We start from the raw sequence: 1,012,411 nt of genomic DNA, 5'->3' as shown, positions 1-1,012,411 counted from the left end.
ATAGAATGGCCACAAGTCAACGTCCACTACTTACTCCTGATCCCACCGTTTCCCTCAGACTTTAGCCTCTTGACCACTTTGGAAACAGTCTCCTGGTTTTCCTTCTACCCCTCTGACTGCTTCTCCCCCATCTCCTGGGGATGCTATTCCTTTCCACCAACTATGGTCAGAGCTCCTCCAAGGTCAATTGTAGGCTCTCTCTTTTCACCCTAGACTGTCTCCCTAAAAGATTTTGTTCACCAGATTCATAAATATATGTCCGCTTCAAGACCTGGCCTCTGAAGCACCAGTAACTAGTTGCTAATGTAATGCTTCCATCCCAATGCTTGCAAGAGCATGCAGAGCTCAACACACCTAACTCAAATATGTGATAATGCACCCCCAACCTCACCCTACTCTGGGGCTCTCCTTCTCTCATTCCTATCTTCTTTACTCCCTGCACCTAACCTACTCTAATAATCTACTCCATAATCATGTCCCCAACATGTCTAACCTGTCATCCTCTATCACCACCATGAACCTCTACCACCGTGAACCTCGTCCAAGACATTGATACAGGATGCTGAGTAGGACTTTCTTGCTGCCCAGGAATCATCAGTGGTTCTGAATGAATCTTTTCCCGCCTCAACACATGGGGAAGGGAAGGTACTTCTCATCAAGGGAGGGAGGGACTAGGAAAGACTCACTCAGAGTTTGGAGATGCTGACATGCTGTGTTTATTTGAGCAAGAGGAGAAGACAGCTGGGGTAAAATGGGGATAAGACAGGACTGGCATGAAATTATCTTCAGGCTGCTTGGAAAAAAGAAGGAGTGTGTCATTTATCATGAGTCAAGTGAATGTCCCACAACACCTGATGGGACCTCAGGCAACAGAAGCTCTGGGCTGGCCTGCCCTGGGCAGATACCAAGAGGGGAGTTAGAAGACATCATGGAATCATGCAAGCTCCTCACAAGAACCCAGAATATGCTTGCCTTTCACACATGAGTCACCAGAGGCTGGTCAGTATTCATCTAAGAAGAGGGATCCAGCACCTCAAGGGCCACAGCAAAGAAACCCCACCGCCCCCCCCACAGAAAGGCCTGATCCAAGGACAGACAAGAAGTCTCCCCATCTCCCTGCAAGGTGAGTGTAAGGTCTAGTTCAAAGACATGTGTTACATACGTGAATGCAAGAGGTATCATAGTTCCAAATCCCTTTGATATTGTTTAGTCGCTAAGCCATGTCCAACTCTTTTGCGACTCCATGAATTGTAACTTGCCAGGCTCCTCTGTCCATGGGACTTGAATACTAAAGACGGTTGCCATTTCCTTCTGCAGGGGATATTCTTGACCAAGGGGCTGAACCTGCATCTCTTGCACTGGCAGGCGAATTCTTTACTGCTGAGCTACCAATGTGAAAGTCGCTCAGTTGTGTCCAACTCTTTGCGACCCCATGGACTATATGGTCCAGGGATTTCTCCAGACCAGAATACTTGAATGGGTAGCTTTTCCCTTCTCCAGGGCATCTTCCCAACCCAGGGATCAAACCCAGGTCTCCTGCATTGCAGGTGGATTCTTTACCAGCTGAGCCACCAGGAAAGCCCCTAAACCTCTTTACTTAAAGAAAACTCTATATCCAGTGGTTCCTATATTTGACAGATAACACCATCCTAATTCAGTGAACAGTAGGCCTACTTCCACCTGTATCATTTAATAAGACCTCTATCTGGGCTTCTGCCTGGCACACTGGGTTGTTTTGTATTTTTTCACTCAACTTGCTGATGACAACACTTGAAGAAGCAATCCCCTCCTACGTAGTTTGAAAACATGAAATAAAATGATTGATGTTACCTGGAGTCTTACAGTGCAAAACTTTTGAAGTAAGAAAATTAAATTCCATCTGCCAATGAGAAGAAAAATTAAGCAAATGCATACAGCTAAGGTTTCATTAAAGGTGGGAGAGATGAATTAGGAGGTTGGAATTAACATATACACATTACTGTATATAAAATGGATAATCAAAAAGGACCTACTGGATAGCACAGGAAACTCTACTCAGTACTCTATAATAATCTAAATGGGAAGAAAATCTGAGAAAGAATTGACATATGTATATAAATAACTAAATCACATTGCAGTACAACTGAAACTAACATAACAATGTAAATCAACTATAATATTGAATAAAAAATAAATTAAATTGAAAAAAAAATAAATAAATAAATTAAAAGTTTTTTTCATTAAAGACTAAATTTAATAAAAAGGGGGTCTTCTCTAACAGTCACTTAAGACTTTCTCACAGTGCTTTTAAGCAGGAAATTTGATGCTGGATAACCAATAGCTGTTCCAAGCCTGTGGTTTAACAGAGCATCCAGGACGATGATGATTTATAGCTTCATCAATGCTGATGACAAAAGATATGGTGAATTAGTCAATGTTATCTTAGGTCACAGTGATGTTTCCCACCAAGAATCAAAGTGAAACTAAAATTCCAAACTCTGTGGAAAGAAATCAACTTCATAAGTGTCATAAACATCTAAATTTAAAAATGCAAGCTTTTTAGAAAGAACTGAATCTGGAGCAGGAAGTCAGTAGACTACAGCCCAGGGACCAAATCCTGGCTGCTGTCTGTGTTTGTAAGTAAAGCTTTATTGAAAGTGGTCCCAAGGATTTATTTACATATGATCCACAGATGCTTTCACACCAAAATAGCATAGTTGGGTAGTTATATCAGCAGTGGTTCCAAGGTTGCTAGACTCATCTCCATCAACTCAGTGCAAAAGGAAAGGGGAAAGCTCATGAACAAGAGGTTTCTCTGGACCAGGAACGATCCATTGGCTAGAACTCAGGCAGTGTCCTTCAGAGGAGGAGAAGGCAGGTCTGATGCAGGCCAGGCAGTCTTTGCCACGCTAGCCCATTGTTAGTGCTCAGTCAGTGTTGGCTAGAATTACTTTTATTGTTTTGAATGCCATTGTGTAGCTTTCATAACACCTTTATATTTTAGGATATGTGAAGGATAAAACATTTTTTGTGTATATAAATGTGTGCTAAATTGAGAACCAAGATTGGTAATCTGGAGCTCTATTTATAGGAGGAGTTGAAGAGGATACTTATAACCTGTTCCTTAGACTGAAGTCAAGCTTAACTAACTGTATTTTTGAAGTAAATATGTACATTCAGGCCTTGGCTGTATGTTACAGGAAGTATATAGACTTGGCTGTGTCAATAGAAACGAGGAAAGTCAGTTTCACAAAGGAAAGTAATGGTGAAATTATCCTTTACTTGGATATGGTTTGATGGAGATAATCTTCACCAACTACATTCTTTAAGGAATAAAAATGATTCTTAAATTGAGTTGAATAAAGCACTATCCCTTATTATGCATTTTCTTAAACACTACAAATAAAAATGCTGCATGTGGGTATAAATTTCTCATAGATATCTCTATCTGTCTATCTTGTATGTGTGCATGTATGATCTACATATGGGAAGTTATGACCAACCTAGACAGCATATTAAAAAGCAGAGACATTACTTTGCCAACAAATGTCCCTCTAGTCAAGACTATGGTTTTTCCAGTGGTCATGTAGGGATGTGAGAGTTAGACCACAACAACAGCTGATTGCTGAAGAATTGATGCTTTTATCTTTTCTGACCACAGTGCAGTAAGATTAGATCTCAATTACAGGAAAAAAATTGTTAAAACTTCAAACATATGGAGGCTAAATAACACGCTTCTGAATAACCAACAAATCATAGAAGAAATCAAAAAAGAAATCAAAATATGTATAGAAATGAATGAAAATGAAAACACAACAACCCAAAACCTATGGGACACTGTAAAAGCAGTGCTAAGGGGAAGGTTCATAGCATTACAGGCTTACATCAAGAAACAAGAAAAAAACCAAATAAATAACCTAACTCTACACCTAAAGCAATTAGAGAAGGAAGAAATGAAGAACCCCAGAGTTAGCAGAAGGAAAGAAATCTTAAAAATCAGGGCAGAAATAAATGCAAAAGAAACTAAAGAGACCATAGCAAAAATCAACAAAGCTAAAAGCTGCTTTTTTGAAAAAATAAACAAAATTGACAAACCATTAGCAAGACTCATTAAGAAACAAAGAGAGAAAAACCAAATTAACAAAATTAGAAATGAAAATGGAGAGATCACAACAGACAACACTGAAATACAAAGGATCATAAGAGACTACTACCAGCAGCTCTATGCCAATAAAATGGACAACTTGGATGAAATGGACAAATTCTTAGAAAAGTATAACTTTCCAAAACTGAACCAGGAAGAAATAGAAGATCTTAACAGACCCATCACAAGCAAGGAAATCGAAACTGTCATCAAAAATCTTCCAGCAAACAAAAGCCCAGGACCAGATGGCTTCACAGCTGAATTCTACCAAAAATTTAGAGAGGAGCTAACACCTATCTTACTCAAACTCTTCCAGAAAATTGCAGATGAAGGTAAGCTTCCAAACTCATTCTATGAGGCCACCATCACCCTAATTCCAAAACCAGACAAAGATGCCACAAAAAAAGAAAACTACAGACCAATATCACTGATGAACATAGATGCAAAAATCCTTAACAAAATTCTAGCAAACAGAATCCAACAACATATTAAAAAAATCATACACCATGACCAAGTGGGCTTTATCCCAGGAATGCAAGGATTCTTTAATATCCGCAAATCAATCAATGTAATACACCACATTAACAAATTGAAAGATAAAAACCATATGATTATCTCAATAGATGCAGAGAAAGCCTTTGACAAAATTCAACATCCATCTATGATTAAAACTCTCCAGAAAGCAGGAATAGAAGGAACATACCTCAACATAATAAAAGCTATATATGACAAACCCACAGCAAGCATCACCCTCAATGGTGAAAAATTGAAGGCATTTCCCCTGAAATCAGGAACAAGACAAGGGTGCCCACTCTCACCACTACTATTCGACATAGTGTTGGAAGTTCTGGCCACAGCAATCAGAGCAGAAAAAGAAGTAAAAGGAATCCAGATAGGAAAAGAAGAAGTAAAACTCTCACTGTTTGCAGATGACATGATCCTCTACATAGAAAACCCTAAAGACTCTACCAGAAAATTACTAGAGCTAATCAACGAATATAGTAAAGTTGCAGGATATAAAATTAACACACAGAAATCCCTTGCATTCCTATATACTAACAATGAAAAAACAGAAAGAGAAATTAAGGAAACAATACCATTCACCATTGCAACAAAAAGAATAAAATACTTAGGAGTATATCTACCTAAAGAAACAAAGGACCTATACATAGAAAACTATAAAACACTGATGAAAGAAATCAAAGAGGACACAAACAGATGGAGAAACATACCGTGTTCATGGATTGGAAGAATCAATATTGTCAAAATGGCTATTCTACCCAAAGCAGTCTATAGATTCAATGCAATCCCTATCAAGCTACCAACGGTATTTTTCACAGAACTAGACCAAAGAATTTCACAATTTGTATGGAAATACAAAAAACCTCGAATAGCCAAAGTAATCTTGAGAAAGAAGAATGGAACTGGAGGAATCAACCTGCCTGACTTCAGACTCTACTACAAAGCCACAGTCATCAAGACAGTATGGTACTGGCACAAAGACAGAAATATAGATCAGTGGAACAGAATAGAAAGCCCAGAGATAAATCCACGAACCTATGGACACCTTATCTTTGACAAAGGAGGCAAGGATATACAATGGAAAAAAGACAACCTCTTTAACAAGTGGTGCTGGGAAAACTGGTCAACCACTTGTAAAAGAATGAAACTAGAACACTTTCTAACACCATACACAAAAATAAACTCAAAATGGATTAAAGATCTAAATGTAAGACCAGAAACTATAAAACTCCTAGAGGAGAACATAGGCAAAACACTCTCCGACATAAATCACAGCAAGATCCTCTATGACCCACCTCCCAAAATATTGGAAATAAAAGCAAAACTAAACAAATGGGACCTAATGAAACTTAAAAGTTTTTGCACTACAAAGGAAACTATAAGCAAGGTGAAAAGACAGCCCTCAGATTGGGAGAAAATAATAGCAAATGAAGCAACAGACAAAGGATTAATCTCAAAAATATACAAGCAACTCCTGCAGCTCAATTCCAGAAAAATAAATGACCCAATCAAAAAATGGGCCAAAGAACTAAACAGACATTTCTCCAAAGAAGACATACAGATGGCTAACAAACACATGAAAAGATGCTCAACATCACTCATTATTAGAGAAATGCAAATCAAAACCACAATGAGGTACCATTACACGCCAGTCAGGATGGCTGCTATCCAAAAGTCTACAAGCAATAAATGCTGGAGAGGGTGTGGAGAAAAGGGAACCCTCTTACACTGTTGGTGGGAATGCAAACTAGTACAGCCGCTATGGAAAACAGTGTGGAGATTTCTTAAAAAACTGGAAATCGAACTGCCATATGACCCAGCAATCCCACTTCTGGGCATACACACTGAGGAAACCAGATCTGAAAGAGACACGTGCACCCCAATGTTCATCGCAGCACTGTTTATAATAGCCAGGACATGGAAGCAACCTAGATGCCCATCAGCAGATGAATGGATAAGGAAGCTGTGGTACATATACACCATGGAATATTACTCAGCCATTAAAAAGAATTCATTTGAACCAGTCCTAATGAGATGGATGAAGCTGGAGCCCATTATACAGAGTGAAGTAAGCCAGAAAGATAAAGAACATTACAGCATACTAACACATATATATGGAATTTAGAAAGGTGATAACGATAACCCTATATGCAAAACAGAAAAAGAGACACAGAAATACAGAACAGACTTTTGAACTTTGTGGGAGAATGTGAGGGTGGGATATTTCAAAAGAACAGCATGTATACTATCTATGGTGAAACAGATCACCAGCCCAGGTGGGATGCATGAGACAAGTGCTCCGGCCTGGTGCACTGGGAAGACCCAGAGGAATCGGGTGGAGAGGGAGGTGGGAGGGGGGATCGGGATTGGGAATACGTGTAAATCCATGGCTGATTCATATCAATGTATGACAAAACCCACTGGAAAAAAAAAATAAAAAAAAATAAAAAAAATAAATAAATTAAAAAAATAATAATAATAATAAAAATTTTAAAAAATCTCAAAAAAAAAAAAAAAAAAGAATTGATGCTTTTGAACTGTGGTATTGGAGAAGACTCTTGAGAGTCCCTTGGACTGCAAGGAGATCCAACCAGTCCATCCTAAAGGAGATCAGTCCTGGGTGTTCATTGGAAGGACTGATGCTGAAGCTGAAACTCCAATACTTTGGCCACCTGATGCGAAGAGCTGACTCATTTGAAAAGCCCCTGATGCTGGGAAAGATTGAGGGCAGAAGAAGAAGGGGACAACAGAGGATGAGATGGTTGGATGGCATCACTGACTCAATGGACATGGGTTTGGGTGGACTCCGGGAGTTGGTGATAGGCAGGTAGGCTTGGCGTGCTGCAGTTCATGGGGTTGCAAAGAGTCAGACATGGCTGAGTGACTGAACTGAACTGAATCACAATTTGAGCTCTCAATCTTGCCAATCAAGTTTCCATCTTTCAGACTTTACATGAATGGGAAATTAACCTCTGTGATGCCTGGCCCATTATATCTCTGGAGACTTGTTTGTTACCACAGTTGGCATAACTTTAATAGGCATTTCATTTAATCAACAGGGTTTTATTATCACTACTGTATGTGTACCAGATGCACTAATGATTTCTATTAAGATCAACACAGTAATTTATAAAAATATGCCAAGTCATGTGGATACTTCACAACTGTGTAGCAGATTTTTTAAATGTCTTGAAACTCCTTGATCTTAGAAATCCACATGATATTTTTTATTACTTTTTGGGTAAGTCATTTCAGACATTAACTTTCCTTGTTAAAGCTGGAAAATACTAAATAAGTTCTAGACAAGCATATGAACTACACCAATGCCAGTGACAGTTTGTGAATTCAGGTAAGTTGTGAAGGTGATGAACAAAGCAGTCTTATATTTACACACCTGATGAGGGAATGATATTTGTACTAATTGTACAAAGGCAACAGAGATCCTACTCAAATGATTTTAAGTGAATTCTCATGTATTTAAATAATTCTGGGTGAAATGAAAGACCGCTGGAGCATCTTTTATATGTTGGAGCATGAAAGAATAATGTTGTTCAAAGTGGCAAATTCTGTCCTCTGAGTCTGGATTCTATTTCACAACAATTTTGGATATTTGATGTGGCTTAGATTGCAGTTTTCTTTTGTGAATTTTCCATTTGGCAAACACAAAATTAAACAAGCCTGAGAAGCTTTCATCTTCCCTTCCGCATTAGCGTCCTGACCACCACATCCTCCCCCAGGCATTAAGTCTGCCTCTCCGCTGATGCGAACAGGCTAGAATCAATGGAGTGATATTTGAAAAACCCTGAAATAACTGCTGGGGGTTACACTTTATGATATCAGAGAGCTCCTGGCTGACGTAGGCCTGTGCAGAAGCCAGAAGGGAGCAAGGGGTATGTATGAAAGGGAGGAGGGGGAGGTTGGAGAGGGAGAGAGAGAAGCCCTTTCTTGTAGGGTCATCCCTCCTTGTCCCCTCCTTTCAGGAAATGCTGCCTGCAGAGGAGCCTGTAGACTCTGCACCCGACTGTCCCCCACAATGGGCCAACTTCCTGACCATGCCTGAGAAGCTTTCCCTCCCGGTCCCCCTGCCCCCTTCCTCTAGATCTGCACAGTACGAAATAGACACACTGCACATGCATACCACTTTGTACATTTCACAAAACAATGACAAGCGCTTTGCATTTTATAAGAATCCAGATGAAAGAAACTAAGGCTGGGGAATGGCAGGGATTCTGCACACATCAGCATGATGCCTGGGAACCACCTGAACCTGGGCTAAACATCCACAGCCCCCCTCTGACACCTGAATACCTTCAGTTCTCTAACCACCCCCTCCCTGGAGATGGCAATAAAATTCTCTGATCTCCCAGTCCTTAGATAGATAGAACATGCAGCAGAATGAAGTTCTCAGCCCTGAGTCAGGGATTCGTGGCAGTAGGAGGAGGGTGAAGGGGATCCCGGGGCTTGCTGGCAGCTCTGCTGGGCGCTGGCACCTCTGCCTGGGCCCCGGCTGTGGTTGGAATTGCCTGGAGCTGCCGCAGGGCCAGGAGTGTCTTTCTCTTGGCAGGCAGGCAACAGCCGCTCCTCTCTGCTGCAGCCCTCAAGAGAACTATTCCGTGCCTGGTGCCAGATTTTATAACTTGAGGCTTGTGCAGGAAAAACACTGGAAATACTTATAGATGACTCACAAACCTCAGGTGCAAAATAAAAGCTGCACCCATTTAATTGTTTTAAAAATCAAACAAGAGCCTCTCTCCTATCTCTAGTTTCTGCTGGTGAGCAATGCTGTCTGCAAGCAGGCAGGCTCTCCAGAGACGCTAGCGAGACCAACAAGGGGCCAGGTCTCCGTCCACTGGGACAGTTTTGTATCTGGCTATCTGAGTCAGATGAGAATTCTCCCTTTGTCTCTGAGACCACCACCTCGTTCAACAATGTAAATTCACGTTTCATAGCGATGAAAGGAAATCCAGCCCAATAAATCCCTTAGTCCTCTCAATGGTTCATTTGGACACGACACTCCTTCTCTCCTTCTCCCTTCCTTCCCCACCCCAGCCCCTCTCTCCCTGTTACACACACACACACACACACACACACACACAATGCAGGTGACATAAAAATGATTACCAAACTTGTCCTACACTCCTTACCTTCCAAAGAATCTGTTTTACTTAACTACCATCCGTGAGTTAGCTACAGTCTTCTATTTACTTAATCACTTTTTCATGAACTTGATGACTGTTTATTCAGAGTCCAACACACGCCAGGCACTCAGTAAGGTCCCCTAATCTCCATCCCACTTACCTTTCCTGTGAGATTCATGTAAAAACGTTCTTTTTAATATCACTCATTCAACAGATATTGACTAAGCCCCAAACTATTCAGATAAGTTTGAATCAGTGGCACAGGACCAGGTTTTTATTGCTCTGTTCTTTCCAAGTTTCCCAATGGTTCTCCAAATGCCTGATATTATTGTGGATTCTTTTGCACAACTGAACGCATCTCAGTATAACTGCCACTTACAGAGCCTCCAGGTTTCTGCCAGGAACTAAAGTGATCACTGGAGATGAAAAGCAGATCAGAAATAATCTCTGCCCTTGAGGGACTCGGCATTTGAGGAGGTGACTGTAATATGCTGAATGAAGCCCAGTCAAAGGTCAGGGACACTGAAGGAAAGAGGATGGGAAAGCAATGTGCCTTGCACATTGCATGACCAGGCCAGGACCTAGAATGCATGATCTTGCATATGAGAGAGATTTTGTTATCATCACTCTGCTGGTGAGGAAACTGAGTTTCAGAGTAGTGAAATAATTTACCCCAGTCTCTCTGACTACAAGGCAAATTTCCCTCCACCTCACCATATGCTCTCTCCTATGATGCTTGTAACTCAGAATCCCTGACGTCTTATGTTCCGTGCAGCTTTCACAGCCCAGGTGTCCTGGCTGGGAAGACTTCAGACACCGGACCACAGCCTTGCATGGTGAATCCAACATAAAGAAAGAAAATTTGAGACTTCATATATCTTTGAAGACAGTGACCTTTGCATGGATAACAACAACATCAAATGACAGTTATAAAGTTGCATTTTTACAAAGCCATTTCACATTTAATGCACACATGTTAAAAACTACTAAGATTTTTTTTAAATAGTGTGGTAATAGGAAAAAGCAAGGAAAAAACTTCATCCCCAATCACCACCAATGGGCTCATGAACCCAAACAAGCATGTGAGATCTAGATATCAAGAGTGATTTCAGAGTTTCATAAAAACAAAATGTCCAGTTCTGCTGATTTTTTTCTTATCAACGACAGTGAATGTTTTGCTATAACTGTACTAAGTTACCCATGTCCTTTATCCCAGATAACCTCCTGCTGCCAACCTGGGGTAGCACCTCCAGGACCTGTAAATTGAGTGACTGCCTCCTGGTTACAGGTTGAAAAAATAAGAAATGATAGATCCATAATATTAAGGATGCCCCCAATCCTTGCACTAATTTGAGTACAGACTACGTGGAAATATAATATGGAAGAACAAATCTGACTCCAGGTTAGATCTGTTCCTTTTGCTTTAATCTTTGTGCTCTGTCGCACGTGCTCACTCTTGCTGGCTCTGACTATCACCAGCCCAGGTTGGATGCATGAGACAAGTGCTCGGGGCTGGTGCACTGGGATGACCCAGAGGGATGGGATGGGGAGGGAGATGGGAGGTAGGTTCAGGATGGGGAACACATGTAAATCCATGGCTGATTCATGTCAGTGTATGGCAAAAACCACTACAATATTGTAAAGTAATTAGCCTCCAACTAATAAAAATAATTGGGGGGAAAAAAGTTGCCTATTGCCTGAAATATACAGGATAGCCCATTCTCTGGGCTCTGACCTTTAAGGGTCCATTCATATAAAGATTAAAAAGCTGCAGGACAGACAATAACATTCATCTTATTGGAGGTTTATAGGAACATCATGACCTGACCTACATGGACAGCTGCCAGAATGAAGGATTCCGGCACCCAGAACTTTGCAACAACTAGCTCTGCCCCTCCTTCACCTGGCCTTTAGAAGCTGAAACTCTCTGGGGAGTTCAGGTTTTGAGGGGCACCAATGCCCTTGTGTACCCCCGTAATAAGCCTTCCTCCGCTCCAGAATCAAACATTTCGGCTTGTTTGCCTCACTGCATCAGGCACACGAACTTGCCTTCAGTTACAGAAGACTAAGCAGCAGTGTGAACCAGATGGCGCCTAGTCTTGGAAGATAAACGTATAGTGAAATAATTCCCATACCCCAAGAAGAAGTTACAGAAAGACGGAGTAAAAATAGTCTGGGAATTCAAAAAGGAGAAATACTGAATTTTAAAAACTCTCAGAAAATCTTCTTCAAGTTTGCTGTTGTTTTGGGAAATGATGTGTCCAGAGTGGGTTTTTAGGATTGCTATTTTCTAAGTGGTAAGTTTCCATTCTAAATATTTTGGAGGAATTCTAAAAGCTCTGGTGCCTTCAAATTACAGTTCAAGTCATGTCAAATAAGGAACTACTGATTGAGGCCATACACAAAAGTCTGGTCCCAGACTGGAGAAGCACCTCAGCAATTTTGGATGCCATCAAAATTTTGGTATTATAGGTATCAGTGAGGACTTTGTTGGAACCCTGAAGGAAAGAAGAAGAATATTGGGAAATTTTAAGCCGGAAAGGGTGAACAAGATACTAATTTCAGTTGGGAAATGGTGGCAAATTTTACTTAGATTTCATTTTCTCCAGCATTATTTTTCCATAATAACAGAAAATCACTTTAAAGCAAATATTCCCAGGGATAAAAAGAAGATTGCAAACAAAGGTACGAAGACTAGAGTCATTTTTCTATTGTTCTGTTATTACAAAACATGTGTAGCCAGAGAGAAGAGTTCTGGATGCCAGATACATGGTGAGTGTGTCCAGCACAAGCTCACGATGGAAAAGCTCCTCTGTGGTCAGAGAAGCAGGCCCAGCATGAAGATGCACACCAGATGCACTGTTTGTGTATTGGATTAAATAAACCATATCCAGACACTTGTTAGTTTCACACAATTTTCAAGGCTTCCCAGGAAATGTATAGGTTAATTTGAATGATCTTTCAGAAAAGGATATTACCTGGACACAAATTACCCAGCTGAGAGGTTATGTTCCTCCAACAAAAATGATTACCCCTTAGTCAGTAAGATTCCTTGCCACCCAAAACTATGTCACAAACTTGCTGCCGGGCAACTGAGCTAATAAACTCCAGTTCTTAGAAAATATTCGTCAATGACTCCTTTTATTACTATACAAAGTAAGAATATGCTGTATCCACTTACCAGGCTGCATCATAGCCTATTTCTTTTTTCCCATGGCTGTTTTTTCGCATGGCTTTCTCAGCATAGATGTACTTTTTTTGGATTAATCCTTTTCACTTAAAATATTTTCAGTATAGGCCAAAAGAAACTTTGATTACCATTATAGAACTTTATGGAGATTAAAAAAATATATTTTAACACTCAGTGAATGTGCTCAAAATCTTTGATAAGTAATTTAGCAATCTGTGTAAAAGATCACTCCAGTATTCTTGGCCTTCCCTGGTGGCTCAGCTGGTAAAGAATCTGCCCACAATGCGGGAGACCTGGATTTGATCCCTGGGTTGGGAAGATCCCCTGGAGAAGAGAACAGCTACCCACTCCAGTATTCTGGCCTGCAGAATTCTGGCAGGGAGAGTGGTTGCAAAAAGTCAGACTGGACTGAGCGACTTTCACTTTGCCATTTCCTGCTCCAGGGGATTTTCCCAACCTGGGGATAGAACTCCTGTCCTCCTGTCGCCAATATCTCCTGCATTTGCAGGCAGATTCTTTTACCACTGAGCCACTTGGGAAGCCCTGAAGTTTCTTAGTTGATGTTTAAAAGGATTCTTTATACTTGAAAGCATAGTCTGAAAAATCTGTTATCTTGGGATCCTCTTTTTTCCTCATCACCTGCAGCCAGGTGGTTAGCAGGACAGTGAGAGTCTGTCCCACAAGTGTTTACAGAATGTGGCTCTCTGTCTCCATCCCCGGATCCAAAGCTTTTATTCACCTGGACCAGGGCAACAGCGCCTGGCAATGGCGTCCTCCCTCCCCAGCCACAAGCCCCACGCACTCTGGCACTTCCCTTCCAAAGTATAAATCTTCTGACGTCCCTTTCTTACAATCCTTCCCTGCTTGCCAGTGGCTGCAAAAGGCAACTCAATACAATCGCAGCCCAGGCCATTTAGAAGCCAAACTCCAAATACCTGCCCCACCTTCCGTCCAGAAGTTTCATCTTCTGGCTGAGATCAGCTCACCCTGCACCTCACCTACTCCAAATCACCTATCCTCCTCCAACTGTGGCTCACTTTTCCAAGTTCCTGGGACCTCAGGCAAGGTTTCCCTCCTCTTTTCTTTGTCTTCAGACTGACTAACTCAGATTCACTCAGGGTGGTAGCCGATCATTCATATTTTTTTATATTCCCGGGTGATTCCAACGTGCAGGCAAATGTTAAGAACCACTGATCTGTTCTCTGTCCATCTCCATTTATTTTTGTGTCTGTCTCCCGACCATCTCCCCTTTCTCCCCTCTCCGCCACAAACTGAATCAATCCACTGCAGGGACTTGTCCAGTAGATATTTACAATGGGTCCTTTACATGCCAAGCATTTGCATCTTCACATCTAACTTCTTCCTTCTCCTCTTTTCTGTCTGCCCAGCACTTAACATAAAGCCTAGCACAGAATAAGAATTCAATTAAAAATGTGTTCTACTTATCCATGAAACATAAACAGACTCACAGACACAGAGAACAGACTTATGGTTGCCAAGGGGGAGGGAAGTATTGAAAGGCTGGGGTGAGCAGATGCAAACTATCATATAGAGGATGGGTAAATAACAAGGTTCTATACAGCAAAGGGAACTACATTCACTATGCTGTGATAAACCATAGTGGAAAAGAATATGAAAAAGAATGCGTGTGTGTGTGTGTGTGTGTGTGTGTGTGTGAGAGAGAGAGAGAGAGAGAACCACTCTGCCGTATAGCAAAGATTAACTCAACAATATAAATCAACTATAATTTAGTAAAATAAATTCTAAATGTGTTCTAATTCACTGAAATCACAAGGGTTTTCCTCCAGCTTTTAGTCATACTCTTAAACAGCTTCTTCTTCAAGAGCATCATTTAGTAAAGATGTCCGGTTCTTGCCTCTTTTCAATATTATCCTAACTTTGTATATTTTAGGTCTGGACAGGATCTTAAAATCTCATGTTGAGGGATGGAATCCTGAGTTTGCTCTGAAGGCAACATAGGAAATTCACAGTTTTAAAAACTGTGTTTCCTAGTAGTTTTATCCTTGGCAATGTCAGTATGACAATTCTTCACAAATGTTTATATTCATTCATTTTTGGTTAGGACATCAAGAAGAAAACAATATGCCAAAAAAGTGACTCTATTAAGTTAGTGTAAAGTCTTCTCCGGTACCCATGTGACATAATGTTTATTTTCGTTTTCTGATGAGGCCGAGCGGCCTCCTTGGAGAAAGCTGGGGCTTGTAAGGGCCTTAAGAGTGGGCACTGGGGCCCATCTTCTTGCCAAAGGTGGGTGCCACGTTGGCACAGTGCCGACACTCACCTCTTTGGCCGGCAGGTCTTCTTTTCTGCTGTTTGGCCACCCTGTGAGCTGCCGTCTTCTCTCTCGGCCCAGGTCAGGGAACCACGGCCTTGACCTCCAAGCACGCGGCCTGCTGCTTCCAGGGTGTCGGAGGCTCCACCCCACCCCAGGCTGTCTCAACCTCTAGGGCCGATCAGGAGAACGGTTTGAACTTCTGGAATGATGCCAGGCTACCTGATGTTCAATCCAGTGACTGACCATCTCCTGCCAGTCACCGCAAGGATGTGCGGCTCCCAGGCGTGCACCGCGCACTGCACATGTGCAACTGAATGGCGGCCACTGCAGCAGATGCCGCCAGGATGGAGGCTAAAGAGCTCCTGTGACGTCACATTTAGCTATAAATGTCCTCAGCCAGCACCCTCCTGCAGCTCCTTGTTCTGTTTCTAAGAAAATCCAAGTGCTCCTCCCAGCCCTTCACCCCCTCCTCAGGGTCACACTACCTCCCTTCCTGGACCTCCTCCCTAGGATCCTTCTCACCACCCTGCGGGCACTCTTGGCAATAAAGCTTGCAAATCTCCCAAACACAGCTTACTTACTCTTCTCTTCCTACAGTCTTCATCATTCCATTTTTAACCCTCCCTTGAAAAGGAAACAGGAATGCAGACTTTTTCGCTTGTTCCTAAGGCTTTGATGGGCTTCCCTGGTGGCTCAGCAATAAAGAATCTGCCTGCAATGGAGGAGAAGTTACAGACGCAGGTTCAATCCCTGGGTCGGGAAGATCCTCTGGAGGAGGGGATGGCAACCCAGTACAGTATTCTTGCCTGGGAAATCCCACCGACAGAGGAGCCTGGTGGGCTATGGTCCATGAGGTTGCAAAGAGTCAGACAGGCCTAAGCGACTGAGCATGCATGCACGCAAGGCATTTATAGTGACAGTTTATTAACTGTGGATTTCACCAGCTCAATCTGCTTCAGGAAACAGAACAGTCAAGAAAAGCAAAGGACTTAAAGTCTCCCTTGAGAAGTCTTAATTAACTGACCCATCAGAAATCCTGCTAGTGTTGTGGCTCCTAAGTAGGCTGTCATATGATTTTTCCACAAAGTTTAAACAGGGCGTGTTCAAAGCAAATTAGAGAAGAGGACATTCATGAAAGAGGAGCTGAGAAGTCAGTTTGACTCAAAGCTGCATCTACATGCCTGAGTACCCTTCTACCACTGACTTTCAGTTACACGCATGCATGTATATACTCTGACATGGGCACACATCAATAGGTGCACAAGTGCAAACACACACACACATGCTTACACATACTCTCAAAGGTACACACTCATCTGTACACACTTACACACTGGCACACACCTGCACCTGCCTGTGTACCCATGCACACACATGCACACAGGTACAAGTACATACACTCACATCTTACCTGCCAAACAAGATTCTAAGTTCCATGAAGCTGGTACCATGGTATATCTTCTTGTATATTCCCATAGAATATACAAGAACTCAGTGCCCAGCTTAGTACGTAAGTACTCAACAAATTAACTCAAAATGCTTACACAGTTTTCTACATTGATATTTAAATAACTTCAGTTCAGTTCAGTCGCCCAGTCATGTCCAACTCTTTGCAACCCCATGGACTGCAGCATACCAGGCTTCCCTGTCCATCACCAACTCCTGGAGCTTGCTCAAACTCATATCCATCTAGTCAGTGATGCCATACAACCATCTCATGCTCTGTCATCCCCTTCTCCTCCCACCTTCAATCTTTCCCAGCATCAGGGTCTTTTCCAATGAGTCAGTTCTTCGCATCAAGTGGAAAAAGTATTGAAGTTTCAGCCTTCCAATGAATATTCAGGACTGATTTCCTTTAAATTAGACTGGTTGGATCTCCTTGCTGTCCAAGGAACTTGCAAGAGTCTTCTCCAACACCACAGTTCAAAAACACCAATTCTTCATTGATCAGCTGTCTTTATGGTCCAATTCTCACATCCATACATGACTACTGGAAAAACCACAGCTTTGACTAGATGGACCTTTGTTGGCAAAGTAATGTCTCTGGTTTTTAATATGCTGTCTAGGTTGGTCATAGCTTTTCTTCCAAGGAGCAAGTGTCTTTTAATTTCATGGCTGCAGTCAGCATCTGCAGTGATTTTGTAGTCCAAAAAATAAAGTCAGCCACTGTTTCCCCATCTATTTGCCATGAAGTGATGGGACTGGATGCCATGATCTTAGTTTTCTGAATGTTGAGCTTTAAGCCAACTTTTTCACTCTCTTCTTTCACTTTCATCAAGAGGTTCTTTACCTCTTCTTCACTTTCTGCCATAAGGGTAGTGTCATCTGCATATCTGAGGTTGTTGATATTTCTCCTGGCAATCTTGAATCCAGCTTGTGCTTCTTCCAGCCCAGCATTTCTCATGATGTACTCTGCACATAAGTTAAATAAGCAGGGTGACTAATATACAGCCTTGATGTACTCCTTTCCCTATTTTAAACCAGTCTGTTGTTCCATGTCCAGTTCTAACTGTTGCTTCCTGACCTGCATACAGATTTCTCAAGAAGCAGGTCAGGTGGTCTGGTATTTCCATCTCTTTCAGAATTTTCCACAGTTTGTTGTGATCCACAGTCAAAAGGTAGAATAATTCCCCTCCAAAAATGTCTACATCTTAATATTCTGGACCTTGAATATGTTAGTTACAGATCAAAGGGGAAATAAGACTCTAATCAACTGACTTTGTGCCCATCCTGGGTTATCCATGGGCCACGTAAGCCCATTGCATCACAGAGGCCTTTAAACGTAGAAAAAGGAGGCTGACCAGATGAGAAGGTCAGAGTGATGTGCTCTGAAAAGAACTCCATCCACCTCTGCTGCTCTGAAGGTGGATCGGGAGGGCCACAAGCCAAGGAGAGTGGGTGCCCTTCTGAGCTGAAAAAGGCAAGGATGTTGACTCTCCCTGGAGCTTCCAACAGGAACAAGCCAGCAGACACCTTGATTTTAGCCCAGTGAGAGTTCTAACCCACAGAACTAAAAGGTCATAAATATGTGTTGTCTTAAACCTTGAAGAGTTTGGCAATTTGTTCCAATGGTGATAGGAAACTAAGATAGGCCCTATATGGAAAGGTATTCATGGAGCAAAAGTTCTATTTCAGTGAATTTCATGTAAAAAAGAAAAAAAATGCTGACCATTTGACTGCTTGGCCCACTAGGTTTTTCACAGGACTTCTGGGGTAGAGAACACTGCCCTGGGATGTAAGTAAGGACAGATCTAGTAGAGTTTAAATAACAGGAAAGAAGAAAATCTGCTACAGTTTTGATGGAATCACCAAAATGGTTGCTGCAACTATGCTCTAGAGATAGATGAACTTTCAAATGACTTGGCATTTGCTGCCTTTGAAGACACATTGCCTGTCTGCACACCAGGCTTACTTGCCCAGGGGCCAGGAGAAAACAAGAGGCAGAGGAAGAACCAAGAGGACAGCTGAAGCAGCAGCTGCTCACCACGGTCCCAGCCACCCCATCTCTGTGGGCCCAGTGTACCATGCAGGCCAAGGGTGGGGGGGGTAGGGAAGCCCCCACGTCTTGGAGGAAATAGAAACCCATGCTGACAACACCGGGGGTAATGGTGCAGGGCATTATGGGTAAGGGTGCAGTACAGGGATGCAGAGCATTGTGGGTAGTGATGCAGTACAGGGATGCAGGGCATTGTGGGTAGTGATGCAGTACAGGGATGCAGGGCATTGTGGGTAGTGATGCAGTACAGGGATACGGGACATTATGGGTGTTGGCAAGCAATCCTGTTAAAGCTCCGACATTGACATCACAGTGCTGGTGCCACTGCAATTGACACAGCACTATTGCTTGGATGGAAATCCTTAGTATTCTTAATGGAATATATGGGTGGATATCATTTTCTGAAGTGACACAAACTCCAGTCCTCATAAGCTATGGAACATTGGCATGTTATTGATGGTCTCCAAGTCTTGATCCCACTAACTTGACAATAGAGTTAACAAAACTTCCCTCAAAGGATTAAACATGATATCTAGAGTGCCTAACAAAGCACCTGGCACACATTAATGGTAGAGGTGCCGCCAGTGGAAGCTGTTCATTATTAGGATGTCTTCATTCATTCTCCCTGAAGTTAACCAGTTCCTCAATTCTCAAGGATATGAATTGAATACTACACTAGCAGCTAAAAGGAGGCTCATAGAAACTGATCAGCTTTCTCTCCACTTTCTACTGTCATTCTTTGTTACTCAAGTAGAGTCAATGTACAATACTGTATAAGTTACTAGTGTACCATATAGTGATTCACAAAATTTTTTGATTATACTGTATTTATATTTATTGAAAAATAGTGTCTATATTTAATATATTATCTATTTTATTTTTATTTTATATATAGATTTATATTTTTGTACGTATATATAGTTTTATCCCATGTTACACAATATATCCCTGTAGCTTGTCTTATACCTAATAGTTTGTAGGTCTTCATCCTCTCCCCCCATCCCCTCCCCCCACTGGTAATCACTAGTTTGTTCTCTATATCTGCTAATCTGCTTCTTTTTTTGAACTGTCATTCTTGATAGTGACACTAGAATGCTTGCCAACAATACACAGTGGGACAAAGCAGGGTTCTGGGAGAATCTGCAGATTGTACACATACTACCAAGTCTTGCACTATAGTTAACTTGAAAGTGAAGTGAAAGTGAAGGTTGCTCAGTCGTGTCTGACTCTTTGCGACCCCATGGACAATACAGTCCATGGAATTTTCCAGGCCAGAATACTGGAGTGGGTGGTCTTTCCCTTCTCCAGGGGATCTGCCCAACCCAGGGACTGAACCCAGGTCTCTCACATTGCAGGCAGATTCTTTACCAGCTAAGCCACAAGGGAAGCCCAAGAAAACTGGAGTGGGTAGCCTATCCCTTCTCCAGCAGATCTTCCTGACCCAGGAACCAAACTGGGGTCTCCTGCATTGCAGGTGGATTCTTTACCAACTGAACGATGAGGAAAGCCCCTACAGTTAACTTCCAGGACCTAAAAAAAAAAAAAACAAAGCCTCCTTCTTCGCCTAACAAGCACAAGATGGGACTATTTTCTCTCTTCTGTGGTTGTCTGAGAATACCTTGCTCTCAAATTTTTTGTAGCCTCCAACATCTAGGAAATCCCACAGTAGATGCTCCATCAGTATATTTGAACGAGTAAGTAAACAGAAAACAGATAAAGATGAACTGGGCTGATCTTGCCACATCTTCTCGACCAGGGTTTCTCAACCTTGGCGCTATTAATATACGGGTGAAATCATCCTTTGTTTGGGGAGTGTCTGTGCATCAGAGGATGTTCAGAGCATCCTCAGCCCCACCCCCCAATAAAGTCACCCCCCCACCACCAACAACAGCAACTGTAAGAAAAGAACCACTGCTCTAAAGCAGAGGTCCTCAACTTTGGCTGCATATTAGAATCAATTAGGAAGACTTCTGAAAACCCAGTGCTTAGGCCACGCCTCAGACCAACTAAATCTGACTCACTGGGGTAGCATCTAGTCATCTGCCATTTCCTAAAGCTCCCGGAAATGTGCGTCCAAAACTTGAATGTGCGGCCAAAGTTTGAGAACCACTTTTGATTAGTAGCTGCTTGCTCCTGATACTGTGGTCAGTGGACCCAGCAGCTGGGCATCACCTTGAAGCTTGTGAGAAACGCAAAATCTCAGGCCCTGCCCCGACCCTCCTGTATCAGAGTCCAGGCAGGAACCCGAAAGAAACCACACCCATTATTTGAACAGTGAGCATTTCATACAAAGCATTGTTAACTAAGTATAAGCTATTAACTAGGTAATTGAAAGAGTAAAAATAGAACTCCAACAAATTAGGAAAACAGCAACCACAGAAAGTAGGAATACAATAAAGGAAAGAGGTTGGACCATGACAGGGGAGCTGCTTGGCCAGCGCTGGTGTCCCTGAAGGGCGTAACAAAGTTCATGGAGAGAGCGTGGTCAGACCTGGAAACCCGCAGTTGGTGCAACAGGAAAGAGCTGCCGCTGCTGCAGACAGAGGAATCATTGCAGGGCGATGCCCACGATGCCCACAGGAGCCGAACGAGACAGGCCCCTGCTCCGCATCTGGTTTGGCAAGCTCCCTCTAGCGCCCCTACTGAAGAAGCCTAGCTCGGACCCAGTAGGCAAAGCTCAAGAGTCCAGCCCAGCCTCCCAAAGCCGAGCTTGGCTGGACAGGTTTGGAGTTGCGAAACCATAGCTTAATCACAGGCATGTCCACTGATTCTGAATCCACATTTCAGCAAGATCCCCAGAGATCCCCGTGTACACCATACTAGGAGAGTCCTGCTTTAGAGATGGTCACTTCTTGTACCTATTCTGGCTTCTAGACAAGTTACCACAAGTTAGCCCATAGCTTGGCAGCAACACTGACTTTAATCGCCATTCCTTCCTTATTGCCAAGAATATAAACCATGACTTCACCACGGTTTATCATCTTACACGTAAGGAGTATTTTCAGTAGGGGAATGGGGTGAATGCCATCTCCGTGTTCTCTTAAAAGCTATGTATGTCCCTGCCTGGTTTTTCCCTTCTATTTCAAAGTAGGACAAACAAAAGCAACTTGTCAGGGTGTTTCTTCACCCTCCTTTAAATGACTGAGTAAAACAAGAAACTTCAGTTGTGAAGTTAGTACTAACAAAACAAGGAACCTCAAGGAGACTTGGGGTGGAACTCGCCAGGGGCCAAGTGGTATCAAAATGTTAAGACTCGGGCATCTCGGCTTCTCTCTGAGAAAGCCCAAGGCGGGGGGCCTGCCTCTCCCAGCTGCCGGTGGATGTACCCTTTGGCCACGAGGGAGAGCAGGCGGGTGACCCAGGCCAGGGCTCGGCGCCCACACGGGGCACAGCTGGAGACAGTCCCCGGCCAGAATCGTCCTCCCTGGGAGCCTCAGCATGTTCCCTTAGCGATGGCGTCACCCTGAGCTCAAGGGCTGGGCTGCTTGTGAGCGTTCCTGATGCACTTCTGCCCCCCAGTGGACGTCTGGCTCCTAGGCTTACACGTGAATTGTGAAGTCTAGCCTTTTCTTGCAAAACTTAAGTATTTCAAGCCTTTCGCCATTGAGTATTAGTAGACTCTAGGTTTGTCATAAATAGACTTTATTATGTTGAGATATGTTCCTTGGATGCCCAGTTTGGTAAGAATTTTTCTCATGGTTGGATGTTGAATTTTATCAAGTCCTTTTTCTGCATCTTTTGAGATGATTATGTGGTTGTTGTCTTTTATTGATGTGGTGTATGTATCACAATGATTTGCATATGCTGTAATCGTTCCTGAAAACTTCCAGTCCTTCTATAAGTGCACTAAAACTTACTTTAAAATTAAATATAAATATTAACACCCCACCCCGTCGGGGCTAGTGTAATTATACATGCAAGCATGTGTGCATACTAAATTGCTCCAGTCGTGTCTGACTCTTCACAATCCTATGGACTGTGGCCCAGGAGGCCCCTCTGTCCATGGAATTCTCCAGGTAAGAATACTCAAGTAGTTTGCGATGCACTCTTCCAGGGGATTTTCCAGACCCAGGGATCAAAACTATGTCTCTTATGTCTCTTGCACTGGCAGGCAGGTTCTTTACCACATATTTAATTTTATATGAATGGAAATTTACAGGATATTTTTATAATGAAAACACAGTTCATGAAAGTGTGAATGAAACAAAATGACCTTTTTCAAATTTATGGAGATTCTTCATAGTTTAAAGATATACTTTTAAAGATATACTTTTAAAGATATACTAAGAGAAGCACAGTTCCATGTACATGTATGTGTTGTTTTAGTTCCAAACATTAAAAATTCTCTTTTGAGTTGAAGTAAAAAAGAAAAAAATAGAAAGTATCAATGATTTTGATTCCAAGGTATCTGTTTGCACTCTAGACTTGTGGAAGCAACTTGATTTTATCAGATTGTTTATGTGTAGGGTGATTTCCTATACAAGTTTTATTAAGCATAAATTCTTAGATTTTCAAGTTTTTTAAAACTACACATGACATATGACACTTAGAAATTCTTTTATTTGGGTAAATTGGTGGACAAATATGTTAATTTAAATGTTATATAACATCTAGGGACCTAGGTGGCTCAGTGGTAAAGAATCTGCCTGCCAATGCAGGAGAACCCCGGTTCAACCCCTGGATCCGATCCTCGGGTCCAGAAGATACCCTAAGAAAGGAATGGCTACCCTCTCCAGTATTCTTGTCTAGAAAATTCCATGGACAGAGGAGCTTGGCAGGCTACAGTCCATGGGGTCACAAAGAGTCAGACATGACTGAGCGACTAACATAATGGAAAAGAATATAAGAAAGAATGCATGTGTGTGCATAACTGAGCCACTTTGCTGTCCTGCAGAAATTAAAACAACATTGTAAATCAACCATACTTCAATTTTTAAAATAAATTAAAAAAAAAAAAAGAATTTAGGGCTTCCTTGGTGGCCCAGTGGTAAAGAATTCATCTGCCAATGCAGGAGACAGATTCACTCCCTGGTCTGGAAGATCCCAGTGCTGCGGAACAGCTAAGCCCACGCGCCCCAACTATGGAGCCTGTGTTCTCGGGCCCGGGGACCGCAGCCACTGAAGCCTGCGTGAGCTCATGCTCTGCAACCTGAGAAACCACTGCAGTGAGAAGCCCGCACACCGCAACTGGAGAAAAAATAAAAAATAAATGAACAAAATTATTTTTAAAAATAATTTAAAGAAAAAAATATATGACACTCTTCAGAGAACAATATATGTGTAACTCACAATAACCATACATTTACTATAAAGAAACCACAAGCCCGATATTAAAAGGGAGAAAATCCCAGTGTTATATCTCATAAATTATTCATTTTTGATAACTAATGAATTAAAACATGAGATTATAGATAAAAGCTTCTAAAATTCTCATTTTTTTTAAGGCAGCTTCCCTCAATTACTAACAAACATAAAAATCCTGCTCTTGATTTAAAAAGGAAAATTATCAGAAAAATTTAAGAATTGCTAAGAAAAATGTAAAAAGATTGAGAAGACATATGAAAGCAGATTATTTTAATTTTTTAATTTCATTAAAATAAGTAAAAGATGATAATTTCCAAACAGTTAGCTAATTACACAAAGTGCACTCAGGCATGAGAAACTTTTATAAAAAGGGAAAATGTTTCTATTGAGCTTGAACTATAACAGCTAAAATGTGCTGGCTCCTTTTGGAATTTACTCTGGCTCATTGCAAAGTGCATATGATGGAAACTCCATGTGGTGAATCAAACTTAATTAAAATGAAACCAGGAAATTGATTTGAAATGGCAATTTAGTTGAACTGGAACTGGACCTCAAACTATTTTGTTACTCCACCAGTCATAATCATTCCAAACTCCTATCTTCACTTTAGTAAGCTAAATAAAGTTATCGGTTCAGTTTATATTTGATATTGAATCCTACAAGATTGAATTAAGTAGCAAATCTCTGCTATCTTTGTGAGTTTACAGTAATATGTGAGGGTTTAATTTTTTTGCCCTTCCAATCAAATTTTTTACTCAATCAATCAATTCCACAGAACAAGAATTTTAAAGAGTCGAGAAAAAAAGGCATATCAGACATACAGTTTCCAAGTATTTTCTCCCATTCCATTCAGTTCAGTTCAGTTCAGTTGCTCAGTCATGTCCGACTCTTTGCGACCCCATGAACCGCAGCACACCAAGCCTCCCTGCCTATCACCAACTCCCAGAGTTTACCCAAACCCATGTCCATTGAGTCAGTGATGCCATCCAACCATCTCATCCTCTGTCGTCCCCTTCTCCTCCTGCCCTCAATCTTTCCCGGCATTAGGGTCTTTTCAAATGAGTCAGCTCTTTGCATGAGGTGGCCAAAGTACTGGAGTTTCAGCTTCAGCATCAGTCCTTCCAATGAACACCCAGGACTGATTCAATCTCCTTGTAGTCCAAGGAACTCTCAAGAGTCTTCTCCAACACCATAGTTCAAAAGCATCAATTCTTCAGTGCTCAGCTTTCTCTATAGTCCAACTCTCGCATCTATACATGACCACTGGAAAAACCATAGCCTTGACTAGACAGACCCTTGTCAGCAAAGTAATGTCTCTGCTTTTTAATATGCTGTCTAGGTTGATCATAACTTTCTTCCAATGAGTAAGCGTCTTTTAATTTCATAACTGCAGTTACCATCCACAGTGATTTTGGAGCCCAGAAAAATAAAGTCAGTCACTTTTTCCACTGTTTCCCCATCTATTTGCCATTTTTGATATTAAATGAGGATTTGTTCAATGGATATAAAAATTTCAGTTAAACTAGACGAATTTGTTCTGGAGATCTGCTATATAACAGTGCCTATAATTGCTAGTTGTATGGTACTGTGCACTTCAAACTTTATTTACAGTATATATAGGTCTCATGTTGTGTTCTAACCACAAAGGGAGAAGAATGGGATACAAGGAAACTGGGAAGTGTTGGCTGTCTATTATCTTGACTGTGGTCATGGCATGGCAAGTGTTTGCATGTGTCCAACTCACCGTGGGTTCATACAGTAAAAGCTATGGTCTTTCAAGTAGTCATGTGCGGATGTGAGAGTTGGGTCATAAAGAAAGCTGAGCGCCAAAGAACTGACGCTTTCAGATTGTGGTGCTGGAGAAGACTCTTGAGAGTCCCTTGGACTGCAAGGAGATCCAACCAGTCCATCCTCAAGGAATTCAACCCTGAACATTCATTGGAAGGACTGATGCTGACGCTAAAGCTTCAATACTTTGGCCACCTGATGCAAAGAGCCATCTCATTGGAAAAGATCCTGATGCTGGCAAAGATTGTGGGTAGGAGGAGAAGGGAACAACAGAGGATGAGATGGTTAGATAGCATCACCAACTCAATGGACACGAATTTGAGCAAACTCTGGGAGATAGTGAAGGACAGAGATGCCTGGCATGCTGCAGTTCACGGGGTCACAAACAGTCAGACATGACTTAACAGCTCAACAGTAACAACAACAAACTCACCAAATTGTATATATTAAATATGTGCCGTTCTTTGTATATCAATTATATTTCAGTAAAGTCATTTTAGGGATTCCCTGGTGGCTCAGACGGTAAAGCATCTACCCACAATACGGGAGACCTGGGTTCGATCCCCAGGTTGGGAAGATCCCCTTGAAAAGGAAATGGCAACCCACTCCAGTACTCTTGCCTGGAAAATTCCATGGATGGAGGAGCCTGGTGGGCTACGTCCATGGGGTCTCGAAGAGTCAGACACGACTGAGCAACTTCACTTTCACTTTCAAAGTCGTTTTAAAAAGGAAATAATGCATAATATTCAAAAATTCATAATGCATCTTCAGAATTCATTTCATACTCTTCCTTTTTAAGTTTACAGAAAATTTAGTAGAAAGTACAGAGAGCTTCCATCTACCCAACCCCCTTTTCCTACTACAATACACACACACTCACTCACTCACAGTTTCCACTATTATCAACATGCTGCATTAGTGTGATACATTTCTTACAATTGATGCATTTTTGACACATAATTACTATCTAAAGTCCAAAGTTTACATTAGGGTTCATCATTTGTGTTTTACATTCTGTGGGTCTAATAATACATTATGAATAACATGTATCTACCATTACGGTATCTTAAGATGGGTTTCACTGCTCTAAAATCCTCTGTACTCTGCCTCCCTGCCCTTAAATCCCTAGAAACCACAGATCCTTCTTGTGTTTCCATAGTTTTTCCTTTTCTAGAATGTCAAAGTTGTAGTCATGTAGTATTTTTAGACTGGCTTATTTCACATAGCAGTATGCATTTCAGGGCTTCCCTGGTGGTACTAATGGTATAGAATATGCTTGTCAATGCAGGAGACACAAGAGACGTGGGTTTGATCCCTGGGCAGGAAGTTCCGCTGGTGGAGGGCATAGCAATCCACTCCAGTGTTCTCGTCTGGAGAATCCTGTGGACAGAGGAGCCTGCCAGGCTATGGTCCATAGGGTTGCAAGGAGTCAGACATGACTTAAGAAACTTAGCATGCATACATGCCTACCTTTAAGGCCCCTCTATGTCTTTGCAGCTAGATAGTTCATCTTATAACTGCATAATACTCTATTGTCTAGATATACCTCAGTTTATTTATACAATTATCTAGTGAAAAATGTCTTGGTTGCCTCCAAGTTCTGATAATCATGAATAAAGCTGCTGTAAAAACCCACATACAGGTTTTTGTGTGGACATAAATTTTCAACTCCTTTTTAATTAAATACCAAGGAACATGATTGCTGAACCGTATGGTAAGAGTGGGCTTCCTAGGTGGCACAGTGGTAAAGAATCTGCCTTCCAATGCAGGAGATAGGGATTTGATCCCTGGGTCAGGAAGGTCCCCTGGAGTAGGAAATTTTCCAGAATTCCTGGAAAATTCCATGGACAGAGGAGCCTGGTGGGCTACAGTTCATGGGGTCACAAAGGGTTGGCCACGACTGAGTGACTGAACACACACACACGTGTGGTAAGAGTATGTTTAGTTTTGAGTCACTGCCAAACTGCCTTCCAAAGAGGCGGGACCATTTTGTATTACTGCCATCAGTGAATTAGAGTTTCTGGGGCTTCGCATCCTCACCAGCATTTGGTGTTGTCAGTTTTTTGGATTCTGGCCATTTCTAATAGTTATGTAGTGGCATCTCATTGTTGTTTTAATTTATAGTTCCCTAAATGACATATGGTGTTGATCATCTCCTCGAATGTTTATTTTTTTGGTAAAATGTCTGTTCAGATATTCTGCTCACTTTTTTTTTAAATGAAACTGTTTCTTACTGATGAGAATTTAAAGATCTCTGTAAGTTTTAGATGCCAGCTCTTTGTCAGATATGTGTTTTATGAAGGTTCTCTCCCAATCAGCAGCTTACTCTTTCATTATTTTAAAGGTGTCCTTCACAAAGCAGAAGATTTTCATTTTAACGATGTACAATTTCAAACTGCTATATTAATTTGTTAACTAATGTGGGCCCCAGATACTTTCTAACTTTCAAAGGGAGAAGGGCATTAAAAAAGGCCAAAATGACAACATACTTAGATTTTTTTTAATATTAAGTTACAATGAACTCAAGTTATGCAGAATGAATAAAACCCAGGATAAGTAAAAGCTAGTTCCTGTCATTCTCTGCCCTTCAAAGGTTGCTCATTAAGTTCCCTCCCAAACCTGCGTATCTCAGTCCCCTTCTACTCATTCCATTGTTTTGTTTACTCTCTCCAGCTAAAATCCGGTGAAACTTGAGATTTTCACTGACCTTAAAACGTGAGCAGTAGCCAACTGACCTTGCAAAAATGGGCAGGTCCCTGTATGTGAGCCGACATACATATTTTCACTTTGCTTAATGTTCTGTCATATTGTGAAATTCCAATCTGGGAAAAGTATAGCCAAGAATAATGAAGATATTGACTATGTTTTTTCATTGATTGTGATTTTTTTTTTATTTGACTTCATGGGCAACTGATTGTTATAACTCTGACCAAAGAAAACCAGTTCTTAATTTATGATAATTTGAAAGTTAAAAACCTTAAAAAACAAGTGTGATTTATAATGATAATAAAATGACATATTGGAAAGTGGAAACAGCTGTACACAAAGAAGTTATGGTTCTCAGAAGGTCAGGACACAGCAGACTGCTGGTATCTAAATGTCATCATTGTGACCCAGAATGAGTCCTTCCAGCAGCTGAACATTAGGGTTTAAATGTTGAGAGCCTCCTCATCGTTAAAAAGTCTATAAGAAATGCTGGAGCAGACGTAGAGAAAAGGAAACCCTCTGACACTGTTGGGAGGAATGTGAGTTGGTGCAGCCACTATGGAGAACAGTGTGGAGGTTCCTCAGAAAACTAAAATTAGAGCTGACCCGTGATCCAGCAATCCCACTCCTGGGCATATATCCAAACAAAACTGTAATTCAAAAATATTCATGCACCCCTATGTTCAAAGCAGCAGTCAGTATTCATGAAAACCAAGACATGGAGACCACCTAAATGTCCATCAACAGATAAATAAAGAAGATGGATACACACATATGTAAAACGTGGAACTACTCAGCCATAAAAGAGTAAAATAATGTCATTTACAGCAACATGAATGGACCTAGAGATTATCATAATGAGTGAAGTAAGACAGAAAAAGACAAATATTATATGATGTCATTCATATGTAGAATCTAAAAAACAGTACAAATGAGCTTATATACAAAACAGAAACAGATTCACAGACACAGAAAAGAAGCTTATGATTGCCAAAGGGGAAACACATTAGGGAAGGGTAAATTATGAGTTTTGGATCAACTGATACAAATCACTGTATAATAATAAACAACCTGGCACAGAGAACTTCATTTAATATCTTGTAATAAGTTTTCTTGGAAAAGAATCTGAAAAATGCAGATATATATTTGAATCACCTTACAGTATACCAGAAACTGACTGTACTTCTGAATTAACTGAATTTAATTTAATTAACTGTGCAACTGAATTAACTGTACTTCAATAAAAAGTTGTTTGCTTTATCAAGGGTGAAACAGATCATCAGCCCAGGTTGGATGCAAGAGACAAGTGCTCGGGGCTGGTGCACTGGGATGACCCAGAGGGATGGGGTGGGGAGGGAGGTGGGAGGGGGGATCAGGATGGGGAACACATGTAAATCCATGGCTGATTCATGTCAACGTATGGCAAAAACCACTACACTATTGTAAAGTAATTAGCCTCCAACTAATAAAAATAATTGGGAAAAAATAAATAAAAATAAAAATTAACTTAAAAAAAAATGTTGTTTGCTTTGAAAAAACACAACCTAGGACCTCTTCTTACAAATTCGTCATCTTAGAGCTTGGAGGGACCTTAAAAGTTACATAACTTCCTGAAATAACTTGTGTTCAAAGCCATTTTATTAAAGCACAAATTTATATACCATCATAGTTAACAGAAACAAATAATTTTCTACATCTGTCACTTGAGATAAAAGCTCATCTTATGTATTAATATTTGGGATGGGTGCACCCAATGTGGAAGGCAAGAAAGCTGACTTTTTGTCTCCAAACGGACATATTTTAACTATGTGATCTTTAATAATTCATTTAATCCAGAGATCCCGGGGTCCAAACATAGAGCTGAATTGAAAGTAAAAGTGAAAGTGTTAGTCATTCAGTCATGTCCAACTTTTTGCGACCCCATGCACTGTAGCCCACCAGGCTCCTCTGTCATTGGAATTCTCCAGGCAAGAATACTGTACTACAGTATTGGGTTGCTATTTCCTTCTTCAGGGGATCTTCCCAATCCAGGGATCGAACCCAGGTCTCCTGCATTGCAGGTAGATTCTTTAGACAGAATTAGACCCCTATAATATTAGACTAAATATTCTATTTAACTAAAAATCATCACCAGTCTATGAATGGAACATATACAGAGAAACTTTCTTCCTTGGAACAATGACAGGAATTTTAAGCTAGATAAATTTTAGAATGCTAGCTTTAGACTGAAAAACCAGAAATTAATTTTACTTGTTCCTCCAAATATTTAATTGGTATCCTTATGAATAAAATATTGTGACTCATGTTTGTCGAATGGATAAATTAGCTCTGGTTAGTACTTAAAGACAATAACACAAAAAGAAATGGCAGATAGATAGAGGTAACTGTCAACAGTATTATCACCATCCTCCTTCTCCAATCCAGCTAACCCTGATGATGGGCCTTTTATTGACATATTTTATATAAAGAGGAAGGTCATTTATAATCACTGTGTACAGACAGACATGAAAAGATAGTATTTTAGTGTCCAAAAGGAACATTTCATATTTTCATATTTTATGAAACCACATTTTATATGGCTTTATATTTTCTGATCAAACTATCACATTCAAAAATATCTTATTTCTCAGTTCTAGTTTTGCCTTCACCTAACGACTGAGTGACTGAACTGAACTGAACTGAATTCTTCCTATGAGAAATTTCCCCTCAGAATATCCCCTAATCCTGGGAGCTCTTTATGCATCTTACACTGGATTATTTTGTTTTACCTTAACATTATTCAACATGCTCCTGAAATAAAAGTAAGCAGAGCTTCAGCTCTCACTCATATTCCCCCTGTGGTTAAGAGTGCTCCTTAAAATAAAAATATTGTTTTAACACAAATGCAATATCATATGGAAATACGTATTTCCACTTTGTAAGCTACTTTCTAAAATATGAATTAAAATAATAGAAAAATTAAACAAGTCTGGCCAACTTAGCCTTTTCTATTTTTAGTTCCCAAGCTTTGTCTTTTAGTGCAAAATTCCACATAAGGCGAAGAAAAGACAGTAAATGTCAGCAAGATGATGGAGTAGCCAAAATGTGCAGGAAGCCAGCATGAATAAGAGGAAATTCATTAGCAAGTCTTCCCAAATGTGTTTATAAATAATTAAATTTGTGAAGAAAATGATACAAGTCTGGGATTTGCTTGAAAATAGTGAGGGTTGGGGTGGAGGAGGAGAAATGAGCACAGATGGAAACAGTACAGGCCGTGGGAAGCCAGTTGTCTAAGCTGGGTGATGAGTCCATGGGGTCTATTATAGGATCCTTTCCACATTTATATACATTTAAACTTTGTGGATGTAATAATCGAACTGGACGTTTTCTCTCCAGATTGTCTTTTCAAAAAACCTAAATTGTTCCCTCTGATATAAAGGAATAATAAAGTAATCACACAAAGTTTCATACACTAACTTCCTTCATCAATAATGGCGTTAACCTTTAAATATTCTGCTGGCACTTTAAAACGCATCAAAAGATGTCCCTCCATCCTCTTTGCTCTTGACTTAATTCCTAGAGAGAATCAGGCAAACAGGGTATGACTTCCATGCCTACATTACTCAGTACACATTTGTTCTGTTGTTGCTGTTATTCACTCACTAAGTCGTGTCCGACTCTTTACAACCCCATGGACTGTAGCACTCCAGGCTTCCCTGTCCCTCACTATCTCCTGGAGTTTGCTCAAACTCATGTCCACTGAGTCAGTGATACTATCTAACCAGCCCGTTCTCTGCTGCCCACTTCTCTTTTTGCCTTCAATCTTTCCCAGCACCAGGTCTTTTCCAATGAGTTGACTCTTCACCTCAGGTGGCCAAAATATTGGAGCTTGAGCCACAGCATCAGTCCTTCTCATGAATACTCAAGGTTGATTCCCTTTAGTTCTGACTGGTTTGATCTCCTTGCAAAACACATATGTAGCCAAAATGAACGGACCAGGGCAGAATTCTTAAGTCTACATTTGATTGGTAATTGATGAGTATTGCTCCAAAATCTGTTCTATGGGTCTGTTGATCAACTGATTGGTGACTAATTCAATACATGAAATTCTAAAAATTAATTTGCTGCGTCAGGCCCATCTTGCAGCTTCACTCAGTCAGCATCTATCAAATACTTCATTCTTTAATTTTTTTGTCATATTTCTTTCTCTTATTTTAAAATTTCATTATTAGGGTGTAGTTGATTTACAATGTTTAATTTGGTTTCTGCTGTGAAACAAAGTGTTTCAGTTATATATTAACTCTTGTTTAGGTTCTTTTCTCATATGGGTCATTACAGAGTATTGTGTAGAGTCCACTGTGCTACAGAGTGGGTCCTTATTAGTTTTTCATTTTATGTATAGTAGTGTGTGTATGCCAATTTCTTTAATCAACTTATTCCAGGAAACATATTTTGAGCCTCTATGATATAAAAGTCAGCTTTAACCAGGAATTAAATCATTGAGACTCACTTGCTGCTTTGAATGAAGCGGATAGAAAAGCAGATGGGAAACTATCTATCAGGCCACGTGGAATAAGTACGCTGATGGAGCAGGCTGAATAATGTCCCCTCCCAAAGACATCCACAGCCTAGTCCCCACAACCTGCGAATGTGTTACCTCACATGGCAGATGACACTGTGAAGTGTGATTAAATTAAGGGTTTTGAGCTGAGGAGACTATCTGGACTGTTCAAGTGGGCCCAGTGTTATCAGAAGGATCATTCTAAGTGAAAGAGGTGCAACTGGGAAGGGTTAACTTTGACTCCATACTGGATCTGTTTCTGTGACTTTAATCCTTGATTTTTGCTTTTGTAGCATACATAATGCCTTGCCTCAGGGGATCCTGCCCCAACTCTGCCTGACCCTTAAACCAAAGTGCCTCTGTGTACCTCACAGGGAGATAACCTGGCCCTGCCCCCTTGTGAAGGACTGTGACATTCTTCACTTCCTGGTGTGAAGAACGGTGCTGCTGCCCATCTGCTGCTTGCCAGCATGGCTCAGAAATTCACATTTTGGGGGAGCCAGGATCACAGAGAGCTGTGGCCACTTTACACCACCTGTGAAATGTCTGTAAGGAAGTGAAACTTGCACACCACTATGTCCAAGGTTTAAGTTCTAGGAGATATTCGCAAGTATTAAATGGTCTTTTTATTTTGTTTTCTTACCCCTCCCTCATCTCTGATCCATTAAAGTACCTGGCATCCAGGCCCCGACAAGATGGTTATTTTGAGATGTTAGTCTGCCATCTTCTCGGTCAGCCAGCTCTCCGAATAAAGTTGTAATTCCTTGCCTCAACACTTCATCTCTTGGACTTACCGGCTTATCATGCAGCAAGCAGAGCAAGCTTGGACTCAGTAACAGAGGGAGGTGGGAATGTCAGAGCCAGAGAGAGAGATCTGAAGACCCTACATTGCTGCCTCTGACGGTAGATGGAGGAGCCACAAGCCCAGGAACGCAGGCGATCCCCAGCAGATGGAAAAGGCAAAGATTTACTCCTAGGGCCCCAGAAGACATGCAGCCCTGCCAACACCTTGCTTCTAGCCTAGAAAGACTCATTTTGAACTTCTGGCATCTAGAGACTCCAGACCTAAGAACTCGGGATCTTAAATTTGTATTCTTTTATGCCTCTGTGTTGGTGGTGATTTGTTACAGAAGCACTAGGAAAGGCACAGATAGAAACAAGATCACTTGCAACCAGACACATCAGGAGTCCTTTTAGGGAGCTTAAGTGGAGACGAGGCAGAGTTCACCATTTCTGCGTCAGTTAGATGTGTGTTGTCTAGAGACCAGCTGCTAACCACAGTGGCTATTTCAATTTAAGCTTCTAAAATAAAATTTTAAATCCACTTTCTCAGTTGTACTAGTCACATGTTCAACCACTCTAAGTGGCTACTGGATGTTCTGTCGGATAGGATAGTGTCAGCTAAAAGAAAAAGAAAACACAACCTAAAAATTGAGAATTATGTTTTATTCAGTGAACAAATCTGAGGATTTAAGCCCAGGATATGGCATCTCAAATAACTCTTGAGCAATTGTTCTGAAGAGGCAAGGGAAGAGCCAGGATATATAGATGTTTATGCCCCCAAAACCAGGTAGTCAGAACATCAAATGATTGCTGTTAACTGAAGAGTATATATCTCAAGTTAAAGAATTTAGCACTTTTCTGTGTTTGGGAACATGTAAGAGTGTGAGCTCACTGAAATCATTCCTTTGATATGCACCTCAGCTGTCTGGGCCAGCACCCTGCGCTCTCTCAACCCAGCCTCCTCAGGGGCACCGCCTGGGAAGGATGAGGCTGCTGCAGCTGAATGCTGAATGTGGACCTTCTCTGTTTGCTTTCTGAGTTCCCTGGAGGGAGGGGCTTCGTGTGAGGGCTTGATGCTGCAACAGCCTTTGTTTACTGCTACAGTGGGTGGCATCCTTAGCTCACAGTAGGCATAGAACATTTCCATCATTACAGAAAATTCTCTTGGACCACCTGGCTTTAGATACTTAAGGGTGTCGCTAACTTCTGTCGATCTCCTGGGATGTGACAGGCTTTGGATGCATCATCCCAGCCAGGGTGGAGCACGGGGCTGGGGCAGATGCAGAAGCTTCTGCTTGACTTTCAGTGACTTGTTAATCACGCTCAGCCTCTCACTATCAGTTCTGCCTGCACTTCAGAATGTACTGGGGAGTTTTTAAAAAATACTAATGTCCACCCAAAGCAGCTGAGTTAGAATCTCTAGGAGAAAGTTTGAGTTTTAGTATAATTAATGCTCCCTACATAGCACCAACATCCATCCAAGATGTCTGAAAGGCATGTGAAGATCTGACAAGCAGGGAGACTTACAGAGTAGAAACAAATTTATCACAGTGCAAATTGTGCCCCATTATAATTTAATAGAACTATTACAGTAATTTTATTTAAATATATGAAATCTGGTATTGGAAAGATCTTTCTCTTTATTCTTATAAAAGTTACTTGGAGACTATTTACAAATATGTAATTGCAGCCAGAAAAAAGTGTCTGACTAGTTAAGTAAGTTTTATGGCACAAACCTTACCATCCAATGCCAGGGGGTATGTTCAGAACAAATGAAGAAATATGTGTTTGTTAATATATTTGTGGATTGACTATTACTAATATTTACAATGTTGTTTTAGAACATTTAAAGTGTACCTATAAACATGTATTTATAGTATATAGTATGTACATTATTTTTTTTTTACTTTTAGTAGAAATCTGCTTGACTGTTAGCCCATAAACACACTTTAGGAGTATACATTTAAAACATAGGTTTTTAACCTTGGCACAGATGTAGCAGATTAATAGAGACTTAAGTCATAAAAGCCAGGAATAATAAACAGCTATCGGCTTTTAAAAGACAAGACATGGGTTTAATGATGAAATGCCAGTGTATTTTTAAAGTACCATTTCCATAAAAACAAAATTTCCAAAAGTTCTAATGCTAACCCGTCAAACAACAGTTCTGCAGAATACAATGGCTCTTTTCCTGGCCAAGATAAAAGCACAAAGATCGTCAGTGAAAAGAATAAACCAGAGAATACAATTCTTGGATTAGTGAGTAGGAACTCGTTCCAGGATATGAGCTGCTTTTTCAGAACAATTATTTGAAAACATGTGTTCCTGATGCATTGATGGGAGTGGCCCAGATCAGAGCCCCTGGGAAGGGAAGCACTTGGGACCCTGTGGTGCCACCTTCAATATTTTAATGCTTTCTCTAATTCCTTGTGAGACAAACAATGAAAAGGATAAAGAGCGCTAAGAAGGATGTTGCTGGGATTCCTTACAATGGGGATTAAGAAAAATTAGTCTATCCACAAGCGAATTGGACCTTGACAAAGTAACTTTCCTTCAACTGGATCTGTGGTATAGCTCTACATATTTATGCAGTCTATGGTGTTTTGAAGACAGCAGTTACTTAATGTGACTGTAGCTGTATAAATACATACATCATACATATATAAATATATATTATATGTATATCTACACATATGTGTACATATATTAATATATTAATCATAATTATAATTAATATATCAGTAATAGCATTACCTTATATTAGTGTTGCATGTAATAATAACAATACAATCATATGCAATTGGAGATTAATTATAATTAACATATACATATACAGATGTACATATCTGTATATAAACATGTAAGTTTCCCAAAAGTAGAGTGTTTCTAAAAACCTCTGTAAGCAGAAACGGCATAAAGTGAAAAAGCAACTATTCATAAGACAAAATGTTTGAGTGTTCCCAGTCCCCCCAAATAACCTACCAATTCATACAAAATAGCACAAAAAATGTAAAATAACACTACCGTATAGTAAAAGCGGGAGTGATATGAAAAAGACACAGCCTGTACAAAGTAGAAATAACGTATACGCTGCGGGATCTCACCCGCCAGCATTGGGAGGACAGCCAGCTCCCTGGGAGGCTGAGCGGCGCTGATGGCGGAGGTGAGGCTTACTCCTCGGAGGTTGGGGTGGTGGGAGGCAGAGGAGACAGGGTGCAATAAAGACAAGAAAAGGTCACCTTTTAACAGCTCATCGTTGTCTGAGTCAATCAGGGCAGGCAGGTAGCTAACACGTGCCTGATGTAAAGCTTGAGGCTCCATCTGCCATGCTGGCGTGGCCGGTGTGGATAGCTTGACACAGCACGAGATGCCTTCCCGCCTAGCCCCATGTGTTTTCCTAGCACATGATTCTTTACAGGCACAAAAACATCCTGCAAACCTCCCTGAACATGCACGCCCTTTCAAAACTGGAGTCAGACTTACCTGCAATCCTTGCATCGCTGTCAAGCCCAGCAAAATTGCACAGAGTGCTTCTCTTTCCACCCCTGGAAGACTTCATTTTCAGGCTGTTCACTGTTGCTTTTGATTGCAGTTTGTATCCTCTCCATATACAACTGCATCCACTCTTCCTCTGTCAGATCTTGGTCAAGCAAGGCCAAAATCTCTTCAACATCACCGCCATTTTTGTTCATGCCAAGTGGAAGAACTGCACAATTTTGACAATCAGAAGACACCTGTAATCAAGGTTATTTTCTCTATGGTATTTTTCAACAAAGGAGCTAATGTATCCACTCATGTGGGGGACCCTTCAACAACAGTGGGGGTGGGGGTACCTAACCTGCCCAGTCAAAAGGACGAAAATCCAAGTGAGACTTTATAGTACACCCTTCAGATCCACAGCTTTACATGCTGAAGATTCAACCAACAAGGGATGATGTAGTGTTATAGTAGCATTTACTGAAAAAGATCTGCCTAGAAGCGGAGCCCCACGGCTACTGAAGACTTCACAGCCTAGAGCTGCAGTCCACGGCAGAGTCCCTGCAGTGAGCAGCTGAGCGCAGCAGCTGGAGGGTAGCCCCTGCTCGCTGCAACCAGAGAAAGCCTGCATGTAGCAATGAAGACCCAGGGCAGCCAGAAATAAATTAAATAATAGAATAGATAGTGGCTCAGAAAATTGTGAAACTTAAGAATCTGACATTAAAAAAAACTTGCCCTTAAAAACTAAAGTTTAACAAACATTTATTTGGACCTGCTAAGCATTGGGCTGAATTCTGACCCCACTCCCTTTAAGGAGCAAATTTAAAAAACAGATTAAATGGTAAGTCCAAGGGCAGAGGAATGGTCAGGATTCTGTTAACACAAAGAATGGATACTCAGCCTAGTGTGACCTCAGGAAGACTTCTTGGAGGAGATGAAAATTCAGCTGAGTGTTGAAAAACAAACAGTTGCTATAGGCATCATTCTGCTGAGTGAGGACTATTGCTGAGGGTTTGGAGGAGTAGTGAGTTGTGGACAGAGAAAAGAGCATAAAGAACTAACCGAATTATATTTTTAAGCAAAGAATTAGAAAAAAAAACTTGGCAAACTTGAAATGTGGCATATGCTATAAAGATGACCAGAAATGAAGCTGGAAAGAAAGGCAGTGACTAGGTGATAAGGACCCTGTGCACTTTGTTTTAGAGACTGAATGTTCTTCTTTGTACTTGGTCACATCTGCATTTTAGATTATTCAGTCTAGCTGTAGCAGGAAAGATTCAAGTGGATCAGAAATGGAAGCAGAGAGATGAGTTAGAAGGTTAATGCAAGCCAGCAATGAAGCAATTGTGAACTAGAGTAATAGCCGCAGGGAAGGGAACAAGGTGTGAAGTCTGTGGTTATTTAGGTGATCAATAACCAGAAATTGGTAACTGAACAAATAAAGAAGAGTGTGTAGAAGAAAAACAGTGGGACTTGTTCCCAGCTTTGACTGGGAAATTGTTGCTATTTCTGGGTTAGTTTGAGTAAGAACGTTTAATAAATGAAAGCTTCTAAGTTCAGGTGTATAATCAGTATTGAAGTATTGGTTAGTGATACAGATAGATATATCCAGCATACTTGATACACGGATCAGAAGCTCAGGAGAGGCATCAAGACAAAAAGGAAAGAAAGAGAAAGCTACTTGGAAGGTCTAAGAATATCTGTGGTAATAAAAAACCAAATAACACATACTACATGAAATTGCCAAGAGAAAAGATCAATAGATAGACACCATTAGAGCACCTCAATCTGATCAGGTTCAACCCCTGGGTCGGGAAGATCTCCTGGAGAAGGAAATGGCACCCCACTTCAGTACTCTTGCTTGGAAAGTCCCATGGACAGAGGAGCCTGGTGGGCTGCAGTCCATGGGGTCGCAAAGAGTCGGACATGACTGAGCAACTTCACTTTCACTTTCACTTTCTGGACACATCAAGGCTGCTAACATGCATCAAGAGGAAAAAAATGCCCTTGAATAAACAAGGAAGGAAGAGTCAGGAAGAAAGACAGACAACAAAAATTGGTATCAGGGACGCCTACAGAAGAGGGCTTTCCAAGGAGGGATCATCCACAATGGCAAAAGCACCAGAGAAGTCAGGAAGAGAGCAGAACCCATATTCATCCATATTAGAAGACTTGGCCACAGCACGTCTCTAACTGTTGTGACTGCTAAGCCAAGCTTGGTGAATATCTGTTGGTTTCTCAGGATCCATCAAGATCGGGTTGGGGAGGTCCAGCTGGTGAAGGTCTGGCATGGACAAAGTTGAGGGTGGAGGTAGAATGGGGCGATAATCTCGGGCTTCAGAGTCACGCAAACCTTGTTTTGATTAGTCACACAACTGACTCACAGGTAAAGAATCCACCTGCCAAGGCAAGAGACTTGGGTCTGATCATTTTGTCAGGAAGATGCCCTGGAGAAGGGAATGGCTATCCACTCCAGTATTCTTGCCTGGAGAATCCCATGGACAGAGGAGCCTGGGGGGCTAAGGTCCATGGGGTCATAAAAGAGACAGACATGACTTAGTGACTAAAGAACAATAACAAAAACAACAACCCCTTACAAGGAGAGAAAGTTACCAAGTTATCTTCAGCTTCCAAAATGTGTAAAATTAAAATGAAATAATGAAAGCAGGGTGCCGGCATGGTCCAATTCCAATGAGAACTCTTTGGGATTGCATATAGTGCCTTCTGACTATGTCCTAGGCTTCCCAGGTGCCTCGGAGGTAAAGAACCTACCTGCCAAGGCGGGAAGTGTGGGTTCAACCCCTGGGCTGGAAACATCCCCGGAGGAGGAAACGGCAACCCACTCCAGTACTCTTGCCTGGGAAATCCCATGGACAGAGGAGCCTGGCGGGCTACAGTCCACAGAGTTGCATAGAGTTGGACACGACTGAGCGTGCACGCATGCAACTGCCCTAGCATGGCAGATCTCTCTCTCCCCTCTTCTCTTAAGGGCCCCACCCTTAGACCTCCCACCATTATGACCTCACTTAACAGTATTTATCTCTCTACAGGCCTATCTCCAGATATAGTCACATTGAGGACTAGGGCTTCAACATATAAATTGGGACAATGGGGACACAATTCAGTCCATACCACAGCCATTCAGATGCCTGACTTGGCACCAGCAAGTCACCTTTGTTATCTGTTCACTGATTAAGAAAGAGGACCTGAGGTCAGAAACGTGGAGACAGACATTCTTGTAGACCCTCCCCCACTTGCCTCTACCCTATTCCGCCCATTTTCTCCTCCTTTCCAGCTTTGCAAAGAAAATGTTCTGGAATCAATAAAGAAGGTAATGTTTCTAAACTATTTTTTTTTTCCTGAAAGACAAAGAACATATATCCTCCTCTCCCTTAAAATAATGAATGGATTAATTTTCTTTTTTAATGTATCATACCTTTTTTCTTGATAGCACCTTGAGCCTGCATATTAGGCTCTCTTCCTATTGAATAAGCGTGATGTACGATGTGGGCTGGACTTCCCAGGTGGCTCAGTGGTAAAGAATCCACCTGCAATGCAGGAGACCCAGGTTTGATCCCTGGGTGGGGAAGATCTCCTGGAGGAGGGCCTGGCAACCCACTCCAGAATTCTTGCCTGGAGAATCCTATGGACAGAGGATCCTGGAGGGCTACAGTCCATGGGGTCACAAAGAGTTGGACACAACTGAAGCAACTTAGCATGCATATGATGTGGGTTCTGTAGAGAAAGATTCCCTGCCTGGGAGTCAGGAAGTTTCAATTTTAAGCTAAGTTCTATTCTAAATTATCTGCAATAGACCAAGATATTTCAAGCTTGGAGCTTGTTTTCTCATTGTAAAATGACTGGGTTGGATTCAACGGTCTTAAGATTTGTTCCATTCCTTATGTAAAATAATTCTAACAACACTGACAAGCATTTCAGATTCAAAACACTCTGCTTCCATGGTCTTCAACACAGGATCTTCTATTAAAGTTTGATGGGCCTAACTTGTGACTTTCCTAGGTAAGACCTACATCAGTTCAGCTCAGTTCAGTTCAGTCGCTCAGTCGTGTCCGACTCTTTGCGACCCCATGAATCGCAGCACGCCAGGCCTCCCTGTCCTACATAGATATTGTGATATTATGGCACCTGGTGCATTCTCTAAATTGAAGAAAAGCACAATTTCCTTTCTAACTTGAGAGCAAAAGGCCGCTTTCTGCACGTGGCAGCGAAGTAACTGCAAAGCCAAGAATACACCACTAGAGGGCAGTACAGTGACAGCGATTCTCCGGTACTGGGCATTTCACCCTACAGCGCATCACCGGTCCACACGGTGTAATGGTCACCAGAGTATCTGGGCTCTAGCTGCGTTATGGGTGTCCCTGCAAACACAGACTATATAATTTTAAAAAAAAAATCAGTGCTTCTGGGAATTATTTAAAACCAGCATGATAAATGTTGTAGACATTTTGACTGCCTGTAACCAAGGTAAATGCCTGGATAGCAAATTCCCAAAATTGAGTTGTTTTCTTTCCCTCCGGATGTCTAACGACAGCTCCGTTCCGTTTCTCCCTGCGGGCTTTTGCCTCACAGGGCCCTTCGCTATCCCTGTGCAGGGAGCCTTTGTCCTGAAAAGCCCTGCCCGCACCTCAGGCCTCTTGGTGGGATTCCAGGAGAGCAGATAGCCCACGGAGGGGCCAACCAACCTGGAGATAACTTGATACAAAGTTCCACACAAACGTGGCCAACGGAGAGTGGCTGCACCATTGAGATGCCCTGGTTCTGAAATTTTCATTTAGAATTATAGTATCATCCAGTTGATGGCAGGAATAGATATAAAAGGAGAAAATGCAGAGTGATGATCTCCGGTTCCTTATCCTGAGGACAATTAGAAAGGCCCATCTTAGGACTTCCCTGGTGGTGCAGTGATTAAGAGTCCACCTCCCAACGCAGGGGAGAGGGCTTTGATCCCTGGTCAGGGAACTAAGATCCCGAGTGCCACGGGGCAACTAAGCCTGGGTGCTGCAGACTGCAGGGTCCATGTGCCACAACCAACACTCAACCAAATAAATGTAGACATAAATAACTGTTTTTAAAAGCCTATCTCAAAAGAACAGCATGTATACTATCTATGGTGAAACAGATCACCAGCCCAGGCTGGATGCATGAGACAAGTGCTCGGGCCTGGTGCACTGGGAAGACCCAGAGGAATCGGGTGGAGAGGGAGGTGGGAGGGGGGATCGGGATGGGGAATACGTGTAAATCTATGGCTGATTCATATCAATGTATGACAAAACCCACTGAAATGTTGTGAAGTAATTAGCCTCCAACTAATAAAAAAAATAATAATAATAAAAGCCTATCCTTAGATCTGGGTTGGGCTTCCCTTGTAGATCAGCTGGTAAAGAATCTGCCTGCAGTGCGGGAGACCTGGGTTTGATCCCTGGGGTGGGAAGATTCCCTGGAGAAGGGAAAAGCTACCCACTCCAGTATTTTGGCCTAGAGGGTTCCACGGACTGTATAGTCCATGGGGTCACAGACACATCGGAGCGATTTTCACTTTCTTAGATCTAGGTTGAATCTGGAATCTTTCCCACTTCCAAACTACTGTTCCTATTCCTCTCTAGAGCTGTACCTACATTCGTTTAAGATTTCTTTCCCCCTCCCTCTTTCCCTTTCTCCTCCCTCCTCCCTCTCAATCCTCCCGACTCTGTTCTTGCATGAGGATCATGTCAATTATCTGAGTTAGATATAATGAATCATTTTCCCTTCCCCCCCCAAAAAAAGACACTTTAAAAAAACACACATGGGACTCATGTTGCTAGAACCAGTTTTCATACATGTGGTCCCTAAAAGTGTTATTCTATTGCCACGGCATGTCCTTGAACTGCGATGGAGTCTAGTGATAGCTATAACATTCTTGCATTTTCAAACAGGTTATTATTTTTCTGAATTATAGTTTTTTAAAAAATACCGAGAGATTTGACATGAAGAGATCTGACCAGGGGATTGGATTACAGAGTGTCCAAGTTTCAAGCCCAGTCTATTCATAGGGGCCCTTGCTTCTCCAGAAATGTCATCTAGGAGATGAAGACCACAGCCCCCAGACATTTCTCACTTTCACGCTAGTCCACACTCCACCTCTAGGAACTCATGGTTCTAGTGGCTTCTGCTTCAGGTAAGCAGATCCCACCTATGACTGTCTGAATTCCCCTCTCTCCTGATCTCAGGATGGCAGTTTGTCCTGCAAATTCTGTATTCTGATGGATCAAGAAAAACCACTGAAATCCAGCAATCTCACTCCAAGCCATATATCCAGAGAAAATCATAATTTAAAAAGGTGCATGCACACCAATGTTCATTGCAACACTATTTACAATAGCCAAGAAACAAACTAAATGTTCACCAACAAAGGAATGGATAAAGAAGACACGGTACATAACCTCAGATATGCAGATGACACCACCCTTATGGCAGAAAGTGAAGAACTAAAGAGCCTCTTGATGAAGGTGAAAGGGGAGAGTGAAAAAGCTGGCTTAAAACTCAACATTCAAAAAACTAAAATCACGCATCTGGTCCCATCACATCATGGCAAATAGATGGGGAAACAGTGGAAACAGTGGCTGACTTTATTTTGGGCGGCTCCAAAATCACTACAGATGGTGACTGCAGCCATGAAATCAAAGATGCTTACTCCTTGGAAGGAAAGCTATGACAAACCTAAATAATGCATTAAAAAGCAGAGGTATCAATATGCTGACAAGGGTCCGTATAGTCAAAGCTATGGTTTTTTCAGTAGTCATGTGCGGATGTAACAGTTGGACCATGAAGAAGGCTGAGTAATGAAGAATTGATGCTTTCAAACTGTGGTGTTGGAGAAGACTCTTCAGAGTCTCTTGGACTGCAAGAAGACCAAACCAGTCAATCCTAAAGGAAATCAACCCTGAATATACATTAGAAGGACTGGTGCTGAAGCTGAAGCTCCAACACTTTAGCCACTTTGTATGAAGAACCAACTTACTGGAAAAGGCCCTGATGCTGGGAAAGACTGAGGGCAAGAGGAGAAGGGGATGACATGGATGAGATGGTTGGATGGCATCACTGACTCAGTGGACAGGAGTTTGAGCAAATTTGGGGAGACAGTGAAGGACAGGGAAGCCTGGTGTGCTGCAGCCCATGGGGTTGCAAAGAGTCGGACATGACTGAGTGACTGAACAACAATGACATTTATACACAATGGAATATTACTCAGCCATAAAAAATAAAGAAATAGTATCACTTGTAGCAACATGGAGGGCTTCCCAGGTGGTACTAGTGGTAAAGAATCTGCCCGCCAATGCAGCAGACACAAGAGATGTGGGTTCAGTTCCTAAAAGTTGGGAAGATTTCGTGAGGTAGGAAATGGCAACCCATTCCAGTACTCTTGCCTGGAAAATTCCATGGACAGAGGAGCCTGGTGGGCTACATACAGTCCATGGAGTCGCAGAGGTGGACAAGAATGAGTCTACATACACATACACTCACACACACACACACACACACACACACACACACACCACAACATGGATGGAACTAAAGATTATCATATGAAGTGAAATAAAGACAAATATCATATGATATCACTCATACTTGAAATATAATTTTTTAAAAAAATGATGCAAACATATTTACAAAACAGAAACAGGTTTAAAGATATCAAAAACAAACTTATGGCTACCAAAAGGGACGTGTAATGGGGAGGGATAAGTCAGGAGCTTGGGATTAACACACACACACACCTGTATATAAGACAGATAACCAACAAGGACCTACTGTATAGCACGGGGAACTCTACTCAGTACTCTATAATAACTTCTATGAGAATAGAAACTGAAAAATAATTAAAATATATCTGCAACTGAATCATTTTGCCGTACATCTGAAACTAACACAACAACGTAGGTAACGATACTCCAATAATTTTTTTTAAAGAGAGAAAAGCCATTGATTTTTGATTGTTCAGGTTTCTTTTGTTGCAAGGGAAGAGTAGTGACTTCCAAGTTCTTTACAGCCAAGAACAAAAAATGATTTATTGAACACACACTGTGTGCCTGGCAAAGTGTCTCCTAAGTTTCCATATCTTTAATTCTCCCCAAAGCACCCCAGCAAAGCACCCACTAGTGTAAGCCCAGCAGTGCCTCCTCACAAGCAGTGCCTCAATGGGCCCTCCTCATTTTAAGAAGAGTTTTAGTTCCTTACACACCAGTTAGCCCTGTCATAACTTGGAGAAATTTCAAAATCCATGTGGATGACTCATCCAATACTCCAGACTCTTCACTCCTTGACCTCCCACCTCCCCTCAGCTGACCACTGCCATTCTACTCTCAAGGCCCTCCACCCCCAAGGCCACATCAAAGGCACGCTTGTCATTACAAATACTAATCTCTCCACAGTCTCAATCTCAAACACTGCATTTCCTGGCCAGCCCCTCTCTTATCCTCCAGCTCAATCCCTCTAGTTCTTCTGCCCCCAAAACACTTCAGGGACTACATGTATACAATCCCTTCCTCTTCTCTCTCTCTCTTTCTCTCTCGAACACTACCTTGTAGTTATTTCTCTTCCCCTCGCTCCATCCACTGCAGCCAAACAGCCTCCCTACTACTTTACAATTCCTACAACTCACCACTCAGGACCTGTCTCTAGGTTTCACATCTCCGTTTCCTTTACCTGGAAATCTCTTTCCTTTAATATCCACATGACTCATACCTTCATTTCTTTCAGATTTCTGCCCAACCGTCACCTTTGAAAAGCCTTAAAAGTTTGCTAACTTTTCTAGAAAGCAATGCACTCTCCCCAAACATTCCACCCAGTTCTCTCTCTCTCCTCTGCTTTGTTTTACTTTTTTTTTTTTCCAGGGCATAAGCATCTTTGACTCACACTGTACTTTTGATTTCTTTTTAACTGTCAATATATACCAAGTGAAATGTAAACTCTCTTAAAGTGGGGACTTTAGGCGGATTCATATTAATGTATGACAAAAAAAAAGAACTCCTATGTGGAATATAGTGAATATTTTATAATAATTACAAATGCAGTATAACCTTTAAAAAAAAAAAAAAAGTGGGGACTTTGGCCTGTTTTATTTATTGCTTTATTCCAAGTGCTACAACAGTGCCTGGACCTAGGGAGCATTCAATAAATATTAGCTGAAAGGAGACTAAATTTTACAGATGAGAAAACCAAATTTTGTAGCCTTCATATAAAATGGCTCATCCACTGGGATACAGAAAAACTTCCAGCTAAACGTGACTCGCCATCATGACATAGCTAGGACTCAGCTGAATGGGCCTCTTGCACTCCCACACGCCATACCAGCAGGGGCCCTGGCTGTCCTTTGTCCCAGACTCTTTTCAGAGATAACTGTATACTGATTAGTGAGAAACTAGAGGTGATATATCCCTCCAGAACAAAGAGCAGGCGTCCTTGCTGCCTACTATAAAATGTTTGGATTCGCTAAGCTCAGAGTTTCTCTCCTGTAATGAAACCTACCACACGTATAGGCACAATCTGGACCTAACACATTGGTGCCTTGGAACTTTGGGCAATGGACTCTATTGCAATAACTTTAGCGTGCTGCTTGCCATGCTGTGAGTTATAAAGTCCATTGTCTCTGAGCAGGAAGTCGTGTCTGCCGCCATCATCAAAACTTGGCAAGCTAACTTGTGAGCTCACAAGTGGCTCTCAGCCCAACAAAGTTCTTGACAAGCCACATACTGCTGATTCCAAGTGCCCCAAGTGCATCCTAGCAGTTTCTAGTTTGATTCTTCAGTTCAGTTCAGTTGAGTTCAGTCGCTCAGTTGTGTCCAACTCTTTGCGACCCCATGAACTGCAGTACGCCAGGCCTCCCTGTCCATCACTAACTCCCGGAGTCCACCCAAACCCATGTCCATTGAGTCGGTGATGCCACATGATTCTTAGAAACCTAAATTAACCAGATTAAATTTACCTGAATAAATAAACCTAAATTTACCATTTACTGAAATGGAATCCAACCCCTTATTGGATTATCTGTATAGTTGTGTAGTTGACTGTAGATGTTGACCCTTTGCCTACGTGTATATTTAAGCCAAGGTGCCAGGTGGACCCCCAGCAATGTTGAGACACAGGTCAGTTTCACTCCTGACGGACAGTCCAAGGTGACCCTCGCACCACTCACTGGACCGCAGGAGAAGGGCAGCTGGGCCCTGGCTCAGGAGTGTGCCATGGTGGCTGCAGACCTGTCCTCATCCTGCTCACCATCTCCTTCTCAGCCTGGGAGCTCTTTTATCTGGTTCGGGGGCAGGAAAGCTCGCTCTGCAAGCTCACTTCTAAATCCCTCCAGAATGGAAGAAGCTGGCACCTTTGCTTTCTGCCTGGCACTTGCCTCGATGTAGTAGGGACTGAGCACAGATTGCTTGAGTTGAAGGAGAAAACCCTCAGAGATGAAATGGTCATGTACTGAGGGTTCCTACTTTATCCCAGTCAGCCTCTGGCCCATAGACTGGGGCAGAGTGAGGACAATGCATCGCTCAGCAATGCTCTAAGAAGACAAGCTCTCCATCCCCTGGCCCTGAGAAGGAGGCACGAGAGAGTCTAGCCACCTGGTCAGGCACGTGTCAGGAGCAGAGGACATGGCCACACCTGGAAAGGGGAAGTGAGACGGAGCTGGTGTCCCATCACATCCAGACAACCGTGGGTCGGCACCCCACCCACCTCTGTCACAGTGATGTAGCAGCGCAGACCCCCTCTACGACTATGCCATCCTCCCAACAGATATCAAATGAACATTAGTTGTGACAAATGATAAGAACTGAAACCAAGGCAAGAGTAATCTGGGGAAACTCATGGTTCTGTTTTAATAGCACACTTGATTAGGTATGTTGCCTCTTATAATGAAAGTTCTTCACACATTTTAATGAAGTGCATATATACGACATGAAAATATAATGAAGTCTTGAAACCCTGTTGATCTTTCTGAAAGTAACCAATGGCAATAACTTTGGAAAATTGGATTTTTCAGTTAGCTTACATTTGTTATATTAAACTATAATTTGTAGTTCACACATATGAATTCAAGCAACCTGGGAAATCATAAAAGCGCATTGAGTAGGAAACAACAGGATAACCATAGCTCTCCAAGTCAGAGCATAGCGGCAACAGCAGCCATGAAGTCTGAGCACACCCATTGTTTCTCCCTTAGATAAATTTCCTCCTTCCTAATTTCATTAGGCTCTCAAGTATTGCCAGAGGAAGAATTCTAAAAGCTACACTAATTATAACTTAGTGGCATTGCATCACAATGATCATAATATAACATCACAAATCAAAATGACAACCCTGTTTTTCTTGCTGATTGATAATCTTACATGAAGATCAGTTAAGACAATCCTTAGAATTCTTCAAAATATTTATTACTAGCAAAGTAACTATTTTGATTAAGTTAGAAAGGAAATTCTGAAAAACTCTTATAGAATAACTCATCTGTTCAGTCAAAAGCACATCTTCATGTCTACTTGACCAGGTCAGGAGTGATGGTATGCAACAGAGGTCTGATTTAGTACTAAAATAGAGACTAGACAAGCACCCCTAAATTTATCCCCAAAGTTACTGCCACTGGGCACCTGGAAACTCAAACCAGTGGTTACTAACAATATAGAAATGCATCCAACCTACTGGTCACATCATTAATGTAATAATTCATTTTCAATTACTCATAACTAGTGATCAATGGAAAGAAATAGAGGAAAACAATAGAATGGAAAAGACTAGACATCTCTTCAAGAAAATTAGAGACAACAAGGGAACATTTCATGCAAAGATGAGCACAATAAAGGACAGAAATGGTGTGGACCTAACAGAAACAGAAGATATTAAGAAGAGGTGGCAAGAATACACAGAAGAACTGTACAAAAAAGACCTTCATGATGCACATAACCATGATGGTGTGATCACTCACCTAGAACCAGACATCCTGGAATGCGAAGTCAAGGGGGCCTTAGGAAGCATTATTATGAAGAAAGCTAGTGGAGGTGATGGAATTCCAGTTGAACTATTTCAAATCTTAAAAGATGATGCTGTGAAAGTGCTGTACTCTGTATGTCAGCAAATTTGGAAAATTCAAAAGTGGCCACAGAACTGGAAAATGTCAGTTTTCATTCCAATCCCAAAGAAAGGCAATGCCAAAGAATGTTCAAACTACTGTACAGTTGCACTCATCTCACATGCTAGTAAAGTAATGGCCAAAATTCTCCAAGCCAGGCTTCAACAGGACATGAACCATGAACTTCCAGATGCTCAAGCTGGATTTAGAAAAGGCAGAAGAACCAGAGATCAAATTGCCAACATCTGCTGGATTATCAAAAAAGCAAGAGAGTTCCAGAAAAACATCTACTTTTGCTTTATTGACTACACCAAAGACTTTGACTGTGTGGGTCACAATAAACTATGGAAAATTCTGAAAGAGATGGGAATACCAGACTACCTTACCTGCCTCCTAAGAAATCTGTATGTAGTTCAAGAAGCAACAGTTAGAACTGGACATGAAACAGACTGGTTCCAAATAGGGAAAGGAGTACGTCAAGGATGTATATTGTCACCCTGCTTATTTAACTTATATGCAGTGTGCATCATGCAAAATGTCAGGCTGGATGAAGTACAAGCTGGAGTCAAGATTGCTGGGAGAAATAACAATAACCTCAGATATGCAGATGACACCACCCTTAATGCAGAAAGCGAAGAAGAACTAAAGAGTCTCTTCATGAAAGTGAAAGAGGAGAGTGAAAAAGCTGGCTTAAAACTCAACATTCAAAAAACAAACATCATGGCATCCGGTCCCATCATTTCATGGCAAATAGATGGGGAAACAATGAAAACAGTGAGAGACTTTATTTTCTTGGGCTCCAAAATCACTGCAGATGGTGACTACAGCCATGAAATTAAAAGACGTTTGCTCCTTGGAAGAAAAGCTATGACTAACCTAGACAGCATATTAAAAAGCAGAGACATTACTTTGTTGACAATGCTCCATCTAATCAAAGCTATGGTTTTTCCAGTAGTCATGTATGGATGTGAGAGTTGGACTATAAAGAAAGAAGAGCACAGAAGAATTGATGCTTTTGAACTGTGGTGTTGGAGAAGACTCTTGGGAGTCCCTTGGACTGCAAGGAGATCCATCCAACTGGTCAATCCTAAAGGAAATCAGTCCTGAATATTCATTGGAAGGATTGATGCTGAAGCTGAAACTCTAATACTTTGGCCACCTGATGCAAAGAACCGATTCATTGGAAAAGACCCTGATGTTGGGAAAGATTGAAGGTGGGAGGAGAAGAGGATGGCAGAGGATGAGATGGTTGGATGGTATCATCGACTCGATGGACCTGAGTTTGAGTAGGCTCCGGGAGTTGGTGATGGACAGGGAAGTCTGCCATGCTGCAGTCCATGGGGTCGCAAAGAGTCAGACATGACTGAGGGATTGAACTGAACTGAATGACTCACCATCACTGATTTCTATAAAGTGACTTCAGGGGTACTATGAGTCATCCTTGCTAGCAGCCCTAACTTTATTTAATGTCTTTCAGTCCTATTTTGTCTACATTAAGCTGATTCATTGCTTTCCAGATGTCAGAACTCCTTCCTCCATCGAAGTCTGGAACATTTTTTCATTACATCCTCTATCCTCTGAAAACCACTCAGTCAAAGCCACGAGCTTTAATGACTTCTCATCTAGAAAGACAGCCTCATGCCTTTCTCACACAGAGTAGGCTCTGCTTCAGATCAAACTTTGCAAAATGTTCCTGTTTATCTACTATGTATGAAAATTTTCTCCCCTACCCACCAATTTCAATATCAAATATGGAAAATAACTAATTGAATAGCTGCAGACACTGACATTCTGCTTCAAAGTTTAATTTATGTTCTACCTTTAGGAGAAAATACATTAATGACTATTTTAAGGGTTTCACAATCTACCTCCCCTTCAAATTCTTAAATTATTTCTAGATCTTTTGATAAATGAGTAGAAATAAATTGATAGTTATATAAGCAGAGTATAAAAACTTCTCTTCACAGTAAGAGCTGTAGTTTTATAATCAACTATTTTAAAAAATATGAGTTCTTTCCAATGAAAACCTCAAGTATTTTTAGATCTATCCCAATTCAAATTTTGATACAACAATATGCATACAAAATGCTAGGTACAACACAAAATAGATTTTGCATGACAAAAGTCTGTGTACAATTGTCTTTTCATTTGCCATGAGTTTTAAGACAGTCCCAATCCCAAGAGTGGTGCAGCATACTATAGCATTAATACTTCACCTACTCTAGACAACTCACAGGTACTACAGTTCATCGATCATTTGCTGATTACAGATTTGTCTTTCACACTGCAGAAAAAAATCACATAGAAACTCTACTTGTCATAGTTTTAAAAATTCTCAGCTGAGGAAATATTATTAATCAAATGTCAAGTCATACTGAAGCATTAATATGAATCACAGAACAACCAAACTTCCTTCAATTTGATAAAAGCTATATATCTGCAAACATATCAAAGGCAGAAACACTTTCAAGCCTATCAAAATCAATTTGCAGAATTGATGGCAGCTCTAAAAATCTTTCCTTTAAAATAAATTATTTTAAATAATTTTTTAAAATATTAAATTTAGAAATATTTAAAATAATAAATGAAAATAATTTAAAATATTAAAATAATAATAAATTAAAAATAAAAATTATTTCCTTTAAAAGTTTTCAAATTCTTAAGAAAGAGCAGTTACTTTGTAAAGATTGATCTCCACTCTTTAAGAACGTTTTTCCACCTGCTGTTTTCAGATATTGAACTGAAAAGCATGCTCTCAAATGTTAAGTAGGGAGAAAAATACTCACCAGCAAACTCTGCTCGCTGAGCCCACAGCCTATGTTTGTGGAAGGACAGCTACTCCACCATGACCACTTAGCCGGCTGAATCCAAATCCTCAGTAGCAGCAAGAGTCTGTATCCAGGGAAATAATTCCAAAAACGAAGGGCCATTATAGTTCACAGTCTTGGATTAAGGGCAGAACAAACCTGGGTTCAGATCCCAGCCAGGTGACCTAGAGCAAGTGATGGAACCGCTCTAATCTCAGCTTTCTCATCTTTTAAATGAGAAAAGCAAGATCTACAAATTGCTCATAATATTAATAGCATCAGGCACAGAGTACTAGGCTCAACTATGAGAGCTATTATCCATCACTACCATGACTAAATGACGTGTATCTACTGCCATTTCAAGTTTCTTTAATGACTACTTAAAAATACTTAAAAATTTTTTGTGTGTCAAATGAAAAATGAACTTATCTACAAAACAGAAACAGATTCACAGACATAGAGAACAGGCTTGTGGTTCCAATCTAGATCTTTTTTTTCAGTCCAAAATTGAACAATCCAATTTTGAATAAAGTAGTGAAAGTGAACACCCTCAGCTTATGACTGATCTTCGGGTAAATCAATCTTTCTCTACTTAATATTATGTTATCTGTTTTTGGTTGTTGGTGGTGGTGGTGGTGGTCTTTTTTTTTTTTTTTTTTTTTTGGTAGATGCAGCTTATCGGATTCAGAGAATTTCATTCTATTCCTATTTTTTTTACATTTTTATCAGGAATGAATGTTAAATATTTTCAAATACTATTTTCTGTGTCTGAGATGATAACTTGATTTTCCTTTTTTAGTTTAATAATTTGGTAAATAACATTGATTGGTTTTCTAATTTGAACCATATAGTCATAATACATTTTCCTTTTTGTAAGTTATTGCATTTAATTTGCTAAAATTTTGTATACATGTTTACTTCTATGTCTATAAGGAATTTTAGTTTGTAGTTTTCTTTTCTTATTATATCTTCATCTGGTTTTGGTATCAGGGTAATTCTGGTTGAGTTGGGTGAATGAATAATTTCAAATATTTTAACCCTCTTCTGCATTCTCAAAAAGATTGGGTAAAATTAGGTATTATTTCTGTCTTAAATTTTTCTAGGATTCATTCATGAAACCACCTAGACCTGAAGTTTTCAATGTAGGTAGGTTTTTAACTATAAATTCAATACTTTTGAATATATAATAAGGCTAGTCAGGGTATCTATTTCTTCTTGAGTGATCTTTATTGGAAACCTCAGAGAAACTGTTCATTTCATCCAAGTTGTTGAATTTATTGGCATAAAATTGTCCAAATATCTCTTTATTATCCTTTTGATATCTGTACTCTGTAAGATCTATAGGGCTTTCACAGCTCTTATTTTTAACATGGGCCATATGTAACTCCTTTCTGTTTATCTTGATCAATGTGGCTAAAATTTTATCAACTTTATTCAACTTCTCAAAGAACTGGCTTTGGTTTTCATTCACTTTTCTTTATCGTTTAGTTTTCTATTTCATTGATTTCTACTCTGACATTTATTATTCCCTATTTTTACTTAATATGGATTTGCTTTTCTCTTCTCTTAGTTTCTTAAGGTAGAAACTGAGGTCACAGACCTCAGACTTTCCTTCTTTTTTAGTATATGCACTTAGTGCTATGAAATTCACCACAAAGTACTGCTTTGACAGCATCCCATGAATTTTTATATGTTTTATTTTCATTTAGTTCAAAATGCTGTTTAATTACAGTTTTATTATTTTGACCAATGAGTTATTTAATGTATGTCATTTCATTTCTAAATACTTAGGGATTTTTGAGAGCTATCATGTTATTGATTTATAATTTAATTCCATTGCAGTTAGATAACATACTTTGAATGATTCAAATGCTTTTAAATTTATTGAGACTTCTTTTATGACTCAGAATACAATCTATATTGTCAAATGTTCCATGTGCACTTGAAAATAATATGTATCCTGCTATTGTTTGATAGAGTATCCTATACATGTCATTCTGATCTAGTTGATAGTCTTATTCAAAACTTTTCTACCCATTTCTGTCTATCTGTACTATCAATTATTAAGAAATAGGTATTAAATTTTCTGCAGTTCTATCAGTTGTATTTCGAAGCTCTGTTAGGTACACAAATTTCTAGAATTATTATGTCCTCTTTGTTCCATCTATTTTTCATTTCTATCTTCTTCTTTGTCTTTTTCTTGTTGTTCAATTTTCTTTTATGTTGTTTGTTAGTTAAATGCTTTTAAATTATTTTAGTCATTGCTGTAGTGTTTATAGTGTACCCCTTTAACTTATTACTATCTATTTTCAAATGATATACAACTTGAATCATGTAAGAATCTTGAAATCAGTCAGTTCAGTTGCTCAGTCTTGTCCAACTCTTTGCGACCCCATGAATCGCAACATGCCAGGCCTCCCTGTCCATCACCAACTATCAGAGTTTACTCAAACTCATGTCCATTGAGCCGGTGATGCCATCCAGCCATCTCATCCTCTGCCGTCCCCTTCTCCTCCTGCCCCCAATCCCTCCCAGCATCAGGGTCTTTTCCAATGAGCCAGCTCTTTGCATGAGGTGGCCAAAGTATTGGAGTTTCAGCTTCAGCATCAGTCCTTCCAATGAACACCCAGGACTGATCTCCTTTAGGAAGGACTGGTTGAATCTCCTTGCAGTCCAAGGGACTCTCAAGAGTCTTCTCCAACACCACAGTTCAACAGCATCAGTTTTTCAGTGCTCAGCTTTCTTCACAGTCCAACTCTCACATCCATACATGACCACTGGAAAAACCATAGCCTTGACTAGACAGACCTTTGTTGGCAAAGTAATGTCTCTGCTTTTTAATATGCTGTCTAGGTTGGTCATAACTTTCCTTCCAAGGAGTAAGCGTCTTTAATAAGCTTCCAAGGAGCAGCAGCTGCACCGGTGCAGGAGGGCCGAGAGGAGCTACTCCACGTTCAAGGTCAGGAGGGGCGGCCTTGAGGAGATACCCCTCGTCCAAGGTAAGGAGCAGCAGCTGCGCTTTGCTGGAGCAGCCGTGAAGAGATACCCCACGTCCAAGGTAAGAGAAACCTAAGTAAAACGGTAGGTGTTGCGAGAGGGCATCAGAGGGCAGACAGACTGAAACCACAATCACAGAAAACTAAACAATCTGATCACAGGACCACAGTCTTGTCTAACTCATTGAAACTAAGTCATCCCATGTGGGGCCACCCAAGACCGATGGGTCATGGTGGAGAGGTCTGACAGAATGTGGTCCACTGGAGAAGGGAATGGCAAACCACTTCAGTATTCTTGCCTTGAGAACCCCATGAACAGTATGAAAAGGCAAAATGATAGGATACTGAAAGAGGAACGCCCCAGGTCAGTAAGTGCCCAATATGCTACTGGAGATCAGTGGAGAAATAACTCCAGAAAGAATGAAGGGATGGAGCCAAAGCAAAAACAATACCCAGTGTGGATGTGACTGGTGAGAGAAGCAAGGTCCGATGCTGTAAAAAGCAATATTGCATAGGAACCTGGAATGTTAGGTCCATGAATCAAGGCAAATTGGAAGTGGTCAAACAGGAGATGGCAAGAGTGAATGTCAACAGTCTAGGAATCAGCGAACTAAAATGAACTGGAATGGGTGAATTTAACTCAGATGACCATTATATCTACTACTGTGGGCAGAAATCCCTTAGAAGAAATGGAGTACCCATCATGGTCAACAAGAGTCCAAAACGCAGTACTTGGATGCAATCTCAAAAACAACAGAATGATCTCTGTTCATTTCCAAGGCAAGCCATTCAATATCATGGTAATCCAACCAGTAACGCTGAAGAAGCTGAAGTTGAACGGTTCTATGAAGACCTACAAGACCTTTTAGGACTAACACTCCCAAAAAAAGAATCTTGAAATAGTTTACTCCTATTTCAACCCTCTCACCTTTGTCTATGTATTTTAATTATTTCAAATGTTTTACTTAAATTTTAATATATAACTAACTTTACATAAAAGCCTTGCTATACATTACTTTATTGTTGTTTACCTAACCAATTATCTCGAAGATATTTTGCAAGTAAAAATATATATATATATATATATATATATATATATCTAGCCTTTAAGAGCTAAATGAGTTCAAATCAAGTTACATATTCCACAAGCATTTAAGAACAAGAGATGGCTCTTCCACAAAAATCTGTTCCTTCTCCCTGGTGAGTTTGTTTTTTAAGAATAGTTGGTTTAAAACAGAAAAAGAGACACAGATGTACAGAGCAGACTTTTGGACTCTGTGGGAGAAGGCGAGGGTGGGATGTTTCGAGAGAACAGCATCGAAACATGTATATTATCTAGGGTGAAACAGATCACCAGCCCAGGTTGGATGCATGAGACAAGTGCTCCAGCCTGGTGCACTGGGAACACCCAGAGGGATCGGGTGGAGAGGGAGGTGGGAGGGGAGATCGGGATGGGGAATACATGTAAATCCATGGCTGATTCGTGTCAATATATGACAAAAACCACCACAGTATTGTAAAGTAATTAGCCTCCAACTAATAAAAATAAATGGAAAAAAAAAATAGTTGGTTTACATTGTTGTGTTAATTTCTGAACAAAGCAATTCATATATATGTATATTCTTATTCATATTGTTTTCCATTATGGTTTATCACGGGATATTGAACATAGTTCCCTGTTCTCCACAGCAGGACCTTGTTGTTTATCCATCCTGTGTATGATAGTTTGCATCTTGGAGTTTTCTGTCAGTAATGGTGTCACAATCAGCTAGTCTCTCAAGTGAGAACTCAGAATTGACTTAAGACACTCTATCCTACACCTCCGCCCCTCACATGTAACTGAAGACAGCCCTGTCCATTCACTTATGAACTGTCGACAGCTGCCTTGACCGCACAAACAGGAGTAGGGTAGTAACAGGAGTCGGTGTGGGGCCCACAGGCTCAAGAATGTTTACCGCCTGGCCTTTCACAGAGCAGCTTGCCAGCCTCTGACCTGAACGCTTGCGACAGCCGCTCCGCCAGCAGACCTCCGGCTCTTCTGCCCCAGATCTCCCGGTCCACTCCACAGACTCCCGGGCCTCCCTCCAGGCCGTGCTGCTCCCACAGGGTCTGGCTCCCTCTCCCCACAGGGAGCCTCCACAGCAGTGCCGCCTCCTCTCTACTTCCGGGCTCCCCGCCCCACACTTCCGCCCCCACGGCGCTCTCACACGGCTGAGGTGTTCGAGGTGCTGAGCATTGCCCATCCCGCCTTCTCCTCAGGGAACTTCCCCGCCACACTCTCCGTCAGCTAGGAAAGCGCCTGCTTGTTCTTTAAGGCATAATTTCATAGATAAAATCCCAATCCCCCGCTGCTTTGGGGGGTTTGTTGTATGCTCTTCATTTACTTCCCTCATCCTGATATAATGTGAACGCCCCCGGATTAGCCATCATCTATTACTGTTTCCAGTCTTTCCACCGGTCAGATGTTTGGCATGTTGCAGGTACTAAATTGCCATTTTCGAGTCAGTGAAATGTGTATAAATTAGCTTGTGTATTAGTGAATTCTACCCAGGAAAATATCTACATGAATTGTAAACACAGAAAGGCACTTGGGGGGAAAAGGAATAAACCCTACGGTAAAGAAAAGACGTTGAAGAGTCATCAAAAATAATGTTAGAGAGATAAACTGGAACAAAAGCATAAAAGACAATGAATAGTATCCTGTAATCAAAGGGAATCTTTTTTTAAAAATGATTTACTGGCATTAAATCCAATGCTATTTCCCAGAGCAACTTTATGTGGAAAACTGAACATTAACTGTAACCAAAAGTCATCATAAAAATATATTCATGGTATGAAAAAATCAGTAGTTATTTAGATAACTGTTGTGTTGGCCAAAAGGTTCATTTGAGTTTTTCACAAACTGTTTTGGAAAAACCCAAAGGAATTTTTTTGGCCACCCTAATATTTGTGCTCAGAAATTCTTGAGGACTTTGACAATTAAGGTATAAGTCTCCCTCAGTTTTCAAACTTTATCTCCTGTCACCTTTATCCTCAGTATCAGAAGTCTTTGGCTCATAATTCACTCAAAAAGGAGGCTTTCAGGTATAAGATCTCACAACTTCAACCCCCTCCTCATACTTAACAAACACATCCTCAAGTCTCCCTGGTCTTCTTCCACCCTCATCTGGGTAAAAAGTGGAACTTGCTCTTGTCCAGTGATAGTCTCTCCATTCATATTTTAAATCCCGCTCTTCGCAGTTTGTCAGGCACCTTCCTCTATCAGTCAAGTGACTTGCTTCCGGAGTCTCCAGGCTCTTCCCTTCCTCTCGGCTCCACGTGCTGGGTGAAGGTGAGAGAGTGACACCTGTGCTTGGAGTGTTGGCAGGGTGGGAGCTAAATGTCGATAAAGACTTCATTTACAGTCACGCAAACGGAAAAGGAGTTAGTGAGTGTAACATGGAATTGAGAACTTGGAGCAGATCCTACTGTGCACCCACTGCTAGGGAACAAAGGGGCAGAGGGAAAGTAAAACAAGTAAAAGGCAACCAGCCAAGAACATGAAATCCAATGGTGGAGCGCTTCCAGAAGGCTGGGTGGTCCCCAGTGCCAAATAATACAGAGAGATTTAAAATGAAGGAACTAAAGACAACCCAGGAGAAGAGAAGCTACTTATGTCTATGAGTCCCGACAACATTCAGATGTAGACTCCAGTTACAAATTCTTCACTGTCACGATTCCCAGCTGTGAGCTAGCTTCTCAGTGTATGCGTGCTCAGTTGCTCCAACTCTTTGCGACCCCATGGACTGTAGCCCGCCCACCAGGCTCCTCCTGTCCATGGAATTTTCCAGGCAAGAATACTGGAGTGGGTTGCCATTTCTGGCTCCAAACGTTTTTCAAAAGTGCCAGAGAAGCATCACCATACTCCAAGAGCCCAGTTTCAGCAAAGAGTCATCAGACCTCAAAGGACTGCAGTAGGAGGGAATAGACAGGAAGTGGCTTACTGAGAGTGACCCTTTCTCAACACGAACAAATTTGGATCTTCTCCGTTGTTTGCAGAATTAGTCACATTTTCTAATCCTTTTTCTCTCTTGGAACATGGGTCTCGAAGTCCCGCCACCATTGCCTCAGCAGCATTTCCATCATTTGTAAACTCTAAGAATTTAAATAATCTCAGCCTGGCTAAATTGGAAACTCATTAGCATGTGTAGTTCAGTTCAGTTCAGTCTCTCCATTGTAACAGACTCTGCAAATCCATGGACTGCAGCACACCAGGTTTCCCTGTCCATCACCAACTCCTGGAGCTTACTCAAACTCATGTCCATCGAGTCAGTGATGTCATCCAACCATCCCATCCTCTGTCATCCCCTTCTCCTCCTGCCTTCAATCTTTCCCAGCACCAGGGTCTTTTCCAATGAGTCAGTTCTTCGCATCAGGTGGCCAAAGTAGTGGAGTTTCAGCTTCAACATCAGTCCTTCCAATGAGTATTCAGGATTGATTTCCTTTAGGATGGACTGATTGGATCTCCTTGCAGTCCAAGGGACTCTCAAGAATTTTCTCCAACACCACAGTTCAAAAGCATCAATTCTTCAGCACTCAGCTTTCTTTATAGTCCAACTCTCGCATCCATACCTGATTATGGAAAAACCACAGCTTTGACTACACAGACTTTTGCCGGCAAAGTAATGCCTCTGTTTTTAATATACTATCTAGTTTGGTCATAGCTTTTTTCCCAAGGAGCAAGCGTCTTTTAATTTCATGGCTGCAGTCCCCATCTGCAGTGATTTTGGAGCCCAAGAAAATTAAGTCTCTCACTGTTCCCATTGTCTCCCCATCTATTTGCCATGAAGTGATGAGACTGGATGCCATGATGCTTGTTTTTTGAATGTTGAGTTTTAAGCCAGCTTTTTCACTCTCCTCTTTCACTTTCATTAAGAAGTTGTTTAGTTCCTCTTCACTTTCTTCCATAAGAGTGATATCATCTGCATATCTGAGGTTATTGATATTTCTCCCAGCAATCTTGATTCCAGCTTGTGCTTCATCCAATTCAGCATTTTGCATGAGTACATCATGTATATAGGTTAAAATAAGCAGGGTGAAGATTTACAGCTTTGACGTACTCCTTTCCCAATTTGGAACCAGTCTGTTGTTCCATGTCCAGTTCTAACTGTTGCTTCCTGACCTGCATACAGATTTCTCAGGAGGTAGGTCAGGCTGTCTGGTATGCCTATCTCTTGAATAATTTTCCACAGTGTGTGGTGATCTACACAGTCAAAGGTTTTGGTGTAGTCAATAAATTGGAAGTAGATGTTTTTCTGGAACTCTCTTGCTTTTTTGATAATCCAGCAGATGTTGGCAATTTGATCTCTGTTTCCTCTGCCTTTTCTAAATCCAGCTTGAACATCTGGAAGTTCATGGTTCACATATTTCTGAAGCCTGGCTTGGAGAATTTTGAGCATTACTTTGCTAGTGTGTGAGATGAGTGCAATTGTGTGGTAGTTTGAGCATTCTTTGACATTCCCCTTCTTTGAGATTGGAATGAAAACTGAGCTTTTCCATTCCTGTGGCCACTGTTGAGTTCTCCAAATTTGCTGGCATACTGAGTGCAGCACTTTAACAGCATCATCTTCTCATGAGTGAACTCCAAAATCACAACAAACTGCTGAACAACCATCAACAGGAGAATGTTGGATCCCACCAAAAAAAGATACCCCACATCCAAGGGCAAAGGAGAAGCCTCAGCAAGATGGTAGGAGGGGGAAAATTGCATTTAGAATCAAACCCCATACCTGCCAGAGATACTTGGAGGATTCAAACAAAACCTTGTCCACACCAGGACCCAGGGACCCCACAGAGACTGAGCCAGACTTTGAGTCTCCTGCAGAGGTACAGGTCAGCAATGGCCTGCCACAGGGGCGGGGCTGTGGATGCAGCTACCTGGGGCACACAGCCTGGGGCCTAAGCCCTCTTGGAGGAGGTCGCCATTAATCCCCACCATAGAGCTGCCGAGCAGGCGACCCACAAACTGCAGAACATTATATCAAAGAAATTCTCTGTGAAGAAAGTTCTAGGACCCACAACAGGTTTCCCAACCTGGGGGTCTGGCAAAGGGACTGGGAACCCCCAGGGAGTTTGACTTTGGAGGCCAGTGGGATTTGATCACAGAACTTCCACAGGACTGGGGAGACAGACTCTGGGAGGGCATAAACAAAACCTTGTGCACACCAGGACCCAGGAGAAAGGAGCGGCGGCCCCACAAGAGGCTGACCCAGACTTGCCTGTGAGTGTCCAGGAGTCTCCGGCAGGGGCGTGGGTCAGCGGCGGCCTGCTGCAGGGTCAGGGGTGCTGAGAGCAGCAGGGCATGCATGAGTGTTTTTGAAGGAGGTCGCCATCATCTTCATCACCTCCACCATAGTTGGGTCTCAGGTCAAGCAACAGGGAGGCAACAGAGCTCTGCCCATCAACAGCAAGTTGGATTAAAGATTTACTGAGCATGGCCCGGCCCATCAGAACAAGACCCAGTGTCCCCCTCAGCCAGTCTCTCCCATCAGGAAGCTTCCATAAGCCTCTTATCCTTATCTCTCAGAGGGCAGACAGAATGAAAACCACAATCACAGAAAACTAACCAAACTGATCACTTGGATCATAGCCTTGTCTAACTCAATGAAACTATGAGCCATGCCGTGTAGGGCCACCCAAGATGGACGGGTCATGGTGGAGAGTTCTGACAGAACGTGGTCCACTGGAGAAGGGAATGGCAGAACCCCGTGAATAGTATGAACAGCGTGCGTGGGGACAGAGCAAATTAGCCAAGGTGGTGTGTAGAGACTCTCTTGCCCCACATTTTGTAAATAATGACTATGTAACAGCTGAGATCACTTTTTAGCACTGCACATGTGCGTCACGAGCTACCCACTTGGTCAGAGGCTACTGTGTGGGGTGAGGGTATATGAGCTCCACCTAAAAAGCAGCGGCATTTGCTGCTGCTTAACGGCTGTGTCCGTTGGGTCAGCCACGAGAGGAGAGGATACAGCACGTCTGCTGCTGTGGCTTCTGTGCCAGCCAGGAGAGAATAAACGTGTCTGCAGCTCCTCAGGCTCCTTGCGTTTTCTTCCAGCTTCCCCACTTGCATCTTATCCACCATGGGGTCAGCGAACAACGCACACAGTGAGAAGAGCAAGACAATTGGCACAATCAGCAGGTCACCAAGACAGCACAATAAATATACCCCCCACCTGTGACACTGTGATTAAGACAAGAACTGCATCTTTGGTCCCCATCCATATTTCTTGCATAATGCTCCTAAATCCTTGAAATGAGAGTGCCATAAATGTTTGTTATGTGAAGGAGGTGACTTGGAGAAGGCATTAAGGATGGGGGCTGGTTGCCAGAAGAACCAACAATGTGATTAGAGGGCTGGCACTTCAGAGTCCCCTCCCCTGACCTCCATGGAGGAGAAAGGGGCAGGATGTTGGGTCATTCACCAATGGCCAGTGATTTAATCAATCATGCCTATGCAGTGAAGCCTCCATAAAACCCCAGAAGGATGGGGCTTGGAGAGCTTCTGGTTGGTGGGCACATGGGTTCCTGGAGAGGACATGCAGTCTCTGCACCCTTGCTTTCCCCACACTGTGTCTTGTGTGTCTCTTCCATCTGACTGATCTGGAGTTATAACACTTTACGATAAACCAGTAATCCAATAAGTAAAATGTCCCTCTGAGTTCTGGGAAGTGCTCTAGCAAAATAATCACTCCCATGAGAGGGTCATGGAACCCTCTGATTTACAGTCAGTCAGAAGTACAAGTAACAATCTGGACTTTGAATGGGCATCTGAATTCCAAGGAGGGACTGAGAACCTACCATCTGTAGTTGGTTCATCAAAAGCACAGGTAACAACCTGGGCTTTCAAGTGGCAAAGCAGTCCTGTAGGGCTAAGCCCTTCACTTCTGGATATGATGCTCTCTCCAGGTAGATTCGGTCAGGATTGACCACAACCCAGCTGCGGTTCCTGGAATCGTTGGTTAATGCAGAGAAACCCACCCTCGCACTCATAGGAAATGACTGATAAAACTGTTGATCTCTGTACAGTATTGCTGTGTTAAGGAGACAAAGTGAAATGCCATATGTAAAACATTTTTTTAACCTATTAACCTGACACTCAAGGAAAATACAATAATTTTGAGTTACAGTCGGCCTTATTACTGCTAGACCTTGGTTCGGTGGCTTCAGGAAGCTGTGTAGAGCAAGACAATTGTGAGTTAAACAGAAACTACAATGAAGGTGGGCTGCTGCCCTTGGAAGATTGGCTGCAGGGCCAGCAAGAAGCTTACCATTTGGTAAATGATGGAATCCATCCCTCGGTTTCGTAGGCTCGGCCGTGATTTGCTGATGTGCCAAGAGTGGGTCATTTCCTGGTGCAGAGTAGCGCCAACCAGGCTTGCCAGTAACTGACTCAGAAATCAGCCAGTCTGAGAGTTGTGATAAAGATTACAAGCCCCACATGGGTTGGATCACAAGTCAGTGCGATCAGGACCTCCTCTCCCTGCAAAGTGTCTCAGCATCTTCTCCTGAAGATAAAACAGAAAACAACCAGCCCTTAGACAAATCTGAACTTGAATGTTGACCCACAGCCTGCCTGGGAGGCCAAAACATGTTATCTACCCTCAGCAGCCCAGGAAACCAGGCTGCCCTGAGTCAGATCTGCAGGAAAACCCAGACTGCTATCGCTAGGGACAATGCAGGAAGCCAAACAATAACTTCGGTAACAACCAGCCCCAAATGGCCCAGACTTGTTTAAGAACTGACAGCTTTCAATACTGGACCAACCAAAGAAAGACAAATACACACCCTATCCAATCACACAGGATGCCCTGCGTCTAGCAAGCCTGCCTACAGCTTCCCCTTGCCCCAGCCTCCAGCCAGGACACACCTGAAGCCTTCCCCTTTTCCCACCCTGAAGCACGCCCACTCCTCTGTCTGCCCTTGAGTCTCTGCCACAATATGGGTGATGGTGGCTGACTCCTTTGCTACCGTGAAATCAGAATAAATCACCTTTGCTATTCTCACTTCGTTGATCTTAGTTTATTTCCACAGCTGTTTGGATAAGCCAGGTGAGCTGCCCTTAATGATGTCTGCCAGGATACCTGGTCTAGTCTGTTCGAAATTGCTCAGGAATGCTGAAAGATGCCTCCATTCTGGAGTCATAATAATAGAATAACAATTTTATCTTAACCACAGAGTTTGGGGGCTGCCTGGTTATTCCTTCCATTGTCTATTTGATGATGACGACCGTGATGGCGATGAGGAGGACAACAGGGATGATAGCTAGCATCTATTAAATGCTCTTATGCCCTTTGAGGGGCACTTGGGTTACATAATAAGCTCTAAAGCTGCTTCAGTCCCACCTGAGGACACGTTAGAAATGCAAGCTCTCCATTCCCTCTGCCGGCTGACTCACCCTCTGGCTGATTCTTTACAAATGACTCCATTTAGTTCCTTTCTATGACTGAGTAATATTCTGTTGTCTACATATATCACATCTTCTTTATCCATTTCTTTGCTGATGGACACTTAGATTGCTTCCACATCCTGGCTACTGTAAACAGTGCTGCAATGAACATTTGTAGACATGTGGATGGACCGAGAGACTATCATACAAAGTGAAGTAAGTCAGAAAGAGAAAAACAACTATTGTATATTAATGCATATATGTAGAATCTAGAAAAATGGTTTAGATAGTCTTTACAAAACAGACATAGAGACATGGGTGCAGAGAAAAGTATACGGACACTAAGGGTGGCGGGAGTGGGATGTGTCAGGAGATTGGGATTGATGCATATACACTACTGATACTGTGTAAAATAGATAACTAAAGAGAACCTAATTTATAGCTCAGGGAACTTTATACTTTATATATATAAACTTTATAAAACCTATATAAAGTATAAACTTTATACTTTACAGCTCAGTTTTTCCTAAATGGAAAGGAAATCCAAAAAAAAGCGGGAACATAGACATGTGAATTCTCTCTTTCTTGGCTGTGTCACACAGAGCACGCTATCTTAGTTCCCTAACCAGGGATCTGACCTCAGCCCATCAGTGAGACTAAAGTCCTAACCATTGGGCCACCAAGGAATCTCCTACCATGAATTCATTTTAATTCATATTATTCTAAGATGAAAACACTGAGCCACAGTGAAGCTGAGTAACTCGCCCAAATGCCCACATCCAGAAAGGGATAAAGGCTGAATTCCCACCCAGGCCATCAGATTCTCTAGTTATGCAGAAAGATACAAAGTTTTTTCCACTTTTCTTAAATTAATCTATGTGAACACTATTCACTTTGTGAGATTTTAAGAAATTAAAATAGCAGAAGGATAAACACAAGAGGAAAATATTCTATTAAAGATTTTTCCCCCAGAGCCCTGAAGAAGCCTCAGGGATTGTTTACATTGACTTTGCCCATTTTCCCCCTCAAGGCTGTGTAACTGTGAATTACTGAAAAACACAAACTGAAATCAGTCTAAACCAAATGAGATCACTCATGTGAAGATACTTTGTAAGGAGTTCTGAAGATTCAAGTTACTGCCATTATTGTTAGTAGAAGCAACAAAAGCATCTGTAAAGTGATCTCCCTGTGACTGACGCTGTGTCTGCTCTGTGCCAGGATGCTGGTCAAGGCGGGAGAAAGAAGTCTGTCAAACCAGTCATTTGGTTCTGTCTAGTCCAAAACAATGTATAGATCATTTTTCATCCAATTATTTCATCAGTTGCTTTGTTTGGATATTTCTGTGTGTATATTTCTGTGCCTTTTTCCATATTTAAGTCTCCAGGCATCCTCCTCTGCTTCCTTAATTGTTTTGTGGATCTGTGCTGAGTTTGATCTGAGCTTTTTCAAGAGGTTTGTCTCATTTCATCTTCTCTCTCAAGCATGCTTAACAAACATTTGTTAAACATTGCTGGATGTTTTTCTTGACCCACCAAGAACAATCATGAGTGGACATGGCAGTACTGGACATCCACAGTTTGCAAAATGTCCTGGGCTGTGAAATCTCTTTGTTATTTAGAATGAGTTTCTCCAGGGCTCTACTGAATTAATAATAAAAATAGCACAGCATTAACATTTATATGAAAATTTGATAGTGCACATAACACTATCTCACATTTCATGCACTTTAAGCATGTATTTTGTCCAATTCTATCCTAAATGAGTGTGTATAATATTGCACTGGCCAAACATTTCATTAGGGTTTCCCCATAATATGTTATGGAAAAACCAGAGTGGACTTTTTTTTGCCCAAACCAATGTAATATGTAATGTGCTATATAGTTCACACATTTTTGAGTAAAACTTTTGAAATTAAAACTAACAATAGCAGTAACAGCTACAACCACTGACTGAAGGTCTGAGATATTCCAAGATCTCCCAGCCCTTTCTTCTACCCTGCAAGGCTGGAGGATGGAAGGGTTCTGTTAAAAATAAAGCAACGGGCCCAAAATGGAGTCACTCACGCTAAGCCCAAGGCCGACAAACTGAGACTTAATTACAGTTTTGGCTCTCCCAGAAGTGGGATCTTAAACCAGTCAGTCAGAAATCGCTCCATCAGCTCCAGTGAGGTAATCCTCCAATAGACTCTGCCATCATCCCCTGAAGGAAAGAAGCCTTGCCATAACCCATTTTTTTTGTCTAGTGTAACTTTCTTGTTCCCCCTTCCTTCTGCCAGAATTGAGCTCCATCTAGACCACCTCAGTGTTGGTTATTTTACTTTAACTTATCCTTACATCTGTATTATTAATCCCATTGACAGGAGGATGAAACCCAGCCATGCACCCTGCAGTCAGCTGCTCCATGGGAGCAAGCAGAGGAATCCTGGGAGGAGAGGGTTAGGCTAACTCACTGGTGAGCTGACCACTTGGATACCACACTGACAAGATAAAATCAGTGCACACACCTTGTGTTTCCCTCTATAAAATATTTCACATGTATAAGAATTTACTTAGCAACTACACAACAAGAGCAACAATAAGATTTTTACCATCCAGCATATGTACCATTTTACAGATGGGAAAACACTCCAGTGTGGCTTGGCAGTAAATACTGTAGGTAGAAAATAGAAACTGAAAAGTAACATTGCTGTCTCCTTTTCGTGAAACAAGAAATGGAGACACAGGAACTTTGCATGAGTCAGACAAATATCATGTGATATCACTTATATGCGGAATCTAAAAAAAGATACAAATGAGCTTATTTACAAAACAGAGAGACTCACAGACATAGAAAATGCTATGGTTACCAAAGGAGAAAGTAGGGGGAGGGAGGGATAAATTAGGAGTTTGGGATCAACATATATACACTACTATATATAAACTAGGGGTAAAAGAACCTGTCTGCCAATGCAGGAGACATAAGAGACATGGGTTCGATCCCTGGGTTGGTAAGATCCCCTGGAGAAGGCCATAGCAACCCACTCCTGTAGAATCCTATGGACAGAGGAGCTTGAAGGGCTACAGTCCATAGGGTTGCAGAATCAAACACAACTGAAGCAACTTAGCACACACACATATTTAAAATAGATAATCAAGAAGGACCTACTGTATAGCACAAGGAACTACACTCAATACCCTGTAATAACCTAAACAGGAAAATAATTTGATACAGAATAGATATATGCATAATCGTATCACTTTGTTGCAAACCTGAAACTAAGACAATATTGTAAATCAACTATACTGCAATATAAAATTTTTTAGAAGAATAGAAATAAATAAATAAATTTTTAAAAATTAAAAAAATGATACTTTGTAAAGTCAAATCTCCTGCAAGTTAATGAGAGCAGTGGAACAGTGATCTGAGTCTCCTTTCTTCCACTGGCATAATTTTGCCAACACACCACACTGAGAGGTCTGCACCCCTGGGATTACTATTTCCAACTCTCTGTACATGTGAACCAGGAATCCTGGAGAATGTTTCCAATTATAACCTTCCCGAGATCCCAGTCAGTTCCTCAGCAGGAAAGCGGTTCTCCTGAAGCCTGGGACTGTGGGACCCACTGCTGACTGCCTAGAGCTGGCAACTCAAGTGAAGTTTAAAGGTGGAAAATTGCTAAAGAGGGACTCCCTTGCCTCTCCAGGGACAGTGCCTGGGATGGCTTCTCAAGACAACAGGAAAGTGACATTTGCCCTTCTGTAGACCCACCTAGGGAGCATCTCCAAGGCTGAAAGGAAGGATTTCCTTTGAAAGTAATCATCATCAGGGCCACCCAGAGAGACAGGGAAGGCACTTTAGTTAACTAAACCTTAGTGATTTTAAAGTCACTAAATGTCTGTATCTGACCTTTGAGATCTACAATTCTGGGAGTTCTATAATGCTTGCTGTCTTGAGGAGTGGAGGGTCACTGGTGCCAGGCAAGAATCAAGTGCTTTCTTAGTCTATCATGCTAATAACCTCCAGAACCCCTGATTACAATTAATGCCAAGCTTTAAAAACTTGTACTTTTCATGCATATATGGAAGCAATAACCGTCAACTTCCATCACAATTTAAATGCTGATGTTTAACTCTATCTTTGACTGCATTCTGTTCTTTCTCTTTTTGTTCACCTGCTTTTGCCTGCGACTCTTTATTCCTTTGCTGGGATGGAGGTAAGGTGGCTTGGCCCACCTCAGGTGCTTCTCTCTGAATCAGGAGCAAAGTCAAGTTCACAACAATAACCGATCCTAATCCAATGGGAAGTTGAGAGACACTCATATTGGACTGTTGATTTCAGCCAGTTTTCATAATGATGAGTAACTCCAATTTCAGAGTCCAAATTTGCTGTCAAAGTTCTCCTACATTTTAATTTTGTGGCTCAAATGTTTGAAGCAAAATACATTACTCAATATTATAGACATAAAAAATTATTTTTCCTGTACTCATTGGCATGGAGCAAACTGAGTTCAATGTCTTTATTGTGTATTTCATCAATGCACATTGTACCAGCCATCATATAATAGTGATGTGTGCATTAGTCACTCAGTCATGTCTGACTCTTTGTGACCGCATGGACTATAGCCTGCGAGGTTCCTCTGTTCATGGAATTCTCCAGGCAGGAACACTGGGGTGGGTTGCCATTCCCTTCTCCAAGGGATCTTCCTGACCCAGAGATTGAACCCGGGTCTCCTGCATCGCAGATGAACTCCTTACCACCTGCACCACCATAATAGTGATAGTTTCTTAAAACTTACCATTGTAATGAAAATATGAAACTGTTTCCAGAACTAGTGTTTCCAACTAATTCCAATTACAATTTTTCTATTTTCTTTCTTGGCTGTGCTATACAAATAAGAAAAAGGAATGTTTCATTAGAAAATGCCATGTAAAAATGTTCATAAAACTAAATTCTTCAGATACTTAAGTAAAATGTTAAGTAATATTCATCTAACTACAAAACAAACTTTTCTTAACATTAATGATTAACAATGTGTTATCATATATATATTTACATAACAGACTAAGAATCCTATAGTTTGTTTATTGTAAGTTGTACTAGAGATTACTAGTTAAGCAAATTTCAAACCCATTCATTTATCCCACATATATTTTTTGAATATCACCAGACGCCAGGTACTGTTCTGACTCTTGGGATACAGCCAAGAACAAAAAAAAATGCCTCCTTTAGGAAGCTTGTTCCACTGAAGGTTATTTTTAATGTCGTCCTTTGCTTTTTAAATTTCTAGCCTCTTTCTTCCAGTCCAGAAGCCCCTCCAAAACTGGTATTTCAAGGGCTCTGCATGGGCTGCTTTTCTACACAGTTCAAGAGGATACACAAACTCAGATGCCAACTAAGCCTCTGTAGTTGTACAACCCACTAGTCCTCCAAGTGGAATCAAGCATAGAAGAGCCCACCATCCTGCTAGAAGTGTATGGACTGGGATCTACCTAATTCTTCTGCCAGCATCTGACGCCCACCTCCCAGCTGGCTTCAGTGATCCTCACTTCCTGGCATCCAAGCCCTTAGGTCGGTGGCTTTCACACTGTGACCCATAGAATGTGAAATTAAAAGATGCTTGCTCCCTGGAAGAAAAGTTATGACCAACCTAGACAGCATATTAAAAGGCAGAGACATTACTTTGCCAACAAATGTTCATCTAGTCAAAGTTAAGGTTTCTCTGGTGGTCATGTATGGATGTGAGAGTTGGACTATAAAGAAAGTTCAGCATCAAAAAATTGATGCTTTTGAACTGTAGTGTTGGAGAAGACTCTTGAGAGTCCCTTGGACTGCAAGGAGATCCAATCAGTCCATCCTAAAGGAAATCAGTCCTGAATATTCATTGGAAGGACTGATGTTGAAGCTGAAACTCCAATACTTTGGCCACCTGATGCGAAGAACTGACTCATTGGAAAAGACCCTGGTGCTGGGAAAGATTGAAGGCAGGAGGAGAAGGGGATGATAGAGGATGAGATGGTTGGATGGCATCACCGATTTGATGGACATGAGTTTGAGCAAGCTCCTGGGGATGGTAAAGGACAGGGAGGCCTTGTGTGCTGCAGTCCATGGGGTCACAAAGAGTTTACACAACTTGGTGACTGAACAACAATGAACAACAATCATAAACTAATAGGGGTTGCCAAAGCACACTAAAGTGTGCTAAAGTATATTCATACTATATATTTTTCTAATAAAACACTTAGGTTTTGTTTTTCATTTTTTTGGCCACACCACATGACACATGGGATCTTAGTTCCTGACCAGAGATTAACCTCGGCCCCCTACAATGGAAGCCTGGCGTCTTAACCACTGGACCAGCAGGGACGTCCCAAAACATTAGTATTCTTAAAGAATCTTTCAAGTTAACAAGCATTAGTTGTCTCCCTGTATAAGTCACTGGGCTGGCCCTTCTGCGGGGTGCACAATGAACAGAAAAGAGACTCTTCCTTTAAGCACCTTTTAAAGTAACAGGGGAGACAAAATGCCTGAGCTGAGGCTGATAGCACTTGAGTTGGGAGCAGAGAGAGGAAGAAAAGCCCGAACAAGCCCAAGCACATGAACTGAAGCCCATGACTGGTGCTGCTGTGCAGTTGGGGGTCTTTTGCAATCCTATGATAACAATAAGCACTCATTTGTGGAAAGTCTGTCATATGCCAAACACTTATATTTGACCCAGTTTAATCTTCACAGCCCAATCGGTCATCCTTTGGACAGATGAAGAAACAAAGGTTCTGAAAGATGAAGCAACTTTCCCAAGATCACCCTGAAAATAAAAAGTAGAGTTGGGTTCTGAATGTTGTGATGTTGAACCCAACACTCTCCCCACGGCACCTCGATAAAAGGAACAAATTTCCCTGGACTGAGAGCGTACACAGGCCTGATCCTGCATCTTCCAGGGCCACTGAGGTCACCAATCTTGCCTCCAAAACATGCCATTAGGATGTTTTTTGACAGGTTAGTTTTGATTTTAAAGGAACCAGTGTGTCTCTAGACAAATCAACTCCAGGAGGAGAGTTTTGGAAAAATGTTATGGTAACATAATGGCATCTAAAACTTTCCAAGGAGACAGAAACAGTCAGAGGAGGCCCAGGGGCCTTTTGGTGAAAACACATTTTCCTGTGGCTCACGTCTACCCTCCGTCTCCTCTCTGACTGACTGAGTCAACTCCGGGCAGATTCGAGCACTAAGTGTGTTTTTATCCAGCACCATTTACTTTTCAACACTTTGATTTATATTTCAACAATTTAGCCCAAGCCTTTGGGTGAAAAATGAGTAGGACTGTTTCCTTTATCTACCGCCTACTTCTTTTTAGCACTATTTGAATTATACCCTATATACAACCTTGGACAACTCAGATGCCCTGGATACACCAAGCTGAGGGGTGATGGCCCTGCAGGGCCTCCTTCTGGCCCATGCACTTGGTCCCATCCCTGGACTGAAATATCACCCAGGCAGCTCCAGGCTCAGCAGCATGTTGAGTACAAATATGCCCTACAAGGCCTGGGATTCCCCTGTGAACCACTTAAGGAGCTAGAAATCCCATGCCAGGTTTGATCCCTGATCCAGGAAGATCCCACATGCTGTGGAGCAGCTAAGTCCATGTGCCACGACTACTGAGCCTGTGGTCTAGAACCCGGGAGCCTCAACTGCTGAGCCCACACACCAAAGGTACTGAAGCCCATGGGCCCCAGAGCCCACACTCCACAAGAGAAGCCACTGCAATGAGAAGCCCACACGCCACAACTAGAGAGTAGCCCCCACTCACCACAACTAGAGAAAAGCCCACACGGACTTTCGAAGACCAAGCACAGCCAAAAATAAATAAAAGTTTAGACTGGTTAGGTCAGATTACAAAGATGTGACCCATGCCTCAGGGCTTCCCTGGTGGCACAGATGTAAAGAATCTGCCTGCAATGAGGGAGACCCAGTTTCAGTCCCTGGATCAGGAAGATCCCCTGGAGAAGAGAATGGCAACCCCCTTCAGTATTCTTGCCTGGAGAATCCCAGGGACAGAGGATCCCGAAGAGCTAGAGTCCCTGGGGTCGAAGTCAGACATGACTGAGTGACCAACACACACACCCATGCCTCTGTCACTAAGAGAGGAAGGGCAAGTAAGAGTTTTCATTTATAGTGCTCCTGCAGGAGAAAAAAGTGCCCTGCAGCAGAGAAAAAAATCAAGGAATCTAGTCCGAAGAAATTTAAAAAACTATATTTCTAATCCTTGGCTAGAGCACTAAAAAAACAAGCTTTCAACAATAATCCATTGCCTTGATAATTACCCTTTTAGTAGACAGGAACTTTCCTGTTGAGAACCTTAATATTAAATACCCAGAAAGAGTAAAATGGATTGAGGAAAGGAAATATAGTGCCTTGAATTTCATGCTTTTTGAAGACAGAACTTGGTAATCCATGAAGACCTGTCCCCCACCAAAGTTAACTGCGTAGACTGAGCAGCTGAGTCATCATAAATCAAAATAACCTTCAGCAAACAAACTCAGTGCCTAAAGCCATAATTATCTCAAGTTGCATTCTTGCCAGCAAATGGTTTTTGACCAAAGAAATTGGAGATGCTAAGGGTTATCCTCAAAGTGCCAAAAGATATTCCTATAGGATTAAAATGTTCAATCATCAATCAGATATAAAATAACTGAAAATTTCAGGACACGGTTTTTTTTAACTTGTTTCGGCTGCACAGGCCTCCTTTGGTTGTGGTGAGTGGGGCTCCTCTCTAGTTGCGGAACGCGAGGCTCTCACCGCGGCGGCTTCTCATGCACAGATCAGACTCTAGCTGCACGTGTTTCAGTAGCTGTGGCGCACAGGCTTAGTTGATCTGAGTCTTATGAAATCTTCCTGCACCAGGGATGGAACCCGTGTCCCCTGCATTGGCAGGCAGATTCTTTACTACTGAGCCACCAGGGAAGTCCAGGCCACAATCTTTTAACTTCCATATTTAGAAATATGGAGAGGGGGATCGTAGTGGTCATAATTAAGTGTAAAATTAATATGCCGTCTTCTGGATTAACCCATCATATTTTACATTGTTCATATTTCTATTTAGCTTGTATTTCATTTTGGGGTTTTTTTTTTTTTTATTCTAATCAAGAAGCATTTCATTGTTAAAACAACCCAGAAATCCACTTGAGTTGGCACTAACAGGCATTTTGTCATAAGGAATTAGACATCTTCTGGAATCGGGGATTGGCCTGGGGTAACATTAGAAACCAACTGGGACTCTCCATCTCTCGGGACCAACTTGGACTCTTTCCTCAGATCCTCTCTTCCTTCTTTCTTTCTTTCTGCCATGTAGACAAGACACTTCTTTTAGTATTCAGCCACCAGCCCTCAAAGTCTGCTCAAAATGGCAGTTCCCCATCTGAGGACACATAGGCATGGAAGCCTCACCAATTCAGAACTTGGTCCCAGTTCAGAATCATCAAGAGCGGAAGTCGGACTGGCCGGCCAAGTCCTGGATGCACTTCTGCTCCACTCTGAACTGGGGGGCTGGACGGGTGCCCAGGAGCCCCTGGCCCACCCCCAGCCTAGCAGGGATAAGACTGCCTGCAATGAGCATGCGGACAGGTGGGAGGGTCCTGAGAAGGGGCGGCCGAGGAGATGGAGTGAGGGCCTAGCGCCTATAAGAGCTCGGCTGGCAGAACATCAGCTGGCCACGGAGCAGTGACCACAGTTTTCTCAAGAAGTGCTTGTTTTTATCGCTCACGTGTGCGACATGCTGCCTCTCACAAAACAGACACTGAGCAATGTGTACTGAATGGATGAACAAAAAAGAAGCTAAAGACCTTTCAGGGAAACACTGCCCAACAAGAACACTGCTGATGTTTCCTTTTAGTTTGTTTTCTGGACCTTCCTCAAAGGGCTTTAAGATCTCAAAGCTCTTCCCCAGATATACTCTATTAACATCTAGAAGAAGAGGTTGTAAACATGACTGGACATGGACCAGAATTGTCTTCAGAGTTTCCACCAGTTGGGCTTACTTTCTACAAGCTGGTAACCTGGGACTCTGGACCAGAGAGGCTGGCATGGGGCCAGATGGGGAGGTGGGGGTATTCCTGCTTTGTCCTCACACCTGGGACATCCAGCCAGAGCCCACCTGGGTCCAAGTTTCTGTCTGGACAACAGACATACTTGCCTAACATCATATTAATTAATTAATACATTTTAAAACCTTGGAAATATAATTTTCTATAGTCAGAAACAGGCTCACAGACATTGAAAACAAATGGAAAGCTGGGATGAGGGACAGATAAATTAGGAGTTTGGGATTAATATACACACACTGCTATTTATAAAATATATATAAAACAAGGACCTATTGTATAGCACATGGAACTATACTCAATATTCTGTAATAACCTATATGGGAAAAGAATCTGAAAAAGAATAGCTCTCTCTCTCTCTCTCTCTAGATATATATATGCATATATATATATATATAAATGTGTGTGTGTATCTGAATCACTGAATTGTATACCTGAAACTAATGCAACATTATAAATCAACCATCTCCAACATAAAATAAAAAAATTTTTAAAAAAGAATGACACAGTCTGAGATTGGCCATGAAACATATGTTAGACAATCTTTCATAATAAATAGACTGCATCAAAGCAGAGTACATAACAGCAATAATAATAATCTGGTTTCAGTATTGACCGTTTGGTGATGTCCATGTGTAGAGTTGTCTCTTGTGTTGTTGGAAAACAGTATTTGCTATGAGTAGTGTGTTCTCTTGACAAAACTCTGCTAACCTTTGTCCTGCTTCATTTTGTACTCCAAGGCCGAACTTACCTATTACTCCAGGTATCTCTTGACTTTCAACTTTTGCATTCCAATCCCTTATGATGAAAAGGACATCTTTTTTTGGTATTATTTCTAGAAGGTCTTGTAGGTCTTCATAGAACTGGTTAATCAGCTTCTTAGCATCAGTGGTTGAGGGGGAGTCTTGGTTTACTGTAATGTTGAATGGTTTGCCTTGGAAACAAAGATAATTCTGTTGTTTTTGAGATTGCACCCAAGTACTGTATTTTGGACTCTTGTTGACTGTGATGGCTACTCCATTTCTTCTAAGGGATCCTTGCCCACAGTAGTAGACATAATGGTCATCTGAATTAAATTTGCCCATTCCAGTCCATTTTAGTTCACTGATTCCTAAGATGTCAGTGTTCGTTCTTGCCATCTCCTGCTTGACTACATCCAGTTTACCCTGATTCATGGACCTAACATTCCAGGTTCTTATGCAATATTGTTCTTTACAGGAGCACTTTACTTTCACCACCAGACACATCCACAACCAAGCATAATTTCTGCTTTGGCTCAGCTGCTTCATTCTTTCTGGAGCTATTAGTAATTGTTCTCTACTTTTCTCCAATAGTATACTGAATCCCTTCCAACCTGAGGAGCTCATTTGCTGGTGTTCATATCTTTTTGCCTTCTAGTACTGTTCATGGGGTTCCTGCAGCAAAAATACTGGGGTAGTTTGCCATACCCTTCTCCAATGGATCACGTTTTGTCAGAACTCTTCACTGTGACCTGTCTGTCTTGGGTGGCCCTGCATGGCATAGCTCATAGCTTTATGGAGTTATGCAAGCCCCTTTGCCACAACAAGGCTGTAATCCATGAAGACAGTCAATACCGAAACCAGACTGATGATACTCTTTCAAACTGAAGATGGAGAAGCTCTATATAGTCAACAAAAACAAGACCTGGAGCTGACTGTGGCTCAGATCATCAGCTCCACACTACAAAATTCAGGCTTAAATTGAAGGAAGTAAGGAAAACCACTAGACTAGGCTATTCAGGTATGATCTAAATCAAATCCCTTATGATTATATAGTGGAGGTGATGAATAGATTCAAGGGATTAGATCTAGTAGCTAGAGTGTCTGAAGAACTATAGATGGAGGTTCTTAACATTTTACAGAAGGCAGTGACCAAAACCATCCCAAAGAAAAAGAAATGCAAGAAGGCAAATTGGTTGTCTACGAAGCTTTACAAATAGCTGAGAAAAGAAGAGAAGTGAAACTCAAGGCAGAAAGGGAAAGATATACTCAACTGAATGCAGAGTTCCAGAGAATAGCAAGGAGAGATAAGAAGTACTTCTTAAATGAACAATGCAAAGAAATAGAGGAAAACAATAGAATGGGAAAGACTAGAGATATCAAGGAAAGATTTCATGCAAGGATGGGCATTAAAAAGGACAGAAGTGGTAAGGATCTAACAGAAGCAGAAGTGATTAAGAAGAGGTGGCAAGAATACACAGAAGAACTGTACTAAAACGGTCTTAATGATTGACATAATCACAAAGGTGTGGTCACTCACCTAGAGCGAGACATCCTAGAGTGTGAAGTCAAGAGGATGTTAGGAAGCATTACAACAAACAAAGTTAATAGAGGTGATGGAATTCCAGTTGAGCTATTTCAAATCCTAAAAGATGATGCTGTGAAAGTGCTGCACCCAATATGCTAGAAAATTTGGAAAGCTCAGCAGTGGCTATAGAACTGGAAAAGGTCAGTTTTCGTTCCAATCCCAAAGAAAGGCGTTGACAAAGTATGCTCAAACTACTGCACAATTGTACTCATTTCACATGCTAGCAAGGTAATGATCAAAATGCTGCAAGCTAGGCTTTAAAAACGTCCAGATATACAAGCTTGCTTTGGAAAAGGCAGAGGAAGCAGAGATCAAGTTGCCAACATTTGTTGGATCATATAGAAAACAAGGGAATTCCAGAAAAACATCTACTTCTGCTTCATTGACTACCCTAAAGTCTTTGACTGTGTGGATCATAACAAACTGTGGAAAATTCTTAAAGAGATGGGAATAGCAGAACACCTTACTTGTCTCCTGAGAAACCTGTATGCAGATCAAGAAGCAACAGTGAGAACTGGACATGGAACAACTGACTGGTTCCAAGTTGGGAAAGGAGTACGTCAAGATTGTATATTCTCACCCTGATTGTTTAACTTATATGCAGAGTACATCACGCAATATGCCAGGCTGGATAAATCACAAACCGGAATCAAGCTTGCCAGGAGAAATATCAACAACCTCAGATATACAGATAATACCCCTCTATGGCAAAGTGAAGAGGAACTAAAGAGTCTCTTGATGAGGGTAAAAGAGGAGAGTGAAGAAACTGACTTGAAACTCAACATAAAAAAGTAAGATCATGGCATCTGGTCCCATCACTTTATGGCAAATAGAAGGGAACAAAGCGGAAGCAGTGACAGATTTTATTTCCTTGGGCTCCAAAATCACTAGGGACAGTAACTGCAGCCAGGAAATTAAAAGATGCTTGCTCCCTGGAAGGAAAGCTATGACAAATCTAGATAGCATATTAAAAAGCAGAGACACCACTTGGCCCATAAAAGTCTCTATAGTCAAAACTATGGATTTTCTAGTGGTCAGGTCCCAATGTGAGAGTTGGACCATCACATCAACTGAACACCGAAGAACTGATGCTTTTGAATTGTGGTGCTGGAGAAACTCTAGAGTGTACCTTGGACTCCAAGGAGATCAAGCCAGTCAATCCTAAAGGAAATCAACCCTGAATGTTCATTGGAAGGACTGATACTGAAGCTGAAGCTCCAATACTTTGGCCACCAGATGCAAAGAGCCAACTCATTGGAAAAAATCCTGATGCTGCAAAAGATCAAAGACAAAAAAAGAAGTGGGCAGCAGAGGCTGAGATGGTTAGATAGCATCACTTGAGCAAACTCTGGGACATAGTGTAGGACAGAGGAGCCTGGAGGGCTACAGTCCATGGGGTTGCAAAGAGTCTGATACAACTTAGCAACTATACAACAACAATAATAATTTTCTGTAGTCAAACTTTAAATGGTTATGGAACTGAAATTCATCACTACAACATTCAAAAAATATTTACCTAATACCCACCCTGCCCTTACTGGTAGCTCAGATGGTAAAGAATCTGCCTGCTATGCAGGAGACTGGGTTTGGTCCCTGGATCGGGAAGATCCCCTGGAGAAAGGAATGGCTACTCACTCCAGTATTCTTGCCTGGAGAGTTCCATGGACAGAGGGAATTTGGGGGCTACAGTCCATAGAGTCGCAAAGAGTTAGACATGAACAAGTGGCTAACACACAATACCCACCCTGCGCCCACTTAACCACACACCGCCTGGAAGGGACACATCCATGATAGGACAGGCATAAAGCTGACATCCTATCAGGGACCGTAGATTCTACATGAATAGCCAGCTGCCCAGTTCTGCATAGAGAGCTGGTGTGCCATGCAACTTTGGAAGCTGTCCTAAATTCCCTTGAGGGTTTATTGTATTCACTGAAGACCACAGCAAAAGAAAGTGATCCACTCATGAGTATTTTTGTAGTGTAGTGACTGATGCTAAGAAACATACAGGAAAAAATATTCTGAAATGAGGATGGGAGAAATTTATGTTACTTTTTTCATTTCTCTTGTCTTTTGCAGCCCCTCCTGAGTGTTGGCCCAGTCACTTATAACTGCATAACCCACAGGAAAATAAAACTGAGAAAAAATCTCATCTTTCTGAATAGAAAAACCAGTCAATGGGGAGCTGGGAGCTGGAGAGTGTGGCTGAAATCTGAGGGAGGAACCCTCTCGTTTTGTACATGAGCTGACTTGAGAAAAAGAGGATACTAGCCCTAGATAATTAAGGCATACATCTAAGGAATAATTTCAATAAGCCCAGATTCTTGCATCTTCCCATATACAGCAAGGCACTAAAATCATCGACTTGAGATACCTGGTTTTTTGAATGATTGTCATCTTTGATATTTGACTATATGGACCTTTTTTTTTTTTTTTTCCAGCAAAAAAAAAAAAAAAAAACCATGCATACCTTGGCTCCTCTCTTACCTCTTTGGACCAACCCCTCAGAGCTCTGAGAGGCTGTACCCAGCCTATAGTCCTCAGTAAGGTCCCAAATAAAGCATAGTTCTCAACTTTCAGATTGTGCTTTTTCCCTTCAGTCCATATCCTGACCTCTAGCTCTACCCCTGACCTGGCTGAGGTTGGGTTTTTCATTTCCTGGGATTTTTTATTTTACCTAAGACAGCCAGTGTCTGAGGACACAATAATTGACCAAACCAAACCACGGTCCTGTCGTCAAGGAGCTTAAAGGACAAGGTGGAGACAGGTGAGGAAGAGTAGCTGACTTCAGGCTGTGTTTTCTCTGTGCAGACAGTGCTAATAGCCATGGGAGAGGCGTCAGGTGGGCTTTCCAGAAGGGAGGCTAAGAGACCATCAGGGGCTGGACCAGGGAACCTCAGCCTCAGCACCATCTACATTGGCTGCTTGACGTTTCTGTGTTGTGAGCCTGTTTTGTGACATAGAGTGTTGTCCAACCCAAGTTCATACACCCAACCCACAATAAGCAGAGAAAGGTTTGGCACAGGGCCCATCAAGGAGAACCAGCAGTTCACGCTCCAACGACCTGAACTCCCTGGTGCGTTTCAGGAAAGTGTTTTTAAAGGTCAGGTGCGGGAGAGGGCATCCCAGAGTATCTGATCAGCTCAGGCACAATTCTCTGAATGATCGACGGTGAGGTCTCAGGGCCATCTCACAGGAGTTAACATTATTGACCCTCAGGCTCCAGTAGGCCTGAAGGCTACGTGTTCATGCTCATCAGTTAATTAATTTCTTCCATTTGATGAGGGTTTTAGGATTTATAAAGCAACTCAGGAAATGTGCATCTGATTCTCGGTACTTTCAGAGGGAGCTAAAGCTTCTGTGACTGCCGTATGGCTGACTTGCTGTTTATATTCTTACCAGTTCTCTTGTCTCAAGTGTTGTTTTTGTAACTAATGTTCACACCCTCTCCATCATTCATTCTTAAGCCAGGCTTTTGTGACTTAGAGCAGGCCTGGGAGACTACAGCTTTTCTGAAATAAGGGGCGAGCAGGGTCATGGGGGAGGGGTCTGTCCTCGGAAGGCCCCATAGGGTCCTGCTTGGCTACAGGGGGGCAGTCGGCAGCATCCTTGTTCTCTGTCCACTAGCGGCCAACAGAACACCAGCACCACCACCACTGCGAAAATCAAAAGTGTCCACAAACACTGCCAAGCGTCCCCCAGGGAATAAAGACACATTGCTTCTATACGACGTCTTCACAATGAGAAGCAAGGGCTGAGCTGCATGGAGTGTGCCCACATGAAACAACCACTTTGTGGAGTAATAACGCAGTTTCCTCATAGAGGAAAGCCTTCGAGGCTACAGGTTGATGGCTTGTTAGCATCTAGCGCTCCCCAAGCAGTGCCTCGGACCCACATCAGGAAATGTGTTGAGGCATTCTTATTTCAATGGGATGGTTTCCTAAGGCACCAAGTCCTGCTATGAACCACTTCCTTTTTAAATTTTGTTGTACTATAGTTGATTTGCATTGTTGTGTTAACACCTGCTGTGCAGCAAAGGGATTCATTTATGTACATATATTATATATTAGTATATATACACAGATGTGTAAATATATTTTTTTCTGTTTTGATTTATCATAGGATAATGAATGTATTTCCCTATGCTATGTGGCAGGACCTTGTTGTTTATCCATTCTGTATATAATAGCTTGCATCTGCTAAACCCAAACTCTCGACCCATCCCTACTCCACCACCCCCTTGGTAACCATTAGTTGTTCTCTATGTCTGTGTGTCTGTTTTTGTTTCATAGATAAGTTCCTTTGTGTTGCATTTTAGATTCCACATGTAAGTGATAACATGATATTTGTCTTTCTTTTTCTGAGTCTGTCCTTCTCTTACCTCACTTAGTAGGACAATCTCTAGGTCTATTCATGTTGCTACAAATTGTTTCATTCTTAAGGCTGACTAATATTCCACTGTACTACATCTTCTTTATCCATTCATCTGTCAATGGACATTTAGGTTGTATCCATGTCTTGGCTATTGTGAAGAGTTCTGTTATGAACTGAACATGATCCAGAAGCAATCATGGCAACTTTGATGATTTTATTTCAGGATTCTGTGGAAAAATCTTATGAAACACCTCTTTATTTGCTTTTCAGAATCACAATCAAAGGCTGCTTATTTTTTATCAGAGATTTTTCAAATTCTGCAGTATGGTGTGACAATTTTCTGGGCCCTCTGAATATGTCACTTACAATAAGCATGTCTCTTTGTAAATAGGATGCCTGACATCAGATGGGGTGAACTGATCCAACCACTTTTCATTTCTTCCAGTTACTTCAAGGCAACTATCCTTCTTATAAAGTCTATTTTATGTGTTCTTAAATCTTCCTTCAGGGCCCTAGCTTCACGTATTGATCATTAAGTCAGAGAAAACAATCCCTACCTTATAGGGGTATAATAAGGACCAAAGGGTACCAAACCATATGTTACTGATTTGGAAAAGCAAGATTTCCCCACATCTGAGCATCTCAGAATGGAAACGCACCTCACGATCTACGGTATCTCAGGTCACCACCGGGGAGGGAGCAGCCACAATCCAGCTGGCATTGCCCGTCCACGCACAGGTTTGCTGCTAACCCTCGTGGCATAACTGGCAACTCATCTCCAGTTAAAAGACCGTCTCGGAACCACCTGAGAAAAGAGTGTGGGTCCCAGCTGTTCTCTGATCGCCTTCTGCCAACACTTAAGAAAGCAACACGCCAAACCTCACTGAATAGGTGTCAGCATCATGGAAGGAAATTTCAGGGGTCATAAGGAAGCCGCTCCAAAGAAATGCTGAGTCATCCACATGCTCAAAAGTACAGAAGACAGTATAAGATACGGAAGCAAGAACCTCAATAACTCAGAGTAAAAGGTGACTCAGTAAAAATGAACTCTGAATGCAAAAAGCAAAGAAAATAAAACTTTGAGGAACTCCTTAGCCCGCTGAATTTGCTTGTGTTTTCCTCCTTAGATGTACACAAGAGCAGTACATAATGAAATGACTCAACACTCAGCTAAGTTCATAACAACTCTTTCAACATTTACACAGCAAAAACTCTATGTGATGATAATGCATTTAGTAACGCTTTAATTGCACATTTGTTTCTTTCTTGGTGATACATAAAATGATGGTTTATATCATCTTTATTTTTGATTTGAGGGAACACAATACAGGGGAGGCCTCGACAGTGCCTCAGAACGTAGTTGGTTCTCAACAAACTCTAGAGGTTGTTGTTAGGATTTTATGTTTGTCAAATCTGGTTGAATCAAGGGGCAAGATTTAAAGATCATCTGTAAATTTATTATGTAAAAAAAATTCCCCAAATCAAGCGCAGCACAGATGATGTATATTACAACTTACACATTAATGTCCTTTCAAAGCTATCGATTTCATTATTGATCTCGAACCCTCAAGTCATGATGACTCCAAAGGGTATTTGAACCACATTCTCCCTCACCCTCTCTCCCTGGTTATCTGGTCTACGTGGTAGGGACAACACAGCATCAGCAGGCAGGCAGAGGAGGAGAACTAAAAACCAAAGCACTTCTAACCCCATTCAGCTCTTACACACCCGTAACTCAGCCTGGTATGTTGTTAAGCGTAAGCACTTTTGATTTCATCTCACTGAAATTTCAAGGAATTAGAAAAAAAGAACAACATCTGAGTATAAAATTCCCCCAAACATAGTCCCATGTCAGGAAGATACTCAAAATATATAAATTAAAGAAGAAAAGAAAATACCTAAAATCTCCAAATATTCTGGGGAAAGAAGTGATATTTATTATCATTTTAAATTGCATGAAAACACCTATTATGGCCAAATGGAAACATGTGGAGTAGGTCTATTTTACACAAACAGGGCAATGTAGAGTATTTTCCCATCTGAACGACAAAATAGTTCTACAACAGATGTTTACCTAAAGCAAAGCACATTTCATTTTCTTTCAGTATTAAAGTTACTTCCCAGGTGGTGCTAGTGGTTTTAAAAAAAAAAAAAAAAAAACCTTCCTGCAATGCAAGAGATATAAGGCTTCGATCCCTGGGTGGGGAAGATCCCCTGGAGGTGGGCATGGCAACCCCCTCCAATTTTCTTGCCTGGAGAATCCCATGGACAGAGGAGCCTGGTGGGTTATAGTCCATACAGTCACAGAGTCGGACGTGACAGAAGCAACCTAGCATGCATGCACTTATGAATAATTTTATTAAAATTTTGATAGACTTTGAGAAGAATTTTAATTGATTATCAATTCCAAAATACAGTTTTATGCCAAAGTTTATCATAGAATGTATCAGCTAATTCCACATCAAAATTGCTCTGTGGAAGAATTTTTTCCTGATATTTTCTGAAAACTGGTTGGAAAAGCCACTGAGCCAGGTCTGTGTTATGCAGACACTCAACCACCAGGGTGCAGCAAAGCACCTCGTAATACATAATCTGGATTCATCACATGAGCTCGTTTATTTTTCTGCTTTCTTGTCTTGTAAGTCTTTTACTATATTAATCAATAAAGTTAAGTTTTATAATCTAAAAATACGAGGTATTAGAACATTTGTCATCGATTTTTCTGAAAGCTATGTCTGAGCACATGCTCAGATTTTCCTTCCTGAGTCCTGTCCCCTTTTCCCAGAGTGCTTGGAATTGACATATTAATACAAGTTGAAAAATAAAGGCTCCCAGTCCCAATCAAGCAGCCTATTACATTAAACCTGGTGATTTTGCCAGAGAGATACTTTGCAAGATGGATGTTCCATTATATAAGTCTGAGAAGCAAGACAAAGAATTGTCAGCACTTTGAAGTCCTATCCGAATCCCACATCAAAGGAAGTGGAACTCTTCCTTAATCTAATCAGTGATCCTTTCTGAGTATAAAGTCACTGAAAACAGACAAGCAGAAAGCTGCTGAGATGTAATTTGCTCAGAAAACCACTGAGAAATAATTTTATTTTGACTGCAATAAATCATCACTTAAAAGAGTGCTTATCAATTATCCTAAAAAGAATGACAGGTGGGGGTATTGCAGTGTTGATGTTTTTATAGGATTCTAGGTCACCCTCCTGGAACTGGAGGTCCTCACAGATGCCAGTGATGTGTGCAGAAGGCAGGAAGCTGTTGCCTCCTGCATCCACCCAGCATCCTTCGCAGGTCACACAGGGAGACACGTGGACCACTTTGATGTTGCAATAGCAGGAAACAGCAGGGTTCACACCACAATGTCAGGGAGAACAGAGGCAATAGGCAACATTGTTCGGGATATGCTTGAGATTATTGCAAGCCAGATGACAGACAGGGAAGATGACCTTTTACTAAATTAAAAAAGAACTCCCTGACACAGTAAGTATTCTGAACCTGAGCACTAACCGAGGTGAGGTGATAGCAGAGGTCACAGAAACAATGAAATAGCAGAAGACAAGACCAGGCAACAGACAAGTGAAAAGTGTCTTGGTAAAACGTTGGCTGCACAAATATAAGAGGCATTGGAAAAGGTTTAAAATTTAAATGGCATGAGTTAAAGAGAACAGATAAATACCATGGTGACTTTTCAAGACTCCATTCCTCAGAAATAAATGGAAATATGTTTGAATAGCCAAAACATATTTCTACAGGCCTCAGATAGAATACTGGAATTATTGGCAGCAAGCTACACTTTCTTCTGTTCTTATTTTAATTTTTACTTCTTGAGACTACTGAATTTAAACACTAAACAGATCAAGGATACAAGACAAGAAGTCAGAAACCTGCAGTTTTTATTTGCTTGTAATTGGAACAGATAGTTTAGCTTTGCTCTCAATTTCCCACAGTAAAAAAAAAGGGTTAGATTAAACTACATCCTTCAGAAGCAGAGCCAGAGGCATGTCCATCTCTGGAGCTTCTCCTAGTCCGTGTTCTGTCTCACACATGAATAACCAAGGCATCTATTAATCATGATTTTGTGTGCAGATTACACAATTATTTGCTTAACTTTATTTTTAACATGACATTGTTTGAAACAAGTCCAAAGTTGTAAATAAGCGAAATGTCCAATGATTTGAAGTTCTTTTCCATTATTCTGATATATTCAGTGGACAGGGCTTCCCGGTGGCACTAGAGGTAAAGAACCCGCCTGCCAATACAGGAAACAAATGAGCCGCAGGTTTGATCCCTGGGTCGGAAGATCTCCTGAAGGAGGGCAGGGCAACCCACTGCAGTATGCTTGCTTGGAAAATCCCATAGACAGAGGAACCCGGCGGGCTACAGCCCACGGGGTTGCAAAGAGTCGGACACGACTGAACAGACTTAGCGCACACACACACACACACACACACACACAAATTCAGTGGACAGCCAAGCATCCATTGGAAATGATGTAGATCACCTAGTGCTTAGGGGAAAGTGTTCATAGGAGTTTGTTACAGAGAGAAAAAGAAGCTGCAAACAGAAGGATCACAATTTTTTATACAAATAAATAAGGACACCTCAATGTTGACAATATTCATCACCAGAGGCATGTCATTTTTAATTAAGAACAAAAGATAAAAGCACAAAAATTTAAAAAGGAACAGCAGTTCTTTTTGTGGGAGTGATTTTCGTGTCTTGTGTGCATGTGTGCGCGCGTGTGTGTGTGCACGCCTGTGCTTTGCCCAACATAAATAAAACAAAGACCATGGTATCTTTTTGAAAGCTCTGAAAGTCCCAGCTGTCCTTAAGCCTGAGCCAGGAAGCATAGCAGGGGCCTGTGGTTCTTGCTGGAGGGCCCTGGGCATTGTTTTCAAGCAGACGTAACCTTTTCCTCTGGCTTCCTGGCCATTTGGCATTCCATCAGGAACAGCCGCCTTCCCGGTCCCCAGGAGGATGTGAACCAGGTCTCCAGGTCAAGGGCACACAGTGAGCACTTTCCCCTGGAAATGCACGCCCCACCCCTCACCCCTGCACTGCCCGCCAGCTCACACTGCCTAGAGAACCCTCCAACTCACCAGATGACCAAACACAGATTAGAGGCAAATTCAGCCCAGCTGGAAGGACAGAGTCTCGCAAGCAACTCTGTGTCCCTTGAAGAAGAAAGCATCTCAAGTGTCATGCTAGTCTATTTTTTTTTTTTTTTTTTTTTTTTTTTTTTGTAAACTTACATGTCAGAGGTAACACATGAAGGAAATTCACCAAAATGTTTTTCATGGTTCTCCCTCTATGGGCCTGTAAGTGCCTTAAATGTTCTTCTTTTTGCTTTTCTCTGTTTTCTAAATTTTTTACAAGAAACGGGTAAAAAAACTAAAAGTGAAAGTCACATCCAACTCTTTGAGACCCCCATGGACCTCAGCCCACCAGGCTCCTCTGTCCATGGGATTCTCCAGGCCAGAATACTGCAGTGGGTAGCCACTTCTTTCTCCAGAGCATCTTCCCAACCCAGTGATCAAATCTGGGTCTCCCGCATTGCAGGCAGATTCTTTACCCTCTGAGCCACCAGGGTTAGTACAAGAATTGGGTATCACTTTGCAATTTTAAATAAAATGAATGAGGTAGTTTTTCAATTTAATTGAACATCTCTGTCTCTCTCCCTTTTCCTCTGAAACTTTTCTGCCCTGAATCTCCACCAGGGCCAGGCAGGACCAACAGCCAGAGGAGACTAGACCAGCAGTAACTCCCTGGAGAATTATTTCATGCTTCGTGCAGCCTTGAAAGGAGAGACAGGTTGTCTTCCCTAAACTAATAAATGAATGTGTGCTTCGGGAGACCCTTGATCTTCTGGGGATCAGGCTTCAGCCTCTTTTTCTAAGTCAGGGTCCCAGACAGCAGGAGCCTAGGCCCTGTAGGCACAACAAGTATCATATGAAAATACACTGATCATCTGTTTTAATGCTCATATCTGGGCAAGATGAGCTTTTATACCTTCATTTTACTGACCTAGACATTAGGGCTTCAGATGTTAAGACATCTGGTGTAAGTCACAGCTCTATTAGAGACTTCAATATATATATTTTTGGCTTAATACAAGGTGACCCCTCTTGTATCACAGTTCACTCTGAGAGATATTTTGAAGTTGGTCACCTGTGGCTGAAAGAACTGGTGGTGAATTTCAGGATATTTGCTTCCCATGGACTTAAGTGGACCCTAGGAGGACCCAAGCTGGGTCTGAGAGATAGATATCAGGCAGTATTTCTTATCGAGGACATTCTGGTGATGCAGTTCTTGCTTGTATAGGTCTGTATTACACGTTTCAGGGTTATTAGCATCCTTGACCTCTGCCTACTAAAATCTGATTGGGACAATCCAAAATGTACCCCCCCACACACACACACACACACACATTTCCAGACACCCTGGGGGCATTTTGCCCTCCTGGGATTGAGAACCAGAGCAGGAATCTGAGAACCTCAGATTTAAAAGCCATGCCCAGGGAATTCCCTGGTGTCCTAGTGGTTAAGACTTTACACTTCCACTGCAGGGGCCATGGCTTTGATCCCCGGTGGGAGAACTAATATCTAATATGCCACGTGGCATGGCCAAAAAAAAAAAAAAAAAAAAAAACCTTCTAGGGTGGTGCTGTTAAAAGAAATGTCCATATCCTAATAATTGACAAGTCACAATAATTAGATCAAAAGGAAGATAATTACTGGCCAGGGCAGATCATCTGAGCTGGACTGACCTGGCCTCACTCAGAGCTTGTACTGAACATGAGTCGATGGCTGATGTAATCAGCAAGCATTCCCTCAGTCAGCGGCCAAGATAAATGCATTATGAGCATAATAAGGCTGTATGGTTTCCCTAGAATGGAAAGAACAAGCATCTTCGCCTTTGACAAAGTGCGCGTCTCTCCCACTTGTCCCTCAAATTGGCGATGATGAGCCCTTCCGGGTCGCAGACCCTCATTAAGGTGAAATTCTTTCGAACTAGCAAAGGGAACCATTGAGACAACACTAACGGATCCTGGCAGAAGTAGCCGAGTCAGATACTGTCAATGAGAAATTCTAGGCAGCGACCTTTCAGAAAAGAGAATTAGAAGCCGCAGTGACTCCTCCACCTCCATGGGAACAAGGAGCTCCTTTCACCGGAACATAATGCTTTGGCCCAGATACCATCTTCAAGGGCCATTTTCTCTTGGATGTTGTTAACAGATGAATGGCTCTCCTGTTTGACCAGGAGAAGGGATTGTGTTTTAGATTCTTTGGGGAGACCCCGCCCATAAATCTAACTTATCTCCAAGCATAGCAAAGCCATCTGAATCCCAGGGCAATGCTGAGAGGGCTCTGTGAGTCCCCGCTTTCCCACCACGAGCCTCGCCTGGTTCTCAGACAGCTGAGCCCTCTGCCTCTCAGTTTCTCTTGGACGGCTTTGGAGCTACAATTTGCTTTTCCCTGAGTAAAGATTACACAGCAAAAGCGGCTCTGAATTTATTCTACCCAAGTTGCTAGATGTTATCTCTCTCTTTAAAGAGCCCAGGAAAAAAAAAAAAAAGACAGAAATTCAAGTGGTGTGCTGTCTCCTGCTCAAGGCACAATCATTCACCATAGCTGTTATTGGGCACCTTTTTCAGGCTTAGACAAGAAGGACTATACAAGTTTCAGAAAGTATTTGATTCCATTTTTGTCTCTGAATCACTGGCAAGCTGAATACTTGAACAGCCAACGCCCCACCCTGGGGCGGCGGGGGGAGGAGGGGAGTTGTATAAAGCACCATCCCCAAAAGGGGATGCCAAGGGGCCTGGGTCATCTCTGTAACCATGCTCCTGGATAACACTCCAGAAAACACTTTTTCAGGTTCTTAAAATAGATTCAGTTGCCTCCTTTAATCTCAGGAATCCTAAACAGTCAGGAGTCAAATTTATCAGGAAAAAAACAATTACAGCTCACCACAAAATTCTCTGTCCCCCAACTGCTCAGATCTCTAATAATTTTAAATAGCTATCCACATTTGACCAAAAGGACTCTCCAGGAATAAATTATCTTTTCTTGTGTATGTTCACTGTTCCCCAAATAAAATCCTACATGACATATTCCTTCCTGAGTTGAAAGCTAGGTTTCTTTCTTCTCATGGATGATCACGGAAGATCTCACCTGCTTTTTGATTCTGAGGTCAGAACTAAGTTTTATGCTCCAAAGAATAGTTTAATGTAAGTAATTTTCTGGCATATCCTTACCCTATAAATTCTTGGTTCTGAAATCTTTTTATTTCTCTTGTTTTGATGGTTTCATTATTTTATTGCTTGAGGTTTTTTTTTAATTTTGTCAAAATATGGTTGACTTACAAAGTTGTGTTAGCGTCCTGCGTACAGCAAAGTGATTCAGATAAAAACATACGCCTGCTCACTCGCTTCAGTCATGTTCGGCTCTGTGACTCCAGAGACCTGCCAGGCTCCTCTGTCTGTGGGGTTTTCCTGGCAAGAATACTGGAGTTGATTGCCATTTTCTACTCCAGAGGATCTTCCCGACCAGGGACTGAACTCACATCTCTTGCATTGCAGGCAGATTCATTACCAATGAATCACCAGGGAAACCCTAAACATATATATATATAAACATATATACAAATATATATTCTTTTTTAACATTCTCTTCCATTTTGGGTTATTACAAGATGTTGAGTACAGTTCCCAGTGCTACACAGTAGGTCCTTGTTGTTCATCCATTTTACACACAGTAGTGTGTATATGTTCATCTTAAACTCCTAATTTACCCCTCCCCCCACCTAACCATAAGTTTGTTTTCTGTCTGTGAGTCTATTTCTAGGTTGTAAATAGGTTCATTTGTATCATTTTTTTAGATTCCACATTTAAGTGATATCACATGGTGTTTGTCTTTCACTGTCTGACTAATTTCATTTGGTATGATTATCTCTTGGTCCACATATTGCTGCAAATGGCATTATTTCATTCTATTTATGGCTGAGCAATATTCCATTGTTTATACTTGCACATCTTCTTTAATGTAAGCTGCCTCCCCTCTGCTTTGACTGTAGGTAGGACATGAATATGGTGTTTAAGGTTTTCTAAGACATTCCTAATGTAAAATTTATCCCCAGTAGTCTGGTTTGCTAATAAAGCCAGAGGACCACTCAAGGTCATAGCCCATGAGTTCCAACATGAACTATGGCAAGTTCCACTTGCCAAAGCCTCACAGGTGGGTAGAATGCAGAGCTGTGTCATTGATCTGAGAGTTGGACTATGAACCTTTACATCATCTGTAACAATCATTTCTTTCCCAGTCTGTTTTCACTTCACCAGAGCCCCTTCTCTCTTACTAGGAACCATCTCAGTATATGGGAAGATTTCAAGGTCCCAGGAAAATTTCCAACCCCTCAAAAGAGAGAAAAAAAAAAAAAGAAAGAAAGAAAACCTTTTTTTACTGGCTTTTATTGAAGACTAAAATGTTTTAGACATGCATCCTTTGACCTAGAGATTTGTCTCACTTGAAAATGCAAGGGCAAAAAAAAAAAAAAAAAAGAAAATGCAAGGGCAGGATGAATGCAAATGTGTCTCTAACCTTGTAGCATTTATCCTTGTATGTTGAGTTTATTGGATTCCTGTTCTGAGGTTACATTGGGATAGAACAGAAAGGGATAAAAAAAAAAAAGGATGAAAGATAGGAAAGGTGCAATGAGACAAAACATGAAAATGCAGAAGCACTAAGAGGTAAGACAGTCTGACTCAGAGGCAAAATCCTGAGTGCAGCCCAGCCTTCCAGGGCTGAGTCTGTGCACGCTCTCTCCTCCCAGCACCGCCCTCTGCAAACCAGGGAGACCTTTGCGCCCGCGCAGGGGCAGGCTCTCGGCTTTGAAGGCCAAATCTTACAACAGGAAAATCTGACGAGTGTCTGGTGGTTGAGATCATGTCAGTGTTCAGAAGCTGAGGATCAGGAGTGAAACTGGGCTGCTCCCACTTGAAATATGTTTTATAAAACACATCAAAATCCAAATGCAGAACCAAGCAGAGCCAGGAAAGCAACTAACCCAGGAGGAGGGTGTCGTGTGCTGTAGGATTTCTCTCTTCTCTTGCGAGCCATACATCTTGGGAGCCCTGCCCCTCTGTCAGGTTGCAAACAAAGGGAGAATTCTTCACTCCTGAGGCCATGTGGCAGGAGCAATTAGGTTGATGGGATTTGGTTTGAACTTGAGGCCAGCACCTCTCAGAGGGACAAATGCAGGTTTCCTCCAGATGAGTGTTTCACAGTACCACGAGTGGAAAATTGTTTCATGGCAAGAAAAAGAGCATACAAACTTAGCAACCGAAGAAGCAATAGTTTCTAAGAAGTTTCATTTCCAACTGGGCCAATTTGTTTTTAGAGGGAGAACTGATCAACCACAGTGAACTAGTGGTGATTCTAGGGCTTGGGGGTGTTCTTTGTACTACTAGAAATGCACTTGTATATCTTCTACCTTAATTTAACAAAAATCATAATTTCTCCAAGATACACTTAGATTGGCAGCTAAACATTTCAAGAAGATATAAGGTCTCTGTGATCTTCCAAGTAAATACAAAATTTAACAGCACATCAGAAACATGTGACTTTAGTAGATTTCCATTTTTACTTAAATCAATATTAAAATATTTAGAACTGATTTAAAATGCCATTATTCCCTAGTTATCCTACATGTGTGGTACATGGGAACTCACTCTCTATTCCTAGTGGTTCAGTCAACAATCTCTTCCTTCTTTCCTGTTGGTATAACCCTAATTTTGTTTGCTTGTTCAGCCCCATGTAATTCAGAATGTAAACCCTGATTAGTCTAAACCCAGAGTAGTCACATTACTTCCCTCATGAGTGATTCATTTAGGAGTGGGCACATGGCCCAGATCTGGCCAATGAGATGTGAGGGCAAGTCTTCTGGGGACTTCTGGAAAAATTTTCCACCTTCTCAAAAAACAGAAATAAGAGAAAACAGTCACATTCTTCCACAGGATAATTTCATGTCTGGAAATGATGCTCTGAGACAGCAAGGGGAGATGGCCAACCCCTCCCAACACAATGAAGCCAGAGCAGAAAGGATGACTCCAGAGGATGAAGCCAAAGACTGCTCTTCTTGGAGCATCTGCCTCTGGACCTCTTGTTATGTGAGATAATAAATATCCTCACTGTGTAAGCCATTCATCCCATTTTCTACTAGTTGGGAGTGACATAATTCTTAAAGGTACCTCATAAACACCCATGAACATTTGAGTACAATTCCTTTGGTTAAAACACTGTTCGGTGAGATCAAGCATTTTGAATTTGCACTAATCTCAACACTCTAGTCAGAAACTTCTCAACAATCTCTCCTATGACTCAACAAGGTGAAGCTTGGGGTGGGGTGTACAGAGTTTAAATTTTCACATTTTATAAATAACTTTAAGCATGAAGATAAATAAACTATTCTAGAAGACTGTTACCCTTGACAATTATTCCCTCATTTGTTTATCTATGATTTATGATTCATGGAATAGACAAAAATCAAATTTTAAATCCCTGCATCTACAGACTTTAAAGCGATGGTCCTGTACATTTGTAGATTCATCACAAAGAGATAAAATGTCATTTTTATAATGATTTTAGATAAATGATGAAATGCACATTGATACAACTTGACTCATGACAGCGGAAAAAGCTAAATACTAAGTGATTTGCTTTATCTGTGGCTGAAAGGACTCTTGGTTAAGATGCAGGGTAGCGACCATTTGGCACCTGATTAAAACTGCAGGTAGTCACACAGGGAACCTCACTCCACACTCTCTTCTCATTCCCATTAAAATTTATTCACACCTCCTTTGGTTCAGAATGACCTGCCTTCAGCTGCCGGGGAAGTTTGCCTGTATTTCTTGGAAATGAAGCTTCAAGATCACTTCCTGCCATTGATCTCCTGCCAGCAAGTGTCACCTGGGCCATTTCCTGCTCCCGTCCTCAACAACGCTGAAGACGACAAATTCACAATGGTGCCTAATTCTCATCCGCCACGACATTCTTCAAACATGTGCAGTTTACCATTCATTGTACTTACCTGTAACTATTTGGGTAGAAGCAAGCCAACATAATGCCTCTGATATACATCTTGCTCATTCCTTACTGAGAGTGTCTATAGAATGGGCAGCACAGTATTTTCTTCCATCTTTGGAAGCAAACCAGGTTGAGTTCAAGTTACTCAGAAGTCAACGCAAACGAGCACTGATTATACATCCAGAATGATGCGCTGACCATCAAGAAACAACCACTTTGGTCATCTTTATTAACTAGACCCTTTGATTGAATTGAATACATTCATTTAAGCTTAAAAAAAATCATTTTAATCATTGATGGCTTTGTAAAGAAGGAATAATCAGTTAACAGAATGATGATTTTCATTTTCTGATTGGATATGTAAATCATAAGTGATGGGGCCTACATGGTGGTCCATTGTTAAAATGGCTTATTATGTTGACCTCACAAACAAAGGATAAAGTCGCAGTGAACCTTACGTCTGACCAAATTGCCCAAACAACATTCTGTTTTCCCGCTGGCGTCTACCTACTCAAGGCTACGAGATCACCAGATTCCAGACCTCCAGCTACATGACTGTAGGACTCAGCTACAGGCTAAAAGTTAACCATCCCTTCAGAGGATTTTTCATTGTCAAGGTACAAGAAAGACCCCGTCAGAAAGGGAGGACACTGGTTCTTTTCACAGGCCAGTTACCCTCTCATTTTCTCTTTAATAAATTTCCTTTTCTTCCCTGACTGCCCAGCTCACTCTCTTTTTCTCTGCACTCACTGTCCAATAAGGCGAAAGCTTATTAAAATTTTCCAGTAAACACATTAAGTTACAGAGGACTTTAAGTATCTGATCATGTTTGACATATTTGGTAAAACTCCTGCTTTGCTATATTCAGCTCAAATATATTCAGCTCAAATATCTCAACACCAGTTATTGCATTCTATTTTCACCCAAAGCTGATTTTTTAACACTAAATTAATTTTTGTTTGTTTTTGTTTTTTTCCTTCCCAGACTACCTGTCTTGATAAGGGTGAGAAAAATTACAAAAATATCAAGAAAGAATATAATGAATGGAGAGAAACATTATGTTCCTGAAAAAGGAAATTTTTCAGAGGACATTTGACCAAATGATTATAAAATTTACCAAAAGAAACTCAACAGGCATAAACAGCCAAACAAATTCCAAAACAGAGGGAATACTTCCCCTCAGATATGAAGGCATTTTATAAAGTTATAAGAAGTTCAGTCACTGTGGCCAAGGTGTGAGAATAGATCTAAGTCAATTCAAGACAGAAAAGAATATTCCACAGATGCAAGGACAATTCAAAGTGTTCCTGACATCACACAGCAAAAGGAATTCCAGATGTAAGAGGGAATTGAATGTAAAACTATGTCTGTGGAAAAGCTGGGAAAAAGAGGGTGAAAAGTACATGCTCTTGGGGCCCAGAGACTTTGGGAGCATAACAGCAGAAGAAAACATAAAGAAAAAAACTGATGTATGTGACCACAAATGGTTGCAAATATTCCTACCTTAAAAAATAAGAACCCTGAACAAAATAAGAAGGCAAACAAGTGCAAAATATGTGCTAATATGTTTAACAGAGAAAGAGCTTTCTGATCCATTACAAATGGTCCTAAGTATGAAAACCAGTGCTCAACCTCAATGATATTCAAATAAACACAATTAGAAGAACCACAACATATATTTACACAAAACCTTCTAATATTCAGAATGCTTGTAAGGCTGTTAAATGCAATCATACCCAGTCACTAAGACTTGTTTCCTTTGAATTAACAGCAAAGGAGATGCTCATGATATATTTCAAGTGAAAACGAAACAGCTTAGTTGAATGTTTGGAATTATTCACAAATATATGCACAGAAAAAGCCTTGAAGAGTTATCTCCAGGCAGTGGGAGATCAGGCAATTTTAAATTTCTTATTATGCTTTTCTGTATTTGTCTTGTCAACAAAAATACACACAAACAAACAAAAGAATGCAAACCTAAAAATTGAGAATTACATTTTCTCTGGCAGAGTTTCTGAGAACCTAAGCCTGGGACACAGCATCTCAGATAGCTCTAAAGGACTGCTCCTAAGAGGTAAGTGCGGAGCCAGGATAGATGGAGGTTTTGCAACAAAGGCCAGGTAGACAGACATGAAGAGATCACTGTTGATTAAAGAAAACCAGACATCTCAAATTAAGGAATTTAGTGCTTTCATCGGTATGGAAAGGTGCAAGAGTCTGGGTGCCCTGAAATCACTCCTTTGATATGTACCTCAGCTGTCTGGGGCCAGCATCACGGCTTTCTCTTCCTGTCTCCTCAGGTGCACCCTTGGGTGGGGGGTGGCTGATGTTCCTGGACGCCCTCTTTCCATCTTGAGTTCCCTCGGGGTTCACTGTCAGGGTGACTGTAATGTGAAGGTTTGATGGCTGCAACATCCCTTGCTTACTGATATGACAGGTGGCACTTCTCATCTGCAGTCTTTCACTTTATTAATCGAAAAACAGAAAAAATAAATGCCTTTCATCATCTGACCTCAAACCGTCTCGCTCTCAGCCCCTCTCCTACCAGGGGTCGCCTGATGCTTCTGCAATGGTGCTGCCGGATTCAGACCCAGCCCTGGGATAAAAGCCTCTGTCCTCACCTGCCTCCATGTCCCTCTCTGAGCACTCCCCATGAGAGCAAATCAGGGCCTCCTGCAAAATGGGAGATACATCAGATATATGAAAACTAAGCGCTAAAATGTGATGCACCAGCTAAATATAGGCGGGCGAATGTCCAGTTTAAAATAACCTTGGTCCCTCGGAGGAGGGCACTGCCCGTGACTACAACAGAGCTTCCCCCTGTGGCTGGCTGATGCCATTCCTGCATTTTTCAAATGCTTCTCCTTGGCCCTTTTCAAAATAAACCGGAGAATTGGGCTTTATGTGCTTATATGGCAAGGTTGCTCCCTGGGATCCTGTCACAAGGCTAAAGCATAAAATCTAGCGAAGAGTTCTTGCCAACTCATGAATCAGTTACAGCAGGATATTCTGAACTCTGCTCCTCTTTTTTTTCCATTCTCTAATATTTCTTCACATCATAGCCCAAACAATCACTCATAATTAAACGGAGTGAAGGAGCGGGCCTGGCAGGAAACGTACCTGGCAAGGAGCCTGGAGCCCTGCATTGTCCTCAGCGGAGAACAATTACATCAGTTCTCCCATTTCCAGAGGAAGGACGGGTTTTGCAGAGCAACAGACAAAAAGGAGAGGAAGGAGACGGTTGATTTACATATTCCTAATCAGATTAATCTATAATTTTTATGGGGAAAGGAAATGCTTATGGGGAATGGAAAGGTCATTTTCAGAACCTGCTTTCACTTCCTGTGGGATCCATACCACCTGCTAAACACAACCTCTGCTGAAAAATCTCCAGGTTCAAAGGGAAAGACAGCCAACAAGTGTGTGATAGCCCAGAGTCTGGAAGCTCTGGGAGAAGTTAAATGCCATTCCCCTGTTTGAAAAGTGAAAAACAGATCATCACTCAGTTCTTAGTTATCTGCTATTTACTCAGTAGATGCACTGCTAATCCAAAAGCAGAGAGAAGATTCAGAGTCAAATGTGGGCGCCAAGGTGGGGTGAGATAAGGGATGTCATTTTATTTTTATTTTACTGTGTCCTGGAGTGGAGTTGATTAACAATGTTGTGGTAGATTCAGGTATACAGACATGATTCAGTTATACACACACATATATCTCCCCCCACCACCCACACCAATTTAGTTTGTTACAGTGTGTGGAGCAGAGTCCCCTGTGTGCGTTACAGGGAAGAACAAAATCTGGCTCCTTGTTGGATCTGTCTCTTTAACCTTTACTTGTTTTTGTTCACTAAAAGAATACCAGCTCAGTTCAGTTCAGTCGCTCAGTCGTGTCCAACTCTTTGCAACCCCATGGACTGCAGCACGCCAAGCCTCCCTGTCCATCACCAACTCCCAGAGTTTACTCAAACTCATGTCCACTGAGTCAGTGATGCCATCCAACCATCTCATCCTCTGTCATCCCCTTCTCCTCTCGCCTTCGATCTTTCCCAGAATCAGGGTCTTTTTAAATGAATCAGCTCTTCGCATCAGGTGGCCAAAGTATTGGAATTTCAGCTTCAACATCAGTCCTTCCAATGAACATTCAGGACTGATTTCCTTTAGGACGGACAGGTTGGATCTCCTAAATATACATAATGTCCTGCCTCAGGGAACCCTGCCCATCTGCCTGAATGTTAAACCAAAGTGCCTTTATTCAGGGAGACATCTTGACTCTGTCTACCTGTGAATGGCTACAAGGAAGAAGAAATCAACACATCCCCTCCCTGAGGCTGGCTATTCCAGGAGATAATGGCAAGATTAATGGCCTTTTTAAAAAAATTCATTTTTAACTGGAGGATGATTGCCTCACAATATTGCATTGGCTTCCTCCAAACAACAACACAAATCAGCCACAAGCGTACAGACGTCCCCTCCCTCCTGAACCTCCTTGTCACCTGTCCTACTGCTCCAGGGTATCACAAAGTACAGAGTTGAGCTCCCTACGCAGCAACTTCCCATTAGCTATCTGTTTTACATTACTTTACTTCCACAGCCTTTGACTGTCTAGATCACTAGATTACTTTACTTCCACAGCCTTCGACTGTGTGGATCACAACAAACTGGAAAATTCTTCAAGAGATGGGAATACCAGACCACCTGACCTGCTCCTGAGAAATCTGTAGGCAGGTCGAGAAGCAACAGTTAGAACTGGACATGGAACAACAGAGGTTCCAAATAGGGAACGGAGTAGGTCAAGGCTGTATACTGTCACCCTGCTTATTTAACTTACATGCAGAGTACATCATGCAAAGTGCCGGGCTGGATGAAGCACAAGCTGGAATCAAGACTACTGGGAGAAATATCAATAGCCTCAGATATGTAGATGACACCACTCTTATGGCAGAACGATGAAAATGAAAGAGGAGAGTGGAAAAGGTGGCTTAAAACTCAACATTCAGAAAACTAACATCATGGCATCTGGTCTCATCACTTCATGGCATATAGATGGGGAAACAATGGAAACAGTGACAGACTATTTTTTTGAGCTCCAAAATCACAGCAGATGGTGCCTACAGCCATGAAATTAAAATACGTTTGCCCCTTGGAAGAAAAACTATGACCAACCCAGACAACATATTAAAAAGCAGAGACATTACTTTGCCAACAAATGTCCATCTAGTCAAAGCTATGGTCTTTCCAGTAGTCATGTATGGATATGAGAGTTGGGCAATAAAGAAAGCTGAGCACCAAAGAATTGATGCTTTTGAACTGTAGTGTTAGAGAAGACTCTTGAGAGTCCCTTGGACTGCAAGGAGATGAAACCAGTCAACCCTCAAGGAAATCAGTCCCAAATATTCATTGGAAGGACTGATGCTGAAGCTGATACTCCAATACTTTGGCCACCTAATGTGAAGAACTGACTCATTGGAAAAGACTGATGCTGGGAAAGATTGAAGGCAGGAGGAGAAGGAGATTACAGAGGATGAGATGGTTGGATGGCATCACTGACTTGATGGACATGAATTTGAGTAAGCTCCAGGAGTTGGTAATGGACAGAGAAGCCTAGCATGTTGCAGTCCTTGGGGTCGCAAAGAGTTGGACACGACTGAGTGACTGAACTGAACTGAACTGAACATCCTTAGAACCCGCCATGTTCTATAAAAGAAACTGGCATCCAGACTCCAATAAGATGATTATTTTGAGACATTAGTCTGCCATCTTCTCAGTCTACTGGCTTTTCAAATAAAGTCATTATTTGTTGCCTCAATACCTTGTCTACAAACTTATTGGCCTATCATGCAGTGAGCAGAGTGAACTTGGACTCAGTAATATGCTAAGGGGTTGCTTAAGAGTCATTTGGCTTTGGCTTAGCTGCATCTCCCTGGAGGAGGGCATGGCAACCCACTCCAGTATTCTTGCCTGGAGAATGCCCATGGACAGAGGAGCCTGGCAGGCTACAGTCCATGGGGCTGCAAAGGGTTGGACATGACTAGTGACTAAGCACAGCTGCATCTCAGAGCATCACAGCCCACCTGCTGCTTCCTGATGACAAGGTCTCATCAACAGACAGATGTGCCACAGCTCGGGTGCCTCAGGGTCGAGCAGGTGAACAGAGGTCAGCCCAGTTTTGGTTTACCAAGTCCTTTCCTCATCTGTCCATTCACCAGGTCTTGGCAGCCTGAAATTTATCACAGTTCCCTAGGAAGGGATAGTTGGGATAAAGGGGCTGGTTCTCAGAAACCCCAGACAGGCTGGAGTCCAGCCTCCCGGTGAGATCAGACGAGGGAGCCAGACCCTCCACAGAGTGTCTCAGGCACCTAGGAGGAAGGCATACATTCTAGGAGGCCAAGGAGACATTAGACTTCACTCCTTTTGTTCCCTAAATTCCTTTACTTCTCATCTGCTTCTCCTGGACCAACGCCCCCAAGGCTTCATCCCCAAAACATCAGATGGACAGAAAGGGGTGCCTAGCCCTCACCCTCATCCCTGCTCCATGAAGCTGGGGTGAGCCTCTTGTGACCAGGGAAAGCCTATGAAGTAGGGGGACCAGAGGATTCAGGGGGATCCATAATGAGGGTTCTTCCCTGGGGACTGAGGGCATACTTCTAAGATGCACTCCTTCAGAGGATAAATCTTTGGAGTGCACCCTACATCCTGTTAGGCAGTTAGACTAGGGAAACAGGGTCCAAGATGGTGATCAGAGGAAGTAGTGACTAGGAAAAAAAGCCCACAAAAAAGAGGAAGCCACAGAGGGGAGTGAGAACTTCTAGTGGGAAAACGTACCCCCTTCCCTGATTGGTCTTGGGCATACCGACCAGACCCAGGAAAGTACAGGCCCCTATGTGCATAGCGTGTGACCAGTCAGGCCCCAGAAACTCACTCAAGGGAGGGAACAAGGGACATAAAAGAGGGAAGCCAAACCCGGGACAGGACCCGCCTGGGGGCTGATCTGCTCTCACACCTGGAGAGTGTACTTGTCGCATGTCCAGTAAATCCTGCCTGAGCTGTAGCTGGACTGCTGTTTCAATTCTTTGCTGAGATGAGACAAGAACCAAGGTAGAAGACTTGACCTAACAACCTGAAAACTAGTTCCATGGGGTCCAGATACACCAGCTCCTGAAGGGAAAGGATATGACTCCTGGTCCTGTGCTTACAAACAGCTCCCTGAACAAACCCAAAGAATTTAGAGATGAACCAGACATCTTGACCCCACAGCTGGACACAGAGCCTGACTTTCACAGGTTCACTGGGTGAGAATAATATTCTTTTTTTTTTTTAAAGGAAAAGGAAAAACTGTATTGGCTAATGCAACAGAAGAGCCCAAGGATGGATTTCAAGCATGGCTGGATCCAGGACCTCAAACAATGTCCTTAATGTTCTTCTTCCATCTCACCAAGGGTCTGCTCCCTAATGCACTGGAGTCACTATTGGGTCAATGTCCTCACAAGACAGCAAAGATACCCACAGTTCATGTGCCCCCCAGAAGGGTGCTGCAGGAGCTTTCTTCAAGGAGTAGTCAGTCTCCCAACAGTGCAGTTAGCAGACAGCCTCCAGGGGCAGCTCCAGGAGACAAGAGGAAAGTGAGAAAAAATCTGGGGGTTGTATGGGAGGGAGCCTGGGTGCAATGAGGCAGAGGCCCCCGCCCCCAGCAAGCTGGGGGGCAGGGTGGTTTCCATCCTCCCCTGGGCCTGCCCAGTGACCAAGAAATCAAGTATATTCAGAAGGTGCTGGCAGAGGAAACTCGGGGGAAAATGCCGCAATAAAGAAGCAAGAACATGATTTCACCACCAATTTGAAAGCAGCACCATATAAGGCAGGAGGCTCTTGTTGACTAGTGACGGATGCTCAACTCAAAGGGGAGTTTATAATTTAGGCCAGAAGAAGAACTCATCAGCTAACATAAATAGGCCAGGGTTTTTGTTTCTTTTTTTAAAGGCTGAGGCACCTCTAGATTCAGAGGCTTCAATCACATTGTCTGGTTTTTGTCTGTCTCTGCATTTCTTGGCTTCTTCTCTCTTTACCTAGGCTGAGTTCTGCAGACCTCTTCTCCCGTGACTTTCATTCCACAGCATCTGGAACTCCTCTCAGTTTAGGGACTTTCCCACGTCCTACGTCTCCGCAGGGCATGCACCCTTGAGCTGCAGGAGCTGACGATGTCAGCTGTTTCATCTCCCAAACACCTTTGCAGCTGGAGCTCAGACATGCAACCTAGGCAACAGCAACCAGACAAAGCCATCCTACACTTACTTGGAACTAGATGCAGAGAAAGCAAAGCAAGAGGAAAGAAAGAAGAGCGGGAACGTGGAGGGGGCTTCTCCCTGAGGAGCTCATGTTCCTGGTGGTCTCTGGGGTCCTGTGCGTGGCGTCAGCCCCGCCCGCTGGGGGCCTTCGTGCTCACTGGCAAAGGTGTCCTCAGGAGACTCCTCCTGAGGTGTAACTGGGAGCCATACACCCAGTTGTTAACGACAGTACTTGATTCTCCAGCCATTCTAGAGATTCCTTTTAATACCAGTGACATTTCCCTAAATGTCTTTTCTGCTTAAGGCATCCAGAGTGGGTTTCTATTGCTCACAAATAAGAACTTGATTGCAAGCAGCTGCCCCAAAGTCACATCCACCCAGCTGAACAAGCTGAGATGAAAAGAAACTTCTCTCCTCTAAGAAGGTCTATCAATCCAGGCAAGGATCTCACAGCTCCTTTGGGGGTCATATGCCAATCATGTCACTAGAAGGATGAGACTTTGGGATTGTCCCAGCTGGGGGAGATGACTGGCGCTCATGAAGGACAGCTTGACAAGAGCCTTGTGGATGGAGGAGGTGAGATTTCTCCAAGGAAACAGCTGTGTATGATAAACACTCCTTTTCCATAGAATTTTCCCTAATTAATCACTAATTTTAAAAACTCACACATATGAGACTGCAAAGAATTGAAAGAAGAGGTCGTGTTTGCTAGTTCTACCTCCTCAGAAGAACAAAATAGGACACCTTAAAGTGAAGAAACCAAGAAATATGCAAAGAGTTTCCTGCCTCTGGGTCCCAGGAAAAAGAAATAGGATAAACAGAAGGGCTCTTGAGTGTGGAATTTCTCAAAATAAGGTAAAAGGTTTCTTATCTCCAAATCTATGAACGTTTGTATAGATGTCCAATCACACCTAGAAATTACTAGGAAAACACTGCTTCTGAACAAAATCACCACCTCACTTTTTCCTGATTATCTACTCATTTCAGTTCACCTAGAATGTAGGGAGATTCTGAGTGTCTTATGAGATGGGGACCCCCGAGGGAAAGCCCATCTTTGCCGAGAAATCCACAGCTTCAACCATCATGTGGTGTCCCCGCACCCCCAGAGACAGGATCCCCGCCACAAGCCGGGTGGAGTTTGACAGGAAGGTAAAACTCTTGGGAAATTCAGGCCAGCCGGAGGCAGAAAGCCAATTTAGAAGGAAAGTGGGAGAAAGCCAGAGCCGAAGGAAATATGATAGAAAGTATGTTAAAGAAGGGGAAAGGCAGCGTGCGCCAATTACATCAAGGTCAGCAAAACCCTAACGTAAGCTGTGCCCGCCCCGCAGGAGGGGTCCGCGCTGGATGTTTTCGGTCTGGCTCTCCAGCTTTGCTCCCCCGACCGAGAAGCCTGGGCTGCCTCCCTTCACCTCTGTCTGCCGGCTTCCAGTGGGTTCCACCTGTGGGCGGCGCCAGGGGAAGAAAGCAGAGTAGGAGACAGGAGCAAACGAAGAAAAGAGCTGGGGGGTTTGTATGGGCCAGAGCTTGCCGTGTGCCCTCCAGGACTAGGCAGGAAGCGCTCCCTGCTGCGCCGGGCTCCATCCCTGTTGGTTTTCCCGAACCACGCCCACACGTTGCAAACAGCTCCTTTACACGGGGGTTTTTACACCCCTGAATTACACCGTGTGAGCAAGTCATCGGTTTCCTTCTGGGACCAAGACTGATGCAAAGTCAGAACATCCTGTAAAGGACTTGATGATTGGCCACATTGGAGTGAGTGGTCGTGGAGAGAGTGAGGCAAACGGATAAATTCAAAGACAGGAAGAGAGGAAGCAGGATTGGACTGAGGGTGTCAGCTATGCTGTGTTCGGTGCAGACGTGTTCCTCTATTGCACCTGATGTGGCTGTCAGAGAGGAAAGGAGAATTCACCATCAGTGATGAGGTTTAGGAGTTATTCACAGGTCGGGAGTTAATAAAGCTAGGAAAATAGACAAGGTTGTTTAGGAAACACAACAGGGTGAGAAGAGATGATTGTCACTTAAAAAAAACTAATGAAAGTCTCAAAAAGCTTACATTTCATTTGAATAACATAGAATACACTACATTTCATGTATCAACTTTTATAACTGAAATTCCAGTAAATGTCTTCCAGTCAAGGAAGCACTTTTTTGGAGGCTCTGGTTTACTTACACGTCAGCATGTATTTTTACAGAAATCTTCATTGTTGCTCACTGCCATCAGAGTGACCAAATGACCCAGAGATAAAAGTGTCCTCTGGAGGAAAAGATTACACATTCTTAATTAGAAGCAATTTCCTTTGGGAAATACAGGCATACCTTGGAGATAGTGTGGTTTAGATTCCAGACCACCTCAATAAAGTGAATATCACAATAAAGTGTGTTACCAGAATTTTTAAGTTTCCCGGTGCATAAAAAAATTTGTTTATACTACACTGTAGTCTATGAAGTGTGCAATAGCATTTTGCCTAAAAAAGCAATGTACATGGCATAATTAAAAAGTACCTTACTGCTAAAAAGTGCTAAACATCACCTAAGCCTTCAGGGAGTTGAAGTAGTAACAGCAAAGGTCACAGATCACCATGACAAATATAATAATAATGAAAAAGTTTAAAATATTTTGCAAATTATCAGAATGTGACACAGAGACACAAACTGAGCAAATGCTATTGGAAACATGGCCTAGATTAACTTGCCTAACACAGGGTTACCTTAGACCTTCCATTTGTAGAAATCACAATTACCTGTGAAGTGCAGTAAAGCAACGTGCAATAAAACAAGGTATTCCTGAAATCATCGAAAAATAAAAAATTTTAATCCTAAGAAATTATACATGTCCTTTATATACTTTTAATCTTATTTTTGTTTTCCTGTAGCATATAAACTACATATCTAAGTAGTATAGCAAATGACAAAATATGAATGAAACAATTAGCAAATGGCACTGAAGAACAAGATTTGGTGAAGAAATATCATAACAGGGTTTAGAAAACATAAATATCTATTAAGAGATTAATGAAGAAGCAAACCGTGACATATCCATACAATGAAGAAGTTCTCCACTATAAAAAGAAACCAACTACTGATACTCAAAAACATTATAAATCAATGTTTTTTTACTGGGTGAAAGTAGCCAGAAACAAACAAACAAACAAAAAAATACATTGCATATGATTCTATTGATATAAAATCCTAGAAATTGCTAACATCAGTAGTGACCAAACATGCATTTCAGAGTTTGTTGGAGTCATGGATCAGAGGGAGGAACAGGCAGCAGTTGGAAACACTGGTTGTGATGGTTCTGCATCTGGATGGTAGCAATGGATTCATGAGTGTAGACATCTGTTAAAATCCTTTGAAATACAGACTTTAAGAGGATACTGAGTATTATATAAAACTTATGCCTCAAAAAGATGATTTCCAAAGGAAAAAAAAAAAAGGATGAGAAGAACTGTGGAGGAGAGCTGGTGTATTCCCCAGAACAGTATTTAATGGATAAAAGGGAAAATGGTAGCCAACGTGGGGGGGGGGGGGGGGGGGGCGGGTGTCAGCCAGGAAGTAGGAGGGAACCAGTGGCGTGAGCTGAGCTGCCCCTGTGGCTGAAGAGGGGACTGCAGGTGGGAAGAATGGACTGGTTAATAGTGCCTCTAAGAAGAAATCCTTTAAGATAATGGTTGAAACCATCCCACCGACTGCAGCATCTGAGGAAACACCCATTACCTTTGTTTCCAAAGAGCAGGATGGTGGACCCGGGCAGCCTGGGAATCCTCTAGGGAGGAGGAAAGGGAGGAGAGAGGTCGGCTGCAGAGACCGGGGTTCAGGCATCTTAGATGAGAAAGGAAGACAGAGTAGTAAGATACAAGAGTAACCAGGAGGGGAAGGGGAGAGAATTTTTCTTTGTAAGAGAAACAGGTGACTCTTCATATGCAGAGGGGAATACCCCCAGCAGAGAGGGAGCATTTTGTCCTTCGAGGCCAAGAGGACGCTGGAGGAAGGACGAGTGAGTGTGTGGACAGATCTTTCGAGAACAAGAACAAGGAGAGACATTGTGTATCTTATGGCCTCAGTTTTATCAATAAATTAGGAGGAAAGGATATGTGACATAAGCCGTTGGAATAGGATAGGGGCCGTGGGAGATTTTGAATGGTTACAGAAGAAAAAAAAAAGTAGGGGTAGCTAACCCTGGAGCTAGTCTAAAAGGGGGTGATGCATGACCTAGATTTTTTTGTAATCGAAGACCCAGGGGGAGGAGTGTGTGGTATTTACTTCAGGAAGAGAAAACTAACTATAGATAATATATAGATTAATATAGATAATAAATAGATATGTAGGCTAAGGCAAGATTGTTCATACTCATCAGTCTCTTACCTTTTCCCCATCCTACTCTCCTGCCTAGAAATTTATATTCATAAAATTTAAATCTTTAAGTTTGGAGGAGGAAGGGATGGGGAAAGCCTCAGTATCCTCACTGTACCCACCTGTGATCATGTAATGCTGTATATAACCCTGACTAAAATACAATGAAATGGAAATTAGAAGAATGCCATTGAGACTATAAACATATACACACACAATGATAACATGCTGCATACCTTTTAAACTGACTATATCTCAGCGTGTTTCTCGTTCTTTTATAAAGCTGAATTATATTTCATACTCTGGATGTATCAGCATTTCTTTAACCAGAGAGTTATTGATGAATATTTAGATTGTTATCAAGACATTTCCCTTTATAAACAATACTGCAATGAATAACGTGTGTATGTCATTTCGCACGAATACAAATATATCTATGAACTGAATTCCTGGAAGTGGGAATGCTAGGGGAAGGAGCAAGTGATCTGGTATTTAATATCATATCATTTTACACCCCACAGGCAAAATAGGAGAATGCCTATATCCTCACAACCTCTCTAACACAATACAGCATTTTCTATCTGATAGTTTTAAAAATGGCATCTCGATGTAATTTTAGCTTAATTTGCATTTCTTCTTGTGTGAGGGATATTGAGCATCTTTTCACACATTTAGGAGTCACCCATGTGCCTGACTCTCAGATCTGCCTCTCCACTGCCTTTGCCCATTTTCTATTAGGCATTTAGTCTTTTTCTTATTGAGTTTTATAAATTGCTTATATATACAATAGATCTCACTGTTCACAGATTCCAGATTGAAGAATTTGCTCCTTTGTTAAAAATTTTTCGTAATCCCCAAATGCCCACTCTTGCTTTTGTGGTTGTTCACAGACAGGGGAAAAATCTGAGTCACCCAACGTGCAGAGCTGAGGTCAAGCAATCCTGTGCCCTGCCCTCTTGTTCCAGCTCTCATACAGTAAAAAATGTCCTTTTCATGGTCTACTTAATAAGTAGACTGTTTTTGTGGTTTTTAGTTGGTGATTTGGCTATTTAAAATGGCCCCCCATCTACAGTGCTGAAGTCTGTCTAGTGTTCCTAAGAGCAAGACAACTGTGAAGTGCCTAATGGATAAAATTTATGTGTGTTTGATAAGCTTCATTCAGGCATGACTTATAGTGCTATTGGCTGTGACTATGTTGAATAAGTTGTCTTCAAACAGAAGCACATAAAATATTAGGTTATATACATGATTGGTTGACAAAAATGTTGTGACCAAAAGCTTTCTGGAAACAACCCTTGTGTTTCCTCAGGAACAATGGCCCAGGATTTGCTAAGACAGTGTTCACAGTGACTTTTTAGTCAAAACTATCTTGAATAATGCAACCATTTGAGAAATCAGCTCTTTGTGATAAAAGTTGTGGTAATTGTGTCTAGCTTGCTATCCATCTTTTCATTTTTTTATTTTTTTAGCAAGGATGTTTTCATTTTTATGTGGGCAAGTTTATGAAGTTACCATAGGCCTCTGGCTATTATGATTTAATGAGAAGGGGAAAATGAATGAGTGTAATAAACACCTGAGTCCAGGTATCACCTGTCATCTGGTCTGCAGATTTCTGCCCAAACAGAAACAAGCCGATAGAGAGGTAAAGAGATTATATGACAGTTACTTCAAAGAGGAGCAATTAGACTCCCAGGGTACTATTTCACTTTGCCCTTGAAATATTTATTTGGGGACAGCATGAGTTTATGGCCTCAATTACAAGCATGAAATAAAAGAGGCTTTCACCTCCATTTCTACATAATTATCAGTAGGAATATTGTTGGCATCACATTTACCCCAACATAAGCTGCAAATGTGCTTTGGGTAAGCATCATCCCCCAAAAGAATGGAGACCCACTTTCTGGCAAAGTGAGGAGTATTTTGTCAATTATCAACTAAAAGAGTCCGTAAGTTTTTTTTTTTTAATGAAGTTGCAAGTGACAAATGACTCTAAATTGGAAGTCACACTTCCAGGACCCCAGTTTGTCCAATCTCAGATGGTGGCTGATTTTCAGACACCAATAATAACACCCTTAACACAGTGGACTGTACAAGCCTTCCCCTGGCCCACGGTCCTCTTGGCCGTTGACTTCAGCAACAGACATGAATCTGTGACCTACCTGCAAATTAGTCCGGATGATATGGATACAGAGCTGTAGAAAGAAGACTAACAAAAGCATCCAGTTTGACCAACAGTCAAGTTTACCACCACTGGGGCAATAAGCCCCGTCTGTCAGAGTTGGTGAACTTTATCATGTATGAGTTAGCATCACTGGATTCTTGGTATGTTGGTGGAGTAATCCCCACGTTTGTGGATTTCTGCACCCTGCGTATGCATTTGGAATGCTCAAGTCCTCCCTTCTGATTCCCCTGGGAGCTCAGATGGTAAAGAATCTGCCTGTTCTTGGGCTTCCCTGGTGGTTCAGCTGGTGAAGAATCCGCCTGCAATGCAGGAGACCTGGGTTCGACCTCTGGGTTGGGAAGATCCCCTGGAGAAGGGAACAGCTACCCACTCCACTATTCTGGCCTGGAGAATTCTATGAACTGTATGGCCCATGTGGTCGCAAAGAGTCGGACATGACTGAGCGACCTTCACTTTCATTTTCTTTCCCTTCTAATTCACCATTGGTTATTCCAAAATACTTGTCTTTCGTATGAAACAAAACACTGTATTGTCTCCACTTTCCCATAACTCTATAGACAAACCAAGTGGGTTTGTCCTTGTTCTTAAAAAAGACATTAGATATCACCAGTGGCAAGGCTGGAGAATGGGTTCTCTGCTCCCCACTGCATCCTCCTTCTCTTTCTGACTGCAACTGTGTCCTCCCAAAATGCATGTATCAAAGCCCTAACCCCTCAATGTGACTGTATTTGAAGGTAGGGCTTTGAGGAGGTAATTAAGGTTAAATAAAGTCATAAATAAGGTCTTTAGAAGAACTAAAGAGCCTCTTGATGAAAGTGAAAGAGGAGAGTGAAAAAGTTGGCTTAAAACTCAACATTCAGAAAACTAAGATCATGGCATCTGGTCCCATCACTTCATGGCAAATAGATGGGGAAACAGTGGAAATAGTGGCTGATTTTATTTTGGGGGGCTATAAAATCACTGTAGATGGTGACTGCAGCCATAAAATTAAAAGACACTTGCTCCTTGGAAGAAAAGTTATGACTAACCTAGATAGCATATTAAAAAGCAGAGATGTTACTTTGCCAACAAACGTCCATCTAGTCAAAGCTTTGGTTTTTCCAGTTGTCGTGTATGGATGTTAGAGTTGGACTATAAAGAAAGCTGAGCACTGAAGAATTGATGCTTTTGAACTGTGGTGTTGGAGAAGACTCTTGGGAGTCCCTTGGACAGCAAGGAGATCCAACCATTCCATCCTAAAGGAAATCAGTCCTGAATATTCATTGGAAGGACTGATGCTGAAGCTGAAGTTCCAATACTTTGGCCACCTGATGCAAAGGACTGACTCATTGGAAAAGACTTGGAAAGATTAAAGGCAGGAGAAGGGGACGACAGAGGATGAGATGGCTGGATGGCATCACGGACTCGATGGACATGAGTTTGAATAAACTCCGGGAGTTGGTGATGGACAGGGAGGCCTGGTGTGCTGCAGTCCATGGGATTACAAACAGCTGGACATGACTGAACGACTGAGCTGAACTGAACTGAAAGGTCATTAGTGCTTCCCAGGTAGTGCTAGTGGTAAAGAATCTGCCTGCCAATGCAGGAGATATAAGAGATGGGAGTTCAATCCCTGGGTCAGGAAGATTCCCTGGAGGAGGAAATGGCAACCCACTCTAGTATTCTTGCCTGGGGAACCCCATGGACAGAGGAGCCTGGTGGGCTACAGTCCATAGGACAGAGTCAGATACTACTGCAGCGACTTAGCACACAAGGTGAAATGTGATGTCCTAATCTGAGAGGGTTGGTGACTTTATAAGGCTTGCTCTTGCTCTCTGGTTCTCTCCACTCATGCAGGGAGAAAAGGCCACGTGATTACACGTCGAGATGGGCCATCTGCAAGCCGGGAGGAGAGCCCTCACCAGAACCTGATGTGCGGGTACCTTGACCTTGACTTCCAGCCTCCAGAACTGTGAGGACATAAACATCCATTACCGAAGTCCTTAGCCTGCGATGTTTGGCTGAGGCAGCCCCAGCTGACTAGGGCTCAGCCCCTGCTTGGCTCAAGGGCTGCCGATCCCATGTTGGCTCTGAAGGGCCTGGGTGTGGTCATGAAAGAGTCAATCCTTAGGCAGGTTGATAAGAAGTCTGGGGTCCCCGAGGAGGAGAAAGGGTTCTAGTTCTCTCGAGAAGGAGATAGGAGTCTGGAGTTCTCAAGGAGGAGAAAAGGACCAACTTTTTCCCTTTAAGCCCAGAGCTGATGATTGTACAACAATACGACTCATCTTGCTCAAGGATATGTTTTTCCTTAAACTCTGTACCAATGATTATATAACAACAATGTATCCTGCTTGAGGACATGTTTCTCCTTCTTGAGAACCTTCTGACTAATTCTTTCATCTTAAAATGTATATTATGGGAGTGGGCCTGGTAAGACCTTTACAACCTGGAGACATTTTTTTTTGGCTTACTGTAAATAACCAATCGAAAAAGTATCTAGCTCTCTTGCTAGGACTAGTGGGGGTGGGGCACTGTGTCCCCCTTCTGAGGTCTATGTCAGAAGCTTCCTCTGTCCCTTTTTCACTTTAATAAAACTCTGCTACACAAAAGCTCCTGAGTGATCAAGCCTGGTCCCTGGTCCCGAGGCTAAATCTTCTTTGGAGATCATGAACTGATCACCATAATCGTCAGCCACAAGTTTCCCCACCAGCCCCGCCTCAGATAGCACCCACAATCCTAACCTTTCTAGCAATATCCTCCTCTTCTTTCCTGTTCTTTGGAGCCCCATTCTCACAGGGGACAGCTGGTTTGATCAACCCCAGAGAATCAAGAGGCAGAGAATCTTGGTAACTGGTCCAAGATCCTCGCACAGATTTTGATAAGGGCCCGACCCTGAGCTTATTCCAGAGATTGGCAGAGGAAAGGGGCCAAAAAAGCACCCCCCAAAGAGTTACCACCCAAGACCAACTGCAACCTTCTGGTCTCTGCTCCTGGGAACAGCCCAGGCCTTTGGCTTCCTATTTAACCAAACTTCCAGATACCCTGTTGCCTCCTTCAGTAACATTAGGATCATCACAATCTTTAAATAGCTAAAATGGGATCATTTCAGATGTTGAAGCAGGTTTTTTTCCTTTTCTTTTCTTTTCTTTTTTTTTTTTTTTTTTGCTACACCACGCAGCACACATGGTCTTAGTTCCCTGACCAGGAATCAAACCCCCACCCCCTGGAGTGGAAGCGTGGAGTCTTAACCACTGAACTTTCAGGGAAGTCCCAAAACAGGTCTTCTTGTTAGAAAGTAAGGGGTCTTTTAGACCACCTCCCCATAAGCTTCATACTTTTATTCCATTTATCCACATGTGAGTATGGATCTTAGTCCACAAATTCAAAGATGCAAGAAATACCCATTTTAAAATGTTTTCACTTAGATTAAATGAAATCCAGTTACAAGCCCTTTCCTGCCAATCTGTTGTTCATCCATCCTTCCTCTTAGCATGTGGTCACTCCAGGATCCAAAAGATCAGGACCTCCTGATGGCCAGTTTCTCGTGCTGCTCTGATGTCCTCACTGGCCTGCCCACCTACTTGCTTAAGTAGCATCTCTTTGCGTCTGCATCATGAGTGTGTGCAGGGCCTAAGTGCAACCACCACATGAACCCTGCTTCTCTCCCTTGATCTAAGGGAAAAAATCTCTTCCTCAGATTGTCCTTAAAAGAGCTCAGCATAAACCTGTCAAAGCTGAGGCTTTAGAAAAACAAAAGCCAGGAAGACAGATATCTCACTGACAACTTCTGCTTCCGGCCCAATTAGAAAAGCTTTCTCTAAGCCAAAAGAACATCTAAGGCCTTGGTGACCCTTGTAGAACAACAGGGAAAGGGAACATGTGAAGAGAATAAGCAATACTTCCTTAGAGTATCCTGGTCCACACAAACCACATCCTGAGTAAAAATACCTGATACAACTGCAGGCAAGATTTTCTCGCTGACTTGTTATTAGGCAGCTCATAAAAGCATCAGCCTGGAAAGAAGACTCACTCCCCGCTCTTAATAATCCCCTACAGGTTACTTCACCTCTCTGGACTAAATTTTGTCTACTGATGCTTTAAACAAACATTTATAAGCACTACTCTCTGCAGGAATTTGGGGAGAGTGCTGTGTAGGCCTTGGGGCTTAAACATATGTCTTTGATCTCAAGCCCAGGGTCAACTGCAAGGAACACCACATCCCAGACCCTATGGGGCACCAAGGAAAGGAATTTAACATGGCCGGGAGAGCAGTCGGCACTCGGTCTGTACAGTAGATGCGGTCTAAGCCCAGCTGTTGGAAGGGTAGCCCCTGGGGAGCAGAACTAGCAAGACAGGGGGTGTCTGAGGCTCCTAGCGGCGATAAAGTAACTTGTAATAGCTTTGGGGCAAGAAGTTATACGCTAAGATTTGAGAATTTTTTAAAAGCAGCTTAAGCAACACAAATGTCATATCTTGCAGGTCTGCAGGTCACAAGTCTGCCTGAGGTCTCATAGGCTAAAGTCAGGGTTTGGTAAGGCTGAGTTTCTTCTGGAATTTTTAGAGGAGAATCCATTTGCTTGCCTTTTCCAGTTTCTTGAGCACATGATCCCTTCCTCTGTCTTCATTACCGGCAAAGGTGAGTCAAATCCTTGCCACACAGCACCACTCTGACCTTTTCTGCCTCCCTCATACACTTAACAGTACTTTTTTAATCGAGGTAAAATTACTGTTACATGAAATTACCATTTTAAGGCGCACAATTCATTGGCATTTAGTATATTCACAATGCTGTTCAACCGTCATGTAGATCAAGTTCCAGAGCACTTGAAGCACCTAAAAAGAAAACTCTGTATCCATGACGTGGTTACTGCTCCTGCCCCAGCTTCTGGCAACCACTAATCTTACTTCTTTGTCTATAGATTTACCTATTCTGAATATTGCATATAAATGGAATCATCCAGTAAGTGATGTTTAGTGTCTGACTTCTCTCACTTAGCATGTTTTGGAAGTTCATGTATGTTGTAAAATGTATCATTACTTCCTTGATTTTCATGGATAAGAAATATCCCATTGTATGGATATGCCACATTTTGTCTATCTGTTCATCCTTTGATGAGCATTTGGAATGTTTCCCCTTTAACTAATGTGAACAGCGGTGCTATGAACATCTGTGTTTGTCTGAGTGCCTGTTTTTAGTTCTTTGGGGTATACTCTCAGGACCAGAATTGCTGAGTCATATCTTAACTCTCAGTTCAACTTTTGAAGAATCCACCAACCTGTTTTGCAAGCAGCTTCACAGTTTGACGTTCCTGCCAATAATGTATGAGGGTCACAATTTCCCCTCATCTTCATCAGCACTGGTTCTCCTGTTTTTGTTGGGGTGTGTGTGCCTGATGGGTGTGAGGTGTTATTGTGGTTTTGATTTGCATTGACCTTAGTGACAATGATGCTGTCTCTTTTCAAGATTCGCCTTTTAAATAACTGAATTTGGAGGTGGTAAAAAAGATTTTAAGAGAAGTGAAAAGAAAGCAAGAAAAACAGATTTATAGCTTAAATCTGATGAAGCCATGAGTAAACCATGAGAGTGGGGAAATACAAGAGGAAACAAATTAGAGAAAAAAATCAGAAAGTAAAATGGTCAGAATTTCAGGGCAACTTCACATGGGAATTAAAGGAAAGATTCAAATAGGCCCCCAACCTCATCTGTAAGAGGGGAGGGTGGGGCCGGGCTGCCTGGATGCATCAGTTCTGAAGTTCTTTCTCAGATGGACTCTGCCTCAAATATCAAAGAGCCTTATCAAGTGAAATTTACTCAGGGTTCCATAAAATTGACATTGCACTCACGTATTAACTGCTTCTGAGATTGAACCCCACTCACTGCAGGGAGAGCTGAGACATGATTTAAATGAAAACAATTTATTTAAAATTAATTGCTAATTAATGAAGCAATTAATTTAAACCAATGTAACCTCTAAATTGTCAGTCATTATGTTTTACATACATCCCACCAGTCAGTGCCAAAGATTTGTCACCCTGATTCAGCCTACCCCCTATCAAAACAGGAATATGAATGCTAATGGGAATTATTTTTCAAAGTCTGCACAATGGGAGTAAGTCAATGCTCCAATTCCTAATTAAAGGCATTAAAGTTTTATTTTAAAGTAGCATAATTCCCTGATAAGAAAGGTCAAGGTTACATTAGTAGTTACATTAATAGTCAAGAATTTTTTTAAGGTACAATTTCTTTGATTTGGGTTCTGTTTTTCTCCATTATTACAGAAAAATGCCAAATTTGTCACTCTTCCAAGTTTACCTTACACCTGACTTGATTGGAGCCAAAACAATTTCCATATAAACACTTCTTCAAAGCTGTAAATGAATCACTAGAAAATTGTTCATTATATCATCTTCTCTTCACAATTTAGCAATGAATCTAATTCAAAAATAAATTTTTTATGGTATAATCTTAAGACGAAAGAAGTGCACCTACTTTTAAAAAGCACAGAAGTGATAAATCTTTCATCTGTGTTAATGCTGAGTCAATTCCATTTGATAGTGTGATAGTGAACACATGATATAATATTACAGGTAACATTAAGGACTAAAACCCACCAAGTCACTATAAAACACTTTTTTTGAACAATTGATGCATCCTTTGGGTTTCTTATTGCTGTGTCATTAAGATATCAAAAAAATGAAAGAGATTTTGCCCTCTATAAGCTGTACTAAAGTATCTTTCATCTTCTCAAGTTCTTTTCTCCAATTTAATCACAATCATTCATCCCTTTTTCTTAGCTTAGTCATCTTCAAGGCACACGATTCCATTCAACCATTAAATTGAATTACCATCCTACCAAGTAGTTTATATTCTCTCAATCTTATTCCTAATAAGATATAATATGTACATTTTTCTGGGACTCAGCGTATTCAGGAAATTGTCTCCACTGAGGGTTCACAGGGAGGCCAGGATGAAAGTTAAAGGTTTAACTGCGAGGTTTGTGAGGAAAGGAATTAGAGGCACTATCTTCTTCCTGATCATGCCTTCCCCAGCTCATATACCTGGAACATTTTTATCCTAAAATGTCCTGCTCATACTTGGGCCAGCTAAGTTCATGAAGGGTAAACAAGTTCCTATAAGGGTAAGCAAGCATCCTAACTTCTGACCCTCCCTTTCTTCCTATCCACCAACTTTTCCTAACAGCATAAAATGTCCTTCGTCTCTAGCCACATTTTGTCTTAAAGTCTGTTTTATCTCATCTTAGTATAGATATGCCAGTTCTCTTATGATTGCTGCTTGCATTAAATATCTTTTTCCATCTGTGCCATAATTAAAAATAAATATTTGGTCTTTGTATATTAAAATAAAATAAAAATATTTATTTGGTCCCTGGAACAGAGCTCTGAAAACCCTTGTAACTTAACCTTCTGTATGTTGAATGACTAATGCTGAATCAATGAATCTGAATCATTCAGATTGGTGGGGGGAGGGGAAGAGTGGCTTCAGAATGGGGGCTGGTTGCCAGAAAACCAACCACATGAGTAGAGGGCTGGGAATTTCAGCCTAAACCCCCAACCCCTGGGGAGAGGATTGGAGTTGGAGATAGTTCAATCATGCATGCCCATGATCTAATCAGTTGTGTGTACATAATGGAATGCCCATAAAACTCCTAAGTGACAGAGTTTGAAGAACCTCTGAGTTGGTGACTACATCCACATACCCTTTGTCTGCACAGAGGCAGAGACTCTCCTGCTTGGGACACTTCCAGACCCGACTCTATATACTTTTTTGAAGATCTGGCAGTTCATTGATGCCCTTTATAATAAACTATAATAGTGAATAGAGCACTTTCTTGACTTTTATGAGTTATTCTAGCAAATTATCGAAACTGAGATGGTGCTGGGTACTGGTCAGTGGAAACTTCAAATTTGTTGTCAGCTGGCCAGAAGTATGGGTTGCCTGGGAACCCCACTTGTGGCTGGTATTTGAAGTAGAAGCAGCCTTTGGAAATAAATCCTTTAACTTCTAGGAGAAGATGCTAACTTCAGGTAGGAAGTGTCAGAATAGGATTGAATTGTTGGACATCCAGTTAGTGAGAGAGAATTGGAGAACTGGCGTGAGAAATAACATATTTGGTGTCCAAGAAATATACACCATCCTTTTATTTCAACTTAGCTATTTCTTTTAAGATTTCTTTGATGTGGACCATTTTTAGTCTTTATTAAATTTGTTACAATATTGCCTCTATTGTTTATATTCTGGTATTTTTATCACAAGGCATGTGAGATCTTAGCTTTGTAGCCAGCCACACCCCCTGCATTGGAAGGCAAAGTCTTAACCACTGGACCACCATGAAAGTCCCTATTTGTTTCTCGGACTCTAAAGCATGTCTCTTTCAGACAGCAGATAGTTGGCTCTTTTTCCTTTTACCTCTATGACAATTACCACCTTTTGATTGGATTGTTTCATTCCTTCATATTTAACATTATTATTGACATAGAGACATTCTTCAAAGAAATCACAGGTTTAGTTCCAGACCACCACAATAAAGTGAAATCACAAAAAAGAAAGTCACAGGAATTTTTTAGTTTCCCAGTGCATATAAAAGTTTTGTTTATACTATACTGTAGTCTATTAAGTGTCTAAAGTATTTTGTCTAAAACAACAACGTGCATTAGTTCAGTTCAGTTCGGTCACTCAGTCGTGTCTGACTCTTTGCAACCCCATGGACTGCAGCACGCCAGGCCTCCCTGTCCATCACCAACTCCTGGAGTTTACTCAAACTCATATCCGTAGAATTGATGATGCCATCCAACCATCTCATCCTCTGTCATCCCCTTCTCCTCCTGCCCACAATCTTTCCCATCACCAGGGTCTTTTCAAATGAGTCAGTTCTTCACATCAGGTGGCCGAAGTACTGGAGCTTCAGCTTCAGCATCAGTCTTTCCAACGAATATTCAGGACTGATTTCCTTTAGGATTGACTGGTTTGATCTTGTAGTCCAAGGGACTCTCAAGAGTCTCTCCAACACCACAGTTCAAAAGCATCATTTCTTTGGCACTCAGCTTTTTTATGATTCAACTCTCACATCCATACATGACTATGGGAAAAACCATAGCTTTGATTAGATGGATTTTGTTGGCAAAGTCATGTCTCTGCTTTCTGATATGCTGTCTAAGTTGGTCATAGCTTTTCTTCCAAGGAACAAATGTCTTAATTTCATGGATGCAGTCACCATTTGCAGTGATTTTGGAGCCCAAAAGAATAAAGTCTGTCACTGTTTCCATTGTTTCCCCATCTATTTGCCATGAAGTGATGGGACCAATGCCATGATCTTCATTTTTTGAGTGTTGGGTTTCAAGCCAGATTTTTCACTCTCCTCTTTTACTTTCATCAAGAGGCTCTTCAGTTCCTCTTTGCTTTCTGCCATAAATATGATGTCATCTGCATATCTGAGGTTATTGATATTTCTCCTGGAAATCTTGACTCCAGCTTGCATTTCATCCAGCCCAGCATTTCGCATGACATACTCTGCATATAAGTTAAATAAGCAGGGTGACAATATACAGCCTTGACGTACTCCTTTCCCTATTTAGAACCAGTCCATTGTTCCATGTCTGGTTCTAACTGTTGCTTCTTGACCTGCATACAGATTTCTCAGGAGGCAGGTCAGGTGGTCTGGTATTCCCATCTCTTTAAAATTTTTCCAGTTTATTGTGATCCACACAGTCAAAGGCTTTTGTGTAGTTGATAAAGCAGAAGTAGATGTTTTTCTGGAATTCTCTTGCTTTTTAGATGATGCAACAGAAGTTGGCAATTTGATCTCTGGTTTCTTTGCCTTTTCTAAATCCAGCTTGAACTTCTGGAAGTTCTTGGTTCACATACTGTTGAAACCTGGCTTGGAGAATTTTGAGCATTAATTTGCCAGCGTGCGAGATGAGTGCAATTGTGCGGCGTTTGAACATTCTTTGGCATTGCCTTTCTTTGGGATTGGAATGAAAACTGACCTTTTCCAGTCCTGTTGCCACTGCTGAGTTTTCGAAATTTGCTTGCATATTGAGTGTATCACTTTCATAACATCATCTTTTAGGATTTGAAATAGCTCAACTGGAATATCATCACCTCCACATTGATACAATGGGCATACCTTAATTTAAAAATACCTTATTGCTAAAAGTTGCTAACCCTTATTTGAGCCTTCAGCACATCATAATCTTTTTTGCTGATGGAAGGTGCTGCATTGATGTGGTGGTTTCTGAAAGTTGGGGTGGCTGTGTCAATTCCTTAAAATGAGACAACAGTGAAGTTTGACACATCAGTTGGCTGTCTTTCATAAATGATTTCTCTGTAGCAGGACTTGCTGTTTTGTTTGATAGTATTTTACCCACGATAGAAATTTTTCAATATTGGAGTAAATCCTCTCAAAACCTGCTGCTGCTTTATCTGCTACTTCTATGTAATATTATAAATCCTTGCTGTCATTTCAACTATTCTCACAGTATTTTCACTAGGAGTAAGTCTATCTTAAAAAAACATTTCTTTTGCTCATCCATAAGAAGCAACTCCTCATCTGTGTAATTTCTATCCTGAGATTGCAGAAATATCTTCAGGCTCCACTTCTAATTCTAGTTCTTCAGAAATTTCCACCACATCTGCAGTTACTTCCTCCACTGAAGTTTTTAACCCCTCAAAGGCATCAAAGAAGATTGGAATCAATTTCTCCTAAACTCCTGTTAACATTTGTTGATATTTTTGCCTTTTTCCATGAATCAAAAATGTTCATAATGGCATCTAGAATTCTTTAAAATGTTCTTAATGGCATCTAGAATCCTCTCCAGAAGTTTTTCAATCTGTTTGTTTCAGATTCATCAGAGGAATCACCCTCTATGGCAGCTATAGCCTTACAGAATGTATTTCTTAAACAGCAATAATTGAAAATCAAAATTGCTCCTCGATTCATGGGCTGCAGAATGAGTGTTGCATGAGCAAACATGATAATAACATAAATCTCCTTGTACATCTCCATTAGATCTCCTAGGTAATCAGGTACAATGAGCAGTAATATTTTTAAAGGAATCTTTCTAAGCAGTAGGTATCAATAATGGGTTTAAAATATTCAGTAAACTATGTAAACAGATTACTGTCCTCTAGGTCTTTTTGTTCCGTTTATAGAGCACACGCAGAGTTAGGATAATTCTTGAGGACCCTAGTATTTTCAGAATGGTAAATGAGCACTGGCTTCAACTTAAAGGCCTCTGACAAGAGAATCAACCTGTCCTTTGAAGCTGTGAAGCCAGGCAATGACTTCTATCTATGAAAGTCCTAGATGGCAACTTCTTTCAGTAGAAGGCGGTTTCAACTATATTGAAAATTTATTTCATATTGTTCTAAGCAATTTTTGAATCAGGAAAATAAATATATAATTTTACTTTCTTTTATAGCTATCTACATAATTACCTTTACCACATACCTTGTTTTTCTATGTGAAATCAAGTGACTTTCTGGTTAATTTCTTTGCAGCATCAAGCATTTCCTTTAGTACTTCTTGTAATCCAAGTATTCTAACACTGAATTAGCTCAGTTTTTGTTTAATCTGGAAGTCATTGTGCCTTCATTTTTGAAAGATATTTTGCTGGATATAGAGTTCTTGATTGAAATATTTTCTCAAGAACATTGAATATTACTATTCCACTTTCTTCTGGACTCCACTGTCTCTGACAAAAAGTCAGCTGTTAACTTTATTGGGGTTTGCTTCAATATGTAGAGTCGTTTTTCTTGCTGCTTTCAATATTTTTTCTCTTTCTGTTTGTTTGACTATGATGTGCCTGAGTGTGGATATCTTCGTGTTTAATCTTCATGGAGTTCACTGAGCTTTTTAAAGAGTATGTTAATGTTTTATTTTAATCAAATTGGGAACTTTGCAGTCATTATTCTTTAAATTATTTTTTACCTCTTTTATATCCTCTTTTTTGGGGGGGGGTATTCATATTGCACATATTTTAATGCATTTATGGTGCCCTACATTTTTTTGAAAATCTGTTCATGTTTCATCCTTTTTCCCCTGTTCTTCAGATTGCATGATCTCTATTGATCTAGATTCAAGTCTGCTGACTTATTTCTTCTTCAACAGCCAAAATATGTTGCTGAATCCCTCTAGTGGATCCCTATAAGAATAATTCATCAGTTCCCACTAATTCCTTTTCCAAAACCCAGCAATTCAATTCTGCCATCCAGGGGTGGCCTAAGTCTGACCCCCAGGTACATTGTTCTTGATAGATTTCAGAACCCTGTCTTACAAACTTTCTTGGAAGTTTGTTCAGCATCACTGGATTCAAGCTACAATCATCCACTACTGGTAAGGCAAATGCCAGTATTTGTGTTTTAAATAAATGAGAAAACAAAGCACAGAATGGAGCAGTAATGTGCCCAGAAAATGAAGGACTGTCACCCAGGTCTTCAGAGTTTTAACCAACCAGTTATTGAATGTGTAAATAGGCATCACCTAGGGATTTGTTAACCATCTGAGAACAGTAATACAATAAGTAACTAGTTATAGGTTCAAAAACACTTAGGAAAGACCAGTAGGAAGTCCCAAACAAGGGAAATAAAAAGAAAACACCTCATTTTCCAATACAGAGATAGTTACTATACTGGAATCAAGAGAAAGGACTCCAAACTGGGACTTAGTGACAAGATAGTTCTTACTCTTAATAGGAACTCAAAATTAACATTACCCTAAATATGACTAATGTTTCTAACTCCAAATAACCTAAAAGAAAGGTCTGACAATTAGAACATTTTAAGCCATCAGCAGATATGAGAGTTTGAAAGCAATAGCTTTAGACATATTTGGAGTTGGGTGATTTCCCTATTTTTTAAATTTTTATATCTTATTTTATTCCATCAAGGCTAAAGATTATTTCTGGAATTTATTTTGGCATTTATTTCTGGAATTTATTTTGGCACAAACATTTTTCAAGTATCTATGATGGCAGGCTCTTTTATGTAAATGAATAGAACAAGGCCCTGCCACCAATGACTCAGGAACAAGGAACTGAACATGTAGATTCAAACCTGGTCTGTGGAGTCAGGCAGCCCTAGGTCTGTGTCCCAGCTCCCTTCCCTAGTAAGGTAAAATTTGGACTCACTATTTGGTCTCTTCAATCCTCAGGGTCCTTATAAAACAGAGAAACACACAAAATCAACTTCATTTGATTTTGTGGCAATTAAATTGTATAATTCCCCAAATGTTAAAGACATGACTATCTTCCAAACCTACACTGAATGTGAAACAAAGGATTATTTAACTCACTAGTGAGGAAACCAGCAGGGTCACAAAGATGATTCAAAGACATTTGGGAAAGACTGGTACACATAATAAATGAAAGAAAGCACTGGAATAAGATCACTAAATTATTTTTAACTTGGGGTTACATCCTTTAGAGCAATAAAACTTAATATTTGGGGTTATCTTTTCCATAGAAATTATTTGTATTTCTGCCATCCAAAAATTATTTGAAATGTATCCATGGGCTACAAGTTGCATCTAATTCCACTGGAGCTGAAATAATAGTCAATGGGAAGTCAAACAAGATGTATTCCTGGAGAATTAGATAATCTTTGGGTGATCCTATTAGACAATATTCCAGCATGAAAAGACATGCAATCATCATTTTGCCTTATTTCCAAGTTTAAGGTAATTTTTCTTAATATAGCTAAACTGTTTAGCACAGAGTTTGTTATATAATAAGTGCTGAAAATATGATAGTATATTTATCATTTCTATCTTTATAATCCTAGCTCTGTGGCATACTAGCTGAGTGGTCTTAGGTAGTGTTATCTCTTTGCTTTAGGTTTTTCATCTATAAAATGGAGATAATGGTGTTTTCTACCTCACAAGGGTATTAGGAGGATTAAGTAGATTTAATATGCACAACACACTTAGTGTCTGGCACATAGTAGTCACTAAATAAGTGAATGCTGTTGTTCTCCAGAGTACGTGGTATCACACTGCAGCCAACATTTTCACAATGTAAGGAAATGAAAGGGGAAGAAATTGCTGTGATGTTGAGAGGATGGCACAACTGCTCAGAGGATGCTGAAGACCTTTTGCAGCTCAAACTTGGACAACAGAACCAGCTATTTATAGCTGTGCTGGGAAATCAGCTCACCCTTGCCTCAAACATTGTTAAAATGGATCTGTTCCAGAATTCTGAGAGCAAAGATAGATTCCATACTCTCGTTTGTCTACGTTTTGCCCTCATCCTCACACAGTAATGATGCACAACACACTTTCACAGGTTATTATGACCACTGCCCAATGCTTTGAGACTCCTTGGGACCATGACATCTTTTCCTGGGGATGAAAATGTTAGTCACTTTTTACTAAAGCAGCTTCCCCAACATGTTTGACTGCCTTATTTAATAGAAAGCAAATGTCTTCACCAACCAGACACTCTACACTATCACAGCCCAAGTAGCCAAGAATATACACTCTTTTAATATTTTCCCGTCTATGTGAAGGGCATCTGAAATATGCGTAGCTGGCATTGATACGTTGGGGAATGCAATTTTGATCAATGATCAGCTAGTGCTGGTATAAAAGAGACCCCTATATGAGTGCCATGGGCTTCTCTGTTCCATGAGTCTTTATATGATGGATAAATATCATGATTATAAATACCCAGAGCCCAGAGTCAGTCCAGCTATTTTTTTTTCCAAAACACAGGATCATTGATGGAAATATGTTTAATGGCAGCTTCAGTAGATGCAAGTTACTAGGAGGCCTAGTAAGTTACTGGAGCTGTGTCTTTCTCCTTTCTCCTCCTTAGGTTGTGGCTCCTAAGCTTAGATGCAGCTCTATGAAGCCAGAGAGCTCAGGCTCTGACTGTCACTGAAGATGTCCAGTGCAACAAGCCCATTAAAAGGATAAGATGGGCTATACTGTGACACCTGGTAGAGAGATGGTTAGTGTTAATCTCCTGCTGCTCAATTCCAGAAAAATAAATGACCCAATCAAAAAATGGGCCAAAGATCTAAACAGACATTTCTCCAAAGAAGACATACAGATGGCTAACAAACACATGAAAAGATGCTCAACATCACTCATTATCAGAGAAATGCAAATCAAAACCTCAATGAGGTACCGTTACACGCCAGTCAGAATGGCTACTATCCCAAAGTCTACAATCAATAAATGCTGGAGAGGGTGTGGAGAAAAGGGAACCCTCTTACACTGTTGGTGGGAATGCAAACTAGTACAGCCACTATGGAGAACAGTGTGGGGATTCCTTAAAAAACTGGAAATAGAACTGCCATATGACCCAGCAATCCCACTCCTGGGCATACACACTGAGGAAACCATACCTGAAAGAGACACATGCACCCCAATGTTCATCGCAGCACTGTTTATAATAGCCAGGACATGGAAGCAACCTAGATGCCCATCAGCAGACGAATGGATAAGAAAGCTGTGGTACATATACACAATGGAGTATTACTCAGCCATTAAAAAGAATACATTTGAATCAGTTCTAATGAGGTGGATGAAACTGGAGCCCATTATACAGAGTGAAGTAAGCCAGAAAGATAAACACCAATGCAGTATACTAATGCATATATATGGAATTTAGAAAGATGGTAACGATAACCCTATATGCAAGACAGAAAAAGAGACACAGATGTATAGAACAGACTTTTGGACTCTATGGGAGAAGGCGAGGGTGGGATGATCTGAGAGAACAGCATCGAAACATGTATATTATCAAATGTGAAACAGATCGCCAGTCCAGGTTGGATGCATGAGACAAGTGCTCAGGGCTGGTGCACTGGGATGACCCAGAGGGATGGGGTGGGGAGGGAGGTGGGAGGGGGGATCAGGATGGGGAACACATGTAAATCCATGGCTGATTCATGTCAATGTATGGCAAAAACCACTACAATATTGTAATTAGCCTCCAACTAATAAAAATAAATGGGGGGGGTGGGGAGTTATCACAGCCTTTTCAGAAGTGATTCATCCTTCCCTGTTTATTACTTGTTCATCTGTTCATTTGTTGACTGTCTCTAATGATAGAAGTAATAACTACATTAGAATTTCAGATAATCTGTAGATTGCAGAAAATCACAAGGGACTAGCCACAAATTTGGCATAATTACATACCAAATATCACCCTGGAAACAGGTTTTTGTTTTGTCTACTTCTAGAATGTTTCATGAGAGATAGAAAGAGACAGATCTTTGTACATTTGTTCATATGTTTGTAGCCTGCCTGGCAGGTATGGATTTGTTCCAGTATCTAAGTCCGCATCACAAACCACATACAAGTTTAACAGCTTTGAAAACATCACTATTGGCTCAAAGATCTGCAATTTGGGCAGGGTTGAAGGGGATCGCTTGTCTGTGCTCCACTCAGCACCAGCTGCGATGGCTCAGAGGACTGGGGAAGAATCACCTGAAGGCCACTTACCCTGCGTGAGTGACTGGACGGGAAGACCAAGACCTGGGGCTGGAGAGTTGGGCGACCCAGGCGCCTCTTGTTGTCCGTTTGCTCTGCCCGCATGGCGACTCCAGCACGGCGTCTCCAGCACGGCGTCTCCAGCACGGCGTCTCCAGCACGGCGACTCCAGCACGGGGTCTCCAGCACGGTGACTCCAGCATGGCGTCTCCAGCACGGTGTCTCCAGCATGGTAGCTTGTTGTCTCCGGCACGGTGTTTCCAGCATGTCGACTCAAGCATGGCATCTCCAGCATGGCAACTCCAGCATGGCGTCTCCAGCGTGGTAGCTTGTTGTCTCCAGCACGGTGTTTCCAGCATGGCGACTCAAGCATGGCATCTCCAGCATGGAGTCTCTAGCATGGCGACTCCAGCATGGCGTCTCCAGCATGGCCTCCCAGCATGGCGACTCCAGCATGGCATCTCCAGCATGGCGACTCCAGCATGGCGTCTCCAGCATGGTAGCTTGTTGTCTCCAGCACGGTGTTTCCAGCATGGCGACTCAAGCATGGCATCTCCAGCATGGAGTCTCCAGCATGGCGACTCCAGCATGGCGTCTCCAGCGTGGCCTCCCAGCATGGCGACTCCAGCATGGCGACTCCAGCATGGCGACTCCAGCCTGGCATCTCCAGCATGGCGACTCCAGCATGGCGACTCCAGCATGGCGACTCCAGCCTGACGTCTCCAGCATGGCGTCCCCAGCATGGCGACTCCAGCATGGCGACTCCAGCATGGCGTCTCCAGCATGGCGACTCCAGCATGGCGACTCCAGCATTGCGTCTCCAGCATGGTAGCTTGTTGTCTCCAGCACGGTGTCTCCAGCATGGTAGCTTTCTGTCTCCAGCATGCGTCTCCAGCATGGCCACTCCAGCATGGGCTCTCCAGCATGGTAACTTGTTGTCTCCAGCACAGTGTCTCCAGCATGGTAACTGTCTGTCTCCAGCATGACGACTCCAGCATGGCGTCTCCAGCATGGCGACTCCAGCATGGCGTCTCCAGCATGGCGTCTCCAGCATGGCGACTCCAGCATGGCGTCTCCAGCATGGCGACTCCAGCATGGCGTCTCCAGCATGGCGTCTCCAGCATGGCGACTCCAGCATGGCGTCTCCAGCATGGCGACTCCAGCATGGCGTCTCCAGCATGGTAGCTTGTTGCCTCCAGCATGGTGGCTCCAGCATGGTAGCTTGTTGTCTCCAGCATGGCAACCCCAGCATGGTGTCTCCAGCATGGCGACTCCAGCATGGCGTCTCCAGCATGGTAGCTTGTTGTCTCCAGCACGGTGTTTCCAGCATGGCGACTCCAGCATGGCGTCTCCAGCATGGCCTCCCAGCATGGCGTCTCCAGCATGGCGACTCCAGCATGGCGACTCCAGCATGGCATCTCCAGCATGGCGACTCCAGCATGGCGACTCCAGCATGGCGTCTCCAGCATGGTAGCTTGTTGTCTCTAGCACGGTGGTCAAGCATATTGACTCAAGCATGGCATATCTAGTATGGCGTCTCCAGCATCGCGACTCCAGCATGGCGTCTCCAGCATGGCGACTCCAGCATGGCATCTCCAGCATGGCGTCTCTAGCATGGCCACATCAGCATGGCAACTCCAGCATGGCGTCCCCAGCATAGCGACTCCAGCATGGCGACTCCAGCATGGTAGCTTGTTGTCTCCAGCACGGTGTCTCCAGCATGGTAGCTTGTTGTCTCCAGCATGGTGTCTCCAGCATGGCGACTCAAGCATGGCATCTCCAGCATGGCGTCTCCAACATCGCAACTCCAACATGGCATCTCGAGCATGGCGACTCCAGCATGACGACTCCAGCATGGCGACTCCAGCATGGTAGCTTGTTGTCTCCAGCATGGTGTCTCCAGCGTGGTAGCTTGTTGTCTCCAGCATGGTGTCTCCAGCCTGGTAGCTTTCTGTCTCCAACATGGCGTCTCCAGCATGGCGACTCCAGCATTGCATCTCCAGCATGGTAGCTTTCTGTCTCCAGCATGGCGTCTGCAGCATGGCGACTCCAACATGGCGACTCCAGCATGGCGTCTCCAGCATGGCGACTCCAGCATGGCGTCCCAGCATGGCGACTCCAGCATTGCGTCTCCAGCATGGTAGCTTGTTGTCTCCAGCACGGTGTCTCCAGCATGGTAGCTTTCTGTCTCCAGCATGGCGTCTCCAGCATGGCATCTCCAGCATGGCCACTCCAGCATGGGCTCTCCAGCATGGTAGCTTGTTGTCTCCAGCACAGTGTCTCCAGCATGGTAACTGTCTGTCTCCAGCATGGCGACTCCAGCATTGCGTCTCCAGCATGGCGACTCCAGCATGGCATCTCCAGCATGGCGACTCCAGGATGCCGTCTCCAGCATGGCGACTCCAGCATGGCATCTCCAGCATGGCATCTCCAGCATGGTAGCTTGTTGTATCCAGCCCGGTGTCTCCAGCATGGCGACTCAAGCATGGCATCTCCACCATGGCGTCTCCAGCATCGCAACTGCAGCATGGCGTGTCCAGCATGGCAAGTCCAGCATGGCGTCTCCAGCACGGCGACTCCAGCACGGTGACTCCAGCATGGTGACTCAAGCATGGCGTCTCCAGCATGGTAGCTTGTTGTCTCCAGCACGGTGTTTCCAGCATGGCGACTCAAGCATGGCATGTCCAGCATGGAGTCTCTAGCATCGCGACTCCAGCATGGTGTCTCTAGCATGGCCACATCAGCATGGCGACTCCAGCATGGCGACTCCAGCATGGTAGCTTGTTGTCTCCAGCATGGTATCTCTAGCATGGTAGCTTGTTGTCCCCAGCACGGTGTCTCCAGCATGGTATCTTTCTGTCTCCACCATGGCGACTCCAGCATTGCGACTTCAGCATGTCGTCTCCAGCATGGCAACTCCAGCATGGCATCTCCAGCATGGTAGCTTGGTGTCTCCAGCATGGCATCTCCATCATGGTAGCTTGCTGTCTCCAGCACGGTGTCTCCAGCACGGCGACTCCAGCATGGCGTCTCCAGCATGACGTCTCCAGCTTGGCGACTCCAGCATGGCGTCTCCAGCATGGCGACTCCAGCATGGTAGCTTGTTGTCTCCAGCATGGTATCTCTAGCATGGTAGCTTGTTGTCTCCAGCACGGTGTCTCCAGCATGGTATCTTTCTGTCTCCACCATGGCGACTCCAGCATGGCGACTTCAGCATGTCGTCTCCAGCATGGCAACTCCAGCATGGCATCTCCAGCATGGTAGCTTGGTGTCTCCAGCATGGCGTCTCCATCATGGTAGCTTGCTGTCTCCAGCACGGTGTCTCCAGCACGGCGACTCCAGCATGGCGTCTCCAGCATGACGTCTCCAGCTTGGCGACTCCAGCATGGTGTCTCCAGCATGGTGACTCCAGCATGGCGTCTCCAGCATGGCATCTCCAGCATGGTAGCTTGTTGTCTCCAGCACGGTGTCTCCAGCATGGTAGCTTTCTGTCTCCAGCATGGCGACTCCAGCATGGCATCTCCAGCATGGTAGCTTGTTGTCTCCAGCACGGTGTCTCCAGCATGGTAGCTTTCTGTCTCCAGCATGGCGTCTCCAGCATGGCGTCTCCAGCATGGTAGCTTGTTTTCTCCAGCACGGTGTCTCTAGCATGGTAGCTTTCTGTCTCCAGTATGGCGTCTCCAGCATGGCGACTCCAGCATGGCGACTCCAGCATGGTAGCTTTTATTGGGCTGGACATCTTCCATGTCAACCTAGGGTTCCCAAGGCTTCTCTACTGCCTGGATTTGGGAGACACCATATTACCCCTTATGACTCAGCATTGGAAACACACAGCATCAGTTCAACCACATTCCACTTGCCAGAATCAAGTCTCTAAAACCAGCCCACAAACACAAGAGGGTAAACTGGAATCCATCTTCTCAGAGGAGCATCAAAGAGTTTCTAAACACTTTTTAAACCCCAGGAACTTAGCAACTAAATGAATACCTGAATAAATAATAATAAATACGGAACAATGAATCATTTCTGAGAAAGGATGTAAAAGTGTTTTAACACTGATCATCTGTTCCTACTGTGTGATAGTATAGCCCATCTTGTTCTTGAATATACCTATTAAAGAAAACGCATACCTTCTACAATGTGCATAGTCATTGGAATCAACTTAGTCATGAGTATTTTCCTACATCAATGACTAATTTACCAGCATCATTTTAAGAGTTGCATCATAATTTATTTAACCAATTTCCAGTCACTCAATGTCAGATATTTAAACAATTTACTTTATTATATAGATAACTCTGTGAATAAAGATGTTTTAACATCTGTGTGCAGGTTTTTGTGTGAATATAAATTCTCAACTCCTTTGATTGTGCACCAAGGAATATGATTGCTGGATCATACGATAAGTCAATTTTTCTTTTCTTTCTTTCTTTTTTTTTTTTGAGAAACTGTCTTCCAAAATGACTGTATCACTTTGTATTTCCACCAGCAATTGATGAGAGTTCCTGTTGCTCCACATTCTCACCAGCCCTTGGTGGTGTCAGTGTTCTGGATCTTGACCAATTTTATAGATGTGATGTTATCTCTCCTTTTCATTTTAATTTGCATCCCTCCAATGATACAGGATATGGAGCGTCTTTTTAATATATTTATTTGCCATTTGTATATCTTTGATGAGTCAGGTTGCTTGTTTTTTTAGTCAGGTTGCTTGTTTTTTAATAGTTGACTTTTAGAAGTTCTTTGTATATTTTTGATAACAGTCCTTTATCAGATGTGCCTTTTGAAAATAGTTTTTTCTCAGTGTGGCTTGTGCTTTCATTCTCTTGACAGTATCTTTTTACAATATAAATATTTTTACTTTTAATGAAATTCAGCTTATTGATTATTTCTTTCAAGGACCATACCTTTGGTACTGTGTCTAGAAAGTCTGTGCCAAATTGCAGATCATTCACATTTTCTGTTATTTTCTAAAACTTTTATAGTTTTTCATCATGCATTTAGTCCTGTGACCCATTTTGAGTTAGTTTTTATGGAGAATGTTTCATCTATATCTACGCTCACGTGATGTCCAGTTGTTTCAGCTACATTTGCTGAAAGGACTACTTTTCTCCAGTGTAAGTGCCTTCATTTCTTTGCCAAAAATAAGTTGACTGCGTTTGTGTGGGTCTGCTTCTGTGCTTTAATGGAATATATTAATGTAATGTACTATAATGTAATGTAATGTAATTAATGTAATGGAATGCATTCCATTACATTAATCTATCTGTCTATTCTTTTGTCAATACTACACTGTCATGTTTATTTTAGCTTTATAGTAGGGTTTAAAGTCAGTTAGTGTCAGCCCTCCAAATTAGTTCTTAATCTGTTAATATTGTGTTGGCTATTCTGAGTCTTTTGCCTATCCACATAAACTTTAGAATCAGTTTATTGATCTTCACATAATAATTTGCTGGAGGTTTGATTGAGAAGACATTGAATCCATAGATCAAGTTGGAAGGAGCTTATACTTTGACACTATTGAGTTTTCCTGTTCATGGACATGGAATATATATTCATTTATTTAGTTCTTCTGTTTTATTTCATCAGAGTTTTATAGTTTTACTCATATAGATCTTGTTAGATTTGTACCTAAGTATTTTCTATTTTGGAGTGCTAATGTAGATGGTGGGCTTCCCTGGTGGCTCAGAGGGTAAAAGCGTCTGCCTGCAATGCGGGAGACCCGGGTTCGATCCCTGGGTGGGGAAGATCCCTGGAGAAGGAAATGGCAACCCACTCCAGTACTCTTGCCTGGAAAATCCCATGGACAGAGAAGCCAGATAGGCTACAGTCCTTGGGGTCGCAAAGAGTCGGACACGACTGAGCGACTTCACTTTCACTTTTACTTTTCACTTTCTCAGGTAGCTCAGCTGGTAAAGAATCCACGTGCAGTGCAGAAGACCCCAGTTTGATTCCTGGGTCGGGAAGTTCCCTCTGGGTAAGGAATGGGCTACCCACTCCAGTATTCTTGGGCTTCCCCAGTGGTTCAGATGGTAAAGAATTGTCCTTCGGTGGGAGAGACCTGGGTTCAATCCCTGTGTTGGGAAGATTCCCTGGAGGAGGGCATGGCAACCCATTCCAGTATTCTTGCCTGGAGAACCCCCATGCACACAGGAGCCTGGCGGGCTACAGTCCATGAGATTCACAAAGAGCTGGACACGACTGAGCGACTAAGCACAGCACGGCAGTGGAAATGGTATTGTGGTGTTTTTAGGCAGTGTGTTTTTAATTTCAAATTCCGTTTGTTCTTTGCTAATATATAGGAACACTATTGACTTTTGTAATGTTAACCTGGTATCCCCAAAACTTGCTATAATAACTTATGAGATTTTTTGCTAGCTCTGTCAGATTTTCTCCATAGTCAATCATGTCATCTACAAACAAACAGTTTCATTTCTTTCTTCCTAATCTATTTGCCTTTCATTTCCTTTTATTTTGATGCTTTTGAACTGTGGTGTTGGAGAAGACTCTTGAGAGTCTCTTGGACTGCAAGGAGATATCAATCAGTCCTAAAGGAAATCAGTCCTGAATATTCATTGAAAGGACTGATGCTGAAGCTGAAACTCCAATAATCTGGTCACCTGATGCAAAGAACTGACTCATTTCCCTGATGCTGGGAAAGATTGAAGGCAGGAGGAGAAGAGGACAACAGAGGATGAAATTGTTTGATGGCATTACCGACTTGATGGACATGAGTTTGAGCAAGCTCCGGGAGTTGGTGATGGATAGGGAAGCCTAGCGTGCTGCAGTCCTTGGGGTCACAAAGATTCGTACACAACTGAGCAACTGAACTGAACTGAACTCCTTTTATTATCTTATAGCATTAGCTTGAGTTTGAGCAAACTCCAGGAGATAGTGAAGGACAGGGAAACCTGGGGTGCTGCAGTTCATGGGGTCGCAAAGAGTCAGACATAACTTAGCAACCAAAAAACTGTACATCCAGTGTGATGTTGAAAGCTTTGAGTTTCTCTCCTTTAATTATAACATTAAGTGAAGTCACTCAGCCATGTCTGACTCTTTGCAACCCGTGGACTGTAGCCTACCAGGCTCTTCCGTCCATGGGATTCTCCAGGCAAGAATACTGGAGTGGGTTACCATTTCCTTCTCCAGGGGATCTTCCCAAGCCAGGGATCAAACCCAGGTCTCCCGCATTGGAGGCAGACGCTTTAACCTCTGAGCCACCAGGGAAGCCTTTATAACATTAGCTGTAAGCTTTTTGTAGATTTTTTAATCAAGAGGAGGAAGTCCAAGTTCCTAGTTTACTGAAGAGTTTTTATCATGAATAGGTGTTGGATTTTGTCACATGCTCTTTCTAATTCTTATGATATGATCATGTGAATTTTCTTCTTTATCCTTTTGTTGTGACAGATTAAATAAGTTGATTTTTAAGTATTGAACCAGCCTTTCATATCTGGGATAAATCCCACTTGGATCTGTATGTAATTCTTTGTATACATTGTTGGATTTGATTTGCGAATATTTTATTTAGGAAATTTGTATCTATGTTCATAAGAGATATTAGTCTATGGTTTTCTTTTCTTGTAACGCCTTTATGTGGTTTTGATAATAGGATAATGCTGCCTTCACAAAAATGCCTTAAGAAGTATACCTTCTGCTTCTATCCTCTGAAAAATATTGTAGAGAATTGGTATAATTTCTTCCCTAAATATTTTGTAGAACTTACAAAGTAAGTAAATTTGTAGCATTTACAAATTAATTTACAGTTAATCCAAGTAAAACTGGTATCTTTCTGTTTTAGAAGGCTGTTAACTATTTATTCAATTTATTTTATATATATGTATACACACATATGGAGAAGGCAATGGCAACCCAGTCCAGTACTCTTGCCTGGAAAATCCCATGAACAGAGGAGCATGGTGGGCTGCCGTCTATGGGGTCACACAGAGTCGGACACAACTGAAGCGACTTAGCAGCAGCAGCATACACATATACATATATAGGTCTGTTCAGATGGTTTATTTCTTCCTGTGTGAGTTCTGGCAGGAACTGATTATTAAAGGAATTGATCTCTTTAGGTTATTAAAATTGTGAGCATAGACTTGTTCATGGTGTTTCTTCATTATTCTTCTAGTGTTTGCAGGATCTCTAGTGATGTGGCATCTTTCATTTCTGACACTGGCAATTTGTGCTGTCACTTTATTTTCTCAGTTAGGCAGACTAGATCAATCTAATTGGTCTTTTCACAGCACCAGCTTTTGGTTTCCTTGCTATTATATTGGGGAAAAAAACTGTTAACAATAAGATCATTTTAAAATAAAAATAAGTTTTATAGTTTACTTTCACTTATTCCTTCTTTGATGTTCTTTCTTACTTCGTATAAATCTAAGTTTCTGACCTACAATGTTTTCCTTCTCACTAAAAGAACTTTTAACATTTCTTGCAAAACAAGTCTGCTGCTGCTGCTAAGTCGCTTCAGTCATATCTGACTCTGTGCGACCCAATAGACGGCAGCCACTGGTGATAAATTCCCTCAACTTTTGTCTTTCTGGGAAAGTCTTTGCTTCTCCTTCACTTTTGAAGGATGACTTCACAGGGTACTGAATTCTAGGTTGGGTGGGGAGGGGTTTCTCTCAACCATTTAAATAATTTCATTCCAGTTTCTTCTTGCTTGCCTGGTTTCTGAGAAATCAGATGTAGTTCTTATCTGTGCTGGTACTCTACAGGTAAACTGTTTTTCCTCTCTGGCTTTCAGGAGTTTTCCTTACCCTTCAATTTTCTGTAGTTTGAAATATATGTGTACTTGTAGGTTTGGGGTGTTTGTTAGTTTCCGCATTTAACCCATTTGATGTTCTCTAAGCTTTCTAGATCTGTGGTTTGATGTCTCACATTAATTTGGAGAAATTCCTGGTCGTTACTGTTTCAACTACTTTCCTGTTCCCTTCTCTTCTCCTTTTGGTACTCCTATTATTCTTTTATTAAACCTTTTGTTATTGTTCTGTCCTTCTTGGATTTTCTGTTCTATTTTTTCCCAGTCTCTGGTTATTTTCTTTTGGGGTCTTGGGACATTCTACTGAGACATCCTCAAACTCAAAGAGTCTTCCCTCAGCTATGACCAGTCCACTAAAATCCCACTGAAGGCATTCTTCACTCCACAGTGTTTGTTATCTCTAGCATTTCTTTTTTTTTTCTTAGAATTCTTATCTCTCTTCTTATATTGCCCTTTTGTTCTTATATGCTGTCTACTTTATTCATCGGAGCTCAGCATATTAATCATAGTTGTTTTGGATCCCCAGTGTGATCATTCTAACATTTCTGGTTCTGATGCTTGCTCTGTCTCTTTAAACTGTGTTTTTACCTTTCAGTATGTCTTGTAATTTTTTTTCATAGCCTAACATGATATACTGGGTAAAAGGAGCTATTGTAATAGACTTCAACAATATAGTAATATATTATAATAACATAATATAATTAAGATAGTAGTGAGGTGTGGGGGAAGAGGAAGCTTTCTATAATCCTATAACAAGGTTTCAGTGTTATGTTTTCTTGGATTATGATTCTAGCTGATATCTAATCCAAAACCTGCAGAAAACATAATTAAAAACAACAAGATCCATGTTAAAATGATGTCTATTCTGATAATATTTCATATCAGTTGTTCTTCTCAATCTAGCATTATTTTATTCCTTTCCCTATTAACTGCTTTGCTGTGAATAGTTTTTTAATTATGCATCACAACTTCTCTTATTTACATATGAATAATTACCAAATAAATAACATTTTACCCTGTGCCTCTCAATCTGCTTCCACCCTTTGGAATAAATTCCTTTCTATTGGTCTATTTCTAATTGAGTTTGGAAGTGTGGACTAGTCTTGACATGCAGTATAAATAGCTTTTGTTTGAGATTATGCTTTCTAGTCCCAGCTTTCCTCTAGCTCTGTTTTCAATTAAATTTCAATTTTGCTCCATTGTTGACCGTATTATGAGATACATCATAAAAAAATCTAATTTGCATGTACTGAAACATAAGAAGCACTCCAGAGGCATTTCTTATTATTTAAATTCTAAAGTTATTCCCTTATCCTACATCTGGTGGAATCATGTACTTTTCATTTTTTCTTATACTCTGAAATCCCCATGTGAGCCATTAGCATTAGATGAAATCATTCCCAAAGACTCTGAAAAGAACTTTATCAAAAAATCATACCTCTAGCATCATGCTGTCTAGTGCTTTTCACACATAAAAAGTCAATATTCACATGAACGATGTAGCTTAGCTTATTTCTACAAGCACAAGGGCATTATATTTACCCTTAAGAGAAAGAGACACAGCAATGATTTCTTGGAATCCTGTTTATGTGCATCACACACACACACATACACACACAAGGTTTTGTATATACTCTACTTTGGCTATAACTCCTGTGGTTGCACAAAGCAGAAAACCAACACAAACTAATTTAACCAAGTGAAAATTCGTTGGTTCAAATAACCAGAAAGTCCAAGGGCAGATTTTCAAGCACTGGTGACCCTGGCGCTCCAGCAACAAGCAGCATTTCCAGGTCTCAGTCTCAATTTCTTTCTCTCCTTCATTCTTGCAAAGGCATTTGCTTACATGGGGTCAGGCTAGTCATCAGCACGTTTGGCCTTACAGCCTGCCTGCCAGCCTCGTGACTACAGTGAGAAAGCTCATTTCTTCCTGGAGAGTTCTAATAAAAGTTCTGCATGGTGCCACACTGGCCTGGTTTGGATTATGTGCTCATCCCTGACCCAACCCCTGTGGCCACAGGGTAAAGTCTGTCCATCAAACACTTGGGCCATTTGTAGCTCCTGGATCCAAGCCCATCCAACACTTGAGCAGAGAGTACGGAGGGATATTTCCCATTGAAAAATCAAGCGGATTGCCAGAATATGCGGGAAGTACATAAAATAAATACCTACTAAGCTCCCTAGTTTGAACAATCAAATATCCCTCCAAATCAGATCTGACTCTCAGTCCTCTTACTCAACTGCTGTGCTTACGCAAACCAAATGATTCAGTCAAGAAACTAGGTGAGTGAAAAACTTTTGAAAATCTGCACTGTGTTGAAATATGGAGCATCCAAGTATTTCTCTTTTCAGACTCTCTGCTGTCATCACACACACCAAGGCAGTAGCGCACTGCAGTCATCATGCACCCCAAGAAGGGTTAACAATTCCAGCTAAAGTGAAGGCAACATATTTATCTCATCTATCTTCCAAAAGCCCACTAAGATGACATTAAGAAAGATATAATCATAAACTCAGTAGTACAAAGAGAATCATAGAAGAGATGACAGCAAAAAAGACCTTGGAAGCTGGGAAGCAGATGGGTAAAACTTGTGAAAGGTGAAAGCCAGGCCAGCAAGGGTTGTGGGATCCAGAAGCAAGGAAATCAAACAGCGCAGATGAAAGTTAAGGGCTCTGAGCGTCATTTAGGTGGGGATGAAAGCAGAAGAGTCTAACCAAAGTTAGGCAGAGAATCGTACATTAACACGTATATGGAATCTAGAAAAATGGTACTAATGAACCTGTTTTCAGGGCGTAGAGATGCAGACGTAGAGAACGGACATGGGGACAGAGGGCAGGATGAAGAGAGGAGCGGTGACATGTATACACTGGGAGAAGGAAACGGCAACCCACTCCAGTTCTTGCCTAGAGAATCCCGTGGACAGAGGAGCCTGGTGGGCTGCCATCTGTGGGGTCACACAGAGTCGGACACACTGAAGCGACTTAGCAGCAGCAGACATGTATACACTACCGTGGGTAAAATAGACAGCTAGTGGGAACCTGACCTGTAACCCAGGGAACTCAGCTTGGTGCTCTGAGCTTACCTCGAGGGCTGGAAGAGGGGTGGGGAGGGAGGCTTAAGAACATGGAGATACATGTATACTTTTAGCTGATTTGCATTATTGTACAGCAGAAACTAACAAAACCGTGTAAAGCAATTATACTCCAATTTAAAAAGTGAGGCAGAGATAGACACACATCAAGACCTGCCTTCCAATCCCGAGTAGCCTGGAGGTTGGCCTTACAGCACTCAAAGGTCAGAGGCGTCAGCTCCGCAGGGGCTGAAGGAGATGGACAGAGAGTGAGACCCCAGGACACTTGCCCTCAAGAATCCTGAACCTGATTTTTAAATGTGATATAATTAACATTATATATGTCTAAGGGGTATGTGTTGATTGGATACAGTCGTGTTAATATGACTACTACCCTAAGTTTGAGCCTGGATTTCCCAGTTATTATGAAGGTGAAGTGAAATGAAGTGAGTGAAAGTCGCTCAGTCCTGTCTGACTCTTTGCGACCCCATGGACTACACAGTCCATGGAATTCTCCAGGCCAGAATACTGGAGTGGGTAACCTTTTCCCTTCTCCAAGGGATCTTCCTGACCCAAGAATCGAACTGGGGTCTCCTGCTTTGCAGGCAGATTCTTTACCATCTGAGCTATGAGGGAAGCCCATTATGAAGGTATAGTTGTCAAATAGAAGAAAGAACATATTTTTTTAATTTATTTTATTGACGTGTAGTTGGTTTACAATGTTGGCTTCACCTCTGCCATACAGCAAACAGACTCAGTTATATACATATATACATTCTTTTTTCATATTCTTTCTCATTTTGGTTTATCATAGGAGAGTGAATGTAGTTCCCTGTGCTATACAGTAGGACCTTGCTGTTTATCCAGCCTATATATAATAGTTTGCATCTGCTAACCTCTAACCCCCATTCCATGCCTCCCCCACACCATTCCTTCTTGGCAACCACAAGTCTGGAATGTATTTTATTGGCAATTTGTTAGCTTGTTTATGCTTTTTATGTTTATGGAGATGGAGTTTGTGCCCCCCACCTTGGGCTTCCCTAGTGGCTCATTGGTAAAGAATCAGCCTGCCAAAGGAGATGTGGGTTCAATTCCTGGGTCTGGAAGATGCCCTGGAGAAGGAAATGGCAACCCACTCCAGTTTTCTTGCCTGGAGAATTCCATGGACAGAGGAGCCGGGTGGCTACAGTCCATGGGGTTGCGAAGAGTTGGACACGACTGAGCGACTGAGCATGCATACACGCATGCATACGGGTACTCTTGCCTCAGGTCCTGCAAAGAGAGTTCAAAACCAACAGGAAAAAGGAAGCTTTAGAACAGAATTTTGGACTCTATGGAAGAAGGCGAGGGTGGGATGATCTGAGAGAATAGCATTGAAACGTGTATATTATCAAGTGTGAAACAGATCGCCAGTCCAGGTTGGATGCGTGAGACAAGTGCTCGGGGCTGGTGCACTGGGAAGACCCAGAGGAATCGGGTGGAGAGGGAGGTGGGAGGGGGGATCAGGATGGGGAACACATGTAAATCCATGGCTGATTCATGTCAATGTATGGCAAAACCCACTACAATATTGTAAAGTAATTAGCCTCCAACTAATAAAAATAAAGAAAAGAAAAAGAAAAAGGACCTTGAAGAACACAGTGGAGGGAACACAAACAAATCAACAGCAACAACAAGGCACCCTCTAAATTGACATCCTTGTGGAGACAGGATCCTTCTACCAAGAGGCGGACGGAGCCTGCGCCCCTCCCAGGGGTCGCCTGTCCCTGGCCCAAGTACCGCAGCCAGCTTGAGAGAACAGGAGCCCCGTGGAGTGTCCTGCGCTCCTGTGAGAACATTCTGCCCTGGAGAGATGCCACACCCTCCATGGCACCGCCTTCCACGCACCGTGGGGGACCCCACAGCTCTCGTGCTTACGGCAAAAACTCTCCCATCCCGATGCTCTGTGCCCTCAGACCTGAACCTGTGCCCCTCGGTCATTGAGATGAACCAGACCAGAGCCTCACCCAGTGGCTCTGAATTCCCTTAAACTGACCTACTACTGTTGGCTTCCTAGCCCTGAACTTCCACTCTGACCTCTGGAACACAGGGTCGGATACAAACTCCATCACCAGCAAAACTCCGACATCCTCAATTTCGTTTCTGAAAATTCCCCTCCCTTTCTGACCTCAAAGGCACCTGGCTTCTCCCATAGCCATAGCCATAGCTTCCATGTGCCCAGGGCCCATCTCTCTCCCGCCCCCCCTGCTCCAGGGGCCTCTTCACCATTTCCATCTACCCCGCCTCTAAGGCCCTCTGAAGCTCAAGTGCACATACGACATCAGGCATCAACTTTACTAAACTTCCTCAGGGTCACTTGCCCTCATTCCACGAACATGTTACCACCTGGTTTGTGGCTTGTTCCTCCAACACTGAGCCAGCTGTTACACTTGGCATGTCAACAGGGAGATGATTTTCCCAAAACACTGACTGCACAATTCCTTGTGTCTCCCTCCTCCAGCAACCGTTTCCCCAGCACCCTACAGGGCCCTTCATCACGATTCTGCGTCCATGCCCTGCTCAGCCAGACCCCAGCTCCATCCACTCCACACGTGCACCGACACAGTTCAGTGTGGCTGGCAGGACATCGGACAGCCGTGTTGACTGGCCTTCCTTAAATCTGTGACCAGTAACCCCATGTGGGTCTTCAGTGCTGATTTGCAGGATCAGTTCTTCCTTCCTACTTCCTTTCCACTTCTAATCTCCCAGGTTAATATTTTACAGCTTTTTGAACCCTTGTACACTGTTGGTGGGAAAGTAAACTGGTGCAGCTACTATAGAAAACAGTTTGGAGGTTCCTCAGAAAGCTGAAAATAAAGTTACCTTTGCTAGAGCAATCTCACTCCTGGTCATATATCTGGACAAAACTATGATTCAAAAAGATACATGCACCCCTGTGTTCATAGCAGCACTGTGAACAAGACATGAAAACAACTTAAATGTCCATCAACAGATGATTGGATAAAGAAGACGTGGTACATACGCACAGTGGAGTATTGCCCAGCCACAAAATGAATGAAATGATGCTATTTGCAGCAACATGAATGAATCTAGAGATTATTGTACAAAAGGAAGTAAATTAGAGAAAGCCAAATACCATATGATATACCTTATATGTGGAATCTAAAATAGGGGACAAATGAACTTATCTACAAAGCAGAAACACACTCAGACATAGACAGTAGACTTGTTGCCAAGGGTGAGGGAGTTGGGGGAGGGATGGCCCAAGAGTTTGGGATGAGCAGATGCAAACTATGTAGGATGGATAAACACCAAGGTCCTACTGTATGTTCAGTAGGGACTTATGTTCAGTATCCTGTGATAAACCTAATGGAAAAGAATATGAATATATGTATATAACTGAATCACTTTACTGTATACCATATACTAACACAACATTGTAAATCAACTGCGCTTCAATAAGTAAATAAAAATTGTACACCCTTCCCCTGCTCCCCTAACCTTCAACATCTCCATCCCTACCCTTATCCTCAGTCGAGTCCTTGCTTCTTATTTAATCCAACAGATGCAGTCTGAAGAATGCATGTGCATGCCATTACCACCAGCTCTCCTGGTCTACCTGTATCTAGCCATCTACTCTGCCTCTGCTCCCACGGAAAGTGGATGAGCGGTCCTAGCTCCACTCCTGCCCGAGTCCTTCAGTGTTACAAATTGCACCCCCACCTACTCAAGAATATCTGTGCTTCAGCTGGCCTTTCTGTGCCACGTCATCGATTTCCCCCAAATTAAAAAGGCTGGTGGGGCAGGGGAAAGAACAAGGAGGCACAAACATGCTGGAACTTGTAGGTATCCCTAGGTATTACCGCCTCATCCCCCCGCCCTTTGGGCAAAACCTACAAAGGGGTTTCTATACTACTTGTACCCAATTCCTTTCCTTCATTCCCTCAGAATCCACTGCAAGTAGACTCTGGCCCTCATGACAATCAGTACAGCCTTTTCTGTTGTCAGTAAAATAGTTCTCAGTCCTCATGTTACTCCTCATATCTAATAGCGGCATTGACGGTCAATCCCTTCCTCTTTTCACGAACACCCTCTTCTCTTGGTTTCGAGGACTCTCTTAGTTTTCCTCCTGTTTGCCAACCATTCCTCATCAGTCTCCCTTTGCTGATTCTTCCTCACCTTCCCAATTTCTGAATGTTGAGGTGTCCAGGACTCAGTCCTTGGAGATCTTTTCTTTGCTTCTCCCTAAATGGCTTGGTTATTGATCACTCCTAACATATCTCTAGTCCAGACCTCTCCCCTGAAATCCAGACTCACCTATCCACTGTCTTCTTTATAAATGAATGAACTTGGATCTCTAATATGTGTCTCAAACTTCACATGACTAAAACCAAATTTTTTATTTCCCTCCCAACCTAGCTCTTCCTATATTGTCCATGTCTCAGTAAATGGCAATGATTCTTTGCCTGGGCTTTGTCCTAAAACCTCAGCTTCTTTCTTGGGCCCTCAATTTCCTCAACAGCTCTTGTCAGTGCTTCTTTAGAAAAATGTTCAGAATCTGGCCATTTCTTGATCTATTACTCGGGTTCAAGTTACCATCTACATCAGCTTGGAGTTACTAACTGTAGTGTTGCAACAGCCTCCCTAATACTCTCCTATTTCACCACTGCCCTCTGTCATCTGTCCTCCACCAGGCAGCCAGAGAAATATTGTATCTTAATTTCTTTTAGTTTTTTTAATTGAAGTATAGTTGATTTATAATGTTGTGTAAGTTTCAGGTGTATAGTACAGTGAATCAGAGAAGGAATCTGGGGAAGGAAATGACCACCCACTCCAGTATTCTTTTCTCATGGACAGAGGAGCCTGGCAGGCTACAGTCCCTGGGGTTGAACAGAGTAGAGCTTGGCCGAAGAGACTAGCATGCATGCACACATATATATACACATATGCATTCTTTTTCAGATTCTTTTCCATTATGGCTTATCACAGAATATTGAATACAGTCTCCTGCACTGGGCATTAGGACCCTGTTTATCCACCCTGTATATAATAGGCTGCACCTGCTAATCTCAAACCCCTACCCCACCCCACCCCTAACGCCCCTCCTCCTTGGCAACCGCAAGACTGTTCAGAGCAATATTTTTAAAGTGTAAGTCAAACTATACTTTCCCTATACTCAAAATCCTCCATGATTTCACACCTGTGATCCTCATCTGACTTCGCCTCTGATCACTCACCCCCTTGCTCATTCAAGTCCAGCCTCACTTGTCTCCTTGATTTTCCCTAAACTTCCCACGTCCCCACCTCAAGACTTTTGTGCTTTCAGTTTCCTCGGCCTGAAAATTTCTTCCCCAATATGCCTGTTATTCCTTTACTTCTTTCTATTCTGTTCACTAGTTTCACCTTGCCTTTGAAACCTGTCCTGACTACCCCTCTTGCAGTCCTTCGCAGCCTTCTTTTACTCTGCTTTTTTCATCAGACTCATCTCTACCTAATTGACCCACTGAATGTGTTCTTGATTGTGAACCCCTTAAAGAAAGAGATTTATCTTTTCATTTTCTGCCAATTCCCTAGTGCCTAGAATAATAGTACGTTAGTTCAGTCACTCAGTCATGTCCGACTCTTTGCAACCCCATAGATGGCAGCACACCAGGCTTCCTTGTCCATCACCAACTCCTGGAGCTTACTCAAACTCATGTCCATTGAATCAGTGATACCATCCAACCACCTCATCCTCTGTCATCCCCTTCTCCTCCTGCCTTCAATCTTTCCCAGCATCAGGGTCTTTTCCAATGAGTCAGCTCTTCGCATCAGGTGGCCAAAGTATTGGAGCTTCAACTTTAGCATCTGTTCTTCCAATGAATATTCAGGACTGATTTCCTTTAGGATTGATTGGTTTGATCTCCTTGCAGTCCAAGGGACTCTCAAGAGTCGTCTCCAACACCACAGTTCAAAAGCATCAATTTTTCGGTGCTCAGCTTTCTTTATAGTCCAACCCTCACATCCTTACATGACTACTGGAAAAACCATAACTTTGACTAGATGGACCTTTGTTGGCAAAGTGATGTCTCTGCTTTTTAATATGCTTTCTAGGTTGGTCATAGGTTTTCTTTCAAGGAAGCAAGCCCTTTTCAATTTCATGGCTGCAGTCACCATCTGCAGTGATTTTGGAGCCCCCCAAAATAAAGTCTGTCACAGTTTATACCTAGAAAAATACCTGGGACATAACTAGTGGTGCTCAATAAATAATTGTTGAATGAAAATGATGGATTGAAATTAAGTGGAATCCCCAAAATAAGACCAAAAAAGAGCATCGAGAAAAAGAAACCAAAATGCTCTTGAAAATTAAAATATGGCATTGCAATTAAAATCTGTTAGACAAATCTGAAGATTCAGTGAAGTAAATTCTCCCCAAAATAGAAGAAAAAGCAAAAAAGATAGAAAATAGGAGAACAAATAAGAAAACTAAAAAAGAAAGGAAAATACCAAATATGGGGAATTCCAGAAAATGAGATTAATGGAAGGAAAAGATGATCAAATGAAGAATTCATTTCCCAGAACTGAAGGACACATGTTTTCAGAATAATTTTTGCACCAAGCGAATACAAAATTACACAGCACTCATGTAAAGATGTTGGGCTCTAGCCAACAAAATATATGTACAGTTACCATTAGACCAAGCAGTCCTACTCTAAGGCTCTATTCAAAAGAGATACTTGCAAATACGCCAAATGCCATAAGCACAAGGATATTTATTTTAGAGTTATTTGTAGTATTAAAAGACTGAAAACAATCCAGATGTTTATCAATAGGAGAATAATGGAATAAACTATGTAAAAATTTTGATCATTAGAAGGAATGTGAATATGAATGGAAAGTTGGGTAACATTAAAGCATCATTATTTATTTTTATAGAGGTAATAATGATATCATAAATATGTTAAAAGAAAACTCATCTCTTAGAGACACATATTGAAGAACTGATGGTGAAATAATAGATGTCTTGCATTACCCTTAAAATATTTCAGAAAAAAATTTAAACAAAGGGGATGGAAAAAACAAAACAGGAAAAATGTTGTAATTGTTTAATCTGTGTGATTACACATGATTGCATGTCAGCATTCATTATGCTATTCTCTTTATTTTTGCATATATTTGGAAATTACTGTAATAAAAATAGATATCTCCAAATGCAATGGATTTTTTATTGACATCATTAATGTACATTATCAAGAAATTAGTATATATCAGAGACAAAATAAAAGTCCTAGAAGCTGAGAGAGGGAGAGAACAGATCACATAAAAAGGATCAAGAATTACAAAAATTCAGTCCATAAAAAGAAGAATTACAATGGCACTGGATTCCTAAATAGCAAATTTGACCCTAAAAGACAGTGAAAAAGTGTATTCAAAATTCTGAGAAAACTACTCACACAATGGAGAAAATATCTGCTAATCATAAACTGATAAGAGACTTGTACCCAAAATATAAAAAGAACTTTCACAATTCAACAACATGAAGACAAATAACCCAATTAAAACACTAGCAAAGAATTTAAACAGGCCAAAAAAATTTTTCTGAAGAAGATGTACAAATTTGGAAGTCAGCATGTGAAAAGATGCCCAAAATCATTAGTCATTAAGGGATGCAAATCCAGACCACACTGAGACACCACTTCATATCCACTGCATGCTCAGTCGTGTCCGACTCTCTGCAGCCCCATGGACTGTAGCCCGCCAGGCTCCTTTGTCCATGGGATTTTCCAGACAAGAATACTGGAGTGGGTTGCCCTTTTCTTCTCCAAAGGATCTTCCCAATCCAAGGATCGAACCTGCATCTCCTGTGTCTCCTACATTGGCAGGCGGATTCTTTTACCACTGAACCAGCTGTGAAGCCTTCATATCCACTAGGACGGCTGTAACAAAAAGATAAACCCTAAAAAGTGCTAGCGAGGCTGTGGAGAAGGGGCAACCTACACATATTGTTGGCAAGATTGCAAAATGGTAAAACTCTCTGGAAAACAGTTTGGCGGTTCCTCAAACTGTTAAACATGGAGCTACATGACCTGGAATTTCAGAGCTGAAAACATATATCCCGATAAAAACATGGACTTTAATGTTCATAGCAGCATTATTTGTAACCATCCAATAGTGGAAACAATTCAAATGTCTTATTAACTGATAAATGAATAACAAAATTGCTATATCCTTATAATGGAATATTATTTAGCCAAAAAATGAAAGAATTATTAATATACAATATTAATAAACCTTGAAACATTATGCTAAGTGAAAGAAATCAGTCACAAAAAAATACATATTTTATTAACCCATTTACATGAAACATCCAGAACAGGCAAATTCATACAAATGTAAGAATGAGTTATGTTTGCTAGGGCAAGTGGCAAATGACTGTGACTTAAGGTTTCTTTTAAAGAAAATGAAGATATTCAAGAATTAGACAGTGGTCATGACTGCACAATCCTATGAATATACAAAAAACCATTTGATTGTGTATTTTAAATAGATGTGTGAATTATCTCATTTAAGCTGTTATTTTAATATTTTTGAAGGCATAATCACAGATGTCAGTGGAGTCTGTGGCTCATTTGTTAGCATGCACTCCGACTTGTATGTTGATTGATCAAATCTATTAAAAAATGTTCAAGCAGGCTGTAGGGTTTACTTACCAATCTAGAAATACTTGGATATCTTGCATTTGAAAATGCTCCCAATCAAGTCCATACTAATGATTAAAAGTCCATGTTCATAGACTACTCTTGACTGATCTCCAATTCAAAATAATTTTACATAGAACAGAGAAAACTGAAAAAGCTTTCCAAATCGAGGCTTAAAGAGCTAAGATTAAAGGAAGGATCAAACTGTGACTTACAGCATGGTTACAGCAAGATATGGTAATAGAATCAACCATGTAGGACACTGATGAGCGGCTCCAATGGTATCTGCGTGATGAACATGTTTAGAGCAGACAGTCATGTCACAGAGAACATGACGCGTTATTGTTTTACACTACCTCATCTTTTGAACATGAACTTAAATTCTGTGAAGCTAAGTTTATGAAGATAATAACATGAACTCTGTACTTGTAACTGCGTAAGTTGACAACCTCATTGATACAATGAGAGCCTTTGAAGAAATACATTCTTTTTTTTTTTCTTTTTTTTTTTTGAATTTATTTATTTATTTTTTCAGTGGGTTTTGTCATACATTGACATGAATCAGCAATAGATTTACACGTATTCCCCATCCCGATCCCCCCTCCCACCTCCCTCTCCACCCGATTCCTCTGGGTCTTCCCAGTGCACCAGGTTCTTGATAAAAATGGAAAACATAACATCAAATTTTATCAATTCCCAGAAGAATCAGATGAAGAGTTTAAAGATCAGACTGGGCTCTCTCAAGTCTTAGATCCTAACTTTCGTGGTAGGATCCAATTTCCATAGATGGACAAGAATGTCGAGGAGTTAGAAGTCATTGCTCTCTATGGGGCTTTGTGGGCATGAAGACTCCAAGCCAATATGACGGTGGCTGAGCACGTCACTCTGCTCACCCACAGACCTCGAGGGACTAGCCAAGGACTTCCAATTTGAAAACTTTTACTCTGAAAAGCTTTAAAAAAAAAAATAAGAAAAAAGTGAGGACATGAATAAAGACTGCACTTCACTGAAAGAAATGAATGCATATGAGTTCCACGAATGCAGATATGGATGCAAAAACAAACACAGGGAGAAAATGGAGATAGCTATGTCGTGACCACCTGTGAAACAGAACTGCCAGAGCAGGACGGTTGTTATTCATGTGGTCATTGGAAGAATGCCCATCCTTTTAACAGTTCCTATGGAATTAAATTTTGCTTTCATCTTTAGATGAAAAATAAAAGCATCTTTTTGTCTAAAAAAGTACTTTAACATTACTCATCATTGTTACATTTTTCAATTGTGCTATAAATTTCTTTTCACTTTTCTTCTTATTTAACCATGAATGCTGAAATTGGTTTTCAATAACCACTCAGACAGTATCATTAATAATGAATTTGAGGTCAATAGACCTAACTAGCAAATCATTGATTCAAAAAGTGAAAGTGTTAGTCGTTCAGTCATGTCCAGCTCTTTGCAACACCATGGTCTGTAGCACACGAAGCTCCTCTGTCCCCAGGGATTCCCCAGGCAAGAATACTGAAGTGGGTCGCCATTCCCTTCTCCAGGGGATCTTCCCAACCCAGAGTTCAAACCTGGGTCTCCCACATTGCAGGTGGATCCTTTACCATTGAGCCACCAGGGAAGATCCTAGGGGGCTTGAACAATTGACTTGCATCAAGAAAAAAATTCATTAAGTCAGACAAAGACAAATATCACATATCTTTTATATGTGAAATCTAAAAAAAATGGTACAAATGAGCTAATTTATAAAACAGAAATAGATTCACAGACAGAAAAAAAAATTATGGTTACCAAGAGGGAAAGAGGGTGGAGGAAGGGTAAACTGGGAGTTTGGGATTAACATACTCATACAACTATAGAATAAATAAACAAGCAGTTTTTAAAATACTTTTACAACTTCACTTTAGTTAAGTCTTGTACAGGATTAGTAAATACCATTAAGAGTTATACCATCTATACCCTAATAAGGATTGAAAATTTACATTCCAGTTGACTATTTAGCTTAAAGAGTTTAATTTCACTTCAATATCTATAGAGCCTATTAAGGCTAGATGGGCACATCGGTATCTTTCATGTTATCCTTAACCCCTTTGTCCTGAGAGAGGAGGCTTAGCTGCTTCTTTAGTTCTTTAATTTCTTTTCTTGCTCTATACTCAGTATTCTGTAATAACCTATAAAGGAAAAAATCTGAAAAAGAAAAAATATATATATCTCAATCAGTTTGCTGTATACCTGAGACTAACACAACATTATCAATCAACTATACTTCAATTTAAATTTTTTAATTAAAAAAATTAAAAATTCATTTTTTGCTTCAGTTGTTTTTGAGAAGCAGGATTTCTATCTGCTGATGCAGAAACACTAGCTGATGGGGGCCCGAATTGAGGCCATCACTCAGCATAATGTCCCACTTTAAGTCTCCTTCTTCCTTCTTGCTGTATTTGCACACAACACTTAAAACTAGCTTGTTGCCACCGTTCAATACAGATAATTTACCTATGTACTTATCTGCTTACCAAATAAAATAGTATAATGAGAAAATTATACTTAAATACCTTTGGGATGAAAAAAAAGACACTTCCAGGTGGTAAGTGTCATAAATATGGTAATTCCAGGTGGTAATTTGAAAAGCCTTCTGAATTTTGATGCCAAATAACTTTAACAATTAAAACAATTGCATTCTAAGCTATTTTTAGTTTATAATCTTCTAAAATGTTTATCCCTCGAAAGTTGGTTACTCTGTGCTATAGAGAAAAGTCAAAATAGCCTGTAAGTTCCAATTATTGGATTTTAAGTTAAGATTCTTACCTACGAAACTATATTTTCATTAATTAAATTTTAATATAATCTCTCTTTTCAAAGACAGTATTAAAAGCTTTAGTAGTTCTATTTAAAAACCAGTTTCAGAATTATTCATTAGGTTCATCTGGGGTGGAGTCTTCAAGATTCCAGATCCAGGAAGCTCTTGTGGCTGTGGCCAGATGAAGTCCTGGTACCTACCAGGATTTGGGGTTTTTTTTATAATTTTTAATGAATGTGATAAGTAGTGATCACTGAGTCATGTGTGGATGGTCTCAACTGTTGTCATACACTGTCATTCCCTTCATTCTGCCTAATATAAACTTCTCCATATGTTGTCCAAGGATAAGATGTATTTGAATTCAAGGCCAGTCAATTTCAGGTGCCAGAGGTCAAAGGTACTCAAGTTCATCTACTGTGTGAAAATGTGGCCTTTTTCCTTATTAACATATTTTACTGTAGTACATTAATAGGGAGTTGAAATATAAAGTGTTTGCTTTCTTTCAATATTTCCACTGATGTTTTAAAGTTAGTTCCCCAAAAGTGATATAATAAGGGAACTATGGGAATAAAGACAGCAGGAAGTATTGGTTTATTTGTATTTTCATTTTCATCAGTGGGATTGGAAAAAAGTTCAACTTAAGGAGGGCATGGGAGTCTTGTTTTATATTTCATCAAACCAAGCTAAAAAAAGAATACATTTAAAATATTAGCTTTGAAGGTATACTATTTCAAAAATATTGAAGTTTCTCACTAATACTGCACCTTTATCCTTGAGCAACTATCAATAGTCAAATGTGATATGATTTCCTTTTAAGGAACTTTTTAGCATTTACCTTTAGGAAGTCTATTATAGCTTATATTTGAGCTATTATGCATATTCTTACCAATAAGTAGTATTCTATGACTCCAGTGCATTACACAGAAGGTCAGTTTTTTAAATTATTTTGACATTTATTAGTTACACTACAGAAAAGTATTTTAAAACATCTATTTGTAAATTATCACCATAAACTAAGCATTCTAATGTTTGAATAAAATTACTACTCAGCAGTAATTAACACTTAGTAATTTTTATGAGGGTGGGGGAACCTCAGTTTTTATGCCATTGTATTGCTGCCTAGAATTTTTAAAAAATGATTTTGTTCATGATATTTTACTTGCTATTTTACCAAGATGCTACTAATATCTATCTATATGTAATTTGGAAACTTATTTTGCACAGTGCTTTCATGTCTGCTCAATTAGCTTTTCATCAGTGAAGTACCATTGTTTAGATATTTTCAAAAATTCTGAGACGTCATTTTAAACCTGAAATTCTGTGATAAACCAACTATCAGTCAATTGTGAGGGCAGAATTAGAACATTTCGAACATGCAAAATCTCCAAACTTTTATTGCACATGCAATCTTCCTTGGAATGTTATCCAAAAATATGTTATAGAAAAATCATGGAGCAAACCAAGATAATGAAAAGTCTAACTCCTTCAGGCAGGTGGTCCAATCAGAAGAGAGATGAGGGGAGTCCAAGGTGATGATGAAAGCAAAGATTGGCCTCAGACAGAGGCTCTGGGAGCTTTTCTCTAAGAAATGAGGCTCTAAAATTATTTCCTGCCCTCAGCGGTTTTGAGACCTGAGGACAGTTTTCCTCTCACATGTCAAATAGTTCTCTTCGTTTCAAGAGTGAAGGAAAACAATTCACCTCCACTTTGGACATTTGATCACACAGATCCGCTCTCTACAGGTTTCCTCTCCATGAGCGATACTGTTGAGTTGGAAAGTGTTGGTCCATGGTTTCATCTCTGGACCCACTTTGACCACAAAAGATGAAAGAAACCAAATTCTTTTCACAGTAAAGATGATTAGGCCCCCATGGAATTTGGTACATGAATGTTTGGAGTTGGCATAAGAAAGTCTTCAAACATTATGTAGGCAAAAAAATGGCCAGAAAAACATTTTCCCCAGATTTTGAGTCATTTGCTGGGATCTATGTTAGGGTTGTGAGCTATATTAAAGAAGACACACACAGACCAAAAAAACTCCACTAAATTAAGAAGTGTTAGGTGAAGTTCTAGTCCAAAGTGGCTTTGAATCAGCGAGCTTTTTCAGTTGCACATTAATTGGCTGTAGAGCAAGACTTTATACCAGTTGTTCCCTTTGGTAATCTATAATTCACTTAGAGCCTCTGCCAAACTCAAAGGATGCCAAATAACATCAGTTATAAAATGCAGAAGAATATTTAAGTCACTCTTTTTTTGCACATTGGCAGGCAGCCCTACCTAAAAGAAAGAAATTAAGTAAGATTTTGCCAGACATTCACACAACACTGAAGGAAATTCTTTTATTTTTTAGCTTTTCTAGAACTGGTCACTTGCAAAGCTACCCTCTCCTCTCCAATTATTTTTTGATAAAGATGAAAAGCTACCCCAGAAAGCACTACTTTTCCATATTTGGGCCTATAATCCATTGAATTTCACCAAAGTCCTCTCAGTTCCTCTGCTTTTCCCAATAAAAGCCCTTGTCAGCAGGAATATTTATTTACAATTAGTTAAGAGGCTTCCCTTACATGTTTTCCTTAATGTGGGAAAACTCCCAAAGGAATTAAAAAATAAGAAGAAAGAATAAAATCGGAAGAGGCCTATAATAATCATAAGCAGTGAGTCACAAGGATATGATAAAAGACATGTCAAATGGTTGAGCACTTAAGAGGTGACCTCTGTAAACTGTTTAGAGGAGAGGGCTGTGAGCCACCCTGTAATCACCAGGACTTTCAGAATTAGAGGTCAGAACCCAGCCAGCACAGCTCTCCACCCACCTCACCAGCCCGCCCTTAGTCAGAGGCAAAAGAGCATTTTTAATTCCATCAGCCATCTTTCAACTGACATCTCAGTACCCAAAACAGGACAATTTAACAATACTATGTAAATAGTGGGGAAGGGTGATTGGAAAAATAAATGAAATCTTCCACTCATGCAGAAGCTCTAATGTCATCGCACCTCCAAAGCTCTTTCTCTACTTTTCTTATTTACTGGTTTGCTAACTGGAAGATGCATTGAGGCAATCAAACCTTTTAGAGTTAGAAATCTCTGGATAGCAGGGCCAAGAAATACATTTCCTTTAGCTGTGTAATCCCAAGGTTTTAGTGTCCTGCCTAACGCTCCTGACTTCAAAGCTTTAAGAGACTCATTTGTGCCTTTTGGAGCCCACCCCTCCACACACACACACACACCTGGAAGAAGTCAAGAACTCTATTTAAATTTCTTCTCTTTCAAAAGTCTTCTCTAGATTGTCCTCCAAAGGCACAGCCGAAGTTCTTGGTTGCCTACACTAAACCCCAATTTTACCTGGATAACCTGCTTCCTCCAAAAGCCAAAGCCTTAGCCAACCGTCCACAGCGATCCCATCACCTTGTCATTGATTGGTTCATGCAGTTGTAGCCACTCACATATTAACGGAGGTTTGCGTGGGAAAGACATGATTTTTAAAAGACATACAGGAAAAAGGACCCACATTTTCTCTGAGTCACGTCTGGAGGTGATGCCTAGGGTTGGTAGCCTCTTGTTACCCTCAGTGGATGGTGGTGCCAAGACGGTCACAGAGAAGCAAAATCAGAGCCTAACAGTGCCCCAAACCCACCCTCCCTTGGGATATCTTCTGATGTGAATTAATGAATCTCCTTGTTGTTCAAGCCAATTGGGCTGGGGTTTTATGGTCTTTTCAGCAGAGAGCAGCCTAACATATTCAGAGGATAGATCCACAGGACTTCTACCCCGGGGATAATCCTCTTTGGTCTTTGCTCTGTTCTTTGCTAATAGTCTCACAGTTCTCATCCTCGGGGTATAATAAGTGGTTAAATAAACGGAAGGGAAAAATTCCCTAGGCCAGAACACTCATAAAATTTCCTATAACATCATCTGAAATAGGGCCAGATTTCCTGGAAAAAAAAAAAAAAAAACCTCAAGATATATCATTGGGGAAAGTTGGGGAACTAAGTTATAATAATTACCAATGATTTCAAGTAGCATCCCTACAGAGTGAACTTGTGGGCAATAAGCATTTCTATTACTTCCATTAATGTTGGGGGTTTAAAGGAAAAAAAGTGGCAATAATTCTTTTAATGAAAGAACTATCCAGAAGTCATAGAATTAAGGATAAAGTAAGGAAGTATAAATTTGCAAAGAAGAAAAAGCAAATATAACAAAAATATGAATTCTCCTCTATCAAGAGAATTTCATAAAGTTTCCTTGAGAAATTTCATTTTAAATAAATCACATTTTAAAATCACCAACAGAAAAGGGCGATAAACAACGTAATCACCAGTTGTATACCATCAGCATTAAAATCTATAATTTATGCTTCTTTAAGTGAACTACTGAACATGGTAGGGGGGTCTACAGAGAGCTGAACCAACTTGGCACTGGCAACAAGGTTCACAAACCATTATGTACAGAATGGGGAAACAAAGAGGCCCCACTGTATAGCACAGGAAACTGTATTCAATACCATATGCTAAACCATAATGGAAAGGAATATGAAAACCTGTATGTATTAATTTATGTATAGATGAATCACTTTGCTGTACAGAAGAAATTAATGAAACGTTGTAAACTACTTCAATAAAATCAATCTTTAAATAACCATACAGTAGGGCCCCAGCAGTCAAAAGTGGTGTCAGGATGTCATGGGTTTCAGCCAGTTGTGGGGGTTCAAGGCATCATGTTGGGAACAGAAGACTGTGACCTAATGCTCTCCCTGCACATCCTGGAGGATCTGGGTGAGTGTCATTCGGCTTTCTTTCAAACAGATGAAACTGTGACTCTTCAGATGGAATTGATAAAGTGAAAGACAGAGTCTAATGTGGTAAGAAGCTGTTAAAAGATTAGCATTGGCTTTGGGTGGAAAAACAATTATGCTGAATTACAAAGACATCTGCCACACACTCAGCAAATGATCAGAGAAGCCAGATTTTCCTCACATTTTACTTCCTGGGCCCTTTCCAATTTTCAAATAGAATACAGTGCTCTGATTATTGCTTACATGCATTTTCCTTAAGTAAACTCAGGACAAACTTAGAAAGTCTGATATTGTTCCCTATAGAGTTTTTTCCCCCAGTCTCTTACCCAGCAGGAAATAAAAGGGACACTGTCTATTTCTGCAGTGTTGTACAGTTTTCAAGATTCTTTAACGGGCATTCATTTCTTGAAGAACATTCACTCTTTCATTTGCATTCATTCTTTTGATAAAAAAAAACAACAAGCTTAAGCTTCTTACAGCACTACTTAGAACAGTGTTACAAAGATAGGGTATGCATTCCTGTCTGCTGTCCTATTCATTCATTCAGTCAATAAGCACTCATTGCCTTCAATGTGCCAGACACTGTTCTAAACTCTGGGAGCCCAGCAGAGGGAAAAGAAACGGACAAAATCCCTGTCCTCCTGTCACTTACATCCTCATAAACACAAGATGACTGTTTTGCATATTTCCAGTTAGGTTGAAATAACTTTTTGAAGAAGCAAGACCCCAAAACTAATACATGGAGATAGGTTACTGCTCAACAGTATGGGGAAAGCTTATTAATTCATGAAAGGAAGAAGTCAAGCTCCTTTGAAGTATTCCTTAAGTAAAAGAGCAGATTTTCCATTCACCATAAATACAGCGAAGAGTTAAGGACCATCACAGTATTTCTCACAGCCATTCATCACACACAGATTCATTATGTGCATATTACACTTGTTTTCATAACATGTCAATAAAATTATCTAAATTTTCCAGACTAGACACACATATACACCTCAGAAAAGCAAAGTGAAGTTTGTTGTCACGTTTCTATAATTTAACAGATAACGATATGCTTAGAACAGTAAGCAAAGAGTAAGCATTCAATAAATGTTACCTGTTGCTATTCTTTCACCAGATTTAAACTTGAGGAAACCAAGACCCAGAAAGGCAATTTGCCTAAGATGCAAAGCTGGCTGCTGATTGAAGAGGGCCTTGGCCTCTCTAGGGGCTCATCCTATCCACTCCATTGTGGAATTAGCCAGCCACACCAGTGTATCCATGCCCCCTAGAACACACTTCAGTGATAAGAACGGTGCGGGGAATCTAGTACCCATCAGTCATAAGCTTAACCACTTGTTCCTTTAGAAATGCGACAATCAGGTTCTGGAAACACTGGACCCAGGCCACTCCTTTGATGGGGAAGCGCGAGGTCACAGCAACAGACGGGCCTGGAGAGGATGAAGTTTTCCCCCGGGGAGCCAAGAACCAGGCTAAGGGAAGCTGTAGTAACAGATGTGCAGGCTTTGAGACTCATCTGGGGCTTTCCCTTTTCTTTAACTCACTAGACATGTGCCCTCAGAAGGAAACAAGGAGGAAGCCGGGCAGCTCCATAACTCCTGACGCTTCTGAGCATTTCCACACACAGGTACTGGAACATGTCTGAGGAGGATCTGTGGGGAAGTGAACAGCTGGGCAGGGAGAAAGGACGGACACCGCTGCTGCTGCTCAGGCGCCAAGTCATGTGCAACTCTTTGCAACCCCATGGACACCAGGCCCCTCTGTCCATGGAATTTCCCAGGCAAGAATACTGGAGTGAGCTGCCATTTCCCTCTCTGGGGGATCTTCCCAGCCCACCTCTCCTGCATTGGCAGGCGGATTCTTTAGTGCCAAGCCACCTGGGAAGCCCTGAAAGAAAAAGTAAGCATCCTCATTTCAGGGAAAAATCTGTCTTTCCCTGAGTCAGTTCAAATCAGTAATCTAAAACAATCAACCTACAGTGGGACGCTTCTCTCCCCGTGGATGCATCCACTATGTCAAAACTGCTGGTTTGGAACAAGTGCTGTTCTCCTGGATTTGCTTTAATTAATAGAACATTTACCGAGTGTGATAGAGGCCTGGTTAGCTAGCAGGATGGCTTTTTAGACTGACCTTGCTAGATCACATAAGGGAACTTTGGGAACATTTGGGAACATTTTCATTTAAAGGCATCTTTTTAATTAAAAAATAAAATAAAATAAAGGTATCCTTTTCAAGGCTCAGCACTAGGGTGTTCACGGGGTGCACCAAGGACGGTGCATGCACACACACGTAGACGCCCTCTGGGCTACAACCACCCCCACAAAGTCTCCTGGGAGAATGCCCTTGTGCACAGCCAGCTCCGGGAGGAGTCTCCAGTGGAAATGACTCTAAGAGTGGTGCTACTGCTTCCTCGGGGCTGGCAGAGTGTTGGCTGGCCTCCTGTAATGGTCCTCAGTGGTCCAGTCCTCAAAGGCTCGAGGGTCTTCAGTCTTGAGGGTCAAAATTCCATTTGTCTTTGAGATCTGACCATAGTCAGTTCAGTTTCTTGCCTTCACTCTGGAAGGGCCATCAGAGACCTCAGAGCACTGGAGTCTCACCCTTCTCCTCCTTACACTGTTTGGAGGCTGTTTCTATTTCCCTGAAAGCTGGATGCTAGATAAGGTCTGGCTTTAGTTACAAAACCCAAAGGACCCTAGAGAGCCAAGCGCGTGCGCCAAGGCACTCGGACCCACATCCTCTCCATCAAGGACCTGGTTGTAACTGCAGCCTTTCCAGTTTTGGAAAGGAATCTTGCTCCAAGGCCAGAAAGATCACATGAGGTAGATTTATTGGTCAAAAGCCTAATGATAAGAGAACTATGAAATCTTCTTAGTCTGTTATTTAAAAGTTGCAAAAGCATTTAGCATCCTACAAATGATAAAAGCATAGACAAAAGTTAAGAGACTCTGTTGCCCTCTGTCTGGAAGTCCACCCATGAGTCTGGGGAAGGCTCTGAACCCTTGGGAGAACTGTGTCTGACTGATGACCCTCTCGGGACACAAGGTGACAGATGCACTGAACCCTCCTTGAGAGTTACTGTCCCCCAGCAGCCCCAAGTCACGGAATAACAGCCGGCGCGGCAACCTTGGCAAAGACCTGCAGTCACGCTGGTCATCGAGTTCAGGAGGAGGTCAAGAATTGTGCAGTGCACACCACCCATTACAGGCTATTTGTGGAAAGTCTAATGTGTATTTTTCTTAAAGGACGACCATATGGTGAGGAGATGAGGCTAGAGGTCTGGTGTTTAAACGATCTGTATCACAAACAAATAGAGTAACTACAAAAGGGGAATTTCACAAATATTTAACTCACAAGGAGACGTGCACAGATGACAGAGGAAAATGATCTCTGTGGAACATTAAGCTAGGTCACCATGCCCAAGGTGACAGAGCATTCAGAGCCAGCTACAGCAATTCATTTCCTGTCCAACCGACCACAGATTTACCCAGCAAGCCATGAAATTGCGTCTGGAGGCAAACTGTGGCCGAGCCCAGGAAGAGCATCTATCACTTTCTGGGATGGCTTTTAAAAATTAGAAAAGACTCCATAAAAATTAAAATAGGAAAGGCTTCATTGTGGGACAAGCCTCATTGGGACTAAGAAAATAACTTTGTATAACATTCTAGTTATAGAACTAGAGTTGAAATGAGGATTATCTAGGAAGCTCTCCAAAAATAAATGAGTTAAGAGACTTTCCTCTGCTGTTTTCATACCCTGGCTTTCTGCAGCAAGGGGCCGGAAGGAGAGCAGAGGAAGCATCAAGAGAGACTCTTCTGTGCCTCCTAAAAAGACTTCCACCCAATCAGAGTGACCTCCGCTTCCTGTGGCGTCTGACCCAGGATAAAACCCAGCTTCCTTGAACTCTCACCAAAATCACTTGCCTCCAGCCTAAACCCTGTAATAAGTCCTTTCAGTCCCCCCTTACTGAGATGCCCCCACAACTCCCCATGGAGCGAAGGTGCTCTCACTGGAATAAACGCAAGTTTTCTTCCACTGCAGATGGATCCCTGGTCATCTCTGACCAGAGGACACCATCAATGCAATAACAAACCAAAGTGCTGGTAATATCTTACAGTTCAAGCAGAGGCAGGTGGCTCCTTTGTGCTGTGGAAGGTAACTAACATGGAAAATTCCAATTTCTCTCTTTTAAGATTCACTCTTAATCATTCTTTAAAACAGTATCAAAAATCATTACTCAATTTTTTCAGATTCTTTATATATGTGTTAATATATGATATTTGTTTTTCTCTTTCTGACTTGCTTCACTCTGTATGATAGTCTCCAGTTCCATCCATCCACCTCACTACAAATGACCCAACTTCATGCCTTTTTATGGCTGAGTATACCATATGCCATTGTATATATGTACCACATCTCTGTATCATTCATCTGTTGGTGGACATTTAGATTGTTTCCACGTCTTGGTTATTGTAAACAGCGCTGCTGTGAACAGTGGGGTCCGTATGTCTTTCTGAATTATGATTTTCTCAGCTATGTGCCCAGGAGTGGGTCATATGGTTGTCCTATTTTGAGTTTCTTAAGGACCCTCCATACTGTTCTCCACAGTGGCTGTATCAATTTACATTCCCACTATGCACCTATTTACAAGGCAGGGATAGAGATGCAGATATAGAGAAAGCACATGTGGACACAGAAGGGGGAGAGGAGAGTGAGACAAACTGGGACATTGGGATTGACATACACACACTATCATGTATAAAACAGACAGCTGGTAGGAAGCTGCTGATAGCACGAGGAGCTCAGCTTGGCGCCCTTAATGACCTAGACGGTGGAATGGGGGAGGGGGGAGACTCAAGGAGGAGACACATGTGTGCATATGGCTGGTTCATGTTGTTGTGTAGCAGAAACGAATACAACAGTGTAATGCAATCATATTCCTCTAAAAAATAAATTAATTGAAAAATAAGCAAACACACACATGCAAATCGTTAGTCAATGCATATTTGTAGCCTCTGTCTGTGCCTCTAAGCAGAATTCTCGGTCATTCTTCCGCTCTCATTGCCCGCCTTCCCGACTAGGAAAGAGGCTGACCGGCTTGATCAGCTCTGGGCTGTTGATGATACTACATCTAAAGCAACGATGAGAACCAAAGTAAGTGGAAGACTGGGGAAGTGAAACCAGCCCATGTGACAAGGGCTGAGCTGGACAGGTAGAGGAGGGAAGACTGCATCATGTGGGTTTATGATGAGTTTGGACTCAGGAAAGTGAACTAGTAGAGAACCTGGATGTGAATACGAGGAGGGAGAAGAAGTTTAAAGAAGTTTATAAAACTGTGGTTTATAAAAGGACCACAAGCCCTTCCACCTCTCTCCCTTGTTCACTGTTCTAAAACAAAAATGGAAACAACTTGGTCTTTGGGGATAACTGGTGGGAAAGATTTCAATTTCTTTTCATTATCTGTTGTTGATCGTCTTTTTTTTTTTTCAATGTTCACCCTCTCCCAGTGACTGAGCCATATGACAGCTCAGCCTCATGCAAACTACATTTAAAAGTCAGCTCAAAGGTGCCCACATCCCAGGCCTCTCCTGAACCCACCCTGCCTTCCTGTGTTTATATCCATGTGGCACTCACAGAGGAAGAGGCAGAATGACCTACAGCATCATCATTTTTAATGGACAGGTCTGTCTCCTCTACTGAGAGGGCAGGGCCTGGATCCTACTTACTTAATTCTCTGAGTGCAGCAGTGCCTGGCACAGGCTACTCAACATACTTTATTTTATCAACTAAGTGTCATCTGGCTTCCTGGTCTGGCTGTCACCACCAGCTCCATCAGTGCCAAGCTGGCATCATCTCCTCCGGAATGCTTATACTTTCTTTTCTTTTCCAACCCAGGCCCCGTTGTAGAATTGTAATAATTAATGCTGCTTATAGACCCTGTGCTAGGCCCTTTGTTTTCTTTTTTTAATTTTTAAAAAAATTTTCTTTCCACTTTGATTTATCACAGGGTAATGAACATAGTTCTCCGTGCTGTAAACTAGGACCTTGTTTATCCAGCCTATATATTATCATTTGCATCTGCTAATCCCAAACTCCCAGTCCATTCTTCCCCCACCCCCCGTCCCCTCGGTAACCATAAGTCTGTTCTTCATGTCATGAGTCTGTTTCTGTTTATCAGTTCAGTTCAGCCACTCAGCCGTGTCTGACTCTTTGCAACCCCATGCGCTGCAGTACGCTAGGCCTCCCTGTCCCTCACCAACTCCCAGAGTTTACTCAAACTCATGTTCATCGTGTCAGTGATGCCATCCAACCATCTCATCCTCTGTCATCCCCTTCTCCTTCCACCTTCAATCTTTCCCAGCATCAGGGTCTTTTTCCAATGAGTTGGTTTTTCACATCAGGTGTCCAAAGTATTGGAGTATCAGCTCAGCTCAGCATCAGCTCAGCATCAGCTTCGGCATCAGTCCTTCCAGTGAACACCCAGGACTGATCTTCTTTAGGATGGACTGGTTGGATCTCCTTGCAGTCCAAGGGACTTTTAAGAGTCTTCTCCCACACCACAGTTCAAAAGCATCAATTCTTCGGTGCTCAGCTTTCTTTATAGTCCAACTCTCACATCCGTACATGACTACAGGAAAAACCATAGCTGTGACTAGACGGACATTTGTTGGTAAAGTAATGTCTCTGCTTTTTTTTAAATTTATTTAATTTTTTATTGAAGGATAATTGCTTTACAGAATTTTGCTGTTTTCTGTCAAACCTCAGCATGAATCAGCCATAGGCATACGTATATCTCCTCCCTTTTGAACCTCCGTCCCATCTCCCTCCTCATCCCACCCCTCTAGGTTGATACAGAGCCCCTGTTTGAGTTTCCTGAGCCATACAGCAAATTCCTGTCAGCTATCTATTTTACATATGGTGAGGTAAGTTTCCATGTTACTCTTTCCATACATCTCACCCTCTCCTCCCCTCCCCACCTGTCCACAAATCTATTCTCTATGTCTGTTTCTCCATTGCTGCCCTGTAAATAAATTCTTCAGAACCATTTTTCTAGATTCTGCACATGTGCATTAGAACACAATATTTATCTTTCTCCTTCTGACTCACTTCACTCTGAATGATAAGTTCTAGGTTCATCCACCTCATCAGAACTGACTCAAATACATTCCTTTTTATGGCTGAATAATATTCCATTGTGTATATGTACCACAACTTCTTTATCCATTCATCTGTTGTTGGGCATCTACGTTGCTTCCATGTTCTAGCTATTGTAAATAGTGTTGCAATGAACAATGGGATATGTGTGCCTTTTTCAAACCTGGTTTCCTCAGGGTATATGCCTAGAAGTGGGATTGCTGGGTCATATGGTGGTTTTAACCTAGTTTTTTAAGGAGTCTCCATACCATCTTCAGTAGTGGCTGTATCAATTTACATTCCCACCAACAGTGCAAGAGTGTTCCCTTTTCTCCACGCCCTCTCCAACATTTATTTTTTATAGACATTTTGATGATGGTCATTCTGACTGTTGTGAGGTGATATCTCATTGCTGTTCTGATTTGCATTTCTCTAATAATGAGCAATGTTGATCATATTTTCATGTGTTTGTTGGCCATCTGTTTGTCTTTGGAGAAATGTCTGTTTAGGTATTTTCCCCACTTTTTGATTGGATTGTTTGTTTTTTCTGATAGTGAGTTGTATGAGCTGCTTGTATATTTTGGAAATTAATCCTTTGTCAGTTGTTTCATTTGATATTATTTTCTCCCATTCTGAAAGCTGCCTTTTCACCTTGCTTAGAGTTTCTTTTGCTGTGCAAAAGCTTTTAAGTTTAATAGGGTCCCACATGTTTACTTTTGCTTTTATTTCCATTACTCTAGGACGTGGGTCATAGAGGATGTTGCTTTGATTTATGTCATCGGGTGTTCTGCCCATGTTTTCCTCTAAGAGTTTTCTAGTTTCTGGTCTTACATTTAGGTCTTTGATCCATTTTGAGTTTATCTTTGTGTATGGTGTTAGAAAGTGTTCTAATTTCATTATTTTACATTTAGCTGTCTAGTTTTCCTGGTTGCACTTATTGAAGAGGCTGTCTTTGCCCTATTGTATATTCTTACCTCCTTTGTCAAAAATAAGGTACCCATAGGTGCATGAGTTTATTTCTGGGCTTTCTATCTTGTTCCATTGGTCTATATTTCTGTTTTTGTGCCAGTACCCTACTTTCTTGATGACTGTAGCTTTGTAGTATAATCTGAAGTCAGGAAGGTTGATTCCTCCAGCTCCATTCTTCTTTCTCAAGACAGCCTTGGCTATTCGGGGTCTTTTGTGTTTCCCTATGAATTGTGAAATTTTTTGTTCTAGTATTATGAGAAATGCCACTGGTAATTTGATGGGGATCACATTGATTGTATTTGGTAGTATAGTCATTTTCACAATATTGATTCTTCCTACCCAGGAACATGGAGTATCTCTCCATCTGTTTATGTCATCTTTGATTTCTTTCATCAGTGTCTTATAATTTTCTGTGTACAGTTCTTTCATCTCCTTAGGTAAGTTTATTCCTAGATATTTAATTCTTTTTGTTGCAATGGTGAATGGGATTGATTCCTTGATTTCTTTTTCTGATTTTTCATTGTTAGTATATAGAAATGCAAGTGATTTCTGTGTATTAATTTTGTATCCTGCAACTTTGTTAAGGTCACTGATAAGCTCTAGTAATTTTCTGATACTATCTTTAGGGTTTTCTATGTACAGTATCATGTCATCTGCAAACAGTGAGAGCTTTACTTATTCTTTTCCAACTTGGATTCCTTTTATTTCTTTTTCTTTTCTGATTGCTGTAGTTAGGACTTCCAGAACTATGTTGAATAGTAGTGGTGAAAGTGGACACCCTTGTCATGTTCCTGATCTTAGGGGTGATGCTTTCAGTTTTTCGCCATTGAGAATAATGTTTGCTGTAGGCTTGTCATATATGGCCTTTACTATGGGCTTTAATATCTTGAGGTAGGTTCCTTCTATGCCCATTTTGTAAAGAGTTTTAATCATAAATGGGTGCTAAATTTTGTCAAAGGCTTTTTCTGCATCTATTGAGATTATCATATGGTTTTTATCTTTCAATTTGTTAATATGGTGTATCACAGTGATTGATTTGCATACAGTGAAGAATCCTTGCATCCCTGGAATAAACCCAACTTGGTCATGGTGTATGAGCTTTTAGATGTGTTGCTGAACTCTGTTTGCTAAAATTTTATTGAAGATTTTTGCATCTATGTTCATCAGTGATATTGGCCTGGAGTTTTCTTTTTGGGATGTTGTCTTTGTCTTGTTTTGGTATCAGAGTGATGGTGGCCTCATAGAATGAGTTTGGAAGTGTTCCTTCTTCTGCAATTTTTTGAAAGCATTTTAGAAGGATAGGCATTAGCTCTTCTCTAAATATTTGATAGAATTCTTCTTTGAAGCCATCTGGTCCTCAGCTTTTTGTTTTTTGGGAGATTTTTGATCACAGCTTCAATTTCAGTGCTTGTAATTGGGTTGTTCATAATTTCTATTTCTTCCTAGTTCAGTCTTGGAAGATTGAACTTTTCTAAGAATCTGTCCATTTCTTCCAGGTTATCCATTTTATTGCCATATAGTTGTTCATAATAGTCTCTTATAATCCTTTGTATTTCTGCATTGTATGTTGTAACCCTTCCTTTTTCATTTCTAATTTTGTTGCTTTGATTCTTCTCCCTTTTTTCTTGATGAGTCTGGCTAAAGTTTTGTCAATTTTGTTTATCTCTTCAAAGAACCAGCTTTTAGATTTACTATTCTTTACTATTGTTTCCTTCATTTCTTTTTCATTTATTTATGCTTGGATCTTTATGATTTCTTTCCTTCTACTAATTTTGGGGGGGTTGTTGTTCTTCTTCTTTTTCCAGTTGTTTTAGTTGTAAAATTAGGCTGTCTATTTGGTGTTTTTCTTGTTTCTTGAGGTAGGATTGTATTGCTATAAACTTCCCTCTTAGAACTGCTTTTGCTACATCCCGTAGGTTTTGAGTTGTCATGTCTTCATGGTCATTTGTTTCTAGAAATTTTTAGATTTCCCTTTTGATTCCTTCAGTAACCTGTTGGTTCTTTAGAAATGTGTTATTTAATTTCCATGTGTTTGTGTTTCTTACAGTATTTTTCTTGTAATTGATATCTAGTCTTATAGTGTTGTGGTCAGAGGAGATGCTTGATACAATTTCAATTTTCTTAAATTTACTCAAGTTTGATTTGTGACCCAAGATGTGTTCTATCCTGGAGAATGTTCCATGTGTACTTCTGCATTTGGATGGAATGTCTTGAAGATATCAGTGAGATCCATCTCATCTAATGTATCATTTAAGACTTGTGTTTCCTTATTAATTTTCTGTTTTGGTGTGAGTGGGGTGTTAAAGTCTCCTACTATTATTGTGTTACTGCCAACTTATTCTTTTAGATCTGTTAGTGTTTGTCTTATGTACTGAGTTGCTTCTATGTTGGGTGCATAGATATTTACAATTGTTATGTCTTCCTCGTGGATTGATCCCTTGATCATTATGTAGAGTCCTTCCTTATCTCTTGTAATCTCTTTATTTTAAGGTCTATTTTGTCTGATATGAGGATTGCCACTCCAGTTTTTTTTTGCTTCCCATTTGCATGGAATATATTTTTTCATCCTCTCACTTTCAATCTATATGTGTCTTGAGGTCTGAAGTGGGTTTCTTGTACACAGTATATATATGGGTCTTATTTTTGTATCCATTTAGCCAGTCTGTGTCTTTTGGTTGGAGCATTTAATCCATTTACATTTAAAGTAATTATTGATATATGTGTTCCTATTGCTATTTTCTTAATTGTTTGGGGTTGATTTGTAGCTCTTTTTTCTTCTCTTGTATTTCTTGACTAAATAAGTCCCTTTAACATTTGTTGTAAAGCTGGTTTGGTGGTACTGAATTTTCTTAACTTTTGCTTGTCTGAAAAGCTTTTGAATTCTCCATCAAGTTTGAATGAGACCCTTGCCAGATATAGTAATCTTGGTTGTAGATTTTTTTTTTTTCCTATCAGTACTTTAAATGTATCCTGCCATTCCCCTCTGGCCTGCAGAGTTTCTGCTGAAAGATCAGCTGTTAAGCATATGGGATTTCCCTTGTATGTTACTTGTTGCTTCTCCATTGCTGCTTTTGATATTTTTTCTTTGTGTTTAGTCTTTGTTAGTTTAATTAGTATATGTCTTGGCGTGTTTCTCTTTGGGTTTATCCTATATGAGACTCTTTGTGCCTCTTGGACTTGATTGACTATTTCCTTTTCCATGTTGTGGAAATTTTCAACTATAATCTCTTCAAAAATTTTATGCTTTCTTTTTCTCTTCTTCTTCTGGGACCCTTATAATTCAAATGTTGGTTCCTTTGATATTGTCCCAGAGGTCTCTGAGACTATCCTCAGTTCTTTTCATTCTTTTTACTTCATTCTGCTCTTCAGAAGTTATTTTCACCATTTTATCTTCCAGCTCACTGATTCGTTCTTCGGACTCAGATATTCTGCTATTGATTCCTTCTAGAGCCTTTTTTTCTAGATTCCTTTCTAGAGCCTTTCAGTAATTGTGTTTGTCTCTGCATGTTTATTCTTTAATTCTTCTAAGTCTTTGTTAATTGATGCTTGCGTTTTCTCCATTTTACTTTCAAGGTTTTTGACCATCTTGACTATCACTATCCTAAATTCTTTTTAGAATAATTTCCTCATTTATTTGGGCTTCTGTGTTTCTAGTTTGGCCCTTCATTTGTGTAGTATTTCTCTACCTTTTCATTATTTTTTTTTAACTTGCTGTGTTTGAGGTCTCCTTTTCCCAGGCTTCAAGGTTGAATTCTTTCCTCCATTGGTTTCTGCCCTCTAAGGTTGGTCCAGTGGTTTCTGTAAGCATCTTACAGGGTGAGATTTGCACTGAGCTTTTGTTCATTTGTTTGTTTTTCCTCTGATGGGCCAGGCTGAGTGAGGTGGTAATCCTGTCTGCTGATGATTGGGGGTTTTGTTGTTGTTGTGTAGCTGAGGCGTCCTGCACAGGGTGCTATGGGTGGTTGGGTGGTGCTGGGTCTTGTATTCCAGTGATTTCCTTAGTGTGATTTCTCACTATGATACCCCATAGGGTTAGTTCTCTGGTAGTCTAGTGTCTTGGAGTCAGTGCTCCCACTCCAAAGGCTCAGGACTTGATCTCAAGTTTTGTGTGGGTCTACATATTCTTTTCCACTGGTCAGGTACTCCTCTCCACTCTCAGCTGGTGTTCTGCATGCACTTCTGTGTATGAAGGTGTATTCCTGATGTATCCGTGGAGAGAGATGTATGCCACGTCGCCTACTCCTCTGCCATCCTTTTCCATTTCTGCTTTTTAATATGCTGTCTACGTTGGTCATAACTTTTCTTCCAAGCAGCAAGCGTCTTTTAATTTCATGACTGCTGTCACCATCTGCAGTGATTTTGGAGCCCCAAAAAATAAAGTCTCTCAGTGTTTCCATTGTTTCCTCATCTATTTGCCATAAAGTGATAGGACCAGATACCATGATCTTAGTTTTCTGAATGTTGACTTTTAAGCCAACTTTTTCACTCTCCTTTTTCATCAGGAAGCTCTTTAGTTCTTTTTCACTTTCTGTCATATGTGTGGCGTCAACTGCATATGAGGTTATTGATGTTTCTCCTGGCAATCTTGAGTCCAGCTTGTGCTTCACCCAGCCCAGCATTTCGCATGATGTACTCTGCATGTAAGTTAGATAAGCAGGGTGACAGTAAACAGCCTTGACATACTTCTTTCCTGATCTGGAACCAGTCTGTTGTTCCATGTCCAATTCTAACTGTTGCTTCTTGACCTGCATACATATTTCTCAGGAGGCAGGTCAGGTGGTCTGGTATTCCCATCTCCTGAAGAATTTTCCACAGTTTGTTGTGATCCACACAGTCAAAGATAAGTCAAACTTATCTATTCTGTTTCATAGATTGGTTCATTTGTGTCCTATTTAGATTCTATGGGCTTCCTTTTTGGCTCAGCTGGTAAAGAATCCACTTGCTATGTGGGAGACCTGGGTTTGGTCCCTGGGTTGGGAAGATCCCCTGGAGAAGGGAAAAGCTACCCACCCCAGTATTCTGGCCTGGAGAATTCCATGAACTGTATAGTCCATGGGATTGCAAAGAGTCAAACACAACTGAGCGACTTTCACTTCCACTTCACTTTAGAGTCCACATGTAAGTGATGTCATATGGTATGTGTCTTTCTGACTTACTTCACTTAGTATGATAATCTCTAGGTCTATCCAGGTTGCTGTAAATGACATTGTTTTATTCTTTCATTCTTTTTATGGCTGAACATTATTCCATTGTATGTATGTGCCATATACATTGTATGTATGTATGTGCCATATACATTGATAGACATTTAGGTTGTTTCTGTGTTTTGACTATTGTGAGTAGTGCTGCTATGAACATAAGGGTTTGTGTGTCTTTTTGTATTATAGTTTTGCTAGATATATGCCCAGGAGTTAGATTCCTAGATCATATGGTAATTCTATTGTTAGTTTTTTAAGGAGCCTCCACATTGCTTTCCATAGTGGTCGTTCCAACTTACATTCCCACTAACAGTGTAGGAGCATTCTCTTTCTTCACACACTCTCCAGCATTTGTTACTTATAGACTTTCTGATGATGGGCATTCTGCTGGTGTGAGGTGGTACCTCATTATAGTTTTAATTTTAATTTCTCTAATAATTGACATTTTAAGCATCTTCTCAAGTGCCTATTGGCCATTTGTATGTCTTCTTTGGAGAAATATCTGTTTATAATAGGTCTTCTGACAGTTTTTTTAATTGGGTCGTTTGAATTTGTTTGGGTTGTTTGTTGTTGAGGTGTATGAACTGTTCGCATATTTTGGAAATTAAGCCCATGTTAGTCACATTGTTTGGAAATATTTTCTCCCAGTCCATAGGTTGTCTTTTCATTTTGTTTATGGCTTCCTTTGCTGTGCAAAAGCTTGTAAGTTTGATTAGGTGACATCATTTTTTTTTCCCTATTGCTTTTGAAGACTGACCTAAGAAAACATTGGTACAATTTATGTCAGAGAATGTTTTGCCCATAATCTTTTCTAGGAGTTGGATGGTGTCATCTCATGTTTGAACCTGAAAGCTTCTTTGAGTTTATTTTTGTGTATGGTGTGAGGGAGTGTTCTAACTTCACTGATTTGCATACAGCAGTCCAAATTTCACAACACCAGTTATTGAAGGTACTGTCTTTTCTCTGTGGTGTATTGTTGACTACTTGGTCGAACATTAGTTCACTGTAGTTGTATGGGTTTATTTCTGGGCACTCTATTCTTTTCCATTGATTCATACATCTGTTTTTGTGCCAGTACAATGCTGTTTTGATTAGTGTAGCTTCAAAGTCTGGGAGGGTTATTCCTCCTGCTTTGTTCTTTTTCCTGAGAATATCTTTGGCAATTCTGGGTATTTTATGATTCAATATCAATTGTAGGATGATTTATTTTAATTCTATGGAAAATGTCAAGGGTAATTTGATGGGGATTGTATTAAATCTATAGATTGTTTGGGGTATCATGGCCATTTCAACAACATTCATTCTTCCAACCCAAGAGCATGGGATATCTTTCCATTTCTTTGAATCATCTTCAATTTTCTTTATTGATGTTTTATACTTCTCGATAAATCTTTCACCTCCTTGGTCAGATTTATTTCTGAATATTTTTTGGGGGGGATGTATTTTTAAAAGTTTTGTTTTTTGTTTTTTTTTTACATTTCCTTTTTGATATTTCATTGTTAATATAAAGAAGTGCAACTGATTTCTATATGTTAATGTTGTGCTCCCTATGACATTTCTGTAGAGAAATCAGCTGATAGCATTATGGGGGTTCCTCTGTATATAACTCTTTTTCTCTTGCTGCCTTGAAAATTCTCTATCTTTAACTTTTGCAGTGTTAATTATAATATCTTGGTATAGATCTGTTTGGGTTCATCTTGTTTGGGACCTTCTGTGCTTTCTGTTCCTGGATATCTATTTCCTTCTTTAGGTTTGGGAATTCTTCAGCCGTAATTTCTTTAAATACATTTTTGATCCACTTTTTTCCTTCTTCACCCAATAGGCTCTCTATTATGTGTAGATTGGCCCACTTTATACTATCCCATAAGTCTCTTATATTGCTTTCTTTTTTTTTTTTTAATTTGGCTTTCTCTTTGTTGACCTGATTGGGTGATTTCTATTATTCTATCTTCCAGATCACTTATTTATTCTCCTGCATTATTCATTCTGCTAGTCATTGCCTTAACTCCACTTTCATCTCAACAAATAAATTCTCTAATTTTTCTTGGCTCCTCTTTATAGTTTCTAGTTCCTTTTTATAATAATCCACATTTCTGTCAATAGCCTTTTTTAATTCTTTCAGTATTTTCATTATCTCCTTTTTGAACTCAGAATTTATTAGACTGAAGAAGACTGTTTCATTGTTCTTTCAGGGGAATTCTCTTGGTCTTTAAATGGAGAGTGCCTCCTCTGCTTTTTCATTGTGCCTTCATTTCTCTTACTCTATGAGTTTGGAGAAACACTTATCTACTGTAGTCTTGGGGCTTCCTTGATAGCTCAGTCAGTAAAGAGTCTGCCTGCAATGCAGGAAACCCACGTTCAATTCCTGGGTCAGGAGGATCCCCTGAAGAAGGAAAGGGCAACCCACTGCAGTATTCTTGCCTGGATAACCCCATGGACAGAGGAGCCTGACAGGCTACAGTCTATGAGGGCTCAAGAGTCAGACACGGCTGAGTAGCTAAGCATATGGCACAGCACACTGTAGTCTTGGAGGGCTGTTTTTATACAGGAGCATCCCTGTGTAGCTTTTGTGAGTTTAATATTTTTGATGTGAGGGCTGCTTGTTGTAGAGGCCTGCTGCCTCCTCGCTTAGCATGTGCTGACAATTATTCTCTTGAATAATGGTCATGATACAGGTCTCATTTTATAATATTCTGTTTAGGGTTTTTTCTCTATGTTTATGAACTATATTCTGGCTTCCCTGGTGGCTTAGATGGTAAAGCATCTGCCTGCAAACCGGGAGACCCAGGTTCAAACCCTGGGCTGGGAAGATCCCCTGGAGAAGGAAATGGCAACCCACTCCAGTATTCTTGCCTGGAAAATCCCATGGATGGAGGAGCCTGGTAGGCTACATACAGTCTATGTGGTCACAAAGAGTTGGACATGACTGAGCGATTTCACTTTCACTTTTCATGAACTATATTGGCTTGTAGTTTCCTTTCTTCTATTTATTTTGTCAGCTTGTGGTTTCACTGTTACATTATCTTCATAAAGTAAATTGAGACGTGTTCCCTCTTCATCTGTTTTCTAAAAGATTACACTTAAGATTGCTATCATTCCTTCCAGTGAAAATCCAGAACATTTTCCTACAGGAAGAATTTCTTTTAGGATTGACTGGTTTGATTTCCTTGCTGTCCAAGGGACTCTCAAGAGTCTTCTCCAGCACCACAATTTGAAAACATCAATTCTTCAGCTCTCAGCCTTCTTTATTGTCCAACTCTACATCCATACGTGACTACTGGAAAAACCATAGCTTTAACTCTATAGACCTTAGTCGGCAAAGTGATGTCTCAGCTTTTTAATACACTGTCTAGGTTTGCACAGCTTTTCTTCCAAGGAGCAACTGTCTTTTAATTTTGGGGCTGCAATCACCATCCACAGTGATTTTGGGGCCCAAGAAAATAAAATCTGCCACTGTTTCTACTTTTTCGCATCTATTTGCCATGAAGTGATGGGACTGGATGCCATGATCTTAGTTTTTTGAATGTTGAGTTTTAGGCTAACTTTTTCACTCTCATCAAGAGGCTTTTTACTTATTCTTAACTTTCTGCCATTAGAGTAGTATCATCTGCATATCTGAGGTTGTTGATATTTCTCCTGGCAATCTTGATTCTGGCCTGTGTTTCATCCAGCCTGGCGTTTCACATGATGTACTCTGCATAGAACTTAAATAAGCAGGGTGATGATATACAGCCTTGTTGCACTCCTTTCCCAATTTTGAACTAGCCTGTTATTTCACGTTCAATTTTAACTGCTGTTTCTTGACCTGCTTACAGGTTTCTCAGGAGACAGATTGCCTGTATTGGCAGGCAGATTCTTTACTGTCTGAGCCACCCTTAGTCTTTTACACTATTTTTAATCATTTTTTAAATGTTTATTTATTTATATTTGGCTGCACCAGGTCTTAGTTGTAGCATACAGGGTCTTCAGTCTGCATTGCAGCATGAGGGACCTTTAATTGCAACCTGTGGGATCTATTTCCCAAGCCAAGGATTGAACCTAGGCCCCCTGTATTAAGAGTATGGAGTTTTAGTAGCTGGATTGCCAGGGAAGTCTCTATGCATACACTATTTATCTGTTTATTTAATAAATATTTGTTGTACACCTATTATGTGCTTAAGTGCTTGGGATATAGTTAGTTTAGTCACTCAGTCATGTCTGACTCTTTGTGACCCCATGGACTGCAGCATGCCAGGCCTCCCTGTACATCACCAACTCCTGGATCCTGCTCAAACTCATGTCAATCATGTCGGTGATGCCATCCAACCATCTCATCCTCTGTTGTCCCCTTCTCCTCCTGCCCTCAATCTTTCCCAGCATCAGGGTCTTTTCAAATGAGACAGTTCTTCACATCAGGTGGCCAAAATTTTGAAATTTTAGCTTCAGCATCAGTCCTTCCAGTGAATATTCAGGACTGATTTCCTTTAGGATTGATTGGTTTGATCTCCTTGCTGTTCAAGGGATTCTCAAGAGTCTTCTCCAACACCATAGTTCAAAAGCATCAATTCTTCCTGCTCACCTTTCTTTATAGTCCAACTCTTATGTCAATACATGACTATGGGAAAAACTCTAGCCTTGACTAGATAGACCTTTGCTGGCAAAGTAATGTCTCTGCTTTTTAATTTGCTGTCTAGGTTGGTCATAACTTTTCTTCCAAGCAGCAAGCATCTTTTAATTTCACGGCTGCAATCACCATCTGCAGTGATTTTGGAGCCCAAAAAAATAAAGTCTGACACTGTTTTCATTGTTTCTTCATCTATTTGCCATGAAGTGATGGGACTGGATCCCATGATCTTAGTTTTCTGAATGTTGAGCTCTAAGCCAACTTTCTCACTCTCCTCTTTCACTTTGATCAAGAGGCTTTTTAGTTCCTCTTCACTTTCTGCCATAAGGGTGGTGTCATCTGCATATCTGAGGTTATTGATATTTCTCCTGGCAATCTTGATTCCAGCTTGTGCTTCTTCCAGCCCAGCGTTTCTCATGAGGTACTCTGCATGTAAGTTAAATAAGCAGGTTGACAATATACAGCCTTGAGGTACTCTTTTCTCAATTTGGAACCAGTCTGTTGTTCCATGTCTGGTTCTAACTGTTGCTTCTTGACCTGCATATATATTTCTCAGGATGCAGGTCAGGTGGTCTCATATTCCCATCTCTTGAAGAATTTTCCACAGTTTATTGTGATCCACACAGTCAAAGGCTTTGGTATAGTCAATAAAACAAAAGTAGATGTTTTTCTGGAACTCTCTCACTCTTTTGATGATCCAACAGATGTTGGCAATTTGATCTCTGGTTCCTCTGCTTTTTCTAACTTCAGCTTGAACGTCTGGAATTTCACATTTCATGTATTGTTGAAGCCTGGCTTGGAGAATTTTGAGCATTACTTTGCTAGCGTGTGAGATGAGTGCAGTTGTGCAGTAGTTTGAGCATTCTTTGGGATTGCCTTTCTTTGGGATTGGAATGAAAAAATGATCTTTTCCAGTCCTGGGGCCACTGCTTAGTTTTCCAAATATTCCTGGCATATTGATTGCAGCACTTTCACAGCATCATCTTTTAGGATTTGAAATAGCTCAACTGAAATTCCATAGCCTCCACTAGCTTTGTCTGTAGTTACGCTTCCTAAGGCCCATTTGACTTTGAATTCCAGGATGTCTGGTTCTAGGTGAGTGATCACACCATCATTATCTGGGTAGTGAAGATCTTTTTTGTATAGTTCTGTGTATTCTTGCCACCTCTTCTTAATATCTTCTGGTTCTGTTAGGTCCATACCATTTCTGTCCTTTATTGAGCCCATCTTTGCATGAAATGTTCTCTTATATTGGTATCTCTAATCATCTTGAAGAGATCTCTAATCTTTCCCATTCTATTGTTTTCCTCTATTTCTTTGCATTGATCATGGAAGAAGGCCTTCTTATCTCTCCTTGCTATTCTATGAAACTGCATTCAAATGGGTATATCTTTCCTTTTCTCTTTTGTCTTTCACTTCTCTTCTTTTCACAGCTATTTGTAAGGCCCCCTCAGACAACCATTTTTCCTTTTTTCATTTCTTTTTCTTGGGGATGGTCTTGATCACTGCCTCCTGTACAATGTCATGAACCTCCATTCATAGTTCTTCAGGCTCTCTATCAGATATACTCTCTTGAATCTATTTGTCATTTCCACTGTATAATCGTAAGGGATATGATTTAGGTTATACCTGAATGGTCTAGTGGTTTTCCCTACTTTCTTCAGTTCAAGTCTGAATTTGGCAATAAGGAGTTAGGTAATATAGATAAAATCATAATGGTGAAGCAGCTCACATTCAGAGACAGAGCTGGGAGACAGTGTCATTGCCATTATTAGGAAAGGGCAGGATGCAAAGCTGGCAAGACAGGATGCACAGGTAACATGGGGCAAAGACATTGTGTTCAGATGGAGAAGCTAAGGTAGAGATGAGGAACTTGGGAACATTCATAATGAGGCAAGTGAGTTCCTAGGTACCACAAATATGGAGATGTTAGAACTTTTTGAAATCTCTAACATATCCCCCCAGAGAAGGCAATGGCACCCCACTCCAGTAGTCTTACCTGGAAAATCCCATGGACGGAGGGGCCTGGTAGGCTGCAGTCCATGGGATCACTAGGAGTCGGACACGACTGAGCGACTTCACTTTCACTTTTCACTTTCATGCATTGGAGAAAAAAGTGGCAACCCACTCCAGTGTTCTTGCCTGGAGAATCCCAGGGACAGGGAAGCCTGGTGGGCTGCCATCTATGAGGTCGCACAGAGTCAGACACGACTGAAGCGACTTAGCAGTAGCAGCAGCAGCAACATATCCCCCAGGGTAATGGATGCCGTGTGAGGCAGACAAGTGCCCTTAAATGGAATTGTTCTTGCAAGACTTCCAGAGAATTCCCACAGAGCTGTTAGAGATAATTCTTTCTCATAAGCACCTAGTAACATGCTAACAGCTTTAACTATCTGTCGTGTGCCTGCTCTGGGTGGAGCATTGCACTGAGGGCTCTGGAAGCTGCCTCAGCTTATCCTCTGCCAGCTCAGTGATGTGCATGTTTTTAATATATAATACATATTGCCACAAAGACTTGAAGGGGATAATTTTCTCAGGTTCTCAGAACTAATAAATTGTGGAGCCATCAAAGAAGACACACAGATAGCTAACAAACACTTGAAAGGAAGCTCAACAGCACTCACTATTAGAGAAATGTAAATCAAAGCTGAAATGAGATATCACCTCAAACTGGTCAGAATGGCCATCAACAAAAAAAATCTACAAAGAATAAATGCTGGAGAAGGTGTGGAGAAAAGGGAACTCCCTTGACTGTTGGTTAGAATGTAAATTCATATAGCCACTGTAGAAGATAGTATGGAAATTCCTTACAAAACTAGGAATAAAACTATCACATGACTCAATAATCCCTCTACTGGACACATACCCAGAGAAAACCATAATTCAAAAAGACACAGCTACTCCAAAGTTCATTGAAGCACTATTTACAGTAGCTAGGACATGCCATAGAACTGCCATATGACCCAGCAATCCCACTCCTGGGCATACACACCAAGGAAACCAGATCTGAAAGAGACACGTATACCCCAATGTTCATTGCAGCACTGTTTATAATAGCCAGGACATGGAAGCAACCTAGATGTCCATCAGCAGATGAATGGATAAGGAAGCTGTGGTACATATACACCATGGAATATTACTCAGTCATTAAAAAGAATACATTTGAATCAGTTCTAATGAGGTGGATGAAACTGGAGCCCATTATACAGAGTGAAGTAAGCCAGAAAGATAAAGACCAATACAGTATACTAATGCATATATATGGAATTTTAAAAGATGGTAACGATAACCCTATATGCAAAACAGAAAAAAAGACACAGATGTACAGAACAGACTTTTGGACTCTGTGGGAGAAGGCGAGGGTGGGATGTTCTGAGAGAATAGCATTGAAACAAGTTTACTATCAAGGGTGAAACAGATCACCAGCCCAGGTTGGATGCATGAGACAAGTTCTCAGGGCTGGTGCACTGGGAAGACCCAGAGGGATGGGATAGGGAGGGAGGTGGGAGGGGGGATCGGGATGGGGAATACATGTAAATCCATGGCTGATTCATGTCAATGTATGGCAAAAACCACTACAACATTGTAAAGTAATTAGCCTCCAACAAATAAAAATAAATGGAAAAAATTAATTAATTAATTAATTAAAAAAAAAAAGACACAGGTATTCCAAAGTTCATTGCAGCACTATTTACAGTAGCTAGGACATGGAAGCAACTTAATGTCCACTGATAGATGAATGGATAAAGAAGGTGTGGGACATATATACAATGGAATATTACTCGGCCATAAGAAAGGAACACATTTGAGTCAGTGCTAATGAGGTGGGTGAACCTAGAGCCTACTCTACAAACTAAAGTAAGCTAGAAAGAGTAAAACAAATATTGTATATTAACTCATATATGTGGAATCTAGAAAGATGGAACTGATAAACCTATTTGCAGGGCAGCAATAGCAAGGCAAACATGGAGAACAGACTTATGGACAGAGGGGTGGGGGAGGAACTAGAGAGTGGGACAAATGGAGAGAGCAACATAGAAACATATACGTTATCATACGTAAAATAGTTTTATTGTTCAGTCGCCCAGTCATGTCCAACCCTGTGACCCCCATGGACAGCAGCACGCCAGGCCTCCCTGTCTATCACCAACTCCCGGAACTTACTCAAACTCATGTCCATTGAGTCAGTGATACCATCCAACCATCTCATCCTCTGTTGTCCCCTTCTCCTCCCGCCTTCAATCTTTCCCAGCATCAGGGTCTTTCCCAAGGAGTCAGTTCACGGAGCTTCAGCTTCAGCATCAGTTTTTTCAATGAATATTCAGGACTGATTTCCTTTAGGATTGACCAATTGGATCTCCTGGCTGTCCAAGGGACTCTCAAGAGTCTTCTCCAATACCACAGTTCAAAAGCAATCAATTCTTCAGCGCTCAGCCTTCTTTATGGTCCAACTCTCACATCCATACTTGACTACTGGAAAACTATAGCTTTGACTCTATAGACTTTTGTTGGCAAAGTAATGCTTTTTAATATGCTTTTTAATATGCTGTCTAGGTTGGTCATAGGTTTTCTTCCAAGGTGCAAGTGTCTTTTAATTTCATGACTTCAGTCACCATCTGCAGTGATTTTGGAGCCCAAACAAATAAAGTCTCTCACTGTTTCCACTTTTCCCCCTTCTATTTGCCAGGAAGTGTTGGGACCAGTGCCATGATCATAGTTTTTTGAAAGTCGAGTTTTAAGCCAACTTTTCACTCTCCTCTTTCCCTTTCATCTAGAGGTTCTTTAGCTCCTCTTCAATTTCTGCCATTAGGGTGGTATCATCTGATATCCGGGGTTGTTGGTATTTCTCCCTGCATTCTTGATTTCAGTTTCTGCTTCATCCAGTCTGGCATTTCACATGACACACTCTAAATGTAAGTTAAATAAACAGGGTGACAATATAGTCTTAATGTACTCATTTCCCAATTTTGAACCAGTCTATTGTTCCATGTCTGGTTCTAACTGTTGCTTCTTGACCTGATAACAGGTTTCTCAGGAGGCAGGTAAAGTGGTCTACTATCCCAAGTCTTGAAGAATATTCCAACTTGTTGTGATCCACACAGTCAAAGACTTTAGCATAGTCTATGAAGCATGAGGAGATGCTTTTCTGGAACTCTCTTGCTTTTTCTATAATCCAGTGGATGTTGGCAATTTGATCTCTGGTTCATCTGTCTTTTCTAAATCCAGCTTGAACATCTGAAAGTTTTCGGTTCATGTTCTGTTGAAGCCTAGCTTGGAGGATTTTGAGCATTTCTTTGCTAGCCTATGAAATGAGTGCAATTGTGTGGTAATTTGAACTTTACTTGGCATTGCCCTTTCTTGTAAGTGGAATGAAAAGTGACCTTTTCCAGTCCTGTGGCCACTGCTGAGTTTTCTAAATTTGCTGGCATATTGAGTGCAGCACTTTCACAGCATCATCTTTTAGGATTTGAAATAGCTCAGCTGTGATTCTATCACCTCCACTAACTTTGTTTGTAGTTATGCTTCCTAAACCCCACTTGACTTTGCATTCCAGGATGTCTGGCTCTAGGTGAGTGATCACACCATCGTGGTTACCTGGGTCATTAAGACCTTTTTTTGCATAGTTCTTCCACGTATTCTTACCACCTCTTCTTAATCTTTTCTGCTTCTGTTTGGTCCTTACCATTTCTGTCCTTTATTGTGCCCATCTTTGCATGAAATGTTCCCTTGTTACCTCTAATTTTCTTGAAGAGATCTCTAGTCTTTCCCATTCTATTGTTTTCCTCTCATTTCTTTGCACTGATCCCTGAGGAAGGCTTTCTTATCTCTCCTGGCTATTCTTTGGAACTATGTATTCAGATGGGTATATCTTTCCTTTTCTCCTTTGCTTTTCACTTCTCTTCTTTTCTCAACTATTTGTAAGGCCTCCACAGACAGCCATTTTGCTTTTTGCATTTCTTTTTCTTGGGGATGGTTTTGATCACTGCCTCCTGTACAATGTTGCAAACCTCCATCCACAGTTCTTCAGGCTCTCTATCATATCTAACCCCTTGAATTTGTTCAAGGGATTAGAACTGATAATTTGCTCTATGACTAAGGGAGATCAAACCAGGGCTCTGTAACAGCCTAGAAAGGTGGGATAGGGTGGCAGGTGGGAGGGACGTTCAAGAGGGAGGAGACAGATGTATACCTATGGCTGATTCATGTTGATATATGCAGAAACCAACACAATATTATAAAGCAGTTATCCTTCAATTAAAAATAAATAACTTTTTTAAAAAATTGTGCAACCATGGCATTAACCTGGGTCTGTTGGATGCCAGAACTATTGTGCTTAGTAGAGGTCAGAATATGTGACCGAATATCTAGAGTCATTCAGGAAGTATTTATCCAGTCCCCATCGTGGCCACAAACTACACTAAAATTATAAAATGAAGGGACCTTAAACACTTCTGGCCCAGTCCTCTCATTTTAGGTTTAAAAAACCTGAAGCCCACAGAAATCGAGGGACTTTATAACAAAGTGCCATTCTATCTTTGTCAGCTATGAAGGGAAGACAAAGCTAAGAAAACAGGAGAAATGATAGGTCTATGGATTTTTATTTAAAAATAAATAAATAATATTTAGATGGTGACATCACCAAGATGGCACAGTCGTAGACCTCAGCATCTGGCCTCTGACAATGATTAACAGTGAGATAGCTATCCACAAGCAGAAGCAACTCCAGGAGAGGTCAACTTGAGGAACTTCAAGGTCCACTTGAGGAACCTCAGCAACACAGAGGAAGAAAACACCTGAAAATAACTGCGTGTAAAAGGAAGGAAGAGCTACAAAGAAGAGCATCATTTTTCCTGCATCACCCCATCCCAAACCAGTGCTGCTCAGCACCCAGAGGAAACTCCCCAGCTACAAAGAGGTCCCCTTCTGGGGACAGGGCAAGCAGGGACATGGAGCAGCTTCCCCAGGCTTTCAAGGAACTAGCTTGGGTTTACTCCACCTTGAGACAAGCAAAGCTGAAATGGAAATGCTAAGAATGAGAGCGAGCAGGGCTACTATGATCAGCCTCACAGGAAGCGATCACAGTCTCCAGAGACCTGCTCCGCAGAGCCCAGCCACTTTCACCACCAAAGAAAGCAATGGCCATACAGTTGCTGCAGATCCTCCCGCCCCTGCAGATTTCAATGGTTGTCCCCCCCGAAGTGTCCACCTTAGCGGACGCCAGTCACTGAACTGCTTCTCACTCCCTGCGCCATTCCTATCCCCAGGGTTCCCACCAGTAGCATTGTGCCTAGGCTTCTGAATCTTCAGGGGTGCAAAATGCAAGCTTAGAGCACTTATGACTGGCTCTGCCATCATGCATGAGCTTGACGCTCATCTCCCCAGCTGTGCACCCCTGGTCTGACCCCTGACCCCTGCCTCTACTGCTGTGTCCTGGGAGATCCTGCAGTCACAGAAGTGCAAGCTGACAGCCAGGACCCCTGCAGCTTCCAGAACACCCAAATCAGAATGAGAAAGGAAGAAGTAAAATTGTCTCTGCTGGTAACATGATCTTGTGTACACAAAGTCTTAATGATTCCACCAAAAAACTGGTAAAACCAGTAAACTAAGTTCTAAGGTATAAGATAAACATATGAAATCAGTTGCATTTTTATACACTACCATTAAACTTTCTGAAAAAGAAATAAAGAAGACAACCTCATGTACAACAGTATCCAAAGCAATAAAATACTTAGAAATAAATTTAACCAAAAAACTGTAGACAAAAACTGTGTATAGTTTGATGAAAGAAATTGAAGAAGACACAAATAAATAAAAAGATATTCCATGTTCATGAATTGGAAAAATTAATATTGCTAAACTATGCATACTGTCAAAAGTGGTCTACAAATTCAATGTAATCCCTATCAAAATTCCATTGGAAGTCTACATAGAAATAGAAAAAAATTCTAAAATTTATTTTAAAAATACCTTGAAAAGCTGAAGTAATCCTGAGAAAGAATAAAACTAAGACATCACACTTGCAGATTTTAAATGATACTTCAAAGCCATGGTAATCAAAGCAATATGACACTAATGTAAAAACCCATAGACCAGCAAAGCAGAATAGGGAGCCTAGAAGCAAACTATGGCTTACGCAGTCCCCTGGCATATACACAACTAATAACTGGCAAAGGAGCTAAGAATATACAGTGGGGGAAGGGGGAGGACATGGTACTGGGAAAACCAGATATTCACATGCAAAAAAAATGAAATTGGACCTCTATCTTATGATTCACTTTTAGTGAGATACTCACTAGAAGTGTCTTAAAATGGATTAAGGACTTCTATATAAGACCTCAAACTATAAATCTCCTAGGAAAAAGGAAAAAAAGCTCATTGACATTGATCTTGGCAATTTTTTAGGCATAATACCAAAAGTACAAGCAACAAAAGCCATTATCAAGTGAGTCTACATCAACCTAGACAACATCTGTATCACAAAAGAAACAACAAAATGAAAAGGCAACCCGTGGAAAGAGAGACAATATTTGTAGATCACGTATCTGATAGGGGTTAATATCAAAAATATATAAGAAAATCAAACAACTCAGTAGCAAAAAAAAAAATTCAAACAACCTGGTTAAAAAATTAGCAGAGGACTTGAGGAAACCCATCTCCAAGGAAGACATACAAGTGGCCAACAGGCATGTGAAAGGTGCTAAACACCATGAATCCTTAGGGGAATGCAGAGCAAAACCACAATATCACCTCACACCTACTAGAATGACTACTATCCAAAAAGCAAGAGATAGCAAATGCTGGTGAGGATGTGGAGAAAAGAGAATTCTTGTGTACTATTTGTAGGAATGTAAATTGGTGCAACTTCTACAAAAATCAGTATAGCAGTTCCTCAAAAAATTAAAAATTGAAGTACCATATGATCTAGCAATCCCACTTCTAGGTATAGATCAAAAGGAAATAAAATTTCTATTTCAGAGATATCTGCACTCCCATGTTCACCAAAGCATTATTTAGAGTAGCCAAGACATGGAAACTTTGTAAGTATTTGTCAAAGGATGAACTGATAAAGGAGACACACAGCCATGAGAAAAGAGAATTTCCTCATTTGTGACAATATATATGCTAAGTGACAGACACAAAAAGACAAATAGTATATGATTTCTTATACATGGAATAAAAAAATCACTGAACTCATACAAACAGAATGAGAGAAAAGCTATGACAAACCTAGACAGCATACTAAAAAGGAGAGACTTCACTTTGCCAACAAATGTCCATGTATGTTTTTTTCAGTAGTCACCTACATAAATGAGAGTTGGACCATAAAGAAAGCTGAATGCCAAAGAAATGATGGTTTCAAATTGTGTTGCTGGAGAAGACTCTTGAGAGTCCCTTGGACAGCAAGGAGATCTAAACAGTCCTTGCTAAAGGAAATCAGTCCTGAATATTCACTGGAAAGACTGATGATAAAGCTGAAGCTCCAATACTTTGGCCACCAGATATGAAGAACTGCCTCATTGGAAAAGACCCTGATGTTGGGAAAGATTGAAGGCAGGAGGAGAAGGGGATGACAGAGGAGGAGATGTTTGGATGGCATCACTGACTCAGTGGACAAGAGTCTGAGCAAACTCCAGGAGATACTGAAGGGCAGGGAAGACTGGCGTGCTGCCAGGGTCACAGAGTCAGACACGACTTAGCGATTGAAAACAACATCATACAGAGAGCAAAACGGTGGTTGAGAAATAGGCAAAAAAGGACTGAGAAATTAGGAAAATGTAGATGTTTTGGACAAAAAGTATAAACTCACACCCTTTATTTAAACTTAATGAGTTCCGTGGGCCTCAGGGTAAAATACGGTCCCTGCAGCTAGTAATACCAGGCTGCTCCTGCTCCTGCTCAGCCGTGTCCGACTCTGCGACCCCATGGACTGTAGCCGCCAGGCTCCTCTGTCCATGCAATTTTCCAGGCAAGAATACTGGAGTGTGTTGCCATTTCCTACTCCAGGCCATCTTCCCAACCCAGGGGTCGAACCTGCATCTCCTGTATTGACAGGCAGATTCTTTACCACTGCGCCACCTGGAAAACCCTAAATGTTGTTTCCACTGGGGAAAAAATGGTGATTGTGTGAGATGACGAAGGTGTTTCATAATGTATGCTGTTGTTCAGTTGCCCAGTCCTGCCTGACTCTTTTAGACCCCATGGACTGCAGCACGCCAGGCTTCCCTGTCCTTCACTATCTCCAGGAGTTTGCTCAAACTCATGTCAGTGATGCCATCCAACCATCTTATCCTCTGTCACCCCCTTCTCCTCCTGCCCTAAATCTTTTTCCACATCAGGGTCTTTTCCAATGACTTGGCTCTTCCCATCAAGGGGCCAGAGTTATTGGAGTTTCAGCTTCATCATCAGTCCTTCCAATGAATATTCAGAGCTGATTTCTCTGAAGACCGACTGGTTTGATCTCCTTGCTGTTCAAGTGACGCTCAGGAATCTTCTCCAGCAACACAGTTCAAAGCCATCAGTTCTTTGGCGCTCAGCCAATGGTCAGCCATTCTCACAACCACTGGGAAGACCATAATGTGTACATGTAATTTATATGTGTGTGTCAAATCAACATGTTATACGCCTTAAACTTTCAGAATGTTATATGTCAATTACATCTCAATAAAGCTTGAAAAAAGTACTTAAAAGATCAAACTTGTAAACATTTCTTACAAATTACCGCTATTCTGTTCAGTTAGTCACTTAGAGTAAAAACAAATTAAAGGAAAGTTTGAATCAAGAAAAAGTTAAGTAGCATAAACTTTTTCTCCCCCCGAATGATTTCAGGGTTTGGTTTATGGCTCGTATGCCTTGCTGTATTTGCATCTGCACAGTTCAGTGTTAGGTTCCTTTCCTGGAATTATCCTTCACTGTGTTCATAAGGACTTCTCATAGTCTGCTTGGAGACTGATCTAATTAAGTATGGCACCTAAAAAAGGCAACACCTCTCCAACGAAGGGCATATGACTTTTAACTGGATTAGGAAGACTTGAAGCCCACCAAAACTTGGAATTTGCTATTGCAATGGCATCACATGAGGTGAATTCACCGAATTAACATCTGGGTATGGTTATTTTGTTTTCATCTGGAATATTCATTTTTAAAGTTTGGCCCATGCTTCCCACTTATTTTTCAGAAGGTATATAAGATTCCAAATACTTGAAGCAACCCATGGTGGGCTCCAGCCTGTCTCAGTCTTTGGAAAGGAAATACAACAGAAACTTCTATGGGCTAAGTCACACCTGAAGAATTTGAGCAAATGGCAGTCTGAAGGGAGATCCGATTGATACTAATTACTTAGCAAGGACATTCTTTATATAAACCACAAAAATAACCTTTAATCCAGTTCCAGGAATTCTTGTATATTTCTGTATAATGTTGTCTAACAAGCCATGATTTGTGTGAGGGCTGTTGCCATGATGACGTAAGAAAGCAGTGTTCATGAGAAAGAACAGCCATTCTCAAAGAGCATTTCACAGAAAGCTGATAGGAAATTAATATGGGAAAAACAACTTTTAAAAGTTCTTGCAGTCAAAAAGTTTGGCAAATACCAGGTGAAATTGAAGGTAAGTGTGTTTTTCTACTAATGATATTTTAGAATGTTCAGTGATCTATTGTGTATTGTTCCTCTCCAAACTTATTTGAAGATCACCCTTTTCTCTGACATCCATCTTTTCCTTGATATGTGTCCTCATGTTTTAGATCCAGTCACCAACCACTCAGACATTCATCTTTCTCATTTTAAAAATGGAGTAACACTGTATATCATGAGGTTAATATGTTGTTGTTGTTCAGTTGCTAAGTCGTGTCTGACTCCCTGCAACCTCATAAACTGCAGCAAAAATTAAGTTTATAAATATACATAATTGCCTTATAAATGATCAAGTATAATACAAATCGCTGCGTTGTTAGGCATGGGCGTAACTCTGGTGGTAAAGGTTAAAATATTTCTCTTCACTTCTTTTTTTTTTTTTTTTTTGGACAGGAAATAGCATTTATTGGTGAGCGTGATTAAGGAGGGAACATGGCTGATGCTCATGAGTGCAGGGCCCGCCATTTGTCCAGGGGACCACGATTAGGGATGTATTTGACCCCACAGCCGTCCGGGATGAGTCGCTTTTCTGCCACCATGTTCTCAAATTCATCCGCACTGAACTTGGTAAATCCCCACTTCTTGGAGATGTGGATCTTCTGACAGCCAGGGAACTTGAACTTGGCCTGGAGGAGGGCTTCAATCACATGCTCCTTGTTCTGCAGCTTGGTGTGGATGGACATTATGACCTGGCCAATGTGGACCCTGGCCACTGTGCCCTGGGGCTTTCCAAAGGCACCGCGCATACCTGTCTGGAGTCTAGATTGAGAAACAGCAGGCCAGTCATGAATGGCCACTAGCAAGAGTTGTCTCCAAGGTCCCTTAGGGCTACCTGTACAGGCAACAGGTTGCATACACTACCAAGGAGGCTGCTGTCTGCAGCCATTGCACACTGGGCCCCCATGGGGAAAAGAGCACAGTCGGCTTAATTGACTGCAAATCTCTTCACTTCTTTTGCTCTTTTTATAACTGTCTACAACCCTTCACAGCTTAAAAGCATGAAAATGTTGCTTTTCTGAACAACCTCATCTCTGATTGTGCTACTTGGACCTCTGTTTCCCATGGTTCTATTCACAGGTTCATCACTGCAGCTCTCCTTCCAAATGCTAGTGCATATGTGCACACAGCATTTTCCAAAATGTGAACTTTGGGGGAAACTCAGAACTAAACAATGTTCAACAGGTGTGAGATGTTTCATTTCAGCAGGATGTCCCAGAGCCTTCATTATGTTTAACACTGTGAGTCTCCAAGAGGAAACTCCAACTTGCAGTATGTTTTCTAAATTTATCTTACAATGGAGCCCCTCTTATCCTGGAGATCCCAGTGATCTACAGAACGCACTTTTGGAAATGCTACTTTAGGCTTGGTGGACATGAAATGGCTTCTCTGCTGGGAAAGGAGTGTCTCAGGGACTGTATCGTTAATAATCTCACATTGTCCTTTGAGAGTCTAAGAAATGGCACTCCGTGCTACAATGCAGCAAAGCTTGCACCTGGACACACCTCTCCTTGAGATACAAAATACAGAGAAATTATATACAACTGAAAATAACTCTGTGTGTATGCTGCTGGGGCAAATTCTGGACCAAAAGATAAAAAAAGACCAAAAAGAAAAAAATCCCTGATTTCCATTCCTGAAGAGCCACGAGCCATGGGTGTCAGGAGCAGAAGCATGCACTCAACACCACAGAGTGAAGGCGGACAAACACCTAAGCCATCCCTCCAGCCTGACCCCCGGACATACCCCTACCCTTTCCTCATATAAGGAATGAGCTCACACCCTCTCCAGAAGAAAGCAAGGGGGGTTCCTTGTTTTCATTTTCTCCTGCAGCCAGCAGAGGAACCCTAATAGAGCCTTGCCTGAATTTCTTGTCTGGTCTCTAGTCAATTTCTATTGATTGGGGAGGGCCGAGAAACCCTGGTTGGTATCACTTTGATATTGATCTGGAGTTTAAGTGGGCTATGACTCTTAATGGGAGCTAAATGTGCCTCATGTACCCAAGTAATTATATTACCATCAAAGCATTTTGACAATGTCACAGCTAAAAATCTTTCATAGACAGCAAAATCTGAATAACCTAAATTTCCCAGTGTACAAAATGCCTGACTATATTGAGTTTTCTGGCTAATTCAGGTTACTTTAGGTGTTAGAAAAAAGCGGGGGGTAGGGAGCCTTCCCTCATAGTTCAGCTGGTAAAGAATCTGCGTGTAGCGCAGGAGACCCCTGTTTCAATTCCTGGGTTGGGAAGATCCCCTGGAGAAGGGAAAGGCTACACACTCCAGTATTCTGGCCTGGAGAATTCCATGAACTGTATAGTCCATGGGGTCGCAAAGGGTCGGACACAACTGAGCAACTTTCACTTTACTTTATTCAGTGATAATTATGCAGTCCTACAAAAGTAGAGGGTTCTAAAAAAAAAAAAAAAAAAAAAGTAGAGGGTTCTGGAGGTTTGTTTTGACTCTCCTGATGCCTGACTGAGCCAGGAAAGTTTTTTTAAAAACCAACGAAATCTTGTTTTTTGGACATTTGTGTTGCATTATTTCATTCTTTTTATGGCTATTATCCCACTGGATATGTGTACCATATCTTCTTTATCCATTCCTCTGTCAAAGGACATTTAGGTTTCTTCCATGTCTTGGTTAATGTTAACAGTGCTACAGTGAACACTGGGGTGCATGCATCCTTTTGGATCACATTTCTTTCTCCAGAATATGTCCAGAAGTGGGATTGTAGGATCATGTGGTAGCTCTATGTTCGGTTTTTTAAGGAAACTACACTGTTCTCCATAATGGTCGTACCAATTTACATTCCCACCAACAGTGTAGGAGGGTTCCCTTCTCTCCACATGCTTTCCAGCATTTATTGTTTGTGGGTTTTTTTGATGATAGTCATTTTTACTGGTGTGAGATGATATCTCATTGTATTTTTGATTTGCATTTCTCTAATAATTAGTGATGTTGAATATTTGCTCATGTGCTTCTTGGACATCTGTATGTCTTCTCTGGAAAACGCCTATTTAGGTCTTCTGTCTTTTTTGGATTGAATTGTTTGCTTTGATGATATTGAGCTGCATGGGCTGTTTGTAAATTTTGGAGACTAATTCCTTGAAGGCCACATCATTTCAAATATTTTCTCTTAATCTGAGGGTTGTCTTTTCATTTTGTTTATGGTTTCCTTTGCTGCGCAAAAGGTTTTTAATTTAGTTAGGTCCCATTTGTTTATTTTTGTTTTTATTTCCATTACTTCTAGGAGACCGATTTAAAAAAAAAATATTCCTGCAATTTTTGTCAGAGAGTGTTTTGCCTATGTTTTCCTCTAAGAGTTTTAGAGGGTCCAGTCTAACATTTAGGTCTTTAATCCATTTTGAACTTATTTTTGTGCATGGAATTAAAAATATTCTAATTTCATTTTTTCACATGTAGCTGTCCTGTTCTCCCGGCACTGTCTCCTCACCGGTGTATAGATAGTCCTTGGACAGAAGGCTAACCTCACCCTCTCCCACTCCACCCCAAGCCCCAGGCCACACACAACTGGATCAGGGTGAACAGCTTGTTGGGGCAGTCTGAGCAAGGGTCAGAAAAGAATTTTCAGATATGGAGTGTTTCAGAAGGGAGTGAGTTTATTAAGAACAAAGAGCAGAGATAATTGGGCGCTGCCAGTGCAGTGGGCTGACCTTCTGACAGACCACGGGGAGGCAACAGTTTTCTCGGGTTAGTAGCCAACTTTTATAGCCTCAAGACAAAGAAAATTTCTGCTAGAAGGTTGGCCACTATAGGGTGTTTACTGGAGCGGGCATCTTTGCCTAACTGGGAGTCAGGAGGCTTGTTAACGAAGATCAGGGCAGGTAGTTTGGCAACGGTTGCAAAGGGGCTCAGTCAGCTTCAGAGGTGGCCTTGGTTTGGGATCCACAGCTGTGGCCTTGGTGTAAGGCCACACACCTGTGGCCTGGGGGCAGGGCTCAACACAGCTCACACGATCCTGTCCGATCAGAATGTGAAAACGAAAGCTAAAACTCTGAGCCAGTTGGACAATGATGAGCAGCTGCTCTTAAAAGTAGTATTGGGGGAGGAGGGAGAGGAGGGAAGGGGGCTGGTCCTAGGCTAGAGTGCTCATATTTTGAAGACACTTTCAGACTGTAACTGTTACACTGTTGCAATTTATTCAAGACTGCTCCCATACATAATGGACAAATTAAGTCCTTTTTGAAGCATCTATTCCATCTAGATATTTAGAAGTGCCAGATGTATGTTAAATGTGTGTGGGGGGTGTTAATCACTCAGTCATGTCTGACTCTTTGTGACCCCCATGGACTGTAGCCCTCCAGGCTCATTTGTCCCTGGGATTCTCCAGGTAAGAATACTGGAGTGGGTTGCCATTCCCTTCTCCAGGGGATCTTCCTAACACAGGGATTGAACCCATATCTCCTGCATTGCAGGCAATTGTTTACTGTCTGAGCCACTAGGGAAGCCCCAGTGTTATGTAGAGGTAGTAAAATATCACTTTGTGATTATCTTTTTGCTCAGATTCCTAGGAAGCACTGTCTCTGGGAAACTTAAATATTAAACCTCCTCTGTGAGCAGTGTATTGTTGCCTATACTTGTTCAGTGGTTTGGAGGAAGTGAGAAGGAAAGAATTGCAAAACATAATATGGACATACCTGGACAGTTTCAAACGAAACCACTTTTTTATGGTATGTGCATTTTGTTTTGCTAAGTATATAGTATATATAATGGACAAATGAGTCCTAATTTTGCAACATCTAGTCTCTAGATGTTAAAGAGGTTGCCACCGTATGACACAGTAGGTAGTAAAATTAGCACATTTTGTACACTTAGTGTTGGAATTCACAGGAAAGCTTGTTTTCTGTAAATGACTTTCGAATATGAATTTGTTCAACCACCTCTAAGTAATACACATGCCTGAACTTGTCCACTGGATTGGCGGTGGAGAGAAGGAAGTGAGAGAAGAAATGGTTGTATTTAAAAGATACCTCAGATTATAACCATTGTTACATGTGTGCAATTTTATTTAACAAAATGTGTACATAGTGTAAAAGTGGACAAATAAGTTATTAATATGAAATATCTAGTCTCTCTAGATATTTAGAAGTGCTTGACACATTTTAAAATGCTGTTAAATAACTTCTTATAAATAGCTGTTAAAAACTGATGGGAAATACTGTCTTCGGAAATGGAATTGTTAAGCCTCTTCTCTGAACAGTATACTCTGTGCTTTTTTATTGGGTTGAGGGAGGTGGGAGGGAAGATTGCAAAAGATACTTTGCCAGTGTGTACTAGATTTCAGCTTACCATTGCTCTATATGTTAAATGCATTTCACTTTACTGTATACATTAGGTATATACTAGACAAATTGGTCACAATTTTAAAATATCTAGTTTCTAGATTGAGGTTGCCAAGGTATGACAAAAGTAGGGTTAGTAATCTAACACATTTTGTACACTTTGTGTTAAAATTCACTGAAAAGCCATCTTCTGAAAAGGACCTTGGAAATGAAATTATAAATCACGTCTAGGTAATACATGTGCCTGTACCTGCCTACTTTTGGATGGATGGTGAAAAGGAAGAATTTGGAGAAATGAAGGGTTCTAGACTAGAATGTTCCTTGGTAGAAGACACTTTTGGATATAGCTATTGTTACATGTGTGTGGTTTATTCAACACTATTGTGTATATAGTGGACAAACTTAAGTCCTTATCTGAAACATCTAGTCTTTCTAGATGTTTAGAAGAGCACAAGTTATGTTAAAAGTAGAGGTAGTGAAATAACATATTTTGCATATATATATATATCCTTTTGTTAAAATTAAAATGAAATATTGTCTATTAGAAATGGAATGATTAAAATGATCAAAACATCTCTCTGAGCAGTACACATTATTTTATTTGTGCTGATTCAGGGGGGAAGAAGAAAGTGCAAGGGGGTTATACCAGTATGTTTCTAGTTAGGCAAGATTAACCATTGTCACATATGTGTCTGCATTTTGTTTTACTTTAGCTGTGTATATAGTATTCATCCAAATTTACAGCATCTAGTCTTCCTAGATGTTAAAGAAGTTGCCAGTGTATGACAAAATTAGCAAATAAGTACATTGTGTACACTTCATGTTAAAATTCATAGGAAAGACTCCTGAAAACAATTGGCAGATGTGAAATTGGTAAAATCCCCTCTAAGCCTCACAGAAGCTTATTAGACTTGTCCACTGGGTTGATAGAGATGAGAAGTGAAAGGGCTCTTGGCCAGAGTGTTCCTGTTTAGATGGTACTTTGAGACTAGCTTTTGTGTACAGTTTATTCAGTGCCATTATATGTAGGTATAGCAGACAAACTTAAATTCTTGTTTGAAACATCTAGCCTTTCTAGGTGTATAAAAGTACACAATATATTTCTAAAGTAGAGAGTTAAAGTATCAGCTTTGAAGTACTTTTTTCTGTTCATTCATAGGAATGGCTGTGTTTGGGGAGTGGAATTGTTAAACGTGCATTTTGGAGAGTAAGCTGACTGTTTACTGTGTGGTGGGGGCGTGGGGGCGGAGCAGGAAGGAAATGCAGAGAGAAGGGCTCGATGCCCATCAGTCTTTGGGCTGTTCGGACTGTCTAGCCATTGTTCTGTTAGTTATCATCACTGTGTATTAAAGAGTAATCAAGTCCTACTCTCTGGAGGATGAGAGGAGACTGAGGCAGGGAAGAACTGAAGCACTCCAGCCAACAGCCAACCAACACTGAGAACCAGAGCAGCTTAGCAGGTTCAAGGCTGACCACACACGTGAGGGAGGCAGTCAAGACCAGAACAAGCCAGGATGGCCCAGGCTGAAGTGCTGCCCCGCTGAATTGGCACTGAAGAAATGGCTGTTGTTTAAGTTGCCATGTTTTGGGATGGTTTGTTACACAGCAATAACTAACCGACACAGGAAAATATATGTAGAAATAATTCAAGTGATATTTTAAAATCCGTGTCAGGCTTTTAAACAGCAATTATTTATGAAACATTTATATCTCACAGAGGAAGCTAAATTGTCATTTAACATATAGTATAATTATGTAATCAATTTCTTTTGCTTGATGTAACCTTTATATATTTCTAATTCTCAATAAATGTGTTGAATTGAATGGTACAAAAAACAATAAGCAAGTCTAATGCTCAAAGTGTATTAAAAGGAGAGGTAATAAAATAACCCTTACTAAATGCCCTTTTATTGGTATTTAGGAAGAGCTGTGTCTTCTGGGGGTGTCTATGTTAAGCCACCTCTTGGAGCTAGATGTAGTCCAGTACTTAGTCTCTGAAATGCTGGAGGCGGGGTAAGAGGAAGGATGAGGGGAGGACTCCCTGGCTAATATTGTCACATCTAGAAGACAGCTTTAGATTATAATGATAGGTCTGTATGTGCATTTTTGTAAAGTACCTATGTTTATTGTGGACAAGGTTTATTCTTTATTTTGCAACATCTAGGGATTAGGTAGTTAGAATAGGAAACGGGAGTCCAAAATGGAGGTGGCTAAAAGACAAGGAAGGGAAAGGCCCGCAAAAATAGAACAAAGGAAGTTCCGAGGACAGGAGTGAGGACCTCAGGTAGAACAAACAGCACTCCTAGCTAGCCCAATTTACATAGGGCAGGCCCAGGGGGAGGAAAAAACATATAAAAAGAGGAGTCAAAGGGCTGGGAATCGTTCTCTCTCTCTCCTGCGTGCTGGGGCGCTCTTCTCTTTGCGTCTTTGGGTCGACATGCCCTCACGCCTCGAAGATGGATTTTCCTGCTATTTTCTAAATAAAATAGAGCTGTAACACGGAGCTGTAACACTGACTTGTCTAAGAGCTATAACACAGTCTGTCCAAGACCCAAAAGCTGTGACATGCTGAGGGTTTTAATGTCCATCACTCCAAATCTTTGTTGTGATGAGACAGAACCGAGGAGCATACACTCCCCTGACATCTATGGTGCCATGACTCAGGATTAACCTGGCTGAAACAACCTCAGCGCGGCCCCTGCAAGGAGGAGGCCAAGCACAGCAGGAGCCCAACTCAGTGAAGCTTCCACGGTAGGAGCAGACGCGAAGAAAACCCAGCGCAGGGGGAGTGATAAGAGGCCCATCGTACTGGAAACTGGGACACCGAAAAAACGAGCTTAGCAGAAAGCTCACGTGACTCACTCTCAGACTCCAGAAGACCTCCGGTTAAGGTAAGAGGACCTCACTCCTATGGCTGGAGGGGCATATGCCTAACAAAATCCTAATTCCTCTACAATCTGTCATTTCTGTTTCCTCGAACCACCCCCCGCCCCACATTGCAAACAGACAGGTGGCAGTGGGTGCAATTGAGGCACTCTAGAGAGGCTACTCTTTGGTATGTCCCAAAGGCACTATCTGCTGAGCCCCAGTAGCTGTTACCCAAGCTGGTGGGGGTTTTTCTGTCCTTAATCTTCTCTGTGCCAAGGATCAGGCCAATGAAAACTGTAAGCACAGGTCAGGTATTTAGCAGATTTTCCAGCAGGCTATGAAGGGGATTCCTTGGCATGTTTTTCTCACTGCTTTTTCCTCCTGTCCTTCAGCTCCCTCCCAGGACAAACCCATGAAGCTCAGGCTCTGATGTCTCATTGCAAAAATTCAGTGAGAGACAAAGCTATAGGTAAGAGGTAGATTTGTTAAGATTCAGAGAGAAGCACCACACTCTACAGGGTACAGGTCATGGAATGTGGCCTGGCTAGGCTTTGCGAGTGGGGTGAACTCAGATGCTAATGAGTGGGAGGATCATTCCAACCATTGGGGAACCACCCATTCCTCCCTCTTTTGACAGTGCCTTAGAGCTGTCCTGCCACCTCTGGGTGTGTCTGTCGGTTTATAGATTGGGGATTAAAGTTTTCTTGAATCTGACTTGTCATCTTGGACCCAATTGATTTTAATCAGTTTACATTATGCCCTTGTGCTATGTCGTTCTTTCAAAGGTTGTGCCCTGCCCCCTTCCCTCCTGTTTCATGCTCTTTTCCTGAGCCCCTCCAGGCCCACAGTGTCGCCTCTACAGTCTTCTAGAGGGACAACCAGAAAATAGATGGCCCTTGGAAGGGAAATACTGTATAATATCCACCCCTCTAGATATTCAGGCTTTCATCTTCCATGTTTCCCACAACATGTGCAACACCAGCATCTCCCACTGGACCCCCTCGGGTGAGCGACAGGCACACAGTGCCTGCTAGAAGTCCATCAGTTGGCATCCCTTCAAAGGCAATTGGGCTTCCAGGGATAATGTTTGCCACTTTGGGAGTTAGCCCTGCAGGCCGTTTGGGCCCAAATCCTTACCACCCTTCTCCTAAAGTTACAAACATACCCTTGGATCAAATCTCCACCCCACTTTTATGGAACATCTGGTCTGTTGCCTCTTACCAATTTGTTCTTGAGCCAATTACTAACTCCTACAATTATGACCGTGACCCCTTGTAGACAATATTGCTCCACCCAGCCTATTATTAAAATACCCTAATGCCCTTAACCTGGCCAGATAACCCACTCCTTTGTCGTTACTTCTGTTATTTCCTAGAGTGGGTCTATGACAATGAAATGTCATAGACCCTAACCTGCTCTTAAGGAGGAACTAGGGGAAGAAATCAGTGACTTACAGCCCCTTAGAGCAGTAAGAGGATAAGGCTTATGACTGTTTCACTGTTTCCCAGTCACAGGGCACAGGCTTGGATTGCTTTACATCATGATATTTATTCCCATCCATGGTTGACAAACCAGCAATGAGTTAAGATTCAGTTCAGATCAGTTCAGTTCACTGACTGATGCTCAGTCGTGTCCGACTCTTTGCGACCCCATGAACCGCAGCACGCCAGGCCTCCCTGTCCATCACCAACTCCCGGAATTTACACAAACTCATGTCCATCGAGTTGGTGATGCCATCCAGCCATTTCATCCTCTGTCATCCCTTTCTCCTCCTGCCCCCAATCCCTCCCAGCATCAGGGTCTTTTCCAATGAGTCAACTCTTCGCATTAGCTGGTCAAAGTACTGGAGTTTCAGCTTCAGCATCAGTCCTTCCAATGAACACCCAGGACTGATTTCCTTTAGGATACACTGGTTGGATCTCCTTGCAGTCCAAGGGACTCTCAACAGTCTTCTCCAACACCATAGTTCAAAACCATCAATTTTTCGACACTCAGCTTTCTTCACAGTGCAACTCTCACATCCATACATGACCACTGGAAAAACCATAGCCTTGACTAGATGGACCTTTGTTGGCAAAGTAATGTCTCTGCTTTTTAATATGCTATCTAGGTTGGTCATAACTTTCCCTCCAAAGAGTAAGCATCTTTTAATTTCATGGCTGCAATCACCATCTGCAGTGATTTTGGAGTCCAAAAAATAAAGTCTCACACTGTTTCCACTGTCTCCCATGTATTTCCCATGAAGTGATGGGACCAGATGCCATGATCTTAGTTTTCTGAATGTTGAGCTTTAAGCCAACTTTTTCACTCTCCTCTTTCACTTTGATCAACAGGCTTTTTAGTTCCTTTTCACTTTCTGCCATAAGGGCGGTGTCATCTGCATATCTGAGGTTATTGATATTTCTCCCGGCAATCTTGATTCCAGCTTGTGCTTCTTCCAGCCCAGTGTTTCTCATGATGTACTCTGCATATAAGTTAAATAAGCAGGGTGACAATATACAGCCTTGACAGACTCCTTTTCCTATTTGGAACCAGTCTGTTGTTCCATGTCCAGTTCTAACTGTTGCTTCCTGACCTGCATACAGGTTTCTCAAGAGGCAGGTCTGGTGGATGGTATTCCCATCTCTTTCATAATTTTCCACAGAGTATTGTGATCCACACAGTCAAAGGCTTTAGCATAGTCAATAAAGCAGAAATAGATGTTTTTCTGGAACTCTCTTGCTTTTTCGATGATCCAGTGGATGTTAGCCATTTGATCTCTGGCCCCTCTGCCTTTTCTAAAACTAGCTTGAACATCTGGAAGTTCACGGTTCACGTGTTGTTGAAGCCTGGCTTGGAGAATTTTGAGCATTACTTTTCTAGCGTGTGAGATGAGTCCGAAATGCAATACTTGGATGCAATCTCAAAGATGACAGAATGATTTCTGTTCGTTTCCAAGGCAAACCATTTAATATCACGGTAATCCAAGCCTATGCCCCAACCAGTAATGCTGAAGAAGCTGAAGTTGAACGGTTCTATGAAGACCTACAAGACCTTTTAGAACTAACACCCATAAAAGATGTCCTTTTCATTATAGGGGACTGGAATACAAAAGTAGGAAGTCAAGAAACACCTGGTGTAACAGGCAAATTTGGCCTTGGAGTACGGAATGAAGCAGGGCAAAGGCTAATAGAGTTTTACCAAGAGAACGCACTGGTCATAGCAAACACCCTCTTCCAACAACACAAGAGAAGACTCTACACATGGACATCACCAGATGGTCAACACCAAAATCAGATTGATTATATTCTTTGCAGCCAAAGATGGAGAAGCTCTATACAGTCAGCAAAAACAAGACCAGGAGCTGACTGTGGCTCAGATCATGAACTCTTTATTGCCAAATTCAGACTTAAATTGAAGAAAGTAGGGAGAACCACTAGACCATTCAGGTATGGCCTAAATCAAATCCCTTATGACTATACAGTGGAAGTGAGAAATAGATTTAAGGGACTAGATCTGATAGACAGAGTACCCGATGAACTATAGACGGAGGTTTGTGACATTGTACAGGAGACAGGAATCAAGACCATCCCCATGGAAAAGAAAAGCAAAAAGGCAAAATGGTTGACTGAGGAGGCCTTACAAATAGCTGAAAAGAAGAGAAGCTAAAAGCAAAGGAGAAAAGGAAAGATATTCCCATTTGAATGCAGAATTCCAAAGAATAGCAAGGAGAGATAAGAAAGCCTTCCTCAGCGATCAGTGCAAAGAAATAGAGGAAAGCGACAGAATTGGAAAGACTAGAGATCTCTTCAAGAAAATTAGAGATACCAAGGGAACATTTCATGCAAAGATGGGTTCGATAAAGGACAGAAATTGTATGGACCTAACAGAAGCAGAAGCTATTAAGAAGAGGTGTCAAGAATACACAGAAGAACTGTACAAAAAAGATCTTCATGGCCCAGATAATCACGATGGTGTGATCACTCACCTAGAGCCAGACATCCTGGAATGTGAAATCAAGTGGGCCTTAGGAAGCATCACTATGAACAAAGCTAGTGGAGGTGATGGAATTCCAGTTGAGCTATTTCAAATCCTAAAAGATGATGCTGTGGAAGTGCTGCACTGAATATGCCAGCAAATTTGGAAAACTCAGCAGTGGCCACAGGACTGGAAAAGGTCAGTTTTCATTCCAATCCCAAAGAAAGGCAATCCCAAAGAGTTAAGATGACAACCCCTTAATCCTACCCAGCACTGGTCACACTGGAGACCTTGGGGATGCCCACTCCAGTCCGGGGGTCCCAGGAAGTCAACCTGTCTTGACCTGCCTAGGGATCTGGTCCTCAGAAGGTTGTCACGCCTCAACCTGCTCTGGGATCCGCCAGTCCAGGGGTCCCAGGAGGTCGTCACGCCTCGACCCGCCCAGGCACCCAATTTTTGGGACACAGTCACGCCTCGACCTGTCCGGGGATTCAACCTCTAGGAGGCTGTCACGCCTCAGCCAGCCTGGGGATCTGCACCCTGACCTGGGGACACCTGGCTCTCAGGTTACAACAGTACTGGGTAGGATAAGCTTCAGAAAGACTCTCCCTAAGGAAGTCCACCCATGGAAATTGAAGGAAGTCTATTACTTGTGGGACTGTGCCCAGTCTCAGCAATAACTCAGTAGCCCAATGAGAACACCATTGCCTTTCTGGAAAGGCTAAAAGAGGCCCTCCAAAAGTTTACCAATCTGGACTTAGACTCTTACGAGGGACAGGTGATTTTAAAGGACAAATTCCTGTCCCAATGTGCATCAGATATCAGAATTAAGTTACAACAGCTACCGCAGCAGGACTCTACTGCCTCTTTAGATGAGATGGTCCAGACAGCCACCAATACCTTTTATAACAGAGAACAGGAGAAGGAGGCCAAGGCCCAGGAGAGGGAGAGAAGGAAAGAGACAAGGCATGCCCAGATGCTGGCCGCCCTCCAGGGAAGCCCTATGGCACACCCCGAGTCCTTGAAGGACAAGGCAGAAGGCAAATGCCTAATCTGTAGACAGGCGGGGCATTGGGCCAAAGAGTGTTCAAGCTGTGACAAGTCTCCTAAAATGGCTTGCTACAAATGCCATCAACTGGGACATTGGGTGGCACTCTGCCCTCAGGACTCGAGAGCCTCAAGGTCATGCACCAAGCCTTCCCTCATGATGGTTCAACAGGACTGAAGCAGCCCGCTCCAGGCAGCCCGCCTGTCACAGAGAACCATCACGGGGCTGGAGCCAAGGGTGCAACTGGATGTGGCAGGTAGGTCCGAGAATTTCTTGGTCGACACACGGGCTACCTACTCTCTCTTGATCTCCTACTCCGGAGGCTTCTCCTCCCAAACCTGTACCATTTTGGGTGCCACAGGAAAAGCAACTACTAAAAGATTCACCCACGCACTTCTTTGTTGCTGGGATGGACAAATATTTTCCCACCAGTTTCTGGTGGTCCCTGAGTGTTCTACTCCCTTAATGGGAAGAGACAGACTCACTAAACTGGGGACCACCCTTGTGATGGGAAGATTTTCAGCCACTAGAGCCCTACAGCTTCTGATTACTACTGAGGAACCCATGACACCCTCTCAAATAGAAAGGGACAAAAAACTATGGGAGGACAAAATTAACCCCCAGGTGTGGGACCAGGGAACTCCTGGACGAGCCCACCAAGCTGAACCAGTCATCATTGTCCTCCAAGATCCCACTCGGTTTCCTAACTGGAAACAATATCCCCTAAAGAAAGGCTCAGGAGGGACTACAGCCTCTAATAAATAAATTCCTTGCTTGTGAGCTATTGGTCCCCACCAGTTTGCCATGTAACCCCCCAATCCTCTCAGTAAAGAAAAAGGACAGAACCTGGAGAACGGTTCAAGATCTCCGGATCATAAATGAAGCTGTAGTCCCCCTCCATCCCACAGTTCCCAATCCTTATGTAATCTTGGGAGAAATCTCACCCAGTGCCAAGTGGTTTACAGTCTTAGATCTCAAAGATGCATTTTTTTTTTTTTTTTTTTTGCATACCACTGGCTAAAGAATCTCAATATCTTATTGCCTTTGAGTGGGAGGCCCCAGGAGAAAAACACCAACAGATGACTTGGACAGTATTACCTCAGGGATTCAGAGATAGTCCCTACTTCTTTGGACAGGCCCTTAGCCAGGATCTCCTAGATCTGGACCTGGGACCTAATGGAAAAATATTACAATACATAGATGACCTACGAATCTGCTCTCCAGATGAGAAAAGTGCCCAAAAATATGCAATTCAGGTTCTAAACTTTTGGGCAGAAGGGAGATATAAAGTCTTCTGTGCTAAGGCACAGATGGTTGAGATAAAAGTCACTTACCTGGGATTTCAGATTATACTCGGGTCCAGGAGGCTGTCCTCTGATCGGGTACAAGGAATCCTCAAGTTGCCTTCCCCCACGACTTGAAAACAATTGTGAGCTTTCCTGGGGCTAACTGGGTATTGTAGACTCTGGATACCCAACTATGGTCTAATTGCGCAGCCCTTATATGAAAGCTTAAAGGGAAGAGATGATTCAATCTCACTCATGTGTGAAACTCCTCAAAAGAAGGCAGAGGCTACTCTAAAACAAGTCTTAACTCAGGCATCTGCCTTGAGGTTGTCACACCCAGTAAAAGCATTCCAACTTTATGTCCATGAAAGAGAGGGAATAGCCTTGGGAGTGTTAACTCAAAGGTTGGGATCTGAGCCCCAGCCTGTAGCTTGCTTATCCAAGAGTCTTTATCCAACCGCCCGAGGCTGGCCCCCCCCCCCCCCCCCCCCCGCCTTCGAAATCTTGCAGCTATTGCAATCCTCATAGAAGATGCTTTAAAACTCTCCTTTGGGGGCAAACCAACTATTTTGCCAGCCACCAAGTAAAACAACTCCTAAGTGGGAGAGGCCATTTATGGATGTCTGATCAAAGAATCCTCAGATATCAAGTAATGCTGATGGAAAATCCAGGCCTGACTATATCCCCTTGTGAGGTTTTTAACCCAGCCACCCTCTTGCCTACCCCCGAGGGCTCTTTCCCCTTTCACTCTTGTCTAGAAACCTTGGACCACTGGACAAAACCCCGAGAGGGATTGTCGGAAGATCCTCTAACTAATCCTAAGGAAATCTGGTGCCTCGATGGAAGCAGCTTTGTCTTGGATGGAAAAAGAAGAGCTGGGTATGCAGTAGTCTCCAATTTTGAGAGCAGAGAGGCTAAATCTTTGCCACCAGATACTTCAGCCCAATTAGCTGAGCCCATACCCATGACTCAAGCTTTAGAGTTGGGAAAAGGAAAAAGAATAGCCATTTACACTGACTCCAAGTATGCCTTTCTGGGGCTACATGTACATGCTGCTATTTGGAAAGAAAGGGGCCACTTGACCACCCGATGGTCCCCAATCATATATGGTGATCAAATCCTTAGATTCTTAGAGGCAGTCCATCTGCCCACTGAGGTTTCAGTCTCCCACTGTAAGGGACACCAAAAAGGGAGCACAGAAGTGGCACAAGGGAACCAAGCAGCTGATCAGGCAGCTAAGAGGGCAGCATTACAGAACAATGACCTAATAGGGGTTGCCACCCTAGTTCCACAGACTAACTTGCCAGAAACTCCTTCATATACTGAAGGTGAGACTCTTAAAGCTAAGAGTGAGGGCTTTCAAGAGATCATATGGGGTGATTCCACAAGGGGAGGCTTCTTTTTCTGCCTGGGAACCTCCAATGGAAGTTGGTTAACTCCTTACACGCCACCACTCATTTAGGAGAAAAGGCCCTCCAAAGATTACTAGAAAGATCCTTCAGAGGAACAGGCATCCAAACGACTGTAAGTCAAGTGGTCTCCTCTTGTCCCACTTGCCAAGTAAACAATCCCCAAGGAGTTCAAAGGTCCCTGCTGGCCCAGCCCATCCAATGACATGGGGCCTACCCAGGAGAGGACTGGCAGATGGACTTCACCCAGATGCCAGTTTCTCAAGGGTATAAATACCTATTAGTCATGATAAATACATTCACAGGATAGATTGAAGGCTTTCCCACCCAGACTGAGAATGTTGAGGAGGTGGTAAAACATCTGCTCCATGAAATCACTCCAAGATTTGGTCTGCCCAGGTCATTACAAAGTGACAATGGGACATCATTTACTTCTAAGCTCACCCAAGGGGTCTCTAAAGCATTGGGCATTACTTATTATCTCCATTGTGCCTGGAGATAGTCTTCAGGAAAAGTAGAAAGAGCCAACCAATTCTTAAATCGGTGATAAAAAAGATAGCCCAGGAGACCTCCCTGGGATGGAAGAAGGCTTTACCTATAGCTCTCCTCCACACCTGTATTACCCCTAAGGAGCAGGTTGGTCTTAGTCCTTATGAGATGCTATATGGGAGACCTTTTGTTTGTGTCAATGACCTCTTCCTAAATCCAGAGGCTCAGACCCTCTGGTCTTATACCATGGCCATTGGGCAATTCCAACAGTATACATACTTGTGGGGAGTCAACCAGGACCCAAAACATTCTAAAGAGTCACCACTATATGCTCCAGAGACTCAAGTGCTAATTAAAGTCTGGAAAGCTGGGCCCCCAGGGGCTCAACTCCAGCCCACATGGAAGGGCCCCTACCCTGTAACACTTTCTACCCCCACAGCAGTCAAGGTACCAGGACATGACTCCTGGATTCACTACTCATGAACCAAGCCATGGAATAAAACAGAAGAGGACACTCAATACACCTGTGAGTCCCTGGGAGATCTCAGATACCTATTTAGAAGTACAAATGACTGCCATTCTAGTGAACACCCCCAAAATCTGGTTTCTGGGGATAAGATTTCTCAGGATAGCTCTAAAGAGCCAACACAGCTTGGCAGAGATTGTACTCCAAAACAGACAGGAGATAGATCTTCTGATCCCTGAACAAGGAGGGACTTGAGCCATCCTGGCGATGTGAATTTGGAATTGACTAATGCCCCTACTAGTCCTTGTTATGCCATATTGATGCTGCTTATGATTGTTCCAAGTATTGTCAGTTGTCTAACCTGTTTTGTCTCTGCCCAGGTCAACAAGCTACAACATGCAGTGCCAGTTCAGCAAAGATATAAAACTACAGCTGACCACAGAAAATATCACTCACCCTTAGAAGGACACTTCTATGAGGACTCTGAGGCTTGAGCCTAGCAAGAGGGGGAAGCCCAATAGCCCTCGCCATCCCAGTTCAGCAGGAAGTAACCAGAAAGACCTCGAAGCTCCTATTCCCAAAGAATTGGGCCTCCCACCTCTTGAGGGGGGACTGTTAGGTAGGTAGAATAGGAAACAGGAGTCCAAAATGGCGGTGGCTAAAAGACAAGGACGGGAAAAGTCCACAAAAATAGAACAAAGGAAGGTACAAGGACCTGAGTGAGGACCTCAGGTAGAACAAACAGCACCCTAGCTAGCCCAATTTACATAGGGCAGTCCCGGGGGAGGAAAAAACATATAAAAAGAGGAGCCAAAGGGCCAGGGGTTGCTCTCTCTCTCTTTTTCTCTCTCTCGCGCGTGCTGGGGCGCTCTTCCTTTTGCGTCTTTGGGTCGACATGCCCTCATGCCTCAAAGATGGATTTTCCTGCTATTTTCTAAATAAAATAGAGCTGTAACACGGAGCTATAATGCTGATTTGTCTAAGAGCTATAACACGGTCTGTTCAAGACCTGAGAGCTATAACACGGTCTGTTCAAGACCCAAGAGCTGTGTCACGCTGAGGGCTTTAATGTCCATCACTCCAAATCTTTGTTGTGATGAGACAGAACCGAGAAGCATACACTCGCCTGACATGGGCTTTTTAGAGGGCTTCTCTGGTAGCTCAGCTGGTAAAGAATCTGCCTGCAATGCAGGAGACCTGGGTTTGATCCTTGGGTGGGGAAGATCCCCTGGAGAAGGGATAGGAATGTCCTGAGGTGAAAATGTATGATAAAAAATAGAGTTAGTGAATTAACCAATTTGTAAATACCTGTGTTATGACTAAAAAAATAAATAAATAAATAAAGCAGCATCTTGGACATGGAAGTGTTAAACCATCAGGACTTGATCATTATGTTGGCAGCAGAGGGGCAGAAGGACATATAAAGGGAGGGCTGTTTTGGACTTGTTCACATTTCTGTTTTGATGATAACCACTGATGTGTGTGCATCTCTTGGCTGTACTATAAGAATGCATTGTTAAGAAATTCTGTGGAGACATACCTCCTTGCTAATACTTCAACAATACTTCAACTTCAATACTTCAACAAGAATCCTCTTAGAAGCATTATACTTTGTGTACCCTGTTGCTTTGCATCTCATTTTTCATTGAACATTAAGGGAATGTAGTATTTTACTTGTGATTCTTTATCTAGAGACCTAGTGCCAATTTTGTCTTTTCTGAAATTTTTGTCAACAAGAAAGGCATGATTACACTTTTTCCTTACAGATTGAGTTGGTATAGCGTATTCCTGGTTATCAAAATACTCATAGCTTTGGGACTTTGAAATGTTAAACGTTCATGATGTGTGGGAAAAAGCACGATACATACTGTATGATCCTAATTACATAAAAATGGAAACTTAGTTGTGAAAATACACAACTGAAATCTAGAAGGACACATCAAATGGTCAACTGCTTGTGATTATAGACGACTTTGTTTTTTGCTTCTTGTGGGGTCTTTTGTTTGTTTGTTTCCTGTTATGTACATGTTAACTTTTAAGAAATAAATGTTATTTTATATAAAAGGAATATTTCTTTTGGGCCTAGGGATACAAAAGTCACAAGCCAATGAGAGCAAATAATTCATTTATTAGGAAATGGATACAATCACCGTTAATAAAGACAAAAATAAAATGGCAATGCAAAAAATAGAGGAAAACAATAGAATGGGAAAGACTAGACATCTCTTCAAGAAAATTAGATATACCAAGGGAACATTTCATGCAAAGATGAGCTCAATAAAGGACAGGAATGGTGTGGACCTAACAGAACCAGAAGATATTAAGAAGAGGTGGCAAGAATACACAGAAGAACTGTACGAAAAAGATCTTCACGATCCAGATAATCACGATGGTATGATCACTCACCTAGAGCCAGACATCCTGGAATGTGAAGTCAAGTGGGCCTTAGAAAGCATCACTATGAACAAAGCTAGTGGAGGTGATGGAATTCCAGTTGAGCTATTTCAAATCCTAAAAGATGATGCTGTGAAAGTGCTGCACTGAATATGCCAGCAAATTTGGAAAACTCAGCAGTGGCCACAGGACTGGAAAAGATCAGTTTTCATTCCAATCCCAAAGAAAGGCAATGCCAAAGAATGCTCAAACTACCGCACAACTGCACTCATCTCACACGCTAGTAAAGTAATGCTCAAAATTCTCCGAGCCAGGCTTCAGCAGTACATGAACCATGAACTTCCAGATGTTCAAGCTGGTTTTAGAAAAGGCAGAGGAACCAGAGATTAAATTGCCAACATTTTCTGGATCATCTAAAAAGCAAGAGAGTTCTAGAAAAACATCTATTTCTGCTTTATTGACTATGCTAAAGCCTTTGACTGTGTGGATCACAATACACTGTGGAAAATTCTGAAAGAGATGGGAATACCAGACCACCTGACCTGCTTCTTGAGAAACCTGTATGCAGGTCAGGAAGCAACAGTTAGAACTGGACATGGAACAACAGACTGGTTCCTAATAGGAAAAGGAGTATGTCAAGGCTGTATATTGTCACCCTGCTTATTTAACATATATGCAGAGTATATCATGAGAAACACTGGGCTGGAAGAAACACAAGCTGGAATCAAGATTGCTGTGAGAAATATCAATAACCTCAGATAAGCAGATGACACCACCCTTAAGGCAGAAAGTGAAAAGGAACTAAAAAGCCTGTTGATCAAAGTGAAAGAGGAGAGTGAAAAAGTTGGCTTAAAGCTCAACATTGAGAAAACTAAGATCATGGCATCTGGTCCCATCACTTCATGGGAAATAGATGGGGAGACAGTGTAAACAGTGTCAGACTTTATTTTTGGGGACTCCAAAATCACTGCAGATGGTGACTGCAGCCATGAAATTAAAAGACGCTTACTCCTTGGAAGGAAAGTTATGACCAACCTAGATAGCCTATTAAAAAGCAGAGACATTACTCTGTCAACAAAGGTCCATCTAGTCAAGGCTATGGTTTTTCCAGTAGTCATGTATGGATGTGAGATTTGGACTATAAAGAAAGCTGAGCGCAGAAGAGTTGATGGTTTTGAACTGTGGTGTTGGAGAAGACTTTTGAGAGTCCTTTGGACTGCAAGGAGATCCAACCAGTGTATCCTAAAGGAAATCAGTCCTGGGTGTTCATTGGAAGGATTGATGTTGAAGCTGAAATTCCAATACTTTGGCCACCTGATGCAAAGAGTTGACTCATTTGAAAAGACCCCAATGCTGGGAAAGATTGAGGAGAAGGGGATAACAGAGTATGAGATGGTTGGATGGCATCACTGACTCAATGGACATGAGTTTGTGTAAACTCCGGGAGTTTGTGATGGACATGGAGGCCTGGCGTGCTGCAGTCCATGGGGTTGCAAAGAGTCCGACATGACTGAGCGACCAAACTGAACTGAAAATGGCTTAAGCAAGATGGGAGATCTTGGCTTTCTCCCTAGATAACAGAACATCTCTCTCTCAGGCAATAGTCTGAACAGAAATAGTCCAGACTTGATGTAGCAATTCCTCATTGCTAGGCCCCCAGGCTCCTATCCATCCTCCAACTTGCATCACTACAATCTTCATGGTTCAGACAGGAGGATGAAGGAGGGAGAATGCCCCTTTCTATAACCACAAAGTTGCATACAATGCTTCCCCACCAAACCAGACCTTGGTCACATGGCCACACCTGGCTGTAACAGAGTCCAGAAAATACAATTTTACTGAGAGGCATATGTCCAGCCAAATGCTAGGGTTTTGTTGCTAAAAGCAAAAAAGGCAGAATGGATATAACAGAAGGGTTTAAAGCTGAGGAAGGAGGTGCTCAGAGAGAAATAGCAGCCAGGAATCCCCACATGTAGCAAGAAGCAGAAATGACACAGGGAGAGACAGAATCAGAGAGCCACAGAGGGGGTGTCTGTGACCTCCCCATTGCCGGACATCTGTGTGTCCTCACTGTGATAGAAACCAGATTCTGTGAAGTTCTTCTGTAGCCCTTCATAGAGCCTCTTTGTTTCTACAGCTAAAACGAGTCAATTTATGTTTCTTGAAATTGAACTAATGCAGATAATATTTATTGCATTTATTGCATTCCCATGCCAGGGAATTCCCTGGCAGTCCAATGGTTAGGACTCCGTGCTTCCACAATAGGGGTATGGGTTCGATCCCTGGTCAGGGAAGTAAGATCCTGCATACTGTACAGTACAGTCAAAAAAATAAATAAAAACTTTAAAAAGGTTTTAAAGTCCAACCTAGACAGCATATTAAAAAGCAGAGACATTACTTTGTCAACAAAGGTCCATCTAGTCAAGGCTATGGTTTTCCCTGTAGTCATGTATGGATGGGAGAGTTGGACTATAAAGAAAGCTGAGCGCAGAAGAACTGGTGCTTTTGAACTGTGGTGTTGGAGAAGACTCTTGAGAGTCCCTTGGACTACAAGGAGATCCAACCAGTCCATCCTAAAGGAGATCAGTCCTGAATATTCATTGGAAGGATTGATGCTGAAGCAGAAACGCCAATACTTTGGCCACCTGATGCAAAGAACTGACTCATTGGAAAACGAAAGATTGCGGGCAGGAGGAGAAGGGGACGATGGAGGATGAGATGGTTGGATGGCATCACCGACTCAATGGTCATGGGTTTGGGTGTACTCTGGGAGTTGGTGATGGACAAGGAGGCCTGGCATGCTGTGGTTCATGGGATCGCAAAGAGTCAGACATGACTGAGTGACTGAACTGAACTGAACTGAAAGTCCTTGTGACTTAAACATTCTATTAAATATTTTTATTGCATTTACTGATAATATGTCAGGCATTGTGCCAACAGCTTTACATGAACTATCTCATTGAACCTCATAGCAACCCTATGGGGTAATTTCTGATGTTTCTCAATTTTTTTAATTTAATTGTTAATTACAATTGGACGCTAACTACTTTACAATATTGTGGTGGTTTTTACCATACATTGACATGTATCATTTTTACACCTAAGGAAAAGGAGGTTTGGGAAGTTCTCTCATAGCTAGCAGGTGTCAGCATAATTTGAACTTGAACCCTAAAGCCTTGCTGCTCGGATGCTCTTCAGCACCACAGAGCTGGGCATGGGCATGTGTGCCCACAGCAGGATGAAGTCAGGGTGAAGTCGGGGACTGGGCTGAGTCACTGAAATGGTGCAGGCTCTGCAGAGCCATGCCCAGCCCTTAGACCTGGGAGGAAGCTCGGCTGGAGGCAGCAACTCAGTGTACGGGGCACAGTGACACCTAACCTGATGGGTGTCCATCAGGTGAAGTGATAATGGATTCCAGAGCAGGCTGGCAGGTGGGCAGCAGTGAGTAACATTGGTAGGGCTCCTGGACACTGATGAGGTCAGAGCACAGAGAAGCCCTATTACAGCGCTGTGAGTGAAGGTCGCTCAGTTGTGTCCAGCTCTTTGAGACCCCAAGGATTATATAGTCCATGGAATTATCCAGGCCAGCGTACTGGAGTGGGTAGCCATCCCTTCTCTAGCGATCTTCCCAACACAGGGATCAAACCCAGGTCTCCCGCAATCCACCGGATTCTTTACCAGCTGAGCCACAGGGGTGCCTCATAGTGCTGTGTCCTCCCCAGATTCACGTGTTGAAACCCTAATCCCAGCATGATGGTGGGGCCTTTGGGAGGTGCTAAGGTCATGAGGGCAGAGCCCCCATGATGAAATTAGTGTCCTTAAAAGAAGAGACTTGAGAGAGCTTGATTCTCTGCCCTGCACCAGGTGAGGATACAAGGAGAAGACAATCACTTACAGACCAGGTGAGCCCTCACCAAGAACTAAAGCTCCTGGCACCTTGATCTTGGCCTTCCCAGACTTCAAAACTGAGACACACAGGGTCTGTGACTTAAGCCTCTCATCCGTGGTAGTTTGCTATAGCCCCCCGAGTCGACTAAGACAAGGGTGTCAAAGACACGGCAGAGATTGAACAATCCTCTACTCCTTCCAAAGAAAGGGGGTGAAAGGGCTCCACCTGGCAGGTTAATTGTGTCTTGACGAAGTGCAGCTTTTGGCTAAACCACACTGACCTCTGACTCCTGGGAGAGCTCTGGCCAGAGAGCCTGTTACTTTGAGGTGTGTGTTGCACAACACCTTCTGTCCTCCTATGGCCCAAACAGCACGGGCCAGGGCTGCTGATGGGACTTAAAGCAAAGACAGCTTCCACCAAGTGGCACCTGTGAATGCAGAGGGAAGGCCCCTTTGCTGCTCCTATCAGTAAGCAGTCCACACACACCCCTATGAATACCAGGAAAAAAATACGTAGTGTGCTGCTTCGAGAGGTGGAACACCTGATAGCAATCATGGGAACTGATCTAAGAGTGAGAATTCTGGAGTCTCCACTCAGGGGGAAATTGACTGAGCCCTGAAGCATCCCGGTTGTCTGTCTTCTTCTGTGTGGTCAGACCGCTGAAGGTGGCGGTCCTCTTGCTCTCTGCACACTCAGGCAGTCCCTGCTTCCCTCACATGACTGTCAGCCCTCTTCATTACAGGGCGCAGTTAGTAGCTGCCTGTGTGTTCACCCCCTTCCCCAGCCGCAGGTGTCCGGGATAACGGATGAGCCCACCTGGTGTGAATTCTCCCAGCACCGGGCAGCCTCCTCCTCCCCCAGAAGCACAGATGCGCCCACTCCTCCCCTCCAGCTGTCACACTCAGTGGACACGTTCCTCCCGAACCGACACCCCGTGTATTAACCAGTGATGTCCCTGATGCCGTCTCTTGGCTTTTTCTTTGGTCTCAAGACTGGGCGTGCAGGCCTGTGGAGTGCAGCCAAACATTCTCCCCTTTTTTTCTGCTAGACTCAAAGTGTCTTGCCTTTCCAGCTGCACATGTGCCTTTAGCGTGGAAGCTGCCAGCTGAATATACTTAGAAATAAGTAACATTCAACTGGATTTTAGAATCATAGAAACCAGGCCTCAGAGGTTTTTCCAATAAGCCTTGAACCTCATATTTGCCAGTATGTATTCCTACCTGTGGAAAAAGTTCAAGGTGGGGTAGAAAAGATATTTTCTACTACTCTGTTCCTGACTGGCTAGAGAGAGATGAAAGATCAAAAGAGACACACTCCTTTTACAGCTGGAATTAGGAAAGGGACTTGTGAGTAAATCACAGAAGAAGCCCAGGATGCAGAAGATATTTAGCAGAGGACCAGACCTCCAAGAGCCACTGGTGGCTCCCCCAGAGAGCCCATGGTAGGATGCTATTGAGAGACGGGGTGTTATGAGGGTTTATTAATACCATTCATTAAGAATATCAATCAACTGTTCCAAACATTTAGCTGAGAAGCTCTCAACCCTGACGCTGCATTAGAATCTCAACACCCAGGCTACAAATGGACCAACTAAGTAAAAACCACTGCGGGTGGAACTTAAGTCTTTAAACCTGTCTTTAAAAATCTCTCCAGTGGATCCCAAGTTGCAGCCAAAATTGAGAACTGCTGATGTAGGCAGGATGGAGAAAGACAGATTGAAAAGAACAGGACATATTATTTCCAGCATTATTAGGTGACTTTCAGAGTGCAAGAAACTCTGAGTGGAAGTATTGATCATCTAAAAGGGAACCTGCCCAGGTTCAGGTGAGACCAGGCAGACCCCTCAGAGCAGGAGGTAACAAAATTATCCAGTGCTGAGGAGAAGAAATCTCTCAGTGCTCAGGAGTGTCCAAATCATGGAGCTTTTCAGGAGACCCATAATTTACTGACTTCATCTCTTCATGGTGGTGCTACATAATGCAGAATCTGGAGAAGGCTGTCAAACAGAGTGTGAGGAGTTAAAGTAACGAAGACAACCTCTTTTTTTTTTAATTGAAGTTTAATTGACTTCCAATGCTGTAATATGTATATATATATGCACACACATATATGTGTAAAGAATCCTCCTGCAATGCAGGAGATCCCAGTTCAATTCCTGGGGTCAGGAACTTTCCCAGAGAAGTGAGGGACTACCCACTCCATTGTTCTTGGGCTTCCCTGGTGGCTCAGACAGTAAAGAATCCACCTGCAATGCGGGAGACCTGGGTTCAATCCCTGGGTTGGGAGGATCCCCTAGAGGAGGGCATGGCAACCTGCTCCTGTATTCTTGCCTGGAGAATCCCATGGATGGAGGAGCCTGGCGGGCTAAGGTCCACGGGGTCACAGAGAGTCGGACATGACTAAGCAACTAAGCCCAGCACACAGCACAGCACACACAGATAATGAACAGTAATGGAAAGGAAAATTACATATATTCAATATAGAATACTGAATTATAGTACCCTATGCATTACAGTAGGATTTTGTTGTTTATCTATTTTCGTATATATCCGTTTTTGCCTTTTTTTAATACTGTTCATGGGGTTCTCGTGACAAGAATACTGCAGTGGTTTGCCATTCCCTCCTCCAGTGGACCACATTTTGTCAAAGAGGAGAGTGAAAAAGCCAGCTTAAAACTCAGTGTTAAAATAGCTAAGATTGTGGAATCCAGTCCCATCACTTCATGGCAAATAGAAGGGGGAAAGTTGGAAGCAGTGACAGATTTTCGCTTCTTGGGCTCTAAAATCACTGCAGATGGTGACTGCAGCCATAAAATTAGAAGATGATTGCTTCTTGGAAGGAAAGCTATGACAAACCTAGACAGCATATTAAAAAGCAGAGACATCATTTTGCTGACAAAGATCCATATAATCAAAGCTATGGTCTTTCCCACAGTCATGTACAGAAGTGAGAGTTGGACCATAAAGAAAGCTGAGTGCCAAAGAATTGACGCTTTTGAACTGTGGTGTTGGAGAAGACTCTTGAGAGTCCCTTGGACTACAAGGAGATACAACCAGTCAATCCTAAAGGAAATCAACCCTGAATAATCATTGGAAGGACTGATGCTGAAGCTGAAACTCCAATACTGTGGCCACCTGATGAGAAGAGCTGACTCATTGGAAAAGACCCTGATGCTGGGAAAGATCGAAGGCAGAAGGAAAAGAGGGTTGACAGAGGATGAGATGGTTGGATGGCATCACCAATTCAATGGACATGAGCTTGGGCAAACTCCAGGAGATGGTGAGGGACAGGGAGGCCTGGCATGCTGCAGTCTGTGGGGTTGCAAAGAGTCGGACAGGACTTAGTGATAACATACAGCATTTTAAGTCTGCTAATTCCAAAGTCCTAATTTATCCCTACCCTCTTTAACCTTTAGTAAACATCAGTTTGTTTTCTATGTCTGTCTGTTTCTGTTTGGTAAATAAGTTCATTTGTGTCCTACTTTAGATTCCACATACAACTGATATTATAGGGTATTTGTTTTTCTCTTTCTAAGTTCACTTAGAATGATAATCTCTAAATCCTTTCATGTTGCTGCAAATGGCATTGTTTCCTTCTTTAGGGCTGAGTAATATTCCATTGTATACATGTACCACTTTTTAATCCATTCATCTGTGGATAAACATTTAGGCTGTTTCCATGTATCGGTTATTGTGAAAAGTGCTATTATGAACATAGGGACACATGTATGTTTTTAAATTAGTTTCATCCAGATATATGCTCAGGAGTGGGATTGCTGGGATCATATGGTAATTTTATTTAGCTTTTTAAGGAACCTCCATACTGTTTTCCAAAATGGGTGCACCAGCTTACATTCCCACCAATAGTGCAAGACGGTTTCCTTTTCTCCACACCGTCTCCAGCATTTGTTATTTGTAGATTTTTAAATTACGGCCTTTCTAACTAGTGTGAGGTGGTACCTCATTGTAGTCTTGATTTGCATTTCTCTAATAATTAGTGATGTTGAACATCTTTTCATGGACATGTTGGCCATCTGGATATCTCCTTTGGAGAAATGTCAGTTTAGATCTTCTGCCCATTCTTTGATTGCTTTTCTGTTGTTGAGTTGGATCAGCTGTTTGTATAATTAGGAAACTAAGCCCTTGTCAGTCGCATAGTTTGGAAATATTTTCTCCCAGCCCATAGGCTGTCCTTTCGTTTTGCTTATGGTTTCCTTTGCTGTACCAAAGCTTATAAGTTTGATTTGGTCCCATTTGATTACTTTTGTTCTTATGTCCATTGCCTTGGGAGACCAACCTAAGAAAACTGCTATAACTTCTGTTAGAGAATGTTTTGCCTATGTTCTCTTCTGAGAGTTCACTCATGCATTCTTCTGCATTTTGTTATTTATTGCTTTTAGCTTGGCTATTGTCTCAGCATGTGAATTTTAAAATTTTAATTGGCTCCTCTTTGTAATTTCTAATTCCTTGTTACAGTGATCTGCATTTCTACTGATCACCTTTTTTAATTCCTTCAGTATTTTTACCATCTCATTTTTGAGCTCATGATCTGGTAGACTGGAGAGGTCTGTTTCATTGTTTGTTCTTTCAGGAGTTGTTCTTGTTATTCTAATTGGGAGTGGCTCCTCTGTTACTTCATTTTACTTATATTTCTCTGACTCTGTAAATTACAAAGAAACTGTTATCTACAGTTTCTTGGTCTTGAAGGGTTGTTTTTATCTGGGAGCCTCCCTGTCTCGCCCACATAAGTTTAATATTTTTGGTGTAAGGGCTATTTTTAGCATGAATGCCTGCCACGTCTTTCCTCAGGATATGCAGGCTCATTTCCCCTTAATGGGAAGTGTGATTGGTGTTGTGACCAGAAACTACACTGGATGTTGAGCAGGGCCTCCTTTTTGCTCTGTGGTTGTTACAGCCCTGCCAGGGGCCAGGTCTGCTCCCCAGTTGTTGGGGTAGAAGCCTCAGATCTGTTTCTAAGGGTGTGGTGTGAGATGGGTTGAAATGGAGTGAGAATTTGTCAACATGGTGATGTATTCTTGATGTCTTTGTGAGAGTAGGTGAGTTCCATATCCTTATTCTGCTTCCTAATCTCTCCTTCCTCAAAAGCATCTTTACAGCCAGTGTAAGGATAAGAACTAACCTTAGGTGAAGATGAAGATTGTGAAGGAGAAAGGAGTAGGGAAATGAAACATAATGGGATACTCCACTTGTACAGAGAAAGATGTAACCTGAAGAAGGGGACCACATGTTTCTGTTCCCACTGAGGCTGATAAGCTAGTCAAGGCCTGGAATAGTCACAAGCTGGGTCAAAATGGCCAACAAGCACAAGAAGAGATGCTCAAGATCACTAAGCATCAGGAAAACACAAGTTAAAACTGCAATGAGAAATTACCTCACACCAATTAGGATGGCTATTATCAAAAGTGAAGCAAAAAAAACAAAATAGAATATAGCAGATGTTGGAGAAAATGAGGAGAAATTGTAATCCTTATGCACTATGCTGCTCCTAAGTCACTTCAGTCATGTCCAACTCTGTGCAGCCCCATAGACAGCAGCCCACCAGGCTACTCTACCCATGGGATTTTCCAGGCAAGAGTACTGGAGTGGGTTGCCATTGCCTTCTCTGTTATGCACTATAGAAGGAAATAAAAAGGTGCAACCACTACAGAACATAGTATAGAATTTCCTCAAAAAATTAAAAGCAAAACTACCATATGATCTAGCAATTCAACTTCTGAGTATTGACTCAAAAGGAATTGAAAATGGAATCCCAGAAAAATATCTGTATATCCCTGTTTATAGCAGCATTACTGGCAAGAGCCAAAAAATGGATGCAACCCAGCTGTTTACTGGTAGATGAATGGATAAACAAAATGTGGTCTATACCTACAGTGGAATATTATTCGGCCTGGAAAAAGAAGGAAATTCTGACATAAACTATGACATGGATGAGCCTTGTGGACAGTATGCTAAGTGAAATAAACCAGTCACAAAAAGACAAATATTGTAATTCCACTTATACTTATGAGGTATCCAGAGTATCCAGAGTAGTCAAACTTACGGAAACAAAGTAGAATGGAGGTGGCCAGCGATTGGGGGAAGAACTATACAAAAAAGATTTTGATGACCCAGATAACCACGATGGTGTGACTACTTACCTAGAGCCAGACATCCTGGAATGCAAAGTCAAGTAGGCCTTAGGAAACATCACTATGAACAAAGCTAGTGGATGTGATGGAATTCCAGTTGAACTATTTCAAATCCTAAAAGATTATGCTGTTAAAGTGCTTCACTCAATACACCAGTAAATTTGGAAAACTCAGCAGTGGCCACAGGACTGGAAAAGATCAGTTTTCATTCCAATTCCAAACAAAGGCAATGTCAAAGAATGCTCAAACTACCACACAATTGCACTCATCTCACATGCTAGTAAAGTAATGCTCAAAACTCTCCAAGCTAAGCTTCAACAGTACATGAACCAGGAACTTCCAGATGTTCAAACTGGATTTAGCTAAGGCAGAGGAACAAGAGATCAAGTTGCCAACATCTGCTGGATCATCAAAAAAGCAAGAGAGTTCTAGAAAAACATCTGCTTTATTGACTATGCTAAAGCCTTTGACTGTGTGAATCACAACAAACTGTGGAAAATTCTTCAAGAAATGGAAATACCAGACCACCTGACCTGCCTCCTGATGAATCTGTGTGCAGGTCAGGAAGCAATAGTTAGAACTGGACATGGAACAACAGACTGGTTCCAAATCGGAAAGGAGTACATCAAGGCTGTATATTGTCACCCTGTTTATTTAACTTATATGCAGAGTACATCATGAAAAATGCTAGGCTGGAAGAAGCACAAGCTGGACTCAAGATTTCTGGGAGAAATATCAATAACCTCAGATATGCAGATGACACCACCTTTACGGCAGAAAGTGAAGAACTAAAGAGCCTCTTGATGAAAGTGAAAGAGGAGAGCGAAAAAGCTGGCTTAAAGCTCAACATTCAGAAAACTAAGATCATGGCATCCAGTCCTAACACTTCATGGCAAATAGATGGGGAAACAGAGGAAACAGTGAGAGACTTTATTTTTTTTTTTGATCTCCAAAATCACTGCAGATGGTGACTGCAGCCATGAAATTAAAAGACGCTTGCTCTTTGGAAGAAAAGCTATGACCAACCTAGATAGCATATTAAAAAGCAGAGACATTACTTTGCCAACAAATGTCTGTCTAATCAAATCTATGGTTTTTCCAGTGGTCATGTATGGATGCGAGAGTTGGACTATAAAGAAAGCTGAGCACTGAAGAATTGATGTTTTGAATTGTGGTGTTGGAGAAGACTCTTGAGAGTCTCTCGGACTGCAAGGGGATCCAACTAGTCCATCATGAAGGATATCAGTCCTGAATATTCATTGGAAGGACTGATGCTGAAGTTGAAATTTCAATACTTTGGCCACCTGATAAGAAGAACTGACTCATTGGAAAAGACCCTGACACTGGGAAAGATTGAAGGCAGGAGGAGAAGGGGAACAATAGAAGATGAGATGGTTGGATGGCATCACTGACTTGATGGACACAAGTTTGAGTAAGCTCCAGGAGTTGGTGATGGACAGGGAGGCCTGGCATGATGCAGTCCATGGGGTCGTAGCAAAGAGTAGGATACGACTGAGTGACTGAACTGACTGGAGAAGAGTACAGAATTTAATTCTGTACCAATTTTAATTATTACAGAGTTTCAGTTTTGCAAGGTGAAAAGACTTCTGGAAATTGCCCAACAATGTGGCTATAATTAACCATTTTTTAAATGTATAGGTCAGTAGTGTTAAAACAGTAAATCCTGTTATGTGTATTTTGTCCCATTAAATGTATACATATAAACTCAGATATTTTTAGGTAAAAAAAGAGAGAGGGAGTACAGTTTATATCATATATAAATATTTTTAAGAAAGTGGGATACATTTTAGCATAATCTCCTTTATGTCATGGCTTATATACACACAAATATAGATAGGGAGACACATGAATACATCTATATCAAGAACCTGTAGAAGAATAACTGGGAAACTAATAAAATGGGATGGAGGGAAGTGGGACTGAGATTTCTTATGTTCACTTTTTATAGTTTTAACTTTTGAATCATGTAAATATATTGCCTATTAAAAATAAAGATGTTTTTAAAGGTTAAGAAACAAAGCTGTATGAACTGTTTTGTATATTTTGGAGATTAATTCCTTGTCTATTGCATCATTTGCAAATATTCTCTCCCATTCTGTGGGTTGTCTTTTCCTTTTGTTTATGGTTTCTTTGCTATCAAAAGGCTTTTAAGTTTAATTAGGTCCCATTTATTTATTTTTGTTTTTATTTCCATTACTCTAGGAGACAGATCCAAGAAGATATTGCTGCAGTTTATGAAGAGAATATTCTGCCTGTTTTCCTCTAAGAGCTTTAGACTGTCCAGCTTTACATTTATGTATTTAATCCATTTTGAATGTTTTTGCGTGTATATGGTGTTAGGGAGTGTTCTAATTTCTGTCTTTTGCAGATTGCTGTCGTTTTCCCAGCACCAGTTTTTGAAGAGATTGTCTTTCCTCCATTGTATACTCTTAGTAGCATATTGTTTAGCCTCCACGTGTTCATAGGTTTCTTTTGCAGTGTTTTTTCCCTTGTAGTTGATTTCTAGTCTCATGGCATTGCTTGATTTGATTTCAGATTTCTTAAATTTACTGAAGTTTGCTTTGTGGCCCAGTGTGTGATCTATCCTGGAGAATGTTTCATGTGCACTTGAAAAGAATGCATTTTCTGCTGCTTTCAGATGGAATGCTCTACAAGTATCAATTAAATCTATCTGGTCTAATGCATCATTTAAGATCCATTTCCTTATTTATTTTCTGGGGGATTATCTGTCCATTGATGTAAGTGGGGTGTTAAAATCCTCCACTACTATTTTGTTAGTGTCAATTTCTCCTTTTATGTCTATTAACGCTTGCCTCAGATGCTCCTAAGTTGGGTGCATCCATCACTTGTTTTATCTTCTTCTTGGATTGACCTCTTGATCATTATGTGTCCTTCTTTGTCTTTGGTAACAGTCTTTACTTTAAAGTCTATTTTGCCTGATATGAGTACTACTACTCCACCTTTCTTCTGATCTCATTTGGCATGGAATATTTTTTCCATTCTTTCACTTTCAGTCTGTATGTGTCCCTAGATCTGAAGTGGGTCTCTTTTAGACAGTATATGCACAAGTCTTTTACCTATTCAGCAAGTCTGTGTCTTTTGGTTGGACCATTCAATCCATTTACATTTAAATTAATTATCAATATGTGCATTCTTATTGCCATTTTGTTAATTGTTTCAGATATTTTTTTTAGGTCTTTTTTCTTCCTTTCCTTTCCCTCCCCCCTCTTATTGCTTGATTTGATGTTTACCTTTAGTATTGCATTTGGATTCCTGTGTGTGTGTGTATGTGTGTGTATGTGTGTGTGTGTGTGTCTATTATAGATTTTTGGTATGTGGTTATCATGAGGTTCTGATATAGCAGTCCACATATATACATGTGATTGTCTTAAGTTGCTGATCTCTTAATTGCAAATAAATTTCAAATATCCCACATTTGTGTTCTTCTCCGCTCATGATTACTGGATTTTGTTATTGCATTTGTGTGTGGATGATTTCCTACCTTTACTGTGTGTTTGCTTTCATCAGTAAGATTTTTCACTTTGCAATTTTCTTATTTCTAGTTCTGGGCTTTTCTTTTCTGTCTAGAGAAGTTCCCTTAGCATTTGTTGTAAAGCTGGTTTGGTGGTAATGAACTTCTTTATCTTTTGCTTGCCTGTAAAGTTTTTTATTTCTCCATCAAATCTGTATGAAAGTCTTGCTGGGTAGAGTATTCTTGTTTGTAGGTTTTCCCCTTTCTTCACTTTAAATACATCATGCCTTTCCCTTCTGGCCTGTAGTGTTTCTGATAACCTTATGAGAATTCCCTCAAATATTATTTTTTGCTTCTCCCTTATTGTTTTTAACATTTTCTCTATTGTCTTTAGTTTTTGTTAATTTGCTTATTATGTGTCTGAGCATGTTGCTCCTTGGAAATCCTGTATGGGACTCTCAGTACTTCCTGAACCTGAGTGAATGCTTCCTTTCCCATGTGGGGAAATTTTCAGCTATTTTATCTTCAAATATCTTCTCAGGCCCTTTCTCTCTTTCTTCTCCTTCTGGGACCCCTATAATGTGAATGTTGGTGCATTTGATGTTATCTCAGAGATCTCTTAAACTGTCCTCATTTCTTTTAATTACCTTTTCCTTTATTCTGTTTCATGGTAGTAAATTTCTACAACTCTGTCTTCCAGCTCATTTATTTATTCTTCTGCCTCATTTACTCTGCTACTAATTCCTTCTAGTTTATTTTTCATTTCAGTTATTATGGAGCTGGGTCTTGGCCCTCTAGTGAGCAGTCCTGGGTCATGGGGAAAGTCTAGAGGTAGCTGTGGCTTCAGGAACCCTTTAAGCAGCCTGTATGATGATAAGTAGGGCTGTGTTCCTGTCAATTGTTTGGCCTGAGTTGTCCCAGCACTGGAGCCTACAGGCTGTTGGGTGGAGCCAAGTCTTGGTACCAAAACGCCAGACTCCAAAAGAGCCCATGCCAATGAATATGCCCCAATATCTTTCATCAGTAGCACCCTTGTCCCCAGAATGAGCCACATCCACACCCTATCTTCCCAGGGGAAACTGCAAGACCAGCAGGTAGGTCTGACACAGGCTCCAAAGACGTCACTGCTTTTGTCCCTGGTTTCAGTGTGGACAAGAGCTTGTGTGTCCCCTCTAAAAGTAGAGTCTCTGTTTCCTTCAGTCCTGTGGAGCCCCTTTAGTCAAACCAACTGGTCTTCAAAGTCAAGTTATCTGGGGCCTTCTTCTCTAGATGCCAGACCCCCCCAGCCTGGGGAGCCTCACATGGGCTCAGAACTCTCACACCTATAAGAGAACTTCTGCAATCTATTTATTCTCCAGTTTGTGGGTCACTCACCTGGGGGACCTGGGAATTGCTTATACTGTGAGTGTGACCCTCCTCACTATGGTTTCTTCTCTAAGTCTTTGGATGTAGAATATCTTTATCAGAAGGTTTTAGTCTTTTTTATTGATGGTGGTTCAACTGTTAGGTGTGATTTTGGTACCCTTTTGAGAGGAGGTGAGCTTAATCCTTCTAGTCTTCCGTCTTTGGCTAAACTCCTGAAAGTGTATATATTTTTTAAATTCTCTCTCGTATTGCCAGACTTTTTCAATTTTGGTCTGGGTAGGGAACATTAACAGGATCTTATTTTAAAGGAAAGCAGGTTTATACCAGTTAAAATAGTGAAAAAGTGTGTCAAAGTTCCTCAGTCATGTCCAACTCTTTGCGACTTCATGGACTGACTGTAGCCTGCCAGGTTCCTTGGGTCTCCAGGTCAGAATACTAGAGTAGGTAACCATTCCCTCCTCCAGGGGATCTTCCCAACCCAGGAATTGAACCCAGGTCTCTTACATTGCAGGCAGATTCTTTACCATCTGAGCCACCAGGGAAGCCCAAGAATACTGGAGTGGGTAGCCTATCCCTGCTTCTGCAGATCTTCCTGACCCAAGAATCAAACTGGGGTCTCCTGTGTTGCAGGCAGATTCTTTACCGGCTGAGTTACCAGGGAACCCAAAAATAATGAAGACATTTCATATAATTGGGCATTTTTGGTTCCCTGAAGACATCATGGCTCCGGTCCCAGCTCTCCAAAGGTATTGCTGTTTTCCTCATTGTTGTAACCTAAAAACACATCTACAGCAATATGTACCACTATGTACAGTTGGATCTTCATGCTCTGGGAATCCTGCAGTCTGTCCTAGCACCCAGACCCAGTTGTTTTTATAGTCTTAACAACAGTCTCCAGTAAACAGATCACCCTGCATGGGAAAACCAAATTTGAAAGGGGCCTTAGTTGAACTTTTCATTGTTTGTCAATTATCAGCATGGAGCAACTTTAGGATTTCATGCAACAGATCATTAATACTATGTCCTGTAAAGCATCCATTAAGCAAGAATCCTTCTAAAGAGTTTTCTTCAGAAACATTAAGAAATGTTTCCAAAGCAGTGGATTCATCAACTTGAAAGTAGGCCCAACTTTTAACTTATCTTCTTATATGATTTGCAGGGTCTGCCAGAAGTTATTTATCCTAGTCCCCTTCTCTAGGAAGAATTGTTCTTATGCCACAATCTTTGGTGAACAGGACAGAAAAATATATTGGACATGCTGCATCTTGGTTTTGAAAATTCCAGAGCTCCTTGTGGGAACACAACCCTCCAAGTAGATGTGTTCCCAAGGATCCCAACCACCAACACGGGTCAAGAAATATTAATAAGAAGCAAGTGTTTTTTTTATTTTGCACTTCCCACTGTCCCCTCCCTGCTAGTGATTGGAGAGCAGTAAGTTGATCCTGCCAAAGGAACAAGAAACAAAGAAAACTGGAAGATCATAAAAAGCCACTGTTCCCTCAAAGTCATGAACTGTAGAGTCATTTGTTCCTCACCCCCACCCCAAACCTAGCCCAGCTCTGAACTCAAAGGAGATGTCTATGAAGACAAAATTCGGACCCCACTATTCATACAATTCCTACTGTACAGTCTGACTCTAGGACCCTCGATAACACAACTCCATGTGATCATTAGTGTTTTAATCACAGCACCTAGAAACACAACTCTTTCCAAATAGGTAGCCAGATTTAGCAAATAAGAAAACAGGATTAAATCTGAATTCCAGATAAACAATGAATGATATTTAGTATAAGAATGCCTAATGCAGTGTTTGGGACTTACTTATGCTATAATTTTTCATCATTATTCAAATGTAGCTGGTGTACTGTATTTTATTTGGTAACTCTACTACCAAGACAGCCACCTTTGGTAATGGATAAAGGGTTGTTTCTCATGATGAAATAAAGATCTATCTTCTACCCAGTGGTGGTTTTTCAGAATGTTATGTCATCCAGTTAAAGGGGTCACAATTCTACAATTCTGAATGATAATGGAAATCTAGAAAAGAAGGTTTTCATAAGGGTAAATACTAAGCTTGCTACTATCCTTTCTTAGGGGATAAGAAAGAATATTAGAGAAATAATTAGAGAATGTTTACTTGCTGATTACTCTAGATATATTCTGTCTCTAACCTTCATAGAGTCATATTCCTAAGCCTTTTGTCTTAAAAGTATAAAGAGCATTCCTGTAATATTCAGAGGTTTTAATAATCATTTCTCAATGTTACCTTGTGAGTATACTTGTTTAGGAGAGAAAATATTAGCTGTCAGAAAATTATTTGTTATTTTACTTAGAAGTTTCAGAGAGTATTTCATCAAACTTGTGATAAGTAATCTGTTAATTATGATTTCACTAACTTGTTATAAAGTAAGCAGTATACAAGCTGTGCAGTTTCTCTTGCAAAAATTAATTTCCTAGGAATAACTTACTTGCAGGCATTTCCATTAAAACGCAACATAAAATCTCATTTTTCCACATTATGATGTCCATTTCCGATAAAGTTCTGAGCTGCATACTGGCCCCTCACTTGTGGAAGTGGCAGGGTGCCCACATCTCATAATGAGGTACCACAGTGGAGCAGGACACCTCTAATTCCTCTGTGCTGGGCACTGCATTTCTATTAATGCAGTTCAAGGTCATTTATACATCATCAACTGACTACCACCAGCTGTCAACTCAAATTTATCCATAGCATAAGTAAGAGAAAAAACTACCTTATATCCTAGATTTGGCTTTCTCATTCCCATTTATAAAACTTGTTGAAATATCTGATTGTACATTAAGCCATGTCTTTCATGGAAGGGCTGCTTTTGCACTCCTCTACATCTTCATCTACCGTCTATTTGTTTTTTAACTGCTCCATGATATAGAAACTCAAGGTTTGAAAAACAACTCAGGTTTAAAAACTAAAAGAGACCCTCTCCCTCCACCCCTGTGTAGATTTATAGTACTGGACAGTGTGGGGGGCAGTTCTCACCAGCAATTGTTTGGTGATGTCAGTTACCAGACAACGCTTTCAACTAGATGAGTAATCAGTCTAGTGTATCTACCTCACAGGGAGGTCATGACCGGGAGGTAACTGATAAAGATCAAAGGTCTTTGCAGTATTTTGAGCAGAAAAAATATATAAGATTTATTTTGCATTTTCAAACATTTATTCTAGAACACATAGTAGGATCAGGTGGTCGTTCTGATCTCAGGTGGCCTTGACCAGCAGTGGCTTGGAGCAGGGCTTGGGTTCCCAGCCAGAAACTGAGGCCCAGTCACAGAGGGGAAGGGGTCAAATCCTAACCACTAAACCAGTGGTCGGTGACAAGGGCCCTGGCCCTTCAGCTTTGCAGAAGAGAATTTCCACAAAGTCAAAAAGTAGTGAAGCAGGTAAAGAATATATTTAGAGGAAAAAGAGTACAGTATGTGTGGATAGACCCACGGGCAGACTTGAAGGAGAGTCTCTGAGCTGTCCCCTCCTGGCAGTTTGAATTACTTTTATGGGGTATTTCTTCTAGGTTTCCTTTGGCCAGTTGGCCAAATCCATGCTGATTTGCCTGGTTCACAGTTCATATTTGGTATATCTCAGGATCCTCCCACGTGTATACACACACCTCTTGGCCAAGATGGATTCTACTGAAGAGGCCTATAGGTAGAGCATCCCTTGACATCACTCCCCTTTAACTTCCAAGGATCCTCTCTGTGCATGTGTGGTTGGTGAGGTCTCCTGATTTTGAGAATGAGAAATATGTGGTCTGGGCAGGGCCCAGCCTCTTCCTTAATTGTTCTGCTATTCTTGTCTTGGAGTTTCGGTCCACAGGGAATGAATCTCCAGTTGCTTTACCCTGGGTGGGAGGTGATGGTGGGGCATCTACCTCTGGCCTCAGTTCTTTCCTAGTATTTTCCCACAAACCTGTTGATAGGTGCATGTGATATAATGTTGTAGTTCTCACGTTTATAGCCATATATCCAGATTAGGAGCAGCTTTCTGTCTGGAAGATTCACTCCAAAAACAGTCTTCCATCTTAAGAGACCCAAGCACCACATGCCAAAGAGATAGGAGGGAACTCAAAGCCAAGATCACTGATTCTTGGCATGGAAGATGCACCCCTCCACCCACTTAGAACCATAATTCAGCCTAATCCTAAACAGTGTTTACATATTATCCTCTAAAGCCAAGGATTTCCCTGCAAAGCTGAGCACAAATCAGTTGTGCGGTTTGACTTGACCTCACAATGTTAAAGAGCCACATTTCTGGGTGCTTCCCAATTGGCATCTTAAATGCTTCTGCCTCTGTCTTTCTGATCTTTCCCCATATGTAACTGTCAGGGAAGGAATGTTTGTGCAATCTAGGTGAGTTCTATTTTTTAAAATATGTGCTTTATCTCACTCTTTTGTTGTTGGTGGTGGTGGTGGTGGGAGAAGCAGGATGGGGAAAAATATATTTTCAGGATTTTTAATTTTCTAAAGCACTCAAATTAGGAGCATATAAGAAAAGAAACTGATGAATAAGATGTGGGCCAGGTCACAAAAAAATAAATCTGAAAAATAATGGCTGACACAATGTGATACCTGTCACAGAAAGACCACAGGCTTTTGTTCAGCCAGAAATGGGCTAGAAAACATGAATCCCTCTACCTAATAGCTAGTGACCTTGGTCGTGTGATTCTCAGAGCCTCGGCCTCATTAAATTCCTAACTGGCAGTTTGGGATGACTGCTCCCCCAAACGGGTGATGAGAATGGAAAAAACATGGTTCCTGGCACAGAGAAACCTTCAAGAACGTCTGATTCCCGCCATCCTTTCAGGACTGTCCACAGTGTGTGGGGGCAGTCAAGATCTCCAAAATGGCGCCAATAGCTTTTGGCTTTTCTCTAGAAGTAACGAAAACAGGAAAAACCACTCTGGCCCCTGAAAGGCAATGTACTTATATGGTATGAAAAGTGCTATCTCGATTGTTTATGGACTTTTAACAATAATTCATAGGCAAGCTGCCTCATAGCTGCTACAAAAATCTCCAGCTAGTGTTGCTTCATTATACATAAAATTTCTTGGATAAACTTTGGTTCCAAGTCCACAAAGCAGTGCCTGCTCACGAGGTGTTTTCTAGGAAACCCTATAAAGCAGTTCCTCTGAATAGGAATGTGCTCTTACCAGCACAAATCAGATGTCAAACTGCAGAGGACTTGGTACAAGGGAGGAGGCCCTAGGGGCACATTTTATTTGCTACCACACTTGATTCCTCTGCTTCACAAGAGGCCTTTAAAATGTGTGTGCTGTATATGTGGGATCCTTTGGAAGAAAAAGGGAATGAGATTAAGCCTGACTGGATAGTTAATTCCTGGGAGCTCCTAGGTCTGCAAAGGCCCACTTAGGTGCCAATGATCACAAGTACTTGTGCCCGGCCATGGAATCTGGGTGTCCCCAGTGGAGAGAATCCAATGTTTCCAAATACCAGCAACTCGCAGGGTCCAGCATTACAAGGAGTGGGAGTCAGAGGCGGAGGATGAGGCAGGGCCGTGCGTAACCAAGAAGGGGTAATGGTGGTTCTCAATACTCCCCCACTCATCCTCTCACCATATTTGTGGAATGCTGTTCATTAACTGCCCTGTACATCTCTCTGGTTCTTTTTATGGGGCCATTGATGCCTATTCGTACTCAACCTGTTTTGGATGTTTTTGTTGTTCATTTCCCAGTATAAGCAACTCTTTAGTAAAGTTTACAAGAAACATTCCTCTTCCTACCTAGATTGCATTGAACTGGTCATTAAATTTTATTTTTTTCATAGGAAAGCAATAATTTTTATTTTTAAAATTTTTACTGGAGTATAGTCGATTTACAATGTTTTATTAGTTTTAGGTATAAGCAAAGTGATTCAGTTATACATACACAAATATCTACTCTTTTTAAGATTCTTTTCCCATATAGGTCATTAAAGGGTATTGAGTTCCCTGTGCTATGCAGTAGTCTGTGTTGGTTATCTACTTTATATACAGTAGTATGTACATGGCAATTCCAACATCCCAATTTATCCCTTCCTCCTCCCTCACTGGTAACTATAAGTTTGTTTTCCAAATCTTTGGCTCTATTTCTGTTTTGTAAATAGGTTCATTGGTACTATTTTTAAAGATTCTACATTTAAGTGGTATTAGATGATATGTGTCTTTCTCTGTCTGACTTACTTCACTCAGTATGACAACATCTAGGCCCATCTATGTTGCTGCAAAGACATTATTTCACTTTTTTTTTTTTTTTTTTGGCTGAGTAGCATTCTGTTGTGGATTATGTATATATATATATCACATCTTCTTTATCCATTCATCTCTTGATGGACATTTTTTTAGGAACCTCCATACTGTTTTACATAGTGGCTGTACCAATTTAAATTCCCACTAGCAGTGTACAAGAGTTCCCTTTTCTCCAGCATTTATTATTTGTAGATGTTTTGATGACGGCCATTCTGACTGGTGTGACGGCCATTCTGACTGGTGTGAAGCAGTATTTCATTGTAGTTTTGGTTTGCATTTATCTGATTATTAATGATGTTGAACACCTTTTTATGTGCATTTTGGCCATCTATTGTCTTCTTTGGAGAAATGTCCATTTAGATCATCCTCCCATTTGTTGAATGGGTTTGTTGTTTTTTTTATATTGAGCTATATGAGCTGTTTGTATATTTTGGAGATTAATCCCTTTTTTGTCTTTTCATTTGCAAATATTTTCTCCCATTCTAAGCATTGTCTTTTCATTCTGTGTATGGTGTCCTTTCCTATGCAGAAGACTTAGTTGAAGTGAAGTGAAGTCACTCAGTCGTGTCCAACTGTTTGCGACCCCATGGACTGTAGCCCACCAGGCTCCTCCATCCATGGAATTTTCTAGTCAAGAGTACTGGAGTGGGTTGCCATTTCCTTCTCCAGGGGATCGAACCCAGGTCTCCCACGTTGCGGGCAGATGCTTTACCGTCTGAGCCACCAGGGAATCTCAAGTTTAATTGCTGCTGCTGCTGCTGCTAAGTCTCTTCAGTCGTGTCCGACTCTGCGACCCCAGAGATGGCAACCCACCAGGCTCGCCCTTCCCTGGGATTCTCCAGGCAAGAACACTGGAGTGGGTTGCCATTTCCTTCTCCAATGCATGAAAGTGAAAAGTGAAAGTGAAGTTGCTCAGTTGTTTCTGACTCGTAGCAACCCCATGGACTGCAGCCTACCAGGCTCCTCTGTCCATGGGAGTTTCTAGGCAAGAGTACTGGAGTGGCTTGCCATTGCCAAGTTTAATTAGGCTCCCATAATTTCTGTTTTTATTTTTCATTACTATAGGAGGTGGATCTTGCCGTGATTTATGTCAGCATGTTCTGCCTATGTTTTCCTCTAAGAGTTTTAAACTATTCAGGCTTAAATTTGTCTTTAATCCATTTTGAGTTTATTTTTGTGTATGTGTTAGAGTGTGCTCTAATTTCATTCTTTTACATGTAGCTGTCCAGTTTTTCCAGCACCACTTATTGAAGAGACTCCTTTCTCCATTGTATATTTTTGCCTCCCGAGTCGTACATTAGGTTACCATAGGTGCCTGGGTTTTCTCTGGGGTTTCTATCCTATTCTATTAATCTCTATTTCTGTTATTGTGCCAGTAACATACTGTTTTGACTATTTTGCAGTATAGTCTGAAGTCAGGGAACCTGATTCCTCCAGTTGGTTTTCTTTCTCAAGATTGCTTTTGCTATTCATGGTCTTTTGTGCTTCCATATAAATTGTAAAAGTTTTTGTTCTTCTTGTGTGCAAGATGCCATTGGTATTTTGATAGGTATTGCATTAGATCTGTAGATTGTTTGAACAGTATAGTCATTTGCACAATATTGATTCTTCCAATGAAAGAACATGGTATATCTCTCCATCTGTTTGTGTCATCTTTGATTTCTTCCAACATTATCTTATAGTTTTCCAAGTATAAGTCTTTTGCCTACTTGGGTAGGTTTATTCCTGGGTATTTTTTCTTTTTGAATAAATAAATGAGATTGTTTCCTTAATTTCTCTTTCTGATCTTTTGTTGTTAGTATACAGGAATGCAAGATATTTCTGCATATTAATTTTGTATCCTATAACTTTACCAAATTCATTGATGAACTCTAGTAGTTTTCTTATAGTGTCTTTAGGATTTTAAATGTATAGTATCATGTCATCTGCAAACAATGACCATTTTATTTCTTCTTTTCAAATTTTGATTTATTTCTTTTTTCTTCTCTGATTGCCATGGCTAGGATTTCAAAAACTATGTTAAATAAGAGTGACAAGAGTGGACAACCTTGCCTCATTCCTGATCTTCCAGGTAATGCTTTCAGTTTTCACAGTTGAGAATGAAATGATGTTTGCTGTGGGTTTGTTACATGGCCTGTATTATGTTGAGGTATGTTCTCTTTATGCCCACTTTCTGGAGAGGTTTTTTTTAAATCATAAATGAATGTTGAATTTTGTCAAAAGACTTTTCTGCATCTTTTGGGATTATCATATGGTTTTTATTCTTCAGTTTGTTAATGTAGTGTATCACATTGATTGATTTGCATATGTTGAAGAATTTTTGCATCTCTGGGAAAAATCCACTTGATCATGGTTTATGATCCTTTTAATGTGTTGCTGGATTCAGTTTGTAAGTATTTTGTTGAGGATTTTGTGTCTATGTTCTTCAGTGATATGGGCCTGTAATTTTCTTTTTTATGTGACATCTCTGTCTGGTTTTGGTACCAGGTTGAGGGTGACCTCATAGAATGAGCTTGGGAGTGTTCCTTTCTATGCAAGTTTTTGGAAGAATTTCAGAAGGATAGGTATTAACTGTTCTCTAAATGTTTGATAAAATTTGCCTGTGAAGCCATCTGGTCCTGGACTTTTGTTTGTTGGAAGTTTTCAAATCACAGTTTCAATTTTAGTTGTTGTGATTGCTCTGTTCATATTTTCTATTTCTTTCTGGTTCAAGCCTGTTAACTCCTTTCCTTTGAATGTAGGCTGGACCTGGCAATTTTCCCCTGACTAGGAAAATATGGCTAACGTGAGAGGACATAATTTCTGTGCTTCAGTTTGGGAGACTGTGACTCGGAACCTATTGCTGTCTTGGTTTGTCCTGCTTGATGAAGTAAGCTGCCGTGCCAGAGGGGCCTGTGTGACAAGGAACTGAGAGTGGTCTCCAGCCAACAGCTAGCAAGGAGCTGAGGCCCTGAGTCCAACAACTCATGAGAAATGGAATCTTGATAACCAGTCAACCAAGGAGTGAACCTAAAAGTAGATCCTGCCTCTGATGAATTGAGACACAGACGACAGTGGTCCCAGGTGCAACTCTGGCTGCAGCCTGGTAAGACCCCTGAAGCAGGGGACCCAGACAGACAAGCTTTCCTGAATTCCTCTCCAGACAAACTGCAGGATAAGTTGTTTGAAATCACCAAGTTCTTGGGCAATGATTTTCTAACAGTAAAAAGCAATATAAGAATCACCCTATTGCTAGTTTTAAAGACTAAAATAACTTACAATTTCATTGGCCTTTTAAACTTTAACTAAATAATTTGAGATACAAAAATTGAAGTAAAATATGACATCAGAAATTCAAAATAACACACACTCCTCATTATCAGTGATTCATTCCGAGTAGTGATTTTACTTCCTATTTGTACTTTTATGTATCTACTATATTTTCTATAATTAACAAGTGTAGAATTAGATCAGAAGCTGATAATGAAATGTATCAATGAATGTATAAAATATCCCACTCCCCAAATGCAGTCAATATAATAAATCAAAGGAATGTCCTAAGTAAAAGTTCTTCACTAAATTAACTACCTTTGAAACATGATTTGACAAAACCAAGTGATTCTGACACTGACACTTTAAAGATACTGTGTGAGAGTAAGAGTAAGCAACATAACACACACAGGAAAGTGCTAACATGATTTGAAATGTATTTGACTGCTTACTCCTTGGAAGGAAAGTTATGACCAACCTAGACAGCATATTAAAGAGCAGAGACATTACTTTGCCAACAGAGGTCCATCTGGTCAAGGCTATGGTTTTTCCAGTGGTCATGTATGGATGTGAGAGTTGGACTATAAAGAAAGCTGAGCACCAAAGAATCAATGCTTTTGAACTGTGGTGTTGGAGAAGACTCTTGAGAGTCCTTTGGACTGCAAGGAGATTCAACCAGTCCATCCTGAAGGAGATCAGTCCTGGGTGTTCATTGGAAGGACTGATGCTAAAGCTGAAACTCCAATACTTTGGCCACCTCATGCGAAGAGTTGACTCATTGGAAAAGACCCTGATGCTGGGAGGGATTGGGGGCAGGAGGAGAAGGGGATAACAGAGGATGAGATGGCTGGATGGCATCACCAACTCGATATGCCAGAGTTTGGGTAAACTCTGGGAGTTGATGATGGACAGGGAGGCCTGGTGTGCTGTAATTCATGGAGTCGCAAAGAGTCGGACACGACTGAGCGACTGAACTGAACTGAACTGAGTGATAGAATCAAAATAAATGCCTTGCGGGACTTGTGGTCCAGTGGTTAAGAATCTACCCTGCAATGCAGGGACACAGGTTTGGTCACTGGTTGGTGAACTAGGATCCCACATGCGGCAGAGCAGCTAAGCCCACACACCACAACCACCCAGCCTGAGCACCGCAGAGCCCAGGTACAGGACTAGAGAGCCTGCTCCAGCAAGGAAAGATCTCAAATGATACAACAAAGAGCTTGCTTGCCACAATTAAGACCTGAAACAGCCAAATCATTTTTTTTAAGGCTCCAGCTTTCTAGGAAAAATAGATTGTCTTTATTTGTGAACAACTTCAGTCCACAGTGTGGAGGCAGAAGACCGATGGCCTTTATTTTAAAAAAAAAGCAAATGCCTTGGGCCATTTTGTAAAATAGTCAAACTGACCAAAAATGAAGCAGGAAAAGAAACACATCTTTCCTTATATATTTTTATTAAATTTTTGGGGTTAGCTCACATATATGTCTCCACGCCTGAAATAAATTTTTGAAAATGGTACCCCATGACCTAGTCAGTGAAAAATTCCAACATTTATCCACATATTTTATCAATTAATTTAAGCAAAAAATAGGATATTCAAAAGTCTAATTCAAGTAAGTCATTCAGGATACCCATCTAGCAGCAGGAGGAATCAGGACTCTGGTAGCTAAGTGACGAAGCCGCTTTACAGGAGAACTCATGACTCATCTTGCAACAGTCAGAGAGAAAATGCTGTCATATGTTAACTGCCTTGAAGCAGACCATCTTACTCAGTGACCAGTTTTAAAAGGCCACTACTTTCTTGGAATTGGATAATTTGATGAGACATGAAATACTGGAAAATGAGTCTCGTTACAGAACTCAAGACATTTCCAACACTCCAAAGAAGAATCTAAAACTATCTCAAGATGCAGGCTGTGGCTCTGGACAGTGCAGACGTGTGATTCCCAGGAGTTCATGACCATGCTTTCCTTGTGAAGTCACCATCTCAGACAGGAATGCAGAGGCCCTGGTGTAATGGTGAGGTGTAGTTGGATGATGACTGGTCTTGGCAGGAAAATATTTATCTACTGGGTCATTTTTAGCTGTGTGAGGCTGGACAAATAACAGCCTCTCTAGCTTTGTTTAAATTATTCATAAAATTCAAATAATACTTATCTACTATTTCAATGACTGGTTGGGAACCTCTTATAAGATATATATTTGCGTAAAGACCTTTTTAAACCAAAAGTGACTTTTAAAAAAATCAATCCGGGCGTAACCAAGTACCTAAAAGAGCAAAAGTTTACCCAGGAGAAGCAATTCTAAATTAATCCATGATCAGACATGGCATTGTAAAGTTTATGCTTTATTTCTCAAGATATTGATTGCTTCAGACTGCCTCTGTTCCCCCAAATTCACTGGTTGGTTCTCAAACAGGTATTTAATGACTCAATTGTTGGCCAGACATATGTCCACTAACTGGTTATTTTTGAAACAAACTTTTCTACACTAGCAATTAAAACCATAACTATGTATTTTTCTACCTAGTTTGTCCTTGTTTCTGAAATGTAGTCTTTATGGTAACATATTTTTTTTTTTTTAAATTGGGCTATAGTTGCTTTACAATGTTGTGCTATTTTCTGGTGTACAATGAAGTGAATCATCTATGTGTATGTATGTATATATGTGTGTGTATATATATATACTTTCCCTCTTTGACCTCTCCCCCATTGCCCCCCATTCCACCAACCTAGAGTACCATCACAGAGTACCGAGTGGAGTTCCCGGTGGTAATACAGCAGCTTCCCACTAGCTGTCTATTTTACACACGTAGGATGCATATGTCAATCCTAATCTGATCCATCCCACCCCCGCCTCCCCTGCTGTGTCCACATGTCCATTCTCTACATCTGCATCTCTATTCCTGCCCCAGAACTAGGTTCATCTGTACCATTTTTTCTAGATTCCACACGTATGCATTAATAAACGGTATTTGTTTTTCTCTTTCTGACTTACTTCACTCTACCTGACAGATTCTAGGTCCATCCATGTTTCTATATTTTTAACTCATGTCTATAGCCAGATCTAATAGGTATATATCAACACACAAATTTCCTGAGACTTCTCTCTTATTGAAAAGCTAGAGCTGCACACACACACACACACACACACACACACAATCAACCTAATTGGAGCTTTGAAGCACAACCAATTCCAGCTGAAATGCAGGTTCTTCCTCCCCGTCCCTGGACCTAGGGGGTTATTACTGCTTTCTCCATGGAGATTCTACTATAAGCACAATAAAAATCAATGTAGACTTGGAACAGCTGAGACTAATTTTTTAAATGAACTGCTGAAGCCACCAAAATTCACCCTTAGACAATGCCCCCAATACAAGTCCCTCTTGAGCATATATCCATACATTTTTTCCTGTGTGCTCATCCCTACTGCTCTAGCCTTCCACCAAGTTGATCCAAACTCCCATCCACAGCACATCTTCTTCCCAAGCCCTTTCCTCTGGGTACCCAAAAACGTGATTCTGCTTCTTCCTGCAGCTCCAATCCCTTGCTCATCCTTTTGAGCCTGACTAAAAAAAAAAATCCAACTCTTTTTTTTAAAAGAAAATCTTATCAATTTTCTCAAAAAAAAATCTTCTGGAATTTGGCTTGAGATTATACTCAATTTATAGATTAATTGGAGGATAATTGACATCACAACAATATTAACTCTTCTGACCTATATAGTACCTTTTAAGTTGTTTTTCATTTTTCTCAAAATTTTGTAGTTTGTGTACAAATTTGCATACATTTTGTTAAATGTACCCCTAAGCATTTGAGGGTTTTGCTGTTATAATTTTTATTTTGAACTTCCAACTAGTTATTGCTAGCATGTGGAAATACAATTGATTATACTGACTTTATATGTGGTGACCTTGCTAAAGTCATCTGTATCTTATTCTGTAAATTCCATAGGATAGTCTATGTGGACAAGAATGTAATCTGAGAATTAAGATAATTTCATTCCTCTTTCACTTCAGTTCAGTTCAGTCGCTCAGTCCTGCCTGACTCTTTGCAACCCCATGAATCGCAGCATGCCAGGCTTCCCTGCTCCATCACCAACTCCTGGAATTTACTCAAACCCATGTCCATCGAGTTGGTGATGCCATCTAACCATCTCATCCTCTATCATCCCCTTCCCCTCCTGCCTCAAATCCCTCCCAGCATCAGGGTCTTTTCCAATGAGTCAACTCTTCACATCAGGTGACCAAAGTATTGGAGTTTCAGCTTCAGCATCAGTCCTTCCAATGAATACCCAGGACTGATTTCCTTTAGGATGGACTGGCTGGATCTCCTTGCAGTCCAAGGGACTCTCAACAGTCTTCTGCAACACCACATTCCAAAAGCATCGATTCTTTGGTGCTCAGCTTTCTTCACAGTCCAACTCTCACATCCATACATGACTACTGGAAAAACCATAGCCTTGACTAGATGGACCTTTGTTGGCAATGTAATATCTCCGCTTTTTAATATGCTATCTAGGTTGGTCATAACTTTCCTTCCAAGGAGTAAGCGTCTTTTAATTTCACGGCTGCAATCACCATCTGCAGTGATTTTGGAGTCCCAAAAAATAAAGTCTGACACTGTTTCCACTGTCTCCCCATCTATTTCCCATGAAGTATGGGACCAGATGCCATGATCTTAGTATTCTGAATGTTGAGCTTTAAGCCAACTTTTTCACTCTCCTCTTTCACTTTCATCAGGAGGCTTTTCAGTTCCTCTTCACTTTCTGCCATAAGGGTGGTATCATCTGCATATCTGAGGTTATTGATATTTCTCCCGGCAATCTTGATTCCAGCTTGCGCTTCCTCCAGCCCAGCATTTCCCATGATGTACTCTGAATATAGGCTAAATAAGCAGGGTGACAATATCCAGCCTTGATGTACTCCTTTTCCTATTTGAAACCAGTCTGTTGTTTCATGTCCAGTTCTAACTGTTGCTTCCTGACCTGCATACAGGTTTCTCACGAGGCAGGTCAGGTGGTCTGGTATTCCCATCTCTTTCAGAATTTTCCACAGTGTTGTGATCCACAGAGTCAAAGGCTTTGGCATAGTCAATAAAGTAGAAGTAGGTGTTTTTCTGGAACTCTTTTGCTTTTTCAATGATCCAGAGAATATTGGCAATTTGATCTCTGGTTCCTCTGCCTTTTCTAAAACCAGTTTGAACATCTGGAAGTTCACGGTTCACGTGTTGTTGAAGCCTGGCTTGGAGAGTTTTGAGCATTACTTTACTAGCATGTGAGATGAGTGCAATTGTGCAGTAGTTTGAGCATTCTTTGGGATTGCCTTTCTTTGGGATTGGAATGAAAACTGACCCTTTCCAGTCCTTTGGCCACAGCTGAGTTTTCCAAATTTGCTGGCGTATTGAGTTCAGCACTTTCACAGCATCATCTTTCAGAATTGGAAATAGCTCAACTAGAATTCCATCACCTCTACTAGCTTTGTGCGTAGTGATGCTTTCTATGGCCCACTTGACTTCTCATTCCAGGATGTCTGGCTCTAGGTGAGTGATCACACCATCATGATTATCTGGGTCGTGAAGATCTTTTTTGTACAGTTCTTCTGTGTATTCTTGCCACCTCTTCTTAATATCTTCTGCTTCTGCTAGGTCCATACCATTTCTGTTTTTTATTGGGCCCATCTTTGCATGAAATGTTTCCTTGGTATCTCTAATTTTCTTGAAGAGATCTCTAGTCTTTCCTATTCTGTTGTTTTCCTCTGTTTCTTTGCACTGGTCGCTGAGGAAGGCTTTCTTATCTCTCCTTGCTATTCTTTGGAACTCTGCATTCAAATGGGAATATCTTCCCTTTTCTCCTTTGTTTTTTGCTTCTCTTCTTTTCACAGCTATTTGTAAGGCCTCCTCAGACAACCATTTTGCCTTTTTGCATTCTTTTCCATGGGGATGGTCTTGATCCCTGTCTCCTGTACAATGTCACGAACCACCAAATCTATTTCTCACTTCCACTGTACAGTCATAAGGGATTTGATTTAGGTCATACCTGGATGGTCTAGTGGTTTTCCCTACTTTCTTCAATTTAACTCTGAATTTGGCAATAAGGAGTTCATGATCTGAGCCACAGTCAGCACCCAGTCTTGTTTTTGCTGACTGTATAGAGCTTTTCCATCTTTGGCTGCAAAGAATATAATCAATCTGATTTCGGTGTTGACCATCTGGTGATGTCCATGTGTAGAGTCTTCTCTTATGTTGTTGGAAGAGGGTGTTTGCTATGACCAGTGCGTTCTCTTGGCAAAACTCTTATTAGCCTTTGCCCTGCTTCATTCCGTACTCCAAGGCCAAATTTGCCTGTTACTCCGGGTGTTTCTTGACTTCCTACTTTTGCATTCCAGTCCCCTATAATGAAAAGGACATCTTTATTGGGTGTTAGTTCTAAAAGGTCTTATAGGTCTTCATAGAACTGTTCAACTTCAGCTTCTTCAGTGTTACTGGTTGGGGCATAGGCTTGGATTACCATGATATTGAATGGTTTGCCTTGGAAATGAACAGAGATCACTCTGTTGTTTTTGAGATTGCATCCAAGTACTGCATTTCGGACTCTTTTGTTGACTATGATGGCTCCTCCATTGCTTCTAAGGGATTCTTTTCCACAGTAGTAGAAATAATGGTCATCTGAGTTAAATTCACCCATACCAGTCCATTTTAGTTCACTGATTCCTAGAATGTCGACATTCACTCTTGTCATCTCCTGTTTGACCACTTCCAATTTGCCTTGATTCATGGACCTAACATTCCAGGTTCCTATGCGATATTGCTCTTTACAGCATCGGACCTTGCTTCTATCACCAGTCCCATCCACAGCTGGTATTGTTTTTGCTTTGGCTCCATCCCTTCATTCTTTCTGGAGTTATTTCTCCACTGATCTCCAGTAGCATATTGGGCACCTACCGACCTGGGGAGTTCATCTTTCAGTGTCCTATCTTTTTGCCTTTTCATACTGTTCATGGGGTTCTCAAGGCAAGAATACTGAGGTGGTTTGCCATTCCCTTCTCCAGTGGACCACATTCTGTCAGACCTCTCCACCATGACCGGTCAATCTTGGGTGGCCCCACACGGCATGGCTTAGTTTCATTGAGTGACACGACTGTGGTCCATGTGATCAGATTGGCTAGTTGTCTGTGATTGTGGTTTTAGTGTGTCTGCCCCCTGATGCCCTCTTGCAACACCTACCGTCTTACTTGGTTTTCTCTTACCTTGGACGTGGGGTATCTCTTCACGGCTGCTCCAGCAAAGCGCAGCTGCTGCTCCTTACCTTGGACAAGGGCTATCTCTTCACAGCCGCCCCTCCTGACCTTGAACATGGAGTAGCTCCTCTCGGCCCTCCTGTGCCCGCGCAGCAGCTGCTCCTTGCCAGTCTATAAATCTTTCATTCTTTTACCAGCCTTACTGTAGTGCACTTAGATTCTACTAAGCTGTTGAATGGGAGAGGTGAGAGAAAATGTCTTTGCCTCATTTCTGACCTTGAGGGAAAGCAGTCAGTCTCCACTGTTAAATACAATGTTAGCTCTTCTTTATTGAGTTGAGAAAGTTCCCTTCCACTCCGAGTTTACTGAAACATTTTTTTTTTCATGAACGGCATTTGAAAATCATCAAATGCTATTTCTGCATCTGCTGAGGTTATTATATGATTTGTCTTTTTTTTTTAAGTCAGTTAATACAATGGGAAAAAAATGCTTAGCTTTTTAGTGTTAATCCAATCATATATTCCTGGGATAAACTCTTAAATTTGGTCACTGTATTAGTCTTATAGGGCTGCCATACCAGGATACCACAGATTGGATGGCTTAAAAAACAGAAATTTATTTTCTCACATTTTAGAGGCTATAATCCAAATCTTGCAATCTAGGCTTCAGCATTATGGAAATCAAGAACTTTCATATATCTAAGCTGGGTTTAGAAAACGCAGAGGAACCCAAGATCAAATTGCCAACATTTTCTGGATCATAGAGAAAGCAAGGGAATTCCAGAAAAACATCTACCTCTGTTTTATTGACTCCACTAAAGCCTTGGACTGTGTGGATCATAACAGACTGAGGAAAGCTCTTAAAGAGATGGGAAACTCAGAGCATCTTACCTGTCTCCTGAGAAACCTGGAAGCGGGTCAAGAAGGAACAGTTAGAGCCCTGTATGGAACAGCTGACTGGTTCAGGATTGAGAACCGAGGACAACAGGGCTGTCCGCTGTCACCCTGTTTAACGTATACACTGAGCACATTATGAGAAACGCCAGACTGGATGAGTTACAAGCTGGAATCAAGTTAGGTGGGAGAAACTTCAACAACCTCAGATATGGCAGAAAGCAAAGAGGAACTAAAGAGCCTCTTGATGAGGGTGAAGGAGAGTGAAAGAGCTGGCTTAAAACTAAACATTAAAAAAACTAAGATCATGACATCTGGCCCCATTACTCCATGGCAAATAGAAGGGGAAAATGTGGAAGCAGTGACAGACTTCCTCTTCTTGGGCTCTAAAATCACTGAGGATGGTGACTGCAGCCATGAAATCAGAAGGTGATTGCTTCTCAGCAGGAAAGTTATGACAAACCTAGACAGTGTGTTGGAAAGTAGAGATATTACTCTGCCGACAAGGGTCTGCTTAGTCAAGGCTTTGGTCTTTCCAGTGGTTACATACTGTTGTGAGAGCTGGACTGTAAAGAAGGCAGAGCACTGAAGAATTGATGCCTTTGAACTGTGGTGCTGGAGAAGACTCCTGAGAGTCCCTTGGACTGCAAGGAGATCCAGCCAGTCAATCTTAAGGGAGATCAATCCTGAATACTCATTGGAAGCACTGATGCTGAAGCTGAAGCTCCAGTATTTGGGTCATCTGATGCGAACGGCTGACTCACTGGAAAAGTCCCTGATGCTGGGAAAGATTGAGGGCAGAAGGAGAAGAGGGCATCAGAGGATGAGTTGGCTGGATGGCCTCACTGATGCAATGGACATGATCTTGGGCAAATTTCAGGGGATGTTGAGGGACAGGGAGGCCCGGTGTGCTGCAGTCCACAGGGCTGCAAAGAGTTGGACCCAACTGGGCCACTGAACAACGACTACAATCCAAAGTTGCTATTAGGACTGGTTTCTGGTGCGATCTCTACTGGCTTGCAGAAGGCCCTCCTTGATGAGCTCTCACACTGTCTTTCCTCTGTGGACCTGCAGTGAGAGAGGTCTCAGGTCTCTCCTTCTTCATGCAAGAACACCAGCCCTCAGGATTATGGCCCATTTTTATGACCCCATTTAACCTTAGTTATCTCTTTAGAGCCCTTGTCTCTGACTATAGTCATATTGCAGGTTAGAGCCTCAACTCATGAGTTTGGCCAGGGTAGGATGGGGAGGACACCAGTCAGTCTGTAACAGTCATGATGTATTATTTTTATTAGATATTTTTGTATTTGATTTGCAAACTTTTAAGGATTATTGTATCCATATTCATGAGTGATATTGATATTAATACACAGTTTTCCTTTCTTATAATGCTTTTGGTTTTGGTATCAAGGTGATGCCTCATAAAATGAACTGTGAAGTGTTTATTCCTTTTCTATTTTTTTGGATGATTTTTGTAAATGACAATATTTCATTCTTTTTTATGACTAACAGTCCATGGTGTATATCACATCTTTATCCATTCATCTGTCAATGGACATCTAGGTTGCTTCCATGTCTTGTCTATTGTAAATCGTGCTGCAATAAACATTAAGATGCATATATCTTTGCAAATTATAATTTTCTCCAAATATATGTCTAGAAGTGGGACTGCAGGGTCATATGGTGGTTTCAGGTTTTTTTTAGGAATCTCCATACTGCTCTCCATACGGTAATTTTAATTTACATACCCACCAGCAATGTAGGAGGGTTCCCTTTTCCCCACACCCTCTCCAGCATTTATTATTTGTAGACTTTTGATGATGGTCATTCTGACTAGTGTGAGATGACACCTTATTGTAGTTTTTGATTTGCATTTCCCTAATAATTAGTGATGTTGAGAATCTTTTCTGTGCCTGTTGATCATCTGTATATCTTCTTTGGAGAAATGTCTATTTAGACCTTATACATATATTTTTGAGCTGTTTCTTTGATATTAAGTTGCATGAACTCTGTATATTTTGGAGATTAATTCCTTGTCAGTTGCCTCATTTACAATATTTTCCACCAGTCCAGAAGTTGTCTGTTTTGTTTATGGTTTCCTTCACTGTGCAAAAGATTTTGAGTTTAAGTTTAATTAGATCCCATTTATTTGTTTGTTTCCATTACTCTAGGAGACAGATCCAAAAAGATAATGCTGCAATTTATGTCAAAGAGTATTCTGCCTGTCTTCCTCTAGCACTTATTTAATGTCTGGTTTAAATTTAAGTCTTTTATCCATTTTGAGTTTTTTTTTGTGTATGGTGTTAGAGAATGTTCTGATTTCATTCTTTTACATGTAGCTGTCCAGTTTTCCCAGCACTGCTTTTTGAAGACTGTCTTTTCTCCATTGCGTATTCTTGTCTCCTTCATTATAGATTATTGACTAATGGTGTGTGAGCTTATTTCTGGACTTTCTATTGTGTTCCATTGATTTATATTTCTGCCTTTGTGCTGGTGCCATATTATTTGATTACTGTGGCTTTATAGTACTGTGTGAGGTCAGGGATCCTTATTCCTCCCGCTCTGTTTTTCTTTCTCAAGATCGCTCTGGGTATTTGAAGTCTTTTATGTTTCCTTAAAAATTAAAGCAATTTTTGATCTTGTTCTATCAAGAAATGCCATTGGCATTTTGATAGGACCTGCATTGAATCTGTAGATTACCTTGGGTAATATAGTCATTTTGACAGTATGAATTCTTCCAGTCCAAGAACATGGTGTGTCTTTCCATTAGTCATCTTTAATTTCTTTCAACAGCGTCTTACAGTTCGCATCGTACAGGTCTTTTACCTCCTTAGTTTATTTTCTCGTTTCTGATCTTTTGTTGTTAGCATATAGAAATACAAGAGGTTTCTGTGTATTAATTTTGTATCTTATAACTTTAGCAGATTCATGGATGAGCTCCAGTTTTCGGGTTGTGTCCTTAAGATTTCCTCTGTATGGTATCATGTTGTCTGCAAATACTGACAGTTTTGCTTCTTCCTTTCCAACTTGGATAACATTTATTCCTTTTTCTTCTCTGATTGCCAAGGCTAGGACTTCCAAAACTATGTTGAATAAAAGCAACAAGAGTGGACATCCATGTACTGGTCCTGATTTTAGAGGAAATGCTTTCAACTTTTCACCCTTGAGTATGATGTTAACTGTGGACTTTTCATATAAGCCTTTATTATGCTGAGGTATGTTCCCTTTATATCCCCTTTCTGGAGAGTTTTTGTCATAATAGATATTGAATTTTATGAAAATCTCTTTCTGCATCTATTAATATGACCATATTTTTTGTTCTTCAATTTGTTAATTTGTTTCATCACACTGATTGATGAATTGATATTGAAAAATCCTTTCATCCCTGAAATAAGCCCCACTTGATCATGGTGCTTGATCCTTTTAATGTATCGCTGGATTTGGTTTGCTAGTATTTTGTTGAGGAATTTTGTGTCTATGTTCATCAGTGAGATTGGCTGATAATTTTTTTTGGTGATATCTTTGTCTTGTTATCAGGGTGATGTTGGTATCATAGAACGAGTTTAGAAGTATTCCTTATTCTGCAATTTTTGGGAATAGTTTCAGAAGGATGGGCATTAATTCTTCTTTTAATGTTTGATAGAATTCTCCTGTGAAGCTATCTGGTCCTGGGCTTTCATTTGTTGGGAGTTTATAAATCATAGATTCAGTTTCAGTATTTGTAACTGATCTATGTATATTTTCTATTTCTTCCTAGTTCAGTCTCAGTCAATTGTACCTTTCTTAGAATTTGTCCATTTCTTCTAGATTGTTCAGTTAATTGGCATCTGGCTGCCTGTAGTATTTTTCTGCATGTATTAATACAACCATATCTTTTTTTCTTCAGTTTGTTATCTTGTTGCATCACAGTGATTGATGCTTTTGAACTGTGGTGTTGGAGGAGACCCTTGAGAGTCCCTTGGACTGCAAGGAGATCCAACCAGTCCATCCTAAAGGAGATCAGTCCTGGGTGCTCATTGGAAGGACTGATGCTGAAGCTGAAACTCCAATACTTTGGCCACCTCATGCGAAGAGCTGACTCATTTGACAAGACCCTGATGCTGGGAAAGATAGAAGGCAAGAGGCGAAGGGGACAACAGAGGATGAGATGGTTGGATGGCATCACCAACTCGATGGACATGAGTTTGAGTAAACTCTGGGAGTTGGTGATGGACAGGGAGGCCTGGCGGGTTGCAATTCATGGGGTCGCAAAGAGTCAGACACGACTGAGCGACTGAGCTGAACTGAACTGAAGCTTAGGTTGTTTGAGATTTCTCATTTCCTGAGATAAGCTTGTATAGCTATAAATGACTTAGAGCTGTTTTTCTGCATCTAACAGGTTTCTGAAAATTTTATTTTGAAATATTTGTTTACTTATTTGACTGCACCAGGTCTCAGTTGTGACATGCAAGATCATTAGTTGTGTGTGCTATCTTTCAGTTGTGGCATGCAAACTCTTAGTTGCAGCATGTGGCATCTAGTTCCCTGACCAGGGATCAAACCCAGGCCCTCTGCTTGGGGAACATGGAGTCATAGACAGTGGACCACCAGGGAAGCCCGTCATTGGTTTTGGATCATTGGGTATTCATTTTCATTTGTCTCTAGGTATTCTTTGATTTTCTCTTTATTTCTTCAGTGACCCATTGGTTGTTCAGTAGCATATTATTTGACTTCCACAAATTTTTTTTGCAAGTTTTTTTTATTGTAGCTGATTCTTAATCTCATAATATTGTATCATTCAAAGCCTGTGTTTCCTCATTTTCTGCCTGATCTATTGATGTGAGGTATTAAAGTCCCCCACTATTCCTGTGGTAGTGTTAATTTTTCCTTTTATGTATGTTAATATTTGTCTTAAATATTGAGGTGCTCCTGTGTTGGTGCATAATTGTTATGTATTCTTCTTGGGTTGACCCCTTGATAATAATGTCATGTCCTTGTCTCTTTAGCAGTCTTTAAATTGTTTTATCTGATATGAGTATTGCTACTCCAGTTTCCTTTTGATTTCCATTTGCATGGAATAACTTTTTCCATCCCCCCCACTTTCAGTCTGCAGTGGCTGAAGTGGCTCTCTTGTAGACAGTACACATACGGGTCTCATTTTTTAAAAAATCAATTTAGGCAGTCTATGTCTTTTGGTCAGGGCATTTAATCTCTCTACATTTAATGTAATTATCTATACATATATATATAGTTGCCATTTTGTTGTTTTATTGCTTTGTATATTTTTGTAGGTCTTTTTATCTTCCCTTCCTCTTTTGTTCTCTTGCGATTTGATGATTATCTTTAATATTCTGTTTGGGTTATTTTTCTTTTTTGTGTACCTATTGGAGATTTTTGGTTTGATTACCACAAGGTTTTGATACAGCAGTATGTATGTATGTGTGTATATATAGACACAAATACATATAACTTGATATATACATATATATATAAATATAAAATTTAAGTTGATCTCTCAATTTCAAACCATGCCTTTGTACTCTCCTCCTCTCATGATTCCTGCCTGGTTTTGATATATTTGTGTGTTGATGATTTCCTGCTTTTACTATATGTTTGCCTTTACTGGTGAGCTTTCCCATTTTGTAATTTTCTTGTTTCTAGTTGTGGCCTTTTCCTTTCCCCCTAGAGAAGTTCCTTTAGCATTTGTTATATACTTAGTTTGTTGGTGCTGAATTCTTCTAGCTTTTGCTTGTCTGTAAACATTTTGATTACCTTGCATTCCTATACCAGGCTGCACTCTGAAGATGAGGCTAATTGTAGACCTGCCCTGGTCTCAACTATTTCAAACCTTTTTGGCTCATAACCTTGAAACATCTTAACCTAAGACCCTTTCTTTAAGCAAGACACCGTTGCTTCTAATTTGCTGAGAGCAGTAAGTCAGTGCAGTTAGGTAACTCCCTCACCTTCTCTCCCGTCCAGTTTTACTGAGACGTAACTGACATACAGCGCTGAGATGTAACTGATGTACAGTTCAAAGGCGGGTCTCCTTTCCCACGCTAGCCACCTTGTTTTTTCCAGTCCTTCATACTCAAAAGGCATGTCCCTTTCCGTAGGGCCCATTCCTCTACCCTGACATCTGTGGAAGACACTGAGTGAACCAAGAAACAGGTGGTCCTGCAGATCTAGTCCATACGGCCAAGGCTATGGGATGGAAGCCTGAGGACAGCCGGCCACAGGCGGTCAGCGGGGCTCTGGTCTGCGGCCATGCAGCAGTGTCCTTGCTCTGTTCTCCAGTTGGTGGAACACTCCTAATCACTTCTGGTTTGGGGCCGCCTGATTAGAATTGGAGTTTGCTCAAATAAACTCTTAAAATTCTTTTAAAAAAATTTTATTGAAGTATAGTTCGTTTACGATGTTGTGTTAATTTCCGCTGTACAGCAGACTGATTCTATTTTATAGTCATATTCTTTTCCATGATGGCTTATCCCAGGATACTGAATATAGCTCACTGTACTATGTAGTAGGATCTTGTTTATCCATCCTATATATAATAGTTTGCATCTGTTAACCCCATACTCCCAGGCCTTCCCTTCCCACCCCTACCCGCACGGCAACCACCAACATGTTCTCTATGTCTGTGAGTCTGTCTCTGTTTTGTAGGTCTTTTAAAGTTCTTAATATACCTCAGTTTAACAGACCCAATCTTTACACCGATTTTTAGTGCTGCGAGTCATTCCAATGTCATGTTTTTAAAATAAGAAGGAAAGAATACAAAAAGAGAAAGACCAGAAGAAGAGGAAAAGAGAAGACAATGTACATAGGGAGGAGGAGGACAGTTTATAGGAGGAAGGACCTCAGAAGTCAGCATGAGGCTCCAGAAAATGAGCATTCAAGAGGAAATAAACATCAGACATGAGAGAGTGAAAAGTTCCCCACAAGGCAACTGCTAGTAACTGAGAAGAGCTCCTGAAGACGCTCAGGAATATTTTAAACCACTTACCCTTCTCCCAAAGCTTATTTTTCTGTTACAAAAAGGCAAAATCCCTAGCTCTTTAACAGGGGCAGCATTCAAACGAGCTGAGATAAAATTATGTTCTTAAATTTGTCTCTGGACATGTAAGCATCTTCAAAGCACCAAAGGAGCAACAACAACTTCAACTGCCTTCTCAGATGACGTGTTTACAATCGAATGCATGAATTACAACACACGATCTCTTAGGTTAGAACTATGCTTCCCATCAAAGGCACACACTTGAGGCCCATGCTTTGAGAAAGAAGTTTTTGTCACTTGCAAGTGGTACTGAATTTCTGTCCGTGGAGACTCCAGGTCCTCCATGATAAAGGCCATGTGAGGAACACGTGATTATCACCTTGAACCCGAATACCACCACTGCGACTTGAGGGAAGTCATAACTGGTCATGTCCTTCTAATCACATTTGATGCCATTTTTAATAAAACTCTACCATTCGATTCTTAAATGTATGCAGGCTAAGAGGATATAACTACATTACCCTGTCATACATTCCCTGCTTTCAGCTCTGTTTCTTAGTGATTTACTAAATTTTCCCCTTTTGAATAGAAGAGGGCTGGGGACCCTTTAAGCTTAGTGTCACCAACAGTGGCTGGCACATGGTTGGTACTTACTGAATTAAAAGGAGAATGACTGGTGAATGTTTTTTTATCATTTGCTCATTATATATTATATCCTCGTGTTTCTGTCCCCCAAACTTAGCCTATCACACTGTTACTAAAGAGATATCATCCATATAACATTTATTTAAAACAAATAAATGGAAAAAATTCACTTTAAAGAATCAGTTATTCCATATGTTCAAGTGAATATGTTTTATTAAATGCATACTATAATATCATCTTTCTATAGTATGTGAGTATACATAATAAATTAAAAGGTATATATTTATTAAATATAGATATAATACCAGAACATGATTATTTCAGATGAGAAAATCAAAATAAACCCATTTTTAAGTCTCTTTTGGTCACTCCAAATGGATATTTGCTCATAAAAAAATACACTGATTTTTTTTTTCCCTGGGGAAAAAAATTAATTCCATAGCAATGTAGTTAAGGGACATATTTTATTTCATAGCTTTTCTGCAAGCAAACTTGCTTCGATACAAAATGAGTTCAATGGTACAGGTGCTACTGTCCACTCAAGCAAAAGAAAACCTCACATTTAGATGAATGCACTTTATGATGATACTCTTACAGGGTACTAGGTCTCAGGTCCAGGTGGCCTCTGGCCTCGGGCGAAGCCACGGGCACAGAAACGCACAAGAGTCTGGGAATCTCAGAGCATGGGCAGGCGCAGAAAGGAATTTTCTGTGAGTTCTCTGTCAGGTAGGAGGATAAGAACCGTGGTGGGTGTGTCTGTCTTTCTGCCCCCCATCTTGCAGTTTACACTGACATGGTCTCGGAACGGATCCCCGGGGGTGTCTTTTGGCTTTTCGGGGCTTGCAGAGAAGCAGGGAAGTGTCATGAGGTATCCTTCATGTGAGCTCCCAGTGGAGGGCTGGCTGTCGGGAGGCTGGGGACTTACCTTCAGGTACTGTGTGCTCAGTGTAGGAACCTCTGTGCCTGTCAAACTCTCTCTCCCGCCTCACAGAGGGTGTGAGTCCAACCCCAGACTATCCGACCCAAAATCACACAGAGGAAAGAAAAAGACAAATACACAGATAAGGCCATCTGCAGAATTTTTAAACTCACCTCTTGCAATATTTCACAATAATCTCTACATCATATGTTACATCTTTCAGACTTAAATAGTAAAGGCTTCAGGAAGGGCCACGGCGGAACCAACTGCACTATCTCTTGGAGGACTTGTCCAATTTGCTGGCAGGTGATTTCCTCTGGGGCGTGGGGATTTTGGAAGGCTTGGCTCCAGGCGGCCGAGAACCTGCTCGGGGCGTAGGCCTGTGTGTCGGGGGGACAGTCTCCACGTCGGAGCACGCGGACTGGATCTCCGAGATGTCGAAGTCCGAGGCGTCACTGCCGCGGCGGCTGCTGGCCCGGCTGCCGGCTTTGCTGCCGGCTCGGCTCCCGGGTCGGCTCGGGGTCCTCCTGGGATCTGAGGAGAGAGAGGGCGGAGACAGGTCATCCTACCGCCTGCGTCCCACTGCCACCGGTTCTCGAAGCTCAACACCACATTCACTCTCAGCTAGTCTGCTGGACACCCAGGAGGTGCTCAGGCAATACCTGTGGGTTTTATGGCCTTGCTGCGACCCTTAAGTGGATGAAATGTACAAAAAGCTGGGTACACACACGAAGTGGAGGTGGGGGGCCAACCCACCTAAAAGGGAAGTCCACTGACTGGACACAGATGGACGGATGAGACGTACTGAACTGGACACTGTGTTTTCCGAAGCGCGGCAGGTCTGCCCTCGGGAAGTGTGCAGTGCACACGCAGAGCATGCACGCGGTGCACGTTCTACCCGCGGATAAGGAATTCAAGCAGAGGGGACGGAAGACAAAAAACTGGAAGTTTAAAGATGCTTCAGCCTTGCTATAAAGAAAGCTGAGCACCGAAGAATTGATGCTTTTGAACTGTGGTGTTGGAAAAGACTCTTGAGAGTCCCTTGAACCAGGAGGAAATCCAACTAGCCCATCCTAAAGGAGATCAGTCCTGGGTGTTCATTGGAAGGACTGATGCTGAAGCTGAAACTCCAATACTTTGGCCACCTGATGCGAAGAGCTGACTCACTGGGAAAACCCTGATGCTGGGAAAGATTGAGGGCAGGAGGAGAAGGGGACGACAGAGGATGAGATGGTTGGATGGCATCCCCGACTTGATGAACATGAGTTTGTGTAAACTCCGGGAGGTGGTGATGGACAGGGAGGCCTGGCGTGCTGTGGTTCATGGGGTCACAAAGAGTGGACACGACTGAGCAACTGAACTGAGGCTTGCTGTGCTCAGGAACCTGGGGTCAGAACCAGAGTGGCTGGGATTTTCCAACCACCCAAAACAGAGCCCAGCACAATTATCGAGCAGCTAAGGAGGCCTGACCTTCTGGCCTGAAGGGGTAGATCCTGTTGCAGCTTTTCTTTGATTCCACAGTCACTCTCTCATCTTTCTCTGGTACTTTCTGAAAGGGATTTTTTGAGTCCCTTTATTCCCCTGGCCCATTGATCCCCTACCTTAAATGGATGGCTGGGACCACCTGTCATTTCAGAAGCACGCAGCAGCATCAGTGTGTCTTCCCTGACTAGGAAGAACTGGGGCTCTCACCTTTAGATCACATCAGGGGGGAGACACCCCAGACTCACCGGCAAACTGGGTGCGCACTCTGGCAGCTGCGGTGGTGATTAAGCCGCTGTCCTCCCCGGAGTGGAAGCCTTTCCCCGACAAGTACCCCGGAAGTCGGAGTTTACTTCCCTGTATCGGCGTCCCCTGTGGTTAATCAGGGAAAAGACATTTCAGACACGGCCTTTGTCCCACGATCCTCCACCGACACCGCTTCGCAGGCTGTGGGAACCCTCCGCTGACACTTGGGAGGTGGAGGGGAGAGCCCATCGGTTAAACAAGGCCCTGGGTTCCCACCTACTAACTGCTTGTTCTCTCCCTGAATTCAGAGGGAACCCTCTAAAGGAGGTGAGTCCATGTTGGAGAGAAGATATGAAAATGGAGATTACCCCAGGCAACAAACTGTGAGTGTGTTAGTATCTCTCCAGATAGTCAGTGAATATCACAGAGTTCAGAGTTCAGCCAGAAAACGAGGATGGTGATTGCATGGTACAGAGAGAAGATGGGGCTCTGAAAAATTGTGTTTGGATTATCTGCTGCTTGCAAGGCTTTTAGGGACCAAGTCAGAAATAAACAGAACAGAAAGAAAATAAGAAATGCTTAGACAGCCATCATTTAAACAAACAAAATGGCCCCCCAAAGTGACATTTTATTAATCTGTAAGACGTCACTTTTATCTCTTGGCCCCATCACCTTCTATGGTCCTTACACACAAGATACCTAGGCAACCTTTTGGGATGATTCTCTTAAAATCCTTACAAGCATTCAAGCAATCACAACTATGAAATTTTTATTATAAGTCTAAAATCATTGCACTTTTTCTTCATCACTACAACCTTTTGAAAATTCTCCCAAAGTTAAAAAAAGAAAAAACAAATCTCCTGAGAAGTATAAGGATATTGCATTCCTCAATGAGCTCACAGTCAGGGAGCTGTTTAGAGGAAATAAATCTATATAATTATATGTGCTTTTTAAAATTAATTTTCCTTTATCAAATACTTTTAAATGCTTAATAAAGCATATGTAAGACGTGATACATCAGACTTGCAATTTATTAATATTACTGATATTCATAGTTCATTTACATATTCTCTCTATACATCTTAGCATAGAATGTAAATAGAGTTCATATACATAGATTACTTGAGTGTTCAAAATATTATCACACATCTAACCACAATCAATCCTCACACTTACCTAATCACTTTTTCACAATCATGAAAAAGGAGGGCCTGAGGAGGGCAGTAACTTGCCCAAATGAACTCTGACAGCTCTGCTCCAGCTAAATCCCTACCTTGGAATCTCAGCAACCCAAGAGAGAGTGAGGACTCGCAGGTGATGAGACATACTATGCGAGGTGACAGCCCCTTCCCACGGAACACCAGAAGCACTCGTCAGGTGCCTTGATGTGCTTCATTTATGGTCACAAAGCTACCCCGTCCTCTGAGAGACCCCTCCATGGAAGGATACTGCTGTTTTGTCTCATGAGGCTACCTGAAATCACACCTAGTGTTCTATTACCTAAAGACTTTTGTAATTTGGGGGGGTTTCCACTTTTTACAAACTTGAACTAACGGAGTAGCACAGCCCTAAATGTTTAAAACAAATGTCTCACCGCTTCTCGGCCTTTTGGCTAAGATCAAGTGTAAAACAAACGTCTCACATAAGGTTCCCACCACTGCTTTCAGTTCTGGTCACAACAGATCCATCAGAAGTGACACCTTGAGACAGAACCTATGATACTAAATCACATCGCTCACTCGGGGGAAGGGAGAGGGACAAGGGGCTGGGGGATGAGGACGGGTTTGTGCCCCGAGTCTACAGCCATCAGCAATTTCCATTTCCATCATTTCGATCTCAGGAGGGCAATGACATTTCCTCTGCCAGCCTCTCATTATGGGTGTGAGGGTTAAATAATACGTGAGAAAGAGTTTTGGAAAAGCATAAAAGGCTTTCGAGAGGTACCAAGTTACTTGCATCCAAAAGTCCTTGTCTTTAATATGAAATGCCTCCTTGGTTTCAGGGACAGTTATTTAGAGATTCTCCCCCACCCAATTCTTGTGATTCTGGTCAAATATGTGCATATGTTTATCATTTTACAGAGAAGTTTCTTTAAAAGACATACAGTTGACTTCCAGTTGAACATAAATGATCTGATACAGGAGCTAATCTTGGCAAATTTTATATCACCTAAATATCTTATCCCCATAGAGCATGTATTTAAAAAAGAGCATACTGACTAAAAAGCACTAAGTCTAATAAAGACACACCTTTTGAGCATGAGAGATAATTTTGTGCCTGCCTGAGCCCCTGACCCCCTGCACTGATGACTAAAAGGCTTATGTCTCAACCACCCAGTGTTCCTGGACAGAAATAAACATACCAGACAGTCAGAAGGACCTTGCCCAGAGAGAAAACTCAATCCACATTCTTTTAAGTGATTCTCTTGCAAATGACACTGCCTTTCACTCTCTCCTAAAAAGGATTACAGTATCTCTTGCTGAAATTCTGTCTAGAAGCAGAAGGACACCATCAGCTTGAAAAGAAACTGGACTCAGGTCTGGGTATATCTCCTGTACTTCACTCTCCCAGGGGAGAAAAGCAAAATTAAGGATGAGCAGGAGAACAAAAAGCAAAAGAGGTCAAGAGCCCGCACTGGTGGCAAGGTTAAGGAGCTACAAGCCGTCTTTTCTGTTGACCCCTTACTCTCGTGTCTGCCTGGAAATGCTGGGTTGAGACTTATTACACAGAAGTCTTCAAAAAGACACAGTATTATCAACAGTGCAGTTATAAGGTGAGGCAGGATTAGTAGGTGATTGTTTCAGTTAAAGGCAGCTGTTAGGCTGGACTCTGGGGCCTTACGATACCTCTGGAGATGACACGGGAAAGTCAGGGCACTCAGCTGGTTTACAGGGAGTTGACACCTTGCTGTTTGTCAACCAGGGTTTACCGTAATTGCGTGTTAAAGGATGGAGAATCTGTATGGAACAATGGCAAATCAAACGTGAAGGACGGTGGATAAAAAGCAAAGCCATGGAAAGAGAGATTCACAGCCACTCATTTTGCAGTAAGAATGATCATCATTAAAAACAAATGGAAAGGTCTGATGGCAAATTATACACACCAAAAACATGAATGAAGCTTTAAAAAGAAAAACCAGTCTAAAAGGTATCAAAGTCTCCGAACAGATTGTCTCTATATGGGCCATAAGGCAAAGGCATACAAAAAAAAAAAAAAAATATATATATATATACACACACACACACACATATATATTTAATCCTGCATCATCCATATTGTGATAAGGGACACATCTGGAGAAAGCTGGTCCTACAAATTCTAGGAACCCCAAACATTGGAAAGCATACTCTGGCACAGCACTCCCCAGCCAGCAATCTGGCACCAGGCACTGGTTTGGGGATGATTCAAGAGCATTGCATGAACTGCGTACTTTATTCCTATTTGTTATTACAGCAGCCTCACCACAGAACATCGGACATTAGATCCCAGAGGCGGGGACTGCTGCTCTGGACTGGGAGTGCAGAGGAGGAGAAAACGCGTCCTACCTTGGGTGTGCTGCTGGCGGGGACTTGCGGGGAGGCGGCCTGGCCGGCCTGGCTGGACACGGACGTGGACCGGTTGGGCGAGGCCGCCCGGGACGAGGGCCTGGACCTCCGGCCCCGCGGCCGGAAGGCAGCCATGCCCTGAGTGGTTCCATCTGCCAAGATGAACTTCTCCCGCAGTTCCATGTTCGTCCTTCCTTTAGCTGGATGGTGGAACACGCGACAAGGCGCACACACAGGAGAGGAAGGGGAAAAAAAAAAAAGAGGGCTTCAGTCATGTGAGGGGAAGATCGCCACCGGCACCACAGACCACGTGGAGGATTGCAAGAACACCTTTTTGCCATGCCAACTCCAACTCAGCATCACAAAAAGTCAAATGCATTCCTTTACAATGCATTCCTTTTGGATACAAGTAAGTTGGGGGAAGAAAAAAATAAAAGTGTGTTTATTCTAACACTAGACACCAGCAAGAGGAACCACTATTAAAGAGAGAGTCAGCATGAAAATGACAAGCTCATGCTCAAACACTGTTAATCCACCCGCTACTGATGCCTGCAGTGTTTCCCTGTGCCATCCCCACCCCAAGGGGACCGGGGAGGCAGGGACTGTGGCTTTTGTAGGCTCTATTGAGGTCAGGAGATTGAGACCAATATGGCACCATCAGGATTAATTGAACAGTTATACAGAATGAGAGATGGGTTATTCATCATGATGACAACACATAAACTTTCGGGTTTTTGACTTTCAAGAAGGCGGCTGGTATTTTTATTTTATGCCTTAAAAACCTGGTTTTACAACATGCAAAATAACAAACGCCAGACTGCAGGATCTGGGAGGTCATCCGTGATTCAACACTCAGACCAACACATGTGCATGCGCAAGAGGTGCCGCCAGAACCTCGCGTGCAGGGCGTTGGCCTGTGTGATCTCGGACACAACCCCTGCGTCTGCAACACTGGAATGGCGTCCAATGTCGAGAGTTTCAATTTGGAAGCACCAGCTCAGTTGGATGTGAGTTAAGCCATACGTGACTGATGAAGCGCGTTATTTGAAAACAAACGACGAAAGCAAGAATGTCAAGGAGGAAAGAGGAGAGGCCAGAGGGGTGAGGCAAAGAGAGGGGTCGCCAACCTATAGTAGGCTGAGTAGTAGTGATTGAAGAGTTTGATTCCGAGCGTAACATTTTACTCCCATGATGATGAACTAGAAGAAATGACACAGGATACCAATCACATTCAAGAGAACTGTTAGCAGAAGAAGAAACAGCACAGTGGTTGACTACGCCAAGGTCGCTCAGGTCGGGCCTTTAGTGCATGGTTTAGAAGAAGAGAAGCAGGCACAGGCTGACTCGGGAGGAAAAATGCACCTGGAAGACTCTGCCCCGGGCTTTGCCTTTCTCAGGCAACCACACAGAGCACTCTGCCTTCTCCCTTGTTTCATAAATGGAGCTGTACTACCTTAGACTGCACTGCTTCCAAAATACAAAACAAAAGGGCGCATTTGCTTTTACTTCACTCCTTTAGGTGTAATCACCCGCGGTGGCCTAGCAGGGAGGCCAGCGGGCTGGCTGCCTGAACCCGAGAGCTACGGTGCAGCGTGTGTGCACGTTCTTAGGGCGCTGATCTAGAACTTCAAAATTCAGAGTCACATCAGGAGCTTATTATTTTAAAAGTTTTTCAATACTGCCTTCCTCACCTCTCCCTAATTTCAGAATAACTTTTCGCTTTCAAACTTCTTCTGTACAGTATCTTCAATCTTCATCACTCAATTTTCTCTCCTCTTACTTTGCTTTTCAATGACAGAGGAAATCCTGTCCTTAGCTGGCAGAATTGCTCATTTTGAAAACTGCAGATGGGGGGGTGTCTCATACAGAAAAATACATTCTAGTGTTTGCCATCTCCCAGTCTCCTAGTTATCCAGGAGAAGTGGGGGGAAAAAAAGAGAGAGAGGAACACATTTTACATGACTGCCCCAAGTTCTTTGGGAACTTCAGGCTGACAGACCAATGTGAACATTCACTGTTGTTCTGGGCTCACTAAGAAGTTCGTTTGGGTTTTTCCATAATGTCTTATGGGCAAACCCAAGCAAACTTTTTAGCCAACCCGATAACATATGACCAAAATAAGCCTCAGTAAGTTATTTTTAGCTAACTTTTAAAAAGCGTTTTACTTTATATATTGGAGTTGATTAACAATATGATGATAGTTTCGGGTGTACACCCCAGTATGGTTTTGATGCTGGAAAATAACACAAGATGGACAGACTTGCACAGGGCTACTACCCTGATGGTAAGCGCCTCCTTACCCCGGCAAGGGTCGTTCTTCACCAGGAACTCGTCGAGCGCCATCCATCCACCTCCAACGCGAACCATCACGGTGCTGCGCAGGATTCGGACGAGCCGGAGCTGCTGCGAGTCTCCAAACTGGGGGAGGAAGAGAGAAGAGCCTCTAATGTCCAGGGTAAGTCTCAACCACGGCAGGAAGTGCGATCTGCTATAAGCAACCAACTCTAACTTCCTGCTTAGTTCGCAGCGATTAGTAAAATCTCAGAGAGAGGGGTTTGTCATGATCTGCGTTAGACGGCTGCATGCTGATTTAGCCCAGAGGAAACAGTGTGAAAAAAGATGATGAAGGTTATCACGTGTAATCCTGAAGCTTTCTTCTAAAAATGATTTTTCTCTCTTATGACAGAAGCAACATTAGTAAGAAAGTAATTGAAAAATGTTTCTAGAGATTAAACACAGTCATGAAAATAAGCACTGATCCGTCTCCTGTTGCTTCCAGGAGGCAACATGATCCTAAAGAAAATTTAATAAACTCTGATTCTTCAGGAAAACCTCCTCTTACACCTAAAGCTGTTGGAAATCTGTGGCAGAAATCTTCATAAACTCATCTGCTTTCTCTAAGCAGTTCTGACTTAGAGAAAGAGACAGTAAATGATCATGACTAATGAAAATTTTACAGTTAAATAAAATTTCTGCATCACTAATTATCTGGTAGGCTAACTTGTAAAGGCTGGATTAACATGCCATTTTAGATTACTGTCATATTTGGACAGACACTGACACATGAGGAATGATACAGCTTTCAAATCTAAAAGGCTTTCTTTAAAGCTGTATGCATCAAAATTGCTGACACTGAGAAGCACTTGTCTTTTCCTGCTCTCTCAGTGGATCTCCGATCACTCAGATATGCTACAAATTCTTCAACTCTTGAATACACACCTAGGCTGCAGGCAGTTTCTGATCATAAGGTTTATTTACTATGAAAGCCCATGAGAAATGATTTTCTACCCTTAAATCATTTCTAACAAGCTCATGACCAACTTACAAAAACCACCAGACTGAATTTCACGGTTGCCAACCTGGCAGATACCATAGTAAAATCAACAGTCAAGTTGACATAAAGAGCTTCTTTTTAAGGCAGGGAACATACAATTGTGACTATTTGTCTGGGCTCCTGAAAGATAAATAGAAAAACCTGAAACAGCAACAATTTGTTGCTTTTCATAAATTTTAACGCTGAGTTTCAGGAAGGGAACACTAGAACAAAGCCAACCATCCCAGACCCTGAAACTCAGAAGGAGCCAGAAAGCATGTAAAATGTACCAGTGGGACTCAGACAGTCACAGCAAACCTTTTTACATCGCTTTTTCTAAAATGGTTTTTAAGCCTTGAGATTTCAACTCTCCTGTAATTGAACCTGCTCGTGAATTGTAAATTAAAATTTAAAAATCAAAATACATATTTAATTTGTTAGAAAAAATCTGGTGCTGCTAATAAGCAAAGGGAAGGAGGGGATTCAAAGAAAATTACCCTTAAGGAACCAGATAATCAGACCATACACTTTTGGTCCAAGATTACATTGAAAACAAGCTTTAAGGATAAAGATAAATATTTATATCACATATAAATAATGTAAAATATTTATTTTATAGAGATGATATTTCAATTTATTTCCATCATAATAAATATGAATAAGTTTAAATTTTGAGATGGCATTCTCACAGGTACTATTGTCTTTAGAATTTCCCTGATTTTTTCAACAGCTAACTTGAAAGAAAAAATACATAATGTTGTTGTTTGTGTTTTCAGTGACTTAAACCTTTTGGGTCATTTCATCCTTTCCAAAAGTAAAAGATGCTGTCACAATTACTAACTTAGAAAATAACAAGAAAGGGAAAGTAACTTCTTATGCAAACTAATGGAAGGTTTCAAAACATCTATTCAAAATGACTTAAAATTTTTATTTGAAAAAATAATTTCCTTGCAGTAAATGATACTTGGTAATATGAAACTTAAGATTTAATCCAACTTAGAAACCGAGGAGCAGAGTAATATCTACAGATATGGTCAGATATTCTGGAGGAGGGGATGGCAATCCACTCCCGTATTCTTGCCGGGAGAATCCCCTGGACAGAGGGGCCTGGTGGGCTGTCGTCTACGAGGTGGCATAGAGTCAGACACCACTGAAGCAATAGCACACACAAATGGCCAGGTATCACAAATAGCACGACTGTTTGCAAAAGCACAGAGTTAAAAAAAAAAAAAAACAAAACTCTCCTTGTTTAAATCAAAATATGATTTCTCTTGTCTTTAGTTCTAAAATTCTTATCTTGGGCAGTCTATTCTGACTTAAATCTGAGGTCAAAATGGCCTAAAGTACGGCTAGGATTTCGTGCAAGTCACAAGAGAAACAGTTCCTCACAGGGGTTTGTATCATTTAAGACCGGCAGGACGACTTTCTACTCGGGATGCAAAGCCCTAACTCGATGAACCAGGGCACACGGATGACGGCTGCTCTGGGGAAAACCATCCCCAAGGCCGAGTGACGTGCTGCCCGCGCTGAGCTGTCCTCCCGGGTCACTGCCAGAGGCTGGCCCCATTCCCATGCCCTGCTCAGAACCGCCTCCTCCTCACGGCCCAGCACCAGCAAGCCCGCCCGGAGACTGAACAGTCAAGTCTGTGCTGTGAGGAGTAGCTAGCTGCCTATGGCAGGCGGGAGCGGGATCACCAAAGACAGGACTGAAAACGCACTTGCCACACCGTGCCTAGCCAAACCACAACTGATTATCTGGTTTGCTTGAAGGTAATCTCCTCAGAGACACAAAGCAAAAAGGCGTCCTGGATCAAGGACGCTTACAGCGTTGACAGAAACACCACGCCAACCAACAATGTAGTAGCTAGGGGGGCAGCATGGGGAAGATTGGCCAGGGCAAGCTTTAATGACTATGAATTAAAGTTAAAAAAAAAAAAACCATTCGGAACTTGAGAATACATTCCACTGGTTTATACCTGATTTCCCAGGAAGAACTGATAAAAAAAAATGAAAAATGGAAGAAAGACACAATTAGTTCAATAGGAAACTTTTCATATGACTCCAGAAAACACACACACACTCTCACACTCTCTCTCTCACACTTTGGGATTCTGGATATAGTATCTAGTTTAGAGATGTGCAGGTACCCATTTTTCCCAACTTCAAACCAAATAATCAGAAAATTTTCTATGCAAGTTTTTTGGAAAGTCTTTGGGTTTCAAACTTAAGGTAAGAATTCAAACGTCTACTGGGTTGGCTAAAAAGTTCATTTGGGTTTTCCCGTGCCATCATACGGAAAAACGTGAGCAAACTTTTTGGCAAGCCCAATAGATGAATATTTTTCAATGCGGAAATACAAAAACAAAATGAATACTGTTTCATTTCTAAGTAACAGACTATAGGAGGGAAACCCAGCACATTTCCTATCTAGCTACTACAAATAAGAGATGTTCCAAAAAAAGAGGGAAAAAAAACGATAGAGAAAGTGTGACTAAGTCACAAGTGCTTTCAAGTAATTGTTTTGAAAGAAGGTAAACTGAGTTATTGAGATTTCAATTTTTAAAAAATGTCTGCATCAGAGGACAACACTGCCTCTTTCTCACATTTATAAAAACAAGTCAACATTTTAACTTCGCTCGCTTCCTAGCTTGGAATAGTTTTGTTACTGAAAGTATGACAACTTACCTCTGATCATAATAAAATAGATTATGAAGTAATATGAAGCAACCTAAATATACAAGATGTATTTTCCTGTGAATATTTTTCTCCTTGAATGGACATCTTGTACTTATCAAAGATATGTCCTAATATATAACAAGCTATCTTTGTATCATTTAAAGTTACAAAACCTGGAATTTCACATACCAATACCCTTTGACAGATGGTAAAAATAAGTCATTAGCACTCCTGGGAAGCAATACAGATCACATTCCACTCGTCCTTTAAGTAGACCTCGCGGCTGTTTTGGAAACTCACCCTGTATTTGTTGTCTCCAATCTGCTCAACCTGGAATCGTTTTGCACACTTGCATTTAGCTACCTGCCTTGTCACCTGCCAGAAGCAACGATAAAATAGTCACTCTAAGGTTAATATCACATCGTGGCACCCTTAAAACCGTTATGTAACAACGAAATGTGGAAATAAAGCAGCAGCATCAATTGTGCAGGGTATCCGGGCGGAACACGAGGTGACCACTGCATGCAGTACAAGGGCAAGCAATACCTCATCTTCGATTTTGTCGGCATCAGTGACGGGTTTGTATGCATCCTTATTTGGGTGAAGGGCAGCCACAAATTCATAGTAGTCAATGTACCCGTCTCCATCTCTGTCGAAGATGTCTGCAACCGCACTCATCTCCAGGCGGCTGGTAGGGAACTCTTTTAACAGTTTCAAAACAATAGTAAGTAGCATTAGTGAGGGATCACTGACAAATGAAACTGCAAGGTATTTAAGATGAAACCATATTAATGTGATATATGTACACTGTGGAGGGATTCCTCTCATCTAGTTAACACATCCATCACCTAACATATTTATCTTTTGCACTTTTTTTTTGGTAAGAGTAAATTTTACTCTTTCAGCAAATTCCAATCTATACATGTTATCAATCATAGTCACCATGTTACATAAATGTATATGTGTATGTGTGTGTGTTATATTTATGTATATAAGAATATGTTATACATATATAATCAAACATGTTTTATATATATATATATATATATATAACCATAGTCATACATTAGATCTTCAGGCCTTATTAATTTTATATCTGGAAATTTGTACCCTCGTACCAGCCTCTCCCCCACCTCCCAGCCAAACACTTGCCTGCCATGTTTCTCTGAGTCTGACTTTTTGTTTAGATTTCACATACGAGTAATAATTAGGATATTCTCAGTACACTCTACTCCAAATGAACATTGATAAGACCTTCCACTTATAATAAAATTCTACCAAAAAGATTTGTGTGGGTTTTTTTGTTTTTGTTTTTGCGTCCTTGTGTGGCTCGTTTGGAGGATCTTAGTTGCCTGACCAAGAAACTGAATCCACACGACCCCTGCAGTGGAAGTGCAGAGTTTTAACCAATGAACCCCCAGGCAAGTCCCCCCAAAGATTTAAGTCTTAAAAAAAAGTAAGTAGCATTAACTTGTTAATTCTGCCTCGAGACATTCTCGGTTGTACATCTGAATTGCAGTGTGGCCAGTTAAATGATCAAATATAATAAAATCTTTAAAAAGAAAAAAAAAATTGATTTATATAACATAAGCACAACCACTGTACATGTGGCCTAAATTTACCCTTATTTACTATTTGAATCTTCTTTAGTGGCTATTTTTCTAGGCTAAAATCTATTTAAGATTAGCAGATTTCATATGGTTCAAGTACCACTTATGGAATAATCTACATGAAATTTACTTTGAGAATGGTTTCTGGTAACCTCTGCCAGAGAAATCACAAACACAGGATCAAACTAATCTATCAACGAAGGGGGCACGTACTTTTAAGAATTTTTATAGCCTTGTAATTTCCTACTAATGACAATATTAGATTAGAGTGTGAACAACAAAAAAGAGGGACTGCCTTGCATTTACTGACTGCCCATTTTATGCCAGGCAACACAGTCTAAGAATTAAGAATTATTAACCTGATTACCCACTGCCAGATTATCTGTGGTTGACACAACTAGTAAGTGTGCCTGCCTCCAAAGCCATACATTTTAACCAAGAACAGTTTTTTTTGTTTGTTTTTTTGAGGGCAATGATTTCAAAGCCAAATTTAAAGGTGATGCTTTATTAGTAACATAAGATTGCTAGCTCCAAAACTTAAAACTGTGCTCATTTTCTTAAAAAACTACATTTATTCTGGCCACCTCACTTGGGACTTACTTGAGGAAAGGATTCCGTCAATAAACTCTTGTCGGGTTATTTTCCCATCCTGATCTTTATCGATCCTCCTGAAAAAGTCCATCACTCGAGATTTCTTGTGGTTCATCCAGCGCATGTACTTTTTGCGCCAGACATCAAAGTCAAAGTTGGCAAATTCTCTAAGCTGAAAAGGGCAATAGGCATTTTGCTGAGTGACTACTGTGCTCAAATTACATCTTATACAACATGAGTGTGATTCTTAACGATCCTCTAGACAACAAAAATTTTATATGATATTAACATTATTTTTAATGGTCCTCTAGAAAAAAAATTGTATCTTATAGAATATGAATTGCCATTATTTTTAATGATCCTCTAGATTCAAGGGTCCCCAGTCTCTGGGATCTATTCCTTGATGAGCTAAGGTGGAACTTATGCAATAATAATAGAAATCAAGTGCACAATAAACGTAACATGCTTGAATCATTCTGAAACCAATCCCCACCCCAGTCTGTGGAAAAACTCTCTTCCACGAAATTGATCCCTGGTGCCAAAAACGTTGGGGACTGCTGCTCTAGATAACAAGAATTTTATCTGATACAACATGATTAACACTATTTTTGATGATCATCTAGACAACACACACACAGTGTTCTTTCCAAGAGAGACATCATCTTGTAAAGGGGGCCTCAATGCTTATCCTGTAAAGTTTATTTTCATTACTGCCACTGTTCTGTTCTTTACTTAGTAGAAGGAACAAAACTCAAAATGTCAAATGAAAATTTTTTGGTAACAGCAAAGGCACAAAGGTGCTGTGACCCATGAGGACATAGCTCTGTGCCCCTGGGGAGCAGGCCCAGCTCAGCACAACCCATTAACCCCTTGAGCTCTCCGCCGCCAGGCGCTCTCAACTCCCACATTTTAAACATTCACCAACTCCAGAATCGGAAACTCTAAGAGCCTCAGATCAGAGTATGTATAATTAAAAGATCTGCATTATAAATGATTACAGTTGCTAGGTGATGCCACCAACAAACATGTCAAACCAGACCTTTTCCTAAGACAGCACCTTCTTATTATGTTACAACGTATCTGTTTTTGACTTTGATCCCTTAAATCCAAAGCCCATCTATCATGGGTTTGTTCTCCATAAAAACATTCATACTTGCGGCATTAATTTTAGAAATGTTAATAAAATATGCACTCTGACATGAACAGTTTATCGATTACCAGAAATGTTGAAAAAAAATCAAGATTTTGGCAATGTGTTCTGGTGAATGCAGGCAAATGACATTATGGTGGCGAACACAAGTCTCCTCACCTCCTCCAGCCTGTCCAAGGCGTCGTTAAGCTTCCTCCTCCTTTCTAAGGCAAGAAGCCAGACTTGCTGCCACTTGCTCACCAGTAAGTTGACCCTGGGATTTTTGGTTTCAATTTGCGTCTGTGATCCAGAGGGATAGAAGCTTGGGGCTGGGAGGCGTTTACCTGTTAAAACACAACTTGATTAGGATGGCGAAGTCTCCAGGGGTTTGGAAGGTGTTAAGGTCTGACCTCTCCTGCTCCTCATTCAGAGTGAACCAACTTCACTACTGACTGTGATGAGTAGAAACTCTGATGGAGGTGAAGTGCAGTATCAGGGTCCAAATGCGTTTTACTTAACAGGGATCACATACTGTTCAGAGACGGAGGCATTTTAATGTATCTTGACAGGAGCCCTGAGGTACTAGAACGCTCTCTCAATACACTGACACTTCAAACACTTTTCAACCTGAATTCTGGGCCACTTGAGGGACAAAGAAGCACCCTGCCTTCTTCCTCTTGGCTACCTCCTCAGGGCAGTGCTGTCTGTGACTCAGCTCCAGAGACCTGGCTGTGACTAAGCGGCTGAGCCTACGAGGACGGCAGGTGCGGGCAGGCGGTACCGGGGCGCCGCAGTCAGTGAGACCCCCGCAGACCCCAAACCGACCACCAGGTGTGAGACAGCCCGATTCCTCCAGGCCCCTTTCCTGTGGAGGCAGTCCCCTGAACACTATCTCACGTCCCAACTTACCGCCCTCCTCAAGCTTCCTCCCTCTTTCTATCATTTACAGGCTTCCATAATGTCACCGTTTCCTCATCTAACTAAACGGCTCAGCGTGAGCTGGAAAAACACATCACTGGCCTCAGCTTGTACATAGGAAGGTAGTGTCCAGGCTGAGATTTGCCTAGATTTCCTAACCCCCACGGGGCTGTACAGAGATATCAATAGCTAATATTTAATGAGCATTTAACAACAGTTCCAGGAAAGGAAGCACGCTGAACACTTCACACATAGTAGTTAAACTGAATCCTCACCACAGTCCAAGCAGGTTACAATCCTCCCCTTTTACAGATGAGAAAACTGAGGTTCAGAAAGCGTTTAGGTAACAGGTCCAAGGTTGCATGATCCAGCTGGGGGGGCAGGGGGCCACAGGACAACTGAGCACTCCGCATGCGGAGTCCATAACCACTTTCTTACCATGGCAGACCCCAAACCATTTTTTCTTTTTGTTTTACTAAGACACTGTTCAGAAAATCACAAATTGGTATAAATTGTGCTTCTTCTAAATCTTATCCAAGCAATTATTGAATTTAATGTCATTTTTTTGGGTCAAGACAGGCTGGGAAGCCAGTAAATAGAGCCTGAAGTCATATGACCGTGAGCAAAATCAATCAGATTACTGGTTACTAGTGAACAGTTAGGTCACGGTCATTCCTATTCCTATTCCACTCCACTTAAAGGTTATTTACATACTAGAAGCAGAATGAGTCATTTCAAAGGGGTTGATGATTTCTGTTCTTGTTGCAAATCTTTCTAATTTCTTCTGGCTAATCTTAAAGATACATTTCAAGCAAATAAGGTTACATACAGAGACCTGGATTTACCTTTTTCTTTATTTTTAAATAAGTTGCTGTAATACTTAGCCCATGTTTTCTTTCAAGAAAACCTTTTGTTATTGAGAGCTCGTGTAGAATCACCTATGCCTCCAAAATGTCAAACCGTAACTCAAAATAAAAGGAAGTTAACTTTCATGTATCGGCATCCTCGTTTTAAGGAAACGGCCCCGCTTACGTCCTGCGCGCCCCTTGTCCAGGACCGGGATGTGGGACTGCAAGGAGGAGGGGTCTGCCGCCCTCCGCTTGTAGGTCTTGGTGACTCTGTCCACGTCGGGCTGCTTCCTGGTCATCTCCTCCATGAAGGTCTGAAAGAAAGCAGTGACACCAACCAAATACAAGCCTGTCAGTGAACGCTACCTTGAGAAATGAACGAAAAAGAGAGAGAATAAAAGGACCACACTACAATTTCTGAAAAAAGAATAAAATAGCATGTTTTACCCACGGGGAAAAAAATCTAACCCCCTTAACATACAGCATTTACTTACTTCTAAAGACTACGAAGTGTTACAGGTTAATAAAGGACAGTGTTTCAAAAGCGATTTGTTCTCGCTTGAAGACCACCCCGGGAGCAGTGGATGACGAACACACCCTGTCTGTGACCGGCTGGGACCAAGCGTCCCGCTCCCCCTGAAGAGTCTCAAAGTGAGTATCTGTGTGCTCGGCAGTGGGGCTATCTAGGGACACATCTCACCGACATATCCAAAATGTTTAAGATGTCTTTGATATACAGTGACAGAAAGCATTCACATTAAATGTGGAAACATCTCAAATATCCCTATCAATAAATGGGCTCTACCAGTGAGGGCCCTCCGGGCTCAAGTTTATATTTAAAAGGTTTGGCTCTCTTGCCATTTGTCTCATCTTCTTGGGCTTATGATCATGATTCATCATGTGTCCCTGTATACGAAATCGGTGGCAAAGGCAGAGACTGGTAAAAATTATGGGAAAAGGAGGAAGCAGACAAAAGTGAGAAAAGTGAAGAAGCACGTTTGCAGAATGTCCATCACCCTGGAGAACACTGATCACTTTAACACTGCAGATGCCAGAGACGCTTCAGGGCCACACAGGCACTGAAATCTTATATCTCTATTAAAATACGATCGCACTGTTAATGGTTTAGCGAAGTAATCTGACACTCAGTGATCTCCCTAAATGCACATTAAAGAAATGAATGAGCAAACAGCAGGTCAGCATGATGCCCATCACTTCCGAACCTGACACTTTTTTGAGTGAGACCATATGTTCCCACTGAGATGAGATGTGTCTGAAGGACTGGCGGGCTTCTTGTGAGATGCTGAGAGCAGACAGTAGAAGATGCAAACATGGACCAGTGAACAAGACAGGTGAGGTGGCTATGGGGGTGCAGAAGGGGAGGGGCGGACCTGGGGACAAAATGCAGGGAGAGCCGCCCGCCAAGGGAGTAGGGGGTGGCCAGGGGGAGAGCCCATCCAAGGGGAGCGCCCTGATGGGGCCAAGAGGAAAGAGCATCTGAAAAGGGCAGGAGACCCCAGCAAAGCGAGAGAAGCTCCAGGGCCGGGGAGGAGTCAGACACAGTGGGTAAGGGCTGAGGAAGTGAACATGAGCACACGGTCTTCTCCTGAGAAGGCCCGAGAAGGCGGGCTGGGGTGACGTCTGTTACCTGGTGCTCCGCGATGAGGGCTTTCACCTCTTCGATCTCCTGGGGGATGACCTCCTTGTCCCTCTCGCTCAGCGTGGTTTCAGCCCATTGCAGCCAGGCCAGCAGGGCTTCCAGCAGCTCCTGCTTTGCGATGAGCCCGGCCAGGGCGCCGGCCAATCTCTGCTGGTGCTGCTTCGCCCAGGCCAGCACCTGATGGACAAACAGACCTTGCTCCCACTCCCTTCTATCTTAGGGCATGATTTCACGGGTGTTAAGTACACAAAATTTAAACGTGTATCAGGATCACCCTCGGCTAGATGCATAACTCCTCCAGTTTTTCAAGATTCCATCAGTGGTCCCGAGACCCAGCTGGTGGAGGATACGGGAACCCTTTACAATACTGGTCACCCTCAGAAGGGAAGAAGGCCATCAATCACCCAGGCGTCGCTTCACCTTCGAATTTAAGTTCAAACTGGCATCCCCCGAAGGATCATGCATGCCAACTCCACAGAGTGCAGGGTGGAAATAAAAATAGCTAAAATCTTAAATACAAAATGGACTCACTTGTGTGTGCAATTCTTTCTATAAGCATAGATGGCTCTGAAAAACCTATTCAGCAGATATGATGTGGAATTGGACAGAAAGTTCTACAGTGAACCAAATATTTGCCTTTTCATGTTTAAGGGACACAGCTGCAGAACACCTGTAACTTCTTCAAGAAAAGTGGGTGGCAGAGATAGGTAATACCCAGAGGAGTGGTCTCACAAAGAATGCAAGCCTCCAGGTTCCCCCAGCCTTAAAGGCATAATCAATTGCCCAAGTGAGCACAGCCCCTCGCCCTGACTCCCACAGCTCCCGCTGCCCTACGCACGGCCCGCGGCACACTCACCTCCTCGAATCTGGCCCGGATGATGGTTATCCAGTGCTTGATGGTGGTGATGGAGTCGGGGTGGCAGATGGCCAAGATGGCGTCCCCCATGCTGGTGGCCTTGTTGAGGGCGGCGCGCTTCTCCTCCAGTCTCTTCATGAACTCCTGCGGCAGAAACAAAGGCACGCAGGCTGAAACCAAAACTCAGGCGGCGCCCACTGGACTCTCAGAGCTAAACCAGCAAGCAAGAACTTAAACTGATTTATTCACAGCTGGAAATCGTTCGCCAATGAGGAACTGAGAGAGGGAAGGAACAGAAATCGGAAAAAGCATCTTCTAACCCACTCTCAAAATCTAAGTGCAGGATACTGTCTTGTGCTTTACAAATTTATACCAAAAAAAAAAAAAAAACACCTCCTAAATTTGAATATATTACAATTATTATATAAACAGAGAGGGGGATTGTGACAAGGCCTAAACCAGAGACAGAAGGAATATGAATTAAAAAAAAAAAATGTTCTAGCAAATAAGACAAGGAGGTTAGTGTTTAAAGCAGCATTCACTGCGCCAGGAATGACAGGAATGCGTGTCCAAAAAGTGCCAAGGAAGAGAGCGGGCTGGCCGGGAACCGGGAAGGCCTGGGCTGCAAGAGAGAAGCCCCACACCCAGGCGGGAAGCAGGCCCGTGGGGCTGCAGCAAGCGGTCTGACAGGGCTGGTCCCAAAGGCCGGTAAAGAGAGCCATCCTCAGCTTCGGCAGGACACACAAGCCTCAGCAGGTCTGGAGGCTGTCAAACCAACCTCCTTACAAGCATCTCACTTGCTTTACTTTCGGCCACCAGAGCTGCACCCGTAGATTCATGGATCACAGAACTCTGAAAGTGGGGCTGAAGGATGAGAATCTTGGCCCTAAAATATGTGACATGCCTCCCAAATCCTGCACCGAATTTCAAACACCCACTGACCCCCTCTGATCTATCTGGACCCCACACCAAGAACAATTCCTGCCCTGACAAGAGTGGGAGGGGGTGGACAGCACCAGCGTGATCCACGCCCGGTGACCAGGGGGTCATCTCAAATTACAGGCGTGCATGTCTAGTGACCTTTCCTTCCTAACCTCCAGAGTGGCTGTCTGATGCCTCCTATGCTGGCATTTTGCTCAGATAAAACAATCCATTTACATGCACAGCCACTAGATGTTAAGGCGCACAAGATCAAGAGTGTCTTATTCAATTCTGTGTCTCTGTGGCTGAATAGATGCTGGGGGAGTCCGGGCTCAGTCACTCCGCTAACATGATCTACTGTGACTTTTAGTTTATACTGGGGCACAGGTGACTCACAATGCTGTCCTAGATTCAGGTGCACAGCAAAATGATTCAGTTCTATATATACATGTAACCATTCTTCTTCACATTGTTTTCCCATAGAAGTTGCTACAGAGGACTGCGCGGAGTTCCCTGGACTGGGGGTCCTTGTTGAGTACCTTCTTTATATACAGGAGTGTGCACATGCTAACCTGAGACTCCTAATGTATCCTTCCACCCACCCTTTCCCTTGGTAACCATAAACAAATGAACTTATTTACAAAACAGAAACAGACTCACAGACTTTAATGACCCACTTTTCAAACATCATGACCTACTTTAAAAATATTTTAATTTTCACTTAAAGGTGAAAGAAAACAAACTTTACAAGGAAGAGAGAAAACCAGAGGTTAAAAGCAGCTGTGCCTTTCCAGAGGGGAGCTGACCCGATCATGCACGTTTAACCACTCCCACACTGCAAACCGGGCCCCATGGAAGAGTGTGGACCAGGAGCGAGCCAGCCAACAGAGCATCCTGGGCTCCTCCAGGCCCATCTGAGCGCTGCTTCGGTGGCTTGTGGGAAACCTTGCCAATTGAGTAACTGGATTCTACCGAGAGGGCTCCAGTCTAAAAAATTAAGTATTCTGTTTGCCTTCTATTGGTGAATGTGTGAAGGGAAACAAAGGAAATGGAAACGAAAGAACAGTATTACTGTAAAATATTATTACATTTATAACACTGCATATAATTGTATGCTAATTTAAAAATATTTAAAAGGAATCTGCTGTTAAAACCACCACCCCAGCCCGGCTGCCTGCCTCCCGTGTTTCAGGGATTCCCGGCCCGCTCTGAAGGTGGTAACACCACACGGGGCATCGTTCTGCAGGGCGGATATGCACCCGGGGCTTCAGGAGACACTCTGACACCCACACCCCAGCACATCAGCGGAGCCCAGAGCAGCCGACGGTCAGCACACAGTAATACAAAGCAGATTTTCAAAATACTGAACTGAGTCAAAAAAGGATAGCAAACGTGATGTCATTTTCCTACTTATACAGTCTAGCTTCAACTTGAAAAAGTGCATGCAGCATTTCTTTCCTCCAGATAAGGTTACAGAAGCTCACATCCCTTCTATGAATAACAAGGCAATATGTCATTGCTATAGGGTAGGCAAACCATCACTGAGAGAACGAGTATAGTGACTAAAATAAGAAGTCACCATACATGATCTCATCTATTCTACACTGGAATTAATGATGTGTTTCCAAAAAACACAAGGTTACTCAGTGGTTATTAAAAAGGTCCTTTACAATTTACAGGAAATGCTGACATTAATACTATCATTACATTGAAATAGGCAACAGGCACATGAAAAGATGTTCAAACATCACTAATTATGCGAAAAAGGCAAATTAAAACTACAACGAGGAACCACCTCACACTGTTAGAATGGCCATTATCAAAAAGTCTACAAATGACAAATGCTAGAGAGGGTGTGGGGAAAGGGAACCTTCCCACACTCTTGCGGGGAATGTAAGCTGGTAGCCACTATGGTGAACAGTATGGAAGTTCTTCAGAAACTAGAAACAGAATCACCATATGATCCAGCAATCGTACTCCTGGGAGCATATCCAGACAAAACTCTAATTCAAAAGATACACGAACCCCTGTGTTCACAGAGCACTATTCACAATAACCGAGACAAGGAAACCGCCTAGATGTCCATCGACGGATGGATGGATAAAGCAGATGTGGTACATATATTCAATGCAACATCACTCCGCCAGAGAAAGAATGAAATCATGCCCTCTGCAGTGACACGGATGGACCCAGAGAGGATCATATTAAGAGAAGTCAGAGAAAGACAAATACCACAGGATACCACTTACATCTGGAACCTCAACTATGACACAAATGAACTTATTTATGAAACGGAAAAACAGACACAGAACAGACTTGTGGGTGATAAGAGGAAAGGGGCTGGGTGAGGGATGGAGAGGGAAGTTGAGGTCAGCAGAGGCAAGCTTTTATATATATGAGACGAAAACAGCAAGGTCCTATCGTATAGTGCAGGGAACTACACTCAGTATCCTGGGATGACCCATAATGCAAAAGAATATAAAAAAGACTGCATGTATGTGTGTGTGTAAATTATACAATGTACATATTTATATATAAAATTAATACAACACTGTAAATCAATTACACTTCAATTAAAAAACAGAAAAAACCCTCAAGATACTTAATTTTAAGACATTTAATGAATACTATATCCCAGGGGGAAAAATATAACACTATCAGCATTGCAAATTCCTGATTTTTAGAGTCAAAGGTTAAACAATAATCTGTTGAAGAGCTCTCTGGACCACTCTCATAAGGATTTTGTGAGTCCTATGTATTGTCACAGGAAAAATCTTGACCTGAAAACTCTGGTCAGAATTTTATTTGGTTAATTATTTAAAAGTATATCTACTTACATAAACCATTTAATCTATAATTTGCAATATAAGCTACTTTGCAAAAGAATTTAAAGTAGCTCTTGATTAAAAACAGAATTTTCAGAGGCTTAAAAATAAAATTCCAAGACCAGCTATTAAACTACTTGTCTTGCTTACAAAGGTAAAAATTATTAATTTACAATTCTAATGGCATAATTTTATAAATGTTATACTGCTCAGTAAGGACATTTCACCTTTGAAATGTGTATCTAAGTGCAACAAAATTGACCAATTTTGCTCAGGAGCCAAATAGCCCCCTAGAAAAAATGTGCTTCCTGGAGACAGAAAAACAAGAGTGACTAGTTTTATTTTTTAATTTATTTTTTATATGAAGTATACTTGATTTGCAATGTGGTGTTAATTTCTGCTGTGCAGCAAAGTGACTCCGCTACACACATATATTTCTATATTCTTTCCCATTGTGGATTATCCCAGGATGCTGAATATGCTTCCGTGCACTGTACAACAGGACCCTGTGGTTTATCCATCCTGTAAACGTCCAGTCCATCCCTCCCCAGCTCCGCCTTCTCCATGGAAACCACAAGCCTGTTCTCTATGTCCACGAGACTGCTTTGTAGGTAAGTTCATTTGTGTCATATTTTAGATTCCACACATAAGTGACATTTGTCTTTCTCTGTCTGACTTCATTGAGTATGGTAACTTCTAGGTCCATCCATGTTCCTGCATAATGGCATTACTTCCTTCTTCTTTATGGCTGAGTGACATCCCACTGTGTATGTATTTATACACCACATCACCTTTATCCATTCGTTTGTCAGCGGACATTTAGATTGCTTCCATGCCTTGGCTATTGTGGACAGTGCTGCTATGAACACAGGGGTGCATGCGTTTTTTTGAATTACACTTTTATCTGGATATATGCCCAGGAGCAGGGTTCCTGGATCATATGGTGGCTCTGTTTTCAGTTTTATGAGGTAACTTCACACTGTTCTCCATAGTGGCTGCACCAACTTACATTCCCACCCACGGTATAGGAGGGTCCCCTCTGAGTAACTAGTCTTAAAAGATCCACTTTCTATGAAGAAGGCATAATAAGACAGCCACACATCCACGTGGGTAGGTGCGTGAGGACATACCTATGTAAGGAAGGAAGGTACAGATAAATTCTAAAAACGTACCAGATCTTGCACTACTTCTCAGAGAGGAAGATACTCACGCAGCTGGTATTCGCAATCATGAATTCGTTTTCTCTATTTTGGTTGGCTTTCTCACTTATTTTTTTACTGAGCATTCACGTAACTCACTTTATGCTGGTCGATGAGATTCCGGAGAGCGTCCTCGTCATCTGGGAGAACACCGTGGAAACGCAGCGTCTGCTCGGCTTCTGCCAGCCACTCCAGGAGAGCGTGGACCACGGAGTGAAACTCCTCCGCCTAAGGGCGCAAGTGTGCCGAAAGAGATTCCCAAACACACTCGTTAGTAGAGTCAAGTCTTCTTCTCCATGAAAAAAAAAAAGTCTTACATTTAAACTGATTCATTATATCCATGATTCCCAAGAAAAAGAGAAAGACAGAGGGTGCTGCATTTTACAAATGTAGGAAAATCTGCTGGAAATGCCTGTAGGAAGAACAGTTCACCATTTTAACCATCTCATTTGAGGGGAATGGCAGCCCATCTTAATGTTTTTGCTGAAAAAAGGCTCCACTAGCAGTTTTATGGGAAGATTAGGAAACCTCACTCCGTGAGTCAGTGAAATTCTTTGGAGAGGAGACAGTAGGTGGGAGAAGGTATGGAAGGATGCTCTAAGCACTTCCTCCCTCGAGTATCCCAGCCGAGACAAGGGGGTGTGTGGTGCTTAGCGCAGAGCCTGTCGGCACCGCTGGTGGGGTGAGCGCAGACTTTACCTGGCGCAGGGCAGCCTCGAGGCGGCTCTGCTTGGAGATGGACAGGGCGCACACGGTCTCCCAGCGTGTACTCAGCTCCTGCATCTGGACCCTGACCCAGGAGGAGTCGTCCTGGCTGCCCTCTATGAGCTCCCGGGCCGAGCGCTTCAGCGCCTGCACGCTGCTGGTCCTCTTCCCCAGCTCCTTCTGGAAGACCTGGGACCAAGTTTGTTAAAATGAACTTTCGATTGCCAAGCCCAAACAGTAGTACATACTATATGAAACAAGCATGTGCACCTAACATTATGTATGGCTCTCCAACACCTACGGTTTAACGACTCGGGCTTTCTGCAGAACTTCAGAAAATAAGCCAAGTCACACCACTCCTATGAAGGCACTGTCAAGTCCGGGCTTACATCAACTTCATCAACCTTGTAATGCTTTCCTGAGTGAATGAATGTTTCTTTTTAAATGATATGTTGGACTTAAACACTGGTGGCCACCCTCTTTATTTCAATCCCATGCATCAATGCATCAAATTCAGGCCTTCGCAGGCAGTCCAGTGGCTAAGACTTTGGGCTTCCACTGCAGGGGCGAGGGTTTGAAACCTGGTTGGGGAACTAAGATCCCAAAGTGCGCCACATGGTGAGGTCAAAAACCAACTCCAGAAAACAAACTGCGTCAGACTGTCTGAGATTCTTTGTGAGGTGTTCCCGCTGCTCCGGACTCCATCCCCATGTGCTGGCCACCAGACTGCTCTCCACCAGCAAATGCGCCTCAGAGGCTGACTTGAGGACAACGGCAGGGAGCCCCGCAGGGGCTGGCACGCGGCCTTTTTTCCCTCTAACAATCCTCTGTCGTATCTTTCACAGCATCCTGGACACTAACCCGTAAGGACAGATTTTAGAAGCTCGGCTCCTTACCCAGTTTTGGTGAACTCTGATTTTCCAGGGGTTAAAATGACTTCTTTGGCCACAGAATGAACCCGTTTCTGACCCTAAGAGTCTGTCTGCAACCAGATCTTTAAAATAACCAACTTCCTTTATAAACTAAAATCAACTTATTTTTCTAAAAAGTCATCACAAACGAACACTACCAAGCACATTTTATCCCTTTGACTCTTATCTATGAGTTTCTAGTCTGATACTTGGATCATTCACAAAAGCGAGCCTGTTGAAAATAATCCAAAAACAATGTGATGAGTTCTTTGCTGACTTCACACTGACAGTGTTAAATGAGGCGCACCCGTAAACACACACACATACACACACACACACACACACACACATCCAAGGTACAGTGTCTGGTGCTTCCATTTGTGATAGGAGCAGTAAAAGGGTTCTGAGTAGACCTTCCAATGCACTCTGCATACGTTAACTTCTTATTGAGCCTTTCAATTGCATTACTAATGCTGAATGATTAATTCATTCTTGTTGACCTTTAGTATATAAAAAACCTGGCAAGTGCCTAGGGGAGTAAATATTTAGACAGTGAGCTTATAAAAATGGCATTTATGTACAAAGTAACATTACATTATTCATTCCTCACTGAATGAGTGCCAGGGGATGGGAAAGACTGCATTAATCACCCACAAAACATTTGTCTCAGTATAGGCAAAGCAACATAATTTAAAGCTTTTAACATGTTTGTAGACCTGATTGATGCTCTATTCTCTTAATTCCTGTTCATCTTCAAACCTAACAAATTCCCTTCTATGAATATAATGTGATCATGGAATGAGAAAAAGGCAAATAAACATGCAAAACACCAGTTATTTTAAAACTAACAGGTAAGATCAAGATAGCATAACCAGGAAGGTGTAAAGAGAACATTTAAAATTAAATAGTTTCTGAAGTGCAAAATTAGAGAGAACTATATATGAATGCAAGTGGAGTATCATAACTGTATATACGCCTAACAACCCTACATCAGTACCAGGCCTCATGTTGTTTTCAAGTTTCTTTAAGTTTTAACAGCATTTGATCATAATTGAAGACCTCACACTCAGTATCACTGAGAGTCTCAAATATCACCTCTGACTTGTACAACCGTTTAACATACAGATCAGGAGATGGCAAGGAAACCAACTCCAATTTTCTTAAAGTAGTAATCAAATCCCCGCACATGCGGTTGTCTCATAAACTGCTACAGGTCCAGGGGCAAGGCTAACACGGCTTCTGAAAAGAGAGACGCAGATCTGTGACGCAGCTCACGTCACAAACCTAGGATTTCAGCAACGACCTAGTTCCAGGTCACCGCATGCGTGATTTTAAATTGCATCACACAATTACTTAAATGCATTAAAGAAAGATTCTTTAATCTTTAATTCTTTAATCTTTCTTAAGATTTCTTTTTTAAGAAAGACACATTCTTAAAATATGCTTTAAAGGGGCAGACAATGAAATCACTTCCCAAATTCTAGCAAGGTTTCAGATGTGGAAATGTAAAACCAAAGTATTTCACTGATACTAAAGCAATTTTCCTGCATGACTTTTAAAGCGGACTTCCTGATTCTGCTCAAAGGCATACATATTTCAATATTAAAGACTATGATGAGCATGACACATAGTCTCTAGATCTTAAAAGGCTCAATGAAGTAATTACTCTTCCCTCTATATTCGGAATAATCAGACGAGATAAAATAACACATCCCAGATAATAATACCTTGTGATTATCGATCAGATTCATCACCAGATCGATGTCTCCATGGACAGGCTGGTCCTCGGCCAGCTGGGGCTCAACCCTGTAGAGCCAGTCAATGAGGGCCTGCAGGGCGTCTGTGAACTGCCCAGAGAATAAGAGGGCTTCCTCCAATTTGTTTTGTCTGGCGGGAAAAATGGAAAAAAATCAATCTGGGCAACAAAAAATCCATCCTCTAAGAACAGAATATCTACAATCCATCTGTGAAGGCTAGGCAGACCTCAAGAGAAAAAGGAGCATGTTAGGATTCACTGTGGTTTCTCTGCTTTCCTAGAAAATAACAAAATTTCTCTCAAGTTTTCTTTTTTATCCCTTAAATACATGGCAACTATTCCAGGAAATGTCCCTCATCATCACCTCTGGAAATCATGGGCCCTTTGCTTTTGTCATAAAAATATGCCTTTTCCGTGAAAAAAAATCTATGTTTTCAAGAGTCATGTAGTACATTTGATTCTGCAGGGGTACAGTTCCATGGATTTTAACACGTCTGTATTCATGTAACATCATTGCAATCAAGACACAGACAGTCTATCACCCCAAAGCCCCTCAGGCTGGCTCTGCGGTCACGGTGCCCCCACTGCTAACACCTGCTACTCATGCATCTGTTCATCGCTGGGACTTTCTGTCTCTGCAAGACTGCCTTATAAACTGTTGTGAAATCATTTAGGGGACATTGCAAAAAGTTGTAACCTTCTGAGACTGGAGACGATTTAAAAGATTTTTTAAAAACTAACAATAAAAAGCATGATGAAGCTCCTCAGAGTGATATATATAATATGCTGTTTAATCTTGACACTGACAAAAGCAATCAGACTAACTATGGATGAGAAACCTGAAAGCATTCATAAGCAACGTGAATCTGCCTGCCAATGCAGGAGACACAAGAGGCGCAGGAGTGATCCCTGGCTCGGGAAGATCCCCGAGAGGAGGAAACGGCAGCCCACGCCAGCACTGTTGCCTGGAGAATCCATGGACAGAGGAGCCTGCTGGGCTGCAGTCCACGGGGTCGCAGAGGGTCGGACACAACTAAGCGACTGAGCACACGCGCATGCACAAACTCCTTTACTGCTGTTTTCCTTTCTCAGGTACTTAAAAATTATTTTAAGTTTTGGGTCTTCATGGCTGAAATGTGAGGAGGCGGAGGCAGGAGACTGGGAAGGGGCGGTGGGGTCAGGCTGGGAGGACCCTGCTCAGCACAGTGAGGAGCTTGCATCCTAGTCTACACCCGAGAGCTGGTCCCTAAAGGCTATGGGCAGGGAGGCCCCAAGAGCCCACTTCTACTCTAAGGACACAGGTCTGCTGGGATGCGGGGATGGGCGTGAGGAGGACGATGGCAGACCTGGGGGCCAGTCCCATGGCAGGGGTGGTGGGAGGCTCAGAGGGCGATGTCGTTTTGAATGAACTGAGCACTTAGAGACAAATAAGAATGAACAGCAAAGCCTCCAGGGTGAGCACAGGAGGGATGTATTCAGGGTCCCCAGCCCTCCCTGCAAGGCACCGGGACTGTGGAATCTGCCGGGGGTCCCGCACAGCAAGCGGCCGCCGTCGGGAGCGTCTCACCTCTCCACCGACTTCCCGCAGATGGTGTCCCACTTGTCCCGGAGCTCACTCAGCATGTCGTCCAGCTTCAGGTTGTCATCAGCCAGGGTGGTCTTCTCCTTCAGGGAACGCCCAGTCCTACTGGTGGTGTCGTAGACAGAATGCTTGGCTCCGAGGGATTTCTGAAACTCCTACGTGTTCAACAAAAAAACAGTGTGCGTGTCTACTTGGGACCAATCCACAAATAGGCAAGAGACTGAAAACTCCCGGATAAATAAGCGGAGACACGGGCAATCACTGAGCCAGCCGGTGCGGGGTGTACACATGGGAACACGCCAGGGGAGAGCAGAGTCTTTACACTTTCAAACGCAAGGATTAACTTTTTGCAGAATCCAAGTGTCTTTCAGAGCGCCTACTGTTACCACAAGAACAGTTTCCAAGCAAAACCAATCCTGCATCTCATGTATCCTTATCTCAGAGAAAGGGTGACCAATGACAGGTCATATTGGGAAAAAGACAATCTAATAGGGTTCTGCACATATTTGTATCCCCAGGGCTTTCTACTTTAAATATGTAACATGCTTTCCTCAGATTTCATAATCCCAAGTCTGTGCTTACGTTCATATCAGGTGGTCTACTTTGAGAAGGGCAGGGAGGGTGCTGGTCCCTGTCTCTGGGCTGCCAGTGCTGGAGGGGCAGTTCTTGGGAAGATGCAGGGGGGACCAGCTGGACAGGCCACTCGTGACCCCTCATCCAGCCAAGGAAAGGGTCCCCAGCATCCTAGCATCCCGACCCCTGCAGTCAGTAACACCCATGAATGGAGCCACCAGCCTGGAAAAACACGATGGCTGGCATTTCATGATGAAGATAAAACTTACATCACAAATTTTCTTATAGCCTTTTAAAAATTATCATGTTCCAAGCAATGATTTACATGTAAAACCTAAAATTACAAACCTGTTTGCAGGAACACACATCCTCACCCTGAGGGCTGATGCTCACGTTACAAACAGAGTAATATATAGAGATTCAGAAGTGCTGGGGAGAATGGGGAGGTGGTCTTTGAATGGCCTGTGACTGGAATATACATGTTAGAAAATACAAAAAGCAGTGTGTCCATATCTTCTTGTCTGCCCAAGGAAGTCGGTGACCATGCCTCTCTGAGGACAGGGTGAAATTTCACACACATACACAATAATCCCAATTTAGGATGAGGCAACCAATTTTCCCCGCTGCACTGTTTAAAGGAATCTACATGGCAAAACCTACATTCTCTTCCATGCACAGTTACCTTCTGCATGGCTATGAAAGAAATGACAAGACAGGGCAGTTGTGATAAACTGAAGTGCCAGTGTTCAACCTCTGGAAATCCTTCATGCGTTTTAGATAGGAGAAAAAGTCCGCTTTTAGCTCTGTGTGTTTTCTTTTAACAGTTAATCCTGGGATCACAATGGAATGATTCTTGGAGAGTAAAGACACGACTGCCCTTCGATCAACACGAAGGGCAACTGGTTTTAAGTTTGATATGAGTCCACGCTGGACAGCCTTTCTTCTCTTGTGAGGGATAAACGCACAATCAGATAAGAATTTCAAAGTGACCTTGAGACGTACAATGACGCCATGTGCTTCCTTTAGCTGGCCACCCACCTTATGCTGGGCTAGTTGCGTTTTGATTTTGTCTGGGTCGTTGGCAATTTCCAGTTCAGAATCCAAAGACTTTTCTGACTCTTCCAGCCACTCCATAAGCTTACTCCAAGCATCATGGAACTGTAAAAGAAATTCACATCTTTGTCCAGTCGGGCACACTCACTAGATTTGAAATCAAGTACATTTTTAAACAGAAACTAATAGTAACAGAAATGTAAGAAATTATTTATTCAAAGTTTTCCCTGAAGAAGGAGAAAGGATATTTTCATCAGCAGATTACAAAACATCTTGTTAAGGCTTCTGTGGTCATGCCCTAGGGTCACTTTGTTACAACTCATTCAAACAGGTCAGCTTTAACAGAAACAGAAGTGGGGCTTGGGGCAGGCAGGGAGATCAGGCAGAACGCCCCACGCCTTTTTTTGCTCCATAACTTAACATAAGCACAGACCGGCATGCTTTATGTTATCCCACAGGTCTCTCATATTGCTTTCTTTTTTTTTATTTGGCTTTCTGAATGGTGTTCTGATTGGAATCTAAAATATGACACAAATGAACATTCTACAAAACAAAACAGATTCCCAGACACAGAACAGACTCGTGGCTCTGAGGGGGAGGGCGGGGAAGGGGAGGACTGGCGAGGCTGGGATTGGCTGATGCAAACTGTTACATATGGGATGGATAAACAATAAGGTTCTGCTGTGCTGCCCAGGGAACTCTGTTCAGTATCCTATGATGATCCACAGTGAAAAAGAATATACATTTGTATAACTGAGTCACCCTGCTGCACAGCAGAAATTAACCACAACATCGCAAATCAACCATATTTCAATAAACTAATAAAAAACAGTAATAACATAGGCTTCTGCTGTTGTCTCCCGACAGATACGGGTTTACTTCTCAGATGTTTTAATTCCTATGATAAGAGAGGTACAAAAAGAATAAAGTTTGTACATTCATTTTTAACAAAAAGAGACCACTACATTCCTATTGAATGCAAAGACAGTTCAATGTCTTTCTTGTTGCTCTCTGAACCCTCCCATCAATGCCTGAGCCTCCCCTGTTGGCTTTATATATAAGAGTGCCCACCGTACCTGAGTTCTAGCAAAACAGAATTATCTCTGTCTTCAACCTGGAACTACTCTGGTGCTATATATACTGAGTTGGCCAAAAAGTTCATTCGAGCTTTTCCATACCATCTTATGGAAAAACCCAAACGAACTTTTTGGCCAATCCAATATTTGATTTCAGCTGGTACTGTTTCTGGATACCAAACTGGGAAATTGGTTACAAATTATCTCTTCTAAGGAACTCAAGGGAACAGAAACATAGCAAAAACTTGAGTAATCAAAACAGTCTGCTTTCTATCAAAGAACATAAACAGTGAAATAACAAAAAGACATCTGACAACAAGCACAGTGAAAGCACAGAATCGCAACGCAGGGAAGGTCCACTAGAGACGATCTCGATAGAGACCCACTCTCCCCAGGCCCCTTCCCCACATGTAATCAACTTAGCAATGAGAACAGAGAGGCCAGGCAGCCACACGGATCGCCCAGGTCAGAGAACTGCAGCCAAGATCTGAGCCAAACCTGAGATACCAGAATAAATAAATAAACAGTTGAGGGTGGGGCCGGGCCATCAGCAGACGGCACAGCCTCTAACAGCTGAGCACTAAGTACAAGGACATAAACGCACAGGTTCTGAGGCTGATTCTGCTCTCAGAAGTGTTCTGAAGTCACTCAAACAGAAGAAACAACATCCCTCTGCATGGAGAACAGTATCCTTGCACGTTTAACTGAACAAATTGAGAAAATAAGATGGACCCAATAGAGAAAGGTGGAAGACAGTGGCCAATCGGCAGTGGACATCCAAGAGGCTTTGGTGATCAGACGTTCCTAACTCAGAGTGCCTCCAGGACAGCCGACAGCTGCAGAGGCGGGAGGAGACACGGCGGATCTGGCCTGAGTGCTGTCCTACAAAAACATCCAGGCTGATTCCATTCCAGAGACGCACTTATAACATGGAACACACCACACTTCCCACTCAAAAAGAGACACGCGGCCTGTAATCCTATCTCAACGCAATTTGTCATTTCTCCAGCTTTTAAACATTTTATGCTGGCTGCTTGAAACACTCCAACACTGGACTCCCAGGTCGTCTACTCCATCGCCCAACTGAACCTCGCTCCCCAAATAACCAAGCCCAACACCAATGCCAGACAAATGCAAATGAATGGGTTCCAAAGAGTCATGATAAAGATGTTATTCCAAGAAGTTCCTAGTAAAAATCAAAGCTATATGCCAAGCAAGGGGGGGAGGGGTGTGCATCTTCCTTCTTCCCTGGAATACAGAAATGTATCACTGTACTTTCCAGCTTTCAGTCTAGAATAGAAAATAATGACAGATGAAGGAAGGAAGAAAAGCTCCTTGTGAGATTCTTTACATTAAAAAACCAGCCTCCCAAGATTCAAACAGTTCATTTCAAAGTAGGATGGAGCGATGTCCAACCAGAGAAGAAAGGAAGGCTTGTCAACATGTGCATTGATGGGGAGAAGAGAAGGGGGCCCGCCAACCCAGACCCATTGTCGCCTTCAGAAAGCTGTCTGGGGGCTGCGTGGGGAGGAAGTCTGGTTTTGGAGCTACACAGACATAGCAGTGTAATAGATTGCCTCACTCTCAGTATGCGAGTGGAGGTTGGAAGGACAAAGAAAACAAATAGAACCAAAAACAAAAATATGGAGCCTCTTTTCGAGCCCTAATGATAAGGGTCCATCAGTGAAATCAAGCTAAGATCAGTCCTTCCAAGGCTGATCCCCAGGGCTTGGGGTTGCTGCCAGCTCAGAAAGTGAGATCATCCTCCACTCAGGCCATGCTCCTTGTAGGAAATAAACACCTTGGCTCTGGGCCATGACCGCTACACAAGGCACAGCCTTCCATAAAAGGACTTTAGTAACATAACATATATTTAATAACCTAACTGAGTCACTGCCGAGTCAGAGGATCTTTGCAGAGGTTTACCTGCTTGGCCCTCTTCCTTGCTTCATCCAAAGATCTTCCTCTCTCCACTAAGCGCTGGACCACTTTCTCCCAGCGACTCTGTACACTGATAAGCAGATTCTTAATGAGAACGACATCTTGCTTCTGGCTGAAATACTTCAGGTGGGTTCCAGTTTTGTCCAGCTCTATGATCTGCTCTCGGTGAGAATTGACTTCATTGGCAAAGACCTTTCCAAAAAAAAAAAGAAACATGGTAAGGAAAAATGGATCTATCTTGAAATGCTTCTGGGATGATGAGCTGGTCTCAAAGGACAAAAGACACTACTGAGACCATCAAATGTATGTTTCTCCCATTAAAACAGCCTGATGCCTAAAAACATTCGAGAGGTGAGTGCTGTGCGTCAGGACTGCAGCTTACCTTGTGTTCATCGATCTGAAACAAGACGGTGTCCAAGATCAGGCTGGGCCGGGAGGCCACGTTGAGGGTCTGCTCCGCCTGGGTGAGCCAGTTGATGAAGTCCTGGAGGGAGTTGTGGAATTCCACGGCCACAGTGAGAGCTTCTTCCAGTTTAACCTGCAAAGACAGACTAGTGAGCATTCTGTGGGATTCAAAGAGCTTCCCCTGCAGTATAGCCACTCTCTGACAGATCTCCTTTCCATCCACGCTATATTTCTGCATCTCTCCCAGACAGTTTTTGAATACTAGCTAACCGAGTCCCTTCGAGTAGAGTGAGAAGCATCGCATTGCAGGTAAAAAAGAATCGATATACACTAAAATTATGCCTTGGGAACAATTAGCAACAGAACATAATTACAAAACAGAATGTAGAAAAAGAAAACTTGACATGCATACAATTCATTTTGGGGGCCAAAATACTATGAAATACATATACATTAGGCTCTGTTGGTGAAGGCACATAATCTAGTATTTCAAGCCCATCATTTTTATATGATTAAACAATAATATTTTTAATTCCCTCTCAAAGATTTTTGTTGCGTAAGTGCTTATTTTTATATATGCAATTCATTTCATTTTCTTGGTCTCCCTCCCCCCGCCCCAAGCCTACATACAGCCTGCCTTTTGCTTAATACGTGTGATTAAAATTACTTAACCACCCAGAATTTGAGTGGTTCACAGACTTAAACTGTATCTAGTAACGCTTGATCTATGATATACCTTTCTCTATCTGCGTCTGAATAGGCTCCTTCAACTCTGCTCTCCTATGTTAAGACAGAATACTATTTTCAGAACCCACTAATGTCTAAATGCATACAAAGAAAATTTAAACATAAGTCATTAAAAGTTCCACTGACATTTGACTCAGAGATAAGGTCAGACTCATGCAATGAAACTGAGACATTCATTCTACAGTATTCATCAAGGCACATACTTTCCTTTCATTGAGCTTTGTTTCCACCGATTCCCACTTTTCTTTCAAGTTATTTATGTCTTGGTCAATATTTGTCTCTGCTGATTTGGGGCATCTTGCAAGCATCTGCTGGCCTTTCTGCATCAGAGTCTTATATGTTTCTTCTTTAACATCAAAGGCAGCACAGATTTCCTAAACGGAGATATTTCCCCAAATTACATCACTTAAGAGAACAAAATCTGAGTTCTTTTTCCACATTATCAATCCATCCAGCACACAAATAACCCTGACACTCGAACTTTCCACTATATTGAAAGAACACCTAAACCTACAATTGAACCAAGAAATCCTAGAAATGGTACTATTGTTATCAATCCATCTCACATATGTCGATATTTTAAACGCTACTGTGAAAGGTTTCAGTGCACAGTGACCAATCAGCTCTGTGACACTGGGTGAATAACGTCATCTCCGAGAGCCTCAATTTCCTCTCTGCAAAATGGGTTCTCTAAGTCTCTCCCTGGGACATAAGACAACAACTATGATTTTTTTTTGTATAACATAATTCTATGCTCAGAAGACTTATAGTGGATAGAAGGAAAGACCCAGTATAGTAAGACATAAGTCGATGACTCAGACTTTGAAATCACAGAAGCCAGACTGGTGGCCCTATGAATATTCTTCTCTCGTATAACATTTTAAGTTTTCAACTAGAATGCTGTGTATCTTCTACAGGGAATATAAAAAACTATTCCTTAAATAGATTCAAAATTGAAGATCAATGAAACTAGTTACATTCATGTAAAAAATAAGACCAGTTATATTGATTTAATTTAATGTAAGTCAAACCATAGCTCTCACTGAAAAACTATATACTATCTTACATTTTCAGTTTTACAATTTTAAAAATTGAGATACAGTCCATAAAAATAACCTTTTTAAAGTCTAGAATTTAGTGTTTTAGTATATTCATAAGGATGTGCAACAATCACTACTAATTCTAGAATTTATTGCCTCAAAACTTTGTAATTTCTTAAAACCTTATAAAGTTCCTCTCTAAACATATTTACAAAAATCCTCGTCCAAACATATTTACAATACCTAATCAAAGGAAAGCTTCTAAATATAGCTAAATCTCAGGAAATAGTAATAGCACAAGTTTTCTATTTTCCTTCCTGTATAAGAGAACCAATTCAAAAGAACATGACTAAAACAGTATTATGAAAATCAGTAACTCTTTAGAATTCCTTAAATCATGGAATTCTATAATCTAGCAAATTATATCAGCAAATTCATCTTAAACATCCTACCTAAACCAGACATGATGATATGTGATATTTTTCTAAAATAAAATATTCTAAAGATAAGTCCTTTGCTTTCCAACTTCTTCTTTACATTCTTCTAAATTAACATTTAAAAACCAGCTGTTATTAGACAATCATCTCAAGCATGTTTGCTCAAGGGTTCATTAAACTTATACTTGATGGACTGTAACAGCTATGCAGGTACTTTTTGGAAAGTAAGGAGATAACTGGAAGACGGCCAGATTTATGGAAAAGACAAGTACTCCCAAGTTACTTAGTCAATTACTTTTTCAGTGAACAAATGAGTCCCCTGTGGCACCAAAAACCCAACATATTAACGATAAAGCCACATACATAATTATTTTCTAAAACAAGGAAATAGACTCTGGAAAATTCTCTACTGGACTAATAGGATTCATTTTAACTGCTCGCAGCTACTGTGTAATAAAAGTTACTTCTGTATCACTTCACAACACCTACAGGATGGCACTTCCTCTCCAAATCATCAAACGCCAAATTATCCCCAATAAGTGCAGCTTTGTTAGTAGGATTTTACAGTAGCATGAGAATTACTAAAGAGGACAGACTTTCACATACAATGGACCATTCCTTTTACCAAACCCTTAAGTACTTCTGCTTTTATTTCTTAAGATGCTAACTGTAAGTGTTAGACTATTAAAAAAGATTTCTGATGCAAGTTCATAAATATAAAAATTAGAGGGTTCGTTTTCAACACCTGCAACACACTGCTTTCTCTTACAACTTTTAGAGTAGAATTATGATGGGAAATGAATAGGCAATGTCAATAGATCAAACATAGTCTAAATTTTCCATATTGCCATGATAGAAAGTCAGAATCTCGAGTTTCATTATTTTTCCTCCTTATCATTAAGAGTGGACAGGGCTACAGAGTCTGAGTGGGAACCGCCCCTATGTAGGAGGAACTGCTCGGGGACAGACAGTGAAAATCAAGCGTCCTCTTGTCCTAACCTGGTGGGTGTGAGGTTGAAGGCATAGCCCCACCAAGGTTAAAAGGAGCAAATAAGTCACTCTGTCTTCACAGGACAAGAACACATCTTCTAGCCTTCTGTGAAACGCGGTGAGAATCTCATGCTCACAGCAATACTTTTTCAGTTCATTCTGACTCCTTTTGGGATTTCTCTTTTCACTGAAGGCACCACAGTTTAAAATTTACCCTATTACTATCCATAAAAGATTATCATTTTATGGGGGAAGATTTGCTTCTAAAAAACAGGTCTAGACTTCTAAAACCTCTTTTTCACATATTGACACACCACTTTAAAACAGAGATTGTGATTTTAAAAATTTAATCAACATTTAATCAACAGTGTGTCCACCACTTACATTTCTGCTACAAAACTGAATCGCCTTTAAACCTTCACCTACGGTTTATTTGCCACCAGGGCCTATACAAAATGGTCAACTTCTTAATCTGAGGCCAGAGCTGGAGAAAGCAATATAGTTACCAAGTGGGCATTGAGCTGCTCCCTGGCTGTTTCTGGTAAACCTCCCAGAGGCTTGGATGCTAACAGATGCCGCTCCGTGTCGGTCAACCACTGCTGCAGATCCTCAATTTCACCGTGGAACCCTTTGGCCTGGAGTGAGAGAGAGGTACAAGGACAGGTGCCAAATATGGTCACTTTGGAGCCAAAACCAAAGCTTAAGCAGCCTGCTAAGCCGCGCCATGCATTCTGAGCAACGGCAGGGGCCTCTGGACCACCTACCCTTCTTTGTCAGGAGCTCAGACCACCAGGCTCAGAGCTACAAAGCTGCGTTCTCATCAGCTCTGCTCCTTAACCCCACTTATTTTTACTCCTCTTCCCAAGGTATAAAAAACTAAACAGGGGTCTGAAAACCAATCAAAGAATGCCGTGCCATCTTGATCCTGAAGATCACGGAAAGTTTCAGGGTTTATTCCCTTATTCACCTGGCGCAAGGCAGCATCCAGCTGCTGCTTCCTTTGTTCTGTTTTTTCCAAAACGTTTCGCCAGCGTTGATTCAAAACCTCCAGCTTGTTCTGAAGGCTGCTCGCTTCTTCTCCTGCACTTGATTCAATTAGATCATTTCCTGCTTTATTCACAGCTTCCACAGTAGATTGATGGGCTAATACATCATTTTGGAGCACCTGAAAATATTCCAATAACACTTACTATGTTTGCTAGTTTGTAATCAGCTATTATCGCTTCTAGTGCAATTGTTTTATTTCCTGATTAGGAAACCTTTTGAAATTAAAACATCATATACACAGAATTTTAATACTGTGAACTTTTTAAAACGGTGGACTTCTTTCCCCTTAGCTTTGCAGCTTTGATGAGTATTTCTTCAATCTACCAACATCCCCTGAAATAATTATGTTGAGAACACTGCTAGTGCTTCCCATTAGAATAGCTTTGCAATTGATGATATTATCTAGAGATTATAGTTAAAAGACTCTAAAAATATTCATTTGATTCAAGCTCATTTTAATTGAACTTAATTTTCATGTCTTGGGCAAACACTTTCAAACATATATTAATATATTGATATATGTTTGAATATAAAATGAATACATTCCCATGTCTTACAATTAGTACTCTTAAAAAGTAAACAAATGATGATCATAGAATATTCTTTTATCATCTCGGGTTTTAAGGGTGCCAGAATTAACTCTTAAGTTGACAGGAACCCCAGGAGGCTCTACTATTAATGGGAAAGAGATTTCACCAACTACTGGGGATGCATGAGCCCAGCATTCCATTTAGCTGTTCTCTTACTAGAAAATACACACATAAAATGCCTATGACAGACCCCAGTGCATAATACCTTTCTATTCTATTATCCGGTGGGAATATAAGGGCAGACTAATAACACTTAAATGCATTAACATGGACAAGAGTGGTAAGTGCAGAAACAACTGCAAGGCTAAAAGAATTTTAAAAGAATTCTGAAAAGAATTTTGAAGAACAAATAACAGCTCAGGAATAGTTTCCTTTCACAAAGACTGTGCTATGTTTTTGGAAACCAGAAGAAATCTTCCTCTATTGTTAGTAAAAGTCTGTGATAATCCTTCTCTACACTCAGATGTGTGTTATCCTGGGTGGGACGTCCCACACGGGGAACCCCAGGCCAGGAGGATTTCAGCCAAGGGCATGAACCACCTGTGATCACTGTTCCTCTGACTCCATTCACTCAGGTTCTGGGGCATCTGGTGACGGAGGGTTTTTCAAAAGCTATAAAGTCAGCTGAGAAAGGAGTGATGTTAATAAGAAGCAGGTATGCTGACATGTTAACAGTAGGAACCACTTTCAAAAGGTAAGAGCTCAATATTTTCACAATAAAAGCAAACAATAATTATATAAGTCATTCTTATAAATGTTCAGAGTCCCGCTATATAAGCCACCGCCTAGGAACCAGAACATAAGGCAAGACAGAGATGAGAACATTCCCTTCCTTTCTCCAAAAACTGTGCTGGCAATTCTGAATCCTTGAACTGTGACCTTTAGAAACGGAAGAAGAAGGGAGAAGGAAGGATTGGGAGTCTGGGATTAGCAGATGCAAACTAGTGTATGGAGGATGGATAAACAGCAAGGTGCTACTGTATAGCACAGGGAACTATATTCAATATTCTGTGATAAACTAATGGAAAAGATATGAAAGGAATAAATATATGTATTTATAACTGAGTCACTCTGCTATATAGCAGAAATTATATACCACATTGTAAATCAATGACACATCAGTAAAATTAAGAACATTTTTAAAAATGCAAGGAGAAAACATCCTTAACTAAAGCAAACTAAGGGTTCCTAACTCATCCCTGCAAAAGAACTGGACCAGGGTGCCTCATGTTCCCACCTCTACCATCTTCTACAACGTTCCTGTCATTGATGTATGTGAGTTTTACTACAATGGCTAAGTTTGTGACAATGTAAATGCTATAAACTCACACTATGAGAAGAAACATTCTGTTTACATGCAGAGTCACTCTGATTGCAAAGGTATAATATAGAGATTAAATGAGGACAAATATTGGTAATGCAAAGTTAGTTCTAACTGCTTAATCAGACATAGCTGGGTGATGATTGTAAACATAGACAGAACGGGGTAAAGACAGAAGAAAAATTTAAACTGGGGAACAATTACTGTGGGGAAACACATGAAGGAAGAGGAATTAAGTAAGAATAATAAAAAAAACTGTATATCATGACCTTAAAGTGCTAGAAACCTATTATTTTAAAATGGTGTTAATATGTAAAATAATCAAATGTTTCAATATGATAATCAAGGAAAACTTATTAAGATTAGAATAAGATACCACATAATGTGAATGTTAAAAGTTCTATGAGAGCCTGCTGAATGTCTATATCAACTCTACAGGGCGTAACTTTTATTCACTAAACCTCATGACTTGACTAAGACGGACAGAATTTTCTACTAAGAATTATCAACCAGTGTCACAAAGATGATAAAAACATGACACTCTTTTGCATATATCTCAAGGTAAACATTTTCCATTTATAAGCTTTCAATCAAGCACAGGACATGTAAAAAACTCTTCTCAACATAACAAGCACTTTTAAAAGGCTAACTCGGAAAGAAAAGACTAAGAGACACAAAAAGCCAGTGAAAAGAGAAAGAAACAGCAGGATAAACCCCAACATGATTAGGGAGATATGGACAGACAGAAATAGGCAACAAGCCTAACAGCAGCAATGGAGACGCGGGAAGGGAAGGGTGACCGGAGGGGACACACAGTAGCCTGCAAGGAAACTGTGACTTGTCAGGCTGTTCTCAACCACTTGTGAAACTATGTCATCCAAGGACAGGTATAATCAGAAATTTAAGCCCTCCAGTGTTGGTCACGCAGCCCTCCTAAAATTCAGCCAGAAATTCCCCATTCTTGCTGTTTTAGAGAATAACTACCTTGACCAATGAGAAAAACATTTTCAGTATCATCTTTTAAGGAATGTGCTTATATTGCAGATGTCAAATAGAAACTTAGGTCAAAACCATAAAATGCCTAAAAAGGAAACAGACCAGAAACATCTGGTGACCCTAGAAACGCAGAGAGAAGAAACAGACAGTGCAGTAACAGCCACTTACGTGATGCTTGGCGAGCTCGATTTCGATGGCCTTGGGGTCTGCTCCAACAGGCTTCTGCTCGCCGAGCAAGCCCTCGGTGTGCGTGAGCCAGGCCAGCAGCTCGTCCAGCGCGTGTTGGAACTGCCCCAGGGCTAGGAGGGCGCCCTCCAGCTTGTGCTGCAGACAGAGGGGCGGAAGAGGATCAGCCCACACGCCCAGCAGGACAGACGGCCCACGTTCATCAAACACGAGTGAACAAGTGATTGCTTCATGCCGCACAGGCCTACTGGCAGAGCAATGAAGCCAATCACACACACCCTCCTATATTTTAAGTTTGAAAAAGACGTTTTTTAATGGCATGAGAAGCATGAAAAGTTCTAAGGAAACAAGTGAATGTAGGGGTTTTCCAAGTTTATGTCCAGGAACACCGTATCCTACGTTACCATGTGACCCTGAAATCTGCACTGACCTGCCTGTTGATGATTCTCTCCTCCAGACTGTCCCATATCAGCTTCAGCTCCATCAGCGGGTCCTGGACGGAGTGCTTGTCACTGTCCTCAGTCACTTTCTTCAGCAGAAGCTCCGCCTGATGGTTCAGCCTCTCCATTTCTATCTGCTGTTGATACGCCTCTGACTTAAATTGCTGTTTTTTAAAAAAGAGACATATGAGGAAAATTCGTCACGCATCACTAACTTTAAACAAAAACTCTATGGGTTAGATCTTTATTCTAATTCATACTTCATATTGGGGTGGGCTGAAGAGGAGTAAAAATCTAAAACAGGGTTTACTGATTCAAAAAAAGGCATAGAGAAAAGGAAATTTTCTCACACCTGAAACTAATACAACATTGTAAATCAACTGTATTCCAATATAAAATAAAAATTAACTTAAAAAAGAAAACTTTTTTTATTATTCAACATTTTCTGATGGAACGATGTTTTTACAGTTTTGCTATTTCGCTTCTGTCTCCACAATAAAGAGTGAACAAATTTCAACGATGAACTTCTTCCAGTGTCTGATTATACATATTTAATAAATGTTTTGAGGCTATAGGAAAGAATAAAACAAAATATATATTGACATATATGAAATCCAGGAAAAAACTCTCTAACAAACTTAATTTCCTGCTCAAAGTATACATGTGTCTTGCACTCACTGAACATTGTATGTTTTCTGTAGCTATGCTGTTTTGTTTTGTTTTGTTTCTTTTTCTTTTTGGCCAAGCTACGTAGCTTGTGGGATCTTAAGTTTCCCAACCAGGGATCAACCCCAGGCCCTGGCCGAGCGAGTGCGGAGTCCCAAGCACTGGACTGCCAGGGAATTCCCTGCCATGCTGTGTTTATTAATATTTATTTATCCTATGGCTCAACCAGTGCGGACTCAGAATAACATTCCTCTCTCTTGGTGCTTAATGACATGTATGTAATCATCCTAGCTTTGCCAACTAATACAAGTTAGGCAGGGGTTACTTGTAATAGGAAACCATCCTTTCATAAAGTATTGATTTTAATCTCTAATAGTAAATAATTAAATAGTAAATGATTAATGAGCTAAGCAGTCGCTTCATTTTTTTCAAGCAAATTAAAATAATAATTAAAAGCAAAAGAATAGTGAACATTTGCTAGACTCAAGGTGTTCTCAATAAACTTATAAAGAAAATAACTTTATCCTCAACTAAGCTGTGGACACAGAAGTGAGAGCAGTTAGATAACACCATTTGGCTGGTAAGTGCATTAAAGGGGATGCAATTTCAGATACCTGATTTCAAGGCAACCACCCCGCCTAGTCTGCTATATGCAAACCACTGAGATACATGTAAAATGCACAAACCCTCCACATCTGTAATTGTATATAAACGATATCATCTGTTTACTACAGGAGCAGACAGAGTGGAAAAAAAAATCACAATCTAATAATGATGGCAAGAGTAAAATTCTCAAAAAGAAACAGTTTTTTTTTTTCTACCCAAAATATTCTATATCACACTCAGAGAGGAAAATGCTACACTTCTAAAGCCAGATAGTAACTTTATGCAAAAATGTAGTAGCACTGATGGAAAGGGGTACAGATGCCTCTGTAGAGGGAGACTTAAACCTCAGGAGGAAATGCTGCCCCCACTTTGATAAAGGAGCATCAGCAGAGGAATTCGGAGGAAACGGTCCAGCCATTTTCACAGCTGGAGATCAAGAGCCACAAAGGAATAATTACAGAGGAAAGCAGATGGGAAACAACAAACATCTACAGAACAAACATTTGGGGAAACACTGTGATCCCATCCACCCACCGGATCGTCCTTCGGCCTATTAGACTAACTGAATTATTCTGAACAAGGAAGAAAACAGAAGTGTTGCTGTGTGTGTGTGTGCGCACGCTCACTCAGTTGTGTCAAACTCTTTGTGACCCCATAGACTGTAGCCCACCCGTCAGGCCCTGTCCATGGAATTCTCCAGGCAAGAATATTGGTGTTGGTTGCCATTTCCTTCTCCAGGGGATTTTCCTTCTCCAGGGATCGAACCTGTGTCTACTGCACTCAGGCGAATTCTTTACCCACTGAGCCATCGGGAAAGCCTGTGTAAGTATCAGTGACAACAGCATGCTACAGAATAATTCAGCTCTAAAAATCTTCACAGTATAGTGTGTGTGAAATGTTAGCTGCTCAGTCGTGTGTGACTCCTTCTGACCCCATGGACTGTAGTCTGCCAGGCTCTTCTGTCCATGGGAACTTCCAGGCAAGAATACTGGAGTGGGTAGCCATTCCTTTCTCCAGTGGATCGTCCCGACCCAGGGATCAAACCCAGGTCTCCAGCATTGCAGGCGGATTCTTTATAGTCTGAGCCACCAGGGAAGCCCAACAGTGTATACATAGGTAATATGTAAAACATACACACACACATATGCGTACCTCATCCTACGCTCAACATGAGGACATCTGTAAGGCTATAAATCAAATGTAAGAGTGCTTGTCACTCGGTACAGAACATTTTAGTTTGCTTATCTGCATTTTCCAATTTTTCTATACTAAACCGGTATTGATTTGGTAAGAAATACTACTAGTATTTCATATCCTTTATTGAGTGAGCACTTACATGCACCTTATTATAACCAGTTACGTAATCAAAATGAAGCACTTCAATTATGTAACATAGAAAAATCTGCACAAAGCATCCCATGAATCAAGAAGTTAAGAACGCAACGTGCCTGGTGGACTTCTCAGCCCTTACCATACCTTTAGCTCCTCAATCTGCTGCTTGACGGTTTCAAGATCTGTTCCAATTGGAGACATGGAAGCCAATTTGCCACCTGCAATATCTACCCAGTCAAATAATGCCTGAAAAACACACAAGGTCACATTATTATAACAGTATATATTTGAAACTACTATAACCACCTCAAGTGTGAGAGAAAAGTATGATCATAAATCTATAAAGATATTAAGCAAGGAGCCTATTTTATAAAAAATGTAAGTGTCAATATACTGGAACAGTCATTCCAGATATGAAATAGATGAAACCTTCAATTTTATATTCAAATTTGAAGAAGGAATTCTATCTCGAATAGAATCTTAGAATATTCAGAACTTTCAAGAAAAGTCTATTTGAAAAAAAGGTTTTATAAACTTACCACCTAGAATAAAATTATCTGTCTTCTTTTATGTCTGCCTAAAAGGCAGACTGCATAAATATAGTGAAAGAAAAAGACTCAAACCCATCTGTTGATTCAAATAACCAAGAAGTTGACTGCTAGGCACTTCAAACAATTTGTCTCAAGTAAACTCTTACGTATTATTTAGATTAGCATTAAAATCCTACACATATAATTATTAAGACCAGTATTCTTAACTGCAAAAAAACCTGCAAACTCTCCTATTTTTCTTATTCTTTTCATGCAATATAAACATTCTAAAAAGGCTCTACTTTCTTTAGGTACTGAATACACAAAATTATTTTGCCACTTAATGAAGTTGCCAGGTCATACAATCAGGAGGAAAAAAGTGGAATAAGCCCTGAGAACTTAAGCAACAACCTGGGAAATAAAATGTGTTTTCCTTGACAGTCAAGCCTTTAAACCTCTGGAGTGAGTGTCTTCAGCTTTGGACACTGAGCTACAACTCAGTCCATCACTGCCCTTCATCCCCGAGGTGATGCTACTGACCTAGGACCAGCGGCACCTCTGAAGGGCCTTGCTTTTCTAGCAATAGTGATGAGAGGAAGCCTCAGTGTCCAGCTGGGACCTGACCCCCTGGGGCTACTGATGGCAGCACCATCTCCAGCCCAGAGAGAGGACACAGTCCCAGGGACCTGCCAAACAGATGTGAGAATCACCCGCTGGCCTCGCAGACAGAGCTGGAGCCTGACAGGTTACTAGCTGCTGACACCCAACCAGTAAATGATCACACTGGTTTAAAAAGAAAAAAAAAGCAGGAGAATTATAATAAGGTGTCACTTGTAGTGAATTTTTTAATATATTTACAAGGTTGAAAACACTTCTCTGCAGGCATAAAGCCGGGCTTGTGCTATTTATTTTTACAAATTTAGAAATGAAGTGGCCTGGTCAAAGGGAAAAGATGTCCTCATCTGAGCTTTACAAATAATATTCTCTTGGTGTTATGGAAATACTTAGAGAGGCCTTTTCCATATGGTTGAATGAAGGCTTCAACTCCCACCAGCCTGTCAGGAAATGGAACAAGGTTAAGGAAAGCAGGAGAGAAATATCCCTGAGTTGGCCCCAAGTGACAGAAGAATTTTTAATATTAAAGAATAAACTAAAAAACTGGTGAGTGAACTGAAGGAGAACCTGTGAGGGATGTGAAAAACAACCGTTAAAAGGGATTATATACACAGAAAAGAAGAAAACACTTTTTACATGACTGATTATGACCTAATAAAATAGAAATCTATTTTAGTTCACCAGGAACACTGGCTTCAAATCAAATTTCTTTATGTCTGACTTGAGCTACATACACTTGGTGATATTTTTAGATAGTGTTTACCCCTTTCATCTTACTCCACTCAACTCCAGGACAGAACTCAGACTCAGCTCCACTTCACTGTCTGGTGTTGAGACATTTATGAAAAATACTGTGACTTTCACCTTAAAAAGTTAAAATATTTTTTTTCAAAGTAAATTTCACTGAATGCGTGTAAAGGGGTGTCTATAAATCTGTATGTATCTCCAGTGTCAGAAATCTCTTTGAAAAGACATAGCATGAATTGAAGCAGGTGAGTTGACTGCATCACACCTGCAGCTACGGGGCAATACAATGCGTGAATTTGTGAGCAGCGCTTCATCTGACTCCTCCCCTCCGGCAGATGCTGCAAGCCTTACCTGCAGTCCATCCTGGTACTGAACAGCAGTCTGCATCGCCTCCTCAAGCCTGTCCACCCGATCTTTCCAAGCTTTATTGAGAGAATCCCATGCTGAATTCAGCTACAATGGAAATATTAGAACTCTGTCAGTGTCACGTAGTAAGTTTTCAACTACTGTCAAACACGCTTTAGTTAGCAAAATCCTTTTAAAAACCATCTGATAAGATAGGAAACATGGGGCTGTACCTCGTCTATACTTTTTTTGACAATGGGCTTGTCGGGCTCCCCACACGCAGCAATGAGCTCCGAACCGAGGTTAATAACCATGTCCAGCTCTTCCTGCAATCCGTCTATCTCCTCCCTTATGACCTAGAATAAGAAATGGCAGCCTTAGTTTTAAGCCAAACCACAGTGAAACTGAAAAGATGCACACGGACATTGATGGTAGTTATCTCTAGGAGACGGGATGAGAATCAATTTTTATTTTCTTCCACCTGTTTTCTAAGTTTCTGCACTAAATTTTTTCAACAAGAGAAGAGAAAAACCAACAACAAGTGTCCTTTGAGGGAACAAATGTCAAGTGTTTATTATAAAGACGACATTTAGGAAGCAATTTCCATGTAAAAGATACCAGAATAAGTTTTTTAAAAGAGTATCAACAATATTGAAAAGCATGGAAATACGTTTTGTCTTTTAAACCAATGAGTTTGGCAATACACATTTAAAACAGACATAAGTATCATATAAGTTTAAAGACTTCACACAAATTAATGCATTTTCTGAGTTAGCAGGTATAGAATAATCTAACTCTGGATTTTTGGTTTTACCCTAGGACATGTAAAGCTAAAAAAAAAAAAAAAGCAAACCTATGACAGAAATGCCAATTCATGTTGATGTATGGCAAAAACCATCACAATATCATCAAGTAATTATCCTCCAACTAAAATAAATTAATTAAAAAATAAAACAAGTAATTGTTTAAAAAAATAAAGATATGCAGTAATCTACCTTTGCTTTCATTTTCTTGGTTAACTACATTTACTCACTCAAGATGCACTTATTGACCACGGATGAACAAGCCCCAAACCAGGCGCCTGGGACACAGAGACAAGGGCTCCAAGCCCGTGAGGAAGGACGGCGGTGCCGCCAACAGCAAGTCACTCTCTGTGGCCCTGCGTGCGATGCGAGTGCTAGGGGACGCACCGACTCAGCTGAGAATACGAGAGGGTGCAGGGTGACGATCCACCTGAGCCTCGAAGTCTGAGTGAGATTCACCAGAACCATGTCGGGAGAGACATCCCAGGGCAAGGAGACAAAATGTGCGAAATGCAGATGCTAGAAAGAGCATAGCTGCTTTGGAGAAGGGGCTGGGGAAAGTGGCTTTGGGAGAAAAAAGTGGCTTTGGAACACAGGCCTGGGCTAGACTGGGGTGGAAAGGGCCGATCCCATGTTCCAGGTAACCTGGATACTGGGTAATGGATGCCTCCGAGGGCTCCGAACCAGCAGGATGGCAAGAGCAGGTCTAGAGGACGACGGGCAGCAAGCTTAGAGGCTGGAGGCGGGAGAGACTGCAGGCGGGTTGCCGCTTGGATTCTTTCTTAGACAAAAAGGACATAACAAGGCCCAGCAGTGAGGCAGAAGCAGTGGGGACAGAGAGACACTTTCTGAATGCACAGTCTCGAAGGGAAACCTGCGGGGGGCTCTGTCCCCTAATGCACTCCTATGCATTCCACTTCCAGAGTCAAGTACCAGTCTTAACAGCACAATTCCAAATATTTACACTAAAGGAACCCAGCATCCAGGCCACTACGCCTTGTTCTCTTAACTTCAAGGGAGACGCGGCTCACCTCGGCTGCCTCCTGTTGCTGCTTCACCACGGAGGGGTCGATGCCAGGGTCCTCCAGGTCGCGGATAAAGTCCTGTGTGTCTTTCGTGGTGACCACCAGGGACAGGTGGTCACACCAGAACTTCTCTGCCAGCTCCATCACATCCAGCAGCTTGGCCTCCCGCTCCTCCACCAGCACGTGGATGTTCTCCCAGATAAACACCATCTGGTCGAGCTTATCCTGAACAGCTACAAACAGAACGGTATCGAGAAGACACACCTTTTTATCAACAAAAGCACCACGTCCTAACTCACACAGGAATCACAATTCTGTCTGCCAAGGACCTAAACCTGGGCCAAATGTGGGTGTAGTCCATCTAGTGGGTATCCCCGGGCCCAGTGGCCTTTCCAGACAAATGCAGCTCATGAGGGTGTCCTGTTCCTTATGAACCAAGTTTTGCTGACACAGGACAATGCTCAGAGGCCCCTGAGCTCAGAAGAGAGCTGAGTTCACCAAGGCTGGCCTTACTTCCAAAAAAGGTTTAGTCTATTCTTTATGCTCTCCAATTTAAGAATAGAGATGTCCGCGCAGTCCCTGGAATGTGAACATGCGTTTTCATTTCCCTTCTAGCAATCCCTCACCATGAATTTCCACTGACCTGTGCACAAGCCCTTCCTTTCAAGCCCAGGCCAGACCTTTAAGGTGGCTGGTAAGGATCCTGGTGGTCGTTGCTGTGACTGTGGGGTCAGGTACCCGTTACAGTAGTTAATGCAGTCAGGAATGAGGACAAACTATCCCCAGGTTTGGTCTTACCAGCATGATGCTTTAATCACCTGATTTAAAGGGCCCGGACACCACATGGTTTTTGTATCATGAGGCACGCTGTATTTACTGGCCTGATTTCACAAACACAGGAAGACAGTAACCAGAGACCGGTGTGCACAGCCCTTCCACCCCAAACAAGCCCCACCTGTGATACTTTTTTCCTAAACTCCAGTGTGTTGATATGCAGCTGGAATGTCAGGGGACACCCAGAATCATCCTAAGAGTAACATTCAGAGGATCCCTCACCCAAAGGGCTCACCTTTGGCAGATATGTCTTTGTCCGTGCCCTGGGACCGCGCGATCATCTCCTCTCCCCGCTGTCTGAGGGTCTCGTACAGAGGCTGCAGCTTCTCCATGTCCACCGCCACGTTCTTGTTCTCGCTGACCTGCTCCCTGATCTTCTCCACCTCCGCCGAGATGGACGGCGGCTGCCGCAGCCGCTCCACCACGCGCTCCAGGCTCTCCAGGATCTGGTCGATCTTGTCGTGGAACTGCGGGTCAAGCACAGCAGCCGCTCACAGGGGAAAGACACCACGGGTGGGATTCAAGCGACACAACTCCTGCTTAAGGTCACGGCCGGGCACCACACCTTGGCCCCACTGTGAACACACGCAGCTGGCGTGGGAGGCTACGCCTACAATCACAGCTTATGCACACCTCACACTGCTGTGGGCACAGGACTGCTGCTTGGAAATAAACTCATTTAGAAATGGTGTCTGTTAATACACAATCGGACCACCTGACGGCAGCATCTGACGACTGCTTCATATCACCACAATCAAAATAACAATTTTAAAAACTGGGTTCAATAATCTGGGTGTCTATCAACCCTGATAGTTTCATTCACTTTACTGATTATTTTGGCATCCTCAAAAAGTTACATTATTACCGTGAAATTCATGGGCAGGTTTGATGAGATGAAAGAGATTTCTTAAGTTACAAGTGTCCTGAACTAAAAAATGTTAAAAAAAAAAAACAACAAAAAAAGATGTGATGGAAGCTTGTATTTAATTCATGGTCAAACCCATAATCAGATCCATGAAAGAACTTTAAATTTCCACTTGCAAAGGTACCGCAGACAATGAAGCCAAGTTATAAACACTTGTTCATTTATATTAATAGATTTCACACGATCCTCAACATTAAATGAACTGTCAGTCAGGATTACAGGAAATGGACCACTCTCATGCCAGTGTATCTAAAAATAAACACCAGGCCTTCAAAATGGAAAATTTGCAGATAACTGCAAATAAACTTCTTGAAAAAAATATTTTCAAAAAAATTTTTTTTCAACTTTTCTTTCTTCTTCCTCAGCCTATCATTTTTTATAGTCATGTTATAGTCATCTTACTGCTGTCTTGGGAATGATTTATTAATAATGATAATCACACTTTCTTTTAGCTCTTCCAATGGCAAACACAGAATTCCACTCTAGATGGACACTTATTTAGATGTCTGGACAACTGCATATTTCTTAAGTCACTGAAAATTATGCCTTACTTATATACAAGCAGGCAGAGAAAGGTAAGGACTGGATGCAGGCAGATATCACCTCTGAGACTAAAACATCAATACTCCAGAGTCAATGCAATGAAACAACTTCAGCTGGAGTTGAATTAGGAGACCTGGAGACCATCCTCCCAAGCGCCGCTGTGGGAGAGCCCATCGCATTCGGGTGCAAAGCCTCACCTGAGTTGACTGAGAAATGGCTTCATCCAGGGCCACAGCTCGCTTTCTGACATCTTCTTTAATTTGACTGTAGAGGGTGTCTGCAGCCACGTACTTCTCTTGGATGGAAAAGCCTTCCCTCGGGCTCAGTTCCAATAACTGCGGCCCAGTTTTGTTCATCTTATCTATATGAGGCTTGTGTTCGGCTATCAGCTCTCGCAGTTGCTACAACAAAGCAAAGAGCACTTCAGTATCTCAGAGGCGCACCTCCGCCACACAGCTGTTGACATCCTCGGTGCGTCCAGCTGGCACGGAACTCCAAACACACACCCTCCATCACAAGGCTCTGCACGCGCAGCCCTCTGCCAGGAAGAGATGCCCCTGACACAGAGATTAAACAACAGTCTGGTCGTGTCAGGTCCCTCTCAGGGCACATGCGCAACTTCTGGATGAGTGAAGCCCCTACTCCCAATTCATTACGACTTCTCTACTAAGACCAGTACATTCTAACAAGAGTATTAGCCGAGGGTTATATTACATAAAACGATTATGAACTCACTATGTCCCAACCTACAGAGACCAAGCTGTAATTCTCAGTATTCCTTTCTGCACATTTGTGATACATATGAAAATTATTTAGAAGTTAGGATGGAAGGGAGAGGGACGGAGAAGAAGAAGGGAAAAGAAGGTCAGTAGATGGTGGACATGATGCCGAGAGAAAATATGACAGGTAAGTGAGGCACTGTCATTAAATTATATAGAATAGAATGGATATATGGCATATATATATTATACGCAATATAATGCACAAGGCATTATCATTATATTGTATGTAAACCAACAAAAAAGTGTCCATATATATTACATTATATATCTGTGAGTCTATTCTTTGTACATATGTGATCTGTATGATATTCACGTATATAAACAAATCTATTGGCATTTATTTTTAAACGTTCGTGGCTGCAAGGGTAATCAACCCATCTATCAAACACACAGCTGTATACTGAGTATTAACTGTAAGGTGTACTTAAGAGAAAACACGTGACATATGAGTATTCTGCATAACATCATCTAATCAAGAAATATGATGATAGTGATACTAATGAGGGGAGTGGAATCCAGGTGGAGCCCCATTCCTTCTGGGGAGATGCATCCACTGGGGATCATGACCCTCTCCAGAGTCTGGGCCTCCTGTGACTGCCCACAGGCTTCTCCAGGGCCGGCCTCCTACGGCACTGAGGTGCCCTGTTTCACCCCGTTATTCATGAGGTTCCCCAACCAGCAGCTTCCCGTCCTCGCCAGAAGGTTTGTCTTCACACTGCTATCCAGCCCCTGGTAAAAGCTTCTCTGAGAGAAATTATACTCAGGAAAGACAGTCTAGAGGAAAACGGTCTTTCTCTGCAAATATTTTAATTTCCATCATTCACTGAGCAGCATCACCAGGACAGTCACACACATGGACTTTTATTTTCAAAGTGGCCACTAAGGAGTGCATTTGAGTCAGTGCTAATGAGGTGGATGAACCCAGAGTCTATCATACAGAGTGAAGTAAGTCAGAAAGAATGTCGCATATTAAGGCATACACATGGACTCTAGAAAGATGGTGCTGACGAGCCTATCTGCAGGTCAGCAGTGAAGAGGCAGACCTGGAGAACAGACCTGCAGGTGCAGGGGGTTTGCAGGAAGAGAGCGGGATGAACAGAGAGAGCGGCGTGGAGACGTATACATGATCACATGTAAACCACAGCCAGTGGGAATTTGCCCTGTGACTCAGAGAACTCAACTTGGGGCTCTGTGACAACCTCGAGGAACAGGATGGAGTGGGAGGCGGAAGGGAGGTTTCAGAGGGAGCAGACATGTGTATACCTATGGCTGATTCACACTGATGATTGGCAGAAACCAACACAATATTGTAAAGCAACTATCCTTCAATAATTTTTTAAAAAGTGGCTACTAAAGTTAGTCATGCAAATTCTTTATGAAGTGGTTGAGAAAACGGTTCAGCACATCATGAATGAATTCCAGTGCAATATCTCTATTTTTGAAGTTTTTTCTGAAGGTGGTCTCAAAATTCTTTTGGAAAAGAGCAAAATAAGAAAAAATTCAACTTTAAAAATGAAAAAAGGAAGGAAGGTCTAATCAATCTAACATGCTATGCACAGCCCCTGGGCAGTCCATGCAGTGATTTCCTCATTTTGTTCTACATAATTTGATAACTTCATCCTGTTTTACAGAATGGAGGTGATAATGGTAAGGTCGGCTACTATAGAATCTCATGGAGAAGAACCATGTCACCCACGTTCTGGCTTCAACATCCCAGTGGAAATGTTTGAAAAAGCAGCTCTTACTATGAGTATTAAGGGACTCTCACTAAAGTGAGGAACCTCTGCTGAGAGCTCTTGAGTGGCCTGGACTCTAAGTGGCTGTCACCTGTGCAGTGCAAGCCGCTCAGTCATGTCCGAATCTGTGCAACTGACCCCATGGACTATACAGTCCATGGAATATTCCAGGCCAGAACACTGGAGTGGGTAACCTTTCCCTTCTCCAGGGGGTCTTCCCAACCCAGGAATTGAACCCAGGTCTCCCGCATTGCAGGCAGATTCTTTACCAGCTGAGCCCAAGGGAAGCCCAAGAATACTGGAATGGGTAGCCTATCCCTTCTCCAGTGGATCTTTCCAACCCAAGAATTTAACTGGGTTATCCTGCATTGCAGGTGGATTCTTTACCAACTGAGCTATCAGGGAAGCCCCACCTGTGTAGCATCAAGACCGAACACCTTTGCTGAGAAGTTGTCAGATGAGCCTTCTTAAGACTACTCCATGACGGACAAGAGAACAGCCAGAGGACGCCTGCTGGGTAGGTGTGTGCATGGAGAAAAGGCTTGACAGGAGAGGTCTTTTGCTTTATATTTAACAAAATGATTCTTGGCAACCATCCTCAGAGCCCACTCATGCTGGAGATACTTGATGTGACTTCAAGGTAACTACCACTTATTTATAACATGGCTCTGGGGGCCATTTCTCACTCCTGGCTAGAATGAACAAAAATATGTTCCCCAGGACAGTGAAGTGGATGCTATGAAGTTGCAGAAGAATACTACAAATATTCTGAACAATTTAGTTTGAACAATTTGAAGATTTGGCTACAAAGTTTGAAATCCTCTTTCTCCATACAAATCTTATATTTGTTTTGAGAACTGAAAGATTATGCCAAAAAGGAAAATTAACTCAGTTTTAAAATTTTCCATTCAGTAAGGATTCTTTTCGACTATTTGATGTTATGCTGAAAAACAGCCACTCAAATATCACCTCAGAGTAGAAGAGAAGCATGAAATATTTTTTTTTGAAATATTTTATCTTAAAAATCATTCAGTGGCTAGGCATGAGGATTTCTGCCAAAAATAACCTTTCTACTAAAATTAATTATACATAGTTTGTAAGTCTTTCTCCCACTGAACAATTTAGATAGAATTCCATAAAGTTTCCATTTTGCACTAAAGTGTCCTCTAAAGCTCTTCTAAGCAAATACTTAAAAGATCCTTTCCAATGCCAATACATTTAAAGAGTAAACAATAAGACTAATAAGCATGTTACTTCAAACGATGATGTAATATACCAAGTTAAATTTTATACACGTGCACTCAGTGACTTGGAATAGTAGTAGTTTTGGAGTACATCTTATACAGATCTGGGAGAGCAACTAAGGTTCACAAGATCATAAATAACAAGAATTCTAGACTTTCTTCCAACAGTCTTGAATCTTCTCACTCAAACCCTTGCAAAATTTTAACCTAATCAACATTTCTGTGACTGCAGAAACGAGGGCTTCATGATGCCTTTTTATAAGTCTAAAATAAGATTTATTTGTAGATAGAAAAATACTCCCTAATTTGCTCATGTAAACTTATGGGAGCAGAGAAGCTCAAAAGATTTCTATGTACAAAAGGTTAAAAAAAAGAAGGGGGACAACTGGTGTCTAAACTTCAGCAGTTTTTTCCCTTTCATAGTTTCAGGACAACATTGACACATTTGTTAAAGCGTCTATTTTCTCCAAGCTCAACAGCCTTGTCTGTGTGAGGCTGCTTCCACATATTTCTTCTGCTTACCTTCAGATGGCTCCAACCACTATGAAGTATAAAACTAAGTCAAATTAGGGAACACTGAAAGCAATTCAACCTGATCAACTGAAAGGACTTCGAAAGCTCATTTCCCTGACACTTGAAGAGGGGTTTCACGTTGCACTCAGCGCACACTGCACGTAGCGGCATGGTGTGGAGCGTGCACGCTCAGTCGTGACCTGACACTTTAAGAGAGGGCTTCACGTTGCACTCAGCATACACTGCACGTAGCGGCATGGTGTGGAGCGTGCACGCTCAGTCGTGTCCTGACACTTTAAGAGAGGGCTTCACGTTGCACTCAGCGTACACTGCACATAGTGGCATGGTGTAGAGCGTGTGTGCTCAGTCGTGTCCTGACACTTTAAGAGAGGGTTTCACGTTGCACTCAGCGTACACTGCACGTAGCGGCATGGTGTAGAGCGTGCGCGCTCAGTCGTGTCCTGACACTTTAAGAGAGGGTTTCACGTTGCACTCAGCGCACACTGCACGTAGCGGCATGGTGTAGAGCGTGCACGCTCAGTCATGTCCGACTCTTTGTGACCTCATTCATGGACTATACCCCGGCAGGCTCCTCAGTCCATGGGATTTTCCAGGCAAGAGCACTGGAGCAGGTTGCCATTTCTCACTTCAGGGGTCTTCCTGACCCAAGGATCGCACCTGCGTCTCCTGTGTCCCCGGCCCCGGCAGGCGGACTCTGCGTCACTGCGCTGCCACTCCTGAGCTAAGAGCTGTGAGGACAGCACGATGACACATACAGGGCGTCTGCCCGCATGAGCCTCCCGCTGCAGACCTGCACGGCCGGGTGGAACTCGGAGGCGAGCAGGCCGTGCAAACCGGACCCCGCACGGCGGATACTTCCCCGCCTCGGCAGGCGTCTGAACCAGAAGCCCCCGACAGCTGCGGCTCCCTCCCCGGGGCCCCCAGCGCCCTCCCCGGGGCCCCCAGCTCCCTCCCCGGGGCCCCCAGCGCCCTCCCCGGGGCCCCCAGCGCCCTCCCCGGGGCCCCCAGCGCCCTCCCCGGGGCCCCCAGCTCCCTCCCCGGGGCCCCCAGCGCCCTCCCCGGGGCCCCCAGCGCCCTCCCCGGGGCCCCCAGCTCCCTCCCCGGGGCCCCCAGCGCCCTCCCCGGCCCTGGGCTCACCCGGTGCTCCTCCTGCTGCTGCCGAAGGGTCTCGTACTCCAGGGCGGGCGCGGGCAGCTGGGCGATGACCCTCTGCGTGTCCGTCAGCCACGGCCAGAGCTCCTCGTACGTCTCCCAGAACTGGCTCACCAGGGACTGAGCCCGCTCTAGCTGCAGGTACCTCTCTGAGTTTACCTGGCAGATGGCGTCGTAGTTCTTCAGCACCGTGTCCAGTTTTTTCTAGAAAATCAGATGACAAAATGTGTTTATCCAGTCTGGCAGAGCAAGGAACACATACATACACTCCAGAGTGCTTCTTCAGCACTATTTACCGGGAACAGAGTAAGCACTCAATGAATAAACGCATGGTAAATGACTGATCAACAGGGGCTAGTTAGTGTCTATGTAGAGAAGTTCATCTTAAAGAAAGGCCCTCCTATGTTGTTGCATAAGGCAAGAAGTCCCTCCTTTTCAAGGCTGAAAATGCTGAATGCAAATGCTGTGTTTTTACTACAATAAAAAAAAAATTTCATGTATAAAATAGCAAAAATGTGTTAAACGTCTTAAAAGTACACCAACTGGAGATGAGGGTAATAAACAAGTGTATGTTCTTATACTCATGAATTTCTATGCAGTCATCAAAAATCAGGGGGCTTAATAACATGGAGGACTTCTCAAAAAATATTAGGTAATGAGCTGCCCCCACATAAATAAAAAGCCTCCAGTTTGTATTACTAAGATATTGAGCTTCCCAAACACAATTAAGCAAAATTCTCCAGTTATTCTTCCAGGTCTTCTGGAAGAAGACAGAAAGGTCTGGCAACATGGACGCTGAGTCCATGCTCAGTCAAGTCTGACTCTTGTGACCCCCGGCTTCGCTGTCCATGGGGTGTGCCAGACAAGAATACTGGAGTGGGTTGCCGTTTCGTCCCCCAGGGGACCTATCTGACCCAAGGATCAAACCCAAGTCGCAGGTGGATTCTTTAACACTGAGCTACCTGGAAAGTCTAACACGGACACTACTTTCTGTTAAAATACAAGGACTGTCTTTCACAAATGAAATTCTAGAAGGAACTCCTAGTCAGGAAAATTAATTACATAGACTGAGAAGCAAAGTAGAACATTATGCTGTACACTGATTTGATGGGGTGGTCACAGTGATCTTGATTATGGTATAAATTCACTGTAATCCAACAGCAAAAGACAGAGCACAACAATAACCTAAGAAACCACAGAATAACAGAGAGATTCTTTCATGATCATCTATATTTTTCACATCAGATTCTTTGCAAAAATAATAAAGATTATATTAAAAGCAAGTGCCACTGTGGAGTATTTAAATAAAAGAGAAAAAATATCAACACACACTGTGCATTCATTCTATTACTTACCTATGGTATACCTTAAAAGCAATGCACCATCTTTTCAACGAGATCTTAGGCATAGACATTTGTATAACATACATCTTTTTCTGCCATAGGCTATTTTCCTATGAGAAGAATTAACTTCTTTATGCTGCTCAGAGGTCTGAATATAAATTGAACTAAACATTTTTATCTGAGGCTGCTTTCCCACCAACGTAAAGATCGTTAAAACGACACAAACTGAAAGCCTCCTTAATGACCCCACTCCTTCCTTTCTGTGTGGATTACTGAAGCTTTGCACAGAATGGGTTTAAGCTACAGAGAACTATGTATTTCAGGTTTTGTTTCGACTCCAGAGGACCCAGTGTTCCTGAAGCCTATAAACAACAGTTGACATATAGAATAACAATTTACTCTGATAATAGCAATGATAATACAGCAAACATTAATTGGATGCTTAATGGGTCCCAGTTACTCAAGGATTCAAACCTTAACAGCTTTTCTGTCTATTAAAAAAGATTATCCCCAGGGTGATTCCCTTAAGGAGTATTCTTTTCACTGTTATTCTGTAAGCCTGAAAAATGCTTTATTTAAAACTAATGATTTGGCTGTTTAAACAGCAGCTGTGGATAAAGGAAAAGAGCTTTGCTCCGAGTGAAAGCTGTCTGCTCATGGGTCTCACAGTGGTCACGTGTATGAGATCGTACCTTCATAGGCTGCTTTTCCTCTTCACTGCACGTGCTCATGATTTTATGTCCAGATTTAACAAGCTCATCAATAATGTCCTTGTGTCGCAAAATCTCCATGGTGAATGTCTGTATTTACCAAAATAAAGATTTGTTTTTAAAGACAGCACATGATTAAAACAAAAACAATTAGGCAAAGCAGTTAAAATGACTAAGTTACACTCAATCATGCAAGTGCATTTCCTTGGAGCACGCTGACAAACCATGTAGATGTGACTGGAAATGTGTGTCTTCACCTTTTGAACCTGCAGCTGAGCGGAGGTCTGGTCTTGCTCAAGCCTGATGTCACCCAAAGACGTCAATTTCTTCTCTGTTTCATTAATCCAGGCTAACTCAGCATCGGCCGCTTGGTCAAACTAAACAAAAGATAAATAATCAGGTCAGCAAGTTCCTGTAACTGGTGCCAGAGAAATATCTACCTACATGTCTTTCAAATATCCTTATCATATAAATGGAAAATCTGGGCCTGTCTCCTCATGGCAACCTGAATAATCCATGAGAGTGACTCATGTTATAAAGAGAAAGGAGGACTTTCCACAGAGAAATTAAATACAACCTCTTAAAATGTGCTGAATCCATAACATGGTAATGATTTGAGGATAGCTCACACTGCTGCCTTCTCCCTGGTGGTGATATAAGGATTTTCTTTACAATACTATACAAATTAAGCAGCTATGAAAGTGGCTAGACACCATCTTTACATCACTTCATTCTTCATTTTATCACTTTAATGTGATACGCAGGTAACATTCTGCTATCAAAGTCTGCAATTCCTAGCAAAAAGAATGACATAGTCCCATTTATTTACTGCTTGTGGAAAATATCTTTCTATGTATGCAGAGTATACCCTAAATGTCTCATGCATCATATTTTGCCTCTCATTTAATAACAGCAGAATACATTTTCAAAAGCCTTTTTAAATATTTTAAGAGATTTTTCTTTTCCTGATCACAAGAATAATTTATGGTCGAAATCTGCAAAGTACAGAGAAATACACAGAAGAAAATTAAAAGCTGAAGTTAATACGATTGTTATTTTAGTGAATTTTCTTTCAGAAGTTAAAACTGAGAAAGTGCTGGGATAATACCGTATAAACAGTCTCTTTCTTTTTCATTTATGGTGAACCTTTCCCGTGTCAAAAGTGTGACTTTTAAAATACCATCATTGTATCCCAGCATCCTTGGATATTTTCACTTAGGTTCTCTGTATTTGTCTGACGTTACACAAACAACGCTGTAATGGATATCCTTGTAAATAAATGTAAATAAATTTCCGTTGGCATCTCTAAGGAGTCCCTTAGAGTTGATTCCTAGAAGTGACTTCCAAATCAGAGTGTGAACACATTCTATACCTTGTACCAGATACACCCCATGCCTTCCAGTTATCATAAACGAATACAGCAGGCAAGCGATACCAGTCAACACAGTGCAGACTATAGATGGGAATTAACACCACCTCGGCAGAAAGAGTCAAAGGGGAAGGACACTGTGATTTTCAGTCCAGTACCACCAGAACCTCCAATTTTTCAAGTGTCAGTAGGTATGTCATGTCCCGACTCTGTGACCCCGTGGATTGCTGCCAGGCTCCCCTGTCCATAGAATTCTCCAGGCCAGAATACTGGAGTGGGTTGCCATTTCCTTCTCCAGGGGATCTTCCCAGGGATCGAACCCGGGTCTGCATTGCAGGCAAATTCTTTACCATCTGATTCACCAGGGAAGCCCCTAATGTTTCAAGAGCACCTGGAAATCCAGTTTGGGGTTGGGGGATAACAAGTGGAGGGGGGCAAGGGTCGAGGTAAGACACTAAACTGCATGCTCTTAAGACACAAGGCAACACTGCAGATTCACAGGAGGGTGGGGAAGACACACTTTTCACCCAAGGACTGATGCATCTCAGAGCCCGGGCATCATACACAACACACACGAGGCGGATCTGGGAGAGAGAGGAAAGCAGAACTGGTATAAATCCTGAACCCGAGGAACACCAGGGGGGCGAGTCCCCTGGGTTTTCTTTTGCTCCCATACCCTGGACGGGATGCTGGAGAAACTGTCCCCCAGAAGTACCCAGAGGCCAGACAAGGCCCCCCAGGAAAGCCTCTCTCTAGTCAAAGGTGCAGGAAAGGGGAAGTCTTGTAAGACAGAAAGCGTCTAGACAATAAGCGTCCTGCTCTAACCAAATACCCAGAGAACAAAGCCCTGGGCTCCCTACCCTCCTGCCAACGAGGGCTGAATGGGGAGCCCAGTGGTCTCCACCCTCCTGGGCTTGGCCCGACACCCCTGCCAGGGTGAGGTCAGCCCAGCAGGAAGCAGGTCCTCTCACTTCCCAGGCGAGCACAGACCTCTGCCCCGGGTCAGTGGGGAGTGCTGGGCAGAGCGGTGGGGAGCCTGGACCTGCAGCCCCTGAAGTCTCGGGGGGCTCTCCTCCTCTCCTCGGGGGGTGTCGGGGGAGGCCTGTCACAGTCAGGATCTGCACAACATTCAGTGGAGAGGCGGCCCCTTGACCACAGTGCCGGGGAGCTCCCAGCCCCACCGAGCAGTGAGGGGCGCCCCCAGCTTAGGGGTCAGACAAGTTCCCCGGGGTCCACGGACTTCTCCTTTCTCTGGGCGGCATCCCCGCTGTCTCAGCCAGAGTGGTGCTGGGGATTGCCCACCCAAGGAGAAGGCCGATTTGAGGCCCAAGACGCAGGGCACCAGGAACCGCGAGGAACCGAGACAGAACTAAAGAAGATCACGAGCAGAGGCTGGCCCCCAGGTGACCTCAGGATGATCTGACAGACCTGACAGCAGCCGTGATAAAGACACACTGGGGCGATCTCATGTGCAGTGGAAATGAGGGGAAAAATCAGAAGGCCTCGGCAACAAAAGGTAAAATCTGTAAAAGACACAGAATACACCGAGAAGAACCGAATGGACATTTTAGAACTTAGAAATATGACAACTACAGTAAAAGCTCAGAGGATGAGACCACGGAACAGGGCAGAGGAAAAAGTCATTGAAATGGAAGACAGAATGACAGAAATTACCCAACCCGAACGACAGAGAAAAGACTGGAAAAAACTAACAGAGCCCAGGGCCTGAGGAAGAACTGTAATAAAAGATCCAAAATTCAAGTCACTGTGGAGAGGAGACAGGGTGATACCTTGTGGCTGAAAGGTACTCAAACATTCTTAAAACAATAAAATTATAGAAATGGAGGCCAGGTTTGTGGCTAGGATTGAGGAGGAGGCAGAGACAGGAGGGGCAAATGCAGCTATAATGGGGCGGCGCGAGGGTCTGTGATGGACACGTCCTGCGTCCTGATGGAGACGTTCTGTGTCAACTTCCTGCTGTGACACTGGACCATAATTTTGCAAGATGGTCTCCCACTGGGGAGACAGAAGAAGCTTTACAAGGCGGACTCTATATTACATCTGACAACGGCACGGGAGTCTACAATGATCTTAAAACAAGTTAATTAAAAAAACAAAGAACCTCTGTGTGGGTAACCTCTCATCGGCAAGTCCTGTGCGCATTTTCTCTTTTCGAGCTATGCTGCCAAGTTGTCCTGGATGTACTGATTCCTGTTCCCACAAGCAGAGTCTGGCCTTCCCCTCGTCAACACGGAGCATATAATTACCTGCCAGTATAACCTGGTGCAAATAAGATAGTATCGAATGAGTCACTGTGATGGCTCCAATCTCACAAGTAAAAAGTCACCAATTATACAGGTGAAAAGCCTTAATAATATTATTACTGAATTGTTATTTATCAAGATTTTTTTTCTACCTATCATGTACCCGCTTGTTTTCACCTTTGCCAGGTCATGAATGAGTAAATAAATACTGAAGCTATTTGAAAGTTAATTTCTCTTAGTCAACAAGTTTAGATAGAAAAAAATTTAGATATATTATTAAAATATGGGACCAAACCAGAAAATACATTTGCTCATTGAAAGAAAAGCTATGACAAACCTAGACAGTGTATTAAAAATCTGAGACATTACTTTGCTGACAAAGGTCCAAATAGTCAACACAATGGTTTTTCCAGTAGTCATGTACAGATGTGAGAGCTGGACCATAAAGAAGGCTGAGTGCTGAAGAATTGATGCTTTATAATTGTGATGCTGGAGAAGACTCTTGAGAGTCCATTGGTCTACAAGGAGATCAAACCAGTCAATCCTAAAAGAAATCAGTCCTGAATATTCATTGGAAGGACTGATGCTGAAGCTACTCTGGCCATTTGATGTGAAGAGCTGACTCACTGGAAAAGACCCTGATACTGGGAAAGATTGAATGCAGGAGGAGAAGGGGAGGACAGAGGATGAGATGGTTGGATGGCATCACCGACTCAATGGACATGAGTTTGAGCAAGTTCCAGGAGATGGTGAAGGACAGGGAGGCCTGGTATGCTGCAGTCCACAGGGTCACAGAGTCAGACATGCTTTAGCGACTAAACAACAACAATATTTTTTGACATTTACCTTTAAAAATTGACAGCATAAGGATATCAAAGGGAAGACGTGGTTTAACAGACCTTTACTTAACAATCTCTAGAAATGTTGCCTGAACAAAATCTGAACCTAAACCAACATCTAACCGAAAAGGATGCAAAGCCAGGCTGCTCTGAGACCCTCTGGTGTGTGGGTAGCAGTCACGCCATCACGTGGGAGGCTGAGACACATGGCCCATGGATGCCCTGCCGAGGGTCACACGTCTGACAGGATCACTGACAGGCCGAGTTGTCCCAGACAGAAATACGCAGACTTGAGCACTTGGAGTGGGCCAGCTCCCCCACTAGGGCAACCACAGTTAAGTCCCCTCCACAGCAACCTTCGAGAGGCGAACTTTCAGATGTGCAAATGCGTACCTGGTTCCAACAAGGAACCAGAACGTGAGGCATGAGAGGAACTGCAGCTTGCCCTCCGTCTCCGGCTGGGACGATCCTTCAGCTCCACCATTGCCCACCTCCTCTCCCTCCTCTAGGAAGTAACTCTTCTTGCCTCTTCACTGGATGCCAGCCCCTGGATGCCAGCTACTGTACTGTGCTACTATACTTTTCTGGAGAAGGAAATGGCAACCCACTCCAGTGTTCCTGCCTGGAGAATCCCATGGGCAGAAGAGCCTGGGGGCTACAGTCCCTGGGGTTGCAAGAATTGGACATGACATAGTGACTAAATCACCACCACCACTATACGTTTCAAAGCACTGTACTGTAAGATCAAAAACATTTCCTTTGTGTGTGTGTGTGTGTTTAGGTATTATTTGTGTGAAAAGTATTATAAACCTACGACAGTACAGTACTACACTGCCAATTCGGTACATAGGCTAACTTTGTTGGACTTACAAATTGGGCTGAAGAAAGTGCTCTTGGAATGGAACTCGTTTGTATGTGGGTTGTTTGTATGCAGGGGACTTACTGTACTTCTAAAATGACTCTGCACATTTAATATACTCAAGCAGAAGCCTTTTTCCTTTCTAAGTTTCCCATAACATCATGCACTGTTTTTTGAAGCCGCCTTGTGATCTGCATGTAGTGGTATTGGTTGTGTTCTGCTCACTAATTCATCACTTTTGCTGCTAAGGGGACATGCCAGAACAATGTGGACTCCAGAAGGAATCCTGATAAGGCATCTGAAAAATTCTATCTGAATTCATCTGGTTCAATAATTGTTAGGACAAGACTTAGTTTCAACTGGAACTACTCATTAGCAATTGTAGATCAATGTGAAGAGGAAAAAAAAGTTTCATCAACTCAGCAGCTTCAGATGTGGAAAAAGAAATCATCACGCGACAAGTGGAAGAGTCTGGATCATTGGCTTTGAAACTGCACATGATGAAACTCCTGGGCACAGCTCTACTGTGTGGTGCACTTGGCACATAGCTGAGAAAAAATAGTTCAGGCCTTTCCACCTGAGTGCCAATGCTGCAAAATAAATGAAATTTAGTTTTTTCTTCTACCACTCCTTGAAAAAATAAAGTGATGCCCCAACCCTTTTGCTTGTGTTCAGGCTATTTTTAGTATTTATATGACAGTCCTAATAAAGAAAGTCAGACTGTTAGTGTTAATATTAGTTTAATACTAAGTCTCCCTTTCCTAAGGAAAAAAAAAAAAAGCATCCAATGAAAAACAGTATGATGATACTCAAGTTGCCAAAATGGAAAGCTGAAACTCAAACACTGTTTTTTTAACCAAGGCAAATATTTGCTCTGCTAAAAGAAAACAAGACTTCAAGCAGAAATGTCCCTTCTGTCTTTTGAATTTTTTTTATTAAGTTAGAAAATATTTATTATCCAACAACAAAAGGGATAGCTGCAGGGTCTACATGAAGCAATTTATAGTCAGGCAAGGCATTTTATTTAGATCTGGGACTCTTTCAAATAACTACTTAATGTGAGAATTCCTTAACAGACCATAAATGTGGCTTATTTTACTTGTTGAGTAACATAGACAGAAAGCTCCCTACACAAAATTTTTATAAAATTGCTTACTGCCCATGTAAATAGCAAAAAAAAAAAAAAAAGACTTCAAATGAATTGTAGAGAACGTTAGCATCCTAAACTACATTCTTGAAACAGTCTGATAGGCATCATCTGTGGAGTCAGTCCAACCATCAACCCCAACTACACTAATTCCTAGTTGAACTAGTATTTTAGAAACTTCCTACGAGTTGGTAAAAGACATTTTAATTGGTTAATCTCTAAATGTTCCCGAAAAACACTCTGTAAAACAGTTAACGACCAAGATTCTACTGAACACACTGTTCTAAGTGCTTGAACATGCAAGACTCCCTCCTTTTATCCTGACAGCAACTAAATCCAGTGGGTACCACCACTAACCTCAACTGCAGCTGAGAAGGCCAAGGCAGAGAGAGGCTGACTGACTCGCCAGAGGTTTCCCGGCTTGTAGATGCGGGTCTGAGATTTGAACCCCGTGGTCTGACCCGAGCCCGCGCCACAGTCCCCCTGGTATGGCCCTCTGCCTGGGTACCGTCTCGACTTAAGAACTCAAATTATTCATGGGGTTTCACCAAAATCGGCTCAAATACCACAACAGTCATTAAGCGGTGAGTTTTAACTTACTATTTAAATGTCTCTCCCATCTCTGACAAATTGTTTTTGGATCTCTCCAGAAAGCTTCACTTGAGCGGAAGCAGAGGTTTAAGAAAGACTTCAGTGATAAGCAGATCTAAACCTTCAGGACACCTTCTTACTCCGAGAGGGTGTTAGCGCTTTCTTTCCATTAGCATTTCCTTTCATTCTCCTTCACATTATTCATACCCCAGCCCATATTTTCCTACCCCAACACCTGGAAGGTCTAAACAAATCTCACTTCCGTGGGGGAGGCTTCCTTCTAGTTCTTTAAAAGAAATTAACAGGTGTTATTTTTCTCCCAGGCGGATCCCTAATGACCCAGTGAGCTGTTTATTTTAATTGCACCCATATGCCTTTATACTGGGGGGCTCATGATGGCCCAATAAAACAAGCCAGGCAATCAGAACTGCCAGAGAGTGCCTGGGATACCCAGACCCTGTGAGATACACACCTCAGCACGTCTTGATAACTGTACATTTATACGCAGCTAGTGAAGTGAAGTGAACACAAACATCCCGGGGTTTAAATAATCACAGCGACCTGAACTCAGGCGGTAAAGTCTACATCTTCGAAGCAAAAGTGCATTTCCCCATTTCCACGTGGCTCATTTAATTCAATGAGCAGAAAGAGAAAGAAAGCAACAAAGATACGTTGCTTTGTGTGTGTTTAACATGCTGAAATACCTACAGTTTCTAACTCAGATAATGGCAGGCCTTGTGAGAAGGAGGCAGCTGTTTTGCTTTTATATAAAGACCATTATTACTACTTAAGAAGCTGCCTTAGTCTACTCAGATTTTTCCTAAAACTTATGAATGGGCCCAACTGAAAAAATCCTCTTCAGAATATTGATGCTTGCAAATTTGCTAAGTCAGATTCAGGAGCTTATTAACCGGTCACAACAAACGGACACCATGCTCATTGCATTCACCCATAATTGAGGCTGTTCTATTACTTCCAAAATAATAATAAACATCACTCAAATTTATGTAAGGCTCTTGGCCCTATGTTCTCAAAACTCAATGACAGATCTTTTCAAAGTTGCTATGTAATATAACAGAATTAACATGAAAAACCTAACCATATAACATCAGACGTATTTTGAGTGTACTGGGTGGATATGCAGTACGTGCTAATGAGAAGGTATCTGGACGCACTTTTCCCACTTCTCTTTAGACTTCAGCCCTTTGCCATCTTTCCCTGGCGTCTTCCACACAGATGAATATAACCTGAGACGGTGACCTGACCGTTCACAACTTCCCTAAAGCTAAGGAGTTCCAAAGTGTAGCTTATAACAGTATCAAGGAGGCAGGTCTGTATATAGACAATCTTAATGTCAAAAGACTAAAACATCTTATGAGAAATTTGCTTGGAAAACAGCCCCTTCGGTTATTTTCAGTCTAGCTGAACTTAGGTTATTTGGGGACACAGCATTAAATTTATAAATGTAAAATTTACCAAGCCATTTTCAAGGCCCATACCCTCACGCTGGCACTCGTGGGTGGGGTGTTGGGGGAGGGACCCAGGAGGGAGCAGCTGTTAATAAAACAAGTTGTATGTGACTAAAGGTGTACAGAGAAAGACGGATGCGGCCAGATCTTGTCCTTGGTTCAGATGGAGAAGAAACAAAGTGGGAGATGATTTGTTTATACAACATAAAATAGCATTTACAAAATATGTGGCTCATGTCCAAGTGGAATTTTTTTCTTTTTGCACCATTCCTTTTGTATTTCATGGAAGTATTATCACTGGATAAACAGAAAACAAGCATTTTACTATCAAACTGTATTCTGGTCCTAATTCCAAACATTTACAATTGGGCAAGGTTATAAAATAATTTCAAAGATATATTACATCTTTTCTAAACTTAGAAATAATGAGTTCAGAAGCTATTCTTTTGAATACAAAAGTAAATCTGTCAAACCAGAAAGACAGGCATGGATGTGTTCTTAAACTTGCCCACAGTGAGAGATTTCTTAATCCTTTCAGCGTGGATGCCCATGGCTCACAGCCCTTTCTGGAAATATCCTCATATTTCTACTTTGTAGTGATAATAGTGCTTTCCTTCAGATTATGAAGGGAGGTTAGAAAAAACCAGATCACCGTTTAGGACTTTTCCTCTCCACCTGATCTGCAAAGAGGCTCCAGGGTGGAGTAGAATGCGACCGGAACTAAGTCCTGATCACAACTCCACTACACACCAGAGGCAGGACCCCAGGGAGGTCACTCCCCACACACCAGCTCTGAACAGTGCATCTCAGCCTTACTGGAAAGGTATTTCTCTTCTAATTTCTCTCTCTTTTTTTTAACTGGCTTAAGTGCATTTTTAAGGCTGAGGGCCAAAGAATTGATACTTTCTAATTGTGGTGCTGGAGAAGACCCTTGAGGGTCCCTTGGACAAGCAAGGCTATCAAGCCAGTCAACCCTTAAGGAAATCAACCCTGAATATTCACTGGAAGGACTGATGCTGAAGCTGAAGCTCCAATACTCTGGCCACATGATGTGAAGAGCTGACTCACTGGAAGAAGACCCTGATGGCTGGGAAAAATTGAAAACAAAAGGAGAAGGGGGCAAAAGAGGATGAGATGGTTGCATGGTATCACTGACTCAATAGACACGAATCTGAGAAAACTCATAGTCAAGGACAGGGGAGCGTGGCAAGCTGCAGTCAATGGGGTCATGGAGAGGTGGGACACGACTTAGCAACTGGACAACAAAAAAGTGCGTTTTATTGGTTTTCTTTACTACTGGAGGTATTTCACTGGACAGATTTGCAGGCACTTCAAAGGAATGCACATATACAGATAATAAATACACATGAACCACCAGGAGATATTAACAGGCCAATGGCACTGATATCAGCTACAATCTAGCAGCAGTGAGATGCTTTATCCAAACACTCTCCCTCTCTCTCACAAGCAAGGCTTGAAGGATTCAGACCACAGGGTTTGCATGATCTTGCTTCCATGAATTTTTCCTGCATTCTTTCACAAAGTCCTGAAACTTTCAATAAGGAATGACTTTATCCAGTAAAAAAACCCATTAATTGTTATTTTCCTACAGAATATATGTTTTGGATCTAGAAAATACAAACCAACTTGTGGAAAACCTTGAACAGAACTGGACTCCAGTTTAATGATCTTGGCACTCAGCAGAGCTTACAAACTAACACAGCACTCAGCCTGTCACCTGTGCTTGAAAGCAGCTCTTTGCTCCTTTCCTGTCTGCCCATTAATATTTCCCTCTATCCTTAAAAGAACCTAATGAGACGAATGAGATCACGAAGCAATTCAAACTGACTCCTGACTTATGCCCTCCTGAACGCACATCATGCCTTGCCTAACCTGCTGGTTCTTTTCTTAGATTAGAAGTAAGAAGCAAGCAGTTAAAAATGACTAGCCCTCTATCCCACTAGCCCCCTAAGCAATCCTGCCAAAGATCACAGCAAGATAACGTCTGAAGAGAGAGCCAGCCACCTGCACTCAATGGAGACAGAGGCAGAAGCCACCCTCCTGCCTCCATGATTCAGAGATTCGTCCTCCTTCTCTCCTTTAGAAACCGTCCTGGCTGAGCAGAATCTTTGGAATTGGTCTCTGGACACGAGTCTCCCTTTCCCCTAGACAGCCCACTCTTATAGTTAAAGCACCTTTCCTCTCTCCTGACATTTGCCTCTCGAATTACTGGCTTATGAGAGGCAAGCAGCCAAACCTTAGTTTGGTTACACCCTCACTACCATCGTCCTTCACTGAACGAGCCAACCACGATCAGCTTCTCAAGAGAGCCCTACTCCCGAGGGACAGAATATTTGTCTTGCTATTTAGAGAAGTCTTCAGTGCCAACTCGGAAAGGTCGTTAGAAATTTTGGTGAAAAAATAATCTGACTCTTTTCAAATAGTTGAATAACCTCACAAGTAAACATGCTTATTTTCCTATGATAATGAGGCATACAAATTCCTCCCAAGTTTGAAAACACAGCCATGCAAATGCATTCCTCATGCATGAAGGTCTCCCTAGCAAAAAATATCTCAGGCGAGCCTTTTGCTAATACTGTATTCTGGCAGCTCTGGGGATTCCAGAGCACGGCACTCAAATGAGGGGCGAGGGGCCACGCTTCAGAACCAGACAAACTGCGCTTTTCCAGCGGCCTGAGAGAACGCATTCTGGATGCTCTTGCATAGTCTGCTTGGGTAGTGTGTCTTGCTTTTGGCCTGGATGAGTAAGGCTGAGTCACCCACCTTCCCGAGCCCCACTCTACAGTACACAGCAAAACCGCACTAACCCCATCAGAGAAAGCCTGCAACAAAAGGCTGATGACTTAATGTAAATATCCAGAGATCTCAATACAAGTTAATCCAAACAAGTCTCACAGACTTCTGGATCCAAGACCCCCCTGGTTGCCCACAGTCTTCTGACCGAGCTGTGGCTAAGGGGTGGAGCCTATGAAACTCTCTGGAACCAGAGACTCTGTGTGAGCTGCAGACAGGTCAGAAACGATCATTTTTTCCCCTTTCAGTCATCTCCAGAAAAAAAAAAAAAGACATCACCAACACAATGGTTTCCTTTTTAGAAAGAATTCAGTCTTTCGTTGCCATGTATGTCAAGGAACGTTAATAGTGACTTACATGATAACTCAAAAAAAAAAAAAAATACTTATGTGCACACAGATGTGACCTAGCCAGGGACTGAAATCAACATGAGCAGCCTGCACACGTGGAGACAAAAGGCCCTCTGTGTGGGGAGCGGGGGAGCGGGGCTGCTCCTTCTGCTGGCCGACGGGGGGCGAGGCCGGAGACCAGAGGGCAGACGGCTGCCCACGACGCAGACCCGGGCCCCACCCAGCGCACAGACGCCCGCGCGAGCCCGCTGACCCTTCTCAGCCCCTCCTGTCGCTCTGAGTGTGACCGGTGGGTGGAAAGGCCACTGGGAGGACAGGCTCCGGGAGGCACGCGCCCGCCTACCTGCTGGGCCCGCAGGAGCGCCGCGTCGATGGCCTCCACCCGCTGCGCCACGGCGTCGCTCACCAGGCGGAAGCGGTCGTTGTCCTCGGCCACTGTCCGCTCCAGCCCTTCCCTCGCCCTCCAGGGCACCAGCTCCAGGAGCGCGGCGCTCACCTCGTTCAGCGAGTCCAGCAGGGCTTTGTGGCTCTTAGCTTCCTTCTGCAGCTCCTGGGAACACAAGCCGAGAGACACAGGCCTGGGGGACACGCCACAGCTGGACGCGCTTCCCCCTCCAAGTGCCCTCGGGGCCACAGCCCTTCACAGGCACCACGCAGCGTGGGCCCCTTGGCCGCAGTCACGTTCTATACACCACAGGTACTTCACACAGGGGAAACCGTTCCCTACAAAGCTCAGGACAACCCCCTTGTCAACATGGCACGATTTGAGCTTTGAAACGTAATACCAGCGTTTAAAAATTGGGAACCCAAATCTAGCAGGTTAATATGGATTATTCTTTGCTTGCTGGTAACCTCAAAGTAACCGGGACCCAGAACAGATAACTGACGAGAACCTCCCGTGTAGCTGCTCAGTGAGCCCCACTCAGGGCTGTGGTGACCTCAGCCTCAAAGGGAAGGAAATCCAAAAAAGGCAGATACATGCATCCGTACAGCGGCCTCACTGTGTGATACAACAGAAAGGAACACAGCACTGCAAAGCAAGTATGCTCTAACAAAAACTAATGTAAAAAAAGTAATCAGGCACCAGAAAACTAAAAGGAAAGTCGGGACCAGAGTGGGGTGACCCTCAAAAAGAGGACGCACTGGCTTTAAATCACCCCTGCTGAATCATCACAGGCTCAGTGAACCTAGCCTCCCTAACTCCCCGCACCCACGTGTGGTCATTCCTCAGGGATGATGAAAACGGAGGCTGGCCCCTCTGAGAAAGACACTCAGCATGGGAGAATACCAATTTTTGCAACATGATTAGGAAAGCCGCCTCATGCCATGCATCGACCTTATAAACATGTGATTATCTCGACCAAATTATGTGTGTCTCTGAAACAGTGATCACTGCCCTTTCTTTCCTGTTTCTATGCATAATTAAGTATACTCCCACCATAAGGTTCAAGGGACAAATGACAAGACGCTGTTCTCTTGTCTGGGCTCCTAAAAGCTCACACTGCTGGCCCGCTGCCAGTTTCTGTTGGGTCCACGCCCGCAAAGTGGTCCTTGAGCGCATTAGTGGTGACACGTGATAAACGTCACTTTGCCCCGAGTGACCAGGCCTCTCCCGAGAGATAACAAGCCGACGCACAGAGCGTGGGTCGGAGCGTACTTTTTGCCTCGCGTGGGCTTGGCTGGCGGCCTCTCCCTTCAGAACCTGCGTTTCGTACGAGAGCAGCTCAACCTCCACCTTGTCCAGCCAGGCACACAGCGCCTCGTGGGTGGCCTGCAGCCGCTGCGCGAGCTGCAACGCCTGCTCCAGGGTCTTCGCAACGTCCGTGCTCAGCTTAGTGATGTCCTGGTATCTCGCTTTAATGGCTTCCAGTTTATCTTGAATGATTAAAACTTCGTCACCTAGAATTTCAAAGGCATGTTATATCTCAGGAAAGGGGAAGCAGAGTTCTTCAGAGGTGATGCTACACTGATGAGATTTTAGGGGGGTGGGGGAGAGGAGACACTTTTCTTAAGAGGTTTTGACTCAAGAAAACTCCTTTTCTAGGTTTGAATCTTTCTGAGGATTTCTGGCCGATGTCAACAGCTCTGCAAATGCAAATACAAAAACTGTCAAGGGCTACAGCACCTTCTGTTTTGTGAAAAGCATCACCTTTCGTCTACCTGTATGGTCTTTCCGTGTTTAAGGTTAAAAACCACCTGGGTTCAAATACTGAGTTTGTGACTCATTACCTTGCACAAGATACCTGACCTCTCTGTGCCCCTGAGTACTTATTACAAGGACAGAACCTACTTCATAAGGTGGTGATAAAAATTCAATTAGTTTATATTTGCAAAGTATTTAGAATGGTGCCTGTCACAGGCATACACATGTTTAGGTACAGTCTGGGTGGTGGTAGTTTAGTTGCTAAGTCATGTTCGACTCTTGGACTCTTACAACCCCATGGACTGTAGCCTGCCAGGTTCCTCTGTCCGTGAGATTCTCCAGGCAAGAATACTGGAGTGGGTTGCCATTTCCTCCTCCAATGTATAATCCATGTGTGTGTTAAAAATAATAAACTCATCTGTACTGCTCCAACAGATCTTCACCTGCCTCTCTTCAATTTTCAGGCACACAGAGAATGCGTCCTGGGCGTCAGGTTCCAAGCGTAAGGCTGCAGCTATGATACCAAATTCCTCCCATGCATCATGAACAGTACCTGCCCCCACCACACACATGCTGAGCTGAATACGGATACAGCGAGAGGTTCTTACAGCCAAAGGGATTACTAAAAACCAGTCAGCATTGATTTTCTTGATGAGTTCAGGCACAGAGAAGGGAAGCTTGGGCATAGTCACACTATGTGTCACCAAATACCGCCTCTCTTAAAATTTTACACCAGTGTCTACAACCGCTCTACAACAACTGCCTTCCACAAGTGGAAAGCTAAGTTCATTCTGCCACGCAATTCTCTGACCAGTGCTGTGTTATGAGTAACATACAAAACTTTCATTAAAAACTCAGTGAGATCATGAGAAAAAAGTGAAATCATATCCTAAAATCCCCTTGATCGGCCTTCAGAGTGCTCTCCAGAACGAAGCCTTGGATTGGCCCCAAACTCTAAAGAGCTCTGTGTTCCCCCATCTCCAAAGTAGTCAGAAAGCGATGCACAACGTCCGTGGAATGAGGATCCGAAAGGCAGCTCACCTGTCGTTCGTTTAAGCAGCTCCAGGCCGTTCAGCAACGCCTGGTCTACGTTCTGTTTCCTAAGCTGGATGTCCTCCTGCAGAACCTGAAATACAGGGGCCACTTTGTTATCAGCTCATCTTGGGAGAATGCTAACTAGGCTTCAGTTTTCTGAGTAAACACCTCACATTTTCAAACATTCCTCACTGCTCTCACACTGACCTCTCCCTATTTCAGCACTGTGCCCACATCCCGGTTCTTCTCTCGTAATTCTCTCCCCTACTCAGAAAATGAGCTATGTGGAGAGACCGGAGTATTGGTTAATTGCGGGCCTTTGTATACAATGATGAAATAGTAAAATGAAAAATGAACAACCTATTAGTGGAAAAACTGAATCCCTTCTGACATTACATGTGATTTCAATAAAAGTAATTGAATATAACACTACTATATAAAAAATGGATAAACAACAAGGACCTCCTGTATAGCACAGGGAACAACGATACTCAATATTTTAAATAACCTAGATGAGAAAAGAATCTGAAAAAGAATATATATATATATATATACATAAACTGAATCAGTTCACTGAACACATAAAACTAACACAACACTGTAGGTCAACTATACTTCAATTTCAAAGAAGGTCACTGTATACAAAGGCAATGTCTTTTTTTTTGAGTACAGGAATTAACCTAAATCATTGAGAACATAAAATAATACAGAAATAAAGAGAACTGAGAAAATAAGGTCAACTGAAATGAAAAAATGAAATAAACCAAAATACCCGCAACTCAGCCTGCTGCATCCACAGCCGCTCGGGGCTGGAGTCCTGGACCAAGAGCCGCCTCAGCTTGTCATGCACTTCACTCAGCCAGTTCATCAGCTCCACTTCATCTTCCCCAAAAATCTTAGCGTTACATAGAGCCTGCTGCAGCAGCTCAGACCTACTGTGGCTTTTCTCTTGAATCTCAATGTACCACACTTGGGAGGAGTCTAGTTTACTCTGCACCATATCTTTATCCTCCCTGGAGCTCAAAACCTTTAAAGACTGGCCAATGCTAACGGCCTGGTGTAAATGCTTATTGTGATGCAGGATGTCATCTTCTAAGGCCTAAACAAGGTTTAAAAAAGGGAAACAAAAAGAATGGGACAAATAAAAATGACAACATAAATCGAACAGAAAGATGACACGTGAAATGGGTGTAAGGTTGAACTGAGGCATCACACAATAGCACGTAACTCAAACGTGCGTCATAAAACCACAAAGGAAAGGGACAACTAGATCCCACGAGTGTGATGGGAGCCTTACTTTGTGTTGCTCAATCTGCTCCTCCAGCTTGGGCGCTTGGGTTCCAACGGGCTCGCAGTTCGCCAGCCTCTTCTCTGTGGTCGACAGCCACTCGTTCAGCGGCTCTAAGGTTTCGTGAAACTGCTGTGCTACCACGGAGATACCTTCCAGCTGACGGTTCCTGAAAACACGCCAACAGGAAGGTCACTCGGGGATGAGGAATGTGGGAAGCTGTCAACAGAAAGCTTCGCTCACGCTCCTGCGTTCCGCTCCCAGCACTTTTTGTAGAAAACATCTAAGGTTACAGTGAAAACTTCTCACACTGAGAGGACAGTTCAAAACAGCTCTTCTATTCCCTGAGCGTCCCCTGCCGGGGTTCAATCCCTGGTTGGGGAACTAAGATTCCTCAAGCCACTCAGTGTGGCTGAAAAAAATAAAAGTATCTACAATTAAAAAAAAAAATAGTTTCCCTATTAAATTCTCCTTTAATTCTTAAAACTGAACAAAGACCAACCTCAAGTACCTGAATCTTATGAAAATCTTAAGTAACTCATTATAATTCTTGCAATAGCTATAATCATCAATTCAGTTCAGTCGCTCAGTTGTGTCCAACTCTTTGCGACCCCATGAATCAAAGCACACCAGGCCTCCCTGTCCATCAATGTTATAATAACAATAGCAGCAATAAAAATGATAATAATAGGTAATATTTACTGAATATATATTCTATGCTTTACAAATTAGTTAAAATCAGCCAGAGCACCAGTTACTGAGATTGCTTTAGTCAAATGGTCAAAATTAGATTCAAGTTTTGAAAAATAAAGCATCCCCTGCACTGAAATTACTAGGGATTCCTCTCCTCCTTTAAAAAGTATACTGTCAGGTATGTTTCCCTGAAGCAACAGTTATTATTTTATGGGCTAAAATATCATGAAAGAGAAGAACTATTTCTCTGACTTTTACAAAACAGAGTTTGAAATGCTTTTAGAAAATTCATTGTTTCCTCCGTTAAAAAGGCGCCGTGTAAGTTAAAACCTGCTTGAACTGTCCTCGGTTTCCATTGAGGGCAAGTGATTGTTTTGGTCTGTATACAGAGAACCTGATTCAGTATTCAATTCTGCGAATCATTTCTGCTGGGACCAAGAGCTGCTGTCTTAACCTGTCATCATGTTTAATTCTTAGGAAACTGCCTGATTTGAGAAATGGATGTTCTATGGGGACAAAGGGAATCATGGAAAACTGGCACATGCTACTGAATGTATTGAGTTGGCCAAAAAGTTTGTTAGGGTTTTTCCATAAGATCTTACTGGAAAACCCAAATGAACTTTTTGGCCAACCTAACAATTTCTGTATCTTTTTATCACAAACCACATATGTATATATTTTTAAAACTTTCAATTGAAACATTTGACCTTTAAAAAAAATGAATAAATTACTATATTATTTTTAACTTCTGGATGATCACTATGACTCTTCTTTCTAAATTCTATTAAATAGTATCCAATCACCTAGAATCAATGGAAATAACTTTTGAGACTAGGTTTAATTGGCTGTGATTTAAATTGTAAGGGGATCTAGCAATCGGTGTCTGAATCACAATATGACCACAATCCCTCCACTTAATGCCACTGTGAGAGTGGCTTAGGAAAAGGACAGTCCTGGGAGGAAAGCAGAGATTTTGACTTTTGTTTATTTAAAAAAAGTACTGAGCGCCTCTCCCAAGGTAGTAATAGTAATTCTAGGGCATTACACAGAAGGAATAATCTACTGATACACGTTACAGGGAACGTGAAACTTCCAGCCTCCTTGGGAGTCCCTTACTGACTTGTCCTAGAACGCTTCCTTCTACTCTGTAATTCAAGATTAGACAAACCCTTCTCTGCACTATCCTATCAAGAGTTTCAAAGAAGGTAGGAATGTGTGGAGACGCTCATTCTGTTCAGTGGGTCATCTGTTTCCAACCCAACCAGTATACACTCCAGCGTCGCAAGGACTTGACATGGGTCAATGTGGTGTCAACAGAGAGAACGAAGAAAGAACTATACTCAATATCCCATGACAAATGATAAACCAAAATGGGGAAGGATATTTTTAAAAGAATGTATATATACATTCTTATATGAAGTGAAGTTGCTCAGTCGTGTCCAACTCTGCAACCCCATGGACTGCAGCCTACCAGGCCCCTCCATCCATGGGATTCTCCAGGCAAGAATACTGGAGAGGGTTGCCATTTCCTTCTCCAGGGGATCTTCCTGACCCAGGGATTGAACCCAGGTCTCCTGAATTGCAGGCAGATGCTTTCTGAGCCACCAGGGAAGCCCATATTCTTATATATACGTATATATATACACATACACACACATATGTGTGCAACTGAGTCACTTTGCTATACAGCAGAAATGAAAATAACATCGTAAATCAAGTATACTGTAATAAAATTTTAAAAAAGAAATGTAAGGAAACCCAGCGGAGCCACGCTCCAGGTCCTCACCTTGGTAAACGCCACAGCACCCCCACCGGCCTCACTCCCCAGACACCTCCCACTCCAGCTTAAACCAGAGCTCGGGACACCCCTGGTGGCCCAGCCGTTAAGCCTTCGCACTTTCAGGGCTTCCACTGCAGTGCGTGAAGCTTTGATCCCTGGATTGGGAACTAAGGTCCCAAACGTCACAGGTTGTGGCCAAACATAAAATTAAGAAACTGAGGGCACCATTTAAAAAGCATTACTAGACAGTCAAAACGTAACTAGAAACAAAAATAGAAAACAAACAGGCTGCCTGTCACCTCCCCACCCCAGGCCGGGTTCTTCTGGTTCTCTATCACGGCACCCTGGGTGCAGGTTTCACTCTGAACCATCACATCTGTCCCTGCTCTTCAACGGCCACCAAACCCTGCTACAGTATTCCCTGAGGGTAGGGATGATCTGACAAGTGCACCCCGGAACGCCTGGCCCTGCCTGATGAATGCAGGCAGGCAATAACTGTGTTATAAATGAATGAATAAAGGACCCCGCAAGGGAAACACGGTTCTTAAAAGAGTTGTGATAAGGACTTCCCTGGTGGTCCACCAGATGAGAATCCACCCTGTCATGTAGGGGACACGGGTTCGATCCCTGGTCAGGGAACTGAGATCCCAGACGCTGCAGAGCAACTAAGCCTGCATACTGCGACTAGCCGATTAGGTCCCCGTGATGCAACCAGAGAGTCAACATAAGACCCTGTGTGCTCAACTCAGACAGATCACAATCAAGCAAATAAATAAATAAAAACAAAACCAACAGGCAAGAGTTGGGAAAGATCTAGGGACTACAAGACATCTCCATCGGAGGAATGAGAAGAGACGCCACCACCCTTGCCCTCTATGCTCACATACGTGACAAACACAGGAAAAGAGCAATTTGAAATAGTCAGACCAAAATATGAGAAATAGTACAAAAGCCACTGCTGCTCTTCCCAAACCCTGGCAGCATTTACATTACCTCGTCTCGGCCTTACTAAGTAGCGCCTCCCATCGGCTATCCAGCAGACTCAGCTGTTTCAAAATCTTCACTTTATCCGGGGGTTCAGCTGTGGCGGCGATTTTTTCTCCTTCCCGTTTGATCACCTCCACGGTAGATTTGCGGTCATCCAGCAATCTTTGGAGAAGCTTAGGAAAAAATAGTAAATAGAAAAACAATAAATAAATGGAAAGGAAATAAAGGAATAACTGTATAAACATATGCAAAACATATGCTTTGTGGCATACTTTTGATACATGACAAAAATAATTTTGCATGGGTTCACATACAAAAGGATTTGAGAAGTAGAGCTTTTTCAAATACCTCATTCTATTTAATGATTCATTACTACTGTGTTAGACACTGTGGCAGAGGCTTTTCGTAGTAAATAAAATGAATATTGATAAGGCCACTAAACCATTCATTCTCAACTTTTTAATACAAGATAATGGGGTAGAAGGGTGCTACTACTCAGGAAAACTGCACTGCACTGGAAGTGCAAAATCCTCATTACTATAATGAAATGGGAACGCCCTAACACTCAACAATGATCTGTCCCACTGAGACAGAAAAGATCATTATAAATCATCACTATTTTCAAACCCTTTTCCCATGGTAAACAATCTACCACAGAAGGGAAGCTGAGACTCAGACCGGTTCACAAGTCAATGAGGCTGAAACCGGAGGCTCCTGGCTGCTTTGTGGAGGTAGGATAGCTCCTAAAATTCTTAATGAGGATAAAAACTAGAGCCTTTAACTAGCATTTCCACAATGACCAGAGTGAAACATGTCAGAAACCTTCAAAGTTGGCTAAAAAGACTAACATTTCAGGACTGAGCAGCAGGAAAAAAAGTCAATCCAATTCTTCATTTCAAGAAGCCTGGAAGGGAGTGTTTGACATAGGGAGCCAAAAATCAGGCCTCCCTTCCTCCACTTAAAAAAAACAAGCATTTCAGTAATAACTGCCATCCCCAGGCCCCACGTGCAGAGTGGTGAGCAAGGCACACAGAACACTGAAGACCACTGCTGCCTGAACCTGACCCTGACCGATCCCGATCGCCAGCAAGCCCACCCTGCTCAATGATACGCGGCAGCCTGGATGGGAGGGGAGTTTGGTGGAGAACGGATGCATGTGTGTGTATGGCTGAGTCCCTTTGCTGGCCACCTGAAACTATCACTACATTGCTAATCAGCTATACTCCAATACAAAACAAGAAGTTAAATAGCGATCTAAAAGAGACCACCACATAGGAGCAGAGAGGAACAGGGTCCAAGAGAAGGGAAGAGACGCCCTCTCCTGACATAGGTCAGAGGTCATAAAATCAAAGTATGACAAGTGGTTTAGGCAGCAAAGGGAACAATTAAGTGGATTACTCTCAGTAAACTTTAATGAATAGCTTCTAGCAATTAAGAGCAAAATCGACAGACAGGCTTTGTTGGCTAAGCATTGTTCATTTAACTCTGGGTAAATACTACAGGTTTAAATTAAATCATGAATGGCAACAGTCATATTATTTTATTTAACACCGTATTGTATATATTTATCATAGAAACTACACAAAATATTTTATTACATATTATAAGTATCAGTTTTTTCCAAAAACCAAACAAATGCAATGTGTTTCCTCTTATGCTTCTTTATTCTTTACCTCTAAATCTATTTCTAATTAGTTAATTTCTCAAGATAGCAAAGTCTTCAAAGAATTTTCAGAGAGAGTAGTACTGGATGCCCAAACCCAACCAAGCCTCTGAATCCACTCCTTTTTTTAAGCGTCTTGTCTTTTTAAAGGTAAACCTCAGCAATGCGCTGTATGCCAGGAGCCCCCCACTGCCATGTGGCATTTCAAGTCATGGGTGACATGAATCAATCCTGGACAAGTCATTAATGCTTCCCAATGACCACAGAAGTTGTAGGTGTCGCCCTAAGCAGTCAGCAGCCCTCTAAGGAGTGTCTTTCCAACTGGGTCCTGTATGTGCAGCGTCAAAAGACACAAGAGCCCAGTTCTGAGCATAGGGGATCAACTCTCTGCCTCGTCAGTACAGGCTGAACCATGACAAACTGCCCATACTGACCCCATACAATAGACAACTGCATATGCACCAAGCTAGTGCATCAAAGAACCATGATAACTCTGTCCGAAGTCACCTTTTCGGTGAGTGAGGTCTGCCTTGACTGCACTATTCTTTTTTAAAAATTGTACATGTCCCCTCTCTACTTTGCACTTCCTGTCCCCACCCTCATCCTGCCTCTTCCCAGCTCTTACCTTCCACCCTGGCTTTGCTTATCAGTGGCCCACGTTAATACCAAGTGCTTATTTTTGTTTACTGCCTCCTTCTCCCTGTTCTTCCCTTCCCACTAACACTTAAACTTGATGAAGAATTCTTATGTTTTTTATTTGACAGTATAGCTCCAGCACCTGCAAGGATGACTGACCTGTGGCAGATGGTGGACAAATATTTGTTGAATGACTAACAAAACAAGGTCTAGAACATCGATTACTGGTTAATGAAGACGTCCTATTAACACAGAGAGAGTCACAAGGTAAACGTTTACTCTCATTATTACGGTGTAACGGGAAACAGGATGCGCGCTGGCTAACTCACCTTCTGCTCCTGTATCTGCGCCTTCACCACCTTGAACTCGGCGGACGGGGCTTTCTGATTGGCCACGAGCTCCTCGGTGTCCCCCATCCAGCTGAGCAGCGACTCCAGGGCGTCCTGGAAGCGCCCGCAGTGCAACAGGGCCTCCTGCAGCTGGGCTGCCCGCTGGGCCACCTGCACAGCCGGGGCCTCAGTTACCATCGCGCTCGCGAGAAGCCACACATGCCCACCAGCCTGCCCTGTCCACGCTCGTCTGCCCACTGATCACATATTCTCTCTTGCTTCTCACTTAAAACTTACTCAAGGCACTGCTCGTGGGCGGGATACAGACAGAAAGGAGACAAGCTCATCAGCAAGTCAGCCGAGCAGATAAGGTTACCCTCTCAACCTGTCAATGCCAAAGAGGAGGACTCTCGGGTTTTGGATGTATCCAATACACCGATGATTAGCAAAGAATGGTTCAAATATTTTAAGGTTACTGAAAGAAACAGTGCCTTTTTCATTTTTACCGTTATCAATGGGACTCCATTATTTCCTACGTTGAAAATCAAGGATAATAATTTTTTTTAAAGACTAAGACTTAAAAAAAAAAACTACTATTTAATAGAGAGAATCAGAATTACATTCAGCCACACAAAATAACTAAGAAGTATCCAATTAAATTCTGCCAGCTCCAAGCTCTATAGAGGCCTTTCTTAACAAGACAGGGCCTTTGTCCTCCAGTAAATGGAGTCTCTGTGTCCCACACAGAGATACCCTATCGCCCCCTCAAAGGTCTTTTCTTTTTGGACTGGACAAGTACTTGGCAAAGATAGTTTAAGTACCATGGAATATATTTATACCTGACACTGCACTCCCGTTTGTGTGTGAGTTAGCACTACAGTATGAATCAGACTCTAAAGAAGGATAAATGCTGTTTTGAGATCTGGCCACCAAGGAAGATTTTGGAGCAGGAAAAACTCAAGAAACAATTCCCTCCACCACCAGACGAGCCCTGCCATCCCGAAACCCTTTTCTGATCACTTCTGTCACATAAAGAGCTGCCGTTGTGTTTCAGCATCATCTCCTTAAGCTAGCAGAGTTACTTCCCAGTGTTTTCTGTCATGCACATTTGGGGAAGGGGGGATCTTCATTTCATCAAATGACATTTGGACTCAGTGATCCACAGTGAGGTGCAAACCCTCACTCCAGGCCGGACAGACACACGGCTGCGCTGTGTGAGCTGTTACACAGTGCGGAGTGAGTTGCTGATGAATGAAAATTAGCTTTCACGTAAAAAGTGAGATTTCCAAGTTCTCTGGAAAATAAGTAGACCATTTTGGCAGCGGGGAGCCCAGGCCCCTGTGTGGCACTGATCTGAGGTGCCAAGCAGCCCGTGCCCTCAGAGGTGCATGCACTGTCCCCGCCCAGGGCAGAGGACGTGGCCACCATCCAGACAGGGCCCGCCTCACCCAGCTCGCTGCCTGCGTCTGCGCCCCGAGCCCTGGGGACGCCGGGATGGGCCACGGGTCACAGGGCGGCCAAGGAGCAGGCAGGGTGGGGAGGCTGTGCTACCGGACACAGGACGGGGGGGTCCCAGCAGACACTGGCCACCAATCCACAGGGAGGGAGAGCCACGCCACCTTCTTGTTGAGGGTCTTCCAGCGCGCGCCGGCGTCGTCCAGGTCGTGTTCCAAGGCCTCGGTGCTGGCGCCCTTGGCGGCACTCTGGATGAGGCCCTGCCCCAGCCAGTTCACATCCTGATGCTTGACCTGCAGGGGTTCGATCTCTTCCTTTTGGAACACCTATGTTTCAAAGAACAATGATTATCTGAATTAGCGGACCCAACAGTCCCCAAATACAAACATCTGTTCAATCAGCTGGTATGGATTATTACAGATAAAGAAAACCCTGGTTGCCTAAATCATGTGTTGCTGCCTAGTCTATTTAGAAATAGTAGTAAAAAACGAAACATAAATTCATCATATTATCCTAACCACTCAGAAATATTCAGGAATGATATTCTAGGTGCATTTCATCAGATGACTTATAAAACGAAAACAAGAGTGGACATATCTTCTCTATCACTTCATTATCACAGCACTAGGAACCTCCTATCACTCCAATTTAACTAGTAAAAAAAGGTTTAGATGGCATTATTTCATTCTTTTTTATTAATGTCATTTGCAGCAACATGAATGCAACGAGCAATAATCATACTAAGAAAGTCAGAAAGAGAATGATAAATACTTTATGATATCACTCATACGTGGAATCTAAAATATGACACAGATGAACTTATTTACAAAGCAGAAACAGACTCACAGATACAGAGAATGGACTCGTGGTTGCCAAGGTGAGAAGGGCAGACTGGGACTTCAGAGTTAGAAGATGAAAGCTATTACACAAAGAATGAATAAACAACCAAGTCCTGCCATATAGCACATGCAACCCTACTCAACATCCATTCCATAATGAAAAAGAACAGAGAAACACAATATGTACACCTATACATATCCATGAGTCACTCTGCTGTATGCCAGAAACTACCCTTTGTGAATCAACTATGCTTCAGTTCAAACCGAGGCTCAGTGACTGCCTGGAGGGGTGGTCAGGGGACGGGAGGGAGGCACAGGAGGAGGGGACGCGTGTGTCCCTGTGGCTGATTCATGCTGACGTACGGCAGAAACCAACCCAGCACAGCAATGATCCTTCAATTAACAACAAATAAAAAATAAGACAGATAAACAACAAAGTCACAGGAAAGTATACTCAGCATCCTGTGATAAACCCTAATGGACAAGAGTATGAGAAAGTGTACCTATATAACTGAGTCACTTTGCTGCATAGCAGAAATTAACACAACATGTAACTCAACTATACTTCAGTAAAATAAATTTTTTAAAAGCCAAAAAAAAAAAAAAAGTACAGAAAATGCCAAGGAGCAAGATGATAAGATGGGCCCAAGATGGGCCTTCCCGGACAAGAATCCTTACGGGCTCCTCTAAGGAGGCCTGCTGCTCGCTGGCAAATGACATCTGAGCCTCAAGTGGAAATGGGAGTCACTGACAAGAGGAGGAGTACATCAAGGCTGTATATTGTCACCCTGCTTATTTAACTTATATGCAGAGAACATCATGAGAAACGCTGGGCTGGAGGAAGCACAAGCTGGAATCAAGACTGCTGGGAGAAATATCAATATGCAGATATTGATATGCAGACGACACCACCCTTATGGCAGAAAGTGAAGAAGAACTAAAGAGCCTCTTGATGCAAGTGAAAAAGTTGGCTTAAAGCTCAGCGTTCAGAAAACTAAGATCATGGCATTGAGTCTCATCACTTCATGGTAAACAGATGGGGAAACAGTGGGAACAGTGGCAGACTTTATATTTTGGGGCTCCAAAATCACTGCAGATGGTGATTGCAGCCATGGAATTAAAAGACGCTTACTCCTTGGAAGGAAAGTGATGACCAACCTAGATAGCATATTAAAAAGCAGAGACATTACTTTGCCATCAAAGGTCCGTCTAGTCAAGGCTGTGGTTTTTCCAGTGGTCATGTATGGATGTGAGAGTTGGACTATAAAGAAAGCTGAGCACCAAAGAATTGATGCTTTTGAACTGTGGTGATGGAGAAGACGTTTGAGAGTTCTTTGGACTGCAAGGAGATCCAACCAGTCCATACTAAAGGAGATCAGGCCTGGGTGTTCATTGGAAGGACTGATGTTGAAACTGAAACTCCAATACTTTGGCCACCTGATGCGAAGAGCTGACTCATTTGAAAAGACCCTGATGCTGGGAAAGATTGAGGGCAAGAGGAGAAGGGGACGACAGAGGATGAGATGGTTGGATGGCATCACCGACTCGATGGACATGGGTTTGGTGGACTCCGGGAGTTGGTGATGGACAGGGAGGCCTGGCGTGCTGCGGTTCATGGGGTCGCAAAGAGTCGGACATGACTGAGCGACTGAACTGACTGAATGACAAGAAGAGTTGAGCCAGAGGGGCCACACACGGGGCCACACACAGAAGAAAGAGGTAAGTGGGCACTGCAACAGCGTGGATGCCGACACATCCACATCCTTAACCTCTGTCAAGATGCCAATGGGCCTGCAGGAGGCACGGAGGCCTCCCCCCCGGGATCCCAGCGCACGTGGCCTGCACGGCCACTCTGTCCCCCATGGGCCCTGCCTGCACATGGACTTTCCAGCACCTCCCGGCCAACCCTCCGGCCCACCCAACTATAGGCCGCACTGCCTGCAACTGGCAAAGGATCTAGCTAATGTGTTAGAGTAAAATGCAAGTTCCACAAAAACACCAATTTGTTTTCCTTAGAGCTGCTCTATTTCCTGGGCCTACCACAGTACCTAGCTTGTGATATGGACCTGGTAATAACTACTTGCCAAATGAATTATCAGTATAGAAAATTGTATTCATATCTTGGGGTGCGTGATGATCATTCCTCAATAGATAATACTGTACATCAACTCTTTCATAGATAATACAAATGCTTTTAATACAGGGCTTGAAGGAGTCATGAGGACAATATACTCATTAAACTAAGGAAGGAAAGCTTCAGCGGGAGATTAAGGGAAAACAAGGTTTAGGGTCCTGAGTCATTATACTACATAAATATAACAGTCCAAGTGAAGGAATAGTTAAACAGAATATAGGAAAACACAATAAAAGCAAATATCAAAAGAGGAGTTGAGAAAAAACTACAGGCACAGTATGGAAAATAATTTTGAAAGATGTAGAGGCTGCCAAACTCCCCAGACTTTGGCCCACGCCCAGCACACTGGATACGTCTGTGCTATAGTATGAATGAGTACATTAAAGAAGAGCAAACAAATGCACAATCACCTCTTCTAAAAGTCCCCTTTCAGCAAAAAGCCCAAACATTTTCTGACAGTTTCCACACTAGCTAATTGTTTCTATAGAACAATACTCAATATAAAAAGTCAATTACACACGAAGAATTATAGGAGTTCCCCAAATCACTGGGACAAATACACAAAATTTTTCATAATTTTTTAAAAGGCTTAATGTACCTAATAAGTCAATACCAATAAGGTAGTGAAGACACAATTCCGCGCTATGATTCTACTTCTTTTTCTATACCACTTTCCAAATTACTATTTCTAGGAATAGCTGTAGATATGTTTTACTACTTACCGAAAAAAAGAAGAGGGGGAGGAAAATGGCTACATTTTTAATTCCGGGAACTTGCCTGGTACATAAGGATTCAGGGAAAAGTTTTATTCTCCCCTATAGCTAGTTTTCAGGGCAAAAAAACAATAAAACCAATAAAAATGTTCCAGTAAATTGTCTTAACCTCTGGTCTTGGTTTGAAAGAAATTAATTTCAGGGTTGTCTATCAGCATAGTTCTGGGTGAGTCTGTAGTAATTTTCAAAAGTGCTTCCCAAGATTCACTAAGGGTTAAAAAAAAAAAAAACAACTACTAAAGAATCTATATACTCCTAAGAGTTTAATTACTTTCTACAAATAAACTGAAAATCCTTTATAGCAAACAAACACTCTGCTAAACTCTCAAACTAGCACACCATTCAATGCAATCTCAAGGAAAGGGCATGGCTAATTAGATCAATTATTTCATAGACTGATAGCATCCAAAAGCCTTATCTCTCAGTAACAAAATACCTAGGAAGACAGACTCTCCCCTAGGCTAACCCTCAAGCACACAAACACAAGAGAAGCTTAAAATAGAGTAAAATTACCTCTGAGGCAAAGTTTACCAGAAGAGCTTAGGAAAAGGACTAAAATAGCTAAACTTCAATCTAAGTGGGAAGAAAAAAATTACAGGCTTGACAGCCATCTCCCTACGACAAGGCTGCACCCTTCACTGGCTCACTTCACTCAGCACTGAGCAAAAGGAAGACGGGCTACGCGGACTGCAGAAGGCAGCACAACGGCTTCTCCCCGCGGGCAGCGCTGCCAAGAGAACGCTTGCAACACGTGTAAAGAGCCCTCCATTTGAGAAGAGCACTTCTCAGACCACAACAGTGTACCACTGTGTTTGCGCCTTCCTGACTAAGCCCCTTCAAGCTTAATAAACCCCATATAACTGCCCTTAAGTGGCAGGGTCTTAAACCACAATGTGTGGAGAAGCCTAAGCTTAACATGAATTCACAGTGGAGGGGGGCATTCAAACGAAGGGGAACGGCCACCATCCTACCACCAGAAGCAGGAATACAAACAGCTGGCAATGATCACCCTCCTCAGGAACCATCCCTAATTAGCTTGCAGTGATCGATGAAGCAATGTCTGCCATCTGGCTGGGTACCAGTCAACCACCCCTTGTCCCCCCCTCACTGCACCCCAGCCAGAGATAGGACAGGACTGACCATGGTCAGAGACACCAGTGATCACTTGACAGCAGATTTCCCATCCCTGTTAATTACCTGAGCAGAGTGAAAGCCGTTACAGACAGGGGCCAAGGTTCCTGCCTGCACCCCCGTTTTTCGGGGAGCAGCTTGCTTTCTTACTGCTCTGACTTGTGAGGAGCATGGCGCATGGATCACCTCCACCTCCTGGACAGAAAGAGGAGCCTCCACATCCTCTTGGGATGCTACATTGGCTTCTTCTGAATCGTACTGTGTCAATAACGTCAGGTTTTCCACTAAACTTGTGCCACCCCAATCAACAACATTTCCCCCCAGATCTGTGTGAGAGACAGCCAGCTCCTCAGGAGAATCTCCCACAAATTCCCTCCTTTGGGTGGTGCTTTGCAATTCTCCTGATCCATAGGTTCTTCCTTCTTCTCTGGGGTTAGAGATGCACTTGCTTTCTCCCTCTCTTGGCAGAATGAATGGGCCACCCTTAGGAGTGCTCTCTCTGACAGCATCCTGCAGGGAGCCATTTTCACCACGGATTTCTCTTTGACCATGGACAGGTTTTGTTTCCTCTGGTGGAGAAGCATCATGTAAAATCATCTTGAAGTTGCCATCAAGGTGGGTGCTTCTGCATGAAAGCAAGGGGATCTTCTGTTCGCTGATGGAATTAACAGAAAAAAAGGGTCTGTATTGCTCTGCGGTGTGACTGTCTCCCACAGAAGACAGGCTTCCGATTTGGGACGGGTCTCCGGGGAAAAGGCGCTGTTTTTCCTCCCTCTCAGCCGGAGGACTGCACAAGCCAGACTCATCCTCCTCTGACGTGAGAGAGCTAGTAGCCCCTCTGCACTTGCCAGCCTTGGCAACAGCATCTGAGAGATCAGCAGGTTCAACAAAAGAGCTTTCACTTTTGTTTGCATAATCCACGAAATTGGCCGGGACGAACAATCGCCATGACCGTCTATGCTCTTTCTTTTCCGCATGGGATTTGGCTTTGGGTAAGCCTGTGCTCCGGATGATGTCGCTATTGAGTTTGAGGGCATCAAAGATCATCTTTTCATCGAGCTTGTGGGCTTCACGGCCTCTCAGCTCGAATGCACTGGAAGAAGCAAGGGGCCCATTGGAGCACAAAGAACTGACATCCAGTGTTCTGTGACTGTAGGGTAAAGTCCGGTCTGTGAAGTGCCTGGAAGACAGGCTCCCCTTGGAACCCGAGTCAATCTGCTCATTCAGCCTAACCGTGTCGTAGATGGAGCGCTGGGGGACATAGCAGTCCTCGATGTTGAGGTCCTCCTCCTCCTCACCTTTCCCTACGCAGGGGGGATTCTGACGTAAACAGTCTGGTCTGCTCAGCGGCTTCCCCATTGCGGAGCCCGTTACAACAAACACTGCAGCTCTTGACTCAGAAAGTGAGAAATAAGGCCAGGCATATTCCAGCAAAGCACACTTCTAAACAGAACTATAAAGTGTCTCCAGCCCAAAGATGCATCTCAGATAACACACGTCATCACAGATGAGGAGCTGAAGGCCAGCAGCAGGGCACCGGTCCATGCGCATCCCTCCCTTTACCTGGTTGTTTGAGAACAAGTCTCAAAAATAAAGTGCATACAACAACAGAACAGAAGTCTCCTCCCCAGCCCACCGAAGTCCCCTTTCACATACTCCAAAACACAGAAAAAAGAAAACAAATAATACACTTATCAGTGGCTCAAACACTCAGAACATTCCATTGTCGGTCCATTTCCCTTTTTATTCTAATTGTGCATCTGAGATTTCCAGATTACAATTTCCCCAGGAGCAGCATCTTTATTCGAGTGTCAATTTCAGCAGAGCTCTGGTTAATTGTAATCCACTTAAACACAGCTTGCAAAACTCCATCTCTTATAAATAAACCAAGGTTCAGAAACTTAAAAACACTCGGAAACTTATGAGACCACGGACTATTCCGATGAAGGCACAGATGAAGTCTTCAGAGAAAAATAAGTCTCACACACTGTAAGAAAGTTCAAATTTTCTTTTACTCTTTTTGGGAGTAGCTATAAATAATCCTGATTCGAAAGGCAGGCTCTTCCCATATTAAGCGTCTTCGAGGCTATTCAGAATTATCCAAAGAGGAAAAAAATAGGCTTTTGGAAGGCCAGGCCAGTACAGTCTTAGCAACCGTTCGAAGTAAATAGACAGCATGGTCTAGTATAAACTCCACTTAAAGGGGGGAAAAAAAGTCATTTTCAAAGAGTCTTATCTGATCCTCCTTAAGACAGCTGATTCCACCTGAGGCCACTGCAGTGGAGAGGAGCCCCGCGCTTCCTCCGAGGCTGGGCAGCCGCGCGGCGGGGCGGCGGGCGGGCGTCCCGAGCCTGGGCGCTCCGGGGGCGCATCTGCCGCGCGCCCCTCGCCGAGGCCCGGGCCCCGCTCCGCCGCTACGCGCTCCCGAGACCCGGCTCGGCGGGCATGTGCCCCGGACTCCTGCCCCGGCCGCCGGGCGCCCGCGAGCCTTTCAGGGGGAGGTGCCCAGAGGCGGGCGGCGGGAGGCAACCGCCCGGCGGTGACATCAGCGCGAACCAGACCCGGCCCGGGGGCGCGCGGCGGGCGCGGGGGCGCGGCGGGCGCGGGGGCGCGGCCGGCCGGCGGGGCCCCGCGGGGACAGCGCCGCCCTAATCCCCGAAGAGAGAAACGGGGAGTCGAGCTAACCCGCCCACCGGTAACCACTCTCGGGGCGCTGACAGTGGGGGCCCCCTGGGGACCGCGTCCCCCCAATCCCCGGAGAGAGAAACGGGGAGTCGGGCTAACCCGCCCCACCGGGAACCACTCTCGGGGCGCTGCTGCGGCGGACTCGCAGCCCTTCAGGGTCCGCGATGCAGAGCGCGCATCACTTTCAAGTCGGATCTCCTGTCGTTCTTTTTAAAAGCCCAAGTTCAAGTCAAACTGTTCTCCGGAGGAAACCACTCCTTAGGGTATGGAGCCCTCGGCACCGCGGACGTGAATATGAGCCGTTACTAATAACTATGCGTGCCTCTAGAGGTTACTGCAAGGTTTGGGCTAAGATCTAGGGCGGTTAAGCGACTCCGGACATTTCATTAACACAATCACAGCCAGGGAGTTTTATCCACTGAACAAACACTCTTTAAATAATACTGTTTGAAAATTAACTCAGCAAGCCAAACCTTAGCCTTTGGGGGGGAGGGGGGGATTTCACACTATCCATTCTTTATTTTATGAAATAAGCAATCATGCCAGAATAGAAGATAGAGGGCAGATTTTCTTTCTTCAAACTCACAAAATAATCTTTCGAACATAAATAAAACTGTGCTGGCCCCAAGTGAAGACAGGTCTAGTAAAAACAACACTAAATGGTCTCTGCTAACAGAAGAGATGTGGGAGGGGCCTTTTGTACCTTTCATGAGAAAATGATTCCAAAATGATTTTTTATAAACATAAGAACTGAATCTTTAAAAAAAAGAAAATCTACCCATAACCAGAACTCTATAGGCAACATACCCATTCGACACTTATTAGATGCAACTCATATTAAGTTGGAAAAAATATATACATAGCCAACTGTAAGGGATAATATACATAATAAATTATCCATCAACATAATAATATCAAAGCCTACTCTTCATGGTCAAGAAGGGAAGTATCTCAGCAAGCACTTGATTCTATCTGAACACACAGGCTGTTCTGCTGCCGGGATAATAAGACAAAGAAAACCCGCCCATGGTTACCCTGTTTGAACAATGGGTCGGGCACCAGGCCTCAATCAGCAGAGACCAAGGGACTGACTGCCAGCTGCCACAACCTTCCTTAGCAAGTAGCTCCTGGGAAGCCACTCACTTGTGGCTACATGAATAAGAAAGTTTCCATGGAGTGTGGACCAGAGTTGCTCACAGAACTTTTCCTAAGAAACAATGGCCCTACTTCCAAGCCCCTGTAGGCTCTAACTCTGAATCATGAACTTAGTTCTAATCTGGTCTTCCAGCTCTCTGGAAAGCTAAGGACAGCAACCTTGCATCTGAGATGAAGAGTACACTTTTAAAGCTACACAAATAATTCATTCATAATTTCAGCCACTCATCAAACAGGGCCCACTATCTGCCAAACAGCACAGGAAACGCTGGCAAAGTGCAGGTGCCCAGAGAGGCAGGACCCCCGCCCCGCGTGCCTGACAGTGAGGTGGGGAGACACCGCCCCGCGTGCCTGACAGTGAAGGGGAGGGTCTGCATGAGAAAGTGTAAGGGGCACAGCCAAGAAGCAGGAAGTGCAACGGAGAAATGTCCTCCGATGGATTATGTTTAACACTGTGCCATTTATTTAATAACTGAGTTCCTATTTCATTAAGCTGATTTCAACTAACTCTACAAAAGACGATCCTGGTACATTCGGGCTCCATTTGCTATTTGTACTCTTAACATTATATTGGTATTGATGACAATAACTTGTATATTTATCTTTGTTACTTGAAATCAGATTCCAAAGATCTATCTGGATAACTTAAGAGAACTCATATTTAGAGCAGAACCCGACTGGTTGATCTTTTCTTCCTAAATTCGATTTATATAGCTACTTTACAATGCAATGGTCTCTAAAGTTAGTATTAATAAAATCAAGATGTATAAGACTGTATAAGATTAATAAAATCATGATGTAAAATCAAGTATTTAACTGTGTTAAATACTAACCATGATACATATAAGAAATATACAATGAATAAATGAGCAAAGTTCTTCTGAAAAGCAGTCAACAATATTCAGAAATCGCAATGTTAACCTGGTCTCAAAAGGCAAGTCTACACAGCCTACTTGATGTGATCCAGTTAAAATACTTTCTAAAGGTAGATAATTTTGGAAAAGTACACAAACACTAGTTGAATTATAAACAAAATAGTACCATTTTCTCATTTTATATTTCTAAAATTAAAAAAGAAACTTTCTGAGGAATCTTACCACGAAGTATACAATGATCCATGTCTTAGAAATATAAAAGGCTAATTTTACCAACTGAAACACGGAGTTTTTAGAACTTAAAGGCTAGAAATATTAGGAAATTCAAATGCAGTAAGTGGACAACATTTGTAAGTAAATGCAATATTATCCATAAAAGCTGATGAACTTATCTTCCTGGCTTGGTAGCTCCTGAAATATGAATTAGAAGCCAGACAAGAGATGTGTGGGGTTTTTTGCTTTAAGTACAAAACTAGCCCTTAGAGACAACAATTTCTATTATTCTTTCTAAGATAGATATGCTTTTTTGCTAAGGAAAACTGAAAGCATACTACGTTCTCAGGTTGTAAAGTGATAAACTTCTTTGCATGGATGGATAAAGGATTTTCAAGAATAGCCATCAGATGAATGCATGTATGCATGCATGCTAAGTTACTTCAGTTGTGTCTCTTTGTGACCCCATGGACAATAGCCCACCAGGCTCCTCTGTCCATGGGATTCTCCAGGTAAGAACACTGCAGTGGGCTGCCATGATCTCCTCCAGTGGATCTTCCGGTTCCAGGGATGGAACCTGTGTCTCCTGTTGCTCCTGCATTGCAGGCAGATTTTTATTGCTAAGTCACCACGGAAACTCCATTAGAGGACTATAAGCATTAGCTATTTATTTCAGTTTAATACACTTTACATTTGAAGGAAAGTAGCATATTCAGCAGAGAAAGCAATGGCAACCCACTCCAGTACTCTTGCCTGGAAAATCCCATGGATGGAGGAGCCTGGTAGGCTGCAGTCCATGCGGTCACTAGGAGTCAGACACAACTGAGGATTTCACTTTCACTTTTCACTTTCATGCATTGGAGAAGGAAATGGCAACCTACTCCAGTATTCTTGCCTGGAGAATCCCAAGGACGGGGAAGCCTGGTGGGCTGCCGTCTCATGGGGTCACACAGAGTCAGACACGACTGAAGCGCCTTAGCTGCAGTAGCAGCAGGATATTCAGACCCCACAACAAGAGCAAACAAGTAATGAAACTTATCAGACTGACTGACGTTGATGGGGATTTATCTTGAACATTAGGTAGGGCCGTTAACGTGCACTCCTTAGCTTCCTGTGAGTTACCCTCACAGCATTTACCAGCCAAGATTATTTTTAAAGAATGAATAGAGACCTAGATGAACATTAAAAAAAATTAACCCATCAGATTTTCTTATCAAGAAACCTACATAATTTCATAACAACAAAGCAAATTCCTGTCTGTTCCTATCTCTCACACCCATGGACAGCCACACCTCTAAGCAACTTCCCACGTGAGTAAAATAAATTATGTAGGTCTCCTTTTATCTAAGGAAGGCCCATGATAATGACAAGAGATGCTACAGCCTGGCATTTTGCAGGGGTGGGGAGTGGGAACCACTTTAAAATTAAGATACAAGTTTATCCAGGTAACCACCAAAAAGTCCCCTGGTATAAAATCACTGGTTGGAACTGTGTTGAGAATGACCTACCTTGAATCCTTGACCTTTCCTCTGTAATTGAAGTATAGTTGATTTACAATGTTGACAATACTGTGTTAGTTCCAGGTGAATAGCTATATATATACACACATAGACACACACACACACACACACATACGCATAGCTATTACAAGATACTGAATACAGTTCCCTGCTGTCCCGTGGGTCCTTGTTGTCTAACTGTTTTATATCTTGTAGTGTGTATCTGCTAATCCCAAACTCCTAATTTATCCCCCACTCCTCTTTCCCTGCTGGTAACTGTAAGTTTCTTTTCTGTGTTTAACTCCTGGGTCTTCAGTGAAGCCACAGGAGTCAAGAGGCCACAGGCCAGCCAGCGCCTGGCATCAGTTAGCAGCAGACACGGAAGGAGGGCCCACACGCCGTGCCCCCAGCAGCACCGCCTTTCAGAGCACAAAGGCCCGCCTGCTCCGCTGGTGCGCGTGGTGGAAGCGCTAACCTAACCCTGCCCCGGCAGCTCCATCCCCGCGGCACGGCGTGGCCTCTGCGTCCGTGGGCCTTCTCTCTTGCCAGCACAGCTGAGATGTCTTCTTCCTAACATCTTAAAGCCACTCTGACACAGCTGACTGAATAAATGGGACCAGCCGATAGAGCCCATGCATCAAGGGGCCGTTTCTATACTGAAAACAGTCACCTTTAAAAATACCAGAGGAAGGTGCTGTGAAATCCCCCTACTAATACAGGCTTATTAACAAGAATCCAGTCAAGTAAGACTACTTCCCCACGAAAAATCACTTCTGAGAAAGCTTTATTGAATTTCCTCCTGTTCTCAACAAAACAGAGAACAATTTGTCATTGATCTCGATGGGACAATATGGACCACTTAAAAACTATTATTAAAGCATTCTTTGGACAGTTTACTTTCATCTCGAAAAATATGGTGACATTACAGAGGTTGTTTCAGGATCATTTAATAAATACCTTAACAGGATACTTGGAAAGTGATTTTTTTTAGCAGTACTGTTTACAAATAGGATCAAATAACCCAGCTGCACCAGCTTCATGGCACCTGTCATTTTAGGTCCCCCAGCATTCACAGGAGGATGCTGGGTGCCACTGCCTTCCCCTGTGCCCGAGAACATTCATCTCGGCACAGTTACACGTGTTCTGGTTTTTGTATCCGGTTTCAACTTGGCTGTCAGGGCAATTAAAATGGAGGAAGTCTTCAGGCTCTAGAAGCAAAAGAGCAGGCCTCTGACCTGCCTCCGACCCTGGATTCCACACCTGCCCTAGAAGCATAGCAAATCACAGAGCACTGTAGATAAGAAAGGGTGGGTCCTGGAATCTCTGAAGCCCCTGAGGGCCTGGCCAATCCTCCAGGGTGTAAGAAGTCTTCTGACTCACCAGGTGAAACAGCATTGTAAAAATTAAACCAGAGACAGACTTCTGTGTGCAAACTGATGATATCACTTTGCAGCCTGTGATTACAAGCAGGAGGCCACAAAACTGCAATTTGAAGTCTTGCCTATGGGGTGGACACACTGCCTGGGACCCCTTCCCAACTGGGATTCCAGACTGCTGCCTAACAAGGGACTTTCCAGCATTGTTTAATCTGGATGTAGGTTGTTGGCCCAATTTGGTGATGTATATGCTAATACTTCCTTCTTGGGCTCCAAAATCACTACAGATGGTGACTGTAGCCATGAAATGAAAAGATACTTGCTCCTTGGAAGAAAAGCTGTGACCAACCTAGACAGTTTATTAAAAATCAGAGACATTACTTTGCTGACAAAGGTCCATACAGTAAAAGCCATGGTTTTTTCCAGTAGTCAAGTATGGATGTGAGAGTTGGACCATAAAGAAGGCTGAGTGCTGAAGAAATGCTTTTGAACTATGGTGTTGGAGAAGACTCTTCAGAGTCCCTTGGACTGCAAGGAGATCCAACCAGTCCATCCTAAAGGAAATCAGTCCTAAATATTCATTGGAAGGACTGAAGCTGAAGCTGAAGGTCCAATACTTTGGCCACCAGATGTGAAAAACTGACTCACTGGAAAAGACCCTGATGCTGGGAAAGATTGAGGGCAGGAGGAGAAGGGGACAACAGAGGATGAGATGGTTGGGTGGCATCACTGACTCAATGGACCTGAGTCTGAGCAAGCTCCAGGAGATGGTGAAGGACAGGGAAGCCTGGCGTGCTGCAGTCCATGGGGTCACAAAGACTCGGACAGGACTGATCGACTGAACAACATTGTTCCCATTTCTTTTCTTTTAATGACTGTACATCAAGATTAAGGCAAAGAATCTAAAAAAACATGAAACTGTTTTTTTGTGTGTAACAAATGGTTTCTTTTGTTAATGAGTTCTTCAAACCTGAAACTTAAGTACTGGCTTAAAAATTCTCTGCTTTAAGAAATTTTTGGTTCAGAGAGACATGTACCAGTGATTTGTTCATTTGTGGGAACAAACAGTGACAACTGGGGCAGCCACAGAGTGGCCAGAAAAACCAGCAACAGGTTGTGGGCGAGGCTTTTTACCACGGCCCAGATGGAGCTGGGGAAGATCGTTATTTAGTTGGAATGTGACTGTATGTGTTCGCTAAAACATCAAGTTTCTTTGCTCTTCACTGAGATTAAATCAATTCAGTGTGCTTATAATGATCACTTCACGATGATCAGAAGATCTGATTGGCTGTTGGTGACATCATAGGAAGGCTGGTATATATTCCTTGTATAGAGTTGGTATGTCTTTGAAACACAGTAAAAACATGAAAACCTTAATATTCTATTTGATAATGTAGTTTTGATTTGAAGACCATCTTGAGCTGAGAATCTTCAACAGGAGACAGTGATAGGGAATACCAAAGGGACTTTTTCTTTTTGTCTGGGAATTTATGATCGTGTACACAGAATTTAATATAATAACATGGAAGTATGAGTAGAAAATGGTACTTTGGGTTATCAATAGTAATAGAAAATACATCAGTCTTTAGACATTTTAGTCCAATGACTAATATTTAGAAATAGGAAAATGATTCAAATTATTTTAAAATGTAGCTAAAGTAACCCAAAAGGTAGTACCAATCTCTTTTCAGAAACTTGGAATACTTTCACTGACAGTGAATTAGCACTCTTGGTTCTGAACAGTATTTATTTTCAATCATTACATTTGGGTTGTATTAAATATGAATTAACTTTATCCTTTCAAGGATATTAACAGCTATTTCTTAGGTTAAATTTTAGGGGGAAAAAGAATGGAACCCTAAAACTCTGTCTTACCTAGTTTATATAATCCATTATGCTCCCAGTGAGTAATAAGGCATCCTTACTGAGCAACTGGGTAATAGCTATGAAGCTTCAGAACGACTCAGAGGGCAACTTATTCTATACCATGAAAAACTGTTGAAAAGATTTTTCCCATGACATCAGGTTAAACTAAAGCACCCTGGTAGAGTAATGACAAACTGTACTATATTCCGAAGTCTATAATGAAAACAGGTCCAGTACTGTGGTGTTTTTCTGTTTCACTTTGAGAAATTATAACATAGCAAACTACTAGTTTCTTTTTTTAACTCAATACACATTATTCCACTTAACATAATTTTTAAATCTTCCTAAAATATTATGTTAAAACTTATGTTCAACCAAAGCTTAATGCCCAGCAAAAGTTAGACTGAGATCTGAATTGAGTTAATTTACAACTACGATCAAGAAAGATATAGTTACTAAGACAAGGAAATGTTTGGTTCCCTTTCAGAAGCAGTGGTGCTGGAGATGAACTGTTATCATTATCCTCATCACCGTATCTACAGATCTATTTTGACAACTATAGTACCTAACACATTCTTTGAGTGTTCCTGGTGTTCTGGATTTAGATAAATAATGACTGATTGACAGATGAATGGCTAAAAGAGATGTGATACATATACAAAATGGAATACTCAGCCATGAAAAAAGAATGAAAAAAGGCCACCTGCAGGAACATGTATGGACAGAAAGACTGTTATACTTAGTGAAGTAAGTTAGAGAGAGGAAAACAAACATCAAATGATAAATCTAAAAAAAAAATGCACTTATGTACAAAACAGAGACTCACAGACTGAGAAAACAAATTTATGGTTTCCCAAGGGAAAAGGTGGGGTGGGGATAAACTAGAAAGTTGGGATAAACAGATATACACACTACTATATATAAAATAGATAACCAACAAGGACCTACTGTATAGCACAGGGAACTATACAGAAGATTCTTAAATAACCAATAAGAGAAAAGAATTTGAAATTTTTTATATATATGTATATGGGGGGAGAGAGGGAGTACACAATAAATATACATACATATATATACGTATAACTGAACCTCTGGCTGTACACCTGAAATTAACATGATATTGTAAATCAACCATACTTCAATTTTAAAAAATCAGGAAAACAAATATAAATGACAACAACGGACTGACAACAACTCAAGCCACCCAAATCAGTCTACAGCAGAGATGATTTGAAAGTTTCCCAGAAAAAAATGTAAGATGTGCAACGTGATGAATAAAGTTGACCAAAACACTGCACTAGATCCACAAAACATCCAGGCTCTCTCTAACACCACCTACATGACCCTGGGAAGGTAACTTCCCCTCTCTGGTCTCAGCTTTCTTCCAATAAGATGCAGATAATAATAGAACCCAGCTCTCAAGATTGTCAACTGGATTAAAGACAGACTAGTGTTCACTCAGTCATGTCCAACTCTTTGCGAGCCCATGGACTGCAGATGGTGACTGCAGCCATGAAATTAAAAGATGCTTACTCCTTGGAAGGAAAGTTATGACCAACCTACACAGCATATTAAAAAGCAGAGACATTATTTTGTCAACAAAGGTTCATCTTGTCAATGCTATGGTTTTTCCAGTAGTCATGTATGGATGTGAGAGTTGGACTATAAAGAAAGCTGAGCACTGAAGAATTGATGCTTTTGAACTGTGGTGTTGGAGAAGACTCTTGAGAGTCCGTTGGACTGCAAGGAGATCCAACCAGTCCATCCTGAAGGAGATCAGTCCTGGGTGTTCATTGGAAGGACTGATGTTGAAGCTGAAGGTCCAATACTTTGGCCACCTGATGTGAAGAGCTGACTCATTGGAAAATACCCTGATGCTGGGAAAGACTGAAGGCAGGAGGAGAAGGGGATGACAGAGGATGAGACGGTTGGATGGCATCACCGACTCAACTGAGATGAGTTTGAATAGACTCCGGGAGTTGGTGATGGACAGGGAGGCCTGGTGTGCTGTGGTCCATGGGATTGTGAAGAGTCAGACACGACTGAGCGACTGAACTGAACTGGACTGTAGCCCACCAGGTTCCTCCGTCCATGGGATTTTCCAGGCAAGAATACTGGAGTGGGTTGCCACTTCCTTCTCCAAGTGTTATGCGTGACACATAGAAGCCCACAATAAATGTTAACTGTTGTAATGGTTATTTTTCAGAACATGTGCACATTAACACACATACAGAAAACAGAATTAGTGACTGTGTAAGCTACCATCTTTATTACCATAACTTTCTTGTTCTTTTTTACCTATGGCACTGGATACCAAATGCAGATAACTGTCTCCTTGGAAACTTTTATTTCAGTCACTGGGTTTCAAGACACTGAAGGTATGTCATGATATTACTATTACTGAATTTCATTAAAATCAGTCAACTCCTTCCAAAGTAATCAGAAAACAAATAGAGCATGTCAACTGGCTTATTTCAGAAGACACGATCCCTTTGTTTTTCTTCATAGTCAAATAAAACAATCTCTGTAGCCATGAATGGTATCGGTGCTTATTTAGTGCAAATACTTTCAAAGAAATGGTGATTTTTTTTCTTACAAGTAGTTGAAGCAGTGAAAAGAGATGAGGCTCGCTCTTTTTTTTCTACACAAAGTCACAGAAAACCTAGGGAAATGGTACCACTTCATGAAGGCAGTGAACAGAGCCAACTTGCATCAGTGCAAAGACCATCTGATCACTGTCACGTAAGCATCAAGCCTTGCTTGTTGGGCTCCACAGAAATTCCAGAGAATCACTCCTCAGAGCCTCCACCCAGTCTTCCAAGTTGCAATGGCCACAGAATTTTGTTTTTCTAATACAGGATTCTCTTACATGAAACCTTTATTTTGCAAACCACAAGCATGACACTGTGACAGAGAAATGAGGGAGTTAAGTCAACAGTGAGGCTGCTCCTTCCACCTCCAGAATCAAGACCCAAATTCAGAACCACAGGTTTTTAAGCCCTGCAGGGACGGGGCTTCAAAGGTACTTCATAAACAGCAAATAATCATGTTAGTAACAAAGAAGAAAAAGAAGCTACTTTAAAGTTACTTTTCAAAATTCAGTCACCTAAAAATGTCATGAAAGAGAAGCAAAGGAAAGACACTGTCAAGTACAGTAGCAGAGAATTTTGAAGTCTATTTGATTTATATTCATTTCTCCTGGGAAATGATTTCTAGGTTTGCAAATTCTGTTTGTATTTGATCTTATCTGATGTTTCATGGGCTGGCGGTGGGACTCAGCGTCACACCGGCCTTTACTGCAAAGCAGAATGAACCTCGTGGATGGTCCCCCAGGCACTCCACGGGCTCCCGTCAGTCCCAAGCAGTGAAGGCTGGGCAGCCAGGACCTTCCCTCTGTCCGCATCCAGACGGGATTCTGTGCACGACACCCTGAGCAAGGTCACATCACTGACCTGGGCCCTGGCACTGACCTCACCACCCTCTTCCCGCATCCCATCGTCAGGCATCACTGCCGCTGCTGGTGAGAAATGTGTACTCCAAGTGTACAGCCCCACGTGTACTCAGCCCCAGTGTACAGCCCCACATGTACTCAGCCCCAGTGTACAGCCCCACATGTACTCAGCCCAAGTGTACAGCCCCACGTGTACTCAGCCCCAGTGTACAGCCCCACGTGTACTCAGCCCCAGTGTACAGCCCCACATGTACTCAGCCCCAGTGTACAGCCCCACGTGTACTCAGCCCCAGTGTACAGCCCCACGTGTACTCAGCCCTATGTGTACAGCCCCACGTGTACTCAGCCCCAGTGTACAGCCCCACATGTACTCAGCCCCAGTGTACAGCCCCACGTGTACTCAGCCCCAGTGTACAGCCCCACATGTACTCAGCCCTATGTGTACAGCCCCACGTGTACTCAGCCCCAGTGTACAGCCCCACGTGTACTCAGCCCTATGTGTACTCAGCCCCAGTGTACAGCCCCACATGTACTCAGCCCAAGTGTACAGCCCCACGTGTACTCAGCCCCAGTGTACAGCCCCACGTGTACTCAGCCCTATGTGTACTCAGCCCCAGTGTACAGCCCCACATGTACTCAGCCCAAGTGTACAGCCCCACGTGTACTCAGCCCCATGTGTACAGCCCCACGTGTACTCAGCCCCACTTGTACAGCCCCACGTGTACTCAGCCCCACGTGTACTCAGCCCCACTTGTACAGCCCCACGTGTACTCAGCCCCACGTGTACTCAGCCCCAGTGTACAGCCCCATGTGTACTCAACCCCACATGTACAGCCCCACGTGTACTCAGTCCAAGTGTAGAGCCCCACATGTACTCAGCCCCATGTGTACTCAGCCCAAGTGTACAGTCCCACGTGTACTCAACCCCACGTGTACAGCCCCATGTGTACTCAGCCCAAGTGTACAGCCCCACATGTGAAGTGAAAAGTCTCTCAGTTGTGTCCAACTCTTTGCAACCCCTTGGACTACACAGTCCATGGAGTTCTCCAGGCCAGAATACCAGAGTGGGTTGCCATTTCCTTCTCCAGGGGATCCTTGCAACCCAGGGATCGAACCAGGGTCTTCTGCATTGCAGGCGGATTCTTTACCAGCTGAGCTACCAGGGAAGCCCCACATGTATTCAGCCCCAGGGTGCTCACAGTCCCATCAGAAATAATTTACTCCCAATTGCCTGGGGCATGAGCCCAAAATCTTAAGTTTTACAGACCCAGGATTACAAAAGGGAACTCTGCTTTTAAAAGAGGAACTTGGGGAAAAAAATCTAAGCTAAAAAGGAGAAGATGACCATGAAAAGGAAAAGAGGAGGAAAAGACTGTAATTCACCACGAGAGAAAACGCGAGGACACAAACACGAAGAGCACACACACGTGATGGGTGGACGGAAAGGTCTCCAAGGTGGAGCTGCGGGGGCTGTGAGCAACGTCAGAAACCGATGCCCACTTCCCTGGAGGCTCAGCAGTAAAGAATCAGCCTGCTGACGCAGGAGACGGGTTCAGTCCCCAGCACAGGAGATCACACACGCCGCAGAGCAGCTAAGCCTGGGAGCCACGGCCCTTGGGCCTGTGCGCCAGAAGGCAGGGGTGCCCACTGCTGAGCCCAGGCACCTGAAGCCGGTGCTCCGAGACCACAAAAGCCACCACAATGGGACGTCCGCGCACCGCATCTGGAGAGCAGCCCTGCAAGCAAGCAAAGCGCCCACATGGCAACGGAGACCCAGCACAAATGTAAATAAATAAAATTAAAAAAATAAACAGACGCCAGCTTTCCAAGCACCCTGTGACTTCCTAGGTCATCTCAAGCCTTATCCCACGAGAGGCCAAAGCAGAAGCCGAAGGACCCATCCCACCTAACGAATGCTCATGTGAACTCCAACACTGCCTGGTGATCCTACTTGAAGATGCTACAAAACAGGCCACCTCCTTCTCTGTCAACCAGTCAAGTCTTTTTTTTTATGGAAGTTTTATTTTTTATTTTTTCATTATTATTGTTATTTTGGTCAGGCTGCAGGACATGTGGGATTTCAGTTCCCTGACCAGGGATCAAACCGGTGCCCCCTGCAGCAGAAGCACAGAGTCTTAACCACTGGGCCAGCAGGCAGTCCCAGTCACATCTCTGAATAACCAAAACACAGAATAAAAAGGAAGCACTCCCTACCTTGAACACATCGAGCTGTTGATTAATTGTCTCCGTTTCCATGCCGACGGGACCCTGAGACTCCTCAAGCTCCTCAGCCTTCTGGAGCAGAGTAGAGAACTCCTGGAGTTTGCTGTAGAATTCCTCCAGGCGCACAACGGTCCCTTCGACCTGCTCTTTCCTGGCTTCTGCGCGGTCCCAGAGCTTGTTGCACTGTTTGCTTAAAGCCTCCAGGTCCCGCTTGATGCCGACGAGGTCGGGAGAGGCTTCCTCTGTGGCCAGCATCATCTTGCATGTCTTATTGGCGTTGGCGTTGTTTGCGATGAGTGCTTCCAGCTTCTCCAGGAAGGCTCTGATGGCCTCCTTCTGCTTCTGCAGTGTCTCCGCGTCTCTCCCCACTGGGGCCATGCCGTCCAGCTCATCATCAAACTCCGCGAACTGAGAAAACATCTCTCGGATGGTGTTCTGGAAATGGCCAATGCCCTGAAGCTTGGTTTCTAAGAAAGAGCACTTGTCATCCACCTGCTGGCTGAGGGCGCCGTGCTCCTGCGCTAAGGTCTCCGCTTGGAGCAGCACCTCGGAGGTGCCCTTGGAGTCGGAGGCCTCCGCCACGAGGTCCCGGGCCAGCCCCTGGGCCAGCTCCACCTGTGACTTCAAGGCCTGGAGGGCTTTCTGCTGGGTCTGCAACACGGTCAGGGACTTGTTGCTGTGAGCCTGGGGCCCCAGGGAGTCGTGCACCGCGAGCTGGTCCTTTGCACCCTGAAGCTGCCGCTGAGCTTCTCTGGAAACTTCCTGGAACTCTTTAAACTTCTGGGCCATGTTCTCGAGGGAGAATTTCTTCCTGTGCACTTGCTCAGTGACCGTGTCCACTTTCTGGAGCAGGCGTTCCCTCTCGTCTGCCACCACCTCTTGGTCTGCCTCACAGACGCCGAGCAGGCTGCCGGCGGCACCGCTCAGCTGCTCCACCAGCCCGAAATGCTGGTCCATCTCCTTCTGCAGCGCCTTCAGCTGGGCGAGGGCGTTCTCCGTCTCGGCGGGATCCAAGCTGCACTTGATTTCCTCCAGGCTGCCTTGACATCTGTCTATCCACGGCCTGAGCGTGTCCACGTGCTCTTTATACTTGAGGGCTTTCTCCAGCGTGTCCTTCACCCTGTCTTCTCTGTCCTTCACCTGCTTCTGCAATCCATCCCAGTTGGTTTTAAGAGTGTTCAGTTGTAACTGCAAGCCTACTTTCTCAGACCCTTGGGTTTTCAGTAACAGGTTTTCACCTTCCGCAATGGTTTTCTCATAAAGGTGAGACTGGGCGGTCAGCGTTTTCCTGAAGTCTTTCTGATCTTTCACTAATGACTCCAAGACCTCGACTTTGGCGGATATCGGCGGAGACTTGTTTTGTTCTTCCTTCTTGGTATCCAGCCAAGCCTGGAAATCTCTAGACATTTGCTGAAACTGGTGAGAGCTGGCACAGGCTGACTGAAGGTGCTCGACATGGGTCTCTAAAAAATGAAATCACAGACAGGTTTATTTTACATCAAAATGTTGAATGAACCTGTGAAAAGCCAAGGGAAAAACCACCAAATCAAAACACAGAATAATCTAAATGCAAAGGCTACTAGCACTGACATTATGCAGAAAGAGAGGGTGGGAGGGCAAGAGAAGGGCTCTACAAGAAGGAGAGAGAGCTTCATGGCCGGATGCCACAGCCACCTCTACCCCAGAGCAGAGACGTGATTACTGTTCAAAGCTCCAGGTGATGCTGATAAACAATTCACCCCTTATCAGTTGTGACCTTTCCACCTCTGTGATTTTTCCCCACTTTGGCTGCAGAGCATGCAGGATCTAAGTTCCTGGACCAGGGACTGAACCTGTGTCCTTTTTACCCACCACTTAGGCAAAATAAGGCAGCCTGCAGGGACCACAGGGTCCTGGGTTTCAATCAGCCTGTTATGAGCTGCAGGACCCGGGGCGAATGACTGAAGCCCAAGGTCTCATTTACCCGAGTCTGAGCCAGCAATGCTGATAGAAGCTGTCTCAGGAGTAAGGTGACCATGCATGCACTGAGCTGAACGCCAGTGATGGAGCAGGGCTCCTGACGATGGTCATCACCACTGTGATCGTCACAGCCCACATCTGCTACCCATACCACGTCAGACTCAAGCAGCAAGCCTAGAATGGTCACTCTGATCAGTAAACAAATCCAATCCATTATTACCAAACATAAACCTGGTGCCGAGTGTTCCTCTGCAGACACACACAGCTCCACGAGCTCTCCTCTGCCCGGCCCTTCTCCGCCCAGGAACACCGTGGCCTCAAACCCCCCGGCCCAGAGCCACAGGCCCAAGGACAACCGCCACGGCGGGCGACAGAGGAACGGGGCAGGGTGGCTCTCTCCCACGTGTCTCTCGGGAGAAGCTCCCGTGACTGAGCCAGATGAACTAACTGCGGGCGAGAAAATGACACCAAGCCTTTTTGATAACTGTTCATCTCCTTTCCCGATGAAACAAAACTGTGACATAGCACAAACGTCTACACTTTTAAAAAATCAATTTTTCTATTTTTTTTACTATTTTCTTTAAAATGAAGTACAGGTGACTTATGAAGTTGTGTTAACTTCCGCTGTAGAGCACAGTGATTCAGTCTTACATATATACACATGCTTTTTCATATTCCTCACCATTACAGATTATCCCAGGACACTGAATACAGTCCCCTGTGCTATATAGCAGGACTCTGTTGTTTATCCATTCTGTTATATCCTATGCTAAACCATAATGGAAAAGAGTATTTAAAAAGAATGTGCATGTGTGTGTGTGTGTGTGTGTATAAAACTGAATCACAGGCTTCCTAGGTGGCTCAGTGGAATCCGCCTGCCAAGGCAGGAGACTTGGGAGACACAGGTTCGATACTTGGGTCGGGAAGATCTCCTGGAGGAGGGCATGGCAACCCACTCCAGTCTTCTTGCCAAGAAAACCCCATGGACAGAGGACCCTGGCAGCTACCAGTCCATGGGATCACAAAGAGTCAGAGATGATTGAGCACACATTCATAACTGAATCACCCTGCTGCGCCAACACCAAAATTAACACAGCACTGTAAATTAACTACACTCCAATAAAAACATTGTTTTAAATAGTATGCATCTGCTAACCTCACACCCCACTCCATCATTCCCCTATCCCTCTCCCCTTGGCGGTCTCAAGTCTATTCTGTCTGTGATTGTGAAAAGCAATCGGGGGCACCTGAGATTTGCCCGGGCCAGCTGTGCGGCGGCCGGCGCCCACCCTGTATCCATCCCCCTGGCTCTGCACAGACCCCACCCCCCACGCTGTGTGCCCACCGGCCAGGACCCGCCCTCCGCGTGCCCGAGCCTGCCTCCTCACAGGCGCTTCTCACTGCGGGCAGGTTCTCTATAGGGGCCTGATTCCCCCGACAGCTTGGAAATGGCTCGTTCACGGATCCCGCTTTCTCGGACATACGTGCATTCACAGAAGACATACAAACCTGCTTTTTGCTCCAGATCCTTAAACGACTTTAAGACGCCGTCCAGCTGCCGACTGAGCTCGGCTTTCAGGTACTCTTCTCGGACCAGGGCTGCCAGGTCCTCGCACAGGGCCTGCGCCGCTCGGATCCGCGTCCCCTCCTGCTCCACCGCCCGCTGCAGCTTCTGGGCCGTTTCCAGCTGCTGGCTCATGGCATCGGGGTGTGCGCCGCCGGCCACGCTGCTGCTGAGCTGATCGTCCAGGCCGGCCAGCTTCTCGGACAGGCTTCTCAGCAGGCTCTGATACTGCGTGCTTTTCCCAACGGCCTGGTCGATCCGGTCACACCTGTCCCTCAGCTGGCCCGTGAGGCTGTCCCATTTCTGGGTCACGGCCGCCATCTGCTCCTTCACTATCCCGTGGGAGGACGGGTGCTCCCCGGGTCTGTGCAGGATGCCCCGGCCGGCCGCGGTCAGCTGTTCATACTGCGGCTTCCTGGTATCGAACTCCTGCAGGAGAATCTGAGAGAAGGAGACAGCGAGGGTAACTGAGCACACAGACGGCCGGAGAACGAGTCAGAAAACACGGCTCTACATTTCCACGCAGTAATGACAGTTAATTATCTAGCTTTTATTTTTGCTTTTGCTACTGCTTTCCTAGTTTCTATTTCAAAGGCAGTGCGTTTATCGTAAGCTAAACCCGAAGGGCAATGCTGCTTCACTGAGATAACACTTGGTCTAAAGTAACATTCCCTGAAGGGGGAGAAACAAATAAATATTTTTGCTAGTCTGGGGAGAAGAAGAGCAATTCATGCACAAGTTCTCACACACAAAGGGAAACACTGTATTTAGACAAGTTCACGTCACCCTAGCACCAAATCTCATTTTCCTACTTGTACTTTTCTTTTTACAGCAATTTTTTGAATGCTCTATAGCATTTGACACCAAAAAAAAAAAAAAAAGCACAGTGATAACAGTATTAGGCTATACCGACTCACGGTGCAATGATTTACAAAGATTTCTTTTTAAACCTAAGATTGATATGTAGGCTTTTTTGCAAAGATTTACCCAATAAATCACATCGTTTAAAGTGTGCGGGCTCACAGAGGCTTTCACTGTAAAATGAATGATCTCCAAATTGTCCTCCTTTTAATGTAACATTTTGTCTATCTCTGGGAGACCATGGACAATCACTTCTTCTCAAATGTTTCTTTACCTCTTTTGCTTACAGTCTATTCAGATGAAGAACGTACAAGCCTAGAACAGTATGTGACTCAACTGCCTGGACTGATTTGTATTTTCAGAGCATGGATCAGCCTCCCCGCACTAAAACCACCACCCGCACCGAGAGACGCTCCCTAAGACCCCAGCGGCACTCCTACGATCAAGTCTGACTCACATTTTATTAGTTTTTTCCCCATGTGGATTTATCTTCTCATAATCAGATGAGTCTAAGTAACCTTGTGGGTTTCAAGGTTCCCTCTCTGCCTCCCTTCTTTCTCCTCCTCCCCAACTCAGGGCTGTTCTGAATGACCTTTATAAGTTTCATTATCTACTACCACAATCAAAATGAATCAAACTCCAAAGGAGTAATTTCTAAACAACATACTAGCTTCTCATAAAAATGCTATTGCTTATGCAATCACATTAATACTTCAAAGAAGGTCCTCTTTAACAGGGGTCTGTACAAACCACAACATGACTGAGACAGTCAAGGGACCTGACCATCCAATGGGCTCAGTGGACCATCAGGGGCGCTCCGGAGCTTTGCTCCTCTGAGGTCCCATCAGCATCACACTAGCACCTCATGGGCGTCTGATACATCACAGAGGCCCGCCCGGGCAGGCAGAGCACACACTGTCCAACGCTAAGTTATTTCTCATGAAAACACCCACCTTGTTATGTCACGGAGACTCACCTGCACCTGCTGCCTCTGCGTGTTCAGCATATTCGGGTCAATTGACAAGGGCCCAAGGACACTGACCATCAGTTCTTTTTCCACAAGCCACTGTTTTAACTGAGCCTCCACAGTCTGGAACTGCGTTAGATTATTTGAGGATTCTTCCAGCTTTTGTTGTCTATCAACTGTCAATTGATTGAGTTCTTGCCACTTAGAATCTTAAAAAAAAAAAAGATAAAGGATGCAACAGAGGTTTGATTTTTGTACATTTAACACAACTATATCTTAATGAAGATTACATAACAGAACTCAAAAGGATCCCCAACGGCCGTCATTCCACCCTCATGACTCTCCTCATATAGTCTATTAAAAAGCCTGACCTAAGGGTTCATTGCATTTAACAATACAGACTTTATGGTCCTGAGGGTTGTATGTCAGCTGAAGTATAAGAAAAATGAATTTGAATCTGATTTTGGAAGATGTTGTAAATTATGGGATACGCCTAAGAAACCTCACTCCTAGAAGTCCTGCAGAGTTTATTTATTCACCTAGAACTGACCTATTAGAACAATGAACACATATCCTTTTCTTTAGTAGCAAACCGTCAATGACCAGTTCGAGGTAAGTGGCCCCCAAGTACGTGTACCCACGGCCAACTGTGCCCTTCTATGCAAATCAGCAGCCAGCTGCTCGGAAGTTACACCAAGAAGTCTCACCAACCCTTTAAATTCAATATTGGAAAAGAAAAAAAAGCTATAATGTTCCTATCTGAATGGGTAGATTTTTCCAGCTTTTAGATTTTTCTTGAAGGTTCTTCTCTCATACATCGTGAGATGCAATAGTTAGATTTTTTTCACGACACTCCTAAGTCCTTGATCACCAAACCTTAAACCCAGTCCTTCCATTCCCAACACCCGAATGCCACGTGGGTCCCGACCCTGTTTCGCCCAGACCAGTGGTTCTCAAACTGGAGCTACGTCAGAGACCCCTGGAGTCTGCTCACACCGGACTGGGCCCACCCGGGGGACTGAGGAGCAGGTCTGAGTGAGGCCTGAAGGTCCACGTCTAACAGCCCGGGGTGCTCAGCTCTTGCTGCCAGGAGCGCGTCACCTGCACCCCCAGCCCACCCAGTTTACCGGGCTCCACTGCCACCCGGGACCCTCAGCTTCAGCGAACCTGTTCCTAAATAATCTCCCTTAGACATCACTCGACACATCACTCCTGGGCCCAAACCTCTCAACACGTCACCCCCACCAGGCAGACGGCAAAATCTAACCACCTCTGCGTGACCTGCAGAGATGCCCAAAACTGGCCCTGTCTACTCATCCCAGAGTGTCTGTCCTCCTCTCGTCTACGCCGCTGACCTCCATCCTCTTCCAAGCTGGGTGGGCGCACTCGGGCCCTTCTGCCCACATGCTCCATCCTGCCTCAGGACCCACTGGGTCTCACCCTCTGCTAGGATGCCTGCCTGTTACCCCCGCCCAGCAGACAGCGCGCTCCCTGAAGCCCGGAGATACTGACCATCCCTAAACACCAATCACTCCACAGTCACAGAAGCTGTGATGAGCTGTGACAGACTGCTTTTCAGCTAGCAGAATATACCACAGAGCTGCTTTTCCTATAACCCAACCCCTGAAACCTTCCCTAAACGACATCATTCTATACGGCCTGTTCTAGTCAGTCACAATCTGACAGCAAAACAATGCAAGTAAACATAAACGAAGAAGGAGAAATATCAAGATCTCATCAGGAAGCTTTTTGAAACATACATTCCTCACTCCCACCCCTGTTTTAAAAATGCTTTGATAATATTCTCCCAAGTAATTCTGATACTCTAGGCGACAGTCACTGAAATAGGGCCCGATTAATTATTAAGCAACAAGAGTTTCTATCAAAATAAACCTTTCAACATTAAGATCTTTTAGGATGCCTCTTTTTTTTTTTTTTTTATATTGCAGTTAAGCTGATTTACAATGTTATGTCCGTTTCAGGTGGACAACAGAGTAAATCAGCTACACGTGTAAGGACGAGTCTTATTAAACTGCAACGTACTTCAAAACATCTAAGTTCATCAGAGCACATCTAACTCTAAAGAAAGGCCAAGGTTTAGATAAATATAACGGAACAACTGACAGTGAAGTGATGTTTGTGACGAGGTAACACACTCACTTCGTGCCAGGGTTGGTCTGAGCTGCACACACACCGACCCACTGAATTCTCCAGACAGCACCATGACGTGCAGAGGATGACTCGCTGTCTTACGCGCATTTCAGTATCATCACAATAAGGAAAGGGGGTGATACAACAACAGGGACTGGGGAGGAAATGCTGCATCTCCGAGAAGAGAGCACGTAGGGACAGGCTGGGAATGTTCACGGCACCCTTCATCAAGAGCGAGCCCCGGCCCTGTGGGGAGTGGCCCCCACAGGCCCTTCAGGAAAGCGCCCAGCAGCACGAAGCAGAGGCTGGCAGGGTCCCCCCGGGAACTCCGTGGCAGAAAAGGGCACCCACCTTTTCCAGACAAATAAACTAAAAAGACTCTCTACACTAAAATATAACCAAGCATAAAAAATTAGAAGCACCCAAAGTCTAGCTAAAAAAAAAAAAAAGACCGCAAAGAAAACATGTGACTCAATGCACAGCACTGTATTAACTAGTATCTACCTTCTTTGTAAATATAAATTTTGTTACTGTGCTTAGTGAGAAAAACAAAAGATATGCCAAGGCCCAGCCCCAGACAACATGAAATGACATTTCCACTTCTGAAATTGCAAAAATAGATTCTGAAATGTGGAAGCAAATCTCAAAGTCAGGGAAACTATCGGATATTTTTTTCTGATAAAGATTATGATTTTTTTTAAAAATGCCTGGGCTTCTGTCCGAGGCCCCTGGTATAAGTGGCCACATACCTATATCTGTCAACATCTGCTTCCACCTGGGGGCCTCCGGAGCATCTGGATTCTCCTCAAGCAACTCCGTCAGCTTGTCTTTCAACTCCTGTATTTTGTTCACATTTTGCTTCAGTTCTGCCTCAAACAACTAACGAGGAAATTTAAAAAAGTAAGTGCATTAGAGTGTGGCAACATCAAAAGACAAAGACACAATTATGAGAGAGCACTTTTTTCTTTAACATGACCAAAGTAGGGGAAAATATCCACGGTTAGAGGTTGAAGTCAGTGAGGACCAGATCCAGGAGTCAATTATATTTTCTTTTCCTCTTTGTAACTAGTCTTCAACTAGCTGATAAAAGAACCCCAAAGAGGAACGTGGTAGCTCACCCCGCCACCTGGGAAGAACTTCATATATTCTCAAATCCCTTCGGAAAGAGGAAGATGACACCACTAAGACTGTAATTAACCAAAAATCAGTCTTGAGAGAGGCTGTAAGATTTGAGACTCTACTAGTGAATGAGCAGCATTTTGGATAACACATTATAGAGCTCAAAGATAAGTTAGTCAACTGGAGACATTCTGCCAGCACGGCCAGTGTACAGAACCATTTTTCTAACCCTGACAGCTATACAAAGAAATACTGTCTATTAAAGAAAGGGAAAGCATAAGCTCCCCTATTTTATACTGGACAGAACAGACTCCTAATACACCTAGCCCTTAAGTACATCTTTTCCAACAAGGACTGGCTAAAAACCCCAGACTTGAGCTGGAAAGTCAAAGTTGCTTGCACCCTACAGCTCACTCATCTTTATAACCTCTGTGGGTAAAAACAAGTGACTGTTAGGATTCATCTCTACAGAAAGGCACATGCAACAAAGCTGGCCCACGACGTGCGGACAGTCGCAGAGCAGGAAGCCAGAACCGGCCCGTGAGCCCAAGGGCGCACTTTGGGCACTGATCACTCCCCCGCGCCTCCCGTGGACGGACCCGCAGACGATACCTTGTTCTGTTCGACCTGGCTTTTCACAGCCTCGGTGTCCGTAGGTGTGGGCGCCTGGTGCCACTTCGTGGCAGTGCTGCCCATGGTCTGCAGCCACTGCATCATGGCGCTGGACTCCTCCTGAGCCTTCTGCAGTCTGGAGAGCTTGGTGCTCAGCTCGCCTATCTTGTCCTTAAGCAAGAGGCCAAGATCTTCATAGCCATGGCTTATGTCAGTCATATCCTTTTTAATGGATGCTAAGCCTAGACGTAAGAAAAAAAATTAATACTGACACATTTTCAGGGTATTTAGAGCTCCGGAAATCAAAATTGGTTTTACGTAATATTTCCTTCTATTGGGTTGGTCAAAAGTTTGTTAGGGTTCTTCAATAAGACGTTACTGAAAAGCCAGAACAAACTATTTTGGCCAACCTGACATGTGGTCAAGATTAAGTTTACTATGATAAAGTCATAGTGTTTAGAACTAAACGTCACTATCATCTTACAATGCTACTTCATGACCCATACACACAGCATAATACCAGTGAAATGAGATATTTTAAATGGAATAAACTACCCAAACCATGAAAGGTTACATACTAATTCCTCAGGTATCAAATTAAAAACTAGCTCAAACAATGTTATCCGAAGTGAGAAAATACCTCAAATTAACCCAAAAGAAGGAAACATAAACCAAATGCCAAACTGAATGACCAGACTTTACCCTCAAATGAACGAAATTGCATAGAATGTTACATAAATATGTTATTTATGGAGAACATGATTTTTTCATACCACTTTAATTAAAAATTTGAAATTTTGATAGAACTATTTTTATTCCTACAAAGATTTTCTCTTTCTCAAAAAAAACAAAAAAACAAAACCAAGTTATTAAATCAAGAAGAATTTAAAGTTACTATTTACCTTTATTTGCCAAAATGTCCTGAGTATCTGTGGCTGTTCCTTCACCATTTAATATTACTCCACCTGCAAAAATATTAAAACTGAAGTCACCATAGACTTCTGTCATATTACATGTGTATTAATAGCAGGCGGCATTAAAAAAAATAGGCGCTCAGTCGTGTCAGACTCTTTGCAACCCCATGGACTGTAGCCCGTCAGGCTCCTCCGTCCATGGAATTCTCCAGGCAAGAGTACTGGTTGCTATTCCCTTCTTCAGGGAACCTTCCCCACCCAGGGATCAAACTTTCCTGAGCTGCAGGCAGATTCTTTATCATCTGAGCCACCAGGGAAGCCTCGGTGGCATTAAAGCAAACCCCATAAACAGTAATTATTTTAAAACGTTATTATATTTTAAAATTTAAAATACTGATTCAATTTCAAAATCAAACGAAGGTTTAAAAGATCAAGCTGTGTCCTCTCTTCTGTATAAAATTTACTCCTAAAGTCATAACACGATCAATTTAAACTCCAGAGTTTCAGAAACTTTAGATTACTGATACATTAATCATTAACTATTCATCTGTAAGACAATTCTGGGGTGATAATTGCTTTAAAGCTGAAGTTATTTTAGTGATACAGTCACTGAAGCACAGAAGCCGGTTACAGCGTGTATTGCTTGAAGCATGAATGCCTGACGGACAGAAGAACATCCACCTCAATGTAAGGAGCTGGAACTGTCTGCTGCAGTGAGTCTTTTCATGGGTTTACTGGAGGCGGAATAATGTAAAAAGACATGAAAGAAACCCCACTGAATCAATGCAGGGAGAGGAGGTACAGGAGCTGGGGCACTGGCCCTGGTGTCCGTCCCGCCTGAGCTCAGACCAGCCCGCTCATGACCCCGTGGGTCTGCACAGACACATCCAGACCTCCCAGCCGCTGGGGAGAGGAAGACCTGGCTCATGAAACCCCAGTGGGAATTAAAGACAGTCACCCTACTGCCTAGAAACAAGAACTACTCGGTGAGTGGTAGTAATTATTTCTCTTTAATTCTATAAACATCTAGCATCGCTATCTTTCTCATAATCAAAATATTTTTAAAAAATCAAGTAAGACTTTCTCATGTGAGTACGCCTTGGCTCTCTCTCCAAAACACATTTCCCCCAACTAAACACATGAGAACAAGCCTGAACAAAAACACTTAAATATCTGAATCTTTATCTAAGTGTTGTCCCCTTAAAAAAAAAAAAATCACACACCATGGTGTTTCAAATGAAGTGAAAATGCCCTGTAGAAACTCAAGATTAATTCCTATCATGCTTGGGAGTTGTTAAAGAGCAGGGAAAAAAATGTTTTTTGCTTATTACAAATACAAAGAGGACATGAAGAACTAATATAAAACACCACAGAATTCCTTCCCTTTAAAAAAAAAAAATCAAAACCTTGACATTTCAGGAAATCTGACTAGGAGAGAAAGGAGCGATCGTCACACACATATACTGTGAGTATTGCCTGAAATGGGATTAATAGAGCAGAATAAACGGTGGGGGGAGAGGGGCCCAGCTGAACGCCAGCCTCACAAAGGGGACAGTCGATGGTGGAAAGAGCAGATAAACCAGAGGATCCTCAGAAACCCTCAGAATAAAGATGCGAGATCTGCCTCAAGTCTCCTCGTGGATTATTTCAAACCTGATAGTGACAACAATATAAATATGCCTTAAACTTAAAACCCTATCTACAACTTAAATTTTAGAACCCTTATTTATGTAAGACTCTCCCTTTCTGTTGAGAAGCATGATAAGACTGTGATTCAGACATGCTGGCTAACATAAGACAGGACTGTTTTCTTTGGGAATAAAGGAATAAAGCAGATGGGAATAAATTAAGAGAAGTCCACTTGACAAAAAGAGAAAAAAAAGCAAACCCGTTTCCTCCCCTTACTTTCTTCTTTCCCAGGAGACCAGGCACATTTCTTTATCAAATATTTCAAACAGAATTTCTACATTTTCATCAATGAAGGTAAAAACGAACAAACTGGAATCTAATCTTTCCCCTTTCCCAACATAATGCTTCTTATTCTTACAGATGGATTTGGCTACATTTTAAATTGCAGGGAAACCTAAGAGATCTGAAATCTGAACAGTGCAGACACTCTTCCTGGCAGCATTTAGCATATTTAGACATGTCATATTTCTTGTCACTTTCCCTTTGCATTTCTGAAGTTATCTTATGCATTAATTAAAATAAATAACATACACACGTGAAATAAACACAGGTGGACCCAACTCTTAGGGGTCTTCCCACAAATGCAAACAATGCGCATACCTGATTTAACAGCTGCTATGGCCTTCGCAGGGGTTGTCACAGCACTTATCAAGTTACATAGTGAGTTCCCACTGCTGCTGACTTTCTGAATCTCTGGTGTTTTTAAGCTCCACTTCTCTTGTAATTTCTTGAGATATAAAAATACATTATTTTTCAGTCTTAGTAATCTTTTCCAAGTTACACATTATAATCCAGGGTCTTAAACACATCTTAAAACAGTGACGATTGTGGCTTCTGACTTATGGGAGAGTGGATGGACGAGAAGGACAGCATCTCTATTCGTTTCAACAGCCCAGGTGACTGTTAACACTGTCGGTAGTGAGGAGTGGGGTCGGGTCCATCCTGAATTCTGCTCCCAGCCACAGTGGAAGCTGGGCTACCCCCAGCTGCCATGAGTTCCAAAGTAACTGTCAACTGTAAGTCTGCAAACTGTGCGAGGCCACAGACAAGCTACAAGAAGAAATGTACTAGAAACTGTTCTTAAAAATGTAAATTCAGAATTCCATTTAATAGTGAATTTTAATTATCAAAATTTCAATGAATTTTTTAATATCTAAAACTCATCCTATTATTTTCTTCCAGCATTGGGATTAATAAACAGAACATACACTTTTTAACTTTAAATAGTATATAACAAAGGAGATTCAAGCAACCCAACAACATTTTAAAAATAAAAATTAGACTACATGATGAGCTTCAAACATACAATAAACAGTTGGAATAAATATAAGGACAAAAGAAAAATAATAAACGTGCATATGTTAAATAATAAGATTCAAAGGAAAAACACCTCTTTTTATATAAAGCATATAAATGATGAATAATTGAAATACTCATGTATATCTACTCAAATTATACATCCCTAAAGCTATCACAAAAAGAATAAAAATAATGAAATCATAGAAAGGCACTAGATAAATATCATTTAAAAGCAGACAAAAATAATGTAAAAACTTCAGTGAATTTTAAAAAATATACAACTCCACAATTTGGAGTAGAAATCTTGCCATAACTGGTCCTAAGTTTTAGACCTGAGTCAGATGACAAAATATTCAAATAACTTCTATCTTCAGATACTGGTTGGAGTGATTATATCCAAACTAGAGCGAAATGCAAAACTGAAGAAAAGCACCTCTTATTAACACTATGAGAAACAGTATAAAAAACAAGTGAAACGAAGTGGAGACGTGGGGGGAAGAAACCTGGGCCACTCGGCAACTCACTAAGGCGTCTCCATAAAAAAGCAAGCTGACTGCAAGTCTGTGTCCTCTAAAGGTTCGGTGAAACCCATGTCATGATTCCCAAATTTCACCAAAATGCACTGCATATTCATGAAGATCTAACATGAACAGGAAGCCTCTATTCCTATGAAAAGGAAACCTGTCATTCCTAACACCGGCAAATGAGAACTTAGCATCAAATACAGACACTGATTCACCTTAGTTTCTTCCAAAGATTTCTGCAAATCTTCTGCACCAAAAGAAGGCTGCACAACGGGAACTTTTTCTGTGGTTTCTTTTATCCATGATTTTAATGATTTAACCAGGACTTGAAAGGCACCCATCTGTTCTTGACAAGAAGATACTGCTTCTTTCCTAGATCACAAACATCATTGATGAACTTCAGCCACAAAGGGAGATACTCCAAAGGACTCATAACTAATAAACAAAGTATTACTCTTATATCAGATTTACCATTAAGGAAAAAGATCTTCGCCCATGCACATGCCAACCCTGATATAGGAGGGAAGATTTCCTAGGTGCAAGGGAAATCAGTGAAGTCCTTGTCTATGTTTTCAGTGGAGTCCGCAGATCAAGACAGAATGGTTATGATGTCTGTCACCCATATGGAACAGCTCTTTACAGCGCTACACAAACTCTAAAGGCCAGAGAAACATCTTTAACATGATTTAGAGTCAGCGTGCTTTCATCTGTCGGCTTTATACTGTGCGAGACGCCAGCAGGCTGAGAACCAGAGGGAAACCTGTCACCGACGGGAGGGGGAGACAGCGCCACCCAGTGGTGCCTGTGCTGCATTACAGGCCAGGCCAGCTCAGCTCAGCTCAATCCAGCCCAGCCCAGCCCAGCCCAGCCCAGTCCAGTCCAGTCCAACTCAGCTCAGCCCAGTCCAGCTCGGCCCAGTCATATCTGACTCTGCGACCCATGGGCTGCAGCACGCCAGGCTTCCCTGTCCATCACCTATTCCCGGAGCTTGCTCAAACTCATGTCCATCGAGTCGATGCCATCCAGCCATCTCATCCTCTGCTGTCAATTTAGTGAAGTAAACTGGTCAGTTTAGTGAAGGCCAGTAAACTGGTCTTCAATGGACATGAACCTGGACAAACGCCAGGAGACAGTGAGGAACAGGGAAGCCTGGCATGCTGCAGTCCATGTGGTTGTGAAGAGCTAGACATGACTTGGCAACTGAAAGACAAATCGGGTCTTTAGAGAGGACAGGACTGAGTTTCTAAAACACAAGGTGAGACCTAGCGATGCTGAATTTTAATGGATGCCTCCTCCCCCACAGGTACTCAGAAAGTTCCATGGTGAACTGTACACAGACTTCCCTGGACACTCAGCACCAGAGATGAAGGGCACCCGCCTGGCACATACACAGCTCTGAGGAGAGGTCTGGCATCTGGATTTGGCCCCCGGACACTTTGTGGATCGTGTGTGCTCACGTGCAGGGGTGTGGATTATCAGCAGAAAGTCCGCGGCTGCTAAACTAATCACCGAGGACCACGTGGTTTTACCACTGGGTCCATTTGACAGAAAAAACCTAGAGTTTACCCAGGGAAACCAAGATTATTTCTTCTGTGCAATGTGAACTAAATGGGATGCAAATGATAGCTCTGTGAGTGGTTCACACAGCATGCAAAAGTTTCAGGTAGAGAATTCTAAAGAAATAAAAAGAGTTGAAAGAGAAATGGCTACTTTCTATCTTTGAGGGGGGGAAGGGGAGGCTTCTGTAAGAACTCTGGCAAAACCAGATATATATTCTAAACTAGTACGAGATCAACAGTGTATTCAGTAAAAGCTCAGTCACAAGGCTCACCCCTGTGCAGTTTTTTACCTTAATTTAGGTTCACTTTTGTATCTTGTTTGTTCATGGAATCACGTCTGATCTACAACTCCTTAAAAACCAAACTATTTTTTTTTTTAAAAAAGGCATCTAGAACTACATTGGATTGATGCATAGTTTCTGAACTGAGCCCAGAAAGCCATGGCCACTGGCTATCTTTCAAGGTTATTTCAAGGTTTTTGCTGAAGGTTTCAGACTAAAGTAAGTTTAGACAACTTTCAGTAAAATACTGCCACCACCATGTTCCTCACATAATGCTTTGTACTTTCATATAAGAATAATTTACTTCCCCTCCTAAATAATTTAACAAAAATACACCTCATTTTAACAGCAAAAGAATTAGCAATATAGAAGTACTTATAATTGCCCTATGCTTATTTCTCAAGTTTCCAAAACTGTTCCAGGTATCTGCGTTAAGGAAATAAAAATCATGCATTCCAATTAGTATCAAATGGAATAAAACTCAGTTTCCTAAGTGGTGCTTACTTTTCTTTGACAGTGTCCTCCATTTCCTTGAATTTCTTTGACAAATTATTTGTTTTTTCAAAAACCAGAGCCTTATCCCCTGGCAAGCCATGGCTAGAGATCTCCTTCAAGAGATTCTGCAAAACTTCCAGATCTTTCTTGCGTTCTAGCAATTCAGATGTTGATTCCTGCAAAACATCAATATGAGATGTTGCTGCGGACACAGAGAACAGACTCGTGGCTGTCAAAGGGGAGGGGTCGGGGAGAGATGGGGTCGGGGTTTGAGATCAGCAGAGGCAGACTCTTATACGCAGGAGGACAAGCAGGGTCCCACTGGCATCCGATGATAAACCACGATGGAAAAGAATATGGAAAAGAGCACATATACTTATATATATACACAAATACCCTTTTTCAACAACACGAAAGACGACTCTACACATCACCAAATGGCCAACACCGAAAGCAAATTGATTACATTCTTTGTGGCCAAAGGTGGAGAGGCTATAAACAGTCAGCAAAACAAGACCTGGGAGCTGACTGTGGCTCAGATCACCAGCTTCTCAGGAAAATTCAGGCTTAAACTAAGAAAGTGGGGAAGACCACTAGGCCAGCCAGGTATGACTTAAGTCAAATCCCCTATGAATATGCAGCAGAGGTAACAAATAGATTCAGCGATCAGAACTTGTAAACACTGTGCCTGAAACTGTGGACGGATGTCTGTAACATTGTACAGGACACAGCAAACAAACCCATCCCAAAGAAAAAGAAAAGCGAGAAGGCGCAGTGGTTATCTGAGGAGGCCTCACAAATAGCAAAAGGGAGAAGAGAAGTGAAACGCAAGGGAGAAAGGGAAAGGCGTATCCAACTAAACGCAGATTTCCAAAGAACAGCACAGAGAGACAGGAAGGCCTTCTTCAATGATCAGTGTATAAAACCAGAAGAAAACAACAGAGGGGAAACACTAGAGATCTCCTCAGGGAAACTGGAGATACCAAGGGGTCATTTTGCCCAAAGATGGGCACAGAACAGGAAATACAGGGTAGACACCTAGCAGATGCTGAAGAGATCAAGCAGAGATGGAAAGAATACACAGAAAAACTGTGTAAAAAAGATCGCAATGAACTGGATGACTACGATGGTGTGGTCAGCCACCCAGAGCCAGACATTCTGAAGAGCAAAGCCAAGTGGGCCTTAGGAAGCGTTGCTATTAATAAAGCTAGTGGATGCAATGGAATTCCAGTAGAGCTATGCAAAACCCTGAAGGATGGATGATACCATCAAGGTGCTGCATTCGATACGTCAAAAATCTGGAAGACCCAGCAGTGGCCACAGGACTGAAAAAGGTCAATCCTCATCCCAATTTCCAAGAAGAGTACTACTAAAGAATGTGCTAGCCATTAGACAATGGCTCTCATCTCCCATGCTAGTAAGGTCATGCTTAAAATCTTGCATGCTAGGTTTCAGCATTATGTGAACCAAGAACTTCTAGATATCCAAGCTGGGTTTTAAAAAGGCAGAGGAACCAGAGATCAAATTGCCAACATTCACTGGATCATAGAAAAAGCAAGGGAATTCCAGAAAAACACCTACCTCTTTTTTCATTGATTACACCAAAGCATTTGACTGTATGGATTATAATAAATTGTGGAAAGCTCTTAAAGAGATGGGACTACCAGACCACCTGACCGGTCTCCCAAGAAATCTGTGTGCAGGTCAGGAAGCAACTATTAGAGCCCTGTATGGAACCACTGGCTGGTCAAAAGAAAGGAGGATGACAGGGCCATCTGCTGTCACTGTGTCTGTTTAATTTATGTGCTGAGCACATCAGGAGAAATGCTGGGCTAGGTGAGTTATAAGCTGGAATCAAGATAGGCAGGAGAAACATCAACAACCTCAGATATGCGGATGATATACCACTTTAAGGGAAGAAAGCGAAGAGGAACTCAAAGAGCCTCTGATGAGGGTGAAGGAGGAGAATGAAAGAGCCAGCTTAAGATTCAACATTCAAAAAACAAAGATCATGGCGTCCAGCCCGATTACTTCATGGCAAAGAGAGGGGAAAAAAGTGAAAGCAGTGACAGATTTCCTCTTCCTGGGATCTAAAATCACTGTGGATGGGGACTGCAGCCATGAAATCAGAAAATGCTTGCTTCTTGGCAGGAAAGCTACGACAAACCTAGAGAATATGCTGTGAAGCAGAGACATTACACTGCCAAAAAGGTCTGCATTGTCAAGGCTGTGGTCTTCCCAGTGGTCATGTAGATTTGTGACAGCTGGACCATAAAGAAGGCAGAGCACCGAAGAATTGATGCCTTTGAACTGTGGTGCTGGAGAAGACTCCTCAGAGTCCCTGGGACAGCAAGGAGATCCAACTAGTCAATCTTAAGGGAAATCAATCTTGAACACTCGTTGGAAGGACTGATGCTCAAGCTGAAACTCCCATATTTTGGTCATCTGATGCGAACAGCTGACTCACTGGCAAAGTCCCTGATGCTGGGAAAGATTGAGGGCAGAAGGAGACGAGGGTGTCAGAGGATGAGATGGCTGGACGGCATCACCGAGGCAATGGGCATGAACTTGGGCAAACTTTGGGAGATGGTGAGGGACAGGGAGGCCTGGCATGCTGCAGTCACGGGATTGCAAAGGGTCAGATCTGACTGGGCGACTGAACACCACCACCACACACACACACATAAAACTGACTTAGTTTGCTGTACGGCAGAAATTAACACAACACTGTAAATCAACTAGACTTCGGTAACAAAAATAAAACTATAGGATGCTGCCAGATCTTCAAAGGGCATCCCACCAAGTTGTAGGTATAGACGCAAATGACCCTTCTCAGAATGTCACAGAGCGATCCTGCCTATGATTAAAGTGTAAACCAACATGCAGGCAGGCTGTCTGAAAGAGAACATGGTAAACTTTAATTGAAAAATGCACTCTACATTCTACTCTGAGTTCTGGAAAACGATATGCGTAGTACCTATGATATACAGAAAATGAGAGATGGGGTTCACTTCTGGGCAATGAGCAGAGGCCTCAAGGAGGAGATGGGCTCTGAAGTTTTTAAAGGAGAAAAGCACGGATCTTTTCCAATCCATCAGCAATTTAAATAACGCCTGTTAATCTTGATTCTGCCCGTAAATGTATGTGCTCGTCTTGGCTGCTGACATACTTGATCAGCCTTATGAGTTCCACGGAAGACATACCTGCATAAACTGAGACAGCTCAGTAACATCCTTCCCAGGTACATCGGCCTCAGTGAGAGCCTGGGTTTTGGCTTCTAAGAACGTCTGGAGCTTTTCTGAGAGGCTCTCAAACCGCTCCACTTTGGTTTTGAGCTTCTCCATCTGGGCAAGTTTTTCTTTGTGTTTGTGACTTGCTTCTGAAAAGCGGAAGGCTAAGTCCTTCATCCGGGCCTGTAGCGAGGACGCGGTGGATGGGTCGGCAGTTTCCGTGAACCTGTTTACTTTCTCATTCATGGCATTTATGCTGCTCTGCCGCCCTGCAATGTCCTGCTCCAGCATCTGAAATGAACCAAATTATGTATGTACCAAATGAACCAAATAGTATGTAATAATACTATTACATAAGTAATAGAATGATGTTTACAAATAACATCACAGACTTGTCAAGATTACTGTTCGTAACAACAGAAGCTTGAGCCACCTGTGACTACGGAAGCTAACGGGAGTGACAGACCAGCTGATGGGGTCCCCCACCCCCAGCCCACCCCACCCCCAGCCCCCGCCCCGGCCAGCCAGGGAGCCTGGAGACAGCTGGCCGGCTGCCCCGGAGACGCAGCAGGCGGCCGCCACTCGGCGACCCCAGGACCTCCCGCAGCCCAGGGATTAGCCACGCTCCTGGTTTTCCGAAGGCCAGACAACAAGACTGATCTGATTAACTCCTGGGCAGCGGGCTGAAGCCGGGCGAACAAACAGGGCCCGGTGTGTGAGACGCCCTCTGCCACGAGCGATGCTCAGGAAAGGTACACGCAGCCCGTCTCTGCTCCTTCACCCACGTGACCGTGCAAGCACTACTTTCTGTGCTGCTATACTCGGGAAACATCTCTTTACGCCTTAAATTCATCTTAAATCTACCCATCTGTGGAGCTCATGACACTTTTTTCAATATAATTTTTAACTGAGCTATAACTGACATATACATATAACATTATGCTACAGTAATGTTAAACAGTAAATCAGTTTCAGCTGCACGACATAACTGGGCTCCCCCGATGCCCCAGCAGGTAAAGAATCTGCCTGCAATGCAGGAGTCACAGGAGATGTGGGTTCAGCCCCTGGGTCAGGAAGATCCCCTGGAGAAGGAAATGGCAAGCCAATATTCTTGCCTGAAAACTCCCACGGACAGAGGAACCTGGCGGGCTCCAATTCAATGGTTCTCAAAGAGTCAGACATGACTGAGCGACCAAGTTCACACGCGCATATAACATGAAGATTCAGTAGTTGGAAATATTGCTAAATGCTCACCACAATAAGTCTAGGTAACGTTCATCACCACACCAAGTTAAAATTTTTTTCTTGTGATAAAAACTTTTAAGATCTACCCTCTTAGTAACTTTCCTACAATTATTTTGAATTTACCCAATATCAAGTGCTATTTTAGCCAGAGAACCCAACAATATACAGGTTCAAGTTCCCAGGAAACATAAGTCTGTTTTCCCTGAAGAAAATTAGAGGGTTATGCTTTCTGCCATCAAAAATGATGCTTACAACTCAAGACCACATGTTGAGGAGGATATATATATATAAAAGAGCAAATAATGTTACACTGACACTTTATATACAGGTTTTATGTCTGCACATGGGGAAATCAAGGATATATGAATTTTAGGGATGAAAATGTGCAGTGAGGATGAGTGAAAGGCTTTGAGACGCGCAGAGCATGAAAGCATCCACACTTCTTAACTAATCGGAGATGTTTTTACTGTCACTGAAAAGCGGTCTACTTGCTGTCTGGAGTCACTTACGATGCTTTTACTGATGACATCCTGCAAAGCGCTGGAACTCAAGGGCAGTTGGCACGGCTCCTGAAGGCAGCGCTCCACGCCCGCCATCCAGAGCAGCATCTCGTCCAGGCCGTCCTGCACGCTCAGCGAGCGGGTCAGCGTCATCTGCAGCCTCTCGTTCCGCTCGCTCACGGACGCGGACAGGTCATCGTACCTCCCGACAATGTCATCTAGTCCAAAAGAATCAGGGAACGTCAACCACTAAGTGCTCTCTGCCCCCTTCCTTTGCAGAATACGCTAAGGAGAACCACAGAATTCCCACACTAGAACTGGAAGAAGAAGAAAACATTTAAGCGGCAAATTCACATGTGCACCATCAGAGCACCAACAAAACCTGAAAACAGAAAGCAAAGATCCCAGTGGAAAATAGAAAGCTGGGGATTTTTGACTAGTGTCTACATGTGTATATCATCTGGATTTGAAAAGAGCTTTTGGGATGTGTAAACATTTGAACTGTCCCAGAGAAATGAGAGAGTTCCAGATAGCCAATCTTTGGAATATATGGTGGTTTCTCAATGTGACATTTCAGATTAGCCACACTTCTTAACTACGTGGGGGAAAAAGGTGTCAGCTGCACAGAACCAATTTCAAGGAAAAACATACACTTCTAAGGATTTATTCAGAATTCACCTTGACACATAAAAATTATTTCAAAAAAACAAAAACAAAAAAAAAATTATTTCAATCTCTGTCTCTCTTGCTGTCTCTCATACACACACATACACATTTAGGTTTGGTCATGCTTTGCATCCTAAGCAAAGTATTCAAGTACATAGAAGCTGGCAAAGGGAAATGTTAATAGAAAACAGACAACAAAAATCCACATAAAATGAAGGAGGCTGGGATTACACTTCTAAGGTTAACACTGAATTTCTTTGATAAATTTAATAGCAGGGAAAAAGGGAAGAAAAAAAACAAAGTTAACAGACCAACCTATCAGATGAGATTGGTTTCCATTCTGAAGACTAATGATGCTTTAAAAAAAAAAAAATCTTCTGGCTAGTTCTCATTTGTATATAAAGCTCTACATTTCAACATCCTATATTCTATACTGCAGACCAATGAGAAATTCAAAGAACAATGGTTTTTAATGTATTCCCCTCTCCTTTCCTCCCCACAACCTGTCTCTCTGGAAAACAATCGTCAATAACCACTTACTGTCCAAGAATCTGAAAAAATTGTAATGATTTCTGAATGCCGTCATCTGATACACTATAGAATGTTTCAATGCAAGAAAATATTTGACCTGAAGCATTTCTATAAAAATGAAACAACTTATACTCTTATGTTTAGCCCACAGAACATATTCCATATAATTTTTGTTTGTTCTAATATTATATCATGAGAAAATAGTTTGCCAAGTTTTCACCTAACTGAGAGGTTAAACTGGGACGCATTAAGGAGTCAGTGATGCTCCTTTTATGAAAACACTAAGACGGCCCTGGGAAGGGGTGGGGAGGGCACAGTCTCTGATATGCACCTAGGTGCCCAGGGCAGACAGGAGCAGGTTCGAGCTCACAATTCTGTGAAAGTCACAGAGCAGGCCACCCGAACTGCAGGTCACGACTGGCAAGTGAGCCGCTCCTCACATGGGCAGCTCCATGCCTCCCCAGGGCACCATCCTGTCTGCTCCACCGCGGCAAGTAATGTCCCAGGCAAAGGCACTATTCTAATAAACTTGGCACACACAACGCTGTAAATCAACTATACGTCAATTAAAACTTTTTCTAATCAACACGTAGTTTATTTTTGGACTTAGTAATAAAATATTATCACTGAATTCTTAATGTTAGTAACTAAAACTTACTCTAGAAAAATGTACAAACAAAATTTACTTTTAGAATGTTACTTTTTTAAGTGGTAGGTTCTCTTAGAAGTCAACTAGATCTTAAGAGAAACTCCTCTATATCTTAAATATACTTTCACATATCCCCGGAAAACTATGCTAGAGAGAAGTTTTAGTCTTAAAACAGTGTAACATGTGTTAAATAATGTAACACATATTTTTACACAAATGCAAGTCAATTGTGTACACTTAACAATGGGGAAAATGTCAAAATACTTCTTCTAGTCACAGAATCACACATAATATGAGTCTTTTGTCTCCCCCAAGTCCCTTTACAAGTCCTCTCAGCAGTGGTTACCAATGTAACCAGTGCCTGGGACAGAGAAACAACATGTTGTAACTTCCACTCTTAATGTGATCTTATACTTAAACATATTACATTTTTTGTGTCTTATAATCACAATGCACAAAATATGTCAAGATAGTAACATCTGAAATTTATAAATACACATGCATCTCTGAGGATCTATATACACATGCTGAGAAGTACAGGACAGGATGTGTGATCAGGAGATTGTGACTGTCTCCAGAGAACAAACTGGTGGCAGCCAAGGGAATGGGGGTCAGGGAGATGGAGCTGGGGCGTAGCAGACATAAGCTATTGTGCACAGGATGGATAAAGAACAAGGCCCTGCTGCATGGCACAGGGAACTGTGCTCAACATCCTGTGATAAATCACAAAGGAAAAGAACATTATCAGTTCAGTTCAGTCGCTCAGTCGTGTCCGACTCTTTGCGACCCCAGGAATCGCAGCATGCCAGGTCTCCCTGTCCATCACCAACTCCCCGAGTCCACCCAAACCCATGTCCATCAAGTCAGTGATGCCATCCAGCCATCTCATCCTCTATGGTCCCCTTCTCCTCCTGCCCCCAATCCCTCCCAGCATCAGGGTCTTTTCCAATGAGTCAATTCTTTGCAAGAGGTGGCCAAAGTATTGGAGTTTCAGCTTTAGCATCAGTCCTTCCAATGAACACCCAGGACTGATTTCCTTTAGGATGGACTAGTTGGATCTCCTTGCAGCCCAAGGGACTCTCAAGAGTCTTCTCCAACACCACAGTTCAAAATCATCAATTTTTCGGCGCTCAGCTTTCTTCACAGTCCAACTCTCACATCCATATATGACCACTGGAAAAACCACAGCCTTGACTAGACGGACCTTTGTTGGCAAAGTAATGTCTCTGCTTTTTAATATGCTGTCTAGGTTGGTCATAACTTTCCTTCCAAGGAGTAAGCATCTTTTAATTTCATGGCTGCAATCACCATCTGCAGTGATTTTGGAGCCCAAAAATATAAAGTCTGACACTGTTTCCCCATCTATTTCCCATGAAGTGATGGGACCAGATGCCATGATCTTAGTTTTCCGAATGTTGAGTTTTAAGCCAACTTTTTCACTCTCCTCCTTCACTTTCATCAAGAGGCTTTTTAGTTCCTCTTCACTTTCTGCCATAAGGGTGGTGTCATCTGCATATCTGAGGTTATTGTTATTTCTCCCGGCAACCTTGATTCCAGCTTGTGCTTCTTCCAGCCCAGTGTTTCTCATGATGTACTCTGCTTATAAGTTAAATCAGCAGGGTGACAATATACAGACTTGACATACTCCTTTTCCTATTTGCAATCAGTCTGTTGGTCCATGTCCAACAGACATGTTGCTTCCTGACCTGCATATAGGTTTCTCAAGAGGCAGGGTCAGGTGGTCTGGTATTTCCATTTCTTTCAGAATTTTCCAAAGTTTATTGTGATCCACACAGTCAAAGGCTTTGGCATAGTCAATAAAGCAGAAATAGATGTTTTTCTGGAACTCTCTTGGTTTTTGATGATCCAGCAGATGTTGGCAATTTGATCTCTGGTTCCTCTGCCTTTCCTAAAACCAGCTTGAACATCTGGAAGTTCACGGTTCACATACTGCTGAAGCCTGGCTTGGAGAATTTTGAGTGTTACTTTACTAGCGTGTGAGATGAGTGCAATTGTGTGGTAGTTTGAGCATTCTTTGGGATTGCCTTTCTTTGGGATTGAAATGAAAACGGACCCTTTCCAGTCCTGTGGCCACTGCTGAGTTTTCCAAATTTGCTGGCATATTGAGTGCAGAACTTTCACAGCATCATCTTTCAGGATTTGAAATAGCTCAACTGGAATCCCATCACCTCCACTAGCTTTGTTCATAGTGATGCTTTCTAAGGCCCACTTGACTTCGCATTCCAGGATGTCTGGCTCTAGGCGAGTGATCACACCATCGTGATTATCTGGGTCGTGAAGATCTGTTTTGTACAGTTCTTCTGTGTCTTCTTGCCACCTCTTCTTAGTATCTTCTGCTTCTGTTAGGCCCATACCATTTCTGTCCTTTATCGAACCCATCTTTGCCTGAAATGTTCCCTTGGTATCTCTAATTTTCTTGAAGAGATCTCTAGTCTTTCCCATTCGGTTGTTGTCCTCTATTTCTTTGCACTGATCACTGAGGAAGGCTTTCTTATGTCTCCTTGCTATTCTTCGGAACTCTGCATTCACATGGGAGTATCTCTGTGTAAACAGGTGCAACTGAACACTGTGCTGTAGAGCAGAAATTAATACCACACTGCAATTCAACTAGACTTCAGTTTAAACAGCTGATAAAAAAAAGAAACTGCATTTACATCACTGTTTAAATCCACGAAAGAAACACTGTAGCATTAAAAGTGTAACATTTCATATGTTTCTTTCACATTTTCTTGAAATGATGCAGACGTTATGGTCATTATTACGGATATTTTGCCTCCAGGGTTCTTGCTTCTTTGAATACAAAACAATAAATAAGATGAAACATTTTTCTTGTAAGTTGGAAGCATATTGTATACAGCTAGAAATAAGTCATCTGAAAAAAATATTTTTAAAAAAAAGATTCTGAATGTCTGAAAAAACGAAAAAGGTGTCTTCTACAGACACTTCTACAGAGTGGTTTTATTTTTTAAACTCACTTTTGTTGGAGTAGAGTTGATTTACAATGTTGTGTTACTTTCCACGGCACAGCAAAGTGTATCAGTTATCTCTACATACACACATATACAGGGCCTCCCTGGTGGGTGCCTAACACACACACACACCCACTGCTTTTTAGATTCCATTCCTGTGTAAGGACTATTAAGTAGACAGGGTGATTTTAGAAGAGCAAAGCTTCATCCTTCTCTTTACCTAAAATTTCAACTCAGATTTTAATGCCAGCTCTGTTGTGGTGAAAGGTCTGTTAATCATTTGCTGTGTTAGGATTTTTATTTCACACCAGTTCAGTTCAGTCGCTCAGTCGTGTCTGACTCTTTGCGGCCCCGTGGACTGCAACATGTCAGGCTCCCTGTATATTACCAACTCCCAGAGCTTGTTCAACCCCGTGCCCATCTAGTTGGTGATGCCATCCAGCCATCTCACCCTCTGTCGTCCCCTTCTCCTCCTGCCCCCAATCCCTCCCAGCATCAGGGTCTTTTCCAACGAGTCAACTCGTCGCATAAGGTGGACAAAGTATTGGAGCCTCAGCTTCAGCATCAGTCCTTCCAATGAACACCCAGGACTGATTTCCTTTAGGATGGACTGGTTGGACCTTCTTGCAACCCAAGGGACTCTCAAGAGTCTTCTCCAACACCACAGTTCAAAAGCATCAATTCTTCAGCGCTCAGCTTTCTTTATGGTCCAACTCTCACATCCATACATGACCACTGGAAAACTATAGCTTTGACTAGATGGACCTTTGTTGGCAAAGTAATGTCTCTGCTTTTTAATATGCTGTCTAGGTTGGTCAAAGCTTTTCTTCCAAGGAGCAAGCATTTTTTAATTTCATGGCTGCGGTCACCATCTGCAGTGATTTTGGAGCCCAAAAAAATAAAGTCTGTCACTGTTTCCCCATCTATTTCCCATGAAGTGATGGAACCAGATGCCATGATCTTAGTTTTTCGAATGTTGAGCTTTAAGCCAGCTTTTTCACTCTCCTCTTTCACTTTCATCAAGAGGCTCTTTAGTTCCTCTTCACTTTCTGCCATAAAGGTGGTGTCATCTGCATATCTGAGGTTATTGTTATTTCTCCCGGCAACCTTGATTCCAGCTTGTGCTTCATCCAGCCTGGCATTTCACATGATGTACTCTGCATATAAGTTAAATAAGCAGGGTGACAATATACAGCCTTGACGTATTCCTGTCCCTATCTGGAACCAGTCTATTGTTCCACTCCAGTTCTAACTCTTGCTTCTTGACCTGCATACAGGTTTCTCAGGAGGCAGGTCAGGTGGTCTGGTATTGCCATCTCTTGAAGAATTTTCCACAGTTTGTTGTGATCCACACCGTCAAAGGCTTTGGTGTACTCAATAAAGCAAATGTAGATTTTTTTTGGAATTCTCTTGCTTTTTCTATGATCCAAAGGATGTTGGCAATTTGATCTCTGGTTCCTCTGCCTTTCCACCTGAAACCACCCTGAACACCAAGAAATTTTCACACCAAGCATTTCACACCAAGAAATACTTAATGATGTCAAACAACACATTAAATACAGGAAAAGAAGCAAAGTTAAAACAAAAAATATAGGAAGACATTAAGCAACGTTAACTGATAATCCACTGTGCATTTAAACTAAATACTGTGAGTAGACACCAAGGGTAACATAACAGCTCTGTTCTCAAGAAAGTCACCATCTAATGTCAGAGGATGCACAAGCATCACTGTAACTGAACAGAGTTTCCAGGATCACGAAAGAACCCAGGAGAGGAGAAGCAGGAACATTTCAACCTCTTATCACTGAGCTCCCACTCTGATAAGACTTCTCAAGCTTCTGCTCCTGGCCATAGGTTGGAAATCTAGCTCAGCGCAATCCCAACAACCAAAAAAATCTTGTTGGGGTCTACTTTCTCTGAGTATTTCACATTATTTCTTTTTTAATCAACTAAAATATAAAATAAAAATTTTAAAAAACCTAAATGTAAGGCTGGATACTATAAAACTCTAAGAAGAAAACACAGGCTGAACTAAATCACTCTGAAATAATATACTCTGAAATAAATAATAAATAAATAAAATAAAATAAATAAAATAAATAAATAAATAAATAAAACACTCTGAAATAAATCGCAGCAGTTTCTTTTTGGATCCACCTCCTACAGTAACAGAAACAAAAACAAAAATAAACAAATGGGACCTAATTAAAAGCTTTTGCATCACAAAGAAACCATAAACAAAATGAAAAGACAACCCACAGAATTGGATGAAATATTTGCAAATGAAGCAACTGACAAGGGATTCATCTCCAAAATATACAAACAGTTTATGCAGCTCAGTATCAGAAAAACTAGCAACTCAATCAAAAAATGGGCAGATCTAAATAGACAGTCCCCTAAAGAAGACATAAAGATGGCCAAAACGCACATGAAAAGATGCTCAACGTCACTAATTACTAGAGAAATATAAATCAAAACTACAATGAAGTATCACCTCACACTGGTCAGAATGGTCATCACCAAAAAATCCACCAACAATAAAACACTGGCAAGAGTGTGGAGAAAGGGAAACCCTCCTACACTGTTGGTGCAAATATAATTTGGTGCCATCACTGCGGGGAAGAGTTCCTCAAAAAATCTAAAAACAGAGTTACTGTAGGATCCAGCCATCCCATTCCTGAGTATATATCCAGAGAAAAATGTGATTCAGAAAGATATATGCACCCCAATGTGCAGAGCAGGACTACTTACATTAGCCAAGACACGGAGACAAGCTAAATGTCCATCGACAGATGAACGGACAAAGAAAATGTAGCATCAATACATATATACAGTGGAATATTACTCAGCCATAAAAAGAACAGGGCAATGCCATTTGCACCAACACAGATGGACCCAGAGATTATCATAGTGAGCGAAGTCAGACAGAGAGTGACAAATATACAGTATCATTTATATGTGGAATCTAGAAATACTGACACAAATGAACTTATTCACAAAACAGAAACAGACTCACAGACACACAATACGAACTTATGGCTACTAAATGGGAAATGTTGGCGGGGGAGGGATAAATTAGGAGTTTGGGATCAACAAAGTACACACTACTGTGGACAAAATAAATAATCAACATGGACCTACGGTACAGCCCTGGGAACTGTACTCAGTATTTTGTAATAAATAACCTATGAGAAAAGAATAGATATATGTCTGTGTATAACTGAATCATTTTGCTGTACCTCTTGAACTAACAAAATACTGTTACTCAACTATACTCTAATAAAAAATAAAAGTTTTTAAAAAGTTTTGCTACATTTTCTAAATCAAAACTTATGTTCTTCACAAACCACACAACCAGTCCCCACTCCCAAGATGCTAACACACCTGCCAAGGAGGGCGTGTCTTCGTCCAGACGGAGAGGAGCCGTTTCAGGGTGAGAGACGGGAATGCACTAGCGAGCGATGCCTCCGTGTCTATTATGAGACCATTTAGAACATGCCCACGAGCCCAGACACGAAGACTGTGCACACTTACCCAGTGTCTTCTGGATGTCGTTCTTGGCGGGAAGTAAAGGTCCCCTGGAGTCTAACAACACTTCTGCTGTCTTCTTCAGTTTCTCTACAGCCACCTGCTGACTGGATATCTGTCCCTGCAGAGCCTGGAGGATCAAATGCCTCAATTACACTCAGTAGGACTGAGTAACAGATTTCCAGTGTGAAAAAACAGTGCACAGTAAGACAAAGCGAAATCGGACAGAGGTTTGCCATCAGCAGAAACTGACCCCAGAATTCTGAGAACCAGGCCAGTTATAAATCGGCACTGGCAACTACCGGCCACTTGGGATCATCCAGATTCAGTACTGGAACAAACTCTCAGCATCTGCTCACGATAAACAGCCTCAATCCTGATCCTCAAACACTCCACCCTCACCCCAAGTTCCCCACAACCTCCAGAAAACAAAGACAAATGAGAAACAAACAAACAACAGAAAACCTTTGGGACCATATTTCAGACTCCAGGTAAGGAGATAGTTAAGGATTCTCAGCACGTCCTGACTCAACGCTGAGTCATATTCATTTCCATCAACGAAATAGAAGTTATTTAACATCTAACCAATTTCAAAAAAGCTTGCTGTATTTTATGAAAAAACAAAGATCACACAGATACAAAGCTTAGCCACAAGGTCCTCTGGTCTAAGGCAGGAAGTGGTGAGTGCCAAAGACGAGTAAGAGAGGCCGAGCAGGGAGGCCTCCTCCATGGGGTGGGCCGGGCCGGGTCTGGGGAAGGGGTGGCTCCGGGCATCCTGGGCTGCACGGTCCCCAGGTGGTGCTTCCTCCCTCCTTCCCGTCTGCACACCAAGCAGCAAGCCCTGACAATTTCAGCTGCTTCATCTGTGTTTAAACTCAGGCTCTTGCTCTGTATTTTTGAGTCACAGGAGGACGATCTCTCACTTCACTGGAAAAAGCCTCCTAACCACACGCTCTCCCTCCAGTTTCTCCCCCGATACAGTCCCCAGTGTGTTTGATGGAAGACACACCCGGCTTCACGACTCACCTCTGAAAATCTTCATGGCTTCCTCATGCTTCATAATAAAGGGGATACTGGAACCTTCTATCAATGGCCCAAGGAAATCTATTCCTCAGTCTATCTTCAGTTTCATCTTTACCCACCTCTGGTTCCAGGTGTGTCCCACGACACAGCTATCCCTCAAAGATTCACTCTTCCTGGACCCAAGGCCCCAGCATCCCTACGCACTGAGCTTGGCAGGCAACCCTGAGCTTGGCTCTTACCGTGAACATCCAGCCAGGGGGCCCCCCACCTCCTCCCACCCCCGCCTGGAGCACCGCCCCGAGGAGCTCCTTCAATTGCCCTTTGAATATCACTGCAGTGATCTGTCTCTTTGATCAAACTGGAACCTCCGTGTGAACTAGGGATTGATACTATCCAAGTTCCATTACTACTGCCTCACCCAGCATTGGTCACATAGCATTGATGGGAGTTTCTGGAATAAATGAGTAAATGAATAAGTAAATAAATGAAGACATAAGGTGTAAGGTTTTAAAAGTGCCTCCTCTATTTCAGCCTCCAACAACAATAACAAAAAGCAAATGCCTAAAGCCAATGGCAAAAATCTTCTCAATTAATTCCCATATCCAGGAAGCTGTGATGATACATAGGCAGCTGCACATACGTCCAATGGTTCGACAAAAAAGGAGCAGCTTGGGACCTATGATCTGAGTACCAGATCCTACAGTTCATCCAAGAGACCAAAGAATCCGCATCCAAATGGTCAGTTTGGGAAATTCTCCCACAGGTTTAGTTGCCATTAACTCTAAGAAATTTCTCAAAACAGGAATTTCACTTATAATGACTGAAGTCTAAGCCACACAAACAGCTTGTTCACCTCACACAGCTTAACAGGAAATGAAGTAAGTTTAAAGGTATCTCAAAAAAATACATTCTTTAGAATGTGAGTTCCCCAAAGTCAGAGACAGGGTTTTAACACCTTGTGTCTTCATAAAACCTAATACCTGACCTAGTATATAAATGTCTCCGAATGAATAAATTTGTGTAAAAGTGACCATGGTTTTATAAAAATATCCTATACCAACGATGGCCCTACCGACCATTCTAAAACTTAAAATAGATTACAAAAAAGCATCTCTTCTTTACCTCTTCTCTTCTTATCATACTTATTCTCTTCATAATGATGTTCAAGACAGCTAATAGGTTTTAGTTCCTAACAAGTTAGGTCCCATCACTTCATGGCAAATAGAAGGGGGAAAAGTGGGAACAGTGACAGATTTTATTTTTTGGGGCTCCAAAATCACTGCAGATGCTAACTGTAGCCATGAAATTAAAAGATGCTTGCTTCTTGGAAGAAAAGCTACAACAAACCTAGACAGCGTATTAAAAAGCAGAGACATCACTTTGCTGTCAAAGGTCCATAAAGTCAAAGCTATGGCTTTTCCAGTAGTCACATATGGATGTGAGAGTTGGATCATAAAGAAGGCTGAGTGCCTAAGAATTGATGCTTTTGAACTGTGGTGCTATAGAATACTTTTGTGAGCCCCTCAGACAGCAGATAGTGAAGGACAGGGAACCCTGGCAGGCTGCAGTTCATGGGGTCATAAAGAGTCCAACATGACTTAGTGACTAAACAAAAACATGCTATTGGGTTTTAATTTAGCTACGGTAGTAGTTTATAATACTACAAAATCGCAAACTGAAGTATCAAATGAGTGCATATATTGTTTTAAATGGACTTCGATTAAATTAAAACATGAAAGAAGCATCTGTGACAGGGAACAATGCAAGATGATGACCTTGGTTTCCAGCCTGGACCAGAAAAAAGTGAAGTTTATAAAGCCACAGGCACTTGTCCAGCTCATAAAGATTTCCGTACACTCATCACCCTCCCCAAGATCAGAGCAAGCCTGGAAGGTCGATGTCATCCATGGGACACGGTCCCATGCCTGGCTCCAAACCCAGGCCTCTACTTGGGTCCCAGGGTCTTGTCTTTCTGTGCTTCATACGGAACTAAAAATCTCATTTCGTCCACTGATTTTGAAAAGCAGCATTCTAGCCCAGTGGTATCAGACTACTGATAGCACAGCCAATGGTGATTTGAAAAATAACATTACTGACAATGTGCTATTGGCCTAAAAGATTTCAAGTGAACCCACTGGGTGCCCCAAAGTACATTCATCATACAACAGAATATGAGTAGAAGTTAGTATTGAAAACGTAGAAAAGACTGACTATTTTGTAGTAGTCTTATGTGTCTGTATTATTGTTAAAAGTAAGTAAGTAAGTGTTAGTTGCTCAGTCGTGCCCGACTCTTTGCGACCCCATGGACTGCAGCCCACCAGGCTCCTCTGTCCATGAGATTTTCCAGGCAAGGATATTGGAGTGGGGTGCCATTTCCTTGCAAGACGTTGTTGGTAAAAGGAAAGAAAAGGAGGCTCTTTAGTCCTCATAAAAACGCATCCTTGCTACCTGTTGAAATAATCTGTGAGGAAGACATGGCCATGTGCCAGGAAAAACTCTAATCACACATTTAATTTCTAAAATGACGCTGTGGCTTAAGTGGAATTCGTTCTCCTTGGAGACGTTCCTCTCTTTTCTATTTCTTTGGCTGCCTTAAGACTAGAAGCGTCTCCTTCCTCTGTGTGTACCAAGGAAGTCTTCAGGGTTTAGAATTAATCCACGTTTCTATTTCATTAAAAAGCCATAGCATTCATTTCACTTTTTTTTCCTTTAGTTATATTAAAACTACTTCTATACAGGATGTAATCAGTTTGTTAGTATAGAGCTAACTAAAAATGTATTATTTGTTTCACATAGTTCCCAATGCTAAAAATACCTGTAATTAAATGCAATACCGGCAATCTTAATAATTGTCAGCTCCTGACATTTCCTATTAAAATAATGGCCTTTATGTCACAACATCTCCTCTGCCAGCATACACTGTCCTTGGACCTGTCATCCAGTGGGGACTGAAAACTTCATTAAGATGGATCTGTTCTTGGGCTTGAGGGCAAGAGGGAAATGCACTCACACACACACACACACACACACACACACACGTACACACACGAGCCTCAGGACCGAGACACATCCCTGACGTGGGGGAGCTCCATCACGCAGGGCTGGCCTAGCTCGGGCCACAGGTAGATCTGGGTCAGCCCCGCCCGGGAAGTCACAGGGCCGCCTGTCTAGCCCCAGGCCCTCCCTCCTGTCTCTGCTTGGCTTTAAGCTGCCACACTTTACCCCAGGGAACGACACAGCACTCCTCCTGCCAGAAGACAGTGGCCTCACGCAATACCTAATGGTCAGCGAAGTCAGAGGATCTGCTTCTCTTGTTAACAGCACAGCCATTTCTGACTCTAACTAGCAGATGGAACCAAATTCTGAAAGGCGGTGGTTTCACTGGCACTAACGCTCATTTTCTATCAAGGTGAAAATAATCTATTGCTATCCACCTGCTAAATGGAAACACAGGATAGATTTAAGAAATGAAACTTACAAACTCAATTTTTTTTTCTTCCTTTTTTCCCTTTTTTGGCCTCACTGCCTGGTGTGTGGGATACTCGTTTCCTAACCTGCCACCCAACCTGTGCCCCCTGCAGTGGAAGCATGAAATCTTAGCCACTTGACCACCCGGGACATCCCTCAAAATCAGAATTACTGGTCACATGAAAGAAGAAGAAACTTTTTCAAAAATTCTCTCCCCTTACATGAGGATTTGAAAATATACCTGAACTGTACGAAATGGGCTGGACTCTCTGGGCCACTGGGGGTGTGGCTGAGAGCCCACAATTACACAGTCCCCCAGCAAACCTGCAGACTCAAAAGGGCAGGCGGCTTCTCTGAGAAGTGGGCGAGGTGACAACTGAAGTGTGCGCCTCTGTGAATCAGGGGGCAACTCAACAGGAACCCACATGGAGCGTGACGGTGACAGTCCCGTCCCCTGTCCACTCGTGAACAGTCATCGAGGATCCACGAGGGCCCCGGCACGCAGCAGTGAACAAAACAGACCAAGTGTCTGTCCCGCGGACCTCAGAGCTAATGAAGGAGACAGGTGACGAACAAAATAAGAGTCAAGACCACAGGTGGTCCAGGCAGGACTGGTCTGTGCCTGGGCAGGTTCGGGGCGGGGGATACAAACCACGCCAACAGTGTCAGACCAGCTAAACCAGAGCAAAAGAAAGAAAAATGGACAGACATCGGAAGACCAAGTCAGGAGTCCCCCGGAGGGACACGCACACCTTCCCAGCCCCTCTCGCCCCAACCTGCGGACACAGGATCACAGAAGTAGGGGGGAAAGCAAGGTGTCCTGTGGGACTACCGCGGGGCTGGATCTCTCCCTCCCTCTTGTTTCTCTTACCTTCATCTCTTCCAGCTGCCTCTGCAGGTTTTTGGGGTCCACGGCAATAGGCTCGGATAAGTGTCTGCTGGCTGTGGCCTCGCAGGCCTGGAGCCCAGAGAGAAGCCCGCACGAGGCGTCCTCATAGTGCTGGTATTTATCCACCAGGTCTTTGAGGTTGTTCCCGAGGACGTTGCACTGAGAATCAAGCAAAGGGAGAGTAGGAATCAAAATCTGCTACTTTTACATAGTCTCCAGGACCCATGGGTTATGCCACCTGTAAGACACCAGACTTCAACACAGTCAGAGAAACCTACAGGGCAGAGAGTTTCTCCTTTATGTGAAGATGCTTCCTCTAACCACTCAGAAAGTCACCATAAAAGTGAGGAGAAGATTAGATTTGCACCAGTTTAAAAACACATGCACAGGGCTGAGTCTTCAGCCAGACTGCAGGGCCTAGGTGTCAGTCATCAGAGGGGTCGGCTTGCGGAGTCGACACACCAGGCAGACGGAGAGATGGCCCCGGGGCTGCAGAGATGGCTTCTCCATGCTGCACAGACTGATCAACATGAGGAGGGAAGCATCCAGGCCAGGAGGAAGACACGGCCAACAGCCAACGATGCTCCGCAAGCCACACAGGCAGCCTGGTCAGCCATTCAGCTTATACTCTGAACAGGGGCATGTTTTCTCTTTTTCATTTCTTTCGCTGTTTTTAAACAAAATTCTCTTACTGATCCACAAGAATAACAGAAATGAAAACTGTCTCTTAACCACTTGGTATTAAAACAATACTGATCAAATATACATGTAAAGCAAACACTTTTGAAGCGAATTTTAAGAGATGAAGATGCCTTTCTCAAATTTGAGGGTGCAAAGTACTCGATAGTTTATATTTCAGTTGCTCCGTCGTGTCTGACTCTTTGCCACCCGATGGACTGCAGCACGCCAGGCCTCCCTGTCCATCACCAACTCCTGGGGTTTACTCAAACTCATGTCCATTGAATCGATGATGCCATCCAACCATCTCATCCTCTGTCGTCCCCTTCTCCTCCTGCCTTCAGTCTTTCCCAGCATCAGGGTCTTTTCAAATGAGTCAATTCTGATTTGGTGGGCAAAGTATTAGAGTTTCAGTTTCAGCATCAGTCCTTCCAATGAATATTCAGGACTGATCTCCTTTAGGATGGACTGCTTGGATCTCCTTGCAGTCCAAGGGACTCATAAGAATTTCCTCCGACAACACACTTCAAAAGCATCAATTCTTCGGTGTTCAACTTTCTTTATGGTCCAACTCTCACTTCCATACATGACTACTGAAAAAACCATAGCTTTGACTAGACAGACTTTTGCTGGTAAAGTAATGTCTCTGCTTTTTAATATGCTATCTAGGTTGGTCATAACTTTTCTTCCAAGGAGCAAGCATCTTTTAATTTCATGGCTGCAATCACCATCTGCAGTGATTCTGGAGTCCCCAAAAATAGTCTGTCACTGTTTCATTGTTTCCCCATCTATTTCCCATGAAGTCATGGGACCAGATGCCATGATCTTAGTTTTCTGAATGTTGAGTTTTAAGCCAACTTTTTCACTCTCCTCTTTCACTTTCATCAAGAGCCTCTTTAGTTCTTCTTCACTTTTTTCCATAAAGGTGGTGTTATCTGCATATCTAAGGTTATTGATATTTCTCCCGGCAATCTTGATTCCAGCTTGTGCTTCATTCATCCTGGCATTTCTCATGATGTACTCTGCATATAAGTTAAATAAGCAGGGTGACAAAATACAGCCTTGATGTACTGCTCTCCCGATTTGGAACCAGTCTGTTCTTCTATGTCCAGTTCTAACTGTTGCTTCTTGACCTGCATACAGATTTCTCAGGAGGTAGGTCAAGTGGTCTGGTATTCCCATCTCCTGAAGAATTATCCACAGTTTGTTGTGGTCCACACAGTCAAAGGCTTTGGCACAGTCAATAAAACAAAAGTAGATGTTTTTCTGGAACTCTCTCTTTCTTGATGATCCTACGGATGTTGGCAATTTGATCTCTGGTTCCTTTGCTTTTTCTAAATCTAGCTTGAACATCTGGAAGTTCACAGTTCACATACTGTTGAAGCCTGGCATGAAGAATTTTGAGCATTACTTTGCTAGCATGTGAGATGAGTGCAATTATGCAGTAGTTTGAACATTCTTTGGCATTGCCTTTCTTTGGGATTGAAATGAAAACTGACCTTTTCCAGTCCTGTGGCCACTGCTGAGTTTTCCAAATTTGCTGGCATATTGAGTGCACCACTTTCACAGCATCATCTTTCAGGATTTGAAATAGCTCAACTGGAATTCCGTCACCTCCACTAGCTTTGTTCGCAGTGATGCTTTCTAAGGCCCACTTGACTTCGCATTCCAGGATGTCTGGCTCTAGGTGAGTGATCACACCATCGTGATTATCTGGGTCGTTAAGATCTGTTTTGTACAGTTCTTCTGTGTCTTCTTGCCACCTCTCCTTAATATCTTCTGCTTCTGTTAGGTCCATACCATTTCTGTTCTTTATCGAACCCATCTTTGCATGAAATGTTCCCTTGGTATCTATAATTTTCTTGAAGAGATTGCTAATCTTTCCCATTCTATTGTTTTCCTCTATTTCTTTGCATTGATCACTAAGAAAGGCTTTCTTATCTCTCCTTGCTATTCTTTGGAACTCTGCATTCAAATAGGTATATCTTTTCTTTTCTCCTTTGCCAATGTACTCTGCTTAGAGCCAAAATACACACACCACCTGCTGGTCAAAATGGGTAGCACAGAGTTTTAGTCAGGGCTGCCTGGAAACCACACTACAGGAACTAAATAAATACCTTTACATACTTAATCTTTAAATACATATTGCAGAAGTAAAGCAGATGAATAAGACTGATGGAAGCAAGATGAAAATGCCTTCTTTCCCTGCTTTGGTTTTCAAATTTCTTGCTAATTCCAAAACTAAAGTTAACAAGACAGAGTGAAAACTATAGATACAGATTAAAAAGTTAAAAATGAAATAATCTTATTGCACAGAAGAGGAAATCATAAACAAAACAAAGAGAATACCGATGGAATTGGAGAAAATATTTGCAAATGATGAAACCAACAAGGGCTTAAATTCTAAATATACAAACTGCTCATACAACTCAATAACAAAACAAAAACCAATTGAAAAATGGGCAGCACTAAATAGACATTTATCCAGAGAAGACATACAGATGGCCAAGAGGCACACGAAAAGATGCTCAACATCACTAAATATTAAGGGAAATGTAAATCAATATTATGAGGTTACCACCTGACACCAGTCATAATGGCCATCATCAAAAAGTCTACAAATAATAAATGATGGAGAGGATGTGGAGAAAACGAAACCCTCCTACACTGTTGCTGGGAATGTAAACTGGTGCAGTCACTACGGAGAAGAGCAGGAAGTTGCCTCAAAAAACTAAAAACAGAGCTACCATGTGATCTAACAATACCACTCCTGGGCATACATCCAGACAAGGACTCTAAGCGACATGTTCATAGCAGCGCTGTTCACAACGGCCAAGTCGTGGCAACAACCCAAGTGTCCATCGGCAGATGGTGGATAAAGATGTGGCACCTATACACACTGGATACCACTCAGGCTGAAAATAGTGAAATAAGGCCGTCTGCAGCAACATGCATGGACCCAGGGATGATCAGTGAAGCCGGTCAGAAAGAGAAAGACAAATAGCATGTGATTATCACTTGCACGTAGGATCTAAAATTTGACACAAAGGTGCCTGAGAAACAAAAGCAGAGTCACAGACATAGAGAACAGAGCCGTGGCTACCCAGGGGGAGGGAAAGGTTAGGAGTCTGGGATTAGCAGGTGCAAGCTATCTTATATAGACTGGATAAACAACACAGGACAGGGAACTATATTCAGTATCTGTGATGAACCATAATAGAAAGAATATCAGAGAGAACATATACACGTGTGTGAGTGAGTCACTCTGCTGTACACAGAAATTAACACGACATTGCTAATCGACTAGACATCCATTTTAAAAACTGCACTTACCTTTGTGTAGAGGGACCTGAAGCGGTCTGTGGCGCGGTCCAGCCGGCCCTGCACTTCTCTGTGGGCGGCAGAGGTGTCCACCTGGTCCCGATCTGCCCGGCCGCCTCCCTCTCTCCCGCCGCAAGACTTGGCTGCCTCCAGCACTCTGTTGCCAGAGATGGTGATGTACCTCAGGTCGCCTTTGTGCGAAATGACGTCTTCTGAGAAGCTCTTCTGCCGCTTCAGCTTGGCCGTCAGCCCGCCGAGGTCGTCGGCGCCGGCCTCCAGGTTCTGCAGGTCCTGCTCCGCCTGCTGCAGCCACTGCTCAAACTCCCCGCAGTCGGCGTCGAACTTCTGCAGCTCCTCCTGCAGGGAGCGCGTCCGGCGCACCGCCGTCTCCGACGCGGCCAGCGCGCTTTCGAAGTGTGTCTTCAGCTCCGTCACGTTCCGCTGCAGCTTTTCCTTCTCCTCCGGGCACAGGTGGTGGCCCTGCGTCTCCAACAAGGCCTGGGCCGCCTGCGTGGCCGCGAGGACCGCCTGGTGCCGGGCCGCGAGCTCCGCGTGCTGCGCCTGCGTGAGAGCGGGCCGGGGTCAGGGCGCGGGGCCTGCGGGCGTGGGATGCTCACCCCCGCCTCCGCCACGCGCCCCGGGCGCCCCGCCTCTCCTCCAATGATGAGCTTCCCAAGAGGAGGGGCCCCCCTGTGAGCACGCTCCCCTGGTCTTAGGCTTTCCAGTCTTCTCTGGAAAGGACTTAGGCAAGCGCACAAAGCAAGTACTGCTTTGAGAAGGTTGGGGAGGAACGGAACAAATTACTCTTCCAACTTGAAAACAAGCACCTACCACCTGCTCTCCTTCTGCTCGTCCCTTCCTCACGAGCTCCCTAAAGGGACGGGGAGCGTCCTCACCTGATTATTGACCAAGGAAGCATGATGTTTGCTTAGGAAATGATCTTGAAAAAATACTTAATGGGAAAAAAAGAATCTATAATTTGAAAGCGTCAAAAAGACACGAAGGTAAGCAGTAAGCAAGAACAACACACATTTGGAGAAGCTCAAGGGAAGTCAGAGGCGCATGTGCAGTAGAGGAGCATCTTGGAGCTGCTCCTGGGCTGGCTGAGCCTCGGTTCCGACGTGGAAAGAGGACAATACCCTACAGTCACAGATATGCCAAAAGGCCCACAGGAAGCCACGTGGGAAGAACACTGCCCACAGAGCCTGGCACAGCCAGGGATCCAAGTCCCCGCTGGAGGCAGAGCACAGAGCAGGTCACAGGTGAGTGGCGGGGGGGTCACAAGCGAGGGGCAGGCTGCTCACAGGTGAGGGGCAGGCTGCTCACAGGTGTGCACAACTACCCGCCCTGGGCCCTCAGGGTGGCCGGGACCCCTTCCTCTCCAGCCATAACCGGCTTCTTCCATCCACCCCATCATGCCATTAAAATGTGGTAAAAAGCACAATGGAAAAGAATATAAACACAAGTGTACACATACGTATACCTAGATCACTTTGCTGTACTATAGAAACTACACAACCCTGTAAATCAACTATACTTCAATTTTTTAAAAGTGTAGTAATCCTTTGGGGCCACTTCCACATTCCTTGTGATGACTTACTTGAAGCCAGACACCTGCTCCCACCACTTCCAAACCCCCTCTGGGACTTGATGTCCCCCCCGACCAGGCACCTGGCCCCCACCTCTACCCACCCCACCCGCAGGCGCGCTGGGACTCCTTTCTGCAGCTGCTCTGTCTGGCTCCAGCTCTACCCCCAAATACCTGCGTGGCAACCCCCACCTCCTCTAAGTCTTGCCACAAATCCCCCTTTCCTGTGTGGCCCTTCTCTGGTGATCCTATTAACCCTGAAGGAGGGGCCCAACCACTCACCCACCCATCCCCAACTCAACTCAGCCAGAAGTTGCCACCTCCCAGCACCCACAGAATGCAGATGGTTACCACCTGCCCGGTCATCCTCAGCCCCGCAGGCAAGCACCAGGATGGGATTCATTCTGCTCATGACCAACATAAGTGCTGGCACTCAGGGGCTGGCACCCACGCGAGCCTTCAAGTGAACAGGGCCGAGGAGCGCTGCTCTGGGGCAGCTCGTCCTTAAACGTCTGACCCCAGCCATCAGCAGGGAACAGACTCCCGGGTCCTGCTCCCCACCCTGCCTGTAACAGCACCTGCCACGTGGCAGACATATGCAAGTGCTTCGTCTAAATGACTTTTCTCCCACAGGTGATGTCTTCCATACGTGACTTATATTCACAGGACACCTCCGTCCGGTAGACTGGACAGGTGTAATCATCCCTGTAAGTCACCCGGTCCACCCTTCCCTTTTACAGATGAGGGGAGACAGGCTGCGGTGGGGAATCACCGAGCCCAGCATGCATGGCACAGAGAACTGGCCCGGAACCCTGGCTCCCGAGCCTCTGGGCCGTCTCTCCACTCTGCCAGGAGAGGAGGAATTTCTGAAGTTCCTCAGGTTCCCATCTTCTCCACAGTAAGAAGTTCAGAAGGGCAAATGTCATACTGTGGCCAAAAACAAGGGTTTCCTGGCCTACGTGTCTGTTCCACCCTGGTATTTTTCACTCCTTCAGTAGAGTTCCTAACCTTTCCTGACTCCTCTGTAACTGACTCACAAGGCTCCTTTAGGAAGTCGTTACATTTTTCATTTTAAGACGCAGTTACAGTCAGGTTTTGAAACAACCTCTTGAAATTGTGATGTAATGAACACCCCCACTCTTCTTCTGGTTTACTTTCTAGTTCCTGTAACAGAAAAGCTTCTCAGAGAGCACTCTGATCCCAAGACGCCAAAGACAAAGGCTCAGAGGCAAACAGCAGAACCGCAAACGTCTCTGAAACGCACCAAAAGCCAAACGCTGAAATAAAAGGATTAAACACGTGGCTCTCTAAAACCAGCTTTGCCCCCTTGGCTCCTGGAATAGCATCTGCGTTAGCTCTGACTTCCTTCCTGCAGTGAGCTTTCACTTCTCTCCTCTATAGCAGCCTTCACCAAAACAGCCAAGCCGAGGTCTGCAGAGGGCTCACATGAACTCAGGAGGACACCGCAGGCAGGACTGGAATTCAGCAGAGGGACTGAGCTCACAGCCTCGGTTTAAACCCAAACTCCGTCCCTCACTAGAAGCATAACCCGGCCAAGCCAGCTCATTCTGTAAGTTACTGTTCCCATCTGTTGTTGTTCAGTCGCTAAGTTGTGTCCAACTCTGTCGCAACCCCATGGACTATAGAAGCCAGTCTATTGTGTCCATGGGATTTCCCAAGCATTCCCAAGTATTCCAAGAATACCGGAGTGGGTTGCCACTTCCTTCTCCAGGGGATTGTCCCGACCCAGGGATTAAACCCACATCTCCTGCATCAGCAGGTGGATTCTTTACCACTGAGCCACCAGGGAAGCCTTCCCCATCTGTAAAATGAGAATAACAACAACAACATTAACAATAATAAGCTTATCACCACTATAATTATATTCTCATTTTACAGAGTAGTGGGGAGGACGAAAGGGACAAAGTGATGAGTCAAGCCGGGAAGAGCTTTGAAGCATGCTGGACCACTGTCACGGCTCTACAAATGCTAGTTATTATTGTTATTGCTATTATTCCTTACAGCTCTGCTTTATAGAGAACTCCACATCTGATGATGTAGTTCTCATTGCTTGTGACTTGTTTACAATTCTCAGCATTAACTTATTCTGACATAGTGATGAGCCTAGAAAAAAAGGACTTTACTCTCAAGGGTCCCTGAGCTTTGAAGGGACAACTCACATGCTAAGTTCTTCCTATCTGTACAGACCCGAAAAGAGACTCTAACAGCACCCTGTGTGAAACCACGCACCTTCATCCTCTGGTACTGCTGGTTCAAGTTCTCCTCGGTGGTCCCGACGCGCCCGTCAACATCCGTGTCCAACACGTTTCCGTTGAATTCATCCTCTTCTCCCATCATCGACTTGCCATCACCCTCTTGAAAGTGCGTCCCGTTCTGTTCAATGACCTGTTTCGGCTCCACTGCTGCCCGCCCTGAGTCTCTGTCGACATTTGCCAACCAGTCCAAGAGGTTTTCGATCTTGGTTTTGCTCTCTTCCAGCTGCTTTGCAGCAGCAACCTGGGCAGGAAAGGCCACAATAGGTAACCTTGAATGTGGGCCGAGGCGTGGGTGTTTAGACATTCTGAAAGCAAACAGTTAGACCCCTGAAAAATCAGAGGCGGGAAACAAACCAGACCCACGCTGAAAACTGAACATGATGAAATTAAGTCTTACAGCAACTGGCAGTTACTCTGAAGTTTCCACTGTTCTTAAAATACATTCCAAAATTATAACTGATGAGACCTCACACATCTCACAAGTAGAAAGTTCCACAATCCCACTTAGATTTTTTTTTAAAAGTTCAACAAAGCCTACACACTACTATATGTAAAAGAAATTAAGCTGTAAGAAGGGACTCCCCTGGCAGTCCAGTGGTTAGGACTCGGCGCTTTCACTGCTGAGGACACAGGTTTGATCCCTTATCAGAGAACTGAGATTTCACAAGCTGCGAGGCCAAAAAAAAAAAGCTACAATGGTATATGGTACAGCACAGGGCATATAGCCACTATTTTATAATAACCATATATTGAATATAACCTAAAAATGGTGAACCACTATGTTGTATATCTGTAACTTATATAATATTGTACATTAACTTTGATTAAAAAAATTTTGTTTTAAGTTCAACAAGGCCAATTCTTCAAATCTGGTCAATTACATACATGAAAACCCAAAACTCTAGTCTCTGGTGCTAACCATCACTTTGACCTCCTGACAGCATGTAATAAATCAAGGCACTTGGTATCCTAGTCATTTTCAACAAAGCCACAGAAGCAGGGTACCACACATCTGAGTAAGTACCTTTTCCGTTTCTTCTTTGATTGCTGTCGTCACAGCTTTATCCAGCTCTTTCTTTGACTGCTCTGCCTTTATGGTCAGCTGTTCACACTTTATCTTAGCTTCATTCAGCTTCTGTTCAATCACAGCCTTATCTTCTCGTGACAACTTTTCGCCACTCTCTTTTAAGAAATTCTCTGTGTTTTTCACTATTTCTGCCAATGCCTGTGCACTTCCTTGCATATCTTTCTGTAATTCCTTTTAACACACAAAAAAAAATCATTAAATTAGTCAGTCAGTCAGTTCAGTCGCTCAGTCGTGTCCAACTTTGCGACCCCATGAATCATAACCTGTTTAATTCTTTCAAAACCGTAATTCTAAAAGTGGGGGTAGGTGTGGGCAGAGGAGAACACATACAGGTTGAAAAAGCGTATTCAATACCATGTTCATTTGAATGGTCTTATTTAAATCATAATATTTAATGTAATTTGAAACCTCAAAGACCACTAAAGAAAGGTATGAGATTTGCATGGTTAATAAATGGATGTGGTTTGCAAAACACTGAAAACAAATATTTAGTATATAATCTTTACAAATTTGTACACATCAGACTTTTTTACATTATGTGGGTACATAAAAGTTTTTAAATACATGTTAATATTATCAATTCTCTTTCTAAACATTAATTCTTTAATATATATCTACTTCTCAAAATAAAAACAAATAATTCCCTAAATTATGAGCTAAGTTGTTCCTAAGATAATCTCCAAACAAAGACAATTTTTTCTCCTAAATGCCAGAGTTCTATAAAACGTAATGTTTGCTTCTTTGCCCTGGCTGCTAGGAAGCTCAGAGTAAGATCTCTCCTCAACTATCATAGCTTTCCTCTCGTTAGATTGCTCTAGGTAATTCTTCCTCTTTTCACCCATTATAATGGCATTCTTTATATTTTACTATGCTTAAGTCTTCATGTTATTCTTCCCCATAATTTTATTTTAAGGCTCCCCAGGTTTCTCTGGGAAGTATCTGAATGGAAAGCGGCTGTCCAGTTGTCCCAGCACCACCTGGTGAAGAGGCTTTTCCTCCTTGTATATTCTTGCCTGCTTTGTCAGAACTAATTGGCTGTCAGGGTCTATTTCTGGGCTCTCTTCTGCCCCACTGATTTCTGTGTCCATTTTGTGCCAGTGCCATCTCATTTTATGGCAACAGCTTTGTAAGACAGTTCCAAATCCAGAAGCAAGACAACTCTAACTTTGTTCTTTTTCAAGATTGCTTTGGCTATTCAAGGTCTTTTGTAGTTCCATGTAAACTTTAGGATTATGTGTTGTAGTTCTGTGAAAAATGTCATGGGTACTTCGATAGGGATCACACTGAATCTATAGATTTCTTTGGGTGGTATGGACATTTTTTACAATGTTAATTCTTCCAATCTATGAACACTATGTATAGAATACATAAAATATAAGAATATATTGTACAGCACAGAGAATATAGCCAACATATTAATTTTAAATGGGAGTGTAATCTGTTAAACGTTGAGTCACTATGTGTTGCGTCTGGAGCTAATATAATACTGTAAATCAACTATACTTTAAAATATATAAATAAATATATTTTTTAAAAAAGAGATCCTTTTCACCAAGCCACTACTATACAACATTAACTGCTGGTCCCCTGACATATAATATTTAACTCTGACAGTAACGCAGCAGTCGAAGTATGAGCAACAAAGTCAGTAAGGCTCTGAGAGCTTCAGTTACAGAGCCAGCAACACAGAGTCTGGGAGCAGAACCAGGAACTATCTCACAGTGAAGAGAATGCTCCTTCTCCTGAAACTGAAATAAAGCTTTCTTTATCTGTTACTATTGCTTGCTCCTTCAATGAAAAGAAACAAATCTCAGAAAACAATGGAAGGAATAAGATGAACCTAAGAAAGACCAAGAACCCAAACTCATGGATATGTCTCCTGATCTGTGAGTGACTGGTCTTCAACGGATCCAGATTCTAACTCATCATATAAGGTTTTTCTCCCACCTATCAAACCTCCTATATATATGTCTCCTCCATTCAACATCTCACCAAAAAAGAGGCAAGAAAATTACCTGGCTTGCTGGAGCCTGAAATACAACTTTTAGTATACAGTTTCAAGCTCGGATCTAGGGGTGTCTTGGGTGCACCCTGCCTCTGAAAAGGTAAAGGGTGACTACTTTCCAATAACCCCAACTGCTTTCCAAATACCAGTAATCCATCTTAACATGGACTCGACCCACTAACGCAAAGCTAGGTTTCTACCTCTTGCTTGGACTGGTACTTCTTTAACTCAGCCGTGCCATCTCCAATGACGAAGGCTTCCTGGTGACCGATGAGGCGGTTCTCGGTTTGGGTGAGGAGGTCGCAGATGCCCTGCAGTTTCTCTTTGTACTCCTGCTGACGCTCGGCCACCAGCTGAAGGGAAGAAAAGCGTAGCCTCGTGAACTGGCCCCCAGCTCACTACGGTCACAGCTATTTACAACACATTCTGCAAGTTTCCTCTACACAAGCTTCCCTACGTATGCTGTAAACACAATAGCAGTGGGGTACACGCTGGACAAGTGACAGAACGTCAGAGCGCGGCTCATGGACAGGGGAGGGGATCGCGCGTCGATGACCCCGCTCAACAGAGCACTGGCCACGCAAACGTGTGAGAACCGGCGCTCCTGACCGACAGGAAGAAACAGCCCGTTTTCTGAAGCTCTTGAAACCTGCGACACACACAATTAATTCTGCAAAAGGATATCAAAACAGAAGTTAGTTGTGATCAGTCTGTGAGCATATATTCGTTATGTGTAGACAGGATATCATGCTGGAGACCACACTTGTGCTTCCAGAGGGAATTGAAGGAGTTTTGCACAATTCTCATGCCTTCATCACTGGGGCCAGTTCTGTCCCACCTCTGCACACTGTTGCTATTGAATGGACCACCCCAAATAATTCATTACATCATCCTAAGAGATTAATCCAGCCATTGCTTGCATCTTTCATCTTCCTATTAAATACACTCTAGTTACTCATTCTACAGCCATGGATCAGGTTGAATAGGAGCCTGACAGGTGCCGGGCAAGGTCGTAAGAGTTTTAATTCTTTCTTTCATTGATGCCCACGATACTACTGTGTAAGCACTGCTACAATCTCCAATTTGTCAGTGAAATAACCGGTTCAGTGACCTGCCCCGGGTCCCCACAGTGGGTGAGGGCTGTAAACAGTGTGTAAACTCAGGCAGCCTGGCTCCAGAGCCCAGTCCCATCTTGCTGGGCCACCCTGCTCCCAAGAAGCAAAGACACCCTTAACCTTTGCTCTCCACATGTTCATCAATTTATCCCTGGACATTTCGCAGTGCATACACATTTGTTCCTCCTAGGGAAAAAAATTACAACTCTTCCCTAAAAACAGTAGTTTGAGGGAGTCATGAAAATTAAAAGCAACTAATTCTAGCCTTCTTGGGACCAAAAACACCTTTATATATTGTAGAATTGCTACATCATACCCTGTCCATTCACTGCCATTCCAGAAAACCCTTCCTATCTTTTCCTACCCACAGCCCCTGGGGTCTACATTACGGGTTTCACACTGAAGCGCTAAAAGCCAAGAATTTCAACTCCACAAAGAAAGGCAGACCTTCTGATGATCGAGATCTTGTTCTAGCTGTAACTGAGCCTCTAAATGTTCCACCTGGGTAGTTACTGAGTCCTGCACGTCAAGGAAACCCTTCTGAGTTGTGTTTAAGAGCCTTAAGAGTTGTCTGCTTTGGGTGGGAGACAGATCTTGGGCATGTTCAGAGATGAAGAACTGCACGTCAAAGGCAACCGTCTCCAGCTGTGTCTTGGTGTGTCCGAGGTCTTTCAGCACATTCTGTGAACAAAGTAGTACTAGTTATGAACAGCAAGTGAAGCCACAATACAAAGCTTCTATCAACAATAACACTTACTACAAAATACAGGGCTTCCCAGGCAGCGCTAGTGGTAAAGAACCCGCCTGCCAATGCGAGACATAATGAGACTCGGGTTCAATCCCTGGGTCTGGAAGATCCCCTGGAGGAGGGAATGGGAACCCACTGCAGTATTTTTGCCTGGAGAATCCCATGGACAGAGGAGCCTGGGGAGCTACAGTTCATAAGGTCGCAAAGAATCGGACACGACTGAAGCGATTTAGCACATACACATGCTTCTTCTATCAGGTATTCAAGCTTTTATTGATCTTTTTTCACGATTCACTGAGTTGAGCCAATCATTTGTAATGAAAGGTAGTAATGAAATTATTTCAATACTATGGTCATTAACATTGTATTAAAAAAAAAAAAAAACCAACCCTCTCCGAATATTTCAACCTTGTCTGGTAGAAGCACTTAAAAAGTTAACTGAAGCAAAAGGTAAAGATACAACCTGTGTATGTTTAGCACATTGAAGGGAAACATCAACATTAAAATATTACTTGCTAATACATACAATATCCATGTAATTGTGGCAGCACATACATGAGACCATTGGGGATTTAAGACGTAAGTCCCAAGAGGCCAGAATTTCAGTTTTCTGACTCACAGGCCAAGAGTGTCATTCCCTGCCATTCATGAGGGATGCGGTTCACAGTAACAACTTGGGGAAAAAGGTGTGACTAAATGACTAATACTATAAGACAGCTACAGGACTGACTTAAATTACTGTATCTTTATGTGACTGATACATAAATAAATACATAAATACCAGTCTCAACATGCAGCAGTGGTTACAGCTTCATAAAGGCCGCAGGGAAAGACAGAATGACAGCTCTGAAGTGATCATCTTACTGCTGTATCAGCTGTCAGCAAACATCTCTTACGGAGAAAGGAAATAGCCTTCCCCTTTTCCCTAAACCTTTGTGATACTAAGTCCACAAGTTTTCTAGTGTACTGGGCTGGCCAAAAAGTTCGTTCGGGCTTTTCTGTACCATCTTACGGAAAAATCCTAACAACCTTTATGGCCAGCCCAATACTTTAAAGGACTTCCCTGTGACTCAGCAGTACAGAATCTGCCTGCAATGCAGGAGACCCGAGTTTGATCCCCAGGTCGGAAAGATCCCCTGGAGAAGGGACTGGCAACCCATTTCAGTCTTCTTGCCTGGAGAATCCCATGGACAGAGCAGTCTGCCAGGCTACAGTCCACGAGATCTCAAAAGTCAGACACAACTGAGCGACTCACGCACACACACGCTTTATCTTACTGATTTTGATACCTGCCTTGAGAAACTCCAAGCTTTGTTTTATGGGTTCAGTGTCTCGAACTGTCATGACCTCCACATCCTTCACAGATTCGCTTGTCTCCGATATCCAGCGTGAGAATGACTGAAGTTTCTGCAGAAACTCTTCATGGGAAACGGCTAGTTTAGACTAGAAAATAAAAATTGCATGTTCCTTTTTATCTTTCCCCGCATTTTAAATTCCTACAAATAATGATCCTGTGTGAAGGGCTTAATGGTTTAAGAATAAATATTTCATCTTATGACTAAATTTTCAAACCCTCAACTTTCTCCCAAAAGCTGGATCTGACTTGGCGCAAGACGTTCTGGTACCTACCACCTCGGAGTCGATCGCCAGCGTTATATGGTTCATTCTTTCTGAAGACGCGGCCTGGAGGGATGAGAAGGCCGTCTGCAGACTCTGGAGGCTCACGCTCAGGTCCTCGAGGGGTCCCCTGGGGAAGTCACCCGGCACAGACTGTACAAACTCCTCCGCCAGCGTCATGTCTTTTCTTAAAATCACACCAATTGGAGCCAATCCCAATTCAAACGTCTGCAGAAAAAAATACGTTATCTCGTATCTGTTTAGTGAGAAACACACGTTTCTCACTAGCTGACCACCCTCCATAACAGTCAGCAGACGATTCTTACCTCCAACTGTTTCAGCTGGTCTCTCAAAGCTTCTAGACTGCCATCCTGGGAGTCCTGGCTGCCGAAGGGGGGCTTCATGTCTTGAAGCAAAGCCAAATACTCACACATCTTTGATCTGTGCTGTAAGCATTGCTGCAGCTCCTTGGAAAACTAAAGATAAATGTGGACATTTAATTCAATCAGCTCTGTGCAGATTTTTCAAGCAAATAAAATATATGTGATTATTCTCAAATGCTCCACGCAGCTACTTGCTTAAAAAATGGAAAGTCTACTTACTCGCTCCATCGAGCTGTCTCCAGAAGCCAAGTCTTCTGACCCTGAAATACATTCCAAACGGCCTGGGGATGCAGCATATGGCTCCTTCCGCCTCCCATCTCTTGGCAAACCTGGTGCACAGACAGGAGAGTTTTCCGGGCCACTCTCTTTCACACTTTGTAAATTTAGGGAACAGGGGTTTCCGCCCTTGCTGTTGAATTCTTCAAGAATGTGTGGCTCCTCATCCGTCACCTCAGGAGCTGTAGGTGATTTTTGATTCAAGTCGCCACCCTGTCCTCCCTTCTCTGAATATCCATCAGCAAGCAGCTTGCAGAATATATTTTCAAGATGCAGAGGAGGAAGTGCAGATGTCCCACCCTTTTTCTCCAGATCACACTCCATCTGAGTTAATTCTTTCATCAGTTCAAAAGCTCCTATAACTTTCTGGCTATACTGATTTTGCTTAAGTATACTGAGGAGCAATTCAGACTTGAGGTTTGCAGTGCAGAGTGGATCCTCTCTGCTCTCTGTTTTTAATTCTGGTGAGTTTTTGGTGGGGGAAATGCCACAGCCACTGGTGTTAGAGTCACTGGGCACACCAGTTGTTTCATTTACGAACTGTGATGAGCTACCTCTTTTAATTAAGGTTTGAATTAGAATGTTAGCATCTGCACAGGCTGAAGGTTTTCCAAGCTCTTGAGGAGTCACATGACGTTCTTTCAAACTACCTTTTAAGGTGTCCCTGACGTCCTCCACCAAGGCCTGAGATAGTTCAGCGACCTGCACCTCGCTGCCCTGGGCTCCTGGAGATGGAGCTGGTTCTCTCCCTTTCTGCTGCTCAATCCCCTCTTTCTTGCTGTTAATTTCTAAGGATGAGCAGTCAGTGCTTAGAGCCTTACTGGAGTTAGTTCTTACCCCATCTGCACAGAGTTCTGACCGTACAAAACCCATGTGTTTTCCAAGGCCTTCCGCATTTCCAAGAGGGAAGCCTGAAGGTGTGCTTTCATCTCCTGCTGGTGTGAACTTGGGAACTCCTGATCTGCTTACTTCAGCAGGAAGGTCTTTCTGTTGGGCCATCTCCTTTGGAGGCGAGTCTTCTTGGGCAAGAGCTGCCGTCTCGTCTGCATTATTAACTCCTGATTGTAAATGCTCCTTCCTGGGAGAGGAAGCGACTGGAATACAGCTTGAGGTCTCTTCACCTGGTTTCAGTACATCCTCTGCTTTTACATCTTTAGCACAATGCTTTAAGTAAGTAAACAGATCAGGCTCATCTTCAGGTCCATTGGGGAGTGAATCTGTCTCAATCCTTGTAAACCCTTTGGACAAGGTCATGCCTGAAGTCATGTCATCACTGATCACTTGGGAAACTGATGAGTCAAATATTTCTTCAAGATTCTCAAACTGAAGGGGACTTCTACTAACTACTGTTGGTAGGTTCTGTGGTTCATCTTTAAGGGCTACTGTTGTGTTTTTAAGGCTTCCTTCCTGACTGTGTTCTTCACTGTGTGCGGTCTGTGGGAATGGAAATGGACTATTAACTAAATCAAGACTCTCCCTTGTACTTTTACTGGGCAAAAGTTCAGGATATTTACTATCTTCTAAGGGACCTTCTATGAGAACTCCTTTACCTGCACACATTTTAGGAACTGATGCTTCATCTTCTGTTAGTATATTGCTTTTGTCAGCTCTCCTTTTAATTAGATCCCTTCCACTGCCTGGAGGATCGTTATCAGCTACAGACACTGTGAATGACAAATGGCCTTCCTCGGCAGGTTTTCCTGTTAAGCTGGGCTCAGAACAAATGATTTCATCAGAAGAGGAGTCACCACGAAGTGTCACATTCTCATAATATGGATTTCCACCTTTCACAGAGTCAGCAGATTCTGGCTGAATCAACTTAAGCCCTGTGTTCTTTAGGTGGTCCTCTAGTTCAGAGGCTGAACTGATACTAGTATTAGGTAAGGCACCAACAGGGCTAGAGGTGTTTTCTGATTCAGTGTCTTTCATGAGAGGCAGTAATTCATCCTGAAGGACTATCTCGTGATTCAACAGATCTTCTATGCTTTTTCCAACAACCTCATTTGTATCTTCCAGAAAGTGGTTTATTTCAGGACCTAAGCTACTTTTACTACTTGATTCTGACTGTAAAACATTCACACCCTGCTGTTTTTGTGAAGAATTATGATGATGCTTTTGAGTCGGGAGAACCGTTTTATTGTTCCTTTGACTTACACAGCTGTTTTCTGTTTCAGGAGCAGCTGCAATACAGCCAGGGATGACCAGGGCCGCAGCCGCACCCTGGCCCACAGGCTCCGCACCCTCCCCGCCCACTCCATCTCCAGCATCAGCAGCGCAGTCATCGGCGTCGTCCTGCTCATTACGGACAGACACGGAACCCTTGTAACTGTCTTTGCTTTGCACAGACTCTAAATGATCAGGAGCAGATTCAAATTCTTGTCCAGTTACACAGTCTTCTTCTCTCTCTTCCCAGCAGCCAGCGTCCTCAGATTGTACCGCCGTCCTGAAGCTCTCTTTTCCTCTCCCAATTTCATAGTCAGTCAATGAGTCAGACTCATCACCTTCAAGGTCATCTGTGCTGTCCCTTTCTGATACAGTTTCCATCAACGGTCCGCTCACTTCATGGGACCCAAGTGAATTTAACTGGATTTCTTCACCAGAACCGAACTCTGCCTTCTCAGCACCTATGAGAAAATCCTGCAGAGACTGCACTTCTCCCCTCACACCTAAGCTATCAGCCAGCCCCGCCTGGGTCCCCACAGAATGTTCGCCCTCTGTAGAAGCATCATAGAAAAGCTCTCCAGGAGGAGCGGCCCAGTCGTCCTCTGGCAGCGAGTCATAGTCCTCGGGCTGCAGACAGTCACAGTCATCACCTTCGAGGAGCAGGGAGTCGTGGTCGTCGTCCTCAAACAAGGGTGTGTCGTAAAAGTCAGCATCGCTGTCTGTGTCCGTTGCTGTATCGCTCTGCCGATCGTCCAGCAGGGACGTTTCATAGTCGCCAGCACTGGCGCTGACAGTTCCTTCCAAAGATGGGGTACGTGTGTGAGCTGGGCTGACATAATGACGACCAGCCCTTGAGGCCGGGGCACCCAAGGACCCCTCCACTGTGGACTCACTTTGCTCCTCTTCGGGTTCCTGCTGAGAAGCAGCAGGAGTGTCTTCATCTTCACCACAAGTATCTGAACTAAAGTCATCACTCTGATCCTCTACCTGAGGATGACTACAACCAACACTGAAAGATTTCTCTACAGCTTGCTCTCCCTTTAAACTGATGTTAATAGCTGCAATTCCCAGAAACTGGTCTTGAAATTTTTCTCTTATTCTTTGACCTGATGACTCCGTTTGGTCATTGAACGACAATGTAAAGGTTTCACATTTCTTTCCACTACTCTCTGCACTGCGTACATCATGAAAACTTCCCTGCTGGGTCCTCAGTTTATCATGACTTAACAAGGCACTCAGCCTGGGGGAATAGTCAAAGAGAGTTGAACCCCTGCTAATATTATCTTCATTCTCTGTTTCATTTAAATCATAGGCTCTACTAGTTTTTGATTTTATCATAGGATTTGTTATCAAATCACTTGCAAACTTGTGAAGATTTTTAGAACAACTACATTCATCTGCATGTTCCTTTGTTTCTAATTGACTTTGATTTTCACCATTTTCAAGTCTGTTTTCAGAGTCTTGACTGGGCAGGCTAACATCAGCAAGTCCAAGCTGTCTTAAGTTTGATCTGGAACAGGGAACACACACACCAGGTGATTTCTCAACTTTAAGATCAGTTGCGATTACATCTGCCAAGTTTTCTGACAGCCAAAATTCACTCCTGATAACATTAGTCTCCAGTTCCTGAAACTCTTCGTCTATGGCATTTTCAGGAGTTTCTTTATTTTCAGGTTCTCTTTGAAGACATTCATCAGAACTACTTGGTGAAGCTGGACTTTCACCCATTGCTTTACTTGCAGTGTTATTCAGAAATACACCAGGGAGTCTTAAGACATCAGAACACTCTTCAGTGGGTGTGTCCTTGTCAATTTCTGCACCACAGCTTTCCAGGAGCATCCTGACAGCCTCATTCAAGTCTCCATCATACAGCAAAAGCCTCTGCCCTGTGTTTGCATCCATATAGCTATTTATCATCAAATAAGACAGGAACAACTTTTTAGTTTGTTCTGAGCTCTGAGTTGCCACTGGCTCCTCTCCATCAAAAGCATCCTCGTCTAGCCTGTAATCATGGACCATAGACGGTTGGAATTTACAAAAAGAGAGCCATCTTTTGGCATTTTTACAAGCTTCTAAATCTCTCAAATCTGGCATTTTATCGGGCAGTGTTATACTTTTTAAAATCGATGCTGTGTGATTATCTATAATTCCGAGTTGTGTGGCAACCTCCAAATCGATGACTTGACAAGTTTCTGGGATGTAAAGAGCAGCGATTTTCTGCCTCCCTTCCAGGATCTTGGAGGCCAATTCGTGGGTGATTAACTCCTGCTGCAGAGATGATGATGTGGGGAAGATTTCCCCAGAGTGAGGCCAGATGAGGCCCACGTAGCCTTGCTGAGCCTCAAGGACCAGAAGGGCACTGCTGGGCGGGATCAGATCGCACTGGACTGCCTCATCGACAGTCAGACGCTTGGCGGGGTTGCAGCGGATGATTCCTCCTGTCTCCACCTGGTAAGTGAGGATGCCGTTGGCAGTGTCTCTGTCCATTACCCCCTCTGCCACGGCTTCCTCGACAGTCAGCCTCCGACCAGACTTGGAATTGATCAGGCCTCCTGAGAGCAGCTGGGCGCCCAGTAACCTGAACATGGTCTCACGGTCTATGAGGCCTTCGTGTGCTGCCCTTAAAATGCTCACATTTCGGCCACATTTTAACGTTATTCTGCCTCCTTCCTGAGGCCTCACAGGCAGAAGCCGCATCCCTAAGTCTTCCTGCAAAATGCTTCTTTGCATGATATCTATTAGAGACACCTTCTCAGAGGTGGAGGGGTCAATAAGGTCTTTGCACAGATTCTGCCTTTCCAGGATTTTAGAAAATAAGGCCGAGGAAACCAAGTGCTCCTGGAAAGCCTTCTGCAAGGTCAGCTGTTCTCCTGTGGCTGGAATAACCAGCGAGCCCGTGGAAAGCAGGATCTCGAGCACTCTGATGGCCATGGCCTCTGAGATCACACCTTCAGCCAGGGCATCCAGCACCGGAACCCTGGTGGACGACACAGTGGAGATAATCTCCTTCATTTCATCGAGTTCTTGGAGTTGGCTCAGAACTTGCTCATCGATAAGGCCGTGACTTTGGGCATCTTTGAGGTTAAAGCACATTCTTGATTCTGGCGAGATGAGCCCAGAAATCATGAGCTGGGTCTCAAGCAACCGAATTCCCGTGTCATAATCGAGGAGGCCTCTCAGCACCGACTGAAAGACAGAAAGGACTTCGCCCGTGCTCTGATCAACGGTGCCCGCGATGACTTTATCCAGCTGAAAGGAAAGCGCAAAAGTCTCAGTGGCTGACACAGGGGTGAGCAGAGTGTCAAGAAATTTAGTTTGCAGGGTTTTTTTTTAAAAAATAAAAAAAAGACATTTTAGCATAAAAATCCTCTACTTACCGAGGTGTGGCAAGGCTGTGAGTGTTAGGCAGCTCAAATGCACAAGTGATCTAAGTCAGTGATCTATCGAGAGCACAGGATGTGATAAAGCTTTGAAAACAACATGCATCTGTGAATTGAAAACTTCATATTGTGGACATCAACAGGTTAGTGAGGACACGGAGAAGATGAGGGTGAGGAGACAGGACACACACCTGGAAGGCAAACCATGCTCTCTGCAACCCAATGAGATTAGTCTCCTGACACGGGAGAGTTTAAAAACCCCATGCTATTGATGTTTACAGCATACAGACTTCTTCAGACAGCCAAAAACCCACAAGCCAGAAAAAATCGCTACGTACCCTCAAAATGCGACAAATAGTGTGCAAAGTACTCCAGGGAGTAAGAGAATAGAATATAAAAATAACTTTTTGAATTCTGAATATTGTGTTGAATACTGAGTATTGTCAAGTTTTGAAAGTTCAAGGATAGGCCAAATTGTAAGCAATTTTTGTTATATTTTGAAGATGCTAGAGGATCCTTACTAAGACATATGGCCCAAAATGTCTCAAATAAATCTCCTGGCTATCTCTGAAGAGCAGACAAACCCCCTAATATTCCAGTGGCACCTTTAGAGATGACTCATAGACTATTTTATATCATCACATTTATATATTAAAATACCTACTGTAGCAGCAGCAGAATGACTTTGAAAGAGAAGAGTTAGAAAAATGAATGACTCTTTTCTTTTACCATGCAAGGCAGAGATTAAGATGTCACAGAAACTGATGACAGCAAGTGAAAGGTTGCATTTAAAAACCAACACGGAAATCTCCAAGTACTTACATAAACCCCACCCATGTTTCTTCCACGTACACAACTCAAGATCATTTCTTTGTCACTGACATGTATTTCTACAACCATGCAGTTAGACTCAGAGTCTTCAAACAGCCTCATGTTCTAAATAAATAACATTACCTTCTCCTCTACCTTGATGTCTCCTAAGGTTTGTGACTGTTGCAGTTGCTTCAGAGATTCACTAAAGAATAAATTATAACTTTCTTGGAGAGTTTTCACTTGTTTTTCCAATTCATTTCTTTCTTCATCTGTCATTCTAAAATAACCAGAAAGTAGGAAATGAAGAATATAAGTCTTCAAGTGATAACTATGACATAGTAGGTGCAATGATTTTATAAAGAAAAATACTTTTCTAAATTAGTATTGCCTCATAAAATATAATGTAAAAAATCAATACTGTATCAATACTGTAATACAATAAAAAATAACATAATCTCGTACACAGATGGCTGAGGTCTAGAGTGGCTATATATGTAAATTAAGGATGGCCTTTACAAAGGACCAAAGGAAAGAGTGTAGACTAATATATCAGTATCTCTCTAGTATATGCAAATTTCTAAAACAGCAATTGCTGTTATCTAACAGAGGGAAAGCTTCCATTGTTAGTTCCAACATGGCAAAGGGACAAGTAATGTGCCATGACTCAAGAGGAAACTTGTTCAAGCAGAAAGATGAATAAAAATGAAATTTATAAGGAAATTAACCCAATTCGCTAAGGTACAAAATCATTCTAGATTAATTCTGATGACAGCAATAAAAGGTTTAAGAAAAGGGTAGATTCCATCCCTTCCTGAGGCTAAAATATATGAAGGGCCTCAAAGCAAGGACCAAACCGTTAGAAATCTCATTGCCAAAGGTCTCAGCTAAGGAAATAAAGAACACATTTATACATATTTTCCAAAAGGCAGGTCTTGGAGAGTAAGTACTACTTAGAATCAGGACTTGGCTTGGAATCTTTACAACTAACTAGCAATTGATCCTTAACACTGAGCCTGTTTTTCTTATCAGCAATATATGGAGATAATAAGCATATTTCAGAATTTTGGTAAAGACTGAGAGTCAAGAAAAGAGACAATTAAATCACTTTATAATCGTAGGTTATTAACTAAACTTGTGACTGAGTTCCATTTTTAAACCCTCCACTAAAATTTAACATCCTCTACTTTGCTGAACATTTTAAGACCACTTCACTACTTTGAATAAAAGACCTAATTAAAACCAACATACTTGTCTCCATGTTTAGCCAGAAAGAGCTGCATGCCTTGTACTGCTTCCGATAACTGTTCCTTCTTGATTGAAATTTCCTCACTGGAAATCTGCAAGGTAAAGAAAGCACACTCAGGCTCTTCCTTCACGAAGGCTAGATAACAGTCTTTTAAAAAAACTGATCCAAGTTTCCATCAACACCCACACGATGGGTCTATTTTCAGGTGACCTGAGTCAATGCTATGAGTTATTCCCAGTCTGCAGGTCTGGATAAGATGAATACTTCATTGAGAATGCACAATGAATGAAGCCCCTCCCTCTAATCCTAAAGCCATTATTTCCACAAGGAAATAATAATACAACATGGTAAGATTCTTGCATTCCATCCCAGCCCAACCACGAAGGAAGGAGGCACAGATGCTCAGCGCTGGACATCACCATCCTCACAGAGGATACAGCACTCCTTTGGGAAAAAACATGGTGGAAGTATTTCTCTCTAGATCTGCAGAACGAGGTTAAATAATTCCTATTATTAAGACATTTGCTTGCAAAAGTCGCCAGTGACAGTCAGAGAAATTAAACTGACCAGTTTGGGGAAAGCAAGCCCTTGTATTACTTTCTCCTAATTCAGAAGTGTAACATTTCTGAAGCCCTAAATCCCATGGACAAGCGGGGTGGCAGAAGAGTCAGATACCACTTAGTGACTAAACAATGTCAGAAAGTAATTACCATTCTTTTAAGTGATGGGACAATGAAAAGGTATATATTCCCCAGACATATTCTATTGAGAATCAATTTAAAGTCTATTTTTTGTGGTTATAGGAAAGCATACTGCTGCTGCTAAGTCACTTCAGTCGTGTCTGACTCTTTGCAACCCCAAAGATGGCAGCCCACCAGGCTCCCCCATCCCTGGGATTCTCCAGGCGAGAACACTGGAGTGGGTTGCCATTTCCTTCTCCAGTGCATGAAAGTGAAAAGTGAAAGTGAAGTCACTCAGTCGTGTCCGACTCTTAGCGACTCCATGGACTGCAGCCCACCAGGCTCCTCTGTCAATGGGATTTTCCAGGCAAGAGTACTGGAGTGGGGTGCCATTGCCTTCTCCAATAGGAAAGCATGAGGCCATACTAATTTTTTGAAAGACACTTATTATTGCCATCAAATTACCTGAGATTTCCTTTAATAGAGAGAACAAGAGTAATTCAAGATTTGTAACTAAGGCCACAATCTGTGCTGGAAAAGTGTCTATTCTTATGTCTGCCAGGTGTAAACCTGAAACCGATTTATAAAATTCTGGAGCACTCATAACCACGGAATGAGGACATACCAAGGGTTTACAAACCACATTCCTCAGAAGAAGCCTGTTCTCCACAAAGAAATCCTTGCTAAGGTCTGTGTCCCTATTTTAATTCCTGTCCTATTTAACAGGGGGGAAATTAAGATGTTTTAAAGTAAACATTCACATTCACTTTGAAGGCTTTAGGTTTAAAACACTCAGTGTAATTGCGTTTTCCAACTTATTTCCTCCAAACTCTATAAAATGCAGTTTGCTAGACTATGAGCTAAGCTGGCTTGATTTCAAATGAATGAGAATTCAAGCAACTCAGGTCTATAAACCTCTCCCGGGGGAACCTCAGAGATGGCACACCTGCCTTGCACCACAGGTGAAATGTGACAAGATACTGAAGTTCTCCACTATTAGATTACGCCAACAATGTCTGTTTCAAGTGATGACAAGTGTGTGTTGATACAGAGCTCGAAGGTAAAAAGCTACTGAGCACCTCTGTGATTGCCACAGGTCAGGAGGGTACTGTAGGAAACATACCCCCAAAAAATGCTGCTTAACTTAGCAGAGGTTTATTTTTTAAAATAAACCAGCAATTCCAGTGCTATCACCAGCAACAGTAACCCCACTTAATTTAACCCAGTGCCCTAGGAGCATCAGGTGGGGCATTCCAATGGACACCTCGGAGCAGTAACATCTCACGAGATGTAGCCATTCAACCAATGCCAAGGAGACAAGTTTAGCCCACAGAACTGAAGGCTTCATTAGGAGAGGGAAAGAACCTAGAATTCCTGGTGGAGGGCAGAAGTCGTTATCTTTAGGAAATAAAAAAGATCCAGAAAAGCACAACTGATTTCAATCTTCACATGTTGTTCATCTTGGTTTGTGTTTTGTTCTTGAAACTTGTTGTTCAAGAAGTTTACTTGAAACATTGTAAAAAGGAACCTGCATCTCTTTATGACACAAGAGTGTGTGGATGTACTCAGGGCATAAAAGAGAGTGATTCTACTCTCCAGCAGTGCTAATCAAAGCAACCAAGAAGCAGAGCTCACTGTGAGGAAGACCAGGACCACATACTGGCTGGCTAATAGTGAGATCAGTATTGATAAAGTTCAGAATCTGGAGCAGAGACAGCTTCTTCTGCCACATACTGTGATTCCTTGGGCAAGTTACTGAACCTCTCTGATCTTCATTATAGTTGCCCAAAGAAACGGCGAAAACTAAAGAATTAGAAGTATTTTTTAGACAGACTGTATCGACTCAGTAAATTCTTATCATTGTAATTATTATTAAACCAGGATCTCGATGAATACCTTTTGCTTAGAAAAGGAAGACTTTCCAGCCTTCTCTCCATCTCTCAATGTCTTGCTGATATTTGATACCCATTTTTGTAATTCTTTGGCTTTTTCAACATGCTCTTTCTTTTCTTCTTCCAGTGACTTCTGACAGGTGTGAGTGATTAAAAAAAAAAAAAAGATATATTCCAGTAAATGACCAAGCTATTAATCACTTCTCAGAAAACAAGGATGTAAAAATATTTTTTTCATCACACACAGGTTACTGAGATATTTTATTCATTCACTTAAACCACATTCAACACATCACGTGGCAGATGTACTTCCAAAATGTTTACAGTAGCAAAGCAAGCTGTGACAAACACTCTTGAATGATCAATCTAAACTCCCAGCTGGTCTATTAACATAACATATTCAAAAACTCAACTTTATTCACGAAGCACTCGAAGCTCTTTGAATCGCTGCCTTTGCATTAGCATTACAATCAGAATTCTCTAGACAGAAAAATCTAAGACAATGGCAAGCTGAAAAGAATAAAGTCTACAAAAGACAAAAAAAATACACAGAACTAAGAAAAACCTTCCCCCTCCTGCAGCAGGTAAACCACTCACAACACTGCTTTTAATTACAAAGTTGTAACTAGAAATGGGAGATGGTGGTAAACATATTATATGTAAAGTAGATTACAACATACAGAAAAACTAAAAATGTGCGTTTTTCAAGGCAATCTGAACCACCACAGCTTCACGGATATGGGAATAAATACACATTTCCCCTCTGATTTCATGGTGCTTTTGAAGTGCTCTTTCGGTTAAGTGTAATGAATCCTTGAACAAATGGGAACCCTGAGAGCAGGCTGGGTCCCATCGGGGATGCAGAATTCTGAAGTAAGGATGCTGTAAACTCACTGATGTTTCTCAAGCTTGTCTCATATTTCAGGTAAAATACTTTTATTTTACTGTGGGTAGGTGTTCAAAAATTGAATCTCAAAGCTAAATGGAACTATTATGAAGAGCAGTAAATCTTTTGTTATTTTCAATTTTAAACATATTCTCTCTCGGGCAGATTGAAGTCTAAAATCCAAGTAACCTGACTTTTAGTCTAGAGAAATGATGCAAATTTCTCCCAGATCAGGAGACAGCAACTGTGTTGTATAAAGGACCAGAGAACAAGTGATCTCGGGCTCTGGGAGCCATATGGTCACTGTCAGAACTACTCAACTCTGTCCTTGTGCCCAAAAGTAAGCCAAAGACAGTATGTACACAAGAGTGTGTCTGCATTCCAATAAAACTTTATTTAAAAATAAATTTATAAATGAAAAGTATTCTCTCTTCTGAGCAGTGTTTCCAGCCCTCAAGAAACTGATGGTGCTTCCAGCGTGTGACACAGTGATTAGGGTGTGGATCTTATCATCAAGCTGTGGGCACAGCAACGTGAACTAACCCAGCATCTCTCATATGCCTGCTTATGTGAACATGCCCTGTTACGAAGAATAATAGAGGCTGGAAATTCCTGTCATCAAGGGTTCAGATACTTCTAGGAGTTTAAGTCCTGTGTGGAAATCAAAATCGGCTTTCTCTAAGGCTTCTTTGTACGTCAGCTTTCTTTTCGTCTGGGGACAGAGGATGTTTCTGACATAGGACTTTTGATCTTTGAGCTTCGTAGCAATGAAGACATCTATAATCCCTACTTGCAGAGCTTCTTCAATGGACAAGCGGGACTGAGCCTGGGGCTCCATCAGCCCCCCAGTCAGGTACTGAAATTCCAGACATCGGATTCCCATGTCTTTACTGATGATGTTTGCACCCACAGTTTCCACCACGGACATCACCTTGTTGGTGACAGGGTGGCTGACTCCCGTGACCACTAGCTCGCACTGCCGCAGCTGCTGGGCAAAGCCCTCGTCCACCAGGCCTCTGCGCAAGGCCTCGGCCACCCGGTACCTCTTGCCAGTCAGCGGGTCAATGATGCCCCCGGTGCTGACTTGGGCTTCAAGGCATCGGAGGGCGGTGATCCGATCGACCAGATTCCGACGGGAGGCCTTCAGCACAGAGATCCTCTCCCCGCTGGACGTCAGCCAGTACCCCGCAATCGGACTGTGCACATCCTTCTTGGGGACCAACTGGCTCAGCAAGGAATCGGCAAGTTCTGTGAGTGTGAGGAGGCCTTCCTGATACTTTTTGATGGTGACTTTGTCAATGGTTCCCTGCTCTATGGCCTCACTGATACTGAACTGTAATCCGGTCTTAGCATCGGTCAGCATGCGACAAGGCTGCCCATAGGACTCATAAAACGTGGCTTCCTTCCACTGATACTGCTGCCCCGAGAGCTCCAGGTATGTACTCTTCTCGATCAGGGTTCTCTGGAAAGCCTCATAAGCAGTCAGCTCTGCTCCTGTCCTAGTATCTACAACAGCAATCCTGTGAGTTTTCGCTACGTTGAGATTGGAAATGTTCTTCTCGCCAAATGGAAACAGAAAGCACTGGCTGTCTACATCAAAGACACACATGCGCAGTAATTCCGAGTAATACAGGGCTTGCTTGTTATTGGGATTAGGGAAGACGCGGCTATTGCTGGAGGGCTCATGTAGAAACTGCAGGATGGCGTTATTTAGCAGTCCTTGCTGCAGGGCAATTTCTGGGGGAACCCGAATGCCCCTTGTGGGGTCAATGACGCCCCCACTGGCGATCTGCACCTCCAATATATGTTTGCCCCTCTGTCTGTCAACCATTCTATTTTCCATGGCCTGAAACACTGACAGCATCTTAGAGGAACACGGATAGCCCAGGGCTGCCTTCTCTGCCTCAAGGAGCCTGATTTTAAATTCAGGGTCCACCACACCTTTAAGGACTGCATCCTCAACAGAAAAGGTCTGCCCTGAAAGGGGGTCAATTATGAAACCTGTGGCCGCCTGAGCTTCTAAAAACGCTAAAGCCATCATCTTGTCAATGATGATTTTCTTGGCAGCTGAGGAAAAGGAAATCTTTTCTTTTGTGGATTCTAGGTAAAGCCCTGCGATAGAAGTGGCTTTTGTCAAAAACTTGCTCAGAGTTTTCTGAACTTCTTCAATGGTCTTAAGACCAAGTCGCAGCTGCTCAATTGTTTTCATGTCCAGAAGCTTAGCCTCAACCAACTGCCTGGCTGTCACGGTGTGCCGGAGCCCTTGGAACTGAAACTCATCATCCCTGACCGAGCATGTGTGATCGCCATCAAAATTCTGAAAGGTCTCTGGTTCTGAGCTTTTGTTTAGAAAATCTCTCTTGAGCCCACCCGCTGCCCTGCACCCCTCGAGCATCCATTCTTCACTGCCAGGGACTGGACTCTTCTCTTGCTTTAATGCTGTGACATCCGCACGCATAGCACACTGCTTGCTCTTAGCTATCTGTAATGGGAATTTACAAGATGTTAAAAGTCATCTAAAGAACGTTCTCACGTTACCCACTCCTAATCCAAATATAATTCCTAGAATAACAAAGATGACATAAGAGAAGAAAACTGTTAAGCCCCAGAGAGTTCAGGAATAAGGAATGCTATTTTGAGAGTCTGAAGTTTAAACTTTAGATGACTATTAAATATTAAAGTGGTATATCTGAAAAAGACGGGAGATGAAACCTGTCCACAGAATGTGTTAGAAATTAAAACTAACTGCTTGCTTTTTCTAGTTTTCTTTAGGGTCAAATTTTTCAGAATAGAATCCTGTTGATACCAACAGGATAGCCATGCCATCTGTGTTTTTCACCTCAAGCACTTAAAAACTAAAGACTATGGTTTGTAATAAAGATTCAGGTAAATCACTAGAAAATGACAGCATGATTTTCTGTCGGAACTACAAAGAACCAATCACATTCAACATGGCTAAAAAAATACAGCCTGGCAGAGAAAGGAAACAAGAGCAAAAACTTGACAGAGAGTAACTGGTAAGGTCCCAGAACCCAGGGAATACCTCAAAGGGCGCCAGAAGCGTCACCAGGTCTATTTCACACTTGTCATCTTGACACCTGATGGCGGGTCTGGAATTATACAGAGCTTGATCTCTTAGCTTCTCAATTTCTGACAGTCTTGCAATGGGGTTCGTCTCGTCAAAAGTTATCTGTAACTCGGTGCTTGTTTGAGAAAAGTACTCAGAGTAGCAGTGCTGGGTTTTCTCTTTCTCAACCAGAGCCCCTGATGGCCTGCCCTGGACCTCCTTCTGCACACGCTCCTCACCCCAATGCTCCCATCTTTCCTCCGACGGCTGTGGTTCCTGAGTCCACCTCTGCAGGGGGGCCCCAGCCCTGGGGGGAGTGGAGGGGAGGTCCCCGGGGCCCGGACCCTCTTTCCCTGCCATCTCAGGGTCTGGCTTGATAGCTGTGTTCTTTTTCTGGATTTCACACTGGAGCACCACTAACTGATGCTCGTGCTCCTTTATCTGCTGGTCCATCTTCTGCTTCAGGTTTTCCACCTCCTGCTTCTGGGCCACCAGCTCATCCTCAAGCTTCCGACACTTCTGATAGTGATGGGCCTGCCCATCCTGCCCTTGGTGCATCTGCTGCCGATACTGCTGGAGCTGCCTCTCAAGTTCTCGGATGTTTGTCTCACAGAGCCTGGCGTTCTCTTGAGCCCTGCTGTTTTCCCGCTGCAGAGACACGAAGTCCAGCTGGATGCCCGAAATATCACGCTCTGTGATATCTTTGGAGTCCATCAATTTTTCCATCTTCTTCCGAAACTCCTCTGCAGAGCGCTTGAATTTCTCAGACTCTTCCTGAAACAGAACCATCTTCCGGTGCGTCACCTGCTCCTCTAGGGTCTTTAAGCGCAGTTCGTCTTGCACCTTCTTCAGCCTGTTGTTCAGATCCTGCACCTGCGCCCGCTGCATCTGCACCGTCTGTTCCCCGAGGCGCTTCTCCTCTTTGGATGCGCTCAGCTCCGCGCTCAGACTTCGCACCTCCTTCTCTGTGTTCTGGATGATGCGGTCTTGCTGGTCACACTTCTGCTTGAATTCACTCACTAAATGCTGACTCTGGGCCAGGTCTTCTTCCAGGCACTTGATTCTCCTTTGGAAATCCTGTTCCGTTTTGGTCTGTTTGTGCAAGTGCTCGTTGGTCGTGCGGAGCTGGTCTTTGAAACTATCCGCCTGGACTTTCAGCGTTTCGCATCTTTGCTGGATGGCTTGTTTCTCTAAGACCACGTCTGCCGATTCGGCCTGAATTCTCTGCATCGTTAACTTGGTTTCATTATTTTGCCTGGTGAGCTCCTCCACCTTGTGCCTTAGCTTGTCTGCACGCTCATTACTTCTCTCCAATTCCTCTTTCAGCTTTTGGATTTTCTCATTATTCTCCTTTTCGGCTTGAATATTCTGAAGCAACTGCGAGTGACTTTTCTCAAACTGCTCTTTCAGGTGATCTGACGTTCTCTGGCAGAACCGTGCTCTTTCGCTAGAAGACCCCTTGCCATCCTGCAGAGAAGTAACCTGTGCGTTTAGATGCTGCACGCTCCTCTCGGCGGCAGCCTGCGTCCTGGTGATCCGGTCCCCCTCCCTCTGGAGCTTTCCCTGCTCCTGCTGCAGCGACTCCAGTTCCAGCTCATAGCTGTGCTTCATCCTCGTGAGGTCGGCGGCCTCCTGCCTGACCTCGGCCGCCCTGCCCGAGGTCTGGCTCAGCTGCCTGCCCAGCTCCTGGAGCTGCCGTGAGTACCCCTCCTCGGCCTGGTCCTTCCTTTCCAGTTCCAGCTTCAGGCACCTCAGGGCCCTGTTGGTCTCCTCCAGTTTCTCTTTGAGCGAGCGGGCCTTCTCCTCCGAGGAGGTCTTCTCGAGCTGCAGGGCGCCGAGCTCACCCTTCAGCTCCCTCACGTCCTGCTCAGCCCTCCTGTTGGCCGCCATCAGCTCGTCCACCTGCTGCTTCAGGTCCTTGGCCTCGGCGCTCGGACAAGCTGGGCGCGCGCTTTCTCTGCACGGATGCTGCATTTCTGTTAGTGGTCTTCGGGCTTCCGAGTCGACTTTCTGCTTTTCCTCCAGCTGCTTCCCTGCCGCCTGCTTCTGGAACGTGAGGTCTTTTTCCATCCGCTCCATCAGCTCCAGGAGCTCGGCTTCGTGGGCCTTCTTCCGCCTCAGCTCCGCCATGAGCTCGCCCCTCTGACGCTCGAGCTCCTGGAGGCTGCCGTCCTTCCTGGTCAGGCGCTCCTCCAGCGCCCTCTGGGTGGCGCTGTGCTCCGCCAGCTGCTCGCGGAAGCCGCGCAGGTCGCGCTCCACGGCCTGCAGCTCCTGGCGGTACCGCTGGGCCTCGCTCTCCGCGCGCACCTTCTGCAGCGCGATGTCCGCCGCGTCCCTGCGCTGCCTCCTCAGCGCATCCTCCGCCGCCTCGCGGACTCTCGGGAGCTCCTGCTCGGCCCGGGACTTCTGCCGCTCGAGCTCGGCCAGCGCCCTCTCCAGCTCCGTGATCTTCCCCGCGAGTTGGCGGTTCTCCCGCGCGGTCGCCTCCTGCCGCTGGAGCAGGTCTGAGTACACCCCTTGCTCAGAAGCCTCCTGACGCCTCTGCATCTACGGGAGACGTTCAGAAGGGTCAGACCCGCGCCGTCCCAGCCCGTCTGCAGGCGTCCGGAGCCGCGCTCGCCCAAGGACCGACACCGGGGAGGGGGACCAAGGCAGCCCGAGCCCCGCCACCGCCACCGCCACCGCAGCAGGAGCTTCAGGAAGTCAGCAGTGCAGAAAACCACACACCCTTTTCTAAGGAAGGGAATCTTTTTTTTTTTTTTTTTTTTTTGCCTCTCAGGAGTAATTTTGCTTTTAAAATTTGCTAGCTCAGGATTTTATAGCAAGAAGGAACCTTGCGGCCTGACTCTCAGCTCAGATGCGGGCACTGAGATCTAGAAAACGTCAATAATTTTGAAAACTCATGCAAAACAGGCGGATGACAAAGTAGGAACCACAATTCTCACAGCAATCCTCTTTCACTCACACACAACCTAGTCCTAGGAGCTAAGAAGAACATACAACATAGAGGAACTGAACGACATTAGAGAAGTCAGTCTTCAGTTTCTAACCCAAAAGAAATAAAAAACGATATCTAAGAGAAAGAAGATATAGAATTCTGGAACAAAGAGCCAACTGAGGAAATAACACTTAACAGGAGGAAGGAGGAAATTATATAAAAATTTGTCATTGCCTACAATCTGATTCCTCACTAATTTATATTTGCCCTACTGTGATACTTACAATAATCAGAATTGCTAATGCAAAGGCAGCCATAGTCATGGTGACTTTAGAAAAGACGTGCTTCATGTACTCACAGACTTTGTTGCTGTCATTAATGACATGGCCCATATGAATCCACCTTGACAAGTACCTTCAGATGCTCCACAAACATAAAAATATGTGTTAAATATAAATACTTATATAAGTTACTTAGGAATTCAGCTCCAATTAAGAAAATCTGTTCACTCTATTGAATACAGAATCGATCTCAGCTGGGAGGAATACATTTGACTACAGAACAATGTGATCACAGCTAGTTTATAATCACAATTTAACTTCTCTTTATTAATATCATAAGCTTATTAACGTTGTATTATCAGCTAAAAATCATCATAGTTAGAAGTAACTTGGAAGGAGGGAAATTATTCTAAATAGCAGGTTTTATTTTCATTGAAAAGCCTTAGTAAATCTTAAGAATTTAATTTGTATTACAGACCACACATCTTATTTTGCATCCTCTCATTACATGATTACCAATAATTTTGATGAGAATTTTGGTTGTTTCCTTTGCTAACCTAAATATCATTTTTAATAAGAATTCATATAAAAACAAATCTCATCACAGTCTGTAATATTTAGTGCTCTGTTTATTATCAGGGTCAACTCTTAATGACACTGAAACATTTTATCTGCTTAACATTAAAAGTATTCCATATATTAAAAATAATAATAAAATAAAAGTATTCCATATATTAATATTTTGAGTAGACAACTTCTAAAAGGGTCTTTCTCAATTTCTCATCAAATTTCCTTTCAGACTTAGCTGTTGTGAAGAAGTTTTTAGTCCCTTCCTTCTTTTCTCTTAGTCATAGTCCAAGGTTTAAAAAAAATGAAAATTCTCTCAGGAAAAAAAAAAGTTAAACCCTAAGTGTCTTGGAATCATTTAAGTGACTTGTTAATCTCATGTTGCCTAGATAACTATAATTTTTTTAAGCAAAGATTAGAAAAATTACTAGAGATCATTTAATTACTGATTTGCTTTCTTGTGTATCTCAAACTTATTCACATAAAATAACTTAAAGTTTTATCTAAATTTTTCCCAAGGAGACATGCTGTCTTTTAATCTCAGCAATTAATATATTCTGCAGTCAACACAGACTAGAAAAATCTCTTTATCCATTGAATATCCATTACAGATATCCTACTAATATTTCTGTAGTCAATCTGGTATTATCTTTGAAATTAACATGGCTCCCTCTTTGATTCCATATTTATTATGGAAAATTCTGCTCTCTGACAAAGATTTCACATGTGGGTCTTAAAGACCCAGTTTCAGAAACACTTCTTTGTGGAATCTGAAAATTGAGCTATGTATCTTTTATAAGATACTCCATTATTAAGACCCTTAAGTGGTGAATTTTTAATAAAGAATTTAAAAATCTATTTTAAATTATAATAGTCCTTTCAGAATTCCATAAACTATATTATTTTGATTTTCAATTCAATATAAATCTTTAACATTTCAAAGGATGACAAGCATAATTTAGATATATTTCAGGCTTTCTGAAATATGTTTTTGGGTTTATTAACTTCTGGTACTCTACCCCATCAGATAAATTGAGCAAAGTGGCTCATATGTGTGCAATCAGACCTACACAGTAAGAAAGGAAAGCCTTAAATTATTTTAACTACTAAATATACAATTTAAAATATCTGCCTACCACTTAAAATGGAATATCTCTTAAAAACTAAGAATGTAAAAAAATGTGGATCTTTCATAGATGAGAAGTTTATGCCAATTATTTGGATGTGAAAATACTCTGGTTCTCCTTTCTACGCCCAAAGGAAGTTAGTTATAAAGACTTGCAAATAGCTATGTTAGTGCTGTAACTCTGAACAGACAGAAATAGTTTACAAAAGTAGTCACACTTTTTTTAAAAACTAAGAAAGTAACATCTATTAGACATTTGCTACCATTTTGGTTCTCTCATTATATGAATGGAATTATACTAAGTACAATCACCTCCAGAATTTCAACAGTGGTCTAATTTAAATGGCCAATGCCCCACAGTTTACTTATTGTAGCATTCAATTTACTATTTTTGTCTGTTCTGAGGTCAGGAATAGAAAGTATATCAAGATAACAGCACAGCATAATACCTTCAAAATTAGATACAACAGCCTTTTATAAAAACATACTTTCCTGAATAACTCCTTATTCTGTTTCTGAATATATTATTAAATGCACAGTCTTTTTAATATACACCATATATTTTTGACAAAAATAAAAACAAAACACCTCAATTCTTAAAAAGCATTGTCATTTTGTATAAATACCTGCTACTTCTAACTTAATGGTGTTTCTGTTTTAAATCCGTGAAGATATAAATTAGTTTAAAAGATATAAAACAAATTTATGTAATATTTCTATAGACATCATAACAGTAGTAACTATACTTCAAAGAAAACTGGAAAAAATTCTGCTAAACTGCCTACATTCCATAATGTAAATAGAGCCATTTATGACATTAACCCTCTCATATTAGATAGAGTCCTAGAGAGAAAATAAAAATGTTTTCTTTTGTTCCCCAAATGGTTGTTTCTTTTTTTGCACTGCTTTTCAATTTGAGAGAATCTCAGTAACAAACCAAAAAATCCCAGGCCTCTAGTGTTTTTCACTGTAATTTTGTAACTAATCACCTATCCATCAGATCTCAACCATGTGAGTTTATCACGAAGCCCCTCAGGGCTCCATGCCAGTGACCTGCCCACGGTTAGTGGTTACCTCCTCCTCCTCCAGTCTCTTCAATGAGTCCCCAGCAAATTTAATATATTGTGTCATGAGGGTGACCAGAGCCGTGTATCGTGTCCTCAGGTCCATGAACTACAAGAAAAAAAAAAATGATAGAAACATAACCTCCATTTGCCCTAAATGAGCTGAACAAACACCGAGTAATAATGAAAACGTTAACGAGGCTTTGGGGCAGGGAAGCTCATGACTGCCCACATAGGTAACGATAACCACATAGGAGCAAGATCACTGCTGTGCAAACCACAATAATGACCTTCCTCCTCTAAATTTAACTGTGACTGGCATTTATTATTCTTTGCAATTCATTCATCTTGAATGAGGATTTTCAAAGAGCTTTTTAAAACCCTTAATAAAATGTCTTGTTACAGGTAAACAGCATCTACTTGGAATGATGCACTGTTCTGGAATTGGACTGTGATCAAGGTTGCACAACATTTCAAAGATATTGAATGTCACTGAATTCTACACGTAAAAATGGTTAAAATGGTGAATTTTCTACTACATATATTTCACCATAATACAAATATATAAATGTAAAGTTGCTGAAGTGCTGCTTCTCTCTTTTGCACGCTCCCTGTCTCTAGACGGTTACCACCTCTTGAATGACGAGATCTGCTGAGCTCTGTAGCCTCCGTCGTTTCACTGGAGACTTTTGCTGTGAATCCACCATGGCCCGGTAGGTCATCGTTTGTAATTCGTAGTCCTGCATGAAGCAATCAGTAAGATTAATCATGGCAAAGCACTAACGCTTCATTCTACAGTGATCTTTGATGCAGAGAAAGGGAATCCAGTTTCACTGAATAACTTTAAATAAAAAATATTGCAAAAATACATTTTCAGGAATCAATCCAATCCTGAGATGTTTCCAAGGTGGTAATAAAAATCAGAAACACTTAGGGTGGTCAGGAAAGCTCCTAAGTCCCTTTAGGAGCTCGTGGACACATTTAGGAACAGCATGACAATTATTTTCAGTCTCCCCCTCGTCTAGATAAAAAATGGGACTGCAGATCCGGATGGCCAGAGCCGAGACGTGGCAGGAAACTCACAGCACATGGGAACCATCCCTAAGGGAGATGTTCTTCCATGGAATATCACCGCAATATTTGCATGGATACTCCAGCAATATTTCCAGGGGATACTCCATCAATACTTCTATGGATACTGCAGCAATACTCATATGGAACCCTAAGCCAGACTAATGGTGGGTGTTCCAGCAATACTTGAATGGAACATTCCAGCAAGGAAGGAAGGGGTAAGCGAAGTAGAAAGAGGCAGATGACAGAGCTACATCTTCTCCTGGTGTACACGAGGGTGTGGGCAAGCTGTGTGTGTGTGTGACACAGAGAGAGAAGGAAAGAACCAGGGGTTGTCACGGGACTCAGGTTTCCATGAAGAATTAACAGATAAGTGACAGTGAAGATTCTCTGTTTCCCTTTTCAACGCAGATTGAATAACCTGTGAAGGCTCTAACAGAGCACTGTGGAAGCATCCCTCTGAATGCCTGAACGTGAAATCTGACACAAGGAACTCGACTTCTCACCTTCACTGCAGTGGAGTACTGTTCTGCGTACTTCTGACACTCGTCCATTTTGCTCTGTTTCGTTTCTATTTCGGACACGAGCATCTATAAATGCACAGAGGTTAGCAGAAAAGCAACAAGGAATTCTATGCTGCCCAACAACGTGAGATCTCAGGCACTGAGAAACACCGACATCACTTAAGACTACAGCGCTCTACCCAACTTTACTTTTAAGCACAGTCTTTATTAATCAATTAATTTATCTGGCTGCACCGCTTGGCTTGTGGGATCTTAGTTCCCACACCAGGGATTGAACCTGTGTCCTCGGCAATGAAAGCAGAGATTCCTAACCACTGACTGCCAGGGAATCCCCTCTGCCCCAATGCACTTAATGTCATCTGCCTTATGGGTGACGTTCAAGCGTTCAAGTTCAAGCCACTCAGTGACACCCCCTCATGCAGCTTCCAAAGCAGAAATCACTAAACTCCGTGGGAATTATCCACAAGTAGGCTTGAAACCCTTTGCTCCTTAATCCTAATTCTGACCTAAAGAGAGCTAGAAATTACTGGCCCCTCAAGATGGAACAAAAATCTCAAAGCATTTAACTCGGTCAAATGCGGCTGTTTAATTTTCTACAACTAACCATTTTTTAAAATGCAGGGTCCTAATCTAACCTCAATGATCATTTTTTAAAATGCAGGGTCCTAATCTAACCTCAATGATCATTCTTTAAAATGCAGGGTCCTAATCTAATCTCAATGATCATTTTTTAAAATGCAGGGTCCTAATCTAACCTCAATGATCATGTTGGGACTTGAAGTGTCCCAACATGAAACTTACTTATTCCTTATGGTTTCAAAACTGACCTCCAATAAATCAAAGAAGTAATGCATGTAGGTCTGAGTGCAAATTTTTAACATTTATGATTTATTCCCTGTCTTCCTTGAAATAGTTGCTGACCTACTATCTTAACAAGAGAAAGGAAGGTCAAGGTCATGAGTGACTAAATGCAGACACAACCACGAGCAACTGTTTGCACACCTTCTGTTGATTCAATTGTGTCGCCAAGGTTTTACTATTTTCAGGCTGATTTTCTTGAATCTTCCTCTGAGTAGTTTCCACTTGCTGGATCCAATCATCCAACGGGTGATACGCATCTCTGTAGTACTTCAGTGACTTGCCAATGCCTTCCAAGTCCCGTAACCTAAGAGGATGACAACAGAATAGTCACAGTTTTCAAGAGCAACCAATAGGAAGTTGGAACGTGTAGAAAAGAAGGGATGGACAAACTAACTGTCCCAAGTGCAACCACAGGGGAGTGTCCAAAATTCATGGCGGAAGCACCCTAGGCCAATTTCCAAGGGCCCCCGCAGTGCTGTGGGTTGAATACAAATTACTTTTCTCTAGGACTTGTGCAGTCTATTAGTACTGATTGTTCTAGGGGCAAATCCAAGAGACTAAAGCTAAAAAGCAGGAAAATTGGAAACTTAACTAGAGTAATCATCAATCAACAGATCTTGAAGACCCAAAGCTTGCAGCAATGGCAGTTTCACTTCTGAAATCATGACCTGGTTGCAATGAACGGTTCAACATGAACTCAGAGAATGCTTTTCAGGAGCTGCAACTGAACACCCGGTTTCTATGACTGTAAAACCACTACATTAAACCTATAGATGACGTATTTTAGAGATTAGCTACTATGTTTTTAAAAATAACTTACTTGTCACACATGGCACTATATTATAACAGCATTTTAGCTGCATTAATAAAAACATAAAAAATGAGTGAGAAAGAACACTATTCCATTTCATCCCCAAAACTATCCCATTTCCTTTCACTTCTTTATTTCAGTCACTGGGCAAATGATCTTGACTTTCTTTTCACCTTTGGCTAGAATGGACATCAGGCCATTTCAGTTTCTTTTACCCTTCTTGCCTACTATAGACGCTGCATCCGGCCCTAGGAAATGCATGATCCATGCTCCGATTACTAAGTCATGGTTATTTGGACGTTATCACTTTGCAGTAACTAGAGAACTGCATTGTTTTTTCCTTCAGAAAATGCAAGTAGATGAACAATACAAATGCAAAACTACATCAATAATTTTAATAATACAAAACCGAAAAGTACTTATTTGGAAGTTAAGTATCTTGCTCAAGGCCATCCTATAAAAAAGAAATGTAATTAGACACAGCTCTGGCAAGTAACACAAGTAACTGTTCGATGGAATGAATTACATATGGGGATAAAAAGCCTAATACATTTAGACTTTGCCCAGAATATAGAGATTAAATCTGAGCTAAAACGGAATGAAAAGGCCAGTAACCTGTTGTCAATCTGAACATGAACATTCTGCCATCTCTCAACCAACTGATCTGCTTTTTCTTTGTGCCAGTCAAAGTCAAGGTCACGCTCTTTGTAGGTTTTAAACATCTCATCACTGATGGTCTTTGCTCTCTGCAGCTCATCCTCCAGCTCATGGAAGACCTCTCTCTTTTCATCCACTTCAGATCTCCATTGCTAAAATGGAACAATTTACAAAGTTATAAAAATGGGTAAGGTGCTCACCAGGTAAACACTTAATTTGCCTACTTTTACAACTCATTACAAATGACTGACATAAAATCAAACAATAGAAAGAATATATTTCATATACAAAATATTACATTAGGTTGAACCTTATAAAATTGTCATTTTGGCTATACTTTGACCTAAAAAAAAATATTATGTATAAAGTTCAGCCTAATAGATTTTGCACACCAATAAAATAAAACATATTCCATAAGCAAGTCTGCCACCTCAGTAAGTCTTTTTCATTGTTTATTTTTTAAATATCTACTGATCCCATTGTTTAAAAATGAACCTGTGCATTAAAAAAAAAAAAAGGCGAGGGTGGGATGTTTTGAGAGAACAGCATCGAAACATGTATATTATCTAGGGTGAAACAGATCACCAGCCCAGGTTGGATGCATGAGACAAGTGCTCGGGCCTGGTGCACTGGGAAGACCCAGAGGGATCGGGTAGAGAGGGAGGTGGGAGGGGGGATCGGGATGGGGAATACATGTAACTCCATGGCTGATTCATGTCAATGTATGACAAAAACCACTACAATACTGTAAAGTAATTAGCCTCCAACTAATAAAAATAAATGAAAAAAAATTTTTAAAAATCACTGAAACAACTTTTCACAACTGTTTACAGTATCTTTACTCAGGGCTTTATAAGTGGAAGGACAGAAACATATAAGTACAACTATTAGTCCTTTTCCTTCTTAGATTAACTAGTCTATTCACCTCCTTAATTTCTTAAAGTAACTGCCTCTTTCTCCAAGGGCATCTGATTACAAACAATTTACCTTTAAGTTTCAACTCCTCTTGCTGCCAACATGAACAGAGTATAAAAATCTACTGTCAAAAAGATAAAAACTTCAAGTGAAAAGAACTCATCTCAAACTAAAAATGAATCAACATACTCATTTATAGTAAGTCATAGTGTTACAGAGAGAAGATATGGAATGAATAGAGAGGTATTCAAGTTCAGATATTTAATGCTTGATGTCTGAAGACCTGAGCCAAGTTCTAGAGAAATACTGTTACAGCACAGTCTTAAAAAAAAGCCAGAAGTGAGATACATACCTTTAAAGTACTTATTAGATTCTCGATGTTATTCTTGTCAGCTATAACTGCTTCCTCTTCACACAATTTAGTTTCATAGAGTTTTACAAGAGCTTCTGCAGCTTGAGTGTTTTTTAACACCAAGTTGACCGTTTTCAACCTGAAAAAGACAATTAAACAACATCCCTTCTGTTAAGTGTTTATTTTCCCACAATATAGTCTTGATGCACCATGAGGCTGTGTGATACAGTGTGCTCCTCATGCCAGCACAATGACAGTTTTTTATTACAAGATTCACATCCTGCTAAGTCAGAAAGAGAAAGACAAATGCCACATGGTATCACTTATATGTGAAATCTAAAATATGACCCCAAGGAACTTATCTGTGAAACAGAAATTGATGCACAGACATAGAAAACAGACCTGTGGTGGCAGCCGGGGCGGGGGGGAGGGCAGGAGAAGGGTGAGTGGGAGTCTGGGGTCAGTGGATGCAAGCTATCACTACAGGATGGATGGACAACAAGGTCTTATTGTACAGTACAGGAAACTGTATTCAATACCCTATAATAAACTATAATGGAAAAGAACATAGAAAAAAATATATATATAAAACAATCACTTTGCTGTATACCAGAAATTAACACAATCTTGTTAATCAACTATATTTCAATAAAAATTTTTTAAAAGATTAACATCCCACTAAACTATCTAATAAAATCGACACTGTGCCTCCAAGTTGTCTTTAGCAGAAGATTCCAACAGAAGAGGGGCTTCTTTCAAACCTAGTTTAGACCAAGACTGGAAGGCCAGTTCAATAGACCATAACAGCTGAGCTACCAAAACTACAGGGAACATGTGGGAAGATCATTGATGTTTTCATCTCTGAAGCTCATTCCCTTTCAGCATGAAGAGGCACTGTAAATCCACAGAAATATTTAGCATATTTGTTACTAAGAAAAAAAATCTGAGGGACTTCGCTGGTGGTACAGTGGGTAAGAACCCACCTGCCAATGCAGGGGATATGGGCTTGATCCCTGGTCCAGGAAGACGGGGAGCCACAACTAGCGATGCCCACGTGCCTAGAGTCTGTGCTCCCCAAAAGGAGGAGCCACAACTAGTGATGCCCACGCGCCTAGAGTCTGTGCTCCCCAACAAGAGAAGCCACTGCAGCGAGAAACCCACGCACCACAACAAAGAGTAGCCTCCACCGGCTGACCTAGAGAAAGCCCACATACAGAAGGCAAATCCATGCGTGCACGATAAGTCACTTCAGTCGTGTCTGACTCTTTACAACCCTATGGACCATAGCCCACCAGGCTCCTCTGTCCATGGGATTCTCCAGGCAAGAATACTGGAGTGGGTTGCTATGCTCTCCTCCAGGGGATCTTCCCAACCCAGGGATCGAACCCACATCTCTTAGGTCTCCTGCATTGGCAGGTGGGTTCTTTACCACTAGCACCAACTGGCACAGCTAAAAATAAAAATAAATGAAGAAAAGAAAAGAAAAACTTTTTATATTCTTAAAAATCTACATTTTTAGCTAAACAGCTTCTGTATATAAATGGCAGCTATGTGAAGTCAGCTTAGATGATTTCTATCAAGGCAGTGGTTCCATACTTCTCTATGTAGGTGGACGACATGGAATAGACGTGGTTCATGCTCTGGACGACCACGCTGAGCTCAGACCGCAAGACGGGTGTGGAGGCAGAGGCAGCTGCTTGACTGAAAAAGTCTTCACATTTACTTGTGATCGTGGCCAAATCATCTTTAAGTCGCTCCAGTTCTTTCTTTAGTTTCTACACGACAAAGAACAAACATGAGGATCAGACAGGGCCTCTTTCTTCAAACGCTTCAAAAACACACATTTCCCATTATTACTCTTAAGGTAAATACATATTCTTTTTTTAAACTGCAGCATAGTTGATTTACAATGTTATGTTCATTTATGCTGTACATCAAAGTGACTCGGTCACACATACACATTCTTTTTTCACATTCTTCTCCATTACGGTTTATCACAGGACGTTGCATACAGTTCCCTGTGCTGTCCAGCAGGACCCTGCTGTTATCCATTGTATACATCTTACAGTTTGCCTTTGCTAATCCAGAACTCCTCCTCCACCCCTCCCCCTGGGCAACCACAAGTCCATTCTCTACGTCTGGGAGGATGTTTCCTAGTTAAGTTCATCTGTGTCCTATTTTGGATTCCACACATAAGCGATATCATATGGTGTCTGTCTTTCTCTTTCTGACTTACTTCACCTCTTATGATCGTCTCTAGCTGCAAAACATTTAGGTACTTTTATTTTTTCTTTACCAAAGAAGCGAGGCCGAGGCAGTCCCGTTTTACCCGACACCTGCGCATCACCAAGCGCCCGGCGGGGAGGCCCTGCGGCCGCCATGTAAACGGCGAGGACGCAGTGCTCCGCGTTCACCCGGCGAGCGGCAGAGCTGAACCACGGGTCCTGTCTGCCGTCAGCCGTGAGCACGGTCAGAGCTCACGGCGTGGCCCGGCAGCACGCATGAGAGGCCGCAGGGTCGGCGGGGAAGGTCACCGAGACCCCACCTGCGCTGGCCTCGGCCCACGCGCTCGCAGCCTCACCTCCTGCTCCGAGATCCTGAACACACTCTCATGCAGGTCGTCCCTCTCCAGCGGGGTGCGGATCTGTCTGATGAGACGGTCTTCGCAGCTCTCCAGCCGAAGCCTGAGGTTTCGAACTTCAGAGATGTAGAGGTTGTAAGCCGATTCCTCTTGCTCCTCTGTGAGAGTAAACATAATGTTTAGAAAATACCTCCTTTTCTGTCGTTTGGATGTTCTTGTTCATGATTTAATAAGGCAATTTTACCATTACTGAGACATAGCTAGTCAGACTAATATTCCCAGTTACCACCACAAACCCACACCAAGGATATAAACCTTGATATCGTGGACCTTACAATTTACAAAGAGTTAATACAATTTCCCTAATGCCACTTAAAGTACCAACATCTGACTTAAGATGTCTGAGGAAAGTAATACATTGGTTTGTTTTGTTTTCACAAAAATGTGAAATATATTAGTAGCAGATTAGTTGTTAAGAATAATGTTTTAAAAAATTACAGTATTACTACTAAAGTTTTTTTGGTCTCTAAGTTTTATAGATGTCAAAAATTTGGAATAAAACTTATATTTAACAAACACATTTACAAAATCTTATCCTTCAACCCCTATATAAAATCCAGGTTTGGTTATAGGAAACCTCTGCCCTTTGCTTTCAATTTAGCTGTGAATCTAAAACTTCTCTTAAAAAAAAATATTATTTAAAAAATCCAAGTTTGACATATGAAAAAGTGATTGAAACTTGTCTGAAACTGTCACTCTGAACATTATATGGCAAACTAGTGAAAATGTTTAAAAGGAGATGCATTAAGAATTCACTGTCATACAACTTGGTTGGCAGCTTTTTACTACTTAATCATTTGGAAAAAAAATGAATTCCTTCTTGAATCTTCCTACCTCAAACATCCATTTAATGCTTCAGTAACTGTTTATACCTATTACAGGTTGAGTGACATAATACACCTAAGACTGAGAGTCCTAGTGATAACAGAAAACAGCCTGGACTAAACACCCATGGGGAGAAAAAGGCAAGGATTCCCATGCTTTACCTCTTTCTGCAGATTTAAGAAGTTCTTGATAATACTGCTTGCACACATTAACCTCCTTTTCCAGTTGTGTTATGTCTGAGCCTGAAAATATTTGGGATTCCTGGCTATCTTCAAGAAAATCTTCAAAACGGGATTGCAGATTACTCAGAACTTGCTGATGTTCACCAGGCAACATGGTCTTTATCTAAAGAAGACCGATGACCCATTAGAGTATTAAGGGTGAAATTTCAATAGGACTGATCTCAAGTGGTTCTCATGGGACATGAGTTTATATTAAATAGTCATAAATAGAAAACCACTGGAAATTAATCTTTTCTTCATTCACAACTTTAGGTTTTAAAAGACAAGGGAAAACAAGACTACAAAACTTAATAAATGAATCAAACTATACTCATGTCTATATGCCCAAACACTATATACTATGTCTCCCAATGAAAATGGAAGCCATGATTGAAGTATGTAATTTCCAGATCCCCCAATTCTTAGAAAGTACCTCATATAAAACAGGCATGTAACAGATATTCACGGCATAAATGACTGTTACCATGGATCTGCTGGACCTCATCCTACTCAAGGGAAAATAAAAAGGCCACTCCTCATGACGAGGGCCCGCATCTTGGGACAGGTTGGGCGGACGTGCAGATCTGCACTTACTGAAGCCACATTGCTCGCTCGGATTCTGTCGATTTCATTGATGAGGTAGTGCCAGGAGACCACACTCTTCATGTTTATGTGAGACTCGTGCCAAAGGGTCAGGACATTCTGATACTGCTGCTCAATTCTGAAACGCATGGAAGAAAACTCAGATTCAGCCCTTCCACTCCCCACGAACAATGGGGGTTTCTTTCTGTGTTTGTGACGTATCCCAGGTTTACAGGCTCCAGGTCCTTCTGATCCGATGGTGTTACTGTTCAGTCGCTAAGTCTTATCTGACTCTTTGCAACCTCATGGACTGCAGCACGCCAGGCTTTCCTGTCCTTCACTATCTCTGGGAGTTTGCTCAAACTCATATTCTATTAGCCTTGTCAAAGCATTGATTGTTTCTTTAACCTTCAGAGACCCCCCAAAGCCAGCCCTGCATCTGGAGCTAACGCACACAAACCTGTTTGCAAAGTCAACCGCCTCTTTGTTTGGAGGAGGGACGGTGAAGCACACGGAAGGGACCATGGCCTCGTTCCCAGTGGGGCTGATGACCTTCCACTTAGCACGATGAGAGTTGTTTGCCAAAACGCATTCATCGTCTTTGAAAATGGTTATCTGGTTTTAAAAGAAGAACAGAACAACCAGACGCGGTCACTGTGGCATTCGTCTCTTTCCGTACCCAGTCTTGGCAATTTTTTTTGTCTTTTTTAAGGTGGAAAACTTTACCACTAGTGAGTGATATGACCTTGTTTTTTAAATATATGAACAATGCCAGAAACACGTCTGTTCCTAGGAGTTAAAGTACCTCAATTTGTCTGTAGTCACAGATGGCTTTGATCGGAAGAGAAGTTTTGAGTGGACAGTCAGGATTTCTGGGCTTCAGCTGAACGATTGTTTTTGCTCTCCCCATCAGGCCCGCCACTGTACTTTTATACTGCAGAAGCTCTTCTTTCTCTTCCTAGGGAATAAATCAGAAGGCTTTGAAGCAAACGGCTGGTGCCTCTCTGTTCTCTCAGGGCTGTGCACAAACGCAGCTTCCCCAGGAGAGTCTTCCCTCACGGCCCCTCTGAACCCCTCTCCGCCTGCTCGCCCCCTGGGTGGTCTGGTGGTTTTCTTTCGTCCTTCACATTTACCACTACAGACTACATATGTTGCTATTTTACTGACTTATCGTGTTCATTGCATCCCACCCCTGGCAGGGTTCTCGTCTGCTGTCTTCAGTCCCAGCACTAAAAGTAGTGTTTAGGATATAGAAATGCTGACATGTCTTTATGGAATAAATGACTAAACGCACAAACTCACACACAAAACACTGAGAGCATTCTAAAACACTAAGGCAATCACATCAAACACCACTCCTGTTGTGTTACGGGAAAAACAAACAACAGTAAAACTGAATGTTTAAATGCTTGAGGAGGTGGAAACATCAAGACTACCAATAAAATGCAAAGCTGCACACACAGAAAATACAATAAGGCATGAATCCAGCCCCCACTATACATCACTGAGGAAACCTGGGGGTCTTCCTATTCATACCATCGACTCCTGAACGAGGTCCTCCAGTTTGTGGATGCTGCTGGACCTGTCACAGCTGTACTTCCGCTGAATGGCATCTTTTAGATTCCTCAAGTAATCTGTGGCTTCTTTGGCATCGTTGAAAAACTAGGAAAAGATGAAAATGGGCAGTTAAAGTGTATGAAACGTCAGCAAAGCGCCCAGTTGTCAGGTTTGAGCTCCAGAGCCCCGCGTGCCCTCCTCCATGGGGACAGGAGGGGACCACAAGACTGCGGCCCCAGATCCCCGCGTGCCCTCCTCCATGGAGACAGGAGGGGACCACAAGACTGCGGCCCCAGATCCCCGCGTGCCCTCCTCCATGGGGACAGGAGACCACAAGACTGCGGCCCCACAGCCCTCCCCTTAACCAAACACCAACTCCTAAACTCGGATGATGATGAGTGAATGCTCAGTGTCCCAAGTTTATATCCACAGAGAACAAACCTGTGGTTGCCCAGGGGGAGGAGAGGTGGGAGAAGGAAGGACTAGGACTCTGGGGATAGCGGATGCAAACTACTATACACAGGATGGATGAACACCAAGGTCCTACTGGTATAGCACAGGGAACTGTATTCAACATCCTGTGATAAACCATAATGAAAAGAATATGAAAAATAACGCATCTATATAACAAAGTCTACGTCTATATTGTGGTCGTGGCCCTATATCACTTTGATAGAACATGTTTCACTTCAGAACATCTATAAACACTTAAGCAGTTGTTAAATGAAAGTGAAAGTCACTCGGTCATGTCTAACTCTTTGCGACCCCATGTTCTGTAGCCTGGCAGGCTCTTCTATCCATGGAATTCTCCAGGCCAGAATACTGGAGTGGGTAGCTGTTCCCTTCTCCAGGGTATCTTCCCAACACAGGGTTTGAACCTACATCTCCCACATTGCAGGTGGGTTCTTTACCCTCTGAGCCACCAGGAAAGCCCAAGAAAACTGGAGTGGGTAGCCTTTCCCTTCTCCAGTGGATCTTCCTGATCCAGGAATCGAACCAGAGTCTCCTGCATTGCAGGCGGAGTCCTTACCAGCTGAGCTACCAGGGAAGCCAAACAGTTGTTAAGCGGGGGTGAAATTCCAAGAATATTTTAAAACTTCTGAAGAATAGAAAAAAAGCTCCCCCTAGTAAAATTGTTCCTCAAAAAGAGAAGCATGGACAAAGTAAGATGTTCTGACATGTTACGTGGTTTTTAAAGTATTTCTTCTTTACTGAAATGCTTCCATTTATCCTAAAGGACATATAACCCTTCTATGCTACAGTGAAGACATTGTGGTTTCCTTCCCCCCCCCCAATTGTAACATGCATGCATCCCAACATTATACCACGGAAATGCTTCCTGTAACTCAGCCGAAGCCGCAGTACCGCCCGCCGATACGGCAACTGCTCCATACCTCAAAATAAGCGCCGTTCTCCTTCACGTGCTGCTCCACACACTGGCAGAGCTGCAAAATCCAGCTCCACTGCGTCTGCATGGCCGCGCGGTAGGCCTGCCAGAGAAAACACAGTCACCGCTGCCGTCTGCACGCAAAGGCACACCCAGGCTTCTCAGGGTTAAAAGACCACGGTCTACACAGGTGATGAGATGCCTCTAACAGAGGCTTGAGAATCAGGGACGTGAAATGTCCCGCTAAGCTAAACATCCCCACTTGCACAAAGTCAGTCCTAAAAGTTTAAACATAACATTTTTCAATCAGTCCAATTTCTTTCCAAGTTTCAGTTTCCTGACATGTTTTTCTTGTCACATACATGAAAAAATGTTAACTCGGGGGCTGTTCTTCCAGGCAGACTTCTGTAACACTTATGATGGACACAAGCTGTCCAACACTTTCCTGTGTGGAATCCTCAGACACACCCCCTTCACTCCATTTTCCTCTGTCCTGTTTTCTGAATTTTTGTACTTCTGTGTAATAAAATACCCCTTCTGAGACCAAAGTACATGGTGTGTAGTTTTTTCTTGGTCTTTGCTTCCAAAACTAGTCGTGAAGCTCTTGGCAGGTGTGGGGCTGATCTGTTTTATCAGGACTGTTTGGGGAGGGTGGAAAAGCTTATCTGCAATCCCTTATCAGTGTAATTATGGGATCATATCAGAGATAATACTAGGAAGTTTCATTTCAAATGTTTTTTACTTGACTCTTTATTCAGTACAAGGTGCCTCTTTCATGAGAGCAAAAGTACTGTAGGAAAGACACCTACTCACATGGAAACAGGAAACACCCTTTCCTATTTAAGGTGCAGTTAAGTTCCCTGGCTTCCAGAAGAGGGCGGCCCAGCTGCTCTAACGCCTGTCTTACGTAAGGCAGCCCCTCCCGAAGAAACAGGCCGCAGAACTCAGTCCAGGCAGCTTTCTGGATGGAATGTACAAGGCAACCGTGGAAATCTGGCAACACTTCCTGATCACGTTATGCGCTCCCTCCAATTAAGCTACTTAGAGTAAATTGGCTATAAAATACATTTCGTGCATTGTTAGATTATTAGCTTCTTTTCCTCATAAAATACAAAATAGTGTTGATAATTAACTACTATCTGTCGCCTACAATACACTAGATGGGCCTGAAGAACCATAAAGATGACTAAGGCTTAATTTTATTCTTCCACAGTCTCTCAGTTAATTAGACTAACAGCTCTACCTAAAGGTAATCAGGTTCACATCCACTTCATCCATTCCTATCAAAAGTCTCAACCTATAATCGCACTTCCTAGCAGCCATCACTTCTGTACTTTAAGGAATACCCCACATTTAGTTGATCACAGTATAAAAGTATATCCAGACCCATCATGATTCTAATCTCCTTTCCCTAGTGTCCCCCCCACCCCCGCCACTCTTCTAGGTCCTTAACATTTCTATGTGGCATTTCCTGGGGATGAAAACCACATTTTCACATGAAAGAAGGGCAACTGTAACATTCCCCAGACCTCCAGATGAGGTCTAGAATTTCATGAATCTTTTGTGCCATGACAACTTATTTTAGGGAACAAAGATTCTCAGATCCCTTTCCTCAACCACACATCCCACTGTAAGCAGTTTCATTTTTCTTCCTCTGGAAATATACAACTGTCCACATTTGATACTTCTCCCCCTCTTACATAACCCCCAGCACATTGAGGAAGTCACTAACTCTAGCAGATATCAGGCCTAAAAATTAAACACCCCCCACCCCACCTGCACCTCACGGGCAGCCTCATCAGCTCCAGGTCAGCACCCCCCTTCCGGGTCTGAAATGGCTGTTACACCCTGAGGACATTCCTCACAGAGCCAGATCATGGACAGAATTAGTAAATGAAATAATCATAACTAAGACTTCTTGAGAACCTACTCTGTATCAAGAACTGATTTAAGTAGTAACAGTACACTTTTCTCCTCCTCACACAACTCTGCAGTTAGGAGCAACTTCCCCCATTTTAGGTAAGTAAATGGGACCCAGCAAGGCTACATCCTTGTGCAATATCACGTGGCCAGGAAGAAACTAACTTCAAAGCCTGACAAGTCAAGGTCCTTCAGAGTTACTGTCACACATCTCTTTGGCCACACAGGTTGACACAAATGGGTGATACACTTCACAGAGAACTGAAGGCACATCAGTATGATTTGTCAGAACTGTTATTTCTGAGCCAGGTCGCAGTAAAAGTTTGACAGTTTGCATTTTTCTATTTATCCACAAACAATAAAAGAATCTGAAAGGTAATATTCAAATATCCATATTACACTCTCTGACTCACCTCAATGGTTAAGCGGGCTGGGTGATTTTCCAGAAGCAGCTGCTCCGCTATCTCTTGAACGGACTTAATAGTTTCTTCCTTTTGATCAAGTTCTCTCATCAATTCCTAATTGAAATAAATATGTTAGGAAATGATAAACCTAAGAGGCACTTGTAACGTTCGGCCAGAGAAGCTGCACTCACCGCGTGGTAATCTCTCTTCCGGGTTATGTTGGTGTTTCTTTCACTCCAGTCATAAGCAACCTCCTCCTCTTCTTTTTCATTCAACCAAATAAGTTCATTCGTTGCACGAGTTACAAAATTGTGGAGTGTGTCCAGGTGCCGCTCCTGATTCCTGGATGTATTCTTTATAAGGAGAATCATGTTAAGAATCATGTCTTTGCCATATAGAGATAAAGGGAAGGGGAAGTTAAAAAAACTTACCAAGAGTTTCGCATACTGATTCTCTAATCTGTGTAACTTTTCTGCATAAGTTAGTTTAAGAGGTGCCGTCATCTGGATCTATAACATGGGATAAAAAGACAGCAGGTTAGGAAGTTTAAGAAATTCTGATTCACTGGCAATGTATCTTTTACCCTGTGACAACAAGGTCTTAACAGAAAGAGCAAAGCAGAAGCTGGGATGAAATACAGACTTAAAATTCACATACCTCACTGAGCTTAGCTTCTTTAAGGCTAGATTCAAATTCTTCAATAGCTCGGTGGACATTTTTATGATTTTCTAACTGGCTTTCAACACTTGGCAAATCTGATCCCCACTCAGTGCGGTCCAGCTGCACCTTTAAACAGGAAGATATGAGGTTTTAGGAAAAAACACTGGTAGCAATAAGGCCTGAAACTCAGGTAAAAGTAAGTGTTTTTACCTGCATCTCATCCACCCAATTCAAAAGGTCTTGAACAAATTTCATGTTGATCTCCTCTTCCGTTAAATTCTGGTCCAGCAGAGACGACCTGAGAAGGGGCTTTCGGATCTGCATCAGCTTCAGAGTCTGCAGGGGGCCTGTCTCCCCTCCTGAGCCGAGATTTGGAACTAACCCTGACGGGAAGCCAGGTGTATAGGCAGGGGTGGCAGACGGGGTCAGGCGGGAAGTCAGGCCTGACGACAGGCCCGAGGTCACGCTAGACGGGGTCAGGGAAGGTGTGAGACCCTGCGTCAGCCCTGAGTGCACGCTGGGGGTTAAGGTCTGTGCAAATCCTGAGTTTAAGCTCTGAGAGATTCCTGATATCATGAGCTTCGTCTGCTCTGTCGTCAGCACGCGGCCTTTGCTGTACACTGAGGAACATTCGTTCCGCAAGGCCATGATGTCATCGCGCAGTTTTGCAACCCTGAAATGAAAATCAAAATGCGTAAGCTATAATGTAAGAGGTACTTTTCACAAAGGCTGACCTCTAAAACTAGGGACTCTAGTTACCAAAATGATCAATATTGGCTCATCAGACGTAACAAAGGCATCACACTAGTGCAAGATGTTAGTAACAGGGAAAGAGGCTTTGAAGGGGTGTTTGGGAACTCTGTCCACGCAATTTTTTTATAAACCTAAGCTGCTCAAATAAATAAAGTTTATTTTAAAATGTCATTATGGTCACACTGATAAAAATTTACATCACAATTTTTTCACTCAATGTTGTACTATAAGTATTCTATATTATCATATGATCTTTACAACTGTAATTTATAATGAACACAATTACAACACTATCATAGTATATACTCATTCTCCTGTTATTTGACACACAGGATTCCAAATTTTTGACATGGACACTTTTTTCCCTATGTTTATTTAGATATTTTCTATATTTAGAATTACTATAGATTTCTAAAAGCAAAATTACTCATTTGAAGCATCATTCATAGTTTTTGCCTTATATATATATATCATATATTTAGATATTTACATAATATATATTATATACTACCAGAAATACTCCATTCCTATCCCCAAATCCACTTCTCAGAGACACAAATTTTTATATACATATTTTCCCAATATTTTGTTATGAGCATTTTCATAAGATAAACACAAAACTGAAAAGTTGACTTAAAAGATAATTTCCTCATTATTGTCCCTTTTTCAAATATCACACATGAATATTTCAACTGTAGGTTAGCTACTACAGTCTTAAATACTATATGTATCATAAAATTTTTTTCTATTATTTATCTTTAAAGAACAAAACCTACTAAACACACCGAAATATGACACAATTAATGTGACACACATTTTCAACAAAAAAGAGCTTAAGAAATATTTCACAAAACTCATCACACTCTACATTCTCGACGCGGGGCCGTGGAACAGTCGCAGAGAAGGACAGGCGGAATAAGAGGCACCCTTACCTCTGCACTAGCTGGTCCGCCTGGTAGTACTTCCCATCAATAAGAATCTGTACGTCAATTACATGCTGGCGTAGGAGGTTCTCACATTCAAGGATATATCCGGCAATTTCTGCTTCATTCTGAAACTGCAGCCCGGATTCCAACCTTTTAGAATCCTGCATTTTAAAACAATTCAATATTAACTCTACATTAATTAATTAATTAAACAAGCTTCAAAAAACTAGCCTCAGGGACTTCCCTGGTGGTCCAGCAGTTAGGACTCGGGGTGTCCACTGTAGGGGGCATGGGTTGGATCTGTGGTCAGAGAACTAGACCCCGCATGCCATGAAAGTGAAAGTGTTAGTCGCTTCGTCGTGTCCGACTCTTTGCGACCCCATGGACTGTAGCCCACCAGGCTCCTCTATCCAAGGAATTCTCCAGGCAAGAATACTGGAGTGGGGAGCCATTCCCTTCTCCAGGAGATCTTCCCAACTCAGGGATCGAACTCCTGTCTCCTACCTTGCAGGCAGATTCTTTACCATCTGGGCTACCAGGGAAGCCTACAAGATTTATTTCATCTGAATGTACCGACCCCTCTACAGCAATTCCAGCAGCTCCTGAAACGAACTTACAGACTGGAGAGCATTTCGGGCAAGCAACAGTTTGTCTTCACAGACGACACTGCCCCTCTGAACTCGGTTAGCAATCTGCTGCAACATCTCCAACCTAAAAGAAGAAACAAAATAAAATAAAGTCTCTCCTTCCGGAGTCAGAGAGCTAGCCACCCCTGAAAAACACGGCCCACCAAAAGAAAAACCACAATCCTACACCAAGGACTCCGTACCTGTGTCCATCAAAGGATTCATTGCCAAAGCTAATACAGGAGTTGATCAGGGTTGGACCACAATGAACGGAGAGGAAATTCTCATTTGAGTCAAGACTAGTCCGAGTGCTGGTCGTGTTAGTAAACACAGAATCACTGCTCCGGTAACTGTAACTACTGCTGTGCATTTTTATCCTTGCAATGATGCTTTTTCTTCCACCATTAAAAGGAGACTAGAAAGCACAGTCTGCAGAAAGTGCTACTTCTAATGGTGAAAAGAGGCGACTGGCTGTTACAGCTTTTAATGGCTCCTTAAATATGCCCCAACATGCATATTCAACACGCAGCAAATAATACGGTGATAACTATTCAAAAGAATCCCGCCTAGAGCCATGGGTTTGCTAGCTAAGGTCTGCCTTTTGTATCCTACACGAAAGCCCTACATGTACGGACAAGGCAGGCTGATGGGGCGTCACTGGACAAGACTTGCCAAATATTTTCACCAAGAGTCATTCACTTGCCACCACCTCAAAAACAACTCTGATGTTTCACTGAAGCCCAAGTACAATCAGGTCACTCTGGCAACACCAATCATCCGCTAAAAGAACACAAATAGCCAATCAGAGCCTCATCCTAGCATTTTGGAAAAACCAGCTCTATATTGAACAACACAGGGTTAAAAAACCGGTAGGTACAAACACCTACAAGCAAACAAATTTGACAAGAAGCAAAGCATCTTTCCTTTTTAACCACCACAGCTTTGTTGATTAGGTTACACTAACTGGAAAAGTGTCCAATTACCTTTTCTCCCCCACAGGAACGGCTCCCAGGAATGTTAGGTCTACTCTCACTAAAGTTACTTTTTACTTTTAAAAGCCAAATTGCTAAGAGTATCAGTGTGATGCTTGGAGATTTAATTTGTCTGTGCTTGTTTTCCCTTTCTACAGGTTATTACCTGGCCTAAGATCATTGGCTCTTTCTCATTTGCCTTTTACACACTCCCATGCCACAGAGCTATTATTCTGCAATACAGACTTAATGCCAAAAAAACTTGTTGCTTCAAGAAAAATGAAGGCATTGAATCAGCCATGCTAAATATTTTCCTATCCCCAACACTGCAAAGCCAAACTGCTGCTTCCCCAACTAGAGGTAGACACTGTCCTTTTTAGAAGGGAATTTGAGAGAGCCATGTCAAATATAGTCAGTAAACAGAAGAGCACAAAATAATAATAGCCAGCATCTAACATTTCTGAAGCAATTGTTAGGTGCCAGGAAATTAACTAATCATTTTATAGACATACTCAGAACCACCAAATATGGTTCCTACTATTATACCCTATTTACAAATGAGGAAACTGAAGTTTAGAGAGGATAGTGAATCTAAGGTTACATGACATGAACACTGAGCTAATAATTCATCCAGGACTGACTTGGCTGCTAGACCTTGAACTCTTAACCACAGCATTCTTTTATTTACATAAATTAAAATCCAGCTGCTATTCTGATGACTAAAATCAACTCTGCCCCCTTTCTTTCTCTGGCACCTTTTCTATCCTTTCATCAGATTAGAAGCTGAGCATTTCATTTGAACCACCCAGAATTATCTCCTCCCTAAAAGGTCCATCCTGGGTATTTCACACTTGTTCTGGTTCAAAAGGATCCAGTTATGCAGACAGAATACTCTGCTTTAACAAGCGTGTCATAAATGATGTCATAAAGGCCTGACAAATCAGACCTGCCCTCAGATCTTCAATGAATTAAGTTCACACTTCTTCCACGTGGAAGTTATGAGTGGGTGGAGAGAACATCAGTATATTGAGGGCCTCCGGGTAGCAGAGCCGGTGATGTGGGCAGTACAAGGAACCACAAACACAGGAATCTGTCTGCATGTTACTAGAGCTCACTCTGTGGAACTGGCAGTCCTCATTCAAGCAATCGCAGAGAAATGCATAAATTACAACCGAGATGAGTCTATGAAGGAGGACCACATGTAACGGGAGGGTCAACACGGAAACACCTGAACCAGCCTGGCAGACTTCAGAAAGTTCCTGGAGGAAATCATACTGGAGCTGAGGTCTGAGGAAGATGAGGAGTAAGGAGAGGAGGAACCAGACGATCCAGCCGCAGGAACAGACAGTACTGAGATCTCACAGACATGGAGGCTGGGAAAGGGGCAGGCCAGCGCTCCTGAGAGATGGCTCGCAGAGGGCAAGGGGGCTGCGGGTGGCCTGGCCCCTGGCCATGCCAGAAGGCCGGCCTCGGGGACTTGGACCACGAGCCCCACGCAGCACAGCTCAGGCTGGAACGGAAGGACGGCCACAGAGACAGAGTGCCCAACAAACCCCTCCTGAGGACCCAGGGGACCTTCCGGGGCTCCTGGCGAGGCAGGAGAGACAGGAGGAAGCTGAGGGATGCTTTCGGGCCCACAGGCAGGGCGGGACTGAACCAGCGATCACCACGTGCCCTCCAGGTGCTGCAGAGGGCCGTAGCCCAAAACATACCAAGAAACAAGGTAAGCTCACGGTTAACCTATGTTGTGTATGGATGAGCTTCTGGTGACTTAAAAGCTGGAGAAATTCTCACGGGTCCCCCTGTTAAGTCTGTAACCGCCATATGAGATGCAACCTGCACACGCCAAACTAGGCCCCCCTCCAACATTACTTCCCTGATTCCTTCCTCAAACCTCGTGGAAGAGTTTCTAGATAAGAAAATGGAGAATCAGAAAGACTGAGCCAGGGTCACAGAAACAAGCAAACGGAAACGGTTAACATTGGTCTGGGATGGCGTGTCTCCAAAGCTTAAGCTGTTTCTGCACCAGAAGTGGACCCCCCCACTGGACACCCAGGGCAGAGAACACCCCAACCTTTCGACTTCAGGGCGGAGAGCCTTCTCCCTCTCCAGCATGGCGATGATGAGCTTTCCCCACTCCTTTTCTATGTCGTTTGGGTGATAGCCTTGAAGGAGTTTGATGCGTCCAAACTCTATCCAAATCTACAGAAAACAGCACAAAAAGTTGATGTGAAGCAAAGACATTAAAAATTATGTTTCTTAAATCAAGACAGACTACTAAGAAGATCACATTTGATATCATATGATATCACTTACAGATGGACTCTAAAACATGACACAAGAAAGCTTATCGACGAAACGGAATCACAGACACAGAAAACAAACTTGTGGCTGACAAGTGGGAGGGGTTGGAGAAGGGGGAAGGGAAGGACTGAGTTTGGGATTGGCAGGTACAAACTGTATTATATAGAGAATGGACAAGCAACAAAGTCCTACCGCACAGCACAGTAAATATATATACAACTGAGGTATATCACTGAGTCACCATGCTATGCAGCAGAAATTGACACATTATAAATCAACTACACCAATAAAGTGTTTTTAAAAAAGGAGGCATTTGCCAATTAAAAGGAAATTTTTGCTTACCTCTAATAATTTATATAAGCGTTTAATTTTTGATTTTTCTGTCTCCTTTGGTGGAATTTCTGTTTCTTTAAACTGTAAATACTGATTGTAAAGTGCCTAAAAGGAAAGGGAAAATAAACGAAGAGCTGAACTTCAAAAATCTGTTTTCATTATCGCATAACATCACGACTTCAAATGCTTTCTATTCTGTCACCTGCCCTGGGTGGCATGGCATGTGTGCTCAGCTATGTCTGACTTTTTGGGTCCCCATGGACCGTAGCCCGCCAAGCACCTCTGTCTATGGAATTTTCCAGGCAAGAATACTGGAGTGGGTTCCCATTTCCTCCTCCAGGGGATCTTCCTGACCCAGAGATCAAACTCGCATCTCTTGCATCTCCTGCATTGGCAAGCAGACTCTTTACCACTGTGCCACCAGGGGAGGCATTCTTTCATGAAATAGGCAATCAAGGATGCCAGTTCTCAGCCAGCTGGTAAACAGGATCTGAGGGATCTAAAGAGGATGTGATTAGGGCTGTGAGCCCGATTCAACATATGCTGCCTAGGCATCTGGGTAGTGAAAACCACAACAGTGTCTGTTAGTTGCTCAGTCGTGTCTGACTCTTTGTGACCCCATGGACTGTAGTCTGTCAGGCTCCTGTGTCCATGGGATTCTCCAGACCAGGATACTGGAGTGGGTAGCCTTTCCCTTCTCCAAGGGATCTTCCCGACCCAGGGATCTAACCCGGGTCTCCACAGTGCAGGCAGATTCTTTACCAGCTGAACCACCAGGGAACCACAACTCTACTAAGGATCTCTCATCATCCAAACAAGAAGACACATCCTCTAAAAGATACACTTTGCAAATGCTGTACTTTAGCTTTTACTTTTTGGAAAAATCATCTGATGCAAGTCTCATAAAACGGGGTGGGAAGCATTGTTCTCTATTTCATGGTCTATCCTTGAAAACAGAATTCTCATCAGACAGACAGGACTAAAATCTGCTTTCAGTGCCCCACTGGCCAAATTAAGCAGATCTTACAGCAAAAAAAGATGCTACTGGTTCCTGCTATTATTATAAAAGTTTGAGCCATATAATTAAATTACTATCCAATTTATAGATATTAATTTGGGACTCTCTTAAATATACGTTTATTATGTTTATTAACAAGGAACTTATAAAAATTATGTTGATAAAATAGCTCCACATTTAGTAAGTGTACACTGATTATTTCATCCTAATTCATGCTGCTTTAAAACAAGTCCATGCAAATATTTGAGGAGAGACATTTCTCTGAAGGGGAGTCCATTTAATGCTTTGCTGGTTAAGAAAATTATTCAGTTGGCCAAAAAGTTCCTTTGGGTTTTTCTGTAATATCTTACGGAAAAATCCAAATAAACTCTTTGGCAAACCCAATATTTGGTATTTCCCCATGATGTATTTTTTTCCTATATCATGTCTTATCCCAGGCACCAGCAAGTAATCTGTGTAGTCAAACTTCTTCAATAATTTAAGCATCTGCACTAATCAGAAGCCAGCATGAATTTACTCAAATGTCTGGACAATGAATCCATGTGGAAATAAGTGGAACTTGAAATCTATAAGTTGGCTGAACCCAAAGTGCAGCATTTCAGGATGTCCATCGGTGAGTGAGCACAGAATGCCATCATGTGCTGACGCTGTTCACAGTAGATGTGGTCACGGAAGGGGGAGGAACGCTTTCCTGCCGGGAGAGGTTACCATCTACCCTGGGAGACATCACACAAAACCGCTTCAGAAAGACCTGAAAGAGCACCACGTGGACACGCGCCAAGGAGCCTGGTGCCAAAAGGACAAACTCCCCGTGCCGGCGTGAGTAAAATCTGTTCCTCAGAGGCTGTGTACAGGCGCATGGGCCCCTCCTGCATTAGAACCATTCTTGCAATTCCAATCAGGAAAACAATGTCTACAGTTCAAGGAATTAGACCTTGTTGTTCATATTTACATGAGCTATTTCTTGAAATAAAGTACACTACTTTGCTATGACACATCCCAAGGGACAAAAAGAGTCAACTTATTTTCAATGCTTATACACCTGCACCATCTTTTAGTACCTCTGTGACGTCTCTGACAAAGAGATGGACCCGGTTTCTTAGGTAGCAGCACCTGTTCTATTAAACCAGGAACTCATTTACCCCGGGAGTCGGGTATGTCCTTTTGAATTCATGGTGAAATACTGAAGGTACATCTTGTACCACAGAAGCCTCTGAGGCAGTTTTTAATGGGATGTGACCACAGGCACACACCCGGCCACCCTTGTATTGCACAAGCTTCCCACACAGCTCCTACCCCGGCCACCTGCTAGCTCCAGGTGTCTCCCAGGTTCCAAAAATAACACCACAATGTCACTTCCAGAGACCCTCCCATATTAACTCGCAACAATGCAAAGTGAAGGGACTATAAATTTAAGATGTTGTTACTCTGATGTTTTAACTATTAGTGTCGACTTCCATTTCCTCTGTATAATAGAAGATGAATAAATAAATAATTTGCCTGCTGATTGGTACCTTGCCAAGGATAATTTTTCTTCAGTTTCTGAAATGATAGACCCATTTCAGCATTTTTTTAAAGTTTAGTAATAAACTTAACCCTACTTAACTTCTGTAGGGACACAGACCTTGAGTTCTACAGGATTATTAGGAAACGTTCTCTCCGACATAGTGGCCACGTGGTGTCTAATCCACTGGACGAGGTAGTTGACCATATTCTGGTATTCAATCCACTTGACTTCAACATCCTGCAAGGAGAAGATGGCAGAAAAGGTCTGTATCTGTAGATGGCAACATTCATGTCTAACACAGTCTGGTCAGAGATCACTGGGTGGATCTGCGGGTCTTTAAGCCGGACAGAGAGGACCAGTTCAAGGTTTTCTTCATCCCCTCCCAGTCTCAATTCTGTCCACTTAAACAGCTCTAAAAAGATGCTATCAACAGTTGACCAGTAAGACTCGCCTAAGGAATGCCAACTCTGATCCAAGGATCCAGGCTGATTGAAACACCATGTTAAGAACGCTTCTGAGGCTGCATTGAAATGTAGCAGAAAAAAACACCCTGATCAATTTGGAGTGTTTCCCAGGCAGTCAAGAAAGGGAGTAATGACCTGCAAAAGCCAGGTGAGCTACCTTCTCTGCCAGCCCTTCTAAGTCTACCTTATATCTGAAACTCAGAGAACTATGTAATACACAGGAAATTTGATAGGAATGAAACCTACAGGAAATGAACATGGTGGGAAGGATTCAATATTCCTTAAGCAAACTTTTTTTTGAAATGAAGGAGACTGGAAGACTGTCAACTGTTTTCTTCAATTAAGCATTTGAGATGTTCAAAGCACTGTGCTAAGTAAGCACTGTAATAAAATATAATACTTTAAGAGATGACCCCTTTTATCAAAGCATTTTCTGTCTAGACGAGGAGGCAAGAGAGAGTCATAATATAAACAGTTATGCAAAATGAAGAGCAGTACTGAAGAAGTGTTGAAATAACAAAAGCGGGTAGTTTATGCGAGGCATCAAGATAAAAAGTCAGGTGAGCACAGACGTGCCTGGAAACACAGTGAGCAGGAGCTGTCAGTGGGCGGCGGGAGGGACAGACAGACGACGCATGGGACGGGGGCACCTACTCTGAGACAGGAACGCCCCAGTTACCACCAACAGCTCACGTGGGGACTGATGCTGGGAAGAGCTGACACATGCAGAGCCCTGGAGGTCGGTACACCCAGACCAGGTTGAGCCTTGCAAGCTACATGACGCCGTGGGAGGTTTCCAAGCCAACGTGCCTACAGTGTGCAGAGATGATGGTAGCAGAAAATCAGGGGAGCTGGCAAGGCCACAAGCAAGCTCACAGCTTCAGCCCGGTGAAGCGGTGGGAGTGAGGAGCTGCGTGCAGGCTGTGGGGAGGAGCGCGGAACGGCCACAGGCACGTTCTCGGGCAGCTCCAGTCTGAGTCACAGTGGACGGCGGAGCGGAGGGTGAGCTCGGCAGCAAGATGCTCGGGGACCAGCCTTCAGGACAGAGCACAGAGGAGAGACCAGGAGCAAGCCTAAACCAGAGCACCCGGAGGCGACACAAGAGAGCGAAGGGAGAGCTCCCGAATCATCAAGGTGAGACAGAATAAAGCCGGCAGCTGCAGGAGTGGAGGGGCCAGGCGAGGGGGTCCCCCAAGAGCACAGCACGTGTGGGGCGGGGGTCCTTCCTCCAGAGAAGCACAGCGCTCGCTCATCAGCAGGGCCAGCATGACATGCACGGCGAATACACTGCAGGCTTCCGGGAGCACGGGACGAAACCAAGAACCCAGAGCAACGTGTCCGAGATCCTGCCCTGCTACAGAGAAGCCCTGTGAGTCTGGCAAAATCCAGTCACCCTCCTCTGGGCCTCACCTTCAAATCAGAACACAACACAGAGCGACCTTACTTCCTGGGATCACGTAAGTCTATAAACTTGAAAGTGATTTCGGAAGTGAGAGAGTCTCTACAGAGAGAAGGATAGCAAACTGGGTGGCTGTCAAATGGCAGCACATTAAGAAAGAAAAAAAAAATCTCTAAATTGAGTGTTTCTAGCTTTTGTTTATAAAATGACATGCAACTCTGAATAGCCTACTTTAAGAAATGAAATGTTTCTGAGTTATACTTGAGTGGTGGAATGGTATCATTAAAATACATATAGTACCAACTTACTGAGTAGCCTATTAACTCAAATCCATTAAAAAATATTTGATATTTAAAGACTGTAAACCCACACAACTTGACAACACAAAAACAACTGAATTGAAAAGTGGGCAGAAGATCTAAATAGACGTTTCTCCAAAGAGAACATACACATGGTCAACAGGCACATGAAAAGATGCTCAACATCACTAATTATCAGAGAAATGCAAATCAAAACCATAATGAGGTTATCAATTCACATTGATCAGAACAGACATCACTAAAAAGTCAACAATAAATGCTGGAGAGGGTGCAGAGAGAAGGGAACCCTTTTAGGCTGCTGGTGGGAATGTTACAGCCACCTCGGAGAACAGCATGGAGGCTCTTCAGAAAACTAAAAATATAATTACCATATGGTCCCGCAATCCTACTCCGGGCATACACCCAGACAGGACTCTAATTCAAAAGGGCACATGCACGTCTATTCACAGCAATACTATTCACAATAGCCACGACATGGAAACAACCTAAATGCTGATCAGCAGATGAGTGGCTAAAGAAAAGGTGGTGCATATACACAAAGGAATACTACTCGGCCGTTAAGAAGAATGAAATAATGTCATTTACAGCGACATGGATGGACCTGAGACTGTCACACTGAGGGAAGCAAGTCAGACAAAGAGAAATATCACGTGGCATCCCGTATACGTGGAATCTAAAAAGAAATGATACAAAGGAACTTACTTACAAAACAAAGAAACTCACGGACTTAGAGGATGAACTTAGGATTGCTGGCGGGGGAGGATGGGGAAAGGGATAATTAGGGAGTCTGGGATGGACAGGTACATACTGCTGTATTTAAAATGGATAACCAACAAGGACCTACTACATAGCACATGGAACTCTGCTCAATGTTATGTGGCAGCCTGGATGGGAGGGGAGTCGGGAAGAATTGATACGTGTGTGTGTGTGTGTGTGTGTGTGTGTGTGTGTGTGTGTGTGTGTGTGTGTGTGTGTGTGTGTGTGTGTGTGTGTGTGTGTGTGTGTGTGTGTGTGTGTGTCTGAATCCTGCTGCTGTTCATGTAAGACTAAAGACAAAGTAAAAAGTAAAAAGTGTGTGTGTGTGTGTGTGTGTGTGTGTATGGCTGAATCCTGCTGCTATTCATGTAAGACTAAAGACAAAGTAAAAAGTAAAAAGTGTGTGTGTGTGTGTGTGTGTGTGTCTGTGTGTGTGTGTGTGTGTGTCTGTGTGTGTGTGTCTGTGTGTGTGTGGCTGAATCCTGCTGCTGTTCATGTAAGACTAAAGACAAAGTAAAAAGTAAAAAGTGTGTGTGTGTGTGTGTGTGTGTGTGTGTGTATGGCTGAATCCTGCTGCTATTCATGTAAGACTAAAGACAAAGTAAAAAGTTTTTTAGAAAAAGAAGATATGGTACATATATACAATGGAATATTACTTGACCATATAAAAGAATGAAATAATGCCATGTGTAGCAACATGAATAGACCTAGAGGTTATCATACTAAGTGAAGTAAGACAGAGAAAGACAAATACCATACAATATGAATGGTATCATAATCTAAAATATGACACAAATGAACTTATCTATGAAACAAACAGAATCACGGACACAGAGAACAGATCGACGGGTACCAAGGGGTAGAAGCTAGGGGGAGGCTGGGATGAGCAGAACTATATTCAATACCCCATGATAAACTATAATGAAAAAGAACATTAAAAAAAGAATGTAAATGTATGGATAACTGAATCACTTTGCTGTACGGCATAAATTAACAAAACATTATAAATCTACTATACTTCAATTTCTTTTAAGTCATGTTAACAAAAAATATGACTGCAAAAAGCACTCTCAGAGAATTCAGTCAATTCTGAGTTATCAACTTCAGAATGGAAAAATCAATACTCACATTTGCCCCGATGCCTTCACCCCCTTCAGGGACTTTGGGAAATGCGTCATAGAGAGATGATACATAAGTTATTACTGACTTTTCATCAGGTGAGGAGACGTCAACATCTAAAAAGCAGCAACATGAATTATTTCAAAATGCGGATCAATTCTTGTAGATCAGACTTTCCAGCCCGTCAGCATCTGGTCAAGACAATCACTCACCTTCAGGATCCAGAAGTCTTATAACACCAATTTTTTCTGCTACATAGAAAGCGTGCTCTAAATTTGCAAGGTTGCTTTGAACAGCAACGGTATTCATGTCTATCAGGTCCGGCCTAGGAAAAACATACGCTGTGTTAATGGCGTTTCTCACTTGCCAATTCATTATGAAATTTACATGTGTACTTATTGACATAACAACTCCTGCAAATCTTAATACTAAGCGTGTGTTGAACTACAGAGGTTTTCATCCAATCTTTAACACTGCTCCTGTGAACTAAGAGTGCCTCCTATTGTATTAGTAAACAAAGGATGCTGCAGTCACCCAGCCATCACATTACAGCCCCCTGGACCATGAGCCCTGAGGGAACTCAGGATGGAAACACGTCAAACCACCAGCCCAAAATCATCAAACCATCAAACTCATCTCAGTGTGGCCCCGGGCAGCTGAGGCACAGATCAAAGAACGGAGCTCCGGGAGCTCAGAGGCCCGCATAAATCTTCCCATGCACAGAAAAGCACTCGATTCATTACCTTAAGAGATCTTGTTTTCTCTAATTAATTAATCAAGTAGTCTCTGTCGCAAAGCCCCCATACATCCTGGCCTCCCCTGGCCTCTTCAGAGCCGTCCCTCAGAGCCGTCTGAAAGGCCGTGTCCTAGGATTAAGGCCTCAATTTTGTTCACCAAGTGTAACTCTCACCTTTTAGATGGTTCAGTTTTTCAGTCAACACTCACTTCTCTCAGAAACTTTTGTGACCCAAAAGCAAATGTAGAAAAATGCAACAACTTTCCTGTATAAAACTTCAGCAAAATCCACAAATTGCCCGTGATCAGAACATGTATGAGTGTCGCATTCCATCTATTTAAGCCGCACTACCTCCGCAGTATCCTTCTAATCCAACTGGCAACTTCTCAGTGTTCCTCCCAAAGAGATCAGGCCCCATGCACTGTTAACCTCAGGGTGCCACCACGCAGAACACCCTCTCCGGTCGCAGCCCCCTGCACAGGTCTCCCCACCCTGGGAGCAGACATCCAGCCCCACCTCCTCCGGGGCCCTCACTCACCTTCCCCGCCCTCATGTCCCCCTTTGTTCCCTGAACTCCAGGGTGCTGAGTTGCCCGGTCGTGTCCGACTCTTTGCAACCCTATGGACTGAAGCCCGCCAGGCTCCCCCATCATGGGATTCTCCAGGCAAGAATACTGGAGTGGGTGTCCATGCTCTCCTCCAAGGGATCTTCCCAACCCATGCATTGAACCCACATCTCCTGCACGGCAGGTGGATTCTCTACCATCTGAGATGCTGGGAAGTCCTACTCCTGAGCCTGTGCCAATTAATCTGGCACCTGGAAGAATCATATACTTCTTTGTCCTCCAAATTTACTGTTCAAAGTACAGGCGCATCTCTTTTCTCCCAACCAGCCAATTCCAAGATACAAAGAGCCACGTGGTTTTAACAGACTTTTGTATTTTATCCTTCTATTGAGATAAACAGTGGCATATATATTGTAGACACTCAATACATATCTACAGATAAGGTAAGTAGATTGGTTATTATACAGAATCATAAAAGACTAAAATAAGCACCAGCTTATATCTTCACAAACATACATCACACACACACCCCCATACCCACACCCACCATGATGCTATAAACCACAGAGGTTACTTAAAGCTGGCTCTACTGACATAGGATTTTATAAGACTTCCCAAATACTCCTTGAATACTAAGTGTAAAACACTGTAGCTAAAAACTTAACTCAAGGCCAGAAGGCAGTCAGGAAACTTTCCTCTCAAAATCATTTAAAGAATGTAGAAACGAATCTGGAAACTGTAAAGTAAAGCCATCAGAAAGAGCAGCACCAACCCCCGAATCTCTAAGACCTGTTTCTCAGCTTCTAAGGAAAGGCTCTCATTCCAGCCTCCAAGGGCATCCTCTCTCCCTCAAAATAACCCTCTGGGGTCTGCAGAAGGGGCGTTCAGAGGTAGGATGGGAGGCTGAGATGTAGTTATTCTGAACACAGTGAGAAAACAGCTTACAGGAGGGAAACATACCACTAATTTCAGGGGGGGAGACAGCAATCAGGACTCTCTATCTACTAAGAAAGCAGACCTTCAAAGAAATCTACTCACTGCTTCACTGCACTTTCAAAGTGTTCATAATCTTGAAATGTACCTACCTATGTATTTCCTGGGAATTATCTGGAAATTCTTTAATGCTTTTCACATTGCCACCAATATGATCACTAGAAAGGTATCTCACACTGATTATACAAACAATGAATCCACTGACAACAATACAGGTAAACAACATCACCTCTAAAAAAATAACACCTTTTATTCACAAACGTGTTGTTTGAAGAGTCTGCTAACTTCAAGATTACTAAACAGGTGTGCATAACAGTGTAGACAAAAACAAATCTCGGAAGTTCAAAAAACTGCTTTGCATCCACAAAGTTCAGACATTTTGAAGAAATAAAAGCCAGTGTTTCTGAGTTTGCCAAGTCTCCCAACAAGAAAGGGCATGTTGTCAAGCAAAGCCTGCCATTAGCAGATAGAGTAAACAGTGAGTAATCCGGGAGAATGAATCCAGCCATTGAAGAGCCCAGCTCTCCACTGGAGAACAAAGCACTCCTTCAGAATGACATAGTTGTTTGAGCACAAAAGCGTCTGTGTAATACATCAACCTGGGATAAGCTGCCTCTGTTTTCCCGATATTTAACCCTTTCGTGAAACAAAAACTGCAGTGGGTTTCCTCTGTTAAAAGACTCCAAGGAACAAACCTTAATGAAGCAAAAAGTGTTCTAAAACCACTCTGGGAAGGAGCAGCCTGAGTGTTATCAGAATTCTATCTTCTCTGGGGTCCCTCTGCAGCCTTCCATTCTGCTTTTCCCGTTCGTCTCGAGCTTCCAGAAGCTGCATATGCTGCGACCTACCTTCCTTTCCCTTCACAGCTTCACTGGGATCATATAACCCTTAAAAACCTGGCTAGATCCCACATACACAAGATTTTTGTTTTCATTCTAAAGGCTTCATTTCACTGTAACATCCTCTTTTATGGAATTTTTATAGGAAATTTTATTCTCATCTTAGGTTTCACTAAGCAAATACTATATTATACTGTAAGCGACTATGTTCCTGTCATAGCTTACATCATTGAGTAGTAACTAGTCTAATTTCCCTGTTTTCTGAAAACCATTCAAAATTATATGATGTAATTCTCTGCCACCTAAAATAATATATACCAGTTTTTTAATGGGAAAAAAGCCATCTAAGTCTTACTTGTATTATTATTCTATGATGATGCCATCTTTTCTGAATGACTCCATCATCATGGACAGCAACTTTTTAAAGCACACCTTTACATCCCACTTTTTCCCCCATTAAATTAAGAGAAAGCACTTACAAAGAAGTAAAAAATGGGAGGTGATCACAAACATTTTTCACATTAGATGTATAAAACCAAGAGAGGCCATATGACAAAGTTGAAAGTCAGGCCGAAGCCACTTCTGTGCATGCTTAATGCCTTTGTCTCAAAAACACAGGACAAAAAGGTATCAAGCAAAATGGCTATTGTCATAATACAAGATAATCTTGGATAAAAGTAGTGCTCATCTTTCACACAACACCCAAATTAAAAGTATTCTTCCCGGACAAAACAGATATATGTACACCCAGAGGCATATATGGGCTTGCCTGGTGGCTCAGATGGTAAAGAATTTGTTGGCAATGCAGGAGACTCAGGTATAATTCCTGGGTCAAGAAGATGTCCTGGAGAAGGGAATGGCTACCCACTCCAGTATTCTTGCGTGGAGAATTCCATGGACAGGGAGCCTGATGGGCTGTACTCCACGGGGTCGCAAAGAGCCAGACAAGACTAAATGATGACCTTATAGGCATATATACATATATGTGTATGGCATTTATATAGAGAGGCATAAATATACATATATATACGTATATATAAAGATTTCAACACATTGATAGCCAAACTAGTGGAACATTAAAATTATATAAGAGATTTTTTAGTATAGATGCCCCAAAATAACTCTGCAGTCCCCAAGTACTTTATTAATATATTCTTTCACATAAGAATTAGATGGAACTCTACAAGAAAACTGAGACCTAAGTGTCATAAATGGCTAAAGATTAGGCTTTCAAGTTTTATCATGTCAAACACCAACAAGTCCAACCAAGAGGAGCATGAAGCAAAGTCAGACGCCTGGGAAGAGAGTCCTCAGAAACTGTCACGGGGAACCTCAGAGGGGCACAGACATGGGTCACTAAGAGAAGAACACGTTAGTACAGACACAAGGTGACCAAATCCTGAACCAAAAATGAAAGGATGCTGAAAGGACGTATCTAAAAAACATCAACAGTCAAAGTCCAAATCAGCACGTTTTTCAAATTATAGAAAAAAATGATTTAAATTCATGGAGTTTGTTACAACCTAAATATCCATCAGCAGATGAGTGGATAAGAAAGTTGTGGTATATATATACCATAGAAGACTACTCAACCATCAGAAGGAACAAAATAATACCAGTTGCAGCAACTGGATGGACCTAGAGATTATCATATTCAGTGAAGTCAGCCAGAAAGACAAGGACCACATGACGTTACTTATATGTGGAATCTACAATATGACACAAATGAACCTATCTATGAAACAGAAACAATCCCAAAGGAAGGCAATGCCAAGGAACGCTCACACCACCATACAACTGCGCTCATTTCATATGCCACAAAGGTAATGCTCAAAAGGCTTCAAGCCAGCCTTCAACACTACATGAACCGAGAACAGTATGTGAACCGAGCGAGAACCTCCAAATGTACAAGCTTGGGGCCACCCAAGACGGACATGTCTTGGTGGAGACTTCTGACAAAATGTGGTCCACTGGAGAAGGGAATGGCAAACCACTTCAGTATTCATGCCTTGAGAACCCTATGAACAGTATGAAAAGGCAAAAAGATAGGACACTGAAAGATAAAATTCCCCAGGTCGGTAGATGCCCAATATGCTACGGGAGATCAGTGGAGAAATAACTCCAGAAAGAATGAAGGGATGGAGCCAAAGCAAAAACAATGCCCAGCTGTAGATGTGACTGGTGATGGAAGCAATGCTACTAAACAGCAATATAGCATAGGAACCTGGAATGTTAGGTCCATGAACCAAGGGAAATTAAAAGTGGTCAAACAGGAGATGGCAATAAACAACGTAGACATTTTAGGAATCAGCAAACTAAAATGGACTGGACTGGGTGAATTTAACTCAGATGACCATTGTATCTAGTACTGTGGAAAAGAATCCCTTAGAAGCAATAGAGTAGCCATCATAGTCAACAAAAGAGTCCAAAATGCAGTACTTGGATGCAATCTCAAAAATGACAGAATGATCTCTGTTCGTTTCCAAGGCAAACCATTCAGCATCACAGTAATCCAAGACTATGCCCCAACCAGTAACACTGAAGAAGCTGAAATCGAACAGTTCTATGAAGCCCTTTTAGAACTAACACCCAAAAAAGATGTCTTTTTCATTATAGGGGACTGGAATGCAAAAGTAGGAAGTCAAGAAACACCTACAGTAACAGGCAAATTTGACCTTGGAGTACAGAATGAAGCAGGACAAAGGCTAATACAGTTTTGCCAAGAGAACACACTGGTCATAGCATACACCCTCTTCCAACAACACAAGAGAAGACTCTACACATGGACATCACCAGATGGCTAACACTGAAATCAGATTGATAATATTCTTTGCAGCCAAAGATGGAGAAGCTCTATACAGTCAGCAAAAACAAGACTGGGAGCTGACTGTGGCTCACATCATGAACTCCTTATTGCCAAATTCAGATTGAAATTGAAGAAAGTAGGGAAAACCACTAGACCATTCAGGTATGACCTAAATCAAATCCCTTACAATTATACAGTGGAAGTGAGAAATACATTTAAGGAACCAGATCTGATAGACGGAGTGCCTGATGAACAATGGATAGAAGTTCATGACACTGTACAGGAGACAGCGATCAAGAACATCCCCAAGAAAAAGAAATGCAAAAAAGCAAAATGGCTGTCTGAGGAGGTCTTACAAACAGCTGTGAAAAGAAGAGAAGCGAAAAGCAAAGGAGAGAAGGAAAGTTATACCCATTTGAATGCAGAGTTCCAAAGAACACCCAGGAAAGATAAGAAAGCCTTTCTCAGCAATCAATGCAAAGAAATAGAGAAAAACAAGAGAATGGGAAAGACCAGAGATCTCTCAAGAGAATTAGAGGTACCAAGGGAACATTTCATGCAAAGATGGGCTCAATAAAGGACAGAAATGGTATGGACCTAACAGAAGCAGAAGATATTAAGCAGAGGTAGCAAGGATACACAGAACTATACAAAAAATATCTTCAGGACCCAGATAATCACGATGGTGTGATCAGTCACCTAGAGCCAGACATCCTAGAATGCAAAGTCAAGTGGGCCTTAGGAAGCATCACCACGAACAAAGCTAGTGGAGGTGATGGAATTCTAGTTGAGCTATCTCAAATTCTAAAAGATGAAGCTGTGTAAGTGTTGCACTCAATATGCCAGCAAATTTGGAAAACTCAGCAGTGGCCGCAGGACTGGAAAAGGTAAGTTTTCATTCCAGTCCCAAAGAAAGGAAATGCCAAAGAATGCTCAAACTGCTGCACAATTGCACTCATCTCACATGATAGCAAAATAGTGCTCAAAATTCTCCAAGCCAGGCTTCAGCAATATGTAAACAGTGAAGTTCCGGATGTTCAAGCTGGTTTTAAAAAAGGCAGAGGAACCAGAGATCAAATTGCCAACTGACGGACCATCGAAAAAGCAACAGAGTTCCAGAAAAACATCTATTTCTGCTTTATTGAGTACACCAAAGCCTTCAACTGTGTGGATCACAATAAACTGTGGAAAGTTCTGAAAGAGACAGAATACCAGACCACCTGACCTGTCTCTTGAGAAACCTATATGTAGGTCAGGAAGCAACAGTTAGAACTGGACATGGAACAACAGACTGGTTCCAAATAGGAAAAGGAATATGTCAAGGCTGTATATTGTCACCCTGCTTATTTAACTTATATGCAGAGTACATCATGTGAAATGCCGGGCTAGAAGAAGCACAAGCTGTAATCAAGACTGCTGGGAGAAATATCAATAACCTCAGATATGCAGATGACACCACCCTTACAGCAGAAAGTGAAGAAGAACTAAAGAGCCTCTTGATGAAAGTGAAAGAGGAGAGTGAAAAAGTTGGCTTAAAGCTCAACATTCAGAAAACTAAGATCATGGCATCTGGTCCCATCACTTCATGGCAAACAGATGGGGAAACAGGGGAAACAGCGGCTGACTTTATTTTGGGGGGCTCCAAAAATCACTGCAGATGGTGATTGCAGCCATGAAATTAAAAGACACTTATTCCTTGGAAGGAAAGTTATGACCAACCTAGACAGCATATTGAAAAGCAGAGACATTACTTTGCCAACAAAGGTCCGTCTAGTCAAGGCTGTGGTTTTTCCAGTGGTCATGTACGGATGTGAGAGTTAGACTATAAAGAAGAGCTGAGCATCGAAGAATTGATGCTTTTGAACTGTGGTGTTGGAGAAGACTCTTGAGAGTCCCTTGGACTGCAAGGAGATCCAACCAGTCCATCCTAAAGGAGATCAGTCCTGAGTGATGTTCAAGCTGAAGCTCCAATACTTTGGCCACCTGATGCGAAGAGCTGACTCATCTGAAAAGACCCTGATGCTGGGAAAGATTGAGGGCAGGAGGAGGAGGGGACGACAGAGAATGAGATGGACTCAATGGACATGGGTTTGGTGGACTCCGGGAGTTGGTGATGGACAGGTAGGCCTGGCATGCTGCAGTCTATGGGGTCTCAAAGAGTGGGACACGACTGAGCGACTGAACCGAACTGAACTGAATGATTCATGATGTTGAGCATCTTTTCCTGTGCTTACAGGCCATCTGTGCATCTTCTCTGGATAGCATCTAACTACCCTTTGCCAATTTTAAAACTGAGTTGTTTGATTTTTCGTTGTTAAATCGTAGGACTGTATATATTTTAGATATTGAATCACTTTCAGATGTACGATTTACAAATATATTCTCCCATTCTGCAGGCTGCTTTTTCACACTGTTGATACTGTTTTCTGATGCACAGAAGCTTTTGTTTTCATGTAGTCCAGTTCTTGTATTTTTTCTTAGTTACCCATGCTTTTGGTAACACATGCAAGAAATCACTGCCTAACCCAATGTCATGAAGTTTTTCTCTTATGATGCCTTCTAAGTTGTATAGTTTTAGCTTTCACTTTTTTAACGTTTTATTTTATACTGGAGTATAACTGATTAACAATGTTGTGTTAGTTTCAGGTGCACAGCAAAATGATTCAGTTATTCATACGTATGCTTTCTTTCTTCATGTATCTTTTCCATTATGGTTTATCATAGGGTACTAAATACAGTTCCCTGCACCAACAGTAGGGCCTTGCTGCCTACCCAGCCTGCCGGTTGCAGTTCACCTTTGCTGACTCCGAACTCCCAGTCCTTCCCTCTGCCAGCTCCTCCCCTCTGACAACCAACACTCTGTTCTCTATCTCCATGATTCATAACAGATGTTTTTAAATAAAATCAAAACCACTAAAATAAACCTTGTGATTTGAGATATCTGATCATCTGAAAGGACCGTGAGCAAGTCTTCTTTCTCAGTCGGAAAAAAAAAGAAAATGGGAAGATCGGTGGTTGCAAGGTCTAGGGGGAGCAGGAGGTGAAGTTACTGTTTAATGGGCACAGAGCTTGAGTTTTGCAAGATGAAAACAGTTCTGCAGATGCGTGGTGGAGATGTTTGTGTAACATAACACTGTGAATGTGTTTAATCCCAGTAAACTGTACACTTAAAAATGGTTACGGGGACTTCCCTGGTGGTCCACTGGCTATGACTCTGTGCTCCTAATGCAGGGGGCGTAGGTTCAATCCCTGGTCAGGGAACAAGATCTCTCATGCTGCAACTAAAAACCTGCTTGCCACAGCGAAGACAGAGGATCCTACGTGTTGCAACTAAGACCCTGAGCAGCCAAGTAAACAATTTTTAAATGATTAAGATGGTAATTTTCTGCTACACGCCACGGCCCCTCAGCATCCGTGATGGATCAGTCCTGGACCCACAGGGACACAAGTCCCCTGATGCTCAAGTCTCTTACAACCCTCCGCACAGAGGCAGCTCTGCGTCAGTGGGTTCAGTCAACCTCAGACTGTGCAGCTTTAGGTTGGTACGAAAGCAATTCTGGCTTTGCATTGTTGAACTTTGCCACTTGATGCTGGACTATATTCTTAAAGAAATGTGGTTGTGCTATATACATTTTAACACATATTTCTTGTTTTATGTTTTCTGCTAATGAATTATTACTTGCTTTATTTTATATGTATTTTAGACTATGGAAATGATGTTAGACAAAAAGCAAACTCGAGCAATTTTCTTATTTGAGTTCAAAATGGGTCATCAAGCAGTGGAGACGGCTCGCAACATCAACAGTGCATTTGGCCCAGGAACTGCTAGCGACCATACAGCGCAGGGGTTGTTCAAGAAGTTTTGCGAAGGAAACAAGTGCCTTGAGGATGAGTTCAGCGGCTGGCCACTGGAAGCTGACAACAACCAAGAAGATCATCGAAGCTGATCCTTTTACAACGACGTGAGAAGCTGCCCAAGAACCCAACATCAACCATTCCACAGGCGTTAAGCTCAGTAAGTGGGTGCCTCAGGAGCTGACTGAAAATCAAAAAAAATATCATTTTGAAGTTTATATTCTCTTATTCTATGCAACAACAATGAACCATTTCTCAATTGGATGGTGATGTGCAATGAAAAGCAGATTTTATACGACAACCAGTGACAACCAGCTCAGTGGCTGAACCAGGAAGACACTCCAAAGCGCTTCCCAAAGCCAAATTTGCACCAAAAAAGGAGTCATGGTCACTGTTCGGTGGCCTGCTGCTGGTCTGACCCACTGCAACTTTCCAGATCCCAGCAAACCATTACCTAAGAGAGGTATGCTCAGCAAATTGATGAGATGCACAGAAAACTGAATGAGCTGCAGCTAGCACTGGTCAGCAGAGTGGGCCCAACTCTCTGCAACACCACCCAACCACACACTGCACAACCAACGCTTCAAAAGCCGAACGAATTGGGCTATGAAGTTTTGCCTCATCTGCCATATTCACCTGACCTCTCACCAACTCACTAGCACTTCTTCAAGCATCTCGACACCATTTTTCAAGGAAAACGCTTCCACAAACAAGGGAGGCAGAAAATGCTTTCCAAGAGTTCATCGAATCCTGAAGCACAGATTTTTATGCTACAAAAATAAACTACTTTCTCCCTGGCAAAAATGACTTGATTGTAATGGTTCCTATTTGACTAATAAAGATGTGTTTGAACTTAATGATTTAAAATTCAGGGTCTGAAACTATAATTACTTTTGCACCAACCTAATATTTTAGGTCACCAGGTGGTTGCATCTGCAGATCCCATTACCTATGGATGGATACTGATGACCAAAGCAGTTTTACCACTGCTTTTAAAAGTTTCCAAAAATTATTAAAGACAAATTTTCACATATTTGAGAAAAATGGGCTACACTGAGGTAGAAAAAAGTCAGAGGGCTGTGATTCAGGTGTCCTGTGACTTAGTCCTAACTTGCTTGGACTTTGAACACACATCCAGACACCCGTGTCTCACCTCCTGTCTATAAAAAACAAACATTGGGAATCACCAAGAATCATCTAGACTTGCAGTTATCCTGAGAGAGCATCTGGAAATGTGTGAGGTGGAGGGAGATGCTGGGGCTGCTGCGGCCATACAGTCTGAAGAACCCCACTGATTTGCCTCAAGTCTTGAGAGAAGATCCTATGAAACTACTTGGGAAACTAAGTACACAGAGCACGTGTACAGGTTACTAAGAAGTGCTTACGGGAATATAAACCATGCAACATGATGCAATCAGAGAAGGCAGAATGTAGGGCTTTGGTATGCTAATTATAAATAATCCTCCCCCAGCAACAAACTAGCAGTTCATTCATTCACTCAGGATTTAATAAGCATCTACCATGAGCCTGGCTGATGAGTGAGGCGTTAAGAATATAGGACACTGACTCGCATTTCTCTGAATAATTGGTGATGTTGAGCATCCTTTCATGTGCCTATTGGCCATCTGTATGTCTTCTTTGGAGAAATGTTTATTCAGGTCTTCCAGCCATTTTTTGATACAAACTAGTATGTATGAGATGGATAAACAACAAGGTCCCACTGTATGGCACAGGGCACTATATTCAATATCCTATGATGAACAATAAGGGAAAAGAATATGGAAAAGAAAGTATATACAGATACACAGAACTGAAGCAGTGTGCTGGATAGCAGAGATCAAAACAACACTGTAAGTCAACCATACTTCAGCAAAAAAAAAAAAAAAAAAATTTTTTATAAAGACTATAGGGCTCTGTATGGAGAGCTCTAAACCTTGAAAGGAGCTGGGGGAAACCAGAACAGCGTGCGGTGGGGAACAGGGCCCGCACTGTGTCAGGGGACCCAGGGCCCAGGGGACCAGCTCAGGTCAGGAGCCAGCAGCAGGGATATGGGGGAGACGGCGGGATGAAGGACAGGAGCCAAGGTGATGCCAAATCTCATGAACTTCTTACAGGATTTTGAACGTTCTCCCAAGAACTATGGAAAACCATTCAAACGCATTAAGGAGGATTAAGAGACGAAGCCATCAGCTCTGAGGTCAGGTGGAGAAGAAATGTACAAGGGAGACAGTCCTCTCAAAGAATCCAGGGCGAGGTGCGGGAGACTGGAGGAAGGACGCGGCTGCAGGGGGGGAAACGTGGCGGGCCGGGCGGTGTGAGAAGGGCATGGGCACGGAGCTTAGCTTCCCACCCCACTCACGGTACCCAGGGCTGGACGCAGGGACTGGGGTCATCGGAGAGGAAGGGGCAAGGAGACAGGCCGCCCGGAGAGCCCCACGTCCACCAGCCTCCAGGAGGCCGGGTGCAGAAAGGGTGCCGCAGACAAGCCCAGGAAACAAGAGGAAACCCAGGGCAAGTGGGGCTGGAAGAGAAAAAGGGCAATTCACGAAGAAAGGATGGTCAACAGAGTCCAACACTGGCAAGTAAGACGAGGCCTGGGATGCGTGCCCTGGATGCGTCCACAGTCATCACAGTCATCCTGAAATCCCTCGTGACCCTAGGAGAAGTAGTTCTGGTGGTTTGAGGGGCCAGGAGCCAGGTTCCGAGTCGGCTGAGCAGTAAGGAATTGGGGAAGAAATAAAAATAGTGCAGACGACTCTTCCGAGAGCTCTGGCCTCTAAGGAGGTTAAGGCAGTGCACAGAACAAAAGCTAGGGATTAAGGGAAGTTTTTAAATTATTTGCTGTTTTAGGAATGAAGAGGTTTCAGCATGCTTAACATCCAAGGAGAGGCACTTCCCTGGGGGTCCAGGATTTAGGACTTGGTGCTTCCACTGCAGGGTTGCGGGTTCAATCCCTGGTCAGAGAACTAAGATTGCACAAGCCATGCCCAGTGAGAAAGACGTATTGAGAGAGACATTTACTAGAATGAGAAAGGAGGTTTCTGGAGCAGTGGTGGACATGGGGTATGAGGGACGGGCTCGGATAGGTGGTGACAGGATACTTGTCAAACGGGGGCAGAGAGGGCAAGAGGCAGGCAGAGGAAGGCGGGTTTGCTCCTTCGAGAGCCAGCAGGGCAACTCTCCACTTGCTGGCTTCAAAATCCCCTGAAAGCAGGAGTGAGGAAGTGGTGGCAGGGAGAGAAGGAGTGGATGAACAGGCACAGAAGGACGTCTGGGGGCCACGAGGCTGGGAACCCGCCCTGCAGTCCGCCTCTGTCTCCTCTGCTTCTGTGCTGGGCAGAGGCCCCCAGCAAGCAGAGGGCTGGGGTCAGACAGGCCAGGCTCCTCTGGGAAACTGGTGTGAGCTCAGCAGCATGGAAAGAAGTAGACAGGACTCTGTGCAAGAAAAGAGGGGAGGAGGGAGGGGGAGACAGACAGACAGAGAGAGAGAGAAAGAAAGGAAAGAAGGAGGAAGGGGGAGACAGAGAGAGAGAGAGAAAGAAAAGAAAAGAAGGAGGGAAGGGGAGACAGAGAGAAAGAAAGAAAGGAAAGAAGGAGGGAGGGGGAGACAGACAGAGAGAGACAGGAAGAAAGGAAGGAGGGAGGGGGAGACAGACAGACAGAGAGAGAGAGAAAGAAAGGAAAGAAGGAGGAAGGGGGAGACAGAGAGAGAGAGAGAAAGAAAAGGAAAGAAGGAGGGAGGGGGAGACAGAGAGAGAGAGAGAGAAAGAAAAGAAAAGAAGGAGGGAAGGGGAGACAGAGAGAAAGAAAGAAAGGAAAGAAGGAGGGAGGGGGAGACAGACAGAGAGAGACAGGAAGAAAGGAAGGAGGGAGGGGGAGACAGACAAACAGACAAACAGAGAGAAAGGAAAGAAGGAGGGAGGGGGAGACAGAGAAAGGAAAGAAAGAGAGAGGGGGAGACAGACAGACAGAGAGAGAGAAAGAAAGGAAGGAAAGAAGGAGGGAGGGGGAGACAGAGAGAGAGAAAGGAAAGAAGGAGAGGGGGAGACAGAGAGAGAGCAAGAAAGGAAGGAAAGAAGGAGGGAGGGGGAGACAGACAGAGAGAGAGAGAAAGGAGAGAAGGAGGGAGGGGGAGACAGACAGAGAGAGAGAGAGAGAGAAAGGAGGGAAGGAGGGAGGGGGAGACAGACAGAGAGAGAGAGAGAGAGAAAGGAGGGAAGGAGGGAGGGGGAGACAGAGAGCGAGAGAAAGGAAGAAGGAGGGAGGGGGTGGGGGGCCGGGGAGAGGAAGGCCCTGCAGGGCCAGGGAGGAGGGACCCACTCTGCTCAGCAGATGCCAGTCCCAGCCCAACCTCGGGGCTCCGGCACACGGCGCACCGCCTCACACGCAGACGCGTGAAGCCGCCTGCGTCAGCTCACATCCGCTCTCAGACACATCACACACACGAGTATGCACTGCTGACACCTCGCTTAGCCTCTGACAGCAGGACAGTCACCGTAACAGACTCCTGAGGATGACTATGTGGACCGAGTCATGTGCAGACCTAGCAAACTCTTACTGTTCTTGCTGGGGGAAAAGCATCTCACCTTGGCCCCCGCCCCTCATGGGTGGGTGGCGGGGGGAACCTGTAACATGGTCCTTGCCCTCCCCCAACAGTAACTAGGAACGTGCAGGAGACCCACCCACTGTTGTGTAACTGGGAGCAGACAGTCCCCGATGCTCATATTTGGGTACACACTGTTGAAGGAACGAGGCCAGGAGCCCCAGGGCAGCAGCAAGCCATAAAGGTAACTTTCCCTCATCTCACAATGAAATGCCTGGCTTTACTCTCAATATTCTTCTCATTTTTTCCTACGAGGGGACTCTCCCCTACCAACACAACAGAAAGCAAAGAATGAGAAGCACTGTAATTCACAGCAAGCTTGGTCAGGACTTGAAGATGAGAATCTAACAGGAGATATCAGGAGACACCTAATGAATTAAGACTCTCCATTCACAGAGAACAATTAACCCCTCACAGCCTCACAGACTTCAGGAAATACAAAAGACAGTACTGATCTTGAGAGAGGAGTAACTTCTTCAGTCTCCATATTTCAGTGAACTTACAGGAGTAAACTGGAAATAAATCTAGGGGATGAACACTGCTGCCCTCCCTGCAAAAAGCGGGGGGGGGGTGGCGATGAATCAACTTATTTACTCTGAGAGAAAATACCAAGCTGCTCCCATCAGAGAGCAGCAGGAGAATATGAGCCTATCAATGACCAGGATAAAAGCGGCCTTGGGACAGGGCAGAGGTGAAGGGCTGGAGTGTCAGGAGGAGTCTCGGGCCGGGAGGAGGTCAGGGAGAGCGCAGGGGAGACGGTGAAGGAGCGCTGTGCCAGCTCCACAGACAGGAGGGGTTCCTCCATCAAACCCATCCTCTCCTGAGCCCCCCAGTCACAGCCTGTTATCAGGGGGCTGGCAGCAGCCCAGAGGAGGGAAGGAAAACTGCCATCTGTGACGCGCCTCCGAAATCTCACCAGACAGGCACAGTTTCATGTGTTATCTGAAGACACCCCTCCCTTCCCACTAGCATCCCAACGTCTTACATGATCACATCATTCAGAAATGTCCTCACTCACGCGGTCATTTCTCCCCTGAAACTCAGCACATACTGTTTAGACTAACAGCTTGTACACCAGACAGAGGGACAGGCAGGCCTGCTATGTCGGCTCCAGCACAGAGTTTAAAAGCTGAAGAAAATCAACTCTGTGAGCAAAGGGGTCAGTTTAAGAAGAAAGCTAAAAACATGAAAGGGGGTTGGATCTGCTAGGATGCAACAAAAAAGCAAGCAAACAGTTCTTTCTCAAAGGCGACGCGTAGGGCCAACAGCACAGGACAGTGCAGCTCGTAGACAATGGAGACAGAAGGCCTACAATTTAAACAACCCACAGGTTCTACTTCTGGGAACTTATCCTACAGGCGCATTCAGACGTCTGCACAGAGACACATACGAAGTTCAGTATTTTTTTTTAGGAGCAATAAACAATGGCCATCAATAGTGCACGGGCATACACGCATGCTCACTTGTGTCCAACTTCTTACGAACCCATGGACTGCAGCCCACTTTCAAGGTAAAGCCAGCCAGGGGAGACATCGTCCTACCATGGTTCTATCAGTTTTTCAGTTTTCTGATTCCAAAATGCAAGTAGGAGAACTGGGGCTACGGCTTGCTTCCTAGATACAAGGATCTATTTCATACTAACAGAAGGCTTAGTGTGATAGTGAATTTCTGTAATCTTGGCACGAGGGCCAGGAACACAGAAAGAAGGTAATATAAGCACATACTCCTGTAAATACTAATGTTTACATGCTAAAGTCCCAAAGCTACATGTAAAACTACACAGACACTGAAAACATTCCCTGGATGTAGCCACTAACTCACACACCTCGCCTGGGTGCAGAGGCATCACAAACCACGCATGTGAGCTCCCTACAGATTTTAAAATGTGATACCGTATACAAGTCACCCACATATACTCTCAGCGTTCAAAGAGTTTTAAGTTTACCTGGTAAGGGAAATGAGACATTTGATTTTGCCTCACAAACTCACACGTTTGTCACTTTAAGAAGCAATTAACAACCGTCAGGGCTCACTCCACGCTATGCCTAGCCCGTGGCCACACAAATCTTACCTGTGCGCGCGCGCGCGCGCGCACACACACACACACACACCCCCTGGTACTTCTGGATCTGCAGCCTCAGGGCAGACCAGGTTCTGAGAGAAAGGAATCTTCTAGTTAGCACTAATCCAACTTCCTATGGGAACATTTCAAACCCTCAAGGGCCTCCTCCCAGTATAAACCAGTCCAGTCCAGTTTAGCTTCTAAGGTGTGACTGACTCCAGGTATGAGGCTGAATCACAGCCTCCAGGTCCTGTTAAAGGAGATGACTAGACCACAGCCTCACAGCCCAACCTTCCCAACTGCAGCGCCTTTAAACAGTTCATAGAATGCAACACGATGATGGTGCTATTAAAGTTTAAGTTCAAATGTAAACAATGAACAAAATCATTGCTACCCATCTCTACACTCAGATGAGTGAAAAATTCCTGGCTAGCCTAATTAAAAAAAAAAAATACTTAAATGGCATGCTTCTAACCTGTTGCAAAAATATTGACTCGTACTTGGATAACAGATTTAAAACACGCTTGTGAAAAGAATGCTGGGGGCTAAGAAAGAGAGTTAAACACAAGAATGGGATAAATTAAGAACAAAAGGAGGGCAAGCAGGAACTAGCGCCCTGAAATTATCTCTTGGCAGAACACCTGCAGCGCTTCAGTCCTGAGTGCTCATCAGCGTCTCTTCACGGGGCCACCTGAGCTCGCCCGGCCCGCTGCGCAGTCTCTGCTGCCCGTTCTGGCCCGTGGGCACCCATTCATGTCTCTGCCTGTCTCAGAGACATGCTTTCACGCTGAGAGACGCTGCTGAGTTGGAACCTGGCTTTCATCGGCGTTCCAGGGCAGAGACTGATAAAGTCAGACAAGCTGGGGGCTGAATTCGAGCTGGCATCAGAGTGTTAGTTTTCAGCAAGGAAAAAAGTCCACTTTCCTGTGCCTCTGGGCATACCTGAGCACACAGAAGTCTCTGGTAAGCCCTCTGCTGCAACACCTGCCTCTCAAGGACACGCACACTCTCAGGGATTTCACTTCCCTGTCTGTCTTAACTCTTGGTGACACCAATCCACTATCTAGGAGACACTCCTGAAATCCCGTGGCTATTGATTCTCAGTCAATTCTACTTCCTCCTCTCTTGCTTTCAAGCTCCTTACTCTGCAAATGCTCTTGTGGCATCCTTCTGATTTAAGTCCATCAAATCAAAGTCTGCTTTGTTCTTTGTTCAAATGAAAAGTGACTTGTGAGGGCCAACAGTAAGGCTAATTTACCTAAGATCTCTGACCAGTTGAGTGCTGGTGAAAAGGCTTTAACATGCTTTAAAGATAATTTAACTATACAAACAAAACAAGCAGAAACTACTATAGACATCTGGTATTTTTATTATCTGAACCCCCTCTGCACTGAAAACTGAATATAACAAATGAATTTTCCTAGAAGGAATTAGGAACAGATCCCTAAGACAGAAGTAATATGAAAACAATGTATTTATCAGTGACTTATTTAAATAGAACCCACAGAACCAACCCTTATAATCTAAATCATATTACTTTATCACCCTTACTGTTGAAATCAATCAGGACCCTGAAGGGCTCCTAAGCACAGAAGTCTTTCTGTTCCCTGTTCCTTGCATGGAGGGAACAGACTCTAGCTTCTGTGACCTTCCCTAAGTCCCAAAGGGCAGAAATGAATTAAAAAAAAAAAAAAAAAGCTGGCTTAAAACTCAACATTCAAAGAACTAAGATCATGGCACCTGGTCCCATCACTTCACGGCAAATAGATGGGGAAACAATGGAAACAGTGATAGACTTTATTTTCTTGGGCTCCAAAATCACCGCAGACGCAGCCATGAAATTAAAAGATGGTTGCTCCTTGGCAATACCATTCACCATTGCAACAAAAAGAATAAAATACTTAGGAGTATACCTACCTAAAGAAACAAAAGACCTATACATAGAAAACTATAAAACACTGATGAAAGAAATCAAAGAGGACACAAACAGATGGAGAAACATACCGTGTTCATGGATTGGAAGAATCAATATTGTCAAAATGGCTATTCTACCCAAAGCAGTCTATAGATTCAATGCAATCCCTATCAAGCTACCAACGGTATTTTTCACAGAACTAGAACAAATAATTTCACAATTTGTATGGAAATACAAAAAACCTCGAATAGCCAAAGTAATCTTGAGAAAGAAGAATGGAACTGGAGGAATCAACCTGCCTGACTTCAGACTCTACTACAAAGCCACAGTCATCAAGACAGTATGGTACTGGCACAAAGACAGAAATATAGATCAATGGAACAGAATAGAAAGCCCAGAGATAAATCCACGAACCTATGGACACCTTATCTTTGACAAAGGAGGCAAGGATATACAATGGAAAAAAGACAACCTCTTTAACAAGTGGTGCTGGGAAAACTGGTCAACCACTTGTAAAAGAATGAAACTAGAACACTTTCTAACACCATACACAAAAATAAACTCAAAATGGATTAAAGATCTAAATGTAAGACCAGAAACTATAAAACTCCTAGAGGAGAACATAGGCAAAACACTCTCCGACATAAATCACAGCAAGATCCTCTATGACCCACCTCCCAGAATATTGGAAATAAAAGCAAAAATAAACAAATGGGACCTAATGAAACTTAAAAGCTTTTGCACTACAAAGGAAACTATAAGTAAGGTGAAAAGACAGCCCTCAGATTGGGAGAAAATAATAGCAAATGAAGAAACAGACAAAGGATTAATCTCAAAAATATACAAGCAACTCCTGAAGCTCAATTCCAGAAAAATAAATGACCCAATCAAAAAATGGGCCAAAGAACTAAACAGACATTTCTCCAAAGAAGACATACAGATGGCTAACAAACACATGAAAAGATGCTCAACATCACTCATTATTAGAGAAATGCAAATCAAAACCACAATGAGGTACCATTACTCGCCAGTCAGGATGGCTGCTATCCAAAAGTCTACAAGCAATAAATGCTGGAGAGGGTGTGGAGAAAAGGGAACCCTCTTACACTGTTGGTGGGAATGCAAACTAGTACAGCCGCTATGGAAAACAGTGTGGAGATTTCTTAAAAAACTGGAAATAGAACTGCCATATGACCCAGCAATCCCACTTCTGGGCATACACACTGAGGAAACCAGATCTGAAAGAGATACGTGCACCCCAATGTTCATCGCAGCACTGTTTATAATAGCCAGGACATGGAAGCAACCTAGATGCCCATCGGCAGATGAATGGATAAGGAAGCTGTGGTACATATACACCATGGAATATTACTCAGCCATTAAAAAGAATTCATTTGAACCAGTCCTAATGAGATGGATGAAGCTGGAGCCCATTATACAGAGTGAAGTAAGCCAGAAAGATAAAGAACATTACAGCATACTAACACATATATATGGAATTTAGAAAGGTGATAACGATAACCCTATATGCAAAACAGAAAAAGAGACACAGAAATACAGAACAGACTTTTGAACTCTGTGGGAGAAGGTGAGGGTGGGATATTTCAAAAGAACAGCATGTATACTATCTATGGTGAAACAGATCACCAGCCCAGGTGGGATGCATGAGACAAGTGCTCGGGCCTGGTGCACTGGGAAGACCCAGAGGAATCGGGTGGAGAGGGAGGTGGGAGTGGGGATCGGGATTGGGAATACATGTAAATCCATGGCTGATTCAAAGAATAAAAAAAAAATAAAAATAAAAAAAAATAAAAATAAAAAATAAATGTAAAAAAAAAAAAAAAAAAAAGATGGTTGCTCCTTGGAAGAAAAGTAATGACAAAGCTAGACAACGTATTGGAAAGCAGAGGCACTACTTTGCTGACAAAGGTCTGTCTAGTCAAAGCTATGGTTTTTTCCAGTGGTCATGTATGGATGTGAGAGTTGAACTGTAAAGAAAGCTGAGCGCCAAAGAATTGATGCTTTTGAACTGTGGGTGTTGGAGAAGACTCTTGAGTGTCCCTTAAACTGCAAGGAGATCAAACCAGTCCATCCTAAAGGAAATCAGTCCTGAATATTCATTGGAAGGACTGATGTTGAAGCTGAAGCTCCAATATTTTGGCCACCTAATGCGAAGAGCTGACTCATTTGAAAAGACCCTGATGCTGGGAAAGATTGAAGGCAGGAGGAGAAGGGGACAACAGAGGATGAGATGGCTGGATGGTATCACCGACTCAGTGGACTTGAGTTTGAGCAAACTTCATGAGTTGGTGATGGACAGGGAGGCCTGGCGTGCTACAGTCCATGGGGTCAGAAACCGTCGGACACGACTGAGCAACTGAACTGAATCAGGGAAGCAAGGGGATGCAGAGACCAGTGGGGAGCAGCCAGGACACAACAGTGCAGCCCTGAGACAGGGTTCTGGTTCCCCTCAAGGGATATAGTGTCTCTGAACTCTTTACAGAACTAAAACCCCCAACAAATGGAAGATGTCAGCATTTTTTCATTCCAGAGAAGACCACCTAAGGCCAAATTAAATGGCCAGAGAAGATCATCAAAAGATTACCTGAGAACAGATTAAAGGATCATAGGCCCTGCACACACCCTTATCTTATCAGCAACCCCCTTTAACCACTGCTGTCAAAGTCCCCACCAATCCTCCAGGGCAGGGCACACAGCTTTGAGAGGCACAAGCCCACTGTGGCCCCCTTTGCAGGCAAAGCTATAAAACTATTCTTTTCTCTTCACCCAAAACTCTGTCTCCCAGACCCGGTCCAGAATGGGCACACAGAGGCTGAGTCTGGGCATCAGTACCCACCGCAGAGCCCTGGCCCTCCGCCCTGCAGGCTCACAGGACACAAAGAAACTACGGAATAGTCCACCTGTGCATTCGCTATCACTGGTACTGTTTTACTGCTCTCCTATCATCTACAATTTTCCTCACTATATGATAGTTGCTGATGCTGTTTTCAGAGATGGCTGAGTCTAGATTAAACAATTAACGCTGTCCTCATTCATTCCTTACAAGAAACCAAGATCTTAGTTGGCAGTTATATATGGCACTATTTATTTGGTCCCTTTCTAAGCAGATAGGGTAGGGAAAAAGAACCAGGCAAGGCTTTCTTGGCATAAGAGAACCCATTTTTGGCCTAAGCCATTTTGTGATCTAAGCCTTGCCACCATGCTCGCCCTTGAACAGGTCTCAGTAATTAGTGATCTTATGGGAACAAAAGAACATAGAAACTCTGCCCTGTCATCCAGTAAGATAAGTAACAATAGCAAAGATAATATACTGGTTATAGCTCCCAGTTCTGTTTCAATGGTAAAAATTACCCTGAAATGCTCAAGCAACAGATAAACGAGAATCTAAAGGAGGATGATGTTGACTTTTTTCTGACCCTAGAGACCTCAATCTGTTGACTGCCCAAGCACCTTCAGGCATATGCAAGTACCCTTAATTTAAAATTTCCCCAGTTATGCTGTCTAGGCTGCTTCTAGAAAGATCCTCAGTGTTTTCTTTACTTGCAGCAAGTAATAATAAATCCTTCCATCTCCCCATCTTGGTTTGGTTGTGTCTTTTGCCTTGACACCCACCAAAAGATGAACCCAGTTTTGGGCTAACAATTTCTGAAACCCACTGAGACGTTTCACATCTTTAGTCTTTAAGGACACACTACCACAGCTGCGCTTCCTTGGAGGCTTTGACGGTGAAGCATCTGCCCGCAATGCGGGAGACCTGGGTTCAATCCCAGGGTTGGAAAAATCCCCTGGAGAAGGAAATGGCAACCCACTCCAGTATTCTAGCCTGGAAAGTCCCGTGGACAGAGGAGCCTGGCAGGCTACAGTCCATGGGGTCACAGAGAGTCGGACACGACTGAGCGACTTCACTTTCACTTTTTCACCGCAACTGCTCTGGCCAACAGTTCCATTTCTTGATATTTAGTCTGCCTATTGGAAATTACCTAAGTATTTACAGAGAAGTATATGAGGACTTGAGAATCCAGAGCAAACACGTCCATTATTAAAAGGGTATCTGATGTGAAGCATATGAGTTACCTTTCGAGCCTCAGTTTAATAATTTAACAATTTGATAATTTAATAGATAACAGTAGAAACGGTACCATCTATTTCACAGGACTGTGACAATTTTGAAAGCTACTAATACTAAAATACTAAATACTAAAAAATAGGCAGGACAGGAACTATTACCTGTTCAACATCCTGCATCTAATTCCTGGGTACCCACTATATGATAGCTACTTTCTTTTCACCTTTATAAAGCATTTTTATCTCCTAAAAACTATAAATCAGTCTTATTACATAAATTTATCTTTGTTTTTATTTAATAATATTATTTATTACTACTTATTTCATATAATTCTGTTTCAAGAAACAGAATTTTAGAAAATTAAGTTTCTATGGAACTTTAGGAATAAATGAATTGTTATTAAAATACTGCTTACCAGGGTTAACAAACACACTCTCCACTTTTAAAAGTCATATTCTATGAGGGACACTAATAGAAATATGCTAGACAATTCAAATTAATGTGCTTGACTCACAACTATTGACATTCACATGTATATGGAATCTGAACGATGCTATTACTCCTCTCATTTCAGGTCCTATTCTGGAATCTTTAGATGACATTATATACAGTTAGCCCTCTGTACCTGTGGTTTCTGCATCCTCAAATTCAACTAACCACAGATCAAAAATATTTGAAAAAAATTCTAGAAAGTTCCAAAAAGCAAAATGAATTTTGCTGTGTGCTGGCCACTATGTACAGAGCACTTCCATTGTTTTAGGTATTAGAAGTAACTTAGAGATGACTCAAAGTATACAGAGGACACGTGAGGTTATATATAAACACTGCGCGGTGTAAGCATTCATAGATTTTGTTATCTGTGGGAGAACCCCCAGTGGATACAAGGGCACAATTATACACGAAAACCTTACTAAATCAGTTATGTCAAATAATACTGATCTATTCTTATTTGATGAACACTAGCTATTCCCTTCTCAGCTCCAGGGAAACCTGCACTCTATCCAGGCGCCCCTGGCACCTCAGGGTTCCACACCTCTCTCTCCACCCACTGCCCTGATCAGGAGGTTTCCTGCAAAGCCCTCACTCCCACCTAAGGTCCTTCTCAACAAAGGATTCTATAAGATTAGGCTTGGTATCTGAGAAGAAACCCAACCCATGTGCCACCTCAGATAATTTTTGTTACAGAAGTCAAATAAAATCCATGCACATAATAAAATTTGTATCTAAAAAAGTCCAAAAAGCCCAATTAAGTGGGTGTGTTCCCACAGCGAATCCAAATAAATACATCATAAAATTTAAGAGGATAATTATCATGGGGAAAACAACTGTTAAAACACAACTCTATAAATGTGATTATTTCTGCCCAATAGCCAAAAACCTAACAGTGATTTCTTAATTGTTTATAACTTTGTCTCTTTTGTCTTGAGTAAATCAAGACAATCAACAATGAAAACCATGTATAAATCAACACCATCTGCTTAATTATTACACGGACTAGGGAAAAGGTACGCAATTTTTTTTTTTTTTGCTACTATTTTTTAAGAAAAAAGAAAGGCCCAAGGATTCAAAAAAAAAATACAGTTCTACAGGTGAAAGGTTTCTTCTAGTTAAAGAAACCACAGTAATGATCTAGGCGCAGGATAACTTGACACCAGCAACAAAAAAATCTTGTAACCATTTAAACCAGACAGTATTTTTACCATGAATTCTAATAAGGGAACACAACACATATGAGGGAATTGAGTTCCAAGTCAAGGCTGAACACACCACTACACGCAAAACAGACAAGCAACAAGGACCTACTGAGCAACACAGACTATACTCAATCATCCGTCACAGCCCAAAGGGAAAAGAACCTGAGAAAGAACAGGTTACTGAACCACTTCACTTTACACCAGAAACTAATGCAGCACTGTAAATCAACTGTACGTCAATTAAACAAGAAGCGGGAAAAAAGCTAAAGCTAAGCAATGTTCTAAAATGATTACTCGGCCGACACAAAAGTTCACAACGAATCATGTTCAGGAGAGTGAAATCCTCTCCTCAAGCAAGGTGAGCTCTGAAACATAAACAGGGCAGTGACTTATTTGAGTACCAAGGGGAAAAAGGCACAGCAGGTATACACCGATTTGTATTCAAATCGTAAGTATTTGAAGAGACAATGCCTGCAGACTGTGGCTCTTAAACGTCAGTCATTTTAGAAGAAGAGCTGGCTTACAAATGCTTTGCTTCTACCTGAAAAACTTCCAAGCAGGGCACAGCCTCAAAACGCACCCTGACACCCACCCTCTGGTGTAACCACCCCCATGCTGTCATCCAAAGGCTACGAAGGCCTTTCCACTCACGTACAGAGTGGGTCCAGCCTTCCAAGGGCCTGGGTTCTAAGTCACACGGGACACACAGCGTGACCATCGCAGTGTCGTGATCACCACAAAACCCTCTGGCAGCAGGGTCCTCAAGGAGAGCTGCGCTTTATTCCGGACAAGAGCTGGCAAGTCAATCCAGGTTTTTCTTCCTAACTCAGCAACCGACACCCACATCTACTGAAATGCTGTCCTGTAAAGGAGGCAGGCTGACAGGGTTTAAAGGGGCTCCTGGGTGTGGATCCATGGGAAATGGTACAGTGTTACAGACCTCAAAGTCTTCAAAGTAAAAAGAGGGAGAGAAGAGCAGCAGGAAAAGGGAAAGGGGAGAATGGGGTGGGGTGCCAGGCAAGCAGCCCAGGTGGGACTCACACCCTGCATCTCGGCAGCGCCGTGACCTTGGCAAACCAGAGGGTGCCCATCTGTAACGTGGGCGACGGCAGCTCCTCCCAGAGCTGGAGGAAGGTATGCATGCGACAACATAGAGGAAGCGTCTAACAGAATGCCTCACTGGCAGACAGTTAGCCGGATATTAACTGCTCCATATAGTTATTCTTTTATTTCCAAGTAACTTTGTCAGTTCAGTGAGTTAGAGTTTGGACTTACTGTCACAGGAAGATACTCAGCTCTTCAAAAGCATGACAAACTCCTTGCAAAACTAAGAAAAATAACTGAAAGCAAGAGTTACATTGCTTTCAGTAAGGAATTTCTGTGGGTTTCACTTCTCATAAGGCAACAGTGGTGTGCCTTGTAGGAACAAGAACAGCCGCTGGGCACTGGGGTTTGAGTCCCTAGCCCGACACTCACCGGTTGTGTGACCTGAAGCAGGTATGTACTCTGGTCTGCTCCTGGGTGTAACCCGGGAGGACGACCTTCTTAGGGATGCTGTCAGAACTGAGTGAATGAACACACGTAAGCTGCTCCGGATAGCGCCCTGCCCTTAGTAGGTGCCACGTCAGTGTTAATTCAGACCCAGCAATTCTCACCAGGACACTGTCTACCACCCCAAAGGTGGCCATCATTAAACCCACCTATGCACTGGAGTTACTAGGTGAGGAGGCTGTGACGTAGAAACTGACGAGGCTTTGTCTGAACCCTGACCTCACTAATCAGTGCTGTAAGTACACAACCTCGGCCCTCCACCTGTAGAGTCTACATACCAGAGCTTACTGTCCGCTAGGTCACTGACAAAATTCAAAGACATACCACATACCATAGCTCTGTGTGTCTGAGTGATGACCTCTGGACAGTGGAAATGTGGTTTTTTCTTCCACTGTCTGTATTTTCTAATGTTTTAGCATGCACATGCACCATTAAGACTCAAGATATCATTTTCACTGATATAGACACTTTACTCATTATATCAGTCTTGCCTAATCCAGGCTTCTCTCCAGTAAAAGGTGTGTTAATTGATAGAAGAGTTGTTTGTTGTCAGAAGAATGTGTAGCTTGTGGTAACTGACACAGTTTAGCTGAGAGATGCTGGGTAAGTCCTTCTCTGAGCCACATTTCTTGATACATAAAATACGTGGGCACAACAAAGTCTTTCAGGATTCCTGCAGGTGGGATCTTCGTTTCCTGACCTGGGACTGAACCTGAGCCTGTGCATTGGCAGCACGGAGTCCTAACCACTGGACCACTCGGGGAGTCAGGATTCCCCCTGGTTCTAACATTCTGTGACCATATTACACTGTTCAGATGGGAAGCAGAAACAATAGGGTATATGCTAAACCCTTATTTGTTCTGGCTTTGCCATCCTAGAGAATCTGTTGGGAACCAGTATATAGTATAATGATAATCCTATCATTAATGTACAAATTTATTTGTACAGGTTGTAATGTTTTCTTTCCTGATCACTTTATCTATATTTATGTATTTATTCTGGCTCCGCTGGGTCTTCGTACTGCGTGTGAGCTTTTCTCCAGGTGTGCGATGAAGGCTGCTCATTTCAGTGGCTTCTCCTGTTGCGGAACACAGGCTCTGGGCACACGGCCTTCAGCAGCCGCAGCTCATGAGCTCAGGAGTTGCAGCCCTAGGCTCCGGAGTGCGGGCTCGGTAGTTGCGGGGGCTCCAGAGAGCAGGCTCGGGGGTTGTGGCCCCCGGGCTTAGTTGCTCCCAGATCGAACCCATGCCTCCTGCAGATGGATTCTTTACCACAGGGCTACCAGGGAAGCCCGGTTTTATTTTATTAATTATAAAATGATGCTATATATTGTGAAGAATGAGAAAGCTGAACTATAAAAATGTTTTCTCAAAGACCTGCCGATTGTTGAGGCACATATGTGGGACAGAACCTCTTGAAATGACCTGTCTACATGCAGAGGAGACATTTCAGGCTGACCGGCCAACAGATCATTTCCGCTGCTGAAACTTCGACAATGCATCCATCTAGTAAAATCGCTAAAGAAAATCTAGATGTATTCCGTGAAGCCTGGGAATCCCAAAGCAGTGGCATGTCAACACTGCTCAGAGAAATCAGTGATGGGTTTGAAGGAAAACGAGGGGAGAAGTACAGCTCCCTTTCATTTCCAAAGCCAGTGAAGAACAGCGCAAACCTGAGATCATTACAGCCAGACAGGCCTGACTCCGAGAAGCAAGACCAGATAGCAAAGCTTGGACTCAAACTGGGTTTGCTAACCTCTGCGAGATGAGCAATGCCAACTCTAAGACTGAGAAGTGGGAGGATCAGGAGAATGAGATTGTTCAATATGGATGGAACATGTCCAGTATGGCATATTCTCTGTGTTTATTTACTAGGGGCCACTAAAAACTTACCAAGATTTAATTCATCAACTAGAGGTTTTTGCTGAAGAGGGTTTGAAGCTTGCTTCAAGGGTACAAGCTTTCTCAAAACAGCTGAAAGAGGACAAGCGTATGGTTTTCCTGGAAATAAATAAGCTTGTTCCTCTCTGCCACCTGCTCCAGACAATAATTAAAACATCTTTGCAGAATCAAGGGGCTTCCCTGATAGCTCAGCTGGTAAAGGATCCACCTGCAATGCAGTTAGATTCCTGGGTCAGGAAGATCCACTGGATAAGGGATTGGCTACCCACTCCAGTATTCTTGGGTTTTAAGACACTTTGGGCAGAATCAAGTGTTTCTAAAGGTTGATAAGTCTATTTAAAAGGGAAGATCCATGATGGCTGTTTTGGTTCAACTTCTCTCACTTTGCTACAAACTACTGAAGAAGCTTTAGATGGATAACAATAGATGGGTCTCGGTTACAAATAAAGATTCTGTGGATGGTAAAACTTGAGAAGCTTTTGAGGTCAGATCTCGGGAATACCATGTGGCAAGCTGACCTTTTTATAAAGCAAATGATCCTTTACGTTTCAGAAATTCAACAACTTTGCAGAGAAAACAAACCAAAATCTTGCTTTATTTTCTTTTCACAAAACCGATTGTGAAGCTTTCTGACAACTAATAAGTGCCAAGGTAGTTGCTGTTAAAAAAAAAATTGGAAATGAAAGAAACACTTAGATTTATCAAAGGGCAGGAAAACTCAAATTTCATACCTGTATTTATGAATGATGGCATTAAATAATTTCCCATCTCTCCAGCAGGTGGTGAAATTTTCACACCGAATCCCCGCGTAACCCTCCGTGGCCTGCTGCGTCCACAGTAACAGTCTCTCTTTTGCTGACATGTCTTCTGACTCACCAGTAACATGGATATCAGATATCTAAACGGAACCGAAAATGGTAAACCATTAGGAAGGAAGGAAGCTACAACAGATTAAGAACCTACTATGTGCCAAGCACTTATTACTTAATGCTCCTCTCACTTGTAAGATGGCAATGTTTCCCCCATCTCCACGGAGGGAACCTGAGTTTCAAAGAGATTAGCAGATAGAAAAGTAAGATTTAACCCACTCGTTTCATTTTTTTCTCATACCAGAATGTCCCAGCGCTGAGAAGTCTCCATTCCTTTTTACTAATCAGATCTGTTCAAACAACTTAAGCACACATTTTTCCAAGTTCAAATGAGTCACAGTAGAACCTACAAATTAATCTATGTTACTCACATGCAGAGCGGAACCTGATCCAGCAGGTATCCTGTGTAAAGAAAAGGAGAACAGCCCCCTCTCCAACTAACCACACTGCTTAACTATTTGGCCAGAAGTCTTTCTGATTTTCTCATGAAGCTTTGTTCAGTTTACCCAATGGGAAATTTTCATCAAATAATTTTTCCCTATACTTTGTTTGCCTTATTTTTTAAAAAAAATCTCTTCCACTGAACGATAATAAAAGTCACCAGTTGACATGATCTCCATTCGCTCAAGTTGCCCTTTGATAAGGGTCCTATTTAACCTGCTGATAATGACATTAAGGCACCAAGGGACTCCGGCAGGGGTCAGACAGTGACTCCCAAGCCGGGATTAACACCAGCAGACAGCTGTTCCCTCAGTCAGTGGGGACGCCAAGCTGGGGGGTCAGGACAGGCGGGGATCAGGGTCAGATGGGAAGGAAGGCGGTGGGGCGGGGCGGGGTGGGGGGTCATCCCACACGGGAAGGAAAACCCCTCAAGTCCCGACCGGCCTTGAGAGCTGGCCACCGGTCCCCTGGCTCAGGGACATCCTTTCAGGCCTGTGAGCCCAGCATCCTCTTCTATAAAACGGCGGGGAGCAGGCAGAAGCAGGAACTATTTAAGAGTCTCTTCAGTCTGAAGTCTGAGAGGCTGAGACTGTGAAAACGACACACAGGCAGAGGTTCACACAGGCAAGCAGGAAACTGACAGCAGAAAGCTTAGAAACCCGGACTCTATGGCTGATTCATATCAATGTACGACAAAACCCACTGAAATGCTGTGAAGTGATTAGCCTCCAACTAATGAAAAAAAATTAATTAATTAATTAAAAATGCAAAAAAAAAAGAAGAAGCCCTTCAGTCTAGAAAGATGAACGGATAAAGATGTGGTGCATATATTCACTGGAATATACAAAGGAATGGAATAACGCCACTTGCAACAACATGGACGGACCTAGAGATGACCACACTGACACGTTTACGTGGAACCTCAAATACGGCACAGATGAACCTTTCTACGAAACAGAAACGGAGTCTCGGACACAGAGAACAGGCGTGTGGCTGCCGGGGGAGGGCAGTGGGAGAGGGATGCGGGCGTGCGGGACCGGCAGATGCGAACTATCACACACAGGATGGAAACCAACAGGGTCCTGCTGCACGGCACAGGGAAGCAGAATCAGGATCCTGCCATAAACCAGAGTGGAAAAGAAGATGAAGAAGACTGCAGACACAAACGTGTAACGAAGCTACTCTGCTGTGAAGCGGAAATGAACACAGCACTGTGTACACGTCAATAAAATGTTTAAAAGATCTATGCACGTACATGTGAAACTAGCTGTTTCTGGAAAACCTGAGGACACAGGGTGGTATTTATAGCAGTATAAGAAAAGGGCAATAGCTGGGTAGAGGCAGGGACTGATTTCTGCAGGGTCAAGAATGTTCCAGTCCAGTCCACTGCCAAAGGTAACTGCCTATTAACAAGGAGTCAACCACAGGGTGTTTAACCGGCTACAGTGCTGCCCAGACATCCAGGGAAAGATATTAAGGAAGAAGCGTTCACAGGCCTGAAAGTGGCTGAACATCAGCCAGGAGCCTGTTAGGCTCACAGACATGGTATCAGACCACTGCAAATGCAGACACTAGTTTAAAAGCTATAGTTGTAAGGGGGATATTCAAATATGTTACAAACCAAATTTTAACATATCAAAGACCACTAATAAGCTAAGTCTTTCATCTTCTCATTCAATTTCCAATTAACTATTATTCCCACTGGGAAGTTAAGCATTTTTAGATATACTGTTACCACTCACCATTGCCTACGTAGGTGTATCTAACTTTTCTATCAACCTAGGTATATCTAACTATGATATGGTACAAAAAAATTAAAAAGAAAAGTAAACCAAATGCTAAACACTGTAAATCTGAAGTCGCCACTCATGACTCCTAATGTAAAATCGGCAAATCAACCTGACTCCTCCCCAGCAAGGGCAGGCCAGGCAGGATTCTAGGAAGGAACAGGCCTCTTCCTCCAAATCCTGGAGGCACACAGAGATCACAGGAGGTTTCAGCTCCTGCTGTTGGGGCTCAAATCCCAACTGCAACTGCTAACAGGATTAAGACCCAGAGCTGCTTAACGTGGGCACATCTAGAGATGACCAAACTACGTGAAGACAGAGAAAGACAAATATCATATGGTATCACTGATATGTGGACTCTTAAAAAATGATACAGACGAATTTATTTAGAAAACAGAAAAAGACTCACAGACTTAGAAAACAAACTTATGGTCACCCAAGGGGCAACGTGGGGGGAGCAATAAATTAGGTTAGGATTAACATACACATGCTACTATATATAAAAGAGTTAAATAACAAGGACCTACAGGGGTCTGGATATAATATCTTGCAGTAATCTGTGCTGGAAAAAAATACGAAAAAGAATATATACATATATGTATAAATGAATCACTTTGCTGTATGCTGGAAATCGAGGCAGCATTGTAAATTAACTCTACTTTAATTCAAAGAAAAGACCTACAGCTATTCACATCATCTCCCTAAAACCCATCTTTCTCATTTTTAAAACATAAATGATGATATAATAACATCTTTCCAAAGTTTAGACAAGATGATCTACATTAAGTGCTCAGCCCGGAGCCTGCAGGTAGAAACCTCTACAGACGTCAGCTTCTCCCACCACTTGATGAGCGGTACTTGTTGCTTCTGGCCTCTCGCCAGCGACCTGCCAGCCACCATCCAACACAAAGAAGATGTTTCAGACCAGAGCTGCTCCTGGCCACTGGAAGCCTGCAGGACTCTCCTCCGAGTCACTGCCGGCCGCCACTGGAGGGCACGTGCTTCCTCCCACGGAGCCTCTTGGACCTTCTTTCATCTTTGCTTCCTCTCCCTGGACCCAGCCTGCCTCCACTCGCAACTTTCCAGAAGCATCTACTCTGCAGGAAACAAAATCTGCTCACCTCCACCAGCCTGCTTCGGCCTTCCCATTGAACCCCAGCCCCCCTGCACCACACCCCGCAGCGCGTTAAGTCCTGGAAGCAGCAGGCACAGGGGCAGGGCACGCGTCCCGCCTCCCCGGATGACGGAAAGCAGCAGCTCGAAGGTCAGTATCCGCAGCACAAAGACCTCACCTTTGCACATCTGGTCACTCTTGTGCCACCATCTCCTTCCTGTCCTCAAGACGACCGGTGCTCCCAGCATCTAGTATCTGCATCCAGGGACCCATCCTCACAGGCCTCAGCCTTCCCGCCACGCCGACCAGCCACATACCTTCAGCTGGATCTCGTTACCTTGAACCTGATCCAGTCCACTGCAAGTCTGTGACTTTCAACAGCAACAGCTATTTTCTAGCACTTTCGCTCCTCAGCTCCAGCTGGACCGACCACAGGCTCAGCAAACACCGCGTGGTCCTCCACCAGCCCGACTCTGCCGCTTCTCTGAGGCCTCCGCTGGCTTCGCCACCTCCTCCCGCTTGTCTCCACCCCGGGATCCCTCACTTCACCCGCTGTCCTCACCTTCCTCACCGTCCTCACCCTGTGGCCACCCAGACGTGGAGCCTCAGCCCCGATCCAGGCGGTCTGTCTCCTCTGTGGGGATGTCCGCCTCCTCGAATCCCTGCTCTGTTCTCGGCCGGGGCTCCAGGAAACCCACCTTCCCTCCTCAGCATCCTAAAAGGCCAGTGTTTCCATCCCTAAGGATGTCTGCCAACTCTTCACCGTGCGGTGGGACGCCTACCCCACCTGCTCGCCTACTGTGTCTGCCATCACTTTTCATCATCTTTACAGAGAAAAGGGACAGACGTGAGGGCCCTGGCCGGTCACCCCGGGTCTCTGTGAGGGGATCCCCCTGGGTCTGTGCTCTCAGTATGTACAATGCCCAAGTCTCTTCCGTCCTAAAATGAGTAAAAACGAATAACCTTCATAAACCCGGCTTCCTCTGCACTCAGCAACACCTCCCTCTTCTTAAGGAGCGCTTTCTAACCGGTATCTTTACTCCTCAGCCTACTGAGTCTCGGCTTCTGTCCCAGTCACTCCATGGAAAGTGAGAAGGGGTGAGCAGACCCACAGAGGGGTCTGCGCTCGTGACTCTGCTCCCAGGAGGGGGGAGAGGGGTCAGGGGCTGAGCGCGGCGGTCACCGCCGAGGGTCAGTGCCGCCAAAGCTGCGCACCTACGCGCTTCCCGGGCCCTGGAGAGACAGCAGCGGACCCCGGGGGGCGCGGGCTGCCCCCGGGCTGTGGGGAGCAGAAGCAACCAGCTTTACTCAAGACCACCAACTCCAGGCTCCCGTGTCAGCATCAACCCCTCTTAAGACACAGCCATGACCGACCTAGAGCAACACCGGGCTCCGGAGAGCCTCCCACCTCTGGAACCAACCCCCAGTGTCTGGCGAGAAACAGGCTGCGTGCACCACACGGCCCCTCATCCCATCGACACATCCATCCACGTCAGTCTTGGCCGGCCTGCCCAGGCCCAGGCCATTCTCCTTCTGTCCCACGGTCAAACCACACGCACCAGACCCTGCGGGCCACACGCCCTCTCTCCGCAGGGGCTCTGCTCAGGCCGCTTTTCCCCCCCTCCCCAGCATCCCTGCCCCCCAGACGGCTCAACACAGATTGAAGTGCTCAGTTACCTGCAGGAGGAAGGGACGGAAGAACTGCAGGAGGGGAGACAGGAGAGGGGGCAGGGGAGGGGAGAGGAGGTATGGGGAAGGGGGGAGGGGTGGGGAGGGGCGGGGAGGGGTGGGGAGGGATGGGGAGGGAGGAAGCATCAGAAGAAGTGTCATGTTTGCACTGGGGATGAATGAGTTTTAGCCTACCATGTAACCCTTGTCACCTTAGGAAATAAAAGGTTTCCAACTAATGTCACTTCGCAATAACTGCCACACCCCCCAGCCACTGTCTAGGAGTGCCCGGTAGTGAACCCAGGCCTAGAGATTACTCATTCCAACGTTACCCAAGTGTCACCTTATTTCTGTAAAACAATGTCATAAACTTAACCCGGGATGTAGTCTTGAAATGTCTTTTCAATGCGAGAAAAGAAGCCGACACCCATCGGAGAGGTCACTCTGACCTCCCTCCCGGTGGACGGGGGTAGGCGGGGAGGGCCAAGCCTCCCGTGCTGGTCAGCTGAGGCTGCCAGCCTCAGCCCTCTGAGCAAAGTCAAACGCCAAGAGAAGACCGGGCGGCAGCCACACCTGCTTTTTACCACTATGCTGTCATAGTTCTGGCATGTGGGAAGGGAGGGCACACCAAGGGCCAGTTTCCAAAACTGACTCACACACTCCCCGGGAGACTAGTCACAGTTTTATCGGATTTAATTCGAGCCCAGGCAAATGCAATTTTTAAATTTTTAAAAAATAATTACAATTCATGAAAAGGTTAAATAATCAGACGTGTAACAGCAGAAAGGCAACATCTCCGAGGCTGAGAGGACTAAGAAATGTAACTTAGAGAAGCTATGACTACAGGAAAGGATTAAGGAATCCAGGGAACTCTAACTGGAAGACCTCAGAGCCCGCTGTCAGCCCCTGGCTTCACTGGTGAAAAGCTGAGGGCACAAGAGGCTTGGGGACGTGTCCAGGGTCTCAGCAGGCCAGCCGGGAGGGCCCGAGGCATGGCCCTGAGGCTCCTAAATTCCAGCGCAGGACCTGCAGGGGGAGAGTGAACTCTCTCCTTCATGTTTAGAATAGACACCTATCCTGCCAACTCAGACTGATCTTTCCTCTGGGTCAGCAAGCCCCGTGGGTGCTCACTCAGTGCTGGGGAGCCGTCTCCACCAGACTGTGGTTAAGGGTTTAGGATCATGGTGGAGGAGGAAATGGCAACCCACTCCAGTACTGCTGCCCGGAGAACCCATGGACAGAGGAGCCTGGCGGGCTACAGTCCATGGGGTCACAAAGAGTCGGGCACGACCGATCAACTAACACTACACTACACTCACACTGGTCAGAGTGGCCATCACTAAAAACTCTAGATAACAAATGCTGGAGAGGGTGTGGAGAGAAGGGAACCTCCTACAGCGCTGGTGAGAACTTAAGTCGGTGCGGCCACTATAAGAAACAGTACGGAGGTTTCTCAAAACACTAAACATAGAATCACCGTATGATCCAGCAATCCCACTCCTAGGCATATATCCAGGCAAAACGGTAACTCGAAAAGATACACACACCTCTGTGTTCACAGCAGTGCTGTTCACAATAGCCAAGGCATGGAGAAAACCTGAATGTCCATCAGCAGATGAATGCATATAGAAGACGTGGCACATATATACATCGGAATGTTATTCAGCCATAAAAAAAGAAAAAATAACACCATTTGCAGCAACATGGATACAACTAGAGATTATCACAGAAAGTGAGACACCTCAGAAAGAGAAAGACAAATTCCACATGGTAAGACTGATATGTGGACTCTGAAATACGACACAAATGAACACATCTGTGAAACATCACAGACCCACAGAGAGAACCTGGTGGTTTCCAAGGTGGCTGGGGGGGGCGGAGTTTGGGAATAGCAGATACAAACTATCATATACAGGAGGGATGAACAAGGTCCCACAGCACTATACAGGGAACCATATTCAGGATCCTGAGATAGACTATAATGCAAAAGAACATAAAAAAGGATGTGTCTGCATATACATATACACACACACACACACACACACACACATATAACTGAATACTTTGCTATACTGCAGAAATTAACACAACAGTGTAAATCAACTAGACTTCAATAAAGAAAATTTTTAATTAGAAAAAACATTTAAGTCTTCTGACTTAAGAGCTAAGTCCCCTTTCCTATGCTACACCAAATCGACAGTGACACTGAGTTTTATCTACTGAGAAACCAGCTCACGTTATAGAAGCAAAAGCTGACATAAGGGACACACGGTGGGTATGGGAAAGGCAGTTGTCAAACGTTCTTCCCTGCAGAACCCAAATCCCTACTGGTTCAGACAGCTGGACACGAGCACCATCCAAGGAATTTCAGTTCCTTCACATATTTGTGTTGAAATCTACAACAGAGTTTATACTCTAATTGAGAGAGTTCAAGTATTTCCAAGGAGGAAAGCAGGAGGCTGGAAAAGGTTGATCTCAGGATGCTCCCACCTCTGTTAACACAATGATCTCAAGAGTGAAAGCTGATCCTCGGGAGGAAAGGTAGTACAGAGCCATGGAGGGACCTGTGTTCCATCCCCACCCCACGGCTTCCTGGGCCTCAGCTTCCTCTCATCAAGACACACACACACACACACACACACACACATTCTCACAGTTCAGAACGGTGCCTGCCCCCCATGACCAGAAGTGACTGCACCAGACTGCGGGTTATTCCTAACAATTTTTTAGTCACACTGCTGGACACTCTAGTCAGGCAAAAGCAAATTCCATATTGAATGTGTCAAAACACACAAACATTTCCAAGCCAGGATGTTTGCTTTCAAAGACAATCTCTTCAATGATGTTTCAACTATTTTGGCAGAAACCAATGTAATCAACACATTTTTAGTGTGTGCTTCCAAGTTTCAAAAATGTGTGAAAAGGCTCCGCAAAATATTCTTAACTGCAAAGAGGGCACATGTATTTTGAAAATTGTATCTCGTTAAAAAACTGCCTCCCTAAAAGGAAGAGGTAAATAGAGGATTAAAGCAAAATAAAATAAAAGATGATAAAATTCAAGTGATGATGCTCTACATTAATGGGTCACCTTGAGCAAATGCTCACTTATTTCTTATTCAAATACAGGAGAAATTAACATAAGATTTAACTCTTCCCCTTGTACAGCTAAGGATCTGAAAATTTGATGTGTCCTTCATTTAACAGAAAAGACAGAAGCATTTTAATGCTGATACACAGCCACATTCTATGCAATTATTTTAGAACTAAATTTTCACAAACTGGTTATGAAATCCAAATGAAGACTAGAAATTTTTAAAAATACCCATAAATGCATTTTAATGTAAAAAGATGAAATGTTAGAAATGAGATAAGTCAACTGTAAACCAAATGACCTTTGCTTTCAAGATCTAGAAAGACGGCGCTGATAAACCTATTTGCAGGACGGGAACAGAGAGACAGACACAGAGAAGGACTTGCGGGGGGAGGTGGGGGCGTGAACTGAGAGCAACGCTGACACATACACATGACCACGTGCAGAACAGACGGCCGGGGGGAAGCTCCTGTGTCACACGGGGAGCTCGGCCCGGCACTCTGACAACCTACAGGGGTGAGGTGGGAGGGGAAGGGAGGCTCAAGATGGAGGGGATATGTGTGTGTGTGTGTGTGTGTGTATAATTATGGCTGATTCGCACTGCTGCATGGCAGAAACCAACAAGACACTGTAAAGCAATTATCCTTCAATTAAAAAAAAATAATTTTTAAAAATCTATAGAGCAAAGCTACTATAGAAAAGGAGAAATATTTAGAATTTATCCTAGTCCTTGAATTCTAAGTACAATTTTGCAGCTTAAGATTCACAGAAGACTTGGTTAAAGAAAAAACTTCTGAATAAATATTACATTTCAGTGAGGCAGACAGGATGAAGCACAAGCTGGAATCAAGATTGCTGAGAGAAACATCAATAACCTCAGATATCAGATGACACCACCGTTACGACAGAAAGTGAAGAAGAACTAAAAAGCCTCTTGATGAAAGTGAAAGAGGAGAGTGAAAAAGTTGGCTTAAAACTCAACATTCAGAAAACTAAGATCATGGCATCTGGTGCCATCACTTCATGGCAAATAGATGGGGAAACAATGCAAACAGAGACAGACTTTATTTTCTTGGCCTCCAAAATTACCGAAGATGGTGATTGCAGCCATGAAATTAAAAGATGCTTGCTCCTTGGAAGGAAAGTTATGACCAACCTAGACAGCATATTAAAAAGCACAGACATTACTTTGCCAACAAAGGTCCGTCTAGTCAAAGCTATGGTTTTTCCAGTGGTCATGTATGGGTGTGAGAGTTGGACCATAAAGAAAGCTGAACACTGAAGAATTGATGCTTTTGAACTGTGGTGCTGGAGAAGATTCTTGAGAGTACCTTGGACTGCAAGGAGATCCAACCAGTCCATCCTAAAGGAAATGAGTCCTGATTATTCACTGGAAGGACTGAAGTTGAAGCTGAAATACCAATACTTTGGCCACCTGATGTGAAGAACTGACTCATTGGAAAAGACCTTGATGCTGGGAAATACTGAAGGCAGGAGAAGGGGATGACAGAGGATGAGATGGCTGGATGACATCACCAACTTGACAGACATGAGCTTGGGCAAGCTCCAGGAGTTGGTGATGGACAGGGAGGCCTGGCATGCTGCAGCCATGGGGTCGCAAAGAGTCAGACACGACTGAGCGACTGAACTGAACTGAGGTTGACTATTCATGTATCACTGTAACATTTTGAGATGCTTCTGAATTATGTTGTTTTGATACAATGGGAAGTCAATTAATAAAATATCCAACCCTTCTTTGCTCAGATGCTGATAATGTCACTTGTACACCGTGCACACTCCCCATCCTTCCCTCCTTGGCTTCTCCCCACACACCACTGCCCTATTCATGGCAATTCACCAAAGGAGGGAAAGGAAGGTGAAAAGAGGTCGGTCTGAACTAGTTTACATGGCTGTGTGACAGGGTGGGGCGTCAAAATGACAAAACTCCCCCTGGATCCACAGTGCTGCTTTCTGTTACTTCAGTTATCCCAGTCTAGCACATTCTGAAAATATTAATGGAAACTTTGAGAAATAAACCATTCTTAAGTCTTAAAACAGCACAACGTTCTGAGTACTGAGACAAAATCGTTCCCCATCCAAGTCCGTCCCGCTGCCAACAGGCATCATCCCGCTAGTCACTTCATAAAATGTCTTGGTCATCAGACTGACTATTGTGGTTTGGCCACCTGATGCGAAAAACTGACTCACTGGAAAAGACCCTGATGCTGGGAAAGATTAAAGGCGGGAGGAGAAGGGGACGACAGAGGATGAGATAATTGGATGGCATCACCGACTAGATGGACATGAGTTTGAGTAAACTCCGGGAGTTGGTGATGGACAGGGAGGCCTGGCGTGCTGCAGTCCATGGGGTTGCAAAGAGTCGGACACAACTGAGTGACTGAACTGAACTGACTGTGGTTTCTCAGTGCGTGTATTCAAGGAACTCTTATCTTAATAACGGCTCTAAGGTGCAAAAGCAGTGATGTCAGTAACTCAGTTACTCTCCTACTGTGCCTAATTTACAAACTAAACTTCATTGTAAGTATTTAAGTACAGCAAAAGTACAGTGTATACAGAGAGGGTTGAGGACTACCCAGTTTCAGGCGTCCACTGGGAGCCTTGGAATGTGTCCCCTGAACATACAGAGGGTACCGTGATATCCACGGTCCTGATCCCCAAAGCCTCCGGGGCAGCTAAGCTTACAGCCACACCCCCAACATCTGTAATGAAGAAACGATGGGATGTGTTGGTGTTGGTTCCACATATAAAAGGCCCAGAACAAATGGGAAAGAAATCAAGGAAGAGGGGCTGGAGGGAGGGGTGAAAACACAGTACAAGGGTGTGCACTGCAATCTGCGGATTCGCAGGAATTGAAAGAGGTGCAGAAAGTGGGTAAGTGGCAGCGGCTCTGAGTTCAGCTAGAGACAATCCCAGAGAGACCCAAGCCCTCCCTCACCCCAGCAGAGTGGCCTGAGCAAGTCATCACATCTCCCGAGGCTCCAGGTCCTCGTCCATAACTGGAGCAAACGACAGAACCATCTCATGATGCTTGAACAGCCCCGTGGGGGTGCCAAGCATGCAGCAGGGCTCCACAAACACCATGCCTATTAATAGTCGTGTCATCATCCAGCCCCACATCCTCCTTTCTGGAACAGGGAAGCCGAGACCTGGAGAAATGCAGAATGCATCCAAGGCCCACAGCTCTCTGGCAGCAAGGCCTGGCGAGAACTCACACCTCCTGCCTCCGGGCCCGGGATCCACTGCTTGTCAGAAAACACATGATGAGGGGAAGACGAGGGTGGTGCTGGTTTTCAGGATTTAGTGTGGTTTCACGAAATGCATGAGAGGGTGCCTGAAACATATGCAGTATTCTCACGTTCCACCAGAAAATACTCTCATTAAATCCAGGGTAGGGCTTCATCCGGGGATGGCTCCCCCACCGCAGGGGCCACTTGAGAACATGAAACAAAACAAGTGCCCTGGCCACAGTCCTGACCATCAGAGTCACCAGCCCACAGTGATCCAGAATCACTGGAATTGACATCCAGCCACCTATATATATACATTTTTAGTTTATTTATGTGGCTATGCTGTACCACAGTTGCAGCATGCGGGATCGTTCAGTTGGAACACGCAAACTCTTACTTGTGGCATGCAGGATCTAGTTCCCTGACCGGGGATGGAACCTGGGTCCCCTGCAACTGGGAGCATAGAGTCTTATCCACTGGACCCACAGCTTACTGCTTAAGAGCTCCTTAGGTAACATTTACATGTGGTCAGCTAGAAAAACAACCACCCATAAAGACAGAAAATAACCATCTTTGCGGAGATCAGCATCACAGATTGGGAAGAAATGGAACTTGTGAAACTCAAGGAGGAAGAAAGCTTTGTGGGAACAGCTCAAGGGCAACAGCAAGCTCCTTGTCACAAGTCCAGGGAGTGTGTGCATCAGACAAAGAAGGGGTCCCTGAGCTCATCACGCCCTGTCCCTGAACGTGTTGCACCCCAGCTGCCTCTGTGGGTAGTAACACTCACCCTCCCCAAAGAACATCAGCGCTTAGAAACATTAACCTCTGCCCCAAGCTCACAGCATCTCCTTTAGAACTCTGACAGTTCATGTGGGATGCTAAGCCATCATTTAACTCAGCTACCCCCATCTACTGCGCTGCCTTAAGGATCTTATTTAACCTGAGTTTCCATTTCTTAGTTCCAGAAAAGAGGAACTGTCTGTTTCACCTATTTAATACAGTTCTTTTTAATACAGTTCTTAAGAATGATCAAAAGACAATGAGTCTGAAAGCATTTTCTGCTTCCAAAGCGATATGCAACTCTGCAATACTTCTGTTTTCACTTATACCTCCTTACCCTAGCAAAGCTATAACATGTCATGACATTTACATCCAGTACGTGCCCAAGGAGGGCCAGCTGAACTCCCTTCTCAGAAGCCCAGAGCCTGGAGGACCACCCAAGGTCAGTTGATGGGGCAAAGATTAAAAAGGAGGTCGACTGGTCACCTAGACCAAGAATGACAAATATCACAGGAACCAGGAAGTTCAAGGCAGAGGCCTAAAGTAAGTCTAAGCTGAAGAAAAGTTCAAAGAATTGTACACTATACCATTTGGAGATTAATTCAAACATCATTGAGCCCAATCCTTACACATAACTGAGTGTAAAAATGGCTGAAACAGAGAAGAAATGAAAAAGATTTTGAAGGGACTATGTCTTGCAAACAAATGCTGGCTAACAGGCCATTGAAGGGGCTGAGCGCTCTCACGTCCATCCAATTCTGATGGAAAATGGAGAATCCGATACGAAATAAAGAGCCATGCACAGTTCTAACCAAAGGTAATTAAGCAGAGTCCACCTCCAAGGTTCTGGGAAGAACGCAGGGACAAAGAGCAGCAAGCTGTTGGTCTAATTCTGTTTGCCACAGAGCAGTCTTTATCTGGACCACAGCAAAGTGAGACATCAAAATCCTCAGCTAAAATAAGGACTAGCCCTCATCAAAAAGTCTACAAATAACAAATGCTGGAGACAGTGTGGGGAAAAGGGAGCCCTCCTACACTGTGGGTGGGAATGTAAATTGGTGCAGACACTATGGAGAACATGGAATGGAGGTTCCTTTAAAAACTAAACATAGGGCTACCATATGATCCAGGAATCCCAAGCCTGGGGATATAGCCAGAGAAAACCATAATGGGAAAAGATACATGCACCCAATGTTCACTGCAACACTGTTTACAACAGCCAAGACATGGGAACAACCTAAACACTCATCAACAGATGAATGGATACAGAAGATGTGGTGTATATAAATACATATATACACATGTATACATATAATATGGAATGTTACTCACATAAAAAAGAGTGAAATAATGCCGTTTGTGTCAACATGTGTGGACCTAGAGATTATTATATTAAGCGCAGTAAGTCAGACAAACTCATATGATTGCACTTATATGTGGAATCTAAAAAAATTATACAGATGAATTTGCTTACAAAACAGAAACAGACTCAGATACTTCGACAACAAATTTATGGTTACCAAAGGGGAAGGGGGGGGAGGATAAATTATGAACTGGGATTAACATATACACACCAATAAACATATAACAGATAATTAACAATGACCTACTGTATAGCACAGTGAACTCTGCTCAATATTCTGTGAGAAAGTGGACGTGGTAGTCACTCAGGTGTTCATGACTCTCTGCAACCCCAGGGACTGTTGCCTTCCAGGCTCCCCTGACCATGGGATTTCCCAGGCAAGAGTACTGGAGTGGGTAGCCATTCCCTTCTCCAGGGGATCAAAATTCTGTGATAACCTTAGGGAAAGAATCTGAAAAAGAATGGTTATAGGTATATGTGGAACTGAACCACTTTGCTGTACATCTGAGACAATGTACAACATTGTCAAACAACTAATTACAGCTCAGTCGCTCAGTCGTGTCCGACTCTTTGCGACCCCATGAATCGCAGCACGCCAGGCCTCCCGTCCATCACCGACTTCCGGAGTTCACTCAAACTCATGTCCATAGAGTCAATGATGCCATCCAGCCATCTCATCCTCTGTCATCCCCTTCTCCTCTGCCCCCAAACCCTCCCAGTATCAGGGTCTTTTCCAATGAGTCAACTCTTTGCGTGAGGTGGCCAAAGTATTGGAGTTTCAGCTTCAGTGTCAGTGCTTCCAATGAACACCCAGGACTGATCTCCTTTAGGATGGACTGGCTGGATCTCCTTGCAGTCCAAGGGACTCTCAAGAGTCTTCTCCAACACCACAGTTCAAAAGCATCAGTTCTTCGGTACTCAGCTTTCTTCACCGTCCAACTCTCACATCCATACATGACCACTGGAAAAACCACAGCCCTGACCAGACAGACCTTTGTTGACAAAGTAATATCTCTGCTTTTTAATATGCTATCTAGGTTGGTCATAACTTTTCCTTCCAAGGAGCAAGCATCTTTTAGTTTCATGGCTGCAATCACCATCTGCAGTGATTTTGGAGCCCAAAAAAATAGTCTGACACTGTTTCCACTGTCTCCCCATCTATTTCCCATGAAGTGATGGGACCAGATGCCGTGATCTTAGTTTTCCGAATGTTGAGTTTTAAGCCAACTTTTTCACTCTCCTCTTTCACTTTCAGGAGGCTTTTAGTTCCTCTTCACTCTCTGCCATAAGGGTGGTGTCATCTGCATATCTGAGGTTATTGATATTTCTCCCGGCAATCTTGATTCCAGCTTGTGCTTCATCCAGCCCAGTGTTTCTCATGATGTACTCTGCATGTGAGTTAAATAAGCAGGGTGACAATGTACAGCCTTGATGTACTCCTTTTCCTATTTGGAACCAGTCTGTTGTTCCATGTCCAGTTCTAACTGTTGCTTCCTGACCTGCATACAGGTTTCTCAAGAGGCAGGTCAGGTGGCCTGATATTCCCATCTTTCAGAATTTTCCACAGTTTATTGTGATCCACACAGTCAAAGGCTTTGCCATAGTCAATAAAGCAGAAATAGATGTTTTTCTGGAACTCTCTTGCTTTTTCAATGACCCAGAGGATGTTGGCAATTTGATCTCTGGTTCCTCTGCCTTTCCTAACACCAGCTTGAACATCTGGAAGTTCACGGTTCACGTATTGCTGAAGCCTGGCTTGGAGAATTTTAAGCATTACTTTACTAGTGTGTGAGATGAGTGCAATTGTGCGGTAGTTTGAGCATTCTTTGGGATTGTCTTTCTTAGGGATTGGAATGAAAACTGACCTTTTCCAGTCCTGGGGCCACTGCTGAGTTTTCCACATTTGCTGGCATGTTGAGGGCAGCACTGTCGCAGCATCATCTTTCAGGATCTGAAATAGCTCAACAGGTGGGCTTCCCTGTTGACTCAGAGGTTAAAGCGTCTGCCTGGAAGGTGGGAGATCCTGCTTCGATCCCTGAGTTGGGAAGATCCCCTGGAGAAGGAAATGGCAACCCACTCCAGTACTCTTGCCTGGAGAATCCCCTGGAGGGAGGAGCCTGGTAGGCTATAGTCCATGGGGTCGCAAAGAGTCTGACACGACTGAGCGACAACTAACTACAGCCCAGTATAAAATAAAAATTGTTTAAAAGTGAAAAAATAAGACTATTCCATTTGGCATTCCCATAGAAGATGTGAGCTTTGTTAAGTACCTCCATATCACAAATATTTAACAACTCTGACTGACAGGTTTATGACCTATTTTCACATGTATTTTCCACTGAAGTTTCAAAAATCATTAGCTACACAGTGTAGGAAGAAGGGGGTAAAGTCCTTGGCACGGAGATAACACAAGGGGGGAAAAGAGGCTTATGTACCACTTAAGAAACAGATTTCAAGTTTCCATTCATCAAAACATGTAAGGCTTACTTGAAGCCAAATTGTGCAAAAAAAAAAAAAACAAGAACAGATGGAAAACATGTGAGCAAAGCAAGTGGTTACGTTCATAAACACACAGCAATCAAGCAGCTTTCCTTCACACTGGCCTCCATGTCAGACCTACACAGATAACGGACTAGACCGGATGCTTTCTTTTTCAATGTCACCACGGTAAAATGTAAACAGAAAGCATGACGTAACACTGACAAGGCATGGGGGTGGATGCAAACAGGGAGCCAGCTCCAGGAGGACCAGCGGAAGCCAATGATGACCAGCACCCTGGCCTGAATAAAGCTCATCTGGTCCCTGGGCAAAGAATCTCTACCCGACAGCACAATGACTTTGCCACGAATGTGGCACATGTAAATGTATGACATATACTGGTAAATGTATCACATTCACCTCTTATTTCTGGATTTTTTTCTTAAAAGGCAAAGTCAGGAACAGCTGAAAGAAAAACTCATCAACTGTCAACTACTTACATGTATAGGACATTGCTTGGGTGATGTGCTTCTCAGGCAAGTGTATTAATATTTTACATTTTAAAGACAAGTAAAAATCCCAGAGAAGTAACCTTGTCTAATGCCAAATATCTGTGTTAGGAATAAAGATTGCAACTTCCTGGCAGTCTGAGTCATAAGCAAATTCCTATGACCCGCTGCCCAAGTGAGTTCTGATTTTAGACTTGGCTGGGGAGGAACTCATGTATCAGAGAGAACAGATTTGGTGAGTTTCATCTGTGCCTGCTGCCCCCAACACACAAACACACACACGGTACTGAAAGCAGGTATGTGAGAGTCCCTATGGATGGACACAGACAACTGGGGTTTGCCTTTTGTATCAGCAATCAAACTTACGGGATCAGCAAGCCCATACTGACTGATCACTGCAGCGTCTCCTCCTTACATCTGTCTTGTCAAAACTGTCTTTTTTATTTAACTATTGTTTGCCAAGGCTATATACCATTGGAAAAAACAGGAAACATTAACACAGACATTCAAAAGACGTGCCAAGTCTTCCAATAATAACAAAAATGTAAAGGGTTTGAAATAAAGTCATGATTAAAGAATGCATCACAAAAAATAAAATCACAATCCAACCTAGTGAAATACATCAAGAGCTTTCACAGAGATGAACATAAAGAAAGCATCTACAAAAGACAAACTGCAAGGCCTCCAGCAGCTGTGTGCACCTGGAGCCCTTATTCCAGGGCAAACTCACCTCCTTCGTGTCCTTGGAAGGGAAGGACATACTATCACACAGGGAATGACATCTCTTTTCTCCAACCTGGAAATGGTGTGCTTCCTGAAGGCAAGATCTTTGCGTGTTTTGCTTTTCCTGAATATCACTGTCATTTTTTGATGGACCTTCAGAAAACCCATCTTTTTCAAGTGATCTCTCTGTACCACAGTGAATGGAACTTAAGCTGGCTGCCTTTCTTGAAGAAAAACCACCCGTTTTTCTCTGGAATGTTCTTTTTCTTGTGTTGACATCATCCAAGTGGTCCTTCCTCTTTGCGTGGTAGGGGGTGCCGTCTCTTTCTGAAACCCTTTCCTCTGGTTTGCTGACTCTGACCTGGGTTTCCTGGTGCTGAGAAGGGCCCCCCAGGGGACGCTGATCGCTCGCCGTCTGGGGCTGGGCCCCTGCCTGCAGAGTGAGGCCGGGGCTGGCCCCCCGCTCCCACGCCAGCCCCCCGGAGAGCGGGCGGGCGCTTCCCTTCCCTTCATCACCAAGCCGAGGCCCTCCTGACTCCGTGTCACCTGCTGCTTTCTGGGTCAGGTCCCTTCTAAAGTATTTTCCTCTTCCAGCAGAATACTTTTCAGGTCTCAGAGGAGTTTTGGCAGGATCCAGATGCTGTTCTTCTTTCTCGGCTCGGACACATCCACAGACATTCCCCATCTGATTTGCAGAAACTCACAGCTGCACAGTGTCCCTCATTTCAAAAGCCGGGGCTTCCTCAGATCTCCACACAGCCTAACTCCTCAGACTTCATGACCATCCTTTTCAGCGTGAGGCCATCTTGCTCATGAGAAAGGCACCCGCAAGAAACGCCGTGGCATCCCGCCCGGCCGGCCGGCCCCGGGTCTCATTAGACGCTGTGGCTTATTTCTGACCACCAATCCTCTTAGACAAACATCACTGCTCACTGTCAAATGACATCCTGATGAGCTTCCAAGGCAAACCCTTAGCCTTGCTGCACAAAAACACTCTGACCCTCGCTTTCCTTTCGGTTTTCTGAAATGCAGTTACACTACCCAAGTCTGCTCTAACCTTTGGAACCACTGGCGATGTGACAAATCTGAGCGCAAACAGAAAGCAAATACCAGTCAGGAGACGTTTAGCAAAGTGCCTTTCAAACTTAGTTCCAAAGTGCCTTTCAGCTTTAGTTTCAGAGACTCCTGACTGTACAATTTTTTTTTTACTTAAGAAACACAAACTAATGTTGGCACTTGTCCCAAAAACTAGGCTCAGAAACCTCTATAAAACTGTATTAAGACTCATTCAAAAACAGCAACCACAAAAAAAGAAAAAAACAGGGTGATTCAACAGCTGAAGGAGAGATAATACATGTTAAATTCCTAAAACACTCTAATCAAATCATTTCTAAAATCAATCCCTTTAAATAGCTTCTCATATTTTTCATATGACAAATTTCCAAGCCATTTCTCTTTCTGTGATCATTAGGATTTTCATATGAGTAGCTTGATAAACTTTATGATTTCAAGCTTGGAACACTTAGCCAAAAGAAACACCCGTGTGTTCTTACACATGAATTAAGGCAGTTGAACTTCACATGTAACCTTTGTAATTGTACCCTAGTTAAATATTACGCAGTTTTACCAGGGCTGTGCTGCATAAATTATAAATCAGAATGGAGCCTGATGACCTAAGGTGTGCCTCTTTCTAAGACTGAGTCATTGATATGGTAAAAAGGAAATTAGTATCATATGACTAGTCTTACACAAAAGCTGAAATCAGCTGACTAAAAAAAAAAAAAAAAAAAATTGACAACTGACTTTCTCCAGGTTGTCTTTAGACTGATCCAAAAATGGAACTCATGTTTTTCTAAATAAAAATATTCAATTAAATAGTCAAGTTAGCAATGTGGCTGATAATTGTCAATAACAAACCTGCACGGTGAGGTTTTCCTTAATCATTTCAAGAGGAAATTAAACAATTTCTATCAGAAAAAAGAATTATATCCCAGAAGCCAAGCTGGTAAAAATAAAGCTTCAGGCTGGTTTGTTTTGAATTTATTCTCAATGTCTTCACTGGCACTAGGACATCTTTCAGGAGAACTCAGAAGCATGATGGCTGGCATGTGCACTAACATGCCGAAGGTATGACCACTGATTGGCACTTCCTTCCAGCCCCGCCAAACCCAGCAGCTGCCCCCTTTTCAGGTCACTGCACATCGCTGTCTCCCCCAGAGACGGCTCCACTTCAGTCTCTGCCTGGTTAGCTGGCATTCATCTTGCAAAGCCTGTCTACAACATCAGGGGCAATTTCCTTTATTCTCTAAGACCTTCCTAATCCTACCGAAACACACCCTCCTCTACATCCCTACTTTTATTTCTACTGTGACAGATTCAACAGCCCAGATTATAGCCAGTATTACAAACATTCTCCCAATAGAGCATCACACTTCCATCATCTGAGTGAGACAGACTGGGATCTGGGACCCTTTGTTGCAATACTTGCACGTGAACAAACCTCTCCTGCACTAAAACCTACTGCAGGCAGGCACAGCTGGGGCAAATTCTGGACAAAAGACACAAAGAGACCAAAAACCCAACTGCCGCTTCTGAAGAGCCCAGAGCAAAAGCAGGGGTCAGGAGCAAAAGCAGGGTACTGCGCGTGCCCCCCACACACACCACCACCAAGGGGGTGGGCACACCCCCCCAGCCACACCTGTGACCCAAGCCCCGGTCAGGCCCCCACCCTGATCCCACGTGAGGAAGGCGCCCACCCCACCTCGGGGACTAGGGAACCTGTTCTCACTTCCCATGCTGCAGGCACCAGCTCCCAGAAAGCCCTGCCTGAATTTTTTACCTGGCCTCTGACCAACTGCTATTGATTAAGGAGGCCAAGAACCCTAGTCGGTTACACAGTATCTCTGGACCTAGCATACGGTAACTAACAGGAGACTACTGTACTGGCCAACACTTAGCCTTCAGACTGCCCAACTATAACAGACAGTCAATTTGTGATGCTCAAACAAATATTTTTAAATCAATAAATAATTTGGTCTTCTGAAATCACTTCCTTTATTTATGTAAAGCATAGAGGAGAAAAAAGGCCCAGTTACTATTGAGTGAGGACGATTATCACGGCTATAAATAGCTTTCTGTCTTGGCATAACAAGTAAAATCATTCTGATCTTAAATTATCATAGGACTAAAAGTACCCCTTTAAATAAAAAGGAACACTTCTATTTTATATTGAAATTTTATATTTTATATTTATAATATAAATAATATAGTAATATTATGTTTATATTTTATAGTTTATACTTCAAAACACTGAAATGTTCTATTTTAAATAAACCTTGGTCTAATTTTTATTTATTTATTTATTTTTAAACCTTGGTCTAATTTTTAAGTACTGGTGATAATCTAACAGTCATAATATCTTGTAATTCAGGTCCTAAAATACACTGGATTTCCTAAAATATGCCACAGGATCACATTAGAAGCAAAACTCTTGGGAGTCTGGGATTAGCACATGCATTAACTATCATATACAGAACAGATAAGCAAGGTCCTACTGTACAGTACATGGAACCGTATTCAGAACCCTGTGATTAACCATATGGGAAAGAATATGGAAAATACTGTGTGTGTCTGTGTGTGTGTAAAACTGAAACATTTGGGGTACAGCAGAAATTAACATGACATTACAAATCAACTATATTTCTACAAAAAAATAAATTTAAAAAAAGAAACAAAACTTAAGTTGGCACATTTTTGGCTGGTCCTCTTCTCTCCTCCAAAGACACTTAATATAGAATTCTTTTCTGAATGATTCTTTGCTTTCCATTTCCTTCAACTTAGGGTCTAAACACATTGCCTCTAATTTCCAACCACTTACATTTCGGTCTGTTACTTTCTGGTTTCTGCTCTCAGGAACTTGAGGGGACCTTCCCCCAAACCCCTGGGGTCTTCCTAGACAAAACTACTAACCTGCATTCACTCTTCACTTTGTCAGACCCTTTGAGGGCATTCCACGCTGCCCACTGTTTCCTTCTACTTGAAATTCTCCTCCCCTGGTTTCGTCAATGCTACATTTTCTTGTATTTACAACAAGAAATGAAGTCCATGTTTCTATTAGGAGAGTTCTGGTAAAGCTAACTATAATCTGGGGTGATGAATCCTTCTCAGTGTGAATCAAGAGCTGGGTGAGGGGCTGCCGCAGGACCGGGAAGGTGCTAAAGAGAAAGAAGGCCATCACCGACGCCGGCCAGCGGCGGGCCAAGCCCCCCGCTCCTTCTTTGTCCCCAGGTGGATGGTCTCCCCGCACCCCAATCATGGTCTCCCCCAAACTTCTGTCCTCTCTCTCTGCTCTTCTCCACCGGCCCCCCTGAAAGTCCCTCCTCTCTGACAGACCCAGGACCCTCACTTTCTGGAGACCCCCAGGTTTACCAGCAGCACCTCTGACTCCCCAGCTCCACTCCGCCCGCATCTCCAGCTGCCCGGCAGACAGAAGCCGGCAGACCCCCCCCCAGCACATCAAGACCACCAACGCCGTGGCCTTTCCCTCTCCCCTCATGTCCACCCTCCAGGCTGTCTGCTGGTTTTTTATCTCCTGGGTTCACGGCTCAGCGGCATCTTTAACCCCCCAACACACACCCTGTCACCAGGTCCATCCTTCCTTCCTCCAAAACACCACCCTGGATTCACCTTTTCTTCCGCACCCAAGCCCTGGCCTTTAACACCCCATCTGAGGGCACCACCTCAACCTCTCCACTCATCTCCTTGACTGCGACCTGTGGTCATTTGTTTATTTTACCGGAGTCCACATACAGTTCTAAAACATCATTTTGCAGGTGCAAGACGGTTGGGTGACTTGCTCAATGTCTTCACGGCCACAGATAAAAGAACTGACCACCACACTCAGCTGTGTCTCCCTCCAGAGCCTGGGTGCTCCCCAACTCTGCCATTCAAACGCCAGACACAGCCTATATCATCAGCTGTCGGTAACAACGGGGCTGTTTCTAAAGGTCTCCTGCAGTTTCAATCCTAAAAGTTCTGGATCCCTGGGAAAGCTGCTGAGCAACTCCACGTGAATTCTGCTTTTTGGCCCATTCTAGTTAGACGTCACCTGTTCTACTAACAAGGTTTCGGGTCTGGAGCCAGGCCCCAAACCCTGCCTTGCTCGGTACGCCAGGCCCCCTGAGGATGGGGCCTCTAGTGATGAGGGTCCCTGACTCCAGTTCCCAGTCATCAAGCCCTGCTGAGCCCGACATTCGCCTAATATATCTGTACTAGCTGCTCTATCGGCTGGCCGGCTGACACCCGGTCACCCGGTGTCCCGGTACCTGGGTCCTCTCCTCTGATTTTCTAGTGCTACACCTTTGCTGCCTACCCAAGTCCTGGAGCCTGTAAGACTCTACTTCCTATAGCTGTCCATATGTGCTAGATTTAGCCTGCTCCCAAATGAGCCCCAGTTACATTATTTCCACCATTCCCCTACAAACCCTGTATCCCACTCAAATGTTTTAAATATTAGAACTAAATCTTCTTCCTCCGAAGATGTGGTCAAAACCACAGCTCCTCTCTGAAGCCGGCCAGCCGTGTCTTCCTCCCCCAAGGCCCGCCACACAGCCATCAGTCAGCGGATGGGCCACGTGCCGGCCGCAGCCAGGCTCTGCGCGCTGCACATAAGATGCTCCGCGGTCACCCAAGGGGCTGCTAAACCAAAGCAAGCGCCAAAAGTAGGACTCACCTCCAATCAAATGAAGACTATTTTTTTAATGCATCATTTCACAAAAACCAAAGGATCAAAAGCAGCCTTTTACTGGCACTGGTAATTAGGTAATAATTCATAGCAATAAATATGCATTTATTCTCCTTAAATCTAGTTTGAGAAAGTACAACTCCATAAGAAAAACGGACGATTCCAATGTAAGAAATCTCTTTAGGAGAACAACACTGCCACCTAGAGTCTATAAAACCAGGAAAAAGCTGGCGCAGTTCAGAAACTGTAGTATCAATGAAATCCACTCTAAATCACGATTGAGTCATCAAATTTTTATGTATCTAAATCAGGTAATGTTGGCCAATAAGCAAAAAAAAATGTCTACATTCAATAAAAGGGAATCTCTGTCTTTCAACTCCTGAGATTACAAGCACTGTTCTAAAAACATTCTAAGCTTTTCAACAACAGGAAGCGGAACAATACAAATATACTGTTTAGGAAACAAAGTCCGAATCTCCTATCATTTATATGTAGCATCTTTAAAAAAAACTGATACAAATGAGCTTATTTATGAAACAGAATCAGACTCACAGACTTCAAGAACAAATTTATGGTTACCAAGGGGGAAAGGGGGGGACAGATAAATTTAGGAGTCTGGGAGTAATAGATACATACTACCAAACATAAAATAAATAATCAACAAGGACCTGCTGTACAGCACAGGAAACGCTACTCAAAATTCTGTAATAATCTATATGAGAAAACAATCTGAAAGAGAATGGACATACGTACATGCCTATGAATCAATCTGCTATACACCTAAATCTAACACAACACTGTAAATTAACTATACATCAATATAAAATAAAAAACTAAATTAAAAGAGAAACAGAGTCTGAAATTTATTTTCCCCTGTTGGATGTGAATGCATAATTCACCCTTCACATGAACCACTTGAAAACCAGCAATGAGGTTAAAAGAAATGACAATTAAGAAAGCTGGGCTTACCTGAAAGTGCAAAATTATTGTCCATATTAATCCCAAAGTCAATTTGGGATTTCCATCTGTTATGTCATCATTTCTAATATTCACTAATTTCACCTGTTTTGTAAATGAAGAGAGAAAACAAAATGCTTTTCAACCAGCACATGAGTTATTTTTACTTACATAAAAGATTCTAAATTACAGACATAAAAGAAGCCTGAATAATTTTAATACCAATAATCCTTAAAATACTGTTTTACCCCTAAACCCACTCATCTTAGGCTGCGAATTACAGAGGAACATTTTTGGCTTTGTTTTCTACTGCAAGTACTAAAAGTACACTTGGCAAAACAAAATCACAGTTCAAGTGAGAAGTCCTAAATACTTAAGCTTTTAAACTAGAAATAATACTGTCTTTTTAAAATGTTATTTTTTACAATTAAGTAGGAAACTATTCTGAACCATCAAATAATTTTAACAAATTTTATCACACTTCTATCACAAAGAGTATAAAAAAGAAATCTAACATTATTATTCCATTTGTCAACCACAGACTGCTATGTAAGTCACTGGACATTTGGCAGACTGTTCAAAACTTTAAAAATAATATGTCAATAATAACCAGATTTAAAGTTTATCAACTGTCAAATTATGCATTCAGATAAATTAATGCAATAATGATAACTAACACTTCCTAGAAAAATAATTAAATATCATGAATGATACCTAACATTTTACTTACTGGACAAATCACTACCAAAAATATTTCAACAAGGAGACATGATTAACCATTAATCTTCTGGAAACTTCCACTAGAATTAAGACTAGCAAGGCAAATACCAGTAACACTTAAAATATAAGCGCTGAGTATTTGCTAGAATTCAGTAACTAAAAGCACTGTGATGTTCATAATAAACCAAAGGAAGGACTAACAACAGTGTTTCCTTCTCTTCCTTACCCTCTCTTCTCTTTCTCCCTCTGCATAAAAAAGCAAAACTGTTGCCACCTCCAATTTCTCGGTTTTCAGTCCCTTTCAATTCTCCTGAGTTTCACTGTCTCCTCCTTTTTTCTACTAATTGAAAGCTACCAATTACTTGGCTTATACCATTTTAATCACAGTGGTACCCAATCAAGATCAAATCCAATTTGGTGTTCATTTTTCTCCCATGATTTCTTCTGAAACCTCAAGCGAGTTGGGGACTGTTGTCGGAACTGTTTTTATTTTTAACCACTTCTGAATCACCCAGTTGTGTCTTGCTTATAAAATATGAACTACTGCCTCCTCACTACTACATTTTAAAAATAAACATATGCAAATTTAAAGTATTATATAAACTTTTATAAAAATAGGCAATTTTGTAAAGTGAGTATAAAGAATATTCTCTCCCCACTACTAATAACTGTTCTTTGACATTCTTAACATTCTGTTGCTACTAAAATGTCCTTAACTTCCCAGGCAAAAGCATTCCAACAGAAGGAAAATCAGTAGCTGTTATTCAGATGGTAATGTAGCCACTTACAATTCTGGGCTTACACCTACAATTAATTTCCTTTTCTTTGGAACAAACGTTTAAAAATATTTTAAAATATCAGTCTCACAAAAGCACAAGTTTAATGGTTATGAAAGTGAAGTCGCAAAAAAAAAAAACAAAGTGAAGTCTCGCAGTTCTGTCCGACTCTTTGCAACCCCATGGACTGTAGCCCACTAAGCTCCTCCATCCATGGGATTTTCCAGGGAAGAATACTGGAGTGGGTTGCCATTTCCTTCTCCAGGGGATCTTCCAGATCCAGGGATTGAACCCAGGTCTCCCACATGGCAGGCAGACTCTTTCCCATCTGAGCCACCAGAGAACCTCTGTTAACGATTATTAAATCATTATTAAACCATATTAAATGTTAATGATTAACTCAAAGTCAAATTTAATCTGTTCATTCCCTGTCATGGTCCTATGCAGATTTATTCAGTCACACATGTGTCGTATTATATGATTACAGCTTTGAAATTCAAACATCATACCTGGCGTCTTTTCAAATAGTCAAGTGCAATTTGTACATTCTGGAGTCTGTGAAAACGCATCCGACCCTTCTCTCTGGGCTAAGAAGAGAAAAATGCAGGGTATAAAAAACATTATATTTTCTGACACCATTGACCATGCTAAATATACTGAATACCCTATATAAATACACTGTATGCTTGTCATACTGTCAAAACGTATTTACTGTTTGGGTAAATCCATTAAATTTTTAATGATATTTTAATTTTTTTGAATTACCTGAGATTGAATGTAAACTAGGGATTTTTCTGAGTATGTTTTATTTAAATAGATCCTTTACTATGAATATTTTATTTAAACAAAAGGAAAAGAGAAAGTACCACAGAATATACAGACATTTCATAGTCACTATACTACAAGTCTAGCCTACAATTATTTAGCTATGGATGCACTCAAAAAATTAAATACCATTCCCCAATTGCCTTCTTAATAAACTCTAACTCAAGAGGGTTTTTTAATTATACATGTATGGCATGTTAATGAAAATGAGGTAAAGTAGCATGCAGTTAGTATAAAAACCACCAAGAAGGAGAAAGGCAGTAAAGGTTTACTTAGCCATGATACAGGAGAGAGAAAAGCAATTAAAGCCACGTAATATATTTCCTCTTTATTTTATTTTCGTTTTTGCACACAACCGGTTGGACTTTAATAGTCTGACGCTGCCTGGGGATGGATGTGATGACATGCTGTGTCAGGAAAACTGACAAACCATAATTCTTTTCCTTGATGTTGTTTCCCTTAAGAAACGTTACAAGTCAGCAGAAGGGAAACATAAGGAAACAGAGCTGAGAAAATGTTCAACAAAAATACAAAGAATGGAGCTGATAACTGACCACACAAAATCTTCCAAAGGGAAAAAAAGAAAACTGAGAGCTGAGCTGAAACGTGAATAGGTTGCTGAAGCCAAAGGCAGCAGAATAAAACAGACGGCGGACCACAGACTGGGAAAATAATCCCATAAAACAGGAGAAATGAAGGTGATGAATCCCCACTGCATCCACAAAACACACGTTCCAGTGAAAACAGGGGGCTCTGGGGATATGATGACCAAAGAAGCGCATCTGTCTTGCAGAGGTAGGCTCAGTCGACTGAGTGTCATGGGGGTTAAACAGCTCTGTCAGGACCTAGCATTTAAAACACCCTCCCCAAATAAAATGAGACAGATAAGACAGGCAGAGAATGTCTGTCTAATACCGACTGCCAATAGGCATGACTTAGGGCATAGTCTTAAATATAAAATAAATGTCCATACGTTCCTTCCAAGAAAGCAATGAGCAGTTATGTCTGAAATATCAATTCCAAAAATGGAACTGATGTGCATAAAAATTAGCAGGCTGGTTGTATTTGTAAACCTTCACACTTATACAAAAGGTATATAAACTTCTTTAGCTCAGATGCCATCCTATAGGGTTGCCATTTCCTTCTCCTATAGTTTAAGCACATATGTTCAAATACCATGCAGTGCATAGAGATACAGAAATAAATTTAAAGAGAAAATATGTCCTTTGTCCAATCTGTTGGTCCACACACATCCACCTCCCTGTGGGTCTTTGGGCCTTTGTGCCATTTTCTAAAAAGGAGCCAGAAGCCATGGGTTACTGTATGGTGTTAGAGATCACCGCACTGTACCGGCTAGGTTAGTCGAGTTATGGGGGCGACACCTACCCCCTTATCCTCATCCTCCATATCCTCATGCTGTTCATATTCGCATGCTTCTGAGGCACTCACCAACCGTAAGGTCTTCAAAAAATCTCGCTCCCTTGGCTAATGAATACAACAGACAGAAGACAGGACAGCAAATACACAAGACAGACCAGAAATGAAAAGAAGAGCATGAACAGAACATAATGAAGGAGACCGGGTAACCGAGAGGGGGAGGGATGTTCACAGAAGAGGAGATGACACCTGCGGAGGGGGTTAGACCGTCTGTCAGAAAGCGGTGCTTATTTCCTTGCTATTGGTGAGTCTTTTAATAGGGGGTTATAGTATGCATCCAAATTCTGCTAAGCATTAAAAAAAAAAAAAAACCCAGGTAAAAAAGAAGAACAGCAGTAGTATTTTAATTACAGAACTGATTATATAAGCAAGGTCGTCAAAGTGTTTCCATCTCCCAAATGCACACCATTTAAAGTCTGAAAATGCTTCAGCATCTAACCAGAACTCTTTTTTCAAGCAGAATTCACAGCAGCTCACAAGATGGATGCTGCAAAAATCGGAACAGGTTGTGCTGAAAACATACTAGGTCATATGCAAAAAGGATCACACGTTCCTCCAAATAAATTATGAAATTTGAAACTTACCAAGGTGTCTCCTGAAAGAACCTCTAAGAGAGAGATCAAATTGTGTCCGTCCCTCAAGTCTTCATAGAGATCGTTCACGTGTTTTCGAACCTACAGACAAAAACACAATTTAAAATTTTTGGTTATAGCGCTCAGATTATCCTTAATACCTGAACAAGAAAGTGGACAAGGAGAAAAAGTTCCTTGTGCATTCATTCATGCAGTGTTTTACACAGGCGATGCCCTAACCTGAATCACGATTCTTGACCCAGCAGCCAGGGACACCTAACAAGCTGAGTGTTTAGCCCCCCAGCCCCGCACTGGTCTTCCTGATCTCTGGGTCGCAAACTTCAGGATGCCAGAGGCACACACTCCTCATAATAAAAGTCCAGAGATGTAGCCTGGTTAAAAGGTCCATGAGACTCTAGGTACTCCTTCTGAAAATTCCTGTGAGTCTATGATTATCTCAAAATTAAAAGTTTTTAAAAATATATGTGAGGTTTTAAGGCCTCTATTCAAAATTTCTCTGCACAGCATAAATCTTCCTGTGGTGGAGGGTTTTCTTTTCTTTTCTGAATAGCTTCTTTTTAAATTTTCTATTGGACTACAGTTAATGTACACCATTGAGCTGGTTTCAGGTGCACAACAAAATGGTTCAGTTATACATATATCGATTCTTTTTCAGAGTCTTTTCCCATATAGGTTATTGCAGAGTCCTGAGTAGCGTTCCCTGTATGGCCTTGCTGGTTATCTATGTTATATATATTAGTGTGTGTGTGTTAAACCCAACCACTGATTTATCCCTCCCAGGGGATAAACCGCATAACCACACTCACTCTAGCTGACAGTTAACAAGGCTGGTTTAAGTTTCTTAGTTTATAGCTCAAACCACCAAAGACTTCCCCAAAAGCGCTGCTGGTCAGCCACAGAGGGACACCCCTGGCAACGCCGGCCGGCTGTCAGTTTCTGCCGGACAGACACGGTGAGGGCAGGTCGCAAACACGGCTGGCTCACGGCGGGCGGGCCCACCCCAACCTGCTCCCCTGGGGCGATGCTGGGCTGCGTGACTTTGCGAGCCAAGGACGGGGTCCAGAAAGAGGCAGAGACCAGCATTCCCCCGCAGCACGTGGGCACAGGTCTGCGTGCCCCCCGTCTGCGTGGTACACACACTCTGGAGGTTTACACGCAAGAGTCAAACTTCTTTGCACGTGCAAAGTGTCATGTGACTAAACAGCAGAAAGAAACAAAAAGATCCAAAGTATGGTCAAAACTTTCCAACTACAGGGCAACCAGCAAGAAAGGGCCTCATGTAAACTGGAAGCAAGCCTTTGGTGGCTAAGATTTTCGGGTCTAAAAAAGCAGCTTAAATACCATTAAATTTTGCTCTGCAGTGACCTAAATGGGAAGGAAATCCAAAACAAGAGGGGATATATGTGTGCATATAGCTGATTCATTTCACTGTGAAGCAGAAACTACTGGGACATTGTGGACTAGTTGTTGTCATTCAGCCGCTCAGTCGTGTCCGACTCAGTGACCCCATAGACTGCAGCACGCCAGGCTTCCCTGTCCTTCACTATCTCCCAGAGTTTGCTCACGCTCATCATGTCCATTGAGTCGATATCCCAATTTTAAAATTTTTCAATTAAAAAAAAATTTTAATACTACTAAATTTTATTATCTTAACTGACTACATGCTTTACAGTATGATTTACTGTCAGAAAATATTTGTAATTAGTGAAGAATAAAATTTCCTTCAGAGTTTCATATCAAATTTACCAGCTCCTATGACTAGAATTTGGGGACTTTCTGCCTAAGTCACAGTACTTTTTAATATTCAACTAATATTCATTTACCCATCTATGCATCATTAGTTGCAAATAATGTAAGCATTACACTCAGGCCTAATAGCTCTAAGTAACTACTAATGCCAATAGTACCTATAAAATGACCAGCAAAACTGAAACAGTCAGATTATTTTTAACCAAGTGTTCCCATTTTCACAAGTTGACATTTTTATTTTGATTTCTCAATACCCAAGGAATATCAGCTGACTCTTTGGTGTCACAAGATAATTATATAACAGTAAAAGCAAGCTTAAAAATACTTCATTTTTCTAAAAAAAAAAAAAAAAAAGAGAAGCACATCATAACACTTTTCAGACAGTCCTATTTAGAATATCTATAAATACCTAAATAAGTTACAAAGAGATTATTCCTTCCATTAAATATTTACCTTCTATTAAATGAATATCATTAAATGACATTCTCTTGAAATACTCAATTACATTTCAGAGCCAATTTCCAAGGATCTTTTCAGGAAGAAATCTATGATATACATAACACACACATGTGCAGACAAGCAACTTTATGAAATGAGCGCTAATACTCAATTTTCTACTCACATATTACAGCACTGTAAGAACTGACTTGGCCTCATTCCAAGCCATAAGCGTGAGTGTAAGGCTTAGGGCCCACTTAAAAACAAGCTGTCCATGGATGGACGAATGGACAAAGAAGACACATGTACACAGTGGAATATTACTCAGCCACTAAAAACACAATCTTGCCATTTGCAACAGAGACCTTGAGGGAATCAGACTAAGTGAAATCAGTCAGACAGAGAACAAATACTGTATGATTTCACTTATAAGTGAAATCTACAAAGCAACAAATGAGCAAACAAAACAAAAATCATAGACACAGAGAACAGAATGGTGGTTGCCAAGGGTTGGGGCTGGGAAGTGGGTGAAACAGGCGAAGGATATCAAAAGAAACAAACTTTCAGTTATAAAATAAATAAGACATGGGAATGCAGTGTACAGCAGGGTGACTGTAGTCAATAATATTGTATCACATACTTGAAAGCTGCCAAGAAACCAAATCCTGAAGGTTAACTTTGTCTGGTGCTGAATGGTATTATAACTAGAATTTCTGATCATCTTATAACATGTACAAATGTCAAATCATGAGGTCATACACCTGAAATCAATATAATGCTATCTGTCAATTATACTTCAATTAACAACAACAACAAAAAAAAACAAGGCAGAAGAGCTAAGCTTGTGAATTTCATGCATATGTGTACATCTAAATCAACATACTCCTCTGAGTATGTCCAGTGTAAGCAGAGAGCAGACTAATTCTTGAGAGCCTGAGCGGGAACATGAGAGGCCACAGTTATATAAACAATACTATGCATCTCTTGACCCTGAGGCAGCTGTCGAATCTCTCAAAACAGACAACTCTATCATGCAGGTCTGACATCTTCAGGAGGGACAGTGGAACACAGCGCACAGTAAGGATGCCCCCGCCCCGGGCAGGAACGAACAATCAACGTTAAGAAAGCCAGGCGCTCTTGGTCCCCTGTGCCCACCCATGCCTGCCAGAGCCACATGTCAATCCAGATCCACTTCCTCTGCCCTTCTCACTCCAGGGCGGTTAAAGATGAGGTGTGATCAATGGCCAAGACATAGGAACAACCTAAATGTCCATCAACAGATGAATGGAAAAAGATGTGGTACATACATACAGTGGGATACTACGCAGCCGTTTACAAGGATGGAACAGTGCCATCTGTAGCAACACGGATGCACCGAGAGATGATCATACTAAGTGAAGTAAGTCGGAAAGAGAAAGACAAAGACCGCATGATATCACGCACATGCGGAATCAGAAATATGACAGAAATGAGCCGATCTATGACACGGGGCTTCCTGCTGGCTCAGACAGTGGAAAGTCTGCCTCTGAGGCAGGAGATTCGCGTTCGATCCCTTGTCGGGAAGATCCCCTGGGGAAGGAAATGGCAACCCACTCCAGTGTTCCTCCTGCCTGGGAAACCCCACGGCTGGGGGAACCTCGTAGGCCACAGTCCATGGGGTCGCAAAGAGTCGGACACGACTGAGAAACTCTGACTTTCAGAAACAATCACAGGCACAGAGAACAGATTGGTGGCTGCCGGGGCAGGGGCACGGGCATGGGGGACAGATGGACGGGGGAGGCTGGGGCTGGCAGAGGTGAGCTGTAACACACAGGATGGGTAAACAAGGTCCTCTGCACAGCACAGGGAACGGTACTCAATACCTCATGATGAGCATCATGGAAAAGGGTATTGTTCAAAACTCTGTGTGTGTGTGTGTGTGTGTGCGCGCGTGCGTGCAAAACAGTGTGTGTGTGTGTGCGTGTAACTGAATTCCTTGCCATACAGCAGCAATTAACAAAACACTGTAGATCAGATTTACTTCAATGAAAATTTAAAAGATGTTAATTAAAAATCAATTAGAAATCAATTTTTAAAAAGATGAGGTGTGATTCTGAACACATATTTCACATGAAAGCAATTTCACAACTTGCTCTGCCAGACTGAACCCAACTATGGACATGAGGGAAACTTTCCACCACAAGATGTTCTTTTCCACAACCACATTTATGTGACAGTAAAGAAAAATTAAATTAGGCATGTTTAAAGAAGAAGAAGATTAAGCCAAGCAAAGCCAAGTAAGGAAAAGAGAAAACATATTACAAGGGAAAAAGGATTTCAGGCATGCCTCTGCTGCGGGTCTCATGAACCAGTTACCCAACCTCTCGAGGCCTCCATTTTCTCACCCGCAAAATAAAAGATGGGAAACAGAAGGCCTCAAGTTCAAACTAGAGAATGAAAATTCTGTAATCTGAAAATAAAACTGTCATCATTTTTTAAAAATTACTGTCAACTTAAAAGAGAAAATATGTCAAATGGAAAGCTGCTAAGAATTTTAGGAAGAAATACAGAAATAGACTAAATCAGCTTCTGTAACGCTTGCAAACATGCTGAGTCATTATTTATCATGGAATACTGCTTATTTTTCTTGTCTCAGGGGGTCATTCTCAGGTTCCAGAGAAGTACTGTATATGAAAAACGCTACCTAAATGTAAGATACCATTATTTTCATCTTCATGGCTCCATATAAAACAAATGCACCATTATTAATAATAATAAAAATACGTAAACGGACCTGACCCTATTTAAGTGCTTTATAAGTAATGGCTCATTTTCCTCACCACAAACAAATGACATAGAAAAAGAATGTCAACTAAAAATTAAATATCATCATTGTGGAAAATAAAAACTATAGTATTATGAGGAAGGAGTGGTAATGGATGAACTGAGTGAAAGCGACTGGGGTCCTAGAGAAATAACCAGTCATGTGATCAATTAGGGGTGAAAAAAGAAGGAAATAGTTCAGCTGCCACAGAAAAACCTTTTATTTTGCCCAATGTCTGAGTCACAGACACGTGGCCTGGTAACTTTCCTTCACAGATGACTGCGAACTGCCAAGAGTTTCAACCTCCCGCTTTCACTTTTTAATAAAACATTCTTTCTTCTCATTTTGGATATTCTCTCCCTGTGGGACAGAAAACTGTCTGAATAAATAGTGCTAGAGGAAATGATGAGCAAGTTGAAAGCACTCTGGGACACTCTGGGGTTAAATTATATAACTTGAGTTACATAACAGGGATGAAGCATCTTTTTCTGTGTTTTTTGAATCCTATGGGATTCTCCCAGAATTTTGCAGGCTTTCTTAAAATGCGGTGCTGCATTGCATCTACAAGCTCACCCCTAGAGGGCGCTCATCTTTTGCTTAGGAGTTTTCCTAAGGAAGGGAAATAGAGGCGAGGTGGGTGGGGTGAGACCCCGAACAAGGTCCTGCTGATGACACATAAATATTCCCATTTTATTTCCCATAGAGAACAGAGTAGACCATGCCAGGTCTTTATCATCGAAATGGCTTAACTGCTCCAAATAGCACTCTGGGATTTTTATTTCAGCTTGCAATTGATTTCACATGGGCTAAATCAAATTCAAGTCTGAAGATCAGGTTGACCTTCAGACATATAAACACAGTTGCTTATGTAATGCTTAAGGATGCCTTTTTCAAAAGTCTGACTTTTAGTGGTTGATGTCAAACTAGAGGAAAGCCTCACTTCCCATGTTTATCCTTAGCGCTGCTGCAGAGCTGCAGCTCGTGTCAGCAAACATTTATTAAGCATCCCTCACACGCCAGGGTACCATCTTGCTTTTATTTTTTGGCCACAAAAATAAAAAGTGGTTCTTCACTGCATGAAGCAGGCTCTGTAAGTCAGGGGCTCAGCAGCTGCGGCAGGAAGGCTGAGACGCCCCGTGGCGTCGGGGTCTTGGTTCTCCGACCAGGGACTGAACCCACATCCCTGCACTGCAAGTGGATTCCCCGCCACGGACCACCAGGGAAGCCCCTGAACTGACGCGAAGGGTGCAGATGTGGATTAAACAGAGCACACCATCTCTTGAGGCCCAAAGGTGGGGATGACAGAAACTTCGTGGGAGTCTGAGAAGGCCTCCCCGAAAGATGGGAGTGTCCCACCTGGAGGAAAGAACTGGATGGGGGCCAGATGAGGGAGCTCCCAGCTCCAGGGAAGGACAGCATCCGGGACGCCAAGGGGACAGGAGTGGGGATGGGGAGCAGGGGCAGGGCGCGGGGGGCTGACCTCCTGGGTACGGACAGCCTGCCCTGAGCAGAGCCAGCCGCGGAGACCCAAGCAGAATGAGGACACACCATCTCTGAGCAATGAAAGCTCCCGCACTATCCTGAGCAAACCCAGAAAGAGCTGCTGAAGGTCCAATCAATAGGTGAGGATGCAGGAAAGGTCGCTGGCGGGGAGCACAGAGGCCACGCACTGCCTTGGTGAACCCGGGGGAAAGGGGATGCCTCCCCCAGCAGCAAGGAGCAGACCACGGGCAAGGACGGCCAGGCCCCTCTCAGGGCAGTCCCAAAGCTGAAGGACACGCTACTCTGGCAAACAACCCCTATCTTTAGAAAGGCACATGAATAATAAAGGCTTGCCCCAAGAGGAGCACCTCACAGCCTTTGGGTGGAAAGAAACCGGAGACTCAGCTTCAGGCCAAACTACGAATGAAGATGCTATTCAAAGCAATTTTTGGATTCTAAACAAATACATTCAGGAAAAATAAGCAACCACATTCTTGGGGGTGAGCTCCTTACAAGTCCTACTTCAAAAACAAAAATAACCTGCCAATAAGTTACTACATCAATTATTGATAAGTAAATTGATGCTTCAAAAATACACAGAAATGCTTCAAAACACTGCATTCACTTCGGTAGGTGCCTTATCTGAATGGTTGTTTGTTACAAACTTATTTCAGTACTATTTCTTCAAGAATGGTGAAGAAATAAAACCACAGCTCAGACTCTTCCTAAATTACCATAAATTCTAAACTGGTTCAGGGAAATATAAAGGGTAAATATCATTATCGGATGTAATAAAAAGGTGGTCATGCTTTTCTCTAGGCAGTGTGTTAGGTCAGCATTAAGGCCACTCAGAGTTATCTCCTTCACTGGTTTCTAACCATAAAGTAAAGATATTCATCATACATTTTAAGGTATTAACGAATAAAATAAGAAAGAGTTTTAAACAACTCAGTTGTTGGCCCCAAGTAGTACAAATAATCTGTCTACTCCATAAAGGACATGATTAGTTCTCAGACAAAGAAGATTTCTCTTTCAAGCTTTCAGATGGACAATCTATAAACAACTTTAAAAAACCAAACAAAGACAAAAGGTCTTCTTCTCTAGTCTTTCATTACAAGGTAGAACTACAGGTCGTTAAGTCAGCTTTCTTACTGATAAACACGTTAAGCTTTGGGAGCATTCTGATTATGGTTTTAACCCAGGTACTTCTTATATTTTCTTCTATACAGTTTCACCATTGTCATAGGAACATTTATAAAAGATTTCAACTTTTAGAAATTTTAAAGGATGAAATTACTTCCTGTAATAATTTGTTTGGGGTTTGGGTGGCTGGTTCTGGTTTAGTTTGGTCTGATTTGGGTCTACTTTTCCTTCTAGTTCTTCCCTTTCACAACAGAAAGACAGATAAAAATCTATTTTTGCACAGGTATTCCCCTTGGTCTGCAGATCTTTTATGGCCTGCAGAACTGTATCATGTCTTGGTGCTCAACAAGTATAAATAATGTAATTGAAGGAGAAAAGTAAAATTCAGAAGTCAATTACTCTACATTCTATTATTGTGTATCTGCCCACTGTTTGGAGGGTTGGTTCTCATTAAGGATGTATTCTAAAGAGCCTCCATACTACAATGTCAAACAAAGGAGCCCTGGTTCACAACGACATCAGTATCATCCATTCCGTGTGAGCTTTAAAAGGGGTGGCAGGGTTGGGGTGGGGGTTAGGTGAGGGTCAAAGGCAGGGATGCTTGGCCAGACGATGTGGGTCTCTCCTTTCAAGTTTATCCAGTGCCCACCTGGCTCATACCTGACATGCATCTTTCTTTAAACCATTTATCACTTCCAGAAATCAAGGACAGTTTTCAATAATAACATCAGGAAATGGGAAGACACCAGTCACCTGCATTTTGACACTCATCTCTTTCCTGTTCACCTTCTTACAGTTTGGGCAAAAGGAAGCAAGACCTGGGGAAAGCAGGTGTCGGAATCACTCTACACTTCTCAGGAATAATTAATGAGCTAGTCGGGGAAATGAAATTTTGATACAGATGTAAGTATGTGACTACAGTGATGTAACAAGACAGGTAATGACAACTCTGCAGAATATTATTATAAAAGCAATGTACAATGTGAGCTCATACATGCCAAGTCCTAAACATGCGAGATGAGCCTGACATGGGGAGCCCATGCTCCACAATCAAAGTTCTATTCCTTTATCACCAACATTTTTAACAAATTCCACTGTTTTCTCAAATTCTAGCTTTTACTGGAAAAGTTCTGAAACAGAATTGCACGTTTTTCAATACAAATCATGTAAAAAATGTTTAACTTTTTTTTTTTCCTTTTCTTTCCCAACTTTATCGAGAAGTACTATTTTTTTTTTTGGCCTTGTCACAGTACATGGGATTTCAGTTCCCTAGCCAGGGACTGAACCTGTGTCCCTTGCACTGGAGGTGTCTTAACCACTGGACATCAGGGAAGTCCCTAAAATATTTTTTTTAATTTTAACTTTCATTTTAAATTTAAGTTACAGACATGACGAAACTTACAACAAGCTCAAGAAATGTGTATCTCCTCCATAAATCCCCACTTAGTGACTCTCTGGTAAGGTATTCCCAATAATGTAAGTTAGGTTCAGATTAACTATTAGAAACTGGAGATGAATTCAAGTAAATACAACCAGTTCCCAGATAAAAATAAGACAGCTCCTGGGATAAAGAAACAATCAGTCATTGCCTCCGAATTCCAAGTCACTTTATCACACTGATATTCTTCTTAACACCTGTCTGTTACCCATTTCAGAGACGCTTTGAGCACGGTTAGTGATAAGATGATGTAACCGCGGGGGCTGGCCAAGGGAGGGAGGCACCTGGGCATCCAGGGGTCCAGAGAAGAGCTCTCAACGCGAGGAGGAACAGGAGGGCCTGGGGCAGTTGCTGGGCGGAGAGAGAAGAGTCCAAGAGAGGGGTCACGGAGAGGGACAGAGCCTCCAACGACTTGGCAATTCTAACGAAAAGGCCTGCTGTGGCCCCCGCTTACCAAATGCTTCTGAGCTGAATCATCTCCTCTGGGGCTTGTGTCAAACGCCCGACCGGCTGTCAGAGCCCAGCCTGTTGCACAGTAATTCAGCAGAGCAGTGGACACTTGTCCCGAAGAGGAGCTGCCCTCTCCCTTGGCACCATCTAAAATCCCTTTCACAGGAGCCCTCCTACACTGCTGGGAATGTAGACTGCCAACCGCCACTGTGGAGAACAGTATGAAGGTTCCTTAAAAACTAAAAACAGACCTACCATATGACCCTACAATCTCACTCCCACGCATGTATCTGGAAAAAAAAAAAAATCATCATTCAGAAAGATGCATGCAACCCTATGTCCACTGTAGCACTATTTACGGTAGCCAAGACATGGCTATCTAAGTGTACATGGACAGATGAACAGATAAGAAGATGTACATATATACAATGGAATACTATTCAGCCCTAAAAAGGATGAAATAATGCCATCTGAAGCAACATGAATGAACCTAGACATTATTGTACTAAGTAAAGTAAGTCAGACAAAGACAAATACGTGTGGAAGCTAAAAAAAAAAAAAAGATACAAATGAATCTATTTATAAAACAGAAAGAGACTCACAGACATACAAAACAAACTTATGGTCAGCAAAGGGGAAAGGGGAGTTGGGGGACAAATTAGGAGGTTGGGATTAATACGCACACACGACCACACATAAAAGAGGTAACTGGGCTTGTCTGGCAGTCCAGTGGTCAATATTTCACCTTCCAATGCAGGGGGCACAGGTCTGATCCCTGGTCAGAGAACTAAGATCTCCCATGCCTCGCAGCCAAAAAATAAATAAATAAATAAGATAATAAACAAGGTCCTACTGTATATAGCACAGGGAACTCTACTCAATATTTTGTAATAACCTGTAAGGGAAAAGAATCTGAAAAGTATATAGTATATGTATTACATATATATATACTGAATCACTGTTGTACACTTGAAACTAACATGATACTGTAAATCAACTATACTTCAATTTAAAATTTCTTTTGAATGCATAAAATAAAATACCTTTTAAGACAACTGTTTATAGCAAAAAGAACCACAGTCTCAGGGCACACAAGAAAGCAAAGGCCCCGCCGAGCCCTCAAGGAGTAACTTCGCCTCCTTGGCAGAGGACGATGAGCGAGGCTGTGCCACCGGCTGGGATGGTGCCCAGTGACAAGGCTCAGGCCCGGGAGGCGGCAGGGCCCTCTGCAGGCGGCGGGGCAGGGGCCGTGGGCACCGCTCTGGGCAGGGAGCCGGCCAGGAGGGCCGCCCTGGGTCACACCAGCGTGAGCACTTCCCGTGTGCCATTCGGAGCACTGTGCTTCAAGAGAGGGATGACACGGGCCGGTGCTTCATGTCTGTTTAAGTCCTGAGGACTAGAAAAATCTCAGGGTCTCTCAGGAGCACACGTCGAGGTCCTGAGCCCTTTAAAACACTGTGATGTTCTCTGATACTTCACATGCAACTGATCCACCCTTCTTTACACATAAGCCCAGGTCCTCGAGTCCTTACAAGTAAACAACTGAGACAGCTGGCTGCATCCTCTTCATTAAACCTCTGAAGCAACCGGGATTATGAGAAGACAACTGTCGCAGGGAGATGAACACGGAGACTATTTTTAAAGACACCCCCAGATCATGCGATCCCACTGCTTCTGCTCCCAACCATGCTGAAACCTGCCCCCTGTTAAAACATTTCCTTCAATCCAGATGAAACTCCAAGGCGCCCAGACCCAAAAGTGTGGGCAGAATCATAAATATTCGTTTATCCATGACTAATAAAGAAAATTTTGGACAGATGTTGTATACGCTGTTGTTGAAATGAATCTCTGCCACAGAATTGTACCTTCTGGTGGGAAGATTCAAACTTAAAAAGCTGGCATCAATTTCTTCAAAGTGATCACCTCCCAGGGATGGAGCAGGAGGCTGGGGTTAGCAGATGTAAGCTACTATACACAGGCTGGACAACAAGGTCCTACTGCGTGGCACAACGAAGTCTATTCAATATCCTACACACCACAGTGGAAGAGAATGTGAAAAACTATGTGTGTGTGTGTGTGTATACACATTTTTTATGGAATATAGGTATGTAAAGATACAGAGTATATGTAGATACATATAGATATGTAGCTGAATAATTTTCTTGTGCAGAAGAAATTAACTGTGTAAAACCAATATACTTCAAATTTTTTTTTAAAGTGATTACCTCCTAAATGACACTGCAATTCTACCAAATTTCCACATCTCAATCTGCTCAGCAGAGACCTGTGGACCACAGACATTCGACAGTTAGTCCTCGCGGGCGTTCACGACCAGAATCAGAGGCGATGCCCACATGTGCCGCATTACTAAAGCCTAAAATCTAGGCAGATCCTATTTTTCCTCCAGTCCCTGTTCCGAACATCCTCTCTTTTAGACAGAAAAGGGTCACCAGAGAGCGGCTGGGGCCAGGGACCACCTTGAAACGCAGGGGCCCCGTGCGCAAAGGTGATGCGGGGACACAGCTGCGGCTCAGCGCCCACACGCGCCCCGGCGCCCGGGCAGGACAGCTGCACCTCCAGTCCCGAGGGCGGAGCGCGCCGGGGAGGAATGCCGGCTGGACAGTGGCGGTCTCTGCTTGCACTTGCGGGATTCTTTATGCCCGAAATGCTGTTCTGTCCCCACTCCACCCCTGGCTGTTGACTCTTGCTCTTCCTTCACACTCCAGAGTCACCCAAACCGTGAAAGCGTCCCTCCTCTGCCCTCCATAATCCTTGGCTTACACCAGGACACTGACCATCCTTTTCCTTCAACAATAGTTTTACATACATGATAGCACAATCGTAAGGCCCTTAAGAGGACAGAGTCTCAGGTCCTCATTATAAATGCTTCGTGCTTCGCACAGTACCCTTCATAAAGCAGACAGTCAAAGAAGTTCGGTTCAATAAATAAAAGATGAGCCATCTGTACTTTGCCTGTGACCTTAGCCATGCCCTCAGCTGCGGGCTCCTGAGTGCCTGCCTGGTGATGGGGAAGAAAAGAGAAACTCAGGACACAGAATCGTGAACTCCATCACCCACTTCCCAGCAGGGGATCCGTCTCTCCCGGCAGGGCCCACCACGGCATCTGTGACAATTGGTACCTGGCACTGTGTCCTCTCATACGGCTAGAGCTAAACAATGCTGCTGAGTGACCAACACACAGAGGGAAACCTCCACTCCTGCACCGAATCCTCTAAGTATTCCCCCGACCCATCCAAACTGATCTGGGAAGTGACTGCCAGAAAGGAGTTCAGGGAAACCAAGTTTTAGGAATTAATAAAGAATCTTTTTAAAAATGCTTTTTTAAAAAACTGGCATATATAGATCGATGGAACCCAACAGAGTCCAGAAATAGACACATATTTTTGGACAATTGTTTTTTATTTTATTTTTTCCCACCATACTACACAGCATGTGGAATCTTAATTCCCCAAGCAAGGATTGAACCTGCGCCTCCTGCATTGGAAGCCCAGAGTTTTAACCAATGGACCTCCAGGGAAGTCCTAACAACTGGTTTTTCACAAAAGAACAAAAGCAATTCAGTGTTGAATCTTTTCAACAAATGATGCCGAGAAACTAATATTCATCATGCCAAAGGATTCATTTGAACCTTTTCTTCCAAATGGATCAGAGACCTAAATGTTGTATGAGAGCTAAAACTATGTAACTCACACGCCATTTGCGTTACTGATTGGCAATTTTGTTTGCACACAGGACATACTTACACTCATCACAATTCATCAGGAATTAAGAATAAGAACAGGGCCCAGAATATAAGACAGGAAGTCAGGCCGTTCCACTCTGGAGGTACACGCAATGAAAATACACTTAAAAGGACTTATGATTTGTATTTATTTAAAATAGTTTCCAAAGTAATCACCTAATAATTAAACCAAAGGACTAATTATAATACTAACGAGGCTAGAAAAACTGGCAATGTCAACCACTTTCACCTAAACAAAAACGGAGATCTACAATAAAAGGGCAAAAACCAAACAGAACAGCCATATTGAAAGGGCTGCCCAGTGACGCAGCTGGGAAACAGACCTAATTTGAGGGACAAGGAACACAATTCCTCAGTTTGCCATCAGCACGACTTACTGAACTCTTACTTGAAGCAGGTATCTCTTGACTCCATCTCACTCAAGAAGGGTTATCACAGAAAGAAAATCTTACCTAAAAAATGAAGCAATGTACTGAGTTGGCCTTTCCAAATGCCATTTTTTTAAATAAATCGAAGAAAGAAGCACATTCAGAAAAGCAGCTGTAAAAAATTAATAAATAAAAAATTTTAAAAACCTCAATTAAAGAGTCAGGTGACCAGCAGGGGGCGCTCTCACAGCCTGTGATGACAGCCGAGCCCAGCAGAAGACCCACCTTCCCAGCCGGCCAGGGCTCGGCCAATGAAGAGCCATGAGGTCTGTGTTAACTGCAGCCCACCCACCTCCTCTCCCCACGGTAACAGGGGTCCCCTCCCTTGCGATGCCTGAATGTTCCTGCGACTCCCCTTGGCTGCAGACCCGGTACTGCAACCCTCTGCTGCTCTTGAATAAACCATCTTTGCTGGAGAAATATCTGGCCATCTGTTTGGCTCAGGACAATGCAGCTATGGTATAAAACTACATTCACTGAACCACAGCAGATCTTACATGTGGGAAAAGAAAGCCATCTTCACAAACGGATTCAGAACAAAGTGAATTCACACAAAACCTTACCCTAAGTATACACAAAACCTCACCCGGAGATAGAGCTCCACAAACATTTTCTGTGAAGAGTCAGGTGGAAAATATTTTTGGCTTTAAGGGTCACATGATACAACACCACACAAATGAATGGGCATGCCTGGGTTCAGCATAATTATCTATGGACACTGAATGCTGAATTTCAAAGAACTTTCATATGCCCCCAAATAATACTCCTCTTTTGATTTGTCTTTAATTCATTAAAAACTGTAACAGTATTTCTTAACCTGTGGTCTGTACAGAAAGACAGGCCTGGTTTGGCCCTCTGGTCTCTCCCACCAGCACCACCACCAAGACACCTGAAACACAAGTACCCTGGGGACAGCAGCACAATGGACTTATCCGGCCATTCCTGTGAAAGAGATGAATGATCCGACTGCCACCCCCTTCCCAAAGCAAATTCAGAAGGAAAATGACGAAGGTTTTATCAAATAACATTATCTTGTTCTTTTCCGAAAAGACAAGCAATACTTGCTCTTTGTAGAAAGACTGGAAAATAGTTATGACAAAAGGAGTTATTCTGCAACAAAGAGAAAAAACCCTTAAAGGTAAGTGAACAGGGAAACAGCTCAACATGTACAAAGGTAGGGAGGTGGAAGGTCAGAGATAATCTGCAAGGCGCTGAGCACAGAGTGGATACCGTGGGCCCAAGCTCCCGCTGCACAGCGCTGACGACCTCATTGACTTTCCTTCAACCGACTGACTGCCTTCAACTCAAGTCTTAACACAGGTAAAAACACAGAGAGAACATGCTAGAAAAATAAGTGCATGGCATAAAAATGGAGTCATCACATGAAATGAAGGATACGAAAGTGTGAAATGAAGTATTTTCTGCTTTAACGCCCTACCAATAAACAAGACTTTTCCAAATGCAAATTTCTGAGCCCAGGTGAAACAAAGCCAGCTATTCAGAAGCCATCAGCTAAGAGATGAGGAGCAGGGGGATATGAGAGGCACCATCCACCACATTCCCCAAGGTAAACAAGGAAGAAGCAGGTGAACAATAAAAAGCAGGACTGGCCCCCGAGGGCCAGACACATAGGAAAGAAATAATTTCAGCAAGCGGGACACCTGCATCTTCCCATACATAGAAAACTGCTAAATCTCTTCATGCGAGAGATTTCGCTTTCTCTTAACTAACAGTAATCTTTCCATAGACTACTTGCCCTTTGCTGCAAACCTGTATGTAGCCTGGCTCCTCTCCTGCCCTTGGAGTCCACTTTCCCCAGGTCACCTGAGGTCCTGTCTCCCCGGCTCAAGTCCAACATCCCCACCGAGTAAAACCTAACTCTCAGCTTTTAGGTTGTACATATTTTTTAAGTCAAGAGAAGCTTTAAGTGTTCTTAAAACTTTTTGACAAGAAAAGTTTTAAGAAAGGGACAAAATTAATTCTTCACATATTTAAGAGCTGACATACATGTTTTATACCATGCCAAGGGAAGGGGGGGGGCAGTGCTGACCCAAGCCATGAGGGTGGGAGTTACAGTGAGCAGATTCTGGCTCAGTTACAGCTCAAGCAGACTGAAAGTGTGAGTTATCCGTGAATTAGAAAGCCAACGACCCATAAAAAAAGGCTGTGAGAAAACATTCCTGCAAGGACAACCAAATTAACTAGATCCTGTCCAAATCTGGAATTCGAATTAACACAAAATTAATTAGACTTGTTGAAAACAGTCATTTCTGAAACTCTCCTGCAGGACTTCTCAAAGGGATGTTAATAGATATTCTTAGATTAAAAAAAGAATCCATGACCAAGTGATTTAGTAAAACACTGGATTACACAGGGTTCTTTACCACAGAAATTCAGTCTTTAATATGCTAATGTGTACCATAAATCTCTCTAATCTGGGAAGGCTGCTTTCCAAACTCTTTTGGCAAAGGAAGCCTTTCCCCGCCACCCCCACCTCACCCCAAGGCATCTCACAGCATTGGTGTTCCTGGGAACCTGTTTTTAAAAATGCTTTGCTTTGCAAAAAAAAAAAATATATATATATATATATGTTTTTATTTGATCCTGCCAACTCAGGAAAATTAATATTAAAATCATCAAGAAAAGCCTTCATCAGAAATTAAATCCACAAACCAAAAGTTTGGAATTTAACAAATGAGAAGAAACATTAAAACTTCTGTGACAGACTCACAGATGAAGAGAACAAACTAATGGTGACCAGTGGGGAGAGGCAAGGAGAGAAGGCAAGATAGGGGTAGGCAGTGAAGAGGTACAAACTATTATTAACATGTAGAAAATAAATAAGCTACAAGGGCATACTGTAGGACACAGGGAACACAGCCAATATTTTAGAATAACTACAAATGGAGTAAAACCTTTAAAAACTGTGAGTCACTATGTTATACAAGTAACATATCAACTATACGCCAATTTTTAAAAAATTGCTATAACATACAATGCTCCAGTAGAGCTTCCCAGGGGGCGCTAGTGGTAAAGAACCCGCCCGCAAAGCAGAAGACTTAACTGGTTCAGACCCTGGGTGGGGAAGCTCCCCTGGAGGAGGAAACAGCAACTTAATCTAGTATCCTTGCCTGGAGAACCCCAGGGACAGCGGAGCCTGGTGGGCTATGGGGTCACAAAGAGTTGTTGGTCTTGACACAGTCCGTGATGTCCGAACGAGCTGGACTCAACTGAAGCAACCTAGCATGCACGCAGGCTCACACATGCTCCAATAAAATCAAAGTGTCTGCAAATAGGGTTTCTTTAGTTTTTTAAGCTTGTGCATAATGAGATGCTTAAAACATCTAGGAACAATGTGAGGCAAACTGTGAGATTAAAAAAAAGACAACCCTGAAGATCATTAACTTGGACACAGATCTGTAGGAAACATTTCTACTTTTAGAACTTGTCGGGGCACCTATATTATATCTTCCTGGTATAACTGTACTTAACTCTAAGAAATGGAGTTTTTACACTATTCTTCAAGAATTCAGTAAGTCGTACTGATTTTGGAGATTTCTTTGCTTTGTTTTTTCAAGTACTAGAAGGCTGTTGATGCTCTTATAGGAAATACAAGAGCCAGATTCTCTCTGCTCAAGCAGAAGGTTGAAATGCCATCTTGTGTTTATGGCTCTATCAGGTTGCTTCTATGTGGATTATTTTATCCGGGCTAAACTCAACCAGGGATGTGATGGCACACAAATAATCACAGCGCCTCATCTCCAACTGCCACACCCACGGGAGGGGACACGGTGCGGGCTTCAGCCAGGCCATGGGAAACACACTCCTTTATCTGGAGTTCACCGTCTAACTGGCATCTGGCAGTGCAACAGAAAACCACAGCGCCTTCTCAGATGGGCCATCTCCTCTCCTCAATATGCAATACTCAATGCAATACTCCTCTTCTCACAGGCAATACTATGACTAAAATCACGAAAATGCAGCCATCATGACCCACTGCCACTGCTCTGGAAGGCAAACTGCTATGGAGGACAAACCTGCAGCTTTCGCTGATCTTAAAGATCTCTAAAGAGGGCACTATTCTCTGTGCTTTACAGATCAGAAAACAAAGGCTTAGAACAGGTCAAGTTAATCTATGTTAGATACACAACATATAGATATGTTAGTTGTTCTGTTCTGTCCAACTCTTTGTGACTCCATGGGGTGTAGCCAACCAGGCTCCTCTATCCATGGAACTCTCCAGGCAAGAATACTGGAGTGGGTAGCCATTCCCTTCTCCAGGGATCAAACCTGGGTCTCTTGCCTTGCAGGCGGATTCTTTACAGTCTTGAGCCAGCAGGGTCCACACACACACACACACACAAAGAGAATCATTGAGCAAACCTGGGTTTCTTGCCTTGCAGGCAGATTCTTTACGGTCTTGAGCCAGCAGGGTCCACACACACACACACACATGCACACACAGACACAGACACACACACGTATAAGAGAATCGTTGACCTGTCTACCTGACACTACATGATATTGTAAATCAACTATACTTCAATTTAGATTTTTAAAATAAAAAGGGGGAGAGACTTCTATAAATCCAAAAAAAAAGGACGGACCTCCTCTGGGCTCTAGAGCACAGTGGGGGAAGATGCTGGAAAAGGCAGGACTCGCTCACAGAGACTGCCCGCCAGGACAGACTCCAAGCAAGACTAGCTTACTTCCAGGCTGCCTTCCTACCCACTCGCCCCAGGAGTTCCTCCCCAGCACGATGGCTGAGTGCTCCATTCCTTACGGACTGCGGAGAATCTGGTGCTCATCATCTCCCCCATGAAGGCCTGCCCCAACCCCGGCCGAGACCAGCTGCCCTGGGACTGCAGGATGAAACACAGACAGTCAGAGCACCCACTCACCCTGGGGCCCCTGGGGGAAGGGGGCAAGGGAGTCTCAGAAATACACAGAGAAGCCCAAGGAGGCTTGAAACCTACACCTCTGTGGGGCTGGCGAGGGGCCGCTCTGGTGTGTTAGGAGGGCTCCTTGACCTCAGGACTTAAGCTCTTAACATCCGTCCATCAAGATACGCACTAGATTGCATCTCCAGGGCCGGTCTGAGAAGAAGAGCAGCCCTGCCTCCTAGTTCAACCACCCGGGGAAAGGCAGTTCTCTAAAAATGACCGACAAACAGCCCCACTCACATGTGAGGGACTGTATACATGTGCTGTATCAAAACACGATCTGATCACCAGCACCATGGTGACTCTAAATTTTATTTGAAAATGAGTACTATATTTCCCACAAAAGTTTTTTTAAAAAATCACAAACAAGAACACTTGAACAATTTTGATAAGAAATTCTTTAAACAGATAAGAAAGCCACAAAATAATGTATTTTAAAACTTCTAATATAAGGCATGTAGGTTGCCAAGAAATATGATTTCCCATACCCCTACAATGGAAATGCAATTTACACGTTAGCATACTCCTGGCTTGATTTTGCTTTCAATCCAATGGAATCTGAAAATTCTGCAATGAATGAATAAAATGCATTGTAAGGAAGTAATTATAATAAAAATATATTCTTGTCCATATTATGTTGGTAGATGTTCTTACATTAATTTTAGCTATTGATTCTCCCTCATAAATGCATCTCAACATTGTGCATAAATATTAAGCAACAGCACTTCAGCAGTGCTGGGCATTTCCTGTATACCATATTATAGACATCCTGCTGAAAAATCCTAAAACAAGGTAGATTTTTGCCACTTTCATTTGTGAAACATTTCTCTTTTTGAAAATAGAAAAATTAGTAACAAAAAGTTGTCGAAAGTGGACATCTTATGAAAACTACCTTATATAGGATGGATAAACACAGTTCCCTGCTGTGTAGCACAGGGAACTATATTCAATATCCTAGCAGAGAACATAAGGGGAAGGAATATATATATATGCGTAACTGAATCTTTTCGCGATAGAGCAGAAACACATCATAAATCAACTATAAGTCAATAAATTATTTAAAAAATAAAAAACTTTTTAAATTAAAAAAGTGGACATCTGCACTTTCCCAGTGGTACCGCTGGTCAATGCAGGGAACACGGATAGGTTCAATCCCTGACCCGGGAAGATTCTACCTGCTGCAGAGCAACTAACCCGGAGCATCTCAGCTACCCAGCCAGTGCTCCAGAGCCCAGGAAAGGCAACGACCAAGCCGGTGTGCTGCGACCACTGGAGCCCACACACTTCACAGGAGAAGCCAACGCAATGAGAAGCCTGAACACCACAACAAAGGGCAGACCTCACTCACTGCAACTAGAGAAAGCCCACGCACAGCAACGGAGCCCAACCGCAACCAAAAAATCCATCAATAAAGAATAGACATCCGACATGAATACAGCCTAAGTGAAAAGACTAAACATTCACACAGACTGCTGTGATATAAACTGAACCTATGCTATGGAAACTCCTTTGAACACGTCATTTTTGAGCAACTGTTTAAGTGACAAGAGCACACGAAGACTCAGGAAAATCACCAGAGAGAGATCTGTTTGTGTATTTGTACTTTCAAGATTATAAAGCAACTGAGCTGACTAGTCAGGTAAATGTAAATAACTCATTTACAACTAAGCACACAGAGCCTTTAAAAATGCATATGATTTCACCAAATGTGCACATCTTTAAACTTAGGTGCAATTCCACAGTTTTATACTCTTCATGATCACTTAGGGTGGTGTAGCTTTAACATATGTGTAGATCCCAACAGATGAAATTAACAGTTAATGACCTGCACTGAATTGAGCCTATGAGCATATAAACAAAACTCTCAAATAAGCACTAGGCACGTGATATACAACATGATTAAGGTAATTAGCATGTGGAAAATTACCTGTGGAATTAAAAATTAACTGTGGAAAATTCTTAAAGAGATGGGAATACCAGACCACCTGATCTGCCTCTTGAGAAATCTGTATGTAGGTCAGGAAGTAACAATTACAAATGGACATGGAACAACAGACTGGTTCCAAACAGGGAAAGGAGTACATCAAGGCTGTTTTTCTCACCCTGTTTATTTAACTTATATGCAGAGTACATCATGAGAAATGCTGCGCTGGATGAAGCATAAGCTGGAATCAAGATTGCCAGGAGAAATATCAATAACCTCAGACATGTAGACGATACCACCCTTATGGTAGAAACTGAAGAAGAACTAAAGAGCCTCTTGATGAAAGTGAAAGAGGAGAGTGAAAAAGTTGGCTTAAAGCTCAACATTCAGAAAACTAAGATCATGGCATCCGGTCCCATCACTTCATGGCAAATAGATGGGGAAACAGTGGAAACAGTGTCAGATTTTATTTTGGGGGGCTCCAAACTCACTGCAGATGGGGACTGCAGCCATGAAATAAAAAGACACTTACTCCTTGGAAGGAAAGTTATGACCAACCTAGACAGCAATATTACAAAGCAGAGACATTACTTTGTCAACAAAGGTCCGTCTAGTCAAGGCTATGGTTTTTCCAGTAATCATGTATGGATGTGAAAGTTGGACTGTAAAGAAAGCTAAGCACTGACGAACTGATGCTTTTGAACTGTGGTGCTGGAGAAGACTCTTGAGAGTCCCCTGGACTGCAAGGAGATCCAACAGTCCATCCTAAAGCAAATCAGTCCTAAATATTCACTGGAAGGACTGATACTGAAGCTGACACTCCAACACTCTGGCCACCTGATGCGAAGAGCAGACTCATTTGAAAAGACCCTGATACTGGGAAAGATTGAAGGCGGGAGGAGAAGGGAACGACAAAGGATGAGATGGTTGGATGGCATCACTGACTCAATGGACATGAGCTTGTGTAAACTCCAGGAGTTGGTGATGGACAGGGAGACCTGGTGTGCTGCAGTCCATGGGGTCACAAAGAGTTGGACAGGACTGAGCGACTGAACTGAACTGAAGGTAATTAACACTGCTGTAAGTTATATATGAAATCTAAGAGAGTAAATCCTAAGATTTTCCATCATAAGAGAAAACTTTTTCTCCTTTTATTCTGTATCTATATGAGGTAATGAAGGCTCACTATTACTGTGGTCATCATTCTGTAAGGCATGTAAGTCATTATGCTGCATAGCCTAGACTTACACAGTGCTGCATGTCAATCACATCTCAATGAAACTGGAAGAAGGGAACAAAAGAAATTCTGTAAGCCAACTCTGAGTGTTAAGACTATGTCAGCACCATGAATCCACAGCTCAGGCCATCGGTGTTCGATTCAGCATTTTTAGATGCACACAGTGGTCCTCCCAGCTTCAACAGCTTCCCTTTGAGGTCACTCATCTCTCCCTCTTTCACACAGACATTTCTTATACATCACAGTAAGATCATCTTTTAGGATTTGAAATAGCTCAACTTGAATTCCATCACCTCCACTAGCTTTGTTTGCAGGGATGCTTCCTAAGGCCCACTTGACTTTGCATTCCAGGATGTCTGGCTCTAGGTGAGTGATCCCACCATCATGGTTATCTGGGTCATAAAGATCTTTTTTTTTATAGTTCTTCTGTGTATTCTTGCCACTTCTTCTTAATACCTTCGGTTTCTGTTAGGTCCATACCACTTCTGTCCTTTATTGTGCCCATTTTTGCATGAAATGTTCCCTTGGTATCTCTAATTTTCTTGAAGAGATCTCTAGTCTTTCTCATTCTATTGTCTTCCTTTATTTCTTCGCACTGATCACTGGAAAAGGTCAGTTTTCATTCCAATCCCAAAGAAAGGCAATGCCAAAGAATATTCAAACTACCACACAATTGCACTCATCTCACACACTAGTAAAAAAATGCTCAAAATTCTCCAACCCAGGTTTCAACAGTACGTGAACCATGAACTTCCAGATGTCCAAGCTGGACTTAGAAAAGCCAGAAGAAGCAGAGATCATCAAAAAAGCAGGAGAGTTCCAGCAAAAACATCTACTTCTACAGAGGATGAGATTGTTGGATGGCATCACCGACTCAACAGACAGGAGTCTGAGCAAGCTCTGGAAGTTGGTGATGGACAGGGAGGACGGGCATGCTGCGGTCCATGGGGTCACCAAGAGTCGGACAAGACTGAGCGACTGAACTATGCAGGCAACTGCTTCCACATTCCTAGGCAAGTCCAACGTGACTCGTCCTCGGCCCCCAACACACTGACCGCTCTCAAGGTCAAATTCTCCACCGGCAGGGCACGCCTCCCTCTTCATCGCTAGCTTCTGCCTCCCCCTGCTTGTCTTCCTCATCAGCCCCTTTTAAAACCAGTTTCTGAATTTCCCCTCGGGTCTGCAGCACAGCCAATCTGACAGTGCCTGGAAACGGGGGTTTTCTGTATGATCCTAAGGAATAAGAAAGCTAACCTCACCTGCAAGACGGGGCTCAGGATGCACAACCCCAGACACGGCCCCTGGGCAGACTGGACGCTTCCAGCCGAAGGAGCTGGGAGACAGCGGGCGCTGGAAGGGCGCTGCCACCACCCACCCCCAAGCAGGCATGAGACCCTCAGGGGGTGGTGCTCTCTCTGCACCTGGAGGAAAGGAGCATCCTTATCTCTGCAGGTGAGAGGAATCTGGACAGACAGGCCTTCCGAGCTTCTCAGTTTATTACCCTTGGCTCACGTCCTTCTGTCCTCCGCGTTTCCCCGTGACCCTCCACTCTCCACCAAGCCTGGTGTTAAAACCACTCAGGTTTAACCATCTCTTCAGGTCTTCACTTTCCCTCGAAGGCTCCTGATTATACAAAGTTCTTATTAAATAATCTGTACGCTTTTCTCTTATTTATCTGCCTTTTGTTTTACAGCCCAGCCAGGAACCTAGAAAGGGAGAAGGAAAAGATTTCTTCTTCCTCACATGCAATAAGGCTGCAGAGAATCTACTAGTATTGTCAGCATACTATTAGAAAATTCCCCAGTGAGGAAAAGCTAGCATCAGTCAATATTCTTCTACATTCTAAGCTGAGGGAAATAACAGTAGGTAAGTTGGGCAAAATTTACTTATTCATTTATTTATATTATGTAATTCTTGCTGTTGTTCAGTCATCAAGTCATGTCCGACTCTTTACCACCGCATGGACTGCAGCAGGCCTGGCTTCCCTGTCCCTCACCATCTCCTGGAGTCTGCCCAAGTTCATGTCCTTATTGAATCAGTGATACCATCAAACCATCTCATCCTCTGTCATCCCCTTCTCCTCCTGCCTTCAGTCTTTTCCAGCATCAGGGTCTTTTCCAAAGAGTCAGCTCTTCGCATCAGCTGGCCAAAGTCTTGGAGCTTCAGCTTCAGCATCAGTCCTCCCACTGAGTATTCAGGTTGGTTCTTATTTTTATTATTTTATTTACTTGTATGTATTTAACGTTAGATAAATACATTGATGTCAGTTATGAGTAAGAGTAAACTTCCTGCCCCCAACATGAATGGAGACCCTGCACGGGGTGGTGGAAGAACGCAGCCTCAGGACGGCGGCGCCTCCCGCCTGACCGGGCGCCTCGGGGTCTGCACCCACGCCGCGGTGGGGTTCCGCAGCCTTCATAGGAAGGAGTCATCATGGACTGCCTCTCCTTCCAGACTTTTACCTTGCTTCTCACAAAGTGGCACTTTTCATCTTCCGTCACAGCAGTCAGGGGTATGTATTACAACCATGGGGAAAGCGTCATCTGGTTTCAGGTTCACTCAGGAAGCAACAATCTCCTCAGGGCCCTAACAGAAGCAGCATGTCAGGCACCACGCTGGGCTGAGCTGCAGCCTGGAGTCCAGAACAGACGATGCACCAAAGCTTCTGCGGGACCTACTCACGACGGAAGGACAGAAGGACGGGGCCGGCGCTGCCGTGAAGCCTGTGCGGCAGGACGGGGCTGTCGGCACCACTGAGCAAACTGCCTTTTCCTCTTCTTTTTTTTTTTTTCCCTTTTTTTTTTTCCTCTTCTTTGAAAAGGCCTTAGTCAGCGCCTTCCTCCAGCTAAACCCTGACCTCTGGGAGTGCTGCTTGGCTTTTTCATATACTTTTATCTGTATCTCTAAATGCTTGGAAAGCATATTGATTAGAGAAGAATGCAAATAAAAATTTATGGCCGAAGCATCATAGCAAAGACTAGAAGTAAGGCAGAAAGAAAGAGCTGCACCCCCGCACCATGCTTCCCCTACTGCTCTTCCTGACCACTCTTTAGCCTGTGACTCTGCTCAGGCAAGATGGGCCAAGATGACGGACCAAGGACTCTGCCATGTGTCAGCCTGTCCACGCCGGTCAGCTCATGTCATTCCTGAGCCTCCGGAATGTCACTGGCTAAACAAGGGCTCAACCAGACAACCCACGTTACACAGCCCGACCAGCATGTGGCCCAGCCTAGGCATTCCAACTGGCAGTGTTGGAAGCAGGAGTAATTATCATCAACAGTAAGGAAATCAAGAAAAATTATAATTGACCACAAGATAGAACTGAAGTCATCTGATGAATTACTGAGCCAAGTTGTGATGTTCTTAATTTGAAAAGATACTGTATTATCTGAAAAATTTGCAAAGATACTCATTACTGTATCAACAAGCACTAAAGTCTCAGAAAAGGGCTTATCTTCTTGTCATAAAATAGTCTGAAGTTCAAAATACATTTTACTATTAATTCATCTTCCATTCTCTATAACCTCCTGCTCTGTAGTCTTCAAAAATGTTCATGTCATAAAAGTCTGTTAAAGAGCTGTTAAACCGTTTCTAGCTAAATAGCAGAATAAAGAGACACAGCAACTAAATGCAATCGCTGACCATGACCTGGAAGCTGCTCTGGGTAACAGCGTAAAGGACCAACCACAAACTGAAACACAGGCAACAGACTGTGAGCCAGGGTAACTTTACGAAGTAGGTAGATGTGAGGTTATGAAGGAGAACACCCCTACTCTTGGGAAACGCTGAAGTACTGAGGGGGAAAGGGCCATGGTGTACAGGACTTACCCCCACGTGGTTCAGATAAAAAATACACATGCATACACACACGGTGTTACAGTCATGAGACAGCAAACAGGGTAAGTGCTACCAAGAGTCAATCTGGGTAACGAGCATACATAACAGGGCTCCTGTTACTCTTTTTATTTTTACAACTTGTTAAAGCATAAAGTTATTTCCAACAATTAAAAAATATAAAAATAAATCTCTGGTCTATCCCTATTAATTACTGCTTCACAAATCTTATCATAAACGAAATGACATGATTATACAGTCTTGGTCTTGGAAAGCAAACTATTCACCACCTAGTTCACCCTCCTACCAATGCATGAACCATTTCTGTCCCACCGCTGACAGACTCTAACTACATCCCCACAGGATTTCGGTGGAAATTTGGGAATGGCTGGGGAGTGCCTATCCCATCAGCCTTAGCTGACTTCATATGAGGCAGTTTTATTGGTTCACATATAAGAGGATGACAGTGGCCCCAAAGATATCAGGTCCGAATCTCTGGAAACTGAATGTTGCCTTATTTGGAAAAGAATCTTTGCAGGTGTGTTAAAAATCTGCAGTGGGAAGATTATCCTGGATCATGCCTGTTGGGCTCGAAATCCAGTCTCCAGCATCCTTATAAAAGAGATGCTCGGGGGTCCTAACACACAGACCAGGAAGCAGCATGTGGTCCTGGAGGCAGACAGGACAGCATGACCACAGGAAAGGCAGCGCTGGCGTCCCTAGACGCTGAAAGAAACGGGGACGGCATTCTCCCCAAGAGGTTGTGGAGAGAGCACAGCCTTGCTACCACGGTGATTCCAGCCCAGAAAAGCTGAGCGCAGGCTCCTAGCCCCCAAACTGTGACAGCGCAGAGATCACTGTCCCAAGTCAGCAAGCCTGTGTAACTGGTTGTAGCAGCCCCTGGAAGCAAGAATCAAAACCCTTAGATCAAAACAGACTAAAGTGAGCACCATTACTGGGCACTGTGGATGTCTACAGAGGTTTTATACTGAGCTTACATCTTCACACTGGAAAGTACCCACCAATCTTTGGGTCAGATAAATCCTAAACTGTAGCTTCTTATATGACTACCCTGATCAACATCTGAAAACACCCGTCACGTTTCTCCATAGCCCTCTCTTCTCAAAGTCTCCTTTTCAATTGTCTCCATCAGCCCTCATCCAAGAGATGTTTCCAGATGCTCAGCATCATGGCTGCCTCCTGCAGTCACTTGCCTTCTGACTGCCCCTTAACACACAGTCAGGACCTGAACAAACACCCTGGATGCTGGGAGCCCAGCACACTCGGAGCTCTGCTAACACACCCTGCATGCGGGCACCCCACGGCTGTCAGCCCGAGGTCGTCAGAACCCCCAGCTCCGATGACAGGGATCGCTGCCCGCCAGACCTTCTGCACCTTCTAAATCCTACAGGGAAATCGTCAGTCTTTGAGCAGAACTTTACATTTTTCACCGTTAAGTTCTCTCTTTCTGATGAGACCAGAGGTCCAGCTTTCTTGATCTACTTACTACACTGAGTGCTCCTTCAACCTATCTGATCAGCAGGCCTTCCGCAACCCCATCCGAGTACCAGCTATAAAACAAGGCGAAGAACTACGAACTAAGACAGAGGCCCCGCAGTCCCCTCTCCGCAGGTTCCCTCACTCAGCACACACAAAGCCCTTACGGGAAGACAGCCCCACCACAGAGCTCACAATGCCATCACCTGTAGTTCCTTAATGCCTCCATGTGCATTCAAGGCTCTTCCTAACGCCAGTTACATAACTTCAGAATGCCAGTTACACTACGTTGCTCTTGTCCTCAGGTACTTCCAACTGCGGCTGACCCATCACATCCACTTCTTATCTGTCTTCACCATTTCTTTTTCATTGAGACACAACTGAGTGACGATGCTGTGTTAGTCTCGGGCACGGCTTCGCCGTTTTTCTCCACCTGATCTCCTTCCAGCAAACCCAGCGTCCAGGGCATCAGGCTCAAGACTCTCGGCCCCGCCCAGCCCTGGCCCACCCCTGCTCTGTGCCCCGCTGAAGCCAGCACCCCTGTCCTGGCACAGAGTGCCCCTGACACTCACAGCCACCCCACATCTCCTGGTCTCGATCTTGTAAAACCCCACTGTTTACCACACTTCATCCTGTGCTGCCAGGCCTAACAGGTGATGGTTTTGAAACAAAAGAGGTAGCAGTTAAAGTGTTAGTCACTCCGTCATGTCCAACTCTTGCAACCCCAAGGACTATAGCCCACCAGACTCCTCTGTCCAAGCTGTTCTTCAGGCAAGAATACTGGAGTGGGTAGCCAGTCATTCCCTTCTCCAAGGGATCTTCTCACAAATGTATTTAATGTCTCCAGCAAAGCAGTAAGCTGCATTAAAACTGGAGCCTATTATACAGAGTGAAGTAAGTCAGAAAGAAAAACACCAATACAGTATACTAATGAATACATATGGAATTTAGAAAGATGGTAACAATGACCCTATATGCCAGACAGTGAAAGAGACACAGATGCAAAGAACAGACTGTTGGACTCTGTGGGAGAAGGCAAGGGTGGGATGATTTGAGAGAGTAGCATTGAAACATGTATATTATCATATGTGAAACAGATCGCCAGTCCAGGTTCGATGCATGAGACAGGGCGCTCAGGGCTGGTGCACTGGGATGACCCTGAGGGATGGGATGGGAAGGGAGGTGGGAGGGGGGTTCAGGATGGGGAACGCATGTACACCCATGGAGGATTCAAGTTAATGTGTGGCAAAAACCACCACAATATTGTAATTAGCCTCCAATTAAAATAAATTTATTAACTAAAAAGAAAAAAGCAGTACTTTCTAAACTGTATTTCAGACACAGTCCTATTATACAAATGTTCAATACAGCCCTGTTGAAAGTAAACAGTGTTATCTTGGACCTTTTTAATTGGTGAGAGGCTTCCCTTGTGGCTCTGCTGGTAAAAAATCTGCCTCCAATGTGGGAGACCTGGGTTCGGTTCCTGGGTTGGGAAGATCCCCTGGAAAAGGGAAAGGCTACCCACTCCAGAATTGTGGCCTGCAGAATTCCATGGACTGTATAATCCATGGGGTCACAAAGAGTCAGAAACAACTGAGTGACTTTCACTTTACTGATGAGGAATTTACCCAAAGAAATCCCTATTCTTCATGATGAGAAGATATTCAGAATTTCTCAATCCCAAGCTACAACCAGCTATATGAAACCACGCCATGCTCATCTGTGTTATCTCTTACTGTCTTGAAATCGTCAAGATTACCAAATCAACTATTTTTTTGCATTTAAAAAAACATGATTTGTTTCTAAACTCTACCCTTTGAGTCTATATCCCCCCCACCATTTAACCCTTCCTCTACTATATACACATCTCTTACACCACACAGAAATAACTTAAAACATCACATTGTATTTGTAAAGACATTAGACCAGGTCCAAAGGTGAGCTCAGCTTCCCCCTTCAGCTCTGCTCACTGGATTCATCCTTAGCGCAGCAGACAGAGCTCAATGTCTGGAGTCAGGCAGACTAGCGTAGGAACCTCACTTCCTCCCAAGACAGGTCTCCAGCCTGCGTAATCTCTCTCAGCCTCTTTTCCACATGCACCCTGAGATCTACCAGCTTCATGACCTGAGGAAATTATGCAACCTCCCTGGGCATCAGTTTCAACACCTGTAACCCAGGGATTCAGAACAGTCAGGATCCAGATGAATGAATGAAGAAGGTGTGGCATGTATACACAATGGAATGTTACTCATCCGTAAAACAGAAGGCAACAACGCCTTCTGCAGCTACATGGATGGACCCAGAGATGATCATCCTGAGTGAAGTCAGTCAGACAGAGAAAGACAAGTATCGGACGACACTGCTTACATGTGGAATCTAAAGCACAACATAAATGCACTTTTATACAAAACAGAAACAGACTCACAGAGAGAGCAGACCTGTGGTTGCTAAGGGGGAGGAGGGGCTGGGGAGGGTGGAGAGGGAGGTTGGGATTAGCAGACAGACGCAAGCTAGGACACAAGCATCAAAGGACCTGCCTGCTGCCAAGCACAGGGAGCCATCGTCAGCATCTTGTGACAAATCACAACGGAAAAGAATGTGAAAAAAATGTGAGCCACATACACACGTGAAGTGAGGTCGCCCAGTCGTGTCCGACTCTTTGCGACCCCACGGACCATACAGTCCATGGAATTCTCCAGGCCGGAACACTGGAGTGGGGAGCCTTTCCCTTCTCCAGGGCATCTTCCCAAGCCAGGGAGCGAACCCAGGTCTCCAGCACTGCAGGCGGATTCTTTACCAGCTGAGCCGCCAGGGAAGACACACACGTACATAAAAAACTGAATCACTCTGCTGTACAACAAAAATTAACATCCCATTGTGAATCAACTACACTTCAATAAAATGAATTTTTTTAAAAAAAGAATAGGTCCTATCCATGAGAATTGTTATGAGTCGTCATTAAGACATGAAACTGACAAATCCTGGCATGTGGTTTGCTCTCAAATAATATTAGCAGTTGATAGTAGTAATAGTATTAATATTATAAGTGTTAGTTAATAAATTTATTAATTCATTATTAAATAATAAATATAGCTTACAATAGATATGCAGTAGCTACAATTATTTTTTAAACCTGCTTATAATATTTGTTGGTTATAGCAAATAAATCTGATGGTCCATTATAATATTTATCACTTTATCTATGACACGTGCTCTGTCACAGTGTGGCCCTGGCTCAGCAGCAATAGCTATTTGTTGAAAACCTAATTTCCTGGAACTTACCAGAATGGAAGAGTTTCAGGTCCCTCCCAGATCTATTGAATAAGAAGCCTTGGGCTGAAGCCCAACCATCTACTGTAACAAGCCCTCCAAGAGACTCGGATGCAGCTGAAGTTTAAGAACCACTTATGTAAGTCTAAGGTCTTGAAAAAAGACTTTATTTGCAGATTTTAAGAAGCAATACTTGCATTATAGCTTCAGAAAAAGCATTTTCATTAGTCCTTTATAAAGTCAATGCTTCAAAAATTCTCCTCTCTCCTCTGTGACCACAGATGGTAAAATTACTCGAGAAGTATGTGATGGCTGAGAACACAGAGCAAACAGAGCTTTTTACCTATTCCCTAGAAGTTATCACCGTATCCTCAGCTTAGGGATCTGTATTTCCTTCCAGCCACCAAATCAATAAAAAATAGTGTGATTGATTCAGTGGAGCCATGAAGTTGTTGCCTTTACAATATGTGCAAAGGATATCTCTGCCTTGAGTAAAGCGAGCTTTCCCAAGACAAGAGATTAAAGTGTGATCCTTAGCAGGCTGTCTCCCAGGAGGTAACCACGCAGGTTACTAAGGGAGTAAGTAGTTCAGTACTGGAATCCAGGGCCTTTTCCTCTCCAAATGCATTTATGTATCAATAAAATAAAACTCAGGCTTCCCAGGTGGCTCAGTAGTAAAGAATCTGCCTGACAATGCAGGAGATGCAGGTTTGATCCCTGGGTGGGGAAGATCCCCTACGGTAGGAAATGACAACCCACTCCAGTATTCTTGCCTGGAGAATTCCATGGACAATGGAGCCTTGGTGGGCTACAGTCCATGCGGTTACAAGGAGCTGGACACGACTGAGCACACACACAAAGTAAAACTCAGACCAAACATCTGATTGTACAATGTTAAGGAATAAGTTTACAGTACAGTCAACCCATGCTGAAGAACATAATTCCACCATAAATGGTTAGTTAGATGAATCCAACACAAGGGAAGCACACTACACAAATTCCCCAGACTCTTAGCTTCCAAAAATTGTTCTTCACCTTAAATTATTCCTTTTCAATACAGCCTCTCAGTCACAGCTCATGCTCTAATTCCGTGCCCAGGCAAACAAGGAGTTAAAAAGGAATCGTCTAGTCTGTCAAATGTTTCAGAAAATGAAGGGATCCCTTCCCTCCTGTGTCCTCAGAGCAAGGCAAACGCTACATCATGAGGACTTAGATCTGGGTGCCATACATATGCTCATGAAGTTCTAGACAGACAGAACTGCATGTGGTCAGGAATAACAAAAATTAAACAGTGACCTAAGACCCTCTAGTATATAAAGTTCCACTGGCAGAATGGGCAAAAATAAATACTGTAAATAATAGAAGGTCATCAATTTTATATTTTGGAACAACTCTCTCAGTAAAACTTAGCTAACTGAAGTCACAGGTATTTTCAATGTTTTAGCACTACAATTTAAATTATACTAAAGAATAATACATAATTGTTATTGACAAAAATAGTTTTATACAGAGATCATAATCTGCAAGGAAAATAATCCAGTATATTCAGTGTGTGAAGAAACATGTAGAGGTAGCAGATGAATGTGTTAACTGGGATTTATTCTTAAATATATTCTGAAGAATGAGGAACCAAAAGGAAAACATTCTTGCTAGAACAATCAGTTTAAAGACAGGCTTAGTCATACAACTGAAGTACCAGAGCACTAAAATTTAAATACACTTGGAAAAAAGCCAGAGACGTCTGCTCACCAACAAACGTAAGTTTTAATTAAGCAAACTATGTAAACAAATGTCATTTTAGCTCCGATATAAAATAAGGCTATATTCATTTTTTCTAGAGAGAAAGCTACATGAAAAAAATCCTAACCTAGTATTTTAAGGAAACAACGTTCACACACTTGGATATAATAGTAACTTAAGCAATCATCTAAAAAGAACTTCGTGTTTACTTTTCTCAGTCAAGTCAACTTTGAAAAATCGACCTTGCCAGAAGCTTCCCCTGGGTACTGGGTAGACACTAGTTTACAGCCGGATAAATCCCAACTTCCTGAGTCACGAGGATTAATTAGCAAATAGCTGAAACTGGAAGGTGGAGAAAGTCAACAGTCCAGCAGCGCGGAGCCGCTGGCGTGCCCCGAGGCGCTCCGGGCGGGGCGGGCGCCCGGCCAGGTCACGCCGCCCGCATCCCTGCTGACGCGGCAGGACCAGCGCGGCTGCGGCCGCTCCCGACCGTGAATCGGGACGGAAGACGCCCTCGACGTGAGAATCCAAGCGCAGGTACACGGAGGGCCAGGCGTGCGCGGAGTCCACAGGCCCCTTTCCGCGAGGGGAGTGTGTGCAAGGGGGAAAAGTGGGGAGAAGAGGCCTTGGGCCCCAGATCAACCACGGGTGGGGAGGGGACTCATTTAAGGAGACGAACGATCCTTAGAAGATCAGAGTCTGGAGCCAAGGGTCCCCGCAGGGCTCCAAGGCAGGCCACCCCATCTGTCTCCTCCAGGGATCCTGACCCCCAGCCCCGGCTCTTTCTAAACCAGATGAACTAAGAGGGAAGCGCCTGCGGTCAAGAGGAGACGAGGACGAGGCAGGCAGTGCCCGGGCGTCCCAGCCCTGCTTCTCTGTCTGACCGGCAGCACCCATGTGGGCCTCCCCTTCGGAGAGCGCTGGCTGCGGGCTGCCCGCCTGCTCAGCTGGGTGATCGCATCAAGCCCCCCACAAACCCACCACTCCCAGCGCCCAGGGAAGAGGGCCAGAGCAGCCTACAGTCACACACAGGATCAACTGAAGGGCTGTCTGCCTCCCACCTCGGCCTTAACGTGTCACAGGCTGACACCTTTGCAGGAGACGAGTTTCTTTTCAAAGACAAAATACTTATCAAATGAAACGGAAAATCCCATGAAGATCTGTCCTGGGACTAAGCTCTCAAATCACCTCACTGGCCTGAAGGAGCAGAACTACCAGGAAGGTCTTCTTGGAGCCACAACTGGGGTGAAACAATTGCGTAAAATTACATTAAACACATAATAACACAGAGCAAAAGTTTTAAGATTTCTTTCAAAAGATGGGGAGCACCCCGTGGTCTGAGTCAGCCCCCCAGGCCAGATGCCCCCAGACGCAGTCCCAACACACAGGTGGAGGGCGGATGGCTCAGGGCCCAGTGCGGGCAACCAGCCTCTCACCCCACGAACCTCCCCCCCTTCTTCTAACTCCTCTGTCCCCCACTTTCCTCTCCCTGCCCCAGGGTTTAAGGAGGGCCACAATCAAACTGACAAAGCCGAGCAAGTGCACACACAGAATGACTCAAACTCCTTCTAAATGATTTTATTCCCGCTTTTTTCTCTTCTTACCCATCAATTACTCCTTCATGTTGTTGACTCATTCCTCATGGTCACCCTTTCCCTTCACGTTTTTAGCATGATTAATTTTATGAAAAAGTCTTCAAATAACACACTTTCCATTCACTAAAAAGGAACGTGGTAAGGCAAGAAAGGTAAGAGACTCCCTTCTCTTCTGTCCCGGTTTCTCTTGACTATTTCAAGAGAAGAACATAAGAAAATCAACACAGAAGAAATATTTCTAATATTGACATTTTAACCTAAAATCCATACACGTATTTTCCATTTCCTACTAACTGGGTTATGACCAAGTGACCTCTGACAGCAGAAGTGGCTTACATTCCTTCTGTCATCCCTTGGGTGAAACATAGAAGAGACGACACAAAGGCTGGCCTTTCTCTGGTCAGCTCGCAACACAAACCTAAACAGCCTGCTGTCCCCATCTGGGGATATGTAATCACCTTTCCCAGGTGAAGGTAATGCTCTAACTTCCAAACAGAAAAGAATAAAATATTATAAAATTATGTCCTCACACATTTGAGTTTTGTTTCAGAAATTTTAGTGCGCAATGTTTTAACAAGAGTCAATTTTAAACTCTGACCTACATCAAGAAACAAATACGCTACTTTGATTATAACCCTGAACAGTTGGACTGGCATCTATCAAATGGCTATTGTGTGTAAAATTATTATTTTCCTAATTCTTACTGGGTTAGAGCAGAAGCCTTATATCTTTGAGATGTGTTATTAAAAAAAAAAAAAAAAAGACATCACTTACTCCACATAAATTGAGATTTGCACCCTTGCCATCTGACTCTGAAGGCTACTTAACCACTAAATGAAACCACCTTTGGAGGGTTGTTGGAGGGTTAAGTGATTTAAGCACGTGTGTGTGTTACCCACACAAAACACCAGGATGCACCCTAGGAGTGGACAATGCAGACTTGTCCTCCAACAGCTCAACTAGCGTTTTGAATTTTTAGCAAATTCACTTTCCTTAAACTCATTCATCCAGTTTACAAGACGCTCATCAGATGAGTGGTCCAGCCCAACACATCCAGGAGACGGTGGGTCCCCAGTAGCATCCATCTCAGGCCAGCACGGCGTTCCCATGGGGTCATCCTCATGAGCTTCTAACCTCAACTGCCGCCACCACTGGGGTTTACACTCCAGAGACACCAGCCAACCCTCTGTATCCCCACCCTCCCACCCCCCGACGGCCACAGCCACACAGACTGCCAGGCCCGACAGGCACATGGAAAGATGCTCCACATCACTGATTATTAGAGAAACGCAAATCAAAACTACCACAAGGGGCCACCTCACATCATCAGAATGGCCACCATTAAAACGTCTACAAATAACAAACACTGCAGAGGCTGTGGAGAAAAGGGACCCCTCCTACAATGCTGGTGGGAATGTAGTTTGGTGCAGTCACTACGGAGAAAACAGTATGGAGGTTCTTCAAAAAACTAAAAATAGAGCTATCATATAATCCTACAATCCCACTTCTGGGCACAGATATGGACAAAACTGTAATTCAAAAAGCTACATGCACACCTATATTCTTAGCAGGACTATTCACAATAGACAAGACATGGAAACAATCTAAATGCCCATTAAGAGATAAAGAGATAAAGATGTGGTACACACATACAACGAAATACTATTCAACCATTTGAGAATGAGAGGTGGCATTTGCGGCACTATGGATGGATCCGGAAATCATCACACTAAGTGAAATAAGTCAGGAAGAGAAAGACAAATACCACATGATACCACTTAGAAGGAATCTGAAATATGGCACAACCGAGAGGGTGGGATAAGGGGGCTGGGAAGGAGGCTTAAGAGGGGGATACATATTTGTAGATACACACATACATATATACTAATGGCTGAGTCACACTGCTGTACGGCCAAAACCAACACAACACTGTAAAGCAGCTATTCTCAAATTAAAATTTTTAAAACTAAACAATAAATGAAATATGACACAAAGGAACTTATCTATGAAACAGAAGCAGATTCACAGTCCTAGAGAACAGGCTTGTGGCTGCCAAGGCAAGAAGGAAAGGGAGGGATGGAGCGGGCGTGTGGGGTTGGCAGATGCAAACTCTTACACACAGGATGGACAGACAAGGCCCCACTGCACGGCACAGCCAGCATCCTCTGATAAACGAGAATGGAAAAGAATCTGAAGAAAATGTATGCTGTTGTTTAGTTGCAAAGTCATGTCTGATTCTTTTGAGACTCCATGGACTGTCAGGCTCCTCTGTCCATGGGACTCTCCAAACAAGAATACTGGAGTGGGTTGCCATTTCCTTCTCCAGGGTATCTTCCCAACTCAGGGATCAAACTCAAGTTCTCCTACATTGCAGGTGGATTCTTTACCACTGAGCCACGTGGGAAGAAAATGTATACATCTGTATAACTAAGTCAACTTTGCTATACAGCAGAAATTAACACATTGTAAATCAATTACACTTCAATAAAAATTTTTCTTGAAAAAAGACTGCCAGACCAGCAGCCACCAAAGGGGCATCTCTTCATCCAGAACCTCACTTCCCCTGGACTCATCTCAGAAATGGAAACGTCTTGTCAGAGTCTTCAGCTCCGACATCCCACACGCCAACCCTCACACCAGCCCCCCTCTGCTCCAGCCTGTGCAGGGTCCGCTCACACGGGAGGCATGGGACACACAGGATGACACAGAAGCCAGGCGGAGGGCAAGGCAGACTGCTGGCGTGATACTCTCCTTAGAAGTCACAACACACTTCCTTATGAAAGCATCATAAAGCAGAGGGCGTCCACCTCTGACCAACATATCAGAGGATGAGGAACAGAAATCCCAGCAGTAATCCCACAAGTTGACCTTCAGATGGGGAGTGGATGACATGGCTCACCTGAGGGGCATACCAGATTTGGGGGAGGGATTCTGTCCATGGGTGATGAAAGAGAGGACTAAAGCTTCTCTCGGCCATCTGGTATACCCCATGAAATAAGCATCCCTTTTATAGACGGTTATTAGATGTGATTTTAGTATGGGTACCATCTCCCTAGGCTACATGATGTTAAATAGGATCTCCAAGACAGCCTAAGAATATAACCACTTTTACCATAATGTTTCTATGTGAGAAAAGTCTCTCCAAGTCCCAAACAACAGACTTAAAATACTACCTCCCTCTGACTGCAGGACATAAAATGCGAAAAAAAGGGAACTAAGTTAACTGTGAAATCCCATGGGGTCCTTAGATGAGATTTATAGAATTACTGGATTGGTGGGACCCAATAATGCCAAGAAACTGTATGCACGCGTGGTGCACATGTGTATTTCTGGGGAGAGCCTACAACAGATCCTCAAAGTGACCCATGGGACATGAACAAATATTAATCAAGAACCACAACTATTAACTACATCACAGAGAAACACAGAATAAGCATCAACTTCTGGTTCACATTAAGTACAAAAAAACTGAGTCTAGACTTCTGTCTATAACCCATCTTTATTCCCACCTAACACTCCACCATCCACATAAACCTGACACCAGAACTTGCCTAGAATCTTGAGAGAAAAAAAAAAAGTTATTAAAAACTGCAGTTTTTACCATGTAAATATTTACATACTCCTTAACCTGCGGAGATTTTGGAGAGTCTAATAATGAGAGGTTGGACTGAGGTCACAGACCACACCGCCATCACTGGGCACTTGTCTCCAACCCCCATCAGGACCCATAGGCCACACACCAAGTAACAACAGATGACTGAAATGAACGTGAAATACTCTAGAACTGAAAGTCTGCAGCTGATACTGAAAGGTTTTTCTTCAGAGGCATATACTAAAGTATTGTACAATAAATTAAAGTCTGCAAAACCATCCCAAGATGCAAAAGAAATGCACACTGACCTTCATGAGATGCTGATTTATCCATTTTGTAAATGTTTTCTTTTGAACTTTGTCCCGTTCATCTGGAAGGGGGAGAAAAGATATAAAAGGTTAGTAAAAATCCAGGAAGAGGAGACCTTCATTATCATTATGCAAATAAAGAAAAGTAAGATGTTCAAAAGGTACTGTTTAGTGCACTTGAATTTTCTTGCCAAGTTTTGGCACCGTGAGGTTTGAAAGACCTCTTCCTGATGCAGCGTCTGCCAGCACTGACCTCTGCTGCATCACCCCCCACTCCCACCACCACCATCAGGAAGCCCTCTCAACCCCTCTGCCACCACCAGCTGAGGGCAAGCCCTTGCATGAACTTCCCAAAGCACTTGGCCACAGATTACATCCCACTTGGTCTTCAAGACCACGAAAGGTAGGGTTATTTCCATCTCACAGAAGAGGAGACCAAGACCTCCAGCAGTTAAAAGATTTGTCGGCAATTATTTCGCAAACACGTAAAGTTGAAAGGCATGACTGAATTCATGTCCTCTGGCTTGAATTACAAACCAAGCAGTTCTCTGCTAGATTCCCTGTGTTGAACCATCTGGTAACAATGGAACACGCCACTAGATCCTTGTCATGGAGGGTGATGCTGTCCTGGTTTCTAGACATGGTTCAGAGAACGGGGAGGGAGGTCTTATGATTTAGGAGGACAAGCACTGGAATACTCTGGCTCATCACGTTATCATTTCAAAGAGAACCCTGATCTCCAATGCCTAGAGAGGAGGCTGATAGCCACACCTGCTCCCTGTCCCGCTCCGAGACAGGAATCCTTGCGTGCTGTCCCCTCCTCCTCTCTCTGCATCTGGGGATGGCTCTTTGTCTCTCTTCCTCTCTTTCCTTTCCTCTCACTGGTCCACATCTCCATCCTTTCCTTGGCGGCAAACAGACCTCACTCTCTTCATCTCTTTCCCTCCTCATTCTTCGTCCCTGAGTCCCCATAAACTACTTTAACAGGAAGGAAAGTGTCTCTGAAAACGCTTACCTAAAAACAGAGCAACCATATGATAATGCAATCCTACTCCTGGGCATACCAAGAAAACCATAATTCCAAAAGACCCATGCACCACAATCTTCACAGCAGCACCGTTTACAACAGCCAAGATGTGAAAACAACCTGCATGCACACCACAGTTGAGTGGATAAAGATGCAGTCCACACCTACAATGGAATGCTACTCAGCCATGGAAAAGGACGATGCTATAAGAACACAGGTGGACCTAGAGAGAATCACGCTGCGTGAGGCAGTCAGACACAGAGAGACAAACACCATGTGAAATCACTTAAATGTGGAATCTGAAATACGACACGAATAAACCTACGACACAGACACAGACACAGAGAACGGACTGGTGGTGGCCAAGGGGGCTGGGGGGAGGAAGGGGAGTTTGGGATCAGTAGATGCAAACGGTTACACAGGATGGGCAAACAACAAGATCCTACTGCACAGCACAGGGGACCACATTCAGTATCCTGCGATAAACTGTAAGGAAAAGGATGTAAGAAAGAATGCATATATGACTGGATCACTGCTGATCTAAAAAGGTGATACAGATGAACTTGTTCACAAGACAGAAACAGACTTACAGACGCTAAAAACAGATGCACGGTCAGCACAGGGGAAATATGGGCTGGGAGACAAATCAAGAGTGTGGGACCAGCACACACACACTGCTATATGTCAGACAGACAAGCAGCAAGGGTCTCCTGTATGGCCCGGGGAACTCTACCCAATGCTCTGCGACAACCTAATGGGAAAAGAACCTGAGAAAGGATGGACATGTGCATACGAACAACTGGACCACGCTGCTACACACCTGAAACTCACACACTGCAAATCAACTATAATCCGATAAAATAAAGAAAGAAAATGCTTGTCCTATGTACGAAAAGTACTTATGTGCTTTACACTAATTCCCCCCATCACAAACATTTCTACCGGAGAGTGCTGCTCTAGGACAATTTGCCAATAAATACAAAAAGTCTTAAAAATATACATGCCGTATCCAGCAAGTCCACCTCTAAAATTTAGCCTAAAACTAGAGTGATGGTTGTACACAAAATGTATCAGTGGCAATATAAATCAGTGTAACTATTTCAAGATAAAAGTTTTGAAAAAAAAAAAAAATGTTCAGTGATAAGGAAATGAATAAATAAATTTTAGTAAAGCAATCCAAAGGTTTGTTCAGATTCACTTCTTTGCAAGCTACCTAGTGATGGCATGTTACTTAGGGTTATCTTACCCTTTAATGCCATCATGAAAGGAAGGGGGCAGACCATATAGTTTCTTTCATGTTTCACAAGCATTTGTTCCCCTAAGTATCCCCTGGAAACCCTTCCCACGTCCCATCAACGTCAGCGGGAACCAGAAAGACACCTGAACAGAGACTGTCACTGGGTACTGTCAATAATACATTCCCTTTCAGTGAGCAAACCTCTAGTGTAACTTTTTTGGCTGTGGCACTCGGGATCCCATTTCCGCCAACCAGAGACTGAAGCTGTACCCCCTTCAGTGAGCATAGCTTCCCAACCAGCAGGTCACCAGGGAATCCCCTAGTCTCATTGTTACCTTCACACTGGGTATTAAACACTAGAAAAGCTGACCAAGGAGATAGAAGGTTGCTGAACCTGAATATAAATGCTTAGAATTTATGCTAAAATTATTAAACTTGCCTTGGGACTTCCCCGGCAGTCCAGAGAGTGGTTGGGACTCGAAGCTCCCACAGGGGCGAGGGCTGGATCCCTCGTTGGGGAACCAGGATCCCACGTGCCATGCAGTGCATACACGAAAAAAGAAACTGGCCCGATCCGCAACATAAGAACCGCAGGCATTGTGCATATAACTAGTCTGCCAAGGCCAATTGCATCAATAATTGTTAACCAGTATCACCATCCACAAAATATTTATGAATTCCCCTGCTAGTCCCCTGGGGCACGAACCAGACCTCAGTCATCTTTATCTACCCCACAGTAGAGGCCATGAAGCTTTTGTGCACTCAACAAACATATGCCCGTGATGTGAATTAATTATGTTTCTCAAAGGACAATCCTCCACAGGATAACAGGGTATCATCCCCTATATACTTAGATATAGCGGTATATATTACTATTACATCTCTTGAAGCAATAGTGATGTTATAAATATCTTTCAGCTTTGCTATTTCTAAAGCGATCAGAAAGAACCTAAGTAGCTTCCCAGGTGGCGCTAGTGGTAAAGAACCTGCCTGCCAATGCAGGAGACATAAAGACACCAGTTCGTTCCCTGGGCAGGGAAGATCGCATGGACACAGGAGCCTGGCAGGCTACAGTCCATAGGGTCACAAAGAGTCAGACAGGACTGAAGAGACTTAGCACTTAGCAACTAATTAGCATGTAAGGCAAGAACAAAGGAGTAACAGCCCTCCAGGCCTCCCTGTCCATCACCAACTCCCAGAGTTTACTCAAACTCATGTCCATCGAGTCGGTGATGCCATCCAACCATCTCATCCTCTGTCGTCCCCTTTTCCTCCTGCCTTCAATCCTTCCCAGCATCAGGGTCTTTTCGAATGAATCAGTTCTTTGCATCAGGTGGCCAAAGTATTGGAGACCATATGACCTAGCAAATCCCACTCCTGGACATATATCTAGAGAAAAATGTAATTTGAAAAGAACGCCAGTGTGCACAGCAGCACTGTTTACAACAGCCAAGACATGGAAGCAACCCAAAGTGTCCATTGACAGATGAATGGATCAAGAAGAGGTGGTATGTGTGGTGTGTGTGTTTGTGTGTGTGTGTGTCTGTGTGTATGCACATATACAAGTGTGAATGATGTTCAACACTTGATTTAGATATTATGAGTATGTCCACTGACAACTAAATGCTACCAGAACCATGGAAACCAAATGAACTTTTTCATCAACACATTCACAACGCTGTATCAGTTTCTCAGGTACGCAGCGCAGTGACTCAGGTTTTAAACTATACTTCAATAAAAAATAAATTAGAAGAAGCCCTGATCTCATAATTTCAGATTAAAAGAGGCCTAGTTAGAACCCAAGTGTTGTGATTCCCCCAGAACTGCTCCCACTACCCCGAGATCCTGCTGCCTTTCCAAGGGGAGTGCTGAGCACCCCGAACACAGGCGCTGCTGGGAGCCGAGGCTGTGGACTTCGGACGAGCGCAAACGAGGGCACCTGCTCACCACCGTCGAGGGCTCCTATCACACCTCAGCAATGCTGCTCTCACCTCCAGCAAAGAAAACAGTGCGGGCTGGGGGAGGACTACCTAGGGAACATCCATATGAACACCATCCAGTTAGAAATCTGGGACTCTAATGCCAAATTACTCGTGAGAGTCCCTTTGGACTGCAAGGAGATCCAACCAGTCCATCCTAAAGGAGATCAGTCCTGGGTGTTCATTGGAAGGACTGATGCTGAAGCTGAAACGCCAATACTTTGGCCACCTCACAAGAAGAGTTGACCCATTGGAAAAGACCCTGATGCTGGGAGGGATTGGGGGCAGGAGAAGAAGGGGACGACAGGGGATGAGATGGTTGGATGGCATCACCGACTCGATGGAAATGAGTCTGAGTAAACTCCGGGAGGTGGTGATGGACAGGGAGGCCTGGTGTGCTGCGATTCATGGAGTCGCAAAGGGTCGGACACGACTGAGCGACTGAACTGAACTGAACTGAATGTTAAATCGTCAAGGCAAAAACCTAAGGTGTACTATTCATTCGAGATCCTTACACTCTGGACTCCCCTGATGGCCCTGTGCTCCAGAGCCCATGCGCCACCACCAGAGAAGCCACCACAATGGGAAGCCCACGCGCCAGAATGAAGAGGGCCCCTGCCCGCCGCAGCTAGAGAAACCCCACGCACAGCAGTGAAGACCCAGTGCACTCAAAGGTAACGCCTTTTTAAAGAAACTACATTTAAAAAATCCTTATAATTCAAGAACAGACAGCTTCCATATCAAGCTACAAAAATACAAGATGAAAGCATTCCTATAACTATCTACCAAATTTTTATTAATTTACTGAATCATCACATAATAATATGAGGGCTTCCCTGGTAGCTCAATCAGTAAAGAATCTGCCTGAAATGCAGGAGACCCAAGTTCGATCCCTTAATCAGGAAGATCCCCTGGAGGAGGGCATGGGAACTCACTCCAGTAATTTTGTCTAGAGAATTCCATGGACAGAGGAGCCTGGCGGGCAACAGTCCATGGGGCCGCAGTAGTCAGACATGACTTAGCGACTAAACCACCATAATAATATGAACTCTAACAAATTTACTCTGTCCCATTAAATTTAACATATGATGTGTATCATATAAACTCCTTTTAGTACATAATGATTAATAAAATATATTTATTTTTTAAAAAAGAATGTATATATATATACATGTAACTGAATCACTCTGCTGTAGAGCAGAAATTAACATATTATAAATCAATTACAGTTCAAAAAAAATAAATTTAAAAATAAAAATGTATGTCTTGGGTTATGGAAAGCCATACACATTAATATGTTAACTGCATAATGTACAATGAAAAATTAGAAGCAATCTAATTATATATTTAATGATTACTAAATTCTGATTTTTCCTTTTAAATATATATATATTCATTTATTTTCTCAATTAATAAAAACCAGTTCTATATTTTAAGGAACATGAAGAACAGAACACAAGTTCTTAAAAACTACTCATGTATTGGTTGATTTCTTAGCCACGTGACAGGTTAAGAAAGCTGATTACATCAAATGATCAAATGAGAGACTTACATAATACAACCATATACAGGCTTTTTTGATCACTGACGTTTTGTTGTGGTTGATAGCTCAAAAGCAGTATTGAAAATGTAAGGTGGGTGTTAAGACATTTAGCAGGTCGATACTGAGGTAATATGTGGGGATTATGGTCCACAGCTAAAATACCGGCTAAGGCACGAAGACTAACCTGAACTAAATAACACATGTGATTCATAGATTCTGATACTGTTTTCAAACAATAATAACCTAACCTTTTCTTTTAAGTCATGATAAACCTAGACAAGCCCCCTTCAAGTACACCAAAGGAGTGTCTTTTACCCTCAGAGGCTCCCAGGATGCTACGGTAATGAGGAAAGAGCTAACGTGGAATCAGGGGCTCAACTTTCTTCTAGAAAGCAACTTACAACCTGGGAACAACTGAAGTCTGGGCAGATAGTGATCTACCACTTTCCACACACATTATTTCAAGAGGGAGTATTCAAGATGACACCATCTAATTTTCCAATTATAAGTTTCATAATGGCTCTTTCTTTCACTTCAGCGAGGGAGGTCTAACGCTGAGGTTTATATTTAGGGCGACGTTGCTAAGGCAACACAAAGGAAAAAACTCTCTTGAGTTATTAACTGATTCTGCTTGTTTTACAAATTACTTTTCTGAATGGAGCTTTAAAACATTCCTCTGTTGGAAAAGCACTCCATTTAGAGAATATGTTTTAAATGAAAACATACATTTATGATCACCTTGTAAAGTACAATGTGGCTGACATTCCACAATGACAAAGAAGGCAAACAACAGCAGAGTTTGAAAAAACAAAAAGTATAAAAAGAGTACCGATTATCACAACTTACACTGGTCTTCGGTAAAATCCAATCAAAGCTAAACCACTTCATATCACCCATAAAATAACTATAGGATTATCTCAATGCATGCCCTAGGTCCAACAAGGGGGAAGTCCTGTCCAGGGAGCCGCAGGAGAGGTCACGGAAGCCCGCCCAGACTCTGGAAGGAGCCCCGCAGTCTACGACAGCCCCGCCGTGGGACCCATCGGGTCCTGCATGACCCCGCCCCGGACCCTGCAGCGCGGAGGCCAGCGGACAGGTGGCTACTGACCCATGCAGCACATGAGCGCCACCAGCCTCGAGTTCCAGTCCCGATCGTCCCGCAGGACCTGGCCCATCCTTCCGCGGGAAATCTGTCCGGCAGCTCCCTAAGCTTTCCGAACCAGCACTCATGTGTCAGAGTTCTGGCAAGTTTCAGGACAGGAGGGCAAACACTGACTAGACACTCCCACTCACAAGCAGTCAACTCCCCCTTTTAAACAAACATGAGCAAAGCCCGCCTCCGCCACTATTTTGCCGGGGACGCAGACAACTCTTACTAAAAGGAAACTAAATCATCTCTTTCTCCTTTGACCCTTCAAGCTGTTCAAATGAAGTCCCTCGAAAAGAAAGTTGTGCTTGCCTAACTTTTTTTTGCAACCGGGCAAACCAATCAGATGTTAGATTTCACTCCTGCACCAGCTCATCACATTCCCTCCTCTAACACCCCAGGCAGGATTCCCCCGGGATTAAAAAAAGAAAAACAACCAGCTCAACTAGTTTAACTCATCTCTCACGTGCACACCATGAAGGTGATTTATATAGGAAGCTGAGCTTTATAGGCTGGACACACGTCCTTCAGGGGAAATACCACCGTCAGGTATTTCTTTCTGTACATTCACACAATTCCACATGAATCTCACCATGATTCTTGGAGCTGGATAGTACATTCACATTTTAATGACGTCACAAACAAGGCTGGGAAGATCAAGAAACTAGCCTGAGATTTCACAGCCTAAGTGGGACCTGAAATCTGATGCCAAAACCCACTTCTTTCTTGTGTCATCAAATGACAGAAGCCCCAATCTAATTATGCAGGAAAAACAAGGAGTCTCCAATTTAAAAGGACTTCACTTTCAAGCATGAAGAAAAATGTCAAGAAATGAGGACCTTTGTTCTAAAGAAACACCAGACCAAGTGTCCTCGGCACAACTCTGTTTGTCTGAGACATTAGACAAACACACCTGCTCCAATAGAAACTGTGCAAACAGTAATTCCACAAACAACAAACATCTGACAACAGGGAACCTGCCTCTTTGACCAGGCCAAGGGGAAAAGACAAAGCCAGATGAACAGTGGCTTTGAATGTGCTGTGAGATGTTCAAGTAGGATCGCTAAGTCTACTCCAAATAGACTGTGACAAAACTGTATCAACTTCTACAAAAGCTTGAAGTATCCTTCACTTTCTCTCCCATTCCAACTGTCTTATTTCAGAGCCCCAAACTCCACTACCACAAAGCCTCAGCCTACCTACTTTCTTGAAAGAGTGTGATAACGCTAGCAAACAGGGAGTGCCTGCTATGTGCCAGGTACTATTTTTATCTACAGACATGTAACACACATAGACTGCCAGGCATGCGAACAAAATCTGTCATGGGATCATGCCACCCACTCACAGCAGGATCTGAAGCACTTAGAGCTTAACCAGTTGCCCAGGATCACACAGTCACCAAGGGCAGAGGGTGGGGAGAAGATGCAGTGTGCATAAGCATAGTCAATATGATCATTTCATACTCAGAAAACAAAATACCAGCTTTTAAAAAATAAACTAACAAAAAGGAAAAGGCGAGGCTTGGCCAGATCTTCAGTGGTGGGGATACATCAAAGATGGAATTCACCTTCTGCAGATCAGTGATTCTAGAAAGTGGAGGAAGGATACTCAGGAGGGCTTCCCGGGGGATCACAATGGAATTTAGGACAAGGATGAGATCTCTGCATTTACTAATAATGGTCAGGTGTGAATTTTGGAAGACTAGGAGCCACCTGGCAAAAGGCTCTATCCAAAGAGAGAGAGAGAAGCGAGAGATAAACGGAAGGGGATCAGAGGGAGTAAAAGACAAGATGAAGTGTGGAGTCTGTGAGAGGGAAGACGGGAGGCAGAGGAAAGGGGGTCTAGGGAATTTCCCTGCTCCTGCCAGGAAGCACCTCTGTGATACAACACAGAGAAAGCAGTGGAGGGAAGCTGTAAGATTTCTTTTCTTACAGAAGAAGGAAAACTGGCTGGAAGAAACAGCTGGGATTAGTGAGACGACCAGCTCCTGGGACTGACAGGCTGTGAGCAGGAAGCTCAGGAGGGCAGGGGTGGGGCAGGGTGGGAGTCAAACCTGATGCCGCGGCCCCATGAGCCCCCACCCGCTGTGAGCTTCACCCCCATGGCTGGGGCCCTGGGCCTCATCCCAGTAACAGCAGCCCCGCCCACTCGTCAGAACCTTCACCCACAACTGGGACTGGGGATTGCAGGCGCAATCCCATTTTGGTTGCAAACTCTTCCCCAATAACAGAAGCATCATGATGTCCCCATGAGCACAGCTGACATCCAATTTCCAGCTGGTCCATTGGTCTGCGTGCCCCGCCTCTGTGGAACCACAGATGAGGAGGAAGAAACTGGATGTCTCGGAGCCCTAGCCAAGCTTTCCCCCAACCCACTTGGTTAAAAGCAAGATTCTTTTCAGGACAATTCCACCAAAATCATGCCATTGATCTATTCATCATTAGAAAAAATAAGATTGCAAAATATCCTAGGACTCCATGGATGAAAGTAGACCAGTGTTATTTCCCAGTAACCCCTCAGCTTAGTCACGACTGCAAAGTCCCACTGACTCCAAGCCTGGTCCCCCACCGAGGAGCCTGGTCCAGCTCTGGGGTCCTTACTTCCAGTCACAGCACATCTCGTGCTCTGCATGATGCACACAGTTTAACACTTTGGGGGAGAGAGGTTCTCTTTTCTTCATTCTTAAGTTCAATTCTTCTTTGCTTAAACAGAATTCTTCCTCTTCTACAAGAAATGACAGCATCAAAACCTTAGGGCTCTCCTTTTATCATTACTGCCTTCATCCGTTTAAATTCCCAATGCCAATGATTTTTCTGAGTGTTTTCTATAACTATTATTTGTTAAGATCTGAATCAAAAAGAAATTGACATTATTTTCTATCACAGTTCCTCCTTGGTCAGAGCATGATCTACAGTTTATTGCTAGATCTAAGTATGGTTAAAAGTTACACTTCAAAAGGAGTTAGTGGCACATCTAAATGATAATCTTCACAGAGAAGCTCTTTACTCTTTCAGAAACCCTTAAACTTTCTCCCAAGGAGATGAAGACAGCTTAAAAAGGAGATGATGCTGACAATGTACCTCAGACACACAGGATAATAAAATCTTCAGATGTATCCTCCCTGACAGTATATGAGGAAACTACAGAAAACCAGAAAGGAGAATGAGAAAAAATTAAAACAAACCATTTAGAAGAAAGTATTAAAAATTATGTTTTAAAATAGCTGGGTAGGAAGAGAGTTTCAAAACTAGTTACACCCCCCCCCCAAAATGAACATATCAATGGCTGACCAATCTGATGAAGCCCTGATACAACAGATGCTATAAATGAAGTTTTAAAAATGACAAAAAAAATATATGCTATATATATAATACACACCAAGAATATCCAAAGTAGATGAAAAATCCCATTAATAATCAATAAGATAAAAAGACAGCCCCTCCCCGACTACAAATGATGTCAGCACACAATTCAGAGGAGGAATGAAAAAGATTCAGGGAAAGGCTGCCCCAGCCTTCCAATCAAGAAATGTACAGGAAGCAAAAGATTTCACACCAGCATAAATTTTATAAGAATGACAGTAACTAGAGCAGAGTCAGACAGCTCCATATGTACAGTAGCAAAAAAAAATTATGAGGGCAATTTGTCAGGATCCATTACAAATGAAAATGTATACAACTTTCTGCATGAACAATTCTACCTGTAGTAAATCTAAATACTTCTATATATGGGATCAGCATACAAAGATGTTTATGGCAGCAAAATACATGAAACCACTTCAATGTCAGTCAGTAGGAGACTAGATGAATGAATTATACCTAATCCACCTTCTAGAATACCAACAAGGGAAAATGTGTACAGCATGACATAAAAAGACTGCAAGATATACAGTTAAGTGGGAAAAATGCAAAATTATATATATATAGAGAGAGAATATACACCAAACTGAGAAAGAGCCATTTCATCAAAGGGGCTGAAACTAGAAGGAGGGGGAGGGTGCTGGTAAATTTCACTTTTCATTTTGCATATTTCTAGATGGAGTGTTTCTTTTACAAGAAAGATGTGCTATGTAGGACTATTAACAACAACTGTGAGGAAAAATCTGTTTCAAGTTTTTTATTTATTTATGTATCGAATACCCTGCAAGAGAAGTCGGTTGGGTCCCTGGGTAGGGAAGACCCTCTGGAGAAGGAAAGGGCACCCCACTCCAGTCTCCTTGCCTGGAGAATCCCATGGATGGAGGAGCCTGGGGGAGGGGGGTACAGTCCATGGGGTCCCCAAAGAGTCGGACAGGACTTAGTGAGTAAACCAACTCTCTCTAGAGGCGATACAGAGAAAAGACAGACACGGGCAGGCGCAGCCCACCGGGATCTGAAGATGGAGAGAAACACCTGCACTGCGGCCACCTGCTTTCAGGCTGCTGGCCCTGGAGAGGGGGGAGGGGGAGGAGGGAGGCCGGGGAGGGGGAAGGAAGGAAGGGGGGAGGATGGGGACGAGGGGGGAGGGAGAGGGAAGGGGGAGGATGAGGAGGGGGGGAGGGAAGGGGGAGGATGAGGAGGGAGGGGGAGGATGGGACGGGGAGGGTGGAGGGTGGAGAGGGGAGAGGGAAGGGGGGAGGATGGGACAGGGGAGGATGGGGTGGGGGGGGCGGGGGGGGAGAAGGGCGGAGCAGCTGGCGACGCCTCCTCGGAGGGCGGCGCCCAGCCTGGGATAGCAGTGATGAGTGTTTAGAGACCCTGAAAGGAGAACCAGTAACAGAAAATATTCAGCGATCGCCCCCCAAGTGCAACCGCCATGGAACAAAACGCAGTCTGGTTTTGCGCAGGTTGTCAGGAATCCAGTGGCAGGGCCGGCCGGGGGTAATGTACTAGGCAGGCTGAGGCGGAACAGGAGCCGCACGAAGCCCCCCAGACGCCCTCCCGCGCCGCCCGCCGTCGGCCTCCGCCGCGTGCTCGCGGTCAGGGCGGCAGCCGCGCACCCGGGACAGGATCCCCGGGGTCGGCGGCTGGAAACCGAACGGCACTGATGGGTTCTGCTCGGAAGAAGACTCTACTGGTATCTGTTCTCACGACTGGCCAAGAACTGACTATACAACTCCCAGCATCTGCTTTTAATCTACCTTCTCCACCTAAGCATCCTAAAAGCACAGGAACAGGACACTAATAACCTCTCAGGTGCAGCTACACTGCTGGAAGGTACGTGACCGCTGCTGCTCTGAGTCACCACGTAGGACAGGAAGTCCGCACAGGTCTCTATCTGTGTTACACTCGCTTCCCAAGGCTGTGGAATTACAGGGTGACTCACGTGTGCTTTCCCTTCTGTAAGAGCTGGGCTAGACCCAGAGGGAGTCAGCAGCGGGCTAAGAAGGTGGAGATCACCAAAAACAAGACCCCCAGCCACTGGGAAAACGTCAACCGAGGCTTGTTTCACAGAGAGACTGCCTCCTGCCCAGGGCTTTTATTTCAGGGGAGTTTATGGCTTGTGGGGGCAGCTGTCTTAGTTACAGAATCAGGAAGCATGCCCGTGGACTTCGGGAGCCACAAATCAGGTGATTCAACCCACACCCCAGCACCAGCACCATCACCACCCCATCACTACTATCACCACCCCCATCACTCCCACCCCATCACTATCACCACCCCCATGAACACCACCATTCACTACCATCCCACCCACCCCATCACCACCACCATCACCACCACACTCACTACCATCCCACCCCACCCCCACACTGTCCCCACCACAATCCATCATGCCACCACAGCCACCAACTACCACCCCCACCATCACCCCAACACTGCCACCACCCCATCACCCCCACCATGATAATCACTCTCACCACCCCCACCACAGCCACCAACTATCACCCCCACCCCATCACTATCACCACCCCCATCACCCCCACCCCATCGCCCCCACCCCCATCACTAATATCACCACCCCCATCACCCCCACCATGATAATCACTCCCATCACCCTCACCACAGCTACCAACTATCACCCCCACCCCATCACTACTATCACCACCCCCATCACCCCCACCATAATAATCACCCCCATGACAACCACCAACTACCACCCCCACCATCACCCCCACCCCATCACTATCACCACCACCCCATCACTCCCACCCCATCACTATCACCACCCCCATCACCCCCACCCCATCACTACTATCACCACCCCCATCACCCCCACCGTAACCACCACACCCTCCCACAGGCCCCCCCAGGATCGCTGACGACCAAGAGAGGCGGGCAGATGGCTAAGCATCTGGGAGCCAGGAGAGCCCCCCCTGGGCTTGTGTCATCTTGTACGGAGAAGATCTCCAAACCTGCGTTAGCCAGGGCTGCATGCTCCCAACCAGAGCTCACCCAGAACACCCCAGACAACAAGGAAGGAAGTAAAACAGCTCTGACTGAAGTCAGAGGAGCAAAGAGCTTCTCCCCAGGTTACCCAGCAGAGCATCACCTTGGGTTGACCATTCCCAGCCTCCACATCCTACAGATCTCTTGCCTTGTCAACCAGCTTTTTTCCCTTGAAAACCAGAGGCGAGTTTTGAAAAAGTGCTTCCTCAGAGACGCTTCCCAGACTTTCCAAAGACTCTATGCACCTTTATTATATACTATTAGAAGAGCGGTTCCAAACGTTCCAATCCCATGACCCCTCCCCACCCGTCTTTATAAGAAAACAGCATGCCTATCCGGGCCCCCCAAAAGAAGAACGTCAAAGCACACTTATTGATGACACATTACATAACGGAAGTCAGGGCTCAAAGAACAAAGAAGAGAACCTGAAGGACCATGTGCCTGGTAGCAGATGCCCACGAGGAAGCTCTCTAAAGGCTGACTCTGTCTGGGAAAACGGGCCCCCCGAGGTGCGGCTGAGGGCATCTTTGGGGAGTTGGCGACGGTGACGCAGGAGCCTTAATCATGTTCACAATGTTATGTGTTCTGACTTAGGAAGTACAATGCCTGACATTATTAATGCAGCACCTCCAGAGCCAGGCCCTGCCCTAAGCGTTTGATATTTCACCGTGGAGATCTGCTATCCTCCTCCACCCTCACAGTGGAGGAAACTGAGGCACCAGGATGTTACTTGGTCAAGTCAGAAGGGAATAGGGTGAGTCAGTAAAGGCAAGGGGCCTGCCTCTCTCCTGTCCCCATTTCTCCCTGAACATGTACAAGATTTCAAGTGAATATTGCATAAGAATATTAACTTGAATATTCACAAGAATATTCTCATATAAGAATATTCTTATACAATATTATAGAAGAAAATCAATACAGAGGAAATATTTCTGTCTAATATATAAGATTTCTAATCTAAACTTCATAACTTATCTTTGCAGAGTACATCATGAGAAACGCTGGGCTGGAGGAAGCACAAGCTGGAATCAAGATTGCCGGGAGAAATATCAGTAACCTCAGATATGCAGATGACGCCACCCTTGTGGCAGAAGGTGAAGAACTAAAGAGCTTCTTGATGAAAGTGAAAGAGGAGAGTGAAAAAGTTGGCTTAAAGCTCAACATTCAGAAAACTAAGATCATGGCATCTGGTCCCATCACTTCATGGCAAACAGATGGGGAAACAGTGGCTGACTTTATTTTTCTGGGTTCCAAAATCACTGCAGATGGTGATGGCTGCTACTGCTAAGTCACATCAGTCGTGTCCGACTCTGTACGACCCCGTAGATGGCAGCCCACCAGTGATTGCAGCCATGAAATTAAAAAACACTTACTGCTTGGAAGGAAAGTTATGATCAACCTAGACAGCATATTAAAAAGCAGAGACATTACTTTGCCAACAAAGGTCCATCTAGTCAAGGCTATGGTTTTTCCAATGGCCATGTATGGATGTGAGAGTTGGACTATAAAGAAAGCTGAGCACCAAAAGAATTGATGCTTTTGAACTGTGGTGCTGGAGAAGACTCTTGAGAGTCCCTTGGACTGCAAGGAGATCCAACCAGTCCATCCTAAAGGAGATCAGTCCTGGGTGTTCATTGGAAGGACTGATGCTGAAGCTGACACTCCAATACTTTGGCCATCTGATGCGTAGAGCTGACTCATTGGAAAAGACCCTGATGCTGGGAAAGATTGAAGGACGGAAGAGAAGGGGACAACAGAGGATGAGATGGTTGGATGGCATCACAGACTTAATGGACATGGGTTTGGGTGGACTCCAGGAGTTGGTGATGGACAGGGAGGCCTGGTGTGCTGCAGTTCAAGGGAGGCCTGGTGTGCTGCAGTTCAAGGGGTTGCAAAGAGTCGGACACGACTGAGTGACTGAACTGAACTGAACTGAACTGACTGGATTAGTAGAGAGAATCTGGGACCAACCACAGAAGATGACCTCAGCTCCCATACTCTCGACCCTGAGGCCACACTGCCTCCGGATACAGCTACAGAAAATCCAAAACCCAGACCGAGATTTATACAAGGAAACAGTCATCTCAACATTAAATATACCTGAAACCAACATGACATTGTGAATCAACTCCACTTCAATAAAAAAAAATGAAAGGACTTCTCTGGCAGTCCGGTGGTTAGGACTCAGAGCTTTCCCTGCGGCACCTAGGTTCAATTCTTGGTCCCACAAGCCATCCAATGCAATTAAAAAATAAATTAACTTTTTTAAAAAAGAACACATTCTTTCTTTTTTTAAGAGGGTATTAAATCTTTTATTGATTACACATGATAATGGATGATACACAAGCTTCATTCCCATCTATAACTTTAATTTGGTACCATAATTCAATTTAGATATATTGCATAGGACGTGCCAACAATCATTAATAACCAAAAAAAAAAAAAAAAAACCCTCCATGACTTTGCATGGGTGACCCTTTTAATGGTGAACTCCAGGTCACAACACAGTAACTGTCCGTTCAACTACACCAAGGTTCTGAAGACAACAGCTTCTCCACCAAGCAGGTTGTAAATAAATTTCAACTGGAACCTGGCAGCACCCTGAAGGAATTGTAACTTCACACTGTTGGGGTGGTTTACCAAAATGGCTTCAGAGTAGACTAACTTTACACAGCACATTAAAAAAAAAAAAAAAAAGACATTTATTCAGCATCATGATCAGACTATTACGTTTGGCAATCAACAGCATGGGTGCAAAAAAAAAAAAAATCTACATTAAAACCCTTTGTTGGAATGCTTTACACTTTCCACAGAACAGAAACTAAAATAAACTGTTATACAATTAGTCACAAGTACAGTCCTCAAGTTTTTTGCCCATACACATGAGTGTTGTCTAAAACATGTCTTCTTTGTAGCAGCTAGGCCCTGCCACCACTGTGCTTGGCTGAGTTCACAAATCTGTTGTAACCTGTAGCTTCCCTGTCACTTCTCTGGCTCTCCTCTCCTGCTAAGCTTTGTTTCCTGGCAGTAATTAAAACCTTCTGCCCCTGCCATAGCTACTGCTGCTGCTGAAACTAGCATAGCCACCTTGGTTTCGTGGTTTGGCAAAGTATTGGCCTCCACCACCATAGGGGCCAGAACTTCTGCCTCCGAAGTTTCCTCCTCTCATGGAGGAAACTTTGGACCCTTTCATGGGCCCAAAATTTGAAGACTGATTGCTGTAATTGCCAAAATCATTGTAGTTTCCGCCACCTCCAAAACTGCTTCCGTCATTACCAAATCCATTATATCCATCCCCACTGCCACCATATCCGCCACCACCACGGCTGCCACCAAAGCCACCTCGACCACTGAAGTTTCCTCCACAACCAAAGTTGTCATTCCCACCAAAACCACCTCCACGACCGCCACCAAAGTTTCCAGAACCACTTCGACCTCTCTGGCTGGATGAAGCACTAGCCATCTCTTGCTTAGACAGGGCTTTTCTCACTTGACAGTTGTGGCCATTCACAGTGTGGTATTTCTGAATGACAGTCTTGTCTACAGAGTCATGGTCATCAAAGGTTACAAAAGCAGAGCCTCTCTTTTTGCCACTGCCTCGGTCAGTCATGATTTCAATTACTTCCATTTTTCCATACTGTTCAATATAATCTCTCAGGTGATGTTCTTCAGTGTCTTCTTTAATGCCACCAACAAAAAGCTTTTTCACAGTTAAGTAGGCACCAGGTCTTTGAGAATCTTCTCTTGACACGGCCCTCTTTGGTTCCACAACTCTTCCGTCCACCTTGTGTGGCCTTGCATTCATGGCCGCATCCACCTCACCCACCGTGGCGTATGTGACAAACCCGAAGCCTCTGGAGCGCTTGGTGTCTGGATCCCTCATTACCACACAGTCTGGGAGCGTTCCCCATTGCTCAAAATGGCTCCTCAGACTCTCATCGGTTGTTTCAAAGCTCAGTCCTCCGATGAAGAGCTTCCGCAGCTGTTCGGGCTCTTTGGGAGACTCTGATTTAGACATGATGGCAGTGGAGGCGGGGAAGTCTTCAACGATGCTTTCTCGGCGGCGTCCACGGGCAGAAAAGTCCCATTCTTTCTTCTATGCATGCTCCCCTGTTTATTATGTGTGGCTCTAAAAATTTCTGGCCATATAATTTTCAGATAATTACAACTTCTTTGCCTCATATTGTATAACAATAAAAGATTATCAATGAAAAAAAAAACACTAAATATAAACCTTGCCTGGTATTTAAAATTTATGAAACTCTTATTACCTATTGACAGAAAAATGTGAAATAATTTCAATATCCAAGGACAGAAAAGTGAGCAACTCAGTTCCAGCATGGGAACAAAGTGATCATGCTTTCATTAAACAGTGCACAGTTTCCAGGGTATGAAAATGCCAGTTACAGATCAGTATTTTCTTCCCATTTTTCCTCAAGGAATGTATTTTTTACAGTTGGAAGGAAAAGTTGTATAGCAGGCATTCTTGTGGGAGTTTTGTTTTGAGAACCCCTCAATTTGTACAAAAATGTCTTATGCCTTCCATTCCTGACTGCTCCTGGTGTCATCGTAAACACGTATGGCTGGGAGTGAAACACCAGACTCAGGCAAACATTTAAAGTTTGCCTTTAAATGGGGAATTTTTCCCAGGAGACAAGCTTCTGGCTCCCACAGAACCACATGTGGCTCATTAGCCAAAACTCAACTGAGTGTTCAGCATCTCTGCCTGGCTGCTGAAATGGAATTTGTAAACTCAGATTTATTCCAGCAGTGAAGTACTTTCACAGCCCTAAGGTCAGAGGTGTGAGTCAGAGGCCTGCTCCAGCCCAAAACTATTCCAAAAACAAGGGGGAGACGGTTAGAGAAATGATGCTGGTTTAAACTGCAGGCATCACCTGGCATCTAGAGACTAAAAAATTCAAAGCAAACCACTAAAAATATACAAACTCAGTCTTCACTTTTTTGTAGGCAAATCTCTGTAACTAAATTCATAAAGGCTTGATCTGCATCTTCTATGAAGCTTAGATTTCCGGGCACCTAAAGACATGAAGCTGAAACTCCAATACTTTGGCCACCTCATGCGAAGAGTTGACTCATTAGAAAAGACCCTAATGCTGGGAGGGATTGGGGGCAGGAGGAGAAGGGAACAACAGAGGATGAGATGGCTGGGTGGCATCACCGACTCGATGGACATGAGTCTGAGTAAACTCCAGGAGTTTGTGATGGACAGGGAGGACTGGCATGCGGCGATTCATGGGGTCGCAAAGAGTCAGGCACGACTGAGCGACTAAGCTGAACTGAACTGAAAGACCATGTTAAACATCCTCCTGGGCCCCCACTATTCCAAACATACTCTTTTTTTCCTAATGGACCAGGTTTTTTCAGAAGGTAGTATTCCTTGCATTCAACAGTATCTCGAGAACCCACTATAGAGGGACAAAATCTGCCAACCCAAAAGGCCTCTCTGGCCTATGGATTCTTTCCAGCTGAAAACAATCAATGCCCAAAGGACTCATGAAGAAACTTTGACCTTCCCCCTAGCTGACTGAAGAATTTAGATAGAAGGCCTGTACCCAGAACACAGCTATCTCTGGTTATCTGCAAGGAATGCGGCTACGTGTGGTCAGGGAACAGGGCCTGGGGCAGAGTCCACGCTGCATCCCACTGCATCTGCCTGGCCCAGCAAACGTTTACTCACCAAACCTTTGTTTTTCCCTTTTCTTGTGAACTCCCATTCTTGCCTTTCAAGTCCCAAACCCCCCACCTCCATATCCTCTTTTGTCTTCAGCTGAAGATTTAAGGGACCCATGAATACATGTTATTAAACTTTTGTTTAACTTTCTCCTGTTAACCTGTTTCCTATCAATTTAATTCTTGGACCAGGCAGAACCTAGAAAGGTAGAGAAATATTTCTTCCTCCCCAATATCACAGAGTGCCAGGCACGGATACCTACAAACGTTATGTTCCATACCTGCTTCCGTCCGGCAGGAAAAGAGACTGGAAGCCAGAACTGGCAAAACTGCATGACAAATGCCATAAATTATGCAAAAGAACCTTAGCCTTATTATATTTTACTTTTTAAACAAAATAAATACTAAGTGTTCAGTTAAGAGAGTTTCAAAAACTCTTTGCCAGGATGCCTGGCACCCAAAACAAGACAGAAAATATTTTCCACACTTCTGTGCCCCTTGCAGTCCACCCCACACCCTTCCCAAAGGCAATGTGATTTTGATCGTTATAGTTTTACAGATTCTGAAATTTCACATAAATAGAATCGATCTGAGTCTAGCTTCTTTCATTCAGGCTAACATTTTTTTTTTAATGATCAATGCTCAACTTGTAAAACCTATTTCTTTCTTTATTTGGCTGCCAGGCCTCAGCGGTCACCCGGCAGCCCTGCTGTGTTCCGCGGATCTTCACGGTGACACAAGGACCCTGCAGTCACAGCACGGACGGAGCTGCTCTGCGGTGGAAGCTCAGCCTCCAGACCAAGGACTGAACCGCAGACCCCGCGCTGCAGGGCAGGCTCTTAACCACAAGGCCACCCGGAAGTCCCCAGCCTCACATTTTTGGGGGCTTTTTTTTTCCTTCATCTTTTGGCTGTGCTGGGCCTCCACCGCCGCCCACGGCTCCTCTCCAGCTGGGCTGAGCGGAAGGTCCTCCGCAGTTGCGGAGCTGGGCCTTTCACGCAGCTTCTCCTACTGCGGAGCGCGGGCTCCAGGGCACCGCCAGCCTCACGTTTTTCAGATTCGTCCGTGTCGCTGCGGTGTACTCGTGATCTGTCCCCTATGATGACGGAGCGGTGTTTCACTGTGTGGATGCCCCGGTTTACTCAGTCACTCACCTGCGGACGGATGCTGGCACTTTCCAACAGTGTCACAGCCGTCTGCGCTACTGCAAACAAGGCTGAGTTTCATCTGTTTTGCTTCATCTCTTTGATTTATATTTGTCTGAGTTTTTAATATATGGGGCGCGGAGATGCAGAGTATAACTGGTTTGCAAAAAAGACAGATTGCAGAAAAGGCAAAATATTGAGAACCAAGGGTGTGATGTGAGGCATGGATCAAGTACAGATGTGTGCAGAAGAGACCCGGGCGACTGGGCTAGGAGGAGAGGCCGTAAAGACAGGCGACCTACGGAGCCGCGGCCCGAAGGACAGTGAGTGTGACTGCGGGTTCCTCCCAGCTTCAGCAAGGTGGTTGCAAAGGACACCTGTTCCGGAGGCAGAAAGACCTGGCCTCACATGCCCTCTCTTGCTAATAACCCTGTGTGTGCATGCTCAGTCACTCAGTCGTGTCTCTGCGACACCATGAACCATAGCCCGCCAGGCTCCTCTGTCCATGGGATTTCCCAGGCAAGAGTACTGGAGTGGGGTGCCATCTCCTCCTCCAGGGGATCTTCCCAACCCAGGGATCGAACCCATATCTCCTGCATTGGTGGTGGATTCTTTACCAGTGGGCCACCTGGGATGTCCACAGGCTGCAGCAAGTTAATAATACTCCCTAAAATTATTGTCTTCATCTGTAAAATGGAGAAAATACCACCCATTTCAAAGACTTGAAGAACGACTGGAAATATATCATGAAAGTCACGCAAACAGAAGAATGCTTAGCATAAAACAGGAATCCCTCTTGGTGCCGGGATCAATTTAAATGCAGTTGTTTCAAACAGGGCCTGGAGCCTACGTACCACCATCACCAGGCACCCTGCAGGGCCTCTGCAAACCTCTGCAGCTTCAGAAGCTGTAGATCTGCCTCTAATAGTGAATTTTTGAACTCATTTTTGATGCAAGTTAACCAGTCTTCCCTGGAGAAGATTTTTAGGGAGATAACAAGAAGAGTGACCGAGAGTGGACAGCATGAGGTTTGGAGCAGCCAGACAACCTGAATCGTGGCTGCAGCGTGCAGCCTGGCCTGCTCACAGGCTCCCGCTGCCATGGAAACAAGGCTGATGACCCGGCTCCAGGCGCAGTGCAACCCACAGCACTCACACGCCCGCCGCTGCAAAATGCGGCCTGCCACAAAGACCACAGCAACGCTTCTGAGAACAGAACCTTCTGTCCACGTGAACCTTTTCAGAAATCCACTTCTACTGATAATGAAATTTATAAACACCAACAACTTCCTGTGCCTTTTCTCAACAGGAATGAAAAATAAATGAAAGTATTAGGTGGTGATATATACCCTCCAAGGGACCTCTGGTGGACATACTGTAACTTCATATAGAGTAAACCTTTTTAAAGGAAATTCATTAATTCAACAGAAGAAATACAAAACTTATTTTCTAGAGGCTGACCTTTTTTAAAGTATAAGCAAAATATACTGACTTTCACAGTAAAGGCAGATTTTTGTCTGACTTCATACAATTTTTTCATTTTTTTTTTAATTGATAGCTTTTTTGAGGTATTGCTGATGAACTGGATTATTCAAGTTACAGGTATACAACATAGTGATTCACAATTTTTAAAGGTTATATTCCATTTATCGTTATTGTAAAATACTGGCAATATTCACTGGGCTGTACCATATACCCTGGTTGCTTATCTGCCTCATACACAATAGTTTGTAACTCTTCATCTCCTACTCCATCTTGTCCCTCCCCACTTCCCTCTCCCACCGCTGGTTTGTCCTCTATAGCTATACAACTTTTTAATTCTATTCTTGAGATGGGGTCTGCGTGACTCATTCTTTCTGCGGTCTGTCTCTTTGCTGAGAGATCCAGACTTAATTTACTTTAGCAGGTCATCCAGAACAGGCCTTAAGTGTATATGTGCTCAACTGACTCTGAACATGGACCCTCTCTCTTTTATCCTCTCCCGAGCCTCATGAATATTCACTAGCTAAATATATGTGAAATCTGAGATAGCTTAATTATAATAACTGAGGATACAGCCCTTGAGAAGACCCAAGAGCTATATAAACATGGCCACCAAAATTGAAATGTCACATATATTAGGTCTGGAGTTCCACAAACCAACTGTCAAAAAATACTTCTGAGCCATAAATATTTTTAGTGATAAATGAAATGACTTCATAGTTCTAAGATAAATTTGTTAAATCTAAAAATACTTCTCAGTCAAAACTGTATGTGGGAAAGGTATTTAAATTAAGACATATGTTCTTGATTTTACAAGTCCTGAATAATTTCAGCTAGTTACAAGTTATTTAGAGTCTGGGTTCTTTTCAGAATCTGAAAGGATCAGATAGGAAATAGGATTATAAAGTACACATGATGAGATCAGACTTTTTAGTTCACTAATTTCTGGTAATACTAACCAATGCCTATTTTTTTCAGCTACAAAGTATGCCCAAGAACTACAGAAAATATCCCCAAAAGCATTAAATATGCAAGTGGGAAGGCGAGGCTAACTGGAGCTTTTGATACAGGGAAAGTGCAGGATGTGATATGAGTGTGCAAAACACAGCTCTTGACATCAAGGCACTTTGTTCTACGGAGGAAATAAACCAAACCTGGACACAGAATGGGAAGCCTATTGACCATAAGTAGGCAGGAGGAGCAGGGGACGACAGAGGATGAGATGGCTGGATGGCATCACTGTCTCGATGGACATGAGTTTGGGTAAACTCTGGGAGTTGGTGATGGACAGGGAGGCCTGGCGTGCTGCAGTCCATGGGGTCACAAAGAGTCGGACACGACTGAGCGACTGAACTGAACTGAACTGACTGACTGTAAGTAGGAGGGGAATCAGACGCAGGAGGCCGGCATCATCCCGAGCATCTGTGAAGGCCCGTGGGCCCCGGGGCAGACGGCCTCCTGGGCAGAAGGACCACAGCAGAAGCTGCCGGGGTGGAGCAGACGGGTGCTGGGAACGAGCATGAGTGGGGCCACCTGCACCCCAGACGTCCCGGCATGTTGGTTTCCCACGTTATACACACCCCAACTTTGTAAGGTAGGTACGGACTCACAGTTAAAGATGGAATCACTGAGACCCCAACAGATGACAGTGGTTTATCCAGCCCCACCTGGCCAGTCATCGGCTTTACCCATCTCTGGATCACCAAACCCCATATTCTGCTAAAACTACCAGGAAAGAGGCTGACTGAGACTGAAAAATTTAAGAACAATGAAATTTTAGTAAGTGCTGGAGACGGTATGGAGAAAAGAGAATCCTCTTCCACTGCTGGTGGGAATGTGAAGCGGTGCAACTGCTATGGGAAACTGCACGGAGGGTCCTTTAAACACTAAAAACAGAACTACCACGTGATCCAGCAACCCCACTTCTGGGCATACACCACACAAAACTGTAACTCAGAAAGATACACGCACACCTCGGTTCACAGCAGTACTCTTTACAACAGCCAAGGCACAGAAACACCCTAAACGTCCTTCCACAGCTGGATGCATGAAGAGGATGTGGCATAAAAACAGAAACACAAGGTCCTACTACTCGGCCATGAAAAAAGAATAAAATAATGCCACTGGCAGCAACGTGGATGTACCTAGAGACTATCATACTAAGTGAAATAATCAGAAAGAGAAAGACGATTACAAAATGGTATCATTTATATGTGGAACGTAAGACACAAATGAATACAGCTACAAAACAGAAGACATAAAGAACAGCCTTGAGGTTGCCAAAGGGGTGGGGAGGGGGAAGGCCTGGAGTTTGATTTGCACTTTTGCCTTGTTTTTTTTGTTTGTTGGCGGGGGGGGGGGGGGGGGGGGGGGGCGGCGGCGGCGGGGGGAGGGGAGGGTCTTGCCAAGCAGCTTTGAGATCTCAGTTCCCTAACCAGGGGCTGAACTGGGGGCCAAGCAACAAGAGTGCTGAGTCCTGATCACTGCACTGCCAGGGAAGCTGGGGTTACATACAGGATGGATGAGCAGCCAGGACTACTGTGTAGCACAGGGAACTATGTTCAATATCCTGTGACAGGCCATAATGGAAAAGAATGTGAAAAAGAGCACATATATGTATACATGTACCGAGCCACTTGGCTCTACAACAGAAATTAATGCAACACTGGAGATCAACTACACTCCAACAAAAATTTTTTTAAAGAGGAACACTGAAATTTTCACACACCATAAAATCAAGTGTCATAAAATAGTATTTTGAAAAGTATACATCGGTTCTCCTTTGCCTCTAGACACAAAGAGATCATCACCCTAAAAAAAATCACAGAAATGTTACCACAAGATGGAGAATCATTTCAGCTGATAACACTGGGACTGTTCAGCAGAACCATGTAACTCTGCTAGCCAGGATACTATCGAGAGAGAAATTTACAAATTGCTTTATTCCTTTCCCTCATCAGGAGTTCATGGGACGCTCCTCTAGGGAAGAAAACACACCCTTTCAGCCTGACATCAAAGCCACAGGACCAGCTTCGGGAGCGCGGTATAGGCTTCGGACAGGCAGCCTGTGGGAGAGGAAGGAGCCAGGGGCCGGACCAAGGGTCAGAGGATGCCCCTGCCCAGGCCGCGACGACGGGAGAGGTGAGAAGTGGCGTGGAGGCAGAAGGCGGCTCCGGGCCTCCCCTCCTGTTACCTTGGTCCTTCCCAGCAGCCTGAATGCGGCAGGACCTACGAGCCTGGCCGGGGCCTGGCCAGAGGTCCCCCGGGGCTCTGAACGAGGCGGCGGGGCAGGTCACCTGGGCAGACCTGCCACTGGCTGCAGCCCCCGCAGGACCGCAGGGACAGTCAAGGAAGAGAAGGACACGGCCTGAGCCACACACAAGCCCCGAGTCCATGTGACTGACTTGGAATCAGCAGCCGCCAGGGCCACTGAGGGGAGTGAGCACGCGGGGGGACCAGCATCTCCCCCCGAAAGGGCGCCGTCTCAGAAGCCGGCTCTGTCCCCCAGATGCCGGGGGCAGGGCGGGGCGGGCAGCAGCCGGACCGGGGCATGCGGGACCACAGAGGCTTTCACACGGTCGCGCACACTACGCCTGGGAACAGGCACAACTGTGCACATTTCCTCCACCAGTCAGAGGCTGGGGCTCACCGAAGACACCAGAGAAGCTGGGAACCGAAATAAACCACTTCCATCCTGTTTTATGTTCTTTTCCATTATGGTTCATCAAAGAACGCCGAATACAGATGTTTGTGCTACACAGTAGGACCTTGTTTATCCATCCTACATGTCACAGCTTCCGTCTACTAACCCCAAACTCCCAGTCCAGCCCTCCCCACCCACCCCTTCTCCTTGGCAACCACCAGTCTGCTCTCTGTGTCCAAGTTCTGTTTCTGTTTCACAGGTAAGTCCATCTGTGGCCAATTTCAGATTCCACATATAAGAGATATAGGGTCTTTGTCTTCCTCTTTCTGAGTTACTTCACTTAGCACGACACCCTCCAGTTGCATCCATGGTGCTGCAAGTGGCATTATTCCCATCTTTTTCATGGCTGAGTAATGTTCTAGTGTGTGTGTGTGTGTGTGTGTGTGTGTGTCTGTCTGTCTGTCTGTCTGTGTCTGTGTGTGCCTGTGTGTGTGTGTGTCTGTGTGTGTGTCTTTGTGTCTGTGTGTCTCTGTGTGTGTCTGTGTGTCTATCTGTGTGTCTGTGTGTGTGTGTGTCTGTGTGTGTCTTTCTGTGTGTCTGTGTGTGTCTGTGTGCCTGTGTGTCTGTCTGTGTGTGTCTGTGTGTCTGTCTGTGTCTGTCTGTGTCTTTGTGTGTGTCTGTGTGTGTCTTTGTGTGTGTCTGTGTGTCTGTGTGTGTCTGTCTGTGTGTGTGTCTGTGTGTGTGTGTGTGTGTCTCTGTGTGTGTGTCTGCCTGTCTGTGTCTGTGTGTGTCTGTGTGTGTGTCTGTGTGTGTCTGTGTCTGTGTGTGTGTGTCTGTCTATCTGTGTGTGTCTGTGTGTGTGTCTGTGTCTGTCTGTCTGTGTCTGTGTGTGTGTGTCTGTGTCTTTGTGTGTGTCTGTGTCCTTGTGTGTGTCTGTGTCTATGTGTGTGTGTCTGTGTGTATCTGTGTGTGTGTCTTTGTGTGTCTGTGTGTGTGTCTTTGTGTGTCTGTGTGTGTGTGTCTGTGTGTGTGTCTGTCTTTGTGTGTGTCTGTGTGTATGTCTGTGTGTGTGTATCTGCGTGTGTCTGTGTGTGTGTGTGTGTGTGTCTGTGTCTGTGTGTGTGTCTGTGTCTGTCTGTGTGTCTGTGTCTGTGTGTGTACACGTACACATCTTCCTTAGCCACTCATCTGTCGATGGACATTTAGTTGTTTCTACATCCTGGGTATTGTGAACAGTGCTGGTATGAACACAGGGGTACATGGATCTTTCTGAATTACAGTTTTGTCCAGATATACGCTCAGGGGTGAGATCGCTGGGTCATATAGTAGCTCTGTTTTTGGTTTTCTGAGGAACCTCCATACTGTTTTCCACAGTGGCTGCACCGACTCCCACTCCCACCAATTGCGTCAGAGGCTTCCCTTTCAAAAGAAAATATTTTCTTTGCATTTCCAAGTTTAATTATAAATCAAATCTTTCCACCCTGCTACACAGGCAGAAAAGTTGCTTTTTACAAGAACCACAATGAGTCATGCTATTTTCTCAAGAGAAGTCCTAAGAGAAAAATTCTGCAGCCACTGTACGTGGTCTGGGGAAGAATCAATGTCTCACAACTACTTCAGTCTTGAGCCAGAAATGGCTAAAATACACCTTCAGACTGTTTCTACTCTAAAACAAAGGGGGAAAATCCTTCTAGGGAGCAAAATAGGAAAAAAAGAAGAGTCTACTTTCAGAAAAGCAGACCCTCAAACAAAATGCAACTCTGAAGCACTGCAAGACAGTGACAGGCAGGGCTACTAGGATTGCTCTTTCTCAGGAAAGGCTTTGGGGGTTGACCTAAAGACAGTGGCCGTCTGTACACAGCTGTGAGCAGTCAGTCAGTAAACGTCAGACGTCCCTACAAACCCAAGGGTTTATAAGGACTGGGAGGGGAGCAAGGCTGACAGCCTCATGTGAACACAACTGTAAATCAGCAAAATGTTTTCTGATCGTTTTCCACGTTGCAACATATCAGGTAGGAAGATTAGACAGTCCTTCCCAAACTGACAGCGTGTAGCAGAGCCTGCTGGTGATTCTCCTCCTTCGTAACAGAAACTCTGATTCTGATGAGTCTCATTGTTGCTTGGGAGAAAAAAACCACAGTTTCTAGCCTTGCTTCGCAGGTATGGCCAAATGATGGTGTTCTGGCCAACAAAATGAAAGCAAAAGTGTGCTGTGGCAACTTCTAGGAATTTTCTATGAAAGATGCCTGGTTCCCCTGTATCCCTTCTTCCCTCTTTCTTCCTTCCTTTCTCTTGGCTGACCTGATGGATAAAGTTCAAGCAACATCCTGAACCACAAGGCAGCTCCCTAAGTCTGGGCTGTTGACAATGGTGATGTTTCTAGTATTGGTGCAGAGACAGCCTGGGTTCCACGTAAGAGAGAAGTAAACGACATTCCTTTTAAGGCCCTCTTATTTTGTTTTCACTTGCAATATAGCATTTTTATTGGCTGATTCTAATCCAACCCAAGATTCAGTTTTCCAGCAAATCGGCTACTGAGAACTCTTTGAGATGGAAAATCTCCTAGGAAAGAAATAGACACCATTTACAAAGTGCAAAGCAAAGAATTCAGTATCTAAGTGAAATAATTCAGAAAGAGACAACCCCTATATGATATCATTTATAGGTGGAATCTAAAAGAAGACACAAAGAGCCTATCTCCAAAACAGACACCCGGACAGAACAGAATGGGGGCTGGGGAATGGTATGTGGATGGACTCAGGGTGTGGGGTTAACAGATGCAAAGGATTACATGAGGAATGGACAAAACCTTGGTCCTACGGTAGAGCACAAGAACTACATTCAGTATCTTGTGATAAACCATAAACTGGATCACTTTCCTGTACAGCAGAAATAAACACAATATTGTAAACCAACTACACTTCAACTAAAATTCAGTATAATCAAGCCAACACAACTCTCCACGCACCCTTCCCCCCAGAGAAATGGCTCCCTTGACTTTTAGCTGGGGGCAGGGTCACCAGCAGCGAGTTCACCCTCCCGACGTCCCTGAGCTCCACGTGGCATGTTCCAGCCAAGTTCTCGCCCCCGACGTCAGCAGCAGTGACTGGGCTGCTTCTGGGGCGTGTCCTTCAGGAGGAGCCGGTGTCTTTCTGTCCATCCCTGGTCCAGACAGCTGGGAGCAGCTGTGGTGGGCAAACAGGTCAGACCCACAAGAGGGTGAAAACCTCTGAAAGGAGGGAAGGAGACGGCAAAGGTCCCCGTCCGCGTCCCTGGGGCTGGGTGACAACCACTGCAGCATGGAGCTGCCACCTTTACAGTGACTAGGACGACTTTGTGGTCTACACTGCATTTTATACCATCAACGACAGGCGTGTCTTCTCCATCCACGAGTGTCTATGAACGTCAGCAACTCCCAGTGGACTACAATCCCTCCGTCACCGTGCCACCCCTTCTGGTCTGGTGCACTGAGGGCTTCCGAGCCCAAACGATAAGGATGCCGACAGCCCAGAATCTGCAGCCTGACAACAGAGTTCCAGACGCGAACGCGACTGGGGCCCCCCTATCGCGGCTACCTTCCCCCGAGACCCCACCGAGACCAAGGGAAGCGGCCACTCCCCGCCTCCCCATCAGCTGTGCACACGAGCAGAGCAAACCCCACGAACCCAACAGCATCACAGAATTGTATCACACCGGATGCATCCTTCTTTTTTAAACAATTAATGGACAACAGAACTTTTACCTCCTCAAACCCACACAAAGCAAAGCATGTAAAAAAAGCACTGGTTTCTTTATGCTTCCACAAAACAAGAAAGCAAACTCTGAGAGCATGTAGTTTCACAGGAAGCTGGAAGTCTGATCATCTTAGAACACATTCAGGGGGAGTCCCTGGCAGCCCAGCAGTCAGAATCTGCCTTCCAGCGCGGGCACAGGGCTGCGAGCTCATGAAGAACTCGGACCCCGCGGCAGGGCCGCTCAGCCTCTGCCCCGAGACAGAGAGCCCACGCACCACAACCAGCCTCGATGCAGCCCAAGAGAAATTAAATAAGTGCAGAAAAAAATAAATTCAAAACCACACGTGACTGAAATATTTCCCTAGAGAAGAAAACTTTAATACCAAAATCTATGAATGCAGAATTCACAAAACAAGGGTGTCGGAAATGGAGTTAAAATCAGGTTCCACAACCTACCGGCTGTGTGATCTGGGGAAGTGACTTTACTGTCCCTGAGCCCTGATTCACTCGGGTCCGCAAGATGGAACCAAGCGCCAACAGAGGCCAAGACCGAACCACACTCGACCTGCGACTGCTGGCCCCCCTTCAACTCATGGATCAATTCATGGACCACCTGGTCACTGTAATGACCAGGCACACTGCCCAAACTCATCACAGCTTCCTTCCCAGATCACAAGAGTCCATTTCACTTCCAAAACGCTATATCCAACTGTGCTTGGATTTTAACAAATGGAGAATATAGGCAATGTTTAGTCAAACAGAAAATCGCAGGTTCTCTTTGACCAAGGGGTGCTAGAATCAGACCATCTGGGGAGCTGCTGCAGACAGAGGGCACACAGTGTATAGTGTACACATCGCATATAGTGTACACTGTACATACTCTGTATGTACACACTGCATATAGTGTATATACTGTGTATAATGTACACACCATGTATAGTGTACACTGTACATACTGTGTATGTACACACCGCGTATAGTGTATACACTGTGTATAGTGTACACACCACGTATAGTGTACACTGTACATACTGTGTATGTACACACCATGTATAGTGTACCCACCGCGTATAGTGTACACTGTACATACTGTGTATGTACACACCATGTATAGTGTATACACTGTGTATAGTGTACACACCGCGTATAGTGTACACTGTACATACTGTGTATGTACACACCACGTATAGTGTATACATAGTTTATAGTGCACGCACCATAGTGTACACTATACATACTGTGTATGTACACACCACGTACACTGTATACACTGTATAGTGTACACTGTACATACTGTGTATGTACACACCACGTATAGTGTGTAAACTGTGTATAGTGTACACACCGTGTATAATGTACACTGTACATACTGTGTATGTACACACCATGTACACTGTACATACTGTGTATGTACACACCACGTATAGTGTATACACTGTGTATAGTGTACACACTGCATATAGTGTACACTGTACATACTGTGTATGTACACACCACGTATAGTGTATACATAGTTTATAGTGCACGCACCACAGTGTACACTATACATACTGTGTATGTACACACCACGTACACTGTATACACTGTATAGTGTACACTGTACATACTGTGTATGTACACACCACGTATAGTGTGTAAACTGTGTATAGTGTACACACCGTGTATAATGTACACTGTACATACTGTGTATGTACACACCATGTACACTGTACATACTGTGTATGTACACACCACGTATAGTGTATACACTGTGTATAGTGTACACACTGCATATAGTGTACACTGTACATACTGTGTATGTACACACCATGTATAGTGTATACATAGTTTTAGTGCACGCACCACATATAGTGTACACTGTACATACTGTGTAGGTACACACCACGTACACTGTATACACTGTATAGTGTACACTGTACATACTGTGTATGTACACACCACGTATAGTGTGTACACTGTGTATAGTGTACACACTCCCAAGAAAAAGCAACACACAGCATCCTCTCTATTGCCTTCCTCTTTCCACCACGGCCAGGCCACCACTGTGTCACGGCAGACGGGTGTGGTCCTCAAGGGGCCCAGGTGCCTTCTGCTGGACAGACCAGAGACAGCAAGGCGGGCGGCTAGGACCAGCACGCCTCTCCCATGAGGTGGGGACTCACCCTTCTCCCAGGCGACCACCTACACACCGCAACTGAGATGGGAATGGCTCACTGAGTGACTAGCACTTCTGCTACTGAGGGGGATAAACTGGGCGTCTGGGATTAACATATCCACACTCCTATATATAAAATAGACAACCAGTGAGGACCTACTGAATGAATAGCACAGGCACTCTGCTCACCTAAACTGAAAAACAATTTGAAAAAGAATGGACACTCGTATATGTATAACTGCATCACTGTGCTATACACTTGGAACTAACAGAACACTGTAAATCAACTAGAGTCCAATATAAAATAAAAACTAAAAAAAAATTTTTAATTAAATTAAAAAAATTTTAAGAGTTGTGTTTGTGGTCTGTGAAACATCATTTAAAGGAGCTTTATCACCTAATTTAAAAGAAATCTCACCTGCAAGATGACTATGCATTTAGCTACCCATGAAAAACTTTTTTTTTTTTTGGCTCCATGTCTATAGAGACTTTATTCCATTAACTGTAACCAACCACCATCTCCATGGGCTCTTTCTCCATTGCATAGAAGCATGTTAACATCTTTTCTATTTTACTTTTTTTTTTTTTTTTTTTTTTTTTCCAGTGGGTTTTGTCATACATTGATATGAATCAGCCATGGATTTACATGTATTCCCAATCCCGATCCCCCCTCCCACCTCCCTCTCCACCCGATTCCTCTGGGTCTTCCCAGGAAAAACTTTTTAAAGAACCTTTTACTACAGAAAAATCTAAAAAAAAAAACACTGGGAAGAGTAAAATGAGCTGCTACATATGGATGCATATACATATCATCACCAGCTTCACCAATTATCAGTAGGGACTTCCCTAGTTAAGAAGTCAGTGGTTAAGAACCCAGCTTGCCATGCAGGGGACACAGCTTTGATCCCTGCTCCAGGAACTAAGATCCCACAAGCCGCGGAGTAACTGAGCCCAAGCCACAGCTAGCGAATCCATGCACCGCCCCGCATGACCCAAAGACGATCCCACGTGCCGCAAGTAAGACCCGACACAGCCAGATGAACTAATCAACGAGAAACAGGAGGGGGCGGGAGGTTTAAAGAGGAGGGACACATGTATACTTACGGCTGATTCACCCTGTTGTACGGCAGAAACACCAATACAACACTGTAAAGCAATTATCTTCCAAGTAAAAACAAATTTTTTTACAAAATTATCAACACACAGACATCCCTGGTCCATAAAATCCCACCCAGTCTTTCTCCCAGAAACTGTGTCAATAAATCTCAGAAAGCACGCTACTTCATTCAGAAACCATTCAGCACGTGTCTCTAACAGTAAGGATTTCCTTAATATCATGAAATAGTGTTCGGATCCTGCAAACCACCCGTAAGCGTCTTTTCGGCTCCTCGCCCATGAGCCAACGCCCTGCAGTGTCGGTACCTCCCTCAGCCACGGGGTCCCTCCCCGCCTCTCTCCATCTTCACTTCCTTGCAATTTATCTGCTGAAGTAACGGAATCCTTTGTGCCGGGGTCTCCCAAAGGTGACCTCTGAGGACTGCATTCCCACAGCGTCATTCAGAATATCCCCAATGTTTCCAGGAAACTGGAAGCTGGATGAAGTCCACTGGTGAGATTTAAGCACATAAAGCCTGATCGTCTCTTTAAGTCAGCAGCCTAGACTGCATCACACCTTGGAACTCAGTCTCTACTGAAGCGAAATTATCTCTATAAGAAGAATCTTCCTTTCCTTAAATATGTTTTCCCTGAGGTATAGGCACAGTTCATACAAGTAGATGCTTGGTTGTTACTCTTTATTTCAAGTTTTCAAAATAGTAAGTGGGTTCCCTAGACTCTTCTAGGACTAGGTGGCTGATGGACAAGAGGGGAAGGAAATACGGAGGGCAGCTTTATATTCCCCAATGTCTAGGTTCTGATGAGTTAGGGAAAACGAAAAAAGTGCAGCAGAGAGGAAAAATGCTCTGTTCCAACCACAGTTAGTCAAGAGAGTAGATACACTGGTCTAAATTTCTTATACTTGAGCTTTTTTGGTTCTGGTATATATTCTTTGGTTTACAGTTAGCAAATCTCTCTGGTAAGCCAGAGGCTAATTGCTAAGGGAAAATTTGACAAAACTTGAAAAAGGCGAAAAGATTTTTTGCCTTTTAACAAAAATAATATGTTGGTTTTTCCTTCCTCCTTCAAGTGGTAAGTTAAAAAAAGAACACTCTGCAGAAAGAGTGTGATCTTGTTTCTCAAAAAACATACGATATAAATTGTGTGTGTGTGTGTGTGTGTGGAAAATTAAAAAGTGTGAATGCATGGTTTCATACATTTTATGAGAAACTGAAGGGAGAACGTAAATAAACCATTTGCACTAGTTATCACAGGGAAAGCGGGGTACAGAGAGGGAAACAACTGTGTCTTGATCTGTTCATTGCAACAAATTTATGTTGCTTTCCAAACTGAAAGCTGATGACTTTGAGCAGCAATTTACATGCTACACAGTTTGCAAAGCCCAAAAATAATGGGGGGGTTCCTTCATTTCCAGATGCTGAAAGACCGTCTCTGCCATGATAAGATAGCAAAGAGACAAAGGAGAATTTCCCAGGCCTCTGTGGGCACTGCTGATGGGCTGATGAGTAAAGTGACAAAAGTCTACAAAACCACTTCATCAGTCACCACAGCATAAGTGATTACCTAACACCTTTTATTTTGCGCAGGAGGAGACCCTCAAAGGAAGAAGTGACCCTCTTTTTTTAGGCAGACAATAGGCCCTATATATCAGAAAAGTATGTACTATAGCTTTGAAACCTTTCCATTCGCTTTCTTAAACAGAATTACAATGACTTAAATTACTAAACTGTCCATGGTCTATACAGTCCATGGAATTCTCCAGGCCAGAATACCGGAGTGGGTAGTGTTCCCTCCTCCAGGGGACCTTCCCAACCCAGGGATCGAACCCAGGTCTCTCACTGCGGGCAGATGCTGTGCCACCAGGGAAGCCCAGTATTTAAAAAAGGTTTAAAACCTTTATTAAGAAATAGAACAATTCATGGCTACTTATCCAAATGGCTCAATCAAAAAGCTACCACAACTTCAGTGACTGAGTCACTGGAGAAACTGGAGGAAGAAAATGTCCCAAGAAGGAAGGCAGAAGCTGAGCTGATGGACAGGTCACGCCGGCCCCTGCCACCCTGTGGGCCCCGATCCACAAAAGGTGGGAATTCCCTGAAGACCACCGCACAAAGGTACGTAAAGATAGTCCTCTGAGCCATGACAGAACGGATTCAAAATGAACCTGACTCCAACAGACAAGGGGATATGAATTCAGAACCTTTAAATGAAAATTTAAACATATCCTGCAGACACAGAATTCAGATATAGATTAATCTGAAATCTACCCACTAGGCAAATAAACACCAACACAGCACACAGTATAACGACCTTTCTGGAGATGCTGTGGGATCTCAGTTCCCTGAGGGCCAGGATGGAGCCCATGCACCTGTTTGGAAGCTCAGAGTCCTCAGTACTGGACCACGAGGGAAGTTCCTATAACCACCTTTTTAAGAAAAAGAGAATCAAAGAACTGTAATGATTCCAATAATGCTAGTGAAATCGAAGGATGGTTCTCCAACATACAGTGTGCCTCATTCAGACGTCATCCATCAATCACACCCTTCCTGCATCCCTGGTCTCACCATCATAGCAACAGTCTCTCATTGACGGATCAACCCTTCTGGAGTTCACAGTTTCTTTTGGGGGTGATAAAGATATTATATATGTGATAATAGTATTGGTTGCTCAATTCTATGAATGTTCTAAAAACCACTGCATTGTACATTTTAAATGGGTGAATTGTATGGTATGCAAATTATATCTCAAAAAAGCTATTACAAAAAGAAAAACAGGGTGTACTTAGTTCTCTATAAACATGCTTTTTACAGAAACAAACATACAGACTAATTCATGCTTTAAATGGGATTTTGACTATAGAAAGATGACACTTTCAAACAAGACTGCAGAAAAGGGACTTTGATGAGGTAAGTACACAGAGAAAACCCAACTCTGTCTTAATTTCTTACATAGGAAAAGTGACAGAATCATTCCCTAAATTCAAGTAAAATCCTGCTTAATGCATAAAGAAGTACATTGTATATTACAAATCTACTTATTAATGTTGAAGATGAAGTTTTTCTTGTTTTTAGCTTTCAATTTTGAAATTTCAGACTTATTTTAAAAAGTCATAAAAATAACATGACAAATTCCCATACACCCCTTCATCTGCACGCTCCAAATGTTAAGATCATTCTCTACTGTAATATTAGCAACCCAAGAAAATTACATAAAATGCCAAAATAATACAACAGAAGAAGCAAAAAAAAATTGTTACAGAAGAGTACTCCGTTTCCATAAATTCCAAGCTTTCTTGGAGGCAGGATGAGATGAGAAGTCAACACGGGCCTTAATGGCAGTTCACTCTGTTAATGGCCTCTCTCTGGCTGATTACTAACAGGGAACCCCACCTGCATCTGTGGACCGAGTGCAGCCGCCAGGAGGCCCTAGAAGGAGGCACTGGGTCCAGGAAATGAACTCTCACTGCCGTCCTACAGACACGAGTCGGGGGCAAATATATTACTTGCTGCAGTCATAGCCACCCTGGAAACAAATGGCTTCAACCACACAACACACAAGAGCATCCATCAGCACGCCTTCACTTCACACCGCGGCACCGGTCAGTTATGTCTCCATAAAGCTGGAAAAGTCACCTGTGCAACTACTGAAAAACACAAGACACCTACACTTCACCTTCAAAGATTCCTACAAGCATGCGCAGGGATCCTGGCATCTTAGGTTAAAAAAACCCGTGAAGAAAGCAAGCCTGAACTCCCGTAACAGCACTTAAAATTCCTTCCAACTACTAGGAAAAGGATTAACCAGGTTCTCATTGACACTTCAAGAAACAAGGTCTTACATCATAATCACTTTTAGCAAATAACGGTATACAGGAACTTGACTTATGTATGAATTGACTACAGCTTTTGCTTTCAGTACTGACGATTACTTAATGGACCTCACAGCCGAGCATCTGAAACCCCAAAAGAATTTCTATTAGTTTCCCAACCTTCTGCCTCCTCAGGACCCAGATGTCAACCTGAGGCTGCGGTGTGGAAACTTTCAAACAGGCTCACAGAGCTCTAAATGGAGCAGTGGCTTTAGGGGCCGTCTTGTGTGGTCTGCTGGCCTCCCCGCCCCACCCCCGCGAAGACCGCCCAGCAGAAAATGAGCTTTAAAAGCAGCTCCTCCAGGCTCGGGACCAGAGGCGCCTCTGCAAACCCTGCTCACAACCTCATCTGCTCACAGCTCCTACCACATCCCCCAACACCCTCTGTGCCCGTCTCTCTCCTGATCATACCGCTTTGAAGACAGGAATCCTGCCTTAACTCCTCGGATTCCCTTCTTTCAATGTCATTCACTCAAAAATGTTTGCTTAACAAGGCAGTAAGGACAAAAACAAACTTGATTTTTTTCTTGATTATTGTATTTGTTCAACAGGGGCTTATTTTAATGCCTACTATGTCCTGTACCGTGGGTAAAACAAACCTATGAGAATAACACCGTTACAGAAAGTAGTTCCACCTTGTTTATCCTTAGGAATTTGGCACCTGCGGCCATGTGTTCTAATTTTGTCCTGAAATATTCCAGTCATATTCACAAAAGCATTAATTCAGGGCTCAGCTCTCTGATCATTTACCTAATTATGTCAAAGTGCCTCTTCTCTCTGCCTGGATCAAGTCAACATGTCCCAGATTTTCTCTACGATCAATAAATTGAGAAAGAGAGAGAGAAGGCTAAAGGGATCACGTTGTAAACGACCATTTCCCTCAAGAAACACGGTCTAATCTCACGAGGAACTCTCATTCTCCATCACCTACACTGTTCACCGTTCAAGAATGTACTCAGAGCAAGTACAAACCCAAGGTTTGAGGATATTTTCGTTAGTATTATGGAAGCTCCCCTCTAATGTAACTGAGCACTATAAATACACAGATTAATAATAATCCAACTGAACTGACAGTGACTACAGTTCAATAATAGGAAAGCGCTCACCCATCTAACCACCTGTTCCTTAAAGGCACAACTTTTCCCAGCACAAACACACACGCACACACACACTTACATGCACACACATACAGACACACACACGCGGTCCCAGGTGCCCTGCAAAGACACAGGGACACGGTCCCGGTCTGACCACTCCTGCCTGGACAGGAAAGTGAAAGTCGCTCAGTCATGTCCGACTCTTTGCGACCCCGTGGACTATACAGTCCGTGGAATTCTCCAGGCCAGAATACCGCGGTGGGCAGCCTCTCCCTTCTCCAGGGGATCTTCCCAACCCAGGGATCGAACCCAGGGATCGAACCCAGGTCTCCCTCACTGCAGGCGGGTTCCAGGAGCCTCTCTGAAAATCACGGCCCAACTGTCCTGCGCCCCCCAGTGGCTACACTGAGAAATGCAAGTCACCAGGACCAAAGCGAGCAGCACCTTTTCAAGACTATTTCTGATCGAACCACTGAAACAGCAATAGCGCGTGTTCTCACTGCCAGGCGTCTGCCCAGACGCCTCCCCGGGTCACTGCCCCTGCCTTCGGTGCCCCCACAGGCTGGGCCTGCCTTGCCCCCCAGCACCGCTGGTCTCAGATCCCGGGCCGCAGGCTCACGCCTCTGCTCCCCAGCCAGCCGCCCTACGGCTCACAGGAGCTTGAGGCCAAGGACCCTATTTGATCCAGCTTCGTACTCCCAGCAAGCGCACTCTGCAGCAGAGAGGAGATATCCAAATATATGGTTAAAAAAAAAAGGGAAGAAAATTAGGACAGAAAGGAGGAAGGAAGGATGTTAGGGGAGAAGTGGGGCAAGGGAAGAAGCAGAAGATGACAAATTCAGACCCAGCAAAAACACACGACTGCCGGCCCTGGACGCGGGATGGGCAGAGACCATTCAGGCCCTGGGCCCGGCTCATCGTCTGCAGGCAGCTGGGGTCCACACCGCAGAGACCCCATGACCCTGACACCCCAGGGCCTCACGGACTTACACAGAGCTCATCAGGTCGGGCAGGAAGCACCCACTTTCAATGAGATGAGACTTTCCAAAGCCAGGTCTCCACCGCCTTTGCCACCTTACATCTCCTCTGTTTTGGATTTAAATAACAGCATTCACTTCACAGATATGAACAGATATGGACACCAAAATGCCATCACTTAGTACTTGCGAGTGTTCTCTTCAATCACCATCCTAGAATTATAGTAAGATGTCATTGCAGGAAGAAATTAGGCAAGACTTACGACTTCCAAGAAAAGGGGTGAATCCCAGCCAACCATTCAGTAGAAAGAATACAGGCCAGAGACCTATGCCAGGGCATCAAGGGAAAGGCCATGGAATCAAGGGACGTGCAGAAGGCTGACACGCACACGTGACGACTGAGTCTGGGTAGAGCTGGTAAGGGGAGTGGGAGTCAGCCAGCCTTGAGAGCAGAGCCGCAGGGGAGGAGAAGGACAAATTCTGAGATCTGCCAGTGTCTGGAGGCACCACTAGACAGACCCCAGCTAGAGAAACTACCAGTGTCTGGAAGAAGACCCTCAGGGTCTCAGTGAGACTTCAATTCCTGATCCCTGACAACCAGGAGGAGGAGACTTTCCAGAACTGAATTACAATGCCTCCTCCTCACTCACTTTCTTCAGCAAGAAGAAGGGCATCTGTCCACTCAAAAAAAAAATGCATAACTGAACACTTTTACACCTGCCAGATACAGAGAACAGATCTGTGGTTGTCGAGGGGGAGGGGGAGGGTGCAGGGAAGGACTGGGAGTCTGGATTAGTCGATGCAAACTGGTACATACAGACGCTTACCCATTAACAGGGTCCCACTGTAGAGCACGGGGAGCCACATCCATTCTCCTGGGAGAAACCAGCCATGTGCGTGCAGAGTCCAAAGGACAGCAAGGAGCAACGAGAAAGCCTTCCCCAGCGATCAGCGCAAAGAAACAGAGGAAAGCAACAGAATGGGGAAGACTAGAGATCTCATCAAGAAAATCAGAGATACCAAGGGAACATGTCATGCAAAGAAGGGCTCAAAAAGGACAGAAATGGTATGGACCTAACAGAAGCAGAAGACATTAAGAAGAGGTGGCAAGAATACATAGAAGAACCATACAAAAAAGATCTTCATGACTCAGATAATCACGATGGTGTGATCACTCACCTAGAGCCAGACATCCTGGAATGAGAAGTCAAGTGGGGCTTAAGGAGCATCATTACAAACAAAGCTAGTGGAGGTGACGGAATTCCAGTTGAGCTATTTCAAATCCTAAAAGATGATACTGTGAAAGCTCTCCACTCAATATGCCAGCAAATTTGGAAAACTCAGCAGTGGCCACAGGACTGGAAAAGGTCAGTTTTCATTCCAATCCCAAAGAAGGGCAATGCCAGAGAAATGTTCAAATGACCACACAATTGCACTCATCTCACACTAGCAAGATAATTCTCAAAATTCTCCAAGCCAGGCTTCAACAATATGTGAACTGTGAACTTCCAGATATTCAAGCTGGATTTAGAAAAGGCAGAGGAACCAGAGATCAAACTGACAACATCTACTGGATCAGTGAAAAAACAAAACAGCTCAAGAAAAACGTCTACTTTTGCTTTATTGACTATGCCAAAGAAGTTGACTATGTGGATCACAACGAACTGTGGAAAATTCTTCAAGAGATGGGAACACCAGACCCCTTGAACTGCCTCCTGAGAAATGTGTATGCAGGTCAGGAAGCAACAGTTAGAACCAGACATGGAACAGACTAGTTCCAAATTGGGAAAGGAGTACACCAAGGCTGTATATTGTCACCCTGCTTATTTTACTTATATGCAGAGTACATCATGCAAAATCCCGGGGTGGATGAAGCACACACTGGAATCAAGATTGCCAGGACAAATCTCAATGACCTCACATACACAGATGACACCACCCTTACGGCAGAAAGTGAAGAGGAACTAAAGAGCCTCTTGATAAAAGTGAAAGAGGAGAGTGAAAAAGCTGGCTTAAAACTCAACATTCGAAAAACTAAGATCATGGCATCTGGTCCCATCACTTCATGGCAAATAGATGGGGAAACAGTGGAAACAGTGACAGACTTTATTTTGGGGGGCTCCAAACTCACTGCAGATGATGACTGCAGCCATGAAATAAAAAGACACTCGCTGCTTGGAAGAAAAGTTATGACCAACCTAGACAGCACAGTGAAAAGCAGAGACATTACTTTGCCAACAAAGGTCCATCTAGTCAAAGCTATGGTTTTTCCAGTAGTCATATGGATGTGAGAGTTGGACCATAAAGAAAGCTGAGCACCGAGGAATTGATGCTTTTGAACTGTGGTATTGGAGAAGACTCTTGAGAGTCCCTTGGACTGCAAGGAGATCCAACCAGTCCATCCTCAAGGAAATCAGTCCTGAATATTCACTGGAAGGACTGATGCTGAAGCTCCACTACTTCGGCCACATGATGCGAAGAGCTGACTCATGGAAAAGACCCTGATGCTGGGAAAGATTGAGGGCAGGAGGAGAAGGGGACGACAGAGGATGAGATGGTTGGATGGCATCACCAATCAACGGACATGAGTTCGAGTAAACTCCGGGAGTTGGTGATGGACAGGAGGCCTGGCGTGCTGCAGTCCATGGGGACGCAAAGAATCAGATACAACTGAGCAACTGAACTGAAATGAGGAACCAACATAAAAAACATAGGAAAAAGAATGTGTATATGTATAACTGAATCACTTTGCTATACAGCAGGAATTAAAACAACATTGTAAATCAGCTCTACTCCAATAAAATAGAATAAAAACACCTGAAGCAGTTCCTCTCAGAACTTACTAAGCTTGGTTTGGGATTTGCTGTTTTTCGTGAACTGCTTGTGGGCAGAGGAAAATGAGCCTAGCTACTTGTCCTGCTCAGCTGGGCACACACACCCCACTCACCACAACTTCCCAGCACCAAAGCCCGCCAATCACGACCACTGTAGAAGTTAAAGCTTGCATTCAAAGATTCACTAACTGAAGCACCATTCCACATTTGCCGAACACGTACTCACCTGAGACTTTTAAGTCAAAGGCAACTTACTTCTTCAAGGTAGAAAAACATCTCTTTTTATAGATAAGCAAAGGCAAATACCATGATGCCCAGATCCTCAATGTCACTGACAATGCACTGCCTCTTATAATATTCATTCTTTTGACACTCATTTGGCGCCTACTATGTGCCAAGTACCAACCAGCCCAGATAATGGGATACACCGGTGGGTAAACCCATCTGCTTTGAAGTCCTGGCTACAGTGCTGCTCTGGAAGACAGCACCATGAGCTTTCTGAAGCCTGAAGTCTCTCGTTTCAGACACACGGCCTTTCTGTGTCACTGCCGCAGCTCTTCTCATCCTCCTTACACTCAGGGAAATCCCAGTTCTCTTAGCGGAGTCACACAGTGGGCGACTTGTGTTCAGAAAGTCTAACCAATCAGTGGTTCTGCTTCTGTTTTGACTCAGCTCATGCTCCTGAGCTACTCATAAATTACACAGTCAGGAAAACCTACCACCACCACAAGCAGCGGCACCTTGTCAGAAATCAATACCTTCTGTCAAACATTAATCTTGGTTTGGTTTACATTTTGACTTGATCTTACAAGATCCTGAGTTTAAGGATCAGGTGGGATCGAACGGACTGGCACTCAGCCTCCTTCCACATAACTGATGCTCTGCACGTCACCATATCATCCCTTCACTTATTCATTTTTTAAAATGAAATGTGTTGAAAACCTACAATGTTTTATCTGCTGAAGACACATTAGCCAACAAAACAAAGAACTCTGCTATTGGACTTAAATTCTAGCCTCTGCTAGAGAGAATAAATGATAAATGATAAAATAAACGTAACAAATAAGTAAGTACATAGGGTTTTGAAGGTGATGACAGTTATGGAGTAAAGAGCAGGCTGAGAGGATAGAGTTTAAAGGAGAGAAAGGTGGGCAAGCTGAGATCTCAAATAAAATGACCACAGGATCCTTGTTGGGAAGGTTGCATGTGAAAAGGACTTGAAATAGACGAAGGAGCATCAGTCCTGCAGACCTGGGGGAAAAGACATTCAAAGCCGGGAAAGCAGCCCAGCTCAGGACTTTCAATATGACCCTCACTGCAGTGGGAAAACAGACGCGGGACTTGGGCAGAATAACAGGTCAGAGTTTCAAAAGATCACCGCACCTGCCATATTGAAAAACTGGTGCTTAACAAGGAGCGTTTGGCGAGAGCTGGTTTCTCCTTTGGCTGCGCTGGTGTGTGTTGCAGATGCCAGCTGTCTGGCTGGGGCACCCAGGCCTGGCTGCCCCGAGGCATGGGGAATCTTCGTCCCCCGACCGGGGACAGAACCACGTGGCCTGCGCTGGAAGGCGGATTCTTAACCGCTGGACCACCAGGGACATGCAAGGGCTTATTCTTCAGGTACAAAAAAATCATTCCAGCCCAGAACAGCCAACATAACACTGAGAAAGACAAGGTTGGAGGACTGATGTCAGGACAGCACGGTGCTGGTGAGGAAGCGGACAAGCAGGTCAGTGGAGATGAGCAGGGAGCCAGAAACAGAGCCACACAGATCCTGACAAAGCAGCCGAGGAAGAAGAGTCGTTGCAACAAATGGTGCTGGAACGACTGGACACTCACAGGCAGGACAAGTGGATCTCGGCACAGATGTCTCACAAAAACTCACTGAAAACGGGTCACAGGCCTAATGTAAACACAGGATAAATCTAGGCGACTATGGACTGGGTGGATGACTTTATAATAAGTAACTTTATAAATGAACAATGACTTTAGAAATAACACAGTCCCTGCAAGAGGAAAGCAGTAAGCTGGACTTCATGAAAATCAAAAACTTCTGCTCAGCAGAAGATATTGGAATGAGAAGGAAAGGACAAGGTACAGACTGAGAGAGAACTTTTGCAAACACGCATCTGAAAAAGGCCTTTTATGCAAAACAGACAAGAGACTCTTAAAACCCAGCAAGAGCTACACAAACAGCCCAACTGAAAAGGAGTAAAAGGTCTGAGCAGACACCTCTCCAAAGGAGATGTACAGACGGCAAGCAAGCACGTGAAAGGATGCTCCACATCATACGTCACCAGGAAACGGCAAATCAGAGCAATGAAGTATCACTGCACGCCTGTTCCAAGAGCCAAATCCAAAACACCAGACACCACCAAACTCTGCGAAGAGGATCAACCAACAGAAATCCTCAGTCGTTGTTGACAGAGAGGCAAAAAGTAGAGCCACTCTGGAAGAGAGGTTAGCAGCTTCTTACCAAGGTAAGCACAGTCTTCCCATGCAAACCATTAATTATGCTCATAGGTAGGTACTCAAATGAACTGAAAACTCATGTCCACACACAACGTGCACATGAATGTTTATAGCAGCTTTATTCAGATTTGACAAAAACCAAAAGCAACCACAATGTCCTTCAGTAGGTGAATGAATAAACATCCATCCAATGGAGTATTATTCTGCAATTAGAAAAAAGTGAGTGCACAGGGTATAAATTTATTCTTTTTTTACTTTAGATGCTAAAAAAAGAAAAAGAAGAAAAAATGAGGGACTTCCCTGGTGATCCAGTGGCTAAGACTCTATACTCCCAATGTAGGCGGCCCAGGCTCCATCCCTGGTCAGGGAACTATTAATAGACCCCACGTGCCACAAGTATAGACTCCACAAGCCACAACTAAGAGCCAATGCAGCCAAATACATGAATAAATGTTTTTTTTAAAAAGGAAAATGTGAGCTACCAAGCCATGAGGAGACAAGGAGGAAACTTAATAGTATATTGCTACTCGAACAAAGCCAGTGTGAAAGAACTACATGGTTTCAACTATGGAACATTCTGGAAAAGACAAAGCTATTGAGACACAAAAAGGCCAATGAGGGCAGTGACGAAGAGAGGGATAAACAGGTGGAGGACAGGGGATTTTTAGGGCATCAGTCGGACCCCATAGAGCTTTACAACACCTTAATGTAAACTATTGATTTTGCTTAATAATAATATATCCATATTGGTTCATCAGTTATAATCAATATACCACACTAATAGAAAATGTTAACTGAACAATAAGGAAAACCGTGGGGGACAATGGGGTATGTGACCTCATGCCCAACTCTTCTGTAAACTTAAAATTACTCTAAAAGCCTATTCATTTAAAAAATTATCCCTGCCCTCATAATGCTTACTCTCATATTACTTTATTATCCACTTCCCACCCACTTCCAAAAGGGATTTCAGATGGAACACACAGAAAAGGGATCTACAAGTGGAAATGAAATAACAAAATCAATGAGAAAGGCAAGCAACACAATTATTATAAAACTTCAAGCAAGAGTTGCTTTTCAACATTCCTTCGCTGACTTCCCTCCACCAAACCCCACCACATCCTGTCATCTCCGCATGCCCCCATCTGCCCATCACAGCACCTACTCCAGCCGTAACTTCTCAGGTGTCTGCTGATCTCATTGACGCCTGCCCATGTCAGACTCCGCAAGAAAAAGCAGAGGAGTCAGAGGACACCACAGTGACCAGGAAGCCGTACGTCTGCAAACAGACTGAGGCGCAGAAAAGTTCAGCAATGAGAAATTTCAACTTAAAGCTGACAGAGCCAGGATTTCCATACCTGGACTGTTAGACCCCAACGCTGCGTGATCTCGGTGTTACACGAAAAGTACGATATAATTTTTGTGCTGTATGTTACCTTCAAGCTGTCAGAGGCAGCAATACAATAAACATAACACACAGCTATAAGACAGATTCATGTATAAGACAGATTCATGTATAACTGAATCACTTTGCTGTATGCCTGAAACTAACCCAACATTATAAGTCAACTATACTCCAATAAAATTTTTTAAAAAATAAAACCACCACAACTTACTGGTTAAGCTAGAAACCAGCCTAATTTTACCAAAAAAGACCACAACTGCTCCTAATTTCAAAGTCAGTCAATAAATTAAAACCCAGAGTGTGAGACGCCCTATTTCACTCCCTTCTGGGGATGTCCGCTACTGATGGGACATACCTCTGATGGCAGAGTGCATTACTCTATCCACTGAGTCCTGCAATGTAATAAGGATTTGAAAAGATGAACTAAACTGGTCCCCGCACTAGTTTTTGCTGCACCCTTAAAACGGGACTCTGGGTAAAACCTGCCATCTTTAAACACGGAAACAAATAACCAGCCAAGAAACTGAATTACTGAGGAGTAAGGTAGGAGCTGGAGAAAGGAACGCTCTATTTATAAAATCATCTCTCTGGACTATATGTACACAGCCTTAGAGCTACCACATCCCAGAATAATTTAACTTTTAAAAGGACTCTGCCATACAATTACCAGGAGAGGTCTTAACAGCATTCCTGTTAGATAATAAAGTCTCTTCAAAAGGGAAAAGAATGATAAACATTACCTAGGAAAACTGGGTATTATTTTAGAAGCTCAGAAATTCTCTTTCACGGGGCCCCCAATTTAGACAAACACTAATCCTCACACCAGCTATGTGACTAAAATTGTCTGCAAAGAGCAGTTGTTCAACCGACGTTGTGGCTGCATCTGTAATGTCACAGTTAAAAAATGTGGTGTCATTTAAGGAGACGCTAGAATTTTTTGAACCTAGAGAAGTAAAACATCTAAAAACATTAAACTGCAAAAATTGTCATTTCTAGCAATTCTAAATATATAAATAATCATCAAAGAAGTACAAAAACTCTGGGTCAAAATATTCAAAGAAGTGTTTTGGTTTTGAGTTTCTATGGGAAAAATGCTGAGACTCCATTTTCAGAAACGTAGAAATATCTGCACACAAACTACACACTCAAAACAACAAAATCCATCACAACTAGAGGACAAAATTGCATTAAACACTGAGGGTCATTAATAGTTGGGGATCGTAGGTTTCTTCAAGAATCTGATAAAATCAGTGGGCTTTCTTCCAAATGCACACAGAAGGTAAAAACGAACACAAAATTTTACCTACATACTTAAGGAGGGTATGACTTTTGAACCTCAGCTTAAAAACTTCAAACCTGGAGAAAAACCCCGCTGCAAGATTATGTCAGTCACTAGGCTCCTGCTCTGGCCGGCAAGATCATGGGGCAATGACTTACACATAAAGTGCTAATATTCCAGCAAGAAAGGAATACCAACATGACTAATAAAACACATTCTGATAGGGAAATCACAAGGGAAGCAGGGGAAAGTTACACCCCACACCGTGGGTCAGGCTATTTTAAACACGAGCACTGGGCCAGGCGAAGAGAACTGAGCCATCCAAATCTCAGCATTTAAATAGCATAATTTGAGATGTTTAGGCAACTTCTGCTCTATAAGCACTTAATCCTTTGGTAAAACCAAATGTCAGATGTATATATTAAGAGACACTGGGTAAATTTTCAATGTAACTTCTGAATTCTTTTACAGCAGGGAAAATAAAATTCACAGAAGACTTTATTTACTAGCTAATCATGAGAAGTTGCTTGCGATGCCGTTTTTTCCACAATGACGCTCCGTGAGCTGGGGACGGCAGGCCAGGAGCCCAGGGCTGAACCCGCCCTCCGCAGCCCTAGCTTGTCCGCTACTCTCTGCAGGCTCCTGACGCTGGTCAAGGCAGGGCCTTGCAGCCTCTCAATTCCAAAAGACTATAAACTAAGAGAATGAACAACATGCTCTTTAAAATGCCAAAACTGCTTCGATTTTCGATCCATGAGGAGATCACAAGTGAACAATGAGAGTCAGTGGAACAGAACAATCAGAATCACGAATAACTCTGTCCTGGGGGACTACGCTGGTGACACGGACGGGGGCCAGAGCGCCAGAAGGCACAGCCAAGGCGTGGGGTCTCTCGGCCACTGTGCTGGCCACCCTCATACAGTACCCCTCGGGGTCACCCCCATAGTCCCCGTTTTCCGGGGTTCACACCCATGCAGTCTCTTTCCTCATGGGATCACCTACACAAAGCAGAAACCACATGTCATTGAGGGGTCAGATCACAGACGACAGGGCCTTCCTGTGGGGTCCACTCTCCTCCCCCACTCGCGGTCTCCAGCTGCCCCACTGTGAGCACCTGCAGCTCCCAGGGACAGGGGAGCACGGAGGCTCCTGGGGACAGGGGAGCACCTGCAGCTCCCAGGGACAGGGGAGCACGGAGGCTTCTGGGGACAGGGGAGCACCTGCAGCTCCCAGGGAAAGGCGAGCACGGAGGCTTCCAGGGACAGGGGAGCACGGAGGCTCCCGGGGACAGGCGAGCACCTGCAGCTCCCAGGGAAAGGCGAGCACGGAGGCTCCTGGGGACAGGCGAGCACCTGCAGCTCCCAGGGAAAGGCAAGCACGGAGGCTCCTGGGGACAGGCGAGCACCTGCAGCTCCCAGGGAAAGGCGAGCACGGAGGCTTCTGGGGACAGGCGAGCACCTGCAGCTCCCAGGGAAAGGCAAGCACGGAGGCTCCTGGGGACAGGCGAGCACCTGCAGCTCCCAGGGAAAGGCGAGCACGGAGGCTTCTGGGGACAGGGGGGCACCGAGGCTCCCGGGGACAGGTGAGCACTGAGGACTGGGGGCAAGCACGTGGGGGCCGGGGGCTGGGACCCGGGGCATCCACTGAGCCTGGAGACCTGAACCACAGGCTCCCAGCCGAGCTACCCCCAGACTCCCGGTGAGACAGGAGAGAGTGACTGTTTAAAGCTTCTAGGGTGTTGAGTGATTTGTTATACAGAACATCGCAGCACCACAGATGGATCTAGAGATGATCCCACTAAGTGAAGTCAGAGGGGGAAAGACAGACACCATTTGATATCGCTTATACAGGGAATCTTAAAAAATGATACAAATGAACTTCTCTACAAAAGAGAAACAAACTCAGAGACAGAAAATAAACTTATGGCTACCAAAAGGGAAAGGTCAGGGAAGGAATAAACTAGGAGTTCAGGATTAAAATATACACATGGCTATATATAAAATAGATAACCAAAAAGGACCATATAGCACATGGAAATATATTCAGTATCTTCTAATAATCTATAATGGAAAAAACTCTGGAAAAGAACATAGATTCAGATATACAAATTCTGGAAAAGAATACGTATCTACATAAACATGTAGATATATTTATCAGTCACTACGTTATGTCTGACTTTTGTGACCCCACAGACTGTAGCCCCCCAGGCTCTTTTGTCCATGGGGTTTCCCAGGCAAGAACACTGGAGTGGGTTGCCGGGGATCAAACCCAAGTCTCCCGTACTGCAGGCAGATTCTCTACTGCTGAGCCACCAAGGAAGCCATGTATATAATAATGTATTATATATACATGAAACTGAATCACACTGCTGCATACTTACCAACACAACACTGTAAATCAACTATACTTCAGTAAAAATTTGTTACACAGTAGATCAGATAACTGGTACAGCTATCTCTGAATTCTTTCCTAAGCCTGCTGGGCCTCACAAGCGCTTGGTCTCCAGGGAACTTTTCTTGCACCATCATTCAGTATAACCGCCCCCACACACACTCCTTCACTTCCTCTCCCCCCGCCCAGACCTGGGTTCCCTATATCTCACCCCACTGCAAACGCCACCCGACACACAGAAGGCTGCCATCTACACACCTCTGAACCAAGGACCCCGGGCTCACGTGAACACACGAGACATGCAGGCAGGGTCGATGGCCACGGGGAGGTGGGCTACGGTCAAGGCGACTGGGGTGATGGTTGGGAGGTGAGACCTGCTTCAGGGGCGTCTTCCACTCAGCTTCTGCTAACTGTCTCCTTGGAGCACGTGGGTCCAGAATTACCAGATGGTCTGCTCAAGAGGAGCGCAAACTCTGAATTTTCAAATAAAATTTCCCACTTTCTAAATATTGGTTTAAAGTTTTGCAGCAGTACATGAGATAAAGCATATGCACCCTCATTCAGCCCGTGAGTTACCAGTTCCCAGGCCCTACGCTGGATGACCCTCAAATTTCTCTCTCCATCCGCACTCCCCTGCTCACAATCTCCAACCTACCAGCTGCCTAACTGAGACAAAGTCACTCCGTGAGTTCTGACACACCTCTTCCCAGGAGCCCTGCTGACCCTTGCAGCACCCTGGTCTCCTTCTGGACGTCCTATGTCAGCAGACGGACCTCCCGACTCTCCCTGGAAGAACCCTGCACCTCCCACTCCCAAAGTTCTGGTCCACACCCCATCCACACCCCGTCCATGTTTAAAACCAAACCGGACTATCATACTCAGTGAAGTCAGACAAAGACAAACATCATACAATTATCACTCATATGTACCATCTGATTTTTAAAAATTATACAAATGAACTTGTTTACAAAACAGAAATGGACTTATAGAAAGCAAACTTATGGTTACCAATGGGGAAAAAAGCAGGGAGGAGATAAAATAGGAGCTCAGAAAGGAGACACGCTCTTATATCAAAGACATACACACAGGCGACAATGACCGACTCTACAGGCCAGGGAACTCTACACAGTATTCTGTGATAACCCACAAGAGAAGCATCTTTTTAAAAAATTAATATATTATATGCATGACTGATTCATTCTGCTCTATACCTGAAATACAACACTATAAACTATACTTCAATAAAATGTTTAAAAAATAAAAAAGTAAAACCAAACAAAACGTCACTTCCTCCAGCAAAGCCTCCTGACTCCCAGCCATCTTCTGAAGTCCTGCAGCAGAGAACTGTGAGGACATTAATGCAATCATCAACCTCAGATCAGGTCAGTGACTCTTACTGCCATCTTGAACTTGCATTTGAACTTGGTGTATTCACTCAGCTTTTCAAACCTGAGTGAAACCTGTACCTTGTTCAGGTTTTTTTCCTCTAGCTCCAAAATCTGTATATTCTTTTCTTGGGCACCAAAATCACTGCAGATGGAGACTGCAGCCATGAAGTTAAGACACCTGCTCCTTGGAAGAAAAGCTATGATAAACTTAGGGTATTAGAAAATAGAGACATCGCTTTGCCTACAAAGGTCCATATAGTCAAAGCCATGGTTTTTCCAGTAGTCATGTGCAGATGTGACACTTGGACTACAAAGAAGGCTGAGTATCAAAGAATTGATACTTTCGAACTGTGTGCTGGAGAAGACTCTTGAGAGTCTCCTGGACAGCAGGATCAAGCCAGTCAATCCTAAAGGAAATCAACCCTGCATATTCACTGGAAGGACTGATGCCGAAGCTCCAATACTTTGGCCACCTGACAGGACAGCCAACTCAGTGGAAAAGACCCTAATGTTGGGAAGGATTGAGGGCAGGAGGAGAAGAGGGCAACAGAGGATGAGGTGGTTGGATGGCATCACCAACTCAATGGACACAGGCTTGAGCAAACTCAGGGAGATAGTGAGGAACTGGGAAACCTGTCATCTGCAGTCCATGGGGTCGCAGAGTCAGATAAAGCTGAGCAAACAACTGAACAACAACGACAAATACTGTTCAGGAATGATTCTGTGATATCGCATGTGTGATACTCTGAACTCAGCGCATTCACAACCAAAACATGCAGAAGTCCTCACGTACGGTACTCTGTGCTGAAGATTTACAAAGACACAATCCCTGACCTCAAAACGCTCACAGATTCTTAGGAAAGGGAGATGCAAACAGTGTGATCAGTGCTGAGGGTCACAGATGCAGCAACAATGGAGCTCTTTCAAGAAGGAAAGAAAGAAGAGATTACAGCTGAATCACAACTACAATGAGGCACCTCACGCTGGTCAGAACGGCCATCACTGAAAAATCTACAAACAAACGCTGGAGAGGGTGGGGAGAAGAGGCAATCCTCCTATACTGTCAGTGGCAATGTAAACTGGTGCAGCCACCATGGAAAACAGTACAAAGGTCCCTCAAAAAACTGAAAATAGAGCTATCATATGAACCAGCAATCCCACTGCTGGGCATATATCCAGACAAAACTAATTCAAAAAGACACACGAACCCCGAAGTCACTGCAGCACTATTCACAACAACCTCACAGTAATCAAGACACGGACACAACCCAAATGTTCATCGACAAAGAAATGGATAAAGATGTGCATACAATTACTCGACCATAAAAAGAAATGTAACGTGGACGCAACTGAAGATGGTCATACTCAGTGAAGTCAGAAAGAGAAAGACGGATACCACACAACATCACCCACACGGAGACTCTAAACGACGACACAAATGCACCTATCTATGAATCAGAAACTTACCCCGAAACACAGAGGACAGACTTGTGTTGCCAGGGGGAGAGGGCTGGTGGAGGGATGAAGGACACGTGAGCAGGTGCAAACGGTCACACACAGGATGGTCAAGGGCAAGGGCCTACTGTGCGGCACAGGGGACCATGCTCAGTGTACTATAGGGAGCTGTGCTGGAGAAGAATATACAGAAGAATGTAGGTACACATACATACACACACACACACATATATACATGTATATATACACATATATGTACACACACGTGTAACTGACTCACTTTGCCGTACAGCAGAAAGTAACACAACACTGTAAATCAACTACATTTCAATTTTTAAAGAAGGTGATAGCTGAGCTGGGCTGGGACTAGTCCACAGTCACCCCGAATAAAGAAGCCTCCCCAGCCTCGCTCAGCCAGGAGGGGGCCTCTGGGCATTGCCCACTTCGCACACTTGGGGCATCCCTGCATCCCATCGGTGATATAAACTGCTTTGCTATTTAACCTCAAATGTCTCATTTCTTATCTCTAAACAAAACTGTAACCATCACAATTATCCATATAATGGGTGCTAGGAACTATTACACCTATTAACTGAAAACCAGTCTAACACATGTTATATGATTCCAAAATACCAGAACCACTCTTAAAACAGAAGATTTCAAAGGCCCAGTGCTGAGATCTTAGTTTCTCAAACTGCCTCCAAAAAAAGGCGCCAAGGCTCCTGGGAGAAATGGGTGATTCAAAGGGTGGGGCAGGGAAGATACAGAATAAGCCTAGAACATTTGGTAACGTCAGAACAAAACACAGTGCTCAAAAGACAATGCAGGGGACGCGTCAAAGGCATACAGACACAGCTCCTGAAGGACCTCCTAGAAGTTAATGGCTTTTAACTTTCTAAGTGAAAAAGAGGGCTCTGAACTTAAGCTTCATGCTAAAACTTTATACTAAACACTAACCTAAGCTGTTCTTTTTTTTCGGGGGGGAGGGGTCTGCCCTGGGTCTTTGTTAGGGCATGCAGGCTTGGTTGCCCCTCAGTATATGGGGTCCCAGTTCCCACGTCCCCTGCATTGGAAGGCAGATTCTTAACCACTGGACCACCAGGGAAGTCCCCTAAACTACTCAATTTTATTTTTAAAATCTTTCAAAAACCTTTCTTGCTCACTAAACCCCCTTTATCACATCCAAAGATTTTATTCTGAATAGCATTACAAAAACAAATTGTCTCATCAAAGGTCACAGTCAAATCAAGACCTGGAGGAAAGTAAGTTTCGAGGTTACAGACACTGTGATAGCTTCATCTGAGATGCTAACAGTTAGGGAAGCAGAACATCCAGGCAAATACTAATGTGCACTCAGAGTCCTTTATGCTTTACATGTTAAGTTACTAGAAATTGAGAATGAAGGCCTTCCCTGATGGTCCAGAGGCTAAGACTCCGGGCTCCCAGTGCAGGGGGCCCAGGTTCGATCCCTGGTCAGGGGGCTAGATCCCACATGCTGTAACTAAGACCTGGCGCAGACAAATAAATAAATACATTTTTAAAAATAAATTAAGAAGGAGCCCTGCTCCCCTTCATGCAGAGATGAGCATGCACCTTTACCACTGATTGTTCTTTCCTTGGCAATGGCCCCCAATACTTAACCTGAAGGAACTGTGGTTTCTCTACGCCAACTCTCACTGGCAGGGGATTCAACTGAGAAATGCAAGGCCTAAGAAAGCAAGGCACCCATGTCTTCAGGAGAGCCAGCAACTAGGAAACCCTTGTCCAGGCTTTAAACCCATTCGGAAGTGGAATAAAACAGATGAGCAGTAAGAGCAATACTGTAACTGGATGGATAAGAGGGAAGAAAGGAGAAGGCAAACAGAAACCCAAAACGTCCCCTTTGGTCCCTGGAAAACCCAAGCTGGGGAACACTGACCACCCCCGGCTCAACAGACTGACCTCCCAGCCACAGGCAGTAGGTGCTCTGGCGGGGCCGGGGGGGACGTCCCTGAGAACTTGCAGCCAGGGGGCCCCTTCTCATCAGAAACTCACCAGTCGGGCTGGGGCCTCGGCCTCTGCCCCCTGAACGGGACGGGAAGGTGCCAGGGCGTCCCCACCGGCAGAAGTCATCAGGCACGGGAAGCAGCATCTCCCCCACCAGGCAGCAGGGAAACAATCACCATTTACTTTGCTGTATCCTGCTATGTATCATGAAGAATATTTTTAAATGCACCTGAAAGTATAGCTATTTGATATGCACATTCCTTGGCTCAGGATTTCACAGTGGCCAATTTATGCCACAGATGTCAAAGCACAAGGACTGAGGCATTCTGAGAAGGAGTTGATTCCATGGAACTGGGGGTCTTTCCTTTCTCTCTGCCTCCTCTACACACCACCATGAATTAGAACAAAAGGAAAACAAAACCATACAGGGTCTTATTGTGCAGAACTGAGGCAGGAATACAACAAAAGGATTGCAGAAAAACAACATACACATATATGTATGTAACTCTGTCATGGTGCTGTACAGAAGAAATTAATACAACACTGTAAATCAACTATATGTCAATTTTTTTTTAATCAAAACAAAAGGATTATGGATCTAGTGGCCTACTGATGCGTGCTAAGCTGCTTCAGTCCTGTCCAACTCTTTGCGACCCTTTGGACTCTGGCCCACCAGGCTCCTCTGTCCGTGGGATTCTCCAGGAAAGGATACTAGAGTGGGTTGCCATTTCCTACTCTAGTGGATCTTCCCAACCCAGGGATCAAACCCACACTTCTTATGTCTCCTGCACTGGCGGCTGGGTTCTTTACCACCAGGGCCACCTGGGAAGTCTCTGCTATTCTTAGGTACATCTTGGGTTTAAAATGTTCTAGGACCGGGATGCCTAGAGCGTGATACCAAGAGAAGGAATAATCTGGAACTTCAGGGCTTGCAATAAACACAGAAGTCAGAATACAGTAGGTCTTTGGGTTTAATACGGGCTTCCCTGGTGGCTCAGATGATAAAGAATCTGCCTGCAATGTAGGAGGCCTGGGTTCGATCCCTGGGTTGGGAAGATCCCTGGAGAAGGGCTACCCACTCCATTATTCTGGCCTGGAGAATTCCACGGATTGTATTTAGTCCATGGGGTCGCAAAGAGTTGGACATGACTCAGCAACTTTCACTTTTATATATATATGGCATCCAGTCCCATCACTTCACGGCAAATAGATGGGGAAACAATGGGAACAGTGACAGGCTTTATTTTCTTGGGCTCCAAAATCACTGCAGATGGTGACTGCAGCCATGAAATTAAAAGACACTTGCTCCTTGAAAGAAAAGCTATGACAAACCTAGGAAACCCATTAAAAAGAAGAGATGTGACTTTGCTGGCAAAGGGCCGCCTAGTCAAAGCTACAGTTTTTCTAGTAGTCATGTATGGATATGAGAGTTACACAATAAAAAAGGCTGAGTACTGAAGAACTAATGCTTTTGAACTGTGGTGTTGGAGAAGACTCTTGAGAGTCCCTTGGACTGCAAGGAGATCAAACTAGCCAATCCTAAAGGAAATCAACCCCGAATATTCACTGGAAGGACTGATGCTGAAGCTGAAGCTCCACTACTTTTGACACCTAACGCTAAGAGCCGACTCATCTGAAAATACCCTGATGCTGGGAAAGATTGAAGGCAGGAGGAGAAGGGGACGACAGAGGATGAGACGGTTGTGTGGCATCACCATCCATCCGACTCGATGGACACGTGTTTGAGCAAATTTCGGGAGACAGTGAAGGACCGGGCAAGCCTGGAGCGCTGCAATCGGTGAAGTCGCAGAGTCGGACACAACTGAGCGACTGAGCAGCAATTAGCTGCTAAGTTCTCATTTCCTGAAACACTGAAAACTGTCAACTGTAAAGCACCATCGCAGACTCAGAACTATGATAAAAACAACATTCTTGCAGGACTGAGTTACCATGTACCAGGCATTCTTCCAAGAAGTCTAGCGGCAGTAACTCACACCCACCTCACAACTCTCACAAGTGCACACAGTGAACCCTCCCATTTATAAGTGAGGCGTGAGGGCGCTCCAACTCTCAGAGCAGAGACGGCGCAACGGATCTGGCATCTGGACTCCAATAGTGAACGTGCCTAAGATAAACGCACGGGTATAAAAATGCTCTGTTCACAAAAGTTAAATTTCAGATGAGTAAATTGGTGCTCAGAGAGATATAGTAATTTAACCAAGGTCACTTAAATCAAGACTTGAGGTAGAAGGCCAGTCTTCTCCAAAACAAACTAGACTAAATGCTTTGCATTCCTAGACACTGCACAAATTGATACAAAATAGCTTAGGTATTTTATGAGCTTAAGTATTTCATTATTTAAGACTGGCTGCAATTCTCATCAAAGTTAGCATGGAAAAATATGAAACACTGTAACATACACCACAAAAGATAAAATTAGACTCCCATCTCTTCAGAATGAAACTCAGAGCTCACAGAGAGCAGGCTAATTACTCATGGGCATTTTGATCATCTTATCTGGAGGTTATTAAAGACCAAATAAATGCCAGATTTAAAAAAAAGGAAGAAAAAGAAGCATGGCTATAAAGAGATTCTAACATGAAACTGTCTAATGACTTTCTCTGTATGGGTGAGTAATGTTAACTTGATAAAATGAACATTAGAAAAGAAAGGCAACTTTCATGAAACATACATCTGAACAACATTTAAATTTAATTAGGACAGTCATAAAGAAAGCTACTAAGTTTTTCTTCATCAAATATTTTGAGGAGCAAAAGTTTATGAAATACAGAATGGTATATAATACTCTTCTATTAGTTGGCATCCAACTTTTGAAAAAAGGGCTAGAATAATTTGCATGATCAAGAGACTCCCTCTCTGGGATTATTTCCCTGGTGGTCCAGTGGTGAAGAATTCACCGGCTAACACAGGGGACACGGGTTCAATCCCTTGTCCAGGAAGACACCACAGGCCATGGAACAGCTGGGCTCCTGAACCACAGCTCCCGAGTTCCAGAGTCCGCTGACCACAGCTAGTTGGGGAGCAGCCCCCAACTAGAGAAAGCCCACGCAAAGCAACAAGACAGCACAGCCAAAAATAAACAAATCAGTTAAAATAAAATTAAAAAAAAAAACAAAAGAAGACTTTAGAAGGAGAGAATTCCTCTGTTACAGTGGCCACAGCACAATATGTAGAGTGAAAAGAACCTGAGTTCTGTCGTTTATACATAGAACATAAACTTTTTCAAAGTTAACAGAATGAAGGTATTCTTCAATGTCAAGTTGTATCTCCACAACCAATAGAGAGTTGCACAGCCAACAGAGAGCTGGATCTCTACTTCAGTGAAATGATGGATGCACCAGAATCTAACCAATTCTCTAAAACTGAGCAATTAGAATTGCTTACAACTTTTCATTATTATTATAAACAGGGCTGTAAACAAATACCCTTGTTAAACCTTTATGCACAATTCTTCCCTTGTAATAAATTCTTGGAGGTGAAATTTCAGTTAACATGAATATGTACATTGTCCTATGGAAAGACTGTATCACTTTTAGTCTGTGTATCTTTTACTCTTTTATCTTTTAGAAACAAAACAGCACAATATGAAATACATGCAAGTCTACAGTAAATTTTTTAATATGTGTATATAATAACCATACATAGACACAAATGTTAGTATATGTTTATATATACATATATGTCTATGATACAAACAGTATCTTGTAAACTATTGTGCTTTTTATTGTAGTAAAAAATTTGTAACACAGAATTTACCATCTTGACCATTTTTAAGGCTATGGCTCATTAGCACTAAATGTGCTCACACTGCTGGTCACCCAGTCTCCAGAACCATCCCACATCATGGGAACTGCACTCGTTAAATGACGCCTCCATTCCTGCCCCCACCCGGCCCACCATCCCTGGTAAGCACCCTTCTACCTTGTGTTTCTATGAATCTGACTCCTCTAGAGGCCAGCTATAAGTGTCCTTCCGTGACTATCTCACTTCTCCCAGCATAATGTCCTCAAGGTCTACTCATGTTGCCCCAGATGAAGGACCTCCCTCCTCATTAAAGCGGGTAATATCCCACTGCCAGTATACACATTTTGTCTACCCACTCTACCATCAACAGACACTTGGGTTGCTTCCACCTCTTTGCAACTGTGAATGGCGCTGCCATATAAAATATGGTGCCTGTTTACAAGTGTTCATCAACACAGCGAAACTCTATGGCAGAAGTTCTTGATGCAAAGAACTCTGATTATTCCATGGAGAGTGAAGAATCCCCCTTGACATCCTCTATGACTTCCACTTACTGGCTAGACCAGAATGTGCCACTAGTGAGTGCACTGGAAAGAAATCACACATTGGCAAGAAAACTAACAACTGTTATCTCCCCAGGGTAGGGCTGGGGTGAGGAAGTGTGCCCTGCCCACCGCTCAGTCCCTGGGCTCCCACACCAAGCATGGAGGCTAGGACCACCTGCGGGAATGGGAGCCCACCTCACCTGTCCTGACGAGGTGCCGGGCCCCAGCCCCTGCAGTCCCCCTGCAGCCCCGGCAGGGGCGCCCCCACCACGCTCTCGGCCGTCCCCTGGGGTGCAGACCCCACCTCTTAGAGACGGGCCCACTGTCACCCTTCCCGACCACGGCTTCACTGCAGATCCTTCATTTCTCCAAAGCTAGGATTCCTGACTTATCAGAAAGTAAAGCTAAAAGATATTTTTGTGTGTGTCTAACCCTCTATGATTTCTTACTAATAGTGATGAAAGTGAAAGAGAATAGTGAAAAGGCTGGCTTAAAGCTCAACAGTCAAAAAAAATAAGATTATGGCATCTGGTCCCATCATTTCATGGCAAATAGATGGGGGAACAATGGAAACAGTGACAGACTTTATTTTTGGGGGCTCCAAAATCACTGCAGATGGTGACTGCAGCCATGAAATTGAAAGGGGCTTGCTTCCTTGAAAGAAAACCTATGACCAACCTAGACAGCATATTAAAAAGCAGAGACACAACATTACCAACAAAGGTCCATCTAGTCAAAGCTATGGTTTTTCCAGTAGTCATGTATGGATGTGAGAGTTGGACTATAAAGAAAGCTGAGCGCAGAAGAATTGATGCTTTTGAACTGGGGTGTTGGAGAAGACTCTTGAGAGTCCCCTGGACTGCAAGGAGATCCAACCAGTCCACCCTAAAGGAAATCAGTCCTGAATATTCATTCAAAGGACTGATGCTGAAGCTGACACTCCAATACTTTGGCCCCATGATGTGAACAACTGACTCATTGATAAAGTCCCTGATGCTGGGAAAGATTGAAGGCGGGAGGAGAAGGGGATGACAGAGAATGAGAAGGCTGGATGGCATCACCGACTCGATGGACATGAATTTGAGCAAGCTCCGGGAGTTGGTGATGAACAGGGAGGCCTGGGGTGCTGCAGTCCATGGGGTCGCAAAGAGTCGGACATGACTGAACTGAACTGAACTCTGAGAGATAGTGGGTGTTATAACGCTCCTTTTACAAAGGGGAAACTGAGGCTCAAGACTGCATTGGCCAACTACTCAATGTCACAACGTTTCAACAAGCCAATTTCAAACTTAAGTCTGTTAAGTTGAAAGTTTATGTTCTGTTCAGTGTTTTATTCACTATTTTACAAACCGGCTTGTTAATTCTCAGTCATTAACAACACAACACCTACCATAGATTTTCTTTAAAAAACATTATTCTTCTTAAAACATCAAGTTGACCCACTTTGGGCAGCTTACCTTTTCTTCTCATTCAGAAATCTAGGGGGAAAAAAGAAACATGTCTTTTTCCTCCTTTTGGGTGCTCTCTAAGATGTCATCAGTAGCTAAATATATTTGCCCTGTATACGGACTTTGATTTGTTCAGAAAGAGGCTACAGCTTGCTGATTGGCAAGCTGGAAATTAAACACATTTTACTACCTTATTTTCGAAATTACTCATGAACTTAAAATACACCATTAACCACACTTCTGGATGAAAAAGTCTACAGCCATTCTAAGAAAAATAAAAGCCAGTTTGTACTAGTCCATTAAACCTGAGAACGTCCAGCGATTACAATGTTCAAACAAAAGAAAGCAGCCAGATCCTTTCAACAAAAGAAATCTCTCCGCCCTGCTCGTGACCAACAAGACCAAAGACACCGCCCAAAAGGGATGCTGCTGAAGAGAGGGTAAATCATCAGCCTGGAAAGTTCCTCCACACTGGGGAAGGTTGAAGGTGGAAGACAAGGGGCAGAGACACCTGGAATGAACATGTAACATTAACCAAGGTCAAGAGAGCAGGCGGACGCAAGCAGCTGATTCCAAAACTGCCTTAGATCTGGGCCACCATTTATGCCTACATTAAACCCTTTATCCTTTCATCTACTTCCAGTAGGCAGCCCGGAAGAGCCTCTGGACCTTGAAACCAAATGAGGCTGGTAAGGATAAGATGTAGTAACAGAGGCACTGTTCCGTGTATATTGCAGGAAAGAGCAATTAGGTTGTATACAAATGCTGGGAGGAACCAAAAGGTTACAACAGGAGAAAGTAAAAAAGAACACCATGATATCAGATTCAAATAGTGAGCATCACTAATAAATTTACGACTTGAAAACAGGCTTCAGCACTGTTTATAACAGCCAGGACACGAGAGCCGCCTAGGTGACCACCAACACGAGTGGGTAAAGTGGCATAGGCCTTCAGCGGGGACCACTCAGCCCTGAGACAGAGCAAACCCGAGTCCGTTCCAGTGACGTGGGTCAATCTGAGCCTGTCACACAGAGGGAGGAAGTCAGAAAGAGACACACAAATATCATATACTAACACACGCATGGAAAAACAGTGCTGACGCACGCACTTGCAGGGAGAGACAGAGAACAGATGTAGAGAAGGGACTTGGTCGCAGCGAGGGAAGGAGAGATGAGGCCAAGTTGCCAGAGCAGCGCTGACATGCACACACCACCACGTGTGAAGCAGGCGGCTGGTGGGAAGCTCCTCTGTGATACAGGGGGCCCAGCCCGGCGCTGTGATGACTTACGGGGGGGGGGGGGGGGGGCGGAGGGAGGGGGCACACACATAATTATGACCGATTCATGCGGTTACACGGCAGAAACCAACACGACATTCTAAAGCAATCACCCTCCAATTTAAAAAAAAAATTTTTTTTTAGTTCTAAAAGAATAAAATCCTTCTACTTATGCTATAACTTCCTGGGTCTATAAAAACAAGAAATCTCCAAAGGAAAAAAGAAAACAGGCATCTATTTCCTAGCTACTTCTATTAAAAGGTCCTAAGAGAAGGGGTAACCAGGTAACAATAAAGTCATCTAGCTCCCAGATCTCAGCTTCTCAGAACACATCCCCAGAGAAATAAAAGCAGGACTCTTCAGATACCTGATTTGCAGATCTGGGGCAGAGGAAGCACTAGGTGAACTGGAAATATCTTGTGCCAGAAAACAGGGATGCTTCAAGATTAACAAGAACATGGTTTTAAAAAAAAAAAAATCACACACACAGAAGCTGGCTGCAAGGGTGCCCACTAGCCAAACCTGGGACAATTTAAGCCTCAAAAATAATAGCAGTGGTAATGGGTTCTAACACACTGAGTAAAAAAAGAATCCGTGAGTCAACAGTGATGTTTAAAAAAGAGAAGCAGGGGAGGGGTGAACAGTCTTCTGTACAGAAGAATGCCGGCTAATAAATGAGAAAGGAATGATCTGATCGCTGTTTTTACAATAGCAATGAATCAAGTCAGGATCATCATAAAAAATCCAGATTGCGAGACATTGTTTCAGACAACTGGTAAGGAGGGGTCTTTTCTAGAATAAATGAGACTAAAGATATATACCAATCAAAAGCAATATGCAACCCTTGTCTGAATCTTGAGGTCCTGGGGGCCTAGGGGAGGGTGGGAGTGAAAAGTTAGAAAAATGAGGGAAGAAGGCCTGTTATATATTAGACACTATTACAGACATTTTCTCAGGGATGAAGATAGTATGCTGATTATATAAGAGAAATTCCATATTCTGAGGACATATGTAATTATTTAGGGACAAAGTGTCATATGTATAAACAATGTTTAATGGTTCAGAAAAACTTAAAATATAGGGACAGAGTCCAAAGGCACAAAAAATGGTAATAATCGTTAACACAGAACCTAGATAACATAGGTGCAGGGTATACAAAGTGTTCACTTCATCCTTCTTTCAACTTTTCTACAGATTTTAAGTTTTTGCAAATAAAATACAAGAAAAGCAAACTACCCAAAGAAAATTCTAACAACCAAAAGAACCACATGCTTTTGAAGAAGAGAAAAATATTTACCAAAAAAATGGAAGTTCCTGGTTAGTGTAAACATTAAAAATCTAGCTTTATTTTAGTTGAGCAAATACGGCCTAATTTCAGACTGCTTTTTTCAATTTACATGAATATTCAGTGAAGAATGTACATATTGTCCCTGATACATAAGTCATGACAAAAACTTACCCCCCAAACTATTTTTAGTAAAAGTTCCTTAAGATGCTGTTATCACTTCCTCAGAGGAAGAAAAAGGTCTTAAAGTGAAACATCACAGAGTTTCTATTTCAAACGTCTAATCAAAGAACCCACATGAGTTGTAATTTCTAACTTTTCTTCATGACATCTGGGTCAGGTAGACCTGATACTGAGGAAACAGGAATATTTAAACTGCCAGTACAGGCAATGAGTGATGTGAGGAGAAAATGTAGGCAGTGCTAGTAGTAAAGAACCTGCGTGCCGATGCAGGAGATGTAGGAGATGTGGGTTCCATCCCTGGGTCGGGAAGATCCCCTGGAGCAGAGCAACCCACTCCAGCATTCTTGCCTGGAGAATCCCACGGACGGAGGAGCATGACAGGCTATAGTCCACGGGGTCACAAAGACTCAGACACAGCTGAAGCAACTCAGCACACACACACGAGCTCTTTTGGTGAAAACCAACACAGCATTTTTAGGGTTTCTAAACTCAACATTTTATTTTAATACCGGCTGTCAACCTGCACTGCAGCAGAAGAGTTTAAATAACTTTTCCAAATTTAACTCTTCAGTCCAACGAGTGGCAGCCAGATCTACCGGGAAAGAACAGCAAACCCAAGGCCCTGCGAGGTCTCTGCAGACACGTACACACCACGGAGCCCAGCGGGAGGGCTGGAGAGAGGGCTGGGGCGCCAAGGGGAGCCCTGACGGCAATCTGAGGCCTTTTATCATCTACCTTTCACTTTTATGATCACAGGATTCGGTTCTGATTAAACAGGGCAGCTGAACTCTGAGCTCACGTCTCCTCTCTTGAAAGCCACTACACTGACAGTGAGGGGATCTAATTTTAGGTGATCTCCTCCTACAAACAAGGAGAAAGGAAAAGGACTTGTTAAGAATAAGATTTGAGAACTATGTTCAATATCCTGTGACAAATCATAAAGGGAAAGAATATGAAAAAAAATATATGTACACCTGAGTCACTCTGCTGTAGAAATTAACACCATATTGTGAAACCAACTATACTTCAATACATTTTTTTTTTTTTAAAGACAAGATTTGGGAGCCAAAAAGGCAAAAGAACTGGTGATGCCTGACCCAACAGATGAAGAGCTAGAGCCTCAGGCAGCAGCAGAAGCAGCCTTCTTCTTATCTGAAACCCCGCTGGACGCCCCCCAGAAGTGGAGGGACCCAGCAGCTCTGGAAGGGATGGGGTGGGCGTGAAACAGGAGGGAGTCTCAGAGGGAGGCACCCCGCCCTCCATCATGGCCCGACCAACAAAAGTTGCGGGCGTATTCCCTGGAGACAGAGTGGGAGAGACACGGATGCCAAAGGCAGTGAAGAGTGAGGTCACAGGAAAACTGGACACTCTCTTGGACCCGAAGATCATACTAAGCAAAGCAAGTCACAGGAAGACATGTGATATCACTTACATGTGGAAGCTTTAAAAATGGTACCAATGAACTTATTTACAAACAGACTCACAGACACAGAAAACAAAGGGGAAGATGGAGGCGAGGGATAAATTAGGAGTTGGGATTAACACATATACCCTACTAGATATAAAATATATAATCAAAAAGGACCTGTTGTACTGCACAAGGAGGTCTGCTCAACATTCTGTAATAACCTACACGGGGAAAGAACCTGGAAAAGAGTGGACACATGTATATGCAACCGAGTGACTTTGCTGTACCCCTGAAGCCAACACAACACTGTAAATCAACCATGCTCCAATATATAATACATTTTTTCAATTTGGACATCCTCCCACCTTCTGCCCACTCAGTTCCCTCAGCTGGAGCTGAAAACCATACTCTGAGGAATCTGAGTGGCCCAGGAGAAAAGGCCCTAAGACAATGACAGCAGGCACTCCCCACCCGCCTCTGATGCGATGGCCCAGCCAGATCCTCAGAGCAAAGGCTAAGGCCGACGTGTGGACCACACAGACGGAATGTCTCCATCAGCTTTCCAACAGGAGCAAGCAAGCCACTAAGAGTGCTGAGGAAAGCCTCTAACAGGGAAGGCGTGCACCAATACCAATGATGGGTTTTTTAAAACAAACTTGGAGGCAAGAGAACTGGGGAGATGAAAACTTAACAGAAAGTGACTGACATCCTTAGAGAGGAGGACAGGTAAAACTAGGAGGCCATCCACACCAAGAGGCACACGGAAAGATGCTCAGCATCACCAATCAGGGAAACACAAACTAAACCTTGACGAGATATGAGACCACACGTGCCAGAATGGCCATCGCCAAAAAGACGAGAGGTAACAAGCATCACTACAGATGTGGAGAAAAGGGACCCGCAGGCTCTATGGAGAACAGTGCAGAGGCTTCTCGAAAAACTGAAGTGGAGCTGGATATGACGGACGCATCAAGTCCTCTTCTGAGCACACAGCTGAAGACTGAGATCTCTGCCGTGAAGAGACGTCTGCACTTACATGTTCGCTGCAATATTACTCACAGTAGCCAAGATGTGGAAATAATCCAAGCATCCATGAATGAATAAAGAAAATGTGACATCCATTTATACGATGGAATATTATTCAACCATAAAAAGAAGGAAATCGTGCCATTTGCCACAACATGGATGCACCTTGAGAGCATTATGTTGAGTAAAATAACTCGGACAGGGAGAAACTACTGCGTGATCTCACTTACATGTGGAATTTTTAAACAAACAAAAAAAAAAAAAACAGAAACAGAGATCAGACTGATGGCTGACTGGGGTGGAAGAAATGGGAAGATACTAGTCAAAGGTATACTTTAGTTATAAGATGAGTAAGTTCTGGGGATCCAATGTAGAGTACAGTGGCCACGGTCAACACCACTGTACTACATCCCTGAAAGGTGCTAGGAGAGTAAATCTCTTTCAGTTTATTTTGTTGAAGCATCCTTGATTTATACTATTGTATTAATTTCTGCTGTACAGCGAAGTGATTCAATTATACCTACATATACATTCTTTTTATATTCTTTTTCATTATGGTTTATCACAGGATATTGAATAGAGTTCCCTCTGCTACACAGTAAGACCTTGTTGTTCATCCATTCTACGTATAATAGCTTGCATCTGCTAATCCCAAACTCCCACTCCATTCTTCCCACTAAGAAAATAAATTTTAAATGTTGTTATCACAAAAAAAAGGTACCTATGTGAGGTGACAGATGTGTTAACTAACCTTGTTGTAGTAATCTTTCCACAATATATATGTATCAAATCATCACCTTGTACACCTTAAACTTACGCAATGGTATATGTCAATTACTATGACCTCAATAAAGATGGGAGAGAAGAGAGTCCATAAATTAGAATATTCAGAACCAAGAACATAAATTTCTGGAAAATAAAAATACAGTAAAGAAGAAAAACTCAGTGGAAACGTTGTAAGATCAAACTGAGGAAATCACTCAGAAACCAAAGCAAAAGAGAGAAAGTTACGGAAAAAGGAGGCTTCCCTGGTGGCTCAGATGGTGAAGAATCTGCCTGCAGTGTGGGAGACCTGGGTTCCATCCCTGGGTTGGGAAGATGCCCTGGAGGAGGGCATGGCAGCCCACTCCAGTATTCTCACCTGGAGTCCCCATGGACAGAGGAGTCTGGTGGGCTAGGCTCACAGGTTCATGGGGTCACAAAGAGTTGGACATGACTGAGCGACTTAAGCACAGAAAATGGAAGATGGAAGGACAGGACCTACAAACAGTAGAACAGAGAAACTTAAAGGAAGAAAATAAAAAACTTCCCAAATTTAAAGGTCATAAATTTACAGATTATTAGGACAACCAAGCACCTACCATATGGATGAAGAGACCCCCATCACAATGCATCATGAAAAGCCACTGTATTCTAGACAAAGACCCCGAAACAGGGGTTCTCAACTCTGGCTGCATATCAGAACTACCAAGGAGATTTCCAGAAATACCTATGTTTGGGCTCCAAATCCAGACCAATTATTTCAAAATCTCTCATACTAGGATTTGGTCAAAGCTCCCAGACAACTTTAAACTGGAGCCAGGTATGAGAATCACTGTCCTAAAATTGCCCAGGAAAAATAAGAGAGAGAGAGAGGGAGGGAGAAAGATTTTGAGATTTCTTAACAGCAATAGTGAAAGCTCAAAGACAACAGGTCAAACTTTCAAAATTGGTAAGGAAAATTAACTGCCAACATGGAGATTAGCAATAATGTGTAAGCACATCACAAAAGCTTCCAGACCACTGAGGTCTCACAGAATGTATCCTCCCCGCCCCTTTCTCAGGGGAGGAACACTGTACTGGGAGGAAAATTCTAACAACTGGGCAACAACCTGGGGATGGATGTGTGGTAAGTACATAGAAAATCGAGCAAAAAGCAACATGACTATTAACTCCAGGAAATCAAAAGGTTGTCAAGGAAGAGAAAGTCATCACATCTATTCCGAGCTTCAGCTGTGAGCAGCATCTACTAAGTCACAGCACTGTGAACACAAAACACAAAGGAATGACATGATCACATCAAGAGGACAAAGGAGGTGGGCGTGTCTGCTGGCAGAAGGCAGGGAGGCGGTGGTGAGGAGGGAGGGCAAGACAGACACTCACCCTCCAGACAGCCCAGTGGACAATGCATGGAACAGACTCCAGAAGTCCACCCAAAACCAGAATCACAAAAAAGGCATTCCATAAGCATGGTAACTCTTCATCTGTCACAACAGGAATCAAGAAGATGTCTACAGTTGGTCTAGTTATAAAAATAGAAACATAAATATCTTATTTAGAGACCTGGAAGGAACCACCAGAAAAACCAAGACATGATTCCCAAAGGCTTTCAGGGACAGGAAAAGGGAAGAGGTGGAGGTGAAACCATGCATTTTCATTATAAATCTTCCATCCTGTTAGATTTTGTAATGATGTGTGTATAATGTTAAATAAAGCATTTTTAAAATATTCAAAAAGAAGGCCTTTTTTTGGTAACTTGCTTTATTTACTGACATAAAGTTTAGAATTAACTATGCTGACACAATACCAGCTCATTTTTCTAACTGATATGAGGCATTCACTGCCCAATTACACAGCCCCATATTTATCCATTATAATACTGACAGGCACTTAGGTTATTACCAGTTTCCCTACTAAAAGCAACAGTACAATTTTTTTAAAAGTCTTATACCTACTTGCACACATGTGATATTTTCATCTGTTCAGTTGCCCATCATATTTTTTTGTCTTGCATTCTGCGACCCCACCACCAAATTTTTAACTCTTTATGTACTTTTTAAAAAATGAAACTCCAGACTTCGTTTGGATTTCAGTGGTAATTTCCATTAATGTCCTCATTTTGTTCCAGGACCCCATCCAGAGGACAGTGATGCGTTTAACAGTGCATTTTACACATCTTGCCAGGCTCAAGGGCTGCTTCTCACTCATATTCACAAGAAACTTGTTTAAGCAATGCCGACTGTTAAACCAGAACAAGTAAAACAAATTTAAGCTCTGTAAGATGAGCAATTATTACTGCTCATCTCGTTATAACAAGATTATGCTATGAAAGGGCCCTATAAATTCTGTTTTTCTATTGGGAGTGTGTTTGTTCATATGCATTATTCACAAGCTAGACAAGGATCAGGAATATCTTTTTTTATAAAATACTCAGAAAAGAATTAAAACCCTCCTTTCCCCCTAGATCATGCAACTTCACCCTTATTATAACATGGAGAAATCAAAGACTCTTGGCACATGCACAAAGGACTTATATATAATGAAATTTCTGAGAAACTCAAAGTAAAAAAATTATAAGTCTGGAGAAACGATAATAAAACTCAACTAAATGTTATAATCTTCCTGATACATGTCACATAATAAATCTTAAAGGAGAAACTAAAGCTGATTTCTAATTCTTAATATCCACTTCTATTTCTACTTCTTGGTTATTTGTTTTTTCATCAATCTACTTACCTTTTATATTTAGGGAACAGCCAGAAAATAGGTTTGAAAACTGAGCATTATAAGAAGAATGAATTATGACATAAATTACATAACAAGAACTATATTTAAATTTTAGAATACAATTCGATAAATAGAATGACACTCTCTCATCTCCATGGACAATGAGGAAAAAAATATATTAACTTTATGGGTTCAATTACACTTAAAACTCCAGGAAAAAACTTAAAACCAATCTTTTATTCTTTTTAGTTTTACTTTATTATAGTTGACTTGCAATGCTATATTAATTAAATCAATCTTTTAAATTTGGTAACAAGAATCAACTCCTTAACAAAGATACTTTAATAAAGTGTAACATGCAAGAAGAGTGCAATAAATATTTTGGGGGGGCTTTAAAACCACTAGTTTTTTTCTTACAAACTCAGTATATTCTCATAAAATTTAACCACTGAGAATTGTACCAAATATTGATTCTCTATGACTAGCTAGACCCTACGGACCTCAACACAAAGACACCTTTTAGGTCAAACATGAGCTCATGGGAACATACTAATGCTTCTCATAGAACCACGGCCTTACGTTGAGCAGCAAGACCTTTCCCCTGCTCTATACACATTACACCCATTGATACCCACAGTCAAGGGCAGGCAAGGGTCACCATGCGGCCTCTTGTAAAGGGGAAAATTTATGTCTTCTTTTCAATGGTGTTCGCCACCTGGCTCTCAGCCAATCCAACATAAACACCACCATTCATGAAGTGCTGGAAAAATCCCTGTCTTCAGCAAATTTCAGACTTTTGAAAAGGTCAAAATTCAATTTGAAAAGAAGAAAATCATTATATTTAAGAAGGCCCAGAACATAGAAATATCATACAGTATAGTACAATGCTAACAAATGATCCAGAATACTCCCCTGTACCGGGCATGAACATCTATGCAATGATAGTGGCCACCTGGGGGTGTCTGTTTGCACTGTATCATCCCATTTCCTTCCCACAAAAATCCTGTAAGTGGATATGAACCATTCTGCAGGTGAGGAAAGTGAGTTTAGAGCAGCACACTGCCAGAGCCGAATTATAAACTCGGGTCCTCTTCAAATACTATGGCCTATCCTCCGCTAACTCGAGAACAGTGGGCAATAACACTGGCTGCTGGCAAACAGTCTAGTCCCTTTGGAAATACTTTTCAAATGTATGCTGCAATCTTCATTGATACTTTCCTTGCTTTTCCAGGTAAGTGTTTTTTATTTTCCCTTCCTTATTCTCTGTAATAGTGACATGCCTGAGTGCTCAGTCTCTCGGTGGTGTCCGACTCTTTTTGTGACCCCATGGACTACCGCCCACCACGTTCCTCTGTCCATGGGATTCTCCAGGCAAGAATACTGGAGTGGGTTGCCATGGCCTCCTCCAGGGGATCTTCCCGACCCGGGAATCGAACCCACGTCTCCTGCATCTCCTGCATTGCCAGGCAGATTCTTTACCACTGCACCACCTGGGAAGCACTATTGCTTAAATATACCTTCTGTCTCTTAAGTGTTCAGGAGACTGCAAATAAAATAGGGGAGGATTTATAGGATCGTCTTAAATTAAAATTTATAGTATCGTCTTGAATTAAATAATGAGACTAAGCAGCTTCTATGGAATTTCACCAATAAAATTATCAAACATCTACCAGCATTTTTCTGACAATCAGAGGCAGAACTCCCTTTTCAAAGGGAAAAAGCCAGAAGGAAATGCCAGTCCATCCCCTGATGTGACTCTTACAAGCCGACCAAGCTGACCTGCAAGTTGACACCCATCCTGACAGCAAGAGCTCAAAGGCCGACTATCAGTGTGGAGACCTTTAGAACATTCTAAGATGCCACCATCCTCTGCTAAAGATTTAGGACATTCCTCGGGATGCAATGGGCTTCCCTGGTGGCTCATGTGGTAAAGAATCTGCCTGCAACCCAGGAGACCTGGGTTCCATCCCTGGGTCGGGAAAGTCCCCTGAAGGGAATGGCAACCCACTCCAGTCCTCTTGCCTGGAGAAGTCCATGGACAGAGGAGCCCGGCGGGCTTCCGTCCACGGGGCCACACAGAGTGGGGCACAGCTGACGGACCAACACATCACCTCACCAGGATGCAGCACACAGGGCTTTCTGGGGTCACGGGAGACCTGGCTGCCCAGGCGTAACTGCTGTGTAACTAACTCCCCAGGGTGGGAATCGGGCGCTGGAAGTGGAGGCGGTTTCCCATCACATGAACGCAAAGGACAGAGGTCAAAGGCCATGACCCAAACTCACTGACCCTCCCAACACATGAGGGAACTCAGTCTTTCACGTCATTACAATGTAGTCACTCTCTTCACTGCATGAATTTCAACGTATCATTTAAAATACAGGTTTCACAAACACATGAAAAGATGCTCAACATCACTCATTATCAGAGAAATGCAAATCAAAACCACAATGAGGTACCATTACACGCCAGTCAGGATGGCTGCTATCCAAAAGTCTACAAGCAATAAATGCTGGAGGGTGTGGAGAAAAGGGAACCCTCTTACACTGTTGGTGGGAATGCAAACTAGTACAGCCGCTATGGAAAACAGCGTGGAGATTTCTTAAAAAACTGGAACTAGAACTGCCATATGACCCAGCAATCCCACTTCTGGGCATACACACTGAGGAAACCAGATCTGAAAGAGACACGTGCACCCCAATGTTCATCACAGCACTGTTTATAATAGCCAGGACATGGAAGCAACCTAGATGCCCATCAGCAGACGAATGGATAAGGAAGCTGTGGTACATATACACCATGGAATATTACTCGGCCATTAAAAAGAATTCATTTGAACCAGTCCTAATGAGATGGATGAAACTGGAGCCCATTATACAGAGTGAAGTAAACCAGAAAGATAAAGACCATTACAGTATACTAACACATGTATATGAAATTTAGAAAGATGGTAATATAACCCTATATGCAAAACAGAAAAAGAGACACAGATGTACAGAACAGACTTTTGGACTCTGTGGGAGAAGGCGAGGGTGGGATGTTTCAAGAGAACAGCATCGAAACATGTATGTTATCTAGGGTGAAACAGATCACCAGCCCAGGTGGGATGCATGAGACAAGTGCTCGGGCCTGGTGCACTGGGAAGACCCAGAGGGAGCGGGTGGAGAGGGAGGTGGGAGGGGGGATCGGGATGGGGAATACGTGTAAATCCATGGCTGATTCATATCAATGTATGACAAAAATCACTACAATATTGTAGAGTAATTAGCCTCCAACTAATAAAAATAAATGGAAAAAAAAAATACAGGTTTCATTCACGAAACCAAGCTATCAGAAACAGTCTGTACTGTGAGTACATGCTGAGTAATTAAGTAGCAAGGTAGATCAAGGGCTCTACCTACAATTAGTTCTGAACTTAAGGACTGAAGGATGGTAATCAGACAGATCATCAGTCATCCAGAAAACTGTAGGATTTAGACAATTTCTAATCTTAAACAGATTATGGCAACAACTTTGAAATCCAGTTCTGAAAAGGGGGTCACTAATGTAAGATTTTTTTAATGTAAAAAAAAAAAAAAAAAGATCTTTAAGGTAGCTATGACCCTAGGTACACAGAGACAAACGCTTTGGCACTGCTGAAATTTCTCAGTGATATACAAATATAAAAAGCAGGAAGAAACATAAAATATTACACTGGTTATTCTAAAAACTTCTCAATTTCCTGGGACTTTTTAAATATATCTCAGTCTCTTTTGACAATTAAAGTTTGCAAAGGTAAGATACAGATTTACCTGAATTCCACTGTGACAGTTCCTTTCTCTAGGACCATATCACAGAAAAGGTAGGGCCCCAATGACCACAAGGAGTAATCCATCACACGTGTTCACAGGGGAGATGGGCACGCTTGTATTAAACCAAACTCTGATCCTCCAGGACCTTCTTAAAGCTTCTAAATCTGACCATAGTAACAGCTGGTAATCCTTTACAAATAAGAACACTTTTTCCCCATGACTGAGTCATAAAAAGTAGAATCAGCAACTTTTGCTGATGTCTTTTTGCATGTGAAAACGGAATTTTGGATTCTGCCTTGATGCTCTGTATTTCCTTTTTTCTTTTCCTTTGTGTATTATTTTTCCCAGCAGGGTTTTAACCTTCATTCAAGCGTCACGGTCCTGAAAGAACCTTCTATCATTGTGTCTGGGTGGTCATCAGACTAAGTTAGCCATATCTATCATTTCAAGCTGAAACTGCTCACCTGATTTTGAATTTACTGGCAAAAATACAGAAACGATATTGTGTGTGTTAGTCACTCAGTCGTGTCTGACTCTTTGTGACCCCATAGACTGGAACCCACCAGGGTCCTCTGTCCATGAAATCCTCCAGGCAAGATTACTGGAGTGGGTAGCCATTCCCTTCTCCAGAGGATGTTCCTGACCCAGGGATCGAACCTGGGTCTCCTGCATTGAAGGTAGATTCTGTACCAACTGAGCCACCAGGGAAGTCCAGAAATGATATTGACCCTCTGAATTACTTTTCATCAAACCTCTTCCTGGAGTATAAAATCTGGAGGGGGTTGATAAACAAAGATCATTTCCAGATCTTTCATTTCATGATTTAATTTTAATTCTTTAAATAAATGTATACTTACTCATAAGTGAGCACCTAATCATTAAAATCACTTCAGATTATTTCTGAAGTCTTTAAAATCTTTAAAACAAGTTTCAAATAGTTGAGTGAGTGCTTAAGCTTACTTGATCCACAATGCATAAATCATGTGTATCATGCAGTTTCTAAGGAAACAGAATCATCTGGGACAGGAGAAACAAAAGAGAAGCCAGGAGTTGTGATTTCCTTTGCGATCATGAGCAAATCAAATACCTTTCTCGTAACTCAGTGAGTTTATGTAGAAACAAGGTAAAACACAGGATCTTTGGAAAATCGGAGTCAATATTTGAATATATTGGGTGGCCAAAAAGTTTGTTTGGATTTTTCCATTATGGCTTACGGAAACCCAAACAAACATTTTGGCCAATCCAGTAAAATTTCCGTGATATTATAATAAATAAAACTCAACTTGACATGACCTAGTATTGGAAAATAATAAAACCATGGAGTCAAAAGACTGTCTCTAAGCGACTGCAGGAGTGATACCAACTCTTAAGTACAAACAAGGGCATTCACATTTAAAAAGAAAAATAACTTAGCACTTCCTATGTAAGCAAGATGATTAAAGAATGAAACAACTAGTTAAACCTTTGATCTGGCTAAATGATTTTCACTGAATGGAGCAAATATAGGTTGTCCTTCTTCAAAGAACTGGAATAAAACAGGCTGCCAGCATTTACTGAGAACCTACCACGTTCCAGGGCAGTTCTGAGAGCTTCACTCAATGTAATCCTCAAAAGATAAGACAAGGAAGCAGAAACAGATGGAATACATGTTTCCGCAGGACTACATGGTTAGGGAGTGGCATATTTTGTTCTAAAATAAATACTGAAATGTCAGAGAAAGACAAGTATCATATGATGTCACTTATATTGGAATCAAAAATATGATACAAATGAATTTATTTATAATAACAGAAACAGACTCACAGACACAGAGAACAAACTTACAGTTACCAAAGGGGAAAAGGGGAGAGAGAGAAATTAGGAGTATGAGATTAACAGATAATGCTACTATATATAAAACAAATAATCCACCAGGACCCACCGTATAGCACAGGGAACTATACTCAGTACCTTGTAAAAACCTATAATGAAATCAAGAATCTGAAAAAGATACACACACACACACACACACACACACACACACACACACACACACGTGTGCATAATTGAATCACCCTGTTGTACACCTGAAACTAACGCAACATTGTCAATCAACTATAGTTCAATTAAATAAATAAAACTGCTACTGAACAAAACATAATAATATTTAATGATTCAGAAAAAAGTAGAGTATCTTGTGCTGAACACAGAACAGTTTTCTGAGTATGTGCACACAGGCAGATGTGAAAAAGGAACCCCAAATCCTCCCCTTGCCCTGGGGTCCCTGGAAGGGAGAATGCCACAGCGAAATCCCCTCACGGGTGGGCAGGAGGGCAGGGTCTACCTCCCAAACAACTGGCGTCCTGCATCCGGACAACCAGGAGGAACATGAAAACTACAAGCGGACTGAGATCACGTCAGATTATTTCCTACAACAGCACTCACATCTTTAAAACATCTAAGAAGAAAAAAAACACAAATATCTCACCCTGCTGTTCCCCCACTTTCTCATAAATGGGAAAATGTACAAATACATACCCTGTATAAATACTTAAAATATGCTGGGACTTCCCTGGTGGTCTGGGGGTTAAGACTTCATGCTCCCAATGTAGGGGCATGAGTTCCATCCTGCTTGGGGAACTAGGAACCTGCACACCACATAAGGCAGCCAAAAAAAATTTTTAATATATATATAGATATTCAGATGAAACTCCCAGGGAAACGGTGCAGCAGAGCTCAGCACAGTAATCTGAAATCTCAGCTAACCTCTGAGAGTTACTATAAAGAAACTCTAAGTCTTGCAACAGTGGAACACACTAGTCAGGAACTGAAAGATACATTCTCAGGACAGCTTCCCCATGCCTTAAATGCTCATCTCTGGTGCCCTGAATCATGCTATGCTTGGTCGCTCAGCGATGTATGACTCCAGGCGACCCCACCAGGCTCCTCTGTCCACGAGGATTCTCCAGGCAAGAACACTGGAGTGGGCAGCCTATCCCTTCTCCAGGGGACCTTCCAGACCCAGGAATCGAACCGGGGTCTCCTGCACTGCAGGCAGATTCTTTACCAGCTGAGCTACCAGGGAAGTCCACCCTGTATCACGTGACAGCTCAAATTCAATACACCGGAAGAGCACCATGCTGACATGTACAGATGGGATTTACCTAATCCTGACATGCTCTCTGCTCAGCTGCATTGCTGGAGAATCAAGTGGAAACACAGAGGGAAAGATAAAGAACTTCCACCCACTATTTATGAAGCCTTTCATCTGCCAGACATCGTTTTTTTCCTGAAGTGTATGCACTGCTAAAAATCTGATATATTCCTCCTATGATGAAGGTTGAGAATGAATGCTGTGAAAGTGGGTGAAAGCATTTCCAGGCACACCGGAGGAACACTCTACAGACCAAATGTCCAGTAACTTGGCTTTGCTTAACATACATTCTGACATAAAATATGATTTGAATTTAACAGTAGATCTATATATCAAACTCTACACAAGCAAGGCAGAGGTTCCTGCAGATAACTGAGAAGCCACTGAAAATTCTTAACAAAGAAACTTTTAACACAGGTTTTTCTCTTGCATTTGATATTTGAAAAACCTCTGTATGAAATTTGAAAATATCTTATAGAATAGCTGAAAGGTGTATGTAGGCCACTCAATCACTGAGTATCTTGACCTGCAGGCCCCCCGATTGAGTACGTTAGTCACTGATAATCTGCCTGTTTGGGTTTCTTTCTTTTTTTTTTTTTTTACTTACTTGGCTACACCAGCTCTTACCTGTGCACACAGGGTCTCTGCTGGGCTGTGTGGATTTCTCACTGGGGCGCGTGGACTCTGGAGTTTGTGGTGTGTAGGCTCAGCCACTGTAGCACGCAGGATCCCTGAGCAGGAATCAAACCCCCCTGCCCAGCACTGCACGATGGGATCCCAACCACTGGACCACCAGGGAAGTCCTAACAATTTGCCCGTTTAAACGCCCGTTTGAAATCCCATGCTTTGAAGAGTAACTGTTCCTCTAGAAGATAGCAGTGAAAGTCTCCACGTTACACTTCTGTGTGATCTCTGCTAATGGCACTGTGGAACTGTTATAGTTAGCCATTATATCTGAAACGACCTATCACTGGGGATCCAACTGTCAAGTACAGAGCTATCAGCTCTTTGAAGAAATAAATTTTGAGAAGGTATGGGAGGAAAGAATTTATTTTACAAAACATTACAATGAAATTCATGACTGACCTCGGAGAGGCAGTTTTAAGTCTACTGTTAAAAATCTCTAAGGGACAGTTGAGAAGATTATGAGACTGTAAGAGACGTGTGAGCTCGCCAATCAAGGATTTCAGTATAGATTTTTGTCTTTATTAGATGAAGTGAAAGGAATGGGCTATAAAGTCTGAATGGAAGAGCCAGCCGTTGCTGTTTCACATCCACTAGTTACTGGTGACATCCCTTTCCCAAGCCTGCATCTTCACAAGCTTTTCAACAGATATATGTTGAACACTTCAGTTTCACGGTCAAGAAAGGATCAGAGGCCGTGGATACGGACCACTGATTTCTGTTTTCTCTGTGTTTTTCCATGACTGTATCTACTGTCTCATCTTGATTTACAAGCAAAAACCTAGAAAACCTACAAAAGGAAGTGTTTGTGGTTTATCTAGGAATAATACAGAAAATACTGCTCTTATTTTTGGTGAAGAAAATCAATTTTGTATGGTTTATTTCAACCTAAGTAAAATGTGAATGTTGTTTTAAAAATAATGCTGTCCTAATCAACATAAATTATTATGCAATCTACAAAACACTCACAAGGAGGCTGAGGAGACGGGGAGTGAGGGAGCCCCCAAATCCCACAAGTGAGACTCATCCAACAAACACGCAGTAGGAGAGCTCATCACACACTTGGGACAGGAGAACACTTAGGGCAACATCTTCCGGGCCAGAAAGAAGAGAACAAGACTGGAAAATCAGGAAAAGATGGACTGAAAGCAAAGGAAAGCTGGGGTCTAATCAGTGGTGTGAGTACCGACCAGAGAGAGAAGACACCGCGGGACCCCTGGAGAAGGTCGGGGGCAGAGAGCCGGCAGAGGGGGCGTGTACAGCGGTCACCCCCACGTGGCCAGGAGGGGCCTGGGAGGTGCCCCGGACCCTCGGGGGCTGGGCCGGCGCGGCAGGAGAGCCGGCCAGCAGCAAGGACGACAGGGCAGCAATGGGGACAGTCAGCTTGTACTCCACGCTGAACTCTGCGCTTCACACACAGTATTTCATCTACTGTTTCCATGGACCCATGAGGCCCTGTGCCCAATGTACGGATGTGCCCACCGTCATCACATGGTCAGCACAGAGTCAGGATCTGACCCAGGTCAGACTTCACAGGCTACGCTCTACTACCCGTGAAAATTCTACCCCTGTAACGACTGCTGAGAGAAATTAAAGGAGATCTAAACAAATACTGTATTCACTGATTCAGAGGCTCACACTGGTAACACTGAATTTTCCCCAAGTGACCTAGAGACTAAATACAACCACAATTAAAATCATGGCAAATTTTTAATAAAAATTAATAAGTTGACACAAAAAATTATACGGAAATAGAAAGGAATAGAAAAGTCAAAACAATTTTGTAAATGAACAAAACTGTAGGACTTGTGCTCCCTGATTTCAATACTTAAACCTAGAATCATCAAAATGATGTGGCTTAAAATAAAACACATGGATCAATGGAAAAGAATAGATGAGAAGGACCCAACCACCTGTTGTCAATATGTCCTCAACAAAGATGCCCAAGGTCACTCAGTGGGGAAAAGACAACCTTTTCAACAAATGGTGCTAGAACTAACATGTATACCCAGCACCATATATAAAAATTAAATCAAAATGAAGAGAATATATATATATGTATAACTGAATCACTTAGGTGTGATTCAGAAATTAACTACAACATTGTAAATCAACTATATCTGAACAAAATTATTTTTAAAAAAAATTCAAAATAGGCCACGGTCCTAAATTTAAGAGACAAAATTACAAAACTTCCAGAGGAAAATATGGGTGAGAATCTTTATGATCTTAAGTTAGGCAAAGATTTCTTAAATATGACATCAAAAGGTGAACCACAAGAGACAACAATGATAAACTAGACTTAATCAAAAAATTTTGCTCTTCCCAACGTGATCTATGCACTTTCCACTTTCACACACAGCATGGCTCTCCTGCAGCTTTTCTGATAGGGAAAATCCATTACGGAAGTCCAGTCCAACAGACAGCTGCATTCTTTTCACCGTATATTAATAAACTGACATTCTAGCTCACATGTCAGTGTCCTGAGAGCTCACTCACCCAGAACAAGTCAGTCTCCCTGGGCAGGGAGCATTAACAAGGTTCATGTTCTATACCCACAAAGCTAAACCGAGACCCTGGGTGATGAGGACTACATCCAAGTTATACCACAAGGACTCCCAGGCCACCTACCCAACCCTAGTAAAGTCTCTTCTCTCTGTCTATATATATATTTTTAAATTATAACAAATAGTACTTTTGAAACCCTATACTCTATGAAACAAATCAACTGAATTTTTCCAGGCCTGTTTTTTTTTTCAAAGATACAAAAAGTTTGCTTTGATCTGTTCAAAGAATTACACTTGCTATTCCAACAAGTATGGGAACCAAAAAAGGGCATGAGAAATGAATGGTCTGAGATGAAAACAAAGAAAATCATAATAATAAATTAACCAAATCTGACAGAGTGGAGGAAAAAAAACTCTTAAAATGTTTCCCATAATTATAAAGAAAAACATAATGGATAAAAAGGGGAAAAAATGCTGTACCATTTACCTAGTATTTTGTGATCACTTTCTAAATTAAAATAATGAGATTACACACAATTGAGTCTAACCAACATTTCTGTAATAAAGGAAACTACTTAGAATCAGCATGAAATACTGCTGTTTGCTAACTGATATCCAAATTAAACTGATTTTCCCATAGCCAGTAAGAAATAGTCTACCATGCTTTCCCTGAGTCAGCCTTAATTGAGAGGATAAAAACAATAAACCACTGATATTTTTATAATTAGCAGATGAAGCACCATCTAATAATAGACACTGGAAAACATTTTCTACCACCTGCTAGCAGTCTATGGTTATTAGTCAGTGAAGAGGATCTCAATAATTTGTGAATAATGGTTGGATGGCAAATGTGTTACACGAGGCCCAACATGATGGCACATGCTGGACTGTATGAAGTAGATCCCCCAGCGCTGCACCCCCATCACCCACACCTCCGAGGCTGTCAGTCACTCAGCATCTGGGCGCCATGGCAACAGCTGGGACCGGGGATGGTGTGAGGACCACCTCCACCCACTATGGGTCACTCCTCCCAAAACCCTCTCCTGGGAGACACTGATCCGCCTTTTACCCCAGGACTTGCTGCTTTCTGCCCTCCCTCCCGGCTCCAGGACGCCACTCCACCCCAAGTTCCAAGGTGGCCTCCCCATTAGAAGCATGCAAGGAATGGGGCAGCCCCACGGCATGGCCCTGCACTGCCCCTCCCTGGGCAAAGCTAACTTCTAGAGGGTTCTGGCATCTTCTCCAGAGTTAGGGGCTGTCTGAACAGAGGTACACTCACCCTTCAGGACTCCATTAACAATGCTGTTTCCCAACCAAGCCCTCTGGGTGGTAGCATAAATAATATGGTGGTAGCATAAATAAATAAATGTGTAAATACTGCCACCTTATAACTGACTAACTGATCATGCAGTAAAACATTAGAAACCCAACAAACTACAGCCTTCAATATACCATGCCTCACAGCCCCACTGCAAAGAAAAATTGCAAATGACTAAAATATAAATTGATTGTTGGGGGGGGGGGGGGGGGGGGGTGTCAGCAAACATTTAGTTAACGCCCATCTTTCACATGGACAGCTGGTGAGGTTGCAGAGAAAGTTCCAGGGATGACTGGCCCTCTGCCAACATAAAGCTTCAGTGATACCTACCACCCTGAACTAAGAAACCCCATTAAACGGCTTCTCCGGTGATCCAGTGGTTAAGAGTCCGCCTTGCAATGCAGGGAACACCAGGAAGATCGCACACGCCATGGCCCCACTCCACCGACGGAACTACTGCGCGCCCACGGGCCGCGAGCGCGGAGCCCACGGCCGCGCACCCCGGAGGCCGCGAACGCTGAGCCCACGAGCCGCGAGCGCTGAGCCCACGGCCGCGAACGCTGAGACCCGCGCACCCTGGAGGCCGCGAGCGCGGAGCCCACGGCCGCGAGCGCTGAGGCCCGCGCACCCTGGAGGCCGCGAACGTTGAGCTCCGCGCACCCTGGAGGCCAGGAACGCTGAGCCCACGGCCGGGAACCTGCGCACCGGGGAGGCTGTGCTCCGCAACAAGGGAAGCCACCCCAGTGAAAAGCCCAAGCAGGCAACTCGGGAGTAACCCGGCTCACGGCAACCACAGTCTGCCCCCAGCAACAAAGACCCACCCAGCACAGTCAAAAGCAAATAAATAAACATATGTTTAAAAAACCACCGAAAAGAAATCATATTTGAAACAGAGTTTCAACTATAAGAGTCTCTTAAAAATCTATTCTCTGATTCACTTTCACATATGAAATTCCATGAACCATTTAAATTTTGCAAACTTTTAGGAACTGTAAATATGACACGTTTACAGACCAGTATTACTTCACTTTCTTATAGAATATGTTTGCCTCCCAGGATCACTTACTATGTTAGGTTAGAGAAAAGAAAAGAATGACAACTTGTACTTTTAGCAAACAGCTCAAAGCACATTTTAGGTATTATATTAATATCATACTTCTGTACAAGATAAGATCAGCCCCACCAGACATCATGGTGTTTCATTAGTAATACACAGTTCATAATGTCAGTTATTCATTATACATTTCAATCTAAACATCTTAATTCTAAGTTCAATGATGGGTAAAAGTTTGTATATCCTATGTTTAAAAAATTCTTTTTTCCTATCTTTTAAGAACCTGTGTGTGCTAAGTCACGTCAGTTGTGTCCAACTCTTGTGTGACCCTGTGGACTGCAGAGTGCCAGACTCCTCTGTTCAATGGATTCCCCAGCCAAGAATACTGGAGTGGGTTGCCATGCCCGCCTCAGGAGATCCTCCCAACCCAGGGATCGAACCTCCGTCTCTTACGTCTAACCTGCATAGGTAGGCAGGTTCTTTACCACTAGTGCCATCATTTGTAAACCCCGTTCTGAAATACGGGATCACTGCAATGCTAAAGCAGGAAGGAACATTAGAGGTTAACCTAACACAAAATACTCACCAAACACTACACCAAAAAAAATTTTTTTTTAAAGTTAAATGATGTGTTCAAGGTCCCATAGCAAGGAAACAGCAAAATCTGGATAATTCCAAGTTTCCTGACTCCATGTTTTTTTCTTTTTTTTAATTGTAGTTGTATTGTGTTAATTTCTGCCGACTCAGTTTTCCATACATATTCATTCTCCTTTCTTATGTTCTTTTCCATTATAGTTTATCACAGGAATCTGAACACAGTTCCCTCCGCCGTGCAGCAGGGCCTTGTTTATCCATCCCACATACACTAGTTTGCATCTGCTAGTCCCAGACTCCCAACCCATCCTTCCCAACACCCTCCCCTTAGCAACGAGTCTGCTCTCTATGTGAGTCTGCTTTATAGATAAGTTCATTTTTCTCCTATTTTAGACTCCACATATAAGTGGTATCATATGGTGTTTGTCTTTCTCTTTCTGACATTTCACTTAGTATGACCATCTCTAGATGCATCCACGTTGCTGCTGAGCCACACTCAGCTCCAGGTCTTATTTTTGTTGACTGTATAGAGGTTCTCCATCATTGGCTGCAGAGAACAAAGTCAATCTGATTTCAGTATTGACCATCTGGTGATGCTCATGTGAAGAGCCATCTCTTGGGTTGTTGGAAAAGGGTGCTATGACCAGAGTGTTCTCTTGGCAAAACTGTTAGCCTCCACCCTGCTTCCTTTTGTACTCCAAGGCTAAACTGGCCTGTTATTCCAGGTATCTATCTCTTGACTTCCTACTTTTGCATTCCAATCCCCTATAATGAAAAAGACATCTTTTTCTTGGTGTTAGTTCTAGGTCTTGTAGGTCTTCAGAGAACTAGTCAACTTCAACTTCTTCAGCATCAGTGTTTGGGGCACAGACTTGGATTACTGTGATGTTTAATGGAAAAACGAGTTGGACTATAAAGAAAGTTGAGCGCAGAAGAATTGATGCTTTTGAACTGCGGTGCTGGAGAAGACTCTTGAGAGTCCTTGGACTGCAAGGAGATCCAACAAGTCCATCCTAAAGGAGATCAGTCCTGGGTGTTCATTGGAAGGACTGATGCTGAAGCTGAAAGTCCAATACTTTGGCCACCTGATGCGAAGAACCGACTCACTGGAAAAGACCCTGATGCTGGGAAAGACTGAGGGCAGAAGAAGGGGACGACAGAAGATGAGGTGGTTGGATGGCATCACTGACACAATGGACATGAGTTTGAGTAAACTCCAGGAGTTGGTGATGGGCAGGGAGGCCTAGCGTGCTGCAGTCCAAGGGGCTGCAAAGAGTCAGACACAAATAAGCAACTGAACTGATTTAGAAACGAACCAACATCATTCTGTTGTTTTTGAGGTTGCACCCAAATACTATATTTCAAACTCTTCTGTTGACTATGACGGCTACTCCATTTCTTCTACTGGATTCTTGCCCACAGTAATAGATATAACGGCCATCTGAATTAACTTTGCCTGTTCCTATCCATTTTAGTTCACTGATTCTAAGATGTCACTAATTTCTAAGATATCAATGTTCGATCTTGCCATCTCCTGACTGACCACCTCCAATTTACCTTGATTCATGGACCTAACATTCCAGGTTCCTATGAAATACTTATCTTTACAGCATCAGACTTTACTTTAACCACCAGATACATTCACAGCTGAGCATCCTTTCCGCTGTGGCCCAGCCGCTTCCTTCTTTCTGGAGCGATTAGTAACTGCCCTCCACTCCTCCCTAGGAGCATAACTGGACTCCTTCCAACCTGAGGGGCTCATCTTCCTGCCATATCTTTTTGACTTTTCATACTGTTCCTGGGGTTCTCCAGGCAAGAACACTGGAGTGGGTTGCCATTCCCTCCTCCAGTGGACCATGTTTTGTCAGAACTCTTCACTATGACCCGTTCATCCCAGGTGGCTGTGCATCACATCACTCATAGCTTCAATGAGTTACACAAGCCCCTTTGCCATGACAAGGCTGTGATTCATTAAGGGAAAAAAACTAAAACTACATTTTTAGGAATATACTCCTTAAATAATACTGTAAATCAACTATACTTCTAATTAATATAAAACAATTTAAAAGAAATAAACTCAAATGTGTTATCTGCTTTAAAAACTAATTCTAATTGAGAATTTACTAATAAGTCTAAAAATTTTTTCAGAAAAAAGTTTAAAAATACAAGAAAATGCAACCCAAAAACATAAAACCATATTCCACAAAAGGAGAAAATACCCTGATGGAAGGCTGATAAGGGGCAAAATTTTCCAAAGGGCAAATCTAAACCAATATCTATTTGCCAAAAATAACCTTTAATCTTCTAAAAGGTTTATGCTAAATAAAGTGACTAATGTTTTAAATGTGGGACTTCATCAAAGACCTCAAATTCTTCTCTGAAACGCTGAACTGAAACAGTTACAACATGCCTGAGTATCTTCAAACCTCAAAATAACGTATATTTAAACAACCTTGAGAGCTTCCGAGGTGGCACCAGTGGCAATGCAGGAGAAATCAGAGATGCCGGTTTGACCCCTGGGTCGGGAAGATCCCCCGGTGTAGGAAATGGCAACCCACTCCAGTGTTCTTGCCTGCAGAGTCCCATGGACGGAGGAGCCTGGTGGGCTACAGTCCACGGGGTCACAAAGAGTCGGACACAACTGAGGTGACGGCACAAACAACCTCGATACAAGTGTATTCGCTTCATTTGAGCTGTTCAGTTATGAAGCAAATATTTTTTAAACCCTATTTTAATATATTTAATTCTTATGCTACTTAAAGCCTAACAGACTACAAACACTAAAAATATTTCAGCTCTTTTATTCCCCCAACAGCCAATCTCAATTATAAATGAAATCATTCTCTTCTATTAGTCATTTTTTTTAATTATCATGTCTAAACATGCTTTTTGTATTACTAAATCAAGCTGGTTCCCAAACAGAAAATAATTAAGAACATGAACATAATTATGATGGCCCCAACATACAAATGAAACTACTCATTATAATTTATTATTACATTTATTATGCAGATGTAAGTGGATACAGGGAAACCTCTCCTACATGACTTCATTTTTAAAGTACAAAATCCACATCTCTGAAAAATGAGCAAAGAAAATGTGCTATTTGACTTTAAATTTTATTTTTACCAGCATACGGTACTTCTATGTGAAATACGATGCTGTGTCTCACTAAATAAACAAGAAGCAAAAAGCACTCTTTGATCAAAATCCTTCCAGAAATGGATGGATTCAGAGAATGACAGAATGCTGCTATTTGGGGCTGTCACTGCATTAAAAGTGAGCAGGGACCATCCTGGGGACAGACGCGGCACCTGCCACCAACAGCCCTTCCGAGCAGGATGCGACCTCCTCAGTCCGTGAGGGACCAAGGAAGGGCTTCACCACCACCTCCCCGCCAGCCCCGCTCAGCAGCAGTTTCCCCAACAGAATCTGTCAACAACACGCAGCTGTGCTCTGGGAGAAAGCAAGCCTAAATGACCATGCGGCACAACCGCCCAGAGCAAGCCCTCAACACGGGGAAACCAACCGGCCACCAGCCGGAGCCCAGGAGGACTCCAAGGCTGCTTCTAGACGTGTATTTTGGTCAAGGTGTCTCATGCTATCTTAAGAAGCTGAATTGCTCAATCAAAATATTACTGAACAAAAATAGTCAGAGGCAGAGCACACGCTGCAGGGTTTCATGTATGTGTTTCCCGGTATTCCCGTCATGTTCCAAAAATGATGTGAAGTTACTTACAAAATTATTGAGTTCTGACCACAAGGGCACCTTTAGAGGGGAGAAATGAATGCCCTAAAAGGTCCACTCTTCCAGGCTCATCAATGTGCCAGGCCCGCTCCCTTCTTCCTAAAATTGCCTACAGACTTCACTCCAGTTTTTAATCCAAAGTCACAGGAAGTGAAGTGTTAATGAATGGATGAAAATTTCATGAACCTGGGAAATTGTTTACCTGGTATTTTTTGGCATCGCATAAAACCAAACAAACATGAAAAGCCGCTCACCGCTGCCGCAGGACAGTGAGGGCTGCATCCCCGCAGCCCCTGAGACACACCCTGGCCTCACATGGCGAGGCGGCGGCCTCCACACAGACCAGGGCCGGTCGGCAGAGCCCGGGGAGCACAGCACGTGGAGGACTCTGTCCGCATCCCTCAAGCGTCACTGCAGGCCTGGCCTCTACTAGCCATCGCTCTGGCTGCGGCTGACGAGCATCCCGGCGGTTAATCCAGCCTCACCAGTAAAATCAACAGGCCCAAAGGTGTCCCCCTCCGTGGGCGGGCTCCGGCAGGTGGGTGGGCAGGAAACACTTGACAAGCCTCAAAGTTCCCCGGCCGTTAGTCTAAGTCTCCCTTCATCTCAAATGTCATATTTCCAGAAATATTCTCAAAGTAGAAGGAAGAATGGTTTCAAATAGACCATTTTTCTGCCTTTTGGCTACTTTTCAAGGTCTTCTCACCGTATATAAAATACAGCTTGTTAGCAAAAATGTCCATATTTAGTCTCTAAATTCTCTCCACCAGACACTTCTGTAGTCTCTGCCCATTGTGGATATCACGCTGCCCTAAAGACTGAGCACACGCGCAGCCAATGAGACCCTGGGCAGAGAACTCACCAAAGCAATGTCCAGATGTCTGACCCATGGAAATCATGAGGTAACAAACAGGTGCTGTTTTAAACTCTCAAAAAAAGTACAAGGAAATAGATATTGGGGAAGAACTAGAAAAAAAAAAGAGAGGTCTAAACAATGTTTGTAAAGTATACTCAGTATTTTGTCACAACCGACATGGGAAAAGAATCTGAAAAAGTATATATATATATGTATACATAAGCCCACACCATATATATGGGCTTTCCCAGTGGTTAAGTGGGAAAGAATCTGCCTGCAACGCAGGAGACACGGGAGACGCGGGTTCAATCCCTGGGCCGGGAAGATCCCCTGGAGAAGGAAATGGCAACCCACTCCAGTATTCCTGCCTGGAGAATCCCATGGACAGCGAAACTAGTGAGCTACAGTCCAGGGGGTCACAAAGACACTTTTTGTGATTCTATGGACTATAGCCCCCCAGACTCCTCTGTCCATGGGATTCTCCAGGCAAGAATACTGGAGTGGGTTGCCATGCTCTCCTCATATATACCATAAATATATGGCATTTCCCCTTTTAAAGAAAGTTTCTCTCAGGTAATCTGACTGATCTCATCATTTCCTTTTCTTGGATGACGAAGAATTTAAGGAGTTCTAAAGGCAACTTAAAGCAACTGAGAAAATAGCATAGCCTTTCCAAGAGCATCTAAGGACGATTTTATTTTCCTTTTCAGATGAAGATGAAAGATGTTATTTATATATTTACATCTGTATATTTAAAAAGCAATTTGTGAAAAGACTTCTGACGGGATACTGTGGGATGGATTTTTTTTTCATTAGTGTTAGCATTTTATCACTAAACTCTAGATAACAAGACATGTTTTAATATTTCCCCCATTTTAACTTAGAACAGCACAATGAAAATTTGCCAAATTTGTCATACTTTTCAAAATTAACTCATATTTATGTGCTAAAGGAAATCATGATGATTTTCTAAAGGTTCGAGGTCACCATCTCTAGTTTCCTTTTCTCCAGGCAAGAGCACTGGAGTGGGGTGCCCTTCCCTTCTCCAGCGGATCTTCCTGACCCAGGGATTGAACCTGGGTCTCCTGTATTGCAGGCTGATTCTTTACTATCTGACCCACCAGGGAAGCTCCTGTTCTTCATTATGATCAACGAATATAAGAGAAGTTATGTGATCTGGTATTTCATCAGAAAATTCTAAAAATTTCTGTGGCAGGTAAAAAACTAGTTCCCCAAAGATATCCACCCTCTAATCTATAGAATCTGTAAATATGTTACCATCCATGGAAAAGAGACTTTGCGAATGTCATTAAGCTAAAGGTCTGGAGACAGTGAAGCAGCCTCCGGGTACCCAGGAGCACACAGTGTCATCCCAGGCCTCGCAGAGGGAGGGGAGGTGGGGGTGGTCCGGCCATCGGCCCAGCAAGGAGGGCAGTTTCCCGGAGCCGGGAAAGGCGAGGAGCCAGATTCTCCCTGCAATGCCCCGGAGAAGCAGATCTGCTGACACCCTGATTTTAGCGCCATGAGATCCACGGTGGACTCTGACCGCCACAGCTGTGCGATAATAAACTTGTGTTACGTAAGCTGCTGAGTTGGTGGTAATTTGTGAGAGCAGCTCCTCCCAGAGCAAACTACCCCTTTTTATTTTTTAACAAGAACCAGTGCTATCAGACGGGCAAGAGGGAGGAGAAGCAAGGGTGGAAAGGAGCGATTTCTGCCTCCTGTGGGCTCAGCAAAAGAAAGAGGTGCCCAAGTGAACCACAGTGTTATCCCTGTGATGGGGGGACTGGTCTGCGGCAGAAGTGACTGAGACAGACCAGAGAACAGCCACCAGCCTCTGCTGCGTTTAACACCCACTTCACTCTCTGTGCCCCAACCTCCACCATCTCCAAAATCAATTACATTTAATAAAGAAGTTTTCTTTTCGATTAGTCAATCAGAAACGTTAATCAACATAAAACTCAGGATAAATGAATATAATTTCAGTTAGAAGCAAAAGAACTTGATAATCTGACCAACCTTATTTGGGAGGTTTTTGGAATACAGAGAAGGGTCTAGACCCCAAGAGTTTCAAGGGCTCTGATATGTAAGCCCAGAGAGAGAAAAGATGATTTCCTTTCAGTAAATTGTTTGTTTAAAGGAACCCGCCCCCTGCCACCTCCTACTGAATAAGATAGCTTTCCCTTTAATCATAATGCATGGACCCACTTAGGCTGGATCTGACCCTGGGTCATCCTCATTCAACGTGTGTCCCTTTTTCTTCTTGCTCCCCTTCCTGCCTTTTCTATCTTCAGCAAGTCCCTGACTGCCCACATCAAAAGACGACAAGCCTATTAACATCACCTGAACACCTCCTTCAAACCAACTCGAAAAACTCCTAATTCCTAATCTCCCAAATTTTAGCTGTCAGCACCAAAAGCACCATTCTGATACATTTCACAACATCCTTCAGGTCCCTGTGAGTTCTCTGATGGCCAAAATCACATCTCCCAGAGAGAAGAAAGACAGGGAAGCCGGAAAAAGACACACAGTGAAACATCAGTGTCTGCGTGGTTCAGAGTTCACTGAGCAACCTTCACAAAAGTTTGTAGACAAGCAGCTCAGAGCATTAAATATCACTGCAACCTGAAGGTGTTAGAAATCACACAGCAATTCCATATTTCTCAAATTTAGAAACATCAACTTTATGTACCGAAATGACATTAAATGGCATACACCGCTTCCTAATTATAATACGAAAAAACTGATCAGGCCTCATCATCCTTGTTTGAACAAAGGGAATAAAACGTCTCTAACAATACAACCAGAAACACTTTCTTGAAAAATTTCAATTCTTTAAATAAGGCAACATTAGAAAAGACATAAGGAAAAGGTCAAGAAATCTACATATGCTTCATTAAGACATGTAAACAATTTACAGAAATAAAACGACCTTCATGTAGTCCTGCTGTGGATCAGGCCCTCTGCAAGGTTGGAGCTGATGCCACAGTGAAGAGAATGGACACTGTCCCCACCCGTAGGCTCATGAATTGCCTGTTGAAATCTCCGGGCTGTTTTTCTACTGGAGAGAGTCCTACTTTTCCTCCTGATTTATGTGACTACTTCATATAGTCAAAGCTATGATTTTTCTAGTAGTTATGTATGGACGTGAGAGTTGGACTATAAACAAGGCTGAGCGCCAAAGAATTGATGCTTCTGAACTCTGGTGTTGGAGAAGATTCCTGAGAGTCCTTTGGGCTGCAAGGGGACCAAACCAGTCAATCCTGAAGGAAATCAGTCCTGAATATTCACTGGAAGGACTGAGGCTGAAGCTGAAGTTCCAATACTTTGGCCACCTGATGAGAAGAGCCAACTCACTGGCAAAGACCCTGAGACCCTGATGCTGGGAAAGATTGAAGGCAGAAGGGGATGACAGAGGACGAGATGGTTGGATGGCATCACTGATTCAATGGACATGAGTTTGAGCAAGCTCTGAGAGACAGTGAAGGACAAGGAAGCCTGGTGTGCTGCAGTCCATGGGGTTACAAAGAGTCGGACACAACTGAGCGACTAAACAACAACACTTTATCATAGATGAATATTCAAATAAAATCTAAACAGTTACTAAACAAATCATTAAATCATTCTGAAGCATAAGTAGTTTTAACTCAAAATTTACTATAGTTACGACAGTTACTAGTACTATAGTTACTCACATTCAATACCTTTTAGGGACATCCTTGGTGGTCCAGTGGCCAAGACACAATGCTTCCAATTAAGAGGGCCTGGGTTTGATCCTCGGTCAGGGAACTATATCACACATGCCTCAACTAAGAGTTCACAGGTTGCCACTAAGACCTGCAGCTGCCAAATAAATTTTTAATCCTTTTAAAAAAAATTTTTTAAAGAACATCTTTAACCCCAAGAGCTAATACTGCAGGGGGTTAAGATCACAGGCTCTGGGAAGAGGGGGCCTGGTTCTGAACCCAGCTCAGTCACCCCTAAACTGTGACCTAGGCAATTACTACACCTCTGTATGCTCAACTTTACCACCTGTGCAACGGAGATTATCTAAGCACCTACTTCAAAGGGTTAATCAAAAAGACATAGCTCACACAAAATAGACTACCCCTGGCAGATAATACAAACTAAGTAAATGTTAGCTATTTTCAGTGCAAGGCAAGCCTGAATGAAGTGCTGAATTTGTAGAATTTTGTAAGCTAGCTGTTAACAACAGCTTTTTCTTTAAAAATTAAATTGCCTAAAACTACAATTAAATGAATTACACTAAAAACCAAGATAATAAATACAGCTTATCACTTACTAATGACATCACTATTTCACTGCTTATGGCACATACCTGGTGGAGACCAGGTCATGGGGAGACTCTGCACCTCTCTCTCCAGCTCTGCATCCAAAGACGTCAAACCGGTACCCGGAAATCGACTGTGCCAAAAGTGTTTACGCTTTGAAAGTGAGTCTGACTCTCTGCAACCTCATGGACTAATATATAGTCCATGGAATTCTCCAGGCCAGAATACTGGAGTGGGTAGCCGTTCCCTTCTACAGGGGATCTTTCCAACCCAGTGATTGAACCCAGATCTCCCGCATCGCAGGCGGATTCTTTACCAGCTGAGCCACAAGGGAAGCCCAAGAATCTGGAGTGGGTAGCCTATCCCTTCTCCAGTGGATCTTCCCGACCCAGGAATCAAAGCGGGGTCTCCTGCATCGCAAGCAGATTCTTTACCAACTGAGCTATCAGGGAAGCCCGAAAGATATTTTGTTGTGAAGTACTGACCCTCTAGTTGTGGCACGCAGACTTATTTGCTCCATGGCATGTGGGATCTTACTTCCCTGACCAGAGATCAAACCCATTTCCCTACATTGCAAGGCAGATTCCTAACCACTGGACCACCAGGGAAGTCCCAACTTATGGTGTAGCTCACCTTACACCTTGGAAAAGCACGAATGCTACAAATCATGGTTTTTATCCTGGAAGAATAGGTGATCAAAAACTTACCAGAACACTAATGCCCATTATTAGAGATTTATTATAATAAATCACCTTCAATGTCTTCCTTTTTCACAGGAGAAAAAGAAAGGGTAGCAAATCAAAATATACATTATCTGTAGTCTCCTTGTGCCTGTGTGGTGGTGTATATAAAAACACGACTGCCATGTTCAGGTTCCTTTTCAAAACTGTGTCCCCAAAGAACCGCATACCCTGGTGTGTAACTGCGCCGGCCTTGTCTTTTCTGCTTTGCCAAAGCCAGGTAGATTCATTATTCTTTAAAATAACAGGGCTAATCTGCCACAGTTGAATATGAAGGCCACTTTAAGGAGGTAAAAGCCAAGTGCCAAACTGTCATCAGATACAGTCCTCACATCTCTTAAAATTGTTTGACCTTCTGACATTACTTAGCAACTCAAGTCAATATCAAACGAGCCCACAGTCACCCCGGCTGAAACACAAACACTAACTTTCAAAAAAAAGGTCAAGCACTCAACTGCCTTCTAACTGCTCAGTGCATGCCTGTGTTAAAACAGTGCACACGGGAATAATGTGTTCAGAGGGACCAACGAAATGTTCTAATTCAGGCCAAAAGTGTGGCAGTTTGCACAGCGTAGAACAAAGCCTACAGCAACACTGGCTGCTGGACCCGTGCGTGCCAAGGAAGAGAAATACCGCGCGTGCACCTGGGAGCTCTGAGTACACAGGCAGCATGACTCAGCGGGAAACCATTACACCAGAAATCAGAATTCCCAGGCCCCAGCTCTAACTCCGGTTCTACCCAGTTCAAAGAGCTTAATCTCTGAGTCCAACTCTGCTAAATTAGGCCATCTCAGCTGCATGATTCTGCTCTGTTTTTCAGAATAAATGTGCTGTCACTACAAAAAGAAACCTTCCCCTCTCCCTGCCCAACTATGAAAACGTGGTTTTATTAAACGGACTCAAGTTTAATATCACACAAACAAAAACATTTACATTAATGTGAAAATACAGAAAGCTATGTGTCACATCTTCACTCTCTGCTGTACAACAATGCTCACGTCTCGGGGCTACATCAATATTAACACAAAGGCAACACGTGAACCAGGACCACGGGTTTTCTTTTCCATACTTCCACCAGCCAAGTCCAGAGCACCCATCGAACAGAAAGAAGGTAATAGACGTACAGATGAACCACACAGGAAGGGCTCTGAGGGTTTTAAGTCTATACTGCTACAGTCCATCTAGCTGTAACTGGTAACGTTATGCACGATTTGCATGCACATAAGCCTGCTTTTTTAAGTTTACTTATTTATCTGGCTGTGTCAGGCCTCGGTTGCAACATGCAGGATCCTCACTGCACGACGTGGGGTCTTTCTTTGTGGCCCAGGCTTCAGCAGCTGCAGCACGTGGGCTTAGATGCTCCCCAGCGTGTGGGATCTCAGTTTCCCAACCAGGGATCAAACCCACACCCCCTGCATTACACAGTGGATTTTTAACCACCGGACAACCAGGGACATCTCCTCTAAAGAGAAGAGGAGGGCCTGCCACCTCCGGACACAATGGAGGAAAAGGACCTGGATTTACTCTGCCACTTGATGCAACTACTTCTCTCTAAAAAGAGGCACAAAATGTATTTATGTCTTTGGAGATCAGACAAAACAGAGACAACAGTGATTTCTGAGAGAACGGAAACCAACCAAATGAGCCCTACCAGCCCAGCTGCCTGCCTGGAGTGAGTTTCCAGGCCTCAGCACAGCTGTGGAGGGGAGAGCAGGGTCAAGGAGGGAGGGTGGTCTCCATCAGAGAAGAAGATGGTCCCCCTGAGGAGCTCAAGACCACCAGAAATGTCACTGGGGGCAACAGGCACGAGATGCACAAAGGCCAAGTCTGGAGACGTGTGAAGGGCTGTGTTCACCCAAGGTGGTACAAATGCATTAGGAAACTCCCAGAGCCAGGAAGAGAACCAGCAGAAAGGAGCAGGCAGAATGCAGAAAGGTGTCAGTTTGGTTACCGGGAAGATAAGCCCCAGGCTAAGGCTGACAAGGTTCTACCCAGCTAAGCTTAAACAGCAAACCTTAGAAGGGTCGGTCTCTTCTAATACTTGGCAAACAAAACCATTAAAAGACATTTTATAAATTCAGCACCCAACTAACTAAAGTCAAGAATGTTTGCCATCTATACAAAAAATTACCAGGCATACAATGAAGCTGGAAAATACGGAAAAACAGTAATCAAAGGAACAGACCCAGAAAATGACACAAAAAGTAGAAATAGTAGACCAGGATATTAAGAGAACTATTATTAGTACACTGTGCATGTCCAAACAGACTGAGCAAAGTGTGAGCATGTTAAAGAGAGACAGACAAGACACAAAAGAAGTGAAACAAGACCCAAATTGACCTGCTAGAGATGAAAAATATACTGGAGGACATTAATAACAGATTAGACACTGAAAAAGAAAGTACTGGTAAAGCTTAAGACAGTCACTCTGCTTAGCGTTAATAAGAAACTGAATTTAGAAAATCTTTTTTTAAATCTACTCAAAACTTTTCAAGTTGTACACTTTATTTTTTTAATTTTTACTTTTTCTAACACAGCATGCAGGATCTTAGTTCCTCGAACAGGGATTGAACCCACGCCCCTTGCATTGGAAGTGTGGAATCTCAACCACTGGACCGCCAGGGAAACCCCAAATTCAGAAAATCTTAAAAGCCCAAAATCCTCAACAGAAATTCATTCACCCATTTAAAAAAGCAAAATAAAAATAAATAAATAAATAAAATAAAATAAAAAAAGGCAAAATAATTATTAAGCATTTGCAATATGCCAAGTACCATGATGGACTTCCCTGGCGGCTCAGTGAAAGAACCTGCCTGCAATGCAGGAGACACTCAGGTTCAATCCCTGAGCTGCGAAGATGCCCTGGAGAAGGAAATGGCAACCCACTTCAGTATTCTTGCCTGGGAAATCCCATGGACAGAAGAGCCTGGAAGGCTAAAGTCCATGGGGGTCCCAAGAGTGGAACACAACTTAACAACTAAATAATAACAATTAAAAATACCATGATAATCACTGGAAATATTTAAAAGACTTAAAAGTATATTCTATAGTTTCCCAACTTGTCAAAACTACTCAATATTCCCCTATTTTATGATCCTATAAACAAATATGCAATTCATTTTCCTCAGTCCCCCTCCTGTATTTCCATATGATCTATTAGTAGTAGGCACTCCCTTCTAACCCTGCGTTATGTTATATTAATATTCCAATCCACAGAAAAAGAAAAAGGTAATACTATAACCGGGCTCTCCTATAATTTATTTCTTCCTACTTGTCAGAGAAACAAAACTTTATGAAAGAAGCCAAGAGATACAGGACAGGTTGACCTCATTGGGTAAAGAGTGTAAGAAAGTCACTCCTAGGATACTTTATTCTCACTGAATGTACAGCAACTTAATTGTTCCTTATTCATGTTGCTGATTTCCCCCAACAGACTGAGATCTCCTAAAAAGCAATGCCATTTTTTTTTTCATCATTGTATGTGTCATGGGCACTCAATACACTTTCAGATAATTTGTTAAATAAATGAGTAAAAAATGAAGCCAGATAAGAAAACAAACAGACCTGTGACTCAGGACAGCAATCCTCAGGGACCAGGGATCCATCTGCCTAACTCTTTGAGTCCGCACCCTCTTGCCCCACTGGACTTTTCTGGCAAATGTCTGATCAAATCAGAGGTGAAGAATGATAGTTGAGGTCACAATGAGCCACTTCAGCCACAGGGACCACACCAAGTCTGTAAATTGTTCATGAGAGTGCCAGATGGTCTATTAAGTCAATGTCACTCAATACCCACAACTTATAAATCATACTCATCAGATTCACATGGTGAAAGCTACTCTCAAAAACCAGTACTGCTTCATCACATGTGTGCAAATATTTAACAATTTTCCTCTTATAAATGTTCTACTTTATTTGTGGCGGTATCTATATTTATAAAAGAAGAAATAAGATCCTTTACAAAATGTCAAATGCCAAGACTGAAAAAAAGCTTACCCCTCGGAGTTAACCACTATTCACATCTCAGTTTCTAAACTTCATCTCTCTCCCTGTGCATCAATACAGAATTTTTCCCTTTTTATAAAAATGCCATACACACTAGTCTTCTGCCTTTTTTCTTAAAACACTGGGGAAATGTTATGGGTCAATAACAAGACATCTAACTCATATTTTTTAATAGTCTCTTAACATTTCAAGGTACAGAAGTATATAAATTTACCCAGCTATCCCCTATTGATAGTCATTCAGGCTGTTTCCAGTATTTTGCCATTATAGACAATGTCACAATAAACATCTTGAATTCTACCTGTAAGGAAGATTCTGGAATTTTGGTGGGTCAGAGTAGATGTTCCTTCAGCAGCAACCTCCTCTCCCCAAAGATGGTTAAGAAATCACATGTCAAAAGCAACGCCTGAAGTACTATTTTCCCACATCCTTGCCAGTCCTGGATGTTACACTAAATGCTTTTAGAGGATGACAACACGAATAAAAGTGGTCACTAACCTTAAAAAAAATACTAACATTTTCCAAAATCCTTTAAATTTCCCCAGAGACCTACCCCCAAATATCTGCCAATGAAAATTTTACTGTAGAAATTTACTTGTAAATTTAAAAAAAAAAAAAAAAAACCCAATGTATAACATATTTCCTCTTTAAAATTCTGTTTAAATAAAAATTAGCTAACCCCTGGTCATACAAGGCTCTATTTTTAATTGCAAAAATGGCAAAACAATAACATTATTGCTGTACAACATACATTGACATTTTGGAATCAATCTAGAATAATTAAATAACGGGATCTACAAAAAAAATAAAGTTTAATAAATACATACAACAGGCATGTTGCTATGGAAACGCACTTTCCAAATCACACCCCTCCAACCACATACTCACCTGCTGCTGTCACAGGGAGGCTGAGGAGCCTGGACCTCAGGAGAAGCAAACCTCAGCTCGGAGGGTGCAGGGCAAGCAAACGGAAGCAAAGAACCCAAGATGGGCAGCGAAGTCGGGCCATGTTCACCTCCGGCTCCCCAGAAACACCAAGAGATGAGCTGCTCTCCTCTTCCCAGCCCCTTCCCGCCAGCACACACCTCCCACACACGGCACACGGCCCTCCGGGGTGCAAGGAGACCCCAAGGTCCCGTCCCCTCCCTGCCGCTCACCCTCTGGACTCAGACTAGAGAAAGGTCATAAAGCAGCATCCCCTGTGTCCGCCCTGACCCCCAGCACGGGGGCAGCCCCAGAGTCTCCCCTGAAGGCAGCCACGGGGAAGGGAATGGGATAGCCACTGGCCCAGCCCGCCTGCCAGGAGCCTGAATCCTATAGTTAATCAGAAAACAGCCGGGAATCCACACACTGGCCAAACGCTGCAGCCAATCATCACTGAATTTTTCAAAATGCAGGACTATTTTGTCTGGGTTTATGAATCCAATTTATATTAAACCTAATCTATTTCTTAAAGCCCCAGAACAGTGATGAGCCTGCTGCTCGCAATGAATGTTCACTGACATCCCACTGGTCCCCAAAGACCATAAACATCCAACGCAATGCGGACACCTCAGCAGTCTTCTCACCGCAGGATGTCACACGACTCCCTGTTGCTGGCCACTCGTTTCTTCTCATTTCCTTACTAACTCTCCCACAAGCCAGGGCTTTTTCCTGAAGTGGCTCATGCCTAGCCCATGAAAGCACCTCCTCTATCTACGAACAAGCACTAAAGGAGCGGGAGGCGTGTGGGGACCTCAGCGCAGATCCTGCTCTTCCCTCTGCTGACTCCCCTTCCCTGGGCTTCAGTTTTCTCAATTATAAAATGAAAGTCCAGAAATCAGCGCACTCATTGTTTCTCTGGATCAACCACGAGCAATGGTAATTCTCAAAGATGGGCCTTGAGCAAGGGAGCAGAAGCAGGGTCAGATGCAGAACTACAGTTCTTTTCACTGATCAATATAGGTCATTTGTTCACACTCAAAGGCACCAAGTTTACATATCATAACTCATGTGAAGAAAGTGGGAAAAGGTTTTAAATTAAGAATTTCTTCCAAAGTTTTACTTCAATCAGTATTACAAATAAGCCTAGTCCCCCCCAAGTACTGCTTAATTCAGTACTGCTAACAAAGAGTACAATCTTGAAGACCAGCATAAACAATAAAAGGCAAATGCAATCAAGGATTATAGCCTATATCAAAAGTCCTAAAGGCATTTTCCCTGGTGGCTCAGATGGTAAAGAACCCGCCTGCAATGCGGGAGACCTAAGTTCAATCCCTGGGTTAGGAAGATCCCCTGGAAAAGGGCATGGCAACCCACCCCAGTATTCTTGCCTGGAGAATCCCATGGACAGAGGAGCCTGGCGGGCTACAGTCCATGGGGTCACAAAGAGTCGGACATGACAGAACAACTAAGCACAGAACAAAGGCATTTTCAAAAGGTTTTCAAAAGGAATCAACAGTAGTTTCAGAAATAAATTAAAACTATGAATAGGTGATCATCTCAAATAAAAAATAAAGTGTATGGTAAAAACAATAAATGGAAAGTAGGTCAGAAAGTGATGTCAAAGATAACCAGACAGATCATATCAGAATAAAGTGACACAAAATTTAAAAATAATAAATAAAATTAAATATTGGACCAAAAAAAAAAAGAGAGAGAGAATAAATTATGCATCCACAACTCAACAAGTAAAATAAAAGGTAACTGTTTCTCATGTATTGGTCACCCTAGCGATCTAACGTATTGTACTTGCTGGCACACAAGAAATACTCAATAAATAAATAATAAATAAATAAATACTCAATAAATGTTTTCTAAATGAATAAACAATGAATTAATTCATTGCGGCAAGTACTACAGGATGATGAGGCAATCATTCCTTTGACTTATGAGCCCATGCAAGACTGGCAAGTTAGCACTGCGAGCCAGGAAGGGAAATCAGATCTCTAGATCATTCATCATTGCTTAGTTTATTGTGGAATTTCTAGACTTCAGACCGATTAGAAAATTTTAATTGTATATATAATTCAAGAATCTACTCAGTCATGAAATAGGCAGCATCTTATAACCAGTTAACTGTTAACAGCTTATATAATCCATAAGATTTCTTTGTTATCTTGAAAACATATTTCTGAAGCTTGTAATTAGATCAAAATATACCAATATAATAATATTAACCAAATCCATCAGGATACAAAATTGCTTAAATGGTGTCACAACACTGTTTATACATAACAGAATGCACGCATCAGTCATTGAAAACACTTTGAAATAATATTGGGTTGGCCAAAAAGTTCTTTTGGGTTTTTCCCTAAGATGGTACAGAAAAACCCAAATGAACTTTTTGGCCAACCTCAACATTTAATGGCATTTAGAAAATATCCTGATATATTAAGTGGACAAGCAGAGTGTGAGAAATGCTGGATGAATCACAATCTGGAATCAAGATTGACAGAAGAAATATCAACAACCTCAGATATGTAGATGATACCACTCTAATGGCAGAAAGTGAAGAGGAACTAAAGAGCCTCTTGATGAGTGTCAAAGAAGATAGTAAAAAAGCTGGCTTAAAACTCAACATTCAAAAAACTAAGATCACAGCATCTGGTCCCATCACTTCATGGCAAATAGATGGGGAAAAGGTAGAAGCAGTGAGAGACTTTATTTTTGGGGGCTCCAAAATCACTGTGGATGGTGACTGCAGCCATGAAATTAAAAGACACTTACTCCTTGGAAAGCTATGACAAACCTAGACAGTATATTAAAAAGCAGAGCCATTACTTTGCCAACAAAGGTCCATATAGTCAAAGCTATGGTCTTTCCAGCAGTCATGTATGGATGTGAGAGTTGAACCATAATGAAGACTGAGCACCAAGGAACTGACTTCCTTCAAATGGCTGTGCTGGACAAGATTCTTCAGAGTCCCTTGGACTGCAAGGAGCCAACTTATTGGAAAAGGCTATGATGCTGGGAAAGACTGAAAGCAAAAGGAGAAGGGGGTACAGAGGATGAGATACTTAGACAGCATCACCAACTCAATGGACATAAATTTGAGTAAACTCCAGGAGATAGTGAAGGCCAGGGAAGCCTGCCATGCTGCAGACCATGGGGTTGTGAAGAGTTAGACACAAGCAGGATACAGAATTTTACATACATGGTTCAAATTTTTAAATGTTATATATTAAGGAGAAAAGAGAAATGGAAAAGAAGAGAAAATATGTCAGCACATTAATTAGTGTATTTGGATAATGGAACTATAGATCTTTTATGCATATTTTGCACATTTCTTTATTATGCAAAAATGCTACCTACTTTGTATCATAGATTTTTCTTCTCATGTTCCCCCCAAATTTACATAGACATAGTTCCTGCTTTTCCACTGAGTAATACAGAAATTATACATTTAGTCATTGGGATAGTTTTCTTGTCTAAACGTAAAACCCTGTAATTTTAAAAGCTGCTTCAGTTAACAACAGAAATAAAAGATACTGGAGTTTTTCTCTCCAATACCTAAATTCCCAATAGCCAGCAATAGAATTTTTCAATAAAGTTTATAAGTTAAGGCTAGCCCAAAACAATGTTACACAAAAAAGAAACTGTATTTACCTACTTCCTAAATATAGACCTCTACCAATAATCCCAGGACTTACTAAATAGCGGTTTATTTAAACTGAGACTATGCACCTCTTGTCACATACATCACTTATACGGTTAATAACAGCTGTGAATGCGTATATAGATAGACCACAACACCAAGAGCAGAGGCCTTTGTGGACTCGCTGTCAGGACCCAGTCAGCCACCGCCAATGCAGGCATGGGAAACCAGTTTCCGAGGGAACTGACTCTTATGTGACTTGTCTCAGAGAGGAGGTGTGAGAATGAAATTATTACATGTTTATAAAAATATGATCAATATGTAAGGAGTTATGATCATCGATCTCTGAACTTCCTACACCATGTCAAGACTCTCAATCAACAATGACAACACCACTGGGCAAGACCCATGAACGAAGCAAAAGCAGGCCTTCGAGGGCAGTTCAGAGCAACACAGGCTTTTCTCAAACGGCAAGACTGTCTCAACCTTTGCATTTGTTGAGCCAGGTCTACAAGGTATTTCTCACAACTGAAGCCTAAGATTTGATAATATATCCATGGCATTAGCAGAGTTCTTAAAAACACTGGGTAAAATTTATAGCTTAACACTGATCACAAATAAAATCTCTCTTGTTTAAAGCATTGATTAAGTCGTTATGATAATACTCTTCCCACAGGGCAAAGACTGAAATACAAGGTCAGACTGTGCAAATGAAAAGGCAAATGCAGAAAACACTCCACCAACACCTTCCACCCTCACCCACAGCACGGAGCCTCCTCCCCGGACCCGCCTCCCTCAGACTCCAGCCCTGCCCGAGTCCCTTCCGCCCCGAGAACCTTCGAGGCCTGGACGGGCCGTCCCCGAGGGGCTCACTGATATGCGTGGAGGGGGCCCACTGGCCTCACCATCTCTGCTGTTCCAGAGGCTACAGCCCCCAGCCTGCATCCCTCTTCCTTCCACAGGCGCCCGCTCCTCTGCACATTTTTAAGTATATGATCAATAAGCATTTAGAATTAAACCACATATTTCAATTGGTGAAGATAAATTTCTCCTACCCCCCAAGTGTCTCCTCTCTCCCCAGCCTTCCCAAGGACCCTGATCAGAACAGACGACGGAGGCTCCGGGAGCGTGTAAGTGACACAGTGATCTGTGCATCTGAGCTTGGGATCAACTAATTTCTGATGAGAAATATAGAAAGATGAGGTTGGGAATAATGCAGCTTGACTGCTTTCAATGAAACGCTAGTTACAGAAGTATTTTATCCTGTTTATCATTTTAACTCTACTAAGGAACCACATTTAAATTTCTATACAGTTTTCTAAATGAGAAAACATTTGTAACATTAAATACATCTATTTTTCCATGAGGAACAGAAAGCACGCTTGCATTTTGCTTTCTGTAATTTAGAATTCTTCAATCTGTTTTGTCCAAAGAACAAAAAAGTACAAAGAATATGTCATCTGTAGCAGCTAAGTTGTTCGGGCTTCTGAGATTGTGTGAAAGACACAGTAAAATAACACTACAACTGCCTTCATAACCATAAGCCCTTCCTCAGGAAGATCATAAAGTTATTTATTTAAATAATATCTATGCAAACTCAAAACTCTGAATTTCAACCACTTGGGTTTTTATCTACCAAGTATTGTCAATATTCTCTAGTTTCTGTTATGTAAATAAGGTTATTACAAAGAGCACAAAATGAACAACCAAATACTTTTTTCCTAGCAAAAGCAGCCAGTGGTTTCCAGCATTCATAAATATTTACAGGCGGTAGCTCTTCCAAAAATACGCTGAAAAAATAATCAGGTAATCTTGTTTTACCTCATAACTCATGGTTTTAGAACTCAAACACGATCATTTACCTGCTGCTTAATTCTAAGTAGTAACAGTAAAACTTTGTGCTCTTAGACATTATCTATATACACAGCATGATACTCAGACTACAATCAAATCACCATCACAAAAATTCTCCAATTATATAAACTGCTATCTATTTAGTCCTACTCCTGACTACATTTTAAAAGAAGTAACTCGATACCCTAAGAGTTTAGCTTTCACATGTTTTGCAGGACATGAACTACTAATGTCAGCCTATCCTTAAAATAGAATAGTTCAACTAATTTTAGACTCAAGTGTTATAACGCATGGTAGCTGCCAGCCAGCAGGATACCTGAACTGTAGCAGCAGCAATATGCAGATTCTCCAAAGCAAACTGTCAGATTGCTGAACTCTGAGCCACCCCAAGCAAGCCCACGTAGGAGGTCCACATGGTGAACACATGCAAAACAAAACAGTACTTACAAATAATGTGCCCCTGGGAAAGAAAATGCCCAGGGCCCTATTTATTTAAACAGTATCTATAATATGCAGTGGTTCAAAAGTGTCAAAAGGAGGTAACAACATAAAAAGATCACTATCATATACACAAAGAATGTTCAAACTACTGCACATGTGCACTCATTTCACATGTTAGCAAAGTAATGCTCAAAATTCTCCAAGCTAGGCTTCAACAGTACCTGAACCGAGAACTCTCAGATGCTCAAGCTGGATTTAGAAAAGGCAAAGGAACTAGAGATCAAATTGCCAACATCTGCTGGATCATTGAAAAAGCAAGAGAATTCCAGAAGAACATCTGCTTCACTGATGACACTAAAGCCTCTGACTGACTGGATCACAACAAACTGTGGAAAATTCTTCAAGAGATGGGAATACCAGACCACCTGATCTGCCTCCTGAGAAACTTGCATGCAGGTCAGGAAGCAACAGTTAGAACCTGACAAGGGAAAACAGACTGGTTGCAAATGGGGAAAGGATTATGTCAAGGCTGTATACTGTCACCCTGCTTATTTAACTTATATGCAGAGTACATCACGCAAAATGCCAGGCTGGATGAAGCACAAGCTAGAATCAAGATTGCCAGGAGAAATATCAATAATTTCAGGTATGCAGATGAAACCACCCTTATGGCAGAAAGTGAAGATGAACTAAAAAGCCTCTTGATGAAAGTGAAAGAGGAGAGTGAAAAAGTTGGCTTAAAACTCAACATTCAAAAATCAAAGATCATGGCATCTGGTCCCATGACTTCAAGGCAAATAGATGGGGAAACAATGGAAACAGTGACAGACTTTATTTTCTTGGGCTCCAAAATCACTGCAGATGGTGACTGCAGCCATGAAATTAAAAGACACTTGCTCCTTGGGAGAAAAGCTATGGCAAACCTAGACAACATATTAAAAAGCAGAGACATTACTTTGCCAACAAAGGTCCATACTGTCAAAGTTATGGTTTTTCCAGTAGTCGTGTATGGATGTGAGAGCTGGACCATAAAGAAGGCTGAGCGCTGAAGAATTGATGCTTTTGAACTGTGGTGTTGGAGAAGACTCTTGAGAGTAACTTGGACTGCAAGATCAAAGCAGTCAATCCTAAAGGAGATCAGTCCTGAATATTCATTGGAAGGACTGATGCTGAAGCTCCAATACTTTGGCTACCTGATGCAAAGAACTGACTCATTGGAAAAGACCCTGATGCTGGGAAAGGTTGAGGGCAGGAGGAGAAGGGGACAACAGAGGACAAGATGGTTGGATGGCATCACCGACTCAATGGACATGAGTCTGAGCAAGCTCTGCAAGATTGTGAAGGACAGGGAAGCCTGGCGTGCTGCAGTCCACGGGGTCACAAAGAGTCAGACACAACTGAGCAACTCAACAACAACATACACACACTACTACATACAAAACAGACAGTGAACAAGAACCCACTGTAAAGCGCAGGGAACTCTACTCAGTATTCTGTAATAACCTCTATGGGGAAAGAATCTGACAAAGAATGAATATATGTACATGTACAACTGAATCATTTTGCTGAATGCCTAAAAGTAACACAACATTGTAGTAATAAATCGACTATACTTTAATATGAGATTAAATTAAAAATAAAATATTCAAATCTCTTAAGTTAAATCTTGAAATAGAATTAAAATTTAAAAGTAAACTTAATAAAATTGAAATTTAAGTAAACTTAAAAAAAATTATTCATCATTCATGAAAATATGTGATAAAGGACTGATATCTGAAAGATACAAAGGACTAAAAACTCAGCAGGAAGAAAACAAAAGGCAAAAGATCTGACCAGACAACTCACCAAAGGACATTCATAAATGCAAATGCACATATGAAAAGATACTCCCCATCACATGTCACCAGACTTCCCTGGTCGCTCAGACGGTAAAGCGTCTGCCTACAATGCAGGAGACCCAGGTTCAATCCCTGGGTCGGGAAGATCTCCTGGAGAAGGAAATGGCAACCCACTCCAGTACTCCTGCCTGGAAAATCCCATGGATGGCAGAGCCTGCTGGGCTACAGTCCATAGGGTCGCAAAGAGTCAGACACGACTGAGCGACTTCACTTTCACTTTCTTTACTCAAAATTGATGGACGTTGAAAGCAACCAAGAAGTCCTTCAAAAGGTGAATGAATGAACAAACGTAAATTCATACAATGGAATACTATTCAATAGTAAAAAGAAATGCTCTATCAAGCCATGGAGAGACATGGAAGAACCTTAAACGCACATTACTAAGTGAAAGAAGGGCTTCCTTTGCAGCTCAGCTGGTAAAGAATTCGCTTGCAATGCGGGAGACCCGGGTTCAATCCCTGGGTCAGGAAGATCCCCCAGAGAAGGGAAAGGCAACCCACTCCAGTATTCTGGCCTGGAGAATTCCATGGACTGTATAGACCATGGGGTCACAAGAGTCAGACATGACTGAGCAACTTTCACTTTCAAGCGAAAGAAACCAGTCTAAGGAGACTACATACTGTGTACTTCCAACTATAGGAAACTCTGGAAAAGATTAAACTATATGGAGACAAAAAAAAAAAAAGATCAGTGGTTACCAGAAGCAGAAGCATGGGAGAATGAAGAGGCAGAACATAGGACTTGGGGGCTGTCAAACTATTCTATATGATACTCTAATAGTGAACACACGGCATGCATGTGTCAACTTCCAAAGAACTGTACATATTCAACATAGTTTTGAAAGTCTCAGCCACAGAAATCAGACAAGAAAAAGAAATAAAAGGAATCCAAATTGGAAAAAAGGAAGAAAACTGTCACTGTTGGCAGATGACGTGACACTGTACAAAGAAAACCCTACAGCCATCACCAGAAAACTACTAGAGCTCATCAATGAATTTGGTTAAGCTGCAGGATACAAAATTAATATTTAGAAATCTGTCACATTTCTATACACTAACAATGAACTATCAGAAAGAAATTAAGGCAACAATCCCATTTACCATCACATCAAAAAGAATAAAACACCTTGGAATAAACCTACCTAAGGAAGTAAAAGGCCTGTACTCAGAAAACTATAAGATATCAATGAAACAAACTGGAGACAACAGAAACAGATGCAAAGATACACTGTGTTTTTGAACAGGAAGAATACTGTTAAAATGAGCATACTACCCAAGGCAACCTCCATCAATGCAGCCTCTATCAACACTGATGGCATTTTTCACAGAACTGGAACAAATAATTTTAAAATGTGTATGGAAAAAGAAAAGACCCTGAAGAGCCAAAATAATCTTGAGAAGGAAGAACAGAGCTGAAAGAATCAGGCTCCCTGACTTGAGACCACATACAAAGCTATGGTAATGAAAACAATATGATGGGGACACAAAAGCAGACACACAGATCAATGAAACAGGCTAAAGAGCCCAGAAAGAACTGTGCAGTGTTACAAACGCAAACTGGATCTTAGTTAATAATAATGTACTAATACTGGTTCATCAGTTAAACAAATGTACCACACCAATGCAAGGTATCAAAAGGGGAAACTGTGGGGAGGGGAGGGAGCACGTAAGAACTCTGTACTCTCTGCTCAATTTTTCCATAAAACCACAACTTCCCTTAAAAAAATTTTTTTGTTTTTTATGGTCACTGCCCTAGGAGAAGTCAGAGGACTTGCATTTTTAGGTCTATCTCATTCACTGACTATGTAATCTCTACTGCCCAAAATACCTTATATGCCCTATTTTATCCCACCTTTTTTAACCTATTTATCCCACCTTTAATAACCTAAAATGGCTTTCCTTGTGGCTCAGCTGGTAAAGAATCCGCCTGCAAAGTGGGAGACCTGGGTTCGATCCCTGGGTTGGGAGGATCTCCTGGAGAAGGGAAAGGCTACCCACTCCAGTGTACTGGCCTGGAGCGCAGAGTCGGACACGACTGAACGACTTTCAGCTCAGGTTTTAACCTGGTGATGTGGAGAGTGAAGGAGGTCTGCCTCTCTCACTGCAGGAGGGTAAAATAAGCCACCAAATAGTACTGCTTCATGCCCAAAATCAAGAAGACAAACTGCCACGCTGGCACGGCCAGCATGGAGCACTGCATCACTGCGAACAGGGCCATGTTTTTAATTCACTGGGACAATGGTATCTTTGTATAATGTCTTTAATACCAGGATTCACTGGGAAATATTTTCACCCACTAGAGAAAAATCAGGACTTTGTCAGCTCCCTTTGACGATTCTTTCCAGGAAACATCTCAGGCATGTATCAAGGCAGCCACATTCATCAGTGACATTTACAAAACGTAATTCTTTTCAAAAATCTCAATCTAGATACCCACTGGAAATGATCATACTAAAATTCTATTTTGTTTTCATGGATATCTACCCATTAGAATATATAAGCCAGCTAAGATACAACAGGTTCAAGCTCCAAAGTCTATTTACTATTTGAACTAAATCTCTATGAATTTTTAAACTATTACTTTTTATTTCATGTATCCATTTAACACATTTCAGAAAGATCTAGTAATAATCAAAATCATAATCCTAGTTTTAAAAATATGCTTAAAAACACTATTTCTGTAACATTTCCTGGTCAGTATAACAAAACTCAAAATATATAGCTTATATCAAATATATCCTTGATGGTCAAATGTCACTGCTACCAGTTTTAGCTATATGATTTCAGGAAAATTAACTTCTCTAGCCTCAATGTTCATATTGGTGAACAGCAGTAGCTAAATAGTTATGAGATTTAGAAATGAGAGAGAACGCATTTGCAATACACTGCACTGTGCCTATCATAGAAGTGCATGTGTGCTAAGTCACTTCAGCCATGTCCGACTCTGCAATCCTGTGGACTGTGGCCCGCCAGGCTCCTCTGTCCATGGGATTCTCCAGGTAAGAACACTGGAATGGGTTGCCATGCCCTCCTCCAGGGGACCTTCCCACCCAGGGATCAAACCCAAGTCTCTTATGCCTCCTGTAGTGGTTCTTTACCACTAGGACCACCTGGGAAGCCCTAACAATGATTTAATATTAAGAATTTTTTTCTAATGTTATGTCAACTACACTCCTTTAAAAAAAAAAAAAGAGGAAAAAGACTATCTCAAAACGTTATTTTTTTTTGATAAATATTTATTTGTTGTTGTTGTTCAGTAGCTCAATCATGCCCGACTCTTTGCAGCCCCATGGACTGCAGCATGCCAGGCTTCCCCATCCTTCACTATCTCCCAGAGTTTGCTCAAACTCATGTTCATTGAGTCGATGATGCCATCTAACCATCTCATCTTCTGTCACCCTCTTTTCTTCCTGCCCTCAATCTTTCCCAGCATCAGGATCTTTTCCAATGAGTCAGCTCTTCACATCATTTACTGAATTTACTGGATTCCATCCATCTACAGCTTAAGCTAAAGGTCTATTTAACAGCAGCTTTAAATGAATTTTTAAAACTCCAAATCATGTTTTGTAATGAACACACACTGTAAGAGATTTTTTACAAATTAAAAAGAACCCAAGTATCTTCAACTGTAACTTCAACAACAAAGTCACTGCGTCCCATCCTGTCCCCACACAGAGCCAACCATCAGCCACGCTGTAAGTTTCTGAAGTAAACTCCTACTGAACCAGCCTTCCATCCAACCACCCCAACCTTTCCGTGGCTTCCTGAGGCTCCCTTCCCATTCAGCCTCCACACTGTTACCAGGAGTATCTTCCTGAAACTGATCTAACACCCTGCCAAAGATCATGAGATTTCCCTGCCTAGAGAAGAAACCCCAAATCTGGTGTTGGCTATGGCATCCCAGGCTCTCTTCAACCTTCATATTCAGCCATATCCATCCTCCCATAACCGCCACCCCATGCCATTCAGCCAAACTCTCCAAATGAGTTCTGTGATTCTGCTAATCCAAGGTAATTGCCCCGCCAGACCCTCCCGCTGAGGCTCCCTTCCCTGCCGCCTTCAGCCTCTGTCCACGGAAAATCCCACTTGACCTGAAGGACAGAGTTTTCCCCAATATCCAACCCCAGGAGGACTATTTGCTTCCTCTTCTGACAGAAAAGAGAGTAGAAAACTATGACAAATATAATTACATTAAAGGGATTGACCACACAGTGAAATATTACTCAGCCATAAAAAAGAAATAATGCTCTTTGCAGCAACATTGATGAATCTAGATACTATCATACTAAGTGAACAAGTCAGACAAAGACAAATATCATAAGCTATCTCTTATATATGGAATCTTAAAAAAAGATCAAATGAACTTTATAAGACACAGACTCACAAACACAGAAAACAAACTTAAGGTTACCAAAAGGGAAAGGGGGGAGATAAATTAGGAGCTTGGAATTAACATTTACATACTACTATACATAAAATACAGAGAAGGCAATGGCACCCCACTCCAGTACTCTTGCCTGGAAAACCCCATGGATGGAGGAGCCTGGTAGGCTGCAGTCCATGGGGTCTCAAAGAGTCGGACATGACTGAGCGACTTCACTTTCACTTTTCACTTTTATGCATTGGAGAAGGAAATGGCAACCCACTCCAGTGTTCTTGCCTGGAGAATCCCAGTGATGGTGTTGCACAGAGTCAGACATGACTGAAGTGACTTAGCAGTAGCATACATAAAATAGGTAACCAAGATATTGAGCATAGTTCCTGGTGCTATACAATAGGTCCTTGTTGGTTACCTATCTTATATATAGTAGTATGTATATGTTAATCCTAAACTCCTATTTTAGTGGTGGCTTATTAGTTCCGTTTTCCTTACCAGGACCTCCTGTTATAAAATAACTCATCCAAATGATTATTATGGTGCCTGGTCAGGGTGGGCAGTTTCAGTCAGGGTGCTTCCCCTAATACTCTTCTTCCCATCTGGAATTGAGATGCAAAGGCTGGAAGGGCAGCAGCCATCTTGTAACGAGAGAACAACCATATGATGGCCAAGAAGCAAAATAGAAGTCTGAGTCCTAGTGGCAAATAGAGGTTCCCCACAGCCCTCCCGGACCTACCTGGGGCCTTCCAGTCCCTGAGAAAAACAAAACACCATCAACTGTATTTTGCCACTAACATCCAAACACAATCTTAACTAACGCTCATTACTGAAAGTGAAAGTGAAGTCGCTCAGTCGTGTCCAACTCTTTGCGACCTCATGGACTGCAGCCTACCAGGCTCCTCCGTCCATGGGATTTTCCAGGAAAAAGTATTGGAGTGGGTTGCCATTTCCTTCTCCAGGGGTTCTTCCTGAACCACGGATCGAACCCGGGTCTCCCACATTGTCGGAAGACGCTTTACCATCTGAGCTACCTCTAATGTGTAACGCTCATTACTAGTTAAACCTATTTCATTTTTTAAAAGAAAAGAAAAAGACCAGACTAATAGTATCATAACTAGCTACGAGAAGCACTACCACGATGCTCTATGCTCATATCTAACTCTTTGTGACCCCATGGACTGTAGCCCTCCAGACTCCTCAGTCCATGGGATTTCCCAGACAAGAATACTGAAGTGGGTTGCCATTTCCTCCTCCAGGGGATCTTCCCAATCATGATGAGACCCTATTAAAGATCACTCACTACACAACTGACTATGAATCTCGAAGAAGAGATGAAATCTGCAATCAAGATTTCACAGAATCCTGAAGCCAGCTGAAAAACACTGAGGTCACACAGTATGAAGGGGGCAAAGTTCTCTGAAACCTTTACACTCCAGCTTCCAATTCGGCCAGCACCAGAGTTAATTTACACAGTAAAAGATTGGATTTTGACCATTCATGTATCTATGTATGCCTTAAAAGTGAACTGAAAATGAAAATTACAGCTGGAGTAGTTCTCAGTTCCTTTTGTCACCATGCACAAAAGCAGAATCATAGGGCCTTAATGTGAAAAGGGATTAAAGCAACTCCTCGGCGTTTTCATGGGAAACAGAAACTTCTACCTTTTTTCTTAATCAAAGAGGGTTTCTTCATGAACTATACACACAGATTGGAGAAGGAAATGGCAACCCACTCTAGTACTTTTGACTGGAAAATCCCACGGATGGAGGAGCCTGGTAGGCTGCAGTCCATGGGGTCTCAAAGAGTCAAGACTGAGCGACTTCACTTTTACTTTTCACTTTCTTGCATTGGAGAAGGAAATGGCAACCCACTCCAGGGTTCTTGCCTGGAGAATCCCAGGGACAGAGGGGCCTGGTGGGCTGCCATCTACGGGGTCGCACAGAGTCGGACACGACTGAAGTGACTTAGCAGCAGCAGCAGCATATACACAGGTACATAGTCATACATAAGTAAGAAATCTGCCACTCATCTTTCATAGAGAATAAGAAACTCTTGTTATAGTTATTTGGGGATAACTGATTAATTTCCAGGTCAATGGAAAAATACCCATTTTCTTGGACCAAAATAATTTACCTTCCTTTTCCATTAAGTCTAAAATGTATAGAATAAAATTCATTGGATTCACATTAGCGCTCTCATTTTCACACTTAACATCAATTTTAAAAATTAACAATGTGTTGAGAAAAGAAAATCTTCCCATCACAGATTCAAACAGCAGAAGTTCACAGTGACAGCTAATTAATACTAATAATATAATAATATATGGAAATTAATTCTAATAACAGTATATAGGTTGGTTTCCTGACACTGACAGGGAAGAACAAGAGGGATGTTGTGCATCTTTTATGCTAACCTACTAAAAATGTTTTGTATTACATAGTAAATACACTGGATAATTCACTGTAAGATAGTAAAGAAAGTCACTGATATGGGCTATTTCTAGTATAAACAATAATAAATGTTTTATTTGTAAATAAATGCTTTTATTCACCCTGCCTCTGGCAATCTGCTGAAGTAATGATTTTTTTTTTAATCAGATGCCCTGAACATCCTAGCAATAAATACATTTTATAAGTAAAGGCACTGGAATATGAATCAGAACACTGCACCCTTCTCTGCAGCAAACAGCTCTGTGTTATTCTAATTCAGCAGACAGTTGCCTCTTTTCACTCAAAAGTAAGGACCAAAGCAAAACCCAAGAATAGACTACACCATAAATAATTAGGGCTCACTCACTTGCCGCTATTCTTGTTCTGATCCAGAAGGCTAGGTTTGAAGTTCTTCCAAAGCCATCTGAGGACTCAACTCTCAACTTCTAAACCTAATAGTCATAATTACTAACATTATATATTACTATAATTCTCCGTTTCTGTCGACAGACAAATTCTGAATTTGTTACAGCTGACCCACACATTCAACAGCTGGGGCATATGATCACTTGGCAACCTGATAACACTCCAGCCAAATGCAAAGTCACCCTGAAACCAAGGAACTTGGTCAGAAATGAAAATCGAAATAAGCTCTCAAGTTCAAATGGGAATGGAAAATGTTTTGAACAATGCACAATTTCAGAAAATGGAACAACTGTACTTTGAAAGTTGAGTGAGCTGACACTCCCTATTCACAGCCTACAATTCTTTTCTGATTAGATCAGCCCCCACAGCAAGTCATCGGGATAATAAGCTCTGTAATGAAGTCATCGAATTGGATACTGATGGGAAATCATAACCGGCTTCAAAACACATCGGGAAACAATGAGTTTCCCAGGTCTCTAGCTTTCCACATAACACACTGGCCAATACTCTTACTTTTCTTTCCAAGACCAGATGAAACACAGAACATTTATAAAGCCAAGGACAAACTGATGACTTATGCATTTTAGCACCACAAAGAAGATGAAGGAAATCACCTCCACTTTTTCAGGAAATTCGGGACTACAAGTTTGAAAAAGTGGATGTGTAAAGTTCCATACTGATTATTAGGCTATAATGAAAATGAGATAGTGAAAACGGCAATGACCTCCAGGATCTTCAATTTCCTTTTACTTTCAAAGGCAAATAAAAACCATCTTTTACATAATGTCCACTTCCTCAAGGCAAGTCAAATCAGCACCTCAGGTATTTCTGTTTTCCAAGTCATCTGCAATTACCCACGTGTCACAGAGTTAAAACTTGATGGGACAAAAATTCATACAGCTATCTTTTTTTTTTTTTTCACAAAAGTAAAAAAGGTATTTACTTTCAAACTTTCAGACCGTTTTCTTTCTGACCTTAAAGAACACAGATGTACCTGTTCCATAAGGTTTATTAGTATATTGCAATATCTCTCTTTTTAAGGTTCTGGAACAACTGATTAAGAATCCTATTTTTAAATAGAAGTATAGATGTAAACATGAGTGTATTGGACGTGAACGCATATACAGATGCTACAAATGTGCTTTAGCCTAAAATATCATAGCACTTGCTCAGTGGTAGTATCATACAATAGAGCCTTGGCACAAAGGAATTCTGATTGTACTGTATACAGAATTCTACATGCATTAAAGGAATGTCAATAATAAAATATATTCTAGAAGGAGATGAAACATGTTCATGGATAGATGTGGAGCTTTGCGGGGGGGGGGCCTTGGAATTTAATTATTCAGTTCAGTATTCTATATTTCTACTTTCTACTAATAGAAAACTAGTGATACAAGCATCTTTAACCATATAATCCCCATTCAATTTACAGAAATTGAGTTTCTTAAGACCAAAGCAAATATTCAAAAGAAGCAAGACCACTTGAAATCAACCGATGAAATAGGCCACGATTCACCATTAATGTATGAAGGCTCTGAGCCATTCCTGGGTGTGGAGCGCTTAGGTAGAGCCAGTTAGGAGATCGTCTGGACATATTGAAAGACAATGTCCAGAGACTAAAAGACTCTTTAAGATGAGAAAGTGGTGTTTAATCTTACCTCTCATTTAACTATAAAGTCAAAATAAACATAATGCTAAAATGTCAATACTATTTATCATAGAATTTCCCCAACATAAAGGACAGGCAGAAAAATATCTCAAAATATACTCCTTTACCTTTAAATTTACGACAGACTCTCTGACGAAAGCCTTTCATCCATCACACTATCAAGCAACCTTTACCATACGTAGGAATAGATTTAATATAGTCACGAACCATAAACTTTTCAAATAAAATCATTTTAAGAAAAACGATTTGGTGAGGCTCTCAGTGGTGAAACAGTCCATTTATTTAAGAAGCCAAGAACCTTTTTTCAAGGGTTAACCAATACCCCGTATCAAGCAAGGGCAGCAATGCCTTAGTAATCCCACGGAGAATGAACCAACCGGTAACCACCCTCCCAGCAAGAAGGATGATTATGCGTAGTGCTTAAGAGCTTTTACAAAGGAGAAAAACGCAAGGTGCTTCTTGGAAACCAAACCCCTCCCCCGCACTGTACTGCCCATCCGAGGCTGTCTCCCGGCCATCGCCCACCCGGCCACCCTCCCTGCGGTGGGGTACGGAATCCCGTCCCCAGAAGACCCGGTTCAGTCCCAGGACTGGTCCAGACACCTGTTTACTTGTGGCTCCTGTCAAGCAAAGGAGACGGTCACCCCGCTGGTCCGTGCCCCGCCCGGGCGCGGGGGCGACATACCTTTGTACCTCTCCAGGACATCCTCGTAGGCCTGGAGGTACTCCTGCTCGTCCACGCACAGGTAGGCGGCCGGGGAGAGGTACCCCGCCATGCCCAGGTTTATCTCAGCGGGGACCGGCCGAGCCCCCTCTCCCGCTCGAAACCCGGACAGGACCGCAGTCAGCAAGGGGCAGCCGCGGGCGCGGAAACGCACACGGAGGGCAGGACGGGGGGAGCGCCGGGGCGCACAGGGGGTCGGCCGGGGAGACGCCCCGGGGTCTCAGCGACGGTCAGTGCAGGCGAGCCCGGCGGCGGCGCGCGGCGCCACGCGGCGCCGGGGAGCCCGGGGCGCAGCTGGGGCGGGCGCGGGGCTGCGGGCGCCTGCACCCTCGGGAGCCGAGGCGGCGGCCGCCCGGGCCCGGCTCTGCGCGCCCGCTCGGGGCCGGGAGGACGCGCGCGCTGCCTCCGCCCGCGGTGCTCCGCGGCGCATCTGCGGCATTTCCTGGCCGCCGCGCCGCAGACGCGCGCCCGCGCCCGGGAGGGGGAGCGCGGGGAGGGGGCGGGAGAGAGAGAGGGCGGCGGCGGCCTCCGGCGGGCAGCGCCCGGCCCCTCCCCGGCCCGCCCTCCCCGGGCGCGAGCCGCCGCCCGGATCCCAGGGGCGAGGTTTCTATTTGGGACCCACAACAGGTGCCTGGGAAACAAAGCCGCGGATCGCGCCTCCCGCGCTCGCAACCCCCGCGCGGCTCCGGGAGAGACCGGGGGAGCCTCCGGGACCCGTTGGCCGCGCGGAAGGGCCGGGCCCCGTGGGGCGCACGGGCGGCGGAGCCGGGGTCCGCGCCTCGAGGGGCCGCCTGCGCCTGCGCGCCCCGCGGCCCCGGCCTGGTCGGCTGCCCCTCCCTGCCGCCCCCCAGAGCCTGCCCGCGCCGCTGCGCCGCCAGAGACAGCGGACTCCGCCACGCGCTCCTGCCCGCCGCGGATCACCCCGCGCAGCACTGCGCTCTGCTGAACGGAGCAAAATGAGGACGATTCCCTTCACTCCGGCGAATCGAATACTAAAGTGGACAGTTAAAAGGTCCATTGGAGGAACCGGTTGGTACCCAGACGTCAGCCCGTGTAGTAAACAGGGCTGACCGAAGTCGGCCGGCCTTGGATGGAATCCCGGCTCCTAACGATGTGATGTGGCCAAGTGACTTACCCTGTCTTCATCACGATAATCCTATCATAAAGTTCATCCTATCATATCACAAACTTGTGACATCTCAACATTGTACCTGCTAGCTGTTGTTATTATATGAGCCACTTCATTGTTGACTCTGATGGATGACTCTGGCCACATCGCCCCTCCCTATTTCTTCTTTGATGAGTACTGACCTTTTGTCCTTGATAAGTCTTTTTTTTCTTTTTCAGTGATGTGAATCTGGACCATTTTCCATGAATTCTTGCATGGGAATGAGTAGTCTTGAGAAAACTGTATACTCTGGATAAAACTTCCTTAAGTTAGAATTGGAAAGCTTTACTTTGCATTAGTAATTGGCCTATTTTTGTGACTCCAAACAGAACAAGATCATACTTCTCTTTTCTATCCTGACCACTGACCTGAGTTTGCTCCCACATCCCACCCACTAAGCCTTTAGAATCACTAGAGTTTTCTTGCAACTTGGCATGCATTTATGTGCACATTAGTTCATGAAGCAGCAAGCATGGCCCATATAGGACACCTTGAACTGAAAGGATTAGCAACTCGATCCCTAAGAGTCATTCCATTTACAAATCACATATATACAAGTAAATCTCTCAGAACTCGCCTGTCTCTCATGGACATAGAGAACAGAGTTGTGGTTGCCAGGGGGTACAGGCTTGGGGGAGGAATGGAGTGGGAGCTTAGGATTAGCAGATGCAAACTATTACATATATGATGGGTAAACAACCAGGCCCTACTGTACAGCACAGGGAACTATATTCAGTATCCTGTGATAACCATGATGGAAAAAAACATGAAAAAAAGAATATATATATATATACATATATATATATATATAACTGAATCACTGCTGCTGTATAACAGAAATTAACACAACATTGTAAATCAATTATACTTCAATTAAAAAATTTTTTTTGTTAACTGTCTGTCTCCCTCCCAAGAGTAAGGTCATTGAGGTCTGACCCTTAATCAGAAATTGATACCCAGTAGCTTCCCTGATAGCTCTGTTGGTAAAGAATCTGCCTGCAATGCAGGAGACCCCAGTTTGAATTCTGGGTCGAGAAGATCCGCTGGAGAAGAGATAGGCTACCCACTCTAGTATTCTTGGGCTTCCCTTGTGCCTCAGCTGGTAAAAAATCCACCCGCAATGCGGGAGACCTGGGTTGGATCCCTGGGTTGGGAAGATCCCCTGGAGAAGGGAAAGGCCCCTCACTCCAGTATTCTGGCCTGGAGAATTCAGTCCCTATACAGTCCATAGGGTCGCAAAGAGTGGGACGTGACTAAGTGACTTTGACAAGCACCCAGTTTTCTGAATATAATCACTGCATACTTAAGTGATTTTTAACTGTTCATTTAAGGAACTAGTCAAAAGGAACAAGCAGCATTGGCAGTCACTGGGGTAAATGTATATTCCTGGAATGATAATCAAGGACCAAGCTCCTAATAATCTTAGTGTATTCCACAAGGAAGCAGCAAAAACATAGCAGTTTAGAGCTTGGTCCCTCGAGTCAAGATGTCCTGAACTCAGATCCTAGCTCCACCACTTCCTAGAACCTCAGGAAGAGCCTCTCCTCTTTTGGCAGATTTCTGGGCTGAAAAAAATGGAGAAGATAAGAGTGTGTGTGCTCAGTCGCTCGGTCATGTCCAACTCTTTGCAATCCAATGGACTGTAGCCCTCCAGGCTCCTCTGTCCATGGAGTTTTTCAGGCAAGAACACTGGAGTGGATTGCCATTTCCTACCCCAGGGGATCTTCCTGATCCAGAGATCGAGCCCGTGTCTTTTGGGTCTCCTGCATTGGCAGGTGGATTCTTTACCACTGTGCTACCTGGGAGATAAGTCCTGGGTGTTCATTGGAAGGACTGATGCTGAAGCTGAAACTCCAATACTTTGGCCGCCTCATGCGAGGAGTTGACTCATTGGAAAAGACCCTGATGCTGGGAGGGATTGGGGGCAGGAGGAGAAGGGGACGACAAGAGGATGAGATGGCTGGATGGCATCACCGACTCGATGGGCATGGGTTTGAGTAAACTCCGGGAGTTTGTGATGGACAGGGAGGCCTGGTGTGCTGCGATTCATGGGGTCGCAAAGAGTCGGACACGACTGAGTGACTGAACTGAACTGAACTACCTGGGAAGCCCTGAAAATAACAGTGCCTAATTCACAAAATTGTCCAGAAACATGAATGAGATAACATATGGGCTTCCCTTGTGACTCAGCAGCTAAAATATCTGCCTGCCATGTGAGAGACCTGGGTTCGATCCCTGGGTTGGGAAGATCCCCTGGAGAAGGGAAAGGCTATCCACTCCAGTATTCTGGCCTGGAGAATCCCATGGACTGTATATACAAAGAGTCAGACATGACTGAGCAACTTTCACTTTACTTTTCATCAGGTGCTTATGAGAGCATAGGGCCATCAGTCAGCCCTCATTCATAGACCATTTACCATGTGTCAGGGAATTTGCCAAATGTTTTGCATTTACTACTTTATTCACCATAGCCATGATCCTTGGATAGACAAAATGAAGGTGAGAAGTAAATGTTCAGTAAATTGTCCAAGAAAAGACAACCAGTTTGTGATAGAGGAGGAATTAAAATCCAAAGTCTGACTCTGCCAAGATCTCTCAATTCTTCACTTCAAAGAATTCATGTGGGACAAATATCCATGGTTTAAAGGAGCATCGTCACTAACAAACCATGTACCTTCACAAGCACTTCAAGACTGAAAAACAGCTTACAATGTCCTGCAGGTAAAAACAGCAGATGTGCCTGTTACGACAGGAAACAAAGCCCCTTTCCTTCCACGTCTCCATGCCGTTCTCACCTTGACCCTGAGAGATGAGGAGAGCATACATGGCAAGACAGACTCAGATTTCAACATGAAGACACTGCAATAAATGCAGAATCACTTTCAAATGACAAAGATCAGACATGTGACACCATTGCCAGGAAATGTACATCTGATTATCTCATCACACTGCTTTTTACATCCTCAAGTGATTCCCCACCACTGACAGCTAAATAGTCCAGTCTCTGCAGAATTGCCCCAAAGCATCCTAACAGTTCCCACTCTCCCCTACAAATCCCAGGCTTCCGCTGCACAGATGACTTGCAGTTTCCATCTGAACCCACCTCCCCGCTGTGTGTCTGCAGCTCCATCCCACGGAAGTGACCGCTGTGTGTTTGCACCAGTCCATCAGGCTCACAAAACCTCCCCTCCCGCAGCAGGCCCCCCGGAAGCCCTTCAGGAAGCCGCCCCGCCTCCTCTCAGTCCGTGGTAATCAGAGTCTCCCTCTGGGCTCTCCTCATCCCGGCCCTCAGAGCGGTCACAGCTGGCCTCTCACTCACGCCATGTGAGGTTAGAACTGCTTTCAAGGCAGAACCGAGTGCGCACCTTCATTGTATCCCAGAAGCATAATAAACATGTATTGAACGTGAGTGACTAACGGGATCCCCCAAACCATATGGTCTTCTCCACTCGAGACATTTCCTCATTCCATTCTATTTTTACAACCTTAAACACAATAACCATGTCCAACTTTCAATTCCATTATTACTAAATAATGAACACAGCGGACATCCCCACACCCTTTCTGACCCTTGCCCTGTCTCTTACTGGGGATGAACTTAACAGACAGGTTAGGTTTCAGGCCAAGTGCAAAAATGCCTAATAAAATGAGAAGTTGAAATATGAATGATATGTTTTCCAGCTCTCCACTGTACCACATCCCCTCAGATGACCTGTCCCCTTACCCTGGATGCTGTGTCATAATATACCTGAACTTCATAGGTTAGCCACCTGATGATGAAACAGGTGTTTGGAGACGGACACCTCAGCCTATGCTCCATGTATGAGGATGGATGTGATTTGTGTGCAATAGCCAATTTACCAGTATTCACTTTAAACATGGTCATTAGTACACACCCATGCTAGAGCCACTTATTCTGTCTGTTGTTTTATTTTGTCTTGTTCTATTTTTGAAGAACTCATGTAATCTTAAAAGTCCGTAACTTGGAGGTCTTCAGTGCACCAACTACCTCTAACTTCATAGCAAACCCTTTACAATAAGTAAGGTGTGGCCTCGCCCTCACAGAGCCAAGGCTCCCCTGACCCCAGCGTCCACTTTTCCACTGCACCCCATCAGAAACCCCAGGTCCTCCATTCCCCACCGGCCGTACACACCGCCGGCTACTACCGCCAGCCTCTGCTGGCTGCCTGTCTAGTGGTTTATGTAATCTCATCCCCCTGACAGACATGCGCCCTTCCTTCTCTCCTAGCCCCTCCTTCACTACCAAAAGCAAAATGCCCATCTCTGCCACATCCATCAAAACTCTCAGCCCAGGAGCACCTTCCATCATCCAGGTGTCCTACTTTGGAGACCCAGGCTTGCCACAGAGCACCACCTGTCACGGTCTTCCCTTTCTGCTGAGACGGGTATGTGGTACCCTGGTTCCGGCACTGTCCCGCCCCCTGGGGATGTCATGACCGGGCAGGGAATCCGGCCCTGGTGACCAGACCCTCTGGTGTCTGCCCAGCCCTCTGCAAGCCCCGGGCCGCCCTGCTTGCTCTCCCTTGGCTCCCATACTGTCTCCATCCTCCCTGCCCTGCCCGCCTCCACCCTCCATGTCAAAGGCCTGGGTGAGACCAGCCAGCATCTCACAAAAGAAGCCAGAAGAAGCTCAAGGCTGTTGCCCCAGAAACCCAGATGAGAGAATGGCTGGCTGGGCGCTGTTTATTTTTCCCGTAATCAGAAAATCCCACTGGGGGGACCCTCAGGGGACTCTCGGCCAGGATCTGAGCTAGTCCCCTGCAGCCTCTTAGGAGGAAGACAAGTCCCAGCTCTGCATGATGGTGGGAAGCAAGAGAAACAGAGTGGGCAGGGGCCTGGGAGGGAGAGAGGGGGAGGGGGCAGAGGCCCAATCCACCGTAAAAATCAACTCTGGTAAACACCTCGCCTTTGGCCTTTGCAAGAGAGCCCCCCAGGACACACCCCAACCTACCCCATTGCCATTTCTGAGAAAAAAACTAGGTAACAACCACCTCAAAAAGCATAGCTCATATATACACAAACCACACGGGCCCTGCAGGCGGGGGGGATAGATTTCCACAGCAGGCTCAGCTTGCAGCTGAGTGAAACAAGCCATCCCTTCTGGGACCTTCAGGCAGTGCAAGGGAACACCAGGTAACAGAAGAGAAACACCGGTCCCTCCCATGTATTAATTAATCAGGGATGCATGGCGGCTAAACCCTCAAAAGCACCAAAGGCAGGAGCTGCCATGAACACATGATGCTAATAGAGATGCTACGCTTTAAAAAAAAAAAAAAAAAAAGGACTGTAGAGAGCCCTATGCAATCTTGGGTACCAGAACCCAGGAATCTAGGCCCCTGATAAATCTGGTGGCCCAGAGCTCCCGGGCAAACAGGAAAACGAAGCTTCCAGCAAACACACTGGGAAACACTGAGTTAATACTTTCAGACTGTCACAGTGGCGACTGCACATAAATAGGAAACTTCAATGCAGATGCCTGTAAATATCATCTTGGTTTCAAAGATATCAGTTCCTCCAACCAGAAGACAGGGCCAAACAGCTTAGTCACTAGCAGACAGGGCCAATTGCTCCTTCGATAAAATCGGGACAGAAAGTAAACATGGTCATCCTCCCCCCCCTCCCACCCCCCACCTTAAGCCTCAGCTCCCGGCCAGACAGGGCCCCCCGGGGAGCTGGTGGGTGAATTTCCACCTCTCCGCAACCCCCCAGCCGGGCCCCCCGCTGCTCGTTCTTACCTGCGATCCTAAGCACTGCCCTCTCCGCAGGGTCCAGCACGGAGCCCCCGTGGATCTTTCTTTTCGATCGCTCATGTTTAGGCAAATTCCAGGGTAAGGTGTCTCCAGGAGCTGGAGATGCAGAGCCAGATTTCTGGCTGAAATCATCTTCGTCGGAAAAATCCGCAGAGGAAGACATAGAGCAGCGATAGGACACGTTCCCGGAGCTCTACAGGGGATGACACAGAGAAGAGCATCAACGGCAGGGCACTCGCGTCAGCGCGTCCATTTCAGCAGCCCCCTCCCTGCCCCCAAAGGGAGTCCGCCGTCCCGCACCCTCCTCCGCGCGGCGGGGGGACCCGTCCCAGGGCCGACCCCAGCGCTCACCATCTTCCCCGGGCCCCGGCTCCAACCCCAACCACAAGGGCTGGGCAGCTCCGGGTCCAGGAAGATGGGCACCCAAGTGTGTGGCCTGTGGTCCGGCCACCAGCTCACAGATGACTGGCCCAACAATGAAGCCAGAATCCACAGCCTTCCTGTTACAAATCTATAGTATCTGGCTCCCCCACCAGGCCGGGACCGAGATTTTCCATTACGAGCTGCTGCTTAATTCATTAATGCAACTCGCTCCAAGTTGCAAACACAAAGCACAAACGCAGGATGCTGAGTCCTGACTCCTTTCCGCTTCCCCTCCGAGTCTCCCCTCCGACCAGGTTTGAGCCCCTCGTCCTTTTCAGTTCATTTTTCTTCCTGAGCTTGAAGCTAGTTCCCAGACTCTTCTGGAGGAAAGAGGGAGGAGGGGCTGGTTCTGAGAAGAGCCTTTTCTGCAGACCTGGAGGGCACAAAAGGCTGTTTGCAGAAGCCAAAGGCAGCACCAGTAAACAAACGTCTGAGCGCGGCTAATAGCTCTCCAGATCATATAAACTTCGAGCAGAGGAACAGCTGCCAGGGATGGAGACGGAGGGATGCGGGTGGGGAGGGGGAAGAGCTCCCCGCCCGCCCCGTCATCACACGAGGAAACCGGAGACACCGCTCGGACCGCGTGCGTGGCCTGAGCTCGGCCCTTCTTCCAGGAGCCGGGTGCAGGGCGTGGCCGGCTCTGTTTGCCCCGCAGGGAAAAGGACCAGTCATCAGCCCTGCCTCTTTGGTTGGGTTAAGTTTGTGATAATTTAGTGAGCCACTCATTTACCATCTAAAGGAGGCTGCTAACTGTGCTGTGAACACGGATATAAACAAGATAAAGCATCCATGGGGGAAAGAAAAAAAAAAAAGCCGGCTGTGTGACAACCTCCCAAAGCTTGCGGGATAAACCAGAAGTGAATCAGGATCTGGCCTCCTGATTAGCCGTGAACGAGGTGAGGTCCTGACGCACGTCTAGTGACCAACACCATCATTTTAAAAGCAAACATACTATTTCCTGAAAAGTGTCTAAGATTTCTCTTTGGCTTTACTCTTTCCCCTCAAAAGCAGTTTTCCATTTTACATGAAATGCATTGCTTTGGCTAAGTATCAATTTATTTAGATTTTGTGTGTTTTCTTAGTGGAAATCGTGTTCCAGGCAAATAAATAAATACCACTGATTTTCTGTATTCACTGGAATCCACAGAGTTGTGAGGAAGCATTAAGTCAGTCACAGGATGCTACTATCAACTTACTTTATTTTCCATGTTTTTCTGAAAATTCGTCTTGAGCTCTATAAGGCTGTGATGCTGTGTAGGTCCATGAAAAAGGATGACATTCTTAAAGACTTTCAAAAGGGCAACGGCTTTCCTTGGTTGCCTTCTGTCTTCCTTAAACTGGCTTCCTACCTGTCCTTAGGAAAGATCATCTTTTATCTGAGGGCTTGTATTTCTTGTTTCACGCACTCTTCCAGTGAGGGTAGTCATTTGATTGTTTATAGACAGACTTGGGGAAAAAATGGTTAAAGGACCGCCCCCATCCAAAAAACTCCTATTATTGATTTTTGTAGATGAAGTAAATTTTTTTAATGATTAGAGTCTCAGCTAATGGAAGAGCAAAACGTGATTTATGCCATGACATAAACACCACTCATCACCCAGCCAGATGGGAACACTTGCGACCCTGGACCCAAGGGTGTTTGACTGGTGCAGCCTCTAAGCTGGACGTGTCCTTGGTGAAAGGGTAAGAGGAAGACAAGGCAATCAGCAACACCTCTTTCAAGAGCACAGGGGAATATACACGCAGATGGAGGGAAAGCACGCTGGTCTGCACACAGCCAAGTCTCCCCAGGCTGCAGGACTTGAGTGTTTTAACCATCAAAGCAGTTGGGTTTTCCCCACAACAATCTTCATGAACACTCTTTAAATATAAGGTAAACTATACAAAATTAGGCCCATGTGAACCTTGGAAACTGAGAACGGATTTTTTTTTTTTAATCATTTACATGCTTCATTTTCTGAGAATTACCTTTTAATTCACTTTTTTTTTAATTCACTTTTTAAATTTCAGACATATGCACTCAACAATACAGAAATATTTTTTCTATATCTTTTTAGCCTTATCTGGCTGCTTTATTTAATTTGAATTTTCTATTTTAATTCGTGGTGTTTGCTATTGGCTCTTTAGCTGCCAACAAGATAAGAGACTAAACTGGCCACCTTTTAAGGGCTACTGAATTTAGTCTTTTAGGTTACAAGTGACTGCTTAAGCATATTAAAAAGCAGGGACATCTAATAAAAATAAATGAAAAAAATAAAAAGCAGAGACATTACTTTATCAACAAAGGTTTGTCTAGTCAAGGCTATGGTTTTTCCAGTAGTCATGTATGGAGAGTTGGACTATAAAGAAAGCTGAGTGCCGAAGAATTGATGCTTTTGAACTGTGGTGTTGGAGAAGACTCTTGAGGGTCCTTTGGACTGCAAGGAGATTCAACCAGTCCATCCTAAAGGAGATCAGGCCTGGGTGTTCATTGGAAGGACTGATTTTGAAGCTGAAACTCCAATACTTTGGCCACCTAATTCGAAGAGCTGACTCATTGGAAAAGACCCTGATGCTGGGAAAGATTGAGGGAAGGAGGAGAAGGGGATGACAGAGGATGAGATGGTTGGATGGCATCACCAACTCAATGGACATGGGTTTGGGTGACTCCGGGAGTTGGTGATGGACAGGGAGGCCTGGCGTGCTGCAGTCCATGAGGTCGCAAAGAGTCGGACACAACTGAGCAACTGAACTGAACTGAACTGAATTTAGTCTTTTAGGTTACAAATATGTGATTCAATGAATGCTTTTATTTTAATGAATGAAGGTTGTCTATGGTTTCTGTCTTCAAATTTGGGAAAAATATATTTGGAATCTTAATAAATTTGCATTCATTTATAATGTCAGTGGCATCCATGCCAGTGAATAAAGCACATTTTCTTTCTTTTTTTTTTTATAAAGCACATTTTCTAAAACAAGTGTTCCAGGTGGGAGGGGGGAAATTCTACCACTCACCTGTCCTTTCATAATATCAGGCAAACTGGATGAACCATTGATAACTGTTTTTCTGTTTCTTTTTTATTTTTTTAAATATTTGATGATGTGAAAGAAGAAAGTGAAAAAGCTGGCTTAAAACTAAGATCATGGCATCTGGTCCCATCACTTCATGACAAATAGAAGCGGAAAAAGTAGAAGCAGTGACAGATTCTCTTGGGCTGCAAAATCACTGCAGACGGTGACTGCAGCCATGAAATTAAAAGACACTTGCTCCTTTGAAGGAAACCTATGACAAACCTAAAGAAAATATTAAAAAGCAGAGACATCACTTGGCCAACAAAGGTCTGTACAGTCAAGGTTATGGTTTTTCCAGCAGCCCTGTACAGATGTAAGAGTTGGACCATAAAGAAAGCTGAGCACTGAAGAATTGATGCTTTTGAATTGTGGTGCTAGAGAAGACTCTTGAGAGTCCGTTGGACTGCAAGGAGATCAAACCTGCCAGTCCTAAAGGAAATCAACCATGAATATTGATTGAAAGGACTGATGCTGAAGCTGAAGCTCCAATACTTTGGCCACCTGATGCAAAGAGCTGACTCTTTAGAAAAGATCCTGATGCTGGGAAAGATTGAGGGCAGGAGGAGAAGGGGACGACAGAGGATGAGATGGTTAGAGAGCATCAATAACTCAATGGACATGGATTTGAGCAAACTCTAGGAAATGGTGAAGGACTAGGAAGCCTGGCCTGCCACAGTCCATGGGCTTGCAAAGAGTCGGACAAAACTTAGCGACTGAACAACAAATTGAAGTATAGTTGATTTACAATGTTGTGTTTGTTTCAGATGTACAGCAAAGTGATCAGGTTATACATACATACATACATACATATATTCTTTTTCCGATTCTTTTTCCTGAGAATGGATTAAAATGAAGCTGCTTTGAAGTTGACTGACCCTCCAAAACTATTCTTTATTGATCTGAAATGACTTGGCACTTCACATCTCTGCCATGGAGATTAGAGGAAAGAGCTGCGAGTACAGTTCTTTCTTTTGGAAAAAGCAAACGTGTTCTGTGACCCAAAGTCCAGGCCTCGCCTTCGATGTGGAGCTTGGAAGGTTAGACAAAGGAAGAGAACTCTTGGGACCAGCAAAAGACCCAAGTTCCTCCAGATCCACTCCTGTTGCCTAAGGTTTGATTCCTGTTAAAATACAAACATCTGTCTGTAGGGAATTCATTAAATAAATGACAGTATATCCATACAATGGACTACTCTGCAGCAATTAAACAAAAATGTTATTGATCTACATTTAGCAAAGTGGGAATGGTGCATACAGAATGAGTCCTATTTAAAAAAAAAAAACTCTGTCTGTGTGTGTGTGTGTGTGTGTGTGTGTGTGTGTGTGTGTGGAAATGAATAGAAAGATAGATGATTTATAGACAAATAGGCAGATAGGTAACTATCTACCAGAGTGTAAACAGCAGTTATCTCTGGGTGATGACTAATACTATGAATGAATTTAACTTTATTCCTTATAATTTTTTAATGTAAAACAAATAGTATAAAAAAGATTACTGAAAAGGAAAAGATACTACATCAAGGGTCAGAGAAAATATCAAAGGCTATAGGAAGAAATAACCATTTAACCCAGTGATTTTAACTGTCTGGGGCTCATGGACACTTCTAAAAGTTGAAATCCAGGGAAACCTCTCTTCAGACCAGAGCCCCTAAGCAAACACACACAAACTTCGCGTGTGATTTTATGGGATTCACTGGCGCCGGGCTAAGCCCCCAAGTTATATCATCAACTGTCAACCCCATTTGGCCTGCGTTTTGAAAACAAAAAAAGGTGGGGAGGGGGAAAGAATGTGGAGTATTCAGAAGTGAAGAAAGGTAATTAAGATAGTAAAGACAAAGCTGGCCGGGTCATCATGTTTTAATATTTGGCCATTTTCCTTAAATAAAGGACTGTGAGAGACTGGATCTCTACAACCAGAAACAAACACAGCAGTTTGTGGGAAAGAAACACCCACGCGCTGTGTCTCATCCCAGCCTCCATGTGAAGGCGGTCTGAGCAACTGAGTCAGATCCCCAAGAGCGCTCAAGTGACCTCCTAATCGCCCATTCATTCCCATGGTGTAAAAACAACCCACATCTCCTAAAGCCAGGATAATGACATAATGCGACATTTTTAGCAGGGGAACTAAACAATAACCCCTCTAATTGAAACCCCCGCAGGGGATCTGGACTAGTACAATGGAGCTGCCTACCCTGGAAGCCGCCCAGCCTCAGCACCCGGATCTGGAGGAAAGTGCCAGGAAGCTAACTCTGCCCAGTATTCTCTGAAGGCAGCAAGAAACCAGTGTGGAGCTAAGACCCGGAGAGGCTCCAGACGGCCGAGGCCCCGGGCGGGCACGCGGCCTCTCACAAACCCGCACACTGCTGTAAGCACAGTTCCAAAAATTTAACAAGAAAATAAAAAGCCTGTGAGGAAAAAATTGGACAAACTCAGATTGAGGGATATTCGAAGATTATTTTATCCTGGACTCTTTCAAAGAGGAAAAAGGTCAATGTCACAAAACCCAGACACTACCTAAAGCTGGGACTCTGCTAAATTTAAAGACAGTGGAAGCCTAACAACACAGTTACGAAGCTTAGTGGGAGTCTGAATTTCTCTTTAAGCTAAAAAGGCATGTTAGGGACAACGGGGAGAATGTGAACCTGGATCACCAACTGTTTATTAGCTGAAACTGGGAAATTACTGTTAATTTGTTGGGGTGTGCAAATGGTGTGGTTACGCAGAAAAGCATCCTTTTCTAAATTCATGCTGTCTGCACTGGTTTTCAGTTGTCTCAGTAAAAACAAGAATTGGTAAATGTGGCAACAGGTTAACAGTAAGTCTGCACTGTACTGCTCTCTCAACTTTGCTGTAAATTTGAATATTTTCAAAATGACAGGCTGGAAAAACACAGAGCAAGCTCTTTTATGGTTTGTTTTTGTGTTTGTGTATGTGTTGCCTAGTCCAGGCCTGTTCTCACAAGATCAGATCCCCTGGGTTTATGTCCTCGGTGACAGACCCTAACTAAGTAATTGCTCATGTGAAAGTTGCTCAGGCGTGTCTGACTCTGCAACCCCACGGACTGCAGTCTGTCAGGCTTCTCTATCCATGGGATTCTCCAGACAAGAATACTGGAGTGGGTTGCCATGCCCTCCTCCACGAGATCTTCCGAACCTAGGGATCGAACCCAGGTCTCCCAGAGCATCTCATAGACACTTGGAGAAGAACCGAAACAGATGCCGACGTCAAGGGGACCCCAGATCTCTCTGCCTCTGTCCCAATCACAGCTGCACCTTTCCAACAGGTGGAAAGATACTTAAAAGGCGCCTCTGCGTTATTCACAATACACAATCCAGGAAGCACAAAATTGGTGCAGTATCACGTAATTTTTACACATTTTATATAAACTCCCACTCAAAAAAAACAAAATTTAGAATAAGTGAAGATCCAGTTTCACTTAAAACTCTGTTGTTAGGTAAGTACAAATACTAAATACTGACTTCTTATACAATGTATAAAAATACTTGATCTGGCCCAAGACTATTCTTCCACACTAGTTTTCTATTTGGAAGTAAGTCCAAAAGCAAGGGCACATTATCTGATTTTAGAAATCTCAAGGAAAACCATCTCTACCACAAAGAAATAGGTATGGAAGAAAACAGAAAATATTGGAAAATGTGTTTAACCCACCGAAGACAAAATGACTTAGGGAAAATTTTGGGGGCTATGTGCTTGTCTTAGTTTAAAATGTTTCCAAAACTAGTTGAACAATGCAGGCACTCGCTCATTGAAGAAAGGACTCCTAATCAGACTCTTAACTGGAAGCTACCTTTAAAGAGTAAGCAGGGAGACTCCTGGTTTGGTCGGACCCAGCCTGGCTTTCATGCTCTCCTTTCAGGAAAGATCTGCAGAAACTGTAAACCAAGAGGAGGAGAGCCTGGTGAAGCTAGAGGAGAGGGGGAGGGGTGGAAGGGGGTCAGAGGGAGGGGGAGCTGGAAGGTTCTTAGATCCAAATCAGGGAGGAGATTTGGGGCAGAAAGGGAAGGAAGTCCAAGGTCTCCTTGTGAGTGGAGAAGCCCAGTTCATCAGCCTCTGAAAGAAGGACACTGAGATTGAGGACACACACTCTCTCCAAGGTGTAAGACTGTGCACCGGTCACAGTGGTCCTTGCTGTTAGGTTTCCGGGGCAACCAGCCTCACTGATGGGATACAGGCAGGAGAGGTGCTCCCCAACGCCTTCTGTAGCTCTGAGGGATGCTCTACAAGGTAAGCACCAGACTCATTTCCTGAAGAGCCTGGCCTCAGGTCTAGGCTGTCTTGGCTCAGCCCTCAGGCATTCTGCAAGACTTCCTTTCAATTTAACCAGCAAGTTCTCACTGTCTGCATCGCTTATTCAGTGACTGAAGTCAGGGGCTGGACGGAGCATTTTTACTCACTGTCCAAGTTAATCCTCACAGTAACCCAGTAAGGAGGTAGAATTAGGGAGATTAAGTCACTTGTCCACAGGTGTTCTTTCAGTCCAAGGTGGAGCTGGAGTTCCACCTGGGTCTTTTGGACACCAAAGTGCCCTAGAATGTGGTCCCAGGCCCTCAGAGGAACACAGAACATGCTCACAGCCCTCAACCATCTTACCATGGATTTGGAGAGCCCAAAAGGATTAGACTTGCTCTGTATTTACTTCGGTCCAAAGCACAGAAATGACCAGGAGACAGGAGTCAGTTCACAATGATGAAAATCATTCCAAAAAATACAGCTGCTCAGGTAAGGACAGCTTTGGGCCTCCTACCCAAGAGACCAAGCCTTCACTGAGGACAACTCACACCAACTCCATGTTCTTTCAACCCCAAGATTCTCCAGCCCTGGCTATTCTCACACTTCCATAAATCCTCTTCCCACACAGACAAATAAAAGAAAGACCATGGGAAGTATCAAAACAGCTTCAAACTTTCAAATTTGTAAAATTTCAAATTGTTTGAAAACTGCAAAAACCTTTCAAAAATACCACAAAATTTTTTGCATGTTAACCTTAATGAAATCATATTAAAATTATAGAAATAGAGACAGTGAGAACTAGTTTGCAGAATCGAAAATACGACACAGGGTCTCCCCAGTGTGGTCCAGGGGCTAAGACGCCTCTCTCCCAAGGCAGGGGGCCCAGCCCAGATTCAATCTCTAGTCAGAGAACTAGACCCTGCATGCTGCAGTGAAGCCCTGGCACAGCCGAATAAATGAGCGTTTTTAAAACAATGTGACCCAGATGGACTTAGCTACAAAGCAGAAACAGACTCACAGATGTAGAGAACAGAATTGTGATCGCCTAGTGGGAGGGGTTAGGAGAGAGAGAAATTGAGACTTTGGGATTAGCAGATGCAAACAATTATACACAGGATGGATAAATAACAAGGTCCTACTACATGCTACAGGGAACTATATTCAATGTCCTATAATAAACCATAATGGAAAAGAATATGAAAAAGAAAAAAAAGAATGAATTTGCATTTGAGCATCTACAAACTAGTTTGCACTTGAGCGGCTTTGCAAACTCAGGAAGGGAATTTTTTAAAATCTGCCTCAAAGAAAAGTAAAACTTAACTCTGAAAATAGTTCCACAACACAGAAACATATTAAGACGACAAAAACTACTGAAAACTTCTCTTTACCTAGAGAATACTTAACTTTATATTGTGAATGGATGCCTATTTATACCAATCAATTAAAAAATGTATCTTAAGCACCCATAAGCTTCTGCTTTGGAACAGCCTGACATCCAACCAGGAGAGTAAAGGTGATTAAGAGAGCCAACTTATAATTAAATACTATCATTTTATCTTCATGCACTAGGCTGTGAAATAAGTCTTCCAATGGGACAATATAAATATGTGTGTAAAAGTATGGTTTACAGCACAAAGTCTATCAGGAGAGACGGTCTGATGCAGGAGCACCCATGGTCCCTGTGAAGTCAGGATGAAGACGCACTGCTCCAGCCCCCTGCCTTCCTCCCACAGTATCACCCCAGACGGGCGATGCTGACAGGGCTCTCCTGAAGAGCAGCGGTCCCCAACCTTTTTGGCACCAGGGACCGGTTTCGTGGAAGACAATTTCTCCACAGACCAGGGGGAGGGGATGGTTTCGGGATGACTCAAGCACATCACATCTGTTATGCCGCCACTGATCTGGCAGGAGGTGGCGCCAGGGGGAACGTGAGCACTGTGGCCTGGCTGCAGGTACAGACGAGGCCTCGCTCACCCGCCGCCACTTACCCCGCTGTGAGGCTCGGCTCCTAATGGGCCATGGACTGGGGCCCCCTGCTGAAGATGCACGGTGTTCCCCTGCCCACTTTTTAAATTTGTGTTACTCAAATATAGCTGACTTACAGTGTGGCATTAATTTCTCCTGTATAGCTGCTGCTGCTAAGTCGCTTCAGGCATGTCCGACTCTGTGGACCACATAGACGGCAGCCCACCAGGCTCCACCGTCCCTGGGATTCTGCAGGCAAGAACACTGGAGTGGGTTGCCATTTCCTTCTCCAATGCATGAAAGTGAAAAGTGAAAGGGAAGTCGCTCAGTCGTGTCCGACTCTTCGCAACCCCATGGACGGCAGCCCACCAGTCTCCCCCACCCCTGGGATTCTCCAGGCAAGAACACTGGAGTGGGTTGCCATTTCCTTCTCCAATGCATGAAAGTGAAAAGTGAAAGGGAAGTCGCTCAGTCGTGTCCGACTCTTCGCAACCCCATGGACTGCAGCCCACCAGGCTCCTCCGTCCCTGGGATTTTCCAGGCAAGAGTACTGGAGTGGGGTGCCATTGCCTTCTCCCTGTATAGCACAGTGACTCAGATATCCATACACAGACATTCTTTTTCATTTCCTTTTCCGTTACGCTTTATCACAGGACATTGAACACAGTTCCCTGTGCTACACTGTAGGCCCTTGTTGCTTTTCCATTCCATATGTGATAGTCTGAATCTGCTAATGCCACACTCCCAATCCTTGGCAGCCACATGTCTCCTCTCTGGGTCTGTGAGTCTCTCTCATAGACAGAGAAGTTCATTTGTGTCATATTTTAGATTCCACATGTAAGTGACATCATATGGTCTCTGTCTTTCTCTGTCTGACTTACTTCACTTAGTATGATAATCTCTAGGTTCATCCATGTTGCTGGACATGGCATTATCTCATCCTTTTTTATGGCTGTGCAGTATTCTCTTATAGCTATATATCTATATAGATATATACAGGCTTCCCAGGTAGCTCAGCTGGTAAAGAATCTGCCTGCAATGCAGGAGACCCCGGTTTGATTCCTGGGTCGGGAAGTTCCCCTGAGAAGGGATAGGCTACCCACTCCAGTGGCTTTCCTGGTGGCTCAGATGGTAAAGAATGCGCCTGCAATGTGAAGACCTGGGTTCAATCCCTGGGATGGGAAGATCCTCCGGAGGAGGGCACGGCAACCCACTCCAGTATTCTTTCCTGGAGAATCCCCATGAACAGAGGAGCCTGGAGTGCTACAGTCCATGGGGTCTCAAAGAGTTGGACACGACTGAATGACTAAGCACAGCATGGCATATACATATATATATACACACACATACACACACACACACATATACACACATATACACACATACACACACATACACATACACACACACACGGACCACAACTTCATTATCCATTCATCTATCAATGGACATTTAGGTTGTTTCCACGTCTTTGGCCTGCTGACTTAAAAATTATTGGCAAACATTTAAAATTGGGAATTTTACATGAACATGCAGATGTGGATCATTGATCCTAGAGATAGTTTCCCCTTTCTAGAAAGAACACATGCTTTCCAGGCTAACACAGAGCTTACTAGCCTCTTTATGCATTTATAAAAGATGCCTGCCCCTGCAGGCATCTGACTTTAGGGCCCTGCCATAAACTAAGGCAAGGAAGACATTGCTGCATGCAGAGATTAAGAATGACAGAGGCAGGGATGTAGGGATGATGGTAATCAATAAAAGGGGGACGTTTAAAAATGAAGCAGAAGGGAACTGAAGAGAAGACAAAATAAAACAGAGGGCAATCAAAGATGTCACTTAACTAGTGTCAAACAGAAACGGTGCTGCCACCTTCCTACTGATGCCCCTGCTGATCTCATTCTGCTCCATCCCCAAGAACCCTGGGAACTGGACCCCGCTGCAGGACTCAGGAAGCGCTGGCCTGTGGTCACTGTGAACTGAGCTGGACCTCGCCCCCACCACACTGCTGAGCCCACTGGTTTTGCTCCTAATCCTTCCCCTGCTCAATCCTGCTCCCCACGTGTTCCTCCCACCCCACTCTAGGTTGTGGGAGGCTTTCTATCGGAAAGAAGACATGGGTATGATCATGCATGTGGAATCCTAAGGTATTAGCACAGGATGTTTGCAGAGACCAAACCAAAAGTACCATCCACACTGTTAGTCATGAAGCTAAAAGATGTACATGATGTTGTTTTCATCACAGGGGACTGGAATGCAAATGTAGGAAGTCCAAGAGATACCTGAAGTAACAGACAAGTTTGCCCTTGGAGTACAAGTGAAACAGGGCAAAGGCTAACAGAGTTTTGCCAAGAGAAAGCACTGGTCACAGCAAACACCCTCTTCCAACAACACAAGAGAAGACTCTACACGTGGACAACACCAGATGGTCGACACCAAAATCAGATTGATTATATTCTTTGCAGCCAAAGATGGAGAAGCTCTCTACAGTCAGCAAAAACAAGACCAGGAGCTGACTGTGACTCAGATCATGAACCCCTTATTGCCAAATGCAGACTGAAATAGAAGAAAGTAGGGAAAACCACTAGACCATCCAGGTATGACCTAAATCAAATATAATCTTACAATTATACAGTGGAAGTAAGAAATAGGTTCAAGGAATAAGATCTGATAAACAGAGTGTCTGAAGAACATTGTATAGGAGGCAGTGATCAAGACCATCCCCAAGAAAAAGAAATGCAAAAAGACAAAAGGGCTGCCTGAGGAGGCTTTACAAACAGCTGAGAAAAGAAGAGAAATGAAAGGCGAAAGAGAAAAGAAAAGACATACCCATTTGAATGCAGAGTTCCAAAGAATAGCAAGGAGAGATAAGAAAGCCTTCATCAGTGATCAGTGCAAAGAAATAGAGGAAAGCAATAGAATGGGAAAGACTAGAGATCTCTTCAAGAAAATTAGAGAGAGGAGCCAAGATGGCGGAGGAGTAGGACCGGGAGACCACTTTCTCTCCTACAAATTCATCAAAAGAATAACCGAATGCAGAGCAAACTTCACAAAACAACTTCTGATCGCTAGCTGAGGTCATCAGGCGCCCAGAAAAGCAGACCATTGTCTTCGAAAGGAGGTAGGACAAAATATAAAAGATAAAAAGTGAGACAAAAGAGCTAAGGACGGAGACCCGTCCCGGGAAGGGAGTCTTAGGCGGCCTTGCTTGGGCTAGGGTCCGGGCCTGAGTGCCCTGAGGACAATCGGGGGGAGCTTCTGTGAGGTGCCAACTTGAACTGTGGGAGACCAAAGGAGAGAGAGAAAATTGACCGGCCGGAACACACTGCCGGCCGTTCGCAGAACAAAGGGACGGGGAAAGTCCCGAGAAGAGCTCGCAGGCTGCGGACCGGCCCAGCCCCGCCGGAGGCAGGAGGCAGGGGGGAGGGGAAGGTCGCGGCGAGACACAGGGCGCAGGCACCCTACCGGCGCGGGGCGGGGACTGGGGCTGGGGACGCGGAGGGCGGAAGGCGCGCGCACCCGCCTGGCGCCAGCGGAAACTGAGACTGGGTCCGCGGAAGGGAGTGGGTGCGCCACACCTGGGGATAGCGCGCCCACCAAGCCCCTGGCTGCCTGGACCGCTCTGACCGGGAAGGCACAGAGAGCAGGCGCAGCTTTTCCTTCCGCGCTTTTGTGTAACACCCGAGGGCTGGAACCTCGCGCAGCGCGGGGCGCGCTCCATATAGAACAGCCGGGAGCCTGAGCAGCGCAGACGGAGAAAGCAGCGTCAGCCCCTTCCGGCAGCGCCAGCCCGCCCCCGCAGGGCCAGCCCCTCCCCGCAGCGTCAGCCCCGCCCCCGCAGGGCCAGCCCCTCCCCGCAGCGTCAGCCCCGCCCCGCAGCGTCAGCCCCTCCCAGCAGCGCAACGGAACTAGCTACCTGAATAAGAGTCCGCCTCCGGCCGCCTGTGTCAGGGCGGAAATGAGCCTCTGAAGAGACCGGCAAACAGAAGCCAAATAAACAAAGGGAACCGCTTCAGAAGGGACTGGTGCAACAGATTAAAATCCCTGAAGAAAACACCGACTTCACCGGAAGGGCCCTGTAGATATCGAGAAGTGCAAGCTGGAACGAGGAGCTATCTGAAACTGAGCCGAACCCACACTGACCGCAACAGCTCCAGAGAAATTCCTAGACATATTTTTACTTTTTTTTTTTATTTTTCTGTTTTTTCTAAGTAAGGAAAAAAAAAAATTTTTTTTTCTTTTTATATTTTTCTTTTTTATTTTTTCTCTTTTATTTTCCTTTAAAATTCCCTATTACTCCCCCATTACTCCTTAACTTTCATTTTCATAGATTTTTACGATTTTTTTAATTAGGGGAAAAAAAAAATTTTTTTTTTCTTTCTTTTTTTTTTTTTTTCTTTTTCTTTTTTTTTCTTCTCCTTTTTCTTCTTTTTTTTTTTCTTTCCTTTTTCTCTTCTATTTTCTATTTTTCTTTTTCTCTTATTTCTTTTAAAGTCCTCTAGTACTCCTCTACTACTCTTCATTTTCATCTTCACTACACTATAACCTTACAAAAAAAAAAAAAAAAGAGAAGCCCTATCTTAAAACCGAAGATTATTCCCTCCCAATCTTGACTCTCTGTTTTCTACCTCAGAACACCTCTATTTCCTCTTTTCCCCTTCTCTTCCCCATCCAATTCTGTGAATCCTTGTAGGTGTCTGAGATACGAGAACACTCTGGGAACAGACAGCTGCGTAGATCTGTCTCTCTCCTCTTGAGTCCCCCTTTTTCTCCTCCTACTCATCTCTATCTCCCTCCTCCCTTTTCTCCTGTTCATGTAACTCTGTGAACCTCTCTGGGTGTCCCTAACGGGGGAGAATCTTTTCGCCATTAACCTAGAAGTTTAATTATCAGAGCTGTATAGTTGGAGAAGTCCTGAGACTACAGGAAGAATAAAACTGAAATCCAGAGGCAGGAAACTTAAGCCCAAAACCTGAGAACACCAGAAAACTCCTGACTACATGGAACTTTAAGTGATAAGTGACCGTCCAAAAGCCTCCATACCTACACTGAAACCAACCACCACCCAAGAGCCAATAAGTTTTAGAGCAAGACATACCACGCAAATTCTCCAGCAACACAGGAACATAGCCCTGAATGTCAACATACAGGCTACCCAAGGTCACACCTAACACATAGACCCAACTCAAAACTCATTACTGGGCACTCCATTGCTCTCCAAAGAGAAGAAATCAAGTTCCACGCACCAGAACACTGACACAAGCTTCCCTAACCAGGAAACCTTGACAAGCCAAACGTCCAACCCCACCCACTGGGTAAATCCTCCACAATAAAAAGGAACCACAGACCTCCAGAATACAGAAAGTCCACTCCAGACACAGCAATCTAAACAAGATGAAAAGGCAAAGAAATACCCAACAGGTAAAGGAACAAGAAAAATGCCCACCAAGTCAAACAAAAGAGGAGGAGATAGGGAATCTACCTGAAAAAGAATTTAGAATAATGATAATAAAAATGATCCAAAATCTTGAAAACAAAATGGAGTTACAGATAAATAGCTTGGAAACAAAGATTGAAAAGATACAAGAATTGTTTAATAAAGACCTAGAAGAAATAAAAAAGAGTCAATTAAAAATGAATAATGCAATGAATGAGATCAAAAACACTTTGGAGGGAACCAAGAGTAGAATAACGGAGGCAGAAGATAGGATAAGTGAGATAGAAGATAAAATGGTGGAAATAAATGAAACAGAGAGGAAAAAAGAAAAAAGGATCAAAAGAAATGAGGACAACCTCAGGGACCTCTGGGACAATGTGAAACGCCCCAACATTCGAATCATAGGAGTTCCAGAAGAAGAAGACAAAAAGAAAGGCCATGAGAAAATACTCGAGGAGATAATAGCTGAAAACTTCCCTAAAATGGGGAAGGAAATAGCCACCCAAGTCCAAGAAACCCAGAGAGTTCCAAACAGGATAAACCCAAGGCGAAACACCCCAAGACACATATTAATCAAACTAACAAAGATCAAACACAAAGAACAAATATTAAAAGCAGCAAGGGAAAAACAACAAATAACACACAAAGGGATTCCCATAAGGATAACAGCTGATCTATCAATAGAAACCCTCCAGGCCAGAAGGGAATGGCAGGACGTCCTGAAAGTAATGAAAGAGAATAACCTACAACCTAGATTACTGTATCCAGCAAGGATCTCATTCAGATATGAAGGAGAACTCAAAAGCTTTACAGATAAGCAAAAGCTGAGAGAATTCAGCACTACCAAACCAGCTCTTCAACAAATGCTAAAGGATCTTCTCTAGACAGGAAATGCAGAAAGGTTGTATAAACGTGAACCCAAAACAACAAAGTAAATGGCAACGGGACCACACCTATCAATAATTACCTTAAATGTAAATGGGTTGAATGCCCCAACCAAAAGACAAAGATTGGCTGAATGGATACAAAAACAAGACCCCTATATATGCTGTCTACAAGAGACCCACCTCAAAACAAGAGACACATACAGACTGAAAGTGAAGGGCTGGAAAAAAATATTTCATGCAAACGGAGACCAAAAGAAAGCAGGAGTCGCAATACTCATATCAGATAAAATAGACTTTCAAATAAAGGATGTGAAAAGAGACAAAGAAGGACACTACATAATGATCAAAGGATCAACCCAAGAAGAAGATATAACAATTATAAATATATATGCACCCAACATAGGAGCACCGCAATATGTACGGCAAACACTAACGAGTATGAAAGAGGAAATTAATAGTAACACAATAATAGTGGGAGACTTTAATACCCCACTCACAACTATGGATAGATCAACTACACAGAAAATTAACAAGGAAACACAAACTTTAAATGACACAATGGACCAGCTAGACCTAATTGATATCTATAGGACATTTCACCCCAAAACAATCAACTTCACCTTTTTCTCAAGTGCACACGGAACCTTCTCCAGAATAGATCACATCCTGGGCCATAAATCTGGTCTTGGAAAATTCAAAAAAATTGAAATCATTCCAGTCATCTTTTCTGACCACAGTGCAGTAAGATTAGATCTCAATTACAGGAAAAAAATTGTTAAAAATTCAAACACATGGAGGCTAAATAACACACTTCTGAATAACCAACAAATCATAGAAGAAATCAAAAAAGAAATCAAAATATGTATAGAAATGAATGAAAATGAAAACACAACAACCCAAAACCTATGGGACACTGTAAAAGCAGTGCTAAGGGGAAAGTTCATAGCATTACAGGCTTACATCAAGAAACAAGAAAAAAGCCAAATAAATAACCTAACTCTACACCTAAAGCAATTAGAGAAGGAAGAAATGAAGAACCCCAGGGTTAGCAGAAGGAAAGAAATCTTAAAAATCAGGGCAGAAATAAATGCAAAAGAAACTAAAGAGACCATAGCAAAAATCAACAAAGCTAAAAGCTGGTTTTTTGAAAAAATAAACAAAATTGACAAACCATTAGCAAGACTCATTAAGAAGCAAAGAGAGAAGAACCAAATTAACAAAATTAGAAATGAAAATGGAGAGATCACAACAGACAACACTGAAATACAAAGGATCATAAGAGACTACTACCAGCAGCTCTATGCCAATAAAATGGACAACTTGGATGAAATGGACAAATTCTTAGAAAAGTATAACTTTCCAAAACTGAACCAGGAAGAAATAGAAGATCTTAACAGACCCATCACAGGCAAGGAAATCGAAAGTGTAATCAAAAATCTTCCAGCAAACAAAAGCCCAGGACCAGATGGCTTCACAGCTGAATTCTACCAAAAATTTAGAGAAGAGCTAACACCTACCTTACTCAAACTCTTCCAGAAAATTGCAGAAGAAGGTAAACTTCCAAACTCATTCTATGAGGCCACCATCACCCTAATTCCAAAACCAGACAAAGATGCCACAAAAAAAGAAAACTACAGGCCAATATCACTGATGAACATAGATGCAAAAATCCTTAACAAAATTCTAGCAAACAGAATCCAACAACATATTAAAAAAATCATACACCACGACCAAGTGGGCTTTATCCCAGGAATGCAAGGATTCTTCAATATCCGCAAATCAATCAACGTAATACACCACATTAACAAATTGAAAGATAAAAACCATATGATTATCTCAATAGATGCAGAGAAAGCCTTTGACAAAATTCAACACTCATTTATGATTAAAACTCTCCAAAAAGCAGGAATAGAAGGAACATACCTCAACATTATAAAAGCCATATATGACAAACCCACAGCAAGCATCACCCTCAATGGTGAAAAATTGAAAGCATTCCCCCTGAAATCAGGAACAAGACAAGGGTGCCCACTGTCACCACTACTGTTCAACATAGTGTTGGAAGTTCTGGCCACAGCAATCAGAGCAGAAAAAGAAGTAAAAGGAATCCAGATAGGAAAAGAAGAAGTGAAACTCTCACTGTTTGCAGATGACATGATCCTCTACATAGAAAACCCTAAAGACTCTACCAGAAAATTACTAGAACTAATCAATGAATATAGTAAAGTTGCAGGATATAAAATTAACACACAGAAATCCCTTGCATTCCTATATACTAACAATGAAAAAACAGAAAGAGAAATTAAGGAAACAATACCATTCACCATTGCAACAAAAAGAATAAAATACTTAGGAGTATATCTACCTAAAGAAACAAAAGACCTATACATAGAAAACTATAAAACACTGATGAAAGAAATCAAAGAGGACACAAACAGATGGAGAAACATACCGTGTTCATGGATTGGAAGAATCAATATTGTCAAAATGGCTATTCTACCCAAAGCAATCTATAGATTCAATGCAATCCCTATCAAGCTACCAACGGTATTTTTCACAGAACTAGACCAAAGAATTTCACAATTTGTATGGAAATACAAAAAACCTCGAATAGCCAAAGTAATCTTGAGAAAGAAGAATGGAACTGGAGGAATCAACCTGCCTGACTTCAGACTCTACTACAAAGCCACAGTCATCAAGACAGTATGGTACTGGCACAAAGACAGAAATATAGATCAATGGAACAGAATAGAAAGCCCAGAGATAAATCCACGAACCTATGGACACCTTATCTTTGACAAAGGAGGCAAGGATATACAATGGAAAAAAGACAACCTCTTTAACAAGTGGTGCTGGGAAAACTGGTCAACCACTTGTAAAAGAATGAAACTAGAACACTTTCTAACACCATACACAAAAATAAACTCAAAATGGATTAAAGATCTAAATGTAAGACCAGAAACTATAAAACTCCTAGAGGAGAACATAGGCAAAACACTCTCTGACATAAATCACAGCAAGATCCTCTATGACCCACCTCCCAGAATATTGGAAATAAAAGCAAAACTAAACAAATGGGATCTAATGAAACTTAAAAGCTTTTGCACTACAAAGGAAACTATAAGTAAGGTGAAAAGACAGCCGTCAGATTGGGAGAAAATAATAGCAAATGAAGAAACAGACAAAGGATTAATCTCAAAAATATACAAGCAACTCCTGAAGCTCAATTCCAGAAAAATAAATGACCCAATCAAAAAATGGGCCAAAGAACTAAACAGACATTTCTCCAAAGAAGACATACAGATGGCTAACAAACACATGAAAAGGTGCTCAACATCACTCATTATTAGAGAAATGCAAATCAAAACCACAATGAGGTACCATTACACGCCAGTCAGGATGGCTGCTATCCAAAAGACTACAAGCAATAAATGCTGGAGAGGGTGTGGAGAAAAGGGAACCCTCTTACACTGTTGGTGGGAATGCAAACTAGTACAGCCACTATGGAAAACAGTGTGGAGATTCCTTAAAAAACTGGAAATAGAACTGCCATATGACCCAGCAATCCCACTTTTGGGCATACACACTGAGGAAACCAGATCTGAAAGAGACACGTGCACCCCAATGTTCATTGCAGCACTGTTTATAATAGCCAGGACATGGAAGCAACCTAGATGCCCATCAGCAGATGAATGGATAAGGAAGCTGTGGTACATATACACCATGGAATATTACTCAGCTGTCAAAAAGAATTCATTTGAATCAGTCCTAATGAGATGGATGAAACTGGAGCCCATTATACAGAGTGAAGTAAGCCAGAAAGATAAAGAACATTACAGCATACTAACACATATATATGGAATTTAGAAAGATGGTAATGATAACCCTATATGCAAAACAGAAAAAGAGACACAGAAATACAGAACAGACTTTTGAACTCTGTGGGAGAATGTGAGGGTGGGATGTTTCAAAAGAACAGCATGTATACTATCTATGGTGAAACAGATCACCAGCCCAGGTGGGATGCATGAGACAAGTGCTCGGGCCTGGTGCACTGGGAAGACCCAGAGGAGTCGGGTGAAGAGGGAGGTGGGAGGGGGGATCGGGATGGGGAATAAGTGTAAATCTATGGCTGATTCATATCAATGTATGACAAAACCCACTGAAATGTTGTGAAGTAATTAGCCTCCAACTAATAAAAAAATTTAAAAAAAAAAAAAAAAAAGAAAATTAGAGATACCAAGGGAACATTTCATGCAAAGGGGGACACAATAAAGGACAGAAACAGTATGGACCTAACAGAAGCAGAAGGTATTAAGAAAAGGTGGCAAGAATACATAGAAGAACAATACAAAAAAGATCTTCATGACCCAGATAACCACGATGGTGTGATCACTCACCTAGAGCCAGACATCCTGGAATGCGAAGTCAAGTGGGCCTTAGGAAGCATCACTATGAACAAAGCTAGTGGAGGTGATGGAATTCCAGTTGAGCTATTTCAAATCCTAAAAGATGACGCTTTTAAAGCACTGCACTCAATATGACAGTGGCCACAGAACTGGAAAAGGTCAGTTTTCATTCCAATCCCAAAGAAAGGCAATGCCAAAGAATGTTCAAACTACTGCACAATTGCACTCATCTCACATGCTAGCAAAAATGCTCAAAATTCTCCAAGTGAGGTTTCAACAGTATGTGAATTGAGAACTTCCAGATGTTTAAGCAGGATTTAGAATAGGCAGAGGAACCAGAGATCAAATTGCCAACATCTGTTGGATCATCAAAAAGCAAGAGAGTTCCAAAAAAAAATCTATTTCTGCTTTATTGACTAGGCCAAAGCCTTTGACTGTGTGGATCACAACAAACTGTGGAAAATTCTTAAAGAGATGGGAATACCTGACCACTTTACCTGCCTCCTGAGAAATCTGTATGCAGATCAAGAAGCAACAGTTAGAACCAGACATGGAACAACAGACTGGTTCCAACCAGTTCGACTGGTTCCAATTGGTTCTAAGCTGACTCAAAAAATAAAGATCATGACATCTGGTCCCATCATTTCATGGCAAACAGATGGGGAAACAATGGAAACAGTGACAGAATTTATTTTCTTGGGCTCACCACACATGGTGAATGCAGCCATGAAATTAAAAGACACTTGCTCCTTGGAAGAAAATCTATAACAAACCTAGACAGCATATTTAAAAACAGAGACATCACTTTGCCAACAAAGGTCTGGCTAGTCAAGGCTATGGTTTTTCCAGTGGTCATGTATGGATATAAGAGTTGGACCATAAAGAAAGCTGAATGCCGAAGAATTGATGCTTTTGAACTGTGGTGTTGGAGAAGACTCTTGAGAGTCCCTTGGACTGCAAGGAGATCCAACCAGTCCATCCTAAAGGAAATTAGTCCTGCATATTCATTGGAAGGATGGACGTTCAAGCTGAAGCTCCAATACTTTGGCTACCTGATGAGAAGAACTGATTCACTGGAAAAGACCCTGATGCTGCGAAAGATTGAAGGTGGGAGTAGGGGATGACAGAGGATGAGATGATTGGATGGTACCACCAACTCAGTAGACATGAGTTTGAGCAGGTTCCGGGAGCTGGTGATGGACAGGGAGGCCTGGCATGCTGCAGTCCAGGGGACTGCAAAGAGTTGGACACGGCTGAGCAACTGAAGTGAGCTGAACTGCCTGCTAAAGACTGGTTGTTGGGGAGAAGCTTTAGGGCCTGAGAAACTGTTGGGCGTTTTTGGGCTTTGGTTTGCTCATCTGAGAAGTGGGAGACAATAGTACAGGAGACACGGGGCTGTGGGGGCAGGATGAGGGACACTCGAAAAGCGCTGAGCTCAGAGGCCAACACAGAGAGAGCATTCAGAAACCTGAGCATCACTTGATGTTACCCAGTCACACCCCTAGCTGATCATACCTTACTCCAAAATGGAAAGTAAGGTAACTAATAAGAAGGTGGTGGGGGAGAAGGCAGATGTCTGTGTGATCTGGGCAAGGACTAAGTCCAGGTAAGCTGTATGACTGTCATTCCAGGAAATACTGAACCAACAAACAGAGACAGAGAGACCGGAAGTGCCTGGAACTAGGTCACATTAAAGAGCTGTTCTCGGGAGGCAGATCCACGTCATCCTCACATCTGTCCTTCCATCCTTGCTGACTGAGCCCTCAGCTCTTTGAGACACCCTTGTATCTTTCCAGTGCACTTCTCCTTTATTCCTTTTAAAATCAATTGCTTTAAAAAAGTAAAAACATAAAATCAATTGCTTTATCCTTTTAAATTCATTGTCTTCATCGTTGGAGACAATGACAAAAATTTAGACAAACCCATTTTAGAAAAAAAAAAACCAATTCTTTCTTGTTGAAACATAAGCAAGGCTGTCTTTACACCTTCATTTCATTACCTGTCTTCATTAATGAGACTCTTAGATAACAGCTTGTACACAGCCATTCTCTCACTTCAGTTACTACTGCAATTAGGTGGAAGAATTAGCTTTTCGTTAAAAAAATAGCTTTTATTGAAATGAAGCCAAGTGCATGAAGCTTTCAGCGTCTGGCTTCCACCTCCTGCGGAAGACAGGGCTGGCTCCCCGGCTCCACGTGTTCAGGGAGGGTAACCGTGTGCTGTGGGCCCCGCCGGACTGGGAGCAGCGAGCAGAGCCCAACGCAAGGAGGGCCACTGTGTCTCTGAAAGGCCCACCCCGGATGCTTCACGCTGCTAGCAACCCAGTCCCGTTACAGTGCAAAGCAGATTTCAAATGCTCTTCACTGACATTTGAGTTTTCCCAAAGATCTGCTGCCTATCCCAGCCCCAGAACACTTGAGATCCATGTAGAACCACCACGTGGTCCAAGGCCCCTACGTGGTGTCCTCTGGTTTGTAACAGATCTCTCTTTCAAGATCTCCTGCCGAGGGGGCGGGAGATGGAGGTGGAAAGGATCAGGAGTCTGGGATTAGCAGATGCAAACTGGTATATATAGGAAGGATAAACAACGAGGTCCTGCTGCACAGCACAGGGAACTGTATTCAATATCCTGTAATAAACCATTAGTGAGAAAGAATAGGAAAAATAATAAATACAGGTATAACTGAGTCACTTTGCTGCACAGCAAAACCTAACACATTGTAAATCAACTAGACTTCAATAAAATTTTGAAAATAATATCAATACACCTGTTTTTCTGACTTCCATTGTCGCTAACAAGAAAACAGGTAAACTCTTTTTCCTGCACTTATAAGATAAATCTATTCCTGCTTTTGCAGAGCTGACCACACAGCTATCTCTTCAGTTCCCCCCTTAGTCATGCTGCACACTTGGGATCAGTATGAATTCCAACCCCACCTCCTCCCCTTCCCAGCTGCAACTCCTGACCGTGAAATCCTGCTTTAGGGTTTTTTCCTTCTCTCCTTCTCAACTGGTGCTTTCCCAGTCAGTCTGAGCACTAAGAAAAGACCAATAAATTTCTTTAGTGGATATCCATGTTCAGAAAACAATACGATGACTCCTACCAGAAGCATACACGCGCCATGGAATAAGTGAAGAGCCGTTCCCTGGGGGCCACTGCGCGTCCTCCTGACCTGGTCCTGTGTCTGTATCCACAGCATCAGAACCATCAGGAAAGTGAGCAGGTAAGGAATTCAGGTACCTTAGAAAAATCTATTCAGTGAAAACCACTGCATTAAAAAATTAACCATTTATCAGTGTGATGGCAAATTTTACCTGTCAACTCAGCTAGGCCATGGCACACGGTTTTTGGCAAAACGCCAGTCTAGATGCTGCTTTGAGGATTCTTCAGATGCAATTTCAAGCAAAGTACCTCCATAATGAGGGTGGACCTCATCCAAATAGTTGAAGGCCTTAAGAGCAAAGAGCAAATTTTCTCAAAACAGAAGGAATTTTCCTTATGAATCAGAACAGAAACCCAACGTGAGCTTTCAGCCTGATGTCCCATGAAATTCGGACTCAAGGCTGCAATGCCAACTCTTAACCTGAATTTCCAGGCTGCTGACTGACCTAGAGATGTTGGAAAATAAATCTGTGTGTGTGTGCTCCATGGGTTCTGTTTCTCTGGGGAACCCTAACCAGACTCACATTTACTGCATGTTCAGTCAGTTCAGTTCAGTTCAGTCGCTCAGCCATGTCTGACTCTTTGCGACCCATGAATCGCAGCATGCCAGGCCTCCCTGTCCATCACCAACTCCCGGAGTTCACTCAAACCCATGTCCATCGGGTCGGTGATGCCATCCAACCATCTCATCCTCTCATCCCCTTCTCCTCCTGCTCCCAATCCCTCCCATCATCAGGGTCTTTTCCAATGAGTCAACTCTTCACATGAGGTGGCCAAAGTACTGGAGTTTCAGCTTCAGCATCAGTCCTTCCAATGAACACCCAGGACTGATCTCCTTTAGGATGGACTGGTTGGCTCTCCTTGAAGTCCAAGGGACTCTCAAGAGTCTGCTCCAACACCACAGTTCAAAAGCATCAATTCTTTGGTGCTCAGCTTTCTTCACAGTCCAACTCTCACATCCATACATGACTACTGGAAAAACCACAGCCTTGACTAGACGGACCTTTGTTGGCAAAGTAATGTCTCTGATTTTCAATACGCTATCTAGGTTGGTCATAACCTAGGAGTAAGCGTCTTTTAATTTCATGGCTGCAATCACCATCTGCAGTGATTTTGGAGCCCAAAAAATTAAAGTCTGACACTGTTTCCACTGTCTCCCCATCTATTTCCCATGAAGTGATGGGACCAGATGCCATGCTCTTAGTTTCCTTAATGTTAAGCTTTAAGCCAACTTTTTCACTCTCCTCTTTCACTTTCATCAAGAGGCTTTTTAGTTCATCTTCACTTTCTGCCATAAGGGTGGTTTCATCTGCATATCTGAGGTTATTGCATGTTAAGGAAGCAGAAACACCTCAAATAACTCACATTTCACAATTTCACAGAAGAGGAGACCCGGCAGGACCTTCCCCAGATCTCACCACGCAGAGTGCCCTGAGACAGTCACACCAGCTCTCACCACGCAGACTGCCCCAAGAAAGTCATTTCACCTCTCTGATCTGCCCATAGTCTAAACGCAGGGACTCACACCCACTTCCTTGGATGTTAGACACTATTAAAATGAGACAAAGTGTGTAAAGCATCTAATACAATGCCTTCCTGACACCTGATACTCAATGCATTATTATAGCATCCTACAAGGAAAACATAAAAGGAAAGCCAGACAGAAAGTACTGAGAATGGCAATATTTGTGATGACAGATAATTATATTACAAAAAGCGTATCATTTTTAGGACTTGAAAAACTCCTCACCTCCTTTCACACTGATGGCTAAAATTCCAGCAATAAAGACTCATTCTTTTTTTAACCGAAGTGTAGCTGATTTACAATGTTATGTTAGGTTCAGGTATCACAGCAAAGTGATTCAGCTATATAACACAAACATGTTCTTTTTAAGGTTCTTTTCTCTTACAGATTTTTGCAAGATATTGAGTATAGTTCCCTGTGCCATCCTCACTGGTTATCCCCTTTATATGCAATAATGTGGATCTGCTAACCTCAAACTCCTAATTGATTCCTCCCCCTCTTTCCCTGTTGGTAACCTTAGGCTTGTTTTCTATGTCTATAATTCTATTTCTGTTTTGTAAATAAATCAGTTGGTATCATCTTTTCAGACTCCACAGATAAGTGATATCATATGATATTTATTTTTCTCTGTCTGACTTACTTCACTTAGTAGCTCCACTCATACTGCTGTGAATAGCATTATTTCACTCTCTTTCATGGCTGAGTAGTATTCCATTGTGTATATATACCACATCTTCTTTATCCATTCATCTGTTAATGGACATTTAGGGTGCTTCTATGTCTTGGCCAATGTAAATAGTGCTACACTGAAGGCTGGGGGGAATGTATCTTTTCAAATTACAGATTTCACCAAATATTTACCCAGGAGTGGGATTACTGGATCATATGGTAACTCTGAAGACTATTTATAAAATAAAGATTCATTATTTTAGTTTAAAGCTTTTTTATTTCTAATCCAGTTTCTCACATACAGGCAACAGTAAGTGATATCAGTCATTTACCCGTTAGTGTGAATAAGGGCATGAGAGTACATCCTGAAGGATATTCTGATAAAAGGAAGAGGTAACACAGAGGCTCTTAGAGGTAAAACAAACTGTCTGCATCATCATTTCCCCTAGAGCCATTGCTGACTCATAGAGACAGAGATTCAAGGAGCCAAAGGAGTACTAACAGAACTGCAGGCCGGCCGTAATTCAGATCACAGCTAAAGAGAACCACTGCCTGGGGTACGAGCTCATAATTCAGATGTGACCATCCTCTCTCTCGCTCCCACTCTGCTGAGACAGAGACAGACGGCCTCGTCTCCTCTCCGCCTTCCTGCCTCTCCAGGGAGAACGCGATCTCTCAGGCGCTATGACAGAATCAGAAGATCTGCTTCCAAGCCTGGTGCCACAGTGTCTGAAATCCTCCTGCGAGGGCCTCACTTGTCAGTCTTCTCACTGTGACAGGCCTGCAAACCACACGAACTTACAGGAGCGCTAATAAAAGGCCTCCTAAGCTATTAGTAATGCAGGCAGTCTCCCCCCAAAAAGAATGGTGCAGATCTCCTGAGAGCAATCAAAGCCACAGAGAAAAGGCAGAAAGGTGAAAAAAAGTAAAACTGTTCCCAATCTGGTGAATTCTCTGCCTCACTATAATAAAGTAGGAGGCCCACAGATCAGGGCTTCCACTCCCAGTTCAGCCACTTGCTGGCCACGTGGCCTCGTTACACGTCTTGAGTCACAGCTTCTGAACCCTGGATTCCTCTTGTATGACTGGGAACAGCACCTACTTCCCAGATTTGTTCCAGAAGAGGAATATATGGTCCAAGGGCCTGAGGACTAAGCCAAGCAACAGGAGGAACAGATGAAGGACAGTACCATTTTAAAGAGCTCTGCCAACACAGCCGACTGGACAGAGCCCTAGGGTCAGAGCTGTGCAGCCTGGGGCAAACTTCCAAGCCACTGGGAGCTTTCTGGTCCTATCTTAGTTAATGACTGAATTCAACCAGATTACTGAAAGGGTCAGTGGGGACACACGTATAGCACATAGTAGGCACTGCAAAAACGAGAGCCTCGACGTTCTTACCCCAAGCCCCTCTACAGAATTCCCCACACAGAAGCCGGACTGAACTTTTAAAAAGCAGTCAGAATGCAGCCTGCCCGTCTTCAGACTCCCCCAGGGACGTCCCGCTCCCCTCGGAGTGACCCCAAAGCCTGTGCTCCGGCCACACGGCCTCGCTGTCAGTCTTCAGCTTTCTGCTCAAATGTTTGTTTGTTTGTTTTGTCTTGTTTGGCCACACCCAGCGGCATGTGAGATCTCATTTCCCGGACTAGGGACTGAAGCAGCGCTCCGTGCAGTCCAAGTGCAGAGTCTTAACTGCCGGGCCACCAAGGACGTCCAAATGGCATCTTTTGAGAGAAATTCTTTCCAAACAACCTGACACTGTAATACGCCCCCTGCTCCCATTCCGCACACTCCTGCCCACGGACCCCCAGGCCGCCAACCTGCTTCAGTTCCCCCACAGCACCTGTCACCACCCGACACGCTGTTCAGTCCACAAGAATCTGTGTGCTGTCTGTCTCCAAAACATGCTCCGTGAACACAGGGGCTGTGTTTTCCTCTTGGTTCGCTCACCGGTTCCTGACCCAGTGACAAGCCCATAGCAGGTGCTCAGTCAGCATTTGTGAAATGGAAAGATAAATAGTGCGTGGAATTTGCAAAAGCATCTGTCCTGCCCAACACTCAGGGAGGGCTCAGAAAACGCCGGTCTCTTCTACTCGCTCCCACAGGCATCGCCTGCCAGACTTGCCCTGAAGCTTGTCTTGGAAAAAGAGGTTCACAGCATCACTCACAACCCAGACTGAACTTTCTAACCACACAGCAGAAGTGAAACCACCCTCAGCAAGCTCACTGGGGAGGATCGGAGACGGAGGTCAGACAGAGTCCTGGGGGCTGGCGGGACCTGCCCCCTGCCCAGCCTCACCACCCACCTGCCACGTGACTGTGGCTCAGCCCGGGACCTGCTCTGAGCTTCGGTTTCCTAATCTGCAGAGAGAACCACCTCCTGGGGCTGCTGCTGGGACGAAGTGAGCACAGCGCCTGGAAGTGCTGACGAAACACCAGCTCCCGTTATGATCATCAGTTAGCACCAGTGAAGATGTTGTCAGCGTGAAAGGTATTCACACCTTCACAGTTTCTATTCTTAGACAGTTTCATTTATTTATGCTTAACTCTGGAGCTAATGGAGTCCCCAGATTTTAGGCGGATCTAAAAACAGGAAATAGTGATAGTCTTTTGCTTATAAAAAGCAGCATTCTCATTTCAGCAGCCATTTTTCACTTCCCTAGGATCCTGAAACGTCTCCATCTCAGACTTCCTGATTCTTGAAACTAACAAGGTAAGTTTGCCCCGAGTCATAGTGGTTACATGTATTCTAGAAATAAATGTAAGACATCTGTGCTGTCCGCTCAATACTCCCATTATGATGGAGGGTTTTTTAAGACTTCTTATTTCTTGGCTCCGGCGGGTCTGTGCGGCACACAGGCGATCTCCAGCTGGGGCGCGCAGGCTTCCCGTGCTGGAAGCTTCTCTTGTCTCGGGCACAGGCTCCAGGCATCTGGCTTCGGCAGTGGTGACGTGTGGGCTCACAGGCTGAGCTGCTCCACGGCATGTGGGAGCTTCCCGGACCAGGCACGGAACCGGTCTCGCACACATCGCAAGGCAGATTCTTAACCACTGGACCACCTGGAAAGGCCTAGTATAGAGTTCTTTAAGGTAAGTGATCTGGATTTTCTAAATTAATTTCAAACATGGGGACTCAGTTCATTTTATAAAATGTAATATACATTTAAAAAATTTTATCGATACAAAGAATTTGAAATGTTTAGCTAAACCGGGCATATAAACCTAGAAACACTACAGCACAGAAGAGAGTATGTTCAACTAGAAGGTTCTGCCTTCGATGAGCCTGAAAGTCACAGGATACTTCTGTGACTGCAGATACACCTGGCATCTCTGGTCACTTTCCTGGGCCCTGCATGGCAGCAAAGGCACAGGCTTTGGGGAACCTGAACTGGGCCCCGAGACAGAGGGAGCTTAGACTTCTATTCAGATGGACCCTCTCCAGGGGGATTCTGTGGCTGGAGGAAAGGATCAAGGAGAGGGAAGTTTGGAGACCAGGCGGGAATACACATGAAGAGAACTGCAACCCACTCGCAGGGCGCCGACGATGAACCAGCCACGCGCTATGCAAAGCCCACACCCCCAACCCTCTCTCCCTGGGCTGACACTAGAGCCTTCGGGAGCAACAGCTGGTGGACAAGGGAGAAAACGGAGAAGGCAGAGACAGGAAGCCAGTTATGCCCTTTGCCGCTTCCACCTGCATCTGGTTCAAGCTGAGTGAAGAGGAGAGCACTGGATCTGAAGCTCTGATAACACACAAGACCAGACTGCGTTATATTGTTACGAGTCTGGGCTCAAATCTCTGATGCTTGAAAGTGATCCAGGGACTTTTGTTAATAGGGAAGAACCTTTTTGTTCTATTACCGGTTAATCACTAAAGGGATATTGTCTATAAGCTTAAATTATACGCAATGACCCATCTCTGGGAACTCTGCCTCCAAGGTAATAAGCATTAAGCAGAAATACCTTTTTCAGCTCACAGGCAATGTCCAGACCACAGGAAGGGAGAAATTAACATCCCCTGTGGAGACTGACCAGAACCAGGAAATGTTTGACCCTACCCTCTCCCTGAATTCTAACTCAGGCAGGACGGTTCTTTGGGACATGAGTCCACCATCTTCTTAGCTTGCTGACTTTTAAATAAAGCTGCTATTCCTTGCCCCACCAACTTGTTTCTTGATTTACTGGCCTGTCACGTGGTAAGCAGTATGACCCTGGACTCAGTACCACTGTCCATTATCTAAGAGTGACCGGAAAAGCTGTGCAATCTGTCTTGAGGTTTTCCCTGGGGGCAGAAATAGAGATTGGTGAAAAAGAATAAATCTGATTTCTCTTCCCACCCTAATCAATAAATAGATTGCACACAAAAATAGTGCTCTGTAGCTCTCCTCCCCCCTCTTCCCATATGCAACCAGCTTCAACTCTGTTTTTTACAGCATTTGTCTCTACAGTTCTAAACAATATGCACATGGTAGTATCTCTATATTCAACGATTTTAGATATTATCTACTGAATTCCAATTATGGTAGACAAAGACTATACCATTGCTACATACCTTTTGCTTAAAGCCATATCTAGTGATTTCATGGTTAATTTCATGCTAATACTATTCACTGCTGAGTCAGGCAGTATATCATGATTAGATTTCCTTGCATAATCAAAATTTCATTTTTCTTAGAATTAATAATTGCTTCATTTCTTCCTATTGTCTTCATTTAAATCTCTGATTCCTGACACCTGCAAAACGCTCGTCTCAACACTCATTTTCAGTATGCTCAAATCTGCCCTGTTTTTGTTCCTGGAGAAGTCTTTTCTGGAGCTGTCCACCCTCCTACTCCATCTTAGCTGCCTGCCCCTGGGTCTGCTGTATAGATGATGCTGGGCCATCCTCCATCATCATCTGCTGATCCTCTTCGTCTCTCACTGACCTTCCTATTGGGAGCTAAGTGTCTGACGCTCTCTTAGAACACCCCTACCCAACTATGTTGTAACAACTTTGTCCATGGTCCACGAGACCTGAAGGTCCTTGAAGTAGGAGCATCATGTCACCCACCTCTGTGACCCCAGGATCCTATCCAGCTGGAGCTCTATCAATACCCAAGATGTCAATGCTATGTGCCAAGCACTGTTCCGAGTACAATGAAAAGATGATGCTCACAGGAACGTGATGAAGTCATAGTGCCCATCTACAGCTGAGGAATCAAGCCCACTGGAAGCAGATAAGGTCACAGCACCCAGGGCCCTGAGCAAGGAGTGCTGAGTCCAGAACTGAGACTCACACAGGCGGGTGGCTCCAGAAAACACTCTCGGCCTCTCCATCGGCCTGCTTACGCGGCAGAAGAGCTGGTCTTAACTCAAGAAAAATAAAACTGGGCCCAGCCTGCTGATAAACCAGGTGCAGTTGTAGCATATGACACACCAGTGTTCAAACTTCTGCTCCCAGGATGAACAGATGAATTTCAAAAAATGTAGCAAGAAAGGTGCTTTTGGATATATCAATGTAAACCACAATCTAACTTGGCTTTTCTCCACAATAACTGAGCCTATGATTTTCCTTTTCTCCACTTCTCCTCTCCCTGATTTCTCACCTCCCAGCTTTCTCTTACTCCCTGATGACTCAGCAATAACCATTCAGAAAAAAAGGAGATCAGAGGTTCATTACTAAAAATTTGTTGAAATTCCAGAGTTCCCAAGGGCAGAGGCTTAGAACACAAAGCCCAGTCTCCTTCTTCTAAGGGGACATGATCCCTCTCAGAATTTTATTAAAGTATAGTTGATGTACAATGTTGTGTTAATTTCTGCTACATAGAAAAATGACTGGGTTCCACATACATATCCTTTTTCATATTCTTTTCCATCATGGTTTATCACGGCATATTGAATGTAGTTCCCACTCTCATTATTAAAGTCAGAGCAGAAACAAGACTACACCGAAGCACTGACTTTTTGTAAAGACAGCTTTCGCATGTTTCAGAGAAATCAGCGCTGTTCTGTTTTCCAACTTACCTGGCTCCACAAGTAGTGAGAGATTTTTTAAGTATCAGCTAATAGGGGACTTCCCTGCTGGTCCAGTGGTTAAGAATTCACCTTGCAATCAAGGGATGTGCTTGATCTCTGGTCAGGGAACTAAGACCCCACAGGCCCGGAAGCAACTAAGCGCATGCACTGCAACTACTGAGGCCAGATGCTTTGAAGCCACAAGCAGAGGGTCCCCGAGACACAAGGGAAGAGCAGCCAAACAAATAAGGAAATATTTTAAAAACAAAATATCAGCCAATTTGCACCGCTTATCTGTTTTACATATGGTAACTTATATGTTTCAATGCTATTCTCTCAAATCATCCCACCCTTGCCTTCTCCCACAGAGTCCAAAAGTCTGTTCTTTACTTCTGTGTCTCCTTTGCTGCCCTAGATGTAGGACTGTCGGTACCATCTTTCCAAATTCTATACATATACGTTAATATACAGTATTTGCCTTTCTCTTTCTGACTTACTTCACTCCATATAATAAAATCTGGTGCTCTGGGACAACCTAGAGGGATAAGGTGGGGAGGGAGGTGGGAGGGGGGTTCAGGATGGTGAGGGGACACATGTATACCTATGGCCGATTCATGCTGATCTATAGCAAAAACCATCACGATATTGTAAAGCAATTATCCTCCAATAAAAATAATTAACTTAAAAAATATTAAATTTTAAAAAATCAGCTAATATACTCATACAATGCCAAGCAATATAAAATACTCTCTCAAAGTTACATACACCCAGGGAGACAAAAAAGAACCAGTGAAAATAACTAAGAATATAAAGCAAACACTAAGTAACTCCCAGACGAATCACAATGCCTGACGCCAAGCTGACTCATCACCTCGCTGTGCCTCCACCTTCAGGTCCAACAGTTTATTTCTACATTAAGAAAGGAAGCACTCAGGGTTTAGGAGCAGGCTATGGACCACAGAAGTCTGAAACTCTCCAAGCATCCTCAGTCTTTACTCCTGAGAACAGAGAGTCGTCGCTGTTCAGTCACTAAGTCGTGCCCGACTCTTTGCCACCCTGTGGGCTCCAGCAGGCCAGTCCCTGTCATGCCAGCTTCCTGTCCTTCACCATCTCCCGAGGTTTGCTCAAATTCATGTCCATCGAGCTGGTGATGCTATCTAAGCATCTCAAAAGCAGACCAACAATCAGATATCTAATTCTCATGATTTTTTTTATTGGTGATATTCACAAATTTCTGTAATTTGCCATCAGTGGAAGAAATAAAGTTTGGTTCACACTTTATTAAATAAATAGGAGGCTAATCTTCTGTTTCACAAAGACAAAAAAAAATAGCATCAAATAAAAGGATGGAAAAGGTGCCAACAATGAATGACTTTCCTGATGTCTCTTCTCTAAAACTCCCAAGAGTTCAATGAGCATGTTGAACCCCACTTGAAAGTATATGTTCAGTTTGAATGGATAATTTTTGTCCTTCTGAACTCCTGAGACAAAGGCTGACACTCAATAATGTTTAACCTTCTGGGAACGCAGGAGGAGGAAAGGCTGAGAGTGAATTGTCACAACTGGTTATAATCACGGGTCAAAGGAAATGGTTACTCTGACAACTAAGAAAAAGGAGCTCATTTTCAACACTTATGCTGCCTGTTCAAAATGAAATACTTTTCTGCAGCTACAAGTCCTTAACATCATGAGAGCACACATCCTGTAAGGACTCCATTGCTTCTTAAAGATCCACGCTTAGCTGTCCAGTTTAGTAAATGTAAACGGTGGCAAAGCAGCTAAAAATTATAGTCCATTCTCAATTATCCATGCCCATTTCTAATAGGGCTAAATAAAATTCACAGACAATTCTAAAGCACCCCAGCCAGTAAGACTTTCAAGCAGTCTTAAGTAAGCTTTAAAGCGAACTGGAAACATGTTGGACATCAGCTCATGGCCCTATTTAGTAACAGAGAAATACAAGTATGAGCAGCAAAATGAAAGCAATGACATTCCTCCGGAAAACCATCTCCTGAGCCCAGTCACATAATGGAATGTGATGTCAATATTATTAACTCAAATCGATTAGGCAACTCGCATTTCAGCCCTCATCAAAATTTCATGATCTCTGTGAGAAGATGTAAAGTGCAATTTGCTAGAGTAAAGTAATGCTGAAATGGAGGAACTCCATTACTATGAGAAGACTGTAAGATTAGGTATCATCTGAGTTTCAGCAAGACAAAGTCACGCCATGTGATGGCATGATGCCTTCAGGTCAGTTTTGCTTCAGTAATAATTCCAGTTTCATCAATAAATCTACAAAGAAGCAGAAGAGCAGTCTCAGAGAGAAATCAGTTTTTAGACATGACAATTAAAGAATATGCCTATATATATGACTCATCTGTTTTACAGTATTTGTTTAAATTTTAAATAATAAGCACACTTTTCCCCACCATTCACCAATACGGCTTCATAAAATGCTCCAAGTGAAAAGCCAACAAACAAGCAAACTGTCCTTTGTTAAGAGAAAAAATAAAAGACATGAACAGATAGCCATGTGACTATAGCTCCCTTCTGTCTTTCTGCAAACATTTTAATAGCAAATATCTGAATATGAAAAAGAATATGTATATAATATGTATAACTGAATCACTATACTGCACACTACAAACTGATAAAAGATTACAAATCAACTATAATTTTAAAAATTTAAGTAAATATCCAAAATATGGAAACAATATTAACAAAAATTTAGGCTCTATGGAAAACAAAACCCAGAAGAGGGACCAGATGAAGCAAAGTGCTAACGAGGTAAATTTTGAATAAAGATATGTGTGGTTTTATTGTTTTTCATTGTGAAAAGTTTCGAGCTTCTACAATAATAGAAAAATAAAGAGCTACCATCTGTATACACCCAGCTTCAACAATCACCTTCATTTGGATCAGCATCGTTTAGAAGAGACCCACACTCACATTTCTTCCCCTCCTCCCCCTATTGGATTATTCTGAAGCAAACTCCTGAGCAAACCCCAGAGATCTTATTATTTCATTACTAACTATGATATCAATAGTATAAATCTCTAAAAGATAATGACTGTTTGAACAAAACCATAGACCCCTTATCAATGTAAATATTAATGTGTTTCTTAATACCATCAAATATCCCATCAGTCCATTTTCTCAAGGGTCCTTTTTTCATTTGATTTGTTTATTCAAACAAGGCTTACATCTTACATTGGGTGGATAGGTCTCCTAAACCTCTCTTAATCTGTAGATTATCCCTCCCACTTTTTATTCCTTACAATTTATCTGTTGAGGAAATTGGGAGTGCCTGCCCCAAAGCTCCCCAGAGTCTGGATTTTGCTGACTCCGTCTTCAGCATGTCACCTGACACACAGCTCCGCCACATGCTCCCTGCAAGCCTGTCTGATCCACAGTGGTGCTGGTCCTTCCACCAGCAGGCACCGGAGGGCTCCCCTCAGGGTCAGCATCACTGAGAGCACCCTCTGGGTCATCGTTCATCAGTGTCGACAAAGTGGTGACAGCTAATTCCATCAGTCCTCCCCTCCACAACCACACGGTTACCGTGCAGAATAATTCTTACGTAAAGACATGACAATGCTTAATTCTTTCCCTTTACTATTTTCTGGAAAAGTGAGTCAGTTCACTTAGCATTCTCCAAAGGTCAGCTTAATAAGGGCTTGGGTTTTTTTTTAAATATCATATATCATGGATTTTAGATACACTGATGTGACTCAATCTATTGTGATCATTATCCTCATTTACCAGGCAAGCAGAAGCCTCTCCAAGTTTAACATTGATTCGATACAGTACTGAATCTCCAAAGAACCTCTCCTGGTTCTTTTGACAAGACTACAGTCATCTTTGATGCTTGCTTGTCTTCTGGTTTGACAAGATGTACCAGGCTTTGTGAAGTCTGGAAACAGGTACTAATACTTCACATGCATTTTAATGTAATATTAATAAACCACGTATCACATACTCTCCTATGGTTTCAGACTTGGTAGCCACTGTGTATATGAGGCATGTTTGTCTGGTCACTCAGACAGTAAAGAATCCGCCTGCAGTGTGGTAGACCTAGGTTTGATCCCTGGGTCAGGAAGATCCCCTGGAGAAGGGAACGGCAACCCACTCCAGTATTCTTGCCTGGAGAATCCCATGGACAGAGGAGCCTGGTGGGCTACAGTCCATGGGGTCGCAAGAGTCGGACACGACTGAGAGACTTTCACACAGATGTATATTAAAGGAGACTAACAGGTCAGTTCAGTGACAACTAAATGCACAATGAGATCCCGGATAGAAAAAAAGAAGGCCAATATTGGAACAACCAGCAAATCTGAACATGGATACATGTTAAACAACAGTATTGAATCAATGTTAAAATTCCTGAATTTGATAACTGCAATGTAACATGTAAGAGAAAGTCCTGATTCTTAGGTGATACAAATTTAAAGTGCTTCAGAATGAAGAGTTACGATGTTTGCCACTTCCTCAAATTGTTCCCAAAAATGTGTCTTTGTGTACAGAGAAATCAAATGGCAAAATACTGATGATCTAAATGAAGATAATAGTGTTCAGAGTTATTGCTGTTGAACTCATAAGTTTGAAATTTCAAAAAATAAGGAAATGAAGATGAAAGGCAAAAAAAAAAAAAAAAAAAAAAGAAAGATGTACTGGGCTCATCCTTCCTTTCTCGTTGCAGGCCTGGAATTAGCCGTGTCTCCGAGAGCTGCTAAGCGCCCTCAGCCTGTCCTTCCACCCAGCCCTCAACCTCACTGACTCACTTCAGCCCCTCACGGCACTCTCCTGGGTTGCCCTGGCCTCCTCACACCAGGACCTGGGACTAACCCAAGTGAGGCAGCAGGCCGGCTTCCAGGGCAGACCACGCTGCTGCGACCAGGCCCGGAGCCAGCCCCCCGCCCCGCCTGCACCCACTCACCCCGCCCCCCAGGCGCACCCCCTCGATGCATCACTTACACGGCGGAGCCCCCAGGCTCCCAACTGAAAATCCTGGCTCTGAAAAAATCAACATACCTATTTGCTAAAGTTTCTCAAGTTTTTTGACACAAGAAAAAAAATCAATCATAAAATATTTAATACAACATTTTGACTTGAAAAGCAAGTTTACATTGTTTTAGATAAAACTTGCTTATTGCAGAGTGGAACATTTTAATTCATGCAAATGTGTTACACAATAGCCCTTAAAACCTCAACTAAGACTTTACACGCTAACGAGTTTCTAAACAGCTTCTCTCGCCTCGTGACAAGTAGCCCACAGTCGTGACCACATCAGGTGTACAAGGATCCGTCCTTCAATTAGTAAGTGAGGGCTTTCTCAGCATCTGCTACTTGTAATTACCTCTTATTTACCTTGTGCCTCTCATACTCCACTGTTGTTTCATTTAAAATAAGCTAAATGTATCTTCTCTGATGTTCTTATCACTTGGGCCCTTCTCCTGTGAACCTTTATCGTGATTCTGCCTCTGTGCCTGCAACTGCTGTTTAAACCCAATTTCCTTTTAATTGCAATAAAATACATAAAAGATAAAACCCTACCACCTTTTAAAATATATATCTGGCTGTGTCAGGCCTTAGCTGCAGCATGTGGGATCTTCCCTTGCGGCTCACAGACTCTAGTGGGGTTCTAGGCTCAGCAGTGGTAGTGTGCGGGCTTAGTTGCTGGCGGATTATGGGATCTTAGTTTCCCAACCAGGGGTCAAATCTGCGTCCCCCACACTGCAAAGCAGATTCTTACCACTGGACCACCAGGGAAGTCCCAACTCTATGATCTCAACCTTTCAAAGTTCAGTATTACCAAGCCCAGTCACCTTGCTGAGCACCCAATCTCCAAACTCTTTTAGTTTTAAAAATTAAAATGCCACACTCCTCAAACACTCCCCATACCCTCCTCCCCTCACCCCCAGCTACCACCATTCTACTTTCTGTCTCTATGATTCTGCTACTCTGGAACCTCACAGAAGTGCAATCGCATAGTATTTGTCCTTTGGTGACTGTCATTTCACTTAGCATAATGTCCTCAAGGTCCATCCACGTTGCAGCAGGTCAGACTTCCCTTCCTCATTAAGGCTGAACAATATTTCATGGTATGTATACATCTTATTTTGTTTATATATTAAGCCATAAAAGGACAGCTGGGGTTCTACCTTTTGGATAGCATAAGCAACACTACTGTCAACACCGGCATGCAAACATCCCTTGGAGACCTTGCTTTCAGCTCTTCTGGGCATACATACCAGACATACACACCCAGCTCTTCTGGGCAGCTCAACGGTAAAGAAACCACCCGCCAACGCAAGAGACCCGGGTTGAATCCCTGGGTGGGGAAGATCCCCTGGACAAGGAAATGGCAACCCACGCCAGTATTCTTGCCTGGAAAATTCCATGGACAGAGGAGCCTGGTGGGCTACAGTCCATGGGGTCGCAAAAGAGTCAGACACGGCTTAGCAACTAAACAACAAAGACATCTAGAAGTGGGATCGCTGGACCTTACAATTTCCATTTCTAATTTTTCGAGGAACTACCATACTGTTTCCTAGAGCAGCTACACTGTTTCACGTTCCCAGGAACTGTACACAAGAGTGCTTAAAGTCCATTTTAACATGAGGTTAACTGAGGTACCTGGTCTTCACCCATCAGGGGGATGCCGAGCTGCACGAAGTGGGGGTCAGTGATGACAGGTCGAGGATACTCCCCAGCACCAGGGCTGATGAGTCACATGAAAGCTGAGCAGGAAGTGTGGAGGCTGCTGCATGGACTTGGGAATATTGGACAAGAGCAAACGCTCACACACTGGTACCCTGAGGTGGCCACACAGCATGGTGGCACGCTCTCAGACACACAGTTACTCTTCCAGGGTGAGAAATGCATAATTCCTCCAGTCTACTGGAATCTATGTTCCTGAAGCCTAGGTGAAATTCCTCAGCTGACCCCAAGAGCTCTCAGAGCTGAAGCTCTCCCTAACAGACGGCAAGGACAAGGGATGTCAGAAACACTTCCATCTAAGCTGATGACCTGGGTCAGTCCTAACTCTCTGAGACTCAGAGCTCTCAGACTGGGGGTTCACCCAAGGTAAAAACTGCTTGTGCAGATTCAATGAGATATTCATTAATACGAACACACTTTTTAAAACATGGAGTGTGAAAAAAAAATGCACAGCCTGAACATTGAGGGCTGCGTTATAATGCAGTGGACAAAACTGAGGACTTAGGGCCGGGACACAACAGCGGAGGGATTGCTCTGAAGAAGCAAGGGAGGGGCCAGGATATCCAGGAGTTTCTGCAACAAAGATCAGCTGCACGGAACAGCAAAAGGTGACTGCCAATTAAAGAAAGCCAGACATCTCAAGTTAACAAATTTAGCGCTTTGCTATGTATGGGAAGGTAGGTGCAAGAATCTGGGCTCACTGAAACCATCCCTTTGGTCTGCACTTCAGCTGTCTGGGGCCAGAATCTTGCCATCCTCACCCCGGGTCTCCTCAGAGGCCCTGCTGCGGGGGGCAGGGGGCTGCAGCAGCTGATGGTTGATGGCGAGCACCCTGTCTCCCCCCGAGTTCCCTCAGGGCTCACCATCGTAATGCGTGTGGCTGGATGATTGAAACACCCTCTGCTCAGTACCATGGCACGCAGCATTCTTCATTCACAAGAGTTACTGCAAAGTAGTAGTTCTGAAGTATCACTATCGTTTCCAGAACTGACCTCTCCTCTCCCAAGGCACAAACTAAATTTGGTTCGGCTATGGCCCGCTGCTCAATTTCCATACTCGGATTTTCTTTTTAACCGCGATCCCCACCACACAACTGGAGAAAGGAAAAGATAAAAAAAACAAAAACGAAGAGCCACTACAGAGAGAGATCAGATGGATCCGTGCCGCTCACCAGGAGGGGGCGGAGAGGAGCACAACAGTGATATTTGGGAAACCTGAGGACTGGGCTGGAGAAAAAAGGTCCAGAGAGATGGATTCGTGACCCAGAAAAGAAACCGCACTTTGATTCTCAAGTGGGATGAACTGGCTACAAACCCAAGCCATCAGACCACGGGAGGCCTCCCAACTGAGGCCCTGGACGAGCTCCAGGTCTTTCCCAGTTTGATTTCTCAAGAACAGAGGGGACCCAGAGCTGCAGGAGCGCTGCTTCAGCATCTTCACGGACGGCATCGCTGTAACCCACAGCATTCAGGCCAAGATCAAGAGGGCAGCCCGGGCAAAGGCCAATGTCACACATCAAACAGAACTCCAAAGGAAGCTCTAAGTGTGTCCTTTAAAATAAAGAAATCTATACCCATCTTGCTGGAACAATTTAACAATCATTCTGGTTAGAAGGAAAGATTTTTCTGGTTAAACGCAGAGTAATCAACTAGACCATCTCTGAAGGCAAGGTCTTTTCAGCTCTTTGATCCACCACTGTCCATGAAAACTTTAAAGGCACAAGAGGCTATCTAAAGTTTTTCTGGAAAAGGAAGACTAAAGAAAATAATTTAGAAAATAAAAAATAGGGACTTCCCAGGTGGACCAGTGGTTAAAAATCTGCCTTGCAACGTAGGAGACAGAGGTTAATCCCTGATCAGAGAACAAAGATCCCACGTGCCCCGGAGCAACTAAGCCTGTCCAACACAACTACTGAGCCCAAGTACCACAACTACTAAGCCCAAGTACCACAGCTACTGAGCCCAAGTACCACAACTAGAGGTTCATGTGCCACAGAGAAAGATCCCGCCTGCTGCAACTAAGACCCAACACAGCCAGAACAATACATAAATATTTTTTAAATAACAATAAAAAACTTTCTAATTTTAAAAATTTCTATAAACTTTCTTTGCCTGGAATTTAAAGAATTTAAACGTTTTAAGACAAGGGATGATGCTGAGTACAAGATGAACAGAATGGCCACAGGCCTTGCTGCCATCAAAATACTGATGTCAGAAAGAATCACCAGTTAGAAGAATGTGCTTATTTCTCCCCAAGCAGAGCATGTGAATCCCGTCACCAAGCTCATCTTGGTTTCGTGAGTTGCTTGAGAAATTAAACTTTATCTATATCAGCACCATTCATTTATATAGACCACCTACCCTGCAAGCTCCCAGGCACTAATTATTCTTATACCTACTGACAGTAAATTTATAATAAATGAAATCTTTGGTAGGGTCCTGTAAGGGGTAACAATGAGCAAAGACTCAGTAAGCTGAATGGATATTAATCCACAAAATCCTTCCGAAGCAGTCAGCAGAAGAAATTTGACTTTATTCATTCAATGCATTCTCTAGAACTCCAAAGAGAAAAAGGAAACAAACATTTCCTTTAGGAGCTCTGTGTCTGCCAATTAATTAAGCCAAAGGAAGGTGTGAGCTATAAGTAAGCCTTCCCCACAAAGGGCAGTGTCCTGAGGTTATGCAAATAAAGCTACAGGGGGCTCCACGTGGGGAAAGGAGAGGAAAAGGGAAGACCGCCTTAGTCACCAAGCAGGAAAGGGAGAGAGAAACATCCTACATTCTCAGTGAGATCTCGGAGGTCTGGTTAGTCTTTGCTACACAGCAGTGAGCTCTCAATTACAAAGATGACCTGATATCCTGTTAATATTAACTTAAAGAAAATAAAAACAATGCAGTGTTCCAAAGTATCTTGCACCCTTACAATCACCCAAGCTGCAAAGAAAAAAACAGAAAATTTCTCCAAGACTTGAAAACAAACTCCAACAAGAGAAGGAAGAGTGAGGTCAAGGAAGTGTTCTGGTAGGACAAAGGGCAGGGCTGGGAGGGGAAATCTGCCTGCCTGGGAAATCCTTTCCAGGTCCTACCTGAGACGCCTTTTCTGGGCCAAATACACACATCCTTCAATCAAAGTCAAGAGCCCTGTACCCACCTCTGCCTAAGGACTCTGTAATTTTTTTTCTTTTCCTTCTTTTTTTTTTTTTGTATATTCAACGGTTTCTTTTCCAATATCACTGAAAACAAAAGACGTGTTCAGATATGTGTGCTGTTTTAAACTCCATTTTCCCTGACCCTACTCCCCATCTCTGCTGACCACCCCCCTGCTCTCTGACTCTCTAATTCTGAGGAAGGCATTGGAAGTTAAAGGAACCTCCACCCTCTTCCCAATCTCTCAGCTACGGAGAACCTCCCCAACTCAGCTCAGACCTCAGCTCCCTTCTCCATCAGTATTCACTTCCTGGGCCATCCTACCCAGTCTCATGGCTTTGACAGCATCCATGTATTGAAACTAATGACTCCATGAAGTCCAGACCATAGGAAACCTAGTAGATGTTTCAGACTTAACATATCCAAACTGGAAATTTGATTTCTACTCCTCTACCCAAAACAGCTTTTTCCCCAGTATTCACCTTTCAGAAATCAAGATCAGAGTCATCTGTGCTAAGCCACCCTGTCCTCCAACCTGAGTGAAACGTACCAAGCTAAAAACATGGAAACAACCCAAGTGTCCATCAACAGATGAATGGATAAATAAGTGGTACATATAAACAATGGGATACTACTCAGTCATAAAAAAGAATGACCAATGCCATCTGCAGTAACATGAATGGACCCAGAGATGATCATACCAAGTAAAGAAACTCAGAAAGAGAAAGACAAATATCATGATATGACCTATATGTGGAATCTAAAATATGACACAATATGACACAAATGAACTTATCTACAAAACAGAAGCAAGACTCAGACTCGCAGACATCAAGAACAGATTGTTGCTGCCAAACAGGGTGGGGTGGTGGAGAGGTGGACGGGGAGTCTGGGACTAACAGACGCAAACTATTACATGCAGGACGGACGAACAACAAGGTCCTATAACACCGGGAACCATGTTCAACATGCTAGGGTAAACCATAATGGAAAAGAATATGAAAAGAATACAAACATGTAAATGTACATATATGTACATATGAACAAATGATTCACGGATGTTGGCCATTTGATCTCTGGTTCCTCTGCCTTTTCTAAATCCAGCTTGAACATCTGGAAGTTCACGGTTCATGTATTGCTGAAGCCTGGCTTGGAGAATTTTGAGCATTACTTCGCTAGCATCTAATATGAGTGCAATTGTGTGGCAGTTTGAACATTCGCTGGCATTGCCTTTAATTGGGATTAGAATGAAAACTGACCTTTTCCAGCCCTGTGGCCACTGCTGAGTTATCCAAATTTGCTGGCATGTTGAAAGCAGCACTTTCACAGCATCATCTTTTAGGATTGGAAATAGATCAACTGGAATTCCATCACCTCCACGAGCTTTGTTCCCAGCGATGCTTCCTAAGGCCCAGTTGACTTCGCATTCCAGGATGTTTGGCTCTAGGTGAGTGATCACACCATCCTGGTTACCTGGGTCCTGAAGATCTTTTTTGTATAGTTCTTTTGGGTATTCTTGTGGCCTCTTCTCAATTTTTTCTGCTTCTATTAGGTCCATACCATTTCTGTCCTTTATTGTGCCTATCTTATGACTATACAGTGGAAGTGAGAAATAGATTTAAGAGACTAGATCTGATAGACAGAGAGCCTGATGAACTATGGATGGAGGTTCGTGACACTGTACAGGAGACAGGAATCAAGATCATCCTCAAGAAACAGAAATGCAAAAAAGCAAAATGGATGTCTGAGGAGGCCTTACAAATAGCTGTGAAAAGAAGAGAAGCAAAAAGCAAAGGAGAAAAGGAAAGATACTCCCATTTGAATGCAGAGTTCCAAAGAATAGCAAGGAGAGATAAGAAAGCCTTCCTCAGTGATCAACGCAAAGAAGTAGAGGAAAATAATAGAATGGGAAAGTCTACAGATCTCTTCAAGACAATTAGAGATGCCAAGGGAACATATCATGCAAAGATGGGCTCAATAAAGGACAGAAATGGTATGGACCTAACAGAAGCAGGAGATATTCAGAAGAGGTGGCAAGAATACACAGCAGAACTGTACAAAAAACATCTTCACGACCCAGATAATCATGATAGTGTGATCACTCGCACTCACCTAGAGCCAGACATCCTGGAATGTGAAGTCAAGTGGGCTTTAGGAAGCACCACTACAAACTACCCTAGTGGAGGTGATGGAATTCCAGCTGAGCTATTTCAAATCCTGACAGATGATGCTGTGAAAGTGCTGCATTCAATATGTCAGCAAATTTGGATAACTCAGCAGTGGCCACAGGACTGGAAAAGGTCAGTTTTCATTCCAATCCCAAAGAAAGGCAATGCCACAGAATGCTCAAACTACCACACAATTGTACTCATCTCACACGCTAGTAAAGTAATGCTCAAAATTCTCCAAGCCAGGTTTCAGCAATACGTGAACTGTGAACTTCCAGATGTTCAAGCTGGTTTTAGAAAAGGCTGAGGAACCAGAGGTCAAATTGCTAACATCTGCTGGATCATCAAAAAAGCAAAAGAGTTCCAGAGAAACATCTATTTCTGCATAATTGACTATGCCAAAGCCTTTGACTGTGTGGATCACAATAAACTATGGAAAATTCTGAAAGAGACGGGAATACCAGACCACCTGACCTGCTCTTGAGAAACCTGTATGCAGGTCAGGAAGCAACAGTTAGAACTGGAAATGGAACAACAGACTGGTTCCAAACAGGAAAAGGAGTACATCAAGGCTGTATATTGTCGCCCTGCTTATTTAACTTATATGCAGAGTACATCATGAGAAATGCTGGGCTGGAGGAAGCACAAGCTGGAATCAAGATTGGTGGGAGAAATATCAATAACCTCAGATATGCAGCTGACAACACCATTATGGCAGAAAGTGAAGAGGAGCTAAAGACCCTCTTGATGAAGGTGAAAAGAGGAGAGTGAAAAAGTTGACTTAAAGCTCAACATTCAGAAAATTAAGATCATGGCATCCGGTCCCATCACTTCATGGCAAATAAATGGGGAAACAGTGGAAACAGTGGCTGACTTTATTTTTCCAGGCTCCAAAATCACGGCAGATGGTGATTGCAGCCATGAAATTAAAAGACGCTTGCTCCTTGGAAGGAAAGTTGTGACCAACCTAGACAGCATATTAAAAAGCAGAGACATTACTTTGTCAATAAAGGTCCATCTAGTCAAGGCTATGGTTTTTCCAGTGGTCATGTATAGATGTGAGAGTTGGACTATAAGGAAAGCTGAGCGCCAAAGAATTGATGCATTTGAACTGTGGTGTTGGAGAAGACTCTTGAGAGTCCCTTGGACTGCAAGGAGATCCAACCAGTCCATCCTAAAGGAGGTCAGTCCTGGATGTTCACTGGAAGGACTGATGCTGAAGCCGAAACTCCAATACTGTGGCCACCTGATGCTTAGAGCTGACTCATTGGAAAAGACCCTGATGCTGGGAAAGATTGAGGGCAGGAGGAGAAGGGGACGACAGAGGATGAGATGGTTGGACGGCATCACCAACTCAATGGACGTGGATTTGGGCGGACTCCAGGAGTTGGTGGTGGACAGGGAGACCTGGCCTGCTGCGGTTCATGGGGTCGCAAAGAATCGGACATGACTGAGCGACTGAACTGAACTGAACTTGCATGAAATGTTCCCTTGGTATGTCTAATTTTCTTGAAGAGATTTCTAGTCTTTCCCATTCTATTGTTTTCCTCTGTTTCTTTGCACTGATCACTGAGGAAGGCTTTCTTATCTCTACTTGATATTCTCTGGAACTCTGCATTCAAATGGGTATATCTTTCCTTTTATCCTTTGCCTTTAGCTTCTCTTCTTTTCTCAGCTATTTGTAAGGCCTCCTCAGACAACCATTTTGCCTTTTTTCATTTGTTTTTCTTGGGGATGGTCTTGATCATTGCCTCCTGTACAATGTCATGAACCTCTGTCCATAGTTCTTCAGGCACTCTGTCTATCAGATCTAACCCCTTGAGTTTGCTCTCAGGTCAAACAACAGGGAGGGAACACAGCCCCGCCCATCTCAGAAAATTAGATTAGATTTACTGAGCATGGCCCCACCCATCAGAATAAGACCCAGTTTCCCCCACAGTCAGCTTCTCTCATCAGGAAGCTTCCGTAAGCCTCTTATGCTTATCCCTCAGAGGGCAGACAGAATGAAAACCACAATCACAGAAAATTAATCAAACATGGACCACAGACTTGTCTAACTCAATGAAGCTGTGAGTCATGCTGTCTAGGGCCACCCAAGACAAACAGGTCATGGTGGAGAGGTCTGACAAAACGTGGTCCATTGGAGAAGGGAATGGCACACCACTTCAGAATTCTTGCCTTGAGAACCCCAGTTCTCAAGTATGAACAGTATGAACAGGCAAAATGATAGGACACTGAAAGATGAACTCCCCAGGTCGGTAGGTGCCCAATATGCTACGGGAGATCAGTGGAGAAATAACTCCAGAAAGAATGAAGAGATGGAGCCAAAGCAAAAACAATGCCCAGTTGTGGATGTGACTGGTGAGAGAAGTGAAGTCCGAAGCTATAAAGAGCAATATCGCATGGGAACCTGGAATGTTAGGTCCATGAATCAAGGCAAATTGGAAGTCATCAAACAGGAGATGGCAAGAGTGAACGTCGACATTTTAGGAATCAGCAAACTAAAATGGACTGGACTGGGTGAATTTAACTCAGATGACCATTATATCTACTACTGTGGGCAAAAATCCCTTAGAAGAAATGGAGTAGCCATCATAGTCAACAAAAGAGTCCAAAATGCAGTACTGGTATGCAATCTCAAAAATGACAGAATGATCTCTGTTCATTTCCAAGGCAAACCATTGAATATCACAGTAATCCAAGTCTAAGCCCCAACCAGTAATGCTGAAGAAGCTGAAACTGAACAGTTCTATGAAGACCTACATGATCTTCTAGAACTAACACCCCAAAAAGATGTCTTTTTCATAACAGGGGACTGGAATGCAAATGTAGGAAGTCAAGAGATACCTGGAATAACAGACCTTGGACTACAAATGAAACAGTAAAGGCTAACAGAGTTTTGCCAAGAGAACACACTGGTCATAGCAAACACCCTCTTCCAACAACACAAGAGAAGACTCTACACATGGGCGTCACCAGGTGGTCAAGACGGAAATCAGATTGATTATATTCTTTGCAGCCAAAGATGGAGAAGCTCTACACAGTCAGCAAAAACAAGACCGGGAGCTGACTGTGGCTCAGATCATGAACTCCTTATTGCAAAATTCAGACTTAAATTGAAAAAAGAAGGGAAAACCACTAGACCATGCAGATATGACCTAAATCAAATCCCTTTCCATTATACAGTGGAAGTAAGAAATGGATGCAAGGGATTAGATCTGATAGACAGAGCGCCTGAAGAACTATGGACAGAGGTTCGTGACACTGTACAGAAGGCAGGGATCAGGACCATCCTCAAGCAAAAGAAATGCAAAAAGGCAAAATGGCTGTCTGAGGAGGCCTTATGAACAGCTGAGAAAAGAAGAGAAGCAAAATGCAAAGGTGAAAAGGAAAGATAAACTCATCTGAATGCAGAGTTCTAAAGAATAGCAAGGAGAGGTAAGAAAGCCTTACTCAGTGATCAGTACAAAGAAATAGAGGAAAACAATAGAATGGGAAAGACTAGAGAGCTCTTCAAGAAAATTAGAGATACCAAAGGAACATCTCATGCAAAGATGGGATCAATAAAAGACAGAAATGGAATGAACCTAACAGAAGCAGAAGATATTAAGAAGAGGTGGCAGGAAGAACTATACAAAAAAAATCTTCAGGACCCAGATAACCACGATGGTGTGATCAGTCACCTAGAGCCAGACATCCTGGAATGCGAAGCCAAGTGGGCCTTAGGAAGCATCACTACGAACAAAGCTAGTGGAGATGATGGAATTCCAGTTGAGCTATTTCAAATCCTAAAAGATGATGCTGTGACAATGCTGCATTCAATATGCCAGCAAATTTAGAAAACTCAGCAGTGGCCACAGGACTGGAAAAAGTCAGTTTTCATTCCAGTCCCAAAGAAAGGCAATGCCAGAGAATGTTCAAACTACTGCACAACTGCATTCATCTCAGATGCTGGCAAAGTAATGCTCAAAATTCTCCAAGCCAGGCTTCAACAGTACGTGAACCATGAACTTCCAGATGTTCAAGCTGGTATTAGAAAAGGCAGAGGAACCAGAGATTAAATTGCCAACATCTGCTGGATCACAGAAAAAGCAAGAGCATTTCAGAAAAACACCTACTTCTGCTTTATTGACTGTGCCAAAGCCTTTGACTGTGTGGATCACAACAAAGTGTAGAAAATTCTTCAAGAAATGGGAATACCAGACCACCTGACCTTCCTCCTGAGAAACCTGTATGCAGGTCAAAAAGCAACAGTTAGAACTGGACATGCAACAACAGACTAGTTCCAAATCAGGAAAGGAACACATCAAGGCTATAAACTGTCACCCTGCTTATTTAACTTATATGCAAAGTACATCATGTGAATAGCCAGGCTGCATGAAGCACACACTGAAATCAAGATTACCGGGAGAAATATCAATAACCTCAGATATGCAGATGACACCACCCTTATGGCAGAAAGCAAAGAAGAAGTAAAGAGCCTCTTAATGAACATGAAAGATGAGAGTGAAAAAGCTGGCTTAAAACTCAACATTCAGAAAACTAAGATCATGGCATCCGGCCCCATCACTTCATGGCAAATAGGTGGGGAAACAATGGAAACAGTGACAGACTTTATCTTTGGGGGTTCCAAAATCACTGAAGACGGTGATTGCAGCCATGAAATTAAAAGATCCTTGCTCCTTGGAAGAAAACCTATGACAAACCTAGACAGCATATTTGACTCGATGGACATGGGTTTGGGTGGACTCCAGGAGTTGATGACGGACAGGGAGGCCTGGCGTGCTGCGGTTCATGGTGTTGCAAAGAGTCAGACACAACTGAGCGACTGAACTAACAGAACTGACTGAGCCCCGAAGAACTGATGCTTTTGAACTGTGGTGTTGGGGAAGACTCTTGAGAGTCCCTTGGACTGCAAGGATATCCAAACAGTTCATCCGAAAGGAAATCAGTCCTGAATATTCATTGGAAGGACTGATGTTGAAGCTGAAACTCCAATACTTTGGCCACCTGATGTGAAGAACTGACTCATTGGCAAAGACCCTGATGCTGGGAAAGATTGAAGGTGGGAGGAGAAGGGGACAACAGAGGATGAGATGGTTGGATGGCATCACCAGCTCAATGGACATGAGTTTGAGTCAACTCCAGGAGTTGGTGATGGACAGGGAGGCCTGGCGTGCTGCGGTTCATGGGGTTGCAAAGAATTGGACACGACTGAGCGACTGAACTGAACTGAATTAAAATACTGGTGACCTCCTTCAGAAGGTCCTGTTCCTGCACTGCGGCACTCAGTGCCCCAGACCCCCAGCAGGCCACCTCCAGCCCACGCCTCTGCCGGAGACTCCTGTGCGCTCACAGGCCATCTGGGCCAGTCTCCTGTGGGTCACTGCTCCTTTCTCCTGGGTCCTGGTGCACACCAGGTTTTGTTTGTGCCCTCTCAGAGTCTGTTTCCCCAGTCCTGTGTACGTTATGGCATTATCTGAATCACCTTCCTGTACCTACGAATCAAGTACATATGAATCGCCTTACTGTACAACAGAAATTAACACACCACTGAATCAACGATACTTCAATAAGCTTTTTTTAAAAATACCAAGCTTGATTATCCAGTGACTCAGGGCAGGGGCCCCAGAGTGAAGGACAGAAGCCTTGGTTTTTGCCAGCAGGGAGAGTTGGTGACCGCTTGGCCGGTGCCTGGAGGCGCTGGTGGTTTTTAATCAGAGTCCTTCACCGCCGCCACTGCAAGAGTCAGAGGCTCTGAGTCAAGGAAATGCTGGCGATGAGGCTGAAATGTGCACAAAACTGGGATCTGTAAAGCATAACAGGGTCAGAGTCAGGGCACCTGGTTATCTGCCGGTGCTCTCGAGTTCCGATCCCCCTGTGTGTTCTACGTTAACAGGTTCACGTGAGGGCAGGAACGCTCCTGCTGCCTCCCAGGCCCTCTGCCCCAGGAGGCCGGGCTCACAGAAAAGCGCGGCCAGAAAGAGGTTTAGAGCTTATCTGTGCTGCTCAACGCCATTTAAAAATGGGTACTGACGGATGCAAAAGTTAAAAAACATCTACACATGTAGGAAAACCGAGACTTAATGTGATGAAAATACGATACATGAGGATAAACCTCTAGCCCTAGAAATAGGATCATCTGAACCTCTCTATTCCATGTGCTCTGGTAGGAACTCCTGGGCTTACGTCTTCATTCTGTCATCCACCAGCTATGTGACCTTGACAAGCTTCCTCCTCTGGAAAGTCAGCACCTGCCCCAGAGAACGACTGGGGAGGTAAAAGGGCCCAGAGCCGTGTGCTCCTGGGGGCGGGAGGGAGCGAGTGTGCGGTGACGCCGGCACCCACCCCGGGGATGGTGGGATGGGGTTTCAGCCTCTAGGAGTCAGACCCCCAAATGCTCTGCAAAGTCAAAATACTAGAGAACCAAAGGAGATCTGGATCTAGTCATCTTTTCTGCTTCAAGGTGGTAAAAATTCCTTAATGTTCCAGCGACATGTCTTCGTGTACAGGATAACTCCAAAGACCCAAGAGAGAAAATCAGGATAGATGTTTGCCTTACTCACTCTTAGAAACATCTCATTTTCCCAAAAGAGAGGGGAAAAAAAATCACATGTATTATTAACTTCATTTATATTAGTGATCTCTATTACAAATTCTCAGAGCCACACTGGAGTGTAAAAGCTACACACAGAACAAGTACACAGGCCGGAGCCGCTAAGACGGTGACATATAATGCATCGCCCGCGGCTCGGGCGCTTCCTGGCTGAAACTACACTGTCAGGCTTTCTGAGTCAGCTCCTCACAGTGACATCCGGCGTCAGTCCTGCAGACTCGTGGGCCTGTTGCTCACTCAGACTGATGCCAGAAAGGTGCTTCCCGTAAAGTCCCTCACACAACCCCGAGTCGGCACAGCTGATGTATGTACCCTTATTCCACCTCCAGGCCCCCATGAGAGCTGCCTCCAGGGCACCGCAGTAACATGACTCCTGAACCACCGCCCCTGGCCAGCCCCACTGTGCCAGTTGGAGAAGAGGCGGTGCCCAGAGGCCTACAGGCTGGACCCAACCCCGCCCGGAGGGGTACTGGAGGCTGGCGCTCACATCCCCGTACAGCATGCAAAGAAACGTCAGCATGGCTGTGCCACCAGCTCTGCCAACCTCCAGTCCCCAGAACGACCCCAAGGAGCCGCACACGGATGGAGGAGGTGAGCTTGACCTGCGCAGAGAAAGCTCCTGCAACGTCCTTCCCGCTCACTCACAACAGACAGCCCCCACCGCCCCTTCCTGCCCTCCAACCCCACTGCCTCCCAACGAAGCCTTCTGCAGCGAGGGCAAAGGCCACCCGCAGCGTCCCCACTGGAAGTCACCACCAGATGGCGGCGCAGAGCGGCCGGCGAAGCCCACGTTCAGGTCCCAAACACCAGGCGCCAGACCCCTGGGACCACTGCCTGCCGACTCGGCCATGCCCGGCTGCGCTCAGTTCCTAAAATCCTGCTCTAATGACGGCTCACCTCCTCGGGGGCCTCCATGATGCACAGAAAATGCAGTTTAAATGCAGTGGTATCATGGCCCCCCCTCTCTCTCCAGCGTCATCCCGTACGTTTCTCATAAAGCCCCACATCCAGCCAGACGGGTCTCAGCGCCCTCCCAGACCTGACCTCGGCGGCCTGTCCAATTCGTACGTGTACTTAAGCCCAACTCAGTCCTGTCTCGAAGTAGTTGCTCCCTGACCACCCCATCTGGGGGCTAAAAGGAAAAAACCCCTCTGTTGTCTAGATACTGGAGGGCGTAGGTTGTGTCATCTGTACACATCATTCATCCATTCATTCCGTAAAATGCACCAGACACCGTTTACCAGGAGACAGTCTAGATCAGACTCGGCCCCCAGGGAAGTCAAGGTCTGGGAGGAAAGAAAATGAAGCTATCACTACATCCTGAGTGTTGATGCCAAGCAGGCCATCACCTCCACACGTCAGTTCATCCTCACCTGTCAAGGAGGCCACTGTTGCTATGATGACTCCACAATAAGAAGGCTGGGTCTTCAGGAGCTGGACAGCTGGGTAAAGATGATCATGTGTGTTCTTTACCCTCCAGGGTCCCTGTCTGTCCCCCACACTGCTCATCCTGCCCCCTTGTCGTCGGGGTGCTGAGCTCTGAGATCCACATCACTCACGCCCCCTGCCCTCTGCCATCCTGCAGGGTGGGGTCATGGAAAAGCGGGGCACCTGCCCCCTGCCCTCCTCCTGACTCAGCGGGCTCTGGCGGGCTGCAGCACTCAGCCACGGCTCCTGGAAAGCAGCCTTCCCAACAGGACCCAGCAAGACGGCTGCCTGCTGCCGCCCCAGCAGGCCAGGAGTGGTGGGTAAGCAGTAGACAGGTTCCACACGAAGCTGGCTGGACCATCGCAGCCCTACTCATGCTTCTGGGCAGTCCTTACATAAAACTCTCAGCATGAAAACTGCTTCCTGCCGGGTCCACGGCAGGGGGGAGGCAAACCTGCGTCAGTCTCACTACAGAGCCTGCCTTTCTCACCTGAGTAACTGCTCTGCCGAACATCAGGGCAGAGGGCCGAAGACCAGGACAGAGCACACGTCACTGTCACAGGAAGGATCAGATAAGACTTTCCTGAGCGGGTTGCCTGATGACGAGTCAGTGGCCAAGGTGGACTGGAAGTCACCAGGCAAACGGAGAGCAAGGCGAGGTGATCCAGGCGTGGGGACCGCGTCTGACCACCACGGCAGTCGGGCACAGGGCCCAGGGGAAAATAAGGGCGCGGTGACGCCGACTTAGCTCTCCATCCACGTGGGGCAATCGGGAGGCACAGTTAGCTAGATTCTGAGCAGGAAAACCAAGCAGGAGAGCCCTACCTTCAACAGGACCATGTTGCAGAAGATAAGCCCCACTGTTTAGCCTGAGACACCCCCTAACGCCCAGGGAGACCTGGTCTCATCTACCAGCACTGCTGAGCTGCCCCGAGCCTGCCGCATCATCGGGTGTCCGGGCTTCTGTGTCTGCCCTGCTCATCAGAGACGCTGCCCTCTGCTTCCCACCTGCTCGACTCCTCTCTCAGGAGGTCTCAGGAGTCTCAGGCTCGCTAACGTGGGCCTGCCCTGCTTACTTGTGACCATGTCGGTCCACCAACGGGGCTGGGAGGCCCAGGAAGCAGGAAGGTGGCAGCTTGCAGAGAGGTGCTGGGACTCCAGAGCCCGTGACCCAGACCCTGGCCTCTGCCCCAGCCCCTGGGTGAACTCAGGCAAGTCATGACCCTCTCTGGGGCTCTGTTTCATCAACCAGAAAACGGGGATAATACCAGCCTCCACCTCAGAAACTTGCTAAGTGAGTCACGTAGAACAATGCCTGGGCCACAAATAAGCCCTCAGTAATGTTAGTTAATATATGTCCATGTATCCCTTATTTCCGGTATAAAAAATTTTGTTTGTTGAATGGATAAATTTTCCTACTATTTCATTTTGCTCCATGTAGATACCAAATTCTGCTTAGCCTTTGCTTTATTCAAGCATGAAAGGAAGACTCTCTAAATACGTGCTTATCTTACACATGGTTAAACAGGACCTTTTCTGTAAAGAAATTCAGCTTCTTGCTACTGTCGCTAGCCTGGGAGCAAACTCCACACACATTTGCTACACAGTCACCCCACTGAATGAACAGCAGGGCTGTTTTCACAATTCACAGGGACGTATCATCACGTCAGATCTTGCCGGCTCCCTTCAGCTGACCAGAGTCACGACGACCATGGGCCCCCACGACACAGAAGTGACCCACAGGAAAACTTGTTTCAACACTGAAGCAATGCAAGGTTACTGCAGTCATGAAATACCCTCTACAAGTTTTTTAAAATGTCAGCTTCTAAGGCCCAAATCCTTCACTGTTACAGGCCTGGCAACACGTCCCTGGGCGAGAGCCCCAACCGAGACAGACAGTCAGAGCGTATGGAACAGCGTGCTCAGGAGGTGAGGAGGGGAGACCGGCTTCCAGGTGCGCCCTACGCTTCCCAGGTGACTGTCCAGGTGACTTCCCAGCTAACTGTCCAGGTAATTATCCAGGTGACTTCCCAGGTAACTGTCTAGGTGACTTCCCAGGTAACTGTCCGGTCTGGCTGACAGAGACCCAGGGTACTCCCTGGAAAAGGAGAGCATGGCCCTGTGGGAGCAACAGAAAGCCCACCCCAGAGGAGGCAGCGCCCCAGCATCGCCCCAACAGGAGCTGCAGAGGAAGGGTCAGCCCTCCGCCCAGGCCTCCCAACTCGGACGCCGCTTTGCGGAGGCCCCGGGTCCCTGGCCCAGCTCTCACCATGGCCAGGCCTCGGCGGGGGTACCCTGCGGCCCCATCCAGGCTCTGGACCCCGCGCTCAGGGTCAGGATTCTCCAGTTTTCAGTCTCCCCTCCCACCAGCGACCAGGACTTCCTGGGAAACCACACTCCACTGAGCTGAGCTCAATGCCACCTGCCAGGACGATCAGAGACTAACTGCACGCTTCCGGTTGGCCTGACCATTTCTGGGGACTGAGAAGGGCCGCTCCAGGCGACGCCGCGTCTAGCACCCTTGGAGCGATGGCCCCCCACTCACCGGTCTGCGGGCGGCGGCGCCCTGCACGCTCTGGTAGAACTCCGGCGGGACGCGCGCGCCCCTGCGGAGCCGCCGCCGCCGCGCCGCGCTGTCCTGCTCACTCTGCACCGGGACCTCCGCGGCGGGCTTGGCGTCCTCCAGCCGGGCGGCGGCGGCGGCGGCGGCGCGTCTGCGGAGGTGTCGGGGGCTGGATCGGAATCCCTGGGCAGGAGACAAAAGCGGACACACGCAGGTTGGTGCCGGTCAGCTGCGCTGTTCCCTGGAGCCCTCTGCCCACCCACAGGGAGCCCGACGCGGGGCAAGACCCGGTTCTGGATCTCTACATTGAGAGATGCTTTTAATAAACAAGGGAGTCCTACCGTATAAAGCGCAGGGAACGATACTCAATATCCTGTGATAAACCATCATGGAAAAGAATATGAAAAAGAAGAGATGTATGTACAACTGAGTCACTTTGCTGCACAGCAGAAATTAGTACATCATAAACCAACTGCACTTCAATACATTTTTTTTTTTAAAGAGTACTGTTTTTAACCCAGAAATGCCAGTTTTTAAAAAAAAGAGTAGGCAGACATACTGCTTTACTTCTGCACACACAGTCAGACTAAGTGTGAAGAAGGGGGCTCCATGATGATGGGGGGCGGTCAGGACCCAGTAATACCTGGCCCAGGCCCGAGAAAGGGCCGCTCTGCCTCCCTTCAGGAAGGCAGGCCAGGAATGCAAGGCATCACCAAGCAACACTTTAAAGTGAAGACCTAAAACTCACTAGCCGGTGTAGTGTGGGTTTGGAGGTCAGATGGGCCAGGGTCCAAACGCTGCTCATTATAGCTACACATATTAATGACTTAGCTTTTCTAGTCTAACAAATGGATAACATTCTCCTCAAAGGGTTTTTTTTACCCTTTATTTTACTACATGCATAGAATTTTATTATCTTTTCTAATTAATTTTTGTTGAAGTACATGGTTGCTTTACAATGTTATTTTCTGCTGTACGGCAAAGTGAATCAGCCCTATGTATATGCATACATCCCCTCTTTTTGAATTTCCTTCCCATTTAGGTCCCACAGAGCCCTGAGCAGAGTTCCCTGTGCCGTACACTCTGTTCCCATCACTTATCTATTTTACACACAGTATCAATAGCCTATGTGTATCCATCTCAACCTCCCACTTCCCCCCACCCTCCTTCCCCCCTTGGTATCCATACATTTGTTCTCTAGTCTGTATGTTTCTGCTTTCTCTCACAGGGTTTTTTGTAAGGTAACAGATGTTAAAGGGCTTCCCTGGTGGCTCAGCTGGTAAAGAATCCACCCGCAATGTGGGAGACCTGGGTTCAATCCCTGGGTCGGGAAGATACCCTGGAGAAGGAAAAGGCTCCCCACTCCAGTATTCTGGCCTGGAGAATTCCAGGGACTGTATAGTCAATAGGGTTGCAAAGAGTCCGAGGCGACTGAGTGACTTTCATGTCAATTTCAACGGATATTAAAAATTCTAAGCACAGCATCTGGCAAACAGCAGGTGCTGAACAAAAGATTAATTTCCCTTCTCTTTTAAGTAAAGTAAGTATAAGGACAACTCGCTGGACAAGGTAACAAGTTACGTTGTGCACCTGGTTTTGGAAAACACCACAGAATTCCATAAAATGATGCCTGTCCTGGCACGGCTGATGCTTTGCTGCAGAGCAGAAGCCGGCCGCAGAGTTCACGAGCAGACTGGGATGGATGACAGGCGGCAGCGCAGGGCACGTGGGCCCAGCAGATCCCACACGAGGATAAATGGATGAAGCTGAGCTCAGCGGGGCGAGCGGCACGTGCAGAGCGGATAGAGTCTATGCTCCAGACACGGGAGCAACAGAGGGAAGAACAGAGGGGTAGGTGATGGCCGGCTGGATGGCGTGTTTATGCATCAACAGGACGATCTCCCAGGGTCAGAGCCCAGCCACTCAGAAGTCTGGTGGGAAGTGAGAGCGGATGAGGCGTCCAAGGCTCCAAGGAGGGCTCGTTGGAGCATGTGGGTCTTCTGAATTTTAGAAGACACACAGACACTTAGACTTCAGTGAAGGCATGGAGAAGAGAGAGCATGGATTTCAGGGGAAGCAGGGGGGAGAGGCCCCGTGGACACTGACCAGGGGGTCCTGCTCACCAGGCCAGGGTGACAGGGGAAAGGACAGACGTCCAGGTGACATGCAGAGGAGCTCGGAAGTCAACGGAAAGCAGTCAGGAGGAAACGCAGTTTGGGCTTGCGCGTCTCACAGCAAACACGGGCCTGAGGCCCCCTCCTCTGTGCACAGGCTGACGGGGTGCCCTCACAGCCCCCACTGGGCCGGGAGGTGCCCAGGGTCCCACGCACCACTGGGTTGCACAGAAGGTGCCGCGAAAGAACAGCGAGGAGGGAGCCGGGTCGCTGGCGGAGCCAGGCTGCTGTCTAAATACACAGGTTCCTGGAAGGTCCCCTCCGTGTACTGAGGACGGCTGAGGGGTGCAGTCACCACCAGGTGGCACCGATTTCCAGAAACGTGTGCATGGACAGAATGAACAGGGACAACTTACTAGCTCCCGTCCTAGTGGAGAGACCCACGCCTGCTTCTCGGGTAAGAAGGCACATTCTCTCCTCTTGTGCTCTTAGGAGTAATCAGTAGCCAGATTTTACTTAAACTTCTATTATTACCAATAGACTTCCTTGGTTGCTCAGACGGGAAAGCGTCTGCCTACAATGTGGGAAACCCGGGTTCAATCCCTGGGTGGGGAAGATCCCCTGGAGAAGGGAATGGCAACCCACTCCAGTATTCTTGCCTGGAAAATCCCACAGACAGAGGCGCCTGGTGGGCTACAGTTCATGGGGTCGCAAAGAGTCAGACTCAACTGAGCGACTTCACTTTCTTTTCTATTGTTACCAATAGAAGGCCTCAAAGGCCTTACAAACTCCAGAAATAAAAATACATAAAACTCGCTTAAAGTGATCCAAAAAAAACATTAGTAGTCATTCTGGAGAATAATAACCCAGTAAATCCACACCCCTGTAGCTACTCTAGAGGAACTTTGCCAAGTATGCCCAGGAAGATGGTCAAGTATTGCTTACATAAAAATTAGAAACTGTTTAAGTCAGTCTTTCCTACACTTCTTCAATTTTCATTCCATCTTCACGTTTGTGAAGCTCTGAGCACCATCACATAAGCCTCTGTGATTTATCTCATATCCAAATACACGTGCACTATTTTAAAATAACTATTTACAAGACTACAGGGCCGGACACAGACAGCAGCCAGGCTATCCGGGCTCATGACGGCCTCTGTCACTTCCTAGCTGTGTGACCTTGAAGAGTTGCTTAGCCACATCCTCATCTGTAAAATGGAGCTTAAAAACACTACTTAATTCATAGAGTTGTTAAGAAAAATAAATAAAGTACTTAGTGCCTGGTATACTGCAAAACATAAGGGTCACCTATGATCATTAAGTATATTGCTTGTGTAAATAAAAGATATTCTTGAAGACTAAGGCATGTTATTAATCCAATACAGAATTGGATTAATTCTGTATTGTGTGCCTCGCTGACAGACACACGGAGGCACCAGCCTCCCCGGTCATCAGGAGAGCTCTTCGCTCCAGAGCATCCCAGGCGATCACTGTCCTGAGAGTCAAAACTATCTGGGCTGGAGCCCCAGCTCTCCCACTTCTAGGTGTATGATCTCGGAGCTCAGAGATCGCTACTTCTCAGAGCCTCAGATTCTTCCTCTGCCGAATGCATACAATACTCGCCTCTCATGGGGTCAGTGTTTAAAGGAGCCGGTTCACATGAGCCTCCTGGAACAGTACACACATCAGTGCACGCAGTCGATGCATTACCCCGTTTATTACTACAGGCCCACTTCCTGGATCCTGACGTGCCAATTCATCTGCCAGCAGCTCAGAACTACGACCACCAACACCACAAATGGCATGGGGTCATCACTGAGCGGGCACTGGGGCTTACTATATGTGCTCGTTCTAAACACTATCAAAAAATAAGCCGTGACTTTTAAAAACAATTTCATTTATTTATTTCCTTTCTTTTGGGCAGAGCTGGCTCTTGCGCGCTTTGCGAGGTCTTTCTCTAGCCCCCCAACGACTGGGGCTACTCGGCATTGCAGCGCACAGGCTTCCCACTGCACTGGCTTCTCCTGCTGTGAGCAGACTCCAGGCGCCCGGCCGTCAGCAGCTGCAGCGTGCAGGTTCAGTAGTTTCGGGGCAGGGACAAAGCTGCTCCACAGAACATGGAATCTTCCAGGGCCAGGAATTGAACCCGTGTCCCCTGCATTGGCAGGCAGACTCTTATCCACTGTGCCAACAGGAAGTCCCCAAGTCATGACTTTTAACAAAAGGAAATTTTCTTTTGAAACAGCAGATGGTGCTATAAGCTCTCACAGGTGTTAACAGGCTTTGATGGCATCGGTATAAGGTCCACTTCCCCCTTCAGTCATTTGATCTTACCCACATGCCCTTCAAGGGCTGATGCTGAAGCTGAAACTCCAATACTTTGGCCACCTGATGCAAAGAGCTGACTCATTTGAAAAGACCCTGATGCTGGGAAAAACTGAAGGCAGGAGGAGAAGGGGACGACAGAAGATGAGATGGCTGGATGGCATCACCGACTCAATGGACATGAGTTTGAGTAAACTCCGGGAGTTGGTGATGGATAGGGAGGCCTGGCATGCTGCAATTCATGGGGTCGCAAAGAGTCGGACACGACTGAGTGACTGAACTGAACTGAACTGAACATGCCCTCCAACCAGTAGGTGACAGGCACTCGGCAGTCTCTTGGTAATGGACTTCTGTCATTTTCAGGCCACCCTGTTTTTACATTTTTTAAATTCTTTATTGAAGCATAGTTGATTTAAAATGTGTCTGTTTCCAGTGTACAGCACAATGATTCCATAATTTTATTATATATGGTGGTTTAGCTGCTAAGTCATGTCCGACTCTTGTGTCCCCATGGACAGTAGCCTGCCAGGCTCCTCTGTCCATAGGATTCTCCAGGCAAGAACACTGGAGTGGGTTATTTCCTTCTCCAACTTTTTTTATTATATATACATACACACATATATAAGGGTCCCCAGCTGGTGCTAGTAGTAAAGGTAAAGAACCAGACTGCTAATGCAGGAGACATAAGAGACACGGGTTCGATCCCTGGGTCGGGAAGACCCTTTAAAGAAGGGCATTGCAGCCCACTCCAGTATTCTTGCCTGGAGAATTCCATGGACAGAGGAGGCTAGCAGGCTACAACCCACAGGGTCACAAAGAGCCGGACACAACTGAAGCGACTTAGCATGCACATGCCCACATATATATTCTTTTTCAGATTCCTTTCCCATATAGGTTATTACAAAGTATTTGAGTATAGTTCCCGGCACTATACAATAGGTCCTTGTAGATTATCCACTTTACTTATAGTAATATGTATCTGTTAATCCCAAACTACTAATTTATCCCTCCCCTCCTTTTCCCTTTGGTAACAGTACGTTTATTTTCTATGTCTGTGAGTCTAGTTCTGTTTTGTAAATAAATTCATTTGTACGATTTTTTTTTTAGATTCTACAAATAAGTTATATATTTGCCTGTTTGCCTTACTTGGTATGATAATCTCTAGGTCCATCCATGTGGCTGCAAATGGCATTATGTCATTCTTTCTTATGGCTGAGTAATAGTCCATTGCGTATATGTACACATCTTTTTTTATCCATTCCTCCGTCAATAAACATTAGGCTGCGCCCGTGTTTACAGGTCACCCCGTGTTATCAGCACCCTTTGGGTCAGCACGCTCTCAGACTTGCAGTCCTGATACGACACAGCTAAGCCCAGGAGCTCCACAGACCACCCGGCATCTCCTCTCTCAGTAACCCGGCACAGTTCCTGGGGGGCTCGCGGCTGAGAGTCCGTCCGCCGCAGTCCCACGGTTTGGACCCTGAGTACTGAATGGAGGGAGGGAAAGACTGAAACCCGCAGAAGGAACTCACTCGTCCAGTGGCCACACCAACGACCTTCTGAAGCTCCCGATTCTGTCTGTGCTAATCTTTCAGTCTTAATTGTGAGTCCTAACACATATTTGTATTAAATTCTCTTTCAGAAGGAGATGACACTCTGCTCCCTTATTCTTGCCTGGAAAATTCCAAGGACAGAGGAGCCTGACGGGCTACAGTCCATAGGGTCACAAAGAGTCAGACATGACTGAACACAGCACGTACACATATACTCTTTCAGTTCAAGTCAGACTCGGACCCCACTGCCTGTGAACAAAATCCCTGATGCATGCTCTTTCTGTTAGGTTTCACGTGGTTAGCTATTTTCCTCAAGTGCCAAACACTCAGACTTACCCAGGCTGTTTGTGTAGACTGATAAAAAAAAAAAAGGAGAAGGTATCAACAGCAATAATTTACTAAGCACCATTTAGATGCTAAGCCTACTATACCCACTGAGACAAGCAAACTGAGGCTTACCAGGATTAAGAAATCTCCCTTCGGCCAAAACCTTTGCCACCAAAAGAAATCACAGATATTTGAATGCTGAATTACAGGGGCTGCAGATATGTAGAAATACCACTTATATTCATTCATTCATTGTTACTTCAAAATCACAGTAGTTGGTAAATATGCCACTAGATCTTATCATTTAATGCATTAATAAAGAAGTACATTTATTGCTCTGTCAAAAATGTTTTTTATTCAAGTATAATTGATTTACACTATCTGCATTAGTTTCAGGTATATGGCAAAGCAATTCAGTTATACAGATATATGTGTATACCTATATTGTTTTCCAATTATTTCCTACTAAAATTTACTACAAGGTATTGAATATAATTTCCTGCACTATACAGTAAAACTTTACTGCTTATCTATCTGATATATGGTAATGTGGATCTGTTCATCCCATACCCTAGTCTGTCCCTCTCTCGCCCCTTCCCCTTTAAACCGTAAATTTGTTTCCTGTGTCTGTTTTGTAAATAAGTTCATTTGGACTATTTTTTAGATTCCACATATAAGTGATATGATATAATATTTGTCTTTCTCTGACTTACTTCACTTAGTATGATCATCTCTAGATCCATCCATGGTACTTCAAATGGCAATATTTCATTCTTTTTTATGGCCGAATAATATTCTATTGTATATATGTACCACAACTTCTTTATCCACTCTTCTGTCAATGAACCTTTCGGTTGCTTCCATATGTTGGCTATTATAATTAGTGCTATGAACACTGGAGTGCATGCATCTTTTCAAAGTAGAGCTTTTGTCTTTTCTGGATATACACCCAGGAACGGGAATGCTGGATCATATGGCAACTCTACTTTTAGTTTTCATCATACCTCTGTACTGTTCTCCATCGTGGCCGCACCAGTTTACATTCCTATCAACAGTGTAGGGTTCCCTTTTTCCACACCCTTTCCAGCATTTGTTGTTTGTACACTTTTTGATGATGGCCATTCTGACCAGTGTGAGGTAATACCACACTGCAGTTTTGATTTGCGTTTCCATAATAATTAGTGATGTTGAGCAACTTTTCACATGCCCCTTGGCCATCTGTATGTCTTCTTTGGAGTCTTTAGCCACATCGTTTGCAAATATGTTGTCCCAGTCCGTAGGCTGTCCGTTCACGTTGTTTGTGGTTTCCCTCTCGCTGTTTATCTTTGCTTTTATTTCTATCGCCTTGGGAGACTGACCGAAGGACACACTGGTACGATTTATGCCCAAGAGTATTTTGCCTCTAACCTCTTCTAGGAGTTTTATGGTGTCCTATCTTACGTTTGGGTTTCCCAGGTAGATCAGTGGTAAAGAATCCACCTGCCAAGCAGGAAATGCAGGTTTGATCCCTGGGTTGGGAAGATCCCCTGGAGAAGGAAATGGCAACCCACTCCAGTATGCCTGCCTGGAGTTTCCCATGGACAGAGGAGCCTGGCAGGCTGGCAGCTCATGGGGCTGCAAAAGAGCTGGACACAACTGAGCACTGAACAACCGCAGCAACACCTTATGTTTGAGTCTTTAAGCCGTTCTGAGTTCATTTTTGTGTCGGTGTGAGGGAGTGCTCTAACGTCATTGATTTACGTGCAGCTGTCCGATTTTCCCAGCACAACTTGCTGAAGAGATTGTCTTTGCTCAATTGTAAATTCTTGCCTCCTTTGTCGAAGATTAATTGACAGAGGTATGTAGGTTTATTTTCGGGCACTCTATTCTGTTCTATTGATTTATGTGTCTGTTTTTGTACCAATAGCACACTGTTTTGGTTACTGTAGCTTTGTAATACTGTCTAAAGTCTAGAAGCTTATGCCTCCAGCTTTGTTTTTTTTTCTCTTTGGCAATTCTAGGTGAAAATTTTTTAACAATTTATAATTATATTTCAATATAATTGATTTCCTTTGTATTCTATTTATTCTGAGAATCAGTCCATGAGCTCTGATGAGGCTGTCAAAGGAGTTTCTGGCATAAAATAAGTCCAAAATGATACAGAGAAAGAACCTCAGAAATGTTCATAAAGATACTGCTAGCTATTCACCAAAATCCACATTTGCCTCTTTCCCCTCAGCACAAGCTAGACGACATGTCATAGCCTCCCCTGCAGGCCAGCAGGGCCACGTGACTGATCTCTAGCCAATGGACTATGGCCACAAGGAATGTGCCCCACTTCTGGACCAGCCCGGGGATGCATCCCTCTGCCCTTTCTCCATGCCCTTCTCTTTTGGCTGGGATGACCTCCAGACAGCCTTGAAAGTCACATAATAAAGATGGCAGCACCTTCATCACCCTGAGTCCCTGAATAACTGCACAGAGGAGCCCACTCTGGCAACCTGTTCACCCACCTGCACCTTTAAATGAGCAACAAATATTTGTCTGTTTGTTTGAGTCGTTGAACCATTATGCACTGCAGTGAGCATTTGCTGTAGAAGTTTGCATGACCCAGTCAGTGGTTCTCAAACACCAGAAACCTCCAAGAAAGCGGGCCAGAACACGGATTGCTGGGCCCAGTCCGGAGCTCCCGGTTCAGCAGCTCTGGGACTCGGCCTGAGAACTTTCTAATGTGTCCTCAGGTGATGCTGTCGCTGCCGCCTGTGACTGCAGTCTGACAGTCCCTGCACTGACCCACACCAGCTCCTGCCCCTTGCTAAGTGGTTGATGAGTACTCGGGTCAGAATAACACCGTTCCCCCCGTGCTGTGTGCAGCAGGACCTCCAGATCAAAGCAATTCCTCCCTTTGTGGGTCTTGATAACCCACATGAAAAGAATGGCCATGAAAGCCATTCTGTCAGCTGAACAGGAAAACAGTGCCCCTTTCTATTTTCAGAGGGAACGTATTCCCTGACAAATAAGGAGTAACAGGTCAGCATATTACTTTTTAAAAATCTTATTTCCTATTAATTAATCATTAGTTGGTATAGATCACTGGTCCTAGGGGTATGAGGACAGCAGAAAGTCTTTTTTTAATCGTTGCAAAATCTAAGGAATTATACATTTATGTTAGACAAAGGCTCACATTACTAATATAACTGTGTTTCTTTAATATTTACTAATAGTATATCAACTGGTAATTTATTCCTGCTGATCAGAAGCTCTGACTAGCAGAGAGCCTTGATGTTTTTTCCAAACTGTGAATGAACTCCAACTTAAATGCAGTTTTGTCCTTAAATGCCAATCACTTCCTTTCGGACATGCGCCCCACACACAGCCCCTGCTGCCTGGGGCTGTGTGCTCTGCACCCTGGGTCACGATGCCGGGGCAGAGTCCCAAATGTGACAGAGAAACATCAAGAGCCTAGACCACTTAGAACAGAACTTGAAACTGAAAAAAAAAAATCATTCTGTAGCCAGTCCTTTTCAAACTGTACTATGTATATGCACAGCCTAGGAGTCTTAATAAAACACAGATGGTAGGGTCTGAGATTCTGAATTTCAAACAAGCTCCCAGGGAATCCCGGAGTTGCGGGCCTGCAGACTCAGTTTCCGAAGGCCTGATGGAAGCTGTGTGGCCCTCTTCCAGGCTGAGGGTGAAAGTACAGAAACCGCGGTGAGGACTGAAAACCAGCCGGCAACAAAGGAAAGGCAGCAGCCGCTGGAGTGGCTCTGAGTCACACCTTCGCCATTTCCGTACAACAACCCCCACAACCACAACTCTCATCTCTGTGAAGCCAAACTCCCTCATGGGTCTGATTCTTAAATTCCACTAAATTACGCATATATCCTTACAACACGCCCTAAAACACAGCAGGTCTCTGATTCTGCATCCAAGTGAGCCTAAGACAGAAAACATGTCCACCACGGTGGGACTAGGGGAGGGAAAAAGAATAAAAGGAGATTCTGAGGTTGAAGCAACTTGAGATGGAGCATCATCTCCTGTAAGGAGCTTAAAGTGCTTTTTAATTATAACTGTTAGATTAACCTAAGCCAGGACCACAGGATCCATGCAGAAAGCCAACTAGATTGCCCCTCCTGCTGTCCTTGAAATTCACCATCCGGAGTCAGTTCTTTCTCAACCTATGTACAGTTTGGGGTAGCTCCTGTAATTGCTCTGGTTGTTCTCAGATGATTTAAAAGCGCTCTAGCCACTGACAGTAAAAAACAGTGCTATTCCAGTGAGGTCATTCCACTCCTCTCGGCTTCCTCTTGGACGCCGGGGCACGCAGCCAGCCACAGCCCCTGGTCCTCTGCAGTCGCCGCCTGCGGCCTGGCACCAGCCTTGGCACACAGGCCCTGAGGACTCGGGCCAGCTTCCCAGTGGTCTCCTTCAGTTGCTCACGAAGCTTCCGACAGCCCGGTGTGGACCCAGGGCCCTGCTCAGAGCTTCCCAGCCTCCAGCCCTGAGCTACCCGCACATGAGACGATGTGCGTTCAGCCTTTTGGCTCCAGGGGGCTCCCTGTGGCCCAGCAGTTAAGACTCCAGGCTTCTGACAGCGGGCACAGGTTCTATCCCTGGCCAGGGGATGAAGAGTCCCACAGGCTGCTTGATGCAGCCAGAAGACTACGCGTGCGAAAGATAATAAAGGAAAGAGTCTTCAATCTATTTTAAATAAATAAATGTTAGGCTTTAGATATATACATGTTTTTTAATTGAAGTATAGTTGGGAAAATCCCCTGGAGGAGGGCATGGTAACCCACTCTAGATTCTTGCCTGGAAAACTCCATGGAGAGAGGAGCCCGGTGGGCTACAGCCCATGGGATTGCAAAGAGCTGGACACAACTGAGGGATGGAGCATACTTACACACGGTTGGTTCACATGTTGTGTCAGTTTTGTGTGTAAAGCAAAGTGATTCAGCCGTACATACACACGCATATACATTCTTTTCTGAGCATGTACATATATGTACCCACACATGTGTATGCTCAGTTGCTTCAGCTGTGTCCGACTCTGTGATCCTATGGACTGCAGCCCTCCAGGCGCCTCTGTCTATGGAATTCTGCAGGCAAGAATACTGGAGTATCGGGTTACCATGCCCTCCTTCAGGGGATCTTCCAGACCCAGAAGTCGAACCCACATCTCCTGTGTCTCCTGCATTGCTGGTGGATTCTGTACCCACTGAGCAACATGGGAAGCCCATATATATATTCTTTTTCTGGGGAAAAAAAAGCTACAAATGAACTTATTTACAAAACAGAAAAAGGCTCACAGACACAGAAAACAAACTTATGGTTATCAAAGGGGAAAGAAGGGGGATAAATATATTAGGAATTTGAGTTTAACATACATGCGCTATTATCAACCCTGAATATGCACTGGAAGGACTGTTGCTAAAGCTGAAGCTCCAATCCTTTGGCCACCTGATACAAAGCGCCAACTCATTAGAAAAGATTCTGATGCTGTAAAGATTGAAGGCAAAAGAAGGGAGCAGTAGAGGATGAGATGGTTAGATAGCATCACCAACATGGATTTGAGCAAACACTGGGAGATAGTGGAGAACAGAGGAGCCTGGTGTACTGCAATCCATGCGATCTCAGAGAGTCAGACTCGACTTAGCAACTGGACAACAAGAAAGAACAACATTACTATATATAAAATAGAGAACCAACAAGGCCCTACTGTATAGCATGGGGAACTTTACTCAGTATTTTGTAACAACCTATAAAGGAAGGAAAAGAATCTGAAAAAGAATATATACACATATATTGGACATGAATCCGAGCAAACTCCAGGAGATAGTGAAGAAAAGTGAAGCCCGGCATGCTGCAGATTCCACGGGGTCACAGAGTCGGACAGAACTGAGTGACTGAACAGCAAAGCATCCACATGGGCCTCCCAGGTGGCACTGGTGGTAAAGAACCTGCTGCCCACGCAGGAAACTAGGGAGACGTGGGTTCAATCCCTGGGTCAGAAAGATCCCCCGGGGGTGGGCACAGCAACCCACTCCAGTGTTCTTGCCTGGAGAACCCACAGACAGAGGAGCCTGGCAGGCTACAGTCCATTGGGTCACAGAGTCAGACACAACTGAAGCGACTCAGCATAGTATATATATATATATGCATTCAGATGACGATGAATTAAAATCAAGCTAAAAATTCAGGTCCTCGGACATGCCAGCCACATTCCCAGAGCACAAGGCCACATGCAGGTGCTGTACTGGGTGATGCAGGTGAAACATTTCCATCATCACAGAAAGTTCTCCTGAACAGCACTTCTCCAACCTCTCAAGCCGGGATACTTAGCCTTTATCCACACAGCCTAGACCTGATGCCGGGAGACTCAGAATGTCAGCACAGGCTCACCACTGCAGCAGGCGACACCACAATCTCATCCTGAAAAACAGTCGTCTAAGTCCCGCTCGGGGCGAGTCACACACGGCCAGCAGGGGGAGAGCCGCTCTGCTGCAGACACTCACGCGGGGCAGCAGGCCCCTTCCACCCTGTGGCCCGTGAGGCATCCCACATCCCCTCCAGGCTGCCAGATTTTGGAGAAAGAACCAGGACCGTGTGTGCAGGGAACCCACGGGCCTGGCCTGCACACATCACCCGTCCCTTCTCACAGCTCGCCAACCAGAACCCGCGGACGCAGCCATCGAGGGAGGCTGCAAACACGGCTAGACCACGTGCCCGGACGGAGAGAACGCAGATGTCCGTGAGCACCGCGACTGGGCCACAGGGCTGGTCACACACTGCTCCCGAGTCACCCCCTCCTCTGGGAGTCCCGTCTGGCAGTGTGAGCCTCCCCGACAGCAACTCGTGGGGCCTCAGACAAACCGAGACAAAAGGAGTTGCCTACACACGTCTGGTTACACAGCCAAATTTAATTTGAGCCCATTTATCCAACACTTTTCCAACCCTGTTCAGCTGGTTAATTACATCCAACTCTCTTTCGAATTAATTAGCATTAATAATAGCAATTTCTAGTCATCAAACATTTCCCACGTGCCAAATACTATGCCTGCATTATATCATTATTTCTTATAGCATTCCTAGGAGGTAAATATTTTAATGCAATTTTACAGATTTAAAATACAGCCACTTGGGCTTCCCTGATGGTCCAGTGGTTAAGGATTTGCCTGCCAATGCAGGGGACATGGGTTCGATCCCTGGTCTAGGAAGATTCCACGTGCCACAAGGCCACTAAGCCTGTGTGCCACAACTTCTGAGCTGGAGCCCTAGAGCCCGTAGTCCACAAGAAAAGCCACTGCAATGAAAAGCCCATGCACAACTAGAGAGTAGCCCCCACTCACCCTCATACAGCAACAAAGGTCCAAATGAAATAAATAAAAATTTTTTAAAAAGTATAAAAAATACTTAGAATTTTGCCTGAGACTTAGCAAGTATCTGCTCTACCAAGGAAGCCCCAGGAATACTCCAGGAGATCTTCAGGATCTCCAGGAGATCTCCCCGACCAGGGATCGAACCTGGGTTTACTCACATCGCAGGCAGGTTCTGGACCATTTGAGCCATCGGGGCAGCCCCAGGCCTCCGGCAACCAGACCTGCCCTCTCCACCAGGGGTCAGCAAACTGTAACCCTCAGGCCAAGTCTGACTCACTGCCTGTTTCTGCAAAGTTTTTCTGGAATGCCAGCATGGAATGCCACTTCCCTTCAATGCCCATGGCTACTTCTGGCTAGAAGGGAGCACAGCTGAGTAGCTGCCGTAAGAGTTCACACGCCCTGCAAAGTCAAAAATCTCTAAGCGGTGGCTCGTTACAGAAAATCTCTGCGACCCGCTCTACAGTGTTCCGCAGGGCCTTGAGCCCTTGCTTCTACCGCAGACTGAAAAGTAATCCTGACTTGGTATTTTGGTTGGCTGATCTGTGCTCTGAAGCAACAACCTGGTCTGTGAAATATACAGGTCAGGCTAATAATACCCTGCTGGCAGCCTCTACTCCATCTGTTTGTGTCTGCTGTTTCACAAGCAGATTAAACAACATCTGCTACACTGTTTCATCAAACACACAGGTGACACCATCCAGGACGCACTTGCATGATTTTCTAGTAAGGACTATGCCTATTCCCTGATGACTGTTTAATACTTGGACTGTAACTACCAAGCAAAAGGTTTGCACAAATTTATGAGCTCTATGGCTTTTGACACAACAGGTTTCATTCTTTTACCCTTTCTACTTCCTGCTTTGGTTTTTCAAGACAAAACACAGAGCACAGAGCAACAATGAATTTTATGGTCAGTGGCTATCCAGTAAGGCGAGGATTGTTCTGCGAAACTGGCCTACACTCACCTTTTTCTTCGATGGAATTCATCAACATGTTTTTGTTTGTTTTTTTACAAAAATGAACTGTGAAAAGAATACAGATATGCTTAACCTTCAAGAGACTCAAGAGTATGGAACCCACATTGCCTGCATGTTGAAATAAGATCAAAGGAGGACAGAAATTTCACCTACTTACACAAAACTAGAAAAAGGGTATGTGAGTGGATGCCATGGGGGCAACACCCAAACGCCACCTTCAAGAGCCAGCTGCTAGGCCTGTGGGCAGCCTGACTTTTAGCAGAACCCCTACGTGGGAATTACCCTCAGCCTGAGTGCTGGCAGCCTTGGCCAGCATCACAGCCCTCCCTGGGGCCAGCACTGGTCCACAGAAAGCGCACGTGCTGGCCTCAAGCAGAAACAACTCTGCCAGGCCTCTCGGCTCCAGAACCGTCTGTGCGGCCGGCTGAGGCCAGCTGGGACTGGTGCTGCATATGCCTCACGTTTCAGCTGCTCCCCCTCCCGGGTCCTGCTTCTCCTTCCCACTATCCCCCTAAGGGCCCCCTCCCCCTGTCAATTCCCCTGCACATAACTGCCCTCTGAAAGTTTCTCTGTTTCTGCAGGGAAACTGACCTGCAACAAACATGAAGTCTGATTTCCTAAGCAGCGCCATCAATCACTGATGCACCATATTCAACATTCAATGACAGCAAAGAAGCAGCAATAAAGAGCTTCCAGGGGACAGCAAATCCATCAGAACAAAAAAATAACAGTAACAACAAAACGTCAGGCGGTGTAAACATCGAACACAGGGGAGCGTCAGGGCAGGGAAGCAGCGGGCATCGGGGAGGGGAGGCAGAGACAGACAGAGGTCCAGGGCAAAGTTAAGGAGGGCGAGTGAAGGCGGAGCAGAGTCAGTGCCATCTGCTCTCTGCAACCACAGCTCCGGGCGCAGACAGTCATGCGCAGTGACAGGCTCTATAAATAGCAGATCAACCAGGAAATCATAACCCAGCCTTCGTGATTACAGGCCCAGGGGTCTCACAGATGATTCTCTAAATAAGAGCACGATCAGCTTCCAGCTAGCCTTTTCTGAGCTGCCCGCTCACAGACAGTAACTAGCCACCGTGTCTACTAAATAAGGAGTCACAGTTTAAAAGAGGAACGTGCCAGAGGCACTGTCCTTTTCAGGACAAAAAAACTAGATAATAGAAAACACGGAAGCTTGTCTCGTGGAGTGTATAAACTTCCCAGTTGCTAAGACACCAAACAGTATCCAAACAGCAAGACACCTGAAATGACGGCCACAAAAGCAGAAGCCACAACGCTCAGGCCTAAGAAAGCAGCAGCGCCGGGGGCAGCCCAGCGGGGCGCAGGGCGGACAGGCAGGGGAAGCAAGCGGGAGACAGAGACGGGGAGAGCAAGAAAGGAGACAAGAGGAAAACAGGAGCGTCTGCCTGTTTGCAACAAGTCACAGCAACGTCCTGCAAGGGGTCACCAAGTCTTTACAAGGGCATCCTTAAGCACCTTCAGTACGCGTTACAAAAGCAGTCTTCAAGAGACTAAAGGCAATTTATCAGACAGCACAGCAGAAACACCTCAAGGGACTTCCCTGGTGGTCCAGTGGTTAAGAATCTGCCTTAGGCAAGGGACTGGGTTCCATCCCTGGTCAGGGAACTAAGATCCCACATGCTGTGAAGTAACTAAGCCCCTGCACCCTGATTAGAGAGCCCAAACACTGCAACTAAGACCCCACACAGCCAAATAATGTTTTTGAAAAAGGAATAAACAACTCAAGTCACAGTAGAGGGCAGTGGACATGACCAAGAGGACAAAATAAGAGAGGAACACGCAAACTGAACAGCTAAAGCTCCATACAAAGGGAGAATGGTGATTAAATTAACCTTACACCTACAGTTCATTCAAGAGCGTCACCAACAAGCTATTCTCAAGTCAGAGTTCAGTCTTACAGTCCAGTGTAGTCCCAACAAGACACTGTTTCTGAGAAATTCCTACACTGAGGCTGATGGTATGATGACTCAGGGCAGGTCAGACTCGAGACAAACGGGGCCTCACTGGTCCGGGGGGCAGAGGGGTGATGGGGAGGAGAGAGCCAGGCCTGCCAGGGGTCATGCGTCCGCACAGGCAAGACCCCGCGGGCGGGTGCAGCCGGGAGCCTCTGGCCAGGCGTGCGGGAGTGTCCGGGCAGCCAGGGGTCAGCTCGGGCAGGGTGGGAGCAGAGCGGCCCTGAGGGGAGAAGCCCCATGACCCCCAGGTATCCTCAGGGCTGCCCACCTCTGCCCCACGCTGAGCTCCTGAACTGCCCCTCCCCCGGCTTTGAGCAACCTAAAGGCATCAGTCTTTCATTCGGCACCTATTCTGATGGATCAGAGCCCATTTTCTCCTCGTGGTTAAATATTTCAAATATCAAATACCGCTACCAAAGCATTCAGTTCAGTTCAGTTCAGTTGCTCAGTCGTGTTCAATTCTTTGCAACCCCATGAATCGCAGCACGCCAGGCCTCCCTGTCCATCACCAACTCCCGGAGTCCACCCAAACCCATGTCCATTGAGTCGGTGATGCCATCCAATCATCTTATTCTCTGTTGCCTCCTTCCCCTCCTGTCTTCAATCTTTCCCGGCATCAGGGTCTTTTCAAATGAGTCAGCTCTTCACATCAGGTGGCCAAAGTATTGGAGTTGCAGCTTCAAAATCCAAAGCATTGGGTTGGCCAAAAAGCTTCCCAGAAGTTGTTACATAAAAACCAGGACGAACTTTTTGGCCAACCCAATACAATGCTAACAAGAGCTATTCCGGCTTCTGGACCGGTGCTCAGGGTGGGCTTTCACATCCCAGAGGTGAGCTGCAGCACGTGCACAGGCCAGACTGGGAGCCGTTCCCTGAGACCCAGGCCAGAGCACGGGATGCACGCTTGCCAAGCTCAGCACCAAGCCCCAGGCAGCACCTCGATGGGCTCAGACCAGAAACATCTCAGAAGCATCACCAGCCCCCACTGCGGCCTCAGTGGGCACTCCCACTCACAGTCTGAAGGCGGAACCTCTCCCCCAAAGAAATGAACTGAAGGTGCATTTGGTCTGTGTTCAAGTCTGAAATGCCTTTCTGCAAGCACAACTTCTCTCCAAGTTGGCTTACTCTGAAGACACACTTATCAACAAGAAGGAAAAAAAATGTTTTCATGACCTCATGTCTCCCGATAATTGATATTAAGTAAAGAGAGAGACAAGGAGAAGGGAGCTAAAAGGATCAAGGGCCAAACAAACACAGCTCATCAGAACGAGACACGTGAATTCGCCCGGTCCGGAGGTGGCGGCAGCATCGCTTACTGTGCGTTTCTGCTCCATCTTTGGCCCGCATCTCATGGACCCCAGCAAAAGCTCTGCATTAGAAGTCACCTTGGACCGACTCTTTGTCCTGAGATGATGTTATTGAACACTAGCTAAAAGCATTAAAGAGATTTTGTTACTCTCTCTGGCAGTTATTTGGACAAGAGCTATGAACTTTTTAACCTAGATCATATGATCTTATTGTCTTTCCCAGTAGACTAATGGAAGTGGTGTTTATTTCAATGTGGCTTTTTCCTTTTTTTTTTTTTTTTACAGCATTTATCACAGTCTGGCTCATTTCAAATGTATTTGTGGACCTGGGCAGAAACAAGCTTCTTTTTCCTCTGTGTCCTTCATTGTTCCTACCTGAACTTGGCACAAAGTCCATTCTCATTAAGTTTGGGGTTTTATTTTCTTTTATAAAGATCTACTTGTCTAAAATTTGCAGAGAAGAACAAATTAGAAACTTAAACCCTCCCCAAAGAGTGCACTACCCTCTTTAAAGTATATGAATTAATGAATGTTCCTGTTCTGTACCTCGAAACACCTCTCCAGAGTAATACCTGGGAAGTCAGTAAATAGCATCCTGATTTTTTCCCTATGCTTACACAGATATTTACAGAATAATAAATAATAATTTTTAACAAAACAGGATCTTGTTATATATATTGGGCTGCACTTTGTTCTTTTTATCTAACAATCATAGAGATAGCATTTCAGAGTTACATCCTTTTTAACAATTGAAGAATTCTCCAGTATATATGGTATATGCCATACCATAGTTAAACCCCTGGTCAGGGAACAGGATCACACATTCTGCAACTAAAGAAACAAAGATCAGGGCCCCGCCCCCGCCCGCTGTGCGCGCGCTGGCCGGGCAGCATGGCGGCGGCGGCGGGCGCCCCCAAAAAAAAAAATAATAAAATAAAAAAAAAAAAAAGAAACAAAGATCAAAGATCCCCAGTACTGCAACTAAGACCCGCTGCAGCCAAATAAATAAATTAAATAAAGATACTACCACATTTGTCTCTAAAAATGTTGAGCCGATCACATTTCTAGCAACGCTCTGAAAGCCCCGTTTCCTCTTGTGCCCATCAGCAACGGGAGAGCATCAATCTTCTTATTTGTTGCCAGTCTGAGGGGTAAAAAACCAGTCTTGATTTGTACTTTTTATTAGTAACGTTGGAAATATCTTCATATTTTTATCAATCTTTTTTTTGCTTGTTTTCTGCTTTGAATTATCTGTTCATATCCTTTAGTCATTTTCTTTTAAATTTTAAGGTCTTTATTGAATTTGTTACAATATGGCTTCTGGTCTATGTTTTGGCTTTTTGGCCAAGAGGCATGGGGCATCCCAGCTCTGATCAGGGATCAAACTTGCATCCCTTGCACTGGAAGGCACAATCGTAACCACTGGACCACCAGGGAAGTCCCTCCTTTACTCACTTTTCAAAGAATTATATGTATGTCCCATATTGCTTTTGTGGAAGCTTTATATATAATATGAGTACAATTATTTCCTAAATATAGAGCAAGTATGTTTACCTAGGTTGCAAACTGTCTTTTAATTTTATTGATACAGAAGTCTATAATTCTTTACTCAAATCTGCCCATCTTTTCCTTTATGACTTTTTTATAATTTTCATTGAAATACAGTTGATCTACCATGTTGTTTTAGTTTCAGGAACTAACAGCAAAGTGACTCAGTTATACATATAAATACATATTCTTTTCTTACATTCTCTTCCATTATAGGTCATTACAAGATAATGAGTATAGTTTCCTGTGCTATATAGCAAGTCCTTGTTGGTTATCTATTTTATCTATAGTTGTATGTATATTTTAATCCCAAACTCCTAATTTGTCCCTCCCTTGCCATTTCGACTTCTAAAAATTTTTCCTAGAAAGTTTCTCCCAACTTGCAAGATGACAAAATGAACATTTTGTATCCTGTATCCTCTTCTATTCCTTAACTCCTTTAAGGGCACATTTACAATCCATCTGGAAATTACACGCACATTTTTAATCTATCTGAAATCATTTTTTGACTGTAGTGTGAAGTATAGACTAATTTTACTTCCTCCCAAATGAGTAATATTGTCCATTGACCTATCCTTTCTTCAAAGAGTTAGTTTTAATTTTCTAAATGTTTATTTTTTTATTGTAGAAAGTTTCAAAATACATAGAACAAAGGAGAAGACAGGCTGGGTTCTGGGACCCTTTACTTGAATGCTTGCACTTGCACCTGGCCCGATGTCAACAGATACAATGAAACTATAAGGGACTAAAAATAACTGCACGCATGCCCAGCTGGGGCAAATTATGAACAATAAGATACAAAAAGACTACCAACCAGCCCCCACTTCTGAGGTGCTAGGAGCCTGATCCCTGCACCTCCAAGGGGGAAGGCAGACCACCTAAGTCACACCGATGATGCCACTCAGGCAACAGCCCCCCCAAAACCCCATTTAAGGGACCAGCCTGCCCCGCTGCAGGGAGCAAGCAAGGGCACCTCTGACTTGTTTCCCTCCCCCCACTGCAGCACAAACCCCAGTAAGGCTTTGCCTGAATTTCTCGTCTGGCTTCATCAATTTCTATTAGAGTCCAAGGACCCAGGTTGGTAATATGAGTACCAAGAACCCTAAGTAGCCATCACCCAGCCTCAGCAACTGTCAATACATCCTTTTTGAGTCAAAACGGTATTTTTATCATTTACTAAACCTCTACATATATTTGGATACACATCTGAGCAGTCTGCTCTGTTCTACTTTCATCAATGTGCTCATTATTATTCTTATAAAAATATGTGTGTGTGTTAAGTCACTTCAGCCGTGTCTGACTGTTTGCAACCCCATGGACTGTATGTAGCCCGCCAGGCTCCTCTGTCCAGGGGATTCTCCAGGCAAGAATACTGGAGCGGGTTGCCATGCCCTCCTCCAGGGGATCTTCCCAACCTAGGGATCTAATCCACATCTCTTACATCTTCTGCATTGGCAAGCGTATTCTTTACACTAGCGCCTCCTGGGAAGCCCCTTATAAAATACAGAAACACATAAAAATTTCTGTAAAAACAATGAGAATATACCCTTTATACTACATTATAATGAGCTGAAAAACACAGGAAAACACAAGCCTATTCCTGTAACAAAAATCCAAAAATACAGTGATATAAACAAGTAGAAATTCACCTTCTCTGTGGCTAGGCCTTGTGGCTGACAGATAGCTCTGCCCATGAGGTCACCAGAGGACCAGGGTCCTATTCCATCGTGGCCCTGCCTGCCCCGCAGACACGCCACGTCCTCGTGGCTGAACCTGGCGATTCCTTTCCAAACAGAGGAAAGGAAGATACTGGCAGAGACAAGCAGCTCTCTCTCTCAAGGACTTTACTGGAACATGCATGCATCACTTCCACTTATGTCCACTGGCCAGAATTTTAAAAACTGCAGGACAGGCTGAGAAACGGAGGCTCCTGCAGTTCACCATATGCCCAGTTCTAACTGCAGCATTTATAATACAGAGAAAAGGGAAGGATGAACTCTGAGGAAAAATCATAGCCCTAACTATAAAAATGAGTGTAAAATGTGTATCACAGATGAATTGGCTGACATATTTGTATGTGCTTTTTCTCACAGGGATAAAGGATAATTCATATGGGCACCCTAATGGCTGGCTAATTTAAAAAGCTTTCTTAGCAGAGTAATGCTGGGCCAACAGGTCCAAAAAAGATAAAGTCACAACAGCATTAAGCAGGAAGAGTGTGACTTTCTCATCAAGACCCTGCAGAGCCTGGCAAGGACAGCAGGGAAGGAGCACGGCCCTTCACAGGATGCCTGGGCCCGGGGGGAGTGAGGATGGCGCAGGGGCGACATCTAGGACAGAGACACAGGAGGAGAAAACGCCTGCGCTGAGGATGCTGAGTGGCTAGGAGACAACAGAAGAGCCCAAGAATCAGAGAGCGAGGACTTCCCTGGCGGTCCAGAGGGTAAGACTCTGAGCTGCCACAGTAGGGGTGTGGGTTTGACCCCTGGTTGGGGAACTAAGATCCCCCACGCCGGCAGCACAGCCAGAAAGAAAATCAAACAACCATACGGAATAAAGAGATCCAAAGGCCTGTGCTGCGGGGCCGGGCTGGTCTTTGTCAGAGCCTGAATCCTGCTCACCTCACCCCCAACTCCAAGCATTCTGGAGCATGCTGCTAAAGCCTTACTGGATCTTCCTGGGATTCAGCGTGCACCGATGTCAAGGACAGGAGGCAGGAGGCGTTCCCACTGTATTCCCTGGGGAGCGGGGAGGCCACTGCGTATCTGGAGAAACAAGATCAAGCTCCCCGGGCCCCATCCTATACCCACAGCACACCCACCACCGCCAAAAGAAGACAGAAACCAGCTCTGGGGGTAGAATGAATGAATCACTCAAACTGACTTACAGGTGAGAATTAGCCTCTCCTACCACAGCTGGGAAAATGAAACGGAAAAACACTTCTGAAGTCAGGTTATAAAATCAACAAATCTATCCTGTCACCATCAAAAAATTTTCCTTCATTTTGCAGTAATGCTAAACTCTTTATGAAGATTAATTCTGAATATTAATGCAATTCAATAATAAGCATAGACACATGTGCAAATCTTCTTCAAAAGTGTCCCCATAAGATTCACCATGACTAAACATAATTAAGTAAGTCAGTAAAAAAAAACAAAAAAAACGGGCACTCAAAACAGCTGCCGAGAGGGTAAGAATAAAGAACACTGAGGTGTACCCTGGTCAGGAAGCATCAGTGGAGTGGTAGGCAAGGATAACAGTGTTTCAAAAGCCCAGAATAATTTCTGCAGCTAAAGTGGGTCGAAAGAATTCGAAATTCCTCCCTTTGTCATCCAAACACGGGCTGCTAATTAAAATTTTTCCAGCAGCTCACGATGGGAACACATTCAAGCAAAACCTAATCCCATGTTCTATTTATATTTACACTTTGCAGGTGGAGGCATCATGGAAAGAGCTCTGATTTCCTGCAAACCCCTCAGTTTAATCCTGCCCATTCAGGTCAGCCCATCTCCCCAAAGATCGATTCTTAGCCCTCATGTTACTCCCCTTGAGCCCCTTACCTCTCCTGCCATCATTTCCTGAAGCAGGAAATAAAAACACAAATTTCCTGCTACGAAAGGTGAATTATTATAAAACCACCAGAGGCTCTAAATTTTGAAAGCTGTTTTTCTGACTTATTTTGATGTACATCTACCAATAAGTGGATTTTAAATGTGTTGCCAGGAAAGCATCTGCAACGTAAACATATCGAATATAAATTCAATTCCCTCTGAATGAAAACATTATGGTTGCTTTCATACTGTTTCAAGTGAATTATTTTTTTTTTTTCAAGTGAATTATTTTTAAAAACCCTTTTAGCATCTGGCACATGGTACTGAAGCCCATTCAGGGTCCATTCATCCATCTGCCATCCATCTTTCTTTATGTCCACGTTACTTGGATTTCATTTGTTCAATAATTCCACTAAGATTGTTGAGGCCTCCTACGTGCAGCAACACGGGGAGCCCTTGGAAAGAGAAGTGCAGAGACACAGAACGCTGCCCAGAAGCACCCAGTCCAGAGGGGACACAAATGAGAAGCAAGGGGTGTGGTGAGCGAACGGGACCCCTGCTCAGGAGACAGCAGAGGGCAGACAAGGCGGTCAGCGACGGGGATGGGGGCAGGGGGCCAGGGCCACGGCTTCAACAGGTCAGAGGCAAGGGAAGGCCTGCTGGCCCGAGAGGATGAACATAACTGATGAGCCAGGAGGCTAGAGCTGAGATCAGAAACTCGACAAGGTATCATTTCCTCTTCTGCTTTACTTACTCCAAGGGAGCCACATGGTGACCCTGATGGGTGTGTTTTAAAGAAGGCTGGGGACCTCCTAAGGCTCCCGAGTGGAAAGTTTATTAACGGAGTCATGGGAGGATGGACTCTCCCCAGCCTGCTGCACTTACGCGTCACCACAGATGGAGTGCGCCTGGAGAACCTGAAGGAGAACGAGAAGAACTCTCTCTGCACACGTCTACAAACATGACAGAACGCGACTCTGTCACGACCATGTTCAGGATTCTCCTACTAAAGTGCAAGCATTTCTCGATTAACAAGGGCTTAATTTCCAAAATATACAGCTTATACAACTCAATAACAACAACAAAACAACCCAATGAAAACCCAATGGAAAAATGGGCAGAAAGATCTAAATAGACATTTTTCCAAAGGAGGCATACAAATTGGCCAAAAGACACATGAAAAGAAGCTCAACACCAGTAATTATTAAAGAAATATGAAACAAAACTACAATGAGCTATCACCTAACATTGGTCAGAATGGCCATCATTAAATAACCTACAAATAACAAACATTGGAGAGGGCGTGAAGAAAAGAGACCCCTCCTACACTATTGGTGGGAATGTAAATGGTGCAGGCACTATGCAGAATAGTATGAAGGGTCCTTAAAAAACTAAAAATAGAACTACCATATGATTCAGCAATCCAACTCCTCGGCATATATCCAGACAAAACTACAATTAAAAAAGATACATGTGCCCCAATCTTCTGGGCTTCCCTGGTGGCTCAGAGAGTAAAGAATCCTCCTGCAATGCGAGAGACCTGGGTTCGATCCCTGGGTCAGGAAGATCCCCTGGAGAAGGGAAAGGCTACCCACTTCAGTATTCTGGCCTGCAGAATCCCATGGACAGAGAAGGCTGGTGGGCTACAGGCCATGGGGTTGCAGAGTCAGACACGACTGAAGTGACTTAGCACGCACCCAGTGTTCATGGCAACACTATTTACAATAGCCTAGATGTGGATACAACCTAAACATTCATCAACAGATGAACAGATAAAGGAGACGTGGGACATACCTACCATGGGACATTGTTGTGGGTAAGTCATGCCCGACTCTTTGCAACCGCATGGACTGTAGCCTGCCAGGCTCCTCTGTCCATGGGATTTCTCAGGCAAGAATACTGAAGTGGGTTGCCACTTCCTCCTCCAGGGGATCTTCCCAACCCAGCGATCAAACTCTTGTCTCCTGCATTGGCAGGCAGATTGTTTAGCACTGAGCTACCAGGGAAGCTGAAGGGCTTAAAGCAAAAGTTAATAACACTGTAAAAGGGGCAGCTTGAAGGAAACCTAGGCACATCTTCCTTCCCTTTGACAAGCAGCCCCTCCTCTGTACAAAATGTGCCTGTGAAAGCACAAAAGAAATTAAATGTGCAAAACTCACATAACAGATTCAGGCTTCAAGCCCAGAAACTGTAAGATAAAAATCCTTAGTAATGGACCTAGAGACTGTCATACAGGGTGAAGTTAAGTCAGAACGAGAAAAACAAATATCATATATATTAACACACACACACATATATATAGAATCTAGAAAAATGGTAAAGATAAACTTATTTGCAAAACAGAAATAGAGACACAGATGTAGAGAAGAAATGTATAGACACCAACAGGGTAAAGAACGGGTGGGATGAATTGTGAGCTTCTTATTGATATATACACACTACTGATGCTATATATAAGATAGGTAACTAACGAGAACTTACTGAATAGCACAGAGAACTCTACTCAATGCTCTGTGGTGACCTAAATAGGAAGGAAATTTAAAAAGAGGGGATATATGTATACATGCGTCTGATTCACTTTCCTATACGGCAGAGTCTAACATAATATTGTAAACATTTATACTCCAATAAGTAAATAAAACAAAAGAAAGTAAATGTTATTGGAAATATTTTTTTTAAACCCTTACCAAGAGCTCCCCTGCTGCACAGAACCCTCAGGGACAGAGCTTCAGAATTCCAGACACGTCCCTGACTTTGGCTTTCTTCCCCACATAATGAAAGACTAGAGATGGGCTTCAATTCCATAAGCATCCACTTGAGGCAGAAAGTTGACTCTTTGGCCTCACCTGATGATTTTGTGTATTTTTGTACAAAGTGCATTAGCTGTGTGAGATTTAATTTCCCATAACCAGCATAGGTGGTTATTTTTCCAATGTTCAGTCATTTATGTTTTTTTTTAAAAAGATACAAAAAAGCAATAAAGTATTCAAATAACTGCACAAATACTGCTGAACAAAGACAGTAATTTTGCTGAAACGGGTTGCAGGCAAGGCAGCTCTCAAAATATTCCTTTGTCATGAGTGAATGACATAATCCAAATCCCGGCATGAAAACCTGTGTAGAGAGGGCATTAATATTCTGCAGGAAGTGGAAGGCAATGCACCCAGTCAGAAATCTGCCACCCCGTGTACTGTGGAATCCAAATCTCAGCATCTCCCTGGGCTCTCCCCATCAGTCTTTTATAACCTGGGGTGAATTAGGTTGACATGATTATCCTCTAATTGTGTCTAGCTGCATCCTTCAGTATGGAAATGGCATTCTGATTGGAACCAAGGGTGAAAATCGGGAAAGGAAAGAGTATTGTAGGAGTTTGAGGCACTCAGGGACAAGGCAAGCCTGTAATACCCAGAGGAACATGTTCTGGGAAGCCCGAAAACCAGCCTGAGGGCAGTGGTACCCAGAGCGGCAGGAGGATGAGGAACACGACGGAAAACAGGAAAACCGAACTTCAACCACTGTGTTTTCTCACACAGGCTCCAGTGACTCCAATGATCTTACCCACTTAATCCCATTCACCGGTCCATCAAATATTTACCAAACATCACATATGCAACACACAGGGAGGAAGGACGCATCCCACGCCAGATGCCACATAAGGCTACAGAGAGACAAGATGAGAGGTGCGTGGTACCTGCCTTGGAAGACAGATGCATTGGTCCCCACACCTGGTGCCCCCATCCAGTCCCGGGAGGATTAAGGAAGGATTCTGAGATAAAGGGATGGGAGAGGTGAGGCTTCATTCTCCTTCTGAAGTAGGAAAAGGAACGACTGAAGCGGCTTGACACACACACACACACACACACGCAGGAATTACCAAACACAGAAGTAAATGAGCGGCAGAGTTCCAGCTCTGGCAATAGTGTGAAAATGTAGCAGGATGGGAGGTGAGAATTCTACCACGGAACCACCAATGCAAAAACAGCAGGCGGCGGACGTGGGGCGGCTGGGCCGCGTCTGAGTTTAGGCTGTGTGCCCACCTGAGGCTGAGAAAACACAACCGACCCCACAGGCAAAAGGGGCCAGGGGCCAGATCTGACTCCAGGCAACTAACTCGGCCGACAGGAGAGCAAGAGGCGGCCTGGAACCGCAGGCACAGAGACCAGATAGCAGACTGCTGTCCGTGTCCGGCTCTACGCTGCCACTGGGACTCTATTTATCAGGCACTCCTCACCTCTGCAGGAACCCTCACCAAGGGACTGCACAACTCACCTTCCAGAGAGGTGCGTTCGGAGGAGCAAACGGAAGCCCCACCACAGGCATACGCTCACCTTCTGACAAAGAGGACGACCAGATCTCTCCATCACTGGGTGTTGTTACACAACATGTACTTTGAGCCGAGAAAAGTGGCAATTTTTGCTTTTCCCTTTAGTTTCTGTTTCTTAAGTTACTTTTTGGTAGGCCGTGGCTTTATAATAAATTCTAGCATGTAGGCTGTCAACGGTTCAGCTCAAGAGAGGAACCGTTTACTAATTTGTTGCTCATCAACCCACTGGTGCATTTCACTGGGACATGTTAACAGTCTCCAGTATCAAAATGGAAATAACATCCATTCTGTGACCCACCCTAGGTTGGCCGACCTCCAGGCTGGCCTTCCAACTGTCAATTAATGTGTACTCAAGAATTATAAATTAATTTGAACATTAATCTTAAAACCATAATCAGGAAACTATATTCTCTTTAAATATATACATAACAAACTAAAGTCAAATACTGATATCCACTAAAAGAGTTTCCCTACCATTTCTTTGAACAACATACAGAACAAAGAATTACCAAATATATCTAAAATGAAATTTTTTTTTCAGTTGTCTGGATTATTCTCGTACACTCTTCCTATCAACTGGCAGCATCTCTGTTTTCTAAGCCACACACACTACTTCAGCTTTAATTAAAAGGCCTGTTGCCATAGTTTCCCTGAGAACAGCTCAAGGCATGCTCAAGACCATTATTTTCTTAAGGTTTCTAGAGAAATTGTAACATAGCAGTAGCCAGCCAAAATTCCCCAATTTTACCTCCCACCCAGTACAGCAGATGACTCACACATAGAGCTAGGTACTCTGAATACTCTTAAGAGACTCTAAACAACCAGGAATGTTACTTAAAATTCAGCTTTTGATCTCTTCTCTTCTGCCACGTTGGTAATGTAACCATCAGGCCCAGACTGATGGGGAGTTCAGCCTACAGACACAACACTGCCCGCATCTGCGGAAACACCAGCACTTTTTCCTTTCTAACAATAAAGGAGAAAATGCTCTGTACTTGCATATTAGTATCATCTTTTGCTTCATATCATCTAATAACTCAGAAACGTAAACCCAACATGTTGGGGGAAAGCTCTCAAAAATAGATAAAAGCAACGGAAATTCATTTCTTTAAGGATTTCAAAATTAAAAAGTGGAACTCACAGAACCTTACTTTGGGGGGGTTTTGTTTTAATTTTAGTCCACACCACACAGCTTATGAGATCTTAGTTCCCTGACCAGGAATCGAACTGTGTACTCCGTGCCATGGAAGCAGGAGTCTTAATCCCTGGGCCACCAGGAAAGCCCCCCTAATTTTTATTTTATTTTGGAGTACAGTTGATTTACAGTGTTGTGTGAATCTCAGGTATACAGCAAAATGATCACTTCCTAAAAGTTAGAACCTGCTTCCACCCTAGTTCTCACCCTGCTTTCAGGTGGCAATCACCACTACCTCTAGGTCTTGAAGAGCAAGCTCGAAGGTTATTCTGAGCCTTCAAGATTAAAGAATGTGAATTAACACTGACCCCTGTGAACCCCAGGAAGGGCAAATGCCAGTTCAGCTCACTGTAATTCAGCCCCACTTTCCGGCTTCTCAGAAGCTGTGAGCACAGACTCTGCAGATTAAAGAGCCAGGGCTGGAATTTCAACTCGGGGAGCCCCTGGACCTCAGGCAAGGGATGATTAAATGAGATAGACATCTGTAAAGACGGGGCGCTCTCAGGAACGAGAAGCTATCATCCGCCCCCGTAACTAGGTCATCTCCAGAACAAAGAATGGGACAGGATCAGATCTCACTAGTTTCAGGAAAGCCGAAACTCATCCTACTCCCTTTGACTGTCATTTTAAAAGCCACGATAAACTATGCAATTACTGATCTTTCCAATGAAAATGTTATACAAATCATTTGACTTCCTTCTTCTGTATTACCAAACTTCCTTTTATTCTCTCTTTTCTAGAAAGTATTTGAGAGATACTGCTGTTGTTCTTTCAGTTGCTGAGTTGTGCCTGACACTTTGCAACCCCATGAACTATAGCCCACCAGGCTCCTCTGTCCTTGGGACTTCCCAGCCAAGAATACTGGATTGGATTGCCATTTCCTTCTCCAAGGGATTTTCCCGATCCAGGAGTCAAACCCACGTCTCCTGAATTAACAGGTGGATTCTTTACGGCTGAGCCACCAGGAAAGCCCTATTTGAAAGACAGAAGAACCATATTCACAACCAGGAGCACAGGGAAGGTTAAGATGTCCTGTGAGTACTAGATGAGATGTATTTACTAATGAATAAATGCATGGTGAATAAGGAAAGTGCCATTTTGTCATAGCTATTATGCTATGGGTCCCTTCCACTTTGAGATGCTTGCATATTTTAAAAATCACATATATTACTGTCACCAATTCTCACAAAGTCCTATAAAATGACAGAACAGGTACTGCTATTTCTACTTTACCTAAAGAGAAATGGATTGACAGCAATACTAAGTGACTGACCCAAGGCAAGCTAAGGAACAGGTTTGCCAGTAGGTCTCCAGGGCCTGAGTCAGGACTCCCCCCTTCCCTCTGCATGGTCAGCACTCCCCCCACTCTCACGGGCCCTGTGCCCACAGCATTTGAAGGAGGGCTGAGAAATTTCTCCTCAAGTAGCTTTTGTAGCTCCACATACTCCAGAACACACACACCTCATAAGTTCCAAAAAACGTGGAGCAACCGCACCGGCCTGAAGGGTACCTCCTGCCTCCTTACTGCAGGAAAAAGATCTGAGCTGGAATTTCAAGTTGTAGGCGAGGGATTGAGGACTCTGTGATACTATTTCTCCAAGTATCACAGGTAATTTACAGGAGGTTTTCTACAACATCTCACATCTAAGTTCAAGCTGCCAAGGCACTGCCCAGGACAATCCTAACAGGCAAGGATATCTGGTCATCTCACTGCAGGAATTTTTACTTGGGGGGGGTGTCTATCTCTGCCCTGGGTTTCCAAAGATGAGCATGAAGACAGCTCCTGCAAGCACTTAACAGTATGTGCAAAAGTATGTCTGTGTATCTCCAATTTTTCTCGAGATGTGGACCACAGTTTTCATCAGATTCTCAGAATGCCTCCCCTCCCCCCCGCCATGGGTTAAGATCCTGCAGAAGGATTTCAGAGCAGTCGAAATTAGTTGGATCTTTTTATTATTATTTTACTTGGAAAAATTTTAAGTTTCTGTTTGTGACTATGTCATTTTTTTTAATTGTAAAATTATACCAAATCTCCCCATACCAGTGAACAAGTGAAGTTGCTCAGTCGTGTCCGACTCTTTGTGATCCCCTGGACTGTACCCCACCAGGCTCCTTCATCCATGGAATTTTCCAGACAAGAGTACTGGAGTGGGTTGCCATTTCCTTCTCCAGGGGATCTTCCCGACCCAGGGATCGAACCCAGGTCTCCTGCATTGCAGGCAGATGCTTTACCCTCTGAGACACCAGGGAGGCCCACATATATATCTCCCCATATCTATAACTCCTTCAGGACACCCTAGAGCAGATTTCAAAACAAGAGAGTTATAGCCTAGGTGACTTGGAAATACTCACAGACTCCTACTGCCTCATCCTTGCAGCCATGAGCAGGGGGTCAGGTCAGGAATTTACCTATCGGAATTCATTAGTGATTCTCCAGAGTCGATCAGCTAGTTATTTAAAAGTAACAGTCTAATGCTAAATTACTTCTTAATGTGAGAGTTCTATTCTCTTGGTAAATAAAATCTGTATGTGGTTCTTTAATCTCAACCTATTTGGTTTTCAAGAATGAGAGAGAAATCCAGAAAACCTGGAGAATGATGAGATTAAACGAAAAGAATTTTTCTTTTTCAAAAGACAGTGTATTGAATTCAGATTCCTAAAAAATCTGCATAATGATGAAAGAGGTGAAATTTTCAGTACTGCATGGGTTATATGCAGCAAAACACATCTCTACCAGCATCTTTTTTTTTTGGTGGCTGTGCGAGGTCTTCGTTGCTGGGCGGGTTTTTCTTTAGTTGCAGTGCTCAGGTTTCTCGCTGTGGCGGCTTCTCCTGCCACAGAGCACAGGCTCAAGGGCATTCGGCCTTCAGCAGCTGCAGCACGTGGCTTCTGGGCTCTAGAGCACAGGCTCAAAACTTGTGGCCCATGGGCTCAGACGCTTCACAGCACGGGGGATCTTTCCGGACCAGGGATTGAACCCACGTCTCCCACACTGGCATATATGCCACCAGGGAAGCCCCCACCTACCAGCATCATCTTACTAGATGGCAAAATACAATGAGATTTTCCAAAAAGCAAATACATTAAAGAAGGAAAGCAATGGGTTTAAGATGAAAGGGAGATAGACTGATTAAAAACAGACTGTGGTTCTGGTTACAATAAATTAGAACAAGTGTATACCCGCCACTGAGCGCAGATACACACCTGGACAGAATGCCCTGAGCCGCTTCTGAGGATTCTGAGTAGGAAAGAATAGTGAGAAGCTTGAAGCAAAATGGCCAGAATTCCAAGTACCACCAAACCAGTGATGGCTTTGCCACGTTTGACCTCGAGCATCTCCCAGACTGAATGCAATTCAGCAGGGCAGCCTGAAACCCAGAGCTGGTACTGAGTCTGAAGCAGAGACAGTTCCAGGAAACGCCCCCTCATCCTGGCTTCTGGAGTGAGGGAGGGAATCCTTAAGACTCAGTGCAGACATCCCCCATCTTTTTCTTCTCTGAGGTCTCTTAAGCCTCAGCTTTCAAGCAATCCCATGAGCAGTGACATTAGAAGTCACTGCTAATCCGATGACATTAGAAGTCCCAGAGGAATAGGAATTAGAACTCTTAGGAAGGAAACCTTCCTCTCTGATCCCAAGAAAGTGGGACCAACTCCCATCTTATTCTTTCACTCTCTTCCTGCCACTTGGCCCTGGACACAAGCATAGTGACAAAAGTGTGCAACAGGAGAACAAACTCCACCTTTCTGGCTGGATGAAAGGAATCTGAAAGTACTACAACCCTACAGAAATTAAAAGGAGTAAAAGAGACTACTAATAGGCCAACAAATCAGACAATTTAGATAAAATGAACAAATTTTTAGAAAGACACAAATTATCAAACTGACTCAAGAAAAAATAGAATATCTTAACAGGCATATATATAAAGTTTAAAATTTGAATACTTAAATTTTAAATTGATATCTTAAAAAAATATTCCCACGAAGAAAACATCAGCCTCAAATGACTTCACTTTGAACCCTATCAAATATTTAAATAATCAATACCAATAATTCACAAACTCGGGAAACAGAGAAAAACTCAAAATGGATCATGGTCTACATGTAAGAACCAGAAATGTAAATTTCTAGGAAAAAAAAGAAAATGTTCATAACTTTGGGTGAGGCAGGGTTCTGAGATATGACATCAAAAGCATGACAATAAAGGAAAATAACTGATAAAATAACTTCTTAAAAATTTTAAACTGTTGCATTTAAAAAGATACCATTAGGTAAATGAAACAACAAACCACACACTGTAGGAAAACACTTGCAAATCATGTGTCTATTAAAGGACTCGTAACCAGAATATATAAAGAACTCTTACAGCTCAAGAGGACAGAGAACCAATTTTAAGATGGGCAAAGATTAGCTGTGGTAGGATCCCATCTTGAGCAGCTGTTCCCTGGAACAGAAGGCATTTCTCCTTCTCTGCCTTCTCTCCCTCCTACGAGTCAGCCACCATCCACAGAAAGCCACCCAGAGGCCGCAGAACTGTCCTGGTTGTGCACTGGGATGAAATGAGCAGATATCTTTGAAAACAATCAGTTGAGGGGCCAGGGCAAAAGATGGTTTTGCACATGATTGAAGCAGAGGCGCGACTTTGAGAAATCTTTTTCTAGTCAAGGGTCTGCCTTGGGGCCTTTGAAATGACACCACCTCACAGTTGCATTGCGGGGCAGGTCTGTGCGTCTTAGTGGGCAGCATGTGGCAGGGGTGGAGGAAGAGGACGACGAGGGTGGAAACTCCTAAGCATCTCTGGAGAGCACTCTGCCCCTGGAAGTGCTAGCAAGGTCCACAGGAAAAAGCAAACCTTGATGCGGATGAAGGTAATGATGATTTTTACAAGCTGAAAAGCTCCAATGAAGATATCTTCACGATGTATCACTGATTCACTGTGCTCCACAGACTCACTGGGCAGCAGAAAGTAACACAACATTGTATATCAACTAGACTCCAATAAAAAATTTTTTAAGAAATCTATATGAGATACTCAAGCAAAAATTGCACAAAAATCAAACAAGAATGGAAGAGACTCAAACCATCAATACCAAGATCAAAACGTCAAGAATATTGTTTAAATGGCAGGGGGGAAAACTCCTAAGACACAAAAAGGACCTGTTCTGTAGAAGACATTAAAAAAAAAATGCAGGCAAGGATAGAAAAGGGTGGTTATCTCCCAAAGTGGAAACCAAAATCATCAACTATGTGAAGAATTGCTCCAGATGACTGACCTGAAAACTACTCAAGATTTCCTGCAGTTGAGGAAATCTCTTTAAGAAAATAATTTAAATTTTTTGTTAAAACTTTCCATCTTATTTCATTTCTGTCCCAGTTGATATCTGGTTGTACTTTTTATAATGCAGGGTGAAAACTTCCCCTACTGTGTCTGATAATTGCTACCCAGGTTCACTGCCAAGAACGCATTGTCCAAAATGCCCATTTTATTTTTAAAGATGGAACTCTACCATTTGCTCAGTCTTAAGAATATATGGAATGCTGTGATGGGACACAGTAGTCATGGTGATCAGACAAACTAAAATGGTGGAAAGACAAAAATATACATGTGAAACAAATACAGTATTTCAATAAAGCAAAAAATAAAAACGGGAAAAGATTTGAACATTTCACTAAAGATATCTGAACTGCTAACAAGCACACAAAAAAATACTCAAAAATCATTAGTCATTAGGGAAATGCAAATGAAAACTACAGTGATACCACTTCAGACCCACTAGAAGAGCTATAATCCAAAAGACAACAAGTTTGCCAAGGATGTGGAGAAACTGGAACCCTCATATGTTGCTGGTGAGAATGTTAAATTGTACAGTTACTTTGGGAAAGAGTTTAATAACTTCCTTTAAAAATTAAACATATACTTATCACATAAGCTCCCAGGCATCTACCCAAGACAAATGGAAGTATATATCCACACAAAGATTCTAAGCAAATATTAAGCAGTATTATTTATAACAGCTAAAAATTGGAGAAAAATAAAATGTTCATCAACTGTTGAATGGATAAATGAAGTATGGTATATTCACAGACTAAAATATAATTCAGCAATAAAAATGAACAAACTACTGATACATGCTACAACATGGATGAACCTCAAAAACATTAATATTCATGAAATAAGCCAGATGCAAAAGACTATGTATTTAAGATTGCACTTATATATAATGTCCAGGGAAGGCAAATCCATAGATACTAAAAGCAGATTCATAGTTTTGCAGATTAGGGGTGGGAACAGGGATCATGGCAAATAGACAGGAGAAATCTCTCTAGGGTAATGGAAAATATTCTAAAACTGGAACTTATAGCCACCCACGTTGTTGAAATTGTCAGGCTTAAAAAATTTTCAGGTGGAAGTAATTTTTATATAGATGTAAACAAAGGCATCAGAAGAGACTACCCAGGGAAAACAACAGAAAACCTTAAAATAAGTGCTAAGGAAGAGTAGACAGTAGCAAACTAGACATAAATCAAAAGATTAGCCACAAGATTACAAAAGTGGCCACCAAATGATTCTACTTCTCCCACCAAGACTCTATTTCCCCCACTCCCTATAACTTGCTTTGGTCAAAACGATGTATGGGCAGAGACCACATACGAGCTGAGAACCTAGATAGACCCCCAAAGGCCTCATGCACTTCCACTCTTGCTGCTTTGAGAATCCGAATCTAACCAACCGCACGTGAACCAACCCTGGGTGGCCTGATGGAAGGGGACAAACCATGTCCAGGCAAACTGTGAGTCAGCCAGAGGCTCATCAGATGAAACCAACATGTAACTGGGGCCGGCTGTGATGAGCCGAGCCTGACTCAGACCAGAACCGCTGGCCAGCTGGGCACAGCCCAATCTGCCAGTTCTCAGACTTGCGGACTAAATAGTGAACACTCGAACTGTCGCTGTTCACTGTTACAAAGCAGAAGCTAGCTGATACTCTCAAGGAGCAGGCACGGTTGCTGGACAACATAACAAACGTCTGGGTTTTATGATGCTGTCCCGTAAGGCCAGGCCTCCTGGGCGTAAGAAACGAAAAGCAAAGACACTGACTCAGATCTGGTAATTGTCAAGTCATTGCGGCAGAGGAACTGAATGACCAACATGAGAAGAACAGTAAAAGCTTCTCTATGCAATTGATTAGAGTCCATACTAAGCAGAAAGGCATGTGAAGTTAAACCAGGAAGTGGTGACAGGCTGAACTTAAGAGAAGCAAGAACCTCACTAAGAGCTCATGATAAGATGCAGAGACAGGCAGGGATGTGGTCAAAGAGAGATATTTCAGAACTTAGGATCTGGGAGTTAGAGCAGTTCTAAGACATGGTGAATAATTAGAGAGCTATAAGATACTTGTCCATTTCATCTAAGTTGTCAAATTTCTTGGCATAAAATTGTACAGAATACTCTCTTTTCCTCTTAATGTCTGTGGTTTCTATTGCTAAAATATTTCTTCCATGTGTTACATGAGTGATTTGTCATTTTTCGATCAGTCTAGCTTGATATTTAGAAACTTTGTTGATCTTTTCAAAAACTTTAATACATAATACAACTTTAATACATAAACTCAACTATATATGAAATAGATAAACAACAAGGATCTACTGTGAAGCACAGGGAACTCGACACAATATCTTGAAATAATCTATAACAGGAAAGAATCTAAAAAAGAATACACATGTGTATATAACTGAATCACTTTGCTATATACCTGAAACTAACACAAAATTGTAGATTATACTTCAATTTTAAAATACTTTTAAAAAAACAATCTTATTTTTGTTAATTTTCTCTATTGTACATCTTTTGTTTATTTCATCAATGTCTACTTTGATTTTTATTATGCCCTTTCTTCTACTTATTTTGCATTTACTTTTCCTTTTTTTGACCACAGCAGTTAAAGCTACATATTTTCCTCTGAGCAATGCTTTGGCTGCATCCCACAGTTTTAAGATACTGTGTTTTATTATCATTCACTTTGAAATATTTTCTAATTTTCCTTATGGTTTCTTTTATGGTGAACAAATTTTCTAAAGCATGTTATTTAGCTTCCAAATACGCGAGGTTTTCCTAGAGATATTATCATTATTGATTCCTAGTTTAATTGTGTTATGATCAGAGAATATACTTAGAGAAGGAAATGGCAACCCACTCCAGTGTTCTTGCCTGGAGAATCCCAGGGATGGGGGAGCCTGGTGGGCTGCTGTCTATGGGGTCGCACAGAGTCAGACACGACTGAAGTGACTTAGCAGCAGCAGCAAAGAATATATTATATATGATTTCAATCCTTTTGAATTTAAATTCATTTGTATTGTGAATTGATTTATGGCCTAGAATATAGTCTGTCTGGGAATGAGTCATATGGGTATGGTGTTCTATTAATATCAATTAGGTCAAGATAGTTGATGGCATTATTAAGATTACCTATATTTTTACTGATTTTCTATATGGATAATGTACCAATTGCTGAGAGAAGTATGTTAAAATCATCAACTGTGATTCCAAAATTGTTTGCTTCTCCCTTTAATTTTGACAATGTTTATTCCATGCATACATTTATGATTACATCTTCCTGAACAATTAGTCTTTTAATCATTAAAAAGAAATATCCTTTTTAATCTGTTAATACTATTTGCCTTGATATCTATTTTGTCTGACCCACTCCAATCTTCTGATTATTATTTATATCATTTACATTTTTCCATCTGTTCTCTTTCAATATAAAATAATAATTGATATGACTGGATTAAGGTCCACCATCTTCTTATTTTCATTCTGTCTCCTCTGTTTTTTCTTCCTTTGTCCCTTCCTTCTACGGATCATTTGGATATTTTTTTAGAATTAAATTTAGGTTTCTCTTTTGGCTGTGCATTATTTTTTACTGGTTTCTCTGAGAATTAAAATACTCATCTTTAACTTTTCATTCGATTTAGTATTTAGAGTTAATACACCAGTTCACATAAAATGTAGAAATCCTGCAATCATATGGGGAGCCCATTTACTCCCCTGTACTTCTCTACACTATAGCTGTCAAATCTTTATATACATTAAAATCCCACAATGCTAACATTTATGCTTTAAACAATCATATGTTTTACAGTTTTACTAGAAAGATGGTGCTGATGAAATTATCTGCAGGGCAGCAGCGGAGGCACAAACACAGAGAAGAGACTTGTGGACACAGCAGGGGGAGGAAGGAGAGGGAGGGATGTGTGGACAGAGAAACACGGACACTTATATTACCATATGTAGAAGAGACAGCCAATGGGAATCTGCTGCTTGACTCAGGGAACCCAAACCAGTGCTCTGTAACAACCCAGAGGGGTGGGACGGGGAGGGAAGTGGGAGGGAAGTTCAAGAGGGAGGGGACATATGTGTACCTATGACTGATTCATGTGGATGTATGGCAGAATCCAACACAATTCTGTAAAGCAATCATCCTTCAAAGAAAAAAAAACAGAAATTACAAAGAATAAAACTTTATTTTATATTTACCTTGGTATTTGGCATTTCTGATCTTTTTTATTTAAATTTACCCCCACACTTCTCAATACTAGCCGAAGAAAGATAACCAAACCACACTACTTGGCCTTCACCTGGCATGAATGCATAAAGCATGCATTAAAATATCCTCTGGTGTTTTCACTTAAGATCATGACAGTTAAAGCAACACCACGTAACAACCAATTTGACTGCAAACAAAACATAAGATGAGGTACCGCAACTGGGAAACCAAAACTGGTGATAAGGGAAATATTTACAAGACAATTCAAAGTGCATTTATGTTGATGTTTCAGATCATAAATTGAAGCAACATTAAATATTAGGCTTCCTAGTAGGCTCAGTGGTAAAGAATCTAACCACCAATCAAGGAGATGGAGGAGACATGGGTTTGATCCCTGAGTGGGGAAGACCCCCTGGGATGGGAAATGGCAACTCACTCTAGTATTCTTGCCTGGAGAATTCCATGGACAGAGGAGCCTAATGGGCTATAGTCTATGAGGTTGCAAAGAGTCAGACATGACTAAGCACACATGCACACACATTAAATATTAAAGCTTTTGTTCAAAATTCTCACCTCAAAGTATAAAAATCTCTTCAATAATACATAAAAATATCAGGAAATACTTTCAACTCATTTTAAAAGTGTCTGTAGATAGATGGATCTCACTGATATCCATGTCACTGATAGGACATTCCATCCAAATGCAGAAGAATACACCTTCTTCTCTAATGGAACATTCTCCAGGACAGATCACATCTTAGGTCACAAATCAAACCTCAGTAAATTTAAGAAAATTGAAATCATATCAAGCATCTTTTCCGACCACAACACTATGAGACTAGATATCAATTATAAGAAAAAAACTGTAAAAAACACAAACACATGCAGATTAAATAATACGTTTCTAAATAACCAACAGGTTACTGAAGGGAGATCAAAAAACTTCTATAAACAAATGACAATGAAAACACGACAACTCAAAACCTATGGATGCAGCAAGAGCAGTTCTAAGGAGGAAGTTTATAGAAATACAATCCTACTTCAAGAAACAAGAAAAACATCGAACAGACAACCTAACTTTACACCTAAAACAACTGGAAAAAGAAGAGGAAAAAAAACAAAATTAGCAGAAGGAAAGAAATCATAAAGATCAGAGCAGAAATAACTGAAAAAGAAATGAAAGAAACAACAGTAAAGATTAATAAAACTAAAAGCTGGTTCTTTGAAAAGATACACAAAGCTGACAAAAATTTAGCCAGACTCATCAAGAAAAGAAAGAAGAATCAAATCAACAAAATTAGAAATGAAAACTGAGAGGTTACAACAGACAATGCAGAAATACAAAGGATTATAAGAGACTATTATGAACAACTATATGGCAATAAAATGGATAATCTGGAAGAAACGGACAGATTCTTAGAAAAGTTCAGTCTTCCAAGACCGAACCCAGAAGAAATAGAAATTACGAATAACACAATTACAAGCACTGAAATTGAAGCTGCAATAAAAAAATCTCCCAAAAAAACAAAAGCCCAGGACCAGATGGTTTCACAGAAGATTTCTGTCAAACATTTACAGAAGAGCTAATGCCTATCCTTCTAAAACTCTCTCAAAAAACTGCAGAGGAAGCAACACTTCCAAACTCATTCTACGAGGCCACCATCATCCTGATACCGAAACCAGACAAACACAACTAAAAAAAGAAAACTATAGACCAATACCACTGATGAACACAGATGGAAAAATCCTCAATAAAATTTTAGCAAAAAGAATTCAACAACACATTAAAAAAGCTCATACACCATGATCAAGTTATTCCAGGGATGAAAGAATTCTTCACTAAATGCAAATCAATCAATGTGATATATACCATATTAACCAATTGAAAGATAAAGACAACATACATGCAGAAAAAGCCTTTGATAAAATTCAACACCCATTTATGATGAAAACTCTTCAAAAAATGGGCATAGAAGGAACCCACCTCAACATCGTAAAGGCCATATACGATAAGCCTACAGCAACTATTATTCTCAATGGTGAAAAGCTGAAAGGATTCCCCCTAAGATCAGGAACAAGACAAGGGTGTCCACTTTCACCACTATTATTCAGCATAGTTCTGGAAGTCCTAGCTACAGCAATCAAAGAAAAAGAAATAAAAGGAATCCAAATTGGAAAAGAAGAAGTAAAGATTTCACTGTTTGCAGATGACATGATACTGTATATAGAAAACCATAAAGATACTATCAGAAAATTACTAGAGCTAATCAGTGAATTTAGCAAAGCTGCAGGATACAAAATCAATACACAGAAATCACCTGTATTTCTCTATACTAACAATGAAAAATCAGAAAGAGAAATTAAGGAATCAATCCCATTCACCCTTACAACAAAAATAGTTAAATATCTAGGAACAAACTTGCCTAAGAAGGCAAAAGAACTGTACACAGAAAATTATAAGACACTAATGAAAGAAATCAAAGATGATATAAATAGATGGAGAGATATTCCATGTTCCTGGGTAGGAGGAATCAATATTGTGAAAGTGACTATTCTACCAAACACAATCTACAGATTCAATGTGATCCTTATCAAATTACCAATGGCAGTTTTCACAGAACTAAAACAAAAAATTTCAAAATTCATATGGAAACACAAGAGACCCCGAATAGCTAAAGCAGTCTTAAGAAAGAAAAATGGAGCAGGAGGAATCAACCTTCCTCGCTTCAGGTTATACTACAAAGCTACAGTCATCAAGACATTATGGTACCAGCACAAAAACAGAAATATAGACCAATGGAACAAGATAGAAAGTCCAGAAATAAACCCATGCACCTACGTGTACCTTATTTTTGACAAAGGAGGCAAGAATATACAATGGGGCAAAGACAGCCTCTTCAATAAATGCTTCTGGGAAAACTGGACAGCTACATGTCAAAGAATGAAATTAGGTCACTTCCTAACACCATACACAAAGATAAACTCAAAATGGATTAAAGACCTAAATGTAAGACCAGAAACTAGAAAGTTCTTAGAGGAAAACATAGGCAGAACACTCGATGACATAAATCAAAGCAAGATCCTCTATGACCCACCTCCTAGAGTAATGGAAATAAAAACAAAAGTAAACCAGTGGGACCTGATTAAACTTAAAAGCTTTTGCACAGCAAAGGAAACTCTAAGCAAGGTGAAAAGACAACCCCCAGAATGGGAGAAAATAATAGCAGATGAAACAACTAACAAAGGATTAATTTCCAAAATATACAAACAACTCATACAACTAAATACCAGAAAAACAAACAACCCAATCAAAAAGTGGGAAAAAGACCTAAACAGACATTTCTCCAAAGAAGACAGACAGATGGCTAACAAACACATGAAAAGATGCTCAACATCCCTCATTATTAGAGAACTGCAAATCAAAACCACAATGAGATATCACCTCACACCAGTCAGAATGGTCATCATCAAAAAGTCTACAAACAATAAATGCTGGAGCAGGTGTGGAGAAAAGGGAACCCTCTTGCACTGTAGGTGGGAATGTAAATTGATACAGCCACTATGGAAGACGGTATGGAGATTCCTTAAAATACTAGGAATAAAACCACCATATGCCTCAGGAATCCCACTCTTAGGCATATACCCTCAGGAAACCAAAATTAAAAAAGACACATGTATCCCATTGTTCATTGCAGCACTATTTACAATAGCTAGAACATGGTAGCAACCTAGATTCCCATTGACAGATGAGTGGATAAAGAAGTTGTGGTACATATACACAATGGAATATTACTCAGCCATAAAAAGGAACGCATTTGAGTTGATTCTAATGAGGTGGATGAACCTAGAGCCTATTATACAGAGTGAAGTAAGTCAGAAAGAGAAAGATAAATACCACATACTAACGCATATATACAGCATCTAGAACAATGGTATTGAAGAATTTGTTTGCAGGGCAGCAATGGAGAAACACATAGAGAACAGACTTATGGACATAGGGAGAGGGGAGGAGAGGGTGAGCTGTATGGGAAGAGTAACATGGGAACTTACATTACCATATGTAAAATAGATAGCCAACGGGAGTTTGCTCTATGTCTCAGGAAACTCAAACAGGGGCTCTGTATCACCCAGAGGGGTGAGATGGGGAGGAGATGGGAGGGAGTTTTAAAAGGGAGAGGATATCTGTATACCTATGGCTGATTCATGTTGAGGTTTGACAGAAAACAACAAAATTGTGTAAAGCAATTATCCTTATATGAAAAAAAAAGTGTCTGAATCTGCCTATTTTCAAAGCAAACACAGGATGTTAACTAAGGTGCAACTAAGGTAACCATCAGGGGTAATGAGTAGGCCTGAAATAAAGAAATGAACCGGATCTGTCTCTTCCCCTTTAAATAAAACAAGGATATGGGAATATTTTGAAAGTTAGCATCCATGAGAACTGAAATTAAGCTGACTTTAGAAAACATCAAATACATTCATTCCTTCACCAAACATTTACAGAGCTAAAAACCAGGGATTTAGACTATCTTCAAGATACTTACAATCTTTTAAGAGAGACAAATTTTAAAAACTCAACTATGATTATTATTATTACAAGGGAGTTAAGAAAGGTTCCTGAAGACAACTTATGAACTGGGTTTTGAAGGAAGAGCAAAGAGTTTTAGTCTTTCGGTACCTGAGTATTTCTGCTTTAGTTAAGAGTGGGTGTGCAAAGAAAGAAAAGGAGGACAAAGGGCTTTCTCTGTTGGAAATAACGTGATCGAAAACAATTGAAAAAGCCATGGTCTGTTTGGAGAATTAGAACCATCACCAGGACATCAGCATAGGGATCCCTCTGATATCACATTAAGAAGGTCGAACTTTATTACCCAGAACAAAGTGGAAGGCCACTGAAAGATTTTAAGTAGGAGAGGAATATGGCTTACCCAACTTTTTCTTCCTGCCTACCTCTACCAGGAAGCCAGGAAAAATGAAAGCTCATATTCAAAACTTCCTGCACAGTGAGAGATGACCCTGTGACACAGTTCTGACCAATGAAGCTTAAGAAGAAATCTAACTGGAAAGGCATCCGGCAAAGGTTCTGATTCAGTAATGAATATGTTTCCTTGACTGGCTCTGCGTTTTCCCTCACTTCCTTCCTTGAATCCGGGCATGATGTCTAGAATGGTGCAAGCGTCCTGCAACCATGAGGGAAAGGCCAGGACTATCCGAATCACCCCAGCAATAACAAGCAGGACTGCTGCACCAAAGCCAGCGACATCTCTAGACTTTGTGCTGTGAGAGAACAGAAATCCCTGTTGTTTTTACTTTTTTCATAGCTTTTTTTTTTTTTTTGGCCACACCACGAAGCATGCAGGGTTTAAGTTCCCCAACCAGGGATCAAACGCAAGCTCCCTTGCACTGGAAGCATGGAGTGTTAACCACTGGGCCTCCAGGGCAGTCCACAGAAATCCATCGTTATTAATAACCCACCTCATGCTGGGATCAGTAAAATCAGAATGGCTCCCTGACTAGGAAGTTTTAAGACTTAATCTGTATTTTAGAATGATCTTTACTAAATTAGCGCATATGGATTGGGAATGGGGAGTTAGGGAAACTTGCCTGGAGGCGTGTTATAGGGTCTGAAGCAAGGTAACCATCGGGAGGATGGGAAGGAAGGCAGGACAGGATACGATGGATGAGGGGGGGTCTGTCATAGCTTCTAGATTTCCAGTTTGGGCAACTGCAGCAGCAGGGGTGAGGATATGCCACTCTCCACAATGGGGGCAGATACTCAGTCTGAGATCCCTGCGGGGCATCTATGTGAGAATGAGGGGAAAGGGTCCACTGTATCTGGAGGTCAAGAGTGAAGCCTGAATTTGACATCGAGATTTCAGAGTAACCATTCTGTGAAGAAGGGGCTTCCCTGCTAGCTCAGTTGGTAAAGAATCCACCTGCAGTGTAGGAGACCCCAGTTTGATTCCTGGGTCGGGAAGACCCGCTGGAGAAGGGATAGGCAACCCACTCCAGTATTCTTGGGCTTCCCTTGTGGCTCAGCTGGTACAGAATCTGCCTGCAAAGCAGGAGACCTGGGTTCGATCCCTGGGTTGGGAAGATCCCCTGGAGAAGGGAAAGGCTACCCACTCCAGTATTCTGGCCTGGAGAATTCCATGGACTGTATAGCTGCAAAGAGTCAGACACTACCGAGCAACTCTCAGTTTCATTCCGTGAAAAGGAACTAAAACAGGAAATATGTGAGTACAAGTATAGTTTGAACAGGATGAGGGAAAATGAGGTCCAGCAAATCTATTAAGACAAAACTAGGTAAGTGGTTGCCTAGGGTTGGGGTGTGGAGGCGGGAGGTGAATGGGAAGTGACTGCTAACTGGTATGGGCTTTCTCAGGGGGGATAATGAAAATGTTTTCAATTAAATTGTATGATGGTTGCACAACATTATAAAAACACTAAAAAATCACTGAATAGGTAAACTATATAGTATGTGAATTTTATCTCAACAAAGTTATTTTAAAAATCAGGAGAAAGGGAATAACTTGGGAATATCAACATCTAAGGAAAAAGAGGGTCTACTGCAGGAACAGAGGGAGCCATGGCCAGAAAAAAAAGGGGGAAGAGTTTCAAGAAGGGGATTGGTGTTGGGACTTCCAAGGTGGTCCAGTGGCCAGGACTTCAAGCTCCCAATGTGGGAGGCCTGGATCCAATCCTTGGTCAGGGAGCTGGATCCCACATGCGGCAACTAAGACCCAGCGAAACCAAATAAATAATAAACAAATAAATAAATATTTTTTAAAAAGAAGGGATCAGTTGTCAACAAAGTCCAAAGCAAGATAGGTCGATTAAACCTAATACAGAAATATGGAATGTAACAATATGGAACTCATGGCTGAGCAAAGGGTGAGTGGTTTCAAGTTGAAGCAGAAGTAGATTTTACTAAGTTGAGAAATAAAGAAGAGCATGGAAACAGTGACAGACTTTATTGGGGGGGGGGGCCCAAAATCACTGCAGATGGTGACTGCAGCCATGAAATTAAAAGACGCTTGCTCCTTGGAAGAAAAGCTATGACCAACCTAGACAGCGTATTAAAAAGCAGAGACATTGCTTTGCCAACAAAGGTCCATCTAGTCACAACTATGGTTTTTCAGTAGTCATGTATGGATATGAGAGTTGGACTATAAAGGCAGCTGAGCACTGAAGAATTGATGCTTCTGAACTGTGGTATTGGAGAAGTCTCTTGAGAGTCCTTTGGACTGCAAGGGGATCCAACCAGTCCATCCTAAAAGAGATCAGTCCTGAATATTCATTGGAAGGACTGATGCTGAAGCTCAAACTCCCAATACTTTGGCCACCTGATGCAAAAAACTGACTCACTAAAAAAGACCCTGATGCTGGGAAAGATTGAAGGCAGGAGGAGAAGGGATGAGATGGCTGGATGGCATCACCGACTTGATGGACATGAGCTTGCGTAAGCTCCAGGAGTTGGTGATGAACAGGGAAGCCTGGCGTGCTGCAGTCCATGGGGTCAGAAAGAGTTGGACATGATTGAGCGACTGAACTGAACTGAAGGAATGGGAGGTGGCAGATACAGAAACTTTTTCAGGGAACTTTTCTTGCCAAGAGAAGAGCTAGTGGTATTGGGGGGGGTTGTGTTGTTTTTGAAAGGACGCACCTATGATGTTTATATGTCAGGAGCAGATGCCAGCAAAGAGGGAGCAACAGAAGACAAAACAGTGGAGTCAACTCCCCCGAGAGACAGGAAGACAAGGAATTCACAGCATAAAACACCCATAAGGAGGTGGACAAACGGGTGGCAGGGAAGATTAAGACGCCACTTAATATGCAGGGGCAGGAAGTTTAAGGTGCTATTACTTGGCGGCACTGATGTCTTCGGTGAGTTAGGAGACAGAAGTCACTGGCTGAGGGTGAAGGGCTAGGCCTGAGGATTTGAGGAGGAAGCAGACATTCAGATTATTATGGGAGGGGGATTTTCTTCAAGGAAGAAGTTTAAAAGCAGAGACATATTTCAAATATTTTTAAAAACTGTAATATATCACATGGCCTTGTACGTAATAAATTGCCTGCAAATCCCTGGACACACACGGTGTCCGTGGTCAAGTATAACCCCGTGATGCTTGAGAACCAGACCTGAAACACGCAATGTCCTCAAAAACACAGCTTTCAAGTGACCGGGAAGGTCCCCAGCCAGTCATGGTCCCAGGCCTTAGAGCCGAGGCCACAACTCTCCACACTCTGTAACACAGAAAAAAGTATATGGGCTGTTTTGCCATAGTAACTAGAAAAGAAATAAAAACTCCTTGCTTCTCTTGAGAGTTCAGAGCAGGTGTCCTCCTAAGATGCTCAAATAATGTTCTGTGAAAGACTGTCAGCTATCGAGTGGTACTCAAAAATTATTTTTTATTATAGCTGGCACTTACTTATGTTTCCAGTTCTACATTCCTTGACGTGATCTCAAGACCCCTACCTTCTAATCACATGGACACGTTCTGAGCTATCTAAAAACAAGTGCGTTTCCTAAATTGTTGCCTATTCTTAAACAGTTCTGCTGTCTTGGGGGTTTGCTCTGAGTCCCTCTCTGTCTAGCCGGATACTACTCAGCCTGCACGCTGCAACAGAAACATCACCTCCTCCTGGAAGGCTTCTCTGATTACCCCAGCCAGAAGCCATCACATTATCAGAATTATTCCAACCATCCCTTTTATAATAATCTGTTACTTCATGTTTATGCTAATTATTTTACCTTTACCTGCTATAAATTCTTAGAAAGAATTGTGCTTTATATGATGCCCTTTTTAGCAGGATGCTTTTTTTGCACATAGCAAAAACAGGGCCTGTTTACTCAGAGATCATCTTCATGTTACCAGTGAAACAGTAGGTCCATGTCAAGAGACTTTGAGAGACTACACTAAGATGGCACAGTTAGTGGCAGAGCTGGAACCCAAACCCAAGACTCTAAACTCTTATTCCTATAGTCTCATTAAACCACTGCTAGTTATCTGCCTGGTTCTATGCTGTAATTACAGTCTCAGAAAGTGATTTCCTAACCCTTAAGTTTAGATAAAGATTTCAGACTTCTCCAAAAAAGCTTCCTTCTAAATTGGATTTAATAGGTTTGGATGCAAGAAAAAATAGTAGGTTTCTTTCTTTCTTTCTTCTTTAGTGCTCAGCATCCTCTGTCCCCACGGAGCCGAAGTATGGGTGACTTCTATGCTAGTGGAGACCCGGTGGGTGGGGTGAATTTGTCTTTTTCACAAATGTACTCGTTGTACTTCCACAGCTTGGCCTCTGATGCTTCCACCACATTTGTGATTCATAGCTGGGAACACACAGCAGTTCAGTTACGGGAACCCAACCAGTAACCACAAAATTTCAGCACTGCTATTGGGATTGAGCTGAAAAGTTATCGTTAAGGGCAAGGGCTATACCTCAGACCCTTTGTTACTCCTAACATCTAATATTATACCTTGTAGGTGATAAAAAAATAAATGTCTGTTTTTAAAATAATTGAGTGAAGCAAAATGAACCCAATATCATGTGTAGAGTTCAACTTAAGATTGGTTTAGTTAGCATAAACTGACTTAGACCGAGAATTTAACTCCAGGCAAGGAATTTGTTTATAAAGATAAACTTAATTGCGAAAGAAAACTAAATAATAACCTAACTAAATAATAAACTATCATTTTCTCTAATCTGCTAAATGGGTAACAATTTTTTTTCTTTGGGTCTCAACTGCAGCACATGGGATCTTTAGTTGCAGCATATGGGATCTGGTCCCCCGGTGAGGAATCGAACCCTGGTCCTATGCACTGGAAGCTCAGAATCTTAGCCACTGGACCACCAGGGAGGTCCCTAGATTGGTAATTCTTAATGGAAGATGCAGATTAGGAGAAGCTGTGAACCACGGTTACTCCACTAAACATGCTTCCATGGTTTGGTGAGGCCAAGAGAGTCTGTGTGGACCACCTTTTCACCTAGGAGAGGATACCATGGAGCATCCCTGGGAAAATCTAAAGGATTTGCCTTGACAGCTTCATCAGACATGGCCACTAAAAATTCAATCCACTTAGCTTCTCTCTTTCACTGAGAATTCTGGGCACATGATTCTCTGGAATGTGAATGACACAGTTAGAAATCACACAGTGGTTCCTTTTCCCTGAAACGGGAAGTGAAGTTATTTACTCAGTCCTGACGGACAGAAAGCACTCTTGCTTTTCCTGACATCAAACAAGGCTGCCCTTATTCCACGGAGCTGATGAACAGGGATCATGTACCACTGTCCACACTGGGTACTCTCAAGGGCATTATATGTAATTGTCTCCACTCTCCTGAAGGGCTCCCAAGGCTCTTTCTTATAATCTAATGGTACCTCAATTAGCCATATCACTTTCTGAGATTTCCTTAAAATCAGGATTGTCATTGTCTGGTCCTCATCACAGGCATCTAGGGTAACAGGCATTGTGTAAAGTCACAGCATCAAATCTTATAACTCCTCAGGAAAAGTATCCTTCTTATAGACCCAGAATGAGCACTTGGTTTCCAAACTGTGTCCCACATCAATATGAAATCACTTCTCCCCATCAATATATGTATTGTTGATATATATAGATATATATATATATATATATGTATGTATCACACAGCACAAGTTCTTTATTTTTACATACAAAGTGCGTATTTCTAGTTATCTGAGCCCCTTTTTATCTGTTAGAGAATTGGGGTTGAGCGCTTGCTGGGTGGTTAATAATTTCACATTCTCATATGCTATCATTAAAATTGAGGGAACTCCTAAGCCAGTAAAGATGTGTTTGCAAGTGTGTGAAAATAAAAAGGGATTGTTGGTAGTTGCCAAACATCTCATAAATATCTGTATCAATTACTTCTAGCTTTATGAGGGAGAGACTGAGATGAGGAGATGTTGATTATTCACTTGTGAAAGTGAAAGTGAAGATACTCAGTCGTGTCTGACTCTTTGGAACCCCATGGACTGTAGCCCACCAGGCTCCTCCATCCACGGAATTTTTCAGGCAAGATTTCCTTCTCCAGGGGATCTTCCTGACCCAGGAATCAAACCTGGGTCTCCCACATTGTAGGCAGATGCTTTTACCATCTGAGCCACCAGGGAAGCTTGATTATTCACTTAGTGAGAACTAAAAAGCTGCAGCCACTCAGATGAGAGACATGGATTTTTTTTTTTCCCTGCGGCAAAACTTCTCCAAAGCACACTGGGTCCTGATGACAAAGTCTCCCCCCAGGGGAAGTATTTCTCTCCCTACCTGGGAAAAAACATCCTGAAATGTCCTGTCCAATTGTACTCCTTTCTGGACATATGGAAAACAGAAGAGATATCCTCCACCAAGTAAAGCAGCCAAGTGCTAACTGAACGTCGCGTGTGTTCGAGGGCACCCCCAAAGCTCTTTCACATTTCCAAATACACCAGCAGATCTTAAACCCACTTCCCTCATTTGACCACCATAGAAGGGCTGAGAGTGACTTACCCACCGACTGAGACTGGGGTAAGTAATAGAACACTCGACAGAACTATAACTTGTAAGAAAACAAAATTGTTTTATTTGATGCTTATTTTGCATCAGCTACTGCTAAAAAGCAACACAAGTTCTAATTTTCTAATATGCTATAATCCAAAAACCTCAGAGGTATTTCCCACGGAGAAAATCCTGCAGGAAATGGCGTTTTGAAAGAGAGAAGGGGAAAAAAATCCACCCCTCTGTTTTCCTTAGGGGAAAATGTTTTATTTGTAGTGAACATGAAACAATGATGAAATAGACATTCTCCTGGAACAATCTAAGGATGTTCACTTCTTTGAGTAGTTTAACACAGGATCTTGGTACAAAAAAGAACACAAGTGGGCTATCAACAAATGACGCTAACATTGCACTGAACTTTCTGAAAAAAAAAATTCTAACCAAATCTATTTTGTTGTAATTAGTGATTTACATTTTCAGTACAAACTCCAGAGCACTATTTTAACATCCGGAAAGATAAAATAAGAGCTGGGATTTAGCAAATGCTGAATTCTGAGCACTGTCCTAAGAAAGTGCAAAAAAATTTTCTCTTCGGCCCAATTCTGAGTTGTATTTGCCCAGTTATGGGAACAGGCACTCACTGAGGAATTTTTCACTCATTTGATAAATATTCATTATATACCAGGCAGTGGGGATACAGCCCTAGACCAGAGACTTGGTCCAGGCCATCAAGATGCTCACAACCCAGCAGATAAGGCAAATACAAAGCACACACGGGATGTCAGTCTGTACAGGGGATCTTGTGAAATGAACCACGATGTTAAACAGTCACTCCCAGCTTTCCTAACCAAAGGCAAGTTTAGAATAAATACTTAACTGACAGATAACCAAACAAAACGTAGTCCTATCTCATTTTTTCTGTCTGCACTTTTCGCTAAAACATTTGATGGCTGATCTAACAACCCAGAACAGGATTTTGATTCTGGTTCTAGCACTGATGTGTATTGGACTGGTGATCTCTTTTTAAAATCAAAATCCTAAATTTTGGTGTTCCTTTCTTGACTGTGATTGATGTTTTATCACTTCTAGATGGGTTATTCTATTAATCAGATATTCAAAAAGGGTTGGTTTATAATAGACACAGTTTATGTTGTTTCACATAACTTTGAAATAATTAATCTAATAAAGACTTTAAGATTTGCAGACAAATATTCTATTTTTACACATTTTCAATTTAATTTTACAAAATGTAACGATACCTATCAGGTACTAAATAGCTACTATAAACTAAATAGGTTTTTGTTTCCAGTTTTATTTCTTTTTTTTTTTTTTTTGCCTCACTGTACAGCTTCTGGGATCCTAGCTCCCTGAACCCAGGCCCCCTGCAATGGAAGGGCAGAGTCCTAATCACTGGGCTGCCAGAAAATTCCCATAAATGGGTTTTTTTAAAACACCATTACTGGTAAACCCTGCCCTCCCCTTAGATCCCTGTAAGGTACTATTAGCCCTATCTGACAGGAAGGAGAACTGAGGGTCTGAGAAGTTGTGTCTCCCAGCACCACACAACTGGCTAGCACTGGAACCTCTGATTATCTGACTGGTTATTTTATTCTCTTTACAGTCCTAAATTGAGCCCAGAGTTCTCACCCACCAGGGCACCAGGCACAATTCCTCATTGGGCAGCATTATAAGGGTGTTATAGTAATACGGTGAAAGCTTTCAAGCAACCAGAGTCCAATCAAACATCCAGGGTGCGACAAAACACCGGATTAACACGGGAAATGAAATGTGAAATAACTTCTCAGGTAAATAGCAAGTCGATGGACGGTGTCTAACTATGAAGTCTTTGCTAAGAAGATCAAACCACATCACCCATTGCTACCAGCAACCTCCTGGCTGTGTGAAACTCCCCGGGAAAGGGGGCGAAAATCATCTGGCATTAAGTAGGGGTTGGCCTGGAAACTCATCAAGAAACGCTGGGCCGGGAGAGCTTGTGTCTCCCGGTTTTGCTGTCTCCAGCAGACCTAGTCCTACAACAGTTCTGCTGAATCAGTGCAGCCAGGTTAACTGTTTAAGGAGGGAGGGATGATTCACCTTTTGAGGGTAAAGCGGGATCACTATCATCATCTCTTTGCAAAAGTCATCAGACGTCCCCAGTAAAACATGGAGCGCTTTCTGGGTGAATAGGAATACAAACTTGTAAGTCTAAAAGGTAATGCACACGGATCAAATTGCCCTGCACTAACTCCCTAAAAGCTCCCAGCGTGGTTGGATACCCAAGTGAACAGCGGCGGCTGGCTGACTGCGCCCAGAAAGCTTCCGGCCACTTCCAGATGATCAAGGAAGCTGACAGCCACCGCAAGCCTGCGTTCCTGAGGTCAGGCCGCTTTTAGGGGCTGTCTCTCCCCTTCCAGCACAGCAACCCCACGACACAAGAAATCTGCCAAAACTGCTCCCGGGGAACTCATGCTGGGGAGTCGCTTCAAAGCACACATGTCCCTTTTGGCTTGGGGGCTGCGGGCTCGCCATTCAACACCCTCCCTACGGGCTTCTAAACACGCCTATGATTAATACTGGTACCCAGGAAAGAGAACTTCTTCTGACCTTGAGCGTGCGCGCTAAATAAATTACCTCGGAACGAAAGTGGTGAGATCTCAGAACAGCATCTGGGGGAGAAAAAAAAAAGAGAAAAACGAGACTTCAGTTAACTCCTTGTTCTTCACCTGCCGAGTCACCGACGACTTACCTGGGGGGGGCGGGGGCCAGAAGGCGCGTTCCGGACGCCTCGAACGCAGTGGGGATAGCCCGCAGAGGGGGTTGGCTGCTAGGCCATCAGTTTAGAAGTTTCAGGGAAAGTTTTGGGGGAGTTGGGGCGCCCCGAAGTCTCCCTGCCCCAGGCTCCGGCGCCGAGGGGCGCGGGTGGAGGCGGCTGCCGCAGCCCATACTCAGCTCGGCCGCCCCGGGGGCTCAGGCGCCGAGCCCGAGCGTCCGCCGCCTCCCCTCTCCCGGATCTCTGCGCGCCGCGGGCACCACGACCCGGCGGACCCGAGGAGGCGGCCGGGGCTTGAAACACCGAAGCGCACCGGGCCGGGGGAGGGAGAGCGAGGACGCGGCGGGGGCAGCGGCGCGGAGGGAGCCGCGCTCCCCTCTCCAGACCCGCCGAGCGGTCCCCCCGGCCCCGAGGAAGCCCGCCGCGACGCGCCTCACCTCGGCTCCTTGAACGACCCGAAAAGACCGATTTCATGGGATGCCTCCCTTTCTGGAGCCTGCGGTGCCAGCAGCAGAAGAAGACGATGGTGGCGATGGTGCCCAGCAGAAGCAGCAGGAGGAAGAGGGCACATTGGATGCTATAGGGTCTCAGCAGGACGAGGAACGCGGCGGCGATCATGGTGCGGGCTCGGCGCGGCCGGCCGGCGGGCGGCGGGACCGGAGGGCGGCGGCACAGGCACCCGCGCGGGGCGCACGCGGCGCGGCGAGCGCGGCTCAGCGCGTCATGCCCGGCGCTCGCGGCCCCGCGCCGTCCCAATGGCTGCGCACCCGCGGCCGCCGCGCTGCGCGAATGAGCCCGGGCTGCGGGCAGCGCTGCCCATGACTCAGCAGACGGCGGCCCGGCGGGCACTCGGAGGCGGGGAGCCGCCCCCGCCCCCCGCGGGCGCCCCCGCCCCGCCCCGCGCGCAGCCCCCGGGCGCAGCCCCGCCGCAGACGCGGCGCGGGGGGAGGGCCCGCCCCGCCGGCCCCGCCCGGACCCCGCGCATCGCCCCGCGGCCGCGGCGGCCGCAGCATCCCCGGAGCCGGAGCTCGCGGGGCGGGGCGGGCGCGGGGCGCGGGGCGCCGCGGCGGGGGCCCGCGGATGACATCACGGCTGGGCTGCGGCGGCGCGCGCGGACATGGCTGCGGCGGCTCCGGCGGCCCCCGGCTGCGCCCGGGCCTGAGCGCCCAGCGCCCTCCCGCGGGGCCACCTGCCCGTCCGCGCCGTCCGCGGGGCTCTGGCCCGGCGCCCCTTCGCTCCCGAGCGCCCGGCCACGCGCGGCCGGATCGCTGGGGAGCCCGGCGACAGGGGGCGCCCCGGAGCCGGGGGTAGACCGCAGGGCGCCGGCGGGAGCCTCCGAGCGGTGCTGCCCCCACCTCCCACCCCCTCCCCCCCGCGCCCCGACCTGCGCGGCTGGGGCTTCGAAGGATGCAGCCGGGTGAGCGATTGCTTGCGGTGGGGGGGGGGGGGGGGGGGGTCCTGCACGACCACGCGTGAGCCCCAGGCAGGGCCTTCCCTGGGATTCCGGGTTCCCCGGAACAGGGGGCCAACCCCTACCTCTCCGGCCCCCCTGAACTGGACGCGCGCCCCGGCTCGGGTCTGCAGACGTGACCCCGACCACCCCTAACTTGGCACAGTCTCGCAGCCGAGAAGTGGGCACTTGGCATCCCCCTCTATCCATCCATGCGTTGACCCTAAAACCTCGCCTCCTTTAGTGCAGCTGGAGGGAGAGGCAATTTCAGATGTATGGAACCGGCAGATGGAGAAGCTGGAGGCTGACTTGTAAATACTCTAATTTGAGGAGAGATTTTGTAGGGAGAGGGTGGAAATAGTGACCTGTCACATTCAAAAGGCACACACTCCTTCTCTCCGTCTTGCCCGCTCCCCTTCCTCCGTCATCAGCAAAAGGGATCCTGCAGCTGGCGGTTGTCCCGGGCCCGCTGGCGCAGTGCGGACGCGGGAGGCGCAGAGGGGGCGCCGCAGCGGCCGCCGGGCACCGGCTCGGAACAGATGGCAACAGCGACCTCGGCCGGCCGGTTCTGCGCCGCTGGCTGCTGCCCCCTAGCCGGGGCTGGTTTTGCTCCTGCGGGGCTGGGTTTTGTTTTATTTACTTGAATAATGAAACAGCAATTAGAATGACAAGGTAACCCATTACTACATGTGTGGAGTTTCTGCTAACTACTAAGGTGAACTCAAATATTTAGGAGACTGAAGAAATCGTGTAATTTTGTAAAATTCTGGAAAGCAGTTAAAGAATTGATGGCAATTATTGTTTTGTTACTTGCTTGTAGGATATAAAAATCCGTGTAGTTTTCTAACTATACATAATCCACTGTTCAGCTCTGCATAAAGGCTTAACTCTTGATGTTCTTAAGGCTTTTAAGCATCATCACATCTAAGCGTTATGGACACTCAAAAAGGCATTGCCCAGCGCATGTCTTAAATGCGATTCATCACCACGGGAAACATGGGGTTGAGTTTTTCTTATGGACATCTTGTTTCTTAAAACAACATGTTCTGGTTTGAAGATGGACCTTGCTTGCAGTGGTTGTGTAAAGTGAGAATGGTGGGTCAGAGTGCCGGCAGGATGGGTTTACCAGCAAGGTCTCAGGCTCTTGGGCTGACAGGTAGCACTGTGTCTGCGCAGGTAGCTCGAAGGTTTCCTGATTCTGCAGCCACTGCAGTGAGACACCGCATTCCCATCCACTGTGCCGAGGTCATTGAGGAAAAGTCTGGGAGCCTGCCCTGAGGGGCACACCAGAAAAGGAAGAATTACTTATCCCGTTGCTTCGCAGAGGCGCAATGGCGTAACTTAAAGCAAAACAAAACTGAATTAACCTTTTGCAAACATTGGGAGAAATATCTCACAGAAGATAGGAAAGTCATCTTTACTTTATCCTTCTTATTGAGGAAAATTTCTGAGTGAGCAGAAATGGCCTAACTCTCCTTGAAACATGCCTAAGAGCACAAACACAGCATAGTAACCACTTTGCCCCAAACTGTACATTTATAACAACCAAAAGCAACTAAATAGCAATTATGGTTTTCTGAGCTATAACCTGAGCACAACTGTTATCATCCTGAGTCTTACTGGAGCCATTTGTAAGTTTCAAGTGCACACAAGAACATCATTTATCTCTTTTGGCAGGCAAATACTTCACTGCCCTGCAGTTAAGATTATAGATACTTCGTTTTAGAGCTGTTCATTTCTGTTCTTTGCATCAGTAATCTCAAGGATACTAATAATAAGCTAACCAAATCGTTGAAAGAATTTAGTATTTAGATTCTATCGTTATTTTCTGACTTGTTTGTTGCTAATTTATCATCCCCTTCTCCAAATGATGGCATGTTATTAATTGCTTCTTTCTGTGTGGTTGTGCAATGCTAATGCATTGTGGAATTCAATAAATATTAAATCAGCCAATCAATCCTTTTGGAAGTTAATTTAGTAGAATTCACACCTATTCTTTCCAGTAGGTTTCTATTAATAAAGAATAATTGATATTATAGCAAAATCACAAATTTAAAGTTTGGAGGTAGCAATGGAGGAGGAAGGTCTGTCATACCTTGGAATGAAAACTCAAGATGGAAATATATATACAATTTTTTTTATTTTTATGATAGTGAGTTAGCACTGTCACCCAAGACAAATGAGTTGTGAAAATTAGTTAAGAGAATTTGGTATCAGGTATGTAGATGATACATCCTGCAGCCCTTTATCCCTTTAGATTTTCAACCAAATTGAGAACGCATACAAGGATTCAAAAGGAAATTAAGAGCCTGGCTTAGACTCAGGGCCAAGATGGAGCATCTTATCCCTTTTCCCCCAACTCTGCTGACCTGCCCAGTCACAACTGAAGAAGTGTAGGCCTTCCCAACACTAAGGCCGGAAGGAAACCCTACCTATACTGCTTCTCACCTGAAGACTCAAAGGAGTCTGACACCCTCCAGTCCACATGGCCTGCAGCACAAGTGAGCAAGAGACCGTCTGTGAAAGGGACCTTTCCTACACCAGCCCTGCCAATAGTGGTCCCAGCCCCTCCCCAGGGACCCTCATCATTGAGTCATTCTTCTCCCAAAGATAAATATGAGTAAGGGGCTTAGTAAGGTGACAGAAACATCTTCTACAGTACCTCCCTAGAGGTAGGAATGGCACGAATTCCTCATGTGTGCATCAGAAAGAAACATTGACAAGTGTCTTCACCTAAGCTGTGTGGTGACCAGTTGAGGAAAAGACAGGGATTGCAGATGACTCAGGTTTGGGGCTTGGATGAAGGAACAGTTGTGAAGGCAGAGAAGACAAACTGAGGTTCAGACCCATTGAGGAGCAGAGTTGTCAGAAAGTCATCCATGTGAAATTACTCATGGAAACCCAGCTGGGGAATCAGAAGCAGAGAAGGGTGAGAATTGCACACATCAATTATAGTTGAAGTCACGCAGGTGGACAGAATTACAGAGGAAGAGAAAGTGTAGAAAGAACTGAAATCTGTTGAGGTCTATCCTGATGGGGCTTTTTTGTAAACCTACATTGCTGGAAATGCCTCATAGAGTGACTATGGTTTCCTTTAATCATAGATTAAATCATGTATTAGATCTGTGGTAAAGAACTGTAAGTCAGAACTGCCGAGTAAACTATGAAAAACTTAATGATCAAACTTTTTTTATCATAGATATTGGTACATCCCAATGATCTGTACTGTTCTAGTGTGTGATCGCTTAGGAGTGAATATGATCTGAACTTCTTGCATTCACAGAAGGTGTCTAAAATTCAGAGCCATGCAGATCCATCTCCTGACCCTAAACATGGTAAATTGCATGAGGAAATCGGATCCCGAAGATTACAGGTGAGGAACTTTCAAGTGTGTCCATATTCCATTGGAGAACAAAGAAGCCAAGTAAAAGAATTGTGGGCAGACTGACGTGACAGCTGTGGAGTGAGCAAAACTTCTTTTTGAAAGGGTTATTTTGAAGATTTTGACTTTGGAGAACTATGGTGATTGGTAGTGGAAAGAATCAGAACACGTGAAATTCCTTAAAAATTTATTGAATAAAATAATTTTTCCTGTTCCACATAATAATAATAATTTTAAAAAGAAAACGTTTACACTTTGTGCAGAAAGAAAAAAAAGGAACTAGAATCAGAACTTTGGAGACATCTAACCGCTTGTGGGCTGGAAAATGAGAGCAGGAAGTGTTTCCGGTTCAGAGGCTTCTCAAGCCAGGTGCACATCCGGAGTAAGGAGTCAGAGCATTGAAGACCAGTGGCGAAGAGCCCTCTGCACACCTTCCAGGGAACCGGTTCATCACACTCGGAGAGGCTGAAACCAGACGGGAGGGGGTCGGAGAGGGACTAAGATGTGGAGAAGAGTCAAGAGCGATGTCTACAATCTTTGGAGCAATTTAGCTCTAGAATGCACGGGCAGAAATGCGAGTAAAGCCCAGTAATTGTGCTTTCGTCAGAATAGGATACAACTTGGGAGAAGCAGCCAATAGTGGAAGAGAAATTGAAAGCTGAAGGGAGGGGAGAAGACAACCGCCTCTCCCACGTGCTTTGTGGTTCAGCTACTTGTCCTCAGGCCCCCTGAGTCTCCCAGACCTGTTCTTTCTGCTCTCAGGCTGCCTCTGACTCTACAGAGTTAAAACTGCCCCTGACTGGTTGTGATGCCTCCCTACCCCAACCCCTCCCCACCTGCCCTGGCTACAAATGTCCAGATAGAAGAAGGATTTTTAGGGAAAGAGAAAGAATGCCTTGGAATATCGCTGAGGCTATTTGTAAGCGTTTGTTACAAACTTTGGAAGTGAGTGGATGACCTGATTGGTAATCACGCAGAGATATTCCACTGGAATGTTACCCCGGAAAAAAAAAATTTAGGTAAGAATGACTCTAGCAATAAGTTACTTAAAATCATACTGATATTGGACTGATGACCTTCTTGATTGAACTTGTTTACTCTCAGAAGTCGGTGGTGTGAAAGGAATTGGGAGGAATCTGAGAAAGGTTGTATGCTTGTTCATTCCCAAGTGGTTTTCCTGACAGTCTGAGACCAGGGCCTGTGCCAACTGTCTACATGCCCTTGAATTGAAAGTCCAAGGAGCCACATTATTTGGGAGCATCACTACAGCATCTAATATAATCCAGGAGGCAGTTTCCATCCACGAGGATCAGGAGAGCCATCATGAGAATGGATCACTATTCTCTTTTAAAATTTTGCATTGGAAGGTAATAGAATTATTCTTTGCAATAAATGTCAAATATTATTTGTAGCAAATATGTCCTGTAAAAGATCTTTATTTTAGCATAATAAAAATTTGAAAAATAAAAGCATCATTATAAGACAAAATATTTTACATGATATCATCCCAAACTGTTCTTTTATGTTTTAGAAATTTTAGAGCCTCATTAGGATTTGTTGTCCTAGCGGTGGCAAAATTCATGATCATTCTTTGGGGGAAGGGGTTTGTTCTTTTTTTGTGAACACTAACAGACTTCTCGAAAAGTCTGCTGACTTTGAGAGTTTAAAAACATCAATATAATTGAATTCATCTCCTCTGTAATGCTTTGTAGACAGTTTTTGGAAAGTAATCATTTATTATCCAGAAGCAAATAGAATTCATTTCTATAGTTTCCACACTGAGTGTGAGATTAGTCATGCAGGAAAATACTGAGTCATTTGGCTGGAAAATTTACTCATAGTTGTATGAACTGCCAATGGAAGATGTGGGAGCTGTTCATAAATCAAATTATAAAGCTCTCAGAGTTATAAATCACTGCCCAACCTTGTTCATTATTGTTCAGATAGTGTGGACTACTTCTACCATTTCTAAGAATGGGCAACTTGTACGAAGCAAGTTTGAAAGCAGAAGTCACTGCCTTCTAGATCCAAGATAAGAGCTGTCATATTCATTACAAGCATTTCAACATTCTTAAGGGAAAAAAGTAAGATAAGCAAGTGGTTTATAGTTGAAGCCCACCTGTGCTTCCCAGGTGGCCCCATGATAAAGAATCTGCCTGCCAATACAGAAGACTCTGGAGATTTCAAGTTCAGTCTTTGGGTTGGGAAGATCCCCTGCAGAAGGAAATGGCAACCCACTCCCGTGTTCTTGCCTGGAAAACCCCGTGGACAGAGAGGCCTGGTGGGCTGCAATCCATGGGAGTCGCAAAATAGTTGGCCAGGACTGAGCAACTCAACTAAACAAAAAACAAAGCAAATACGTTACGAGATGAGTAAATTCTTGATTAGCTAATGTTTATGGATTAAATTCCAGATTGTCTTAGTAAAATGACAGCAATATTTAATAACTAAAGGATCTCCATTTCTTACAATAGTTTTTATAGGACTTTTCCATTAAATATTTTGTGGTAACAGATTTGTATACTAATGCATTAATATGCTGGTAGCCTGAAAGGATGTCACTAAGAGAGCAGATAGCAAGTGTACCCAAGAAAAGGCGATGAGTAACTGAGAATTAGTAAAAGATGTTTCAGTAACATACAGCTCCAGATGTTATTGAAATTATCCAGGTGTAATGGCATCCCATGGGTCTAGGAACAGAAAGAAAAAAATATATCTTAACATGACTTTGTGGTTCCAAAATACTTTTTGGAGTAAAATAGGAAAACAAATAGCAAACTCACTCAATTAGGATATAGTAAAATTTATTTGTAATTTCTTTGTAATAGAAGAAAGCCAAAAATCTAAAGTGTGTCCTTGTTGGTCTTATCTGTGCCGTAGGAGTCTTTAACCTGGGATTCACAAACAGGATTCTAGGGACCTGAAATTATATGTAAAACTGTGGATCTCTTTGGAGGGACATGATCCACAGTTTTCACCGGGTTCTTGAGGAGTTATTACCAAAAAGAGCATCCTCAGAACCATACAGAGCCACACAGATATACCAAGGCTTCTACAGCATCAAACCATTCTATCATCCATCAGTATCACATCACATCAGTGACCACCTGCCTCCCAGACTGGGGGAAGCGTCTGAAGCATCTTCAGACTGGGACGAACTGAGGAAGCTCTCAGCTGTAACTAAACAAGCTCAGGGATGTTTCCCCAGTGCAAGGGGACAGCTAGGCAGAGACAGTGTGCTCTGAGCTTCCTTGTCCTGCCGCAACTTTAAACAGGTTTGAAGAGGGGCTAAAAGGCTCCTTCAGTAACTTCTATTGGATGTCAGTTTCAACCCTGAGAGGGGAAACCTGCATTAAGCTATCCAGGGCCACGCCACAGACATTTAGATGTTTGAAGGCAGAAGCCCATTCTGAGCCGGAAACACTGGTCCTGGAATTTAGTCTTCAGCTCAGAGTCTGCAAGGATCTCCATAAATCTTGAAGCTTAACAGAGAGGCAGGTGGACTTCCCTGACAGTCCAGTGGTTAAGACTCCCTCTCCACTGTGGAGGGCTGGGGTTCGATCCCTAGTCGGGGAACTAAAATCCCACATGCCACTCTGTGTGGCCAAAAACTAAAAATAAGAAAAGTTTTTAAAAAGAGCGAGGCAAGGACTTAGTATTAGGTTCCCAGAAGCTACTCCTAGACATCCTGGTGAATTTAGCGACCACTCCTCCTGTATTCTGCTTCAGCCACAGCTGTGAGGCTTTTCAATACCCAGTCTTCCCTGGAGGTCTGGGTACTGGGGCCCTGAATCCCGCCAGGATAACCCTGCCTGAGGTGTGGAATGGGCTTTCCAGGTGGCTCCGTAGGTAAAGAATCTGCCTGCAGTGCAGGAGATGCAGGAGGCATGGGTTTGATCCCTGGGTCGGGAAGGTCCCCTGGAGGAGGGCAGGGCCACCCACTCCAGTATTCTTGCCTAGGAAATGTGGACAGAGGATTCCGTGGGGGTCGCAGAGTTAGACACGCCTGAAGCAAGGAGCACTGACGCATGTGGTGTGGAGGACTGCCGTCCATCCCCAGGAGCTCAGCCCCGTCCTCCCACCGCCCTGGCTGTGAGCCCCTCCTCTCCCAGGACGCTAGGTCCCTGTGACCTGTCCCTGGGATCACATTCCCCCGCTTCATTGCGGGACTTCCTCACCCCAGTGGGCAAGTCCACCGTCCGGGGGGGCCCTCATCTCTGGGTCTGGGGCTCCATCTCCTCCAGGCTCCCCACCGACCCCGCAGTCTGTGGAAGGCTTTGTGGTGCGACATCCACACACTCCGCACAGCAGCGGACCTGAGACGATGCCATTTCCAGGGCGTCTCTGGTCCCTCTGTGCACTGTTCCTGGCGCAGGCTCGTTTGGGGTCCATCTGCAGTGAAGCAGGGATCCACTCTGAGGAGATACTGCGGGCTCACAGTTAGTGGCCCCGCTCCTGGTGGTGTGCCCAGGCGAGCTGACGGGGTCTGGGGCTTGGAGCCCCGGAAGCTGGCTGGCGTGATCGCCGTTCACCTCTTGCCCTCACTCACACGGCTCAGGACCCTGTGTGCTGGGCTTCCTCATCACGGAATGTAATGTTGCTTCAACAGCGTGTGAAAGAATATTACAGCCAGAAAATTACTGATAGTAGGTGAAGGGGCACCTACTTTATTGTTAACAATTGATTAAATTATCTGAAATAATTAAATTATCTGAAATTAATCTGACTCAGCAGATTGATTATATTTAGATCTAAACTTTTAAGACTATTAAAGTACAAAATTAATAGACACTGGTAATTGGTATACAGTTAATTTCATTAGTATAGGACATTAATATAGGGTATGTGCTTAGTTGCTCAGTCGTATCCGATTCTTTGTGACCCCCACGGACTGTAGCCCGCCAGGGCTGTCCATGGGCTTCTCCAGGCAAGAATACTGGAGTGGGTTGCCATGCCCTCCTCCAGGGGATTTTCTCAACCCAGGGATTGAACCCAGGTCTCCCACACTGCAGGTGGATTCTTTACCAGCTGAGCCACCATGGAATGGGGCAGATATTTCAAAGAGAAACTAGCTTGTCCTTTATGTTATAATCAATAGGATAGATTAATATTTGAAAGTTGAATCACTCCTGATTTTTATGCATAGGCATTAATTCCTGCATCAGAATGATTGCATTTTATGAATTTTAAAAATTGGTCTAAAAATTATTAAAATTACAGTGATCGCATCTTGCAGCCAACTTTCAAGACGGATAGAATGTTCTACATTAATCAAAAAAAATGTGACGTGGAAGATGGTTTACATGACTTAACACCTATCCTAAAATAGAACGTTTCATTGATTGTTACTCTTCTTTAGGCGTGACTCTGCACTTGTGTTTTTTTTTGTTGTTTTTTTTTTTTTTGCACTTGTGTTTTTGATAAATTGGGAAAAGCACAGAAGTTTCAGGGGGTAGAGTGAAGGGACGAGTAATAACAGAGGAAGAGCCAAGGAAAATAATACTCACAAAGACTGGTGTTCCTTAGAAAAGATTTTGGAGGCCCTGTAACCACAGGAGAACTTATCCGGAGTCCCTCTGAGTTTTGCATATGCTCTCTTGTGCAGACTTTCAGATGGTCCTACACACACACACACACACACACACACACGCACACGACTAGGCTTTTTTAAATTGAAGTATCACAAAAAAAAAAAAAAAATTGAAGTATAGTTGATTTACAATGTTAATTTCAGCTGCACAGCAGAGTGACTCAGTTATACACATATATTCTTTTTCATATTTTTTCTATTATGATTTATCACGGGATATTGAATATACTTCCCTGTGCTATACAGTAGGACCTTATTTATCCGTCCTATATATGATAGTTTAAATCTGCTAGTTTAAACTCCCAGTCGTTCCATCCCCTTTCCCCCTTGGCAACCACATGTTTGTTCTCTATGTGGCTACAGGCTTTCTGTAGACATTAGAGGGGACAGGTGACATTGTGGAGCAGGTGAATGTTGTCTTCCACTGTTCCCAGCCTCTGATTTCCACGCTGCTGCTGCTCTGCTGTAAACATCTTCTTCCTGAACACATCAGGATAAAAATGAGGTGTACTCACTGTCTCATTACAGAAGAGTTGGAGACTGGACCATTTAGCACCTGGCTTTCCCACCAGGTCAGGAGCAGCAGAGAGACTAGTGCAGAAGAAAGTGCTTGGTGTCTTTCTTTGTTCAAGCTGCTATAACAAAATACCAGACACTGAGTAGCTTATAAACAATAGAAATGAACTTCTCACAGTTCTGGAGGCTGGGGTCCAGGATCAGGTGCCAGCATGGTCAGGTTCTGGTGAAGCCCCTCTTCCGGCTGCAGAATGCCGGTTCCTCCCTGTGTCCTCCCGTGACAGAAGGCTAAGGATCCCCCTGAAGCCTTTCTAACAAGGGAACTAATCCATTCATGAGGCCTTCCCCCATTTCATGACCTCATCACCTCCCCAAAGCTCCACCACCTGATACCATCAGCAATGAGGGTAAAGATTTCAACATATATTTTTAATATATTTGGGGAGGCACCCATTCTAACCATAGCAGCTGGATGTAGGGAAACCAGGAGGAACTTCCTCCAGTATATATATAGTTTAAAGAATAATACAGATATCCCCTCCTACCATGTCCCACCTTGCCAGAGGCTGAGTTCAGACTGGTAGCCCATTTCACAGAGAGCATTAAACCAGCACTGGATATTTAGAAATATATTGCCATTATTTTCCTGGCACTTTGGAACTCACTGAGAGGAGAGTCTTCAGTTCATATTCTGACTTGAGTACTGAAAGGGACCTTCTATGTCTACACATTCCAAAACCAATATGTATAGAAAACAATCCAAACCTGTTGGCAATTTGGAAGAACACTTAAGTTTTATTTTGGTATTTCTTTAAATGTGGTACCTTTTGTTTCTTATGGTTTAAGAGGTGGCTTTTGTATTTTGAATTCCTAAATTAATTGTATTAATGACATAGTAAAAGTGAACCTAAATGCATTAATAATTTATATTTTTATTAAATTCATTTGCTTTCATTAGTTACAAAGTTCTCTGTTCCCTATGTCTTATTTCTCAGATATGTTTTTTATAATTTGAAGGTTTCTTGGAGTATTCTTTTTCAAACTATGGGTTATAATCCATTAGTGAGTTGTGAAATCAATTTAATGTGCTATGATTATATCTTATTAAAATGAAATAAAATACAGTAGATAGAATAAAAATGAGAATGCATTTTTATTCTCAGAGAATGCATCACATGCAGTAAAAATGAGTGTATTTCCTTAAATTTTGTTTTAGATGTATGTGTGTGGGTGTGTCTGTGGGTGTGTGTTTTATGGATCAAAATGTACAATGTATTAATATAGATTACATTTAATATAAATATAATATTATATCTTTTATTTATAAATTTTAATATAATATTCACTATAATTATATTTAATATATAGAATATATTTAACTGTGAGCTTTGAAAGAGTGAAAGTCATTGACATATTATTCATCCAACCCTATGTCTTGGAGAATCTCATGGCTGAGGTCATATTTAATCTCACCCACTACAACTACCTGGGGAGTTAATGGTTTCTGTTAGCAAAAAAGTGAAAAATAAAGAAGGGCATATAACTACATGATTTTTTTTTTACTAACTAATAATGTTTAATATACAGTCATATTCGTAATATCCCTTCTGAATTTGCTGATTGACTGGTAATATATACATTGACCCACTTGTTTGTGGATATTAGAACAGTGGCCTAAAATCTACTGAAAAGCAGAAATTCTGAAAGAGGTCTGATAGGTCCGTTCTGGTTGGTCTTAAATGAATTGTCTGTGAAGAAATTTGGAGATTTGTTCTATAAGGAAATTATGTCAGCTGGAGAAAATTTTAGTACAGTTAAGAATATTAAAAAATTCTGTATTTTTGCCAACTGATTTTTTCCAATTTTTTTTTACTGTGGTAAAAACACATAGCATCAAATTTACATCTTAATCATTTTTAAGCATATAGTTCAAGGGCATAAAGTACATTCACATTACCGCGCACCCATCACCACCATCCGTCTCCAGACCGCTTTTCATTTTGCAAAACTGAGCTCTGTATCAGTAACTTCCCAGTTTCCCCTCCCTGCCCCCTGAGCGGATCAGCAACCACTGTGAATGGGACTCTGGTATCTGTCACCATCACTAAGGGGTACTTAACAGGTCTCGGAGTTGGTGATGGACAGGGAGGCCTGGCGTGCTGCGGTTCATGGGGTCGCAAAGAGTCGGACACGACTGAGCGACTGAACTGAACTGAACTGGTTAAACCTAGCACATCCAGTTTTATCAAATAATAACAATTTGCTGTTGGATCTTACAGGCTGTAAATTATGTCTCTCAAGTACCATTCTAAATATTTTAGTCATGATGCAGTGAAGTAAGACATGGAGAGAAAAAGGTTAAAGCAGTTGTTTTGCTCGCCAGAAAAAGAAATGAAGATGAAAGAAAAGGAAGCATGTGACACAGCTAAACTCCTTTACATTCTGATAACTGAGCCCCTGGGTCAGGATTCAGCAAACTGCTGCCCCTCTGCCTGCCTTCTGTTTCTGTTCAGCCTGTAAACTAAGAGCAATGTTTCACAGTTTCAAGTCATGAAAAAAAAACATGTAAGCATGCCGCATCATGATATGTGAGAATTGCATGAAACTGAAGTGTCAGCGTCCATGCACTTCTCTTGGAGCACATTCGCACTGCTGTGTCCAGGCTGCCTGCGTGCGTCCGTCCGTGCTGCGGGGACAGCCGCGTGGCGGTGGCGGAGACCGCGGGGGAGCCGCTCAGCGCTTTGCCATTGCGGTGACTGCACAGTGCGTTAGCGTCACGCACATTGCCATTCCACTGCGTGACGCTGCGCTTTATTTTCTTGCTCTCAGCGCACGCCAGTCACGCCAAAGCTAGACAGAAAGAGAAATCTGCACTCGGTGCTTTTGAAGCAGAGTGGCATGTGGGTTATTTTTTTTTACCAAATTAGATGGCAAAGCATTGTCTGTATTATACAAGACACTACAGATGTGCTAAAAAAAACACATTACCAAACTCAGCACTCCTCACAGTATTTCCAACTCACCAGACAGCAAGTCATAACAGTTAGAAAATTTATTTATTTTTACTTTGGGCCATGCCCTGAGGCTTGTGGGATCTTAGTTTCCTGACCAGGGATTGAACCCAAGACCTTGGCAGTAAGAGCATGAAGTCCTAACCACTGGACTGCCAGGGAATTCTCCTTGAAAATTTTAAAGTGAAATATCACAGCAGAATTTCTTCACAAAAATGAATGAAAAGGAGTCTGTGACTAGAATAAGTTTCTGAGTGGTTTGTTTGTTAGCAAGGAAAGCCATTAGTGACAGTTAATGAAGTCATGCTTTTCTGCAGTAGCTAAAGACATGTGTCCAGAAAAAAAAACAAATATACTTAAGACTATTAGCTTTTCAGCAGAAACAGTTACTCAAAGGAATGAGGACATCAGGAGCAATGTAATTAAAATACACAGCAAATGACTGAATTTTTCTTGGCTCATGATGAATCAACAGATGTTACTGATAATGCTTAGTTGTTCTTGTTTACTTGGGGAGTAATTGCTGAGTTTAAAGTGACTGATAAATTAGCCATTATAAATAGTCTTTGTGAAACAACTGTGGGAGAGAATATTTCCTAAGAAGTTGAGAAAACACTGATTCAGTACAACCTGATGTGGAATCTACTGAGATGTGATGCAGTTGATGATAGTTCAAAATGTGTGTGAAGCCAAGATTTGTTGGAAAAATTTTTAAAACTTGTGAAATATAAGTTATTTAAAGCATACAGTTATTCATTTTATTTTTCATCAGAAGATACTTTGAAGAAAATGTTTGAACCTATTATATATATATACATATATATATATATTTTTTTTTTTTTTACATAGCTGTATTGAATTATTATTTAAACGCAATTCACCCATTTGAAGTACACAGTTCAATGTGTGGAGTTTTATTTTTATTATTATTTGTTTTATGCACAGGGTTTGTGCAACAACCACCACAATCCAATTTTTAAAAAACATTTTTGGGGCCTCCCTTGTGGTCCATTGGTTAAGATTCTGTGCTTCAGATGCAGGTGTTGTGGGTTCAATCTCTCGTTGGTGAACTAAGATCCCATGTGTCTCATGGCTTGGCCAAAAAAATTTTTTTTTAATTTTTAAACATACTTTTGTCTTTTTTAAAACAAACCCATCAGCAGGCATTCCTCTCCCCATCCACCAATCTTTCACCTCTAAGAAACCACTAATGTATTTTTGTTTCTAGAAATTTTTGACATTTCTTATGAATGTAAGCATACAATGTGCGATCTTTTGAAATTGATATCTTCAATTTAGCATAAGGTTTCCGAGGCTCTTTTATGTTGTAGCATGTATCAGAACTTCATTTCTTGTTATTGCTGAACCATGTTTCACAGTAGGAATGTACTTCATTTTATTTATCTAGTCATGAGTTGATAAACTTCTGGGTTTTGCCACTTTTTAGCTGTTATGGCTAATACTGCTGTGAAAAATGTGAGTACAAATTTTTGTTTTGATGTATGCTTTCACTTCTGTTGGATATATACTTAGGAGAGAAACTGATGTGTCATATGGTGATGCAATATTTAACTTTTGGGAGAACTGCCAGACTGTTTTCCAAAATGCATGCTCTATTTTTACAATCCCACCAGCAAGAGTGGGATTCCAGTTTCTCCACATCTGTACCATAAGGGTTCCAGTTTCTCCGCATCAGTACCAAAACTTTCTGTTTTTTGTCTTTTTTGGTTATAGCCATCTCAGTGGATATGAAGAGGCATCTTATTGTAGTTTTTATGAGCATTTGTGTAGTGATTAATGACACTGGGTTATTCATTATTTATCTTCTTTGAAATAATCTCTGTTTAAATCCTTTGTTTAAAAAAGGATTTATCTTTTTGTTTAAAAATAATAATTTTTGTTTATTATCCTTTGTTTAAAAAAAGCTGGGCCATTCGTCTTTTTATTATTGTGTTGTAAAAGTTTTTAGATATCCTGTATTCAAGTCCCTTATGAGATCTACTTTCAAATATTTCCTTCCATTGTGTAAGTTTTCTTTTTACTTTCTTGATGGTATCATTTGTGAAAATAATGTTTTTGTTCATATCTATGAAATCATTGCCTAACCCAAGATCACAAAATTTATATAAACTCTCATAACACGTCAGCATTAGCAAGTAAGCATTTGATTTTAATTTTGAAAAGGAAACGGGAAAGAAAGAGAAGGGAAAACGTTGAACACTAATTAAACAAGATTCTTAAAAATTCCATCTCACTAGGCCTATCTTACAAAAAAAATGTACTCAATTATTATTAGTTTAGTTTCAAATATGCAGAGTACATCATGAGAAATGCCGTGTTAGATGAATCATAAGTTGGAATCAACATTGCCGAGAGAAATATCAACTACTTCAGATATGTAGATGATACCACTCTGATGGCAGAAAGTAAAGAGGAACTAAAGAGCCTCTTCATGAGGGTGAAAGAGGAGAGTGAAAAAGCTGGCTTGAAATTCAACATCAGAAAAATTAAGATCATGGCATCCAGTCCCATAACTTCACGGCAAATAGAAGGAGGAAAAAGTGGAAGCAGTGACAGATTTTCATTTCCTGGGCTTCAAAATCACTGCAGATGGTGACTGCAGCCATGAAATTAAAAGATGCTTGCTCCTTGGAAGGAAAACTTTGACAAACCTAGACAGCGTATTAAAAAGCAGAGATACCACTTTGTCGATGAAGGTCCATAAAGTCAAAGCTATGGTTTTTCCAGAAGTCAGGTACGGATGTGAGAGCCGGACAATAAAAAATGCTGAGCGCTGAAAAATTGATGCTTTTGAATTGTGGCGCTTCAGAAGACTCAAGAGTTCCCTGCACTGCAGGGAGCTGGAATCAGTCAGTCCTAAAGGAACTCACCCCTGAATATTCATTGGTCGTACTGATGCTGAAGTTCCAATACTTTGACCACCTGATGCAAAGAGCCAACTCATTGGAGAAGACCCTGATGCTGGGAGAGATTGAAGAAAAAGGAGAAGCGGGTGGCAGAAAATGAGATGGTTAGATAGCATCACCTCAATGGACATGAATTTGAGCACATTCCGGGAGATACTGGGCAACAGAGGAACCTGGCATGCTGCCCGCTTCCTTTGCTGGAGTTGCAAAGGGTCCAATGCAATTTAGTGAATGAACAACAACAACATTTCAAATTCATGAATGAAAAGTTTTGAAGATATATGTTCTTTCTTACTTATAAGTACCCACATAATATCCTTGATTTTGCCTCTTGGCCTGCAAAGCCTAAAAAATATGCTATCTGACCCTTCACAGAAAATGTGTGTTGACCTTGCTCTGAGTAACCAGATGAATGAGATTTGCTGTGAGTGGAGACTTTGTCAACAGAATGCTCTCTAAATAATTATCTATTACTGATTTAAGATTGCTTATGGCAAACACACTTAGGATCTGTGGATTTACAACTCCCTAGAGAAGGTCACGCGCGCTACACAGCTCTGAGGTTTAAAATGGAGGTGTGTCACAACCTAAACATACCCACTGTGTGAGCTGACCCCCAACTCTCAGAGGTCTCCCCTGTTATTCTAGAAGGAAGGACCTACAAAACCAGCAGGAAGTCCTAAATTTCTCCCTGTTCTACCTGTGCCTTTTTAAAAATTGGAGTGTAATTGCTTTACAATGCTGTGTTAGTTTCTAGCCCATGCCTTTTGATTGCTTGTGTCTTTGAAATTATTAATAAAACTTGATACTAGGTAAGGTCTCTGATGTTTGTGAGTCAGATATGATAGTCTAGTCCCAGGTGTTAGTTGAAACACTATTCATGCATTTAAAAACTTAAAGTAAATTTTCAAAGAGTCAAACCAAGCAGTCTTGGAAAGACCATCCCAAATATAATTTTATGCTTGGAGTAGAGAATAATTAGTTTCTCTGAAAACAGGTAAAAGACCCATATTTTCTAAAAGGAGTACTTGGTGTGATTTGGTGAGGAGCACAGTTACTTCTGTTTAACAGTCCCTTTGAGATCAGTCTCTTCTGTAAAGTTCCATCACGAGCATACTTAGTCCCTCAGTCATGTACAACTCTTTGCAATCCCATGGGCTCACCAGGCTCCTCTGTCCATGGGATTTTCAGGCAAGAATACTGGGAGGGGGCGGATTGCCATTTCCTTCTCCAGGGGTTCTTCCTGACCCAAACTCATGTCTCCTATGTCTCCTGCATTGCAGACAGATTCTTGACCTGCTGAGCCATCAACTTATATAAATCATATATCTTTTCATGAAAACAAACCAACATTTGCAAGTAAAAAGGATGCTCAGATCAAATGTGCTGAATCATCCATAGACAGTAAAAGATAGATTTGATCATTTCCACTCTATTCAACTTAAACACTATCATCTGCTTTATTAGGTTTTGAAAAAATGATTCTCCCTTAAAATTTTTATGAAGTCTATTACCTTTGAAATTTGCCCTCCTTCTTTATAGTACTATTCTTAAGTTTATATCAAAGAAGATATTCCATCTCAAAACTTTAGAGGTTTCAGGAAAAAAAATGGACCAATTTCTAGGCCATTATTGATCTCCCTTGGAATATTTTGGTCCTGATGAGATCTGCTATCTTTAATGTCTTTTTTCTAAAGGTATATAACTTTAGTCCTCATTTGCATCACTTTGTAATGTTTCTACTTAGACTCCTCATAACTGACAAGAAAAAAACTTGTAAAGATGGAAAAAAAATTATACTATTTAATTTTATAAGTGACAACTTCCTTCATCCCACATATTGGAAACATGACATCCTCATGATTTTGAATCAAGTGGAAGTGTGTCCTAAATAGGCTTGTGGGAGAAGAATGACAGGAAGTATTGAGTAAAATAGTTTACTTGAGTGGCTAGTGCCTTTATGAGACATACAGTTATAAACATATTATGTATCCCTTTTCTTTTTCATTTCATATATGACCAAACATCTCAAAATATCCCTACTTTTTTAGATTTTATTAACTTTGTTCAACAGTCTAATAAAGATAGAAAAATGTTACAATTTTATACATACCTACATATACTTTCATTTTTTCTGTTTATTTGTTTTTTATGGAAAGGTATTTTATTTTACACGTAGCAAGCAGTGTGTACATGACAATCTCAAATTCCCAATCTATCCCTCTCTCACTTCCTCCCTGGTAACCACAAGTTCATTCTCTAAGTTTGTGAGTCTGTTTCTAGTTTTTAAATAAGTTCATCTGTATGTTTTCTTTTTAGATTCTGCATATAATTGATATCATATATTTGTGTTGCTCTATGTTACTTCACTTAGTGTGATAATCTCCAGGTCCATTCATGTTGGTGCAAATGGCATTATTTTGTTCTTTTTTATGGCTGACTAGTAGTCCGTTGCATATGTGTACTGTATCTCCTTTAGCCATTCCTTTGTTGATGACATTTAGGTTGTTTCCATGTCTTGGCTATTGTAAACAGTGCTGCAATAAACACGAAGGTGCACGGATTTATTTGAACCATGTTTTTCTCTCGTTTTTCATTTTAGGGCAAAATATTAACAGAGTATCCCCATCTCATGGGCTTTCCCTCCTCCCACAGTTTCACAAAACCTTTGGTAACGAACTAAGAAAATGCAGAAGATCTTTCAAACAGAGGAAACCACTGATTCCCAAGCTCTCAGAAAAGGAAAGAGGAAAAGGACGGAGCCGATGGACTCAGAGAACGTGAACAGTGACCTGGATAAAGCGCAGGTGGGTGTGCTGCTGCTGGGGGGTCACTTTCTTACCTTGCTCCACCGTGATTCCACAATTCCTTTCACAATTTATTAGTGCATTTCCCCCTCTTGTCTCAATTTATTCTTCCCTTTAATGCTTTATTCAACTGAAGAAATAAAATTTCATGTTCTCTTTTTATTATTGAACAAGGTGAATTAGAAACATACTCAAAAAAAAAAAAAAAGAAAAGAAACATACTCAAAAGACATCTTACATACTTCTATTGAAGTGTGGCCAATTATGCATTGTTCAAACTTTCCTTGATATCCTGGGATATTAAAGATCAGCAAACCATCAAAAATGTCTTTTTCCTTCTCCAAACCACTGGAGAAATTGGAACACCTCTTCTAAAATTTACTGGCCGCTTTTCTTTTTTGACGGCTGTTTGTAGTCAGGGCCCCTTTCTTGTTTGTATTCATTCATTTATTCCTTTTTGATCTGAGTTCCCTACTCGCATTCTCCTCCTATACTTTGGACAGACTATCCATGTGTTTATTCTGTGCCTTTTTGTGTGTCTTTGTAATGCATGAAGTGTTTATGTGCATATATTTTTAATTTTTCTTATGGTTTAGACTATTTTTTAGTCCCTGGGAATGGTGTCTGGCAGCATCGAGAATGGTCCAGCCTGTGGCACATGTCCGTCCTAGGCTACCCTACAGCACAGCCTCTACCAAAGCTAGACTGACTTGAACCCCTGGCAGTAGAATTGTTTTAAACCCAGAAGTTTGGGGAAGTACCAAAATCCACGTGTGGAATGTGCCCAGGCTGACTTTGAGAAGTTGGCTCTGTGAGACCCAAAGATCTCATGAGGTTTTCTGAAATGAAACATCTCAGCTGGGCATGTGGTGGGTCCATGTCTGCTAAGTGTGTCCGTGACTGGGTTGCACATTCTTTCCTTATGGAGGGACAGAAAATCCTTGTAAAATTGTTGGAGGCACAAGCACAGAGTCAGAAACCTAAATTTAAAATGAAGCCTTTTTCACCTGAAATTAATGAAATACTGTTAATCAACTATACTCCAATATAAAATTTTAGATTTTTAAAATAAAATAAAAATTAAATGAAGCACTTTTGGGTAATTAAAAAATCAAAAGGCTAAAAATTATATAGTGTATAAAATATATAGTATGATCTATATGTGTGTGTCATATTATATATATAATATAGTATGTATATATATATATACGTATATATATAGTGTGTGTGTGTGTTTGTGTGTGTGCCTGTAAAACATCTCCCACCCATCCTGTTCCCCACCCCCAGCCCCCATCACAGGGAACCACATGTTTGGCTTTCTTGTTTATCATCCCAGTGTTTCTTTGTTAAAGCAAATTGAATGTAGATTTCTCATCCCCTCTTCTGCACAAAGAGTAACTTACTAGATAGGCTGCTTTGTACTTTGCTTTTTTTATTTAGCATATTTTGAAGATCTTTCTATTAGTGCATAAAGAACTTTCTCTTCTGTACATCAGCACCCCCCCGGGCATATGTATCCTTTTTTACTTAGCCAGTCCCCTAGCCTGGATATGGCTTGTTTCGCCGTCTTCTTTCTACAAATCACGCTGTACTGTACAACATTATGGCTCCATCATCTTGCACATCATTTAGTAATATGCTGGTATCATGATATACACCTCAATCTGTTTCTGATTTTTCAATCACTGCTGCTTTTAACTTCTGTCTGTACTGCTGTTATACATGATTCATTGTGTCTAACAAAGCACAGCATTATTTCACATGTACTTTCCTCCAATGATGAAGACTTAGATTTCCTCCAGCATCTTAGTACTAGAATCAGTGACAAAGTAAATGTCCACATATATGTCCTTTTAAGAAATAGCGTGAGAATGTCTCTAGGATAAACACTCAGGAGTGTGAGTAATTGCTTTCATATGACAATGAAATTGCTTTCCAGAAGGTGTGCATTGGTCCACATGCCCAGCAGCAGCTCCTCAGGGGTTTTGTGTTTGTGTTTCCTGGCCAACAGGCAGCATTTATGTCCTTATTGCATATATTTGGTAATTGAGGGGAGAAAATGATATCTTGTTTCAATTTGCTAGTGCAGGTATGGGGGTCCAGAGGTTCCTCAAGGATAAAACAGTCCACCTGCTCTAGCAGGCCAGTGTTATGGTTTCTTTTGCAATTTGTGTCTCTCAAAAACTTTAACAGCTGATCAAACTCTTTCTATTTGGTTTCCTTGCAAGTAACTACTGCCACACATCTTATTTGGCCCTAAATAAGCCTGAAAACTCTCCTCTTTTATTACGGCTGTCCAGCCTCTTTGCTCTCCAACTTTTGGCAGTGAGTTAATTCCCATGTGAACCAACAATCTTTGAAGCTGAGGTTTATTTTCAGGATGGATTTCAATGTCTGGCAGAGAGCACTTAAAGAGAAGCTCTCGAGAAAGCCTTGAGGTCACAGGCTTACCTCCTTCGATTTAGATATAGACATCATTTTTTTTTTCAAGCCTTGAAGATTTAACATTATTAGACTCAGTTTAGATCACTTGCTGCATTCTCAGTGTCGATGGATGAAGAAAGCCTTCTGTTTCTGCAAACCAACTAGCACTGACAGGAAGTCACTGATGCACACAGACATTCTCTTTCCAGGCTCAATAAGCACACGGTTTGCCTCCCAAGGCATTGCCAGTGACCGTTTATCAACTGTGTCATCACTGAGGTCTAACAAGAGTCAATGACCTTCCAACGTGTTATACCTGTGCTGTTTTTGCTCATAGCCTGACCTCTAAGTAATTGAAACATATGTCACTTTTTGGGTATCTGGCTTCTAGTTTACAGAATCTACATTAGGATGCATGTTGCAAAAGATGTAACGAAGACCCAAATGTCACAGTGGCATATAAAGATGGTTTATTTCCCTTTCACACAACAGGAAGCAGAGTCCTGGTTGCTATGGCAGCTCCACAATGTTGAGGATCCCTCTTATCTTCTGTATCTACCTGCCTGAACACATAGCCTTGGCATCTGGGTCAAGATGGCTCCTTCAGCTCCTACCCTCATGCCTTTCTCTTTGCTAGCAAAAAAGGAGAATTGAGGCAGGATAAAACATGCCCGTTCCTTCTAAAGTCATGACCCAGTGGTGGTACACATTGTTTCTACTCCTATTGATTGGTGGAAGCTTAGTCACATAGCCACACTGAGATGCCCAGGAGTCTGGAAAATGTAATCTGGCTGACACCCACCTGCTGAGCTAAAAACCTCCAGTAATATGTAGAGGAGTGGGAGAACAAAGGCCTGGAGATAGCCAGCAGGCTCCATCACTGCCCATACCTCTACTGCGTTTTTATACTTTCTGCTGGGTTTCTTCACCTATTCTGGGGGATTCCTGTTCTCTTCTTATTGATTGGTACATATACATTATCTGTTGGAGGTTTTAGATATCTTCTCTAGATCTGTTGTGGAGAAGGAAATGGCACCCCACTCCAGTACTCTTGCCTGGAAAATCCCATGGACAGAGGAGCCTGGTGGGCTACAGCCAATGGGTTGCGAAGAGTCGGACATGACTGAGCGACTTCACTTTCACTTTTCACTTTCATGCATTGGAGAAGGAAATGTCAACCCTCTCCAGTGTTCTTGCCTGGAGAATCCCAGGGACGGGAGCCTGGTGGGCTGCCGTCTATGGGGTCGCACAGAGTCGGACACAACTAAAGCGACTCAGCAGCAGCAGCAGCTAGATCTATTGTCTATTAACTTTGTCTTCCAATGTTTACAAATGGATTCGTTTTAGCTTGATTTTATTTCTCTCTTCTATGAACTTGCTGCAAGAACTAGATCATGTATTCTGCTTTTTTTCCAATTAGTTTTTTCCAATTACTCTGCATGGAATTATGATCTCAATAGGCATCCTTCAGTTTTTTCCAAAAATATTTCATTTCTATTTAACCAAATCTGTCATATTCTCATTTAAAATTTATATATCTAGTGTGAATACATTAGCTACTTGCCCACATAAGACAACAGTCATTTTCATTACCAGTATATATATTATATATGTCACATACATATATGGAATAATGAAATATATACACATACATAGATTTGTATATTTGTAAAATAAGGAGTGAGGTTGAATGTATACATTACCAATCATACAAAAATGAAATTGTATTTTCTATAACTGATCCTACCTGGCTTTCAATTCACCATCCCTGCTTGACAAGGAAGTGGGGGGATGGGGAGTTTGAACTTGTCCATTGACAGTGAATTACAGTCAGAGTGTTCCGGGGTTTAAAAGTCCCTTTGAGGTATTGGTATGATTTAAGTCTCAGTCTGAGACTAGACTCTCAGCCTCCTCCGCTTCCTGTTTTTTTCTAAGAAATGATTCAAGTTTTGAGGAGTCTTCTACACCTCCTGCAGAGGCGCCTTCAGAGGGACGGCTGGTCTTCCACCCGGGCTCGAGTCTTCTTTGTGGTTCCTGGGTGTCCAGTACTGAGGCACAGGGGTCCCTCCAGCCCCCGGGGGTCCTTCTGGCACCATCTACTGATGTTTGCCATACTGGGACCCACTGCCATCTTCTGTAAGGTTCTGTTACTGTATCCTCTCTGTTCCCGTTTCCCCAGCACTTACCCAGTTCCTGACCGGGACACAGGGACCATTCGGATTCTCCAGCTGCTTTGCCTGATCTCCGAGGGGTCTGGACACTGTCTCTGGTTCACTTGGCCACCTGGCCCTTTTGGCCATTTCTGATCTGGGGCCCAGAAAGGCACCGTGTTGCCCTGATGTTGCTGGACAGGGAGCCCATTTAAGGCATTTATGATGCACTGAGAAGCCCAGAGCTGACCCTGCTGCCTAGACTGCCTTCATTCATCTGGATGTTTCTGTCATCTACCCTGACCCCAGTGATCCACCTCCATTCCCCACAAAGGTCAGGGCAGGAAGAGCAGACACGAATCTTTCTCTCTTGTCCCTAATCCCTCTTGCTCCTCAACCCGGCCCCAGGAAGTCTCTTCCCTTCCTATTCAGCAGGAACTTTCTTGATGCCATGCCTTTATCTCTCTCTATAAAAAAAATTATTGTAGTATAGCTGATCTACAATGTTGTGTTAGTTTCAGGCGTACATGTGCCTTTATCTTTTCTCCTCTGAATCTTATTTTTATAAACATCATACTCCAGGCTTCGAGGTTTGGATCTTTATAAATTCTAGTCTGTGTTCTAATTTCCCAAATTTAGATTTATATAAATATAAAGATCAGTTTTATAATTTGAGAAAAATTTTTTCTCTCTCTACACAGCCTAGGTTTTACAGCTCAAATGTACACATTTCAGACTGTTGTCCTGCTGTCCTCAAAAAATATCTTTGAAACTAAAAGGTAAACATCAGTGCTTTGTTCTGGGTAAATCTCTCTCCTTTTTCTGGTGGAATAAACCCCCAAATTGGCCTCATGGGATAGCTCAACAGAGAGGCTGTGAATGAAGCAATGGTAGAATAATGGAGGATATGGATGAGTTACAAAGATCTGAATGGCACTCTGGTTGTTTCCGCTCTGTTATACTATTTTTCTACTTTGTGTTTTTCACTAAGCTGAAAGTCAGAATCCTGATGATTGTTTTGAGAAAGACATGTGTGTGAAGCTTTGATGTCCTCCCTTACTCTGAGTTCCCCTGGATGGTGGAGGACCAGGCTGAGGCTAGATCACTCACAAGGACCCAGCTCCCTCCTGGGAGAGCAGGAGCCTGCAGGTCTGATTAAGTCCCAGCAGCATCCAGAACACGGGATAAACCACGAGAGCTGCCTTGATGCTTTGTTGTGCCTGCCTTGTATTTTAGAGAGACCCATATTCGGGAAATGCCTTTCTGCCTGGTGAAAGCTCCAGTGAGGATGAAGAGCCTCTAGCAGAACTGTCAAAGGAGGAATTGTGCACAAAAATAAAAAGCCTGAAACAAAAACTAACAAGCATCCGGAAAGAAAACAGCCGCCTTCGACAGTCTTTGGTCATGCTGCAAGGTAAACCTAGAGAAAACTGACATTTTTAGATAAAAGGAAAAATACTTGATGAGTGAAAAGTATTTAAACCAGTTGTCAAGAATGAAAAAATCAGTGCCTTAGAGAAAAAATTAAAAACTACATTTTAAGAAAATCTATGATTACACAATTTAACATGGATACACTCTAGCAAAGCCTCAGTTTATTGCTTAGAAAATTTTAGATTATTCCTACAAAATACCAAATGTTGTATTCATTTAATAATGTCCAACAAATATTTACTGAGCATTTAATATAGGCCTAGAGAGAAAAGATCAGTTAGACAAGAGATACGTCAACGTGTTCATGATGTGCTTATCTCGTTCCCCTCTTCTATCGAAGCACTAGAAAATGGGGCCTGTGGTGATCCCTTATAGAATCAGTGGAATTAAAGATTCCACATATTAAATTTCAGATTTGGAGTTGGGAGGAGTGGAAAATAATCACATTCCATTGAAGACTTACAAAGGAGAAAGATAGGCCCAAGAAAATTAAAACTCCCCTGGTATGGTGCCTTTTGGCAGAACCTATTAATATATTATGTTTGAGTGTTTCTTTTTTTAATTATGTTTTTCATTTGTAGTTCAGCATCGTGCACTATTTTTACAGCTGAATTATATTCTGTGTTGGAAAGCATTCTTTCCAACTTAAAACAGTAAACACATAGTGTATTTTGAAAATATATCCCTCTGGCTGCTGGGTACAGAATGCGTACAAAGAGCACAGAAAGGAAAGCGGGGAAGAACCACTCTGACAGGTGTTCTAGTCCTCATACTAGCGGGATGGCAGCCTCGCGTAGGGCTGTGGCCATGGAAATAAAGAAGACCATCTTGCAGTATTCTGGGAGGCAGAAATGGCAGGAGACAGAACAATGTCGTGAGCTAGATCGACACGGTGATGGCTCAGATGCCTTCCTACAATTATTGATTCGGTTAAAGGCTTCTTAGTTTTAAGCAGAAACAGGGACATGTGAATGGAAATAAGATATTTATTCCACCAACAAGCTAGTCTCTCTTTATTTTTTACATCTTAAATACTGCATTTTTATAACTGATGATTTTTCCTGGTGAGGTTTTTGCAGTTTTCCTTTTTATAAGGACTTCAGTCATTTTGGATTAAGGCCTACCTCATTTTAACTTGACTACATCTGTAAGACCCTATTTCCAAATAAGGTCATACTCTGAGATTTTGGAGGTTAGACTTCAGCACCTCTTTTTTTGGGGTACACAGTTCAGCCCACAGTATTCCATATTGCTAACCCCAAAGGTCATTTCTGAAGGGTCCCATTAAGTGCCTGCTGCCTTTGACACCTTGGCTACCTCTCCTCCCTCGGCTTCGAGGACACCTGTTTCCTCATGCGCTGCTGAGCTTTCCATCCTGGTCTGTGTGTCCGCCTCATTTCATCACTTTACCCTCCAAATATCTAATGATGCTCAGGCTCCGCCCTTGGACTCCTTTCTTTTCTGTCTGCGTGCACTCCACAGGGGATCATGTCCAATTCTGTGGTGTTAAATTCAACAGTAATTGTGATTCTGAGACATACTTCTGGCCTGGACTTCTCCCTTTAGCTCCCGACTCTGTCTGACTCTATTAACATGACTAGCAGGTATCTCAGGCCAGCCTGTCCCGTCCATGTGCCCAGCCTTCCCCTCCACCTGCTCCTGTCTTTCCTTCTTCATTCTCTTGGTTAATGCTAACTGCATAGTTAAAATTTCTCAAGTCAAAAATCACGATGCTATCTTGTAGTTCTTTTACATCCTACAGTCAGTCTCTTGGCAAATCCTGCTAACTTCCCCTCCAAAATGTCTCTGGTTTAGACTAGTCCAGACCGCCAGCATCTCTCACCCAGGCTATCACGGTGGCTTTCTCCTTGGTCTTGCGCTTTTGTTCATGCTGCTGTGTGGTCCCCTCTCAATACGCAGCAGTTAAAACCCCGCTCCTTGCAGGCCTGCTCACGCCATTCCTCTCTGAAATCTCTTTGGTGCACGTCCACCTCACAGGGGGAAGAACCAAGGTCAGTTTTATGATCTAGAGTCCTTACATGATCCAGGCACCTCCCCACCACCTACCTTTCTGGCCTTGTTTTCTGTTCTCTCCCCATCCTTCTTTATGATTCAACCTACCCTGGACCGCTTGTTTTCCCTCTGAATACATCAGACGTAATCTGACTTCAGGGTCTCTGTACCAACTTTCTCCTTGGCCTGGGATGTTCCTCCCCCAGATGGCCATGTGGTTTGCACCCCCACATACTTCAAGACTTCACTCTAAATTCATTTTTGCCCTGACTCACTCTCTTCATTTAAACTATCAGCCTCTCTTCCCTCACAATGTTTTTTACCTCCCTCGCTTTACCTCCATATTTAATATTGTCTGCCCCTCACATGTGCACACACTGGGATGTACTCCTGGAAGCCAAAGTAAAGTTGGCTATTAGCTGGACTTCAGGCAACAGGAAGAGTCAGGAACTGCCAACTGCCACTACAGTATTCATGCGTGCATTTCTTCATTGAGCCATTAATTATAAAGTCCTCTACATATCAAGCACTGCTGTAAGTACCTAGGAAAACCCAGTGAACAAAATAGCAAAAGATCCCTGCTCTCGTGAAACTTACATTCCAGTGAGGCAAGCAGTCAAGATCATGAAAAATAGTGATAAAATAAATTACATAATATGTTAGCTAGTGGGAAAAGCTATGGAAAAAAATAGCTGGTCAAGGAGGATGGGGATTTGAGAGAGAGTGTGTGTGTTTTAAAATAATGTGGGTCAAAAAAATAAATAAATAAAAATAAAATAAAATAATGTGGGTCATAGTAGGTCTCCTTGTGAATCTATAGTTGGGAACTAGGACAATATCAAAAAGTTGAAATTTCATGTATAATCCAAGTAAGAAAGGGATCTGAGAGAAGAGTGCACGGTGGTTAGTCATCTTTTGCTCAGCAGTATTCTTCTTTGAACTAAGAATCAGTTTTTCTGCCTATAAGACCTACTAGCTAAGAAATATGGCAGAACATATATGCCATCCTAGACATTCAGAATGGCAGATGTGTTTGTGCTCTGTGTGCAAATGTTAAACATTTGAAACATATCTTGTGGACCACAACTAACCAGCACAATAAGATAGAAAAAGAAAGAAGTGATATCTCTTCTGTACAGAATGCTATTAAATTGTTACTATGTGTAAAGGGTGAATATACACCCAGGAAAAATAATGCCTCAGCTGAAAACTCAACTCTGTTAACAAAACAGATTTCAGTAAAGAAGGAAAACTCAATAATTAAGTTTTGCAGAAGTTCATTTAAATATAGTAGAAAGCTGTCAAAGTTTCAGAGGTAGGCAAAGTAAAGCCAATGAATCACTGAAGTAGCAATCATTAAAAGTTTATTGTGCTCACATCAAAAAGACAGTTTGCAAATCAGGAGCACTCAAATCAGAATATAGAATGAGGCTCAGGGGTATATTTTTATAAAGCAGCTTGTATAGTGAGAAAGCAGTGACTGTTGACACTTGTTTATAATATTGGTTATAATATTAGAATTTTTTTAAATGGCAGGGAATTGGTCAGTGGTTGCCTCATATCAACCTTGGAAAGCAGTTCAAGTTTTGTTTATGGTTTTTCAGAGATGAAAACAAGAAATGGCCCAGGACAAGTTAAGTCTTGCAAAACAAGCTAAATTAAGCCTTCTTTGTGTGATTAACTGGTTTTGTCTGCTTAGGGAATTTTCAAGGCTGGTCTCCCTTTGTTTCTGATTTTTAACAAAGCTTAAGTTAAATGTGTGAATCTCCCTCTTTTCTTGAAATCGTATGAAAAAGAAACTTAAAATGCATAAAACCACAAGGACCAAGAAAACTCAAAAGGAGACCGCAGCAGATAAAAGGTGCCGATAAAATTTGAGAGGCTGAGAGCAGATGGATGAGTGGTAACTGACTCCATCTGGAGAAATCTGAAAGCTCAGGGCCTGTGATGAGTGGGGGAGGTATGGGCAGGGGACTGAGGAAGAGGAATTCAAAGGAAATAAGCCACAGCACAGCCCAGAACTACAGAAGGCTTGGAATTGTACTTGAGAAAGGGATTATGTTAGTCCTGACAGTGTGAAAACTGGAGGAGTCATTGAAAAACTACATTAAAACCCTTTAGGACCCAGTCTCACATTTTTCCTATGCAGCCGGCAACTTCCACCCTTCCCACAGCACAGGACGGGTGTGTGCTCTTAGGAGAGGTTGATCCAAAGCCATGAGCTCAGGGACACTGGGCACAGTTGAGGGAAGGGGTGTGATCATTGGAGGAACTCCTCTAACATGTAATGCAGAGACCAAAACAGGAAACAGAGAAAATGCAAGGAGCAGAGGGAGGCTCCATGAAACAGGGTGGTTTAAGGAAGGAACAAAGACATCCATAAAATGTCTGAAAGTGAAAGTTAAGAAAATCTTGTAGATATCGCAACAAGGAGACTAAGCAAAGGGAAATAAAAGAGATTAGGGAAAGCAGAGAATGAGCCCAGGAGGTCAAACATCCAAAGAAAAGAGGTCCTGATAGAGAGGAGAGAGAAGAGGGAGAAATTATCTTAAAAATAAATACAGTAAACTTCTAGAACTGAAAGACATAAATTTCTAGACTAAAAGATGCTACCAAAAGCAAAAAGGCTTATCTAAGGCATAATTGTGAAATTTCAGAACTCCAGGAAGGGAAGATCCAGAAGCTTTCAGAAGGAGCAGGCATGTCACCTGCTAAGACGTGGGGGTCAGATGACACTGGACTTTTCACCAGCAACACTGGAAGTTCCAAAGCAATTGAGCAATGCCTTTAACGTTCTGAGGAGAAATGATTTAAACATAGACTTCTATACCCAGTGAAACCATCAACCAGGCGTGAGGGCAGAATAATGATATTTTCACACTTACAAAGGCCCAGTGTTCTTCCTGTGCTTCCTTTTTCAAAAATTAAGGGAGGGCGTGTTCCTCCAAGGGAGAGAGTGAATCTAGAAAGTCAATCTGAAAATGGTAGTCCAGTTCAGGAGAGGAACAGAGAGCAGCCCCAGGCTAATAGTGAGGGGACACTCCAGGGGAACAGGTCCACAGTGGGCCAGAAGCACCTGGTTCGGAGAGGTGGAGGGGGTTCCAGGAAAGAGATGACTGAGAGAAATATGAAACTGAGAGATGACATAGTCGAAAGTCAGTAAATAATGATATGAATCTGAAAAAAATAAAAGAACAGTTGGTTATGCTTATTGTTATTAAAGACTGTGATGGTAATGACCAGAGAAACAAGTAAATGAATTAGAAATTCTCCCTCTAAGAGTAGTAGGTAATCCACAGTGGTAGCAGTAGGGCAGAGGACTGCTATTTTTCATTATACACCTTATTGTATTTAAAAAATAAATGCCTAGTACATAAGAGGTACCCCAAATCTAACAGCTACCGTTTTTTTAAAAGTCAGTAATTTTCTTAAAGATCAGAAACTGCTAGTTATAGCCCTAAAAAAATAAAAAGAATCTACACATATTAATTACAAATAGCTATAAAATATCTACTAGTTACCCTAACAAGAAATGTGTTGGCTTCCCAGATGGCTCAGTGGTGAAGAGTCTGCCTGCCAATGCAGGAGACACAGGGGGCACAGTTTCAGTCCCTGGTTTGGGAAGATGAAGATCCTCTGGAGAATGAAATGGCAACCCATTCCAGTGTCCTTGCCTGGAAAGTCCCATGGACAGAGGAGCCTGGACGGCTACAGTCCACGGGGTCACATAGAATCAGACGCAACTGAGCAACTGAGCACAGAATATGTAGGATCTATGATGGGAACTTAAAACCTCAACAGAGAAACACACACATCTGGACTTCCCTGATGGCCCAGTGGTTAAGAAGCCTCCTGCTAATGCAGTGGACACACGTTCGATCCCTGGACTGGGAAGATCCCACATAGCTCAGGACAGCAAGGCTGGCGCACCAGTTACTAAGCCTGCACTCCAGAACCTAGGCTCCGCAGCAAAAGATGCCCACACGCCACAAGTGGAGAGTAGCTCCCACTCTCCACGACTAAAGAAAGCCCGCCTGCAGCAACAAAGACTCAGTGTGGCCATAGATAAATAAATAAAATTCAAAAAAAAAAAACACAAATCTGAGTTGAAAGACTTTGGATTCATAGATGAGAAGATGCCAGTTCATCCCAAAATAACTCCTAGTTTGAATGGAATCCCAGTCAAAATGTCAATAATTGCTTTGTTTTGGGTTTTTATCTTTGGGGTAATTTGACAATAATTATTCTAAAGCTAACCTGAAAGAATTATAAGGCAAAACCAAGTAAGAATATTCTGAAAAAGAATCTGAGGGCATACTGTCAACATGAAACCATGTGGTTCTGATAATTCCAAGCAACTTGCTAGGACAAGAGCCAGCAGATCAATGGAACAGAACACACATTCCCAGATAATACCTTCCATGCGGAGAAGAAATGGCCCGGAGCCACTACGGCTCAAGGGCATGGTTTAGAGGGATCAAACAACCTGGCTTCAAACCCTGGCTCTGCCACCTGCTAGGTGTGTAGCTGAGTGTGAGATGAATGGAATTGATGAAAGGACGGCCCTGGGTGACATGCAAAGCATTCAGAGCAGAGGCTGGCGAGGCAAGTGCATAGAGTGTTTTGCTTTTTGCTGTAGGGCAACCAGCACAAGCACACAGGCCTCTGCTCCTAGGAAAGCCCCACAGGCTTGTTAAAGGCGCTCCTGTCACCAGATTCACGTTCTGAAGAAGCTTGGAACAAGGAGTCCTGCATTTTCATTTCATAGTGAGCCTGGCAATTTACTATGCAAGTCATTTAGGATAGGGATGAATTATTCAACAAAGGATGCTGGGCAAACTGACATGCCAGTGTTGGGGGAGGGGCAGGTTTAAGTTAGACTCTCGTTTCACACCATAGGCACGCTAAAAATGTAACTGTACAGTTTAAATTAAAACTTCATATTCTGAATTTGAGTTTCAACACAAGATGAATTTTATTTTTGAAAATTAATAATGCATATTTTCTAATAATATTCATGGAAAGACCTAGAAACAAGAAACCAATAGCAAAGAGCTCTTCCAGCACCTGGGTTATGGTCTCGAAATACTGTTTCCCACTAAAAGGAGCTGGGGTTCCCTGGAGAAACAGCTGATTCCAGAACTTGCCCAGGAAATGGACAACATGAGCCTTGTCAGGAGCCTTGAAGGGAAACACAGATGAAAATGTTGTCCTATTGGGAAGGAAGGAGGTCAGCAAAGACCATGTGAACATGTCAACTGGAAGAGGTTCCTACTGGCCAAAAATTATCATTGGAGCATCAATAATAATGACCGTGGCAATTGGTTTTCATGTGTGTTTACATGCATGAGTTCATTCAAAAGAGAGAAAACTTAATGACCATCTGAAAGAACCAACTCATTGTTTTGAAAACTGGCAAATACAAACTGAGGAATCAAGTGTTTATCCGGCCATTATTATAGAAATTAACCTCAGGGTAATCAAATAGTTGATGAGAGAAAGTTTCCCTTTAGCTAAATGAAGAAGAAAGAATTAGGATATCACCATTTCATAACCCCTTGTGATTTAATGAATCTAGGCAGTAATCATTAGTGACTGCTAATATTACAACAAAAGGTTATCATGCATTCAATGCCCTCTGCTGGAAGTGTTTTTAACTTCCAAGCCTTTAGCTCTAACTATCAATTTATACCAAGTACAAGGAACAAAAGAATATGTGAAACATTCTCTTAAGGGGGCGATCAGCAAGATCCAGACTGTGGGAAACCCCACCGGCCAAAGGACTCAGTGTCTTCAACTAATAGCCTGGTGTGCTGCAGTCCACGTGGTCGCAAAGAGTCAGACACGACTGAGCGACCGAACAACAACGAAAAACAACTATAAATCACAGGGAAAAACTAGAAGAGGGAAAGGAAAAGCATAGTTTCTAAAAGAGACAGCAACGTTCTTGTGTTCAACTGTGCGACACCAAGGAATGCAGCCCTTCAGGCTCCTCTATCCATGGGATTTTCCAGGCAAGCATACTGCGGTGGGTTGCCATTTCCTACTCCAGGGGATCTTTCTGACCTAGAGATCGAACCTGCGTCTCCTGCATCTCCTGCATTGCCAGGCAGATTCTTTACCACTGCACCACTTTGGAAGCCCAGTGAATTGTAATATGTAGACTTTATTTGGATTCTGATTCAAACAAATGGAAAACAACAAAGACAACAACAAGGAGAAATCTGAACATTTCTAGTTTGCTTTTTTGATGATATTCAAAAACTATTGCTAAGTATTTCTGGTTGTAACAATGGTGTTATGATTATATATATATACATATATATGTATTTTTTTTTAAATTTCTGACCTTTGGTGATATACACGAAAATATTTACAGATAAAATGAAATGATGGCTGTGATTTGCTTGAAGTAATTTTGCAGGTGAGGAGAAAGTGGATGGAGGTACAGGTGTATTAAGATTGGTCATGAGTTGGAACTGGGGCTTGGATTACATGAGAGTTTACTATTTTGTGTATGTGTGTTTAAACTTTTCCATTAAAAGTTAGAAAATATATATATATACACGGAGAAAGAAAGCCTATTGTGGAAAGATGTTTAGACTGTATGAAATATGTGAGTGAATATTTAACTGATCTGAATGACTTTCTAAGCAAATAAATAGTATACTAGGGAAAAGACTGTTACTTTTAACTAAAATAAAAACTTAAAATATGTGTCTGCTTATAAAACATACTAAAACTAAAATAAACACTCCAAGAAAAATAATTGTAACTGATGACAAATTAAAGTGCTTAAGACAGAAGAAAATTAATAATAAAAGCAAAGCTAATACATTGTGCTTATAGTGCACTAGGCACTCCTATAAGCACTTTACAAAAGTCATCTAACATATTATAAAGTAGAAAAAGTACTAACATTCCTTGGTCTAATAGCTATTTCATAGGATAAGTTCAAATAATCAATCAATAAATAAATATTTAACTTCACAATAAAAAATAATTGCAATTTAAGTTTTTTAAACTGAAATTTTGAGTTTAAAATTTTTTTAATTATTTTTTCTAGATGGAACCCATTTTGTGAACAACTGCAGCAAAATATCATTAATTTCTTTTTTTTTTTTTTTCTTTTTTTCTAATTACTTCACAACATTTCAGTGGGTTAATCTGTCCATTCTAGCACAGGTTTTAGCACAACAGACGCCCAAATATTGGTTGGCATTAGGAAGGAAATAAGGAAGAAAAGAAGAAAGAAGGAGAAAAGGAAGGAAGAATAACCTCAGTCTCTACAGTTGTATTTGTAGACTAACAAGTTCCCTGATAATAGAAGAGAAAATAAGTATGGCTCTGATTTTCTGTGATCCATTGTCAATATTGGGAAGTATGTGAAAAGTATTGTGATAAAGAAGGAAAATAACACTGGCTTTGAAATCAGACAGATTTGAGTCCAAGTCTTCATTTTGCTATTTACAAGCTTGTTCAAGTGACCTAGCCTAAGAAAGGCATCAACTTACTCATCTGTAAAGTGGGGACAATAATAGTATCTGTGTTAAATGTAGTTATAGGTATTAAATAAGATATGGCTTCAAAGTGCAAAGAACTGTGATGGGAATAAAACAATCCAGTAAATATGGAAAAGCTAGCCTCTGCTTTTCAAGAGGTTACAGAAAACTTAGGAGTGCAATGTACATGTAACTGCTAAAGAATAACTCAATAACCTGCAAGCATTATAACTGTAATGAGAAATGTCTATGTAAGTTCATACTGCTAATTAAAGTTAACACCAAAATAAAAAAAAAAAAAAAAGAAAAAAAAATTTTTTTAATTAATTTATTTTTTTATTGAAGGATAATTGCTTTACAGAATTTTGTTATTTTCTGTCAAACCTCAACATGAATCAGCCATAAGTACACATATATCCCCTCCCTTTTGAACCTTCCTCCCATCTTCGGCCCCATCCCACCCCTCTAGGTTGATCCAGAGCCCCTGTTTGAGTTTCGTGAGCCATGCAGCAAATTCCCGTTGGCCATCTATTCTACATATGGTGATGTAAGTTTCCATGTTACTCTTTCCATACATCTCACCCTCTCCTCCCCTCTCCCCATGTCCATAGGTCTATTCTAAAATTTTAGCTATCAAAATAGTGAAGATTGTTGTTAATAATGAACATCTCTTGTTGATAGTGCAGTGACATGGCTGACTTCGTACCTTGCTAGTGGGCATGTAAGTTGGAAGATTCTGGAGAGCCATTCAGCAATATTGACTGAGTCTTGGAAACATTTATACCCCTGAGCCTATTGTTATGCTTTCAGGAATTTGTAGTTATCGATATGATCAGAGATGCATATATAGATGTCTGTGATAAATGGTTCATAAGAATTTTGTCTGTAATCAAGAAAAATTGAAGCAACTTAAATTTCCAAAAAGAAAAAAAAGGAGCATTTAAATAAATTACAGGAGTCAATACCTTGAAATATTAGGAAATCCTTAAAGTGTATGTTTAACTGGGAAAGAATGAATATATATGTGTGCATGTATATATGTGTGTGTGTATAACTGAATCACTTTGCTATACACCTGAAATATAATAAATCAACTATTTGTTGATGTTGCTCAGTCGCTAAGTCGTGTCCAATTCTTTGTGACCCCATAGACTGCAGCATGCCAGGCTTCCCTGTCCTTCACTGTCTCCTGGAGTTTGCTCAAATTCATGCCCATTTAGTTGGAGATGCTGTGTAACCATCTTATCCTCTGTTGCCCTCTCCTCTTTTTGCCCTCAATCTTTCCCAGCATCAAGATCATTTCCAATGAGTTGGCTCTTCACATAAGGTGGCCAAAGTATTGGAGCTTCATCTTCATCATCAGTCCTTCCATTGAATATTCAGGGTTGATTTCCTTTAAGATTGACTGTCTTGATCTCCTTGCAGTCCAAGGGACTCTCAAGTCAATCAACTATACTTCAATAAATAAATAAATAAACTATAATTCAATAAAAAATAAATATTATTCATCCTCCTAAAAAAAAGAATGAATAACTGACACAACATGAATGAATCTCAAAACATTATGCAGAACAAAAATCGGACCCAAAAAATGAGAATATACCACTTGTATCCATTTATATGGAATTCTAGAACAGGTAAAGAAATCACATTAGTGGTTGCTTTTGAGGTGAGTCCAGGAATTAATTTGGAAAGAACATGAGGCAACTTTCTGGGCAGACAGAAGCATTCTATGAACATATTAGTGTGTGCTAATTGGGTTTATCCTTTTGTCAAACTCATCCCCCTATACCTACTTACATCCTGGTCAGACTTCATGTAAGATCTTGCCTTTGATGCTAAACAAGTTATACCTCAAAAGATCATATTTTCCAAGATTTAATAACATAGGTAAAATATTCAATGTATGGTCTTAATTGGAAAAAAAAAAGAAAGAACCATGATACAATGCTGTGGATGTAGCACAGTCCTAATTATACAAAAGAAAATACATGAGTACAGACAAAGATATAGAGATAGGATTGGCAAGAAGGATATATTCTGATGAACATGTACAACTTTCATTATTAGTAAAAACAGTGAATGTTTTCTAAAACCCACTTTATGCAGAATTCCCTTTTTCTCATTATAGTCTAGCTTTGGCCTTCTTGCAGTTCCTTAAATACAGAACTTGTGTTTTTGTGTTTCCTATGCTCCTGATGACCTCGAGGTATTTAATTCCTGCTCAGCCCGCAGCTCTCCGGTAACTCTTGACTGCCCCAGAGAAGCCCTCTGTACCCCTTCCCTTAGAGGAGAGGCTGCTTGCCTCTCCTCAGTGGTCTTAACAACTGCAATTTTTCATTTCTTTGCATGCAGCTTGAGTTACCCAAACCACAAAGTGCACTGTCTTCTAGATGGCCAAGTCTGCTAAGACACCTGATACCAACTGCAAATTTAGGGGTTTTTGAAAACCACTCTCAGGCTCAGAAATTTGCTAAAGGCATTAAATTCTGTGACACTCATGGTTACACTTATTACAAGGAAAGAATGCAAATTAGAACTAGCCAAAGTTGGAAGAGACCTATATGGCAGAGTCTGACCAGTTTCCAAGTGAAAAATTTCTGTCCTCAGGATCCATTGCCTCCTAGTCGTTATGTGTTACAACAATACAGACAGAGGATTGTTCACCCAGGAAGCTCTCTGAGCTTGGGCGTCCAAAGTTTTTAACTGAAGGTTCATTATGTGTGCATAATTGATTGATTGACGGCTCACAGGGTTGAACTCAAACTAGTTTCTGCTTTCTGGCCATGGCCAGCTTCTGCCCTAAGACTAGGCTGTATGATTGCTCCCAGCCTGAGAAACTGCTTAGTATAAACATAAATCAGATGTGTTCTGAGGGGCTCACCATGACACTGCTGCTTTTGCTGAAGAAAGTCAAGGGTGTAGAGGTTACTTCCCAGGAACTAGGGGGTGGTGGGTGGGGTTTAGGGCTGGCGGTCAGATTTCTTTTTGAGCAGGCCAAATGCTTACACACAGCACTGTTAGGTAAAGAGTGCTCCCCACCTGTCCCAGTTCCAAAAGGCTAGGATCACATCAAGTTTTGCTCCTGGTTTCATTCCTTGCACTTCATGCGAAGAGTTGACTCATTGGAAAAGACCCCGATGCTAGGAGGGATTGGGGGCAGGAGGAGAAGGGGACGAGAGTGGACAAGATGGCTGGATGGCATCACCAACTCGATGGACATGAGTTTGAGTAAACTCCGGGAGTTGGTGATGGACAGGGAGGACTGGCGTGCTGCGACTCATGGGGTTTCAAAGAGTCGGACATGACTGAGCAACTGAACTGAACTGAATAGTGGTGAGCAAATGTTGAGAGTCAATGTAACATTGTAGTTTACAGGAGGGGATTGCCAGAGTCCTAATTTGAATGTTGGCTCTTCTTTTTTTTCACTGAGTAGACCCTGATGGGTTATTTAACCTCTCATTGCCTCATTGTCCTCATCTATAAATTGTGAGTAGTGATAATATTATATTAACACCTTTCTCAGAGAACTGCAATGAGGAGTAAATGAATGAACGTCAGTGAAGTTCCCAAAATAGTGCCTGGTGCAGAGTAAAAGCTAGCTAAATGTCTAATATTATTATTATTTTTTTTTCCTAATATTATTAAGTGCTCAATAAATAATTGCTGATAGAGCAACTGGCTATCACATGAGAGGTGCTTAGCAAATGTTAATTGAAAAAATATAGAATAAGATTTTCTCCTTTAGCAGGTTTTTTCTATTATTTTTCTATTAACATAGTATTAAATGTATTGATTTGGACATATCATCACTATGTCTGATGTTCAGGTCTTTAATCATCTATAATTCTAAAGATTATGTAGGTCAATAATATGCTTAGAAAAGAACAAAAAAGTTTCAGTCTTTTCACCTCTCTACCAGGCATTACCCCCAACCAGAGTGAGGAGTTGAATTAGAGAGAGTTCAAAGTGTCTTCCAACTCCAACAAAATGTTATTTGTCCTTAGGAAACAAACTAGATATAACAACAGAGAAGACCATTTTACATGGAGACATGAAACCTATGAATGTGTAAGTTTCCATTTAAAAAAAGGAACAAAGAGAACATTCAAGTTGACTACCAAAATCCATCTGTTATATGTGAACACATAGGTTTGAATTGTGGCCATAAATTTTTAATAATTTGATGTCATTTGACTCCCTGGCAAATCACACACTATGATTATAGAAGATTTAGTGAGAAACTGATTTATTTAATCTTGTTACTGAAACTGGCCTGATGGAAGGTGATACAATCAGTTATGTCTCCAAACAAGAGATTAAGCACTTTCAAATAATACCATTAGCAATTAGAAAAAGAATCAACTTCTAAAAACATTTTTTTAGTTACAAAGTAATGCGTATATATTTGGATACAACAACCAAATGATTTAACACTGATCTACTATTATTCAGCAATTATTAAATTACTGAATAATAAAAAGTAAATGTGTTCCAATCACTGTTCTTACCATGTTCATTTTCCGGAGGTAGCAAGTGTTAACAATTTGTTCTATATACTTCTATGCATAGACACATAATAAAAAATACGTGTCTATGCTGTTATGACAAGCATCTGTAAAGTGCCACTTGTTCTTGCCATTTTAGTGTTACCGCAGGCCGTCACTCAGTTTGAAGAGCTGGTCGGGATGGCAGAGGCACTGCTCAAGGGTGGAGGAACCCTGTCCACATCCGCATCCACCCTCTGGAGAGCAGCGAATAACTCCTCGCCGGATTCCTTTGCTTCTACCTGCAGTAATTCTAACTCTAATTCCAGTTCACCCATCTCCCTGAAAGCTGAGGAAGACCATCAGACGGATGAGAAACAGGTCAGCGGGGAGACTGTTCCGTCTTTCTCTGGGGTGCAGTTACAGGCAAAATGAAAATCACAGAACAACATAGTCATCGTCTTATCAGATCACTTTATGGAACTTTAGGTCAATCATAATATTCTGATGACATAAAACAATTTTTTTTACAATAAATCTAATATCTGTGAAGCAAATATCCAGTTTAGAAAATAAATGCTGGACAATGATGAAGTTATTAAACTAGAAAATTCTTAAACCAGTGAGAAAAGGACAATTATGCATTAAAGGTTATAAAACTGAATTATTGAGACCAGGTGAATTTCAGCCTGTACATGCTGGCTGAACACAATTCTTTGTCTTCTACACCAATTTCTCTTAATCAAGAAACAGAAGCTAAAAATACAAGTTTTGTTAGAATCAGCCTGGGAAAATGTGCCTTCAAGGGCAGTAATTACTGTCACTGCTCACAATCCAGCGTTCGGAATACTTGCCTCTCAGTTTCCTCCTGCGGTGTAACAAGATCCCACAAACTGAGTGATTTATAATATTACAAACACAAAGGCTATAACCTCAAGGTGCTGGCTAGTTCTTTCCTTTCTAGAGGCTCGGGGGAAGGCTCTGTTTCCTGCCCGTGTGGGTTCTGGAATTCAGTTTCTCGTGGCACTACAGCTGAGCTCCCTGTTTTCTTGTTAGCTGTAGACTGAAGGATGCTCCCACATGCCCTGATCCGAGGTCTTCTGCCCCCGACTTCAAAGCCAGTGAGAGCAGGCAGACCCCTCACTCCTCAAGCCTCTCCTTCCTCTGCCTTCTTTCTTGCCCACTCTTCTGTGTTCAAAGGGCTCACGTGAGCCCTCAATAAGTGTTAGCCATTTTCTTTATTATTATTTATTATTAAACACTTATTGTGTGCTTATTATGTACCAGACACTGCTAAGTGTGTGTATATATGTATACACATAAAATTATGTATGTATGTGTGTATGTAAATATATATTCATACTTGCAATAAAGTACATGAATTTTAAGTGTAAAAAAGGTAAAATTTTAAGCCTCATAATTAGATCGGGCCTTTCTGAATAACCCAGTATACTCTCCAACTTTCCCCATCTCAAGGTCCTTTAATGACACCTGCAAAGTTGATTTTCCCATATAAGGTGACACATTCACAGGTTTCAGGGATGACGATGTGGTTGTTATCCGTGGGCCGTTATTCTGTTTAGTAGGAAAGGTTGAGGGTGGAATAATCCTTAAAGCACGAAATCCAGATTACATGGCAAGAATTTGAATGCACTCTGGAACAAACACCTCATAAATGTTGGGAATTTATCTCAAAAATAACATCTAACTCCTGATATATACATCAATATATATTAAATATATGGGCATCACCTTAAAGAATGTTAATTTTGTTTTCTGGTCTGTATTAATTCAATGAGTAATATATTTCTTCGGATACTCCTTTCCTTTTTCAGTTATTTCAATTATTATTTTTAATTTTTTAGTTCAAGATTGAAAAATGGCAGATCGCGCGTTGCAACAAGAGCAAGCCTCAGAAGTTCATTAATGATTTAATGCAAGTGCTTTACACAAATGAATACATGGCCACACACAGCCTGACGGGGGCAAAATCCTCTACTTCACGGGACAAGGCCGTGAAACCAGCTATGAATCAGAATGAAGTTCAAGAAATTATAGGTGATATGATTGCATTATATTGTGTCACATGAATCTGAAATAATTTTTCCATTTAACATTTAGTTGTTCTTTCCTTACCTTTTTTTCTTCAAATTTATTTTTCTATGAGAGGTTTAGGATAGCCTAAACCTCTTATGTATGATACATGGTGAATTTTGTGGAACAACTTTACACTAAAAGTGGTTAATGGGACTTCCTTGGTGGTCCAGTGGTTAAGAATGCAGAGGACACAGGTCCTCCCTGATCCAGGAAGATCCCACATGTTGAGGAATATCTAAGCCCATGCACCACAACTACTGAGAAAGACAATGTGCGCCACCACGAATAGAGAAAGCCAATGAACAATAAGAACCCAGCACAGCCAAAAATTAATTCGTTTAAAAAATTTTAAGTGGTTATTAATATAAAAATGAATTCTATATCACTAAAAAACTTGAATTCATACAATTCATAGCTTTAGAAGAGTAAAGTTTCAAAATTCACTCCAAAAAAATTTTAGTAACTCTTCCTATCTTGTATTCTTTTTCTTATTTTGGTTAGAAATATCCCTTATCTTTTATTCAGAAAAACGAAGGTTAATGTAACCATCCTACTGACAGTTTTTAAGTTAATTTCCTTAAATATAATAATCTAGGTTATCAAGTAACAATTTTAAGTACTCATTGAATCCCAGCTCTCTGTATTCTGATATTACATCATTTCTTAGTTGGAAAATAGTCAGAATCTGCTTGTTTCAATTGATGCTGGGAATGGGTAAAAATAAATTCTCAGCATTTTGGGTCAAGGGCACATGGTATTCAGAACAAGCAATAAGGGTAAAGCTGGGTGGTACCATAGGAAGACTCATACATATGTTCTCAGTTTATGATATAGACCTAGTTATCTCTTGCTTTGCTTCGGAAAATCTGCCTATATAGTTTAAATATCTCATGGGAGTTTGGGCTGCTTTTTCAAAACGGGGGCAAAAATTATAATGTCTGTGGTGCTTGGTGTTTTATCTCAGTTCATATCTTAAGATGCAAAGTCCTGATAATGTGGGTTTTTAATTAATTTACTTATTTTTATTCAAGTATAGTTGATGTATAGTATTACATAAATTATAGGAGTACAATATAGTGTTTTGGGGCTTTCAGGTGACTCAGTGGTAAAGAATCCACCTGCCAATGCAAGGCAACGCAGGAGATGTGGGTTCAGTCCCTGGGTGGGAAAGATCTCCCACTGGCTACCCACTCCAGTATTCTTGCCTAGAGAATCCTATGGACAGAGGAGCCTGGCCGGCTATAGTCCATGGGGTAAAAAGAGTCGGACACGGCTCAGTGATTGAGCATACACACATGCAATATAGTGTTTCACAGTTTTTAATGTTTATACTCTATTTACAGTTATTATAAAATATTGGCTCTATTTCCCAGGTTGTACAATGAACGTGAAAGAGAAAGTTGCTCAGCCGTTTCAGACTCTTTGCAACCTCATGGATTGTATTCTCCAGGCCAAAATACTGGAGTGGATAGCCTATCCCCTCTCCAGGTGAAGTGAAAGTCGCTCAGTCGTGTCCGACTCTTTGCGACCCCATGGACTGTCCATGGAATTTTCTAGGCCAGAATACTGGAGTGAGTAGCCTTTCCATTCTCCAGGGGATCTTCCCAACTCAGGGATCGAACCCAGCTCTCCCGCATTGCGGGTGGATTCTTTACCAGCTGAGCTACCAGGGCAGCCCAAGAACACTGGAGTGGATAGCCTATCCCTTCTCCAGGGGATCTTCCTGACTCAGGATTCAAACCAGGATCTCCTGCATTGGAGGCAGATTCTTTACCGGCTGAGCCACAAGGGAAGCCCATATAACTTACTTTATGCATAATCATTGTACCTCTTATCCCCCCAGCCCAACATCACCCCTCCCCTACTCCCCCCTCCCCACCGTTAACCACTGATTTGTTCTTTGTTTTTGTGATTCTACTCCCATCTGATAAAGTGTTTTTCTGTGTTTTGTTGTTGTTGTTACAGGAATCACGAAGCAATTATTTCCCAACACAGACGACGTTTCAATCAGGAGAATGATAGGGCAAAAGCTAAACAACTGTACCAAGAAGCCAAATTTAAGCAAAACTCTGAACTCTCAGGATATTAAGTAGATCCTCTCGGTAAGTCTTGTCAACCTTTGTAATCCTTTGAGTGTGGCAAGAAGATGCAATACCTGCACCCATGAGACAGCCTTTCCCAAACACTCTGCTGGAGACCAGTTGGCTATGCGAAGCTGATGCGTATTCCTGGGGGTGAAGCAAGGACAGGGAAGGGGATGTAAACTTGGGAAATGCGGGGTCAGCTACACAGATTCTCCTCTCCTATAGAGCCTCTCAAATATTCTGATGCCCTTTAAACATGCCCGAGTGCAGCAGAAATCTCTAAGAAGGGCGTATAGTGTATAGTGTTTTCCAAGTGTGTTTCACTGAGGAAGATTTCTTTTTCTTCACATCTTAACTATGGGTGGAGCTAGAAGGGAGCCAAGGGAAAGACACATGACAATTTAGGAAGTGCTTCTCTAGAACAACGGGGGTACAGACCCTTTGGAGGTCCCTGAGGTCCATCACTGGGGTGCACTTACAACGCTGAACAGAGGACAAACCGCTGGTTGAGGGTCTCCTCTACCATCCCATCCTGCTTCCCAGTGTCTTTAAATCTTTCAGTCAGTTGTTGTGTTTTTATTTGTTAGATAAGGATTTTTTACCAATATATTTGTATTAAAATACTCAAAGGAAGAACTATTTGTTTTTAGTGAGTTCTAAAGCAAGTTCACTTTATGGTCAGGCCTTGCCCTAGGCAAGACTGTGATGTGGAATTGTGTTTGCTTTACTAATGGAAAGTCCTGGCCTTTTCACCTGTCCTCGCTCTTCCTCTTCATTATTTTGATGGAAAATACATGACACATGTGCATTGTTATGCTTTTAATAACTTTTAAACAGAGGTATATGATGACACCACCCTTATGGCAGAAAGTGAAGAGGAACTAAAAAGCCTCTTGATGAAAGTGAAAGAGGAGAGTGAAAAAGTTGGCTTAAGCTCAACATTCAGAAAACTAAGATCATGGCATCTGGTCTCATCACTTCATGGGAAATAGATGGGGTAACAGTGGAAATAGTGTCAGACTTTATTTTTTGGGGCTCCAAAATCACTGCAGATGGTGATTGCAGCCATGAAATTAAAAGACGCTTACTCCTTGGAAGGAAAGTTATGACCAACCCAGATAGCATATTAAAAAGCAGAGACATTACTTTGCCAACAAAGGTTCGTCTAGCCAAGGCTATGGTTTTTCCAGTGGTCATGTATGGATGTGAGAGCTGGACTGTGAAGAAAGCTGAGCGCCGAAAAATTGATGCTTTTGAACTGTGGTATTGGAGAAGACTCTTGAGAGTCCCTTGGACTGCAAGGAGATCCAACCAGTCCATCCTAAAGGAGATCAGTCCTGGGTGTTCATCAGAAGGACTGACATTGAAGCTGAAAAACTCCAATACTTTGGCCACCTCATGCGAAGAGTTGGCTCATTGGAAAAGACACTGATGCTGGAAGGGACTGGGGGCAGGAGGAGAAGGGGACGACAGAGGATGAGACGGCTGGATGGCATCACCAACTCGATGGGCATGAGTTTGAGTAAACTCCGGGAGTTGGTGATGGACAGGGAGGCCTGGCGTGCTGCGATTCATGGGGTCACAAAGAGTCGGACACGACTGAGCAACTGAACTGAACTGAACTGAGCTGATATGATAAGCCAGTGAGGGCAGGTTTTCCTTCCATTTTCTTTACTTCTACCTTTGACTTCCACTTTGCCTGCTCTCTGTCTGACTCGTCACCTTGAGACCACGTCATTTGTCTTTTTCTTCTGACTGTGTTTTAAATAGACGTGGATATGAGTGTAATACAGTGATTCCCTCATCCATCACTGACTACCAGTTCATCCTTCTTGAGGGTCCCTTACTATGTTGCTATACATTTAAGGCTACCTCTGCTGAGGGTCAACAATAGTCTCTCTTCCTATAACAAAACAAAGTGACCAAAAAAAATCTTATAACAAGCTGCATGGAAATTCTTTCCACCTGGCTCATACATACTGGCAGACCTACCTGAAGAATTTATAAAAGGTAAAGATACTTGTATCCTTTTTCTACCCCAGGGATTAAAAATTTCAGTTGATGGTGAATCTCACAACCACCCAGTTAAGAGCTAATTAGAGCCCTTGGAACTTCTTGGGTTTTTTAAAAATTTATTTTATTGAAGTATAGTTGATTTACAATGTTAATTTCTACTGTAGAGCAAAGTGATTCACACACACACATATATATATATACATATATATATTCTTTTTCATATTCTTTTCATTATGGTTAATCCCAGGATATTCAATATATGGACTTCTTTTTAGACATGAGGCTGCTCAGATGTATCATGGCCAAGTTCCCCATCTATGGGTCATGTCACCAGACCTCCAAGTCATAGGACTCTCTTTTGGAGCACATAATTGTGTCTCAGAGCTCTGCAAAGCATTTTAATATCCTAACTTCTTCCTGTTTTATATCCCAGGCTGCTGAGGGTAGGCATGAAATGTATATCTGATAACAGCAGAATATTGAAGAAATTAAAGTTAAAAGGTTTTTCTATCAGCTTTGCTTGCACTTGCCAGTCATAAAATCACCTGGTGATGACATTAATTAAAACTGAAAGGAAGAAGAAATCTTTTGTTATGAATGCAGGAAACTCTGGTGCCTTGTGCACCTGAGCTTGGGTGCCAAGATGCTTGAAATAGAAATGCACATAGTTTGAATCAGAAGTAGAGATAAACAGTAGAATGGGATTTTTGTTTAATTGGGAGATACCTTTCATTTGAAGTATAGGCTCAATCACTGGGAAAGACAGGGTCACAGAAGACCTGAGTCAGCCGTGCTTGATGAATGAGTCAGATACAGCACCACCTGGTGGAACAGTGGTACACTTTTCTCTTCTTGCTCATTTAACGAGTAGGAACCTAAAGTGACTGCAATTATTCAGGCAAACCATACTCATCCTCACCGTGCCTTCAAAAGTATTCTTTGGAAAAATCATTGTCCTCCCATTACTGCAGTAAAAGCAGTAGATACTACAAAACCATGTAGATTTCTATGAATTCCAATATATCCAGGAAACCCAGCCGGCCTACCGGGGCTCTGGTAGACTGTGCCCCCCCATGCAGGACTGAGTTCCCAGTGGCCCCCGACTTGGATTTGAGAGGACAACCATTTCCCAGCTCAGAGTCGTCTTTGTGAGAATAAGAGCTAAGCCCATCCTGCCACTTTGAGTCCACCCCCTCTCACTTCTGTGACTAGCCTGCAGGTCTCACTGCCTAGAGCTTCATGTTGCCAATCTTTCTGACCTTTCTCCATTGTTTTGCTTTTTTCTTACAAGAGCTATAGAAAATTTTATCTATAAGGATTACAGAATATTAGACTATCACCTCTGTAACATTCTGCTGTGGTCAAACAGCCTTCTGAAATGTCCACAGCTGCTGAAGTGTATATAATCTCTACCATAATATTACATGTGCATGTCACTTAAAGGTGATCTAATACAGCAGTGCTCAAACAAGATGGGAGGGATTTTGTCCCCTGCCCCTGAAAGGGGATATTTGAAAATGTCTTGGAGGCATTTGGGTTAGAGAGGAGCCAGGGATGCTGCTATACATCCAACAATATACAGGACAGCCCCCACAACAAAGAACTACCAAGTCCAACTGTCAATTCTGCCAAAGTTGTAAAAGTGAAAGTGAAAGTTGCTCAGTCATGTCTGACTCTTTGCAACCCCATGGACTGTATAGTCCAGAATACTGGAGTGGGTAGCCTTCGCCTTCTCCAGGGGATCTTCCCAACCCAGGGATCAAACCCAGGTCTGTCCCATTGCAGGCAAATTCATTCCCAGCTGAGCCACAAAGGAAGCCCAAGAATACTGGAGTGGGTGTTCTCCAGTATCCCTTCTCCAAGGGATCTTCCCAACCCAGGAGTCGAACCAGGGTCTCCTGCACTGCAGGCAGATTCTTTACCAACTAAGCTATCAGGGAAGCCCAAGGCTGAGAAATCCTGAAGTAAATGATTTGCTGGTCACCAGGATGGTAGAGTAGGAAGACCCTGAGCATATCTCCTCCCAGGGGCACACCAAGATTAAACCTGTTTGCAGACCACCTATCAATCGGAATGACCTGAAGACTAGCAGAAAAGATCTTCTACAACTAAAGATATGAAGAAGGAACCACAACAAGAAGGGTAGGAGGGGTGGAGACATGGTATCGTCAAGACCCAAGTAAGTGACCAACGAACAGGAGGACAGTCACAATCGCAGAGCTTCTCCCCAAGGAGTGAAGGGTCCAAGACCTATATCAGGCTTCCCAGCTGTGGGGGTCCTGGCACCAGGAAGACAAGCCCCCAGAACATCTGGCTTTGAAGGTGCAGCATGCATTCAGAAGAGTTAGGGGCCTGTAGGAAATAGAGACCCCACTCAAACAGGGCACGCGCAGAATCTCACACACTTTAAGTCCCAGTTCAGAAGCAACAATCTGAAAGAAGCCTGGGTTAGGCTCACTTGCTGCCCTTGGACAGCCTCCTAGACCAGCAGGAAGCAACGGGGACTTCCCTAGAGACACAGACACTGGTGGCAGCCACTGCTGGGAGCTCATTCTACCACAAGGACACTGGGGCTGGCAAGCACCATTTTGGAGTCCTCTCTAGCCTATGAGCTCCAGGACTTACCCACCCACCAGCCGGTCACCACTAGTCTCGGGACCCCTCAGGCCGAGCAGGGACCTGGCCACACCCTCTAGCAGGTTGGCAGAAGCACTGGTACCCCCAAGGCCAGAACCAGCACTGGGAGCCCTGGACTCACAGCCAGTGTGCCAAGACCACACCTCACACCAGTGGGCTGGCACAAGCCTCAGGACCCCCTGGGCCCCACAGGACCTGCCCTGGATCACCCTCAGCCTGCAGCCAGCTCACCAGGATCCTGCCTTGCCCACCAGTGGCTCAGCACAAATCCCAGGGCTCTGCAGGCCTGGCAGCCAGCTGTGCCTGGATGTGGCCCCTTCCACCAGCAAACTAGTAGCTTCTGGAGGAGGCAGGGCCTGGCAGCCAACTGGACAAGGGAGAGTCCCATATACCAGCATGCCCACAGCATGCTCCACCACAACAGGAAGGCCCACTCAGCCTGCATGGGGTGCCCTGATAGCATACAAGGGGAGTGCCCTACTGGTACCCACAGCATGTCTCCTACATAAGTCCACTTATCCAAAATTTGGATGGAAATGTAAGCAACCTATCTAGTTGTATTCAAGGGAACTTCCATTACATTGTCAGCCAACTTTTCAACAGAAACTATGCAGGCCAGAAAGGAGTGGCACGATATAGTCAAACTGATAAAAAGAGAAACCTAAATCAAAATATTCCACCCATCAAGGTTCTCTTTGACATTTGAAGGAGAGATAGTTTCCCAGACAAGTCATACTCTTTAGTTCCTCTTCACTTTCTGCCATTATATCATTTGCATATCTGAGGTTGTTGATATATCTCCTGGCAATCTTGACTCCAGGCAATCTTGATTCCTGGCAATCTTATAATTCGTCCAGCCTGGCACTTTATATGATGTACACTGCAAAGAAGTTAAATAAGCAGGATGACAATACACAGCCTTCTCATACTTTTTTCCCAATTTTGTTCCATGTCCCATTAACTGTTGCTTCTTGACCCGCATACAGGTTTCTCAGGGGGCAGATAAGATGTTCTGGTATTCCCATCTCTTTAAGAATTTCCCAGTTTGTTGTGATTGACACAGTGAAAGGCTTTAGTGTAGTCAATGAAGCAGAAATAGATTCCAGATTTCCTGGAATTCTACTGTGATCCAACGATTCCATTCTGTGACCCAATGAATGTAGAAAATTTGATCTCTAGTTCCTCTGCCTCTTCAAAAACCAACTTGGACATCTAGAAGTTCTTGGTTCACATACTCCTGAAGCCTAGCTTGAAGGATTTTGAACATAACCTTACTAATATGTAAAATGAATGCAATCGTACCCTAGATGGAAAATTCTAAAAAGGAGCATTGCCCTTTTTTGCGATTGGAATGAAAACTGATCTTTTCTAGTCCTGTGACCATTATTGAGCTTTCCAAATTTGCTGTCATATTGAGGGCAGCACTTTACAGCATCATCTTCTAGGATTTGAAATAGCTGGAATTCCATCACCTCCTCTAGCTTTATTCCTAGTAATGCTTCCTAAGGCCCATTTGACTTCACACTCCAGGATGTCTGGCTCTAGGTGAGTAACCACATCATCGTGGTTATCCAGGTCATTAAGATCTTTTTTTTTTTTTTTTTCCTGGTTGAACTACAACTTTTCTTAAAAACATGTAAAACCACTCCCACTTGTGAGTTAGTATATCTACATTATTACCTTTAATTTCAATCTACTGTTCCATGTTATACATTACTATATTTTTTGTTTGTTTGTATTTTAGCTTATTTATTTTTTAATTAAAGGATAATTACTTTACAGAATTTTGTTGTTTTCTGTCAAACTTCGACATGAATAACCCATAGGTGTACAATATACCCCCTCCCTTCTGAACCTCCCTCCCATGTCCCTCCCCAGCTAAGCCCTCTAGGGTGATACAGAGCCCCTGTTTGAGTTTCCTGAGCCATGCAGCAAATTCCCATGGGTTTTTATTTTACATATGATGATGTAAGTTTCCATGCTACTCTCTCCATACATCTCATCCTCTCCTCCCCTCCCCATGTCCATAAGTCTATTCTCTATGTCTGTTTCTCCACTGCTGCCCTGCAAATAAATTCTTCAGTGCCATTTTTCTAGATTCCGTATATGTGTGTTAGTATACGATATTTATCTTTATCTTTCTGACTCACTTCACTCTGTATAATAGGCTCTAGGTTCATCCACCTCATTAGAATGGACTCAAATGCATTCCTTTATATGGCTGAGTAATATTCCATTGTGTATATGTACCACAACTTCTTTATCCATTCATCTGTAAATGGACATCTAGGTTGCATTCGTGTTCTAGCTATTGTATATAGTGCTGCAATGTACAATGGGATACGTGTGTCTTTTTCAATTTTGGTTTCTTCAGGGTATGTGCCTAGGAGAGGGATTGCTGAGTCATATGGTAGTTTTATTCCTAGATTTTTAAGGGATCTCCATGCCATCTTCCATAGTGGCTGTATCAATTTACATTCCCACCTACAGTGCAAGAGGGTTCCCTTTTCTCCACACCCGCTCCAGCATTTATTGTTTGTAGACTTCTGATGATGACCATTCTGATCAGTGTGAGGTGATATCTCATTGTAGTTTTGATTTGCAATTCTCTAATAATGAGGGATGTTGAGCATCTTTTCATGTATTTGTTAGCCATCTGTCTGTCTTCTTTGGAGAAATGCCTGTTTAGGTCTTTTCCCCACTTTTTGATTGGGTTGTTTGTTTTTCAGGTATTTAGTTGTATGAGCTGCTTGTATATTTTGGAAATTAATCCTTTGCTAGTTGTTTCAGTTGCTATTATTTTCTCCCATTCTGAGGGTTGTCTTTTCACCTTGCTTAGCTTCCTAGGCTGTGAAAAAGCTTTACATCTAATCAGGTCCCACTTGTTTACTTTTGTTTTTATTTCCATTACTCTAGGAGGTGGGTCATAGAGGATCTTGCTTTGATTTATGTCATCGAGTGTTCTGCCTATGTTTTCCTCTAAGGGTTTTATAGTCTCTGGTCTTACATTAATGGTCTTTAATCCATTTTGAGTTTATCTTTCTGTATGGTATTAGGAAGTGTTCTAATTTCATTCTTTTGCATGTAGCTATCCAGTTTTCTCAGCACCATTTATTGAAGAGACTGTCTTTGCCCCATTGTATATTCTTGCCTCCTTTGTCAAAAATAAGGTACCCATAGGTGCATGGGTTTATTTCTGGGCTTTCAATCTTGTTCCATTGGTCTATGTTTCTGTTTCTGTGCCAGTACCATACTGTCTTGGTGACTATAGCTTTGTAGTGTAATCTGAAGTCAGGAAGGTTGATTCCTCCAGCTCCATTCTTCTTTCTCAAGACTGCTTTAGCTATTTGGGGTCTTTTGTGTTTCCATACGAATTTTGAAATTTTTTGTTCTAGTTCTGTGAAAACTGCCATTAGTAATTTGATAGGGATCACATTGAATCTGTAGATTGTGTTTGGTAGTACAGTCATTTTCACAATATTTATTCTTCCTACCCAGGAACATGGAACATCTCTCCATTTGTTTATGTCATCTTTGATTTCTTTCATCAGTGTCTTAAAATTTTCTGTGTACACTTCTTTTTTCTCCTTAGGTAAGTTTATTTCTAGATATTTTATTCTTTTGTTACAATGGTGAATGGAATTGATTCCTTGATTTCTCTTTCTGATTTTTCATTGTTAATATATAGAAATGCAAGTGATTTCTGTGTGTTGATTTTGTATCCTGTGACTTTGCTAAATTCACTGATTAGCTCTAGTAATTTTCTGATAGTATCTTTATCATTTTCTATTTACAGTATCATGTCATCTGCAAACAATGAGAGCTTTACTTCTTTCCAATCTGGATTCCTTGTATTTCTTTTTGTTCTCTGATTGCTGTAGCTAGGACTTCCAGAACTATGTTGAATAATAGTGGTGAAACTGAACATCCTTGTCCTGTTCCTGATCTTAGGGAGAATGCTTTCAGTTTTTCACCATTGAGAATAATGTTTGCTGTAGGCTTATCATATATGGCCTCTACAATGTTGAGGTTGGTTCCTTCCTCAAAAATGGTGCCCATTTTTTGAAGTTTTCATCATAAATGGGTGCAATTTTGTCAAAGGTTTCTTCTGCATTTATTGAGATTACCATATGGTTTTTATCTTTTAATTTGTTAATATGGTGTATCACATTGATTTGCATATATTGAAGAATCCTGCATCCCTGGAATAAACACAACTTGATCATGGTGTATGAGCTTTTTAATGTATTGTTCAATTCTGTTTGCTAAAATTTCATTGAAGATTTTTGCATCTATGTTCATCAGTGATATTGGCCTGTAGTTTTCTTTTTTTGTGTTGTGTTTGTCTGGTTTTGGTATCTGGGTGATGGTGGCCTCATAGAATGAGTTTGGAAGTGTTCCTTCCTCTGCAAAGAGGAAAACCCTTCCTCTGAAAGAGTTTTAGAAGGATAGGCATTAGCTGTTCTCTAAATCTTTGATAGAATTCTCCTGTGAAGCCATCTGGTCCTGGGCTTTTGTTTTTTGGGAGATTTTTGATCACAGCTTCAATTTCAGTGCTTATAATTTGGTTGTTCATAATTTTTATTTCTTCCCAGTTCAGCCTTGGAAGATTGAACTTTTCTAAGAATCTCTCCGTTTCTTCCAGGTTATCCATTTTATTGCTATATAGTTGGTCATAATAGTCTCTTATAATCCTTTGTATTTCTGCTTTGTCTGTTGTAACCGCTCCTTTTTCATTTCTAATTTTGTTGATTTGATTCTTCTCTCTTTTTTCCTTGATGAGTCTGGCTAAAGGTTTGTCAACTTTGTGTATCTTCTCAAAAAACCAGCTTTTAGTTTTATTAAGCTTTACTGTTGTTTCTTTCATTTCTTTTTCAGTTATTTCTGCTCTGATTTTTATGATTTCTTTCCTTCTGCTAATTTTGGGGGGTTTTGCTCTTCTTTTTCCAATTGTTTTAGGTGTGAAGTTAGGTTGTCTATCCTATGTTTTTCTTGTTTCTTGAGGTAAGATTGTATTGCTATAAACTTCCTTCTTAGAACTGCTTTTGCTGCATCCCATAGGTTTTGAGTTGTCGTGTTTTCATTGTCATTTGTTTCTAGAAATTTTTTGATTCCCTTTTGATTTCTTCAGTAACCTATTGGTTACTTAGAAACATATTGTTTAATTGCCACGTGTATGTGCTTTTTACAGTTTTTCTCTTGTATTTGATATCTAGTCTCATAGCATTGAGGTCAGAAAAGATCCTTGATATGATTTCAGTTTTCTTAAATTTACTGAGGTTTGATTTGTGACCCAAGATGTGGTCTATCCTGGAGAATGTTCCATGTGCACTTGAGAAGATGTATTCTTCTGCATTTGGATGGAATGTCCTGAAGATATCAATGAGATCCATCTCATCTAATGTTTCAGTTAAGAGTTGTGTTTCCTTATTAATTTTCTGTTTCGATGATCTGTCCATTGGTGTGAGTGGGGTGTTAAAGTCTCCTACTATTATTGTGTTACTGTCAATTTCTCCTTTTATGTCTGTTAGTGTTTGTCTTATGTATTGAGGTGCTCTTATGTTGGCTGCATAGATATTTACAATTGTTATGTCTTCCTCTTGGATTGATCCCTTGATCATTATGTAGTGTCCTTCCTTATCACTTATAATATTCTTTATTTTAAAGTCTATTTTGTCTGATATGAAGATTGCTACTCCAGCTCTCTTTTGCTTTCCATCTGCATGGAATATATTTTTCCATCTAGACTATTTTTCCATCTGAACATCTAGAATATATTTTTCCATCCAGACTCTCACTTTCAGTCTATATGTGTCTTTAGGTCTGAAGTGGGTTTCTTGTAGACAGCATATATGTGTGTCTTGTTTTTGTATACATTCAGCCAGTCTGCTTTTGGTTGGAGCATTTAATCCGTTTACATTTAAAGTAATTATTGATATATATGTTCCTATTGCCAGTTTCTTAACTGTTTGGGGTTTGATATTGTAGATCTTTTCTTCTCTTGTATTTCTTGACTCTGTAAGTCCCTTTAACATTTGTTGTAAAGCTGGTTTGGTGGTACTAAATTCTCTTAACTTTTGCTTGTCTGACAAGCTTTTGATTTATCCATCAATTTTGAATGAGGTCCTTGCTGGGTACAGTAATCTTGGTTGTAGATTTTTCCCTTTCAGTACTTAAAATATATCCTGCCATTCCCTTCTCGCCTGCAGAGTTTCTGCTGAAAGATCAGCTGTTAAAAGTATTGGGTTTCCCTTGTATGTTACTTGTTTCTTTTCTCTTGCTGCTTTTAATATTCTTTACTTGTGTTTAATCTTTGTTAGTTGGATTATTACGTGTCTTGGCATGTTTCTCCTTGGGTTTATCCTGTATGGGACTCTTTGTACCTCTTGGACTTGATTATTTCCTTTTCCATGTTGGGGATATTTTCACCTATAATCTCTCCAAAAATTTTCTCATACCTTTTCTTTTTATCTTCTTCTTCTCAGACCCCTATAATTCGAATGTTGGTGCATTTGACATTGTCCCAGCGGTCTCTGAGACTATCCTCAGTTCTTTTCATTTTCATTCATTCATACTTTATTCTCTTCTTCAGAACTTATTTCTACCATTTTATCTTCCAGCTCACCAATTCATTCTTCTGCTTCAGATATTCTGCTATTGATTCCTTCTGCAGTATTTTTAATTTCAGTAATTGTATTGTTTGTCTCTGTATGTTTATTCTTTACTTCTTCTAGGTCTTTGTTAATTGATTCTTGCATTTTCTCCATTCTGTTTTCAAGGTTTTTGATCATCTTTACTATCATTATTCTGAATTTTTTTTCAGGTAGTTTGCCTATTTCCTCTTCATTTATTTTGGCTTCTGTGTTTCTGGTTTGTTTATTCATTTGTGCAGTATTTCTCTGCCATTTCATTACTTTTCTTAAACTTATTGTGTTTGAGGTCTCCTTTTCCCAGGCTTCAAGGTTGAATACTTTCTTTCTTTTGGTTTCTGCCCTCCTAATGTTGGTGCAGTGGTTTGTGTAAACTTCATATAGGGTGAGATTTGTGCTGGTTTGTTGTTTTTGTTGTTGTTTTTCCTCTGATGGGCAAGGCTGAGTGAGGTGGTACTCCTGTCTGCTGATGATTGGGTTTGTATTTTTGTTTTGTTTGTTGTTTGGATGAGGCATCCTGCACAGGGTGCTACATGTGGCTGGGTGATGCTGGGTCTTGTATTCAAGTGATTTCCTTTGTGGGAGTTCTCACTATTTGATAATCCCTAGGATTAATTCTCTGGTAGTCTGAGGTCTTGGGGTAAGTGCCCTCATTCCAAAGGCTCAGGGTTTGATCCCTGGTCAGGAATGAAGATTCCAGAAGTGGTTTGTTATGGCATTAAGTGAGATTAAAACAAATACCCAAAAATGAGCAATCAAAGATGAACCCCAGACAAATGGCTGTTACAAAATCAGGCAAAATAATTAAAATAATGGAATATACACCTATACATATACACCCATAAGCGAAATCAGAACAGTCCAAGAAAAGTAAAGTGCACTAGATTGACCTGGCGAACAGAGGAAGCCAAAAATTATATCTACCAGTTAGGAACAAAACTAACTAAAGCACAAACTGGAAAACAAAACTAGAGCAAGGTGCCAGTTGAGGATTAAAGCAAAGAAAACAAAACTAGCAAATATGTTGAGAGGAAAGTAAAGGAAAAAAAAAACAAAGAATAGATATTCAAAGTTAAATAGAGGTAGATAAAGAAGATTTATATACATTAAAGATTAACTGCAAGGGGGAAAGAACAGTAGGAAAAAGCAAACAAAGGAATAAATGTAGAAAGAATAATAATAGGTTTAAAAATTAAAATTTAAAAAAAAAGGAAAGAAAAAAATAAAATAAAGGAAAACTCCACAGAAGTGCAAAGGCCCAATGTAGAAGCAGAGGTTTATAACAACAATAAAAAGTGTGATTGAAAAAAAAAGAACTCAAAAGTTAATTAGATTTCATAGTGCCAATAAAATCGACAACTACAACAGAGGAGGTGGGGAAAGAAGGAAAAAAAGAAAAAGAAAGAATATCCAAAAGCACTACAGAACAAGTCAAAACATAAGTGTAGTAAACTTTTTTCTTGAGTTACTGCTGTCAGGGAGCCATAGTCCACCTCACCTCCCTGGGACGCCCTCCAACACTGGGCTGGTCTCTGGGCCTGCCGTGGGGGCAGCTCAGGCTCTAATCTGGTCCTACTCCCGTGCGTTCTCGCCTCCAGTGTCCACAGCTATCAGAACTAGTGCGTTTTCTTTTGTGGGAACTCTCAGTGTCCTTCTATCTATTCCATAGACACAGAGTCTGCCTCGTTGATTGTGTGGATTTAATCTGCAGCTTGCACAGCTGGTGGGGAGGTTTCAGGGCTTCTTCCTTAGTTACACTGCCTGTGGGTTTCAATTGTGGTTTTATTTCCAGACGACCCTCTGCATGTGGGTCGTCCACTGGGGTTTGCTCCTGAGGCTGCCCTGGAGGACTTGGGTCTGCCCCAGGGAGGTGTGGAGGTGGTGCAGCTGCTTGGGTCTCAGGGGTTCTGGCAGCACCAGATACTCAGGGGGTTGGCGGCTAAGGCAGCAGGAAATACAGTGCTCTAGAAGGGTATGGCAACCAGTACTGGCCAGTACATTCCAGTATCCTTGCCTGAAGAACCCCCCCACCCCCAGAGAAGCCTGGCAGGCCACAGTCCACAGGGTTGCGAAGAGTTGGACACAACTGAAGTGACCCCACGTGCAGAGACTTCTCTTTGCCTGTGGCAGCTCTGCCCCAGTGAGGGCTGAGTGTGAAGGCGCTGCAGTTGCTTGGGTCACGGGAACCCTGGCGGCGACAAGTGTGTGGGGACACAGACTGCCTCAGCCTCAGGAGTTATCGTGCTATCAGCCTTTTTCTGAGCCTCTGGAAGCTGGCGATCAGAAGGCCTCTTTGGCTAGTCTTTCTCCATAGCTCTGCCCATTCAGGCATGTAGAGGGTTCCCTTGCCTGGGGTCCTTCTATGTTGTTCTGAGTGTCAGGCACATAGAGGGGGCCCCTGACTGAGGTCCTACTCTGGAGGTCAGCATGTCGGGCACTTAAAGGGACACCCTGGGTGAGGTCCTACTCTAGTTTGGTTCATCAGGCGCTTGATGGGCCAGCCTGTCTATTGATCAGCTGCCAATGCTGACGTGTGGGGAGAGAGAGGCCATGGTGATGGCTCCACCCCCTATGTGTGACTTAGCAGTACCGCCTTGCTTCCATGGCTGCCTGGCTTTCCTCCACAGGCATTTCCCACCACAGTCTCCTCCCTCACATCTTCTCTATCCATCTCTCCACAGCTGACAGCAGCCCTTGCCCTGGGGTTGCTCCACAATCCCTAAGCTCCAGCTCCCAGCCACTGTGCCTCCTAAGTGAGGGACCTGTGTCCCTGTCTGGGGTATGTATGCCTGCAGCAAGGACCAGCTGATTCTCATTCCATTTAGGCTGCCACAGATCCACTGTTTCCCTCTCAGCCTTAAATGTTTTTCCTCTGACTCAGACAATTGCCCCGATGTGGGGATCAGACCCCTGCTTCAGTTCCCCCATCCACTGAAGGCAGGTCCAGACCTAGTAACACTCCTGTTTTTCCCCCTAGTTCCTTCATCCTAACGAGTTTTTGCATGGTTGTATATACTCTTTTCTGCTGGTCAGGTACTCCTGCCCGCTCTCAGCTGGTGGGCTTTATGCACTTGTGTGTGTGAAGATGTGTTCCCGATGCATCAGTGAAGAGAGATGCACTTCATGTCCACCTCCTCCTCCGCCATCTTGTTCTCCAAGACCTTTTTTGTATAGTTCTGTGTATTCTTGCCACCTCTTCTTAATCTCTCCTGCTTCTGTTTAGGTCTTTACTATTTCTGCCCTATATTGTTCATTTCCTTGCATGGAATGTTCCCTTTTTATCTCCAGTTTTCTTGAAGAGATCTCTAGTCTTTCCCATTCTAATGTCTTTTATTTCTTTGCACTGTTCATTTAAGAAAGCTTTCTTATGTCTCACTATTCTCTGGAACTCTGCATTCAGTGGGTATGTCTTTCCCTTTCTCCTTCACCTTTCACTTCTCTTCTTTGTTCAGCAATTTGTAAAGCCTCCTCAGACAACCACTTTGCCTACTTGTTTTTCTTTTTCTTTGGGATGGTTTTGGTCACTGCCTCCTGTACATTATGAACCTCTGTCCATAGTTCTTCAGGCACTCTGTCTACCAGATCTAATCCCTTGAATCTATTCATCATCTCCACTGTCTAATCATAAGGAGATTGATTTAGGTCATGCCTGAAGTGCCTAATGGTTTTCCCTACATTCTTCAATTTAAGCCTGAAGCAGTAAGGAGCTCATGATCTGAGCCATAGTCAGCTCCAGGTCTTTTTTCGCTGACTCTATAGAGCTTCTCCATCTTTGTCTGCAGAGAATATAATCAAGCTGATTTTGATATTGACTATCTGATGATGTCCATGTGTCAAGTTGTCTCTTTGGTTGTTGGAAAAGGTGTTTTCTGTGATCAGTGTGTTCTCTTGACAAAACTCTGTGAGCCTTTGCCCTGCTTCATGTTGTACTCCAAGGTCAAACTTGTCTGTTACTCCAGGTATCTCTTGATTTCCTACTTTTGCATTCCAATCCCCAATGATGAAAAAGGCATCTTTTTCTTTATGTTAGTTCTAGAAGGTGTTGTAGGTCTTGATAGAACCAATCAACTTCACCTTGTTTTGCATTACTGGTTGAGGCATAGACTTGGATTACTGTGATGCTGAATCATTTGCCTTGGAAACGAACCAAGTACATTCTGTCATTTTTGAGATTGAACCTAAGTGCTGCATTTTTTATTCTTTTGTTGGCTATGAGGGCTACTACATTTAGTCCACTGGATTTTTGCCTTCAATGGTAGACATGATGGTCATCTGAATTAAATCCACCTATTCCTGTCCATTTTAGTTCACTGATTCTTAAATATCAATATTCACTCATGTCATCTCCTGCTTCATCACATCCAATTTACCTTTATTCATGGACCTAACATTCCATGTTCCTATGCAACATTGCTCTTTACAGCATCAAACTTTATTTTCACCATGAGACACATCCACATCTGAGTGTCGTTTCCAGTCTGGCCCAACCGCTTCACTTAATTCTTTCTGGAGCTATTAGTAATTGACCTCCTCTCTTCCCCTGTAGCATATTAGACAACTTCTGACCTAAGAGGCTCATCTTCCAGTGTCATATCTTTTTGCTTTTTCATACTGTTCATGGAGTTCTCACAGCCGAAATACTGGAGTAGTTCTTCTAAAGGGACTTCTCTAAGTGAAAAAGAAAAACCAGAAACACCAGAAAAAGCAGAAAACTGGAAAATAAAATTATATTTATAGAAAAACTAGAAAGCTAAAATTTCACAAGGAAAAAAAACTCACCAGTAAGAGCAAACAGACAGTAAAGGTAGTATACCCACCAGTTATAATGCCAGTATGAAAGTTAAAAGACAAAATCATCCATATTGAATAGCGAAGGAGTACACAAAATACAAAGACATAAATATGATGTAAAAAACATGACACACTCTGGGGAGGAAGTGAAAATGTAGGATTGTTAGAATGTGTTTGAATTTAGGAGATTATCAACTTAAAATAGTTATGTGTATATATAGGTTGCCATATATAATCCTTGGGCTTCCCAGATGGCTCAGTGGATAAAGAACCTGCCTGCAATGCAGGAGACATGGGATCGATCTTTGGGTTGGGAAGATCCCCTGGAGGAGGGCATGGCAACCCACTCAAGTATTCTTGCCTAGGAAATTCCACGTACAGAAGAGCCTGGCAGGCTACATTCTATGGGGTCGCAAAGAGTCGGATACGACTGAAGTGACTGAGCACACTCATAAACATTATGGTGACTAAAAACACAAATCCATACATTCCCCCACAAAAGAGAAAGGAATCCAAATGTAACTCTAAATATATTCAGCAAACCAGAGGGAAGACAGCAAAACAAGAGCAAAGAAAAGAACAAAGAAAGAAAAAAGAATAAGGAAACTCTAAACAAAACAAAAAGTCACCCTACTGAATGGGAGATGATATTTGTAAATGATATACTCAACAGGAGTTAATATCCAAAATACAGAGAACTCATACAATTGAACATCAAAAAAACCAAACAGCCTCATTTACAAATGTATAGAGGACCTGAATAGACATTTTCCCAAAGAAGACATACAGATGGCTAAAAGGCACATCAAAAGACACTCAGCATCACGAATCATCAGGGAAATGCAAATCAAAACCACAATGAGATATCATCTCACACCTGTCAGAATGGCTATTATCAAAAATATAGCAAATAACAAGTGTTGTCAAGGATGCGGAGAAAAGAGAACCCTCATGTACTGTTGGTGGGCTGATAAATTGGTACACCCTCTGTGGAAAACAGTACGGAGTTTCCTCAAAAAATAAAAAGTAAAACCACCATATGAGCCAGCAATTACACTTCTGGGTAGTTTTCCAAAAGAAACAAAAACAGTAATTAGAAAAGATATATGTACGCCTTTGTTCATAGAAGCATTATTTACAGTAGCCAAGATTGGAAGAAGCCTGAATGCTCACTGACAGATAAATGGACAAAGAAGATGAGATATTTATATATATACATATATATAATTTCATATCTATGAAAGAGGTAAGGTAGGTTTGGGAAATTTCCTAATATTTAAACAATCAGTGAGTATTACTGAAGAGTGACAAACAGAACTGTAGATAATTTTTTAATCTGGGTATGTGGGGATTGTTAATTTTCCTTTGTGTGTTTGAGTTTTCTTTTTTAAGTCATTTGAGATTAAAAATATATGTTAAATATTTTAGTTATCTATGCAGGAATTCTTCAGAGTAGATCATAAAATAATTCCTTTGCCACTGAGCTATCAGGGAAGCTCATTAAAAAAAAACCTAACAACTGTTAAAAATACTATAAGAAGTCTCATGTAAATATGTTTTCTTTTTTTTTTTACTTGCTTCTTATAGGTATCCTAGGTCCCTGAAACAAGAGCACCTTCAGTTGTAAGTGGAGACTCTGCAGCCTGCCTGGCAGTGAGCGCAGGGACAGATGCAAGGACAAGCTGGGAGGCACCTATGCTGTCGCTGGCCACCCTTCTGTAGCACCAGCTCACGGGGAAGCTGCATGCAGACGCCGCCCTGGGGACCAGTGATGCCTCAAACCAGAGAGCCTCTAGCAGACCCACGAGCATGCAGGATAGTTTCTTGGAAATATGCACTCTCCTGCCCCACAGTGCTTCCCTGTAAAGCTGTCCCAACAGGGTAATCTGAGCTCTTATCATAGCAACACAAACTGTAACCCTGAAGATTCATCATCAACTGATCAACCCCTATGCATTTATTACTACCAACCACACTCCATTTTAGCTTTTGGATCTTTAGTATGAGCACATGTCTGGAAAATAAACAGTGAAAAAATCAGTGTTCACAAACATGAAAGCAACAAAATCAGCCTAAAATCTGATAATTATACATAATGAACTACTAGTATTGTAGCAATAAGATTACATAAAATTTATAAAAATAAGAATCTGAGAAAATAAGAACAGGAAGACCTTTTCATTTTAATATAAACCTATTCCACTGCACTCCTGAAAAAGAAATAAGTCCAAGTTTTTGATTTTTAAAACAATGCATCAACTTTTAAAGAAAATCTTTTTTATGTTTGTTTACATGCTTCTTTTTATTGCCCAAAGTATATTAAATACATGTGTGTAATATAAAGCATCAATATCATCTAAAACATTGTATATAAGATAAAAGCCTTGTTTTTTTGTTGGTTACACTGCTACATGGCTTAGTTTTAACTAATTTGTTTTCATAGTTTCAGAGGAGAAGATAATTGAAAACAAAAATGGGTTTAGTAATTAGCCACATACACAAATACCATTTTGCAAACGAATGAAAGATAAAATATTCTTTATCAACAGACTTCTCATTTGACATCAGGTTGTCACAAGTGACAATTGTGCAGTGTCAAGTCATGCTTCTTCGGCACACAAGGGCATGCTCAGACTTGGAAAGGAGGATGCATAAGACAGTTACAAAGTCCAGTACTGTGGACCCGGGAACATTCCATAATGGTTGCTTGATAACAATGTGGCTGTAAAAAATAAATATTCTTAAGGAAATAACTTCGGTTAACATTTGCTACTTTTAACTAAACATGAATAAATTTCATTGAAAATATAAAAACTATTTGCTTGTTTCTTATTAATGTGAAAAACCCAGGGAGAAAATAATTTTCTAGGCTGATAGCTTTTTGTCATAACATAGGGTTGCTTGTATTAGTATCTTCTCAAATCAAAGTTCTGTCTGGATATATGCCCAGAAGTGGAATTGCTGGATCCGATGGTAACTCTAATTTTAGTTTTTTAAGGAATCTCAATACTGTTCTCCTTAGTGACTGCACCAATTTACATTCCCATCAACAGTGTAGGAGGGTTCCCTTTTCTTCACACCCTCTTCAGCATTTATTATTTGTAGACTTTTTAAAAAGTTTTAAAACCTAAAAAACTGAAAAGCTTCATATATTTAATGATTGTATATGTTTGTCAAATAAGAGCTGAGGTGAATTTTTTTCTAAATTCAATATCTGCGATGTCGTTTGCTCTCTGGGTTTCAAGTGTGTGGTCACCTGATAGACCATCCACTGGAAGTGTATGACCATGTTCATTCTTTGGACCCTGGTCACTGTGAGGTGGAGCCTGGCAAGGGCTAATTATCCTGGGGGTCAAAAACAAATATCAGTGCTCCTGTTAACCTTGTCATAGTCAAATAGAGGGTCAAAAAGTCAACGTGTTGCAGGAAGTTCCAAATCTGAAAATTAACAAAGCAGTTAAAAGCTACAGCTAACATTATATTTCATGATGGAAGACAGAATGCTTTCCCTCTAAAGGAAGAACAAATCAAGAATGTTCATTCTCACTACATATATGCAAGATTATTTTGGAACTTCTAACTAGTACAGTAAGCCAAAGAAAGAAATAAAAGTCATTCAGATTAGAAAAGAAGCAGAAAGATTGTCTTTATCCACAGACAACAGGTTTATCTATGCAGATGATCAAATGGAGTGTCCAAAAAGAATTAAAAAGTAGAAAAACTAAAAAATGAGTTCAGCAAAGATGAATACAAGATCAATTTACAGAAGTCAATTGTATTTCAGCTGTCAGGTCAGCAAGATGGCAGAATAGAAGTTTACTATCATCATTTTCTGATAAATATGGTCCACTGGAGAAGGGAATAGCAAACCACTTCAGTATTCTTGCCTTGACAACCCCATGAACAGTATGAAAAGGCAAAAAGATAGGACACTGAAAGATGAACTCCCCAGGTCAGTAGGAACCCAATAAGTTACTGGAGATCAGGGTAGAAATAACTCCAGAAATAATTAAGAGACAGAACCAAAGCAAAAACAACACAGAGTTGTGGATGTCACTGGTGATGGAAGTAAAGTCTGATGCTGTAAAAGCAATACTGCATAGGAACCTGGAATATCAGTTCCATGAATCAAGGGAAATTGGAAGTGGTCAAACAGGAGATGGTAAGAGTGAACATTGACATTTTGGGAATCAGTGAACTAAAATGGATTGGAATAGGTGAACTTAACTCAGATGACCATTTTATCCACTACTGTGGTCAAGAATCCCATAGAAGAAATGGAGTACTCATCATAGTCAACAAAAGAGTCCAAACTGCAGCATTTGGAAGCAATCTTAACAACAACAGAATGATCTCTGTTCGTTTCCAAGGCAAACCATTCAATACCACAGTAATCCAAGTCTATGCCCCAATCAGTAATGCTGAAGAAGCTGAGGTTGACCAGTTCTATGAAGACCTACAAGACCTTCTAGAATTAACACCCAAAACAGATGTCCTCTTCATTATAGAGGACTGGAATGCAAAAGTAGGAAGTCAAGAAATACCTGGAGTAATAGGCAAATTTGGCCTTGGAATATAAAGCAAAGCAGATCAAAGGCTCACAGAGTTTTGCCAAGAGAACACACTGGTCATAGCAAACACCCTCTTCCAACAACACAAGAGAAGACTCTACACATGGACATCAGCAGATGGTCAATATTTAAATCAGATTGATTATATTCTTTGCACCCAAGGATGGAGAAGCTCTATACAGTCAGCTAAAACAAGACCAGGAGCTAACTGTGGCTCAGATCATGAACTTCTTATTGCCAAATTCAGACTTAAATTGAAAAAAGTAGAGAAAACCACTAGACAATTCAGGTATGACCTAAATCAAATCCCTTATGATTATACAGGGACAGTGACAAATAAATCAAGGGATTACATCTGATAGAGTGCCTGAAGAACTATGGATGGAGGTTCGTGACATTGTACAGGAGGCAGTGATCAAGACCATCCCCAAGGAAAAGAAATGCAAAAAGGCCAAATGGCTGTCTGAGGAGAACTTACAAATAGCTGAGAAAAGAAGAGAAGTGAAAGGGAAAGGAGAAAAGGAAAGATATACTCATATCAATGCAGAGTTCCAAAGAATAGCAAGCAAAGATAAGAAAGCCTTCCTCAGTGATCAAAGCAAAGAAATGGAGGAAAGCAGTAGAATGGGAAAGACTAGAGATCTCTTCAAGAAAATGAGAAATACCAAGGGAACATTTCATGCAAAGATGGGCTCAGTAAAGGACAGAAATGGTATAGACTTAACAGAAGCAGAAGATATTAAGAAGAGGTGGCAAGAATACATAGAAGAACTATACAAAAAAGATCTGCAGGACCCAGACAATCACAATGGTATGATCACTCACCTAGAGCCAGACATCCTGGAATGCAAAGTCAACTGGGCTTTAGGGAGCATCACTACGAACAAAGTTAGTGGAGGTGTTGGAATTCCAGTTGAGCTATTTCAAATTCTGAAAGATGATGCTGTGAAAGTGCTGCACTCAATATGCCAGCAAATTTGGATAACTCAGAAGTGGCCGCAGGACTGGAAAAGGTCAGTTTTCATTCCAATCCCAAAGAAAGGCAATGCCAAAGAATGTTCAAACTACTGCACAATTGCAATCATCTCACATGCTAGCAAAGTAATGCTCAAAATCCTCCAAGCCAGGCTTCAGCAGTATGTGAATCGTGAACTTCCAGATGTACAAGCTGGATTTAGAAAAAGCAGAGGAACCAGAGATCAAACTGATAACATCTACTGGATCAGTGAAAAAACAAGAAAGCTCAAGAAAAATGTCTACTTTTGCTTTATTGACTATGCCAAAGAAGTTGACCATGTGGATCACAACAAACTGTGGAAAATTCTTCAAGAAATGGGAATACCAGACCACCTGACCTGCCTCTTAAGAAACCTGTATGCAGGTCAGGAAGCAACAGTTAGAACTGGACATGGAACAACAGACTGGTTCCAAATAGAAAAAGGAGTACGTCAAGGCTGTATATTGTCACCCTGCTTATTTAACTTACAGGCAGAATACATCATGCAAAATGCCGGGCTGTATGAAGCACAAGCTGGAATCAAGATTGCTGGGAGAAATAGCAATAACCTCAGAGATGCAGATGACACCACCTTTATGGCAGAAAGTGAAGAAGAGCTAAAGACCCTCATGATGAAAGTGAAAGAGGAGAGTGAAAAAGTTGACTTAAAACTCAACATTCAGAAAACTAAGATCATGGTATCTGGTCCCATCACTTCATGGCAAATAGGTGGGGAAACAGTGACAGATTATTTTCTTGGGCTCCAAAATCACTGCAGATGGTAACTCCAGCCATGAAATTAAAAGACACTTGCTCCTTGGAAGAAAAGTTATGACCAACCTAGACAGCATAATAAAAAGGAGAGACACTACATTGCTGACAAAGGTTCACATAGTCAAAGCTATGGTTTTTCCAGTAGTCATGTATGGATGTGAGAGTTGGACTATAAAGAAAGCTGAGTGCCAAGGAATTGATGCTTTTGAACTGTGGTGTTGGAGAAGATCCTTGAGAGTCCATTGGATTGCAAAGAGGTCCACCCAGTCCATCCTAAAGGAAATCAGTCCTGACTATTGATTGGAAGGACCGATGTTGAAGCTGAAACTTCAATACTTTGGCCACCTGATGTGATAACTTGACTCATTTGAAAAGACCCTGATGCTGGGAAAGATTGACGGCCGGAGGAGAAGTGGACGACAGAGGATGAAATGGTTGGATGGCATTACCAACTCGATGGACATGAATTTGAGTAAACTCTGGGAGCTGGTGATGGACAGGGAGGCCTGGCGTGCTGCGATTCATGGCTCACAGAGTTAGACACAACTGAGCAACTGAACTGAACTGAACTGAACTGAGGAAGGCCCTGCCCACCACAGCAAGATCCAGTTTTTCCCATCACCAGTCCCTCCAATCAAGAAGCTTACACAAGACTCTTAGCCTCATCCATCGGAGGGCAGACAGAAGCAGCAAGAAGTAGTCTCACAGCAGCTAAAACAAAAACGTATTACAGAAAGTTAATCACAATGAGAAAGCAGAAAGTTATGTCCCAGGTGAAGGGAAGGGACAAGGTACAACTCCATAAAAACAACTAAATTCATGGAAATAGGCACTTTCCAGAAAAACAATTCAGAATAATGAGAGTGAAGATGATCCAGGATCTCAGGAAAAGAATGGAGGCAAAGATTGAGAAGATGCAAGAAATGTTTACCGAAGACCTAGAAGAACTAAAGAAGAAACAAACAGAGATGAATAATACACTAGAAGGCATCAATAGCAGAATAACTGAGGCAGAAAAAAAAAGAATAACTGAGGCAGAAGAATGGATAAATGACTGGACGGACAGAATGGTGGAAATCACTGCCACAGAACATAGAAAAAAAAGAAAAGAAATGGCGACCGCTTAAGAGACCTCTGGGACAACATTCAACGCACCAACATTGTCATTACAGGGGCCCCAGAAGGAGGAGAGAAAAAGGACCTGGGAAAATATTTGACGAGACAATAGCTGAAAACTTCCCCAACTTGGGAAAGGAAATAGTCAACCAAGTTCAGGAAACACAGACAGTCCCGGGCAGGATAAACCCATGAAGGAACACACCGAGACACATAGTAATCAAACTGACAAAAATTAAAGATGGAGATAAAATATTAAAAGTATCAAGGGAAAAATGACAAATAACATACAAGGGAACTCCCATCAGGCATCTCAACAGAAACTCTACAAGCCAGAAGGGAATGGCATGATATATTTAAAGCGAAGGAAGGGAAGAATCTACAACCAACAATACTCTACCCAGCAAGACTCTCCTTCAGATTTGATGGAGAAATCAAACCTTTCCAGACAAACAAAAGTTAAGAGAATTCAGCACCACCAAACCAGCTTTACAACAAATGCTAAAGGAAATTCTCTAGAAAGGAAACACAAGAGAAGGAAGAGACCTACAGAAAATAAAGTCAAAATAATTAAGAAAATGGTAAAAGGATCATACATATTAATCACTAACTTAAATGTAAATGGTTTAAATACACCAATCAAACAAGATAGACTGGCTGCATGAATGAAAACATGTGCATGTATGCACTCCCACTTACCACATCACTGTGCTTGACTTCTCCCCCCCAACCCCCAAATTGTATGTAATTATTTTATATTGTTAAGTTAATCATGTTCCCATTATGGCTTGCAATTGTAACTTTTATTTTTTGCCTGGCTATTGATTGTGAAAATTGATAAACATCTTTTACTCTTGTGATTATGTAAATATTACTACTTAATACCATTGTATCATGATTCTCCAACAGAAAATAATAGAACCAAATAATAGAAAATAATAGAACCAAAACTAGGAGCTAATAGAAAAACCTTTAATCACTTTTTAAAATCCAGATGCATATCAGATTTTGAAATTTTTTGAAAAATACAAATGCTAAGATATTGCTTTTTTTCTCATTTAAGAACAACTGGACTATATGATGATCTTTTATTTTTGTCTAGTTTGTTTCACTTTTTCTATTTCATAGTCAGTGCTCTCATTTCATTTAGTTTATGTTCTCCAATTTCTCCATCTCATCTTTTTTTATTTTGGCTGTTCTTTCTCAATTCTCTATCTAGTAGAAAAGCTTTTGTATACATATATATGTATGTATAATATATATTTTCAGTTCAGTTCAGTTGTTGTCATGTCTGACTCTTTGCAACCCCATGGACTGCAGCACACCAGACCTCCCTGTCCATCACCAACTTCCAGAGTTTACTCAAACTCATGTCCATTGAGTTGGTGATGCCATCCAACCATCTCATCCTCTGTCGTCCCCTTCTCCTTCTGCCTTCAATCTTTCCCAGCAATATATATTTTAGAAAGCATTAATTTTGTCTGACTAAAAAGTTTATGACATTTTGATTCCATTTGTTTGACTTACTATGAATAGAATGCTAGATTTCTACTTAAAAAATAGATGTTCAACAAGCAACAAAGGTTTACTATACAGCACAGGGAACTATAGTCAATATCTTGTAATAACCTATGATGTGAAATAATTTCAAAAATAATAATGTGTATTTGTATACCTGAATCACCTTACTGTGTACCTGAAACACTGTAAGTCAACTATACTTCAATACATATATTTTTAAAAAAGAAAATAAATAACCCATTTAAATAATGAACAGAAGGTCTTAACAGACACTATCAATGAAGATACTTGCTGTTGTTGTTTATTCACTAAATAATGTCCGACTCTTTTGCAATCCCAAGGACTGTAGCCTGCCAGGCACCTCTGTCCAAGAGATTTCCCAGGCAAGAACAGTGGAATGGATTGCTATTTCCTTCTCTAGGGGATCTTCCTGACTCAGGGATCAACCCATGTTTCCTGCATCTCTTGCATTGGCAGGTGGATTCTTTTACCACTGAACCACCTAGGAAACCCCCAGAATACTGGAGTGGGTAGCCATTCCCTTCTTCAGGGGATCGTCCCAACCCAGGGATCAGACCCAGGTCTCCAACACTGCAGGCAGATTCTTTACCATCTCAGCCACTAGGGAAGCCAATGGCAAAGGAACCCATAAAAAGATGCTTAGCATTGTTAGTCATAGCTATGCTGTGCTGTGCTTAGTCGCTCCACTGTGTCTGGCTCTTTGCTCTCCCGTGGACTGTAGCCTACAAGGCTCCTCTGTCCATGGGATTCTCCAGGGAGGAATACTGAAGTGGGTTGCCATTTCCTCCTCCAGGGGATCTTCCCAACTCCTTACAATCCAAACCGTGTCTCTTACATCTTCTGCATGGGCAGGTGGGTTCTTTACCATTAGTGCCATCTGGGTGTCCTAAATGGAAAGGACTATCCCCTCAGCAATTACCAAACTGAAGGTCGTGAGCCCGTTCGGGCTCTAGACACATACTTGGCTGCTGTTTCCCAAGAGCTTAACTGAACTATCCCCCCACCATCCCTCACCCCTGTCCCCCACCAACCCCCACCCTTCACCCCGCACCAGCAAACTATCACAGTACATTTCTACTGAACACTTATTAAAACATTAGGAAAACCTTTTAAATGCAAATCCCTCCTAGACATTTAAGGGATTTAGAAATGGTTACTTTACCTGTAGCTTTTGGGGAGGTCATTGTGGAGGTCATCCTGTTCTCATCTTTCCTCTACAAGCCCCAAATTTAGTTGGAACAAATATACCTGCACTTTTTGTGCACTCTTTGTGCAACTTGTGAAAATGAAAAAAAAAAAAAAGAAAACAGTTGAATCTAATACCAGCTATGAACATAATGTCATGTTCTCATTTACACCTGCAGAAGAGATCTCCCACAAGAAATTAAACATCTGCTGGGCAAAAATAACTGGCATACATAAAGTCAGCTGAAACATTAACAAGAGACAAGATTTCTTCCAAAGAAACACTGCACAAAGTCGAAGTGGATTTGATAACTAGTGCTTTTTACCTGCTCAAGGAGAAACTTCGTTCTCTAAAATCAGAGTATGAGACACTTTGTTCTTTGAAAATGTTATCAGGAAGAGTGAAATACTCTTCTGTTGGCTGGTCTCTTCCACACAGAGAACCAGCCGATCTCATGCCCAGCGCAGGAGTCTCTGGACACATCAAATGATCTATATTAAGTATGTATAAACATGTATCAAGTATCTATATTAACTTGAAGTTTCCAAGTTGGCAAGACCCTTTGCAACCCAGACCTAATATTGAACCCTTTACACATGACCATAAAGTTGCCTGTGACCCTATGAAAACTGATTTACTAACATTTCACCTCCCTACACCCTTCCCTAAAATCTCAAAATAATGGCATTCATACTCCCTGAGATGCCCCATGGTTCCACCGCTGTATGACCCTGCTTACTGCAGGCCAGGATCAGATTACAAAGGTGATTCTGTGGCGATACAGGTTTGTCAGACTACAGACTGATGGGAAAGGAGAAAAAGCTCTGCATGTTCTCTGTTAATACTGGTTTTCACACATTTTATCTATTTACAGTTGTTTGGATGTGAGAGTTGGGCCATAAAGAAGGCTAAGCCAATGAAGAATTGACGCTTTCCAACTGTGGTGTTGGAGAAGATCCTTGAGAGTCCCTTGGACTGCAAGGAGATCCAGCCAGTCCATCCTAAAGGAAATCAGTCCTGAATATTCACTGGAAGGACTGATATTGAAGCTGAAACTCCAATACTTCGGCTACCTGCTGGGAAGAACTGACTCATCATTGGAAAAGATCCTGATGCTGGGAAGGATTGAAGGCAGGAGGAGAAAGGAATGACAGAAGATGACATGGTTGGACGGCATCACCGACTCAAAGGACATGAACTTGAGCAAATTCCGGGAGATGGTGAAGGGCAGGGAAGCCTGGCAGGCCGCAGTCCATGGGACTGCAAAGAGTCAGACAAGATTGAGCAACTTAACAACCAATTATAAACAATATCCTGGCCACTATTTCACTAGAAAGTATCTAGACTATAGTTTTGGTTTAAAAGAGAGAGAGAAAGAGAGAGGGGGGCTGGGAAAGAAAGATCCCCTATCATCTTACTTGAGTAGCACAGGCTTTAGGAGGAGCGCAAGCGCCATAGCTCGTTGTTCGCGCCACTCCGCACGGGGAGCGGTCTCGCGGTAGGAACTACATTTCCCAGTGGCCTTTGCGGCGAGGCTGGCCGAGCGGAATACAGTTCCACGAGGCGCTGGCGGCGGGAGAGGAGGCGAGGCCTGTGCGAGGGAGGCTGGGCGCCGCTGCCCTAGCGGGCGGCCCCTACTAGGCGCGGCTAGCGGTCTTTTCTGCTGTGGTGGCAGCGACGACGGCGGGAGACTGGAGACGCAGGGTCGGAAATGCGTGGTGGGCTGGGCCCGGCCTTGTGCGGCGTCCGGCAGGTGCTGGGCGGGACTTGGGGGCTCTAGGGTCCTGGGGAGCCTGGGCTCCGGGGGACTGGGGAGCCGGGGGCGCGGCGCGGGTGCCGAGGCCCGTCGCCCCCGCGGGCAGGCTTCCTTCCTCGGGAGAAGGGGCCGGCGGGGGCCTGCGGTCCCCAGCGCCGGCGCTGTTCTCCGGAGGGTCGCGGGGGCGGGGCCGGGCGGTCTCCTCGATAGCTCTGCCTTTTCATTGCCTTTGGAAAACTCGCCTCCTGCGAGCCGTGGCTGTCTGGATAACCGTGTTTTGGCTTGTTTTATAGATACTAGAATGTGTCCCTCCAGCTGGGCCTGAGGCGTCCGAGTCAACCGTGGAGGAAAACGAAGATGACATCCAGTTTGTGAGTGTAAGTAGCAGCGGTATTTGGGTTTTTCCGAGTCAGGGTTTGTGCGTGACGAGCCGCGATGTGATTACCCCTCGCCTGTTCACTGATCATCCAGCAAACGTGTGGACGTCTCCTACCGACTGGAGACTGTGGAGCAGGGCCCAGGAGTGGGTGTCAGACCGGACACCGTGGAGCAGGGCACAGGAGTAGAGCGTTTGCCCACAGAGAGGCTCGGCCGCCCCCGCAGCCATCGCAGAGACTGTGGCCTGCGGTCTGTTGGAGCCTGGATCACACCTTCCCCTCTCCTTTGCACGTGGACCCGCTGGTGTGCGCAGGGTTCTCCTAAGACTGTTTGAAATGAGACCAGAGTAACTTCTGAAAGATGGCCCCCAGGTTGGGGAGAAGGGGCAGCTAGTGATGAGGAAGGAGGTAGAAGAGAAGGAGGCGGGCTGCAGGAGTAACATCAGAGCCTGTGTGTCTCTGTAGGGTGGGGGCAGGTGCCCTGAAGCCCTCACTGAGCTCTGAGCTCACCCTGCTGCATCACAGTCCCCCAGGCCAGGTTCACAGTGAGGGGCCTGCGTCACAGGAGCATCCTGTTACCTTTCTGTGTTTATTCCCTTCTGACAGTTTTCAAGCATGAGTGAGTGGAAGTGTTTAGAATCCTGCTCCCCACTCCAGACCTATGGAATCAGGATTTGTAGGTGGGGCCCGGGAATCTTCATGTTGGTGCAGGGGTATAGGAAGCTGTGAACACAATTAGTAAAATATTGGTTGCAATAACCAGATGGGGTGTTGTGATATATTTCAGGATAATTTCCATCCCAAACGGTTTTTTTTTTTTCCCCAAACTGTTACAAAGTCTCTGCTTAAAGTAGTATCTTAATTAGCTAGAGACTGTGTCTACTGTGAACTACTCTTTTTGAATATTATAGTTAGTTGAGGTTTGCTATTAAAAATGTATAGTCTTTCTTTAACTGGGTTCCTATTAACCCAGAAACAATGTTTGTGTGTTTCTTAGTTGCTGTAGACTTAGGGCAGCCATGTAAATGACTTGGTTTTAAATCAAACAAAATTCCCTCCCTAACGATTGTGGTAACTTTGTTTTTGTTGTTTTCTTAGGGTTATATAGAAATTCTTTACCAGACCATTTCTTTTACATTCTTCCCCCAAATCATTCATGTGATACTCTTCTTGACACTTGGAACTTTGCGGTACCAAGAACTATATGCTGACTTTGCCTCCCCATGTGGTGAGGAATAAATGATGTAGCTGTGGAAATTGAAGAGCCATGATGTCTGTTTTCTTTTTTTTTTCTTTTTTTTTTTTTTTGAGCTCAGATCAAGTGTAGAAACCTTCATAGTTATATAAAGTTCTGCAGTAAAAACTTTTCATCATTGCTCAGAACTGATCAGCCTTTCATACATGTACACCCACAACCAACTCTCACTTACCCACCAATAAGCCCCTTAATTATCCAGTCACCTTTACACACACACCCCCAAACACACACACACACACACCCCTTATTTTAAATTATTTTGCTTCTCAGAACTACAGAGATCATGCATCAGGTACACCGGGTGGTCTTCTGATGCTCAGATTTGGCTACTTTCATCACTGATCCACTTTAGTAAGAGCAGATCTCAGAGAATGATGTCTGTTTTCATACTGAAAAACATTAGGAAAGAGGACTGCAGAGGTCATTAGGAAAAATAGTTTAGTTTCTTTCTGACTATAGTGTAAAGACAATGAATAGGACATGATAACTTTGATGATTTGTGGACCTCTAGATAGGTGTAACATAAGTGTTTATGATATGTGTGCTTTACTTTGAGAAATACAGTAAAATTCTACAAAATTAATTTGAAAAAATAGGTACAATTTTAGTGTCATACTCTGAGGTTTAAGTGCATAATTATGTTATAAATTCTGACAGTTAATATATCGGCTTGTGTTCAGCTGAGGTTTAGAATTCAATTTAAATTTATTTTAAACATAGAGAATTTTTTGTATCTTTGCATCCAGAGGAGTGTATATCCAACCTGATAGAACCTCTTATAAATAGAAATAGCCTTGTTTACAAACAGAGAATTAAAAATTTGATAGCTCCATAATAAGTGAATTATATGCTCTGAGTGGAATTGCAATACAAGAAGAATCTAGTAAAAATATTCCTGTTGCATTTAAATGGTGCCACAGAAAAATTATAATTCAATTGTATTTTAAGCTACATTCAGATCAGTATTTACTTTCCTCTCACTCCATCCTATGCTGGGTTCAATCAGGATGTGTTTATTACTATGTTTTTTATAGTACTATCCAGCAAAGATGAAATGCTACTGGGTACAACTCTCTGCTTGAGTGTTCTCAGATACAAAAAATTTTTGTGTTCTTTTTATATCTTTTATCAAGAAGAATGTTACTCCTTGATGTATTCTGGTTTAGGTTTCTTAGTTTATTCATATAAATCTAATTTTCCAGCTATCAGTTTGCATTATTGCATAGCATCCTCTCTGTATATTGCCATATATACAAACCCCAAACTAAACACAGTATTGTTTATTGATGCTTTTGAACTGTAGTGTTGGAGAAGACTCTTGAGAGTCCCTTGAACTGCAAGGAGATCAAACCAGTCAATCCTAAAGGAAATCCAGTCCTGAACATTCATTGGAATGACTGATGCTGAAGCTGAACTCCTATACTTTGGCCACCTGATGTGACAATCTGACTCCTTGGAGAAGATCCTGATGCTGGGAAAGATTGAAGACAGGAGGAGAAGGGGACAGCAGAGGATGAGATGGTTGGATGGCATCACTGGCTCGATGGACATGAGTTTGACCAAGCTCTGGGAGCTGGTGATGGACAGGGAAGCCTGGTGTGGTGCAGTCCATGGGGTCTCAAAGAGTCAGACATGACTGAGTGACTGAACTGAGCTGAAACACAGTATGCTGAAAGAAAGGAATGATGAAAATTGGGGAGTGCAGAGAGCACCGGTATCTTTGGTATAATTTTTCTGAAGTCCAGTGTACTACAGAAGAGGCCACCAGCTGGCTCACTGTTCTCCTTGCCCTCACTCTGCGTTAGTACTACATTACTGTCTGTCTGGATTGGTTATCTTGTTAACTAATCTTCCCCCATTTCATACTCGGCTAGTCTTCCCGAAACACATCTCTAATGTGGTTCCCATCTCAACACTACTAACTTGATTCCTTTGCCTGTAGAATAAAATCTAGGTTTTGACTGGGGTATTTAAGGCCTTATTGATGTTGAAGGTAGTATGTGTGTAAGGAAAGGATTGAGGAAATTTGATATTTGATTTCATAAGGATAAAGAGGATGAAGCTGAACTATCAAAGAACTCCATGATTTTGAGCTTAGAGATCTAAAAGGTTATTGATAACCATCCCAGTTATAAAATACTGTACCATGATATCTGTATTTTTAACATTACCCTTGGACTGTTTTCCTGTTTCCATGGAGTACATGGCTTTTCCCCCTTGTGTATTTAGGATCTTTTTGGGTTTTGTCATTTTGCATATTGGTCTTCTCTGGATCTTTACCTCTGCTGCTTCTGTTTCTGATTGTTTTGTGCTATACCTGTGATGCCTCCTCTTCATAGTAATTCTTGCTAATTCCAACCAAAAAATCCCAGTGATTGTAAATGTACATGTGGTTTCAATGATTGTTCATGACTTGTAAGTTTGCTGACTTCCTTTTTAGGAGAGACCATCACGACCTCTTCTTGAATACATTGATCTGATCTGTGGTGATGATAAAGAGCCTAGAACCTATTGTAGTGATGTAAGTATGTTTGTGTTTCTTCAGTTCTGTCATTAAGTACAGTATGTTCTAGATGTGGTTTGAACTGGCTTGCAAGAATCAATTGTTAAATTTGAGCTGATTGTTAAACATAGATATTATTAAAACTTAAAGTATAACTCAGCCATAGAAAAGAATGAAGTTATGCCATTTGCATCAGCATGGATAGACCTAGAGATTATCATACTAAATGAAGTAAGTCAGAAAGACAAGCACAAGACAAGTATGGTATTACTTATATATGGAATCTAAAATATGATACAAATGAACTTATTTACAAGACAGAAATATACTTACAGAGATAGAACTTATAGTTATGAAAGGGAAAGAGGAGGGAGGGATGAATTAGAAGTTTGGAATTAGATACAAACTTCTGTATATAAACAAGATAAAGAAGATAAACTTCTGTATATAAAGAAAATAAACTTACAGTTATGAAAGGGAAAGAGGAGGGAGGGATGAATTAGGAGTTTGGAATTAGCAGATACAAACTTATGTATATAAAGAAGATAAAGTCCTATTGTGTGTTGTAATAACCTATAATGGAAAAGAATATATATAACTGAATCACTTTGCTGTAAGCCAGAAGCTAACACAACACTGTAAATCAACTGTACTTCAATTAAAAAGTTCAGGTGTATAAAAATTTAAAAGTAAATAGGTTATCATTACATTTAAGGTAATAGATGCGCAAACCTCTCCATATCCCAATGCCTTCACACTTGAGGTTATTTACGTCTGTTGTACTGTGTGGTAGAAACACTGTCTAATGGTGTGCTCCTGAAGGATGATGGGAGCATTTACAGCGAGGTAGTTGACAAACTGCAAAGTAGGGGTTGGTTTATTGTTTGTTGATTGTCTAAACTGAAGAAAGTGATAGATGAAATCTTAATATGGATTAAGCTTAAAAATGTGATACGTCTCTAATTGCTAGACTGTATTCCATACGAAAAATTGAGGAAATCTTGCAGTATTTGAAAACTCTTCATTGATTCAACAAAAGTGTTGATGTATCATTGATGAATGAGTGGAGTTCTGATATGTGTATTTTTTTAAACTTTCTTCTTAATCATGTACACGAAAATATCAACCATTCTTCACACTACACTACTACTAACTATTCTTCACACTACAACTATCTTTACTTGTAAATAATATGAGCAACTTTTATGTTGAATTGGGTGATAATCAAAAATTAAGTCAGATTTTGTGACATTATTATTGGCTATAGAATTTAAAAAACTGATAGTGGATTTTTCAAGAAATTACAAGTCGTTGTAATTATAGGCACAAACTGAAAATCAAGGTAATCTAGTTTAAATTTGATTTCTAAAATTAAGAAATCATTAACAGAACTTTTTGCATTAACCCTAAAAGTGTTATCATGAATTTTAGTTATATTTGTAAAATTATTTTTCAGATTTTGTTCCCTAAGATGCCAAAATGACAGGGTGATTTTTTGCATTTTTTAAATGCGAAGAAGTTGAAAACAGATACAGAAAGTAGTGATAGTAATAAGAAGAGCTATTGTGGGTTGTCTAAGTCAAAGGAATTGGATTTCAAATGTGCTGAACAACCAATCATTGAAGAAAAGCCATCATCTTCATCAAAGGAAAAAATGGATAATCTTGTGCTTCCAGATTGTTGGAATGAAAAACAAGTGGTTATGTTTGCGGAACAGTACAAATGGCTTGAAATAAAAGAAGTAATTAGGATGTAAGAATTGCTCAACAGTTTAGCGTTTGGGATCAAAAGCAGAAGACCATGTCCACATGTTCAAGGAGTGGATTGCATATTTGGTAACCCCTAATGGCAATAATAAAACTACTAGACAAGCTTCTCTGCGAAAAAAAAAATTAAGGAGCATGATATTTCTAAAGCCCATGGTAAAATTCAGGATTTGTTAAAGGAATCAATTAATGACTCAGTTTCTAATTTAGTGCATAAAGTAATAAAAATATTGATGCTACTGTAGAAGTTGGCAAAACGGTTTATAGTTTAGTAAAACATAGTAGACCTTTGTCTGATATTGCAGAGGCAATAGAATTACAAGACAGAAATGGGGTGAGAATAGCAAAGCATGTCGCAAAAGAAATGAAGATGACAATATTTAAGGACATTATAGAAGAGAAGGCCAAAATCTGTGTTACAGTTGATGAGGCATCCACAGTTTCAAAGAAAAGGACCCTCATGATTTATGTCCAGTGCATAGTATAGTCAGCTCCTGCACCAGCTACGTTGTTCATTACTTTAAAGGAACTGGTTTCAGCCACAGTAGAATGTATCTTCAATACATTGAAGTTATTGAGTACTTTAAATGATGTGGCTTCACTAATGAATATTTGAAAGCAAATTTAATTGCATTTTGTCCTGATGGTGCTAATACAATGCTGGGTAGAAAGTCTGGAGTAGCCACAAAGTTGTTAGAAAATTTTCCTGAAAGTATTATTTGGAACTGTTTAAACCATCTATTGCATTTGTCACTTGATGATTGAATATCTGAAATAAAACAAGTGAATCATTTAAAAATATTTCTTGATAAAAATTGTTCCAATTATCATCCACCTAATAAAAATCAAAACAAGCTTTTAGGGAATGTACCTAAAGATCTTGAAATTGAAGTTATTAAAATTGGCCAGGTAAAGGGACCAAAGTAGGCAGCTTGCAGTGTACAGCCTGCTACTGCTGCGTGGCATGCGTATCCTGTGTGTATCTGCATTGCTCCCTTTCGCATTCTGGTTTGGCAAAGAGGTTAGCGAACAGTCCAGTTTCCTGGACTTTAAAGATCTTGCTTTAATGATTGACATTCTTGAAGAATTTTGACTGCTTTGAACTGCATTACAGTCAAGCTCAACTAACGTTCAGAAAGCACAAAAATTGATCAAATGCACAATAAAAACCTTGGAAAATTTAAAAATTGGTACTGGAAAGCATGAATCTCAAATCGAAGGTTTGATTAAATCAGATAAATTTAAAGATATTCTGTTTAACAGATATCATAAATTTAATGCCCTTCCTAGGAACATGTTACTAGAAAATATAATTCAACACGTGAACTTATGTCTTTTATCTAACAGGAAGCATGATTAAAGTATTTTTAATTATTTTGACTTTCTAGAACCTTCTACATGGCCTTATGAAGAAATAACTTCACCATGGATAACTGGTGAAAAAAAGTTATTCGTGTGAAATTTTAAAATTTGAAATTGATTTGAATGATTTTGGGGAATTTGTAAATAATAATATAAAGTCAAACAATGTTTCAGTTCCTAAAACCATACAAAAAGCACCATTGTGGTCAGTAGTGCTGAAGTAGTGCTGAAGCTGAAAGAGGTTTCAATTTAATGAACATAATTTGTACAAGGGTGAGAAACAGTTTAACTATAGGTCATATATCTGATTTAATGACAATAAATTTGTTGGGAAAAGAATTAGCTGGTTGGGATGCAACTGCCTTTGTAAAATCCTGGTCAAACTGCAACCACAGGTTAGCTGTAGATAGAGTTCGGCAAGAGTCAACAAAAGCCTGCGAGAGTCAGATGGCTCTCTGGAACTTACAATAAAGGGTATTGTGTTGGAATTCCCTTGTGGTCCAGTGGTTAGGACTCGGCGCTTTCACTGCTGTGGCCTTGGTTCAATCCCCCATAGGAAAACTAAGATCCTGCAAGCTGGCCAGAAATAGGATTGTGTATGATTGATTATTTGTAAGTTGTGTGTTCTGCACACCTTATATATACATAAATTTTTATTTTGAAAGTCAGTTATTAAACTTTTATCAGTACATTGCTGTTTAAAGGCATTCTCCAAATAGATAAAGTTGATTGTTTTTAGGAGCAGTGGGTTTTTAGAGTTTGGCCCATATCTGCTAGAGTAGGCCAAATATGTATTTCATGGACTGTATAAGAACATCCAATGATTCCACTTTTGCTTTATTTTACTTTTAGTAAGAATATGAAAGGGTAATATAACCCAGATTACTTCTAAGCCCTGAAAGTTATAGTAAATAAAAGAGAAATAGAATAAAAACTACAATCCTTGTGGCTTTTGTCTTTCTCATTTCCCTATGTGTGTTATCAAATATAGTAACCACTAGCAACATATGCCTATTAACATTTGAAATCAGTAGGGCTAAGGAAGCAAATATTTAATTTTAATTAAATATAAAAACGGAAATAGTGTAAAATATTTTTTTGAACTCAACTTACTTGTTTTTTAAAAAATATATTTTAAGATTGTTATCCTGCTTAAGGTGTGATTGTTGGAGTGTGCTAAGTCTGGTATTACATATAAACATCACTGAGTTAGTGTCATTGGATGTATTCAGTGTAAATTATTTCTTCCTTTGAATTAATGTAACATAGTGTGTTTATCTGAATATTTTAGGTTGACAAAAGGAATCAGTGATTACTTTTGTAAATCAGAATTGGTGATTAAAATAAGGTGCTTAATTATTTTTCTATTTTAGACATGAATATGAACAATTTTGAGTTTAAAATGAAGGCATAATGAAAAAGAACAAGTAGAGCTGCAGAAGCTAGTACTGCACCTAGGACAGTAAACAGAAGGACTGGAGGAAGGTATGTGGCATCGTCACAATGAATGATGATTGCAGTTTGTTACAGCAGAGAAAAACAAGCTATAATTTAACAAAAAAATAAGACAGTAAAGTCGACAATATTGAGACAGTTCCAGCAAATGCATAATGAATGAATGAATGAAGTTACCTTTCAAAGGTCAAAAAAGAATTGAGATTTAGGCACCTGAAATCTCAGTGAAATTTCTAACAAAATTTTTTTAAAGGATTGAGTATGTTAAATTTGGCCAGATATGAAACAGCTTGAATTCTTGCATGAAAAAGAACTAGCTTTACATAGATAGATAGCAATATTAATTATTTCAGTTATAGAAATTGTTAGAAATTTATGAGTTAAAACCTAAAAATATCTTTTGAAAAAAAGTACGGTCTTTAGTTGTCACCAAACGTTGCTTGTGGAATACAGAAATTTATAACAGTATTAAAGATTAATTGATTCAAAAGCTGAAAAATTGCAAGTACTTTTCTTTAGCTTTAGATGAGTTGCTGTCCAAGGAACACTTGGAGTACCTTTTGTCTCATCAGACTTAAAAGCTTATGAAGAAATAACTTCAGTTCATGGCCTGAGAAATCAAATGTGTATAGCTATATTTTAATTATCAAAAGAGTTTCAGCTAGATGAGAAAAAAAAAAAAAGACTTTTTGTCACAGTAACTGGTGTTCCAGCTAGGTTAGGTCAATGTCAGATTTCACTGGGATTTTTCAATGAGTCTGGTGTTTCCCTTATTTCTTTGTTCCACTGTTTGATACAGTTTGAAAGTATTTGGGCTCAGTTTTCTGAAATGGTTTCTCTGAGAGATGTCATGAGTACAGTTGTTAGGTGTTAAGTGCTATGAATCAATGTCAGCTTACAGGAGGATTGCTGAACAAATTAAAAGACAGTAAATTTAGTGATCTCTGCCAGTTGGTTGAACTGTGAAAGAAACTTATTCTACAATTAACACCAGTTCAAGATTTTCCTGCAACAACAGAAATGCTAACCAAATACTTAATTAGTAATTAAAGAAAATGGCAGTTTTGTGCCCAGTATTACATAGCTTATGAATGATCTAAATTTGAAACTCCAAATATGGGGAAAAGCCCATTTGTGCTACCTAGACAAGTACTAGAATTTATTTTGAAATTGAAACTTTAAAAATCAGGTAACTTTACATGTATTTCTAATATGAATCAGTATATGTCAGATTTTCACTTTGACAGTTATGTAAATTTACTGTGAAAACTACAAGAAAAAAATTTTAATGTTATTTTTTTATCAATTTAGAGTTGCTTTTCAATTATCCCAGTTACACTGAATTCAGTATTAATGATACTGAATTGACATAAGATTTATTGAATTTACTTAATTTGGACAAATGTAGTTTCCAAAGTGATGTGCTTTTGCTCTGAAGGCAAATCAATTCTTTTAAAAAAGATGAACAGGATTTTTTCAGTGTGGATTTAAAAAATAAAAATATTTTCTTTAAGTCTCCTTGTGTCATTCTTTCCCCTTCCAGTCCATCCTCCGTAATAACTCAGGAATGGCCATTCTGAAATATACATTTATTCTTAAAACTTTTATTGGTCAAGAGGATATTCAGATAACAGAAAACCTAACATAAATCACTTGAATGGGCTTATTTTGAATAACAAATCTGGAGAGGGCTGCAGGCTTTGCTTGAGTAGCTTGATGGTGTCATTACTGTGTTATCTGGGATGCTTTTGGCCTTTCTTTTAGGGTTACAGGATGGTTGGCACATTTTTGTACATGCTGGATTTAAGGCAAGAAGGCCAGGCTGGAACAAACTCTGCATATCAGAAAATTAAGAGCTTTGCCAGAAGCCTTTTCAAGTGGGTTTGCTTTTCACTGGCCAGAAGTGTATGAACGTGGCCATCCTTCATTGCAGTTGAAGCTTAGAATGTGAGCTTTTACATTTCCTAGCTTCAGTAATAAAGGTAGGCAAGGAGGGGAAGAATGTGGTTTACCATTTTTCTCCCCTGCTGAAAATCCTTTACTAGTTCCCTGCTGTCTTGGATCTTTCTGCTTCCCTTATAAGAGTTCAATTTTTTGTCTCCCCCCTCCCCCAACTAGGTAGTGAGTTTCTTGGAAAGAGTTGGACAGTGGTTATTAGTAATATCTATCTACATAATAATAGAATCTCAGTAAATGTTTGCTTAGTGTTGGGTGTTTCCTATCCCAAGGAACTTTTAAGGGAAATAAGATACTCTTCAGTTTTAAATTTCAGATACATCGTTTTTATGCTTAATTAACCTTTCATGTTTCCTTTGAAGAGAAACTGAGGTAGTCTTAAAAATTAGTTGGAAATATTTCCTGTTTAATGTTATAGAGATGTTAATGGTTTAGAATTTTCAACAAGATTTTTATATTTAGCATTTTTAATAGCAACTGATAATGTGGAAAGCAAAAACATCTTAGAACCACTGAATTTTTGCCTCATATATCCCAGGCTTGGAACTGAAGGAGCCAGTAACCTGTAAATGCCAATGGATGCAGACAGAAAAACCCTGCAGAAAGCCTGCCCTCTCTAGTCAAAGGGTCAGGGAAGGGCAAGCTAGCGAGACAGAAGCTGTATTTTTTTTTAATACAGTAACCTCTTTGCTTCTGCCCACTACCACAGAGAACATGGTAGCTTCATCCAAATCACCAAAGGCCAAGTGGGGAGCCTGGACTTCATCTTTGCCAGTTTATAATGAAGTACCACTGACCTGAATCCCACCCTACTTCGTTGCTATCAGAGGAGGCCTAATGGAGAGTCATGACTTACCTTTGCTCAGCATTAAGCCTCTTCCTCAATTTCAGGTATTAACAGAAGATAACTAGGAAGCCTGGAGTACTACCTGGGAGTAACTAGGCAACAAACAACATCCCCTTTTCTGCTCCTAAATTGGTGTCTGTGGAGAGTTTAAGATCTAAGGTCTCGTAACATAATAACCAGTTGTATCTGTTTCAATAATAAAGTCGCATGTCATTCCTAGAACCCAGAATATCTCAAGTGCACAAAGACAATAGATACCAACCGAGCTGCCATAGATGCTAGAATTATACAGATTTTAAAGCAGTTGTCATTAAATGCTTCAATGGGCAGTTAAGAACATGCTTTTGAATTTGAAACAAAAACATAGAATGTATCTGCACAAAAATAGGAAGTCTTGGAAATGGAAGATGTAAAGAAGAACCAGATGGAAATTTTAGTAATGAAAAGTAAAATAACCAAAATAAAAACCCTGGATTGATTCAGGAGAAGAGTGGGTGGAACAGAGGAAGGAATCTGTGAATCTAAAAGTGAAACAATACAAGCTACACAAACTGAACAATAGAGAGGAAACAGACTTGGGGAAAAACAATCCAGCTACAGGGACCTCTGGGGCTGTAACAGAGTTTGGTATTCTTGTCACCAGGAAACCAGAAGGAAAGGAGGAGGGCAAGGCTGGAAAAGATACATTTTGAAGATACATTGAAGATACATTTTCTGAAAACTCCCCCACTGAGCAAAGACAAATCTCAATTGGAGAAGCCAAGTGAATTTAAACAAGATAAATACAAAGAGATCCATACCAACTGTATAGAGTCCAACTTTGGAAAACTAAAGATGAGTTGTGAAAGCTTTGAGGAAAGGCACCTTACATATAGAGGAAGATAATTTGAATAACAGAAGAGACCAGAAGGAAGTGGCACAGTTTTCAAATACTGAAAGAACTGTCAACATAGACTATATGGTGAAAATATCCTTGAGGAATGAAGGAGAAACCAAAACATATTCAAATGAAGGAAAACTAAGGAAATTTGTTATCTACAGACCAATGCTAAAATGAATGTTTAAAGGAAGTTCTGTAAACCATTAAAGGAGAATCTTGGAACATCTGAAAGAAAGAAAATACAGTAAGTGAAAAATAAGAGTAAGCATAAAGCAATATTGTGTTACTTAAATGTGGACTTAAAATTTGTTGTGAATATATGTTGCAAGCACTGGACAAACCACTAAAATTTTTTAAAAAATATAACTGATATGCTAAGAGAGAAGATAAAATAGGATCATATAAAATACTCAAGTAAAACCAGAGAAGGCAGGTAAAGAGTGGAAAACAAAAACAAGGAAAAAAGAACAAGGTAACAGATGTAGTATATGTTAATCTGTCTATACCAATAGTCATTTTATTTATTTATTAAAGTTTTTATTTGGCCATGCCACACAGCTTTTGGGACCCTAGTTCTTGAACTAGGGATCAAATCTGGGTTCCCTGCTATGGAAGTGTAGAGTCCTAACCACTGTACCATCAGGAAGTTGCCCTGGTGGTCACTTTTTAAAAGGGAATGGTCAAAATATGCTAATTAAAAGAGGTTATCGAGTTAGATTAAAAAGGTAAGATCTAACTATATGTTGTCTACAGAAATATTTAGGTATAAATCTAACAAAACGTGTGTAAGGTCTATGTGAGGAAAACTTAAAATTCTGAAGAAGGGAATCAAGATCTAAGTAAATGGAGAGATATTCCAGGTTCATGGATAGCAATAGTCAATATTGTTAAGATATCAATAGCAATTGCTATTCAGATATGCAGTGCAACTCCGGTTCTCCTTTTCCTTAGAGCCTGTCTCCTCATACTCCTTAGGGCTTTAGTAATCTGCTTTGTCTCTGATAGTCTAGAATTGGATGAAAATGTGCCTGTTGTTTATCTTTTTAAATTTATTGTGCTGGGTACATGATGGACCTTCAATCTGGATGCTTATATTCCTGAATTCTGGGAAAATTTATTTTATTACTTTTATACAAATCCTATGTAATGTTCTCCCACCCTTCCTTCATTTTATCTCTTTCTGGAATTCCAGTTATCATGGAAGTCCAGTTACCATGGACTGAATCTTGTTGTCTTTAATCTTTTCTCTGCAGTTTTCTGTGTGTGTCTCCCAACCTTCTTTCTTTTTTCCATTTCTGGGACATTTCCTTGCCTATATAACTTCCAGACATCTATTGAATATTTAATTTCAACTTTCAAAATTCTAATTTCTGAGACCTGTTTCTTGTTCTCTTGTTTCTTTTTCAATAAAATGCTGTGTTTATTTCTGGATGCCCTCTAGAAAAAAAAATTTTTTTTAAATTTTTTTAATATTATTTTCTGGGTAGTACCTGTTTCAGTGAGTGTGTTAGTCACTCACTCATGTCCGACTCTTTGCAACCCCATGGGCTGTATGTAGCTCACCAGGCTCCTCTGTCCATGGAATTCTCCAGGCAAGAATATTGGAGTGGGTGGCCATTCCCTTCTCCAGGGGATCTTCCTGACCCAGGAGTCAAACCTGGGTCTCCTGCATTGCAGGCAGATTCTTTACCATCTGAGCTACCAGGGAAGCCCCATTTTCAGCCAAGACCCTCCCACCCCCCCCTTTTTTTTTTTTTTGCTATCTTAGATTTACCTTTCCTCTCAAGGGTCTTAGTATTTGACCCTTGGATGTTTTTACATATCTAAATGTTGAGTCCCTTGGTAGAAAGCTACCTGTGTGGGGGATTTATCCTGATTATCCTCAGTCTGAGACTGAGTCCTTTGGTTGGTACTGACTTGTTCTCCAGAAGACCTGTGTTTCTTCCAGTGATAATACTTTGCATACATGACAGGAAGTGACAGTGTTCACCAAACAAGACATTCAGTGAATTCTCTTTATAGCTCTTCTTCATGGTGTCCTGGGCCCTGGATGTCTCCTTTTCACTTACTGCCGAGAACGTCTTGTGAGTAGAGATGTGGAGATGTGTAGGAGAATGGATTTAGGACCCCTTTATGCAGTCTCTTTGTTGTGGGGAACCTTATCTCCATCATCTGTTACAGTCTGGTGTTAGTTCTGAGTCCCTCCTGGGTTTTCTGGGGCAGGCTGGTTTGCTTCCTCTATCCTGTGAAATCAGTTAACCACTCTATTTAATTTCTCACAAAGGTTTTCAAATGGCTCGTGGAGATGATACCAGACAGTACACCATTAGTTTATATGGATCAAATGAAGTTATGTGTGTAAGATGCATAACACAGTACCTGGCATGGAGCAGTCATTATATATTCCCAACACAATGATGACGAAAGTCTCCTCTGTTGCTGTCTTTATGGAGTTATTTTTCAAATATTCATTTCAGAAAAAAAGTGGGAGAGAAATGAAATTAATTCATGCTTTAATTCTGCCATTTTAATGTCCTAATTACTAGAGATTATAATACCTGATAATTACAACTAAAAATTCTTTTTTAACAGTGTTTTGACAATCCTCATAAGTTTATTAGCCCAGAGAAGTTTTATAATTGGTCTTGCCTAATCTCTCTTCCCTTTAAATACGTTTAAAACTTTGATTTGAATTGTCACTGTTGTTTCGTCACTGAGTTGTGTCCTACTCTTTGTGACCCCATGGACTGTTGCACACCAGGTTCCTCTGTATGTACTCCACTATCTCCCGGAGTTTGTTCAAATTCATGTCCATTGAGTCAGTGATGCTATCTAACCATTTTATCCTCTGCTGCTCCCTTCCCCTTTGACTTAAGTCTTTCCTAGCATAAGGGTCTTTTCCAGTGAGTCAGCACTTTGCATCAGGTGGCCAAAGTACTGGAGCTTCAGCATCAGTCCTTCCAATGAATATACAGGGTTGAATTCCTTTAGGATTGGCTGGTTTGACCTCCTTGCTGTCCAAGGGACCCTCAAGAGTCTTCTCCAGTACCACAATTTGAAAGCCATCAATTCTTTAGTGCTTTGCCTTTTTTATGGTCCAGCTCTCACATCCATAAATGACTACTGGAAAAACCATAGATTTGGCTATACAGACCTTAGTTGGCAAAGTGATGTCTCTGCTTTTTAATATGCTGTTAGGTTTGTCCTAGCTTTCCTTCCAAGGAGCAAGCATCTTTTTATTTCAGGGCTGTAGTCACTGTCTGTAGAAATTTTGGAGCCCAAGAAAATAAAATGTCAGTGCTTCCACTTTTCCCCCTTCTATATGCCATGAAGTGATGGGACCAGATGCCATGATCTTAGTTTTTAAATGCTGAGTTTTAAGCTAGCTTTTTTTCCTCTCCTCTTTCACCCTTATCAAGAGGTTCTTTAGTTCCTCTTCACCTTCTGCCATTAGAGTACTATCATCGGCCTATCTGAGGTTGTTGATATTTCTCAAAGCATTCTTGATTCCAGCTTATGATTCATCCATCCTGGCATTTCCTGTGATGTACTCTGCATAGAAGTTAAATAAACAGGATGACAATATACAGCCTTGTCATCCTCCTTTCCCAATTTTGAACCAGTTCATTGATCCATGTCCAGTTCTAACTATTGCTTCTTGACCAGCATACAAGTTTCTCAGGAGAAAGGGAAGGTGGTCTGGTATTCCCATCTCTTTAAGAATTTTCTACAGTTTGTTGTTATCCACAGAGTCAGAGACTTTATTGTAGTCAAGGAAGCAGATGTTTTTTCTGGAATTCGCTTGCTTTCTCTATGATCCAATGAATGTTGGGAATTTGATCTCTTGTTTCCTCTATCTCTTCGAACCCCAGCTTGTACATCTGAAAGTTCTTGGTTCACGTACTGCTGAAGCCTAGCTTGAAGGATTTTGAGCACTACCTTGCTAGCATGTGAAATGAGCACAATTGTACAATTGTTTGAATATTCTTTGGTATTACCCTTCTTTGGGATTAGAATGAAAACTGACCTTTTCCAGTCCTGTGGCCACTGTTGGACTCTATAAATTTGCTGACATATTGATCATCTTTTGGAATTTGTAATAACTCAGCTGGAATTCCATCACCTGCACTAGCTTTGTTCATAGTGATGCTTCCTAAGGCCCACTTGACTTCACACTCCAGGATGTCTGGCTCTAGGTGAGTGACCACACCTTGTGGTTGTCTGGGTTGTTAAGACCTTTATTGTACAGTTCTTCTGTGTATTCTTGCCACCTCTTCTTATTCTTTTCTACTTCTGTTAGGTCCTTGCCAGTTCTGTCCTTTATCATGCCCATCCTTGCATGAAATGTTCCCTTGATAGCTCTAATTTTCTTGAAGAAATCTCTAGTCCTACCCATACTATTGTTTTCCTCAATTTTTTTTTTTTTTTTTGCATTGTGCATTTAAGAAGGCCTTCTTATCTCTCCTTGCTATTCTCTGGAACTCTGCATTCAGTTGGGTATATCTTTCTCTTTCTCCCTTGCCTTTCACTTTTCTTCTTTCCTTGGCTATTTGTAAAGCCTCCCGAGACAACCACTTTGCCCTCTTGCATTTCTTTTTCTGTGAGATGGTTTTGGTCACTGCCTCCTGTACAATGTTATGAACCTCTGTGCATCCTTCTTCAGGCACTTTGTCTACCAGATCTGATCCTTTGAGTCTACTCATCACTTCTACTGTATGGTGGCTCAGATGGTAAAGAATTTGCCTGCAATGCAGGAGACCTGGGTTCGATCCTGGGTCAAGAAGAGCCCCTGGAGAAGGGAATGGCAACCCACTCCAATATTCTTGCCTGGAGAATTCCATGGACAGGGGAGCCTGGTGAACTACGGTCCATGGGGATGCAAAGAGTTGGACATGACTGAGCAACTAACACAGCACAACTGTATAAGGTATTTGAGTAGGTCATAGCTGCATGGCCTAGTGATTTTCCTTACTTAATGCATCTGAAGCCTGAATTCTGCAGCAAGGAGTTCATGATCTGAGCCACAGTCAGCTCCCAGTCTTGTTTTTACTGACTGTATAGAGCTTCTCCATCTTTGGCTGCAAAGAACATAATCAATCTGATTTCAGTATTCACTATCTGGTGATGTTCATATGTAAAGTCATCTCTTGTGTTGTTGGAAAAGGGTGTTTGCTATGACCAGTGTTTTCTCTTGACAAAACTCTGTTAGCCTTTACCCTGCTTCATTCTGTACTCCCAAGGCCAAATTTGCCTGTTACTCCAGCAATCTCTTGACTTCCTACTTTTTCATTCCAATACCCTATGATGAAAAGGACATAGTTTTTGTTAGTTCTAGAAGGTGTAATAGCTCTTCACAGACTTGGTCACACAAGCACTGTACATGTGCTATAAACAATACACTTAAAACAAGCAGTGATACATGTCATGAATAGTTATTTCCTGTGACAACGTCACTAGAGAATTTTCTTTTCATCCTGAACATTGAAGTTAAAAGTATGGTTGGAAGATAAATAATAACTTTCCTTTTTTTTCGTTTATTTTTATTAGTTGGAGGCTAATTACTTTAGAATATTGTAGTGGTTTTTGTCATACATTGACCTGAATTAGCCATGGATTTACATGTATTCCCCATCCCCCTCCCCCCTCCCACCTCCCTCTCTACCCGATCCCTCTGAGTCTTCCCAGTGCACCAGGCCCGAGCACTTGTCTCATGCATCCAACCTGGGCTGGTGATCTGTTTCACCCTAGATAATATACATGTTTCGATGCTGTTCTCTTGAAACATCCCACCCTCGCCTTCTCCCACAGAGTCCAAAATAACTTTCCATTTTTATGGAAAGACAAACATTTGGTAAACAGTGTACTTGAATAGTTGTAGCGTTCTTACAGGCATGCCTCCCTGGTGGCGCAGGTGATAAAGAATCATCCTGAAATGGGGGAGACCCAGGTTTAGTCCCTGGGTCAGGAAAGTCCCCTGGAGAAGGGAATGGCCACCCACTCCAGCATTCCTGCATGAAGAATTCCATGGACAGAGGGGCCCAGCGGGCTACAGTTCATGGGTTCACAAAGAGTCAGACACTACTGAGTGAATATTTGCATTTTCAGTTTCTTAGAGGCCTGGTCCAGATATTGATAGCTTATGGTGAACAGTGTTGGATTTGTGATCTCCGAAGATTTCACTTTGGGACCAGGGACCAGGCTTGATTACTCAAGAGCTTCTGTGTAGCAGAGTTTTATTAAAGTATTTAAAAGGGACAGAGAAAGCTTCTGACACAGACCTCAGAAGGGGGATGGAGAGTGCCCCCCCCCCCTGCTAGTCATTAGCAAGGGAATGATATACTTTTTCATTAGTTGTTACAATAAATCAAAAGAATGCCTCAAGTTTGTGAAAATTTTACCAGACCCACTCCCACAATTTACACTTTAGGATAACAGGATTAGAACTTAACAATAGAAAGAAACTATCAGACCCATGTTTCTGACAAAACGTGGTTCACTGGAGAAGGGAATGGCAAACCACTTCAGTATTCTTGCCTTGAGAACCCACTGAACAGTATGGAAAGGGGGAAAGATAGCACAATGAAGATGAATTCCCCAGGTTGGTAGGTGCCCAATATGCTACTGGAGATCAGTGGAGAAATAACTCCAGAAAGAATGAAGAGGCGGAGCCAAAGCAAAACAATACCCAGTTGTGGATGTGACGAGTGATGGAAGTAAAGTCTGATACTGTAAAGAGCAATGTTGCATAGGAACCAGAAACGTTAGGTCCATGAACCAAGGCAAATTGGAAGTGGTCAAACAGGAGATAGCGTGAGTGAACATTGACATTTTAGGAATCAGCAAACTAAAATGGACTTGAATGGGTGAATTTAACTCAAGTGACCATTATATCTACTACTGTGGGCAAGATCCCTTAGAAGAAATGGAGTAGCCACATAGTCAACAAAAGAGTCCAAAATGCAGTACTTGGGTGCAATCTCAAAAATGACAGAATGATCTCTGTTCATTTCCAAGGCAAACCATTCAATATCATGGTAATCCAAGTCTAGGCCCCAACCAGCTAATGCTGACGAAGTTGAGGTTGAACGGTTCTATGAAGACCTACAAGACCTTCTAGAACTAACACCCAAAAAGACGTCCTTTTCATTATAGGGTACTGGAATGCAAAAGTAGGAAATCAAGAAGTACCTGGAGTAACAGGCAAATTTGGCCTTGGTGTACAGAATGAAGCAGGGCAAAGGCTAACAGTTTTGCCAAGAGAATGCACTGGGCATAGCAAACACCCTCTTCCAACAACACAAGAGAAGACTCTACACGAAATCAGATTGATTATATTCTTTGTAGCCAAAGATGGAGAAGCTCTATACAGTCAGCTAAAACAAGACTGGCAACTGACTGTGGCTCAGATTATGAACTCCTTATTACAAAATTAACTTAAATTGAAGAAAGTAGGGGAAACCACTAGACTATTCAGATATGACCTAGATCAAACCCCTTATGACTGTACAGTGGAAGTGACAAATAGATTCAAGGATTAGATCTGATAAAGTGCCTGAAGAACTATGGACAGAGGTTCATGACATTGTACAGGAGGCAGTGATCAAGACCATCCCCAAGAAAAAGAAATGCAAAAAGGCAAAATGATGGTCTGAGGAGGCCTTACAAATAACTGAGAAAAGAAGAGAAGGGAAAGGAGAAAAGGAAATACATACGCATTTGAATGCAGAGTTCTAAAGAATAGCAAGGAGAGATAAGAAAGCCTTCCTCAGTTATCAGTGGAAAGAAATAGAGTAAAGTAATAGAATGGGAAAAACTAGAGATCTCTTCAAGAAAATTAGAGATACCAAGGGAACATTTCATGCAAAGGGGGGCACAATAAAGACAGAAATGGTATGGACCTAACAGAAGCAGAAGATACTAAGAAGAGGTGGCAAGAATACACAGAAGAACCATGCAAAAAAGATCTTCATGACGCAAATAATCGCGATGCTGTGATCACTCACCTAGAGCCAGACATCCTGGAATGAGAAGTCAACTGGGCCTTAGGAAGCATCACTGTGAACAAATCTAGTGGAGGTGATGGAATTCCCATTGAGCTATTTCAAATCCTAAAAGATGATGCTGTGAAAGTGCTGCACTCAATATGCCAGCAAATTTGGAAAACTCAGCAGTGGCCACAGGACTGGAAAAGGTCAGTTTTCATTCCAATCCCAAAGAAAGGCAATGCCAAAGAATGTTCAAACTACTGCACAACTGCACTCATCTCACAAGCTAACAAAGTAATGCTGAGAATTCTCCAAGCCAGGCTTGTGAGAACCAGGTATTCAAGTATGTGAACCGTGAACTTCCAGGTGTTCAAGCTGGATTTAGAAAAGGCAGAAGAACCAGAGATCAAGTTGCCAACATCTGCTGGATCATTGAAAAAGCAAGAGTTTCAGAAAAACATCTATTTCTGTTTTATTGACTATGCCAAAGGCTTTGACTGTGTGGATCACAACAAACTGTGGAAAATTCTTCAAGAGATGGGAATACCAGACCACCTGACCTCCTCGAGAAATCTGTATGCAGGTCAAGAAGCAACAGTTAGAACTGGACATGGAACAACAGACTGGTTCCAAAGAGGGAACGGAACACATCAAGGCTGTATATTGTCACCCTGCTTATTTAACTTATATGCAGAGTACATTATTTGAAATGCTGGGCTGGATGAAGCACAAGCTGGAATCAAGATCGCCAGGAGAAATATCAATAACCTCAGATATGCAGATGACACCACCCTTGTGGCAGAAAGTGAAGAACTAAAGAGCCTCTTGATGAAAGTGAAAGAGGAGAGTGAAAAAGTTGGCTTAAAACGCAACATTCAGAAAACTAAGATCATGACATCTGGTCCCTTTACTTTATGGCACAAAGATGGGGAAACAATGGAAACAGTGACAGACTTTATGTTTTTGGGCTCCAAAATCACTGCATATGGTGACTGCAGCCATGAAATTAAAAGATGCTTGCTCCTTCGAAGAAAAGTTATGATCAACCTAGACAGCATATTAAAAAGCAGAGACATTACTTTGCCAACAAAGGTCTGTCTAGTCAAAGCTATGGTTTTTCCAGTAGTCATGTATGGATGTGAGAGTTGGACTATAAAGAAAGCTGAGCTCAGAGGAATTGATGCTTTTGAACTGTGGTGTTGGAGAAGACTCTTGGGAGTCCCTTGGGCTTCAAGGAGATCCAACCAGTCCATCCTAAAGGAAATCAGTCCTGAATATTCATTGGAAGGACTGATGCTGAAATTGAAACTCCAATACTTTGGCCACCTGATGCGAAGAACTGACTCATTTGAAAGGACCCTGATGCTGGGAAAGATTGAAGGCAGGAGGAAAAGGGGACAACAGGATGAGATGGTTGGATGGCAGTACCAATTCAATGGACATGGGTTTGAGTAAACTCTGGGAGTTGGTGATGGACTGGGAGGCCTGGCGTGCTGCAGTCCATGGGGTCACAAGGAGTCGGACATGACTGATTGACTGAAGTGAACTGAACTTAACCAGACCCGCTTGGATAATATACATTCTAAGACATCAGGATTAGTCAGAAGGTTTTCAGGAAGGAGAAACTGTTCTTAAGCAGGATACGTTGCTATATAATCCCTAGTACAGAGTTTAAACTGAGTTGTTTGTTGTGTAGTCATCAGTGTCAGGCTTAAAGAAAAAAAACCATTTCATGTGATTAAGACTAAGGAATGTAGAGAGAAAAAAAAATTTGTCCTTTCCTCCTCCTTGAGAATTCCAAACCCCTATCTTCTCCTCGAGAACCCCAGACCCCTCTCTCCTTGGGGACCCCCAGACTTCTTATCAACCTGCCTAGGAATTGACTCTCTCCATATTTGACAGTTGTATTCCATTGTTGTCTAGACAGTCCAGTGCAGAAGACCTTCTTGAATGGGAAATGTGAATTCAAGAGTCAGTTCTCTTCAGTTTTGTTGCACATGTGGTAGTTAAGAGTACCTGATATGGGTTCTTTTATCTAGTTTAGAGACAGTCCTTTAAATGTTGTCTTTATCAGTGTGTATAATTTCTTAGTTGTAGGTCACAGGGCATCTGATCTTTATCCAAATATAGATTATTATGATGACATTTAGAAAAGCTTAGAATATTATGCTGCTAATTCAAGTAAGCTTTATGATAATTTAACAGAGCACCAAGGAACTGTGTTGGGCATAGATAATAAATGCTAAGCCTCAGTAAGTAGAAAACTTTAATATCCATGAAGGTATACTATTGAGACATAATTTCCCTCTCTAGATCATTCTCCTTTCTATTGAAGTGAAGTCGCTCAGTCGCGTCCGACTCTTTGTGACCCGTGGACTGTAGCCTGCCAGGCTTCTCTGTTCATGGAATCTTCCAGACAAGAATACTGAAGTGGGTTGCCATTTCCTTCTCCTTTCTGTTAAATCCAGCCAAATTAATGCTGATTTGTTAAAAATAAGTCTGGTTTCAGTAAACATGACCTGATGATTCATATAATTGCTCACATAGGCTTTTTTAAGTTGGCTGTTGCCCTGGAGCTTTTCATTCAGAATTTCAGAGTAAACTTTTAAAAGGCCTCTCAAAGCCAATAAAGCCATGCCCATGGCTTGCCTTCAGATTTTGCCTGTGATATCTTTTTTAGATATCCAGAATATCTAAACTCTTGCATATGTCAAGAGATAATCCATTTCATTAGGTTCATAAGTTTGCTCAGAACTCAAGAGTCTCCAATTTCTGGAGGAACCAGATAGATAGAAGTGGAAAATATTTTAATTTTACCCAAAGCTGTTACATTACCAAATTGTTGTAAATCATAAGTAGCTTGTAAGAAAAGGGCTTTTCTATATCTGAAAAACAAAAATTAGAAGCCAGGAGTATGTCAGACAAGTCATAAAAATTATAATCATACTTGAAAGTGAAGTCACTCAGTCATGTCCAACTCTTTGCGACCCCGTGGACTGTAGCCTACCAGGCTCCTCCGTCCATGGGATTCTCCAGGCAAGAATACTGGAGTGGGTTGCCATTTCCTTCTCCACTGTCCATTTAATCCCATATAATTAATCTTTGTTCCATTTGAGTCCAGTTTTTTCCTATTAGTGTTGCCAACCTTGTCTCATGATTGAGGATGATAGTGACAGTAATAATTTCAAGAGGTTTGTGAAGTTTTTGTTAAGGTTTGTATGATTTGTCCAGTGAAGTGGTTGTGTTGATCACTGGATTGTAGAAACTATATTCCAGGTGGGAAACATATTTTCTAACCTTTTCCTTTTCATTGTGAAGGCATCAGCCCTGTAGCCAGGAAAGTCTTTAATTCATCAAATAGAAACTGAGGTTTATTCAGTTCAGTTCAGTTGCTCAGTCGTGTCCAACTACTTGCAACTCCATGAACCACAGCACGCCAGGCCTCCCTGTCCATCACCAACTCCCGGAGTCCACCCAAACCCATGTCCATTGAGTCGGTGATGCCATCCAACCATCTCATCCTCTGTCGTCCCCTTCTCCTGCCCTCAATCTTTCCCAGCATCAGGGTCTTTCCCAATGAGTCAGCTCTTTGCATGAGGTGGCCAAAGTATTGGTTTCAGCTTCACCATCAGTCCTTCCAATGAACACCCAGGACTGATCTCCTTTAGGATGGACTGGTTGGATCTCCTTGCAGTCCAAGGGACTTTCAAGAATCTTCTCCAACACCACAGTTCAAAAGCATCAATTCTTCTGTGCTCAGCTTTCTTTATAGTCCAACTCTCACATCTATACATGACCACTGGAAAAACCATAGCCTTGACTAGATGGAACTTTGCTGACAAAGTAATGTCTCTGCTTTTTAATATGCTGTCTAGGTTGGTCATAACTTTCCTTCCAAGGAGTCTTTTAATTTCATGGCTGCAGTCACCATCTGCAGTGATTTTGGAGCCCAGAAAAATAAAGTCAGCCACTGTTTCCACTGTTTCCCCATCTATTTATCATGAAGTGATTGGACCGGATGCCATGATCTTCATTTTCTGAATGTTGAGCTTTAAGCCAACCTTTTCACTCTCCTCTATTAGGGAGCCAGGAAAAGTTAAGCCACCATCTTGGATTTCTCAGAGCCTTGATTTTGTAATTTGTAGCTATTGTCTATTCATTTAAAATGCATTAATTTAGAAGTAGACTGTTGTAATATTATAAGAACATCAGGATAGCAAAAGTCTGACCATCAAGGTTTAATTTTTTATAGAAGCAGAATGAACTTTATTTATATATGCCATAATATTCATAGATCACTGTGAAATAGTACTCATTTACTTTATCAAAGTAACAAAATATTTTTTTAAAATATAGATTATCTAAAGGCAAAGAAATTTACATAGTCTGTTATCAAAAGTTGCATTCCAAGAAAATTTTGTATTCTTAACAGAGAAAAGCAAATTCCAATCTGGTACCAGCTTACTGTTAATAATAAAATTTGTTTATCTAGTTAATTTTAATTTAATCTTAGGAAGTCCTTTCTCTAAATCTTGAAGAGGTATTATTTTTCTAAGGCTTCAGAGTGAAACAATAGCTATTGATAATGACAAAAAGGCTCAAGAAGACATACATAAAATCTGACTATAATGCAATTGACAAAAGTAACTTGGTTACTGCTGTGACATGTAACACTTGAAGATAGTAACTAGAATTATAACATTTTACCAGGGCATACCAGATCTTTATAAATTCTATACAATTTCTAGATTATCTGTATTGGCAACATTTACCATACAGTATAACCTGAGAAGATTGATTACTTATTTGACAGTACTTCCCATGTACCTTCCTATCACTTCTTCAGGGGATCTTCCTGACTCAGGAATCGAACCGGGGTTTCCTGCATTGCAAGTGTATTCTTTACCAACTGAGCTATCAGGGAAGCCTTTTAACATATGAAATGAACCTAATTAGTTTAATATCTATCTTTGGGAGGCCTCGGGACTTCCCAGGTAGTGCTAGTGGTAAAGAATCTGCCTGCCAGTTCTGCCAACGCAGGAGACGCAAGAGACACGAGATCAATCCTTGGGTCAAAGATCTCCTGGAGTAGTAAGTGGCAACCCACTGTAATATTCTTGCTGGGAAAATTCCATGGATAGAGGAACTTGGTGGGCTACAGTTCATGGGGCCGCAAAGGGTCAGACACGACTGAGCGACTGAGCACATTGGGATGCCACTGAAGCATCCCAAAGTTAGCTAGAGGTCAAAAGAACTTTATTAGAATTTGGTCTTAGGATGTTTCATCAAAAAATATCAGAGTTTAGAACATTCAGTGAGACAGGATCACAGGTAACTGTAAAACTGTAGTTACTCATTCAGCCAAAGTAACAATGAAAGATTTCAAAGGTAAATATAGAAGAGGTCACTTAAGAAGTAAAGAAACTTACAGTCTGTTATCAAAGGTCGTTCAATATCTCAAGAAAACTTGTATCATATACAAAATACTTTTCTTGGGGTCCACTTTCCACAAAACTTTTTATCACTCTCTGTATCTCTTATTTTATTTGTCCATTCAGAAACAGCCACCTGTAAGTCAGATTTATTTCCGTTTCCCTTAAAACGTAATTCTGTTCCTCATACCTTCTTTTGCAGCCATCTCCTGCTTACATGGGCTTCCCTGATGGCTCAATTGGTAAAGGATCCACCTGCAACACTGGAAACCTGGGTTCAATTCCTGGGTCAGGACGATCCCCTGGAGAAGGGAAAGGCTACCCACTCCAGTATTCTGGCCTGGAGAATTCCATGGACTGTGTAGTCCATGGAGTCTCAAAGAGTTGAACGTGACTGAGCGACTTTCACTTCACTTCCTGTTTCCTTTACATATTGAAATGTTTCCCTTATCATTTTGGTAGCTTTAATTATGTGTTGTCATTTTTAACACTTAAAAAAAACCCTTACTCTCTAGTGAGAAACAAGAAGCAAGCAATTGTGAACTGTTTGTCATATTGGCATTCTCTGATTAGCAAACTTAAGAACATATTCTGTAAAACCTCTAAAACATGTATTTTCCAAAAGCATAATTTCTTTTCTCAAAGTGGCACAAGACATGTTTAATAAATGCAAACATCCTTAGTTTCTCTCTTTCAAGAAGACACAAGTAGGTAAATTTAGATTTGTTTCATTTGTAAGCACTTACTTTCCTTTAAGCCCATTAAGTAGAGCTCATTTACACATTAACCCCAGCAATATTATCCAAAGACAAAGAAACATAAGAGATACATATATACAAATAGAGATCTCATTTCATTTTTTTATGTTTTGTATATCAGGCATTGCAATTAAATGTATTAGTTTATGAATAACAGAATAGTCAAGTTTACATGTTTGATTTAAAATCTTTTTCTCCCCCTTACTTTTTTTCCCCTTGGCTTGAAAGTTCTACTAAGTATCCCAAGGTTGAAGTCCCAGGAAAATTGGGCTGTGTTTATACTTCAAGGACATGATAAGAGTTAACTTCAGGTTTTCTTCTGAGAATATTTTTATTCTCTGAGAGTCAATGTTCTGAAAAAAAGTATTTTATCAACCTAGTTTTCTCTAACTGCACATGCAAAAAGAACAAGATTTGGAATTTCAAAAATTTCATCTGGAGCCTCAAGAATATTGTGACCACATGATGTTGAATTATTTTTTTCCCTTATTTATAAGTTTATAATTATTGGTTGACCAGTCTGCAAAAATTTCCTAGGGTCAGATGAAATTCAAGAAGCACTTCCCATGTTGAGTCAAATTATTAATATACACTCACTGGCAAAACCAAAGGAAACCAAATCCTTGCCAGCCAAACAGAAGCCACAAAGCAAAAAAAAAAAAAAAAAGTGAAACACTCAAATAGCCCAAGGCTCAAACTGGCTTCCAAGTACCCCTAAGCCTGTGGCCTTGGTACAAGTGGCACCTTACAAACAGGATGAAGAAAATCATCCAAAGGGAACATAAGGTTCACCAAACAGACAAGATCAAGTGACCTCAGAGTGTATGCCACAGGACTTACCAAAGTGCTGGCAGAGGTGTCATGACATCCAAAATGCTACTTTTCTCCTTCCTCAGAATATTTTCTCAGCAGGAAGTCAGGATTGTTGTGGGCAGGAGAGGGGGATGTCCTCAAGGCAAAGGTGGCTTTGGCAGCTGCTAGGGAAGCCTCTCTCATATCTTCCATCCCTGCCCCATACACCAGCTACCAAAACAGCAGTCTGGATGTGATTGGGACATGGCCCTGTGGTGGGGGAATGCCTGGCCATTTTCCTCCAGAGGAGTCTCCCAACCACCCTCTGTCCCCGGCCCAGGAGGCTGGCTTGGAGAAAAACTCAGCCCAATCAAGCCTAGGAGCCCCAAAGGGCCACCTGCCCACCAGTCAGTCCTAGACGAGTCCCCAGAATTCTGTTGCCAGAACTCAGCCTCTGTTCACTGATGCCAAAGAGAAACATAGAGACAGTTTTGGGTGCAGTAAAAAAGGGTAGCTTTTATTGCTTTGCCAGGCAAAAGGGGCCACAGTGCGCTAAGGCCCTCAAGACTGTGTTGAACCACTCTCCCCCCACCCGACCCAGGGAGAGGTAGTGAGGGGTTTCATTATTTAAGGAGAAGGAAGTGATCAGCTCAAGGACAGTTCTTGGATTGGTAGGCACCAAGGTGAAGTTTCAAGCATCTTCAATTTTGTTTCAACCAGTTTAAGATCTATGTTCTCGTGGTCAGCAATTTTTACCAGGGGTGGGGGTGTGGGGTGGGGGGAGGTCTGCTTCCTGTAAAAACAATTTAGGAATATGTGTCAGGTCTTTATATCCTTCAGGGAACTGGGAGTTCAGTAATTCTGCTATGTGGCAGAATTATAGTCTAAATTGTTACCAGTTCCTCAGCCCAACAGCTATTCTTTGTTTCTACATCTTCACATTTCCCAATCACTAACTCTTCAGTCAGCATTTTGCTTCAAAAGACAAGGACACAGGGGTTTGTACAGTTTCAAGTGTAGGGGTGAGTCTAGAGGTCAGGCTGGGGGGGTGGCTTAGGTGGTTTGCCCACCCAAGTGGTGCTGTGTGCAGGGGACATATACAGTACCCTGCTTTTGCTCTGGGCTCTTCAGAAGTAACAGTTGAATTTCTTGGTCTCTTTTGTTCAGAATTTGCCCTACCTGTGCTTGCATGCAGTTATTTTTAGTCCCATTTAGTTTCTCTGTATTCTGTTGCTGGAAGAGAAGCATGTCCAGCTGCAAGCACTGCAGCATTGCAACAAAGGCTCCCAGCCTGTCCCATTCTTATGTTGGTGAAAGTGAAACTGTGGCTCGGTTCCTCCTGTCAGACTCTTTGTGACCTCAAGGACTTAGCCAGCTAGGCTCTTCTATCCATGGAATTCTCCAAACAAGAATACTAGAGTGGGTAGCTGTTCCCTTCTCCTGGGGATCTTCAGAACACAGGGATGGAACCCAGGTATCCTGCATTGCAGGCAGGTTCTTTAACTTCTGAGCCAAGTACATGCCGAAGTTTAATCATTCCATTCCCAGCCATTAGACATTTAGATGTTTTCTCATTTCTATTACAAATTTGTGATAAATAAATTTTGCATGACAGTTTTCCTACAGATTAAATTTATGTCCTCAGGATAAATCCTTGCAATGAAAAGGATTGAAGAGTTATGCTCATACTTGGGCTCTTGTTTTCCAAATTTTACCCATTAACTCCTACCTACAAACAGTTAAAGTAAATTTTCCACTGGATTCTCCCAAGCACGTTAGAAGAATTCTAAATATAAATTTTGGGTAGACATTTAAAAATTTTAGGAATACTTACTTCGCATACAACTTTTGAGAAACACAACAAGCAGGTCTCTCATTTTCAATTTGCCTCTACAAATTCTCAAACTTATGAAGTATAAAAGCAACTGAAGTCATAAAGTCATGGTGGAAATGCGGGAAGTCCAGATTTAAGCGATAATTACTGCCAGTAATAGGTAATCAGATGTTGGGCATGCATGCAGATGGCAACAAAGGCGTCTAAGTTTTAAAAGAATTTTCCGACTTAAATTCTTTTCAAAGCATTCGAGTGGGTCTCTTTGCTAAGGCAGTAAGTGAAGAAAATGAGAACACATATCTGAACATAAGTGGACTATTTTACAGGTTTTTTGAATGTGAACACTGGAAAACAGTCAAGTATTCTATTTCATTAACATACTACCTGAGAACATCTTTATAATTCAATATAGTATCACTGGTCTAGGGCCCAAAATACAGTTGGCCGGACCTCGGCCCCCAGACGTACGGGGTCGGGGTTCTCCAGCCTTGCCAGTTTTCTTCAGGTCAACCCGAGACTTCCTCCTCAGGTGCGTCAATACAGGCTCTGAGTGGCGGCTGACATGGCGAACAGGTGAGCAGGGTAAGGCTGCCTCAGATTTCTATTCTGATCTTAGTCTTCAGCTAAACAACCAGATTTCCGAACCGTCGAAGAAAAAAGCAGTGATAAATTAGGGCTGCATTAATACTCAGCCTTGACGGTTAAGGCTTATCAGTGAGCTTCGCCCCCACAACCACACAGAACCCACGCCTAGGCCCTCCCCTCCATCCTCGTCCCCTCCCTTCCCTGTGAAACGGGACGCAGCCAGTCCTCCGCCCGGCGAGCGGCAGTGACGTCAGCCTCAAGCGCAGGAGGGGTCTTTTCCCCTCCAAGCTTTAGGGTCCTTTCCCCGCGCTGTTCCACTGCCTCTTCGGGGGGTTTCGGTGTGGGCAGAACTACAGTTCCCAGCAGCCCTTGCGACGAGGGAGTTGGCCCGAACTACAGTTCCCAGCGGTCCTTGCGCCCGGGGGCGGGAAGCCAGGGCGGCGCGAGGGAGGCTGGGTGCCGCGGGCCTAGCGGGCTGCTCTTCCCGGGAAGCGGCGTGCATCCCTTTACGCTCGCGGCGTCGGCGGCTCGGCGGCATAGTCGGCGACTCAACGGTCACGCGGGGGCGGGTCACGGCGGCGTGGGGCTGACGGCCGGCCGGGCGGGGGAGGCGGGCGCGGCGACCGCAGCGCGAGTGCCGGCAGGCGGGCGGTCGCGGAGATGGGAGATCCAGGGTCTGAGGTGAGTGGCGGGCTGGGCCGGGCGTGCCGCGGACTCAGAGGGTGCGGACTTGGCCTGGGGGCCGATGACCCGGGGTCCGGAGCTTGGGGGCCAGGGGGCGTGGGCCGGGGGCAACAATGGCCGTCCGGCCCGGCCCCGGGGCGGCGGCTGGGCCCGGGCGCGGCGCGGGTGCCGAGGCCCGTCGCCCCCGCGGGCAGGCTTCCTTCCTCGGGAGAAGGGGCCGGCGGGGGCCTGCGGTCCCCAGCGCCGGCGCTGTTCTCCGGCGGGTCGCGGGGGCGGGGGCTCCGGGCGGTCTCCTCGATAGCTCTGCCTTTTCATTGCCTTTGGAAAACTCGCCTCCTGCGAGCCGTGGCTGTCTGGATAACCGTGTTTTGGCTTGTTTTATAGATACTAGAATGTGTCCCTCCAGCTGGGCCTGAGGCGTCCGAGTCAACCGTGGAGGAAAACGAAGATGACATCCAGTTTGTGAGTGTAAGTAGCAGCGGTATTTGGGTTTTTCCGAGTCAGGGTTTGTGGGTGACGAGCCGCGATGTGATTACCCCTCGCCTGTTCACTGATCATCCAGCAAACGTGTGGACGTCTCCTACCGACTGGAGACTGTGGAGCAGGGCCCAGGAGTGGGTGTCAGACCGGACACCGTGGAGCAGGGCACAGGAGTAGAGCGTTTGCCCACAGAGAGGTCTCTGCCGCCCCCGCAGCCATCGCAGAGACTGTGGCCTGCGAGCCTGTTGGAGCCTGGATCACACCTTGCCCTCTCCTTTGCACATGGACCCCGCTGGTGTGCGCAGGGTTCTGCTCTCCTAAGACTGTGTTTGAATTGAGACCAGAGTAACTTCTGAAAGATGGCCCCCAGGTTGGGGAGAAGGGGCAGCTAGTGATGAGGAAGGAGGTAGAAGAGAAGGAGGCGGGCTGCAGGAGGTCAGCGTCAGAGCCCGTGTGTAGGGTGGGGGCAGGTGCCCTGAAGCCCTCACTGAGCTCTGAGCTCACCCTGCTGCATCACAGTCCCGCAGGCCAGGTTCACAGTGAGGGGCCTGCATCACAGGAGCATCCTGTTATCTTTCTGTGTTTATTCCCTTCTGACAGTTTTCAAGCGTGAGTGAGTGGAAGTGTTTAGAATCCTGCTCCCCACTCCAGACCTATGGAATCAGGATTTGTAGGTGGGGCCCGGGAATCTTCATGTTGGTGCAGGGGTGTAGGAAGCTGTGAACACAGTAAAACATTGGTTGCAATAACCAAAGGAGGTGCTGTGATATATTTGGGGATAATTTCCACCTCAAACGGTTAAAGTTTTATAAAGATTCTGCTTAAAGTAGTATTTTATTATCTCTGTTAGCTGGAGAATTGTACTGTAAAGGATTCTTTTTGAATTCTGCAGTTAGTTGAAGTTTTGTTATTGAAGGTGTATAATCTTTCTTTTGGAGAAGGAAATGGCAACCCACTCCAGTGTTCTTGCCTGGAGAATCCCAGGGACGGGGGAGCCTGGCAGGCCATGGGCCATAGAGTTGCAGAGTCAGACATGACTGAAGCGACTAAGCATGCATGCACGCAATCTTTCTTTAATTCCCTGTCGGATGTGTGTTTGTGTTTTTTGGTTCTTGGGCAGTTTTAGTTTTGAAAGATTGGTTATTAAACGGTGTCCTTTATGTACCCCAACATTAGACCATTGTGATAATCTGTTGTTGTGTTGTGTTTCAGTGGGTTTGTTTAGGAGTCTTTCACAAGGTAATTTCTTGCCTTTTTTTGCCTTTGCCCATCCATGTGGTATGCTGTCATTTTCATTTTAAATTTATAAGTTTGGGGGGGATGTTGGTAGAAGAAATTGAACTCTGAAGTATGTTTGGCTCTTTAGGATAAAGGTTTCAGGTTCTCCCTGAATATGGCAAAACTTATGAATGGAGAATATTTACTTTGGTATTTTGTGGAAATTAAAGAGGGACACACTTCTTCATGAACTACAGAGCTTGCTTTGAGAGTCACAGATGGACTATACAAAAATAAGATTTATATGTGTGTGTGTGTATATATATATATATATATATAGGTATTCTGTGGAATGGAGAATTGTAGCTCGTCAGAACCTAATATAATCTATTGTTAATCTGAAGTTGAATATTCTTTTAAGTATTACTTTAAATGTAGAGGATCTGTTTTATCTTTGTATCCAGAATAGAAAATATACAACCAATATAATTGTGTTCAACTTGATATATCTTGTATTCATCTCTCTTTTCAAATATAAGTTCAAAGATTTGCTAGTTCCAAATACAGAAGTGACCTATACGTATTAATGCAATTACAGTACCAGAAGAAACCTATTACAAACATTCCTTCTGCCTTTTTGGTGATAAAACTTCAGTGACAATAAAAACACGTTAGAAACAGAATCTTTTACTTCACTCTGTAACCCAGTCTTATATTTGACAGCTCTGGGTATTGCTTGTTCAATAAAGATAATGACTAGTTCTGTGCTTAAGATTTTTTCAGGTACAAAAAGCACACTGTGATGTTTCTTCTTGATTTACTGTGGTTTAGATTTATTAGTTCATTCTTTGTCTAACTCTCCCATCTTTAATCCGTGTGTATCTGCCTAGTGGCACAGTAGTCTTTGTGTGGTTTGGAAAGTGCAGAGTTTAAAACTAAACTTAGCATGCTGAAGGAAAGGAATGCTATAGATGTGGAGGTGCAAAAATGAGCCCTTTCATTTAAATTTTATTGAAATACACATACAGAGAATTGCACAGTTCATAACTGTACCCTCTGATTTTTTCAGAGCCAGCACACCTGTGTAAACAGCGCTTAACTCAGGAGACAAAATGTTATCATAACATGGTAGTTTTGTCGCTAAGTCATGTCCGACCCTTGCGACCCCATTGACTGTAGCCTGCCAGGCTCCTCTGTCTGTGGGATTCTCTAGCAGGACTACTGGAGTGAGTTGCCATTTCCTTCTCCAGGGGATCTTCCCAACCCAGGGATTGAACCCCAGTCTCCTGCATTACAGGCAGATTTTTTACCAACTGAGCTATGAGGGAATCCCAGATGTTACGATACACACTTTTCATTTAGGTTTTTTGCTCTAATTTTCTCTCTAATTTAGTAATATTTCCCTTTTTCAGCCATCATCTTTATTCTCTGCATCCTTTGAAACTGCAGATATGTTAATTTATTCCCAGAGAACTGTGTTAATTTAGGGCTAATGACATGATCTTTCACAGATAAAAGATATACTTTAGATACAAAGGTATCAGAATTGCTGAGGCAGCCTGTTATAATGTTGGTAACAGCACGTGAGGTTTAGACTTCAGCCAAGATGACTGGTGTAATGTGGAATCATTGACCATGTAGAAATAGGGAAGAAAATCCAGGTATATTTTCATAAATTATTTCAAGGGGTCTTGGACAAATAATGAGGGTGGTTTTTGGCTGGGTGTCTTGGGGTTGTAACTAGCTCAAGAAAGGTTGGAGCTCATAATATGTCAAGTCCTGAATGAAGTACTTTAGAGCTGCAGAGATTAGCTGGAAATAAATCCTACTCATATGTGTCAGTGTTTCAGTGTGAGAGATGAGATAGGAGGAGGACTTTGTAGATAGTTGTAGGAGAGAGTTCTTTTATAAAAAGTACATGGTGCAAAAAAAAAAGTACATGTGCTATTAGAAAAAGACATGATTTTCAGTTTATTACTTTTGCACAGGGAGCATTTCATGTTTGTATGTGTTTAAAAGGGTGTTTTGAGAAGAAACAAGTCATCAAAATGAGAAAACAATTGTGCTTAGTTCTGGAGGATAAGTTGGTTTTGTTTTTGTTTTTTTTTAATGGGAGAAGGGCAGTTGGGACAGATAGTATAGATTTTGAATTGTGGACTAAATTTGAATTAAAGTACACATTCAGGAATCATTTGAAATGTTTGAATCAGGCAGGACTTGTAGAAGTTCATTATGTCTGGAACTTTTCTGTATGAGGGAAGATGTATGAATTATTTAGGGTTTCAGATTAGATTTTTGCATCTGTGCTCAAATTCATGTTGTTTGTTTTAGACTGAAGTAGACTACCTACCTTTTCTGCAGACTGAATTTTAGTGTATTGATGTCACTTTTCAGTTAGTAGGTAATTGGTGTCTTGGTTTTGTATGAGATGAGTTTTCTAATAACAAGATGAAAGCTTTGTTGGAGAAGGAAATGGCAACCCACTCCAGGATTCTCGCCTGGGAAATCCCATGGACAGAGGAGTCTGGTGGGCTACAGTCAGGGGCTTGCAAAAGAGTTGGACAGGACTTAGCGACTAAACAGCAACATCATCTCATACAGGTACGAAATTAAAGAAATAGAAAACAAATTAAAGATGAAAGCTTTTTATTTCTCTAAAAATATTTTTTAAACCGTAGAATATTAAACCGTGTTCCTCAACTGTTTTGCTTCTGCCTGTGCTTCTGCCCCTAAATTGTTTGGCCTTGGAATAGAATTCTTTGACTTTGTTACTCATATGGAGGGAGTTGATAGATGGAACAAATTTAAGAAAAAAAATACTTTGTGATTGGAGAACCACATGCGTTTATACTTTTTGATATAAGCAGCCATTGTAAACATAATAAGAAATTACCTTTTCTTAATATTGGTATTATAAACATTACTGTTTGGGGAGAACTAATAACTTATGTTTTGGTCAGTTTTATGCGTTATTCACAGTTGGGAACAAGAGCAGGTAGTCTTTTTCCTCATATTAAAGGAAAAAGTAGCTTATCTTAGAAACTTGGGAAGTAAGTATTGATTTAAAAGTAGTGTGTATACTTTGGACTGGCTCAGAATTAGTGTGACCACACAGCCAGCGTTGTGATAACAGAACCAGGTGGGCCTCACTTAGTTTTCTCCTTCGTTACATGGTATACAAGTCAAGTAATGGGGGATTGAATGGAACAGTATACGTGAAAAGTTTAGCACCATTGCCTGTATGGGGCTTAGTGACAGATGTTCCCAATTAGAGTGAAATAAATGGAGTGCCAAAGGGTTTTGATTCCTTAGGTTCATTATGGTGGAAGCTTGTCCATATCGACTGTAAAAATTAGCTGGAGTATAGAGTGTTTGTAAGTAGTATTTTCCTTGGGATGGTTGTCTTCTGTTTCTTCCACTCAGCCTCTGCCTTTTGGGTCTCAAACACATGCTGTCTTCTTCTACCCTTCTGTCACTAATAACTCTGTCACACTCTGAGTGAATGAATAAATGACGCCTGCTTTTTCTCATTTATGGGCCTCAGTCCTGATTGTTTTATTCTGCTGGGAACCCTAAGTCATCGTCGCTGAGTAGCTCAGGAGCGGGCTTCTGTTAGTGTTGTGACTGACCCCAGGGGGACATTGCTGCTGCTCTCATCTCTCCTTATTGCTGCTTTTTCATCATTTGTGACCGTTTTCCCGATGGTGGTGTTTTCTGCCTGTCCCTTCATGCTTTGCACCCTGTTAGCCTGTCATCGCCCTTTTTTCTCTGCCTGCTCTCTCTCGGTGGAAGCTCTGCCCCAGCCTCTGTGTTCCTGGCTTCTGGTAGCTCAGGGACTTCCTTGGTGTGCTGTCCCAGTGGGCATGTAATAAAGTTCCTAATGTACATTTCTTGAGGAGAGCAAGCTATTATAGTTTTTCTCTTCCACTACCTTCTTGGCTTGACTGTATGACTTTGACAATCTTACAACAAGTGGCAGGTTTGGGTCTTAAAGTAGGTGATTCACCTCTGTGATGCCACAGAGGAGAACATTCTTCTTACCCTCTTTTTTTAAATGTCCATTTTTACAGTTTAGGCAGAGATCCTGATTACTTTATCATGTGACCCCTGCCCAATTTTGCTGTCTGGTTTTATCTTAGCGGCTGAATCACCCCTCTGTGGACTTCCCTTGTGGCTCAGCTGGTAAAGAATCCGCCTGCAATGCAGGAGATCTGGGTTCGATCCCTGGGTTGGGAAGGTCCCCTGGAGAAGGGAAAGGCTACCCACTCCAGTGTTCTGGCCTGGAGAATTCCATGGACTGTATAGTGCATGGGGTTGCAAAGATTGGACACGACTGAGCGACTTTTCACTTTCACTTTTACGCCCCTGCAGGGAAAGCACTCTCCTGCTTGGGGAGGGATGGATGCATTGGAAAGAAGCAAGCTGTCTGTAGGCCTGGATGCCGTGTCTCAGAGAGAGGATCTTTACCTAGATGTTATCCTCTGTCTCCTGACCCCGGGTCTTTTTCTGTTAGTTTCCCACTGGACACCTCACTTGGGCTTCCCAGCAGCCGCCTCCCCCAGCTTGAGGAGTCTTTCCCCGGCCCCACTCTCCCCTGCACGCCTTTCTCTTTTCCAGCACAGAATGTTTGACAGAATAATCACTCTGGGCCTTTGCTCCTCATTTTCTGCTTATTATTGTAGTCTGACTTGTATGCTCACTACTTTCTTGAAAGTTGCTCTCAAAGACATTTTAAAATCTTCTTGTTGCTAAAATCTGTGGCTTTTTTTTCTTTTTTTGGTACTCAGTGTTTTTGGCCACATTTGCATTGATACCTTTTCATCGAGGTTTTCTCTATCTTTAGGTTCTTGGGATTTGTGCATTCCTGATTCTTCCTAGATCTCTGATTACTTACTTAGCTCTTCTTAAATCTTAAAATTCCATCATTTCCTCAAGAACCTCCTCGAATTTCTTCTTTGTCCTCTTTGCTCTCATTGGTAATATCATAGTTCCAGTTTAGTTCGAGAGTTAATAATCTTCTAGGGGAGCAGCTTTCAAGTCTGCATTTTCAGTAATGTTCCTCTACCCAGATTACTGGCCTGCATTTCCAGCTGTCTGCCAGTTACCTCTGTCAGTTGTACATCAGCCCATTATGGCCAGAAGAATGCCAGCCTTCCATCTCCATATTCCAGATTTGTACCTTTTATGTGACTGTTGTTTAGTCATCCAAGCTTGAAATCTTAGAGACAGCTCTGATTTCTGCTTTCATAGTTGACCATTTGTTGGTGTTCGTTTCTGTCTCACTTTTGTATCTGCACCATGAAAGTGAAAGTGTAGTCACTCAGTCCTGTCCAACTCTTGCGAGCCCATGGACTGTAGCCTGCCAGGCCCCTCTGTCCATGCAGTTCTCTAGACAAGAATACTGGAGTGGATTGCCATTTCCTTCTCCAAGGGTTCTTCTTGACCCAGGGATTGAACCTGGGTCTCCTGCATTGTGGGCAGATTCTTTACCGTCTGAGCCACAAAAAAAGCCCTTCCGTTATTTTTGCCATGTCTGCTATTTAGTTTTGCATTATTATGTTGTGGACTGATAAATTATCCTGCTCCTGCTTTTCTTGCTGCCATACTTCTCTGTGTGATTGATGTTATTCCCGCCTTTTGCCTGTAGAATAAGATCTAGGCTTTTAAAGTTTAGTATTCAAGACTTGGTCTATGGTAGAGTCAGAGTGGATGGAAAGAAAAGATGAAGGAGAAGCAGGTTTGATGTGTGACTGTAGGAGTCTGAGATACAGCCCAGCTTCTAGTCAAAGATCCCCATCTCATCTGAAAAGCATTGGCTTATAGTGTCTGTGCCCTTGCAGCACCGTTCTCGTGTTACTAATCCTCTCCGCAAGGAGTCAGCACAGTCCCAGTACCCTTCCTGGCTTTGGCTCTTTCAGGTTTTATCATTTATTAGTCATGGACTCTGAGGATTTTCCTCTGCATTTATTCTGATTATTTTGTACCACCCATAACATTTCCTGTTCAGAAGAGTTCTCACCAGTCAGTCCCAGCATCAACAAAAAGGATTGCCTTAAATGCAGATTTAGCTTGAGTAGCTCTGCATGACTTGTTAATTTGTTGGTTCTCTTCTAGGAAGGACCACTGAGGCCTGTTCTGGAATACATCGACCTGGTCAGCAGTGATGATGACGAGCCTAGCACCTCTCAACGTGAGGTGAGTACATTTGACTTGTGTTTCTGCACTTCTCGCAGTTCACAGATGTCCTGTAAAAGGGGGTCTTCAGGTCAGTGTTCAGGTGCTATGGCGCTTTAGGAGATGGCCCACTTCTGTTGGAATAGCCCTGAGAGGCAGTCCAGGGAGAACTTGGCCTGGAAGGTCTGCTTCCTGCTTTGTTCCTCTACTTTGAGCGAGATGTGAGAGCATTACATGACACAGGAAGGTCCTAGGCCTTGAAGGTGGTATCTGATGAAAGGGAAATGGAATAAAACTGCAAGCTTTTGGGCACCTTTTTCCTTTCCTGGCTTTGCTCAGGTGCCCTATAGAACTAGATCCTTTTCTTCCAGAACCACGTGGCCACAGAAAATTTATTCTGTTTGGAAGAAAGTCTGTGAGAAGCTCTTTAGAAATGAAGAGTGGGGAAGGCTGCTGGGTCATTCAGGTGTTGTCCCTCTAACCACCTCTCCCCCTCATATTTGGGGTTTTCTCTGAACTATGGTTTTTCTGGTTGTGTGTTTGACCCTTAAACTAATCCTTCCCTTATTCTGAGAACCAAAGTAACTGAGCTGTCTGTATCAGTCTTGTCTTGCATTTGTCTTAGCCTGAATTTCTATTATTGAACTGTTTTCTTGATGGATTAGAGGACTCCTGGCTGTGTGTTCAGGGTGGCCTATGATATATAAGGGATTGGGACTTGGACTCACAATCAAAATACCTAGGTTTTAGTTCCCGATTACCTCCTTACTAGTCTGTGAATTTGGATCAGTAGCCTTTTAACTTTAGTTTCTTTATCACATAAGAACAATAACCTACCTCACAGGGTTGTTGTGAGGATGCAATAAGGTTACAAAGCTCCTGAAAACTACAAACTGTAGAGGAGAACGGCCCACCTGGAAAATTTCATTATTTATGGTCAGTGAATGAGAATTTTTAAAGGGACCTCAAAGTGTCTCTGCAATGGGGGGACTTTTCAGTGGAACTTTCCCATGTTCTCTCTGCCATTATTAACTTCTACTTGTTGCCCTACACTTGTTCAGTGGGACTTTTAAAAAAACTATTTTCATCAGTAGTCTTGTTACCTCTTATTCTAACATGGAAATAAGCAGCAGGCTAGGATGGCGCCCCTTGAACTGGGCTTGTTTTTGCTCTTTTTTCATAGACAGAGTGCCAGATTAATGCCAGTAGTTGGTATTGGGCCTTTGGGGTAATGAAACTTGTGGATTTGACTTCTGTGATCCCCTTGCTGACCTGAAGTGAATTGTATGTTTCATTGTTAATTATAATAATTTTAAAAGTTGAGTGCTACTTACTGGACATGCATCTCTGCACTTGAAAGTTAACATATTAAAAGCATATTTTCTTTCTTCCTTGGTTCTCTTGTTCACGTGGATAACCCAGAGAATGCCCGAGTCTAAGGTGCCATCCTCAGAGAGTCGTCGCCCAGAAATGTGCTCTGGCTGCAGTGCTCCTCCTCCCAGTGGAGACAGCAGTTCCTCCTCTGGGCGCTGCGCCAGCAGTCCTCAAAGGATGGTTTCTCACCCTTCTTCCGTTGAGAACCCATTGGAGACCCAGAGAAATGATCACAGTAATTCAGGTATTAAGATCTCTGAGACAGAGACACTTGAGCCGTCACAGAATTACCAGATTCTGCCTCCATCTCCACTCCTGGTCCCCCAAGAGTCTTTGGCCTCCTCAGAGGTCAAGGAGGGTTTGCCCGTAGAGTCTCCGGCTTCCCAGCACGGGCGGGATGCCCTCCTCTATCTCCAGACACAGGTGGCTGAGATGTCCCGAGTGATACGTGACCTGCAGTCCAGGAGCTGCTTCCGATTTCATCATTCCCGGACAGGTGAGGCCTCCTCGGTTCCTTGGGACATCTCCACCTCCAGAGAAGAACACTTATCCGCCGTCGAAGAAGAGACTGAGTGCAAGTCCCCCTCGGCCGACGACAAAGGGCAGCCAGCTGACCCCAGTCAGTCCAGCTTCACAGGGCTGTTGAAAAGAATGGAGCAGAGAGGTGTTATCAAGAGAGTCACCTTGCAGTCAGAAGCAGAACTGTGCGAGGGGAAGCCTGATTGTGTGACCTCCAAGAAGCGCTTGGTCCCTCCATTGCATCCTCTTCTGAGAATTGCCACAGCAGAGGTTTTTAAAGACCCTGCTGATTGCCATCCTTCTTCTTTCATGGGACACAGGGTGTATCCTGTGGCCAAGGACACCTCTCCTTTCCAGCCACATCCCCCAGCGGGGGGCCCCATCGTCGCAGCACTAGAGCACAGCAGAAGAGGAGGCGCCACGTCGCCCCTGGACCCCACCTCAAAGGAGATGGAGGCCATGGGCTGCAGGTTCTACCACGCTGCTTCCATCGCGGCCCGAGCTGCCAGCTACATGGCCTACATGACGCAGTATCAGCGTAAACTCTGGGAAGACATGGAGGACCTGGTCCATGACCCTGAGTTTGATCGTGGAAAGGCACGGTGTATCATATCTGATGGCATGGATGCAGGCCTTTGGCAGCTCTGTACTACCAGGGACATAATGGACTCTGTGGTCAGAGTCATGGCGATGGCAGTAGACTACAGGAGGCAGGCTTGGCTTCGGCTCACATCCCTCACAAAGAAGACCCAGGAGAAGATCTCACACTTGCCCTTTGATGGCACTTGCCTCTTTGGACAAGATGTGAATGCTGTTGTTGCAGAAGAAAACAGTGTGAAAGAAAATGACTATAAAGACCACAGTAAATACTATAACCAGCATCGATACTTCTATAGTCATGACCAGAAAGCACATTACCACAGCCGAGGATACTCCAGAGGGGACTGGTACAAACCTCGAAACCACCCCTATAGATACAGAAAGAGGGGAGACTCTCCAGAACGCCACGGGTACAAGAATTAGTGCCCCGTTCACAGTCTGCAGTGCAGCCACGCACGATGCTCCCTCCCCCACAGGAAACGACACGTGTCTGGGACGACCACAGCTGACATCGAGTTCTAGACTCTGGGAATGAAGTAGATAATACAGAGACTCATGCTTTCTTGGCCATGTGAGCAGTAGAGACTTTCAGTTGGATTAAACAAAGGTTTGCACATTATTTCTAGTCCAAAATAAGTCTAGAGGTGGGTCCTCAGGAATCCAAATCCTTTTATGATTAAGGAAAAATATAAAGATTTCTTCCCCCTCAGAAAACTCTCACTGATAAATTGACGGCAAGCAGATTTTGGATCTGGAAATAATCTACTATTATCTCTAACAGCAGAGGCAGATCCTTCATTTTTAGGTCATCAGTGCTTCCTTGTTTAGGCTTCCATTTGTCGGATCTTCACAAAAGATCTTTTTGTCCACAAAACGACAAATCTGTTTTAATCTCTCTGTATCAGGGTGGTCAGCTCACCAAATGTCCCTACTACTGTCAGATCTCTGTAAGACTCCAGAATCAGCCTTGAAGCTATATGTCAAGAACTGGAATTCAAATAAAAATTTGCCAAATCCAGTCCCTACCAGTGGTGTGGCTGGATATCCTAGAACAGCTGTGGGCACCAGCTGGTAGAAGACTTTCCTGTGATATCTCTGTGGAAACTTTCACAGTAACTCTCTTCACCGCCCAGAGCTACACAGAGAATTCTCTGCAGTTGTCACTCCCAAGTCTGTCAAGCATCAACAGGCTGTGAGACCTGGTCATGCTGTTCTCCCAGGATAATCTGGACATTTCACCAAGATGACCTTGACTGCTTTCTAAACTTTGAGCTTGATGATTCATCAAGCTCTAAATACAAAGAAAAAAAAGAGAGATTGCACATTAGTGCCCTGGAAATCAAGGATTTTACACCGTCTCGGCATGCAAAATATGAACTCTTGAAAGAGCAAGAATCCAAACATGCCTGACAGTCTGGTCCTCTGATTGTAATAAGGGGATGCTGTCAGTCTAGATTTTACTGAGAAATCCTTCAGATTCAGAGTGTAACTGTGGATGTAGTAAAGAGTACATTCCACACACTTCCCTTTCTAGATTCCATTAGCGATTTCTTGAAAGTCTGAAGTCAAGACTTCAGTGATGTGTTCTTGGTTTGTTAGTCCGTCAACCTAGTCACACTCTACCATGAGAGACAACTTACAATTTTGTTCCCAGCTCTTTGAGGTACTGTTTCTCCATCAGACTGGAACTGGCAGCAGATACCTAAGCTAACCATCCTGTGGTATTTTTATCTTGAGGCAGTGGCTGTGTGGTGTCCCAGCCCTTAGACCCTTGTCTTCACAGCGTGACTTCAGAGATGGAGAAGATGCCAAATTGGAGGGGTCTGAATACGTCATCCAGTATTATTTGCTTGGCCAAATAGAAAAAAATTTTATCAACAGACTGATAATTTTGTAATGTCTTGGTTTGTTAAACATCTGCATTTTTTCCCATCTGCTTGACCATAGTATTTTGGGTCTACTGTTAGTGGACTCTGACACTGTTTTCACATTTATGTGGTTTCTGTTTCTTGCCTGCATAGTGATGACTGATGTTTTCCTGGTGTTCCACTTTTTAATGGCTTATTGGAAGGCCATCCTCTCTCCTTGTCATAACCACATTCAGCATGCTTTTTGTCTGCCTTTCTTCCTTTCCTTGTGTATGCTGTAGCGGTCAAAGATGCATATATCCCTACTTGGAAGCTACTTTATTTTGTCAGATAATTTCAGGGATAATTTATAATTGACTCTGCTTGTCCTATTGGTAGTTGAAGCTTAAGTTGCAGTCTTGATAGTCTCCTCTTGGCAAATTTGGTCAGGGCATATCTAGAGTTAACATTTACCTTTAATTTTTCTGTACTTTTCACAAAGTTTTACTAATGCTGTTTGAGGCCCGTGCTCAAAGAAGCTGTCTTTCAAACTGAACCCTAGAAGAGCACTGATAAACGGCTGAAAGAAACAAAGGCCTGAGAAATCACACGAAGATGATAATAGTTCACGATGTTTGGCCCACTAGCTCAGCGGCCTCACGTGCCCTTGCCGTGACCTTCTAGTTTCTTCTGTGAAAGGGGAGCTGTGGGAACTTGAGAGAGACAAGAGACCTTGCCACTCCAGGATGGCTGCCCGAGGCGTTCCCAGTTAGCTGAGGCTTCATCACATTGCTCCCGCTTCTCCATTTCTTTCTGTCCCTTCCCTGAATTAGGTGCTGGGTCACAAACTTCATGGTTTTTGAGAACTCTTATTTTCCAAAATTCAAACCAGAATTAATGATGCTAGAAGACCTGACTCTATGAGACGGCTCTGGCATTTTCACCTAACCTGCTCTTGCTTTGAAACTTTTTACTTTGAATCGTGTTTAAAAAAAGCCACAATGTAAAATTTACCATTGTAACCAGTTTAAGTGTACCTTGGAGCAGAGTTAACTGTGTTCACTTTGATGTATTCCTCCTTTCCTCATTGTTAGTAGAGCAGCGTTTCTTTTGTCTTCCTTATTCGTTACCTTTGTTGCTCCAGAGCAACACGATTAGTAGCATTTCTTTCCCATTCTGATTGATATGCCCAAGGACCTCCATAGGTCTTCCCTAAAAATGAAAAAGTACTGAGAAATCATCATGGTCAGGTAGCTGACTTGTGAAGGATGCGGCCATTGCATGGGGGTGGAGCAGAACGCAGTAGAGTGGGAGCAGGTTTAGTTGTAGGGGATGCGATTGCCTGCAGAAGAAACAATATCCTTAACCTGTTTTTTTATTATTGCTATTTTAAAGTCTCTCTCTGGCATACTTGAATGATGATGGTGTTATAAAACTAAAAATGGGGACTTGGTCTAAGGGAAACAGCCGCAGTAGTGTTTGGAACTCATAATTAGTCAGATAACAGGTTTTCAGGTCATGTCTGCCATGTGCAAAGCCAGGATCCTCCATCAGGCCAGCCTCTGATGTTTGAACGACGCTGGGTTTTCTAGGAGGCCTCTCAGTCATCACAGGTTGAGTGATGTGGTGTTCCTGAAAGGGATGCATCTAATGATCCTTCTTTAAAATGTCATTGTTTGACTAGACGTAAAATGTTTGTGGAAACTAAGATTTCTCGTGTTTACTGTGTGTACACAGAAATACTGTTTCCATTCATTGTTATATGAAGTGCCTTTTTAAATTTTACACTATTGTTTAAAACAACATTTTAATGTCTTGCATATGTTGCTGGTAATATTTATGTGAATTCTGTATAGTGATTTTTTTTATCTTGTAGTTTATGCCTCATCTGTACAATTGCACTATCTAAGGGTACTCTCCTTCTGAATGTTACTTTATTTTCATTATAGCACTGTTGATCCATTTCAGAAGGACTTATAGAGTATGTCCCCCCGCCTTTATTTAAATAACTTGGCAGTAGCTGTTTCAGTTATTAGTGATTGGCTCAGTTTCCTGGGCATTGAGGCAGCTTTGTTTTCTGTCTCTAGGTTCTAGGTTTCTGATTGAAGCTTTTGTCTTATGTCTAACCTTGTTCATAGCCATAGTAACACAGCTCGTTTGTAAGTGGGTGTGTTACTTGGTAATAAGAAACAAAGATATTTGGAAAATGCAGTATATTTGTTGACACTTTATCTTTTTTTTTTTTCAGACTGTGTAACAGCTTATCAATGTAATTGCATTTAAACTTATTATTGTTATTATTTACTGTGTGACAGCTTCTTTATGCATAATTACATCTCTTTACCTAGCCCTCAAAATGATATTTTGAGGAGAGCATAAACTCAGGCTACTTGGGTACTATTTAGTATATTACATCACGTTACATTACCATTATACTAATAACTTACTGAATGATACCTAAGTGTCCTGATTGATAATGTCCTTAAAGGCCTGCTCCATCCAGGATAACCTCTCAGGTACTGTAAACAGGAGGTTGGAATTGGCACAGTCCAGAATCTCTTCTAGCTATAAACTTGGATACAGAATTAAATGACATGGATGAACAAAGTTAAATGCCACATTCAGTATTCTTGAGGATACACTTAATTGACTGGGATTCTGGTGAAGGTTAGAAATTAAGGATTAGATCTTTGCAGGAATAGTTTAAAGACTGCAATAACGGAAAACTTTTGTTTTTTTTTTTTTAATAGCATGAGGCGTGTTTTGCCCAGACTTGCACTGTTCAGGTTTCCTTATCTTTTGAAATTTGCCATTCTTAGTGTTAGTGGCTAGTCCCATAATTGACTGTCAGATCTATATGCCTCTCCTGCCTGTAATTACCCACTTAATTGTTTTTCCAGATATAACTAGTTTTGTAAACTGTTAAAATATGTTGTGGAGTTTCTCCTCCTGGATGAGTGCTGAGAATATTGTTTTATTAAGTCTTTTTTTTCTTGTATTGATTAGTGGGGTGGTATTTTTCTACTATTCTTTTCGTCTGCTTGACTTTATAGGAATGAAAACCTTTTTTGTAGTAGTGTTTGGTGCCATTGAGATATTACTGGAGATTATGTTAGTTTCTGGTAGGATATATCTGGAAGTGATCACAGGCCAAACATGTCCTTTTGTGGTTAGCATCTCAGTTATTCTTTGTATTGATCTTTTCTTCCCCTTTATGTAAACCTCTTCTTAAAAGGATGTCTGATCTTCCTTAATCTCTTGATGTACATTATATTTTTTATTCTGCCAGTCTATACTAACCAGGATTTTCATGTGGTTTTGTATGTTTAAATGCAATGCCTTCAGCGTTATTTGAAAGGTTTTCTAGTTCTCTCTTAAAAATGTCCTTTTTTTAAAAAAAAAGTAGCCAATTCAGTCTCATACTACTCTGTGGCTATTGAACTTCCTCAGTTTTTAATGCCTTCTTATTTCCTGACAGTACTGTTTTCTCATTTTTGTATAGTCTTCACACACATGTATTGCCATACGTAGTTTGTGGTCAGTTGCATCTTTTCTCTCTTAACAGAAATTTTAAGTTCATCACCGTGAACTTACAGTACAGCTCTCACACATGAGTCGCAGTGTCCAACTGTTTGCAGCCCCATGGACTGTAGCCCGCCAGGCTCCTCTGTCCATGGGGATCCTCTGTCCAGGCCGTTTCCTTCTCCAGGGGATCTTCCCGACCCATGGGCTAAACCTGCGACTCCTGCATTGGCAGGTGGATTCTTTACCGCTGCACCAACAGGGAAGCCCTGACATATTTAATACCGTATCTTAATCAGTTTTCTCTCGGTCGTAGACGCTTGACTGGTTTTGTCATGGTGGCTGTTTATTTCAAATGATTTGTTGGATTTTCTGATGCCTTGTCAATTCAGTACGAGTTCTCAGGTTGTCTGTAGTTTCTTTTAGGACTTTGGAGATCTCTCAAGTTGCATTGTGTTTTCTGATATTCCTGAGTAGTATGTTTCTTGGTAGCAGTTATTGTAAATGCATTGTATCTGGCAATTTAAAAAAATTCTTTGACCTTAAATGCTTCAAGTGTTATCTTGTAGGTTCTGTTGGTGGTCCCTTTGTAAGAATTTCATAGCTATTTTTTTCCCATGAGCTATCCTGTGGTTTCTGTTTTCTTTCATTACCCATAAAAGTGGCTCTATCACAGCATTCAGTTTTAAGGGCTACAGTTAGACCTCTTGTTAATTCTTGCATTTATCTGTAATGTCTGTATTTCACACTTCCTTGACGTGCTAAAAGAATTATGTTTGAGATCCATTTATCTATACTGCTTTTATTTAGTGAGGCAACAGTGGTGTGGGTGACGGGGAAAAAGACATTTTCCAAGTCACGAAACTTTAAATTTTCAGTTCCATTAAAAAAACAACAACATTGAATCACGGTAAGCTGCTTGCTTGCAAGTGTGTAGCCCATTCCCTCCTGCCGCACGTAGAACACAGAGAATTTGTGAGTAGTCTCATTTAGATTATTAGCACAGCTGTGTGTGTGTTGCTTTGTCTAATGGCTTCTAACAGCCCCTGTTTTCTTTAACTTTTGACAAAAGTTGTATTTGACAGATGTTGGAAGCTCCTTGATAGTATTGGGTCTAAAGTGTTGTCTTCCTGCCTGGGAAGGAAGTAGAGGGGGAACCTCTGTCAGCAGAGCTTCTGTATACCAGGCACTGTGCTGGCCATGGGGGCCTCTTGAGGCAGAAATACACCCTTATTTTGCAGATGAGGAAGTGGAACTTATATTAAACAATTTGCTCAAGTGGTGGAGCTGAGCTTCGAATTTCCGCTCTGTTCCTTCAAGTCTCAACTCAGCATTGTACTCGGTGGCTTCTGTTTGTTTTCAGGGTGCCACTTAAAGCCTTAACCTCCCTGAGAAGCTAATTTGTCAAATAACTAGCCTTCTTCTTCCCTGAATTTTGTGTTTATGGCTGTACTTGATATCTTCATTAAGTAATTCCTGGTTATTTCATTTACCTGATCAGAAATCTTAGCCATAGTGGACAGTCATGCTCACACTGAGGTTTTGCTGCGCTGGACTGGGATGGTTCTGGATGTGTTGTCTTCTGTTTCCTGGATTCCTTATTTGTATCCCATTCATTTTCAGCACTGATCATCTCCGCCATGGTTCTTGATGGTGTTTTTTTCTTTGTTATACCTTTGTTATACTCATTTTGTCTCAGATACACACTTAAATTTTTTAAAAACTGGTGTCTTGAGGATATTGGCTTAATGAAAGAAGGTGGAATGATGTTAAGCACGTAGTATTTGAATTCCAGAGACCTTGATGTGAATATTAGCAAGTCACTTATTCTCTGAGACTCAGTTTTCCTACTCTCAAATGAGATAATAATGCCTGGAAGTACTTTGGAAACTTCACAACCTGATACAAATTGCCTTTCTTTAGTGCTTATACTGTTTTTGCCCACATTTATAGATTTCTCATAACTGTGGGATGGTATTGATACAGATTCTCTTGAAAGTGTATTTAATAGTATATTATAGTTCATGTCAGCACATCATGTTCCCCTTTTTATGGTTTTTTTAAGGCTGAAATATTAAGCTGCATATTATACAAGTCCAACAATGGATTAAGGTATTGAGAGATGTATTTTAAAGTAAAACAGTCTTTTAAGTGCAAGCTAAGAAATGCTCATAATCAACAATAAGAAAAAAATTAAAAAGAATGTAGAATGAAGAGCTAGGATGTGTAGGTATATGTATACAGTTTTTGATGGATGGTATTTTGTCTTCTTGTGTCTCTGATGGAAACAATCTTTTTATTTGTGTAACATCTTCAATACCTGCTATATGCAGGCAGACCCTGAGGAAGGTCTGTGGATACTGTGAATTAATAAGAAATGGTATATTCTCTTCAGAAGAGAAGGAAATGCCAACACAATGTAATTGTCCTGTTAGAGGAAGGCCTGTGGTGAGGTTGGGGCAAAAGAGAGGGCTGTCGGAGGGCTCACGGAAGCTTTTCTTTACCCGATGCTCGAGCTGCGGCTGGAACGGGACTAGGGAAGAGAGTGGGGCCAGTGGAGGAGCAGGAGCCAGGCGCCAGGGGAGGGCGCCAGTTGTGTGGCAGTGTGGGGACACGGAGTCTGCCGGCAGAGCCGCGGAGAGCCGCCCTCATGGGCACAGCTGGGGGAGATCGGGTTGAAGGAAGGATCCATTCCCCATGAGACTGTACTGGTTCTCACCTGTTCAAAGTGTGCTAAGATGTACAGCTGTTACTTAATAAGGTCATCGAGGTAGTCTGTCTAGAAGTTTGTCACTATGGACATTTAATTCCTTTTCTCCCCTAGACGGAGCCGAAGGGAGGCTCTCAGACAGCGCAGCATTCGCCCAGGAGCGCTGGGGCGCTGACGGCGAGCAGCGGCGGGGGTGAGCCGGGAGCCGCCCCCGCGCAGGCCGCCGCGTCCTTGCGCCTGCGGGGCCAGCCGGGGGCCGCGGTCCCGCTGTGGCTCGCTCCCTGGGCCCAGGCCTGCAGACGACCTCAGGGCGCACTCGGGGAGAGGGAGCGTGCTTCTTCAGAATGTAGCCTCATTGGAGGTTTGAGGTGTTGTGTTGAAGCAGGGCCTGAACCCTGTGCCGCTGGCATCTCCAGCAGTACCTGAAGGACACTGTCAGCTTCCTTTTTGTCTTTTCCTCTGCTTTGAATTTCTTTCCCTGTTCTGGTTGCCCCTTTGACCTTTTCTCTCTCCTCAGTTCTTCCTTTTCAGTCCAGCGCCAGAGGTAGAGCAGTGGCCCTCAGGATTGAAGCATTGTTAACTCCCTTTTGCTTTGTTACAACTTCATAGTAGGAGATACTTAAAAATTCTCCTAGGTTCCGAGGTGGTTTGGGGGGGGGGGGTATTGGGGGGTGGGTCCTGTATCAAAAGAGAATCTGTCATTCTTCCTGGGAGGGGAATTTTATAAATACAGATACTGGTGTTAACCAAAAGACAAGGTAGGAAGAAGCTTATTGAACAGGTTTGATCGTACTGGCCTTCTTCACCGAGTAGTACTTTACAGAATATGGCGTATCTGTATGTGTGTTTTAAAACTTATTCATATAAGACGTATGTTCCATGTACTTTGTAAACAATAGTTTGGGGGTGGGAAGGAAGTTGCTTTGTACAACAGGATTGTTTCTTGGGTTTAAAGCTTTGCTGCTGGAGTTGGTAAATAAATATTGTACTGCTTTGCTGTGTTTATTTCTTCTGCTCTGTGTGTATTTAAATATAACATTCTTGAGAAAAATTGTTGCTTTTCAAGATGTTATTTGGGAGTATAGCTTCAGGTACAAGCTAGGTACAAGGGGATTCTGGTAAACAGAACTTACTCTGGGAGTATAAAGCTCATGAGACCAAACTACGGACCCAAACTTTGAAGGACTGATCAATGAGAAGCAGGCTTTGAAACTGGAGTTTGTGTGAAGTAAGGCATTGTTTCAGGAATTCTGTTCAGCCTGTTGAACTGAGAATGACTTGCCCTAATTCCTGATTAATGTCTGTTTTTGTTACGTTTGGGCAATAATGTAATGCAGTCATTGTACTTCTAGAGATGAAACCCCGGGTGAAAAAGTTAAATCCTATTTACTAAGAAGATTATGTTCCTTTTAGAGACAAAATTTCCACCTGCTTTTGTGAAGGGTAGATGTTAAACTTAGATTTTTAAAGGTAAAAAGTAGTGATTTAAACCAAATCCATTGCATTTCCCATGGGGGAGGAAATGGCCACCCACACCAGTACTCTTGCCTAGAGAATCCTGTGGAGAGAGGAGCCTGGTGGGCCGCTGACCACAGGGTCGCACAGAGTTGGACACGACTGAAACGACTTAGCATGTATGCATTGCATTTCCAAACAGAAGGTTGAGATCTTCAACACTTTTTGTCTTTATACAGTGTTGTTCATTACATTAACAATTTTATTGCATATTCTGATGTAGAAATATTTGAAAACAGTTTAGAAAAGTAAAAAGTCCCTCTAGACAGAAATAAATAATGTTAACATTTTGATTTTTAGCTTTTTAGATTTGGTTGTGTCTAAGTATTTTTATAAAAAATAGGATCATTTTCATTTTCAAACAAATACAAATGATAAGAAAGACAGACATTGAAATACATATAGCTTCCATGGAAAAGTGGGATTTTTGTGCCATGTCATTTGCCTATTTAATGATTTTGTATGCATTTTATGGTTCATATAGCAGGTCACAATTTCATAGCAATGCTAGAAATTTTAAGTTACCAGGGAATTTTTGTTAGCTCATTAAACTGATTAGTATATGAAAGTATTAATTTCTTTCGTAAAATTTTTGCCTAAATAGTGGAATTCTCATTGGACATGATTCTTGATGATCTTTTATGAGCTAAGTTCATAAAAGTTATGATTTCATGGTCAGAACTGATTCCAAGTTCAGCTGAACTGATTTCAAGTTTGAAGTAGTGTATTCATCTGTAGCAAAAAGAAAGATCAGGACAATGTAGCTAGTTTTTTACAAGGCTCAGTTTATTCAATAAGGAGACTTCTAAGGGAGGTTTTGAAGTATTAGCTTGAATTTGTGTCTTCATTCTTATGAAATAAAGACACAAATTGATACTGGTTCTGTTGCAGGAAGGGGGACCCCTTCCAGGGCCCGAAACTGGGCTCTTGTCTAACACTCGGAAATGAATTGTCCGAGGAGACACATGTGCTGACAAAGCAAGAGATTTTATTGGGAAAGGGCACCCAGGTGGAGAGCAGTAGGTAAGGGAACCCAGGAGAACTGCTCTGCCTCGTGGCTCGCAGTCTTGGGTTTTATGGTGATGGGATTAGTTTCCGGGTAGTCTTTGGCCAATCATTCTAATTCAGAGTCTTTCCTGGTGGCGCACGCATCACTCAGCCAAGATGGATGCTAGCGAGAGGGATTCTGGGAAGTGGACGGACAGGCAGGGTCTCCTCTCGACCTTTCCCGAACTCTTCCGGTTGGTGGTGGCTTATTAGTTCCCTATTCCTTATCAGGATCTCCTGTCATAAAACAACTCATGCAAATGGTTACTATGGTGCCTGGCCAGGGTGGGTGGTTTCAATCAGTGTGCTTCCCCTAACAGTTCCCTTTTGAAAATGCCTTTACTTGACAAAATGTGCTCAGTCCTGTCCAACTCTTTGCGACCGCATAGACTGTAGCTTACCAAGCTCCTCTGTCCATGGAATTTTTTAGGCAAGAAGATTGATGCAGATTGCCATTTCCTACTCCAGGGTACCTTCTGGGCCCAGGGCCCAGCCTGTGTCTCTTGCGCCTCCTGCACTGCCCCTTTATCACTGTGGCGCCTGGGAAGCCCCTGTACTGTTAGCCAGAGAGGAGGGACCCCGCCGTCAGGCTTTGCTCCCTCCCTCGCCCCTGCCCGAGTTAGGAGCCCCACCACTGAACCCCACTACTGCAGATCAGACATCAGGAGAAAGCCCTCTTCCTGTCCTGCCCAGGCTATATGTTTTTAGACTTGGAATTTTGACGGTAGCTAAACTCCATCAAAAGATAAACATTATCCTCTAGAGCAGAGGAATTCTTGCTTACTGTCTCCTGTATAGGCTTATCTTTTGTGGATATATTCGCTCAGATTTAACCAGTATCCTTAGTCTGCTGCCATTTCTAGGACACAATTCAGATTTGCTTTGTGTGTAAGAGAGCTCCTAGTGTCCGGGGGTGAGCGCAGACAGGCTTCAGGGGAAGGCCGCGGGAACCTGGCTTCCAAGGTTCTGCGGCAGTCTTCTCTCTTCCCCAGTGTGACCCTCATTCTGTAACCTTCCAACTCCTCCACGGATTTGTATGTCATTGGAATCATACCTCTGGTTCTCACTTTTTAAAACCATTTTAGTTTAAAAAATTTTTTCATAGGGACTAACTAGAATCTGCTTTTCCTGGTGTTACAACTTTCTTTTTAATTCTGTTAGGACCCTACACAGCTTCCCCAGTGGGACAGGGTGGGTATGGAAGAAAAACTGACTCAGATGTAAGGTATTGACAAACAGGGACTTTCCTGGTGGTCCAATAAGGTTAAGATGCCCCGCTACCACTTCAGGGGCACGGGTTCCATCCCTAGAAACAGATCCTGTGTGCCGTGTGGCACAGCCAAAAATATATATATTTAGATACAAGCATATAGAGACCCTCCCTCCCCAGTGTATTTCATAGTACTTTGCTTTCCTGTGCATCTCCCCCCAGATAACACAATGGATACACTTTCTGGCAGATAATTTGCTATCATTGTGGACTCTAATGTTACTCTATGCTGCTGCTGCTGCTAAGTCACTTCAGTCGTGTCCGACTCTGTGCAACCCCATAGATGGCAGCCCACCAGGCTCCCCCGTCCCTGGGATTCTCCAGGCTAGAACACTGGAGTGGGTTGCCATTTCCTTCTCCAATGCATGAAAGTGAAAAGTGAAAGTGAAGTAGCTCAGTTGTGTCCAACTATTAGCGACCCCATGGACTGTAGCCCACCAGGCCTCTCTGTCCATGGGATTTTCCAGGCAAGAGTACTGGAGTGGGGTGCCATTGCCTTCTCCGATGTTACTCTGTAGTAGTATTTAATATAGAAGTTAACCCGGGGTAATCACAGCAAGTGCTTCAAGAAGGATGACTGAGGATCTACAGCTGTGAATAACCTTCTAAATGAAACGTAAAGCACATTGTTCATACCAGAGCCAGTTCCATTTCTAGTTTGAGAAGTTATATATCTGAAAGCCTGACCTTTCTTAGAAAAATCTCCAAGGGCCTAAACACTTTTTTAGACCATAGGATTTTGGTGAGACTGCCAAATCTAGCCTAAGAAGAGTCCTGGAATTTTGTGAGTTTACCTTAAATTGCAAGCATTGTGGCACTAATGGAATGGTGGCAATTCCCAAACTGAAGAGTATATTAGTCCCTATTCATCTTAGTTCTACAGGAAACATTTAAGACATTTTCATCTAGCCTGAAATTAGTTCAGTTTCTGCTCATGTGCCTGATGATACTGAAGCTTTGGTTCTACAGTTGTGTCAGCAACAAGGTGGCCTGCAGTAAGTTTTTCCCCCCGAGTTCTGATCGTTTAAAATTTACTTCTGAACCTATTGAACCTTTGTATTACCTGTTAAACTTCTGTCCCAAATAAGGCCTTCTCTGACCTCATGGGTGAATTCCTAGCATGCATTTTAATATCAGCGTTCCCTCTGTTGTTTCAATGCTGGTGGTTCTCCCAGAAGCACAGAAGAGTGGAATTCAGTGAGATCTGAGGCCAGCCCTCGTCTTGGATCACTAAGCATGGAAATCCCTGGGACTTGGCTTTCCAAGTGGGTATTCGTAGATGACCCACTCATGCCTGGCTTTAACCAAAAACCTTGATCCCCAAACCCAAGTTTGTGGTAGAAAAGTATCAAATGAATATCGCCTTGCTGTGGTTTATTTCTTTTCCCTTTAAGAGAAAACATTCCTGTTTAAAGTACTTCTGTTTTATCATTTTTAAATGCAAAGATTTCAAAGTTGAAGTTCGTACTTTCCCTAGCTGCCATTTCTTTTCATCTACTCCCAACAGATTATGCTATTCCCAGATCTGCCTTTCTGCTTGCTTTCTTTTTTTGAAGATTTTTTTTTTAAACGTGGACCATTTTTATAGTCTTTATTGAATTTGTTACAGTATTGCTTCTGTTGTTTATGTTTTGGGTTTTTGGCTGTGAGGCCTGTGGGATCTTAGCTCTGTGACCAGAGAGAGATCCAACCCACACCCCCTGCATTGTCCTCTGACTTGTAAAAGGACATTTTGAAGTTGGTAGGATGCCGGCTACTGTCTGGTGCTGTGGTATGGCCAAGTGGGACTACTTCCACCCAGAGTGGTCCTGTGAACATTCTTTACTGCAAAAATGTAGCCTTCACAAAAATCCCAATTGATCTTGTTATATGTGCTCACTTCAGTGGAACTCCTGTGTGCTTCCAAAATCACACCTGCTGCTTGATTTGGTTGAAGCAACTCTATCCCACTTTAGATAAACTTTGGTTTGTATGTGTATAATTAATATCTTACTAAACCAGTCTTTCTGGTAGAAAATATTTTTAATAGAGTTTATTTTTTAAGAAAACTTTTATTTTAGATTCACAACAAAAAAAGAGGAAGAGATTTCCCATATACCTCTGCCCACAATGTATAGCTTCTCTCACTATCAACTTCCCCCAACATAGTGGTACATTTGAAATAATCAGTGAGCCTTTTGTTGACACATTATCACCCAAAGTCCATAGTTTACATTAGGGTTCACTCTTGGAGTTATATGTTCTATGAGTTTGAACAAATGTAGTAAGATACCTACCTGTATAGTGTCATACTGAATAGATTTTCTACCCTAAAAATCCTCTGTACTCTGCCAATTCATCCCTCCCTCTCAACCTTCCCCTGGCAACCACTGATTTTTTTTTTTTTAATTGTCACTATAAATTTGCCTTTTCCAGGATGCCATATAGTTGGAACCATATAGTATGTAGTGTTTCCAGATTGGCTACTTTCATTTAGGAATATGTATTTAGGTATTCTTCCATGTCTTTTAAAGGTTTGGTAGCTCATTTCTTTTTTGTTGTTCAGTCGCTCAGTTATGTTCCACTGTTTGCGACTCCACGGACTGTAGCATGCCAGGCTTCCCTGTCCTTCACCATCTCTTGGAGCTTGCTCAAACTCGTGTCCATTGAGTTGGTGATGCCATCCAACCAGTGATGGTGAGGCCACTGTCCTCTGTCGTCCCCTTCTCTGGCCTTCAGTCTTTCCCAGCATCAGTATCTTTTCTAATGAGTCAGCTCTTTGCATCAGGAAGCCAAAGTATTGGAGCTTCAGCATCAGTCCTTCCAATGAGTATTCATTTCTTTTTAGCAGTGAATAATATTCCATCATCTGGATATGTACAGTTATCCCTTTACCTACTGAAGGTGCTCGGTTGCTTCTAAGGTTATGAGTAAAACTGCTATAAATGTCTCATTACACAGGTTACTTCACCCCTAACTACTCTTTGGTTTATTTGCATGTTGTTTTCTTAGGAAAAGCACGTCATCTGCAGAGAAAGGTTTTATTTCTCCCTTGGTCTTTGATTTGGTGTCTGCTGTTAACTTGGGGAGATTCTTGGTTGTGATTGCGTCAGGTGTCTCCTCTGTCCTCTCTCTTTCCCCTGGCCTTCCCGCTACAGAGGCATTGGCTGCATCTCTCCTAACAGTTCTCCTGCGTGCTCTGCTCAGTTGCTCCGTTGTGTCCACCTCTTTGCCACCCCGTGGACTGTGTCGCTCAGGCATGTCCGACTGTTTGTGACCCCATGGACAGTAGTCTGCCAGGCTCCTCTGTCCGTGGGGATTCTGCAGGCAAGCATACTGGAGTGGGTTGCCATGCCCTCCTCCAGGCGATCTTCCCAACCCAGGGATCAAACCCAGGTCTCCCGCATTGCAGGTGGATTCTTTACCATCTGAGCCACCAGGGAAGCCCAATGGTTCTTATATATGTTTTTTTTCTTTTTCAGTCTTTTTCCCTCTGTCTTCTAGTTTTGGAAGTTTCTGTTGACATACTCTCAGGCTCAGAGATTTTTTTCTTTTGTGGTGTGGATTCTGTGGTGAGCCATCAAAGGCATTATTCACTTGTGTTGTGGTGTTTTGATGTCTGATTTCTTTTTGGTCCTCTTTTAGGATTTCCATCTCTCTTACATTACACATCTGTTCTTGCATGTTGCCTGCTTTTTCCATTAAGGCTCTCAGCATAGTAATCTTGGTAGTTTTAAATTCCTGGTCTGATAATTCCAACATCTGTACTAGCTCTGCCATTCTTTGCTTGCTCTTCAAACTGTACTTCTGCCCTTTGGCCTCCTTGTGGTTTTCCTGTAGAAAGTGGCCATGCTGTCCCGGGTAGAGGCACTGCAGTGACAGAAGGCTGGTGCTCTGTGTGACTGGCCGCCGCCTTGGGGAGCTTGTTTCCCTGGACTGGAGCCATGTCGGGGCTTCCCAGGCCTTCCACTCTCCTGGGAGGGGGGCTGCTTCCTGTCTCTCAGGTTGTAGCTTCTCATGAAGTAGTTTCTCTGAAGGTCACGCGTCAGTAAGAACTTAATGCTCTGACATATTTCAAAACACTCGCTTTTTTCTCCCCCCTACTGGAAACATGATGGGATTTTTCTTCAGTCATCACTGAGAACCCAGTAAAGCTTCTGAAGGACCTCACAAGAGGGTCAGGTCCTCCCATGACTGAGTTCCCCTGGCATTTAAGTCTGGTTAAAACTTGTCCACACTGAGCTCCCAGCACCTGGTCAGTTCCAGTCCGGGTTCCCAACCAGCACTGATCCCTCTGAGGTTTCCATGCATGGGTTTCTGCTCCATTCAGCTGACTTCACAGTTCATTCAACCTTTTTATTTGTTATAATTGAGGGGCGACTTCTAAGGTTCTTCCTTGTATGTTGGGCCAGAAAACAGAAATTAGATCATTTCTTTTTAATCAATAATTTCTCTTATATACATACTGTCCAGGGCTTGCTGAAAATCCAGAGCCAAGAGTGTGTACGCTGTCAGACCTTTTAGTGGGTGGACTAATGGCTCAAGATTACCTTACAGGCTCAGAGCAGAGCAGAGCCAAACTTTTCAGTATCCAGATGGTTATAAAGGAAATAAAGATGGAACTTCTCTAGTAGTTCAGTGGTTAAAGAATCCGCCTTGGGATGCAAGGGTCACCGTTCTGGGAAGATCCCACATGGCACAGAGCAACTAAGCCCATGGGCTACAACTACTGTGGCCCACACTCTAGAGTCCACGAGCTGCAACTGTGGAGGCCGTGTGCTGCAACTGCTGAAGCCCTCTCGCCTTAGAGCCTATCCTCAGTAAGAGTAGCCCCCACTTGCTGCAGCTAGAGAGAGCCCATGCGAGCAACAAAGACCCACTGCAGCCAAAAGATAAATGAATAAACCTAAAAAGAAAAGGATATAAGGATGATTGATAGGTTATGTAACTTCGTGAAAATCAAAGGTGCTGGTGGGTGATTAGCTGTCCTGCAGACTACCACAATTTAAACATAAACAAGACAAGTTCTTAGAAATTTGATAATATTAAAAGTAAATAGTTCCTTAGTCAACAAGGACCTGCTGTCTAACACAGGGAACTCAATATTCTATAACAACCTATATGGAAAAAGAATCTGAAAAGAATGGATATATGCATATGTGTAAATGAATCACTTTGTTGTATACCTGAACCTAACCCAACATTGTAAATCACCTGTGCCCCAATATAAAATAAAAATTAAATTTAAAAAAGTAAGTGGTTCTTTTTATTTTTTTTGGCTGTATTACATGGCATGCGGAATCTTAGCTTCCTGACTGGGAATCAAACCCATGCCCCCTAAAGTGGAAGCACAGAGTCTTAACCATTGGTCTGCCAGGGAATTTCCGTAAATGGTTCTTTAGTATAGTAACTCTTTGGTAAATGGATATATGTAATCCCAAAGCTAATTTTGTTACCTAAAAAGAATGAAAATTGTTTTCAATTATAGGATAAGCATAAAGACCATATTGACCATCAGAAGGATAAGGTCGCCTTGACTCTGGCACGCCTAGCCCGCCATGTTGAAGTGGAGAAACAGCAGAAAGAAGAAAAGAATAGGGCATTCAGGGTATGTGGCTGCTTGCTTGCTTGCTTTCTTTCTTTTTTTTTTTTGTGGCTGCTTTCATTGATGTTTTACCAGATTATAGAATTGTTCGTAAGAAAGTTAAATAGACACTTATATAATCAAAAGATACATAATTGGATACAAGTTCAGCATGAAATCTGCATAGCTTAATGGATTTAGTAGTAGTTCATGATGGCTTTTTATATCTGTTTTTGTTTGTTGGATTTTGATCATATATGTATACAGACCAAAAAAAAGAAAAAGAAAAAATAGACTTGAGTGGGCTTTATTTTGGGAATTTAAACTCATGGGATTATATAAGTTTCTGGTTACTTTATCACAGTTTATCAGGGCTTCTGTAGATACAAGCTGTTGAAAGGTTATTTTCTACACAGTAGAGCCAGACCACTTTCACTTCAGCCTCTTCCTTTGATTATTGAATTAGGGCAGTGGAAGATGAAGCCTGATTTAGAATCTTGCATGATATAAATGTTTTCAAGCTTTGACTTGATTTTTAGAAGGTTGCCAAATGAAATTACCTTAGAGAACTCTCCCAATACTGCCAAATGTCTATTGGGAGTAAAATGTTGGCAGTTGAGTGAAAAAACTTCCTATTGGGAGTTAAAAAATGGAAATACAAATCACAGCATAATTTTACCATGTATATTTTTGCTTCCTTGTTCCGTTGGTTATTATAAAGGAATTTACATATTTCTGTCGCCTTTGTTTTAGTATCTCCTAATCTAATGTAAAATACCTTAATCTTTAAATTTAGAAGTACCTTTATTTGGAGACTTTTATTAATACTTTATAATGTAATACCAATTAAACTAGAGCATAGTATTCTAATTGTATGTTTAAAATGCTTCATACATTAGTGATTTTTTTTTTTTTAAAGATTATTTCTTTCCTGGCAGAGACACTATTCATTTTTAAGGAAGCTTCTTTCCCCAAATTACATAAAGTGTGTGTGTGTATGGGGAAAGTCTCAGAGAGGAGTGGTTATCAAGCTATCCTCTTTTTCTACCCATTTCCTCAGTGATGCTCACTGCTTTTGTGATGAGTTCAGAGTAGTTGCTGTGACAACAAGGGTTTTTCTCAAGCGTAGTTTCAGCTTTTACCTATGCAAACGTTCATTCATTGTATTAAAGATTTTACCTTGTTGTTGGAGAAAGTTTTTTATAACTTTGAAATTCTTGTTTACCCAATTTTAAAGAATACATTTTTCTAGACTTCTTTCTAAGAGAGAAATTGACTCACACAGGTTCTTTAGCTCCTTGCTTGCTATCCATTCATGATTTTTTGAAAATTTCATTCTCCTTATATATAACTTATTAAAAAACTATTGATAGAGGACAGAAAACAAAAACAAAACAAACTACCTAGAAAGAAAGATAATAAAACTAATTATTGAAGAATTGTAGTAGGTGTTAACTGTGACTACAAAATATAGTAGAAAATATCTTCCAGCTCTTCTAGGCCTTTTGATTTTTGGTATCTCACTATTAAAGTGGATTGTCCATCTTTTATGATGGAAATGTTTTTAAAAAAATAAAATCTATTAAAATCTTCACTGAATAAATCACTTTCAGAGATAGTGTATTGTGCTTGACTAGTTGACCAGTTACCAGGTTTGCTTATTGATATTCCAAGAGTTAAAATGACTCCCAAGAGGGGATATACCCCTAACATGTGTAGGAATAGCTATATAGTGCACATTAGCATCTTTGGAGAATTAGTACTCTATGGCTATACTTAGAACAGCGTTGTGTAGCTGATTTCTTTTCGGATTACAATCTTGAATCTCCCTGTCCCCCTCTTACCTGTGCTGACAGAAGATCCTGTTACATTGCTAACAAGGTCATTCAGTATCCTGGTCTGTTTCTTGCAAATCTAGCATTTGTGGCTTTGTGACTTCTTTTTAAGGATATAAAAACCTTTTTATCCCCATCCATACTTGCAAAGAGGCCAAAAAAAAAATAAGAAAAAAAAAAAAAACAAACCTTTTTAAGATACAGTGTGGTGTACCGGTTAAGTGCATGAGTCCTAGGATCAGGCTAGAGAATGAGAGTTTAAATCCTGGCATTGCTGTCTGCCCTTGTGCAATTTATTTGAACTTCCTGTGCCTCAGTTTTCCCATTATAAAATGGCAACAATACTGGTACCCATCTTACAGAGTTATTGAGAGAATTAGATCTAAGATGCTTTTAGAATAGTGTCTGGCACATGGTAAGTGGTTAATAAGTGTTAATTGTCATTAGGTTGGTGCAAAAGTAATTGCAGTTTTGCATTGTTGAACTTTGCCATTTGATATTGAAATACATTCTTAAATAAGTGTGGTTATGTTATGCATCATTTTAATGTACATTTTTTGCTGTTTTTTTTCTGATATCTTATTGTTTATTTTATATGTATTTTAGACTGTGGAAAATGATATTAGACTAAAAGCAAATTCAAGTGATTTTCTTACTTGAGTTCAAAATGGGTTATTAAGCAGCAGAGACAACTCGCAACATCAACAATGCATTTGGCCCAGGAACTGCTAACGAACGTTTAGTGCAGTGCTGATTCAAGAAGTTTTGCAAAGAAGAACAGAGCCTCGAACATGAGGAGCGTAGTGGCCAGCCATGGGAAGTTGACAGTGACCAACTGAGAGCCCTTATTGAAGCTGATCCTCTTACAACTACACAAGAGGTTGCTGAAGAGCTCAACATTGACATTTTTTGAACTGTCATTCAGTTTTTGAAGCAAATTGGAGAGGTGAAAAAGCTCAATAAAGTGGGTGCCTCGTGAGCTGACCAAATAAAAAAGACTGTTGTTTTGAAGTGTTTTCTCTTATTCTATGCAATAACAACAAATCACTTCTTGCTTGGATTATAACATGCGATGAAAAGTGGATTTTTATGACAACCAGTGACAACCAGCTCAGTGGTTGGGCTGAGAAGCAGCTCCAAAGCACTTCCCAAAGTCAAACTTGCACCAAAAAAGGTCTTGATCACTATTTGGTGGTCTGCCTCCAGTCTGATCCACTACAACTTTCTGAATCCCGGTGAAACCTTCCATCTGAGAAGTATGCTTAGCAAATTGATGAGATGCACCGAACACTGCAGTGCCTATCGCCAGCATTGGTCAACAGAAAGGGGGCCAGTTCTTGTCCATGACAACATTGGACTACACATTGCACAGCCAACACTTCAGAAGTTGAACTAATTGGGCTACAAAGTTTTGCCTCATCCACCATATTCACCTGATGTCTCACCAACCAACTACCACTTTCTTCAAGCATCTCAACAACTTTTTGCTGTGAAAACGCTTCCAGAACCAGCAGGAGGCAGAAAATTTCCAAGAGTTCGTTGAATAAAAAAGCATGGATTTTTATGCTACAGGAATAAACAGACATTTCTTGTTGGCAAAAATGTGTTGATTGTAATGGTTCCTATTTTGATTAATAAAGATGTGTCGAGCCTAGTTATAATGATTTAAAATTCATGGTCTGAAACCACAATTACTTTTGTACCAACCTATAGCTACAGCATGATTAGAGTATGCAAATAGATTTATCAGTAACATAACTAGAAAGATTTAGAGACTGTAAAAGTCTGAAGCATGTAGTTTAGTAGTTGGCACTGGTCCACCGCCTGTTTTTGTAAATAAAGTTTTATTGGAACATAGCCATGCCCATTTGTTTACATATTATCTATGGCTGCCTTTGTGCTGCAGCAGCAGAGTTGAGTAGTTGCAAAAGAGACTATATGGGCTGCAGAGCCTTAAATATTTATCCTGTGGCCCTTTGTGGAAAAAATTTGCCCACCTTTGATCTAGATGCAGTAGATGTTTTGTATTGGTACATACTAAGTACTACTGAGTGTCTGCTCTTGCACTGTTCATTGAACAGATGTTTAATAGGCTTCTATATACCTCAGTCTACATGTAGAAAATTTGAAAAAAGAATGTTTTAAAATGTGAAGATGAAAATAATCATGCATATTTCCATTCCAGAGATAACCATTGACGTTTGTCATATTTATCTTCTGCCTTTTTCCCTCTCTGCAGGCAGAGTTACATATAGCTTGAAATAATCTTTGCTTATATTTGACCCTATTCATTTACTACCATTTGGTAACATATTTGATATCAATAGTATACTCCTATTTCATTGAAAAGTTTGGTTAGTGTTTCTAATGACTTTCATGAGATGTACACACCATAATTTACTTAAACAGTACCCTATTTGGAGATTAAGTTTTTGCAAACTTTGTGCAAATATAGATGACATTGGGATCAACATCTTATTTAGAGCAGGAAACTTTGGTTTGACTTAGCTCCCTAGGATAGAGTTCTAGACTTGGAGTTACAGGGATAAATGATAATCAGTATTTTCTCATCACTGTTGTGACAAAATCATTTTCTTAAGGAAACAAGATTAGTAATCACAGTTTAATTGATTTTTTTCTTAATATCTTTAGGAAAAAATCGATTTTCAGCATGCTCATGGGTTACAAGAATTGGAGTTTATTCGAGGACATTCTGATACAGAAGCAGCAAGACTGTGTGTGGACCAGTGGTTAAAAATGCCAGGTATTCTTTAGAGATCAGAGGCTTCCCTGAAGCCTTAAGGCATTTTTTCTGTTTATTCAGTTGCTAGTAAGTATATAAAGTATTGAAATTTACTTAACAGGAGGCCTGCTTTACCTACCAGTTGTCTTCCTATTTTGGCAAAAGTGTATTTTGAATAAAAGTAATCCTTGAGCTGATTAGATATTGCTCATTTATTCATTCATGTGTGTCCTACATGAAATAGTACATGTGGCTATGTGAGGATGTGTAACAGGTTATTTGAGGTCAGGATTCTGTAAGGAAATGGAATTTAAGCTGGGATGGAAAAAATTAGCATTTACTTATTTATTTGTCCATGCAACCTATGTAGATATTTTGTTGGAAGTGTCAACATGGGAGGCTCATCAAAAGCAGTGGGTAACTTCTTCATTACTAACTCTACAGACTTGAGATTCCTGGAAGAGTCACTTCCAGGAGGAGCGTTTTCCTTCCACCAGATAATTTGGTAAAATTTTTGTGTCAGTAGGACAGTCCCTTGTGGTTTCCCTGGTGGCTCAGATAGTAAAGAATCTGCCTGCAATGTGGGAGACCTGGATTCGATCCCTGGGTTGGGAAGATCCCTTGGAAAAGGGAATGGCAACCCACTCCAGTATTCTTGCCTGGAGAATCCCATGGACTGTGGAGCCTGGCGGGCTACAGTCCATGGCGTTGCAAAGAGTCGGACACAACTGAGCAACTGACGCTTTCAGGACAGTCCCATCCTGGCAGCTTTTCTAGCCTGTCTTGTACAAGACCCACTGAGCCCTTAGAGGCTTGGGTTACTCACAGAAACCTTAGCTGTGGATTTAATCCAGCCAAAAATTTAGTTGCAGAAAGTCTTAGAAGTAATCTATGTATGCAGTGCTCAACTTTGAACCTGGATATCTTGTTCTATAGTTTTCAGAGGGCTTTTCTTTGAACAGAATCAAATTGCCACTTTTAAAATAATTCCAATAATTTGTGGGTATTTTGACACTTGGCTACTTCCTGACACTGCATTTCCTTCTTATCTCCCAATATGTTTGTGCCTGGCAAGCTTCTCCCTTGCCCTATCCCCCTTCTTAAATACCTTTTCCTTTTTTTCTTACTTGCCCGTGGGGTTAGCCACAGGCAAGTAAGTACTATATTCAGTACTAGAGGGTGCTAGGTTTTTAGTCTGCCTAAGTTTGATTGCCCAGCTGTCTTTCATGCCACAGTGTTTTATTCATTTTTTGCCTATAGTTTTTACCCTGTTGTATTGGATTGATATGTTTACTTTTCTGTGTCTTTCACTAGATTTATATGCTTTATGGGGACGGAGACTAAGCCTAATTAATCCTTTTTAGCGTCAGTGCCTAAGAAGAAGGCTCTGCACCGAGATGTCCAATAAGTGTCGGTTGAATATTATACCAGAGTGGGTGATGAGTATTTGCATATGAACACAGGAAGGAAGCCTAGAACCATGTTCCAAATGTGACTGTCATTCAACTAAACAGAAGAATTGTTTGGTATTCCAGACCTACGTTAGAAAAGTTTACTTGAAAATTGCCATCCTTAGCTATATCAGAATCACCTGGGAATCTTAAATACATGCCGGGCCTCACCTCTAGAGGGCATCTGTAGATTTGGGAAGATTTTGATACAAAAATGGTCTAGAACTACAAGGCTTACAAGATCTCTTGTAAAATTGTTTCTCTCATATGAATCTAACACTTTCAAGTCTTGTCTAGAAGGATTGTTGGGCCAGTACTATATCCCTTTAGGCCTAATCTCTGGCTTTCAGGTTGTCAGAGTATTTTAATTCACTGTAAATTGAATTCACAAGCATCTGAGTATATATTTTTCTGAGTGGGTCAGGTGGGAACAAATGAGTCAGTTAACTGTCTTTATAATTCTTGTCAAGATGTGGTACTGTAGATCACTTCAGGTCACATCTGGTTCGTTGGCAGCTGATAAGCTTGTGCTGTGAGTTAAGGTCTTTAGTTGCATTCTTTTTATGTGGCTGTTTTATCTTCTTGCTTGGTCCCTGCCACACTGTAGCACTGAAGTCCAGGGGCTCTTGCTGGCATAGCGGCTTTATCACTGGGCTGCACTTGCTGTGGTGCCATTCCTTTGAGGAGTGGAGAGCTGGGGAAAACAGAGATGTCTTTGTGCTGTCAGTTATAAAAAGTGAGATTCTACTTCTCAATAGCATTAAGGGACTCCATGCAGTCTATTCCAAAGTATCCAGCCATTATAATGCAGTCCTTTGATTAGAAGTAGTTTAAGTACATTATTTATAATTACTCAAACTTTGGAAATCCAACTTTTTTATAGACTTTGATAGTTAGACCAGTTTCCGCACATTTGAATCCTTGGTAATTTAAAAACAACACACTATGCTGTTTAAGGAAAAGAGCTGTTTAAATCTCTCTGTATTTTGCCTTTCCTTGGATAAAGCTTATTTTCTTCTAATTGATTGCTTTCTCCACTTTAATTTTTATCCAGAACCTCTATGGCTAAATAAAGGTCTTAATAGGCAACACTTGGAACGTGGATGGACAGTAAAAATTACTCTAATTCTGACTGTATTAAAAAATTAAAGCAAAAAAAGGTGTATTGTCATTAATGCCTCTTTGAATATGATTAATGCTGTGTTAGTCTGACAGCATTTAAAAGAGGCATTTCTTCCATAAACAGAAGAGCATTGAAACCTTAAACATAGATAACCATTTGGGGATCTTAACTAGATGATGTTAAAGGTATAACATTTTATTTTAGTTAAATGCTTAGGGACTTGGTAGAAACTGCCATAAAGATAAATATACAATTTTTTGTTATATGAAATATTCAAAGTATTTGAGTGAAACAGGTTACAAGAAATAATAATCAAGCTATATATCAGAATCCTTCTAGCACTTTTTAAATTCTTTGTTTATAGAACAGAACTCTAAATTTTTCACTGTACAACATGCATTGGGAGTTTGTCTGGAAACAGAATTTGGCTGAGGCTGGAAGTTGTTTGACTGTAAGACCAAGATTATGACGGAAAGGGATAATCTTCACCAGATAGAAGAGCTGGTGAAGGCATTCTCCTTGTCCTCCCCATTCCCTCCCCGTCTCAGTTACAGCCTGTGTAGCTGAACCTTATAATGTGTGTAAGATACTTAAAAGAGAAAATAAGAATTAGAAGAAAAAATCTTTGCCAGCTTACATAAATGAACAGAAGGGAGGCGTAGAGCAACTGGTTTTCTAATATATTCCATCTTTGACATTTCTTGGCTGTTGAACTTAAGGGAACAGTTCTTTTCCTCAAGATAATATTACTTGGAGATCTTAATGGCTTTCCTTTTCCCAAATAGCTATGTATTTGTAGGTTGTTATATCTTTTATGAGAAAGTTTGTAAGCACTTAATTACAAGTAGGATCACCCATTTGATGCTGCCCAGTGTTTTTTTTTTTTTACTGTTTTTTCATAATTTTGATTACCAGTCCAAAGGACAGTTACCTGAAATAGGAACTTAAGAATTTATATTCTGATGATGCAGGACTCAAAACAGGCACGATTAATTCTGGAACTAAAGGTTCATTCCGAAGAGGAAGCCAAATTCGAGCATCTGGGAAACCAATTTCATGTCCCATAATGCACTGTAACAAGGAATTTGATAATGGGCACCTTCTCTTAGGACATTTGAAAAGGTAAGTGTGATGTTCAGAACAGTGGGTGCTGAAGATGAACTGAGAGCGTGAGGCACCTCTGCCATTTGATTGTAGCTTTATGTTCCAAACTCTTACGATACAATTTTTTCTAATTTACATTTCTTAGGCTTCCTAGGAGGCTTGAAGTCAGATTATTCTAGTAATATTCAGTCCTAATATGTTTCATAAAATTCTGACCAGACTTTTTGCATTGATGTACATTTGGATCAATTTTAGAGAAATCCAGTCCGTTAGCAAATTTTAAGAGACACAAAGCATTTACAGATATGTGGGCTAGGCCAAAGAAAGATAATATGTCATTGCAAAGTAAATGCTAAAGGCAAACAAAGTGTAGCAAAGTTAATAATAAATGTTCTATTTATGAGATCCATAATTTACTGAATTTTGAATAGTAGAGCTTGAGAAAGTAAATATCAAGAGAAGGCAATATTAAAGGAGTTAAATAGTCCTTATCTTCTTAGTCTCCCCTTCTTATAGTTTGAAGAGGGGAGCTGAAGTTTGGGGCTCTCGACCTTCTCAAGATGTCTCACCCTGCTTATGCCTGACCCTGCTGTGAGAGCCTTCTGGAGAGGGGTTCAGTATTCTACAGATAACTGTATTTTAACTGTTTTTAATTTTAAAAAAGTCTTTGAGGCAGTTTTCAATGACACAAATTTGTTAAATGATTAAAATGACATTAAAAGGATTAAAAGCCATTTTTAGGAAATAGGTGTATACCAGAAATCTTGACATGACATTATTATTCCAGTGATTCATTTACAATTATTTGTGAGTTTTAGTTTGTTCCTTGCCAGAAGAAACATATGATGACTGTACAGTTTTCAGACTGGAAGTTTACCAATTTGGCAAAATATGCTTAAATCCATTTTATTGTATCTTGAGTACTTTTTTGAAATTTTAAGCTGTTGGTCACTGTTTCAAGAGATTGCATGGCATATGAGAGCCACTTGATATTTCTTGAATATAAAGAACCTTATTTAATACTTCAGTAGAAAAAGTGTAAAGGCTTGAATGTGTGTGTCTAACTTAACAAATGAAGCAACATAGTACTGCCCCTAGAATATGTCAGATTTTCTAATGTTAACCTCTGTTTTGCCAAGTAGGTTTGACCACTCTCCATGTGATCCAACCATTACACTGCATGGACCTTTCATCAGTTCCTTTGTTTGTGTAGTATGTTATAAAAATTTTGTTACTCAGCAACAATATAGGGATCACCTTTTTGCTAAGGTAAGAACATGTCCTAAGTTAAGATTAGGTATTGTTTTTCTAGAGATCCGTGGGGTGTTTTCTTGCTGTTCTTAAGCTTGCAGTCCATAGTGATGCACATAAGGCTCAAAATTGTGATTGTCTATGATAAATAAAATGATTTGGAACGTTTTCGTGGGCAGGTAACCCTGATAGCTGAAAGCTAACAGTCCTAAAGATTATCACTGAAGCCCTTCTTTTTACTGAATTGCTCTGTGAAACTGACTTACTTTGTTCAAGATGTTCTGTGAGTTAATCCCATGATGATCAGAATGGATTTCCTAAGGACACTGCTGTTCAGCGCTGGTTGACATGTCAGAGCCGTGTAGTCAGTGATGATACCTTTATTAATGCTGGTGTTAAGAGATCTGGTATTTAAAAGGTTGTGTTACGTGACTCACATTGTGTGAAATCTCAAGGGACATGAGACTGATTCATAATATTAGCAAATTCAGTGTAATAAAGAGCCCTGTAATAAGTGTTTACCAGACTTGATATTATTAGTAGGTATCTCACTTATTAATGTTACAAAATGTTAATTATATGATATTTTCACTCTGGAAAAGTTTTAAAATACTAACAAGAAAGAAAATAAGAAACCCCTTTTTTTAAAAAAGATTTATATTTGATTTACAGTGTTGTGTTAATGTCTACTGTGCAGCAGAGTGATTAGTTATACATGTATAGACATTTCTTTGCCTATTCTTTTCCATTATGGTTTATCACAGGATATTGAATGTAGTTCCCTGTGCTATACAGTAGGACCTTGTTTATCTGTTCTAAATATTATAGTTTGCATTTACTAACCTTAAACTCCCAATCCATCCCATCTCCACCGCCTTTCCCCCATGGCAACCACTGGGAAATCACTCTAATGTCACTTACAGAGATAAGCATTATTAACATTTACATATATATATTTCTGCTATTTCTCCATATGTAAATATTTTTATATAGGATAAGGTATCTAAATTATTTCATAATTTAAAAAAGCAGTGTGTTGTAAACATAAATGTTTAAATGTTGAATCAGTATGTACATTTAAAATAAGTGCATGGCATTCTGTATGGCTATATTAATTTTTAAACAATTACTGATGTATGTGCTTGTGTTGGCGGTGCCGGTCCTTGTTGCTGCGTGGGCTTTCTGCAGCTCTTGCATGCGGGGGCTGCGCGTTTTTGCAGTGTGCGGGCTTCTCCCTGTGGGGCTGCACTTGCTGAGGAGCATGGGCTCTTGGGTGCAGGGACTTCAGGAGTGGCAGCGTGTGGGCTGAGTGATTGCGGTCCCCGGGTTCTAGAGCACAGGCTCTGTCGTTGTAGCTGGCCACAGGGTGACTTGCTTGACGGCATGTGGGATCTTCTTGGATCAGGGATCAAACCTGTGTCTCCTGCATTGGCAGTGTGGATTCTTTCCCACTGAGCCACCAGAGAAGCCTCTCTTTTAATTTCTTATTAGATATATTAGTTTAAATTTTTCTGTCATTGTAAACAATAACACTGTAAATGCCCTTGTAGCTAAAAACCTATGAGAAGATTCATGCTTCGGGTATTTGCTGAGTAAATATTAGGTTTTGAAATAGTAAAATGCTAATGTCCAAAGACTAGTAAGGTTTTTCTTTAAACCATATTTTCAGAATTTGCTAGTCTGTGACCTATCCTTGAAAAGTCGTGTCGGTAGTACCCTGGATTCTGTGAAAAGCGCGGACTTGTGCTCCCAGGTGTCTCTGGCTAAGTTCTGTGCCTCTTGGCGGTGAGTTTGCTGAATACTCCATCAGTAGTCTTGGGGAGGCTGTGTCTTGTTGAACCCTGACGAGTGCTGTGGTACGAGAGGAATCCATGTGCTCTAGAATGAAGCGGCCATCGTGGTAGTCGTCAGAGGAAGCAGGGGTTCAGAGGAAGGGAGAGGAGAACCTGGGAAAGGGGCAGAGCACTGCGGAAGAGACGCGGTTTTCCACGCTTGGATTTGGATAGTTGGAAAGGACAGGCTGTGGGAAGGAGCCTGCAGAGAATAGCAAGTAGGCAACAGGGACGGTGCCGAGAGCAGGGTACATGCAGGCCCGAGACTTCATCTTTAGACGGACTTGCTTGTGAGGTTGACACCGAGCTGCTGTCTGGGAACTTGAAATTGGCAGTTTGCCAATGAGTCTCTGATGAGTGGCTCTTTGTGCCTGAACTGTAGGTGCAGGTGGTGTGGTTTTATGCTGAAGCCCTGTACTAGGCAGGTATGACCTGACCCCCTGGGCACTGAGTCTTTTCTTTTCTTTTTTTTTTTCAGTTTGAACTCATTTAAAAATTTGAACTATTTTTAAAAATTAACTAATTAATTTTAATTAGAGGATAATTTCTTTACAATACTGTGGTGGTTTTTGCCCTCAGTCAGTTCAGTGACTCGTTCATGTCTGACTCTTTGCAACCCCATGGACTGCAGCATGCCAGGCTTCCCTGTCTATCACCAACTTCCAGAGCTTGCTCAAACTCATGTCCATTGAGATGGTGATGCCATCCAACCATCTTATCCTCTGTTGTCCCCTTCTCTTCCTGCTTCACTCTTTCCCAGCATCAGCGTCATTTCCAATGAGTCGTTCTTCGCATCAGATGGCCAAAGTATTGGAGCTTCAGCTTGAGCATCAGTCCTTCCAATGAATATTCAGGACTGATCTCCTTTAGGATGAACTGGTTGGATCTCCTTGCAGTCCAAGGGACTCTCAAAGGGTCTTCTCCAACACCACAGTTCAAAAGCATCAATTCTTCGGTGCTCAGCTTTCTTTATAATCCAACTCTCACATCCATACATGACCACTGGAAAAACCATAGCTTTGACTAGATGGACCTTTGTTGGTGAAGTGATGTCTCTGCTTTTTAATATGCTGTCTAGGTTGATCATAACTTTTCTTCGAAGGAGCAAGTGTCTTTAAATTTCATGGCTGCAGTCACCATCTGCAGTGATTTTGGAGCCCAAAAAATAAAGTCTGTCACTGTTTCCACTGTTTCCCCATCTATTTGCCATGAAGTGATGGGACCGGATGCCATGATCTTAGTCTTCTGAATGTTGAGTTTTAAGCCAACTTTTTCACTCTCCTCTTTCACTTTCATCAAGAAGCTCTTCAGTTCTTTTTCGCTTTCTGCCATAAGGGTGGTGTCATCTGCATATGTGAGGTTATGGATATTTCTCCCGGCAATCTTGATTCCAGCTTGTTCTTCATCCAGCCCAGCGTTTCTCAGGATGTACTCTGCATATAAATTAAATATGCAGGGTGACAATATACAGCTTTGACGTACTCCTTTCCCAATTTAGAACCAGTCTGTTGTTCCATGTCCAGTTCTAACTGTTGCCTCCTGACCTGCATACAGGTTTCTCAAGAGGCAGGTCAGTGGTCTGGTATTCCCATCTCCTGAAGAATTTTCCACAGTTTATTGTGATCCACACAGTCAAAAGCTTTGGCATAGTCAGTAAAGCAGAAATAGATGTTTTTCGGAAGTCTTGCTTTTTCCGTGATCCAGCGGGTGTTGGCCATTTGATCTCTGGTTCCTCTGCCTTGTCTTGTGCATGCACTGTATTCAGTGCCCCCGACCCTGCATCGGGCCACCCCTGACCCACGCCTCTGCTGGAGACTCTTGGACACTCACAGGCAAGTCTGGGTCTGTCTCTTGTTGGGTCAGTGCTCCTTTCTCCTGGGTCCTGGTGCTCACAAGGTTTTCTTTGTACCCTCCAAGAGTGTTTCCCCTGTCTGGTGTAAATTGTGTAATCAAATCCCACTGGCCTCCAAAGTCAAATTCCCTGCAGGTTCTTAGTCCCTTTGCCAGACCCCAGGTTGGGAAATCTGTTGTGGGTCCTAGCACTTTCTTAACAGTGTGAGAATTTCTTTGGTATAGTTGTTCTGCGGTTTGTGGGCCATCTTTACAATATTGTGGTGGTTTTGCCTACCTCGACTTGAATCACCCAGGTGGGCACCGCGTCTTTAAGGTGGTGTGAATTGTCCAGTGTGTTCTGTTCGTCTCCATGGAGAGGATTTCTGGGATCTTAAACCTGGTTCCTCTGGGCTGTGCCCCGTGTGCCCTTCCCCTGTGTTTCCTTTCGCACTAATAAACCATAGCCATGAGCACAGCTGTCCCCACGTTCCCTGAGTCCCAGCCAGACCCCAGCCCTGGGTGGGTCCTGGGGGTCCCAACTCAAGTAGTAACTGGACTGCACAGCCACAGGATTTAAACTTGACATTGGCCAGGTGCTGGCACCACTAGGATGTGACCCGATGAGAAGAATGCCTGTGTCTTCAGAGTTAGAGTGTTTTAATTCTAGAACCAAAGTCCTTCTCCTTTTCTGGGGGGTAGACACCAGAGACAGTGGTATTGGAATGGCACCCATGTTAAGGGTGGATTCAAAGATGTGGACAAGGAGACCAGTTTAGGTGACTTTGGCAGTAGTGTAGCTTTGAGATGGGAGAAGAGTTTACTTAGATAAGGGCATTTAGAATAAAGACATTAAAGTGGACCCAGAAGACACCATGAAGAGAGAAATGATAGGGCTGTTGCGTGTCCTGACCCAGGCTGGGGAGAGAAGGGGGAGAGGTGCAGCTTCATCACGGTTTTGAATCATTTGCCCTGAGTCGTTAGTGTTCTGCCCTTTTCAGAACCAGAGCTCCTTCAGGGCATGTTTGTTTTTATTCCATGCTGTAAGTGTATTTATCCTTTTCCTTCAGTAAATCTGAATGGGCATTTTAACCTTTAAAATTAATGAATACTCACTCTCATTTGTGTTTCCCCAATTTCATTAGTTTTCCGTTCTTTCTAGGAATTGCTCGTTCCATGCTCTTTTGCCCTCCCGTTTGCCATCTCTCTGGGAAGTAAGTTTGTAATACTCAGCCTTCCTGGAGGCACTATGGTGAAACAGAGCAAAGTCTTTGGTGTTAGACAAGCCTGGATTCCATGTCAGTTTTATTAACTGTGTTCTCACCAAATTACGGCACATCTGTGAGCTTAGTTCCTAATCTCTAAAGTGAAATCGTTACACTTTCATCCAGAATTGTTGAGAGAAAGCATAATATGTTATGAAGCACTTAAGGCCCGACATATAGTATTTAATAAAGGCTTTTTGTTGCTTATTCTTTAGAGTGTCTGTCACAAGGAGTCAAAAGGAGCTGGTGTGCATTGGGTTCTCATTGCGTCATAAATTGCTCATTCATAAATAAGCCAGAAGAGGTCGCTAGAAGATTGCTTACCTGTGTATTCTGTTTCATAAAGATGATGTTCTTCAGTGAAATGTGAAACTGTCCACAGTTTACCTTTGCCTTTCTACCCTTCCCTTTTTGTCTCTAGTGTCTTCTGTCTAGACTGGTGCCTCTCAAATCTTAGTGCACACCAGTCATTTAAAGTGCAGGTGAAGGTTGTGCCTTAGAGTCAAGATTTCTAACAAACTTCTGAGTGGCAGTGCTTCTGGTCTTTGGGTCACACTTTGAGCAGCAAGTGTTTAGCCTTTTTTTTTTTTTTTTTTGACATTCAGGCTAGCGGGTCTGTCCCCAGGTAGCTTGCTGCCTTTCTCCCTCCTGGTGTGCGGGGTGGTGGAGGACATGTTGTAAGGCCAAGGGTGCCTCAGAATCACTTGTGGGTGAACAGACATTACCTCCCATAGTGTTTTCAAGGCTTGTCCATGTTGTAGCTTGTGTCAGTACTTCATCCTTTTTATTGTCAAATAATACTCCCTTGTGTGGACGTATGCCACTTTTGTTTGTCAGTTCAGCTGGTGGACACGGGTTATTTCCACTTTTGACTATTGTGAATAATGCTGACAGAAACAAGTGTACAGGTGTTTGGGTGGTCATATGTTTTCCATTCTCTAGTGAGTTAATTTTTGGGCCATTCAGTTATTATGCTTAAGTTTTTAAAGAACTGCCAGATTGTCATCCAGCGCAGCGTGTGTTTGCTTTCCTACTAACACACACTAATGTATATGGATTCCAGTTTCTCCACATCCTTGCCAGCACTTATTATCTGTCTATAAAATACCCATCCTAGGGGTGTCTATGATGTGATATCTTGTTGTGGTTCTAATTTCTATGCTGTATTTTGATTTAATGTGACTGGAAATACAGTGGTAAAAGGGATTTGAGTATTTTTAACTTACCAGACATTGTATTTCCCATTCCTTCTCCTGGTTTTTGGAAGATACTTGCAAATATGCTATACCTTTGCAATTAGGTATATTCCCATAAAATTTTATGTGGAATCACAATTTTATTCTGTTGAGCAAACAATTTAAACCCACTTGTTTTGAATCCAGTTATAACTCACATTTGAACTACAGCTTATTTTCTTAGAGTTCTTCAAGTAGGGGACATGGTTGTAATTGGTAAGTTATGTGTATAAGTTAGTAAATGCTTTTAGTGCTCTTGTTTGGAACCTTCTAATCAGAATGTAGAAAGTCATACTAGGGGTTATCTTTTTGATGGCTGTCACCAAAATAAAATGGGTGAAGAGTGACGAAGAGAGCACAGAATTCACCACCAAAGCTATAAGGCTCGGTGAATGGCAGCCCTGTGTCTTCTGAAGGTGCAGCTTGAAGGGGAGTGGTGGTTTTGTTGACTTACCAAAACTTTAGCTTTCTCATTAGTAAATAATGAAAATAGTAATTCATGGGTTATTGTAAGGATTAAGTGGAAAAGCACATTTGAACCATAATGTACTTAGTATGAATGTGAATTTCCTATCCCTTCTCCTGTTGCATCTCATAAGCAACTACACAAACTATTGTGTATACCTAATGCTAATGATAGAAATTTAGGAAGACATAATACAACTTTTAAGGCTGTTACTCTAAAGACCATTAACAAATTAAATTATATTTATACACAAGCACGCGTACATATACATACACATATCAATGTACACTTAAAAATATTTCCATTTGTATACATAAAAAAATATTTCCAATTTTGGGATAGAGGAGGCTCTTTTTTAAAATTTTTATTTTTGTGGGATCATGAGATTCTGTTTTTATATTTTTATTTTTAGTTGGAGGATAATTGCTTTACAGTATTGTGATGGTTTCTGCCATGTATCAGCATGAATCAGCCATAGGTATACATATGTTCCCTCCCTCTTGAACCTCCCCCTCCCCCCTCCCACCCCATCCCACCCCTGCCTCTCTAGGTTCTCAGCAGCAGATCCCACTAGCTCTCTGTTTCACATATGGTAATGTGTATGTTTCAATGCTACGTTCTCAAATCATCCCGCCCTCTCCTTCCCCCTCTGCGTCCAAAACTCTGCTCTTTACGTCTACGTCTCCTTTGCTGCCCTGCACATAGAAGCATCAGTACCATCTTTCTAGAGTCCATAGACGTGTTAATATAGACTTGTTTTTCTCTTTCTGACTTATTTCATGCTGTGTAATATAGGCTCTAGGTTCATCTACCTTATTAGAACTAACTCACATGTGTTCCCTTTTATAGCTGAGTAGTATTCCTTATCCATTCATCTGCCAGTGGACGTCTAGGTTGCATCCATTGCCTAGCTGTTGTAAATAGTGCTGCAGTGAACATTGCGGTATATGTGTCCTTTTCAATTATTGTTTCCTTGAGATATATGCCTAGTAATGGGATTACTGGGTCATATGATAGTTTCCAGCCAAAGGACTAGAAAAGGTCAGTTTTCTTTCCAATCCCAAAGAAAGGCAATGCCAAAGAATGTTCAAACTACTGCACAATTGCACTCATCTCACATGCTAGCAAAGTAATGTTTAAAATTCTCCAAGCCAGGCTTCAACAGTATGTGAACCATGAACTTCCAGATGTTCAAGCTGGTTTTAGAAAAGGCAGAGGAACCAGAGATCAAATTGCCAACATTTGTTGGATCATCGAAAAAGCAAGAGAGTTCCAGAGAAAAACATCTACTTATGTTTTATTGACTATGCCAAAGCCTTTGACTGTGTGGATCTCAACACACTGGAAAATTCTTCAAGAGATGGGAATACCAGACCACCTGACCTGCCTCCTGAGACATCTGTATGCAGGTCAAGAAGCAACAGTTAGAACTGGACATGGAACAACAGATTGGTCCCAAATTGGGAAAGGAGTACGTCAAGGCTGTACATTGTCACCCTGCTTATTTAACTTATATGCAGAGTGCATCATGTGAAATGCCGGGCTGGATGAAGCACAAGCTGGAATCAAGATTGCCGGGACAAATAGCAATAACCTCAGAGATGCAGATGACACCACCCTTATGACAGAAAGTGAAGAAAAGCTAAAGACCCTCATGATGAAAGTGAAAGAGGAGAGTGAAAAAGTTGACTTAAAACTCAATATTCAGAAAACTAAGATCATGGTATCTGGTCCCATCACTTCATGGCAAAAAGATGGGGCAGCAATGGCAACAGCAAAAAGCAACATGGCGACTTTGCTTTTTGGGGCTCCAAAATCACTGCAGATGGTGACTGCAGCCATGAAATTAAAAGACGCTTGCTCCTTGGAAGAAAAGCTGTGACGACCTAGACAGCATATTAAAAAGCAGAGACGTTACTTGGCTGACAAAGGTCCATCTAGTTAAAGCTATGGTTTTTCCAGTGGTCATGTATGGATGTGAGAGTTGGACCATAAAGAAAGCTGAGTGCTGAAGAATTGATGCTTTTGAACTGTGGTGTTGGAGAAGACTCGTGAGTGTCCCTGGGACTGCAAGGAGGTCCAGCCAGTCCATCCTAAAGGAGATCAGTCCTGGGTGTTCATTGGAAGGACTGATGCTGAAGCTGAAATTCCAATACTTGGGCCTCCTGATGCAAAGAACTGACTGATTGGAAGAGACCCTGATGCTGGAAAGATTGAAGGCAGAAAGAGAAGGCGATGACAGAAGATGAGATGGTTGGATGGCATCACCGACTCAATGGACATGAGTTTGAGTAAGGTCTGGGAGTTGGTGATGGACAGGGAGGCCTGGCGTGCTGCAGGTCATGGGGTTGCAAAGAGTCAGACACGACTGAGCGACTAAACTGAACTGATGGCAGTTTTATTCCTAGTTTTTTTTTTTAAGGAATCTCCATGCTGTTCTCCACAGTGGGCTTATCAATTTGCATTCACACCAACAGTGTAAGAGGATTCCCTTTTCTCCACACCCTCTCCAGCATTTATTATTTGTAAATTTTTGATGACTAGCCAAAGCAATCTTGAAAAAGAAGAATGGAGCTGGAGGAACCAACCTTTCTGACTTCAAACTATACTACAAAGCTACAGTCATCAAGACAGTATGGTACTGGCACAAAAACAAATATAGACCAGTGGAACAAGATAGAAAGCCTGGAAATAAATCCATGCACCTATGGGTACCTTATCTTTGACAAAGGAGGCAAAAATATACAGTGGAGAAAGGACAAGTTGTGCTGGGAGGGCTGGCCAGCCACCTGTAAAAGAATGAAACTAGAACACTCTCACACCGTACACAAAAATAAACTCAAAATGGTTTAAAGATCTAAATGTAAGGCCAGAATCTATAAAACGTTTAGAAGAAAACATAGAATACTCTTTGACATAAATTACAGCTAGATCATCTATTACCCACCTCCTAGAATAATGGAAATAAAAATAAATAGAGGAAGCTCTTAACCAAGTTTGGAAACCTAGACACTACAAAAGGCATGCCCATTTGACTATCAGAATTTTAAGGTGACCATATACAAAATTAATAGATAGGTGTTTGATGAAAAATATTTTAAAGATGGAGGATGAGACAGTTAGTTTTGATAACAAAGAATGGATACAGGTTGACCAGAGGGAAAAAATAAGCAAAACCTGAGGCTGGAATGGAGTAAGCAATGCACAGAATTATATGAGTGAAAGCTCAGAGCACAAGTAGACGGGAAAGGCAAGTTAACATAGCACATGTCTTTAAGACTGCAGACATGAAAATAAGGTCCATAGTAGCCTGTGCCAGACTCATTTGGTGCTAGGGCACCTGAATTGGTAGAATCTTTTTGAAAAGCAATTAGACAGTATCTTTTAATTATCAAAAAACTTTTAACCCAGTAGGGCCACTCCTGATAATGAGGAGAAAGCAGTATATAATAAGGATATGTAGTCAACAGTATATTTTTACAAATATATTTACAAAATCATTGTAGTGGCAAAAAAAAAAAAGCCTGAAAATGAATAGTTGACTAAATCTTAGTAGATCTACACCATAAAGTCGTTTGTAACCATTACAAAGAGTGACACCAGTTGATTTTTAGGGATTTCTGTTAGATATTATGGAATAAGAAAACTGAGAGGGAGAAGAATCTGTAAGATGACAATATTTGATAAAACAATGGCAGTTCCCCTTGTATATTTATTTTTGTATATTTTTTTATAAATGACAAACATGGAAAATTTATGGAAGAATACATATTTGTAAACGCAGGTTATATTGCAGAGTGAGCAAAAAAGCAAAACAAGAAAACATATATGTGATGTGAAAACATTTATGCATTTATATAATATTGCATATGTATTTATAAAAAGAAAATGTCTAGAAAGCAGACATACTTTTATCTTTATTGTCACAGAAAGATGGTAACAATTTGTTTTTAAGGAAAAAATAAAAAATTTCATGTATGGGACCTTATTTATGATAAAACAATTCCACAGTTCACCCTCAGAGAAGAAAAGTTTTCATGTTAACAACTGATACAAAATATTCCAAATGTATAATAAATAGGTTATTTTGAAAGTTGACTTAAGAAACTGAATATTGATTTTCGTTGTCTGTAATATAGCTTTGCCTTATATTTTAGGAAGATGCAGATGATGGACATAAAAACAACCTCCTTCCTCAGATTATTCAGTGTTTTGCGTGTCCAAATTGCTTCCTCCTTTTTAGCAGCAAGGATGAGTGTTTGAAGCATATGTCTGGAAAGAATCATTTCCATCAGAGTTTTAAACTGGGTGGTATGTTCATATTCTCTTCTGATGAAAATTATTAAACTCCTTTAACCTTTGCTGATTTACTGTACATCTCAGATAATTCTTGAGATAACTTATTTTCACATTAATTTTCAGAACCATGAAAGTGAAAGATTGTTTATCTCAGTTTTATTTTTCAAAAAGATTCTTAATATTTATCTGTATCTAAGAGTAAGGTTTACTTTGAGGAATGAAGACAAACTTGGGAAGAAAACATTTATGCACAATAATGTTTTTGTGTATCCATTGGGAAGTTGGGTGTTTCCCTGCATTTAAACTCAGATTTTAGTTTGAGCATGAGTTCAGCATCCATTGCACTTAATTGAAGCTAGAAAATGACTTTTCTTAGATTTTTATCACATAAATAACTATCATCTTTCACTTGCTAACCGGATGTTGAGGAAAGCAGAGGGGAGGAAGGCCGGGTCACTCCACTCAAATCTTTGCAAATTATAGTTCATTTTGTCTTTCAGATGACAAGGCAGTGGCACAGCCAATATCATTTCCATCTTTTGCAAAGAAACTTTTGATCTCTCTCTGCAAAGATGTTCCATTTCAAGTTAAGTGTGTGGCCTGCCACCAGACCCTGCGTTCCCACATGGAGCTTACTGCCCATTTCAGGTTTGTACTGGTCCTGCCCAAACAGCTCTTGACCAGGAGGGGATTCAACAAATAGTTTTCTATTCTGTGTTTCTCTCCTTTAAAATGAGAATGGAAATTTGGCTGGACATTACCCAAATTTACCATAGTAAGAGGAGAGGTGTGAGAAAAGTGGATTCATTGACACTGCTGTAGATGTAAAACAAGCTGACAGTTCTGAGTTTTGTGTGGGTTGTTGAGGGTTGTGCCTGTGGGAGGAGAAGGTTAAGATAGAATGTTGGCTTTGGGTCAGCTAGCATGGAAGGTATGACAGACGTGTGAAAAGTTGCATGTCAATCAAAGGCCAAATTGATCAAATAATCGAGTGTGATGTTTTCGTCTTTACAATGAAAATTATCAAGGAATATACAAAAGTAATGAGAGTATAATGAGCCCTAATGCATCTGTCACTAGGCTTCAGTAGTTGTCACTACATGACACTGTCATCCCTGTGAATTTTTACTTTTGAAGCAAATCTTGTCATTTAATCTGTAAATACTCCAGGATATACCTAGGAATGATAAGCACTTTTTTTAAAAAAAAAGAAAAATAACTGTAATACCATGATACCTGAAAAACTAGTTTTTTAATATCATCAAACATCTAATCAGTTATCAGATTTTCCCAGGTCACTTCATGAAGTTTTTTACATTTGGTTTGTTGGAATCATAATTCAAAGACTGTGCTTTGCATTTGATGCTCTCTTAGGTCTTCCCCCTTCTTATTTCTTTAAAATGCATTGAAAGTTTGTATCTAATAAGTGATATAGTTGCATTTGTTTACTTAGAACAATTGTTTTCACAAACTTTCAAGTAAAATACATTCTCAAAAAAAACCGGCAGCTGAGTATAATTACTCCGTATAAACTCCGTGTAATTACTGATGTTAACAGTCCTAGTTCTGACTTGTATTTCTTGAGTTCATGAGTTCAAATCCTCATTCTGCCAGGATTTTTATTCTTAATTTTTTCATGGAAAATTTCACTGTATGCACGTCAACAGACTAGTATAGTGAACCCTATTTATCCAACTTTGATAATGCACAACACTGCCGTTCTCACACATCTGTATGCACCTTACCACGCTTAATGATTGTTTATAGTTCTTTGTTTCTGACATACTATTTCAATTTATTGAAGTATACAAATCTTAACCTTTGATTTTTTTTCATGTGTTTTTCATTTCTAGCCCTCTGCCCCCTTAACCTTTATGATTTGTAGACTGGATACAGCTGTCAGCCCATCCTTCCCTTCCTGGTCATCTCCCACCCTCTCATCCCCATGCAGTCTGTTGCGATATTTTTCCTCCCTTACATTGATTTATCTCCTCTAGATCTTCATGTAGATGGAATCATGTATATAGTATGCACTCTTTTGTGTTTGTCATAGTATCTGTAAGATTCATCCATGTTGTTTAGTTCATTGTTCTTTTTATTTGTGAGTAGTAGTCTGTTGTATGAATATAGCACAATTTGCGTATTCATTCTCATGTTGGTAGACCTTTGGATTTTTTTCAGTTTTTAGCTGTTGTGAATAAAGCTATTATGTACATTTTATACAAAGTATTTTATAGACATATGTTTTCATTTCTCTTGGATAAATATCTAGGATTGGAATTGCGAGATCAAAGAGTAGATGTGTATTTAATTTTATAAGTCTCTACTCGACATTTTCCCCGTGTGTACTGGTGCATGTTCTACCAGCCAGGTGTGAGAGTTGCAGTTTCTGTACATCCTTGCCAAGGTTTGCTGTTGCCAATCTTGTTTCATTTTAGTCGTTCTTTTGAGAGTCTCATTGTGGTTTTAATCTGGATTTCCCTGATGAACAGTGATGTTGGACACTTTTTAGTGTAAAAGCAACCGTGAGCATGGCATGTTCCTGACATAAAATCAGTCCATTCTTAAAGAACAGGCCCCAGGTTGTTGAGAATGTCACTGTTGTGTTGCTCTGTACTGTTGAACTTACCGTAGAGAAGTTAGTTACCTGCTTGTCTCATAACGTTTCTGTCAGTACATTTTACATTGTTTCTACTTTTCTAAAATTTGTCTGGATTTAAAAAAAAAATTTTGATTCTAGTTTTATCCTTTGGTATATGGATTAAAACCAGACAAAATCTAGGTAATGTTCAGGTAGATAGGATATTATTATATCATCTGTCTCTTTGTTGAAAAACAATTTTTAGTGCTTATGTACACATGTTTACTTAATAATTACTACAATAAAAAGCAGAGATACTGCATTTAGAAATACTTATAAGTTTATCTTTTTATCCAATTTAGAGTTCGTTGTCGAAATGCTGGTCCTGTAGCTCTAGCTGAGAAGAGCATTGCTCAGGTGGCAGAGAAATTCCTACTGAGAGGTTACTGTCCACATTGCAACCATGTCTTTGTGGATGAAACCAGTACCCGGAATCACAAGCAGAATTCAGGACACAAAGTCCGAGTCATTAACTCAATGGAAGAATCAATCTTACTTTATTGCCACAGCAGTGAAGGGAACAAACCTCCTTCTGACTTGCACCTGTTGCAAGATGAGTCAAAATTTTCATCACTGAAAAGAAATATGTCCTCTCAAGAATCTAGCTCACAGGATTGTAGCACTGTTCCAAAAAAGAAGATGAATTTAGGAGTTAAAAGCCATGGGGGTGTGGTTTGTTTTCAGAAGGAAAGGTCACTTGTTAAAACCTGGTTTTGTGAATGCCGTCAACGCTTCCGGAGTGAAGATGCAGTAGAAAAGCATGTTTTCTCAGCAAACACAATGTGTTACAAGTGTGTGGTCTGTGGGAAGGTGTGTGAAGATTTGGGAGTCATCCGTTTACACATGAGCCGCATTCATGGAGGGGCACATTTAAATAACTTTCTTTTCTGGTGTCGGACATGCAAAAAGGAGTTGAGGAGGAAAGAGGCTATAATGGCCCATGTGACTGAGTTTCACAGTGGACACAGGTATTTTTATGAGACGGATGAGGTGGAACGTGACACTTTGCCATCATCCTCTACAGCACTGAGGAGTGATCTGACTGCTGAGAATCCTTCAGCTATTACTATTGTTGGTCACTCCCCAGCAAGCAGTCCTCCAAGGGGTAAATGGCAATGCCGAATTTGTGAAGATATGTTTGACTCCCAAGAATGCGTAAAGCAACACTGCATGTCTTTAACAAGTCACCAGTTTCACAGGTACAGCTGCACCCATTGCAAAAAGACTTTTCACAAGATGGAAACATTACACCGACATTGCCAAGATGAGCACAACAGTGAGGTAAAGATGAAGTACTTTTGCGGGCTCTGCGATCTGAGTTTTAACATGGAAGATGAGTTTTTGACTCATTATAAGGAGCACCACAGCACAGACTATGTATTTGTGTCAGAAAAAACAGAACCTTCCATTAAAACGGAGAGTGATTTTCCAGTAATAGAGACGGGTAATCTGCTGACCTGCGGCTGCCGCGAGAGCTACCTCTGCAAAGTCAACAGGCGGGAGGACCACGGCCGCTGTCTGCAGACCCTGCTGGGCCAGGGCCGCCTGTGGTTCCGCTGCGGCGCTTGCTCAGCCACAACTCAGAGCCTCGGTGACCTGCAGACGCACGTGCGCCAGGTGCATGCGGACCTGGAGGCCGCACCGCGGGGCCTCATCAAGTGCGGCACGTGCACCAAGGCCTTCCAGGACCCCGAGAGCGCGCAGCAGCACTTCCACAGGAAGCACTGCTCGCTGCGGGGGCCCGTCGGGGCCTGCCTTGCGGCCGAGCCCAAGAGCCCACCACCCGCCCGGGCAGAGAGGAAGCCCAGACTGACCGCAGGCGGGCTGCAGGCTGCAGAACCAGAGAGAGCCGCTGAGACGGAGCTGAGCGGCCAGAGCGCAGGTGCGTCCCACGTGCTGGTGATTGATAGGTGTGCGCCAGGGGGCAGCCCGCCTGCGGTGGGGTGACACGGGGGTGATCGGTACTGCCCTGGGTACAGAGATCTGTGTTCCCGCTGCTTCGTGCAACTACCCTCTTAACCTGAGGGGACAAAGAATACCTGTTACACTGATAGGTATTTTAGATAACGTTTTATTTTCTTTTCCAAAAGACTTGGGAATTTTGAAAGATAAGGAAAGTGGATGGTCTTTCTGAAAGTCAGATTTGAAAGTTACACTGCAGGTTACTATCATTTAGACTAAAATTCAGTAAAAAGATAAGTCAGTGATTTCTTTTTGTTTCTATTTTGGCCTTATTCTATGAGAAATCTTAAAGGTCACTTGAGAATTTATTTTCGTTCTCCTTTTTGGAAGCAAAGCTTTTACTTAGAGTTAAAATAGCAATTAGAAATTGAGTTTTTAAGTGGAAACAAGAAACCAGGCAGAATACTGAGGTGTGGATTACTCTAGACTTTCCTTCTATGATAAGACTGAAGAACTCTACAAGAGTGCAATGTTTTTATTTTGTTTAGAAGTATGATTGTTTCCTTTTGAGTATAACTTTAATTATGTATTCTTTTAAATAAAAATTAACTCTGTAAATTATGCAGTGTAGAGTGGAAAAATGAGGATATGTAAAAGTTTCCGCTAATAAAGTATCGTTACGAACTACTGAATTTTTAGACTTGCTCTGTAGCACAGGTAGCTCTTGGCATCACCATTAGGCATGTGTTTTATGATGATTAAATGATGTACTCCAGCCCCATTCAACTCTTCTTCTACCAGTGAAACCGTGGCCATACAGTTTAATGTTCTGGTTTTTTCCTTTTGGGGAATTTGTGTTGGTCTGTGTTTGACAGGAGGTCATTGTCATATCTAAACCTAAATTACTGAGTATTTTAAGAAGAGAGATAAGAAAATACGTGTTTTAGAAATGAGAAAGAATGGCAGGCTCTTTCTGAGGCAGTCTTTATTAGGTGGAGTAGGAGCTGTCTGTTTTTAAAAGAATGTTTTGAACATTCAGGGTTTTCATTGCTACTGGGAAACTGTAAGACCCTGTCAAAGTGGAGAGGTGTGACAGCAGGGAAGAGGAGCGGGAACAAGAGCTGGCGAGGGTCAGGGCAGAGAGGCCCTGGGGGAGCAGAGAAGAGGTGTCTCTGGAGGGAGGCGCCCGGGAGCAGTGTGTGGGTGGGCTCGTGTCAGCGTAGAGCCAGCATAGCATATGCATGGCATATAGCAGTATGCATAGCATAGAGCCAGAGGCGTGCCGTCCACGTTAGGAAAAGAACAGACTCCTGGTAGCAAGAAAGTTCTTAGCAAGTAACCTCTAAAGTTTATTTTGATGAGTAGTGCGAGTTTTAGTTATTTAGCCTTAAAGCTTGGTCTTCTAGATCTTCCAGTACACTAATTTTTTAAAAATATTCCCTTTATAAATGACTTTTGAAGAAAGCCAGGATCAGTGGCACATATTTGTAGAAAGGACAATTATTTATGAAATATTCAAAATATTTTTATCTGATATAAATATACTGTGTCATTTGGATTTCACAACATGGCTTAGACAGAAGTAAAAAACATGCAAGATTAATGTTAAGTTGACAAGTTGAAAAGCTTTTAGCTAATTCTTCTCAAATTCCTGTCGATGTGTCTTTTTTCTCAGATGAAGAGGTTGTTGAGCTCCCAGACTTGGATTACCTGCGAACTATGACTCACATAGTCTTTGTCGACTTCGATAACTGGTCCAACTTTTTTGGTCACCTACCAGGGCATCTTAACCAAGGAACATTTATTTGGGGCTTTCAAGGTATGGCAATAAGAAAAACTTTTGAGGCAACCTCTCCGACTCCCTACACACACCTTAGAATATGTTTTACTTTAAAAGGACTCTTCTTGGGGCTTCTCTGGTGGTCCAGTGGCTAAGACTCCATGCTCCCAATGCCAGAGGCTGGGGTTCGATCCCTGGGCAGGGGAACTAGATCCCGCATGCCGCAACTAAGGGTTTGCATACTGCAGCTGAAGATTCCGAGTGCTGCAGCTGAGACCTGGTGCAGCCAAATAAATTTAAAAAAATAAATAAATAAAATAAAAGGACTCTTCTTGGACCTTCCTGAATAGGAGGTGGAAACAAAATTGAAGTTTTGTCACCTTGCATTATAGTTACAGTGCTAGAATATTTTTCTCCTTGCATTTCTCTGTGATAGGTGTTAGCTCTTTTTGGTGGACCCACAGTTTATAGATCTTTAGCTGCAGATTGAAAGAGCCTTTTTATTCACTGCCTACAGTATGCCAGGAACTGTTGTTGTTTTTTTTTTTTTTTTAAAGAAAAATAGTTGCTCAGTTGTGTCTGATTCTTTGTGACCCAATGGAATGTCACTAGCCAGTCTCCTCTGTCTGTGGAATTCTCCAGGAATTCTCCAAGAATACTGGAGTGGGTAGCCATTTCCCTTCTGCAGGGGATTTTCCTGACCGAGGGATTGAACCTGGGTTTCCTGCAATGCAGGCAAATTCTTTACCACCTGAACCAGCAGGGGAGCCCATGCTTACTGATTATTACAGTTTTCTCCCTTTAAATATAAGGAATTAGGCTGAGAAGTTTATTTTTTTTTTTTGCAAAGTATAAAAATAAAATAATGGAGTTAGCTTTTGAACTTGGACCTTGTAGCTACAGAATTACTGTGCTTCCTACATAACTGCCTCTTCAGTTCTTCCTTACTGTTTATAAATGTGCATCTTTGTATAAATCTCCCATTCAGGCACTAACCAGGTTCAGCTTCTGAGATGACATGAGATCGGGTGCATGCAGGTTGGTTTGGCCATACACTAAATCTCTTTATAAGCCATTGACCAAACCTGGGAGAGATACTTCTCTTTGATTAACTGAGATTTAGTACAGTGAGCCTCTTACGTGTAGGCACACCCTGTAGATACTGCAGTTTCAATTCCAGACCGCTGCAAGTCACATGAATTTTTTGGTTTCTCTATGCATATAAAAGTCATGTTTACACTATATTGTAGTCTGTTAAGTGGGCAAGAACCTTATGTCTTAAAATATGTCTTAATTGACAGACATCTTATTGCTATAAAATGCCAACTGTTACCTTAGCCTTCAGTGAGTCATAATCTTTCAGCTGGCGGGGGTGATATCTTGCCTCCATGTTGATGGCTGTTGACTGATCTGGGTGGTGGTTGCTGAAGGTTGGGACAACTGTGGCAATTTCTTAAAATGAGACAGCAATCAAGTTTGCTGCATTGACTGACTGTTCCTTTCATGAATGATTTCTTTGTAGTCTGCAGTGCTGTGTGATAGCATTTTACCCACAGTAGAACTTCTTTCAAAACTGGAATCGATCCTCTGAAACCCTGCTGCTGTTTTATCAATTAAGTTTATGTAACATTCCAAATCCTTACTTGTCATTTCAACGGTCATCACAGCATCTTCACTAGGGTAGACTCCTTCTCAAGAAACCACTTTCCTTGCTCATCATCCATTAAAGGTTTATCATGAGACTGCAGCAGTTCAGTCACATCTTCAGACTCTACTTCTAATTCTAGTTCTCTTGCTTTTGCCACCACATCTGCAGTTCCCTTCTCTACTGAGTTCTTGAACCCCTCAAGTCATCCGTGAGAGTTGGAATCAACTTCTTCCAAACTCCTGTTGCTGTTGGTATTTTGACCTCTTCACATCTTCCCAATCACAAGTTTTTTTTTTTTAACTTTAAAATTTTCATTTTGTATTGGTGTGTAGCCAATTAACAATGTTGTGGTAGTCTCAGGTGAACAGCAAAGGGACTCAGCCGTGCATATACACGTATCCATTCTCCCCCGAGACCTCCTCCCTTCCTGGCTGGCACACACAGCATTGAGCGGTGTTCCACGTGTTATACAGGAGTTCCTGTTGGTTATCCATTTTAAACAGCAATTTGTACACACCCTTCCCAAAGTCCCTAACTGTCCCTTTCCCCGGCAACCGTAAGTTCGTTTTCTAACTCTATGAGTCTCTTTCTGTTTTGTAAGTAAGTTCATTTGTATCGTTTCTTTTTAGATTCCACATGTAAGGGATGTCATACAGTATTTCTCCTTCTCTGTCTGACGGACTTCACTCAGGATGACATTCTATAGGTCCATCCATGTTGCTGCAAATGGCATTATTTCACGCTTTTTAATGGCTGAGTAATACACCATTGTATATATGTACCACATCTTGTGTAGCCGTTCCTCTGTTGATTGACATTTAGGTTGCTTTCATGTCTTGGCTATTGTAAACAGTGCTGCAGTGAGTGAAGGACAGGGGTGCGTGTCTCCTTTCAGATCGTGTTTTTCTCCAGCTTTTTGCCCAGGAGTGGGATTGCAGGGTCATATGCTAGCTCTGTTCAGTTTTTTCAGGAACCTCCATACTGTTATCCATACTGGCTGTACCAGTTTACATTGCAGCCGAGAGTATAACAGGGTTCCCTTTTCACCACCCTCTTTCCAGCAATTGTTTGTGCGTTTTTTGAAGATAACTGTTGTCACTGGTGTGAGGTGATACCTCATTGTAGTTTTCATTTGCATTTCTCTAATACTTAGAGATGCTGAACATCTTTTCATAGGCCTGTCTGTATGTCCTCATTGGAGAAATGTATATTCAGGTCTTCTACCCATTTTTTGAGTGGGTTATTTGTTTTGATGCTGTTAAGTGTCATAAAATATAAATTTTGGAGACTAATCCCTTATCAGTCACATCATTTGCAAATATTTTTCTCCCATTCTGTGGGTTGTCTTTCATTTTGTTTATTGTTTCCTTTGCTGTGCAAAAGTTTTTGAGTTTAAGTAGGTTGCATTTGTTTATTTTTGTTTTTATATCATTCTGGGAGATGGATCAAAAAAGATGCTGCTGTGATTTTTGTTAGAGCATGTTCTGCCTATGTTTTCCTCTAAGAGTTTTATATAGTCTGGTCTCACATTAAGATCTTTAATCCATTTTGAGCTTATTTTTGCGTATGGAATTAAGGAATGAGCTAATTTAATTTTTTTACATGTCACTGTCCAGTTTTCCCAGCACCATTTGTTGCAGAGACTGTCTTTCCACCATTGTGTAAACTTGCCTCCTTTGTCATGGGTTAGCTGGCCAGAAGTGTTTGGGCTTATTTCTGGGTTTCTGTCCTGTCCGTTGATGTCTGTTTCTGTATTTATGCCAGTACCGTACTGCTTTGACAACTGTAACTGCATTGTTGTTCAGTTGCTCAGTCGTGTACAGCTCTTGGCAACCCCACAGACTGCAGCTTACCAGGTTTTCCTGTTCTTCAGTATCTCCCAGAGTTTGCTCAAACTCATAGCCATTGAGTTGGTGATACATTCCAACTATCTCATCCTCTCTCATCCCCTTCTCTTCCCACCTTCATTCTTTCCCAGCATCAGGGTCTTTTCCGATGAGTTGACCCTTCGCATCAGGTGCCCAAAGTATTGGAGCTTCCACTTCAGCATCAGTCCTTCCAATGAATATTTAGGGTTGATTTCCTTTATGATTGACTGGTTCAATCTCCTCACTGTCCAAGGGACTCTCGAGAATCTTCTCCACCACCACAATTAGAAAGCATCAATACTTTGGAGCTCGGCCTTCTTTATGGCCCAACTCTCACATCCATACATGACTACTGGAAAAACCATAGCCTTGACTAGACAGACCTTTGTCAGCAGAGAGATGTCACTGATTTTTAATATGCTGTCTAAGTTTGTCATAGCTTTTCTTCCCAGGAGCAAGTGTCTTTTAATTTCATGGCTGCAGTCAATGTTCACAGTGATTTTGGAGCCTAGGAAAAAAATCTGTCACACTTTCCATTTTTACTCCATCTGTTTGCCATGAAGTGATCGGACTGGATACTATGATCTTAGTTTTCTGTATGCTGGGTTTTAAGCCAGCTTTTTTTCATTCTCTCACACTCATCAAGAGTCTCTCTAGTTCCTCTTCACTTTTTGCCATTAAGGTGGTATCATCTGCATATCTGAGGTTGTTGATATTTCTCCCTGTGATCTTGATTCTGTCTTGTGATTCATGCAGCCCATATTTTGCATGATGTACTCTGCATATTATATCTACTAATGTGGGCAGGAATCCCTTAGAAGAAATGGAGTAGCCATCATAGTCAAGAGAAGAGTCTGAAATGCAGTACTTGGATGCAGTCTCAACGACGACAGAATGATCTCTGTTCGCTTCCAAGGCAAACCATTCAGTATCACAGGAATCCAAGTCTATTCCCCGACGAGTAATGCTGAAGAAGCTGAAGTTCAACAGTTCTATGAAGACCTAGAAAACATTCTAGAACTAATACCCAAAAAACATGTCCTCTTCATTATAGGGGACTGGAATTAAAAAGTAGGAAGTCAAGAAACACCTGGAGTAACAGGCAGATTTGGCCTTGGAATACACAATGAAGCACGGCAAAGGCGAATAGAGTTTTGGCAAGAGAACGCACTGATCATAGCAAACATCCTCTTCCAACAACACAAGAGAAGACTCTACACATGGACATCACCAGATGGCCAACACCGAAATCAGATAGATTATATTCTTTGTAGCCAAAGATGAAGATCTATATGGTCAGCAAAAAACAAGACTGGGAGCTGACTGTGGATCAGACCATGAACTCCTTATTGCCAAATTCAGACCTAAATTGAAGAAAGTAGGGAAAACCAGTAGACAATTCATGTATGACCTAAATCAAATCCCTTACAATTATACAATGGAAGTGACAAATAGATTCAGGAGATTAGATGTGATAGGCAGACTGCCTCAAGAACTATGGATGGAGGTTCATGACATTCTATAGCAGGCAGGGGTCAAGATCATTCCCAAGGAAAAGAAATGCAAAGAGGCAAAAGGGTTGTCTGACGAGGCCTTACAAATAGCTGTGAATAGAAGAGAAGCAAAAAACAAAGGAGAAAAGGAAGGATATACCCATTTGAATGCAGAGTTCCAAAGAATAGCAAGGAGAGATAAGAAAGCCTTCCTCAGCGATCCATGCAAAGAAATACAGGAAAACAATAGAATGGGAAAGACTAGAGATCTCTTCAAGAAAATTAGAGATACCATGGGAACATTTTATGCAAAGATAGGCTCAATAAAGGACAGAAATGGTATGGACCTGACAGAAGCAGAAGATATTAAGAAGAGGTGGCAAAAATACACAGAAGAACTATACAAAAAAGATCTTCATGACCCAGGTAATCAGGATGGTGTGATCACTCACCTAGAGCCAGACATCCTGGAATGTGAAGTCAAGTGGGCCTTAGGAAGCATCACTACAAACAAAGCTAGTGGAGGTGTTGGAATTCCAGCTGAGCTATTTCAAATCCTGAAAAACGATGCTGTTAAAGTGCTGTACTCAGTATGACAGCAAATTTGGAAAACTCAGCAGTGGCTACAGGACTGGAAAAGCTCAGTTTTCATTCCAATCCCAAAGAAAGGCAGTGCCAAGAATGTTCAAACTACTGCACAATTGCACTCATCTCACACGGTAGTAAAGTATTGTTCAAAATTCTCCAAGCCAGGCCTCAGCAATATGTGAACCGTGAACTTCCAGATGTTCAAGCTGGATTTAGAAAAGGCAGAGGAACCAGAGATCAAATTGCCAGCATCCGCTGAATCATTGAAAAAGCAGGAGAGTTCCAGAAAAGCATCTGTTTCTGCTTTATTGACTATGCCAAAGCCTTTGACTCTGTGGATCACAACAACTGGAAAATTCTCAAGAGATGGGAATACCAGACCACCTGACCTGCCTCTTGAGAAATCTGTATGCAGGTCAGGAAGCAACAGTTAGAACTGGACATGGAACAACAGACTGGTTCCAAATAGGAAAAGGAGTACATCAAGGCTGTATATTGTCACCCTGCTTATTTAACTTCTATGCAGAGTACATCATGAGAAACACTGGGCTGGAGGAAGCACAAGCTGGAACCAAGATTGCCGGGAGAAATATCAATAACCTCAGATAAGCAGATGACACCACCCTTATGGCAGAAAGTGAAGAGGAACTAAAGAGCCTCTTGATGAAAGTGAAAGAGGAGAGTGAAAAAGTTGGCTTAAAGTTCAGCGTTCAGAAAACTAAGATCATGGTATCCAGTCCTTTCACTTCATGGCAAATAGATGGGGAAACAGTGGAAACAGTGCTTGACTCTCTTTTGAGGGGGCTCCAAAATCACTGCAGATGATGATTGCAGCCAAGAAATTAAAAGATGCTTACTCCTTGGAAGGAAAGTTATGACCAACCTAGATAGCATATTAAAAAGCAGAGATATTACTTTGTCAACAAAGGTCCACTAGTCAAGGATATGGTTTTTCCAGTAATCATGTATGGATGTGAGAGTTGGACTATAAAGAAAGCTGAGTGCCAAAGAATTGATGCTTTTGAACTGTGTTGTTGGAGAAGACTCTTGAGAGTCCCTTGGACTGCAAGGAGATCCAACCAGTCCATCCTAAACGAGATCAGTCTTGAATGTCCACTGGAAGGACTGATGGTAAAAGCTGAAACTCCAATACTTTGGCCACGTGATGCGAAGAGCTGACTCATTTGAAAAGACCCTGATGCTGGGAAAGATTGAAGGCCAGAGGAGAGGGGGACGACAAAAGATGAGATTGTTGGATGGCATCACCGACTCAGTGGACATGAGTTTGGGTAAACTCTAGGAGCTGGTGATGGACAGGGAGGCCTGGTGTGCTGCGGTCCATGGGGTCGCAAAGAGTTGGACACGACTGAGCAACTGAACTGAACTCTGCATATAAAATAAATAAGCAGAGTGACAACATACAGAGTTGTCATACTCCATTCCCAGTTTTGAGCCAGTCTTTTGTCTCATGTACAGTTCTAACTGTTGCTTCTTGACCTGCCTTACAGGTTTCTCAGGAGGTAGGTAAGGTGTTCTGGTATTCCTATCTCTTGAAGAATTTTCCACAGTTTCTCGTGATCCATGCAGTCATAGGCTTTATTTTTTTTTTTTTCCTAAATTTTTTTCTTTCTTTTTTTTTCTTTTATTTTTATTAGTTGGAGGCTAATTACTTTACAATATTGTAGTGATTTTTGCCATACATTGACATGAATCAGCCATGGATTTACATGTGTTCAGTCATAGGCTTTAGCATAGTCAATGAAGCAGAAGTAGATGTTTTTCTGGAATTCTCTTGCTTTTTCTATAATCCAGCAGATGGTGGCAATTTGCTCTCTGGTTTCTCTGCCTTTTCTATATCCAGTTTGTACATCTGGAAGTTCTCAGTTAATGTACTGCTGAAGCCTTGCTGGAAGGATTTTGAGCATTATATTACTCTCATGTGAAATGAGTGCAGTTGTGCGGTAGTTTGAACATTTTTGGCATTGCCATTCTTTGGGATTGGAATGAAAACTGACCTTTTCCAATTCTGTGGCCACTGCTGAGTTTTCTAAATTTGCTGACATATTGGGTAAAGTATTTTAACAGCATCATCCTTTAGGATTCGAAATAGCTCAACTGGAATTCCAACACCTCGACTAGCTTTGTTCATAGTTAATGCTTCTTAAGGCCTATTTGACTTCACACTTCAGGATGTCTGGCTCCATGTAAGTGACCACACCATCATGTTTATCTAAGTCCTTAAGACGTTTTTTGCACAGTTCTTCTGTATTTTTGCCACCTCTTCTTAATCTCTTCTGCTTCTGTTAGTTCCTTGCTGTTTCTGTCCTCTATTTTGCCCATCTTTACATGAAATGTTCCCTTGGTATCTCTAATTTTCTTGAAGAGATCTCTAGTCTTTCCCATTCTATTGTTTGCATTGTTCACTTAAGAACATGCTCTTATCCTCCTTTCTGGTCTTTGGAAGTCTGCATTCAGTTGGATTTATCTTTCCCTTTCTCCTTTGCCTTTTGCTTGTCTTCTTTTCTCAGCTATTTGTATGGCCTTGTCAGATAACCATTTTGCCCTCTTGCATTTCTTTTTCTTTGGGATGGTGTTGGTACCATGTTATGAACCTTTTGTACCTTGTTATGAACCTCCATCTATAGTTCTTCAGACACCCTTCTATCAGATCTAATCCCTTGAATCTGTTTTTCAGTTCCACCATATAATCATAAGGAATTTTGTTTAGGTCATACCTGAATGGACTAATTTTCTTACTTTCTTCAATTTAAGCCTGAGTTTTGCAATAAGGAGCTCACGATCTAAGCAGTAGTCAGCTCCTGGTCTTGTTTTTGCTGCCTGTTTAGAGTTTTTCCAACTTTGGCAGCAAAGAATATAATCAATCTGATTTCTGTATTGACCATCTGGTGATGTCCACATGTAGAATCATCTCTTGTGTTGTTGGAAGAGGGTGTTTGCTGTGACCAGTGTGTTCTCTTGGCAAAATTCTGTTAGTTTTTGCCTTGCTTCCAAGGCCAAACTTACCTGTTATTCCAGGTATCTCTTGACTTCCTACTTCTGCATTCCAATCCCTGGTGGTAAAAAGGACATCTTCTTTTGGTGTTAGATCTAGAAGGTCTTATAGGTCCCATAGAATTGTTTGGCTTCAGTTTCTTCAGCATTAGTCACTGGGTTACTGTGTTACTTGGATTACTGTGATGTTGAATGGCTTGCCTTGGAAATGAACCAAGATCATTCTGTTGTCTTTAAGATTGTACCCATGTACTTCATTTTGAACTCTCTTGTTGACTATGATGGCTACTCCATTTCTTCTAAGGGATTCGTGCCCACAGTAGTAGATATAATGGTCATCTGAATTGAATTTGCCCATTCCCGTCCATTTTAGTTCACTGATTCCTAAAATGTCAATAGTCACTCTTGTTTGACCACGTCCAGTTTACCTGGATTCATTCATTCCAGTTTCGTATACAATACTGTTCTTTACAGCATTGGGCTTTACTTTCACCATCATATACATCCTCAACTGGGTGTCATTTCCTTTTTGGCTTAGCCCTTCATTCTCTCTGGAGCTATTTCTCTGTTTTTCCCCAGTAGTGTATTGGATACCTGTCAACCTGCATGGTTTATCTTCCAGTGTCAAATCTTTTTACCTTTTCATAGTTTTCCTAAGGTTTTCTAGACAAGAATACTGAGTTGCTTTGCTATTCTGAAGTCAGGGTGCCTGATTCCTCCAGCTCCACTTTTCTTTCTCAGCACTGATTTGACTATTCAGGGTCCTTTGTCTCTCCATACACATTTTAAGATTTTTTGTTCTAATTCTGTGAAAAATGTCTTGATAGGGATTGCACTGAATCTGTAGATTGCTTTGGCAGTATAGTCATTTTTGAGTAAATACTGATTCTTCCAATCTACAAGCATGGTATATCTTCCCATTTGTTTATGTGTTCTTTGATTTCTTTCATCAGCATCTTATAGTTTTTAGAGTACATGTCTTTTGTTTCCTTGGGTAGGTTTATTCCTAGGTTTTTTTTTTTTTGATGTTACGGTAGATGGAATTGCCATATTTAGTATCAGGTCATCTGCAAACTGTGACAGTTTAACTTCTTTTCCAATTTGGAATCCTTTTGCTTCTTTTTCTCACTGATTGCTATAGCTGAGACTTCCAAAACTTTGTTGAATAAAAGTGGCGAGAGTGGACATCGTTGTCTTGTTCCTGATCTTAGAGTGAATGCTTTCAGCTTTTCACCATTGAGTATGATGATGTTAGCTGCACATTTGTCATATATGGCCTTTATTATGGTAAGGAGCCTGGCAGGATACAGTCCATAGGGTCGCAAAGAGTTGGACACCATTGGGCAATTACAGTGCTACTACTGTGTTCCCTCTCTGCCCACTTTCTGGAGAGTTTTTCCTCATACATGGGTGATGGACTGTGTCGAAAGCTTTTTGCTCTGTTGAGATGATCGTATAGTTTTTATTCCCTAGTTTGCTGACGTGGAGTGTCGCATGGATTGATTGGTGGATGCCTTGCATCCCTGGGATGAATCCCACTTGATCGTCATATATGATCTTTTTAATGTACTGTTGGATACAGATTGGTTGTATTCTGTTGAGAATTTTTGCATCTGTGTTCATCAGTGATTTTGTTGTTGTTGTTTAGTCACTAAGTTGTGTCTGACTCTTTTGTATCCCCATGGACTGTAGCCTGCCAGGCATCTCTGTCCATAGGATTCTCCGGGCATGAATACTGGAGTGAGTGGCTACTTCCTTCTCCAGGGGATCTTCCCGACCCAGAAATTGAACTTGGGTTTCCTGCATTTGCAGGCAGATTCTTTACCACTGAGCCACTGGGAAAGCACCTCATCAGTGATACTGGCCTGTAATTCTGTAATTTTCTTGTGGTATCTTTGTCTGGTTTTGGTATCAGGGTGATGGTGGCCTCATAAAATTAGTTTGGAAGTTTTCCTTCCTCTCCCCTTTTTTGAAACAAGTGTCAGAAGGATAGGTGTTAACTCTCCTCTAAATGATAAAATTTGCCTATGAAGCTGTCAGGTCCTGGAGTTTTGTTTGTTGGGAGGTTTTTAATCATGGTTTCAATTTCAGTACTTGTGATTGGCTTGCTCATATTTTCTGTTTATTCCTGGTTATGTCTAGGGAGACTGTACCTTTCTAAGAATTTCTCCATTTCTACCAGGTTGTCCATTTTATTGGCATGCAATTCTTCATAGTAATCTCTTATGACCCTTGACATTTCTGTGGAGTCAGTTGTAACTTTTCCTTTTTCAGGTTTGATTTTATTGATTTGACTCCTCTCTTTTTTTTTTGATGAGTCTGGCTAAAGGTTTTTCAATTTTTACCTTTTCAAAGACCCAGCTTTTAGTTTCATTGATCTTTGTGATTGTTTTGTTTCTATTTCATTTATTTTTGCTTGGATCTTTATTATTTTCTTCCTCTTCTAAGGCTTAGGTTTTCTTTGTTTTTCTCTTTAGGTTTTCTTTTCCTAGTTGTTTTAGATGTAAGGTTAAGTTGTTTATTTGAGACTCTTCTTGTTTCTTGAGGTGAAGATTGTATTGCTGTAAACTTCCCTCTTAGAACTGCTTTTGCTGCATCTCGTAGGTTTTGGACCATGCTTTCGTTTTCATTTGTTTCTAGGTGTTTGTTTAGTTTCCTCTTTGATTTCTTTAGTGATCCAATGGTTGTTTAATAGCAAATCACTTAACTGCCATTTGTTTGTGTTTCTTAGAGTTTTTTTCTTATAGTTTATTTCTAATCTTCTAGTGTTGTGATCATAAAAGATGCTTGATATGATTTTGATTTTCCAAAATTTACCAAGGGTCACCTTATGGCCCAGCATGTGGTCAGTCCTGGAGAATGTTCTGTGTATGCTTGATAAGAATGTGCAGTCTGTTGCTTTTAGATGGAATATTCTATAAATATCAATTAAGTCCAACTTGTCTAAAGTGTCATGTAAGGCCTCTATTTCCTTATTAATTTTCTGTCCAGATGGTCTCTCCATTGATGAAAGTAGAGTATTAAGTTCCCCACTATTAATGTGTTACTGTCAATTTTTCCCTTTATGTGTGTTAACATTTGCCTTGTGCATTGTGGTGTTCCTGTGTTGGGTGTATATATATTTATAATTGTTGTATCTTCTTCTTAGATTGAATCCTTGATCATTATGTAGTGTCCTTCTCTGTCTCTTATAACAGTCTTTGTTTTAAAGTTTATTTTGTCTGATACGAGTATTGCTGCTCCATCTTTCTTATGATTTCCATTTGTGTAAAATACCTTCTCCTATCCTCTTACTTTCAGTCTGTGAGTGTCCCTAGATCTGAGGTGGGTCTCTTGTAGATAACATGTATATGAGCCTTGTTTTTGTATCCACCCAGCCAGTCTTGTGTCTTTTGCTCGGTGCATTTAAATTTTAGGTAATTAATGGTATGTCTGATCCTATTACCATTCTTGGTTGTAGCTTCTTCCCTTCCATCACTTGGACTGTATCATGCCATTCCCTTCTGGCTGTAGAGTTTCTGTTGAGAAATCAGCTGATAACCTTACGGATTTCCCTTTGATGCTGTTTTTCCTTTTTCCCTTGTTGCTTTTGATATCTTACCTTTGTCTTTAATTTCTGTCAGTTTGATTACTCTGTGTCTCAGTGTGTGTCCCCTTGGCTTATCCTGCCTTGTACTCTCTGTACCTCCTGGACATGGTTGACTGTTTCCTTTCTCATGTTGGGAAAGTTTTCAGCTGTTATCTTTTCAAATATTTTCCTGGGTTCTTTCTCTCTTTCTCTGTCTCTCCCCTTCTGGAACCCCTATTATGAGAATATTGGTGTGGTTAATGTTGTCCCAGAGGTCTCTTAGGCTGTCTTCATTTCTTTTCATTCTTTTTTCTATATTCTGTTTTGCAGCGTGATTTCTACCGTTCTATCTTCCAGGTCACTTATCCATTCTTCTGCCTCAGTTATTCTGCTATTGATTCCTTCTAGTGAGGAGATGGTTGGATGGCATTACCAACTCAGTGGACTAGAGTTTGAGCCAGCTCCAGGAGTTGGTGATGGACAGGGAAGCCTGGCGTGCTGCAGTCCATGGGGTTGCAAAGAGTTGGACACAGCTGAGTGACTGAACTGAACTGAGTGTATTGTTCATTTCTGTTAGTTCTTTAATTCTTCTAGGTCTTTGGTAAACATTTATTGCATCTTCTCCATTCTTTTTCCAAGATCCTAGATCATCTTCGCTATTATTATTCTGAATTCTTTTTCTGGAAGGTTGCCTATTCTCCAGTTGATTTAGTTGTTTTTTGGGGATGTATCTTGTTCCTTCATCTGGGATATGATCCTGTTTCTTTTCATTTGGTTAGCTTTCTGTGACTGTGGTTTTCTTCTTGGGATTGCAGGATTGTAGTTCTTGTTTCTTCTGTCTGTCCTGTGGTGAATGAGGGTAAGAGGTTTGTGTAAGCTTCTTGATGGAAGGGACTGGCTGTGGGGAAAACTGGGTCTTGCTCTGATGGGCAGGGCCATACTCAGGAAAACTTTAATCCACTTGTCTGCTGATGGGTGGGGCTGTGCTCCCTCCCTGTTAGTTGTTTGACCTGAGTCACCCAGTCCTAGAGTCTGTAGGTTCTATGGTAGGGCTAATCGCAGCCTCTAAGAGAACTTATACCAAGATGCATCTACCAGGACTGCTACCACTACCCCTTTCCCCATGGCAGGCTACTGCCAACCCTTGCCTTCTGTAGGAGATCCTGAAACACTCACAGGCAAGTCTGACTCAGTTTCCTGTGGGGTTACTGCTCCTTCCCCTGGGTCCTGGTGGACACACGGTTTTGTTTGTGCCCTCCAAGAGTAGAGTCTCTGTTTACCCCAGTCCTGTGGAATATCTCACTGGCTTTCACATTGTCAGAGTCCCTGGGGATTACCTATCTCTTTGCCTGATCCCCAACTGAAAAACGTGATGTGGGGCCTCAGTTCAGTTCAGTTGCTCTGTCATGTTCAACTCTTTGTCACTGCGTGGACTGTAGCACACCAGGCTTCCCTGTCCAGCAACAACTCCTGGAGCTTGCTCAAACTCACGTCCATCTATCTAGTCGGTGATGCCATCAACCGTCTCATCCTCTGTCTTGAGAGCACTTTAACAGCATGACATTGAGTGTAACTCTTCAGATGCCATCCAACCATTCTCCTCCCACCTTCAGTCTTTCCAGCATCAGGGTCGTTTCCAATGAGTCAGCTCTTCACAATAGGTAGCCAAAGTACTGAGTTTCAGCTTCAGCATCAGTCCTTCCAATGAATATTCAGGACTGATTTCCTTTACGACTGACTGGTTTGATCTCCTTGTAGTCCAAGGGACTCTCAAGAGTCTTTTCCAACACCACAGTTCAAAAGCATCAATTCTTCTGTGCTCAGCCTTCTTTATGGTCCAGCTCTCACATCTATACATGACCACTGGAAAAACCATAGCCTTGACTAGACGGACCTTTGTTGACAAAGTATTGTCTCTGCTTTTTAATATGCTATCTAGGTTGGTCATAACTTTCCTTCCAAGGAGCAAGTGTCTTTTGATTTCATGGCTGCAGTCACCATCTACAGTGATTTTAGAGCCCAAGAAAATAAAGTCTCTCACTGTTTCCATTGTTTCCCCATCTATTTGCCATGAAGTGATGGGACCGGATGCCATGATCTTAGTTTTTTTAATGTTGAGCTTTAAGCCAGCTTTTTTACTCTCCTCTTTCACTTTCATCAAGAAAGGCTCTACGCTTTCTGCCATAAGGGTGATGTCATCTGCATATCTGAGGTTATTGATATTTCTCCTGGTAATCTTGATTCCAGCTTGTCAGCAGTTCACATGATGTACTCTGAATATGTTAAATAAGCAAGGTGACAATATACAGCCTTGATGTACTCCTTTCCCAATTTGGAACCAGTCTGTTGTTCCATGTCCAGTTCTAACTGTTGCTTCCTGACCTGCATACAGATTTCTCAAGAGGCAGGTCAGGTGGTCTGGTATTCCCATCTCTTGAGAATTTTCCAGTTGTTGTGATCCACAGAGTCAAAGGCTTTGGCATAGTCAATAAAGCAGAAACAGATGCTTTTCTGGAACTCTCCTGCTTTTTCAATGATTCAGCGGATGCTGGCAATTTGATCTCTGGTTCCTCTGCCTTTTCTAAATCCAGCTTGAACATCTGGAAGTTCACGGTTCACATATTGCTGAGGCCTGGCTTGGAGAATTTTGAACAATACTTTACTACCGTGTGAGATGAGTGCAATTGTGCAGTAGTTTGAACATTCTTGGCACTGCCTTTCTTTGGGATTGGAATGAAAACTGAGCTTTTCCAGTCCTGTAGCCACTGCTGAGTTTTCCAAATTTGCTGTCATACTGAGTACAGCACTTTAACAGCATCGTTTTTCAGGATTTGAAATAGCTCAGCTGGAATTCCAACACCTCCACTAGCTTTGTTTGTAGTGATGCTTCCTAAGGCCCACTTGACTTCACATTCCAGGATGTCTGGCACACCATCCTGATTATCTGGGTCATGAAGATCTTTTTTGTATAGCTCTTCTGTGTATTCTTGCCACCTCTTCTTAATATCTTCTGCTTCTGTTAGGTCCATACCATTTCTGCCCTTTTTTGAGCCCATCTTTGCATGAAATATTCCCTTGGTATCTCTGATTTTCTTGAAGAGATCTCTAGACTTTCCCATTCCTTTGTTTTCCTCTCTTTCTTTGCATGGATCACTGAGGAAGGCTTTCTTATTTCTCCTTGCTATTCTTTGGAACTCTGCATTCAAATGGTTATATCTTTCCTTTTCTCCTTTGCTTTTCGTGTCTCCTCTTTTCACAGCTATTTGCAAGGCCTCCTCAGACAGCCCTGTTGCCTTTTTGCATTTCTTTTCCTTGGGGATGATCTTGATCACTGCTTCCTGTACAATGTCACGAACCTCCGTCCATAGTTCTTCAGGCTCTCTGCCTGTCAGATCTAATCCCTTGAATCTATTTGTCACTTCCACTGTACACTCATAAGGGATTTGATTTAGGCCATACCTGAATGGTCTAGTGGTTTTACCTACTTTCTTCAATTTCAGTCTGAATTTGGCAATAAGGAGTTCATGATCTGAGCCACAGTCAGCGCCCAGTCTTGTTTTTGCTGACCATATAGAACTTCTTTATCTATGGCTTCAAAGAATATAATCAGTCTGATTTCAGTGTTGACCATCTGGTGATGTCTATGTGTAGGGTCTTCTCTTGTGTTGTTGGGAGAGGGTGTTTGCTATGACCAGTGCGTTCTCTTGCCAAAACTCTATTAGCCTTTGCCCTGCTTCATTCTGTACTGCAAGGCACGTGTTACTCCAGGTGTTTCTTGACTTCCTAATTTTGCATTCCAGTCCCCTGTAATGAAGAGGACATGTTTTTTGGGTGTTAGTTCTAGAATGTCTTGTAGGTCTTCATAGAACCATTCAACTTCAGCTTCTTCAGCATTACTGGTCGGGGCACAGACTTCAATTACTGTGACATTGAATGGTTTGCCTTGGAAACGAACAGAGATCATTCTGTCATTTTTGAGACTGCATCCAAGTACTGCATTTCGGACTCTTTTGTTGACTATGTGGCTACTGCATTTCTTTTAAGGGATTCTTGCCCACAGTGGTAGATATAATTGTCATCATATAATGGTCATCTAACTACAGGCCTGCCTTTAAGCCTGTCTTGTCTTCGGACATTCCTTTCTCACTGAGCTTAATCATTGCTAGCTTTTGATTTAATTTGAGAAATGTGAGACTCTTCATTTCACTAGAACACTTAGGGGCCATTGTGGGGTTATTAACTGGCCTACTTTCAATATTGTGTCTCAGGGAGTAGGATGCCCAAAAGGGGAGAAAGGCAATGAAGGGCAAGTCGGTGGAGCGATCAGAATGTACAGAACATTTGTTAGTTAAGTCTGCTGTCGTGTATGGGCATGGTTTGTGGTGCACCCAAGCAATTACAATGGTAACATCAGTGATCACCATAACAATGTAATAATGGTGGAAGATTGTGAAATATCATGAATATCATCAAAATGTGACAGAAAGTTAGCAAATGTTGGATTAATGACATTTATAAGCCCACTTAAGGCAAAGTTGCCAGAGATCTTCAATTTGTAATTAAAAAAAAAAGTATTAAAGCACAGTACAATGAAATATGGTGCGTTTGCCACATTTGATAGGAAACCGTATACAAAGAAGAGGATTAGGATTTCAGATAGAAACCCACTGACCTGGATAAGGCTTTTAGTAAGTCCAGCTTTCCTCATTGCCCACTTTTTAAATTCAGCAAGCAGCCTTAACATGCTTGTAAAAAATCCACTAATGCATATGTTCATGTAGAACACCACCAGAGAATTTCACACACATCACTATGCTTCTGCTTAACGTCCCTGTGAGTCTTCCACTTACTAGTCAGGCTTGGGGCAGGTGTCTACTTTGCTGAGGTTTCAGCAGCACACTGGTCATGCCTGGGCTGCAGCTGCCTGTTCTGCCTTCTACTTTGGTACTTTTTTTCTAGAAACAGTTTTTTCCTAGTATTTGTTTTTCCTTATGGAATTTTTAGTTGTGTCTGTTGTTCTGTTCTTGCTTCTTTTGTTTGACTCATCATTTATGCCTGTTCTGAACACCAGTCTTGTTTATTGTTCTCACCATCTTAGGAGGGAACACCAACTGGAAGCCTCCGGCCCACTGTAAGGTCTACAACTACTTGAGCAGGATTGGCTGCTTCTTCCTGCATCCTCGCTGCAGTAAGAGGAAGGATGCTGCTGATTTTGCCATATGTATGCATGTGAGTCACTGCCTTATTCAGAATCTAATGTGAATCTAGGACCCATTTGGATTAATTCTCCCACTTAAATCGTAATGACACTGTAGATTCCTTTTCAGTGCTGTGTCTTTCGTATAAAACCTTTTGCGTCAAGTTCTACTTAAGACCGTTGGGAGCAGGAACCCGTAGCACATGGTTACTGCTTCATTCCCAGTTCTAGCCAGCCCTCAGCTGTCCCACAGTAGAACTTTAACTGTTTCTAGAATAAATGATTAGGAGGTGTCACTCCCTGACACATGAGGTGCTTCCACATATAACATCTCTGGAATGAGCAGGCCCCGTGACAGTCACTGTTGGCCCAGGTGGAATATGCATTTGCTTCTGTCTCAGCTAGTCGCCTGGAGAAACGACCCACCTGAGACCCAGTTTAAATTAAATTTTCTGCTTAAGCGTTTCTGTGTCACCCTGATAACATGAATTTACTCTGTAGACTTGTTGATTGCTGCTTATGTTTTAAACCACAAGATAATTTCTTTTTCCATCTAGCTAGTTTTAAGGTTGAGCTTGCTTGCCTTACTGTTACTTTGCTTACTTTAGCCCTGTTACTGTTCCACCTTTATATGGGGTCCTTCTCTTTTTTCTTTCTCTCTTAGTGGCACATTAAACAGTTTATCTTAAAATTGACAGCACTTTACATTTTTTAAATATGGTATTAATATATTTTATTTGTGAATGAGATCTTTATATCATACTTTAGTGGGAGCAAGGGGATACACTAAATACACCTTTCTAGGTAGGCGTTCATTCTGAAATAGCTGTAACTTGATTGGAAGCACGGATGCTGATTTGATGTGTGCCATTTGTTCCAACTTAGGCTGGCCGTCTAGATGAACAGCTGCCCAAGCAGATTCCTTTCACCATCCTCTCAGGAGATCAAGGTTTTCTGGAGCTAGAGAATCAGTTTAAGAAGACTCAGAGGCCAGCACATATACTCAACCCTCACCACTTAGAGGGAGATATGATGTGTGCCTTGTTAAATAGCATATCTGACACCACCAAAGGTATGCAGCTGCAGCCTCGGGGCAAACCGCCCAAAAGGAGGAGACTTCACTGCTGAGAGACGCCAATAAACTGCTGTCCACTCTCGCCCTGCCGCCTGCTTACTAAACCGCCACGCGCTCATGCTTCTGTTGTGTTTCATTCCTTATCTACTTTCATTTTGAGTGTATTAGAAGGAGAATGAATTCGTGATTTTCTGGAGCCCTTTTTCGTCTAAAGGATAAAATTTATATTCGTATATTTAATGGTTTGAAATATGCTATTAGAGTTTTGCAAAGCTCAGAATCTGGATCTTCATTTTGTTTTGGAAATTCTATATTTATCTTCAGTTTTTCAGAAAAACAAAGTGCTTATAGGAGAAACCAGAAAGCAGTAAATATGGCAATACCAAAAAAAAAGAGCATTTAGAAGGTTGACAGTGACAGGATGCAGCCGTGAGCGATCTTTGTTGCTTTGAAGGGCTAGGAGCGCCTGTCCTGCATTCTCTGCCTTTCTGAGATTGTTCAGTGAATGCATGCTGGTGGCCAGTTTAACTAACCAATATTTAGGAAAGGATATAATTCTAGGGACCCAGATGGTTTTTTTTTTTTCAATTTCTGAAGTAAATGTGGGTAAGAGAGAATAAAAGAATAGTTTTTAAATATCCTAATAAGTTGCAGCCATGGAAAGAGTTTTAAGGTATTGATGAATGTCTTCAATGAGAAACTGACTACTGCTTGGAATGTTTATTATTTGCCTTTACATTTCCCAAGTATGCCCTCCTCCTTGCTAATTTCTTCATTTCATATATGTAGAGCCACATTTTGATTGAAGATCTATTCTGAAGAACTTTGCTCTGATCACTCATTGCAATGGATCAATTCAAAGTTAGGAACCATGAAGCTGCTGGCACACTCGTGCTCTTGAAAGGAAAGTCAACTCTATTTTGCTTATTTATGTCATATTTTAGCACTGAATTTTATCTTCCTATTCTGTAGTTTTTGTTTTCATTCACTTGCTTTTTCTGTTTGTGGCTTTTTTTCCTTTTCTTTCTTTTTAAAATATTTTGATTAATATTTTTATTGGAGTATAGTTGCTTTGCAGTGTCGTGTTAGTTTCGGGTGTATAGCCACGTGAGTGAGTTACACATACGCCTGTAAACCCTCTTTCAGAGTCTTTTCCCACATAGGGCATCGCCGAGTACTGAGTCGGATTCCCTGTGTCCGTGGCTTTTTTAACTGCTTTTTCTTCCATTCTTTTACCATCCCTTCCCCGGTCCTTAAAAACATCTACATAATATCTCGTAAAATATTTAATTTTTACCTTTGCCACCCAAGCCAGCCCCCTTGTCTTTGTCCTGCTGCTCTTGGGAGCATTGCTTTGGTATTGAGACCTGTTATGATTTTGCCTTTCTTTCAACTTTATTTGGAGTGAAAGCTGCATATAAATAGGTCTGCATGGGTATGTTAGGGTTAGAGGTAAGGTGTAGGTTGTTATATACCGAAGTTCTTTTATGAATATTTCTTATACTCTACATATTTTTAAAATCATTTATTCATAGTCAGTGCTCATTTGAACTTACTGCTCTTTGGGGGCACATGTGTACTTTATTTTGAATTTTTGTGATAAACAGAGGCAATGCAGTGTATAAAGAAGGGCATGGGCTTTTGTTCAAATGCTAACGTTGCTTGCTGCTTCTGATTTCAGGCAAAGTTATTCAACTTTTTGTGAGTCTCACTTTCATATCTCTAAGTTTGTGAGAATTAGTGATACGTATAGTGTCTACAGTAGGAAAGTGCATAGTGAAGTGAAAGTCGCTCAGTTGTGTCCGACTCTCTGCGACCCCATGGACTATACAGTCCGTGGAATTCTCCAGGCCAGAATACTGGAGTGGGTAGCCTTTCCCTTCTCCAGGGCATCTTTCCAACCCAGGGATCGAACCCAGGTCTCCTGCATTGCAGGCGGATTCTTTACCAACTGAGTTATCAGGGAAGCCCAGAAAGCACATAGGTGCTCAGTAAATAGCAGGTATTATTAATTATTGACTCTGCCAAAGCCTTTGACTGTGTGGATCACAGTAAACTGGAAAATTCTTAAAGAGATGGGAATACCAGACCACCTGACCTGCCTCTTGAGAAACCTGTATGCAGGTCAGGAAGCAACAGTTAGAACTGGAAATGGAACAGACTGGTTCCAAATAGGAAAAGGAGTACATCAAGGCTGTATATTGTCACCCTGCTTATTTAACTTCTATGCAGAGTACATTATGAGAAACACTGGGCTGGAGGAAGCACAAGCGGGAATCAAGATTGCCGGGAGAAATATCAATAACCTCAGATATGCAGATGAAACCACCCTTATGGCAGAAAGTGAAGAAGAACTAAAGAGCCTCTTGATGAAAGTGAAAGAAGAGAGTGACAATGTTGGCTTAAAGCTCAACATTCAGAACACTAAGATCATGGCATCTGGTCCCATCACTTCATGGCAAATAGATGGGGAAACAGTAGAAACAGTGGCTGACTTTATTTTTCTGGGCTCCAAAATCACTGCAGATGGTGATTGCAGCCATGAAATTAAAAGACGCTTAGTCTTTGGAAGGAAAGTTATGACCAACCTAGACAACATATTAAAAAGCAGAGATATTACTTTGCCAACAGAGGTCCGTCTAGTCAAGGCTATGGTTTTTCTATTGGTCATGTATGGATGTGAGAGTTGGACTGTGAAGAAAGCTAAGCAGTGAAGAATTGATGCATTTGAACTGTGGTGTTGGAGAAGACTCTTGAGAGTCCCTTGGACTGCAAGGAGATCCAACCAGTCCATCCTAAAGGAAATCATTCCTGAATATACATTGGAAGGAGTGATGCTGAAGCTGAAATTCCAATACTTGGGCCACCTGATGTGAAGAACTGACTCATTGGGAGAGACCCTGATGCTGGGAAAGATTGAGGGCAGGAGGAGAAGGGGACGACAGAGGATGAGATGGTTGGATGGCATCACCGACTGAATGGACATGGGTTTGGGTGGACTCCGGGAGTTGGTGATGGACAGGGAGGCCTGGCGTGCTGCAGTCCATGGGGTCTCAAAGAGTCGGACACGACTGAGCGACTGAACTGAGTGACATAAAAAGGAAACATGATTCCCAGCCAGTATATGTATATTTTTAGATTTTCTTTCCACTGTTTTCTTTTTTTAATTGTACTAAAATATACATAAGATTGGGCTTCCCTGATGACTCAGATAGTAAAGAGTCCAGCTGCAATGTAGGAGACCCAGGTTCGATCCCTGGGTTGGGAATATACCTTGGAGAAGGGAATGGTTACTCCAGTATTCTTGCCTGGAGAATTCCATGGACAGAGGAGCCTGTAGGGACTACAGTCTGTAGGGTTTCAGGGTTGGACACGACTGAGCAACTTAATACTTTCACATGTAAGATTTACCACGTTAACCATTCTGAAATGTCACTCAGTCACGTCCGACTCTTTGTGACCGCATGGACTGTAGCCTGCCAGGCTGCTATGTTCATGGGTTTTTCCAGGCAAAAATATTAGAATGAGTTTCCATTTCCTTCTCCACGGGATCTTCCCAACCCAGGGATCGAACCCAGATCTCCTGCATTGCAGGCAGATTCTTTACCACTGAGCCACCTGGGAAACCTGTTGTGTGGCCATCACCACCATCCATCCCCAGAACTCCTTTCATCTTGAAAACTGAAACCCCATGCCCGTTAAACAATAACTCCCCACTGTCCTTCCCCCAGCCCCTGGGGAGCCAGCATTCTGTCTCCTGTCTATGAATTTGACTATCCTGAGTGTGTCCTGTAAGTGAAATCATGCTGCCTTTCTATTTTTGTGACTGGCTTATTATTTCACTGAGAAAAATGTTTCCTCAGGTTTTGCCCATATTATAGCCTGTGTCAGAGAGTCCTCTTTATGGCTGAGTAATACTCGGTTGTATGTCTGTACCCCTTTTGCTATCCGTTTACCCACTGGTGGACACTTGGTGTGTGTCCACGCTTCAGCTGTTGTGAACCATGTTGCTCTCACCATGGGGCAGACCTTTCTTCCAGACCCTGCTTTCAGTTTCTGTGAGTACATGCCCAGACGTGTGGTTGCTGGATCACATGGTGGTTCTGTTTCTAATTTTTTGAGAAACCTCCATACTATTTTCCACATGGACTATAATATTTTACATTCCCACCAATAGGCCATGAAGGCTTCAGTTTCTCTACCTCCTTGCTAACAATTGTCATTTTCTGATTTTTGTTTTGGATAGTAACCATCCTAATGGGTACATAGTGGTGTCTCATTTTGGTCATTTCCATTTTCCAAATGAGCATCTTTTCATGTGCTATAGCAAATGCATTTTAAAATTAATGAAAATTATTAAAATTAAGTGGCCAAAGAAGTATAGCCTTTAAGTCACATATTTCATTTAGGGCTGAATTTAAAGATGCTTTTGTAACTCTGAAATTTCAAGCAGTGTTATACTGAATCATGGTATGTTCAGATTCAGTTTGATTTAAGACAGTTATCTTTTTTTTTCCTTCATGGAAGACTGTGAAAGGCCTGGTAATAAACTTTATAACTAATTGGAAAATCAAAGACCAGTGATTTTTGTGGGTAACTTTATTCCTTCACCTTTCCTAACAAATGGCCTTAAGAATAATAATAGTTTTTGTTAAGAAATGGTATTTAATACGCATTAGAACTGAGAAGCATCTCTCAGTGCACAAACATCGGCGTGCACCCTGCACACGCTCATAGGTACGGAATGTTACTGTGGGTACTGTTTGGGATCAATCGGTTATTCTCTGTAGCAAGATGAGCCTTTAAATTAAGATTGAGTTTTGAATGTGTCATGGTTTTTGCCCTGTAAACTCAGTCTCCTATGCATCAGCGTTCCAGCACCAGCATTTTGATGACAGTATGTGTGTATCCCTGTGGAGACATGTGAAAATATTAACCTGTCCTGAATTGACACCCATGGCCCCCTTGTCCTTCTATTAGTTCTATTTTATATTGTACTGATTTTCACTTTTTAAAAGTTTACCAAGATACATGGATGCTTTCTAGTGATCCTGGTCAGAGGAGCCTGGTAGGCTTTTTCTTTTTTTAAAACTTTCACATTTTATTCACAAATATGTGTTCACTCTAACTCAAGCCCCATATTTCAACGATGCAGTCAACACTTGTCACTTCAGTGTTGTTTTAAAGATGAAAAAGGGAACTCATCTTTTTTCTGAGGACCTACTGTGTGCCAGCTCCCATGCTAGGTGTTTTTTGTATTTGTAGTGTTGAAGATGTTTATAACATTCAAAGAACTTCTTCCACGTGTTATTTAATCCTTCTTGCATCACTCTGAGGTGGGATGTGTTAGGTTGCCCCCTTTCGTACATGGCAGAACAGAGGCCCATGTTGAAATAGCTGCCTGGGGCCAGAGCCATCGTCTGCGAAGGCTGAGGTTCTCATTGATGCGAAGCCCTGAATTTATGTTGTAGAGAATCCAGTGTGCATTGTTGGCTCTTACCACGTCCTTGAAGGATGAAGATAAGAGACGCTCTGCTACAGTCTTATGACTTTGCAGAGTATGTGTAGATACCAACTATGAACACTTCAAAAATTAACAGTTGGGAAGATGCTTTTTCTCTTTGTAGCAGATAAAAAGATTTGATTGTGCATTCTGGTCCTTTAAAAAGTAAGCTGGTTGTGTGTCAAACATAGCCGACTTGTCATCGTAAGTTCCCTAGGATCTTTTGTAAGTGAACTAAGAGGCCCTGTTTTCTTCTCTCGACTGTACAACTGCAGTCACAGTGTGTGAGGCAGGCTGCGTTAGAGGAGCCAGGTCGGCGGCGTTTTTATCTGCGCTCTGTGATGTTGCTCCTGGTTGTCATGCGCTCTAAGATAAAATAACTGCTACTTGGTTTTATATAAGCTCTTAAAGATCTGTTTGTGTAAAGAACTTGACATTATCTTATAGGTTAGTTCAAGAATATTGATTGCCTTTATGTCAGATTTTCTCTTTAAAAACAGTTTTGTGTATTTAGGTGTTTATAGTTCTTCAGTAATTAAACATCTTCCTTTGAATTTTATATAAAGTTTGAACTTTCCTAGAATATTTTTTCCTCAGTTATAGAAGGGTGAACTAGAGCATAGGCTGTTATGAAGTGCTGAATTTAAATTGAAAACAGACTTTAGTAAAGTCTGTTTACTGTTTAAAGACTTTACTTTAGTAAAGTCTGTTTAAAACATAGTACGTTTCAAAAGGATTTTTGTTGAATCTGAACACTGTTCGTGCCCATCTGGTTTATGACCCTGGGACTTTGTTGTATTTTTTTGGTTTGTGTCTTCATTTTGAAATGAATGGGATGGAGGTTGGTACCAATTACACAGGTTTCTAAAGCCATCTTGAAAACTGAGGACATGAGTTTACCCCTGCCGTGAAAGTGTAGGTGGCTGAAGCAGTGGCGTGCCCTGTTGAATAGGCATTATGTGGAATAGCTGTTAAACCTAATCCTGAGCTTCTGTCTGCCTGTTTCCATATGATACGGTTAATTCTATGCAGGGTACCGAAGACAGAAAAAATTATTCATGATTTTCTGTTCTGTGGGTGGTGCTGATTGAGGCAAAAGAAACCTTAAAAAATGTTTACAGTCTAGTGTCAGACTCGTAGTCCTCAGGCCCACATAGGCCTTCACTGCAGTGATGGATTATTTAGACCAGTTACAACACGCTGCTTTTGACTGGCCTTGACTTTGAATTATAATAATGGAAAGCTTGGGCATTTTCTTTGTTCCTAATGTTTGAAGAATTAATTTTTCTGTTCTTCAAATTGTAAATATAATGTTTTATTTCACTAAAACATAGCTTAAAATATTTGAAGTAGTAAGTGTATATAACATATTGTAGAAAAAAAACATTGTTTTTGCTGGAATAGCAAAAGGTGACATAATAAATTTTTGCACTAAAGGCATATAAGAGTTATACAGTGGTTTCTATTTGTAGACTATGGTAAATTGATGAATTTTTAAATGTATATTTTAGTATTTTACATATTTTCATATATGTGTCCATATGATTTGTATTCAGTTATTTAAACCCTGATTCAGTCACTCTGATAGAAATTGATATAAATGTAGTGAAAGTGAGAGCCAGGTTCCCGGTGGTACCATGTTCATGTTTTAAGTGGCTTTTGTCAACTATGTCATTGTTTTAAAGCCTGAGGGCTCTCACTAGTAAGCATATAAGACATCAGCTGAGTCTGTGGCATGCAGAGGCATTATTAATAATAAACCTACGTCTCTATAGAGATGAATGCTTATGATTTTTAAACTACAGGAGAATTTTTTCTGTCACCACTGAAAATTCTTTTAAAGATGATTTAATGCCAGTGAAACTTCGGAGTTTATTTGCTGGATCCAAATATATTAGCTTTTTCAAATTTACAGTTTAAAAAAAAAATACTGAAACTTATTACCTAAACATACAAAAAAACTTTTTCAAAAAATTTTTTGAATGTAGAGCTAAAAGTGAATTACCTATTTCATTTTTATTTTTTCTTGATTTAAGTAGTAGTATTTGATAATCATTTTTTAAAAAATACTAGGGAAAGTTGTGTAATACTAATGGATTGTAATTAGTAAGCTTGGGTATGGGAGGAGACATTGAAAGTCATACCATTTTAGAGTACATAAATTAATAGCACAGTAACTTTTTCAGAAGTACATTTGCGTTTATTGATTCTTCCTTTCAGAATGTGACAGTGATGATAACCTGGGTATAAAAAGTGCTTCAGTGGGAGAAGAATTCAGATCCGCAGAAGGTAACCTAATGGAGTTAACCCTTCACCTGACTGATTCTGTGTTTTTTAATTTCTTCCTCTCTTACTTCATCCCCCTCCTCCCTCCTCCCGCTGTGTTTTGTTTTGTTTTTTAAAGCTGCTCTTTCATTTAAAGGATAGTTTGCATTTCCTTGTGTAAGATGCTAGCATAAATAAGCTTGTATCGGAGCCTGCCCACGCTCTCGTGTAAGCATGGCCCGCGCTGTCGCTTTCTCGCCACAAGAACGTTAGTTGTGACACAGATGGTGTAGATCCTGCCCCACCCCGCAACCAAACCTAAAATAATTATTTTTTGACCCTTTGCAGAAAAAGGTTGCTGCCCTGGGGCTAGGAAAGGATTTTGGTTTCCTAATTTTTATTCAAGTAGTATTAAGTAAAGAATATTAAAAGTTAGGCAGTGGAACTACAAAAGCAAGCACTTATATCAGAATGTTATAGGATTTTTTTCTATAAATTAGTTACGTTTCCCTTCATAGGTTTAGGAGAACTTTTGATACTACTTCACATCAAATCATTTACCAACTGCCGCTGTATGGTTGTGATGTAAGTCCAGCTTTTACTGTGGTTTTTCTAACAGACTGTGCTTTTTAATAACCCTGGGCGGGAAATGAAACAACAGGATTTGGGGAAATAAGCTTACTGAAAGTTGAAACTCTCATATTGGCATCTTTGACATTCAAGATTAATAGTAGGAGTCTTTTTGTTTGTTTGTTTTTAATATTTTGGCCACGCCACACAGCATGGAGGGTCTTAGTTCCTCAACCAGGGATGGAACCCATGCCCTCTGCGGTGGAAGCATGGAGTCTTAACCACTGGACCACCAGGGAATTGCCACAGTAGGAGTCTTAATATACGTTCCAATGTGGTGTTTGTTGGAGATTTGAGAGTGGAAGTGTATAACTAGGGAAGGAAACGTGGCAAGACAGGCACGCAGAATGGCCCGCTGTTGCGTTTCTGCTCGCCGGGCTGCTCTAGAATACAGTGAATCTGACTAGGAGCTCACTTCTTGCTGTCTGGGGTAGGGAGTTTGAGTCTGGCAGTGGAATTGATTCTATTCAGTGAAGATTCTGTTCAGAGAAGACTGATCTTTCTTATAGTCAAAATTCATTGGTTAAACAAAATTGGCAGTAAGTCAACGACCTAATTGGAAGCAAGTTTTCTGACCAGCTTGTTTTCCCAACATGGTCTTGCAAGGTCTGGCTTGGTGCTAAGCAGCCACATAATGACAGGTTAAACAGATGAAAGAATGCTTGTGAGTTTTAACAGAAACTGCCAGCTAAGTGGTTTATGAAGTCCACGAAAAGATAAATACATTGAGCACCTAAGTACTTCAGACTTTGCAATCTTCACTTACTACCCATGAATAATCCCATGGAAAATGCCAAACAAAATTATAACTTTTAAATAACCACACTTGAAAAACCTCCATAGTCCTGTGGGCTCCTAGCTAACCCAGGAAATCTGAGATCTGTATCACTGAATATGTATCGGAATTTCTAGCATTTTGTATCTGTGTTGTACATTTTATGGCTGGGAGATTTTGAGAGTTTTTACATTTTTATCACTTCTTAGTTTGGAAAAAGTATTACATTAGTGGATTCAAGAAAAGATACTTTAAACTTTTAATTGTCCTATGAAGTAGAGATATAATGCTCTAATTTCAAGAAAAATCAAAGTGGTGTCACGTGTGTTTTCATTTCCTGCTTTATGTAGAATGAGTATGAGAGGCACACAGTGTCCACTTGTAAGTTACTGAGCCATGGCCTCCTCTGTACTTGCCTCCAATGTCTTCCTTTCCCTTCCTTTTCACCCAGCAAGAACCAGCTCAAATATCTTCTCTTAGGTTGAATTGCCACTTTGTAGACAGTTTTGTATGATCAGTGCCTCTTAGATCTTCTGTCTTTAGAGAAAGCTAATGCTCCCATCTCCAGACTCCCTCTGGTTTAAATATTTTTTTGTTTGTATTTCTCATGCCCACCAGACTGTGAGCCATTCAAGGAGTAGGATCATATTTTATTTATCTTTATTTCAACAACACCTAGCACAGGGTTTTAGCACTAAATGATTGTTGAATGAATAAACTTATAACAAACTCAAAATAAGTTAGGGCTGCTAGGACCTACCTCCCTATAGTGGGATAAAGGAAATTAAGACAGAAACCATTTGGCTGGAGAATATTGGGTGATTTTGCTGACCCTGCACCATGGAAGCAAAGTGAAGCTCTAGTCCAAACCTAATAGCAAAACTCAGAGTTTAAAACGTCTCAAATCTCTTCTCATTCCTTCTCTTCTCAACACAGCATTTTAAAAGCCTGACAGATGGGTGGTAAAAAGCAGGGTCAGTTTGCTTGCGACTTTTTGCCCTGGCAAAAGGCAGTTTCTTTTGTGGCCTCCTGTCTCCTCTCCCCCCACTGTGATGATCTCAGTCTTTGTTGTTCTCTGTAGACCTGTGAGAGTTTCTAACTACCCAAGCCCATTATAAAGGGCCTGCTTCATCTCAGCTCTGCTGTCTGTGAGTGATTAATATTGTCCAAGTCCCTTGCCTTCACTGTGCGTCAGTTTCCTCCGTTTTAAAAACAGAAACACTAGCATACCTGCCTTACTGGAGTAGCCTGGCACGTGGTAAGCAGTACGTGTATTGGTTGCTGCTGCTTGTGGGAATCTTGGTTTCCCAACCAGGGATCAGACTCGCACCTTTAGTAGTGAAAGCATGGAGCCAGGGAATTCCCCATGATGGTGATTATTATCATTATTCACTGTTTACCTGCACCTCAGGTCTGCTCTGGAAGTATACACGTTCAACAGAGGTATTCTGACCCAAATCCCTGGAAAAGAAGTAAAAGACAGCATTATGTGGATTGCTGCTAATGTAAAACCATCTTCCTGTAAATGTCAGCAGTTTGCCTTAGAGTTCCTTCAATTAATAGCAGTTATCAGTACAATTATTAATATTACAACAAATAGTAAAACTAACATAAACAGTAAAACAGTGTAACTCTGTGGCCAGTTTAAGGAACAGAGAAAGAAGAGACTACTGTGTTCAGTTTTTACTTGAATTGTGTATGAAACAAACGTAAGACATTCAGAATTGCTGTTAATTCTAACAACCTATGAGAGTCAGAATATTTCCCCTGTTTTTCATAAAAACTTAGTCTTCCAAACATTTAGTAATTTGCCTTCAGATTCATAGCCTCCAAATGAGTGGAGCATGATTTAGTATAGGCGTTCTAACTCCTATTGCTGAGTTCTTTCTTTTTTAGTCATATTACCTCTCTTTCAAAGAGAATGAAATTAAGGCAGAGAGAAAAGAGAATAAGGGAAATACAGACTGAGCCATAACAAAGGAAAACAAGGACGCATTTGCTGTAAGTGTCCCGTATTTCTCCATGTAGCTTTGAGTCACTGTCTAATTTCCTGTCGTTTCAACCTGAAGGGTTCCCTTAGCATCTCTTGGAGGGCAGAGTTGCTAGCAACAGATTCCTTTAGTTTTTATCTAGGAAAGTCTTGATTACTCCTCCATTCTTTCCAGATATAGAATTCTTACTTGACAGATTTTTGTTTTCTCTTATAGCATTTTAAACATGTTCTCTCACTGTCTTCTGGCCTCCATGATTTTTGTGAGAAATAAGCGGTTCGTCTTATTAAAAACGGCTTACACGTGAAGAGTTGCTTTCCTCTTGCTGCTTCTGTTGACTTTGACTTTTGATAGTTTAACTATAACACGTCTTCAACATGAATCTCTTTGAGTTTCTCCTGTTTGGAGTTTGTTGGGCTTCTTGGATGTGTAGATTCATATCTTTTATCAAATTTGGAACATTTAAAATCTGCTGATTCTTTTTTCTATCTGCTTAGTTTTGTTAAACTCCTGTAACAAATTTTTCATTTTAGTTGTACTTTTCAGCTCCAGAATTTCTATTTGGTGGCCTTTCTACCTCTTTATGATATTCTCATTTTGTTCATATATTGTTTTCCTAATTTCCTTTACATCTTTGCTCATGGTTTACTCTAGGTCTTAGACCATAAGACAGTTGATTTAAAGTCTTTGTTTACTAAATTCACTATCTAGGTGTCCTCAGGGACAATTTAATTCAATTTTTTTTCACTTTGTATACTTTCCTGTTTCTTTGTATTATTTGTGTTTTTGATGAAAATTGGGTGTGCAAATATTACAATGTAGTACTTTGGAGATCAGATTCTCTGTCTCCCCCATAGTGTGCTGTTTGTGATTGTCGAAGGCTGTAGTTGTCCATGTGTTTAGTTCCAGATTATTTTTGCAAAAACTGTATTCCTTGTCATGTTTGGTCACTGAAGTCTCTGTTCCTTTGGCTTGTGTTCAACTCTTGTTTTGACAGAGATTTCCTTGAGTACCAGGAGCAAGCAACAGTCTCTCCTGAGCTTCAGCTGTGTGCTAGCACCTTCAGCGTTTAGCCAGCGCTGCACCGAGCCTGGTGGCGCAGTGGTAAAGAGTCTGCCTGCGCTGCAGCAGCCACAGGAGACTCGGGTTCCACCCCTGGGTCGGGAAGGTCCCCCGGTGGAGGAAGTGGCAACCCACTCCAGTATTCCTGCCTGGGAAGTCCTATGGACAGAGAAGCCTGGCAGGCTAAAGTCCATGGGGTCACAGAGTTGAAGTGACTTAACACGCAAGCATGCACTGAGCCTACAGATCAGCCAGTGGCAAAGGCTTAGTGTCGTCTTGGGTATTTTCTGAGCATGCACCCTGTACTGGGTGTGTGCCTGGTTTCTGAATTCCCCAGCACACGGAGGTGCTTCTGAATGCCCTAATTTCCCAAGGGGAAATTCTCTTCATGGCTTTCCCTCCCAGATAGTAGGTGTTCTGTTGTATGTCTCACCCATCATCTTTTATCCCAGGCCTTTTGTCTGCCTCACACTGTTTCTGAGCCATGCAGACTGCTTTTCTGCCCGCTGTGGGCCCTGAGCTTGGTAAAGTAGACGTGATGGCTTGCTTCAGTCCTTCAGATACAGGATAGAACAGACACAGTAAGCTGTGAGTTCTGCTCTGCTCTGCCTGGAACCAGGGACAAGGGTCCCACACCAGGAGTACGGGCTGCTGCAGGGAGGGATGGGGGGTGGTGGGGGAAGGGCAAGTGAAGATGCCACTCGGCTTTCCTGTGTTTCTGGTTATTTTTTTGGCTGCACTGGGTCTCTGTGGCTCTCGTGTGGGCTTTCTTGAGTTGCGGTGAGCAGGGCCTGCTCTTCCTTGCTGTGTGCGGGCTCCTCATTGTGCTGGCTTCTCTGCTGTGGAGCGCAGGCTCAGCGGTTGTGGGGCCTAGTTGCTCTGAGGCATGTGGGGTCTTCCTAGGTCAGGGGTGGAACCGTGTCCCCTGCATTGGCAGGCGGATTCCTATCCACTGCACCACCAGGGCAGTCCCCCTACAGGTTTCTGTGTGGCCTGTGTCTTGATTCAGCGTTTGCTTGGTTGCTGTGAACCTTTGAGGATTTTCCAAACTTTTGAGAATGTTGTTTCTGCCTGACAGTTCAGGCGTGTATTTCACTGTTTCCTGTGGAAGGTCGGGTGTTTGGAACTGCCTATTCTACCGTTTTGTTGAATATTCACCCTAGGACCTATTCTTTTTCTTCATGTCAGTTTTGCAGAATAATGTTTTGCAAGAAATTTGTCCATTTTACCTTGATTGTCAAATGTACCTACCAGTGTAAAGTTGTTCATAGTAGTATTCCTTTATTATATATTTTTTATTTCTTTAGGATCACTAATGATGTCATGTCATTTTTTTCCCTAATATTGGTAATTTTTGTTTTCTTCTTCACTAACTAGAAGTTTTATCAGTTTATTTGGTCATTTCAAGGAGTGAACAGTTTTTAGTTGATAATTTCTTTTTGGTCTGCTTTCCATTTCATTGATTTCTGCTCTTTATTATTTCCTTCCTCCTACTTTGGGTTTAAATTTTGTCATCTATTTTTATAGCTTCTTAATGTGACAGTGAGTCAACTCTTCGCATGAGGTGGCCAAAGTATTGGAGTTTCCGCTTCAGCATCAGTCCTTCCAGTGAACACCCAGGACTGATCTCCTTCAGGATGAACTGGTTGGATCTCCTTGCAGTCCAAGGGACTCTCAAGAGTCTTCTCCAACACCACAGTTCAAAAGCATCAATTTTTCGGCTATCAGCTTTCTTCACAGTCCAACTCTCACATCCATACATGACCATTGGAAAAACCATAGCCTTGACCAGACAGACCTTTGTTGGCAAAGTAATATCTCTGCTTTTTAATATGTTGTCTAGGTTGGTCATAACTTTCCTTCCAAGGACTAAGCGTCTTTTAATTTCATGGCTGCAGTCACCATCTGCAGTGATTTTGGAGCCCCCCAAAATAAAGTCTGATACTGTTTCCACTGTCTCCCCATCTATTTCCTATGAGGTGATGGGACCGGATGCCATGATCTTAGTTTTCTGAATGTTAAGCTTTAAGCCAACTTTTTCACTCTCCTCTTTCACTTTCATCAAGAGGCTCTTTAGTTCCTCTTCACTCTCTGCCATAAGGGTGGTGTCATCTGCATATCTGAGGTTATTGATATTTCTCCCGGCAATCTTGATTCCAGCTTGTGCTTCTTCCAGCCCAGTGTTTCTCATGATGTACTCTGCATAGAAGTTAAATAAGCAGGGTGACAATATACAGCTTTGACGTACTTCTTTTCCTATTTGGAACCAGTCTGTTGTTCCATGTCCAGTTCTAACTGTTGCTTCCTGACCTGCATACAGGTTTCTCAAGAGGCAGGTCAGGTGGTCTGGTATTCCCATCTCTTTCAGAATTTTCCATAGTTTATTGTGATCCACAGAGTCAAAGGCTTTGGCATAGTTAATAAAGCAGAAATAGATGTTTTTCTGGAACTCTCTTGCTTTTTCCATGATCCAGCAGATATTGGCTACCTGATCTCTGGTTCCTCTGCCTTTTCTAAAACCAGCTTGAACATCTGGAGTTCTTGGTTCACATATTGCTGAAGCCTGGCTTGGAGAATTTTGAGCATTACTTTACTAGTGTGTGAGATGAGTACAATTGTTGGAAAAGACCCTGATGCTGGGAGGGATTGAGGGCAGGAGGAGAAGGGGACGACAGATGATGAGATGGATGGATGGCATCACCAACTCGATGGGCATGAGTTTGAGTAAACCCCGGGAGTTGGTGATGGACAGGGAGGCCTGGCGTGCTGCAATTCATGGGGTCGCAAAGAGTCGGACATGACTGAGCGACTGAACTGAACTGAACTGAACTGAATGTGACACTTAGACTGTTTATTGAATTTTTTCTTGTTTTTTAAATGTAAACATTTAAAAATGTTTATTTCCCTCTAAGCCAGGATGAGCAAGCTTTAAGCTTTTTCTGTAAAATACTAGATAGTAAATATTTTAGGCTTTGTAGGTCCCGTGGTCTCTGTTAGTTACTCAACTCTCCTATTACAGCATGAAAGCAGCCATTCTCAATACATAAACAAAGGAGTGTGAAGTATACCGTGAAATTGCATTTACAGAAATTACCGTGGACCGGATTTGGCCCACAGACTGTAATTTGTTGACTTTCTTCTTTTTACTGTGTTCCACAACCTAGACAGCATGTTAAAAAGCAGAGACATTACTTTGCCAACAAAGGTCCATCTAGTTAAAGCTATGGTTTTTCCAGTAGTCATGTATGGATGTGAGAGTTGGACTATAAAGAAAGCTGAGCCTGAGGAATTGATGCTTTTGAACTGTGGTGCTGGAGAAGACTCTTGAGAGTCTCTTGGACTGCAAGGAGATCCAACCAGTCCATCCTAAAGGAAATCAGTCCTGAATATTCTTTGGAAAGACTGATGTTGAAGCTGAAACTCAAACACTTTGGCCACCTGACGTGAAGAACTGACTCATTGGAAAAGACCCTGATGCTGGGAAAGATTGAGGGCAGGAGGAGAAGGGGACAACAGAGGATGAGATGGCTGGATGGCATCACCAACTCCATGGACATGAGTTTGAGTAAACTCCAGGAGTTGGTGATGGACAGGGAAGCCTGGCGTGCTGCAGTTCATGGGGTCACAAAGAGTTGGACACGACTAAGTGACTGAACTGTGTTGCACAAATTTTCATGTTTTTGCTATCAGTTTGAAATATTTTCTAATTTTCCTTATATTTTTTCCTTTGATCTATTGACTCTTTAGATATATTGTTGAACTTACAAATATTAATATTTGAATGTCTTATTATTTCTAATTTAATTTTGTTTTGGTAAGAGAATATACTCTGTAAAATTTAAAACTTTTGATATTTATTGAGACTTTTCATGGCTCAACCTGTGATCTGTCTTGATGAATATTCTGTATGCACTTGAAAAGAATGTATTTTGAGTAAAGTACTTTATCAGTGTCAGTTAGGTCAAAGTGGTTGATAATATCAGATCTTCATCCTCAGTGATTTTTTTTTTTCTAGTTAACCTATCAATTACTACAGTAGTGAGCTTCTTCATCAAGGATTGTAGATTTTATTTTTTCCCTTTAGTTCTGTCATTCTGTATTTTGTGTTTTGCAATTCTGTTTTTAGTTGCATATACATTTCTGATGTGTCTTCCTAATGAACTGATCTGTTTAGCATTATGATATTATGAAATGTTCTTTATCTCTGGTAATACCTTTTATCATGAAATTTTTTTGTCTGATATTAATATAGCTACTCAAGCTTTCTTATGCTTAATATTTACACAGTGTATATTTTTCCATCCTTTTACTTTCAGTCTATTTATATCTTTATTTTGAAACTACATCTCTTACAAAGACACCGTAAAGTTTGATCTTACTTTTTGATTTACTCTGACAATCTCTCCCATTTTTATGGTTGCTCTAAAGGTTACGATATATATTTTTTTGCTTTTGTTATAAACGCTATAAGAAAATATTACTTTTTGCTCTAAACATTGCTTTGAGTTTTAAAGAAAGAAAAGAAGAAAGATAGAGTTTTTAATATTTATCCACAGTTACCATTTCAAATGACCTTTCACTCTTTCCACTAGATTACAATTTCCATCTGATGTTCTGTTTTTTCAGCCTAAAGAATTTCCTGTCCTATTTTATATTAATGTAATACAGTTTTTCTAGTGTTGAATACTCTGTTTTCATTTGTGAAAGTATCTTTATTTTCCCTTTAATTTTGAAGTATATTTTCTCTGGCTTTAGGGTTCCGGTTAACTAGTTTTTTTCCTTCAGCACTTTAGAGCCCGCGCTCCGTTTCCTTGTCTTGTGGCCGGGCTCCTCTGTTTGTCATGACAAATGGCCATAACTTCTATTATTACTGCCTTATATGCAAATATGTCATTTTTCTCCTCTTATTGCTCTTAATATTTCCTCTTTGCCCTTGGATTTTAGCAGTTTTTGATAATGTCCCTAGATGTAGCTGTCTTTGTATCCTACTTGGGAGTTTTCTTAGCTTCATATATCTGTACGTTTATAAGTTTCCCTCAATTATTTCTTCACAATTTTTTGTCCCACTTTCTGTCTCCTTTTCTTTTGGAACTCCAGTTATGCATGTTAGGTGGTTTAGATTTATCCACAGGTTTCTCATTTTCTTCCAGTATTTTTTCTCTTTTCTTCATATTTGATCATTTCTATTGTTCAGTCTTCAAGTTTATTGTTCAACCTTTACCACCTCCAGTGTTAAGCTGACTTAGTAAATTTTCAATTTCAAACATGTGTTTCTCAGTTGTAGAATATCTGCTTAGTTTTCTTTTTAATAGTTTTTATTTCTCTGTTGAGATTTCTTATCCACTCAAACTTATGTCCTTAAAAATATTTTTAACTTTTCTTAAATCTCTCTTCTGCTAATTCCAGGAGCTTGATTATCTTGGGGGTCAGTTTCTTTTGACTGCTCTTCCTCTTGACTGTGCCTCACATTTCTTGTTTCTTTGCAAGTCACATGATTTTTTATGTATGCTGGATGTTTGTGATGTAAATTATAGATTCTCAGAATTCTGTTAACGTCCTCTGAGGAATTTTTTTTTTTTCTTTTAGGTAGTTAACTTGCTGGACTTGGACACCAAACTCTTTCTCCGCCACAGCAGGAAACAGTCGCTTGCTTCCTTTAGCTTTCCAACTGCTGTTTCTCACCGACAATCTTGGGTCCTCTCTCGTGTATGCAGAGTTCAGAAGTCAACCAAGGATTTGTAGATTCGGAGGATTCTCGTCTATTACTTTCTCATCTCTGCTGGGATCTCTCTCTGCCGTTCCTGCCCTCCTGCCGCCAGCTCCCCCTCGCACCCTCTCTGTCATCTGTCTCTGACTCCTCAGTTTGTGTCTGGTTTCCCAGGGATGTAGGCATGGCCTAAGGCAAAAGAGGAACAACACAAAGCGTAAAGCTGCATAGTTAGCCCTGTGTAATTCATTTATTTCAGTAATTAACTTCTGTCCTGTTTCTACCTGATTTTTGTTGTTCTTTAGTGCCTTAAAATAGTTTATAGTTGTTATCTAGGGGAGAATTAATCCAATATAAGCTACTCTACTGTTATTGGAAGTGGAACCATTTAGTTGCTTTCGTTTTTATCCATTTTAACTGTCAAGTTTAATTCCTGTAAGTTCACTGTAGATGTTAATGTTTTTGTATTTACTTCTGCTATTTCATTCTTAGCTTCCTCTTTTTGTTTTTTCCAATTGGTGTGTATGCTGTGTGTGTGTTTCTGTTCTTTCTGTGGTTACCTTGGCATTTTATCACATTTTTTATATGTAATTTAAAGAGTAAAGTATATGTACATGTTGTCTGCCTCCATGAAACAATAAATAGACTCTGGAACACTTCAGCTCTGATCCTTTCCCCCAACTTACATGCTGGTCCTCCAGATTTCTGGTTCTCTCTGTGTGTATATGTGTATATAATGCACACAGAAATTGTATAAAACATCTCACAAAACAGGTGACCATCTTTCAGATTAAAAAAGAGTATTGCCAGTGGATTGATTTCCTGGGGCTGCTCACCTAAGTGCCACAAACTAGGTGGCTTAAAACAATAGAAATTGTCTCTTAGTTGTCGAGTTCACCCATCTCAGGTCAGGCTGTTGGTAGGGCCGTGGTCCTGCTCCCAGATTCTGGTGGTTACTGTCAGCTGTAGGTGAGGGAAAGTTGCATGGCTCGAGGTAGCCTGGGCCTGGACCCTCCTGGGCCTCCCCACCATTCTAATGCAAAACAAAGAACTCTCTCACCCAAAGAAAAAATGGACATTAGGTTGATTACGCCCAGCTCCCAGCCAGTCCAGCCTCTGGCCAGTCTCCAAAATTCCTTGCCCCAGCTGTTCATAAGAGATAACTACTCCGAACAACCTTGGAGAACAGGCCCCCTGAGACAGTAGCTTTCCACATACATGCCTGTATATACTTACTCTTTTCTTGGGTTAGTGCAGCAGCTCCTAATCTGACTGCTGTCCCTTCTCGCCTCATTAAAGGTGATCTGTTCCTGTAAAGTGCTGGTCTCCGTCTTTTTCTGAACGTCTCCTTCTCTAACCCCCTTATCCTACAGTAGGCATTCCTGGGCTTGTAGATGCATCTGTGTGTCTCTCCGCCCATCCTGGGGCCATCTTCTCCCTGAGTGTCCATCTTCACGTGGTGTTTTCTTCCAATAAGGACGTCAGTCATGTTGAATTAGGGCTCACCCTAGTGACCTCATCTTGGTCACACCCACAAAGACCCTATTTCCAAATTAGGTCACATTCACAGGTACCAGGGTAAGGACATATCTTGAGGGGGCACACTTCAGCCCACAATGATCAGTTCCCTAGATCAGTTCCCCTCACTTAATTTCAGTTAATTAAAGCACAAATAGCCACATATAGTCAGTGTGCATCATACTGAACAGCACAGTCATGGTCGGTATTACTGATGCTTTGGGTCTGAATGCCTTTAGTTAACATTGTTTTACAGATTCATCTGACTGTTAGCATGTAGCTTTGGTTTGTTCATTTCCAGTACCTGTATGATAATTTTACACATAAATCAATTCATGTATCACTTACAGACATTTGGTTGGCTGTTGCAAATAATTCCCACATTTCTAGGAATATATACTGAGGTGGAGACTTGCTGACATTCAGCTCTAGTAGATTATGGCAAGGTTTTTAACAAAAGTGGTTGTTCCATTTTTTTTCATTCCAGTAGTTACTGTGAGCTCCTATTGATCTACATTTTCACTAATCATTGAATTATTGGTCTTTTTAATTTTACCTAGTGATAGGCATTTTTTTGTGGTTTGAATTTACATTTTTCTGATGAGTAATGTTTACTTGACCTTCTGACATCTTTTGCCAGTGCCTTTGCAGATTTCTTGACAGTTTTGACTTATCTTTTTACTGATTTTTCTGAGTTGAAAATCTTTCTAGGTGTAAGATGTGTGTATTGCAAATATTTTCTCTTTATGTCTTGTCTTTTTACACTCTCACTTTTGATGGATTAAAGTAATTTTAATGCATTCCAAAGTGCCATGCTTTTTCATAATGTTTTTGAATTCTGTTTAATAAATCTTTCCCTGCACTAAGGTCCTGACCACATTCCCATGTTCTTGTTTTCACCTTTGTTGTTTTGTGTTTCACCTTTGCTCTTATACAGTAAACACACAGTAAATCTGAAATGTATTTTTGTATATTCCATAAGGTAGGGGTAAAGTTATTTTTTTTTCCATATGGCCTACCAGTTGTCCCTCCATCATGTATTTAAAATCCCACCTTGCCACACCATTCCGCAAGGCCGCCTCTGTCATCGGTCAGGTTTCCATAGAGCTGTCTGTGCTGCCTCTTTGATCTGTTCACCAGTTCTTGGACTGGTCTGTTGTAGTTTAGTCACTAAGTCGTGTCCGGCTCTTTGCTACCCGACCCAATGGACTGAGATTTCCCAGGCAAGAATACTGGAGTGGGTTGCCATTTCCTTCTCCAGGGGATCTTCCTGACCCAGGGATCGAACCTGCATCTCCTGCATTGGCAGTCGGATTCTTTAGTGCTGAGTCCCCAGGGAAACCCTCTTGCACTGGAACCACATGCTTAATTACTATAACTTTGTAATAAGTTTTCATAAAAACAAATCTTGTCACCTTTTTCTTCTTTGTTTGCTAAGAGCATCTTGGCTTTTCTGTACATTTCTTCATCCCTTTGAATTCATCTTAGGGCAATGCACTGACCTAGAATCTAGCTTTAACACAGAGCAGCTTGTAGTGTTTTAAATTCCTGACGATGGAACACTAGTGCCCCAGCTCATGGGGAGAGGTGGCTGCATACTAGAGGAATCACTGTGCTTGGGAACCCAGGAGACTCCGGGAGACCGGGGACTGGACAGGATAGATACACCTGGTGTGAGAAGCTAGTGAAGGCCAAGAAACGGACACCTAATTACCCATCATTCTCAGGAAACGGAGAAAAAGACCAGGGAACCCAAGAATGTCTGTCTTGTTCACTGTTGTATTTTGTTCCTGGTATACAGTGGGCATTCAATAAATTTATTCAGTGAGTGCATATGTATATATAATAAATGCTTCTCAGAGGATATTATATAGCCTTGAATTTGACTCTCTGTCTTAGATACTAGAAAAGTTAAAACTAAAATTTTAATAGCTTTTGAGGTTTTGCCATTTCATGATTGTGCCTTTCTTTTTCCACTGGTAAGTTTTATATTTATTACGTCAAATCTTTTTGGAAATAAATACTCTTTTTTCCCCTGTTGAGTCTGGTGATTACCTGTCAGTCATTCTAGAAGTTTGTTGTCTTTCTATGTCCCTAAATGGAAATAACTTATAAGTTTCTTAGCATATTAAGCTCAGATATATTATAATTCAGCTTAAGATCATATCCAGATTCTCATATTTCAAAACAGTCAAATTTTATGATGAAGAAACTGCCAAGTTATCTTCAGTTTCTCCAAGTTGTATTTCCTTTCCCTCCTGAAAATACAGATATAGTTGATGAGACTTACATTAAGTACATTTTTATCAGTTTTCTGCTGTAAATGTTAAAATTCTCTTTTTTAATGCAGATGTGGAATTAGAAGAAGCTATTAGAAGAAGTCTTGAGGAAATGTAACTAAAGGTATTACCACACAACATCAAGTGGCCTTGAAGAGAACTCAGGATGATGAAATCTTGAGTTTGTTTTCTAAAGGAGACCAGAAATCTACCAGTACAAATGTATTTGAAAACACACTGTTTTTGCTGTTGTATGTTCAAACTCATATTGCTTTGTGTTTTTGTGCCATTTGCAAAAATGTATAGAGGAACAGAATATATGTTAATGCAAATACAAATCATATACTCTAATATAGGTATCATGTTTCCCAGGTAACCTTGAATTCATATACTTAGGTTAAAAGGATTTTAAAAAAAGAAATAAAGAAGCCCTTGACTATTGTTTATATGTTTCCCAAATAGAATTGGTTCTTTAATTTTATTTGTACTGTACAGATGATTCTAGTTTATTTCTTTTAAGAGTGAAAATGAATATAAATAAAGTTATCACAGCTCATTTTTTCTGTAAATTTTACTTCTCATGTGGCACTAATATATATTATCTTTGAGGTCTTTTTATGATTATTAGAGTAAAGGAAACTGATGGTGAAAACAGATGAAAAATTTTATGAGCAATGTTCTTTGTGGCTTTCACTCAGATGTATAGTCCTGCTTTAATTAGAGCTGTGCATTGCTGGAATGAAAAAGAAAACCAACCTAATTTCTTTGAAAGTAGTAAAAAGAAACTTTTTCCATTCTTTTTACCTACTTTGACTTTCATATGACTTGTATTAATTACTGTTTAAAGGGAATGATGTAAAAGTCTTTGCATAGAATTAGGCATACTTTTAATATTAGTCCTTTTATATATATATATATTTGTGTAAACATAGTATTCTTTAGAAAATAATGTTGAAAGTCTACTCAGGAGTAATCTTCCTTAACCGTTTAAAATTTTTATTTCATATGGAAGTATCTTCATTTTAGTTATTCATTAAAATGTCAATTTTCTACAGTTGGTATTACATATTTAATTTTTAAATGTTGAAGCCTCATGATGAATAATAAAAAATGTTATATAATTAGAAGACTAAGAAGGGGCTTGTCATACAAACTTTGTGAATACACTTCATGTTATTTGACCAGAAATGTCATCCCTAAAAGTTTTGAGTAGTAGTTACTTACCAAACTTAAAATTTTCTATAAATATAAATTTTTCTTTAAGACAAAAAAAATCATAGCTAGAACTCTGGTCTTCCTCTGCAACTAGACAATTTAGTGTTACATAGTGTGACTTGTCTTATTCTTATTATATTACATCTTTTCAGTCCACATTGGAAACCAGTTTGTGTTCTTTCGTTCTTAAGCTGCCAGTTCTGTCTCCCTGCTTGCTTTTTAAGTAGACGTCATAGCTTGAGAATGTCCTAGTCATTTTTCCAAAGTGAGCACACTGTACTTTTAGTTTGTTAGAGTAGTTTAAGGCTTTGGGAGGTGGTTACAGAGCTGGACCTTAGAGACATCTGGGGAGCCTGCTCCGCAGTGGGAGCTCGAACGGGTGTCCAGAAGGAGACGGCTGTGCTGGAGGCGCCCGCCGGGCGGGGGCAGCTGTGTTGCTGGGACACTCATGGGGTGTGATGGTACAGAGAGACACAGTGGGGAACCGGTAGTCATCATGATCCTTAAAATAAGGTCATTGGGTTGCTTAGTGTTTTAATAATTGTCACTGATTGTATTTCTGCTTACTACAAAATTAAAAATCATTTTTTAATTACTTCATAATTTGAACTTAGACACATGGAGGAGAGTGGATGTTACACAAAGTAATGGGGAATATTATGAAGAGTAAATGTTTCTGACAACGATGCTTGTTTGTTTTATTCGTCTTTCATTTTACTGTGATAGGTTTTTTTTTCTTTTAAAAAGTTTTTATTGTGATGCCTTTTTTATACCTGAATAACTGCTTTTGTCAAAGAAATGATGAATGACAATGTTTATTTTAAAAAGGATATATAGGTAATGTACTGATAGCATCTGGTTGGTGGTATCATTGATTGTCTTAAATAAAAGTTCCTCTGTTAAAGACTTTGTTTTTGGATGCTTGGTATCCTACCAGCCCAACCCTTTCTTCCTACTCCTTGTCCTCCTGACCACTGGCCACTCAGACCTCTCCCAAGAACAAGGTGCAAGGACTCTCCTGGACTCCCTTGGGCAGGGCAACCAGAGACTCCATAGCTAGCATAGGCCTCGACTTAAAGAGCTTTCCTTTTCTCCATCAATTTTTTTCTTTTAAATTTCTTTTAAACCATTTGTTCTTTCACTCACAAAGTATTTATTGAGTACTTTTGTCATTGAGTACATTTGTCAGCGACTATTCTAAGCACTTGAAATACATCAGTGAGCAAAAGGAAGCCCTCACCTCCTCAGTGGCGCACACCTGGGGGCAGTGCTGAGAGGAAGGAAACAGCCGCACGAATGAGCTGAGAAGGACCGGTAGGGAGAGCGGGGGCTTGCTGTTTGTAGTGGAGCGGTCGGGGGCCTTAGTGACCTTGAGCAAAGGCCTGAAGACGGACTGAGCTTATCCAGACATGCAAAGTAAGAAGGCTAGTGCAGGCAGCTGGAGACAAGAGTCCTCTGAGGCCTCTTCCGGATCACTGTAGCTGCTGAGCTGAGCACAGACAGTGGTGCAAACGGCACCAGACCAGATGGGAGGGCAGGGCTGGGATGCTGGCCCAGTGGGAGTGAAGGCTGGCCTGGGTATTCTCTGGAGTTGGAGTCCACCGAATCTGAGGTGTGACAGAGGCCAGCACGATAGACTTTCAGACCATTCACAAAATGTCTAAGGATTCCAGGTTTGTCATGATACGATAAAAGGTCTAATGAGGCCAGATGATCCCTTACAGCAGTTGTGAATTAGAGTTCAGAGGAGCTGGGATCTAGCCTTAGGGGCCTCGTCTCTGTTCAAGTACCTCGACTTTGATCTCAGATTAAAGGCTGGGCTCCAGCCTTGAACTGTTATTATCCCCTCCGCGTACTGCGGGGCAGAGAGCCACGAGGAAACGCGAGCAAAGTCAAGTGTGCTCCTACCCCGCCACCACTCAACTCCCTGACCTTCACGGTGGCCGAGCGGCCTCCATGGTCTTCTCATAACAAATGGGGCTTGAAACGGCCTTAAATAGCAATCATTTCACTCAAATTCCAACCAATAACTTTTAAACAGAGAAGTCATTACAAATGCTTTCATGAGAGTGGGTATGAAAACGATGAGGTTCACCTTGCCCCCTACACGCAGCTGGACAGGGCGGCTTTTTGTCTTCTGCTCTGTCGGCTTCGCTGTTGGCGTCCAGACTCCGGTTCTCACCTCGGGAAGGTGCCCGGGAACCACTGCTGCGCGAAGTACTCCTTCCTCGCGGCAGGAGGCCCCGGGGCGGGGCGAGGGCGGGGCCTCCGCGGGGCGGGATGAGGGCGGGGCTTGTGAGAGCCCCGCCCCGGGGCGTGATTAGGGGCGGGGACCCGCGGGTCAGGCAGGGTGGGGGCGTGGTTGACGCAAGCCCCGCCCCGGCCGCGTTTGGGGGCGGAGCCTCCCGCGGGGCGGGGGCGGGGCGAGGGCGTGGATAGCGCGGGCCCCGCCCCGGGGCGTGCTCGGGGCGGGGGCCGGGCCTGGCGCCACGCGGAGCCGCCCTGGCGCACCGCCCCCGAGGCAGCACGCGCGGTCGGAGCCCGGTCGCCAAGCCCTCGCGCCCTCACCCGGGTGCCCCGGCCCCCTACTCCGGGTTTACGGGCGGCGCGTCCGAGGAGACAGCTGACGCGTGGGGACTGCGGTGACCTCGGGCCGCCCGCCCGGCGCAGATGGCTCAGGCGAGGATCAGCGCCAAGGCCAACGAGGGCCGCTTCTGCCGCTCCTCGTCCATGGCCGACCGCTCCAGCCGCCTGCTCGAGAGCCTGGACCAGCTGGAGCTCAGGTGCGCGGGGCGGGGGGCGCGCGGGGACGGAGCGGCGGGCGAGGACCTGGGGGCGAGGGCGGAGCGGCGGGGCAGCCTCGGCCCGGCGGAGGGCAGCGCGGCGCTGTGTCGGCGCGGCGGCCCCCCCACCCTCCGGCGGCCCCGAGCGCCGGGACCGCGAGACCCGGAGCAGAGGAGGTTGGGGGGACGTGACTCGAGACGACGGCTGTGCCGCCGCGGAGCTTCCAGAACCTTCCGCGTGGGGCCAGGTGTTTCCGGCCCACTCCCCGCCGCGTGCGGTTTTAGGACCGGGGCCGGTTAGTGGTTCCCGTGCTGGGCGAGCGAGCTCTTTGCAAAACAGAAAAATCCGTCTGGCCTCAGGCCCGAGAACAGCGGATAGGTGTCCCCCCCAGCCGCGCTCGGCCTCCCCGGGCGCCGTCCCACCTTCCAGAGCCGGCCGGCCGCCAGAGTCCGAGCCGCAGCGCTCCCTCCCGGGCGGGGTGTCCCTATGGTCGGCGTGTCCACGGCGGTCAGCGCGCAGAGGGAGGTCCTGGCGGCGAGGGTCGGGCCGAGGTCAGCGAGGATGTGACTTTGGAGCAGGGCCCGGGGTCAGGCGCGCAGAGGTTACCACCGGTCAGAAGGAGCTGCTGTCTCCTTTAAGGCTTTTAGTGCTTTTCTGAATTTGGGAAGTTGCAGGAATCTGAGTTCCTTAGATTTTTCCTGAAAACCTGAGAGCCTGTTTTGCCAGTTTTCCCAGAGCACAGAGTGCCTCACCCCGGCTCTCCCTAAATTCTTTACAGGCTGTGCTGTCAATTCCTATAGAAGCCGGTGCTGGGACACTCCTTGGTGACAAATGTAGTCACCGGCTTGTATGGGATTCCTAAATAATTTGTAAGAAATTTGGGAATTAATTTTTCCTCTAACAGTGAATGAAGACTCCTGTGTACGTCCAACAGCCGTTTATTGTCACTGAAGTTAGTGTAAATTGTGTGCAGGTGTAATTACAGGCAAATCTTACCAAGGCGTCCAAAACTCCCTAAAACCACAGGGAATTTTTCCCATAGTTACCAGACTCTGAGCAAAGGAATATATGTAAGACAAAATTTTAAGAAGGGCTGCCTATGTGTCTTTATCTCAAAACAGGAGGAGAGGTCTCTGTTTGACAGTCTAAAGTACATTAATAACCAAATGAGGCCCTTACTATCATTGATTAATATTCATGTTGACTTTTGTCATTTATTGTATAGTTCTTTTTAGTATATTAGTACAGAAAGAAACAATGTCTTCTCAGAAAATGAGACACTCACCACCGCCAGGATTTCACAGAGAGTGACAAGGGTCCTTCTCCAGCTGAAGCAGGTGGAACAGCCAGAGCAGTTCCTGGGGATGATTTTATGTAGCAGCGTAACGAGTGACTCAGCGTCTCTGGTCTCAAGAACTTTGAGGGCATGTTCTCAGCCATTTCAGGGGGCTCTCCCCTAGTTGGAAGGAAAGGATGTTTTCTTCCAGGCTTCCTTTCTTGAAGCTGAGTTATTGTTCTGAGACTTGAGTTGATGCCTCACATAGGGCAGGCGCTGATCTGTAAGAGGAAGTTTCTTGTCTGAAATACTGTGTTCTAGGGCTTCCTTAATGTGAAATGAATTCTGATTACCGTATCCAAGTGGTTAAGCACTTGCTGAATTAACCCTTGAGCTGAGACTGATAACGATGTGTTCAGTTGTTCATTGTAAGGACTCTTCTAGTAATTTTAGACTCATGAGCTTTGTTTCTTTCTTTGTAAAAGAGTGATGCTGACAGAAAGTTAAGTGTTTTGGAAGGTTAAGTAACAATAGAGAAGTTTATGAAGGCACATGGGTCATGGAAGAGAGCACTGCGCTGTCAGAAACTAGAGTCAGGCCCAGAAGATCAAGTTTAAAAAGAAGACGAAATATTCATGTGTTACCTTAACTAGTACTGTCATTTAATTTCATGTTAAGGGTGGCTAATAAAGCGGTGTCCTAGGCAGATGGAAAATTAGAGACTCTACCTAGAGGTCTGTGTTTACTGTCCTTCCACATGAAATCGAAAATAGAATTATGGTCAATGCTTCATGACTTGCCATGTGAACTGGTGTCCACCGTGTTTAAAGTGCTTTCAAATGTTTGATGGCATCTGACAAATCACTGAAGAAACTCCAGTTGTTTCTAATGTGTTAGCACGAAACTAGACCTCCTTTTTTGCTTCCTCCTAAAAAGGTGATGTCTTTCTCTACGGGTTTTCATGACCAGTGCAAATGGCCTCTGATTTTTCCATTTGTCAGTGGCTCCAAGCACTTTGCTCATGATTGTTACCATTTTAGCAGTGATCATAATTCATAAGTGATACCCTCCAACAAGTATTTAGTTAACCAGCCTGACTCTACAGGTTCCGTGCCTTTATGGGAATTTTGTCACCTTCATTCTCCAGGCGGGAAATTGAGGCTTGAGAAGTTAAAAGAGCTCAGGAGTGGCTGTAGAGCTTAATGCTTTATGCCTGAATTTTTTAAGTTAGTATGTCACATTTCAAAGTGTAGGAATAGTATATGATTTTACTGAAAGAGGTGAAAATTCCACTTAGATCCAGGCTTGGATCAGGGGCTGTTGAGTGCCATCTCTGCAGGGTGTGAGTGGCCCTGAAGCTCTGGGTGGTGGTGAAGATGCTTGGGCCGCGGGGTGTGGAGAGCAGCCCCGGGGATGGCAGGACGGGGAGCCAGCTGCTTGCCCGTGTCCGCAGAGCAGGCCTCCTGGGCACCGGGCGGCCAAGGAACAAGGGCGGGGGCAGGGGCCGGGGGCCTTGAGCTGAGTCTCCTGCTGGGCTGACCCGACCTCCGGAGCCAGAAGACAGCACGCTAGTTAATACTGTGTCAGAGCCTGTAATTTAAAAGTCACTTCTCACAGATAGTATCATGTGAACCTTCCAAAATCCTCCAAGGCAGGAGGAGGACATCGATTATCTCCTTTAGCAGCAGTGAAGGTCCAGAGGGAGAGTGGCCGCCTGAGGCCGTTCTGCTCTGGACTGGCTCCTGACCCTAAAGCCTCGGCCCATTTTAACATCGGTGTCTCAGTAGTGAGTGTTCCCTACTGTTTGGGTGATGATTAGGGAGCCTTGTTGCTTACAATCCTGAGTTCGTAATGCTGAGTGCATAAAGACACCCAGAAGCCGGTGTTCACGGCCCCGTTCTGGGCATGTGCTGCATGCGGTGGTCCCTCGGTGACTGCAGGGATTGGTTCCAGGGCCCCTGGGTACCAGAAGCCAGGGATGCGCAGATCTCCTCTAGGAAATGGTGTAGGAGCCAGCCCCCACACTCGCGGTTCTGCATCTGTGAGCTCGTAGTTCAGTCCCTGCTCTCAGTAGGCGACTTACACCCTGTACCACCTTGCCTCACTCAGTCACACCCGCCACCTCATGATCCCTGTGTCAGAGGAGGAAACTGAGGCAGAGAGAATGTCAGCAGCTGCTCGAGGCCACTCAGCTAGGATGCGGCAGCGGAGCCGGTGTGAGCAGCAGCCCGCACCCGGCACAGGGCGCCTGCTGGGCGGCCGGTCTGCCTGCCGAGACCAGCCGAGGAGGCACGCACTCCCGATTTTGTCCTCACGGAACATTCCGAACAGTTTCTCTGTAGTTAAAGCTTTGTTGTGATCTCATGCAGAGAGTTTTCCAGGAGCACAGCCCAGGCCAGCCTTGCTGTGGGGATCAGTTCTTTCCCAATTTGGACACATAGCTCTTGCAGGATCCGCTAGTAAAAACAGAGCTGTCCCCTCTGCCAAGGAGCATTGTCCAGTGATGTGTTAAGGTGAAGGCTAAAGTGAAATGGCTAACGCTCTTGTGGGCAAAGTTCCAGGAGAAATCACAAAAGGGTGGGTGGGAAATATTTGAATATTTAGTAACTAACTGTTTTAAAACTAATGCAAGGGACAAAGACAAAAAGATGTGTTATGAGTTGAATTTAGGGCTTCCCAGGTGTTGCTAGTGGTTAAAAAAAAAAAAAAAGCCCACTTGCCAATGCAGGGGAGCTAAGAGATGCAGGTTCAATCCCTAGGTTGGGAAGATCCCCTGGAGGAGGGCACAGCAACCCTCTCCAGTGTTCTTGCCTGAAGAATCCCATGGACAGAGGAGCCTGGTGGGCTGCAGTCCATAGGATCAGAGTCGGACACGACTGAAGTGGCTGAGTACCGCACATGTTGAGTTGAACGTAAGACCGACGGCTGATAAATAGCACCAGGATAACCTAAGCAGACTAAGCAGAGGCTCAGCTTTTGAAAATCCTCGTTTGGCTGCCCTGGGCCTTCCCAGCAGCACACGGCTCCTCGGCCTTCACGGCAACACGCAGCATCTTCAGTTGCAGCGTGTGGGGTCTGGTTCTCTGGCCAGCAGTCCAGCCTGGACCCCCTGCACTGGGAGTTTGGAGTCTTAGCCACGAACCACCAGGGAAGTCCCAGGTCCAGCTTTTTAAAATAAGAAACTAAGCCTGTGATGTAGTCCATACACTAGACGGATGTAGTTTTGAACGACTCAAGGGAGAGGAAGGAGGAAGTTGCTAAGGAAACAGTTCTGCCAAAAGGACTGGCTTTTGAAAAAGGATCACCTAACGGACCTGGGCCAGGGATAAAGAATGTTCAGGAGGTTGAGGGGCAGCAATGAGAGGGCCACGCTGCCAGAAAGCCCTGGGGATCTACATGCTGAAGAAGGGAATTGTATCTTTGCTGTGAAATGAGAAGTTTACATAAAATCATATACTAAAAAGGCTAGAAAAAATAAAATGTTTTTCACAGGGAAAATGCCTGGCAGTTTCTAACCTTGGGAGAAAAGTTCCATCCAATTTCCCCTATATTTGGTTTCATTTAATGACAAAACATCTTTATATGACAGATTTAAATTTTTTTCAGGAGTGTCTCCTTTCAAGCCATTTTCTTGTTAACAACTCCATGAACATACTATTATAAATTATCATATTTATTATCATACTTCTTTAGAGTAACAATTTTCTCTTTATCATCTTATATTTGAATACAGACTCAGGAGTGCTGGAAAAGTCAGCTCTTCTTTCAGCATCGTCTCCTTTACCAGTGACTCGGGTGCCATTTCAACACTAGAGTCACTTTTGTCGCCCGCTTCTTGTTGGTGCTCACCCGACCCCCTTCGTGGGCCCAGGCCGAGTCTGCTCGTGTGGAAGGTGTGAGCGCGCTGCGCGTGCCGCTGGGAGGCCGCCTGGTGCGTGGCCACTGTCCTGTAGGGTTCTCATGGCTCCAGCTGCTTTCCAGCCACATTGTCACACAAGGTTCTTACGAGCTCTGTGCTTCCACTGGCTCTTACAAGCAGAGTCCAGCATATATTTAGTATCCCGAGAATTGAAACCCTGTGACTTTACAGTGTGTTGGTGCTATTTTGGGGGTAACAGGTGGGTGCCTGTAGGGAAGAGGCCCGTGTGTGGCTGGGGCGGGGCGGGGACCCCCTTGTATGGCAGGAACACGTGCTAGAACACGGCTGTGCCCAGGGAGGTGCTCTAAGGCTGATCTGAGTACTGGAGTTGGGTCTGTCACATTTACTTTGCGTAAGTTGGTGACTTATTTACTTGCGGCACTTCAAACACACATGGTTGTTTTCTTGCTCTGATGATTTCACAGCCTCAGTCTTTAGTCGCTGGCTCTGTCTGTGTAGTAAGTGCATGTGTGTCTGGTTGGGTGGGGAGTTGGGGCACGTGGTGCTTGGGAATCGATTTCAGAGGCAGACAGTGCAAATCATTGAGGAAAAGATGGATTTAGGGTGGGTAATGTTGGGGGAAATGGTTCACTGTTTGGAGGAAAAGAAAACAAAATCTTTATCTAATCATAAACAGAGGTGAATTCTGGATGGATGAAGACATGAGTATGAGAAAGGTGAGAGAGAGAGTCAATACGAGATGTAGGCAAGTATGTCCCGAGCTCGGGATGGGAGGACCCTGAAACAGAACGTCACTGCATGAGCCAGGAGGCAGAACAAAACCAAGAAAATGATGGGTCTGATCGCTTCAAAATAAGGCTCTGTGTTCAGTGAAGGACATCCCAGACACAGATTATATGGGGTCAGATGGGAGATAACGCAAGAGGACAGTAACCCCAGTTTAAAAAAGAAAGAGCAAGATAGGCAAAGGCTGTCTCACAGGGATACAAAGAGATGTCCAAAATTATCAGCAGTGAAAGAAACACGGGTTAAGTACTGACACACCGCTTGTCAGCTGGGGGACGCCGAGGGCTGGCAGGGTTCCTGGGACCCAGGGCTGCCCCGTGCGGCTGCTCTGGAGGGGAGTCCAGGGGGGACGCACCCTGGGTCGGGCCTGTCCCCAGGGCCACGAGGGCACAGGAGTCACGGGTGGGTGGTGAGGGGAGCTGGGCGACAAGGGAACCCAGCGGGTCTTAGTAACACATGCTGCTGAGTGAAGAAGCAGTGAGATATAAATAAATTGAAAACAGGCGAGTAAACAAGTACAGATTTTTATCTACAAATAGAAAAGTACTAAACAATGCTTGCCCTGTGAGCAGGGAGGCAACTAGGAGCCATGGGGCAAGTGGATGAAGAAGGGAAAGAGTAGAGAATAGGAAAGAAAAAGGAGTGAAGCGTTAGGGGCATGTCCCTGATCATCCTGACAGCTGAGCTGGACGGAGAGGCGGACGGGGGCAGGCTTCCTGCACTGACGGTCTCCCTGCCCGCAGGGTGGAGGCTCTGCGGGAGGCGGCCACGGCCGTGGAGCAGGAGAAGGAGGTGCTCCTGGAGATGATCCACAGCATCCAGAACAGCCAGGACATGCGGCAGATCAGCGACGGTGAGCCCGCCCGGCGGGGCCGTGGAGGGGGTGGGGGCAGGCAGAGGACAGGAGCAGCTGGGGTGAGGCGTGACGGGGGAGGTGGGGGGCCAGGCCAGGGGTCCCTGCAGCCCCTTCGGGAGAAAGGGCGGGCTGCCCCGGGGGGCTGGGTGTGCCCCCTGACCACCCCCTGGGTCGTGGGGCTGGCGCGCCCAGGTCGGGACCCAAACCGTCACATGGCTACCGTGGGTCAGCATCTCGTCTCTCCCCTGCGTCCTGGCCAACCAGCAGTGAACTTGGAAGCCAGTTACACAGAGCGGCGCAGATTGCTCATTTCCAAATAAGCAGTGAGATGATGACCCAGCACCCTTCTCGTGCTGGCCAAGACTCAGACCACAGGCCGAGTTGGTCCGACAGGATGAGGTCAGCGCCTCGTTTCGGGCCAGCCTTTCTCCCAGGGTCTTGGCACTGTTTCCTCCACCAGAGCCCGGAATGGTGTGCTCACAGACACACGGGATGTGCTGCCCTAAATGTGTCTCTGCCCTAAGGATTATCCTGGGCTGGCCATTTTTGAGAAACCGCAGGCGTTGGAGCAGCTCTGGAAACGGCTGAGGTCACCGTTTTGTGAGGGAAATGGACGTTTACACTTGGTAAAGGAAACCTCTGCTTCTGAGGGGTCTCCCTCTGCGCCGGCGGGGGCACCTACTGAGTCTCACAAAAACCTCACCTACATGGTCCTCTTTCTGGGGCCCTGGAAACTCGCCTCCCTCCCCACCGTCTCGGCCTGAGGATGGAGGCCTGGGCCATCTCCTGGAGTTACTGTTTCCCTGGGGGTCTCCTAGGTATACATGAGGTCTGCATGGTAATGAGCTTCTGGGTTTTTTTTTTTTTGGCTTGTTAATCTGTCTTATTACAGGGTCTCAACCAAAAGCTCAAGAGAGGCAGAAGGAAAGTTATTTCCTCCTCTAATGCACATACTCGTGTAGACACAGGGCATCTGATTTCCTGCTGACCAGCACACCTGCCCCAGCCCCTGCAGACACGACGACCACGGTAGTCACCTGGTGTCCAGGCTGATCCTCTTCACTCTTAATGCTGTTCAGTCGCTCAGTCGTGTCCGACTCCTTGTAACCCGATGGACTGCAGCACGCCAGGCCTCCCTGCCCTCCACTGTCTCCCTGAGTTTGCTCAGACTCCTGTCCACTGAGTCAGTGATGTCATCCAGCCGTCTCATCCTCTGTGGCCCTCCTCTCCCTCCTCTTGCCCTCAGTCTTCCCTGACATCCTAAGTTAATCTTATTGCTAACAGTATATACCTTTAAGAAACGTATAGGTGCTCGCAGGCTAGATTTATCCACACACAAAATGCCTTAGTGTTCTTGACAAAGATGTAGGTGTGTCTCATATTGATTGATATTTCAAACTTTTTATGATTAGGAGAACGAGAAGAATTAAATCTGACTGCGAACCGTCTGATGGGACGCACCCTGACTGTGGAGGTTTCAGTGGAAACAATCAGGAGTCCCCAGCAGCAGGAGTCCCTCAAGCATGCCACGCGGATCATCGATGAGGTGGTCAGCAAGTTTCTGGACGACCTGGGAAACGCCCGGAGTCACCTGATGTCTCTGTACAGCGCCTGTTCCTCTGAGGTTCCTGCGGGGCCGGTGGACCAAAAGTTCCAGTCCATCGTGATCGGCTGTGCTCTCGAGGACCAGAAGAAAATCAAGAGACGACTAGAGACCCTGCTCAGGAACATTGAAAACTCTGACAAGGCCATCAAGCTGCTGGAGCATTCTAAAGGAGCTGCTGCCAAAACGCTGCAGAATGCCGACGCCAGATTCAACTAGTGTTCAAGCCGAACAGTCCTCATAAACAATCACGTAAAAGGATAAAGGACTGTCTTAGATGGTAATAGTTGTGTATGTCACATATCACTCATTTGATACTGATAGTTATTTCTGAAGAACAAAATATCTGTGTTGTTAGTTTTGTGAATAACAATTAAAATTAGAAATATTTTGATTACCTTTCTAGAAGTTTTTAGATTGAATTCTTGTCTTGTACTAGGATCTAGCACCTCCTATATATCTATATTTTACTATTCTGTGGATAACAGCATGTGGGGAAACACATGCTTGGCTAGGGGCAGAAGCATCATGGTTCTCTCCTGGACTTTGTCTACAGACACATGGGCATGCAGGGCTTTCGGCTGACCAGACGGCCTGTTCCTAAAGCAGCCACACGCTGACTGACCTCGCCTCTGCTGTGAGCCCGGTAGTGAGCTTGGAGGGATGGGAGGGAATCTTCCCTGCATCACATCACCTTCAGCAGGTTTTTAGTCATCTGTATCAAATTATTTTGAACTTAAAGGCTTATGCAACTCCTAATATGTATTTCTTAATAAGACGTGAAAACATGACATAAGATGGGAGACGTCACCTCTGATTTTCTTCATCCACGTCATCTTTTTCAAAATGCATAATTTCTTTACATTTTTATATGTTGTAATTTGCCTTTAAAAAGAAAAATACTGTTTTAAAGTTTGCTTTTAATTCTCAACTTAAAAACCTCTATCCTGTGTAGTTGTACAATTTACCTTCCGTTCCACCTACTGAACGTTGAGGCTGCTTCCAGTTTGTTGCTTATTACTGCAACAGATTATGTACACCGAGCTTCTTCCTTCCTTTGTTTCTGATTTTCTTCATATAAATTCCTAGCAACTGGTTTTACTGGGTCAAAGGGTGTATGCATTTTCATGGCTTGATATGTTTCCGAAGTTTTTTTGTATGAGAGTTATATCAATTTATATGTCTTCAATAATTAAAAAGTACCTGTTTCGCTGAAAACTTGTCAGCATTGAGCATTTTTCCTATTACATACGAAATACCTTTATTTAGGTTGCATTTTGTTCACTAACAAGGATAACCAGTGTATTGATTATTCTATCTGTATAAATAGCACAACTATAGACTATCTGCTAATACCTATTGATACACAAACTTCAACTTCCCCAAATACTTCGAAATGAATACATCACATTCAGTTTTCATTAAAAGGTAGGTACTTTTCACACTGGGGAAAAAAAAAAACACTCAAGCTCCAGACTGGTTTTATAGATTTATATGTCTTTTCATAAAAAGCAGTTACAATCTGAGGACATTCACGGTAGTTTCAATGCCAGCCCAAGTCCACCTTATGTAAATCTTTCCTCTCATGGGAGACATTAATTCTTACTGATAACTGTAGCAAAGTCTCTTGATTTGTCAAACTCATTTGCTATCATCAGGTTCACTATTACATAAAAGATTTTTTGTTCCATCTTTTTCTTTATCAGCAGACAACCAGGTTTTCCTCAGGTTGTCAAAGACTGTCAGCGTCTGGGAATCCTCCCCTTCCCATTCACTCCAGTTCAGCCCAGGACTGCCTTGTTCACCAGATGACTGCATGTGGGACAGGTTTTCACTGATCAGTTCATTTTGTTTTCAGAGAAACACACCCTAGTGATGGGAGTACCAAGGCAAGTTACCAGTCAACTATTTGAAAGGTGTTTAAAAGGAGGCAAAAATCTGACAGTCTTGAAGTTGGGATGTCAGGTCCTGCAGCTGAGTCCAGGGTCTCGGAGGAGAGCCCAGCCTGGACCCTGGGCACAGAGGGGCCCTGCAGTGGTCCTGCCCACACACAGCACGCCCAGCTCCGGGGACACCCAGACCAGCGTGCTCTCAGGCCATGGTGGGACGGGCTCTTCTTTGTAATGTTAGTTTCCCTTTGTTTTGAAGAAGTACATGAGTGCTGTCAACTTTGGGCAGATAAAAAGGAAACCATTTAGCCTGATTTAATATAATTCTTGTTGCTTCATTCTATATGCCCTTAATTCAACAGGCAGACTGAAAGGGGAAAAGGAATCCTGAGCATTCTGAGACGAGGCGACCACACCGCAGCGAGGACCAGCCATGATGTAAAAGCGCATCAGTGCACAGATGCAGTGTCCTGGGGCCTTATTTCTTCAGCAGCCACGGTTCAGAAATTAGTAGTTATTTAAAAGAATTAAAGGTCTCAGGGCAAAAAAATTTAGTGTCAATTTTGAAGGTTTTGCAAACTGAGAAAGTAACTTGGGGCTGATTTTGAGGCCTATTTAATTATTTAAATTAACCAATTATGGTTAGGTAAAATACAGAATTGCAAATTAAAAATTCAAACGTGTAACAAAGATCCCAGTTCTCCTTAAAAAAATAAAACTACATAAGATTATATTACAGATATCAAGGGAACTCCAACCATCATCAGAGATTACATTTTTTATATAGAAAAATAACAAACTTTTACCCACATACATTTAATTAATGTGAAATAGAACTACAACATTTTATATAGTATGATTTTTCTGCTATAAAGACTGTTTGCTGAAAAATATATTTTGTGCAAAAATTAAAGGGACTGTATTTCCAGAGAGTAGAAAAGGGAAGATGAATTGCCAGTGGGCACCCAACGTCAGGAACAGGATTTTCTCCAACACCTACCCCACTGCCAGCAGTGGGAGTGGTCACAACTGGTGACATAAAAATAAAGGTTTTATATTACTTTGAAACAGATAATGCCAGATTATTTCAATATTATGAAAAGCGAACATTCACTCCTGACCATTGAAAGACATGCCCTAAAAAATTCTATTCTCTTCTCAACATTAATCTGGACAGGGGGATGAGGGTGGTACAGATGGCAGACTTAAAAAGAAAACATACAAAAGGAATATATAAAACATTACGCATTTAGTACAAATAATGAAAAATGACTTGGTGACACACTTTCTAAGAAAAGTTATTTTCACATATTTTTAAATCCTGTAAAGACCAGGTGTGTGTTGCAAGGGGTTAAAAACAAGTCATTGATGAATGATAACCAGTTTTAGTACAGTTCATGCAATTATGTATCTGTGTTGGAAAGCTACTGTCCACAAAATGTATACTCTGCCACATGATTACATATTAAAATCACTTAAATTACTTTGTATTTGGTGCTGACAGAGCTCTTGAGAAAGTGCTATACAAACTGAAAGTTACAGAAATTTTAAAATTATAATCTGAAAAAAACATACAAAAATGTGTAAACAAAAAGAAGCTTTAGAGTTGCAGGGCATTATAAAATCCGTAATGTGGTTTAAGACAAAAAAAAAAAAAAAATCACCTCTTATATGTTTAAAAAAATTGCTAGTATAATTCTAAAAGTTCAGAATTGTGTTATCAACAGCAAAAGGCCCCAGGTGTGGGGTGGCCATGCTGCCCAGGGCGGGGGTCCTGCAGCCGCCAGCTCGAGCCGCCACCCATGTGCAGGGACGTGGAAAAGGCCCCGTGACCAGCCCCACCTGGGAGGGGCTCTAGCACTAATGCACTTAAACTCCTCTTTCATCTTCCCTGTTAAGAGGAAAGCTGCTTTTAAAAGAGATTATCAACAGTATAGATTCTGGTAAAGCACTGAGAATTAGGTATGAGATTTTTGGCACAAAGCACTTTTAAATTCAACCTCATTTTGCAAAGTATCGATCTGGAATTTCTCATTTGAAAATAAAAACTTAGAACATACACATAAGTGTGTAAATGATTTCATGAATGAAGAAGTTAGATTCCATGTTTCCTTAAACACTGCACATACCTTCCTTTACTCCAGAACCAAGGATCTGCGTGCACACACCTCCATGTTCCACATATACAGACATTGCACAAGTAACATCGTAATACACACTAATGTAGTCTGGTAAGATCAGGGCTTGCCTTTCAATATGATTCTTTAAGTACTCAGAGTCAGTATTATTTCCCAGAAAAGCTAAATGACCAATTTCAGAAAAAGAACACCTGCTATCTTTCCTTGACCCCTAATATTAAAATCTACACCAATATATTTAGGCATTTTATTTATGTTTCTGCATTTCAAATTCAGCAAAACCTGTTTTTGATGTTTCTTATATCATTCCTTCAATAACAGGAGAAGCTTCGTCTAATGTAAAAAAATTAAAATGCGTCCACAGGGCAGTAATTTTTCAGAGATCTTGCTCCATTCTGAAAAGCACTGCAGAATAACATTTAAGTCTGTCAATTTTCAGACAGCCAATTAGGTGCAAAGTCTGCGAAAAATCATGTAACATACCGTGATAGCTGGATGTGTCTTACTGCACAATGTAATTCCATTTCCTCCTCCCTGAGGCCTGTTAGGGTATGCTACAGCTGCTGAAAGGATTTCGGTTTTTCTTGGTCCTCTGTCTGTTGGGCCTGAGGTTGATGACATCTCCACCATTGAGGGAACTTGAATTCTGACCCAAGTGACTCCCAGCAGACGTGCTAAAGACCCCTGGATAAAGTGAGGGACAATACGATGTTGACACTGATGGACCGCAGGCTCATCTACTCAGACTGTGTACCCAGTTTCTTAGTAAATTAGCGACGTTTCAAGTATTTACAATATGAAGCTTTTGTTTTCACTTCATTTGTTTTTAATAGGCAATAACAGAGTTCCAAGTTCAAAAGGAACCGGGAGGGTGGCGGTGAAGTCTCTCCGCTCCCCCCCGCCCCGGTCCCTCAGAGCCCCGCAGCGCTGCTGCACGCACATGTGGGGTCAAGGGCGCGTGGAGTCCTTCCTCCCTCTGCTGCCCAGAGGCGACACCCTGCACACTCCTCTGCCTGTTTTCAGTAACAATCTGATTTTGAAATTTGAAATCTGTATGATCACTTAAATAACTTCACTTACTGACTTCACATCACAGAACTTCCTCAATAGCACCTATCTTGTTATATGTCATATTAATAAAGACACTGCACATGTAAGAGCTGGTACTGATGGCAGATGTTTCCATCCAGGCTAAAACAACAGCAAAGTGGTCTGCAGACCCTCAAAGTGATGAGCAGACAAAAGGGATGAACTCAAGAAAAACTTCCAACTGTTATGGTTTTCATTTTGCACCATGATGGTCCCAAAATGTAATCTCCAATCCATGAGCTATTTACCATCCGTGATGCACAAGACTCTGCCTGAGACACTTTGGGTGACACAGTGACAGCCAAGGCTGTTCCTGCCCAAGAGGCTTACACGCAGAGGGTGCAGCGACGCTGCAGGACACACACCAGGCGTCATGAGAGAGACGTGAGATCCCACAGACAGCTCAACAGAAGGGTCAACCACATCTAACTCGTGAGAAAGGACGAACGACAGGAAGGAGGGACTGGACCCTGGACACATTTAAGAGAAGTGAAGGCTGTGCTCCAGCCAGAGTCAAGAGCTTTGGACAGAGACCTCGAAGGATGCACAGTTCCAGACAGAATATGGGAAGGGGAGGCCATTCTTGACGCAAGAGCCAACATGAGCAAAAGAGAAGACTCAAGAAACAGCGGGCCTTCAGTGGAACAGTAAACAAGGTACGTGATGTAAGGGGGCACAAGCTGCGGGGGAAGGATCGACCAAGCGGTCCTCAAGCGCTGGGATGCGGCAGGCCTGCACTGAACATGCTCACAACCAGGACGGAGCAGAGGGGAGAGCCCTCTGCTCCAGACTCAGCAGACGGGAGGAGACAGGGTGGCCTGGAGACCAGACACACAGCAGCTTGTCACCGCGGCCCTGGCATGGGCCAGAGCATGTGTGGGGTCTGACAGTAGGAACACAGGCAATCAAGAAGGGGAAGTAAGAGAAGTTAAAACAGGTCAAGAAAATGCAGTGTGTGAATGTGTAGTGAGGGTGGGGTGCAGGCAGGGGTCCTTAGGACAGGACTGGTGCCTGTCCTCCCAGAAATCACCGTCCAAGTCAGACACGGGCAGGTGGTCCCTGCTCCCCGGCGAGCACAACACTCTGCTGGCATCGCATGCTAAAACCAGGCTGGGTACTGAGTGAGGCGGCAAAGGGAGAAGGTACAGAGACAGGGCGACTGTCAAGTCAAACAGGAGAGGCCTTTAGGAAACACCTCAGGGAAAAAGCTTCTAATTCAACATACCTTCAGTAAGAGAGCTGATACTCCCAATAATCTCACATTTCTTTAAAGAATTGAGCATACTGTATCTTTTTTTTTTTAAATAAATATGATTATGAATACAAAATAAATCTGCCAGGTAAACATGGGGCTAAAACTTTCTGGGTACTTACCAATTTTGTTACTACTTGAATGCATTGATTCTGGATTCTCAGTTACTTGCTGTTTAAGCTTTTGAAGATATTTTTCAGCCAAATATTTAAAAACTGGAATGAAAACAAAACCAGAAACCTTGCCAGGTCAGTATAATCTATGCACATAAAACCTGTTATTTTACACCACTTATTATATTTACAAAACAAATTTCAAATTTCCAAATTTAAAATTAGAAGTATACAAATGAGTTGAAAAAATCCAACTTCTAAAAATTATCTGAGTAATACCTAATTACAATGGTAATACCAAGAAATACACAGTGGCATTTTATTAGTAAAGAAATAAAATAACACTGTAGTCATTTGCTCTTTAGTTTTAAGTATACCTGAATAGTGATTAATATTCAGCCATACTAATCTGACTCAGTCTTAAAAAGATGCCTCTTTCTTTAGGTGAGAAGTATTACTTAGAACACTGAAGCAACAATCAAGCTGCAGTCTAACAAAATAAGTAGCAATTCCAGAATGAGATTAATAACCATCCTCCTTCTCCAATCCCAGAAAGTAAGAAATACGAGTTAAGGTTGCCGTGACTACCTAGCGGGTGTCCATTGCTGTGTTTCAGGGCAATGCAGCAACTTTAGAAGGTACGCTTGAAAAACACACGTACACACACACACACACACACATGCAGCTGTATTTTTAAAGATAAAAAACATAACAAAAGCCCACTGGAGTTCTGCTGTAGAGTAAGAGCTATTCAAAGACATTAGTAAGTAAGTAAGGAGCAGCATCAAGCCTTCACACTACGTGACAACATGTAACAATGAGAAACCCCATCCTCATTACAAATGAGACTTCTAGAACTTCTCTGGTGGCACAGTGGGTAAGAATCCGCCTGCCAATGCAGGGGACATAGCTGGATTCCTGGCTGGGGAAGATTCCATGTACCACAGAGCATCGAAGCCTGTGGTCACAACTGTGGAGCCCGCGCCCAAGAGTGCTCCGTGACGAGGGAAGCCTCCACAGTGAGAATCCCATGCAACGCGGCCAGAGGGCAGCCCGACTCCTCACAGCTGGAGAAAGAGCCTGCACAGCAACAGAGGCCGGTGCAAGCAAAACTCAATAAAAACATTAAAACACAAACATGATTTCCAAACAACACAGAGAAAAGGCATCAGAAGAAAAACAAACGTCTTGTTATTAATGCTAAGAAGGCACGTTACCTTCACTGACGTTCAGATCCTCCTTCACTGAAGTCCTGTAGAATCTCAACTTCAACTTTTTTGCCAGTGCTTCGGCTTCCTCACTACACATCAAGTTTAAAAAAAAAATGCATGTAAAGGTACGTTCTGAGTGCTTGTTTTATTACATTTACTGCATACAGCTGGGGGGGGGGGTCAGTGCCTGGGGGGGGATGAGTGCCTGGGGGGGGGGCGTGAGTGCCTGGGGTGGGGGGGTGAGTGCCCAGGGTGGGGATCAGTGCCCGAGGCGGGGGGTGAGTGCCTGGTGGGTGTTGACTGCCCTCGGCTGGGGGGGGGGGGGGGAGTGCCCAGGGTGGGGGTCAGTGCCCGAGGCAAGGGGTGAGTGCCCGAGGGGGGTGGTCTGTGCCTGGGGTGGGTGGGGGGGGTGTCAGTGCCTGGGTGGGGGTCAGTGCCTAAGGGGAGGTCAGTGCCTGAGGAGGATTTTCAGTTGTCATTGCTCTTGGGGGGTAAACACCAGCCATCTCACTGTAATTGTAAAATACACTTTTCCATAAAGTCACTAATTCTAGCCTTAGAATAGCTAAATATCCCTTTTCTTTATCTAATACTTTAATTTTCTCTCTTCCATTTTTAAAAACACTTGAATTTAATTACACTCCAAGAGTCTTAACTGCATTACTTATTTTACCCCTATTGGCTACAAAACTACTTTGCTGCCTAAGCCAAAGCCAGTAAGCTGAAGCGTCTCCAAGAGGGACCCCTAATTCTAATTTCATTACAGCCACTGATTCGCTAAAAGGGTTCCCAGTGACTTCTCTGCCCACACTGCCCTCCCTGTAATCACGCTGGTCTGTGTCATCAGTGACACGCCAGTGTGTGACTCAGATTTCCTAATAAGCGCCCCAAGGGGCACTGTGGCTTTCTTGCCTTTCCCTCTCTGGGATCACATGCCGGGGACAGAGGCTGCCATGCCATAAGGACACTCCCCGCTCAAGACAGGGGCCTCCTGCCTGCAGCCAAGCAAGGGCGACAGCCTGACAGCAGACCGCCCGCCCCAGTCAAGCCTTCCAGTGACCACAAGGCCCCACAGCATCTTGACAGCAACCTCATGAAACGCCCAAAACGAAGCCACCCAACTAAGCCACTCCCAAATTCCTGACCCACAAAAGCTATGAAGTAACGTTTGTTGTCTTAAACCACTAAGTTTTGGGCTAATTTGTTACACAGCATCAGACAACTAATGAACCTACCAAAAAAAAAGTAAGGTAAGAACCAGGCAACTATTTTCAAAGTCAGCAAAATGTTAATAATGCAATAAACTAATACTTACAGAGAGAAATTATCTGGATGCCTAATGCTGTACACACATGTGAACATAATGGTACTGAGTATACGAAACAGTGTGAATCTGAACTGCTTACCTATTTAAACTCATTAACATACTTGTACTAGATACTAGAACATACAGAGTTAACATTCATACTCTGTCTAGGTTTGACTTCACACGAAGACGTGGATTGAGTTGCAAGGACCTAGAACTCTAAAAGGGCCTCCAAAATGTATTCCTTTAATTTTCTTTACTTCTGATTCAGTGTGAACTTTTAAAAATTCAAGCCAGTCACACAATAGCTCACAGAAAATTTTAAGTATAAGCCTGTCTTTTGTAAGTCTATGCAAAGAAATAAAATAGGTTTTAGCTTTGTAGAATTACCGCCACCCCCTCAACAATAGCCACCTTACTTCTTTATACAAGAGTCATCCAGGAGATCGATCTTATTTTGAACGAGTGCAGTTGGTATGTCTCCAACTTCAGCCACCACTTTCTCTCTCCAACTGGAAATAGCTTCAAAAGATTCCCTGTCTGTGGTAGAGAATACAAGCACACAAGCCTGGGCCCCTGTAAGGTCACAAAATGAAAATGTTATTTACATTAATGAAGCAGTCCTGTGCGGGGTGCGGGCAGCTTTTATGTACTCAAAACGATTTTTATGTAAGTAAATGTTGAACTCATCTTTGTAGCACTGCTTATTTTTTAACATATAAACTCTATTTTCTATTTCAAAGAACCAGTGGTTCTCAAATTTATGCAAGTGTCAGGTGCCCTCAAAATTATACACATTCCTTGTGAAATACCACAAAATACTAATATGTTTAATGATACCATAAGAGCCAGAGAGAACAGTAAACTAGGCATGAAGAACAGGCTGCTGCCAAATTCTTCCTGTTAATACCTGTCACTTTTTCCTTCATTTCCTTCACTGCAGATTTAAGAAAAACCACAATTTTCTCATTCTATTTACTTTCAAAAAAATCTGTATTATTTTATTTTAGGAGAATACCAATGATGCTCAAGAACACAACTTAAGAACCAATGCCAGACGTCCCTGGTGGCACAGTGGGTAAGAATCCGCCGGCCAATGCAGGGAACAGGTGTTCAACCCCTGGTCTGGGAAGACGCCACATGCCGAGGACCAACTAAGCCCAAGTACTGCAACTACTAAAGCCTGCACGCGCTAGGGCCCACGAGTCGTAACAACTGACCCCACATGCTCCAACTCCTAAAGCCCGTGTACGGAGAGCCTGTGCTCTGCAACAAGAGAAGCCACAGCAACGAGAAGCCAGTGCACCACCACTGGAGGAGACCCACTCTCCGCAACTAGAGAAAGCCCGTGTGCAGCAACAAAAACCCAGTGCAGACAGAAGTGAAAGTAAATAAATAAATAAATATAATGGTGTCTACATGTCAAAAAAAAAAGAACCAGTGCAGTGCCAAGAGTAAAATATTTATATATAATAGAGAGGAAGAAAGTTTTAGTTTTTCATTCTGTTCAACTTAATTTCTATATCAGATGCACTGACCATGTTTTAATCATCAACTATCATATTAGGTTGATAATATTTAATTTTAAAAATAAGCAGCAATCTTCTGGAAGAGGGTTTTTACAGACGATTAGCTCTTGAATCAGGCAGTCTGGTAACAGAAGCAGGTGACAAGAGAAAACAGTCCCGGAGTCAAAGAGGATTCCTCACTGCTACTCCTCCCTTCCAAATCCCTCAGGTGGGAGAGTTTCCTACTACTCAGAGGCAAGACACAAATACTGGGCTACTAGGACACTCTGAGGCCAAAACAGAGTTGTTTATCCCCTGAGGGAATTTGGTAGAAAGCCAAAGAACAATTAATGAAGGAAAAACCGGCAGTTCACTATGGCTGAAAAGCAGATGCTTCCCTCCACAACAGGCTTGAAACCAAAGAATAAATCAATTATGCAAAACTCAGGGCTAGGGGACAGGCAGACTGATAAGACACACCCTGAGACACTCTCACAGTTGAAGGAGAAAGAAACTGAAGAGATCACACTAGCATACTGGACAGTAAATTTATGTTTAACTCTCATATTTACTTCAACTATAAATAGAACATTATTTACTCATACTTTAAGAAACCATTCTTTGTTAATAAAATTGTCAGCTTTAAACATAGAATTTTATACCCAGTCAAGTGTCATTTAAATTTGAGGGTCCAATAGGGTATTTCCAAGTATACAAGGTCTCAGTCACAAAAAACAAACAAACAAAAAACATTCAGAGAAGAAGTATGTAAACAAAACAAAAACAGCCAACAAACAACAAAAATCTAAGCAGATAGTGCCAGAGATAAGGGCAGTAAGGATGATTAAGAAAAGCACAATTTTGCTTTTAAAAAATCAAGGATCAAAGGATAAAAGTCTGTCCATAAAACTCAAAATTCTTTAGTGGGGGGCTGTGTGGAGAGAGCCCGCAGGGACTGGGAAGGGGCACAGAGCCCGCTGGGGAAGAGAGAGAGGGCCCTGGACTCGACTAATCTACAGGGAGGTGGGCGCAGGAGAGCTGCGGGTCCCCTCCCGCACCTCCAGTACTAGCTACAGGGGTGCTCTTCAGAGACCCCTGGTTTAGTGCACCCGCTGAGTGTCAGGAAGCATTTAACAGGAGGCTTCCTGGGTGCTGTTTTGGATCCGTCAGGAATCCTATGGTCCTTATTAATTTCTGAATATTCAGGAATTAAGAGCAGAGGCATGCCTTTCTGGGGCTGAGGAATGCTGAGAAATCCAGGCATTTCCTTCCTTAGTTTTTCAATATGGTGATGGTGATAAGTACCCTCTTCCTTTTAACAACTCTCTCTCTTTGATAAGGATCGCCTCGTGTTTTGTCTAAATCTGGAATTTTAATCTTTATCTTTGCTGAGAATAACTACCTTGTAAGACAGTATATATGCCCACACCATGCTGATTAAAACACTTTTGCTCCATCAGAGCTTGGGTCCCCGTGTTTTTATTTCTTTTTCTATTTCTGGCTGATTCCCTGGAGCACAAGAGCTGGCTGTGTAACCCAGGGAATATTAGCCTCTCTCCTTCTTTCACTTTCTCGTCATCAACTCCGAACCACCAGGTTCCGGTCCATTAAAGGACCAATATCTGAGGACTTGACGCCTGGAGAGGAGGGGGGGCAGTAAAAACCTTAGCTTGTCTCCACTGCCCCTAATTAGGGCGGATGCCAGCTGCCTGCAGCAGTAACCGGCTCATCACTGCATCCACTGCGGAAGGCTCTCCTTCGTCCCCTGGCTTCTCACTCCTACACCCCACTCCCACCCTGGGGTGTGTGTGTGTGTGCGCGCACGCGTTTCACTCTTACACCCCACTCCCACCCCGGGGTGTGTGTGTGTGTGTGCGCGCGCATGCGTGTCTCACTCCTACACCCAACTCCCACCCCGAGGTGTGTGTGTGTAGGCGGGTTGTAAGCCAAGACAGAATCTTAAGCTAAAGGCAATCACCCTAAGAATAATGTGTGACTATCAAACCAAAGGAGAAAAGTAGAAGTATCCAATTTTAAATGAGAAACTGTTAGGGGAAGCACACTGACTGAAACCGCCCACCCTGGCCAGGCACCATAGTAACCATTTGCGTGAGTTGTTTTATGACAGGAGATCCTGATAAGGAATAGGGAACTAATAAGCCACCACCAACCGGAAGAGTTTGGGAAAGGTCAAAAGGAAACACCGCGTGTCTGTCCACTTCCCAGAATCCCTCTTGCTAGCATCCATCTTGGCTGAGCGATGTGTGCGCCACCAGGAAAGACTCTGAATTAGAATGATTGGCCAAAGACTACCCGGAAACGAATCCCATCACCATAAAACCCAAGACTGCGAGCCACGAGGGAGAGCAGTTCTCCTGGGTTCCCTTACCCTCCCGCTCTCCACCCGGGTGCCCTTTCCCAATAAAATCTCTTGCTTTGTCAACATGTGTCTCCTCGGACAATTCATTTCCGAGTGTTAGACAAGAGCCCAGTTTCGGGCCCCCTGGAAGGGGTCCCCCTTCCTACAACAAGTGGCGACCACGAAGGGACATCTTCTTCGCTGAGATTGACATCCTGACCACTCGGGGTACTCAGGGGCCAGCTTGCCTGCCAATGGACCAGACCCAGCGGCCGCAACGGGGACCCTTTTGTCCCTGGTCTCCTCCTGACGCGGACAACTGGCCAGAGTGCCCCGACCGGTAAGAAACAAGAGACTTTATTGACCTCCCTCCCCTTCCCTCTCTCTTTCCTCTCTAGCCCTTCCTATCCTTCCCTTTTTTCTAGTCCCCCGGTCCTGGACGCAGGAATCTGGTCGAAGGGCCTCAGCTTGAGCTGAGGATTGGAGACTGATCACCTCCTCTTGGCAGAGAACTCGAATTTTCTGGTCTGGTTTCTGTTAGGGCCGAGTTCCAGTCCTCTCTTTTCTGGAAGCCCAGGGAAAAGTCCCGTAACGCCTGGGTGTCTGCAGGTGGCAGGAGACGTCTGTAAGGCCACCCCTTTTGCCCCTCTTTCCTGCCTCCTCCCCCTTCTTTCAACCTGGATTCCTTTCCTTTCGAAATCTTTGAAGACATCTGAAGTTTTGTGTCTCTATAAAAGGTTTTCTGAGAGACTGTATTCTTGTATTTAAGAGAGTGTCTGATGAGGACTGCCAGGTTTATATGTGTGTGTTTTAACTCTGTTCTGTGTTGTGATTTGTGACGGCCATTTTGCTTTGTCTGGCCACCATTTAGACCTGCCGCCGTTTTGTTAGAACTTGATTTTCTTTCTCTGTGCCTTGAGATCAGGGCTCTCAGGAACACTTATCTAGACCATCTCTAACTCCTGAGACTGAGAAAAAAAGGAAAAAAGCCTTTAAAAATGTTATTTATTTCAGCTTTTTTTTTATAAACTAGTAAATTTTATATTGTAATATCTAATTCATGACCAAACTTAGAAAATGAAGCTAGATCTTGCAGTGTGTCTGTCTAAATATGTCTTGGTATGTTTTTGTCTCTGGGTAATGTTTTTTAGGTTAATTTGTAAATGAGCTCTATTTAATTGGCTTAAAAAAGGTAAGCACTTACAAATCAAATAATTCTAAATTAAACAATAAATTCCAGGTTCAGGTGAACTGGGAAATATTCAGTATTAAATACCTTATATTAATGTTTTTTGTTGACCTATCTAATATAGACATGTCTTAGAGTAACTAACATCAAGTAGAATATTTTCATTGTACCTAGGTTTAATATAAGTTAAATATTCCTATTACAAGTTTGTCAACAAAGAAATTACCTTGAGTGAAAAAACTTCTAAAAAATGTAAATGAGGTATGAGTTTGTATATAAACTCTATTAAGAATAATTATTCTTTAAGAATATCTGTCTACAATAGTCTCCCCAGATTGGCGTAACTTGAATTTCTAAGGGTTGTGCTAAACTAAGTATTGGAAGTCTATTAAATAATTAGGTCATTTCCAAATGAAATAAGATTTTGAAACATTTACTACTAAACACTGATTTCCTTTTACAGAAAAACTAAAGAGATTTGGGACTATAAATGAATAATGTTTGATGCCATCCTAAAATGTTTTAAGAAAGCAAGGGTTTTAGAAATTATCACTGGTATTTATGCTCACCAATCTATAAAATGCTAATATAAAAGTTAGCTCTTGGTAGCTAAAGGAAAGCAAGAAGTGTGCTTTCAGTAAAAAAAGTATGAAAAAATACTAAAAAGAGTTATGCATGATCAAGATTTTCTAAAATTGGATTACAATTAGTTGGATAAATAGATTTTGTTAAGAATGACATGGTCCCTCCAACTAATAAAAAAAATTAAAAAAAAAAAAAAAAAAAAAGAATGACATGGTCATAAGAAAACTGGCTAGAACCAATTAGGCCCAAGATGGCGGAGGTGACTTTCACTAGACCTTGAGCCTTGGTATTTACGCCCATTGTGACATGTCAACAAGCTAAATGATACAGCCATCAACATTAACTAAATCTTACCAAATGTTCTAAATGCTTTTAATTGATCTTTTCGATAAAATTCCTAAATCGAATTCTTTTGAAGTTCCTTTGACCTCTAGCTAACTTTGGGGTGTTTCAGAGGGCCCCTGAAACATCCCAAAGAGAGATATTAAACTGTGTTTATTTGATTGGTTAAATTACATGAAAAAGATTATCAAATGAGCAATAAATCTACTCATGTTATAATGTATGGTAAAATTACTAATACAGATATCCTAGAAATTATATGGAGTTCTTAACATTTTGATATGTCTTGGTGTTCTAATGAGAAACCTGATGACTTCACAAAAGTTAACAAAAGACTAAATGAACCAGCAAATATGCTTATAATTTTTATGGTTTCTATCTGAAAAATTACAGGTTTGAATCTTGTGTTTTCTGGGAGTAAGGAAAACATTCCTCTCAAACTAATTATGGAAATAATTTGGTAAAATTATATGTTATAAACAAAACAATTATATTTTCTCTCTATCTGACTCCTCCAGAAATTTGAAACTCTTAGGTTTCCAGTAAGTTTATCAAATGAGCTAAGAAGGTTATCTCACTAACAGGTACAAAAATCTCAAGGAATTTTTGAGACCTTAAAAAGGGAAGAGTTCACCTAGATTTGTTAGGCAAAATCTGTGATAAGCCTTTGGTGTGAGTTTCCCAGCCCTGTTTTATATTAAAAGTTCAGTTTGAGATTCTATAAGTGTTTCAGCAAAATAAAAAGTCTATAATCAATTATGGTTATATAAATCATCAGACCAAAATTAGTGAGAACAGACCTATTTTGCAAACAAACTAGCCTTAATTTGGTTATATTTGATAAAAATAAGGGTAACTTTGGGGAGAAAGATATTTCAAAAAATGTTAAATCCCAGTTTGTTCATGGAGGTCTGCATGTAGTAAGACTCATTTCTTGGATAGTTCTTTGCTGTTATGTGATATTAATGCAAAATTTAATTGAATTCTTAAAGAACACCCTAAGTTTGTTTCTGAAGCTTATCTCAGTAATCTATCTTTGGATGAAGATCAGATGCCTCATGACCTGCAACCAGGACTGGAAAAAGACATAATTTAAGGGACTGTCTCCAACCTGGATGGAAGGACTTTTTATCAGGTACTCTTAACTAGCTCATGCACAATGAAACTGAAGGGAAATTAACTCTTAGATTAATTCCCACTTCCAAAGGCCCCTACACTGGATTGGTCTATGGAGAAGACAGCTGACCTGATCTCACCTTAAAATGATGCTCAAACAAGAGAAACTACAGCACACCAGGATGAGACGACAACGACATCAGAGGTAGACAGCTTGTCCAAAATGCTGGACCTGATTCATATGATCATTTATAATGTTTTCTTGACTTCTTAGACCTTTGCATATAAATCAAATGCTTTTCTATCATAGGCCTGATCCTATGCTAGTTTTAAAAATCAATCCAATTGTTGGGTTTGTGGCTAATTACCTGTATCTAGTTCTGGGTTACCTTGGTAAATTTCTCTACTACAAGACTCTAACTGGTTGGCCCTGAGGAAATTTACTTAAAAAAGAAAAATTATAGTCATATTCAGGTCACTGTGATACTACCAGAAGAGGTCCCCTCACTGGGCCAATTAATAATGCCTACTCTGACTCTGGCCATAAATTTGAGCCTTTTTCTATTCCTCAAGCTCAATCAGAGCAACAAGAAAAGTTTTAGCAAAAGAAAAAGAAATCTCCCACAATTATGAGATAGATTTATATAGATAACACTAAGCTATGGTAATCTAGGTTTAAAGTCTCCTCTGTGTTAAAAACAATTAAATCATACTAAGGATGATCAGTCTAGTAACACTAGAAAACTGGGCTATGTGCCTTATAGATGGTGGTGCCAATGTATAATTTCCCTGAAAGATAAAGATTCGTACAGAGTAGACTAAGTCAGATGACCTGGGATGTACTGGGCTACATCTAATGGAAGCTCTTGAGTCTTACTTGTGACTTTACTAGTACTGCTGGCTATGTTCTTTGTATTTCACCTGTTTTAAAAATTGCTGTTTCTTACACTGCCAAATGTGTGACTGAGGCCTCTGATAAAATAATATATAGTTTTTATGATAACAGTGTAACTCTAGATATGAGAAAAAGCCACAAGAGGGAATGTTTTCCTGGACCAAGAGGCTAGTAAGACAGGTGGTCCAGAGAATTTTGGATACTGTTTTATGGCCTAGTCCAGTAACAGCACATTGAGTGGCCTGTCAACAAAATCTTTGCCAAACCGGAGAATGGACATTCTCAGCACCATGGGATAAAATGGTCATGAAATGCCCCCCTCAAAATCATGGTCAAGTTTATGAGCAAAAAGGGGCTATGCCAACTGAAGATTGACACTTGCCATCTACAGCTACAGAGATTAAATCATGACCACTGCAACTGCTGACTTTCAACGGCCCTGAAAGGAGTTCAGGGTAAAAATCAAGAATGAGGCACTTGGTGCTCTGAAAAAAACTGGCAGAACAGGCCTTCAGATAGTTAGATCTTTTCAGGAGATTTTATGAGTCCCAATTCTTGCATCTTCTCATACCTAGAGAAACACTGACGTCATTAATGGTGACATCTGCTTTGGCTAGTAAGGAAAATTTTACAATTAAAAGCCAAAATAGAGTACTCAACTATGGTTCAGACACCCTGGAAAATAACTAGGTGTTACTATGGGTGTAATTTCAGATTAGATGTTGTATTGCTAGACACTTGAGTTTTCTGAGTCGTGTCAGGCTTGGATGCCACCATTCTCCAAGCAATGTCTGCTGAAAGCTAGTAACTTCTACCTTACTTTTTATAAAACTAGGCAACTGGCCACCTGGCTAAAAGTCTCCCCAAAACGCCAGGTCCAGACTGGGTTTCAGGCCTATTCTTCTAAAAAGAAAGAGATTTATTTTGTCTATTAAAATTCCAGTTATCCGTCCTCCAGCTACTACTAATTTGGTCTGTTACAACAAAATGGCAGACCCAAAGATTGAGATTTTAATCATACAAGGTTCAGATCTAAGAATTAAGACTCAGGAATACTTCCAATTCAGTGTCTCCTCTCCAAGCTGAGACAGTCCTATGCCCCATTTTGACAGGAAGTTATCACAGTCATAGTTGCCCTGTTCCCTAAATTAAAACTGAACAAGACTCTGTGGGGTGGTGACTCTGGAGTACAGATCTGCTGTACTGTAGGATATAGGCTTCATTCAGCCTCCTTGACCTTCCCTGAGTTCCAAAGGGTAGATTCAAACGGTTGCTAATCAGGGAAGGGAGAAAATACAGAAACAGAAGAGAAACAATCAAATGGTGGTACAGCCTTGAGACAGGGTCCTGGTTCCTACTCAAAGAAATATGCATAACAATGTCTTTTGAGTTCTCCTACAGAACTGGAGCCCCCACCCAGGTGGAGGATGGTAACTTCAGACTAAACACAAGATTCCTGGAGCACAGCTCTGTTGCTTCACCACCAGCCAATCACCCCAAATGTTGCCTCCTGTTTCTGGGGACCAGTGATGACCATCCTTTAGGTCTGTTTGGCCCCTGTCTATTTCAACTCTGAGAGGCGCCAACAGTTTCAAACTAAAATGCTGTTATTATAAGAGTGAAAGCTGGTTTCAGATATGGAACACCCCAACTTCGATCAGGTAGAGAGAGACTTCTGCTCTGCTAGGCAGGCCTACGCCCAGGCACAGCAGGAAGAAGTTACAGAAGAAAGAGACCTCCGCCCCAATTTCCAAGAAGCATCTTGAGTATGAAGTCTCTCAGGGGGGAGCTGTTAGGGGAAGCACACTGATTGAAACCGCCCACCCTGGCCAGGCACCATAGTAACCATTTGCGTGAGTTGTTTTATGACAGGAGATCCTGATAAGGAATAGGGAACTAATAAGCCACCACCAACCGGAAGAGTTCGGGAAAGGTCAAAAGGAAACACCGCGTGTCTGTCCACTTCCCAGAATCCCTCTTGCTAGCATCCATCTTGGCTGAGCGATGCGTGCGCCACCAGGAAAGACTCTGAATTAGAATGATTGGCCAAAGACTACCCGGAAACGAATCCCACCACCATAAAACCCAAGACTGCGAGCCATGCGGCAGAGCAGTTCTCCTGGGTTCCTTTAACCTCCTGCTCTCCACCCGGGTGCCCTTTCGCAATAAAATCTCTTGCTTTGTCAGCATGTGTCTCCTCGGACAATTCATTTCCGAGTGTTAGACAAGAGCCCAGTTTTGGGCCCCCTGGAAGGGGTCCCCCTTCCTGCAACAAAACTACCAAACAATTTAACAACCCTACAAAAACACAAAACTTGAACTCAAATAACAGAAGTATCATAGACAGAGTATTTCCAGAAAAAAAATGGGACACAAATCTCTAAAGCAGGAAGGTCCACCTAGTAGACCTTCACAGTGGACGCTGTGACCACATCTTTTTTTTTTTAATTTGTAATAAAATTACCTTATATTTGTATCACTGTTAGATTTTACCCATTTTTAAGCTACGTGAACATCTCATCTTATGTAACCTAAATATACCATCAAAATGAAAAAGAAGAAACAAAAAAAGACCACCCAGATTACTTCTGCAGTTATGATAATCCTGACAAATATGGGACAACTAGCTATTTTAACTCCCTCTAACTGAACAAAGCTAGTGGAGGTAATGGAATTCCAGTTGCACTATTTCAAATCATAAAAGATGATGCTGTGAAAGTGCTGCACTCAATAGGTCAGCAAATTTGGAAAACTCAGCAGTGGCCACAGGACTGGAAAAGGTCAGTTTTCATTCCAATCCCAAAGAAAGGCAATCCCAAAGAATGCTCAAACCACTGCACAATTGCACTCATCTCACACGCTAGTAAAGTAATGCTCAAAATTCTCCAAGCCAGGCTTCAGCAATACGTGAACCATGAACTTCCAGATGTTCAAGCTGGTTTTATAAAAGGCAGTGGAACTAGAGATCAAATTGCCAACATCTGCTGGATCATCGAAAAAGCAAAAGAGTTCCAGAAAAACATCTATTTCGGCTTTATTGATTATGCCAAAGCCTTTGACTGTGTAGATCACAATAAACTGTGGTAAATTCTGAAAGAGATGTGAATACCAGACCACCTGACCTGCCTCTTGAAAATATGCACGTCAGGAAGCAACAGTTAGATCTGGACATGGAACAAAAGACTGGTTCCAAATAGGAAAAGGAGTATGGCAAGGCTGTATATTGTCACCCTGCTTATTTAACTTAGATGCAGAGTACATCATGAGAAACCCTGGGCTGGAAGAAGCACAAGCTGGAATCAAGATTGCCGGGAGAAATATCAATAACCTCAGATATGCAGATGACACCACCCTTATGGCAGAAAGTGAAGAGGAACTAAAAAGCCTCTTGATGAAAGTGAAAGAGGAGAGTGAAAAAGTTGGCTTAAGCTCAACATTCAGAAAACTAAGATCATGGCATCTGGTTCCATCACTTCATGGGAAATAGATGGGAAACAGTGAAAACAGTGTCAGGCTTTATTTTTTTGGGCTCCAAAATCACTGCAGATGGTGATTGCAGCCATGAAATTAAAAGGCTCCTTGGAAGGAAAGTTATGACCAACCTAGACAGCATATTAAAAAGCAGAGACAGTACTTTGGCAACAAAGGTCTGTCTAGTCAAGGCTATGGTTTTTCCAATGGTCATGTATGGATGTGAGAGTTGAACAGTGAAGAAAGCTGAGCACAGGAAAATTGATGCTTTTGAACTATGGTGTTGGAGAAGACTCTTGAGAGTCCCTTGGACCGCAAGGAGATCCAACCAGTCCATCCTAAAGGAGATCAATCCTGGGTGTTCATTGGAAGGACTGATGATGAAGCTGAAACTCCAATACTTTGGCCACCTCATGCGAAGAGTTGACTCATTGGAAAAGACCCTGATGCTGGGAGGGATTGGGGGCAGGAGGAGAGGGGGACGAGAGAGGATGAGATGGTTGGATGGCATCACCAACCAGATGGACATGAGTTAGAGTGGACTCCAGGAGTTGGTGATGGACAGGGAGGCCTGGTGTGCTGCAATCCATGGGGTTGCCAAGAGTTGGACACAACTGAACGACTGAACTGAAGTGAGTATTTTATCCATTCATACAGGTGAAACTGTGATGCATTATGGATATTAAAGTTTAGGAAAACCCAAAAAGCTAAACAAACAAACAAAGCCTGTTCTAAAAGATATTAAAAAAAAAACAAAAAATAAACTAAAAGAAGACTCTTCTTACAGAATTTTGACTGAGGTACTGATCAAACAGATGACAAATACCAGATTCTAAAATGTGTGTGAGATCATTATTTGCCAAACTTATAAAGAAAATGGCTACAAATCTATTACACAAGTCTGGAACTCCCTCAAGTTCTTCAAAGATTTTTTAAGAATTGAGAAGAAGTGGAAAGGCAGGAGATTCTAGAAGGATCTCCTTAAAGAAGCACTGCCTGCACCCAAGCTGAGAAAGCATGGGACGGTGGGACCAGCAGCAAGAGCTGCACCTGCAGAAAACTGTGCCTCCACCAAGAGCAGGACCAACAGCACACGTGGATCTCACACGGGCAGAGGTGAGCCACATCCAAGACATCAGCCAGTGCAGGGTCACTTCAAACCGCGTCCAACAGGGCCACTTCGGGGCACTCGGAGCTGGCACCAGGAAAGATGGGGTGGAGCGCTGACTCCCACAAAAAGGAAGTCAGCTGACAGAATCAAGGACACATTTGTCCCCCAAGACCGGGAAGCACCGAGGAAGCCAGGACGAAGTCCAGAGAGAAAAGCACCTGCCACCATCCGCATGCAGAGGCCCCGGCCCCACACCACCCTGCCACACTGCCCCGTGCCCGCTCCAGGGGCCTCGCGGCCTGGCCCGCTCGGGAGGAGCTGGCAGTGAAGCCATCGGCATTCCCCTCCCAGACCACAAGGCTGGTCCCAGAGGAAAGGAGATTTAGCTTCCATTATCTGGCTATTCCTACTACCAAACTGAGATACGTTTATGACTAGAAATCACTGAGGCAGCTGAGAAAAATTAGGAGTTGGCCTGGATGGCAGGTGAGTTTGGGGGAGAATGGGTACATGTACACGAATGGCTAAATCCCTTTGCTATTCATCTGAAACTATCACAACACTGTTAATCAGCTACACTCCAATATAAAGCTGAAGAAAAAGTGGACAGAAGAGACATGAGCTGAGGGTATTGTCAAGGAAAGGCCTCCTCCTCCTACCAGCTGCTGCTGCTGCTGCTAAGTCGCTTCAGTCGTGTCCGACTCTGTGCGACCCCACAGACGGCAGCCCACCAGGCTCCTCCGTCCATGCAAACGTAAAGAGGGGGTGAGACATACAGCCACGTTTCACCACCTTCAGGAGCGATGCCTCGCCAGCATACCAACTGTAACTATTTTTTTTAATGTGTTTATTTTTCATTGGAGGAGGACTGCTTTCTAATACTGTGTTGTTTTCTGCCTCATATCAATTATAACTATACTTCATTTTTAAATGACCATTAAAAAAATAAAATAAAATAAAGTAAAAGGACCCCACACTGCACTCCATTCTTTTTCTTTCTGCAAGCTCTAGCTCTGTTAGTGCTAGACATCTTTGGGAAAGTTAGTGTTTTAATTTCTCTGTTGTTGACACTGACAGGCAGCTAGTGTCTTCTAGCCATATATTTTACAAAGACCTTTATGTTCCTACTATTCAAATACCTTCAATACTGCCTACCCTAAAAACTGGAGCACTGGAAAAGTTTCTTCAGCATCATAGATAACAGCAAGCCACCCATAAATGGATCACTTCTAACAGTTAATGAACTATTCCACTTACGCACAGATCAGAATACGGAGCCCTCAATAAATTTTTGGTGTCAATGATAAGATCACCAATAGCCAAGTATTTATTCCTCATTAGCAAGATCATTCCAAAAAAAGTCACCATGTTTTAATACAATTCAGAAAATACTCTCCAAGATACATAATATGCAGAGTTAATTCTGTCCTCAAATCACTGACAGATACTACAAGACAGTCTACAGGCTGGTCCAGAGTGGCTGCTGAGCAGCATCGGTGTCACCTGGGAGGCCTCGGAAATGCAGACTCTTGGAGCCACCCACAGATCCTCGCAAGTCAGGCTGTGTTTTAATGAGCTCCCCAGGGGATTCCTGTGCACAATCAAGTGGAAGAAACACTGCTCCAGAGAACACTGGAAAAGGCTAGTTGGAATCACAAGGCTTTAAAAACACTATTATAGACATTACTAAAGATTTAAAATGACGGCCCTTGTTTGTTCTTGTGTTTATAACTTACAACCAGTTTCTTGTCCAGAGCTATTCATTTTCCAACAATTTATATTCATTTATATTTGTGAAATAGTTGTTTTTTTTTTTTTTTAAGAAAATAAGTGTTTTCTTCTACTTATGTGAGTTCAGTTTAGTTGCTCAGTCATGTCCAACTCTTTGCAACCCCATGGACAGCAGTACACCAGGGTTCCCAGTCCATTACCAACTCCCAGAGCTTGCTCACACTCATGTCCATTGAGTCGGTGACACCATCCAACCACCTCATTCTCTGTCATCCCCTTCTCCTCCTGCCTTAACTCTTTCCCAGCATCAGGGTCTTTTCCAATGAGTTGGCTCATCACATCAGGTGGCCAAAGTATTGGACTTTCAGCTTTAGCATCAGTCCTGCCAATGAACATTCAGGACTGATTTCCTTCAGGATGGACTGGTTGGATCTCCTTCCATTCCAAGGGACTCTCAAGAATCTTCTCCAACACCACAGTTCAAAAGCATCAATTCTTAGTGTTTAGCTACTTATGTGCATAATCTCAAATAACAGGTCTTAAGTCTAAAACCTCATTTCCAAAAAAAAAATAAAAAAAAAAAATAAATAAAAAAATAAAACCTCATTTCCATATATTTAGTCAGAAGCATTTTTTTTTTTCTGAGAACCAAGTCACAGTAAAAAACTGCGATGAAAATCTCTTTTATGTTGCATGCAGCTTTCTAAGTATGGTTTCTACTGCCAAGGGTGGACTTTCTTAAGCGTTTAAGAGGAGTGCTCTGCGATGCTAAAGGCTTCCTAATGTGATCTGCGCTCTGTTCTAAGCTACTGACAAGGAGATCATGTTTCCACATGCCTCACTGTGCAATTCAGCCGGTATTCTAAGAACATAACGATGCCTTGGAGCAACAATCTTGCTGTAATAGGTCTTTTAAATGAATTATAATAATTTTTTTAAGATATAATTTTTATGTATCTTGAATAACACATTTTTAGAATAAAAATTAGTAGGTCATAATTTTTTAAGGCATAGTGTTTCAATCACTGAATCTCCATCTGAAGTCATTCTGCCCACCTTTCCTTTTTTCTCCCTATTCTTTATTTCTGCTTAATTAAATCATCACTGGAATCTACACCAGAAGCAGATGTTACCTGGTGCCAAGCTGTCACCCAGCGCCCCTGCCTCTGAGAACACCTCTCCCTCTCTGAACAGCAGCCTGCAGTTTAGGCAGCCAACCCTATCGTCTGCCCTGGGGGGGCCACATGTGCACCAAGCCGATTAGGTTAATCACCTTCTTCTGACTTCTCACTGTAATCTGGTCAAAGGTGGTCTGATCAGATAAAAGCTCTGGACTTTTCATGCACAGTTGCGGGAAGTAATCCTGGGTCCCCAAGGATGTGAACAAAGCACTGTATAACCTTGCAGCCAAGAGGAAAATCAACATGAGGAGGAACCCCACACGGGGAGAGGGCCAGCTGGGAGATTAGCAAGGCTACTGTCCCAACAAACTACAACTGAAAGCTACTCCCACTAACAAGTCAACAGGTAAAATAAGTCAGTCTGAAATCAATTTTCTGCTGTCAGTAGCCAAAAGCATTCTTATGGAGCCTCAAAAAAAAGCATAAAAGAATGTTCAATACATCAAGTTTACATAATGTTGACACTATTTGTTCCTTGATTCAAATAGGGATGTGAGGGGGAAAAAGCAAAGGCTTAAGACCTGGCTCAGTATCCACCCTCTGCCATTTTAACAGAGTTGGCTAAAAAAGTTACATTTTAAGAAACACTTTTAACAGGTCTATTTATACACTTATGATGGCTTTAAATTAAAATGTTAAATACAGGGAGATCAAATCTGTTTAAAGCCTTCTAGTCCAAATGAAACAAAGGGAAAAGAAATTTGAATATCACCCACTGTAAATTAAGATGTAAATACTAATAATTATGGGCTCTCTTTTTAGTTTCTGGCAAAGAATGTCTTTTGTAAACATATGAAAGAGAAATGGATGATATATGCAGAGTACATCATGCGAAATGCCGGGCTGGATGAAGCACAAGCTGGAATCAAGATTGCCAAGAGAAATATCAATAACCTCAGATATGCAGATGACACCATCCTTAGGGCAGGAAGAGGAACTAAAGAGCCTCCTGATGAAAGTCATAGAGGAGAGTGAAAAAAATGGCTTAAAACTCAACATTCAAAAAACTAAGATCATGGCATCCAGTTCCATCACTTCATGGCAGATAGATGGGGAAACAAGGGAAACAGTGACAGATTTTATTTTCTTGGGCTCCAAAATCACTGTAGATGGTGACTGCAGCCATGAAATTAAAAGACATTTGCTCCTTGGAAGAAAAGCTATTACAAACCTATATAGCATATTAAAAAGCAGAGACATTACTTTGCCAACAAAGGTCCATCTAATCAAAGCTATGATTTTTCTAGTAGTCATGTATGGATGTGAGAGTTGGAACATGAAGAAAGCTGAGCACCAAAGAACTGATGCTTTTGAACTGTGGTGTTGGAGAAGACTCTTGAGAGTCCCTTAGACTGCAAGGAGATCCAACCAGTCCATCCTAAAGGAGATCAGTCCTGGATGTTCATTGGAAGGACTAATGGTAAAGCTGAAACTCCAATATTTTGGCCACCTGATGCAAAGAGCTGACTCATGTGAAAAGACCCCGATGTTGGGAAAGATTAAAGGCAGGAGGAGAAGGGGGCGACGAAGGATGAGATGGTTGGATGGCATCACCAACTCAATGGACAAGAGTTTGAGCAAGCTCCGGGAGTTGGTGATGGACAGGGAGGCCTGGCGTGCTGCAATCTATGGGCTTGCAAACAGGTGGACACAACTGAGCGACTGAACTAAATTGAACAAGTTAAAACAAGAAGTCTGTGACAAACTGGATGAGCCAAGTTAAAAAAATTAACAGATAATAATGAACACAGTCTTATGGCAAAAACTGGAAAAAGGGTTATAACCTCAACTGCAATGGAAATAAAAATATTTTTAGCTACCTGGTCTTTTTCTTTAAATAGGGACCCAAATGATCTCCCTAACTGTACAATTCCAACATTCTCTCCTTTTTATTCATATACAAATCAAATCATTTTTGACATTTGACCAGTTCTTTAACTTTATTTTGAGATAACTGTAGACTCACATAATTTTGTCTTATTAAAAATACGTAACAGTAATTACTTTCTCAAAAAATAACCACACTAATGAAAAAGTAATACTGACAAATCACAGTTTTAAAAGCGTAAAAAGAAATAACCCAACCTATTTATTTATCACAAAAAGAATACATTACATACTGAGAATTTAGAGAAAAAAAGCTAGGTAGGTAAAAAGAGGAATTCTGCCCACAATTTAGTCTTAGATCCTATCATGGTAGCTTTTTGCTTTCACTTGTACCTCATACTTCTCTGAACTTGTGCAGCCCTGAAAAGGCTTTACCCACACATTAATGTCATAACAAAATGCCATTTTGTTTGCCAGAGTTTTCCTTTTCTTATATCAGTTTCCATTCTCTGACTATATAGTCATTTCCCTGGAATCAGAGAAGACATTTCATAGTTTCTGACTTACTAGGTCTGGGAATGCCTATATGAGTCATGTAATTCTAAGGCAGAGACAAACAGTCTATAGTATAAAGTATTATTTACCACCCAACAAGATCTTTATAAGAATAATGGCCTGGGGTTTTAAAAAATACTTTGGAATGAATTTAAATATTCTTCAAGAGAAATCCTTCTATGGGGAACAAAAAAGGCAAAATTCTTTGTTCAGCCAAATGAACACATCCAAACAGACTAAAGACACCTACAATTTACCTCGATAGTAGGCCTTGGTTATTGCATCAAACTCCTCCTGACCTGCTGTATCCCATAACATGAGCCTGACGTCTTCGTCATTAACTCTGAAACAAAAGATGAATATATTTTATATGCAAAGGAAATGTCTTTGTTTTTAAAATCTGGAGGTATTAAAACTACACTGTGGGCTTCAATCTGAAAAAGTCTAAGTGCTTTTAAGTGCTGACACCATTAACCACAGTGAGAGCAGAGGGACAGACACCCCCAACGCTGTCACTTTACACGATCTGCGGTCGCCTGCCGTGTTTTTTCCTTCAACAACAGTCACAGAGAGTGGTCGCTCTAGGACTAGCATCAAAGGGGTCCACACCGGCAGATTCAACCAACCGCAGGCAGAATATATTTGGAGGGCTTCTCGGGTGGCTCAGTGGTAAAGAAGGCATGGGTCTGATCCCTGATCCCAGGAGATCCCACGGGCAGCAGAGCCACTGCCCCTGCGAGCCGCACTATGGAGCCTGTGCTCCGGAACCAGGAATGGGAACTTCCGACCCCGAGCCACAGCCCCTGCAGTCACGCCCGAGAGCCTGTGCCGCACAAGAGAGGCCTCCGCGATGAGAAGCCTACGCACCGCAACTAGAGAAAAAGCCCACTCAACAATGAAGAGCCAACACAGCCAGAAATAAATAAAATTACTGTTTACAGATATGTGGGGAAAACTCTAGAAAGTTCCAAAAAGCAAAACTTGAACATGCCATGTACCCAGCAACTACTCACACAGCATTCATCTTGTATACGATGCTGTAAGTGATCTGGAGATAACTGAAAGTCTATGGGAGCAGTGTGTAGGTTAAATGCAAATACTAGGCCATCTTGTACACGGAACAGCGTCTATGGAGGCTGGTGTCCACAGGATCCTGGCCTGTCCTGAGAAAGCTGCCCGCTCCGGCCGCCCCCCTCTAACGCGGAGAGACCGGAGAGACAGGACGAAGCAGCTCACCGCGCGGTCTCCCTAAGGCAGACGCTGACTGCTCCGTCGCACCTCCGGTCTTACTCACGGGCCGCAGTCCTCCTACAGAGCCACTGCCAACAGCAAGTCACCGCTCTGAGCGAAAACACCCGGCAAGGGGCCTTCAAGCTCCTGGTTACAACTGCATCAACCAATCAATATATAACTTCTTTTTCTGCATTTTTCTGTTTGAAGACACCTTATTTAATATATACTGCTGATTTATCAACTTTGAACTCATGGCACTATTACTGGTACTTGAAAGAAGCTCATCTAACACATGTGTCTTCTCCATGAGGCACATCACAGCTCACCAGACAGCACTTCAGTTCTAGGCTTGGGGCTGTTTTAAACAGCAAAACCAACAAAACACACAAAAACAGAACATGAAAAGGCCACTTATGTACTTATGAGAGGTGAAACAAAAAGGTGGAGGTCGTCTCGTTCAGCCTCAGCCAGAGCTGCGTGCGCAGGTGACGCAAATGTTTTGAGGCTCTGTGCATGTCCATGAATGGGGTCCCGAGTCTGGGGTTGCAAATACATTTTAGCAGGTAGTGAATCTGAACATACAAAGTCCACAAATAATGAGAAGTGACTGCATACTTAAAATATTAATATGGAATCTATAAATAATGAGGGTCAACTACACACTTAAAACATTAATTTGGTTCAGATAACAAGTACAAAAATAAACATCATCAAGATTTAAAATGAATCCTCTTAAGACATCTAAGAAAGGAAGCAAAAACAGAAGTATTTTTAGAAAGAAGGTAAATAGATTATAAATTCAACAATTTTTAAAACAATGAACACAATTATTTCTGATGCTAATGTCTGGGACAGTTAAATCAGATTTGTTTAATGTTACTTATTTCTCTGTGATTAAATTTTAGTTTGTCTCCTACAATTTAAAATAACCTCAAAAGTTCTCAGGACTAAGGACAAAAATCGTTACTTTGACGTGTTTTAGAACCGGATTTCCTTTTCACAGGTGTATTTAATCCCCTCAAATCTTTCTCTTATTTCTTTAAAGTAAAAATAAATTATTAATTCTCCAACTTCTACATAGTCCTGTCCAGTTTTAAAAAAAGAGACATTCTATACAAACAGATCCCTTAATATATGAGATGAAAATTACTGTGAAAGGTAATTTTCCTTCCAAATAAAATCATGGACAGAAATCTCAGTAGAATCAAGCACTACTTTCTGTTTAAGAAGTGCCCACGATGGGACTTCCCTGTGGCCTGGTGGTTAACAATCCGACGTGCAGCGCAGGGGACACGGGCTCAACCCCTGGTCAGGGAACTAAGGTCCACAAGCCACGGAGCAACTGAGCCCGTGTGCTGCAACCAGAGTCTGTTCACCGCAACGAAAGGTCCCACGTGCCACAACTGAGGCCCAGCACAGCCAAATAATGAATCAAACTGTTTAAAAAGTGCCCAAGGTGCCACCAATAAACATAAACAGATATCTAAGACAGAAACAAAGAGAGAAGGGAGAAGAGTAGCAAAAAAGAAGGAAAATGAGAAGGGAAAGGGAGAGAAGGAGCAGGGGGGAAAAAGACGGCGAAGACGCACCAAGGAGTGAGTGACCGAACATGCCGCCACCGGACTCCCAGCTTTGTGCTGTAACCAGTCACCACCGTTCTGACACCTTCATCAGACATGCTCACACACCAAAACCAAGAGGATAAAGTGGCCAAGTACATACTGGATTTGTCGCTCCAAAAAATCAACTCCAATGGTTTTCTTGTAGTCTTTTGTAAAAATGCCTTTGCAATACCGCTGAATCATACTTGACTTTCCAACTGCACCATTCCCTACAACCACCATCTTGATGGCCACTTCCATATCTTCCTCCAACATTTTTGGAGTTGAAAAGGTTTCTGTGCCAACTTTAATTCCAGGTGATCAGATCTTCTCTCTCAAACCTGTGGTTTAAAATGAAATTATTTTTTTCATGACATAAAAATAAGCTATAATTATTTTATCAAGAAATAATCAAACTGAACTCCAAGAATTTGTTTCCATGATGAAGGGCCCCCCTCCCCACTCTGTTCATTTAACTTAAATTCTCTGAAAAGAGAGACAATAATATTCATTTTTGAATCCTTATCAATAGCACAATGTATGACTTTCAGGTAGTGATAAATGAGTAGATTCTGCCTTTCACAAAGATTAGACTACGGGCTTTAGAGTTGAGCCCTGATCTAAAGTTGCCTTTTACTGGTTCTGTGCTCTTCGTGAAGTTATTGCTTATCCCTTTCAAGATTCAGTTTTCTGAAGATATTTAACCTCACAGGATTGTTGATCGATACAAATAAAGCACTTAGCACAGTGAAAGTTAAGCATTCAAAAAATGGTAGTTTCATATACCATAAGAAATCCTCCATAGATAGTTAACAGCAAATGGGAGACAAACACCAAGTCTAGGGAAACCGCTCATCATCCTCACAGGCGATATTAACATCCCTAGGGTCCGCACCCAGAAGAAGGGCTTTGTGTAATACTATGCAACGAAGCGGCAGCTCGCACGTCAGCATCCAGGCTACAGTGAATCCACTGCACATCATCTTATAGCACACGTTCTCTTCTTTACGTTCAGACTAGTCATAGTTATTCACACAGTCAAAGTAATAGTACGTGTACTGTTTGCATTTTAGACTGAATGAACAGTCCAGACCCTTGGGACAGAAGGCTAAGTTTTTCATATTTCTTAAAATTATTAATGCTATTTCAGTTCCTACCTATTAACTATTATATTCTAGCTACCTGAACCAAAAATTCATTTATACAACCACTACACAAAACATGTCTGAAATGTGAAAAGCATTCCTTTCTTTGTCCCTAATGGAGTCTCAGTAACTGGCCCTAGTGCATGATAAACTTGCATGATTTAAGAAGCATCTAAAAGCACTTGTTAAAGTACAAGTTCTAGGTCTCCACTTCATACATAAAATACGGATAAATACAGAAAGACTTATCCTCTTGAATGTTCTACGTTACATTTGACAATTGAAAGAAAAATCATAATACTGTTCAATGTGGTTTTCAATATACGTAGAGAAAACATTTAAGACAATTATTTATACATGGGAGAGGACAAAAGGATGTGAAGGGAGGTAAGGTTTCTATACTTCACTTGAGCTTGTAAAATGCTAACACCAATACACTGTGATAAATTATCTACGCAGCTAAACAAGTTACACAAAGAAATACTCAAAAACACGAGAAAACATGATAAAACAAAATGAAATTCTAAAAACACCATAAAGATATCAGAATGTAATTGACATTTATAGAGCTGTCCACACAACAGCAGAACATTCTTCAAGCACCCACTGAACATGTATAAGATAGGACATATTCTAGGCCATCAAACAACCCTCAACAAAATTAAAATAAAGAGACCACAGTGGAATCAAACTAGAAGTCAGTAACAGAAAGATAACAGGAAAGTCTCCAAGCATTTGGAAACTAAAAACAGATTTCTCAATAATCCATGGGCCAAAGCAGAAGCTCAAGAGAAATTTTAAAAATAACTGAGCTGAAATAAAATGAAAATACAATGTGTCAAAAATTTGTGGGACACAGCTAACATAGTGCTGAGAGAGAAAATTTACAGCACTAAATGCTTACCCTAGAAAAGAAGAAAAGTCTCAAAGCAACAACCTGAGCTCCCACCTCAAAAAACTGGAAAAAGAAGTGCAAAATAAACCCAAAGCAAGCAAAAGGATGGAAATAATAAAGAGAAGAAATCAATGAGACTGATATAACTATTAGGAAAATAAAATCTGTAACTTTAAAAACAAAAAGAAAGCTCCAAGCTCAGGTGATTTCACTGGAGAATTCTACCAAACTTTTCAAGAATGATACACACTCTCCCCCAGAATATAGAAGAGGAGGAAACATATTAATATATAAAGCCAGCATTATCTTGATACCAGCACCACACAAAAAACAGTACAAAAAAGAAAACTAGACAGACAGTCCCTCATGAACATAATGCAAAAATCTTCAACAAAATATGAGTAAATCACATCCAGCAATGCATAAAAAGAATAACCAGGACCAAATGGGCTTTACTTGGGAATGCAAGGCTGTTTCAACACTCAAAAATCAATGTAATCCACCACATTAACAAAGTAAAGGAAAACCCCATCACCATATCAACTAATGCAGAGGAAATATTTAACATAATTCAACATCCATTTGCAAGAAAATTTCTCAGCAAACTAGAAAGAGAAGGGGACTTTTTCAGCCTGATAAAGGGCATCTATTAAAAACACACACACACACAAACCTACAGCTAACATCATACTTAATTCTAAAAGACAGACTGCTCTCCGCCATAGAGTGAGAACAAGGTAAGGATGTTCACTCTCACTACTTCCGTTATCATTAGGCATAGCCAGAGTAACAGGCAACAAAAATACACAAACTGCTTACAGATTAGAGGAAAAACTATCCCTATTCACAGATGACATGATTGTCTATGGATTGTCCAAGGAATCAAATAAACAATCCTGAAACTAATAAGTGAATTTAGCAAGGACACAGGATACAAGAGTAACACACAACACTGAACTGTATTTCTAATATCCTAACAATGTACAATTTGAAGCCAAAAAAAATTTAAATGATATTCACAATAGCGTCCTCCCAAAATGAAATTCTTTGATATGAATCAAATTCAGACACGACTGAGTGACTGCCCTGACTCAAAGGTGGAGAAAACCATACCACCCAATTTTAAGACCCTAAAAATATACATTCATCAAGAAAGAGTGAAACTGGCCAAGAGAAAGATACAGAAATCAACACAGCAGAGGCCCAATACAACAAAGGGCCCAAAAATAGACCCACGCGAATACAGCCAATTGATTTTTGACAAAAATGCAAAACTATTAAATGGCGACAAGGCAGTCTTTTCAACAAATGGTGATGCAACAACTGGAAATTCATATGCAAAAAAGTAAACTTTCCCCTAAATCTCACACCTTATATAAATAATTCAAAATAGATTATAGATCTAAATGTAAAACTTTAATATCTTGATCTGGGATTAGACAAAGTTCTTAGATATGCTACCAAAAGATGTACAAAAGGAAATATAGATAAATTAAATTTCATCAAAATTAAAAATATCAACTCTGTGAAAGATACTATTAAAACAATTAAACAAGTTATAGACTGCAAGAAAATAGTTGCAAAACATACCTAACAACTTGTATCCAGAACATATAAAGAACCTTTAAAAGTCAACATAAGAAACTACCAAATTTAAAAATTTAAGTCTTGGCCAGATATTCACCCAAGATTATATATGCCAAGTAAGCACACGAAAAGATATTGAACAGCTTTGGCCATTGGTTAAAGACACACTGGGCTCCGTTGCTGCATCCTACTCTTTGCGACCCCACAGACTGCAGCCCACCACGCTCACATTCTGTCCATGAGATTTCCTAGGCAAGAATACAGGAGTGGGTTGCCATTACCACTACATGCCTATCAGAATGGCTAAAATAAAAAATCTGACCACACCAAGTGCTAGGCAGGAAGTGGAGCAACTGGAACTCTCACATTTTGCTGGTGAGAATGCAAAATGATAGTCACTCTGGAAACCTGTGTGACAGTTTCTTATAAAATTAAACATACTTTATGTGATCCTACAACCCGAATCTTAGCAGTACCCTAGAGAACAAAACCTTATGTTCACACAAAAACCTGCATAGGAATGATTACAGCAGCTATAGTCACCATAAACTAGAAACAATCCAAACGTCCTCCAGTGGATGCATATCCATCCAACAGAATCCTACTCAGAAATAAAAAAGGATAAGTTGTTGATACATCCAGCAACTTGAAGGAATCTCAAAAGCATTATACTAAGAGAAAGAAGCTTACATGTGGTATGATCCCCTTTACATGACATTCTGGAAAAGATCAGTAATTGCCAGGGGTTGGAGCAAGGGGGAGTTTATGAGAGGACAGACAGCGTGAGTGGTTGGAGGTGACAGAACTGTTCCATATTCTGACTATTACGGTGGTTACATGAATCTAAAATTCACAGAACTGCACACTCCCCAACAATGTCCACTTTATCACATAATAATGTTCAAAAGAATAAAATATAAAGAAAAATAAATGAAATCAGATCTTAACACAGGCAGTCTGACCCTTGTGATTATCAGCCACTCACTTCTCCACAGACTAAAAAGAACTATACCAACACAATCAAGTTCTTAGAAAAGTATAATTCTGAGTATAATATCTTAAAAGCTTGACAGTAACACTGTATATGTGTTCTATTCCCAAGTTTAATTTTACAATCAACAGCAGTCCAATACATTAGAAAAGGAAGAGTTAACTCAATGATCAAAACAGTGGATTTTCCATCACTGCCCGTACTTCAACGCATGTATGAATATACTTATACAAACACGGAAAACCTTCTCAGGTTCACTGAAGTTACCTGGGAGATATCCTGACTTGTATGAAATCTAGAGACGTAAATAGTCCTTCTCAGATTGTAAAGTCACTTGCCCGGGCCGTGACAGTGAAGCTGTCCCCCTACCACACCCTCAGGGTCCCCGCGGGAAGCGACTCTGCGGCCCGGTGTCAAGAGGAGCGCGCAGCCGGCTCACTCGTATTCCAGGGGCGCCCGGCAACACCCCGGGCAGGGTGCGGCCGGGCAGGGAGGGGCCCGCTGGCTGGACCCAGTCTGGAAGCCAGGGTGGGCTCGGGCCCTTTCCCAGCCAGCCCCGACCCGCACTGAACGGCCCGCCTGCCCGCACCTCCCGCATGAGGGCCTCGGGGCCATGTCCAGGGAGACGGGGGCGAGGGGAGACCCGGGCGTGGGGAGACGCGGGGAGAAGGGAGAGCGGGGAGGGGCGGGGCGCGGGGAGACGCGGTGGCCTGGGGGCCGCGGGGCGCGGGGAGGGGCGGGGAGAACGGGGCCGTGGGGCCGCCGCCGGGCCCGGGCCCGCGCTCCAGGCGTGCGCGCGGCGGCCGGGTGGGAGCGAGCGCCCGGCCTGGAGGCCCCGCCGCGCCCCTGCGCAGCCCCCGGCGGGCGCGTCCTGGGCCGCGGCAAGAGCGAGGAGTGCGGCCGCCGGCCCGGGCGCGAGCCGCTACTCACCCTCCCCGCGCCGCCCGCCGCCCGGCGCCACAGCTCCTCCGCCGCCTCGCCGCGTCCGCGCGCGCCTGCCCCCGGCCGGGCGTCCGGCCGGCTCGCGCCCTCTTCGCTCTTTAGGAGTGACTGGGATGCTTTGGGAACTTTACTGGCAGCAGGGCTCGGAACGGGCGGCGCGCAGTACCTCGCCGCGAAGGGCCGGGAGCGGGCGCCCGGCCTCCCCTCAGCCCGGCCCCTCCGCGCTCCGAGCATGCGCCGGGCTCGCGGTGCGCACGCGCGCGCTGGGCCCCGCCCCCTAGCCGGCCGCCGCGCGGGGCGCGGGGCGCTACCTGGCCGCGAGAGGAGGCGGCCGGGGAGGCGCTGCACGCGCTTCCGCTGCACGGGGGGCGGGCTTCAGAGTCTTCACAGGACCGGCCGCCCTGGACTCACCTGATGCGCCTGACTGAGAGGACCTCCAAGGGGCGGGGAGAGCAAAACTGTGGAGTCAAGTCGAAACGCACTGAGTTCACACGCTGTGGCTGGACCAAGGGGAAGTCTGCGGTGGTTAATAACTCAGGCAACCAAACCCAAATCCGAAAGTTTGCCCTCAAAGCAACCTAAACTTTGCTTCACGGGGACGGATACCAAGTGCTGATGAGGATGTGGAGTAACTGAATTCTTCATGCTGCTGGAGTGTAAACTATTAAAAAAGTAACTTTCGAAAATAATTTGGCGCTGTACTATAGAAGCCAAAGCTATGGTTTTTCAAGTAGTCATGTATGGATGTGAGAGTTGGACTATAAAGAAAGCTGAGTGCCAAAGAATTGATGCTTTTGAACTGTGGTGTTGGAGAAGACTTGAGAGTCCCTTGGACTGCAAGGAGATCCAGCCAGTCCATCCTAAAGCAGATCAGTCCTGAATGTTCATTGGAAGGACTGATGATGAAGCTGAAACTCTAATACTTTGGCCACCTGATGCGAAGAGCTGACTCATTTGAAAAGACCCTGATGCTGGGAAAGACTGAAGGCAGAAGGAGTAGGGGACGACAGAGGATGAGATGCTTGGATGACATCACCGACTCAAAGGACATGAGTTTGAGCAAACTCCGGGAGTTGGTGATGGACAGGGAGGCCTGGCGTGCTGCAGTCCATGGGGTCGCAAAGAGTCGGACATGACTGAGCAACTGAACTGAACTGTAGAAGCCAGCCCTGTGACGCAGCAGTTCCATAGTTATGTGTACAGCCAAGAGAAATGTGTGCTTGCAAGGCATCAACAGTTATCAGAATGTTGACAGGTGCATTTGTTTTAATAACCCCAAATGGAAGCAACCCAAAAGACCATCAAGGATAGAATAAGGTAATGCATTCACAGTGTTCATATAATGGGATACTTCTCAGCAATGAAAAGAATGACGTACTACAGGCGACAACATAGAGAAACTGAAAAAACATAAAGTTGCGCATAAGATGTCAGACAGGAAAGGACATAAGGGTAAGTCCATCTATATAAAGCACAAAAATAGGAAAAATAATCTGCTAAAAGTTATGATAGTGATTACCTAGGTGAGGAGGGGCTAGTGAATGGGGGAGGGGCTTCTAATGGGCTCTGGCTGTTGATCTTGGTGCTAGTTACACATGATTTGCTGAAAAGCTACTGAACTGTACACTTACACACATACTTATGTATATGAATTATGTGGTGAAGTAATTTAAATTTTTTAGTTTAAAATTTGCAAATTGTTTTAGCTATAATTTTGATATAGTCTTGTAAACATAGTAATTATTTGCAAGAAATTTAATGTCAGATAACCACCTTATCTGTAGGATTTGGTTAGTATTGTCTCGTAAACTTGAGTAATATAGACACCCCCTTTAAAAGAAAAGAAAACAAACCTCAGTGAAGAAATGGACAAATGACTTGAATGGACATTTCTTCAAAGAAGATATACAAATGGCTAATAATTACAGGGAAAGAGGCTCAATATCACTAATTATTAGGGAAATGCAAATCAAAACCACAAGGAGTTACCATTTCACACCCATTAGATGAATATTGTAAAACAGACAAACAAAAGTCAGAAAATAACAAATGTTGGCAAGGATGGTGAGAAATCATAACCCTGACTCACTGCTTTCTGGTAGGAATGTAAAATGGGGCAGCAACTGGAAAACAATACAGCAGTTTGTAGAAAAAATTAAAACTACGAATAAAAAGGAAGCACATTCTTAACAAATGCTATACCATGGATGAACCTTGAAGACATGCTGAGTCAAAACAGGACAAATACAAATATGATTCCACTTATATAAAGCAACTAGTCAAATTCGTAGAAACACAAAGTAGAATCACAGTTGCCAGAGGCAGAAGGGAGGTGGGAATGAGCCCATGGTGTTCAGTGGGTACAGTCTCACTCCTGCAAGATGAAAAGAGTCTTGGGACTGGATAATGATGGTGGTTGTACAACCAGGTGACTTTTTAGTACCCCTGAACTGTACAGGTGTTCAGCGGGTACAGTCTCACTCCTGCAAGATGAAAAGAGTCTTGGGAATGGATAATGATGGTGGTTGTGCAACCAGGTGACTTTTTAGTACCCCTGAACTGTACACTTAAAATGGTCAAAATAGTAAATTTTATGTTAAGTACTTTTTTACCACATTTTTTTTGAAAGGGGAAAAGAAAAATTCCTAGTGAATCTCAGAGAATAAATCTGAAAATTCAAATTTGAGAGAAACTTCTTTTGAGAAAAACGTCTTCAAGGGATCCTCCCCAAATCATCATTTTTCTTCTCCACCTCCCGCCCTGCTTTGCACTTCCACGGGATTGTTGGACATTCTCAGTGCAGTAAAGTCCACCTTTTATTTAAGTCAAGTCTGTGCCCAAGGACACAGCAGAGCTTACACTCCCTTCAGTGAGATGCGTGCCTGCATGTTAAGTCTCTCCAGTTGTGTCTGACTCTTTGTGACCCTATGGAGTGTAACCCATGCAGGTCTTCTGTGTCCGTGGGATTCTCCAGGCAAGAATACTGGAGTGGGTTGCCATTTCCTCCTCCAAGGGATCTTCCCAACCCAGGGATCGAACCCACGTCTCTTATGTCTCCTGCATTGGCAGGTGGGTTCTTCACCATTAGCTCCCCTTGGGAAGCCCTTTCAGTGAGATAAGGAAAGCCTATGTAAACGTCATGCAGTTGTGCTCCAGCAAAAATGGCAATAGAATTAATCTGAAGGGCTCTGAAGGAAATTTTACCTACTGTGACTAGAAATGAGGGGCACAAAATTGTTTTAGGGAAAACATTCTGAAAAGTCTTACTGTTAAGTCATTTAATGATTATTTGAATCTAGTACCTTCCCTGACCCAGAAGAAAAGTGTCTATTGATCTTTGCTAGTCATTTTCCTGTGTCTGACTCTAATGAATTAAATACTTTTCAGAGATCACAAATTGTAGACGAATGAAATGAAAACCATCAAAGAAAAATTAGAACACATTCTTAAGAAATCCTTGAGAATTTTACCACTTAGACCACAGGTCTGCAAACACATGTGACTGCATCATGGGCCTCTTGAGAAGCTTAGTGGAAGCCACAGTATTGATCTAAACCGGTAGCATCTAATAGTCAACAAAATCAGATAAATGATGCTAGAAAATTTTTAAATGTAATACTTTCTATTCAGACCCTAGAGTGCTATTCCAGGTCTTAAAAGTTGTTTCACAATGGATCTTAATATCCTCACCTGTAATATGGACTAATCTACCTTTCAGGGTCATTCACTCAAAAAAAAAAAAAATTTATTCTGCCAAGTTCTGTGCTGAGCATTGGGTATTCAGTGATGGACAAAAAGGATATGATTTGTGCCCTCTTGGAGCTTATAGTCTTGGAAGGGAGACCAATATTATGGCTATATCTCATAATTATATGAAGAAAATTAGTCAGTGTAATGGAAATGTACAAAATTTTAAATTGGAGCCAGAGAAGCCTTTCTGACAAAGTGGCATTCAATCTATC

The 1,012,411-nt window shown here is 42.7% G+C and overlaps 8 protein-coding genes, 2 long non-coding RNA genes, 4 other non-coding genes and 1 pseudogene across 46 annotated transcripts; 8 read left to right on the top strand and 7 right to left on the bottom strand.

The window, feature by feature from the left end:
• Positions 1–182,853: 182,853 nt before the first annotated feature.
• Positions 182,854–183,390, bottom strand: LOC122696893 (60S ribosomal protein L10-like). The gene has a single exon (XM_043907042.1). It carries the CDS (start codon positions 183,316–183,318, stop codon positions 182,908–182,910), a length of 411 nt encoding a protein of 136 aa, XP_043762977.1. The 5' UTR covers positions 183,319–183,390; the 3' UTR covers positions 182,854–182,907.
• On the bottom strand, positions 183,269–183,403 carry LOC122697906. The gene has a single exon (XR_006342235.1). It is a non-coding gene; the product is annotated as a small nucleolar RNA SNORA70 (small nucleolar RNA).
• Positions 183,404–195,834: 12,431 nt separating this feature from the next.
• Positions 195,835–199,627, top strand: LOC122696895. The gene is made up of 3 exons (XR_006341952.1): positions 195,835–195,895; positions 197,684–197,804; positions 199,263–199,627. It is a non-coding gene; the product is annotated as an uncharacterized LOC122696895 (long non-coding RNA).
• A 42,414-nt stretch (positions 199,628–242,041) lies between these two features.
• DST (dystonin) lies at positions 242,042–764,314 on the bottom strand. 17 transcript variants are annotated; one of them, XM_043907022.1, is made up of 104 exons: positions 764,066–764,314; positions 763,490–763,524; positions 711,233–711,433; positions 656,822–657,029; positions 536,941–537,002; positions 499,298–499,387; positions 498,726–498,761; positions 496,961–497,038; positions 494,968–495,060; positions 470,916–471,082; positions 442,790–442,902; positions 442,587–442,693; positions 438,637–438,756; positions 436,004–436,099; positions 435,432–435,559; positions 432,378–432,471; positions 431,767–431,921; positions 430,292–430,754; positions 430,079–430,207; positions 429,853–429,930; positions 429,613–429,774; positions 429,431–429,535; positions 427,105–427,200; positions 425,690–425,815; positions 424,959–425,111; positions 424,614–424,768; positions 424,166–424,292; positions 423,512–423,695; positions 422,466–422,623; positions 421,481–421,659; positions 419,885–420,023; positions 418,576–418,769; positions 417,291–417,453; positions 416,271–416,354; positions 415,326–415,433; positions 414,704–414,802; positions 404,769–404,897; positions 402,195–402,283; positions 401,088–401,223; positions 394,534–400,002; positions 394,258–394,407; positions 393,944–394,159; positions 393,608–393,757; positions 392,014–392,247; positions 390,652–390,804; positions 388,384–388,617; positions 387,334–387,600; positions 383,508–384,056; positions 379,479–379,655; positions 374,123–374,246; positions 365,762–365,970; positions 363,981–364,298; positions 360,787–360,953; positions 358,658–358,814; positions 357,220–357,346; positions 354,919–354,981; positions 354,017–354,258; positions 353,035–353,164; positions 350,144–350,343; positions 348,252–348,747; positions 344,775–346,246; positions 324,728–324,889; positions 323,109–323,279; positions 320,487–320,653; positions 317,030–317,189; positions 316,505–316,831; positions 315,739–315,823; positions 314,212–314,453; positions 312,898–313,104; positions 301,110–301,229; positions 300,835–300,942; positions 298,785–299,003; positions 293,549–293,752; positions 292,119–292,350; positions 291,056–291,282; positions 289,455–289,577; positions 289,228–289,329; positions 287,129–287,230; positions 284,371–284,544; positions 283,923–284,078; positions 280,768–280,965; positions 280,307–280,435; positions 277,537–277,707; positions 276,564–276,719; positions 276,167–276,373; positions 273,150–273,269; positions 271,524–271,693; positions 269,928–270,087; positions 267,284–267,478; positions 266,684–266,812; positions 261,640–261,783; positions 260,772–260,960; positions 259,308–259,437; positions 257,538–257,701; positions 256,238–256,400; positions 254,574–254,728; positions 254,328–254,402; positions 253,328–253,345; positions 250,339–250,456; positions 249,166–249,237; positions 248,039–248,238; positions 247,340–247,450; positions 244,496–244,619; positions 242,042–243,299 (listed from the first exon to the last, which is right to left on the bottom strand). In XM_043907022.1, the coding sequence occupies exons 1-104, from the start codon at positions 764,244–764,246 to the stop codon at positions 243,037–243,039; spliced, it is 23,373 nt and encodes a 7,790-aa protein (XP_043762957.1). In that variant the 5' UTR covers positions 764,247–764,314; the 3' UTR covers positions 242,042–243,036. The 17 variants fall into 17 exon arrangements, with proteins under 17 accessions (XP_043762957.1, XP_043762958.1, XP_043762960.1 ...); XM_043907023.1 differs by lacking the exon at positions 498,726–498,761 and having other exon boundaries at positions 763,463–763,524; XM_043907025.1 differs by lacking the exon at positions 498,726–498,761.
• Positions 552,652–558,295, bottom strand: LOC122696891 (heterogeneous nuclear ribonucleoprotein A1-like). The gene is made up of 2 exons (XM_043907041.1): positions 558,291–558,295; positions 552,652–554,297 (listed from the first exon to the last, which is right to left on the bottom strand). Exon 2 carries the CDS (start codon positions 554,257–554,259, stop codon positions 553,273–553,275), a length of 987 nt encoding a protein of 328 aa, XP_043762976.1. The 5' UTR covers positions 554,260–554,297; positions 558,291–558,295; the 3' UTR covers positions 552,652–553,272.
• Positions 684,799–693,517, top strand: LOC122696892. 3 transcript variants are annotated; one of them, XR_006341951.1, is made up of 6 exons: positions 684,799–684,860; positions 684,980–685,103; positions 685,276–685,325; positions 685,534–685,702; positions 692,375–692,532; positions 693,309–693,517. It is a non-coding gene; the product is annotated as an uncharacterized LOC122696892 (long non-coding RNA). The 3 variants fall into 3 exon arrangements; XR_006341950.1 differs by lacking the exon at positions 692,375–692,532; XR_006341949.1 differs by lacking the exons at positions 692,375–692,532; positions 693,309–693,517 and adding an exon at positions 686,585–687,071.
• A 592-nt stretch (positions 764,315–764,906) lies between the features above and the next one.
• Positions 764,907–826,410, top strand: BEND6 (BEN domain containing 6). Of its 4 annotated transcripts, XM_043907014.1 has the most exons (8): positions 764,908–765,045; positions 768,362–768,451; positions 783,160–783,311; positions 789,122–789,299; positions 803,482–803,702; positions 805,187–805,379; positions 807,384–807,520; positions 825,184–826,410. In XM_043907014.1, the coding sequence occupies exons 3-7, from the start codon at positions 783,192–783,194 to the stop codon at positions 807,509–807,511; spliced, it is 840 nt and encodes a 279-aa protein (XP_043762949.1). In that variant the 5' UTR covers positions 764,908–765,045; positions 768,362–768,451; positions 783,160–783,191; the 3' UTR covers positions 807,512–807,520; positions 825,184–826,410. The 4 variants fall into 4 exon arrangements, with proteins under 4 accessions (XP_043762948.1, XP_043762950.1, XP_043762949.1 ...); XM_043907013.1 differs by lacking the exon at positions 768,362–768,451 and having other exon boundaries at positions 764,907–765,045; XM_043907012.1 differs by lacking the exon at positions 768,362–768,451 and having other exon boundaries at positions 764,909–765,045; positions 783,107–783,311.
• LOC122697915 lies at positions 768,096–768,227 on the top strand. Its single transcript, XR_006342241.1, has one exon. It is a non-coding gene; the product is annotated as a small nucleolar RNA SNORA18 (small nucleolar RNA).
• On the top strand, positions 783,572–787,875 carry LOC122697691 (annotated as a pseudogene).
• Positions 826,411–835,351: 8,941 nt separating the features above from the next.
• Positions 835,352–845,772, top strand: KIAA1586 (KIAA1586 ortholog). Its single transcript, XM_043907008.1, is given in 12 exon segments — positions 835,352–835,535; positions 835,832–835,915; positions 839,614–839,694; positions 841,133–841,419; positions 841,421–841,559; positions 841,562–841,658; positions 841,661–842,029; positions 842,032–842,418; positions 842,421–842,473; positions 842,476–842,894; positions 842,896–843,021; positions 843,023–845,772. Coding segments are annotated over 12 exon segments (2,337 nt in total). The 5' UTR covers positions 835,352–835,493; the 3' UTR covers positions 843,276–845,772.
• LOC122697918 lies at positions 837,223–837,294 on the bottom strand. The gene has a single exon (XR_006342244.1). It is a non-coding gene; the product is annotated as a small nucleolar RNA U2-30 (small nucleolar RNA).
• LOC122697919 lies at positions 837,438–837,517 on the bottom strand. The gene has a single exon (XR_006342245.1). It is a non-coding gene; the product is annotated as a small nucleolar RNA U2-19 (small nucleolar RNA).
• Positions 845,773–865,796: 20,024 nt separating the features above from the next.
• On the top strand, positions 865,797–962,906 carry ZNF451 (zinc finger protein 451). 10 transcript variants are annotated; one of them, XM_043906997.1, is made up of 15 exons: positions 865,797–866,009; positions 866,397–866,480; positions 873,825–873,905; positions 893,756–893,875; positions 898,339–898,450; positions 901,975–902,125; positions 903,250–903,376; positions 914,144–914,297; positions 914,786–914,933; positions 917,229–918,808; positions 920,504–920,647; positions 937,884–938,014; positions 938,868–939,054; positions 946,781–946,849; positions 960,859–962,906. In XM_043906997.1, the coding sequence occupies exons 1-15, from the start codon at positions 865,989–865,991 to the stop codon at positions 960,903–960,905; spliced, it is 3,156 nt and encodes a 1,051-aa protein (XP_043762932.1). In that variant the 5' UTR covers positions 865,797–865,988; the 3' UTR covers positions 960,906–962,906. The 10 variants fall into 10 exon arrangements, with proteins under 10 accessions (XP_043762932.1, XP_043762933.1, XP_043762935.1 ...); XM_043906998.1 differs by lacking the exon at positions 960,859–962,906 and adding an exon at positions 956,870–959,783; XM_043907000.1 differs by lacking the exon at positions 938,868–939,054.
• Positions 962,907–964,478: 1,572 nt separating this feature from the next.
• On the top strand, positions 964,479–974,405 carry BAG2 (BAG cochaperone 2). Its single transcript, XM_043907020.1, has 3 exons — positions 964,479–964,785; positions 971,472–971,581; positions 972,997–974,405. Exons 1-3 carry the CDS (start codon positions 964,673–964,675, stop codon positions 973,404–973,406), a joined length of 633 nt encoding a protein of 210 aa, XP_043762955.1. The 5' UTR covers positions 964,479–964,672; the 3' UTR covers positions 973,407–974,405.
• A 258-nt stretch (positions 974,406–974,663) lies between these two features.
• RAB23 (RAB23, member RAS oncogene family) lies at positions 974,664–1,008,713 on the bottom strand. 3 transcript variants are annotated; one of them, XM_043907018.1, is made up of 7 exons: positions 1,008,616–1,008,713; positions 1,003,011–1,003,230; positions 1,000,313–1,000,398; positions 982,605–982,761; positions 980,886–980,968; positions 979,678–979,770; positions 974,664–977,898 (listed from the first exon to the last, which is right to left on the bottom strand). In XM_043907018.1, the coding sequence occupies exons 2-7, from the start codon at positions 1,003,163–1,003,165 to the stop codon at positions 977,759–977,761; spliced, it is 714 nt and encodes a 237-aa protein (XP_043762953.1). In that variant the 5' UTR covers positions 1,003,166–1,003,230; positions 1,008,616–1,008,713; the 3' UTR covers positions 974,664–977,758. The 3 variants fall into 3 exon arrangements, with proteins under 3 accessions (XP_043762953.1, XP_043762952.1, XP_043762954.1); XM_043907017.1 differs by lacking the exon at positions 1,008,616–1,008,713 and adding an exon at positions 1,008,438–1,008,573; XM_043907019.1 differs by lacking the exon at positions 1,008,616–1,008,713 and adding an exon at positions 1,007,775–1,007,908.
• Positions 1,008,714–1,012,411: the final 3,698 nt, after the last annotated feature.

This window comes from Cervus elaphus, chromosome 7, assembly GCF_910594005.1.
Source record: "Cervus elaphus chromosome 7, mCerEla1.1, whole genome shotgun sequence".
NCBI lineage: Eukaryota > Metazoa > Chordata > Mammalia > Artiodactyla > Cervidae > Cervus > Cervus elaphus.
This window is presented reverse-complemented; position numbering and strand designations above follow the sequence as displayed.

Coding starts and splice junctions, on each gene's coding strand:
- LOC122696893 (XM_043907042.1), bottom strand. CDS start 183,318: ATGCAACCTGTTGCCTGTACAGGTAGCCCTAAGGGACCTTGGAGACAA.
- LOC122696891 (XM_043907041.1), bottom strand. CDS start 554,259: ATGTCTAAATCAGAGTCTCCCAAAGAGCCCGAACAGCTGCGGAAGCTC.
- DST (XM_043907022.1), bottom strand. CDS start 764,246: ATGATCGCCGCCGCGTTCCTCGTCCTGCTGAGACCCTATAGCATCCAA. Junction 346,247..348,251: donor GGATCTGGAGCAAAAAGCAG/GTTTGTATGTCT, acceptor TTCATTTTTTAG/AGACCCATGTCGAGCACCTT. Junction 249,238..250,338: donor GAAGAACGACCCTTGCCGGG/GTAAGGAGGCGC, acceptor CATTTCTTCTAG/TTCATCATCATGGGAGTAAA.
- BEND6 (XM_043907013.1), top strand. CDS start 783,192: ATGCAGAAGATCTTTCAAACAGAGGAAACCACTGATTCCCAAGCTCTC. Junction 783,312..789,121: donor GTGACCTGGATAAAGCGCAG/GTGGGTGTGCTG, acceptor CTTGTATTTTAG/AGAGACCCATATTCGGGAAA. Junction 805,380..807,383: donor TGAAGTTCAAGAAATTATAG/GTGATATGATTG, acceptor TTGTTGTTACAG/GAATCACGAAGCAATTATTT.
- ZNF451 (XM_043906997.1), top strand. CDS start 865,989: ATGGGAGATCCAGGGTCTGAG. Junction 893,876..898,338: donor AAAAGAATAGGGCATTCAGG/GTATGTGGCTGC, acceptor TAATATCTTTAG/GAAAAAATCGATTTTCAGCA. Junction 902,126..903,249: donor CTCTTAGGACATTTGAAAAG/GTAAGTGTGATG, acceptor TTTGCCAAGTAG/GTTTGACCACTCTCCATGTG.
- BAG2 (XM_043907020.1), top strand. CDS start 964,673: ATGGCTCAGGCGAGGATCAGCGCCAAGGCCAACGAGGGCCGCTTCTGC. Junction 964,786..971,471: donor CTGGACCAGCTGGAGCTCAG/GTGCGCGGGGCG, acceptor CCCTGCCCGCAG/GGTGGAGGCTCTGCGGGAGG. Junction 971,582..972,996: donor CATGCGGCAGATCAGCGACG/GTGAGCCCGCCC, acceptor TTTTATGATTAG/GAGAACGAGAAGAATTAAAT.
- RAB23 (XM_043907018.1), bottom strand. CDS start 1,003,165: ATGTTGGAGGAAGATATGGAAGTGGCCATCAAGATGGTGGTTGTAGGG. Junction 979,771..980,885: donor GGATCTGAACGTCAGTGAAG/GTAACGTGCCTT, acceptor TTTTCATTCCAG/TTTTTAAATATTTGGCTGAA. Junction 977,899..979,677: donor TTCAAGTAGTAACAAAATTG/GTAAGTACCCAG, acceptor CACTTTATCCAG/GGGTCTTTAGCACGTCTGCT.